The sequence below is a fragment of the Castor canadensis genome, chromosome 7 (genome assembly GCF_047511655.1).
Source record: "Castor canadensis chromosome 7, mCasCan1.hap1v2, whole genome shotgun sequence".
In the NCBI taxonomy this organism is placed as follows: Eukaryota; Metazoa; Chordata; class Mammalia; order Rodentia; family Castoridae; genus Castor; species Castor canadensis.
In genome coordinates this window covers 128284175-129334501 of record NC_133392.1, presented here as the reverse complement: position 1 = coordinate 129334501, position 1050327 = coordinate 128284175, and the positions used below count along the sequence as shown (strand labels likewise).

The 1050327-nt window shown below is 42.5% G+C and overlaps 19 protein-coding genes, 1 long non-coding RNA gene, 10 other non-coding genes and 3 pseudogenes across 74 annotated transcripts; 15 read left to right on the top strand and 18 right to left on the bottom strand.

Moving 5' to 3' along the window:
* The first annotated feature begins 33199 nt into the window (after positions 1 to 33199).
* Positions 33200 to 43021, top strand: LOC109701890 (Krueppel-like factor 17). Its single transcript, XM_020178069.2, has 3 exons — positions 33200 to 33262; positions 41613 to 42447; positions 42762 to 43021. The coding sequence occupies exons 1-3, from the start codon at positions 33206 to 33208 to the stop codon at positions 43019 to 43021; spliced, it is 1152 nt and encodes a 383-aa protein (XP_020033658.2). The 5' UTR covers positions 33200 to 33205.
* Positions 39727 to 40728, bottom strand: LOC109701888 (RNA transcription, translation and transport factor protein). Its single transcript, XM_020187333.2, has one exon. It carries the CDS (start codon positions 40644 to 40646, stop codon positions 39912 to 39914), a length of 735 nt encoding a protein of 244 aa, XP_020042922.1. The 5' UTR covers positions 40647 to 40728; the 3' UTR covers positions 39727 to 39911.
* Positions 43022 to 112700: 69679 nt separating the features above from the next.
* Dmap1 (DNA methyltransferase 1 associated protein 1) lies at positions 112701 to 121833 on the top strand. Of its 2 annotated transcripts, none has more exons than XM_020178067.2 (11): positions 112701 to 112810; positions 113037 to 113146; positions 113682 to 113773; positions 114046 to 114241; positions 119653 to 119781; positions 119875 to 120042; positions 120279 to 120464; positions 120614 to 120685; positions 120983 to 121055; positions 121191 to 121486; positions 121720 to 121833. In XM_020178067.2, exons 2-11 carry the CDS (start codon positions 113042 to 113044, stop codon positions 121777 to 121779), a joined length of 1377 nt encoding a protein of 458 aa, XP_020033656.1. In that variant the 5' UTR covers positions 112701 to 112810; positions 113037 to 113041; the 3' UTR covers positions 121780 to 121833. The 2 variants fall into 2 exon arrangements, with proteins under 2 accessions (XP_020033656.1, XP_020033655.1); XM_020178066.2 differs by having other exon boundaries at positions 119623 to 119781.
* Positions 121834 to 122250: 417 nt separating this feature from the next.
* Positions 122251 to 250470, bottom strand: Eri3 (ERI1 exoribonuclease family member 3). Of its 16 annotated transcripts, none has more exons than XM_074080324.1 (10): positions 250395 to 250470; positions 247904 to 247979; positions 234289 to 234566; positions 216616 to 216732; positions 210204 to 210263; positions 205466 to 205557; positions 194400 to 194495; positions 182049 to 182121; positions 147365 to 147497; positions 122251 to 122782 (listed from the first exon to the last, which is right to left on the bottom strand). In XM_074080324.1, exons 3-10 carry the CDS (start codon positions 234541 to 234543, stop codon positions 122700 to 122702), a joined length of 909 nt encoding a protein of 302 aa, XP_073936425.1. In that variant the 5' UTR covers positions 234544 to 234566; positions 247904 to 247979; positions 250395 to 250470; the 3' UTR covers positions 122251 to 122699. The 16 variants fall into 16 exon arrangements, 14 of the variants coding, with proteins under 14 accessions (XP_073936425.1, XP_073936419.1, XP_073936420.1 ...); XM_074080318.1 differs by lacking the exon at positions 250395 to 250470 and adding an exon at positions 250027 to 250388; XM_074080319.1 differs by lacking the exon at positions 250395 to 250470 and adding an exon at positions 250027 to 250388 and having other exon boundaries at positions 147398 to 147497.
* Positions 250471 to 293060: 42590 nt separating this feature from the next.
* Rnf220 (ring finger protein 220) lies at positions 293061 to 514388 on the top strand. 6 transcript variants are annotated; one of them, XM_074080314.1, is made up of 15 exons: positions 293061 to 293271; positions 299728 to 300469; positions 476942 to 477074; positions 486020 to 486065; positions 489346 to 489447; positions 495079 to 495121; positions 498720 to 498841; positions 499175 to 499307; positions 507518 to 507614; positions 507809 to 507895; positions 508043 to 508098; positions 508218 to 508296; positions 512328 to 512436; positions 512573 to 512647; positions 513385 to 514388. In XM_074080314.1, exons 2-15 carry the CDS (start codon positions 299845 to 299847, stop codon positions 513454 to 513456), a joined length of 1779 nt encoding a protein of 592 aa, XP_073936415.1. In that variant the 5' UTR covers positions 293061 to 293271; positions 299728 to 299844; the 3' UTR covers positions 513457 to 514388. The 6 variants fall into 6 exon arrangements, with proteins under 6 accessions (XP_073936415.1, XP_073936417.1, XP_073936416.1 ...); XM_074080316.1 differs by having other exon boundaries at positions 293073 to 293271; positions 498720 to 498763; XM_074080315.1 differs by lacking the exon at positions 293061 to 293271 and adding an exon at positions 294576 to 294677.
* On the bottom strand, positions 293352 to 296070 carry LOC141424887 (uncharacterized). Its single transcript, XM_074079614.1, has 3 exons — positions 295864 to 296070; positions 295355 to 295517; positions 293352 to 294992 (listed from the first exon to the last, which is right to left on the bottom strand). Exons 1-3 carry the CDS (start codon positions 296068 to 296070, stop codon positions 294448 to 294450), a joined length of 915 nt encoding a protein of 304 aa, XP_073935715.1. The 3' UTR covers positions 293352 to 294447.
* LOC141424957 (uncharacterized) lies at positions 330355 to 506290 on the bottom strand. The gene is made up of 7 exons (XR_012449932.1): positions 505200 to 506290; positions 497653 to 497871; positions 496257 to 496344; positions 365568 to 365612; positions 365094 to 365221; positions 336194 to 336231; positions 330355 to 335104 (listed from the first exon to the last, which is right to left on the bottom strand). It is a non-coding gene; the product is annotated as an uncharacterized lncRNA (long non-coding RNA).
* A 17-nt stretch (positions 514389 to 514405) lies between the features above and the next one.
* Positions 514406 to 534428, bottom strand: Tmem53 (transmembrane protein 53). Its single transcript, XM_020183438.2, has 3 exons — positions 534278 to 534428; positions 521612 to 521733; positions 514406 to 518000 (listed from the first exon to the last, which is right to left on the bottom strand). Exons 1-3 carry the CDS (start codon positions 534333 to 534335, stop codon positions 517347 to 517349), a joined length of 834 nt encoding a protein of 277 aa, XP_020039027.1. The 5' UTR covers positions 534336 to 534428; the 3' UTR covers positions 514406 to 517346.
* A 98-nt stretch (positions 534429 to 534526) lies between these two features.
* Positions 534527 to 586775, top strand: Armh1 (armadillo like helical domain containing 1). 3 transcript variants are annotated; one of them, XM_020183432.2, is made up of 12 exons: positions 534533 to 534665; positions 551746 to 551968; positions 556148 to 556216; positions 557371 to 557537; positions 558963 to 559159; positions 562022 to 562106; positions 585435 to 585557; positions 585630 to 585702; positions 585821 to 585950; positions 586043 to 586120; positions 586329 to 586410; positions 586487 to 586775. In XM_020183432.2, the coding sequence occupies exons 1-12, from the start codon at positions 534554 to 534556 to the stop codon at positions 586600 to 586602; spliced, it is 1455 nt and encodes a 484-aa protein (XP_020039021.2). In that variant the 5' UTR covers positions 534533 to 534553; the 3' UTR covers positions 586603 to 586775. The 3 variants fall into 3 exon arrangements, with proteins under 3 accessions (XP_073936414.1, XP_020039021.2, XP_073936412.1); XM_074080311.1 differs by lacking the exon at positions 586487 to 586775 and having other exon boundaries at positions 586043 to 586483; XM_074080313.1 differs by lacking the exons at positions 556148 to 556216; positions 586487 to 586775 and having other exon boundaries at positions 534527 to 534665; positions 551746 to 551939; positions 586043 to 586483.
* On the top strand, positions 564833 to 626351 carry Kif2c (kinesin family member 2C). 3 transcript variants are annotated; one of them, XM_074080309.1, is made up of 22 exons: positions 564833 to 565072; positions 603779 to 604198; positions 605066 to 605160; positions 609168 to 609269; positions 609433 to 609481; positions 612566 to 612688; positions 613348 to 613512; positions 614009 to 614109; positions 614874 to 614969; positions 615826 to 615880; positions 615969 to 616131; positions 618740 to 618830; positions 619065 to 619128; positions 619207 to 619298; positions 620209 to 620351; positions 621111 to 621315; positions 621423 to 621533; positions 622668 to 622735; positions 622936 to 623041; positions 623142 to 623255; positions 625532 to 625655; positions 625800 to 626351. In XM_074080309.1, exons 2-22 carry the CDS (start codon positions 604129 to 604131, stop codon positions 625880 to 625882), a joined length of 2220 nt encoding a protein of 739 aa, XP_073936410.1. In that variant the 5' UTR covers positions 564833 to 565072; positions 603779 to 604128; the 3' UTR covers positions 625883 to 626351. The 3 variants fall into 3 exon arrangements, with proteins under 3 accessions (XP_073936410.1, XP_020039014.1, XP_073936411.1); XM_020183425.2 differs by lacking the exon at positions 564833 to 565072 and adding an exon at positions 599969 to 600044 and having other exon boundaries at positions 613348 to 613470; XM_074080310.1 differs by lacking the exons at positions 564833 to 565072; positions 603779 to 604198 and adding an exon at positions 606397 to 606582 and having other exon boundaries at positions 613348 to 613470.
* On the bottom strand, positions 574071 to 574176 carry LOC141425324 (small nucleolar RNA SNORA52). The gene has a single exon (XR_012450388.1). It is a non-coding gene; the product is annotated as a small nucleolar RNA SNORA52 (small nucleolar RNA).
* LOC141425126 (U5 spliceosomal RNA) lies at positions 595172 to 595287 on the bottom strand. Its single transcript, XR_012450218.1, has one exon. It is a non-coding gene; the product is annotated as a U5 spliceosomal RNA (small nuclear RNA).
* A 5458-nt stretch (positions 626352 to 631809) lies between the features above and the next one.
* On the top strand, positions 631810 to 635004 carry Rps8 (ribosomal protein S8). The gene is made up of 6 exons (XM_020183431.2): positions 631810 to 631931; positions 632329 to 632435; positions 632815 to 632914; positions 633691 to 633866; positions 634054 to 634183; positions 634846 to 635004. The coding sequence occupies exons 1-6, from the start codon at positions 631928 to 631930 to the stop codon at positions 634953 to 634955; spliced, it is 627 nt and encodes a 208-aa protein (XP_020039020.1). The 5' UTR covers positions 631810 to 631927; the 3' UTR covers positions 634956 to 635004.
* On the top strand, positions 632164 to 632243 carry LOC141425289 (small nucleolar RNA SNORD55/SNORD39). The gene has a single exon (XR_012450359.1). It is a non-coding gene; the product is annotated as a small nucleolar RNA SNORD55/SNORD39 (small nucleolar RNA).
* Positions 632627 to 632732, top strand: LOC141425297 (small nucleolar RNA SNORD46). Its single transcript, XR_012450367.1, has one exon. It is a non-coding gene; the product is annotated as a small nucleolar RNA SNORD46 (small nucleolar RNA).
* LOC141425296 (small nucleolar RNA SNORD38) lies at positions 633120 to 633187 on the top strand. Its single transcript, XR_012450366.1, has one exon. It is a non-coding gene; the product is annotated as a small nucleolar RNA SNORD38 (small nucleolar RNA).
* LOC141425295 (small nucleolar RNA SNORD38) lies at positions 634676 to 634744 on the top strand. Its single transcript, XR_012450365.1, has one exon. It is a non-coding gene; the product is annotated as a small nucleolar RNA SNORD38 (small nucleolar RNA).
* A 1433-nt stretch (positions 635005 to 636437) lies between the features above and the next one.
* On the bottom strand, positions 636438 to 640085 carry Best4 (bestrophin 4). The gene is made up of 9 exons (XM_020187607.2): positions 639908 to 640085; positions 639730 to 639824; positions 638993 to 639226; positions 638622 to 638776; positions 638194 to 638271; positions 637720 to 637896; positions 637508 to 637588; positions 637237 to 637391; positions 636438 to 637143 (listed from the first exon to the last, which is right to left on the bottom strand). The coding sequence occupies exons 1-9, from the start codon at positions 640057 to 640059 to the stop codon at positions 636867 to 636869; spliced, it is 1404 nt and encodes a 467-aa protein (XP_020043196.1). The 5' UTR covers positions 640060 to 640085; the 3' UTR covers positions 636438 to 636866.
* Positions 640086 to 649492: 9407 nt separating this feature from the next.
* Positions 649493 to 654509, top strand: Plk3 (polo like kinase 3). The gene is made up of 15 exons (XM_074080303.1): positions 649493 to 649843; positions 649993 to 650100; positions 650189 to 650305; positions 650444 to 650573; positions 650654 to 650741; positions 651574 to 651669; positions 651749 to 651947; positions 652057 to 652183; positions 652380 to 652471; positions 652715 to 652808; positions 652948 to 653031; positions 653143 to 653305; positions 653446 to 653575; positions 653756 to 653869; positions 653982 to 654509. The coding sequence occupies exons 1-15, from the start codon at positions 649634 to 649636 to the stop codon at positions 654171 to 654173; spliced, it is 1944 nt and encodes a 647-aa protein (XP_073936404.1). The 5' UTR covers positions 649493 to 649633; the 3' UTR covers positions 654174 to 654509.
* A 14-nt stretch (positions 654510 to 654523) lies between these two features.
* Dynlt4 (dynein light chain Tctex-type 4) lies at positions 654524 to 659044 on the bottom strand. Of its 2 annotated transcripts, none has more exons than XM_074080306.1 (2): positions 658510 to 659044; positions 654524 to 655268 (listed from the first exon to the last, which is right to left on the bottom strand). In XM_074080306.1, exons 1-2 carry the CDS (start codon positions 658575 to 658577, stop codon positions 654524 to 654526), a joined length of 813 nt encoding a protein of 270 aa, XP_073936407.1. In that variant the 5' UTR covers positions 658578 to 659044. The 2 variants fall into 2 exon arrangements, with proteins under 2 accessions (XP_073936407.1, XP_073936409.1); XM_074080308.1 differs by lacking the exon at positions 658510 to 659044 and adding an exon at positions 656061 to 657279.
* On the top strand, positions 656624 to 664649 carry Btbd19 (BTB domain containing 19). 3 transcript variants are annotated; one of them, XM_020183329.2, is made up of 8 exons: positions 656624 to 657674; positions 659025 to 659238; positions 659356 to 659409; positions 660592 to 660651; positions 661151 to 661219; positions 661296 to 661427; positions 661548 to 661673; positions 661809 to 664649. In XM_020183329.2, the coding sequence occupies exons 1-8, from the start codon at positions 657589 to 657591 to the stop codon at positions 661941 to 661943; spliced, it is 876 nt and encodes a 291-aa protein (XP_020038918.1). In that variant the 5' UTR covers positions 656624 to 657588; the 3' UTR covers positions 661944 to 664649. The 3 variants fall into 3 exon arrangements, with proteins under 3 accessions (XP_020038918.1, XP_073936406.1, XP_073936405.1); XM_074080305.1 differs by lacking the exon at positions 661548 to 661673; XM_074080304.1 differs by having other exon boundaries at positions 661296 to 661673.
* A 2549-nt stretch (positions 664650 to 667198) lies between these two features.
* LOC141425124 (U5 spliceosomal RNA) lies at positions 667199 to 667314 on the bottom strand. The gene has a single exon (XR_012450216.1). It is a non-coding gene; the product is annotated as a U5 spliceosomal RNA (small nuclear RNA).
* Positions 667315 to 670225: 2911 nt separating this feature from the next.
* On the bottom strand, positions 670226 to 686849 carry Ptch2 (patched 2). Of its 10 annotated transcripts, none has more exons than XM_074080297.1 (22): positions 686387 to 686849; positions 685736 to 685928; positions 678874 to 679063; positions 678698 to 678767; positions 678423 to 678514; positions 677479 to 677674; positions 676525 to 676646; positions 676238 to 676385; positions 676024 to 676155; positions 675779 to 675934; positions 675602 to 675694; positions 675021 to 675146; positions 674811 to 674929; positions 674356 to 674704; positions 673917 to 674229; positions 673682 to 673824; positions 673421 to 673601; positions 673026 to 673133; positions 672782 to 672948; positions 671597 to 671739; positions 671409 to 671508; positions 670226 to 670995 (listed from the first exon to the last, which is right to left on the bottom strand). In XM_074080297.1, the coding sequence occupies exons 1-22, from the start codon at positions 686456 to 686458 to the stop codon at positions 670729 to 670731; spliced, it is 3480 nt and encodes a 1159-aa protein (XP_073936398.1). In that variant the 5' UTR covers positions 686459 to 686849; the 3' UTR covers positions 670226 to 670728. The 10 variants fall into 10 exon arrangements, 6 of the variants coding, with proteins under 6 accessions (XP_073936398.1, XP_020038910.2, XP_073936399.1 ...); XM_020183321.2 differs by having other exon boundaries at positions 672782 to 672919; positions 673026 to 673306; positions 686387 to 686848; XM_074080298.1 differs by lacking the exon at positions 671597 to 671739 and having other exon boundaries at positions 672782 to 672919; positions 673026 to 673306.
* Positions 686850 to 694574: 7725 nt separating this feature from the next.
* Eif2b3 (eukaryotic translation initiation factor 2B subunit gamma) lies at positions 694575 to 810004 on the bottom strand. 2 transcript variants are annotated; one of them, XM_020183327.2, is made up of 12 exons: positions 809851 to 810004; positions 805970 to 806126; positions 802843 to 802988; positions 776762 to 776921; positions 767235 to 767346; positions 742461 to 742550; positions 721406 to 721533; positions 720094 to 720284; positions 718087 to 718164; positions 717284 to 717432; positions 701866 to 701969; positions 694575 to 694737 (listed from the first exon to the last, which is right to left on the bottom strand). In XM_020183327.2, exons 2-12 carry the CDS (start codon positions 806115 to 806117, stop codon positions 694685 to 694687), a joined length of 1359 nt encoding a protein of 452 aa, XP_020038916.1. In that variant the 5' UTR covers positions 806118 to 806126; positions 809851 to 810004; the 3' UTR covers positions 694575 to 694684. The 2 variants fall into 2 exon arrangements, with proteins under 2 accessions (XP_020038916.1, XP_020038915.1); XM_020183326.2 differs by having other exon boundaries at positions 809799 to 809945.
* LOC141424956 (large ribosomal subunit protein uL23 pseudogene) lies at positions 706121 to 717277 on the bottom strand (annotated as a pseudogene).
* LOC141425278 (U7 small nuclear RNA) lies at positions 738499 to 738560 on the bottom strand. Its single transcript, XR_012450349.1, has one exon. It is a non-coding gene; the product is annotated as a U7 small nuclear RNA (small nuclear RNA).
* On the top strand, positions 779188 to 779290 carry LOC141425243 (U6 spliceosomal RNA). The gene has a single exon (XR_012450325.1). It is a non-coding gene; the product is annotated as a U6 spliceosomal RNA (small nuclear RNA).
* A 5704-nt stretch (positions 810005 to 815708) lies between the features above and the next one.
* On the bottom strand, positions 815709 to 824070 carry Hectd3 (HECT domain E3 ubiquitin protein ligase 3). 2 transcript variants are annotated; one of them, XM_074080291.1, is made up of 21 exons: positions 823584 to 824070; positions 823250 to 823410; positions 822922 to 823014; positions 822707 to 822842; positions 822278 to 822393; positions 822077 to 822190; positions 821843 to 821925; positions 821126 to 821291; positions 820868 to 820949; positions 820059 to 820241; positions 819853 to 819905; positions 819623 to 819687; positions 819360 to 819463; positions 818973 to 819092; positions 818786 to 818875; positions 817674 to 817880; positions 817320 to 817449; positions 817149 to 817232; positions 816950 to 817031; positions 816785 to 816856; positions 815709 to 816651 (listed from the first exon to the last, which is right to left on the bottom strand). In XM_074080291.1, the coding sequence occupies exons 1-21, from the start codon at positions 823950 to 823952 to the stop codon at positions 816567 to 816569; spliced, it is 2595 nt and encodes an 864-aa protein (XP_073936392.1). In that variant the 5' UTR covers positions 823953 to 824070; the 3' UTR covers positions 815709 to 816566. The 2 variants fall into 2 exon arrangements, with proteins under 2 accessions (XP_073936392.1, XP_020038912.1); XM_020183323.2 differs by having other exon boundaries at positions 817158 to 817232; positions 823584 to 824066.
* A 994-nt stretch (positions 824071 to 825064) lies between these two features.
* Urod (uroporphyrinogen decarboxylase) lies at positions 825065 to 828659 on the top strand. 4 transcript variants are annotated; one of them, XM_074080292.1, is made up of 10 exons: positions 825065 to 825177; positions 825827 to 825939; positions 826056 to 826135; positions 826212 to 826274; positions 826522 to 826719; positions 826837 to 826998; positions 827454 to 827591; positions 827755 to 827855; positions 827949 to 828015; positions 828421 to 828659. In XM_074080292.1, exons 1-10 carry the CDS (start codon positions 825158 to 825160, stop codon positions 828580 to 828582), a joined length of 1104 nt encoding a protein of 367 aa, XP_073936393.1. In that variant the 5' UTR covers positions 825065 to 825157; the 3' UTR covers positions 828583 to 828659. The 4 variants fall into 4 exon arrangements, with proteins under 4 accessions (XP_073936393.1, XP_073936394.1, XP_073936395.1 ...); XM_074080293.1 differs by lacking the exon at positions 826212 to 826274; XM_074080294.1 differs by lacking the exon at positions 827949 to 828015.
* A 2045-nt stretch (positions 828660 to 830704) lies between these two features.
* Zswim5 (zinc finger SWIM-type containing 5) lies at positions 830705 to 1011405 on the bottom strand. Of its 3 annotated transcripts, none has more exons than XM_074080288.1 (14): positions 1010634 to 1011405; positions 892845 to 893201; positions 878889 to 879037; positions 876472 to 876622; positions 870021 to 870200; positions 864115 to 864291; positions 861531 to 861677; positions 860828 to 860965; positions 858389 to 858640; positions 857943 to 858078; positions 857031 to 857188; positions 833861 to 834024; positions 833324 to 833405; positions 830705 to 832590 (listed from the first exon to the last, which is right to left on the bottom strand). In XM_074080288.1, exons 1-14 carry the CDS (start codon positions 1011232 to 1011234, stop codon positions 831728 to 831730), a joined length of 3555 nt encoding a protein of 1184 aa, XP_073936389.1. In that variant the 5' UTR covers positions 1011235 to 1011405; the 3' UTR covers positions 830705 to 831727. The 3 variants fall into 3 exon arrangements, with proteins under 3 accessions (XP_073936389.1, XP_073936390.1, XP_073936391.1); XM_074080290.1 differs by having other exon boundaries at positions 832449 to 832721; positions 1010634 to 1011404; XM_074080289.1 differs by lacking the exon at positions 870021 to 870200.
* LOC141424678 (ubiquitin-conjugating enzyme E2 C-like) lies at positions 943424 to 944810 on the top strand (annotated as a pseudogene).
* On the bottom strand, positions 960868 to 960972 carry LOC141425196 (U6 spliceosomal RNA). The gene has a single exon (XR_012450285.1). It is a non-coding gene; the product is annotated as a U6 spliceosomal RNA (small nuclear RNA).
* LOC141424696 (axin interactor, dorsalization-associated protein-like) lies at positions 974439 to 976242 on the bottom strand (annotated as a pseudogene).
* Positions 1011406 to 1050327: the final 38922 nt, after the last annotated feature.

The window sequence follows — 1050327 nt, the reverse complement described above, 5'->3', positions numbered from 1 at the left end:
TGTTTGTGCATTTTTGTTTTATGTGTTCTGATTCTTGGCCTGTAGAGTTTAGTCAGTTTGTGCACACTAACAATCTGCTTTTTAATTTTCATTTTTTATTGGGTGCTGGTGGCTCGTGTCTGTAATCCTAGCTACTCAAGAGGTAGAGAACTGAGGTTCAAAGCCAGCCCAGGCAAATAGTTTGCTAGACCCTATCTCAAAAATACCCAATACAAAAAGAGGGCTGGTAGAGTGCCTGCTTTAGCAAGTGTGAGGCCCTGAGTTCAAACTCCAGTACTGCCAAAAAAGTAAATAAATAAAAGAAATAAGTTTCATTTATATATTTATTTTGGAGACAAGGTCTCCCTATGTATCCCAGGCTGAACTTGAACTTGCTATGCAGCCCAAGCTGGCCTTGAACATGTGATTCTCCTGCATCGGCCTCCCAAGTGCTAGGATGAATACTCTGCTTTTTGTTTGCTGTTTTCTTCTGCTGTAGATTCAGGAAGACTGAGTTTGTGCAATTCATCACACTCTAGCAGCAGAACACCACCAGGAACACACCTGTAGTTAATAACTTTAAGTTCGTCTGGCTTTCTGCAATGGGGAGGAATCGGTGGATCATCCTAGTAAGCAAGACTCCATTTGGGCTTGTGTTGGTGATTCTGAGATCAGGGAAGCAGAAGTCAATTCTGGGTCAGATTGCTGATAGCAAGCAGGAACAATTGATGCAATTCATGAATGTGTGTGGCTGGTGGGCGGGGGAGGCCGAGCAGGATGGAAAAAGGTAGAGAGTGACCAAAATGGGCAGATGTGTCCTCTGTAAAATAGCTACCAGAGGAATTACTTCAGTCAAATGCCAAATGAACAAGAAAAGTTAGCTAGAAAACACGGAGGGCACAGTATGCTAAACACAGCAACAAGCAACAAAATCAATAAAATTTACTGTTAATTATAAGCAATTATTTATTTATTTATTTTTGCAGTACTGAGGTTTGAACTCAGGGCCTTCACCTTGAGCCACTCCACCAGCCCTTTTTTCATGATGGGTTTTTTTCGACATAGGATCTGGTGAACTATTTGCCCAGGCTGACTTCAAACCACGATCCTCCCGATCTCTGTGCCTAAGTATAAGCAATTATTGATATTATGATTGTGGAAAGATTCTTAACTAAATTTTCACAAAAAAAGACTTGTGCTGACTGTAATCATCCATACAGACAGGAATAAAAATTTCTTTAATTTCCTCAACCACCACCACCTCAAAACACTCCTCCTCAGTAGACATTTGATCCTTATTCTAGACACTTTCTATGAAAACATATACAGCAAGTAATAGCTAGTTATAAATTATTCCGTGATGTACAATATTAAATAATTTCATATTAGGGATGCACTGACATTTACCTGCAGACTTGGTATTTGGTTGATAACTACTATTCAGCCATGACTGGCCCAAAGGTTGGATAGCCAAATCTGTATTTCAATGTTATTTGTGACATCTTAGTTAGTTGAAGTTTATATTTAGTATCTCATGAGTAAAATGCTATCACAATTAATGATTATTTGAATTTATATTTTGGTGGTGCTGGGGATTGAACTCAGGGCCTCAGACTTGCTAGGCAGGTACTTTATCACTTGAGCCACACCCCCCAGCCCATTAATGATGAATTGAAAGTTGCTAGTTGTGTGCACAAAAACAATGAGTCAGAACTTTCAAATATTTAATTATGTAAATAGACTGAAAGTTAATGATTTTTTTTTTCTGGTGCTGGGGATTGAACCCAATACCTTGAACTTGCTAGGTAAGCGCTCTGTCACTGAACTACAGTCCCAGCCCTAATTACTGCAGTTTTTAAGAGAAAGTGTGCCAGTAAGTATCTTCAGTTTTTCTTTCTTTTTTTTTGACAGCACTAGGGCTTAAACTCAGAGCCTCGTGCTTGCAAGGCTGGCATGCTACCACTTGAGCCACTCCAAGCAAGTATCTTCAGGAACTTTATATTGTTTTAAAATCAGGAAGTGTTTATAATAATTTGAAAAATGCAAATCAGAATTCTGGTAATCACATTACATCATAATTCCAATCTTTACAGAATTATTTGGTATAATGGAATTTTTTTTCAAATTTTTTTTTATTTTATCATTTTTACATTTACTCACATATGTATACATTGTTTGGGCCCCCTCCCTCCCTCTGCAATGGAATTCTTAACATTAATAAAAATAATCTATAATTGCTATATTGGTTTTGTTTATTTATTACCTTAGAAGAAATAAAAATACAAGCCACAAGCAAAGCAGAAGATATTTATAAAATATATAACCAACAAAACTCTAGTAACTAATATATATAAATAACACCTAGAAAACAATAAGAAAAAGAGAAGGAACAGAGTAGAAAAACTGACAAAAGACAACCTTAGAATGGGAAACACGTATGGTTAATAAACTAATGAAAATGCTCCATTTTATCAATAATCAGAGAAATGTAAATGAAGACCAGAATGAAATACCATTCACATCCATTCATATGGCAATAGTTTCTGAAGAGAGTATTAGTTGATGAGACTGCTTATACATTAATGGTGGGTGTGTAAGTTGAATCACCACTTTAGAAAACAACTTGACACTTGTCCTGTATTATTGTATAATAACATACCCTGAAATTCCACTGTTAGGTATATACCTGTGTTAGTTAGCTTTTCTGTTGCTATGACAAAATATCTGAGAAAAACAATTTAAAGGAGGAAAGATTTATTTTGGTTCATAGCCTCACAGGTTTCAGTCCCTGGTCACTTGGTACCATTGTTTTGGGCCATAGTGAGGCAGAACTTCATTGTCGGGAGCAGGTGGTCAAGCAAAGGTGCCCACCTCATGGAAGACAGGAAGCAGAGAAAGCCAGAAAGAAAGGTCTGGGATGAAGATATCCCTTCAAAGCCACATCCTCAATGACCCACTTCTTCCATGGAGGTCCTGCCTCCTAGTTTCTACCACCTCCCAATAATGCCATCAGATTCTGAGTCCATGATGGATGAATCCATTGAGTAGATCAGGCTGTCATGACCCAGTCACTTCTTCACAGTGCCACCAGCTGGAGACTAAGACTTCAACGCACGAGCCTTTTTGGGAGACCCTTCGTATTCAAACCATAACAATACCCAAGAGAAGTTCTTGCCCATGCACACCAGAGGACACGTGAAAAGAATGTTGCCAGTAGCACTATTTGTCAGAGGAAAAAACAACAAAATGTTTCCCATTCTAAGGTTGTCTTTTGTCGGTTTTTCTACTCTGTTCCTTCTCTTTTTCTTATTGTTTTCTAGGTGTTATTTATATATATTAGTTACTAGAGTTTTGTGGGTTATATATCTTATAAATATCTTCTCCTTTGCTTGTGGCTTGTATTTTTATTTCTTCTAAGGTAATAAATAAACAAAACCAATATAGTTTATTGTATATTTATAATATAGTGGACTCAAATGTCCACTGATCACACAGAATGGCTGGATTGTGGAGTAGAATACTGTAAACCTGTCCTTTTTTTTTTTTTTGCAGATTTCTTACATGCAGTTTTAACCAAGAAAAGCCAAAAGTTTTTGTTTTTTTTGTAATTTGTCAATTCACATTTTTTTTTTCTTTATTCATTTATTCATATGTACATACCTATTGGAGCCATTTCTCCCCTCATCCCCAACCCCTCCCTCTCCAAAAGTTTTTTTTTAATCAAAAGAAATTTCAAAACCAAAAATTTTAAATTCCCTTGCTTTACATCACAGAAGTCATCTGATGCAAAGAAGCTCTGCATCCCATGTGGTTGTGTTTAAATCATTGTGCAATCTACTGAGTGTTTCCCTGCTCTTCATTTGCCTCCCCAAAAAGTAAATGGTGCCCCAAAGCAAGGTAAAAGTGAATGTGTTTAATTTAAGGTATAAAGTGAGAATTTCACATTTTTTGAAAGGCTGCATGTCTTTAGTGGAAGTTGGGCCTCGTTATGGAAAAATTGAATCAGGCCTCTGCAGTACAGTACTGATGATGGTGCATCCTGAGCATTCGTGGTTTTTCCTCAATGGTGGTCACCTTGGAACCATAGGCCTATGGACTCAGGAGTTCCTGTTCTGCAGTAAAAATGAATAATATGCCTTACATATTACAACACAGTTTTGTTGTTTTTTTTTTCTTTTTTGGAGTCTCACTATGTAGCCCAGGCTGGTCTCTAACTTGTAATCCTCCTGCCTCAACTTCCTGAATTCTGGGATTACCACTATGCCCAATTTCAACATGGATAAATCTTAGTAACATAATTTTGAGTGAAAAGGCAAGTCTTTAAAGGTTACTTTTACTTGTGTGTGTGTGTGTGTTTGTGTGTGTGTGTGTGGAGTTCGAACTCAGGACTTCAAACTTGCTAAGATTACTTGGGTTTTTTTTTTTTTGGTGGTACTGGAGTTTGAACTCAGGGCCTTATGCTTGCTAGCTAGGTGCTCTACCACTTGAGTCACTCCACCAGCCCAGTAATTGCCTTTTAAGAAGACATGGGTGGACTTAAGTTATCAATAAGATTTTACCTCTTGGGATGAATGTTGGGTTGCTCATTATATTATTTTAACAAACAAATAATCAATAGTCTTCACTGTCATCCCCTAATAGTCTTGGGATCTTCATTGCCTTCAAACCCAACCAGGTCAGATGCCCAATCCCACTCCTAAGACAGATTCCATTCCTGTGAGTGTTAGTTCTTATGACCATTTCTGGTAGTGTATTGGTAAAAGTTCTTGGCTGCAGACAACAGAATCTGCAGTATTCCATTTATATAGAAAGGGATTTCTTACAAGGTATTAGTTATTGGATAAAGCTGAATTTGGAGAGATGATGTATTGTGTTTAACATGGTGTCTTGGGTGGTGCTGATATGAGTGACACGTCTATGGGTCAGATTCCTTAGATCAGAACCTAGCACAGAGACTCTTGTTCCAGAAGAAGGTCAAGCATAATGGGATGGAGGAAGGAACAAAGGCAAAAATGTGGATGTGGTCTCATCCGGAGACTACCTGCAGCTTGGTTCCACAGGGAGCACTGGAGTGTAAATTATCATACCACACAACTGGTTCCTATTTTAGGCGAGAGGGGTAACTCTTTGCACACCAGGGAGGAAGGTATATAACCTCCTGGGGGAGTTGATTCCAATTTGACTGAGGAGATATTATTTAGAGAAGGAGCAGCCAGCTCTCTGACCAGGGCAGAAGCTCCAGCAGTGACTCAGTCAGTGCCTGTCTGCCTCATGAGGAGGGTGGGCGTGACCTGGGGCCAGATGAGGATTAGGTGGGAGAGTGATAGAGAAGGGCAGAAGAGGCTGGGAGGAGCAGAAATGAGATGGCCTGCATATCAGAGGACACTGGAAGCACAAGCCTGGGTTCTTTGAGACCCAAGGGCTTGGCCTTCTGCAGCACTGACCTCTTCCCCATTTGGATACAAGGACAGGCCAGCCCCTTCCCTCAGTATCTCATTCCACAGTGTCCCAAGCACCTCATCTTTTATATTTTAACTTTTGAAATCTTTAATGTTATTTTAATTGACTAATAATAATTATATGCATTTATGAAGTACGATGTGATGTTTTGATTTATGTATAAATGTGGAGTGATTAGATCCAGGTAATTAGCATTTATAGTCCCTTGTAGCTAAATGATGGGAGTACACTATAAAAAGTGTGCCACTGGACAATTTCATCACTGTGTGAAAAGAGTGTACTTACGAAAACCTAGATGGTACAGGCCATTCACTCAGTGTGGACTCTTTATTATGTATTATTTAAAAATATTTTCCTTTTGAATCGATGCATAGTAATTGCACATATCTATGGGGTACTGTGCAACATTTTGATACATGTATATGATACGCAATGGTCAAATCAGGGTAATTGACATTTCAGTGACCTCGCACATATCTTCTTTATGTAGGGAATATTCAAAACCCTTTCTCCTAGCTTTTTTTGGAAACCAGCATCTAATCATGAGCTATATCCCAGTCCATCAACTCACTATTTTGAAATTTACAGTTAATTGTTGTCAACCATAATTATCCTACTGTGCCATAGAACATTAGAAGTCATTCTTCCTATCCAACCACATCCCTGCACTCTAACCTTCCCACCCTTCCCAGGCTATGGTAACCATTATACTACTCTCTACCCTCTTTTTGGACTGTACTGGGGTTTGAACTCTGGGCCTCATGCTTGCTAGGCAGGCTTGAGCCACTTGAGCCACTCTGCCAGCCCTGTTTTGTATTGGATATTTTCAAGATAGGGTCTCTTGAACTTTGGTCAGGCTGGCTTCAAACTGAGATCCTCCTAATCTCTGCCTCCTGAGCAGCTAGGATTACAGATGTAAGTCACCGGTTCCCGGCTAGTATTTGTCTTTCTGTGCTTCACTCATTTCACTTAGCATAATGTCCTCCAATTCCATCCAAATTGTGGCAAATGATAGAATTCTACTCCTTTTTATGGCTAAATAATATCCTAGTGCGTGTATGTGCATATATGTATATATAAGTATATATGTATATATGTAAATATATTCACCAGTTGATAGACACTTGGGTAGATTCTATCTTTCTTATTGTGAACAGTGCTACAATAAACATAGGAGTGCTGATGTCTTTTCAACATATTGATTTAATTTCCTCTGAATATATACCCAGTGGTGAGTTTGCTGGATCATGTGGTAGTTTTAATCTAGTTTTTTAAGGAAACTCCATACTGTTTTCCATAATTCTGATACTAATTTGCATTTTTAATAGTGTATAAGAGCTCCTCTTTCTCCTCATCCTTACCAGCATTTGTTATTTTTTGTCTTTTTGACAATAGTCATTCTCTCTTGGGTGAGGTGGTATCTCACAGTGCTCTTGATTTGCATTTCCGTGATGGTTATGATGTTGGGTGTTGTATATCTTCTTTTGAGAAATGTCTATTTAGGTCTTTTGCCTTTTTAATTAATTAATTATTTATTTTTTGCAGGACTGGGTTTGAACTCAGGGCTTTGAGCCTCTTAAGCCACTCTCCTAGCCCCATTTTAAAATCAGATGATGATATGATTGTTAGTATTTGCTGTTGAGTTGTTTGAGTTCCTTATATATTCTGGAAGCTATTAACTAAAAACTTGTAAATATTTTCTCCCATTCTATAGGTTGTCTCTACTATTTCCTTTACTGTACAGAAGCTTTTGAGTTTGATATAATCTCAAAAGAGATTAAATATTTATCTATTTTTGTTTTTGTCCCTGTGCTGTTAAGGGTCATATTCAAAATATCTTTGCTACAATCAATGTTGTGAAGCATTTCCCCTAATATTTTCTTCTAGTAGTTCCATAGCTAAGTTTTTTGTATATGTGTGGTGCCACACCCCTTCCCCCATCATTCATCTGCTGATGACTTGAATGTTCACGTCGATTCCACATCTTGGCTCTTGCTAAGCATCTTATTTTGAAGCCCCTCTTTACTGGAAGGAGCTGACTGGAGGAAGGCTGCTTTCAGGTGGGAGTTGGGTAGGCGGGAGACTTCTTGGGACAGGGACCTCTGGTGACCATGTAGCCCCTGGGTCACCTTCCCTGGTACTCAGGCAGGGTGAACTGAGGCTTCCCTCTCAGCAACCTCCTCCTCCTTCCCCTTCCCCTTGGCCTTGGCCTCAAGCTTTGAAGGTGTCTGATTCCTTGGGTGATGGGCAGTTTCTCCCCAGCCGCCTGCCTGAGCCACCTGCCCTGGTATGTAGTAGAGCATTCTGTTCTCAAGGGAGGACACACCAGGAGACTTTAACCTCTGCTCTGCCCACAAGAGTCCCCAGGACCTGAACCTGAGCTTCTGAAAATTGTTTTCTCCAGATTGGCACCAAGGGAGGCTTGTGGACGTCCACAGACTTCCTCACTCCTACTCAAACCTTCTAGAAACAACCCCCTTTCCAACAAAATTGCCACCCTCACCCTTCTGAATAGACTTCTGAGGTCACCACTGGTGATATCAGTGACTATGTAGGTGACCTAGTCCGTTTTGTGCTGTTATGAGAGAATACTACAGACTGGTAATTTATAATGAACAAAAGTGAACTTGGCTCATTGTTCTGGAGTCTAAGATGGAGGGGCGGCCTGTGGTAAAGGTCTTCTGTGTATTGTCATGGCAGAAGATTTCATGAGAACACATGCTTGTGAGAGAGGGAAGGCACGGAATTCATTCTTTACCAGGACCCCTCCTCCCCCATGATAACTAATCCCCTCCTGCTATAATTAAACACCTCTTGTGATAACTCACACATTTTGTGATAACTAACCCACTCCTGTCATAACTAACCCACTCCTGTGATAACTTACCTCCTCCTGCGATAACTAACCACCTCCTGTGATAACTAACCCACTCCTGTGATAACTAACCTCCTCCTGTGATAACTAACCCACTCCTGTGATAACTAACCCACTCCTGTGATAATTAACCCCCCCCGTGATAACGAACCCACTCCTGTGATAACTTACCTCCTCCTGCAATAACTAACCACCTCCTGTGACAACTAATCTGCTTCTGTGATAACTAATCCCCTCCTGCGAAAACTAACCCACCCCCATGATAATCTGCCCCTTTGATAACTAACCTGTCCCTGTGATACCTAACCCCCTCTTGTGATAACTAATCTGCCCCATGACAACTAGCCTATCCTGTATTAACTAACAAATTACTATAAAAACTAACCCACCCCTGTGATAACTAACCTGTGATAGTTAACCTGTCCTGTAATAACTAACAAGCTACTGTGATAAGTAATAAGGGCAGAGCTATTTGAACCTTTGCAGTGGCCTTATCTATCTTTGCCTCTGCTTTCCTCACCCATTTCCGTCCCCAGGCACATGCCTCCTCTAGGGCCCAGTGCCCACCCCTGCACAGAAATTCACATGGTAGCGTTCACTCCGGAAGTCGAAGCCAGCAAACCCTAGTGGCAGAAACTCAGAGGCTGAGACAGGCAGGATGGTAGATGGGTGACATTTCAGGACAAGTGTCTCCAGTTCTCACACCCTGCCAGGGGATGGACAGGGGACATTTGATGGGTGGGGATGAGGGGACTCAGAGGGAACACAGAGCTTGCACTGGGGAAGAAGCCTTGGCCGGAGGAGGCTCAGAGGGGTCTCCCCCTTAGTCCTCACCTTGCAGGATGCCAAGGGAAAGGCTGAGTCTTTTTTCCTTCTAGCTGGTTGGGTTGGAAGACACCTTGTCATGGAGGTCAGGTCACCATGTTCAAATCCAAAAGGCACCAATTTCCTCTTCTCTCCTCCCCATTCTTACCCAGCCCTCACTCCTGCCCTGCTTCACTCCTTCCTTCAGACCTAGTGCTCCATCCTCCCTCTTAGTGTGGCCATTGAGGTCCGTGCCTGTCTTCTGCCTCCAGAACTCAGGGTGGGGGAAGCAGAAACTGGATTCCACAAGGTCCTGGGCTTGGGATTCCTCCCTCCCCGCCCCCATGGTCCTCTTGTTCACTGGTCCTTCTTTCTTGCATTCTTAGCATTTCAGTCCCAATTGGTTCCCATCTGTAGACTACAACCATGCTAAAGCCTACATCATTTAAAGGAAAAAAAAAACCCATCTCTCCCCACCAAACAGCCTGCCCCATTGTTCTCACTTCTCCCTTCTCCCTTAGGAAGAGTGGGCATGGCTGGGAAGATAAGGAGTCTCATTTTGGATGTGTTAATGGAGATGCCATTAAAAATCCAGTTAGGTATGTGAGTGGATTGACAGAAACGACCCAAGCTGGAGCTATTTATTTGTGAGTCATCAATGTGTAGGTGGTATTTAAAAACTCAATACTGAGCCAGCACCCCAAGTTCAAACCATGGTCCCACTAAAAAAACCAACCAAACAAAAAAACCTCAAAACTGGATATAAGCACTGACAGAATAAAAGTAATAGAAAACATAGGAGACCCAAGAAGTAGGAGAGATGAGCTAAGAAGGAAAAGATAGTCACATAGGAGGAAAATGTAGCACCCTAGTGCTGGGTGCCCTGGCATGCACCTGTTGGTCCCAGTTATTTAGGAGGCTGAGGTGAGAGGATCACTTGAGTGTAGGAGTTCAAGACCAGCCTGGGCAACATGGTGAGATACTGTATTAAAAAAAAAAAACCCAAAAACGAAAAACAAGTAGCACCCTGGAAAGCCAGGTGAAACAAGTGTTTGAAAAAGGAGGCAGTGATTAACTGTGCTGAGGCCTGAGAATTTATTTGACAGATTTGATAAGAGGAATGCCATTGATGATGTTGACAAGCAGTTTCAGGAAGTGGTGTGCTGTATGTCCAAGACAGAGCAGAGAAGGATCAGAGTTAGTGGGGTAGATAATTCTTACAAGGGATTTTGCTGTCAAAAGGCAAAATAAAATGGTGCTAGCTGGAGAAGGTTTTTAAAAGATACTATAAAAAGCATCAGTTTTGTTTTTCTTTTTGGCAGTACTGGAGTACAAACTCAGGGCCAATCCTGAGTCACTCCACCAGCCCTTTTTTGTGAAGGGTTTTTTCAAGATAAAGTCTCATGAACTATTTGCCCCGGCTAGCTTCAAACTGCAATCCTCCTGATCTCTGCCTCCTAAGTAGCTAGAATTACAGGCTTGAGCCACTGCTGCCCAGCTCTGAGGCTCAGATTATTTATGTACATGTATGAGATTGATACAGAAAAGAGAAAGAAATTGATGAAGCGAGAGAAAAGAAATGCTCAGCCAGGTGTGGTGGTTTACATCTATTATCCCAGCTACCTGGGAGGCAGAGGAAGGAGGATCTCTAGTTCAAGGTTCAACCTGGGCAAAGGTTGCAAGATTCTGTCTCAAAACCAAAATATAAAAGAAAGGCAAGGCTTTCTTTTCTGGTAGTTTCTTTCTGGTAGTTGGCTTTCCTAATATGCACAAGGCCCTGGGTTCAATCCTCAGTGAGAGAGAGAGAGAAAGAGAGAAGAGTTAAAGAGTAGAAGCAGGGGAGAGAAGAGAATCCTTGAAGGACTGAGAGAGGAAGAGACCCATTGTGCAGGCTGAGAGGTTGTCCTTAGGCCAGGGCAGGATGTAGCCTTGCTGCTCCTCTTGTGGCCAAGCTCTTCGTAGTTCTCTGCACTGCTCAGCCTCTCCCTCCTCTGTGCTCCAATGTCTGCTTTATGTAGGGGTCTTTCCTGACCACCCTTCTAGGATAGGAATCCCATCACTCTATTACTTTTATCTTTCTTACTTTCATTTGTTGTACTTCTTTTAATAATATTACATAAAAATTTTATTTATTTTCTGTCTTCCTCACTACAAAGCAAGTTTCCATGTGAGAAAAGACTTAGTCTCCAGCACTGAGAATAGTCCCTGACACAGTAGCTGCCTCACACACCGCCCCTAGCCCCCACGCCACCCGAATATGTGGAAGTAAAGGAATAAGTGAATCTTTCCCCCAGGGCATTGCAACACACTCAGTTTTCATTCCTTTCTTATTTTTATCCCATTCATTTATGACTCGTATCTCTCCTTCCTCCTCCATCCAGGAAAACATTCAGTCCCATGCCACTGCTCTCATTCCTACACCATCCTCCCCTTCCCCCGTACTGTCCTCATTCAGCTTCATCCCCTGGATGTCTTATCTTCCTTGCCTCCCTCTTCCTTGTCCTCTAACTCCACTCATCCTTAGGCCCACCAGGAGCCTGCTGTCATCCCCACTGCAGTTAGGGTTCATCACAGTGGCTCACCTCATTCCTGTTCCATCAGCCCTGTTCCACCTCTCTCCCCTTCCATTCCTTCCTTTGCCACTGATGTGAGGTCTCCATGTCATTGCCATTACTTCCCCATTCCCTTCTGCCACCACCACCACCACCCAATCTACCTTCTGGCCCTGGAAAAGAAATGCAGCTTTTCATTGTGTACTGCTTAGAAACTTCCAGGGACCTGGTGAAGACAAACGGCTGTGGGAAGAAAGACAGATGGAACAGCTTCTCCTCACTTAGTGCTTAAATAAACATTCACAAGCATATCTTATGAATTAGCACTATTTCCTTCAACAGACATGATAAATGATTTCCCGAAATTTTCTGAAATATGTTTTTACAAATCTTGGCATTGTCACAGCCTTGGGACTTGGGGCTCCAAGCCTGAGAGATAAAGATAGTCTCTGTGGTAAAGCAATCTGACTTCTTGGAGGGCCTTTTCTTCTTAATGTATTATGCAAGGAAATGCTGCCAGAGTGTCTTTAAGTTACGTTAAAAAACAAAAACAAGATAAAAGCGAGAGCACACAAGGGAGGGGTAAGGATAGGTAAGACACCTAAAAAATTAGCTAGCATTTGTTGCCCTTAACGCAGAGAAACTAAAGCAGATACCTTAAAAGCAACTGAGGCCAATAAGAGAAGGGGACCAGGAACTAGAAAAAAGGTTAGATCAAAAAGAATTAACCTAGAAGGTAACACACACACACAGGAAATTAATGTGAGTCAACTCCTTGTATAACTATCCTTATCTCAACCAGAAAAAACCCTTGTTCCTTCCTATTATTGCTTATACTCTCTCTTCAACAAAATTAGAGATAAGGGCAAAATAGTTTCTGCTGGGTATTGAGGGGGTGGGGAGGAGAGGGAGGGGGCAGGGTGTGTGGTAAGGGAGGAGGTGGGGGCAGGGGGGAGAAATGACCCAAGCCTTGTATGCACATATGAATAATAAAACAATTAAAAACAAAACAAAACAAAAAAAACCAAAACAAAAGCAGAGCAATTCAAATGGAATGTCACTTGGGACCCCAGGGTCTGCCTTACACTGACAGGTAAACTAACAAGACTTTGTGCATTGCTCATTGGATTATAACCACTCTGTATCCCCTTTATCTTATTTTCAAGAAAATTCATCAGCCCAGCTCCTGGGTAAACAAAGTATTTTCAAGTTCTTGAGTTTTTTGTCCTCTCTTTACAAACTTTTCCCATAGCTGTCATCGGTGGTCCATACCTGTAATGCTAGCTACTCAGGAGGCAGAAGGGAGGAAGATGGCGGTTCAAAGCCAGCCCAGGAAATAGTTCATGAGAACCCACCACAAAACAGGGCTGGCAGAGAGGTTCAATTGATAAAGCGCCTGCCTAGCAAGCATGAGGCACTGACTTTAAACCCCAGTACCACAAAAAAAAAAAAAAAAACCCACAAAACTTTTCCCCATACCAGTTTGTGACCTTTTTAGTCAAAGATGAACAAGAATATGTGTTTATATGCATACATAGATACATACACACACCTATATATATATATATATACACATAAGTACTAATATACATACATACATACATACATACATATATATACCAGTTAGTGTCACATATAAACATAACTATTTTTCCCAATATAATTATGATTCCTTAGGTGATTTTGTTCTTCATTCTCTCAGTAAGATACCAACATAAGATTATAGGTCTCAGATATCAGTCTGGTGTTCAATACTTTTTCTTTGGAATTTTCTAGAATATATAGTTGGGTTCTTTACTTAAGGAGGACAAAATCCTTCTTTTCTTTGCTAACATAAAATCAAGATACACAGGGTTTTGTAAAAGTCACAATTGAATTTGCTACCATCAGTGTTGTATATAAATTTGGCTTAGAAAAATGTTTCTTTGAATCAGGATTTAATGAATGTTTTTAAAATAGGGATAAATTGTTATTAAGATCAAGCAAGTGATCTTAGTCCAGTCACTTTCTCTTCTAGACAATATTTGTATATTCATAGACAATTAAACAATCACCTCTGAGAATTTTATTTTGTTCAAGGTCTATTCTAACAAAGGAGCTTCAGATTGACATATTTTCCTATTTTTAATAAATTATTAAACTTTTTCTGTCGTTCACATGTAAGGTATAACACAGCAAGAACAATTTATTTGTTCCTTCTCCTGTTGGGCATCTGGGTTACTTCCAGAGTTTTCGTTTGGTTTTGATTTTGGTTTTTTATTTGTTCGTTTTTGAAATAAGGTCTCTGTATATAGCCCAGACTGATCTTAAATTCACAATCTCCCTGCTTCATCCTCCAGAACAGCTGGGATTACAGGTGTATGTCAGCAAGCCTGGCTTACTTCCAGTTTTTGGCTACTACAAATAATGCTGATACAAACATTTTTGTTCATGTGATCTTGTTCACATGCACACAAAGTTCTAAAAGGTATGGATGCAAGAGTAGAGTTGCTAGGTTGCAGGATTTGCACATCTTCAAATTTACCAGATATTGCCAAAACTTTTCCCAAAGTGGCCATAATGATTCAGTATCCCATCAGCAAGCATGTGAATGTCTTATTGTTTCACAAATCTTGTGCATCTTCTCCAGTTTCTTCAACGCTCCTTTTCTCTCTCTTTCTGAGCACCCATAGCTCACTGGTCACATGTCCACTTTCAGATTTGATGAAATCCACACTGCGGACAGCTTCCAGGAAGCAGAGTGGAAGCACAGGAGAACAGGCTCCATGGAAAATAAGCCTTGACTAATAAAATCAAGAGAAGGAAGGAAGCCAGGAAGATAAGTTTCCCCTCCTTTATCTATTCTGAAATATGGTCCCTCCTGTAACCCCTCCCACATGAAGCATGACCATATATAATAAACAACCTGCTGGGTTTCATTGAAGCTTGTTGTAGAGCAACAATCAGCACAATATTTGGCCTGGCACCAGAGGCTCACTCCTGTAGTACTAGCTACCCAGGAGGCAGAGATCAGGAGGATCGTAGTTCAAGGCCAGCCTGGGCAACTAGTTTAAGAGATCCTATCTGGAAAATACCCAACACAAAAAGGGGCTGGTGAAGTGGCTCAAGCAGTAAAATGCTTGCCTACCAAGAGTGAGGTCCTGAGTTCAAATCCTAGTACCACCAAAAAATAAAAAGCACTCCAAAACTGGCATGAAATGCTCATTTTACTAAGATTGTGGATTCTGTGGTTCATGAATTCTGGCTGAATACATTAAGTTTAGGTTTGGGCTTGTATCCAGTCTGTGATGTCTGGGACATCTAGAAAGACCCAAAGTCTGAGGTGACTCAGTGGTTGAGGGGTAAAACTCTCTAGGTGTATTTCACTAACATGACTGGTGGTTGGTGTTGGCTAGTGTCTGAGACCTGGGGCAGCGGGCTGGAACACACTCATGTGAGCTGTGTGTCAACATAGTCAGAATTCACACATGGGCTTGCCCAGACACATGCAGCTGAGCAGTAGAGCACACAGCAGTCAAACCAAACCCTCATCCATGGCCATCGCTTTTGTTTCAGCTCAGCAAGGTCCAACAGGACTTCCAAGAATGTCATAAGCAGCTAGCAAACTTCTTCCAGCTGATAAAGACCTGCAGTCAACTCTTGCTCGCTCAGCTCACCATGCAACCCCAGGCAGGCCAGGTCTGCTGTGACAAAGACACCAAGCAGGGCTTGGGGTAGGGAAACCAACGGGCCCGAGTATCCCCTAGCTCTCAGAGGCTAAGGCTCCACAGAAATCCAACTTCAAAGAAGACATGGACGCATGGTCTGACCTGCCACCTGGCTCAGACAATGAGCCTCGGTTTTGGTCCAGTGTCCTCACCCAGCAACTCTGGCAGACTCTTGCTGGCATAGAACAACAGAGCAGGCACTTGGCCTCGAAAGCAAGCACCCGGGACAGTGTGACTAGGAAACAGAGCCATGCACAGAATGCCCTGATCCCCATCCTGGCCAATCCACCTGGTTTGAGGCTCCCCAAGAAACTCAACCCCAGGAGTCCCAGGAGCCAGCTGGCAATGCCCATCCATTTCAGCAACTCCTCTCTTGGGACTCCAAGGACTTCAAAGACACATGGAAGAGGCTGGCTTCCTTGTCCTGGCAGTCCAAGAGGTTTGCTGTCCCACATAAACTGCAAAAGATGCTCATGCCGAAACACAGGGAGCGGTAGCTGGCTACAGCTATGAGCAGCTTCACATGCTATGTGCCTTTCTCTGCAACAAGGGTGAAGTCAAGGTGAGGAGCCTGGTTGACCAGGTAGCTGAGGACAGGTTCTCTGATAGCCACCTATGGCCAAGCATATGGTCCTGTGCACCTGCCTGCGGTCCTTAGACAACAGCACCCTGTTCATGGTGGCCACACCTGGCCAGCATGAGCATGTGGCACCTGGCAGTGCCCTCCTTGTATGTGATGGAGAGCTGGCCTGTGAGGGTCTCTCCTCCCAGGTGCTGACTACCAAGGAGGATGAAAACTTGGCCTTCATCAGTTTTACTGACAGGACGATCAGAGTGTGGGAACTGTGGGATTGCAGCATGGTCAGGGACCTCTCTGGCTACCTGAATAAGGCCAAGAGTATCATAGTCAAGGACCTCCGCATCTGGACAGGGAGTCTAGACACCTGTCTGAGAGCCTTGTGGACAACCTGGGAGCCCTTGGAGTACTAGTTCAAGTTACAGATCATGAGCCTGTACCATAGTTCCCAGGAAGAGTAGATGCTGCTGGGCCTGGCCAACGGCCAGCACGGGCAGCCACCCATCACATGGTGGGTGTAAGCCAACACCATCCTTGGGCTTGAGTTCTTCCCATATGGCCAGTGGTAGGTGAACATCAGGATGAAAGACCTGGTCACCATAGACGTCATGCCCACAGAAGCAAAGGTCTTCCAGGTCCCTGAGAGCTCCTCCATCGTGTGCTGCACATCTTCCAACAGCCAGATGATTGTCACAAGCTCCGAGGACCATGCCTTGGTCTACCAGATCACCTGTTGTTATTGTGGTCACCCCAACTTCAGCTCCTTTTTCTCTTCTTTTTCCTCCCCCCTGTGGTACCCAGGTGGAGGGTAGTGAGGAAGGGAGTGGTCTCTTAGTGTTGCAAAATTCTGGTGGGAGTTTGCAGGCTTTGGTCTTTGTCACAGGTATAAAGCAAGTAGAAAAGGCAGAAAAAAATCAAGAATTCTTACATGTCAGCTCAGGTTTCAAAGGTGCGTGTCCCAAGTAAGCTAGGTTGGATTTGCATATAGACCTTGTAAGTTACAGCTTCCATTGCATTCTGTGGTTTATCTGTAAATCTCTAAAGGGATGTATTTATGTTTTCTGGATACTAGTCCATTGATTATATGTGTGCAAGTAACTTCTCACTCTGAGGATTAGTTTCCTCAGTGAAAATTCAGTGGAACAGATTATTTTAATTTAATGAAATGATCAATCATTTTCTTTGTGGTTGGTGCTATAGATAAGTTAATAACACTGAGACCACAAAACTACTCCTTTTGACCTACTTATTTTTTGGTGGAACTGGGAATTGAACTCAGGGCTTCACGCTTGCAAAACAGGCACTCCACCACTTGAGCCACAACTCCAGTCCATTTTGCTCTGGTTATTATGGAGATAAGGTCTTCTAACTATTGCCAAGACTGACCTTGACCTGCAATCCTGCCAATCTCAGCCTCCCAAGCAGCTAGGATAATAGGCATGAGCCACCAGGACCCAGCACCAATGTGTCTTTAAGTACAAGGCTTTTTCAAAATATCTAGTGAGCATACTGCCGGCGGCAGAAGTCTTTTTTGTTGTAATGTCTTCTAGAGTGTTATTACATGTGTCATTACCAACTTGTTCTAAAATGTTGGATAATTTTTTTTAATGGACCTGGCAACACCACGTATTGGGAAAATTAATGTCTGAAGCCTTTCTGTTTCAGTTGTTTCTTTAGGATTCTATAATTTTGCTTAGGGGAGAAACTAGAAGTGGTGCATAACCAGAATAATGTCCTCATAATCACATAAGCCAGACCAGTTCCTTGAGAACCAAAAGTAAGCTCAAATACCACAGGTGAAATAAGTCCCAATAAATGATCACCAACGTTTAATTGGGTAATTGAGCAACTGAAGAGCAGAAGATTAAGATACAGTGATGTATTGAATTCAGGGAAATATCATAAGGATTAATACAACACTCATTATAATTACGTTGGCTATTGACCACAGGAACTAATCCATTTTGGATGAAATGTTAAAACCCCTTAATGATGGTGGCTATTTGTGGAAAGAGTGTGGACCTATTGGAAATTACACTAGGGACAGTGTGCAACTGAAGGGATTTATTGGTCCTTTATCTGTATCAATCTCAGTATCAATCAGAAACAACTTTTTTTGTGACCCAGGCTTTAAAAGACTCCCTAGAAGTGGAACACATGTATCATGGTGTCCCAGGAGAACTGATCTAACTCTTAAGAAATGTGAAATTTCTTTAGGAAAAGAAAGAATAGTGGGTTGGTGGAGTGACTCAAGCAGTAAGAATGCCTGTGTAGCAAGTGTGAGACCCTGAGTTCAAATCCCATACCACCAAAAGAAAAAAAAAAAGAAAGAATAATTTAAGGACAGTGTTATTTTTGTTTTGTTTTTTTTCTTTTATTATTCATATGTGCATACAAGGAGGACAGTGTTATGTTTTTATCTCTGGATTTTTGACACAAATCAGTAATCAGACAAAGCCTGCTTAGCAAGAGTGAGGCCCTAAATTCAAACCACAGTACCACGAAAAAAATAAATAGTAACAAAGAAGGCAAAAAATTCCACTGGGCGTGATGGTGACACCTGAATTCCAGCATAAGGGAGGTGGAGGCATGAGGATTGGGAGTTCAAGGCCAGCCTGGGTTACATAGACACTTCCAGGTCAGCCTAGGCTATATATAGAGATCCTGTCTCAAAAAACAAATACACAAAAAAGAAGACAAAAATTCCTTTCCTTGTGGAATTCACATTCTTTTTTGTTGTTGTTTTTAAATTTATTTTTTAAATGGGGTACATAAAAATACACATTTTGTGGGTTAACGTGTGATTTTTTTTTTCTTGAGGTATTAACGGGGGCTTGAACACATGGCCTTGAGATTGCTAGGCAAGCTGTCTGTCACCTGAGGCACTTGTTCAGTACCTCATGTGATATTCTGATACATGTATACCTGGTGTAATGCTTAAATCAGGGTAAAGATACCTGTTTACTCAAATGTTTATCATTTCTTTGTGGCAAAAGCTTTCAAAAACATTTCTTCTAACTCCTTTATAATATATAACACATTGTTATTATCTATAGCCACATTATCTACAGCTCCCATTCTAACTGGGAAGACAATATAAACAGAATACAAAAGTGCTGGGTGCCTGCCTGTAATCCCAGCACTTGGGAGGTGGAAGCAGGAGGATCATGAGTTCCAGGCCATCTGGGCTACGGTGAGATTCTGTCTTTAAAAAACAAACAAACAAACAAAAAACCAATATGAGCCTGGCATTGGTGGCTCACACCTGTAATCCTAGCTACTCAGGAGGCAGATATCAGGAGGATCACAGTTTGAGACCAGCTGGGCCAAATAGTTCTCAAGACCCTAACTCAAAAAAAACAGGCTTCACAAAAAAAAAAAATAGCTGGTTGTGGCTCAAGGTATAGGCATTGAGTTCAAACCTTAGTACTGCAAAAAAAAAAAAAAGTGACATATATTTTATGGTAGATAGTACTTATACTTAGCCCTAATGAGAAAAATAAAGAAAAGAAAGCAGATAAGATAGTGTCTGTGTGGGAAGTGGGAAAGATTGCAATTTTAGACAGAGTGACTGAGACAAGGTTTCACAGGAAAGGAGACTTTCTTTTTTTTCTGTCAGTACTCGGGTTTGAACTCTGGACCTCACACTTGCTAGGCAGGCGCTCTATCACATGAGCCACTCTGCCAGCCCTTTTTTTGTGTTGGGTATTTTTAAGATAGGGTCTCAAGAACTATTTGTCCTGCCTGGCCTTGATCCTCCTGAGTAGCTAGGACTACAGGTGTGAGCCACTGGTGCCCTGAAGAAGGGGACCTTTAAATAAAGCCAGAAGGAAGTAAAGGCAAGCCATATGAATATCTGAGAGAAGAGCATTCCAAGATCATGAATAATAAATTCTTTTTTTTGCCTTTATTTTGTGCTGGGATTGAATCCAGGGCCTTGCCTACGTTAAACAAGCACTCCACCACTGAGCTCCATTCCCAACCCTTGGTTTTTTGAGACAAGGTCTTGGTATGTAGCTCAGGCTGCCCTCAAACTCACAATCCTCCTGCCTCCATCTCCCAAGTGCTGGGATTACAAACATGCATCACTGTCTTCAACTGAGTGATAAATTCTGTATGCTTCAGTTCTACTAAAAAAGAGAGAAATGACCAGCATGCTCCATGTCTGGGAGATGAGGAGGAACCAGTATAAGTTTTGAGAGGTAGAGGATGACCAGGAGAGTAAGTTGTTCTGGAAACCAAGTGAAAATGTGTTCAAGGAAAGACACCAACTCTGTCACATGTTGCTGGTAGTCAGGTAAGGTGGGGACTGAGAGAGGACCAGCTCTGAAGTGGCATGGGGTAGAAGGCTGAGTGAAGGGTGTCAGTGGACAACAGATGGAGAGAAATTGGAGATGGTGAACATGAACAATTACCTTGAGGGACTGTGCATTAAAGGAAAGCAGAGAAGCAGTTTAAGAGCTGCAGGGGAACTAAGAAGTCTTTGCCTTTTGTTTTCTGGTTTTGTTTTTGTGGGGGAGTTGGGAGTTAAAATAGCATATCTATTTTATTTTACTTATTTAATTTTTTGCAGTGCTGAACATTGAATTGTGGTCCTTGCACATGCCAAGCAAGTGCTCTCCCGTTGAGCTGCACCACCAGCTCAAGATACTGTCTTTTGCTGATGGAGGTTACCCATCATTGAGAGTGAATCTCAATGGTGTAGGAGAGTTGGGACAATTGCAAGGCTAAAGTGAGGCACAGTGAGGAAAGAAAGCCGAGTTCTCTGTACAGATGCTGGTAGACTGGTACATCTGACACAGGAGCTTGGGGGAGGTTCTCCCATGGCCTCCATTAATAAAATAAGAAGCAAGGTCATCAGCAGAGAGTTAAGATGGAACACACATGAAGAGGAAGGAAAACATGGGAAATAGTTAACTCAGAGAGTAGGAGAGTAAATGGACTAGAAAAATGTAGAATAATTGCTAGGAAGTTAAGTGCCCACTGAGGTAGGTGGTCATGAATTTAAAGTAGTCCAGTCAAGACAGTGATAGTGGCTTTTCTTTAGCTATGATTCGCAGCACTGATGTAGATATGGATATGTTGGGTTTCATTAGGGTCTGGGTATTTTTTTTTTTTTTGCCTGAGCCACACCTCCAGTCCTAGGATCTGGGTTTTGCCAAAACGAGGACTGCTACACACTGAGCCCTAGCCAAGGGAGGGAGGTGTTTGCAATGGCTGATTATGATTGAACGTGGCTAGGGAAGTGTATTAGTCAGTTAAGGCTGCCATAAGGAACTGTCACAGAGGGCTGGTGGAGTGACTCAAGTGTTAGAGTGGCTGCCTGGCAAGTGTGAAGCTAAGTTCAACTCCCTGTATCAAAAGAAAACAAAACAAAAAAACAACCAAACAAGATATCACAGAGTTGGTGGCTTAAATGTGACAGATATTTATTTTCTCAGAGTTTTGAAAGCTGACAGTCAAGATGAAAGTTTGCTTCTGGGAAGATCTCTCTCCCTGGCTCACCTTCTCACTTTTCTCACATGGCCTTTCCTCTCTGAGTTTGCAGAGAGATCTCTGGTATCTCTTTCTGGCTTTTTTTTTTTTTTTTCTTTGTGGGACTAGGAATTGAACTCAGGGCCTCCTGCATGTTAGGCAAGTGCTCTATCATTTGAGCCACACCCCCAAGTGAAGCAGGCTAGATCCAGGAAACAGCAGCCAGGAATTCAGAGACAAACACTGCATGAATGAATCGCTTGATTAAAAGCACACACAGACATTATTTTCTTTACTTTAAGCTTTATACTCCCTCAATAAGCTGCAACATTTTGTAAAAATTAAAAACAAAAAGGAAAACAGCTCTCTTCTTCTGACCTTGCCCACTTGCACAAATGATTAGTATACTTTGGAACTAAGCAAAGATATCTTTTTAAAAAATAGCTTAAAAATAATAACACTTGGGGAAATGACTCATTTGATCAGAAAAGTTTTTGCAAAGAAAAGTATTTATCTCCATGATGGACAGCCATCTTTTTTTCTTTTCCTTTCTTTTGACAATACTGGGGTTTGAACTCAGGGCCTCACAGTTGCTAGGCAGGTTCTCTACCACCTGAGCCACTCCACCAGCCCTAAATAGCTGTCTTAATGGGAGCATCTGGCAGAATTCATTCTTTGTTTAAAGGAATGTTAAGGCATCTATGGAATTATGTCCCAAAATTTAGTGAACAGCCCAACCTTGAAATCTCTGGACTCAGTTGGGTGCTGATGGCTCACGTCTGTAACCCTAGTTGCTCAAGAGACAGAGACCAGGAGGATTGTGGTTCAAAGCCAGGACAGGCAAGTAGTTTGAGAGACCCTATCTCGAAAAGCCCATCACAAAAAAGGGCTGGTGGAGTGGCTCAAGATGTAGGCCTGAGTTCAAACCCTAGTACCACAATTAAAAAAAAAATTGATAAAACAGTGTAACAGCAAGAATGACTAAATATCAGAGCAAAGGGGGACACGCATCCTTGGGCAAATTTGAGCTAAGTCCCCTACCCTACCTTTCCACCATAAATGCCCCTGATGTTATAGCACTCGTTACACCTGTTATCAGATGTGCCCTCATCCATGTCTGGGTGATGTACTATCCTTTCTTTGTTTTACTAATAAACTTTATCTCTATTTGATATGTCTTTTTTGTGTGTGTGTGTGACAATGTTATGGACTCGGCACTCAAGAGCCAAGTAAAGGCTTTTGGAGACCTCTTTCCTGGAGCCTAACCAATTCCACAATAACACAATCTTTTTCTTTTTTTTTTTTTCGGTACTGGGGCTTGAACTCAGGGCCTTCACCTTGAGCCACTTCACCAGCCCTATTTTTGTGAAGGCTTTTTTGAGATAGGGTCTCTCGAACTTTTTCCCTGGGCTGGCTTTGAACTGGATCTTCTTGATCTCTGCCTCCTCAGTAGCTAGGATTACAGGTATGAGCCATTGGCACCTGGCCAATCTTTTTTATTATTATTATTTTTTTGTCAGACTGGGTTTGAACTCAGGGCTTTGTGCTTTGCAAAGTAGGCACTCTACCACTTGAGCCACACTTCTAGTCCATTTTGCTCTGGTTATTTTGGAGATGGGGGTCCTGCAAACTATTTGCCTAGGCTGGTCTTGAACCATGATCGTCCTGATTTTAGCCTCCCAAGTAACTAGGATTACATGCATAGACCACCTGTGCCTGGTTTGTGTTTTGTTTTTGAGACAGAGTCTTGCTAACTTTGCTCAGACCAGCCTTAAACTGGTGATCCTCCTGCCTCTGCCTCCCAAGTAGCTGGAATTACAGAAGTGTGCCACCATGTCTGACTCTCTATTCTTATAAGGACATCCATTCTATTGGATTAGGGCCACCCTTATGACCTCATTTAATTTTTAATGATCTCCTTACAGGCTCTGTTTCTGAATACAGTTATATTATGGTGTAGGGTTTCAACATATGAACTGGGGAAGAAAGGGACACAATTCAGTTCGTAACAGGAAAGAAGGACAGTGGAAAGTGATAAGATTAATGGATTGTAGGTAATGATCATTGGAGGAGTAGAAGGTGTGAATTGGGAGGAGGAGATGATTGGACAGCAGGTATATGGATTTGGGATTATCAAGGTGTTGAAATGTTTGTAATGACAACATCTAGGATATAATATATCAGAAAGAATGGCTGAGTTAGGATGGCTAAAAAGACCACTGTGGGACAGGATGCCAGAGAACTGAGAAGACAAGGATTAGAAGAACTCTGTGCACACTAAATTGCACAGGAGTAGCATTGAAGAGGATGATGATGATCCAGGCTTTTGACCTTCAAGGAATGATGGAGAACAACCTAAAGTGACATAGGTGAGGGCAATTGGCAGGTCTCCACTGAGAAAAAAACCTACAGTGTAGCCAAAAGCAAGCCACAGAGGGAGGCATTTGCAATGGATAGATGCAATAAGAGCATCACAGATTGGATTCTCCAGAAGCAAATGCAGAGATGGAGTGTGAGGTGCTGGAAGTTTAGTGGAGATGAACATATGTGATAGGACTGGGAGCAGTGGGGAAAGGAAGGGTTTGAATGTAAAGGCAGCCCCCTCCCTCCAAGCCTCAGCAGGGAGGGGGGAACAAACACTGCACATCAAAGCTTTCTAAGTCAAGCCACATAGCTGGGCCTTTATATCCCACCGCCCCCTTCAGCTACCAGATGGGATTGTTGGGAAGCTGTGACCTTGGCTGAGGCAGCTTTTTGCAGATGAGAAAAATCCTGAAATAACTGGCCATCTGCTTAGTGCATTCCCTGCAGGGGGCCACTAGTTCTTCCTTGAAGGAGGTTCTGGGCGTGTGTCCCTGTGTCTGCCATAAAGACTCATACTTGTTTTTGTATATATATATTTTAAAAAATCCTACAAAGCCATATGAACTTCTGGGTTACTGAGGATAACAGTCAGTGCCTAAATCCAAATTGTTTTCACATTCCAAATAACAATATAGAGTGAGTGTCGGCAAATTATGTCCCATGGGCAGGTGCCTGTCCTTGTAAATATTTATTGGAACACCATCATTGCCCTCCAGTTTGTCTTTGTGGCTGCTTTCCAGTTTTTCTTTGTGGCTGTATTACAATGGAGGGTGGAGTAGTGGCAGAGATAATATGACTTGCAAGCCTACAACCTTTACAAAAGACATAGAACTGGAAGGAAAAAAAAAAAAAGAACTTTCCTCTTAGCATAGCTAGATGACAGAGAATTCCCAAACTTTAAGTTACCTGTAAGTAGAAAATAACACTGCAGGATCCTGCTGCAAATCTTTGTGAAGAACAAGGGCAATCCTGGCAACGATGTGTGGAAGAGGAGAGGAGGAGGCTAAGCAGGACAAAGACGGGTCCAAAGTCACAATGTGAAAGAGAAAGTCCACTGTAAGTGAAGAAGCACTGAAAAGGAATCCTGTCAATCAGAACACTGACCACAGGGAGGGATTGAAAAAGACACTGCAGGACTCAGGTGGTGTCAGGAAGGCCATGCCTCTCGGGGAACAAAGGCAAAATAGGAAGAGAGAGGTGCCCTGTAGAGGTGAGGTAATGAAGAGGCAAAGAATCCAAAGAGAAAAATGTAGAGCACACAATCCAGAACAGAATTAAAGTGTGCTCCATTGCACACACACACACACAGAGCACACACATAAAGCATACACAGCCATCCATTAAAGCAAAAGTGCTCAAACATTTTTGGGCTCAGGACTTTGTTACACTCTTAAGTTTTGAGTATCTTGAGTTGATGGAGTGGCTTAAGTGGTAAAGCACCTGCCTAGCAAGCATGAGGCCCTGAGTCAAACCCCAGTACCACAAATAAATAAATAAATAAAAATAAAGGCAACAATAATGGAGCTCAATGATAGTGTGCTTATCTAGCATGCATGAGGCCCTGGAGTCAATCCCCAGCACTACAAAAGAAAAAAAAACTCCAGGCACCAGTGGCTCACACCTGTAATCTTAGTTACTCAGCAGGCAGAAATCAGGAGGATCAGGGTTTGAAGCCAGCTGGGCAAGTAGTTCGTGAAACCCTATCTCAAAAAATAACCAACACAAAAAATGTCTGGCATAATGGATCAAGTGGTAGAGAGCCTGCCTAGAAAGCACCAGGCTCTGAGTTCAAATTCTAGAACCACCAAAACCAAACCTAAAAAAACTGAACTTCCCTACACTGACAGAAGGAGGCACCATCGAATCAAAAATTTTGGAAACCAACCTCTTTCCAGACTAAATCAACAAAAACAAAGAAAGTTGAAATCTTTTCTTTAATAGAAAATCAGAATAGTTCAGGACGAACATTTCCAAATCCTCCAAAGACAAACTGTCATGAAGTAAAGGAAACTTGTAGCACAACACACCAAATAGAATCGCCTTCAAACAAATTTTGAGGATATGAAAAATGATCTTGAAAAAGAAATATAAAAATTAAGAACAAAAATAGGGCTGGTGGAGTGACTCAAGTGGTGAGAGCACCTGCCTAGTAAGCGTGAGGCCCTGAGATCAAACCCCAGTCCCACCAAAATAAATAAATAAATAAAACAGTCTACCTTGGGAGTGATGGGGATTTAAGTCTTCAAAGGACTGAAGGTTCTGATGAGGCCTGTTTACATAATTCTCTTTGGACTATTCCAGTGCCTAAGAACAGTGCTTCCCTGACTGGACATCTCTAGATAAGGTTTATGACAGCTTTCTCTCATACGGAAAGATAAGGGAAGTTCAGATGAGGTTTCTTTCTGTATCTACTGTAGTTCAGATGTTTTCCTTTCAAGTCATCTCTTTACCAGTTTGGTGGATTGTTGTTTTGCTCAGAAGTAAAAAGTGTCAGAGAGAATGGCTGGAATGGAAGACAAGCAGAAAGAAACAGCATACATTTATTCAGAAGAATAAATGAAACAGCTGAAGAGAATTAACATTTCAAATTATAATTCAAGGAACTGGCTGTGGCCCAAATAGTAGACTGCCTGGCCTAACAAGTGCAAGGCTCTGAGTTCAAACCCCAGTTCCACCAATAAATAAATAAATTATAACGGAAGAAAAATTTCTATCCGGGTACCAGTGGCTCACACCTGTGATCTTAGCTACTCAGGAGGCAGGATCTTGGTTCAAAGCCAGCCTGGACTGGGCAATCTTGAAAAACCCTTCACAAAAATAGGGCTGGTAGAGTGGCTCAAGGTGAAGGCCCTGAGGTCAAGCCCCAGTACTTCAAAAAGAAAAAAGAAAAATTTCTGGAGAAAAAATCTAATTCTACATCTTTTTTTTTTTTTTATGGTACTTTGAGTAGAAACTTAGGAGCCAATGCATGGTTCCGCTGTTGATCTTTCTGTGACAAGAGCACAATGTCCGTATGGGAGCTCCTCTACCTGTCTGGTGTCCAGAATGAAAAAAAATGTGAATACTGCAGCTAAAAATTCATGTGAGTTCCCTAGAAACAAACCCTGCTGCCTTAAACCACTAAGATCTGGGGATTGTTACTGCAGAACTGAAGGAGGTGTCAGGGCCAGCTGTTCAGCCTTATGGTCTTTTTTTAATTCAATTAAATTTTATTTTATTTTTGCAGTACTGGGGTTTGAACTCAGGGCCTACCCTTGAGTCACTCCACCAGCTCAGGCTGGCTTCAAACTGTAATCCTCTTGATCTCTGCCTCCTGAGTAGCTAGGACGATAGGCATGAGCCACCAGCGCCCAACCCCTTCTGGTCTAGATCAATGACTGGACAACACTGATGAGCCATTTGTTTCTTCTGAGTTGTATGACTAAATACCTATGCGTAAGTATGAACACCAGTCTAAAGAGGCTAGTAAACCTTTGTTTACAAATGCATAGTCTCAGATAACACCAGCAATTGGTTGAATCTGCAGATTTGGAACCAGCAGATATGCAGAAAACCAAAGATCTGAGGAACCTGTGGATACAGGAGGGCCAGCTGAATCTCAGACCCAGTTTAATTCTCATCTCCCTCAGGCCAAGCTTAGACAAAAGGAATTAAGGGAAAGGGGAAGGTGTGGTCTTCACTTTGATTCTACCCAGAGTCTGTTCACTCTTTTTTTATTCAAGTTTGGGAGTAGAAAGGAGGTAGAAATGGACAATTAACATCTGACTTGTGTGGCTGCAGAATACAGAGCCCAGCCTCTTTTAGGATTGAAAGGAGGGGGGATGTACTGATGATGGTGATAGGCTGATGGATATGGGGCTGGAATTTTCCATTATACTGAATGGCTGGAAGGCTAATGAGCCTGCCAGCAATACTGGAAGGAAGTGTGACAAAGCCTAGTTGAAGGCAGTGATTGGAGAAAGATGAAGCCGTTTGATGTTTGTGTCCCACTGAGTTTCAGGCCATTCCAAACTAGTTACCTGCTGTGTAGGATCGCCTGCTTTCCCAAGACCTTGCATTTGTTCTGATTTGGCTTAATGGTAAACTTCCAGGTTTCAAAACGCAGGGAACCCATGCTAAAAAAAGACTTACTTAGAGAAGCAAGCCCGGGCAAAATAATTCATGATTCCCTATCTGGAAAAAACCCATCACAAAAAAGGACCGGTGGAGTGGCTCAAGATGTAGGCCCTGAGTTCGAACCCCAGTATGGCAAAAACAAAACTAAACAAAAGAACAAAATCCTTTCATTTGCAGGAAAATGTTTGGAATTAAGGGTCATCATGTTAAGTGAGATAAGCCATACTCAGAAAGACAAGAATCATGTTTTCTCATGTGGAGTCTTAAAAAAAAAAAGACATGAAAGTAGAAGGGAAAACATGGGGACCAGTTGCGAAGGGAGGTGACAAAGAGGGAAATAAGTTGAGTAAATGTGACCAAAGTGTGTTACATGCATGCATGGAAATGTAATTAAACCCATTATTTTGTACAGTTAATGGATATTAATACAATGTGTGTGTATGTGAAAGTCTGAATGTGTTTCCCCATGGGATTTCTCTCATGGTTTGTCCATTGGAGTTCTGCACTGGGTGAATGATGGGATCTGGTTTCTGTTGAGTGAACAATGAGAGAGTCTGGTTTGGTGGGTCTTTTTGTTTGTTGAGTTGCTGTGAGATCAAATCACTTAATCTGTGATCAAACCACAAATCAAATCTTTTGTGCCCATTGGGAAGAAGAGCAGTTGGTGATGTGGCTGAGTGTTTGTGGCTGTGTCTACTCTGACAAGTAATGGAGCTGCAAAACCTCAATTGGGAACCAGTGCATCTGCAGCCCTGAGCAGGACCAACCTTACATCTCATTGCTGAGTGTGGAATTATTTTTTGCCTTCCCCAGGGCATTAACAAATGAGATTATAAAGATTTAAAGGAGCTTTGTTTTGATTGGCTTACCAAGGCTAGTAAGAGCTTATGTAAATCCAATTTGATCAAAACTCACAGAAAACAAGGGAGCTAAACTTCTAATACTTTAAATGGGATAAACAAAACAAAACCTTTCTCAGAGGCTGCTGGCTTAGAGGGATTTTATACTAGAGTCCAAGTTCAAGCAAGTTTCAATCTTTGGATAAGTCAGGCTTATTTATTAATTTTGAACTAGAAGCAAATATATGCCTTTTTCTGGCTTTACCAGATATACTTCTCAGCCATTATTGCTTCTCTTATATTCTGGTCACTCTTCCTGTAACTTTTTTCTTTTCTTTATTTCTTCTTCTTCTTCTTCTTTTTTTTTTTTTTTTTTTGCAGTAGTAAAGCTGGAACTCAGGGCCTTCACCTTGAGCTACTCCATCAGCCCTATTTTTGTGATAGGGTTTTTCGAGATAGGGTCTCCTGAACTATTTGCCCGGGACTAGCTTCCAACTGTGATCCTCCTAATCTCTGCCTCCAGAGTACCTAGGATTACAGGCATAAGCCACTGATGCCCGGTTTATTGTGACTTTTACCTAAGTAACTAACCTCTATTTCTTTTCTTTTTTTTTTTAATTCTTTTTTTTTTTTTTATTCATATGTGCATACAACTAACCTCTATTTCAAAGAAAGAACTAGGAATATAGATCATGGAGAACTATTATCTTCAAGCATTTTATCAACCCAGTAGTTTATGAAAACATCTGACCCTCCACAAACATCTTTTCCTGCACCTTCTTAAAATGGCAATTATTAACAATCTTCATTAAATTGAGCCAACAATCAAGCTGTTTCATAATATATAAAAATAAGAAGCAAAGGTACTTAATATTTATCCTAGGTTTTAAAGTTAATTAAAGATCTTGGGAATTGTATTTAGCTGATGTACAAGAACCTAATTACTGCTGATTTCAAAAGTTTGTCAGAATCACACTTCAATTTAGTTGAACACAAAAGCACAATGTTTTTCTTAATCTTACTATCTTAAATTAGGTCTTTATCATTCCCATGAATGTTTTTATATTTTTATTAAATAAGCTGTATATAGCCATAAACAATATCTAGTATTATTTTACAAGTTTTACAACTTTTCCTAAATGCTGTGAATTCTTCCGCAACTTCTTTGAGCTTACATTTCTTAGCACATTTCTCTCTCTGTTTGCAGGACTGAAGGCCTTTTGTATGCTACACAAGTACTTTTTGTAGGCTATACAGGGGTTTGAACTCAGGGCCTCATTGTGGCTTAGGCAGGCACTCTACCACTTGACCCAGACCACCAGCCCTTTTTTGTGTTGGATATTTTCAAGTTAGGGTCTCATGAACTATTTGCCTGGGCAGGCTTTGAACTGTAGTTCTCCTGATTTCTGCCTCTTGAGTAGCTAGGATTGCAGACCTGAACCACAGGCAACAAACTAAGCTTACATTTTTACAATAAGTTTTTTTTGTTAACTTTTTTTTTTTTTTAAAGACACTCTTACTATATAGCCCAGAATGGCCTCTAACTTTAATCCTCCTACCTCAGCTTCTTGAGTGGTAGGATTACAGACTTGTACCACTCCCCTGAACTAAAATAAAACCTTTGATTTTCAAATGATTTTAGACTCACAGAAAGATTGCAACGGTTGCAAAGGTAGTGCCAGAAGTTACTGTTTACCTTCAGTCTGTTTTTGCTAATGTTAACAAAGCTCAGTGGCACAACATTTGGCTACCGTGCTCGAGGCCTTGAGTTCGATCTCCATTATTGCAAAATAAACAAAAAACCCCCCCAAAGCCTAAGAAATAAACATTGGTATTACATTACTAAGAGCTGGAGATGTAGCTCTGTGGTAGAAGCACTTGCCTAGCTTGTGGGAGGCCCTGGGTTCAATAATCCCCTGTGCTGAAAAAATAAACAAACCACACACACACACATATATATATATATATATATATATATGTATATATGTACTCCTTCTTCTCAGTCTGGCGGAATGACTCAAGTGGTAGAGTGCCTGCCTAGCAAGCATAAAGCCCTGAGTTCCAACCCCAGTGCTGCCAAAAAAGAAAAAAAAACTTAAATTATAAATTTTATTCAGATTTCACCAGCTTTTACACTAATGTTTCTTTTCTATTTCAGGATCCAACTCAGGATACACATTGCATTTAGCCAATTGCAGTTTTATGATTTATGATACATGACATTCTAATTCATTTGTCCTCATTAATTAAAATTCCATCATTTGACCCTACCACAATTTATTTATTATCTTATTTGGTAACTACTTAGGTTGTTTCCAGATTTCTTTTGCTATTACATGCAGTAGTGTAGTCCTTGCACTTTTGTTCACTTTTCTTTTCTTTTTTTAAAGACAGTCTCATTATGTAGCCAAGGATGGCCTCAAACTTGAACAATTTTAGGCTTACAGGAAATTTCCAGCTGTGATTCATGGCAAAGTTTAAGTTGACTCTAGCTTTCTTTTTCAGCCTCTTCTCTCCTCCCACTATCCTGTGTGGCTGTCCCACCTACCCCCAGCGTAACCTCCAGGTTCATAACTGGAGGTTTCTCTAGCTTTCTCCAGTGTTTTCTAATTCTGCCCCAAACTTTCCTGCTTCCTAGTCTTGCCTTTTCTGATCATCTTTCTCAATCTACTCCCAGCCCCAGAAATGCCATGTAGTTTGAGAGCAGAATAGGGAACCCTGTGCGGTGATGCACACCTGTCATGTCATGCCAGCACTCTGGAGGCTGAGGCAGGAGGATTGTGAGTTCCAGGCCAGTTTGGGCTACATAGTAAGTTTGAGGTCAGCCTGGCATACATAGCTAGACCCTGTCTCAAAAGAGAGAGAGAGGGAGAGAGAGTAGAAAGGGGCTAATAAAGAAAAATTGGGCTTGGCATAAAATAGATTTAAGGACCTATCTACCTCTTCATTTGACAAAGTTACTAATCATCTCCATGTGCCAGACATGACTGGTTCCCAGACACCCCCATTTGGATACCTCATAGGTAACCTCACGTCAACCTGTTCACAAATGAACCCATCACCTGTCCACATCCTGAATCTGCTCCTTTCTGGTGTTTTCTATCTTAGGGAATAGCGTCAGCCACGTCCCAGGGACTAGAGGTAGATGTCTCTCTTCCCCAGCATCAATTCAAGGCAGTGCCAAGTTCTGCCAATTCTATTACTTTAGATTCTCTCACATTGGTCCAAAGCATTAATCTATTCATCCTGCATTTATTCAATAACTTTTTTGTCCTTGAACCTGTCCTATTTGTTGAGGAAATAAAGCTAAACTAGGCCCTGTGTATCCCTCTGTCCTCATGCCACACCACTCTACCCCTTGTTTGGTTCACTGTTGGCTCCTGACTTTCCTATTTTCCTTCTAGCAAGGTCACACTCATTCTTGCCTCAGACCCGCCCATCTTCCTAGGGCAGGCTACTTTCCAACATTCACACTTCTTTCCAGCTTTGTTTTCTCCATAGATCTCCCTCCTTCCCCCAAAATTATATAAAATCCTGACTTGATGATCATCTCTTGTCTGCCTATTTAGGATAGAAATCCTTGAGAGCAAGGACTTTGTTCTGTCTTATCTACCATTGTATCTCTAATTCACAGTGTCCCACACATGGTGGGCACACAGTCTACACTGTGAAATACACTGTGAATGGTTGCACATGTCTGTAATCCCAGCATTCATTCTGGAGGCCAAGGCTGGAGGATCACAAGTTTGAGACCAGTGAGGACAAACTTAGCAGACCCTATCTCCAAGACAAAATACAAAAGGTCTGGGAGGCGTGGCTCAAGCGCTAGAGCAGTGTCCTGAGGCCCTGGGCTCAATTCCCAGTGCCGCTTGTAGAACAGGCAGTGGAATGGAAGGCCCAAGCTTTGGTTTGTATATGCAAGGGACAGTTGTGCCCAGCCTTAGCAGAACCTCCAAAGGCTTATGGCAAGAACAGGTCTGGTGGTGTAGTGGTGTCCCTCTGCACCTGTCCTGCCACTCTCTCTAGCCTTTCTCCACTTGCAGGTCAAGGAGGCCTGGCTGGAGTCTCAGATCTGGGGGTCCCCAGCTCCCACCTGGGTCAAAGAGAGTTGCTCAGCCTTAAAATTGGTGGATGTAAGTAGGGTGGGGCGCACATAATGACTTTAAGAAGTGATAAAGGTCTGAGGTCCCCTGACAGTGTGACCCTGTGGACCTTGATGGCTGTGGAGGAGGAGCGGTGGCAGCAGGAGCGGGGCAGGTGGAAGACTGGAAGACTGATGGGTGGGGCAGGTGGGTGCGGCCTTGACTCCGCCCCCCGCGCGGTGGGTAAGTAGAAGCTCAACGCAGTGATTGTGGCGTGCTCCTGCCTGCGACGCTGCTGCGGCAACGGGCCTTCCCTATGCTCTCCAGTGGATCTGAATCGCCATTATTCCGAAGTGCAGCTGGCCTGAGGCTGCCATGGAACAGGGAGCTGAGGAGCTGAGGCAGTGGCCCACAGCGCACCAGCCCGCCCTGGTAAGTAGGGTGTTAGTCCCAGGGTGGCTGCAGGGTGATGGTGGTGGTGGTGGTGGTGGTGGTGGAGGATGGGCAGGTGGAGGGAAGCAGAAATGGGTGGGAAGGAGCACAAGCCGGACGTCGTTTAATAAATGACAAAAAGTGTCATTTGTTAAATTAATACTCACTGAGCATCAGAACCTGTTTTCGGGGGCTGTGAGGTAGAAGAGTCCCTTGCAGCTTCTCGGACAAGGGCGTGTATACCCTGGGAAGCAAAGACAAAGTTAAGAAGTCAGCAAGGAGAAGACAGGAGGGAAAACGTATTGGAAGGGCCGGTGGAGGGACTGAAGAGGTAAAAGAACCTGCCTAGCAAGTGTGAGGCAGTACCTACCACAAAACAAGAACGGAAACAAAAAACTTATGAGAGTCCTTTGCTCCAGTAGATCAATTAACCCCTCTAATTGCAATTGTGGGTTTGCCTTAAGATGTTATACTCCCTCATTTTATAACTTGATTATTTATTATTTATTTTTGTGGTGCTGGGGAATCAAACCCAGGGCCTCACACATGCCAGGCAAGCACTCTACCACTGAGGTACACCCCAGCCCCATATCACTTTATTAATAAGTTGGAAGTGTACAAGTTGCCTTGAAGAAATACAAGCAGCTGAAGGAACAAATGGCAGAGATGTTTGATCTGATTCAGGGAGGTCAGAAGACAGGTGAGGGTTTGGTCTGGGTAGTTGAAGGGTCTTCAGGTCCTGAGACCAGAGGCAGTGTGATTTTGCTTTGGGGGAACTTTAAGATCCTCCAAACTGACTGTGACCAAGGTCAAGAGAAAGAGATGGAAGAGTAGCCCAAAGGGAGGGGAGACAAGGAGCATGAGGTCCCTGGATGGAGTTGGCTATTCCAAGAGCAATAGGAAGCCTTGATGAGTTTAAGCATGATCTGTCACAATTAGATTTGCCCTGGAGATGATGGGGGTTGACTTTAAAGCTATAGTTAGAAAGCTATTATGGTAATCCAGGTGAGAATTAAAATGGCAGCTTAACTAAAGAAAAGGGACTGGGGAAGGAGAAACTGACAGATTCTGGAAATTTTTTGGAAGTAGAAACACAAGACTTGGTAATTATATTTGCCCATATCTGAGAGTTCTGCATCTGTAGATTCAACCAATTGAGGATCAAAAGTATTCAGAAAAAATTGTGTCTGTATTGAACATGTATAAATTTTTCTTGTCGTATTCCCTAAAGAATATAGTATAATAACTATTTATCTAGCATTACATTGTATTTATGTATTATTAGTAATGTAAAGATGATATAAAGTGTACAGGGGAATGTGCAGGTTATATGAAAATACTATGTCATTTACTACAAGGAACTTGAATGTCTGTGGATAGAAGTCTTGGAACCAATCCCCTGTGGATACTGAAAGACAACTGTACTTGGATCTAGGTGGTGAAGGAGGCATCCAGGATAATTTAACATATTTCCCACTTGCACAATTGTGTGAAAATAGTGGTGACAGTTTCTGGGAGAGCAAAGGACAAGAAAGTAGGGTTAATAAGGCTTTGGGTGACTGATAAGGGGTGATGAGCAATGATGCACCTGAGTTTTGGACACAGACCATTTGAAGTACCTATGAGCTGTCCAAATGGACCTGAATAGTAAGCAGTTGAGAAACTCAAGAAGGATCTTCCCCGGAGCTATAGATTTAAGAACAAATGGAATATAAGTAGAAATGGATCCATTGACATGGGAGAGAATCCCCAGGGAACTCGGAGTAAGAGAAAGTTGAGAGAGACTGGAGGAAGGGATCGAACAAAGCCAGGAAAGTGCCCTGTGTTAGGGAGGCCAAAGGAAGGACACATTTTAAGGAGAGTGTGACCAGTAGTCTCAAACTTTCCTGAGAGTACAAGCAAGGTCTGAGAAGTAGAAGTGTTGCTTGGGCTTATTTATGTGGCGGTCAGTGACTTTTACGAAAGATGGTTCTGTGGAGAGATGGGGACCAGTGCAAATTGGGGGAATAAGGGGAGGTAGTAGTAAAGGTTTAGACAACTTAAGGATTGCCTATGAAAGATTGGAAAGCAAGAGGGCCTGAGAGGGAGGAAAAAGGCTGAGTACCCTGAAAAGAATACCCACCCATGCCAGATGCTGGTGGCTCATGCCTGTAATCCTAGCTATTCAGGAGGCAGAGATCAGGAGGATAGTGGGTTGAAGTCAGCCCGGGGAAAATAGTGTGTGAGACCCTATCTTGAAAAAAGCCATCGCAAAAGGTGGGGGGCGGTGGGACAAGGTATAGGCCTTGAGGTCAAGCCCTAGTATCAAAAAAAAAAAAATACCCACTTAATAATTTTTACATGGTATTGATTGTGTGTCTACTTTATAGTGGTTGCTGAGCAAACAATTATGAATAAAACAGACCGACTCTCTCCAAGTCTTCTAGGGTTTTTAAAAAAGAACATTTTCAGGACAAGGGGCATGATTCAACTGGGTAGAACACCTGCTTATCAATTGTGAGAACTGAGTCAAACCCCAGTATTACCAAAACTGCCAAAAACCAAACAAAAACATTTTCCTCTACAGACAAAACATTATCAAACCTGTCAATTAATGAAAACTTCTTTATCGCCTTAGATCCAATCCTTATTCAAAGTCCTCTAGTTGTCCCTAAAATGTCCTTTACAGATATCTGCCCAAACCAGGATCCAATTTTAAGAAAAACACATGGCACCTGGTATTATTTTTCTTGAGCCTTCTAGAAATGACACACTTTCTTTCTTTTTTTTTTAGAGTTGACATTTGGTTTTTCGTCATCCTCACTATCATCCTGGATTTATCAGATTGTTTTCTCATGGTATCACTTAGCTTGGTATTCATCTCTTGTATTACCTCTAAATTAGAGTTAGATTTTTAAGTGTTTGTTAGAATTCACCAGCAAAGCCATCAAGTCTAGGGCTTCCTTGTTTGGGGAACTTCTGATTACTGTTTCAATCTCTTTAGTCATCCATTCAGATTTCTATTTCTTTGTGATATAATTTTTTTTTTTTTTTGGTGGTATGGGGTTTGAACTCAGGACCTCATGCTTTCTAGGCAGGTGCTCTACCACATGAGCCATTCTACCAGCCCTATTTTGTGTTGACTTTTTCCCCCTGAGATAGGGTCTCTTGAACTATTTGCCTGGGGCTGGCTTTGAATCAAGATCCTCCTTATCTCTGCTAGGATTACAGGTGTGAGCCACCAGCACTTGACTTTGTGATTTAAACTTGATAGGTTTTGTGTTTCTAGGAATTTGTCCATTTCATCCATGTTATCCTATTGGTATACAATTGCTCCACTTGTATTACAATCCTTTTTATTTTCTGTAGAACTGGTAATACGCTTCACTTTCATTTCTCATCTTAGTATTTTGAGTCTTTTGTTTCTCTTTATTCAGTCTAGCTAAAGGTTTGGTAATTTTGTTCATTCTTAAGAACCCACTTTTATATTAATTGATTTTCTTCTAGTCCCTACATTCTGCTAGTTTTTGGGTTTATTCTGTTTAATTCCTTAAGGTATAAAGTTAAGTTGTTGATCTGAGATCTTGTTAAATACATTTATATCTATACTTCCCCCATATCACTACTTTTGCTGTATCCTATAAAGTTTAATGTATTTTCATTTTCATTTATCTCTTAAGTACTTTTTAAATTTTCCCTATGATTTCTTGTTTGACTCATTGTCTATTGAACGGTGTTCATTTCCATAAACTTAGGAATTTTCTAGTTATTGGTCTCTAACTTCATCTGGTTGTGGTCAGACAGCACACTTGGTGTCATATGTTTTTTGTTTTATTTTTATTTTTGGTTGGACTGGGACTTGAACTCAGGGCTTCACGCTTGCAAAGCAGGTGCTCTACTGCTTGAGCCACACCTCCAGTCCATTTTGCTCTGGTTATTTTGGAGATGGGGGTCTCAAGAACTATCTATGCTGGGTGGCCTGGAACAGTCATCCTCCTGATCTTAGCCTCCCAAGTAGCTAGGATTACATTAGATATGCCTGACTCTTCTATTTTTAAAAAGGTCTATCAAGAATGGGCCTGTGAACTATCATATGAGCTATATTGGAGACTGCCTCATTTGCACGTGAGAAGAATGTGTATTCTGTTTTGGTAGAATGTTCTATATATCTGTTAGATCTGATTTGTTTATTTTGTCATTCATTTCTTTTTTTTTTTCTTATCTTCTGACTGATTGTTGTTTATGGTTGTTTTGTCTTGCTGTATTGAACTCTACTAGTATTTAATGTCCTTTGTTTCTTGTAATCTTTTTTGATTTAGAGCCTTTTGTCTGTTAGATAACCACTTTTATTTTTGCATGGAATGTTTTTTTCTATCCTTTCACTTAAATCCTACTTGTGTCTTTGGTCTTTGCGTCCAAGAGTCTCTTGTAGATAGCATGCAGTTGTATCACATTTAGAAAATCCTTTCTGGCTGGGTGCTGGTGGCTCACAACTGTAATTCTAACTACTCAGGAGGCAGAGATCAGGAGGATCGCAGTTCAAAGCCAGCCCAGGCAAATAGTTCTTGAGACCTTACCTTGAAAATATCCAACACATGCATATACAACATTGGGCTGGCTGAGTAGCTCAAGTGGCAGAGTGCCTGCCTAGCAAGTGTGAAGCCCTGAGTTCAAACCCCAGTATTGCAAATAAGTAAACAAATGAAAATAAATCCTTTCTGCCAATCTGTCTTTTGATTGGAGTGTATAATCCACTTATGTTTAAAGTATTTACTGACAAGGAGGGATTTAGTTCTGCCATTTTGTCCCTCACTTCCACCATTATGTCCTTTTTGTTTAGTTGATTTGTGTTTTATAGTGAAGTTTTATTTGTCGTGGTGCTGGGGGTCAAACCCAGGGACTTGCACATGCCAGGCAAGAGTTCTGCCACTGAGCTACATCCCCAGCCCAGTAGTGAAACTTATAAATTCTCTTCTCATTTCCTTTTGTACATATTCTATAACTATTTTCTTTGTGGTTACCACAGGGATTCCATTTTACATCCTGAAGTTATAACACTAATTTGAATTTATATCAGCTAAATTTGAATAGCACACATACATTTTTATAGTATTATACTTTATGGCATTACATTTTTATGCATTGTATGCTCAAAAATATAGGTTTTTATAATCTTTATGCATTAGCCTCTTAAATTATGTAGAAAACAAAAAGTGGAATTAAAAATCAAAGTTACAGTAATACTAGCTTTTAAAATTGTGGCTTCAAGCTACTTTCTAGGGTCTTTTCATTTCAACCTAAAGTGCTCCATTAGCATTTCTTATAAGGCAGGTCAAGTCCTATATTCAAGCCACTGATTCTTCTGCCAACTCAAATCTCAATTTAGTCAGGAGCCGTGACTCACGCTTGTAATCCTAGCTACTTGAGAAGCTGAGATAGGGAGGACTGTGGTTCAAGGCCAACACCAGAAGATAGTTCTGAGACCCCCATCTCCAAAATAATGAGAGTAAAATGGACTGTAGGTGTGGCTTAAGTGGTAGAGTGCCTGCTTTGCAAGCTCAAAGCCCTGAGTTCAAACCCCAGTCTCACTGGAAAAAAAAAATTCTCTCTAGTCAATTTTTGTTTGTTAGAGCAGGGTCTCATAAACCCTGTTTGTAACCAGGCTGGCCTGGAACCTGTAATCTTCCTGACTCCACCTCCCAAGTACATTGCCACACTTAGGTTCAGTTATTTATTTATTTATTTACTTATTAGTTATAGTCTTCTGTTCCAGAATTTTTTTGGGGTTCCTTTTTTTTTTTTTCCTTTTTCTCTTTCACCAGGACTTGGAGCAGCTAGGCATTCACGCTACCAATGAACTATACTTTCAGCCCTACTTTTCTGATTTTTATACTAGGACCATCCTCACTTCTCACAATTTTAATTTATTTTAAATAATTTTATTATGAAAAATAACACACAAGTAGGAAAGTGAATGCAATTCACACCTTAACAAATTATTACAAAATGAATGTTATGAAACTGCTCCTCAGGTCAAAAAATAGGACATTGCCAGGATCACACAAGCTCCTCCAAAGGTTTTCCCTTTAGCTTTGCCCCTTCCACCCATTGTTTATTTATTTACTTTTCAGTACTGGGGTTTGAACTCAGGGCCTCACACTTGCTAGACAAGCACTCCTACCACTTGCAACCCCACCAGCCCTCTTCCACCCTGTGCATGCTCAGACCATGCTGTACCACTGAACTTCCCAGCCCCTAACGTCAACTCTTTGGACATAGTTTCTTTGAATTGGTGTTCTTGCCCTGTGACATTCCTATGATGTCATAGAACTTGTAATTGATTTGAGCTGTTTTTACATTTCTCTTAGTGTAAATTTTTTTTTCTGGTAAACTTTTTCTCTGGGAAATTGCAATCTTCAATTTCTGTTTTGCTGTTTTAGTATCTGTGTTGTTTTTTGGGTTTTTCTTTTTTTCTTTTTTTTTTTTTTTTTTTTCCACTTTCCCAAACTTTATTAAAAGAAAACAGCAGTTGTGGTTAAATCTCTAGAACACAGTCAATTTCCTGGGATTCCTCCCTTGAAAATGTGACATTTGATTTCCAAACACATGCCTGAAGGGTACATGGTTCCTGTTTACACTAAGTAGGTAAGAAGTTGACATCCTGCAGCGCTCATCTTCCAACTTTCCCTAGTCTGTGGTCTGTCTTTGGATCAGCAATAATGGCCTGAACAGCTACTATGGCTTCATTAATTTTTGTCTGTAGCTCTCTAAGCTCTTCTATATGCAGCAATCGCAGAATTTGGGCAGCTTCATTAAGAACTGCATCTCCTGTGTCAAAACCAAGAATATGCTTGTCTAAAGCAACAGGCAAGCCCTCTTTTGTTTGATTTGCTTTAGCAACTGCATCCTGTGTTAGGCGCTCCTGAACCAAAATGCGAATTGCCTTTAGCATTACCAGGTAATCATCATGACGCTGAATCTGAAGAAGGTTAGCCAAAGCCATTACACCAGCCTTAAAATCAGGATTATTTACATCCAAATTGATCAATGGTTCTGCATTTTTAGTTGAATTGTCAGTACTTTTTGCATTATCAGGTACTAAGTCCTTGTATTTTTCAGCATTATCTCCATATTCAAGTCTAACCGCTAAACCAAGAAGCCAGTCAATCGCTTCTTGTCGATCCTGAATCTTGAAAGGACAGTTCACATCTCTGAGATACTTTTCAAAGAACTTGGGCCAGTCACTGCTGTGGATGTTTCTTAAGTTACCTCTGTCTTCAATTTTGTAGTGTCTGATTTTCTGGTCTTCAAGCCAAACAATAAAGTTTCTAAATTCTGTTTCATCTTTGCAGTTGAAGCCGGCAGGGTTGTGGTAGTCTAGAGCCGTCAGCTTGCGTCGGAACATGATTCCCGCTTCTCGCTGGGGTCCCCCGGGCCTCGGCCGGGAGAGGAGAAGCGAGGTGGAGCAGGAGGCGCAGGCACCGGCGACGCGGTTCTCACTATGTAGCCCAGACTAGCCTCGAAGTCATGATCTTCTTGCCTCAGCCTCCTAAGTGCTGGGATTACAGCCATACACCACTACACACAGTTCAGTATCTTTTATGACTACTGTAACTTATCATATTTGAATAGATGGGTCTTTTCTGGACCATCCCAACGAAGGAGTGGATGGGAGGTACAGGGTAACCATCCCAGCTTCTTAGCTCAAGAGCTCCCTTTTCTATTGCTATAATAATATACAGGTTTTAAAGATAGGATTTTTGGATACTATTCTATTTCAAAAGCTTCCACCACCAATGTCTTTCCTAACCTACCTACCAGTCACAGTCTGGAATGTTCTTTCACCCACACACTCAATGAGTAATTTGGAATTTGAATATTTTCTTGAAGTTTTGCTGAGGGTGTAGGTTATGGACTATTTTATTTTCTCTCTGTTGCTTTGTATGAAAGTGGCATGAATTACATCTTGGATTCCATTATGCTCCTGTCCACCAGACCTGTATCTCAGAAAGCCCAAGCCTCGGAGCTGTCTGCAGGCAAGATAATTCAGACCAGAGGTTATGGAAGCCTGGATTAGTATGGGGTCTGAGGATAGGAAGGAGATCTAGAAATGGAGTTAGGAGCCAGGTGCTGGCGGCTCATGCCTGTAATTCTAGCTACTCTGGAGACAGATCAGGAGGATCGTGATTTAAAGCCAGCGTGGGTGAGTAGTTTGTGAGACCCCATCTCCCAAATAATAAACACAAAAGGCCTGGTTAAGTGGCTCAAGTGGTAGAGCACCTGCCTAGCAAGCACGAGGCTCCGAGTTCAAACCCTGTTATAGGAAGGAAATAAATAAGAGTTAGGGTAAATTTCTCTTTCTCTTTCCTAGGATAATGAGAAGTCAATGTCCATCTTGGATATGTCTCTGACTTCTGGAAACAGTGGAGTGCACACTTCTTGGAACCATGGTCCACCAGGCATTCAATGCTATCCTCAAGGCACAGAGATGTTGAGGACCAGTTTTGTCTCTGCTGATGCATCCAAGCAGAACGTGGGTGAGGCAGGGTCACAGTTCAGTATGTCACTACCTGAGCATGGTGTGCACTACTGTCCCCAAGCCACTCCCATTTCTTCCCAGATATATCAGCAGGGAGTATCTCCCTCCCAGCCTGGGTCCCAGGTGATGCCCTTAGGAGAAGCCTGTATTCCAGTAGTGGTCATGACCTTCAGTGAGAATCCAAGGATGCCTTCCAGTGGGCCACCAGTCTCAGCTTCCAATGAGACGTTAATGATGTCCCACTCCAGTGCCCCAACAATGCCATTTTCTGGTCCCCCAACAGTGCCTTCCACCAGAGCTTCAACATTTAAAACGTTATTGACACCAACCATGTCTTCCTGTGAGGCCCAGTCTGTGCTCCCATCAGTGGCTCAGTTGTTGCCCCCCAGAGATTCCTATGGCCTTGAGATGCCCTCAGCTGGGTCTCAATCATTGCTGAGTTTAGAAACACAGAACTCTCTTGTGAATCAGTCAAACTCCCAGGAAGGCCCTTTTCTACCTGAGCAGCCCATACCTGCTCCACAGAGAGCAGAAAACTCCAGGGCCCGGGAAAGGGCACCCAGGAGACAATCCTCAGCGTCGAGGCCTTACCTCTGCGTGTATAATAACTGTGGAAAGGCGTACACCAAGCGCTCCCACCTCGTGAGTCACCAGCGAAAACACACAGGTAAATGAGGTGTCAGCTGGGGAGGGGCTAGAGATGTCTCTGGACTTTTGCTCTGTGCTGGACTACGGATTTGTAATTGGGATTATTAGCCTTTCATCTTCCAAGCCCTATTGGTCACACCAACTTCCATCCAGAATGACTGTGCCAGTATGATAGGGAAGGGCAGGCACTATTGTGGGTATCACCCTCTCCCTAGTTCTTATAGCTTCCCGTTTGATTCCTCAACCCCAAATCCTCTGCCTTAAAGTCAGAGTCCTTCCATCCCACCTTTGGCCTATTCTATTTAATCTCATCTCTCCCTTGTCACTTGTCAGGGGAGAAGCCCTATAGATGCAGTTGGGAAGGCTGCACTTGGTCTTTCTTCCGTTCCGATGAGCTTGGACGACATATGCGGATACACACCAGGTATCGACCTCATAGGTGTGATCAGTGCGGCCGCCAGTTCATGAGATCTGACCATCTCAAGCAACACCAGAAGATTCATCAGCGGATGCCAGGAGCCGCAGAGCCAGGATCTGCACAGCCTGGAACCAACAGTGGACAGGTGGACGGTGCTTGTGCTCCTAACCTTTAGCTGTGTTTCCTCCGCTCATTTTGACTTCTCTACCTAGATCCTGCCTCTCTCTGACCAGTTCATTTCTTTGGTAGGTGTTGGTGTAGATGGAGCCAGAGGAAGACTAGGAGGCGGTGCTGAAGCTCAGTTGAAGGTTTGGACTCCATGAGGGATTCCACAAAACCCTCAGAAACCGTCTTGGATGTCCCCACAACCTGGGGCCACCCACATGTTTATGCCATTAGCCAGATGGAAAGATGGTGCACAGAGATGGAGAGCTTTATTAAAAAGCTCTTTATCTCATGTCACTCCCCAGCTTAGCCCTGTATGTAAAATCCAAGTTCATCTTGATCTTCGATAGTTTCCAGAGCCCAACTACATTCCAATCTTGAACTTACCACTCACTAACCAGTGACTGTGGGGAAGGTCTGTGAACACTGCCAATTTCATCTTCCAGAAAATACTGAACTCTCTGAGACTGACCATCCACATGTCCAGAGTTTGTTTCCTTCCATCAGACTTAGATGGAATGCCTCACTACAGGACGTGAGAATAGGCATCCCATGTAACAGAGCAACCTAGAAGTGTGCCGGAGTTAAATTTTTAGAATGGGAAAGGGGAGACAGGAGAGAACCAGGCAGATAAGTCTTCTCTCCCTTCCATGAACTGTTGCAAGGCATTGTTTCTCCCCAGCAGTACAGCCTATGGGGAGACTTTCTTAGCAGCTGGTGGACACACCTGCTGTGCTTGTTCAAGGCTGGCCATAAGTCAGTGCTGGGATTAGGAATGCATCACTTGCATTATTTCCCATTTTTTTCTGCTTCACTCCTAGTGCTTGGGTTTATACTTCCCAGAATAAACATCAGTATTCAGTTCTTCTTTTTAAACTCTGTTTTCTAGATGGCATGGGGTACAAGGAGAGGAAGACATTAATTGGGGCAGAGAAGGACAAACCCCATCCTAACTTCTCCCCCACTTATCTTAGACATCTGGACCACCCAAGTCCAGGTACCAAATATTAAGGGGCCTATCTTGCCCTGCTCTCCGTGGGATTGAGAGATAATGACTATCATGGCAATTCAGGCAGGTGGTTTACAGCCTCACTTCTGGACTCAGCAAGCCATTTTACTGGCCAGCAAGGAATTTGGCCAAGCTATCAAGTGTCAGAGCCAGGATCCCAACCAGGATCTGCCCGCCCCAGAGGTGGATCTCTTCCCTAGGAAGTAGTGCCTTCTGTAGGTGTTGGATTGAGCCTAGTTCAGGGCCAAGTAATGGCCACAGAGAGATGACTCAGGTCTGATTCCTGTGCTGAAGGGACATCTTTGTCTCGGGCAGGGAGGTCCACCCTGATGGAGTGGCCATAAGGAAGAGGAGCTCCCAAAGAGGAAGATTAGAGAGAGCATCTGGAGGGGAGATGACTCTTGACTCCAATAAGAATCTCAATACAACGGTGTCCTTGAGGAAGAGGAAATCCAAAGATACTGGACCTACTTGACAAAGAGTTTGAATTAACTTATGCTAAATATATATTCATAGAAGTATAGAAAAATATGAAAATGATGTCTCACCAGTGTCTGCTCAGTGGCAGAGTGCTCACCTAGCATGCTCAAGGCCCTGGGTTCAATCCCCAGCACTACAAAAAAATGTTAACATTTAGTTATCCCTCAAGCGTTGAAGTAAACTGACAGGTGAGTGAGGAGGGAAGAACATTCCAGGAAGAGGAAACACTGGGCAAGTGCTGAGAAAAGTCAGTCCATGTACTTCTGCTACACAGACCCAAGGCTGTGCAGACCCACAGTGAGGAGCACAGACAACTAAAAGATGTATCAGGGAAGAATAGACTTCCCAAAGAGGTACCTGAGTTAGAGCTAGCTGTGCCTTCAATTTCCTGGACATAGACCTTTGATCATGCCCTGGGTTGGACCCTAAAGATTCAGATGTACATGAAACCATCGTCTGTGGAGCAGAAAGGTTATAGATGTGATCTGAATGTGCTCTGTGCTATCGAGGAGAGGAACCAGGCCTCTGCAGGCTCAAACTGATTCTGGGCCTCTGGGGAAGTCCCACAGCTTTGGCTGTGCTGGCCCCTGCCTTCCCTTCTACACTGACCTCATCACGCATGCTGCAAACTCAGAGTGACCATTACTAAAAAATAGGCACAAGGGGCTCCCTTGTGAGTAGATCACTGGCTCCGAGACTGAGTGAGGTTTGAGGTGCTGAAGTCTTTCATCCATGGCTGGGTACCAGGCCCTTTTCATGGAGCAGGCCATCTTAGATTCAATGAGCTAGGGCTGGTCTCTGACTTTTGTCCCACTTGATTCACACAACCAGTTCTGTGGGTAGGGCCAACAGGCCAAATTGCTTATTGTTGGGATGAAAGAAGAGAGTTCTGGTTGGTGTCCCATCATTTGTCAAGGAATAGATGAGGGGAGAAAACAGACCAAACAGGCTCTTCCCTATGCAGAGCTCACGATCTAGTAGAGGAGGGATGTTATTAGAAATGTTACTGGGAATGGTTCGTGTTATTGTAAGTAACTGAAGAAAAGTGGGCAAACTTTCTATGTATTGTGATCCTATCAGGCAAAAATTTATATATATATGCAATTATATATGTATATACATATATATGCAATTTAATAAATATTTACCCTTTAGGTCACTTGAATAATTTACTAACACATTTGAAGCTTTTTGTCCTCCCCAGATATAACCACGATCCTGAATTTTGGAGAATCATGTCCAAAATTTTTTTTATAGTAAAAGTAATAGTAAAGTTTATTAGGCAAAGAAGTTAGTAAAATAACAGGATAAAAGTGGGGAGAAATGGAAAAAAAAAAAAAAACCATTTCCTGCTCCCCATGTAGGAAGTGGGAGCAAAGACTACTATTTTTATCCTATGTGTATATTCCTAAACAACTTTGTATGATTTTATATGGATGATATTGTATGGTTTTACTGTGTCCATTCTGTCTGGGGTTTTTTTAAAAATGTAGTCTTAATAAAATTTAGAAAAATTTGGCGACTGTTTTGTCAACTTTTTTGTCTTTTTCCTCCCTGCCCCACCCCATTTTTTTGCTTGCTTTTCTTTCAGTTTTTGTATTTTAAATATTTTTGTTTTCTTTTCCTTGTTCTTTTTTTTAATGTTTTTTCCCCCTCTGCCTATTTTTGAGGTGTGGAATTGAACTTGGAACTCTCATGCATCCTAGAAAAGTTCTTTACCACTGAGCTACACTTCCAGCCCATTTTTTTTATTTTGTGGGATGGGGTCTCTCAGATTTGGTCAGGCTGAGCTCCAATTTGTGGGTTTAAGTGATCCTCCCATCTTAGGTTCCTGGGTAGCTGGAACTATAGGTGTATGCCACTGTATCCAGCTTAACTCTTTGACAGAATGTGCCCACATGGAGACCAGAAAGGATTGGGAGAAAGGGACAGAGTAGAGCTACCAATGGTTTGGAGGTGCTGATGAAGTCAGATGAGTGGTATTGGGAATAAATGAGTGAGGCAGGAAGGTTGAGGAATGGGGATGGAAATTAGGATGTTGAACAGGTGCTTTTGTAGGTAGAATGGTTTCACATGATGACAAAATTCAAGATGTGGCCACAGAGGTAAGTGGCTGGGGTGCAGTAGAGGTAAAGGTTTTTGGAAATGTGGAGCTCAAGGCGTTACCTGGGTCATCCCTGGATGACACTATGGCTAAATTCTGAGGAGAGAGTAGATGAGGTAAGCGGCAAATTCTTACAGGAATGAGTTCAGTTGGCCAGGGAAGTGAGTGGAGAAGAGTTACTAGGAGCAGGAGGTGGCGGATCCAATGCAATGGGGGTTTGGTGGGGAAGGAGAAAGCTGTGTAAGTAGCATTACAAGAGATCCAAAGAGGAGATGGGGTGGAGAGAATGAGAGGTCTCCACGAGGCAGCGATGTGACAGGATGTAAAGAAGAGCAGGGGAAGGAACTTCTCAGAAGTGGAGAGGGGAGATAAGGAAGTTTCCAGATTATAAAGTCGGCCTTTCATAGAGTAGAGTGTGGTAGTTTGGGAGAGGTTGGGAAGATGGAAAATAAGAATGGGAAAGGGGGAAGGCTTTCTGAAGGTCTCCGGGACACTGAACCTGCACAGAGTTGGAAGCCTAATTTTATTTATTCTCATTCAAAAATTTCCTGGGTATCTACTGGGGTCCAGGGATTTTGGTGTTGGGCATAGTGACCAAGTGGCCAACTGAATCTTAGCTCCTCTTAGAGCTTTGGGCTAAGTGCAAGAAAGGCCGAACCAGAAGTGGATGATAATGGGAAACAAATCTTTGTTGTCTCATGTGAAGAACAGATGTAGGATTCTGGGCAGAACAGTAGGTGGAAGATGGTGGGGGGCTGCACAGCCAAGCAGATTTTTGAGAAGTGGTGGCTAGGACAGGACTTTTGAGTTAAGAACTTCTGACTCCTCCTTTCTCTAGTCGCAGTCTGTGCTGGTGATGCCCACAGGGCTAGGTGATTATGAGGATGATCTTGCTTTTAAAGGCAAGGTTCTGGAGGCTTCTTGGCTTGGCTCTAGGGCTACAGCAATGCCCTTGTGTTGCTCCTGCCTGGGTCTGGAGGAGCGCAATCCCTCCTCTGTCTAGCTGGGGTAGAGTACAGCTGTCCTTCACAGATTGGAGAGACAGTTTTTTGAGGGAACACGAGGTTGGGAAATGGGGATGCACCTTTGGAACTGAGCCCTGAATGGGTGCAGAAAAGGGGTGTGTGTTGGTGTGAGGGATAGCTCTTAAAAATAACTCTTAGAAAACACTGGCACATCTATCCCACGCCCACATATGGTACAGCAGGCAAGTAATGCTCCTTTTCTAGAAGTCTCCCTTGTTTGGTGTCCAGGTCTTAATTCCTTCCTTATTCAGTTCTCACTTGCTGACTCATACCTCCTGCCATGAATCATACTTTCGTTCTTTCTCTCTCTTTTGGAGGTATGGAGTAGGCAGATGCCCTATCACTTGAGCTATGCCTCCAGACCATACTTTTGCTTTCTCTAAGTGTTAGATAAACGATAAACAAACCCTCTGACTTTCAGCTTTTTTCTTTGCTCTCCTGCCTCCTTTTTTCTTTGCCTGTTTCACTAAAGAGTTTTTTGCGAACTGGTGTTTGAACTCAGGGCTTATACCTTGATCCATCCACCAGCCCTTTTTTTGTGATGGGTTTTTTCAAGATAGGGTCTCACTATTTGCCCAGGCTGGCTTTGAACTGTGATCCTCCTGACCTCTGCCTCCCGAGTAGCTAGGATTATAGATGTGAGCCACTGGCACCCAGTTGTAAATAGGTGAACAGGTAATATCCAAGGGCAAGAAACTAGTCAGTGAAAAGTCCTCCAATGACACTTTTCTCCTGGGAGGTGTTGCTACTTTCTGTTCTGTGCCTTTCAGACCTATTCTGTCTATAACACACAAACAGCTTATTATTCACACCACTGGGTCTCTTGCTGCTTTCACTTATCAGTATATCTTGGAGACTCTTTTATGTCAGTAAATATAGAGCTACTAGAAACTTTTAAATTGATGCATATAATTCCATTTTATGGTTGTACCATATTTATTTAATCAGTCTTCTATTGAAGGATATTCAGCTCATTTGTAATCATTTCCTATAAAACAATGCTATAATCTTGAGAAAGTTGTTTTAATAGATGAGTTTATCTCAGTTGCAGTGATAAATGCTTAGTCTTGCTGACTTATTTTATTGCCTTTTGAGGGCTTAAATAAATTTTATTTTAGAGAAGTTTTAGAAAGTTAGGAAGAGCCCTCTCTCTCTCTCTCTCTCTCTTTCTCTCTCTCTCTCAGTGTAGGAGCTAGAACTCAGGAATCCAGGGCCTCGTACCTGCTAGGCAAATGCTCTATGGCAGAGCCCCAGAGAATTCTGATACTCCACCTTGAGTTTCTTATACTGTTAACATCTTATGGCCGGTGGCACATGCTTGTAATCCTAGCTACTTGAGATTAGGAGGATTAAGATTCGAGGCCAGCCCAGGCAAATAGTTCACAAGACCCCAACTCCAAAATAACCACAGCAAAATGGACTGGAGCTGTGGCTCAAGCAGTAGAGCTTCTGCTTTGTAAGTATGAAACCCTGAGTTCAAGCCCCAGTACCTCCCACCAAAAACCTTACATTTTAGTATTGTACATTCATTGTAATTAATAAACTAATATTGAAACATTTTTATCAACTAAACTCTCTGCTTTAGATTTCTGTTATTCAGCTTTCCATCACTATAATAAAATACCCAATCATGGTCCCATGATTTTTGTTAAAAACTAGATACTTTAAACAAAGTGACAACCTTGGAAATTGGGTTCTCCCTCCTTAGGGTTGTTTATTGTTATCTGCTTACTAACTTTACTGAGTGAAGTCTATCTTTGATGTGTGTGACTACTGAATTCACTGCTTAGTCACTTTATCAAGTTGATTATTGGACAGAGATTTCCTGAGACACTTGGAGCAGATAAGTCTTACAATCTTTGCCCACCTGGTCTGTGCATACTGAGGTAGCACATTTTCAACTCATAGCCAGGCAGTGACAGCTCCTTCTTAGCCTTTACTTCCTACCTGCACAAAACCAGGTTTGCCAGGGAGAAGAGCATAGAGCCTTCTCAGGTGTTTCCTGAGAATGTTCACAGCCTCTGCATATATGTGTGTGGCCTTCTAGATTCCCAGGAATGTGTTGGGGTGTTCCAAAGCATCTCTCATCTTATCCCCCCAGTTTTTCCTTTTAACCTGTCATTCTAGCTTTATTTGTTGTTGTTGTTTTAGCGATACTGGGGTTTGAACTTAGGACTTCACACTTGCTAGATGGGCACTCTACCAATTGAGCCATTCTACCAGCCCTGTTGTTTTTTGAGACAGGATCTTACTATATGGCCCCAGACCAGTCTGGAACTCACTATGTGGCCCAGGCTGGCCTTGAACTCACATTCATTTTTCCTCAGCCTCCTGTGTGCTGGGATCATAGGTATGTGCCCAACACATCTGGCTAATTCTAGCTTTTGCTAGTTGGTTGTCATGAAGCACAATTTCTTAAAGTTCATCCTTGTTCTAGTGAGGTGGGATGTTATTTTCATTATATAGCTATTCTCCATATGTATTTGTATCTATTTATAGGTTATTTTATTCCACTGTTGTGTTTGTCTATCCATTTTCCACATTATTCATTGATCTTGCAAGCCATCCTGGTGATCACCTTTCTTCAGCCCTCTTAATATAGACACTACATACTTCTGGCCTCTTATCCACACCAGATCCAAGTGTCCCCAGACCCTCTGTTGACTCCCAAGATTTGTCTCCCTTAATTCCCTCAACGCTTTGGCCCTTCCATCACGGAGACTGTGTGTCCATGCCACCTGCCCACCCCAGTACCTCCACTGCTTCCCACGCCTTCACTCCCAGGCCACATCTTGCTCGCATCCTATTTAGCTTTCCATTTGGCCGGTGACTGTGGGCTGATTCTGCTTTCTCAGGGATACAAATGAGCAGACTTCTCTGCCACCCACCTTCTGCAGCTACATCATCTCCAATGAGATCTGAATTCCAACCTCAGAGAGGACTCATTTTCCAAGCTTCTCCTTCTTTTCATTCTCTCAACCCCACTATGTCTTTTATCATATATTTAAGTTTTACATTAAACTTCCGCTGTTTAAATCACAGTGTTGTCTCTTTCTTGACTGGATTCAGACTGATGTAATCACAGAGCATGCTTGTTGTGGTGTGAAAGGAGAATGTAATTAGCACCCAATACTGCTTAGTATCATTGTATACTGCATACCACCATGTCTATTAATGAGTTCATTAAGTTTTAAATATGTAATTGGGAATTTTAATGCTTTATATAATGTGAAATCCTTGGTGGATTGCTATATGAGTTTTAGTGAAATTTGAGAGGAATGATTGGGGTTTTTGGATGAGTTGGGAATATGTTACTATTTTTCATAATTAAGTTAATGGAATATATACTCATTTTGTCCAAAAATTCATGATCCAGCAGATTAGATCTGAATAATGAGGACTAGCTATATTTTTTTCTTTTATAGTTGTTGCACTTAATGTAAGACCCAAGTACATTCCCATATTTCTTTGGTCTCTCATCCCCCACCTCAGTGTATTAACAACATAGAAGTTTTGTTTTAGTCATTATGGATTCTTTTTTATTTCAGTTGCTATAGTTTGGATCTTAAATATCCTCCAAAGGCCAATGCGTTAAAGGCTGGTTCCCAACTTGTGGAGCTATTGGGAGGTGGTAGAACACTGAGGAGGTAGAGCCTAGTAGAAGGAAGTTAGGCCATTGGGAGCAAACCCTTGAAGGGGATATTGAAATACCAGCCCATCCTCTTTCTTTTTCTTTCTTCTTTCTTTTGTTTTTTTTTGATTCCTGGCTATGAGGTTATGAGGTGAGGACTTTCCTATGCCATATACGCCCACCATGATGTACTGTCTCACTGCAGCCCAAAAGCAATAGGGTCAACCTGACAAGGATTGAAATTAACAAAACTTTATTAGCATATATTAATTGTACAAAGGGAAAGGTTTCATTGTGATATTCCCATATATGCATATAATGTACTTTGATCATATTTACCACCTTTTACTCTTATCTTCTTTCTCCTGAATCCCCCTTTTAAAAACTTTCCTGCAAATTTTTATAAACAGGTTTCAGTATGACCTTTTCATATGTGCACACATGTACTTCAATCATGTTCTCCCCACCTCACTTTTTCCCCCTTCCACTCCCTGGTGGTTTCCCCCACCCACATAGTCCCCTTTTTATGTTCATATTATTTTTTTTTAATCTAGATTTCACATATGAGAGAAAATATGTGGTATTTGAACCTGGCTAGATGTACTGAGTCCATCCATTTCCCTGCAAATTACATTTGCCGAACACTACTCCATTGTGTTTATTTACCACATTGTCTCTATTATGCATTTTTTTTTTTTTTTTTTGCAGAACTGGAGCTTGAACTCAGGGCCTAAACCTTGAGCCACTCCACCACCCCTTTGTTTGTGATGGGTTTTTTCGAGATAGGGTATCTTAGAACTATTTGTCTGGGCTGGCTTTGAACTACGATCCTCCTGACCTCTGCCTCCTGAGTAACTAGGATTACAGGCGTGAGCCACCAGCATCCAGCTTTATCAATGAATTTTAATGGGAACCCAGGTTGCTTCCATAACTTGGCTATTGTGAAGAGTGCTGCAATAAACAAGTTTATGTTGAATGCTTCCTCTGATTCTTATGGGTATATGCTCAAGAATGGTCTAGCAGGATCATATGGAAGTTCTATTTTTAGAGGAATCTCCAGACCGATTTTCATAGCGATTAAACTAGTTTATATTCCAGCCAACAATGTATGAGGGTCCCTTTTTCTCCCTGCATCCTCACCAGCACTTATTTGGTTCATTTTATATAAATATATATATATTTGCAGTTGTGGGGCTTGAACTAAGGGTGGCCTTAAACTTCGATCCTCCTGATCTCTCCCTCCTGAGTAGCTAGTAGGTGGCGTGAGCCACCAGTGCCAGGATAGACATACAATGTTGAGTGGAAAATAAGCCAGTGATAGAAACCTATATATAACTTAATATATTTATGAAGTTCAAAAATAAGAAAAATTATAAATTATTTTTATTTGAAAATTTTATTTTTGCCATGTTGGAGATCAAACCCAGGGACTTGTACACACTAGGCAAGCACTGTAGCACTGAGCCCTAAATCATTTTTAAATTGTTGAAGATAAAATGATGGATGGGGAGCACATAGGCAGACACACACACACACAAAAGTGGTAATATTTTAATTATTAAATTGGGTGAGGAGTCTGGCTTGACCTAAGCAAGGATCTTAGTGGTGAGCCTCAAACACAAAACCAGAGAATTTATTTTATTTATTTAATTTTATTGTGGGAGCTCAGGGCCTTGCACTTGCAACATAAAGTCTTTTTTTTTTTTACTTTTATTAACATGTGCATACAATGTTTAGGTCATTTCTTCCCCTTTCCCCACAACATAAAGTCTTATATGATTTCCCCATCACAGTAACAAAGAGTTTGGGGGATCAAGGTCACCTGTTCAACAATAACCAAAGGCCCAAGAGATGCAATTATATCTTCAAATCCCCATTGACCTTGACTTTGGCATAAGGCCTGTGATATTGCATTTGACAAAGTACCTCAACTGAATCTTAAGACACTGATTTTTGAAAGCCAAGAGGTCCAAGTAAGGGCTCTCTGACTCATTTCTAGGTTCACTGGGAAATAACCACTGGTCAAGTCATCTATGGCAACATAGAAGTTCCATGAGTTCCATGAATTTCTCTGTCTCCTCTGTTGATACTTTGTCACTGAGTAATCAAATTCAGAGATTTTTTGGCGATAGCCTTTGCCCAGAACAGAACCCAAATCCCTTTGGGTCCCTGCAAACCTCTACTCCTATGGCTCCCTCTACTGACTGTCTTGTTGGTTTGAATATATTGACTATGTGCACTCCCACTTGCCTTTGCCCCAAGCCCTGATAAGAATTGCTGCTTTTTAGTGGGGCATATGGATGACCTGTGAATCTATCCAATGCCTGTCAGCGTCTAGTACCATTGTCTTCTCAAAACAAAATTGGCTGCTTAGAGGAGAAAAATAACCGGTCATATTGTCCATCTTAAGGAGTCCAAGATTCTCCAGGAGATTCTGCATTCAATAGCCCTGTCTGGCCTGTGCCTAAGGTCTCGGGTATCTGGAGACTCACCATTGATTACAGGAGGCCCAGTGCCAATTATGTTCTTGGCACTGGTGGAACCTGATACTGTGATTGTCATAGAAGCTATTATTGCCTAAGCTCAGAACACCTGGGGTATACAGCAGTTGACATCACAAATGCCTTTGTCACCACTCTCCTGTATCAGGTTAATCATAATCAACGTGCTATAATATACCTTTACTGTTCTTCTACAAGGCCACCTAAATTCTCTGGCTATCTACCATTAATGTGATCTGGAAAAAAGCTTCCAGCTTCTGTCATAGTGATGACATCATCATAGTAGGCCCAGAAAGTGGCACTGCCCAACAAAGACTGGAGGATTTGGCCAGGAGTCCCTTCCAATGAGCTGAAGATGAATTATAGAATCCTGCCCATAAAATAAATTAAGACTAGGAGTTATGCTGATGTCCTTCTGTTGACCCACAGTATGGTGGAGCCATTATTAATGCAAAGAAGACACAAAGACCCATTATCTAGTAAAATTCCTGAGCATAATTTAGAAAGGGTTGTGACATCTCAAGGTGGAAATGAGGTAGATTTCCACACATTTGGCCTGTCCTGATAAATATAAAGTCCAGTGATTGGTGTTCTCCCTAAACCACGTGAAGATCTTCATGTATTCCATCTACTAGGTTACCAGAAAATCTGTACCTTTGAGTGGGGCCTCTACCAACAAAATGCTGGGAGGCCCTCAATGGGTCTCCCTGGCTCAGGGATACACATTGTGTGTCATAGGTCTCAGCAACCTCCTAGTTCACAAACTGGAGTGATGGCAGAACACTGACCAGAGGCACTATTTGGCTTTGAGATCCAATAACCTCCTAAAAAGGCACACACCCTTGGAGGTCATTAGTGATCTGGTAAGGCTTTTCTGGTACCTCAAGTGCACCAACACTGGCCTCAAGTTCATGATCCTTCTGCCTCAGTCTTCCAAGCGCTGGGATTACAGACATGCACCAACATTATTAATGTGGAGCTGGGACATTGCTACAACTGTATTCTGTAGGAGTAAAACACCTCCCTAAATGTCAACTTGCTCCTGTTGGAGTTAGAGGAACCAGAACATCTAGAAGTGGACACAGGATCTGCTATTGGAAGTATTTTATAAGAGGTTTCTTTTTTTTTTGGTGGGACTGGGGTTTGAACTTGTGCCTTTGAACTGGCAGAGCAAGTGCTCTACTGCTTGAGCCACACCTCTCCATGGGAGTATTATGGCTAAAACGATGGTGGCCTTCTCTCTTGCACTCACTCTCACCCTAATAGACTGTGTGATTATTTTCACTGTCAGGGTCATCAGTTAGAAAAGATTGTGACTGCCTGTCTTTTCCCCCACTGAGGTTATTGATGATACCTTTGCTTTGGAAGCACAAATCTTTGGCCTGTGTAGTGTTGGCTTACTAGTTACCCCTTAACTTCCTACTGGCCAGACCAGGAAAGCTATCCAATTGCCCACACAGAGATCAACAGAATTGGCAAATGGAAGTCCATTAGGAGGCTTAGACAGAAGGCCTTTGGTCAGTGAGCTCTGGGGTACTTTCCCTGGCTTGGTGGCAGTGGGGCTCATGACTACACTGAGTCCTCCAAGCAGACATTATCACCTACTCAGGATGACTTCGATCATGGCTCTGGCTTGTTACTGTCTCAGACTGATAAATCAAGTATGGTCACAGCCCTTCAACATCTGGTTCATTTGAGAGCATGCTGAGGTAACCTATACTTGTCCTTCGGCCTCTGAAGGACCAAGGATTGAAGGTGAAGAGCTCAGTTCCAGATCACACAAAATCTTTTTTCTTTCTTTTTTTTTTTTTTTTTTTTTTTTGTGGTTCTTAGGTTTGAACTCAGTCAGGGCTTACATATTAAGCCACTACATCAGCCCTTTTCAGTGATGGGATTTTTTGAGATAGGGTCTCACAAACTATTTTCCTTGGCTGGCTTTGAGCCACAATCCTCCTGATCTTTGCTTCCTGAGGAGCTAGGATTACAGGTGTGAGCCACCAGTGCCCAGCTCACACAAAATCTTATGTGTGTCCTTTCTGGCCTAAGAATAGGCAATTCCAAGACTTTGCATGGCAAGCCTCATGGGGAAGCTGCCTTCCCCACCTAGACTAGACATTAAGCCAGGGTACTGCAGTTTTCCAAAGAAGTTCTATAGTCAAGGACCCACTGATTACCAGCTTGTCTGATTCTAATGAGAATGAATGCCTGTATACGTATTACATGAATGACACCTATTGTATTACTTACAAATAGGTGTCAAGGGACAACAGAGACCTAGGAGTCATTACAAGTTCCCCAAAGCACAGGAAAACCGTCCAGATGGGTGTATGTGCCCCACTTGCACTGCAGTTGAAGGATCTTGGGATGCAGCCCACCCTGGGTTTTACACCCTGGAGTCATGCAATTTGTTGGGATATCGTGCTGAGGGATACCCTGTTTCTATGGGGCACTGGAACCAAGCCCTGGCAGTTCCAACCCATTTCCCCTTATCTCAGGATGCTCGATTCTCAGCACATTCTGCAGGTACTCTTGTGAACTGCTTGTGAGAGAGTAGGGCAGGCTGGGTCTGTCCAAAGCCACCAAGAGAACTGTCCAGTATTGACCACGGTCTGGCCATGCTTGCATGCATAGCTGCATTCCCACCCAGCCTAAGTGCTTCAGGGGCCTTGGTCAGGGTATTTTCTCCTACTTGACTCCGTACTTTTCCACTCCTATCTCCTCTTCCTCCCCTAGAGAGCCCTCTTCTTAAAAAGGTAAGGGCCTTTGTTAGGGGCAGTGGGAGAATTCCCCCTATCTGTGCTGTCACTTAATTCCATGGGCAAAGAACATTGGCTACTGTGTAGCAGCAATTAAAGGGCTATTACTTTCAGTTTGGTCACCTTGACCCCTGACTGCATGACAATGGATGTTGGAATTTTATAGGTCTTTATACATATAACAATATATTACCTCGTTTCGTGTAACATCAAAACGTAGTTTTAAAATGCTGTCTTGATTCCTCAATCACCAAGGGATTTAACTCTAGTGACTGAGGTGAGTGGGTTGGTCAAGAAGAACCTCAAATGTTTCAAGGAAAATTGTAGCAGCAGGGATTTGTGGCCCACTCCCCTTCTACAGCTCTGGGTGAAAAGTGCTTTTCAAAGTGCCCCAAGGAAATGAGGAGTGAGGTAGATCTTGCCCTTGATTTTACCTGGACTTTTTCCATCAGTGAGATGCACGCAAGTGTTGGATTGGAGTCAAAGCAAACCCTGAGAGTAGGGCCCTCAAATTTTTGGAGAACAACTTAGTAAGGAAAGAGGGAAAACCCCTAGGAGTAATTATCAAGCTAGGCTCACATAAGAACTGATATAGGACACCTCAGTTCAGTAATGTCAGCCAAAGCAATAAGCGTCAGTTTCCTTATATTAGATTGAACAAAGAATGGTAAACTATGACAATGTGGCTCAATTATATCCAGAGGTTTATAAGGTAAGAGTTATTCTAAGGTCTGTACAGTATTCTCTCATTGTCAACTTTGTGTACTTGAAGATAAAGACACTCCTTTCTTTCAGTGTTTTCTTCTGTTCTTGAAAAACAGCATAAAGATTGAAGTAATCTTTTTTTGAACCTGTTTTTTAAATGTTTTTAACTTAAATGGTTAACATGCCAGAATAACACATTTAACCTTTTCATTTCCTATTTGAAACTTTCCTAGGAATTTCACGTTAAGAGCTAAATTGGGGCTGGTGAAGTGGCTCAAGAGGAAAGAGCGCCTGCCTAGCCAGTGAGAGGTCCTGAGTTAGAACTCCAGTGCTGCCAAAAAAAAAACTAAGTTGGTGGCTGTGGGGAGAATTGGACTAGTAGCTGGGGAGTGTGGACAAGAGTTCAGTCAGGTGAGAATAAAGAGGAAGAGTTTCAGTAAAGAGGGGAAAGGTCGGGACAGGAAAGGGTCTGTCAGTTTTGAGATAGTAATTTGCAATGAGGCAATTGTCTGAGTCCTAATTGCACTTTGAAATCACAAGGTGCCAACTGGGATTGTGTAACCTTATAGAATCAATCTTTTAATTTAGTTGTAAGAAAAAACAAATATGAGGCATTTGAGTGATAGTCACTAGTTTTTTTTTTTTCTCGACTGTAGTGGGGCTTGAACTCAGGGCCTCACACTTGCTAAACAGGCACTCTACCACTTGAGCCACTCTGCCAGTCCATAAGAACTTAGAACGCTACATTATTCTTGATGTAAGGTGTCCATTGGTTAAGTGTGCAAGAGAATGGACGTATGGATGTTTATGTTTGAACATATAACCAGCTAGAGTCCATAAAGGCAAGCTGTCCTGGCACGTTCAGCATGAGAAACCCTTTCTGTTTCTTATTAATCTCTCAAAGACAAAAGACAATTTTATAAGGTTTATTTTTGCTCTTTAAAGATGTTCAGGGACAAGCAGAAGGGAAAAAAGCCAAATCATTTACAGAAGTGTGTAAACGATCAAAGCAGAATACATCACCTGTTCACAAGATGAACTGTATATCAGAAAAGGTGGGATTTTTGTCGTTTCATGCTGTTGGGGATTGAACCCAGGGGCTCACACATGCTAGGCCAAGTGCTCACCACTGGGCTACATCCCAGTCAAATGTAAGTCTTTTATAGTCCCAGAAGGTATGCAGACCATATCCTGAATAAATCAATGGAGCTCTTACCAAAAAGGAGCTCAACTTGATAAGACTCACTGGGGCAGAAAAGGTAAGCACAAAGGCTCTCTCAAGTGGATACCACCATTAATTTCCATAACAAAAAGTTCACACAAGTTGTCCCAAAACAAAGTTCATGACTCATGGTCTCATTTCAGGGGTCAGTAATTTACTCAGTGACAACACTGTTGCCGGAGAGATATCTTCATAGAAGCAATTTATCTGGAGTTTTTTGTCCTGGCAGAGTTCTTGTAATAGTCCTTACCATAGGCGTATATGCTTAAAGATTTTTGGAGAGTCTCTGTTACAGTTCTTACATCAGACATACAAGCATGAGATCATTGCCTTTCATCATCTCTTGGTTCCACTTTGGTTTTGGTCTGATGTAGGCTCTGACAGCTTTAATAATACAATTTTTATGGTACTGGGGATTGAGATGCATAAAAATAATACAATTTTTATGGTACTGGGCTCCAGTCTCACAAGACATTTTATAAATGCACAGAACAAAATCTAGACAAGGATTCACAGCACACTGATTAAAGTGGCTGTCCTACAGAGGGGAGTAAATGAAGAGTGCTCTGACTCTATTGAGTTTTGAATTATCCAATTCTTATACGAAAATGCACACCTTTTCCTGTGTGCTTTAGAAAATAATGACAACTGAAAACTTTAAGGCTTACAAATAATATTAAGCACTGGGTTGGTGGAGTGGCTCAAATAGTAGAGCCCAGGAAGCATGAGGCCCTGAGTTCAAACCCCAGTACCACAAAAAAAAAAAAAACAAAAAAAAAACACCAAAAAACCTCCAGTATTATCAAATATCTACTTTGTACTGGCACATAGTACAAAGAAAACAAGGCTTAGTATGGGACAACACATATTCTACTATACGTATTTCCTCTTGACTCCTGGATCACAGTCATGGGTAAAAATTTATCTGTGGACTCTATCATGCTGCTTTAGGTGATCAGATCGTGCAAAATTCCTGTTGCATTTAGTACACACGTAGGGCCGATCCCCACTGTGCCTTCGTTTGTGTCTGCTCAGTTCATCTGAGCGGGAGAATTTCCATGTGCATCCCATCACATTGCATACGTAGGGCTTCTCCCCTAGAGCAGAGAAAGAGAGCCTTGTCATACTTCAGACAAGGGTGGGGGAGATATATCGAAAGTGAACAAGAAAAAGATGTGCATGCTGGGGTGGGAGAGAGACAGAGAAGAGTGTAAAGAAGAAGAGAGAGAGTTGGAGGGTAGCGTGAGCTGGAGAGACAAGAGGAAAACTGTAAATGATGGAAAGAAAGGGGAAAAGAGGAGGAATGTCAGAGGGGGAATATGAAGACTACGGGAAGAAGGGGCCTGAGGTCTATTGGGCCTAAGAGGAGGTCCATAATGTCACAGTCCCACTACAGGTACAGTGAAGAACCTCCAAGCCAGGCACAGTGGCATGCATCCATAGTCCCAAGTACTTGGAGGTTAAGGTAGGAAGACCGCTTGATCCCAGGAGTTCAAGACAGTCTAGGCAAGAGTGAGACCCCATCTCTAAAGAAAAAAAAAAAAGCAAAACCCAAGAACCTCCACAAGGGATCATATAAACCCTACTTATTTGATCATCCCAGAACAATCAGTACCATAAAAAGCTGTAGACTGGCTCTTGCCCATGACTTGAACTTGTTGCTAAATCCACCCTTTCAAACTTGCCAACCTTTCCTACAATATTCTGGGGTACCAAGCTTAAAGGAGGTAGCAAAATAGCAAACACCAAAGTTTTATAAAGGTCACTTGTCCCTCCCCATATACCTGGGCCCTCGCTTACCAGTGTGTTTGCGCTTATGGATTCGTAGGTGGGAAGACTTTGAGTAAGATTTTCCACAGTCCTGGTATGTGCAGATGTAGGGCTTCAAATCATCGGGATTCTTCTGGAACTGACAGCTCTGGTTCTTGAGGCTCCATTTCTCTTCTGGAGGTGGTTGTTGGATCAAAGATGAACTTGGAAAATATAGAAATCCAGGGTATGGCAATGATAAAGACTGATGGGACATGATATGGTCCCCATAGAGGATCTGGTCACTACCAAAGGTCATCATCTGGCTACCACAGAGAGTCTGGTTACTAATAAAAGACATTATTTGGCTGCCGTAGAGAGTCTGCTCACTACCGGGGGCTGCCATCTGACCCCTATAGACCGTTTGGTCACCACCATAGGTTGTCATCTGACCCCCATACAGGGTCTGGTAGCTATTGGGACTTGTCATCTGACCCCCGTATAATGTCTGGTCACCACCGGAGTTTGTCATATGACCCCCATACAGGGTCTGGTAGCCACTGGGGCTTGTCATCTGACCCCTATAGACGGTTTGGTCACCACCAGAGGTTGTCATCTGACCCCCATACAGGGTCTGGTAGCCACTGGGGCTTGTCATCTGACCCCCATATAATGTCTGGTCACCACCAGAGGTTGTTGTCTGACCCCCATATGGGGTCTGGTAGCCACTGGGAGTTGCCATCTGATCCCCACTGAGAGTTTGGCCACCACCAGAGGTTGCCATCTGACCCCCACAGTTCTGGTTGCCACTGGAAGTCATCGTATTGTCCTCAATCAGCATCTGGTCACCACTGAAGGTTAACACATGGTCCCCTTTAAGAGCTGCCGGCTGGCCTCCATGGAAAATGTGATTATCACTGACAGTGTTCATCTCATTTCTACACAGGGCTGTCATCTGCGTCAAACTGAGAGTCTGGTTACCACTTAGGGTCTTCATCAGGTTGTCTTCATTAGGGATTGTCGTCTTGCTTTCAGTGACAGTTGTCTTCTGGCAATCAGTGTGCAATGTCTTTGGGATGTTAGTGACATCTGTTATCTGGACATCTGCTGTAGGTTTTATCTCATCAAAGGATGCCACTTGTTGATTCATGGAAAAAGTTGCACTTGGTTCTCCAAGGGGCATCTCAAGGGCTGTACCGGGAGGTGTTGAGTTCTGGCTGAGGACAGTCCCAGGGATGTTAGAACATTCAGAAGTCATCATTCTTGTCTGGCTCTGGGTTGAATCATGCTGGCTGCCTTCCACAGGGGCAGTCAGAGCCATAGAGGTCTGTGGCTCTGGAACAGCTGGGGTTTTTGCCTGTTCCTTATAAGGGTCAGAGAAGACTTGGAGAAACTCCTCAATTTCCTCAACTGTTTGGAGGAACGAGTCCATCTCTTCACTGTTGCCTGACGGCTGGATTAGATCTTCAACTGTAAGATCCTGCAAAAAAAGACAGAAGGTTAACCGTGCACTCCAGCTTGAATCTTACTCCTCATACCATTCACACTATTCTTGTCCATCTCACCATTATCTCTTGCCAAAAAACCTGCGATTGCCTCTCCACTGGCCACCTTGACTCTGGAATTGACTCCATCCAGCACACCTTACACACACAGAGTGACATCTCTAAGATGCAAACTCTGACTATGCTACCAGTAGAGGCAGAGGTCTAGATGAATGCATGAGTACCCTGGTCCTCCCATTGCAGAGATGTCAACCAGAGACTTAAAAAAAGATACCCTGCCTCCCTAGATGTCTTACTAGAGACTCATGCAAATGAATAAATTTTCATTTCATTTATTTATGTATTTTAGAGAGGATCTCACTGTGTAGCCCAGGCTAACCTGAACTTATGATCCTCTTGCTTCTGCCTCCTCCATGCTGGTGTTGTAGGCATGTTTCACCACATCCAGCTAAATTTCCATAGTATATTATCTCATTTCTAATACAATTCCAGGACATAGGAGTCATGAGTAATTACCATTCTGATTTTAATTAGTTAATTATTCTGGTGGGAGTGGGGTTTGAACTCAGGACTTCACACTGGAAAAGTAAGCTCTCTACTGCTTTCGCCACACCTCCAGTCCATTTTTCTCTGGCTATTTTGGAGATGGGTTCTCTCAAACTATCTGCCCAGGCTGGCCTTGAGCCTGGATCCTCCCAATCTCAGCCTCCCAAGTATCTAGGATTACAGGCATTAGCCACCAGTGAACAGCTACTAATACCAATTTAAAAGAGAAAAACAGATGTCCAAGGAGGTAAAGTGGCTTGGTCCAAGTGGAAGATTATTAACTTGAATGAGACTTATCTCACTTTGGGTCCTTATGGACCTGCATCTACTGTGGACATTTCTCCCAGAGACCTTCCTCGGGGCAATCCAGGATTCTAGCTTCCTGAGAACCAGCTTGGACCAGATTCCAGGAACCATCATCCTGCCCTGGACTGAATGTTTATATCTTCCCAGAACTCATGTGTGGAAAACCTGACCTCCAATGTGATGTTATTATGAGATCAGGTCTTTGGGAGATGGTTAGGTCATGGGGCACAGCCCTGTTGAGTGGAATTAGTGCCCTTCACAGTGGCTGCAGAGACCAGAGTACTTCACTTTCATCATGTGAGGACACAGCTAGAAGGTGCCATCTAGGGATCGGAAAGCAGGCCCTCAGACACTGAATCTGCTGGTGTTTTAAAAATAATTTTTATAGGAAATGCAAATTAAAACCACATTAATATTCTACCTCACCCCTGTTAGAATAGCCATCATTAGCAACACCACCAACAACAGGTGTTGGCGAGGATTCGGGGAAAAAGGAACCCTCTTTACACTGTTGGTGGGAATGTAAACTAGTACAACCACTCTGGAAAAAAATTTGGAGGCTACTTAAAGAGCTAAACATAGATCTACCATGAGCCAGCAATACCACTCTTGGGGATATACCCAAAAGACGGTGACACAGGTTACTCCAGAGGCACCTGCATGCCCATGTTTATTGCGGCACTATTCACAATAGCCAAGTTATGGAAACAGCCAAGATGGCCCACTATTGACGAATGGATCAAGAAAATGTGGTTTCTATACACAATGGAATTTTATGCAGTCATGAAGAAGAACTGTTATCATTCACTGGTAAATGGATGGACTTGGAGAACATCATTCTGAGTGAGGTTAGCCTGGCTCAAAAGACCAAAAATCGTATGTTCTCCCTCATATGTGGACATTAGATGAAGGGCAAGCACAAGGGGATTGAACTTTGATCACAAGATAAAAGTGAGTCCACACAAGGGAGGGGTGAGGATAGGTAAGACACCTAAAAAACTAGCTAGCATTTGTTGCCCTTAACGCAGAGAAACTAAAGCAGATACCTTAAAAGCAACTGAGGCCAATAGGAGAAGAGGACCAGGAACTACAGAAAAGGTGAGATCAAAAAGAATTAACCTAGAAGGCAACACACACGCACAGGAAATCAATGTGAGTCAACTCCCTGTATAGCTATCCTTATCTCAACCAGCAAAAACCCTTGTTCCTTCCTATTATTGCTTATACTCTCTCTACAACAAAATTAGAGATAAGGGCAAAATAGTTTCTGCCGGGTACGGAGTGGGAGGGAGAGAGGGAGGGGGTGGGGGGAGAGGGGAGAAATGACCCAAGCATTGTATGCACATATGAATAATAAAAAAAATAAATAAAAATACAAAACAAAACAAAAAAAAATAAAAATAATTTTTATTAGGATATCTCCATTATACGGGGGGATTCATAGTGACAATTCCAATGAGAATTACCCTGTACATTAATCACAATGCACTCATCGTCTCTCCCCGTCCCCTCTCCCCACTCTGTTGGTGTTTTGACCTTGAACTCCCCAGCCTCTAGGACCGTGAGAAATAAATTTTTTGTTCATAAGCCATCCAGTTTAGGGAGTTTCGTCATAGGAGCCAGAAAGGAATGAACTAAGACATATTCTAAGAAGTCTAACTGTGCATTTGGCCAATGTTTATACTTCTGTTCAAACTTGCCATCCATGTGTCAAGTTTACAATTAGCTCTCAAAAGCCACCACGTAGATAACTTCACATCTTTTTTTATTCTGTGTGCCTCTTCCTGTCTCTTGTACCACTCTAACCAGACCAGTCCACGCAGTTTTACCACGTCCTTGACCTTTCCCTTGCTCACCCTGCCTCACCGTGCCAAGTTCCATGCTGTCCTAGTACATTCTGTCCTCCAGTCTGTAATAATCCACACCTGGTCTCTCTGCCCTGCCCCGATCCAGAACAGAGAGACACCGTAATCATTCTCCAAGGCTACTTTCAAAATGTGCGACTGGACTGCCATTGAATATGGCGAACTGAGGACACTTTGAAGTCCTCTCCTTCTACACCAAATTCACAGAAGTGATATATAACATGCTTGGAAATAAATTCAACTTTCCAAGGACTGGAAGAGGACACCCTTAAAAGAAGAAAGCTACTTAAAGCCACACTGGAAGCAGAGGCCGCTTTCAGTAAGAAATGTGGATTGAGGCCATCTCCGTGAGGGCAATGCCACTGTGGAGACATTTTACCAAGAGGAGTGAGCTATCAAAACCTAGAGACTCTTGAGATCAGAAATTCATAGCAGTAGGGCTGGGGGCATGGATCAAGAGGTAGAGCATTTGCCCAGCATGTATAAGGCCCTGGTTCATCCCTACTCAAAAATAAAATAAAATTTTAAAAAAGACTAGAGGAGTGGCTCAAGTGGTAGAATGCCTGCCTAGCAACCCAAGCCATGAGGCCCCTGAGTTCAAACCCCAGCACTGAAAAGAAAAAAAAAAGAAAGAAAGGAATCCATAGCAGTAGTAAAACAGGAAAATTCACAAATTTGTGAAAATTATACATCACACTCTTAAATTGGATCAATGAAATCATGAAGGAACTTAATAAATTTTTAGGGTAAATGACAATGTAAACACAGTATATCAAAATTTATGGAATGCAGCAAAAGCAACATGAAGGGGGCTCACCCCTATAATCCTAGCTACTCACACCTATGTAGCCACTTACGAGGCAGAGTAGGAGGATCACAATTTGAAGCCAGCCTGGGCAAACAGTTCACAAGACTCTATCTCAAAAAACCCTATCACAAAAAAGGGCTGGTGGAGTGGCTCAAGTTGTAGGTCCTGAGTTCAAACTCCAATACCACAAAACAAACAAACAAAAAACCCTAAGATCTTAAACCAGTCAGCGAACTTAACAACACAGAACTGGAAGAACAAACTAAATCCAAGGCTAGCCGAAAGGATTAGAACAATGCTAAAGAAAACAGGCAAAAGTCAATAGAAACACCAAGTTGGCTTTCGAAAAGTATCAAAATTGTACTGGTGGAGGGGCTTAGAACATCTGCCTAGCAAGTGTGAGGCCCTGAGTCCAAACCCCAGTACTGCCAAAAAAAAAAAAAAAAATCCTTTAGTTATATAGACTAAAAAAAAAAAAAAACAAAAACAGGGGCTGGAGGTGTAATTTAGTGGTAGAGCGTTTGCCTAGCATGTGAAACCATAAGTTCAATCCCCAGCACTAAAGATAAAGGACCTGAAGATATTTCTCCAGAGATGTAAAAATGGACAAGCACATGAAAAGATTTTCAACATCATTAACCGTTAGGAAAATGCATGTCAAAAATACAATAGACTTGGTACTACGTGGCTAGACCTTGGTACTATGTGGCTAGACCTTGAGAACATTAGTAAAATAAGCCAATCACTAAAAAAAAAAAAAAAAAAAAAAAGATGGTACTTAAGAGACTCAACTTCATGGAGACAGTACAGTAGAATGGTGGTTGCCTAAGGGAGGAAGGAAATGGGAGGGGAAGAGTTACTGTTTAGTGGGTACAGAGTATCAGTTTTGCAAGATGAAAAAGAGTTATGAAATGGATAATTGGTGACAGTCACACAATGTTATGAATGTTATTTAATACTACCACTGAAGTGTACCCTTAAAAATTATTAAGACAGAGCCAGGTGCAGGGTACACGCCTGTAATCTCACACTAGGGAGGGAGGCTAACACAGGAGGATCTCAGAGTAAAAGGCTAACCTGGGCTACAACAGTGACTTTGAAGACCGTCTGGGCTACAGAGTGAGATCCTATCTCAAAAACTAAAGGTAAGATGATAATTTTAGGTAAATTTAAAGAACCGGGAAAAAAAGTACAACAAAATCCATTCCCAAACTAAGGGATTATATGAGATGAAGCCCTCGAAAATCATCCTCTAATAGCATCTTATTTTTGTACTCCAACCATTTCTGCTCTCTTAATACTGTAATTCTTGTTTATCCCCTTTCTCTCCCAACTACAGGGCTGGAAGCTCCTGAGCCACAGAACTCCATTTCATCCAGAGCAGGGCCTGCGGGATACCGCTCCAGAACCTTAGAAAACAGAGACCCAGGGAAGACCTCTGATTTCCACTCACCGACCCTGATTCTGCCTTGGGTCCCTAAATGCTTCAGGCCTTCAGGAAAGCCGGCAGATTTGTCCCAGCATAAGCTAAAAGAATCAGATCCACCCCTCTGGTGGCTAAGCCTTTTCCCGATTGAAAAAATCGACCTCTCCTATGCCCCTCTGATTTATTGGCCTCGCGTTCTGCGCAGCCTTGGGTGTCATTCCACCCACTAGAACATTTGCTGGGATCTGGAGACTCCTATGGAACAGCCAGGCTACAATGGCCTTGAGGGGCCTTCGGCAACGGCAGCCACCAGGATGAGTCCCACCAGTCTCCTGCGAAAGGCAGGCGTGGGGAGGTGCTCAGCAAACGTGTCCCTAAATTAAGGAACCGTTTCAGATGCCTCTGCCAGGTCCTCTCCCATTAGCAGACCAGACCCCCTTAGTACATTCCTGACCACCTTGGAGTTTCTCATTTCCAAGCCCAGAACAGCGACCTTTGCCCAAACGCTTGGAAGTGCAAACTCACCATAAGTAGATCTAGAGTGGGGGCTCAAGGCCTGCGCCCTTGGGAACTACACCTGTCCGGGGCTGCACCGGTCAGGGACTGCGCAGGGCAGGGACCGTGCTCCAGGCAACTGCGAGAAACCGCCTTGAGCTGCGGGGCACTGTGCTTTGCTTTTATAGCACCCAGACCGGATGTGCTGGGGGCCAGATTCCCGCCTTCGTCAGGCCACGCCCCTGGGGTGGAGCCTATCATCCACCAATTAGCTGTTCAATCTCCAGCTCTCAGGATTTTAAACCTCCTAGGGTGATAGGGTTACCTACCAGAGGTGCATCCCCACAGCACTGCAATCATTTCCCAGGATCGCACTGTGTGCAGGAGCAATTCTCATTAATTAATCTTTTTCATTCTTATCACAGTCCTAGGAGGTAGATTTTGCCCTGGTCATCACGAGATGAGAAACAGGATACGGAAATAGTGTGCTGAAGGTCGCAAAGAGTCAATCATAGAGCCTAGCTTTGAACTCAAAAGAGTTTTGCTCTTGTCATCTGAGTGCTTAATTAAACACACAAGTAACCCTAGCATCTAGATCAAATCAACCGCTGGATTATGCAGATTCCACCTCTTTGGCAGCTGTAAATTTAATCAAAATTATTTCTAGCTTGAAATCCTAAGGATTCAATCAGGTCACCCTAGAAATGATAGCTAATTTTTTCTTTTTAACTGTAGTACTGGAGTTTGAACTCAGGGCCTCACGCTTGCTAAGCAGGTGCTCTACCGTTTGAATCACTCTGGCAACCCCAGGATCTGTTTGTTTTTTGAAATGAGGTCACCCTATGTAGCGTCTTCCTAGGTAGAACGAGGTCGACCTCATTGGAGAGATCTTCCTGCCTCAGCCATCCCAGTGCTGGAATTTGGAATTCCAGATAGGCACCTCGACCTTTTTTTTTTTTTTTTTTTTGGCGGCACTGGGGTTTGAACCCAGGGTCTCACACTTGCTAAGAACACTTGAGCCACTCCACCAGCCCTCTTTTGTGTCTGGTGTTTTCGAGATAGGGTCTTGCGAACTATTTGCCCGGGCTGGTTTTGAACAGCGATCCTTCTGATCCTCCCAAGTAGCTAGATACAGGCATAAGCCACCAGCGCCTGGCCTGGCTTTTTGTGATGAGTTTGGGTTATGTTATGCAGGTAGTTTTCCAACTCCTGGCTCATAGTATCCTCCCAAGCTCAGCCTCCCCGGCAGGTGGGACTGGCCGGATGATAATGGCATTTTTTAATTTTTGTCTCTTCCCGCCCACAAGTCCCAGAGACTGTTTTACCCCAGCAGGGACTGGCACACCTGGAGTCACATACGACCTCTGACTCCTGACAGATTCAAGTTTACGCTGAGCACCCACAGATTCTGGCCCATCCATCCTAACACCCTCTGGGCTTTAGTGATTTTTAGACCAATCAATCCAGCCTAAGGCCACCCTGCCTGGCCCCTGGTCTCTAAGTTTTTTACCAGAGCCACCTGCATTCGTTTCCCTGGGCAGCCTGGAGTTCCTAGCATCCTTTTAATCCTTCCACAGAAGTTCCAGGGCGCCCAGGACCGGGCTGTGACCCAGAGTGCCACAGGTAACTCCAAGCAGTCAATGTGACCTGCTCTACCACCATTTCCGCCAGCGGGGAGGAACAGACCTCGTCCGGCTTCTGTCACATGAGAAGAGCCACTGCTGGAACTCAGAAAATAATCGTTAAGTGAAGGGCTTTAGATTCTTTTTTTCTCACCTCCCAGTTTTAAAAAACAAAAATCAGTGTATATTAATTTACATGACAATGGGTTTCATACTTGTTCATTATCTCCCCCCCACCCCATCCCCCCCACCCCTGTCCCCTTCTTCTTCCCTGATTGCCCCTTCTGCTGTTCTTTTAGATTCCACATATGAAAGAAAGCATGTGATACTTGTCTTTCTGAGTCCCCAGTCTTGCTTCGGACTCTCAATCATGGGTTTTCTTTCCTGTTCCTCCACTCCTCTCCCAGCCCACAGGGCTATTTGGGTTATAGGGCTCACATATCCCACAATTGGAATAAGTTAAGTCTGTAGCTCCACAGGACCAGAAATACATATACAATATGACTGAAACATCATTGTCCCCATAAATGAATGATTAAAAACATTTAGATTGCAACCTGAATCTGATTTCATTTTTCATCTTTTTACTGGGGTTTGAACTTAAGACCTCTGACTAGCTAGGCAGGCACTCTTATCACTTGAGCCTGCCATTTTTGTGTTAGGTATTTTTGAGATAGGATCTCAGTGGGTTTTTTTCTCCATGCTGGCCTTGAACAGAGATCCTCCTGATCTCTGCTTTCCAGGTAACTAGGATCACAGGTGTGAGCCACTGGTACCTGTCCTGATTTTATTTTTCAGTTCAAATAAACATCCTAGTAAATACACTCACTCATGAAACTAGCTCATTGAGTGCTGGAATTACAGCCTTATGCCTGGACAGTTAGAGTATTAGATTTAGTTGGTTTCTCGTGTTGTTCAAGTCTTCTGTTTCCTTAGTTACTTTCTGTTTGTTTTATCCATGATTAAGAGTGGAGTATTGCCAGGCACCGGTGGCAATCCTAGCTACTTAGGAGGTAGAAATCAGATGGATCATGGTTCCAAGCCAGGCCAGGCAAATAGTTCTAGAGACCCTAATCTCAAAAATATTCCATACTAAAAAGGACTAGCATAGTGGTTCAGGTGGTTGAGCACCTGCCTAGCAAGTGTAAGGCCCTGAGTTCAAACAACAGTACTGCCAAAAAAAAAAAAAAAAAGAGTGGAGTATTGAAGTCTCCAACTATTATTGTAGAACTGTAGGTTTTCCTTTTTTTGTTTTTGCTTTTGTTTTGGTGGTACAGGGAAGTTCAAATTCAGGGCTTTGAGCTTGCTAGGCTCTCTTTATACCACTTGAGTCACTCCACCAGCCCTTCTTGTTTTAAGACAAGGCTGTATGAGCCCAGGCTGGTCTCAAACTCCTAGGTTTACGTGATTCTACTGCCTCAGTCTTCCAGGTACCTGGGATCATAGGTATGTGCCATCATGCCTGGTTCACCCCTGGCACCACTTATTTATTTGTTTTTTTATTTATTTATGTAGTGCTGGGGACTAAGCCAACCTAAGGCTTCCCATGTGGTAGGTAGGTGCTGATCTATACTCTAGCCCTGCCCTTTCACTTTCAAGCTATTTGTAATTTGGATTAGAGAATATAATTAGATTTAAAGAATTTACTGACAGGAAGGAATTTAATTCTGCCATTTTACTATTTGTTTTTATATGACTTGTGGCTTTTTTTTTTACTATCTTATTTCCAAACTTACTGTCTTTTGTGACTACTTGAGCCACTCCACCAGCCCTGTTCTGTATTGGGTATTTCAAGTTAGGGTCTCTTAAACTATTTGCCTGTGCTGAGTTTGAATCTTGATCCTCCTGATCTCTACCTCCTAAGTAGCTAGGATTACAGGCATGAGCCACTGGTGCCTGGCTATAGTGAAAGATTTTAATTCCAACCTCCAAAATGAAATCTAGAATCTAAAACAAATGGAAGGACTGCAACAGAGATTTTACCAGATACTGAAGAATAAGGAGAGAAGCCAAAGAAAGAATGAAGGGAAGAAGGATGGGAGCAAAGAAAGAGATATTGGCAGATGCGTGAGCAGAGGTTACTTCTATTCAACCAGAACCAAATGCTGTGTACTAGAAAGTAAGAAGACCACATTCAGAGAATGTGAAAGCACCCTAGAAAATTAAAACTGTAGGTGACTAAATAAATTTCAATAGAATTGAAAGATAATGTAAAATTATATTCAAATAAAATATATGACAGAGAGGTGTTTTTATTTATTTATTTATTTATTATTATTATTATTGGTAGTACTGGGTTGAACTCAGGGCTTTGATCTTGCTATGCAGAAGCACTAGCACTTGAGTCACTCCACCAGCAGAAATGATGTAGTTTTTTTGTTTGTTTTTGTTTTTTTTTTTTTAATTTCCAAGTGAATTACCTGGAAGTAACTTTTTTTTTTTTTTATGGTACTGGGGTTTGAACTCAGGGCCTCACACTTGCTAGACAGGAGCTCTACCACCTGAGTCACTCTGCCAGTTCTTTTTTTGTGTTAGGCTTTTTTTTTCAAATATTGAGAATTTTTGAGTCTGTGTTCACTAAACAGATTGGCCTATAATTCTCTTTTTAAAATTTGTACTTGTGTGGTTTGGGGATGAGCATAATACTGGCTTCACAGAGTGAGTGCATTAGTGTTTTTTCCCTTTCACGGTCACTGGAACTGGGGCACAGTGGGGCTGGGCAGTCACAGGACTCAACACAAGCAGCTGTCTGAGGACGGACCCACCATGGACCTTGTGTGTTTCTTTGTGCTGTTTATTTTATTTTTCCTTTTGGAAATTTTCAATCTTTATTTATTTATTTTTATTTTTTTCTTATCATTTTTACAGTTACTCATATGTGTATACATTGTTTGGGCCACCTCTTCCCTCTCTCCCCTCACCCCCCTTCCCCACCCTGTGTTGGGGATTTTCCAGGTAGGGTCTCGAACTATTTGCCTGGGCTGGCTTTGAACCTTGATTCTCCTGATCTCTGTCTCCTGAGTGGCTAGGATTACAGGTATGAACCACCGGTGACTAGCTGATATTTATATATTCTTGGAGAGTTTTCAAAGAACCAGTTTTTAAATTCAACTTTTCAATTTTTTCTTTCTTCTGACTCAATATTTACTATGCTTATATTTATTAATTTCTCCCTCCTACATTCTTTCAGAGTACTTTAACATTCTTTTCCTAACTTTTCGAGTTGTACATTTAATCCATTTGTTTTTAAGCATTCATTTTTATTTTCCTTTAATAGGTCAGTTAAGTCACTTAACCACGTTAACATTTATTTATAAAACTGATTTGTTTGGTCTCAGAAACTTTTTGTTTCTTTTTTTTTTTTTTTTTTTCTGGTACTGGGGTTTGGACTCAGGGCCTCCAGCTTGCTCGGCAGGAGCTCTACCACTTGAGCCACTCCACCGGTTTGTGTTTTGAGACAAGGTCTCACAATGTAGCCAGTCTGGCCTTGAATCAAGATTCTCCTAACTTAACCTCCCAACTGCTGAGATTATAGCTATTATTCTCCTACTAACTTCATATCATATAATTTTGTGCATCTTTTTTTGAAATTTCTTTCTTTTTTCTTTTTTTGGTACTGGGGATTGAACCCAGGACATCATGTGTACTCAACAGCTACTGTACCCACTGTACACCAAGGCCTCTTTTCTGAATTTTTTTCTTTTTTCTTATTTTTTGACAGTACCGGTGTTGAACTCAGAGCCTCCTGCTTACTAGGCAGGCACTCTGACACAGCCATGCCTGAGCCCTTTTTGTAATTTTTGTTCTTGTTGTTTGTTTGTTTTTAGAGATAGGGTCCCACTTTATGCCGGGGCTGAGCTGGACCACAATCCTCCTATCTGTGCTTCCCTTGCCTAGCTGGTATGACAGGTGCCAGCCACCAAGCCTGGCCATTAATTGAGATGAAATCTCAGGAACTTTGCTTGGGCTGGCCTCCCACAGCAATCCTCCTGGTCTCTGCGTCCCAAGTAGTGAAGATTACAGACTTGAACCATTACACCTGGCTGAATTTTCTACTTTATTGTACTCTGTTGTCTGTTTTCTTTGCTTATTTTTGTTTGCTTTTTGTGTTACAGGAGCTAAATCACAAAGTGAAAGGCACAAAGTAACAGATTTATTGTAAGTATTGTTAACTTTAGGATCTAAGTCTGTGAGATTTTTGCCTCTGTGTCTGATGCTGCCCTAAAGTCAGCTGGGGCAGCAGTAAGGAAGGGAAGATGGTTGTGATGTGAGGAAACCAAAGACAGACACATGGGAACTTCTGAGGACAAAGTAGGATGGCACCTGAATCTTATTGCCTCGCTTCTCAACGCTTCAGGCAAGCAGGAGGCGAGCAGCCTGCACTAGTGAATCAACCCATAGCTGCACTTCAGAGCACAAAAATGCTACCTCTTTGTCTTCCATCTGCCAAATTTCTTTTTGTAGAATCCTACAAGAGGGTCAGGGTATAGCTCAGTGATAGACTGAATGCCCTGAGTTCTACCCCCAGCACTACATAAAAGAACAAAACCCTGTAGGGAAGGAAATTCAGAGAAATGTTTTGAATCAACTTAGCTAAATTGACATCTTGACACAGAACAAAGCCAATAAGTACATAACGTATTGTTTATGCACTGTTTTAATTCTTTCTACTTGATGCGGTTTTTGTTGTTGTGGGTTTTTTGTTTGTTCGTTTGTTTGTTTTTGGAGGTACTGGGGATCAAACTTAGGGCCTTGCACTTGCTAGGCAAGTGCTCTGCCACTTGAGCCACATCTCTACCACCTTTTTTTTTTCTTTTTTCCATGTTTATTAATAACATTGCCTGGCAGTAATAAACCTACATTTACTTAGGCGTATTTTATCATTTAACTGACAATCATGCGGTAGCTGGATCATCTCCACTGCCCTATGCTTTCTTAGCGTAGGTCGGCACAGCTACCTTCTAATTTATCCGATGGACGCCGGCCTGAGCTGGCGTCGTTTGAGAACTAGGTGAGGCTCATGCAGCGGTAAACACTGGCTCTTCCCAACGCAGTGACACGCTGCTGACTCTGCGAAGGAAATGACTTCGAGCTCATCTGGCCAGCGCCCGCCAGGCTCCTCGCCTCCCCTACCCCAAGGCTGGCCCACGCCCCGCACGGCAGCACCTGCGTCCGGGTCAGCGTCGCGGCCGCCACGGCCCCGCACACGAAAGCGGCAGCAAAGAGCACGAGCTCAATGCGCTGCACCCAAGGTAGTGCCATGGCGCCCAGGCCATCAGGAAGCAGTGGCGGCGCATCTCTACCCTTTATCTCCCACTTCTTCAGTGATGTTTCTTCCATTTTGACAGATTATTACGTGAGTCCTCCACTGTCCGTCTTACATTTGTTTTCGTCTTATATCTCCAGCTAAACAGTTATTACTTACCACAAGTACTTTTGCTATAATTTCTCCAGTCATCTCTTGTAGCCCTAGTTTTCTCAGGAAGAGCTAAGGCACTTAGGTCCCCTGAGTTCTGACATGTTTAAATTTGCTTTCCTAATTGGCCCACCGTTTCTTTCCTGGTGTGGTGCAGATGCTATTTTAGTGTTGTTTTTTTGTATTGGATGCTTATGTCAGGAACCATATGTGTCTATATGAACATATGAAAATGAATTTTACATACTGTAACAGCCCTCACCTAACTCCCTCTTTGCATGGATGCCATGGGCTGTATGAATGCACTGGTCGAATCTTTGATCCACCTTGCTAATCGTACAGGACATGCAGTCATGCTGTCAAACATATGACCTCACCAGCCAAATCCTGGACCCCAGCAGGTTTATTTGTTTTGTTTTGGAGTTGTTTTGGGTTTTTTTTTTTTTTGGCAGTATGGGGTTTGAACTCTGGACCTTGTGCTTGCCAGACAGGTCCTCTCCCACTTGAGCCATGCTCCCCAGCCCTTTTTGCTGTAGTTGTTTTTCAAATAGGGTCTTGCTTTTGTGTCCAGGCTGGTCCATGACCCAGGATAATGATCCAGGATAACGATCCCCGATCCATGATTATGCTTCACCTGTTGTTTTGATAACACATGTGTGCTACCACGCCTAGTTTTGTTTGTTTTTTGGTGGAGGTGGATCTTGCTCACTTTTTTGCTTAGACTGGCCTTGAACTCTGATTCACCTGATCTCCGCCTTCTGAGTACCCAGGATTACAGGTGTGCACCACCATGCCAGGCTTAACATTGTGACTGTCAACATGCTAGTTCTATACCAAGGGACAGAGGCAGCAGTAACCTTTGTTCCTGCTTATTGCCAAAGTTTGCATATGAATTCAAATTCATCTCTACCAATAGTATTGCAGACAGTAGCAGAACATTGTTCATCATTTTTAGAGCAAAATAATGGAATCATAGCTTTACGAATTAAACTAATATTGAAATAGTAGAAGGGGAAGGAATTACAGAGGAAAGAGACAGTGAACGCTTTCAACAAAGATCTCAAGTGGGAAACTTTTCATCACTAAAGGCAAAAAAATCTTTGGAGGGGGATCAAAAGCCCAAATGAACCTCTAGACAGAACTCATTCCTCGGGCTCATGTCTTCAATGGGCTCAGAATCAAATTATATCCCCAACTCCCCAGGCCAATTGTGGTACCTAGCCATTGTTAGGTCATTTCCACTTGGCAAAAACGGTAGTCACCTTGGTCCTTCCTTGGGTCTTCTGCACCCTAGAAGGCACCCATATCCCAGTTCTGATAACTTTGGACAAATTTCCCTCTCCAGAAATTTTTAATACTATGGGATTTTTTTTTTTTTCTGTCTTTTCCCTTTTGGTGCTGGGGAGTGAACTCAGGGCCTCACACATGCTAGGCAAATGCTCTCCCACTGAGCAACATCCCAGCCCACTATGAGGATTTTAAAATCACATTGTGACTTCTTCTACCTCACTCCTTGCAAAGGTCACCTCATGGCCAGGCTAATTTTACATCTTTCCTGTCAATCTGGTGAGTCATAATTCCCTCCAAAATGAGGGTACACCTCATGGAGTTTCTAGAGGACACATCACTAAGACCAGGAGGCTTCTGCATTAGTAGCCTCCACAAAAGGCCTCATTTAAATAACCTCTAAACTTCTGGGACTCCTTCCTTCTGGTCTTGACATAATGGGCTGGATTATTCATTGCTTTGTGTCCATTAGAGTAGTCTTAGGTAGGGTTCTTCTAGAATCCCAGTCTGTTAAAAAAAAGCAACCCAAGACACAGTAACATTTCAAAGTGTTTATTTGAGCAAGACGCAATTTATAAATTGGGAAAGAGCAAAATGGAAGAGGTTCAGTGTTCTGATGACCAAGTGTTAGAGCCAAGTATTTATGGGGAAGATGAGGAAGAAAAATAAAGTTCTTGATTGGCTGCAGGTACAAAATTGCCTTATTTGGGTTATCCCATTAGAATGTCCCTAGTTATATAATTATAAATCATTGGCTACTTCTTTTGGTTGAGCTTAAGTTTCATTTCTGTCTAACATGAGTACTTTTTAGAAATGACCCAAGTTAAATTTCACTTAAGTTTGCACCTCAAGCAAGGTTGAGGTCACTGATGAGGGCTAAGTGGTTTGGGAAGCCTAACTGGTCAACTCTGGGATTCTTTAGGTCATTTTAATTCACTTTCACAGTGTGAAAGTGGTTTGTGAAGAAAGGGCTCCCAAGGGAACCGGTAAGGAAACAGAGAAGCAGGATACCAAAGAGGCAGAAGCCAAGCCAGGGTGTGGCTGCAGGTAAAGTCCCAGACTCTCCTGAGTCCTGAGCTAGGAAGATGGACCTTTGTACTCAAGGCCAATGACTAAGTAAGGGTCAGCTAGGCTAAGGTTCAAGGCAGCTAGGCCCTTCCAGCCCTCTGAACAGCAGGGTGGAGGTGGTGGTCCAGTGCCTTGGAAGGCCACAGGTGTAAGCTTTCAGCAATAAAGCATGCAGACACTGGGGGAAGGGCACACAAAGCGCATAAAAGGAAGCTGAGGGCATGGGGCAAGGCCCTGCATTTAAGTCTATTTTGAAAGTGCCTGTTAGGGGCTAAATTGTACTCCCTTCCCCCAAATTCATATATTGAACTCCTAATCCTCAATACCTACATTTATGACTGAATTTGGAGACAGGGTCTTGAAAGTGGTAATAAAGTTCAAATAAGATCATTAGGGTGAGCCCTAAGCAAGTATGACTGGTGTCATTATAAGAAATTTGGATATGGATGGGTACAGAGGAAGGCTGTGTGAAGACACAGGAGAAAAGTGGCTTATCTATAAGCCAAGGAGAGAGGTCTTAGAGGAAACCAACCTTACTAGTACCTTGACTTTGCACTTACAGCCTCCAGAATTGTGAGAAAATAAAATCTGGTCATTTAAGTAACCGTGTCTATTGTACTTTGTTATGGCAGCTCAGCAGTGATGAATACAGTGCCTTTCTACAGTACCCATCACTCTTGGAAGCAGAAGAGGGCCTCACTTCTAAAACAAACACATTTTCAGATGAGAGCCTTTCCATACCTGGCTACCCTGTAAGGAGGTCACGAGTTAATAAAAATCCAGTCTTTTAGTTAGACATGATGGGGGACACCTGTAATTCCAGCACTCCAAAGGCTGAGGCAGGAGGTTGAGAGTTCCAGGCCAGCCTGGGCAACTTAACCCTGACTCAAAATAAAAAATAAAATGGGTTGGAGGTGTAGCTCAGTGGTAGAGAGTTTGCCTGGCTGACGCAGGGCTCTGGGTTTAATCCCAGTACAACAAAACAAACAAACAAAAAAACCTATCTTTTTTTTGGAACTCAGGGCTTTGAACTTGCAAAGCAGTCACTCTATTACCACTTGACCACACCTCTAGTCTCCTTTGCCCTGGTTATTTTGGAGATGGGGTCTCGTGAACTATTTGCTTAGCTGGCATCAAACTGTGATGTTAGGTCCCAGTCTGTGAAGTGGTGTGTGGGGTGTAGAAAATTTCACAGAAAAATAAGAATTAAAGCAGAAGAAAAGTTTTATTTACTTTCTAAGGGAGGAAAGGGGCCCATACTAAAAGGTATTGGCTCAGAATGAGGTTAGGGCTGGGGTTTATAAGCATTTGAGGTGTAGAAGGAATATACTGTTAACGTTTGTGTTTTTTTGGTTTAGCCAGCTGTTCCAGGAATCAGCTAGGGTGGTCAGTTTCTCAAAGTTTTCCCTAGATGGTTGTTAGCTTGTACAATCTTTGACATCCTGAGGTCAAATATATTATCACTATGATGAAAGTGGGGTTCCATTGAGTTTAGAAAAACAGTTTCTGCAAAACTGTTTTTGCCCTCCTGCCAGACAAGATAAGATAGAGTCCTTTACAAAATGGAGTAGGCTAGGCTAATTTGAGTTGGGACCTTACACACAATCCTCCTGATCTCAGCCTCCCACATAGCTAGGATTATAGGCATGAGCCACCGGTGCTCAGCTCCTCTCCTGATTTATTTAAAAGGTTTAAATATTGTGTTTCCTTGGTGCTTAGTCTCAACATAGGGATGATCTATGGTTATTCTTTCCTTCAGTTGATGCCCGAAAACAATACAGCTACCTTTCTGGGGGTATCCTGTAAGAGCTGCAATGCTTTTGTGAAAAAAAAAAAAAAGTACAGTTATGGGATCCTGAGTCCTCTCCCTAGAACACATCTCTGCAGGGAAACATCTCTCCAACTGTTCAAGGAATCCAGAGGTATTGTTTATTGGGCACAATTGAAAATTTTCCCTTTTTCTTTTATACATGAGAATAAAGTAACCTATGACTAATAGAATTCCATATTTATAAAACATGTCTGAATGATTTTTGCATTTAAATTGTTAGTCATAAATGTGAGTTACCATAACTGTATAAAGCACTTACAAGCCTTAGGCAATGTGCAACCACAGAGGAACAGGGGAATGAATATAAATCAGAATAAGTGTTTATTCCAGTAGGAATCAAATTGTTTATGTTATTGACCCATCCCCAAGCTCTTGCTTCTCTCCAGTACAAGGGGCTGAGGGTTAGTCATTGTTAGACTTGGATATAAAATGTCCCCAAAGGCTCATGTGTTCTAGGCTTGGCTTGGCCTCCAGCTAGTGGCACTTTTGAGAAGATTGGATTGTGAGGGTGCTAACCTCATCCACGGGTTAATCCACTGATGAGTTCATAGCTGAATGGGTTACTGGGAGGTGGGCCTGGTTGGAGAAAATAGGTCCCTGGGGACATGCCTTTGAGTGTCTTTAAAGGGAACATCTTGTCCCTGTGTCTCCTCTCCCTCTCCCTGCCTCCTCCTCTTTCCCTCCTCCCTTTCCCCTCTCCCTCTCCTCCCCCTTCTCTCTTTCTTACCTGATGCCCTTTCCACCACACTATTCTGCCTCACCACAGGCCCAGAAAGGATGGAACCAGGCTACCATGGCTGAAACCTCTGAAACCATGAGCCAAAATAAACTTTTCCTCCTTTAAGTTGTTTTTCTCAGGTATTTTGTCACTGACCAACAGAGTCACTATTGCTTCCAAATTGGGCATCAGCAATGGCAATAAACACTTAGTAAGGACACGTCCAATGTCCACAGGGTTGAGCCCACTTAATTTTTTAATTCATTGAGTGAGTACTGGAGTGACTAGAAGAGACTGACTGACATCTACAGCATAGGTTAACTTGTGTTAAAATAAAAACTTCAGACAAAGTAAATTTAAGAGTTTCAGCAAAAATGATTCCCAAATCAGGCAGTTCTCAGAACCAGAGCAAGCTCAGAACAGTTCTCACTTGTGCTTGACATGGCAGTGCATGCCTATAATCCCAGCACTCAGGAGGCTGAGGTAAAAGGATTGGGAGTTTGAGGCCAGTCTGGGATACATAGTAAGACTCTCTCTCAACAAAACAAAACAAAAAGATTCCCTCTTGAAATGTGGTCTAAAAGCATTTATGGGTAGAAAAAGGGATGAGTTGTACAGAAAATGGAGAAGGCTTACAGGCAATTTTGGATTAGTCCTTAACTTGGCATTTGCCTTATTGAAACACAGCTTGAACAGTTGGCTCTCAATGATCAGCTGGGGCTGGGTTATTTATTACAAGGGCAAATTCTTAAGGTTTACATTTTCTTTTTGCATACAAAAGTTAGGTTGCACTTCCTTATGTAAGGACTCAGGTATGCAAGAACAGAGGCTCTCTTGGGTCATATTTAGTTTGGTTTAACAATTTACCCCTTTAGGTCAGCCTTTCAATTTTGAGAGATTGACCAAACCTTTTGGCATCAATACCACACTCTGCTACCACTATAAACAGTTTTATTTGGTCTCAGCATGAGGTTCACAAATATTATTTAATCTCAGTGTGGAATTCAAAAGTCATGATGTCATGTCAGTAGAATAATTCTTCATGTTCCTGCTGATTTAGTCACAGTGAGACCATTCAATGATCGACGGATGGCTACATACAACATTTATGATCTAACAAGATATGGTGCGCCAAAGGGAACATTGGGTCAAACAACCAAAATGTACTGCTTAACTGGAGTTCTAATGAAGTGAGCCAAACGAAACCAAATCAAACAGGTCAGCTCAGGCAATATAGGTGTTTCAATAGCCCTGGAGTCCAATTCAGCAGTATCTTATGGGTGTGTTGACCATTAAAGGACCACAATTCACTGCAAAAAATAGTCTCATTTGAAGAGATTCCAGTGGGGTTCAGTAGCTCATGTCTGTAATCCCAGCTACTCAGGAGGCAGAGATAGGGAGAATATCAGTTTGAGGCCAGTCTGGGCAAAAGTGAGACCTCATCTCAACAAATAAACAGATGTGGTGGTTCACATCTGCACTCCCAGCTACATGGGAAGCATAGACAGGAAGATTGAAGTCTAAGCCTGGTCTCAGGCAAAACAAAGACCTTATCTGAAAAACTCAAAGCAAAAAGGGCTGGGGGTATGGCTCAGTGGTACAGCACCTGTTTAGCAAGTGTGAGGCCCTGAGTTCAAACCCTAGTACTACAAAGAGAGAGACAGAGAGAGACAGATGGACAGACTCAGAAGACTGAGACAGGAAGATCATGGGCAGCCTGGGCTACTTAGTGAGATCCAGGCCAACCTGGGTTACATAGCAAGACCCTGTCTCAAAAATTTAAAAAAAGAAAAGTAATTGTTTATATAATGTCACTGGGTTAAATCCAGCAGGCTTCTTTTTCACTAAAAAGTATGCTATAAAGGAACCACAAAAATTTTTTTCCACTGGATTTTGTTGTTTAGATTTACAGGTAGCCAGGTGGCAGACGGCTCATACCTGTAATCTACTTGAAGCCAGCAGAGACCCTATCTCAAAAATACCCAACATAAGAAAGAGCTGATGGAGTAGCTTAAGAAATAGAGTACCTGCTTAGTAAGCATGAGGCCCAGAGTTAAAACCCCAGTACTACCAAAAAATAAAAGAGAGGTTCCATTTTTGTTAGCCTAGTAACACAAGACATAACATACAAGGAACATAAAGATTAGGAACCCGAAGTTTAGCTGAGTGCCAGTGGCTCATGCCTGTAATCCTAGCTACTCAGAAGGCAGAGATCAGGAGGGATCGAGGTTCAAAGCCAGCCCAGGCAAATAGTTCATGAGACCCTATCTCTAAAAAACCCATTACAAAATAAGGGCTGCAGAGTGACTCAAGGTGCAGGCTCTAAGTTCAAGTCCCAGTAACAAAGGAAAAAAAAAAAAGACAACCCAAGCTTGCCAACCATTCCTTAGGATGGCTTCAATCCAACTGTGAGTTTCTCCTTAAACGTATCATGTGCTCATTTCTCTCGAGAAATTTCCTCGGTGTATTTAGTGGCAGTGTCTAAAGAAACATCGATATCAGCGGCTTTTAAATTTAGCTTTCTGCAGTGACAAATCAGGGAAGAAAGAGCTGTAACATTCAGATTTGTTCAATATCAAACCCCAGCCCCCAACCTGAGCAAAAAGGAGATGTGAAACTGTGTGATGTGCTACCAAGTGTCTCTGCTGAACACAAGTGTCACCAACCATCCACCTTTCAGAGAACGGTTTCTCAAGCCCTGGGGAAGCCAATCAAAAGGCAGGAGTGAGCCTTTTGATCCCAACTGGCCAGGAAACAGAACAGGTAAGCACTTTCTCCACAGAGCCAATATAGGCAGTTGGGTCTGGGAAAGAGTGCCCCCTAGTGGTGTTAGAGCTGGGATAAATTAAATTTGCCCTTAATTTTTTTTTTTTTTTTTGTGGAATTGGGGTTTGAACTCAGGTTCATGCCTGAGTGTTATACCACTTGAGCCACTCCATCAGCTCTTTCCTGTGTTGGGCATTTTTGAGATAGGACCTCCCTTTTTCCTCCAGGCTGGCCTCAAACCACGACCTTCCTAATCTGTGCCTCCCACATAGTCAGGATTACAGGTATGAACCACCTGGCACCTGGATGCCTATCTGAATAACAAAATCCAGTGGAAAAAAATTTTTTGTGGTTCCTTTATAGCATGCTTTAAGGGTGCCACATTTAACTTTGAGCACATGATAAAAGTGAGAGCACACAAGAGAGGTATGAGGATAGGTAAGACACCTGAAAAATTAGCTAGCATTTGTTGCCCTTAATGCAGAGAAACTAAAGCAGATACCTTAAAAGCAACTGAGGCCAATAGGAAAAGGGGACCAGGAACTAGAGAAAAGGTTAGATCAAAAAGAATTAACCTAGAAGGTAACACCCACGCACAGGAAATTAATGTGAGTCAATGCCCTGTATAGCTATCCTTATCTCAACAAGCAAAAAACCCTTGTTCCTTCCTATTATTACCTATACTCTCTCTACAACAAAATTAGAAATAAGGGCAAAATAGTTTCTGCTGGGTATTGAGGGGGTGGGGGGGAGAGGGAGGGGGCGGAATGGGTGGTAAGGGAGGGGGTGGGGGCAGGGGGGAGAAATGACCCAAGCCTTGTATGCACATATGAATAATAAAAGAAAAAAAAAAGGGTGCCACATTTAGTGAAAAAGAAACCTACTGGATTTAATTCACTAACATTATATAAATAATTACTTTTTTTTTTTTTAATTTTGACACAGGGTCTTGCTAAGTAGCACAGTCTGACTTGGAACTTGATAAGGAGCCCAGGCTACCCTTGAACTCATGATCCTCTTGTTTCAGCCTCTCCAGAGCTGGAGTACAGTCATGTGCCACCACGCCTGGCCTAAAATCTTACTTTTACCCACATAGACAGTCTCTAGATCTTGGGGTGAGGACTGGAAGCATATGTATCTTTTGGAAAGAATAGCTTTCTTTTGGCAGTACTGGAGTTTAAACTCAAGCATGCTAGGCATTACATGAATAGATTTCTGAGGCCCTAGGGATTGAACCCCATGTCTTGCACATTCCAGGCAAGTACTTTACCACTGAACTACATCCCTGGTCTTGAGTAGATATTCTGTAGTTGGTAAAGTCTTTTTTTAAATTTTATTTTACCTTTTTACATTTACTCACATGTATGTACATTGTTTGGGCCACCTTCCCTCTGCAAATCCCCCCAACAGTGAAAAAGTCTTGAATATTGTTTTTAGCAGGTGTGGGAAAACTAGAAGCATGGATGTCTCGACTATCAAGGACAGCTTTCTACTCTTCCTGTTGGTTTCCGGCTGACTTTCTCTGGGAACATGAAGGAGCACTGCCTTGTGTTCTGATTATTTGACATTAGCCGGCAAACCCAACAATTGCTCTGGTTTTGTGCTAAATGTAAGCTTTAGCTAAATTTATGACTGCGGGCTCATGGATTTTCTTATAGGGAAAAGGAAAAGATTAGGACAGCAGGAAATGGGAGGAAAAGAAGAGAAAGGATAAGGTTTTCAAAATGGTAGAGGAGTCTTGACTCATCATCTTTGGAAAGCTGGAGGCTGTTTCCTTCTGGGTATGCCAAGAAAAACGTTTTCTGATCAACTTTACCTTAAAGTCACCAACAGATGTACAGTTTCAAGAGCCTGGACCCACACTTTTGAGTTGTGAAATATGGACCCAAGTTTCAAAGTCTTAAAGCTGTACTGAAGTGTGGGTGGTGAGAACTTGGTATCGTCCCTTCTAATGGGGTTCAAGGACAGCCTTCTTCTGATGTCATTTTTTGGTGGTTCTGGGGTTTAAACTCAAGGCCTCACATTTGCTACCACTTGAGCCACTCCACCAGCCCCCTGATGTTATTTCCAGAAGACCCAGTCTCTGAGATCTAGACCATGAGGGATTTGTTTGTCCTCAGTCAGCAGATCACAAAAAGCTTCTTTTACCTGGTAAAAATACACTTTAGCATCGTGTTTAAAGCTTTACAATACATCGTCATATTAGATTTTAGGAGAACAGGTAATATATAAGGTTCCATTATGAGGGGTGTAGGCCTTCCAGGGACTATTTCATATTGGTCGACAGAAGAAGTGACTATGTTTGCCATTAAAACTAACAGCAATACCTTTGACCAAGGCAATGCAATTGATTTATTCAACTTCCCCAATTTCCGTTTTAAAATAGCATTTGTCCTTTCCACCCTTCGGAAGACTGAGGGTGGTAGGGACAATGGTGATGTCATTGTGTTCATAACCCTTTAGCTGATCGTTTTGTAACTTGACCAGTAAAATGGGGACCTCTATTGATGGAGATTTCTCCATGGATGCACCATACAGAAAACATGTTTTCTAGTAACTTCTTAGCTATCATTATAGGAAAAGCCTCTGCCCAACCAGAAAACAGGCAAACCATTATGAGATCATACTGAGAATTCATTCAGGGTGGCAATAGAATGAAGCCTGTCTGTTGATGTTCAATTCTATCAGGTGACAGAAATATACCACTTGAAGTTTTAATTGTCTTTTCAGGTTTGTGGGTTTGACAAACCAAACATTGTCATAAATAATTTTTAGCAATCTTGGAATAGCCATCTCACGAATATTTTTCATGATTTGGATTATTTTGTCTGTTTCATGATGAGTTGTAGAGTGCAATGACTTCTCTCTGTCTCTCAAGATAAGTTTTGTTTAGTTTTGTGCCACTGGGGTTTGAGCTCAAGGCTTCAAGCTTGCTAAGCAGGCACTCTTACCACTTAAACCACTCTACAAGCTCTCAAGATAAAATCTTGCTGATTTTTCCCAGGCTGGCCTTGATCTCACTATCCTCCTGCCTCTGCCTACTGAGTAGCTGAGATTACAGGCATGTACCACAACATTCATCTGAGTGCAGAACTTTTAATAACACAAGCTTCCATAACTCAGGAAGTACCAGGTAGTCACCCGATCCTCTTGTGAGAACACACTTAACATTGAACTTACGTTCTTCCCGATATCAATTTTCTTCCCAAGTCATGTTCACTGCACACCCAGGAGCTAAGGTATATCCCAATTGTTTACAGGCAGTAGTAGCAGCAGCCTCTATCTGAATCCAATTCAGGTAATCATTGATCCAATCCAAGCTTGAATGCAGTCTAGCCTAAAACTAGTGCAAATAACCTCAGAGAACACAGATTTGTGGGCTTGGAAAACAAGAGAGAAATTCACCTAAGACCTACCTATTTTGAGAGAATAATAGGCACAATGAACCTTGTGTTCATTCCTTGCTTGATCTTGGTCTAGGACAACCATGGAGTTACGGGTAGCTGCTGGAATTTTACTTTGGATCCCATTCTGATACCAATCTGCAAAATTACATTAAATTAAATTAAATTTAGCAGAGTTTAATTAAACAAAGACAGACTACTGGGGACTAGTGAAGTGACTCAAGTGGTAAGAGCACCTGCAGAGCAAGCATAAGACCCTGAGTTCAAACCCCAGTGCCACCAAAAAAAAAATAAATAAATAAAAAGATTTCTGACTTGGGTGGTGGAACCAGACAGGTTCAGAAAGACCATGGTGATTTGTCGTGTTCTATGAAAACTAATGATGGACAGAAAAATGGAAGTGATGTACAGAAAGTGGAAGTGAAGTACAGAGAAGGCTGGATTGGCTCAAGCTTGGCATTTGAACATGGTTTGAACAGTTGGCTGCCTGTGATTGGCTGAAGCTTGTCTGCTATGATTAGTTAGGACTCATCTATTTGTTACAAAGGAAAATTCCTAAGTTAGGTTTTCAGTTTGTTTATGTACAAAAGTTAGGTTGCAGTTTTGAAACTGATAGAAAGCCTGAATAAACTCTAGTTTTGCTTGTTTTTAGTTACTTGGTTTTATCACCAATTTTAGAGGTCATATAGCTAAGTGGAATATTTCCATTAGCTTTGCTATAGACAACACCTATTATATATGGTCACACTGGTAACAACTGTTGAAGTTGTTTTCCAGGAATTTGGAGGGAGCCTCATTTAGCTCGTATTGGTTGAAACCACCAGCCCTTTTCTTGAGCCTGCACAGGTGTCCAGTGGGTGACACTTTTATGTCAGAGGGATAAAAACACCACCCTCAAATCAAGCTAACAGCACTGTTTTCTGAACATGCAACCTATGAAGAGTCTGACCACCAATTACTTCACAGTTCCCTGCCTCAGGCCACCCTGCTGCTCTGTCCCGTAGATACCTCTAATCCCATGCAGGTTTGAGTCTTGAGGTTCCCTTCTCCTCACATTTGGCCACCTTATGAATAAATGCTTTTTATTTTTGAAAAATAAATGGGTCTCTTACATAAGGGCCAAAGCATGTGAGTACAAAGCCCAAATTACAGGCCAAATTTAGTTTGTCTTAACACTTGTTTATCATGTTATAGAGACCTCCTCCATTTTGATGATTCACAAGGCACAGTATTTCTCTCCTAGTCTTAGACCCATTTTAAGAGGTCCATTTATTTACCTCTTCTCCAAGATAATTGATGACAGTTAGTCATCTTCTAAGAGCCTGATCATACTGTCTAACATTCTACATACGAGTGTAGGTTCTTACCTCAGGACATTTTCCTTAGCAGGGACCGTGAACAACAAGCTGTGTCGCTTGAAGTTCTGCTCACTAGGAGGGTTTCCCTCCCCATAGTCCTTCAGGGATTCTATGAATATGATATGATATGATATGATATGATATATAATATAATATGTCACAATGTATACTTCTGCCATCGCCAGCATCCTGGGTTAAATATTTTGTAAAAAGGCTAAAATTTTCTCCTCTTTGATGAATCATATAGGAAGTTCATGAGAGGTGCTTAAACCACTTTTGATGAAAAGCACTGACTCCTTACTTGGGCTCATGAATTAACTAAAAGCAGGAGAAAAGCTTGGCATCTCTGTCTTCATTTTGTCCTTGTCCTTTGCTCTGAGCTATTCTCTCCTGCGGCCACCTGGAATCAAGGAAGAACAAGAATGATCGATAACATCTTTATGACAAGGGACTGAAACTACTACCACTAAGGATCAGAGAGCCTCGCAGGACAGACCACCCTCCAAATGAAGACAATTACCTATGATGATGAGGCTGCACCCTGGAGCAGGAATAATCATCTTATGGGAACCAGATTGCTCCCCTCCAGTGACGACATTGATAACAACTTCTCTGGAACTCTTGGGCTAAGATAATAGTCAACCAGAACACACAAGTGACTGGGACTCTTTATGCAGACCTTTTGTCCCCCGCCCCTAATTTTTTGTCTCTTTAAACCTATAGCTCTTGTCTGTACCCCAAAGATAGCTGAACATGGGCTGAATGCTTACTTTGCCTCTTCCCTGGCATATCCCAAGCTATGTTAAAAATCTCCTCTCTCTGCCCTTCACCTTGTCTGTTTATTTGGCATATAGGGGTGAGTGGACAGACTTGGCATGTAGAATTACAGGAGTTTGAGCCTGGGGTTCAAAACTCAGGTTTCATTTCTTCATAAGTTCCTGAGTATAGGCTGAGGGTGGATGATATATGGTGGTTGTGGACATGCTGGGGATGTAAACAGCTAGCTCACAAAACTTACTTGTATATCTACACTTGAGCTTGATCTCCTAAGTCCCCCTTCCTCTTGGATGGAGTGTTTTTTGTTTGTTGTTTGTTTGAAGGAGACAGGGTCTCACATGTTGCCCAGGCTGGCTTTGAATTCTTGGGCTTAATCAATCCTCCTACCTCAGCCTCCCAAGTATCTGGGAGAGTGTTTTCTATTTTAAAGTGTAGGATCAAGCCAGGGGCCAGTGGTTCACGCCTGTAATTCTAGCTATTCAGGAGGCAGATATCAGGAGGATCGTGGTTCAAAGCCAGCCCAGGCAAATAGCTTGAGAGCCCCTATCTAAAAATCCTTTACAAAAATAGGGCTTGTGGAGTGGCTCAAGGTGAAGGCCCTGAGTTCAAGCCCCACTACCAGAAAAATAAATAAATAAATATAAAAAAAAAAATAAAGTGTGGGATCAGTTTGGGTTGAGTGGTCACTAGGTATCTCATGGTAAGTGTTTTAATTCTCTCTTGGAGCCCAGTAGAAGCCAGATGCTAGTTCTTTAAAAAAGAGGCCATGGCTTCCAAATGATACTCCATTTCATAGGGTAAAGCCGGCCCCACCTGAAGATTTTAAACGATTGTCCTTGTATCCTTACCCTACTGTACTTAGGTTAATCTCAAACCAAAGGCCACAAGTCTCCATATTTTACTCTGCTTCAACTAGTGAAATCACTGAGCTGGGGATGTACCTCAGTCAGCATGCGTGAAGCTCTGGATTCCATCCATAACATGACAAAATAAAATTTTAAAAATTACTTAATACTCAAAATTTCCCCCATCTGTCCCCACTGAGTAAAAAAAAAGTAAGAAGAAGGTGAAAAAGAAGGATTAGAGGAATGAAAAAGGAGAGTTCAGAGACCCTGTGGTGCAATAAGAAATAAGTATCTCATCTTTGTCTCTAGTTCCACAGAACTTCTATAACCCATGGAATTGCTTGAGTGATAGGGGTGTTAGGAACACTTTTGCTATTGATCTTTTATTACTCAGCCCCTTACAACCACACCTGAGTTTATGCTAATAAGGTGACTCTAGGTGGACCTCTAAATACCTTCCAGATGAGGGCTGATTGCCAGAGGAGTCAATCATCTGATTAGAGGGTTGGACTTTCAGTCCTAGTCCTGGTTCTGGGAGAGGAAGAGCTGGAGATTGGATTAATCATTAATTGCTAGTGATTTAATCAATCATGCCCAGGTAATGAAAGCATCATAAATAATAGAGTTCACAGAGGTGTCTGAGTTAGTGAACACATCTGTGTGCCAAGAGTGTGGCACATCTCAAACCCCTCTTGGACACAAGCTCCTGTGCTCAGGACCCTTCTGGACTCCTCTGGACCTTTGCATCTGGCTTTTCATTTGTATCCTTTCAAATAAGCCAATAAGCATAAGCAAAGGGTTCCCTGAGTTTTATGAGCCATTCAACAAGTTACTAAACCTAAGAAGGGAATTGTGGAAACTCTTGGTTTATGTTTGGTTAGGGGTGGTAACCTGGGACTTTTAGCTGGCTTTTGAAGTGGGTTTAGTCTTGTGGGACCAAGTCTTTAACTTGTTGAGTCTGTGCTAACTCCAGATAGTTAGTACCAGAATGGAATTATAAGGCACCTAGTTGAAGTCTGGAGAGTTGGAGGACTGGTTGTTGGTGTGTAAAAACCCACACGTTGGTGTCAGAAGTGTGTGAGTAAAAACAGTTCAGAGCCCTTTGGGAAACTTCCCCATACTGGGGCCTGGCTCCCATAAAACTGCCATGTAACAATTTATCCGTCTCATGGGAAGCATATGGGATTAACAGACTGTGACAGTGGTCTTTAATTTTTCCATAATATTTTAACTTTTATCTGTTAAAAGGCTTCCAAGACCAAAGAAAGCAAATTAAGGAAAGTAATTTATATTAAATTTTTATTTGCTCTAACACTTGATCTTTTAAGCTCAATATGAGAGACAGAGTTCATAGCATTTTACTCTGCAAAACTTCAAACATATCTAACCTAGAGGGAGTGGTATAATTAGTCTCCATGCACCTATCACCAGCTTCAACAATTATCAACGTCCTGTTGCTCTTATTTTTACACTGGCCTTCCCACTACCACTCTGGTTTTGGTTTTGTTTTTTTTTTCCAATCGAAGACAACATATTGTTCACTTGTAATTTTTTTTTTTTTTTGAGACAGGGTCTCAAAAGCCTGGCTGGCCTCAAACTTGAGCTCCTCCTGCCTCAGCCTCCAGACTATAGGATTATAGGTGTTCACCACCATGCCTGGATCACTTGTAAACTCTTCATTAAAAATGCCTAAAGTATACAGACTAATTTTACAACCATACATAACCAGGATCTTATTATCATACCTGGCAAACTTAACAACTTAAAACTTTTAAACTAGAGATCAACCTTTAGCAACACAGAGAAATATTCTTCATTTTAACAGCTGAATAATATCTCAGTGCATGCATGTATTTCCTTGTTCTCTGTAGATAGAAGTGTGGTTATTTATAGTCCTTTATTATTTTAAATATATAGCTTTGAATTCTTTTTTTTTTTTTTTGGTGGTAGGGGGGTTTGAACTCAGGTCTTCCTGGTTGTGAGGCAGGTACTCTTACTGTTTGAGTCATGCCTCCAGCCCTTGTGATAAATAGCTTTGAGTATATGACTTCATGTTTGCCATGTTGTACCGTAGGTGTAGCTAGCTAGAAGAGGAGTTGCTTGGGAAAAGTGTAGATGTATGCAGAATATCGCTAAGTACTATCACATTCCCCCCACAAACTTGTACTGTTTTTAATCCCCATCACTGTTTCTCCAAGTTTCATCAATTCAGAGTTGTTAATTTAGGGAGTTTTGCAAATCTGATAGATGAGCACAGGCATCTTATTTCAGTTTTTAATATGCATTTTTCTTATAAGTGAGGCAAGCGTCTTTTTGTGGATTTCAGATCCATTTTCATTGGTATACTTTTCTACAATTTTCTCCTTTTTGAAACAGGTGGTTAGATTAGGATTTGAGTTTCTTTTTAACTTTTAGACTCACTTTATATATTAGGGATATTGACCTTTTGTGCTATGTACTTTGTTTCCATTTTTATTTAACTTTTGACTTCTTATGGTATTTTGGTCAGGCACTTAAAAAACTTTAGGAAAACAAATTTACCTACTTTTCTTTATAAAATCTGATATGGAATCATAGTTAGGAAAGTTCTCATTCCCAGGTAATAAAGAAACTCACCTAGGTTTTTCCTCTAGTGTTTTCATTAATTTATTATCATTATTATTTATTTTGGACTTAGTGACCCATTTGGACTTGTCCTAATATATGCTATGAGAAATGGCTCAAATTTTATCTTTAACCACATGGTTATCGTTTCCAACAATTATCAAGCACTGCATTTCCATATGGCTTTTACACTAAGCACTTTCTGTCCTATTCCAGTAGCCCTCTTTTTACTATGCACAGGCCCCATCGTGCTTTAATGAGGGCTTTAGAAGTGGTTGAATGTGTGGCAGGGCTAGTCCTACATTGCTCTTCTTTTTCAGAGAATTCTTGGCTACTTTCATATTTATTTTTCACACTCACTTTATAATTAATCTGTCTGGTTTCAGAAAGAAACACCTAAAGATTTTTTATTGGGATCATACTAATTTTATAAATTTTAACTTAGAGAGAATTGATATCTTTCTGTTCTTGAGTCTTCTAATCAGAGACATGGTTGTTTTTCCATTAGTTCAAATCGGCTGGGGTAGAGCTGTGACTCAAGTGGTAGAGCGCCTGCTCTTGCAAGCCCAATGCCCTGAGTACAAAACCCCAGTATCACCAAAACTAAAAACATTCAGGTCAACTTTTTGTCCTCTAAGAATGCTTTATAGTTTTCCTTGTGTAGTTTTGTACGATGCTTATTACATTTATGCTCACAAATGCTTTAAATTTTTTTGATATTGTAAATGAAGTCTGGTATCTTTTCTATTATTTCTTCCAAGTGGTTACTGCTTGTATACATGAAGACTTTATTTCTGTATGTTAATTTTATCCTTCTACTTTGCAAAATATTTTAATGTTCATAAGAGCCTTTCCATTGATGATAATGAGTTTCCTAGAAGTATATTATTTGTACATGGATGTGATTTCACTTCCTTTCCAATTCTTTTGCCTTTAGTTGCTTTCTCTTATATTAAAAAGGTGGGAGGGGGATAAAGGAGAATAATGGAGGGGTGAATTTAGCTAAAATATATTGTAAACTCTTTTGTAAATGTCACAGTACTCCTAGTACAATAATAACAGAGTAATAAAAACTTGCAGCTAAAAAAAAGTGGGTATCCTTGTTTCATTTCTTTTTTGTTTTTCTTTTTTTTTTCAGAATACTGGGGTTTGAACTCAGGGCCTACACACCTTGAGCCCCTCCACCAGCCCTTTGTTGTGATGGGTGTTTTCCAGACAGGGTTTCGTGACCTATTTGCCCAGGCTGGCTTCAAACCACTATCCTGATCTCTGACGCAGGATGTTTCAATTCCAATTGTCTGACACGAATGCAGGCCTCCCATGCAGTTCAGTCCTGACACTACCTTCCCACAATTAGCACAGACTCCACAGGTGAGGGGTTCATTCCCACAAATGCTGGTATTTCAGAGGCCGAGTGTCTCTAAGTTTCCACCTCTGTCCAGCTGGCTTCCTTGATAGAGCAATGTCATGACCTCTGCCTTTGTAGTTTATATTTTCCTTCGTATATTCTTGTCCATCCTTTTATTTTTAAACCTTTGTTTTTATGATACTGAAGTTTGAACTCAGGGCCTTGCACTTGCTAGACAGGTGTTCTACCACACGAGTACACATCTCTAGCCCTTAAACGTTCTTAATTTCTTTGTTTTATCTTACATGTAACGTAGAGTTACACTTTGCTTTGACTATTTGGAAATATTTTCATTTAATGTGAGTGTGAGTTCCATTTGTATTATCGATAAAACTCAGTTTGGTTTTCAATGATAAACTCTTTCACTACATAATCATCTGTTCTCGCTCTCTTTAAAAATATTTCTTCTGGAATTTAGATCATTTTATATTTTATTCAAATCATTGCCTTTTTAATAATATATTTGCATACCATTTCACCTCTTTTTAAAGGTAATAGTCTGTTGCTTCCTTACTTTGAGAAAGAATAAAATTAGCTAAGATGGTGGGAATGATCTAACCAATGTATACTGTAAGACTTTTGGGAATTGGCACAATGAATCCCCCTGTACAGTGAATACATGCTAATAAAAATGAAAAAAAAAGATTAAAATTAGAAGTCATAATTTCTTTACCTTCCTCTCTTTCTCCCTGACAGCTATCTAAAGTAATATATTATTATTCCCTCTTTTTCTTCGTCTTTTTTTTTTTTTTGAGGTACTGGGCCTTGAACTCAGGGCCTTTACCTTGAGGCACTCCACCAGCCCTTTTGTGAAGAATTTTTTCAAGATAGGGTCTCGAGAACTGTTTGCATGGAGCTGTGATCCTCCTGATCTCTGCCTCCTGAGTAGCTAGGATTACAGACGTGAGTCGCTGGCGCCCAGCTATTCCCTCTTTTTTAATTTAAATTTTTTTTTTTTTGGTGGTGCTGGGGTTTGATCTCAGGGCCTCACGTTTGCCAGGCAGGAAATCTACCACTTGAGCTTCCCATCCAGTCCTTTTCTGTGTTGGGTATTAGTGTGTGTGTGTGTGTGTGTGTGTGTGTGTGTGTGTGTGTGTGTAGTACTAGGGTTTGAACTCTGGGCCTTACATTTGCAAGGCAGGCACTCTACCACTTGAGCCATTCCTTTAACTCTGTTTTGTGATGGGTATTTTCAAGATAGTGTCTCCGGAACTATTTACCTGGGGCTGGCTTTGAACTGTGACCCTATTGACCTCTGCCTCCTGAGTAGCTAGGATTATAGGGGTGAACCAATGGTGCCCAGCTGTGTTGGGTATTTTTGAGGTTGAGTCTCACTTTCATTTTCCCTGGGCTGGCCTCGAACTTCAATCTTCCTGAACTCTGCCTCCTGAGCAGCTAGGATTACAGATGTGAGCCACTGGCACACGTCCTATTATTCCCTCTTAATAACCACAAGGCAACAGGAAAACATATCCTATTTTCCATGAAGCTTCTCTAGGTATTCCTCAGTTGTTTGAAGCTTATTCTCTACTTGATTCCTCAGGAATCATTTCTGGAGTTCTCCAGTGCTCACAACAGTTTAGCTATACCTTTATACTTCATGGTCAGTTTAGTTGGATATAAAATGTGTGGCTCACTTTGAAGCTGGTTGTGTTATCTTAATTCCAGGTACTCAGAAGACAGAGGCAGGAGGATTATAAATTCAAGGCCAGGCCAGGCAGTTAAGAGAGACCTTGTCTCAAAAAACAAAATAAAAACAAAACGGCTAGAGGCATGGCTCAAGTGAACACTTACCTAGCAAGTGTGAAGCCCTAGGCTCAATACCTAGTACCAAGATGTAAGGATGATCGGGCTGTGACATTTGTCACCCCATTGATCTTCAGGGTTGATTCAGCTGATCTGGCTGCCTAGGTGAGTGTCCCCTTCCTCCCTCACTGCTCCATGTGCTCCCTTCCAAAGGCTGGTCAAACAGGATGAACTTCCCGGACAGAGGAGGAGTGTTCTTGGGTCAGGGGTATACAAGTAGCTGCATCCCCCTGCTAGAACCTCCAAACAAGCTCTCAATCCCCAGCACCATTAAAAAAAAGATTTCATGGTACTGGCACAAAAACAGACATGAAGACCAGTGGAACAGAATAGAGGATCCAGATATGAAGCCACACAACTATGAGCAACTTATCTTTGACAAAGGAGCTAAAAATATACGATGGAGAAATAGCAGCCTCTTCAACAAAAACTGCTGGGAAAACTGGTTAGCAGTCTGCAAAAAACTGAAACTAGATCCATGTATATCACCCTATACCAAGATTAACTCAAAATGGATCAAGGATCTTAATATCAGACCCCAAACTCTTAAGTTGATACAAGAAAGAGTAGGAAATACTCTGGAGTTAGTAGGTATAGGTAAGAACTTTCTCAATGAAACCCCAGCAGCACAGCAACTAAGAGATAGCATAGATAAATGGGACCTCATAAAACTAAAAAGCTTCTGTTCATCAAAAGAAATGGTCTCTAAACTGAAGACAACACCCACAGAGTGGGAGAAAATATTTGCCAATTATACATCAGACAAAGGACTGATAACCAGAATATACAGGGAACTTAAAAAACTAAATTCTCCCAAAACTAATGAACCAATAAAGAAATGGGCATGTGAACTAAACAGAACTTTCTCAAAAGAAGAAATTCAAATGGCCAGAAAACACATGAAAAAATGCTCACCATCTCTAGCAATAAAGGAAATGCAAATTAAAACCACACTAAGATTCCACCTCACCCCTGTTAGAATAGCCATCATCAGCAACACCACCAACAACAGGTGTTGGCGAGGATGCGGGGAAAAAGGAACCCTCTTACACTGTTGGTGGGAATGTAGACTAGTACAACCACTCTGGAAAAAAATTTGGAGGCTACTTAAAAAGCTGGACATCGATCTACCATTTGATCCAGCAATACCACTCTTGGGGATATACCCAAAAGACTGTTACTCCAGAGGCACCTGCACATCCATGTTTATTGCGGCACTATTCACAATAGCCAAGTTATGGAAACAGCCAAGATGCCCCAGCACTGACGAATGGATTAAGAAAATGTGGTATCTATACACAATGGAATTTTATGCAGCCATGAAGAAGAACGAAATGTTATCATTCGCTGGTAAATGGATGGAATTGGAGAACATCATTCTGAGTGAGGTTAGCCTGGCCCAAAAGACCAAAAATCGTATGTTCTCCCTCATATGTGGACATTAGATCAAGGGCAAACACAACAAGGGGATTGGACTATGAGCACATGATAAAAGCGAGAGCACACAAGGGAGGGGTGAGGATAGGTAAGACACCTAAAAAACTAGCTAGCATTTGTTGCCCTTAATGCAGGGAAACTAAAGCAGATACCTTAAAGCAACTGAGGCCAATAGGAAAAGGGGACCAGGAACTAGAGAAAAGGTTAGATCAAAAAGAATTAACCTAGAAGGTAACACCCACGCACAGGAAATCAATGTGAGTCAATGCCCTGTATAGCTATCCTTATCTCAACCAGCAAAACCCCTTGTTCCTTCCTATTATTGCTTGTACTCTCTCTACAACAAAATTAGAGATAAGGGCAAAATAGTTTCTGCTGGGTATTGGGGGGGGGAGCGGGAGGGGGTGGAGTGGGTGGTAAGGGAGGGGGTGGGGGCAGGGGGGAGAAATGAACCAAGCCTTGTATGCACATATGAATAATAAAAGAAAAATGAAAAAAAAAAAAAAAAAGAAAGACACTTATTCTGGGAACAAAACAAAAAAAAAAAATTTCAGTTGGATGCTATGGTACAAATTTAGTTTTCTTTTACCTATAAGTAATTTGTTTTTCTTGCCTGGATGCTCAGATGCTTTTTCTTTTAAGTCCAATAACTTTTTTAGAGTATGTCTCAGTATTGATCATTCTTGGTAAATTTTTTCAGGTATGTGGTGTGCCCTTTCAATACATTTTTTTATGTTTCAGGCAGGCAGGCAGGTTTTCTTGGATTACAGTTTTTTTTCTTTGAATTTTTTCTTCAAATTCTCCTGTTACATGCATGGGGGGGGAATTTTTTTTTTTCTTTGTGGTGTTTGAACTCGGCCTCATGCTTGCTAGGCTGGTGCTCTACCACTTAAGGCATGTCCTTAGCCCTAACATTTTGGTATTTATAACTGTTTCATAAGCTTCTATAATTTTCTTGATTACTTTTGTTCATTTAAAAATATCATCTGGGGGGATGAGTGGGAAGGGTACAGGGAAGGAGAATGACGGGGGTGTCAATAATATTGAAGTACATTGTGTCTACATATGAAGATGGTACAATGAAAATGTTAAAATGGTAGGGAGGGGAGATGGGGAAAAGAAAGAGCACCAGAGGGGGCCAATATGATCAAAGTACAATGCATACATATATGGAAACACCATGGTGAAACTTCTTTGTACAATTAATAAACACTAACTTAATAAAAAGAAAACAATGACAGAGGTGGAGGCAGCAGGGTTGCAAATTTGAGGACAGCCTGGGTCACACAGCAAGTGCGAGGCTAGCTTGGGCTGTATAGCGAGACCCTGTCTCAGAACAGAACAAAACACCCCTAAATAGCAGCTGGGTGTGGGGGTACATGTCTGTAATCTCAGCAATTGGTAAACTGAGGCAGAAGGTAAACCCAGGCCAGCCTGGGTTACATAGCAAGATCCCATCTCAAAAAACCAACCAGCCAACTAAAAAATAAATAAAAATAAAAGTTATAATCTGTTTTGTGACCATAGTTTCCTGGTTACTTCATTTTCTGGGGAAATCTTACTATTTTTAATTCTGGTTTTTTGGTTTGTTTATTTGTTTCCGTACTGGGGCTTAAATGCAGGGCCTACACCTTGAACCACTCCACCAGCCCTTTCCTATGATGGGTGTTTTCGAGGTAGGGTCTCTCAAACTATTTGGCTTCGATCTGTGATCCTCCTAACCTCTGCCTCCTGAGTAGCTAGGAGTAGAAGCATGAGGTACGGGCGGCTGGCTTGTTTTTTGTTTTTCATATAATTTCCATGGGGTTTAATCACAGTCCTTTCTGTTGCTCATGTGTCAGTGGGGTTGTTTTCAGAAGAAGTTTCCATATTGGAGTAGGGTTGTGCCAGGATAGCTTCCCTAGCTCAAAGCTTTTCTGTTCTTAGTTTGATTGCTGTAGCCACCTCACCAACAGTCTCAGATATCTTGTTCTGTTGACAACAAACAGCTAAGACCTCTTCCTTTCTCTCCAGAATGTCTGCCTTGATCTATTCATACACTGCTCACATTAGTTTCTCCTCATTAAGTGAAAGGTTGAGTCCTCTCATTGAATATTTTCTAGATCCTTGGGCACCCACAGTGCCTCAGGTCCCTCAGACCTTCCAGAAGTTCCCTGAAAATTGAAACTGTTCATCCCTGCCTCCCTCCCCAGTTCTGACCACTTTCAGTTTCACCAGCCAAGTTCTCCTTCCTGAGTGGTGTCTTTTTTTGTGCATACTTGATGGATCTTAGATTGACTCTTGGGCCTCTCTGTGCTTCCCCCTTGACTGAGCACGTCACAAAGGTTTTATTGCTATTTGGCCTCACAAGCTCATGTTCTAGAGTTTGAGGGGGATATTTTGTCCCCTGGTTTATTGGCATGCTGTTGAAAATGTCACCTGCATATTCTTCTCCTTTTCTATCCTTGTTACTTTGTTTGGTAGGTGCTATGTCATGCCACAACCATTCTCAGTGACTGAAAGCTGAAATGACCTTCATTAAAAAGTCACCTCACTCAAGATCAGTCCCCTTCTCAGGACAGCCCCCATTTGATCACTGATTGACATGGGAACATAAGGGACTATTTTCCTCACCCCTTCTGGGGCCAACTGAAGGGCCATCTACCCATAGCATCAACTAAGGCCTTTTTGGGATTTCACCACAGTCAGATTTCTCTCTTTCCCCAATTCTATGTGCTCCTTTCTCTTCATGGATAGTGCTACCAGGAATTCTTCCTCCAGGCTGATGTGTGTTGTGAACACTGCCTCCCAAGGAAAGCAAGGCACTGTTTATTTTCAGGGAAGAGAGATGCAAACAAACCCCATCTCATCTCTGACCCACTTTGGCCCTTTTCTCTCAAGTGAGGTATGTGAACTCTTCCCTAGAGATGCAGGTGAACATGGAATTTCAGTTAACCCTTGCTGAATTCCCTCCTACTGTGTTTAGAACCCCTCTTGGTGGTTTAATTTTTCTCTTCTCTTTAAGAACTAGGAACATAGGCTGGGGATGTAGCTCCGTTCTAGAGCACTTGCCTGGTATGCTTGACAAGCTCTGGGCTCGAACCCCAGCACTAGAAAAAAAGAAAAGAAGCAGGAACAAACTCAGCCACAGTATCCAAAAAAGGTGGGAGTGATAGAATTCCAAATTGCCTACAATTTCTGAGAAAATAAGAGAAGGTGTCAGAACTCAATCCTCATTGGTTTGGCAGTTGTTTGTGTCCACAGATGCTTGGCTGCTTTTCAGGCACACCTCTGTGACCAGATCCCACCACCATAGGTGCAAAAGCACCTCTGGGTCTTAGGACTGCTTGGACAATTAAAAAGACAGGTGCAGCGTGCATAGTGTCTGGCTAATGCTTGGTAATGGCTTTGACAGGAGGTGGGGGAAGGAAAATGGTTTTGATCTGTCTGGGTGAGATTTCAATTTCCATCCTATTTTGTGGTATAAAATCAAAGTAGTCTTGTTTACAGAGGGCATTCCTTATTTTGGCAGAGCCTGGAATTGGGCCTGCTATGTTTTTACCTCCGTTGTCAAATCCTCTGTTTCATTTTTACAGAAAACAGTGCTGAAGGATAGTAATGCTGAAGGTCTCTGCTTTGCTTTTTGCTTTAATAGCAGTGCCTTTAGTATTTAGCTATTTAATATGATGCTTGCTCTTAGTTTCTGAAAACAAAGTGCACACGCACGCGCGCGCACACACACACACACACACACCCTTCTCTATCATAGTTAGGAAATACCCTTTGTCTTTTGTTTTACTCAGTGTTTGTACCAGATATGGCTCTTGTATTTTTTCTTCTGCTACATAATACAACTATGTAGTTTTCAATTTTATTTTATCAATGTTATTAATTAAATTGATGGATTTCCTAATACTGAACCATCCTAAGGACCTAAAATAAATTCTCTTTTAGGTTTATTCTTCGGTGCTTAATAGTTTTTGTTGCTATTGTGAATAGAATCTTATTTCCCATTACACTTTCTAATTTGTTATTGCTGGTATATAGGGAAACTATTGATTTTTGTACATTGATCTTATATGTGGTCGCCTTGCCGAATTCTCTTATTAGTGCTAATAGTTTGTCAATTGATTTTCTAAGGTTTTTCTATGTAAGTGATACTAGCATCTGCAAATAACAACAATTTGCCTCTTCTTATATAATGTGTATACCTCTTATTGCTTTCCTTCTCTAAATTAGAGAGCACATCTGGTACTATTTTGATAAAAGTCATTTTTGTCTTCTTTCTAACTTCATTTGGAATGCTTCTATTGTTTCACCATTAAATGTGGCCTTTGCTTTAGGTTTCTCTCTCCTTTTTGGCGGTACAGGGGTTTGAACTCAGGACTTTGGCCTTTCAAGGCAGGTGCTCTACCACTTGAGCCATGCGTCCAGACTTTCTCAATGTTTTATTAAACTAGGTATCAAATTGCAATTGTTCTTTGGCTAGTTTGTTAGATTTTTTTCCTTTTATATTACTAATGAGAGTTGAATTTATTAAGATAGTTGTATTTTATATTGCATTCATACAATAAAGTTGATATATATCTTCATGTTGAACCATCCTAGTAATATTGAGATTAAGTCCTCTTTAGATGGATCAATTAATTATTATTTTAATACATTGCTGAATTTTTTTCAAAAAAATTGTTTTTTTGGTGGTGCTGGAGTTTAACTCAGGATTTCATGCTTGCTAGGCAGGCGCTCCTACCACTTCAGCCACTCCACCAGCTCACGCTGCTGGATTTAATCTGTTAAATTTTTATTTAGGCTTTTTGCTTCATTGTTCATAATGAGGTCATATAATTTCCCTCTCTTGCTATTATCATTGTCTGGTTCTGGTTTTAGGACACAGTTGTCAGTAAAATGCTTTGGGTAGCTTTTTATCTGTTTTTTTTTTTCTCACTTTTTAAAATAGTTCACTTAAGATGAAAATGCTATATTTTTCAGAGGCTATCCTCTCTTTTTTTTAACTCTATCATTGATATTGTGCCATTTTCCTCAGTAAATTGAATTTTCAACTTCTTGTATACACTAAAGTTAACATGAACAAATAAAGAACAATCTGTTACCAAATAGAACTCACCAATTTATAATTTTCAGCCTGTTACCTTTAAAAATGTGGCCCACTAATCACCTGTTGCTGTTGTTTAATGACAATTGCTCTATTAGGTTCTCCAACCCTCCTTGGAGCAAGTTTGGCTGCTTGTACTTCCTAGAAAACACAACTAAGAACTGTGAGTTAAGCCAGGCATTGTGGCTTATGCCTGGTATTCCAGCTACTAGGGAGGTGGAGATCAAGATCGAAGTTTAAGGCTAGCCTGGGCAAAAAGTTAGTGAGACCCCTATCTCAACCAACATGCAGGGAGTGATACACACAGCTGTGATCCCAGCTACTAGGGAGGCATAGGTAGGAGGATCACAATCTGAGGTCAGCCCAGGCAAAAAATGAGAGAGCCTGTCCAAAAGGCAAAAAAGGGCTGTGGGTGTGTCTCAAGTGATAGACGGCCTGCCTGGCAAGTGTGAGTTCAAACCCCAGCACTGCAAACAAAACAAAACAAAAATTTAGCTGGAGGAACGACTCAAGCAGTAGAGCACCTGCCCAGCAAGCATTCAAACCCCAGTACTGTCAAAAAACAGAACTATGATTTGTAGCTGATACATAAATTGGTATCAGCACAGGTATGTGTTTGGCGTTCTGTCTGGGCAGTGAAAATCCAGCTAATACAAGGCAGCCCTTTTCTGCAGTGAATAGGTTATCACCTGCAATAGATTATCGCCTGCAATAGATTATCACCTGAATGGAAGATGCATTCAGGGCAAAGCTTTGGTGAGCCAGCTGGCCTTGGCCATAGAACAGTGGAAAGCAAGAGTGTATGAACTGCAGTGAAGAGGTTTCTTGTCCTGTTCTGGACAGAGGGAAGAAAGGAATGGCAAAAATCCCAAAATTTTGGCTCTAGCTAAGTCTCAAATCATTGACTTTAATTAAATTTTTAATTAGCATATTATAGTTGTACAGGGGGATACATTGTGACATTTACATATGTGTTTACAGTATATCTTAATTAGATTCACCCCCCTCCGTCTTTCTCCTTCATCCTCCTCCTCCTTCTAGAACAATTTCAACAAGTTCCATTGCTCTGTTTTCATACATGAGTAAAAAATGTATCCACCACATTCTCCTTCCTTCAACCTTTCCTTGTGATATCCCCCTCCAGCTCCCCACCACTGGTACCCACTCTTGGACAGGAAATATTTTACTTTTATTTAAAAGAAATAAAAAAAACCAAACAAACCCTTGTGCTGATGGCTCACATCTGTAATCCTAGCTACTTAGGAGGCAGAGATCAGGAGGATCAATGTTCGAAGACAGCCCAGGCAACTAGTTCAAGAGACCCTATCTCATAAACACCCATCATAAGAAAGGGCTGGTGGAATGGTTCAAGGTGTAGGCCCTGGGTTCAAACCCCAGAACCACAAAACAAAAAATATTTGTTAGTGTATGATAGTTATACAGGGGTTTTGTTGTGACATTTTCATATATACAAATATAAACATATTATACCCCTAATTAGCTCATCCCCTCCATTATTTTCCCTCCTACATCATTGTCCTTCTTAAGGTGACTTCAGTATGTTTCAATGTTTCATGTTCATACTTGTATAGAAAGCTTATCAATCATAGTCACCCTCCTTTACCCTCTTTATTTACCCTCCCCCTCCCACAAGTGCCCCCCTACCCCAGCATGACTGTTTCACATTCTGTCCTTCTTGTTTAGGTATCTCTTCGTTTTTCAGTGAGGATTTTGCCTAGGTATTTTACCCGTAAATATTTTGTGCTTAGATCAGTCTAACCCCCTTACTACTTTTCCTTGCCTCGTTCCCTGCACCCTGTATTGTTCGACAGTTTTCAGTGTTTTGTTTTGTCTTGTTCTTACACAGATGTGATGTATTTCATTATATTCACTCTGTATCATTCTATTCTTATTTTCCTCCTCTCTTAGTCTCCTCTCACACTCCAACTTTTGGAAACATGTTCTGTATATATTTATATGTATATATGATAATGCTTGTATTTATATTGGATCTATCTCTCACATGAGAGAAAACATGTGACCTTTGGCTTTCTGGACCTGGCTAGCTTCACTTAAGGTGATGGTTTCCAGTTCTATGCATTTACCTGCAAACAACAAAATTTAATTCTTCTTTGTGGCTGAATAAAATCCCATTGTATATAAATACCACACTTTATTAATCCATTCATCAATAGTGGGGCATCTGGGCTGTTTCCATAGCTTAGCTATTGTGAATAGTGCTGCAATAAACATGGGCGTGCAGGGGTCTTTATTGCAACCTGACTTACATTCCTGCAGGTATATGCCCAGGAATGGTGTAGCAGGATCATATGGTATTTCTATTTTTAGTTTTCGAGGAGCTTTCATACTGTTTTCCACAGTGGTTGTACTAATTTACATTTCCACCAGCAGTATATGAGGGTTCTTTTTCTCACTGTATCCTCACCAACATTTGTTGTTTGTGTTCTTGATAATAGCCATTTTTTTTTTTTCAGCAGTACTAGAGTTTGAACTTAGGGCCTCACACTTGCTAGGCAGGCACTCTACCACTTGAGCCACTCCGCCAGCCCTGTTTTTGTGTTGAGTATTTTTGAGATAGGATCTTGTGAACTATTTGCCCAGGCTGGCTTTGAACCATGATCCTCCTGATCTCTGCCTCTCAAGTAGCTGGGATTACAGGTGTGAGCCATTGGTGCCCTGAGATGATAGTTATTCTAACATGAGTGAGGTGGATTTTTAACATGGTTTTGATTTGCATTTCCTTTATGACCAGGGATGGTGAGCATTTTTTCGTGTGTTTTTTGGCCATTTGGACTTCTTCCTTTGAAAAAGCTCTGTTCAATTCATTTGCCCATTTCTTCATTGGGTCATTAATTCTTTGAGAGTTTAGTTTTTTGAGCACCCTGTATATTTTGGTGATTAATCCTTTCCATAGGCTGCCTCATCAGTTTGGTGACCGTTTCCTTTGCTGTACAGAAGCTTTTTTGTTCATGTAGTTTCCTTAAGTTGCTGAGCCATTGGAGTTCTATTTAGGAAGTTTTTGCCTATGCCTATATGTTCCAGTGTATTCCCTACTCTTTTCTGCACTAGTTTCAAAGTTTCAGGTCTTATGTTAAGGTCCTTGATCCACTTTGAATTGATATTTGTACAGAGTAAAAGACATGAATCTAGGTTCAGCTTTCTGCGTGCAGATATTCTGTTCTCCCAGCAATATTTGTTGAAAAGGCTGTCATTTCCCCATTGTATGTTTTGGGTGTCTTTGTGAAAAATCAGGTGGGAGTAGCTGCGTGGATTTATATCTGGGTCCTCTATTCTGTTCCATTGGTCTTTGTGTCTGTTCTTGTGCCAGTGCCATGCTGTTTTTATTGCTGTGGCTCTGTAGTATAGTTTGAAGTCGGGTGTGGTGATACCTCCAGCATTGTTCTTTTTGCTCAGTATTGCCTTGCTTATTCTCAGTCTTTTGTGCTTCCATATGAACTTTAGGATTGGTTTTTCAATCTCTGTGACGAATGTCATTGGAATTTTGATAAGGATTGGATTGAACATACAGATTGTGTTGGTAATATAGTCATTTTTACAATATTAATTCCATGAGTATGGGAGAGCTTTCCATCTTCTGAAGTCTTCTTAGATTTCTTCAATGGTTTATAGTTTTCTTATGGAGGTCTTTCACTTCCTTTTAAAAGTTTATTCTTAGATATTTTATTTTTTGAGGGTATCATAAATGGAATTATTTTCCTAAATTCTTTCTCAATCTGCTCATTATTGGTGTATAGAAAGGCTACTAATTTTTGTATACTGATTTTGTATCCTGCTACTTTATTGAAGGAAGTTATGATGTCTAGGAAGTTTTTTTTTTTTTTTTGGAGTTTTTTGGGTCTTTTAGGTAAAAGATCATGTCATCTGCAAATAGGATAATTTGACTTCTTCTTTTCTATCTGGATTCCTTTTATTTCTTCTTCCTGTCTTATTGCTCTGGCTAGGAATCCCAAGATTATTATTGAAAAAGAGTAGAGAGAATAGACATCCTTGCCTCATTCCTGACTTCAGATGAAATGGTTTCAGTTTTTCCCCATTTAGTATGAAGTTAGCTATAGGCTTGTCATATGTAACCTTTATTATGTTGAGGTACATTCCTTCTATTCCTAGTTTAATTAGAGCTTTTACCAAGAAAGGATGTTGAATGTTGTCAAAGGTTTTTTTCTGCATTTTCTGAGATGATCATGTGACTTTCTATGTTTATGTTAAAAGTACATTATCTTTTGTAGTCATGGGGCTGTTTGTAGGTGGAAAGCAAGTTCAAAGTTTGATTTGGAGAATTATTATAGTATAACATCAGTAAAATCCACACATTTCCAGGTGTCATGCAAGTTTTGAGGCACAGACAAGAAAAAGATGGTGTTTAAATAACAGACCATCTAAAGCCCTCCCATACTGAGCCTCCCTTGCCAGCAGAAATGGTCCCTCTCCTGCCGAGGCTGGTGGATGGCTTCTTTTTTCCTTGCATTTTTTTGTTTTTAGTGGATGACTTCTTACAATCATATTCAAGAAGAAGAAGTCATGGGGGAGTTCTGTGAAAGCCTTCTGGTAAATCAAGAATGCATCAGGATCAAAGCATCTTAGATTCCATGAAGTAAATACCATGAAAATATGTTTTGATGATGTTTCTGGAGGTCCAGCATCCTAGGACATGTCACAATGTCCCCTCCTAAGTACAGGTTGCTTCACCTTACATCCTCCTACCATATGAAATAAAAATAATTCAAATGTTATTGGTTCTAAGGAACATTTTTTTGCATTAAAATTTGTTGAGGTAAAATCGACACAGCATAAAATGAACCATTTTAAACTGAACAAATCAGTGGCATTTGTACACGGGCAAGGCTGTTGTCCCCACCCCCATTTCAATGTCGCTGAAATGGTAGTGTTTTAAAAAATACTAGAACTATACATTTCTTTCCTAATCGTATACTTGAGTCAATGGTGTCTTAGATTAGTTGAAATGTACTCATGGCCTCTTGGAATTTTGAGGCCACAGGTCTCACAGTTGGGGGTCCTACACCTGCCAATTTACTCCTTACTTAAAAGACTATCAGCTGTGAGGAAACCAGAGCAAGGACAAGTTCCCCAATTGTCCAGGCTGCAGTGTAGTTAGATATGCCTCCTGGTCTAGACAACCTACCAGATCCAATACTGTTTGGATGACTGTGCTGATAGCATATATAGCAAGCCCAGGGAACTCTGTAGAAGGATTTGAGAAGAAAGCCATGCCTACTCTAGCAAATAACTGATCTCCTTTTGAGAAACAGTTTCATTTTGTTTCTGGGCCTTGATAGAGACTGGATGCTTGTCCATAGGACAACCAGGTGACCTTAAAAATTGAAATGCCTGTCTTAACCTGCAAACTACTTTATCTGCTATAAAGTCTGCAGCGTCTAACAGCATTTTATCATCAGGTAGAAAAGGATATGAATGAGATCAGGACCACACATGGCTTTTGCTGTCCATCCTTCAACCAACACCTAAGGGTTCAAGAAGCAGAGATTATTCAAGAACTGGGGGTGTGGCTCAAGCGGTTAGAGTGTTTGCCTATTGAGTGCAAGGCCCTGAGTTCAATCCCCAGTACTGAAACAACAACAAAACTGGGATTAAAAAAAGAGACAGATTATTCAACTGAATAAAAAGAGCCAATCCCAAATATCTGCTCTTTGAGTGTAAACATGTAAGTAAATTGGAAGAAAGTGGAAAGAAGGTTTACTATGCAAACAGTAAACTCACAAATCCTGGAAGTAGTTACAATATCAGTAAAATACACTTCAACACAAAGATTATTATCACAGATAAAGATGGATATTTTGTAATGATACAAAGGTCAGTTTGAGGAGGGGTGGGAGTGTTGAAGTGCAGAGGGGTAGTGGAGTGGTTCATGCCTGTAATTTCAGCACTGGAGAGGATTATGACTTTGAGGTCAGCCTGGGCTATATAATGAGACCCTGCCTAGAACAAAGGAAACATACAAAAAACCCAAATAACAACAACACTAAAAAAAAGGAAAAAGGCCAATTCACCAGGAAAACACAGTTATATACGTGTGCCTAACAGAGCTTCATAATATATGGAACAAAAATGGATAGAAATTCTTTTAAAAAGTAGACAATTCCACAAAGCCAGAGACTTTAACAACCCTTTCAGCAATCAATAGATTAGACCAAAGAACTAATAAAACATGGATGACATGAATAATACTGTCGATCATCTTGACCTTCTGACATTTATAGGACATTGTATGAAACACTGCACAATAAACATTTTTTTCTAGTACACTTGGTATGTTCACTAATGGACCGTGTGTTGGGCCATAAGACAAGTTTCAATAAAGTTAAAAGGACTGAAATCACATGGAATAAATTCTCTGAACACAATGGAATTAAATTATATAGTAACGATCATTAAGATATGTAGAGAACTCTCAAATATTTAGAAGTAACATGCTTCTAAATAATTCATGGATCAAAGAAATCAGAATGGAAATTAGAATGATGATGAAAATGTGAAAATGTACAAGGCATAGCTAAAGCAGTGGTAAGAGTGAAACTTCCAGCTTTAAATATTTACAATAGAAAAAAATAAAGGTCTCCCATGCACCTTTTTAATTTTATAGTGGAGTGCTGGCTTGCATCCCTGACTTCATGGTTCAGTGGATTGGTTTGTTTTCAGTTCATTCTGGGCAGTTCCCATTAGTGTTTCATGGTCAGGCAATCAGTTCCCACCAGGGTGTAGGTGTAAGCCAGAAGTTGTTTTGCAAATGTGGCCAATTGTTTGCAGGTGAGATGGCAGCCTCACTTCAGTGCCCTGGGCGCCTGTGCTGTGCTTTACCTACTGGGAGTGCCAGAAGGGATACATTAAATCTTTGTCACAAAATACTCCCAGCATCCTTGGGTTTGTTGGATAATCAGGTTCAAATGGCAGCACAACTTGCACTGAAACCTATTCAGGAACCCCTTCTTGAGCCAGGACTCCTCAAACTTACAGGTTTTCCTGTACGGAGTCACAGTATGACAGATGACAGATTGTAGCATACCTGTTTCAGTACCCAAAGAGAACCACCAAGCTTTGTAACTCTTTTTTCAAGGTGGGTGGTACAAGGTGCAGCACCTTAATAGCTTATTTTAATTTTTATTTAGTTAGTTAGTTCGGAGAAGTGAAACAGTTGACTTACAAAGAAGTTTGTGAGGGAATCTAGACTTGAGAAGGATTGACTCAATAAGTAAAAAAAAAAAAACAACATTAAGAACACAAACTTACCAACTTGTTCCTGGTGGGAAAACAGTGATTCTCTCATCTGATTATCACTGCAGATTATCCTATGTTGTCAGAGATCAGCAACCCAAAACTCAGGAATAAAGTTGTCTGTTAAGATGAGTTGGACAAACTCAAGGTTTCATTTATTTAGGGTTTAGAACCAGTCAGGGTGGCCCTGTTTTCCTGTTTTATTTCAAAGGAAGCACTCTATTGCTTGAGCCACACCTCCAGCCCTATTTTGTTTATTTCAAAGAACAAAGTACATTTTTGTTTTTTCTTGATTGGGGAAGGTAATTTACTGAAAATAAAGGCAGAGAAAAATGTCAGGTTTGCCTCAATCCCTTTTTGGGGGTTTTTCCTATTCATAAACACAAATTTGCTCACATCAAATTGATTTGATTTCTGATTTGACCTGATATTTTATTTGATGAGTTTTATTCACATAGGTGTAAAGAGAAATATTGATTAATATACAAAGACCTCCTTATGGTCTTGTTAATTAAATGCAAAAGATTAAGACCTAACTTTTGTAACCCTAAGGTGTATTTTACCTCTATGTAGCCAAAATTATCAGTTATTTCTTATATGACTGATACTTGCTTCCTTTAATTGAGGTGTAATAAAGTGTGTTTTGTTTTGTTTTGTTTTGTTTTTTGGCTAAGCAGGTGCTCTACCACTTGAGCCACTCTGCCAGCTATTTCTTTTTTGTTTGATCAATTGATTTTTTTTGGGGGGGCGTTGTTTGTTTGATTTTTTTTTTCCAAGTCTCTATTGTAGCTCAGGCTCGTTTTAAACTCAAGATCCTCTTGCCTCAGGTTCCAGAGTGCTGGGGTTACAAGTGTGTATTTCCGTGCCCAGCTATTTTCTTTTCTTTTTTTCTTTCTTTTTTTTTTGGTGGGGCAGGTACTGAGGTTTGAATTCAGGCTACACCTTGAGCCACTCCACAAGCCATTTTTTTTTGGGAAGGGTTTTTTGAGACAGGATCTCATGAACTATTTGCCCAGGCTAGGTTTGAACCAGGACCCTCCTGATCTCTGCTTCCTGAGTAGCTGAGATTACAGGCGTGAGCCACCCGTTCCTGGCCCATGATGCCCAGCTTAAAGTTTAAAGTGTACATTCCTTTTTTTTTTTAATAACAGTACAAACAGATGCTTTACTTTAAAAAACAAAACAAAACACTGAAAACTCAGACCCCAGGACATGAGGGGTGCCAAGGTAGAAAGGATGCAGAATGAGTGCCAGGTCTCAGGCCCCTGATGCACAGTCTATTCAGCTAGGCTTCACTTCTGGCCAAGAACTTATTTTCCTGACCAAGGACAGGCCCTGCAGTCTGGGAAGCACAGGCAAAAGGCAGACATAGCTGACAGCCATCCCTGAGAAAGTAGTGAGCAGCTCCTGATTGGCAAGGGTGGGCAGGTAGAAGCCAAGCCAAGGGGCTTATGGCCCTCTGCTACAGCTCTTGGCAGGCCACATGCATGTACATTCTTAAATGTACAAGCTCAATGGATGATTGTGTAATGTGTATGTCAGCACATACCTCCTTCCAGATTAAGATGTACTTGAGTGTTCAAGTATATATTATTATATATTGCTTATATTACATACTGCTTATTAAATACTGCTTGGGGGTGTACTCAATGATACTGGCTTAGCATGCAAAGGCCTGGGTTCATCCTCAGCACCTCTTCCCCCAATATATAGAACATTCCCAGCATGCCATATGCTCCCTTATGCCTCCTCCCTGTGGATGCCCCTCCCACTGTTCTGACCTCTGTCATGCTAGATTAATTCTGCCTATTTTTGAACTTTATATGAATGAAATTATACAGTATGTATTCACTTGTGCCTTCTTTCACACATTCTGCCAGTTAAATTTATTCATATTTTTACATGTAGCAGGAATTAATTCTTTTGCTTGTGGTATTTCATTGTAAGAATACATCATGATTTATTTCTACTGTTGAGAGGCTTGCACTGTTTTCAGCTTGGGATCACTAGGAATAATCCTGCTATGTTCACTTTTGTTTACATTTTCTGACAAGTGAGTGCTTATGCACTTATTTCTTTTGGGAATAGGTCCAGGAGTAGAGTTGCTGTGACATCAGGTGTATGTATGTTCAGTTTTACCCTGTGTAGCTGTCAAGAGTTAATTCCTGCCAGAAATGTACTAGAGTTCCATTGCTGCACATCCTTACCAACATTTAGTATTGAGATCAGAGGGAAGGGACTAATGAGTACTAAAGAAACTGAAATGATACGTATTGTTGGAATGATAACCCTCTGGTGCTGAAAACAGACACACAAGAGACAGAAAATCCTGACAAGGCAATTTTCTCTTAATCAAGAGGGTGCAAGCATGTGCTCACTCCTGCTAAGCAAACATGCAAGCACAAAATAGCTGACAGTGGCTCCTCCTTATATCCCTGATGCAGTTGTACGTACCTACCCCTCACCTGGGATTTGTCCAGGTCAGAGGTTCACAGTCTTTCCCGATTGGCTAAAAGGCTTGGGGGATGGGTTAGGGCATGCAGTTTGGTGGGCAATGGAGTTGTACAGGAATCTGGAAAAAGAAGCAAGGACCCTTTAAACATGCAAGTTTAAAGATGGTGACCTGAGGAATTTTTAAGTAATCTAAGAGGATAACAAATACTTTGATAGAAAAGATCATTTCTCTTACATTACAGATTCCCTCATCAAACAAACAAACAAACAAAAAACCCAAAGACCAAAACAAAAAGTGTGAGGTCATTTCTAAGTATAACCAAACTAAGTATGTGTGTATTTGTGTGTATTTCACATTGTTCAGAAAAGGAACAATGTGATTCCAAACTCATTTTAGGAGAGTGGTACAATCTTGAACTCAAAATTACATGAAGAAGTTGGGTATGGTGGTATCCACTTATAATCCCAGCAACTTGGGAGGCTAAGGCAAGAGGATAATGAGTTTAAGCCAACCTGGGCTACATAGTGAGACCATGTCACAAACAAATAAACAAAATTAGATAAGAACAGCTGCAAGAAAGTAAAATGATAAGCCCATTTCAGTTATGACCAGGTTATTTAAAAATCCTTAATAAAATATTAACTACATGAATCCAATAGTGTACATCCTTTAAAGATGCCTGTGATCAAATAGATTTCATTCCATGCATGTAACATCAGAAAAGTTGTCAAATCACTATGTTAGTAGATTAAAGGAGATAATCGTTATGAATATATTGTAGCAGGGAGGAGGATCAGAAGAAAACAGATGAGACCTGAGTCCTGATGAAGCAGGAGGGGGGAAGGGATGGCATAGTAGAGAGAGAAAACCTAAACAATCTGAAGGTGAAGAAGGTCACATAGCACTAAGGGTAGAAGGGCACTAGCACTAGGTTGAAGTAGCCTACAGAATTGCATGTAACCATATACAAGTTAAACCTTGTTTTTAAATTTTATTACCTCTGTAACCTGCTTGCAAGGGTGTATAAGGTGAGACCCCTTTGCTCCCGGGTCTGTGCGGGCACAATGAAGCGTTGCTTCCTGCTAAACTGCCTCAGTGTCCCATATCTCAGCTAACAAACTTCCCACAACAATACTAATTGATGAAAAATTGCTAGCTCATCACCTATTTATGACAAAGGAATGCACAACACTTAGAAAACCCAGAAGAGGGGGCCGGCTCCTGGCTCCCAGAGTGGTTCAGAATCAGCTTAGCATAGGGGATGGAAGAGGGAGCCTTACCCAAAGTTAGGGAAGGAGTGGGCTTAGTAGCTGTGGCCTCTGGGGATCCCCCAATCTGCCCCTAAGAAAACTGTAGGAGGAGTTCCTAGTGTCTGTGGGGAAGGGGGTTTAAGAAGAGAAGTAAAACTTTTTTGGGGGGGCAGGTGGGGTACCAGGGATTGAACTCTGGGCCTGAAACTTTCTAGGCAGGCACTCTACCACTTGGGCCACACTCTCCAACCCTTTCTTCCTTAGGTATTTTCCCAATAGGGTCTCCTTTTAAGATTGGGCAGGCCTGGGCAAGGTTCTTCCTAGTTACACCTCCCACTTAGCTGAGATGACCGGCATTGCAACCGTGCCCCACAGTCATTGCCCATGTATCCTCCATGTTGGTGGACGGGTTTGTAGAGGCTGAAGCTGGGAGCTACTCCGCCCCCCGCCCCTCATCTCTTCGTTCTTCCTCAGGACCTCCCGTCCATCTCTGTCCAGGGAGATCAGCAAGTTTCTTCCCTTGAGGGATACCACTAGCTGCTCCCTTCTTGGGGTTGTACTTTGGGCCTCTGCCACTCTTAACTAGTGCAGCTAGCTCCTAGATTAGTGACATTTCAGGAAGTGGGGCTCCAGGAAAGCTCCAGAGGGCCCCGACCCACAGCCACCTCTATCAGAGGAGGTGCAAGTGAGGGTTCAGAGCCATTTTAACAGTCTGCGAAACTCGATGTCGTTTAACTCCTCATTGCAAGCTTAGCACGACGATGCCTCGTACATAGAAGCACTTAATGAACAGGGACAATTACTATCATTAACTCAGTTAATTTAAAAAATTAAATGTCCCAGGCACTGTGCTAATGTTTTACATGGATTTATTGGTATTTCATTTAAGCAGGTACTACTACAATTTCCATTTTGCAAATGAATAAACAAGTTTCGAGAAATTGACTTCCCAATGTCACAGAGCTCTGGGCTCAACGGAGCAACACAAGAGACAAGGCCAGAAAGAGCACACAGCCCGTCACTACGCGCGGGGTCGTGGGAGCCCAGGACCAAGATCTGTACAGCGCGACCAGAAGCTTTCTCATTGGTTTGCCAGTCGGCTCCATTCCCAACAAGCACCGTCCGGAAGTGTTTCTGTCCGCCGCGTTTCTAAAGCGTACAACCGGAAGTTTCTGCCCGTGGCTTTGCAGGGACAGGGGAGCAGCCGAGGGGGTTGTGGCCGGTTGACTCAGGTGAGGAAGTGCTCCTTGCGATGGGGGTAAGGAGGCTGGTGGGGCAGTTAAGAACGCTGAAGTGGCAGGACGCAGGCAGAACTCTGTCCTGACTTGGACCACTCTCCTTGAGGACCGCTCTTCACCCTGCCCCCACTTGGGTCTGGAGTAGACCCTCCCCGTGACTTGAGCCTGGTGCTTCTCCAGGCACTGAACTTTGACCATTGGGTGTTCCCCCATCTCTCAGGCGTGATGGCTACAGGCGCAGATGTGCGGGACATTCTAGAACTCGGTGGTCCAGAGGGGGATGCAGCTTCCGGGACCATCAGCAAGAAGGACATTATCAACCCGGACAAGGTAGGAGCGGCGTCTGAGAGCATTGGATAGGGGAAGCATTGGGTAAGAGGTGGGGGTGTGATGCCAAAAGAGAGACGGTGATGGGCTGCTCCACTTGTAGTGAGATGCATGATAAAAATGTATGCTGTAAAAAGACAGAATATCCTTGGTGAGATGGAGGAGGTGGGACATCGTGGGAGATGGTGGGGACCAAGAGTGGGAAACCTCCACGAGATGAGACGAACTAGAGAGTATGACACTTGTTAAGTTACTGGGAGGAGACCAAGATGTTGTAACAGTCTGAGAGGTGGGGAAAGGATTCCCTATTCTGACAGGTCAGGGCTCTGTCTGGATGAGGTGGGGCTGGGGAGGGGAATGACATGCGCAGACTGGGGATGCTTCTGTGAGTGGGTATCAGTGCCTTTATAGTTTGTCATTCATTATGGTTGTCATTGTACCTGTAGGTGATGGTTTTGTTCAGGGTTTGTGCTGGGCTGAAGACTTTTCAGAAAAGGGAGTCTAGATTATGGTTCCTTCTCTGTGGTTTCCTTCCCAGAAAAAGTCCAAGAAGTCCTCTGAGACACTGACCTTCAAGAGGCCTGAGGGCATGCACCGGGAGGTCTATGCACTGCTCTACTCTGACAAGAAGCAAGTATTGGAATCCCAAGTCCCCCCGCCCTCTATGCTCTGCCCCTGGCCCACTTGTCATTTCCCTAACTCCTAGTTTTCTCTTCCAGTTCTCTCCCTGCTTCCCTTCCCCAGCCAGGGCTCCTGTTTGCTTAGCAGGATACAGGAGGAGCTCAGATGTCTTGCTCCAGGACATGACTTCCTTGCTCAAGGGTATATCTGTTCCTTGGGCCCAGAGGCTCGATACACACCTTTTGATTTTAACCTTCCACCTCCCTAAACTCCACTGCTAGGGATGCACCCCCACTACTGCCAAGTGACACTGGTCAGGGCTACCGCACAGTGAAGGCCAAGTTGGGCTCCAAAAAGGTACGGCCCTGGAAGTGGATGCCATTCACCAACCCAGCCCGAAAGGATGGAGCTATGTTCTTCCATTGGCGACGGGCAGCAGAGGAGGGCAAGGACTACCCCTTCGCCAGGTTCAATAAGGTGAGCTACCACCATTTAGATATAGGCCAATACTGCCCACCTACTCTGAGCCATTTGTATACTCTTTAGTCTCCTTGTGTTAGCTCCAAAAGCATGCTCAGGCCCAAGCATGATTACCCACACAGTCCTGTGTCAAATGCATGTAGAGAAGACTGTGGGTCTTTCCTATCCATGGGGTCTTGTTCTTCCCTGAACCTACTCTAGGTTTTGCTAGCTTCTTTTGGCTTTTCAGATACTGCTGTTCATAGATGCTTTGCTTTTCTTACTCTGTACTTTCTCCCTGGCATGTCTCATTTACCCTTGGCTTCAGTTAACCTCTAAAAGTCAGTGACCCCCAACTTAATACCTCCAATCCAGAACAGTGGTTCCCATGTATCAAATCATCTCTTTCTAAAGGTTCCACAGGTGCCTCACATCAAATAGGTACCCCTGAACAGAACTTATAATCTTCCCCCTTTTTTCCCTGTTCCCAAACCTGTTCTTTTTCTTAGTGAATGGTACCATTATCTACCCAGGTACCCATACTAGAAACTTGGGAATCCTCCTTTCTCCCTTAGCTCTCAACATAGGACATAGAAGGAAGGGGGAGACAGATAATAGACATGTGAGGAAATAAATTGTATTCTTTCAGGTAAGAGCCACCAATAAAATTAAAGCACAACAGGAATGGATATGAAATGAGGTAAAGAATGAACCTTTAGGTATAAGGGAGGCTGGCTTTAGATAGGGTGGTCAGGAAGGGCCTAGTGTTTGAGCTAGACCTCAGTGAGACATCTAATCATTGAGTCCTGCTGATTCTCTTTCCATAATAAATCACGTCTCTGCCTATATTCTTCACTCCTAATCCAAGTGACTGAGATTATTAAGGCTCAGCCAGAGCAGGACCGTTTGCCCAGACTGTCCCAGCCAATGCTTGACTGGAAATCCTAGCCCATGACTTAAAGCCATTCTGCAATGTAGCCTCATACCTGCTGTACTTGGAACAGCCTATACTTAAGACCCTAAAAGTACTAGGGGCTCAAACCCAGAACTTCAAATCCTGATTTCTCTCCTCTTAGCCCAGTATTTTCAGTTGCCCTTGGACAACTTCCCCTGGATGGTGCACAGGTTTCTTAGACACAGCCGTTACGATGTCACTCCGTTCCTTCATTACACCATCATCCTTAATGCCCCTCAGATCCAGTGGAAGGAGAGTCTGGAGATAGAAGAGAAAGCCAAGAAGTGAGGCATCTGAGGTAGTGGGAGGAAGGTAGGCTGAGACCAGTTGATGTGAAGACAAAATAATATTCATTTTGTGTTTAGTAAACACTGCCCAATGCCAAGTTGAGGCGTAGGCATTGAGGACACAAAAATCAGACACAAAAAAGCCTATATTGTTGAGGAGGACTGGAGGGAGGTAGAGGCAATTACAGTCTAGTGGAATACATGCTGTATTAGGAGGCCTGAAGGTCATGGAAGTTTCCTGGAGTAGATCCTGAATTGTCCTGAAGGATATCACCAGGTGGTATTAGAAAAGGCAGTGCAGTGTCCTTTTTAGGCAGAGGGAACAGTATGAGCAAAGGAATCAAGAAAATTTAAAGGGTCATGTGAATAGGATATTTTGGGCATTTCCATGCTGGTTGAGCCTAAAACCTAGGGTAGGGTGTGGTGGGCGGTAAGGCCAGAGTGGGCAGCAGAGGCCAAGTCAGGTGCTTGCTTAGCAACTAGGCAAGAGAATTTAGACTTTGCCCTGATGTCTTTGCTTAGCCACTGACAGATTATGAAGTTGGAGTGAAATGAATCAATGACCTTCCTCTCCAGTACCGTTTCTCCCTGGGGGTCCCACTCTCAGTTGGTAACTCCCCATCCATCTCCTGTTCAGGTTAGAAACCCCAGTCATTGATGACTTCCCACCTGAGCCCCATGTTCCTGTTACGGAAGCTTTAGTCTCTGTCCTCTTTGCTGTCTTCCACCAGTGCTGCCTTTCCACTGTTCACCTGCATCACTGCTAACACTGGCCAGTTGCTCTGCCTGACTTTCAGCCCTGTGTCCTCAACTGCTGCCAAGTGGTCTTCCATCTGAGAAACATGACCTTGAGCCCTTCTCCTTAAAACTAATCTTACGTTTCCTGTGACTGCAAGAACTAATTCCAGAATCTAGCAGGGCACACAGGCCTGTAGCAACTGGCTTCTGCTGACCCATAAGGCTCTTTTCATACCCCTTGCCTCACCCTTTTGTTTCCTAGCTTGCCCCTAATTGCCAGGCCCTCACTCATTCTCCTCATGGCTGTGTTCATACTGCCCCTCTGCCTAGGATTCTCTTTTTCAATCTTCACTAGTTTTCTTCTACTTAATCTTAAGACTGAACCAGGCCTCATTTACCTCTTTTCTGACCAACTCTTGTCTCCAGACTGGATCTGGTGTCAGTTGTTACACCCTTTGTCATCAAGCCTGCCACACTATTAGAATGATTATATTTTCAGCTGGGCTGTGAGCTCTCTATGTTCCCAGCATAGGTATAGCAGGCCCATGATAATTTTTGGGGGGAGCAGGGGCAGTACTGGGGTTTAAACTTAGGGCCTTGGAGCTTGCTAGCCAGGCCCTCTACTACTTGAGTCATGCCCCCAGCACTTTTTGCTTTAGTTATTTTTCAGATAGGACCCTCATGTGGTCTTTTTTTTGCCAAGGGAAAGCCTCAGGCCATCATCCTCCCAGTTATGCCTTCCATGTAGCTAGGATCACAGGTATGCATCACTTTGCTTGGCTTATTGAGCTGGGGTCTCCCTTTTTGCCTAGGGTGGCCTAAACCTTCATCTTCCTGATCACTACCTGGGATTATAGGCATTTACCACCATTCCCAGGCCAGTATTTGTTGAGTGAGTGAGTGAATGAATGAATGAATGAAAGAACATCTTTAATTGACTATGAGCATCTTGAGAGCAGGATTGGCCTGGGTTTTTGAGCTTTTTAAAAATAAATAGGAATCTGGGGCATGGCTCAAATTGTAGAGTGCCTGCTAGCAAGTGCAAGGCCGTAAGTTCAAATCCCACTACCACCCAAAAAAAAAAAATGCATAGGAGGGATATATAATCAAGCCACTATTTCTAGAAGAGGTGATGCCTGAAAAGAGATCAATAGGATGAGAATGTTATGTAGGTCAAAGGAACATGGAAATGAGAAGGTATTTTAGGCAAGAACAAAGGTGAGAGAAGAGCCTGGTAGAAACTGCTATTCATTTAGAATTTTAGGATTCATGAGAGACAGTGACTGCAGGAGGCTAGATTACTCACTTATGTGTTCATTGATTCAGTGGATATTCCTTGATCCTTATGGTAGGAAATGAACTTGATAACTCTTGCTCTTGAGGAGTTTGTCAGTTATCTAGAAGGCACTTTATTTTGGAGGTTGGAGGTTTTTAGGGTGTTATGGTGACATGTAAACTGTATGTTGTAGAATAGTGCATCTAAATAATCTGTGAAGGAGGTCTTCCTTTTTCTCTCTCCTCCTCCCCCTTCTCCCTGTTTTTCCCTCCCTCCCTTCTTTTCTCACACTTATATATATTTCCAACTCTTTTTTTCAGTGAAAGTAACAGTAAAGTTTATTAGGACAGTTACACTGTCAACTAACTGAAAGCGGGTATCTCTAGAGTGAGAGCAATGGGGTCGGGGGAGAGAGAGAGACATTTCCTGTTCCCCACATAGGAAATGGGAGCAAAAGCTCTATATTTCTAACTTATCAGAGAATGATAAAGATAAAATTATAAGAAAAAATAATACAAGTCCATATTTCTTCATATATTCAGCAGAACATGGTTACTTTATAAAAGTTTTTCAGTGCCTCAGTTTACTTTTTTTTGTATGTGGTACTGGGGATTGAACTTGGCCTCTACCAATTGAGCCATCCACCCAGTTTGTTTTGTTATAGTTTGTTTTCAGATAGGGTCTCATAGCCTCAACTGCAGTCCTCCTACCTCTGCCTCCTAAGTAGCTTGGATTACAGGTATGTATCAGCAAACTCTGTGTGGTTTTTATTTTTTATTTTTTGGTGGTACTGTAACATAAATTCAGGGCCTCATGCTTGCTAGGCAAGCACTCTACCACTTGAGCCACACCCCCAGCCATTTTTTTGCTTTAGTTATTTTTCAGGTTAGGGTGTTGGAGGGCTTTTTTCTTTGCCTAGGGCTGACCTTGGACTGCGATTTCATCCACACCTGGATTATTGATGGAGATGGGGTCTTGCTAACTTTTTTACCAGGCTGGCCTTGAACCTCAGTCCTCCTGAGTAGCTGGGAATACATCAATTCCCATTTTTACTATAGACCAGTAATGACAATCTGCAAACAGCCTTGTCCTTTAAGTTGTACTGTGCCACATCTTGGCTGCAGATAGAGAGTTGGAAGAGGACTGAATGGAGGCTGAGACCATTGAGGAGATTGTTTCTCTGATCCAGACAAGTGATGGTGCTAGTCTGGCCTGGGATGTGGCAATGGAGATGAGAGAGATTTTGGAGGTAAAGCTACAGATTTGGTGAAAGGAATTAAAAGATGACTCACAGGTTTCTGGCTGGGGCAACTGGATTGGATGATGGTGACATTGAGGTCTGGATTGGGGATAAGAGTTTGAGAGGGAAGGTGATAAGTTTAGGACTGAGCGTGTTAAGTTGGGACCTCTGGTAGGAATTGTGCAAGAGTTGGCTGGAAAGAGCAATTGTGGTCTTGAACAGAGAAGAGAAGAGAAACTTCCCAGATCCATGGCAGCATTGACTCTTTCCTTGGGTGTCTGACAGAACCAGCTGGTGGTGATACTTTTTGTCTCTGAGGGCACTTGGGGTTGGAGCCATGGGTTAACAGGCCTTGACAGGGTTGCATATAGTGGGCTAGGATTCAGGTGTTTCTATAGAGATACCCCCACCCTGGAGAGCGCTGAGGAAGTATCAAGTCCCACTATCACCACTGGATGGCAGTAGTGCTTTACATTAAGAGTTGTATGCATTAAGAGCTCCTGGGCTTTTTTTTCACTGTCTGGGGTATGTCGCTATCTGCCTGACTCCAGATTTGACCTTTGGATTCCACAGAAGTGCTTACAAGTGGACCCCTCACCTTTACTATGGGGTAGGAGCATGTGGCCTGTTACCAGGCTCTGGAGCTGAAGACAGGATGAAGTTGCTCCTGGAGTGAATCAGGCAGGCCCCAGTCCCTGGAGCCTGCTAGGGCTTCTGGTCAAGCAGACAGGTTCTGTTCTCACTGTAGGCTGCCCTCTGCAGGGGAATAGGCAGAGGATTTGCTTTGTCCAGCTGAGGGGTTGGCAATTAATAGGAGGGTCTGTGGTCATGGAGTCAGAGCCCACTGGATGTGACATGACATGACATGGGTGTGCCCCCACCTGTGTCCCTCTGTGCCAGTAGACTGTGCAGGTGCCTGTGTATTCAGAGCAGGAGTACCAGCTGTATCTCCACGATGATGCTTGGACTAAGGCAGAGACTGACCACCTCTTTGACCTCAGCCGCCGCTTTGACCTGCGTTTTGTAGTTATCCATGACCGGTATGACCACCAGCAGTTCAAGGTGAGCTGGTGTGCATTTGCCCGTGTGCCTGGCTGGTAGGCTCCATACCATACCTCTCTTGTGCCCTGGAGTGTTCACCTGTCTTATCCTCAGAAGCGTTCTGTGGAGGACCTGAAGGAACGGTACTACCACATCTGTGCCAAGCTTGCTAATGTGCGGGCTGTGCCAGGCACAGACCTCAAGATACCAGTATTTGATGCTGGGCATGAGCGACGGCGGAAGGAACAGCTGGAGCGGCTGTATAATAGGACTCCAGAGCAGGTCAGCCCGGAGCCCCACATACCTCTCCTCCAACCCTGAAACCCCTTGCCTCCATCTTCCTTGGCCTCAACTCCCTCTCCCCCAGATTTCCCTTCCTTGGCCCATCCCTTCTCCGAGGCCACCCCTGGTTCTCTTCACCTCCCTCCATTTCCCTCACAGCCCAGCATCCTTTACCTCCCTGGCCACTTTCCCTATGTGTTGCTCTTACATACTTCTCAGTGTCTCTCACTTTCTAGGTGGCAGAGGAGGAGTACCTGCTACAGGAGTTGCGCAAGATTGAGGCCCGGAAAAAGGAGCGGGAGAAACGCAGCCAAGACCTGCAGAAGCTGATTACAGCAGCAGACACCACCGCAGAGCAGCGTCGCACAGAACGCAAAGCTCCTAAAAAGAAGCTACCCCAGAAAAAAGAGGCCGAGAAGCCGGTGCGGAGGTTGAGCTCAGGGTGGAAGGGTTGCCTGGCATATGGCCCCACCTTGAGTGGAGAGCTCTGAGAGCACCGACAGCTAACAGGCTGGTGGGACTGACCCTGGGCACTTCCTGTGACACTGTGGTCCCATAACTCCTCTCCTAGGCTGTTCCTGAGACTGCAGGCATCAAGTTTCCAGACTTTAAGTCAGCAGGTGTCACCCTGCGGAGCCAGCGGGTATGTGAGTCACCTCATTTGGTGTGTTTGGGCCCTGGACTCCAAATGTCTAGAGCACTGCAGCAGGTAGGGCTGGAGCAGTGGGGGAGGTGACTGTAGATCGATGTAGTCTTGCCAGGATCTCAGTGTGTGGCAAGGCTGAAGTCACAGCTTTCACTATATTCCACTTCATGGCTGTTTCCTTTTTTGCCGATAGCTACTTCCAGGTTTCCACCCTTACCCCCTCCGCCTTTAGTCCCCTTCATGCTAAGATTCTTGTGAGCACACAAGAATGCAAGTTTGCTTGCATTATTGCAGATGAAGCTGCCAAGCTCTGTGGGTCAGAAGAAGATAAAAGCCCTGGAACAGATGCTACTGGAGCTTGGCGTGGGTGAGTGTAGGGTGGGCCCCACAGGCTATTAAACCCCTCTCCCTCGCTCCCCCAGGCTGTGGATGAGGGCTGGGAAAGGGAGAGCAGTTCGTGGTGCAGGCCTTTGACCACATCCCTGCTTTGTCCTGCCTTCAGAGTTGAGCCCAACCCCCACAGAGGAGCTTGTGCACATGTTCAATGAGCTGCGGAGTGACCTGGTATTGCTCTACGAGCTTAAGCAGGCTTGTGCCAACTGCGAGTACGAGCTGCAGATGCTGCGGCACCGGCATGAGGCACTGGCCCGGGCAGGTGTGCTGGGGGGCCCAGCCACATCAGCAGTGGGCCCAGCTCCAGCCTCTGCTGAGCCTGCAGTGTCTGAACCTGGACTTGGCACTGACCCCACCAAGGACACCATCATCGATGTGGTGGGTGCACCCCTCACGCCGAATTCGGTAAGAACCTGGATAGGCGGGGGAGTATACCCTGGCGCTATGAGTGAGCACATCCACATGCTTACACAGGCCCCACTCTCCAGTGCCTGCAAGGGAGTGGGTCACTGCCTTGAGGGTCTGTGGCCAAGGGCAGAAGTGGGTTGACCAGTTGGGGTCACTTTCTCTAACAGTGTGACATACATTAACTCTAAGTCAGTCAGCCACTGACCTTAACATCTTCTGTGTCTCCACAGCGGAAGCGACGAGAATCAGCCTCCAGCTCTTCTTCTGTGAAGAAAGCCAAGAAGCCATGAGAGGCCACTGGGGTGTGGGTGGTGCTGTGGTGTAAATAGAGCTGCTGAGTTGGACTAGGCTGCTTCTGCTTCCTTTTCCTGCACTTCTGATGTCTCTGGCAGAGAGGCTGGGGCAGCAGCCAATCCATAAGGATGGTAGTTGGGGCTTGCCCACATTCAGCCTTTAGTGGCCTTTGATCTCTAACCACTAACCAACCTTGCCCAAACTCCTACTCCTTGAACACCTATGGTTTTACATACAAGATGGCCTTACACATAGCAGTGGCTTTGGAGATCAGCAGTTTTGAGCAGAGCCTTGTGCTCAGACAGTCCCCACACCCCATGGGGACCCTGTGCATCTTTAGTGAGGGTTGTCAGTTGCAACTTGACAGCCTTACATGGAGAGGCAGCCTAGAGCATAGGCTGACTGTTTCATATCCTATTAGCACAACAGTCTTAAACACAAGGATGGCTCTGCACACACACTGAGGGTCTTGTTTCCCCAAATTTATTCAGTGGCACGTTCACAGCGGGGATTGGGGTAGACACAAGGTGGGGCCTGATCTGTCCTGGAGCCCTGGGGGCACCACACACCATGCACTATGGATGGGAGGGGGCACAGGGGGGCTTAGTGGCCCCAACAGAAGCCTGAGTACCAGGGAGGAGGCAGTGAGTACCTGGATCCCCCTAGCCCAGGCCCACAATGGGAGGGGCTGATACTGGGCCAAGACTGAGGGGTGGGGGGTGGTTTGGGCACAAAGTGTCCAACTCCAGAGGGGCCAAATGGCCAAGCCCTTGCCCAGGGCATAAGCCCATAGGGCAGCTGGGGGACACTCTGGGCGCAGGGCTGTGCCACTCCCTTTTCCCCTCTGGTGAGGAAGAGGATGATTCTGGGCTGGGCTGAGAGCTACCCTGTCCTGCCCCATCCCGTCCTCAGCCAATCAGAATGGTTTTGATGTCTGCTTGAAGATGAAGCCTCGATATGCGAGTGTCTTCATGATGTTGGCAATGTTTTTGCAGTCATCTAAAAGAGAGGAAGAGAAGACATTTAGATGGGCCCCAGGTCCTTCCCCTCCATGCCCATAGGTGCTCCTAAAAGGGTGGGGGCGGAAAGCAGAATCAGACTCGGAAGTCACAGGCTCAAGGGGGTGGGGAGGGATCCTCCACCCTGGTGGCAGCCTTTTGAGCTTCATGTAGGGCTGATGAAGCTGGGCCGGCAGGAAGCCTGGTCTTGATGCTTCTCAGTCCCATAATTCATGCTGGAAATTGGCCGGCGTGTCCCATCCTGGCCCCAGTGGTGATGTATGGGCACCGTCGCAGTAAGAAAAAGGCAGAGTAAATGTGTAATTTCTCCCTTGACGGCCCCCGGCCGCTGGGCGATTCTTCTTGTTGGCTCTGCGTGGGGACGGGCCGTCCGCCACACTCCGTCTTCCCGCCACCCGCCTTGATGTCTCCATTTCATTACTGTGTGGCCATTCATCACACCCACGGCCAGGGTGACTTTGCCGGCATTTGTGTGTGTGTAGGAGTGTGGCCCAGGACATAATCACTGGTGACAAGGCACAAGGCTTGGCACTGCTGGGCCAGGGCCCTGGGAGATAACATCTCCCCTGGGCACCTATTCCTTTATGGCCTCAGAGGAGGGCGCAGGTTTGTGCCCCTCAGCCCTTGCCATCAGTTCTGATCTACTCATGCCCTGCCTCTGTCCCAGTAGGCTCAAAGCTGGGTGATGGTCATCTTTTGGTATCCTGTCTCTGCCCAGACCCCAGGTTAAATATGCCTGGCATGCGCCAGACCCTATTACAGTTTGTCTGATATGGGTCTCTGAAAAGCTTGGATGCTCTAGGCTGTCCAGGCACCCTGGAGGCTGCAGGCACTCTGGAGACATGGCCAGGACTTACTCTACCACCACTGGCAGGAAGGAAAGCTACTCAGAGCTTGTCCCATTAGAGTAAGCCTCTGATAAAAACTGCATGTGGCTGGGTGCTGGTGGCTCACACCTGTAATCCTAGCTACTCAGAAGGTAGAGATCAGGAGGGTTGCTGTTGGAAGCCAAATAGTTCATGAGACCCTATCTTGAAAAATCCTTCACAAAAATAGGGCTGGTGGAGTAGCTCAACAAAACAAAAAAAACCCCAAAACAAAAACCAACAACAAAAAATCTCAGCACCACAGTCCTCATGGGATTGATGCTGTGATTGCAGAAGTATTGTACATGGATGTCATAATCAAGTGGTAAGGTCAAGGTTGGGTCAGGAAGCCTCTGTTCCCTTCCACTGAGTCCCTCAGGCTTACTCTGACCAGGACCTTGGCCTGGGAAAGGGCACGCACACTTTCTTCCCCACTGAGCTCAGAAAGGGCTTGTAGGTGGGGGAGGGGTCTGGTTAGGGCTTATGGTAGGCAAGTCAGACAGGGTCTGACTTGTATGTACCTATGGTGGATATGGGTGTGGAAAGGTAATACCTTGTTTCCCCAGGGACTCAGGAAGCCATGAGGGCTAGTCTGAGGAAAATGGTGGGAAGACGAATGGGTGGGTAGTGGCGACCATGGCAACTCCAGACGTGACCCATCCCTGTGGTTTATGGGCCGGACACACACCCCGCTCAGCTGAGGCCCTGTCATTTGTCTCCCTTAGTGTGTATGCCTGTGCTGTGAGGGTGGAGGAGGGAGGGGCTGTGACAAGAGGAGCTGGGCAGTTGACAAGGGAACAGGACAGGAAGCGACCCAGGAGGGGCATTATGATGGAGCCTTAGGACTGTAATGGCACTGCTAGAGGGGCTATGATAGGGTATTTTCTTTCCATATAAGACTAGCCCTATTAGGGTACCTCCAATCCATCCCTTCTCCTGTACGCCTATACTCTGGGGACCATGGCCACTGTGCATATTAAGAATAAGTCCCCTCGTTATCTGCAATTACCCAGTGGCCACACACCTCATTTCTTCCAGCAGAAAAGAAAATTAGTTTTCTATTGACTTCATCTGGCTCCTCCCTCATTGCTGGACAAATCACTCAATCTGCCTCCCCTGGCCCAAGTGAATGTCCCAGCCCAAACCCCCAGGCCACCAGCCATCCAGTGGGCATGCACTGACCTACTTGTGCTGGGAGGGGTCCACATACCCCAGTCTGTCCTTGATCTCTTCCCATGCCACACATTGGATGACTTCACCCAAATCCTGAGCTTCCACTCCCCCTGGAGGTTACCCTCTTCAGCCTGGATCTCTTTTTTGAGTTCTTTACCATAAACTCAAATGCCTCTCAAGTACCTCTTTCTGATTAAACAGACTTAAAAAGAACTAAATCATAAATTTTCTCCCTAAGCTTGTTTTACCTCCCTACACCAATGATGGCATCACTATCCACTCAAAGTGCCCAACAAAGCCTGAGTTAGGCTGACACCTTGCCCTCTTCTCACTCCCTAATCTAATCAAATATGAACCTCTGCAGATTTGGTCTCCTTACTCTAATCATCTACTTCCCTGGCAGCAGTCACCATGAGTCATCACCTTTTGTCTGGATTACTACAACACACTGTCTTGTCTCTCCCTCTTGTACACAACATGATCTTTCTTACACAAATCTGACCAGGCCCTTCCCTGTTTAAATCCCTCAGTGATTCTCCTGCCCTCTGTTTAAAGCCTACCTTCTTTAATGTGACTTAGAGTCTATGCAAAAATTGATCCCTGTTACCCTGCCACTCTCTATCCCAAATCCTGTGTTCCAATCTCAAGGAACCACTTTTTTCTGAAAATGACAAAGTGGGCTTTAAAGTCAGAGAAACATGTTCCATTCTCATTTTCCTCCAATGGATGCATGCCATGGAGTAGTGCACCAAGTATTTATTTCTCTAAGCTGGCTCTCCCCTAGGGGTAATAATAGCTAGTGTCACTGTGAGTACTGAACAAGGTGCTACATCCCATGTCTTTGCATAGCTGTTTTTTTATTTTTAATGGCAGTACTGGGGTTTGAACTCAGGGCCTACACCTTGAGTCACTTTGCCAGTCCTTTTTTGTGTGTGATGGGTTTTTTTTCAAGATAGGGTCTCATGCACAATTTGCCCAGGCTGGTTTCGAACCACAATCCTGATCTCTTGCCTCCTGAGTACAGGCATGAGCCACTGGCACGTGGCTGCATAGTAGTTCTTTATGTTTGAAATACCTCCTTTTATAAAGAGGAGGCCAGGATGCTAGTTATCTGGTGAGAAAGTATATACTATACAATCCCTGGCAGAGATGACAAGGGCCTGTATACCTGATAAAAGGACCTGTTGTCCTTCACTCTACAAACTCTGACTACTGACTTACTGTTTACTGGAGATTCTGGAGTCTAATTTATTGCAATTCGTTCACTACAATAGAGAGAGATCCTAAGGGAGGAAGAAAGTTGGTGGAGTTGACCTTGCAAGTTGGTAGAATGATAGTTACAGGTTGTTAGCTCAGGGCTCTTTTTCTTCCTTGACGTTTGGTAAGAGTCAATGCAAATTACTGATCAGTTAAAACATAAAAGTCAATGGCACAATTAGAAGACAAGGAACTTAGCAGAAGAAGCACCATGAGTGATCTGGGGCTTTTAATAGGCCAAAAGTTCAGAAAGAACCAGCAGCAGGGTGAGCCCAGTGACAACAGTCTCTTGTAGAGTCCTCTGCTTGAATCTCTGAGACCACCTGGGTTAGCAGCCTTGCCTTCTAGTACCTCTTGCTGAGCTAATGAGGCCAGTCTGAGGCTACTATGTTGTGGGTATGGTGGGGCACAGCCTTGTGCCCGCAGAAGGGGCCTCTTAAGAGTAGGCATTCACTTTCAAATCTTAGAAGGATAACCTGTTTTTATGTTCCTGCAGGGACATCAACTTGAGATAAGATGTTCCTTTTCTGTTTTGCGACATTAATATTCTTAATGTTGGAAGTATTTTTATATCATCAAGACCATAATGGGAGGGGTTCAACCCTCAGAGAGGAGATGGGCAGACATGCATCTGACAAGGATTGATTAGTTTGTTGGCTGAGTTCAAGAGTAGTCACATATCTGGCAAAGGAGCTGCTAGTGGAAGGGTGGCTGAGATCTCTTAGGACATCCAGTGGGAATTCAGAGCAAACAACCTGAGGCTGACATGCATTCGCCAGTTAGCTGCACTGATCTGGGAACTGGAGGTAGCAGGTCTGCACTAGGAAGACTTTCAGGAGGGGAAGGATCCAAGAAATCCCTGGAAAGTCATTCATGCATTCAAATTCATTTAGCAAGCATGCACTCACTCTTTCTGTATGCTGGGCACACAGAGACCAGTCTGTGTTTAAGGGATATGCAAGACTGTAGTTCCCTGCCTTCCAAGAGCTCAGAGACAGCCCTGTAAGGGGTGCAGTGCTGAGAAAAGGAGGCATGGAAAAGTCACCTAGTTCTGCCTGAAGCTCAGGAATGGATTCTGGGAAGAAGAAGCTAAGTAGAGATCTCAAGAGATGTGGGAGGGAGCTAGCATGGTAAGTTGGGGTTAAAATGAGGAAAGTGTTGTCATATACTGAATACTACAGACACATTTCTGGAGGTAAAATGTGGAGTATCCAAAAAAAAAAAAAGTTTAGCAAGGGAGTGGGTGGGGATGATGAAGTTAGGAAGTAACAAGATATGAAGCTGGTGAAGTTACCACTGACTGACTAGAGGAATCTCTAAGGAACCCAAATGAGCTAAAGAGCTCAAGATTTTATTCTGGTAATGTTGCAGACAGTAACTTGTTTAAGGAGGGGAATGACAGGATCAGACATGTGTTTCAGAATTATCCTAAGTTATAAAGATAGGACCAGAGGGGTTAACCTTGAAGGCAGAGAGATTAATTAGCAGACTGTACCATGATCCAGGATAGAAAGGGCCCAGAACTAGGACTGTGGTGGTGGATATGGAGGTAGAAATGTATTGATGGGGTAAAGAAGGATGGAGGGGCAAGAGAGTTAAACAGAATAAGCAAGTCATGAAGAGGGGCTTGGGAGGGTAGGAGGCCTGGGAGAGGAATGAACATAGGATATAGTGCCACTCACTGAGGTAAAGAATCCCAGAAGAGGTGCAATTTTGGGGCAGTGATAAACTTAGCTTTGGATGAGTTAACGTTCTTATGGGACACCTAAATTTATCAGACGTTTCTTATGACTTCGAGGCTTGAGGAGTCCTTCCATATCCTAGTGTTCTAAAAAAAGCTATCCTATATTTTCTTCTAATGCTTTCAGCTGTATTTTAAACTTTTTAATCTCTCTGGAATTTATTTTTGTGTGTGGTAAGAAAGAAAAGCTCTAACTTTATTCTTTTTCTGATGGATAACCCATTGTCCTATCACCATGAATTAAACTTTCCTCGTTTTCTGCACCTTTTTGAAATGACACCTCTATCACATATAGAATTTTCATACATGAGTCTGTTGGAGCCAGGAAGGAGAATGGACATGAAAAGGGGTAAATCAAATTGGGGAAACAGGAAGGGCAGCAGGGTTGCAAATAACTGACCTTAGGGGCTGAAAGGAACAAACATATGCTGAGATCCATTGGGGTATCCTAGGCCTCATGCCTAAAAACCTTTGCCTGGTAACACACCTTAATAATGATCCCCAGAAACTGGTGAGGGATGGAGCCAGAGTCCATGAACAGGGACCAGTAAAGATGGGGTTGTGGGGTTGAGCAGGCTGGGGAAAAGAGTGCAAGGAACAGGAACCATGCTGGTAAGACAGCAAGAATCCTGGTGTTCTAGAGCTTCAGTTTGTCAGTACATCTTTTTGTCTGCCTGTCTGGGCATCCTGACAGTCCTGAGAGCAAAGTGCTGCGGGTCAACCCTGGCCCTACTTGACAAGACTGCTATATTAAATGCTGTCCCAGCCCCACCTGGGAAATAAAAACTTACACTAAAAACTTATCTGTTGTTTATCTGAAATTTAAATTTAACTAGCATCCTATATTTTTATTTGCTAAATCTGGCACTTCTATGATAGGGGCCATCCATAGCTTCAGCTGGTTACAGTTCAAGGTTTAGCATCAAATAGTCGCTTGAAAGGAAGAAGGAGAGGGGCAAGGCAGTGAATTTAGGACTGAAATAGCGGAGGGCCCCTGTCTATCCTTAGATTCTGAGTTCAGGGTTGGAAGTGTGGCTCAAGTGGTAGAGTGCCTGCTTGGTAAGCACAAAGCCCTGAGTTCAAACTCCAGCACTACCAAAAAGTAAAAAAAAAAAAAAAAAAAAAGTTTCCTGCCCTTAGGTCCTGAGTTCAAATCCAGACTCTACAACTTAGTAACTATGTGAACTTGAGCAAGTTCCTGAACTTTAACTTTTTTGTGTTTTGGGTTCTTCTTCTCTAAAATGGGAATGATTATTATAGCAGGTACTTCCCTCAAATGACTGTTAAAAAGATGAAATGAGTTTTTATATATGAAGTGCTTAAAATCAGTCTGTGTTAGTTATCATTAATGTTATTACAGTAATATCCAGTAATAATATTGTTGTTTTGACAATATCTTGATATCCCCCATTGCCTTGTCCCTGGTTACAGATTTGGTTATGAAATTCATGGTCACCTTGGCCTTCCCAACATACTTCCCAGACATACATTCCCTCTACCCACAGACAGGGTCCTTATATCACAACTCCAAAGTGACCCCTTCTCTCAGCCCCTCCCTTAAGCCCCCTCCACCCCACCAACGTGCCTAGAGGTGCCACAGGGCTGATGGTGAAGGATGACGGTGGTTCCACAATAAGGGGAAAAGGCAATTTCATCTTGATTAGCAGGCGATTTCTCTCTCTGTAATAAGCGCGCTCCAAATAATTAGCGTGTTTTACGTAATAATGAAATTACAGAAATGCAGTCCACTTATTCAAACAACTCACCATTACCATATTTTTAAATATTAGACTTAATTAGAGTTTATCACTTCAGAGAAGTATGCGGACCGAAGATGTTTTTAAAAAAATCCTCATAAAGTGTTTATTAAGCGCTGGTAAAGCTGGGATAATGATGTGTTTGGAAATTAAGGCAATCAAACACTTACCGCTGCTCCTGGAGGCTGGGCATGGAAATGAGGCCATTACACGCCCATTACCCGCCAGCTCACAGCCACTTGGCGGGGTGTTGGGGGAGAGGAGGATGTGCTTGGCCGAAAGGGCACAGTGCCCGGAAATGCCTGTGCCAACCTCCCAGAGATGCCTGACCAGTAAAAGCACAGCATCAAACCCTTAAATCATTTATACCACATTTGGCTCCCAGGAGCCCAACTCAGACTTGGCAAAGGTATATGGCTAGATTGGTCCCAAATGCCAAAAAACCACCCAAGACCCACCCTCACCCAGGCTCCCAGGCCTGGCAGGACTGGTCAACTCCATTTAGACTCAACAGGCCCAGAAGCCAGGGAGGTCAATGAGAGGGGTGAAGATGAATCACACCTGCTAGTTCAGGTTCCTGCCAAGAAGCTACAGACCCAGACCAGATGACCACTCTGAAGTCTGGGCTCCATAAAAAAGGGTCACTAGAGTCATGGGAGGAAGCTGAGGATTGAGCCAGGAGCTAAAGAGGCAGAAAAGCCAGTGGTCAGGTTCAGGAACAACAAACCTGGGGACAGAACCTAGGTCAGGGAAAGCAAACAAGAAGGGTGGCAGGGAGAGGGGCTGGCGTTCCAGGCCCCATTTATCCCAGTGAATAACTAATTCCAGAATTTATAGTGCTGGGTTTTTGTTCTGTGGCCATTTATATCTGCAAGGGGAGGAAATGAAGAGGCAGCATGGACGCCACATCTTTCTGTGTTATTGCTTGTCTGCCATTTGCAAATCATTATTAATTGTGGGCCCTGGTGGCAGGCTGGGTGGGGGCCGGGCTGGGTATATCCACATAGCTCTTCATCAAGGACCCCAGCCGCTGCCCCAGAGAGCCAATTACCCCACCCTGATTGGGATCAGATAAAGAGGGAATTTTTACAAATTAGGGAATAAATAGAATTTCCACACAGGGCGCGGGCAGGACCTGAGAGGCTATAATGAAAAACCATCCGTCACTATCAGTGCGGCCTGGGCACGCAGCTCCAGCATTCCGCCCTCCCCTCCTTGTGGACCCACCCTAATGCTCAGGAGCCTGGACAGGCAGGTCTAAGGACATTCCAGCCCTTCTAGGGTCTGAAAGTGTGAGAGGAGTCCTCAGGGAGTATGTATACCCTGTGGCCTGGAGAGGCTTGGGTACAGCTCAAATATTAGTCAGTGCGGCCTCTCACTTTGCCTGCCTGCCTCCCCTTGGGGTCTTGGAAAGAAGACTGAGGCAGTCCTGAGAAAGACAAGAGTTGGGGACCACAGGGCAAAGACCACATCTGTGTCCCTACAGCCATGGCAGCCTTAGGGCAGAGCCCTAGCCCCCTGGACCACTCACTCTGGGCTCCCATTAGTGCTCCTCCCCTTGGATCATTAAATATGTATATCTTATTACACGCCTTGTTAGAGTATCGAGCTCTATTGACTGATGATAAATCCTGAGCCTCATCCTGGCCATAAATTTATCTGGAGATGATGAAGACTCAATAATCTAGTCAGGCAGATAATATCATCGGGCCTTAAAAAAGATCATTACATTATATGTCAGAATTAAAAGTGAAATACACCGTAGTAACAGGGCTGCTGTTCCGGACATTACAATGGATGCCTGCCTCCCCTAGCCCATTTTCATTTTCCAGACCTCATCCTGGTAGAGTGGTCAGGCAGCCTCACCTGCCTCCTAGCTCTGGGCTATCATAGCTAGCAGCAGAATAGAACCAGATAACCCATGGTCAAATGAAGAGGAGCTGGTCTGGGAGACTGGAGGCAAAGAGGTAGCTATGGAGAACAGCTGAGTAGACCCACCATACCTGGCAGTTACATATGCCTCAACCAAGCTTCCACATGACACTGTCCCTACAGGTCACCCATGGGACACAATTCTGGGGCTGCCAGTGATTCCAATAGGAAAGTGTCAGGGCCTCACCCATTCCAGAGTAGCCTGAACATCCAGGACAGATTCTTTACAAAATGTGGATGCTGAGATTCAGAGCAGTCAGACTACTTGCTTGTACTACCCTGGACACCTTTAGAGCCTGATGTTCCCTGGAACATCAGCCTAGCTGGAGCCTTCCTGTGAGCATGTGCTATCAATCCAGCCCTGGTCACCCCCTTTGAGAGGTCTGCTGCCCAGCCTCCATTCTGACCTCTAAGAAACTATGCTGCTGTCTCTCCAATCTTTGACCTTAGCACTAACACTTCTCTGTTGGACCTTTTTCCTACCCATTTCCATAGTAATGCCCTTAACATTATAAGCATCCTACTGCTCTTCCTTTGGTATGTTAAATCCAAATATCCCTAGTCACTGACCATTACAGACTTTTTCTTTCACTCACTGGAATGTGGAAACCATTTACACCTCTGCTCTCTCCACGTGCATCATCTCTCCTGCTCTTGTCCTCACTTTTTTCCTTGCCCACTTTGGCCTGCACACCCCTTGAGCCATGTTGGCAGAGACTACTACTCCCTCCCATGGCCAGAATTGATCCTCCATGGTTGGAGCCATTTCTGGTGATCCTATCATCCTTGCCAGTCACTGAGTTAGAGGTGGGTGAATGTTCTGGCTAATGAGACCTGCAGGTTAATTTTGCAGAAGACGCCTTCAAGGAAAATTTCTTCTTTACTCCTATGAAGAGATGCACAAGGGGGAAAAAAAGATCTTTATATATTTTCACATCTGCACATAATGTCTGAGATTGCAGACTGTAGAAGTCATCTTCCAGCCTGAAGGAGAGCTAGCCTGTGCAGACCATGCTAAAGATCAAAAAAAAAAGAAAAAAAGTAGAAAAATGGAAAATAAATCTGGATCCTTGATGGCAATGCTGAGCTGCTGGGTCAACCAGTCCAAGATCACCTTACCTCCAAATATCTAACAAATTCCCTGACTACTTAACATATTTTAAACTGGGTAACCTATGGCCTATCATTTTCTTGTAGCTGAAAGTATGTTAAGTGATACAGAATGTGAAGGCAGAATGGAGACTGACACAGGAATGGACTGTAGAGTGTAGAACTGGCTAAATAGAAGAGCAGGCAGGGCAAAGGGCTACTTGAAATGAGGAAGTTGGTAATCCTTATTATGTTATTTTATCTATCTATCTATCTATATATCTCTCCATCCATCCATTTTGGCAGTACAAGGCCTTGTACTTGCCTAACAAGTGCTCTATTACTTGAGCCATGTCCCCATTCCTTATTATGCTGTCTAGAAACATTTGCTCAAATTGTTTCTTGCTGGGGTGAATATGACCAAAGTGCATTATATGCATATATGGAAACATCACAACAAAACCCCCCTGTATAACTAATAGACAGTAATAAAAATTGTTTGTTGCTATATCTTAGGAGACAGGACACAGTACTAAAAAGGCAAAAAGAGACAAGTTTAGACTGAAACCCATGTAACAGAGGCAGGAAAATAAAACTTTACTGAGAAAGATGTTTTAAGTCTGTGGCTTGCAATGTCAGTTGACTGAAAGCCCCTCGTCTCTACAGTCATCAGACTCAGGCCTCTTCCTTTTTTTGTGCCCTAACATCTCCAGACTATTTCATGGTGCAAAACAGCTGCTAAAGGTCCAACTATAAAACCTACATTCTAGGAAAAGGGAAGATGACAGGAAGGACAAGAATAGTGTACTTCCCAGCTGAGTTTTTTCCCTCTATCATTCCTGAAGTTCCCACATACCACATTTCCTTTTTTTTTTCAATATAAACACATATTTATTGTAGTATTTATATATGTCTTAATAATACCACATTTCCTTTTATCTCAGAGTCAGGGCCATACTGAGCTGGATGGTTTTTATCAGTAATCCCAGCACTTGGGAGGCTGATGCATGAGGATTTCCAGTTCCAGGTCAGTTATTTATCTGGGTGCACATTGATACTTTAATTACAAAGGGGCTCTATTAGGTGAGGATGAAGGGAAACTGAGTGTGTACCAGGTAGTTTCTGGCCTAGCAACTTAACAAGACCCTTGCCTTTGGAGCTTGAATGCCATGGCCCATTCACTTCTAGCTTTTTCTTGCCAGTATCCTCCACACTCCATTCCCTTTTCCTTTGGTCACCCTTGCCTGGAAAAACCCAAACTGCCTTTTCTAGGTCTGCATTTGGAAAAAAAAAAAAAAAGCAACCTTATTAGTGAAATCGGCCACGGTATAAAAAACTGCTCAAGCTACTTCACCATTCCAGTTCAGTGTGTGCTCTTTCTCTTTCTCTTTCAGGACAATGTCAAATTTCTCTCATTCCCACAAGGGTCAAGTCCCCTACGCCGTCAGCACCCCAGCCCCCCTTGCCCATGTAGCCTTGTCTCCTACTGTACAGGAGTCACACTGAAGCCACTCTCCTGCATTTGCACAGTCCTCTCTTCACACCTGTCACAAGAGGTGATCAATCTTGCCATCACTTTTGAAGTCCTTCATCCTTGAACCCAGCACCCAGGCATTCCAAATCTGACAATCCTGAGCCCTGCTTGCTTTTGATCCAGCCCCATCTACCTACACATGGCAACAGATAAAATTTATCCCATCTGGGGACAAGTCTCCCTCTAGCTGCCTTTCCCACTTGGCCAATCCCCAACTCTCCTCCTTTTCAGAAACAAGCCTCAGAGCTATTTAGACACTCAAGGCCACCTTCTCTAATGACCCCTGTGGATGGGTAGGACCTCTCAGCTTTGACTGATACTCCTTGAAGCTCCCTTCCCTTGGCTTCAGTGATATCCCCCTTCTTTCCATCTCATCTTCCTAGTTTCTGGGAATACTCCTTTTCTTCTGACTGCCCCTCAGATATGGTATTGCTCAGAGCAGTCACTGGCCCTCTCCCTCTCATCCTCTCTTCTCTCTCCCAGGGCAAGCTTATCTACCTCTGGGGCTTAATTTCTAAACCTGTATTCCCACCATTGTGGCCCAGGCTACACCATCTCTCATCTAGGTATTCTCTTGACAATGGGAGTTCTTTCCCACTACAGATCTGGTCATTTCACTCCCTGTCCTAAAACACCTCAATAGGACATTAATAGAAACCATGATGAAAAATAGAAACCATGATGAAATAGTCACTAGTGTGGAACTAATGTTAATTTCCTGGTGCTGACAATTGTCCTGTGATTCTGTAAGATTTTAACATTAGGGGAGGCTGAGTAAGTGAAATATAGAACCTCCCTGAAAATATAAAATTAGTTCAAAGTGAAAAGTTCAAGAATTAAGAATCTAAATAACTACCACTTCTTCCAATGGCTCCTCACTGCTCCCAGGATGGCATCCAAACTCCTTATAAAGTATAGGAGATCTGTTCCTGTATACTTCTCTGGCCTCATCTTTCTCACTCTCCTGTTCTATAGTCCAGTTCAGGCTCTCGATTTTTTTCACATGCTCATCTTCCTGTTTGGAAAATGGCCCCACTCCACACATGGCACTATCCTCATCCTCTGGGATTGAGGCTTGCTTGGTCCCCTTTGGGATACTTTACCTCGGCCCCCACCTTTGTGTGAGAACTTCTTTTGTGTGTTCCCACAGCACCCAACATGCCCCTGTGGTGACTGAGTCTCTGTCACTCCCTGCTACACCACAGACCCCTTAAAGGTTATCCACACAAAGGCCTTCAGGAAATATACATGAAGTAGATGAAATGAAGGCCTGGAAGAGAAGAAAGGGTAGGGGGAGCAGGGTAGAAGGGCAAGATAAACCTACTCCAGCCTGACATTGCCACCCAAAGTCTTCACATGCTAGGCTCTGAAAAAAGTCATGATCCTTGTGCCCAGCTTCCATAGTACCAGAGGTTTCAGCTTCTTCATCTCTGCTCTCTCCTAGTATCTTGGTTTTCCCAAGACCCACAGTACCAAGAGATTGCCTGGGACCTTATCAGTTGCAGGGGTGGTAGTGGTGGTGGCATTGGGGCTCTCCAATCCTAGCAGCGATGCCCTGGAGAAGAGCCTTGCTATGCCTGGGACTCTGGGAAGGGGGCTGCTCTTCCTAAGCCCAGTTCCACCTGGTAAATATTTCATCCTCAAGCTGCTCAGCTAATCCCTATTAATTTCAATACTGCCGCCTTGCCTGGCTCAGCTCCCAATGCATTATTTATCCCCTTTGTTTGTTTGTCGTTAACAGGTGGGCCCCAACGGAGGCGCTGACTGGGGACAAGTCCACTCCATCACAGTGTGGCTGTGAATTAATCATGACGACTAATGGGAACCACCTCAACTCCAGACACTTCCCTAGCCAGCTCCGCCTGCCCTGGCACCCAGGAGTGGGCCAGGACCATCTCAACTCAATTTAACTCAATTTGAAACAGCACATTTTATTTATTATCTGCCTACACTTGTTAGACACTATGCTGCACTTTGGTGATAGAAGCTGAACAAAACAGACACAAATTCTTGCCCTCAGGGAACTTACAATCTAGCAGGGTGAGAGGGACTAAATAACTTTCAAGGAAGTAATTTTTGTCGACAACTGATTAAATGTTATAAAAGTGGAGTGCAGAGTGCTGTGGAAAGGTACATGGGGATGAGGGTGACTTGGCTAAGTCCAGAAATTGAGGAAGGCTTCTGTGAGGAAGAAAATTCCTCTGAGCTGAACTCCAATCAGGTATTAATCAGGCAAGAGGTAGGAAGGACTGGGTGTGGATGTAGGAGGAGTGTGGCTTGAGAAGGGGCAGGAGAGGTCAGCAGGGACAGAGGCCGGGAGTCTGAGTCCAGGACTGACAGAGCTCAGCCTGGAGGCTCTTCTGCCTAGATGACCAGCCTTTGTGTTCTTGGATGGGTCACTGTCACGACGCCCTGATATAAACAATCAGTCATATCACTTTGGCTGACTTGAGCAACTTCTGGTATTTCAACCTGTGCTTTTGGACTTCTGAAGCTGTCTCAGGTACTAGGCACTCCTCCAAGAATACTAGGTTCCTACTAGTTGTTTATTGCACACCCTCAGTGGTAAGACCATTAACCCCAACTGTGCACATGAAGGTAAGCACTCGGCCTGGGGCTTGCGAAGTGGCCTCTCAGCACCATGAAGGGTTGGGTGTCTTCATGGAAGGACAGGGCTGAATGTGGTCTCTCGACCCTGGGGTGGGCTCAGGCACATGGTTAGGAACACTGGCCTCCCTCAGTCAAAAGTGCTCACCTCATCTCCCGGAAAGGAATTATCCTTCCCTTGGAGGCCCAGTCTGGTCTGGACACCTAGAAAACCTAAGCAAACAGTTTTCTTCTGAGAACAAAGTGAAAGCCCTTCATCTACAAAGATCTTATTCCAGACAAGTCCTTTGTAGAGATGTAAATAGACAAAGGAGCCTAACTGCCCTCAGGGCTTCACAGGACTTACTGATGACAGGACTTACTTTCAGTAAATCTGAGTCAGGAGCTATCACCAACCCCATTTTAAAAGGAAAAAAACAGAGTCATTCTCCCAGATGGAGAATGACTTACCCAAGACCACTCAACCTGGAAGGAATGCACCTTAACAAGAACAAACTCAGCCTGGCTCTGTCATATGTGAGATATGCTTCCACTGTAGGCATTTATGAAGGGATCAGGCACCCTAGCTCCTGAGAACTAAAAGGCACCTGGTTTATGAAGGAAGTGCAGCTCTACCAGGGCAGAGGCCCCACTGTTCACACACACAAGATTTGTAATTTTATTCAGAGTGGTCACTTTGAAAATCCATATGTCTCCAGGGTCCACGTACATCATAGTGTCAAGTCCTGGAGCAGAGGCATCCATCAGCAGCTCCTGAACGCCATGGTCTGTATGTCCACATGCCTGATCCCACCCCAGTGTTGCCTTGGCAGCAAAGGCTCACTTGAGCCCTAGCTAGTGGGCTTGACCAGAATTCCCTTGCGACCTTCAGACTTGGGAGGCAGCCTGCCCCACCCCTGCCACAAATGCCTCCTTTGCCCTACCCACTCTTTGCTGTCTCTCTTGGAGCAAGGCAGCCAGCATGGAGGTAGCCTCGATAACTTGCTAACGTGCTGCCCATGCTGTTCTTAAAAATTTATGACTGTGCAACATGAAAAATCCGGCTGAGGAGCCATCATTAGCAGAGCTGCCACCCTCCCCCACTAAAGCCACCATCGTAAATTGAGATTTATGGCTGCTGCAGGCGGGGCGGGGGTGCATGCACTGAAGATGTTGTGGGGGGAAAAGGAGAGACCAATGAGGCAGTGGTGGGGCCAGGGACTCCCCCCTGTGGCAGCTCCAGTTTGTCACAGGCTGCAGCAAGGATACTGCTGGAGAGTGGCTCGGGATGTCAGATTAGTATGGAATACTGGATTCCACTCAGCAGTGGACTAGACGTGGGGAGGGGCTTAAGCCAATCACTGGCTCCTTTAGGTGTGTAGGACCAGACCTTGAAGTCCCAGGAGCCAAACCCAGGTCTCTTAGTAAGATGGATGCCTTGGTGAGGGAGGGGAAAGTTAAGACGTAGGGGTAAGCATCATTCTTGCTAGGGTCACCTTGAGTCAGCTTCCCCAACCAGGAGCACCTGTGTTAGGTAGGAAGCAGGATGCATGAGAACCTCCTTCCCTCCTATTCCTCACTAAAAAGGACAGGGAGAGGAGACTGAAGGTAGGTGTGCAGAACTGGACCCAGTCACACAGTCTCCCCCAGTAAGGACCAGGCTGGTCTAAAGAGAAAAGGAAAGGACCCCACTGCGTATTCCCTCCCAGGCAGGTCCTCCCCATCACCTCCCCTCCGTCTCCTCCCCTGCTCACTTAGCCCTGTCAGCCAGGCCATTATGAAATTGGGGTTTCATTTACAGACTAATTAAACATTACAGCTTGTTCACAATTACAACGTGGGGATGAGGGAGTAACTAATTACGGAAGAAATGAGCTAACATTTATCTCTGCTCCCACCCTCCCTCTCCCTGCTGTGCGCCCCCCCTCCCCCAATCTGGCTTCCTTTCACTCTGTGGTCAGTGCCAGATCTCTGCCTATTTCCTAGGATGGGGTTGCTGGAAGGGTGTGGTAACCCCCACCTAAGATCAGATTGCTATTCCCCGTTATTCTGGAGGGTGAGGCTTAGCTCCCAAGGTCCTGTGGCAGGGGAGAGTTGTGACTTTTGTGTAAGACCCTGTGGGTATGACTAAGGTATGATGATACGTGCAGCTATGACATCTGTGTGTGTGTGGGGGGGGGCGTTGCTATGAGTGTGACAGTGCTGTGGGGCTCTATCTCATGGGAAAGGTTTGGATGACTGCTACAGATGACTATTTGTGTGCCAGGATATAAGCATGAATGAACCACATCCTTACCCCCGACCCCCAGGACAGGACAGAAAAGAGCTAAGTGGCTGATAGGCAAAGGCAGGCTTGGGATGTGGACCTAGCAGCCCAGAGACCAAATTCCCACTGTGGAGGCCCCATTCACTCTCCTGCCTTAGAAGCAAGGGAGAGACAGGGTTACTCTGCCCTGGGGCTCAACTGGTTTGGCCTTATCCTCTGGCCCATTGTACCCTCTGGGGCCCAAGGAGCCTCCTAGGGGTTTAGAGTGCCCCCTGTGGGCAGGAGTCCTGGGGTCTGGCTGGCCTGCCACAGGGTTTAATAATAGTAACAGGGAGTGTAAGCGTTTCCATCCTTCCTGCCTTTGGGCAGAAGAATAAAGGAAAGAGGAGGGAGAGGAGGGAGTAGAGGGAGCCGGCTGAAGGGAGGCTTTGAGGCCTCAGAACTCACATCAAACGGCCGGATCTGGGCCTAATTGTCTGACCCCTGCCCCTGCCTTCAATCAGCTCTGCGGCTCTTGCCCGCCCCTTGCCTAACTAGCAGCCATGTTCTCCTCATTAGGACAAGCTCCCCTTGCACACGTGTCCCCGGACATGTCCCCAGCACTCCAGCTCCCAACCCTGCCTGGTGGGAGGATATAGTGGGGACCCAGTTTTGGTGAGGCCCCTGGGACAACTATATCCTCAGTCACCACAGCTGGCTTGCTTGAGCCACATCAGCCCCTCTTGAGCTATAGGGCCTATTGCCACGTGCTATGATACACTCCTGGACTAGCTCAGCTGCTGGATGCATTCTGTCCTCTGTGTGTCCTTGCTGTAGCCCAACTGTCTCAGACACACATTACCTATATACAGGACCTGTTTGGTTCTTATCCCTTTAACCTGATTTAGCCAGGCAGGGGACCAGAGTTTGTGTCCACAGACTAGGAGCTAAAGGAATTCATTTGCCTACTGTTCAGGATGGCTCATTCAGTGGGCCCAGGTATGGTGGCATGTGGTTTGGCAGTAAGGCAGGACAGGTGGGTGGTGAAGAGCTCAAACTCTAGACTCGGGGAGATCTCTATTTAAATCCTGTGTCCCACTTCATTGCTAGGCAGCCTGAGGTGAATGACAACCTTCTTGAGCCTCAGTTTCCTCACAAACGGTATCAATGACAGCCCCATTACAGGACTTAAGAACTCAGTGATAATAAATACAAAGCCCATGTACTCTGCTTGGCACTCCACAATGGTGTGGAATGATCCCGGGTGACTCAGAGCAAACAACTTCCCCTCTCCACAGGCTACAGGACCCACTATGCCCAGCTGAGGTCCTGGGTCCTGGGCAGTTATGTCCAGGATGGAGACACTGTGAGGAGGGGTTCAGAACCCTGCAGCAGAGTAGGTGCAGTCCCAGTGGGCCCAGCCAATACCAGGGCTGGAAGAATCCATACTGGAGCCTGGATGTGGAGGGCAGGGATGCCACGCAGTACCTTCAAGGTGAGGGGCAGTGGCCTAGCTTAATGAATGCCAGCTGGCACTAGGTCAGATGAGGTGGGCCGTTCTGTGGGTATTGAGGGCCTGGGAGGAGGGGTGCTGTGTACTATTGGAGGGAAGGCTGTTCTAGGGATTACTTCTCAGGGTACCAGACCTGTTCAGAACTGGAGGAGGGGCTGGCCTGATCTGGGGCCTGACATTGTCTCTCACCTTAAACTTGTGGTAATGACTTGCAAATATTGATGAAAACGTGAACTATAGAGATTGTGTTTTTCGGGGAATGAAGGTGGGGAGAGGGGATAAGGAGGAAAATAAACTGAAATGAAGTTCAGTTATCTCCCATCTATGGCTGCTCTTAATCCCCCAGCCCAAAGGAATCCAATGCAGTCCCTTATCTACCCTGTCAATCACTCAATCACCGCCCAATGCTTGGTGGGCACCACACCGCACACCCACACACATGCTCACACACGCGCACACTCATTTGGCTGACTCTTGCTCTAACATTCCCGCCTACCCCCAGCCCATTACTCCTCTGAGTAGGAGCAGCCAGCACACGGGTCCTGCCAGATGGATGCAATTTGCATAATATCAGCAGCGGAGGCTGCAAGATCACTAGGGGTCAGGGCGCTGACATCTCCACACAGTCTATCTGCAAGTGCTAATTTGGCCAGCATTGATCTGTCTTTCTGATTTCTTTGTCATTTATGTCTGCGATGGTTTGACAGGAGATACTGAGTGAGACAAGAGGAGGCCAAGCCAGCCTGGGGCTAGGAAGGTAGGGAAACAAAGATTGTACTTCCTAACGCATCACCCACATAGAACACATACATACATAGACCAAAACCTTCCTCCATCTGTCAACTTATCCATCCATCTATCCATTTTTCCATCTGTAGTTGCCACTGAAAACTAGAGCCTTGTGTGTGGCAAGAACCAGTTCCTCAGATGTCCCTAGGGCTCCAAAGGTGTCAGTTTAGGGAGGAAGAGGCCAGTATTCCTCTTCCCAAGCACTATCCAGACAGGTCAGTGCAGACCCTGTTGATGTCAGGATAATCCTTCTCATGGTTATCCATCCCTGGCTCCTCACTTTCATGAGGAGAATGTGAATGAGGCCATGCTGAAAAACAAGATGGGAGGGAGGAAGTGTGAGGAAGACACTCGTCTTCTCTCTCTCCTTATATGACAGCTGGGCTGACTCCCCACTTTGTGGTCACAAAGGTGGTCAAAGCCAGGGTGCTACTGGTGGTGGTGATGAGAAACCTCTTAGGGACAGATAGGGAGAGGGACACCAAGGTCTATAGGGGGCCTCATATCAATATATCACCACAATATATCACCACCCTCAGGTCATCTGAAGCACACACACTGGGCTCTTACTGATTTTGAAGCCCTCTAGTTGAGCCAGAAAGTCCTGTGACATATCAGGTCCAAAGGCCACCTGCTGACCGTTCAGGCAGAATCCCTACATTCTTCTCTGCCCTCACTGTAGGGATGGGAATACTGCAAGGTTAGGAGATGCCACTGGGCAAGGGAAGGGAGGACTGCAACTCTAGGAAGGAGGATACTTCAGTAGAGAAGGGGAATGATCACTGTCAAGGGATGCAGAGGGGCTATGGCATCCCCAGGGGCATGAAGCCTCCTCCCCCAACCTCTGTCTTAGTTCCTTCTCCTTTCCCTTGCCCATAGTGGCAACAGCAGGGTGATCAGAAGGAACTCCCTGCTGAGCAAGAGGGGGGCTAGCATTTGGTGTGTGCTAATCCAGGGCTGAGGTCTTCAGAGGGACCTGGGAAACTTCAAGGAGGGGAAAGCAAAGCTGTACTGTAGACGAGCTCATTAGCCACCACCCCCTACTCCCCCCAACGAGGAGGAGGGCGGGCGGCCCAGTGAGTGTGGCGGCAGAGAAAAGGCTGTCACTGTCCTTTCTTCCTTTTGGTATAAGCGTCTCCCTCAGCCGACGATTCTCCCGCAGTGACACCTCTCACGGGCACTAATGAGGTCTGTGTCACAAAGCTAATGTGTTCTGACTGGACTCTGATAGACACCCCACTCCTTCAGGAGAGACCACAGGCCAGTAATGCCCCTGGGGGTCAGACCCTCACCCCACCAACCACCAGGGCAGCTTTTTTGCTAAACTGTGCTGGACAACAAGCTCCTGAGAGTCCTTTGGTCTCTGACCATGCCACCTGTACCATGAGCCTCAGAAGAACCTCTTCAGTCCCAGAGCAGAGGGACTAAGTGTGCAGGCAGGACCACCCAGCCTCAATATCAGGGAAGGTTTTAGTTATTCTCCCAGCCAGTTGAAACCAGCAGTCTGTGGGGCTTCCCTGTCACAATAGCAGGTGAGATTTTATTGATACTTCCTGTGCATATTTCCAAAAGGAAAGAAGGGAAAGAATCCAGGCCATGCCTTAGGGTTCTGTTATTGCCTACAACAAATGATAGTAGACCAAGTGTGTCTTCTGTACACTTATACTGTGAGGGCTAAGAAGAATCCCAGAGGAGGTAGCCCCTGGAAGATGGTCAGGATTTCTTGGGCCAAGAGGTGGAGAGCAAACTGCAGAGTAAGAACTGTCAGGGCCAGAGGAGACTAGAGGCCAGCAGGCACAGGGCCTGGCTTTGCTGCTGGATGGCAATACCTCCTTTCCTTGTTTCCTCAGCTGTTGTCCATGCTCACACTCTGTCAAGGCCCGTGTGTTTCACATGACACTGATGGAAACAAGGGAAGTGAGCCTGTCTACTTCCACTTCATCTGTGGAAAAGGACACCCACCAAAAAGGTGCCTGGAAGATCAGCAGTGATTAAGAACAGACTTTGTATTTGGATGGACCTGGGTCTGAATCATAGCTCCTCAACTCAACTGGCTGTGTGACCTTTGGCAAGTCACTTAACTGAGCCTCAGTCTCCTCATCTATAAGAAGGGAATGATGCCTGCCTTCACAAGATTAGTGAATATAAAATAACATGGGTATTTTTCTTACCTTTTGCTGAAATGAAAGAAACTACCACTCAGCAGTCTCCTGTGGAAGCTGCCCTGCTTCAGAGACTTGGCCTGAACTGAGGATGCCAACAAAGCCACAGAACCTTAGCAGTCAGCAGTCGTACACGCAGGCAGTTCCTCCTCAAGCACAGCCCATTCTAGCACCACCCTGTGCACCATGCACACCAGGCAAATCCACCACTTCAGGAGGAAGTATTTATCCCCTGCCAAGATGTCATGCTCACAAACCTCCAACAGCCTTTGTGCGCAGTGTTCCACTACTTTAAGATACTCCTTTAGCCATCTCTGAATTGATGTCTCCCTTAGTCACCAAGGCCAACCTTATAATTTTATCTGAGAGCTCTATGGGGACAGGGCACTGTGTCATCTTTACCAAATGTCATCATTTCTGGTTCCTGTCACAGTCCCTGGCATATGCTAGGTGTAAGGTAAATGTTTAATGAATGCAAGTTTTACCTGCTCCCCTGCCTCTACTCTCAAAATCAATGTCCTGGATCTGAATTACCCACCACCTCTGGCTTACCTTATTGTACCTTCCCTTCGGTTGCTCTGTCTATAGCCTCTTCACCAATCCTTCTTGTACAAACTACCAGACTTCTCTGACTGAAGCACAGTTCTGACCAAGTCAGTCCTCTGCTCCGACAACTCCCCTCAAACATCTTAGTATGCACATCTTTCTTGCTAGCCCCCTCCCTACCTACAGCCCTATCTCCCTGCCCCACACCTGTTGCCCCACCTCTCCAGCGAGCCTGCCTCCTTGTTCTCTCAGCACCTCCACACTACCAATGCAATACCCCCATGGCACTGGGTGAGAATCAAGCAGACCCTGGAGATGGCTATGTGGTGGGATTTGCAGAACCCTCAACCAGCATTACCCAGTGCTGCCTCACACCCCCATCCATATATATACCACTCCCCACTCCAGGCTGGCAGCTCCTCACACAGTTAATTAGCATCATGTCACTGAGGACCAGCCTGAGTGGCCAGTGACAGGAGCTGACCTCTGACCCCAGGGCTGGGAAGCAGTCCACATCAAACTCTTACAGCGCGACCCTTTTAGCACGCACAGTAACTCAGGGCATCGCCAGCTGAAGCTTATTAAAGCTGTCTCTTTGGCGCGAGGGCCATTAACCTCACTGCTCAAAACCCATGCCTCCCCTCCCCGCCTCTCCCAGCCCAATTAATGCCCTGCGTCCTCCCTCCCTTCCAAGCACCCTTGCCCACACCTCACAGCTAGCTGGCAGGGCAGCCTTCTTCATTCCAAGACTACAAAGACCAAGTGCCAAGAACTGCAAGTGCCCTGGGAGCTTTGGATGCTGGCAGGCCACAGAGAGGGAGCTCCCTGAGCACCTGAGGTGGGCCAGGCACTGTCCAAGTCCTTCACACAGGCTACTCAGTGGAACCCTCTCAACAGCCCTGAGTGGCAAGTAGCACTGCCCTTCATTTAAGCCCAGGATTCTGCATGGTAAAGCCAGAGTTGCCTCTGGCTTCAAAGCTACGACCTTATTGTCACTAAAGCTTTTGGGGCTGCCCCCCTGGGTCAGATGGAGAAACTTCCTTCTCTACAGGAGGGGCTACCTGGTCCTAAACCAGGGCCAACAAGGGTGAAGAGACAAGACAGTAGCACTGAGTTTCAAGAGGCAATAAAAAGCAGGCAGAGGGAGTTGTTCTCCTTACAAACATACTTGGGGGAAACAGAATCAGGGCACCCAGCTCAGGGCCAAAGAATGCATCAAGCCAGTTCTGCTGCTCATCCATGGCCAGACTCCATTACTGGCAGCCCCTCTTCTCCTGGACCAATGGAAGTATTCTCATACGTCCTCTTTCTTTGGTCTTTCCCTTGCTCATCAATCTTTCATTGAGTCATTTACTTATCCGGCTTTTCACCTATTCATCTGTAAGCATTTATTGAACATGTACTAAGAACTAGTTTTGTGCAGCACAAACTGCCCCACTGATTCTGAATCAGAGTTCTGGTCTTTCTTTTGGTGGTACTGGCGTTTTGAACTTGGGTTCTTGCACTTGCTAGTCAGGCTATCACTGGAACAATGTCCACAGTCCTTTTTGATATAAGTATTTTTTGAATAGGGTCTCACTTTTATGCCCTGGCCAGCCTGGACCTTGATACTACTATTTACACTTCCTGCACAGTTGGGATGAGAGGCATGTACCACTGTGTCCAGATTTTTATTGGCTGAGATGGGGTATTATGAATTTTTTGCATAGGCTGGCTTCAAACTGGGATCCTCCCAATCTCCACCTCACAAGTAGGTAGGATTAGACTTGTGAGTCACAGTTCCCAGCCTCATATCATTCTTTCACTCATAAACCTTCTATGTCGCCACTAAACCTCAGAAGGCAGGAATCACCCACCTCCCCCATCTCGTTTCTTTTTGGTGGTGGTACTGGGGATTGAGCTCAAGATCTTGAAAAAAAAAAAATCATACCTTTTAATCTGACAAAGTCCTGTTTATTTTCTACTTGTTCTTTAGCTCAAATTTTCTACTCCACTATCAAAAAACTACTTGTAGATGTCTAAACTTGTCCTCTCAGTATGCTGGCTTTCTTGTGCCCCCAGGCCTTTGCATACACATTATTCCAACCCAAAATACCCTTCTCCTTCATTTTACTGTCTAACAAACTCCTTTGGGGTAATTCGGGTGTTTTTATCAGTCTTTAGTACCTCAGATGGCAAGTACCTATTTTGGTCTCTGTCTCTTCTCAGGATGTGAGCTCCTTGAGGACAGAATTCCTCAGCATGTTCAGTACCCACTACGCACCAATAAATGTGGAATGGATGATGGGGATAGTGTGTAGCAGGTGCCTGGGACCTTCTATTCTTCTGGTATCTCTCTCCTGCCCCCCAATGATACCTTCCCCCAAATGATCAAGTTGTGACAAGGTCATAGTGTCACCTAGGAACACCCTGACTCCTCCCCTCCCCACTTGAAACAAAGCCTATACCTAGTCAAGTATACTGCTTAAAAGCATTTGCATGCACACATATGCATATGCTCCAAAATAAGATACACAGAAACAAACAGGCACTCTTTCAGAGAGATACATACACAAACTGATGGTTGCTTTCATAATCGGACATACGCCCTCAGAAAAATATGCATGTGTTGTTACGCACACACACACACACAACTCAAATAGACATGCAAAATAATACTAACACACACAGAGAAGTACAGCTAAAGGTGTCACACACAGGCAGATACAATGATGCACACAGACACATATTCATACTGATGTATCAGAAGCTCACAGAGCCTTCAACTCCCTGGAATCACGGCCACTCCAGTCTCCCCTAAGCAGGATTCCCCCTTAGGGTATAGCCCCATCTAGTACCCCAAGTGGCTCCTCCCAACCCAGACACTGCTCAATGGAGGCCTGCTGCTCCTGCAGGAGAGTCAATACCCTGTGGACGAAGCCATCGGTCAGAAGGACCTCTACTAATTAAAAGCTGGTAAGGTTTAAATAATTCATCTCCTTAACTCCCATTGATCGTCCAGTTTAGTGGCCACAGACTTGAAACAATATTAAACAGCCTCTTCTAGCTTCATAGGGGTAGGGTGGGGAGGGGGTGTAAGCTGACATGGGCCCACATCCCTAAAGACATTGTCCACTAGGGATGTGGACAATGGGGTAGAGGACCTTGGCTTGAATCCAAGGCCACCTATGACTCACCCATACCTCATTCCCCAGCCTCCTCTGAAACGTTTTTTTAAGAGGTTCTTTCCAATGGTCCTGTTCTATAACCCCCTCAACTCCATCCTTCCTTCCCTTTTCCCCCCAGCTATGTCCCAACCCTGGTGGGGTATTGAATGAGCCACAGAAACCCTCTGTGAGCCAAGGGCCTGGGGCATGGGGGCAGGGGACTGACCGAGCTGCCAAGGGAATTTGTGAAGGGACTGACCAATGCCGCTGTGGGGCCGGCCTATGTGTTGCAGGCTGAGGCCCTTGTTCATGTCTAGAAGTCCATTCTTGGGCCAGCAGCCCATGGCGAAGCTGTAAGCCTGGAAGACAGGAGGCAAGAGTGGTTAACAGAGGCCCTGACTTCTGAAGCAACCCCATTCACCAGGTCTCCACCAGCCCCCAAACCTTTCAACCAAAACCTAAGTCTCGTAATACCACCTCATAGGAGTCCCCTCACTGGATTCCCTTTTCACTAAAGCCTCCCCACCAGAAAACCCCTTCTTTCTCCAGAGTCCCTTCTCCTGGGCTTCTCTCATCACAGCTCCTCGGCACTTACTAGGTATCTCCACCAAGCTGCTCTCTAGAGCGCTCTCATTTATTAAGGTCTTCCTTATAAGGAACCCTTCTCTCATCAGAACATTCCCTTTACCATGCACCCTTCTGCAGATTCCCACATTTTGAGAGCCCCCAGAACTCTATTGAGTTCCCTCCCCACAGTATTATTGGTCACAAAGACTGGCCTCAGGAAGGACCTAGAAGACCAGTGCATCCAAAATTCACTCCACAGTCAGGAATACTGAAGCAAAAGCTGGCCAATGACATGCCATGGTCAAGTTGCTTTTGATTCTGAGAAGGCAAGACTGTGGAAGGCTCTGAGTGCTGTGTGGGGGTTCAATGGAGGAGGGAGTAAGGTCATCTAGTCGACTCAGACATTACTGGTGGTGGTGGTGGTGGTGGTGTGGGGTGGGGTGTGTGTGTGTGTGTGTGTGTGTGTGTGTGTGTGTGTGTGTGTTGGGGGTAGCAGATGCTCTTTTGAAGGTCAAGTGCTCACTTATGCATATTCAAAGCGGCCACCCATCGATCTGTACTTAATTGTTTTCCCAGGGTTGGGGAAAGAAGTGCTGGGGCCATCGATCTGTTCAGGTCCCCAGAACTGTGCCCCCTCCATTCTCTATTGCTCCGCCAGCAACTTCCAGTCTGGGGGAACACAGAGCAAAAAAGGGACAGAACCTTCCTTTATAGGCATGACTAGCCTGAAGTCACAGATGAGGAAACTGAGGCCCAGAAAGAAGAGACTTACGTAGGTTAGACCACAATAACATGCCCGGATGGGATTTAATTCCAACTTAGCCTACCAACAAAGTTCTGGGCTTCTGCCAGTGGGCCTGGAAGGTAGTTAACTCCGAACATTTACCCACCCCCTCACTTCAGAAGTCCTGCCCTCTTTCCAATGGCAGGAAGATGACAGCCTGTTGGACAGTGGTGGTGGGACGAAGCCTGGGTGAGTTCTCAGAAGTTGGATGGTGGGTCCAGTGATGGAGCCCAAAGTGACTTCAGATAAGCACTGACATTGTCCCCACCTACGGCTGGGCCCAGGAGGTCCCCTATCTGAGGAGAGGGCCCAGCACAAGGTCAGAAACAAAAGACAAGAGGCTGGACACAATGTGTCAGGGCCTAGGTGCTGGACAGAAGACCAGTTCTCTTCCTTCCCAGCGGTAGGGACCAATCTTCCAGTCCCTCGTCTCCTAGGAACCAATGTATTTAAACCTCAGCCTTAAGCCAAAGTCATTTTCCTTGACCACAGAGGTACTAGCCACAGCCCAATTTCTTAGTCAACCCTCCCCCAAAGGCCACAGGTGTATCCACAAATACGGGGGCTGAGTATGGGACTCAAGGACGGGGAGGAATATGGTGGCCTAGAGTCAGGACATGGATAGCAAGGAGAACCAGTGGGCAAGGCACAGCTGGAGGAGCTGCTGAGCATGGCTGGGCTGAGGCTAGAGCATACTGGGCCAGAGAGCAGTAGCGCCTTTCAAGTACTTTAAAATCACTTACAAAGGCCGGATTAAACGATCAGAAATTCCATTTAATAGGACAAATAAAGAAATAACAATCTACTCTATCAGCCTGGAGAAGGTGAGCTAGATAGGTTTTTTTCCCCCTTGAAAAAGGAAAAAGGGAAGGAAGGGGGAAAAAAAGAAGGATAATGTGTGTTTACTCAAGCAAAGAAAAAAATATTTAAGTGATGTCGGGGAGAAGATTGCAGTAACTAGTGAAGAATAACATCGTCTACTTTGCTGTCAAATCACACCCGAATTTCAGTAATAGATTCTCGGCTGACACTCAATTCAATTCGAAGGTGATCCTGCTTTATCCCAGCCCATCAAATATTAAACACTTGCATTAGCAGGTGCTGCCGCTTCCCGGCTTAAAGTGGCGGCGGGCGGTAGGGTTGCTGAGGCCTCTCCGCTCTGCTTACGGCTCAGGGACAGGGCAGCTCAACGTTATCTGCACGTCATCCTGAGTCTTATCACACTAAGCGGGAAGACCACTTCAGATAACATTAGACACTTGCTCCAAACAAGTCACCATGATTAGATTATTATTGTAATTATGACTCCCCAAGATCTTCCATGGACTGGGATGTACAGAGGGGGAGGCAGCAGAGCCCAGAAGGGCCAGGCTGTACTGGGGCAAGCTAGAGCCCCAGGCAGGAAAGCAGAGGTGCCCAACAAGGTGGTAGCCTGGTCCCGCCTGACAGATGCCTTTCAGGAAGGGCAGTCTAGCTTGTCAGAGCAAGGGCGAGATGAATTGGTGTCTCAACTGTGGCCGCAGTGTTATGCTGCACAGTTTCATATTCCCAGATAAGGTGTAATAACCAATTGCTGCCATGACACAGCCTCATCCAGCATTTCCTCAGGGGGGCACAGAATGGGGGGGGACAGCATGTGCACGTGGCTCTGCCAACCTCCTAATAAGAGGGATTTAATTTTTACAAATGCTGCTTCCAGCGGGGCCTTCACATACCAGCCAAAGTCCAAAATGATATTAAAACGGTTAATTAAAACTGCTCTACTTCAGCCTGGGCTCTCTTCTTGTTGGACCTGCTGAGAACCCCGGCATGTCTCCCTCAGTTACTAACACACATTCTGGCAGAGCTTAACCTTTGAACATGACCACCAGCACCACAGAAGCAGTCTAAACTCAGTACTAAGGCCCGGCACCTCAAATCCTCCACAACTCCTGCCATCTCGAGTACCCACTAGGCACAGCCAGCAGTCATAGACAGCCACCCAGAGAACATAAGAGGGTACTATAGAAACCTGTGTTCTTGTTTCTGTATGATCTGGACCCTCATACCTGCTTACCTGCTGTACCTGTTACTCACATACCCACTACCCCAGTACTCACTTCCAAAGCCCTCACCTCCCCCAGATATATACTCACCCTCCCACACAAGCTTCAGATTCTTCCTCAGGGGACTCTGTTCACCCTGACATTCCCTGTTCCCTACAAACATTCTCCTTGAGAGGTTACATCTGTCTATAAATCTTAGCAGAGCTCTTCTGGGAGTGCAGCTCAGGGCAAGATGGTATGAGCTATGTCTCAGGGATTCTGGCTGGGAAGTTGAGGCTGGCACCCAAAGGCTCATCAGAGCAGGAGGATCAGGAAGGCTGAGCCCTTGTGGGTTGTCCAGAGGGGACAGGCAAGCACATGGGGGTTGGAGGAGGCTAGAGAAGCTTCCTGGAGGGAGAGGTACTGGGTGGGGGGCACAGAGTACATGTGATAGGGGAATACGACATTCTAGGCAAAAAGACACAGCAAGGACAAAGAAGAATGGCAAAAGCATCAAGGGGCCTCATGTCTACACCTTTATTCCTACCAGCTTCCTTGCCTTGTACCGTCCCCTCTCCTATCAGCCTGTGAAAAGTGGGGATAAGGTGCCCAGAAACTGGCATGTCTTCTGATCCTGATGGGTATGGGTAAGGAATCTATTGTAAGAGCTCTCTCAAAGACCTTATCCCTGAGCCCCCTTTTCAATGCTGGGTCGAAATTCTCTGGGTGCCACTTCTCCAGCTCCACCTCTCAGCCATCAGGGCTCACCTGCCCAGAGGAAAGAGTGGGTAAAAGGCTGACCAAGGAACTTCTTAGTCCTGTCCATGTAGGCACTGATGCTAAGCCATGAGGACAGGGTGGAGTTGGGGTGAAAGATGCCAGGTCTACTAAACCAATTCTCTCCAGCCCTATGCCAGGCAGGCACGCACACTTCCCTTCCCTTGGGCTGCTGTAATTTCCATGAGCAGGGAAGCAGGTGCTGAGCTGCTCCCGGCTGGTTTTCCTCTCTTGTGGCTCTGCCCGCCTTGGCTGCTGCCCCATTAGCTTAGTGGCCAGCCATCTGCGACGGGCCTGCCGCACAGCCCTGCTATAGGCGCAGCGGGTGGCCCCCTGTGTAACAGGGAGCTTTGCCATTAGCGCCTTTAATATTCTGACACCTCAGCACAGCCTGCTATTACATGCAAACGCTGATCGCCCTGTGAAATTACATTGCTGGGCCCGCGAAATGGAATCGTGTATAATCAGCCTCCTCCATGCACTGTCAGTCCCATCACAAACACGGCACCCGGCGGCTTATGGGGGCTTAGCAGCTGCGACAAGTGTATTGGGTTTAATAGATGAAGTAGCCCTCAACAGCAGCAGCATCAGATCCTTCAAAAAGGAAGAAAGAGGCATCAACGCAGGCCTTTAGCCACACCTCTGGATGACTTGTCATCGCACAGACCTAAGGCTGATGGGCCCATTTCCTAAGGACAGGGACCAAATCCAACAACTTGTCATTCCCCTAACACCCTCCAGAGAGAAGGCCATGAAAGTGATACTCTAGAGGATGGGGGAGAGAAAGTGTGAAAATGCCTGCCTAGCACAGGGCAAGGGGGTGTTTGTTTGGTAGACCCAGTATCTTTCACTCCAGCTCCACCTGTTCTTGTGATTCAGTATTAATGCCTACATGGACAGGACTCAGAAGCTCCTTGGTCAGACTTCTATCCACCCCAACCTCTGGCCAGGAATCCTAGGAGTTAGGTGCTGACTACACTGCTGGGCAGGTGTGTAGTATATTTCCATATACTATGATATACGTCCTATTGGTTACCTGAGAGTGGGCAGACGCCAAGTGCAGGGCAGTGGTTGGGTCAAGGGCTAAAATTTAGCTCAGACTGCAAAGAGAAGTGTAGTCTATTCTCCATCTTCCAGAAAACCCAGAGTTTCCAAGCCAGCACCAGCATATCCAGCCTCAGCCTCCCCATGAGGTAGAAAGGAGCAGGCCTTTAGCCACACCTCTAGATGATCTGTCATCCCACAGAATTAAGGCTGATAGGTCATTTCCTAAGACTAGGAACCAAATCCAACCATCTGACATTCCCCTAACATCTACCAGAAAGGAAGACATGAAGGTGATGCCCTACAGGAAGGGGAGAGAAAGTGTGATAGATGTAAACATTACCTAGTTTCTCACCCTAGTTTGGTAGTTTGACCAAAACTTCTTGTGGTGTTGGGTATCAAACCCAGGGCCTATGCATGGTAGGCAGGTGCTCTACTATTGAGTTACATCCTTAGCCCTGATCAACATTTTGATAGCCAGTAAGCAGAGTACCAGGCCACAGATAAACACTTGGAGGGGTATGTCATATATATTTAGGGCATACCCAGCAGCCCATGCCTCATAAAAAGGACAGTAAGTTCAAGTCTCAGGAATCAGACAAGCCTGCATCTGACTCCTGGTTCTGCTAGTTGCTAGCACCATACCCTTGGATGAGTTGTTAAACCTCTCTGAGCCTCAGTTTTCTGTACTACAAAATGGGATGACAGTACTTTTTCTGCAGTCAACCAGGAACACTCACTCCCATTGCCACTTCCAGATACTCTTTAATGTCATTACCCAAAATGCACATTGCCTTTGAGAACACTGTTCCCTTTTCCTTCTACAGGTTCAGCTAAACACCACTTGTGACTGACTATTTTCCAGTGATGGCTGCAATACTATCTTGCATCCCACATGTGCTTACACTATGACTGATATACTTATCATCAAAAGAGGGAATCTTGTCCCCTCTTCTTCCCTGAAAACAGGGTGGGCTTTTGTGACTATTTCAACAGAGTATTGCAGAAGTAATATGACTTCCAGACTACTGCAGAAATGCTTACGCAGTTTCCACCTCAATTGCTGGAGTACTTGCCCTGAGGGTCCCGAGCTGCTGTGCTAAGTAGTCAGACTGTCTAGAGGCAGCTATGCTGCAAAAAGGCCAAAATAACCCAAGTCTGCAGAGACCACATAGAGAAGCCATGAAACTAGAAAGGTGAGGACAAAGATGTCCAGTCAGTCCTCAGATATTGTACTACAGTGTGCCAAATCCAGTCACTGCCTGACTATAATTATATAAGAAAGTCTGAGTTCTCACATAACAGCCGTTCCTGAGAAATTTGGACTCAGAGGAACTATGAGAGATAATAAAATATTTGTTGTTCAAACTACTAAGTTTGAGGGTGATTGGTGATGCAGCAATAAAAACTGGGAAACCAATACTTACTTCTGGATATATTCCGCAGGTATCTTCAAATCCTTCTTTCCTGCTGCTTCTAGACTATTCTTTTCCCTCTGAGACTTCATTACAAATCACCATCACTCTGGATAACTTCAGTATCTACAGAATACCCAAGCTGACTTGCTTCTCAATTTCTTGACTCCTGATGCTCATTAGTGACCTTCTATAATGAGCTTCTCTTCTACTTACTTTTGCCATCTTTCCCCATGGCCACAACCTAGGCCTTGAGATAACCCGAACTGCTTTCCCTCTGAAATGTCAGGGTGACAGATTCCACTGGCCCCAGCCTCCAATCCTTTCAGCTTTCATACGTTCTCTCCCTCTATTGTTGCTTTTTCCCTCCATCTGTCCATTTTCTGGCCTCAATCCTTTCTTCTAGTAAGCCTGGACCCTTGAATCTATTACTTGAATCATCCATTTCCCAATCTTCAATTTTCTTACCCACTTACCCTGCACACCTTCCCTGAAAACTTCCAACTATGACTTTGTTTTGCCACACTTGCACTTGAGATAAGCCAGAAAAAGTTACATTTATGCGTAGGGAGTGGCAACCCTCAATGGCAACGAACAATCCTACTCCCCTCCTATTTTCACAAAAGATAATAAAAGTCACTAGGCAGAACTCTTTCATTTTATGCCTCTCATTTACAATGCACCTGCATCCTTCCCTACTTGCTCCTTCATCTCTTCTATTCTAACAGAGGGATACCTCACTTCTGTCTCAAGCCAATCCCATACTGGGGTTTACATGTCTTCCCTTTCCATTTCCTCAGGCCCTTGCTCCTCTCTGTAAGTCCTTAACCTCGCCTTCTCTGTTGGCCCCTTTCCTTTTGCATTGAAGCATTTGCTTGCATCCCTACCATCTTTACATAACTTCTGAGTCTCAATTTCCTCTTTGAAAAATAAGGATAATAATAGCTCTAACTCCATGGAGTTGATATGAAGATTAAGTGAATTGTAATATGTAAAAGTGCTTAAAATGGTGTCTGGTTCCTTGAAAGCTATTCAAGTATTTGATTATTTGTAAGGTCCTTCATTCACTTCATATCCCCATCCAGCTATAGTCTTTCTCCTGTTAACAACCAAACTTCTTCTTCTTCTTCTTTTTATCTTTTGCTGTACTAGGGCTTGAACTCAGGGCCTACACCTTAAGCCACTCCACCAGCCCTTTTTTGTGATGGGTTTTTTCGAGCTAGGGTCTTGGGGCTGGCTTCGAACCACAATCCTCCTGATCTTTGCCTCTTAAGTAGCTAAGATTACTGGCATGAGCCACCAGTTGTCTAGCTACAACCAAACTTCTAAATACTGTTTCCACTCACCTCTTCCATCACTCCTTAACTCCCTGCTGTATGTTTCCATCCCTGCCATGCCACTTAGTTCCTGCTAAGGTCAACAACCCCCCACCATGCTACCCTCATCTATCGACAGTTTCCAGTTTTTACCTGTTCATTACTCTGAGCCTATTCCCACCTTTCAAACCCTTCTCCCTTTGGTTTTCCTGACATTCTACTCTTTCCTAGCTCTCTGCCATGTTTTGCACAAGCTCCTGTATAGCCTGCTCTACATTCAGCCATGCTATGTATGATGCGCATATTTTGCATATTCTTCCTATTTTTTTCCTACATGCTACTACTGTCCTTGGGTAATTTCCTCAACCTTCTCTAACTTCCAAATCTGTATTTCTTACTGCTACATGAGGGTCAAACATATATATTCAATTGTCTACATAGTATTTCCACCTGGGTTTGACACAGACACTTGACTCTCAATATGTTTAAAACTCATTTCAGTATCTACTCCTCAAGCTGCTCCTTTTCCTGGGTTCCCAGATTCCAGTGCAGAACACTGCTATCAAACTGGTCTGCTAAGCCAGAAGTGTCAACCTGGTCTCTGTCTTCTTCCTTGCTGTCAGTAACTCTTGCGATTATTGTTTCATGCTTCCAGCCTATCCAAGCAATTCCTTCAGTCTTCCTAGCATGGACTCTGTCTTCACCTGCTTTTTGTTCTAGTTTGGACACCTCCCCTTTTAACACTCAACTCAAAAGTACCTTACCTTCCTTTACAGTCTTTCCTGACTCATCCTGCCTTTAAATCCACCATAGTCTGAGCAGCACCTGAGACATTATGTTTGTTTACAAATGATACACCTATTTGCTGAAAGATTCCTCAGGGCAGATTTGTATTTGCTCTCTCTGGATGGTCTCCACAGAGAAAAGGGGAAGGGAAGGGAGAAAAGGAAAAAAAAAAGTATCTCTTGTGTATACTTTTTTTTTCTTTCTTTCTTCCTTCCTTCCTTCCTCCCTTCCTCCTCCCTCCCTCCCTCCTTCTCTCCCTGCTTCTCTTCCTGCTTCCTTCATTTTTTTGGTACTAGGGCCAGAACCCAGACTTCACACTTGCTAGCCAGGCGCTCTGCCACCTGAGTCATGACCCCAACCTTCTCTGTTGAGATAGAGTTTGGCAAAATTTTTGCCTGGGCTAGCCTTGAACTGTGATCCTCCAATCTCAGCCTCCCAAGTAGCTAGGTTAACAGGGGTGAACCAGCTTGTTTGTTTTTCAGGCAGGTTGTCAGTATGTAGTCCAGGCTGACCCTCAAACTTGTGATCCTCCTGCCTTAGCCTCCTGAGTGCTGGGATTGTAGGTGTGCACCACAATGCCCAGCCTCTTTGGGTATACTCTGCCAAGCATGTAGGCCTGGCTTCTAGAGCTCCTGCTAATCCTAACCAGGGTCCTTCAGAAACCACTGCTGTTCTTCCTCAGCAGAACTGCAATTCTCCACAGACATTTCTTTGAGCTGGGGACTCAGCTGACTGTGTAAGAAAGAACTCCTTTTCTGAACTCTTCAGCCTATGGGCAGTTCTACCTCATTCCTTAGACCCAGGAGAAGCTTGGCCAGCACACTTACAGGAGCAAAAGGATGGGTACTTGCCTCAGATGACACAGCCCATTCTCCCCAACCCCAGTGCATAGTTTTGTTGTATGCACTGTACTCTCTAGCTACAAACATAGTTCAGGCTCCAGAGAGGCTGATGCATCTGTCCATCAACAAAACTTAAGTGGGATAATTATTTTCTCTGTGTACTTAACCTTAGTGCTCATTGACTATAACAGGATTGACTGCCTCTAGTATGCTGGACCACAGGTCCAGGTTCCACAGTATTTGGTACTGGGGCCCCAAGATGGGAGGAGACCTGTCAGTTCAGTTTGATTCCATTAGGGTCCTGAGTATTTTCAAGTGGAGTAATCTTCCTATTCCCAGATCTCTTGGCTTCACTGATGAGCCAGAAGGGATTTGGGACATTGAGGTTTCTGGAAGAGAACAAGAAAAGAAGCTCCTGAGCCATGCTCCCTGAGCCCCTGCAGAGGAGAGTGGCCTGTCTGGGACTTCACATGCACCGTCAAAGGCTAAGGTAGCAGGTCAGTTTGAGCCAGCTGCCCAGGGTGAGAGTTACATTGTGAGTTTTCTTTGTTTTCATTACAATTTCCTCTCCCACTGCTTCTTTTTAGCCAGCCCTTTCCTCCCCGGGGTGCTGGGGATTGAATGAAACACCACCCCCGGCTCCAATAAGTGTATTTCAATTACATCTGTCACTGCATAACGATATAATGATATATCATGTGATATTAAATCCATGGTAATCATATCAGGGATTTTTTTTAATCGTGCACTAATCGCATTATTACATCTCTATAATTAACAACAGGAGGTATGGAAATTCAGTTAAGGCAGTAGGCTGGATGTAGTCTCCCTACCCCCATCCTAGCTGCCTGCAGATTAGGGCCAGATTAGGAGATACAGACTGCAGGGCACTATCAAGCTGGGCCCTGTGCTTCATTCGTGGGCAGAGCCTTTAGCATCCAGAGCCGACAGAGATGGTCCAGACTGAGATCAGGATGTCTATCTTGTGGCTGCTCAGGAAAAGCCAGGGGCAGAGGCCACACAGAGAAGCCCAACTGGGCCTTCCAGACCTCCTGCCACTGCAGCACCAAATCATCTCCACAGCAAAGAGTACCTTTCCTTCAAATCAGCAAAAAGGCCCTCAAAGCTTCCTGTAAGGCACAGGGCAAGTTCTTGCCTCCTGCACCAGAATTCCTCCTGCTACTGCTACATACTCCCTTCCTCCATTCTAGCTCTCTGACAGCTCTCAACATCACCAGCAGCTATAATGTCTCTGTCTCTTGGTCCCATCAGCCCTGAGGATAGCTGAACAAATCCAACTCTTCCTGGGGCTGTTTCTCTTCAGCTGCCTCTCTGAGGTCTGGCCCTTTGTATTACATGACAAGTGGGGTTTTGACAACCACTGGTTTGTTCCCCTGTGCCCCAAACAATCTAAGTTCTTATGTCTTCCCACCCAGGCCTAGATGGAGAAAGGAGAGGCCAGACAACATGCTTGAACCATGTCAAATGACCCTGTCTTTCCTACTCCCTTCCTGACACTGAACTGTTGGGGCTAATCCTGTCAGGGGTATAGAACCAGTCTGCAAAGCAGAATTCTGTGTTTCAAGTCCAAAGCTTTGAACCTGGCATGTAACTAGTCCTCAGTGAGGGGCAGGCATTTTGCTAAGTTTGACTCTCAGAAGTTGGACAGGCCTGAAGATAAAAGAGGAAAATCATGTCCTTTTTCCTAATAAAAAGGAGACACTAATAGCTGTCAGCACTTAGGCAAAGCACTTTAAGTTTCTAATGTGCTTTCTAAATTAAAATGTAATCTTTTATTGAGCATGTGACACCACCATCTGCCTACTCTCACACATGAAGGTGTGTGCACTCGTTTTTTGCTTTTTTGTTTTTGGTAGCAGTACTAGGGTTTGAACTCAGGACCTGGTGCTTGCTTTCTCCCTCTTGACTACATTGCACATGCTGCTTATATTTTTTTCAGCAACTACCTTGTACCAAGCCCTGCACTAGAGATACACAGATCAAGTGGGTCAGGCCAGTGCCCTTAAGGTGCTCCCAAAACAGAAGGAGACATGTGTAAACACATTTGCAAAACAATGCAGCAAGGCCAAGATCCTGTAAAAAATGAAGCATGGAGAGAAATCACTGAGAGGGACCCAGATGGCCTTCAGTGGAACATACTGTTGGGGTGTCATATAGGAAAGAAGCTCAGTTCAGTGGTCTAAGCTGAGATAAAGTCCTAAGAAAGCAGACAAGTGGCAGATGAAACTGGGGGTGGGTAAGATCATGCAGGAAGAGTAGAAGCCTATGAAATCAGATGAGGCATTTCTCTGACGCTTGAAAAAAGGAAGGTGGAGTGATGAGAAGACTGAACACTGAAGCCTCCAGAGCTATTACCCAAAGAACCTTATCTCTGTAACACACCTAACACCCTGGCCCTTGTACCTCACTTTTCCAAATCAGTTTTCACTCTACCCTGGTACAATAGGATGGAGGAGTTGGGGTTTGGCATCACAGTAACTCATTCACAACATCTACTGAGAGTCTATTATCTGCCAGGCTATATGTGTTCATATGGCAACAGAGACATAGTACTATCCTCAAAGAGCTTACAGTCTACAGGATAAAGCAGATATTAACTAAATAGCAATATAAATGGTCATTAAATGGGGAGAGGGAGGGGGAGGGAGAGGGACAGGGAGAGGGAGAGGAAGAAAGACTGACTCACTGCAGACAGACTCAGGATGGTTAGAGGGAGTACCTTTAGAACAAATAACATGGGCATGGTGGCACGCAGCTGTAATCCCAGCTACTTGGGAGGCTGAAGTAGAAGGATCAAGAGGCCAGCCTGGGTACCACAGCAAGACCATGTCTCAAAAAATAAAAACAAAACAAGAGTAAGCAAGAGCATATGAACAGAAAATAATTTCAGGCAATAGTAACTCTAGTCTTCAGGTCTCACTTTCTTCACTGGAAATGAGGTGCTTAATTATTGGGTTTCTAAGTTTCCTTCCTGATCTGAAGTTCACCATACCTGAGGCACTTCAACCTCCCCTCAGAGTTAGGTTTATTTCTGCCCCAAGTCTTTTCTTATTAGCAAAGTGTTCCCTACCCAAAACACTCGCCTTTTATTTCTCTAACCCCCCACCTATCTGCCAGGACCCCACTTTCAGGAAGCCCTTCCTGATTTCTTTCCCCTCCCTCCATATCTCACCTGGACTACCACACCCAATTCTCCCAATAGCACTTTGTTTAATCACATATAACCTACAGTCTGGTACTCTTACTTGGCTGGTCTAGGGACAGTCTTACCACTCCCTGATCAGAGGCAGGATGGAAGTTCTATTCCATAGAACCCAGAAGCAGGCACAGGCTTTTCCAGCCAAAGTCTAGGTCCCCTTTCCTCTGCCCACAGTCTGAGAACTCAATGGCCCTCCACTTGTAAAGGGTGCTAAAAGCAATGATGTCTCCAAGTGTGATGGGAGATATTTGTGTCTGCTTTACCCTTGGCTTTTTGCTCCAGTTCAGGTAGGAGTGGGGTGGGCCGGCTGGCAGATCTGAGAGCGCGGCACGCCCCAGCAGGCAGGGCGCACAGCGCGGAGGAAGGCGCGAGTCAGTCTGGAGTGCTCCCCATTTATCAAGCTCATGCAGGCCGCCAGCCGAGCGAGTCTTTCTATCATTACACCTCTCAAAATCCGATTCATACCACTAATCCTGCCTTCATTCTCCCAGATTAATAACATCTCTTTCAACCTTCACAGTGTGATAAATAGACAAAGAGAGAACAAAAGGAGAGACAGAAGAGAGAGAAAGAGCTGGAGCAAGTCCCCATAATAGAGAGAGCTGAGAAAGAGGAGAGGGGAAAAAAGGAGAGTGAGCGAGAGCAGGCAATGGCCAGAGACTGCAGCTGCCTCAGAGAGCAGCTCTGAGGAGAGCTGGCAGGTGCACCCTGCTATGCGCTCCACTCTGTCCCCAAAGAGAAAGAAAGGCTCGTTAACAGGGCCTTCCTGCCTGCACTTTTGTTCAAATTCTTTTCTTCTCTTCCAATCCTGCTTTAGGTCAAATTCCAGTGAAAATGAGTCTCTTGGCTTCCTCATCTCCTCCCGGCCTCCAAACCAGACCCAGAGAACCAACCTAGCCCTTGACAGAGGACTGGGTCTGGGCACATGATGGGCCAGGAATGGGCTCAGCAAGGGTGGAGAACTAACTGCCTAGTCTGCCTGTTGGCCTGGCTGAAAGACAGGAGCATTAGGCAAGCTCATCACAGCTACTCTCCTAACCTGAATCCGCACTCTTCTTCTGCTCTTTTGGCATAAAGGAAAGAGGAACCAAGCAGAGGGAAGACTTGGAGTCCAATCCCTAAGGTGCAGTCTTATACATCTTGCCACCCCAAGGCTCCAGATGGTCTAATTCCCAGCAGCCCAGTCACATGGTAAAAGTAGATATCCCTACAGGCTTACTAAAGCAGAGGTATGGGCCATACCTTCCAATTAGAGAAGATAGTGTAATAGGAACAGTAAATCCACTTGGCCTTAGTCCTACCATAACACAACTGATCTCTGCCCAGAAGTTTTACCCACACTTGTCTCCATAGCACACTCCCCCTGCTCTGCATAGACCCTGCTGAAGAGCCCATTTCTGGATGCCATTTGAGCTCTTTCAGCAGAATTCAGTCACTTGCTCTTCTGGGGTCCGAAAGACAACAAACCATTTACATCATCCTGTAGCAACCATGTGTTTCCCTCACTCCACTGGGGGTCTGTCTTCTGCTTTCTCTATTTTCAGATCCAAGGTGCCCATGGTAGTTCCACTCATCCTTGACTGTCCAAACTAACCTAGAAAAACAAAGCTTGATTCTTCCTCTTGGACTATTCCTAAGTTTCTGGCCAGCTTGGCTCAGAGGCAGGAGCAAGACCTTCCATACTAGGAAGTGCTGGTAGCCCTTCATAGTCCATTACAGTTGGGAAAGAAGGGCTCCACCAAGCTCCCTGGACCACTTCATCTCTTGGCATACTCATGGGTAGGAAGTGGTGCATGCAGAAGGAAGCTCTGCCCTGCCCAGTTTAGCCAAGTAGGAGGAGCCTTCCAGAAGAATCAAGCCTTTCCAAGGTGAGAAAGCCTGACAGTGGACCAGAATGCCCTGAAGTAGACCCTTGGTAAAAAGCTAGTAGTCTGTTTGGAGGCAAGTCCTATCTCAGGGATGTGTTACAGATACATTCTAGATTCCTTCCTCCATAAAGCATCCTCCCACTTCCCTCTGCACTCTACCCCAAAACACAGCTCTCCTTTTGAGCCCAATTGGCTGCTGCTCACATCCGCTATTCCATCACTTTCAGCCCCAATTCTCAAGTTTGCCAAGCTATATCTCCACTCGAGGAAATAATCTGAAAGCTGAGAAAAGGAGGCTTCATGAGGCCTAGTAAAAAAAATAAACCACATGAAAAAGGGATGTTGAAATGGACAGAGGGTAATCCTTGAGATCCCTTTCACAAAAAAATTGAACCAAACCAAAAAAGCCTGGAAGTTCCATTAACCTTTCCTCAGTTTGGACATCAGAAGGACTCTCCACACTTACTGTTTTTTATTTTTATTTTTTGTCTTTTCTTTTTTGGTGTGAGGGATCAAAGTCAGGGCCTCACACATACTAGGCAAGCACCCTACTGCTAAGTTACATCCCAGTCCCACACCTCTTTTTTCAGACCTCCGTGATCAGAGATCTGAAATAAGAGGGTGGAAGAACGACAGTGACAAGTTCGTCCATCATGAACCCAAGTGACCCAAGGAGGTGCTAGGGTTAAAGAGGAATGGCAAGAAGGGGAAAGAATTATTCAGTCTCAGTGACAGGGACTAGCCCTCTCTGCAGCCAATTGGCCTTTGGGGTCCAACTGGCTATACAGGCTCACATTTCTTCCAAGCCCAAGATTATAGTAAAGTTCCAATGTGGACTGAGACCCTACCTTCCCTAAGAGACAGCATGAGGCAGTATCAACCATGCTGACTGCCTGCATCTTTGGCTTCTACCTGCTAAGTAACCAGGAAACTTAGTAGATAGCTTCTCCAGGAAGTCAGAAAGATGTTCCATCCCTTGAAGACCCAACTCTTAACAGGTGGACAGGCCCAGGCTCTAAGAAATAAAATCATGGTGGTCCCACTATCCTCTGCCTCTATTGCCATTTCTTACCCAACATATTCTTTTGTACCTCCTCTTGCTTCTTTGAGCTTTTTCTCCCAGGAGGAAGACTTCACTGAAAGTCTGAGGGACAAGCCTCAGTTCCTCAGGGAGCTTTGCCCATCAGCTAGAGAAAAAGCCTGAGACCCCAGTAAGAGACCTGATGGGGGATAAAAAAGGAAGTCAGACACAAGAGGTAGATCTAGCTGGCTCCAGATGGCTCACACCTGTGATTCCAGCTACCTAGAAGGCTAAGATTGGGAGGATCGAGGTTGAGCCCAGTCTAGGCAAATAGTTCTCGAGACTCCTATCTCTAAAATAACCACAGTGAAATGGACTGGAGCTGTGGCTTCAGTGGTAGGCCGCTCGCTTTGCAAGTGCAAAGCCCTGAGTGCAAACCTTCATTCCATGGAAAAAAAAAAAAAAAAAGAGGTAGAATAAGAAGCCAGACCTGAATGATGCTTTCTCCTTCTCTCCAAGTAGATGGTTCTAGAACTTACTCCTCCAGACAGCCAGTGGCCCAGAGCAGGGAAAGAGAAGTTGGATCCTAATGTGTAAAAAGCTCCAGCAAAGCAAAATCATTTACTCTTCAGTGCGACTGCTCAGCAGAGCTAATAAATCTTGCATGAGCAGGGCCGATTCTAATTTCCTAATATGAAAAGGCATTTGGATTGAGAGAGAGGGGGAGATAAAAGTGATTGAATCTCCAATAGTCCAGGTTACTGACAAGAAACATCCTGCTCAGCCCTGAGAGAAGGATGGCAGCACCCGCCTGCCGGCATATACCCATCCGTTCTGCCCCCCTCTTGGTGTGATACATCTCCGTCTCTTCTATTGACAGGACGTGGCTTTAAACACAGTTACACAAGTTATCATTTCTGCCTTCTGATCAATCTGAATTTTCAGGACAATTACCCTCTTAATCAATGATTGCTATCAGCAGCCCTGCGCCTGGACGGATTTCTCAGCAAGGTAATCATGCCGCCAGGCTGGACGGCGTGTGCATAGGCAATGAAGCTCTGGGTGGGGTATCCTCCCTCCTTCTTGAGCCCCCATATCCCAGCATCACTGCCAGCACTGAGGACAAGGACAGCAAAGTGTGAAGGCCACTTCAAGGAGTGGTATGAGTAGAAGGAAGGGGAGGGGGCCCAACTACCCAGACAGCCTTCCAAACCACCTGATTATGAACCTATTAAAACCCTGGATTTACTGCCCACCACCCTGATGCATTTCCACATCCCCTTCTGCCATCATTCCTAACTCCTAATTAGCCAAATAAAGCCCAATTCTGATTATAGGCTCAAACTATTAGAAAGAGTAAGTTCAAAGGGAAGAGAAATACTGTCTTTACTAATCTCTCAGAAGCTATTGCTTCTCAAAATCCCTTTTCTTTCATGGACCTGGTTCATATTGGCTACTGACTTAGATGGCAAGAGCTGCTTCTTCTCTTTCTTCCTTGGATACCCAGGTATCTGGAGCTATCACAAAGCCAGCCTGGCTTGGAGCCAGGAGACCCCAGCCCAACACTTCCTCCCTCCTTCCAGGGTCCTCCCAAAGATCCAGTCCTCCATGAATAAAACAATCTAGAGCTCCTCCAAAGAGGGATGAAGAAGGAACAGTATAGTAGGTGTCCAGTTAGCTAGAGGCCATATCTGCCACCCTGAGGGCAACTCAGAATTTTCACATCACCTATTGTTGAGGAAGGAAGGACCTAATCTCAAGAAGCCAACATGGAATGAAAAGGGCTTGGTCTAGGAAACTGATGAATGAACTTAAGCTCCAGCATGGGTGGCAGGTCTGTGTACCATTATACTCACAACAGAGTGGTTTATGGGATTAAAACAGGTCCCAACAGTTTGCTATTACATCCTGGGGAGGGGAGGGAGAAAATTAGAAAGCATGCATGTTTTTTCACCGACATTTACTGAGCTAAGTGGTAGTGATGTAATAGTGAGCAATATAGAAGTGACTCCTCTCGTAGAGCTCACAATCTACTAGAAAGACAAATGTAAAGCAAAAGCAATAAAGTGAACTTATACATGAATGTTTACAGCAGAATTATTCGTATCAGCCAGAAAATGGAAAAAAAACCCAAATGTTCATCAACTGATGAGTGAATAAAGAAAAATAGTACATTCATACAATGGAATATTACTCAGCAATAAAAACTGAAGGGCTAATTGATATGTGGTACAACATGGATGAATCTTGAAAAATTGTAAGTGAAAGAAGCTAATCACAAAATGCTACATATAAGGAATTTCCAGAATTGCTAAGATAGGCAAATCTATAGAGATGAAAAGGTGATTTGTGGTTGAATATGATGAAGTGTTTTGGGGAAAAGTAAGAAATGATTGCTAGTGGACTTTTTTAAAAGGGAGAAATGTTTTAAATTTAGATGGTAATAATGGCTGAACAACCCTGTTAATATACTATACACCATAAATGGGTAAGCTGTGTGGTATATGAGTAATATCTCAATAAAACTACTTTAAAATGTACACTATTATCAAAGTACAAGAAGCCCACAGTAGGTGACTCAACAGTGAACAAAGTTGAGAAAGGTTCTAGCACAGGGCCTAGCACTCCAAAGGTACTTAAAGTAGGTATGTGGAGAGAGAGAGGAAGTTCCACTGGGAAGCTGGAAAATTTTTCACAGAGGACAGTAGGAGGAGTTCACTAGGCAGGAATGCAGCAAAGTGATCGAATAAGGCTTGAAAGTATATCATACAGGCCAATCTGGCATAGTTAGAAAGGTACTATGGGGGATCTCAAAAGTCAGGCTAGAGGATTTATACTTTATTCAGTAGACATCAAGATTTTTTGTTTGGTTGGTTTTGGAGGCCCTGAGGTTTGAACTCAGGGCCTCATGCTTGCTAGGCAGGCACTCTTACTACTTGAGCCATTCCCCAAGTCCAACATCAAGATAGTTTAAGTAGAAAAGATTAGTACTGGATAGCCTAGGATTTGATGGATCATGCACGGGAAACAATGTTATAGTTGAAAGGGTATGGTTTTGGGGTAAGGTTACAATATCCATGTAAATCCTTAAGTCTTTCTTCCAATAACTTCTAATAACCAGCAAGGGTTAGGATTTTGTCTACTTTTTTTGGTGTGTGGGATTGGGGTTTGAACTCAGGGCTTCATGCTTGCTAGGCAGGTGCTCAACAACTTGAGCTACTCCACCAGCCCTGGATTTTGTCTATTTTGCTCACTATTTTCTCCTCCAGTGTGTGGTTAGTGCTTGACCCAGCAGGTATTCAACAGAATGAAAAAATGTAAAATTCAATCTCACTTAACATTTATTGAACACCTTTCATGAACCCTGGTATTCTACTTATATACAGCTTGAGCTCTTCAAGGGTAAAGGCCCTGTCTGGTCTCTGATCTCTGGCCTCAGACCTCACAGGTTCTTTTTGGCACAGGGCTAGTGCTTAATCTGTAGTAATTCCCTTCCCTCTTCTGGTCTAGGAGATTTTTTTAAGACCCAGTGAATTTTTAGATAGGCTCAATCTGAACAAATCACTGTGGCTGGCAAGAGAAAGAAAGCTGAAACTATATGGATGGGAAGCTTTAGTAGAACAGGTTAACTGTGCCCACGGTCTTTGTCCCAAAGCAAGCCATGTTCTCTCAAAGGCCATCAGGCAGTTGAATCATAAAGTTGAGGAAGAATGGAGTAGAAACAAGAGACCATTCTCAGATCCCTCTGTGGACTGCCCTGACCCCAAGGCAGTGGGGCCTACTTGAAGGAAGGAGGCCAGCAAAGGCGAAGTTGAAACCTACACTGCAAGACTTGCAGGTGGATGAGAAGGGGAATATTTGAACTGTATTTTCTGAGCACTCTATCCAGACCTTGGAGATCTGCCATTTCTATATCTCTTCTGGTTAGGGAAGTCCTTCTGCCCATGGTATAAAGGGGCTCCTCCATCTCCCAACCCCCAATTCCTATATAGGGCCCCCCCCCTTTTTACATTTCCTCCCTTTTCCTTCCTACAGAGCTTCCCCTGAGCCATAAAAATAAAATAAAACACAAACACCCACAGTCCAGGAGGAGGGCGTCAGACAGATAATGGGCATTTTATATCTTTTATGACACTCCCCATAGGCAGCTTAGCAATCACAGCACAATAAAGGCAGGCATGCAGCTTGCATAGTTAAACAACTGCCGGGTAATTAGGCACAGCAAACACACCACTGGGGAGGCCTCAGGCCTGCCCTGAGAACTGCCTGCAGACTGCCTATCTGCTTGCAACCAAAAAGGTCCCAAGCCCAAGCCTAACACCATAAGAGTTGGTTGTGGTAATGAACAGAGACCACTGACAGCTGCTATGTGCACACTAAGGCCCATGCCTGTGCAGTCTCACTAGCATACCTGCTCACACCCACATTAGCACTTCTTGGGCAGCTAGCTTGGGCTTCATCTCCACAGAAGGGCCACTTGTCTTTTCCAAATAAGGCAATGTAGGGTCTCAAGAGGACCCTACTTTAAGGCCTTTGAAGAAGTCACAGCAGGCAAGAGCAGGGACTAGCTCATCAGGATAGCTCTCAGCTCATCAAGTGGCACAGGTAGGGGGCACATGATCATGAGGTCATGCTTACATGGACTCTTGTTACTTGTAAATTTTGATCAGTAAAGAACTGAATTGAAAAGAAATTCATTTTTAAAAACACAGGTGATGTATACACACCCCACATACACATTCTTATCACCGCACTTACCCTTTATAATGCATATTTTCCTCCATTTCCTTCTGATCCACTGATCTTCCCTACCAGACCAGGAGCCAGCTTTGGACAGGTGGAGACCAAGTCTGATTCAATTCCATGTCCAGATGCCCTGACATACAGGACTTCAGGGAGTGACTGGTCGCTGGATGCAAATAAAGATGTTCCAGCCTAGGCAGAGCACCTGCTACCCAATGCTTAGGTACAAGATGATCCAAGCCCATCTAAGAGAAATCTTCACCCAAGCTGAGGTTCCTGTACTGTGAGCCCACACTGCCCACTCCTTCTCTAAGAACCCAGAAAGCAAGGTACTATACTAACTAATGGGACAGGAGACAAAACTCTGCTGAAATCCCTCTTGAAGACTGAGAAAACCAAAAGTCCCATCTCTAGGAGACATCCAGGGAGTTATGGCACCCAAGCTCACACCACTCTTTCCCCAAGATAGTTGACAGCAGGCCAAGTCAGCTCACAGAAAGACTATATGGTTTTGTTCCTGGTCTGCCTGACCACCACTCAGGATCTTCCAAGACAACCAACAGAGGAGAACCAAAGGTCAAAAGAAGGCTAGAGCATGGTTCAAGTGGTAGATGTTTGCCTAGCAAGCTCGAGGCCCTGAGTCCAAACCCCAGTACCACCATAAGAAAAAAGAGGAGGAGGGAAGGAGAAGAAGGAGAAGGAGAAAAGAAAGGGAAGGAGAAGGAGGAGGAGGAAGAGGAAGAAGAAGAAAGAAGAAAGAAGAAAGAAGAAGAAGAAGAAGAAGGAAGGAGGAGGAAGAGGAGGAGGATGAGGAAGATGGGGAGGAGGAGGAATAATTGTCTCATCCAATTCCTTTATTTGTTGGATGAGGAAACTGAGGCCTCAGAAAGGGCAAATGACCCAACACGAGAGCCCATGTCTTTATTATCTAGCTTCAAGTTTGGTCCAGGGTTCTTTGTATTGCCCCAAGCTGTTCTCTAGAGACAAGGGCTTTATCTGCCCACCTCCAATGCCTGGAGTCAAACCACAAATCCTATGCCAACATCTTCTCCCATATTCCCTGTGGGCACATGCACACAACAGAATATACACGAATATACCAAGGGATGCACAAATCTTCCCACATGAGGAGATAAACTTCTCTAAACACATACAGACATGCATGAACACATGGACACTCCCTCTTACTTACCAAGATTCCCATTAAACAGGTGTCACTCTCTAGAGACCTGGAGCATGCAGCCAATCCCTATCTTTCCTCCATCACCGACTTTCAATAACTTATACATCTAGTGATAGCTGTTGTGTTTGCCTCTAGCTCAAACCAGGCCAGACCAGAGGAGATGCCTACAGGTTGTATCTACTACCTGACAGATGGAAGCTATGGAAGGAGAGAACGTGGATTTACAACTTCCTAGTCATCTGACTTTGGGCAGACTTCTTAATCTCTCTGAGTTTCTACTTCAGCACCCATAAAAGAGAGACAAGCCCTTTCTTTGCTGAGTAGCTGTGAGGGTTAAACACAATCATAATGTGGAAAAAGCATCCAGCACAAAGGCTGACACCAATTGGGGGCTCAGCTGATGCTGACAGACATTGTCAAACCTGCTTTTGAAAGGGTGGTCCTGAGGGTAGGGCTGTACCTCTAGCCTTCAAGGAAGTCTCCTTGTTCTGTCCTTTCCTTTTCTGTAACTCCTCCCAGTTTTCAGGGCATAAAGTAACAACAAAATCAAAAGAAAAACAAAAATAAAAACCCTGGGGAGAAGGCAGAATAACTAAGCACTTCCTTAGCTCTCTCAGGCTTAACTTCTTTAGCTCTCTCAGCATTGATCTCTCCTGTCTCTCTTCTGACACCATGCCCTTAGCTCTTCCACAGTATGCATACCTCTAGCAGCTCCTGAGGTCCCTTCTGTCTCCCAGGTGCTCTGGATTCAAAGATATAATCTAGTCCTTTTTCTTTAAGTGGCTCATGATCTGGGATATGCTGGCCCAGAGTCCATGCTTCTTGGTTATTGTGTGTGACCTTGTCTATCCCTAAGCTGGGTCCTGATAACTAGCACCCAGGGTTAGAGTAAAGGATCTGTGGCCAGAATGACTAGGCTTAAATCCAGGCCCCCAAACGGACTCAGCAGAGCTCCCCACTCTTATGTGCTTCAGAACAAGCCCAGAATACATTTGAAGCACACAAAAGGAAGACAGAGGCAGCTCCCAGTAGGATCAGAACTAAGAGGCTGCCCCACTTCACAGAACAGACCTTAGCAGCCAAGAGAGGCAGACAGGCCAGGGGTGGGCCTGGTGGACAGACCTGCCACAGAGGACACTACAAGAATTCTGGGATGAGGTTCACTGGCTTCAGGGGACCTCGGAGGAAGAACGAATCCTAATGCCCTAAGTTGATTCCCTCTCCGGCTGGTCCTCTGTGGCCATACCAACCAGAGATGCAAAACAAGGCCAGCTCTCTCTGAGTTGGGGGTATACTTGTTTCCATAGAGTACCAGCACTCTTCTAACACCTCTGCAAACATGCTCTAAGGAACTCCTCCCACTGTACCTCCTGCATTTTGCTGTATGGATGCAGAGGTCTCCTGTTCAGCGGTCTCAGGCTGTCCACAGTTCCTATGCTATAAGGCAGAGTAGCTTCTTCCCTCACAGCTATCCTTGGCCCATAGGTTTCTTCTTCTCTTACCTGGAGGCAAACATGCCAGTTTTCTAGAGCTACTGCATCACCATCACCACCACCACCACCACCAAAGAAGGCAGCATAGGCTAGCTTCACTCTATAGACAGGGACAAAGGCAAAGGTTTCTTATTGCCCTTGCTTGTTCTCACTTTGATAGAAGGTACACATGACTATTCCACACTAGTAGCTTAAAACACCTGAAAACTACTGTTTGTAGTTCCCCAGTCCAGCAAGCTCTTTCACCATTTTAGGCTTTCGTTCTCACACTGCCTCTATCTGGATGCCCCTTCCACTCTGTCTCCTGAAAACTTACTTATCTTTTAAGATTCAATACAAGGGTCTCTCTCACACACCCCATGACTCCTTTTTTTTTTTTTTTTGGTGGTACTGGGGTATGAACTCAGGGCCTCACACATGTAAAGCAGGCACTCTACTGCTTGAGCCATGCCTCTGGTCTATTTTGCTGTAGTTTTTTTTTTTTTTTTTGCATTTTTATAATAGATGTATTTTATGAGTAACCAATGTCCAATCCTTAATTAAATCGCACTGTTTTTAATTTTAGGAAACATAGACTACTTATGTACTTTTAACATTTAAAGACGGTGATAATTAGCATTATAGCGACACAGATGTCATATATGTTCATTTAAATTTTTACCTTTAGAGTAAGATTTAGCAAAGCTTTCAGACTTCTTATAAGCTTAGGTAGACAATGTTAGTGCCCCCAAAGAGACTTGTTTTCTATTTACTGAGTCATTTTGTGTTTTGTTTTTTTGATTTTTAAAAATTTTATCATTTACTTGCATGTGTAAGTTTTTTTATTTTATTGTTTACTTAATATGTATATACATTATTTGGGCCACCTCCCCCCCTGCTTTGGTTATTTTGGAGATGGGGTCTCTCGAACTATTTGCCTGGGCTGGCCTCCATCCATGATCCTCCTGATCTCAGTTTCCCAAGTACCTAGGATTACAGGTGTGAGCCACTGGTGCCTGGCTGACTCTTCCTTTCTTTGCTTTGGAGGCAATAGAGCAAAGCAGTTAAGAGCATGGACTCTGAAGTCTACTGCCTAGATTCTAATACCTACTCCACCACTCACTACTTTTGGATCCTGTGGTTCAGTTTCCTCATCTGAACAATGGCTAGTAATAATCCCTATAGAGATGTTTGAGGATGAAGTGAGTTAGTCTACATAAAGCATTAGAGCAGCATCTATTTTTATTAGTTACTAATTATTTCCACTTACAAATAAGGAAACCAAAGGTCAAGGAAGGTTAAATATTCTGTCCACAATCATACAGGTAGGTGACAGGGCCAGGAATTAACCTGAGGTGAATGTGACTCTGCATTCCATTAGACACCCAGGAAGCTTGATGGCATCTGGGATCAAGGGCACGAGGCAACTGACTCCGATCTCAGTGTGTGACAAGGATGAGACAGTCCAAGGACAGCATTAAACATACCTTTGTTGATGCTTTCATTAACTCTGCTGGGGAGCTCTTTTTCCTAGGTCCTGCCTGCAGAGTGTTATGTGCTTAACTTGGGCTTCTGTCTCCTGAACCCCTCTTCTTCCTGGAGCCTGGTCATCTCATCTATGGTGGTCAGTACCAGGGCAAGAGAAGGGCAGGGGCACAGTACTCTCACTTTATCCTCAGGTCAAGTCTAAGATATGGATATTACTTTTTCTTGCTTTACAGAGGAGGATAGTGAGGTTCAAAGAAGTTAAGGGATTCTCTTAAAACCCCACAATGAGTAAGTATAGAGCCAAGATTCTAAATCAGGTTTCCTGGACTCTACTCCTAGCTTCTGTGTGTCAAAAATCACACACAGGTTCAGAGAGGGACCTGCTTCAGCTCACAATTGGTAGAGACATTAGAATCTGAGACTGGCTCAGCTGGCCAGCCTCCTTCCCCCCACCCCACCTCACCCCCCTCTCTCCCTCTCTTTTTTGGCAGTACTGGGGTTTGAAACTCAGGGTTTCACACTAACTAGGTAGGTACTTTGGCACTTGAGCCACTTCTCCAGCCATTTTGTTCCGGTTATTTTGGAGATAGGCTCTCACTTTTTGCCCAGGATGACCTGGACTGTGATCCTCTTATTTTAGGCTTCCTGCTATCACTGAGATGGCAGGCATTCAACACTATACCCAGCTTTTTTTCCCTTGAGATAATCTCACAAACTTTTGTCCAGGCTGGCCTGGAATGGTGATCTTCCAGATCTCAGCTTCCCAAGGAGCTAGGATTACAGGTATAAGCCAAAGCCCTAGATCTCTGAGATCCAGTACATACCATGTACTACCCGAACACTAAGTGAAGGGTAAGTCTCACATATAGGCATAATACTTTCAGGTTTATGAAGATAGTATTATAATTAATCCATTTAAAAAGCAACCAGTCACCTTAGTTTTGTTTTCACTATGTACTTACCTATCACCATAATCCCTAAACACAGGAGCTGTGTTTCCTGTCCTGGAGGAGGAAAAGGGTGTATGTGATATTTTCTGACATTACTAAGAGATCCTATAGTCTGCCGCCTACCTGCCTAAAAACTCTCAAAGCATATTGAGGTACCTTTCCCAAGGTATCTTCCTGATACTTGGCTATAAACTCACAACAGAGAATTATCTTTGGTGTGGAGTAACTGTACATAGGTCAACACAGCAACAAGGGCACAATTCCTTCTAGGACTTGAGTCTCATGAATGATAATGACCAATGCAGTCTGAGCCAAGAGGATTCAAGTACTGGGCTTTGGAAGGAAAGAGCCAGAGGTGAGTGTGTCTTTCCTATCCTCACCTTCAACTCCTTTCCTGCCTACCTGTTGAAGACACATAGTTTTGGGAAAAGAGCACACTTGACAGGTTTAAATTCTAACTTCACTGCACTTCTTCTGATTATGTGCCCTTAGGCAAGTTACTTAATTTCTCTAAGTCCATTTGTCTGGGAACTCCAACAGAGGAATAGGCACCTGGGCACCGGCGCTCATTAGTCCAGTCCTAGATTCAATGTAGATTCAGTTAATGCCTACCAATGCTTAGTGTATGCCAGGTAGAGTGCCAATTACTAGAAATACAGAGATAGGAGGAATACAGACTTTAAGGAGCTTATAGTCTTGTAAGAAACACAAACACGTGATACACTTAGCACAAAGTTCTGAAGCCATACAAAGAAGGAGGTGATTAAGTCTTTCTACCCAAGGTGGGGGATGTCAGAAAAGGCCTCACACAAAAGGGTTCTGAAGGATGAACAGGAGTTTTCTCAACACACTAAAAGGCAAAAGGTAAAGGGACATAATATAATATAAGCAAAGGAAGATGAAACAGTCATGTATATTTGAAAAGCAGTAAAAAGTTCGCTATGTTATCAAGGGACAGGAGATAATACATTAAAGACAAGAGATGCTGCAATGAGCTAGATCATCCCAGGACCTAGGTATCTTGCTCAAGAGAAAGGATGGGCAAAGCTTTCAATACCTACCCTCTTGGTTCCAGTGCTCTTCCTGTCAAAACAAGTACCCTAAAATCACACCCTTTGATTTAAGAGTTCCTCTCCTGGCCCTGACAGTAAGGCATTTCTGTCCCACAGATTATAACTCACTCTGGGCTATTATTCAGCTCCCCAGCCCTGGCCCTGCTGCAGTTAGTCCAAACATAATATCCTTCATGCATATATTATCTGTCTCCCTATTATCTGGAATCATTTCGGAATTAAATTTCAGTCCTGCAATATTGGCTTCAGGAGCGGCGCGCTTTATGGGCTAGTCAAAGGTTAGAATACCAATCAAAATAACAGTGCCGATGCAGCGAGACATTTTAATATTCCAAAACCCGGTAATTGTAAAAGGACATAATATTTTTTCCCTGATTACCCCAAAGGCAACACATGTTAACAAGGCGAAGGAAGGAGTGAAAGAAATTTCAGAGTTCAGACAGCTGTAAGACATATTTAAAGGAAAAGCCCAGGCTGGGCACTACACCATGGGGGCAGGGAGATGAGAAGGAAACATTTCCTCTAGTTCTGGCAGCCCAACTTCAAACACAGCACTTTCCCTCCCCTACCTCTGAATTATATCTCAAGAGCTTACCTACAGGTGCAGATGTTACAGAGGGTAGGGCTGAAGGGGAAGAACTCAGCATCTGGAGTCTTGAGGCCTGGGTTCTAGTTTCAGCTTAACAGTTCAGTAGCCTCCAGCTCAAGACTAGCCCCACCCAGAGCTTCAGCATCCAACCTAGCAGCAAGCAGGCACTGTGGGCTGCTCTCCTACTCCATGCCTCTGCTGTGCCCTCACCTCTCCCTCATTTATACCTAGTGTTCTGTATCCTGTACTCTGTGCTCAACAGAATAAAGCCAGAGGTACCGATCTAAGCTGGCCCTCTTAGAATTCCAGCCCAAACTGCTCCATGGGCAATGTTCTGCTTTTAGATGATGCCAAAGACCTGGGCTGCATACTCTGCTTGGTTCTGACCATTGAGTGGCCCAGAAGCATCCACCCTTAGAGCAAACTTTTCCCCCTCAGGAAAAAAAAAAAAACCAAAATAAACACTTTTCAGATAAGATATTCATGTCTCTCTTGGTTTTCATTTTTGCTCTGTTCTTATTTTGTTTTTTGTTTTTTCAAATTAGTTTCTAAATAGTCCTAGTAGAGGGGCTCTGTGATTGGAACCATATACCCATCCTTCTAAAAAGAGTCCTAGTTTCTGCCTGGCTACCCATCACTGGAGCAGCTTTATTCCCACAGCTCCAAAACAGAGGGATCTGACGAGCAGTTTTGGATCCTCCTCTCATGCCTGCTCGTTTCTCAGCTAACTCGACCCACTAGCTGAAGCCTCCAATCTGCATCAACCGACCTACTGACCTGCTTATGGCCCCCAGCAAAGAACTTCATTAAGGCCAAGAATTTATTCCTCCATAAGCCCTTAATTTATTACTGTGCTGATTGGGACTCTGAATGCTCCAAGGTCAAGAAAAGTCATACTCAATCGTATACACCAACGCTCCCTTCAGCAGTTTCTCCTGTTGCCCTCTCCTAGTGCGGGGAGGGGGGGTGAAGGGGTTGGGTGGTGAGTGGGGGGAGAAGAGAGACAGAATGTTTCATGGAAGGACCTAGAAAGATCTCCTCCTGAACTGCTGGTCCCAATCTTACCCTTTCAGAACACAGAACACACAGAACCTGTAGTAGGGCATAGAATACAGATGACAAAGGAAAGTGGAGCAGCAATCCTCATACCCTGGCACATGTGGGTCTGTTAAATTCTAGACAGTTTCTATTTCTACAACTACTGGGCATGACTGGCTGAGATCCCTGTCTACCAGACTCAGAGTCCTTCTCAGGCTGCCTACCCACTTCCCCTAAAGCCCATTCAATCAAGCTGAGGCATCACAGGGGATTCCTGACAATTTGTATGTATACACACACTTGCATGGCTTGGTGTGAATATATGTGAACTGTATATGTGTAATGTCTAGGCCTGTATTTGTAATTTATTTATGCACATATGTCTGAGCATATGCAGTGGATAAAACATATTTTATATGTGCATGTTTATATGTGCGTATCCTTGTAGAAGTCTCATCCAACCTGTTTTCATGATTTCTGTTTATAACATTCTTTCCCATCCAATATAAGCTACTCAATTCTGTGGCTGTACCTTGGAACCTGCCAATACCTAGAACTGCCCCACATGTGAAATCACCAATTCAGACATTCTACTCTTTAACCATAAATGCTAGTCCTTCCATTTGGCATTCTCAACTATACCCACTCTATCTATTCCTCATTTAACTGGGACCTACCTACTTTTTCCATATCTATCAGGCCCCTCCTATCATCTCTTCCTTCAATATCCAGCTTAGATCCCATAACCCATCTTGTCAACTGCTGTCTTGACAATATTTTTAACTCCCTGTTTCTTTCATCACAAATCTCTACCATGGATAAATTTAAATGTCTGTTTTCTCCATGCCCATAGCCAGGTAGCTGAGCTCTTAAAAAAAAAAGTCATACAACCAAACAGAGTGGCTCTGCTATGAATTAATATTATCAACCTAACTGGACCCTCAACATTGCCTAGAATTCCTACTGTACTTCTGAAGTCAGCTCACACATCTACTCTTTACTAAAAGGACACTAATCCCCTGCTACCATCTGCAAACCTTCCCAGCCCTCCCATATTACTTATCAGCAAATGACTCACCTTCGATTTCACAGAGAATAATAAAAGTCATCAGATGGGAATCACCTTAACTTGCCATCACCAAATCTGTTATCCTGTCTTTAAGGATCTTCATCCATCTTCTTTCCTCCTGTTACAGCAGAATGGAAGGAGGGGGTCTTCCTCCTGAAGACAGCCAATTTCAAGAACCTGGGCTCTTCCTCTCATCTCCTCCCTTACAGATTCCTTCTCATTCCAACATCTTTGGTCTTTTCTTCTCCAGTAGGTTTACAAACAAGCACATACATCTTCCATCTCAAAACCCCAAACATACCCCAATCCCACAATGGCCCTACCATAGCCCTTGCCCTTCCTCTTTCCTTTAAAGTAACGTTTCTGAAAAAGTTAAAATGTCTCTGTCTTCTCACTTTCTCATTTACTCCCCAATTCACTGCCATTTACCTCCTGTCCTTATTATGCACTCAAAGCTTTCACTAAGGTCACTGAGGTCCTGTGACTAAATCCTGTGCCCACATTTTAGTTTTTATATTATGTAGCCCTCTCTGAACTGAAAACACTTTTCTTTGGTTTCTAGGATACCACATTCTCATGGTCTCTCTTTTTCTACCACCATTATGTTACTGTCTTTCTCTGTCCCTTTACTATGAGGAGTCAGGCAAAACTAAATTTAATATCTAGCTCTGCCACATACTGGTATGAAAACATTGAGCATGTTTCATCATCACCGTTTGGCTTGGATTTTCAACCTCAAAATGTGAAAAATAATAGCTACTGCACAGGGTTGCTGTGAGGATTTGACAATGTAGGTACAGAAGCAAAGTGTCCAGGACAGTACTTCCAACACAAATACAATTCAAGCTACATATGAAATTTGAAATTCTGTAGTGTCACATTAGAAAGTAAAATGAAACAGATGAAATTATTTTAATAAGGTATTTTGTTTAAATATCCAATTATTATTTCAACATGTTATCGATGCAAAAGTTATGAGATATTTTGCATTTTTTCATACCAAGTCTTTGAAATTTGATGTGTAACAATGCTTATAGCACATCTCAATTGAGAAGCTAAATCTTCATCAGAAACAATCTGTATTTAGGGTATGTACAGTTAACAGCTTGAACTGTAGAGTTACTAACCCAAGTTGCTATAAACATATTTCAAAGTTTCTCAAGGAAGTTTTAAATTTAAATTTAAATTAATTAAAAGTAAATAAAAGTCTGGCACCAGTGGGCTCACGCCTGTAATTCTAAATACCTGGGAGGCTGAGCTTAGGAGGATTACAGTTCGAGCAAATAGTTCTCAAACCCCCATCACCAAAATAACCAGAGTAAAATGGACTGGGGATGTGGCTCAAGCAGTAGAGCACCTGCTTTGCAAGCATGAAGTCCTGAGCTAAAACCCCAATCCCCAAAAAAATAAGTAAATAAAAATTTGTCCCTCAATCATGAGCTACATGTCAAGTAATCTATTGCCACATGTACTACTAGAAACTATGCTAGACAACAAACACAGGTGCTGTGGTTTGAATATTTAATCCTCCAAACTTCATGCTGAAATTTAATTTCATTGTAACACTATTATCTTTTTAAAAACATGTAATTGATGAAGTTTTTGAGTGTTGTGCTCCTAAATGCATTTTAATTAATTTATTTATTTATTGCAATTCTGGGGTTTGAACTCAGGGAGTCATACTTGCTAGGTAGGTGCTCTCTACCACTTGAGTCAAGCCCCCCAGCCCTCTTTGCTTTAGTTATTTTTTTAGGATAGGGCCTTGTGTTTTTGCCTGGGGTCGGCCTGGACCACAATCTTCCTACTTACATCTCCTGCATGGCTGGAAATATGTCTGTGGCTATTGGATGAGACTAGGTCTTGATAACTTTCTTGACCTGGGCTGGCCTCAAACATGATCTTCCCAATCTCTACCTCCAAAGTAACTGGGATTACACATGTGCATCACTGTACACAACTTAAACTTGTTTTTACTTTTGGTGGTACTGGAATTTGAACTCAGGGCCTCACGCTTGGTAGGCAGGCATTCTACTGCTTGAGCCATTCCCCCAGCCCATCTAAATGCGTTTTTATCACATGACTTTTCATAGCATATAGATTTTTAGGAACCTATATGTTGCATTATATATATATAGCATAACTGACTATACCATTCAACATTTTACAATTGGTCCATTTCTCTAACTTCCCACTGCTATCAGCTTAATCTAAGTAACTATCATTTTCTACCTGGACTGTAGCAATGGTCTAATTCTATGCTTCTCAACCAGGGACAGAACTTCCCCACTCTGACCCCTGTCCAAATCACTGGAAATGTATGTGCAGGTGTGTGTGTGTGTGTGTGTATTTTTGGTTGCACAATGATTTGAAAAGGGGTACTACTAGTAGTCAATGAACAGAGACCAAGAATGCTACAAGTTGAGCAATGTCACCCACACAATTTTTTCCCACCTAAAAATTCTTAATGCAGTCCCATTAAGAAAAACTACTAACTGGTTTCCCATATATGCTTTTAGCTTTCTCTACACTGCAGCCTGAGAGATCAGATGATGCCTCTCTTATGTTTAATTCCCTTTAAGAGTTTCCCCTTACTCTAAAGATTAAGGTCAAAATCAAGGTGTGGTCTACAAGTTCCTGCCTTCCCTTTCAGCTTCATCTTATGTCACTTTCCTCTTTTGCATTTACTATGCTTTAGGCAGTGATTCATTCAACAAGTAATGATTAAATATCTATGTACCATGAACCATTCAAAGGTATGGGACAGAATAGTGAACATGAGTCAAAAATTCTCTGTTCTCTTAGCTTCTATGAAGATGCCAGGCTTATCCTTAGCTCAAGGCCTCACCACATGCCGCTTCTTATGCTTAGTTACACACACAAAAAAAGAATATTTGTTTATTTGTTTATTGATGACGATGAATATATTTATATACGTATATGCACCTTTATGCTTTATGAATATGTACATATAAATACACTCATGTCTATACATATTTCCAAATATTTCTGCAAGTGAATACATTTGAGAATATGTGCATACACATGTGTACATATAAGGATATGTACATACAATTTTAGGTATATTCACTCATATGAATCCCTGGGTATATTAATGTATACTCGTGTGTGTGTGTGTGTGTGTGTGTGTGTGTGTGTGTGTGTGTGTATTCTTCCTAGTCCTTCAGTGACAACTCTAACCTCCTAGAAGGAGCTAGGAGCACGGCCCCAAGTCTTCTCTAAGATGATAGCTCAATAAAAGTCTAACATCATTCAAAGACATTCCAAATGTCAGCAAACACTGGCTTGTTCCACTATGCTACAGGAGAAAGGGATGGAGGTGGGAGATGTGGAAACCTGGCTGTTTAAAAGTTTTTCTTTGCTAATGAAGTTACACCATTCATTTCTGGAAAAGAGAAGGCAGCTGAAAAGACATTTTGTCTCTTCTCAGATTAGAGGTCCTAGGAAATGGTGACAGTGAGATCAGTCCCAGTTGCTCACTTAGTTGCACATCTGGAACAAGATGTGGCTGGAATGTACAGGAAGGGATTATACCCTTGTCTTTCCTAGACCTGCTCAGTTTACCTCAAAAGGAAAATATAACATCAATTGGGAACAGAGTCTTATTTCCCCTTGTACCATTCCCTCCTCCATAGCTTAGCAGTCTGGCCAAGAACCAAGCAGATGGGGCTTGGGATAGCCAGCCTCTATCCCCACCCTTTTGGTTCAATTCCACCAAGGTAGTGCTGAGTGCAATGTTATCACATGGATCAGCTGCTCTTCTGCCTTTCTGCCTAGGAACCTAAAGGCAGGGAGCTATCCACACACCAAAAAGTCTAGTGAACTTCAGAGAGTAATTGTTCATGGTCAGTGCCTGCCTCGCCTGGCCGGGCCTTCACATTGCATTTGCTGAGGCCAGCAAGCAGCCTCAGATGAGCTCTGACAGCTGGTATGCTGTCTTCCAGGAGTACACGCCTAACCACACCACCATGCCTAGCCTCACCAAGCCCCTTTCTGGGAGGGTCTCTGTGGAGGAGCCAGTCATCCAGCAATTATTCACTGAGCATATACTCTGTACTCAGGCCTGGTCTAGCCACATGGATACAGACTCAGTCTGTGTGCTCCAGATGAGCATGTACCGAAGGAAACACACATGGACTCAGTTTCAGCTGAGTTAACTAATATCACAAGTCCAAGGAAAGAGAAGTGATATCTGAATCGAATCTTCAAGGAGAGGGAATATTTCTGATGAAGATGACTGGGGAACACTTCAGGCAGAGGAAAGGCCACAAACCAAAGTCCAGAGGTAGGACAGGGCCTAGCTTCCTCAGTCACAGATGAGAAGTAGTAAGTGGCAGTGGTTTAGTTGCATGGGTGAACAGCAGGAGAGGTAGGTAAAGATCAAAGAACAAACAAGCCAGAGTGCAAAGGACATGTACACAAGGAGAAGGCAAAGAAGCTCATAAATGCTGCCAGAAAATTTGGAATCAAGTCCACCGTCATTTTCTTCCACTGTTCCACATGATCCCTTAGCTCCAGCAGTACATACTAAGAGCATCTGCTCTCCCTATCTAGAAAGCACTCTCTTTTTCCTGTATATATCTATATTCCATCTTCTTTGGTTGCCAGTTTAAGAGCCAAATCATCACAATATATAGCCTGACCCCTCAATATCCTTTTTTTTCCTGAGCCTTCAAAGGAGCCACAAGCTTGGTCCCTGGTGTATTCTCCCCTCTCCAAGCTTCCCGGGTGTTACTAAGCTGACCAGTGGCATGAAATTCTGAAGACTGCTCCATAGAAGTTGTCTTTATATCAGAATGATTTATGGATGTCATCTTTAGTAGACTGGCCCTCCAGAACAGGGATCTGGGGAGTCAATTCTTATATATCCTTACTTCTGCTTACCTAGAAAGTATAGCAGTTTTCTGGATGATTCATTGTCTACCAGGGCCATTATCCTAACTACACAGGGTCCTTCCCAGACCACAGCCTCATGCCAGCTGTTCAGGTCCTTAATAATGCATTAGTGCCAAGCTTCTCCCTCATGCCCAGTTTCCATAGTCCTCCCCTATATGAGCAAGTCTCTACTGGGGCCACATGGGACCAAAGCCAGCTTGAATGAGCCCATACTTCCAACCAGCAGGAGATACAAGGGCAGCAGGAGGCTCACAGGTCACACTCAGGTCTGGAGGTGTGGCTCAAACAGAAGAATACCTATCTAGCAAGCACAAAACCCTGAGTTCAAATCCCAGTATCCCCTACCCAAAAAAGATGCCAAACTCATGTGACTAGAAATGAAGAATGCTTCTTGGGAGGTTAAGCTAGGACCACATACATCTCTTCTAGTGACAACAAGGCTCAGCCCACACTGGGCTATGGCTGAGAACCCTGAAAAATCTCTTCAACTGGGACTTCTATGTATGAGTGGGTGACACTAACTAGGGCAGTGTCACATTCCACCCAGCTGCCTAGCTCCCAAGTAGCAACCCACTCCCAGAAAAACTACAACATCTTGGTAAGTATCACCTAAGGAAGAAGAAGAGATATTGAGAACAAAAAGAAAAAGAAAGACAACAGACATGAGAGGGAAGCTATGAGGCATAGGAGAACCAGAGGAAGGCCCTGGGTAGGGCTCAGACAGTACCTTTTTCAGATTAATCCACTGCTTGAAGTAATCTGCCACTGGTAAGCCCAAGTACTGGCACTGGCCTGGGAGCCTACAAGAAAGGGAAAAAGATAACAAGTTTGATGCAAACATGTCTTAAACTAGGAGGTCCAATAAAGTCTTTATGACAAATAGACCTCAAAGCCCAACCCATTTGCCATGACTTCTACCCACGACACCATGAACGCTGAGCTCCAGAATCATCCCTCAGATCTAACTGTTAGTGCCTGCAAACACTACTCAAAATAACATCAGCAGCTACTATTTTCTAAGGACCTACAGTATGCCTTACTTCCATGCTTTACATATAATCTTTAAAGTGACATTGTGAGGTAGATACTATTGTCTATGTTTTATAGAGAAGAAAATGAGATTCAGAGAAATTATCCAAGGTCCCACAGCTAAAAAACGACAATGCCAAAAACTGAACTCAGTTGTTTGACTACAAAGCCTATGATCTTTCCAATGCTCCAATTTGTTGCTTTGTTAGAGAGGCAAAGACACAGATGGGAGGAAAGAAAAGGCACATGATGTAGAGAAAGATGGGCAGGGGCTCAGCTCACCTTTAAGTCTCCAGCAGTCAGCTTATTTCAGATAGGGAAAGAACCATGCAAAAGGATGGGAAGAGAGGAAGATGTTACTGGAAATATCAGCAATGAAAGAGCATAGTGTTTTCTTTCTAAGAGAAGTGGCCAAAGGCAATAGAAAGCCTCTGAGGAACTGGGATTTGTCAAGATTATTCTGGGAGTAGCAGAAACACAACTGGCTAAAAAAAGGGAAAAAAAAAAAAAAAAAAAAAGGTGGTAGCCAGGAGACTAGAGTCAGCAATGGTAGAGACAGTGATCAAGGAAGAAACACAAGACATATAAAGGAGAACTTGTCGACCTAATGGGAAGTGGAACCTGCTAAAGTTTGAATTTTGAATGACCTCCTGCAAAGGCTCATGTGCTCTAGGCTTGGTCCCCAGCTAATGGCACTATAGGGAGATGGTAGAAGCCTCAGGAAGCAGAGCCTACTTAAAGGAAGTTAGATAACAGGGATGAGAGGGGGAACAATGGAAGGGGATCTTAGGACCTTTGCCCCTTCCTCCTTCCCCCCTGCCTTTCAACATGGGAGTAGGGATGGGGAAGAAAGAATAGAGAAAGGAAGAGAGAGGGGGAGGCAGACAGTCAGTCAGTCTCTCTCTCTCTCTGCTCCCTGTTGCCATGAAATGAACAGTCCTCTTCCAGCACATCCTTCAGCCATGAAATACTGTGCTGCCACAGGCCCAAAACAACAGGGCCAAATGACCATGGACTGAAACCTCTGAAGCCATGAAAAATAGAAATTTCTCTTTTTAAGTTGATTATCTTAGGTATTTTGTCATAGTAACAAAAAGTTGACTAACATAGGACCCAATGAGGAAAATCAGGAACAAGTCAAAGACCGCTCGGCTAGTGCTAAAGTTTGATCATGGCCCCCAAAGTTCATATTCATGAGTTGGAAACTTAAAGCTCAAAGTAACAGTGTTGAGAGGTAAACCTTTAAGACAGATATACACACACACACCTTTCTGCCTTCTACCATGGAATGAAGCAGCAAGAAGCCCATCATCAGATGTGGGCCCTTTAATCTTAGACTTCCTATTTACAAATTATCTAGTCTCGTGTATTCTGTTATAGCAGAACAAAACAGACAGCTAGCTTCATAATATTTACTAAGATGGTAACATGGTAGGAGACAGTGACACAAAGAGCACATCTGATACCCAGGGAGGTCAGCATTTGGTCAATTTTGTTATCAGTTTTAAGTTTTCTGTATACACTATACTCCTTACTGCCCAAACTGGGGTAGATTGTTCCCAGCTCTAAAAGGAGACAGGATTTGGAGAATGATGTTTTAGATAAATGCCTGGCTCACGAACACTTGATGTTTATAGAGTTTCAGATGCAGGAAACATCTGGCAGTGGAATAATGTTTAGGAGGAAGCTATATGTCCAGTTTTGCTGAATCATTAATGTAAGTAAAATTACATAAGTAAGAATACATAAGATCACTTGGGTGAGGTGAGCAAAGAGCACAGGCTAATATCTTGTTTTAATTAGTTAAAATGAAACCACCTCTACCAGACCATCACCACACACAGGGAATTCAATCCTTCATGCAGCAGCCATTTCTAATTTTGGACTCAATTTTACAATATCCTTTTTTAAATACCAAACTAAAACTTGTCTCCCCACAACTCTTAACCATGAGCCTGAGGTATACTTGCAGAAAGTACAGAGATTTCCACCTCTTCCTTATGAAACCCTTCCAAGATCTGAGAGCCTAGAAAATTTCCCTCAGAGTTCCCTTCTGCAGACCACATGCTCTTATCTCCTTGCAGAGTTCCTTAGGAGACAATATGCCAGAAGCCAAGACTCGCTCCCTCCCCTTTTTACAGGGTATCAGACACCCAAGGTCACATATGCCCTCTTGACCCCACTTCATATCACCTGTGGTCAGTCTAAACTGTGGAAGCATGTGTCTCCTTTCTATAAAGTACATAATTGATGGTTTTACTTAAAATGTAGTTCATTAGTACCAAATGTCATAGAATAGTCAAGCAACATGAAAGCTGAGAAGCCAGGTGCTGGTGGCTCATGCCTACAATCCTAGCTACTTGGGAGGCTGAGATCAGGAGGATTGAGGTCCAAGGCCAGTACAGGCAAACAGTTCATGAGACCCCCATCTGTAAAACGGCCAAAGCAAAATGGATTGGTGGTGTGTTTTTTCTTTGAGGTACTGGGGTTTTAACTCAGGGTCTACACCTTGAGTTACTCCAACAGCCTTTTTTTTGTGTGTGTGATGGTTTTTTTTTTAGATAGGGTCTTGTGAACTATTTGCCTGAGCTGGCTTCAAACCATGATCCTCCTGGTCTCTGCCTCCTAGGTAGCTAGGATTATAGGCATGAGCCACTGGCACCTGGCCTGGTGGTACGTCTTTAAACAGCACAACGCCTGTTTTCTAAGTGGAAAGCCCTGAGTTCAAACCTCAGTCCCACCAAAAAAAAAAAAAAAAGAAAGAAAACAAAAGCTGAGATTTACCAATGGATTTGATAATAATAAGATCACAAGTGATCTTGGTGAAAGGGATGTCAGTATCAGGTGGAGAGGGCAGAGGAAGTCTGCAAAGTGTTGTAGAGTTAGCAAAAGATAAGAAAGAAAAGACCACAAGTACAAACTCCTTCTTTTAGGAAGTGAGGCTATGAGAATCCAGTTGAAATGACTAGTTTAGTTCAGAAAGTTGAAAGGCAATCCAGCTTTCCCTCCATTACTCTTCAAAGGCTTGACATACTAATCGGAAGTTGACCTCCATGTTTCATGCAGTATAGTACTGATTCATTTTTATTTTTTTAATTAAAAAAAAAAAAACTTTGGGAGATACAGGGTTTGAACTCAGGACCTCACCTGAGCCATGGCCCCAGCTCTGAAGGATTTACTTTTATAAGATCCAAGATATCTTACTTGAGAGGTAGATATCCAGGAGTCACAGTGACACTAACAACAATCAGTTGGTTTTCTGGAAGAGAAATTCTGGCTGAGGCTAAAAGGTTGAGGGGATATCTAGAGAGGATATGCTCAGGTAGAACCAAGAACCAAAGAAACAAAGATATCAGGCAAAGTTTTTAAGGATGAGAGGCAGCCTTGGGAGCTATAATCAAATTGCCTGAGAAGCAAAACTATAATCTAACTATTTGAATAATTTTCTTATTTCCTTCAATCTTTCTTTCATGTTCTTTATCCTTGGTGTTTGTGAAAATGCTTGCTGAGCCCAGCTATTTTAGAAAAATCACACTGAGGTCTGATCTGGGAGTGAAAGGGCCACCAGAAGCAGAAATAGTATAGGGTACTAGGTAGCAAAAGGCAGGGAGCCTTATCTTATTTTCCCTTAGCCAACCTTAGCACCTCTTGATTCTTTTAGTTGACACAAGCCAGGAGTCCTATTGGCTCTGTCTAGATCATGGGGACAAAGGGCTCCCTCTTCAGTGGGATTTCAAGGGTACACAACAACTATAGATTTCTACACAGTTAAGAAGGGTCTAGCTCAGTAGGTTCCTGCTTGCTCCTCTGGAGGAGGATCTACAACAGAAAGAGCACACTGAGGACAGACCTCAGTGGGCTGTATATTCATTCATAGCCGAATACAGATCAGCAGCAGACCTGAGTACAACTCTATGCCCCATGTCTGACTGGAACACAGGGCAAGGAGGAGTGGAGACTACTAGTCTCATTCAGGGGCTGTATGGATGCCGTCTGCAGATTCACTGATGAGCATTCAAGTTGTTGAGTGGTCTTCTGAGTTCTAGCTCTGTGACTCTAAGAAACAAGTAGTACAAATGCAGGAGGACCTAACTCCATTTTCATGAAAGACACAGAGCCAAGTCCCAGAACTTGCCTCATGGGAAGACAAATGCACATTTCTATCACACAAATCTCCATCTACCCCAGCTTAGAGAGCACCAAGAGATAAAACTCTGCAAGCAAGATGGTCATTATTATCTATGAAAAACAAGAAACTGAGGCTCAGAGAAGAAAAAGGATTTTCTCCATGATACGACAAGCCAAGAACAGAATAAGAAATTAACTCTTTTTTTTTAAGTACTGGGTGTTTGAACTCAGGGCCTCAGGGCCTCATGCTTGGTAGGCAGGTGCTCAAGAAATGGACTCTTAAGACTACTGATTGCACAAGTACCAGTTGTATGGATTCATTTAGAACTCTTTTAGTCCCTGATAAAGCAAAGCCTGAGGCCTAACATAAGTAGGTATGATGGTGTCACTGCTCCAGGTCCCACCTTCATTTAAAATTCTTAGAAGCCTAAGGTTAGGGTCAGTGGCTACCACTGGATACTCTGGTTCCAACAATTCGAAAAAGGGCAAAAGTCCCTCTGGCACAAAAGGTCTGAATACTCTAAGTTCCTACCAGATACTGATCCTAAGAAAAGAGTCACTGGCAGTGGGCCCTGATAGCCGGCAGGTATGAATGTGCAAGTTTATAGTGCCCAGGTTTCCATGCAGCTGGATTCACTGGGCACAAAGCTCCCCAAATGCCCAAACATCATCTGGCCATGCTTATTACTGTTGCCCAATGAAATTTTATGCACCGAGTCCACAGGTGTGATTTCCCCTTATTTATGAGGGTCGGAATGACATCACTGATGGCCAATAGAAAAGACCCAATTATGTCCCGGTCATAAAAAGGAATGGGATTTTTTTTTTCCACCAAATCAAAACTTCCTTCAGCTTCATGAATTCAAGGGGCCCTCTTTAAGGAAGCCCCTCCAGTCCTGCCTGTGGACTCTAAACCAAGGTACATGATCACTTTATAAATACTATGGAACCTAGGACCAGAAAGGGGGTCTTCCTTTGGCATTTATCATGTGGCTCTGCTCTTATGACACTGGTTCCTTAGGATCATCAGAACAAAACATCAAACCCTACCTACCATGAGATGCCTGATAGGCTCCTTGCTTCTACATCAGGAGGAAGTTAAAAAAGATGTGGTACTCCTCAAGTTCCCTTGTTATGCCTTTTGAACAACAAAAAAGAAAGCAGACAGTCCTCTTTTGCTTATAAAGAAGAGAATATTGGGGAATGAGGGTACAAGAAACTGTCACTTCCACAAGCACAGACAACAAAACAAAAGGAGACCAGCCTTCCCCACCCCACCCGTCATTCAGCCCTACCACCTGCAAACTGAGCTGTTCTGGCTTGGCCCAGACAGCACTGATGGCAAACAGGTGTGGCTAGCTCAGCGCCAGCCAAAGCAGGGGAAAAGCTCATTAAGGGAACACCTTCCTCTCTAATGGGTATGGCCAAGATGGAGCCATTGTGAGCAGGAGCTTAGCTTTGAAGATTAGGTGAACAGAGCTGGAGGGAGAGCTTCTAGACTTCAGCCAAGGAGACCATGCAGATCTTGACAGATAGATTGGAACATGCCAATAGTCAGGTCCAGCAAGAAAGCAGACACCTGGCTAGAAAGGGTCCCATAATTCCCTCTGTGCTTTTATCTCTTCCAAGTCTTAGAGACAAAACCAACTCAGGAGGTGCATCTTAGTCTCACTTTTAGCAGATTCAAGCCATTAAAGAAAAGGGAACTAGCAGATGCTGGAGCCATCTTTGACCCCTTTCTGCCTCTCAGGAAAGGCTGTGAGACCTGGGTGTCAGAACTGTCCAAGTACCCAACATTACTAGGACAAGCATACACTGCTCACATGAAGGAGCAAACCATTGTGTTCCAGTGATCTGCAGACAAGGGGATGTTGAATGGGGGGAAAGGCTCTGTCTTCTTCAAAGTCATCAGTGGACCAAAGAAGCACAGAAGCCCAGCCTTGGGAAGGAGTGGGCCTGGAAAAGCCAGAAGGAAGATTTTGCAAAGGGACACCTATGAAGTATGTGGAGCTTGTTTCCCTGCAGTTTCCACATTTGCTAATTCTGATACAAACATTCAAAGAGTGCTGTCACCAGTTGTCCTGCATCTCAGAACTACCACAATTTCCTATGCTACTCTCCTAGTGCCAAGGCTCAGTCTCAGGAAAGGACTCAGTCCCTTTGGAACTCTATCTAGTCAGAGCTCCACAGTCTGCTCAACATAAGTCTGTATCAAGTACATGCAAACCACCCCAGCCTGGGCAGCTCTTAGCTGGGGACACAGCTCTTTGTCTCTCCTGTTTCCACTCTCCACCCAGAGGAGATAAACAGACCCTGGGTGATGAACAGCCTGCCTTTCACGATCACTTTTGCTCAAGTTGAGGAGAGTGGCTGGTGATGGATGGGCTGGAATTTGGTTATCAGGAAGGGCTGTCAGCCAGAGGTGCCTATCTCCTCCCCCACTACACAGGGCATCATTACACTGTGGCATCGAGGTAAAATATGACCAAGGGGAGGGAAGGAAGAAAGAGGGGAAGGATGGGCTCACACACAGAGCAAATTGAGCAACAATGAGAGCAGGCACGAGGCTGGGACGTTAGTTATCTACCCATGACACCTTTTATCTCTGCACAAATTGGTACTTCCTCCCCCACTGCATCCTCTTATACAAACAGAGGCAGACACAATGTGTCACCACTGCAGTAGCGCAGCAATTTAACCCGAATTAGTGAGGGGGTCAAGCTAGGAAATAGGGGTTTCTCATTTCAACAGGTTCCTTAGTCTCAGCTCCAAACCACCACATTATGGGGAGGAGGGTAGAGAGAAAGCAGACTCATAATTGAATTCACTCACTTGGCCACTGCTGATGAATAAAAAATTAATGCTCAAGCCTCCTACTTATCAAAGCTGGTTAGTTTCCATCTCACCTTCGAGATGCACCATGTCACAGCACCAGCCTATCACAGGCAGGCCTAGCACTCAGTGCTTTTAGCTGATGCAGAAATTAGCAAGAACAGGGAGAAAAAGGCACCACCCCCAAAACATGAGCCCCAAGTCAAAATCCTGTGCTAGAAGCATACAGGGCAGGGTGTGGGGGAGCATTGGGCAGGGGGGATGGGTGGGAGCTGGGGGGGTCAGGGTCAAAGGTGCTGATCATATTAAAGGTGATCCTTGATAGTTCAAGAATCCACTTTAATATCTATGAAAAAAGCATTCTTTCTCTACCTTCCAATAGAAGGTATGCAGAGTGTTTTATGAATAACCCCTGACTGACAGATACAGTCTGCTGTGTAGAATAGCAGTACTGCTGGCACTGACAAAGCTAAATGAGCAGGGAGGAGAGGATCCTGGCCTCTTCCCCAGTGACCACCCCTCCCCCATCCAATCATGGGACCTGGAGCTAGAAAGGCTCCTGATGGTGAGCAGTGCAATTCAAGCCCATCCAACACCACAGCTCCACTACACTAAGAGACAAATTGGTCAAGTGATTATGTATCCTTGAGCAAGTGACATCACTTCCATGTCCTACTCTATGATGGTTATAAGAGCCCACCAAGGGGAACATGCTTTCTAAATGGGAACTCAAGGGAAGAATTCTGGCTGGAAGGAGATCAGCTCACATCAACATGCAGTGGATTTAGAGATGCTCCCAGGCCACCTGCATTCAGAAGACAGTGCCTTATCAGGAAAAGAATATGGAGAACCCTTGCTGGGGGTAAAAGGCAAAACATTCCAGAATCACTCAATAACTACAAAAATGAATTCCTGGAAGCTTGGGCTGAGGGAAGGAGTTATGGATGTAGGAGGTGCTTTGGGACTCATTCTTTGAATCAAAAGAATCAGCACACAAATGCCAGGAAACAAAGGCCAAGACCCCATTCTAGACATAAAGTGGGAGAAACTCCTACCTTAATTGACCACCACATATTTTTATGAATAAGACTAAGACTCAGAACCCTCAAGGTAGAGGCTAATCAAACTTGATTCCTATATTCAGAGGCTTCTAGGTCTATATGGAATATAACAACAGCATAAACATAGTGATCATTCTAGGGCTATCTTATTTCTGGTGATGAGAGAGTAATGTACTATACTGAAGACTCAGCTTTAATCTCCTCTGCTTAAGTAAGTGTATGTGTATACACTCTGTCCCTCTGCTGTTCTCTGCCTGCCTTCAGCCCTGGGAGAAAACAATGCCGACTTCTCAGCCCACTTTGCCCTCACACTTGCTCCCATCCTCTGGGACGGCAGCAGGTTACAATTCCAACCACAGGCTTCAGAAAGATGATACACTTGCTGGAGCCTGCAAAGGGTCAGGAGAGAGTACTGTTTGAAATACCAGCATGACAGCTGGCTCCTTGTCTGTCTCTTCCTCCTCCACCCCCCTCCCCAAACTTGTCATGGTACAAGAAGTCTATAAGCAGCCCATCAGCTTTAAATATCAGTGTGCGTGAAGCAGGAGCATGAGAGCGAGGGAGCGGGAAGAAGCAGACAGTGAGTACCTCTGTCGCCCCTGACTGTCAGGGAACACTAATGAATTTCACCAGCAGCAGCCAAGCTTCAGATGGGGGGAGGTGGTAAAGTGTGAGTCGGGAGTTTTCTAGGGAGAACTCTTATAGCTAAAATATCTTTTTCTGGAACCTTGTTAATGCATGTCATTGAGGAGCTGAGAACTATGGCCTGCCTAGGACTTCAAGGGAGGGGAAGGTTGGAGCAAATCCTGTTGTACTCCCTAACAGGAAGCAGAATACAAGTATGAGGCTAAAGGAGCTGGCTGAGCCCCACAATTAGAATAGGTGATCTCTGGCAAGTCTTCTACCTTACCTTACCACCATCACACATACTCATCTCATGAAGGCCTTCGGATGCTTGGTTGAGAGGACAAGGACAAGAAGGAAGGGCCCCAGGCATCAAGATATGACCATCTGTGCATTCCTGATCAAACTTACCACCCATTCACCCATTCCAATTCACGGCAACGTTAGCTAACTCACAGGGAGTCCCCATGGCATCCTTCTGAACCAGGGAAGGTAGGGTGAGGAAGACTCCTGCACCAGTCCCAACAGGAAGCTACTTCCCCACATATGTCAGGAGGCAGAGATGCTCATAATTTTACACATGAGGAAGTGGAGGTTGAGAGTGGTAATGTGACTTTCCCAAGATCCCACAACTAGTAAGTAGTATAACCAGGACTTGAACACAGGTCTTTTTTAATTCAAAAGGCCCTGCTCTTTCCACAATACCATGTACCTCCTTGGAAGAAGGGCTGGTCATCTCACTGTCTTCTATGTGTCCTCTACTGCCAAGGCCCTGCCTTTCCTCTCCATTCACTCCCACTGGTACACATGACTCTCTGGCCTGGTATGGGCCACAGCTGCCATGTAGCACTGGATTGGGCTCCAGGCCAGGTGAACCCAGCCAAGCAGAGAAATCCCTGGGAGTGAGCCAGGCCATCATCACCTGGGAGTCTCCACAGCTCAGAAGACATGGATGCAGCATAAGCTTTCCCTTGGGCGCCCACTGTCCAACCCTGAGCAGTGTCTGATCTGGCATCGACCTGCTGTGCAGGAGCAAATGACATTTAATTTCCTCTTAGTTTCCCTATGGTATAGACGAAAGGCCGTCACCTGCGTCTGGGTCTGGCGGCACAGCTGGAACTGTTCCCAGACATGCTGCTCTGGAGAGTTCCCCACAGAAACCAGAACTCAGCAGGTGCAGAGGGATGCCCCTTAGGCCAGGCTGCAGGTCTTTCCAAGGAAAACCAACCTCATGTACCTAGTGCCAAACAGTCACTCGAAGCCTCCCAAAGGTACCATCTATGTAGATAGTGCCTCTCTGCTCCACAGTTTTTAGCCCACTTGCCAACTATCTCTACTGCCATTTCTCCTCTGTAGGCCACAGGAAAAACAAGTGCCACAGATACCCTGTGAAAAAATATAATGCATATCTCCCCAGTGCCATAAATACCCCCACAAAATCCTATGACTTCTATCTCCCGGTTCCTGTCTAGGGAAACAATAAGACAAGTACCTCTCCACTATCTTTACCATGTTAACTCTTCCAGGGAAGGGCACAGTGCCCACTTATTGTGTGGGAAGTGCTGGAGCTGCCATCAGGACCTGGCCAGAGCTCTTTCTGAGCCTCAGCAGGGAGGGAGCAGGGAAAGGAGGCTTAGCTGGTGATGGGAAGCTTCCTGGGGACTTTGGCCAGTGCTTCAGCTGATGAGCTAGTCTCTTTTTGGCCAAGGAAGCCAGGAGCTCCTTAGTAGTTTGTGCTATCTCCAAAATACCTCACTCATTCTGCTACAGTCTCCACCTGACCTGTGGCCATCTTGACCCTATGCCTGGGCTGTTTTTGTGTGGCCTACGATGCCCTCTGGAGGCACTGCAGAGGGACATCCTCCTAGTGCTCAGGAACTGGGATGCAGCCTGACCTCTGCTCCATTACAGGTGCTCAAAGACACAGCTGCTGCCCCTAACCCTCTGGCTGGTCTCCTCTGCTCTGATTCCAGATCCCCTGACTTCTTCAAGATGTGTAAGCACTCATTCTGTACAAAGTCACACTCCTAGCACTACTAGCACTGGAATAGGCCAGTGGTTTTTAAGCTGTGCTCCATGGGGCTCTAAGGTTCTCAGGAGGAACATCAGGCTCCTTTATGGATTGGGAATGAAGACTAGGCAGAGGTCTGCCCTAGCTCCAATCAAAACAGTTCAACTTAATATTGGGCTTTAATATTACTTTTGTTCAAAAAAAGTTTATCACTAAAAAATACTACCCATCCTGTCTTTCTACATGCTTTTTGGGTTCTTAATAGTATTTGTTTCATGTCTTCATTACAGTGTCTTCACAGTCCACCTTACCCTGTAATTAGTTATGCACATGCTGGTCTTTCTGTTTGATCACTTGGTGGTCACTAGAGTCCCCAGCACAGTATTTATGGAGCCCAGAGTACCTCTCAACAGGTTGATTTTAGGCCACTGCTGAATGTCAACATTTCTAGGATACATGTGGTTATTAGCACCTTCAGTGGCATTTCCAACAGTATTCTTTGGGAGAGAAGAGCTGCAGTGGAGAGTAACTGATATTTACAGGAAGATTCTAGTGAAAATGTGTGCACAGGCCACTCTTAAATCAACAAATGGGCACACCTGCTACCATGATCAGTCATCTTAATTGACCTCCAGTGGACTAAACAGACTTTGCATTTGACTAATCTTTGGGCAAAATGCAGTATATTCCAACAGGAATTAGAAGCTTCTAAACCCTAAATGTTGAACCATGGGAACACAGGATAATGCTCATCAGCTGAGTACTTAAGGGTCTGTCTTCTGGATTTAGTGAGCTTATAGAGGAGTCACAAGTCCCACAATTCTGGTTACAGGACTAGAAATGGGTGAAGCCCCTTGGCCCCAACAACTAAGCCCACTGTCATGGCCTCCTTCTCCAGCCAGTTTTGGAAGCAGGTAGGTAGAAGCAGGGGATTGTGCTCTTCCTAGCTAAAGCCACTTGTTAATAGGCCCTAGATTCCTTTATCCCTGGGGAAAAGAAGGTAGCAATGAGCTCTCTCCTCACCACTGCCCCCCCCATGCCTCCCAGCAGGGCCAGAGAGGACAGCCATTAGTGTGTGCCTCAGCAGACAATGGGGAGGAGAAGTCTCCAGAGCAAAGGACAACTGCAGCAATTAGAATGCAGGGAGGTTCAGAAGCTATTTAACTGGATGACCCCTGAGGTCGCTGCATCTGACTCCCATCCCTGGATAAATATTGTATGAGAGGGGAGGGGGTGGGTGAGGGAGCCATCCAGGCAGCTCCTCCTTCCTCTCCTTTCCCCACCCTACCCGGCTGCCTCCAGCTACACATACCAGGAACATTATTTACAGCCCTGACAGTCAGAGCAATCACTCTGCTAACCAAGAGGGAATGGACAAACAAAGTTGACTTACCAAAAATTGACTATGGCAATTGAAGAAGAAACCAGAGCTGGTGGGGGAAGGGAAAAGAGCCAACACAGTTGCAAAGCTTCCCTCACATTCTGAGTCCTGCAAAGAGTAGATACCCTCTGTCACCCTCCAACCCAAACCATGGCAGGTGAAGCAAGTCTCAACTGGTGGCAGAGAGTAAATCAGAGAAATGAAGTATCTTTCCACTTTTTGGGGGCCCCAATGGAAAAACTGCTGGATCTCATCACTACCCAGGTATTCCTTAGCAAAAACGGGAGCCCAGGCTACCTGCCCAGAGGAACCTGGACCAGCCATATGCCACTTGCTAACCCAGTTGGCCCTTAGTTGACCTGATGGGAAAAGGCCAAGAGCTAGAAAGTCAGACATTGCAGAAAAGGGACAGGGTGGGGGAAGACAGGAGTGTCTGCATGCAGGCTGTGCCTCAGCCCCCCTCTATGTGCTGCTCCTCCAGTCCTGCTCTAATGCACCCTGACATGCCTCTGAAGACAGAGAGCTGTTTGCAGTCAGCACCGTGATTTGTTAGTAATTATTTCCATGGTGTCACATTGCTGTCACTCTGTTAACAAAGAGACAGCCTGCCTCAGGCTGCCTGCAAGAAAGAATCGCAGAGAAAAAGGCCTGTCAGACTCCTGGGATTCTCTGAGCTGGCTGGCTTTCTTCCCCAAACCAACATCCTTACAGGCTTTGGAAGAAACAGTTTTACAGAACTATCAAGTCTGAGTCATGTCATCCTTTAGCCAGGGACACTGAGAATTTATCCTATCCACTCATAGCCACCCTTCCCAAAGCCCTACAAAGCTAAACCCCTAGAGTCCATAAATCTTTCAGGCACGGGCCACCATACCCACTGAAGCCTTGAGTTCCCTGGTTTTCAACTCTCAAGATCCTTGCTTCCTGATTCTATTTCCTCACTAAGGTGCCTTTAGCTTCTCGTATGCTTGTAGGAGCCTGACAAAAGCAACCTAACTCAAATCAAACTGCACTAGCTGCCCTTTTGGCATAGATAGGAGACTACAATGGCAATCTACCAGTCACCACTTAGGAGTGAAGCAGCTCAAGTGCTAATATCCTTCCACATTTACATGCCAGTGCCTCTGCAAGGAGCTACCTGCATACTGACCCGTCTTTCCCAGGGCCAGCAATCAGCACAGGAGAACTGGTGGTTTGCTTTAGTACAAAGTAATGTCTCCATTACCCTGGCTGGGAATTAGAACAGATTGGCAAGCACTGACAAAACAGAGGTCACTCACCTTATAAGCATGGAAAGTTAGAGATTAATTCTCTCTTCTCACAGAGGGAATCAGACTTCAGGATAGTGGAAGGGAAACACCAACACTGAGAAACCCTTTCAATGCCAAGCAGCAGCAGCTAATACCACCTCTATCAGCATGAACAGAAAAGGAAGTAAAAGTTCACAAGACCCAAAGAAGCCCTGCTACAGCCACTGCTGCCTAACTCCTGCAGAACCCCAATGAACAGAACAGCCTGGACAAGACTAAGAGTTTTCTGGTATCAGGGTCCAAAAGGCAAAGGACAGTACCAGCTGCATGCAACAGAATGTAAACTCCATGAAAGCAGCATATTTAAGAAGTTTGTTTTCCCTTTGTCACTGGAACCTCAATACTTAAAACCGTACAGGGCATCAGTAGGTAGTCAACATACATGTGCTGATATGTAGCTCAAAGGCTACTTCCACAGGTCTGGGGCCAGCCTCTCCCTATCTTGAGACCTCAAAGAGGGAGATGGGTGCAAGTTCCAGAATAGACCAGGAAGACCATAGGCCAAAGTTTTAAAGAACAAGGGGAATTGGGACAAGCTGATAAGCCTAGGGAGATTCCCATATCAAACTGAATATTCACACATTCATTCACTAAACACCTTAAGAAGGTAGATTTTTCCAATAAAAGGAAAACAAAGTGCAGTATAATAATACAATGGAATACTACACAGCAATAAAAAGGCTAAATTGATGCATACAACCACACTGATTATCTCTCATACATTATTTTGTGCAAAAGAAGTCAAACACAAAAGAGTACATCTTATATGACTCCTTTTCTAAGAAAGTAGAGAGAAATCAGAGCAATGGTTACCTGGCAGTGGAACACATTATGGACTGGGAAGGAGTATAAGGAAACTTTCTGGGATGATGGAAAAGGTTCTTGATCTTGATCTGGGTGGCAGTGACACAGATGTATACTTGTATATAAACTTGTTATGCTATTCAATTCAAATGTATATACTTATATGCCCTACTGTATCTATTTCAAGCTTCAATTTTTTCAAAAGACCTAAACCACCAAAAACATGCTTGTCACAAAAAAAAGAGTTAAATTAAAAGAAAACAAAACAAAAAAAAAAGAACTATCTTAAAAATATCTTACACAAAGGAAAATATTTTCCAGGAGCACCAGTAGTTCCTTCTTGGAGCTTAAGAGACAAGACCCTCCAGCCTTTACTCTCTTCTTAACAGAGGAGAGATAGAGCCAAACAAATGGCCAAGACCTGGGAAGATTAAAAATGTTCAAAGTACTGAGGAGTCAGGCCCAAGTCCTTAGCCTACCTGGGAGTGGCCTGGTGGGAGGCTGCAGATAAGCAGCTATGGCAGATGAGCTCTAGGGAGGCTGAGATGGATCAAACAGTACAGCCCACTTGCTTTTGAGGCCCTCTGAAGCAGCCTGTCAAGATTCTGCCACCGAGCATACAACTAGACTTTCAGAGACTGCCCTGAAGAGCCACAGATGTAGAATCCAACTTGTCTTCCTGGCGAGGCAGGCAGAGCTTGGCTGAGGTAGCCCAACTCTGGGCTAAGGCAAAGGTCTCATCATATCCAACCCCTCTTGTCAGCAAGGAGAAGGTGAAAGGAGCCTTATAGATGGTCAAAGGGAGCTCCATATACCAAACCTTGGAGCCAGAACCTATACAACAACACTGGCTTCTGGAACAATCAAGTAGGAAAAAAAAAAAAAATTTAATCATCAGTTATGTAGCAGCTAAATAAAGGATGAGGCAGTCATCTCCTGAAACATTTCACAGCTTGATCAGTCATTAAGAAAACATCTTTGTCCTTAATCTGTTTTAACTGGATAACACGTCCATTCAGGTGGCTCTTCTTTAATCATTACAACAATATAATTACTACAATGAGATGAATCTCTCGCTGGAGTTCCATCCTTTGCCAGAAGTGCCTAGAAAGTGAAACACCAGAAGCTCTGTCTACCAGGCAGCTGCTGTGCTTGTTGATTAGACAACAGTTTCTCCCCAGTGACCCTCCAGGCACAAAGTCCTTCCAAGACAGACAAAATGCCCCAAACTAAAGCTCTGAGAGAAGGTCACAGGGTGAGATGTCTGCTGACTTGGAGTTTCAAGACCACATGAAAGAGTGCAAAGGAAGAAAAGGTTGAGAAACAAAAGCCTGCTCCAGGCTTCACAGAAACCTACTCTTGCCCTAGGGCCTGCATATAGGAAACTGTAGTTCTCAGGCAAGCCCACAATCAGGAGCCCCTTTACTGCCCATTCTAGGCCCCAGGACATATAGAAGGGGCATTCAGATGTTTGTGAGTAGGCTAGTCCCAGGGGCATCTGCACTCTCAGGCAGAGGAGGGGGTAAGCTCCTCCAAGCCCAAGAACTCTCATCCCAAGGAGCTGTCAGGCTAACGAGGCTACCCCACCACCACTCCATCTGAGCGTGGCAGGCTGCATCGCACGACTGGCTTCAGGTGGCTCTTCTTTAATTAATGGCACCCCAGGCTCTGCAGGGAGCTTCACCCCACAATGAATGGCCCTCTCTCATTAGAGGCAAGCCTGCCATGATGTATTCAGGGTGAGGGCCAGGATTCATTTCTCTGTCTGTGGTTGGGAATGGGAGGGAGGAAGAGGCAGCAGGGAAAGATTTATATCGAGTGACTTGGATTAGCTGCAACTGAAACATGACCCCATCAACTCAAGCTGCCTTCTTGGGGCTAACCCAATGCACCTCTGCTGACGAAAGGGCTCCAGGGAAACTGAAGGGAGGGCAGAAGGTCTGGTTCCTATTCTATATAAGCTTAGACTACAACTCTAAGGCCCAGAATTCCTATACAGTCTCCAAGATGTCCTCTCCCTTCCCCCACGCATTTCATATGCATTGGGAGCAAGCATAAACTCTGAGCAATCTTGCCCCTCAAGAGCCTCTTCATGTCTAGAAAGGAAACCCACTGGCCTCATATCTAAAGGAGCGGGTACCTGACCATGACTTTCAACCAGTTCCTCTACCTTCTATAGCAAGCAATACCCTCATTCGTTATCTCAGAAAGGGGGTCCACAACATGGCTTGACCCATAACTACTGTCTGGATAGGACCTAGGTAGTTCAGTGGCAGGGCATCTCAGGCATCAGGCCAGCTGGCACTAAGAAAAGGCAGGCATCAGTATCAGTCTGCCACAAAAACACGCCAAGAGCCCTCACTTCACTATGGTGATCCAGTGCCATGAACCCCACCTCCATGGTGGGGAGATTTGGGACAACACTATTCTCCTTCCCTCTACCTCTCCCTGACACCATCTCACAGGGATCACAGGAGATTGAGAAGGAAGACTCTGGCCTTCTAGACAAAAAGAAAAACTTGAGTCTTCAGCTGTCCTAGGTTTTAGCATACTTAAAAAGTTTACCTTGTACTCTACTCATATAGGTGGTTGTAGATCTAGTAGCTAGGTAGATTCAAGCTGGCAACAAACAGACTTGTTTGTATTGACACTTTATGCAGATCCCATTATACTTGCTTGCACGTGGGAAAAAAGGCACACTTTAGAACCTGCTATCTTTCCATTCTCAGTCTCCTTTGAATACCCAATTCACTAAGAGTACTGGAAGGTGGGCCCTCACTTGCCCCTGTCAGCCAATCAGAAGGTTACTTTGCAGGCCTGCTATAGCCTTAGGAGTGCCAGGGCAGGTGTCTATCATGTGCACATACACTCACTGCATGTCATCTATGATTTTCCCTGGTGCTTGTAGAAAAGTGTTCATAGATCCTTTCCTTCTCAGAATGAGATGTAGCTCAGTTCCGCTTTGCTAAGCCCTATTTGGCAATGTGTCTAAACACATGCAAACTTAATTAGCTCAGGAGAAGAGCCCAAGCACTTGCAGTGACAGATAAAAGTAACAGGAAATGAGACAAGTCAGGACTGGCAGGGAATTCTTACTCCGGCCCCTTCCCCCAGAAGGCTGCTAATCCAAAGTGATGTAGCTCAATGCTAGGACCAACTGGCATTCTCATGGGCTAGGAGCAAGGCTTTCATAAGCCAAGTGGCATGATGAGATGCCCCATGTGCTTCGAAAACATGAATATAAGATAGAGGTATACAAAGTGATATTGGCTAAAATTTCCTTAAAAAAGATCTGAGGATTCACTAATTTGTGGTCCAGCAAGGAAGCTCTCAGGCAGCCCCAAATTTAAACCTTCTCCAACACTAGACCAAGAAACAATAGCCTAGGGTGTCAGAGCACACTCAAGGCTCTGCCACTCTGTCCAAACAAAGGACGGAAAGAAGATATTCTCACCAAATCACAAAGCCACAGGCCATGGGGGACGGACGCAGATGGCCAGACAGAGTCAGAATGCCTAGGTTCAAACACATGGTTCTAGAGTCAGAATGCCTAGGTTCAAATCTCTGCCCTACCACAAACAGGCTGTGTGCCCTTGACAAATTACCTTTCTGGGCCTCAATTTCCTTGCTTATTAAAAAAAAAAAGAGTATTACTAAAAGAACTTATTTCACAGGACTGTGGTAAGGACTAGATGACATAACTGTAAACAACACACAAAAGCTCCTCATATATAGTAAGTGCTCAATAAACACTGATTATATTTTCTGATGTTAACTCTTTTATAGAAGTTCCAGCTTCCAGTCTCAGAGAAACAACTCTTCAGAGAAAGTACTTCCCACTGTGCCATGGACAGAGCTCCTTCTCCATTCTTCCCTGTGGGCCACCTCACCCAGCACCCACAGTACTGGCAGTAAGAAAATCCAGGTGCTTTCTGACATCAGCAGCTTAGTTCTTTTAACTTCTCACAATCAGGCTGGGCCAGCAAGGCCAAAGATTACTCCTTCTGTTCCATTTATCCTATACTAGCAGCTAATGCTCCCTATTACCAATTCTGTGCCATTCAAGAAACACCAGAACAAAGATTCCACAGGACCACTCCATTACTTAGTTGTCCTTCATTCAACAAATATTGGGACTGGGGTTGTAGCTCAGAGGTAGCATGTGTCTAATGAGGCCTTAGGTATAATCCCCAGCATCAAAACAAACAAACAAAAAAAACCTCAACAAACATTTATTGAACAACTATTAAATGTACAACTTTTTAGGATTATAATTGTGTTACAATCTAGTGAGAGAAACACACAAGTAGAGGCAGATACTAAACAATTTTATGCATGAGTAAGTACACAGGATCCAGGAACACCAAGGAAAGCACCTAGAGAAGGGTGTTAGAAAGTGGCCAACTAGAACATCTGAATAGGATTGGAGGGACGCATAGATGCACAGAGAGTACTGAGGGATACAGATAAATAAGTAAGCAAGAGCCTTGAAGAGCTCAACAGTGTAAACTTCACCCTGAGGGCAAGGATGAGCCTTGTTGGGTGATGAGCAGAAGTGCAACACTATCTGTGGCAACTGAGAAGAGGGAACAGAAGCAGCAAGATTGGAATCAAAGATACCAGTTAGAAGGCTCTGTAGTAATCTAAGAAGATTATGATCATGTTAACTTGGGTAGTGGTGGTAGAGATGGAAGGAAGGGAATGAATTCAAGAAACCTCTGGAAGGCACATACAACAGGATTTGCCTAGAGAAAGGATGAATATCAGGTTTCTGACAAGACAGTTGAGTGAATGGTGCCAGTCATTATTTCAGGGAATGCTGGAGGACAGGCTGTGGGGAGAAAGTAACAGTTGAGCTTTAAGGGGCCTGTGGCCATCCAGGCGGAGATGTAGGACAGGCAGTTGGATGTGCAGAACTGGGAGTTCAAGTGGCAGACAGAGCAGAATTCTTTTCTCCAGCGGGACTATGTCAGTTCTTGAAGAAAAAGACCTCAGAATACAGACCATAGCTGAAGCTATGGCAAAAGATGAAATATCTGGTAAGAGCAAGTTTGTAGAAAAAAAGGAAAAGATAGCTAAGACAGAGATCAAACAACACAAATATTTAAGAAATACCAACATTTAAGAAAAAGTAAGGGAAGAGGTACCTGCAAAAGTGACTGAGAAGAAGCAGCAGAGAATCAGAAGATACAAAGTAAAGACAAAAAATATTTCAAGAACATAAAGTAGTTAACTCTGTTGAATGATGCCAAGAGGACCCAGCCTGACCCGTGGCCAGCATGTCAAGGGGCTACTTCACCCCACATTGTGTCACTACTTCACAATGCTGTCCAGGTATGTAGTCCTATCACTGTGCCACTTCACTCCAGGTACCAGCAGTCTCACCCTTCAATAGTCTGGGCCACTTGAATGCAAGCCAGAGAGAACTGCCAGTAGTCCCTGCTGAGTGCATGATCCTCACATCAGCAGTGAGCACACTCTGAGCAAGTACTTTTTGATTTCCAGACTTTCTAAAACCTGAAGTGTTCCAGGACCACTCTTGCAGAGCCCAGGCAGAGGGTTTATCATGCGTACTACCTCCCCTCCACCACCCCAGGAAGTCAGGGATCAAAGGTGAATGCCAGCCCAGAACTTACACATGGCAAGACAACTTCCTACTCCAAAGATAAGCTGAGCCTAGATGAGCGGGTCCCCTGAACCAACTCTGAACAGGCTGCTGCCCCTCCTGCACCAGAGTACAGAGTCTAATTATCCCAAACCTCTATAAAGAGGCCTCTTTATAAACTGCACCAAGGACCATGGCATCCCTCTAGTCATCTTTGCCACCAGTCTTGCCCTCTTCCTGATTTGCCCCTCTTCTCAGATTCAGAAAGCCTCAGGTCTAGCTTCTTAGCCATACTGTGCATAGCTGGCAAACCTACATCTTCAGGGTACAGGGTAAAATCCAAGTTCCTCAAGTGAGCACCTGTGCAAGTCTTACTCCTCACTCACCACTAGCCATTTAGACCACTCCACCAAAGGAAGAATCCCTTTAAAGAGACAGTTCCTACCTGGGTAAGCAGAAAAACAACATTGAACCCCATGGAGAGCTTCAAGAAATACCAGGGAAGATGAAGGAATGGTAGCAGGTAAGAAAGGTAAGCTGATCAAGGGCCAAACCCACATCAAGTGTCATTTCTTTAAAAAAATTTAGAGGGAAAATTAAATCCACACTCACTAAATTAAAACCCACCTTAGCAGGATCTTGAGGGAATAGCATTAAGTCTTATAAATCTAGAGTATCAGCTAATCTGGCTTTGACAAAAGATGGGCACAAAATAATTTTGTCAGGACAGGAGCAGATTTCTTTTCTGCAGTGGGATTTTTGCTGCCACTTCAGTTCCTATTTCTCAGTGCTGCACTAATCAGGCCCTTTCCAACAAAAGTGACATGAAGCTGCTTTAGGGGGAGGAGGGTAAGGACAGCAATGAAAAGGAGCCAAGGCTTCCAGAAATGAGACTGTGAAATGAAAACATTTGCTGGATTCCTTAGACTTAGTTAAATCTGGAAATGGATGTCAAAATAAGAAGTAAGCCACATACTAACAAGTTGTGAGTGTCAATTTAACACCATTCTTGTCAGGCTCATCAGCAGCCTTTACTAGGCGCACAAAAAGGTGATGGCTCTGTGGAGAGCCACTGACGAGCTTCTGACAAGAGGTTGCAGTAACACAGATAAGCTGTGCACAGTCATGCCATACTACTTAGGTTTCTTCTCTGGCTGTTTTTATTTTGTTACACATTTAATTAAGAGCCTTCCTAGCAGTTATGCAGAGTCCTGCTTCTAAAAGGCAGTTACAGAGCCCTCCCCAACCTGGCTACCTGACAGCTGCTTCTTCCTGTATAGCCTCTCCAGAGCCTCCTTAGCCTTCCCCATCCAAATTCAAACCTGCCATCATGGAAACTACATGGCCTTAGAATTCAATTGTTTGGGCTATAAGTCTTTACTTCTCTGACCCCCAGGTAGTTTTGTTTTGTTTCATCTATAAAAGGGAGACAACACTTCTTACCAGAGACAGTGGTTAGGAGGACTGAATGAGATAAGGTATGTACTCATTATAACTTGGTTTCTTTCATATATGCTTGGATTCACAATCCAACCCACCTTCTTCTCAATTCCATCATTTCTCAGATGCAGCGAAGTGTCCCGAGTCACCAATGTCTGTTCTGGGCCCACTGTGCTACAATACAGCACAGGGCCTGAGGACAGAACTAATGTTGCAGGGCAAAACAGGCAAAAACTGAAAATAACAATGACCCCTGAAATTGCCTCTTCATGTCAAGGAGGGACCAACTCCAAGCTTTGGAGGCCCAGCCAGATGGTTTCCAACCCCACACACACATAGTTATGGCAGAAGACTCTGAAATGCAGGCATTTGGAAGATGAGCATGCCAAAGAGAGAAAAATACTAGAACTGGTGTCCTGGACAAACCACCTAGAAGAACTGTGCCTCTGTGCCTTTGACCAGGCCAAAGCACCTTCCTCCCAGGCCATATGAGCCCCAGAACTCTGGGTATCAGCCTTAATGCTACCCTACCCTAGAAAGGTTCTCCTAAGCTGCAGAGTCCCACATAAAACCATCCAGCCTTCAAGGGCTCAAAGCTATGCAGGATACCACAAATAAGAACAGCCTTCCCCTCCATACCTTCTCCTTAGATTCTTCTGATTCATGTCTGCTTCCAGTCCCAGCCCATATAATTCCCCTGACAAATGAGTATCATCTGAAAGGACACAGACCCTCTGGAGGAAACCTGGAAGTGTGCGGTTAGTGTGTGTACCCAACCCAAAGGATGTGGCAAATGAGGTGTACATGTGTTCTGGGGCTTGTCCTTCCTCTTGACTACTCTACAGAGTTGAGGTCAAACAGGAGGATTAACAACCAAACACTTGGGGTAACTTTACCTTGACGTCCAGTGTCCAAAATGCATATGAAGGAGCTCAGTGGGAACATAATGTTTGATTTGGTAGGAAAGGTCACTCTAGAGCCACTACTCCTCATCTTCCAATACCCACCTTATGCTTAAAAACTCAAATGCACATACACACGCACACACACACACACACACACACACACACACACACAATGCTTGCTGCTGCTTCAGTCACAAAGAACACATTGGTATTGATTCTATCAATCCTCAGCAAACAGTGCCCCCACCCCCCACATACACCACTTTAGTTCCCCAGGGGCTGTCTGAAGCCAGGTATCCATGAGGACAGACAAGATACAGAAGTGTCAATCCAGCAAAGGAGCCAGTTCTGTCTTCCATAACAGGGACAAAATCAGGAGACAAAAGAAGAAAAGCAGTGGGGACAAAGGAGAGATGAGGCTGATGACTTGGGCAGCTTCCTAGAAGCAGCCCTCTTTCATCCCACTACCAGGCTCTCAATTGCATAGCCAGGGTCTTGCTTGCCAGATAAAAGTATAGCACCAAGTTGCTTGGGTTTGAATCCTGGTTCTGTGTGTCCTTTGGGCAAGTTACTTAACCTCTCTGTGCTTTAATTTCCTCAGTTATAAAATAGAAATAAGAATACCTACTTTATAGGATTGGTAAATATGCACTTAGAACAATAAATATTTGGTATGCCATTTAAAAAAAATTATTTTCAAGATCCTCTTTTGATGCCTACTTCCAGGGCAGTAACATGGAGCTCAGCGATCAGAAGGGCTGTCATGACCAGCAAGACTTGGCAAAGGCAGGAAGGCCCCAACAATGCAGTCTAGTCAGAGCTCTTGACTTATACCACTCTGATCCAGAGAACAGAAGGCAGGGCTCCCAGCCCTCCTCTAACCCTGGAAGTCCCAAAGACTCAGGAATCCCTTCCCTAACTGCCCCGTATGCTTGAACATTTACACCTCCAAAAGGCAAGATTGGTCCCATAGATTCCAAGCCCTGGCAGCAAAGGAGCCCTTCTCATACTCACATGACTTTTAAGTCCCAGTCTCCACAGGTGACAAAAATTGACTTGACGTTTGGATCTAAGAGGCCTTCCTTCGCCATCCACTCATCGACCCTCTGGAAAGTACACAAGAACAGATGAGATTTTCCTTTTTTTCCCCTGAGCCTATGAAGAGCCACAACAGTGAAACGCAGATAAGCTGCTTGTAATCAGAGTAGGAGAAAATTGTAATCTTACACAGCCCTGGCTCTGCTCTGGGCTCTCAGCATTGGCTTAGAACTACAGAGGTACTTGGAGGACAATCCCTTCAGGAAGAGCCCATAAGACCAAGAGTGGTGGGAGAGAGAGCCCCTCTATCTCTCACTCTCTGGCAGCCTGCCCTGGATCCAGCAGGTCAGTCCAAACATCTTGCTCTCAGCTAGTTTTTCCGTTCATTACTCCTCAGACAAAGATATATAGCCCACCACAGACACAGGTATCCTGGGCTATGCAATCAAGGCAAGAAGCCCAAGCAGGGACTCTAATCCACAGTCTATTCATTTATCTATTCAGTCATTTTACCCTTCTAACAAATGTTTACTAACCAAATTTATTAACTTTGTTATTCACCAAATGACAGTGAAGAAAAATTTCCCCTTTAGAGAAGACCTCTTTGCTGGGCTGCAGTCCCATCATGGCATGTGGGTAGCATTCCCTGACCCAGTTGTTAAAAGCTCATAAACTGGTCCCCAACTTTGTATTTTTCCTTTTCCTTGTTGAGGATTCAAATTCAGCAGAGTATTTTGAAGGCTGAGTTCCTACACAGGGAAAGAAACTGCTCCTAAATACACCTAAAGTCTTAGGTTTTATTGGTTACACTCACACTGGAAGTACAAATACTAAAATCAGTAAATAATAAGAGAATTATCATAAAGAATTCATGAAGCACTGCCTATTTTTCAGAAGATCTCAGGCACGGGGAGGAAGTGCAGCCAATCATATCAGCACTTGTACTCACGCAAGAGAATTATTTTTTTAAGTCTACATCACATAGTAGTTAAAAAAATGCAGGATTGAAAGTCAGACACATCTGGTTTTCAATTATTGGCTCTTCCTTGTCCTGGCTGTGTCAATGATGGGAAGTGAACTACAAGTCATTGAACCCTTCTGAACCTCAATGTCCTTCATCTATAAAATGGGGTAGGATGTCAAACCTTACAGAGTTGTTCTAAGAATTAAACGTGATAATGTGTTAAGTGCCTAACACAAAATAGACAGGCTAAGAAGGGAAGAAAGGCAGATCATCATAGAGCAATACAATGGATGTAGCAATGGAGAAGTGACTTGAGTTCTACTTGAGTGCTACTTGAGTAGTAGCAAGGGTATGGGCATAATAATCTTGTATTTAATAAGTAATTATCTGTTTAATGTCTGCCTTCCCTACCAGACTATAAGCATGAATACAGGGGCTCTGCCTCATTCACTGCCTTAATCTCTAACTCAGCACAGTGTCTATTCAGTGGATATTTGCTGCCAGGTATGTTGGAGCATTCCTGTGATCCCAGCACTCAGGAAGCTAAGGCAGGAGGACTGTGAGTTCAGGGCCAACCTACATTACATTAGTGAGACTTTGTCTCAAAAATATTAAAAAAAAAAAAAAAAACCCAAAACTTTTTTATTTGCTAATTGCTATTTTATGAGCAGGTAAAAGTTTAGTGTAAGCAAAATCCATAGCACATAAAAAGGAGGAGCCAGGCACCAGTGACTCACACCTATAATCCTAGCAACTTGGGAGGCTGAGATTAGGAGGATCAAAGTTTGAGGCCAGCCTGGGCAAATAATTTGCGACATCTCATTTCCAAAACACACCATCTCCAAAATGGATTGGAAGTGTGGTTCAAGCAGTAGAATGCTTGCTTTGCAAGTGCTAAGCCCAGTCCCAACACACAAAAATATAAATAAGAGGAACAGGAAATGAGGCCTGCGGTCCATTTAGGCCAGATGCAAAGGAACTTGTGTGCTCAGCAGGTAATGGAGAGCCCGTGGGTGTCTTTAAGTAAGATTACTTTTAGCAAGTGTAGCTGTTCCCCAGAGACCTCTGAGATACTGAAGGCCTCGCCCCTGCCTATACTTGAGTAAGGCCAATGATTCTATCTAGTTCCATGGCTATATTAATCCAACACCCAAAATGTTAGAACTGCTCCCTACTGCCAGACTATGTAGACCATGAAGTCTCTCTCTCACTCTTTTTTTTTTTTTTTTGACCATAAAGTCTCTAAACCCTCTTCCTAATCTGCCTACCACAGAATCCTCCTCAGCTCAAGAATCTCTCTGGCAATATGTCTGGGTCTTCCACAGCTGCATGGTCTGTCTTCCAAGTCTTTGAGGTCCAACCCATTGCATATATGTGCATGCACATGCAGACACACAGAATCACATCCTTCCCCACAGGGTTACCTAAAGAAGAAAACAGGCAAGCTAGACACAAGTGGCTTATGTTTGTAATCCTAGCTATATGGGAGGTGGAGACTTAGAGAATCATGGTTTGAAGCCAGCCAGGGCAAACAGTTAGTGAGACTTCATCCCAACCAATAAAAAAAAAAAAAAACCTGTGGTAGCCTGCACCTGTCTTAGCTTAAATAGGAAGACTGAAGTCCAGACCTAACCAAGCATAAAAGTAAGACCCTGTTCAAAAAATAACTAAGGCAAAAAGGGCTGGCAGTGTGGCTACTCATTTGGTAGAGTGCCTGCTTAGCAAGTAAAAGGCCCTGAATTCAAATCTCAGTACCAAGAAAGACAGAAGGAAGGGAAGAAGGGAGGGAAGGAGGGAGGAAGGGAGACTTTACACAAGAAAAGAGGTAAGGTGAACTTAGAGTTCCCTAAATATGCATAATCTTGCTCTAGCTCTCTAGCCCTACATCTCAAGGTCAGTGCTCCACATGCTAGAGGGGCTCTCCAATGCCCCAACTCAAACACAGTGGGGAAACAGAGCAGGACAAAACAGGATTGTCAAGAGGCCATGAGAAGCACTTAACATTCAGTCATGTTGCAGCAATTTAGTGAGCACCTTTTACTATAAGCCTATCCAGGGAAGTAGTACTACATGTGGAATCATGCCTGTCCATCTCAGGGATAATGGGACTAGCCTGGTTTCCTTATCCTGCCAGAAACTCCCCATTCAGGATAATGTCAGGAGTCTTCCTCTTCACCTATGAAGTATGCAGAAGTGGCAGAAAGTAGCTAACCTGGGAGGTTGTCTTCTGAACACCCATCTCCCCCTCAACTGGGGCCACAGGGGAAAACCCCCTTTACCTCAACAACCCTGGTTTGGTACTGGCTTAGAACAAGCATGCTCCTGCCAGGATCCCAGCAACAGATGTTTCCAGGAAAAGTAACCTGTCCCCTCTCCTCCCTCAGGGGCTAGGCTCTGGCTGGGGATATTGCTGGCCCTCTTTCTCTTTGAACCTGGTATTATAGGAAGCAGTCCATGCTGAAGAGCTCCCTTAATCATAGCAGTAAATCTCCCCTCAAAAAAAGGTGGGGGGGGGGGGAAGAAGGCACACCAGAGGTCATCTTATTTTCTCTCAGTCTACAACAGCTGCCCTAACCTTGACCCAACGAGAGGCTGACAGAACCTGGGCTTTTGCACTCCAGGGAGAAGGAGTACAGGTTGCCACCAGAGACCCTAAACCTGCTTCTCAGACCTCCTCCATCCTGAGGAGCCCAAGAATGTCAGTTAGCATCTCTCTCCCCATGAGACAGGATCTTGGCTAAAGAAAGCTACCAAGACTCCTTTCCCTGCTACTATCCTGCTTCTAGGAGGTTATCTACTTCACATGCAGATGGGTCCTGATGTTCCTTCCAGATACCTGGCTTCCTCCTGTACACTGATAAAGGTCCAAGCTTTGGGTCTATTGGTCTTAAAAATAAATGAAGCACCTAATGAAATACACAGGCTTGTTCTCTTCTCCCCTCCCCTCTTCAGAGAAGGACTGGAAGGGGCACTATTCCCCCCTCTGAAAACCCCCAGGCTGGAAGGGGAGGAAGACAGGCTGTAGCCAAGCATAGCCCTTTCTTATTTCCTCAGGCTGGAGTACAAGAAGCAGCATCTTAACCTTTTCCAACTCCCTGAGGAGAACATCCTAGAAGTATGGTCTCTGCCAAGGGTTCTAAAGTCTTTAATTTGATTTCCCTCACATAGGCAATTGTTGTAATTATTCTGATTAGGAATCATTACCCAGTGCAGTTTCTGCACCCCTGACAGGCACAATGCATCCAGTGGCAAGCTGCAGTGGGGCAGGCAGTCCCACCACAGCTCCTAGAGGAGCTGACAGCAAACAAAAGCCATCGATGGGGAATTCTGGGTGAGTTAATGAAGTGCTCACATGCCACGAGAAGCCAACACTAAAGCTAAACAAAAACACCTCCTGTCCCCAGGGCTAGTCCCACCATGCCATACATAGCTCAGCTCCCTTATGCCCCAGCCCACCTAGCTAGCACAGGCTGCCCCAGAGCCTCCAGCACAGGGTCAGGCAGGGTAGGAGCTCTCAGCCTGACTCCTGGTAGTACTCGGACATCTTGTCAGGAACCCTGACAGGAACAGCTGGAGATGACAGATCAATGGTTCAATACTCTCAACAGCATGTCACTGACATGACAGCAAATGTTATTCTAATCAAGCCATAATCATAGTCAAATTACAAGGCTACATTTTCAGAAGGAGAGGGAGAGAAAGGCAGCAGAGTGGGGTCAGAGGTCAGGAATTAATGGTCATTCAACCTACCTCAAGCACTTGCTGCAGGCTTGGCTGACCATCCACCATGGCTTGAATAATCCCGGTGAGCTGAAAGGAGAAAAAGAATAGCCTTTGGGTGGAAAACCTCAAAATGCAGGGACTCAAAGCTGGATTGGTTCCTTTCCTTTCTCTTCTTCTAAAAGGGCTACTGCCTGGCACCACTTCAGGCTAAGAACCAAGATAAGGAGCTTTGGGAAAAAAATCCCAGGACACCATATGAGCTTCCCCACAAAAGCCTACCCTGAGTTATTCAACAGGCTCAATAACTTCACACAAATTAGTCTAAAGTACATTCAACTCCAAGCTTCACAAAAGTTCCTGTAAAACTTGAGGAGTGCTTATACAGGACAGGCGCACTGGGTTTCAAGTTTCCCCTTTCTCTGAACCTCAATGTTCAGTACTTCCTCTACCACACTCTGTAAAACCAGGGAAACCCCACAGGTTACTGCTTTCACCTTGCACACCTGAGTTCTCAATATCACCTAGCCAAGAAGGAAAAAGTCACCTACAACCTATGGGGAAACTAAGACAAAAAGGCCAAATGTGCAGAATCTGGCCTAGACAATCTCCCACTTATGGCCTAGACTCTACTATGGTTAGGCTAGGTCCAAATGAGCTTATTGTTTTGTTTTGTTTTTAAGCAAAAGTATCCCTTAAGTACTGAGTAGGGACAGACTTCCTACAAAGATCTGAGGGATGAGGCTCCCTATCCTGGATGCCAACAGTAAATTACCATGCCTAACAATTCCCTGGCACTTCCAGAGTAGTATTGCAGGCTTGCTTGGAAACAACTGTTTTGTTGAAGTCGGGGGTAGGGGTTTAACACTCCAATTAAACTATAATTACCCTTAATGAATACCAAATACCCAACTCACAGAAACCACCAGCTCTAAGAGGGAAGGTTATTTTCTCATAGTGACTTACATGGAATGGTAATACACACCTTTTAGGGAAGAAATTTTCATTTTAAGAACGCTGAGTTCCTCTAGGTGGGTTTCTGTAGTTCATCAAGTCATTATTAGGTGGTATTTTAAGGAAGTGTAAGGACACAGCCACTCTATTTTATATTCCAGAAACTGTTTTTATATTAATCTGTATTTTAATTGGGTAACAGCTGCTGCCTACAGACTTCCCATGGTCTAAAAGGAAAATAAATTAGAAAGATTAACTACACTGTTGTTTTGCAAGGCTTTAACCCACAGCATGCCCACCCGGCTGGCACCTCCACACCCTTTCCTTGCTTGGGAGACCAAAGAATTGCCCAGCAGAGGGAGGGCCTGAGTCAAGGAGAAGGTTGGTATGCTACAGAATGTATGTGTGTAGGAGGGGAGGTAGGGGGGTGGGGAAGTGCCTTGGGTCAGCAGCTTTAATCTCTGAGGGCAAAGAATTCCTCCTTTTATTTATTCTCAAACAGGCTACTATGTGCTATGTCCTATTCTCGGAGCCAGGAATCTGACAGAGAAGAACATAAATACCCTCCTTCATGGAATATGCTTTCTTCTTGGCAGTCCCCTCTTGAGCCCAGCATAGCTAGTACCCAGAGGCTATATATCACCTTCCAGAGACTCACAATGAACAGGCAGGTAGTTAACCTGTATTTTGTCTCAGGCACATAAAGATCAAAGAGAATCAGGAGTAAGCTCATTCCCAATTCTGGGGACACTATCCAGATTACATTCCTCCAAGAAAAAACCACCTCTTATCAACTGTACCAATGCACTGGATGAAGAGGGGTGAAATTAAGAAGGCACCATCACTGCCCATTCTAGCCTAGCTTCTCTCCTACTAAGTTCTTCCAGGGTGTGGAGATGGGGCTAGGGTCAAAACTATCATGGAAAAGAGGATCCACCATCCTTCTCACTTCTTAGAAAGCTCTGGGGTCCAAATGTCAGTCTTGTATCTGGTCTGAGTTTCCTGGGGTAAGATCAGATCCACTCCTCTTGGCTCTCAAGAAGGGAAACTCAGATGAACTGAACACTGAAGGGCTTCAAGAACCCTCACTCCTTGCAGATATGGCTTAGGTCAGCACCTGTGTACCCCTGAGCACCTCTCCGGGGCCCCAGGAAAACATGAGTATGAGTAAGAAACACCACACCATGTAGCTCAGTGGTACAGCACTTGTCTAGCATACATGAGGCCTTAGTTTCCAAGCACAGCACCACAAAAAAACACCCTCACTACACCAAAAAGTAAAACCAGGGGCTACTCAGGTATCCTGCTATGGGACTCCTCAAAACAGACCAGGCTCACTTCTCCTACCCTGGGGCTGCAGGTGGGGCTCCAGCATCCTGGACTTTCATAAATGCCATTCCCATGCTCAGCAACCTGACATCATCAGCCAGGTGAGGTCAGTTCCTACTCACTCCACACTTTCCAGAATACAGGAATTTTCATTGGTAGCCCAGCCAGCCATGGCTCACCACTTAAAAACCCTCTAGGTCACAGAGGCTTGAGCAGTGTCTAGTTGAGTCAACTAGACACAGCCTTCTAGGGACAGGCCTGACACTCCTTGGGGGGATGAGAGGATTCTTTTATTCCTCCAGGGATGAACCCCCTCTTTCCAACTCCATCAAGGAATTGGATGAAGAGGAGTAAAATTAAGAAAGTTAATCCCTGTACCTGACACTAACAACTTGTAAGACTTATGTAAGAAATGGTGAGAGAGAAACAATTTTATAAAATTAATACTGAGAAGTTCTATCTTAGGCCTAACTTAAATTCTTCATGCGGCAGTTTAAGCCCATTCCCACTTAGATTTAATATATGTTTGCAAAAAGCTGTCACACCCTCACAATGAAAGGTACTAGAGCAAAGCCAAGTATTATTAAGCTGAGAACCAGGGCTCACAGGCTAAACAGGGCTCAGAGACCTTAACCACTTAAAGCAAGAAAGGTGAGAGGAAGAATTAATGTGTGTTCTCTGGCTCCTTTCACTGAGGGATTACAGATTAACTCCCACTTCTCCAGACTCGGAAACCATGAGGCAAGGGGCTTTTGACCTTGACTGATAACACAGCTAGCTCCTGAGATCCCCTACCCACACAAGGGCTTTGTCCAGGGATGAGCTGGTTTTCATCATAAACACTGCCAACTACAGGAAGCAGCCCAGGAAACTCAGTGCCAACAGCATGTCAGCATCCAGCGCTTTTTCCTTTCAGTTTATCTCCAACACAATTGTATTCTGACACCAAGACAGTTTGTTGATTACATAAGCACTTGTCTCTGGTGTGCAATCTGATAATCAGACCCACTCTTTCTCCTCAGACAAAGAGACCAATAAATCTTACCCTTTATAAGTACAGGTGCAAGACAAAGCCCTTTACTGGCATTTAGCAAAATCGGTATTTTTTTTCTAGTTTTTTCATAACAATAGCCAAAAAAAAAACAAAAACAAAAACAAAAAAACCCTGCACATGGTCAGGGACCAGGCAGCAGCCTAGCAACTAGAAACAGAGATGTGATGAACTGGAGTAGATTTTAGAGGTCATAGGGAAAAGGCTAGGTAAAGAATAAAACACATTTCATCCTTTATCTGTTAGAACTATGTCTCCAAGTAGACTATTACTTGAAAGTAAGAAAGGACCCCAAGAAGGCTAAGAACATGGTCCCTAGAGCAGTAAGAGTGTCTGTACCTGGTCTACATACTCACTCAAAGCAGAATTCTTCCTCCTATGGTCCAGCACTGAGCCCATACCTTTCCCCACACAAGCATGTGCTCACGTGTGTATGTGTGTACATGTCATGTGCATGTGCACACACACACATGGGCTCGGGTTCTTAAGAACTTCATGTGCACAAGAGAGAAAATCCTGCCAGAGGAACTGCTTAGGTGCAATCTGGAGGTTTGGGATTGTTGCTCATACTTAATAATAAAAGAGTCTCTCTGGTTGGAATGACCTCCACCCCTACCAGGGTACTGCCAGGGTGAATGAGGTCTCAGACTGATAGCACAATCCTGTGTCCATGCTTCTCTCTGTTACCCAGTTCCATCTTGTATGGAGACAGAGCAACATTTAGATAATCTTAAATTTCCCAAAGAGACTTCACTTACTCAAAAAGGTAAGTCAGTAATACAATTACTTTTGGGAGAGATGAGAATTATCCTTTTATAATATTCATTCATGTACAGAACATGCATCAAGTGTTTACTTGGTACCAGATCTTAAAGATGGGGCAGACATAGATCAGCTCTGGTTTTTGCCCTCAAGGAATTCATAGTCTAGAAGGGAGACATATAAATAAACTATAATGTACCTGATCAGTGTTGATCAGTGTTGATCCCCAGCACAATTCAGGTTGGGGATCAGGCAAAGCTTCCCAGGAAAGGTAGAATAAGTAGGGTACTAGAGAACAAGATGGAGCAGCAGGAGAACAATGAGATCAGTGTACAGGTAGAGCAACGTCTATGTGCAAAGACAGACTGTGAGAAAGCAGCCTTTGGTGAGGGGAGCCAAGTGAAAGATGAAGCAGGACATATAAGGATGGCAAGGTCTGAAAGCCCCAAACAAAATGTTCACCCAATGCCTACAGCAAAACTGTATCTTCACATTCAGAACAGGCTTCATTGCAAAGATCCCAACCACTATTCCTACTACCCACCAAATTAGGTATGTTCTTGGGTGAAAGGATCTAGAAAAAAGAAATATAGTTTTGTTCATAGTCTCATGATCCCTCCTCCCCTCTTCTTGAAAAAGCAGCAGCCATGTTCTGGAGGAAATCCTTCTTGTCCTGATACTCTGGAGCCTCCACTCCTACTTAGCACCATGTCCCAGCAGCACTGTGTGCCATTCCTCAACAGAGAGCAACCATTCCAAAACTTGGGCCTTCCTGTCTATGCCAGACAGCCTCACCTCATAGAGGCTGAAGATGTTTTACCCTATTCAGAGGATTTTCTATCATACCACTCTAAATGGGTCCGAACTTGTCAGATCTCTTAAGCTAAGCAGAGTTGAGCCTGGCTAATACTTGGATGGGAGAAGGGCAAAGAGGACTCTAGACTTTGAGGCCTTTGGAAGGGGATTTTAATCATTAAGTTTGGTGCTGGTGGAGTGGCTCACGTGATGGAGCACCTGTCTATCAAGTGTGAATTCAAACCCTAGTGCCACCCAAAAAAAGTGACTTTTCAAGAGGTCAAAGGACAAATAAATCTCCCCTAGTGGCATAGGTAATTTTCAGCTGAGAGGGAAAACCAGGAGAGAAAAAGAAGGAACAACCTCAACACCATTTGTTGGAACAAAAGGCTTAAGAGACTAAACACCCTGGCAGATGGATGCTGACAACCAAAAGCCCACCTGGTCTAGGTGGCAAACACTGGCATTCCATCCAGGAGTAGCCCTCAGAAACCTTGCATCTGAGCTACGTCAGTCTCAGAGCCCACTGAACTGCCCATCTATACCAGGCAGGCCTTTCCCCTGCCTAGGAAGATACTTTGAGTTAGTCAGGAACTTTTCCCCTCCTATTTCATTCACATGTAGAGGGTAGTTCTCTAAATGAAGGCACAAAGTCTCTAATGTGACTCAAGTGGTAGAGTGCCTGCCTAGCAAGCGTGAGGCTGAGTTCAAACCCCAGTATCAACATTCAAAAAAGTCTCTCATGTTCCTCATCCCCCGATTCTTAAAAGATTCCAGAAACATGTTTTCCCATTCCCTCTGTTACCATACATGCTTGACCCATGACTTCACTTCATGACATGTAAGAGGGGAAAGTTATCATAGAAGGCCTCTTCTCCACATCATGGGAGTCAGAACTCTCAGGGGCTCTCCCCCATCTGCCAGTGGCTCTTTTGAGCCTCCAGCAAACATCAGAATCTCAGTTAGTCCCAGTTGCATAATCTATAAAATGGGTCAGTGCTAACCTGCTGACCTAGCCTATATAAGGACATTTCAATCTTGGCTAGCCAGTCTTCTCTTTCCTTGGTGGTAGAATGTGCTTTCCACAAACTTAATTTATGCTTCATACAGGGCCACTTTATGCAAGGATAAAGCAACATTGCCAGAAAACTAAGAAAGCCTGAACATGACATTTCTTTCCAAGTGGCTGAAATCTTCATCTCTGGGCCCTAAGGGAAATAAAACTGGAAAGAACCTGATTCTCAGAAGCACCATCCTGCTTCTAAACTGACTTAAAGTTCTCAGTCACTGGAAAAAATAGGGATGATAAAGATGGGAAAATGTTGGGGAAGCTGGGATAGACTGTGCCACTACTCTTCCTAGGCCCCAGTGACCAATAGCCCAAGTAGAGTTATAGACTGAAGTCACTTGAAAAACCAGTTGCAGGGCCCAAAGTACTCTTGCCTTAACCACTATCAGACCTAAACTTTCCCTAAGTGGCTCGTAAAGAATAATAATGATCCCAAAGCTCCTCTCCCAGAGGCCCTAGCTGCCCACCTCCAGGGCCCTTACCTCTGTACAGAAGGGGGTAAGCTGTGGATGGACTACAGGCTGGACATACATATGAAAAGTAGATTCAATCTCCATGGTCCGGCCATTTAGCTTCAGGATAGGGAACTCGATGATTTCCTAGAATGTCAAAGACACAGAAAAGAAAGTTATTTTGATGAACCATTTCAAGTAACTCCAGGGTTAAGAAAGAATGTGTATTTGGGGCTCATTCTTTCTTCAGGCCACAATCAAGACAGCCAAGACAGAGCCATCAGAGTTATAATCCTAACTCTCAAACCCTCCCACTGTTAACAGCCTCACAGGCTCCAGGAACCAGACATCCCTCCTCATCATCATTTCTGGGACGAGGAAGGAAGACAGTAGTGTAATATACCCCAGTTTCCCTAACAGTCTCTAGCAGAGGACTGCTCACTTGAGCCCCTAAAAGGAGGCCCTCCCTCTTTCTCAGGTCCCAATCCTGGACTAGGTCTGCCTCTCTAGCACACAGACAAAACAGCCATCACAGCAGTGCACAGGTTTCTTTATATGAAGTTTAAATAGAGCCAGTGAGTTTCTTCATTAGTTTTTATGAAGAAAAAAAAAAAGATAAATAATAAAGCCAAAGGGGATACCAAAGAGGAGAAAATGGAATATGAGTTAATAGGACCTGGTGCCTCCCACCTTTCTTTCAAGGAATACACACTCCCCCCCGCCCCTCCACTCCCCGCCCAATCGCTTAGCCAGCCTTTCCCAGTCCACTGGAACGTAATAGAAGAGAAGGAGGAGGAGTGACAATTTGTTTGGTGTCTCTAAGATTAATTTGTCTCCGTTATTTAATAGAGATGCACAGCACCAAGGTCCTGGTGTGCAAACAGGCTTGCAGAATGCTGGCTGTGCAGCATGCCTCATACACCACTGCTGGAAAGGGAGGGATGCATCGGGTGGGGGGCGGGGGGGAGGGCATAAGACAGTACACTCGCATCAGAGAGAAGAGGAAAAACAAGGAGAGAATAAAAAAAAATATTGCTTTTTAATATTCAAAAACAGTTTGCAAAATTTAATCAAAGCAGAGAAAAGCTAACATTTTTACCACTTTGACATTTTTATTAGCGCTTTCATAAATTTTTAAAACATGAATGGAATTAGTTTACAACACACACACAAAAAAATTGCCCTGAAAACATCTGGAAGAGACAAATAGGAAATAATAATAATAAAAAAAAAAGTAAAAGCAAAATCCTCCAAGTAAAATTAGCATCTAGAGAAAAAAAGAAGGCTTTGCCCACTTAGTGGCCCCAGCAGTTAGCTCCAGTGGCATCCCTACCCCAAAATCCCCATTCTAGAGAGAACCCTTCCAGTATCACCAAAATCAAGGCAAATTAGTTCTCTGCAGAGACTGCCTGGTGAAGTAACACAGCAGCTAATGACACCTGATTGCACTCAGGAAATGAAAGGTGGGAAAACAGAAGGAGAAATAGTTAATTTCCTTGATGTCCCAGGAAAGCCACATATTCTGCCTCCCAAAACATACTCACTTATATTGGACTTATTTTTAAAGCATCTATTTCAATGTAAATGCATAACAGCAGAATGTGGCAAACCAAATCAAGCCAGTCAGATTTCATGTCAGAGAAATTCAAAGGTTCAGGTTGCTGACTCCCTGGGCTGATCACAAAAATTGGAGAAGCTCAAAGGAGCTTACTGCTAGACACAGAAGGGAAAAATAGTTCAAGGCAGAGGGGAGACAGAGAGGAAGGCCAGGCTGCTTGATACCTCTTCTCCCAATGCAAGGAGTGGAGGATACTTACTCCTCAATTCACTAAGCCTTTTATTCCCCACAAAGCAGGGAAATAGAGGGAATTTTACTCTGAAAAACAAGTTTGAACACATACATATAAAACATACACATTGGTTCCCCTGAAAAATCAGGTAATTTCTGGTAAATCCTTCCTCTTCCACTAAGTAGAAGAAACATTTCCCCCAATACAAAGAGTTCCATGGCCTGGTGAGTTTGGCTGCCCTGGTGTCTAAGGAAACAAATAGGGACAGCTCCTCACTAACAATGTTAGCTGGTTTCGCAATGAAATTTAACCTGTGACACAACTGTACTTTTCATTTAAACTTTCATTTGGAGAGAAGCAGCGTTTGGAGACCTGCAGTTTGTCCTGCTAATAAAGACAAGTGTTGGGACCTTTAAGGATGCCATTCATCTTTGGCTTTTATTAAATTCAATTTTCTTAAGCCCACAATACATTATGAAATTAGGAGTTGACATTCCTCTGGAAACAAAAATATCTATCAAACATAAATAGAAAAAAAACCCTCTATTACAAAGAATTTATGGCTTAAAGTTGATCTCTTTCCACTTTTTTACAAGCACATGGTTTGTTTTAGATATCTGAAATGCTATTACAGATCTGAAACTTCATTAGTATTTATCATAAAATAGTATGCACTTTAGCTCTCACTCTGACCAGCATCAAGTCAGCATCCCCAGAAGATCCTCCAAAAACTTGGCCTTTGGGTTTCCCCACTGCAGCTCAGTAGTAGTCAAACTCTCCTGCTGCTGGTTTCCTCATCCACAGGGAAAGGGAGCCAACCTAACTACTCAAACTCAGTGCCACCCTTTCAGAGATGAAGAATAAGCCAGCCTCAGTCCCATGGGGGAAAAAAGGTGTAGATCCCTGAGATGCCTGAACCAAAGGCCCAGGTCATCAGCCTATTCCCCCAAGAACAAGAAGATAGACTTTCAAGAGCCAGTCTCACAACATGACTTTCCAGGAGCAATTGCCTCAGCAGCATCAGGAGCTACTGTAACAATAAGCCTGCACTCTGACCTATTCACTTGAGCCATAAGGATATAAAGGAGGAGTTTTTGACAGAAGACCCTCTGAGGAGTCAGAGCAGAAAGGATCTCACTTGGATACTTCTTACCTACTTACTACTTATAAAAATATGTTTTCACATACATTTTCTTATTTTACCCTTATTAATCCTAGGATATAGGTAATGTCATCACCATTATCAGGTTATGAACCTATACTATTAAGCAACTAATATTTACTAGGCATGGGGCTAGATATGAACACAGAGATGAACAGAATGAGATGTGGCATCTGTCTGTCTCTCTCTCTGTCTCTCTCTCTCTGTCTCTCTCTCTCTCTCTGAGATTCTCAGAATTTGGGCAAAAAGTTGGTCTTCAATACTCCCTAAAACATGTGAAGAATGGCAGCATAATATTCCTTACATTTATTGTTTACTCTGTGGCAGACACTGTACTAAGTGCTAATAGGAATGATCTCACTTAATCGTCCAAATAACTTATTAGGCAGAAATCATTACTATTCCTATTTCACAACGAACTAAGGCCCAAAGAAGGTAAGGTCACTTGCTTGCAGCTAGTAAGGGATGGAGGTAGGCCTCCAAAGGGGGAAAAAGAGACTTAAAAAGAGCAGCTTTCAAAAAGTCTGATTCTCTTAGTCTGAGAGGATATCCTGTAGGAAACTCAGTCTACTATCTCCTAAAAAAGAGGCTGTTCTCAAATTGTAACAATAATGCATGTGGATTCCCCAGGCAGAAAAGTCCTAGAGGTCTGCTACTGAAAATCTCCATATGGCTGCAGTAGCACAGATGGCACAAGGCTATATATAAGCTCAGGAGGGCAGGAGCCTTGAGCATCTCTGACACATCATTCACATTCTGGCACTCAGTCTTCCTTCTTTCAACTTTTGTTGAGCAAACACATGAAGGAGCTAACAAGCAAAAGATAGAGACCAAGTGTCTGGCTCTAACAGAAAACACTCTCAACATACATGATGGCACACACCTACAGTCTCAGCACTTAGGAGGCAGAGGCAGGAGGATCGAAAGTTCAAGGCCAGGAGGGCTACAGAGAGACCCAGTGACTCACGCCTGTAATCCTAGCTACTCAGGAGACAGAGATCAAGAGGATCTTGGTTTGAAGTTAGCCTGGGCAAATACTTCAAGAGACCCTAAAGTGTTTGATGTCCCTACTCCAGAGGAACTAATACAGAAACCTTAAAGTGACAGAGGTCAACATGAGAAGGGCATCAGGAACCAATGTAAAGATCAGTTAGAGATGAATCAACATGGGTAGTAACACATGGGTACACAAAAGCAATGCTAGGAATCTCTCTGTATAGCTATCCTTAACTCAACTAGCAAAAACACTGTGTCTTCCTTATTATGCTTGTGTCTTTTCTTCAACAAAATTAGAGATAAGGGCAGAACAGGACCTGCCTGGAACTGGTTGGGGGAGGGGGGAGAGGGGGGCAGGGTGGAGAAATGACCCAAACAATGTATGCACATGTGAATAAATGAATAAAAATAAATAAATAAATAAAAATTGCACAACAAAATGAAACATAAATTACATGAAAAAAAATACTGGCTGCAAATATTTCCCACCTCCCAGGGAAGAAAAGACAGAGAAATAAAAAGGAAGCAGCACCAAATAAACATTCATTTACCTTTACCTTTTTTAAGTGAGTTAGAGCAGAGGCTTCTTGGTGTTGTTAGGCAGGCACTCTACCACTTGAGCCATGCCAGCCCTTGTTATTGTTGTTGTTTGTGGTACTGGGAGCCTCATGCTCTATTGCTTAAGCCATATTCCTGGTCCTTTTCAGCTTTTAGTTTGTTTTTTACATAGGGTCTCATACTAACTTGGCCCAGGCTGGCCTTGAACCTGAGATCCTTCTGTCTCCTTCTCCTGAGTAACTGCAATTATGGACATGTACCACCATGCCCAGCCTCGAGGTTTTAAACCTAGTTGCTTTAAAATTGCTCAACTAGGAACACCAGTGATTTTCTTGATAAACTGAGTACAAAACTGTCATGGCATTTCCAATGAAATTTTATACCCACTGTCAGTAGATTACAAGAAATAAATGTGGAGGTTGCTTTCAGGGTAGTCAAACTTCCTTCAACTAAATTGTATGCAGTGTAAGATTACACTGGAAGATAGAACAACAATAAAAGGATTTTAAGCAGAAAGGATTTAGGTTAGACTGTTGGCAATTCATGACAAAGCACAGACTCTTCTGAAACATCAGCTGCCTGAGCAGATGTTTCTATGATCCTATCTGAAATAAAAAAGGAAGATAATTTTCCATGGCTTGCCCTTTCAACCTAAGAAGGAACTAAGAAGGAATTCCTTCAATTTAGAGATATATCCCTTCCTTTCACTTTCTGAAGAAAATTCCAAAACGTATATGCCCCTGTAGTGAAGGGTTTGACAAAATCCAAAAACAGTATCATACCACATGGTAAATGCAAGGTGGTTAGGGGTGGGAGTTAATCCAAATACTTGGTTTTGGATAAAGTTCTATGCAGAGACAGCCCTTTCAGCCTGACACCAGTGACTAACGCCTGTAACCCTAGCTACTCAGGAGACAGAGATCAAGAGGATCTTGGTTTGAAGTTAGCCTGGGCAAATACTTCGAGAGACCCTATCTCAAAAAAACCCATCACAAGAAAGGGCTGGTAGAGTGGCTCAAGGTGTAGACCTTGAGTTCAAATCCCAATACCGAAAATAAATAAATAAATAAATAATAATAATGGGGTAAAATGGTTTGGAGGTGTGGCTCAAGAAGTAGAGTACCTGTTTTGCAAGCATGAAGTCCCTGAGTTCAAAGCCCAGTCCCATCTAAAAAAAAAAGCCCTTTCTCCAAAGCATCAAGGAGTTTCCTGGCCATGGGGAAGAGGGGAAGTGGGATGAGAGAGTGAGGGCTGCATTGGGTAATGGGCATGATTTGTTTAACAGTTTCTCTCTTGGGGGGAAAAAAAGGCATTTTATGCACAAGGAGCTTATTTCTTAAACAAACACTCGTGGTTTTGATTTACACCACAGCCTGCTCCTAAATAATTTATGGCGGGTTAAATTTATTGCCGAGCCCTGGCTGGCTGCAAATTCGAATTGCCAAATAATTAGATTTTAGGGCAAAGCTTATAAATTACCCGTCGATTTGTCCGGACTTGTTTGTCAGTTGCTTTGTGCTTCAGGTCATCTTTGGCATTTGGCTGTTTGGGTTTTAATTGCTGATTTACACTTTGACAGATGAGAGCTGATGCACGAAGTTTCAGGACAAGGCAAGGTAAAAAAAAATCAGAGCTTTAAAAGGCTGATTTTTCACCTACATGTCCCCCTCCACCCATCCCTACAGACCCCCAAAGCAATTAAAATGTAGAAAAGAGGTTGAAAATAGACACTGCTGTTCTTTGTTTAAGGGGTAGAAGTATAGGGTGAATTATAATTTACCTTTACTAAAGTCTGATTTTTTTTTTCACAAAAACATAATATCAGTAGAGATTGAACACTTAGAAACTATATCCTCACCCAGGGGTGTTCAAACATTTTTACATACTTGATTGTAAATAACTTCAGATATCACTGGCCTTTTGAAGCTGACCCTTCAGGGCAGCAAACAATCAAATTATTTCTTTGTAGCTATCTGTATGCATATATTTATCATGTAATTAATTTAAACAAATATCAGGTTGTGTGCAAGAGGTCCCCTGGAGGCAGCACAAAGGGTAGGCATGGGAGTGGAATAAGGTGTCAAGCCCAACTTACCATTCCAGTGGAGGAAAACAAATCTCTCTGGGTAGTGCCCTGGCTCTATCTACTATATAGATAGAGGGCCTGAAAGGCTCTCTCTATATTCCCAGAGAAGTAGGGTTTGTCTCCCAGCTACATGCTATACCCTAACAGCTTATTGTGAGGCCATGAGTCAGAATAGTACTAGCACTGATTCTACTAATAAATGCTAGTACATATAACCATTACATGCTAGGCACTCTTCTGAGCACTTACATGTATTAGTTCATCTTAATCCTCCCATGAGTCCTATAAGGTTAGTAATATTATTAACTCTATTTTGCCAATAAGGGAACTGAGACATAAAGAGCACAAGTAACTTGAGCAAGGTGATACTGCTTGTAGGTGATGAAGCCAAGATTTAAATATAGACAGTCCAGTTCTAGAGTCTATGCTCTTTACCACTATGCTATCTTGCCTCTCATCAGAATGACCTTACCTCAGCTTCCCCTCACTCTGGAGGTCCAGAGTCCCCATCCTGGAATTTGACCACAGGTAGTCAAAGCCTACTCAATTGGTCATCAAATAAGGGGTGGGGAAGTCATGTAACTTTCTAAGAATCACAGGATGAATCAGAGGCTTGATTACACAAAGACCATCTCTCCAAACAATCAAAATACTGCTCTGAAGATTCACTAGCTGGGAGTGAAAAGATGGGGGTAACAGGCAATCAAGATAGAACCAGGCCCACTCTAGCAGCAAGAGTTCTGGTCAGGCAACTTCCATGGGGTAGTTCATAAATTCCCTATTCTCTGTGCACTCCTGACAGGTAGACGCAGGACAAGGGGAAAGTTGTGTTGGCATGATAGACTTAAAAAAATCAAATTACTAAGCAAGCTGAATGATATTCTGCCCACAATATATTGAATCTTTTTCTCGAATACTGGCTCAGGTGATCCCACATCTCCCTGACAGGAATTACTCCCTTATTTCATGGATGAGAAAGCTATGGCAGTCAGCTGGTTCCCAAACCAAAGTACCTCACAGGCAGCATTCCATCACTTGGAAACTTGTTAGAAATGCAAATTCCCAGACTGAGGATATAGCCCAATGGTAGAGCACATACCTAACACAAGGCCCTGGGTTGGATTTCTAGCACTGTAACAAAAAAAAAAAAAAAAAAAAAAAAAGGAAGAAGAAAAGGAAAGGAGGGAAGAAAAGGAAAGAAAGAAAGAAAAAGAAAAAAGAGGAGAGGAGATTCCTGGCCTTTGACCCAGACTTTGAATCAGAAGCCCTGGGGATGAAGATGGGTCAGCAATCTTGGTTTTAACCAGCACTGCAGATGATTCTTATGCTCACTGAAGTTTGAGAACCACTGGTCCATACTAGTGTTTCTCAGACTTCAAATTACCTAAAGATCTTGTCAAACTGCAGATTCTGTTTAGCTCTGGTATAGGGCCTGGTAGTCTATATTTCTAAGAAGCTCTCAAGATGATGATGATGCTGGTTCTCAGACCACACTTTGAATGACAAAGGTGTAATAAATCTAGAACATCTATGTGATTAATTTCTTATCACAGAGGCAGTGACCAATGAGAATCAAGCGTTTAAGGCTCTCAGCTCCTCTATCAGAACATATGCTTACTCCACCCACTTTTAAGCACCTGGGACAAGCCTTTTAGATCAGCCAATCATCAGACATCTCATTCTCCTTTATGCTAAGAGCCTGGGGATAAAAACTGACATGTCACACTGAGAACTTAATAGAGCAAGCTGGTACATTTTTGCTACGGAGCCGTCAAGAGATCTTGTTATGGCAGTGGCTGTTCTCTTAGGAATACTGTCAAAACCAGGGCACCAAGCCAGTTGCCAATGGCTCACATCTGTAATCCTAGCTACTTGGGAGGCTGAGATCAGGAGGACTGCAGTTTGAGGCCAACCAAAGCGAATAGTTCACAAGACTTTATCTCCAAAATAACCAGAAAATAATGGGCTAGAGGATTTGGCTCAAGAGGTAGAGTGCCTGCTTAGCAAGCACAACACCCTAAATGCAAACTCCAGTCCCACCAAAAAAAAAAAAAAAAAAAAAAACCCAGGACATCAGGTAACCCCAGAGTGTTCAGCGTATTATTTTCATACTATTTTCTGAGCCTTATAGAGGAATAACTTTACTTCTGTCCAAAAGAACAATAAAGGAGGCTTGGATGTCTCCCCTATAAAGATTTCTCATTACAGACACAAGCCAGAAGTTTGGCTCATCTGTCTAACACCTATAATCTTGAGAAAGGCCTCTCTAACACTAGCCACAAATCTAGAACAGGATCAAAGAAATTCCTGCAGATCCTGAGGCACTAACATAGACATTCCTTCCCAACATCATCATTCTACACCATCATCATGAACTTCCTTTTGGGCCTGTCCCTGACATTGGTACTCTACTCATGTCATCTTTCTGGTGAAGGTAGACCTTATGAAAATGGCATGTGTGATCCCATTCATGAGCCCCTAGCTCTCCCTACCACAACTAAATACCAATCTCTTTCAAGATTAGTCAGCTTTTCAATGCTGCTAGTGCTGGAATAAGTACCTGTGAACAAGCAGACATTGTCCCTGGACTCCTTTCCAGACACTGCAATCGCACTCAAATCAGGGTTCTCAGTTTTATCTCACTTTTGAAGAATAGAATTCCAAGCTTTCTAGCCAATTATCATTCTATCTACCTTATCATCTTAGCTACCTAACCATCACTACCTGCTTCCTCTAGGACAATGATCAAACAGTGCCTCTACTTTGCCACTAAGGAAACTGCCTGTAATACTGTCCTTGTATGTTCCCCCTGATGAGGACCTTCAACTCACAACACCCCATTTACGACAACCTGACCAAATCTCTTAGCACCCATGACTCCCTGGCAGTCCACTAGAATCCAAGGAAGTTATAAGTTATGAAAAAGCATAGTTCTCATACTTCTTTCTTTCTGAGCACATCTAAGGGCTATGACATTTAACTTCTCTCCATTCCCACCATCACAACCTTAGTCCAGCCCACTAACATCTCTCTCAAATAATGAATCCTAACAAGTTTCTTCATAGCCTTTTTTAACCCCTTCTCTGTTCCCATGAACTGTGGTCCCTATTTCTGTTTCTTCTTTTGCCCTCAAATAATACATTCAAACTTCCTCTGGCTCACTAACTTTGCCTCAACCTCACCATGCACTCTGTACTATGGACTTTACCTTCAGCAACACTGGCATCTCCAGTAAGAATCTCTGCCAAAATTTAGCTTTCAGATCAGCCCCTGGCTAGAATGGTTCCCCAGGACTAGATCCTGAACACTGCCCTAGAAGAGAAGTGGAGCCACTCACATAGCAGACCTATTCTGCTACACACAGATTTTCAAAATCTCCTACTGGACAATTATATGCAGGAACAGGACCCAAATAGCAGCCCATTCCAAGGCACCTCTACTTCAGAATAAAAGCTTTCCTGATGCTTGTCTCTTCCTTCAGAGATTCCTTTCTGATTCTCTCAGCACCTAACAGGGCTTTGTCTGTGGTTGTACTCAAAATATACAAACCCTTCTCTGCCTATGCCAGCCTGTTCACCCTTCTGCTGCAGACTGCCAGCCTGCAGTGGCTAATGTCAATCTGGAAACACTCTTATTTTGGGCTTTTAGGCTATGGCTCAATTTTCACAGCTAGAGCCCAAAACTCATCACATAAATGTTATACTGTAGAGGCTTTTTAAGTATTGTGAACACCCACTATAAGAGAATTTAAAAAAAAAATCATCCCAATGGCATCTTTATCAAAATGATGCAGGATCCTTCTACCTAACGAGACATAGAGATGGAAAAAGCATCTCCTAATATCAGTTTCCTCATGTCAAACAACCAAGATCAGTCTACGAAAGAAATGTAGAAGTGAGAAGAAAAACAAGACAGAATGCTGCAGGAAGAAACAAAGCCTTTGGACTCATCTTAAAACATTTCTCTGGTATCATTCCCCCACATCACCCTTGCCACTGCTGACTTGCTTTCTATGGCTGAGTATTTGTTGCTGGGGCTTAGATGGAGGGCTCAAGCTTCATCCCCACCCACTGGTCAGCTTTGCTCTCACTAATCTTCTCTTGTTACCCAGATCCTCTTGCCTCTTCACTAATTCTTCCTTCTACATTCCTTTCAAAGTCAGCTGTTTATCTGTTTGAAAGGTCTAAACCTCCCTAGTCTATTGAAGGTGGGTCCTAGCAGATGCAATTCCAAATTTCCAGTATTTTGAGGGAGGGAGGAGGTGTCCTGTCATTCTCCAGCCATTGCCTCTCCCTAGAGACCTAGCCATTCACCTAGCTGCTACCTTCAATGACAGCTAAAGTATCAGTTTAGACTCCCTGACAATGCCTCAGAGCCATAGCTAACATACTTCCACCTTGCCCCTTACACTTTGTGCCCACACCTTATTGGCCCAAATTCTCTTAAGCCTCTTCTAACCTTTGTACTCTCACTTACAGCATCACAATAAGATCTTGTAGCTTGAATATGAGAAATACCATATAACCGATACAGATAATCCAACTAATTCAACAGTGAACTATTTGCCAGGTTAAAAGTCTTCAATCTCCCTCTCCCTCATTTTCAACATTTCCACAAACAAGTTTGAAATCAAGGTCAGTATTTCCAGACTTAGGCCAATTAGTCCTACTTTGTTCTATGGGCCCCCTTTTATTTCTGCTATAAGAGTTGTGAGAATCCTCAGGCCTACAAGGCTCTCTTGGGTCTCCTGAATTTCTCATAATATAAAGCCTCTTTGCCCCTCCTGCACACAGTAAACAGGGCTCACCACTCCCATTCTTTGTGCCCCCAATTTACCAATACTTACCTGTGTAAAGATAATTAGTGTACTGCCTGATCCCTGGACTCTGAGCTCCTTCAGGGTAGGAAATGTTTGTCTTTTTATCCCAGTAGTTACTAGTAGAGCAAAAAAAGGCCTTCTCTGTCTCTAAGGTGGTTAAAATGAGGTCCTCCCCATTCCTTTGCTGCCTCAGTTGGCTGTGTCATATCCAACAAAAAGTTTAAAGGCAGCTCAGTGTCACTGTTATTTTACAGACCCTGATTTCATTCACACTTTATCAATGGTCCTATTCTTTAAAGCTCTTACCCACCACCAAACTTAGCCCAGTGCCTAACAAAATCTGCATTCTAGCAGCTGTATCAACCCTGGGGAGGCCACCAGGATAAGAGGCTTGCAGGAGGGAAAGGGATGCTTCCTGATTTATACTAAATTATGTGATGACTTTGTTACCAGTGACCCAGTACTCCCTAAAGAAATTTTCTGACTCCACACCCAGGAAGCTCTACAGCCTAACTACACATCATGGCAGCTAAAAGGTATAAACCCTAGGGAAGGTAGAAAAGCAGTCTGAATAAAGCAAATAAACCCAATTCCATCGTGCCTCTGCTATGCCAAACATACAAGGCAGCACCACCATGCATCAGTTCCTGAGATGTATATTTTACTTCTACATTGCTATGTCTGCTTCAAATAAAGATAGACCCTTCAGTTCTCACATGGAGTTACAACCTGGCCAAGACCTGGACACAGCAAACACTTGTTCCCATTCAGGGAGCACTAGTGAGGAGCCATAAGAGAGTCAGAGGGAGGCCCATCCCTATAGGGGACCACCAGGGAAACAGCAGCCTGTGGAGGGGGAGGGAGAAGCACCACATGAAGGCAGTGATGAAAAGGACAAAAGGGCCTAGTGAGCCTCCCCATTCCCACTGCAATCGCTGGCCACCAATAGTGGGATTCATTTGTAGTGATCCTGGAAGAAGAGGTGTTAAAGCAGAGACATAACTAAAAAGAAAGGAGGGGAAAAATTATTCCAGGAGTCAGGAGCCTGTGCAAGAACACTTACGGCTCACATAGTCGTCATAACTCAGCTCCCTCAAGCATTTTGTGCTGTGCTTATGGTGTTAACTTTAATGTCTTAACATATAACACCATCCACACTAACACAAAATACTACACATGCCAGATGAGGCTGAGTTATAGTTGCTGTGGGAAGCATAACTTTGAATTTCCTGATTTTGGTGCATTTAATCTCAACCATAATGTTACATTAACGTCGGTTTTGCATTTCATTTCCCAGTTTAGAAGAATAGAGTCAGCGCCTTCGTCTATTTGTACAGAAAAAAGTATAGGCTGACTGGGGCCACAGGCAGACGGACCAAAATCCAACAACTGAGCTCTCCTGCTAAAATCCCTGGCCTAACCCCTCCCACTTGGAGGAGGTGCAATCAGGACAAGCTAATAAGGGAGGGAAAGGTGGATTCTGTCTCTAATGTACTGCCTTTCTGTATACTTGGAGACTGCAGAAACCAAGAAGAGAGAGAAAAGAAGCTAATTATGGAGCAAAGAGCAATATTTGTGTGTGGGAGAGGGTGAGAGGGGATTCCTGCCTTTCATCTTGAATGGAGGAGAAAGGGCATTGATATAGTTTGATTTGTAGGGATCTTAACCATTTTCTGTAACGTTCTCCAAAATGTCTCTTTCATGAAAAACTAGTAAGGATATGCCAATTCTAGGTCATACTGAAATTCTCCAAGTGCTTCCCTTCAACATTATTCCTTCTCTTCTGTCACCATCAGCCCTCCCTCCCCCCGCTGCCCTCCAAAAATAACCCAGCATCTGGACAATCTTCTATAAAAGCCAAACTCCTTTAGTCATAGTTCTAACTCAAAATGCAGATGGAGTCTCTTCAAGGTTTCTGTAAAAAGGGAAAAAAAGTCCCTACGGACAAAGACCAAACACTAGAAAATCTCAACCTCAAAGGTCATTTTTCTCCAAAGTTATAGGTACTTGAATACAGATGAGAAGCAAAACAATAGGCAGAGCTTCTACAAAGCAGTGTGAAAAAGACTACCCAGGAGCCAAATGGACAGCCAGAGAGGACTCAGGGAGGGATGAAGGCAGCAGCCAGGATGTCAGCTTCCCAGATGGGAAGAGTTGGGTGTCCCTCCCTCCTTGGTCATCTAGACAGCTGAGGTTACTTCCTCCTCCCCATGAGCTGTGGCCTATACCTCATTTTCCTCACTTACATTTGCTTTGGTCTCTTCTGAACACTGAGGTGGTAAGAAAACTTGCCCTGAGGTTAAAGATGCACAATTAAAGATCCCACCAAAGCTTTCAGGCTGCTCTCTGGGCCTCAGGGTCACAACAACCATTATTTGATGCACATGCATACCAAAATGAGCAACATGAACTCCTGCTAGTGAAGACAAAGGAGCCACAGTTCTCTTAAATCAGATAAAAATCTAGTTCTATATCAGAAACCAATTCCCAAAACAAAAAAGGAATCACATTCCTGAAATTTAGAGCCTCTAAAATGTTTTAAACCAACTAAATTAACATTTAAGTAAAAAAAATGTTTTCAAATGAAAAACAATCTTATATTCAACTAATACCTATCATGTTAATCTGAATCAAAACATGTAAAACAAATAAAATGAGCACAGAGACCAGAACACAAAAGCCTATTACTGACAAACCAACCACTCCAAGTTCACCTAGCTGAACAAAGTACAAAAATAACAGCAAAAATGATGACGAATGGAAAATGCCAGATGCTTACCATATTTGTAACCAATATTGTTACTCACCCAAGTACAACAGAGCTTACACCTGTTAGTTTTTCATGATGGCATTCCTTTAGGACAGTCCCAATAAGCTGACTCAGAGACTTTTGAAAACCAGAGACAGATGAGAAAAATAAGTTCACATCCAGCCTCCAGACAGACTCTGGCCCAAAACCTATTTCTGGCCCCTACACACCCAGAAGTATGGCATACTCTAGAAGATTTAGAAATGAACTATGCAGAGATCTTGGGTAGAAAGGAAAAGAACTAGCTGGTCAGGAGTTGGAATGGATCTCATTCAAGATCCCAGCCTCACCCCCAAGAGGAATGCAGATCTTACCTGTTAAGTGGACAACCATCACACCATTCTAAGGGAAAGCTGATATAACTTACACATCACATTCTAGTTCTTTTACTGTCTCTTCTGGAAGTTCTTTCTTATCACAAATCTCAATCTTTCTTGCTTCCATTTATATTCATTTCTTTCTTGTCCTTTTTAAAATGAAGAGCAATATACTGACACACTACTTGGAACAATTACTCCCCATAAGATGAAGTTATTTAGTAGGACAAGAAATCAGTTGTCAAAATTATATTCCATTTTCCTTTCTTACTAAGTCCTGTTTTTTGCCTATAATGATATTTGTTCCTTTTATCCTGAGCTTTTCCACTTCCCTTGCTGACCAGAGACCTAAACAGCACAGAGGCTCTGATGAGAACCTGACTTACGATGACCTCATTGAAGGATGCTGCCCTGTCTGGAACTGAAAACTTCTTTAATCCATCCTCCAAGCTTTTTCTGAATCCTAATCAGGATCCCACTACTTGCAAACCTTAAAGAAAAACAAACAAAAATTTTTAAAGAGAAAGGTTTTAAGTTGCCACTAATAACACGTCTTAGGCTGTCCATCCCTTTCCTGAGAGTGGTCCAAGGGGTAGTCCAATACAGATATGTGACCCTAAACTCATCTTTCCAACTGTTGATCACAGCATTGTAGAGGCTTAATGAAGTTGAGATGCATTACATTTATCACTTGTCCTAGATCCACTCAAATCCATCACTATGTCACAGCAAGAAGTTAGATTGATCTGACAGGATTTTCTCTTCTTCACAAACCCATGTAAGTTATTACTCAGTATTCCATGGTCTTCTAGCTGTTTGCTGATTGATTATCTGACGATCAGGTCAAGTATCTTCTCTGGAATCACAGTAAACTAATGGGTCTATAATTTCCAAGATCATTCGTATTTCCCTTTTAAAGATAAGCAAAACAGCAAATGCTTCTTCTTGAGTTCTCTAAAGCAACAGCTAATGCTTTGCTAATAATGCACCAGGGCAGCCAATTCCTTAAGTGCCCTTGGAATCACATCATCAGGGTTCATTGATTCTGGAGATAATCTTTAATCAAGCTCAGATACTGGTAAATAGCATAAAGCTCTAACTCAGCCTTGGTGCCTAAGTCTGGGAGGGAAGTTGATGATACAAGTGATTTAAATCTGTACTGCATGTGTTCAGCATTGCAATACATACATACATACATACATACATACATAAAACAATGCCCTTGAAAGATAGATGAAAGGTGAAATTGACAAACCAAATTGAGACATGAATCAGGCTCTACCTTCAAGAACACTGGCAGGACCTTCTGCAGAACAAGAGAATAGAATTACACAATTATCTGAGTTTATAATCTAACTGAAAAGAAACACACATATATAAATATCTTCCAGGAAACAGAAAGCAACAAATGCCATAATGGAGGTGCCAAGCAGTTATGAAGGTTCAGAAGAGAGATGAATCATATGCAACAAAGATGTGTAGGATTTTAGACTCATGTACCACTAGGGCTTACTCAAGAACTGAAACCCAATCTGTGAGGGAAATAATATGGAATCCCTAATTTCCAACTTGGGAAACTCTACAAACTAAACCACCCAGGCACACCCACCACGCCAGATGCAGAGAAGATTGCTCTACAGCACAGGCAGGAGCAAATGGCAGAGAAAGTAAACATGGCTTAGGTAGGTACCAAGCTGTATTCCCTTCTATCCAAAGCTCCTTCCCCAGGGCACTGTCCTTATCCAGTTCTGATATTCCAAGGCCTCGGCAGGCCTGATTCCAATGCCCCAGAAGCAAATCCTGACTTTAACAGAGAATAGTAAAGAGAAGAGAAAAGAAAAAGCTTTAAGTAAAATAAAATGCCATTCTATAAGACAGACCCTCTTCCTGGAAAAAAACAACCACAAGAGATGAAGCCAGTTTATTCCTAAAAGGACCCTACCTCCCTGTCTCCCAAGTCTCCAATGTTGAGGTCTTCTTCTCCCTCTTCTGCTTACTACTGAAAGCTACTCCCAACAAAGCAGTATGTCTATGCATCCCAAAATTAAACACTCTATAACCTAGCTCTGCAGAGAAGAGTAACAGTCCTACATCCAGGCATACTTGGGGCCCTCACACTACAATAAAGTAGCACATTGGCCCCAACTATTTCCTCAAAGCAAACACCAAGCCCTTCATTATCACCCAGTACAGGTGCCTCTCAGCTGCTATTCCAAGCTTCCCTTTTACCTTAAAAGGTAAAAGGCCTTTATACATAGTTGGTGACTAAGGAAAAAAGCAAGCGAAGAAATTTTCCTTTTTAACACATCAACAATGGTACTTTAGTTCAGGTATCTAATACTGCATAACAAATCATCCCAAAACTTGTGACTTAAAGCATCAACAATCATTTGTTTCTATGTGTCAGAAATTTAGGAGTGGCTCTGTTGGCTGAGGGTCTCTCTTGACGTTGAAGTTAGATGCCTACTGGTACTGTGGGCATATGAAGGTTTGACTGAAGCTGGCAAATTCACTTCTAAGATGGCTCACTCACATGACTAGCAAGTTAATAATAGCTTCTTGATTACAGCCTCAGCTCTATACACATGTGCCTCTCCACAGGACTGCTTGAGTATCTTCACAGAATGGTGCCTAGCTTCTGCCAGAGCAAATGATCCAAAAGAGCAAAGCGGACTGCAATGCCTTTTATAACTTAGCCTCATAAGTCACACATTGCCTCCTTTCACTATACATTATTGGTGAAACATGGTTATCTCTGGACTGTTAAGAGAGGACTTCTAAGGGTAGGAATACAAGGAGTTAAGGATAGCTAGGGGTCATCTTGGAAGCTTGCTACCATAATACTCCTTTAAAGAACAAACGGCAGTGGCAGAATAAGGGAGTAAAAAGAGAAAGAAAAGAGGAAGGACAGGAGAGAAGGAAATATTTTGATTTCCAAAAAAGCTGAGACTAGAGAGAAACAATGTGACCAATCCTCCAGAGACCTCTCAGGTTTATCCTGCCCTAGCATATTTGGACAAAGTCCCACTTCTTAGGCAGGAACTCCAGATGAGTAGCTAAAAGCCAGGAAGACATGAGAAAACTAGTCTGGGTCCCAAGAAACAAGACTCTCCTCCCTCCCTCATTGCCCACCCCACCTTTTCTGAAGCAATGATACAACCATTACCTGAGGATGAATCTGTGGCTTGTCGCACGTGGCCTCAAAGTCCAGCACTAAAAAGTAGTGATACCTCTGGGGAGGGAAGGACACCATTGCTGCCATGGATGCGCCAAAGCCGTGGGCCGCCAGCTTTCTGGTGGATATGGAGCAGAACTCCGGAACACCACAGGGAGAAAATAAGTGGGAGCCCAGCACTTTTCTTGCTCTTGAAAGTAAATACGAAGAAAATCGAGCTGCTCCAGTCTGTAAAGGTGCTAGCATTGAACATCCAGAAGCATCTAAAACTTAGGGGAGGAAAGTTAAAAGAAAAAAACAAAAAACAAAACAAAACAAAAAACAGAGAACCTGGGTTACTCCCCTCCCACTGTAGCCCTGTTCCATCTAGTCTTCAGGAATATCCATGCAACATGAGCCACTCCCCAGTGTTTCTGGACCCCTTGTCTAAAGCACAGTATTCATTACTAAAGTTCAAGACCCTAACACCAGCACCTGCAGCATTATTACAGCTCTGAGTCTCCCAGATCATTCTGAAAACAATATGCAATACTGGCCTTCATCTTTAAATGGAGCACTAGTTCAAAAGAGAACAGAGAAAATTTCTGCAATGACTTCTCAGGTGGCAACAGTTAACTTTAAAGCTAAGGGTCCCAAAGAAATAAGAGGTGACCCCATTGCACAATCAGTCCTGGACGCTAAGTAGACTCAGACAAACAGTGGGAAGTGTCCAAGGCTCTCTTCGGCTCCATTACATGCCATCTGCCCCAGCTCTCCTGTCTGTGTCTCCACATACTCTCCACAGTGTGAAAGTGAACAAAGCCAATCCCAGGGGAGTTTGTTCACAACATTCTGGTGATTCCCCAACCCCCACACCAGTAAGCGGCACCCTGGGGGAATGAACAAGGCCTGAGAACACAGCTGGCAACAGCCTCAGGCCTCCTCATTTGCTGCCTTCAGTCTCACTCTCTCCGAGAGGCCCTGAAGGACTGTGGGGCTTTTTAAATAGGGAAGAAAAAGAAAAAACCCAGATGTGGCAGTAATGGGAGCATTGCTAAAAGTCTAGTAAAGTTTTCTGAGGCAATGTGTGCAAAAAAGAAAAAAAAATTCAAATCACTTTTCCTTACATTTTCCCTTTAAATTTACACAGTATCTGCTCCTCAGAGGGCTAACTAAATATAAAATCAAAGCCTAAGTTTTATTCACAAATAACCAAAACTTTAAAAAAAAAAAGAAAGAAAGAAAAGAAACAAAGCAGAAATTTTGTGTCCTTTCCCTCTTCATACCCAATCACTCAAATTTCCCTCAACTTTAATCCTCAAAGAAATCTTACCATTGGATACAGAAGCCCCATTCAAACAGAGCCAAAGGCTTGCCTATCTATGAAGGGCTACAAATAGGCACCTGGTTCGTTCCATGTAGGGGAGTGGAGATAGCATCCTGTGAAGTGCAAAGCATACTCAAAGGCAAAGAGGTCACTATGACCTGAGCAGAAAAGGACAACGCCAAGCATCACTTCTCTTTCCAGCTCTCTCCTGGCTTCTTGAATGACCTACAATCACTTGTCTGCATATTTATTAGAATATATGCTAGTGTAGGTCTTCAATTTCCCTATTTGTATAGTGAAACGTCATGGAGTTGGAGTGAAGACTAAGAAGGACTTTTAAGTTCTTCATGGATCCTGCATAAGCACAGCTCTTGTTTCCACCACTACTTTACAGCCTCCCCAAAAATGCAGCCCAAACTCCCTCAGTCCAGGTAGACAAAGGCTACCTTGTTTGAAAAGGGAAAAGGGTCAATATCCAAAAAGCCAGAATCTAAAATAATCCATTATATCACCCATTCCTGAAAAATACTGGGAAACCTTATTGAGATGGGAGACACCAGTCTATTCCATTATCCATTCTAGTATGGACCCAAAGTCCTTCAGGGCTTTATAACTCTTATCTAACCCCTCAAAGTCACACCATGCACTTTTAAAACCCTTAATGCTATCCAGTGTCTATAGTATATAGTCAACTAGACTCTGCCAAATACTACAAGCTATTAGGCACTGTGATTAACCAGGACTTCCAAGTTTGAGTCCTGAACTTTTACCACTCATTAGTCATGCCACCTTGGATGAGCTCTATTCTCCAATTCCTCACCTATAAATGACAATAACAGTACCTACTCCTTAAGTGAAAATGAAATGAGATAATACATGTCAAGCACTAAGCAGTGTCTGGCACGTAAGTGCTCAATAAATGTTAGCTTACTATTATTACTACTACTATCCAATTGGTTTTGCCCCCATGGCCAACCTTGGATCCTCCCTCTGGGCCTATAAATCAAACAAATGCATAAGGCAGTCTTAGGGAGTTACATCAATCTCTCGTGCATGCCTAGAATGCTCTAGAACTCACAGGGCACACTATATATACCCTATCTCCTCTGATAGACAATATGTTGATGGGTAGAAGTTCTCTTGCCTACAGACCTTGTTTTCTCACCTGATTTCACCCACATCAAAAGGGTCTCCTGTAAGAAGTCAAGAATACATATGAAGAAGCCAGTCCTCTATATGTCAGCAGTCACTGGGTTCCACATTTCCCTTACTTCTAGTAACCAAATTCATCTTAAGTCAAGAAACTGAAGGTAGTTCTTCCTGAAAAATTCAATCCTAAAACCATTAAATGCAGAAGGTAAATATCTATACCAGTGGGAGTAAGGGGAAGAGAAGGGATGTGGAGGGAGTGTCAGAGCTCAGGAAGGGTGAAGATGGCATCCATGCAGAGGCAGGAAGGTGTGCAGTAGCATGTCAGAACCAAGGGCACATGCAAAGGACATTCTTGTTGGGGGCATTAAAATGTGGGAAGTCATGCGCAAGATAAAAGAAGCACTTAGAGGAATAAAGTGGCCCGCAGTAGGAGTCTAGGTACATAAAGAGGGATTGAGCAAAGAAACACATATATTAAGGATAATGGGAACCAGGTTTCTATTAAAGAAATTAAAATATGGAAGGAGAGAAAAATCCATGGTGTTGGGCTGGAATTGGCAGGAAGAATGTGAACTCATGGTTTCTGATATAGATATTGATATATCAACATAGATGTAAATATGATTATATATGTATATACACCCCCTCACAGACATATACACACATACACACATATATTTTCTAGGTCTGTCTGAGAAAGGGCCAGAGAGCAACAATGCTGAATATTAATGGGCACACCGAGCCCTCAATTGCCTTCTAAATAGCATTCTTTACTAAAGAACCCAAGCCTCTTGGAGAAATGGCTGATTCCAGGGCTGTGGAAGAAAAAGTATAAGATGAGCCTAAAATATCTTGTTATTCCACAAAGGGAAATGCTCAAAGAATGAAGGGAACATATCAAAAGACCACAAAAGTCATCTTAAAGGGACTCCACTGGCCAGCAAATAATGATAGTAATGAATTATGATGCACTGAATAAAGTAGGAAACCATGAATCCACAGATATGAATAAATACATACAACTAAAGTTTATTGAAAAATAGTTACATATCTTCAAAGTACCTTGCCACAAAATTCTTACTAATTACAATGTAAAGTAATTTATAATGGAGAAACCTGGCAGACATCACCTTAATCAACTGATCAAAAATAAACATCACTGATAATGGGATAAATCAAAATCATGTGCCATTTGAAAGTTTGCAATGAAAAGAACAAAGCATCATTTCCTGCTGAAGAGGCATAACCTGAATCTAATTCATAAGAAAATAATAAAAAAATTCTAATTGAGAGACACAGTTACCAGCTTGTAATCTTCAAAAGTATCAAAGTCATGAATGTCAAGGAAAGTTTTCTGAGGAAAGTCTAAAGGAGACTAAAGAGACCTGGTAATTAAATGCAACCCACAATTCTGAACCATATCATTTTGCTACAAAGAACATTCCTGGGACAACTGGCAAAACTTAAATGGGATTTGTGGATTAGATGGAGGTAACATATCAATGCTAATTTCCTGATTTTGATGGTTGTATTGTGGTTAGGTAAGAAAATGTCCTTGCTTGTAGGAAATACACTAAAAGTATTCAGGGTGATGGGGCATTAGTTCAGGAACTTAATCTTCAAATGGTTCAGGAAAAAATTCTTTATATTGCAGTTCTAACTTTTACATAAATTTGGGCTGTTTCAAATTTTTTTAAATTATTTTTTAAAGTCCATGTGTAGGGCTGGGAGTATATCTCAGTGGTAGAGCACTTGCCTAGCATGCATAAGGCCCTGAGTTCAATACTCAAGACAGTAAAATAAATAAAATATGTAAGGTTAAAAAAATCGCTTTTGGCTAAGATAATTTGTAATAAATAAATAATAAAATCCATGTGCAAAGTAGTTTTAAAAACAAAAAACAACCTTGGCATGGTGGCTCATGCTTGAAATCCTAGCTCCTTAGGAAATGGAGATCAGGAGGATTGCAGTTTGAGACCAATCCAGGCAAAAAGTTCGAGACCCCATCTTAATCAATAATACCTGGGAGTGGTGGCACACAGTTGTCATCCCAGGTACACAGTAAGTATAAATAGGAGGATTGCAGTCTGAGATGGCCTGGGCATAAACAGTGAGACCTTATTCCAAAAATAGCTCAAGCAAAAAGGGCTAGGGGTGTGTCTCAAGTGGTAGAGCACCTCCCTAGCAAGTGCAAGGCTCTGAGTTCAAACCCCAGTACAACACAAAAAAAAAGAAAGAAAAAACCAGAATAGACAGTACATGAAGACATCTCCCCATAATATGCCCACAGAAGGTAGGATGCATGCTCTCCTTAAGCAGCAAGGCTAGAAAAAGCCAGTCCTCAAAGCATCCCTCAGCCCAAATAGTCTTTTCTATCCAACTGAGTCTCTATCAGAAAAGCTCCCATGCAATGCCCCCCTCACTAGAACTCCGGTGCCCATACTGTCTTCCCAGGAAACACTCCTATACTCCCTGCAGTAACATCCCACCTGCTCTTGTACTCCCTAGCAGTTTAGAGATTTCTTTCCTACTGATACCTTCATACTTTATTTACAGGTTTGCAGAATATAAGTCCATAGCTTGCAACATCAACTAGGACTTGGAGAATCTGGTTGAGGGGCAAAATTTAAAAAAAAAAGTTTATGATTCTCTGTATTTCTGCAAACTATCTTTTATCAGAGCCAAGATTTATATCCATTTATTCTCAGACATCTTTTTCCTTCTCCTAGCAAATTAAAAGCAGTAAGCAGCCTATGGCAAGAGGGAACACCAATGATTCTCACCTCAAAATAAAGGGATCAGTCCCTCAGTGGGGCAGGGAGGGGTAAATAGCGACTACCCCAGGGTCTGCCTGATTTGGAGAAACAGGCCTGAGCCACAGCCCCTGGAGGATGGTCTCTGTGCAGATTATTTACACAATAGACACCAATGGCTCCTCTGCAGCCATTACTGTCTATCAGGTAAATAACACATGTGCCAAGACACACATTTAATGAGGGAAATAATATGCCTTTATAAAAAGACTCAATCTATATTTACCTGAGAGACCAAAGAAGCACCAAATCACCAGATTAGTGGAACCACAGAGGAATCATTCTGGTGTCTTGGGTAAACAGACATTTTATAGCTTCTATTACTGGAGAGGGAAGGAAAGCAGAGGGAGGGGGTCATCCTTCAACATCCACATACACAGACTGAGGAGCTTCAATGATGGCACAAGAGGAGATCATCAGAAAACATGCAGTCTACTCCCACTTCACCTCCCCAGCTATACAGACTTGAAGTCACTGGGAACATATACCAGTGGATTCAATACCATGCCTGGATTCAATTCATGCCATTAAAAGACAGGACTGGGAGGCAGAGGTACATTCCAGAGAAACTCTAAGTTATTGGAGGCAGGTTCTGAGTCCAGCTGACTGGAAGAAACTGGGCCACAGAACTTCAACTTCCTCAGTTCCCAGTTCTGGGGCAAGTCCCTATCCCAGAAGCAACAACAAAGAACACGGTACTACCTGCCTAGAACTCACAAGGTCTCAGGCTTTATATCAGGCAGCTAAAATAGTCTGGGAAAAAAACACAAATAAACTGCATACCTTTAAAAGTCATAATCTTTGATCTAATGAAGACATCCTTAGTGCCAGAGCACTTTCTGTGAAAAATCACAGACTGTCAAAGAGGAAAGAAAACCTAAAAAACAACACAGTCCAGCCAGCCAGGGAAAAGGAAGCTCAGGAAGAGAAAAGGACTGCCCAAGGTTCACATGGCAAGAAAGAGAAAGACTAGAACCCAGGGCTCTCAACTCCAAGGCCAGGGTCACAGGCCACTGCTCCAATCCAATGTAAGAAGGAGGCCTCACACTCACCCCCGAGCTTCTCCGCACTGCTCATGGAAGAAGCAAGCCCAAGTACTCTGGCAAAGGCTACAGGATGGAGACAAAACAAAGTCTGACCTTTCCTGAAACCTTGACATGACTTCCTGATGGCTCCAAAGTGGAAAGGAAGCAAGAACTCTACCATGGAGTCCTTACTTCAACAAAACACTCTTCTCCTGTCTGTATCCTATCACTATCTTGGTCAACGGCTGTTGTTTCTGTTCCAAGGCAGATATAGGAGAGCTTCCCTGATATCAGAAAAACACCTGCTAATCCAAACCACCTGGTGACTGCAGAAATGAAGTCATCAAAAGCCTTCAGGAACACCAAATACTGATGGCAGCATCATCAGCCACAGGGGGCTGGCTCTCCCTTTTAATCAGCCCATCTCAGCAGCTCAAGGTGGCACTTGAAGAACTTGTTTATGATCTGCCTATTTGCTAAACCATAAGCCATGCCTACCAGCTTGGGCAAACTCCTTCCAGGGGCTAAAAGCTGGAAGGCATTTCTTTGCAAAGTCCTTCAGGTCAGTTGCCACTCCATCACATGAGAGGGCACAAAGCCTTCTTTCCTAACAAAACCATATATAAGCTAGAGATGGAGAGAGGGTATAGAATTGTTCCGTTTAAGAACCTCCCATACTTATAGACAGCATCTTCAGAAGAGTGGCATCCAGAGCTGTTCAAATACCTTCTTTATTCCTTCTGTCAGATGGAGAGCTGGTATGGAAGCAGAGTCAGACAACCTAGCAACATTTGTTAAAACATGGGTATTAGACAAATGTAGGTTCAGACCCTAACTCTACTACATATTATTTGTAATAATAACTATAATAGCCAGGCACCAGTGGCTCACACGTATAATCCTAGCCACTCAGGAGGCAGAGAGGAGGATCAAGGTTCGAAGTCAGCCCAGGCAAATAGTCTGCAAGACTCTATCTCAAAAATACCCAACACAAAAAAAGGGCTGGTGGAGTGGCTCAAGTGACAGACTGACTGCCTAGCAAGCATGAGGCCCTGAGTTCAAACCCTAGTACTGCCAAGAACAACAACAACAAAAAATAGTTATAATGATACCTGTATCTTTGGGTTCAATTCAATTACACAGTGTATATAAAATACTTTACACAATAGTAAATGCTTGGGCTGGGGGCATGGTTCAAATGGTAGAATGCCTGCCTCGTAAGCACATGACCCTGAGTTCAAACCCCAGTACCATCAAAAATAAAACAAAACGAAACAATAGTATGTGCTTACAAAAGATAGTTACTATTGTTAACCTATGAGAGAAGAAAAGGAAATACCATTTCTGAAAAAGTACTATAAGTTAGACATTGTGTTAGTGAGTTAATTTTATCTCATTTATTCCTCCCAACAATCAAGCAAAATAGATAACAGTATTTCCATTTCAAACATGAAGAAATCAAGACTCAGAGGCACTTAACCCTTTGGGGCTCCGTTTTCCTCTACCGTATTTGATGATCTACATTTCCCCACTTGACTGATTCTCCCAACACAGAGCTAACAATGCTTATCAACTTCAATATTTCTTTTGAGGTAAGGTGTGATTTTTAACCAAAATAACTCAACCTTCAGCAATAATTAGGCCTGTCTAAATCACCCAAATGTGTTTCCATAGTAATTTTTTTTTTATATTTTAAAATGAAAACCAAGGCTGGGCACAGTGGTTCACACTTGTAATCCCAGATACTTGGATTGCAGACAATGAGATGACTCCATTTTGAGGCCAACCTGGGCAAAAAGTCCCCAAGACCCATCTCAATCAGAAGCCGGGCATGGTGGTAAATGCTTGTCATCCTAGCTATGCAAGAGGTATAAATAGGAGGATTGCAGTCCAGGCCAGTCCCAGCAAAAATGTGAGGCCCTATTCAAAAAATAATAAAAATTAAAAATGGCTAGATGCATGGCGTAAGTGGTCGAGTGCCTATCTAGCAAGCGTGAGGTCCTGGGTTCAAACTCCAGTACTGCAAAAACAAACAAAAAAAGACAAAAAGAAAACTAAATTACAACCCCGAGCGAGGCACTGGATTAAAACAAAGAACTGAAAAGTTTCTTTTCAAGCACAATTCTAGAGGTGCAAATCTCCCCCACCTCATAGGGTAAGAAACTAGCAGGGGGCAGGGTTACAGTTAACTCTCAAAGTTCCCAAATGTAACTTTTACAAATCTAGACCTTGGCAAATGCTACTCCCTCTGTTTTGGAAAACACTTCCATTTTCCAGCAGGTAAATTATCACTTTCTTCAAAAGCCAGTTCAAATCTTTCCCTTTTAGTAGCTTTTCTCTAATACCCCATCATAAAGTTAATTGCTTAAGTTTGAACCAGCAGCACAGTTTATTCTTATTTCATGACTTTTATCTCACTATATGGAGATGTTAGATATCTGTTTCTCCTACCACTAGTAATTTTCAAGGAGTTAAGGAAGAAGAATGGAAGATAACAATATAGGCATGTGTGTGTAAAAAAGTATATTTGATTACTCCCTGCCTTTTTTTTGTTAGACCCTTTTGCACATTTACAATTTTCATGTCACACTAAAGAAGAGCATGTGATTAATTTTTTAACCTAAACTGTGTATGAGTTTTAAAAGCCTGGGAACACTGAGTTGGATTCTTAAGGTCAAGGATCATTTTATTCATTTCTGTATTCCCAGCACCCAGCACAGAGCCAAGCACAAAGTGTGAGAAAAGGTTTGCTGAATGAATTAGTATGTCCAAAGTCACGGTGCCAAGTGCTCTGGAATTAGAACATGCCAGAACAGAATACAGCTCAAGCACAAAATAAAGCTTCTCTTCTTTCTTTCTCTATCCTTCTCCCAGCCCACCCCATCTGTTTTTCCCAGTTGGGGAGGGGGAGGGAGACAGAAAGAGAGAGAGAGAGAGAGAGAGAGAGAGAGAGAGAAACAGAATTGCCATGGTGCAGGAATACTATTAAAAGGATTAATTTAGGGACCGGTGTTTGGACTGTCACATCCAATCACTACCCACAGATCTACAGCTTCCCAAATCAGGCTCATGCAAAGAAGAATCAATTGCAAGGACACAGAGGGTCTGAACAGGCATACTAATGGCCTCCTGAGGTGCCAGCGGCCAGCTTTGACACTCCCATAAATTATCTGCCTTTTGATTTTACCTGTAGCTGTGGGGCACAAGGCACAATTTTGAACATATCAAAGCAATCCCTCGTAACCCAAGGCTCCCCAAGGAATGTCTCTCCAAGGAGGAAAGGCTAAAAACAACAACCCAAAGGGAATCTGCTTCCAAACAGGTTTGTTCCTAGCAGTTATCAATTAAAACCCAATAGAACCAAGTGGACAATGGAGGACCCAAATCAAGCCTAGCAGATCTGGACAAGACATGTACCAGACTTCAGCTCTTTAATGACTACACACCTCTCATTCAAGGAAAGCCAAATCACAGCAATCAACCAACACAATTTCATCTGGAGGCAAATTTGCACTAGCTTTGATGGCACCTCACAGCGTGACCTTGGGCAACTCATTTAACCTTCTTGGGCTTCAGTTTCCTCTTGTCCTCACATGGTATCAAAGAAACAAATGCTGATCACCAGACCCACTTCCCAGAGTGGAGGTGAAAACTAATAAAAAACATTCAATAGGCACTTAACAAAGATGCAAGGCTACAAAGGTGGCAACACTAATAAATGACCCCAGACAGACAGGGAGAGAAGACTAGTCATGCTTTGGTAAATTTCTTCTATTGGGAAGCTGCTTACTCAATTCACTTCACTGATGGTGTTGGGACTATGATCTATCATGAAAAAAGTTCTGGGATTCTGAACAAAACTCCTGCAGTGTGCAAATTTTCCACTATGAAGAGCAGTATCTTTAGCTTTTTTATTTTTTGTGGTACTGAGGTTTGAACTCAGGGCCATAAGCACATGCTAGGTAGGTGCTCTACCATTTGAGCCACTCCACCAACCCCAGTACCTTGCTTTAGTTGTAACTTTCTCCTCTGTGGTGGCTGCCACCATCAGGGATTATATTTCTATCATATGGACATAATGACAACTGTACAGACCTAAAGCACACTGTGCCAAAGGCCAAGTCACACAACTACAGCCTGCTTTTTAAAATATTATTGTGTTGAATACTATTAGAAATAAAGTGTACCAAGACACTGCGCTAAGAGCTTTACGTACATTCTTAAAGCCTTTAACCAACCCTGTTAAGTCTCATTATCACCATTTTACAGATAGGAAAGTGAAGCTCAGAGACATAAGTCATCTGTCCAAGGTCACATAAGCACTACTATAAGAAACCTCCAGCCAGTGCCAGTGGCTCACACCTGCTATACTAGCTACAGGAGAGGATAAGATCAGGAGGATTACAGTTCCAGGCCAGTCCAGGCAAAAAAGTTCACGAGATCCCATCTCAACGAATAGCTAAGTGTCTGTCATCCCAAGCTACGTGGGAGGCTGAGAACGGGAGGACTGTAGTTCCAGGCCATCCAGGGCAAAAAAGTTTGTAAGACCCCCATCTCAATGGAAAAAAGCTGGACATGGTGGTGCACACCTGTCATCCCAGTGACTGCAGGTTAGCATAAAATAGGAATTGTGGTCCAGGCTGGCCTAGGCAAAAAGCGAGACCCTATTTCCAAAATAACCAGAACACAAAAGGCTGGAGACATGGCTCAAGGTGTAGAGCACCTGCCTAGCAGGCTTGAATTCAAATGACAGTATTAAACACACACACACACACCTATCAGCTTCACTCCATCACTGCAAACACCCTGGGGCTCATAGGAAGAGGAAGACAAAAGGAAAGAGCAAACACAGGGTTCTGGGCTGGGCTCTAACCCACCCACCAGATAGATACTCAACGAATACTTCATTTGGTCCCTGACACATAACATCATACCTAAAACGGGAGACATTTCCAAAATCAGGCAAAGGTCATCAGTCTGCTTGCTACAAGCAAGGAAAGGAGAGACTAAGTAGGACATATATAGAATGAGGACAATTCCCGAGAAAGCTTAGGAAAATGGGTCAGTTTCTGTGTGTATACAGTTCAAGAAGTTCACAGCAAATGACATTAACCTATGAGCCCTAAAATCAAGATCCCTCCCAAAGCTCCATTTATTCCATAGTTCTTCCAATAGAAAATAGTTCCCAAAACTTTTTAATTCAGTCTACACTAACTTTCCCTTCCTTTATCTTTTCCAGGCTGTGAAACACATGATGGTATTTCCAACAATATACATACATATGCAAAGATTCAATTATACTTAGGTTTTTTTGTTATTTGTTTTTTTGCCATACTGGGGTTTGAACTCAGGGCCTCATGCATGCTAGGCAGGCACTCTATCACTTGAGCCATTCCGCTAGTCTTATAGTTTTTAAGGAACAAAATAGTCCCACAATGACGAAATATAAAAATGTTATCCATATAACTGCCACAGCCTTCTTACTGGTCTCTAGGCTTACAGTATATCTGTTCCATTTAATCCATTCTTTACACTGACATCAAAGCAAACTTTTTACAACACAAATCTAACGTCAATCTATGGCTTACAACTTTTTTTTTTTTTGAGACTGAGTCTCACTAGGTAGCCCAGGCTGGTCTCCAACTTGAAATCCTTCTGCCTCAGCTTCCTAATTCTGGGATTACAGGAGTGTACCACCACACCCATCTGCTTATAACTTTTTAATAGCTTCTCACTGTTCTTAAGCCTGATCCAGGGATCAGCAAACTGCGGTCCTTGGGCTAAATCCAGCTGCCACCTGTTTTTACAAATAAAGTTATATTGGAACACAGCTATATTCATTCATTTTCATACTGTATATAGCTGTCCCAACCACAGTTGTATAAAGCAGTTGTGATAGAGACCCGCAGAACCTAAATATTTATTTATTATCTTGTCCTTTACAGAAAGTTTGCCAATCTTTTTTCCATCCTCTATCCAGCCAACCCCACCTCTGGTCTAATCCTAAATTTATATGATTCTGACCTCTGCTTACCTTTCCTGCTTCATTTCTCACTATATTGTCTGCTCCCTATCTACCTAGGCACTCTTTCAATCATATTAACATTCTCAAACTCAAGAAAGCTCTGAAACTTGGTCCCTTATGTCTTTATCTAATTCTAGGTGAGGCGGTAACTTCCTCTGAGAAGCCATCCCAAAGTCCACAAGTCCAGGTTGGGGATATTTCTGTCCTCCAAAGAACCTACACTTCCCTTATTATAGCACTCTTGGGTGTATCAAAAGTGCCTCTTTTCTATATATCTCTCCCATGAATTTGTTAACTCTGATGTCAGGCCTAGTATAGTGCCTGTCCCTTAGTTATTGAACAAATAGCCTCCAAGTCCCTGGATATCAAGCTTCAGATCCACCTTTGAAGCCAGTTCCTGATCTTGGTAAAATGTCATTAGGTCAGGACCAAACATCCACTCAAAGGTGATGTACAACCCAAATTAAACCAAGATCCCAAAGACTTTGGTCAAATATATTACCAAGAGCCAAATAAAAGTGTTTCTTGCTATTGTCTTAAGATGTGTATTTCTCAAGATAAAGGACTTTTCTGGCTCTATTTGACCATTCTGAACCTAAAGTAGGTGCTCATGAGGCACCCATTAAAACAAATCATGGCTAGACAAGGTGGTACATGCTCCAGCTACTCAGGAGGCTGAGGCAGGAGGATTGCAAATTCAAGGCCAGCCTGGACAACTTAGCAAGATTTTGTCTCAAAAGAAAAAAGAAAAAAAATTTTAAGGGGGCTGGGGATATATTTCAGTGTTAGAGCACTTGCCTAGCACACATGAGGCCCTGGATTCAATCCCCAATACTTAAGGAAAAAAAAAAAAGCTAGGCACCAGTGGCCCATGCCTGTAATCCTAGCTACTCAGGAGGCAGAGATCGGGAGGATGGAGGTTCGAAGCCAACCTGAGACCTTATCTCAAAACACCCAATACAAAATAGGGCTGGTGGAGAGGCTCAAGTGGTAGAGCAACTGCCTAGTAAGCCTAGCAAGTGTGAGGCCCTGAGTTTAAGACCCATTACCACAAAAAAAAAAAAAAAAAGAAAATTAAGAAAGACAGAACTCAACAGTCTGGATCCCCCACCTCCAACTCACTGTATTGAAACTTATTTTGGGTAAATTTCAATAGGTTTTGAGCATATATGGCCTTATCAGAAGTTACCGAAAAAATACAGTCTGCACTCACCCTACCCCCATCCCAGACCCACCAAGCCCAAATACTCAGAAGCCAAACTTGACCATGCAAAAGGATTCTCACCTCTCCTTACTTCGAAGATGCCAAGACTGGCAGCTGGGGATGCTGAAGGATCTGTGAGAGCTGGAAAGCCCCAATGCTGTGGATAAACACACATCTCTGCAACAAGTCTATTTCAATATAAAGGATCAAATCCCCACTAAGGAGCCTATTATACCTCAAACTACTAACCTCAAACTTTGGGATAATAGCTATCTATATGGAAAGACACTAAACCTATAGAGCTTTCAGAAGCTATTAGTACCATATTTGGTGTTGGAATGATCAATTTCATGTTGTCTAGTAGTATACTTTTCCTCCTCAGGAGGTTTATCTCAGATGTTTGTATTATCTGAGCCTGCACTGAGAAAGATGGCCATGACGTGGCTCACTAGTTTTAGAATCCTATTGAGAAGAGAAGACAAAGCTGACAATATTCAGAACTCAGGAACTGAGGGTGGGCAGGGACAGAAGGAGGGGTTGGTTGCTACAAACACACAGGCCATATTGCAAATGAGCACATACAACGGAAAACACTTTCAGAATACTTTCCAAGTCTGCCTCAAGTTCTAAAAAAGTCAAAGTACCAAAACCCCAAATCAAAACATCATGGGATACATGCCATATTTTATCACCTAATTAAGATCTTTCAAAGGGCCAGAAGTTGCAGAGGTGACCTTATAAGCTAGTGATGCCCTTCACACAAAGAAACACCTTTACCAATATATTCCTGTCCAGCATTCTACACATTTAAAACTTTATTCTACTCAGATCCCCTGGGAAAAGGCCAATCACCAATTTACCCCACCACAGAGAAAACACTTTTCAAAACGAAATGGAATAAAAGCACGTTTACTTGGAAATCTCAAGTTGGAGGGAGAGCTCTTAGCTAAGCTCTATGACCCAGCTAGCTGATTATTTACAGGATCTTTGGGCAGGAATTGTTAATGAGCTTTTAATTTGGAGCGCTTAAGTTGCCAAAGTGCTCTGAGCTCCAGTGAAGCACCACAGAATCCATAAAGGAAACCTTATCAATCACTTCTCCCGGCAGTTCCCTTCCCCCACTCTGCACCTCCAGCAGAAAGGCAGCCAAGTGGGTTTCTAACCAAGATCAGACACATTAGTGGAGTCACACTCCAAGTCCCTGTTTATAAATTGGCATTTAAATGGTAGGGGATTCAGGTATAATATACTTAAGCTCCAAGAACTAGCCCACCCAAATGAGGTATGCTGTATATGATAGTCAGAATAAAGCAGAATTTGATGAAGCCAAATTTCTGGTGGAAACTCTACAATCAAAAATCATTCAGCCAGTCACAACCTACTACAGTTTTTGACAATAATGGCTCCGATAGGTTTCGGTTCTTAGTGCACCCTTAAGTTTCTGTTTCCCAGGGTCATCACTTTGGGGCCTACAACAGTCAAATAGAGTACATAGTCTTTAGTCAATGGGATTCATGTCTTGTTGCTCTTTCCCTGAGAAACTGACGAAATATCTTACAAGAGCAAATACCACAGAAATAACCAGGGACTTTAGAAGCAAAGACAAAGATGGTCACTATTCTTTGCAAAATCCAACACTAAGGACAAACTCCACAACCCCAATGAGAGGTTCCATATCCAGGATCTTCCAAGTCAACAAGAAGCAGTTATACTCTCAGTCAAGCCTCAATCCAAGTTCATGCTTTTTTATTTTAAGAAAACACCTGTTGCTGGACCACTTGTAGTAAAGGCAAACAAAAAGTTAGCCAGGTTAGGCCCCATTTTTACTCCTTCTACCATCACTACTACCACAGCTTCAGATTTACAAAGAAGTAAACTGCTAATATTTGTGTGCGAGGGTCGGGGATAGGAGGAGAAGGGATGCTCTATGTCTACCATCTCCCTGCTCTGTTTCTAGCTCTGGTCAAACCTCTTTCCCCTCTCTAGTAACCCCAAGTTAGTGAGCCTCCTTAATTAACTCACCCCGTCTGTATTGCAAAGCCCTGCCCCGCTCCCCCTTCTCCAGAACGTTCCTCAGATCATGCATCCAGGGTGAGCACATAAGCCAGTACCCCAGGCTGCACAAATTGTGCGCGCCACGACCAACACCCCACATGCAGGGCCCAAGCCGGGGCAAAGGGGAGAGGGCTCTCAGCATCACCCACCCCAGGGTGTTGCCCCCAACTTGGGCCCATCCAAGTCCAGGGCAGCGTAAGGGGAGGGGCAGGGGGCCAGGAGACCAGCCCTCCTTCCCAGGGCCGTCCCCGTCCCCCGTCAGCAGCGGGAGAGGCTGTCGCCATGGCAACGCCCCCTCCTCGGGGCCAGCGCGGCAGGCTCCCTCCAGGTGCAGGCCCCGACGTCTCCCTCGGCCTCAGCAGGCGCTCAGGGCAGTTGACCGCGGCGGACGCGGTCTGCGCCGACTGCGGCGCTGTCCAGGCAAGGGAAGGGCCAGTTCCGCCCGCTCCCCACAGCCCGTTCCCGGCCGCCTCAACAGCGGCAGCCAGCACCACGAGTCCACAACACACCGACTCACCTCCGCGCACTCTGACCCCTACCGACGCAGCGGACGGGCGGGCGCTGTGGCCAACCGCTGAGCCCGCAACTTGCCCCTTTGACCAATGGGTTGTCGTGGGGCGGGGCTTCCTCTCCCCAAATGCTAGCTCTCCCGCCGACTTGCGCAATAGGGTGTGTCAAGATGGTGGTTGCGGGCGGCTGGCCTTATGGGACTTGTAGTTCTGAAGTTGCATGTACTCAGAAGAGAAGGGGAGAGTCACTTCTGAGCAGTGAACGGGGTATTTTTTTTTAAAAGAAAACTCCCTCAGGCCTCCAGCGACCCAGGTGCCCCACTTCCTTTTCCTCACCTTTCAATATATGCATAAGGTGAGTATAGACTCTTAAGGTAGCATTCTGTTTAGGTAACACCTTCTCATGATACATTAATTCAATAAGTAATTATTACCATCTACTCTCTGATGTGGGCCTGGGGGAGATGTAGGAATAGGAGAGGTGAATTAGGCTAAGAGGAAATGCTTAGATTTCTGAAGGGCCTTTCTAAGAGAAGGCTACTGTTTTGTTCCGATCCCTTTAGAGGAAACTTCAGGGTTGAAAGGATTCTAGTCCCAGCTGTGGGGAGCTTCCAGTTTCTCCAGCCAGACAGAACTCTCGTCAAAGCCAGAGCTGTGTTTCTCCATCTTGGTTATGCTTCTGTAGGAAGTCATGGATGCCAGGTTATGAACTGGAAAATCTCAGTCTTAACCAAGCCTGTGATGTCTTTAACAGCCTCTCAATCAATCAGTCAGAACCCATCTTATGGGCCAGCTTCACTTACCAAGCTCCTCTGTCAGTCATCTGCATATTTTCAATGATATCATTTCTGGACCCTGCTACCTCTGAAATCTTAACATAATGGTTCCTGCCCCAGCTGGAAATACCTGGTAATCCCCGTATCAGGGAATGTCTTCCTTAATCTCATTCATGTAATGGGTTGGGTGATTCTACTGTGCACCTACAGAATTGATCATAGTGTTTTATTTCCTTATCATCTCTCCCCCAGGAGTTTAAGCTGTTTCAGGATAAGGATTAATTCCATATTGTTCATGCTGTATTGGTTATACCCAGTATAGTGTGAGGCATAAAGCAGAATGCAATAAGAATGCAATAAATGTCTGTGAGCAAATGAAGGAACAAACAGAAGCAGGGCCAGGTATCCCAGTCAGGAAAGTGGAAACACATCTGCCTATCCCCCAAGTCTTGGATCTGGAATGAGATCTTCCTCATCTTGCTGCTATACATTAATCCCAGTTGGTCAATTAGCCAACATATATTTATAGTGTCTCTGGTAAGTATCAGGCACTGTGTGTTCCTGAGGATTAAATGGTGAATAAGACACACAAAACATGTATCCTCAAGGAGCATTTATATTGGAGAGGGAATAGGAAGAGGAAAGAACAGACAATAAACAAGTAAATATAAAAACAAGACAACTTAGAAGCCATGAAATGGCCTCTCCTGTGTCTGGCTTTCTGTTATCCTAAGTTCTGGTATGAAAACAGGGCTCAGTCAATATTCTTGTCTATAAGAATGAAGTAAATTTACCTATCTGGATTGGAGGACTCTTTAAGGCTCAGATCAAACATCCTCCATGTAGCCTGCCATAGTTCCTTTGACCTCCCCCCTACAAAAAAAATTGTGCTCTTTCTTTTTTGTGATCTAAGAGTCAGTTGTACAGCTTCCAGGACCCCATTAGGCTATAAACTCTTTTGTACAAAGACCAGGAAAATGTGTTCAAGTAATAGAACAGTTAGAGTTCAATATATACTTGGTGCCTTGTGCTGCTGCCTAACCCAGCATTTGGCTCCCTGAAGACTTAGCTTTGTTATGTGCTATTTGGTTCCCTTAAAAACAGAACATGAGGCAAAGCTTACATGCTTACATTTAATTGGGAAATATAAACTCAGAGCAAGAAGAGTAAAGGGGAAAGAGAAGTGAGTCAGGGAAGGAGGGAATGAAGATACAAAGCAGTGTATTAACAAGTTGACCAGTGCTTCAAAGAAAACACAGCCATTTTCTCTGTCTTACAGATTTTATTATAGATGGGTTGTATAGAATGTTCACATTCTGAGAAAGGAAGGGTTAGGTTACCCCACCCCAGAGGGTGCCAGATCCTACACCCTGAAGTACAGTGGTTCATCTGAGTCTAGAAATGGTGGAACCACTGAAGACTTTGATTTGGTTAATTGGGCCCAAAGCAATCCCATTATAGTAGACACATTGGAAGCTGTGTCAAAGCCTAACCTTTACTCCCAGAAGAAACTAAGATAGTCAGATAGGAGTAGCAGTTGGGCTGTCCAATAAGCAAGAGGCCAAGGCCCTCAGTCAAGATACAAATGGGACAAGTGAATTTGAGGAGACAGATGAACTGAGTACAGTATACTGGCTCAGATACACCTGGGTAGTCTCCTGTCTTTGGTATTAAGTAACTAACTAAACTGAAAACTGCAAGCAGGAACCAAAGGCAGGACCAAATTGGTTCTGCTACCCTTCAAGCTACCAGGAAAAAGAGCAAGATGGCTATCACAGCTGGAATCTTAGCCAACAATGGAAGGGCAGAGAGTTCAGGACCGAAGGATAGTACATGGCAACCACCATGGTTAGGAGAACCCAGGCTGGATCTGAAATCTCTTTATCTGGGAACTGCAAAAACTGCTGCCACCATTGTAGTCCCTACAATGGGACTACAATAAGATAGCAGAGTACAGTTATGAGGAATGTAGGCTCAGAGGGTGCCTCTTCAACATTGCTTCCTGGCTGTGACTGTGACTTTAAGCAAGTCACATACTTCTCTGAGGCTCAGTATGTTCATCTCTACCATGGAGATAATACTAATATTGGTGGTTATGATGAAATATAAAGTGCTTAGCATAGTACCCGGCATAAAGACTTCAGCAAATAGTGGCTGTTATTACTATTATTCTTGCCCTTCTCCACCCCTTCTCCAACTCCTCTTCCCACCAAGACCTACCCTCTGGGTTCTGCTGCTGCATGAGGAACAGTTGGGGCTGGACCTGGCCATGCCCTCTTCTCCCTGCTCTCCCTGAACCCGAGCCATTCATCTCCCTGGTGACCTGAATCTGAACCAAGAGACAGATGTGGGGTGGCTGAGGGCAGGGTGGTAATATGCTCCCTTATCTTTGCACCCCTCACTGGGGCCTAGTTAATTTTCCCTTTGATTTTAATATAGATTTATTGAAAGTTTCAGTTATCAAAACAAACTGCAGCAGCAAATTGGTGTTCTTTGCAGGCCTACAAGTGCCTATAAAGCTGCCATGCTCAGGAACGAATGGCGCTCTCCGGGAGGTCAGTCATGGCAACAGGAAGTCCCTGGGGACACACACACTGCAGTTTAATATTTTTCTTATTAGCCTTTTTCTTCGTGGCTATCTAAGCCTCCTCCCTTTAAATCGGAAATCAAATGGAGCCACCTGCCCAAGAAGGCTCTTGTCCCCAAACTGTTCCACTCTCTATCTGCTCTTGGTCCCTTCTCTAGGTCTAGCCTCTCTGACTCAAATCCTCTGATTTCACCCTGCTTTGCCCACTGGCCCAGAAAGAATCATAAGTCACATGCCCCACAGGTTTGACTCACAAATATCTTGAATCCCACGCTATTCTACCTGTACAAGGTCTGCCTGAGTTACCCAGCCTGGGATCCCAATCTTGTCTAGGGATTCTTTGCCTCTGACTAGTGGCAAATCAGAGGACTTGAGACAAGGAAGCTAGGACTAGAGAAGGGACAAAGAGTAGATGAAGAGTGGAGCCCAGAGGAGTGTTGTTTGAGCTCCTTCCCCTTTATTTAAACAGACCCTTTTCTTATTGTGTACATCTACTACCACCAGAATAGCCAGGATAGAGAAAGGTTACTTGAGAGCCATGATGCTGAACCAGAGGCATGATCCCCCTTCAACCTTCAGTCACATTGCAGAAACTGGTTCACTCTGTCAGACTCCTCTATCACAAATATGTCTCTTGAGATCTGCTGGCCCTTCCAGAAACATAGTGTTCATTGGGTTGCCAACCCCCCCATTCAAGTCATGCTGTTATATACCTGATCCAGTTACAGACCTATTATGCATTGTGATATCTGATCTTCACAAAATGGTCCTGAGACACAGGAAAAATGATGGTTTCCATGTAAATTAGTAGATTCAAATATATGTTTGCATCAGGAGATGTTGCCCAACTCCCCCAAACTGGATGTAGCCAAGTATCCCTCGTTATACCACATTTCCCCCTGGATTTAATGAATAAGTTCCTTTTGCTGCTACCACCTTCCTCCACCTTCCCAGACTAGAAGGGATTGATCCTTATACTTATACCCCTTGTGATTTCATAGTTTCTCCTTTTTGGTCTTGGTTTAGCATCCAAATTTTGTATACTCAAGCTTCAACCTATCCTTCCAGCCTTATTTCTAGCAGTTCTTTTAATTCCTCCTCTTTCCAGCTGAAGGACTAATGACTACTAACTAAGGTCCTTTGCACTTTTCTGCCTCCAAGCTTTTGGTGGCAGTAGTCTCCGTTGGGAGTGCTTTCCCCATCCAGTAAGTCTCTAAGCCCTGACTGCCTGTCCTGCTCTGTGCAGACTCACAAATCCACAGGGCAGGGACTTTCTCAGCAGTTTTATTGCTAGGCAGTGCAGGATCATGAAGCCTCAGGACCAGAGTGTGCTTGGAGAGATTTTAGGAGGGCATCCAAAGCCTTTAGGACATCTCCTCCAGGAATTCCAGTCCTTACTTTTCCTAGTTCATAACTAAGTGTGTGCTCTAAGTGCATACTTTTTTTTTTCCAAATTCAACAAATATTCTTTGAATACCTACTTTGTATTGGACTCCAAGAAAGCATAAGAAAAGCACCAGGCAGGGACATAAACAATAGACACAGTCCCTGCGCTCCTAGAGCTTAAACTCTAATAAGGATGACATAATGGTAAAAAAAAAAAAAAATCATAGTTATACAGAATGGTAACTGTGATTATAAAACCAATTTGGAGGGGAAAAAAAACCCTTGTAATGAACATTTGAAGATAAGGTATCTAATGTAGCCTGGAAAGGCTTCCCAGAAGAGATGTTATTTAAGTCTAGTCTTAAAGATGAGTAGGAATTTCCCAGAACAAGGGGAGAAGACAAGAGTAAAGAGAATAACATGAGCAAAACACTAGGCAAAGAAATGGCCCACATGGGAATGACAAGAAGCATTATGATTAGAGCAGAAAGTGTGGCAGAATAGTGAAAGAGGAATTTGAATTTGTAGACAAGGTATAGATCATGCATAATCTTAAAAAGGATTGTTTTGTTTTATTTGGAAATGGGGTCTTGCTATGTTACTCCAACTCATGGGCTCAAGCAATCTTCCTACCTCTCCCTCCCATGTAGCTGGGACTACAGATGCACACCATTATATAAAGCCTTCCTTGAGTGTGAGAAGAACTACAGAGGGTTTAAAGACAGGCAGTGACTGGGTCAGTCCTGTGTCAAAGCAATGCTTTCCAAACTTTAATGTGTATTCATTCCAATCACCTTGTTAAAATGCAAATTGTGATTACTGGGTTTAGAAAAGGCCTCAAATTCTGTATTTCTAAGAAGTTCCCTAGTGAGATTGGTGTTACTGTTTTCAATCCACACCTGGAGTAGCAAGGTTTTAGGCAGGTGCTCTACTACTTGGGCCAGTCCACCAGCCCTGTAAGCAAAGTTTTAGATGGTGCTGCATCTCTGGCCCACCTTCCCCAATGTGTCCAATGACATCAACAGGCATAGGACATTTTTTTTAGAAGCTATTTTTGAACAAATATTGTTGAATATTTGTTCCATGTCTAGCAAAGTGTCAGGGAAGGGGTGGGGGTGGGGGTGGGGGCTTGGAGAAAACAAGAAACAAGACATTTTCCTGCCCAGAAGTGTTTGGTGTCACCTAGGAGGTGCAGCTTTCCCTGGGCTGCCCTCCACCAGACCTGTCATAAACATGCTAAATGAGGCCTGTCTCAGCCTCACTCCCTGGGGCCCATCCAGAGATGAGCGTGTTTATCCCTAACTGTTGTCTCTGACCTCTAAATCAATTCCCTATCTGATTCAAAACCTCAGTCCTCCTCTACCCTCCTCCCAATTCCAGGCTAGGTCAATTTGTAAAACCGGAGGCAGCAAACTGTGACCGTGTTAGGAGCACAAGCTCTGAAATCAGACTGCCTGGGTTCATAGCCTATCTCTATGACTTATTAGTTGGGTAACCTTGGGGTAAATGGCTTAACTTTTCTAAGCTTCAGTTTTCTCATCTGTAAATTGGGGATAATAACTTGGCCTGAATCTTGGGGCTATTGTGAAGATCAGATGTGACAATGCAAATGATATAAAACACAGTCTTTGAAACATCAGAACACCCAATAATTGTTATCTATTGGTTTTATAAATAAGAAATGCTGGATGTATAGAAGTTTACCAAAGCCCTTTGAAGACCTATATAAGTAAAAAATTACTGTCATCTCTTACACAACCACAGATTTTCCTGCTTGCATCATCCCCTTCCTGGTGCTGGGGAGGCAGAAGAAGCTATGGATGCTCAGCACAGAGAAGCCTGCTGGATGAGGTAGCCTTTGGGGAGCTCTTAGAAACCAAGGGGTTTCAGCATACTAAGGCTGAGGCTCAGTGTTGGAGAGGGCCACTTGGCAAATCCCCTCCCACCTCAACCCCACTGTGTCCTCTCTGTCCAGGGTCGCCCAGGTTGCCCCTCCTTCCTGCTGTAGGGAGAGGCAACCTCAATCATTCATCTTAACGTCGCTATTAGGCAGGGTTATGACCAGGATGAGACAAGAAACAAGGTCTTTTAGTGTAAAAACACGGCTCCCAGGGCTTAGCCCCAGGGGACTCTCCATCAGCACTGCTGCTTATTCTAGGGCTGCTGCCACTGGAGGGGACTGAGGTTCCAGATTGGGCAGGATGATTCTGCCCTGAGTTCTCTCTCTTCTCCCTTCCGCCAAACCTTCTAAGTGCTTAACCATTAGCTTTCATTTCCAACAAGAAATGACTTGGCATTTAGCAGAAGCCATGGAAGCCTCAGGATGTCTTCATGTTAGAATGGTATTTAGACTTGGCATCACTATGCTTTCCATCATCTTACCTCTCTTCAGGAATGTTGAAGCAGCTACAGCCTTGGCCACTGAGCCTGAGCTCCACAAAGCCTCACCAAGTCTAATCAGAGCCAAGGGGATAATTAGAGTATTTCTGATTATAGAAAGAACCAAGAAGGAATCCTAATAAGACCATACCACTAGCTCCCATCAGTCATAATAGAGAAGGTTTGGGGGCCGTCAGCAGAGTTAGCATGTGCTCAGACCCAGACCTGTCCTCTAGGTAAGTAGCTGTCAGCTCTCAAGCCCATACTGACTGGTATACACCTGCATTCCTATGTAGTCAGGTCTGTGGACAGCAGCAGGTGTAGCCCTCTCACCTGGAGAGATAGACTGAGGCTCCTGGAGAACTAGAACTAAAAGGCAATAACTCAGAGCACATTCAGAAGGCCTCAAAGGGGAGCACATCCACAGGGTTATCCCTCAGAGGCACAGAAAGGGCCCCAAGATAACTGCTCCCAAATGTCAGTAATTTCATCATGCAGAACATAAGCCCAGGCTGAGGACTTGGCTCAGGCAGCACTTGGTAGAGTGAGTACCTGCCTTGCAAGTGCAAGGACCTGAGTTTGAATCGCAGTATAGACAAAAAAAAAGAAAAGAAAGAAAGAAATCATGAATTGAATATGAGCCCTTTAACTGGTATGGGAAGATTCAGATGTTGAACACATAGATGTACAGGTATAGAAGGGAGGGACCGGTTTGCTGACCACAATCCAGTAAATTCCTAGCCTTGCATTTCTAACCATGCTGCTACCTTCTAATAGTCCTCACTTCTCCCTCTGTATCAAGACTTATGCTAGTGACTAGGCAGCTGGGCATAGGGACACATGCCTATAATCCCAGCATTCAGGAGGTCGAGGCAGGAGGATTGCAAGTTCAAGGCCAGCCTGGATTACATGGTGAGACCCTGTCTTCAACGACAACAACAAAAGACATACCTTAAGTATAACCTCTTCCTCACTGACTTCCCTGAGGCTGGATAAGGGAAATGCCCAAGCCATGATTCTGGGCAAAACTAGGCTCACATCCTGGCTCTACCCTTTCTAAGCAAATTGACACTGAGCAAGCCATTACTGCTCCCTGAGCTATAGTTTCCTCAAAATCTTAAGTATTGAATGAGACTGCATGTGTCAGCTTAGTGTAGAACCTGGAGCACAGTGGAAGGAGAGAAGGGGTGAAATAGCAAACTGGGAATCTCAGTCCACTTCATACATGGAAAGGAAGCCTCTAGGCCCAGAATGCATGGGCCTTTCCCTGTAGCCCATGAGTGGAGAGGCCTTGACCACAAAGGACTGTGAGAACGGAGTGGGGGCAGGGAGGTGATGGCGGGAACACCAGAGCAGCTGAGGGCAGCACAAAGTCAGAGTGAGTTAGCATTGGTCCCAGGGGTTGCATGAGCAAGGCAGGCTTTTACATAGATATCCAGGGAACAAGAAATATCAGCAAGGAAGTTGCCCCATTAATAAATAAGAAGGCAGGAAATTAATGATGGTCTGAAAATGGCTGAGCTACTGAACTCGTTCTTTAAATCTGTCTTTAACAAGAAAAATAAAGAAAAGAGATTTGGCCAATTAGGAGGTAATGAAGACATTGTAGAAATAGCACCTGACAAAAGCACACATGAAGAGCTGAAAGAATATCCAATGGCCTTGATCCCCCCTTCCCTCACCCCAGACAGAAGAAGAGTGCCAATGGAGGGGATTCCTGCTTACAAGCAGGAAAAGTGGAGGATCATTCAAGGCCTAGGGAAGGATAGGGAAGGAACATGGATGGGAAGATTCCAGTTTGGGCCTAATTGATGTTTTTTAAGAGCCTGTTGTGAGTCAGGTAAGATGATGATCCACATTCTCCAACACTGTCTCCAGTGAAGGCTGGGAATAAAGGTAGGGAAGGGGAGGGGGATAAAAGAAGAGTTAGAATGAGGGTAGTTGGAGGTGATACAGGGAACCCAGAGAGGAGAGGTATCTGACATAAGAGAAACAACAGAGGGGCCCTGCTCAGAACAGCAATTACCCCCTGACATATTTGGTATGGTCTGTCTTAGGGAGTTTATGCCTATGGGAAAAACAAACAAACAACAACAACAACAACAAAAAAAAAAAAAACAAGAAAAGAACAGGAGATATGGGAGAAAAAGGGAAAGAAGGCAAGAGGAGGGACCTGGGGCACGGTGGAGTGAAGGACAGGGAAGAAGAAAACTAAAGAAGAAAGAAAATTAGATGATGTTTAGTCAGGACTTAGGAAAGGAGTTGAGTGGAGGATAGGAACCTGCCACCCTGACCTAGCCCTGGCACACCCCTGAAGCCCAGGTAATCTTCCCAGGGAACAGAAGAGCAGCCTCAGAAACATCTTGAGGAAGAAAATAAGGGAGTGAGAATGCAGGTCTAATCTAAACCCAGACCCACCCCTGCTTATACACAAGTGAATCTGACCCTATGGCTAGGAAGGAATCCTGTGCTCCCTAGCCCTCCCCATCTTTTCCCAGACCAGGGTCCCCATCACCTGTAGCCCCTGGGTGCTGTCTTTGGGCTAGCCCAGCATGCAAGAAAGCCAAGGCCACAGGCTTTCTTTTTTCTTTTTTTTTTTTTTTTTTTTGACAGAGGTGGCCAGGCTCAGGAAGCTCACCAGCTTCAGGGGCTGTCCCCAATTGTGGTTCTAGGATTTTTTCCAAAGTGACTGGGCTATAATAACACTGATACCATCTGCATGAGGGGCTTGGGGATGCAGGGAGTGGAACCGCAGGAGAAGGAGAGGGCAGCCAATGATGAATAAGGGCAGCCAGAGCCTCGTTAGAGGAGGTGTGGAGAGGAGGGCTGCTGCAGGGACAGGCCCTGGGCCTGATTTATCATCTTCAGAGCTGATCTGAGCGAGAGGGGTTAAGTAGTAAGTTAATGAAATCCGCAGATGCTGCTAAATGGGGGAGAGCTGGAAGCATGGAGGCTGGAGGGTTTACCAGGCAGGAAGCAGGTGGCAGGTTGGTCACTGAAGATGGAGATTCATCTGGAGAGGAGATCCACACATTCCAGCTGAAGGAAAATCCTGTCTTAGTCTCTGAAACCCAGTTTTGGCAAACCAGGTAGAAAGAGGTTAAGACAGATAGCAGGGATATAGGAAGAACCAGGGTCTTATTTCAGGGATGTCTCCTACCAACCTTCACAGCCCTCTGTCCCAATCTCAGTGAGCTTCCTCCAATGGTGGAAGAAAGCTCCTGAGCTCCAGAAAAAAGGAGGGGAATGAGACCAGGCCCCTGTATCTCTTCTGCCAGATTGAGTGGCCAAACAAGTAACTACAGTTCTCTGTGATAAGTGCTGTTGAGCAACACAAAGGAGGGAGCAATTAATTCTGACAGGGTAGGGCAAGGAGGTCAGAATGACATTAAAGCGAGGCTGAAAAATAAGGACTTTACCAGACAGAAAAGGAAAAGTGAGAGTTCTGGACAGAAGGACCAGCACATACCAAGGCCAGAAAAAGCTCGAGGGAAGAAGAGAGAGAGGGAACTAACCTGATGGGGATGGCTGTTCAGAGAAGGCAGTGGACAAAGGGAGACTAGACAAAGTTGGAGGCAGGCCAGAGCAGCAAGTGCAGGTTCTACAGTTGCCTGAATTTGAGGGGCAGCTCCCTTGTCTAGAGAGCTGCTTCCTACTGCATCCTCTATCTCCAACAGTAGACCATGGCCTTGATTAGAGGGTCTCATGAGGATTTGAGAAAATCATCCCTATATAATGTTGGGCACTTGGTCTGGCACTCAGTAAGTGCTTACTAAATGCAAATTATTATTGCGATTGTTATTCTTCCCAGGCTGAACTAAAAATCCTGGGCCAAGTGTCTGACCATAGCTCCAAATGTACCCAGGGAATGGCAAGGGATCAAGTGGACAGGTAGCTATTTCATAAGTAGAAACTTGGGTCCATGAGGCAGAAAGTAATCTATAGCTCTAATAATGATATGCTACAGAGACATTGGGGACCAGAGACCCTCTGATAAGGGGGAGACTGACACGTAGACTTACATCAGAGAACCAGTCTATTCACCCTCTGCCCAGGTCTGACTAGAAAGCAATTTGCATCTTGGGCCCAAGGCCATGCCACCTTTCCTTCCTCCACGCCTCAGAGAAATCCTTGGCAGACAATACAGCCTTTCCTAAAGAGATCCCCCCCACACCTTGTCTACTTGAAATCTGAGCAGCAACCCTTCTTTTGTAGGAAAACCCTCCCTAAGGGAAGTGGCAAGGGTAAAGTGGTAAAACTACTCTTTTTTATGCTATGTCAATGAAGCATTTAGTGAATGTTTAGTGAAGAACTGAATACATAAAAATCCTGAAGCTCTTCACATAGCACAACATGCCACTCCCCATATACACAGCTCTTTCCTCATTCTAGTTCATGGAAGAAAATGGAGAATAGTGTGGCTATTTTAAAAATAGGCCTTGACTGGGAGTGTGGTTCAAGTGGTAGAGTGAGGGCATGTGTTCAATCCCTAGTACTACAAAAAAAATAGACTTAGGAGTCAGACAGTCCTAAGATTCCGACTTTGTTCCACTACTTAACAGTTACATGCTCCTAAGGACATTACCTAACCTCCCTGAAACTTAGTTTCCTCCTTTACAAAATGCATACAATAATAATAATGCCAACTTAATAAGTCATGTGAATTGAATTAATAATACATGTAAAGGGCTTAGAACAGTGCCTGGCACACAAGAAGTAACTGTTATACAGATGGAGCAGGATTCAATAAAATGAAAACAGAAAGCACCTGAATGCTCTGCTCTTTTTCACTGTGTTCCTTCAGACCTGTACTCACCCTGCCCCTACCTGATTTTTGAGGAATCTTATTTATTTATTTATTTATTTTTGGTGGTACTGGGGTTTGAACTCAGGGCTTCAGGCTTGCTAGGCAGGTGCTCTACCACTTGAGTCATTCTGCCAGCTGAAGGAAAAGTCTTTAACTTTTCTATCAAATCATAAGGTCAGCAGATTCAGGAACCATCATTCTGAGATGGGAGAGACACAGGTGATACTGGGCCTGGGCAGTAAGCTGCAGGATGGGTATCCCAGGCCTCCATGTCACCTGCCACTGTGGTACCAGTGCCTCTCCTCTGCTCACACATTGTTATGTGGAGAAATCCATTGTGACCAGGAAAAAGGAGGTTTACCTTGACTCATGAATGGACTGACTCAGTACAAGTACAAGTTTAAAGTAGACAGTGGCTATACTAAAAAACAGTGGTGAGGAAAAACCCTCCCAATGAACAGAGCACTAGCTATTCCCTTTATGTAGAAAGAGAAACATTTCAAGGTTAGAACATACCTGGGCTCATTGGCAATGGTTGATGACTGAGCTGACTGGCCAGGGCCTGAAAAGAACAAGATTGGAAGGTCACCAGTAAGGAGGTCTGGGGTAGTTACAGGTGAGAATAGGCATTAAGTGTGAAGATCTTCGTATCACGTGTTAATACCCACATTTACCATGGAAAAGGCACTAAGCCATTATGTTAATAGAATGACTCAGCCAGTTGACATCAACCAGCCTTTGATGCACAACAATGAATGCACGGATGAAGTATCCGTGATGGGTAGGGATGGATGGAAGTTATACAACTGCACAAGTTCCCACTTACCAAGGTTGGTTCTGCCACTGCAGAATTTCCAATCTACCAATAACACAGACCAATGCTGAACCCCAAATGTGGCACCATCCTTGGAGGAGACAAGTTATTTGGGGCTTTTTCCATTCTGGAAGGAGCAGAAATTCATTTGGTAGGAATAGACATGTATTCTGGCTATGGATTTGCCTTTTCTTCCTACAGGGCTTTAACTAGCACTACTAACAGAAGGCTTGCATAGAGTGTTTGATCCACCAGCATACAATCTCATGTAGTATTCATCATCTCAGATCAAGGTACCTACTTTACAGCAAAGGAGATGCAAGAGGGAACCCATAACATGGCCATATAATGTACTCCAGCACCAGAAACTACCAACTTAGTAGAGCAATGGAATGACCTGTTTCAGGCAGAATGGGTTTTGTTGTTGTTGTTTTGTTTTGGCAGTACTGGTGTCTAAATTCAGGGCTTTGTGCTTGCTAGGCAGGTGCTCTACTATCATCTGAGTCACACCTCCATCCCTTTGTGCTGTGGTTATTGTGGAGATAGGGTCTCACTTTTTGACCAGGCTGACCTGGACCAGTCTTCCTATTTTAAGCTTCCTGCCATCACTGGGATGACAAGCATGTGCCACCATGCCCAGCTTATTTTCTGTTGAGATGGGGTTTCCCTAACCTTTTGACCCAGGCAGGCCTGAAACCACAATCCTCCCAATCCTAGCCTCCCAAGTAGCTAGAATTACAAACGTGAGTCGCTAGTGCCTGGCTTACCAGGCAGGATGTTTGATGAGATGGGTAAAGTCTTCTTGGATACTAGCTCTCCACTGAGGGCTGTTTTAACTGCTAGGGGACACCTGGCAATATATGGAGACATTTTTTATTGTCATTACAAAAGGTGAGGATGTGGCTGGCATAGCCAACAGGTAATACCACTGGTATTTGGCAAATAGACATCAAGGAAGTGTATCCTACATACAGGACAATACCCCTACCCCAACAAGAAAGTATCCAGTCCAAGATGTCTACCGTGTCAAGGTTGAGAAACTCTATTCTGGAACACAGTGTGTACTTTAAATCAAAGGTCTTTATATGGATATGTGTCCCCAATTGGGTCTGGGAATCAAGGGATAGAAGCAGGAGTGGCCTCACTTACTTTTACTCCCAGTGATTCACTTGTGGAAGTTGTGAAATTCTTGGCTTTGGAAATTTAGAGTAGCTGGTTCCCAAAAGGGAAACACTTCTGTTGGGAAACAGCCAGAGTCCCACTGATCCATATGACATGGTCGTTGCCTGGGTTCTTCAAGTTCTTCATGCCAGGTACCAACAGACAAGAAGAAAAATCACCTGTCTTGGCAGACTTGATTGACTCTGATTATCAGAAGACAGTAGGATGTGGTATCTATACACAATGGAATTTTATGCAGCCATGAAGAAGAACGAAATGTTATCATTCGCTGGTAAATGGATGGAATTGGAGAACACCATTCTGAGTGAGGTTAGCCTGGCTCAAAAAACCAAAAATCGTATGTTCTCCCTCATATGTGGACATTAGATCAAGGGCAAACACAACAATGGGATTGGACTATGAGCACATGATAAAAGCGAGAGCACACAAGGGAGGGGTGAGGATAGGTAAGACACCTAAAAAACTAGCTAGCATTTGTTGCCCTTAATGCAGAGAAACTAAAGCAGATACCTTAAAGCAACTGAGGCCAATAGGAAAAGGGGACCAGGTACTAGAGAAAAGGTTAGATCAAAAAGAATTAACCTAGAAGGTAACACCCACGCACAGGAAATCAATGTGAGTCAATGCCCTGTATAGCTATCTTTATCTCAACCAGCAAAACCCCTTGTTCCTTCCTATTATTGCTTATACTCTCTCTACAACAAAATTAGAGATAAGGGCAAAATAGTTTCTGCTGGGGGGGAGCGGGAGGGGGTGGAGTGGGTGGTAAGGGAGGGGGTGGGGGCAGGGGGGAGAAATAAACCAAGCCTTGTATGCACATATGAATAATAAAAGAAAAATGAAAAAATAAAAATAAAAAAATAAAGTTTAAAGTAAAAAAAAAAAAAAAAAAAGAAGACAGTAGGGCTGCAGATAAACCAATGGTATCACCAGATGTGGTCCACTTGAGTATCTGTTGGTACTTCCTTCCTGTTTTGAAGCTATGTGGGCAAGTGCAACAACTTCAGTCTGAGAAAGGTAAGGTGACTAGTCAGTGGTCCCTCAAGAAGGAGAGTGTGTCATGCCATAGGTTAAGTTACAAAACCAATAAAATGTGCTAGCTGAGGGTAAGGAGAATCTAGAATTATTAGCAGAAAAGGAATATAAAGATATAAGTTATAGCCCCAAGACCAGCTGCAACAGTGGATTCTGTATGTAGTTCATTCTACAAACCTTCCTCTTCTAAATTTCTCCTAGGAAAAAGCCCACTAATATCCTGAAGGAGATAATCTCAGAACCTATACAAAAAGGTGAATCCAAGTGGTACCAGGGTAAACTAAGGTGGATACCCAGATCCATCTTCAGAAATAAAGGACTTACTTCTCCAGTTGCAGGGAGTGCTGCTTGTAATAGCCCTTAACTATTGGCCTTGCCAGGAAGATTGCTATAGCTGAAAAAAACTTCTTTGGTCAGATCCTTTCTCTCTCTAGAGACAGTCCACATCCAATGACTGATCACCACTGAGATCCAGCCCCACCCCTCCTCCAGCTCGAGAGCTCTCAGCTCCAGAACTCTCTACAGGACTGGCTGACACTTTCATTAGTACTGCGTGCCATTCCAACATCTCCTCAGCACCAGTTCCTACTTCCTTCCTTTCTATTAATATTGAGCCCCAGATCAGTTTCTAAAAACCATTCTGCATCCTAACATTTTCCTCAGAATTTCCTTCCTGGAAAACACAGCCTATGACATCAAACAAAATAAAATCATTGCTATGGCCTGAATATTTGTGTCCCTCCAAAATTCTGATGTTGTAACTTTATCCCCAATGTAAGGGCATGTGGAGATGGAGTCTTTGGGAGGTGAGTAGGCCATAAGTGTTCTGGAAATGGAGTTAGAGCCCCATAAAAAGAGGCCCCAGAGAGATCTCTTGTCCTCTTCTGCCATGTGAGGACACAGTAAGAAGATGGCTACCTATCCATGAATGAAGAAATGGGACACTGAATCTGCCAGTGCCTTGATATTGGATTTTCCAGCCTCCAAAAGTGTCAGGAACTGTGAGGCCACTCAGTGTATGGTGTTTAATTATAGCAGCCCAAATAGACTAAGACGATTTCTATCTGTGTTGTACTTACATTCTAGTCAGGTAGACAGTCAAAAAACAAGAAACATAGTAAGTAAATTGTTACGTTGGAAAGATGATAGGTTCTAAGGAAAAAGAAAAAGAACAGTGTAAAATCAGTAGTGCCTGGATGTAGAGGATGGCAGACAGGAAGCTGTATTAAATCAGGTGTCAAAGGTGCCTCCTTAAGAAGATGATATTTGAGCAAAATAGGGATGAGAGAGTTGAACAGCTAGGTATCTGGAGACATTATAGGTAAAGGGAATGGCAACACGTCAGACCCTACAGCAGGAGCCTGGTGTGTTTCAGGAGCACCAAGAGGCCAATGAACAAGAAGGGGAATACAGTGCTAGGAATAGAAATTAGGCAGGGAATGTGGGAATGGAAAGATCAGATTATGTAGGACACTGTGGGCCATTTCAAAGATGATCACTTTTGCTTTGAGTAAAATTGGAACTATATGTTACCTCCAGGAAACCCTTCCTAACTCTCTGGTTTGATCACACACCTCCTTTGTGCCCTCACAGCATCCTGGGAAGCTTCCTCCATGTAGAGCTTATTATACTGTATTGAAATTGCCCACTGTCTATCTTAGTTACCCACTTAGTTGTGAGCTCTATGACCATGTAGTCTGTTTGATACTAAGGTATCATTGTGAAAATACAGGTAGAAATAAGGCAGTCAAGACATATGGCCACATGGTGAGACTTTACAGATATCATAACAAACTTTGGGAACTGGACATTGTTCATGATACAGCCCAGTTCTAGAAATTAGGTGGTTTTATTGCTGCCTCTGAATTGGGAATTCATTGATCTCTACTTTTACATTTTATCATTAATCTCTTAATATTCTGTCCTTGCTTCTACAGTATCTAATGCTTCCATGGACTCTTGGTGCAAGTCAATAGATTGGCTCTTTGGGGCAGGTGTCCATCCCTAATATGCTTAGCTGTGGCCAGGGTAGTAAAGTTGTTTGATACCAAACATGGTCACCTATGCATAAGAAACAGTTAAGTCCCTTCTCTTGGCAGGGAGCTATAGATGTGGCAGTTCATCAGGGAATTATCGGTTCCTCTTTAGTATAGGTTATAACTGGCAAATAGAAAATATCAATAAATCAATCAGTCTTGTATAAAGTCCATCTGCCCAAAAGCCTAGTGCAGTGCCTGACACAGAGCAGATAATGATAATTATCTTGGACAGAAAGCCAGTGTATCCAGCAGCATAGCACAGAAGGAAGCAGTGTAGAGTAGTGCTTATGCTTACGAATTCTTAGCATAGACTAAGTTTAAATCCCAGTTCTGCTAGCTAGCAACCATTTGACCTTAAGCAAGCTACTTACCTAGTTCTTGCAACTGTAAAATGAGACTTAGTTCTCACACCTGTAAAATGAGGCCCCCAAATAGCCCCAAATGTCATAGGAGTGTTAGGTGCATTAAATGAAAGAATACACATAAAATACTTTTCTGTCGTCCCTGGCAGATGATGCCTCAATAGACGGGGTAGCAGTATTTTCCCTGTGAGACTCAAGCTAATGAGTATGGTGCTCTATGCCAAATGTTGGTCTGGAAGATAGAAGTCCTGTCTCACCCTCAACTGAGTGAAGTGAAGTCCTACAGTGCAGAAATCTTTCTAAGCACACAATGATTCTGAGACTGGCAGAACCATGGTCAGCTAGTTAGACCCACTGTCCTCCTTGTGCTCCCATCAGGTTACAAGTAACCTGGAGTTTATGGTTGCTGACTTAGTAAAGAAAACCTCTATGAAAGGAGTATCCTAAAAACTTTTCTGGGTCAGTAATAAATATATTAGTTATTGGGCAAGCAGGCTGCTATAACTTCCTTCTAAAGTGAGGTGGTGTCCAGGAAAAGAGAGAGAACACATTGACTATAATCAAGGATTCTATAAGGTACAACTCAGTATGTATCAAAGGCAATTTTAATATATCCAGTGTGGGAAAGCCATTTGGTCACTTCCAGGCACACAGGGATCAGTAAGAAGATCCAGATGGAGACAGATGTCTGTGCATTTGTGTGGATGCAGACACATATGGGATTAGGAGCACATTCAGGGCAGGAACAACGCCTATCCCTATGCTCTCTTGAGCCACTCTCCAGGCTAGAAGACAGACTGGGACTGAGGGTGGAGAGAAGTTGAGGTTCTTCTCTAGGACCTCCTTCAACAGGAAGGGCTCTCGATTGTGGGGGAAAGAATGAGAGTGGATGATTTAGCTTGGGGTATGTTGAGACAGATGGGTAATGGGCAAGGAGAAGAAATAGAGCAGAGGGAAGATAGTGTTCCTACTGCAAGCAGGACCCTCAGCAGATAAGGCAAAGAACAAGGAGAGCACTATGGTGGTCTGCACTGGGGGCAGGAGCCTAAAGAGCTTCCCTTCAGAGCTTTCTGGAGTAGAGTGGCCAGGCCTCCAGGTTCCTTCCATGCGTTCTACTGCAACAAAGCCCTCTACCCGGCTTGCCAGCCTACGAGCACCTCATGGCAGCACCAGCACCTCTTTGCTGTCTACAGCAGCTGGGGCACTGAGGCACACTTGTCAAGTGAAAAGTTTGTATACATGAGACCAATTTTCTCTTTCCCCACTAATTGGGGTATGAATTTCCTTGAGGAAATGGTAGTGCCTCTAGCACCACCAGGGGGCACCAGGGCCTCTAGACACCAGGGGCCAAAGAAAATGAAATCCTCCAGTGTGGAGGCCTGAGTTCTGGGCACTGAATCCCCCACAGCAGCTCCCTCCAGCAAGACCTTGGTGCAGCAGACAAGGGAGAACATGTTGCTGGTTTATCTAAGGAGAAATGAGAGGACTGTGGGCCAAAGAGCCCTATTTCTGTCCAGCCCTACACTACCTGCCATAAAATTAAATGATCACAATGAGTACATTAATTACCTGACACGAATGCTTTAACATAACAAAATTATTAGCCATTCTAGATTTAGTGTTTGTACAGCACTTTATATTTGCAAGGGCATTGTAATAACTTACTCTGCTGAGGGCACATTTCGGGCTCCAAATGACATCCTAAATGGTTTCTTCTGGCCAACCAGCTGTCTGGGCCCTGCCACAGCTGGTCCCCTGCTCTTCTTGCCTTCACTGACTGCTTTTCTTCTGCTCTAGCTGCTGCCTGCCATCTCCCCCAAGAAGCCCCCTCATCTGTTCACAGAATCCCTTTTACCTCAGAGAGCTATGTGTTCCCATTATTTACCCAATCCTACATTAGAATTCAAGAACTCAAGGTGGTAGCCCTAGGTAGGACTGGCTTTGGTGTCCAGCAAGTCTCTCTCCTGTCATGCTGGCTGTAGCTCCAAGTAGGGACACTGAGCCTGCTGCTGTTCAAGCTGCAACAGGAATTGACTGTATCTCCTGCTGAAGCACTTGCAGAATGTTCACTGCCTCCATATCAGAGCAAGCCCTAGCCCCTTGGGGAGCAAGGCATTGAGGAAGCTCACCACTGTGCAGATTCCATTCCAGACTGGATTGGACAGTATAGGAAACCTCACTAGTAAAACTTGTTGCAGTTGGCTTCGGTGTGAAATCTGCTTCCCAGGCAGAGAGAGATCAAAAGCTCAGTTGATGGATGTCTGTGTACCCAGCTCTCCTTGCCTGCTTTCATCTTCCTTCCAGAAAGAGGAGTAAACATTCAGCTAGTGAACACTGCAGGTGTTCGCTTAAGGAGTGTGAAGGAATATCAATGAAAGCAGACAAGACCACCAATGAAGGTGTCCATGGGGATCCCAAGGGCCTAGAGGATCAAAATGAAGGGCATTTGTAGCAGTAGTTCCAAAATTTCCATGTAGGAAGGTCTTTAGGGCAGCAGTAATGTGACTGGGAAGACTTACCTTAACAATCATTTGTATAGCTTGTATGATACAGATCAATAAAGCTTCCTAATATTTTTAGTCATACTTTATGACAATTAAGGAAACAGCAATTTTCTATATAAAGTTTATAATAGTGCATAGTGTAGTGGTTAAGAGCAGAACTCTGAAACAGAATTGCTTGGGTTCAACTGCCAGCTTTACTGTCAACCAGCTGGTGAACTCATGCAAAGGCATTAGCTTCTCCTGACTCAGTTTCCTTTTTTTTTTTTTTTGCAGTACTGGGGTTTGAATTCAGGGCCTCATGTTTGCTTGGCAGGCTCTCTACCATTTGAGTCACTCTGACAGCCTCTGACTCAGTTTCTTGATCTATAAGATATGAATGACTATAGCATCTACCTCACAGACTTGCATTAGGATTTAATGAACTATTCCATATATAATATTTACCACATGCTAAGTGCTCATTAAGGGTTATTTATTGGGAAAGATTTGGGAGGGCCTGAGGGTTGCCTTTGGAACTCACACTGGCATTTGGGAGTGTATTTCCAAGTTATTTAAAGTGAGGAAGATAGGGAGAAGGATTCAAGATTTATTTAGGCTATGAGTGGTGTATGTGGTATGGTGTTGAGATTCCTAATAAGTCAAGATAATTCTACCTCCAAGGAAGAAAAGGGTGATCAAAGACCCTCTGCCTTTTGGTATGCATTGAGTTGGAGATTGGAGCTACCTAACATCCCCTTTGAATGGACCAGACCTTAAAACCAACAGCATGGTTACTTCTGCTTTTCCACACACATTTTGGGGCACCTGTGGAGGGTAGTGTCAGTATTTTGAGTGGGTAGGCATGCACCCCTACAGCCTCTGGAGCATAAGGCTTCAGCAGCACTCCCTGGAGCTGGACTATCACTCCCTGGACAAATCAGCTGGCTGCTGGGATGGTGGGATCAACCTCCTTCCACCCTCCTGTCTTCCAGGCTCTCAGCATCCTAGAGGCTCCAAACAGTGGCCACACCAAGGGAAGGGACATCCAGGTTCTTGCCCTGAGTCAGAGAGGTAATGGGGTAGGAATGATTCAGACATGTGAAGGAACCTGCTAGATCTTGGGCCCACAGGCTCCCAAATCAGTGAAACAAGGGCCTCTCACAAGACTCCTCTGAAAGCCTCTTCCATCAACAAATCCACTTGATATTCTGCTTCTTCTTGTAGTACCCACAAGGAAAATGAGGGAGCAAAGCTGAGTTTTGGGGTTTGTCTATGATGCTTATAGGCTTTGGAGCCTTAAAACTGAGAAAGACCATGCTAAACCCCAGCTACTCCTCACCCCATACTCAGAGTAGCTCACCCACCATGCCAGTGAGCAGAAAGACCTAGCCAGGGGTAAGCACACTTCTTCCTTGGAACAGCACTTCCAGGAAAGAGTCTGCTCCTGGATTAAGAAGCAGGATGCCAAGTAGGAGACTTATAACCGTGTTACTTGAAGCAATACTCTAGTCTAGAAATCTTCAAAGATGACTCCTTAGGTAAGAGACAATGCTAGAACTATAATTTATACGTATTTCTAATATAAAAAAAGAAGAGATTGGGTTTTATTGATATTTAATATACACCTTGAGACAAGCACTCTCTCTTTGTAGGTCATTTGGTTATCTGTCATGTAAAGGACATGATGCATCCTGAGGGGAAATTCAAACTTTCCCATTAAAGGTGTAGTAATCAACTATGCTGAAACAAACTGACAGTAGGCAGCCTAACAGGAGAAGAGCATACACATCTACTAACATGCAGATGTATATGAAAGCCATACAAAGTATAAATCTCAGAGTCAAGTGGTTGAGGCTCAAATACCCTCTTCGTAGGGGAGAGTAAAGTGAAGGGGCCATAGGCAATTTTAGCGGGGTAGTAAATGACTTGTAGGGGAGAGAATGAACCCAGAGAACAGATAACGCTCCTTTGGGCCTTTGATTTTCAGTCTCCTTCCTCTGTGATGTAAGTTGTTGCCCTTCTTGGTTAATGAAATTTCAGTAAGAAGATTTGAAGACAGAGCTGGTAGAGTGACTTAAGTGGTAGAGCACCTACCTAATAATAGTAAGGCCCTGAGTTCAACTTCCAGTTCCGCAAAAAAAAAAAAATTAACAATAATTGTGTTCTTCTTGGTGGATCTGGACCTTTAAGTAAATAAGGAAAGTTAGAGAAAGTCCTTTTCTGAATTTGCTGTTCCCCGAGTACTCTCAGTTTCAAGTCCAAAACGGCATATTTTGGAGTATTTTTTTTTTTTTACTGAGCTCTAAAAGGACCTAAACAAGGATTGACAGTGGTGCTTAGAACGTATTGCAGTTAACATGTGCCCAATGAAGTGATTTGCTGGTTACCCTAACTAGTCTTACCTAAACATCTTCATAAATGGACAGATGATTTAAAAAGCTGCCTCCATTAGTGTTGGCTCTTGTTTGTAATTCCAGCTACTCAGGGTGCAGAGATCAGGGGGATAATGGTTGGAGGCCAGCCTGAGCAAAAAATTAGCAAGACACCATCTCAACAAATAAGCTGTGCATGATGGTGTGTGCCTGTGATCTCAGCTATATGGAAAGCTGTAGGTTAGGAGGATTGTGATTGAGGCCAACCCTGGGCAAAAGTTGGAGACCCTACCTGAAAAATAACTAAAGCCAAAAAGGGCTGGGGATGTGGCTTGATTGATAAAGAAAGCACTTGCTTAGCAAGCACAAGGCCCTGAGTTCAAACCCTGATACAACCAACAACAACAAAAAAGATTCCTGCACAACAATGACAAAAAAGTAAGCACAAATAATCACTTCTACTCCTAAAAGGAGTTCCTAAGCAAATTATCAGATAAAAACTGCTACAAGCTAATCAGATCTGATAAGAAGTCAACAAAATGTTTTGAAATTATTAAGAAGAGTATTTAAAGTATGGATTTACATACATTATGATAAATTCTTCCCTGAGTATATATTGCAATATTTTGGCACAATTTTTTTAAGTCCCTGAAACTAGCAATTTGCTTGAAAATTGCTATGCTAATTGAAATTAACTACTTAACAAACATTCATTGAATACCTCTATGCCAGCCTTCTGACTAAAGGCTAATGAATTTGTTTTAGACCCTTGGTCTAGAATTTGGAGCTAGCCCTGTCTAGATGACTGTAATAGCTTTCTGCCTCCCTACATTCATTGTCCCCCACTGTTCCCTGACTCTAGCTTCTACCAGCATGTGACTGACAAACTAGTCTTCCTCATCACTTTCATCATTCATTCCCAGGCCTAAAAGCCTCCAATAATTCTCTTGTATTGTCAACTTTTCATCTGTTACATATTGTCTTGTATTGTTTAGTAATTTTTTCCTTCAAATTAGTCTGAAACTGTTGAAGTATGTACTTACAAGTCACCAATAAAGTTGTCCTTGAGAGAATTTAACTTAATTAACAGGTGATGAAAGGAGCCCAGTCTCCAAGGCCGTTGGGAACTGCTATTTGACTACTAATCAAAGGTATTAACATATCCAAGGAAAGAAAGCTTCAATATGGTCTGAAATGCTACTTGGAATAGAGGCAAGCCAAAGAGATAACTTTAGCTGAATGCATCAAGCACCGTCCATGGCAGAAAGATATTGGAAATAGGGAGGGAGCTTGAGGATTTCAATCTTGGGTCTTCAGTGCTATCTATTTCCTCTGGATGATGAGATGCCCTGTCCCAGATAGATTATACTTCTGTAGGTAAGGCACCAGCATTCTTTTCATCTTTGATCTCCAAGATGAAATATTCTATTTTTATTACTACTTCTTAAAACACCATCAGGGTACTGCTCTAATTAATTGTGCTTCTCATGTGCCTACTAATTGAGATGGGGTGCCTTTGACAAGGGCTCAAGCATTCTGGTCAATAGAAAATTATACATTTATTATAATTTATATAATTAAGCCAACTGGTATTCTGGTTTACACTTGAAATTGTTCTTTGTGAGTCAGATAGTCTAAATTTCATAATCTTATGTGAATTGGATAATTAAGCAAAATTTTAAGTGAAAAAGATGAAATTAGAGACCAGAAGAAGAATAGGAATAGGAGGACATTTTAAAAATCTTGTGATTGAGCTGAGTGCTGGTGGCCCGCACCTGTAATCCTAGCTGCTCAGGAGTCAGAGATCAGGAGGATCGTGGTTCTAAGCCAGCCCAGGTAAATAGTTTACAGGACCCTATCTTGAAAATACTCAACACAGAGAAGGGCTGGTGGAGTGACTCAAGTGGTAGAGTGCCTGCTATCAAGCATGAGGTTCTGAGTTCAAGCCCTACTACTGCCAAAAAACAAAACAAAACAAAAAAACTTGTGGTTGAAATGGTCCTTTTAAATAAGACATAAAATCTAGAAGTTAAGCAAAATAAAAAATTTAAATTTAAAGTATAGAATAAAAATTACTATAAACAAATTTGAAAGACAATGGTGACTGAGATGACATTTTTGCAACACATGTAATAAATAAAGGAATAATAGTTACAATATATGAAGAGAACCTAATAATGAATAAGGAAATAGCAACTCCCCCCCAAAAAAATGGTCAAAGGATATGAATTAGGAAAGTTGCAGAAAATATGTTCGATATTAATATGTTAAATACATTTGAAAAATAGTTCAAGTTTACTTTTAACTAAGGAAATGCAATTAAAATAGCAGTAATATACCCTTTCCATAAGATTATTATAGTTTTTAAGATACAAATGAGAGTGTCCAAGTTTGGGCTGCTATAACAAAGTACTATCGTAGCTGTGTACAGTGACTCACCGCTGTAATCCCAGCACTCATAAGGCTGAGGCAGGAAGATCAATGAGCCTGGCTAGTCTGGGCTACATGGAGAGTTCAAGAGGGCTAAACCTGATCCGATAGCAATACCCTATCTTATTAAAACAACAACAAGTACCATAGACTGACCGGCTTATAAACTTTACGAATTTATTTCTCACAGTTTGCAAGGCTGGAAGTCTGAGATCAGAGTGCCAGCTTGGTTAGGTTCTAGTGAGGGCCTGCAGACAACAGAGGTGCAGACCAGCAGCTTAGGTTGCAGACACTGACTTCTCACTGTATCTCTAGGGTCTCCTTTATAAGTGACCTAATTACTTCCCAAAGGCCCCATCTCTAGTACTATTGCATTGAGGATTTGAATTTCAACATATAATTGGTGGTGGGTGGGATGACACAAGTATCCAATCTGTCATTACTATTTAATTGAAAAATTGATAGTCTTTAATACAATTGTTGATGGAATATACATTAGTACTGCTTCTTTTAGAAGATCCCTTAAAGATATTTTTCCAAATGTGTGTCTTGTTATTGTACTTGAAGGACAATTTGTCTAGGAATAAGATTCATGAGTTTCATTTTCTTCCCCTCAGAACCTTGAAGTCATTGCTGAATCGTTTTTTTGATGGTGAGTGTTGCCTTAGTTCTTTTGCTCCAGTATCTTCATCATCTCTTGGTTGATTTGATTTCATCTTAAGTATTATTTCCCCCAGGAAGGTATCATATATTCTTTACTCTCTAAATTCTTGCTTATTTGTAAATGCCTATCTTTGGCTTGCATATGTAAATGACAACTTAAGCAGATATAATATTCTTGGTTTAGTATTCTCAGAAGAGTGTTTTATATAATATTGGGGCTAGCAGATATGTAAAAGAAGTCTATTCTCAAACTGTAGCTTTTAGGGGAAAACAAATCCCACTTCATATATCCCCTCCTCAGGGAAGCTTTTTTGGACCCTGTGTAAGGCTACCCCTGCTCTAGTTATTCTAGCACCTCTGAGGAGGTCTTTTTATATCTTCAAAGCATTTACTTATTTAATGTCTCTGACTCTTGAAATACAAGCCCTAAGACAGAAAGGATATTGTCTCTCTTTTTAAATTTCTGTATTCCAAGCATCAAGAATGAGTCAAAGAAGATTATTGTTGTTTGGGTAGATATTTATTTCCAATCTTGTTATACATTATGCAGTGAACATTCTTGTCATACATCTTTTTTATTTTTTTAACTAAGTGATGTCTTTGGAGTAAATTTCTGGAAGTGAAATTGGTATACTAAGAGGTACACACAAAGGGCTGGAGGAGTGACTCAAGTGGTAGAGTGCCTGTCTAGCAGACATGAGTCCCTGAGTTCAAGCCCCAGTATTGCAAAAAAAAAAAAAAGTATGAGAGGTACACACATTTTATATTGTGCTACTCCCACCAAACTGTTGCCAGGAAGTTAACAAATTTATACCACAACCGAATGTTCAAGTGATTGTGCATTTCCTTACAGTGAGCTTAGTCAATTTCCCTAATTTTGTCAATATATAGGTAAAATATAACAGCTCATTGTTTTATTCATATTTTTCCTTATATTATCATGATTTCCTCTATTAGCCATTTGAAGTTTATATTTTGTGAATTGTCTACATATGCATTTTGACCTTTTTCTATTGGGTTGCTAATCTTGTTGATCTATAAGAGCTAGTTAGATATGTTATTAGTTCTTTTAAATTAAATATTATAATGATTTTCTCTATTTGTTATTTGTCTTTTGTTCTTACATTTTATGTCTTCTGGCTTTTGGGACAGGTTTTTAGTTTGTTTGCTTATTTTGTGTTGGTGTTTTTGTGGTGCTAGGATCAAACCCAGGGCCTCATTATGCAAGCTCTGTATAAGTAAGCCACACCCCCAGTCCTTGGGAATGTGTAGTGTTTTTTGTTGTTGTTGTTGTTTGTTTGTTTTTTGGCAGAACTGGGGTTTGAACTCAGGACCTTGTGCTTGCAAGGTCGCACTACCATTTGAGCCACTCTACCAGCCCTCTTGGGAATGTTTTGAAAGGCTTTCTTCATATCCAAAATTATACAAATGTTTAGCCATATTTTCTTCAATATTTTTATATTTTTCCCCCTTTGAGGAGTGAGGTAGGGATAGAGCTTTATATATTAATGACTAGCTAGTTATTACAAAATCATTTGCTGAATTATTCAATATATGTTCACTGATTTGCATTTGGTGACTATCATGTGCCAAGCACTTACTAAATCCTTTATATTCATAATCTAGTTTAATCCTCACATCAAGTGGTGACAAAACCAGATTTGCACATAATTTGCACACACATGCGCACACACACACTCACGGATGGCGCGGTGAGGGGAGTATCTGTTTTCAATGTGGAAAATAGATTGGCAGGGTATATTAGGTTCTCCAGAGGAACAGAACCAATAGGACATACATGGATATATGAGAGAATTTATTATGAGAATTGATTCATGTGATTATAGAGCTAAGAAGTCCAAGTTATTCCCTCTGTAAACCGGAGAACCAGGAAAGCTGGTGATGTAATTCAGTCTGAGTCCAAAGACCAGAGAACTGGAAGGGCCACTATTATATATCCTGGAGTTCCAAGGCCCGAAAACCTGGAATTCAAAAATTCTGATATGTGAGGGCAGGAGTAGATGGAGTTCCCATCTCAATGAATGAGAGAAAATTCTCTCTTCCTCCACCTTTTTGTTCTATCCAGGTCCTCAATGCCCACCCACATTGGTGAGGACAGATCTTGTTATTTAGTACATTAGTCTGTTTTCTTTTATTATAACAAATACCTGAGATAAATCAACTTATAAAGTTTATGTTGGCTCATAGTTTCAGAAGTTTCAGTTAATGGTTGGTTTGCCTGCTTTGGGGCCTGCACCCAAAAGCACATCATGGTGCAAGAGCATGGCACAGAGGAAGCTGCACACCTCATGGTGGTAGGAAGCAAAGAGAGAGACAACAAGGGGCTGGAGTCCCAATATCTCCTTCAAGGGTATACTCCTGAAGTTCGTTCCATTAAGCCCACCTTTTAAAGGTTCCACAACTTTCCAATAGCACCAAGCTGGAGTTAAATCTTTAACACAAAGGCCAAAGCTTTGGAGAAACATTCTAGATCCAAACTCTAGCACTCATCTACTAATTCAAATGTCAGTGTCTACTGTGAGCAATAAGAAGCAAGGGGAAAGGGATAGTTAGAGTACAGTGACCAATGAGGGAAAGGGTAGCAAGGATTTTTACAAAAGAGTGGAGAAGCAGTGAACTCTAAGTAGCATGAGACATATCCTCAGTTCCTGATACTATGTAGTTGTGAGAAGATGAGCAGACTTCTCCTGAGGTAGCTGAGAAAAAGTGGTGTAGACAGAGCCAAGTTTAAATATGGTAAGAGATGGAAGGAATAGTCAGGGAAGTATTTGAGGACATGGTGTTAGGGGTGTTGAATTCAAAAACAAATGGAAGCTTTTGGCAGAGAGAAGAGAGAGGATTGAATTGGACTTAAGAAAATATGGAGCATTTTAGGAATGATAGTACCACAGAGGACAAATATGGGAAGAGAGAAAGCACTCATATTTGGGACTTGGGACCTATGAAAATAGGAATGAAGCTTGTCAGGTTTAGTTCTAACCAACCCTTGGAAATCAGTGGACACAGGGCTTAAAGAAAGTCAGCTGTGATCTGGAAAGTCCTGCAAACATTTCTTTTCATGCAAAGGTACAAGTAATCATAGGAGACCCAGCAGACGATGGTCACAGGGAGCAGGGAGGCTTAAGGATCAAGGCTTCCAGGAAAAGGGTGAACAGCGGCCCCAGGTAAGTCACTATCTACTGGTGTCCTGTTTTTTGTTGTTGTGGTGGTTGTTTGTTTGTTTTGTGGTACTAAGGTTTGAACTCAGAGCCTACACTTTGAGGAGCCACTTCACCAGCTCTTTTTGTGTTAGGTGTTTTTGAGATAGGGTCTTGGGAACTATTTGTCTGGCCTGGCTTTGAACTGCAATCCTCCTGATCACTGCCTCCTGAGTGGCTAGGATTACAGGCCTGAGCCACTGTTGCCCAGTCGGTCTCCTGTTTAATCAGGGGTTGGAGACCTTTATATGTATGCTTTTGGTGTTTGGATAGTATGAGAAAGGAGGGACTTAAGAATGGCCCAGGAATTTTGAGCTTCAATCTATAGGCACAGATATACTTTAAAATTTCTTGTTTCTATTATAGCACAATTTTCATTTCTCCTCTCTTAGTATAGAAACAATGCATAAACTACTATTTCAAAATGCTTTTCACTTGTTTTTGCAAGTTAAAAATGTAAACAATTGGGCCATTTCCCCCAGATTTCATTCTTATTTTAGCATTATTTGCTTAATCTTTAAGTAATTATTTTTATTAAGTTAAACTTCAATACAAAAAATGATTTTAAGTTGGTATAAGGATAGAATTCAGAAGTCATAACAAGCTGAAAGTTGTCACATTTAAGGAAGAAAAGTACAAAGCTTAATTTTTAATTTGCCCTTTTCTTGTGAACATCTTATAGAATCAATAGAAAATGCCTTAGCAAACCAGGCCAGTAACTTATATAGCACAGCTCCCTCATCAGCCTCAGCTCCTTCTAACTTCTTGCTGCACTGAATTCCCGAGAACCTTCTTGTCTCTAATATTTGCTTCTTTTTATGGATACATTCCATTATTTTCTCACTGTGAAAGTTCTTTTTTTTTTAACCTATGTATAATCAAGCCCACTTCCCCCCATTTTAGCAGCTCTCAAATTGAGATGCTTCTTATAATCCAAACTGTCTTTGTTTTACTCCCTCACACAACTTAGTAATTAAATGTTTATTCATTGATTTCTAGCATGAAAATTAAGAAGAGGTCATATAATTCAAATTATTACTTAAATACAAACTTTATTTTGACCTCTAGCAGTTCTTCAAATGCTTAAACTTTACAAATCTTTACTCAATAAAATGTTAGATTATTATTACAAAAAAGAGGAAAGGAGTTGGACATGTCTATAATCCCAGTACTTGGAGCCTGAGGCAGAAGGATCTTGAGCTTGAGGCCAGCCTGGGCTAAATAGTGAAACCCTTTCTCAAAAAAAAAGGAAAACTTACTTATTTACCTGATTTTATGATTCAAAAATATATTTAAGTCTGGGCATGTAACTTGGTAGTAGGGTTAGTAGTAGTATGTATGCCTAGCATACATAAAGCTGAGTTCAATCCCCAGCACAACCAAAAAAGAAGAGAGAGAGAGAAAGAGAGAGTATTTAATATATAAAAAACATTTCTTAATAATACCCACCTCACTTTTATTTAGAATTTGTCACCAAAAAATTCCTTGCAAAATGACTATCAGAATAATAAAGTATATGATTTGCCTAAGTTCCACAACCAGTGAATGCCTTGATTTCTTACTTATAGAGCTTATTCTTTGTTGGTGTTTGAACTCAGACACTCAAGCTTGCTAGGCAGTCACTCTACCACTTAAGCCATGACCCCATCCCTAGAGCTTTTTCCTTTTTACTGGCCTATGCTGTTCCATGGAAAGACAGGTGCACCAAAGGCATTCTTAAATGTGGTACATTTTTACAAAGTGCTTCTTAACGCTGATTGCCATAAAGTGAAGTTATAACTGCATATGTGCTGCTGCGTTCATCTCTTTCTAGTCTTCAAAAGAAAGGGAGGGAAAGATGCAGTAGAACTGAAGTATAATTGCTTATTAGGCCTCCTTCAGTGAGGGAGGCAGTAAAAAGTGAGACTAGTATTATTGCATAGTAAAGAGACCTTATTTAGCTCTTGGGAAAGATTGAAGGATATTTACTGCTAAAATGCAATTTTCACTCACTTTGAAGGAATCATCACAAGAGTCCACCCATTTTCCAACTTAAAACTGTTAAGTTACTCCCAAGAAATGTTTGTTACTTTGTCCTACATGGCTCCTTGTACGCATCCTTTCATTGTGTCATGCTACTGTTTCATTTCTACTTTTAGAGCAATTTTCATTTCTACACACAGGTTTTGGGGCTTTCCTAAGGTTAGTCTCCTTTTCTGCTTGGTTTTGTGTGTGTGTGTGTGTGTGTGTGTGTGTGTGTGTATGGCATTGAAATGTTACCTGATATCAATTATAGTCAAGATTAACTTACTTTCACCCCTGAATATTTTATTTTTTTCTACTACAGGCTTGTTTTGAAGCTAAATGTGTCCTGGCATGGAAGTATATATTTTCCATCTTGCTCAAGTTACTTCCTGAAATTACTCCTCTCTTGGGAAAAGAAAGTTGGTTCACAATGAAGCTTGCTACTGCAGAAAAGGGTGGGCACTGATTTTATAAGTTACAGTGAAGGAGCTTGGTAGTGGTGGTTTGTCCTAATGTTGTGAGGAAGGTGCCAGACTGATATCTTGTTTTCTCTTCCTACTCAAAACACTTGCAATTGTCAGAGAAGGGACTTCTCAGTGACTTCCAAGTGTTTCCCTCTTTTTTTTTTCAATTATTTATTTATATCTAGTTAGTTTTACTTTTTTAGATATGCTAACTTTTTGAGCAGGCTACTTGATTTGAGCTTCAATTTTCTATAAACTATGGATGAAATTGCCTACCTATCAGGTCTCTTTTTTTGGGGGTGGGGGGTGAAAGGTTAAGTAAACCACTTACTTACAAGCAGCTGGAAGAATACTGGTTTCATTTCATAGTTATCTCTTTATAAAATATCATTCATTTCACGTCCCTTCAACTTCAGTCATTCTAATTTTTTGCTTTTTTTGCTTTTTTTTTTTTTTTTTTTTTTTTTTTTGGTGAGACTGGGCTTTAAACTTAATGCTTGAGCCAGACCTCCAGTCTATTTTGCTCTGGTTGTTTTGGAGAGGGAGGTCTTACAAACTTATTTGCCCAGGCTGGCCTTGAACCATGATCCTCCTAATCTCAGTCTCCCAAGTAGCTAGGATTTACAGGTGTGAGCCACCAGCATCTGCTTCCTTTTCCTTAAACCACTCAACTTTTCCAAATTCATGTGATTTTCTATAGGCTGACCATGTAACTTATCTAGACATTTTTGAGAATGTAAGGGAATAGGCACCATCAGTTATTATGTTATGACAGTAGGTGTTAACTGAGAATGTCCCAGGCAAATTTGAGTGTATCCTGTCATTGTCTTCTAGCTACAGCATACTGTTCCCTACCTTGGGAATTACTATCATGGTGCCCCTTTTAGGATCCCATTGCACTACTGACCTTCTCACTGAGTATAAATTCTCCCCTCTGTCATCCCTACTATCAATACCTATGCTTGGAACTGTATATATTTACTTTCTAAATCACCTCCTGTAGCAACTTCTCATTTCTGTCAAAGGCCAGACTATATTTCACAGTTTATCTTTGTCTTTTCATGTTCTTTAAGGTCTCATACCTGGTCAGTTGTCAGAATTTGCCAATTCCATTCTATAAAGCTTTATTTACATTAACATTGTGACAGAAATAAAAAACAAATAAGATAAAATCTGTTATACAAGAACGTCATATTTTAGAATGAGAGTTAAACTTGTAAACAAATAATTGCAATACAGTATATTAATTGCAAAAATAGAGCCTTCGGTATAGTAGTGACATGAACATGGAAGTTGTCAACTCTGCTTGGGCAGTTCAAGGATGGCTTTGCAGAAACAAAGATGAAGTTAATTTGCGGCTGATCATATGAATTAATGTAAAAATATCTTATTACCTACTATTTGCTAGACACTATGCGATGCAGCAGGAATGCATTGATTAAGAAGACAGACATGGCCTCTGTCTTCTTGGAGTTTATAGACTATTAGGGAAAGCAGACAATTTAAAAATGAGGAGTGTTATGAAGAAGAAAGAATGGGGCATTTGTGAACATATAAATGGGGAACTAACTAATTATACTTCCTATTCAAGAACAGGTAAGCTGAAACCCCAAAAGATGAATGAACAAGAGTAGTTAGGTGACCAGTAGAGATTGATAGGAGAGGAGAAAATGGCAAGACCTTGAGGTGGGAGACTGTATGATACATATTGAGGCACTTAGAAAAGACCAATGTGGCTAGAGAGGAGAGAGAAGCAGGGAAAGGGACAGGGAGTGAATCTGGAAATATAAGTACAGCTTAGAACATACAAGTCTTGTATTAAGGATATGGGAGTTTATCCTGAGCCAATAGAAAGCCATAATTTAAGCACTAAGAGTGATGTAAACAGATTTGCTGTTTTCAAAAGGGGGACATTGCAATATCTTAAACAAGAGATGATAGGGAAAAGATATTTTTCAGAAATATAGAGGATACATAATGAAAAATTAGTAATTGATTTGCCATGAGTGGTGAAGATGAAATGGCTGAAGATGATCCTCAAATTTCTGTCTTGAGCCACTGGTTAGCTGGTGCTAATACTTAACTGAGGCAAGAACACCAAGGAAGACCAGATTTGAGGATGAGGATGACGAATACAGGTTTGGATGTGCACAGTTTAAGAAACAATGAAATTTGTCAGTGGAAAGTTTGTGTAGGTAGTTGTGTATACAAGTCTGGAACTATAGATTTCAGAATTTTAGGTATATCAATGATACTAAAGCCATGGGAGTGAATGCATTCATTTTAGGAAAAGCCCAAAGTAGGAAGAAAAGTATGCACTAGAACAAAACCCTGGAAACATTTAATGGCTTCATAAAGGAAGCTCTGCCAAAAGCAGACAAGAAGGAGCAGCTAGAGAGCAAAGAAGAACATCAGAACTATGTGACATCACAGAAATCAAGGGAAGAAAACATTTGGGAAGAGGGAATGGTCAAGTAAAATGAGAAATAAAAACTGATGATCTTTGAGCACTTTTTGAGGAATGGCAGGCATAAAATTCAGCTTGATGCAGCTGGAAAGTGGGAGGTAAGAATAGATGCCGGGTCTATAAGTGACACTTGGCACAAGTTTGGCTGGTTAGAAGAAGGGACAGAGAGCATGAGAGCTAAAGAAGGTACAGATAGAGTACTATGCAATCTTTTCCTTTCTTCTCTTTTTTTTTTTTCCTGAGAGATATTTGAGTATGTTTAAGTGGTAAACAGAAAGGAATCAGAAAACAGAAATGGGTTAGGTACAAAGACCTCCAAAGAAAGCCAGGACTCCAAAACATAGGTGGAAGAGGGCTTCCTCTTTCTCTGCCACAGGAGAGAACAAGAAAAGAGAGATACAGGTGCAAGTAGGGGTGGGAAGTCTTAACAGTTTCTACTTGATGGCTTTTAATCTTTCAAAATGGGTGCTTAATAAATATTTATTAAGTCAATGAATGAATAAATACAAATAACAGAAATCTGAAATCTGCACAGTTCTGTTTTCCTCCAGAACCATTCTGTTGTCCAAAGTAAGTTTGAGGATAGAGTGGAGGTAAGCAGGACTCAGAGTATTTTTAGGAGGAGATAGAGGGATGATTCAAAATCAAACTATAAGCATGCTAAAATCTTGCTCCAAATCGAAATCAGCAGTGAAAGCAAAAAGGCTGGCTATCTGTTTTGTATATAGCTCTGTTTTGTTCTACACTGTTTAAATAGAAACAATTCTTTGTCAATCCTAAAAGTTTCAGACCACAAACTGCACTTGCAGGAGAGAGTCTAGTCACCTGTGGGTTGCTTGTTATTTGCCAAGAACTGTGATAAGTACCTTTCATTTAATCTTCATATCACTTTCATGAAATAGTTGTACTGACACTGTATTTTTTTTAAGGTTGTGGAAACTAGCTTCAGAGAAGTAAAATGTGTCAAGGTCACTCAACCAGTAAGTGGTAGAAACAAGATTCAAACCCAGATCTGTCTTGCATTATTCCTTGTTTTGTGGGGGACGGGGCAGTGCGGGCAGAGGGGCACTTGAACTCAGGGCCTTCACCTTGATCCATTCTGCCAACCCTTTTTTGTGATGGGTATTTTCGAGATAGGGTCTTGTGAATTATTTGCCCAGGCTGGCTTTGAACTTGATCCTCCTAATCTCTGCCTCTTGAGTGGCTAGGATTACAGGGTTGAGCCACTGGCACCCAGCTCTTGAGTTATTCTTAACTGCAAAGCTATATATCCAGGGTTTTGGTTTTTGTTTTTGTTTGTTTTTTTTGGCAGTACTGGGGTTTGAACTCAGGGCCTCATACTTGCTAGGCAGGTGCTCTACCACTTGAGCCACTCCACCATTTGAGCTATCTCAAATTTTAATAATTCTCATTGCAAATACACTCCATGATGCCATCCTTTAGTAAATTATTCCCTAAAATTCCATGGGTATTATTCTTGTGATACTTTCCATCATCCAATATTAAAATCTTTTCCCCTTTAATGTTCTCCTTAGATCTCAACTTGTCCCAAAGCAATTGGGGCCCCTCAAGCCATGATGATCTCTCTGGCCTTTGAAAGTCTTCAACAGTTTACCTGTGTTACTCACTGGATATGTTTTATCCTATATTATAATTGAGTTGAGTCTTCTTTAACATTTCTTGTGATTATGAGTTGACACTACAAATTTTCACAAGCTGCTTAGAGATGGGAAGGGTGTCTTGTTTTGTTTGTGGGCGAGGGATAGGCATTTTATACAGCTTCTTCCTAAGACCTTGCTCATAGTGTACAGTCAGTATACACTTGTTGCTAGATCACTGGCTAATCAGTCTCAGCATTTATATTAGAAGTCTCTGAGCGCTGCCTACAGCTTCTTGAAAGTTTCTTGGTGTCAATGCGGAAAATGGAGGATTTATTATTTCTCTGTGAATTTATTTCTTTTTTTGGAATATAAAACTAGAAATATCAAAAAATAAAGACTGTGATCTGTGTGTGGAAGGGATTCTGTTTTGAAAGAGTGTAAAAAAGCAGACCTTTTATTTTGTTAAGGGGTTTTGTTTGAAGCTTACAAGTTCTTAGAAAAAAAAAAGTCCAAATTGGTTGAACTTGAAGTTCCCCTCCTCCTTTCTCCTCCTTCAGAGCCTTTTTCTAAACCTACTTCCCTTAAAATGACTTTTATTGATTTTCACTCAATGAGAGTTATTCTTCAGAATGAGGATAGAGGGGTCAGAGAGAGAAATTTACCCTGTGTTACCTGTGGAATAGGTGTACCTCCAGATCCAGTCTTGCTTTATTTGTTCTGTTTCCTGTATCCAGAAACCTGCACACTGGGGATCGTTAGGTCCTCTGTGTCTTGGTCGGAGCTTGAGTACAGTATACTAATAGATCAATTTATGTGTTCATTCATTCAGCAAACATTTATTGAGCAGGCATGTCCTAGGCATTGGAGATACTAAGATGAATAAGACATAGTTACTGCCCTCAATGACCTCCAGATGTACCAGCCTGGTGGGGGGGTGGGGTCAGGGAAGGCTTCCTGAAGACATAACTGAATATCCTTCATTGGAGAATCCTAAGAGAATAAAAAATCAGCCTTGTAAAATAAATATAAACACCTAATCAAATTAGCCAGTTAGGAAAGCAATTAAGAAAAGACACTCTTTTCCCTGTATGTCCCTTTTTTGTTGTTGTTATTTCCCTGCTAATTTCTTTGTCTCCAGTCTTATCCCTCTCCTATCTACATTTTAACATTGCCTCCAAAGCCATTTTTCTTTTTTTTTTCTTTTATTATTCATATGTGCATACAATGCTTGGGTCATTTCTCCCCCCTGCCCCCACCCCCTCCCTTACCACCCACTCCGCCCCCTCCCTCTCCCCCCCAATACCCAGCAGAAACTATTTTGCCCTTATTTCTAATTTTGTTGTAGAGAGAGTATAAGCAATAATAGGAAGGAACAAGGGTTTTTGCTGGTTGAGATAAGGATAGCTATACAGGGAATTGACTCACATTGATTTCCTGTGCGTGGGTGTTACCTTCTAGGTTAATTCTTCTTGAACTAACCTTTTCTCTAGTACCTGTTCCCCTTTTCCTATTGGCCTCAGTTGCTTTTAAGGTATCTGCTTTAGTTTCTCTGCGTTAAGGGCAACAAATGCTAGCTAGTTTTTTAGGTGTCTTACCTATCCTCACCCCTCCCTTGTATGCTCTCGCTTTTATCATGTGCTCATAGTCCAATCCCCTTGTTGTGTTTACCCTTGATCTAATGTCCACATATAAGGGAGAACATACGATTTTTGGTCTTTTGGGCCAGGCTAACCTCACTCAGAATGATGTTCTCCAATTCCATCCATTTACCTGCGAATGATAACATTTCGTTCTTCTTCATGGCTGCATAGAATTCCATTGTGTATAGATACCACATTTTCTTAATCCATTCGTCAGTGGTGGGGCATCTTGGCTGTTTCCATAACTTGGCTATTGTGAATAGTGCCGCAATAAACATGGGTGTGCAGGTGCCTCTGGAGTAACAGTCTTTTGGGTATATCCCCAAGAGTGGTATTACTGGATTAAATGGTAGATCAATGTCTAGCTTTTTAAGTAGCCTCCAAATTTTTTTCCAGAGTGGTTGTACTAGTCTACATTCCCACCAACAGTGTAAGAGGGTTCCTTTTTCCCCACATCCTCGCCAACACCTGTTGTTGGTGGTGTTGCTGATGATCAAAGCCATTTTTCTAACTCCTGATTTGATCATGTCATTCCTGCCTTGAGAATATTTTTCTGGCTGCCCACTCATTCATGTTACATGTTTATCAATTGCCCACTGAAGTGTTTCAGGTAAGTGTTAAGCATTTGGGACACAAGGTGAGCAAGCAGTCCTCCCTTCAAGAAGTTTAACACCTGGACCAGGGCATGCATCCTAAAGCATGTCCTTTTATTTACATTAGCTCATTCCACATAGACAATTATCTACAATATTAGGTCTGTTCCATGCAAATTAACTATGAAAAAATTCTACTTTTAAGCAGATCAAAGCCTAGTGGACAATTCTAAAAGCTAAACACACTATTCTAGCACCATGTGGTAAGTGGGTAAATAAATGCATTTGATGCTACAACAGGATTGAGGAGTAAAGAAGATTGCTTCCTGGAAGACATCATGCCTGAGCAGAGTCTTAAAATTCTGAATAGAAGCAAGCTAAATATTAGGAGGGCCTGGTTCCTTAATGTGACAAACAGGACCATTCACAATCCACTGACCTATTTTTCCAGTCTACTCCTACATCTTTGTTATGTTTTGGATGCAAAACGCACCCCTTCCCCCTCCCCACCGCCACTGCAACTCATGTGTTGAAGGCTTGTCCTCAACACAATGTTCAGAAGTAGGGGAAGTGATTGGAGCATGAGGACTTCAATTGAATCAATGAATTTATCCATTGATGGATTCATAATTTGATGGCATAATTGGGAGGTGCTGGAAACTAGGAGGTGGGGCCCAGTTGGAGAAAGTAGGTCACCTGGAAGGGGCATGCCTTTGAAGGGTATATTGTGTCCCCAAACTCTTTCTCTTTCTCTCTCTCTGCTTCCTGGCTATCATGAGGTGAGCAGTTTTCCTCTGCCTTGCTATTTCTGCCTTGCTACAGACCTAAAAGCAATGGAGCCAGCCAAGCATGAATGGAACCTCTGAAACCATGAGCCAAAATAAATCCTTTCTCCCTTAAGTTGTTTTCTCAGCTTTTTGTCACAGAGATGAAAAGCTAACTAACACAATCTTCTATACGTTTGTTTTTCAAATTAGGAATAAATGTTCCTGTATTATTTAGTGTTACACATGGGACATGAGAAAGTACTGAATAAATGTGGTGCATCTTTCTGGAGCATCAGTATTCCCAAATGCTAAGTAATTTAAAACATAGTTTTATATTAAAGCATAATTGTATAGTTGAAGGCAAAATTTCCATTCATTTTTTCAAAATAAAACAGGAACATAAATTTCAAGCTAGTGGCAAGTGTGTAACAGCTTAGGTACCACCTTAAGCACTATCATCTGCCATCACCCTTTTCTGCTGGAAAAGTTTGAGATGTATTATCTAAATGTACCAAGAACTTTCTTATCTCTATGCCTTTGCATATGTGATACCTCATCCTGGAGTGCTCTTCTCATTTCTATCCTTTAGTAAACTCTACTTATTCTTCAAAGCCCAACTTAAGTGTCATCCCATACAATGGCCATTCTTAGCCAAGCATAAACATTGTCTCACATGATAGTTACTTTTTGAACACCCATTTGTGTTGATGCTTCATTCCCTAATAGCTTCCAGTAGAGTAGCTCCTCCTTCTTTTGTGTTTGTGCCACACTTCTCTCAGAATTTTTATGATAGCACTACTCACACTGTACCATATGTACTTATTTTCTTACCCATCTCTGATGCTGCACTGTAAGTTCCAGTAGGGCAGGGACTATGATTTAATTTATCTTTGTATTCTTTGTGACTGACACTTGGTAGACACACAATAAATATTTATTGGATGTTGAATTTATGGATCATTTCTTCCTCTGTATCACTTCGGTTCTTATATAAGGCAACTTCTCCTTTACTTCTCATCTTCAGGGACTGATATGTTCCACAAAAGTATATTTTCCAGACAATTGAAATTTACTTGCTAAAGCATTAACATATACTGTTTAAATAATCATTTTGGTGGGAAATTTCCTTTTCTGAATTTTTACATACTTACTTGCTCTCATAAGTAAAATATATTAAACATTATGCATTCTTTTGTGACTTATCCCTGAAAGTATCAGGATTATGCTGAGTTAGAATTTGTGACATCCTCTTGGGTCACTGATGATAGGGTTGTTTACCTCCACATCAAATAAGCCCATTCTCTTCTGGATTTTGAGTTTTTGTACTTGCTTCTTATAGCTCAGTTACCACTTCTGTCAGTGTGCTTGCTCTAACATTACCCTTTGCTCCTTTTATATACTTTGTAATGGATATCAAAGATATAAAACTAGTGTATGTGCATTGGAAACAAACAGAAGTGTATAAAGTAAAAGGCCAAACTCCTCCCTTCATTCTAGTCCCGCCTCCCACACACTCACCCATATTCACTTTCCTGTTCCCTAGGTGTAACCATCGGTAAAAGCTTAATGTATAACTCTACAGGCCTTTTGATTCCATTGTATGTGCATACATATTTATATACAAATATCAAATTATGATACGCATACTGTTCTTTGACTTGCTTTCTGTCTCACTTGATAGTATGTAATAGACATCCTTCATGTCAGTACATCCAAGTCTATCTTATTCTCTTTAATGGCTGCCCCCTTTTAATTTGACAATCTCAATCGGCTGTAAATGGGAAAGCCAAATAATCAAGCTTATTAGAATTGTACCTAAGAAAGAGTAAATCAGCTCTGAGTGAAGGCTTGTGGAATTCTCCTAGGAGTAAAATGTGTTAACTTTAGTGCATAGATTTTGTAATGTTTATTTTGCTATTCTGGGACTCTTTTTGCTTATTTCCTGCTTCACTGTGTTTTGGATACCTGAGTTTGCTGTACATGTGATGTGAATTATTACAGGTTTTTACAGTTTTGCATTATATAATTTTGCTGTGATTTATGGGATATTTTGCATTGAATTTTTTTCATTTAGATTGTCCTTATAGACAGTAATTATTTCTTTTACTTTCTAAGTACTTGCATCTTAGTGCAGAACATTGCATATGATACAAATTAAAAATATCTGGCTTGATGAGTGACATAGGGCTTCTTATGTATACCATCTACCTGGGGGAATGTGCCCTGGACCTATGGGAACTCTGTAAGTCGATGTTAAGAAGCCTTTACTGCTGATGAACATTAGAGATAAGATCTTGTTTTATAAATAATAAAATCCTATTTAAGATCTATCTTCTGCCCTCATCTACCGTAGTAAAGTGGTTAAATCGGTTGATTTGACCTTTTAGAAGTCTCTTCAATGTGTTCCCTCTTCTCCATTCCTACTGCCCCAGTATCTTGGTTTGGAGCCTACTATTTCTCAACTGAGACCTGTAATAGACTTTGAAATTAATCTTTCTGCCTCTTATGTCCATGCTGCTTGCCTCTTATGTCCACGCTGCCCACCCAGCAACTAGTGCTTGTTTTAAAACAGAAATTCTACCCCTTAAAAACTTATAGGGCTTTCTCATCATCTTTAGGATACAGTCTACTTTCTCTAGATTAGTATACAAAGCTTACTATGATTCGGTCCACTTATGCCTGTCTTTTGATGTTCAATGCTTCATACATCAATTTCTAGGGAAATCAAATGGCTTGTAGTTCCTTCAACACATTGCAGGAGAGGGCTCAATAAATAACTTTTAAATGAATGAACAAAATACCTTGTGTACTTAGGGTAGCCATTCAACTTGCTTGTTGATATCTGTCATCTTGGCATAATTATTAACAGTGCCCCTTTTTATGATCAAACTTTTCTCAGACCAATAAATTATTATATGGTCACCCTAATTACAGCAGTCATCAAATTGATTTTTAACTTTCTTTGTCTCTTCTGCAAGATGGTGAGCTCATTAGGGACAGGAATTTTGTTGTTTCTTTTTGCAGTGCTGGGGATCGAACCCAGGGCCTTGTGCATGCTACATATGTGTGTTCATTTTTATTTCCTCATTTACTTTAACAAAAACATCAATATTGACATTGTTCTGAGCATATAATTTTGAATAAAACAAATACAGTTTTTGCTCACATGAAGTTCAAAATCCAACAGGAAAGAACAAGCTAGTGAAAATAGTGCCTAGCACAATAAATGCTGGTCTGAGTGAACAACTAAACGTGGGCAAAGACCTAGAGGTTCCTAAATACATGGCCCTAATCCCATGAATTAAAGCAAAAGAAAGTCATAAACATAGAACTCTAGGTGAGCCAGTTAACCATTTAAAGAGTTGCTTATTAAAATGTTAAATACAAATCACATATATTTTAAGCATGCCTAATATTTAGATGACATGTTAATATTAAGCATAAGAAAAAAGGATGATGAAATAATATCAAGAATGAAAATTTGGGTCTCATTCTCTTTTAGGCAATTTGCAATCTTATGTGGTTCTTTGCAGGATGGATTATCCTTATGTACTCCTAGTGGAGGGGTTTTTTTTTTTCCCAGATGAGAAATCTGAGGTTTTAGAAGCTGAGCCACAAAACAAAGGAATGACTTCTTAAGCCAGGATTAGATTTTGGTTGGGCTTTGCTTTCTGAACTAGGACTACCTGCTCTTCTAGATTTGTTAACCATGTTCACAAAACCCTTTCAACCTGTTTTTTCTTTTATAAATTAGTGATAATATTATCTTCAGAATTAGTCTAGGGATTAAATGAGATTATGCAAAGGCATTTAGTTCCATAACCTAGCTCCTAGAAGGCTTTCAAGAATGTTAGCTCTCTACCCAATTCCCCTATTTACCTGTCTATACTTAATGAATTAAATACTTGATGTGAAGAGAAAGAATTACAATATAAACATCAATAATACCAATGAAAAAATTTATTTAAAAAGATGGGTTTTAAACGAGGCCCTCTCCACTCCCTCTAAAAGTTATAAATTTATTCATATTCATTCATTATTTTATTCTTACAGGCAAAGACTCCGAGAAGCATTCTAAGAACTAAACAGTAAGAAAGATCTTTCTAAAGGCAGAGTTTATAAGGGAGCCGGTATTTGATGGTCAGTTAGCAGCACTGGGCGTCGGTCTTAAAAATTTATCCATTTACTCTGGGTCACTTTTGGTTCAAAGAACTAAGAGCATGAAACCATTCATTGAGACCTCTGGGAGACCTCTGGGGCGGCGGGAGATGTAAACAAAAGCAAACCCTCTCTGTAGTTTCCACTACATCTGGCGACCCCAGGACTTTCGAGCCCTTTCATGAGGGCCAGTGGGTCTGTGCTCCAGAAGTGCCCCTAGGTCTGGACTCCATTTCCCAGAGTCCCTTAGTGCCCTAATGTATTCAGTGCTCAGAGTGCCTGTATGTGTGTGAATGTGAGAGAATGTGTGCGAACGTGTGTGTGTATGTGTGCGCGCGTGTGTGTGTGCCTGTGTGTCTGCCTTCGAGTCCCTGGGAGAGTGGAGGCTCATTCACTGATTAGAGCCAGCGCTGAGAGGCAGCACTGCTCCTTCTCTCAAACCAACCGAGTCTCTTGATCTGTACATGCAATCCCAGGCAGCTCGCGAGCACAAACCCGGGGCCAGCCGCCTGCTGCTGCTGCTGCTGCCGCTGCCGCCTCCGCCGCCGCCGCTGCCTCCGCCGGCTCTGCGCACCCTGGACTTTTCATGCACCACACTCTCCGCCTTCTTCCCTCAGTGTCCTGAAAAGTGCGACCGTTCTTCCCAGGAATTTGCACGGTAAGTATGGAGATGAGAAAGGGGTGTGGATGCGTGTGCGTACACAAGAGGGGTGGGTGTGAGGGCGGCCGGGTTGCTCAGGAACCTGGCTAACTTTCCCGGTCCGTCTCCTAGGGATTCGGGCGGCTCCCCAACGACAGGGACAGGGGCTGGGACCTGCACTGGCGCTGCTTAGATCACGCGACGGAGCCTCCGGGCGTCGGTGCCCCGCGCGCTCGCTCAAACTTTCCGTCTTGAGTTTTCCTTAATGTGTTTTATTTGGGGGGTGCAAGAGGGAGGGACCAGACGAGGGAATTGGACAAGTAGGGAGGGTGAGGGGACAGCCATGAGAAGGAATCAGGACTTCTTTTCTCTATCTTTTAATAAGCCCTATTCCCACTTTGTTTGCGTCGATAGCGAGTATGCCCTCTTGTCGGTCTCCCCGGTGTATCCCGCGGTGGTTTCCGGGGGCTGGGGCTAGGTGGTACTTAGTGGGGAGTCCGAGGCTACGGGCGGGACAGGAAAGGGGCGATCCCTTGAGAAACGACGCCAGTCGCCCCCACACAACACGTTACAGATCAAGTGGGGTACTGGAGCATAGGCTTCGGAGCCTTGGGGTCCCCAGATAGTCAGGCTTACTTTTTCTTAGGGGGGTCGGTGTGGAGGGTGTAGAAGGAGGAGTGTGGGGGTGGGGTGGGTTGGTTTGGGGGGAATCCTCTGACGGCAGGAAGGAGGCAGGTGCTGCCACCGAAGTGAACCGTTCTAAATGTAAGCGGTAAACTCCCAGATCCGCTGGGCTGGACTGGCCTGCCTTTAGAGCAGCCCAATCCGTGGGGGTCTCCCGGGGATTTAGGGGCGGAGGGGTGGGAGAAGGATCTTCATCCCCTCTCCCAGCGGTTCAAAGGAGCGAGGCGTTAGGACGATCGTGTAAATCCGGGCGTGCTGCTCTTTCTGTAGAGTTTTTTGTTTTTTTTTTTAATCTTAGACCTGCCTTAAACTGAGTAACAATTTCTCTTCTTCCGACTTGAGAACAAAACTTTTCAGCGAGCACGCCGGTCGCTGCAATCCTGCAGCCACGGCCGCCGCGCTCGTCAGCCCGGGCCGATCGACCTTCTTTGCCCGGAGCCCGGCCCCGCCACCTCGCTCTGGAGCCTCCGACCACCTCACACCCCCCTCCCCCCCCCAACTCGGGGCTTTTCAGGGCTCGGCCTGGGCGTTTCGCCTTTGTGCTTTGTAAGAGAAAGCCTTTTCTTTCAGGGCACAACAAACTTGGGCGGAGAGCTTCCGTATGGCCCCCCCCCGGGCGAGGCCGCCCACGGTGGTGAAGCCATTCGAGGGGATGCCCGGTTCGTCTCTCGCTCCAAGAGTCCCTGCAAGAGTCGAGACCCGGGTAACCCTGGGCAGCGAGGGCGCGCAGGAGCCCCGAGGTAGCGGGGGCTCGGGGTGTTGGAACGCAGAGGAAGAGCTCTCGCTTCCCATTAAGACCAAGTCGCTTTCTTGGGGTCCTAGCGTCAGCTCCAGCCGAGGCCCTGGGCCTGGGCCCGGAGCCGGATGCCCGTCGGACCTCGAGGGTGCATAGGGCCGTGGCCATCGGGATGGGGCGCAGCCCTGTCTGGCCTGAGTAGTCCGGGGTTCTCCCGCCTGCTCCTCCTCCCTGCCTCGGGAGAGGGAAAATACCGGTGCTTGTCCGCCCACGATGCTCAGAAGCCACGTCTTGCCTCTCGGCTCCGCTCCGGACTCGGCTTGGGAGAGGCAATGGGTAGAGAAAGGAAAAATAGACAAATAAGGGCAGGCAGTGAGGAAGCAGCGAGTAAGGCTGGGAGCGAACAGAGTGGACAGGGGTCCTGCTTTCGCCTGGCCTCCTCCTCTTTCGGTCTCCCCAGTTCTTTCCGCAAAGGGGAAAAAGCAGAAAGAGCGTCGAGGAAAAGCGCTGCGGGCATCTGCCTTTCGGATCTCTCCTGGCCGACAGAGACCCGATAAAAGTGGCGTGAGTTCTCTCACTGCGCTCCTGGGCGAGGTGGGGGAAGATCGAGGACAGGGCGGCGCCGCGACGCCGATGACCAACCGAGCCAGGGCCGAGCGCGGAGCGAGCGGGGACACACACCTGTTCTGCGAACCGCGCCGAGTGTTGCCGCCAGGCAATGTCTGCGCGGGCGGCAGAACACTTCCTTCCGCACCCCACGTCCAGAGGCCGGGCACCGGGAGGGCCCAGCAGCCCAGCTCTCGCCTGCATTTGCAGGAGAGCGGAGTGGAGGAGTCCGTGGCTCCTAGCTGAAGCGGTGGCGCGCGGCAACGGGACCCGGTGACCCTCGGGGCGGGGCTGTTCAGGGGGCTCGAAGTCCTTGGACTTTGGTCGAAGGCAGCCTGTTTTGCAGCCTCTACCCCAAGCCCTGCGAGGCTCCGGGCCCGGGCCCCTCGAGCTTGTTGGTTTTTCCCGGACCGGCGCCTTGGTTCCCCAAAGTTAAAGCAAATTGTTTCGTTAGCTGGAGGTTGTTGGGATCTAAAATATTCTTTGCACAAAGGCAACCGAGAGCCGGAGAGAGAGAGGTCAGACCAAGGAGTGGTGTGCTCGGTTCAGCATAGTCCCCAAGTTTATGTAGCTTTCGCCTTCACCTCTTCTTCCCCCGCCCTCGCTTTTCCTAAGAGTTGGGCTTTTCTGGATTGAGACTCTTCCTGGCTGAATTCTGCACCCGCTCGCTCAGCGGACAGCCCCGCAGCCCCGCGCTCTCGGATCCGCCCGGCAGTCGCGGATTTGCAATCGGTGGTTAAGAGAAGGAGGACCTGTGTTCGGGTCCAAATATGGGACTGGTAATCGGCCATGGCTGAACCGCAGGCGTCGGCCCTTACCTGGGCCGTATTAGCCTCATGCTCCTTGAGCTCTCACATATGGTGGTAAAATTTCTGCTAGGGTGGTGTTCCCAAATACCTCCTGGGCATTTGGTGTGCGGGAATTCTCTTCAAGCAAAGTCTGTGAACTTAAAAAAAAAAAAATCCTCAGGTCTTCCCAACCCTTCCCCCCTTCACCACCCCCTACCCCGCTACTCTGGTCTCCTTTTCCATTGTTCTTTGCTTTTTAAGTTGCCTGTTAATTTTTTTAAAAAAGTTTATTTATGCAAAGAAAAAATATCGTTTACTTTGTTCTAGTATTTTAAGTCTTGGCTTTTGGAAACGGTTCAGAGACCACAAAAATGTCACCTGTTGTAATAAGTAGAGGAGTGTTGTGTGTGCATTTTAATTGCCAGCAGAGTCGTAGTTTGGTGGGCGCCTTGAGCTCGGCTCCGGGAAAGAGCCCTTTGCAGCTTTGCTTTGTGGCAGTCATTTCCAAGTGGGTTTGGCTCCCAACAGCAAGCCGCAGCAGCAGCAGCAGCAGCAGCAGCAACGCCGCTTCGTTCCACAACGATCCGGGGCGCGAGTGAGAAGGCCCAGACCCTGGACAGGAGTGAGAGATAGCCCACTCTCTGGGACTTTCTCCCTAGGTTTCGGGTTTTCCGTTGGAAAGTGGCTAGTTTGCATCGCAGAGGGCAGACCGCTGTGCATTAAGCCCAGCCTCAGACATTTTCACGTTCCAAACGTCGGCTTCTTCATTTCATTTGTCTTGGGTCTGGCATGTTTAACCACGCAATTAGTAATCTCACTAATTATTCAGTTAGCTGGCGTTTTGTAATCACTTCAAACCAGGGTCGGGTGTGTGATTTAAGAAACAAACAAACTCCCTGACACAGAGAACTGAACCAAAGCCATCACGTCAAGGATCTGAAAATTTTAAAACTCAATATTTGTTGGTCCCTCTGTCCAACCCCACTGCCTGCCAGACAATTTATTTAGCTTCGTGGATTGATCCCTCCTCCTTGTTTAGTTAATTCAACAAAGACTTTTTGCAATCTGTTTGGAGTTTGTCTGATGCCGTGGAAAAGTAGCTGATGATTTATTTGGTTGCTTTTCGATTTCTGTCTTCAGCCCTTCTTTCTCCTCCTTTCAGCGGGGATGTCAGCTGTTATTACTTCCTATTGATCCCTTTGCAAAGTGAGAAGTGAACTAAAATTAATGTCAATTCCACTGCTCAGATCAATAGCTGGAGTTATTTTAATCTGGATTTGCACGAAGTGCTAAATTAAAAAAAATCAGCATAGAGGCAGAAAAGTAACAGTTACTTACTTTCCCTTTGCCCGGTTCTTTAGAGTCACCCAAATGCTCCATCAAGCTGATTATCTTACAATCCATATTTTTTTAATTAAGAGGGTCAGTTAGTTTTCTTGTTTTGGGTTCTGTGTTTAAACCCATGACATTTTGACATTGGGAGTGTATTAACTATAGATTTTCATAATGACTGTGGTCTGCTGTAGCCTCATCTGTACAAGTTGTTAATGTGAGGAGGGGGAAGAAAAAAAGGAGAAAGGTAGAAGCACCCCTCCTCCTCCACAGAGACCAAACCCACATATTGGAGTAAAAGAGATATGGCCTGGAAAAATATTGTTGATTTATTTTCAGGATAATGAAGTTTTCAAATGAATAAGTAGGTTTGAGTGATTCACCGTGTTCTGTTGAGTGTCCGGTGCTGTCGCCAGATTACTAATTTATGAAACTCATTTAACATCATGAGGTGATCTAGGAAGTAAAAATAGAGTGAATCCTGGGGGGAGTTATTTTAGGGGAGAAACATTCCTCTCCTTCCCCCAGTGTATTATGTTTGTCCTTTTCTTCAGCTGACCTCATGTAAGATGGCTTGTCAATGGGCACGTAGTTATTTATTTCCATTGTGAAGAACCTTTGGAACAGCCCTAGGCCCACTTTCAGAGCATCCATGTTGTGTGACCATTAATCTGACTCTAAAACAGCCAAAACAGGATTCCCAGACTTGTCAGGCTAACTGTCTGTCCTTGGCAGATCATTCCCTGCACTGCTATAACTTGACAGGAAAGTTATTTAAAATTTGGAGAGAGAAAAATCCGTTAATGTGAGATACATAATCTGGTAATTTAGCAATGATGTCTATAAGGAAAGATGCCAAATGAGGAAGCAGTCTGATGGTGTCCACTCATCTTCCCAATTAATAATAGTCATTGACACGTCTGCTACAGGATGGGAGAAGGAAATACTCTCTTTGCACTGCATTAAGCATGAAGGATTCATCTGCAGTTTAACTGAGGGTTCTGTTTGAGGGAATACCAAAGATACTTCATTAAGGAGGTGGGCTTTTAAAGGGAGGGGTCACTTTTATTTCTGATACCACTCTCAATTTACAGGTTTGAATTTGTAGCAGATGGTGGGTTTTGGTTACATTTTGGGTTTCATTCAGTTTCTATTGAGTGTATAGATTTGAAGCTAGTAAGTCCCAGTATTCATCTTATATTATCTTGGTTTTTGATATATAGCCTTCCACTCTACCCACTACTCAATATAAATTTTGAAACTGAATCAGTAGCTATGAAAATGTACAACTTAAATTTACAAGGGGAGCAGAAAGAAGTTTCTCAGAACTCCAGTTTGTTCTGGCGGCCTTTATTGGACATCAACTCTAACTGGGCCAATAAGCAGAACAAAATAAGTCAGAAATTTTGTTAACATTTTGCTCTAAATGTTAATGGCAAATCCAAGGCAGTTTACAAATTTACTTAAGAGTGAGTGCATTAGTAACTAAAATTACCGATCCATTCTTTGCTGCCCCTAGAAGAGAGACGCTTCCAGAGAGTATATGCCAAAGGCACCCATGATGTTTTTAAATAGTGTCAGAGGCGCCAGGCATTTTATTGATGAAGGTTTTGTTCCTTCTCAGAAAAGAGAACTAGGTAGCCTGTGAGATTAGAGAGGGGTATGCATCAAAAATAATGTAGCTGCTATTCACATAGCACTTCTTTCTGGAAACTGTCTCAGATGAGACATGAAGATGTATGTGTCAACACTTATGATTTAGCCACATGTACAATTCAGACCAACATGTGCACATGCTCCTGGTCCAGATGCATGTGATACAGGTTTTTGTTTTTGTTTTTGTTTTTTTTAGTTTCGGAGCATTGTTAGGGAATATGAAGAGAGGATGCAAATATGGAGAATCTGATAGGTAGACCCTGGCCTCTGAACATCAGACCTGCCATGAGTAGTGTATGCAGGTGGAAGCCCTTTAAAATATAGACCTCCCACCTAATCTACTGGGTGACTTGGCCTTCCAAAGCTCATTTGCTCAGGGAATATTGTATTTGGAGGTTTTATGATTTTTTTCTTTGCTGGGCTCAGGCGCATTTCACCCGGAACGTGTAGGGACCAAAGTCAGCAACGCGTACATCACAGTAAGTTGTCTATTGATTTTCCTGAATGAAAATGGTCTGCTGCTGCTGCCCACTGGCTCCTAAAGCCTGTGGTGTCTCTTGCCTGAGCATCTGTAAGCCAGAAGGATGGTGTTGCTATCACTTGGGTTTCCCTTTTTTTCCTCCCTCTGACTTTCCTTCCCCCCCCTTTTTTTTCTCTTTGCTGTTTCCACAGGTCTTAGGAGGGCATGATTCCCCAGTAATATATCCTGCTCTGATCCAAGGTGCCACTTGGCCTCCCTCCCAGGGAAGACTGCTTCTTGTGTGACGCCGGCCATCGAAAGAGACTCCGATGGACTTACACCGGGCAGCATTCAAGATGGAAAACTCATCCTACCTTCCCAACCCTCTGGCATCCCCAGCACTCATGGTCCTAGCATCCACGGCTGAGGCCAGCCGGGATGCTTCTATCCCTTGTCAGCAGCCACGACCCTTTGGTGTACCTGTCTCAGTAGACAAGGACGTGCATATTCCATTCACCAATGGTTCCTACACCTTTGCCTCTATGTACCATCGGCAAGGTGGGGTACCAGGCACTTTTGCCAATCGTGATTTCCCCCCTTCTTTACTACACCTCCACCCTCAGTTTGCTCCCCCAAATCTAGATTGCACCCCAATCAGTATGCTGAATCACAGTGGTGTGGGGGCTTTCCGTCCCTTTGCATCCACTGAAGACCGGGAGAGCTACCAGTCAGCCTTTACACCAGCCAAGCGACTTAAGAACTGCCATGACACAGAGTCTCCTCACCTGCGCTTCTCAGATGCAGATGGCAAGGAATATGACTTTGGGACACAGCTGCCATCTAGCTCCCCTGGCTCACTTAAGGTTGATGACACTGGGAAGAAGATTTTTGCTGTCTCTGGCCTCATTTCTGACCGGGAAGCCTCATCTAGCCCAGAGGATCGGAATGACAGATGTGAGTACTTTGGTTGGAGCCCTCCCTCACCCCCAGTAAACCCTGTCTCCCAGTAATGTTCAACAGGTCCGTGACATTGTACATGCTCCTAATGATGGGAGGGCCAACTGTTTCCCTTGCGATAGCAGTGGATTGCTGATGGTTACTTGTCTCTCATCAATGAGCACTGATAGTTTTTGTAGAAAGTGGTTTTTCTGAACATAGTCAGAGGCAAGTTGGTCTCCACACAACCCTTCTCTCCTTGCCATGGCTGGCTTCTTCTCTGGGGACTGTGGAAGAAAGAGGGTGCCATATATACACTGAAGTGAAGGTTATTTCATTAGAAAATGTAGGTTCCTAGGGAATTAGGGGAGCCTGAGGAAATTGTCAACCCTCCTCTCTTTGCTGTCCTCATTCTGTTTCCCTGATCATGGTATTACTTTTCAGCTTTTCCATTGTATCACGGCCAGCAGACTCCACGTGATTTTATTTTCACAACTCTTAGCCCTTGTCCACATCAGGCTATTTTTCAGAGAAGGAGAAAGGTGTTGTCAGTCACCATAAAGCATTTCAAACAGCTGTGTTTTCCTTGTGATCCCAAGACTTCTTGGAAAGCCTACTTCTCTTGGGATTTGACAGGTTTGCTGGACACTTATTCCAGGCTCACTTATAGGACTAGACATGGTTGACTTGTGTGAATGCTCCATAGTTGACTTGTGTGACTGCTCCATAGTTGATATTCACAACTGTTGTTAATTTCTGCTTATGAAATAACTTTTCTTATGTTCTCCAAGTATCTTGTTGGGTTCTGGCTACACTCATTGGAACAAAACCTTCATATGGAACTTGTAGACTGCAAGTGCTGAACCTTGCAATCTTACGCTCTTACCGGAAAATAATTGTGTTTTGAAGCTTTTGAGCTGTGGGTAGACAGAGCAGTTTTCTTCAAGCCTGGTGAGAATTTATGAACTGAGGGTGTTTTTCCACCAACCCTTTGTTCTAAGATTTGTTCCATTTTATTTTCTTAAGAAAACTACATCTGAGATTTGCTTTCCCCTCTTCTCTATTTTTTGTGCTCCCATCCTCTCTATAACCACCAACATGAATACCATTTTTTTCTTTTCTCTTTATGATGCCGAGGAGAGTAATAGAGACATTGCAGCTCTCTCCCCTGTCGGCACTGCTTCCTCAGGCTGTCTCCTTGAATTAGGCACTGTGTTAACTTTCTTGCGCTAAAAGGCATCTGCCTAAACCCAGCGTACCTTTTCAATAAAAGTCATCATAAAATCAACCTGCCTTGTAAATCCATCGCTCTTTGGTTTTGAAATATGTTGCAAGTGTGTCTCTTATGTCAGCGTCTGTAAGCTGGAGACCTTCCCACTTAAGGGAGAAGGCTGCTGTATGATAGCACAAATGCTTGTGTGGCTCTGGCACTTTGCACTTCGGCTCTTGCTCTTCTGTCACCTTTTTGCTTTCTGTTGATTGGCATGGGTTTATGATCCTGCTTCTTGGATATACCTGCTGGACAGGTGTTGGCATTATGTTGGACTGGGTTTTTTTTTGTTTTATTTTATGTCGAGTGATGCAAAAGTCTAGATGTAAACTGACCTCTGGCTAAAACTGCCCTGGGTTAGGATGTGACCAATTCTGTGCCCTTTTCCTCCAAGTACAAGTTGAAAATGAAATCCTCTTAAAACTAATATACTACAAAGTAACATCTGGAGATCAGGATTCCTTTCTTCTCACTGAACAAATCCAGCTTGTCTCCATTTTGCTATCTTTTTAGCTCAAACCTGTATCAGACTCCCAGAGCAGGCGGGAGCTTGTTAGTCAAGTCAGAACTCATAGATGTGGATATCCATTCCCCTCCGAGTGTCAAAGCCATAACTCTTCTGTTTGCCTGGTTTGCATTGTGTGGTGGTGCCATCCCCCATGGAGATGGATCCCTCACACAGGAATACGCCTGGGTGGAGAAAAATTAAATGAGGCTGTCTCCCAAAGTGAAATGGAATTCTGACCTTGAAATTAATGGGATTCTGATCAGAAGGGTGGGGAAACTTCTTTATTTCAAATTGTCATGTTATATAAATTGGAGTCCTTTTCCCTTTTGTTTAAAATATTCTTCCTTTATGGAGTACTCTGTGTTCTCCTTTTTCTTAAACACAGACATCAAAGCTATAGGAGGGCTTGGGAATGCAGGATGTTTCTACATATACACATTATTAGCCAGTGTTGCATTTATGAATAATTTTTAGCCAGAAACAAAGGTGCCAAGTGAAAGAGCCTATCACCCTGTGGTAGCCCTGGATTTGTGTTCCTTTCTCCTTTCCTTGCCTTTAGTAGTTGTAGCAGCCTTCAAAAGGTTAGACTGTGCAACATCTATGCTTTTGATTTTGAGTTTTTGGAAGGCAGAAACATTTTCTGCAGGGAATGGTTGAAGAAGCACTATGACAAAGTCAGTAGCAGCTTTCTTGGCTCTTGTCATATGCTGACATGTGTCAGAATATTTATGGTCTGTTTTATGTAAATACATATTTAAGGGCCGTTAGAAGGCCTGATTATTCCCACTAGATGCCTTTCAGGTCCTCCCTACAGAACCGTTTTGAAATAAGTAATGTTTCTCAGATAATCGAGTGACAGTATACCAGACTGCTTCCAAAGGGAGAGAGAGCTTAGGGCAGATGGGGCAATGAACAGGGTGGGGAGTCGAAACAGAGGAGAGCAGGTATTCAAAAGAGCCAAGGAACAGGTTATAGTTCTTTTGCCCAGATTGCCAAACCAAGCCATGTATATTTCAGGGTTTTTTGTTTTGTTTTGTTTTGTTTTTGTGGTACCAGGGCTTGAATGCAGGGCTTACACCTTGAGCCACTCCACCAGCCCTGTTTGCATTAGGTATTTTCGAGATGGGGTCTCTTGAAATATTTGCCTGGGCTGGCTTTGAACTGTAATCATCCTGATCTCTGCCTCCTGAGTAGCTAGGATTACAGGTGTGAGCCACTGGCGCCGGCATATTTAGGGTTATTAAATTTTAGAATTAATTTGATATGGTTGACTCATTTTTCAGTTGTCTTCCTAGAAATAATTTTTTTCATAAAATGTAAAAGATGTTTTAATTAAATATGATAGAAAAACTCCTAGATAGGCATTTAGCTTGACAGTTTTGTTGGGGTATGAATGTGTGGAGGGTGAGTATGGGAGGAGTGTGTGTCCTTTATTCGGAGTTGAACTTTTATGACTGAGTTTTAGGTCATTGAAAAAATCAGTTTTATAATGGAAACACTGACAGTTTTTACTGTTACAGCTACCCTCTGCCCACACACTGCATCCATATGCGGATATGTCTACGTCTTTGAAAGTGGGGCCTGCAGACCTGGTGTAATTCACACATGTTCATTTCTTAAATCTGGGTGCTTACAGGCAGGATTTCTTTTATGATTAAACATGCATTGTTTTGAAGACAGAATTATAGCTTTTTGGGTAAAGTATCCTCTCTCCTAGTAGAACTTCCAGTTTGCTTGCCTGTCCACCAACCTGGCATCACAAGTGATTCCAAGGTAGATGTTGTACTCTGGAACAAGGCGGCCTTTGCTCTACAGGAGTGACTAATTTTCCCTGGAAAACAGGAGAAGTGTTTTGTGAGAAGCTGTTCGTGGAGGATGCATAATTCCCCAAGAAGGGGGGACTAAGGTAACTCCGGTTTATTGTCACTCCCTAAACCAGTCCCCAAGGCTCCTTGTCCAGGGAAATAATGCTAAAATTTATAGACCAATTACAAGTAGCCCATGTTGTGTCTTACATATGAAGTTTCCCAGGGCCTTTAAAATAAACATTCCTCATTAAGAAAACTTTACAACAAAAAGGACGGTAAGTACTGTCTGATGCCTTGTGCTAGAATCCATACATTTATTTCCCCCTCAGCACTCTGGCTTGTCATGTGCATCTCCTGATGATTCTCTTTATGCTGTTCTGTGCCCAGATTTCTGCCTGGGTGACACTATTTGGCCAGCCTGTCTGTCTACTCATTCAGCCCAAGTTGGAATTGGTTAGTGTGCATGCTCACCCCCAGGGCTGAGAGGGCTCAGGACTGTCCATCTGGAGCTGTGACTGGCCCTGCCCTCTAGCTCACCCCAGAGATGGGCAATGGACACTGACAATAGTGGCTTTGCTTGGTTTTCTTTCCTGGGCTCTTCCCTGTGCTCAGGCAGATTACAGGTAGGCAGGAAGACTGGTGGCTCCAAGCAGCTCCTAGATGTTTTGCTTTGCTCTCATCTTTGAGAGCAAATTCTCTCCAGGTCTCCAAAGCCCTGAGTATGGTATTTTGCACTCTGAGATGTGTCTTTGTAAAGGCATGTGTCACTGAAGACCCTATGGCTTATCTAAGTAAAGGATAGCCTAAAATGAGGGCCAGCCTATATCACCAGGATAGTGTGTGTGTGTGTGTGTGTGTGTGTGTGTGTACTTTCCAAGGGCTCTAGGACTGGAGTGGACAGGGACATGAGTCTAGGAAGGGGAGAATGTTTGGGACAATTTCCAGGTCACCAGGCTCTACTTCTGAATTGCAGCTGGAGCAGATAAATGACCAGTGTGAATGAAGGGTCAGCAAATCACCAGAGAGAAGAGTCAGAGGGGACCCTCTGCCCTGACTGCTCAGATCTGGTCTGATTCTTCCTCAGCTGCTCCGAGTTCTCCTGCAGCCTTTTTCTCCTCCCCCTCTCCCCGGGGGCAAGAACTCCTGTGATGTGTGTGGTTGTTTCTGGTTGTTCGCTCCCAACACAGTCACGGAGACTCTTTTCATGCTGCTGGGTTTAATTGTCTTGTTGGGATAAAGAAATGTTTGCACAGCTAAAGTGGGGCCGGGTTGGACCGGAGCGGTCCCTGATGGCTGCAGAGCCATCTGGCCTGGCTTGGCTCGGCGCGCCGTTCGCCGGGCGCCTGGGCTCGCTCTCGCTCTCTTTCCCCTGCCCTCTCTCCGCACCGCGCCGCTGTTCGGCGGCTGCCTTCTCGCACGGCCGGAATGCCTAATCACCATGGTGAGAAAACGGACACCGCGGCCGTCCTCCCTCCTCGCCTAGCGCCCTCCCTCCCATCAATTGTCATGCAGAAGTGATCTGGGCTGCCTTGTCCTCGCGGCCGCCAGCCAGCCCTCTCACCGCTCCCGGCAGAAGGGTGGCTGGTAATTGATCGGGGGTGGGGTGGGGACGCGGAGAGGCGCGAGGACGGGCCGGAGAGGCAAGACCACACAGTGGCACCGTTCGTGCACTTGGAAAGGACCCCCAGCCGCCGCCACTGAGGCGACTGGCAAGTGGTTTCAGAAATGTTGGTGACCTCGCTGTCGCTCAGCCGGACGTCGCTCAGCGGCTTCTGCTGCGGGAGAAGTCCGAGCGCTGCCCCGAGTGCCTGGACTGCCTTGCGTCGCCACCCGCTACGTCCCCTGCTCTGCCCTAGGTCCCCACGCCCCAAAGTCACACTGAGAACCCAGCCCGGGGTGGGTTTCCTGTATGTCGTCTGGGCAGACGAGAGTTGAGACAGGGCGGGGGTGAAAGTACGGGAGTGTGACTGGGATGGGGGGGAGCACGCCCACGCGGATGTCCGGGATGGGGGACCCAGCGGGAGGTGCAGGTGGGTGCGTGGGGGAGCGAGGAGGACACTGCGCGGGCGCGCCGGGTGACCACGATGCGGGGAGGGGGCTTGGAGGGACCGGAGCTGGGAGGCGGTGGGGGGGGAGGGAGAGCAAGGGCGTGAGGACCCGAGGATGGACGCGTGTGCCCGCGCTTTTGCACCTCGCTTTTCCCTTGGCACCTGAGAACTTTGAGGTTTCTCCTTTCGGCTCGAAATGTTTTTCCCGTCTTGCTTTTCAAATCTGTGAAAATGTTCCAGAGAATGTCTCCCATGCCGGAGACATGGTGAATCGGTAGGACTGCTGGTATTCGGGCGAGGCGAGGCGAGGCGAGGCGAGGCGAGCCGCAGTTGCGTCTGACGGTCGGTCGGAGGCTCGCAGCCAGCACAGCGGGGCTCGGTAAAGTCCGAGCGATTTCGGGAACTCTTCCCATGGGAACTTTTCCGGGGCTGCCTTCCGGTCAGCGGCCCCAGGTTGATTATTTGGTGGCCCTTTTTTGTTTGAAAACAAAAAAACACACATTGTATCAAATAACAAAAGTTGCTCTCCTTCCCCACCCCCTTTCCTCATTAGGCAGGGAAGCGGAAACTGAAAAAATAGAATTATATTTTTATATTAGTTTTTCTTATTTTTAACCCTTATTAACTACCTTCATCTAGTTAATGAATATTACCGCACGTTGAAACGCATTCTTTGTAATACTCAGGATTTGGAATGGCAATACATTTAATAGAGTTACATTTTTAAATGGTTTTTCTTGGTTTTAACTCATTAACTACATCCATCTGGTTAATAAGTATCAGAACACACGTTGGAACATTATAAATATTTCAGGCTTGAAGTGATGGTACATTTTTATTGTAAAGTTCACCAAAATAACAATAATCTTAGGACTTGACTATTCCAACACTTTCACAGTATTTCTTAGCACCATTTTACCCCTCTTAAAGGTGAACTGCAGACTTAAGAATAATTTATTGCTATTCAGCTGCTAAAATGCCTTAAAACTTTTTTAAAGTATCATTTCAGTTGTGGTATTTGTGGTTGAACAGAACGTGTTCTTATTTTCAAAGTGTCTGCCACAGGGTATGGATTTTTTAAAATGTTTTTAGCAAAGAGGAGAATTCTCTACAAAAGAATGTTCTTATTCCTTTTCAGGAAAAGGTCCTGGATTGGGACTGTGGGTTTAGGCCTACACAAATGATAGACTGCGGTATGAATCAATAAACCTGGTAGATGCTAGGTAAACAGCAGTAATTCATCCCCGTCCAGCCTTACCCAGTGGATATGACTTTTCTGTTATCTTAATCACATTTTAATTTTAGTGCTAAATATTTTTTGCATTGGTGCCAAGCACACCAAACAGTTTGGAAAGTTTCAGTTGAGTGTAGAATATATTGATGGAGGTGGTTATACTTTAAGTTTTTTATCAAATTGCCACTTTTTTGCATTGCACTGAATGGAATTTTTAAAGACTGTGCTATCCTGAAGGTGTAGAGTTCTAAGGGAAGAGAGGAAGAATTTATTTAGGTTAGGCCTTGAGTTTTGATAATGACAAAGGGAGTTTTTTAAGAGGTACATGAAATCCCTTTTCTCATATGTACATTTATTTTGTTGATTATTTGGAGTACTAAAAATCATAAGGTAAAAACAATATGATAATTTGCTTTTTTTTCTCCTAACCCTTGAAAAATCTGAGATTGGAATCTGTTCCCAAATGTTTCCCCACAGTGTCACATCTCCTATAGTGAAGTCCATAAATACAGATCCATTTTTGGAGTCTATTTTAGAAAAAAAAAGTTTATGCCTAGATCCTGGTTGAAGCTGGAAACAGTCAAGTGATGTGGGGGTTTTGTAGACACATACAACCATCTGGCAATTCAGATATTTGACTGTCAGTTTTCTCTGTGGAATGCGTTTTGATTGCAGATGACCTAGAGGAAATGAAAGTTGTGTTTTTAGGGGGAAATGTGGGGCTGCGCCCAGAACATTCTCATTAGCAGATCCAGAGCTTTAGGAAAGTCTGAAGCCGTGAGGGCGATGAAGGCACCTTTTGGTACAGTCTCGTGAGAAATTAAGCCTAGTAAGCCTGAGTGTGACTCACCAGATGAGAGTTGTCTTTTTCCACTGAAATTCATTTGCAGGCTGAGACTTAGGGCTTTGCATCCATCTTAGAGCAGCAGAGACAGTCAGAACACTACAGGGAGGGGGCAAGGGCCAGCCCTGGAAAGGCCTCCAGTTTATTTTCAGATATATGATTCCCATTTAGGTGCCAGCTAATCCCATATTGCTCTCATTTGACCTTGCTTTTTGGAGTTTGATTTAAACCAAGTCAGAGCAGCCTTGCATAATAAATACCTGTTAGAGAAATAAAACCTGAATTTGTCCCTTGGAGCTTCAACTTGAACAAGTTTCAGATCATAGGTGGGGAGACAATATAACATAGTAGTGATGAGTACAGCTTCTGGAGTTAAATCCTGACCTTTTGCTTACTTGCTATGTGATGCTGGGCAAGTTACTTAACCTCTTCAAGCCTCAATATTTTCACCTGTAAAATAGGAATTATACAACCTTAAAGAGTTGTTGCAAATGACTGGTTAAATACACAGATAATGCTTAGAACAGTTCCTCATACATACTAAGTGTTTAATACATAATGACTGTTATTATTCAGGACAATATGCTGGTATAATCTTCCTTGCTAGAAGTACTGGTGTAGCCAAACACAGGGTCATTAACAAGTAGCATGTACCCTTTCACACACACTTATGCCGTATGTCAGTGTAGAAAGACAGAGGGAGACTCAAAAGCCCTTTTCTGTGATGGCCAGCTGCTTCACCTCCCTTCATTATCATCCATCCACCATGATTGGTCCGGTTTTATTTAGAAGCAAGTTAATATTAGAGTTAGGGAAACAGTCTGTGAGTACAGAAGGGACTTGAGTAGGTTAGATACCTAGTCAGTGGCTCAGGTCAGAGAATCCTGATCCCATAATGTTTTCTTGTTCTGGAATTTCATATTATAAGATATTGTTTAAAATAAATGGGTTATTAGAATTTATGAGTGGTAGAGATTTGAATCATGTATAATCGGATTTGCTGTAATGGTATTTGACTAGTAATAGAATGCAAAATCTCATAGTTTCTAGTGTGTCCTTAGATTTTAAGTTATATAGACACTTTTACCCTCTTGCCTATGTGAGACAAATCTGTGAACCTTCCCCCATCTGTGTGTGTCACAGTCCCACAGCATGATGGATTGTCTCTGCTTGGGGGAGGCTTAGGATGGGGCTTGAAGGGGCCTTGCAGGTCAGGAGAGAAATACAGCAGCAGGGCCTAATGGGGAGGGGCTGCTGAGGAAGGATTAGTATGTGTGGGGGAATGGAGGGCAGGACTGGGCGGGGACAGGCCTCTCACATAGTGTCTGTGTGCATTCTCCTAGGAGTAAAAGAGGGCTGTCCATTACCCTGAGTGCACAAATAAACTCACTGTTTCTCTCTTTGTAGAAAGAAAGCCCCATGGGGCTTGGGAATACCAGAGAATGACTCTGCATGTCAGTGGGAGAAGTTGGAAGCGGATAGGAGTGGGAAAGACTCTTTGCCTGGGGACCTTGGATTTAAGTTTGTATTTCAGTAAGGTGACTCATATTTGGAAAGTCTCACATTCACTTACGTATGAAGCAGAAATAGCCATTCAAGACAGTGTTCTGCTGGTCTTCATAGCTCCCTCTGAGGGAAGGCGTTTACCTCACCTTTGAGGTCTCAGTGTCTGTGCATGTCATGGAGCACCCAATTCTCTGCCTGAGACCCTTCTCACATATCGGCACAAAGGTAGATATAGTTTATGGGAGGTAAGAAAGGAAATACTGAATATTCTTAAATTTTGGTTTTTAAAGAAGGACCAAAAATCTGAGATTTAAGTCCAACCAAATGCCACAATCATGATTAAGAAGGGGTTGTAGAAGAGAAAAGAGGGGAGTCTATAGTGGCTACAGAGGTAAGGGCAGTGGCACATGCTAGGGGAAGAAATCAGCAGGACTGCAGTTAGGGCCTAGGCTCCGGCTTCCTTCCTGAGCAGTAAAATTAAAAAAAAAAAAAAAAATCCTTAGAACAACAAAAGTCGGGAGGCATGAGCTTCCTTCCTGACAGGCCAACCTGGTGGGGCTTCATTCATACTGAGCAGCAGTCAAGGCTGATTTACGGGTGGAAAGAACCCAGACATGTGGGCTTAACTCTTTCCTAACTGTTGGGATGCTTCATTGCAAATGCTGCCTCCTTCTTCCAACTTCCCGTTGTGGTATGGGTAGCTTTTTATTGTCATTTCCTCTTTATCTAAAAAGAGTGCTTACTATTGAAGGGCCTCATAGCCCCTTCATGAAAACTTGAGTTTATGGAAAGTTAAGTAATTTGAAGGACTTAAAGAACTACTAGCAAGTCTGTGGCAGAGTTGGCCTTGTGGCTCATGGCCAGTATAGTTCTCAAGGTCTTGGTAACATTATATTGACTTTGGAGCATGGCATCCATCTTTGATAATAGGAAGTGCCTCCTAGAATCTGTGTTGGGGTGATCCTATGAGCCTCAGTTCTGTCTCTAAAAGATTCTAGTACTACAGAAAGAATGGTAGTACTTCATCTTAGCTGTTTATTGATGGCAGTGGATAAAACCATGGCAGAGCACATGAGGCGTGATTCAGTTGCTATCATTGGTAGAGAGTATGATGCACTCATTAATCTATTTAATCATTCAGCCATGTTCACCGAGTACCTGCATTCTTCCAGACACCATGTTAAGTGCTGGGGATAGAATGATGAAGCAAAATAAATGATAGCCCTTGCCTTACTGAAGCTTAAAGTTAACAACTTCAGGGTTTTATGAAAAGTGCTATCATAGGGGAAGGATAAATTTCTGTGGGATTAGAAATAGCAGCATCTGATCATGTCCAAGAGTCAGGGTAGCTTTTTGGAGCAAGTAACCTTTAAACTGATTTCTGAAAATTAAGAAGGTGTCTTATTCTTATTCTAGGAGTTAGGCATGGCAGTTTGTTTTTTTGGACAAAGTACAGCATCTGAGAGTGGAAGAAAGAACTCCAGAGCTGCCAAGGATTGCTCATGATAAAGTGAGAATAGCATATTTCCCTGCCAGGATATGAGACTTGACCTTGGATTGCTATAGCACTTCATCCTATAGCCAGGTTTTCTTAAGAATGTCCAATTGGTGTTCATTGTAGTTCTGGTGCCTGACATCAGAAAGTCCTGTTTTTAAGGTAACTTCCTAAAGAAAAGTCATCATAAAATAGTTTCTGATGATGTCTGATATTTTAACCACCAACAAACCCATGAACACCCAGAACCATGGTTGGCACACAGGAGAAACTCAGGAACTGTTTGCTGAATGAAGTAGGCATTACCCTGCTGATATGAGTAGATAAACATCCTTGTCTTTTTATTGAAGTTCTTGATCAGCTGCATACTTTGTCCTATACAGAGATGTGATAGGTTTTAGGACCTGTAGTGCTTGCTTGGCATTAACTAAACCACACAGCACCTGGGATTCCTGGCAGGGTTTCTTGGCAAAGTTTCCTACGAGAGATGCATTGCTCAGGCTTGACTTTCATGGAGTAAGTTAGGTGGGTGGTGCCAAGAGTATTGAAGAAGGGAAAAGAAGGCAAACCAAACCGTTGTTCTAGTCTGGCACATGTAGGCATACTAGAAACAGTTCCTACCAGTGAGGCCTCTGTACTCTGCCATCACCGCTGTGGTTTCCCTTCCCCGGCCTTTTATCTTCATCATCTCTCTACATCCACGGACATTTCCTGAGTTCCTGTGTGCAGAGTGTTTTGCTCCATGCTGTCTGCAGGAGAATCAAGAGAAGTAAGAGATCACACTTCCCTTTCTTGAGGGCCTCATGGTTAAGGTGAGTAGTGAGGATGTGTACATAAAAAGAAGTGATAATGTAAACTAACGGACAGCAAGGGCTAGAGGATTTCAAGAGAGAAGTTAGCCCCAAGGCAGGGTTTCCCAAATGAGATCAAAGGACTGCTTACCTCCTTCACATTACCAATGGAGACCCTATTGGTAATGCAGATCCTTGTGGTCCACACTGGACCTACTTATGAGAAACTCCAGGGCATTCTGTATTTAGAAGCAGCCATCCCAGGTGATTCTTGTGCTCCCTAAGATTTACAAATCATTTTCCCAGGGTGAAAGGATCAGAGTGAAGGTTTTGCAGAGGAATTTGGTCTTGAAGGAAGAGGAGTTAAGACCAGGCAAGTAGAGAGGACAGAATGGAATTACACTAAGGAACTTGGAAGGGTAAGGATGAAGACACAGACGCCATTTGACAACAGTACCTTTCTTACCAGTCAGCCTTCTGCCATGGGGAGCATCTGTTCAACTGCCTCTAGACCTCCCCACCCCCACCCTTGGCTTGGCTCCTCTTTGGATTGTTTCCCTTCTCAACCCTTATTGCTGATCAGCTGACTGTGTGTGCTCAGACCTCCCCTTCTTGGTGCAATATTGTCATTATGAGGTGGCTCAGCGGAGGGGTACAAGGTGCTTAGCCAGATGTGCCGGAGGCCAGCATGCCTTGGTGCTCCTTGGGCTCTGGCCAGCAGCTGTCTGCTGGCTGCTGTTGCACTGCCAGTAGGAGCTGCAGAAGGTTATTGTGGTGGCAGGGATTGTTTTGTTTTTGTTTTTCTTTTGTGAGCCTCCTCCCCTGTTCCCCAGCCCTTAAGCTTCCAAATGCTTATTTGTAAAGAAATAAGAGTTGAACGGTTAGAGGAATCTCTCAGTGGCAGAATTAGTCACTACCAGCTGCAGACCTGCTTTCTGCTTCTTGCTATGACCATTTGGGGACAGGTGCCAGTAGGTGCGAAGGTTCAGTGGATCATGAGACTCGGGTACCTGTGGCATCAGGTACTTCAGATACCTTTGCAGTAGGGGTGCCCTGGTCAACCTTATTTCTAGAGTTGGGGAGTGGTGTTTTTCTTCAACATAATTCCCCCATTTTAAACACTCATCACGTTATATTGTAGTTATTTGCTTAACTGTCCCTCTCTCATGGGCCCATGTCTGTGAATGGTGCAACTTTACCCAGTGTCTCTTCTCATGCAGTGCCTGGCTCAATAAATATTTGGTGTGAGAATAAGTGAAGCCAGGACCACTGTTTCTTCTGTCAAGTTCTGCTAAGGCTGCCAGCTGGCACTATCTACTTTGACATAGGCTAAAGGACCATATGGGATCTGGCACAGGGATGGGCACCTCTTGGTCCATTTATATGTGGGAAGTGGTAACTAGAAATAAAGGAACAGGGCAAGATGACAGAACCAGCCCAGAACTGGTCATTTATTAGCTGTATGACTCTGGGTAAGTCACTTTGTTTCTCTGAGCCCCAGATCCTGGTCCATGAAATGAGAGGTGGTGAATGATCCTTGCCTTACTTGGCAGGGTTAGTGAGTCAGAAAAGGTAACATGAGTGTGTTCTGTAATCTAAAAGTAACCATATAAATGCCATACACACGCTACACACACACACACACACACACACACACACACACACACAAAACAGACACACCCACCCACCCTTCCAAGAGTATCTGTCTAAGGAGCAAAATGCTTTTGGGGAACTATACTAGTTTATGAAATACCAGAGTGTTCAACCTAGAGGGAGCCTCTTACATGCTGTTCCATCCTTGAAGTTGGTCTATAGAAAAGAGGCCATTCCCTGCATTATTTTCCTTGGTGGTTTGTGACAAAAGTTACCCAACTTTTGCGTTCTTTGTGAATGAAGGTTGGCAGGTCACTTTCTACCCAAATGTATGACATCTCAATTGAAATTTTATTTTGCCAGATCCCTAATGAAAGGAATCCGGCAAAGGATCTTTTTGCCTTTCTTCTCAGTTAATTTCAGAAGACCTTATTTTTTACTTCTAGGGCTTTCTTCCTGTTTTATGGAGGGAACTGTTTTGTCTCAGAAGCAAAGCATGTTGGCTTGAGAGATGATGGACAGAATCAAGACCAACAGGGCTTTCTGACCTTTCCTTGGCTGTAAGAATATAGCCATGGGTTATGGTCCAGTGTGACAAGCAGAAGAGGGCTGTGTCAGATTGGGAAGGATTTGGAAAGACTTGCCCCTTAGGCAAGATCTTTAGAAGTCAGAACTGGGCCAGGAGGATTAGAAAGAGCAAGCATTTGAAAAAGGTTTTACTTGTGCGGTAAACTTCATTGTGTGATTATTTAATAGACCATTAACAGCAGATTCATTAACAAGATCTTAATTAACAAGTTCCAGGGTTATTCCTCCCACTTCCCAGGGGAACTGTTCTCCTTCTATTTAGTCCCAGAGACTTCCTATCTTCCTTAAACTAACCGTACCAGATGCATTTAAATTCAGTCTTTTTATTGCAAATAAAGTGACTACAGGCAAAGGCAAGAACATAGCAGCACTTCTAATAATAGCTGACTCTCCCTTTGACACTTTCTATGTGTTGGCATGATTCTGAGTACTTTTCAGGTAATAATTCATAATTTTCTAATAATAATTTAATCCTCATATGATCCCTATGAGACAGGCATTGTTTATCCCCATTTACATATGAGGAGACTGAGGAGAAGGGTGCTTAAGCAGTGTTTCCCTTGTCATACAAGCAGAAGAAGCAAAACTGAGATTCAAATCTAAACAGTCTGCCTCCAGTCAGTGGAAAGGAAGAAAACCCCAGGAAAGGGAGGCCTAGGAGTCAGATTCATGAGGAAATAAGAGAGCTGGGGGTGTAGCTCAGAGGTTAAGTGCTTGGGAGTTCCTAGTGGTAGGAACTGTGTCTTAAACCTATTTCTGTTCCCAGTATTAATGCATTGCCTGAGACTTACTAGTTATTTACTTTTTTTTTTTTTGGCAGCACCAGGGTTTGAACTCAGGGCCTCATGTTTGGTAGGTAGGTACTCTACCACTTGAGCCACTCAACTAGCCCTCTGAGACTTACTAGTTATGAGTTAAAAAGAAAAAAAAAGGGTTTGTCAAACATACCCTTTGACAGGATGAGGAGAAGATGGTTTAGTATCTGTTAGACTCTAATGCTTTTAGCACTACAGTGCCTGCCTCTGGGCTACTCAAAGCACTTCACAGATCTGTTAGTTTAAGAAGAGCAGCTCTGAGATGGGACAGATGCACTTGTTCTTTCTATGCCTCTGTTTCCCCAGGGGGGAAGGGACTAACACTACTGCCAATCTCTTAGGGTTGTTTTAAGGATTAAATAAGTTAATATAAAATACAAATAAAACACAAACCACCCCATCTACTTTTTTTTTCAGTACTGGGGTTTAAACTCAGGGCCCCCAAACTTGCTAGGCAGGTGCTCTACCCCTTGAGCCATGTCTCTAGCCCTTCCCACCTCTTTTTAAAAATTTTTACTTACTTTTTTTGTCAGTACTGGAGTTTGAACTCAAGGCCTCGCATTTGCTAACAGACACTTTACTATTTGAGCCACTCCTCCAGCCCCCCAACACACACCCCTTCTCTTCATCACATTATCTGGACAGTCACTCTGGTCAGCCTTGATCTTTCATGGGTTTGTACAGTTTGTGACAGTCTTGATAGCCAAAAAATAATTCCCAATTGATATTAAGGAGTAAGTACCTAGAATGTGCTTTCCTTCCTGGCTCCAGTTATATATGGGTTCACCCAGTGACCCCGTCTTTGATCTTCCCTAAAAGGAACAGAATGAAAATCACTAGAATTCTGCATTAAACGTCTAACTAGGAAAAGACTTTAAGGGCTTTTTCTGGGCCAAAAGGACCTGATTTGTCTAGCTCTCCACCTCTGCCTGGCCAGTCACTCAGCTAGTAAGCTTGTGGCCATTTACTCTTTTGTACCTACCTGGAGGGAGAGGACAAGGAAGTGACAGAACACCTGAAATCTTTGGGGAATTTGAGCTAGGAAGGAAGGTTGCCTTATTTTTCTCATTTTCTTACTTACATAAATCATAAGGCTGTGTTTTTTCCTTTATCCCAAGTAAGAAATTGCTTTTGCCCTATGTGGATCTCATCCTATTTGTACATTCTCCTCCACTTGAGGACTTACAGGAGCATCCATTCTCATGGCTGGCAACTTGCTCCCTTCCAGTATCTACCCCATCCCATCCTCTTTATTTAAGGATAGATGCTAATAACTCCCCAAAGGGGCCTCCCGCTTCCCAACATTGCATCCATGTGTTCTTTTTAAGTAGCTTGGTTATAATATCACTTTCTTTAGCAGCATTCTAACTTCTAAGAGGCTTAATAGGCAAGGAGATTGTGGGGTCTTTGACTTTCCCTGAGCCTTAGCCCTAAGTGGTTTATTCTTTTAAGCTGATTCTTGGTTGTGGATGGAGCTTTGCTGGATAAGAAGTTGGGATGGGGGGAGGAGGCAGTAAGAGAAAGGAGAAACTTTCACTCCCCTTTTCACTATGCCCCACCCTCCAGTCTGTTTCTGCCCTGCTGATGAGTCTGTTTTTAGAGCTTTGGAATGAAGGGAGCAGTGACAGAAGTAAGTAGAGAACTTTTCTTAGAGGACTTAAGTTGGCTTTTTTCCCTAAACTCCCTTTTGCCTCCTCACCTCTACCCTTCCTACACATTTGTTCCTACCCTTCCATCTGCCACTTTTGGATTTTCTTCTACCCCTACTTTTGCCTCCACTCCAACTCTAGCTGTATATCTGTATATTAAAGAAATGATGAATAAGAATTATGAACTATTGATTCAAAGGGAAGAATCCAATCCATGTGTAGAATGTAGAAAAGAAAGTAACAGATTCAAGTTTAGTAAAGGCAACAATGAGTAATTTTTCTAGATTTTTTTCCTGAGGTACAGCAAGGTAAATGTATCCCTGCTGATATTTTGACAGATTAAGGATTTTCTTGTTTCCCTATCAACATTCTTTTCTGGTTCAGGGAGCATTAGGTTGGGAGAGCAGGGGAAGCATGTCTGGTTTTTATTCAGTCTTGCTGAGCTGCAGAGAAACTGTAAGGGAAATTTGGGAGCAGGAAAAATGAGGTGGTTGGAGAAGTGAGGAGAGGAATCAAGAGCAAAGCGGGGAAAAAGTACAGGATGATCTTCACCTTGATGATGGGAAGAAAACCAGGAAGCTAAAAAGAAGGGAGGAAAACGTAAAGCTGGAGGTGGGAAGAAAATGGGAAATTAGAAACATTCCAAAGAATTGTGAAGAATGGATTTGATAGTGTGCCTCTGTGGATGGCTCTATGGGGGAAACAGGGCCCTGTACACATAGTTGGTAGGAAGATAAAGCAGTAGAGTCTCTTTAGGATGCAATTCGGCCCTCCAAATCTATGAAAAATTTAAATGCAAATATCTCTTCATAGGATTCAACTATAGGAATTTATCGTACATATATGTGGTCAGGTACATAAACATGTATGTTCTAGGGCTGGATGCTTAGCTCAAGTGATAGAGTACCTACCTAGCAAGTGCAAGACCCTGAGTTCAAACTCTAGTACTTCCAGAAACTAACCTACCAAAAAAACCAGACGTATGTTCTTTTTTTTTTTTTTTTTTGTGGTACTGGGGTTTGAACTCAGGGCTTTGTGCTTACTAGACAGGTTCTTTACTACTTGAGCCATGCCTCCAGCCCATGTATGTTCTTTATGATATTGCTTGTAATGGGAAGAAAAAACATGTACATTGATAGGGAATTAATAACATAAATTATGATACATCCATTTAATAACTCATTTAAAAAATGAGTTAATGTACTAAGTGCTTATATGTAAAATAAGAGAAAAAAAGACCCCTTTATATAGAAATAAATGTATATGTATATATATTCGTATACTTAAGTGTGCATATGAAACTTTGGAAGAATATGTAAGTAACTGTTAACAGTAGTTTGCTCTGGGAAGTATGACTAGTTCAGAAAGAAGGGAGTTTTATGCTCTTTCCACTCTCTGTTAGTGTACGTGCATGTGCTATTTTTATAATGAAGAAATCTAGTTCATGATTTAAAAAAATAATTTGGAGATGCTAGCACAGAAAAAACATCATGTAAAGACTAAAGATCTCTGAATAAAGTATGAACTTTATTTCCTAGTGTTGTTATCAATATTGGCTCATTAAGCTATAACAAATGTACCACATTAATAATAGATGATAATCATAGGGGAAAGTGTGTGGGGACATGTGGGAACTCTGTACTATCTTTGCAATTTTCTGTAACTCTAAAAACTATTATAAAATAAAAGTTTAATTTTTAAAAGATAATTTAGAAAAGTATATTATGGTAAAGACCCATAACCTAGCATTTAAAGTTTAAATCTTGAAAAGATGAATTGATAAAATTGAGTGATTCTTCTGGTTCTAAACCAAATACTAATTGGTTGTCTTTCTACCAAATGGCCAAGTGGATGGTATTATAGTCATGATTGCTGGGAAAGTCTCTGATTTCTTTGCTTACTTACAAAATGAGATTTCTTTTCTGAATTAGTTTGTAAAAAAAAAAAAAAGTAACTGATGGTTATTTCAGTTTTACCACCCAAAAAGTAGACTGGTCTGGGGGCTACATAGTGAGGGGAATTTTAAAAATGAAGAGTCTTAAAGGTAGACAAATACTTGTTGCTTTCTTCAGATGAGCAAGTTGGGGTGGAAAGAAAGCAAATGAGAAGGGTAGAATTTCATTTAGTCAACTCTGCGCACCTTCATTTCTATGAGATTTTTTTTCCCTCTCAAGTTGGCACCACAACGAAGTAGGAGCAGGCTAGAAGGGATGTCCTCCCTCCTCATGCGCCATCAGGGTTGATGATAGCCACTAGCTGAGTTCTTTGCAGGTTTAGGATGTGAAAATCATAGACTTGCCATTGGCTCACTATTTTCCTGCCTCTGATACTAAGACATGGTTGAGATCAAATACAAGAAATTTTCCCTTTGAATTAATTTACTTCTTTATCAGACGAAGATACTTTGGTTTTACCTTTTTACATAGTAAAGAGAAATTGCTGACCCTGCTTCCAGTTGGCCCTGGCACCTAGTTTAAGAAGAAAGATTGTCTGTAGTATTGGTTACAACTAACTACTTCATCTTTGAATTCCTCTTAACTGGCTTCTGAGACATTGTACTCTCGGTGTTCTTCTCCTACTTGTTTGACCCTGTTTTTGTTTCTATAATGCCTTATTCTCCGCATTGCAGCACTTCTGGGGTGTGTGATGGAAGTATACATTTGGGAGGCAGACAGGATGCTGTTAGTCTGTAGAGAAATTTTAAGGCAACAATCAACTAAAAACTGACCTGTTTTTTAATATTATCATGCCCTGGCAGTTTTGAACAATGTCAGTTGTAAAGTATTTCTCCCCTCCCCCCAAAAAAATGTTTTGTTAGTCTAAGTTTGAAAAATTGCAGTGGTTACTTTTGAGGTTTGATTTGTAGCACATATTAAAATCATTTATTCTTTAATAAACATTGTCATATATAAGGAAGAATTTGGAGAACTTAACAGTTATATCATGTTTCCCTAACACCTGCAGACTCAGTTTGATTCGAGAGTAAGTAGTATCTGTTCAAAATCTGTTGGACTCTCTTGGGACTCAGTTTGAAATTATTTTTTGGTGTCACTGGGGTTTGAACTCAGGGCCTCACACTTGTTAGGCAGGCCCTCTACCACTTGAGCCTCTCTGCCTCACAAGTACGTAAATAAATAAGACTTATTCTTGGACTGGGGGCACAGCTCAAGTGGTATAGCACCTGCTTAGGAAGCACAAGGCCCTGAATTCAAACCCCAGTACTGCCATAAATAAATAAATAAATAATGGTAAAGCTTATTTTCACGAGGTCCTGAATTCATCCCCCAAATCACCGTAAATAAACTTGCTCTTTTAAAATTATTCATTGCTAATATTGAAACTAAAGAATTAATCAAGAAGTTAGTTATTATGACTGATTATTATATTATTATTTATTTGTCATAAAAAATAGCCCACTGTGTCCAATATGGCCAGCATGTTCCTGGAAATGATGCTTGGATTATAATAGGAACAATGAGCAAGAAACAATCAAGTAAGGGTTTGGGAAGAAGGGACTTTAGGGTCAGAGAAAAAGCCTAAGGGCAAGGATAGTGTGAGTTTGGGGGGTTATGGTAGCAGATGAGATGAAGAGGGGCCAGCCTTCCATAACTCTTTTAAGGCCATGGAGAGTTTGGATTTTATTCGAGGTACATATGAAGCCACAGAGTGTTTTAAACAGGGAGAAGTACCATGTTGTGATTTATCACCAACAAAGATTACTCTGGCTGCTGTATGGATAATGGATTGAGTTAGAGAAAGTTGGTAACAGAAGACTTGTAAAAAGGGTCTTGCAGTAGTCACCGTGAGAGACAAGGAAGAAATAATGTCTTATGCTTTTTGAAATATCCACAGTACCTTTCCCATAGTAGGAACCAAAGAAGTACTAAACAAATAAACTTATAAAACAGTAAGTGTCAAAAACAAACAACAAACAAAACAACAGTAAATCAAACCCGCAACAAGCTGCGTGCTGAGCAGCAATGTCTGGCACTTAGCCAAAATACTATGGGGCAGGTGATTTAAACTTTTTGAACCTTGGTCTCTTTGCCTGCACAATGGAAATGAGATAACACACCTTTTTGTTTTATTGAGAAAATTAGAGAATCAATTTATCACATGGTTGTTCCTCAGTAAATGGTGGCTATTATGTATAGCAGGATGTGAGGACACCTTGAGGTGATGGTCAGTAAACCAATGTGATTATAGCCATGGGAACAAAGTATCGGAGTTCTTAGGCAGAAGGAACACTTTTGGACCTTCTCAGAACTGGAATTCTAGCTCCTGAATCTAACCTTTTGCTGGCCTTTGAGTAACTTCAAAGTCTAAAGAGAGCTGGTCTGCCAGTGGCTCATGCCTGTAATCCCAGATACTGGGGAGGCACAGATCAGGAGGATCTGGCTCTGAAGCCAGCCTCAGCAAATAGTTCATGAGAAAACACCTAACATAAGAAAGGACTGGGAGAGTGACTCAAGCGGTAAAGTGCCTGCCTAGCAAGCATGAGCCCCTGGGTTCAAACCCCAGTTTTCTGCCCTCCCCCCACCAAAAAAAAAAGTCTGAAGAGGAAAAACTGTCAGAAGAGACTTTTGGAAATAGAAAGTTAAGCTCAGGATCTTTGGCTCAGCTCTTGCAAATGATTTTCAGAGGAGTCAGATCTCTCCCTTCATATTCAAGTTGAAGGGTAAGTATCCTGAGGTCTGTGCTGTCTTAACGTACAAAGTAGTTACTCCCTGAAACCAATTTCCAGTTTTCTTGGCAAATGCTCCCTGGAGCCCAGGCAGCTCTCTCTCATCTTATACCTAGTTAAATGCCTTGATTAAGGATGTAATATTAGTTTCTTGGCTTTGTAAATCATTTGACCCTTGCCTAGCACCGCCAGGGCCTCTGGGAGCCCCAGCAGTGACCATTCCCTGTCTGTGAGAAGAAGGCAGAGTTGGAGACCACTTTGCTCCTTAGTGAAGAGATAGTCACTTCTTTGGCAGACAATACATTTTCCTTTTTTTCCCTCAGTTTTCTTGCCAAGCTTGTGTATGTGTGTGTGTCTGTGTGTGTCTGTGTGTGTAAAGGAGAGAGAAGAAAGAAACAAGAAAGAAGAAAAAGAAACAAGCTCGACACTGTGCAGAAACTATTAGCACAAAAGTGAGGGAAGGGACTCATGGGGACGATAAGGAAATGATTTCGCCCAGTTTAAATCCCACTTGAACCGTGTGGTTTCTCTGTCCTGAACCTTTTGAGGTTCAAGTTGAGTGCACTCTTGACAAAACGTGATTTTCTGGTTCACATCCAAAAAGCCTTTAAAAGACTTGGAAGTCTTTTCCTTGGGACATCAAACAGTCCTCAACAAAGCAGGACACTGATGAGATGCACACAAATGAACAGATTAAATTCTCCTGTGAGGATTAGATTCTCCTTAAGAAGCATGTGAAGTCAGAAACATGGGAGAGAAGGCTAGACTACTGCACATTCATGCTTGGGACCTCAGAGCACCTTGCTTTTGTGTGCCCTCAGTACCTCCCTGGGCCTAGAGGCTGACCTTATTGTCAGAAGGGTCACCTAGAAGTACCCAGGGAATTAAAAACTGAAAACAGACTCTTCTGTATTCTCTATCTTGCCTAAGGCAACACTTATGTCCCCCCAATAAAAGGTGCAAATTAACTTAGAAAAGATACCTCATTCCTTTGAAAAATTGTCAGTTGTTTGAGTAGCTTAGAGCATAATTTTGCTTATTGAACCAGCCTCAGTCTTTAGTCTGAGGACTTAAGTGATTGCTACCTTATGGCAAATGCAATGATTCACTTTGGAATTGGTATGGCAAACCAGCCAACACAGTAGAATTGCTATTGCCAAGCCAGTAGCCAAAGCTCATGTCCACTACATTGATAGTGTTGTGGGTGGGTCAACTAGATGAGTGCAGTTTCTGAGCCAGGCAGCTAAAATATTAATGATCAGCTTTAAGAAGAGCAACTCGGTTTGAGGCCCTGCTCCTGTTAGAAACCATAATTAGCAATTAAAATACATTTTAAAAACTGTTCCAACCAGCAGCTTCTAAATAAATAATTGTTGCTACTGTTTGAACTTGTTTTATTTCCTTGTGTTTTTCTTATCTCTTTTCCCCTGCATAACTTACAACCCTGTAAATGCTCAGTAGCTGTTAATATGATTCTGTCAATACGTTTACCATGGTGACTTGGGCTGTGTTTGGCGAGCATTTGAAGAAATCAGTCACTGTTTGGAGGGAGGAAAGACAAGCTGTCGATATTCAGGGAGAAATGCTAATAACTCTAGTGACAAATCGTCCTCTGGATTCTCCAAAGGTTAAGAAAAAGCACCTCTCAGACCCGGGGGCTCAGGGCTAAGGGATGGTGCCTTGTTAGGATGTGCAGACATTAGCTGTCATGGTCCTGCAGTGTCCTTTTCATTGTCTTGCTTTGAACCTCTCAAAGCTACACTTGAGTTTTGGAGGCCTGGGTTGGAATCTTGATTCTCCTCCTGTATAAACCCTGTGACCTTCCGCAACCACTGAGTCTTTCCTTTCTCATCTGTGAGTTATAGACTGTAATACCTGTCCCCAGAACATGGTGGGAAAGGCCTTATACAAAGACGACTACTTATCTCTGCTCAAGCTGTTCTGGGAAAGTTCACAAATGGAAAAGGATAATGAACTTTTGCATTGCAAAAGTGTATGGAGAATGTAAAATATTTGGAAGTCTTGTATTATCCTAAGTTTTTATGAATTTTGCACTTGAGTTCTACTTTATTTAAAATAATCTTTGACCTGGCAGAGTGGCTCAAGTGGTAGAGCACCTGCCTAGCAAGCGTGAGTCTCTGAGTTCAAACACCAATACCGCCAAAAAGAAAAAAAATCTTTAAATTTGCTTTTCATTAAGTAAAATTGGTGCTCTGATGTGATCCATTAATTGAACAAGATAGGTATGGTCTGGGCGCCCAGTGAGTTTACCACTCCCATTAGCCAGGGGGCCTGGTATTGGATATTTCCTAGGTCCTCTGGAACTCAGCTGAAGGAACAAAAAACCCTATACCAGAGAATTCTGTGGAGGACCTGCCTGTGACTGTCTGCCATGATGTTAGGTGGAGAAACAATAAAACAACTTCACAAGCAGAATCATTAATATTTCAGTATGTATTCTCCCAGATTCCTTCTCAGGAGAAGATAGATGAATGTATTTTTATGTAAGCAGGATCATACTAATATGCTAGCTTGTGACTTTCTTTTTCACTTACTCATTTGTTATAGACCACTCCATGTCAATAAATACAGATTTACATCACCACTGCTACTTAGTGTTCCATTGCAGGGACACGTCTGGTCTAATGAGGATGCTTCTAGTACTTTAGTATTATAAACAACACTGTGGAGAACATCTTTGTAAATTCATTTCTGTTACATGTCTGATCATTTTTCTACTTTTCTTCCCAAGAGTAGACTTATTGCCCGATTACCTGTTTCTTAATGTTCTTATCAACACATTATGATATGCCTTTTTTATCTTTGCCAGTTTAATAGGTATCTTGCTATTTAATCTGTATTTCTTTAGTTACTAGTGAAGCTAAACATTTAAAAATTGTTTATTAGGATTAGTTTATCTCCTTGTATGAATTAACTGTTCATGCCCTTTATCTGTAGGGTATAGATACACTATTTCCCCTTCTAATTAACTATTATATCTTACAAATATCTTCCCTAAATATATCCCGTGTGTTCTACATCTCTAGTCTTGAATCTTTTTATTCCATCCTTTCCATAGCTACCTGATTCCAATTTCTAAGACAAAGCCCGTTCTTGTAATTCCTACTTCTGAAGCCCTTCAGTGACTCCCCACTGCTTCCTAGACAACATGGAATACAGGAGCATCCATCATTGCTGTCTTACACTCTTCATCTCTTTCTCTCTCTCTCTCTCTCTCTCTCTCTCTCTCTCTGTCTCTCTCTTTCCCTCTCTCCCTCTCTTTTTCTCAGCATACTTTTTAGGATCATTTTATTTATTTATTACTGATTTTAAGAGCTCTTTTTATAAGAAGGATATTCATCTTTTTGTATGTTGTACATATCATTCCTAGTTTATCAGTTTATCATTTGTCTTGGTATTTTAGGGTAGTAGAATTTTTAAAAATTTTTTATTGTCTTATTATTCATATGTGCATACAATGTTTGGGTCATTTCTCCCCCCTGCCCCCACCCCCTCCCTTACCACCCACTCTGCCCCCTCCCTCTCCCCCCCATCCCCTCAATACCCAGCAGAAACTATTTTGCCCTTATCTCTAATTTTGTTGAAGAGAGAGTATAAGCAATAATAGGAAGGAGCAAGGGTTTTTGCTAGTTGAGATAAGGACAGCTATACAGGGAGTTGACTCACATTGATTTCCTGTACATGTGTGTTACCTTCTAGGTTAATTCTTTTTTATCTAACCTTTTCTCTAGTTCCTGGTCCCCTTCTCCTATTGGCCTCAGTTGCTTTTAAGGTATCTGCTTTAGTTTCTCTGCATTGAGGGCAACAAATGCTAGCTAATTTTTTAGGTGTCTTACCTATCCTCACCCCTCCCTTGTGTGGACTCACTTTTATCTTGTGCTCAAAGTCCAATCCCCTTGTTGTGTTTGCCCTTGATCTAATGTCCACATATGAGGGAGAACATACGATTTTTGGTCTTTTGGGCCAGGCTAACCTCACTCAGAATGATGTTCTCCAATTCCATCCATTTGCCAGTGAATGATAACATTTCGTTCTTCTTCATGGCTGCATAAAATTCCATCGTGCATAGATACCACATTTTCTTGATCCATTCGTCAGTAGTGGGGCATCTTGGCTGTTTCCATAACTTGGCTATCGTGAGTAGTGCCGCAATAAACATGGGTGTGCAGGTGCCTCTGGAGTAACCTGTGTAACAGTCTTTTGGGTATATCCCCAAGAGTGGTATTGCTGGATCAAATGGTAGATCAATGTTTAGCTTTTTAAGTAGCCTCTAAATTTTTTTCCAGAGTGGTTGTACTTGTTTACATTCCCACCAACAGTGTAAAGAGGGTTCCTTTTTCCCCGCATCCTCACCAACACCTGTTGTTAGTGGTGTTGCTAATGATGGCTATTCTAACAGGGGTGAGGTGGAATCTTAGCGTGGTTTTAATTTGCATTTCCTTTATTGCTAGAGATGGTGAGCATTTTTTCATGTGTTTTTGGCCATTTGAATTTCTTCTTCTGAGAAAGTTCTGTTTAGTTCACTTGCCCATTTCTTTATTGGTTCATTAGTTTTGGGAGAATTTAGTTTTTGAAGTTCCCTATATATTCTGGTTATTAGTCCTTTGTCTGATGTGTAGCTGGCAATATTTTCTCCCACTCTGTGGGTGTTCTCTTCAGTTTAGAGACCATTTCTTTTGATGAACAGAAGCTTTTTAGTTTTATGAAGTCCCATTTATCTATGCTATCTCTTAGTTGCTGTGCTGCTGGGGTTTCGTTGAGAAAGTTCTTACCTATACCTACTAACTTCAGAGTATTTCCTACTCTTTCCTGTATCAACTTTAGAGTTTGTGGTCTGATATTAAGATCCTTGATCCATTTTGAGTTAATATTGGTATAGGGTGATACACATGGATCTAGTTTCAGTTTTTTGCAGACTGCTAACCAGTTTTCCCAGCAGTTTTTTGTTGAAGAGGCTGTCTTTTCTCCATCGTATATTTTTAGCGCCTTTGTCAAAAACAAGTTGGTTATAGTTGTTTGGCTTCATATCTGGGTCCTCTATTCTGTTCCACTGGTCTTCATGTCTGTTTTTAGGGTAATGGAATTTTGTTGTTATTATTTTTCATTTAGAAGTTTCTAGGTTTTTTGTGAGGCATTTTGTCATTCTCTTCCTTTTTAGTTTGTCACTTTTGGTTTATCTTTAGAGAGTTGTAAGTCTTCTCCTGATCAGTCCCTAAAGAGATTCAAAAGTTCTATAGTTATCTCAAAGCTGGTTCAGTCCCTAATTTGGAAGAAGTCTAAATCCTAAGCACTTATGGAAGTGCTCAAAGGGAAGATAAGAGGCATCTAGACCTGAGAGAAGTTCATAGAGCCCCAAGATAACTGATAGAATTTACAACCTAATGGAAAATATAGGCAAACAAGTAATTCACAAAAAAAGATAATGAGTGGTATCATAGAAGTATAGAGGATGCTATAGAAAGGAGCAAATGGGAAATCTAACTGATTCAGGATCTCAAAATATGCGTTCTGGAAGAATGAATATATTAGAATTTTAATGAAATTAAGTGAATTTTTTATTTCCTTAGTCCCACTAGGCACAGTTCAAGTCGTACTTCCCCCCATGTAACTAGTGGTAGTTACATTGGAAGGCACAGGTATAGAATTTCTTCATCATTATGAGCATTCTGTTGGACAATGCTGTCCAGAAAGAGCTTGATGTGTTCAGAGAACTGAAAAGGGTTCACTCCAGCAGGTACGTAGTGTGCAAGGGTGAGTGGATCAAGACGAAAAGGATTCTGTTATTGGGGTTGATATTCCACTGTTATCGAGGAGGTGGAAGGGAAATAAACTTAACACTTACTAGATAACAAGTAGACATTATCTCCATAATACAGTTGAGACTCAGAATTTCAGACATTCGAACAACATACATGTAGGTAGTGATAAAGCTGGCTTCAAAGTCAGATCTGCCTGATGTCAAAAACCTATTGCTCTTCCCCTATCTCTCCAGTAGACTCCATAAAGTTTAACCCACTGATCTCTCTTAGATCAGTAGAGAAGGAATTGTGACTTAGGACAGACTTCTCAATGTGACGCTTTTTCTGTTGAGGAAATATTACCATGGATGAGCTTTCCTTCACCTGGATGTTCACAAGAGGTCTCCTGTTCCCTGAGTCACAAAGAGGTACTCTAGAGATCTTGACATTATCCAAATTCAAGGGAGAGCTTTGCACAGGTGCTGACTCTTAAACCAGGACGCATTGCCAAGGAGAGCAGGCGGCTTGAGGACTTCCATCTGAAGCCTGTCAGGAAGACTCACAGTTATCAGAGTATACGCTTTGACTCATCCCCTGGTCTTGAACCTATTGTCATGGTCACTTCCAAGATAGTATCATTGGAAAGAGAGAGTGCTCACCCTTCAGTTCAGCAGTTGGGGGTGGGGTGGGAAACCTTTACCTTAAGGCAATCCCATCTTGTTTGGCTGTAAAGAGTTGTTTTAGGCCATTCCTGCCCTAGTCCTAAACAGCCACAGGTCTGGGCTTTTAATTTGCTGTCACAGCTCCAAGCATTTTTCTGAGCCAGTGAAAATCATTCCTGGCAGAATATTAAAAAGAAGATTGCCATCATAATGTGATTTCTGGATTAGTCAGTTTCCCTAATTACAAGATCTAGTATTTTCTAAGGTGAATATGGTGCCTTCACATTTTCTTAGCTGGCATGAATGAAGAATGAGAAAATAAAATGTTCAATCAGACAGAACTGGAATAATAAAGGATACATGTGTTAACTTCCCATTGCTATGACAAAATACCTGAGGTAAACAACTTAAAAGGAGGAAAGATTTTTTGGGGGAGGGGATAGGGCTCATAGTTTCAGACCATGGTTGGTTGGCTCTATTGCTTTTGGGCCTGTGGTGAGTCAGAAAATTATGGTGGGAGTGTGTGGAAGAGGAAATTGCTCACCTTGTGGCTGTTGGGAGTGAAAGAGAGCAAAGAGTCAGGGTCTCAACATCCCCTTCAAGGGCATACCCCTAAATGACATGCCTTCTTTCCTCTAGGCCTCATCTCCTAAGGTTCCATCACCTCCCAATAACACCACAGGCTGGCAATGAAGTCTTCAACACAGGGTCTTTGGGGGACATTTAACAGGTAAACCAAAACAATGCAAATCTGAAGAAACAAAAGAAATGCAGTCAAGGTGATAGGTAAAAGGATTAACCTTGGAGATGAACCATAGTTTTCAAAAGTGAAAGAAGAGAACATTTTCAGTGTATGACGAGGAAGATGCTAATGGTCCCTGCTTTTGAAATAGGAAGTAAGATACTTCGTGGGGAACAAAGGAAACTTAGTTATGTGAAGGTTTATTACTGTTGAATATACTGTAGACATAGCACAAGACAGTGAACAGTATTTCATCATTCATTCATTCCATAAATTTGTCGAGTATCTACTATATGCTAGGAATCATTTGGTCATAAGAATCCAATGTAAAAATAGACCCAACTTTTACCTTCAAGCAGCTTACAGTTCTTGTGCGGACGGAACACAGGTATGTAAATGGACAAATACATAACATAAGGTACATATTTTAAGGGAAATAAGTGCATAGGGTAGTTGCATGAGTATCATCCAACCTAGAATTAGGTCATGGAACCCTTAAATAGTGTTTTTATACTAGTGGAACTCAAAATTATAACTCCAGTCATGTTCTTACGCTCTAAAATCTACACTGTTGTACACAGTTGCCTACATGGTATCTCCAGATTGATACCCAAAAGATATTTCATGTATAATATCTATAAAAGAGAGCTCTTGAGTCTTTCCCTCTTTTTAAAAACCAACAAAAAATGATTTTGCTTCGTTGCTGGTTCTTCCAACTCATATAAGGGCACTGGCATTTTCCCAGCTGCTCTACCCAGCTTCCTGTTTCCTCTCTTATCCTCAAACCCAAGTACCCTCTTACTCTACCCTCACACCCAGTGGAAGTGAAACTTCTCTAATTGGTATTGGTCCAAATCACCTTAAACCTCATAACAATTTTGACAACTAGATTTTGAATCCAGGGTCCAGACCAAATATCTGTGCTTCTGAACTTCACGTATATGTATTCAACTGTCTTTTAGACATTTTCTCTTGGATATACTAATACTTCCAGGCTTTAAGACCAAACCTGAACTGTCTTCTCCCACTGATACTTTTCCCCAAAACTTTTATTGCCTATTTTGATTTATCATGCTAACAGTTATTCAAACTAGAAACTCAGATTCACCCCTCGTTTATCTCACCTCGTATCTAATCAATTTCAGTAGCCTAACAATTCTTATCAAATACCACCATCTGTCCCCAACTTCCTTTCCCTCCTTCTTGCTTTTATGCTTTAGTACCAAACTGTTCCAATAGACTCCCAAACTTCTCTAGTGAACAGTGTATGTTTCTGTCCATTGCTGTTAAGGCTTTTTCTAGCATGCAAACCTGTTTATGTCACTGTCCTGCCTAACACTCTTTATTACTATTATAAAAAAATCCAAAACATTTCAGCTCCTTTCCCAGACTTCTTTCTTTAGTTTTCTTCTCTAACTTCTGTCTTACTTAGTCATACTGAATTAATTGTTATACACTGATTACACTTTGTTCTCTCGTACTTCTGTAAATTAGAAGATACTATTCTTCTTATATTGTATTCCCTTTTTCATATATTTTTGGCTAAATTCTACCAGTCCTTTATGTTTCAATTCACATGTAACTCCCAGATAAAGCCTTCTATTATTTATTTCATTTTTATTTTCAACAAAAATAGCTTTTCATCTAGCAGTACATTGTTGTTTATGTACTTTTAAAAGGTCTTTCTCAATACATTAATTTTTCATATTCTGTTGTGAAATATAGCATATATAGAGAGAGGTGCATGAAATATGTGTGTGCTTTAAAAAAGACATTTTCAAATTTTCTCATTTTTCTTTATAATTTTATTAGCCATGTATGCATCCCTAAATAATATAGCTTAGTTCAGCATTTTTAGACATTTGTATGAGAGGATTTATATTTTCTTATACTATTTGTATCCCATTTCTTCTGTTCACCACTAAGTTTTGCATGTAGCGAGAGTTTTTTTTTTTTTTTTTTTTTGCTGTGTATTATAGTCCCTTGTATGCCTGTACCCTGATTCATGAACCCATTGCAACGATGACATACCTACTTACAATTTTTGGTTCCTATAAAAAATGCAGTTATTACCATTTTTGTATATATCCTGATAAACATGGGCACAAGTTTCTTTAGGGCTGGGTCAAAGGTTAGAGCGTCTTCAATTTTACTGGCTAATGTCAAACTGTATTCCAAAAGGTTCTACCAATTTTTTTCTACTTCCAGTGGTTTGTGAGAATTATTGTTGCTCCATATTCTCACCAACACTGGTATGATTAGGCCTTCTAAGTTTTGCTAGCTTTGTGAATATATAATGATTTCTCAACTTAGGTTTTTATTTACATTTCTCTGTTCACTGATAAGACAGAATATCTTTTTATGTATTTATTGGTCATTTGAATTGTCTCTGTAGTTAAGCACCTTTTCAGAGTTTTGCTTATTTTTCTATGGGCTATCTCTACTCTGCTTTCTTTATATAGTCTTAGTACTTCTATTTCTAATTAACTATTACCTTATGAATATCTCCCATAAATATCCCATGTATTCCACATCTCTAGTCTTGAACCTTTTTAGTCCATCCTTTTGGTAGCTACCTGATTCCAATTTCTAAGACAAATCCCAGTCTTGTAATTCCATTCTCAGTCCTAAAGCCCTTCAGTAACTCTCCATTGCTTCCTAGACAACATGGAATATAAGCACACCCATCATTGCTATCTTACACTCCTCATCTCTCTCTCTTTCAGAGAACTTTTTAGGATCTTTTTTTTATTTATTTTTATTTTTTTGGTAGTACTGGGGCTTGCATTCAGCGCCTTGTGCTTGCTAGGCTGGTGCACTACTGTTTTGAGTCACTCCAGCAGCCTCCTAATCTCTTTCTGGACCCCACCAACCCCCTCCCCATCTTTTTCTTACGGTTTTGGATTATTGAGCATGCTAGGCCCTACCACTGAGCTACATCCCCAGGCCCCTTCCTATCTTTTTTCTTCTTCACTGATTGAGTTTGGACTCAAGGCCTTGTGCTAGGCAGGCACTCGAACATTTGAGCCACACCCCCATCCCTTTTTGCTTTTATTTTTCAGATAAGAAAAATGTTTATGCTGAAGCTGGCTTGGATCATGATCCTCCTATTTATGCTTCCATAAAGCTGGGGTGACAGACATGTGCCACCATGCCTAGTTTTTTTAATTGATTGAGATGGAAAGAGGGTCTCACAGACTTTTTGCCTAGGCTATCCTTGAACTGAGATCCTCTCCAGCTCCGCCCCTGAGTAGCTTGGATTATAGGCGTTAGCTACCACATCCAGCTCCAACTCTTTTTTATTATAAACTCCATCTCTACAAAACAGCTTGCAGCTCCTTAAACACATGAAACTGTTTACCCTGCCTTTGCCAGGGTCACCCTTTCTCTTCCCTTCACCCTTAATTTGGAAAATACTTACTCATCTTTTAAAATTCAACACAAAAATCATTTCTATACCAAATCTCTTCTTCTCATCTGTCATTTAACGCTGAGTCTTTTGTCTTTCTACTAAACACATTATTATTTCTAGCAGGGCACCGAATTCTCCCATCAGACTATATACATCAGTCCTCCTAAGGCCTGGGAAGCCCCTTAGAAGACAGGGACTTTTCTTTCTTTCTTTCTTTCTCTCTCTCTCCCCTCTCCTCCTTCCTTCCTGCCTTCCTTCTTTCCTGTGGGACTTAGGTTTGAACTCAGGGCTTCATGCTTGCAAAGCAGACACTCTACCACTTGAGTCATGCCACCAATCCATTTTTGTTGTGGTTATTTTGGAGATGGTGTCTCATGAACTGTTTGCCTGGGCTGGCCTTGAACTTTGATTCTCTACATCTCGGCCTCCCAAGTAGTTAGGATTATAGGTGTGAGCCACCAGTACCCAACAGGGACATTTCTTAATCATTTTTTTGTTCTCATGATGGATCACAGTGTCTGGCACAGAGCAGGCTGTAGTAAATAGTAGAAACTATTATTGGTGTTAATACTATTATCAATTATATGCTTATCTGTTTTCCTTCTTAAATTATAAATTTCTTGAATCTGGCACCAGGGTAGCAAGCAGTAACATTTGTCTAATAAATAAATAACTTACAAAAACAACAATTGCTTTAAAGCAATAATTGGGGTAATGCTAAGTATTGAGTATTAAATTGGAGGGAAACAAAAGTGATTTACATTCACCTCATGAGAATGAGTTTTAGGCTCAAACTAATTCAAAGCAAAATTTAAAAACAAATGTAAAGTTTTCTATTTGGGTCAAATAATAAGATGTGAAAATTAAGCTGGTAAAGCCTAATTTGACAGTTCACATGGAAAATAAGCTCAAATCTCTTATGTGATATTGGCCTTCATTTAAAATAATTATTTTTGTAGTGTATTTTGGGTATGTGAGTGTGGCCAAAAAAAAGGAAAATCTAAGAAACACAGTGCTAGAAGGTTGTCCTTTGGAGCACCAATCTCTGTTTACAGAACTTGTCACTGTTACAGAGAAATCTTATAGATGGCCCAGCCAAGAATATCTTGCTCAAAAACAGTGCCGTTGTTGGAGTGACCGTTCTTAAAATGTTTGCAGTAAGGTTCAGTAGGTGAAGTTCATGCGCATGACACTCTCATAGACAAACCATGGTGATGAGTAATCTGGTCTATGAGCTCTACCTCCCATCTCTTTCTCTCTCCCTCAAGATAACACATAATAATGGAAGTGGGTAATAGTGACATTGTTTGATACAGTGATACATTCGGTCTGCTCCAGGTTTCTAAAAGCAAATCATTTCTCTAAACTTCAATACTTTATTAGTGCTAATACATTACTATATTCCTTCACATTGACATTATAGTTGAGAATCAAGATATGCACAGTGGTACATTTTGCAAGAAGAGTGGCATTGGAGTCCCACAAATGGCGACTCATGTCACAGTTAGGTCATTGCCCTGTGATCCTGAGCTAGTTGCTTGATGCCTCTGACCTACAAAAGGCCTACCTACTTTAGAAATTGCTGTTGGGATTATAAATATTTATGTAAAACATCTAGCACAATACATACCTTCTAAATATCTTTCAACTTTGTATAAATATATCCATTCCCTTCTGCTACAGCCCTTTTTAAAAAAAAAAAAAAAAACTGGTTTGTTACCTTCAGTCTTGCTTACCCAGTTTTGTTCAGAGCAAAGGATATTCTGAAAGGCTGACTTACACCCTCAACATGTATGTCCCTGCTATACAGATGGATTTGTAACTGCCATTTATTGAATGTCTATCATGTGATGGGACTGATTTAGCATTTTATGAGTTATCTCATGTAATCTTCATAGTAAGCCTGTGAAGTAAGTATCATCATTCACCTTTTAAATACTAGAACTTGGAAATGTTGAATGACTTGCCCATAGCAACTCTGCTAGGACATGAAGGGCTCTGTGTGTGTCTGGGCGGATCTGTTTTGGAGGCCCGTGCTCTGATCCTGTCTCATGCTGCCTGTGCATCCAGTTATCAGTACCCAGTACTGTTCAACATTCTAATCCTATTATTAACCACCCCTTGCTTATTGTGAGTTTACCATACAGTCTCTATTGGCTTTGCACATCACCTGGCTACAGGGAAATGAGGGTAGATATGAATATCTGATCTGCCCAACAGTCACATTCCTTTTTGTATGTTAATAAACTGACACTATAGTCTTATTCTTCTCTTTTTTATGTCTTAGTGTGCACACATGAGCCTCCCTGGACTCAGCACTTGACTGGATTGAGTTTCTTGACCAGCAAGGGTAAAGACCAGACTCTAGACTTTGATAAATTTGTTAAGGGAAATGCCACCTGGTATAAGCCTTCTGGCAGCCAGTTTACTACTCCAAACTATAACTTTCTTTTTTTGATACAGGGTCTAAGCACTGTTTCCTAGGTTGGCCTTGGACTCACTATGTAGCCAGGCTGACCTCAAACTTGAACTCACTATGTAGCCTAGGCTGGCAACTCGTGATCCTCCTCAGTGCTGGGATTACAGTTGTGTACCACCATTCCTGCCTCCAAACTATAACTTTCAGATGCCTACAATTAACCTTGATGATAATGATGAAAAGAATCTTTTATTTGGTGTGAGACCTGGTTGGTTTTTTGGTTTTGCATTTTAAAGGTCTGATGGTTTTTTAAAGAGTATATTAATTGTGCAAAGTAATGGATTTCATTATGACATGTTCATACATGCATATAATGTACTTTGATCATACCTCTGTACTACCCTTTCTTATCCTTCCTCCCCCTTTTTCTCTTACATGTCCCTAATTGTCCCCCTTTCACTTTCATGTTCTATATACCCAAATTCTACATATGAGAAAACATGCAATACTTGAAATAAGACTGCTTATTTCACTTAACATGATGATCTCCAGTTCTATCCATTTTCTTGCAAACCTGGCTGCTTTTATAGACTTTGATATAGTAAAGATCTGAAGGACTGGTGGAGTGGCTCAAGTGGTAGAGCACCTGCCTAGCAAGTATGAGGCCCTGAGTCAAAACCCAGTACTGCCAAAAAAAAAAAAAAAAAAAGAAAAGAAAAAGAAGACTGTCTTCATTTGGTTTTCTGGGCCTTGTGCTAGTCTCTGTGAATAGCCGCTCATTTCTGATGCTTTCTCAAGCATCCAGTGAATAAGCACATTATGAACCCTAGAATGAGAAAGAAAAGGAAATTTAGTATTTTTGTCTTTGTCCTCAAGAATCTTACCACGTAACTGGGAACATTAGACATTAAAAAAAAAAAAAACAACCCAGCAATTCAAAATACCAGGTTGCAGTATTTTCACACAGTAAGCAACCTGTGAATCACATGAAGTAAATGTTTGACATCACAGGTGCCCAGTTTTTAACGTAGGAGCCGGATAAATACTTGTTGGATGACTATTGAAGGGTGGCCTCCGAGATGCCACTTTTTCACAGACAGCGTCCCACCTGTATGATAGCCAACTATTCCCTGGACAGCTCCACCTCAATGAATCTCTCATGAGAACCTCAAATTCAACATATCAAAGTATATTTTTATGAACTTTACATCTTTGGAGAAGAAGTATGACCTCAAAGTTAGGAGCATGGAGTCTAGGATAATGGTGTGAATCACAGCTCTTGCTGACTGACTCGGGTGAAGTATCTTTCTTTGTGTGAGGGGAATATAAGATTGTTCTTAACAGCAGATGAAATGGTGGATTTAAGATTTTCAATACAACATCTGCACATAGTCAGTAATCATTAGATGTTAGCTATTATCATCTATAATTCCCCCAAATCTTCTCTTTTCCTCAATTGGTAATAGTGCCACTATCCACTCCAACCTTCTTCTTCACCGCAGCTCATTGAACTAGTTAATAAAACTCTATTCTCTCTTGTTATCCCTTACATTATGATTCATTCAGTAGGCACTGAGGACACAGAGATGAATTCTTGCCACTCTCTGTGTCTGTGGAAGCACATCCATATAGAGCTGCAGCCTATAGATAATCCTCATGGTGGAAATGCAAAAGTGTGCTAAAGAGAGCCTGGAACAGATGGCCCTTCCTCTTTGCAGACCAATGTCCTTGCTTGTGCCTTCATCACTTCTGACTGTGGAGATTGCAGCAGGGCTTGTTTTTCCTTTTTATTGCTTTAGAAAATATGCAGGTAAAACATAAATACGTATTCATTGTAAAGAAAATTAAATTTCAGAAATAATTAAAAAAATTAAAATCTCAGGCTGGGAATGTAGCTCAGTGGTCGAGTGCCTACCTAATATATGTACCAGATCCTGGACTTGATCCGCAGCACTGCAAAAATAAATAAGTAAATAAATAAATATTTTTAAAATAAATGAATAATAAAACGTATTACTCTGATTCTTTACTCCTACTCCCCTCCAGGGCTGGAGGAATGGCTCAATTGGTAGAGCGCCTGCCTAGCAAGCATAAGGCCCTGTGTTCAAACCCCAGTACTACCAAAAAAATCCTACTCCCCTCCACAAAGGTAAATACTGTTCACTATTTAGTATGTACTTTTCAAGACCTTTTTCTCTTATAATATGTATTTATTTATGTAATAGAAATACAGTTTTTTATACCAACAGGTTTATATTATAAATATACTTCTTGCTCTTTTCACTTAACAATATATTAATTTTTTCTATGTTAATACATAATAGAATTGTCACATTCTTTTTAACTCCTAAATAGCATTCCATATTTTGGAATTACCACAATTTATTTAGTAATTTCCCTGTTGGAAGCTTTTTAATTCACTTGTAGTTTTTCACTATTATAATCAATTGTGCAGCAAACTTTATGCATATATCTTTTTATAGACATATGCAATTACTTCCAGAACTAAGTTTCTAGAAGTGGAGGTACTGGGATAAAGTTGTAAGAATTTACATTTTTGTTAGACTGTGCTAAATTACACTTCAAAAAGACTATACACATTTATACTACCCAACAATGAATGAGAATATTCACTTGTGTAATTGATCATTACACATCTCACCAACACTGGATATTGTCAGCCCTGTAACTTTAGCAAATGTAATGAGTAAAACAATGTTGTATTATTCTTCTATAGACTTGTATTTCTGTGATTGCTAGTGCTTACTCTCATATACTTACTGAATATTTGTTTTTCTTAAGTGAATTGTCTGCTTATATTATTTACCTATTTCTCTAGTAGATTGCCTTTTTCTTTTTGATTTGAAGATTCTCTCCATTTCATTATAATACTGACTCTTTATTATATATGCTACAAACATTTTTTCCTAGACCATTGCTTGTCTTTATTTATATTGTTTCACACCATTCAGGTTTTAATTCATATGTAGTAAAAATTGGTCAGTCTTTTCTATTGTGGCTTCTGGAGTTTGTGTTTTGCTTAGGAGGGGTATTCATAACGCATGGAAAACTTTATATATTTAGTTTTTTCCTTTCAATAATTTGGTAGCTTCATTTTCCAAGATTCATCTTTAATATACTTAAAATGTGTCTTTATCTACAGAGTGAATTAACTTTATAATTTTTTTCCTAAGATAATTTGCAATTGTCCCAATAAAATTAAGTAATCCATACTTTTTCTACTGTCTTGAAATGCCAGATTGTACAGGGTCTGCATCTGGACTCAGTTCCATTCTCTTGAATTTTTGGGGGTCCATTTTTGTGCAAACACTGTGCTGTTTCAATTCTTATAGCATTTTAGGATGTTTTTATACTTTATGGGGCCCAAATATGTATATCTAACTTTTTAAAAAATATATTTCTTTTTTCTTTGTCACACTGTTTTTCTTTCTCATAATTGTCTAGACTGCTTTTGTATATATCTTTTCCCAGGTGAACTTTAAAGTAAATCTTCCCAGTTTCATAAAGTAACCTATAAGTATTTTGATTGGAATTTCATTAAATTTACAGTTTAATTTGAGTCTCATCCAGAAACATAATATAACCTTTATTTATTTTTGTCTCCTTTTAATGTTCTTCAATAACATTTCCAGTTTCTTAATGTAAATTTTTGACACTGCTGAGTTTAGTCACATGTATTTTATAGTTTGCTTGTTATTATCAGTGAGACATTTTACCTTACATTTTTCTATTTGGCTATAGTTGGTGAATGCAAAAAAGATTGATTTTTTGTTGTTGATCTTTTGTCAAGCCTGTGATAGAATCTAGTATTAATTTTGAATTTTTATAATTAGTTATTAGATTGTCTAAGTTGAAATTTAAATCACTTATAAATAGCAATGTTTTATGTTTTCTGTTGTAATACTGTTTTTTTCTTGTCTTATTGCACTAACTAAGGCCTCCAGTGTCATGCTCAGTAGTTGTGATGATAGCAATGAAGACAAGCATCTTTATCTTACTAAAGTATCTTTTTGTGATAGTCATGAAGTTTTTCTCCTTTAATCTTTTAAGGTAGTAAGTTATACTAATAGATTGCCAAATATGGAGCCACCCTTTAACATTACTGGATAAGTCTTACCCACTCATGAAAAGTAACCTTTAAAAAATATTTAAGTCTAAGATATGTGCATTTATGTTCTTAAGTAAGATTATAATTTTATTTACTTATGCTATTATCTTAGTCCATTTTCTATCGCTATAATAATACATGAGACTGGGTAACATAAAATAAGTTTACTTTGGCTTATGGTTCTGGAGGTTGGGAAGTCCAAAGGCATGGTGCTCATATCTGCTGGGTTACAAATGAGCTTGAACTACTTCATCTCATGGTAGAAAGTGGAAGGGCAGTACATGCATGCAGGCAGAAGAGAGAATGATAAGAGGTGAATTGCTTTACAACAGTCTGCTCTCATGGTAACCAATCTAGTCCTACAAGAATGAGAACTCCCTCACATGAGAAAATCATTAATCCATTCCTGAGGGTTCCTCCCTCATGACTGAGGCACCTCTTATGAGGCGCCACCTTCCAATCCTGCCACATTGAGGTATTGAAGTCCCAGCATTTTGGGGGACACACTCAAATCTCAGCAGCTGCCTATTTTTCATACTGGAACAATTTTAGTAAATTGATTCTTAAGACATTTTTGGTCTCAGGATCCATTTATATTGCCTTCTTAAAAATTGTTCGGGATCCCCAAAAAGCTTCATTTATGTAAGTTACCTACCAATGTTAAAAACTAAAATGGAGAAATTTTAAAAACACAAGCACATATTTTTTTGGTTGCCAGAGCAGTCACAATATCACGCGTCATTCCATTAGCTTCTGGAAAACATTACTGTATACTTGTAGGAGAATGAAAATAAAAAGTCAAAACATCTTAGTATTATTACCAAAATAATTTTGGCCTTGTGAACTCCCAGAAAAGTCTCAAGGATCTTTATGTTCCTGAGACTACATTTTGAGAACTGGTAGCCTAGCAGAATGAGTTGTAAGAGTTCCATTTTTTCCATGTACTAATGTTAATAATATAGAAGTACTTATACTTAAAGGTAAGACTCATCTGTAAATTACTGATGGTGTTTGAAGCAGTGCATCTTTGCCTGCCATTTCAGTTTCTCCTATGGTGTTGGGCTACTCAGGTTTTACATGTCTTCTTTTGTGCGTTTTGTTTTGTTTTGTTTGAGGCAGGGTTTTGTTATATTGCCTAGGCTGGTCTTGAACTTCTAGGCTCAAGTGATTCTTTCACTTCAGCCTCCCAAGTAACTGGGAGTACAGGCATGAACCATTACACCTGGCCTTAGATCAATTTATGAATTTACATTTATCTAGAAAATCATGCAGTTTCATATAGATTTTCATTTTTAAGCATAAATAAAATACGTTGTTTGCACACGTATTTTCTTTTATTCTCATTTGAGTTTGCCAAAGTTTATTTTATCACTATTTGTAGGTATGTTTTAGATAACTTATTTTGGTATGATTAATCAAATTTATTGTGTTTGTTTCATTTATTTTAGTGGATATGTTTTTAAGGCAGTTTTATTGAGGTATAATTTATATATAACAATTTACCCTTGATAATGTACATTTCTGTGAATTTTGACAAATGGCAAACAACTTCTACCACCTTCAAAAATTCCCTCATTTCAGCCGGGCACAGTAGCTCAAACCTATAATCCTAGCTACTTGGAAGTCTGAGATTGGAAGGATCATGGTTTGAGGCCAGCCTGGGCAAAAAGTTTGTGAGATACTATCTCAACCAATGGCTGGGTGTAGCAGCAAGAACCTGTCATCCAGCTACACAGGGAAGCATAAATAGGAGGCTCGTGGTCCAGACTGGCCTGGGGCAAAATGAGACCCTATCTTAAAAAAACAAAACAAAACAAAAACACAAAAAGGGCTGGTGAACTGGCTCACATGGAAGAATACCTGCCTAACAAGTGCGAGCCCCTGAGTTCAAGTCCCGTCCTACAAAATAAATAAAATTCCCTCATTTTCCATTGTAGTCGAACTTTCCCTGATCCCTAGCTCCTGACATCTTGTTTCCTATTTTGGTAGTTTATTCCTTTTTATTTGTAAGTAGCATTCCATTTTTTTGGTATACCACAGTTTGTTTATGAATTCACCAGCTGAAGGACATTTGGGTTATTTCCTGTTTGGAGCAATTATGAATAAAGCTACATTAAATATTTGTGAACAAGTTTTTGTGCAAACGCAAGTTATCATTTTTCTTAAGAGCTAGGAGTGGAATCGCTAGGTCATATGGTAAGTATATGTGTGTCTTTGTAAGAAATTGCCCAGCTATTTTCTTAGCATTCTCTACTTTCTGGATTTCTATTTCTGCTTGAATTGTTCTTTCCTTTGCTTCTGTCAAGCCTTTTGTTGTTGTTGTTGTTGTTGTTTAGAATGTGGGTTTTTTACTGTGAGTCAACTTAGTGAAGGCATAGGACATACCACAATGCTCCAGAAAGAGGCCTCAGTGACACGACTTGGGCAATGGGTGAACAAGATGATAACTAAAATTTTCGCCCAAGTAAGGCCTAATGGGGATCATAGGAGAGAGAGAGAGAGAAAAAAAAATGAGAAAAATTTAAAAGAAGAGCAAAGAAGAGGAAGAAAAGAAATGATAATAAAATATTGCGTAAAAGGGGAGTGTTGAGTGTTACCTTGTAATGTCATGGAGGCCTACAAAGAGTGTGAGGCCTGGAGGGCAGTAGGGTAGATGAGCTAGGAACCACTTATGTTGATCCTGAAAGTCTGTGGTTCCAAGGTTCAATTTGAGTAAAGAGTTGTCAGCTTTGATGATATGATTCTAGTGGTATTGTAATGGAACTGAGGTGTAGGGAAAGGGAGATACATTGGAGATGGAGCTAGCAGTGAGACTGTCATAAAAAGTCTTTTTACCAGACTGCTGGGGCTCGTGATGCTCTCAAAGGAAAAGAGAAATGTGTGGAATGAAAAACATCTAGTAGAGAGTCAATAAATATTTGACTAACTAATTAGTTAAGTTACTTAAGGCACTTGATAATTTGTTAAGAAATAGATGTTTGTTAGAACTACAAACTCATAAACTTGAGACATTGAAAACAATATGGAAAGAGGAATGCAAAAGAACCCTGAAAATTAATTTAATGGGTGGGGTAAGCAGAGGGCTTACCAATGGAGATATCTCTTAACTATATAAATATAACACAGGTTTTTTTTGGAATAAGCATGGAACCTAGTGAAGAAAGACAAGGATGACCTGAGTTCTCCAACTATGACACCTGCCTTCTGTCCCTGGTTCACACCTGAGCTTGTCTCAAGACACCCTGAAGCCAGACAGCCAAGTGATGAGGAGGGAATGTTGCTAAGGTAGTTGAAGTTTTGTGGTGGGGTGTGGGTAGATTAAATGACCCTGAAGAACTTTCTAGCCATTCTAGTAAGATATTGGACAAGTGTTATATTTCCAGAATAAGGTTTCCGTTGATTTCTGGAGCAATCCTAAGACCTTCAATGGGAAAGAACACATAAAGGCTATTAGGTAATCCGGGTCAAGACAATTTCTGTTAGTCTTGGGAAATGTTAAATTTAGGGGAGAATGAAATTCCTTTCCACAGCAGAACTTGAGGAATTATTTGGTAATCAAGGGCCCAATTCTCCTATAATGAGGTAAGGTTATTACATGCTATAAGAGAAGGAAAAATTCTAGTACCAGGACAAATGTTTCCTCTCTTCTGTAAAATTTTGTTCATAGATTTAACATTGCATTAACTATGACTTTAATCCTCCCTACAAAGAAGATTGTTTTTTCTCACACAGTACTGAAAAGCCCATTGAGTTGAGATACTATATAAGAAAATAGTGTTGTGTGAGAAATGACACACAGCAGTACAGGTGTACTGCTTCGCATTTATTAGGAACATGCTAAGTGCGGGGATACAACAATGAACAAAACAGACCAAGTCCCTACCTTCAAGGAGCTTCCTAAATTGTAGTGAGAGCACATGGAAGAAAGCATTAACTCAGTCTGGGATCGAGGATGGCTTAGGAGAGGGGTGGCACCACTCTTCCAGTCTCTTCCCTACGTGACAACCAGAAAGACTTTTTAAAATCGTACTCTCAAAAATGTTATTCCCTTGCTTAATGTCTCACCCATGGCTTCCTTTTGCTTTTCCAATAAGGATCAAAGTTACATTCACATGGCCTATGAAGTTGTGTAGGATCTGGCCCATTTCCCTCTCTGGCCTCATCCCCAACTAGTCCCTTCCACACTGGGGACACCTGCTATCCCCTTCATCTGGAACACATGTCCATTCACCCCAACTCTTTGCCCCTAACCATCCCCACCTCCAACCCACTTTGCTCAGGTAGACCCACTTATCCTGCATATCCCAGCTCCAATGTGAATTCCTCAGTGTCCTTGACCATTTCCCTCTCCCAGCAACTGACATACACACTCATAATAACCTGGGCCAATGCTCCCCTCCCTTCCTCTTCTGTTCCTCTCCTCCTTCATTCAAACACTAAAGAAACATACATTACATAATATATATTACATAATAGTAAATAGCAATACTTTGAAGAAAAAGAATAATTTATTGTAATATTTCAAAAAGGACATTATACGTGTGCACATACATACACACATATATATGTGAATATATATATATATATATGTGAATATATCAGAATAAATGAATGAAGAAAATTTGTGAGTAAGATTTCTCCAGTTGAGGAAAGAAATTCAGGCAAAGAAAATGACACATGCAAAGACGCAGATGTAGGAATGGGCATGAAGTAATTGTCAAATAACTAGAAACAGGATGAGAGGGACTGGCTCCTTCACCATAAGATTGTAAAGGTAGGTCGGATCACACCTGTAATCTTGGATTTCTTCCTGGTTGGGAGTGGGGAGGGGGGGTTGGGAATAGGTGGTAGAAATCAAAGATATTAAGCAAAGGAGTGTACTATTCAAATTACTTTTTGGAAAGATAACTGATTCTTCATCTATGGCTATTCCGTCTCTAAAATCTTAAATTCTAAAGTAGTGAAGTCTTACTAATTTAGCATTGCTATTAAGTTAGTGAATCAGTCAGTTAATGCAGGAAATCACAAAAAGTACTACATCAGTAGTTTAACATGTTATTCTAACTTACAGTCTATAAATGCTACTTGCTAATTATGGGATAGAAGACCAGGGCCTTTCCTTAACAGTCGAGTCCTTGATTCTTGAATAAATGCATTCATATCAAATTGTCTATGGATTTCAACTTGAGCTTCTTTAGACTCAAACAAGAAATTTAAGTATTCTTGTGAAATAACCTTAGTACACTTTATTGTTAGTGTTTCTTCAGGTTTTTTACATGATCATATGACAGTTGTCAGCACAATGTCTCAAGCCAAACTGCCTGGCTTGGAATCCTGGATGCACCATGTCCTAATGTGGGCAAGTTTCTTTATGCCTCGGTTCCTTTTATGCCCAGATCAGAGAGTTATTGTGAGAATCAAACAGATGTTTTATGTAGAGGCTAATATAGTACCTCACACATAGTAAACATTCAATAAATGTTAACTATTGTCCAATTTTCTGACCCAGACCCAATTCAACAGTATTTTAAAAGGACATTTACCTTTATTAAATTTTCCCAAAAACACTTCTTTTTGCACCATTTGTTTCCATAATATTTAATTATGCAAATATAATAACTACTGCCATGGAAATACAATTTTGGAATACTCACAATGACTTACACTGAACTTGTGGAAGTATGTGCAAGAGAATGGCCTATCATCCAGGAACATTCCAGGTGGCCACTAACTAGTATGTGTCACAGTAGATAGAAAGTTTCAGTTAGCCTAGTAGCTTATTACAGAAGAGGTCAATGAAGAAAGTCATCCATTTTTGGATGACAAACAACCTCTGTCCTTCTAACTTTGTCCCTGAGCCTATTATAACAGTTCTTTAATCTTACCAACTCCTAGGCCCATGCCAGACCTTTAATTTCCCTAAGCACCAAAAAAGAGAATGTTCTCTTGTATGACTTAAAATGAAAATAACACTAACTTGTAAGATAAGTGTAGGGAAGTTCAATAAAGTTCTAGCTTTTCCCATGGTGATTATTTTGGTGCTTTTTTTTAATTTTAAATTCTTTCTAAAAAATGTTGGAGGGATTTGCTTTGTTTTGCTGGTATCCTGAGGATGTGGTTACCTATTGAGTAACCCAGCACTGCTTTTGACTCTTCCTTTTTTCCCAACCTCTCAGCCTTCTCCTGAAACTGCTTCTTTCCTTATTGAGCCTACCCCTCCCAATTCATCACTTTTAACTGCTCTCTTGCTAATGTCTTCTACCTCATTTCCTTACATACTTTCTCCTTACACAGAACTCATCTAATAAACCGCAAACATGGGATATATTGAATTTGAGTTGACTTTGCAGATTCCAGGTAGAACTGGCCAATAGGTAATTATCATAAAATCTGAAACCCAGGAGACAAAGTAAAAGTAGGTAATAAGCCTTGGGAATCTTCAACAAATAAGTGGAATTTCATCCTGTACAAGTCCCTCACATCATGAAACGCATGTAGATTGAAAAGAGCAATGACTGAACTTCAAACTTGGGGTAGATGGAATAGGAGCTGCTGAAGAAGGAGAGACATCCACATGCAGGAAGCCTGAATCCAAGGAAGGGGAGCTTTAATAAGGAATGACTCCAGTGTCAACTATAACAAACAGATGAGGTAAGATTAGGCTCAGCAGTGATTGGCAGCTAGGAGGTACTCAGTGCATATTTGTTGAGTGACTGGTTTATTAGGACTGAAACAATTTAGAAGTTACTGGTGAGCTGGGCCACGGTGGCACATGCTTGTAAGAAGGGAGATAGGGATCTCAGTTTGAGGCCTGCCTGTCAAAAGCACAAAACCCTATTTAAAATATAAACTAAACAACAAAAGGACTGTGGGCATGGTTCAAATGGTAGTGCACTTGCATAGCAAATTCAAGGCCCTGAGTTTAATCCACAGTATCACCCGTTGCCCCTCAAAGAAGTTATTAGTCATTGGTGCTAAGTTTGTGTTTTCTTCAAAGCAGACTCTGAAGCAAGGATTAGTTTATGTGAAAGATAAAAGAACACTGGGTTAAGTGTTGGGGTGGGAGGTGAAATGAGGAGGGGCTCAGCAGCCAATAAAGGCTAAATCAAGCCAGCAGTTAGAACTTAATCACACTGGGAAGCTACGGAAGTCAGTGTTGAAAATTTGCGTAATAGTTACCCTTCTTGAGGGGTGGGAGAGCTGAGGTATTTATATACCAGTTCTTTCAGGTCATTGATTGAGGGCTGCTCTTAGAGAGCATCAATTCACTGATATTTCCAGCTGGCTGTTGGACATCAAACCAGACCCTCCAGCAAATGTATGCAGGTCCACGTAGCTCGAAGTCAGGTGTTCACTGAAGTAGTAATTACAGGGGGCATGGGGGCATAGGCAGGGCAGCAACAGCACCCATCACACTTGGTATGCACAGTTTCAGTGGCAGAAGTTAGACTGCTATAGCTTGATAGGAAATTGGAAATGATCAATGGAGAAACTGAATGTAGACAACTATTTCAAGATGCTTGGTTTAGAAGAGGAGGATTAGATGTGTCAATAGGCTGATTTTGTATGTGGTAGAAAAGAAACACAGGATGTAATGGGAAATACACCCTCCTGGTGATGTTCATTGAGGGAACTCACAACATTTCCCAGTTTTTCATTAGAGTAGAAGTTTATTAGGTGCACTAGCCACTTATTTCAGGTGCCTTCTTTGACCTCCTTAAACAAACCAATTGAAGAAGCCCTGCTTAGCTTAGCTAGCCTTTTCCAGCCTCATATACCCATCAATTCTAAGCCTGAAAAGCCAGGGAAAGAGACTGCACTTAGATGCAGAGCAGACTGCAGAAGATGTGGAGCACAGTAGCTAGACCCCGGACTCTAGGAGAACTGCAAGGTCAGAGGAGACCTGCTTCTGAGGGGTCTTCCACTGGTGGTTCCTCCCATGTGAGTAAATCTCAATAATTGGTTTGGTTTGGACATAACAGGACTAGCCCCCAAAGAAGCATGTGACATTAATCTAAAATGTGATGAATGTCACACTTTATTTGATTGATGCCTATCTTTTTAGCTAAACATAAGCTCATGAGGACAAGGACAAGGACTGTATTCATTTTAGCACTGTCCCTCGTGCCTGGTACCTACTCAGTATTCAATAAACATTTGTTTAATGTGGAAAAAAACCAAAACAGGTAATACTGTCTATTGCTGGTGCTTAACCTAAGAAAACAATAAAGCTGGGTTTTTATCCCCCTAGAAGTGGACTTTCTATGAAGCTAATGAAATTTAAACTTGAGGGTTCCTTTCTTTCATGGACTTCTTTCAAGACCCTGGGAAAGGCCTTAGCCATATTTTTTTTACATGGTCACTTTTTTTTCTAATTTGCAAAATTAAAATAATCAAAATTAAGACCACTGTTTATACTATGACTTCATGTTTCCCATGCTGGAGTGGCCCTGGGTGTTTTGGGGACCTGGTTCAGGAGAAGTTGAGGAATATTTTGTCTATTTGGGTTTAATGGGACCCATTTATGTGGCTTGCAGTGTCTTCTTTGCAGAGTTAGCTGACAGCCAGCTGTCCTGGCATACACATGGCTCTTAGGTCAACTGCTCCTGCTCACTGTGCTAACTCTCTGGGAGTCAGGTACATGGCCAGAGCTTGTTTAAGGGGACATGAATATGTCTTACAGCACCCTGCAATAGAGGAGAAACAAGGCTTGAAAAGGAATGGATCCTACCAGGTGTGGTGTTGCACACCTGTCATCTCAGTACTTGGGAAGCTAAGACAGTAGGATTGTGAGTTTGAAGCCAGCCTGGGCTATGTTATGAGACCTTGTCTCAAAAAAAAAAAAAACAAGTATGACTGCAGAAACTAGTCTTCACACATGTAAAACTGTAAGTGGAAATTTTGGTTCTAACTAATACCTGGTCAAAATGATACCTGGTCTCACTTATCAGTAACATACTTCTCCTTCAGTTATATAACTATAAGTGTATCCTATATTTTTTCTTTTTTCACAGTACTGGAGTTTGAACTCAAGACTTCACACTTACTAGGCAGGTACCCTACAACTTGAGCCATGCCTTCAGCCTTTTTTGCTGTTTATTTTTGTGATAGGATCTTGTTTTTGGCCTGGGCCAGACTAGACTTCAGTCTTCCTATTTTATGCTTCCTACCATCACTAGGATCACAAGCCTGTACAACTATGTCCAGCTTTTTTCCATTGAGATGGGTCTCATGAACTTTTTTGTCCAGGCCTCTAATTGTGATCCTCCCAATCTCAGTTTCTCAAATAGCTAAGATTACAGGCTTGAGCCACTGGTGCCCAGCTATTTTTTTTTTTAGGGGAATCATGTGAAATAGAATTTTTTTAATCCCTGTGTTTATTTGGCATGAACCTGTAGCAATACTACAGAATGAATGAATGCATTCTTAAGTGCAGTAATATATTACATAGCTCTAAAAATATTGATATTACCAAAGATAACATAAGATTCATAATAAGCTGTGAAAAGTAGAGCATCAATAATAAACTAGTCAGATGCTCAGGAGTTTTCAGGAAAACTTGGAATGCCCTGAAATCTTACAACTTTTATATGAAAGAAATTTGATACAGGTTTCCCCATATTTCACAACAATCCTAATAATTTATATAGCAATAGTAAGAAGGAGTTTTGAAGCTGAAAGAACTTTAAACTATCAAAAATAAACAAATCTTGGTTAACAAAGGTAGAAAACTGAATGATTTCTCTTCATTGCAAAATTGTTGTTCATGTGGAGGCAGAGAGTCTATTGCCCCCAAAATACAGTAAATAAGCACTAAGATGTATACCAATTAACTTAAAAATTATGTTATTTAAAAGTTTTGTGGTTTATGGTTTTTCTCAACTTAAAAAATTTTGTAATTTATTGTAATATCATTTGTCATTCTAATAAACACTCACTTTGAACCTAATTTTTTATTTGTAGTTTTGTTTTATTTTGTTTTGAAGAGGGCCCTCAAAGTTGTATATGCTCATTCTCACATGCCACAAAACATGAATCAGCCCCATATCTTCCTAGATTTAGGTGGTTTTTGATGCAAAGTAATAGCATTTTTTGAATCCCAGCTATAGGCAATTGGTGTGTAACTGATTCCCATATTGACATTCTGGATGTCTTCTGATCTTTGGGGAATAAGTTGAGTTTTCAGAATTCATTCAAAGCTGAGGATCACTCCCTTCTGATTCATTCATGGAGCTTGAGTTTTAATCTTGCTGAGTCTTATTAATTCTAGAATTACTCTGAGCCCACGTCCCATTAGACAGATTTCATTCTATGTCTCTAGAATAGAGGCAGAGTTGGAAGGAAGAGGGGAAAAGGGCTACATGAGGCAGAATTCTAGTTTGATGATTATTTGAGGGAGTGCCTCCTAATTGGTTCACTCAGTTGGTTCTCAACTGGAGTTGAGATATCTTGCAGAGCAGTCAGGCTGAGATGAGAACAGAGAAGGCACTTAGTGAACAATTGAAGGAGGTGGGAGTATTTAGCTTAGAGAAGAGCTGTCACTGTTGGAGATCTATATAAGCATCTTTTGCCACAACATCACATAACAAACCTACTCAAAGCTCAGTGCCATTAGGGGTGGATATTTATTTCTTAAGTGTAGAGCTGTGTGGATCACCTGAAATGCACATAATCTAAGCCAGGCTCCGATGGACTTGACTCTGAACTGTGGGTCAGGTCCAGGTCTATTCCATGTGTCTTTTATTGTTCTTGAACCAGCTGTTACCAGAGGCATCTTCTTCTCATGGTGGAAGGAGGGAGCCAAGAGGCCAAGGCCAACTTTGAATGCACATTTCAAGCTTCTACTTGCATTGTGTCTGCTAACATTCCATTAGTGGAAAGAATTCACTAGCCAAGTTTGAAGTCAAGGGGTAGAAAAGTCACTCCACTCAGCTTTGAAGACAAAGCAAGTCATACAGGCAAGGTACCTCAGTGCGGCAAGTAGTTGAAGGTGGAGGAATGAAGGGAGTGGGTGTTTGATGAACAATCATCTAATATGCTATAAGAGCTGTCATATCAAAGAAAAAGCAGTTTTCCTCACCTCTCGGTCACATCCTCAACCCACTGTAGTCTATCCTCATTCCTTGCTCTTACCAAAACCACTGTCTTACTTCTTTTGCCTCATTATGTCTGGAATCTGATTCCTCTTCTTCATTCTCACTGAACTGCGTGCCCAGGTTGCTGCTGCAGTCTGCTAACTGCTCTCTTTGTCTCTGCTCTCATCCTTTCCCAATTCATCATCCACAGAGCTGCCAGCTATTAGCAGAATCTCATCAGCATCCACATCATCATTATTGTTATCTATTTTGCATTACACTTACTGCTTTATGTGCTCAGCTCCTTCATTACACTGAGAGTTTCTGGATGGATGGCAGGAACTGTGGGGTTTTTGGGGGTTTTTTTGTTTTTTTTTTTTCTTTAAATCTCCAGCATCTTGTACTGGGTCTGACACATAGCAAAACTTCAATAAGTCCATATGAAAAGAAGAAACAAGAAGGAAGATAGCATTCTAATTTAAGTCTCCATGATGTTAAAGCCCATACTCTTTCTACATGGCCTTCATATCCTAAGTTACATATTGTGGCCAATAAAAGTAAGGAGAAAGCTCAAATCCTCCTACTTGTTACACCAGTGGAAAAGAAGGTTGCTAGATCTAGATTAAAGATTCTCCTATAATCACAATAATCCTTCCTAATCCTAATTCTAAAATGGAAAAGTCTAGAAGCCATAATTATTTTAAGTGACTGTAAGTACAACAAATAAATTAATGATATGAGAGAAATGTATATGCCATTTTTTTGCCTATCAGGCAAAAAGTTTTTAACATTGTACTGGTGAAGGGTGTGGAATGACACATCCACATATACTGCTGTTGGGAGTATAAATTGGTTTAACCTCAAAAGAGGGCAATTTGGTAATCTCTATCAACTCTTTCTGTACTGATGTAGAAATGTCTCCAATATATCTTGTGTTATAAGTGAAAAGTCAAGGTGCAGAAGCAGAGTACAGTGTTGCATTTTGTGTGTGTTGTAGGGAGAAAACCGGATATACATAAATATCGCTATTGCTTAGTCAAGCTCTAGAAAAATATACAAGAAACTGGTAATAGCCCAGAAAAATGAGCCAGAGAAAAAGAGTGAAAGGAAGATTTAGTTCTCATTATGTATTTTTTTGTATTTTTAAAATTTTGTTCCATACAGAATATAATTGTTTAGACGTTTCATTCCCTACTACTATTACTACAAAAAGAATTGTTTAGATGACAAACTAAATAATATCAAAAGATCAAACAGCAAGCTGGAAAACATTTGCAACGTAATATGGCAAAGGACTATTTTCCTTAATCTCCAAAGAGTTTATAAGTAAGTTTTAAAAAATTAAGAGAGATAGAAAATAAAGGAATATAAGCACTAGTTTCAGGAATAAATACAAATGGCCAGTAGTCTTATGAAAAAGATGCTTAACCTACACATCATTAAAGAAAAGGAAATCAGAAGGAATCCTTTGGAGTAGAATTGAACCCTATTATTAAATGTGTTTAAGTAAAGAATAAATGACCAATTATTAAGGTTGATGAAAGGTTTCTTTCAATCATCTGATAAAGGAAATTTTACCACCATCTGAAGGCACTAATTCCTTCCAATCCTGAGGGTCTTTAATTCTTTAAGGTACCAATGGAAGCATGTTGATAAGGTCCAGCAGGCCAGCCTCAGGGAAGGAGGGAAAGGAGTTCATATATGAAACCCCAAAACCTCAAAAATGGAAGAGAACTTGGAGCTCATTTTGTAGACTTCCTACTTAATACCTCTCCTCTTGGGACAGAGTCTCGGATCTGCCACTTAACACTGAGTAAGTTTATTAATATATCATTCATTGATTCAGTCAATCAATATTTACTGAGTTCTTTCTGTGTGTCAGGCACAGCCCATCCTCTTAGAAACAGACATTAATCAAGTATTTTTTTCAAATAAATGTAAAATTGCAACCATGGCAGGCACTATCAAGAAGAATTATACAGATTATGTTACAAGAGTCACACCACATAGGACCAAACAGGAAAGTTGAGCAGGTAAAGATGACGAGAAGTTTAGGGAATAATCCTTCCTAATTCTAGTTCTTCTAAAATGCAAAGACCTAGAAGGCATAAAAAAATTTTTAAGTGGCCTTAAGGACAAATCTATGAAATGATGCTCAACTATATTCTTAGAGAAATGCATATGACAAAGACCATTTTAAGGACAGGATGGAAAAGATAGTAAATAATGATCCAAGTGTTGTGTTTTATGAAGTGAGGCTAAGAAAATTCTGACTGTAAAGAATTCACTTATTATCTTAAGAACAATGGGAAAACCTTAAGGGGCAGAGGGGAAAGGATGGGAGCCTTGATGAGGTTCCCACTTTGAACCTGTGCACTGACTGCAGAGTAGAGAGTAGATTGGAGGGAAGCAACAACAGATGTGCACAGGTGAGAGCGAAAACAGATGTGATAGACAGGAGAAGATGGTTTCTTAGATCAGAGTAGCAGAGGCCAAGCCATCTGGACACATGTGAGAGATGTGTAGAAAGTGCAATTGACTAGACTTGATGATGGAGTCTATGTCAAGAGAGTCTGAAAGAAAGCAAAGTATCAGTAATGTCCTAAGCTTTTGACACACGCAACTGGGTAGACGATGGTACCATTCACTGAGACAGGTAACAGTAGATGGGAGCTAAGTTTGGAAGGAAATGTCAGGGTACAGTTTAGAACATGCCAGATTTGAGAGACTTTCCAGAAGATATACTGGTCAGTTGGCAACATTCATTTATGGAGTATCTACAATGGACCTGGCAGTGGAATATGCAGGTTTATTTATTTGCAAAAAAGAGAAAAACATGGTGGACATATTTCCTCCTTCTTTGAGGGTCTTGTGTTCCACTATTCTATTCTCCCACCTTCTATCTTCTGTCATTTGTCTATTTTCTTTTTATTTTCCGTGTGTGTGTGTGTGCTACTGGGGTTTTGAACTCAGGGCCTGTGTTTGCTAGTGGGTATTCATTCATTAAATATTTGTTGAAAAAATGAGTGAAAGTCCTTTAAGGACTTCAGAGTTATCCTGTTCAAAATCAACTCATTCTCTTTTTCTTCCAACCGACTTCCCATTCTCTGTTCCTGTTCTGATTAATGGTAGTGCTGCCCAATAAACACTAAGATCTGACTTTATTTTCCTTACATCTGTTTCGGTCTCTTCATTAGCCTTGCTTCTACTATCCTACTGTAGGTAGGGCATTTATCAGACCCTCCTGGATTTTCCTTTCTCATTCTTATCAGAGTTCACGTTGATTATTTCAAGAGGTTTCTAAACTAGTGCCTCTGGTCTTTTATCTTGCTCCTCTATGGAACATTAAAATTCACCATTTTAATCATTTTGGAGTGTATACATCAGTGATTTTTTTTCTGGAAAAGTCACAATTTTGTTTTTTGGGAAGTGCTGGGGGTTGAACTCAAGACCTTGTGCTTGCTAGGCAGGAGGCTCTACCGCTTGAACCATGCCCCCAGCCCATTTTGCTTTAGTTATTTTCTAATAGGATCTCACATTCTTGCCCAGACCTGGATCATGATCCTCCTATTTATGCTTCCCACATAACTAGGATAACAGGCAATTGCCACCATGCTCACTTTTATTAGTTGAGATGGGATCTTCCCAACTTTTTGTCTGGGTTGGCCTTAAACTGATCCCTCCAATTTCTACCTCCCAAGTAGCTGGGATTATAGGAGTGAGCCACCGTGCCTGACCAATTCATAATATTTGTGTACAAACATCACAACTCTGTAATTCCAGAACATTTCTGTCACCTCAAAAGAAACCTTGTCCTTCCCAATTCTCCCCCATTCCCTATCTCCTGCCATCCCCTGTCTCCATGGATTGGCTTATTCTGGACATTGTTCATATATAGAAGCTTAGAACATAGGGCCCTGGGTGTCTGGCATCTTTCACTTAGCATAATGTTTTCAAGTTTTATCATTAATGTAGCATGTTTTAGTACTTCATTCCTTTTTCTGGCTGAGGGATATTCTATTATATAATTATATCACATTTTGTTTACCCATTCATCAATTGATGGATGCTCAAGTTGCTTCACTTTTCAGCTATAATGAATGATGCTGCCATGAACAAGTTTTTGTGTGGGTATATATACCTGGAAGTGGAATTGCTGAATCATATGGTAACTCTGTTTCACATTTTGAGGAACTGCCAAACTATTTTCCATAGACATTGCATCATTTGCACATTCCTATCATCCATGCATCAGGGTTCCAATTTCTCTATATTCTTGGCCACACTTGTTATTTTCTGATTTTTTTTTGTAGGCATCCTTGTGGGTATGAAGTAGGATTTAATTGTGGTTCTGATTTCCATTCCTAGTGACTGTTGATGTTGACCATCTTTTCAAGTTTTGTCCATTCAGATATCTTCTTTGGATATAGAGTCTTCTTAAAAAGCAATCTCATTATGTTGCTTCATTTCAAATGTTTGAATTGCTCTCTATTTCCTCAATAATAAAGACTTCCTGGTGTGGCATTCAAGGCCCTTCAGGATCTGGTCTCAGCCTTCCTATTCAACATCTCCTGTCCCCCTCTTCCCTGTTCTGTGTTTTTAGCCTTATTGAACAGAGGAGATAGAGGGAAGATTTTACTTTTGCTTCCTCTTTAGTCAACCTAGTCTCCAACAGTAGAGGATGACTCAACCAAAGTTAAGGAAATGAGTCATCTGACCAATGGAGTATGAGGTAGGAGTCCAGTGCTTTCCTTTTCACTGTTAAACTTCTTGCTTTGCTTCTTGGCAGCACTCACTTTGTCCTAACTAGGCCACATAAGACCTAGACAGGAGTATGTGTGTGGTTCTAGACCTTCCTGAATGGTCTATTCTTTGGGTTTTCCTGGCTGTGAGCTGTGCGTTTTCCTCATGCCCTTCATTTTCCTAGGACAACAGTGGGCAGAGCTTCTGCGGGCAGAGGAAGGCAGGTGGGCAAAGGAATAGCAAGCAATTTGTTCTGTGGGCCCTTTTCCTCTCCCGTCTTGACTGCAAAGGGCTGGAAAGTCAGCTTCTATTGTGATTAAGTTATAATTTAAGGCAGTGAACATGTGCTCTGCTGGCGGCTATAAAGATTCAAATCATAAAGTTTTACAGTGGAACGGTTTCTGTAAAAGCATCGTTAGGAAGTGGGAACCATGCCTTTAATTCTTATGACATATGGGACTGCCTGGTTTGTTTTGGTTTCAATGGAGTTTTAGTAGGGTGATGGGCTGGCTAATTAAAGTCAGACCTTCCTCTCCATGTGCTGTGCCCCATCCGAGGACGATGTCAAAGGTGGCACTTTTCTCCCCACTTCTATTCCTATCTCAGCTTCTCAAGGACAAGGAATTCTCAAAAATCAAGAGTAACCCTTAAACAACTAAGTTTTTAAAGTGCTCTTCCAACTTAGTAGGCTTCATTTCTTAGGGAGTCCATATATTCCTGTGTTTTTAACTGGTCAGGGGCAACTTAAACAATGAACCAAGCCTAATTGTAAGATAATTTCCTTCAGGAGGGTTTGGCCTAGAAGTCAGTGGGACCCTGTAAATAGGTCAATGGCAGAAACAAAGAGAAATAGTCTGTTAACTAACTTTCAGGTACCTTACTTTCCAGATCAACTGACACTCCCTATGCCCTGTCTAGAACATATTAACTGATGCCCATAAAGTACTCTTGGCTGGCCATTTCTCTTTCTATTAAATGGTTTGACTGCTCACTGCTACTCTTATCAGTGGACTTGTGTGCTTACCAGAACTCAGTGTACTTTTTATGCCAAGCAGTTGTTCTTGTAATTGCCTCCTTTCATTACCTACTTTGTAAACTCAAAAATATCAAATTGGAAAAATTTATTTCTATGAAAGTCAAGTTAAAAACTAGGGTAAATGTCTAAAATAATTGCTGTTGAGGTCTGGGGGCATGGCTCAGGCTGTAAAGCACCTGCCTACCAAGTGTGAGTCCCTGAGTTTGAAACCCAGTACTGCTAAAATAAAAATAAAAGCAATTGCTGTTAAAAGACAAGAAAGATTGATTGAGGAAAAATATCAAACAATCTAGGAATCTGTACTCTAATTGCTTTGAGTTCTTGTACCACTAAAAACTTAAAATTGTAGACAATGTCTTATGGGTGTGATTTATTCAGGAAAGCTCTGCAAAGTAGTCAGCAGACACATACCTTGGCCTTACATGAAAACACTGGAGAATGAATGTATATTCATATATTTTAAGTTGAAATAAAATGTTTAAGGTAAGTATATATTTCTTCTTGATGATATTTTGCTTTATGAGACTTTTTGGATTCATTGAATAAGAAAGTTTCCCTGTAATAGAACTTATCATTTATTGGGTTTCATTATTGAATATATTAAACCTTTACAGAGAAATACATACCAAGTGATATACACTCTTGTGAAGTACCAAACAAGTAAAACTAAGCAACATATTGTGTAAGGATGTACATATTTGATACGCTATAGAGAAAAGTAAGGACTTGGGGAAGGAAAAGTCAGAGACAGTAGTTACATGTGTCGGATGGGGAGGTCAGGATCCAAGCTCTAGAAAAGAGCAGACAAGTGCCAAATGTATCATATTTCCTAAGTTGGATGGCAGTTTACGAATGTTCATCTTATTACCATGCCTCATCACTTTCATGCAACACATATGTAATATTTAATAAAAATTTATTGTCTTGAACAAGGAAAATAAAATAGAAGAGCATAGAGCTTAAAGGCAAAGATCTTGACTTAAAGAACCCTGAAGTTAGAAAAGCAAGAAAGTCAAATCTCCAGAAACAATTAGCTTAGCTTGATAGTTTGTGTCGGGATTCACACCTTGATTTTTCTTTCTACCCCCTCCCTTATGCTTGCAAGCTGCTCTTTTTTCTCATAGTGTGTGCTCTGTGGCTCCCGAAACATTGCAAAGACTGAGATTCGGACAGTGTCGCTGGAGCACAGGAAGGAAGCTGGACATAATTTGAAGGGGGTCTCAGTGGGCTGGGAACCATCAGGTAGAAGAAAGATATCCTTGGGCCTCATGTTCCTGCCATAGCCTTGACTCAAGCTCTGGGTGTATGCATCTGTTTTTGTGAATATCACTTGTGTTTTGGGAGTAAACAGAATACGCCAGCCAAACTTAATGAAAAAGTTTGCCCTGGCCCTGGCAGAAACAGCAGCTGGCCTGAGCTGTGTCTTGGCCCAGAGCCACATAATATTGGTCAGAAGCGATCAGGCTTAGTGTGAGCAAGTATTTCCTACAGATCTAGGTTCATTCACTCACTTTAAAAATTCCTTTATTCAGCTGGGCACTTGTGGCTCATGCCTGTAATCCTAGCTACTTGGGAGACTGAATCAGAAGGATTGTGGTTCAAGGCCAACCCTGGGCAAATAAAAATTTATGAGACTCCATGTCAATGGACAAAAGCTGGACATGGTGGCGTGCACCTGTCATCCCAGCAACAACTGTAAAGGTAAAATGGGAGGATCAAATCCAGGCCAATCTGGACAAAAAGCAAGTCCCTAGCTCCAAAATAACCAGTGCAAAAAGGACTCGAGGAGTAGCTCAAGTGGTAGAGCACCTGTTTAGCAAGTGTGAAGCCCTGAATTCAAACCCCAATACCACCAAAAAAACCCAAAAATTCTTTATTCAATAAATGCTTATGAACAATCTGCAATGCACCAGTCTTAAACCTAGATTTTGGGAATGTATTGGTGAATAAATGGACATGTCCCTTCCCTTATAAGGTTGAGTCCCATGGGGAAAACAAACAAACAAACAAAAAAAGACCCAAACCTGTTTTTTTTTTTTTTTTTACTAATGGGGATGTGTGCTATGAAACAAATGGCATAGCTATATGGAAAAATAAGGTGATCTATCAAGGGTGGTCTCTGAAGAAATGCATTTAAATTAAAATCTGAGGCTAAGACCTGCAAGGGCATGTTCAAAAAGAAGGAACAGACTGTTTTAGCAGTCCTGCATTAGTAAAGTACTTATTGCATTTGAAGAATGAGAAAGAACCAGCTAGCCAATGCTACATACAACCACATAAATCTCAGTTGTTTGCAACAGTAGCACATACTTCTCATGCGTCTGTCTGTCGGCTGACTGATCTAAGCCCAGCTTCACCATGCCACTCTGCACCTTCCAGAATGTTGAGCTCTGGTCTGATCCAAGAATGTTCATTCTGTAGCTTGGGTTTAAGAGGCAGTGGCTTCCTAAGGACAGCTCTTCACCCTAGGATAGCCAGCTACATGAGCACATTTTAAGGCCATGCTTGGGTCACTTCTAATGTAGAAACAATCTACAAAACAATCTGGGCCAAAACAATCACATAATTCAACCCAAAGTTAGGGGACAGGAAAGTAAAGTTTTCTATGACGGTAGCAGAGGAGTAAATATTTTTGGATAATAATAATCTGCCATCATGCAGCTCTTGTTCATGAATATTCACATTCCTCTTACCTGAAAAATACACTCACCCACAATCCCAAGATTCCCTCAAATTCTATCCAGCCAGGCATGGTGGTGCACATCTATAATCCCAGCACTAGGGAGGCTGAGGCAGGCAGATGGAAAGTTTGAGGCCAGCCTAAGCTACATAGCGAGACCCTGTCTAAAAAACATTTTCTAATTTAATTGTGGTACCAGCTTAATGTCCAAGATTTTATAATCTCTTCATAGGTCTAAATGTGGTTTCTCTTGTTCTAAAGACACTAGAATTTAAACGCTATAAATTGTGCTTTGTGCTTCTCCCTCCATCCAACATAGTGGTGGAATAGGTACAGGGTAACAGCAAAAATTATTCCACCAAAAAGAGGGAGACTTAGAGACACATAGAAATCATGAGTCCACAGCAGTTCTAAAATTCTGCTGGGCAAATGTTTACAGGTCCCACCATCCTAGAAGTTGGGAATATTCTCTGATTAGGCCCTGATTGGCTTCCTGGGAGTGGATCTCCAATTCATTGTTCTGCATAGCTCTTGGTTCAGTCTTCTGGGAATCCTTTTTCCATCATCCTTGGACACTTCCGAAGAGGGCATAAAAGTACACAAATACATATGTGGCTGAGAAGCTTTATCAGTCTACTACCTACTTGTAGAAATTTGGGGACCCAACAGGCCAGGCACGGTGGCTCACACTTGTAATCCCAGCTACTGGGTAGGAGATCAGGTCAACTGGGGCCAAAAAGTGGCACAACCATATTGAAATCGGTAGTGGTAGTATACCTGTAATCTCAGCTACACTGGAGGCAGACCCCCACGGCAAAAACCTGAGCCCCTACCTGAAAAATAACTAAAGCTAAAAAAAAAAAAAAAAAAAAAAAAGAGCTTGGGGGCATGGCTCAAGCGGAAGAGCACTCTAGTAAGCGCGAAGTCCTCACTCCAACCCTAGTACTGCCAAAGAAAAGGCGGGGTTGGGAGGGGATTTGGAGACCCAGAAATCTGTTGTTTTTGTTTTGTTTTGTTTCAGTACTTGGGTTTGAACTCAGGCCTACACCTTGATCCGCTCCACTAGCTCATTTTTGAGAAGGGTTTTTTTGAGATAGGGTCTCGAACTATTTGCCTAGAGCCAGCTTCCAACCGCGATTCTCCTGATTTCTGCCTCTTGAGTAACTAGGTTTATAGGCATGAGATACCAGCACCAGCTATATTAATTAATTAACTTATTGACAGTACTGGAGTTTGAATTCAGGGCTTTGTGCTTACTAGGCAGACATCCACCACTTAGCCCAGCCTACAGTCCTATTTGTTACAGTTATTTTGTAAGATGGGGTCTTGCTTTTTGTCCAAACTTGTTTGGAACAATGATCCTCACAAACACATCCTTCTGCACAGCTGACCCAGGCCACCACACCCAGCATTTGGTTGAGGTGGAGTTTCCTAAAATTCTTGTCCAAGCTGGCCTTGAACCTTGATCCTCTGGATCTCAAACTCCCAAGTAGCTTAGGGTTACAGGCAGGTACCGTCTGGTTGGCTTCTTTCCATATCTTGACTGGTCTTAGTCTCTTTTGACTGAAGCTGGCAGTGCTTTTGCCAATATAGCTCTCTCATGAACTATGTAGATTTCTATGTATTCTGTGCTACTCATCTCTATGCACCACAAGCCACGCCTACAATTTTTGTAAAACAGGATCTACTGGGATTTAATCACTGATGCTCTGGGAGTGTCCGGCTGCTTAGAACCACACACTTAAAATTTCTAGAGCTTCTTTTTCTAGCTGAAAGGGCCTACTACATGCCATCTTATTTTCTGAGGACTCAGTGAAGACTCCTGATTTTGATTACACCTTGGAATGATGTCTTTCTGGATTTAGCCTTCAGCTCCAGAATTTACCTTAATTTGAAAATCTTTTACTGAAGAGGTTGGAATGAGAAAGTTTTATTTTTCAACTCAGCAATTTCTGGGTTCTCTATATTCCCACTAATTCTGCTTGCAAGCTAGCCAGCTCCTTTCTAAGTTTCTTTCTCTCTTATTAGGACCACATTAAATGCTGCTAAAAGCTAAAAACAAAACTTTATTTTTTAAATGCTGGGGATTATACCCAGGACCTTGCATATGCTAGGCAAGAACTTCACAACTGAACTACATCCCTAGGGTTGGTTTGTTTATTTTTTTGAGTATCCCAGACTGGCCTTGAACACTTGATCTTCCTGCCTCAGCCTCGAGTGTTGGTATTAAAGCCATGTACCACCATGCCTGGCTTTCAACTGGTTCTTTTTTTTTTTAGCATATATATATATATATATATATATATATATATATATATATTTAGCATATATGTATATTTATATATATATATTATAAAGAGTGCATTGGAGGCATTGTTACATTTACTTAAGTATGTGCTTATACTCTAGCTAAATTAGATTAATCTCCTCTATCATTCTTCCTCATACTACCTATCCCTTTCTTAGAACAATTTCAACAGGTTTCATTGTTCTATTTCCATATAGGAATACAAAATACATCCCCTGTATTTGCCCTCCTTTACCCTCTCCTTTTGCCTTCCCCCTTTCAACTAGTTCTTCAGATACATTGTCTGCCTTGCAGACTTTTGCACTTTAAGCAGATGTTACAATGAAATAAGACAGGTTTGATTAATCCAGTCTCTTCTACCAGCATCCTTCTTGCCCATTGCCTAGTCCCAAGGGCAATGTCACATGGTTTTGGTGGTGTGTAATTTTTGTTATAATAGCATCTCATTATTTAAAATGATAAAATCACCAAGATGAGTTGTGTCAAAAAGAGAAAATAAAAGGGCACAGACCTAAGCCCTGGGAAACGCTAATATTTAAGGTTCTAGTAGAGGACAAGAAGAAAAGAGTCAGAACAAGTGGACAAGTGAGCTGGGAAAGCCAGGAACTGCCAAGGAGAGCATTTTCAGAAAGAATGAATGATGAGCTGTGTCCTATGTCACTCAGAGATCAAAGACAGAAAAGTGTCTACAGGACTTGGCAATCAGGAAGATGACTGGTAAGCTTGAGAGTCATTTTAGTGGAGGGGCAAATTCAAGAATTTGAATTGAAGAGTTAGTGAGAGGAAAGAAAAGGTATATAGCAGATGTAGACAATGCTTTGGAGATGTTTGGCTAGAAAGAAGAGAAGAAAAATGTGATGGCAGATAGAGAGGATGTAGAGTCAAGTGAGGGATTTTTTTAAAAAAAAAAGACCCTAGAACATGTGTGTGTGTGTGTGTGTGTGTGTGTGTGTGTGTGTGTAAGAGTGATCCAGACAAAGAAAAAGACTGATAGTGCAAGAAAAAGATGATTGCGGAAGCAGTTTTTAAAAGACAAGCCAAGGTAGGATCCAGAGTACTTGTGGAAGATTAGAGTTCAGCAGTAAGAGAGCCATTTTCTCTTGTAACAGGAGAAAACAAGAAGATAGACATTAATTCAGGGATAGGAAACCAAAACAATGGTAGCTAACACATCCTGGATGCCTATTATGTGCCAAGCCTTATTCCAATACTTCAGTCCTGTGTGTTTGGCTTCATTCCACCCCCATTGTACAGATAAGAAAACAGAAATTTCAAGAGGTCAAGTAATTTTCCTCAGGTTTCTCAACTTGGATTTAAGCCCAATCAGTCTGTTCTTGAACCCATACTCTTCTTTTCCAACCTGACCCACCTCATTTTTCCATAGAGGGGTAATGATAAAGAAAAAACAAGACAAAGCTAAGAATATGCTACCTGTAGACCAGAACTGGTCTAGTCTAGATCCTTCTCAAGTGAGCAGGAGGAGTAGAGAGAGAGGGCTGCAGTTAAGACAGTGGAAAGAGGGAGAAAGATGAAATTAATGCTAATACCAGCCTGTTCCCTTTTAATATACACTATTGCATATTTTTAAAACATTTTTGCATTCCTTCATTCAGTGAATAATTAATAACTTAAATGGAGTTAGAAATCTTCCTACCACAAGAAAAGAGCTGTTTTCTTGTTGTCATGAGTTTTTGAGTTCTAGGGAGTCTTCACATTTGCACTTAGCATAGCCTATGGCTAATTCATAGAAGTGTTAATATAGAACTTTTGGGGGCATGGGTTTCATCTCCTTGCAGCCAGTTGGCTCTGCTTAGTGCCCAAAGGCCAGCTTTCAAAATTCTTGTTCTTGATCAGAAAAAAAATTTTTAAAAGCTGAATGGAAGCTGTAGAGGAACTATTTTAGAAAGCATCTCAAGTGTATGGGAAGGAGAGGCAGGAGAGTTGTGCCTAGAAAATCACTCATCCTGCTAACATGTACAATGCTTCGTGCTCATTCATTCAGCAGATAATGAGCTCGTACTGGGTTCCAGGCCCTGAGCTGACTAAAGGGGTATGGAAATACACTTGGTTTTTCTGATCTTGAAGAACTCCAGAGCCAGTGGGCAAGCAGACTGCCCTACCCAGGTAAGGTGTTCAGTGAAGACATGTCCAAGGAGCTGTAAGAACATAGCAGTGGCAGGGACCAGATCCAAGATGACCAAAGAATGTAACAGGGGTGCCACTCGACCTGCTTTGAGATTATAAGTTTTAGTTTGCTTTCACATACATATTTGTTGTTTCATTTGAATCAGATGTCGTAGTCTTGCTCCTTGTTACCTTTTTGCCTTAGGCCTTCCAGACCCTTTTCAGAATGAAACTTGTCAGGTCTCCAAAGAGCCCTCCAAAGTTGTGAGCTCTTTTTCCTGGAGTCTGGGCCTACAGCTAGCCTTGGCTCTTCACAGCCCTTTACCCTTGCTCATCCTGTGCAAGCAGTGGTATGACTCCAAGATCTGGGAATGGTAACCGTTTCCCAACCGTGAGCTCTAGATTCTCTTTCCTTCCCTGGTCTTCACAAGCTGGAGAGCCTTCTGAACAAAGGAGTTGGGTTCTCTCTCTTTCAGGGTTTATTACTGAATAAACAAACTGTGTTTGGAAGGCAGCCCATAGTAGTGACTTTAGAATTCAGGCTTAGCCATCCTCGAGTTCACACTCCTTTGCTGATGTGATAGCTGGCAGATGAGAAAAGAAAAGAACATGAAGGATTAAGTAGATTTTTACTGACCCAGGGGAAATGGCATATATCACCTCCACCTATAATCCAATGACAAGAATTCAGTCCTGTCTACTTCTCAGGAAAGGAGACTGGGAAATGCAGTCTAGCTGTGTGCCCCTGGGAAGAAGAGGAAACAGGTTTCAGTGACTTGTGTAAACTGCTGCTCAGTAGAATTGGCAGAGAAGGCAAACTACTGTACTCCAGTGAGGGTGGCAATGAGGACAACAGGGTCCCCAGTGTCCAAGTTGGAGATTAGCATATTCTTAGGATTTTAGGTAGAATGACTGGGAAACACACTATCCACTCCTTGTATGGAAGAAACCCATGCATGAGTGGATGGGTGAGAACTTCTTTGAAGAAGGTGGGTGCTGACTCATATCTGGCAGGGGCTCTCTGGTAGGCCCTTTGTTACTGTAGCTGCGTCAGTCTGATTGTCTCTCTTCAGCCTTTTTCAAAACACAAATGCTCTAAGGGTTCCCTGAGTTGTAGTGAGTGAATTTCTCACCTATGCATCTAGAAGGTACCATCTAGTTGTACTGTCCTTGGGAAAACTAAGAAAATAGTTGCTCAGGTAATTTTTCTGTCTAGTCCAATTTAGGAACCCTGGCTGAGAAACACTGCTGATGAGATGCAAAGAGTGTCTGCTGTTTGAGGCAAGTGTTCTGGACTGTTTTTTCCCTCCCCTGGTCTCCTGCCCCCCTGAAAGGAAACAAACTGATGTCATGAGAAATTCCTTTCTAATAACAAAAACAAATGGGAGGTCTCTAGGGATTGCTCCTATGGAGAGACAGTGGTGTTTTAAGAACGAGAAAATGGTGAGTCCTGCTCAGAGTTCTGGTTAAGGATCAGGTAGAATCTTTGCAACATCATTTTGAATCAACAGAGGCACTGAAATCACTTTAGTAAAATCTTTGAGTGGGAAAAATGTAAAGAAAACAAAATCCAACTCTGGCTGCTTTCCCCAGGAAAGGCATTAGTCAGGCAGCCGCTGGAGCCAGCCACCTCTCAAGAGCCTGTTTTTCAGTGTCACTGCAGTGACTCTCCATGCTCTGGGTTTTAATTCTAGCCTCTAATCTCAGTTGCTTCTGTGATAAATTAATTGTAATGATAGAGGCCCCAGTTACGAGGTCTACACCGTTTGCTTGTAATGTGAGCGACAGGTTTAGAGCTTGCTTTATTTAAGATGCCGGGTAATTACATGGGAGTTAGCATATGCAGACAGAGATATGATTCATTCTTCCAGCCACAAGCATGACACAGCTGTTTGCAGGATAAAATAGGGGAACCGTGTTGTTACAAAATGTTCCCCTTATTATACCTCATTAAAAACAAGGCCGCGATAAGTCAGGACTGGCAATGAAGAAAATCTATTGCCCCTCTGTAAAACCTGATAGGAGAGGAGCTTAGAGCGGTGCTATGTCATTTTATATTCTATTTAGTTTTATTCTTTTTTATTTTTTTGTCCTTTCACTGACTCTTCTTTCCCTGTTATTCAGCATCTCACTGCATTCTTGGGGAAAGAACAGCCTCCCAAGACTCTCTGCCTTTCTTCTTATGAAATAGGGGCTGCCCTTTCCTGCTTAGCTAAAGCTGAGAATTTTCAGAAAGACAGAGCATTCACTCAGAACAAAACAAGGGGGGCTTTTTGGCGACCTATTCCAATTTTGTTCTCATCACCTTCAACAGGAGCACATAGGCTGAGAGAGCTCAGAGGCTCCAGCATGGGCCAGAGCTTCAAAGTCAGGGAAAATCACGGGCAAGAGACAGAGGATCGTTCCTTTCAAGAAGACAGACATCTGCTCTCTGCCCCCTCATCTTTCTTTTTAAAAATAACTTTTAAAATGGAAATGAATTTTGGCCTGGTTTTCCTTCTTTTCTTTCTCCAAGGGAGCCAGTGAGAGTTTAAAACCAATGTGTAGATTCCACTGAACTGCAGATCCGGGACCACATGAATCAGGCTGTTCTTGAACAAAGTGGATGGTTAAGAAAGGGAGCCATGGCGTAGAGAATAGTCTTCAGGTGATAGGTGCTTAAGGCCTTCTACACACCTGTGAATGAGAGCTGTGCACGCCTCCTCAACAACAGACCTCACCTGAGAGCCGTAGGGCTTCACGGTGAAGACCATGGTCTGTGTGGGTTCAAATCTTAGCTTCCACCACCTGCTGTCTGTGTGGCCTTGGGCAAGTTGATTCATTATCTCCATGTCTTCATCTTCACAATCTATAAAATTAAATTGGCAATAGTATTAGCTACCTCTAGGGTCATCATAAGGAGTAAATGAGATAATCCATATAACGAGCTTAGAACAATGCCTGGCAAACAACAAATGTTACCTGTTATTATAAATAATGTAATCAACAACAGCAAACTATTATGGGCCAGGCTGTTAGATTTGAAGGGCGGATTTAAATTTTGTGGTTGCTGCAACAGAAATAAGGACTATAACCTGATTTGCAACCTTTCTTCAGAGTTTTGGATTGGGAGACGAATCTTGGTTTCAAGATTGAAGTTGGAGCTACAGGAAGAGGAGTCCTTGGGGACAAGTGACTGGTTTGGTAGTTCTTACCTAAGTGCTTGATGAATTGAGTTGTAGTCTGGAGGAGGAGATGACCTATGGAAAGAAATAAGTGAGCATGGCATCTTCACAGTACAGCAAGTTTTAAAATACTACTGCAGCCATAAAAGTCAATACTGAAGAGGTGAGCAAGAAGCTATATTGTACAGAATCTTATGTACGATACAAATAAGTAGGATCGAACAAGCATTAGATACTGGGAAAAGATAATGCAGATTATAGATAACTGTACTATAAAATAGAAGGTGTGAACACATTAAGAGGAAGTTGTAGGAGTTCAGAGCAAGTTGAGAGAGTTTTCAGCTGGGAACACCGATGTTCCTCAGGATTCTGTTCTGCACATTGTTTACTCATTCATTTATTTAATGAATACTTACTGAATCCCCACTATGTGGCAGGCATTCTCCCGTGGCTGTCATCTATCTCCTTGGTTTCAACTACATGTGGATGAGTTAGATTTTCATCTACCTGTTGGACATTTTCTAGTATGAACAGGCAGATGTTCTTCTCAAAATCCCAGTCAAAGGCCCACTGCATCCCTTTGGCTTTGATGTATGCCTTTTCCTGAATCAGTCATCGTGGACAAGGGACATAATGTTCTAGTTCTCTTATACCCGTGTCACATCCACTTACCCTGGATGAAGGGGAGAGTCTGCTCCACCAGACTCTCATAGACTTGAAATGGGGGCAGAGGTGGCCTTGAACAACCCATTTTGTTTCACAGCTCTAAGTCTTTCTTTATACAGCTTGGGAAATGTGTTTTTAATCAGTTTTCCTCACTGATGATTCTATTTGTCTATAGAAACCTTGCTCAGTAGATATCTCCATTGGAAATCTACTCTGTTAGAGCTAATTTCTTTTCTATATTCTTTTATACTTTAAACATAAATCTATCATTGAATGTCTGAACCTATACATTCAGTTTATATTTGAATGTATACAATGCATGTTTGAATATGTCAACCTATACATTCAAATTGTATATCTTCCTGGATCATCACTCCACTATACCGTGCAGGGATTATCTTAAACATCTTTGTATTCCCAAAGAACTTAGTAGGTACTTAACAAATGGTTATTAAAGTAACTGTTTTTCATGAGACTAGTTGTACAGCAAAATGTGTTATCAGGGGCTGGAGGGATGGCTGAACTGGTAGAGTGCCTGCCTAGCAAGTGTGAAGCCCTGAGTTCAAACCCCAGTATCACCAAAATGTGTTACTGAATGTTTCTTAAGGATAGTTAAATATTAGGAGAAAAGAGCAATTAAAGATGAAGTCACATGACAAATTAGAAAGTACTTTTAGATAAATAAAAATGAAAACACAACTCTATAACTTATGGAACTAAAGCAGTACTCTGAGGGAAAGTTATGGCTGTAAACACCTATATTTTAAAAAACAGAAAGATAACCGGGAGCCAGTGGCTCCCACTTTAATCCTAGTTACTTGAGAAGTTGCGATCAGGAGGATCGTGTTTTAAGGCAAATAGTTCACAAGACCCCATCTCCAAAATAGCCAGAGCAAAATAGACTGGAGGTGTAGCCCAAGCAGTACAGCACCTGCTTTGCAAGCATGAAGCCTTGAGTTCAAACCCCAGTCCCACAAAAAAAAAGATTTTTATTTTTCTTCATGGGTGCAGATCTTAAATCACTAGCCTAACCTTCCAATTTATTTTTTTCTTTTTCTTTTTTTTTAATTTTTATTTTATTCACATGTGCATACAATGTTTGAGTCATTTCTCCCCCCTTACCCTCCCGCCCCCTTCCTCTCCCCCCCCACCCCCACGCTACCCAACAGAAACTATTTTGCCCTTATCTCTAATTTTGTTGAAGAGAGAATATAAGCAATAATAGGAAGGACCAAGGGTTTATGCTAGTTTAGATAAGGGTAGCTATACAGGGAGTTGACTCGCATTGATTTCCTGTGCATGTGTGTTAATTCTTCTTAAACTAACCTTTTCTCTAGTTCCTGGTCCCCTTCTCCTATTGGCTTCAGTTGCTTTAAAGTATCTGCTTTAGTTTCTCTGCGTTGAGGGCAACAAATGCTGTCTAGTTTTTTAGGTCTCTTACCTATCCTCATATCTCCCTTGTGTGCTCTCCCTTTATCACGTGATCAAAGTCCAATCCCCTTGTTGTGTTTGCCCTTGATCTGATGTCCGCATATGAGGGAGAACATACGATTTTCGGTCTTTTGGACCAAGCTAACCTCACTCAGAATGATGTTCTCCAATTCCATCCATCTATCAGCGAATGATAACATTTCATTCTTCTTCATGGCTGCATAAAATTCCATTTTGTATAAATACCACATTTTCTTAATCCATTCGTCAGTAGTGGGGCATCTTGGCTGTTTCCATAACTTGGCTATTGTGAATAGTGCCGCAATAAACATGGGTGTGCAGGTGCCTCTGGAGTAACCTGTGTCACAGTCTTTTGGGTATGTCCCCAAGAGTGGTATTGCTGGATCATATGGTAGATCAACGTTTAGCTTTTTGAGTAGCCTCCAAATTTTTTTCCAGGGTGGTTGTACTAGTTTACATTCCCACCAACAGTGTAAGAGGGTTCCTTTCCCCCCTCACCACGCATCCTCGCCAACACCTGTTGTTAGTGTGGTGCTAATGATGGCTATTCTAACAGGGGTGAGGTGGAATCTTAGTGTGGTTTTAATTTGCATTTCCTTTATTGCTACTAACCTTCCAATTTAAGAAGCTAGAAAAAGAAGAAACTAAACCCAATGCAAACAGAAAGAAGGAAATAATAAAGATTAGAGCATACTAGAAATATACATTTCCATATATAGAAATCTAGAAATAAATGAAATATGTTTTTCTTCTTTGAAAAACAAAGGAGAAAATCAACAAAACCAAAAAGTTGGTTCTTTGAAAAAATCAAACAAAATTTTTTTCAGCTAGACTGAATGAGAAAAAGAGAGGACTGAATTGAAATTACTAAAATCAAGACTAAAAGAGGAGCCAGGTGCCAGTGGCTCATGCATGTAATCCTAAGTACATGAGAGGCTGAAGTTGGGAGAATTTTGGTTCAAGGTGAGCCCGGATAGATAGTGTGCAAGACCCCATCTCCAAAAATGACAGAGCAAAATGAGTTGGAGGTGTGGCTAAAGGGATAGAGTGGCTGCTTTGCAAGCACCAAGCCCTGAGTTCAAACCCCAACCCTCAAAATAATAATAATAGCAAAAGACTAAAAATATCCTCAACAAAACTCAACATATAAAAAGGATTATGTAGCATAATCAAATGGCATTTATTCTAGGAGTGCAAAGTTGATTGAACATATAAAATAAATCGATGCAGTAGTACATGCCCATAATTCTAGCATTTAGGAGGCTGAGGCAGGAGGATTGTGAGTTCAACACCAGCCTGGGCTATAAAATGAGACTCTGTGTATAAATAAGTAAATAGATAAATAAATTTAAAAATAAATCAATCCAATGCACCATAGTACTAGAAGGGAGGACAAAAGCTACATGATTGTCTCAATAATAAATGCAAAAAAAAAAAACATTTGACAAAATTCAGCAGCACTTCATGATAAAAAATACTCAGCAAACTAGGAATAGAAGGGGACTTTCTTAGTGGTGGGGGACTGGGTACTTTCTTCCTAAGATCAGGAACAAGACAAAGATAGCCACTCTTGCTGCTTCTATTCAACATTGTACTGGAGGTTCAAAAAAATAAGAAAATAAAATAAAAGCCCTCAGATTGGAAAGATAGAAGAAAACTCAATAATAAAAAGAATAATCCAATTTTAAAATGGGCAAAGATCTGAATAGTTGTGTCTCTAAAGAAGATACATGAATGCTCCATAAGCATGTGAAAAGATCTCAGCATCATTAGTCATCAGGGAAAAGCAAATCAAGTCTCCAGTGAGATTCTACTTCATATCCACTAGGATGGATATAATGAAAAGTCAGATTATTAAAAGTGTTGGCAAGGATCTGAGGAAATTGAACCATTCATACCCTACTGGTGGGAATGTAAAATGGTGCAACCATTTTGGAAAATAGTCTGGCAGTTCCTCAAAAAGTTAAACATAAGCAGGGCACAGATGGCTCACACCTGTAATCCTAACTACTCAGGAGGCAGAGATCAGGAGGATTGAGGTCAAAGCCAGCCTGGGCAAAAAGTTCATGAGACCCTATCTTGAAAATAACCAACACAAAAAACGATTGGAGGCATGGCTCAAGTGGTAGAGCACCTGCCTAGGAAGCATGAAGCCCTGAATTCAAACTTCAGTACCATTAAAAAAGAAAGAAAGAAAGAAAAAGTAATAAACATAGAGTTGCCATTGACCCAGTATTTTCACTCTTAGGTACAGTGGTCTCCTCCTGTTTGTGGAGGATATGTTCCAAGAACCCCATAGATGCCTGAAAGTGTGGGTAGTTCCAAACCTTATACACTATCTTTTCTCCTGTATCTGCATAACGATAAAGTTTAATTTATAAATGAGTCGCTGTCAGAGGTTAACAATAATAACTAATAATAAAATAATCATAACAATTTACTGTAATAAAAGTTATGTAAAAAAAATCTCTCTCTTTCTCTCTCAAAAATATTGTACTGCACTCACCCTTCTCCTTGGGATGATGTGAGATGAAACAGTGCCTGTGTGATGAGATGAAGTGAGGAGAATGACGCAGGCATTGTGACAAGTTTGAGGTTACTATTGATGTTTTGAGAAAGAGGCTCATTGAGCCATGACAGTGCCAGTTAAGGGAGCTAACTGAAACTAAGAAAGCAAACCTATAGAGAAGGAGGAGCCACTGTTTATCCCCAAACTGAAAACATGTCCATGCAAAAATTTGCACATTAATGTTTATACTAACATTACTTATTTAGCTCAAACGTGGGAACAATCCAAGTATCCACCAACTGATAACTAGATAAGCAAAATGTGATTTATTCATACAATGGAATATTTTCAGTCATAAAAAGAATGAGCTAGGTGCTGGTGGCTCACACCTGTAATCCTAGCTACTCAGGAGGCAGAGATCAGGAGGATGGGGGTTCGAAGCCAGCCCGGAGAAAAATTCAAGAGACCATATCTCAAAAAAAAAAAAAAAGGACTAGTGGAGTGGCTCAAGGTGTAGGCCCTGAGTTCAAGCCCTAGTACTACAAAAAAAAAAAAAAAGAAGTACTGATAAATAGTATACATGAATGAACCTTGAACACATCCTAATTAAGACACCAGACACAATAGGCGATATATCATGTGATTCCGTTTATATGACATGTCCAGAATAGGCAAATCTATAGAGACAGAAGCTAAATTAAGAGTTGTCTAGGCCTGAGGGGATGGAAGGATGGGGGGAGAGGGGATTCAGCTTAAAGGTATGGATTTGGGGGAGGGAAGTGATGAAAGTGTCCTAAAATTCACGATAGTGATGGTTGAATAGCTCTCTTAATAATACTAACATCATTGAATTTTATACTTTAAATGTGTTGTATGGCATATGAATTATATCTTAATAAAATTTTGAAGGCTTGAATTGGAATAGTAGGATGGAGAAAAGAGGATAAACTAAAGAGAGATTAGAACTAGACAATCTCCTGGACTTAGCTAAAATTTTTATTATGTACAAATGAGAAGAAATCAATTCATGATGAAATTTCTGAGTTAGGTGCCTAGGAGTAATCTCTTAACACCATTCACACATTCACAGAAACAGGAAATGAGAGCGAGAGAGAGAGAAGGTTTGGATAGCTATACCATCATAGTGGTGCTTGGCTTAGAGCAGGTGGTAAGTCAATGTTTAATTAGGGTTGGGGTGTGGCTCAGTGGTAGAGCACTTGCCTAGCATGCTCAAGGCCTTGGGTTTGATCCCCAGCACCCCAATATACACGTGTACATGTCTACATACATATAGATATACACATATATATATATAATTAAGTAGTACCAGGCACTGAGGATACAACAAGATGATGTCAAAGACTGCCTTCAAAAACATAGTCTAGGGGTTGGGGGTACACCTCAACCCCCAACTTGGATAGAGCACTTACCCAGTATCCGTGAGGCCCTGGGTTCAATCCCCAGCATCACAAAACAAACCCCAAAAATGTATAGTCTAATGGGAATACAGACCATTTAAAAAGTAGTTTCAGTAAGATGTGATGAGTGTTTTGATGGGGCTGGCACAAGTTGCTTTGGAAGTGTGTGGTTAGTAGGAAACCTTTCCTAGTTTAGAGTGACGGAGACCTAAGTGATGAATAGAAGTTAGCTAGGCAAGGAGCAAAGGTAGAAGGAGAATAACAAGCAGAATCTTGTTATATTGTGTATGTCTCAGAAGTGAGAGAGAAACCGAAAATAGGTCAGAATTGCTAGAGCTCCAGGGAGGTAGAGATCCATCTTATTCCCTGTTGTATCCCTGCATTTAAGATAGTGTCCAGCATGTAGCATGCACTCCATATGTTTTATTGGATGGATGGATAAGTGGATGAATGTATGGAAGGAACCGTGGCAAGAGATGATGCCAGAGAGTTAGGCAAGGGCAAGTTCCTGTGGGGCTTTTTATAAGCCTCACTAAAGCTTGGACCAATCCTAAAGATAATAGAAAGCCACTGAAGAGGGGCAGAAGCATAATCATGTTTATACTTTAGAAGAAGCATAGGACTACATAGTGGAGAATAAGGATATCCTGGATGGCAAGGTGAACAGAAGGACCATCCAGTGACGTGGAAGGAGAAATCAACATGAAGGGGAGAAAGAATGAGCTCAGCTTTTGACAGATTGAATTTTAGGTACCTGTGGGAAATCCTGGTGAAGAGGTTGGGATACAGGCAATTCTACCAGGGTGAACATCAGAATGGAGGTCTGGGCTGGTGGTAGAGATTTAGAGTAACTAATAATTACATGATAACTAAAGCTGTGGGAATAAATGAGGTATCTCTGGAACAGAGGTGTATAAGCATGAGAATGAGTGAAATGTAAAAACCTCTGAATTGCTTTGGCTAGAAACCTGCAGGATGATGAATGCTGAGGAAAAAAGGAAAGGCTTGAAGTAATGAAGCAGGGCTACCTCCCAGTCCCACTCTGCAGAACTGGGTCTGAGAGAAGAAAGCTAATGTGCCCAGAGTAGACAAGGGTGACTTGCCACATCAGCAGTCCCTGCTTTTCACCCCTGCCCTTTGCCACCTCCACAGCAGCCTGGCTTTCCAGTCAGTGTAGTGCTGCTGGATGATAGATTTGTGTGCCGTGGGTGATGGACCAGATCATAGCTCTTATTCTAGTCTTTCTCTCCCCCTCAATAATGAAACAGCCCCCATCCTGTTCAACACAGCAAGGTGCTAAAATTAAAACTTAATCAAGCGTGTTCACTTGGGAATGCTGAATAATTTTGCAGCCTGCCCCAGAGAGCAGGGAACTGCTGGGCAGACAGTTGTGTGAGAGCTATAAGAGGTACCTCTACTTTCCCATTGGCCTCCTCCAAACTCCTGGTAGATGGAAAGTGGGTCCTGCCTCCTGCCTGGCTGGCTAGTGCTTTAATGTGAAAAGTTTTGACCAATAATGTCTCCTCTGTGACACTAGCCTAAGGATGAGGCAGGACTTCTGGGATACTTTCTCCTCTACCAAATTCTGCCCTTTTCCCTAGAAGCAGAGCAAGGGTTCACTATGTCACCTTTCAAGTAAATCCTAGAACTTAGAGCCTAGAGTTCCTACAATATCTCCCGGGTTTCCGTTATAAAGTGCTGTTATAACAGACATTTTTAAGTGTCTGTCTCATCCTTTCTGATTGTGCCCACCTTACCCACAGTACAGATACTTTCTCAAGGGTTTTGTTGGCTCTTGGCTTAAACTAATGAGCACATACGTATATGATGATTCTCTGCCTACACCCTCTGCATAGAGACCAAGCTCCTTCTGTATAAAATCACCTGCCTCTTAGGCCCTTGGGCCCTTATTCACTGTGTGAGGTGGTCTCATGGAGGTTTTTTAGTGGTACTGGGGTTTGAACTCAGGGCTTCACACTTGCTAGGCAGGCACTCTACCACTTGAGCCACATACCCAGCCTCTCCTGGAGTCTTGAGGAACCACCAGGTCTCATCAAAATGCGATCAGATTCTAGTATGTAGCCATTACTCTCATCCACTTGTGTGACAGTCCCTTATTGTCCCATCACCACCATGTAATAATCCTTGTCATTGGCCTTAGTGTTACTTTATCATATGAGATCATTTCCTCCCAATTAAGTCTTCCTGCATAAAGGCCATACCTTGTGAGTTTATGATTACATTATCCCTTTCCTTAGTACATGATAATCACTTCATTCCCCCAAGTTCAATAAGTCCCCTCATTTCTGGGTTCATTTGCTGTCTACATTTATTATACACTTAACATACTGCTCCCAGGACACCCCTCCCCCCTTTCTCATATCTTCCTTTCTTCTGCTAGAAGTTGACGTCTAGATTCCTAGGATAAATATTGCTCCAAAGTTAATGATATTCCTTCTTATCCGAACTCCCAAGGGATTTGGACTGGCCTGAAGGTATGCTTGATACATGGAAAGTTGTTTATGCTTCTACATAAAGCAGAAACCAGCTGGGAAAGAGCCTGGCCTGGCCAAGGAGCTTGCTGGCTAAAAGAAATGAATCAATAGTATCCTGGCCCTAACCTGGCTCTGACAGTGGTTGCTTCCCTAGACACAGGCATGCTAAATGGATGCCAACATTTACTATGGAATATATTTAGTGGGTGGCAAACAATTCCTGTTTCTTTCACTTATAGATCCATTCTTTCAATCTGGGCTTCTAGAACAAAAAGGCTCAGTGCCAGGTGCAAAGTTGAAAACAGAAGTCTACATGCTTCTGAGAGTGTTGTCATACCTGAATTCTGTCCCAGTCTACCTGGACCAACCTCTTCAGCCTCTCTGCTTCACTCTTCACAGTTTCCTGACTCCCAAGGAGCCTTTATCACCTGGACTGTCATTCCTGCAGGGTTCTGTATACCTATCATCTAGTAATTCTCAACCTTATCTGTGTTTTGGACTCACTGAACAAACTTTTTAAAATACTGATATCCTTAAGTTCCCCCTCCCCACCAGATCATGATAATTGATTCTAGAACAGTCTCAGTGTCAGATTTTTTTTAATTTTTATGTTGTGCAGACATTATAGAGAATCACTGCCCTAATCTGACCCCATCTCTCACTTCTCCTTAACCCCAATAATCCATCAAAATCTCTTGCACCAGATTCTCAAATTTCAACATATCAAATCATTTCAGAGTACTTGTTAAAATACCCCAGAGTTTCAGATTCTGAAGACCTGAATGTCCCCAAGGACTTGCAAGTCTAACAAGTTTGCAAGTGTTGCCGATGCTGCTAGTTCAAGGACCACACTTAGAGAGTCATTTCTGATATCCTGCTCTTTGTTCCTTGACCTCCTCTCACCAGTGGACTTGTCCTCCTACCTCATTCATGGACTCCAATGTTAATCCCCAAACCTTGTCATTGTCAATCATTGTACCTCTTTGTAATACCCATCTTAAGCATCTTGCCCTCCAACTTCCAATTCACAACTTGTAGTGCCCCAATTCCAACCCCAGTGGGACTCCACTCTACTGGACCTACATGCTTTTCACTGTTCTTCACCCCATCATGCCCAACTTCTTTCTTAACCCACCTTAGATTCCACAGCCCACTATTATTTTTGTTCTCTTTTGTTATACTATTCTAGCAAAACTCTAACCTTAGTTAAGTCTACCTTTTGCATTTTGTGTCTCATTTTGAAATTGTATAAATTAGGATCAATTAGAAGATCACTTCTGTCTGCTCCTACCATCACACATGCCCACCCATTTGTATCTACCATTGTTCGGCTTTCTCTCACATTACTGTGGGTGACTTGTCACTCAAAGGTAAATCTCTCTGCTTATTGCTCCAGATTCCATTCCCACTCACTCCTTAAGGACACTGTTCCAACAATTGTCTCCTCCTTGTCCTATCAATAAATTTTCTTTCTATAGTTCATTCCTGTCAGCACACAAACATGCAATAATATTTACCATCTTTTTAAAAAAGCCTTCCATTGGCCCCACTTCCCCCACTGCTACTTGTCCATTTCTCTGTTACTCTCTTTTCCTTTCATTCTCACTTGAACCCTCTCAGTCAGATTTTTTTCCCCATCCTTCCTCTGAAATGGCTTTTGTCAAGGTCCCTTCTGACTTCTCTAATTCAGCAGCCAGTCTTCAGTCCATATCACACTCATCCTGTCATTCCCTCCTGGGACACTTGGCTTCTGAACTTAGGACACTCACTCTCTGAGCTTTCCCTCCTTTATCACTACTTACTCTCTTTTGCTTATTTCTCCTCCTTTCTCTGAACATCCTCAGACTTCCCTTCTTACCCACACCGCCTGTCCATGTGATCTCATCCAGTCTCATGGCTTCAATAACAGCTTTATGCTAATGACTTCCAAATTTCTATCTCTAGCCCAGGCTTCTCTCTCAACACTTCCAAGTGACTTGCTAGATCTCCAGGTGGTAGCTCATATTTATAAGTCCAAAACTCAACTCCTGAGTCTTCTAACTTCATGGCTCAAACACTTATCTTCTTTATCTCTGTCATATCAGCAAATGGTTATTTCAGTCCTCCATGTGGAACAGGCCAAAACCTTGAAGTCATCCTTAACTCCTTTCTCACACCATTCATACAACCTATCAGCAAATCCTGGTGGTTTTACCATTGTTCCCAAAATCTGACCACTTCTCTCCATCTCTACCACATTACACCCCCACCATTATCCTAGATAATCGTTAATAGTCTCCTAATATTTACCGTCTTTTTAAAAAAGCTACTTCTACTCATGGCCTAAGAACTTTCTATATGTAAATCAAATTCTGTGATTCCTCTGGCTTTCCCCTCCTTCAGAGAAAATTAAAACCATTATGTTATCTGGCCTCCCTGCTCCTCTGCTCTCATGCTCCTCTACTCTCTCTTCTTTGGTCTCTGCTTCAGCCTTTCAGTTTCTTAATCAACAATTTAGGGTCTTTGCTCTGGCTGTTCCCTCGTCTGGAATTCTCTTTGTCTAAATTCTGACTGCATTTGGAGACCGCTTATGACACACCCACCACACCCCTGTCAAACACCCTCCCCTCTAACACTCTCTAGCCCTTTATCTTGCTCTGTTTTTCCTACATAGACTTTTACCTGAAGTGTTATGTATTGATTTGTTGATGTGTCTCTCTCACCCACTAAAATGTAAGCTTTATAAGAAGGACTTTATTTTGTTTACTGCTCTTTCCCCAATGAGCATATGATAGCTACTCAATAAATACTTGTTGAATTAATTCATTAATTGAAAAGCATTGCAGTCTTTCCTCCCCAGTGGCTGCAGCCCTGTATGAGGATGTGTCTTCAGGCTGCCTTTCTCCATTTTCTAATAGCCTCTTGGCTACCACCTGGGCCCCCTCCCCTCCCCAGAGCCTGCCAGACCTTTCTAATTGCTCCTGCTGCAAAGGGAGGGAGCTGGTCTCTGAACAGAGAGGAGGGAGGGAGGAGCTCCATCTGGTGTCCAGGAAGATAAGGGCGCTAGCTTGGGGCTGTTCTGGGTCCACCTTTGTGTCTACTGTGTAAGACTAGTGAGCCTTGGAGACAGGTATCCTTTAGGTAGACTGGCTCTTGGCTTTTATCTGTGGCCCCACAGAAACCCCAACTTAGCTTGGTTTGGACAACTAAGCAGGATCCAGCGACCGGCCTCCTGGCTGCAGGAGGGAGGGGGTGGGGTGGCAGAGACAATGGGCAGCTCAGAGCCAGGGCTCCTTTTGCACCAGCCTGAAGTGATACAATGATACAAAGGGAGAGTCTTGTGCTTGCTGGAAGGGGGTTGGGAAGAGGCCTTTGTCCCACTATTTTATACATTGCTGGGGGTGGGGGGGGTGGAGGTTTGGAGTTGGGGAGGGTAAGTGGCTGTCAATATGGGGAGGAGTAGAGAGAGTGGTGCAGAGGCCCTGGAAAGTTTTTGAATTTCAATCAGGTTGGCTTTGAAAGAGTTTAGCTTTTGTTGAAAGAAAGAGAAAGGTTAATGCTAAAGTTGAGGGGGAGGGGTGGGTTCAGGAGATAGAGTCCTGTTTGCAGGCGGTCAGCTGTGGGACACCCAGGCTGGCAGAAAGGCTGGGGATGAGAGAGCAGAGGTGGTGTGGGATCCCATTGCCCTGGACAAGAGCAGATTGGCAGGTGCTGGTCAGAGAAGTATGGGAGGTATTGAGAATGAGCAAGGAGCCTGGCTGGGTTGGGAAGGCAATATGGACCTGAGTAGGACAATTTCTTTCTTCCTGTTGCATGCCTTACAGATCCTTTGACTTTTTAAGCTGAGAAAGAATGAAGTTCCCTCCCTCTCTCCTCCTTCTTGACTCCACTCAATCACAGCCAGCAGAGCTTTTCCAGGACTGACTTTGTGACAAGTACAGGCTTAGGGGTGGGGGAAGGGAGGAAAGCTAGGGTGAGTTGGTACCTCTCTGTGTTCAGGAATCAGCTGTTTTCCCTGCTCTTGGCTTCTGCTGACCTCCTGTACACTCTACCTCCTCCAGAAAGAAAGCAGAAAAGCCTAGAACTATTATAGTCTGTAAAACAGGCAGCCTACTCCTTCCTCAAAGTTGGGAGGGAAAGAGAAAGACTGGAGGAGGGGCATGCAACCAGCTATACATCTGCAATTCCAAATCCAGACATGGAGACCTGGCATTCTCCAGCTCAGTGTCACTGACTACACAGCTATGCCAAGTCCTAGATTCTTTCCCTTTCCTGAATTTGTCACACACACACACACACACACTTTATATGGCCTTTGGGTAAGGCTGCAGCATGGCTCAATGTTCTGGGAGACCTAGTAAGACATCTAGTAGGGTTCTCAGTTCTCTAAATGGCACCGTGATGTGTTGTTCTTTGCTCCATGGGTGATGGGTCTGCCAATGAGAACCCCAGGATCAATCTTTGAACTCTAGCCTGGAGAAGGTTGAGAGGAAAAGGGTCAAAGGAAGAGAGAAAAGAATATGAGGTTGGAATTACTCTTATCTTTATATTTAATAAACACCTGCATGGTGTTAGACCTCATCCTTATGGATTAAATATTTATTTATTGAACATGTATTCAGCATTCCTTGTTAGTCATTGTGTCAGGCCAAGTACATAGAGAATAAGAATTGTTCCTTCCCTCAGGGAGTTCATTTTAAAACAGAAAAACAAACAGAACACAAATAATTATAATCCAATAAGATAATAATAATATCTTCAGGTCACACATTCATCGTAACATACGTCACATCTAACTTCATTTGACAAGGGAATATTACAGAAAAATGTGTGGATTTTCTTTTGAGATTATATTCACATTTCTGTCTTTAATTTTGGTGCATTTGAAGAAGTTACTAAGTTTGTTTTCAGAGGGAAAAACTTGCCCCACCAAGCATGAAACAAGCCTTGAACTCTAAATCCAGGCTAAGGGAAAACAAGTGCTTGTACATTTCTGCATGCTCACAAATGGGTATACTGGAATTTGTCCACGACTGCTGCTTTCATCCAATATCACACTGAAAATATGTTGCTGGTTTGTAGCCAAAAAAAAAAATAATAATAATAATAATCCCAGACACCACTACCTCCACTAGGAGAGAGAGCTACTGCAGGCCTCTCTGTTCATCTTTCAGGGCCAGATCTGAAGCAGAGAAAGGACATGGAGTAAGATTCCTTGGCCAGTGTTCTTCAAGCCTGCTCCAACAGCATTAGCATCACCTGAGCCTTCAGGCCCCACCCAGGCTATTGCACCAGACACTCTTGAGTATGGGCCCAGCGATCCATGGGTTCTTTTTGTTGGGGGGAGGGGGCGGGAGGGTGTGGCAGGGAGGTGCTGCTGCCTGCTTGCTAGACAGATGTTCTGCCATTTGAGTCACAACTCCAGCCCTTTTTTCTCTGGCTATCTTTTTAGATAAGGTCTCACTTTTTTCCTAAACTGGCTTGAATAGTGTTCCTGCTATTTATGCTTCCTGGTATAGCTGGGGTGACAGCTGTGCACCACCACACCCAACTTTTTCTGTTGAGCTGAGGGTCTCATGAACTTTTTTCCCTGGACTGGCCTGGAACCACAATCCTCCAGATCTCAGCCTCCCAAGTAGCTAGGTTAATCTGTGCTTTAAACAGCCTTCCAGGTGATTCTGATTCTCTCTAAGGTTCTAGCACACTGATCAGCATTGGTACTCTTGGTTTAGATGACACTAAGTTTCCTCAAAAATAATTTGCTCTGGGTATAAGACAGGCCAGTTGGAGCCAATCCAGTCCAGCACCTGCCTTTGGTTAGTTCTTGGGCAGATCTGCTCAAGAATCTGGACATGAATGGCTGACACATAGAAGCTTTAGGGACCACATTATTCAGGGTGTCTGGGGCCCAGGATAATGGTAAGGCCCTGGCTGGTCCTTTTCCCCAGGATTCCCCTCGGGAGTTCAGGCTTGATTAATAACACATCACATAATTTGATTCTCTGGAGTTTCTAGATGGACACATATTATGAATGGTTGGTTAGAATGGGAAAGTCAAAGAGGGAGGGAACAAAATCTTCTCTTCCATATTTGATTCTGTAGATAGTATCTGATATCTCAGGGACAAGGCCCAAGAGACTCCTGGCACCTGTGTCTTATTGGCATCAGTATCTTTCTTGGCATAGACTGAGGAGTTTTGTTTTTTTTTAATAGAAAATCCCTTTGCCAAAGCCATGTGACTATTTCTGTCACAAAAAATTGGCATCTGTCCTTTTTCAAATTAGTCTCTAGGGCCTCCCTATCCCTCCCAGTTTTCCCTTTTACCTTGAGCTAGAAACTGTGGGTGTCCTTTGAACTACTTCAGATCAAAATAACCAAATTACTACTCTCAAACTATAAAAGTATGGTGAAGAATTCCTTGGAGAAGGAAAGAGAAGTAACACTAATTAGATATTAAGTGCCAAACATGGTGCTCACTACTTTACATAATTCATCTCATTCATCCTTCTAGCAACCCCCACACACTGTGTTATTTCCCCCATTATACCAATAAGGAAACCACATTTAGTGGAGGCTTACCTAGCTTTTAAGTAGCAATCAAGATTTGAACTTAAATCTCATTGACTTCAGAGTATGTATTTGTTCCTTTTACCACACTGTCTTGGGAGAGTTTCTTGAGACAGGTCCTCTAGGCCCTGGTTCCCTCCCATGCAACCCCAAAGAAATAGACCTCTGGCCAAGTTCATTGGCTAGATTCCCTTTGGATAGGCTGGTCAGGCTTTACCTGATTTCTCCTGGCCAGTGTACTATCTACCTTCTGGCTCTGCACAGGCTCCTGCAGGAGAGGGCAGAGTGAGGCCACAAGGCCTCTGGACAGGTCTCTGTGAGAGTCCCTTCCATCCTGTGTTAACCCCTAAGGCTGGCCCACAACAGGGACGCCTTCTTGCCTAGCTCTGCACAGACTGCTCGCTTGCCTGAGTTTGCATTATTTATTTAATGTCTTGTACCGTAAATAATGGTAACTTTATGGTTATTAGGAACGGGTTAAGGTACATGCGGGTAGCACCAGCCTGCCTTCAAAAGGAACAGTCCTGGCATAAAATGTTGCGATAATTGCTTTACTGCTGAGTGTTGGTCTTTATTTTGTGTCTGATTTGTCCCTTAAGCCAGCGTAACATTCTCCCCACGGCAGGAGAATGCAGAGAGCAAATTGAAGGGCTGAGCATGAACAATGCGACATGGCACACTGCTGGGTTTTTCTTTTTTCCTCTTTCTTCGTTTCTCCCTTGACCTCCCTCCAATCCTCTCCGCTCCCCTCCCCCCATGCCCTGCCCCAGTCTCTGCTCCACTCTGGTTGGTAGAATCTTCGCCCCCCTTGTGGCACCTCATGAAGGTATCCCATCTTACTCCCTGATTTTGAAATTAGGTTAATAGAGAACTCCTATTCCTTACCTCTTCTCTGATCAGCAAACAAGACAAAACAAAAGAATAATCACATACAAGGAGCCTTCCTTTTCATGGACCCAGGCATCCCAGCCTAGTCCTTTCCAGCCTTGTGTGATAAGAGAGCTGGGCGTGCAGGAGGATGGAGGCTGTGGCTCCTCTCTGATGTTAGGAGAGGGCAGTGGTCTCCAGTGGTCACTGGAACTCTCCTCTGTATGCCCCAAGAGACTGGTGCTGCCTGCCACACACTATACCTAAGTTTTCCTTGTCCTTGGAGGAAGGCTGTCACTGAAGGCCATAGAATGGGACAGGGTGCCGGAGCCCTCAGCATGGGCCATACTTTTGCATCCCCAGAAGGGGATTCTCTTGCTTGCTCTGTTTGGCCCTGGAAGTCACTCTCAGCCTCCAGCAGTACCCGACAGGCTGCATGATCCAAGGAAAGTGAAACTTCTCTGTCTCCATCACAGAGAGCAGGTCAGGATTCACCTAGCAAGGGCACTCTGGCTGATGCTGGGCTCCGTTGACACCTGGGAGTTTTGACTGAGGTGAGAACATTGAGGCAGGACTCAGCAGCCCTGGACTCATGTCTTCCTTTTCCTTAGACTTGCCCAGTGCAGTAAGCTTGTAGGAACCAAAGTTCTTTGGAAACCGCATCTCAGTTTCATCTATAAAATGAAGGCAAAAATAACTGCCTTGTAGAATTCTTAGGCAGACCAAAAGGAGACAATGGAAGAACACAAAACTCCAGAGCCAAACTTATTCACCTTATGTTAGAGTCTCAGATACCTCATCAAGCTCTCTGTCAAAGGCAGGTGGGTGTATCTGGGTAAGGAGAAAAAGGTGGTAAGAGTGGAGGAGAGTTGGGGTGGTACTAAGATAGAGAGAGGAGGGAGCAAGGATGCCCAGCCCCCACAGCTCTCAGGGGAAGGAATCATTGTTCTCTTCTCCATGGAGGCTGGCATGGGGGCAGACATGGGGCTGCCCCCTGACTTAGAGAGATGCCATTCGTCCAGCAGCCAGACTCTCTCTTACCCTCCAGTCACATCCATCCCTCTTGACTCTTTTGCTTCCCACTCCTTCTCTTCCTCCTCTAGATTTTTCCCTCTTGGCTAAAACAGAGGAGACAACAAAGTCCAAGCAGGTTGACAGCCAGTAGCTCTCAGCTATAGGAGGCTGAGGGGATTTGTGTGTCTCTCCACTTACCCACCTCTCCAGAGCCTAGTAACTCATCAATAGCGGAAATTTGAACAAAGTGGAGAACCTGGGATGAAAGGAGAAATGCTGCGGTGATTGGGGTGGGGTGTGGGGGGAAGGGGGATGGCTTTAATTAGGGCTCCTTGGCCTCTTTAGTCCTGGGGCTGGTTGGGGTAATCCAGTTAGAGTCCTAGCCTTTCATCTCAGCTGGCTGGCCTCTCTGGGGCCCTGTCAGAGCCTTTAGGGGGCAACAAGTAGCGGGCAGGCTTGGAGTGGGGTGGGGGCTGGTACTGCACTCACTTCCAGCTGGACGCAGAGGGGGGCACGGAATGAAGCCCAGCCAGCGCAGCAGTTGGTGGTGGGCAGTGAAGTGGCCGGTGTGGGCGGCTTGGGCGCTGGGCTGCTGTCTCCTGACACCAGAAACTCTCTTTATGAAAGGATCAAGTCGGGAGCATTGTTCTCTGGGCCAGGGAACCAAGGGCTCAGAATGCTCTTTTGTGTGGAGTGCCCCCCCCACCCACTCCCCCTTCTTTTTTCTTCCTTTGAGCCACTGCTGGCTGTGCCTCTGCCCCTATGCTTGGGGGTGGGGGGGTGGAGATGGGCTGGGGACAGACAGTCCTGGGGGAGCCATCTGTGCTGGGGTAGGATCCACTGGAGCTGAAAAATTAAACAGCATTTTCAATTAACTTTTCCTCTCTTGTTTGGGGGTGGGCGTGGGGGGGCAGGCTGGTTGAATTTAACCTTTGAAAAGCTGCTATGGAGAGGAGGAGGAGGGAATGACCTTTCTTTCCTGAGGCAGGGCTGGGCAGGGGGTGGGGAAAAGTGGAATTGTTTCCTTGGCTGGCAGGGGACCCCTCTCCTGGTGAATATTCTGGGAAGCTCTCAGTGTCCCTGGCTCAGGTCTCATCCGGGGATTCATTGGGTGTGCATATCATCCCCAGGGTGTTCACCACAGGAAAGATGGGTGAGTTGCATGGGGTGAGCAGGTTGGCAAAGGCTCAAGCTCAGGTGCTAAGAGGTGAGAACACATTTACCTTCCCTTTTTGGCTACCCCTTTTTCGCTATGTATCTTCCCTTCTTTTCCACCTGCCTTTCGTGTTCACTCTTGAGCCAGATGCATCAGAAGTTGGAAGAACATTCATAGAAGAGATTCTGCATTAGTTGGTGCTTGGCCTAGATGGACTCTACAGTACTTTTCCTCCCTGTTCCATAGGCAACATAGAATAAAGCAGACTAGAATACAGCCAGAAGTAAGAATCAAAGAATGCAGACTATCCCCTCCTCACATCCATGGTGTTGCATCCCATGGCCTTCCCCATCTTCCCTGGGTTTGGGAGCAGAACTTTCTCATGCTTTTCTGGTCTCTTCCTCACTCTACATGGCAACCCAGGGCCTTCACCTCTTCCTGAGTGGTGAAAGATTTCTGTCACCTGACAAACCTTCTCTAGTTTTCAGAGAATTGATCTGAGACTTCTTTCAATCTGTGGGACTAGATAGAGAGGATTAACCCATCTTTTATGGTGAGGAAACTGAGACTCAAGATTTGAGTCTGCAAAATGGAACCTCTCCTGGATGACCCATCAGCATCACCCTTTTCAAATTGTTCATCCCTACCCAGAGACTGCAAAGTTCTCACCCATCCTACACCTGCCTGCACCCCAGAGCTGGGTTCTTTAATGAAACGATGTCTTTCGCATTTTCCTTTAGCTAAGTACAGACAGTCCCATTCATGGGTGAGAAAATCAGGAAGGCCACTCAAGTTAGCTAAGGTAAAAGAGGAACTAAATCCAATAGCAGCATTTGATTTTTCACCAACCCTGTGTTTTCCTCAGGACAAAGGGGAGGATTAGAAAAAAGACATAGAAAAGAGTCGCTCCCTCTGTTACTCCAGGACACAGTGGAGCACGCCATTCCTTCCCAACCCTGCTCCTTGCCTTGTGTTTTGTGTTCTCATAAGGATACTGCTGTAGCCTCAGCTTGGGGCTCTCTGCCCTTCCCAGGCTGTGCTCAGCCAAATGCTCCTATAAATGTTCAAGCTTTCCTTTCCAGGACCTTACCATATACCTCACCCAACTCTTAGCCACCTCCTGTCTCAGGGAACTGTGCTGCTCAAAGAAGCCTTTCTGTCCCCTTCCGACGTAAATTTTGTCCTCCGCTCTTGCCCTACTTCCTTGATGCACTGTAGTGTGATTTGTAGAATATTTAGTTCAGGTCTCTCCCCCACCAAGCTTAAGCACTATGAGAGCAAATAGCTTGTTTTTCGGTTCATTACTCTGTCCTCAATTCCTATAAGAGTCACTCAAGGACTTAACAACACGCTAAATGAATAAATGAAAGAAGAAAAGAGAAAGGTAGCAACTCACAGAGAAAATGAGCAGAATAAAAACCAATATTGCTTAGAGGTAAGGGGAAGGATTGTTTATTGCTTTGAGGTGGAGGAAATTTCTTTAGGACTCCAAAATGGAGACCACAATGGCACAGAGAACACTTTGAGGGCCAGGCTGAGTGAGAGGATGTGATGGTTGAGGTCCTTTTGGTGAGGCAGAGAAGCAGGCAGCCAACTTCAACTTTCAACTTTCTCCTTATATTTCAGAGATGCTAGTCCATTTTGAGGCCGTAAAAAGAGAGGGCTTGAGGAAGAGCACTCAGAACTATAGTCAGTTCTGATGAAGAGCAAGGGAAAAGACAATACCTTGCCTGATAGAATAGCTAGTTTTCTGCAAGATAAAGGGATTGACTTTAGGAGCCAGGAGAGAATAGGTCCTGGGGCCTATAAACAAGAAGAACCAGAGGAAAGGGAGAGAAACTTTAACTAGTGAAGGGTTAAAAGGGATGAACATACAAAGTAATAGACTGAGGGTGAGGTGAAGGAAAAAGTGGGGAAGACTGGTGAGCAGAGTCCGCTAATAAATGAAGAGTGGTAGAAGATTCATCTTACCTCCTACAGGGCACAGATATTCAGCTCATTTTTTAGATCAGTCTTTAAGAAGAAAAATGACAAAAAGGAATTTGGATAATTAGGAAGTAAATGCAGACTGTGCAAAAATCGTTACTGATAGAAAGCAGGTATGAAAATACTCAGAAAATGTAAAGGTTTCACAAATCAGCAAGCCAGGATGGCATCCATCATGAGGTATTAAGGCTAGTGTTCTGGGAACATGCTAAGCGGGGTGCTGATTGAACCACTTATAATTATGTCTGAAATCATAGAAAGTAAAAGGGGTCATCAGGAGCCTGGGGAAGTAAAACTCCAGTCTTCTAAGAAAATAGTACAACAGTCTTAAAAGTCCTCATCCAGTCAGTTTGGAACTAGATACAATGGAAGAGGTCTGTCATCTCTAGGAGGAAAAATAAAATTGCAAGTAGTGAGTGCGTGCGTGCGTGTGTGTGTGTGTGTGTGTGTGTGTTATGCCTAAGGGCCAAACCACACCAAACAGAATAACACTAAGTGATCAAATTGGAAACAGAGAAACAGATGTTTTGTAATGGGCGTGCCACAAGTGGCTGTTGTTAAAACAGGTTCAGGTTTTGTTGGTGGTGTAGGTATGTAAATGAAAACTACACAGAAAGGAAAAATCAATAGCAGGGAATCCACTCAGGGAGAGGGATACCATCCTGATGAACATGTAACAGGTCTCCTTTTGGCCAAGAGAAAATGGCATGTGACTGAAAAAGCTGATGGGTACATATGGCTGAGGAATGATACAGGAACCTGAAGAAGTCACAGACTTCTAATTATGGGGCAGGGGAGGGCTGGAATAAATGAACATATTTTGGGGGAAATATTGCCTAGCTCATCTGAGAGAGGTCTAAGAAGGCCCTGGAAGCTGCCATGTTGTGGGGGCTACATGCACAAAAATTGGGTGTGGAACTCTTGAGGCTCGAAGGGAGGAGACACACTGGGGTGGTTTCAAAACGTGCAGGGAAGGCCCCTAAGGGGCTCTCTGAGAGGGAGTAGCTCCTCACGCTAATGGTCATAGGGCTCCACAGCCCCAGCACCCTACACACTTTTACAAGGTTAAAGCAACAGCTTGAACCTGTATGGGGTGAGCATTTGTTTCCTTTCCAGATTGCCAACTAATGAGGAAAGATTAAAGGGGTAAATCTGTTTAGTTTGGCTAAGAGATGACTGAGGCGGCGGGAGTGGAGAGGCATGCTGGGCCTGCCTGGTGGAGCCAGGGTGTGATAAGTGTCTATAGATTGTAGAAAGGTGTGACTGTAGTGCAGGAAGAGCAGCCCTCTCAGGTGGAGAGGAGCCTCAGTGGGAATAAAGGGACAGGAGAGTTTCCCAACAGGCAGCTGGAGCAGCCTGGTGACCTGAGAAGCAGAGTGCAGGGTTGGGAACGTCTCACTGAGTTAAGGGAGGGACCACGCCAAGTATCCCAACCAATTAGGCATTGCTAACAGACCAGCTTTCATTTTGCCTCCTGCTGACAGCATCTTCAGCGTTCCTGAGGGTCTTCTCTGGCCCACTCCCATCCCAGCCAGCGCCTTAGGGGGATTGGAGTCCAGAAAGGTCACCCCACTTGAGGACCTATAACAGACATTCTTAGTAGCTGCCTCGGCAATTCATAGCCAGGCTATTCTTTGATAATGTGTTCAGATAGATTCTTCCAAGCCCATTAGATCCAAATCTGTGAGACTTCTTTCAGGAGCAGAAGTAACCCCCAAAAAAGGGGGAGCAAGTGGCAAGACCCAGGATTTGGTGTTTCAAGGGTCCCCAAGCCTGGACACTTGGGAAAACTGGGCTGCCTCCTTCCTATTTCCTGTTGGCAATCTCATGGTTAAACACTTAAACAATCTTTCTTTCTCCTCTTTTCTCTCTCCCCCTCTCCTTTTTTCTCTCTCTTCTTTTCAGAGTTGACAGGGGCCAAATAAAGGCCCTTTTAAAAAAAACACACAAAACAATTTTGTTCCTTCTGAAAGTGATGGAGTGAAAGTGAGCGCAGATTATAGGCCTGTGAAGCGAGGGCCTTCCAGACGGGGGGAGAAGTGGTGACATGATGGGAACCTAATGGCAGTAATTGGCCCTGGCTTTGACAGGGCCCATATCACAGCTCAGGAAAAGAGAGATGTTTAAAGTAAAAATTTACACAAAATTATATGTTTTCGGGGTGAAAAAGACTGTTTGGATTTCATTTTTTTCTCTTCCTCTTCTTCCCCCTAGGGCATGTTTCATGGGTCATCCTCTGCTGTGCGTGTGTGTGCGTGTGTTTGTATGTGTAAACGAGTGTATAAACATAAACACACACGCACACACACACACACACACACATGCATGCATCTCTCTGCCCAGGTATATGTGTATTTTATACCTGCATCACCAATGCCTTCTACTTTCCCTTCCTCCAAGTGAGGCACGGGGTAGCTTTGGAAGTTTCTCTTTAGGAAGCTGAAATAAAACCTGAGAAAAGAGGGAAAGAAAATCATTCAAGTCATACATCAGGCTACCTTTTAGAGTTTCACCACAGCAGAGCTTGTTGGAACTCAGTACACAACTGTGTGGCGTCTTGTATTTATCCTTGAAGCACTTAGTCCTGAATATAACCAAGCAATAGATCGGGTAGTTATATTTGCTTAGCCTGTGACTCCTGCTCCACTCTGTCTGTGCAGGACCTTCCCTGGTCATCCAGACCAGTGCCATAATCCTGGCACCTAGCCCAGCACCTCGCACTCAACAAGCTTTCAGTATTTGTTAAATGAGTGGTCTAAAACAAGGAGTTGTGTCAGGCCAGCAGCTGTGTTAGAAGTCCCTGCCTTCCTGAGGATAAGATGCTGACAAGTCACACTTCTATCCAGATAACTGATTCTTCATTGCCTATTGGAATGTGGCCTGACAGGGGTAGCAGTGAAACTTGAATGTAGAGTGTTCTTCCCTGGTTCGGAATAGTGAACCATGAAGACTTTCTCCATGGTGAACGTCACTAGAAGCTCTACATTCAAACAATTAACTCTTTACTGCTAATGGCTATTTGCAGGAGAGAAACAGTTTCCATCGGGGGCCCACTAAGTGTACAGCAGCTCCCTCTCTTGTCTGGTACTTAGGCATCATGAATGGACTAAGCTGAGAACAAGCTAACTATCAGTCTACTTTTCAGATGTTTTTAAAAAGATGTACCCTGACTAACAAGACCCATGAATGGAAACTAAATTGGATGTTTTCTTCACTTGAGCTCAGAGGAAGTAGCTGAGTCACAGCACCTCAGAGTGCGGAGTGGCACTGGAGGAGATCCTGAAGTTCATCCTTTACTAGTCACGTGCATAACCTTGACAACAACCACTCACACTCCAGCTGTGAAGACAGGCATGTCCAGCAAAGGACAATGGAAGTTAATGTCAAGAAATGAGGCATTATCCAGGCATAATGGTACACATCTGTAATCCCAGCACTCACGAGACTGAGGATGGAGCATTTGAGGCCAACCTAGGCTACATAGTGAGACCCTGTCAAAAGAAGGAAAGAAGGGAGGGAGGGAGGGACAAAGGAAGGAAGGAAGGAAGGAAAGGCTAGTTGTGAAGAACTAACACAGCAAGGAAAGCCCTAGCAAGCAGCATACCAGGGAGTTGCTATGAAAGTGGAAATAAATTCTGAAAGGAGGTTGCTGCAGGATGTGGACGCATAGGACCAGCAGCAAGGATCAAGCCAATAGTCTATGTCCTTTCCATTTTTCCTCGATGTTTGAAAAAAATCTCAGCCCAGCCAAACCAAGGCAGTTCCAAGACCTCTAGGGGAATCCAGAACAGTGGGTTGCTGGAAATAGAAGTGCAGCAGCATCTAGAATCAAATGGAAATGATGCTTTTAGAGCTGTGGCAGTTGCTAACATCAACCAACAGTGAGGTCAATCCAACTCAGTAGGCAGTTCTTGAATAACACAGGTGTAGCCCATGTGGTAAGGACTGGGTTAAGTACAGTAATAGCAGACAAAATTGTCAATGATTTATAGGATTGACATGCTGTAGGAGTGGAAAGGAAGAAGTGACCATCTAGTCAGAATACAGATCCTTAATGGAAGACCCAGACATTTAGGACTTAGGGACATTTATTGGTGCCAACGTTGATGGAATACCTATTTCACTGAAGGCATCATACTTGGTCAAAGCCTTCTGATGTACTATTAAATTTGAGACCCCTGCTTTTATTTCCCTACTTATTTATTTTACTTTATTTTTTGAGACAGAGTCTCACTATATAGTCCAAGATGGGCTGGAACTTACTAAGAAGCCCAGTCTGGCTTCCAACTCAGATTCTCCTGCCTCTACCTCCCAAGTGCTGGGAATTATAGGCATGATCCACTACACCTGGTTTATTTTCCCTTTAAATGTGGAATTGAGAGTGTGAATAAAGAAAAGAAAATGGATGTGATGCCATTCAAAAACTTACACAAAATAAAAATGCTCTCCTGGCAGTCTCGGGGTTTTCCCAGGTTTGTAGATGCTCCAAGAATCTGGGGAAATGGGGGCAGCTAACAGAGTTTCCCTACATTGGCTTTTAGCACACTGGTGGTAACCTTGTCCTCATAGATTACCTCTGTGGAGGAATATTAAAACTGTAAATTACATGCATTTTCCTAAAATACAGTACTTTCATGGGGGTTCTGAAATAATAACTTGGCCGCAGGTGCATCTGGGTACTACTTGACTTCTAGTCAATGTTGATCTGAAGAAAGATGCTAAAATCTCCAGTACTCCCCTCCTTAGATGTGGTCTCAGCTGTTTTACCATACGCTCCTGAAAGGAGAAAGGGGCCTTGGGTATTGTTAGCTTTTTCACTCACCTAAACTTTTTGCTTGAAATTAGGGATTCTCAGAGCCTTAGAGGTGACGTGACGTGTGTTTAAATAGACTCTCCTAGTCTTAAGTGAAGTGCTGGAGAGACAGAGGTTTAAAAACAGTCCTGTGTTAAAGGAATTCATAGTCTGCTGAGGGGATTGACCAGACAAAAAGATAATTCCCATAGAGTGTCTTTGTTTTTTGGTGGGACTTCGGTTTGAATTCAGGGCTTCGCACTTGCAAAGCAGGTGCTCTGCTGCTGTGCCACACCTCCAATCCTCCAATATAGTATGATAAGGGCTAAGATGGATGTAAATTCAACCCCTCCTAGAAGAAGCATGCATCTCATTTAGCTGGAGACCTCAGAGAAGGCTTCACAGAGTTGCCAGAGCTTGAAACAAACCTTTAGGAAGAAATTGGCTATATATCCAAAGAGCAAAGGGAAGGGTGTTTCAACAGAGGACACCACGTGCCTGTTGAATGTATAAATATTAAATCAACTAATGCTGGCCCTTCGTTCCTTAATATGCTTAGCAGCTTTGAAAGATGTTTTCCTCCTCATTTTTGTGACAACTGTGTGGTGTGTATAAGGCTAGTGCAAAAAAGAAAGGGCTTGAGGAACCAGGAAGAAAAAGGAAGATGGGAATAGAGGGGAAGAAGAAGGGAAGAGACAGGAATCCAATACTTGTTAAGTGCCCATCCTGTGCCAGGTAGTTTTACTGACTGCATTTAATGTTATTTCCATTTCATAAATGAAGAAACTGTGGTTCAGAGAGATGAATGAATTCCTTCACCCTAACTCTACCTTTTGGTCTCCTGTCACCTATTCCCACTGTAGCCCTACCCCAGATCACTCTTTGAAGTGACCGGTTCCCATTTGCCACCTCTACCTGGATCTCTAACACGTACTCTGTCTTAACCAATTCAAAACACAGCTAAGAATTTTCCCCATCCAACCTTCTCCTTCTCCACTTTTCCCGTGGCACCTCCTCTTCTACTTGCTCAAACCAGAAAGCTGGGACTCACTCTGACCTTTCCCTCTTCCTCAACTCCATTCAGTGCATCACACAATCACACCCATGCTGTCTCTGCAAAGTATCTCAGATGCATTCACGTTTGGCCAGTTCTCAGGCACAACTCTAAATGAAGCCAGTCTCATCTGTGCCCTGTCAATGCTAGAATCATCTTCTATTTGATTTCTCTCTTCCATTCTTGCCACTTTCCATTCCCACCTCTCAACCTGGCAGCCCAGGAATCTTTAAGATGCTTGATCTGGAGTCAAACCCATAATCCTTAATATGGCAAAGATCTGCTTCCTGTGTCCCCTGATCCTCGCCTCACCTCAAGGCTTGTATCCTGCTCTGCTTATGCTCTCCCACCTCCTCACAAAGATGGCTCTTCTCATGCTTTAGGACTTAGTTTAAGTGGCAGTTCCTCAGAAAACGCTTCCCAATTTAAAAAGGATGTCACCTGTTTCTTATCTTTTATTTTAAAGTATAAATGACAAGCCAGACATGGGTGTCTCATTCCTGTAATCCTAGCTACTTGGGAGGCTGAGATTGGGAGAATCACAGTTCGAGGACAGCCAGGCAAATAGTTTGAGAGATACCATCTACAAAATAACCAAAGCAAAATGAACTGGAGGCGTGGCTCAGGCAGTAGGCTGCCTGCTTTGCAGTTGTGAAGGCTTGAGTTAAACTCTAGTCCCACCAAAGAAAAAGTATGTATGACAAACCGTAGTATACATTTATCTGTGTGGGTTTTTTTTTTGGGGGGGGTGGTACTGGTGTTTGGACTCAGGACCAACACCTTGAACCACTCCTCCAGCCCTCTTTTGTGATGGGTTTTTTCAAGATAGGGTCTCATGAAATATTTGCTGGGGCTGGCTTTGAACTGTGATCCTCCTGATCTCTGCCTCCTGAGTAGCTAGAATTAAAGGCATGAGCCATGGGTGCCCAGCTGAGTACACACTTTTTCTCTTGTCATTATTCTCTAAAGGATGCAGTGTAACAACTATTTACATAGCATTTACATTGTATTATAAGTAATCTGGAAATGATTTAAAGTATGCAACAAGATGTGCATAGGTTATATGCAAATGCTACACCATTTTGTATTTTGACTTGAACAAATGCAGATTTTGGTATATGGGATTGGGGGTCTTGGAGCAGTCTCCCAAGGATACAGAAAGACAACTATATGTCTCTTATTCCCTAACTGAATCAAAAACACCCTGCATAGTTCCAAGCATAGAATAGGCCTTTGTATGCTATATTTTAGCATGTTGTAATTTTTGTTGTTGTTAAAAAGCAGTGTTAAATGGAATGTGTTCAAGATAAAGAAGATTTTGGATTTGAACCCACTTCTTCCTGATATCAAAGCCCATGTTCTTTCCTCTTAACCATATTGTCTTCCAGTGGGTAAAATCTAACGTGGGCCATCCGGCAGCAGACAGCACGCCTGAAGTTTGTTTTAGAAAAGGGATAGAGAGCCTTGGAAATCATAATCCTGATTAGAATGTGAACTCTTTGAAGCTTGAGGCCATGTCTTCATTGTTTAGTAAAGTGCCTGGCACAGGGTAGCTGCTCAATAAATAATAAATGAAGGCACAAACGAACTATGAGAAACTCTCAGACTCTAATAAGAGCCAAGAGGCAGAGGAACCATTTATTGAAGAGGGCAGGGGAGAGGAAGAACAGATTTGTTGGCATCAGGGGGATCAGTGGGGAAGAAATGAAGAAAGAGTTTAATTTTGGAATTACATGCAGAGAAAGACACAGTCATCAATAAGCCTGCAGTGTTTCTGAAAACAATGAGAAGTTTGTTCATTCAGTCATTTATTTATTTAATCATTAATTTAATCAACAAATAGCTATTTAAAGCTTAGTATGTGTGAAATACTACGCTAGGCACTGAACATACGATAACCAGTCAGACAAAGACAAGAAAGGGAAATGGATAAGAAAACAGATATTAGAATGCAGTGTGGTTACCACCATGATTGAAGTGGGCACAGAACGCCATGGGGCCCTAGAAGTGAAAGCAGTATGGTGCAGTAGCTTCTATAATCCCAGCATTCAGGAAGCAGAGGCAAGAGGATCAAGAGTTTGAGACTAGCCTCGGCTACACAGTGTGTACAATGCCAGCTTAAATTACATAGCGAAACTCCATCCCAAAAAACAAGGACTGGGAATGTAGCTCAGTGGTAGAGTGCTTATCTAGCATACACAAGGCTCTGGGTTCAATCTACAGCACATTTTTTTTTAAAGTGGCTAGACATAGTGGCTCATAGCTATAATCCCAGCTTTTCAGGAGGTGGAGATTGGGAGGATGGAGGTTCAAGGCCAACCTGGGCAAAAAGTTAGCAAGACCCCATCCCAACAAACAAGCTAGGTGTGATGGCTCAGGCTGTGATTCCAGCTACTTAGGACGTGAAGGTAGGAGGATCACAGTCCAAGGCCAGTCCTAGGCAAAAACTCAAGACTCTATCTGAAAAAATAACCAAAGCAAAAAGGGTTGGAGGTATTCCTAGCAAACATGAGGCCCTGAGTTCAAGCCTCAGTACCGCCAAAAAAAAAAAAAAAAAAAAAAGTGAAGGCAACAAACTTCCTGGAGAAGTCAATACTTTAATTGCATCCTGGAGAATGGAGAAAGTAGGTGCTAGCCTGACTAAAAGTCAGAGAAAGGGTGTTTCAAGCAGGGAAGTAGCTTGTGCAAAAGCCCAGCAAGAAAAGAAAAAAAAGTGTTCAGAGAACTACAAATAATTTAGCATAGTGGGAATGGTAGTGTTGGGAACAAGGTGCTCCGTGGAGAGTGGTAAGGGACCCAAGTCACGAACCTCCTGGACATCCTTCCCCTCTTTCTCTCTATTCAGAGAGAACAAATAGCGTAAAAGCCAAGCACAGGTGTAAGTCACTGTGGCTCACAGAAGGTGTACGGGGGAAATCAAGGAGCTGCAATCATAACCTTGGGCCAAATTGTTAAGAGCCTTGTTTGTCAGAGTGGAGTGTGACTTCTGGCAAGCTTTTCATTGGGAAGGATGGTGGGAACATGATCAGATCCACAGATTAAACATGACTCATGGCTCCTGTGAAAAATGGATTCTTGGGGACATGACCAGAAGCTACCATATTTTCTGTCAAAAAGGCATTCTTCAGATTGGAAAAAAATAGAATAGTAAGAAAATATCAAAGCCCAACATTGTGTATATGTGTGAGAGAGAGAGAGAGAGAGAGAGAGTCAGTGAGTCAATTCAGATATTCATGGATAGACTGAACTCCTTCCTGGCCACTTGCCTCACCTCCCTCAGGACTGTGTGCCTGGTTGCACATTTAAGTTCTCCCTGCCTCTTGTTCATATTACAATAGAACTGAATTCAAGCCTTCCCTACTCCTCGTCCCAGAGACAGATTTTATGATTCTATTCTCTAGAACACCTTACCACTGTGGACATTAATAACTGCGTTGTAATTACTGTTCTTTTCATTTATCTTCCCAACTAGACTACACTCCTTGAACTCTAGAGCTGTACAAGTTTCTTGATATCCCCAGTATCAGGTATAGGTCATGGTAAACAGTAGTAACTCAATAAATAATGGATCATTTAAATGCTAATAAACTGGAATGGTCTAATAATGTGAAACTTAATAAATGTAAATTCCTGCACTTGGATCCAAAACTTCACCCGTACCAGTACAGAATAGGAAATCAAGATAATTCATTCAGTAAATGTCTCTCTCTTTTTTCAGGGGGTGGGGGCAGTACTAGGGTTTAAACTCAGGGCCTTATACTTGCTAAGCAGGCACTATACCACTTGAGCCACTCTGCCAGCCCTTTTTTGTGTGTTGGGTATTTTTCTAGATAGGGTCCCGTGAACTATTTTTCCAGGCTGCCTTTGAACTGTGATCCTCCTGATCTCTGCCTCCTGAGGAGCTAGGATTATAGGCATGAGCCACTTGTGCCTAGCAAACAAATATCTCTTGAATGTACATGCCAGTCTTGACACTGTACATAAAGTAGGGAACTAGGAAAACATATTCTTTTCCTCAAAGAGTTTACAGTCTACTGGGATGACAGACTTCTTATAAGTAACCAAGTGGTAATAAAATGCCATAGAGAAAAGCAGGGAATGCAACGGAGACCTAACCTGGTCTGGGCTGTCAAGGAAGAAGAAGCAATATTAAGATGACCTGAAAGACTGATGGAGTTTTCTAGGCAAAGTCAAGGGTCAGGGGGCCTGGCATGGAGGTTGGGGTTGGAGATACAGTTTTCAGCAAATCTCATCTTTATCATTACTTCCTTAGGTGAGCCTTCCCTGATGCTCCTGAGCAGTCACATCTCCTGTAACAACATGGGTTGCTCTTGTAGAACTTCTCTCTGTTGCAGATTCATGTTTATCTCTGCTACTACTGATTCATGCCCATCACCCCTACTAGACATGTACAGTGAGGGCATGCATAATAATGAGATCTTTCTGTACTCATCAATGTATTCCCAGTGCTAGTAAATACCTGGTGTACAATAGCCTCATAGCTCATCTCCACTGGATTGTTGAAAGAATAAATGATTGGATTAGCATGTGAAATAATGGGCGGGGGAGGCATTCCAGGTAGAGAGGCAAGCACTAAAAATCACTATGTCCAGAACACAGTGAGGGGGAGACATAGTGTCTGAGAAAATCTGAGCATTTGGTTGACTGTCAAATTGTAAGAAAAATCTTGCCTCTACTCTGTCCTGGCCAAACTAATCCTAGGGTATTGTCTTCTTTCCTGGGGGCCACACTTTAGAAGGGACTGTGACAAAGGTTTGCAAGTGTTTCCATGTGGAAAACTCCATTACATAATGGAAGAGCATGTAAGAGTCAGATGGACATAAATTTGAATTCCAGCTCTATCACTTGCTAACTAAATTGGGCAAATCACTTGACTTCACAGAACTTTTTCTTGTCTATAAGATAGAAACAATAACATCCAGAGTTCTGAAAAATAAATGAAATGATATGCAAATTGCCTGGCACACACTAGGCACCCAGTAAATGTGAGTCCCATGTCTATTAGAAGATACAGAACTCTAGGCTGTTTGAATTAAGGAAGGCTTCTTGAAAGGGATAAAATTTGAGGTGGTCACTTAAGGACCTGGGATTCTATTTACTGAAGAAAAGACAGCGACCCTAGGGGGTGGGTAATAACTGAGCATAGCACTGTGCTGAATTCTGTGCATGGACAGAGAGAAGCAAGCAGAGCCTGGTTCCAGTCCAGGTTAAGAATTTCCCTCCAGGCAGGGACCTCTATGCCTGATGTCATCTTCCAACAGAAATGCAGTGCCTCAGAACCATCTCTAAGTAGTCTGCCCAGCTTGGAAACTAGAGAACCTACAGCATGGTTTAGGATTTGCTTACAAATTTAGACAACTTCTGAGAGCTTGCACTCTTGGAGCTTGTGCTCCAAGTAGTAGTGTGGCCACTACTGAAGATTTGGGCAAGTAGGAGAGAGAGAGTGTATATACATGTGTGGAGGTAGGCATATACACACACTTAAGCCAAAACAAAGCATGCTACCCACACTGGGCTTGGAACTTGGCAGTAACAACTATAGCAGCTCATCCATAGGGTAGCCTTGGGTATGGAAGGCCCAGGAAGGGAGAAGGAAGGCAAGGGATGGGGAAGAACATATGTTCAAAAATAAACACTGCCTCCTGCTAAATGGTCTAGAAAGCATCTGTAAGAGAGGCTCTGGGCTGCGGGGTTTCCGAGGATGGTTAGTGCGGGAATGTTTTGTCTGTAGCGTTAGAGCTGGGGGCTTCCACATCCTGCCCACTACCACATCTGGGGAAGTCATCTGTACTGGGCTGATGGCTCCCTGAGCTCTCCTGCTTTAATGGCTCATGGTGCCGCAAGAAGTGGCCCTGTAATGGCCATTCCAGGCCGCCCTGGGGAAGGGGCTGGGGCAGGCCCCAGGCAGCCTGTTTGCTTTTCCCCCCACCTGAGGCCATTCACCACCTTTTGCCCCTCTTTGCCTAGGTGAGCAGCCTGCAGGGTTGGGAGCCTCCAGTGTGGGGGAAGCCAGGGGACTAGAGAGCCGGTGTAGGGAAAGGTGTAGGGAAAGAACCTGGTCCTGCTGTTCCTGACTGCCACCCCTGTGCTAAGTCCCTGGCTCTGTGTCCATTATCATTTTCTTTCTTCTTCTGATGCAACTCTAGGTCATCTCTCTGCAAAAGAAAAAGTTGCAGGGTTATGGGGTCACTCCATGTCCAAGTTGTGCAAAAAGGGCAGGCATGCCATGTTTCAAAAGAACTGCTTTGCCCCATGAAGCATGATATTAGGGAGAGATGTGAAAGGAGAAAGAGAGATCCTATCAGGGCTCCTGCCATCTCTGTATCCCCCAAAGTCCCAGAGGACCCACTAGTAATTTCCTCCCTCACAATCTTTACCTGCCCCCACCCTAGACATTCCCCAAATCCAAGTCTGAGACCTGTAGCTGCAGGTGCAGACAAAACTGTCACCAGTATTCTGACAGTGCTTCTTTTAATAGCACGGTCCCCTGGCCTTGCGGACAGCCTTGAAGAATCATGGGGGGTGGGGGGTAGAGACAAGAGAAGGATCATCACATGTAGACATGCCTGCAGGTTATAAGGGCTAAGCAGTGGGCTGTGGCCTCAGTGAAGGTGAAACCTCCTCGTCTGGTGCCCAGCAGCAGCCCAAAAATGCATGGGGAGAAGCCGGAGGGGGGCGCTTGCACTCGCAAGGGCTCGTAAAGCTGCAGGTGTGAGATGTTGTTATTTAGTCTAGAGCCTGGTATGTGACAGCCCGGGCCCTCTCCTGCGAACTGCCCGCTGCCACCGCTTCTGCTGGCCAGATAATTAGTCCATTACGACTCTCCCACCTCGGGTGGGTGGGGGCAGGGTGAGAGCCCACCCTCAGTCTCCTTGTAATTCAACTTCCTGTGTTTTATGGAAGCAGGCTGTTGGGGGCAGAGAGTGAAAGGCCCGTCCCTAGGCTGGGCCAGCCCCCTTCCTCAACTCCCAGCCCCCACCTCCCTCCTGCCACCCATCCCTGGTTGCTGGGTGACCAAATGTTATTTTCCAACTTCATATTCGAACTAATTTGGAGAAGTTTTTTTTTTTTTGCATCTCTTACCTGCCTAAAAAAACAAAAAAATAAATGCCAGTCTGGTGTATCTCTTCCCATGTCTTGCTCGACCATCTCTTCCACATCTTCTCCTCTGTCTCTCTCTATTTTTATTACACGCTTATCGCCTTTTTCCCTCCTGCTTTTGAAATTGATTTCCTTTCCTTTCTCCCCCTATTCAGGACCTAAACGCTGAATGTTCGATATTTCATTTGAGACCGCTAATCGCATTACTGCCCTTGACGTTTTACAGATATCATATTATGGGCGCAAATTTGGCAAATTATTAGCGCTGTAATGTATAGCTTGTCAGAGGTATTTAAGACGCTAAGAGCCCAAGGCTTATCGGGGTTAGCAGAGAGCCCTCGTTGAGCTTTTGAAATGCAGAGAGCCAGTTATAAAACACACTGTGACTCTCTCTTCAGCTGGTGAAAAAAAGGAAAAGAGAAAAAGAGAAAGAAAAAGAAAAAAAATGTCACCCGTCTATCAGAGGCTTCCAGGGCTGATAACAAGCAAAATTCTTCTCTGTGGGTTTCACTGGAAATGTGAGAAGCTTTTAAAACATTTCTCAAGCTGTCTGGAAAAGAAAAAAAATCTTTATTGAAAGGATGTAGCAATCTTTTTTACTGTGGCCTATTTATCTCTGGGGAAAAAGCTGTAACAAGAAGATCCCCTACTGGTCATCAGCCAGTGTCAGGGCCTGCCTGCCTTTGGTGCCAGGACTTTGGTGTGGGGGCCTTGCTGAGAGGGAGTGGGGCCACCTTTGGCAAAAGGGGGAGAGGCTGCTGGCCACTGTGCATTCCTCTGGAAGTAGCATCCTGCACACCTAGCCTGGGCTCAGGGCTCAGCAGACATATCTCATCAGATCCTTTATGAATGAACGGCTGATTGAACCAACTAACAAAAACTGAAAAACAACTCAGCCCTGAAGCCACTGCCCTACCTTGGCTGTGCCCCGAACCTGTTCAGCTGGCTAAACATAAGAAATTACCTTTGCTGAAATGTCCCTTTGTCTACACAGGTGTATTTTCACCCTCATCAAGCATCCCCGCTCTTTGGAGGCTATGCCATCCCCTCTACTTCTTATCACTGTCTTCTGCTGATGACATCGCCCCTCCATTCAGCATGACTGTTTGCATTTGGCTCAGTGTCTCCCTGTTCACCTCTATTCCTACCTTCATTCTGGAAATTTCAGCACCTACAGGGACCATCCAAATTCTGCACACACTCTCTTCTAGTATCCTTCACTCCTAAGGCAGAGTTCCATAGGAACACAGCCCCACCTCTTCTGTCTAAACATCTCCTGAAATTTCTCCACCTTAGAAATCATGAGCTCAGAAACCTCACTTTCTCACCAGAGCCTTCTATCCTGACATTTGTCCTACTTCCTCACTCCCACTGAATCTGCTTTTTGACCTCATTTAGACCTTCAAACCTGGACCATTCCTAATTTAACAAGCCCATCATTTCCCTCCTAGCTTCACTTCCTTTCCTACCCAACCTTGACCCTTTGATCAATCTCTTGAAAGAACTTCTTCATGCAATTTCCTTATCCTTTTGCCTTCCTGTCCCACCTATTTGCCCACCTCAGATCCCGAATTCATATACATATTTGCTTTCTCCTTTACTCTGGCCTGTGATGCTTGACTGAGAAAATCACATCACCATTCTGCTCTGTATCAACATTAGCCAGGCCCAAAGTGCTTCTCACCAGTCCTTTCCCTTGTCCTATAATGTATTCTCTTTCCCATTTCCTAAAATAGCTGTTTTAAACCTTTCCCTCAAAAAATTTCCTTCTCTTCCTCTGTTTACCTCATTCTCCATTAACAACTTCATTTCCTGCATTTCAGAGTGAAGAAGCCAGTAGGCTCAACTCTTCTCCCCTCCTAACTTTACCCTTAACCCAGGTGGTCATCTTCACTGACTTAGAACCTAATTCTCTCACCTATGCCCATCACTTCTTTTTCTTTTTTTTTTTTTGGTGGTGGTGGTGGTGCTGCTGGGTATCAAATCCAGGCCTTGCACATGTTTAGGCAAGTGCTCTACCACTGAGCTACGCCCCCAGCATCCACCCCCATCAGTCTGTGGAAATTTGTGCCACCATCTCTTCTCTTGTATTTTTAATATTCCTCTTAGCAACAGTGCCTTTCTCTCTGCCCTCAAATACCCTCAGATCTTTCTTATAAACCTCCTTTTAATCTTACTTGCAAGCCCATTATTGTTATTTCCCTATCTTTCTGTTTCTCCTCACTGAAACTTGTTCAAAACAAGACAGGGGCTCTGCCACATGAGTATGGTTCAGAAATAATCTTACAGGCTGGTGGAGTGGCTCAAGTGATAGAGCACCTGCCTAGCAAGCAAGAGGCCCTGAGTTCAAACTCTACTACTAACAACAAAAAAAAAAGGTCAACAGAAGCACTCTTATTTTCACTGCCTCCACTTCCCCATTTCCCATCCACTTGGCCCACTACTATAGATTACATTCTGTCTCACTACTTCACCAACGTTTTGGTCACCTCTCCCTTCTTCAGATTCCCTTTTCCTTAGCTTCTCTGACTTATCTCTTGGGATCTGATCTGTTCCTTCTTGTTCCCATTCCCTGCCTTCCCCTTTAGTATTGCTGCTGCTCAAATACCAGGCTTTGCTTCTCTACATCTGCCCCGGGTGAGCTCATCCTCACCCATGCCTTTTAAACACTGCCATTTAAATACTGATGACTACCCTGTCTATATACCGCTTGAGCCCCAACCTCTCTCCCCAGCTTCCTTGCCCCTCTTCCACCTCCCCATCTCCCCATGAGTCTTTGCAGAGCACCTCAGACTCAACATATTCAAAACTGACATCATTGTATTTTTCTAAGCCTGCAGCTTCAGTGATCTCTGAGCACCATCCAATCAAACACAAAGCAGAAGCCTGGTAAAACCTAGATTGCTCTCTCTTTCTTTCCACTTCATCTATTCTCTTTCACCTAAAATAAAATCTTGGGAGGTAAGGGAATAGAAAGACCCTTGCCTTGTACCTCATATGAAAATAAATTTCAGATGAATTAAAAAGGTAAATACAAAAGATAAATCCATAGCCAGATCTATATTAGATATAGCTATGTAGCTGGTTAGGGAATGATTTTCTTAATGTAAATATAAAAGAAGTCACCAAAAATTTTAAATTACTATACAACAACAATGAAAACCCCACCATAAGTAAAAATAAAGGGAACTGCCACCTAAGAAACAAAGATTAGCAATAAATATAGCAGAACATTTGATACCTTTAATATATAAAGAGCTCCTACAAATCAATAGAAAGGACTAATCACAATGCAAACTGGACTAAGGCATGAGCAAGCTGTTCATAAAAGAAATATGAAAATCTTCAACTTAATATAGGTAATATAAATTAAATAAATAAGTAATTTTTTTTCTATACCAATTGGCAACTTTTGAAGTTATAAAGCTCAGTGCTAATTAGGGTAGGGTTAGAAGTTGTTCTTATATACTTTTGGCAAAAGTATATATTAGTATAACTTTTCTAGAAGCAATTTTATAGTATGCATCAAAAGATTTAAAATATTCCTGTCCTTTATTTTATAATTCCCTTCTTGGAGTCTATTCTAAACAAGTGATTGGAAATGTGATCAAAGATTTATGCATAAGGATAATCATTTCAGTATTATTTATAGCAGGGATAATCTGAAAACAGCCTAAATGTTCTCAGCATTTGAACATAGACTGGCTAAATAACATAATATAGTCATCTGGTGAAATAGTGTGCAGTCATTAATTATGTTTTTAGGTTGAGGATGGTAGTGTATGCCTGTAGTTCCAGCATTTGGGAGGCAGAGACAGGAGGATCTCTTGAGCCCAGGAGTTTAAGAACAGCCTGGGCAGCATAGCAAAACCCTATATCAAAAAAAAATGTTTTTGAAGAATATTTTAGCAGAGATCCTAAAGTAATGTTAAGAAAAAGCTATGTGTAGAAGAAAAAATTAAAAAGTTATACTAATACATTTAATAAGTGGTGAGAATGTAGTCACTTATTGTCCTTCTTTAGAGTCCTCTTAATTTTCCAAATTATCTACAATGGATATGTATATATTACTTTTATAATGAGAAACACATTATGTAGAAAAAAATATTCTGATCATATAGTCACCATATCCCTCAATGCTGGGCTTCTACCTTCTCTAGACTTTTTCTACTCCAGTCCTTTCTAACACCTCTTGCCAGTGATCTTTTGGAAACCCAGATGTGACTGTGTGACTCTTCCTAGATTTCACTCCTGCCTCCTGTCATCCCCAACATAAATTTAGGATCCTCAATAAATTGTGCTAATTGCCTCACAGTTCAGCCCCTGTATTTCTTCAGTCTCATTTCCCACATACCTCTTCTTTCCCTAAGTATACCCTGCTTCTGCATGACTTCAGTGCACACCTGTTGCACTCTTACTTCCCTTCTCCACCTACTAGGAGGATTTTCTCAAAGTCCAGCTTCAGTGTCCTTTGCCTGGTGATGGTGCAAGCACTTCATTGTTCTCTCTGATGTGGCCTAAAGCACTTGAGTAGATTTCTGTCATAGTTGTTAACCCCATAAGGATTGTAAGAGCTCAAAGGCCAATGTGTTTTGTCCTCCTCCTCCTCCTGCTCTTCTTCCCTCTCCTCCTCCTCCTTCTTTTTTGATATTGGGGTACTTTCTGTAGCCCAGGCTGGCCTCGAACTCTCAATCCCTTTCCCTCCTTTTTGCTTATTTCCCCAGCACCTAGCACAATGCCTGGCATGCAGCAGGTGTTTAGTGAATATCAGAGAAGTTATTAAATTGAGGATTCCAGTCTGTTTGCTTCCTGTTTGATGACAGAGACCTGGAGGGAGAAAGCCCCTATAGCTATGCATTTCAGGATCAGAAGAACACTGTGGGATGAGGATGTAGTTCAGTGGTAGAGTGCTTGCCTGTACAAGGCCCTAGGTTTGATCCTCAGCATCAAAACAACAACAACAACAAAAAACTATGGTCATCTATCCATCCTCCATGTTTGGATTCTCTCTATTAGGACCAATTATCATTTAGTCTTTACTTGAATATTTCTTTATGAGGTGGAGCTCATTACTCTTCAAAGCAATCCTTGTTTAGTCATTCTCTGATTGTTAGAAAATACTTTCTTAAACTCAGTAGAAAGCTTCTAATAAGCCTAAGTTAATTTCACCAAGTGTTCTTGGTTTTCTCATAAGGCACATAAAGGAGTTGGCACCATTTGCCTTTATCCGCCCTTTCTGAGCCTTGTCTGATGTGCTGTGACTCCTCCCTCTGACATAGTACAGGCCATCTCTATCTGGGTTAATATGAGGCCTCTAATGAGTCTTCATGTTTTACATATGCAAAGCTCTGTGGTTTACAACAGAGCTTCACATACACTGTTACTTTAAACTCTCAAAGAATGGTGTCCAGACCTAACCTAGAGCAAGATGAGCCCTTACTTTATGAACGTGTTTGAGTAGCACACGAGCTGCTGACATGGGAGCTTGTCTCCAAACCTCTGGCTTCTTCTACCAAGAGTCTTGCCTGCCTCTCATCTCGTTCTTCTGCTGTTGGGTTTCTACATCCAAATTCAGGCACTTACATTTATTATTACTATGTTCTGCTATTTGCTGAGTCCCTGTCAGGTACCAGATATATGTATGCAGGTACTAATACACTGACATCTTTTTTTTTTTTTTTTTGGTGGACTGGCACTTGAACTCAGAGCTTTACACTTACAAAGCAGGCACTCTACAACTTGAGCCCTACCACCAGTTCAGTTTGTTCTGGTTATTTTAGAGATTGGGTCTCACAAACTGTTTGCCCAGGTTGACCTCGAACAGTGATCTTCCCCATCTCAGCCTCCTAAGTATCTAGGATTATATGAGTGAGCCACTGATGCCAGCTATTGACATCTTGTATCATGTATTTCATTCCCTATTAAAACTATGGGTAAACATTATTTTTTTATTTTACAGGTAGAGACACTGAAGCTAAGAAAGATAAGCAGTTTTCCCAAAGTCGAATAGCTTATGAGGCAGCATTGTTTTCTGACACCAAAGCCTGTGCTTTTTCTTTTCTTCTTTTAATTATAACAATGTGCCTTTCAAAGGGGAAGAAGAAATAGAACAGTATGACTTGAGTGCTTGTTCAGTATTAGGAGCCTTGCATTCCTTGTCTCAATTAATCCCCACAACAGCCCAGTGAAAAGCATCAGTAACCTTCTCTACCTCCGACTCCTGCAGATGGGACCAGCCCAAAGCAGAAGGGGCTTTCTGCTGACTGGCCCCTGAAGACTTCAGGCAGCAGCATGGGAGCAAGAAGGAAAGTCCTGCTCCCAGAGTGGGGGGAAAGAGGGGGCAGGGATTGGGAGGACAGCTGCCAGCTCTGTAGGACTGAGTCATTTGGGGGAAGGGAGCAGAGCAGTCCCAGGGCCTGTTCAGTCCTTACTTGCTCCTTTAAGGACTAGATTAAAAGGAAGATGAAAATAGACGACAGTGAGATAGAGGGTTTTCAATAGCACAGATATGTGGAGGTTGCCCTTTCTCTTTGGTCTTGGAAGGGACTGCCCAGCTTTTAGTGCCTTAAAGGGGGCTTGTGTTAGTCAGCTTCCTGGTACTGTAACAAATACCCAAGATAATCAACTTATAAGCAAAAAAGTTTTTTTGGCTTACAGTTTTGGAGGTTTCAGTCTATGATCGGTTGGCCCTGTTGCATTAGGGCCTAGGGTGAGACAGGACATCTTGGCCAGAATGTGTGGCTGAGCAAAGTCTCTCACCTCAAGATCAGGGAGCAAAGGAGAAGAAGAAGGGGCTGAGGTCCCACTCTCCTCTTCAAGGGCACTCCCCCAGTAGCCAGAAGATGTCCCATTATATCCCACCTCTTCAAGTTTCTACTACCCCCCAACAGCACCAAGCTGGGACTTGAACACATGGACCTCTGGGGAACATTCTAGATCTAAACTATAGCACTGTCTAAAGGAAAGACTAAACTAAAGTCCACTGAAGGCTCCTGGTCATGTGTTGGTGTGAGTTGAGCAGCTGGGACTACAAAGAATAAGGCACCAATAAAACAACTGCCCTGAAGAGATTCAAAAGCTACTGACTAACACTGAGATGGAGGTAAGTACAAGGTACTTTGAGCAGTTAAAGATCCCCTAGGTCATACTTGGGGTGGAGTGTCAGAAAAGGCCTCCATAGGAGATGATCCTCAACTCAGGTTAGAAGGAGCTGACAGTAGAAAAAATGGATTGGTGTTCCAGGCAGAGGGATCAGAATGAGCACAGCAGAGAGATATAGGAAAGCATCCTTTATTAGGGGGAACTGCACCCAATTTTATGTTGTAGGTGCACAGAGTAAGGAGCAGGGTATAGGAGATAAGCCTGAAGAGGGAAGTGGGTACCAGGCCACAGAAGATCCACTGAGGATCTGCTGAAGAGTTTGCACTTGACTCTGTAGTCATTTCAAAATAATGATCGTATCTAAACCCCAAATACTGTTTGTTCACTGTGGGTGCCGCCAGAGCATTGGTATTTAATCTGGGTTAGAAACAGGACTCACTATCAGACTATTTTTCTCTCCTTGGATTTGGGGATTATTGAGTATTGGCATGAGGTGGATGGTCCTTTTTCATCACTGCCTTTACTATCATCACAATGCCATCACAATAACCCAATCACAAAACTTGGAATTGTATTTGGGAGAGAAATGTGGTCATCAGCCTAAAGACTGTGATACATCAAAGCACGCTTCTGGCATCAGAAATAACCCAATGGTTATTTTTCCTACCACTTGTATATGGATAGACATTTTAAAAGTATAGAAAACTAAGACAATAATGAACATATCTGGAACAAAGATATGTAAAATATTTTTAAGCTCTTCAAGTGGAGATATTATTCAAAGAGGGGAAAAGGTGAGCTATTGGGTTGTCCAGAGTGTATGTGACCAGGGACGGTACTGCCTCTCCTGTCAGGAGGAGCGATGCTTTCTGGCTCCATGGTAGAGATGGAGATGTGGAGAGAGGAACTTCTTCACCTTCTTCCCTCCCTTCCTACCCCTTCTCTTGAGGAAGCAGCTTCTTTTGGGAAATTTGTGGGAACTCCCACTGGCATTTTTGCCTTATTTACTATTATGCTTTTTTGGAAGGAACCCAGAGTCCAATGCAGATGCTTTCAAAGTTTGGATTTAATTTGTGAATTAGCAGATCCATTCTGGGGTAAAGGAAGTGCAGTCACTGGAGGTAGATCCACCCCCCCCCACACACATACACCTTCAAATGAACCTGCATTCCCTGATACCCACATCCATTCTTGGATCCACCAAGAGCACAGAGCAACAGCACAGAGCAAGGCAAAACTGGCTCACCATTCTGCCTCAGCCTCTGGATAGCTACAGAAGGTGATGCCCACTTACAGGTGTGGGAGGAAGCAAGAGGCCCAGTTGAGGCTTCTGGTCAGAAATCTTCACTTTAAGAATCGGCTTCTTCGACTCCATGGCCCATTTCGACAGTGAGGCTGTGGGGAGCTGGTGATATACTATGGGTGTGGGCAGCTCAAAGAGACCTTTCTAGGAGCCATAATGAGCACTCTGCAAACTCTCCTTCAGCCTGGGAGGAGTGAGTGACATGGGACCCTAAAGCCTTTCCCTGCTCCATTGCTAAATAAAAGTACTCTTACAACCTAACATAGAAAGGGGGCCTGCTCTGTTTCCCTGTCCCAGGGCCTGTTTGGTATTTCCTGGTCATGGTGGAGCAGGGCAGCCTTAGGAGGCGTGGCTCCCTCATTTACTCTCATTTACTTCTGGCTTCTCCAGAGAATGTCTGGATTGTGAAAATACCTGAGGGCACAGAGGGCAAAAGAGGTCTTTGTAGGGACCACTGATCTCCAGAGCATCTTCTGGAGCCAGGCTGCCTTCAGTAGAGATTCCCCCAGAAGCACTTTGGGGATGAGGCCATGGGGGTGGGGCACTGCTTTGAACTAGGCTCCTGGCTTAAACCTTTGGCAGGTTGGAGCGAGTGGGGCAGCCTTACAAGAAAACTAAACAGCCAGTGGGATGGACCGAGGCCTCTGTACCTGGGGGTTCTGGGCCACCCCAAAGGCTGTGGATCCTTAATCTCCAGGGCCCTGGCAACTATGCAGGCCTGCAGCCCTCCTCAGCTCCCTCCCTCCACTTCCCTCCTGAGCTGCAGAGAAGGAAAAGGACAGATCTCATTGCTTCACGCTCATGAAATGGCGTATCAGTAAGTGCTACTTAAGAAAACACATGGTCTGCCCCTCGAAAAGGCCCCCCTCTGCTGCTGCCGCCACCAACACCTTTCTTTATTCCGCCCAAACCTCACCAAGGGGAATTCGAAACAACTGTGGTGATAAATCCGCCTGCAGATAATTGGCAAGAAAACAACACTTGTGCAGTATATAACGTTTTATGGTTGTTTCATGTACTTTATTATAATACTAATGAGCAGTTATATATCAGGAGCTAACTGCACGCCGGATTAGCTTGTTAGCATGATATGAAATGGCAGAGCAAACAGTCCAGGCCCCTCGCTCCCTGCATGCCTCCCCCACCCTCCCTCCCTTACCCCTCGGTCCCATTTGCACTCAGTAATTAGTATGCAAATTAGGCCCCGGGACCACACAAGTTCTAGTATATTACAAGGGCTTTATTATGCTCTTGTGAGTACATGATGGAAACGGCCCATGACAGTGTTTATCTCACTACCTCTGTCTTGCCTTCCCCTTTATCTCTCTCCCCTCTCCTCCTCTGCACACACACACACACACACACACACACAGAGCCCTTCTTCTGCAACCCCTTCCAGTATGAGACCTCAAACTTGACAGTGGTTCACTAGGTCCTCTTTCCTGTTTGCACATATCCAGGGGTGGGAAGTTATGGTTCCACTCCAACTGTCATAACTGAAAGAAAATTTTCCTTTCTTCTGTGAATCTTAGTGCATGTATGTGGGTCCCACACCCCTTAAGAATTTGTTGAAAGTCATAACCCCCCTTCAACTAAAAAGCATACATATCCACATACCCACAACATTGTGCTTACAGTTTTAGGGATCCTGAATCCATTCATACAAGGTGATATGTAAAGATCTTACCTTACATTGTGCCAAAAATTGCTTTCATTCTCACTTTGGGCTACAGTTCTGCCCTTTGAATATCATATAGACCAGAGGGAGTCTGGTCTCTTTACTATATGATAAACTGACAAATACTTAAGAATTTCTATCACATTTCTCAAATTATTCCTCAAATTCTACAATAAATTATCATAAATCATGGTTTTAAGACATCTTTCTATCCTGACCAAATGTGTCCTAGTCACCAATGTTCCTTGAACACTATGAACCCAAATCAGAGCTATTGTGCTCACTATTTGTGGTCTGACTAGCCCTCTTTTATTCTGTGTTCTATACCTCTGCTAATGTGGCCAAAGTCTTCAGAAGTCTTGGATAACATAAATTCACTCCCAGGTTTCCATCCCATGAATTCTTCTCAACGCATAAGTCATCAAGCCTATACTTCCACAATTTGTATTTTAGCCAACATGTAGAAGTTACTTTCTCTGTTAAATTTCACTAATGTTCCAACTTTTGGAAGTGATTTTTGAATCCTAATTCTGTACCCCATCTTGTTGTCTATCTCTAGCCTTGTCTCACTATAAATTTGTTAGTCTTGTTGTTTATGGCTTCAGTTGCTTATTTAAATCATGAGCAGGGAAAAGGATGAAATCCTTTGTCAAAATCCTGTGTCAGTGGGGACTTCTTTTGAAAATACTGATCGATATTCTTTGTCTATGGTAATCTGGCCAGGATTTACCTTTCTCTATTCTGTATCTTCTCTCCTACTCTCTCTTTTCTGTCTGGTTTACCCTATAAATGCTTTTTTAACCTGTGTTAGTCAACTTTCTGTCATGACAAGTTGCTTTAGAGAAATAAACTTAAAGCAGGAAAGGTTTGTTTTGGCTCACAGTTTCAGAAGTTTCAGTCCAAAGTCAACTGGTTCCATTGCTTTGGACTTGAGGCAAGGCAGAATATTATGGTGGCAGAGCAAAGCGTGTGATGGAGGAGGCTGCTCACCTCGTGGCAGCCAGGAAGCAAGGAGAAAGAGAGAGAGGAAGAGAGAGAGAGAGAGAGAGAGAGAGAGAGAGAGAGAGAGAGAGAGAGAGAGACCTGGTACAAGATAGACCTTTCAAAGCACACCCCCAGTGACCTACTTCCTTCCAACAGTGAGTTCCTTCTACCTCCTAATAAACCATTCAGTTACGAACTCAGCCTTGGATTCATCTGTTGATAAGGTCAGTTGCCCTCATGACCCAATCACTTCTCAATAGCACCATATAGCTGGGGACCAAGCCTTTGACACACTTTTGGGGAGACAATTCCTATCTAAAACCATAACACCACCCTCCTCCTGAAAACCTCTCCCCTTGATCCTATACTTCCCCTTAAGCTACCTTCATTTTTCTCATTTGTGTTTTAGCTACACTTCTTGAAAGACTCATCTATATATTCTCACATCTCATCCGGAAGAGAACTGGCCATCCTGGCTCTTACTCTCACAAACATCAGTAACAACCTCAGAACTGTCAAATCCTGTGGACATTTTCTGATTTTTGTCTTATTTAATTTCACTTTTGCATTTGACACTAGAAGTCATGCCTTCTTTAAAAGCTGTATTCCCATGACTTGCCATGAGTCCAGGATGACTCTTCTAGACATTTTCTAACTGAGCATTCCTACTCAGTCTCTTTAGGTGGCTCCTGTTCTTGTACCTGCCCTCAAATTCCTCCACTTTTCATCTGTAGTTCTGTCTTCCTTCTTTTTTTATTCATTCATTTGCAAGCTTGTTTATTCAAAACAAGTGACACAGAGCAACTCTATGTGCCATGCACTGTATTAGACAGTAAAGTACAAGGATTCCCCACTTTCAAGGAGCTTGGGCTAAAAGTCACAACATGGTGACTACAACTCAGCTGGGATGACAGGTGTGTGTTACCATGTCCAGCTTATTGGTTGAGTTGGGGTCTTGCTAACTGTTTGCCTGGGCTGGCCTCAAACCTTACTTCTCCCATTCTCTGCCTTCTGAGTAGTTGGGAAGGCATGAGCCACAGCTAACACAGTTGTGTTGTGTTGCTCTGTTCTATTGAAACAGGGTCTTCCTATGCAACTCAGACTAGACCAGAGGTGACCATCCTCCAGCCTCTGCTTCCCAGTGCTGATAATTCAGGCTTGCACCACCAAACCTGGCTCAGTATTGTTTATAAACTCCTTGATGACTCCTTTTGCCTTCAGGATAACCTCCCAACTCTTGAGTATGGTGCACACAGTCTGTTTTACTAATCAGATCTCTGTCTAGCCTGTCTCTTGCTTGGCAGGTGGCCTTGCCCACCATGATAGGGTCCATAGCTGGCAAAGAGAATTCTAGCCTATAGACGGTATTGTCCCACATCGACTTCTATTGAACTATTAACAATGCTACCCCAGCCCATCCAAGATCAAAGTCTGTACTTGATGGCCTCCCAAGGATACCTCTTGAGCAGCCTTCCTCTCCCCTGCCCATATCTCTTCCCCAGGCTGTGGCGAGGCCCCACAGCATCGGCAGACAGAGAACAGGACGGCCGCTGCCCAAAGGAAAAGATCAGAAAGGAAGAATCTGTAAAGCATGAGCACAGAATAATGGGCTTCATGAATACTTAGCATAAGGAAAAGAGGGAAAAAAAATCTGTGTAGCAGGCAGTTTTTGTAAAGCGTTGAACTGTACCACACATCACCCCCTGACAGGCCCTGATGTTAGCTCCTGGAATGGATCACAAGAGACTCATTAGAAAAAACAAATATTATCGCACGCTGAAATGATTTATGGAGAAAAATGAAAAATTTTGTGTGGTTGCGTTCCCTCTCACTCACTCCCCCTCACCTCTGCCTTCTTATGGGGAAGTTATTTATGGCTCCAGACCCTTAACAAGAGAACAGCAAAGCTCTGAGCTGATCACTCCTGCAAACTGCCTACATTTGATTTTTATTAGTGACTTAAAGCTTCCTTTTTTTTCTTTATTGTCCTGGGTGAACAAAAATGCATTTTAATGCATATACAAGAAATGTGTATATGCCTCCCATACAAGCCAGCCACTCCAATTTCTCTGTCCAGAACCAAGGGTGATGCAGGAGGGAAGAAGAAAGACCAAACTCTTGGAGAGGACAAGTCAGGTGCCATGAATAGGAGCATTGACTGTATAACTCCCTTTGTGGAGGTCACTAGGTATAACAAATTGGTTTCCTCCTTGAGGCAGAGACTGAACTGAGTAAGTTTCAGACAAGGAAAGGAAATGGTAATCAACGTTTATTGCAGTGTTTGCAATATGCCAGGTATTACTCTAGGTGTTTCTTTTAGATTATTTTACTTAATCTTCCTAACAACTTGGAGTTAGATAGCCTTATGCTCATTTTATGGAGGAGGAATAAGTCAAGTAACTTATTCAAAGTCACACAGCTAGCAACCAGCAGAGCTGGGATTCAAATCCAGGTCCATCCTACAACACCATCTGTGTTTTTTACATTCCACCATGCCATATTTCATCTCCAAGGCTGGATTATACTTAACTTCTGAGCACTCATTGGAAGGGTCCTCAGAGACCTGCTATCAGGTCCCATCTTCTGGCAGATCATCGCCAAGTTCCTTGGAACTAAGATGACCCCAAGAGCTTGGCAGCCTGGCATCTCCAGGTGGGTCAGGTGTATTCCCATTCTGGTTGTCTTGCTCTGGATCATTGCAACTGTCAGTATCCCTCTTACAAAATGCCTCCTGGGTATAGATAATTTTATAATAATAAATCTTAAGAAACTCCTCTTGAAAACCATTTCTTTGCAGTACTAAGTATTCAATCCAGGGTCTTTCGCATACTGGGCAAGCTCTCTACCACTAAGCTAACATCTCCAGCCCAAATTTTAACTTCTGAAGTCCCTCAAGTGGAGTGTGACACTTGTTTCCCTCGCTGTGGTGATCAGGACCTATTTTATAGGAGAGCCTGTGTTTGATCTGATGAACTCTCATTGGTCCTGTTCCCTCCTGGCCTCCACAATGACCTCTGTCCCTGTGCTCTGACCCTCTAGTCTCTCTGGTCTCTCCAGCTGCTTCTCATACATATGATGCCAGCACTGGCCAAGAATAGAATGGGCACCAGTGCAGACCCCAGGGCACCCTTCCAGGTAGCTTTACAATACCATCATTTTTCCTTTTCCTGGGGATTTCCATTTTGATTTCTGCTGTCAGCCAGACAGTTAACAAAGACGGATAGGAAAGCTCTGCAGGAGCTGACAGTCTTTCATCTGTAGCTGGGTGCCACTAGTCCAAGGTCGAGGCCTCCCTGAGCACATCAGTGGAGGATTACAAACTCAGCCTCCAGTGACTAGCCTTGAAAAATTTCCTGCCAGTGCCTCTGTACTGTAGGTTGTCCTGTGGGATTGGGAAGACAGTGAAGTGGTCACCCAGAAGTAGGGAACTCCCACAGAGATGGCTTGGGAGTGATGGGTATGAGTGTACAGTCCCACCTAATGCTAATCTTCACATCTTGTCCCCTGGGAATGTTAGGGCCCCAGGAAGACAGGATGGTGCTATTGACAACCAGGGGCAGCACCCCAGATGAGAGGCCAGTGGAGGCTGCACCTCAGTGTGACCTGTAATTCACTCTGACATCTGAACAGAAGACCGGCTGCTGAGGAAGAAGCAGCCCATCCTCCCAACCCCCATTTTCATGTAATCCACATGAGAACAGAATTCTGACCTTGGGACATGGCCAGCAGATCCTCGGGAACCTTTGGTGAATTGGACCAGGCCAAAGAAGCCCGGAGAGGGGAGCAAAGGAGAGCTGGAGAAAGGAGCATGCTCCCTGAGTGGGCCTGGAGCCTGGAGGCCTGAGCTGCCCCTCCCTGCCCCAGCCCCTCCCAGGCTTGCTCCAGGGCCAGCCTACTGAGCCTCATTCCTGGAGGGCCTGTCTCTCAGTGGGGTTGCTAGGTGCGGTGAGTGGGTCGCCTGCCACCGGCTGGCGGAGGCTCTGCCTGGAGACCATTGGGGAGGCTGGGAAGAAGGAGCTGCATTATTTGGCTGATCCCTCCCTCCCTCGCCCAGCCTCAGCACAGTGAGCTTTCCGGAGGGATGGTTCTGAGCCGGCCCATCCCCAGGCCTTCCTCTTTGTGCGGAGACCTCCCCATCAGACCCCCCACCTTCGCTGGCTACCCCCTCCCCCTTCCCTCTGGTTCAGCAGAGCCAGAGTTAAGCCCGGGGTTAATGCCCAGTGACACCTGCAGGTTGGCTAGTGTTGTTGACATGGGGGTGGGGGGAGGGGAGGGGGTGATGGGGGAGATCGTTGGTGGCTTTATTATGGAGAACTCAGCAGGCCTGGGGCCTTCTATTGTCCAAGTGGCAAATAAATAAATAGGAGAAAGTAAGTCTTCCCCATGGCTTACCGACGGGAGGTTAACAGCTGGACATGACATGACAAATTGGGCATTTTTCTTTGGGGACTGATCCTTACAGCAGCTAGCAGGGAGAATGAGAGAGGGAAGGAGGGGGGAGTTAGAGAGAGAAAAAGCTAACCAGAGCACAGAACAGACTCATCACGAAGGCGATGTTGAAGCTGTGCATGCGTGCGTGGACATGAGTACATGACTGAGGTGTTCAGGGAACATGGCATCATATTTTGGACCTTAAAAAAACAAAGTGAAACAAGCATTTTGTGTGCCTGCCTCAAGAGTAAAGCACAGAGCCCTGGCAGCTGGGTATCAGGCTGTGGGGGGAGATACCCTTGGGATCTGTTGCCTTGGACTCCTCCCTCCCTTCTGCCAAATGGAAAACCAAAAGGTGGACACTAGCTCCATCCTAAAGGACTTCTTCCTTCGGGTGAGGGGTGTTGCTGGGCAGCTGAACATGGTGGAGCAAACACCAGCCCAAACCTGAGACGGAGCAAGGGCTCTTGGTATCATGCTCAGTTGGCTGGAACTGGTCCTAGATTGCAGCAGAACCTCCCACTTGTCTCTGTAACTGGGGTCAGGGAGCAGTAGCTCTCCCCTAGCCTTGTCCCACCTTTCTCTTCCCCAGGTGTGCCCGATGGAGGTCTGGAGGATCAGAGGAGCTAACCCCTCCTAAACAGTGACCTCAGTTGCCCACTGCAACTGAGTGGGCAACTGAGTTGTCATGCTTGTCTCTGCTAGGGCCCAGCACCTGTTTAGCCAAGGAGTGAGACCACTGGCCATCACTGCCTTCTGCTGCAGAAGCAATATGGCCAATAGCTTATGCTCTGGAGTCAACCAGACCTGTTTCTCTTCTTTTTGACCCTATGGTGGTAGCATGCCACCTGTTTCTGGACCCTGGCTTCCTTTAGGTAAAAGGGGGACAATACTAGGTACCTTCCAGTAAGTACCTAGGCTGCTGTGTGGTTTAAATGAGATAATACATGTAAGTGCTAAGTGCAGTTAAACCTGTTAGAAATACTAGTTAGTACTGCTCTGGGGCTAGCCAGCCTTTCCCTCTTCCCTGCTGCCCTGTGTTTTAAGATTGATTAGGGGGCCCTATGGAACTGTCCTCTGGCAAGAGAGGGAAGTGCATAGCCAGTCCATATTCACAGAAGTTTCAGTTCCACTACCTCTAAGGGCTGGGCATGGGTGAGCACAGAACACACATGGAAACTGCCCTGAAAGAATCACCTCCTTTCACTCCTCCTTCTAGACTCATGCTCTGGCAGTGGGCTGCAAGGAAAAGCCTGCTGGCAGCAATTCTGCCCCATGCTTGCTCCATAGGTGAGCCTCACCACTATTACAAGGGCATTCAGAGGGAAGAGAAGATTCCTGACTCCTTTTCTTTCCTTTTTTTTTTTTGGTGGTATTAGGGTTTGAACTCAGTGCCTTACGCTTGCTAAGCAAGTGCTCTACCACTTGAGCCTCTCATCCCTTTTTGCTTTAGCTATTTTTCAGATAGGGTCTCCTGCTTTTTTTTTTTTTTACCAGAGCTTGTCTCCAATCGCATCCTCCTCCCTATACACACCCTTCCCCCTTCCCTTGTAACTAAGATTATAGATGTGTGCCACCATGCCCAACTTGTTTCTTTTCTTTAATTTTCTGTTCTTTTTTTCTTTCTCTCTCTCTTTTTTTTTGAAATGGGAATCTCACTAACTTTTTTTGCCCAGGCCAGCCTTGAACAGAGATCCTCACACCTCCACCTCCTGCATAGCTGGGATTACAGGTATGGGGCACCATGCCCAGCCAGATTTCTAACTTTCAAGAGCATTTGTGTGTTCTTCTGGAAAGCAAACTTTCCATTCCCCCTTGGGATCAGAGAAAAACCACAGGAAAATGGGGAGAAAAGTTTAGATTAATTAATTCATCTAAGAAATATTTACTGAATGCGTGCCAAGTGTCAACACAGCTCTCAAGCCTGGGAATAGAGCTATAAATAAAGCAGGTGAAAAGCCTGCCCTCGTGGAGCTTGTGCTGTAGTTCTCCAAGAAGGCAAGTGATGAGAGCCCTCAGAGTTGCCTCTGCCCCTTACGTGCCCCTCTCAGTGCAGCCATGGCCTCTTGTGATCTTTGATGTTCTCTCTCTTGGATTCAAATCAGGTCTGCATAGAAGAGCTGATTGCAAAGGGACCTGGGAGATGTGCAGGGAAGAGAGAAGAGCTGAAGAACACTGGGTACTTTCATAGGGAGGGAGGCAGCTTCTGAGCATTCCTGGAAGCTTTATCAGAGAAAGATCTGAGAGGATGAGCAGTGTAGAAGGAGGCTACCTGCTTTTTATGCTCAGTCCATACAGGACTCTCAGGCACTTTGCATACATTGTCTAATGTTCCCCTCACAGGCACTCTGCAAGGTACTTACTTATTCCTTGGTACAGATAAAGACTGTGAGATGCAGAGGAGGAAGAGACTTTCCCAAGCTTCATAGCTGATAAATGACAGGAACTGGGTTTGAATCCAGAGTCATTGTTCTTTCCTCTCCCCATAATACCTCATACTGGTTTGCTAGAGGAAGAGGCAAAGCCTGGGACTGCTGACCAGAACACAGAGATGTTAAAGAGCAAAGGAGAACAAAAAGAAAGGAAAAAAGAAAAGAAAAGGCAAAGGAGAAGAGAAATCTATGAGGACCTAAAGATGGGTGGGAGCTCTGAGCCTCCCAAAAGAGTGTGCTGCAGCCTCTTCATCAGAACACCTTTCCCTAAGGTCCCCACCTTGTTACAAATGAGGGCAATCTGAACCTGAGGGACAGGCAGGGACTCATGCTCTGAAGAGCCCTGCCACACTGCAGAACCAAAGGGGTGAAAAGTTTAGAGAAGAGAGATTTGGAAGCTGTGGGACCGTCACATGTGACAAAGGTAATAAGCTAAGCACTCCATAATGATGGGTGTCTGGTGTAGGTTATGGGAGGGTTTGGGAAGCTCACTGACAGCTTTGATCACTGTGACTGTTCAGCCTCCTTACAGCCAGCACCAAAAGCCCAAGTCTCTGTCCTCTTCCCCAGGCCCAGAGCCTTGGCTCAGTGGCCCCAGGCCCTGCCTAAGAGTTTCCATGACCAGGATTTGTACCTGGAGAGTCACCTGTCCTGAAAGGAGTTGAGAACCGGAGCCACACAAGTGCTTTCTTCCAGGAAGTCCCTTCCCCCAGTCCCCTGTTACTCACTCCCCTATATAATATTCCACGTTAGAGCTCATAAATGCTGCTGCGGGTCCCCAGCCTGATTGAATTTGGAAGCCATTGTTTACAGACGTCTGGCTGTACAGGGGGATTTATTGAATTTTCCATGAAATGTTGCTCCCCTAATGCTGTAAAAGGCAAGCAGCCCACATCAGAGGAGCCCTGTGTTACAGGATCATGTTACCCCGAGATGGAGTGTTTGCTTCACAGTCATCGATGTACCAAGCTCTGGCTCTAGGCAGGCAAGAGAGGCCTCACAGATCATGCCTGGCACCCCAAAGCTGGGACTTCTGAGCCAGCCTCTCTCCTTCCCTTTCCCTTGGCCCACTTCCAGTTAGTCCAAAAGCCCTAGGAACTCTACCTCGAACATATCTCTCCATCTCACCTGCTATGGCCAAGTTCAGACTATTGCATTGCCACAGCTTAGCTCTACTGTCCTCTCTGCAGTCCTTTCTCACCTGCCCTAAACCCTGAATTATAGCCCTAGTGCAGGTAGCACATAGTAGGTATTCAATAAATAAATGAAGAGAAGGCAGAAAGGAATCAAAGGTGTTCATGATTGTTCTAGGTTGAAAAAGACCCCTCCTGGGCACATGCAGCCAAGGAATCTATGAACACAAGAGGCCCCGGGACAGGGGACATGGCCAACAGACCTGTGAGAGCAAAAGTGGAGATGTATCCTGTCCCTACTACAAAATACAACCAGACCGAGTTTTTCTTACATTAAAAAGCATTCTTTAAACCTTCATTACTCCTTGAGCTCCTATCCCCTTCACTGCCACACTGCTCAACGTCTTATTTATATTTTTAACCACCTCCACTTCTCACCACTGTCTCATTTCTACCATCATCCTTACTCTATTGAATCTGTTCTCTTGAAGGTCATTAATCCAAATCCCAAATCTGAGTTAGTCCTTACCCTTCTTAGCATCTCTAAGCCCTGCCAGCTACCTTTCTGAAACCCTTTTCTCTCTCCACATTTCTTCTACCGTACTCCTGGTTCTCATTGCCACAGTTACTTCTCATTCTTCGCCCTCCTCCCACCCTAAATAAAAGGAGGTGTTCCCCAGTGTTCTGCCTTTGACTCTCCTCCCTCGGTGTGCACTTTAATCTGATGAGCTCATCGTTCTTCCACTCAGCTATCATCTTTATTTAGAAGACTCCTGCATAGAAAGCTCCAAATCTGACCTCTTGCTGCTCTGCTCCCATTTTTCCAACTGCCTAGTGAATGTCCTCAGAGCTGTGTCCCCCAGACATCTCAAAATTGAATCTATCCTCTTGCCCTAACGTCCCCCCGCCCCATGATAATGCACCCTCAGCAGGCCTTATTTCTGTTGATGACATTATTATCCTCTCAATTACTCAATCATGAAATCTTGAAGTGGTCGTCAGTATAAATGCTCTAGACTTGTATACGGACTGCATACTGATTATGTCCACCTTGGCTTCTCACACAGCCATTAGTACCCCCAACACACACACGCGGACACACAATTTGTTCTCTTTCCTTTATTTCCTTACTAGCATGAACAACACTAAACTTCCAAATACCTAAGCTGAAACCTAGGCATCCTGTTTTCTGTCTTGGCCTCACGTCCTCCGTATCCCACAAGTCACTAGATCTTATCCTTGTCATCCCTTATTTATGGCCTCTTATCCCCAGCCCCTGTTACTAACTTAGTTTGGGTTCTCAATACAGCATGTCTCACTTTTGTCTAAAATTCTTCCCAGTTGGTATCTCCCATCCGGCCTCTTTCCCTACCATACATCCTCCACTCTGCTGCTAGCATGATCTTGCTATAATTATCACTCTAAGGCCTGACTGTAGACGGCTCCTCACTGCTCCCATCATAATATCCAAGCTCTCCATGGCCTCTTAGCCTTTGCACATTATTCCCTTTACCTGGAATGCTCTCCTGCCCCCAAGCTCTCCATCTTGACCCCTTCATCCAGCCTCCATTCAGTAGGACCCAGCTCAGAGGTCCTCCCTTGTAAGGTCTCCCCCAGCTCCTCCAGGCAGAAATGAGCTCTTTCTACTAAGCAACCAATGCACTTTGTTCTGCCCACTATCAGAACAGATGAGATGATATATGTAGTATCATGGGTGACACTAGCACTGACACCTAACTCAATGCCTTGCAGGTGGGAGGCTCTCTGAACAATTGCGAAGTGGAGGCCAAGTTTAAGTGAGGGAGGCACAGCACAGCATACACAAGGAACTTCCATCTGCAAATGGGATTTTTTCTCTCTCTCCACCTTTTCTGTGGATCTCAGAAGGTGGATTCTGAGAGTGATAGTCTCTGTCTTGCTTCACACTGTTCCTAGATTGAGTCCCCATGTTTCCAGTGGGATAAGGTTTCCCTAAAGTCTTTGAACCCCTTCTCTCCTGACCATACTGATGTTTCTTTCCTCCCAGTTCTTTCTCTCCCTTTTCCCTCAGTCTCTTAACTTGGGTCTCCACTGTGACTGAAGGGCCTCAGAGGGAAAACTGATGCTGCAGAGAAAGCATGTGTTCCCTATGTTAGGCAAACATGCCAAACTGCAGGGGTGCCTGAAGCGGGGGTCTGCAGCCAGGGATGTTCTCATACCAGCCTCTCAACTGGCAGGCAGACTCCCCTCATTCTGGGAGAGGTTGAGCAGTGGCTCTGAAGAGAAGTGGCAGAATGTTGTTTTCTCAGATTTCATTAGTTTATTTATCCTGTCTCTGGGTACCATCTGTCTCACCTCCAGAAAGAGAGGCAACTAGGGCTCTAAGCCACCATAAGATCCCTGTCCTCAGCCTGCAGCTCAGCAAGACCCTGGGACCAAGCTAAGTGTGGAGTTTGTCCCCTGCAGGGTGCAAGTCTGGGAGGGTCTCTGTTTTATGGCTCAATTGCCCAAGCAGATAGAAACTGAGAACAAACAGACCAAGGAGAGAACACAGGCACAAGCTCGACCCTCCTGACTCCTCCTGACTATGGTGTCCCTCCACAGTCCCTTGGCAAAGCCAGGAGGTCCAGGAGGTCTTGGAAAGGTGGTCCAAGTCCAATCCAGAGCAGAAGCCAGAGGGCCTAGGTTGATTGCAGCAAAAGAGGCAGGAGTGGGCTGGAGATATTTGGGGTCATGGAGAGATCACCTCTGGAGAGCCTGCTGTATGCTTACAATAGGTGGAAGGTGCTGTAGTTAACTGAGGTTTTGCAGCATTCTGGACAATATTCAGTTCCTGAACTCTGAGACAATGGGCAAAGCTCCTGTCCATAATGAGCTGCTGGGAGGAGGGAGCAATGGGAAAGCCAAGAGAGCAAGGTATTCTGAAGACACACACAGTGGTTGTTTTCCATCCATCCTGAGGAATAGGAACCTTTCCAGAGAACAAAATCATGGCTGCCCTGCACTTGTATCTTAGTTTGTCCCTGCCTCAGGGCTGCCAGGTGGTGAATGATGGTCTCTTCCAAGCCTTTTAGTCCTGAGCCTGTGAGTGACTTTGGCAGCAGCTCAGAGGAGAAGCTCAGGGAGCCCTGGGGCCTGTGCTGCTTCCTCCAGTACTTCTCTGTGGTCAGGGTGAACTCCTGTTCCTCTTATGCCTGCTTCCTGTACCCTACCCCCGAATATGTGCTCTTTTCTAGTGTCACTTCAGCTATGGTCCCAAGATCCATGAGCACTCTGAAGCAAGTCTCTCCCTCCAGATGTATCACTCAAGCTGCTTACCATATTTGAATATTTCTAGCACCTCCACAGCAGCAGAGCAGAAACTAAATCATTGTCTTCCTTAACCTGCTGCCAAAACTGACCCCCTACTCTACTCTCTGTGCTTCTGGAAGTAGCACCTAAGTTTACTGCCATCTTCAATTCTTGCCTTTATTTATCACCCATATCTAATCAGACAGCAAGTCCTATCATTCTTTCTCCTATCCTTTCCCTCCCACAATTACCCCAAATGGGAAAAAAACAAAATCATCTCTGGTCCCACCTCCCAGAGATAACCCTATTAACCCTATTAACCATAAAGGATACTGTGTGTCCTTTTTCTTTCTTTTTTTTTTTTTTTTCTGATGAAACTGAGTTTGAACTCAGGGCTTCATGCTTGCAAAGTAGGCAGTCTATGGCTTGAGCCACACCTCCAGTCCTGCATGTCTTTTTTCAGTGTAAAATTGAAAAGCATAAGCCTTAGAATCAGCAATGTCTGAATGCTAATTCTATCTCTACCACTTAAAAGCTGTGTGACTTTGAGCCTCACTTTCCTCATCTGTGAAGTGGGCTGTCATAATATCTGTTTCATGGGGCAATAGTAAGGATTTGAGCAGATGTGGAAAGGAAGTTGCTTAGCACAGAACCTCATGTGTAGCAAGGCTCAAGAGATACTAGCTATGGATTTCTAGAAAAATTGCAAAGACTGTACAGAGAGGTCTTGCATACCTCTTACCCAGCTTCCCCTAATGTGAACACCTTACTTCACCTTGGCATCCTCATCAAAAGTGAGAAAGTAACATTGGTACAATGTTATATTTAACTATTCACTAAAATGCAGAATGTATTTGGATCTCCTCAGTTTTCCCTCCAATGTCCTTTTTCCATTCCAGAATCCCATTCAGGACACTACATTCCATTTGTATCATGTTTTTTTCCACTTACCATTTTATTGTGAACACTTTCTAATTCCATTCCATATGCTTCCAAAACCCTTCTTCTAGTGATATTAAAATATTTCATTATATAGTATACTTTAATATGTTTAAGCATTCTCCCTTTGATGAATATTGGGATGGCTTCTTTTTTCTTTTTCTCTCTCTCTCTCTTTTTTTTTTTTTTTTTTTTGTGCTTTAATAATACACTAATGAAAGCCAGGCTTCATGGTTTGAAGCCATCCCAAACATATAGTCCTCGAGACCCTATCTTGAAAATACCCATCACAAAAAAAAGGGCTGGTGGAGTGGCTCCAGGTGTAGGCCCTGAGTTCAAGCCCCTACATTGCAAAAAGAAAGAAAGAAAAGAATAATACACTAATGAACCCTTAAACATGTATATTTTTGAGAATTTCTGAAAATTTCCTTAGGTTAGGGTCCTAGAAAAGAAATTATTAAGTCAAAAGATATGAATGTTTAGGCCGGGGATGCAGCTTAGAAGAAGAGCACTTATCTAGCATGCACGGAGCCCTGGGTTCAATCCCAAGCATGGCAAAAAAATGAAAAAGTTGTGTTTTAAAAAGCTGTTGATACAATTGATAGACAGTCTTCTAGAAAGGTTGCACCAACTCACAACCTCATCAGCAGTGAATAATTAGACCCATTTTCTTAAAACATCATCCATATTATCAATTTTTTAAATCCTTACTAACTTGATTAGCAAAAGAAAAAAAGCCTTTTCTGCAATCTTGTAGCAATCTCTCCATTGGCCTCCCTACTTCCAATTCCACTCTGCAAATCACCACCAGGCTATCCATCCTAAGATTACAGTTTTGCCAGGTTACTTTTCTACTCCTCTATTTGCCTACATAAGCTGACATTCTCACAAACTGAGACTTCAGTACCGTATCCTTCTAACTTGTACCTCCATCTTAACCTCCTCTTGGGAGATGGTAGGCCGCCACTGCCTCTGAGGGCCTGACTCAGAGCTGGAACTGTCTGATGTGTGCTAAAGGAAGCCAGTGCCCCTCTGGTGCCATGGAGATGCCATGACAGCAACAGGAGCAGCTACTGAAGGAAGTACGGACGCTGAAAAGGCTGGCTCTGCTAAACTTCATCCAAGGTTATCTTAGGGTGCTCAGAGGAAGGAACTCCTGTAGCAGGCTCAGAACTTGTGAGTGTGGAAACTCCAGGTCTTGCAGCCAGCTTCTTTTAGACTCAGATGTGTTCATCTCATCGGATCCTCATGAATGAAAATGAAACTCCTCATCTTCAACCTCCTGCCAGACCTGCTCATCCTCTGCTTCCCATCTCCCTAGTCCTCTAAGTGGGAATGGGAGTGGCATCCAATTCCTCTGTCTTGCTCACTCTCCCCAGCGTTGTACCACTCACCAGTCCATGTCCTATGAAGATTCACTGTCCCTGTGCTAGACCAGGCTACTGTACCAGCCTCTGAGATGCTCCCTGTTCCTGTCAACCCACTCCAGGCTATTCACCCTGCAGCTAGTGACTTTAATGCAAATTGACTGGATTCCTTCCCCTCTAAAAAATCCCCATGGGTTCCCCATGGCTCTCAGAACAATCTAAACCCCTTAATACATCCTGGAAGGCTGCATATGATCTGGTCTACCACTTTTTCAGCCTAGTCTCTAACCTCTCCCCCTGGAGCTCCACACTGAGTTACTTTCCATTTCCCAAGGCTTATTCCAACTGCTTGTCTTTTCCCAGCCCCTCTCTTTACCTCCAACTCCTGTCAACTCCAAGATCTCCTTCAGACCTTAGTTTAGACTCAATTCCTCTGGGAAGTCTTCTCTGCTTACCCCACACCATCAGGACTGGTGTTACTTTGTGTATTTCTACATCACCCTACACTCTTCTAATAAGGTTATTTAATTATAATTGCTTGCTTAATCAACTGTTTCTCCAACAAAACTATATGCTTAGTAAGACCAGGATTATATTTTATTTATTGTTTGTTGTATCCATTAGCATAGGAGCTTGAATATGGTAAGTGTTCCACAAATATTTGCTGACTATAAGAGTGAATGAATGAGAGGGGGAGAGATGACCCAGACACTGTATGCACATATGAATAAAAGAAATTTTTAAAAAAAGAAGAAGAAAAAAAAAAAGAATGCTCCAAGCCATCCAACTGCCTAGTCCTGACATTCTGAGTCTCAATTTCTCTCTCACTGTAAGTGACATCTTTTTAGCTGTTGTACTTTCTGCAAAGCTATGAGACTGAACACCTAAGTAGAGCTATGAGAAGTTGCCTAGGCCAAGGGTGTGGGATTAGATTTCTGATTGGTATCTGTACAGTCTATCCATAACCCAGCAGGGAGGAGCTCATATTAATACAGTATTGAAGACCCATGGTAAAGTAGAATGGGACTAAAGAGAACTTTCTAGAACAATAATGCCCATCTAATGTCATATCTTGAGGATTCCTGATGTGCTAGTCAGGATTCTAACAAAACCAGACACCCCACAAATGGAGTAACTGAAAAATGTTCAACGAAGGGACCATTTAAAAGAAGGTGAAGTACCCCAGGGTTAACAACAGCAGGGAAGCTGTTATAGCTGCTTCCCTCACCCAGGGCTGAAGGAGCAAGAACTGTGACTATGACCATGGCTATAGTAGGAACTGTGACATCAGAAGAATGCTGACCCACCACCAGCAGAGAAGAGGCCAGAGTGATATTTACCTCAACAACTGCCTTCTCATGTCTTCTATGTGTGGAACTCAACAGGATTCCTGAAGCCTAGGTAGCTTGGTTGAAACAGTCCACAAAAATCATCTTCTGAGGCATAGAAGGATGGAGAAGGGTAACATGAGGATCTGAAGTAGGAAACAGAGACATGCAACTAGCCCCTGCCCCTGAGAGTGGAGAAAGGATGGAGATGAGGAGGGCTGGGATTCCTTGTCCACTCAACTTCCCAGGACAAAGGACAAGAACCTCTGAAGAGTAAAGCCCAGTATTTGGGGAGCTGGTAGCTTGGTGAGCACTGAGGAGGGACTTGGGCAAGAAAACTGGAGGAACTCTTACCACTGTTTGCAGAGTCCATCTCACCTGTTTTACTGTCACACTCTCCTAGCATAGTGCCAGGCTACAAACGAAGCTGGAAGAGGAATCCTGGGAGATATTTCAAGATTATGCTTTCTGATGTATTCATACTCAACAAAGCCCTCTGTCCTGAAAACCTGATAACCTGCTAATAGCTTCTTTGGTGCATTTACAGCAAACAACTCCAATGTCAGACCCAAGGGTGGTTCTTCAGCTGGACTAAAGTGTTCCCCATTGATCTGGGGCATGGAACCAGCTGTGAAGAGAATGGAGAGATAGGAAGTTCTATATTTTCCTCAGAAATCTTCCAAGGCAAAACTCTGGGGATAGGACCTCAATACCCTGCAACACAACAGTTCCTTGGATGCAGACAGGTGGAAAGCCAGTGTAGGTCTTAGCTGGAATTGCATCCCCTCCTGTGCCAAGAGCCTTGCTCATACTAGGCAAGCGCTGTACCACTGAGCTACATCCCTAGCTCTCTCTTCTTTATCTTCAGCTTCCACTATTACAGCGAAGATAAATCCTCATTCTTTCTCTTAGATTTCTGCAATGACATTCTAACTAGTTTCCCTGCCATTTCCCTAGCTTCCCTTCATTCTTCCTCTACACTGTTTTGAGAGTGACATTTCTAAACTGCAAAGCCAATTGTGTTTCCCCCTTCCTTAACAACCTTCAATGGCTCCTTTTTGTCTGTAAGATCAGTCCAGACTCCTTAGTATAGTGCTCAAAATCTTTTATGATTTGACCCTATTGCATATCCTAAATACCAGCCATCCTGAACTACCTCCTTTGAGGGTGGCTTTTCATGTTCACCTCTGAGCCTTTGCACACAGCTTTCTCTCAACCTAGAGTACCCATGATCCCTTCATCCACCTGTTGAACACCTGCTCATCTTCCAAGATCCAGCTCATGTAATCCTTACCCCCTGGAGCCTTCCTTAATGGTACTGATCCTTCTCCTTTGTGCCTCTATCCAGGATTTATTTCTATCACCACACCATTTTCTAATTATCTCTCCATATGTTCTTCTCCCCTACCAGGCTAGGCTTCTTAAAGAACGCTGTTACATTTCCTTAGTTCTAGCACAAGGACTGGCACATAAAACATGTTCCATCGTAGTCATTATAACCTGAGTGAACAAATGGTGTCCTCTCTGTCTCAAGTCCTGGCTACCATCCTCTGACTGGCTGCACTCATCTAGGACATATTTCTCCCTCTCTTTTCATAGCTGCTCCTAATGTTCATTTTTACCCAAGTCCCCTCTGCACAAATGTTGTGGGACACAGAGCCCGTCCCCAAGGTGCTCACTGCGTGACTGAGCTGAATGTCCCTACACACTGAGAACCCCAGGGGTCCAGACATGGCAATGACAGTCCTTGTGCTAATGGGGGACCATGGGGTCTCATTCTGCATCTCTCTGGCGTCTAAGCTGGAGGAATTTCTTTCTGCTTTGCTCAAACATCTATCAGTTATTTTGAGCCTAAAAATTTGAGAGCTAGTAGAAGCTAGCTGCCCCTTTCCCTCTCAGGACCTGATTGTTGTAAGATCCTGAGGGGCCTGTCATAGAGTCTTGCCTTGGGAATTCTGACCTGCCCACATCTGACACTACCTTCCATTTCTCTTCTCCTTCTCCTTTTCCTTCTCCTTCTTCTTCTTCTCTCTCTCTCTCTCCCCATCCCCAACTCCTCACTGATCTATTTTGTGTACTGTACCTAGACATGTCTTTATTTTTTCATCCTCCCCCCACTTGTCATTCTCTCTTTCATTTCCTTTTTTGGGGGGCAGTGCTGGGATTTGAACTCTGGGTCTCAAGCTTGCTAGGCCCTCTCTCTACCACTTGAGTCACAACCCTAGCCCCTTCATTTTCTTTTCTACCTGCTAAAACCCAACTTGCTCTCCAAGGCAGGTTTAAAATATCTCTAAACCTCACAGAATCCCTCCCTTCTTGGAGCACTCATAGTCTCCTTCATTTTTCTTCTGCACTTACTGTGTCCGCCCTGTGTTGACAGTATCCTTTCTAATCCCCTTATAAAAGTGTAAGCTTCTGGACAAAACCCATTTAGCTTTACATCTTGTGTGATGCTTTGCACACAGTAGGCACGCCATGAATATTTATTGCACTGAATTGAAGAACTTTGAAAACCAGGCTCATCCATATTCATTTATTCATTCACTGACTAAACCCTGATTCAGGGACAAGTCTTTCATAGACTTGTCCAAATACTCTTCAATTCATTTATGTTTTCTGCTAGATCTACCACTTGGGATAATGGATTTCTTAAGTTCACTGGCCACTGTACAAAACAGCAGCCACCTTTATTCATCCCACATGTACTCAAGTTTCAAAGCAAACCCACTTTGCCTATAGTTTGGGGATTTTTGTGAATGAGATGCTTGTCTCCTTCTCTACATCATCTGGGATTTCCTTCATATCCCCAGCAGCCTCCCCATTTCCAGGCTTGACAGTGAATCATTCCGTCTTTCCTGCTAAGGTTTCGTGTTTCCTGGATCTTCCCCAGAATAGGGCACAATGTTGCAACTGAGCCCTGCAGGTAGGCCTGTCCAGCTGGACACCTCGAGAAATATGTGTGCTTTCTGCTTGATATCTTATTCACAGTTCTCTTAGCCCCTTGGCCAACGGCCTGGAGGAGCTGTCTAAATGAAGAAGGATTTCCAGGTCCCTTGCCAGAACTGTGGCTGACCATGCAGAGCTGAGCACTGGGGAGCTTTGGTGTGTTTATCACAAAAGCCATTGCCTTGCACTTGTCCACATTTAATTGATTCTGTGCCCTTTCGTCCAAAAATCTTTCTGCCAACTAGTTCCAAAAGGAACCTGGAGAATAGCCTCCCCTGGCCTGTCACCTACCTACAGATGGAGGCACACCAAGGACTGTATCTTAGCCTGGGTACCTGGGGCTCTTTTCTGGCACCAGGTGAAATGTCCATCTCTTCCATTGTTCCCTGTCTGTCTGATCAGATACAAAACGTACAAGACTTTGAGTATGCAAGGACCTCAGGTAGCCTAGGAGAAAAGATAAACACATATGCTGGGACTATTAGTGGTAACATCCACTGCTTTTTAAAAATGTCCTATATGCCAGGTACTTGATATTTTCTTTCTTTCTTTCTTTCTTTCTTTTTTTTTTTTTTGTGGCAGCACTGGGGTTTGAACTCAGGGCCTCATGCTTGCTAGGCAGGCACTCTTACTTGAGCCACTCTGCCAGCCCCTTTCTTTTTTTGGTAGTACTGGGGTTTGAACTCAGGGCCTTTAGCTTGCTAGAGTTTGATGGATTCTTTATATAGTGTATCAAGTTTAATCTTTATAACAATCCTGCAAGGTGAGTATTTTAACCCCATTTCGCAGATAAAGCTACAAAGACACAGAGAAGTTAATTAACTTCCCCAAGAACACACAGCTAATAAGTTCAGAGAGCTAAAATTCAGACCCAGGTGTGTCTTACTCAAAGCCTGTGTCCTTTGCCACTACATTACATGTTCTCAACATATAATTAGCACAACATATAGTAGCCCTGGCAAAAGTAATTGATTTTTGGATGTTTTGGTCTGTTCTGGGTCACCTGTCACCTGTTTCAACCTAATCTTTTCATACCTTAGCTTAAACGTCATTTCCTAGAGTCAGCTTCCTCTATACACCTGTGTCCTTGTCCCTCTCAGCTGTTATGTAGGCAATTGTGTAATGTTTTCCTTTACTGCTAGCAAGCATAAAGGAAGGCAGTGTGACACTTTTGTTCACTCTTCTGTCCCTGGTCCCCTAGCCCAGTGCCTAACATAGTAGATGCTCATTAAACTTGCTTGCAGATTGTGTCCCTCTTGGAGCTTCGCTTACTTCCAAACCTTTTCCTACTCCACTGCTTGGATAGGGCATTGCCAGCTAGCCTCTCCTGCCATTGCCACTTTGCCTCCAGACCTTCCTTCAGGGGTGATGTCTCCAACATCCCCGAGCCTCACTCCTAAGCCCTCCAGTCTCTTGGCTCTCCCGAGTTTTATTCACCCTTCCACGCTGGTTTGGGGAAGCAGGGCTTCCCTTCAGCCCCAGCAGGGCAGGTGCTGACAGGAGCAGCCCATGGCCAGGATACCAGGTTTTCCTTGGCTAAGCTTTTTCTAGGGAATGATTTAAGGCCCTGAACAGATAAGTGAAGAGCAAACCCGCAATGAAGTCAGCACTCTGCTTATTAAGTGGAAAAAGCTGTGCTCGGCTTATTGAAATGTTCATTAGACAGATATATAGAGATGAGAGGGAGGGAGGGAGGGCTGGCTGCACTCAAGCCAGAGAGCTCAAGCGGGAGAGTCAGGGCTGTCTCCAGGGAGGTTTCAGACTAACCCAGAACGGGGGCATGCTGGAGCAGGTGGGTAGCACTGGTAAGGGAGAGGGGCACAGCTCTGACTCATGGAAGGGAGAGTGCAGAGAAGAGGCTGGCCTGGCCCTTGGTGGAGCTTTGCCAGTGGGAGCTTCTAGCCTTATGGGGCAGTGGGTGGAGGAGACTTTGGCCCTACTAGGTTTGGGTGTCTTGGCCCACTTTAGAGAAAGCCTACTTCCATGCATCACTGTTGTTCTCATTGTCCAGGGAACCTAACTTCTGAAGAACTGTGACCTGGATTGTTTGCCCACTGTGAAGGCAAGAGAGTGACTTGTGCTCTGCCAGGAAGAAAGGGCCAAGGCAGCGCCTAGCTCCTTTAAGCACCTCCTGGCTCCCTGACTTCAGCCCTCCTTGGTTCTCATCCTGGTGGCCCCCAGAGTTGAGAGCTTCAGAGTCAGGTGACCTTAACAAAAGCTGTAGCCACAATTAATATCATCTTCTGAGAGATAGTGAGAACTCCTGGTAAGGGGAAACTAGGTCTAAATTGGTCCACGTCCCCAACACTAGCAGACAGCCTGGCCCAAATAAAGGAGCTTCTCATTTATAAGGTTTAGTTGGGAGCTGATTGAATGAGTGGAGATCGTGCCCCTGCCTCCATATTGGAAGGAGAACTAATCATAATTTGACACAAGCGCAGGCATTGTTTCCCAAGCTAGAAAAACAGCCTTAAGATTTTCCAATGGCTTCAGATTCTCTCTTGCTTCATCAGTTTGGCTCCTGGGGAGCAGTTCCGCTTCCCAGGAGCCAAACTGATGGTGACTAAATGAATAAGAGAAAGGATGCCAGCAGGGAAGGTGTGTGAATAAAACTTAAAAAATAATCTCTTCTGAGTTTCAGAATGTCTTCACACCCAGTGATCTCATTCAGTCCTCACTCATTTACCCAACCAATAGTTGTTGGGCTTCTGTACCTGTCAGACACTGAGGTCACCTTGGTGAATGGGACCACGCTGTCCCTATGTTTATGGAATGTAACCTTGTGGAATGTAAATATCAAAGCAATTCTTCATTAATTCTTTTGTTCAGCAAATAGTGATACCAGACTGGATTCCTGGGGCTGGAGAAATGGATCAGACATGAATCCTGCCCTAGAGGAGTATATAGTCTATGAGGTACACGCACAAGTAAAGAGATGATTATAAAACAGGTGTGATAAGTGCACTGAGCTAACCCAGCCCTCAAGATATTTGGGTTGCATCTTTTTAAAAGAACATGTGTTAGCGGGGCACTGGTGGCTCACTCCTATAATCCTAGCCACTCATGAGGCAGAAATCAGAAGGATCACGGTTCAAAGCCAGTCGGGCAAATAGCTCCATGAGACCCTATCTCGAAAAAACCTTCACAAAAATAAGGCTGGTGGAATGGCTCAAGGTGAAGGCCCTGAGTTCAAGCCCCAGTACCACGAAAAAAAAAAAAAAAAGAACATGTGTTGACCAAGCATTCAGGAAGAAGGAATTTCCAGGCAGAGAGATATGGTTTTGAGGGGAAATTCAAATAATTCAGCTGTGGTAAAAGAATAGTTGGTGGGAAAGGGAAAGAGTGTTAAGAGCTAGGCAGGGCCCAAATCCCGGAAGAAGTTCTATGCCATGTTAAGGAGTTAGACCCATTCTGAAGGTGACTGGAGGTCATCAGAGAGGAAAGACCTCCACTGTGGGAGTCAGCTCAATGACCACTATGATTTAGATGTGGTTTGTTTCCCAGAACTACATGTACTGGAAACTTGGCCTCAATGTGGCAATAATAAGAGGTGGTAGGGCCTCCAGTACCACCAAAAAATAAGAAAAAAAAAAAAAAGAAAGGTGGGGCCTAGTGGAAGGCAATTAGTTAGCGGAGGCATCTCCACAGGAAGAGATTAATTCTGTTCTTGTGGAGTTGGTTCTCACTAGACCGACCCTTCCCCATGGGCTTGGCCCCTTTTGCACATGGCTGCTTCCCTTTCCATTTCTCTGCCATGTTTGGACACAACCCGAGGCTAGGGCCATGCTGTTCAGACCTTCTGGCCACCAGAATTATGAGCCAAATAAACCTCTTTCTTTAATAGAGCACCTAGCCTCAGGCATTTTGCTATAACAACAGAAAACAGACTAATACAATGGTCTATGTCAGAGGTGGTGTCATCTGATTAGGCCAGTGGCACTGGGAAGGAGAAGTGGGAATAAATGGCTTAGCAAGAGGTCTGAACACTGCTTGGTGATCTGCTAGATACAGGAAACAAACAAGAAGCTATCCATTTCACAAATGGGGGAGAGGCACAGGAAGGTCATCCTGGTGTACCCAGAGCAGGGTGGAGAGTCCAGGCCCCCACAAGGAGCCAAGACTGCTTAAACCCATGTGGCAGCCCTTGCCTTTGATGCTGGCACTGCTGACACCTGCTCCCAGGCCTGGATGACTCAATTCCCCAGCCCCCTCCCACTGCCTATCTGACTTTGGAGGTGATTAGTAATAAAACTTTAACAAGCACCATAGGTACGTCTCCCTGTCACTTTTATGAGGCCATTTCCTAAGCAAAGATATAGGAGTACCTTCAGTCTCTCCTGCCCACATTGTTGCCGCCACTGTGTCAGCCTTGGCTTCAGCCTTAGCAGATCCCAGACACCTCAGGGTGCCCAAAGGAAACGAACACCCTTAGCTCAAGGAAGTTCAAAACAGTGGGTAGACTCCCTTATATCCCCTGCAAGGACTCTTTAGAAATTATCACTGGGAAGCCTAGAGCCATTTTCACTGCCTGCGGACATTATAAATCAAAGAGGGCCACATTTCTTCCACCTTCCCCTCCTCTGCCCAACCCATCCCCTTCCATCCTCAATCCACAGTTGCTTTCTGACTCTTTCGGTAAGTGTCTATTTGCCATCACAGACGAACACTAGGGATCTACTCAACATTCATACTTGTTCCCAGCTCTTGAGAGGCTGAATGGGACTGGGAACAACAGACACCTATCAAATAACCAAAACACTCTGATCAAAGTTCTTTTGGCAAGAATGAAGTGTTTGTGGCTGAAGTATTTGTGGGGGAGGACCAAGAGTGAGGCACTTCCTGAGGTCAGGGGTGTGAGGAGAGCAGGAGAATATTTCTCCAAGAAGCAGGCAGCAACCTGAGTCTTATTTAATAAGGATTTTTGTGATCTGAATTGGAGGCAAAGCAGTTTTCTTCTCTCCTGGCAAGGTCCTAGGTCCTAAAGGGCAAGGTCAGTCAGCGCTTGTCTGAACCCGGCCAAGCCAGGCTGAGCCACTGGGCCCTTGCTGCAGCCCTTGCTGCAGGAGGTGACTGAAGTGACATGGTGATTCTGATAGACAGGGAGGACTGGGCAGTGCACAGCTTCAATTCCCTGGCCCTGATGGTGCCTGTTTGAAGGCCATCCAGGGAAGTGAGGCCAGGTGAACAGGAAGAGGGGGGCCCCCCCGCTGCATTCAACACTGGTGACTCCTCCCTCATTCTTGAAATTCTCTGGGACTCTGTTGTTTCCTGTAGGATGACATCATGGAAAGGCGCCTTAGAGTTGAACAGGCATGGTTTCAAATCTTTTCTCCTGAATTGGAATCTTCTAATAACACCTCAGACAAGTTACCCTCTACTGAACCTGTTTCTCTGACTAAAAAACAGAAAAGAGTACCTACTTCCAAAGGTTGTTATACAGCCAAATGAGACAACTGTGAGTTATGGGGACAACCTTGACATGAAGCCCACCACTTTAGTTCCTTCCTTCATCCACCCCTATTTTTCCTAACTTCTCTGATTATTCCTTCTAGCCTTGTTCTGTGGCTCCTTTTCTTCCATGAGCCCCTTAGTGCCCCCGGGACTGTCACCCAAATCTGTGTCTTTTTAAGTTTCTCTCCTGTGTTGGAGACTCACTTCCATACCTGCCCAGTGGATTCAGTCCAGTTCAACATTTATTAGATACTTGTCCTGTGGAGTTCTACTGGACCCTGTGGATTCACAATTTATAATCCTATAGAGTTTTACCCACTGCCTTCAGTTTCTTCTATAAAGTTATAATTGAGGTAATCTGCTAAGAATTTGAGGAGTGGGAGGTGAATGGTGACCAGAAAATGTTAACTCTTAAAAATAGCTTTGCTCTCAGATTCTCCTCTCCCTTCCCCCGCCCTTGTCATCTCTTACCTGGACTATTGCAATAGCCCTCTCACCCAAAAGTTTATGATCTTGGCTGGTCATTGGATTTCCCCAGTTGGGTAGATCTTTTCAAACACCTGCTACCTGGATCTCTGCCCAGAGATTTTCACTGAATTGATCTCAGTGTGACCTGAGCATTGGCATTTTTAAAGCCAGTCAAGGTTGAGAACCACAGAGGTTCTTGCCTCTGTTCTCATCCCCACTAGTCTGTTCTGTACCCCACATGGGCCAGGGTGAGCTTAGAAAACATAATTGTTGTCATGTTCCCTTGCTTACCTGTTCTTTAGTTTATAAATTCCTCTAGAAGGAGGACTTTCAGGGAATCCATTCTTTGTCCACAGAACCTAGCATGGGGCTGGGCCTATAGAAAGTACTCATCAACATTCCATGAACGCATGAATAAGTAAATGAATTAACCAACCAGTTACCCACAGACTGACAAATGGACATTGGGTCCGTGCCTAGGACTATGTTGGTAACTTACAGCAGTTTGCTACAGAACTAAGAAAATAAGGCCAGTTGGGTACTAGAAGCCTGGGGAACAAGCAAGAAAGAAGGGAGGTGAGAGGGACTGAGTGTTGAAGGAGGCACGGAGAGGTCAGAAAGGCAGAGTTTCCTGAGAGGTGAATTATCAGAGGGACCACCATGGGTCGGGCAAGCACCTCAGCCTGGGAGTAATGGAGTTAGGGAGAAAGGCCCAGGCAGAGCCAGGGAGAGCAATGGAGCTGCTTAATCTGCCCCCAGGTAGTGCAGGCTGGGGACATCAGGCAGGAGGCAGCAGGCCCATTCCTCAGCGGCTAATGCCCCCAGCCTAACACAATTACCCCTTCCTTCTCCCTCAGCAGAGGCAAGGGGGAGGTTGCATGGAGGGCAAGCATGCCCCGCAGCTGGGGAGGTGGGGGGCCGGCTAGAAATCCAATGAGGAGTTCCACTTTGGCATTAGCCTGAGCTACCCATTTTAGCTGGAGGGGCTTGCAAAGAGGTTGGGCTAGGGCTGAGAAAGAGATGCTGCTGGGAGATCTGTGAAGCCCACATGCCCTGCCTTCCCTGGATACCAATGGGACTTGACCTGGGACACTGCCTTCCCAGCCCTGTGACCCCATCCTTCTGGCCAGCAGCCTTACCTCGTCTCTGAGGCCAATTTGCTAAACTCAATTCCACCTGGGGCTGGCCCCCAGTGCTGCTCCTCACTCCGCACCTCACAGCCTCTCACCCGCCCTCTCTGCTCCACATTGATATAAATGGAGGCTTCGGCTGCCTTTAAATAGTCCGATCTATCAGAGGGGCACACGCTGCCCATAAATCTGCCGGAGCTGATGGCTCCCTAAGTGGACTGATAGGAGCTATTTCCGGCAAGGTGTTCAGTTACTCTGCCCCTCCCTTCCTTCCCCCTAGCTTGCCCTTCCCCAGGGGCAGGGACCCTTTTTGTCATCTGGTAATTGGCATTTTTTCACTTGCACTTGGTCTTACAGAAGGAGTGCAGCGCCCAGCCTGGCCCCTAACCGGATTAGCATTGGCTTTCAGAGGAGGCCCCTCTGGAGTCGACCTTCCAGTTCAAGAGATCAAGATCGAGCTGTTGGCTCAACAAGGAAGGGGGCCGAGGTGGGAGGCAAGTACCCAGGGGAGCCAAGGCTAAGTGTGGAGGGAGGGGATGAATGAAGTCCTCAGCCCCTCTCTATCTAAGCCTGCCTGTTTCCAAGGCCTCAGCCTATGAAGTATGAAAGGGACCAGAAGATAGGCTCTGGAGTTGGGAGGGTCTCCCCTGACCATCAGAGTCCATCTCCTTCTCTCCATCAGGGCTGACTTGGGTTAGCCTTGAGCTAACTAGGAATGACCTAGTATTGAATGAGGTATAGGAGTCCGAGTCTGGGATAGAATTTCTATAGACAGGTGATGTGGATCTGACACAGAAGCTAGAAAGCTTCAGGCCAACTGAAGCTATGTTATACATAGGGTATCTGGGACAGTTACCCTAACCTGAAGAGTAGCCACTAATGGGTAGATTTCCCTGAGGGAGGAAAAAAAGACTGCTGGAGGTTGGGCCTAGCTTAGGAAGACACAGGGATGCCCTTGGAGGTCACCCATGACCTCTGGTCAAGAGGTCACTATAGCCACTCAGAGATCATCACTAATATAGTTCTATTTCCTGTCTCATCCCCTTTGTTTTCAGAGGGCAGAAAGCTGAGCCAGCCTAGTTACATAGACCCAGGCCCATGCCCCGTCCAAGGACTCCTAGAATATTCCAGTGTGTAGGGAAAAGGAAAGCTAGAGATGGCAAAGAGCAGAGAAGAGCTGGTGGAGAATTAGTCCTAAAATGTGTCCATAAAGTACTTGTCAGACTTCTCTCCTGAAATCTGGTTTCTTGGGAATGGTTAGAATAGGTGGGTCAGTGTTCCTCATCAGGATGCAGGAGGTGAAATTCTGGTTGAGAACCAGGCAGAGTTCAAACAGAAGGCTTGGAAGAGTGTTATTTTGTGCAACACCTTTGCACATTATAGTGACCTCACTTCTGGACAGCTGCTGAGGATTAGGACACAGCAAGAGGGTAAAGAGACGGGCATAGGGTGAGATTCTCATGGGGCAGAGACAAGAGTTGAACATATAACCCCCAGCCAGTGTCTTGGTAGTAAAGGGGACCCTCTCTCCTACGCCAGGGGAGGGCTGAGCACTTATAGCAGTGACAGACTAACAGGCCCTCTGAATGACATCCTGAATGCCCAATACCAGGAAGGTTATAAGGCCATCAGTAGCACTTGTCAAGTGATCTTTGAACCCTTTCTGGGTTGGGCTGGTTTGAGGGGAATAACTTTTGTTTAGAAGCAATCCTGAGAGATTGAAGTGGACCCCAAAACCCATGGATAGCCTTGCAGGTATAACAGCTGCTTTCCCTCCCTGTGTGCTTTCATTCATTTGTACACTCAGCACACTCTCACTATCATCCTCTGTGCAACATGCCTGTGCTGGTGAGTGAAGATTGGGAGGTGACCAGGCCCAGTTCCCACCCTGGAGCACTGCCTGTGCTCCCAGGAGTTCTCAGGTGTCTGACCTCAGACTCCACAGATTCCACTGACCATGACTGAACTTTGCTATTACATCTCCAAATCTGTCCCCTTCAGGATCCCTAACTCAGTGAGTGGCACTATAGAGAATTGACTCTGCATCACCAGAGCCAGAATGCCAGCTCTCCCCCAACCTTCACATCCCACTGGTGATCCATCAGAGTGTCCTTTCTAACAAAGTAAGTGACACCATGTCACACCTCTTCTGAGAACCCTCTAGTGACCATTCCTTTTAGTGTAAAATCTTTACTGTGGCCACAAGCTCCGCAGACCTGCCTCCTCAACTCTCTGCTTTTATCCCCACCACTCTGCTCCAGCCTCACTCTGCTCCGGCCACAGTGGCTGCTTGGCAGTTTCTCAAATATTCTGTTAATAATAATAAACAAACCAGGTATGGTGGTGCACAACTATAATCCCAGCACTCAGGAGGCTAAAACCAGGAGGATCATGAGTTCAAGGCCAGCCATGAGTTCAAGGGGACTTGGAGAGACCCTATCCTTTCTGGATTGGGGTGGTTTGATGGGAATAGCCTTTGTTTAGAAGCAAGCTAACACAGTAAGATCCTGTCTCAAAAAACAAAAAACATAACAAAAATAATAACAAACATGTTCTATGAAATAAGCATGTATTACTTCGTATAGGTATTTGTGTTCCTGTATTTGTCTTTCACACCTGTAATCTTAAGAATACTGAATTTATTTATTTATTTATGTTTATTTATTATTTAGGTGGTACCAAGGTTTGAACTCAGGGCCTCATGTTTGCTAGGCAGGTGCTCTACCACTTGAGCTACTCCACCAGCCCTTTTATGTGTTGGGTATTTTTGAGATAGGGTCTTGCAAACTATTTGCCCAAGCTGGCCTCAAACTACAATTTTCCTGATCTCTGCTTCCTGAATAACTAAGATTACAGGTGTGAGCCACTGATGCCTGACTTTTGAAAACACTGAATTTATCTTCATTCTTGTTGGATAAATTCATCTTTGTAATCCCATTTTCTAGGACAGTGCTTGTCACATGGTAGATGTTTGTTTAATTTCTGCTAAATAAATGAATGGGCAAATGCCAAATGGGATATCCTTGCATGAAGAAAGATGTTGAAGAAAGGCACTAGTCCAACCGTATGCAGAATTTAGAAGGTGTTGCTCTGTAACCCTTACCCTCTTAAAGTTCTCTACAGACCTATGACAAGCTTGGACAGAAAAGAGCCAATGCCACATGTCCAAGAACAATGAGCAATGTGTCCCCCACTCACAGGTGCCCAGCATTTGAGCTGTGTGTCACAGTGAAGATAAAGCACCTGTCGAGGAAAGGCTTGGAGGCAGTCCAATCCAACGTGGAGGCCTGTGGAAGGACATTGGCCTCAGTCCCAGCTTTCCCACAGACACAATGTGTGGCTCAGAATAACTCATTCCCCCTCTCCCTTTTTGGAATGGGATGGGGGTTGGATGGGAAGATTTCTGAGGGCCATTCCTACTTGAATATTTTAGGGTGCTGCAAAGACAATTTGGGTCCATGTGGACTAGGTCTGGAAGCTCAGCAGAGGAGCCTGGCTTTGGTCTTTTTGATACTACAGTTCCTAGGCAGAAAAGTTTGGCTTCAAAACTTGGTCGATGAACTAAAGACAAAAACTTCCTTCAAGCCCTCTAAACAGACCTTGAGGCTTCTGGAAAATTGATGAAGAACAAAAATTTCACTTGTGGGCACTCTGAGGTGTGCAGAACAAAAAAGAGGTTGGCCATGGCAAAGGCATCTCTCCCCAAGGGAGACTCTGGAAAGGGGCTTTTGTCTGTTTTTAGACTAGCCTGTCTCCCCGCCCCACGATCCCCAAAAATTATTATAAAGAATTATTGCCATTAGTACGTCTTTCCTACTGAAAGGAGAAAATCGCCTCATTCATAATTTATACCCTCAATTACTATTAATAAAGAAATATTTCAGCAGAAAATCGCCTGGGAAAATTACACGTAACATTGCATTAACATTCTATTTGAACATTTTCATCACATTTGTTATAGAGTTAATAAGAGGGATACGGTCCCCTGACTTCTTCATGAAATTATGGGCTGACGATGATAGTTTAATCTTTTAGACTTTATATAATATATTCACTTTACTAATTGAGCTATCCAAGGAGCAGTTAGAGATGTTCTTAAACGTGAAGACAGAAGAATCAGGGCCATGACTTTGCTGCCAGAGGCACCGCCTGCCAGGGTGGGGCTGAGGGCTAAGCTGCTGACTTAGGCCCTTGTGAACCTAGGCCCCATCCCACAGGGCCCAGGATCTTTGCACTGTCTGCTGGTGGAGGCAGCAGCTTCTGGGGTCTGCTGGGAAGATGCATGGGGCCGCTGAGAGGGAAAGAGAGAAAGAAAGGATACCATGGGGAGATGAGAAAAGGAGACAAAAGGGCATTCCTTCCTAGGCCATTCTTTCAGTACTCACTAAGCTGTCTTCTGCCTGTTGTGTCCTGGGCTCCAAGGGTAGCAGACCCATGATGGTTTGTGGGATTATCTTTGGCCATGGTTCTAGATATCAAGAGTTCCTAGAAGACCTGGGTCTGTGGGATAATCCTCTGAAGGCCTCTAAAGACCAGTGCTGGAGAGGTGGTACCCCAAAGAGTCTTCCTAGCTCAAAGAAAGAAGGTGCTATTTTTTTCTAAGTCTTAATGGAAATGATGGGATATATTTTGGGTAATGGGGAAGACGGCAGAGCAAAATTAAGACAATCATTTGTCATCACTTTAGTCAATGTGCTTTTCCATTCATTTTCTCAATGGACACCAGGGACACTAGGAGGCAGACCTAGCAAGGGTGTGGGTTCCCATCTTGGGCTCACCAAAATTCTACCTTCACAGGGGCTCTTCCTAAACCATCTAGTAATACCTCCTCTATTGTCACTTTTTTCTGTGACAGTACCCTGATTTTCTGGTAACATTTATCACTTCTTAAAATTGCTTGTTTTCCGTCTGGGAGTGTAGCTCAGTGGTAAAGCACTTGCATGTGTGAGGCCTGGGGGTTTGAGCCCCAGTACTGAAAAAAAATAAAAAGGAAAAAAAATTGCTTGTTTTCTCCCTTACTAGCATTGAAGCTCTCTGTCAGTCTCAGTCAATGCTGAGTACCCAGTGCCCAGAATAGGGCTTGCACACAGGAGGTGCTCCATAAATGTCAGTTGGATTAATGGAAGTGAAGGACAGGGTAGTCAGATAATGCAGGTGAGGCCATGTGGTTATATAGAGCAGTGATTAAAATTGAAGTCTCCTCCTTTCTAATTCACCTCCTGGTCTAGACATCTGTTTTTACCTTACTGACCTGATATGTCAGCAAATGGGAAGGCATTCAGACTTCTCACTATCGTCCTTGCTTATGTGGAAATGTGGGCAGCCAGGACCCCTTACCTGTATTACTGCGATAGTGTCCATGCTTCCTTTCTTGCCCTCCTATAATCTGTTCTTCACACGGCATCCAGAATAAATCTTGAAAACATAAAATAGACTCTATGGCTTCCCTGTTCCAAGCTTTTCCAGGCCTGCTTTGTACACGTAGAATAAAGTCCGGTGTCCTTATCTTGACCCACAGGGCCCCAGGGTCTGGTCCCTGACTTCCTACCACAGTTACTCCATTTCCTTCCTCTTTTCCTCATGCCCTGTACACTGCAATCACCTGGATCTTGATGATTTTTGAATATACAGAGCCTTTGAACATGTTTCCTCTGCCTGAAACAATTCCCACCATTCTCTCCTCACTTCATTCAGCTTTCTGTTCACGTTACCTTTTCCAGGGAAGCCTCCCCTGACCACCTGTTGTCCCTGTTGGCATTTTCTTACACTGCCTCATTTTTCATTGTTCTTGTCCCTGTCTGACATACTATGGTACTTTTATTTGCTAGTTACCTGCTTCCAGTGGAAGAAGGCAAGTTCTGTGTTCTCTGACAAATGTCAGCACATAGAATAGTACTTGGAGCATAGTGGGTGCTCAATAAATGCATTGAATGAGTGAATGAATTCTTGCCCTGCTTTTCTCTTTATATACTTCACTGAAGAGATCTCCCATGTAAATACTACTCCAGTAAGCCAATGGCTTCTCAATCTTTTTTTTTGGTGGTACTGGGGTTTCAACTCAGGGCCTCACACTTACTAGGCAGGTACTCTACCACTTGAGCCACTCCAAGGGCCCTGTTTTTTATGTGTTGAGTATTTTCAAGATAGGGTCTCTCCAAATCTTTGCCTGGGCTAGCTTTGAACTGTGATCCTCCTGATCTCTTCCTCCTGAGTAGCTAGAATTATAAGTGTGAGGCACCAGTACCTGCTAGTTTCTCAATCTTAACTTCAATCCAAGTTAACCTCCTGAGTTACCAATCACCTTGCAACTACGTATGGGACATCTTCCCATAAACATATCTAAAACTCAGTGTATCCAAAATCCTTTTCTCCCTCCTTAATTCCCATTTCATTAAATGGCACCATATTAGATGCCCAATCAGAAGCCTGGGATGACTTTTGACTCCTCTTTCTTTCTCAGTCGCTATATCTAATAAATCTTTAAATTCTGTTAATCCTATCCTTATGCAGCCCTCATATCAATCCACCCTTCTCCACTTCCAAGGGAGAGAAGGCTTCTACCTAATCCAGGTCACCATCATCATGTCTTACCAAATTACTGCCTTATCCTCCAGCCGGTCTCCCTGCCTCCAGCCTCCCTTTCCTCTAATCCATCCTTTACAGGCTGTTTTATAGTTTGCTAAAACATAAATCTTGGAGTCAGAGACAATACCCAGGCTTCTAGCTTGAGGAATTAGATGATAATGACTCTTATCACATTAAATGGAAGAGGAAGCAGTCTGGGGACATGTGACATTTGACTGCTTTTGTGGCATTTTTAAACACAGCTGCCTCCTCCCACCAGGTGGCAGAAATCATGTCATTCATCTTTGTAATCTCTGTGTCCTCAGCACCCAGCACAGTGCCTGGCACAGAGCGGGTATTCATGAATGTTTATTGCATTCTAAAATCCCCTACAGAAGGGACAATTATTGAAATCCATGTCTCAATGGCACCTCATGCCTGCTATTACAATATTTATCATACTTTACTCTAATTCCTATTTACTTGTTCAGTTCCTTACTAAATGAGCCCCTCTTTCACAGCTAAGTCATCAGCATAAATAATAATGTTTATTAACTAAGTGACAGACTGAATCTCTCCCTGGTATATTGCAATATCCTATCTTCCGGTCCTTTTATAGGTCTCCTAACCTGTCAGCCTCCACAGTAGCAAGGTCAGCCATTCTCCAAGAGGGATCTCTGGCCCAGTCACTTCTCAGCCCTCTTGGTGTCTGTGCCTCAAGTGTAGCTTCTGATCTCTGCTGTCAGCTACTTCATGCAAGGATTCAGATCATCCCCCTTCTCTATAATACTGAATACTACTTTTGTCTAAGGGAAATGTTTCTCTGCTGACTCTTGCTCAGTTACTCTACTTGGGGAGAGATGTTGAAGAAGAAGGATGATGGAGAGTTCAGAAGGTGGAAGGAAGGGTTCTACAGGTGGAAAGCATGTTGAATGAAATTGACAATAACATGAGGGCTTAAAAGAGGAGTTCTCTATGCCCTCAAGAAAGGAAGCACTGAGGAGAAGGCATGAAAGGAGGCAAAAAGAAAGGCAGGCACAAGAACACTGCAGGGGAGGAGGGAGCTTATAATATAATCACAATATGATAGTATATAATTTATATTATTATTATAATGTATAATAATGACTTTTATTAATTGAATGCCTCAAATGTCCCAGGCAGTGTTCCAGGTGCTTCCCATGCATTGTCTTATTTGCCCTTTACTGTGATTTAGGTGCTAGGAGTTTGAATTTCATCTTGTTTATCTTGAGGACAATGGGATCCATTGAAGGGGAGTTGCCTAGGGACTGCCTATGGAGTGCTGCATTCAGAAAAGGGAGGTGTCAGAATCGGGACAACCAAGGGGTCATTACTGAGCTATTATTTCATAGGGATATCAATCCAGGGAAGAGAAGAGACCAGAACCCATAGAAGGAAACTAAAGGTGGGCATCATGGGAAACAGAGCTGAACCAGGATCAGTAGTAAGTCTAGAAAGAGATCAGGAGAGTTCGTATTGGATAGTTGGAGTTTAAGGATTTTGCATCCACTGGCAGTGAATATGAGTCCAATACTCTCAAGAGAGCTCAAGGGTAGAGACAGAAAATTTAGAATCAACAAAATGAAGATGGCACTTGACTCCATGAGGATGTCCCACAAAGAATTGGACCACCTAAGACTTCATCATCTAACTTGATTACCTCTCTGGAATCATCTTTCAGTGTATCCTCTGAGTTGCTCTCCCCTTTGGTTAGACTGTAATTCTTGGATTTCCCCAGCTGGGCCAGGCTCTTTATCCTGCAGGCCTTTGCCTGGACTCTCCTCTCTATACAGAACTTTCTCTACCCTGCCCCGCTTCACTTGGCTGACTTCCATTTACTCTTCAGATCATATTTAAAAATCAAGCTTTCAATTGCTCGCTATTAAGACATGCTTCCTGTAACCCACAAGTATCCAACCTCATACACCTTTGAGCTCCAGATTGAGAAGCCTGGGACCAGGCTATGTAGTGAGAATTATTATCCCAGCATTCAGGAGGCTAAGGAAGGTGGATGCAAGTTTAAGTTCAGCCTGGGCTACATAGTAAGACCATGTCTCAAAATGGAAGGAAAGAAAGACAGAGAGAGGGAGGGAGAGAAGGAGGGAGGGAGGGAAGGAAGGAAGGACGGAAGGAAGGAAGATTGACTAGCAGAGAAAAAACCTCCCAGGGTTTACTGTGATTCCTTAATAAATTAAAACCTCCCAGGGTTTACTGTGATTCCACAATAAATTTACTTAGGGAAGCCAGACCCAGGCAACTCCCCAGTTCCAGTGTTCAAGAGCCAAAAGCCAGGTTCTTTAGTAGTGTAAGGGACAAGGGAAGAAAAAGGCAATCAGGTCAGCCTGCAGCTGAATTGCCATTAGGGATTCTGCACGTTCATTCTTCCTTCATTGAGTGAGCACATCTGCTCACTGTATCTTATATGTCACTGTCTCTAGGAAGCCTTCCCTGATCCCCAGGCCAGGTAAGTTGCCTCTTCTGTGCTTGTGCAGCCTCCTGGCTGACCTTTGGGGGACCATTGCTTTCCCTGTGTTTTGATTACCTGTTGTCCCACTAGTCTGCAGGTTCTTGAGAAACTCTGACAATTGTGCTCCATTGCGTGTCATGCTCCATGATGGGCCCAGGGCCACCAAGTTGACTAGGATATGGGACCTGCTCTTGAGCAACTACCAGTCTAGGGACTTGATCCTTATGCCTGGAATCAGCTGTTTCACTCTGATGAATTGCCATAGGTTACTTCATCATAGTAACACATGCTTTTCAAGGGTTTGCATATACATAATTTCCTTTGATCTTCACAGTGACTTTGAGGGGGTGGTAGACAAGGCAGAGACTAGTTCCCAGATCTTTGCTACTGAGAAGAATGGGGGAGGGAGGAGGGCTGCCATCTTTGTTATCGCAAATTCACTACTTGAAAGAGGCCATGGGATTCTTTCTCTGGGGCTTTTAGGGGCAGAAGTTTGGCTGTGGGGCCAGGTCTTACACCATTTTCTCTTCATCTTAAAGCTGGTGACTTCCCTGGCCTTTGAACATGCAGGAGCCCTTCAAATCCTATTGCCCTCGAGTTTAAGACTGGAAAAACCCTGAGCCAGGAGATGCCAGGCAGTCAGGATGGGCCCCAGTGTAAACCGGATCCACCTTGTAAACAGCTGAACAGCTGGGCTCCATCTTGGCAGGGGAGCCCCAGCAACAAACCAGCGGGGCAGCCTCAGCCCAGCAGGGCATTGTCCAAAGAAAAAAGGGGGGAAAAAAGCTGAGTAAACAAAGAGGGCCAGCCAACTTTTCAGTCTCCAACTTGTTATTTCAGCCGGACAGTTGCTGTGCTGACTGTAGGGCTGGGTTGGGCTGGGCTAGGCTAGCTTCATTAAACTGAAGGGGCTGAGGTCTCAATGATCTTCGTTAGTGTCTCCTCTCTTCTCACCTCACTTTACCTTCTCTACTCTAGGCTCATTCTGGGAAGGGGCCAAAGTGGGGGCTGCTGACAACTGGGGACAGCCATGGTAAGGAATTGAGCATTTGCCAAGTTTCTGGCATCCATGTAGAGGAGTTGTGAGAACATAGAGCAGTGGGTGACACACAACAGCAAATAGTCAAGACGATTTGAACAACTTTGCTCAGACACTCCCACTCTGGCTATGCAAAGCCAGGCCATTCTAACCTTGAAACAATCTTGATCCCAAAGTCCCATTTGGAATAGTAAGATCATCATTTCTGTCAGGCTTCACATCCCAGTCATCCTTGGTCACTACCTAAGCACAAGACTCCTGAAGGCTTTTCGAGTATTTTCATACCCAAATGTGTGCCTCCTCCCATGATCCACTGCCACCTCCCCTCCCTACTTTCTCTGCCATTGGAAGCCATAAATAAACTCCCCCATATCCTCAGCTTCTTGATTTATATTCCCTCTACTTTCCATGTTATCTGAACTTCAACTCTCTGCAAAGGCCTCTGTTTCATGTGCAGCTGTTTTGAAGGCCTCTCATTCTTCCAAGATCCCAGCTTCATTCTCTCCTTTGCCACTTCCAGGCCATCGCCACTCCACTCTCTTATAAAAAGAAAACCACTTTTCCCTTCAAGCTCCTGCCATTTATTTAGCTAGACCATCCTTTATCACTTCTTATCTTTATTATCCAATGGTTTCTTGGTTGTTCTGTAATGTGTAGACTTATATCAGTCTTCTCTACTCCATTTCCTTCCAGCATCTTAGGACGTTTCAGGACCCATGAGATGATGAGCCATCCTGTACCCTCAGTTCTCTGGTCTGCATCCTTTCAACTTCAGTAAGCTTTATCACCATTTTATTTGTCCATCCCTAATCCTATGGCATTCATTCATCTAACACGTATTTGTTAAGTACCTCCTCTGTTCTCAGCACTGGAATTAGAGTGTGTGGCGAACAGAACTCTGTTAGCAAATTTTCATTGTAGAGATGGGAAACAGATAGTGAAAAATGATAGCCAGGTGCCAATGGCTCATGCCTGTAATCCTAGCTACTTGGGAGGCTGAGACAAGGAGGATTTCAGTTTGAGGCCAGTCAGAGCAAATAGTTTGTGAGACCCCAAAATAACCAGAGCAAAGTGGACCAGAGGTGTGATTCAAGCAGTAGAGCACCTGCTTCCTAAACATGAAGCCCTGAGTTGAAACCCCAATCCCACTAATTAAAAAAAAAAAAAAAAAGACAGGCTATTTAAGAGGGTGATCAATCCTTTGAAGGAAATATCCAACATAAGATGAAGTCATGGTGGGATGAACTGCTTTCTGTAAAATGACTGGGAAAAGATGCCCTGACATTTGGTTTGAGTTGAAAACTCATAGGTGACATGTAGTCAAACACACAAAGGGCCTCAGACAGAAAAAACTGGGGAGCAGGCAAGGCCCTACTAAGGAGACCAGAATAGTTAGAATGTAGAAAGGGGGAAGATGGAATGAGATGATGACTTCAAGCAGGAAAGAGCCAGGAGACTAGGGCCTTCCAGTCCTACAGAAAGAAGTGAGGAAGCACCCTAAGTACAAAAGGAAGCTCTTTCAAGGTTTTTGAATCATTGAACAAAACTGCCCTACCTTTAAAATTTTCTGCTCTTCTTTCACACCCATGTTCCCACCCAGCAGAGGGGGCAAGGACAGCATGTGTCAGGTTTTGCCCCTGTATCCCTGGCTCACCATTGTTTTCCAGTAAAAGTTGTTCTCATGAGGGAATGAATAGCCAAATAAATTCATAAGAGTTCTAACATTTTCTCCCAGTGTATCCAGCACACTCTGCTCACTTATTTCTTTACCCAGACTCAACCCTGTGACCATTCCCCTGAACTATTTTCTTACCAACTCTCCTTACTCACTCTGCACCTGTCCATCTATACTATTACTGGGCAGAGCCTCATTCTGGAGTATTGCTGTGATCTGCTTCCCTGCCTTGAGCTCAGAGATGTTAAACAACAACAACAACAAAAATCACATGATTCTGTGGCCTAGTCCACTGCAAGTGTCTGTCCTTCAGATCATCTGTGTCTTGACGTCTCCCTCGTCTACCCCTTCACGCTTTCTTCCTATATCAACAAAAAATGGGGCTATATGGCATCCTTCAACTTTGAGCCTCTTCCCTTCAGCTCCGTCGAAACCACCCCCACCCCCATACCCTTCCCTGGAGGTCTCCCTCCTGTGCTTGCTCTGGGCCAAGTTTCTCTGCCTGAACTTGAGCCAGTGTGACCTGATCTCTGTCTGTCTTTCAATCCCCACCTCTCTTTTTTCTAAGCCTTAGCCTTCAGGAACACTAAGCCATGCTGTACGGAATTGCCAACAATGCTAGCACTTACTGAGACCTTACCATGTTTCTCTCTGTTCTGAGCACTTTGCATATATTAATGCATTTCATCATCACCATAGGCCATAACATAGTATACTACATTTTACTTAATGTGCTACACTATACATATTTTGCTATAATAATCCCCATTTTACAGATGAAGAAGCTGAAGCAGAGAGAGGCTAATACAGAGAGTAAAAGGTTGAATTAGGATTCAGATCTTGGCATTGTGACTTCAGGGCACACTTTTTGCTTTTCTGTTTCCCAACTGGGCACAACCTTTGTCTTTACTTCTCTGCTGGATTTCTACTCATCTGTAGAGACTAAGCTCAAGAATCATTTGCTCCAAGGAACACTCCTTTCCACCCTTCCCAGTCTTTCTCCCAAGCCCCCACCCTACTGCTATCTAACATGAAAAAGTTACTAGCATTTTTGAGATATCATACACAAATCACACAATTCACCAAACAATTTAAAATGTATAACTTAATGTTTTTGTTTGTTTAATGTGGTTTCAAAAGTATATTCGTAGGACTATACAACTTACCTGCAATCTAATTTTAGGACATTTTTGTCTCTCATGAAAGAGACCTCATTAGCAGTCAATCCCCATCCTTCTCCTCCTCAGCCCCTGGCAACCACTAATCTACTTTCTCTATAAATTAGCCCATTCTGACTGAACATTCGTGGAAATGCAATCCTACAATATGTGTGTTGGGGGGGCGCTGTGACTGACTTCTTTCATTTAGCATGTTTTCAAGGTCTATCAGTACTTCATTTCTTTTTATGACTAAGTAATATTCCACTTTATGGATCTACCACATTTTATTCAGACATAAGTTGAAAGGGATTTGGGGTGTTACCAACCTTCGGATATGATTAATAATGTTGCTGTAAATGTTCCCATACATTTTTGTGTGGATGTGTTTTCAGTTCTCTTGGATATACACCTAGCAGTGGAATTGCTGGATCCTATGGTAACTTTATATTTAATATTTTTAGGAACGGTCAAACTATTTTCCAAAGTGGCCGCACCATTTCCCATTCCCATTAGCAAATGGTGAGGGCCCCAGTTTGTCTATGGCCTCAACATTTGTTATTGTCTTTTTTATTATAGCCATTCTAGTTGATATGAAGTGTTCTGGCAAATGTTTTTTCAACTAAATATTAATCCAGTAGTTCTCAAAGAAGATTGACATTAGAATTAAGTCTTGAAGCATGAGAATTTGCCTGGCAAACAAGGAAGACCTGAGACAGCTGGCTGCCAGCTGAGGGTGTATTTTCTCTCTATTGGCTCTGAAGTAAGGAATGTTCACAAACAACTTAGAACCTTGTTGATGAGACCTGCAGAAGACACAAATCTAGGAAGAAACATGACAGAATCTGAATACCAAATGATCTTGATTGACCACCCAAACAATGGGTAGGATCTTCCAATCAGATGAATATAACTGGTATAAATATTGGATCTGAGTACCTGCAAAGAAAAGGGAAACTAAGCTAAAAAGAAGCTCTGGTGCCAGGTACCAGTGGCTCATGCCTGTAATTCTAGCTACTCAGGAGGGAGAGATCAGGAGGATCGTGGTTCAAAGCCAGCTTGGGCAAATAGTTCATGAGACCCTATCTCAGAAAAACCCATCACAAAAAAAGGCTGGTGGAGTGACTGAAAGGTGTAGACCCTGAGTTCAAACCAAAGTACTGCCAAAAAAGAAAAAAAAAAAAAAAGAAGAAGAAGAAGCAGCTTTGGGGATGATCTGATGGTAAATTCAGAAGAAACCAGCAAGTACTGTAGCTATCTCCATGCATCTGGTTTCATTCAGATCCCAAAAGAACTGAGGAAACAAATAGTCTGTTCCACTCTCCTGGTCAGAGTAGTGTCCAATCCACATAAGGACTGTGTCCACCTTGGGAGAGTAGAGACTGATCAACAATTCAAATCATTCCCATAGACCTTGATACTTTTCCAAGAATAACACGTTATTATTTAGTACCTATGACCTTCATAACTGTCCGTGGAGTGGTATAATAATAACTACTATTTATTGAATGCTTACTATGTGCCCAATATTCTTAGTTCTAAGTGGTTTCTATATATAAAATCATAATATTCATAATGACCTGAAGGTAGGTAAATTATCTGCATTTTTTTAAAGTACAGGAACTTGACCAAAATCACACAATTATTGAATGGTAGGACTAAGATTCATATCTGGACTACTGAGGAATTTGAGCAAGCAAAAAATGTGGAGGCCTATGGGACTTGGCACTTGTTGCTTCAGCAAGTACTGTTAGCCTGGGTTTTAATCTCTCCCTGGGGAACCCCAACCTGAACTTAGACACCAAGTTCTGGTACTGTGGTGCCTAGGAAGGGAGTGGCTCCATCACTGAGCAAGCAGCCTCTTACATGTGGGCTTGTTTGAGCATAAGACCAAGAATGGGACCAGCTACCGGTGGCTCACGCCTATAATCCTAGCTACACAGGAGACAGAGATCAAGAGGATGGTGGTTTGAAGCCAGCCCTGGCTCAAAAAATACCCAACACAAAAAAAGACTGGCAGAGTGACTCAAGTGGTAGAGAGCCTGCCTTGCAAGCATGGGGGTCATGAGTTCAAATTCCAGTATGACCAAAAGAAAAGAATGGGGACAAACTGTGTATGTACTTGAAGCTATTTCTTAGGACTTTGGACCAGTTAGTTCTGGACACTTGTCCGAAACAACTAGCTCTTCATGGATATTGTTTACTCCTTTTGCCCTACTCCTCATGCCATGACTTCTGATGACCCCCCTCTGGGTAAGTCTCCACTGAGGTCCTGACCTGGCCTTGGGCCACAATCCTGAAGCTGTTCAAAGGAGAAAGTTATCCCTTCATCTATTGTTAAAATAAAGAAACTGAATCTCAAAAAGAAGTAAATTACTCAAATTCTTCACATAGCTATTAAAAAATAAGCTGGGATTTTTGAGCCTTGAGGTTCTGACTCCAGATGCTTTGCGTTTTCCCATCATGACAATAGAAAGTGGCATGACACCCTCAGTGGAGCTAGGTGCCTGTGGTTCAGGATACTTGAAATCAGAATGTACTGGGATTTGCTGAATGAACTAGAAATAATCGACATAGAGAGAGGACTAGGGAACATTCTGTTCTCGGACTCCCAAAGGCTGTAGTGTGAGACAAGATCACACCTTGTATATGCAGTGTGGGTAGAACTTCCAGGGAAGTGGACTTTAGCTCCAGTGGTGGGTAAGCTTTCTAAACAACCAAAGCCGTCTGGCACAGCCAATGCCACCTGGGGATGCCTGGAGGTACTGACCATGGAGGTGCTTATGCAGGCCACCTATCAGAAAGACTGTTGAGACACCTGCACCATAGGCCTTTGGAGACTTTGAACAGGGTAGTCTGGCTCCAAGGCAGTTTCTCCTGGCCTTCAGAACTTTGGAAGCCTCTAAGCCTTGTACATGCTACCTGGCTTGCTCTCTCTGGTGTGTCCTTTCTTTCCAGTGTCCTCCAGCTTCTCTTGAAGACTGAGGAAACCAATATGCCATGGCCTCCATTTACTGGGCAGATGCCTTGCTTTTCTCTGATGTTGCGATATCGGGTAGACCTTTCCTAGAACAGGATATGGAGTCAGGACCAGGATCTGGACCAGGAGAACCCCATGGGAAAAAGGCAAGTTGAAGTCTAGGATCAAGCCCTGCCTGAGAAAGGGAGCATCCTGAAGGAGTGCCTGTCTGCTGCAGAGGAGTGAACGTTTATTCGATGACATCTTCATTAGGATTTTCCTCTCGTCATATGAACTGTGCACCACACACACACATATATAACTATTGGAAAAACGATTTTAATACCCATGGCACATTGTCCTTGTGTGATATAAAATCCAATGACATGTGGCATTTGGAAAAGGTCACTTCTCCCATCAGGATTCATTAGCCTGTTTCAGCCTCTATGCCTGCAGGATGGGTCCCAGCTGCCTGTCCCCTACAGTGAGGACAGCTGGACAGGTGGAGCCCATAGGGACATCCCCTAGAGAGCAAAGAGCCTCCCCAGGGTGCTGGCCAGGGAATCTCTCCTTTAACCAAGATCTTTCACACAGGCCTGAGAAGTAAGGAAAGGCAATATCCATAGAAAATGAAGCCCCTGGACTTGCATCTGTGGCTTTCAGGTCTGGAGTACACAGGAAGGGGAAAGACAAAATGAAAGCCTCCATGTTTTTCCTGGGTATCTTCCTTTAGGCAGAGGAAGGGAGATTTGGGACTCTGGAGGGTGAGGTGAAGGGCCAGAGTATGTATTCCATGAAGAGATCAAGGATAAGCGGAAAACAGAGGCATGGGAGGCCAGAAGAATAGAATCTGGGACCTGCTTTGGGCGGGGGGTGGAGGGTAAGGGGGCCTGAATAGAACCCAGGCTCTCCTCTCATACCTCTTCAGCAAAGCTAGAACCCAAACCTGGTCTTGTTGCTCCAGTCTTATGTGGAGGCACTTGGATTTCACCTCTAGGTATAAAGTAGCTGTACCTGCTGGCCAGGCCCCTGGGTACAGGCATTATCTGTCATTGTTGGTATTGGTATGGCCAGGAGATAAGCCAGCCAGCTGACCGTGTCCATGGTTCCTCCCAGTTGGGCATGTGGCCTGTGTTGTCATTGGTATCTGTGTGAAATGCCTAGGATTCCCCTTGGGACACTACCTTCTTACTAGGTAAACAAGAGCTGCTTTTCCAGATCCTTGAGCTCTCCCACAGATAGGTTACAGAAGAACTCTGCTCCAAAGCGTAAGAATGCAGAGTGAGAGAGAAGTCTTTGGAAAGATTAGAGCTGAGGACCAGTGAGCTCGGAAGAGGGGAACAGGGAAGAGATGCTCCTGAAGGTAAAGCCTCAGAACCAAGCAGCCCCCATGTACAGAGGGGGTCCTGAGCAGTGGTGCTGACACCACTCACACACATGCCCCTCTTCCATGCCTGTTCTTGCAATGAGAGGAGGGCCTGCAGTAAGGAGGAGTGTCTAGTGAACAAGGGGAAATAGGAGAGTGTAATGGGTCAGAAGCCAAGGAAAATAAAGTTTAAGGAAGGAGTGACCCACTATGCTAAAGTTGCTGCCAGTAGTATAAGAGAATTTGTGAGACTTACCCATCCAAACTGGCAAAAAAAAAAAAGAACCCAGGAGTCATTGACAATCCTAGCAAGAGCACTTTCAAGAGGATAGGAGGGAAGGAAGAGAAAAATGATGACTATTGATGTCTCTTTTGTGGAGTTTTTCTCCTCTGAGGAGCAGATATATACATTTATACAAAGATTCATTTGAGAAACATCCATTGAGGTTCTAATCTCCCCAGTGTTCTGTGCCAAGTGCTGTATACCTTACTTAAGCAGCACTGTGCCCTCAGGAAGTTGCGTTCAGCACCTTGCAAAGTGATCTCTGAAAAAATGAGACGAAACGTCAGTTCTGCCACTGATGATTTGAGCTTCGCTTTTATAACTGTGGTACTAATGGATTGGCAGAGTGACTCAAGTGATAGAGCGCCTGCCCAGCGAGTTCAAACCCCAGTACCACAAAAAAAAAAAAAAAAGCTTATCTATATTTGCTGGGTGCTGGTGGCTCACGCCTGTAATCCTAGCTATTCAGGAGGCGGAGATCAGGAGGATCGCAGTTTGAAGCCAGCCTGGGTAAATAGTTCCACGAGACCCTATCTCAAAAAAGAAAAAAAAAAAAATCACAGGAAAGGGCCAGTGGAGTGGCTCCAGGTGTAGGCCCTAAGTTCAAAGCCCAGTACCACCAAAAAAAAAAAAAGCCTAGACTAGAGAGGCAGCCACTCCTGCCTCTGTGTCTTAGGGTAACTTGTACATCCTTCCTTCCCCATACCCATCTCCCTGTATTTTTAATGTATTTTTTTTTCTTTTTTGTAGTACTGGGTTTTGAACTCAGGGCCTTATGTTTGCTCATGACCACCTTAGTCATGCCCTCTGCCCTTTTTGCTTTGGTTATTTTTTGAATAGAGTCTCGCCACTTATGCCTGGTTTTGCCTGGATCGTGATTCTCGTATTTATGCTTCTTTGTGTAGCTGGGATGACAGGCATGCACCATAATGCCCAGCTTTTATTGGGCCTTGAACTGCAATCCTCTGGATTCCTGCCTCATGAACAGCTAGAATTATTTTAATGTGTTTTAAGGTGTGTGCCTCACTCCAAATTTTATTTGACACAGCGCCTGGCAGTCTAATTACTCAATAAAGATCTACTGAATTTCTGAATGGATGGATATAAACAAGATATAAACAAGAAAACAGCAAATTATGATTTAAGATTGAATGAAATAATTACTGTCGCTAACATTTATTGAGGACTCAGTATAAAACCCATTACTAATTTCTTTACATACATTATTTCACATCTTTCTCATAGCTATACTAGGAGGTTGACAGCATCACCTATCCCTTTTAGGTGAGGAAATGGAGGCGCAAAAACATTGTCACTTGCCCAAGACACAAAAATGCTGATGGTCCTGAAATCTGAGGGTTCCAGCTGGATCAGCCCACAGCTGCCCAAAGGAAATGTCTTTGGGCCCTTAGATTGTTCTTCCTTTCACCCACTCAATTCAGAACCCAGACAATTGGCCGTGAATCCACCACTTAAATCTTCTCCCCTCCTTCATCAGGGCAGCCAACCCAGACTAGCAACACTAGCAGCCAACAGGGAAGGAACTGAGAGTGGTTCATTCCTCTTTTACAGCCCTTGTCAAATTCCAAAGCAAGTCGTAAATTCATTAACCTCGTAGGGATTAAGCTGTACAGCTTACTTAGCACCATAAACAAGATCATTGGGATGTTGATTTTCCCCATTTATTGCTTCACTTAAGGAAAGCCTAGCTGGCTCCAGCTCTGGAAATAAGGGTTGGCTCCCCATGCTTGTCAGGATGCTGGGGAAATCCTAGCTGGTACAGGCAGGTCTGGAGTTCATGGCTCAGGTTAATGTAGCCCAACAATCACTCCATTGGTTTGTCTTGGCACAGCCAGAGTAGCATTCAGTCCTCAAGCTCCTCTTCTTCTAGCTCCTCTTCCTGGGGAGAGGTGGAGGAGAGAAGTTCAAATGTCTGTCCTGCAGGTCATTCTGCTGTCCTGGCAAAGATGGTCTTGAGATGGCATTGCCATTCTTTCTCCTGGCTCTCTCCTGGCAATCCCTGGGCCTTTCCCTCAGCTCAGCTCTTCCCTAGAGAGGTACCACCTCTCTTTCCAACAGACTGGGCAGAGTTGTTTCCTCTCTTGGGCTTGGGATCCATTTCTTGTGTCCCCCTGGAGCCAGGCTCCAGTAGGGATCCTCTTTCCTGGAGCTCCAGCACTCTTTCTGTCCCAAACAGAAACCACCCTACAATCATCATCCAGCACCTTGCTTGCAAAGGCAGCCACAACCCTCCCTCTCCACACTTGACCCTTGTCTACATACACTTTTCTCTCCTCTTCATTCCTGAAGTCACTGTAGCTTTACCTGAGTCTCCACCTTAACCTTGACCCTGCTTATGTCAGAGTAGCAGCTATGGAGTCTAATGGAAGTATTCTAGTCATTTCTCTGCTCCTTTATGCAGCAGATATTCAGTGGGTTCCTAGATACTAGTAACACAATAGCACACAAAGAGAACAAAACCGAGGTCTGATTGAAAGACCATAAGCAGTCTTGGTCAGTCCTCCTGGGTATATACCTTTGCTCTGCCACTTACTAAACTATGTGGCCTTAGGCAAGTTCCTTATCTTCTCCTTCTAGTTTTCTAATCTCTTAAAATGGGATATCCAGATTATTGTGAAGGTTGCTTTGAAGATGAGGTGAATTATAAGAGTTAGTGCGTGATACCTAGCAAGCACTCTGTTGACATTTACTTCAAATAACTTGCCTAATATTGCACAGCTGGTAAGCAGTGATGCCAGCTGTAGACCCAAGCCTTCCTGCTCCACGGTTTTCACTCTCTGGTGGCATCATGATAACTCCCTGTTCTTCTTGTCTCCCACCTCTCCCCCGACAGCCCTGGGCTCCTTGGGTTTTCCAAATGGTAGTTACTTGGGCTGGGAATGTAGCTCAATATAGAGCACTTGCTAGGCACTTGGAAGCAAAAACAGTGGTAACTAGTCTGGAAAATATTTGTTCAACATATTCATTTACAATGGCTGTATGCTTGGGGAGGCTAGGCAACCAAAACAATAGATATTTAATGGATAGAAATGAGATGGAGGAAAGGATGCCATTTTAAAAAGAAGATAATTATTTCCAAGTTCAGTATGTTGCATTCAAGAGGACAGTAGAGCATCCAAATGGATAGTCCTTTGGGCAGTTGACAAATCAGCATGGGAGTTCAAGAGAGATACCTACTTGGAGGCAGGTTTCGGAGTCCTGCAGAGAGTCAGGTAAAGTTAAAGTCTAAGGAGGTAAGAAGATAAATTCTCTGAAAGCAACGAGCACAGGAGTGAGCCTAGAGTTAGAGGGACTAGGACGAGGAGAGAAGGTACTGACATCAGAGCAGCTGATGAGGAGTGAGGGACAAGACAAGGACGGACCATAGTGTGAAAAGGCAGCGAAGGAGCAATGGGAAAAAGCCATAGACACTGGGAGAAGGGGCCCATGACTTCCATGTGCTCAATGAGCTGCTGAGGATCATGAATGATGCCAGCAGTGACAAAAACTCCATCCTAGAAGATAAGAAGGAAATGGGTACACATGCCTTTGCAGGCAGATTAGAAGACAGAAGAAAAGGAGGGAAGAGGGTTCAGGAAATAGCAAGATCAAGGGAATGGCTGGCAATTGTAAGAGAAAAGTTACATAGAACTTTGAAGACAGAAAGAAATATCCTCAAGGGCCTGGCCAGTGATGAGAGGATTAGTGGTGCCAGGGTTCTCTGCAGAGCTGGTCCTCTTGTAGGCCACATGTGTTTCAATAATCTAAACTCCCCAAGCCTTCATTTGCTTCCTCTCCTATAAAATGAGCAACACTGACTTCAACTGACCTCACAGGATCAGCGCTCAGGATTAGATAAATACTTATAAAGCCCCTTATGCACAGCACTTGCTCCACAAATGGTACCCTCCTTATTGGCTGTGTGAGTCGGATAGCTCCTGGGCATGAATGTGCATTTGTGTCTCTGCCAAGATGTGTGTGTGTACACCTGTGTGTGCAAAAGAGAGTTATGTGTGGGCTGGGAATGGGGCACCCTGTGAGTCAGCTATTGTGTGTGTCATTGCCTACAGCTGACCCCAGGGCTGTAAATCCTGCCTCTATGCCGGCTAGAGTGAGCACTTTATAGCCCAAGGTCAGGCCCATGAATCAGGAGAGGGGCTGGCAGGAAGCAATCAGGCAGGGCTGGGTGGAGCTGGGCGAGAGGAGGTTCTCAGTATTTGGACCACTTGGAGAGGAGCCCAGGACATATCCTGTAATCCTGATCTCGGGCAGCCTCACTATTGGTCCTGCCCTCCCATGTCAGGCCTCTCCTGTATTCCAGGCACCAGCGCTGGTGCCTGAGCTGAGCTGAGCTATTTCAGCTCTTTCTCTCGAAGGATATGGGTCCTGAGCCCAGAGCTCACTGCCTGGTAGATGTGGAGCAGCCGCCCTCTGAGCCTGATGCTTTTATTTCTTCTTTGCCTTTCCAATCTGTCTTAGGGAAAGTGGCCCCAATAAGGCAGCCCTTTCACTCTGAAACCTTTTTATGACTCCAGTCATAATTAACTTGAGTAATAAAATTTTTCAAATCCAAATAGATATAATTAACATTTAATGCCCCTGGTTGGTGCTGGTGGCTGGGCCCATTAAGAGCACAGTATTGATTGAGAAGGTGAGCCAGCTGGCCTGCTGCTGGGCCAAGGGGCAGAGGTGGCTGGAGCCAGGGCTGCCTATGAGCAGGGCCCCAACCCAGGTGTGAGAAGGTGGCAGGTGGCCAATCCCCACCCCCATCAGGAGGATCAGAACAAGACTACCATCAGTCTCTGATGGCTCTCCAACCTTCAGGCCCTGTGAGCTCAGGCTCCCGAATTGCCAGGCACCTCTACGCCAACCCTCACACTGCCTTTACTGTGCCCAAGACCTGGCTCCTCCCCCAGGACTTATCAGGTTTCCCAGGATAAGGCTGGGTCTTCTTCCTGAGGAGTCCCTTAGCTTTGGGACATGGCTTCTGCCACTGTTCTTGCAGTGACTCACCATGCTCTGCAGTGTGGTCCAGGTTGAATACTAAACGCAGATGATCAGAGGAAAGCAAAACCCTCATCTCTGAGTCTTATCTATTTCTCTTTCACTCCTAATAGTTAAATTTAACATATATTTATAAAGAACACCTAGGCTGGGAACTACGCAGGAAGCATATCACAGGGAATAAAGTGATTCTAAGATCAGACCCCTATACTCAGGGTCCTCCTGGTCTGGAGGGGTACAGGCAGAGAAAGGGGGTGCAATCATAAACCGGTATTTGTTAATACCGCATAGGAGAAGGTGTGCAGGTCCTGGTGCAAATGAAGATGCAAAATGCTATAGGAGAAATGGGTGAAGGTTTCAAGCCCAGGGCCAAGCCAGATACAAAGACAGAGGTACTTCCAGGGATAGACAGAGCACACTGGGGCTGTTGTGTGTAACTCAGAGGCAGGGGGGTACTGGCCCAGGTACTATAGTAAGCCAGAGCTAGAGCAGTCACCTCATGTCAGGATTCACAGGTGTGGTTCATGACATCCCAGCTCATCCATGAAGCATGTTAGAAGGGTCAGCCTTTGGGCAGTTACCTATAGGAGGCTCATTGGCCAGAGGCATCCCAGGCCCTGCTGGGCAAGGAGAGGCTAGGTAGGGGCTAATTCTTTCTTCTTTCCATCTCTGCCCCCACCATGTCCCTCTGTTCCTAAGCTGATAGTCTTCAGCTCTCCATGAAGCTCAACATTCTCTTTCTCAAGAGGCTTCCTCTTGATGGTACCACCCTAGCCTTTAGGAGTCCTGTTCTTCCCCCAGAGTTCTCACACCCTAAAGGTGACCTTCCACGAGGGCCTTGAATACTTCCTACTTTGTCCAAGTCTTGCATTGAACATAGACTTGGGAGAGCCTCTACTTTAACCACTGTCCCCTCTCCTCCAGGATGTCTGCTCCTGGAAGGCCCAAGGCCATCTCTGTTCTTTGATCCCAGGCCTTACCTAGGATTGCTTACTTAGGAGGCCTGTGGGGAGTGTTATTGACTAAGAAGGCTGGGGGGGTGGGGTAGGGAGGATTTGTTCATTCCTCTACTCACTTGACATCACTCACTGTGCAAGTTCCTGTTGAAGCAGTAGCCAAATAAAAGTATAATTACAATTAGGTAGTGCTCAGGGCTACAGGGTACATGCTCTAGCCGAAAGCTCAAATAGGCTGCTTCTGGAAAAGTGGACCTAGAAGCTGAGCTCCCAGAGAGAACTATCCAGGCAGAGGGAACAGCCTGATTAAAGGCCCAAAGGTGAGAGAAAAATAGCCTATTTGAGAAACCAAGAGCCAGAATAGTGTTACGCACCGACAGAAGCAGTCAGAGCCAAGGCTGCCCAGCTCAGCAGTGATCCCCCCACATGCTCCTGCTGGCCTTTCTAAGGGGTTCAGGCCCTTCAAGTCTTAGCTGCACATGTGCTGGTAGTGGGACTTAGAGCCTCTCACTTGACTTCTCTGAGTCTCAGTTCCCTCTGAGATGTGTAAATCCATCTGCCTCATGCTCAGCCAGTGCCTGGTTTATTAGGATGTGGTTATAGACATGACCAGGGCATGCCTTCTGCAAAGGACTATTCTAGTCGCAAGCCTCAAACCCCTGCTTAAATATTGAGGGGCTCAACAACATGGTCCATATGTCCTCCCAGCTCTGAAATACCTGTAGAACAAAGGTCCAGGGAAGGCCTGACTGACCCCTACAAGGACATCTTACTCCTACCCTCCCCCTACTCAAGTCTCACTGGCCCCAGTAGGCCACCTCTCAACCTTTCTCTTAGATATTACTCTACCTTTCCTTCTTTTGCCATCCTGCCCTCCAGACATCTGCTGCTGCCTCCTCCTAGAAGCCTCTCCTCTGAGCCCTGGCCTTGTTCTCCTCCTTAGCTCTTTTCCCATCTGACTCACAATAGTATCTTGTGGGTCCAGCTATTGCCCAACCTGTGAGCTTCTGAGCCTGGCCCTCACTCCTCCACACCCCCCAGAGGCCTCGCCCCCAAATTTTGAGTGTATTCCAGAACTAAGTTTGGAAGAGGTCATGATAAAAATGGGAGGAAAGAGCGGAAGACAAATCACTAGAAAGAGGGACAGAGGGTGGAGGGTGAGGAGAGGCCTTCCCTGGAGCAGTGCCAATCTGAGTATGGTTCTCTTCCTCAGCCTAGCTCCGGCCCCCAGGAGAGCTGCTGGTGGCTGAGAGGCCCATTGCACAGCTGGTAACAGGCTGTGCCTGGCCAGGCCTCCCAGCTGCCCCTCTGTCTCAGGCCCTATTTACACGCAACCTCCAGCCCAACCCCCCACACAGCTGCCCTCCTCATGACATAGGCCTGTGTTGTCCACTATGCCTAAGGAATGGCCAGGGCTGTGTAGGAAGAGAAACTCAGGGGAGGGGGGAGGGGAAGCTACGCAAAGCCTCCCCCAGGCTCCCAGGTTATTAGCCTTGTTCTCCTGCAGTCCCAGAGTACAACAGCTCTGTAATTTCTCCCACAGAGAAAGCAACAGAGAAACCAGTATTACAGTCTTGAGTCTCCAGGTAGGCAAGGAGAAGACCCAATGGACGATGGCACTTACCCAGAGGCACAGTTGATTTCAGGACCAGGTCTGCCTGACTCCAAAACCCATATTCTACCCTCCAAGGATCCTTGCCTAATTTTGTCCCCTACTTCGGTTCAGGCTTGGTGCTTGGATTCTGCCTACAACTAGCAACAGTACAGGACACTAGGTTAGAAGTAGCAGGGGATGCCAATGTGAAGAGCAATGAAAAGGTCCAAGCTGGAAGAAGAAAGTGTCTTTGGTGGGGAGCTCAGGCCCAGAGCTGCCATGGTGTCTCTCTAGCTCTTTCTTGGTCCCAGAAGCTGAATAATCAACCCCAGATCAGATCCAGGGACAGAGCCTTACCAGATCTCTCCCAACACAGGCCCAGGCTCGGGCCAGCCCACTGGGGCCCATCACTTGCTTTGGAATTAACTAGGAAGGTGAAGCTCCCTTCCCTGTCCCTCCTAGTGCCCCAGTGACAACACAGGGAAGGGGAAGATTACACGTACCCTCCTGCCTAGCCAGCCTTTGCTTCCTCACAGGGACTTTAGCCATATGTGTAGACAGAACACAGCTCAGAACTACAGCAGCAGAAGTTTCATTCTTAAGCTTACTAGCAACATGACTTTGGGCAATGATTTTTACTTTTCCCTACCTAAAGAAATTTTCCCTACCTCAAGTACTAAATATAATAATAACAGCAAACATTTAACATAAAGGGCTAATATGTGCCAGGCACTGTGTGAATGACTTTGTACGTAGCCCTGTAAAGCAGGGACTTTTACTGCTTCCATTTTACAAATGAGGCACAAAAAAGTTAAGTAACTTTTCCAAGGTATTCAGAAGGATATTTTTGTTTCAATAGCTGATGAGAAAGTGCTTTGTGAAACTGGAGATGTGGAGGTGATTTATAAATGCAGAAGCAGTTTTTCTAAATAGAGGTGTTTATAAATGTGGATGGCTAGTGCTTTTGGAAGCAACAGTTTTTGATAAATGTAGAGGTATTTTTAGTTATGTGGTTGCTCACCGTGTGAGTGAGGGTTCTTCACTGATTGGCCCAGGCTCCTATACTCCACACTTGAGGATGGACTCATAGCAGGTAGCCCTCGATGGCAAGGCCAAATTGCTCCTGTTTAAAATTGCATGCCTACTCAAAAATCACAGAACATCAGATATGGAAGGGGTAAACTCTCATCTCATATAACTTAATGCCTCTGTAGGACTCTTGCTTCTTTACTGCCCAGAAGGGCCAGACAGAGGACAAGACTAGGAAGGAGGACGGTCCCTCAGAGAAACATAATCTGGAAAGAAAAGCCCTAGAGGGTTCTTTGCTTGTCCCCTCCCCACAGAGCCACACCTCCTCCTCTTTAGTCAGGGCTCTGCTTTCCCACATCCCAGGAATTGGAGCCCATAGGACAGAGCCAAGCAACAAGGATAAGACTCTCCTTTCCCCAACAGCCAAGGGCCTTTCAGGAACAATGTGGGGCATCTCCACTAGGCTACCAGATTGCTTTTTTCCTCTGCATGCAGCAATGGGTGTTCTATAGGGCTGAGCCAGGAAGAGCTTGATCCAGGCATGTGACCCCAAATCCCATTGCCCCACCGCCCTGGCTCAGGCTGGCATTCAGAGGAAAGTGTAGAAGACCATGGCAGAAGACCATGAAGATTATCAGAGAGGCTAAGGGGGCACTGGGTCTTGGAATAGGACTGAAGTAATAGATCATCCATGGGAACTGTGACTAATATGGGAAACTGGGATTGAATTTGGGTTTAGATTTAAGTTTATGATTTGGGCTAGGAAGTAGGACTGGATTAGCTCAGAGGCCTAGGGTTTGGTTTGGGTTCAGAGCTTCTCTAAAAACTGCTGACTTAATGCTGATCTAGCTACGCCTATCACTGAAAAATAGGGAATTTCTCATAGCTACTGTTGGCCTCTGATTTTGAATCATATTTCTGGAGATAGAAGTGAGGGTTGGCTTTGGGGGAGAGCAGAGCTGGTGTCACCTCACTGGGGAGTTGCCTAGTTCGGATCTTGTTACTAAAAAGGCAGCCACAGGCCAGCAGCATGGATTTCACCTAAAGGCTTGGAAGAAATGCAGTCTTGGGCGCCCAAGACTGAACTGCCGAATCAGAATCTACATCTTAACATGAACTCTTAAGTGTTCCGTGTACACTTAAATTTTGAGAAGCTTGGGTGAAGGCTTTCCTGGCAGGCAAGCTTGAGAAAGGGGCAGAAGAAGGTCAAGGGGCACCCAACACCTCCGCCTACTCTAGGGCCCCTGCCTAACACCCCCTCCCAGTGCTGGAGCCACAGCGACACCTACTGGCCATGGTCACCTAGGCCACCTCCTCCAGGATGTCTAGGCCCTGTGGTCCAGCCTCGCCTGGCCTACACTTGAGTGGAAGCTGGCATTCCTGAGTTCTGGGGATCTGGTTTCCCCAGCTAGACTGGAGCAGGTGTAGGATGGGCCTGGACTCAGTGTGGAGCATGGCTGTGTGTAGGCCGGGGCCTGAGGCTTCATTGTGAAGAAAGCAGGAAAAGTTGGTTTCTTCTTAGGCTCACAATGCTAGGGACATGTCCCTAGCCATGGCTTTCTCTCCAGCAATGCTGGGCACATGCCTGTCTGCTGTCTTCCCTCAAACCCTCAGCCAGATGGACAGAGTGCAATGTTCCATGCCTTTCAGCACCAGGGTGATGCCCCACAAGGAGATGGAATTTGGACAGATGTCTAAATGCCTCTTCCTAGAAATGGAATTTTAGGAGGGCCAACAATTAAAGAGCAACTCAGGGAAGGGAATCAGAGAGGACAGTTCTGGACCAGGCTGGTAGTTGCTGATGACTCTCATAACAGAAATCTAAGTCAAACAGGGGGAGTCTGAGGCCAAAGGGTAAGGAAGGAAACCAGCCCACTTCCAAGGCAAGGCTTAGGTGACCTACCCCAGGGGATCTGGCTTGCCAAGAGCTACCAGGGAGAGGAAAAGGACTTGTTTCTGGGCAACAGAGATCACCCCTATCATTCCAAATCCCAGCTATTTCTGGATTCCCCCTCTAGTCTGCTCTTCACTGTAAGAAAGGGTTTGCCTGAGAACTAAATGAATGTGATTGCCCACCAGTGCCTGCCATTAGTGGTGATTAGTTAAAACATCAGAGTCTAAACAGTCAATTGGCTCTAATAATTAATACTACAGCTCAACTGTGATTGAGAAAGGGAGGGAGGAGAGAGAAGAGAAAGGAAACAGGATTGACAGATGAGCACTAGTTCTACCGCTTTTTTTTTTTTTTTGAGACAGTGTCTCACTATGTAGCCCAGACATACCTTGAACTCACAGTCCTGCCTCAGTCACCCAAGTGCTGGGATTACAGAGGTGCACCACCACGCCCAGCACTATAGCTACCATTTCTTGACCTCAGATGCTATGCTAGGGTGTATTGAGTTCCAAACTCTGTGCTCTTATAGAACATTTTACATAAATCACACTACAGAGTTATACAAACACCCTCTTGGGCAATATCATTATTATCTCTGTTCTATAAATAAGGAAAATTAGGCGCAGAGCTATTTGATTCTCTGTAACAATTTTTTGAATGAATGGAAAAATAAATGAATGAATTAGCCAGAACAGGTTAGCCTGATGCCAAAAACTTTTGGATGAGGAGAAGAGAGGAGAGAATTTGAAGAGGCAGGAAACAAATACCTTCTCTGTCTCAACATACTCATACATCTCTTTCTCTCTCTCTTCCCCTCTCTCATTCTCTCTCTCTCTCTCTCTCTCTCTCTCTCTCTCTCTCTCTCTCTCACACACACACACACACCCTCTTATACAGGAGCCTCCATCACACCCCTCCACCTCTCTCTCTTGTGGTGTGCCCTTCCCCCACAGCCACACCTCTTATACTCTTCACACACACACAATAAGTCTCTGTCATAACCCTCTTCCCCTGTCATCTCACACAGCCACTCTCACCCACACAATTTTACAGTGGCCTTCCTCTCTTCCTGTTCATACACAAGCCTCTCTCTCTCCTCACACTCTCCTCCCTCTCATACCACCCTTCTTTCTCTTTCTCACATCGTGAGGATACCTCTTTCCCTCACATATACACCTCCCCTCTTCTCAGCCATGGACAGTCTCCCTCAAGTACTGTATCTGCAATTCTTAGAATGTCACTGGCCCATAGGAGCCCTCAAAGAGTATTTGGGAAATAAAAAACACACCTCTCTACCCCTACACACTCTGCTTTCTCAACCTCCTCCCTTTCCCAGCAGTCAGGCCCCAGAGGCTGGGCTTGCTAACCTTTAAACTGTCCCCAGATCTGGAAGGGCCTTGTGGACATCCATCCCTGGCACTGAGGAGGGGGCTAAGCCCCCAGTCCTCAGTCATCCTGGAGTAAGCTCAGCTGCTCCCCCCGCCCCCCAGGTCAGGAACAGCAGCAGGAGCAGCAGGAGCAGGATGGCTGTGTGTGCATTGCTATTAATCACCCCTCCTGGTCCCGCTAACGAGGCTAATGCGGTAAGTGACAATAGCCCATCTTGGCTCCTGATTTAGGGGCTCGGGACGGAAGCTGGGCTCCTGGGAGTGAAGACGTGAATTCTCCACGACACTAAACCTTCAAATAAATCTCCTCCAGTCAGAGAAGCCCAGGGCACTAAATCCCACACGCCGGTAATTGAAACCCTTAGAGCTTTCTTGGGTAGGGAAATTGCTGAGAGAGAGCGTGCACGCTGTCCAGGAGTTCTGGGTGGGGTGGCGGGCCAGCGTAGAGCCCTACAGGGGGTTCTAGGATCGGGGGAGGCTGCTGCAGAGGCCCCTCCAGGAGCGTGTGAGCATCTGTCTGTCCCAGTGTGTATATTCGTTTATCCAGGTTTCTAGGCATGGGATTTGCAATCTGGTTGTATTCATGTGGTCACCGTCTACCCATTTCCCACCTGGTCTATGAATAGTTGATATCTTGGGGGGAGAACAGCTATAGAGCTTTTATTTTTTGAGAGCTTCCACCTTTTGAAACCTTAGGACTTTCACTCTCACTGATCATAAGCAGGGCTTCATTAAACAAAAGGAATTTTCAGCATTACCTCAATGGCCTTCCTTCACCTAGTTCTACTTCACTGACCCCCATCTCTCATTCTCTTTCTAGACATTCTCCTACAGGTCCTTCCAGTCCTCATTCTTTTAACTTGGTCACTGAGTCATTCAATAGTCACTAACTTTTACTCTATGCCAGACCCCAGACTGTGTGTTGAATAGACCAGGATGAATCACATAACTCCATGCCCTCAACTAGCTCAGAGCAGGGAAGATGGGTAGATTAAACACATAATTGCAATATTACATATGTGCCATGATAAAGTATAGACATACAAAGATGAAAAAGAGTATGAAAAAGAGAGTAAAGGCTTCAAAGAGGAAGCATTGTCTGAAAGTGATCTTAAAGAGTAAATGAGTTACAAGTTGCTCTTGGGGAGATGAATGTCATGGCATTATCACCAGTGGGAGTACTAGAGAAAGAGCTAGGCCTTGTCCAGCCATAGCTCACAGTATTGCTGGGTATATGAGAGGAAATGAAGCTGGAGAGGGGATTGTATGATAAAGAGTTCAGAGTTTATGCTATAGGCTTTGGGGGCCAAAGAAGGGTCTTAAGTGGCTGAATGATAGAATCTGATTGGTGTTTTAGGAAGCTCCTTCTATCTGTAGAATAACAATAAATTAGAGGGGAAAGAAATACTTTAGAAGACTTAATAGGAAAGACTGAAGATGAGATGCCTGAACTAGAAAAATGGAGGAAAAAAAGATAGTTCTGATGGGTACTTCAGAAATAAAAACAGCTAAGATGTTGATTTACTGGATGGATATAAAAGCCTGAGTAAGAGTCAAGATTGTTAATTTAGGACTATGGATATGGCTCAAATGGTAGAGCACCTGCCTTGCAAGTATGAGGCCCTGAGTTCAAACCGTAGTATTGCCAAAAAAAAACCCCAAAAAACCAAAAAAATACCCCAAAATGTTAATGTTAATTTAAGGAAGGCTGTGGATGGTGGTGCCATTTCAGAGAGAAATCAAGAAAAGAGCAGGACTAGAGGGAGGTAAGTCTCACTTCAGGCATGTTAAGCTCAAAGAGGCTGTGGGACATCCAAGTTCTACATGGGTCAGGATTGGAGGTAGGAAAAGAGCAAATGCAACCAGAGTACAGATTCAGTGCGCAGAGAGAGAAGTGAATGAGAACAAGTATACACCAGAAGCCAACACAGAACTTCTCTCTGCCTCTGTTTCCTCACTTACAAAATAGGAATAAGTAGGTTCAGACTAAGCATGTAATCAGTGTCTCTCTTCCTCCTTGCCTCTTCAACTCCTACTTGTCCATCACATCTCAGCTTGTGTCCCTTCCTCAGGGAAGCCTGTGTGGATTTCCCTGACCAAAGAAAATCTCCATATTGTGAGCACTGTTTGCCTTTCTTTGGCACAACTGCTATTTTGCGATTCTTTGTGTTTTATTGCATCCATTCCCTCACTAGATTGTAAGCTCTATTAGGACAAAGAGCTCATTGTATCCCTAGAGCCTGGTACAGTGTCTAAGACATGGCAGACACTCAACAAATATTTACTGAATTAATAGAATAGTAACTAGAGTATCCATTATATTTAGCAGATGGTTGTTATCAAGAGACTGATTGAGAGCAGTTTCCATAGAATGGTGGGGATAAAAATCAGTCTGCAGTGAGTTAAGAAGTGGAGATAAAAGAGTATGGACAGCAAAACAAGAGTCTTTGGAGCATCTTAGGTGAAGGGGAGGGAAAGAAAGGACATTCATTACAGGAAGGGACTAGTGGGTTGTTTGTATGGCTGTAATATGGAAAGGACTCAGAGTTTATATGCTCATGGAGGGAAGCATGAAGAAGGAAAGGACAGGATGTGGTACAGAGGGGAACTGACAGTTTTCCTAAGGAACATAGGCAGGAATGAGATTCTAAGCCAGAAGTTATTATGCAAAAACAGGAAGATGAATACCTCTCCCACTGAAACTGGAAGAAAGAAGGAGGTGAGTTGAGGGAATTCATGTCTGAGAACTCCCAATTTCTAGGAGCAAAGCCACCTCATAAGAGATGAGGGACAGAAGTAGGGCAGGTAAAATATCAAATAGTCTCTATGGGAAACCCCCCAAAAATGTAAAAGGATTTCTTATTAGTGCTGACATTGGAAACTAAATTTTTATTGGCACATATCTGCACGGTTCTGTGATTTTCCCCAGCTGCATTTAGCCACCTGTGCGACTGAGACAAAAATGGGAATAGCTGGATCATAAAGAAGGCAAAAGAAATAAAGAAGTTGGCAAGAAGGTATTGAAATGATATACTGTGGGCTTCAGGCTAGCAGCCATGAGTAGGTGGTGGCTTGTCAGTTCAGGACAGGTAAAGAGAGGACCAAGCATAATGGGTACAAGACCATGAGAGAGATGGGGAAGAAGTTCTATCACAGAGCAAATTAGGTTGTTGACAAGGTCCTCCAGGAGGAAGTAGAGTACAGGGACAAATAAAGAGGAGCTGAGAAGGTCAGGGCAGTAACCAGGCTTGGGGGAAAGGTAAGTGTCAAAGTTGTTGTCAAAAGTAGAGAATGGTAGATAACAGGGACAAGGTGGGATACAGGGTGACATAGAACACATAGAGCAGAGAAGCAATGGACTGCAAGACCCTGGCCCCACCTCCCAGTCTGAGGAGCATGGAGGTAGGAGAATAACATTCTACCCTGGAAAGAACTACAGGGAAGAGTTGTCTCCAGGGACAGGCCAGCCTTCCAGGAATGTGGAGAGAGGACATGAGGGAGTCTACAGAGCTGAGGGTGGAGGCCAGGGGAGGTGTTTCAAGTCTGTAATCCCAGCTACTCGGGAGGCAGAGACTGGGTGCTTTGCCACTTGATATTCAAAACCAGCCTAGGCAAAAAGTTAACAAGATCTCCATCTCAACAAATAAAACAGTGTGGTGGGCATGCCTGTCATCCCAGCTACCTGGCAGGCATAGGTAGTAGGACCATGGTCTAAGGCTGGATCCAGGTGTGGAAAAACTGTGAGACCCTATCTGATAAAGCAAAAAGACCTGGAGGCAAAATTCAAGTGGTAGAGCACTTGCTTAGCAAGTGCAAGGACCTGAGTTCAAACCTCATACCACCTCCCCTACCCCCCCCCAAAAAAAAAGAACTGAGAGTGAAGAGGATTTTATTAGCATGGGACTCATGGGAAGGTGTAGAGAGACATCAGCCAGAGCCACCTCCACCCCATTCTGTCCACAGGGTCACTCCTGGGACTGTCTGCCTTCTTCTCCCAATTTGACTTCTCCCTCCAGCACTATCTACTCCTCACTCTAGCCACACACATAGTCTCCCATCTCATCCATCCCTCCTCCTCCCTCTCTCCCTCCCTGGTTGTCCCCTCTCCGGACCCTTCCCCTGCCCTGCCCCACCCCAGTCGGCCTGGGTGAGCAGGACCCCCTGCACCTTCATTTCTCAGGTCACTGCTTGGCTAATGGGCTATTAATTTGCTCAATCGTCCCCTGTGAGGCAAACTCAATTTCTGCCAGCCAGTCGTCCCTCCCTGTCGACAGCGTGATTGATTGGAGGAACAGCTGTCACCGCCCGGCTGCCTGCTCCCTGCCTCCTTCCCTCCGAGGCCGCACCACCCCGCCTCCTCCGGCCGCCGCCCCTCGCCCACAGAGGCAGTGCACCCCTGCCACCTGCCCAAGGATCTGTCGCCAGCAATGAAAAATGACAGAAATATTTAAGGACAAATAAGGTTTCCCAACGCAATTGAAAATGATTACAGGCAGCTACAGATGGGGCCAATCTGATGCGCAGCAGCAAATCAAATCGAATTTCCTTATCGGCGTATTATTTTAGGCGTTATCTGGCACGTTGATGCAGTTATCAATTCAATTTCAGCCGCTGGGCCGCTGTTTACCGTCTCGCCTTTGCTGGGAAAAGGTAAACATGCTCAGCCCAGCAAATTAATTTCTGGCTGAAGCCAGAGGCAGCAAAAGATGCTACCCAGGACCCACGGTCTCCACCTAGGCCCTGAGCTCTAGCAGGCCAGGCTAGAGTTTGCCCACGGAGCAAAAGCCCGACTATCTGCCTGCCCCTACCCCCACATGGGAAGCAGAGCTCCTAGGCGGCTGAGGTGACCGTTGTTGGCTCCGCTGCTGCTGCTGCCAGGGAGAGGTGAAGGTCTCCCATTAATTCCCAGCTAAAAATGACAAATTCATCTTGGACGACAATTAAATGAAGTCAGTAATTGATGCTAATTGATCTCCAGATGCGAGGGCTCTCCTCAGCCTTAGCAGCACGTGGCTATCCTGCTCACTGTCCCCACCCCAGCCCTTCTCTTCCTCCACCTCCCTCAGCGATGCTCTCAGCCCTTGCTCTCTCCCTAGGGCTCTGGCTGTCCGGACCACACAGGTCTTTGGGAGGCAGCTGGCCTCACCAGGTCTAGCAGGCAATTCCTGAGGCCAGGCAACTGTCCCACTGACAATCCAGCCCCACTACCACTTGTCACCAGTGCCTCACATTCCACGCATCTACCTAGAAAGCAGGTAACACTGCCTCCTCGTCCATTCAGGATTTATTGCCCACAGCTGTGGAGTTCCCGCTTCATTTTTATAAGCCCATAGAGCCAGTAGGGGTAAAACACACTTGAAGTTACTTTACTTTAAACAGAACAGTCTTAGCATTTTGGCTCTACGGCAAGGAAGGCAGTGGGAGAGAGGGAAGTATGTAGACAAGCTGGAGAGAAATGCAGGTATACTTAGGCTGCACTTAAAATACATGCATGGATGCTCAGGTGTGTGTCTAGATGTGAAAAAATGTCTACTCGTGTCTGTGTGTCCAGAAATTTGAGATGATGGTCCACATGTGACTATCCCATGTAAATATTAGCCCTTTACTGCAGTTTGTAAAGCCGAATCCCAGGGAATACTGGGAGGCCCCACCTGCCCTCCTCACCACTGGCCCTGCCCAACACAGGGAGCTGTCTGGAAGTTATTAGCTCAAGGAGGATGGGAGGGAGTGAATTGTAGCTCCACGACGGAGAGGCAATGCCGTTACGTTGGGAACAGCCAGGTCGGAGGTGATATAGTTGTGCCTTAGCCCAGAGACTTTGACTCTGAACCTAAACCTGTCCATACGCTGACCTCCATCTGGCTGCCCTGCAGATGTTTGCCACTGGCTACCCAGGAGTCATGTCAGGCTCAATTCAGGCCCCTGTATTGCTAAAGACAGTTAACAGCAGCCATCACAATAAGAATCAGGGCACCAGCCAGGTTCTTGTACCTGGAGCTGGCAGGAGGCCATGTGGAGTAGGCAGTTCCAATCTGAGCATCTACAAAGAGAGGCAGAAGAAGGAACACAGCAAAGGCATGAATTATCACCCCTGCATGTTTGATCTGGGTATATATGTCACATGTATGGAATCTGATGTTGTGTGGAGTCTGTGTATGTGTCATGGAAAGAAGATGAACAGATTAAAAGAAAAAAAAAAAAGCATGTGCAGCAGGACAGAAACCCAGGCTAGACCAGAGCCAGGGTGGGGATGAGGAATCAGAGAAAGCCCCCCTACTCTAACCCCAAGCTAATGTTTGCATTTTGGGGGATTTGGCAAGCTCCATATCATTTATTCATTAATTCAAGGAATATTTATTGATTTCTACTACCATTACTTATATTTCTACTTATTATTACTTTTACTTTGAGCTATGCCCTCTGCTAGATGTTAAGGCTATAGCAGTGAACAAGTTAATTTTTTCCCTCAGGAAATTTACAACCTAAATGCCTGCCCAGCAAGTTTGAATTCAAATCCCAGTGCCACCAAAAGAAAAGAAATTACAACCTGAAGCTGGGCATGGTGACATATACCTGTAATTCCAAAATTTGGGAGGCTGAGGCAGGAGGATCACAAGTTGAAGTCAACCTGGGCTACACAGCAAGACTCTCTCAAAAAAATAAGAGTCTGGTGGAGTGGCTCAAGCAGTAAGAGCACCTGCCTAGCAAGTGTGAGGCCCTGAGTTCAAATCCCAGTGCCACCGCCCCCCCCAAAAAAGAAAGAAAGAAACTTAAAACCTGAAGGTGATTAGGCATACACATAAGACAATAACACTATGTGACAAGTGCTGTGAAAAATACAGTACAGGAGACTATGGGAACACAGAGAGGCACCTAACACAGCCTGGGAGTCGGGAGGCTCCCTGGAAGAAAGAATTACGGGTTAAATTCTAAAGGATAAATAAGAATTTGCTGGTTTGTGCAAATAGCCCCTGCCATATCTTTTTGGTTGTTTGGCAAGCCCAAAGCAGAGACAAATAGGCCTATTTGGTTCCAAGTGACACTGGAACTACTGAAAATGTTGCCTCTGTCGAGTGCCAGCCACTACCCTGGGGTCTGGACAAGAGGGTGCACAGCTGTTTTCAGGGCATCCCTGGGCACCAGCAGATAAGTATGGGCCACAGCTAAACACACATCTCTCCCATGTCTGCCCTACCCCCACCTCCTCGACCAGGGATGCCTATTAATCCTGACAAATGATGACTTACGAACATGTAATGCAAACTGATTCATCATACATTCAAATCCGCCGCCCCGCCCCAGCGGGAGGCCCCAGCCAGACAAGTGTATTACACGGATAATGTATTTGACGTATTAATAAAACCAGCCGCATTGCTCTGGCGCGGGGACTGGGGAATGCCAATATACGATGACAGATCACATATTGATGAAATCCAGATGTTTGGAATCATAGTCTTGGGGCCTTGTTCATATTGACTGAAGGTAAAAAATGCCATCTGTCAGCATGTTAACTCTTCCTGTCCCACACTCAGCAGAAGCCAATCATGGTTTTCTAGAGAGAGGAGAAGGAGGAAGGGGATGAGTGAGAGGAGAGAGTGAATGAGGAATTTAGGTGGTTTGGACTGATGATGGGTGGATGAAGAGGAGGGTAGATGGTTGTACTATGGAAAGGATACTTCTCATGACTGATGTTCTTGACTTCTCAGTACCATTTGACTCTATTGATGACATCCCCCCCTCCTTGAAACTTTTCTTGGCTTCAATGACATCATGACATCACACTTGCTTTCATCCTACCTCTTTACTGTTTCTTCTTAATCCTTGATGACTTAAACTTCCTTCACCTGTTACAGTTAATTGAGGCTCTGTTCCAGATTCTTCTTAGTGTATACACTCTCCCTAGGTGGTCTCACCTACTCTTAACTTCATTTATTCATTCTGTGAACATTTCTTGAGTACTTACCCTATGCCAGACACTGTTCTAGATATAGAGGAAACAGTGATGAACTTCAGTTCTTATATGTATGTCAATGTCTCCCAGGCCTACAATTCTAATTCTGGCTCACATATAGTGCCTACTCAGCATTTTCACAGTTCCTCAAACAAGCGCATCCAAAACTGCATTCATTTTCTTCCTTACCAAGTCTGTCATAAAAACCAAAAAGATATATGGGAATGGATAGATGGGAGAAGGAAATCCACAGGGGCCAGAAGGGCCAGGGCCAGGGTACCTACTGAGTAGTAGATTATCTTGATCATAGCAGGGAAGAAGGCTGGATACAGGGCAAGAGCAGGCTGGTGTCAGGATGAGGTAGATATAGGCACAAACTTGTGCCAGTGTGTCTCACTGGATACAATAATGAGTCCTCACTTGTACACAGCCCTGATTTAATTGATCTTGACAGAGGTCCTGGGAGTTACATATTATTATCCCAATCTCGCACAAGGAGAAATAAAGCTCAGAATTGTTAAATGTTTTGCCCAAAGATTACACAGTCAGAAAGAGGCAACTTGGTTAAATTCTGTTTGAAGTTCTATTCTGTGTGTTGGTCACCAGAAAATGGAAGCCCTTCTACTGAGGGATGGAATGGAGAGGGGAAGGGCAGGACACACAAAGACATACATGTATCCACATACACACTCTTAAAAGTCCCAGCCTCCATTGCCATCTGTCAATAGGGTCATCCTAACCTACATATTAATGTTCCTATCCCTAGTCAGACACCAGGCTGAAAGAAAAGATAGTAGAGATGGAAATTGCTACTTAGGAAAACAGAAAGACAAGAATGGACCCTCCCAGGCTACAGAACTGGGACAAAAGCAAACAGGTCAAGCCATAGATGCAATGCATTTTAGGGAGCTGCAAGGCTAGACATGGGTTAGTGAGCCAGTGGCGCAGGGCTTTCCCTCCATATACAGGCGATGACAGAGAAGGAGCAGCCTATGTTGGGCCCTGAGTTGCCTGTTCCCAATGGTCAGCAATTCCCAACAGAGGAGGGCAGCAGAGGGCTGATGTAGGCCCCCAGGTACCTGAGGCCTTGTTGGAAATCCTGAAGGCTGGATGGGCTGGAGCCTGTCCCAAGCTGGGAAGAGGCTGCCTTGGCTTGACTTCATCTTTCTACTCAACCCTCCTTGAAGCTCACGGAAAGTACCTTCCTATAGGAGCCTCACATCTGTCTTTGGGGAAAGGTAGTCTAGCAGCTAAGTAAGGGGAAAGGACTCCCTGAAGGTCATTAGGGAGCCTCCTCTGGATTAGGACCTCACTGTCTTGACTCTCAGCCCTGCTCTTTACTCTATGTAAGACTGAGGATAAGGTCAGGGGGTCCTTCCCCTCCCTGCCCTCCTCCTGCTTTGGAGATACCTGTGGCAGACAGGCGGGGAAGTGGAGGTGGCAGGCCCTCAGCGGCAGAGGTGGTGGGGAGGGAGGCAGTAATGAATGTGGACGGGAGGCGGAATGAGCGATCCATCTTTGCATGGGAGGGGAGGGGGCTGCGGGCGTTCCCCCCACACACTCACACACTCAATCAGGCGCTGTCAGACCTCCGGCCGCCTGGCATTTTGGTGAAGAATCTCTCAGCTAAAAATTGTTGTCAGTCCCATTTCCTCGTTATCAGTGCAAGGGCTGAGGCAGCGCCCGGGGATTAGCAGGAGCGGAGAGCGCTGGCACCCTCCATCTACTGCCGATAACATTGGGCCTCCCGCCTCACCTCCCCCATTCATCATCTTTAGCACTGACAGCCCAGCCCAGTCCCTGTCCCCATCTTCTCATGCTTCCCTCTGCTCCCCACTATGCTGCTCAACCTGGCTCCTGACCTCCCCAGGGAGCTAGGCCTCCTGGAGAGGGACAGGATTCAACATAGGCATGTGTGACCTAGACCCACCTGTGGCAAACGGCCTTGCCCAGCTATAGGGGGATTGTCAAGAGCAGGAGTAAGGAATGCTGTGTGGCAGCCTACTTCAGGTGGGCTCTGGCTGCCCACCTGTGATGCTGCCTGCAGTGCTGGAGAAGGGATTCTTTCATCAGGTGGGTAACCTTCCTGAGGATTTCTAGGACTCTCACCAGCCTGAGATGGATTCTCAGATTCTGGGAACTGTGGAAAGGAAAGAGCCAGAGGATTCTTCCTCCTGAGCCTAAGAAGAATAGGGGGTTGAGGGCTTCGTTCCCACCCCAGCAAGACCACAGCCCCCTCCTCTTGGCCATCCCCAGCGGTTTTATGGCCCATTTTATGGCCACTGTAATGGCCTAGGTCAAAAGCTTCAGGGAGCTGTATTCTGGGAATTATGCAAACGAGGAGCAGGCCCAGGGCCAGAGTATAGATTTTGTCATTAAACCTGGGCAGGCCATGTCGTTAGTGCAGTAAAATCCACGTCATGACCACAGGTCTCAATATAAAATTATAGGGAACACAGCGGGGGAAGGGAAGCAGAGGACTCATGGCCATGCTGACACCTGCCACTCTAACCTCTGAGAAAAAGAGGTGGATGGACAGTATCTTCTGTAGGGTCTCCTTATTGATACCTGTTAGTGCTGTTCCTAAAGCTGGGAGCCAAGAAGAGGGCCCAATGTCCTGAGAGGGAAATTAAGGCCTAGCAGAAAAACATGTGTCAGCAAAACAGACAAAATGAAAACAGGTATATGGGAACATTGATGCCTGGCCAGGAAGCCGTAAGACCAGACTTGGTGTCTCAAGCCAAAAGGACTGATATTTATACCTCACCTCAGACCCCATGTCCTAGATCCTCCTTTCTCCATCCTCCTCTCTCACAGTTTCCCCCTTTAACCCCATATTGTGCATCAATGAACTGTTCCAACAACCTTGTCAACCCTTCCTTACTCATCCTTCATGCCTCCCATTGAGCATCACATTCCCCCTGGATCCTACCAATCCCCTCTGGCTCCCTCCTGAACTCTCATGGTACCCCTCATAGTTTCCTCATGGTTCTGACCTACACTGACTGGAGCCACTGGCTTTCTTTACTGGCTTTCCTTCTAATTTGTGATCTCCTAGAGGCCAAGACTATGTCTTACTTACCTCTGAGCTCCAGTTTCCCCTAGAGTAATACCTGGCATAGAATTATTGTTTTAGTCAGGTGCTGGTAGCTCACGCCTGTAATACTAGTTACTCTTGGAGCCAGAGAACAGTATGATCGCAGTTCTAAGAGCCAGCCCAGGCAAATTGTTTGCATGACCCTGACTTGAACAAAACCCATCATAAAAAGAGTGGGTAGAGTGGCTCACGGTGTAGACCCTGAGTTCAAACCCCAGTACCACCAAAAAATAAATGTTTGCTGAGTAAATTAATGAAGTCATGAGCTCAAGAGCCAAGTTCAGGGTCCCTGTACAGCCTATTCTGAGCCTCAATTTCCCCATTTGTAGAATAAAGATAATGTCCTAGAGAATCCTAGGGTCTCACTCACCTCTGAGACTGCTAAATGAAGCGAGGGACAAAGCTGAGACTAGAATTCTCATCTCTCACCTCTCAGATCAGGACTACATTTGCTTCTTTTATTCAGAGCTGCTTTCTAGCATGAATACTGAAGGCACAGCCACCAAGGCACATGACAGTGAAATCTCTTCCCCTCCACAGAGACCTAGCCACACAAGCTGCAGCCACACCTATCCCACCCTAGCACACAAAGCCTCCAAAACTGACATCCCAGCCCTGCGAAGGCTATCTGGCTTTGAGAACAATCTGCTCTTCTTCCACCTTTCTCCTTCCCTTCCTCTTTTCTCTCTTTTGCTTCATAATTGAACATCTAGTCTATGCCAAGCCTGCTATAAACTATCTATAAATATATAGATGGATAAGAAATATCACCTGCTTGTGAGGAACTCACAACTTATTCATTAATTCATTCATTTGCTCCCATTCCATTCCTGGTATACTTCTAAGATGCAACTTAAATTTCACTTCTTTGATAAGCTTTCTCTTTTTCCCACTCCTCAGAACACACACCCAGAATGAGTTGCTCTTTTCCTTTGAGCCTTAAGATGACTCTGTCCCCACATCCAGGGGAGTTGTAATCCCCCTCAATCTATGTCAAAGTGAAATGGTTCTATGCTCAGCCTGAGCTAGGAACTCCCTTAGGCATAAGGTCACTAGATTTAGCAAATAAAAATACAGGGTATCCTAGGTGAATGAAGATGTCATTATCAGAGATGGGTACTGCTAAAGGAGTAGCAGATTAGGAAATTGAAAACTCAATTCTGAATTGTCGAGTTTCAGATACTTATAGGACATTTAGGCATTGATGCCCATTAAACTTTTGGATATAGAGGCGTGGAAGGATCCAGGGTAGACACAGAGTCTGCAGTCCACAGAATATTGGTAGAAGTTACGGCCATAAAATGAACGAGATCATCCAGCACACAGAATGAGGAGAGGAGAGTTGAGGACAGAACCTTAGGGAAAAGTGAGGAGAGGAGAGAATGCTAACCTGGAAGTCACCTGGTCCCTGTTGGTCTTTCTCATTCCACTACAAGGACAGGGACTAGATCTGCTTCCATTCTGGGACCCCACTACTCTGCGCTGGGCCTGGTTCAGAGTAAGGATGAGGGAATTTTTTGAGTGACTACAGGAATGAATCCCTTTCCCCTCTCTCGTCTTCCTTCTCCAGATCTGGGAAGTGTGAAAGCAGTGAGGAAAAGGGGAGGGGACTTGATACTCTGGGTGATGGTATGATTAAACACGTGTGAAATGGAGTGATCAACGTTTGATTGCACAGAGCATTGATTGTGTCCCAATAGATTTCTGAGAGGGGCAGCTGGTTGAGGAGGCGTGGTTTATGGCCACATAGCCTTTGGAGCTGCAAAAAGAATAATGCCCATGGGCTTGGAGACCCTCAGACTCACCCCTCCTCTAGGTTAAGAAGCCCTACAGGACAACAGCAGGCTTGGGCCAGAGGTCTGGACACTGGCTTTCCCTTCAGGGACTAGCTCAGTTCATGTTTGTTCTCTTTCTCTGGCCAGGTAAGAAGAAAGCAGCAGCATTGTTTGATAGCCAGGCCCCGATCTGCCCCATCTGCCAAGTCCTGCTGAGGCCAAGTGAGTTGCAGGAACATATGGAGCAAGAACTCGAGCAGTTGGCCCAGCTGCCCACCAGGTAAGCCACCTACAGACAGCCTGCCCACCAGACTCCTGGCACCAGGTCTCTTCTCTAGGGAGAAGCTGGAACTCTGCTGAGAGTACTCTGTTTTCAGTGCTCAGATCCTTCAGCTAGATGGTGCTACCTTTCTCTTCTTGCTTTATTTTTCGGGATAGGAGGAGAGTGACCCCTCAGGCTCTAGCTTCAGAAGAACATAAAAGGGACTGGACAGGGAAAGAGGTACTGCCATGTGGGGCCTCAGAGCAGAATGAAAAAAAGCAACCTGGCAACCCCAGCAAAAGTCTAGCCTGGGGCCACTGGGGACATGGCTCAAACAGTCAAGTGCCTGCCTAGCAAGTGCCCTGAGTTTAAACCCTAGTACCACAAAAAAAAAAAAAAAGTCCAGTATGGTCCTGCCATCCAAGGGAGTGCACAGTATGTTCTCCATGAAGCTTGAGGGCTGAAAGGTGACAATCTTGAGAATGTACTCAGGGATGTTCCCACTTCCTGGTCCCTGAAGGACTGACTTGAGCTTTCTCAAGGACCTTAGGGAGGAGCCAGTTTATCTATGGGAGCAGAGAAGAGGCTTAAGAAATTATCTTAAATTTTAGTTCCTAACCAGGCACCAGTGGCTCACACCTATAATCCTAGCTATTCAGGAGGCAGAGATCAAGAGGATCACTGTTTGAGGCCAATAGTTTATGAGACTCTATCTCAAAAATACCCAACACACACAAAAAAAGGGGCTGGTGGAGTGGCTCAAGTGGTAAGAGTACCTGCCTAGCAAGTGCAAGGCCCTGAATTTAAACCCTAGTAACATTAAATAAAAACAAAAAAAGTCTTAGCTATCACAATCAGTGGGGTCAGACAGGGATCAAACAGGGCCCAGAGGATGGCTGTGTCTTCTTCAGATATCTGAGACCTCAGCTGGGAAGAGTTGGTGGCTGGTGGCTGGGAGCTGGGATTTGGAGGCTTGTTCACTCATGACTGGTGGTTGATGTTGGCTGTTAACTAGAACTTCACATGGAGCTGGGTCCAAAGCATTTGCACATGGCTTCCCCATGTGGCCTGAGCTTCCTCATAGCTTGGTGGCCTTGGATTAGTTGGACTTCTTCCATGGCAGCATAGAGCTTCAAAAGAAAATGCTCCAGCCAAGGAGATGGAACCTGGGTCAATTTTTTTCTGGGGTGGAGAAGGGTGGGGCATTGAGTATTGAACACAGGACCTTGTGCATACTAAGCAAGTGCTCTACCACTGAGCTACATTCCCAGCCTGTATCACCCTTATTTTTTTCAGTACTGGGATTTGAATTTAGGGCCTTCACCTTGAGCCAGTCTACCAGCCCTTTTTGTGATGGGTTTTTTGAGATAGAGTTTTACAAACTATTTGCCCAGGCTGGCTTTGAACCATGATCCTCCTGATCTCTGCCTCCTGAGTAGCTAGGATTACAGGTGGGAGCCACTGGTGCCTGGCCTGGATCACCTTTTTAACCTATCAACAGAAGTCATTTAATGTCACTTCTGCTATATTCTATTGATGGAGACAGTATTAGCCCACCCAGATTCAAGGGGAGGGAACATACACCGCCTTTTTATGGAAGGAATGGCAAAACCCTATTATTGAAAAGCATATGAATTAGGAGATATGGCTTCAGCCATCTTTGTAAATTCCAGTCTGCCACAGTAGTGGCACAGCCTACCCCACTACTCTACTCTGACCCCTTACTCAGTTGAAGTCATCAGACTTGAGGATTGTCCTTTTTACCCTCTCATTTAATCCCCATGCAGGGTGCAGGGGATCCAAAATGGCCCCTGTCCTGACAAGCTTATGGTGTGAAAATATGGAGTCAGCCCTGAGGGTCAGAAGTTTCTATGAGGGAAGCCTAGAACTGATGTGGCACCAAATCTAGCACACAGCAAAGAAGTATTTCTGAGAGAGGAATTTGAAGGAAGAGGTACTAGTTATCTGCCGGGCACCAGTCATTCACACCTATAATCCTAGCTACTCTAAAGGCAGAGATCAGGAGGATCACAGTTCAAAGTCAGCCTGGGCAAATAGTTCACAAGACCCAATCTTGACAGATGATAGGTGAAATGTAAATAATGTACAATATAAGTCTGATCAGAATTGTCACTTTGAATTCCCCCCCCATATAATGAAAATATCCTAATAAAAAATTTATAATAAAAAAAAGACCCTATCTCGAAAAAGCCCTTCACAAAAAGGGCTCAAGGTACAGGCCCTGAGTTCAAACCCCAGTACTGGAAAAAGAAAAAAAGAGGTACTAGTTATCTATTGCAGAGTTACAAATTACCCCAAAACTTAGTGACCTAAAACATTTAGTATCTCTATTTCTGTGGATCATCAAATTCGGAACAGCATGGCCTGGTGGTTGTGCATAGCTGTGGCTACTGGCTCAGAGTCTTTCATGAGACTGAAGTCACAATATTAATCCAGGCCTCAGTCACTTGAAGGTCTGACTGGAACTGCAAGAACTGTTTCCAAGGTGACTCACTTACATGGCTATTGGCAGGAGCCCTCAGTTCTGCCACATGTGTGTCTTTCCAAGGGTTCCTTGAGTTTCCCTCCCATATGGCAGCTGACTGCCAACCAGCATGTGATCCAAGATAGAGACTAAGGAGGAAACCACAATGCCTTTTCCTATCTAGGAGTCATACACTGTTGCTTCCCCTCTATCCTATTCTATTCATTAGCAGGTCACCAAGCCCCGCCCACACTCAAGGGACGAGAATTAAGTTCTATAATCTCTGCCTTTTTTTGGAGGGGGTGCCCTACTGTGATTTGAACTCAAGGCCTTACGCTTGCTAGGCAGTCGCTTTTACCGCTTGAGCCACTCCTGCCAGAAGTTCTGCCTCTTGAAGACAGGAGTGCCAAAAAAAATTTGTGGGCATACTTTAAAACCTCCACAGAAAATTATACTAAAGGTAATAATAATAAGCCTTGTAGAACACAATGTACTAAGTATTTTATATTGCATTATTTTATTAATCTTCACAACAATCCTCTGAGGTAAGTGATACAGTCATGTGTTGCTTAATGACAGGGATATGTTCTGCAAAATGTACCCTTAGGAGATTTTTTGTCATGCAAACATCATAGAGCATACTTACACAAACTATGACGTCACTAGGCAATATCATCTTACAGGACCATTATAGTATATGGGGTGTGTTGACCAAAACATCGTTATGTAGTACATGATGTACAGATGAGGGTACTGAGAGGTACAGAGGGTTAAGCGACTTCTCTAACGTAGCACAGCTAGTAAGTGGTAAAGATTCTCAAACTCAAGCAATCTGACACTCTGACACCAGTGCTCAGGGTCTTACCCTCTCCCCACCCCCATACTCAAACACCTGGGATTGACCTCTAGAAGCAGAAAATGAATCCTGCAGTCGAGTATCATACCTTGGCTGTCCAGGAGGAGTTCTGTGTAATTTGCTTCTAATGAAGGACTTCTCAACAGGAAGAGAAAACAGAGGCAGAGATGGAAGAACCTGCAGAGTGCCCCTGAGGGCTTGGAAAGTGGAAGCTTTCTTTCTGCCTCCTCAACGGTGCCCCACACCTACACTGCTCAGGGCATCCCTACTGCCCACAGCCTTCCTTGTCCATCCCCACCCATGACCCTGCACAATCCTTCACCCCTACATCCTCTCAGAACATCCCCTTCCTCACTCTCTTACCCCATGATCCTTCCCCTTCCCAGCCCCTGCATCGGCTCCTTGCCCTTCACCACTGAGGCTTACATCCTTCACCTCAGTCCCCTCAAGTCCTGGCCCCCGCCCAGCACCCCCAACGCCGCCCTCCGCACGTGCACGCCCTGCGCCCCCGGCACCCCCCCACCCGGTGTCTGACAGCCGGACAGCGGGATCTGCACAGCAAGTGAAATTCCCGTCGGATCGATAAAGCCGAAGCGCTGGCGGCGACGGGTCGATGGTTTTATCTGTCTCGGCCCCGCCGCGCCCGGCGCGCTGACAGTCGGACCGGCCGGCAAAGGCGTTCAAGGGCAGCCGCGCCCGCCGCCCCCTCCCCTCGCCTGCCTGCGCTCCCCTCCCTGCGGCCGCTGCGCGTACCGGACTGCAGGCTGGACCGGCCCGCCACCACCCTCGTGATTTATCTGGATTTTTAATTGGAAAAAATTTGCGAATTAATTGATTTCAGGAACTTGCCAATTAACATTGTAATTGGGTGCGTGATAAATTCCCAAGGAGTGTGTCAGCTCCCTCCGGGCTGACGGGTTCGTGCGGTGCGGAGGTGGATAGTGCGGGAGGAACCCGCCTTGTCTGCCCTTGCCCCGCCCCTGCTTGCTCTCAGGAGGGCAGGAGGGGAGAGAAAGGAAGTTTCTGAGATACACCCCTCCTCTCCTTCCACCATCAGCATCCTGAACAGAGAAAAGCCTTAGACCATCCATTTCACAGATAGGGAAACTGAGCCCAAAATGCATGCCTCCGCCATCCCATGGCTTGTGGCCAAAGCCTCCCTGCCAGCTTTCCAGTTTTTCCTGCTTCCTGCAGCCCTATACACCCTTCTCTCTGCTCTCTCCTTTGCCTTTCCTTCCTGCTGGCATTTCCCCTCCTTTTTCACACTGTCTCCTTCCCTCTTACCATGCTTTTGCCTCCTTCCCAGCCTAGCCCACTTCTGAGCCTATGGATGCTGCTACCAGAGTGCAGTGCATCAGTCGGGATTCATGCCTCCCTTCCACTTGCTGCTCCCAGAGGAACTTAACAGGCAGGCCTGTTCTGCCTTCTGCCTCCCTCTGCCCAACAACACAGAGCAGGATCCCTTGGAACAGGCTGCTATTTTGGATATTCCCAAGGGTCACAAAAGAAGCAGGAACCTTCCAGCTCCCAAGGGGAGGAGGCTGGTTTTCACAGACACAGACACCACACACAGGTGTGCACACACATCCACGCCCACAGACATATGTTCCCACAATGTGCATTCTCAGCCACATGGGCACCCAGACCTTCACAGGAAGAGCAGCTCTGGAAAGCTCTGCACTTAACACTTTTTAAAGCACTTTTACATCTGAAATCAGGGGCTATGTCACCTCACTCCATCCTGTCTTATCCTTCCCCAGTTCTGCAGACTACCTTAGACCCCAGGACTTAACCTGTTAGAAGGAAGAGAGCAAAGTTAGGTCAAGGACAGTTAGTCGAGGGCCTTCCATGCTGGAGGAGATATTAGATGTAGTAGGGTAATGATAACATTGGTGAGAGATTTAAGCTGTAGGAGAATGGTACTGGAGACCAGTGTAGACTAGGGGCCTAAGCAGGAAGGCAAATGAATAGGTTAAGCAGGGTCCAGAGGACAGGCTGCTCTAGGACAAAGGCAGTGGCAGTAGGAATAAAGAGGGAATGAGAAAATGGGGAGGAAGAAGCCAAAGGACTTAGCTGGGGTACTCATTAGAAGGAAGCTTTCTGACTTGGATAGTTGGAAGAGTGGCAGTAGCAGAGAAGCAAATATCCAAAGGCACAAGTAGGCAACAAGCAGGGCTCTGGGCTAACTGAGCCTTAAGATGTGTCTAAGATGGTGATGGGGTAGGAAGTGGATGTATACAGACAGACAGGCAGGACATAGATGGGGGCCAAAGAAGTGCAGATGGCAAGGACTGGCTCCCAGATCTCTCCGTGGACCTCAGATAGGAGTTTCCTGAGAGAGAAGCAACCTTGGATACAGAGAGATTACACAGAGCTTGGTGGGGCCTGAGCTCAGAGATCTCTGGGAAATTTCAGAGCCACTATGAGTGCTGGCCTCCCAGCTGGAAAGCCAGCTCTCTGGGCATTGCTTTAAAGCAGCTGAAAAAAGCCAAAGGGAGGCTGGGTGACTCTAGAGGAAGGGCCGCGTGTGGAGATGGCAGTGCCCCCACCCCCACTTAAGCCTTATTTAAGGCTGGCCTCGGTGTTTGGTTGGGTAATGAACTAGATAAACAATTCCCCAAATAGATTAAAACGAAGTGTAACTTACAAAGGCGGCTGGTGATGATGGTTTATTCCCGGGCAGTGCACCATTTCTTTATTTCCAAGGATAATTCAGTGTAAATCACCTTAATTAAAAGTGTCAGCCCAGCCCATGAATATTGTACTTAGGAACGCGTTTCCTGGGTCCCAGTTATAATTTAAAACCCATGGATCACTAGGCAGGGAGTGACTGAGCAAGGGAGGAAATCGTTGGGGGCGGGCTGTGGAAACAGGGAGGGACAGAAGGCAAAACTGATGGGCTGGGCAGGAGCCAGGCTGCCAACAGCTTCAAGCTCAGACCTCTCTTCTCAAGGCAGGCCATTCACCAGGCTTTTTAGTCTCTGGGGGACCAAGCAAACTGGGAAGTGATGGGTTGGAGAACAGAGAGGGAAAGGACCCTTGCCCAGAGCAAGAGAAGGAATTTGAGGTGGAACCAAATGTAAGGAAAGGAAAGAGCACTGCTAGAAAAAGATCCAGTGGATGAGCCTGCCAAGCCAGGAGCTGAATGGTTCCATTCTGTTCACCAGCAGAGTTAAGTGGATCCTAGGGTAAGCAAGACATTCCCCCAAGTTGCACAGCAAGCAAAGAAGTAAAAGAACTCAAGAGTTCTGTCCTGGAGCCTAAGTCCTAAGTATTTTTAGGAAGCAGTGTGGGGAATTAAAAATCAGCACTTTGAACTTGGTTAGATACAAACTCAAATCTCAAACTCTCCACAGACCATGTGACCACAGAGGTGTCACTTAACCTGTTAGTCAACTTTGTAAAGTTTTTGCAAAGATTTAATGAGATAACACATACAAAGCCTGTGCCTGTCATATACAGTGGATCACAATAATTATCTCTTCCTGCCCATTCTATTCTCAACTAGTTAATACTCATATCCCAGCCCAGGGCAAGGTGTGGCAAGAACAGTGTATATTCTAGATGCTCACTTTGTAAGCACAATGATGATGTCAGTACTTGTCTACTGAGTGAGTGAGGAGTTAAGGAATGATAAAAGTCAGGAACTCACCTAAGACTTGCACAAGAGCAGCTCAGTTTCCCCTGTGCATCCCCAATGCCTAGAGTAAGACTGAGCATGGACCATTTATAAACAAAATGTAATTGAACAGAACCTTTTCTGGCTGTCCGTCCTAATCTGTGATGTCTTAGCTGTGTGATTGAACTGGCAGACAGCTATTTTTACACACAGAACTTGGCTTCACTCTGCTTCAGCCATACTGGTGGCCTCTGCTCTGTGATATATGTATGTTGAGTATGTGTCCATAAGTCTCTACACCTGTGAGCGCATGTGTGTCTGGGTGTGTGTCAGTGCCTATGGGTGTCTATATCTATATGCATGTGTTTACGTGGACATGTGTGCATGAGCGGTTCTTCATCCATCTGTGTGGCGACTGTGAATCTGCCGTTCCATGTCTCTAGGAATATGACCCTGTAACCCTATGCATCTTTATGCATGTCTGAGTCTCCCAGTGTGACTGCATGTATCTATGTACCTGTTGGCAGAATTACAGTGTATGAATATGTATGTATGTGTCTTTAGACTAGTGCTTTCCAACCTCAGCACTACTGATATTTGGGGTCAGATACTTTTGTGGGGGCTGTCTGGGACTCCACAGGATGTTTAACATTCTCTACCTACTAGATGCCAGTAGCAATCCCTCCCTCTCAGCCCAAGTTCCAACAATCAAAAACATCTCCAGAGGTTCAGGATATAGCTCAGTGGTAGAGCACTTGCCTTCCATGTGTGAGACACTGGGTTCAATCCCCAGCACCACAAAATATACACACACACACACACTGTCACATTTTTCCTGGGCAAACAAACATTCCTTCCCCCCCTCATCCCCACTGAGAGCCACTACTTTATCAGTATCTGCCTATGCTTTTGCTTGTACATAAAGTGTGTCTGTCAGGCTCTATGGGTGCCCGACATTTCCATAGGTGTTTCTTATGTATGCATTCAGTAAGTCCATATGTACTCTGTGTATTCTGCCTTGGATGTGTGTCTTTTGTGCTTTCTGTATATATCTGTAGGTGTACTCCACATGTGTACCTTATATGTATGTGTGTGCAAGGATGCTGTGAAAATGGGCTGTATCTGCCTTTGTACATGAATCAGCCAGTCCTTCTGTATACATGTATTTGTGTGTGTGTGTGTGTGTGTGTGTGTGTGTGTACTAACGCAAATGTGCGAGCACAGATGTGGTGAGCATAGTCAGGGCAGCAGCAGGAAGGGACAGGAACAGGGATATTAATGTTTCTGAAGTGGATCTGATTTGATACGTCTTGTTCCATTGTCAGCATCTGTTTAGCGGGGATTTGTAATACTTTGTGGCTCTGGATCACTCATGCTTAGCGTAGGATGTGGCCTTGCATACCAATTTTGCTATTAAACACAGTCCTTGCCTCCCCCACAGCCCATCCATCACCTCCCGCCCCAGCCTCCGCCTGCTCTGAGCTACCCACCATATTTCAGGGCCCAGCTCCCGCCCGCCTGCCGCGCCCGATGCCGGAGGGCCTGGGGCTGACAAATTGAATCAGGGGGAGATCATTCCTGGCCTAACACAGTTTGCAGCATGTTGGAGGGAGAATTGACAAGAGTCATGTCAACTCCATCACCCCAATCCCATAGGAACTAAAAGTGGGCTGGGGTCAGGGGGTAGAAAGGAAGAGGCCTCCAGGATAGGCAGAATCTTCAGGGATGACCCCAGGAGTCAGGTAAAGCCCTGTTCTCTGGATGCACTGTGGAGCATATCACTCCTGGTATCTGTGTCTCCTCCCAGTGGTCAGTATGGCCTTTGGCCCCCTGACAGAGGCTGAGCTAGGCTGGGCTACAGGGTCGAATGGACTAGGTGGAGCTAGGTGGAGCTGGCTGTTAATCTTGCTATGCCTTCTCTCTTGGGGTCTTCTTGCTACTCTACCCTCAAATGACCTGGGCAGCAGGTAGAATGGTCACCCTGTTCTCTTCTTTCTTGGCAGCAAAAATTCCCTTCTGAAGGATGCCATGGCTCCAGGCACCCCCAAGGTAGGTGGCCAATTATGTTTTTCCTCTTGACCATCCTAACCTATGCCTATCCAGATCTGGTTCCTCCTGAAAGTTGCTCTTCCTGGATCCCCAACTATCTCTAGAGTTTGAAAATCAGCCTTAAGGTCTAGGTCTGCTCTCTCTCTCTCTATGTCTTTCTCTATGTGTGCATGTGGTCATGTGGTCAGTATGAAAGGGGATGATCATCTGACTTCCTCCGATTCCAGCTAAGAGAGGGGTCAGAGTGGCCTGGGGGTATGGGAAACTTAAAGGAGAAAGGTGAAGAAAATATAGATATGCATGTCAAGACGGACAGTGCAGGGCCTTAGAAGCTGGATAATAGGGAAAGAGGGGAGTGTATGTGCATGTGTATATGCAATAAGTAACAGAGAGGATACTGGATCCAACTGGGAAGACAGTCTACCCTTCTGAATATACACTATGGAAAGAAACTGAAAGTATCAGATAGAAAAGGGAAAGTTGAAGGGCGAGTATCTGGCTCAAAGGAGGGGCAAGAAGGGCCTTTTCATAGTCACATAATTTGTATCAACAGCTCTCCATAGGTAGGCACAGAGGCAGATGGTACTGCTTCCCCAAAAGTGATGATTTTAAGGGGATGGAGACCTGGAGAGGAAAACTAAAAAACTCTCACTTGCTGAGCATTCCCTGCTCCTCCTTTCTATGTAAGGCTGCCCCCTTTCTCATAAGTTCTCACAATACACCCCCTAGTGCATGTTATGAGGGATGGATAAATCCAGTGAGGGAGAGTGCATGGGGAGATGAGAGCAAATGCCAAGAAGAGATTCTCAGGGACTCCTGTACTTCCAGTCAGATGCAGTTCAGGAGGCTAAGAAAGGGACAGTGAGTTAGGAGGGTCACAGGAAAACATGGTCTCCCAGGATCCTAAGGAGAAAACCTATGATTGGCCAGCAGTCTGATAGGGAAAGGCTGTGAAGGGGCCAGCCCATTATACTTAGAAGGGTTAAAAAGAGCCAGTGAGTGTGACCTCCACAGTGATATCTGGCCCTACTATACTGCAGGCTTTTAAAAAGGGTACAGGTGGACTTCGCACCCTCTTTCAAGAAGTTGTTCAGCGTGGGTTAGCTAGGAGAGGAGGAACAGAGCACCCAGTCCAGCCTTGTATTGATGCAGGCCCTGGCAGAAGAAGCAAAGTCCTCCCTGCCCTAAAGAGAAAAGGTAGGGGGAGCCATATAGCTGTGGACTGGAAGAGGTAGGGCGCCACACTGGCTGAGCTTGGACCTGCCTACAGCATTTAATAGTGAGGTTAAGGAAGGTGACCACACTTTGCTTCCAGGTCCACTCCTACAACTAGTGATGTTTGACACCTGAGCATGGCTGGCAGGGCTGGGTACTGGAAAGAGAGAGAGCTGTATGCTAAGGACATGCTAAGATGCAGTATTTGTCCTCCCCATGACCAGACCCACAGGTCAGAATCACACCCAGAAAGTCTTAAACACATACTCATTCTTGCAGCCACAGACATAGGCATATTGATTACCAGATGCAAGAAGGGACACATGCTCGCCTGCTTCCATGTACATACTCATACCCCCAAACTGAACAGTTCCTGGCCTATCCTTGGCCTCAGCTTTAGGGAAGCAGGTCATGGGAAGAAAAGACCGGAGGTAGAAGGTTAAAGCAAGAGACTGAGAGAACAGGAAGAAGGAGGGAGGGAGGGAGGAGGAGGAGGAGAGGGCGAGGGGGCCTTAGACAAGATTGATGGCCTTGTTGCCATTAAGAAAAAAATTAGCCGGTGGCGGCTATCATATTAAAGGGTGAAGAAGCCGTGAATTATTTTCTTAAAGATCTTATCGCTTACAATGATAATTTTACCTTCCAAAAGGCCACTTTTAATGAGGCGAAGAGCCAGGCAAAAAGTCATGATTTAATGCCAGGATTTTTTTTTTTCAAAACACATTTTACTGCTTTTTGGTCCATGTTTAAAAAGCGGCAGTGACCTTTTTTTATTCTGCTTGCCCCAGGTGTAATTCTGAGGCCTCTCAGGGCTTCTAACCTAGAGAGAAGGGGTAGGGGGAGAAAAAGGAACACAAGCATGAGCTTTCTCATGATGGTTGGGGGCCCTATCTTGTTCCCCCTCCTTGGGACCAGAAAAGGACACTGCCTGATAATCTGATAGTGCCTTCTTTCTGGGCTGAGACTGAATCACCCACAGGCCTCCCATTGGGCTTGAGTAGTGAGGAAGGAGTTTCCAGTTTCAGGGAATCCCACCCCAGGCCCTTTGCAGCCTTTTCCCTCTTCCAGCTCCTGTGCTGTTGGCAAGTCAGGGAGCTGCTTCTTCTCTTCCTAGGGCCCTTGCCTAAGGATGTGCAGCATGGTCACTGCATGCGGGTCACATCCTAAGGCTCAGTCGGAGATGAAGGATAAATGGCTGCTCCATCTTTCCCAAATTGCTTTCTTTGGGCTGTCACTGGCGATTTGGCATGGTTTTCTAGGCTGGGGAGGACTCCTAGGGAATTGTGTGCTTCCGGCTCAGAGCTGTGCAGGCTGGAGAAGGTGGGGGGAGGAAGTATGGATTGCTTTCAGGCCTCTGGGCCTCCGTTTGCAGCTGAACAGGCCTTGGCAAGAGCCGGCTCTCAGGCTGAACGTGCCATGTGGTATTTAGAATTGTGGTGCTCGCACACAATTTAAAGTAGACAGTTTATTAATCTAGGCTGCAGGCGTATGTAGAAGAGGCCGTGTAGGATTGACATGGGGGGATTAGTTTTGCTGGGGTTTTTGCTGGGGTCATTGCCACGGCACAGGGATAAATGGACCTAGCGTACATCCCTAGCTGCATGTGGGAAACTCATACATACTATTTAATTTACTGTCTCCACAGCAGGGCTGCCATCAGCCTGTATCAGGGGCAGGCAGGGTGGCACGTATGTGGCTTTACCCCCAACCCTTCACAGGGGTCCCAGTGAAGGGACTTATATACAAAGCTTGTATATAAGTCAGCCTACTGGGAGTAGGCTGGGAGTCCCTCCCCACTGGGCAGAGATTAGCTGAAGCAGTGGAGGAAGAGGACTAGATCCCCTTGGAAGGGGGTCTACACCTAGCCCTAAAATCAACCATCCTCTCCCACAACCACACTCCCAAGCTTGACCCAATGCCTTCAAAATCTCAAGAATTGCCTTCTGTCCCTCTGCCGTCCTTTTCTCTGCCTCACTCCCATAAGCTCCATAATGGGACTGGGAACTCCAGGGGACTCATTTAGGTCTCATTTGGTCTGGTGCACATGTCCTTTTTCTTCTTTCAGTCCCTCCTGTTGTCTGCTTCCATTAAGAGGGAAGGAGAGTCTCCAACAGCATCACCACACTCATCTGCCACTGACGACCTGCATCACTCAGACAGATACCAGGTGAGGACAGTGTGGCAGGTAGAAGTAAGCTCACCTGGGTAAGAGCTTCAAGGCTATGCATGGTGCTAACCCCTCTTCTCTTGGGAGGCCAAAGCCTGAACTACAGTTCCCTCTGTGTCTCAGAGTGAACTCAGAAGGCCCAGGAATTAGGGAAAGGGCCTTATTAAATAAATGGATTTTAGGGTGAGATAAATGCCAAGTTTCTCTGGGCTCTGAGCACCTCTGAAGCATTCTATCCTCTGAAGCATCAGTAAGTATCCTTTGGGGTTTTGTTTTATGAAGGACCCAGAAATAGCTCAGAATCACTGAAGATTTCAAACTTCAAAAGTGGGTTCTCTTGGGCAAGTAACCATTCAGTGCTGGCAAACCTTGGTATCAGGCCAGAAAGAGAAACAGGCAGACATTGCCTATAAGTGTCACACAGTCCTTAAAGATCAGAGCAGGAAGGGAGCCAAAGAGTACCAACATAGCTAAAGATGGGCCTTATTGAGGTAGGAAGGAGAAAGAACTTCCCTCAGAAGCCTTAGTCTGAATAGAAGAGCCATGCCTTAGGAATCCCCCTCAGATGGAAGAAAACAAGGTCCTGCTCCAAGGAACATTTGTTTAAAGGGCAACAGGGCTTCTAGAGAGCCCCACTGTGAAATGGGAAAAACAGCCCTGATCTAATGTAGAAAGGCAGAACAGCAGGGACTAATAAGCTGGGTAGAGAGCCAGGGTCCCCACTGGCACACAGAGGCCTTGGTTGGAACTAGAGAAAGGTGTGCTCTCAGGCACCTTTTCCTCCCAGTTGACACAGTCTGGCATCAGGGTGCAGAGTCTAGGGAGTAGAATGCCAAGTGTGGGCTGCACACCAGCCTCTGCTGGCACCTCCCCCATAGATGCCTTTGTATGGGACTCAAACTGCATAGCCCAAAGTGCCAGCGCTGGGATAGATTCCCTGTTCTCATGGACCCTGTTTTGAGAAAGACTGCCCAGTCAGCCCCTTGGAGACAGTACCTTGATCCAGACAACCTGATTCAAGGTGGAAAAACTGATCAAACTCTAGTCTGAGAGGAAGACAAGGCTCTGTCCCAGAGAGTTCCAATCAAAAGGATAGGTAGAGACCAGCCTTCAATGGCCTGTCCTCTTCACTTCATTCGCAGCATCAGCCTCATCACCTGCTGACCCAGGAAAAGGGGAACCATCAGGAGAAACTGTCTCTACTCCCTGACCCCCATTCCTATTCTTGAAATGTGTCTTTCATTCTCTGTGAAAATATGAGGAAAGCCTCTTACCTAAAAGATAACACATACGACTACATACATAGCCATATGCACCTACACTACACATTCCCATGCAGTGGTTTATGTACAACTCACTTCGGGAGAAAACCTCTAGAGCCAATTCAAATGCCCCTTGAAGGTCTCTGGAGCCCAGGTTAAGACCTAGACCTGTTCTAGACTCTTAAATATACTCCTCAGGGACAACACAAATTAGGTAACTTCCTCTAAGATAAAGTTTAAGCTCTTTTGCCTGGCACCAAGGCCTTCAGTGATTTAGATTCAATCTGTACTTCCACCTTGCATTCCTGATACTGCCTTCTACAAATGCCATGGACTATGCTCACTAAAGTAATGCTACCACTCCCTAGATATGCCTTCTTTTTTTGTCTCCTTATCTTTATAAAACTGCTACTAAAAGAGCACTATTTTACTTTATTACATCAAATTTCTATTTATTCAACATCCTGCCCAAATACCATCTCCTTTTTAGTGATGGATTTTTCAAGGTAGGGTCTCTTCAACTATTTGCCTGGGCTGGCTTTAAACCGTGATCCTCCCATTCTCTGCCTAGGATAACAGGCGTGAGGCACCAGCGCTGGCTAGCTATCTCATGATCCTTCTGTGTCTCTGTTATTACCCCCTACTCTACATTATGATCACCTGCTTAGGTAGGCTTCCGTTATCTACTGATACATAACAAACCATTCCAAAATTTGTTGTCTTAACCAAGTTAGCATTTCTTACAATTCTGTGGGTTGATTGGGAAGGCATTCCCTCATTTATACAGCTCATTCTGATAAAGACAGGCTGGACTAAGCTGGGTGCCGGTGACTCATGCCTATAATCCTAGCTACTCAGGAGGCTGAGATCAGAAGGATCGAGGTTCGAAGCCAGCCTGGGCAAGTAGTTCCAGCGACCCTATCTTGAAAAACCCTTCACAAAAAATAGGGCTGGTGGAGTGGCTCAAGGTGAAGGCCCTGAGTTCAAGCCCCAGTACTGAAAAAAAAAAAAAAAAAAAAGACTGAGTGGACTAGAAGTCCAAAATGGCTTCCCTATATGCCTGGGAAGTTGGAGTACCCTGGCTGTCTTCCACATGGCCTCTCAGTTTTTTCACTTAGCAGTCTCTGAGTAATGTCCTACCAAGAGAGTAAAGGCCAAAACTGAAAAGCTTCTTGAAACTAGAATCTGGAATTCATACCCATGATTTCCACCACTTTCTATTGGGCAAAGCAAGACACAAAGCTAGCCTTAACCAAGGGATGAGGAAATGCAGTTCTTGAGAAGCTGCAAAGAACTGTGGCCATATTTAATCTATCACAATGAATCTGACTCTTCACTAGACTTGGAGTTCCTCCAAGGCAAAGACCTTGTCTTATCCTTCCTTTAGTCAAACGTTTAGCTAGTACCACTCATGCTAAGCCCAGTGTCCTTGCCCTCAAGGGACTAGATTTGCAAATAGATCATTATGGCCCAGTGTTTTAAGTGCTATAAGAAGGATATAAATAAGTTTCTAAGATAGCACAGTGGAAGGGAAAATCAGAGCAAGCTTTACAAAGGAGGTAATGACCAAACAGGATTTCAGAGAACGAGTAGGAGTTCATTTGAAGAAGGAAGAAAGGGATCTCAGATAAAGGCAATTCTATGTGCAAAGGGCATTGCAGTATAACATGGAATGATGTATTGGGCTGTTAGCAGTTCAGTTTTGTTGGTAAGAAGAATGCTCACTGATTTAATACTAAACACTTCAAGGATGTACTGTTAGAAAGGGGATTAGGAGCTGAAGCTGGAAAGTAACTCAGTAACTAGCCAGGTATTCCCTGCTCTTTACACCATGTCTGGCCAGTAGTGGTTACTCAGATTAAAAAAAAAAAAATCATTGAACTAGACCTTAAAAGCAGAGGGTACTGTTTTCTGGTTTACTTTGCCCCTGCTGAGTACCTGACCCACTCAACCATTATGTTACTTTACCCTCACAAGGTAGGAGTCATTGCCCCCAATTCATTACTAAGGAAACAGGCCTAGAAAAGGAAAGTGACCTCCCTTCTCATATATAACATGGAAGTTATGAAAAATTGAGTCAAAATTTGAATTTCGGTTGTGACCCTAATCCTAGATTTTTTCTGAGTTAGTCAGATTCCCATTACTGTAACAAATAGGTGACCAACTTATTAAGAGAAAACATTTATTTTGGCTCACAGTTTTAGATGTTTAAGTCTATGACTGATTGGCCCCATTGCTCTTGACCTGTGGTGCCACATCATGGCAGGAGAGCATGGCTGAGCAAACCTGCTCACCTCATGCCTAGAAAGCAAGGGATTGAAATCCCACAATCCCCTTTAAGGGCATGCCCCCCCCAAAACCAGAAAACCTCGAACTAGGCCCCACCTCTTAAAGATTCCACCACTCTCAACAGCACCAAACGAACCTTTATCACATGGGCCTTTAAGACACATTTCAGATCCAAACTATAGCAATTTCCAAGCTCTGCACTGACTCATGGCTTCCCTCACTTGCCCCTACTGTATCTCCTTCTTGCCTGACCCTATGCTGGGTGACTGGATAGAAATGACCTACTTCCCACGTAAAGAGTACAGATAATATAAATAAACAATGAAAATAAATTGTGAAAACTCAGAGGAAGCAACAAACCCAGCATGGGGGGCAGAGGGGAATGACAAAGCCTTGTGGAATCCTGAAGGATGAATAGTTAGCCAAGCAGAAGATACCGGGGAACGTGGAGATTCTGACCCGGAATCCATAGCATGGAGTGGTCAAAGAGCTCTGAAAAGTTGAGTGTCAGGAGTGTAAAGGAAGGGAGTAGATGAGGTAGAAGGGAATGGAGAAGCAAACAGGGCAGAGCAGGGTGTATGTCACTTGCAGATCTTCTAGGTGGAAAACCACTGGCAGATTTAAAGGGGAAATGATGCACATATGAATTAAGTAAAAATTAAAAAAATAAAGGGGAAATGATTAATTTTGCATAAAGAAAGATCATGGGTGAAGTGTGGAGGATGGGTTGCAAGGAGAGAAACTGGAGACCAACAGATGAGCTGGGAGGCAGCTGCAAATTGAGACAGTTAATAAGATTATGAACTATAGTAGTCACAACCAAGGTAGGCATAGCCATTGAAGAAACACTGAAGGATATCTTGTCTATGTCAAGAGCCATGATGGGATGTGGGTTCACCCAAATGACTCATGCGTGGCCCCAACCCTGGAGTGGTCAGCCCACCAATAAAAATTATACAAGCTATAATTAAGGTAGAGTTGGATGTATTCTTATGGAAAGGAAAACTATTTTTCCGTTAGGCCTGCAAGGATGAGTAGGAGATTCAAAAGAGGCGGAGAAGAGAATTTAAGGATTGGGTGTGAGAAATGAATGAGAGGGTGGGATCAAGGACGACTCTCAAGTTAACAATGGGGAAACACCTAAGTAAATGGTGGCATCCTTTATGAACTGCGAACCCAGGAGGAAAGCACCTGTTGGGGGGGTGTTGAGGTCGTCGTTGGCAGTCACGCAAATGCCTGTGGGAGCTCCAGGGTGTCCGGCAGACACAGAAATGTTGGGAATCCTCTAACAACAGGACTGTGATGGACTGAGGGCTAAGAATGCGACTGTTGGAAACTTGCAGCGGGATGGCCGGCGGACGATCGAGAATTCCGACGCCTCCTCGCCAACAAAACTCCCCTTCCGGGTCGCTGCCCGGGGACAGTGGCGCAGGAAGCGGGAGCCGGGCCGAGCTCTGGGGCGGAAGGAGAGCCTCAGTGGGAGGGAGCTTGGGCCCAGGGCAAGGACCTCGCAGTCGCTAAAGTAGGGGTGGGCACAGTTAAGGGGCGGTCTTAAGGCACGCGGGGGTAGGAGGATGGCCCCAGCCAGTAACTACAAGAGTGCTAGCGGCCGCTTACTAGTCCCAGTCCGTCCGCCCCCCCATCGTGAACTTTCACCCCCAGCGCGCGACGCCGGCGGATCACGTGATCAGGCCAACATGGCCGCCGCCGCTGCTGGGAGCTGAGGTGCCGCCGCCGCCGGGCAGCCGGGGAGAATCCGCCCGCATCGCCGCCCTCGCCGGCCGGGCGGCCGTGGGACCCAGAGCGCCGGAGGCCGGGGCTGGGGCGGCACCGCGCGGCGGCCACGGAGTCCTGTTAGAGTAGCCCCGGCGGCTATGCCGAGGGCCCGGAGCGGCCGGCGGAGCAGGGGGGCCGGCGGGAGGGAGGAAGTAGGTTTGTTTACGGGTTGTTTAGGGCGGGGCAGGCTTGGAAAAGGGTCGGGGGCTGGGCTGGGGGGACAGGACTCCTGGCGGCGCCTGACGTTCTCTTGTCTCTCTCTCTCTTTTTTTTTTTTTTCCCCATCTGTCGGGGTTTTTCACAGACCTTCCTGCGAGTGCGAGCCAACCGGCAGACCCGACTGAATGGTGAGTCCTGTCCGGCCCCTCCCTCCGCCCCACCCCCGGCCTCCTCCCTCCCTCTCTGCCCGCAGCTCCTGCCTTGCCTGGTCTCCGACATTTGGGCCCAGTGGTTTCTTCGCCGTCACAGCGCCTGAATATGTGCAAACCAAGGCTGCCGCCCTCAGTTTCCCCGTCTGTCTAATGGAGGTTTTGGTCCCCAGCTATTGCCCAAGCCTTTTTAAAGGCTCTGAAGAACCCTGGGAGGGCAATAAGTGTTGGAGAATGAGAAACAAGCTACATAATTCCAGTCGAGAGCTCAGCTTTGAATTTGCAAACTGCTGGGACCTCACTATACAAGCCGGCAGGGCGCTGAGAATGTTTTTCTTCTAGTTTTTAATCAGTGCCCGGTAGTGTGAATACAGCCTCTCTGCTGAGACTTGACAATGCAGTGAGATCTGGAGTTCCCACGGCAACAGGAACTAACTCATCCTAGGGCTCTTTGAGTTATCAGTCGGCCCACATTTCACAAAGGTGATCAGCGTGGGCTCGAAAGCTCTTAGAGGCCTTCTCTGAAAGCAGGCCGTGTATGCACTACCTGGCGGCCCCCCTTTTGGATTCAAACCTCTGGAGCATTCCTGTTTGCTGAACACAATTGAAGGGTCCGCGCTTTTTGTGCTGACCAGGGTGTGGTGTGTGTGTGGGTGGACTATAAGGGGCTTAGGGTCTCTGGGCTAGCTGGTAAGTGAGGAGACCATGGGCATTCAAGATTTCAAGCTCTTACCACTTGGTTGCTGCTGCCAGGCTCAGCCCTAGTCTGGAAGAAGGAGAGCATTCATTAGGGGCTGGCACCATGTTAAGCACCCAAGACCTCTGGAAGGGAAGTATTACACATGCTTTGCAAATTAGGAAACTGAGTCTCTGAAAAATGAAAGTTATTTGTTTAAAATCACATAGCTGGGAGGTAGCTGAGCCACCATTGAACTGAAACTTGTTTACCTCCAAAGCTCATGCATCTCCAACCATACTAAGCCTATTCTTTGCAAATGCTTTGATTCTTCCAACTCAGAAGTAGCCTTAGGTAGAGAACAAAACTCACTACGACACTGTAATTGCCTTAGTTCAGGACTTAGAAGAAGAATAGCAAGAGAAAAACCAAACCTACCTTGCTTATCTGAGAATTTCCAGATGAAGCCCAGACCATCAGGGTGGTTTTTAGAACTTATGAGAGGTCATCTGCTGGCCTAGGTCTCCTAAACAAAGAGAATATTCAGTATCACACCCTGTTTGGCAGTTACTCATTTATTTAAGCCACTGAATCTTTTTCCTTTTTGATGGAACTAGGGTTTAAACTCTGGGCTTTGGTGCTTGCAAAACAGGTGCTCTAGTGCTTGAGCCACACTTACAGTCTTTTTTTTTGCTCTGGTTATTTAGGGGATTGGGTCTCCCCAGCTGTTTGCCCTGGCTGGCCTTGAACTGTGATCCTCCCACTCTTAGCCTCCCAAGCAGCTAGAATTGTAGTTACGAGCCACTGGCAACCTGCCATTGAGTTTTTATTAAATCATTATCAGTCCTCACCTCCTTCTTACCCAGGGAGATACTCCCTCAGACTCTAGGCAGAAAGGTAAGAACCCTCTGTGTTGGCACACTGTACCATACTAAGCTTTTAGATTTCTGAGGGTCCCTTGCTCAGTGCCTTTCTGTCTTGCATCCTTTTTTTATCCTAGGCCTGGCTCTGAAATGTCAAGGCTGCTTAAGCCAGAGATTCTAAGAGTTAGATCAGCCAAAGCGAAGGGATGGGGATCTTTGTCCACAAAAATCAAAGGGGCCCAGTACAATTACAACTCTATAAAAGAAACACAGGAAAATTAAAGAGATGAGCTGGGTTACAGACCAAGGTTTTTTTCTCACATTCCATGGTAAGTTCCGGTGGGCTAGTGGCTTTCTTTTTGGTTTGTGTCTTTGTAGACTACTTGAGTTGGAGAAGCTCCTTGCCTTAGACCCTCAGCATGTAGGGATTGGAGCCCTAGCACACACACTGGGATCTTTCTTGTTAATGCTGCTCAGTTGGAGGGACTCTTGGTATAGGAGAGCATTCTGTGCTATTGAGTCAGGCCTGGTTTCCTATTTTGCCTTTGCCACTTGTTAGCTACTTGGACAAGTGCCTTGATTTTTTTAAGCTTTGGACTTCTTTTGCTGTTAAGATGTAGAAATGCAGCTGGGCTCTGGTGGCTCACACCTGTAATCCTAGCTACTGAGGAGGCAGAGATCAAGAGGATTGCAGTTTGAAGCCACCCCAGGCAAATAGTTCACAAGACCTTATATCAAAAATACTCACTACAGAAAAGGGCTGATGGAGTGGCTCAAGTGGTAGAGCACCTGCCTATCCAGCATGAGGCCCTGAGTTCAAGCCCCAGTACCACAAAACAAACAAACAAAAAAAAGTAGCACTGCAACCTTAGCTTCAGGATGTAGACCTTAATGAGCCTTCTTGTATAAGATACCTGGCTCTGAGCCTAAGATACAGTAGAAGCTCTAAATTGTAACATATCACCTGTCACCTGTGTTCCCTTCTCTGCTGCATTCATGAGCTTCCCATCAGGGTCAGAATCCATAAGAAAGTTCTTCATGGCCCTTGAGTAGCGAACTTTACCCTCCTTGACAGATTCCCTTCTTCCATCAGTCTGATTGCAGAGTGGCCATCTCTGATCTTGCTGTTGCATTCTGGGAGAGAATAGAGTCCCTTGTTTTGACCCCTTCCTGCTTCAGTGACATGAAGGCTGCAGAGAGGGATTAGTGAGCTAATTAGAAATGATTGCATCTCTCAGCATTAATTAGCAGTGCTGTGGGCTTGCAGTGTGCACTTTGGAACTGATCCCCCTGCGGGACAGCATGGCAGGCAGCCCTCTGCCTCTGGGGCCAGCCAGCCCCTCTGCACTGATTAGAAATGATGGAACAGGTTTGGGTAGGCACAATAAGAGCTGCTCTCTCAGGGTACCCTGGGCCTTCTGACCTGGCTGCCCAAGGTCTGACCCAGACCCACTATACCTATATGGCTGTGCCTTAGTCTTCTATAAAGTGGGACCAGTAGACATCAGGGAAATTCCTCTTAGGGTGATCCTAGGAAGCATGCTAGGTGCCATACCTCTGGGCTTTTGGCCCTGGACTAAAAGGGGTTTTACTTGATGGGTAAAGTAGCAGTCCAGATCAGGCCCCTGGAGGAACCTTGTGTTCTAACCAAGAAATGTTCTTTAAAGTTCTATCTCATAAAGAGCCTGTGGTCTTGGTCTTCTGTGAAGATATTAGTGGTATGGAGTGTCTTTGCCTGTTGGATTCATTAAGCATTGCAGAAAGGAGAGTATGAGTTGAGCTTGTGTCAGCTATGACCAGAGCCATGTTGTGTCCACATTCTCTGGTCTAGCCCTAGACTCCTCCCAGGTGTTCTGGGCAAAGCCTAGTCCCCAAAGGAGAGGAAGGTGCTGCAAAATGAGGACCAGATCAAGAACTGAGCAAGAGGGGTAATGGCTGGCAGCAGGTCAGGGTGTGTCAGGTTCCCTGGGACTCTGAGCTACAGAGCTGTAGTGACTGACTGCTTATTCTGTACTTTGTTTTTGGTTTCTCTGTGCAGCTCGGATTGGGAAAATGAAACGGAGGAAGCAAGATGAAGGGCAGGTATGTCCCCTGTGCAACCGCCCCCTGGCAGGATCGGAGCAGGAGATGAGTAGGCATGTGGAGCATTGCCTTTCTAAGGTAGAGGGGCTGTTGCCACCCACCTTCCCCCCACCTCCTTCCCCTGAGACACTAGCTGCTGATTGTTCCTAAATCTCTGGGTTATTGGGGTTTCCATGTAGTCTCAGCAGCTTCTTCCACTCTGTTCTTTGCCTTCTTCCTTTGCTTTTACTCTCACTCCCTCCTTGGGCTCTTGTGGAAAATTATTGGGAAGAGCCCAATACATCAAAGGAACCCTAGAGCTGGGTGTCCATCTGGCACATTGCTAGGGGCTAGGACTGTGCCTTTCTTGCAAGCTCTGGGGAGCAGGTAGGATGACCTAGACCCTGCATGATTCTGCTCTGCTCTTTACAGAGGGAAGGTTCCTGCATGGCTGAGGATGATGCTGTGGATATCGAGCATGAAAACAGCAACCGCTTTGAAGAGTATGAGTGGTGTGGGCAGAAGCGGATACGGGCTACCACACTCCTGGAAGGTGGCTTCCGAGGTACAAGCAGCTGACATATGGGCAGTGTGGCACTCTGGTGGCTAGACCTCCACTGAGTGTCCATCTGGTGGGAGCCACAAGGCCACAGCTAGTGGCTGTCATCCATTCTACCACGTGGAAACTGCTGCTGGTGGGGCTCCTTTGTGACTGTGCTGCCTGCCTGTGATGTGCATATTAAAATAGATGTATTTGGGTGGGAAAATGGAATTGTGAGGCTGCAAGCTAGGACTGACGAGGGGGGCTCTCAGCCTCGGGTGATGCATTGAAGGTGACAGCCAAGCCGCGTTAGCACCTGCATAAAATATTAAAGGGACGGTTATGCATTTATCACTCCATCCCTCTTAAGGCTGATAAATGAGAATCCAGCAACCTGCTGTACACCTCCAGCACTGGGGGCCCTGAGGGCTTCCAGGCAAACACATTGAATTTTCCTCCTCCTCCTCAGCCCTATGTCAGGGAAATCAGTTACAGAGGAGAGTGAGTTATGGCAAAATTTGACCTCCCTCCAGCTTCATTGGTGAATCTAATTTTAGCTCTGATCCTATCCCTTATCCCTGGGTGCCCTCTGCCCTGAAGCAAGAGGGGTCTGGGCCCAGCTGCTTCCTGATTCCCTTGGACTCTTCCCCAATTGCTGCAGAGAAGTCTACAGGGCCCTGCCAATCTGTAGTGCCCTCCCAGCTCCTTGGGGGAACATGGGTTTCCACCTCCAACCCCTGGTCAGATAGCAGAATTGGTTAAGTACTCAGGGTGAGTGTCCTCTTGTTAAACTCCCCTGCCATGGGCAGGAGAAGGGAGTCACTGTTTGCCTCCTGGCCTCCAGCTCTTTCCTCTTTCTATAAGCACAGCTGGCACTGCAGCTTGTGGTCATTAAGGGAGCCAGTCTGCTTCCCATCTGCTTCCTGTTCTCTGGGCAACACCCTTGGGAGTACCACTATGTATGGTCCCTGGAGAATCTCACAGCATCTGGAAAGAGGGTCTTGCCTACTTTGGGCCATGCCACCTGGGCTTATGCTGAGGACTGATCTCTTTGGTGCTAAACTGGCTATGTGAAGGGGATAAGAGCCCAGATAGTATCTTATGCCTGTAGATTTCGCTCACATTACCCACAAGTCTGAAGATAAGCCAAAACACAAATCAGAAGGATTAGACCAAACCATTTCCATCATTTTCAGCAGCACCTGAGCTGCTGTTAGTTGCCATTGAACTCTGATCCTGTGCTGGAGCTATAGTGTATCTCAGGCCCTGGGAAGAATGAATAGCAGAGCCCATGAGCCTAGGAATTGAGCACACAGGTGTGTGGTCTCAGTCTCTCCAAGGTCAACTCCAGAATGCTGTTCTGGATTAGTTCTGTTGGCAGCTGCAACTATTCACATCTTCCATTGCTGTGTTTCTTGGTTCAGAACTGGACCTGATAGCTTCTGGGCACCAGACAGGGCTTGAGGGGGTCAAGCTACTCAGAGCCTGCTGATTCGACGAAGTCTTCCTCTGTGCTAGGATGCACTGGCAGAGCCCTGGGAGGGGCTCTCAGCCCGGTGGGGGGGGGTATCAGTTTTCCCTGAGTGTTTACACTGTGAGGTTGTTTCTTTCAAGAATTCCTGAGGAGAGTTCAAAGGGGGCTTTTCTTTGAGCGATTTGGAGAGCGAGAATGAGAGTGAGACTTGAAGAGGGAATGGGGCCGGAGGTGCCTTTATCTGCAGAGAATTGCTCCAGCTTTCCTGATAGAAGCTGCTGCTGCCGCTTAAACAGCTTAGTTCAGTCAAAAGACAGGCCGACTTGAAAGGCTGTTTTACAGCAAGATCAGCAGGGGCCACGAGGCAGAGAGCGGGGCGCAGTGGAGCGGAGGAGGCTGAGTCTCCTCAGTGGGTGGGGGGGGGCTATCAAAGGGAGGCCCTGGCTGATCTGACTGTCTCTGCCCCTGAAACCCTGTCTGCAAAAGCTGGCCATCTGTCAGCCTACCCTCCCTGGTCAGGACCAGTAGGCCCCAACTCTTTGGGGGGTTGGGTGTGGCCCCGCCAGGCGGACTGGTGTCGGTGCAGTGCATTGATCGCCCGCCGGGCGGGCCAGGCCGCAAACCGGGCAGCGCGTGCTTAATGTGATTGAAAGGCAGTTAAAATGGCGGTGACCTTTTCAGGAGGAATTAGATTGCCTGCCAAGACCGGTTAGAGGGAGTGATAACGCCAGCTGAAGAAGCTGCCCAGCCGACTTCAGAGAGAGAGAAAGGCAGAGGCAGGATGAGCAGGCGAGCTGTGAGGCCCATTTAAGCTGTGCTGTGTGTGCTGACAGAACAGAGATTGCTGTCCTTGTTAGATATGAAAGAATTGAAGAATTGCACATAAGTTCCTGTATCTGATCATTGCCTGTCCCTCCTCCCAAACTAGGGCCCCTTCGTCATCCTCAGCAAGACTTCTTACCAAGCCCACTGGCCGCTGGTCTGATAGGTCAGCTTGGTTACCTTGAGTGTAATCTGCTGTGGGAGGCAGTAGACAAGAAAGAGTTTTGGTGGAAACACTTGGCAGAAGGGAACAGGCCTTCAAGATGGGGATCTGTGGTTCCTGAGGGGGAGGCCTGGATATCTTGGGCTGGGAACACTTGGAGTTGATATTTTAGGACAAAATGAAGGATCAGACAGAAAAGAGAACATGAAGATAGGTCCAGCTGGAAATCACATTTTTTAAAGAGCCAAGAAGAAAAGGTAAAGATTTCAAGAAAGCAAATCAGAAAAAATTTTTGGTATCTAGGTAACATTCTGACCTCTGGCTGTGTGCCTCAGCTGATGCTTGTCCACTCAAAACCTGGGCTTTCTAACTGCTAGTGATGTTTGCATAGAGGCAGGACACAGCCTAGTGCTTTACCTGAAAGAGATTGGCAGTTAATAGAAAAAGATGTCCTTCCAGGATACTCTCTCCCACCTGGGCAGAGCAGGGGCCTTTCTAGGCCACAGAAACAGATCATAGGGAAGAAGCTAATTATACAGACCTTAGGCAAAGGAGATGTGTGACCAGTGAGTCATGGCACACTTTTCCTCTTATCTCCTACCTCCAGTGCTTCTACATCCTGGAGAAGAGACCTATAGTGGTGAGTTGTGGGCCCTCCCCTGTATTAGTTCACCTGTCTGGATTTGGGTAACCCAGAACTCATCATCTGGAAGGGACAGGCTGGAGAAAGGACATAGGATTGGTTTTCAAAGAAAGTGGCAGTGATGTGGTGATATGGAGCCCTTTCTGAGGAAGCTGCCCCAGAAGTGGAAAGTGTCTGCAGCTATGTCTTTTAAGACCTATGTGAGACTGGAGGTGTGACTCTAGCAGTAGAGTGCCTGCTTTGTAAGTACAAAGCCCTGAGTTCCACCAGAAGGAAAAAAAAAAAAAAAAACTGTGAATGCATTGCTAGAATCCAGCATGAAGCCCCTTTGAATCAAACAGGTAGAATGGGATATTGAGACATTTGATTGTGGAGGGTTCTGCCTTGCCAGATTCCTGGCCTAGCAACTACATCTTTCTCAAGTTCCTTTTCTTAGATTTTTGCTAGTTCTAAGTAGCCTGGAATAAAAATCATGCAGAGAACACTCAGGGCAGCTTTGGCACAGCTCTTTTGAAATTAGTTGATAAAACTTCAGCACTAGATTATGGAGCTAGAGGCCAAGAGGTGTTATGAGTCCAAGGGCACAGGCACATGGGACTTGGCCTAACTGCTGCCTACTTTGGCATATTGGTTCCCAAAAGAGGGGAGCCCCAGATGTTAAAATGCCCATGAATGCAGCTCTGCTGCCTGTTCCCATCACTGGCAGTTGTTGGGACAGAACACTACAAGAGGAAGTCTTGGAAAGGAGGGTGAGGGTTGGCTGCCTTCTCACTCCCCACCACCTTAAGTTACGACTTTTGCCTTTTGGAAGGAGTGAAGAGAGGTGGCAAGGAGCCAGGTCTCTTCTACTCCTATGGCAATGGACAGAATTTAATCGCCTTTTGTAACACAATTGTTAAGCTGGGACAGAAGGAGTACAGGCAGAGGAGCAAGTATCAATGGTTTTAAAAGGCGTCTGTCTCTGTGTCTCTCCTGACGTGAGGCAGTGAAACGCGTTATCGAGGAGGCCCGGAAAGTGGCTAAGTGCGTTTGACACACGCCAACTCCCTGCCTCCACACTGGATAATTGCATTGTCAACTGTTCAGCGAGGTGGCAGGTGACACTGCAGGCCGATTGATTGTCCCGCATCGCAGCTCCCTAGACTGTCAGCTCCCCAATCGATGGCGTTTACACAAGACACCGTAACTGCATCTGTAACTAATTCCAGTGTAAAACTCCCCGGAAGCTACTGCCCCTGCTTTCCCTGTTGGCGAGGAATGGGCTCTGGAAGGCCTCAAGACTTTCCTTTCTCCCTGGGCTCAGGTTTGGTTGGGAGCAGCAGGTGAGGAAATCAATGGCTCCTTTTTTCATGGTTTCAGGTTCCAGGACCTAACTGCCCCCAGTAAACGGGCATCTCCAGTTTCTCAATCGATCATCTGATCAATTGATTAAATTAACACTGATTTTTCTTTCCCCCATCTCAATGACCCAGGAAGAAATGAGTTTGTGGAAGAAGGGTCATTTTCATAAAATTCAGACTTACATATTTCTGCACTTAACCCTCTCCCGTTCTGTTGCCAAGTATTCACTGGAAGAAAAGGGATTATCTGTACTGCCCACCCACCTGGGACTGGGAAACTCTGGCACTCACTCTGCTGGCTATCAACCATTATACTTAGTTTGTTAGTGAGTGAGAGCCCAACTTTTTATGGTCACTTCATCTAGGGCAGAACATACAAAGGGGCCTCCCTGGTGACTGAGAGACACTCTGGAAGGTCCTGTAGACCAAGGTCTTCCCCTGGATAGCAGAAACAAGAGTGGCAGCTTGCCTGTTCCCAGAACTACATAAAGAGGAGCCAGAGACTTGGAAAGGGGCTGTCTGTGCCATCTTGCCTCTGAGTACTGGCTTGGGATATTCCAGCAGCTGAGAACATAAAATGACTGTGGATCCTTCCTCCCTAAGCTGGAGGGGGGGTGGCAAGCTGGCAGGGGTGCTGTCTGCATAAAACGGCTTTATGGCCGTTTCTTTTTATTATGATTCTGCCAGAAGTCAGCAAGTGACATTTCATTAAGAAAATAAAGTTTAATGTGCTGGGAAGGAGGTTGGAGCAGGCTGGGGCAAGCACCAGAGTGATATTGGTGGTGGCAGCCTGTTACAAACACCTGTAAGGGTAGGGAGAGGTTCCCAACATCTGTTTCAGCTGGGAGACGGGGTCATGGTCGGAGTAGACAGCTCAGACCAGAGGCAGAAAGTCCTTTTCCATGTCATGTTCTCCCTCTTGTCTTGACGAGCAAAGGACACAGACTAGTTGGGAGCTAGGGCCTAATAGGGAAGACTATGTCCTGATAGGTTTCTGTGAGTCACCAACCTACCACTCCTGGCCTTCCTTCTACTACAGGGCTCTCAGGACCTCATAGAGCAGTGTTGCTAATGTTTAGGTAATATTCTGGGGTATGTTGTATGATATCTGTCGTGGGCCTAGCCAGCTATGCTGAGTGATGCTAAAATCACAGCAATGATTTCAGAGACCCTTGTAGCATTCAGCAGTGACAATACATGGTAATAAATGCACTCTTGGAGTTGAATAAGAATTTGGGTGGTGTGGGTGGCTCACGCCTGTAATCCTAGCTACTCAGGAGGCGGAGATCAGGAGGATCGTGGTTCAAAACCAGCCCAGGCAAATAGTTTGCAAGACCCTATCTCAAACAACCCTTCACAAAAATAGGGCTGGTGGAGTGGCTCAAGGTAAAGTCTCGGAGTTCAAACCTCAGTATCATTTAAAAGAAAAGAGTTTGGGTGGACACCAAGGAAGGGACACCCTACGGATAAGTACCTGGGGAGCTCGCATCCACAACTGTGAGCACCCGAAAGATGGGGGACCAGATCCTGAAACTCTTCTCCATGCCCAGCCAGACAGAGGACACGCTCTGTAAGAGGTGAAAGAATGTTGGAGGTAAGAGGGCACTTTTTCAGCAAGGATTTATAGAACACCTACTCTGCGTAGGCATCAGTGGTACAAGGCATGGTTGATCTGAGTCAGACCTGCCAGAGCAGGGATTTGCTTTATAGACCAGGAGGGAGGAAAGTAAGAGGTATAAAGGCATGTAGCATAAAGTATATAGGATGTAGGAGACGCAATAGCTAGGTCCCACTGGAGTATGAGTTCTAGTGTAGGCAGAGCAGGCAGTGAGACTGCAGAGGAAAGAACTTCAGGCCACAGGGCTGCTTTACATGTTGGGACTTCTTGGCAGCTTTGGCTGCTGCTTTCTCTGCTTTCCCAAGGGAGCCACACTGGGCTCAGAAGTGGTGCCAAGATTCTCTGTTTTCGTTTTTGATTACTCACAAGCAGGACTAGGCAGGGCAGGGCCAGGCTGAACAGAGGATGTAAGGCTAGCTCTGAGCTATGTGTACTTGGGAGAGGGGGGTTGTCAGGGCTCAGGGGGTACAGGCTGTAAGTGAACCTGATAGTTACATTCTGATTGATGGTGGAGTTTGTCTCCCAAACTGTCAGGGTTTATAGAGGTGCCACTCACCCACAGGCGGGAATTGCTTGTCAGGACACCTGGCCGTGAACAGCAGACAGAGCTTTAACTTGGTGTTTTCTCAGCTTAATGGCCCTGCTGCTACCTGCCTGCTGCCTCAAGTGTGTGGTGCCTATGGGTAGAGGGCAAATGAGGACCGTCAGGGAGGGTGGGGCCTAAGCACCATCCAGGCCCTTTACCTTCCTTGATGCCATTTACTTCTGGGGTGGGTAGTTTGTGAAACCAGAGACTGGAGGGGCAGAAGAGACGAAAAAGGTGCTTTTTTAGGGCTTGAAAGATGTAGAATATCTCAGATGGAGTAAATAGCATAGACAAAGGTTTCAAGATGTGTCTAGGGTACAGCAAGCAGTCTCTATGAGGGCTTCTGGAATTAAGTTAAAACAGAAATAGTACAGAGTAATAGATGCATGTGGATCATCACAATCCACCTGAGGAGCCCGGAATTGGCTGTGTATGTAGTGGAGAGCCATAGGGCTTTTTGAGCAGGAAAAAGAAGGGTCAGAACTATATGGTAAGCTGGATCAGGCATAGATGAGGTTTAAAGCTCCATTACAAGACTATTGCTCTGGACTGGTAGAGTAGCTCAAGCTGTAAGAGTGCTTGCCTAGTAAACCCTGAGCTGCTTCCTCACGTCCTTTAAAGATTTCTTTGCTGATCAACACTGGTGGGCTCCCATACTAGCTAGTGAGGTGTGGTCTGAGACCCACTGAGAAGAAGCAGAGGTGTGAGGCAGCTCTGTAGTACCTGACCTCTGTAGTCAGGAAGGGTGGTTCTGGGAGTCAGAGGTTACCTGGCAGAAGAGCTGACCTCGTGTAGCCTCAGTAGCTCATGCCTCCCCATGAGCCAAGAGTCTTCCTGTGGCTGTGCGGATGAACCTCAGGAGGTCAACAGCCTGCCTGGCTCTTGGCCTGCCAGCCAGCCTGGTTGCCTTCATGGACTACTTTGAGAAGCAGGTGTGCATGCCTGTCTTCCCTTGTCTGTCCCTTTCTAATCCCTATATAACTACACTTGTCCAGGAATCTGGGCTGCGTGAGGTAGAAATGAATAATTAATGTCAGGCGCTTCAGACACCAAATATTTGAACAGCTGCCTGGTGTTTTTGCTGGCAAGGACCTGGCGACCAAAATCAGGATGCTGGCTGGGGGTCCCACTCTGGCTCTGATTGGCCTTAGCCAGCCTATTCTCTTTGACTGACTTGTCAGGCTGGACAATGGGACATCAAGAGGCCCAGGTCATGATTGGGGGGTGACTTTTTGAACCTGAATTTCTCTGCCCTTTTCCTGTTCTTCCTGGACCTAGAAGACAGGTGGGTAGAAGCCTAGGGCAGGGTGTCTCCTAAGGACCTAACAGTGTGTGAAAGGGCCAGTTGATGAGTAGAGACCCCCTGGAGCAGCGCACACTGGCCAAAAAGGATGAGATGTATGGCATGAAGAGACTGAAATGTTAGAGTTGGAAACACCCAAGTATCTTGTTCTATATATCCTAGGCCCAAGTTTCTATCTGGGCCTTAGCTGACCCCAAACTTGATCCCTACCTAGAAGTAGCAGAAAGAACATCCTTAGCTTAGTCTTCTTGGTTCCCGGCCTTTCTCACACCCTGCTTCCCACAGGCTCTGGCTTCGTCATGTGCAGCGGCAAAGAGAACCCGGACAGTGATGCTGACTTGGATGTGGATGGGGATGACACTTTGGAGTATGGGAAGCCACAGTATCCTTGGGGTTCTATGGGGCATGGTGGGGCTGGTGGGGCAGGCCAACAGAAACAAGTAACTAGCACCTCTGCTACTTGCTCATACCACCCCTGGGGCTAGTCTCAACTTTGACCAGGGGGAGCCCTCCTGAGAATTCAGCCCTCATGACCTACTGCATCCTAGGTTCCATTATCCTTGACCACCATGCCAGATACACAGAGGCTGATGTCATCCCCTGCACGGGCGAGGAGCCTGGTGAAGCCAAGGAGAGAGAGGCACTCCGGGGTGCAGTCCTAAAGCAAGTGTGGGCACAGGCACGGGAGGGTAGAATGAAGGGATAGAAAGCCCAGAAGCTGGGCTCCATCCTCTGCTTCAGTCCCCACCCTCATGGTCTGTTCTGCAACCTTCAGGGCTCACTTTGTTTTTTGTCCTTCCTCTTCTATAGTGGTGGCCCTCCCAGCACCCGCATCACACCTGAGTTCTCTAAATGGGCCAGTGATGGTAAGTTCTGACCCAGATTAACAGTAATTGGGGAAAGAAGGCATCTCTAGATAGTGGTGACCCATCACCTGTGCTGCCCAGTCTGGCCCAGAGTGTGAGTTGCCCTTCTGTCTCTACAGAGATGCCATCCACCAGCAATGGTGAAAGCAGTAAGCAGGAGGCCATGCAGAAGACATGCAAGAATAGCGACATCGAGAAGTAAGTGTGTTGGTCAGGAGGGGGGCCCTTTGCTAGCAGGAAGGCCTGTTGCCAGGTCTTCTGGCCTCCTGAGTGCAACTCAGTCCTGCTGCCCCGGCACACAGCCGGCAGTGGAGCCCAGCTGGTGCTAAGCATGACTCTGTGAATTGATCACTGGGCTACGGCCCTGGGAGCCTTGGCGGAGGGAGGAGCAGTCTGCTTGCCTGTTTGCCTGCTGTGGCGGCCTCTACCCGGGGAATGTGATGTATAGCTGCCCGGCCCAGCCAGCGCACTTGATTCATCTCCAGTTTCTGTTTCTTAATCGGGAGCTAAATTGGTTTCATTTTTCTTGTCCCGGGTGGTGTTCACAGTGGGTTTTAGGCAGGAGCATTGGGTCTCATACTTCTGGTAGGAATTTTTGGTCAGGGTTCTCCAGCAGGGGAAGAAGGGACCCACTGATACTTTACCCAAGTAGCCCCTGGCCTGAATCCCAGCTAGCCACAAGGTTATATTATCGGCTGGGGATCGACTGCTTTTTCAAAAGCCCAGGCAAGGCCAGTTCTGGCCCCAGGAGGTGGCATTGTCTAGTCTGTGCTGCCTGGAACTGTTGCCATTGACCATTGCTTATCTCCCAGGACCTGCCTCCTCCTTCTAGCTAGAGGCTAGGTTGCCTAGGGTTAAAAGGCAGCCTCTTCATTCTTGGTCCAGTGTTCCATCTTGTCTCCTGCTAGGAGAGTGGATTGCAGGCCATTGCAGGGCCGGGTCAGTGGCCCAGGGTCACCTCCCATTTGTTTCCCTCCATTTTGTGTTGTCATAAATTCATTCCAGCCCGTTGTGGTTGATCAGTTTATCTCGGCCGGGGCCGCGAGTGCTGCTGGCATGATGTATGGGCCGCAGCGCAGGGCCCGGCTGCCCATGAATCACCGCAGCTGCTCTGTGTCAGCGCCGGAGCAGGCCGTATGGGTTCGGTGCAACTGGCTTGTGGGGGGGGAATGACGTATGGATGTTTATTTAATAATTCTCTCCTACTCCAGCTGAGCGGGGCGGGCGGGGCTGTAAGGGGTGCCCACCCTCGTCTAGAGGGGCTGCTCATAAATCAGAAAGACAAGACCATTAATCAGGGATGGCGCCTGAAGGGGAGGTGGGGGCCAGAACCAGTGGCCATCCATGAAGGTACTACCCACTTAAGGCTGGGGAAAGTCACCATTTCTGTCTCACCTGTGTGAGCACAGGCTCCACTGGGTGGGGCTTTCTGGGATAAGTAGGGGACTTGCTTGCTTCTGTGCAAAGATCTCCATTGGGTATGGATCTGCTAGTAGCATTGGAGCTTTCAGTTCGTATGACTTAAGTCTTCCTTTTCCACAGTATGGGTTCTTGTCCTAGGTTCATTTCATACCCCAGGGAAGGTGAAAGGCAGGATGCCTTGGCTTCCTACAGGAATCTGGCTACCCCATGCCTTGGAGTAGCTTAGAATTAGGGGGTAGAGGAGTAAGTATTTCACCAGAGCAAAGATTAGAGGTGGGATGTACTGAACAATTCAGAGTAAGTGAGCTCTGGAGCTGTATCTTGGCCCTTCAGCCTTGGAGTTCCTGGAGATGGAGCAGGTCTTAGTTTCCCCATCTTTGAAATTCCCAGCATAGTCTTTGGAGAAGGAACATAGTTTTCCCAACCTTGTTGAGAATATACCAGCAATCCAGATAAGGATGGCAATACAGCACTGAATGAAATGCCAAGGAAGAAGCCAGGTGTGTGGGTGCTTGTGAGGTGGGCGGAGGTAGTGAAGGTGTCCCAGAGCCAGAAGGTTGAGTGTAAAACTCCAGGGAATCTCGCAATACCAGAAGGATCTGGAAGTAGAGCCCTCCTCAGCATCTCTAGAGAGGTAATACAGAGAGAATTATGGACCCATGGGGTAGTGGATCAAAGAGCAAGCATCCCCAATACAGGGATGCAGCCATTAGGAAGTCACATTCTGTATTGCTCTGGCACCCAAAAGAAAAAGATAAGTGAGTAAAGTTTGTTGTTATAAATTAAATGTTACCACCAGCTGGGCATGTTGATACACATCTGTAATCCCCACACTCCAGAGGCTAAGGCAGGAGGATCAAGCCTAGCCTGGGATACATAACAATTTGAAGACTAGCCTGGATTGCTATATAACATGACCCCGTCTCAAAGCAAAAATACTCAAACAGATGTTTATCCTCCCCATATTCCCTTTAACCACTGACAGATCACCATGAGTGCTCAAACTTTCTGAACTGATTGTATCCCTTAAGCTGATAGGAGACCCACCACCCCATATTGTCCATGCTCACACTTTACTGTGGTTCCACCTGAGGCCTTCACATCTACATCAGTCCACTCGCTGCTTCCTGATAGAATATGTCTTTCAACTCTTAGCTGTTGTGTCACAACTCTCTTCTAGCATCCTCAACAACTTCCCATTGCCCATGAAATTAACTTCAGTTCCTGAGTGTGGCATCTAATGTCCTGTCAGACAAGTCTCTTTATTTAGTGCCTTCCAGCATGACTGGACTTTTGGAACTCTTGGTCTTTGTTTCTACTGTTCCCTTGGCCTGGAGATCCTTTACCTCACTGTCGGTATGGAGTAATGGTTAGTCAGTTACCAGTTGATCATGGAATCAGTCTGCCACATTGGAATCCCGTCTCCCCAAATCTGGGTGAATCTTGGGCAGGCTACTTAATTTTTCTGTGCTTTAGTTTTCTTCATATAAAAAATGGGAACATTAGAATCTTCTCACAGGGTTTCTGTGAGATATAAATAATAACTTAATCCCTCAGTAAAATGGCTGGCATTTAGCAAGTTCTTAATAAATTTTAGCAATTTTATTTGTAGTATTATCATTATTCCCTAAGGCCCATCCATCCCCAGTATCATCATGTCTGCTCTTCCAGAAAGCATTTATCTTCCTTCTTTGAGCGTCCCTAGATGCTGTTCATTTGTTTTTCAAGTGAAGGAGTTCCTTGAGATTCTCGTAGTTACTCCTTGTTGATCAGTGCTGGCAATCTTGAAAAAGTTGTAGGGACTTTGTGGTGCAGAGCTTGGACAGGCTTAGGACTACCAGGGCATCACACAGGCCTATGGCAAAGGGATCTAGCATGGTGTGGGACTCATCCAGTCCCCTCATGTCTCACCCATTCATTGGAGGTTGGACTGGCTCTTCATTTAGCAAATATTTACTCATGCTCACTTGCCCAAAGTGGAGCTTATGTCCATAGTAAATATTGGGTGAGCGAGCATTCTTCCCTCAGGGAACTCTGTCTAATGTTGAGACAAACACCTTTGCAGTTAAGACTGCTGGGGTGGATGGAGTACAGTACCGGGTATCCTAAGAGGTGGTAGTGCTGACTGGAAGGGTCACAAAAAGAGTTCTAGGAGGAGCCTGGATGATGAGACAGAACTAGGGAGCTGGGGTGTAGGAGAATCCAGAGAAGCAAAGTGCAGTAAGGCCAAGGGAGCATGAAAGTAGTTTGTGTGGATGGAGCATATTTTGTGTGTCAGGGTGCCGGCAGGTGCACCTGGTAGGGCTAGATCAAGGAAGAATTTGGTAGACCTTTACTCTTGAGAAAGATGTTGAAGTGTTGGAAGTAAAAATGACCAGATTTTGTTTTTAGAATTTGAGCTCTTCTAGGTGCTGAAGAATGGGATAGAGATGAGAAGCTATTTGTTTAGGTTAGTAGGGTGATCCATAGAAGAAACAAAGAGGACCAGATTAGTAGTAAGGGGTGGATAGTAGTAGAGAGGGACCAGAGATTAGGAAAGAGGTGACAGATTTTGGAAATCAAGGGTATCTGAGGCGGAGTGATTGAGAATGGTTCTCGTATATGGTTTAGAAATTTATCAGGTGAAGGTAAAGGAACAGAAAGAGTAGTTCTAGAATATGGGGTTTGCAGTTGTAGGACATTGGGGCAGAAGCAGGTGGGGATGTCTCAGAGAGGTTTGTATATGTGATTCTAGAATTATTAGGTAAGTGTGGGCTGGAAGTTCACATTGGGGGTGCCACTCTGCTATCCAACACTGCCTCTTATAGAATCACTGAAGATTCGGCTGTAACCACATTTGAGGCCCTGAAGGCTCGGGTCAGGGAGCTTGAACGGCAGCTATCTCGGGGAGACCGGTACAAATGCCTCATCTGTATGGTGAGTAGGAGGAAAACAAGGGGTGCTCTTGGTCAGGCTTTAGTGCCCCCTGGAGGGTTGGAGAGGGTCTGCCCTGTTTCTGGGCTCTCTGAGGGTGGGCCTGCCTCAGTGACTCCTCTGCCCACTTCTTCCCTAGGATTCATACTCAATGCCCCTAACGTCAATCCAGTGTTGGCACGTGCACTGCGAGGAGTGCTGGCTGCGAACCCTGGTAAGGTGGCATGGAGACTGGGGAGTGGGTGGCTGGCTGTTTTGGGCATTGCCCAGATGTCCATGTCTGTGCTTGTGTCTGCTTGGGGGAAGCAAGAAAGAGTGGAGCACAGAACATAGTCACTGCCAGCATATTTATGCCCCAAGTTCAATACATTCTCCCTGCTGCCACCAACACAGGTTTATTAAATTCTCCTCTCTGTGGGTCACTGCATTCCCCCTTACCCCTGCCACTACCCCCAGAAGGTCCACTGCATCACATATATTGGTGAGACCCCAAGTCAGGAGGAGGCTGGTAGTGGGTAAGCAGAACCAGTGCCTCTGCCCCTCCCCCCTCCCATTACTAAGCTCCTTCTGCTCCTGCCCCTGTTCTTCGCTTGGGAGCAGCCATTAAAATGTCGCCCGGAGACAGCAATAAAAGGCCCGGACGTGGGCTCTGTGTCCTGATCAAAGGCCGCGTGTAATCTCGTTAGGGCTGCGGCAGCCACAGCTGGACCCAGCCTTGTTCTCATTACCGGGGCTCCCGCTGCGGGGCTGGCCAGGCGGTTTGATCCTGGCGTCCCCCCAACACAGGAGCTTGCCTGCCTGCTCAGAGGCTGCCCATGCATCCCCAGCCTGGCTGACAGGACTAAGGTCCCAGCATATATATGGTGCAGAGACATGGCTGCAGGCCTGGGTGCTCACAGGCACAAACATGTGGCATGTTGTGTCTAACTAAGGCCCTTTTTCTTCCTGCAGGGTGCCAAGAAGCTCTGTCCTCAGTGTAATACTATCACAGCACCAGGAGACCTGCGGAGGATCTACTTGTGAGCTAGCCATCCAGGCAGGCTTTGCCTTGAGCAACCCCACCTGCCCCAGCCTCTGTGACAGTGACCCTCTCCTCTTGTACATATTTGCACACAGGTTCCCCATGTACATATGTGCACACAACACACACACACACACACACACACACACACACACACAAACACATATACAGGACTCTGGAGCCAGAGGGGAGCAACCCTACCTACTGGCTCCCACCAAGTTTAGGGACCATACCCATTCTGGTCTCTTTCCAGGGTGGGGCAGGGAGGTAGGGGTAGGGAGTAGTGGGGCAAGGCTCCTGATATCCCACCCCCATACTGACAGATGGACAGACAGACATGCAAACACCAGACTGAAGCACATGTAATATAGACTGTGTATGTTTACAATGTTGTGTATAAATGGAACAGCTCCTTCACCCATCACTCCTTCCCTTTGGTTGTATGATTTCCTTCTTTTTTAAAGAACCCCTGGAAGCAGTACCCCCTTCAGGGCTGGCTGGGGGCTCGGCCCATCCATGTCTTGGGGTGCTTGCCTCTGCCTCTCCCATGGCGTCCCTTCCCTTTCCCATGTGCTCAGTGTTCAGTGGTGTATATTTCTTCTCCCAGACATGGGGCACATGCCCCAAGGGACATGATCCTCTTCTTAGTCTTAGCTCATGGGGCTCTTTATAAGGAGTTGGGGATGGGGCAGGAAATGGAACCCAAGCTGAAGCCTAAGCTAAGGTTGGGGCTGGCTGAGGGTGATCCTGGCTGCCCATTCTTCTGCTGAGAACCACTCCTGGGAGTAGAGCTGCTGCTCCCAGGGGAAAGTGTTGTGTCTCTGCCCTTCCTGTGGGCCCCATGCTGTGATGCTGTGTCTGTATATTCTATACAAAGGTACTTGTCCTTTCCCTTTGTAAACTACATTTGACATGGATTAAACCAATATAAACAGCTGTTGCCTGTGTGTATATTGGGGAGGATGGGGGCTGATGGCAAGGGGAGTAAACTGAGGCAGTTAAGTGGTAAATTCTGAGCAGCAATATGGAGGAAAGCAACTTAGCTGCAGGGTTGGCCCACTCTGACCCTGGAGCATTCCAGTGGGTTTGGGGCTGGGAATCTGGGCTCCTGACTATTGATGGGTAGGGGCTCTAGGTTAATTCCTTATCGATGCAGAATCGTCAGCTCATTAATCACAGAAGAGGTCAGAGCTTGGGGTAGAGGGGATGCAAGCTCTATCCCCCAACCTAGGGCAGGAGCAACTATCGGTTTTGGTGAAAACATGCCCCAAGTCGAACCCTTTCTAGTCCCCTGAAAGGTGCCAGGAATGACCATAATGGGATCACCAACTCAGCCTCACAGGCTTCTAGTGCCAGCAAACAGCCTGGTGTAGTTACTGCCTAGCTTCTCAAGTGAAAGCAAACCCCTGCTATCCATTTTGGATATCCAAAATGGATAGCAAGTCCAAGAACTGCAGCTAGGCTGCTTGCACTGGAGATGGAGTACTTTGTTAGTCATCTCCATAGCTCCTACTGCCAGATGCCTTCCAAGCAGGGACTCAAAGCTGCAAATGAGTTTTTGCCCACACACAGCAGAAAGTTTTTGATTTGGTTTTGAGTTGTGGGGATAGAACCCAGGGTCTTATACATGCTAGACAAGTGCTCTACCACTTAAACACTCCCAGCCCTTTTTATTTTTTTTGGTTCTTGAGACAGTGTCTTGCTAACTTTGCCCAGCCTGGCCTCAAATGCATGATCCTCCTGCCTCCACCTCCCAAGTAGCTGGGATTACAGGTCTGTACCACCCTGCCCAGCTAGAAAGATGTCTGAGAAAAACAGATTGCTAAAATTTAAGTCCTTTCATTGACTTCAAATTCCCTTGACATATTCTCACAGCCAGGCCCACTTCCCATCTTGCCAAATCCCCTACTTTAAGATATTCACCTCTTCTGGGATTCTAACAAGGAGTACTATATCGGGTCTACTTGGCAGTTCCTCCTTTTGTTTGCATCCAGAAGAAGCACAGAAGACAAGCCATCCTTGGTTGGAGCCCAGCAAAGGCCCTTCACAGCCCCCATGCCCCCATGCCCAGCTTGGTAGCACCAAATACCCTGGTCACATATCTTAAGACCTGATATTACAGGGAAAGTATATAGCATTCATTGTGAGGTGGAGCAGCCCCAGTGATGGCTAAGGGTCTGGGAAAGAAGCAAGTTTGGAAGAGATGTGGGTAAGGGCAGTGGAGATGAAGAGACAGCTCTTAAATTAAGCTTAGTTCTGGTCAGGCTGACTCCTTTTATGTCACTTCTTTTTCATTTCCATGCCTTGGACTCAGCAGGTCCTTGATGGCTGGCTACCCCCACCCTGGGGGCCATATGCTCCTAATAGGGCACATTAACCCAGAAGTGAGGGCATTCCACTGAAGCCCGCCCTGCTGTGGGATCCTTGAGCTGTCTTATGGCACAGGCAGCACTGCCACCTGTTGGCCATGGCTAGGAATGAAGCCACACAGCACAAGAATCACACCAGGGTTGATCCCCTGCAGATAGAGCTCAGACCTGAGCTCAAGAATATTAGTGGTCAGCTCCCACCCAGAGCTTTTGAGCCAAACTTTCCTTCACTGCTTGCCAAACTTTGACTCCTAAACTTCTTGATGGCCCAGAAAAGTTTAATCAACAATATTTATTGGATACCTATTAGGTGCCAGCATTGTGCAGCAGTGACTTGCAGAATGGTACAGAACTGTAAGGCTGAAGCCACCTCTCCTGTATGGAGACTATCAAGTGGATATTCCTTCAAGGAGATGAAGGTGCTTGTTATTTCAGTCCCAAATCCCCTTACCATGGTTCTGGTCTTCAAGACACAAGTTAACTCCTCCCAGTTCCCACTGTAACACTGCTGCCTCCCTTTTCCCTACTCCATCTTTCCTTTACCATACACAGCTTGCCACTTTCCCAGATCCAGTGGCTTCCTAACAAAGTATGGTGGAGCCAGGCAGGCCTCAAACCCCTGCATCCTCAGCTCCTCATCTGGCATCTACCTCAGACTCCTGGCCAAGGAGGACAATGCTTTTTGTTGTATGAATTTGCTCTTCTGGAACAGAGCAGCCTGACCCTACTCTCTGGCACCTGCCCACAAAGCTCGCCTTCCATTCAAGAAATCAAAAAATTAGGCCAGGTGCTAGTGGCTCACACTTGTAATCCTAGCTACTTGGGAGGCACAGATCAAGAGGATCACAGTTAAAAGCCAGCCCAGGCAAATAGTATGCAAGACTCTATCTCGAAAAACCCTATCACAAAAAATTGGGCTGGTGGAGTGGCTCAAGGTGAAGATCCTGAGTTCAAGCCCCAGTACTGAAAAAAAAAAAATCAAACTTCATTGCCATGTGTGATGGTGCATGCCTATAATCCCAGTACTTGGAACTCTAAGGCAGGAGAATCAAGAATTCGAAGCCAGCCTGGGCTACATAGCAAGAACTGGTCTCAACAACAACAAAAAAAAGAAAATAAAAAAACTCTGATAAAAGAAAGTTTCAGTTATGCAAGATGATTAAGTTGTAGATTATGCAAGATACTCAAACTCTAGAGATGTGCTATACAACACTGCACCTATAGTTAACAGATATTAACTATATACTCAGAATTTTAAGAAAACAGATCCCATATTAAGGGTTCTTACTACACTTTTAAAAAATAAACTCTAGGGTTCATCTTCAAACCCCTATCCCAAAATTTGTTAACCCTTTATAGCCTAAATGCAGCCTGTCCAAACAAACAACTTCAAGGCTCCCACAGAAACCTGCCCAGACACTCTCACCCCCTAGGATCCTGGGGTAAGCAGCCTGCCAGAAGTCCCCCAGGGACAATCTTTGCATTATGAGGAGGTCTCAGGCTTTTATTTTTGGAGCAGGCCCTCAGCACTGGACACAGTTGTGCATGAAGTCAACACAAAGGCTCGTATAGTAAATCGGGTAGTCGCGGAGATGGCTGACATGTGCAGATGACACAAAGTCCACAGAGCGCACCAGGACCTGGTGGGCCAGGCGTGCTTCCACCATGCGTTCCACGTCCCTGGCCAGGACTACCTCATCAGCCCTTGAGTAGAGGTAGAGCTCAGGCCAGTGGGAGCCCGAGCTCTGTAACATGTCATAGAAGTGGGTATGGAAGAGGGAAGTTAGTGGAGCAAGTAAGATGTGGAACAGGACTGCCACCAGGGCAAAGGCCACCAGGACCAACAAGCGCAACACGGTAGGCCGGTGCTCCAGGATGACCGCCAGGGCCCGCAGGGCCCCTACCAGGTTGTTATCACCAGGACCACTGTCAAAGATGGTGCCTACCACCCGAAGGTGGCAGAAGCGCTGATGGGTCTGCAGGAGCTCAAGCACGTAGCGGTACAGCATGACGCCAGCATTGCTGAAGACATGGAAGAGCAGTGGCTCCCTCTCAATCTCATAATCAAAGAGCAGCTCAAGCAGCTTCTGGGCCAACACACGAAGTGAAGGGATGCCCAGGGACTCAGAGAAGAAGACCATGTGCCATGGGGCCGTGTATCGGATCACAATGCAGCCCTGGGGAAGAGGAGAGATACCTTGTCAGTCCCCAGGGATGCAACAGGGTTGGTGGGCACAAGCTAAATCAGAGGGATCCGGCAACCCCATTTCCAAAAGCCCTATTTTGGCCAGGGTGCCAGCTCACTATTCACGGATATGGTGCTGCCGGGGAGTGGCCCATTTGGAATCACTGTGTCATGCTCACCATGCTCCCTCAGCCTAGATGATATTTGAAGTCTGGAACATGTTTTGGAGACATGTGGACTGACCAGAAGAAAGTCTCTTCACTCTGGTTCTCTCCCTGTCTGTCCTCCCCACACCCCATCCCCACCCCACCCTTCACATTTAAGGCCTTGCTGCTTGGCTACATCCTGTTGCGTCTACTCAGCTCTGCACTGTCCCTACCTCCCATAAGAACACCACCTGAAAGAGAACCTGTAGGCCCCAACCTTGACCACCAGAGGCCACTTCTGAGTCAAGTATATATATCACCTCCATCTTTGGTCACTGTCACCTTCCCAGTCAGGGCCCTGAAGGCAGAATCCATACTGTCTGGATTCAGGGAATCTGGTTTCCAACCTACTTTCACTTACCCTGAAACTCCAAACACAGTAAATAGAATTGTTCCTCAAACTCAGATCCTCTGATGAAGGGCACTTTGTCTCCAGAATAGGTTAATGAGAGAGGATTAGGACCCAGGAAGGGTGTTTTTGGCTGCTTTTCTAACTAGCCTAGAAGGTACCACTTGAGCCGCAACCCCAGACCCAGGACCCTGTCTTAAAAAAACAAAACAGGCTGGGCGTGGCAGTTTATGCCTATAATCCCAGATCCTTAGGAAGTGAAAACTGGGAGAATCCATATTTTAGGCCAGCCTGGGCAAAAAGTTAGCAAGACCCCATGTTATCATCCCAGCTGCATGGGAGTTATATGAAAAAGGATCTCAGTTTGAGGCTGGTCCTAGGGCAAAAATGCCAGACCTATCTGAAAAATAACTAAAACAAAAAATGGCTGGGGGCATGGCTCAAATGGTAGACAGTGCCTGCCTAGCAATTACAAGGCTCTGACTTTAAACCCCAGTACTGAAAAAAAAAATCTCAAGTGACCAAAACAGCACCTAGTATGAAGTAAACTCTCTACTAATAAGAGTTGTGATCAGAGATGGCAGTAATAACAAGGAGAGAATTATGGGGACATGGTTCTTCAACGACTTACAGCCAACAGGGATAGTCAGCCGAGGTCATAAGCCTGCCAGCCCTAGAGGCTCCTGCAACTCTGAAGGAGGTCACTTAAGGCCACCCACACTCCCAAATGGTCAAGTCTGACAAGCCTTTCAGGCTCCATTGTAATTTTCCCCTGGCAACATGGGATTACATACTCCTAGAAATATTCCCTTACAGCCCAGTCTCATCAGTAAGTTGCGAAAAGGAACTTTTTTTTAATTCTAAGGAACTTTTTTAAATCATGAGACAAGGGGCTTATTCTCAATACAGAAGCTTAAGGAGCAAAAGAACTACTTGCAATGTGTGATCCTGCACTAGACCTGGTTTGGCCAAATCAGCTGTAAAGGACACTTTGGGGCAATTCAGGCATCTGAAAATGGACTGGAAACTAGATGTGATGAAAATGTACTAATATGAGAAGGTAGAGATCATGACTTAAACAAAGCAGACTACAACTAGTACACTCACTTGGTTGCATTTACGCAGAGAGAGGATACACACAGAAAAAGCCCAAAAGGCTACACCTTAAGGTGTAAGGAGAAGTAATCTCTAGATGGAAGAATATGGTGTTTTTCTTTTAAATAATGAAATATTTAAGTTTTAGATATTTTTTTTCTCTGTACTCATTTTTTCCTTCCTACCAGTATGTAAAGGCAGCCTCCCCAAAATCCTTGCACCCTCAGTCCCTCTGCCTTCCCTGGCATCTTGCCTTCATATGTTCTGCCCACAAAATGTCCTATTTCTTCCCTACCATGACCACTTTCCAAAAACTCTGTGGATTCTGTCACACTCTCCTAGGTTTTCTTGTCCATCCATGGCCACTCCTCCTTTCCTTCATCTTCTACTTCTTTAAATCTGGGTTCCTCGGGGCTGTCCCAGACCACTTTCTTTCCCTCTCCACACTCCTTGGGGCTCTCCATCTACCCTAGAACCTGTGGATTCTCTTCTAGTGTTCCTATTTCAGAAACACTCTCCCTCACTCAGAAAGTGCACCAGCAGTAAGTGGGACCTGTCCTTACCCTTGTGTTCACTCCAAATCTCTCATCAGTCTTCCACTCTACTTCCTGACAACCTCCTCAGTTCACCAGCTTTCTTCCACCTGTACCACCAGCACCAAGGTTCTTACCACCCTCTGCCCTGGATCACCACAATCCCCTCCAAACTCACTTCTGTCTTCTGGTCCCAGCATCTCCAATCCTTCCCTGACTCTACATTAAGGGGCTTTCTGAATGTCAAATCTAAACATAACACTCCTGTTTGAATCTCCTGAGTACCACTACCAAGCTTCACCTCTAGACACTTGTTCTTTCTTTCAGATTCTGTTCTACACACTTTCAACTATTACTATTCCTTTGCTGACCCTCAAGGATCTTAATCTAATGAAAAAGCCAGATGAACAAGTCTAGCTAGTGCATGGAATTCAGGAGCTAAAACAACCGTGGCATGAGGCAATCAGCAAAAGGAAATATGAGACGGTCAGCCTCAGCTGAGGGGAGGCTTCAAACTCAAAACTACATTTCACCCCAATCCCTCTCCAACTCCAGGGCCTCCACACTCCTTGGGCAGGGTGCAGACATGGGCCAGTGGAGGAAGGCTGAGAAAGGAGGTATCAATTGGCCTTTCTCCTAGGTGACCCACCCTCCTCAGCCTGGGACTTTCAGCTGGCAGCTGGGACTGTCTATACTGGTACACCTACTGAAGACTGCTTTGGGGAGCACTGGCCTAAGGAGAGCAGCTCAGAGCCAGAGACCAAAGACATAAAAAGGGGCTTCCAAAATATAATCAGGCCCTTCTGGGGCTCTCTACAGTTACCATAACCTCTACCTCCAACTCTTGGAACAGCCTAAGAAGAAGCAAGACTCTTCCCCAAGAGGTCCCTGCGACTCTGGGTATGTGAAAGATGCCATGGTCAGTCCTAAGAAACTCACCTGGTGGGAAAAGGAGAAAGTCTTAGGAATGCAAACTATGTTCAGCACACCCAGCCCTGGCTCCAGTCAGCCAGAGAGGGATCATCCAGCCGAATGGACCTGAGGCCTGAGCATACTCCACAACTGGGTGCATATCAAGGCTGCTCACTGGGGGATTTGGGGAAGTAAAAAGGAAGCAGATCAGGGGACTGAAGGGACCATACTAAGACACAAAGCTGGCAGCAAAGAGGGGATAATCCTGCCAAAGTCCCCAGAACATCTTCCTTCCTCATGGGCTGTTCTTGGTAGCATTCCTAGGTCTAACACATAGGTGGTCAGCCTTCACTGCAGCCTAGAGATGAGAAAGCCAGAGGCTCAGAGTTCCCCACAGAACAGCCACAGAGAACCCCACAGGTGGCAGCTCCACCACCACCACCACCACCACCACCACCACCAACCACCACCACCACCACAGCTGGTTTGCACATCCTGCAGTACTCACCCTTTTGTGGTAGATGGCGCTGTACTTGGCAAGGTTCTTATCCCTGCAGCCACCCCAGCCTAAGAGAATCACTACTGGATGTCGAATCCCCGCCTCCTTCCCTTCTGGGCTGGGGCTGTTCTCTGAAACACAGATATGGACTGTTAACACCAGAGGAAGGATGAGGATTCTGGCCAATTTAGGGCCAGCAGTACTGTGGCTGCAGGCAGGGAACCAACAGGTGCCAGCCCCTGGCTCCAGGCTCCCAGTGGTTTCTGCCCTGTGCTTGTGCCCCAAATGCCTTTCTGTGGACCTCCAGGAGGCACTGTGGTATCACTGGTAAAACTACACGAGGGCACTTTTCTTTAGAATTCAAAGATAGGTCTGAGTCTCAGGAGAAGAAGCCACTGAAGCCCTGCTGCACCTGCCCAAATACCAAGACAGCACGTAATGTGTACATCATTGAAGAAGGAGAAGAGCACTGTGAACATCTGATTGAGGTCCACAAGGAGTGCATGAGAGCCCTGGAATTTAAGATATGAAATAGTGGCCTACTCTGTGAATGGATAATCCCTGACGCATGAAGAAGATTAAACCATTTGGGAAGTTCTTCAATAAAGTATTTGTAATTTATTTGGAAAAAAAAAGGAAACAAAGAAATTCAAAGATAGCCCAGAAGAGTATACCTTCTCCAGGCAACTTCACTTTCGAGTCCAGGGGTCAGCAAACCATAACCCATGGGCTGATGAGGCCACTTCATGTTTCTGTATGGTATATGAGCTAAAATGGTAAAATGGCTTTTCCTTTTTTTTTTTTTTTTGCAGTGCTAGGGATTGAAACCCAGGGCCTCATGCATGTGAGGCAAGCACCCTGGATTTTACATTTTTAAATGAGCTAAAAAATAAAATAAAGTATGGTAGCACACAATGTAATCCCAGAGTTTGGGAAGCTGAGGCAGGAAGATAGGAAGTTTGAGTCCAGCCTGAACTACATAGAGACCCTGACTCAAAAATAAACCAATAAAAATATTTCTGTGATGCATGAAAATTATATGAAATTTAAACTTGTGTGTCCACAAAGTTTTATTGGAGGGATGAGGTATAGCTCAGTGGTAGAGTGCTTACCTAGCATGAATGAAGTCACAGGTTTCAATCCTCAGCACCATAAAAAGAAAAGTTTTATAGCCATTATCTATGACTACTTTCAGACTAAAATAGCAGTGCTGAGTAGCTACAAAAGAGACCATATGGCTCACACAGCCTAAAATATTACGGGCTCTTTATAGAGAGTATGCATGAGCAGAGAGGAGGTCTTAACAGGAGAGCTGGATTAGACAGTGCATCAGGAACATGAGGCACACTTTCTTTGGCCCATACCAAACCTACCCCATCCTGCCAGAGAACAACACAGCCTATGTTTATTGAGGTTTAACCCTCATAACAAAACTACCAGGCAGATAAGGAAAACTGACGTAGAATAAGGGATCTGCCTATAGTCACACAGGACCATAGGAAGCTCAGAGGTAGGAATGTAGCCCTTCTCCAATCTGAAGATCCTTGAGCATTTTTTGTGCTACAGCTAGAAACACATCTCTGATGATGATGTGTTGAGAGGCACAAGCCAGCTGCCTCTGTCATGGCTGCTACTACAGAGGCCTCCCTGTAGCCTTGTCCAACAGACCTCCTTCTCATTTCCCCTGTGAATGACACCCCCTCAGGAGTACTGTCTGTAGCTAGACAGCTGCCCTCCCAAAAGGACTGGGATGTACCCTTCCAAGGACCACTTGGCTATGCTCAGCTGCCACCTTGAAATTTATGGATGCTGGTGATGACCTAGCAATAGTAAATTTCAAGGCTAGTTAAGAGGATGGTAAATATAAATCACTAACCTCTGAACAAAAGGAAGACAACAATTTCCTGTGGAAATTAATGTGATTGAAAAGTTCAATGTTCCTGCTCTCTAGTAGTGGTGACTCTGGCCTTCAGAGATTAACTGTCCGCACCGGAGAGGCTCCTAGGGCGGTTACAACTCAGCCTGGAGCAGAAGCTGCCAGGGCCTCCATCCCCTGCTGATACCTGCCAGCTCTCCCAGCCTCCACTGATGCTGGCCTCAGGCCCTGATCTATCTCAGGTTGCTCCAAATGTTCTCACTACCTTTTTTGGCCTGCTGGTCTTCTGAACTGCCCTTTTTCCCACACTGGGATCTTTAATTTCCGTTTGTTCCCATCCAGGTTCTACTGGCACTCTTGGCAGATATGCATCTTCAGAAAGAAACTGGCGCCTTGGACATTCTGCCACTCCCAGAGCAAAGGGGAGGAACTGGTCCCTCCACTCTCCACCCAGGCCACAGAGGTATTCCTAGATCCAAAGTGCTTTTCCTACCCGCGGGCATCTCCCACTCCCCTTGCACATGCTTCTCTCAGTGCCATGCTCTCCTCACACTGCCTCCTAACTCATAGCCCTGTCATAACCTGTTTGCCCCTTCTGATTCTATACATGAAGTACCACAATCCCAGAAAATCCAAGGTGCCCTAAAAACATGGCTGGGAGAGTGACAATGCCAAGAAAGGTCTCCCAAAGGAAGACATCATTGCTATAGGGGCCTCAAAAGTCCAGTAGAAGCATGCTAGGTGGAGGCAGGGGGGGCTGGGTGTTATAGTCTATAGTCCTCCTAGGACTGCACATCAAGCAGTCCTAGGAGGCTGGAACCCTGGGGGAGAAAGAACAGTGAACAGAAGAGGTGCTAAGAGTGGGACTGGAGCCTGATCCTGCTTAGGAGTCTGGGTTTCATTCCACAGCAATGAAGAGTGAATGAAGATTCTGAAATGGGGAAGTAGCATGGCCCAATCTGTATTGAACACTGACTTACACAAGTATTTGTTTAATGTCTGTCTCTCTCCCCTTAACCCAGAGTTTCCAGGAAGGCAGGAAACTGGGTCTATCAGGTTTACTGCCGCATCCCTAGTGGCCAGCACTGTGGCTGGCCTATACAGGAATTTAGTAATTATGTGCTGAATGAATGAACACATGTTGGCAAAGTAAAGGATGGCTCCAAAGAGAAAGAGCTGGCATTCTTGTTCCCCATTGCCCTTTCCAGAGTAATAAAACTAATTGCTATGGCAGTTATTATTTATTGTCACATTCGGACCATGACTCCTCTACCCTTGTACAAAACGCTGCTCCTCTCTTGCTCAATCCACTAGCCATATCACCCCTCCCCCTTCCTGCTTCTGACTCTTAAGACCTTTGACAACTACCCTGTAGGTACTGAAGACTTTGGCCCCTGGCTCAGTCTCCCACTCTACCATGACCCTGCATAGGCAAACAAGTACAACTGTGAACACCTTATGCCTAACCCATCACAAACCTCTCTCAATAAAAAGAGCTAACACAGAGTATTATGTGTCAGGGGCTATTCTAAGTACTTTACTTATCAATTTATTTAATCTTCAGAACAACCATATGAAAAAGGAACATATTATCATCCTCTTCTTACAAATGAAAAACTGGGACACAGAGACAGTAAATTACATGCTCAGGGCTATACAACTAATAAGGAGTGAAGCCAAAATCTAAACCCAGATGGCTCAACTCTAAAGATCAACTTGTATCCATTACCCTAGGTGTCCCCTGTCCTTGAGCAAACTGCCTTAGCTCCAAACCTGTAACACAAAGCAGCCTCCATCCATCCACCTGCTCCTCCTCAGGAACTGGCCACTAGCTAGAACCTCAACATATACTGCCTCATTTGGTCCTGCAACCATTCTAGATACTAGCGACTATTACTAGCCCCCATTTACATCTTAACTCAGAGAGGTTAAGTTCTTTTCCCCACAAGAACACACAGCCAGGAAGTGGCACAGCCACCATCCACTCTCTGGACCACCATGCTACACTGTTGCTACCTCTGACCTTGCACCTGCTCTCTATTCCCCAGCCCAGGATGCTGGCACTCCATGTTTATGCTTTGTTAATGCACATTCTACCCACAGAAGCCCTCCGTGATGACCTCAACCCCTTCTCACCACTCCCAGTCATGAGACTAGGTTAGGTCTCCTCTGTACAGTCACAGGACCCACCAACACTGTCACTTCCATTATCGTACTGCATTGACAGTGTTCATTAGAAACAGATAGAAGGTGTGACAGGATATGGTAAAGGCCTGAACAAGGGCAGCGGGGAGACAGGTAGGAAAGAGGAAGGAAATGACAGGGAGAACACAGAGTTACAGCCAGGCACTATGGTACACACCTGTAATCTCAGCTCTTGGGAGGCTAAGGCAAGAGGATTCTAAGTTGGAAGCTAGCCTAGGCTACATAGAGAGACTATCTCAGAAAAAGAAAAGGAGGGAGGAAGGAAAACAGAGTCACAATATCAAAAGTCCCCAAAACGTGCGATTTTTTATAATTACACTTCTTAACTTGGTGGCAACTTTGTAATTCCACTTCTATGACAGAAAAAATCTTGAATCATAGAAATATTCAGTAATACATTAGATAAATCATAAGCATAAATTTAAGAGCTAAAACTAAATCTCTTAGACAAAAACATAAGAGTCAATCTTTGTGATCTTGATTTAGGAAATAGTTTCTTCCATGTGACACCAAAATCACAAGGAACAACAGACAAAATAAAGCGAAATTTCAACAAAATTAAAAACCTTTGTGGCTGGAGGTATGGCTCAAGTGGTAGAGTGCCTGCTTAACAAACATGAGGTCCTGGGTTGAAACCCCAGTACCACCAAAAAAAAAAAAAAATACCCTTCATAAAATATATATACTTCAAAGGACACCAGCCAACAAAAGTGAAAAAAAAAATAGGGCTCACACCTATAACCCTAATATTTAGGAGGCAAGAGATAAGGAGGATTGAGGTTCAGAGCCAGTCCAGACAAAATAGTTTGAGACCCTATCTCAAAAATACCCAACACAAAAAAGGGCTGGTGGAGTGGTTCAAGTGGTGGAATGCCTGCCTAGCAAGCATGAGGCCCTGAGTTCAAGCCCCAGTACTGCCAAAAAAAAAAAGTGATAAAAACAGCCCAGGGAATGGAGAAAATATGTGCAAATCATATATCTGATAAGGGGCTTATGCCCAAGACATACTTAAAAAAAAAACTCTTAGAATCCAATAATGAAACAATAACCCAATTTTAAAATGAGCAAAGGATATGAATAGACATTTCTACAAAGAATATATACAAATGGCAAACAAGTACAAAGTCATTAGAGAAATTAAAATCAAATCCACAATGAGGTATCAGTTTGAGATACAATGAGAGCCCACTAGGATGGCTATAACGAAAAAGTCATAGTCTAGCAAGTATGATGAAGATGCCACACACTGCTGGGAGAATGTAAAATGGTACAGCCACTTTGGAAAAGAGTCTGGCAATTCCTCAAAAAAAAAAAAATTGAACATACTATAAGTCCCAGAACTTGGGAGGTAGAGGCAGGAGTTCTGGGAAAGCCTGGGCTACATTACGAGACCCTGTCTCAAAACATTTTTTTCAATAAAACACCTTTGTGCAACTAATATACACACTAATAAAAAATTAAACACTGAGTTACCATATGCCCTAATAATTCTACTCCTAGATATATGCCCAAGAGAACTGAAAACATATGCCCACACAAAAACTTGTACATGAATTTTCATAGTGGTATCATTACTAATAGCTGAAAGGTAGAAATAATCCTGTCACCTGGGAATGGATAAACAAAATGTAGTACATCCATACAATGGAATACTATTTAGTCATAAAAAGGAATAAGGCACTACACATGCTAAAGCAGTTAGACCCCAAAGGCCACAAATTATGATTCCATTTAGAGGGCTAGAGGCAGGGCTCAACTGGCAAAGCACTTGCTGAACAAGTGCAAAACCCTGAGTTCAAACCCCAGTACTGCCAAAACAAATCAACTGACCATTTATATAAAATATACAGAATAGGCAAATCCAGAGACAGAAAGTAGAATATTGGTTGCCAGTGGGTAGAGAGAAAATGGATTGGGGAGTGACTGCTAATGGGTATGAGGTTTCTTCTTCAGTGATGAAAACAGTTAGTAGTGATAGCCTTACAATTCTGTGAGTATATTAAAAACCAATGAATTGTACATTTTTAAAGGGCTAAGTTTATCATATATGAATTATACTTAAATGTCATTTTTTTTCCTGGTGGTACTGGGGTTTGAATGCAGGGCCTCACACTTACTAAGCAGGTGCTCTACCACTTGAGCCACTCCACCAGCCCTGCTCTATGTAGCATTTTTTCAAGACAGGGTCTCAAGAACTATTTGCCTCAGCTGGCTTCAAACCTTGATCCTGCTGATTTCTGCCTTCTGATTATAGGAGTGCTATCACAGGCATGAGCCACCGGCATCTGGTCTCAATGTCATTTTTTTTTTCTTTTGTTCTTATGTGTGTACAATGTTTGGGTCATTTCTCCCCCCTTCCCCCCACCCCCTTCATTTTTTTTAAATAGCAGCCCATTAGGTAAAAAAGCAAGTTGCAGAGTGGTATCAACAACAGAATATTCTTTAAATACATATACATATACACAAACATATTTTAAAATACGCAGAGAAAAAATATATCAAATATAGCAATTTTTAACCCATTTTCTAAAAACAACATGGGACTGGAATGTGGTAAAACACTTGCCTAGATGCATGAGGCCTGGGTTCAAGCCCTAGCACCACACACACACAAAATTAAAATCAATACATATCACTTTTGCAAGGAGAGTTAAAATGTTACTTCAAAACAACAGGGGAGGTGGTCCCCTCAAAGCAATAAAGAAGTCAAAGAGGGCAATGACACCCAGAAACCCCTTGGCAATGCAGACGTATTCTTTTCTACCCTGGCAATTCAATCTCTTAGGCCCCCTGTCATCTAGAATTCCTCAAGAAATAACTCTGACACTGAAAAATATAAGAATTACAAGTATGTACATTGTGCAACAGTTCAAGTCATAAACTAAGGCATAAATTAGATTGTGCATTCCCATGGGCATACAGGGAAGACAAAGGAGAGAGCTGACAAGGCGTAGGGGTTTGTGGCACAATATGTGCTTTTTTATTTGCATGTCAGAATCAAAACACAAAGAACCTATGTTTTCTTTTTTAAATGCAAAGGATAAAAGAATCCCATGTTTTCTCTACTTCCCAGAAATACTTTTTAGTCTCACTGCTCTTACATTTAAAAACTAAATTATTTTAAATTTACTTTTTGAAATAACAGCATAGTAAAACAGCGTACCACCTAAGAGTACATACTGTACTAAACCATATCTGGGTTCAAATTTCTGGTTTTGCCACATAAATGACTATGAAACAGACCTTGAACAAGTTCTCTAAGTTGCAATTTCCAAATCTATGAAATGGGGATAAAAATACAAAGAATTCAATAAAGATCATGACTGAGAAGGCTCAGCAATGTACCTAGCACAAAGAGTTCAATAAGTCGAAATTATTATTACCTCACAAGTAATGCATGCTCACTGTAGAAAAAGTAGAAAATGAATACCTGATAAAATTGGAATCATACTGTTTGTAATCTGCTTTCTTCTGTTTAGCAATATATTGTGAACATCTTTCCCTGTCAGCTTGTGTGGTTCTACACCATTATTTTTAGTGGCTGCAGAGCAGCTGTAGAATGTTTCATAATTTATGATGACCAATTTCCCAATACTGGACATGAAGTTGTTTCCAATTTGGGACTATAATAAAAATACTTTAATGGACACACCCTTCTTTGTGCAGGTCCCTCACTGTTTCCTAGAAATGGCATTGCAATCAGGCAGTCCTTCCTAATGGCAGCTGAAATCTTTGCATGCACAAGTTTTGGGGGAAGGCTCTCAAGCTGCAATCTGGAATAACTTTGGGCAAGATATTTCACCTCCCCCATGTGTCTGTTCCTCATCTATAAAACAGGATTAAGAGTCCCCTGCTTCACAAGGTGATGGTGAGCATTAATAAACTAACGAAAGGCGCTCCCAGCAGGCCAGCGTGTGGATAGGACACAGGTATGGTCGGCAGCATAAGGATAACAGACAGTCAGAGAAAAGAAGGCCTACAAAGGGTGTATCAGGTCTGGGCCTCAAATGCAGGGCCTATTAAATAGCACCTGGCATAGAATAGGCACTTAGAAAGGGTTCTTATTAATGGGTAAAAGAAAAGTAATGATTCAAAAATAAATGAGATTCTTTTGGAAAAAGGTGGCAGTGGCAGAAGCCTTTGGGGGTCCCCAGAGTCAAGAAGAGAACCAAGTCTTCCCCCTTTCCTGCCCCCCCTCAAGTCCCCCTACACCCTCTCTCCCCCCACACCCCCAGCGATACTGGGTTTATTTTTTTAAAATAAATTTTTATTAGGATATATTCATTATACAGGTAGGATTCGTAGTGACAATTTGGATTAAACTTATATTGTACATTATTTACATTAGTACTGGAATTTGAACTCAGGGCTTCATACTTGGTAGGCTGGCACTCTACCACTTGATCCCCAGCTCTGAGGATCAAGTCTGGCTGACTCTACTCCTGACAGGCCTGTCTGGTGACACCTCTGGAGGTTGTTTGTTGCAGTTGTGTTGTTTTTTCAGGGGTGGGGATGAAATCCAGGGCCTTGTACATACTAGGCAAGGGTTCCCAGTCCTTTTTGTTTGTTAGGTTGTTTTGTTTTGTTGAGACAAGGTCTAACTGTGTAGCCCAGGCTGGCCTCAAACTCAAGATCCTCCTGCCTCAGCCTCCCAAGTGCTGGGATTACAGGTGTGTACCACCACTTCCAGCTAGATCTTAAAGTTTTTGACTTATTCTCCACTACCAAAACGTCCTGCCAAAACCCTGCTCCCTCCAGCCACTCCATTCGAAGTTCTCCTTCACAGCCCTTACTTTTGGCCTTTCTGATGCTCACCAAGGTTCTGTCAGCCCTCCCAAAGCTCCATCCCCCACCAAAGCCTCCCATTGTTGTCCAGACCTCAGCACTGCCTTCCTGACACCAGTGAGTTTCCTGAGGGTTGAGATGATGGCTGCATTTCTTACACCCTGGCCAGTAGTTAGCAAAAGAGCAGGCTCACAATAAAGTCTGGGGATCTAAAACCCCTCACCTTCTCTCTGTGTGATTTGGTTGAGGCCTTCTGTTTAAGAACAAAAACCATGTCTCTTCCTCCAAGTCCCCAGCCCCATTAATTCTATGAATAAAATTTTTAAAATATTCAGAGAACATGAAAGCAGCGTGAAGGTAGCTTGGAAGCTGGGCATGGTAGTGCACACTGTAATCCCAACACCGTGGGTAGGGAAGCTGAGGCAGAGAATCGAGAGTTCAAGGCCAGTCTGGTCTACACAGTGAGTTCTGGGCCAGCTTTGGCTATACAGCAAGACCCTGTCCGTCCCTAAAAACAACAACAACAACAAAGGCTTCTGGGGTTGTGGATGTAGCTCAGTGGTAGAGCACTTGCCTAGCATGTGAGAGGCTCTGGGTTTCATTCCTAAAACTACAGAAAAAAGTGGGGGCCTGGGTGGGACTTGGCTAACCAGTCTCTGGAAGGGAGAAGGGACAGTATAGCACAGCACAGTCAGAATGTCTGCCTTGGGCCTACAGTAATTCCAAGTGAGTCTAATAGGCCGGCTTGGCACCTCATCCCTGCCAGGCCCCAGAAACAGTGCATAAAACTGTCAAAGGCACTGTAATGACAGGGAAATACAATGCTGTGGGAGTCTCAGGAGACAATCTTCCACTAAAGACATGAAAGGGAAGCTGGGAATTAGGAGAGCAAGGGGATCACTGGCTCAAGGAAATGAAGGAAAGGGCAGGTTCCAAGTCAACGGTGAGGGCAGACTACCCCTGGCACTGGCAGCCAGATTCTGCCTGGTGGGATTCCCAGTAGGAGGATCCTCGCTGGCCAGCCTGGCCCACAAAGCCCCGGGCATGGAACAACCCCAGTCTGCAGCTGTGTTCCAGCTAATTGATGTGCCAGCATCAGCTGCCCACTTTTCTGTCAACTCACAGCAGTGCTGGGCTCTGTGATTTTGACTTCAAATAGGGGTAGGGTGGGGGATTCCAGAAACCAAATACGGCTGTCCTATATACTTCTCCATCATCAAACAGTAACTGCAGAAGAGACAGTTTCCGCCTCCCCCATCCCACCCCCAAAAAACTATCACTCTATACAGACATGTCAGCCTGTAGGGGAACTCTATGCAGAGAGCAAGCAAATGGATGTGCAGGGACGACAGTGTCTCTATCTCCTTCTGAGGGGCTCTACAACCTCCAGCTCAGCTCTGCGGGCATGCACTATGAGAAAGAAGAGTATAACGAACTGATTCCTATCCAGAGGCAGCATAACCAGAAGGAGGAACAACAGGAGGCCCTGGAGGTATTTCTCTTGGGGAACAGAGAGCCCATGACACAGGGAGAGAGAGTACTTGATCTATGTTGTACCCACCACAACAACCCTTAGCCATGGGGCTACCACATCATTTTGAAACCACCTGCTTAAAAGCCCTTTCTCCCCAAACCACAGCTCCCTGAAGGGTGCTTGTGCCTGAATCACTTCTGAGGCAGTAACAACTAACCTCTGCCCAGAACTCAGCAAATGTTGAGCGGAAAAGACAGGCATCCTCATTGTGGTTCAAGAAAGGGAAGTGCTTTCTAACAATTCCAATAGGCTCTGACAAGCCAGGGTTTTTGGCAGGAATCATCCCTGTAGGGAAAGGCTGCTAGCAACTGGAATGTGTTCATGCTAGCAGAGGGACCCAGGACGAACTGACCCCCTGAGGTGTCGTCCTATTCTAAGCCCCAAACTCCTGAAGCAGTGAGGGGAGGCCCAGGGGAAGAAATGCACCTGCTCCTTTCCAGGCACAGGCATCCAAGCACTACCCTATTAACCTTCACAGTCTTGGGGGTGTAGACATTATTATTATTCCCATTTAACAGTGGAGGAATCCTGAGGCTCAGGAAGGTTCAATAATTTGCCAAAGCCTTGGAGCTCCAAGAGATAGAGCAGAAATTTGAATCAATGCTCTCAGGCTATCCACCTGGGTGGAGAATTTCTGCCTTCCTGGTCATGCAGAAGGCAGCTCCAGCCCTTTGGAGTGGAAGGCTTTCCAGGGTAATAATACTAACTGACTTCATTTCATGCTAATGCCAAAACTTTCCATAAGTATTTATACAGCTATAAGCCCAAAAGCCCTAAGCCAACAGATTCAGCACTAAGGAAAAACATCTGGTCAGAGTTATCTGTTCTTTGGGAAACTAGGGGCTGCTGCTCTCTCCCTCTAGACTTCAACCACAGAACACACAATGTTACTGGAGAGATCTAAGAAGGCTCTCCTGAAAAAGGCAACAGCTGAGCTAAGCCTTACATGATGAACTGGACAAGCAAGGAGGCAATGCAGGGCAGCAGAGGGAAAAGGGCAGGAGAGGAGAGAAGCAAAGGCAGAGAAGCAAGAAGTGTTGGGACAATCACAAACCATTTGGTGTTGCCAGATCATAAAATTCACGTTGGACAGTGGAAGAACACATTGATCAAAGAAGTAAGCAGAGAGTGCTAAATTATGAAGGCCTTTAAATGCCATGCTAAGGAATCTGGACTTGATTTATCCTGAGCGCAATTAAGGAACCACTGAAGGGTTTTATGAAGAGTGGTAGTAAGATCAAACCTTTGCATCACAGTGATGCCAATATAAGAGGCTGAGCTGCTGGCAGTGAGACTGGAGGCATGAGGCAATGCTGGAGTGATGCAGGTGTCAGACATGCTGGGCTCAGGCTGACCCGTTCTCCACTATTCCTCTACCATAATTCCCAACGGGAACAACTTTCCTTTCTCTGCGTCCCGCCTTCTCTCTCCCAGTTTACACTGCCACGGGCGCAGGCCTGCTTTAAAGGCTACGAATTTTGTGGAGTCTCCCACGTTTTTCCTCAAAGATAAAGCTATAGGGGAAAAACAATGTTAATACTAAACGCCAATTAAAGGGCTTGGGAGGGGCTCAAATGGTAGAGCCCTTGCCTAAATGCCAATTACTAAACTCCATGTCAGGATCTGTGGTGGGTCCTTTACACAAATAATCTCAGTGTGCAGTCAACAATCCTAAAAGAGTTTACTAGTGTTGCCCTTGCTTTGCAGAGGCAGAAACTCAAGTACAGAGTGGTCACCTTACCATAAGTCATTCTATCACTAAAGGGAAGGATTTCAACAGTGTTCGGCCTGACGGCAGAAACTGCTCTATTAACCTCTGCCAGTAAGAGTGGAGAGGCTAGGTGTTCTGAGTCCCCAGATTCTGACCCACTGAGGACTCCGTTCCTTCAAGAAAATAATGGGTGGTACCCCTAGCACAATTAGCGATTAGGGGCGCGAAGTGGAAAGCCTTATCCCAAACAAAAGAATCAGGATGGGCCGTAGGCAGCCTCCAGCTACGAAGTGAGAAACAAGGGAACGGGCCTGAGAAGCCTGGATAGAAAAGAGAGAATAAAAGACCCAGCAGAAGATGCAAGGAAGGGGCGGGCCTCGGAAAGGGGGCACGTGCTGGGGCGGGGCTCAAGAAAGGGCGGGGCTCTCTGCGCGCAGCAAAATCGGGGACCTGCGGGACCCTAGGAGGGGGCGGGTCGCGAAGGGGCGGGGCCACAACTGCACTCGCGACCCACAGCCTAGTTAGGTCACCTCCCCACGTCTGGACCCAACCCTCGTTCCATACTCTGGCTCCAGCAGGGCTGATCCGGGATCTCGATGGTGTAGTCCAGCTCAGCAGCCATAGTGAAGATCCCGGCCCTCAACACGGGCCTACTGCCGGAACTCCCGCCCGCGCGCCCGGGCCTCGCCCGGCCTCCTCCTGGGTGCCGCCCAGTCCCCACCCCCTCCCGACACTGCCCAATCCCTGAGCCGAGCTCTGTGACCTCCCTCCCTAGCAACCACCGAGTCTCTCAGAGCCCGACCCCCCCCCGCCGGCACCTCTAGCCTAGTCCTAGCAATCATGCCCCGCCCCTCGATCTCTGGCCCGCAGTCATTGGCTGGCTCTCTTGATCTGGATCAGGTATTGGTCAGCTGGGAAGCCGGTCAGGACGAGTCCCCGCTCTCCTGTGAAGGTAAGAGTCTCCGAGAGTTGCTGTATTCTGGGAGTGGGGAGAGTCTTTGGAACTGCGTTTTATCCTACTAGGCCGAAGACAGAGTCCTTGGACTTGCACCGTCAAGTTACTTCTGCCATCCTCTACCAGTCGCAGCTCCGAGGGCTGGAGGTAGAAAACCGTACAAAACGGCCTAGGCGGCGCGTGCCAACCCGTCCTCCACCCAATTGAGTTGAGGCTGGGTGGAAAGCGATCCTCAACTGATGATTTAAAGAACGTCCTCTCCATAGGGGACACCAAGGGGTCCAGCATGCTTGCATTTATTCATGCATTTAAGACATATTTTCTAAGCACCTGTTATGTGCCACAGATTGGGCTAAGTAAGGTTCCTTGGGCTCTTACGAGATCAAGCTTTTGATCCTAACTTCTTTAACTCTTATGTGAGAGGGGGAGAAACCATACATGAACCAACTCTGATCCTGTGCGGAGGATAAGTACCAAAGAAAAGTAAGAATTTTAGGAACCGAATCCAAGAGAAGAGGTATTTATGGCAATGAGCATGGTTCTTGAGCTAGAGCTTGCAAGACTTGTGGTGATAGGAAAGGAGAAGCTTAAAGAAAGGAAGTGAGACACGCACACACACACAGTGGCTCATGCCTGTAATCCCACCTATTTGGGCATAGGTAGGAAGACTGCAATCTGAGGCCTGCAGAGGGAAAAAGCTCGAGACCCTATCTGAAAAATAACTAAAGCAAAAAAGGGCTGGGAGCATGGCTGAAGTGGTACAGTGTTTGCTTAGCAAGTTCTATGTCCAGTACTGTCAAAAAAAAAAAAAAAAGTAAGAAGGGAAAGTAAACGGTAGTGCCAGAAATTACATGAAGCATCTTCTGGCCAGAGAAGAGACTAATGTGAGAGAAACCTGGGAAGGACAGGCTCAGATCCAGGAGAGTGTTTGATGCCAAGCTAGCTTTGAATTAATAAGTAGATCTTGCTGCTGCTAACATATTTTCCAATGCATTTTGTACCTATAAGCACAAGAGCTCAGATTTGTCATGAGGACAGCAGGGAGTCATTGTAGGGCTTTATGCAGGAGGATAAAGATCAGATGTGTTTTACAGCACAGAGGATTTTTATAACAGATTGAGGATTGGGAGAAAGGAGACCAGCTAGGAAGTTGTTTCAGTGGTGAGGAAGGATTATGGCGACATACAGCTTAGAGTGGCAGCTGAAATATAGAATAGGGAATGGATTCCTTAGATGCTTACAAAGAACTGGACTTGGTGACTTCGTGGGTTTGGAGGAAGTAGGAGAAATGAAGAATGACTTCTGGATTCCTGGTTTGGGAAAAAGGAAGTAGAATCAGGGTTTTTAGGAGGGGGTCAGTTTTTGGCATGGTGAATTTGAGGTGTTGGTGAAACATCCAAGTGCCTGAATCTGCCCAACTGGAGTTCACAAGACAAGTAGAAACTGGAAGTAGAAACATGGAGTTCTGTAGGGCCTTGTGGATGGCAGTCATACCAGATTTATGGAGCTTGCCGGGGAGCATGTGTAGAGTAAGAAAAGGACCTAGGACAGATCCCTGAGAAGCACTTAAGTTTGAAGGTCTGCAAAGGAAGATAAACCTGCAAAGATAATTGAGATGAAATGTCCAAAGTGGTAAGAAGAGAATCAGTAATAGAACATGGTGTTTCAGAAACCATGGGAGGAAAGTGTTGAAGGCTAATAACTGATCAAGTAAAATAAAATCTCCAAGACTCCAGTGGATTTACAAACAAGAAAGATGTTGGTGACCTTTACAAGTATAGTTTCAGTGAGTGGTTGATCAGAGGTTAAATTGTGACAGGTGAGAAGTAGATGAGAAGATGAGGAAGTGAACACTTTTGAGAAATTAGGCCATTTAGGAGAAGAAACAGAGAAGGCAATAGCTGGAAAGAAGTCTAGGTTTTTATTCGGATGGAAGCATAGAAGCAGCAAAGAAGAGAAAAAATAAAATTATAGGAGAAAAAAAAGATAACTGAGAGAGTGCTGCCCCTGGAAAAAAAAAGGTGCTGGTAATAGATTTTTTTTGGCAGAGGGTGGGTAGTACTAGAGTTTGAACTCATGGCATACAAGCTTGCTAGGCAGGCATTCTACCACTTGAACCATATACCTAGCCCAGAAGAATTCACTCTAAGTGGTGGAAAAGTATTTGAGTTGTAGCAGAAGGGAAGCATGTGTGTTGAGATTACATTGCTAGGTTTGGTGACAGGAAGTTAAGAGAATTCTTTTTTGATGGTGTATTTTCTCTGTGACATAGGGACATGGTATTAGCCAGTGAGAGCAGGATTAGAGATGATGTGTGACGTTGAAAAAGAGCAGAGAGAGATTGAAATAGCAGCAATATAGAATGGGAGCAAGATGACTGGAGAAGTATGCAGATTTCAGTTACAATGGCTTTGTCAAGGTTGGTAACCATTCATGTGTAGCAGTAGCAGTCTGCATGGTTGTATAATGTGCATTTTTTCCCCAACAACATTCAGTCACTAGTGGGGGGGTGCAGAGAGGTTAGCTAAATTGATCCAGGTTTGAGTTTTATCAGGTGGATGCAATGGAAGAACAGAGGACGAGGAAGTTGAGGATTCCAGCAAAAGAGTGGTTGAAACAATGGGGCTTAGAGCCTAAACTGGATAGGAGAGAGAAAAGGCATTATGGACTGAACATCAAAATGAAGAAAACTCCTACTTGGAAACAGTTAAACGAGTGAGTTGTGATCAGAAAGGGAGTAAGAAGTTTGAGTAGTTCCAGGTGATGACAAGGTCCAGGGTGTGGCCATGGGAGCAAGTGGTCAAAGACAATCAGGATGCTGACATGGCTATTGAAGTCCTCTTGGATGATGGCAGGACTGGGGTCAGGAGAGCTGGATAGCAGAATATTTGAGAATAAAGCAGGTTGTTCTAGAGTCTCTAAATGACAGCATGAGGAGAGGAAAATGTCAGTGCTGCTGAATTATCCTGACCCTGGAAGTATCAAGGGTTTTTAAAAGAAGGAGCTAGAAGATGGAACTGGGTTGGACTTTGGAGAGGAGACACCAGCCCCTCTCCCAACCCTGGGATCCTTAAGGGTATAAGAATATAAGCAGCTTCAACCAAGGAAGTCTTTACAGAAGTGAAGCCCCAGGGGTGAGCCACCTTTTTGTGGCAGAATGACTGTGAAGCTGAGAATCAAGGAGACCTATATGATCAGGAACAAGGATTTTCAAGGGCAGAGTGAGAAAACTGGGAAGGGAAGAAAGGATGGGAAATGAGTCAAGGAAGATGAGGCATAGAGCCACGAAGGGTGAGGAGAATGTGAGTAAAGTATGGTTGACCTAAACAGTTGCATTTTGTGGGGAGAACCTGAGGGTAGGTCTGGGCAGTGGAGTTGGGGGCAGAAGTGAGTCTGGGGAGAAGAGAAGTGGGATCTGTGGATAGGGAATGAGGTTAGGTCTTGGGGGAGGATGAAGGCAGAATATTTTACAGGAAGAACATGAGGGGAAGGAGGTCTGTGAGGAGAGATGGAGACAAAGAGGAGACATGGGAAACAATGGAGACATGGGAAAAAAGATGGGGGCAGGTAGAATCTGTTGGGAAGTGATGGTGGCAGGAAGGATCTGTAAAGAAGGTCTGAGAGGGGAAGAGAAGGAGGTCTATGAGAAGGAAGTGACAAATTGGATTGCATATGCCCCTGAAGGGAACATAAATGTAAGAACACACTCTGGTTGGGTTAGAAGTAGGGGCCATGACTGTCTTCAGTCATGGGCCACATATATGACAATGATCTTATAAATTGATAATAGAGCTGAAAATTTTGTGTGTGTGTGTGTGTGTGTGTTTTACTGCGGGTTGAACTCAGAGCTTCAAAATTGCTAGAGCATGCCCCCAGCTCTAAAAAATTCTTATCAGATGGTGAACACATAACTAAAGAAGAGGCAAGAGAAAGGGAAACTACAAGAGAAAAAGAAGAGTAAATTCACAGTGAAGGGTTCAGCAGAAGCTTTTGCAGACCTCAACAAAGTCCTTTAAAAGTTTGAAAACAGGGCTGGAAGTGTGGCTCAAGTGGTGGAGCATTTGTCTTGTAAGAGCAAGTTCTGGGCTGGTAGAGTGGCTCAAGTGGTAGAGCACCTACCTAGCAAGTGTAAGGCCCTGAGTTCAAACTCCAGTACCACCAAAAAAAAAAAAAAAAAGCAAAACATATGAGTGAATTTTTAAAAAGAAGGTCTAGAAGTGTAGCTCATATGGAAAGCCCTGGGTTCAATCCCAATACAGTTAAAAAAATTGTTTGAAAACGTGGGGCTGGGATGTATCTCAGTGGTAGAACACTTGCCTAGCAGGTACGAGGCCCTTGGTCTGATCCCCAGCACTCAAAAAGAAAAGTTTTCATTAATAGACAGGAATGTTCATTATCTACTTATAAACAGATCTATGATTTTAAAAAAAGGAAGGAAGGAGGAAGGGAGAGAGAGAAAGAGAGGAAGAAAGGAAGGGAAGGTTAGGGGAGGGAGGGAGAGAGGAAGGGAGGAAAGGAGGAAGGAAGGGAAGGTTAGGAGAGGGAGGGAGGGAGGAAGGGAGGAAAGGAGGAAGGAAGGAAAGGAGGAAGGAAGGAAGGAAGGAAGGAAGGAAGGAAGGAAGGAAGGAAGGAAGGAAGGAAGGAAGGAAGACCACCACATAGTTCTGAAAAGAGTAACATCTGCTCAAGCATAGTCTCAGGCAGGAGATTCCAGAAGACATTGTCATAGAAAACGACAAGTTCATGCATGTTTATACCCCCTTCCAGTAGGACAAGATGTTGAGGTGGGAGGCAGTGGTAATGATGATCCTGACCCTGCGTAGGCATATGCTAATGTGTGTGTGTGTGTGTCTTAGTTTTTAACAATAAAAATGTTTAAAAAGTAAAAAAATTAAATAGAAAGTAGCAGTGAGCTAAGTGTGTTAGTAACTTTTCATTACTATAACAAAATACCTGAGATAATCAACCTAAAAAGAGGAAAGATTTACTTTGGCTCAGAGTTTCAGTCCAGAGTTAGTAGACTTCATTGCTTTTGGGCCTTTGGTGAGGCAGGATATCATGATAGGGAGCATGCAGCAAAAGAAGGTGTTCACTTCATAGAAGCTGGAAAGCAAATAGAAAGAGAAGGTGTCAGAGTCTCAATAATCCCTCTCAATGGCATGTGCCCAATTGCCTAACTTCCTTCCATTAAGCCCCACCTCCCAATAGCACCAGGGGCTTGTGACTAAGCCTTTAACAAATGACTTTGGGAGACACTTATCTAAGCCATAGCACTAAGGTTAATTCATTATTGAAGAAAGAAAACTATTTTTGTAGATTTAATGTAGCCTAGTGTGCAATGTTTATAAAGTCTACAGTAGCATACAATAACGTCCTAGGACTTCACATTCCCTCACCACTCACTCACTCACTCACTCACCCAGAGCAGCTTCCGGTCCTGCATCCTCCATTCACAGCAAGTGCCCTATACAGGTGTATTGTTTTTAATCTTTTTTTTTTTGTGGTACTGGGGTTTGAACTCAGGGCTCACACTTGCTAGCAGGCACTCTACCACTTGAGTCACTCTACCAGCCCTGTTTTTATTCTTTTATACCTTTTATTTTATTGCTGTCCTAGGATCAGACCCATCGTCTTGCATATATTAAGGCAAATCAACATACCACTGAGTTGTATCCCTATCCCAAAACCATATTCTTACTGTACATTTTCTAGACTTAGATACACAAATATATGTTACACCTGTGATATTCAATACAGTAGCATGCTGTAGAGATTTGTAGACTAGTAGCAAAAGGCTGCAGGACATAGCCTAGGTATGTAGGTTAATGTAAGTACACTCTACGATGTTCACACAATGACAAAATTGCCTGACAACTCATTTCTCAAAGCACATCTCCTTTGTTAAACAACACTTGACTGTGTCTATCTCTGGGTGGAAGACTGGGAGTGAGGAGTCGGAGATGGGAACCCAAGGAGAAGGTTCTGTCTCATTCTGCAGTGAAACCCCAGGAACAGAAGATAATTACTGCCTTCTTGTCTCTGAGGCCATCTGGGGTCAGGGAGCCAGGCTGACATCCCATGCCTTAGAGGCTCCTTGCTTTTATAATTTTTTTTTTAATTTAGGGAGGGAAAGTCCTTTGGCAAATTTTACTTAGAAACAAACCTATTGGCCCTTAATTTTTAATACTTCCCCTCACTTGTTGCTAAGGACCTTTGACTTAGCTTGAGAGCTGGGGGTTTTGAGATTTTTTTATTTTAGTTTCCCTGCATGAAGAACCATTTGGCTGCTCTAGAAAATGATGTATGGATGAGTCCAGATTTATTAATCACTTCTGAAGATGGAGAGAAAATTAAAACAAAAGAGTCCACACTGGGCTGAAGACAAAGTAGGTTGGTCATCCTTGCAGAAGACTTTGCCAAGGTTAGAAGGCCATGAACAAACCAATTTGGACCAAGGTTCCTAATCTGGATTTTAATTTCATGTGCTTTGATTTTTCACACCATTTTCTCTCCAAGGTAAAATGATGGCTATTTTAATTGGCTGCCACTTACAGAAAGATTCCAATAAGCATGATGGCATCTGTACATTTCCTCTGGCATTCCATGTGTGCTCCAGTTCTTATGGTCAAGCTGGTGAGGCTGACTTTTACTGCATGCTGCTATGATCAGTTGACTATAAATTAAATCTTCTTTTCCAAAAGCCATTTTCCATTAGTGCTAATTTGTTTGCTTCTCATTTCCACTGATCGTTAGAGTCTCCGGTTGTGAGCACCAAATTGGAAATAATTTCCTTGACATTTCAAAAAATTTTCTCCCCTTCTTGGATGCCATTTGGCTGCAGCTAAAGAACATTATGGTTTTCAGAAGAACAGTTCACTCCAATTACAATTTAACTGACCGTTCATGGCACTGAATTCCTGTCCTTAGTGTCCAAAGATGACACCACTGCTGACATTGCTATTTCCTGTTATAGCTGTAAAATGCCTCATAGACTTTGCACTGGCCTTCTTGGATGGAGATTCTGCCACTCTACACATGGAAGCTTTGGGAAGTTGGTTGTTTTATGAACCTACATATCATGGACATTCAGATATAACCACTAGGAGCTGGCTAGTTTCTTCACTCATTCACCTTGTGGGCATTTATTAAGCATCTAGTTTATGCGAGGCCCTAGAGACAGAGCAGTAAGAGAGACCAACTCCTTCCCTTGAGAAACTCACATTCAAATGGAAGGAAAGGTTAATTTTTACAGCACAATAGAGGAAAAGGTGACATAGATGGAACCATAGAACCAAGAGACCCTAGTTGTATCAGAGCTTGCTGGCCTGACAGCACATCAGCATTGAGACAAAGAGCACCCTAGAAAGGCATGGAGGGTTAAGAAGTCCAGGCTTGATGTGATGTGGAAGTGACTGGAGATGAAGTTAAGTTGGGGCTAAGGTTTAAAGAGCTTTGAATGCCATATTGAATTTAGACTATCCTGTAGGTCACAGGAAATTTGGGAGTGAAAAAGGAGGAAATGTAGACTTTTGAAGGACAAATAGTCATGGAAAGATGTTATGTATGAATTTATTTGGGTTGGTAGGCATTGAGTAAGGACTTAAGAGAGGTCAGAGGAGATGGAAAGATTTAAGATAGATAGGAAAGAATCCAGAGTACATGGAAAGGCTGAGTGCTATATGCTAACATTAAGAACAGATTGTGAGTTCTAGACCACCCTGGGCTACATAATAAGACCCTGTGGCAAAAAAAACAAAAATGGGGCTTGCAGAGTGGCTCAAGTAGTAAGAGTACCTGCCTAGCAAGTGTGAGGCCCTGAGTTCAAACCCCAGTGCTGCCAAAAAATAAAATGGAGGAGAAAGCCAGGAAAGGTGGTATGTGCTTATAGTCTCAGCTACTTGGAAGGCTGAGGCATGAGTCACTTAAGAGTTTGAGACCAGCCTGAGCAACATAGACATCCTCCTCAAAAGAAAGGAAGGAAGGAAAAAATGGGCTAGTGGGGGGGTTGTCTCAGTGGTAGAGCACTTTCCTATCATGTACAAGGTCCTGGGTTCAATTCCCAGTACTACAAAAATATGGAGGGGAGAAGATTCTGTCTGATGGGCCATATATTGTCTGTGAAGTAGGAAGCAAGACATCATGTTTGATTTCTCTCCTTCTTTCATCCTTCACAGCTAGTAAGTCACCAACTCTTGTTGCTTCTACCTATGTGGCCTTTCTTCTTCACTCCACTCCTGGTATCCTCAGCCTTTTTTGCCAGGATTACGGGAATGGCTTCCTACTCGGTGGCCCACCTCCAGAATGATAGAATGATAAAGGAGGAAGGAATAACAGGTGTGGGGAGGGCTCTAAGGAGGCAGGATAGTAGATGGATGGATACAGAGCTCTGGTAGAGGGAAAGAGAAGGATGGGTGTGGAGAGAGACAGCATAGGAAGAAGGAAGAGGAATACGAGGAGTAAGAGGAATATTTTTTCCCTGATGGCCTATAACTTTCTTTAGCATTGAGGGCAGGGACTTTGTGTATTAGCCAATACCAATTCCAGTGCCTGGCCTGGGATTAGCACCCAAGACATCTTAATTAATAATGTGTGGAGTTAAAAAAATTAAAGTACTCAACTATGAGTAAAGTGTGTTTGATGTCTGTTTGCTAACATTTATTGAGCATCTATTATGTGCCAGGTTTCATGCTAGCCATCCAAATTACAAAGATGGAACATACTAATTGCCCAGAGTTCTTGCCTTTTTTTTTTTTTTTGGCAGTACTAGGGTTTGAACTCAGGGCCTCACATTTGCTACACAGATACTGTACCACTTAAGCCACTCCACCATCCCTTGCACAGAGCTCTTGACTAAACAAGAAGATGTGCCATTGGGTGCTGGTGGCCCATGCCTATAATCCTAGCTACTCAGGAGGCAGAGATCAGGAGGATCACAGTTCAAAGCCAGCCTGGGCAAATAGTTCTTGAAACCCTATCTCGAAAAAAACCCATCACAAAAAAAGACTGGTGGAGTGGCTCAAAGAGTAGACCCTGAGTTCAAATCCCAGTACCACAAAAAAAAAAAAGATGTGTCAAAGTCATGGGTGAATGTGGGAGTGGCTGATAGATCAGCATTGAGGTAGAGTGACAGGAGGACAGAAGACCTGACTCAGGTGTAAAGAAATGGTTTTGAAATAGTACTGGGGAATTTAGAAACTGAATTTGGAGTGTGGAGAAGTAGGCAGCTTCCTCTTTTTTTGATGGCACTGTAGTTTGAACTCAGGATCTCATGCTTGCTGGCAGATGCTTTTACCACTTGAGCTATTCCGTCATGGAAGTTCTTTTGGGCTGAGATAATTGACACCATCTAGAGGTTACTGGGGAACTACTGAAGTGTTTGAAGTAGGGAAATCTGTCCGATTTTAATTTTTTAAAAAATTTCACCTTGCTGGGCACCAGTGGTTCATACCTGTAATCCTGGCTACTTGGGAGGCTGCGTGGAAGGATTGTGGTTCAAGGCTAGCCCCAGAAAATAGTTTGCAAGACCCCATCTCAAAAATAACCAGAGCAAAATGGACTGGAGATATGGCTTAAGAGGTTGACTGTTTGCTTTGCAAGCATGAAGTCCTGAGTTCAAACCCCAGTCCCACCAAAAAAAAATAAAAATAAAAAAATCTCTCCTCACTGTGGTGCTTAGGGATGCGTTAGGAGCCATTGCAGTAAACCTGTATGAGGGATAAATGTCTAATACTAAAGTAGTGGCAGTGCAGATGAAGCTATATAGATGATCTAAGGGAGATTTAGGAGGTATTATTGGCAGAACCTGGCAACTAACAGTTCCCTTAAGGAGGGCAAGGAAAAGTACTAAGTCCAGGATAGCTCTCAGGTGGCTAGGAGAGTGGTGGTTCAAGCATGGAAATAGGACCTGCACAGGTGGCAGGGCAGGTGTGAGAATGTGATAAATTCATGTTGAAACTCACTGATTTGAGGAACCTGTGGAGCCACCTATGAAGAATCCACTAGTCACCTACATACAGCGATCTGGAGCTAAGGAGGGGGCCCAGGCTAAGGGTATGGGTTTGGGAGTCAAACTCCTACAGGTGGAGTGAATGAGATCACCCAGGAAATTACAAAACATGAGAAAAGAACTGAGAACAGGAATAGAACTCACAAAGATATGAAGGAGGATCCAGAGTGTCAGGAGGAGAACCAGGAGAGCCTGGGGTTAGTAAAGAAGTTTGAGAAGAGAGTCATTCAGAGTGGCCAAGCATGGTGGACAGCAGGCTAGCCTCTGAATTTTACAAGAGGTTATTGGTGACATCACAGAGCACAGGAAAGAGCAGGATCAGTTCCTTTGGCTTAAAGGAGAGGACTTGGACTTTGGAGTTCAGCATAAGTCTAAGTTCAAGTCCTATTTCTACTCCCTTTAGCTGTGAGGCTTTCAGTAAGTGAGCAAACCTTTTTTGTTTTCAGTGCTGGGGTCAAAACTGGGGGCTCATGCATCCTAGGCAAGTTCTCTAGCACTGAGCTACATCATCAGCCCCCCGCCCACTAATAACAACTTCATGACAGGATTAAGGCAGCCCTGGAAGAGCTGGGAGTACAGCTCAAGTGGTAGAGCACCTACCTAGTAAGTGCAAGGCCCTGAGTTCAAACCTCAGTACATCCAAAAAAGAAATGGGACTGGAGATGTAGTTCAATGGTAGAGCACATGCTTGGCATGCCTAAGGGCATGAATTTGATCCCCAGCACCACAGTGTATGTAATATAAACATATTGTGTAGAGTTATCTCCTAATAAACACTCAAACAACATCCATTTCTTCTCCCTGCCCCATTCCTTCTCTCTTCCCTTCACCAGAAAAACACAGTATTTTATCTTTTACTTTGATAGTTAAGAAGCTTAGATACAGAATTTATCCCAGCAATTAGGCACATTTCTCTCCTTTTCTCATCCTTTTCTCATCCTTTTCCTCTTTTTAATTATTTTAAATGTTGTACTTAATGGGTCTTTGTTTTGTTTTGTTTTGTTTGCCATGCTGGAGCTCAAACTCAGGGCAAATGCTGTACTACTGAGCTACATCCCCAGCTCCATCTTTCAATTTTTTTTGTTTGTTTTTCAATACTGGGGTTTGAACTCAGGACCTACACCTGGAGCCACTCTACCTGCCCTTTTTTGTGAGGGGTCTTTTTGAGATAGAGTCTTGCAAACTATTTGCCCAAACTGGCTTTGAACCATAATCCTCCTGATCTCTACCTCCTGAGTAGGTAGGATTACAGGCGTGAGCCATCGGAGCCCAGCCCATCTTTCAATCTTTAGGCTTCCTCAGACCATACTTTTAAGAACCATTGAGATAAAAATAAAAAGGTTCAGAGGCATGACTCAAGCAGTAGAGCACCTGCCCAGCAAGCATGAAGTTGAGTTGAAACCCCAGTACTTCCAAAATAAATAAGGCCAAGCATGATGTTACACATTGCAATCTCAGCATTCAGTGGGCTAGAGATATGGCTTACTTGCTTAAGCAAGTGCTGAAGTTGTGAGTTCAAACCCCAGTACCTCAAAAAAAAAAAGATTCATTTTATCCAACATTCAGAAGGCTGAGGCAGGAGGATCATGAGTTCCAGGCTAGCCTTGCCCAGTTAGTGAGACCTTGTGTTGAAAAAAATGTGTGTGTTGTGTGTGTGTGTGTGTGTGTGTGTGTGTGTGTGTTACTGGGGCTTGAACTCAGGGTCTACACCTTGAGCCCCTCTACCAGCCCTTTATTGTGATGGGATTTTTTTGAAATAGGGTCTTGTGAACTATTTGCCAGGGCTGGTTTTGAACTTCAACCCTCCAGATCTCTGCCTCCTGAGTAGTTAGGGTTACAGACGTAAGCCACCAGTGCCCAGCTTCAAAAAAAAAAATTTTTTTTTTAAGGTAAAAAATAAATAGTAAGCCACTGGAGACTCTTAAACAACTGCTGCAACTCCCCCTACTTCTCAAGACACTGGTAAAATAACACTAAAGAAATATATAAAGGGAGACTGGGGGGTGTAAAGCGGTAAGAGCACCTGCCTAGCAAATGTAAGGCCCTGAGTTCAAACCCCAGTACTGCCAGAAAAATAAGTAAGTAAAAGAAAAGAACTATAAAGAGACAATGAGTTACAAAAATTCAGAAGAGTAGACAGCAGCACATTTGAAGAAAAAAACTTATTTTTTTTCTTTTCTTGGCAGTCCTGGGGTTTGAACTCATGGCCTTGCACAAATGCTATACCACTTGAGTCACACCCTGCCCCTGCCCTTTTTTTGCTTTTAGTTAGTTTTTAGATAGGGTCTCAAAATTTTTGCTGACCTCAGATATGATCTTCCTACCTACAGTTCTTGTGTAGCTGGCATTACATTCATACACCACCATGTCCAGCTCAACAAATTTTTGGAAGGTAGAGGCAGGTGGGGGAATACTAACTGGCTTGAAACAAAGGAAATTATTATGTAACTGCCACCAAGGACAGTTCACCAAGTTTAAACTCCAGAAGGCTTAATGCTTGGAATTGTATTACCTGAGGTCAGAAATGAGGTATGGAATGCTGGTAGAGTGGCTCAGGTTGTAAGAGCACCTCCCTAGCAAGCATGAGGCCTAGTGCTGCCAAAAAAAAGAAAGAAAGAAATGAAGTGTGGAGCCAGGAACCAGTAGCTAATGCCTATTATCCCAGCTACTTGGGAAGCTGAGGTCAGAAATATCAGGGTTTGAGGCCAGCCCAGGCAAATCGTTCATGGGAGCCTATCTCCAAAATAAGCAAACCAAAATGGACTGGAGGTGTGGCTCAAATGGTAGAGTGCCTGCTTTGCAAACACAAAGCCCTGAATTCAAAACCTAAGTCCCACCAAAAAAAGAAAAAAAAAAAAAGAAGAAATTTTGAAAAACTAAAGGAAAGTACCTAATTTTTAAATGCCCACAAAGAGTCTAGTATAGTAAATGAAAAAAGACCTGCACCAAAGCAAAACATCATGCAGTTTCAGAAAAGGGTTTAGTCATCAGGAGTAAACAGCCACAAAGGCACAGGAATCAGAACATCATCAGACATTAGCAGCAACAAAGTGGAAGCTTAGTCTGAAGGAAGTTTATTTCTAACATGAGGTTATACACCCAGCCAGTCCCATATGAGGTCAAAAAAGATTTTTTACACTTTTCAGGAGACACACACATACACACACACATATACCAAAAAAAAAAAAAAAACCACACACACAGAAGCTACTAGAAAATGTGCTTCAATAAAACAAGGGGGTAAACCAAGAAAGATAAAGGATGCATCAGGAAGAGTGGCATAAGGAAATCCTAGGACAGCATTTGCTTAATTGAACAATGAATTTTAATTAAAAGAGGAAGACAGAGGTCTGTGGAACAGAAGTCTCTGGAAAAAAAGATGGGGCTGGTCAGTTATAGGTTGAACATACAGAAAAATTGCTTCTACATGTTTGGAACATTTGGGAAAAATAGCTCTGGGTACTTAGAACTAAATGATTGAGAAAAAAAATTATAATGATGAACTCCAGATAAAACCAAGTTGTAAGAAAAAGAAAATGTAGGGTTGGAGGCATGGTTTAAGCAGTAGAGTACCTGCCTAGCAAGTGCAAGACCCTGAGTACAAGCCCAGTACCACCAAAGAAAGAAAATATAATGGTAGTTTACTGCTTGAGTGACAAGTTTATTTACTTGGCCAATAATGTGAACTCTATTGATTTAACTGTAAATTGTGGGAAACTATTGTAAGGATGAAAGAGAGAAAATGGGAGTGATATAATTCCTCCGGCTGGTTCATTCCTATAATCCTAGCTACACAGGAGGCAGAGATTGGAAGGATGGCAGTCCAGGCCAGCCTTGGCATAAAAGCAAGACCCTATTCAAAAAATAACTAAAGGATTGTTGGAGTGTCTCAAGTGGTAGAGCACTTGCCTAGCAAGCGTGAGGCCCTGAGTTCAAACCTCAGTGCCACCAAATAATAATAGTGATGGTAACAACTAAAGCAAAAAGTGTTGGCTGGCAATTTAACTCAAGTAGTAGAGAGCCTCCCTAGCAAAGCCCTGAGTTGAAAACTCCATAATCAACTTATAATAAATGAACAAATATTGCCTAAAATTGATAAATCAAGTAACAGTAGTATACTAGTTTGCTAGAGCTGCTGTAACAAAGTACCACAGACTGGTGGCTTAAACAACAGGGATTTATTGTCTCCCAGTTCTGGAGGCTGGAAGCTGACATCAAGGATCAGGGCTGGTTGCCTCTGAGGTTTCTTTACTTGACTTGGAAATGGCTATCTTTTCCCTGTGTCTTTACCTGGAGATCCCTCTGTGTGTGTGTGTGTGTATGTGTGTGTGTGTGTGTGTGTGTGTGTGTGTGTGCGCCTAATCTCTTCCTACAAGGACACCAGTCATATTGGGTAAGGGCCCACCCTAATAACCTCATTTTACCGTAATTACCCTTTAAAGACCCTGTCTCCAAATACAGACACACTGTGAGACTGTGAGAAACTGAGGAGTCAGGACTTCAACATATGAAATTGATAGAGACACATTCAGCCTATAGCAAGTAGCATAAACTCATTATTTGGAATTATGGAAGTAAAATCCAGAAGAAAGAGCTAAAAAGGTTGAAAGTGGCTGCCTCTATGGAGGGTAAGGCAGGAACTATTATTTTGATATTTTACTAAATAACAAAGTGACAGAGCTCAGCCTTGAACCCAGTGTAATTCCAAACCTTGTGCTCCTCTGCACTGCCACAGAACTGGAACGTTCTCAAGGGCCTGGCAGCTATATGCATGTTTATATTTCCCACAGCACCCTGTACACAACCACCTGATGAGTCGTCACTTCATTTTAAGAGTTCAACTTATACCACTGTGACCTTCAAGGCTGCAACTAGAGCTGGGGATGTCTACTTAGTGTAGAGTGCTTGCCTATCATGCACAAGGACCTGGATTCAATCTCTAGCACCACACATCCACACACAAAAAAGATGCCACTTGGTTTTTCTGTTTCAAAAGAAGAAGATAGGCTCTGGATATGGTGGTACACACCTGTAATCTCAGCACTCAGGAAGGTGAGGTAGGAGGATCACAAGTTCAAGGCCAGTCTGCAGTACATAGGAAGACCCTGTCAAAAAGGAGGAGGAGGAGAAAGAGAAGGAGGAGGAGATGATGATAGGGGAAGGCTGAAATCCTTGAGAGGCCACAAGCTGTTGTCTCTGTATGTAGCATCCTGCCTAGAATTTCCTCCCCTTGGTGTCTTGGACTTGCTGGGTGCATCTCTGGCAGCACTTTGACTTTCACTCCTAGGAGGGACCCATCCTGATAAAGCTAATGCTGGTGTCTCAGCCTCTCCACCCTGGGATCTAGAATAGCTACTCATCCCCATTTTCTTGAGGTCAGTCTGACTGTTAGAGGTGGCCACAGCCTCTGAAAGCTATTTCCATACCTATTACTGTAATGGCATTCACAATGATCGGTAGCATCACCATGAGGGGTTTCAGTCACTTTTGGGTTTAGGTTGGTCCACAGTTGTTCAGCCAGTTCTTAAGGCGGACAGGATCTCATGATTGTCTTCCTCCCTGAGTCTATGTGGATACCCTTCCTAGGAGCACCTATCCAATGTCCTCTGGGGAGTAGTGGAGGTTGGTGTGTATGTATGTCTGACTCAGTAGGCCTCAGATTATTGCTTCCTAATAAAATTCTGATAGCTGGGCTCCATCAATATCTCAAATACATGTGAGGAAACGTTAATTTAGAATCAATTTTAGGATGTTTCAGACTGTAAAGTCCTTTTAACTAGATCTCTGGCGAAGATGTAGAAGCACTTTATGGGACTGTAAATTTCATGTTGAACAGTCTTTGTGAAATACACATCTCCCCTACACACAAGCTGTTCTCTCCATATCAATCATGGCCCTTGCAAGTAATGTTTCACAAATATTCTGTAAATCACAGAAAACCCCATGATAATGTGAAATATGACTTTCACTTGTCTGTTAGACAAAAGAATCACACATGCCTCTCTCCCATCAGCACTAACATTTGTTATGGATAATAACACTTTCAATCACAACTATTTTTGGAAAACGGGTTTATTTTAAACCTTCCCTCCCCCACTGAAAACACTCTCCCAAGGACACAGACTCCTACAAACCACAGCCCATTAATCCAACTATGGAAGAGAAGTTTTTCTTCCCACTAACTTTTTCTTAAAGTCGCTTTGAAGAGTTAGTGTAAAAGCTGTAGGGCAGGGTTAAGGAGCACTTTACCTGAGCCGATTGGCAGAAAAGGAAGGCTGGATTTCTAAAGATCCTGGTCTCTGACCCTGCATGAAGTAAGCCTGGGTTTTTAGTTAGCTTTTCTCAGCTGGATCCTGTGGTCTTCTAGTTTTTGGCCTTAGCAGAGAAGCCTTTAGCTCTTAAAGAGCATACATTTACTACCTTGGTATTCTTTTTTTATTATTATTTTTGAAACAGGGTCTTACTATGTAGCCTGGGCTAGCCTCAAACTCATGATCTTCCTGCCTCAGTCTCCTAAGTGGAGGATGACGGATGTGTACCACCACACCTGCCTATACTGCCTTCATACTCTTAGTTCCGCTATAACCTCCCTGTTCAAGTACTAGATTGGGTTCTTTTGCAGTGCTCTGGATCAAACCCACGGTCTGGTGCATGCTACCCAAGTACTTTACCATGAGCCACACCCCAGCCCTCTAGAGTGGATTTTTTTTTGAGGGGGTGGAACTGGGGTTTGAACTCAGGGCTTCACACTTGCAAGCAGGTACTCACAAAGCAGACACTCTACTGCTTGAGTCACACCTCTAGTCCATTTTGCTGTGGTTATTTTGGACATGTGGTCTCTCAAACTATTGGCCTGGACTGGCCTCAAACCAGGATCCTCCTGATCTCATCCTCCCAAGTAGCCAGAATTACAGGCACCTGGCCCTAGAGATGATTTTGCACATAACTACACCCATGTGTGATGGAAGCTCACCCAACCTCCAGTAGATCAACAGAAAAGCAAAACCCACAAAGTTAGGGATTTTAATAGTTCTAAGCATTCTGGTAACCCATTTTTTTCTCCCATTGTAGCCGACCTTATACAGACCATGACTTCTATAAAGGAGCAGGCAGCAATTAGCAGACTCTTGAGTTTTTTACAAGAGTGGGACAATGCCGGCAAAGTCGCAAGAGGTGTTATCCTCAACAATTTCATTGAAGCCAACCACGGCAAGACTGCCCCTGAATTGGAGCAGGAGTTTTCCCAGGGAGCCAGCTTGTTCCTGGTACGTCTGACTACCTGGCTTAGAATCACGTATCCTTTGCTGAGTGGGGGAGGGAAAGTGGGGGGGCATGGGACAGGGATGGGGACGACACACATCTGCTGATAAAAATATCCCAAAAGCTAAGAATTCATCAACTTTCTGTCTCCACAACCTATAAGTGTGTCCTCATTCTCACCTCTCTCCTTTTTTTCCTCTCTCATTGGAACTGAGGTAACTATTCCTTATGTCTAGGGAAAATTTGTATTTATTCTGTATTTGAATCCTTTCCCATCTCCTTAGGGATTTCACTTTTCCTGACATGTAGCTTTCTCCTTTACCTCATTACCAACCTTTTTCATCAGCATTTATATATGCTGAAATCAATTCTACCTTTAGAAATAAAATTCAATCCCTATCTCAAACCTAAATTCCACCTAGCGCCCGCCCTTTGTAGTGAACATTGTTGAAAGGTTGTTGACTTTTCCTGTCTCCACTTCCTCTCCTCTATTTCCTCTGCTCAATGCAATCTGACTTCTGTTCCCCACACGCCACTGATGCAGTCTTGCTGAGGTCAATGGTTTTCTAATTACAAACTCCAGTGACTACATCCTCATCCCTTGTATTCTTCATCCAGTGACCGCTCAGTGGCATTTGCCAATCAACCTTTCCTACTTCTCAAAACATTCTTTCCTTGGTTTCTGTGATATCAATTCTCATGATTTTCTTTCTTTCTTTTTTCTTTTTTGCTTTGTTTTTTTTTGTTGTTGTTGTTTTTGCAGCACTGGGGCTTGAACTCAGGGCCTACATCTTGAGCCACTCCACCAGCCCTTTTTTTGTGATGGGTTTTTTTAAGATAGGATCTAATGAACTATTTGCCTGGGCTGGCTTTGAGCCAGCCATTGAAGTGACGGACTTATGGGTGGATTCCTGCTCTGTGTGTGAGCAGTGAAACAGTCTTATACTTTATGGATTCACCTCAGACCTTTTTTATTATATATTTTTCTCCTTGTCTGAACACTCTCCTCTTCCGTTAACCCCTCCTTATATGATTGACTCCTACTCCCTTCTTTGAGCCTTAGTTTAAACATCATCTTTTTTTTTTTTTTTTTTTTGGCATTATAGGAGTTTAAACGCAGGGCCTTTACCTTTATTGTGAAGGGTTTTTTTTTTTTTTTTTTTTTTGAGATAGGGTCTGTAGAACTATTTGCTTTAGCCAGCTTTGAACTGTGATCCTCCTGAATTCTGCTTCCTGAGTAGGTAGGATTACAGGTATGAGGTGCCAGACTTAAACATCACTTTCTCAGTAAGCCCTTTTCAGAGCCCCAGACTACCTGAGGTTCCCTTGTTATGTGTACTCGCAGCCCTTCCTCTATCTTAATAGTCATAACAAAATGTTATGAATTGCTTAATTTTTTCTGGTAAGACTGTAAGCTCTACGAGGGCAGGAGTTGCATCTGCTCTGCTCATCTCTGCATTTCACCTAGCACGGTGCCTGGCACATGTTTGCTGAATAAAGGAAAGAATGAACTTTTAATTCTGCCTAGAATTAATTCTAGGTGGAATTTTAATTCTAGGCAGAATTAAAAGTTTAACTAAACACAGCTCTCTGTTTCTTACATTTCGATCACTGATAAAATTTTAATCAAGTTCATACCTAGCACACTGGTCAAAAAGAATACCTTTAAATACTCTCTAGGTTGACCCTAATGTGCTCGGCCATTAGTGTACATAAAAGAGGTTTAAAATGCAGGTAGGGCTGGAGGTGCAGATCAGTATTAGAGCACTTGCATTGAATTTGTGAGGCCCTGGGTTCCATCTCCAGACTGGCAAAAGGTAAAAATTAAAATTAAAAAATAACAAATGCAGGCCAGCTTGGTAGCTCTCATGCCTATAATCCCAGCTATTTGAGAGGTGGAAATTAGAAGGATAAAAGTTCAAGATTAGCCTGGCAAAAAGTTAGTAAGATCCCATCTCAACAAATAAGCCAGGTGTGGTTGTACACAACTGTGATACCAGCTATGAGGAGGGAATAGGTAGGAGGAACTTGGTCTGAGGCCAGCCTTGGGAAAAAATGTGAGACACAACCTGAAAAATAACTAAAGCAAAAAAAGTCTGGGAGCATGGCTCAAGTGGTAGAGTGCCTGCTAGCAAGCTCAAGACCCTGAGTTCAAATCCCAATACCATAAAAAATAATAATAATAATTGATGTAAATTACCAATCCACATCCCACACTCCACTCCCAAAGTTCCAATTTAGTGGATTGAGGGCAGGACCCTAATGTCTTTCCTTCTTTTTCTTTTTTTTTCTTTATTTTGGGGTTTGAACTCAGGGCTTTGAGCTTGCTAGGCAGGGCACCCTACCACTTGAGCCACACCACCAACCCAATTTTGATTCTTTTTAGTGTTGCAGCAAAATACGAGTTGGTTGCTGAACTTATTTCATGTCGCTTTAAATTAGACCTAATTAGACTTGTATTAGACGTAATACAAGTGCCTCCCTCACCTTGCTCTAGTCCCAAATTTTATGTCCATTGACCCTTCTTTTTTTCTTTTTTTTTTTCTGAAAATCCTCCTGCCTCAGCCTCTGAAGTGCTGGGATTACAGGCATGCATCGCCATACCCAGTCATTCCCTTTCCTAAATCCTCTTCTCCTCACCCTTCTTTCATCACCGTTTCTCAGTCTCCTGTGCAGGCTCTTTCCTACCCACCCTGTAAGCCTTAGTGTTTCCAAGGATTCTGCATTCAGCTCAGTTCTTTTCGTAGTCACGGAAATGCCATAGGACCCACTGGAAAGCTATGGTGAGGATTGTAAGAGACTATGCAAGCAAAACAGTTAGCACAGTGTCTGGTTTACAATAAATGCTGGTCCATGTTAGCTACTACTAATATCGTGGCCACCTTCTAAAACTAATTGCTGGGAATAATAGACCAGAAATATGTATAGCGAATGACTGAAAGCAAGACTAGAGTTGGGCGTGGTAGACACATGCCTGAAATCCCAGCACTTGGGAGGCAGAGGCAAGAGAATCGAGAGTTCCAGGTCAGCCTGCCCTATGAGACCTGAGACCCTGTCTCAAAAAAAAAAAAAAAAAAAAAAAACGACACACACAAAAAAGACTGGCCTGGGACAGAGGAATAAAAGGGAGACAAAGTTGGTCAACCTAGCTGGTAACTGAAGCAAAGGGGTAGTATATACAGGGCAGGGACGGGACAATGTTGGAATAAAAACACTACCATGTGGAGTAATAGTCTGCCCCAGCTATGGTGGCAACAGGCAGGGAAGCCCGGCTCCAGAGCAAACACTATTTTTGCAGTAAAGAGCCTTTCCTAATGAGCCAATCTGTCTCTACTTCTATTGGCATCCTGGGAACCAGGGTGCAGCAGAGATAATTTGCCTCATGCCCCCACCCTCCTCCCAACAAGGCACCATTACCTACAACACATTACATTAGCCTTTATCAGTCTTAGAAGCTCTCAGTCATCCTCCATGAGTTGCAATAATTTCAGCTAATTTCTTAAGTGTTCTAAGAGCCTGTGATGTGTTATGAGCCTAGTAATTGTTGACTGGTTCCCTTTCTATTGTGGCTTGATTTCATACCTTGTATCCAAGCTGATGCGTGCTCTGGATGCTTTATTACAATGAGGCTTTTTGCAAAGACTCACATTAAAAAATAACATTAAATACTGAGGTTGTTTTAAATCAGAGTTTAATTTTTTCACCATCTCCTATTATTCTTATTAGGAAGCCAGGCAATTCTTCATAAAGATAGTGACCTCCAGTGTAAAACCTTGAGCAAGTACAAAATTGAGAATTAATGATGAAGCTAATACTTTTTTAGAGAAGTCTAGAAATGAGGCCCAAAATAATGAACTATGCTGAGACCCAGGGACACAATGGTTACGGGTTAGAGAACCTGGGACACTGACCCTCAGCTTTCTCCATGCACTTTGATTCATGAGAGCCTCCTCCTCACTCCCTAGGGAGCCCATGAGAGCCAAGGTGGCTAAACCACCCTGAAGGAAATTCCTAGAGAACAAGGAACAAGCCAACACCATACTCCCCCAATCCAGGTTGTTGCCCCTCCCTTCAGCTAGTGGCCCCTCTCATAGTAAAGAGCACAATTCAGTTACATGGTCGTTCTAGGCCCTATGTGGTACCAGGGATCAGGCACAGGCTCTGACTTCTCTGTGAAAAACCACCCCAAAATACTCTTTAACTTGTTGTACAGCTATATGACTGGCTTGGGTTTACGAAAGATACTGAGGTCCATTGGCATCTTTCTGTCAGCTGTGAGCAGGTAAGTTCTGTTTCAAAGGAGCTCCAGGGTTTCAGTGGTATATCAGGCTCAATGTGTTCTTGACACTCAGAACACAGAATCATGGATTCTAGTTATCAGTAGGTGTCCTGTAGCCCTTGGGATGGGCCTAGAAGTTGCGTTATCCCTGTGGTCCTGCTCTGGTTGTCCCTCTGCCCCATGTTCCCCATTGGCCCTTTACTGGTCAGCACCCTTTTGATTGAGAATTACAAAAAATCAACTCATATTGGACTCAGGAAAAGGGGATTTATTGGCTCAGAGGGTAGAAATACATATTTCAGGCCCATAGACCTAGGAGCTCAAACAGTATTCTCAGTTCTTAGTCTCTTTGTCCCTCCATTTCTTGGTCCATACTCTTCTGTTTTAAGAGGCTTGTGTGTAATACTCTAGACACACATCCTTGAGTGTGTCACATTGAGTTCAACCACATCAATAAGAGACCATTTCTTTTTCATGGGGTCCTAAGACAGTCCCAGTTTTTGAGCCTCATTGGACCAACTTAAGTCACATGCTTAGCCCCAAACCCATTTCAACAGTTAGAAGAATAACATACCCTATAACCAACTTGCCCTAACAAAATCACATGACCAATGAGTGGAGGAGGCCCAAGGGACAACTGAGGTGCCATTAGAAGAAGGAAAAGATTCTTCCTGGAAGCAAGGAGGAGTTGGGGGGGGAGGGTAGGAAGGGGGGGGTAGGGGGAAGAAATAGCCCAAACAATGTATGCACATATGAATAAACGAATAAAAAAAAGAAGAAGGAGAAGAGAGACTGGAAAGCCAAAACCAAGAGATATGCATATTGCATTTAATTCAAATATTTCTTTGGCTGGACACGGTGGTACATCCGTAGCTAGGTGGTACATCCTAGCTACTTGGGAGGCTGAGGCAGGAGGATTGAGAGTTTGAGGTCAGTCTTAACTACGTAGTGACACCTGTCTCTTAAAAAAAAAAAAAAAGTTCCAGCATTTCCTGATGGAAGGAAGATTTTCCAAATTATTGTGTCACTTTATCGATGGACATTTCCTGGATAGGAGGCAAATTATGTGAAGAAAAGGATCTTGTAATCCTTCTGAAGGATCAGAGCCAAGGAAGTTGACAAGTGTTTCATTTCTACTCCTCTCTCCCCCTGGACAGCAATCGGTACCTGATAGAATTTCTTGAGGTTGGAGGTGTCCTGACACTCTTGGAAATACTTGGGCTGGAGAAGATCAAGGAAGAGGACAAGAAGGAATCCATCAAGCTTCTTCAGGTTATCGCAAACTCTGGCAGGAAGTACAAGGAGCTCATTTGTGAAAGCTATGGTAGGTACTGTGTATGACTTACCACTTCTCCCTAGGGTCCCAGGTGGAATGGAAGTAGCACCCACACTGCTATGGGGAAATCCATAATAGAACAACCAGTTGCATGGGGAGCATTTAGCACAGTAAACTCGATTAGCTTCTGTCCATGTTACCAGCAGAAGACCAGATTTATGGCTTTTCTGATTCATTGTTTGCTCAAACTTTTCAATAGTGGTTTTAGAAATACTTCTCCATTTTATTTATTTGATTGTTTTGTTTTGTTTTGTTTGGTGGTACTAGGGTTTGAATACAGGGCCTCATGCTTGCTAATCAGGCACTCTACCACTTGAGCCACTCTATCAGTCTTCCAGTTTAAATATATTCTCTTTCATATATCCATTCAACAAAGATTTATTTGCAGTTGCCTAAAATCCTGTGCAAAATTGAATTGTAAATAATTCTAGAAATAAAATTATTGAACACTTATGATGTGCTAAGTATATGCCAAGGCACTAGGAATACAAAGATTAATAAAATATTGACCCTGTTCTCAGAGAGTGTGCAGTCTAGTAAGAGGGTACAATCCAGTATTTCCATAATCTATCCAGTGCTCCGTGTGAGGCATGTAAAGAAGATGGCAGCACGCATGCCTTCCTTTTCCAAAGCACTTCCTACCCTGTACTTTCATCAGGATTCCTTTTTCTCTCTCTTCCATGCTGAGCTTCAGTGTCTTCATCTATAAAATAGGACAAAACCTTCCCTCTCACAATAGTTTCTCAGGGAATGAGATAGTATGTGTAAAAACATTTTGTAAACTGCTGAGCACTCTCCAAGTGTTATCATCTAACAATAAAAAATGTGTTTTTCTGGTGGAGTGGCTCAAATGGTAGAGTGCCTGCCTAGCAAGCATGAGACCCTGAGTTCAAGCCCCAATATTGCCCAAAAAGAAAAAAAAAAGTGTGTTTTATGGCTGGGAGTGTAGCTTAGTGGTAGAGTGATTGCCTAATACCTAGTACTAGGTCATGGGTTCTATTCCCAGCATTGCACACAAAAAAACATGTATTTTAAACTTTAAAATGGCCCTACAAAATGTATAACTAAAACACATTTCTTTTCCTTCTTCTCTTCCTTTTACTCCTCCTCCCTGCCTCCCCCTTCTTGTGCTGGGTGTCAAACCCATGGCCTCACAAATGTGAGGCAAGTGCCCTATAACTGACCTATATCTACAGCTCTTAAACACAAATTTTTATATGTCTATGCTGAAAGACTCCTCTGGCCATATAGCTGGAGATAAACAAGACAGTGATGCAATGTGAAAAATGAGCCTCAATTTTGCTTTGAACAGGCTTGGTTGAAAAGATTTTAATTCTATTCATATTATATAATCTTAAGTGAGATTGTTTTTGTAAATTGCATCCAGTTCAGCATTTTCTCTTTTTTGCCCAGGTGTTCGATCCATAGCAGAATTTCTGGCAAAGTCTAAGTCAGAAGAAACCCAAGAGGAAGTACAGGTTCTGTTGGATTCTTTGGTCCATGGTAATCCCAAGTACCAGAATCAAGTGTATAAAGGTCTAATAGCTTTGCTGCCCTGTGTGTCCCCAAAAGCTCAACAGCTGTCCCTGCAGACTCTCAGAACTGCCCAGGTAAGCCAAGGCTGCATGCTCCTGGGGTTCTGTTCAAACACAGTAGACTTACAGTTACCTTCTGCAGCAGCCCTTCCCCACAGGCGTGAGAAGCAGAGCTCAGCCTCCCCGTGTATGTCTGCTGTTCAATCAGCCTCACTTCCAGAAGGCCAAGGCGGGCCAGAGAGTTCATGTCTCCCAGCAGAGTGATTTGTCCTGTTTACTTAAGGATCAGAAAGGTGTTGGCAGACTTCAAAGTGGTTGAGACAAGCAACAAGGATGATGAGAAGACTGTAGAGAAGATTAAAGGCGTCAATTTGATAGGGAAAGAATTGTGGTACATTTGTAGACAGCATGTAAGTGAAGAGGCCAAATTGCCACTGCTTGGAAAAGCTCCTTTTTTCTTGTTGGCTTCTGCCCTAGAATATGAGTAAAGTCAGATATGGGTCATGGTGACCACAGGAAGACATCATGCTTAGTAAGGAGGGAACATGGCTTTGATATGAAGCATAAATATCTCTTAAAACTGAGCTGAGTGTGAGTTTGAATTCTGAGCTGCAAAAGCCTGGGAAGTTTACATCTTGAACCCTCAGTTTCCTTCCCTATGAAATGAAGAGAGTAACCTATAATAGCAGAGACTTGACCTTGACTTGTCTGGGCCTAAGTTTCCTTCTTTATAAAACAAGGATAGTAGTTGAGCTGGTGGCCACTCAAGTGGTAGAGAGCCTGCCTAGAAAGTGCAAGGCCCTGAGTTCAAACCCCAGTACTACCAAATAAATAAATAAAATGAAATAAGTATGTAATCTCTATATGGAAGGATAATTATAAAGATAAAACTTGGAGACAGTGGGAGGTGAAAGTTGTACAAAACCTTGTGTTCAAGGCCAACTCAGGCAAAGTTAGTAAGACTCTTATCTCAAAAAAAAAAATGCAAACAAGAATTAAAAACAGGGCTGGTGGAGTGTCTCAAGCTGTAAGAACACCTGCCTAGCAAGCATAAGACCCTGAGTTCAAACCCCAGTGCTGCCAAAAAAAAAAAACAAAAAGAAGAAAAAATACTCTCAAAACTGCTCTGGAGAGGCAGGGGAGAGTGGGGGAGGTGGCCCAAACAACGTATACACATGTGAGTAAATGTAAAAACAATAAAATAAAAAATAAATATGGAAATGAGGTTCCACATTTAAAAAAAACAAAACTGCTCTGGAGAATGGGATGGAGGAGAGAGACAATGGAGAGGTAAAAGAGATGATAAGGCCCCAACCTTGGCAGTGGTGGTGGGAATAGAGGTAACCAAGGTGACATACATTTCTTGTTTTGTTTTTTTGAGACAAGGTTTTGTTTTGTAACCCAGGCTGACCCGAAACTTTTCATCCTCCTGCCTCAGCCTCCTGAGTGCTGGAATTACAGGTGTGCTCCCACACCTGGCCTGAATAAACATTTCTGAGTTTCAGTGTGTGGAACCAAAGGCAGTCAAAGAAAGGGTATCAAAGATGACACCCAGCTTTGGGCTTAGACAATAAGGTAAGTTGTATATCACCCAGAGAGCAGAAAAAGAGAGAAATCAGGTTGATTTAGGATGAGTTAGTTTCTTTCTTTTTTTGGTCGGATTGGGGTTTGAACTCAGGACTTTCACGCTTGCAAAGCAGGCACGCCTCCATTCCATTTTGCTCTTGTTATTTTAGAGTTGAGGTCTTGCAAACTATTTGCCTGGGTTGGTTTTGAACCTTAATCCTTCCAATCTCAGCCTCCCAAGTAGTTAGGATTACAGATGTGAACCACCAGCTCCCAACCAGGAATTAGGTTTTAACCCCATAATTTGATAGGCTTTGGTGGTTCCCAAGTGCCCATCTGAAGAGCATGACAAGCTGGTTGCAAAAGACAGAACTGAGTCTTTTGTTGTTGTTGTTGTTGTTGTTGTTGTACTGGGATTTGAACTCAAGGCTTCCCACTTGCAAAGCAGGTGCTCTATCACTTAAGCCACACCTCCAATCCTGAGTCACTTTTTAAAACAATATAGAATCCAGAGCCTCTCTCCCATAGAATCTGACAGCTCTCTGGTGGCCCATGGCAATGCTTTTTTTTTTTTTTAAGCTCCCCAAGTGATTCTGATGCTTAGCTCGGTTGATGAACCACTGCCCAGAACAGCTAGGAGATGCCCACTGGACCATGGAAAATAGCAGTCTGAAGCTCCAGAGAAAGGCCCAAGATGAAAATGTCAGTTTGGATTTCATAAGCAGAGAAGTGATAACCAAAACTGAAACAGAAGTAAATAAGATCCCCAGGCAGAATGTAGCAAGTTGGAAGAGAAGGGAAGGGGATACCTCCAAGGTGTAAAAGACGAGCTGAGGGGAAGATGCAGCAACACAGATCTGATGGTCATGTACTCCTGGTTTCTATTAGGTACCTCCTACATGCTAGGCACTGTGGTCAGAACTTGTTTACACTGCTCTTTTAGCCTTCACAATAGCTGATGGGGCAGCATGGGTAAAGTTTGAAGAGGTAGAAAAGAGGGGCTGCTTGACAGGTGAAGTTCCTAAGAAAAGATTGTAGGATATCCAGTGAATCTTCTTCTTCCTGCTCTGTGTCTTCTGTAGCCGAGGTCACAGACCTTCCTGCACCTGTAACAAGTGACCAGCTAGCCTTGGTTTAATGTATCCTGAGTTACAGGCTTCAGTAGGAACCTGGGTAGCCTCTCCATCACCTTCTTGGCTCCTCTCTGCTCTTTCTCCCTATAGGGAGGACCTAGGTCCAGTTACTCACCCTGTCCTTTTCTCCCTCCCTCATTTACCCTGGCACCTGGCTATTTGGAATTCAGAGTTTTATTTCTTCCAGGCATAAAAGATCTAAAGAGCAACCACCTTGTCCTCTTGTCTGTCTTGTCAGTCAATCGTCGGAACAACACATTCCAGCATTGTCGACTGTGTGCTGAAGGTGCTGGGCACTATGCACTTGGAAGTCCAATATGAAGGTAGGAAGGCCTCCTCCAGGTGGAAAATGATGATAACAGAACAGCAAATTAGCTCTCAGTCTTCTCTTAGTCACAAAGGACCTATTGTTGAGTATCCTAGATAGCCTCAGCAGATGGAAGATGCTAATTCAGTGTCAATCAGTGAGTTTTCAGAAAACGGCAGTCACATTCTGTGCTTTGAATCAGCCACATGGTGCTTAAACAGTTGTTAGACTCTGCCTGGGTTCAGAGCTTGTTTTTGTTTCCAGGCTCATGTGGTGCTTCCCCTCAGAACAGAAGTCACCATGACTAGGCTGGGGGTGGAGCTCAGAGACAGAGTTCTATGCTAGCATGCATGAGGTTCTGGCTTCAGTCCTTACCACCACCACCACCAGCACCACATACCATGCACACACACACACAAAGGAGAGAGAAAGAGAGAAGAAAAAAAACATCCTAGGGAATGTCCTCCTTATAAATTGGATAACAATAGTATGAAGTTTTCATTTATTGACTGCCAGCCATTTTCTGTATATCATTTCATTTAGTTCTCAAAATAACCATAAGATTACAAAGCCTGGTACATGTCAGTATCAGGTTTTCAAATGTTTGAGTGAGTGAATGGCGAAGATAGTTTTGGGGTTTTTGTTTTTTTGTTTTTTGGGGTTTTTTGATGGTATTAGGGTTTGACTCAGGGCCTCATGTTTGCTAGGCAGTCATTCCACCACTTGAGCCATTCTTCCAGTTTCTGACATAGGTATTTCTTCAAAATAAAACATTTAAGCATAGACTGGGCATGGATGGCTCATGCCTATAATCCTAGCTACTCAGTAGGCAGAGATCAGAAGGATCATGGTTGAAAGCAGCCCAGACAAATAGTCCATGAGACCCTATCTCAGAAAAACCCATCACAAAAAAGGGCTGGTGGAGTGGCTCAAGGTGTAGACCCTGAGCTCAAGCCCCTATACCACAAAAAAAAAAAAAAATTAAGCATAGAGAGTTAAGTATGTTTTGCAAGGTTACACAGCTAATTGGCCTCAAATCAGGCCAGACTGACCCTAAAGCTTATGCTTTCAACATAGAGCACATGACAGGCATTTAAAGGATCCTATTTCTGGGCTGGTTGTGGCTCAAGTGGCTCAAGATAGAGCACCTGCCTACCAAGCCCAAAATCCTAACTTCAAACCCCAGCACTGCAAAATTAAAAGAAAAAAATTGGTAAAAAAAAAATATTGTCTGTCACCACATTATCAATTTCCCCTGTAAGTATGGATGGATATTGTGAACCTTTTTCTTCTCTTTCTTTTTTTCTTTTTTTTTTTTTTTTTGGTGGGACTAGACTTTGAATTCAGGGCCTCCCACTTGCAAAGAAGGCACTCTACAACTTGAGCCATTTTGCGCTTGTTATTTTGGAGATGGGCTCAGGCTGACCCTTGATCCTCCCCATTTCAGCCTCCCAAGTAGCCAGGATTATAAGCATGCACCACGGGTGCCCAGCTTATTGTGGGCCTTGTATGCTGAGAAGTAATGCTATGTTGAAACCTTCCAATTACCAGCTGGAGCAGAGCATTCTAGGTGAGGAGGAGCTGCCAGTGAGGGGGTGGAGTGGTAGAGGGACCTTAGTAAGGATCAGACTCAGTGGCATACAGTTGCTGGCATTGAAGCATGAGGTTGACCTGGCAGTGGAATCATGATAGAAACCTTAAACGACCCCAACCAGACTACATTAAGTGACACTGAGACCTTCCCACCCCACCTCCACATGGCAAGCATAGCCATTCCTACTTTCCCAGCCTTTCTCAGCTTAAGCATTTCTTCTCTAATGCTCTCCTGGAGCTGCTTTTAACCCTTACCCAGATGTCAGCCCTCCTCCCTTCAAACCACCCTGCCACCCCATCCCCACCAGAACCTCCCTCCACAAGAGCAGTAACCTCCAAAATGGTAACTTCCCGTTACATAGATTTACATGATTTCAGTGCAACTACCATGGTTTTAATCTTACATCCTCAGCACAGTCCCAAGCCTATATTAGGTCCTAATACATTTTTGTTGAGTGAGTGAAAGCTGCACATACACCTGCATTAGTTATTACTTGCCTGAATGAAAGAATGCCTTTCTCCTCCCGACTTTTGAGCAAATCTAGGGTAAGAACAAGGTCTGATTCATCTCTTTTTCAGCTCAGGGCTTGGAACACAATGGGTGTTCAGTAGAAGTTTGTTGAATAACTTTATGAAGAGATGGATTAGCTTCAATTTTGCTGGTGAAAAGTCCTCCAGAGTTGGAACTGATCCCAGCCTTTTCCAGTTTAGAGTTCCTCTGCATTTATTCAATAACAACTGACACTGACAGAGACAGCAGGAACATGAAGCTTTGTCACTGCCTTTTTGGTTTGATGTCAGCTCTCATGATAGCAATGAAACTATATTCCTCAAAATAATTTCCTATGTTTCAGACTCAAGACAGGCACTTAAGAAATGTCTGTGCATGGTGGTGCACATCTGTAGTCCCAGCACTCAGGAGGTTGAGGTAGGATTGCAAGTTCAAGGCCAGCCTGGAGTACAGTGAGACCCCATCTCAAAAAAAAAAAAAAAGAGGAAGAAGATAACAAAGAAGAAATGTCTGTTGATTGAATGAATTAGTCTTTTCTAACCAGACACTTCAAAATAGTCTTGATGTAACTTAACTCTAAATGTAGAGACTGTATATGTAATGAATGTCCACTAGGGGTTGCTGTTTCACTTGCTCAGTGCAGAGCTAAAGTTAGAGAAATGAGACATTCAGTTTCCAGGGAAACTCCTGCAAAGGCAGCGGAGGAGGATCTGATTGTCTTAGCTATGAGCCTAACAGTAGGTGACCAGAAAGGATCCGAGGTGAATTTCTTAGGATTGGAGAATACCAAATTTCAAAACCAGGGGAAGGTCCCGCAAAACGATGGTAGCAGAGAAGCCTATGACCAAGAGACTGGAAGAAGTCAGTGGGTAATACAGGTGAGAGATGTGGGTAATACAGATGTAAGGGTACAGAGGGTTTGTTTTGTTTTGTTGAACAAATATATACTGAATATCTGTGTTATGCCAAGAATTATGCCAGTTGCTGGGATGTTCTTTGTGTTTGTTAGTATCACGAAGAAGGAAAAGACTGATTTAGAAGGAAGGAGGAGGGAAGGAGGTTGTTGACATCCTTCCCCTGAGAAGACTAGAGGGAAAGTATAATTCTCAGGAAAGAGTCAGGTGAGAACAGGCAGTGGAGAGTCTTAGGGGGTCTGGTGACTATTAACCTTGCAATGGGTGTTAGGGATGGAGGAGGCATTCATGAAGAACTCCACTTTTCTACCACAAAACCTAACAGCCTGCCTGACACACATTTTCTGCTCTCTTTCCCATTACAACAGAATCTCCGTGCCTCTCACAGGCACTTCTTATTCTTGGAAGCCCATTTCCTCAAGGATTTCTTTCCTGTAGTTAAACTCTCCCTTTTCCTGTAGTGGATCATCTCCATTGATGTGCAAATATGCTCTATATCACTGATCTGAAAAATGAACACCTCCTAGGGGCTGGGAAGGTACTCAATGGTAGAGCATTTGCCTACCATGCTTGAGGCCCTAGGTTTGATCCAAAGCCCCTCCTCATGAATCTGCAGACTGAAAGATATGTTCAAAGAAAGACAGACCTTAACTCTAGTGTCAAGGATTCATACCCCTTCTTCAAACCAACTTCCCCTCCAGCTATTCATTTTTCCATTTTCTTCCTCCTTAACTTCGGCAGCTTTCAGATTCCATGGACCTCTCCCCCATTTCTTCCCATGGCTTGTGACATGCTTTCTTTCCTCAAGCCTGTTGAGTTTACCTCTTTCCTTGACTAGTTTCTCCTATTTCTCTACAAACCTGTTTGGTCAGCTTACTTCTCATCTCTTTATCTACACTTTCTATCTACACTCTCTCCCTAAGTGACTTTGCCTAGTGCCATGACTTTATATACCATATATGGATATATATATATATAGGTGTAAGTAAATCTCTCTCTGGTTCAGATTTCTCCCTGAAGTCTCCATGTGGATGTATAACAGACACCTCAAACTTATGGCTACAGAAGAACTCATTTTTCTCTCAAAAACTGTTCTTCCTCCTCCTTTTCTCTATCAACCCAATTACTCAAAGAAAACCTGTAAGACTAACAGTAGATTACCTTCTTTCTCTCACCCCCACCCAATCCTATCCTTACCACATTTTCTAGGCTCCATCTCCATTCCCTTCTCTGCCCCCACTGTCATTACTCTAGTCTAACCCGCCATTCTCATAATTTATCTTTCTGGTTCCATTCTAGCCCCCTTTAATCTACTCTCCCACTACAGCCAGAATGATCATTTTAAAAAATATAAATTAGGGCTGGACACCAGTGGCTCATGCCTGTAATCCTAGCTACTCAGCAGACAGAGATCAGGAGGGATGAGGTTTGAAGCCAGCCTGAGCAAATAGTTCATGAGACCCTATCTCGAAAAATACCCAACACAAAAAAGGTCTGGTGGAGTGGCTCAAAGTGTAGGCTCTGAGTTCAAACCCCAGTACCAAAAAATATATAAGTATATATTTATTTATATATTTATATGTATTTTTATATTAAATATGTGCATTTATGTTTATAAATATATTTTATATTTTTTTATATTTATATATATAAATTAGGGGCTGGGTATATAGCTCAGTGATAAAATATATGCTTGACATGTGCAAAGCCCTGGGTTCAGTTCCCAGCATCAAATATGTATACAGCACCAAGACTGAAATCCAGACATCTGTCATGGCCTACATGGGAACTTATTCCCCCAGACCGCAGATTAATAAATGCAGACATCAACTCTTAGGAGAGGCTTTCCCACCTACCACCTGCCTCAGTTTTTCGCCATCATATCATATCATCTACCCAGTTTTTTCAGCCCAGATGTCCAGTGATAGTCCTGATACCAAACGGGAGGCTGTGCGTCTTAAGTAACCCCTTGTTTCTTGAAAGTTCTTAAGGGCAAGGAAGAGGGTATGGAGAAAGAAGAAGAGGAAATTTGGAGATGATAAAGCCTCTACAGCAGAGGGTAGATCTTCCAGTTGCCTATTGCTTGTAAGAAACTACCCAAATTTAGTGCCACAAAACTACCACTTTTTTTGTGTGTGTGATGCTGTTTATCAGACTCAGGGCCTTGCACATAGTAGGCAGTACTTTACTACTGAGCTACATCCCCAGCCTTTGCTTTTTTGAGACAGGGTCTTGCTTAGCTCAGACTGGCTTCAATCTTGTGATCTTCCTGCCTCTGCCTCCCAAGTGCTGGGATTACAAGCATGTACTACCACACCCAGCTATGCTACCACAGTTTTATTAAATTCACATATTCTGCTCAACAGGAATTGGAGGAGGGCACAGCAGACATGTACCATCTCTGCTCCATCATGTATGGACCCTCATCCAGGAAGACAGCTGGGGCCACAGCTGGCACTAGAGTGAGGCTAGTGAGAATCAGGACCAAGTTTTTCCTTTTGCTTCAGGCTTCAGTATGGTTCCACATAGCACTCATACTCATCCTGTCTTCTTCACATTGAGATAGGTTGTTTGTCGTGAATTTTGGGGTGCTGGTGAGGTGGCTCAAGTGGTAGAGCACCTGCCTAGCAAGTATGAGGCCCTGAGTGCAAATATCAAGGTAGCAACAGTAACAAAAGTGCATTAAAACAGTATTTATTTTGACTTCTGAGTTTCTTGCCTTCCCTCCCTCCCTAAAATTTTCATGCATCTGAGGCAAGTTCTGGCCTTGAGTAATACAAGGCAACTGGAATTATTTGTGGGTTTAGAGGTAGGACTCAGCTGGGACTATCAGTTAGCACCTACATGTAGCATCTCCATGAAGCCTTGGCTTCTCAAAGTTTAGTGGCTAGGTCCCGAAAGGGGTTGCCAAGAGCAATCTTGTAAGACATTCTAGTCTGAAGCTGCATGGCTTTTTTTGACCCAGTCTCCTAAGTCAAGCAGCATCATTTCCTGCTCAGGTTCAAGGTAAACACATAGACCCCACACTTCAATGGGAAGAGTGTCAAATAGTTTCATGGCCAAGTTTTAAAACCACTATAGTGGGATGTGTCAGACCTGGAAGAATCAAGTGACCATGGCTTTATTTCCAAGTGGGTAGGTTTCTCTTCTTTTTTCTCCTCTTTCTCAACATTTTAATGCAGTTTCCTTAGGTTATGTTTGTCTGCCAGAGCAGGATTCATAAAATGAAATCTCCTTCACACCTGTGCAGGTGCCCCAAAAGGAGGGGTGAGAAGCACTATGTGCAATGCCATTTGGAGATGCCCTGCTTTCTTGTCCCCCACAGGAGATTCTGGTTATCCATTCTTCTTATCAAATTCTTCACTTAGAAGGAGAAATAACCAGGGAAAGGGTACTGGTTCCTCACTATCCCCTAATGTCTTAGGGTTTTGGTCATTGACTTAAGATTTTAGAATTTCTTTCAATGATGATTCCATTTGACATAAGTGAGCCAAAATTAGAATTGAGAGAAGACTTCTCCAAAGTGGTCCTGCCTGGAATTTATCTCCATTATAATTGCTTTGAAGTGAAAAATGGCAGCTTCCTCCCAGGGAAGATTGCTGTTCCAGGAATTAGTGGCAGGCAGGGACTTAATCAGAACTAGCAGTCTAAAGCTGCATGAGTAGTTGTTCATTGGTCTCCTCTCCCTAGAGAAGAGAAATTTCAAAGCCATAGAAAAAAATTTTTGAAGAAATTAATTAATTCTGTTGGGAATTTAAAGTGTGTGGGGTGGTGTAGATATATTAGTATTTTTTATGAATAAATTATTATCTTAGAACCCTGAAAATTACTATGTGTGTCTTAATTAGGAGCAGACTAATTCATTGCAAATTAATTTGCCAAATGAATGCTTGCCAAAAATCAATTGGCCAAATGATTAGTTTGCCAATTTGGCCAATTTACCAAATTACCAATTTGCTGAAAATATGTTTCTTTAAATATTTGTAAAGTTTATGGCAGTTCATATTGGTCATATTAGTAGGGACTAAGAGAGCCGGGAGAAGCCAGACCTTCAGTTCTTATGGGGTTCAGACACTCCTGTGCACCTTGGCACCCCCTTTCTGCCTTTTATTGACCCCTTTGTCTCTCTTTCCCTGCCCTGCTTTCTCCCCATACCCTCTTCTCTAGGATGGACAGTCTAACCCATGCAGTATAGTGACCTCCAGCAAGTCCCTTCTGCAGATTCCCTCTCCCAGCCCCTGCTCCCTGCCGCTACAGAGAGCTAGAGTAGAAACAAATGAATGTTCCTTAAAATGCTGCTATGAAGATGAAATGAAAGCATCATATTCAAATTTTGCACAGACCAAGAGAATACATTAAAATCAGTCCATCTTTATTAGCTTACCTATTGCTATATTTTAAACTACCCTAAAACTTAGTAGCTAAAAACAGTAAGCATTTATTATCTCACAGTTTTTGCAAGTCAGGAATCTGAGAACAGCTTAATTGAGTAGTTCTGGTTCACGGTCTTTTGTGAGGTTGCCCTGATCAAGCTGTCACCTAAGGCAGTCATAATTTCAGTTTGATTAGGTATAGTGCATCTGCTCCCAATGTGACTCACAGGGTAATGCAGGGTTATGAGCAGGAGGCCTCAGTTATTCACCACGTGGACCTCTAGATAGGATTGCTTGAGTGTCCTTAAACATGGCAGCTGACTTCTCTCAGAGAGAATAGTCCAAAACAACAAGGAAGGGTCGGGGTGTGGCTTAGCCTTAGAGTACCTGCCTAGCAAGTACAAGGCCCTCAAAAGAACAAGAAGGAAGCCCTGATAGATCTTATCAGAAGTTGCACACTGTGGGCTGGCGGAATGGCTCAAGTGGTAGAGTGCCTGCCTAGCAAGCTTGAGGTCCTGAGTTAAAACCCCCTAGTACAGAAAGAGGGAGAGAGAGAGAGAGAGAGAAAAGAAGGAAAGAAAGAAAGGAAGAAAGGAAGAAAAAGAAAGAAAGTACTGTTACTTCTGCTTTATTCTATCAATTGGAAGCCAATTACTAAGTCCAGCTCCCACTCATGGGAAATTAGGCTCTACCCCTTGAAAGGAAGCATGCTAAAAACTTGGTGGACATATTGGGAAACCACCATACTATCTAATAATTGCTGAAGCAGGAAGAGGTTGTGCACACTGGGCACTCAGGAGGCTGAGGGAGGAGGATCATGAGATCAAGGCCAGGTTGGGCTACACAGAAAGATCCTATCTAAAAAAAAAAAAAAAAAATTGGACTGGGATTTAGCTCAGTGGTGGAGTACTTGCCTAGCAAGTACAAGAGATGGCGGGAGGGTGGGGAGTGGGGAGGAATTTAACCAACATATATAAAAAATGCTTTTAACTTTTATGAATTTGGAAAATGGACTGTTCATGAATTTAGAAAATGGTTATTTGGAGAATTAAAAATGTGTCTGATCGACACATTAGAACCTGGAATTCACTTGACTTGCTAGTAAAATGATCATGTTGAAAGTTGGAAAGGAAGTTGAAAGTATGGCTCATCAGCACCAAAGTACAAAAGCAGCGCTAAAGGCTGAGCAAGCTACTGCAGTGACATAGTGGAACCCTCCGGAAATGTTTGATACAGGGAAATAGTGACCCTAGGTGACAAACAGGACAGAACACATGGACAAGTATGAATGTGGGACACCTCTTTCCCTGCCCCGTAGAGGCCTGGAAAGACTCTGGCAGCAGGAAAGAATCTCATTGTTAATTTTCCTTAGGTTCTGGTTTTTTAAGTTACTGTGGTTCCAAATTCTAAAAAGTATGCTTTATTTAGAAATTAATAATGGGTGGGGAGGTGGCCTAAACAATGTATACACATGTGAGTAAATATAAAACAAAATAAAATTTAAAAATTTAAATTAAAAAAAATCAATCACAGGGCTGGTGGATTGGCTCAAATGGTAGAGTGCCTGCCTAGCAAGCACAAAGCCTTGAGTTCATATCCCAGTGCTGCCAAAAAAGAAAGAAAGAAAAAAGAAATTAATCACAGATTTGGCTTACATCTTTCTTTTTCATAAAAACACTTGTTTAAATTGAGGTGAGATTCATATAACATAAAATTAACCAAATTAAGATGAACAATTCAGTGCAGTTAGTACATTCCCAGTGTCATGCAACTACAGACTCTTCTCCCAACACATCTTCAGTCCTCCAAAAGGAAACCAGGTGCCCACTAAACCGTCACTCCTTACCTCCCCTCAGCTCCTGGCAGTCGCCAATCTTCATTCTCTATGAATTTACTTATTCTGGACATTTCATATAAATGGGATTATACAATGTGTGGCTTTGTGTCTAGCTTCTTTTACTTAGCATAATGTTTTCAAAGTTTGTCCACATTGTAGCATTTTTCGTTATTTTGTTTCTTTTATGGCTATTCATTGCCTAGATAGACATTGTATAGATATACCATAATTTGTGTACCCATTTATCCATTAGTGGCCATTTGGGCTGTTTCCACCTTTTGGCTCTTGTGAATAATGCTGCTATGAAAATGTACTTACATGTATTTGAACACCTACTTTCTTTTGTGTGTCTGCCTAGGAGCGGAATTGCTAAGTGATGGGGCAGTTTAACTTGTTGAGGATCACACCAAACCATTTTCCACCAAAAGACTGTACATTCCCACCAGCAATATATGAGGCTTCCCAATTCCTTTTCTTTTTCTTCTCTTTTCTTTTCTTTTTAGAGATGAGTTCTCCCTATGTAGTGCATCTGGCCCCAAAATTCTTAGGCAAAGGCAGTCCTGCCTCAGCCTCCCAAGTAGCTGGGACTGCAGGTGCATGCAACCAAACCTAGCTGAGGGTTTCAGTTTCTCCATGTCCTCACCAACACTGGATATTGTCTGGGGATGTTTTAGTTACAGCCATCCCAGTAGGTGTGATCTGTATTTCTCTGATGAATAAGGATGCTAAATATCTTTTTATGTGCTTGTTTCCTTCTTTGTGTATTTCTTCTTTGGGAAACGTCTATTCAAGTCCTTTTTCCATTTTTTAAAATTTACATTGTTTATCTCTTTGTTGCTGAATTGTAAGTGCTCTCTGGATAATAAACCAGATATTTGATTTCTTTCATTCTGCAAGATGTCTTTTTTACTTTTTTTTTTTTTTTTTTGGCAGTGCTAGGGATTGAACCCAGGGCTTCATGCATGCTAGGCAAGCATTCTACCACTGAACTACACCCCAAGCCCCATCTTTTTACTTTCTTTTATGGTTGACTTTTAAATGATTTAAGTTTCTCATTCATTTATTTACTTATTAAACAACAGTGAGCATGAGGCTGAATGCTGAACATATAGCGAGGAATGGAATAAAGCCCCTGTTCTCATAGAGCTTTGTAACAGCAGTAATAATTATAGTACTAACTAGTAATTGCCAAGAGTGACTGAAAATGACTATGTGCCAAGCAGTGTTCTAAGCTCTTTTTTATTATTGTTGTTTTTGTTTCTTTGAGACAAAACAAAGAAACAAAACAAAGAAACAAGGCCCAGGCTGGCCTCGAACTCATGATCCTCTTGCCCCAGCCTCCCAAGTACTGAGATTACAGGTGTACACCATGACATCCAACTTATTCTAAGATCTTTAATCATTTTATGCAATCCCCAGAATAACTCTATGAAGTAACATTGTTTTCATCTCCAGTTTATATATGAGGAAACTGAGGCACACATCAATTAAACAATTTGTTCGAAGTCTCGAAATGATAAGTAGGAAAGGTATGGATCAAGCCCAAGTAATCTGGCTCCTAGAACCATCTCCTCCCCACCACACCATCCTAACCCTACAGAATTAAGAGAACAGTGACCAGTTTTGAGAAACAGACAAATCTTAGAACAGACAACATCATTAATATTACAGTAACCCAGTTTTTTTGTTTTTGTTTTTGTTTTGGTGGTTCCAGGGTTTGAACTCAGGGCCTTGTACTTTCTAGACAGCTGCTCTACCACTTGAGCCAGGCCTCCATTCCCAAATAACCCACATTTTTTAAACTATGTTTTCTTAGCTTATCCCTCTCACAGAATTAAATACCATAACATCTCATTTTTTAAAGCTACAACTTTTGTCTCATAAGTGCTGGGCCTTTGCTTTGCTTCTTTGAGCCAATATGGGCAGTAGTTTCAACTTTCCCACTGTGGAAGAGGCCACCTGACCTGTGTGACTTCATTGAACACCAGCAAGGCTCTGACACTAAAGGAGAGGTTTACATAAAAATCTGCTATTTTTGGGGGTGGTGGTGGATAGAAATGGGGTTTAAACTCAGGATGTCATACTTGCAAAGCAGGTGCTCTACCACTTGAGCCACACCTCCAGTCCATTTAGCTGTAGTCATTTTAGAGATGGTGTCTGGTGAACTATTTGCCCAGGCTTACCTCCAACCACAGTCCTCCTGATCTCAGCCTTAAGTAGCTAGGATTATAGGTATGAGCTACCAGCACTTGGCTTGCTGACTGTTTTTAAAAGATGCAGTGTATACCCAAAATTATATGAGTACTTCAACTGTAATACTTCATTCAGCATTTAAAGAGTTTTATAAGACAGTCTTCCAGTGGTTTTTAAGTAGAAAATCTGGGAAATTGTTTCTAATTTCTAATTTCCCATGCCCTCACAGCATCTGTATCCTGCTCCTACGCTGCCTTCCCCTTTGCAGTGATGTTTGACTCAGATCTCTGAGCAAGTTCACCAGTGCCCCAACTGGTTGAACTGGACAGAACTTTCCCAGAAGAGCAGATAAGAGGGAAAGACACACAGTTACCACAGCAATACATATACCACCATAGTTCATAATGTTAATTACTCTGCGGCCTGGCTTAAAACAAAATAGGGCTAATGGGGTGGCTCAAGTGGTAGAGCACCTGCCTAGCCAGTGTGAGGCCCTGAGTTCAAACCCCAGTGCTACCAAAAATATTTTTTCAATGAATTTATTTATTTTCCCTGCTCCTTGTGTCCAAAGGTCTTGCTGAACTGGGAGAGGCCTCTAGAATGCTCTGATCCACAAGCGAAGCCTGGCAGACCACAGGCTGACCAGCAAGGATTAGAACAGACCATTTTTTTTGTGTCTGAGATAGGGTCATCCTATGCTGCCCAGGATTACCTTGAACTCCTGGCCTCAAGTGATCCTCCTACCTCAGCCTCCCAAGTAGCTGAGACTATAGGCTTGCACTGAAATGAACTTAAAAAGTATTTTTTTTTTTTTAGTGTTTTAACATTGGGTTTGAACAGGATGTGGTGAAAGGTATTGGAATTCATAGGAGTCAGAGAGAGAATATAATTGGTTAGGAAGATGCCTGATGTAGTCTTACAATGCAACCTGCCAAATGTATTTTTTTTTATTGTTGTGCTGGGTGGTGGTACATTGTGGCATTTACAGAAGTTCTTACAATATATCAAATATACCATACCTGAATTCACTCCTTCCTTCATTCTCCTTTATGCCCCCGCCCCCCATTCCTGGAATAGTTTCAACAGGTATCATTTTTACATTTACTGTGTACATACATGTGTATACAGTATTTGCACCATATTTACCTCCTACACCCTTTCCTCACCTCCTCCCACCCTCCCATTGCTACCACTGCCCCCTTTTCCCCCGCAGAACCTGTTCCACCTTCCTGTTCTCTGATTCTGTAGAAGAAAAAAAAAAAATAGCTACACAGGGAGTTCCCTTGTGACATTTCCATGTATATAATAACTCCATGTATTATAACTCGAATTGGTTCATCTCCTCTATTTTTCTTCATTCTACATTAGTCCCTTTATTATGGCAATTTTAACGGGTTTAAAAATGCTATATTCATTCTTGTATAGAGAGTATTCTTACTGCTGCCCTACTGGAAAAGGAAGCAAACTTCAATGGACGTGAACTTCTCACATGTGGCCAGTAGGTGGCAGTCTTGTCTGGAAGTACAGTTCAAACAGGGTGGTTTTCCAAGATTTTTTTTTTGGGGGGGGAGGAGTACTGTGGTTTGAACTCAGGGCTTCATGCTTACAAAGCAGGTGCTCTACCGCTTGAGCCACGCCTCTGGCCATTTCCTTCTGGTTATTTTGGAGATGAGAGCTCAGGAACTACTTGCCCAGGCTGGCCTCAAGCTGCAGTCCTCTTGATCTCAGCCTCCCAAGTAGTTAGGATTACAGACATGAGCCATGGGTCCCCAGCTTACAGAACTTTTTTTTTTTTTTTTTTTTAACCATAAAACAGTCCTCATCAGTTCTGTGAGCACCTTGGAAATAGCAGTTTGTGTATGCAAGTTTTAAACATACTCTCTTCCTCTGAAGGTTTGATCATTTTAGTCTATAAAATGATAGCTGGGGGCTGGGATGTAGCTCGGTGGTACAGCGCTTGCCTAGCATGCGTGAGGCCCTGGGTTCGATCCCAGCACCAAAAAAAAAAAGAAAAGACAAAAAAAAAAACCTCTCCCCCTAAAATGATAGCTGGGCCAGACACCAGTGGCTCATGCCTGTAATCCTACCTATTCAGGAGGCAGAGATCAGGAGGATCACTATTTGAGACCAGCCAGGCAAATAGTTTGTGAGACCCTATCTCAAAAATAACCAATATAAAAAAGGACTGGTGGAGTAGCTCAAGTGGTAGAGCACCTGCCTAGCAAGCATGAAGCCCTGAGTTCAAGCCTCACTAGCACCAAAAAAAAAAAAAAAAAAACATGATGGCTAGGGTATGGCTCAAGTGGTAGAGTGCCTGCCTAGCAAACACAAGCTCCTGAGTTCAAACCTGAGTAAGAGACAATAGACAAATTAACAACGGAGAAACAAATTTTATTATGTGCCTCAACACAAGCCACACACATACACTACTGAAGCTGGAGGGCAGGACAAGATAGCTGATCCTTACAATGAACTAAAAAATGGTATAGGAGCTTGTACTTCTGGAAGGAAAGGGAAATGACTGCAGGTCATGGATGGTTGAGGGAAGGAGGCAGATGAAGTCCCGCAAACAAGAGCTGCCTGTAATATTCTCTATCTTGGCCAGGTTTCAGACCCCCCAATCTCTTCTACTGTGAAAAGATCTGTCCTAGGCAAAAAGGGGGGTGTCAGACTGGAAAGCCTGTTTACATCCACTGGCTGTTTACTTCAGTAATGTAGATTTCTTTTCTAAACATAAGTTTACAAAAGGGCAGCCTTAAAGTCATTCCCCACTTATGCAAAGGTCTGCAGTTTCTCTGAATAACCACCTCTAATAGTGCCACAAACATATATGTGGGGTGGGATATTTTACTCTCCTACACATGGAATATGGCCTTTGGTGTTAAGCCCCCTTCTACCAAAGGAATACAGAATACTAAGCCTACTGCTGCACCTCTGTCTCCTGATGAGTGATTGCCTGGACAAGTCATTTATGCTCAGTTTCATCTGTTCAGTGAGAGGTTAGCAGGTGATCACCAAGGATTCTTCTGATGCTGACAAACTGTGGATTCCATGATTCCTCTTTGGAAGGAATCTTTCCTCTTGTACTAAAGTTTCCATGGAGTGTGAGTGCACGCACCTTGCAGCTGCTGTGTATCACTGCTTTGTCACTAGCACTGTTCCCTGCACCTGTTCAATCAGCATTGGCCAGTAAAGAAGCACAGCCCCCACAGAACTGTTCTCAGTGTCATGGAACAGGCACTCTCAAATGCTCAAACACTAGGCTGCAGGCATGACTCAAGTGGTAGAGTGCCTGTCTAGCAAAAGCAAGGCACTGAGTGCTGAGTTTAAACCAGAGTACTAACAAGACACAAGAAAAAACCTCAAACCCTGCTCTCATCCTCCTCCCCTTTTTCCAATGCTAAAGAATTGAACCCAGTGCCTTGCATATGCTAGGCAAACACTCTACCTCTGGGCTACATCCTCAACCCAACTCCCTCCTCCTTGAATACTTTCTTTTCTTCCTTGCCAGGCTCCATACTCTCCTGGCTTCTTCCTACTTCTCGGAAACTACTTCTCAGTTTTTGCACATTTCTATCCCTCCACCAGACCCTTAGGTGTGGATTTTTTCCTCTCTGAATCTGACCCAGGTCCTCTTCTCTTCCTTTGCTGTCCGTGGTACCTCACCCACTCCCACAGTTTTAATTGCCACCTATCATGATAGAATCAATAGTAGCCAGCCTCTCTAACTTGCACTGGGTGCTACATTCTGTCCCTCCCTCCACCGCCCCCCAGTGCTGGGGACTGAAGCAAGGGCCTGTGCATGCTCAGTAAGCACTCTAACACTGAGCTACACACAAAGGCCCAGAGTCATTCTTAATTACCAAGGTAATGCCACAGGCAACATTACTACTCTCATTCTGTGTGTGTAGGACAGAGTGGTTGAGTGACTTCTCTACAGGTCAGATTACTCTCCTGAGCTCCACACCCATGTCATCATAAGCCCTTGGATGTCACCAGTCATGTTTAGAATTGGACTCCTGATATTTCAGCTCCAAAGCATTCCTTCTACAAAGTCCCAATTTCAGTGCAAATTACTGAGCCACCCAGACTAGAAATGCAGGTAATTATCATCTATTCCTACTTCCCACTCTCAACTAACTTCTCTCAAGACCAATTGTCTTACTCCATTTTGTGTTGCTCTAACAAGATACCTGAGGCTGAGTACTTTAGGAAGAAAAGATGTTGAACCAGGCATAGTGGCACCCGTCTCTAATCCCAGCACTCAGGAGGCTGAGAGGCAGGAGATTCACGAGTTTGAGACCAACATGAGCTACACAGCAAGACCTTCATCACATAGTGGGAGTGTGTGCAAGAGACAGAAATCACATGGTGAGAAAGGAAGAAAAAGAGTACAGGGGGGGCCAGCCTTGCTCTTCTATATCCTGTTCTCACAGGAGCAGATTAGTTCCCAACCCCTCCATTAATCACATAATGACCCAATCACTTCCCACTAGATCCTACCTCTTTTTCTTTTTTTTTTTTTTTTTTTTGACAGTACTGGGGGTTTGAACTCAGGACCTCACACTTGCTAGGCAAGCTCTCTACCACTTGAGCCATGACACTTTTTGTATTGTGTATTTTCAAGATAGGATCCCCAGATCCTCCTGACACCTATCTCCCCAGTAGTTAGGATTTCATTAGCATTGGCTAGGCCCCACCTCTTAAAGGTCCCACTACCTTTTCAGTACTGTTACTCAGAAATTAAGCCTCAGCATGAGTTGCTTTTTCTTGTTGTTGTTGTCTTCCTGGGGCTTGAACTCAGGGCCTTCACCTGGAGCCACTCCACCAGCCCTATTTTTGTGAAGGACTTTTTGAGATAGGGTCTCATGAACTATACCCAGGTTGGCTTCAAATCACAATCCTCCTAATTTCTGCCTTCTGAGTAGCTAGGATTACAGGCATGAGCCACTGGCACCAGCAAGAGTTTTATTTGCATTGGATTTTTTTTTTTTTCTTTTGGCAGGACTGGGGATTGAACTCAGGACTTTGCACTTGCCAAAGCCCAGGCACTCTACCACTTGAACCTCCAGTCCTCAACATGAGTTTCAGAGAGGACAAACCACATTCAAACTTTAGTACCAGTCAATTCTGATTCCTCAGTATCATTCATACATGGTCCCTCTTGTCTATTCTGTTTTTACTGCTGTAATGCAGGTCTTCATGTTTCTCACCTACTCTGACCTCTAAAACAATCTCCATCTTCCTATATGGTGCACACATAGTCTATTTTCCTAGTTCATCAACCAGAATGGAGGTGCTAGAGTTTAATGGTGAAGAACATGGATTTCAAAATCAGTCATTCTCCACACTCCCAACACCCTCCCTCCACCGCTCCCCAGTGCTGGAGACTGAAGCAAGGGCCTGTGCATGCTCAGTAAGCACTCTAACACTGAGCTACACACAAAGGCCCAGAGTCATTCTTAATTAGCTGTTTGCTCTTGGACAAGTGCTCACCCTTCCTGAGTTCTACTTTCCTATGTGAAAAATGAGAAAATGCCTGCTTATAGGTTTATAGTTTTCAGCCCTTGCAAAGACCTTCAGAAGTGGGGTTGGCCTACCTTCCCAAGCTCAGCTCTCACTCTATACCCCACACACCCCATATCCCAGTCAGACCTCCCTTGCTTGCCTGACCACAAGGCACTATCACACATAGCACATACCACATTCCAGCCTCTCCCTTTTCCCCATAGCTTTGTCAACTCAGGTGTCACCTTCTCCAAGGAAACCTCCTGATTCTCCATCCCTCATACCCGTTTCAAGGCCATCAACCAACCTGACTTCCTTTGTTTTACCATGGCTCTTTTAACACTACATCACAAACACCTCTTTCTCTGTTGTTATCCCACATTAAGCTGTGATGTTCCTGAAGGCAGTGTTTGTATCTTCGTCCTCTTCATAGCCTTAGCAAAGAGACTGGCACAGAGAATATGCTCAATAAATATTTCACTGGATAAATGAATGAATCAATGAATAAATCAGTGATGGCTAAAATTTAGGACAGTTGGGAGTTATCAGCCCCACAGGCTTTAGGCAAACCTGCCAAAGATGGTGGCCTCTTTTTTCTTGCTTTGCGAATGAATCTGCCATGCTTAGTGACTAGCACAATGTATAAAGAGTTGTAACTGGCTGCGGTTTTTAGGGAGACATTTGGACAGGGACTAGTACTTTCACTTTGAGTGTAAACAGTGACAGCTGTGAATTTTTAAACTCAATCAGAAATGATTCAGTGAATAAATCTTCACTTTTTTCAAGGAGCTCCAAGTGTTACAGATACATAATTAATGAAAGATCAAGCATTTAGTATAAAGTGGGTAGGCAGAAGTAGACATTTGTCTCCTGGAGTACTTGGTTCTACATGGCCAGAAAATGCTATTTGTGCTCAGGGAAATTTCATAAAAATACCTTCATCCATTCAGTTCTATCCTGAATGTCCACCAAGTCATTTCTTTCTGGAGGAATATCTCGGGCACAGACAGACATTTTCCCAGAGTCCCAGAGTGCCCTGGCACCTTAGGAGCTGCCAGCTTGTGTCTGGGAAGAGTCCAGCTACTACTAATGAGAGATACACTGCAGCTGTCAAAGCCAAATGTAGTCAGATGAAAGGAGGAGCAAACCACTCAGATGCACCCATGAGCTGCACTAATTCAAGAAGAGGGGAGATGTGGTTTCCTAACCAAACAATAAAAGAGCAACTGTATAGCAAGTATGAGACTCTGAGCTCAAACCCCAGTACCACCAAAAAAAAAAAAAAATGTTCAAAGACTATCCCAAACAATGAAAGAAGAAGAGGGAAAGACTTAGAAGCTTCAGGTATCCACCAGTGCAAACTATGGCTGCCAAACACTCAGAGGTGGCCTTGGCTCTGACTTTGTTCAGATCAGAATGTTTAGGGGAAGCCAGGGAGGCTCTGTGTGCTTTGCATCTTCCCAGCGCTTCTCCCTTTTCCTCCCTAATGTTGTCAGATCTGTGATTCCAAATTAGAACTACATCTGAGCAGCCAGAGGCTGCAGGGGTGGCCAGCTGGGTTACAAAAGCTACCCTGGAAAGTCTGGATAATAGGGAAAGCCCAGAGCAGTGGCTGGCCTAGAACTCAGAATCCTCTTGCCTCAGCCTCCTGAGTGCTGGAATTACAGTCCTGTACCACCATACCCAGCTTTGTAGGAGGTATTTCTAGGTGAAGCAGTTGTTTCTGGATGAGGTAGGTCCAGGGAGAGAAGGGCTGCACCAGAAGACCTGTCCCCAGAGTGCCCATAGCACCAGAAGAGGTAGCACATGAGTACTTGAGAATCTCCCAACCGGGAGTGAATTTTTGATTCTGTGACTGGGTAAAACAGGATGAGACAAAACAGACCCTGTGTGGGACTTTAGCACTGGACCTTCTGGTGTGCCCAGGTGTGTGGCTGGAGCCTGGGGATGGATGGAAAGCTCCCAGGATCTGGCAAAAGGGGCAATTTCAAGGAGATGAGCTGGCTCTCTGTATTGGCTGCCTTCCCATGCCTTTCCTTAGGTCCATACACCAGCCCAAACTGGCTTCCTGCTCTAGTGGAGAAGTCAACTCCCACCCCTCTGGCCATGTTTGCAGCTTTCAGTGTTCAGCCACCAGGCAGAAGAGTTGAGTATGCAGTGTGAAAGTTGAAGGATGGGGTCTCCCTAGCCTACAAGACCACCACTGTGTAGGTAACTGTCAGTAACAGTGTTCTGACAAGGTTATAAACAACTAGCACATATTTGAGTTAAGCAAGGAAAGATTCCAAGCGCTGAACAGTTCCCTGTGGGGACCCTTTCTGTGCGCTCTGTATACCCATGTAGTTCCTCTTGCTGGCCACATCACAGGTGCCTGTGTCTCCTTCTACAGAGGAAGGGTCACATCCCTTCACCTGGCTCATTTGAAGTGAGCATTCATGAGGTGTTGGTCACTTCTGGGATATTGCTTTGGAAATAACTCCCAAGCTCTCCTTGCCAGCTGCAGCTAAAACTTTCTGGAGAAAGATAGACATGCCCAGAAGTGTTCCTGTCCACCATCTTTTTTATGTGGGACTGAGGTTTAAACTCATGGCTTCATGCTTGCAAAGTAGGCTCTCTACCACTTGAACCACAACTCCAGCTCATTTTGCTCTGGTTATTTTGAAGACGGGGGTTCTCAAGAACTATTTGCCCAGACTGGCCTCAAACCATGATCCTCTGCAACTCAGCCTCTCAAGTAGCTAGGATTACAGGTGTGAGCCACCAACACTAGGTTTCTGTCCACCATCTTTGTGACGAAAACTGAACATTTCCAAAATGTTCCTGTCACCATTTTAATCTTTCAAACATGTATCATGATCTTGAGCTACATATGGCCAAAAATGTATCTGCCATCTTTCCTTCTTAAACTATGTTCTTAAACTGAGTGTGCTCTGAAATGTACCACTTCTAAAGTGCTTTCCTATATAAATATGTATAGGCTCCCCAATAAAATCCCCATGCTTCCTTTGTTCAGGAAGATTTGTTTTGGAAATAACTCCCATGCCGTCTTTACCTGCTACAGGTAATAAATGTTTCTCCCCTCTGTGTGTGTGTGTGTGTGTGTGTGACTGAAGATTGAACCCAGGGCCTCACGCATGCTAAGAAACCACTGTTCCACTTAAGTCACACCCCCAGCCATTTTGTTGGTGTTTTGTTTTTGTTTTGGCATTACTGGTGCATTTTGTTTCTGAGATTGGATCTTGGTAGCTTTGCCCTGGCTGGCCTTGAACTATAACCAGAATCCTGTACCAGAGGCCCAAATCCAGGGATTTTAGCATGATAGGTTTGGCCACTTGCCCCATTATGCAATTATCTCTTTATCTCATTAAAGAGATGAGTAATGGTGAAATTCAGAGAAAGGAGATTTATTGCATGCCATTGGCACATGGGAAAGGAAGGGTAAGCATTTCAGCCCATCTTCAGGATACAACACAAGTTTTAGGTTTAAATAAAGTAAGAATTGGGGTAGGGGTGAGAGGTATGCTTAATTATCAAACAATCCCAGTCAAATGTGTGGTCCCACAAGGTAGTCAGATGAGGCCTTGTCACTATAAGAAAGTCATTATTGCCTGGGTTGTGGAGGCAGTTTCAGAGACTTTTGTCCCAAGATGTTTTTCCATCAGTCCTGCCTTTCATGGACTGCAAGGTGACTGCAGAGGATAGTGGCTCAGAGGAAAGGAGATGGATGCAAAATGGAGGCAGAGCATTTGCAGGCCTAAGTGAAAAATTGGTGCTTTTAGAAAAAATAGTTTCTAAGCACCTATTATAGAACTTGTGATCCTCCTGAGTAGCTGGTATGTGCCACCATATCTGGCTCTTTCCACAATTTGTCTTTTTTTTTTTTTTTTTTGGTGGGACTGGATTTGAATTCAGGACTTCATGTTTGCAAAGCAGGTGCTCTACCACTTGAGCCATACCTCAGTCCATTTTGCTCTGGTTATTTTGGAGATGGGGGTCTCTCAAACTATTTGCCCAGGCTGGCCTCGAACCACAATTGGGAGCAATCTCAGCCTCTCAAATAGCTAGGATTTGCCAGGTACCAGTGGCTCATGCCTGTAATTCTAGCTATTCAGGAAGCAGAGATCAGGAGGATGGCTGTTCAAAGCCAGCCCCAGGCAAACAGTTCACTAGACCCTATCTCAAAAAAAAAAAAAAAACAACCCATCACAAAAAAGGGCTGGTGGAGTGGATCAAGGTGCAGGTCCTGAGTTCAAACCCCAGTACCACAAAAAAAAAAAAAAAAAATATATATATATATATATATATATATGTCAAGTACCGGCACCTGACTTTATTCTCTACTCTTAAAAAAAAAATGGCTATGGTAGAGTTCTTGTCTAGAATGTGGAAGACCCTGGGTTCCATACCCACCACAAAAAAATAAAATGTTTTCTGTGGAGGATGCAGGGATTGCTGTGGAGGATGTAAAGGTAGAGCTGCAGTGGTTCTGGTTTTCCAGCCTGTGGAAGAATCCAAGCTGGGAATGGTTCTGGTACTGCAGTATGGAGGAGGTCTACAGTAGACAGTACAGAACCTCCTTGGGGATGGTGTTAGTTCACTCTCCATTACTGTAACAAATCCCTGAGAAAATCGACTTAAAAGGAAGAAAGGTTTATTTTGGCTCACTGTTTCAAAGGTTTCAGTCCATGGTCACTTGACCATGGGCCAGTGGCAGCACAGTACATCAGGACAAGAGCACGTGATGGAGGAAGCCAGTTCACCTCAAGGCATCTGGGAAGCAAAGACAGGAAGGGGCCAGGATTGCAATAGCCCCTTCAAGATTACACCTTCAATAACTAACTTCTTTCCACTAAGCCCCATCCCTTAAAGGTTCCATTACCTCCCTATAGCACCACAGTTTGGTGACCATTTATCCAAAACAATCTATAACCTAGCTGTTAGTCTCCAAGCAGCTTCCTAGGCTGCTATGACCCAAGTGGTCTTTGTCCTACAGGAATGCAAGATCCAGTCAGTTCTTTTCAACAAGAACATTTATGGACTATGTACTGTGTTTGGGAGTGCTCTGAGGCTGTGTAAACAGAGATGTGCAGACATGGCCACTGGGAGTTCACACAGTAGTGGAGAGACAGATTTTAATAGTGCTGTGGGGTCAGAGGTGCAGGACAGTCATTCCTGCGTGGAGAGTAGAGGAAGGGAGATAACAGTCAGAGACATCCTCAGTCTGAGCTGAGTCTAGAAGAATGAGTAGCAATAGCTAGATGAAGCAGACTTTGGGCTAGGCAATTTAGACTAATCCCCCTCCTGGAAACTAAAATATCCAGAAGAAAATAAATGAAAAAAAAATGGTGCTGGAATAGAACCTAGAGCCTCACACATTGTTGTTCAGAGTAGCCTTGATCTTGATGTACCAGAGCCTGCCCCTTTCTAGTCCTGCCATTCTATGATTTCTTTCTTTTCCTTACAAAAACATTCAGTCACCCCCACTACTGCATTTCACAGCATTTAGCACCATATCGTCACTACCATTTATGGATCTGTACATATAGGAAAGTTGATTGAATGAATGAATTTGCCCTGTATCCCCAACACCCAGTACAGTACCTGGCATCACAGGTATTCAAATGCAGGTTTACCAAAAGGCTGAATGAATGAATGAATGGTCTTTACAGAAAAGACCTGCAGGAAATGCCCCCCAATAAATTTTAGTACCCTTCTCCTTCCTAACCAAATCTTCTTCTCCTTTTGCTTCCACCACTCCTTACCTGTTTACTTAGATCACGTGCTTTTTTGTTTTTGGTGGTACTGGGGCTTGAACACAGGGCCTCAACATTTGCTAGGCAGGCACGCTACCACTTGAGCAACGCCCCCCCCAGGTGAGGTGCTTTACTCTCTGTGCTTCATTTCCTTACATGTAAAATGGAGGTAACAGTCATGTTAAGTGGCATGGTGCTGTTACGTGGGATATTATATGGAAAGCCCTAGCACAGTGCCTGGCAAAGAAGGACTTATAACTGTCAGTCAGAAAGATTCTCCAAGGCTGGAGAGGTTAAATTTTGTCTTCCCGGCTCTTACCCAGGCCTTGCACAGCACTGGGCCTTAAAAGACACTAGGAAGCTGGGTGCCCATGGCTCTCACCTGTAAGCCTAGCTACTCAGGAGACAGCAATCAGGAGGATCAAGGTTCGAAACCAGCCCTGGCAAATAGTTTGTGAGACCTATCTCGAAAAAACCCTTCACAAAAAAGAGCTAGTGGAATGACTCAAGGTATAGGTCCTGCGTTCAAGAACAAAACAACAACAACAACAAAAGACACTAGGAAGAGTGATGGAAATGACAGAGAAAAGGGAAACGGGGAAACGATGTGGTTTGATGGGCTCTTTGCCTCTGGCCTCTCCAGTGTCTCTGTCCTTCCCTAGCCATCGAGTTGATAAAGGACCTGGTCAACTATGATGTGCGCTTGCCCCTGCTCAAGGGCCTCGTGGCAATGCTGATACCATCCGTCAAGGAGACGTCCAAACTGCAGCCCAAGATCCTCACTGGTAGGACCCCTTAGATGGGACCGCCGGGTGGAGGGACAGGGCCTCCTGCCTCACAGCTGCTCGCTTCCACAGACTCCGCGGTTCTCCAGCTCACTGCCCACCTGCCAGTATTCTTGCAGCAGGCCGCGGCTGCCAAGACCATTTTGTAAGCGGGCAGGGAATGCGGGTGGTTACAGCAAGCCAGGCTTGGCGCTACCCAGCTGCGGGTGCACCCTGCAGCGAAGGGAGAGTCCCGCCCTCCACAGCCCCACTCCCCCACCTAGGGTCCTGGCGCGCAGCAGCTTGCGCGTCGCTGAGGAGCTGCTGCATTTGCGCGTGATCCACAGCCTGATGGCAGCCATGGGCAACACGGACCACAGCAACAGCCAGCGGCTGGCCAGCGTCACGCTGGAGGTATACGGACCGGCTGGGCTGTGGGCGGCACTGTGGGGCACGGGCAGTCATGGTCACCGACCCAGTCACGACGCCCTTCCCATCTGCTGCAGTACTTCGTGCAAATGTTCCCAGTGGTGGAGGAGCACGTGCGCAAGTCCATGGGGGAGGAACTCTACCAGCTCTTCCTTGTAAGTGCGCTCGCCCGGTTGTCGGGACAGAATAGACCTGGCCACACTCAACAGGAGGAATGGTCCTGGGTTGGGCGCCTCCTCCGTCTCCTGGTTCCCTTCCTGCCCTTTCAGTCAAGGCTCACAGCAGCTCCCCTATGCCCAAAACCAACTCCAAGGGCGCGCTTCCCTGGTTCCCCAGCCCAGACCCACTCACTCCTGCCCTCAGAGCAACGCTGAGAACTTGTACATGAAAATAGACAGCATTCAGGCGGACATCTTGGCGGCCAACAAAGTCAATGTTACCAAAGGTGAGCAGGGAGTGCGGAGACGTGGAGCGCAGGCGCAGCCAGCACTCGGGCTCAAGCACACCTTTTCTGCCTGCAGTGTTATATCACTGTAGCACCTCCGACAGCAACTTCAGTTTCTCCTTGGACCCTGGTGATTTAAATCAGATGGACTACATCACACAGTCGGAGGAGGATATGAAATCAAAGGAGTAACACACCACCTGTGGCAAACCGAGAAGGCCAAGGCTGTGTGACAGGGAAGCCTGGCAGGGGGTCTGGAGTCAAGCTCAGGGCTGCTCCCCTTGGGCCTGGGTGGGTGACTGGGGTTAGACATGTAGTGGGAGGAGTGCTGCCGAGTAGAGTCTAATAAATAGTCTTGATAGCCATCTGTTCTGTGTGGTGTGGTGTGAGAGGGAAGGGAGAGCAAAAACAAGCTGTGGTGATAAGATTTGGGGGGGAGGAAGGGAGGGAGAGGTATAAGGGGAGGGGTCTCAGCTTACCAAAAAGCAGGTCTTAATGGAAGGGTTCCCAACACCCTGGAAAGTTCAAGGACATAGCCTGGCCTGAATAGAGGGCCCATCTCAGCTCTCAGATGGTCCCCATAGCCTCTCCTTCAGTACGCCATATCCATCTGGTTTTTCTCTCTGACTGCTTCTTGTTCTCTTTTGCTGACTCCTCCTCTTCAAACTCTTTCAAGTTGGAGTTAGGCCAGACTCTAACCTTGAAGAATCTCTTCTCCATGTATGTGTATGTGTAAGGGGAAGGGCTTATGTTTTTTTTCAATTTAGTGTATATCGATTATACAAAAGGATTTTACCATGCTGTTTCCATATATGTATATATTGTACTTGATCAGATTAACCACTATTGCTCTTTCTTTTCTCCAACTTTCCTTCCCCCCATTTTTATATATAGTCTTATTTCCCCCATTTAAGAGGAAACATGGGACATTTGTTTTTCTGAGTCTGGCTTATTTCACTTAACACTGATCCATTAGTTCCATCCATTTTCCTGCAAATGACATAATTTTGTTGGGTCTGGAGCCCTAAGGCAGATGAGTGAGTATCCCATCCCCCATGGAGAGCACTGTGATCCCTGCATCCTGAGAAGGAGTTGTAAACCTGCATTCCTGCATCCTGAAGAGGAGATACCAGGCCTGATAGATCTGCCACAGGGCTGAGGAGCAAAATGCTCTCAAGATTGTTTCCCCTCCCCCAGTAAGGGGCAAACAGACCAGTTCACCTAAGAGAACCCACCAATCCACAGCCAATGAAAAGAGCCCCCCTAACCAAGAGTTAAAACGTCCATAAAAGCCCCAGCCTTCACCTGAGCAGCGAGCTACTGGTTTCCGGGCTCTGCTGCACTGCTCTAGCTATAGCCTTTCCTTTCTCTCTAATAAATCCTAGTTTGTATACCAGCTTTGTTTCACGAGTCAATCAGCTGCCCCATGAGCCAGTTCTCTGACCTGTGAAGGCAAGGACCCTCGACACCGGCCCGCAACACTTCAAACCTGCACATAACAATTTAATTTTTCTTTATGACTGAATAATACTCCATTGTGTATATATGCCATGTTTTCTTAATCCATTCATCTGTTGAAGGGCACCAAGGCTGCTTCCATGGTTTGGCTATTGTGAATAGTGCTGGTGTAATAAACATGAGTGTGCAGGTATCTCTATTGTATGTTAACTTCATTCCTTCAATGCAAGGTCATATGGTAGGTCTACTTTTGGTTTTTTTGAGGAACCTCCATACTGATTTCCATAGTGGCTACATTAGTTTAGATTCCCACTGACAGTATATAAGGGTTCCTTTTTCTACACATCCTAGCCAGCATTTGTTGTTTATCTCTCTCTCTCTCTCTGCAGGTGGTGGTACTGGGGGGTTTGAATTCAGGGACTTGAGCTTGCTAGGCAGGCTCTCTACCACTTGAACTGGAACCACTCTGCCAGCCCAGGACTGGGGGTTTGAACTCGGTTTCACACTTATAATGCAGGTGCTGTACTGCTTGAGCCACACCTCCTCCAGTCCATTCTATTCTGGTTATTTTTGGAGATGGGGTCTTACTAACTATTTGCCCAGCCCAGGCTGGCCTTGAACAGTGATCCTCCCAATCTCAGCCTCCCAAGCATTTAGGATTACAGGTTTGAGTCACCCAGCTTATTCCTAGGTTTCTGTTGTTGTTGGGTGTTCTTTTGCATGTTTGTTTGTTGGTAGTACTGAGGTTAGAACTCTGAGTCCCTGCAAGGCAAGCACTCTACCACTTAAGTCAGACCTGCAACCCTTTTTGTTTTAGTTATTTTGGGGATAAGGTCTCAAGTTTTCACCCCAGACAGCCTGGATCTTGATCCTACTTATACATCCAAAATAGCTGGGAAGACAGATACGTACAAAATGCCTTGCTTATTGGTTAAGATGGGGTCTCACTAACTTTTTTGTCTGGGTTGGCCTCAAACCTCAGTCTTCCTGATCTCCACTTCCTGAATTGCTGAGATTATAGGTGTAAGTCATCGTGCTCCAGCTTTTTTTTTTTTGAGTCTATTATGAATGGGATTGTTTTCCTGATTTCTTTCTCAGTCTGTTTGTTATTGGTGTACAGAAAAGCTACTGATTTTTTTGTATCCTTCTACTTTGCTGAAAGCATTAATCATATCTAAGAGTTTTTTAGTGGAGCATTTTAAGTATAAGATCATATCATCTCTAAATAGAGGTTTTTTTTGGGGGGAGGGTGTTTTTGTTTTTGCTGGTACTAGGGTTTGAACTCAGGGCTTCATTTTGCTAGGTAGGTGCTCTACTTCTTGAGCCACGCTTCCAACCTGTCAATAGGTATAATTTGACTTCTTTTCCTATTTGTATCCCTTTTATTTATTTTGTTGTTGTTGTTGTTGTTCTGGCTAAGACTCCTAGCACTATATTGAATAAGAGTGGGGAGCGTGGACACCCTTGTCTCATTCCTGACTTCAAAAGGAATAATTTCAGCTCTTACCCATTCCATGACAAAGCTATGGCTTTGTCATATATCACCTCTGTGATGTTCCCATTCCTTCAGTTCCTAGCTTCTTCAGAATTTTTGTCGTGAAGGGATGATGAATTTTGCCAAAGGCTTTTCTGCATCCATTGAGATGATCATGTGCTTTTTGTCCTTCATTCTATGATGTGCTTTTTATGTTTTACTGATCTGTGTATGTTGAACCATCTTTGCACCCCTGGACTCATCTGCTTTTATGCCCTGGTGATCTCATCCAGTCAGCGCTTTAGACACATTTCTATTTCTAGCCAAACATTTACACCTCATTGAGTGTGAAATTGAACTCCTGATGCTGGGCTACCTTTCCTCAGCTCAACTGATAGCAACTCATCCTTCCTATAACTCAGGACAGAACAGCAGTGCTCTTTGATGTCTCTCTTTAAAGTCCATACCTCTTCTGTCTGCTGACACTACCTTCAAAGTGTCTCCAAAATGCAACCATATTTTTATTTATTTATTTTAATTTTTATTTTTTTATTATTCATATGTGCATACAAGGCTTGGATAATTTCTCCCCCTGCCCCCACCCCCTCCCTTACCATCCACTCTGCCCCCTCCCTCTCCCCCCCACCCCCTTGATACCCGGCAGAAACTATTTTGCCCTTATCTCTAATTTTGTTGAAGAGAGAGTGTAAGCAATAATAGGAAGGAACAAGGGTTTTGCTAGTTGAGATAAGGATAGCTATACAGGGAGTTGACTTGCATTGATTTCCTGTGCATGTGTGTTACCTTCTAGGTTAATTCTTTTTGATCTAATCTTTTCTCTAGTTCCTGGTCCCCTTCTCCTATTGGCCTCAGTTGCTTTTAAGGTATCTGCTTTAGTTTCTCTGCGTTGAGGGCAACAAATGCTATCTAGTTTTTTAGGTGTCTTACCTATCCTCATACCTCCCTTGTGTGCTCTCGCTTTTCATGTGCTCATAGTCCAATCCCCTTGTTGTGTTTGCCCTTGATCTAATGTCCACATATGAGGGAGAACATATGATTTTTGGTCTTTTGGGCCAGGCTAACCTCACTCAGAATGATGTTCTCCAATTCCATCCATTTACCAGTGAATGATAACATTTTGTTCTTCTTCATGGCTGCATAGAATTCCATTGTGTATAGACACCACATTTTCTTAATCCATTCGTCAGTGCTGGGGCATCTTGGCTGTTTCCATAACTTGGCTATTGTGAATAGTGCCGCAATAAACACGGGTGTGCAGGTGCCTCTGGAGTAACACGCAACCATATCTTAACCTCTACTGCTAATGCCCTGGGCTGAGCTACCATCAGCTCTCCTCTTACTCCACTTTCTTCCCCATTCTCTTTTCAGGACAGCGGACAGAGTAGACCTTGGAAATTTCAGATCTACCATCACTCTGCTCAAAACGTTGCCAGAGCCAGGTGTGGTGGTTCACACCTGTAGTACAGCACTCGAGAGGTTGAGGCAGGAGAATCTCAAGTTCAAAGCCAGCCTGGGCTACACAGTAAGACCCTATCTCAAGGGAAAAAAAAACAAAACCTTGCCAGGGTCACCATTTCACTGAGAGTAAAGCTATATAGCCCTAGGTGACCTCACTTGCCAATACTGTAACCTGAGTCCAAGACCAAGAGCCCAAATCTAGGGAACATGTTAGGTTTGCCCACTGACCCCAATACGACAGTTAAAGAGACGAATAGTGGTGAGAGTCAGAGGAAGGGGATCTATTAACTCCAGGGCCACTCACAGGAATAGGGAGAGTAAGCCTATCTTTGGGGTACTGACATGAGCTTTAGGTCTAAGTAGAGGAAGAATTGGGGCAGGGAGAGAAAGGTATGCATAATGAAGCAGTCCCAACTAAAGGTGTGCGCCAGATGATCCTATCTCAGGATTGGTAAAGCAGGACTTTGTCACTGATAAGGAAGTTATTAGCAGGGCTGGGACATTGCTCAAGTGGTAGAGGGCTTGTTGAAGCCCTGAGTTCAAACCTCAGTACCACCAAAAAAAAAATAATAACGATGATCTCCTTAGAAAGTCATTGGTGGGTTGGTGGTGGGGCTCAAGTGGTAGAGGGCCTGCCTAGCAAGCACAAGGTCCTGAGTTCAAGCCCCAGTACCACCCAAAAAATGTCAGTCATGCCTGGAGATAGATTCTACTCTTGTCACATGATATTTTCAGATCAGTCCTATTTTTCTGGAATCTAAGGTTAAGATAGAAGAAAATGGCTCAGAGCAAAGGAAACAGATACAAAATGAAAGCAGCAGTGCTGAGGGTTTTTTGTTGCTTTTTGTTTTTTGTTATTGTTGCTGTGCTTTTGGTTTCTGGTTTTTTTGGTGTGACTGGAGTTTTAACTCAGGGTTTCACACCTGCAAAGCAGGCACTCTACTGCTTGAGCCACATTTCCAACCCATTTTGCTCTGGTTATTTTGGAGATGGAGTCTCAAACTATTTGCCTGGGCTGGCCAAAAACCATGATCCTCCAGAGTGTAGCTAGGATTACAGGTGTGAGCCACCAGGACCTGGCTTGGTGCTGAGTTTTTAATCCTGCTTTTAGTTAACTTGTGAACCCAAGTGAGGAGTCGGTACTTTTAGCAAAAGCTAAATACCTGTTATATTACCTCTCTGAACTTGTCTCTGCTCTCCTTCACTGTGCTGTAGATGCAGTGGCCTCCCTAGCTGTGTTTTGTTTTTTTGGTTTTGTTGGGTTTTTTTGCCTCTTGGTTGAGACAGGGTCAATGTAGCCCAGACTTGCCTTGAACTCCAATCCTCCTGCCTTCTGAGCACTGGGATTACACATGTGCCTGGCACCGTCTGATTGTTAAAACTCTTGCCTTTGAGCTTTTGTACTGGCTTTCCTCTCTGCATAGGACCCAGAAAGTTATTCACATGTCTAACCCCCCACACCTTCCTCACCTCTTTATACAAAGTCACCTGCTCTGAGAATGCTACTTCTTTTTTCAAATTGCAATACTCACTTCTTCTCTCTTTACATATAGGGCAGTGCCTGGCATGCATGAAAAAATGACTCAGGTGTTTGAAAGAACTGTCACTCCAAGTCAGAGGAAAGAAATCAGGTGGTAGTAATTCTTCAGGGTGCCACAAGAGGGCACCACAAACCTTGGTCTAATGCAGCTCAGCTTTCTCCAAACTGATTTTTTTTAAATTCACTTTTAATTGTACCACTTTTGAATTATACTAAATTTTACATTCCTAAATATGTAAAAACTCACCTAGTAGAAAAATACATGACCATTCTACATAGAAACAAAAAAAGGACCATATTCCAAATCTTAATTACAAACTAAGAATGGCAATATGTATTTAAATGCAGGTAAAGTCATGTCAATTTCAAAAACACCTATGAAGGTGGGTACTAGTGGCTCATGTCTGTAATACTAGCTAGTCTGGAAATGGAGATGAGGAAGGTTGAGGTTCAAGGTCAGCTCAGGCAAAATGAAAGTAAGACCGTATCTCAAAAATACCCAACACACACACACACACACACACACACACACACACACAAGGACTGGCAGAGTGGCTCAAGCCAGTAGAGCATGAAGCCCTGAGTTCAAACCCGAGTACCAAAAAAACTACAAAAAATATTTGGTTGCAAAGGAGACATTCCTTAGTGCTAACATTTATATGAGACATTTCATAAGAGTGTGTACAAACAGGTTAAGATTCACAATTTGGAGTTTTTGCTCCCATTTCCTGAATGGAGAACAGGAAATGTCTCTCTCTCCCCCTGACCTCCTTTATTCTCACTTTAGAGACAACCCACTTTTAGTCTGTTGAAAGGGTATTCCTCTCCTAATAAACTTAACTGTTACTTTAAAAAAAAAAATTCACAATGCTTTCACCTAGGGTTCAAACTTCAACTTACAGAAGTCACTTGTCTTAAGAAGTTAATACTCTGAAAAAAAAAATAGACAAAAAAAGAAAAAAAAAAGAAATTAGTACTCTGCATTTTTTAAATTTTAGCTAATGCTTACATTTATAACTCAATCTAGGCCAGAATTGTGCAATACAAAAGGCCAATGTTTTTTTAAAAGCAATAAAGCTAAGGTAGTTAAAATGTTGCTTTATTCTTTTGATATCAAGTATCTTATTTAATTCAATAGAAGGAAACACGGTAAGCAAATAATTCAAAATAAACTCCAAGCAGGAGAAACAAAAACTTGGACTTTTATACACCCTTGCCTAAACATATTATATATACACATACGTATGTATGTACATGTACATATATACATATACACATATATATTTTTATCTTTTTGTTTTTATTTAGTTAGTTTTGTAGTACTGGGGTTTGAACTCTGGGCCTCATGCTTCCTAGGCAGGCACTCTACCACTTGAGCCACTCTGTAAGTTCCCTTTTAGTGCTGGGTATCTTTAAGATAGGGTCTTGCTTTCATTTTGACCAGGGTTGACCTCAAACTGCAATCCTCCTGATCTCTGCCTCCTTAGTAGTTAAGGATTACAGGCATGAGCCACCAGTGCCCTGCCATATTTTAATTTCCAAATAACAGTGTGCCTTAGACAACCAATTCCATTTTTCTAGTAAGGCACAACAGCAACACTAGTTTTCCTTTCTAAGGCATGTATCTCAACTAAATTGAAAAAAGGAACCAAAGGGCTGGGCTGGCAGAGTGGCTCAAGCAGTTAAGAGCACCTGCCTAGTAAGTATGAGATCCTGAGTTCAAACTCCCAGTACAGCCAAAAAAAAAAAAGAAAGAAAGAAAAAGAAAAGAATAAAGGAAGCAAAATTAAATGGAAAACTTAGACAATAAAAATGATTTCCCTATAGAACAGACGAAAATATAGCACTTCATGACCCTATCCTTAAATATATCATTTTATTTTATAACCTAAGATTGATAACAGCATGAAAAAAAATCAAATTCTCCTCCCAATTTTTCTGAACAGTCCATAGGTGATGACAGCAAACTATGTGATTCACCCCAATCTTCATCGTCCCTTTCTTGAATTATGGATTTGGAGAAAGACACTGTCAGATGATTGTTTTCACCAAGGTTATAATTATGATGATTAATCAAGACCTGAATACCTTCTTCCACTGCTGCCGTCTGAAGAACTATTGTACTGAAGTTTGAACTCATGGTCTTGTGGTTGCTAAGCAGCTTTACCACTCAAGCAACGCCCCCAGCACTTTTTGCTCTGATTATTTTTCATTGCTTTATTTTTGAAATAAGGTCTCACGTTTATTCCTGAGGAAGGCCAGGACTGCAATCCTCTTATTTATACTTCCTGGCATAGCTGGGATGACAGACGCATGTCCCTGCATCCAGCTTTTTATTGGCTGAGATGGGGTCTCCCTAACTTTTTGCCAGGTCTGGCCTCTAACAGTGATCCAGCCCATCACCTCTGAGTACCTAGGATTAAAGGTGTGGGGCACTGCATGGAGCCCGGTCTGACTGAGGGAGGTGAAGGTAAGGAGAATGAGTGAGGAGAGGACCAGCCCCGAATACACAGGGAGCGTACTGGACAACTATGCGTTACCTTAGAATATTGTTTCTAGAGTCAACCTAACAAGCAGAGACGCAGCATCACCCAGGACCATTCCTCCACTCAGACAAGTTCTTATTATATCCAGATAAACCAGGACCAGTGAAAAGCTACAACCTGCCACGTTATTATAAGTGTCCTTTATTTATGATACACCTGGTGTACAATAAAAACAAACTTCTCACAACAATAGAGACAACACAAATAACGATACTGAAAAAAGTTATTAAGTACAACCATTGCTAATTTTTAAACACTTTTGGTAGCCCTGCTGTAGCAAGGCCTCAAAAAATTGGGTTACGACTCAGAATTGTTCCTCTCCACGGAAATCTTTAGTAAAAGGCGAAAGATTTATGCGATTTGAAGAGAAACCAGAGTATACATGAGTTTTTTCTGCGTACAGTCCTCCAGTAACTGTAACTACTAGAACAGCAATGGTTACTATTTACCCAAGAGAAATAGTAACTTCTGCCTTTATCTCAGATAATGTTGTGTAAACTTTCTCATTTTAGAGGGGAAAAAACTAGAAAGGAGAAAAAACATTTCTACTCATTTTAATTTAGGGCAATGACCTGTGTGCAATGCATTGTGGGTATGTAAATGACTTCGAGGCGCCAACCTAGAGTTTCCGGAAATTCCTTAAATAGTCCATCTTCTTCCCTCCCTCACCCCTCCGCTAGCCGTTAGTCAACCACCAGCTAGAGGAAGGCAGATTTACCGGAACATAGATGTCAGGTCCAACTAGAAAGTATGTACCGGGCGCCAGCGGCTCGCGCCTGTATTTCTGACTACATGAGAGGCTGAGATCGCGAGGATAACTGTTCGAGGCTACGCAAATAGTTGGGGAGATCCTATCTCCAAAATAACCAGAGCAAAATGGACTGAAAGTGTGGCTCAAGTAGTAAAGTGCAAGCATAAAGTCCTGAGTTCAAACCCTAGTACCACAAAAAAAAAAATTCGGACGGAAAAAAAAAAAAGACTGAGTGTAGTTCAGTGGTACAGGCTTGCCTAGCATGCACAATGCTCTGGGTTCCTGAGTTCCCAGCACCAATAAATAAATAAAAAGGAAACAGAAAGTTGAAAATGTTTGTCTAGGCACATTAATTTAACAAAGATTCATCGAGCACTAGCTGTGCTTGTCCTAGGAGATAGGTATGGGTGATGAGCACTGAAAACAGAATGTTCAGTGACACAGGGGATAAACATTCAAGGATCCAAAGAAGGTAGGTAGCAACTCAGATTTACCGTGAAGGCAATAGGGAGCCACTGAAGACCTCTAAAGGAGAGTGATGTGGTCAGATTAGTCGTGTGGTTTGTTTGCTTACTTGTGGGTTTTTTTTTTCAGATTAGCATTTTAAAGCAACAGCATCTAGTGTTAGGGATGAGTTGTATCCCCCTCCCCACAAAAAAAGATGAATGTGTTGAAGTCCTAACCCTTAGTACTTCAGAATGTGACTTTATTTTGAAATATGGTCACTGCAGATATCACTTGTTAAGATGAGGGCTCTAGAACTGTGAGACAATACATTTCTATTGTTTAAACTACTCAGTTTGTGGTACTTGGTTACAGTTTCCTAATAAATGCACCTCATAATACACATGGGTACTTAGGAATTCTTAGGAATGCAAACTGTTAGGCCCTACTGCACACCATATAAATTAGAAACTGGGAGTGGGACCAGCAATGGGAGTGTAACAAATCCTCCAGGTTGTCCTGAGCCAGACTAGGCTGAGAATACTGGACAACAGTTCTGGGAAATGTACGCAAGTTAATGGAGAGCAAGAAGTTTAGGAGAAGCTGGGGTGTGGTAGTACAAGCCTGCTGTTGGGTCTGGGAACCTAAAGGACAGATGAATGAGTGTCCCATCCCCCATGGAGAGCACTATGAGCCCTGCACCCTGAGAAGGAGTTATAAATCTGCATTCCTGCACCATGAGGAGGAGGTACATGGTCTCATAAATCTTCCATGGGGCTGATAAACAGAATGTTCTCAAGGTTGTTTCCCCTATAAGGGGCAAACAGACCAGCTCATTGAAGAGAGCCCATGCACATAAATCCATGGCCAATGGAAAAAACCCACCTAACCCTTACCCTAACCCACAGTTAAAGCATCCATAGAAAGCTCCAGTCTTCACTTGAGCAGGGAGTCACCAGTTTCCGGGCTCTGCTGCACTGCTCTAGCTATAGCCTTTCCTTTCTTTCTAATAAATCCTACTTTGTGTACCAGCCTTGTCTCCTGAGTCAATCAGCTGCCTTACAAGCCAGTTCTCTGGCCTGTGAAGGCAAGAACCCTTGACACCAGCCCACAACATTTCACACCAGCACGTAACACTGCAATCCCAGCTACCAGTGGTTGCTGGGGGCTGGGGGGTGGAGTGGCTAAGGCAAGAGAATTGCTTGAGCCCAGGTGTTTAAGAGTTGCCCAGGCAACATAGTGAGACCCCATACTTTGAAAAAAAAAAAAATGATGACGTGGTTCAAATGGTAGAGCACCTGCCTAGTGACAGTCCCAGTCCCAGGTGTGTTTCAGTAGTCTAGTAGCTCATTGTCTCAGGATTGGTCACTGATGGCAAGCATGTAGTCCAGTCCTTACTGGATTCCAAGTGACTACAGGAGAGAATGGCTCAAAGGACACAGATGCATAATGGAGGCCAGGGTACCTGGCTTTTATCCTGCCTTCTGTTTGTGGGCCCAAGTAAGGAGACAGTGTTCCTCAGCAAAAGTAGATTTTAAGCACCTGTTTCAGTGTTACGGGAATCTCAAGCTGAGATAAGGAACACTGAAGCAATTTAGCAGGAAGCAACGTTTTATGGTGCTGACATAGACCCAGCATACTTGTGTCCATAGGCTGAGCCCTGAGAACAAAGTGGTCTCACCTTATATACTTTTGCAAACATGTTACAGAAGCAAGAAGAAAAGCTCAACCCACATGGCTGCATGTGACTTCATTGGCTATTCCATTTCCCCAGAGCTATGTGACCTTCATGTTTCAATTCTTTAAGTTTTCTCTCTCTTCTTTGCCATCCCATTCCCCTGCCTTGTTGTCAGAACACAGCCTTTCTATTTCTTTTCTGGCCCTCCTCCCTACTACATCAGTAGCAGAACTCAGGAGGTGGAGGTGGGAGTTTGAGGTCATCCTGGGTTGCATAGCAAGTTCCAGGCCAGCCTGAGCTACATAGCAAGACCCTATCTCAAAAGCCAAAGACAGAGAAAAGGAGAGAGAGGGAGAGACGTAAGTTGGAGAGCACCTGCCTAGTAAGTGCAAGGCCCTAAATTCAAACCCCAGTACCACTAAAAATAAGGGCAGAAAAGAAGTTATAGGAGTCATTGAAGTTTCAGGAAGGGCATAGATATCTGTGACAAATGAGTGGTTAACTGAGATGGGGACCACAGAGTCCATTGAATTAACTGCAGGGCAGTCACTGGTAGCCTTGGCCAGAGCTGTTTCTGTGGAGTGGGGATGATGGAAGGCCAGCCTTCAGGGAGTTGAAGAGGGAGTAAGTGGAGGTAGAGCTTGCAGGCATGGAGGCAACTTTCAAAAAGTTCAGCTTGGGCTGGGGGCATGGCTCAAGCTGTAGAGTGCATGCCTAGAAAGCAAGAAGCCCTGAGTTCAAACCCCAGAACCACCAGGGAGGGAAAAAGTTCAACTCTAGCTGGGGGTGTGGCTCAGCAGTACAGCCTGAAGCCTTGGGTTCCTGGATTCTATCTCCAGCACTGGGGGGGAGGGGGGGTTGAGGTGGGGAGGGAGGGCAGAGGGAGGAGTAGGGCCATTGCCATGTGGCTTGGGAAAAAATTAATGTTCAACTCTGGGGGGATGGGGGTATAACTCAGTGGAGGAGTGCTTGCTTAGCATGCATGAGGCCCTGGGATCAGCAGAAAGAAGGAAGGAAGGAAGGGAAGGAGAAAGGAAGGGGGAAGGTGGTAAGCATGTTAAAAGGCTGATGGAAAGGAACCAGTATAGAGGGAGACAGGAAATAAACAGTAAGGGGGATGGGTTGAGGACTGGGACATGGAGAGAGGATGGCGTTCCATTTTTAAGGTGGGAGTGCAGGTAACCTTCCTCCCACCCAACACACACAATGATGATCATTTTTGGAGCAACCCTCATTCCATCACCCTACTCCTCCTCCTCCTGCCCATCTTTTCTTTCATCTTTCAGTCAGGACCTTCTCAGTGTTTGCCCTATGGCAAGTGAACTGACAGAAAACTCAGCTCCTAGTTGAAAAGGGCTAAGGAAAGGATGGAGGGGCGAGGAGAGGAACTTGCTGGACCTACATCACTGTCCAACCATATCCAACCATGCCCACTTTATAAAATATAGCAATCAACCACAGCAAAGAAAAATCTTCGTTTTGTGTTTGTTTCAGATAAAAATTCTGACAGAAATCTCTTTATTAAACACAAACTTTGCTGCAGTCACAAAAAATGAAATTTTTCCTTCATAAACAACTAGCTTCCACTGAGCTTCACTTTAAGAAAGAAGTTTAGCCAGGCACAGTGGCTCCTGCCTGAAATCCTAGCTAGTTGGGAGGCTGAGATTAGGAGGATCACTGCTCGAGGTCAGGCTGAGACACTCCCCCCATCTTCAAAATAACCAAAGCAAAATGGACTAGAGATGTGACTCAAATTGTAGAGTGCCTGCTTTGCAAGCATGTACCCTCTCCATGCCCCTGTCCCACCAAAAAAGAAAAAAAGCTTAGTAACTTTCATTGTCCATGAATGTCCGTTTTAAAAAATTTTTATTTTCACAGGGATCATTAGCTGAAATTATGTCTTGGCAAAATTGTTTTGGTGGTACTGAAATGAACTCAGGGCCTCTTGCTTGCTAGACAGATGCTGTACCACATGAGCTATGCCCCCAGCCCCAACTGGTACAATTTTAAACTGATTTCCACACTGGATTTTTTAAATGACTTCTGTGATTATCTAAACAATGCTTCAGAACCTTGTAATTAATTAAAGTATCAGTCTTTAATATGTACTTTTTGTTATTTGAAAATGTGTTCTACAGTAAAACAGGTTGTTTTCTGTTTTTTATTTATTGTTGTTTTGTTTTTTGAAATACAGTCTCTGTAGCCCAGGCTGGCTTGGAACTTGAAATGCTCCTGCCTCAGTTTCCCAAGTATTGGAATTACAGGTATGTACCACCATGCCCAGCTTAAAATAGTGTTCTTATTTTTCTCCTTGTCTCTACTTCATCATTTCTAATTCATAATTATTTAGAAATTTCAGGATGATAGTATGACTCAGTGATAGAGACCAGTCCCTGCTTAACATGCATGAGGCCCTGAATTTGACCCAGCAACACCAAAAATAAATAAATTAATTAATTAATAATAATAATAATAATCAGGATCTATCAGGAACTCCACAGAACAGTGAAAAAAACAAACACAACCCAACACTCAAGGGTTTTTGTTTTGGTTTGGTTTGATTTTTTGAGGGAAGTTCTTGCTAAATAGTCCAAACTGACCTAAAACTCCACTGTCCTGCCTTAGCCTCCCAACTGCTAGGATTACAGGTGAGTACTGCCACACACACACACACACTCACAACTACACAGTGCTTTTTGTTGTGTGTTTTGCTGTACTGGGACTGAGCCCAGGGCCTCCTTGTACATGCTAGGCAGGCACTCTACCACTGCACTACATCTCCAGTCCTTTAAGTATTACTTCTTTTTTTTTTTTTTTTTTGAGACAGGTTGTCCCCTTAAAGCCCAGGCTGTCCCAGTCTCTTCATCTTCCTGCCTCAGTCCCCAAGTGCTGTGATTACAGGCCGCACCACCATGCCCAGCTTAAAAATGTTTTCAATTTAAGAAATAGGTGGGTTTTTGTTTTATTTCATGTTCACACAGGAAGTATGGATGTGGTAGTTTAGAAAATATGGGTGGAGGTGGTTGCTAGCATTGGTTCTACTGCTCAACTATCAAGAACCCTCCTGGGCTCATCCTGCTTTTCTACTTGACTGTCCTGAGCATGTTAGCTTTTTATTTAACCTGATGACTATCACCTACTTCATGATCACAAGGTGGGTGACACAACTCCAGCAAGAACATCCATGTCCGTGGCAAGAAAAAAAAAGGATGACATGTTGACATAAGTGAAGCCTCCTCTATATCATTCCCATCTATTAAAAAACAACCTCTTGCCCACAAGCCCCCCAGAATACCCATTTATATCTCACTGCCAGAACTGTGTCACATGACCAGCTGTAACTGCATGAGGGTCTAGGAAAGCAAGTATAAAGCTTTTTCCCTTGTCTAAAGTGTATATGAATAAGGAACCAGGAAGCTAGGAATGACTGCTGGATTAGCCAATAACCACGTGTGTCAGACAATTGGATCATTTGTTTTTAGACTTCCTTGTTTTCTTTATCCCTTCCTGATGCCTTCAGCATGAATCCTCACCCTGATCTCACTACTCACCATTTCATTTGGGGCTGTAATATTTCTGCTATTCAATCCATGTATGAATTTCAACTACAAAAAATTTCAAACCTAAACTTTCCAATTGGTTCTTCTTGCTTGTTTCTGCCCCATGCTTATGTTAGCAATATCCTTCCTTATCTTTTTTGTGTTTTATTTTTTGAAACACTCTTGTGATATACCCTGGCTGACCTCAAGCTCTCTATCCTCCTGCCTTAGGCTTCCAAGTGCAGGAATTACGGATGTATAATAAGGAACCTTCCTTTTTTTTTGTTTTGGTGCTGGGGCTTGAACTCAGGGCCTACTTCTTGAGCTATTCCACTAGCTCAAGTGACAGGTTTTTTTTCAAGATAGGGTCTCATGAACTATTTGCCTGGGCTGGCTGGCTTCGAACCACGGTCCTCCTGATCTCTGCCTCCTGAGTAGCTAGGATTACAGGCATGAGCCACCACTGGAAGTTGGCTCATTTTTTAATCTCTCTGCCCCTCACCCTAATGGATGGGTTTGGGTTCACAATATTCCTGATTGGCCAGCTATAATTTGGGGTAAGGGCAAGGTTTTCCAATGCAGTGACATTTTTACAGCTCAGTGAGGAAAGTGATTTCTCAAGGTCTCCTAAAGATAGGGGACAGGAGCTGACATTTTACTCATCAAGATTAGGGCACCTGTGGGTAAACAGCTCTTTGACCACAAGAACCTTGCAGAGTCAAGCAATGTTTCACAAAGCATGCAGGCAACAATTGGGGAGGTTAGCTGGCATCCACACAATGATAGTTAGACATTAACTCCTTTGACAGAGAAGACCTAACTTTAGTTGATTCTCACGTAATGAGTGTTAAAGGTTAAAAAAGTAGCACAAATGTAGTTTAAAGATGTCAATTATGACTGGGGATGTAGCTCAGTGGTAGAGCACTTTTGTGAGTGAGGTTCTGACTTTGATCCCTAACACCACAAAGATAAAATATCAGGGCTGGAGGTGTAGCTCCAGCTTAACATGTACAAAGTCCTGGACTCAGTTCCCAGCACACACACACACACACACACACACACACAAATCAATAAATAAAATATCAATTTAGTTGAAACATTGTTTTCTAACCATATTAGTGAACCACTCTCAAGTATCTTAGTGTTTATCATTTCCACACATCTTTATTCTTTTTTATATAAGTATGTAAACAATATTCCATCCATTTTCTCTCTATTCTAGTTCTCACCATCAACATTATGCCAAGACTACTCAAGGTCATTAATGACTTAGGTACTAGCAAATTCAAAGGATACTTCTGGGTCCTCTTCTTTATTTTTGGAGGTACTAAGGTTTGAACGCAGGGCTTCATGCTTACTAGGCAGGCACTCTACCACTTAGCCACACCTCCTGCCCCTGTGTCTTCTTCTTACCTGACCTTTGAGCAGCTTTCCAGTTATGTACATACTCCTTTTTCACTCCCTTACTTGGCTTCTGAAACAGCCCTCCCACACCTGGTTTTTCTTATCCCCTCAAACCACCCTTATCCCTTCAAACCACCCTTATCCCATCGGCTTTGTTGGCTCCTCTTCTCCTCCCCTACCTTGAAATGTTGGCATGCCCTATGGCTCCACTATCTTCTTCTCATCTCCATCTATATCCTCTTCCTCAGAGCTCTCTCCTGACTCTAAATACCATCTGCATCAGTTGGGTGTGGTGGCACACACTTGTAATCCCAACACTGGGGAGCTGAAGCAGGAGTTCACAGTCAGCCTGGGCTACACATCCAGACCTTGTCTCAAAAAACAAGCAAATATCAAGTGCATAATGCTGACTGCCAAATTATAATCTCTGACCTTGATTTCTCCCTAAATTATTAGCTTATATATCCATTCAACAGGTCCCTTGAGCCAGGAGCTGGTGGCTCACGCCTGAAATCCTAGCTACTCAGGAGGCAGAGGTCAGGAGGATCACAATTCAAAGCCAGTCCAGGCAAATAGTTTGAGAGACCCTATCTCAAAAACATCCCATCACAAAAAAAGGGCTGGCAGAGTGGCTCAAACTAAGAGCTCCTGCCTAGCAAGTGTGAGGCCCTCAGTTCAAAACCCAGTGCCACAAAAAAAAAAAAAAAAAAAAAAGGTAAAATTAAGCTGTGCATGGTGGTCTGGTTGAGTAGGTGCAGGTCTGTAATACCAAAACTAGGGAGGCTGAGCAGGAGGATTGAAAATTCAAGGCCACCATGAGTGACAGAGGACATCCTGTCTCAAAAAAGAAAGAAATGGCAAAATTACAATAAATTTAGTTTAGGGATTTTTTTTTTGGTGGTACTGGGGTTTGAACTCAGGCTTCATGCTTTCTAGAAGTCCTATCGCTTGAGTCACGCCTCCAGCTCGACTTCAAAGTCACCGAGTTAGCTCAAATTTGAACTCGTGCCTGTAGCAGCCCAGAGCCCTAATTCAAACACACAGAAGTTTCTCAGTTTTCAGGAAAACCCGGGAGCAGAGGTCAGACCAGCTATAAAGCCAGGAGCAGACTGCCAGGACCAGGAAGCCTGACGACGTTCTCACAAGGCACAGCGCTGAAGGATGTGGCCCGACAAGTGGGCGGTCCCGGAAGCCGGAAGCCTGACCAAGACTACATATCCCACAAGGTTTCGCGGGGCGATGCTGATCCAAGGAAGTCAGGCCGGCAGTAGCGTGATGACGTTGTCAGGGACGCCGGCGCGCGGGATTTAAACTGCGGCGGTTTATGCGGCGTTGAGACTGCTTAGGGATTGGAGAGTTGTGGTGTCTTTGCCTTTGAGTATTTCTTTTCCTGGAAGACTTCCGAATGCCCATGGACCCATCGCTTCAGGCCCGCTTGTTTCCTGGTCTCACCATCAAGATCCAGCGAAGTAATGGTGAGGGGTGGGGTCCCGAGGCTAAAAGCACCCGTGAGCAGTGAGACTGCTGAGGTTATTGCCCTGCCCCCCAAACGGCCGGGCCCTGGGACCCTGTAGGGGATTCCCTCCCCCACCACCCAGAGTATCGGTGTTTCTGCACTGGCACTCAGTGTTCCCTATACAGTGTAGAACTTCTGCGTTGACTGTTCTCTGAGAGTGGGTGGAGTTCCTCCGAGGTGATTGGACCTTATAGAGAAATTTGGGCCGGTAGATTTACTTCCTTACAGTATTCTCCCCTGAAACTGCACTGTCCTTGTGGGCTTCCTAGACCGTCTACTTTTCAGAAATATTGCACAGTTGCAGTATAAGAGTCAAAGTAAACAAGACAAGATTCCTGCTCTTAAGGAGCGGGTAATCCAGTCCTCTATTTTGGTTAAGCAGCTATTGCAGCTCTGGCAGGTCTAATACCATGTCATTAAGAGAATGGGAAGACCGCCAAAACTGAGTTAAGGAAACCCGAGGGGGTCAAACTTTTGGTGCTGTGTTCAGGAACAGCTAGCCTGAGGACAATAGTGAATTCCCTGCTTACACATGCCATCATGCTATTGCAGACTCTTTTGAGTGGGATGAACCCTTATCCCATGCAGCTGGGTTTTAAGACCTGTTCCCAGAGCCTCACTGGAGAAGTTCTAAGGGTAAACCTACCCCACCCCCACGCCAGGTCTGTTTGTCTCTCTTAGAGGGTTTTTTTTTTTACCCCCCCCAAAGAAAAAATCAGCTGTCGTTTTCAAGGTAGACTCTTACATAGGAAGTCTGTGGGGATTCAAAAGCAAAGTGGATCTGTCTCAGTAGACAGATTGGTAACCCTGGTTTTTTCATACATAGGCTTAATTCACAGCGCCAACATAAGTACTGTGAACTTGGAGAAATCCTGCGTTTCAGTGGAATGGACAGAAGGAGATGCCACAAAAGGCAAAGAGGTAAGTTCTATGACAACAATTCCACCACATTTAACATCATCCTATGCAAAGGATCTGTGTGGAAATGGAATCTCTGAGAGAGCCTAGTTTCTTTTATTTTTTGGAGGGTGGTACTGGGGTTTGAACGCAGGACCTCATGCTTGTTAGGGTGGTGCTCTAGCACTTGAGCCACTCCTCCAGTTCCTAAAGAGCCAATGATGCTGTGCTGTCCTCTGCAGTCTCCCATCTTTGAATGCATTGGGATTTTATTTAGTCAGGCCTGTTCATTTTTTGTTATTGTTTTTCCCTTGAGACAGTCTATGTAGCCCAGACTGGCCTGGAACTCATGATCCTCCTGCCTCAGGCTCCCAAGTCCTGGGATTATAGGCATGCACCACCATGACTGGCCAGGCCTGTTCTAAATTGAAGCAATTAACAGTTTCTGGTGTGTTGTAGAAAGCAAACTGCAGAGAGTCCTAAAGCCTTGCTCATTCACCTAAGCTAGGTTCTGAGTACACACTACCTGTAATATCAGGTAACAAAATCAGTAACCCAGGTGGGAAGACCTAAGTATATTTTTGAAACACCAATAACAAGGCAACTTGTGATGAATGGCACAGATGAGTATTATTAGAGTAGCTCAGAGGTGGAAAGTTGCTGAGCTGAAGTGGCAAAATGGAACTCATTGGGTCTAGTGAAAAAGCTGGCCACAGGCAGTAGAGGACTCAGGATGCTTTGGCAGCAGCAAAAGAGCTGAAAAGAGTCTAGAGTTTTTATTTCTGGCACCTTAGAGATGCTTAGATTTAGTGGGGAGCCTTGGAATGATTTTGAAAAGAAGGGATATGTAGCTAAGGGTTTGTGTTCTAGAGGCATTATGATGCTGTGAAAAGGTCACTGGGCTGTGAATATTAAAACCTGGGTTCTAGTCTGTCTCTCCCTCTTATGTTCTCAGGCATGTTTCTGCCCTTACAAATTTAGTTTCCTCATCTATAAAGTGAAGATGATAATATCTTCTTCACAAAGTTGTGAGGACTGAAGAACTTTTAGATTAGTTCCCCAATACTAGATAATGTGTTGGGTGCTAGAACTACAAACACAAATAAAGTACATACCTGGACCCTCATGGAGTGTACTGAGATAACACATGTAAAGGACTTGCTTAGCCTAGTACACTAATGGTTAATTTGATTGTCAACTTGATTGGATTGAGAAGCCCCTGGGAGATTGGTAAAGCATACCTCTGGGTTTGTCTATAAGGGTGTTTGCAGAGAAGATTGACTAAGGAGGTGAGACCTGCTCTAAATGTGGGCAGCACACCCATAGGCTGGGAGCCAGATGGAATAAAAGGGAAAAAAGCATCTCTCTGCTTCCTGGCTGCTATAATGTGAGCTGTCTTGCTCCGCCATGCCCTCCCCACCATGATGAACAGAAATCTCTAAAACTGTGAGTCAAAATAAATCTTTCCTCTCTTAAGTTGTTTTGCTCAGATATTTTATCACAGTGAAGAAAAATTAACACAGTGCTTATAGTAGTTGTGCAGATATTTAGTTGTGCAGATATTTATGTGATATATTTGAGAAATGCGGGAATTGAATATTTTTCCAATATCTGTCTCTAAAAAACAAAAGACTACTAAAATTCCTTTTAACCAGCTATTATCAGTTCCTCGTGGTCTGGTTTTTATTGTTTGTTTAGAAATGTCTTTAGGGGGGTGGGACGGTACTGGGGTTTTCTAATTTAGGGCTTCACACTTGGTAAGCAGATGCTCTACTACTTGAGTCATATCACATCCCTTTTTTGCTTTACTTACTTTTCAAATAGTGTCTTGTTTTTGCCTAGGGTGGCCTGGATCACGATCCTCCTATTTATACTTAGCTGGAATGACAGGTACACAAGATAACAAGGCATGCATCACAATGCCTAGCTTATTGGTTGAGATGAGATCTCACTAACTTTTTGCCCAGGTTGGCCTCGAATCACAATCCTCCCTGTCTTTGCCTTGTGAGTAGCTGGCATTACAGGCATGAGCCACTGCCTGGTTAGAAATATATCTCTTAATCCCAGCAGACAGAGGCTAAAGCAGGAGGATTGTGAGTTCTTGACCTGCCCTTGAGATCCTGTCTCAAAAATTATATATATGTAGAGAGAGAAAGAGAGCTCTATAGATATATCTAGATATCTTATTGGGTCTTACCCCAGCTCAAATATTGTCATTAGACTAAGGACTAAACTTTTTTTTTTTTTTTTGCAGTGCTAGGGATCCATCCAAGGCCTTACACACATCACACATTCTACCACTGAGCTACATTTCTAGTCCCTGAGCCTTTTTTTGGCAGTACTGGTGGTTTGAACTCAGGGCCTCACCCTAACAAGACAGGTGCTCTACCACTTAAGCCACTCCACCAGCCCCCTCCTGAACCTTTTTTATGACCCCAATCAACCTTTTTTTAGTACTACATTCTGTGCCTCCAAAGTATTCTGGCTGGTGTGGCAGCTCACCACTCTGGCCATGCTTGGTGCCCTGCTGCCTTCATGTTCTTACTCTTGCTCCTTCCCTCTGGGATGTTCAGTGTGGACATCAGTATGAGAATCAATGTCAGTTCTGGGGTTAGTACTCTGATCTTTGTGTCATCTCTGTAGTTTAAGGAATGGAAAGGGAGAGAGGTATGTGAATTAAGGGTCTGTAGCTATGCAAGAAATATGGACAGAATTGTAGTTACTAAAGTACTTGCCAGCTTTTGCATCCAGTGATCCTCTTCTCATCTTATTCCATCTTGCTTTGTTTTCTACCCCTTTGTGCATATAGCTTCTCTTCCCCCTTAGAATTTGAACTCACTTAATTTATCTTTGAATACCTTCCTTCTCATGCTACTATCTTACTTGTGACTAATAAATGTTTAAAAAAGCCAGTTAATAAATATAGGTTGGCTGGGTGCTGGTGGCTCACGCCTGTAATCCTAGCTAGGAGGCAGAGGTCAGGAGAATTGTAGTTTGAAGCCAGTCCAGGTAAACAGTTCATGAGACCTTATCTTGAAAAAAAAAAAAAAAAAAAAACCCATCACAATAAAATAAATAAATTGGTCTGGAGTTGTCGCTCATAGAATCCTTGCCTGGCATGCATGAGGCCCTGGGTGTTAACCCCAGCTCTGCAAAAAATATGTAAATAAATTAGGTTGTATACCAAGGTGGTAAAACCCTCCCCCTTACAGTACATGCTTTAGCTCTGTCCCATTTCAAAATATAATAAACAAATTGGGACTCATTTGGTGCTTTTTGTTCTTTTGTGGTGCTGGGGATCAAATCTAGGGCCGCATGCATTCTAGGCAAGTACTCTAGGGCTAGTGGAGTGGCTTAAGTACTCTACCACTGAGCTACATGTACACCTCTAGCCCAGTTCGATATGTTTGAACCTGCTATGAAGTTATGCTGGTGAAGTTTGAATTTGAGTTGTTCCTAAAAGGTTGCCAGACTCTGATGATGTAAACTCAGAATTGTGACCTCATTGCAGGTGTAAATAGGAAGCCATGACTGGGGAAGAAGTTTCTGAGCCCAGTAGAAAATGTAGGTAGACTTAGGGTTAGGTAGCAGCTTTCGGGAACTTGTTCCTGCCCATAATATCCTAAAGGGCCCTCCATTTTGACTATCACCAGACAATTAGAACTTGTTTCCTCCTCTGTGTCATCCAGCAAAAAGTGCTCAGGGGGCTGTGTCCAGCAGGACCTCACTGCCCAGCACAACGGTAGGGGAGCCAAGTGGCCTTGATCTACCGTGGACTGCTGTTTGCCTGCCTGGCTACCTTCCTTTGCACTTCATTCTCATCATTGACAATCTACTGTTGGCTTGGAAATCAGAAACCTATATCCATCTAGATGGTAAACCATTACTAAGGAATGATTACTTGTTTTATAGTTATTAGTACTTAGTAGAATTTAGGGTTAGTAAAATCTAAATCTAGGCATGGTCTTGATTGCAGAGATGTATTTAGATTGAACACTATGTTGTTTCACTGAAACTCTTGCTTCTTGCAGATTGACTTTGATGATGTGGCCGCAGTAAACCCAGATCTCTTACAGCTTCTTTCCTTACATCCAAAGGACAATCTGCCACTGCAGGAAAATGTAGCAGTCCAGGTAGGTACTTGTCATCTGACTTTAGCTAATGTCCTGGGAGAGTCAATTCATATATTAGCTCTCTACTGATTTGTTTTCTGTGACTGCCTGGAGCACATGGGCCCAGGATAGGCCTTTGAGATTTGATAAGAGCCATAAATTGTAGTTTGTTTTGTTTTTTCAGAAACAGAAACGCAGATCAGTCAACTCCAAAATTCCCGCTCCAAAAGAAGGTAAATGGATTTCTGCTGGCAGTTGTAATTGTGTTTGTGCTGGAAATGATGATACTATGACTCAGAGTTGTGGAAATTGAAGTAGACTTGTTGTTCCAAGTTACCATGTGACTTCTATGTGGGCTGAGTCCTGCCTTGTGTTCCAAGCATCTTTCTTAGTGAGGAAGAGTCCAACCTATAGCTCACCTCTAAGAAACTGGTACATTTAAAAAATTTGCTTACTTGTGCAGAGTGGAATCCAAGCCTGGTGCTAAGGATAATGGGAATCAGCCACTCTTAGGCTTGCTTTCTTCTCTCAGGGCTCAGCTTCCTCAGGGGAACAGTGTGCCTTAGAGTGGGGCTATGAGAAAAACAGAATTGCTTTGCAGCCTTTTGGCTAAGATCAAGTATAGGAAAACAGATACTTAGGTTTGGGCTGGGAAACTTGTTTTTTTTTTTACATTTGGGTGGTACTGAGGATTGAACTCAGGGCCTTGTGCTTGCTAGGCAAATGCTCTAGCACTTGAACCATTCCCCTAGCCCTTAGGCTGTTTAGAAAAGCAATCATGCTGAATACAGTGGCATGTGCTTGTAATCCCAGCACTCAGGAGGCTGAGGCAGAAAGATTCAGAATTTTAGGTCAGCCTGAGCTACACAGGGGGAAACCTTGTCTCAAAAAAATCTGGAAGTGCTATGGATATGTGAACTCTCTTATGAGAAGGTTGGGCTTTCTCTGCAGCAGTAGTCAGCATAAACCTACTTTAACTGCAATAGACTGTGACTGTAGTGGGTGAAAGTAGACATGAACTGTCCAAAAAAATACAACTTATTATTCACAGCCACCTGTGCCTTTCAAGCCACTGAACCTGCACAGCTATCGTAGTGCCGGGGTCATCATATCCCTGACATAATTCAACTGTTCTAGAAACCCAGAAAATACTTACCTGAAGTTTCTGGGAACCTATGGAAGATGGTACCATTGCAAGCTTTGGCAGCGTCTGGATGGTATGGTGCTGGCCCTGTCTTGCTGGTTGTACCATAACATCGTACAGGGAGATGGGAATGACGGTGGTCTGTCCCATTCCATGTGTGTATTCTCAAGGATATATTGGCACAATTTCTTGTGTGTATGTATGTGTGTGTGTGTGTGTGTGTGTGTGTGTGTGTGTGTGTGTGTGTGTTGAGGAGTGAACACAGAGCCTCTTACATAGTGAGCAATGCTCTACAACTGAGCTACACCCTTAGCCCCACAACTCCTAAAGTATACATTTTGGTCAACAGTAGAAGTGAAACTCAATATTGCAAATCATTTGTGAAATAGGAAAATTGTAATAGTTCATGCTCTTTATGAAGGAAATGGATTTTAGATACTCTCCAACTTAAAACACATTATATTTTGATACAATGGATTTATCAGAATATTATGTGTTTTGACTTGAAGGATATCAAAATGCATTTGTAGTTCAAGTGGTAGGGCACCTGGCCAGCAAGCATGAAGCCCTGAGTTCAAACCCTAGTACTGAAAAAAAAAAGAAAAAAGGCATTTAATACACCTAACCTACAGGGCATCATCATAGCTTAGCAGCACAGGACATTGTACAGTATGAGGTGTTTATCTTTGTGATCTCACGGCTGAGTGGGAGCTGCAGCTCACAGTTGCTCCCCAGGATCTTGAAATAGTATTTTACAGCATATTGCTAGCCTGGGGAAAGATCAATTCAAAATTTGGTTTCTAATGAACGTGCATCATTTTCACACCATCATAAAGTTGGAAATCATAAGTGAAGCCACTGTAAGTTGGGAATGGTCTGTACCTAGAGCCTTTAGTCTAAATGTATGACACTCAAAAATTTATTGCAAGTTGTACTTGATTAGTTTTTGTTTTTGTTTTGGTGAGACTGGGGTTTGAATTTACGGTTTCTAAAGCAGATGCTCTGTTGGGTACTTGCTTGGTTTTATGAAACCATGTGTTTCCAAATTTATGACTTGAATTTTTTTTTTTTTTTTTGGTGGTACTGAACTTGGACTAACACTTGGTAGGCAGGCGCCTTACTACTGGAGCCATGCCTCCAGCCCAACTTGAAATATTTGATAAGTGACAATTTTTTTTTGTTTCTCATGGAGGGAACAATATAGATTTCTAGAAATTGACAAGAGTTCAGATGTAACAACTTTTCTCAGATTTTTTTTTTTTTTTTTTTTTGGTGGGATTGGGGTTTGAGCTCAGGGCTTCATGCTTGCAAAGCAGGGGCTCTGCTAATTGAGCCATGCATGCTTCCAGTCCATTTTTGCTCTGGTAATTTTGGAGATGGGTCCTCACAAACTACTTGTCCAGGCCAGCCTTGAACCTCTATCCCCAATCTGAGTCTCCCAAGAAGCTAAGATTACAGGCATGAGCCACCGGCACCCAGCTATAGTTTCGTTTTGTTTTTTCTTTTAAACCATCTTGCTATTCATCCCAAGCTTATCTGAGACTGGGGATCTTTATGCCTCAACCTCCTGAGTACTGGAATGCAGATGTGTATCACCATGACAGGCCCTAATGGTTTTTGTACTGGTGGTATTGCTGGAGAGTGAATCCAGGGCTTTGTGCATGCTAACACTGAGTTACATCCCTAGCCCTACCGACATTTGAAGGTACAGGACGATTGTAAGGTGGTAGGACTGAGAATAGGTCTGTCTCTCCAGAAATAATTTCAGATTTGCTCTAGCTCCCTTCATGTACTCAAGACATATTTTCTCATGAGAGATACCTTTGCCTTTAGGAGCTCCTGGATTTGTTTTTTTATTTTTTTATCATTTTTACATTTACTAACATATATATATATGTTAGTAAATGTAAATATGTATATATATATATATATATACATTGTTTGGCCACAAACCCCTAGAAGCTCCTGGATTTGCAGAATGTGTACAAATAAGTTTAAGGGACACGAGTACTTGGTATTCCTAATGTTTCTTTTCCTTGGGAGGAAGGAATGGAAACCTGTTGGGCTTCTTTCCTGGTGGCTGGGTCTTGGATATTTGCTTCTGTCTGCCCTCCTCCTCTTTGGCCCCTTTTGATCATGCAGCACTGATTGGCTGCTGCCCTCGGTTCTTCAGGTCTTCGAAGCCGCTCCACTCGAATGTCTACTGTCTCAGAGGTTCGCATCACCGCTCAGGAAAATGAGATGGAGGTGGAGCTGCCTCTGTCTACAAACTCCCGCAAGCAGTTTTCAGCTCCCAGTGAGTAATGAAGGTGCTCTCCCTCAAAAGTGCACCTATCATGGCATATATATATATATATAGTTCAATGAATTTTCACAAACTGAACACACTCATGTATCTTTTTTACTTTTTGCAGTACTGGGGTTTGAACTCAGGGCCTACTACCTTGAGTTTTTTTGTGATGGATTTTTCGAGATAGGGTCTCTCAAACTATTTGCCCAGTTGACTTCATTTAATATAGTTAGTTGCTGCCTAAGTTCCCTGACATCCCTGGCTTTTTTTTTTTTTTTCTTCAGTCTTTCAGTGTTTGCTCCACCTGGATTTCCGAGACTTTGGAGAAGTCAGAAATGCTTGACTTTTCTCCCAAAGGCCCATTCAAACTAAGAATTCATACTTGGGTCAAGTCCACAGAGTCAGGCCTCCAAGTACTTTTCCTTTCCTGAAAAGGCCAATACTGAGCTATTCACACACCTTAAGGATATTTTGAGCCCAGGAGCCTGACCTTGCAGAGAGGGTAGTTAGGTTTAGGATATTGGATATTGGTCAAGGTGAAGGGAAAAGCCCAACATTTGCTCATGAGCCCTTGCTGAGTTGGCAGGCAGTAGCCTTCTCCTGGCCCAAATAAGGACAGCTGCAATGTGCCTGCCTGCTTCTCCAGTGAATCTTGTTCTCCACAGCTGGCCCCATTAGGCCCTCCTGCTCTGCAGTGGCTGAAATACCATTGACGATGGTCAGCGAGGAGGTGGAAGAGCAAGTCCACGCCATCCGAGGCAGCTCTTCTGCAAACCCTGTGAACTCAGGTAGACGTGCCAAGCTGTCTGCTTTTCTGCTTCTAGTATGGGGTAGGTATTTAACATCTGGCCTACTTGGACACCTGAGTTCAAGATCCCTCTTTTCGCCTTGAAGGCATGTTTTCATGTGGCTGTGGACTCCATCTTTCACAAGATGTGAAAGATTGGGTAGAATCCCTCTGATAATGGTTGAGGTGTTATCACAGCTAAGGTCTTGAAGAATAGCCCAGGGTGACTCTCAAGACAAAGCAGGGCTATCCGGCCTGTTTTTGATTGTTGAGAAAATAGCCACAGAAGCATAGAGTCTGGGTCAGAACTAGAGTGCTATTGTCACTGCTCTTACCTCACATTAACCAAGTCATTATTACTTCATGGATGTGTCCATCCAAGGATCACATGTATGCTTGCTTCTTCTTGCATGTAGTGATTTAAAGGCAAGGATCTAGAGAAGGCCTGTTCCAGAGAAAGGCCCAGGACTCAGCAAAACAGCAAGAGAACAGCAGACTGACCTAGACGAGTAAAAGAGTGACTTCCTTTTTCCCCCTAGTTCGGAGGAAATCATGTATTGTGAAGGAAATGGAAAAAATGAAGAATAAGCGGGAAGAGAAAAGGGCCCAGAACTCTGAAATAAGAATAAAACGAGCCCAGGTACTTTTTTTTTTTTTTTTTGGTGTGATACTAGGGTTTGAATTCAGGGCCTCTTACTTGCTGGGCAGATGCTGTACCAGTTGAACCCATGCCCCTGTCCCTGAGCCCAGGTACACCCAGCTGGGAGCTTGGGTCAGGGTTTTAGGACAGGCATCCTTCACTAAAGGCAACAGAAATACAGTTGCCAGCATTTCTGAGGCTCCAATTCTGGTATCTAGGAAATTTAATTGATTTCTTACCAGGTTTGTTCAGAGAATAAATACATAATTCAGAAGTTACTTCAAGGCCCTCAGATGAGCAATACTTCATGCTGATTGACTAATGGGAAAATCCATCACATGCTCATGCAGTGTGGTACCATTGCTGGGCATAGTTGCCTGCTTTCCACTTGTTCCACCTAGTTGCATGTATCACAGGGTGGGGGTAACTGCAACTGGAGTCCCTTTAATTGGGTTAATTGCTGTAAGGAAACCCAAAGTACTGCTGTGCCTCCTGAAATGTAGAACAGTAGCCCTTGTTCTACTTCCTAGGGTAGTTACTATGTATACCTAGGCTTCCTTGCCAATCTCTGCTCCTAGGGCTTTGTACCTGACTTCTTGGTCAAGAGCCAGACTGAGAGGTTTGTCAACTATGAAGTTGTAACAAAAGATGTTACTACTGCCGCTTATTGCTGGGTCTGAGAGCACTTAATATCTTTTTTTTTTTTTTTTTTTGAGCACTTAATATCTTAACAGTGTACCCTTTATTGCTTTTATTTCAAATAGGAGTATGACAACAGCTTTCCAAACTGGGAATTTGCCCGGATGATTAAAGAATATCGTACTACTCTGGAATGTCATCCACTTAATATGACTGATCCTGTAAGTAAATCAAGGGACAGAAAACTCATGGTTATCGGAATGAAAGCATATAGGGATCTTCACTCAACCTGAGGTGCCCCGCCCTCCTGGTTCTTGTTGTTTGTTTCTTCTTTGCTGGAGATTAAACCCACAGCCTCATGCATGCTGAACAGAAAGTCTACCACTGAGCCATGTACCCCTCCCATTTACTTATCTAGTTATTTATTTATATATTTTGCAGTGTTAGGGATAGAACCCAGGGTCTCCAACATTCTAGGAAAGTGTTCTACCACTTGAACCATACCCCTATCCCTCCCTTCTCACTTTTTTAAGACAAGGTTTTGGTCTGTAGCCTAGGCTGGCCTTAAACTGGCAATCCTGCCTCAGTCTCCAAAGATTACAGGTGTGTACCAATACACCTGGCTTGCTTTCTCCCTTCCCCGTCCTTCTTTTCTTCCTTCCTTCCTTTCCTTCCTTCTTCTTCCTCTCCTTCCCTCCCTTCCTCTCCCTCCCTCCCTTCTTCACTTTCCCTCCATCCCTCCCATCCCTCTCTCCCTTCTTTCTTTTAATCCCCTTTGGTGGGCTATAAATAGTGAGGCTCAGGTGAAAGTCTAATTTTTACAAAATGTACCCTAACCCCAATGTGTAGGTTGGCCTAGAGTGTTGCTAAGATTTATGAAAATAGTATTCTTCAAGGCAGCAGAATGAGAAAACTGAGTGCAACCTTCTTGTGCTCTATAGTGACTAATGGGAGAGGCTGGGGTCCTAGTGTTAGGTCTTGTCCCTTGACTTGGCCAGGGGAGGAGGTGTGGACAAACTTTCTTTTGATACTGCTCTGACCCTTCTCCCTTTGGTGTCTCCTCTCATCCTCTTGTAGATTGAAGAGCACAGGATTTGTGTCTGTGTTAGGAAACGCCCTTTGAATAAGCAAGGTAAGCCCATTAGTCAGAAGGAGACACCAGACTGACTGAGGTTTACCTGTGACCATGGAGCAGCCCCTGAAATATTCTCCTTCTGCAGAACTAGCCAAGAAAGAAATCGATGTGATTTCGGTTCCTAGCAAGTGCCTTCTCTTCGTGCATGAACCCAAATTAAAAGTGGACTTAACAAAGTATCTAGAGAACCAGGCATTCTGTTTTGACTTTGCATTTGATGAAACAGCATCAAATGAAGTTGTCTACAGGTTAGTTTGTTGCCTATTTTTAATTCCTCCTTGTGTCCCCTCTAGTATCCCCTCCTCTTTTTTGATGTTGGACATTATGGTAACTCATACATGCTGAATTCCAAACCCCTCCTGGCCTGTCATGTTTTTATGAAGCTCTGGCCCCAGGTACCAGGAAGGCCTTATTTGGGGCCTCCCATATGTCCCTTTGCAGCTTTAGCAGCCCATCTTTGAGTGAGTCATAAATGAAGTATTACCATTACCACTAGTCTTAATAGATTCAGGTAACTCTAATTCTGCTCTTCCAATATGGTACGCTGTAGCCTCATTGAAATGTACATAAAAGTGAAAATTAAGTTAAGAATTCAGCAGATCTGGCTCTTGCCTGTAATCCTAGCTGCTTGGGAGGCTGAGATCGAGGATCGTGGCCTGAGGCCAGCCCGGGCAAATAGTTCACAAGACCTCGTCTCCAAAATTAACCATAACAAAATGGATTGGAGATATGGCTCAAGAAGTAGAGCTTGCAAATGTGAAGTCCTGAGTTCAAACCCCAGTCTCACCAAAACAAAAGAAGAGAACTTGTCCATCATTATAGAAAGTTCTATTAGACAGCACTATTCTTTTTTATTTTGTTGATGGTACTGGGGCTTGAACTCAAGAGCTTCATGCTTGTAGGCAGGTGCTGTAACACTTGAGCTACTTTGTCAGTCCTTTTTTACATTGGTCATTTTTGAGATAGGGTTTTGAGAGCTATTTGCCCAGGCTGGCCTCCAACCATGATCCTTCTGATCTCTGCCTCCTGAGTAGCTAGAATTATAGGTGTGAGCCACCAGTGCCCAATACAGACAGCACTAGTCTATAGCAAAGGGTGACAAACTGGTTCATAGGCCGTGTCTGACAAATGATCCTTTACTTATGGCCCTCAAACCAAAACTAGTTTTTATGTTTTTAAAGGTTTTTTTTTAAAGGTCGATCTCTCTGTTTATTTTTCAGTGCTGGGGTTTGAATCCAGAGCCTTGTGCATGCTAGGCAAGTGCTCTACTGCTCAGCTACTTCCCTAGCCACTGGGGTTTTTTTTTGAGAGAGAATCTTATTATGTATAGCCTGGACTGGCCTTGAACTCAAAATGTAGCCCAAACTGGTCTCAAACTCTACCCTCCAGCCTCAGCCTCCCAAGTGCTAGGATTGCTTATGAGAGCCACCACCCCTGGCTTAAAGTGTTTTTCTTTTCTATTTTTTTTACTGTGGTTTGAACTCAGGGCCTTGCCCTTTCTAGGCAGGCACTCTACCACTTGAGCCATTCCTCCAACTTAAAGGGTTTTTCAATCAAAAAAAGAAGCTGGGCATGGTGGTACATGCCTGTAAATCCTAGCACTCAGGAGGCCAAGGTAGGAAGATGGACACTTTGAGGCTAGCCAGGCTACTACTTAACATGACACTGTGGGGAAAAAAAAAAAGAAGAAGAAGAAAGGAAAAGAGAAAAGAAATAAAGGAAAATGTGACAGAAACTCTGTATAGTCCACAATGCACAAAATATTTCAGACTTGATGTATTAAAAAAACATTTTTTTAGCCAGGCACCAGTGGCTCATGCCTATAATCCTAGCTACTCAGGAGGATCATAGTTCCAAAGCCAGCCCCAGGCAAATAAATTGGGAGACCCTATCTTTAAAAAAAAAAAAAAAAAAAAAATCACACGAAAGGACTGGCAGAGTGGCTCAGATAGTTAGAATACCTGTTTAGCAAGTGTGAGGCCCTGAGTTCAAACCGCAGCTCCACCAAGAAAAAAGAAAAAAAAATTTAGGCTTGGGTTTCCCCTGTATCTTGTGCTAGAAGTAATCTGCTAAGCTCAGTTTTCCTCTTAGGTCTCCAGGGTCAGAGGAGGGGCTGGATGGCTCAAAGTACTGGCCCCCTGCCTGCCCTAGCAGGTCAGTCCAGCACTCTACCCACCACTTCTCAATTAGCTAGTAGTTCAGATTTGTTAATGAGGTCAGGATGAGGTTGGACCTCCTGCCAGGACTGAGGCAGGAGAGAAATGCTCTACTTAGAAGGTATCAAGGACCCTGGGAGTTTGGCAGTGGAGCATTTCTAGGGAGTACATTTTGGCAGTAGCTACCCTTGGCCCTCCACATATATGGGTTCTACATCTGTGGGTTCAACCGACTGCAGACTGATAATAATTGAGAAAAGATTGTGTCTGTACTGAACATGTATAGAATTTTTTTCTTGTCATTCTTTCCTAAATGATGTGGTATAGTATAACAACTACCTTGCACTTACATTGTATTAGGTATAAACAATCTAGAGATTATGGAAAGATATGTGTAGGTTATTTTCCCTAAGTATCTGCAAGGGGTTCCTGGAACCAGTCCCCCTTGGACCTTGAGAGCTTGTTTGGAGGTTCTAATAGGGGAGCGCAGGTACTAGTATACCCTTGACTGAAGAATGGGCTCTATCGGGGAAGGTTATCCTCTTTGAGCACACAGCTTTCCACAGCACCTCACATGGAGCACTGAGGGAGGAAGGGGATACCACCTAGCCAGCTAGATCACCCTCACCTCCCACCCCTCATGGACAGCAAGGGATGACTGTACAAATGCTCTTCCCTTCTATTCCATCCTTTCTCCTAGGTTCACAGCAAGACCACTGGTACAAACAATTTTCGAAGGAGGAAAAGCAACTTGTTTTGCATATGGGCAGACAGGAAGTGGCAAGACACATGTGAGTATTCAAATCTGGCAAAGAGAGAATACTTCCTATAGTGCCACACTAGATCCCTGAAAAGGAAGACAATGACTTTCTTGCACAAAGTCCCTTGCCATGCCAGATGCTGGGAGGGACTTTAGCATGTCCAACCTCTTGGCTTTGGTGTGGCCCACTGTGGCAGTAGAGCCAGCAGTGCTCTGGCCTAGGCTAAGAGCTCTTACCATGGTTGTCTACATTTTCCATTTGCAGACTATGGGTGGAGACCTGTCTGGTAAAGCTCAAAATGCATCGAAAGGGATCTACGCAATGGCCTGTAAGTAATATGTTTTGCCTCATTGGAATTGGGCACAGAAAGGCAAGTTGCTTAACTTATCCAGGCTTTCCCCCTTAGCTCGGGATGTGTTCCTCTTGAAGAATCAGTCCCGCTACCGGAACCTGGGCCTGGAAGTCTATGTGACATTCTTCGAGATCTACAATGGGAAGGTAGTAGTCAGGCAGCCCCCTGTCTATGCTGATGGGGGCCTCTGACTTTCTAAATCTTTGCAATTGGCTAGAAGTTACAGAAGCCACCCAACCTGTTAGCTGTCAAGCCTTTGAGCCACTCTCCCTTGGTGTGTATAAGAGGTTTCATCTGAGGGTCAGATGGCACCCAAGCTCAACAAGTATAGCAGGAATACTCCTCAGGGCTTCCTCTCAGGGGAAGGATTTGCTTTGTGTGTGTCCTGTTCTCTCTTGAACCCTCTCCCCCCTTCATAATCTTCCTCCCCTGATTATGAATGTTCTCATTGACATACACGCCTCCCTGTATATAAAACTCTCTTTAAATTTCTATATTATCACTACACTTTTTTTTTTTGTGGGACTGGAGTTTGAACTCAGGGCTTTGTGTTTACAAAGCACACACTCTACTGCTTATTTTCTACTGGTTATTTTGGTGATGGGGCCTGAGCTGGCCTCACTTCAAACTGGAATTGTCCTTATCTCAACTTCCAAGTAGCTAGGATTTCAGGTGTGAGCCATCAATGCCTGGGATCTCTATACTTATGCAGAATTTTTTTCCCTAGCACAGGATCTAGATAATAAAAATAGCTAATTTTTATTATTAACAGGATATTCTAAGCACATAATTTGACTTGACTGTGGGAAACAGGCCAGAGTGGTTCAGTAACTTTCCTAGGCTTATGCAGCTAATAAAGTAGCAAAGTCAAACTGAATAGAGGTAAACCAGTTCAAACCCCAAGTACAATGCCCTCTGATAACTATCAGCTGGTATTCTCTCTGCCTTTTCTGCTGCTGGTCCTTGTCCAAGTTAGGGCAGGCTCTGTAGGAGGGAGGAGTTGGGCAGAGTGCCTGGCACCTATGGCCTTAGGCTTATTCCTTCTATCTTGCATAGCTATTTGATCTACTCAACAAAAAGGCCAAGTTACGTGTGCTGGAAGACAGCAAGCAACAGGTGCAAGTGGTGGGGCTGCAGGAGCATCTGGTTAACTCTGCTGATGATGTCATCAAGATGATCAATGTGGGCAGCGCCTGCAGGTCAGCATCCTGACAAGGGGAGGGGGCCACCATCTAATGCCTGGCTCAGGTGATAAGAGTTAACCCTGAAGAAAAAAAGCTAACTCTAAAAAAAAAAATAAAAGATAACTCTGAGGCCATTTTTGTTTCCACATAATGCTGCTTCTGCCAGGTTGGTAAGGACCTGAAGGCCTCTGCTTTAAGAGATCTTAGTGGGGCAGATGATGCAGGGCCAGAGGCTCTTTAAAACCAAATCAAAGCAACTTAAATCTAACGAAAGCAGGCTTTACTTACAGCCATGCTTCCTGGCATCTATGGGATTCTGCTTGTCCCTCCCTTTATGGTAGAAGTCAGGAGCTCTGGATCTGTTCTGACCTGCAAGTAGTGGGGCCATAGCTCCTCCGTACAGAGGCAGGGAAGCACTGGTGTGGTGCAGGGCAGCTATGGAGATCCAGGTGGGGCTGCTCTCTGCAAGGCCCTCAAATTCTGACAAGTGATTCATGTGTGCCCTGTAGCAAAGGCAGCTCATCCTTCCCCATGTTTTTATGAGCTCCCAGGTCTGGCTAAGACCCCAGTATAGAATCTAGTACTGATTTGTTAGAAATGTGTTAGGTCCAGAGCTGGAGAGCTGCTGTCCAGGAGAGCAGAATAGAAGGAAGTCTTGAGAAAGGGTAACACAGGACTTGTTAGAATCCTGACCTGGCTTAAACACTGGGGTTCCCTGGGGACTGGTGATCCCAGAAGTTCATGACCTTTCTTTATCATCCCCTTTTGCCACAGGACCTCTGGGCAAACGTTTGCCAACTCCAACTCTTCCCGCTCCCACGCCTGCTTCCAGATTCTTCTGCGAGTCAAAGGGAGAATGTACGGCAAGTTCTCTTTGGTGGATCTGGCAGGGAATGAGCGAGGGGCGGATACCTCCAGTGCCGACCGGCAGACCCGCATGGAGGCTGCAGAAATCAACAAAAGTCTCCTGGCCCTGAAGGTATGGCAGGGCCTAGCTAGTTATGGTCTGGAGGGCAGCTGGGAAGAGAGGGATGTGGATAGCACAAGAGAAAAACAGGGGTTTCAGTCGTTCCTGCTGCCCCACAGGAATGTATCAGGGCCCTGGGACAGAACAAGGCTCACACCCCGTTCCGAGAGAGCAAGTTAACACAGGTGCTGAGAGACTCGTTTATTGGGGAGAACTCAAGGACTTGCATGGTGAGTAAGGTCACTTTGGAGGTGATGGTACAGAGGAGACAGTTGCTTTCCAAAGAGACATTTCGTTCTTTCCCTACAGGAGGCTCAGCCAGTCTGATAGTGCCTGTATTTCCAAGGTCTTGACTGGGCTCCCACATCCTGCTTTGCTGCAGGGAGGAAAGAATCGACTTCCTTTACTGTGTGTGGGGTCAGCTCTTGGTTTGGGGGAGGTCTTTGTTCCCTTACCTCATAAATGAGTTCTAGAATTTGAAGATAAACTTTTTTTTTTTTTTGTGGACTGGGGTTTGAACTCAGGGCCTATACCTTGAGCCACTCCACCAGCCCTTTTTTTGTGTGTGTGTGCATGATGGGTTTTTTCAAGATAGGGTCTTGAGAACTATTCGCCTAGGCTGACCTCAATCTGTGATCCTTCTGATCTCTGCCTCCCGAGTAGCTGGGATTACAAGTGTGAGCCACCAGCAACTGGTTGAAAATAGACTTTAAGGGAAGCAAGAGAGGGAAGTCTTCATCTCTTCCATGGCTTCCTTCTGGTTCACTGGCTCCAAGCCTAGGAAATAGACTAGATCATGAGGCTGCAGCCTCCAGTGATTTCTCATCTCCTTTCCTATTTTATCTCCAGGCCCTGCTATGAGGTCTGCCATTTCTCCCCTCAAGAGTATATCCTAGTGACTACCATCTGAGTAGGGACCTTTTCATGAGGAAAGGGGTGGGAGTCGGGGGTAGTGCTGGGGATTGAACCCAGGGCCTCACCCATGCTAGAAAGTACCCTACCACTGAGCTACACCCTCAGTCCCTCTGACTAAGCTCTAAATGCTTCTTCCTGAGGCCTTATCCCTTGGTGGCACACCTGTAATCACAGCTAACTAGGGAGGATGAAGTAGGAGGGATCACTTTAGTGCAAGACTGGGCAACACAGTGAGACCCTGACTTAAAAAAGAAAAAAACAAAAAACAGGGAACTAATTTTTAATTTGCATTGCCCATGGGCAAGTTGCCTAGCAAAGCATAGGTGCCTGATGAATACTCCCACCTAACCTTACCTTGTGGGTCTCAGCCACTCAAAGAGATTCCTCCCAGCAGTCATTCTAGGAGCAGGTTGGCTAGTATCTCTAACCGTCCATTCTCTCTTTTGCAGATTGCTATGATTTCACCAGGCATAAGCTCCTGTGAATATACTTTAAACACACTACGATATGCAGACAGGTACTAGTACCTACAACCAGGTGGGACACAGAACAGAAGGGCAGGGTCCCAGTGCCCAATGTATACAGCCTTATGTGACTCAGTGAATCTGAGGCATGGGAGACTTGGATTTCTGAGCCTTGCTGCCTGAGTGGTGCTACACTCCTGTGGTGAGTGCCAAGAGGGTTGCTATGGGATGCGAGACCTTCTTATTTCCTCAGAGTTAAGGAGCTAAGCCCCCACAGTGGGCCCAGTGGAGAGCAGCCAATTCAAATGGAAACAGAAGAGATGGAAGCCAGCCCTTCCAGGACCCTGATCTCAGGCAATGTAAGGGACCAAGGTGGGGCCGGGCAAGATGAAAGTATGGCCTCTGAAGTGGAAACAGAGCCACACTCTACACTGTTGTCTCTTCTTTTGCTCCCCTCAGTTCTCCAAGGAAGAGGAGGAACTGTCTTCCCAGATGTCCAGCTTTAATGAAGCCATGACTCAGATCAGGGAGCTGGAAGAGAGGGCTGTGGAAGAGCTCAGGGAAATTATACAGGTGGGAGCTGGCCCTGGCCAGGGTGGGATTGAGTATCCACATTTGCACAGCCTACAGAGTGCTCAGCACTATTCCTGGAACATGATAGGGGCTCTGCTGCCAGGGGTCTTCAGGTTGGATTGGCAAGAGGCAGCCTTCTATTAGCATTCCTTAATGCTAGGCATGTCAGTCTAGCTGTTCTTCTAGGGCAGCTAATGACCATACCACCTGTCACAAATAGGCTTTCTTGCATCCCCCCAGCTGGAGTTAGCCTCCTCCATGTTCCTCTTAACTGAGGGTTTAGAAAGTTATTCACATACAGGGATCTTGTTTTGTTTATTCAGTAAATGTTCCAGCTCCTGTGCTGCAATCATAAACCAAAAACATCAGATATGGGGGTATGGCTCAAGTGGCAGAGCGCCTACTTAGAAGTATAAGACCCCAAGTTCAAACCCCAGTACTGAAAGAAAAAAAAAAAAAAAACAATAAAAAAACCCATCAGGTATAGATAGTAGGCCCTAAATGAAACTTGAGATCAATCCTGACTCTTCTAGGTATGAGCTGATATCCTTGTGAAAGTCGGCCTCCCTGGGCCTCAGTTTCTCCAACCCTAAACTGGATGAGATAGGATGGTGTTTTTGAGGATTAAGTCATGAACACAGTGCCCAACTTGTAGCTGGAGTTGAGTAAGTGGTAGATGCTACTTCTGTGATCTCTGATATTGGGGAAAGGCATAATAGTATCTCCTAACAGAGGGGCATTCTGAGGATTACAGAACAGAAAGGAAGAATTTGTAGCACTTGTGAGGCAGGGCTCTGATGGATAAGTGTCTATCAGGTCCTGTCTCCCTGGACTATCTAGGGGTACTGAGGTTTGAAAGGACATGGCAGTTTCAGTACAAATGAAAGAGTCACTGTGGTCAGAGCAAAAGGTGTGAGCAGATGATAGAGGAAGATTAAAGACGTGGACAAGTTAGCAAGGCCCTGATGCAAAGGGACTTTTTTATATGTAATGTAGCTCATACCAAAGGCTTAGACTTCATTATAAAGATGGTGGAGACCTTTGAAAGAACTTAAGCAGAGTGGTAACATGGTGGTCATAGCAATCTTTTTTATTTTTTTTTGGTGGGACTGAGGTTTGAACTCAGGGCTTTGGCTTGCAAAGCAGTCACTCTACTGCTTAAGTCACTTCCAGTCCATTTTGCTCTGTTATTTTGGAGATGGGGTCTCCTGAACTATTTGCTCTGCTGACCTCAAGTCACGATACTCCTAATCTCAGCTTCTCAAGTAGGTAGAATTATGGGCATGAGCCACCAGCACCCAGCACAGCCTCTTAAGTTTTTTTCTTTTTTCAGTGCTAGGGATTGAAGCTGGGGCTTTGCACATGCTAAGCAAGCACTCTAACACTGAGCTACATCCTTAGCCTTTATTTTATTTATTTATTTATGTATTTATTTTGAGAGTCTCATGATGTAGCCCAAGCAAGCTTTGAATTTATGATACTGTTGTGTTAGCCTCACAAGTGCTAAGATTATAGGCATATGCCACCATGTCTGGCTTATATTAGTTTTAGATACATCTGTAACGGATGGCTCGGTGATAGAGTGCTTGCCTCACATGTATGAAACTCTGGGTTCAATCTCCAGCACTGGAAAAAAAGAAAGAATGGGAGGGAAGGAGGATGGAAGGAAAAGGACTATAGATAATGCTTAGTGGTAGAGCACTTGTTTAGCCCCAGGTTTGAGCCCCAGCGCTTGGGGAGGGGGGCAGGGAGATAGATGTATTACTGTGGCCTCAGAGTAGAGCCTGGCTTGGGAGGCAGAGGCAGTAAGAGGTTGGGAAGAGTTCAACAGAGATGATGGTGCATAGACCAAGGTGTGTCCACGGCCATGGGATTGGAGCAAAGGCATAAGATTCAAGAACAAATGCATGGGTTTAGATTTATAGCAGACCTGTCCCCCTAGGCCTCTCATAGTATCTCATGCCAGAACAAGCTGTGGCTCCAAACCATGAAAGTGGAATTGGCAGAATTGGTGACAAGCAGGGTAGAAGTTATCACTCCAATTTCTGTTTTGGGCAGCAGGACTATTGATCCCATTAATTTGACAAAGTCTTGGGACAAGTTTAGGGTGGGAAGATGATGAATTCAAACTCAGGATTTCTCAAGGGACAGAATCAGGAGGCAGAGTATAGGCCATGGACATGCTTCTGCATTGCCAGTGGTTGGACCCCAGCAAGAATTTGGTGAAGTGTTTTAGTTGTTATTGAGGTGACATGGCCCTCCCTATGTTGTTGTAGCAAGGACCAGGCTGGCTTGAACTCTCTGAGATGACGGAACAGCCAGACTATGACCTGGAGACATTTGTGAACAAAGCAGAATCTGCTCTGACCCAGCAGACCAAGCACTTCTCAGCCTTAAGAGGTGGGTGTAGCTGAGTGGATTTGGTGGATGGTGGTGGCCTGCTGGCTCTTGGACAATGCAGGCAATGGCAGCTCTGCCCTAAGTAAGTGGGAGCCTCTGAGACTCTCACTAACCCCTTGTGCCCTACTCCCACTTCCTTCCCAGATGTCATCAAGGCCTTGCGCCTGGCCATGCAGCTGGAAGAGCAGGCAAGCAAACAAATAAACAAGAAGAAACGGCCCCAGTGACAACTATAAATAAAGATCTGTTTGGTTTCACATCCAGCCTCTTCCCCTCCCCACCTTTCCCTTACAGACTGGTGGCTTTGGTCAGGATCTGAGCTGGGATAAGTTTTGGTAAATGCCAAGTGTGGGGCATTGGGCCCAGGGCAGCTGGGGAGGAGGTACTACTTTCCTGTTCTTCAGTTTGGAGCAGGAGGAGAGAGCCTTTAGTTCCTCTAAGAGGAGAGTGCTCTCTGGGTAGAGTTTCCCATGGGAGCAGCATCCTGCCTGCATGGACTGGCTGCTGGTGGAGGCTCCCCAAGATTGCCCTGGCTCTGAGGAAAAAGAAGCCTTTAGTCCAGCTTTCCATTGCCTTCCACACCTGTGAATTGAACACTTGCATGTTTTATACTTTGAAAAAAAGTTTGAGACCTCTTCCTTCCTTGTCATTTTGAATCCCAAGAGGATCTCTACTATTTTCTGCTTTATGTATTTGTATATTTTATCTAACAATAAAGAAAGAAAAAAAAAAGAAATAGTCTTTTGAGTGATGTGTGGGAAGGATCTGTGATGTTTCTGAGCCTTCTGGGACCAAGAACACTACTGCAACTTTAACTTCTGGGCAGCGCTGATTCTGTACTCTTCTTAAGAGGCCAAATCATTGCCTACAGCTTCAATGACAAGCTGAAGACTCCAACCTATGTGACTTGTTAGCAGTTTATTATATGTGTACTAGGCTCTAGGCCTTCCCGAGGGACAGGTACTATAATAGACTGGAGATGGTGCTCCATCTGTTACAGTCAGCTCACAGGATAAAAGACTTTGGGAACACCAAGTGCCAGTGATTCAAGCCAGCCCAGGCAAATAGGTCATGAGACCCTATTACAAAAAAGGGCTGGTGGAGTGGCTCAAGTGGTAGAGCACCTGCCTAATAAGGGTGAGGCCCCAATTTCAAGCCCCAGTACCACCAAAAAAAAAAAAAAAAAAGACTGGGAACACTGTTAAGAAAGAACTTGACTTGGAGAAGGAAGAATTTGAAGGGCAACATCAGTTTGATCGTGGAAAATGGAAAATGACAAGCTTGCATGGGCAGTTTGGGCACTGGAAGACCAGATTCTGTGTCATGGAACATGAATTACAAACAGTTCCTTAGTGCCCCTAAGGAACGGTTTTGGCGACACTGGGGTTTGGACTCAGCTTTGTGCTTGCTAGACAAGCAGCTGCCCTACACTTGAGCCAAGCTTCCAGATAAAGAAGGATTTTAAGCTCAGCATGGGTGCTGTATGCTTGTAATCCCAGCTACTGAGGAGGCAGAGACAGGAGAGTTGAGAGTTTGAGGTTTCAACCCTGTCAAAGTTAGCAAGACCCTATGTCAAAAACAAAAGGGCTGGAAGCATAGCTTAAGTGTTAGAGCACTTGTCTGGCAAGTACAAGGCCCTGAGTTCAAACTCCAGTACTGCCACAACAAAAATCCTTCTGCCAGGTGGCGGTGGCTACTCCTGTAATCCTAACTACCTGGGAGGCTGAGATCAGGAGGTTTCAAGTTTCAAGGACAGCCTTGGCAAATAGTTTGGAAGACCCCCCCGCCCAATCTCCAAAATAACCAGAGCAAAATGAACAGGAGGCATGGCTCAAGTAGAGTGCTTGCTTTGCAAGCATGAAGGCCTGAGTTCAAATCTCAGTCCCACCAAAAAAACAAAAATGTTCAAAAAATTTGAAAATATATCATGTATCAAAACACAAAATTACAACAAATTAAAATATTTTAATTGGCTCAATTTGCAACTCTAGAATTGGGCAGCACATTGTTCCATAAAGTAGAATGTGTTCCAATGAGCCAAACACAAGAGACTGGTTCTATATACAGAAAAGCGCTGACTGGTTAACATCAGGTTACTTTTTTAAGGATTAAGCCAGATGGAACGTCATTATGTCTATTTGAACTGGCCTGTTTGACTTATAAACAAAGTAAAGAAAGATTAAAAGAAGATTCATTTTAGCACCTGTTTCCCTCAATAATATGAAAATATTCAGAAAACATAGCCAGGCATACTTTTCTTTTTCCTTTTTATTTTTTTTCCCCTCTTTTTCAATTGTAGTTCTGGGGTTTGAACTTAGTGCCTCATACTTGCTAGGCAGCACTCTACCACTTGAGCTTTCCAATTAACTTCTGCAAGTATTTGCTGAAAACAAATTGTTTCCTTGCCCAAAAGTAAAACACCATTTCAAGGTGGGTCATTTGAGGAGTACATACTAAAATCTTCAGGGACATTAACTCTTAGAAAACTAGAATAGGACTGGAGGTATGACTCAAGCAGTGGAGCACCTGCTTTGCAAGCTTGAAGCACTGAGTTCAAACCCCAGTACCACCAAAAAAAAAAAAAAGTTACCATAGAAAACTGGAGTAACCCTTAGTACACCAGATCAGGCAGGGTGGGGGTGAGGGGGGCGTCAGTAAAATTTTTCTATAAAAGACCAGAGAATAAATATTGTCTGTCCCAGCCACTCAACTCTGTTATTGCTTAAAAAATATGGAAACAAATGAACATGCTTATGTTCCAGTAATACTTTATTTGCAAAAATAAATAACATGCCAGATATAGACCATGGGCTACCAACCCTGCACTAGAGAAATAATTATAGAGAGATCATTTTTGTGTCTATATTCTAGTGGCCTAAAAGTTTATATACTTCCAGCTGGTGCAGTGGCTCAAGTGGTAGAGTGGCTGCCTAGCATGCATGAACAAAAGCTCTAACACATCCAAAGAATTGCTTTCTGATTGATGCAGTTTCTCCCACAGATTCTTTTATTTATTTATTTATTTATTTAGGCATAGGGGTTTGAACTTAGAGCCTCACACTTTCTAGACAGGCACTTTACCGCTTGAGCTATTCCACCATCCCTGAACTCAGGACTTCATGCATGCAAAGCAGGTGCTCTACCACATAAGCCATGCCTTCAGTCCTTTTTTGTTTTCTTTTCTTTTTTCTCCAACAGATTCTTAATTTTTTTTGGCAGCACTGGGGTTTGAACTGAGGGCCTACACCTTGAGCCACTCCACCAGCCCTTTTCTGTGGGTTTTTTCAAGATAGAGTCTCAAACTATTTGGTGGGGGCTGGTTTCAAACTGTGATACTCCTGATCTCTGTCTACTGAGTAGCTGGAGGTGTGAGCCACCTGCGCCTGGCAGATTCTTAAATTTGTATTTGTATTGTTTCCAGGTGCATATGTTTTCTTTCCTAGTCTACCAGTTCAGAATTATGACATTTATCCTTTAGGATGGGTTAGGAATGTCCTTTCTGGAAACAGAATGGGGTAGATTTGATTCCATCTGGTTCGGTATAGTCCTAGGATTCTGAGCCCCTACAATATATAATTTTAAAATCAATTCAGTAAGTAGAACCACTGAGACAATATGTAGTTCTTAAAGTGGCAAATGTGGTTTTCATTTTTCAGCTCTTGCACGTTTTCAGTATTTTGAACATAGAGATTTCTTTTAATAATACAAAATTAAATTAACCACTTTGAATTTTAAAGATGGTGTGTGTGTTTGTGTGTGTATATCTATGTGTATTTCCTACAGAGGAAAAAGTACCTTTTTGTTCAATTTGTATCAATTCCTCTTTTCTAATTGTTGTGACATGGCAACTGTTGATAAATTATTGTAATTGTTTTGAAATGTAATGGGCTGGTGGAAGTGGCTCAAGTGGTAGTGAAGCACAAAGCCCTGAGTTCAACCCCTAGTATGACAAAAAAAAAAAATGTAATGAGGATGTTTTTTATTTTATCCAACTTTAATCTGTTATGTATCACTTAGATGTATCTGATAGCAACACTTAAAAAGTCTTTATATCTACAGATTTTTTTTGGATATCAGATTAGTTTCAGTCGGTGATGTTTAACTTAGTGTGAGTGACTACATTTTATTTTTCTGCCTGGTGCTGGGGATTCAACTCAACTGCCTGAGGTATGGCAAGCAAGCACTGTACTACTGGAGCTATACCCCCAGTCCCTCCATTTTGGTTTTTAGTCTGGTGTGTTGGGTCCTTAGTACAGTAAATTAGTTGAAAACAATGTCCTCTTATAATTACTTAACACATAATACACAAAAATTACATGAAATTCAAATCCCACTATCCAGTTTTATTGGCACACAGCCACTTACTATTATCTATAGCTGCTTTCAGAGAGACAAGTGAGTTGAAATAGTTGTGCCTATAATACTTACTCTTTTTTTTTTTTTCTTTTTGGAGGGATTGGGGTTTGAACTCAGGGTTTCAAGTTTACAAAACATATACTCTACCACTTGACCCATGTCTCCAGCTGATTTTACTCTGGTTATGTTAGAGATGGAGGCTCCAGAGCTATTTGCCCAGGCTGACTTGGAACCATGACCCTCTTGACCTCAGCCTCCCAAATAACTAGGATTACAGGCATAAGCCACTGGTGCAACAGCTATTTACTCTTCATAAAACGTTGCCAACCTCTCCATTATGCTCTCTCCCCAGATTCCCTTCACTTTGGTGGTTTTAATCACCACTTATATACCAAGGATTCCAGAAGTAACATCTTTTTCTGTAAGGATGACCAGACATGAAAAAGAAAAAAAAATATCCACTTGTGATTCAAGTGGACCTCAAAATGAGCATGTGCATAACATCTACTGTTACCTGGCCTCAATGCTGACTTACAATTTATAAATAACAAGAGCAGGGTTTTGAGGAAAAGGAAATAAGGTTCATTATTCATCAAAGAGGAGAACAGGGAGAGCCAACCCCTCAAAGCTCTGCCTCCTACTTCTGAGAGAAAATGTCCACCTTTTATTTTATTTTGGTTGAACTCAGGGCCTTATGCTCACTAGGCAGGTTCTCTACCACTTGAGCCACTCCACCAGTCCAAATGCTCAGCTTTTAAAGGGCAGTTCAGGGCTCAGCTTGACTGCATGACCAGATGCATGTTCACCATGGCAGCTGACCTTGATTCTCCAGGTGTTCAACGCCACTTCTCTGAAGCTGAATGTCTTGGCTGGCAGGTTTACTGCTCTGTTGGTCACTAAGAGACAGGGGTAGAGAGCTGCCTGGTCTAACTGAAGAGCAAAGAGAGTTAACTTTGGACTCTCCACCATGTAAACAAAGAAGACAAGAAATGTCAGATTAATTAACAAACTGGCCATCAGGCAAGCTGGGTACACAAAAAGTTTTCCTTTTTGTGGTCTCAGTTACATTTTCCCCACTCTCAATTAATTTCTTACATTTCTATGGAAAAGAAACATCACAATCATGTTTCCTGCCTTTAGTTTAATTCCTGGGCCCAAGTAAGGCGCTAGTGCGCTTCAATAAAAGCAGTTTGTAAGTCCCTGTTACGCTACCTTAGTCTACTCAACCTTGGTAAACGGAACCAACATTCATCCAAGTGACCAATTTATTTTTGCGGTACTGCAGTTTGAACTCAGGGCCTCACACTTGTTCGGCAGGTGCTCTACCATTTGAGCCACTTCTCCAGCCTTTCGTATTAGGTATTTTCGATAGGGTTCTCACGAACTATTTGAGAGGGCTGGCTTCAAACAGCGATCCTCCTGATCTCTGCCTCCTGAGTAGACAGGATTACAGGCATGAGCCAACAGCGCCTGTTTGGGATTTTTTTTTTTTTTTAATTCCTTCACTCCTACCCCCAAATTTAGGAATTTTCGACACCTCTCTCCCCTTAACCCCGACGTTCAATTTATCACCAAGCCCTTCAAAACAAAACCTAAGTTCACCATCTGCACTGCCGTCCAGCCTTTTCCAGCGCTGCCGCACCCCTATTTCATGCTGAACTACTACGGTACTAGCGTCTGAAATAAACCTTTCAAGACGTCAACACAACCCGGCTTCCATGTGCCCTATAGGAGCTCCACCTTTGCGGGTAGCGCGGCAGTCCCACGGCTCAGAGGCCAGACAAACGCAAATCACGTCACCCTGCGGCGCCAGGCTCGTTTGCACGGCGGCCGGAAAGACGTAAAGGGGGCGGGACAGCGTCTCACAAACCGGACCGTAAACCGTTGCGTTTCCTCTTTCTAGCCAGCGCCGAGCGATGGGTGAGTGTTGCTCTTTTCTGGGACTGGGGAGGAGGGTGAGATCAATCCGGAGCCATCCTGCTCCGCATACACTTTAGGATTGCGTTTGCCCCTATCCTCTATCTCGGACAACTATGAGAAAGGGTGGCTCTCGGGTTTTGGCTGCCGACGCTCTCTGCGGCAGCCGCAGGGGCTTCGTGCTGTAATCGGCACCAACATGGCTGCCGCGGGAAGGAGGCCTTGGCCGGCCGCACGTGTATGATGACATCTCGGTAATGCTGCAAACTCCCGACTGTGCAGTGGGGAAGCCAACCTTGGAGAACTGAGCGTGCGGCCCGCTCTGCACAGCGGATCTGGAGTGGGCGAGCCGCCACCGAGTCGCAATGGCTCAAGCTTCCGTCCCCGCTTATACATATAGGCATCTCTCGGGACAACTGGCACAAGCGCCGCAAGACTGGGGGCAAGAGAAAGCCCTATCACAAGAAGCGGAAGTATGAGCTGGGACGCCCTGCTGCCAACACTAAGGTGGGTTCCTGAGTGAGCCTCCCCGCGAGGTCGCCTTCTGCTCTGCAGCATGGTTGGGTTTCTGCGTGTATCTTTTATGGTTTTTTTTTTTTAGGGTCTAATGAAAACAGATATTAGGACTCAAAGGGCGCCTGAAGGGGTGGGCTCCTGTCGTGATAGAGAAGCCTGGTGATTTTGTTGCTTTTCGAGGTAACTAGAGTGATGAAAAAGTATCCTTAGGCGTGGTGTTATGGCCGTCTTGGTCAACTGTTTGCCACTTGCCAATGCAAGGACTTGTCATAGTTACACTGACTGTTACCTCTATCCAGCCCAGGCTCCCCTCCTTTTCTCTCTTTGATAGCTTAATTCTTTTTTCCTTTTTTTTTTTTTTTTTTTCCAGATTGGCCCTCGACGTATACACACAGTCCGAGTTAGAGGAGGCAACAAGAAGTATCGCGCTCTGAGGCTGGATGTGGGGAACTTCTCCTGGGGCTCTGAGTGTGAGTACTTGAAGTTTTTTCTTTGGAAAGGCCTTGAGGTAGCCAGAAAGTTATCTTCGCCTAGACTGTCTCATACTACCACAACCTTAAATGGGGAGGGGACTGGGACTGATTTAAAAAGTGGTTCGCAGTCACTTTTTTTTTTTTAAGAAGGTTCTAGAGTTTCTTTGAAACACAGACTGAGGTTGAGGGGCTGAGGGAGCTGTCTAAGTGATGAAAACTTGGTCCAGTTCTGCTACTGAGTTAAGTGATGATAAAGTATGTCTGAGGAGACAGCGGGCGCCCCTAGGACATCAGGACCAGTTTGAACTTTTGAAGGGAGTAGATAGGTTAACTGTGCTCTCTGTGCTGTACAGGAGCCGTGCCACTTGAGTAACAGCCCTTTGTCCTCAGCTTTGCCCTATCAGCGTTCAAATTTTGGGCTACATTTATGAAATGATGTGGGTTTGGTTTTCTTTTGGGTTTTTTTGGTGCTGGGGATAGAAGCCAGGATCTCAAGCATGGTAGAAGGGTTCTGCCACAGCTTCATCCCCAGCCCAAGAGGAACTGATGCCCATGGCTGGGTAAGGGCTCTGTGGGGAGTCGATCCTGGAGAGGTATGAGGCAAGGCCAGCTGACCTCTGGTTTTCATGCCTTAATTTTGGGGTTTGGGGGAAGTCTGTTTCATTGGTTTTGTTTGGTGCTGGGAATCAAATCTAGGTACTGTGCATTCTAGGCACATGCTCTTAATAAGTAACATCCCCAGCTCCTGGATTCTGAATTTCTCTCGTGAGCAGGTTGCACTCGCAAAACAAGGATCATTGATGTTGTCTACAATGCATCCAATAACGAGCTGGTCCGCACAAAGACCCTGGTGAAGAACTGCATCGTGCTCATTGACAGCACACCGTACCGACAGTGGTACGAGTCCCACTATGCACTGCCCCTGGGCCGCAAGAAGGGGGCCAAGCTGGTGCGTGTTCCTTCCTATAGGGGTGTAAGGGTGGGATGCCTGACTGGAGCCTTGTGGTGAAAGTCCTCTGTTGCTGAAAAGATGAATGCCTTTGGTGATAACATCAGGCTTTTGGATGTGCAGGGTTCTAGAAAGCTCTGATAACCTTGCTTTCCTGAGCTAATATTTCTATCTTCTCTTTATTCAGACCCCTGAGGAGGAAGAGATTTTAAACAAAAAGCGTTCAAAGAAAATTCAAAAGAAATATGACGAAAGGAAAAAGAATGCCAAAATCAGCAGTCTTCTGGAGGAGCAGTTCCAGCAGGGCAAGCTTCTTGGTGAGATGACTTTTGGGATTGGGGAACTGGGAGTCACAAAGATGAGGCCTGCTTGCCACATCTTGCCCTTTCTTGGGTTTATTTGACTACCTTTGGTCTGGAAGGTTCAGTTTGCCAATTTTGGGACTGGAGTTTTTGGTTTTGGACAGTAGTGGGACTTGAACTCCAGGTCTCACACTTGCTCGGCAGGCACTCTACCACTTGAGCCACTCTGCTAGCCCTAGGGACTGGAGTTTTTGAGCTCAGCGCTTCCCTCTTTATTCTGGCCTGTCCTCAAATCGCAACCCTCCCGATATCAGCCTCCCAAGTAGCTAGGATTACAGGCATAAGCCACCTGTAATCTACCTGGTATCACTAGGAGATTTTAATAACACAATACAAGCACAAATGGAAGTATTTTGTTATGCTTGGTGTGAAGAAGAAATGGGATAGGAAGGGTCTCTTGAGTTTTGGGGGTATTTGGGAAAGTTCACACCCGGGTTGAAGAAACTGTCTCAGTGATGAAAACTTTGTCCAGTTCTGCTACTGACTTTAAGTGATGATAAAGTATATCTGAGGAGACAGTGGGCTTCATATCTCTCCCAGGGTATGATGTAAGGGGATAGATAAGTTGGCTGAGACCTTTGTCATTTTGTTGCTAACAAGCATACACTCTTTTGCAGCCTGTATTGCATCCAGGCCAGGCCAGTGTGGCCGAGCAGATGGCTATGTGCTAGAGGGCAAGGAACTGGAATTCTATCTGAGGAAGATCAAGGCCCGGAAAGGCAAATAAGTCATCATCCATGCTTCTGTAATAAAGGTGTTTATTGTTCTACATCCTACATTCATGCTGTCTGAATACTTGGTGTTTTCTGTACTCTCAGGTTAATAATAATGAGATGGTAGCTTTTCCCTTTTAATTTCTCTTTCTGGCAGTACTGGGGGTTGTACTCAGGGCTTTGCACTTGCTAGTCAGGTGCCCTACTGCTTGAGCCACAACTCCAGGCTATTTTGTTCTGGTTGTATTTGGAGACAGGGTTTTGCTTTTTAATCCAGACTGTCCTGGACCAGGATCCTATTATAGGCTTCTTGCTGTCACTGGGGTAACAGGCAAGCACCACCACACCTAGCTTTTTTTTTTTTTTTTTTTGTCTCCCATTGAGTTGAACTTACACCCTCACACTTGATAACCACATGCTCATACAGCTAGCACTCCGCCAGCCCTGTTTTGTGATTTATTTTTTTTTCTTCCCCAGAGATAGGGTCTCATGAACTATTTGTCCAGGGCTGGCTTCAAATGGCCATCCTCTTGATCTCTCCTCCTGGGAAGCTAGAATTATAGGTGTGAGACACTGGCACCTGGCACAAGTAAGGTATTTCAAGAGCCAAAGAATTTAAAAATCTAGTTGGTTCTTCAGCTTGGCTACATTACAGACTTTTACCAATAGGAGCAGAGGGTTCTTTTTTTATTTAGGTTTTTTTTTTTTTATTCTAGGGTTCACACCAACACTTCCTTCCATAGCTCAGCTGGTAGAGCGGAGGACTATAGGGTTCACACCAGAACCTTGAGCATGAGCTCCTTACCACTGAGCACCAAAAAAAAAAAAAAAAAAACAGCTATAGGCTGATACTCAAGATCATGTTTCCAGGCCACTGGCATGTGCTTATCATCCCACCTATGGGGAAAAGATGTAAATATATCCATTCCCAGCAAAAAAAAAAAACAAGACTCTTCCAAAAACAAAAATGTTTGGAAGCCCTGAGTTAATCCAATACTGTGAAAATAAAAAAATTAGCAAAATATCCCAACCGCTGGAGTGCTGTCTCTGCAGTATCTATTTGGAAATTGGAGCTTAGAAATGTTCAGCGTCACAAGGAAAGAGGCAAAGCTAGCATTAGAATCTTAGGTAGAGTGAAACTTGGCACCAAGTGCATACCTGTAATACCAGCTATTCAGGAAGAAGAGGTAGGAGATTTATGAATTTGAAGCTCATCTTGGCATCACTAGAGCACTTGTGTAACGTACAAGAATCTTTGATGAACGGTGCTCCAGGGGCTGCAGTCTTCACCCTATTTCCTCCCTCTGTTCTGACATTAGTTGGCCTTAGTTTTGCCATTCAGTTTCTTTAGGTGGACGCTGGAACTTAGAAGGAATCTTAGAGGAGAGGAGCTCAGTAGATTCCCAAACTATTTCATCTACATCCTATTGTTCAAATCGTAAATTCGATCTTCAAGTTGTAATTCCACAAGTAATAAATGAATATATTCTCATTGTAAGCAGACACAAGCGTTAACAAAGGTTTCAGTAGCTGATAAATAACAAGTGGTAGAACAGCTGCCTAAAGAGCACCAGAACCTGAGTTCAACCACCCAGTAGCGCTCAAAAAAAGTTCCTTTGTGCCAGTACACCTTATAAAGTGATGAAGGAAATAAACCTTTCCAAACACGTTTTCACGTATGACTCAAGCTTCCACCCCAGCCCAGCAGCACAGCATCGTCTAAGAACTCGGAGATACCGCGTCTTGAGCCCCATCCCAAATCCAAGGCATCAGAAAGGCAAGGAGGGGGAGGGGTGCCGAGACCTTCGGTGATGCTGAAGTTATGGACCACTGGCCTAGGCCCTCTCCCCCGCCCCCTAGCAACGAGGAAGCTACTTGTCCTCCATGCCGGCCGTCTATCCTACTTGGGCAGACAGACCAGAGCCTCAGGACTCCAGGACCTCGTCTTCGGAGGCTACCACCTCCTCCTCTTCAATGCGGCCCGCAGCCTCGGGGTCGCCGCCGTCCTCGGCCCGGAAACGCAGCAGATGTGGGGTCCGGGGAGCACCGCGCGCGCGGCCGAAGTTCCGGAGACTGATGGCGGGTGAGGGCGCACCTGCGCCCAGGAAGCGACCAAGTAGCGGGGTCTGCGCGGCGGCCACGGGCGGAGCCAACCTCGGGGACGCCTCCACCTGCACGCTCTGCTCGAGGTCGTCGCTCATGCTGAGGGCGGTAGGGCGGCCAGGGCGAAACTTGAATCCAAGCGGACACGGGGGACTGGCTCAAGTCTAGCCTTTGCTAGCGATGGCCACTTACCGCAGGTTGAAGGTGGAGCCCAGAAAGGAAGGCCGCAGTGAATCAGCCGCTGTGGCCACAGTGTAGGGCGGCTGCGGCTGGTCCTCATCCCAGTATGGGTCCTTCTCAGCGGGGGGCAGATTCTGGTACATGTCATCCACGGATAGCAGGGACACCTGGGCCAGCAGAAAGGCAGGCATCAGGTTACCAGGATTTTCCTCTCCACACTTGGGCTGAGAGCTATCCAGGAAAGGGAGCCAAAGTAGCTGGCCTTAGGCCCTCTCCCCCACACCTGCAAGTTCCTGTCTATGAGCTGATTAGTCTCAAAGTCATCATCATCTTCACCGAAGGGGTTGATGATCTGTTCAGCCACCTGTAAGTTGCAGAGACAGTGTCTTCTGAGCCCAGAGCCCCGACTCTCTGTCCCCAGCATTGGGTTGTGATTATGCTATCTGTGCCCACATCTCTACAGAACATGCTGTCATAACCATCCTAAGTGCCCACCTTGAGCCAGCCAGCGTAGAAGAAGAATTGCAGCAATGTGGTGAGAGGAACGTACATGTCCAGGTCCCCCAGGGCTGGCTCAAGTTCTTGAGGTTTGACAGCCCCTGCGTCAGACTCAACAAACTGGCGTCCAACCAGGGAAAGGGCAAAGAAGGAGTATACAGCTATGGTCACCACCTGGAGGAGGCAAAGCCAGGCCCACAGTACGGTGCAGCGGGACAGAAAGAGATGTCCTCCCTGTTTCTGAAGATCTGGGGGAGCCTGACAAGTAATTAAAACATGTAGTAGGGTGGAGGCACCAGTGGGAATAGGGTCATCTTGGAGGGGTGGGGGGACATTTTGAGGATGAGCCCTTGGCTGTTCAGTGCCTCACAGGACTGAACTGGCTGGGGCAAGGACATCTCTAATTCTCCATATCTCACACAGCAGGGGACATCAGTAGGCACTGGGGCTGGGGAGGTGAGAAGCAGTTACTTGGGTGTAGACGAGGGGGATGCTAATCCAGTCATAGTGGAACAGCATACTGCACTTGGCACGGTACTTGTTCAGCTCCTGGTGGAACAGCAGGAAGAGGAGGTCAGTGGAGGGGAGCCCAGCATAAAGCAGCCCTGAAGCTTGGTCTGAGCTAGGTCTGCTCTCAAGTGTTTTGTAAGGTTGGGGTGCCTGTGATAGGCTTTTCCACTCTGTGCCTCAGTTTCCTCATCTGTGAATGGTGTGTGTGTGATAATAGTACCTTTCTCAAGGGTTGTTTGGGGGCTAAATGAGTTAATATAGGTGCGGGCTTCCAAGATACAGGTGGGTTACATAGTTTGCGCCATATAAATGTTAAGTACTGAAATTACTATTCGTTTGCATAGCTAGAGGGAGGAGGTTCCAAGAGGCCTGATCCCAGGGTGACTTACTTCCAGAAGGAGACAGAGAGCAATGTCGTCACGGATTCGCCCATCCCTGCGGGCCTGGGCCGCCAGATTAGTGAACCAGACGCAGGGGACCCAGTATTTGTTGAAGTCAGATTTCAAGCTCTCAAACTTTTTCCTCTCCTCCTGTGACATGAAACCTGGCAGGATGAAGTGATGGGGTACAGAGGCTTCTGCCGCCAGGGGGAGCAGCCTATAGCTACCTTGCCTTGCATCCACCCGCCGTCCCAGACTCGCCGCCCTGGAGCCTCCATGGTGGGGTTAGACCTCTAGATCCCGGGAGGCTCCTGTCCCAAAACTCCCTCAACGGGACACCTATATTCGGTGGTCCCCAGGGTCTCCGGCGGGCCGCGCACCTGCGTCCACCACGTGCTCCATGGTGGGGAAGCGCTTGAGCACGCGAGTGCTCACCGAGCGCAGCACCAGCACCGACGCCAGGTTGGCATACCGGATGAGAGTGCGGCGTAGCAGGCGGCCACGCTGGTCCACGCCGTGCACGCTGGCCGAGATGACGCACATCAGCTGGTCTGGCAACGGGATGCTTGTATACTGAGACCACCAGCGGTTGACCACCAAAGACACATAGAAACCTGGCGGGCCGCCGTAGGAACAGAAAGGGAACACGGAGGGGCTGGGAGTCAAAGGACCATGCTCCCTTCCCCTAATCAGAGAACCCGTGCACGCCTTGAACCTTGTGGGGAGAGGACACATTCGACTCCAGGACCCTGTCTCTTCCTTTGGCTCCACCCCTTGCTGGGACAGGACAGGAAGGAAGAGTGCAAACCTCCAGGTAAGAGAAGTAGGCATTCAAGGCCTGGTAATGGGACCTGTTTCCCATGAGGGTGGAGGGAGGGCTGGCACCCTGGGGTTATGAGGCCAGCAGGTGTCTTGTGTCTGTGCAGAGTAGAGAGAGGGTCCAGCAAGTGATAGGCAGGAACAAATCCTGGGGAAGCCCTCGATGGAGCCCCTATGCCTGCTGTGCCTTCACTGGTTGACTTCAGGTTGTGTTGTCCAGCACTGTTAACTCAAGCCTCAGATCAGGGAAGATGGTCAGAATACCAGAGAGAACTTGGTATCCTGAACAGGGGCTCACCCAGTACAAAGGACAAGGGGATGAGGTCGGCAGAACGGTTGCAGTATCGAGCCACCTGGGCATACACGTGCCTCTGCTCCTGGGTCAGCAGTAACCTAGGGGAGATCAGGTGTAGGCCTGTGTTGGGGGAAGTAGGTTACTTAGGCCCCCACAGGCCAGCGCTAAGAGCCACCCTCACCGGTATGTGATGCTGAGCATGGCATACAGGGCCACAAAGACCAGGAACTCTTTGTAGAGAAGCTTGTAGATGCTGCCCCTCCAGCGAAGGAGCAGGCTGGAGAAGCCTCCAAAGCGTGCCTCTGCCACTTTGAGGGTGTATGAAACTGTCATGGTGCTGGAGCCTGCGACAGGAAATCACAGATCTGTCTTCTCCTTAACTTACCTTCCCATCACTAAGCTTAGCTCCCTAGGCAACTTCCCTTCTCCTCTGGTCACCCACACCCTAGCCCTCACCCTGTGTCCACAGTCAAGGAACTAGGAAGCTTCAGGTCAGACAAATCTGCTGAAGAACAAGGGTGAAGGATGGAGCCAACTCCATCCTCAGTGGCCCTGAGTTCCTGACCTCTCACATATGAGGCTTCCCAAGCTCTCTTCCACCTGCAGAGTTGGGGTAACCAGATCCCAGTTGCTGAGGACAAGAGCCCCTCAGTAGCTTGTTGTGCACGCCTATAATCTCAACACTTGGAAGGCTGAGGTAGGAGAATCTCAAGTTGGAGGCCAACCTGGGTTACATAGTGAGACTTTGTCAAAAAAAGGGAGGGAGGGAGGGAAGGAAGGAAAGAAGGAAGGAAGGAAGAAAGGAAGGAAGGAAGAAAGGAAGGAAGGAAGGGGCCCCAATTCCAGCCCAAAGCCACCACTTTTCCTTGGGACTTTGCTCTGGAATCTGATTATCTGGTCTCTCAAAACCAGGTCCCTTTTTCACCCTCTGCCCCCACCCTACTTACTCCGAGCAGCAGCAGCCTGGAAGAGCTGGACCAGCCTTCACTCCCCACAAACTTAAGTATCTGCTGGGTCCATAAATTTAGGTTTGATGGAGGCTGTCTATCATTGATGGATTGAGGCTGTCACCCAGCTTTCCCTGGTCCTGGGAATTGGGTGTGTCTTCCTTACCCCTGCAGGGCTGGGCTGGCCTTTGAGTGGCAGCAGTGCCATCTGCTCTGACCCCACAGTTCCATACAGATGATACTGTGTCCTTCAATCCAAACTGTCCCAGGCTCCAGGTGAGAAGACAGATGCAGGATAAGTTATAATACCAGCTGCTGATCACAGAGCATTGACAAAGGGACAAGCACTGTGCCAGAGACACTACTGTATCATCCTTTTGTGGAATCTTCATCACAATCCCACCAGGTAAAAATCATCCCCATTTCGCAGATTAGGCAAGAGTCAAAGCCAAGCCAGATGCTGGTGGCTCATGCCGATAATCATAGCTACTCAGGAGTGTTAGAAATAAGACCTCTCAAAGACCACCAGGGTCACAACTGAAGACACAGAAACAAAGAATTATCTCAGCAAGGCAAAATATACTTCTGCAAAAGGATGTGTAGGCGCACAGGCACAACAAGCACAAGGAGCAGGTAGTCTGTCCTCTTTTTATTCCTAATGCAGAATGGTTCTGCCCCTGTGCTCCAACTGGGTAGAATTTGACACTAGCCCAGGGGAGGGACTAACATTTGCAGTTTGGTGGGCAAGTTTGGCAAGCTTAACAAGAATCCAGGAGAAGAACCCAAAACTGCAAGTAGTTAAGATGACGACCTGCTTTGATAGAAAAGATTGCTTCCCTCACAGGAGGCAGAGATCAGGAGGATCAAGGTTCGAAGCCAGCCCCGGCAAATAGTTCGTGAGACCCTATCTCGAAAAAACCCAAAACAAAAAAGGGCTGGCACAGTGGCTCAAGTAGTAGAGCACCTGCCTAGCAAGCATGAGGCTCTGACTTCAAACTCCAGTACCACCATAAAAAAAAAAAAAAAAAAAGTCAAGGCCAGAGCCAGTGGGCTTCAAAGGCTGGAAGTTTCCCAATGGGGCCTAAACAAGGGACTGAGTCCTGGGATTAGGGTTCTGTGCACCAGAGGCCACAGTGCAAGTCTTCTGGACAAGGTCTGGGGGTCCTGACCAGGCCCTTCTCCATCCCCATGCCACTGGGTTGGCAAGACCATGTATCTGGGAACTCAGGCACACAACAGACATTTTTAAACCCCATATCCAGTATCTTTTTTTTGCTCATGTAGCTTGGATTACAGGCATGAGCCACTGGTGCCAGGCTTCTCTCTCTCTCTTTCTCCATTTTAACATGAAAGACATCTAGCTTCACCACTACCACTCTTCCCAGCTTTTTTTTTTTTTTTGTCAGAGTTCCCAGATAAGCCAAGTTATGAAAACCTACTAATGGCCTGACTGAAGTTATATCTTCCTTCCAGCCCCTAGGTAATAAGTGTCTATGAGTAAAGAACAATTCTGTCTCTCTCTCCCTCAGTCTCTTTCTCCCTTTGCGTGTGTGTGTGTGTGTGTGTGTGTGTGTGTGTGTGTGTGTGTGTGTGTAAGAACCACAACCTGAGCTTCAGAGGATGAACTAACAGCTCCAGGAGCTAAGCCATTATAGCCATGCAGCCCCTTCCCAAGCTTTGATCCGTGGCTTTCCCAGGGCATTCAGGGCTGCTAACGACTCATGACTCATAGATGTTCTATGTTCTAGGTGTGGAGAAGCCAGTCCCTAGGTCTCCCTGCATCTCTCCACAGGACAACCCAAGGTTGCTGCAGTGTAATCCTGTGCCCCCCTGTTCAAAGCCCTCATAATTCTTCATGTTACCAGCATTGTGGTCTGTGAATTTCCCACAGTCAGGATAAAGGTGCATGACCTGAAACCTCCCCCCCCCCACACCTCGCCCCGAGGAAAGGGTACCCACCCCACTCCTCCCTCCTGAATTGCCTTATCTACCTTCCCACTTTGGATTGGTCTTCTTCCCCATGGTTTGTAGTTTATGGTCCAGGAGAGGGAACCATTCAGCTCATAAATCACCTGCCCCACCCTGTTTATCCTCCTCCTGTAATGTTTCTCCCTCTCTGCTGGTCCCACCCACTATTGCCCTCCCCTTCTCATAGGTGAATTGGACCTATAGCTTAGACCTTGGACAAACCACTTAACTTCCCTGTGCTTAATTTCACCATGGGGAAATAGATAATGCCAATCTCAAAGTAGTTGTGATTATTAAATTAATTGCATAAAAGGCTCAATAGCACAATGTAAGCATGAAGTGTACTTTAGCTAACAGCACTTTTTTTTTTTTTTTTTTTTTTTTTGGTGGTACTGAAGCCTGAACTTAGGGCTTTACTCCTGCTAGGCAGGAGCTCAAAGGCTTGAACCATGCCTCCAGCTCAGCACTTTTTTGAAGGGGGAGGTACTGAGGTTTGGACTCAGGCTCTATATCTTGAGCCATTTCTACCAGCCCTTTTTTGTGAAGGGTATTTTCAAGATAAGTTCTCTCAAAACTATTTGCCCGGGCTGGGTTGAAACCTAGATCCTCCCGATCTCTGTCTCTTGAGTAACTAGGGTTATAGGCGTGAGCCACCAGCACCCAACTGTTTGTTTTTTTAAAAAAAACTTTTGCTTTTTTGAGATAGGGTCTCACTATGTAGCCTAGGCTGGTCTTGAACTCACAATCCTCCTGCATCAGCTTATTAGCACATATTTTATCTCTGGTTGGACTGTAGCTCCCACCAAGGACCCCTGAGGTTACTTTACTGCTGAATCCAATAGCCCTTCTTGAGTCCTATACTTTGTGGCTTTTTTTTTTTTTTTTTTTTTTGTAGTACTGGGGTTTGAACTCAGGGCCTACACCTCAAGCCACTCCACCAGCTCTTTTTTTTTTTTCAAGATAGGGTCTTGCAAACTATTTGCCTGGCTGGCTTTAAACTGTGACCTCCTGATCTCTGCCTCCTGAGTAGCTAGGATTGTAGGCGTGAGCCACAGGCACCTGCACTACCACCTCTCTTGCCCTCTGATATTGTGGACAGATTCTGACTGTGAGTTGCCAAGGGGACTAGGAGTATAAAACATGTGCTCAGCAACATAGCAGGCTTTTGGGGGATGGAAACCCAGAAAGCTCAGAGAAAACCCCAGCTAGGGCACAACCTCAGGTTGTAAGAGTCTTGGGGTCGGGGAGAAAGGATGTTATTAAGAGGAACATAGGAGAGGGCGGGGACCCAATGACCCCAGAAAAGTCAGGCAATTATGAATAGTAGAGTCAGACAGACTTGGGTTCAGATCTTGGCTCTGTCCCTGGGGAGCTGTGTATGATCTTAGGAAGCTTGCTTCACTGTCTTGAGCTTCAGTTTTCTTATCTGTACAATGGGGATATAATCACATTCACATCACAAGGTTACTGTAAACAATCAACACAATAAATGCCTAGCCTGGTGCCTGAAACTTGAAAGGTACATAAATCCATGGATGAGGAGCAGGTTATACACAGAGAGGAGGCAAAGGCAGGACCTTAAATTACAGCATCCATGGGCTGAGGGTATAGCTCAGTGCCTTTGGTTTGATCCCTGAAAGCAGAGAAAAAAATTACAGCATCTAGAAAGATATCCTGGCTGCCAGAGGAGGGATCAAGCACCTTGTTAACTTTCCAAGGAGAGAGACTACAGGACAGTAGAGCTCTGAAAAGGATAGTGGGCTGGCGATGTACCTAGCATTCATGAGGCCCTGGGTTCCATCTCCAGCACTGCAAAAAAAATAAATGAAGACAGGCAGACAGGAGTGGGCTTTCAGTTCCAACCCGGGTCTGAGGCTACCCAGCCAGCGGAAGAAGGCATAGGAAGACAGCAGAAAGCACAGAAGGGATTTCATTTTATTCCTGAGCAGTAGCCCCTGGCCAAGGTCTTCTGTGGCAGAAATTAGAGAGGTTGTTACATGGGTCAGGCAGCCTAAACTCAGCCTTATATCCCAGAACTGGGAGAAGGGAACCTAAACTCAGGCTCACCACCTGCATGAGTGGTTGCAGCTCCTCAGCTGTCTAGAGGAGGTTCCAGGGAACTAGGCTTGGGGTGTGATCAGGTTCCTCTTCACAGGAGCCTCCATCCTAGAACCTACTTCCTGGGCTCACCAAGTTTAAAACTGTTGCCTCTGGGGGGCCTGGGCACAACAGCTGGGCAGCTTGGAAACTTTGCAAAGTGGGGAAAGGACAAGAAGACCTTTCTCCACACACCTTGCAAAGTCTTTTAGTGTCTGGCTCCTGGACTGTTCCAGCTCCCTTTCTCTTAACCCTGAACTTCCAGGTTTTTTTGGTTGTTGTTGTTTTGCAGTACTGTGGCTTGAACCTAGGGCCTCACACTTCCTAGGCAGGTGCTCTACCTCTTGAGCCACTCCACCAGTCCTGAATCTTCAGTTCTTTAAGGACTAGGAGCTTTCACTTCGGGCCTCTAAGAAACACATTGTTCTGCACCTCTTGCTTCTCCTTGTCTATTCTGTTCCTGGCTAACTCTTCCCCAGCCCTCAGGACTCAGTTTGGAAATCTCCACCTATCTGGATTCTTCAAACTGGGTCAGATTTCACCTCTGGGCTCCCATGGACCACCTCCCACACCCTTCTTCTCCTTCCACTGCTTTCAGTACAATGCAGTTGTTTAGCCGTGGGTGGCTTACCCCAGGGTACAACTCAGGAAAAAGGTTTGTTGATAGAATGAGTGAATGATTTCATGACTGAGCCGGGTCCTAGGACCTATCAAATTCCTTGTAGTCAAAGTTGTTTTGGTGGGGGGAAGCCTTGATAAGCTCCAATACACAGTGAGTTTTCAGTTGAAGTTGATAGTCTTTTTTTTTTTTTTTTGTGACTGGAGTTTGAACTCAGGACTTGGTGCTTGCAAAGCAAGTTTTCTATCTCTTGAGCCACACCTTGAGTCCATTTTGCTGTAGTTATTTTGGAGACAGGGCCTTGAACCATGATCCTCCCAATTATAGGTGAGAGCCACCATCGCCTGGCTGATGGAGAGTCTTAAGGTTGGGGAAGAAGCAGGAAATAGAGGTAGGAGTTTTGGATGTCTTTTGAACTGTACCTTACAAAGTTCTGCTGTGGAAGCCCTCCCAGGAGGTCCTGTGAGTTGGTGTATATAAGTGCTTCAGTATATGGTTGGGCTAAACTCAAACAAGTTCTCTTAGTGAGCTGGGCTACAGGAAACACAGGATTCTACACTGGCTAGAGAGGCCCTCTTGAGGCCGGCTAGAATTAAGGCAAACTTCGGGACTCATAGAAAAATATTACATCTCAGATTGACCTTGCTTTAGCTCAGGAACCACCTTTATCTGGCCAGGAACCGCTCTTGCCTGGCCCCAGTCATTGATTACTGGATGGGAATCACCTGGTTCCTCCCTTTTAATGGGAGTTTTAAAAGCACCTAGAGAAAGAAGCACTCTCCCTCCCCTTTGTAGCTTTTTTCTTTCTTTTTTTTTGGTGTTACTGGGCCTGAACTCAGGGCCTCACACTTGTTAGGCAGGCACTCTACCACTTGAGCCACTCTGCCAGCCTCCTTCCCTAACTTTTAACAAACTCCCTTTATACCCACATGTCCTGCCATGGATTCTTCCACACGGGATAAAGAATTTGGAAGTCTTCTGATCATAGACTGAACCAGCGCCATTAACACTCTGAACCTCAGAAAGCAGGTCTGCTTATCCCTTCAGCTAAAAAAAGAGTGTGTTGGAGCTCATTAAACTTTGTGATAGAATTAAGGGCTGCAGGTAAAGTGCTTGCTTAGCATGTGCAAGGCCCTGGGTCCAATCCCCAGCACCAAAAAAAAAAAGAAAAAAATTTAAGAGGCTGTATTAGCTAAATTGTGCTTCCTCCATCCCAATCATATTTTGCAGTCCTAACCCCCTGGTACCTCAGAATGTGACTGTGTTTGGATAGAGCATTCAAGTAATTAAATTAAAGTGAGGCTTTGAGGATATGCACCTTAATCTAATTTGACTAGTGTCCTTATGAGAAAAGGATTAGGACTCACAAGATGATACCAAAGGTGTAAACAGAGAAAAAGGTCATGTGAAACCAGAGACTACCATCTGCAAGCCAAGGAGGGAGGCCTCAAAAGAAATGTCTTAGCTGGGTGTGTTGATCCCAGCACCCAGAGGCAGTGGCAGGAGGATTAAGAGTTTGAAGCCATGGGGTGGAGGTTCAAAGATCAAAACAACAACAAAAAAATATTATGTATTCATGTACAAAAAGAGAAAAAAAAAAAAGAAAAAATTAATCCTGCTTATGCTCTTCAACTTTCAGCCTCTAGAACTGTGAAAATAAATTTCTGTTACTGAAGTCACCCAACTATGGTATTTTGTTATGGCAGCTCTAGGAAACTGATAGAGACATTTTGATTCATTTTCCAAATATAAAATTGCAATACTGGACTGGGGATATAGCTCAGTGGTAAGGTGCTTATCTAGCATGCACAATCCACATCACTACAGTAATAATAACAACAATTGCAGTGTGGAGTATGTCTTTTACTTTCTGGGTTTTTTTGGGGGGCGCAGTACTGGGGTCTGAACTCAGGGCCTCATGCTTGCCAGGCTTGCTAGGTAAGCACTCTACTGCTTAAGCCACTCCACCAGCCCTGGTTTATGTCTTTTGAAGTGCTAAGTGCCTCAGGTCTATTGCCCTGGCCATTTGTCCTTTCTAGCCCCACTTACTACTGTCTCCTCCTGGGAAACTGCTGACCTCTGAGGTCCTGTGAAGATAAACACCAAATTCCTAAACATGGCACTCAAGCCTTCTTGCCCATCTCCTCTCTAGTATTTTTCCACATTACAGCCTGTTTTGGGTCTCCTTTATGTGGCCATGAGAGACAAACTTGAAGTAGTTTCTTGTAGGGTTGATGAGGGATTAGGTGGAATCTGACAGTTTATAGAGACAAAGGCTGGGAGACCAGCAAGGTGCTGCAGCAATAATCCAAATAAGAAACACTGCCTAGTGCCAGTGGCTCATGGCTGTAATCTTAGCTACTTGGGAGGCTGAGATAGGGAGGATTGAGGTTTGAGGAAAATACTTCTCAAGACCTCATCTCCAAAATAACCAGAGCAAAATGGACTGGAGTTGTGGCTCAAGTGGTAGAGCATCTGGCTTGCAAGTGCAAAGCCCAGAGTTTAACCCAGTTCCACCAAAAGAAGGAAACTGTGACTGGGATCTGAATATGAGGGGAAGATGGAGTTAAGTGGTTACTTACCAGAGATATTTGGGAGATAAGTGGCAGGAATTAGGTATTTGTTGACTGCTGGCTACTCTTTCTAAAGTAGGCTCTTGGTTTGCTCTTTTGTTTACTTCCTTCATAGCGCTTTTTTGCAGCATGCAATTACTTTGTTTATGTACTTGCCTATAGTCTGTTTCCATAAAACAGAATTAAGTAACTAAATGAAGTGAACTAAATGAAGGCTGTAACCTTGACCATTCTAAGTCTAGCACTTAGCAGGTGTTCTCGGTACATTTCCGAGGCCTGAATGGTTTATACTTGATTGAATGACCAAGAGTGAAAACAGAAAGACTACAAGGCCAAGAGGCCTGTAATCCTGGGACAAAAAATTCCAGAGGGATTAACCCCCTCCCCCTCTGTCTCTGGCCCTGAGGAGTGCATTGAGCAGGGGTCTCCTGCTCTAGGTGGCCCCAAGATAACTGTCCAATTGCCCATCCCTAGGCTCTTGAGAATATCCAGTTCCCATTCTTTACTTTCTGGCCTTCTGACTGCTGACCCAGAGCAAAGGATACTTTGAGAAGGGAATAGAGGACCCCGCAGTCCCAAAAACCTCCCTCCAAGAATGCACACGTCTAGATCTCATCTCTGAAAGAAAAAAATGTAGAAGTAACAAAAAAAGGGATCCTGTAAGAAAGGCAGGAATAAGAGGGTGTAATATTAAGTTCAAAGGACTAGGAGTAGAGCACATTCTTTTTTTTTGGCGGTACTGGGGCTTGAACTCAGGGCCTTCACCTTGAGCCACTACACCAGCTCTATTTTTGTGAAGGGTTTTTCGAGATAGGGGCCCAAGAACTTTTTGCCCAGCCTGGCTTCGAACCGTCACCTTCCTGATCCCTGCCTCCTGAGTAGCTAGAATTATAGGCGTGACCATTGGCGCCCGGCTTAGGGCATATTCTTAGTATAATTGAGGCCATAGGTTCAATCCTCAATGCCTCCACCCCCCCCAAAAAATGTGGGTAGTGGAAGATGTAGCTTGGAGCATGATAAAAGATTTGAAGAAGGCTATTCCCCAAACCCACCCACAGTTTTACCAATCAGGCCAGCCAGGCTCCCTGTGTTATTCCTCAGTCCCTAAAGGGGGCAGCACTGAGCTGTGGGTTCTGGCGTTGGAACAAGCGCCAGAAGTATTAGTGATGCGCCGAAGAGAACGCGAGGGTCACCTCTGCCTTTCCATTCCTGGCTTGAACGATGTCCATCTAATTGCTGGGAAGACGCCCCCAGATACCTGACCCCACTCCGACTTCACCACATGCTCGGAAGGATGGGGAAAGAGGCTGCCATTAGGGAGACACACCGTCACCAGGGCGGCGCGGGTGGGAGAACAAGGACCGGCCGACCCCTGCGGCCGAGCCGCACATGCATCGTGATTAGCAGCATGGCGGCGCCTTTAAGTCTACAAGCCGAGGTGGGGCCTCGAAGGGCGTCGGGTGGGGAGGAGCTTTCAGGTGTCGTAGGCCTTGTAATGGGCGTGGCTTCTCCGTGACTCGCCGCCAGGAAGGGGGCGGGGCTCTTGGTGACTAGATGTCGGGGAGGGGCAGGCGTTCATTGATAAAAACGCCGGGCTCCTTTGGGCGCGAGCGCAGCGTAGCGAAAACCAGGCAGCGCCACTCGCTGCCGGGGCCGGGCGGAATCAAGAACAAGCCGGGCCCACGCTGCGACGCGCCGCCGACATGGAGCCCGCCGCCGGCTTCCTGTCCCCGCGCCCTTTCCCGCGTGCGGCCGCCCCGCCCGCGCCCCCCGCCGGACCAGGACCGCCTTCGAGTTCTTTTCCCAGATCCGAGCTGGAGGTGCCGGCTGGGCCACAGGGGCCGGACCCTGGGCGCCTCATCACCGACCCGTGCAGCGGCCGTTCCTACTTCAAAGGCCGCTTGTTGGGCAAGGTGGGCCGGGGCTGTCTAGGGGTTGTGCTAACGAGGGTGGAGGGGAACTCCGCCCAGGGGGGCGGGTGTTCTTCACTCGGATTTGGGGACGTTTGCGGGCCGGACTCGGCCTTCCCTGGAGCGCCCAGCCTGATGCCCCTTCCTCCTAGGGAGGCTTCGCCCGCTGCTACGAGGCCACTGACACGGAGACTGGCAGTGTCTACGCGGTCAAAGTTATCCCGCAGAACCGCGTCGCCAAGCCGCATCAACGCGAAAAGGTGGGTCCAGGCCCAGTGAGCGAGGGTTAGAGAGGGGACGGTGGCGTGGGAACCCTAGAAGAATGACGACCTCACGTCCCCATCGCAGATTCTTAACGAGATTGAATTGCACCGAGATCTACAGCACCGCCATATCGTTCGTTTTTCACACCACTTCGAGGATGCTGACAACATATACATTTTCCTAGAGCTCTGCAGTCGAAAGGTAAGGGATAGGCAGGGCCAGGAGTGGGAAGAGAAAAGGGGGTATTCAGACCCAAATTTGGGGCCCTGTCTTCAGCTAGTGAAGATTGAGGGAGACTGAGGGAGGGCGAGCAGGGGCTGAGGTAATGGCTTTCTGCAGTCCCTGGCCCACATCTGGAAGGCCCGGCACACCCTCTTGGAGCCAGAGGTACGCTACTACCTGCGACAGATCCTGTCAGGCCTCAAGTACTTGCACCAGCGGGGCATCTTGCACCGGGACCTGAAGCTGGGTAAGACTCCTGGGTCAGCAGTGTGTGGAGTTGGGGAGGAAAGAGGGAGGAATCTGACATACTTCTCTGGCCCTTTCCAGGAAATTTTTTCATCACTGAGAACATGGAACTGAAGGTGGGGGATTTTGGGCTTGCAACTCAGTTAGAGCCTCCAGAGCAGAGGAAGAAGTGAGTGTTTGAGGGGAGGGGTGGCCATGGTCTATGTGTGACACAGATGATGTGACAGACAGTATGTATGTGGGAAGCAAGGTGACCATCTGATGTGTGCATGTGATAAATAGGGAAGGGGTAATGGGCTGTTTGTGTGTTTGAAGGTGGAGGCAGCAGCCTGGGCTGTTGAGTCTGATGGAAAGAATGAGGTTCCATGAGTATGTGATAACACAGGGTAGGTGATCCTAAGATCCTGTGACACGGGGATGTAAGAATCTTGGAAGTGTGTGACTGATCCTGTGTGTGGATGGGGAAATTGACAACATAGGTCAGGCAGTGTGTACATGTATGTGAGGCAGACTGAGTGTGGGAATAGTGAAACATTGACAGGACATGATTATCTTGTGTATGTGTAAGAAGACCCTGCTTTGGTCACCGTGACTGGGTGTACATGACACAGATAGCATGTGTGGCAGATGAGTGTTTATGGGGGTGTGACAGCTGGTGTTTGTGTGTGGCACAGATCATGGGAAGTGACAGCCTTATGGGTAGTTTGCCAGAGGAGAGTGGGGGATGGGATTAGTGATGAACCCTCTGTGTTGACCTTGGGGGGAGGGGCCTGACTTGGGGGGAGGGGCCTCCCCCTGTCCTTCAGAGCAGCTGAGCAGCTGGGCTAGGAGGGTGGGTGGGGACTCAGCTGCCATCCCCAGCATCCATTGTCCCAAGACAAGAAGGAGCTCTCTGGTCTTTGGTGACAGGCAGCTGCTTTGTCTGGACTCACAGCAGGGGCAGGAATGGGGGTTGTTGGGCTGGATCTGAGCCTTCCCCTCTCCTCCCTACCTTCTTTCAGGACCATCTGTGGCACTCCCAACTATGTGGCTCCAGAAGTGCTGCTGAGACAGGGCCATGGTCCTGAAGCAGACGTGTGGTCACTGGGCTGTGTCATGTGAGTGCCAGACAGGTGGTGGGTGGATGGGTGGTGCATTTCCACCACTTTGCTCCTGATCCCCCTCTCCCTGACACAGGTACACACTGCTGTGTGGGAGCCCCCCCTTTGAGACAGCTGACCTTAAGGAAACGTACCGCTGCATCAAGCAGGTTCACTACACGCTGCCTGCCAGCCTCTCATTGCCTGCCCGGCAGCTTCTGGCTGCCATCCTTCGAGCCTCACCCCGAGACCGCCCCTCTATTGAGCAGATCCTGCGCCATGACTTCTTTACCAAGGTCTGTGGCTCCCCAAGACACCCAAGATCAGTCTACGTGTTCCCAAGGGATAAACGGGCAGGTGACAGGACCCTTGGGGTCTCTCTGTTGACATGGCTCCCATTCCCAGGGCTACACCCCCGATCGGCTCCCTGTCAGCAGCTGCATGACAGTCCCAGATCTGACACCCCCCAACCCAGCACGGAGTCTGTTTGCCAAAGTGACCAAGAGCCTGTTTGGCAGGAAGAAGAACAAGAGTGAGTCTGGATTATTAGTGGGTTGAGGAACAGGAATAGCAAACAGTTTATTTCATTCATTTTGGGGGCATGAGAGTGTGATGCCTGTGAACTCCTGGGGAGAGCATGTGTTGTCCAGGCAGTTGGGAAGGCCTGTCATCCTGTGGGAAGTGGGGCTAGACAGGACACTGAGGGCTATATCTTCCTTCATCCCCAGATAAGAACCATCCTGAGGAGCGAGGCGAGGTCTCCCGTTTGGTGAGCGGCCTCATGCGCACATCTATTGGCCATCCAGATGTCAGGCCTGAGGTGAGGTGTTCACGTGGACATTATTCTCCTGACTCACTCCCACCCTAGCAGCTGAGGGAAGCCCGGGATAAAAGGCTGATGAAGCATCCAGCCTCGTGGTGGCCTAATTGGCTGTGTCTCATTAGCCAGCTGGAGCTGACCCCGGTTGCCCTGGGAGCTAGGCCACGGCAGGGCTGGGACACAGACTTTCAAGGATTTGGATTCTGGGCCTATCTCATTCCCTGCCTCTATCCAATCCTCCAGGCTCCAGCAGCTTCTGTTCCAGCCCCTGTCAGCCTAGTAGAGACAGCTGCTGAAGACAGCTCACCCCGTGGGACACTGGCAAGCAGTGGAGATGGTGAGGAGCCATAGAGGATGAAGTGGTAGAGATTACCAGGGCCAGGGACCAGGGACCAGAGGGAGGAAGTTGGCAGAGGGATGTGACATGGATCCAGGGAAACTAAATTGCCAAAATCTCAGTGTCCTGTTTCTTTTAGGGTTTGAAGAAGGTTTGACTGTGGCCACAGTGGTAGAGTCAGCCTTCTGTGCTCTGAGAAATTGTGTGGCCTTCATGCCTGCAGGTAAGGCTGGGTTCTGGCACCATGGCCCCAAGTAGGGCTGGGTTCTGGTATTGGGAGTTCTTTGGCCTGGAGACCAGGGGCAAGTCCTCACTCCCTCCTTTCCCATGACAGCGGAACAGAACCCAGCTCCTTTGGCACAGCCAGAGCCTCTGGTCTGGGTCAGCAAGTGGGTTGACTACTCCAACAAGTTTGGCTTTGGGTATCAACTGTCCAGCCGCCGTGTAGCTGTGCTCTTCAATGATGGCACACACATGGCCCTGTCAGCTAACAGAAAGTAAGTGCTGCTGTGGGTGCACCAGGCTATTGTACCCAGCAGGGCTGCACATTGGTGTACTCCTGGACTCAGGCCTGAGGTTTCCCAGGGGAGGGGCTTTGGTGCAGGGCTCCCTCTGACTTCTGTCTCCCTGCTTCCAGGACTGTACACTACAACCCTACTAGCACAAAGCACTTCTCCTTCTCTGTGGGTGCTGTACCCCGGGCTCTGCAGCCTCAACTGAGCATCCTACGGTATTTCACCTCCTACATGGAGCAGCACCTCATGAAGGTATGAGGGCTGGGGTGGGGCATGTTGAGGACTAACATACCCTGATTACTTCATATTCCCTTTTGGTGGTGGTGAGGGAGCTCAAAGCTAGAGGCTGACCTTGTAGGGAAGGGAGACATCAATGGGACAGGGAGGGCCTAACTGTACCACACCAATGACCTGTCCTGCCCCTGCTCCCAGGGAGGCGATCTGCCTAGTGTGGAAGAGGTGGAGGTGCCTGCTCCACCCTTACTGCTGCAGTGGGTCAAGACAGATCAGGCCTTGCTCATGCTCTTTAGTGATGGCACTGTCCAGGTAAGAGCCCCTGCTGGAGTTGTTGGAGGGAAGGTCCAGGAGACCCTGGGTGTGGGGAAGGAAATTGGGCCTGGAGCCTTAAGGCCTGATCAGTGTCACCCTTCTGGCATAGGTGAACTTCTATGGGGACCATACTAAGCTGATCCTCAGTGGCTGGGAACCCCTCCTTGTGACTTTTGTGGCCCGGAATCGCAGTGCTTGCACTTACCTCGCTTCCCACCTCCGGCAGCTGGGCTGCTCCCCAGACCTTCGGCAGCGACTCCGCTATGCTCTACGCCTGCTCCGGGACCGCAGTCCCTCCTAGACCCCAACCTGCAGAGCAGGCCATGACCCAAAGCCCTCAAAGCTGAGGCCTGTGCCTGTAAGGCTCTGGCCCTTGCCTTTGTGGCCCTCCCTGTCTCTTTGGTGCCTCACTGGGGGCTCCTGGCTGAATCCCCCAGGGAATCAGGGACCAGCTTTACTGGAGTTGGGGGGCAGCCTGTCCTTGCTGTCTCTTACCCCTTCTCTGAGATAAGCCTGAGCCTTAGCCCCCAGCTAGGGGGCATTATTTATGGACCACTTTTATTTATTGAGACATTTATTTATTGGGATGTGAGCCCCAGGGGGGCCTCCTCCTGGCATAATAAACCATTTTGCAGAACTTGGGAGATCTGCTTACTCGCAATACAACCCGTGGACTGTGGCCACCGCAAAGAGCGAGGCATTGGTGAAGGTGGCCGAGGCCAGCCCATCACGTGCCTCGTCCCAGAGTGCACGGCTGACGACGTGCACACCCTGGCCTTCTCGTGGCCCTAGCACCACACAGCACACGAGCTTGTAGCGAGGGGGGCTGAGCTCGCGCAGGCGCACATGCACCTGTTCACACAGCTCCTGTGCCAGCTGCCCGCCTTCCACACTTGAGTAGCATACATTGCACAGTCTGGCGTCCAGTGCTGCCTCCAGGATGCGCTGTGCATGTACAGACTCCCAGGACTCCCCCGGTGCGGGCTCAGTGCGGTATGAGGGTGCCACACGACGGGCGGTCACCAGGGGCAGGCCCGAGAAGCTAACCCGCGAACCTAGAGGGGGCACTGGGCCCAGGGATGGTCTGCGACTTCCAGCACCAATGCCTGATCCAGCCAGAGAGTTGCGGCGAGAGAAGGATGTGGTTAAGCCCAGCACGGAGCTTCGGCGGGGGGCTGGGCTCTGACCTGATGGTCGGGACTCATCAATGCTGGGCAGGCAGCCTCTGGGCCGCACCAGTGACAGTTTTGGTGCTGGTTCTTTGGCAGTCTCCTCCTCCTCCTGGTGTCCCGGGGGCAGAGGTCTGCTGGCCATGGACCTGCCTACTGGAAGACCCACACTTAGGGTGGCTTCACTGGCCTTCTGTCTACACCACAGTCTTGCTTGGTGATGGGACCTTTTAAGAAAAAAAAAAAGTATTTCATGGACTTGGGTTTGTAAAATACTTAGGCTTCTCACTGTTGCCCAGTCTGGCCTCCAACTTCTAGGCTCAAGTGGTTCTCCTGCTTCAGCCTCCAGAACAGCTGGGAGTACAGGTTTTTACCAATAGTGGGGCTCCCCCCTTCTGGCTTCTTATCTGTATTTTTGGAACAAGTACATCAAATACTGAGCTGGTGGAATGGCTCAAGTGGTAGAGTGCCTGCCTAGCAAGCGTAAGGCCTTGAGTTCAAACCCCAGTACTACAGAAAAACAAAAACAGTATGGTACTGCTTGGGTTCCTAGGTGCTCAGAGGACTAAGAGCAGTTAGAGACATAAGCAAGGGAAGGGCTGTTGCACAGTCTTTGGTCCTGTGAGGTCTCCCCTGAGCTCCACTTGGTCACTGTGTTGTTCCACTAAGTGAGCTACAAGTACACTTCCTTTTCTCCTACTTAAGTTCACCCGCAGAAGAGGGAGAGAAAGCTGGCTTCTCACTCAGCCTGGGCAGTAGAAGTGGTGCCTCCAACCTGTGAACAGGAGGATCGGTAACTCCACCCCCTCAGAGCCCTCTAGCCCTGGAAGTATTGAATTCAGTCATCCACCCCTACCTACCAGCTCTAGGCAGAGCCCAAAAGATCCTCACCAGTCACATGGGGCTGGGTGACCCGTGAAGCTCCTTGCACCCTCTGCTTTTGGCTTCTTATTCTACCTTGTAGAGAATCACTTCTGGGATGACCACCCTCTTCTGAAATTTGCCCCCCACACACACACCTGAGTCACCTGTAGCCTTTAGCTTCTGAGCTCTCCTGGCTCCACAGTCCTCACAAAGCTGGCCCAACCAGAGGATGAGGGTGGGTCGGGGAGGGCCATGTTGTGTGGTTGCCATGGGCGATTGCCACAGCACACCTCCTCCCAGAGTTCTTCCAGCTCAGCTCTGGAATAATCTGAACCTTACTACTATGATTACGTGTTGGGGTGGGGGGTGCCCCTGAGTTATTTGGGAGAGGGAGCTTATGGGGGCTTGGAGCTCGAGGCATACTACCACTATGGGATGACAGACAGCAAATGTAGAGAGGCTCTGGTTAGAAAGGTGTCCTACTCCTGGGCTCTTGGGCCATGTTCATTTTTTTATCCTTAACGAAATGGCCAGATGACTTGCCATTTGTGAACAAGTCACAGAGGCCTGGGGTATGGAAAGACCTTGAGGCTGTCAGGGTAGTTGCTCAGGAATGCAGAATCTGGGCCCACAGGAAGGAGCACGTCATGGTTCTAAAGTCTCCCCATCAGTCTCAATAAGGACAAAACATTTCCGCTCCAGGCGCTGAGCTAGGGTGGGGCTTGAATGACTTCCTCAATTCAGAATGCGGGGGTGGAGAGGCCCATTGCCTCAGCTTGTGTGTGTATGTGTAGGGGGGGGCAGGCCTGATACAGCAGTGACTCAGGAGTAAATCCAAATTCAGTCTACTGATCTTTGTTACTGACCAAAGTGTCCCAGGGGTTGTCTCCAGTTGACCACACTGTTTGTGTGCCTCAGTACCTAGATCACCCCCTCTCCCCCTAGTTGCATTTCAGGGATGCCAGAGGTTGTGCTGCTTCTGTCTGAGCTGACGCCTTCTGGAAGGGATGGGACAGCCCAAACAAGCTAAGTCTGGGCTCTGAAAAACATCCAGGGAGATGAGAATTTTTACTGTTCAGCAGGGGTTTCCCCAGGCATTGTAGAACTGATCCTAACCTGTGAGCATGTGGGGATGGATTAGGAAAGCAAAGGGCTTTAACTCCAAACCCAAGGCAGGCAGGGGCCAGACTCAGCTTAGGGTCCCTACACAGGCTGAAGTTTTTCCCTGGGTTAGTAGGGAGATGGGCGGGCCTTGCAGCCCCTGCTTCAGTTTCCATGGAAACTCAGGCTTCTCACCAGGCTGCCTGGGCAGGCTCCCAGCCTGGGCCTCATCTGACACTAGTTTCTCTCCAGACCACAGGCTGCTGCAAGCCTGTGCCTTTCCACACGTTGCCTCTCTTCCCCCTCTCCTCCCCCTCTCTCTTGCCTGTCCCCATTTGCGAAGCCTCTGGCCTCTTCCATGCACCTCTGATGCCTTTTTCAGGAACCTGGGCCTCTCTTCCTCCCTAATCTTTAGCTTTTCAGCAAACAGGTCTCCTGAGCGCCTGGCTCCTGCCTCTCCCTCTCAAGCCTCTCTGGTTTCCTCACCAGCTCTAGGGCCTTGGCCAGGCCTCGCACTGACCAACAGACAGCAGTAGACTTCCTAGGCCACTCCACCCTCTTTCTGTCCTCCCCACCACCCCTATGGAGACCCCAGAACTGATTGTGCACGGACAAGCTGCACCCTTTTCCACAGCACTCCGGAGCCTTGTGAACAACCCCCGATACAGGTGAGGGAGTGGGCCCTCGTGGTGGGTTTTCACGAGCTGGCTTTGAGGAGGCCCTGGGTGAAGAGGCAGGAATGGTGACCTGGCCTTCCTCCCTGGTGAATGCAAGTCTGTGAGGAAATCAAGTGTAGAAGGTGGCTGCTAGCCACTTAGAGTCTGTGATATCCTGAGAGCCAGAGGTGGGAGACAGTGGGGGCTGGAGCCTGGGGCTGCTGTTTGAGCTCAGGCAAAGCCCATCCTTCTCTGGTTCTTGCAAAGAGTCCTCTGTGCTGGCGGAATGGCTCAAGTGGTAGAGTGCCTGCCTAGCAAGTGTGAAGCCCTGAGTTTAAACCCCAGTATGGCCCCCAAAAATAAATTCCTCAACCCCTGGATCCTGAGAGGTGGGATGAAACTTGACTCCTGTCCAGCACTCATCTAGGGGCCTTCCTTTCTGAAAAAGCAGAGGAGCAGATGACCCTGTTAGGAGAATTGGGGCTTCACAACTGGAACAAAGCTTTAGAAACTGAGCCAGAAACCCAGACAGGAAGTAGTTCAAGGGTGCAGACCGCCCACTGATTGCCCAAGAGATTAGTGCTGTGCAAAACCAGGGATAGAGTTTACTGGGAGCAGAGCTGATCAGGAGAGCTAGGATGCAGCTTTCTGTCCCCACTGTCTCAGAACTGCACTCCTCCTCAGGCATTAGTGACTCCCATAACCCTGCTTCTTTGGAGGTTGTGCGTGTATGTGTGTCGGGGGAGGGGGGGCATGTCATAGTCTGGTCTGAGTAGTGGAAACACCAGGCCTTGGGCCTGGGACTAGAGGAAGTTCAAGCTTTTTCTCATGCCTCTTACCCCCCTACCTTGTTTTGAGGCCCAGAGACTGGGGCCGGAAGTGATCATGAAGATGGAAAATGTGGTCTGACCTCATGGTGCATCACTGCTATGTCTGCAGTCAGTGCACACTCTGCATCCTGCACTCCCACAGTTCTCCTGGAAGAGGATTGAAAAGAGCTGAGTTTGCAGCCAGGGGAAGAGCTAAGAGGAGTTTCCCTTCCTCCAAACCACAGACTGGGAAGGAGAGGGTATTGGGATCAATCTTGCTTGCATCAATCCTGGGCTCCTCAGTGACCAAGTGTAGTCACCTCCTCTGAGAACTGAGTTCATGAGTGAGAAACCTGAGATTCAGATGGGAAGTCACTTGCCTACAGTACAAGGTGAACTGGGGCTAGAACTCTGGCCTTCTGTTGGAAGGCTAAGCCTCGCCTCTTACATTACACGTAAGGAAAATAAGGCCCACACTGGGCAAGGGCAAAGCCCAAAATGTATTCTAGACTCAGGACTTTTCTCCCCTGGCTCCCCGCCCTCTCTCCCACAGTGACGTCTGCTTTGTGGTTGGTCAAGAGCGGCAGGAGGTGTTTGCCCACCGGTGCTTGTTGGCTTGTAGATGCAACTTCTTCCAGAGACTTCTGGGCACAGAAACGGGCCCCAGGGTGCCTAGTCCTGTGGTGCTAAGCACTGTGCCAGCTGAGGCTTTCCTAGCAGTGCTGGAGTTCCTGTATACCAACAGCGTCACGCTGCACCGCCACTCTGTGAGCCCGCCAAGCAGGGGCTGGGTGGGAAAGGCTGCGGGTGCAAGAGGCCGAGTTTGCTCATCATGCTGAGGGACAGGGAAAACTTCCTTTTACTCCCAATCACCCACTCTGCAGGTGCTGGAAGTGCTGACAGCAGCTGTGGAGTATGGGCTGGAGGAGCTGCGAGAGGTGGGTGTTTGTGCTAGGCCCTGGCATCTGTCCCTTGCCTCTCACGGGCTCAGTTCACACCTTGCTCCACTCCACTCGCTTTCTAACCTAGAGAGCAAATGGGTACACAGAGAGATCTTTGTTCTCTAGAGTAAATAGAGATGAAAATACTTAATAGGGTAGCACAAGTGTGACAGATGAGGGTAAATTGCTGATGCTGTGTGAAGAGATTCCTGGAGGAGAAAACATTTGTGTTGGATCTGGTCGAGCAAAATGATGAGAAGATGACATTCTAGTCATAGCAGTACCAAAGGAATTCCTGATGCATTTGGTGTGGCTGGACTAGGAGTGTGAGAACCCCTGGATGGGTAACAGAGGCTGTTTTAGTCAGGGTTTTTAAGAATTTGGGGGTTGGGGATTTAGCTTGGTGGTGGAGAGCTTGCCTAGTATGTACAAGGTCCTAGGTTTGATCCTCATCATCACAAGAAAACAAAAAAAGGATTGGGAGTATACTTTAGTGGTAGAGCACTTGCCTAGCATGTGCAAGCCCTAAGTTTGATGAAGGAGAAGAAAACTGGGGGATTTTTAAAACCCCAGGGTAGTAGAAATTCACCAAGGGTTTCAGGGAAGGGAGTAGGATTTGGAAGATTAGGAAAGAACTGAAAGGGCTTATGTGTCCTAGGCCGTCTGCTGTCTGCAGTCTGGTTAGGAGGCTAGTGTGCTAATCAAGAGGTGGCTGCCAGGATGGGGTTAGCAGTGGAAACCCAAGAGAGAGGTGGGTGGCTCTGAGAGAGGAGGTGGGTAGAACTCGTATGACCCAATGTTTTTCTAGATGTGAGGATAAGATGTTAAGCATGAAATTCAAGTTTCTGGTAAAAATAGAAGTCTTCTTGAGAGAGAAAGATTAGCATTCTGAGGGAAAGAGAGTGGGATTTTTGCATAGATTTTATCAGAAGCAAATGTGCTAGAAGGTGCACTTTTGGGCTTTGCTTTGTTATTCTCCAGCCCCCTGGCCTTGCCAAATTTTAGACCCTAGCAATTCCCTGTCTTCCCTCACCCCAGGCCTGATAGATCAGAATGGGCCTGGGGCTGCTAGGAGTCTAGGTGAGTCACTGCTCCAAGCTTGCTCACTGCTTCTGGGATGGGACTGGGGTCTTGGAACAGAAACAACTCCGCACAGCTCACAATCATTTCTGTCCCCAGCTGTGCCTGGAGTTTGTGATGAAGGTGCTAGATGTGGAGTTGGTTTGTGAAGCCCTGCAGGTGGGTGTTACTGGACAGGCCTGGAAGAAGTCTGGCTTCTAGTTTGTGGTACTGGGGTCCAGGTACAAGGAGCCTGGACCTCATATCTGTCATGGAACAATCTGGGTACATGAGAGGGGACAGGAGTGCTCCAAGAATGTCTATGGGATAAATTCTGTGCCCAGATCTGTGGAATCCAGGGTATTATCAGAAGGGTCAGGTGTAGGAGCAAGTGTTGATGGGCCAGGAAATCTTCGCTGGTTTCTATCAAGAGTGGGAATGGTTCTCAGGTGGGGAAAGGGTGGGGTGTGGGGTTTAGAAGCCAAGCTTAGGCCCCAGGGTGGGGTTTGAAGGACATGGTATGATCTCTTTTATCATCCACCTGTGTGTGTACATGCCAACGTGGGCTTTCACTGGGTCTAATTTTCTAGGAGATCATAGGCCCTCTTAGTCTCCCCTACTAGAGTCAGTATGGCGGTCTCTCCAGTTTCTAACCTGACCTCCCTCATTCTGCGCCCAGGTGGCGGTAACCTTTGGCCTGGGGCCGCTGGAGGAGCGGTGTATAGCCTTCATAGAGGTCCACAGCCAGGTACGGCTCCCCATCTTCATGCTCCTAAAACCACCCACCCATTCTACTCCCCGCTGACCGACACCCGGGCCCGCAGGAGGCGCTGCGGACCCGCGGCTTTCTGGAGCTGTCGGCCCCTGCGTTGCTGCCCCTGCTGCGCAGCGACAAGCTCCGCGTGGACGAGGCTGAGCTGGTCCAAGCCGCCCGAAACTGGGCGCGCGTGGGCGCGGTGAGTGGGGCCTGGGGGAGTGCGAGGGCGCTGAAGGCGGAACGGGCCGCAAGATCTTCGAAAGCTAGTGGCGGGACAAATGCCCCCCAGCTTGCCCCGGCTCAGACCTGGCGTTCGCAGGCGGTGCTGGAACGGCCTGTAGCCGAAGTGGCGGCCCCCGTGGTTCGAGAGCTGAGACTGGCCTTGCTGGCCCCGGCGGAGTTGAGCGCCCTGGAAGAGCAGAACCGGCGGGAGCCGCTTATCCCGGTGCGGACGCGGGGGAACCAGGCTCAGACCCACTCCTCAGCATGGGGACAAAGCAGAGGCCCCCGATCCTGCTTAGGGTCTTCGGAGAGAGAGAGTATCGTAGGACTGCGTGGTAACTGGCGTTCCCTCCCGTAGGTGGAGCAGATTGTGGAGGCATGGAAGTCCCACGCCCTGCGGAGAGGAGATGCGGTCCAGGGCGCACTGTGTCGTCGCCGGAGGGGCACCTTGCGCCGGGAGCACCACCGCTTTCTGGATGTGCCCTTCAAGTGACCTAATTACAAGCCATGCGAGGAATTCTGGGCAGGAAACTACAGCTCCCGACGTACTCTGCGTTCGCAGCGGGCTTCCGGTGTCCCAGCATGCCCCGCGAGCATGCCGGAAGAGCCATCTTCCAGGCGTTGGTACGGAGTGTGGCAGCGAGGTCAGGGCTTTTCCGCTGTGCGAGACTCGAAGGCGAGAGTTTTCTTAACTCTACGCCCTCACTTTGCACCCTGCCCCTGGGCACTGTCTTCGTCTGTCAGCTCTGGTAACTCGCAGCTCAGCCTTTTTTTTTTTTTTTTTTTTTTTGTGGGTTTGAACTCGGGACTACACGCTTGCAAAGTAGGCATTCCACCACTTGAGCCACACCACCAGTCCATTTTGCCCAGGTTATTTTGGAGGAGCGGCAGGGGTGGGGAGTGTCTCGCAAACTATCCTTCGGCTGGTCTCGAACCACGAGGATGTTGGCGGTTCAAATCCAACCCTGGCAAATAGTTCACGATATCGTATCTCGAAAATACCCAACACAAAAAAGGATTGGAGTGGCTCAAGTGGTAGAGCTCCTGCTAGCAAGCATGAGACCCTGAGTTCAAACGCCAGTACCGCCAAAAAAAAGAGAAAAGTGGATTGGGGCGTAGCTCAGTGGTAGGCATGTGCTTAGCAAGTGTGAGGCTTGGACTTAACTTACTACCCCTTACAGAAAAAAGAAAACTCAGAAAAGATGAATGGCGTGGTGATTGTTACTTTTCACAACCAGGATGTTTGTGGAGTTTTTTTTGTTTTTGCTGTACTGGGTTTTGAACTCGGGGCCTTGTCTTGCAAGGCAGGCACTCTACCACTTGAGTCACTCCAACAGCCCAAGGACTCCAGCTCCACCACTTACTGGCTTTATGACTTGATTTAGACTAGTTGACCTTTCTATGCCTCAGTTTCATATTTATAAAATGGAGACAATAATAGAACTCATTTAGTAGAACTGTTAGAAGATGAAATTAATTTTGTAAAGTACTTAGAACTGTAGTGGAGCAGATTACATACTGTATTGTGTTTAGAAAATGAATATAAGCTAGGCATGGTAATCCTAGCTACTCAGGTGGTGGCTATCAGGAGGATCTAGGGGAAGAAACATACAGTAAACACAACTCAGGGAGTAGTTTGTACTGTAAAGAAAAAGCACGTTAAAAGATAGCGGGTCTGGAGGTATAGCTCACTGATAGACACTTTCCTAGCATGCCACAGGCCCTGAGTTTAATTTCCTGGCAAGAAAGGGGGAAAAAAATGTGGAAGGGATTGTTTCATACAGGGCAATTAGTGTAGAGTTTGAAACTGAAGGAAAACCTGAATGAGCCCTCCAGTTTTTAGAGGTAATATAGCTGAGCTGTATACTCCCATTAGCTTTGCTATAAGACAACTGACCATGATTGTAACTGTTGTGAATGAGCTATGTCAGAAATATAGGCAGACACATTTGTGTTTTTCCATGATAGAATTTTTTTTTTTTTCTTTTTTGCCATACGGGGGTTTGAACTCAGGGCCTCATGCTTTCTAGGCAGGCACTTTACCACTTGAGCTGTTAGAAATAAGACCCCCCCCCCAAAGAGCACTGGGGTCACAATTGGCACAGAAACGGAGAATTGTCTTGACAAGGCAAAATTTACTTCTGCAGGAGGGTTTGGTGCATAGGCACAGCAAGCACAAGGAGCAGGCACTTGGTCCTCATTTTTAATTCCTGATACAGTGGGCCCTGCCCCTTTACTCGGATTGGCTGAGTTTGGTTGCACAGTCTGTTCAGGATTGGCTAATGTTACACTTGGAATTTGGGAGTGGGGTAGGTAGTAATTTCCATGGGAAAATGGAGCTCAAAAACATGAACCTGGAACTGCAAGCAGCTACAAAGGACTACTTTCCCCACACCATTATGCTACACCAGATATATGATCTAGAATTTATTGAATAATAATAAATTCACAATCTACATCAATTTCATTGGCTTTAATTTGCTTACTACTGCTTTCACTTGGTCATCATGGCCATTGGCAATCAGAGGTTCTTTTATTCCAAACTTAATTGCTAATATTAACTCTCAGATCACATATTACACTTTCACAATAATATATAGGTTACAGAATGACTAAGAAAGGGTTAAAGTGGCTGCAGGGCTCAAAGGACCTTACAGGAGGTAAGAACAGAGAGCTGATACAGAAAGAGTCATTTAAGATAGTTAGGTAAGATATTAACATAAACCCAGTGGCTGAGCTGTTCTGGGGTAGGGCTGCCAACCGCAAGTGTCAAGCAAGGGGTTTTGCTAGCCTAGGAATGAGCCCCAAATTGCAAGATTCCATTCTAAAACCCCAGATGGCCAAGGATTAAGGATTAAAATAATGAAGTGAGAAACCTGAGTTCAACCCCCCCCCCCAAAAGAATTACAGTATTAGAATAATGGTCTTAATATCCTTATGAGCCCCTCCCCATATCAAGTTTAAACAAGGAAGGGCAAAGAAAAATTGAACAGGCATGTGCCCAGTGGCCCAACCATTTGGGGAGGGCCACAAGGTGAGGGTTCTGATTTCACACAAACTAGCAACCCCACCTTGTTGGATAAATCCCCAGCTCCCAACAGCTTCCACCAGCAGATCCTTACCTGAACTGCACCTCCAGAGCAATTATATCCCTGGAAGAGTAATTCCATGTTCCTAATAAATCACTATTATCTTCCTACTCTTTGTGCCACTTTTGCTGCATCTGGGGTTGTATCCTCATCTTAGACGTTGTACCCAAGAACTGAGGAACATCTGAAACATCTCACCTATCAGTAACAGTTCAAGTTGGGGGGTTTTTGCTGAGCTGAGTCCCTGGGGACAGAGTCCAGAGTTTATTCTGTGACATTTGCACCATGACAGGTGGTCTGATGACAGGTCTGTGGGTGTTACTGTACCTGTGTTAGGTACCCCTCCTTTTTTCTTCCTTTCTTTCCCTTCCTCCCTCTTTCCCTCCCTCCTTCCTTCCTCTCTTCCTTCTCTTTCTCTCTCTCTCTCTCTCTCTCTCTCTCTCTCTCTGTGGTACTGGGTTCTCTCTCTTTTGGCGGTGCTGGGATTTGAACTCAGGGTTCCCCACTTGCTCAGCAGGTGTTCCATCACTTGAGCCATGCCTCCAGCCTAGGTTCCTCTCTTTTTATGTGATCCAGGTTAAGGGGGTTGCATCATTGTTTGGTTTCTGAAATATGGCTTTGACATGCCTATATGTTCCATGTGTTCTTGATTTAATTTGATACACTTATAGGTGATATTTTATTTGCGTAAAGAAGTTACCAGTTTCTGTCATTGTGCTGGACAGATGGTGGTTGCTTACTTGCACAAATAAAATATAGAGCCATTCTTTGTTTTATTTCTTTTTTTTTTTTTTAATATAGAGCCATTGTGTATCAGCATTTGCACTCAAAATGGAGCAAAGGCTGCTGTATAAAATGGAGCTGTTGCCAGGTGCCCAATGGCTCACGCCTATAATCCTAATTACTCAGGAGGCAGAGATAAGGAGGATCAAGGTTCAAAGCCATCCTGGGCAGATAGTTCCAGAGACCCTATCTCAAAAAAACTCTGGTGGAGTGGCCCAGGTGGTGGAGAGCGCCTGCCTAGCAAGTGTGAAACCTTGAGTTCAAATCCCAATACCACTTTGGGGGGTGGGGGGGATGGAGTTACGGGGCTAGAGAGATGGTTTAAGAGGTAGAACACTTGCCTAGCAGGCAAGAAGTCCTGAATTCAAAACCCAGTACTGCCAAAAAAAAATTTTTTTTTTAAATAAAGGAGTTGCTCATAGCAAGTCTCAGCCTGAAAGGTACTGTTCCATACAATACAGAGTAACATCCTGAACGCAGCCTGATCTCCACATACAGTTGTCTAAGAAGCTGCGGTTAGGGTGAGATTTAATGAGCCCCAAGATTGACCCCAGCAGCTTAGGAAAGCAAAGCGAAAGGGAAGGCTAGCAAAAGGGAAAGACCTATTTTGCGTTCATGTGCTTCTGAGTGGACTCGACTGATCTATAGAACTCAAGCAAACCTTAAGGTTCACACCCAGAGAGAGTGAAAATAAATATCCCTGCTGCTTTGTGGGAGTTCTTTTCCAGCCACTTACTGAAACTTCTCCCTTAGATATCATCTCCTTAAAATGAGTCATCTTGGAACCTCACCAGCCTGCATTTTTATAGTTCCCAATTGTGCTCCCACAACACAGACATGCCCAATAAAATAATGGTTAGAAGGAGTCCTAGACTGATTGCCTAGGCTGATTATTTGTCTTTATTTACTCTCCTTTGCTTTTATAGGTTTTCTCTCAGCGATGCCAGACAGGATCACACAGCCCTGCTTTTGCTGCTAATGCCTATAAAATAATCTCTCCCAAAGAGAATCATTTAAGAGTTCTTTGGGTTTCATCTTCAAAAGTAGCCAAGAAAACTGAGTGACTGAGATTATTCCAGAAAACCTTTGGCAGTTAGTGGAATTAGGGTAAGGAAGAACCTCAGAACTCCAGTTTAGGCAGCCTCGTGTGGGTGGGACTGCAGAGACTGTAGATTACTCATGTGTACAGAATCTGTTGGGGGTGGGGGCCACGGGGAAACATGCTTATTAGTTAGCATAGACACACATTTCTGAGTGGATTTCCTGAGAAGTCTGGGTCTTGGGTTTACATTTTGAGGAACAAATAAAAGTTTTCTTAAAAAATAATTGCTAAGTTTTTCTGGAAACTTGGAGACAGCTCAAACTGGTTGAAATAACTATCTCTTCATTTGGTCCAATACAAATATCCAATGGGCGACCTTTCACTGTTAGAGGACCAAAAATCCTACCTCAGTGTATATAATATTGCCTTTTTCTGAACATAAGTCTCTTAGCTATGGGGTTTGCTTTTTCCCAGACCTGGAGGGCAAACCCAGGGCCTTGTGCATGTTAGGCAAGTGCTCTACCACTGAGTTGCACCTAGCTCCCTTTCTAATTTTAAGACATGCTGGAGGGGGGAGAAATGACCCAAACATTGTACAAAAGAAATTAAAAAAACAAAACAAAACAAAACCATGCTGGACACTGCTCAGGTCTATAATCCTAGCTACTCCAGAGGCAGAGATCTGGGGATTAGAATCAAGCTGAAGCAAAAAACAGATGTGATGTGAGTGTTTACCTACCACACAATTCCTTAGACTAACCTGAAAACTTTCTACTTTCTCAAGTAGGTAAATACATCCAATACATACACTCTATCTTTTGATACCATAAATACAACCTTCCAAAAAGAAGGTCTCAAAAAATTAAGCTAAGACTCAAAATTGTTTCTCTCCACGGAAATCTTTAGTAAAAGGCGAAAGATTTATGCGATTTGAAGAGAAACCGGAGTGTGCACGAGGTAACCACCTCCAATCTCCTAGAGCGCCCTAACACTTACCACACTTAGGGTTATTCACAGCCCGAGCTGCGCACACTGCGTGGCTATAGTTCATACGCATGGATATTTTCAGCAGGTGTTGTGCACCACAGTTGTGGAGGAACCCGCGGAATGGAATCAAGCAGCATAAAGCTGGCCTCTTGTGGTGCACCATGGGTATGTAAATTGCACCGGTAGAGTTGGTTTGGGATAGCAGCGGCCGGGACCCTGCAGTACCACAGGCGTGGAATCCTGCTGCGCCTGCTTCTCCTTTTCTCTCTGAGGGCAGCCTGGGACCGACGGGAAAAGGTGTGGGAGCTCCCTTCACCCTCGGTGCCAATCTTTAGGACTCCGTTCTGTTTTTTTTTTTTTTTTATGGGGTTTGAACTCAGGACCAACACCTTGAGCCACTCCACCAGCCCTTTTTTTGTGTTGGTCATTTTCGAGATAGAGTCTCGTGAACTATTTGTCCGCGCTGGCTTCGAACCGCGATCCATCTGATCTCTGCCTCCTGAGTAGCTAAGATTACAGGCCTGTACCACCAACACTGGCTAATTTTTTTTTTCTGGAAGTACTGGGGTTTGAACTCAGGGTCTCATGCTTGCTAGATAGGTGCTCTACCACTTCAGCCACTCCACCAGCCCCTTTTATTAATTTAATTTAATTTTTTTAAACCTGAAGGGAGCCCCAGGTCCTAAGTGACAGAAGCTAAAACGACCAAGTACAGCACTCAAGGCCACATAAGGCACATTGCACCCCTCCTGCAGAAGCTGGCCTCTAGTTCATCTTGAAGGATGATTAGCATTAGGACAAGGGGAGGTGGGGAAGGGTCTAGGGAGAGGTAATAGCAAATTGGAAATGATGGAGGTCATGATCAATGATGATTCAGCCTTGTCCAGAGTGAAGTGTGGGTTTTAGGCATGGGTGGCTGGGGCTGCCATATGGAATCTCAGAAATTTGGGCCTTGGATCCAAAACTCAGGTTTCAATTCCAGGACACCCTCCCACGTATCAGGCAAGCCCCTCAGGGCCAAAATTTTCAGCATAGCTAACATCTATAGAAAGGTGAGCACTTAAGAGCTGTCAGGCCTCCCCCCGACCCTGCTGGTGATGGAACACAGGGCCTTACACAAGCTACACAAGTTACACCCCTAGTGCTCTTGCATAATTTCATTTAAAACCCTCAAAGAGGTTGGAGATGTGGCTCAGTGGTAGAGTACTTCCCTAGCATGCCTGAGGGCCTGTGTTTGACCTTCAGCATTGAGGAAAACAAACAAGAAAAGACAACATAACATACTACAAGATAGGCTCCAATCTTCCCATTTCACAGATAAAGATGCTGAGGTTTAGAGGTTAGCTTCCTTGCCTGGATTACTCAGCTAGTTAGTGACATAGTGGGCTGGCATCTTTTACACTATTGTAGCGTGATGAGTGTTCTCTGTCACACCCAAAAGACCCTCCATAGTGACCCAAACACTACTGGATCCAAAGGCAGCCTCTATCCCTTGAACATGCTGGATGCATCCACTACAGTAGATTCTAAGCCACTGCTTCTCTTAATTCTGTGTTCTCACCACCCCCTGTGTTGCTCTGTTTTTTTTGGTGGTACTGGAGTTTGAACTCAGGGTTTTGTGCTTGTAAACCAGGTGCTTACTCTACTGCTTGAGCCACACCTCCAGCTCATTTTCTCTGGTTATTTTGAAGACAGGGTCTCGTGAATTACTTTCTTGGGCTGGCCTCGAACTGCAATTCTCCCAGTTTCAGCCTTCCAAGTAGCTGGTTTACAGGCATGAGCCACTGGCGCCTGGCTTCTCTTAACTTTTTAGGCATTTTAGTGTTGATTCAGCTGCAGTAGGCTCTGTGTGTGTATGTGTGTAAAGTTTTGTGAGAACATGATTTCATTTTCTTTGTTTTTTTTTGGTATTGGGGCTTGAACTCAGGGCCTACACCTTGAGCCACTCCACCAGCCCTTTTTGTGTTAGGTATTTTTGAGATAGGGTCTCACAAACTATTTGGGCTGGCTTTGAACCGCCATCCTCCCAATCTCTGCCTCCCGAGTAGCTAGGATCACAGGTGTGAGCCACCGGTGCCTGGTTCACGATTTGATTTTCTGGCCGTTAGGTAGGGTAGGGTTGTGAGAAGGCAGTGTTTTGGGGATAGGAGCTTTCCTGGTGAGTGGAACTCAGGGTGTATATGTTTATCAGTCCAGTTATACCTGCCAATAAAAACCTCCCCCTCCCCACTGTTCAGTAGCCCCGGGAAGTGGCTAGCCCTTTCAAGGCCTCTGCACAACAGGACTGGCCAACCTTCACAGCACAAACAGCTTAACTTCAGTGCCCTCACTAGTTGCTAACACCTACACTTCTGGGCAGTTCCCCAACCTGGCTACTGGGCCAACAATGCCTTCCAGTTGTCATGCTGACTGCCTGTATACAGAGCTTCTGCCTTGGAGGTTGCTCTGGGCCATGGCTCCTTTTCCTCAGTCCCCAAAATATCTCCCCAGGCCCTGCTCTCCCCTTCTCTGCTTCAACTGACCACTCTCCCTATCTTTCACTTCACCTTCTATCTGTGGATAGCTTTGCCCTCTGCTCCTGCACCACATGCTGGTGAAACAGGAAGGTGGGAGCAAACAGGAGAGGTGGGGGAGCTGGAATATGATATCTCTGAAAAACCACATTAACACCAAAAATATTTGTATCATTTTGTATACTAAGCATTTAATACCTGTTACCAAGTGTATGACAAAAATTCAGAGTCTGATGTCCGTCCCACCCAGAGCTAGACAAGCCCCAGGACTTCAGGCCCTGACACTCCAAAAGCCACCTCTAATATCTAATTTTCACTTGCAAATTCTCAACTCTGAAAGAAAAGTACCAGTCAGTTGAGATGAGTTCATATAGAATATATTTCACTCTTTAAAAATAAAACTTTCAGCAGAGCTAACATCTATACATGCTACAAAAATAAACTTCTTCATATAAATAATTTATGTGGTAGGAGGTGGGCAGGGATACAGAAGGCCTCCCTAAGAGTCACCAAGCAGTGAAGGATCAGGACTAGCAAAGTGTGCTGAGGACCCCTCAGGCTTAGTTTGCTGGGTGGGTGGTAGTGTGGCGCAGGGGTGGGGCAGGGTTGTATTGCAGCCTGAAGTGCTGGCTTTCTTCCCCACCTGGACGCAAACATGGGTCCCCATGTGTCAGGATGCTCTCAGTCTAGGGGTGAATGTTCTGTATGGGTACCGGGGAGGTCTGTGATGGCTGAATCAGGGGAGGGGATGCAGGCAGCAGCAGCAGGGCCCTCTAGGGGTCCATCCTGCATTCCATACCCCACCCATTGCTTCCCAGTGACTTCATGTGGCCCAAGCAAGGTCTCTGTGCTTCAGCTGCTCCTTCACTCAGTGGCTAGACATGGTCCCCTAGAATTGGAGTTGCTAGAATCATTGGTAGCTGGGGTGGCAGCAGGGGACCACATGGGCTCATCAGAGGCTGAGTGGATGTAGGCACCAGGTAGTGGGGGTGGGTGGAGGGCCACAGTCATGGAGGTAGTCACTCTGGCAAAGCTCTGGGGCAGGGTGGGGGACACCCCCCACCTGAGCCCACCTTCTCCTGAAGTTGCAAGGCTCAGGACCTGTGGGGTCTCCTTGTACATCTGTACCACCTGGGGGGAGACATCAGTTCCAGTAAGCCTGGGAGCTACTAAGGCTGCAACGCCATTCAGCATCTCCCTGGTGATCACTGTGAATGTTAGTGAGCTAGGGCCTTTGTTGGCTTCCACAGGATGTGAGAGCTTACAAGCAACAAGATATCAAGGCTGGAGCAAACCCTGCACCTTGCTCTGGGGTCTGAAAAGCTAATGTGGGTTCCATGAAGAAGCCAGGAAAGCTGAGGGGCGGAAATGCGGTATCTGGGAAAAGGAGGAGGCTGCCTCTTTCAGATGGCAGCACCTGTTAGAAAGGATCTTGTGAGCCAAGTAATATCTGTTGGCCATTGAGGCATTTAGTACCAGCTCTGAACTTTCTCTTGCTTGTCCCCACCCTGTCCCAGGACTATAGACAAAGGAAGGGTGGTCACCTCTGGTGGGGGGCCCAGGATGGACAGCAGCACAGGCAGCAGCACCAGTCCATGGAGGAGGCCCAAGAGTGTGAGCACTGTCAGCACCATGAAGAAGTACCTGGGGGGGTGGGGGGAGGGAGTCAGGTAGGCAGGCCCTGAAGCCAGCAAAGATAGGCCCTGCCTCCTCCTCCTGAGCCTTCCTCTACCTTACGATGAAATCAAAGTTCGAACCAGCAAGCATGAGCAGACCCAGCAATGTGGAGACGGCCCCATCAGTCACTGGGGCAAATGTGTGCTCCAGGGCACGGGCAGCCCGCAGATTCCGGCTACCCTGGGTGGTCAGGAAGCCCTGGGGGAACAGAGTAGTCCTGGAGTTCCTCCTCTGCCAACCATGGCCAGCTCATCCCTGTTTCCAACTGCTGCCAACCTGTTCTCAGGGCTCACCCGTGATTGGTCCACAGAAGACCAGGTGAACTGAGTTCATGGTATGGTCTGGAAGTATGCATGAGTCCTTTAGGTAACCCTGTACAGATGTGTCTGGTGACATGGAGAGATGTCCAGAACAGGGTAGGCAAACCATAGCCTATCGCTGGTGTTTTGTAAGTAGTATGGTTTTTAAAAATTAACTAATTTTTTAAAAATAATGTGTTGTTGAACCAGGGCCACAGCCATTCATCACTGTATTGTCATTTGTGGCTATTTTTGTGGTAATGGCAGAATTGCAACAGAGGGTATATGGCTTGCAAAGCCTGAAATAGTTACTACCTGGCCCTGTGCAGAAAAAGTGTCCCAATTCCTGGTCCAGAAGGATGGACACCAGGATGATAAGTCACTTCTCGGGGTGGCATTCAGAGAATTCTAATTCTTTCTTGTATTGTTCTGTACTATACCACTGAGTGACACCCACAATCCTTTTCTTTTTATTCAAGGAGTGCATCTTGTACTTACCTATTATTATAGGGTTATACGGGGAAGAGAGGGAAGAAGGGAGCTGTTTGTGAGGCCTAGTCAGGTTTGTGTTGGTGATTCTAGCTGGTTTGTATCGCCTTTCTCTGCCAGTGAATGGATACCTTTGGTAGGCATGTGCTCTTACCACTTTGGCTATACCCCCTGAATTTGTGGCTTTGGGAGAGGCCTGTGCCCTCCTCAGTTCTAGCCTCTGTTTTGGTAAAATACTTCCTTCACACCCACACTGCCACACAGCTTCTATCCCTTTTCCTGATCACCTTCACAGTAAAACTATTCAAAAGAACTGTTGGTTCCGAGGGCTGGGGGTGTGGCTCAAGTAGTAGAGCTCCTGCCTAGCAAGTGCAAGGCCCTGAGTTCAAATCCCAGTACCCCCTTCCCCCTCTCCCCTAAGGCCTCATTCCTTCCCCAGGACCTGTGCTTACCAGAGCCACATGGACTGTGAACTCGACACCAATGCCTACAGAGGCCACAAGAATCACCACGGGGATGGCACTCAGCTTGATGCCCAGGAAACCCATGATACCAAAGAGCTCCACAGTCATCATCACCAGGACCAGCACCTGGGAAGGGCAGGGCTCACCCAGGACTCCTGGAAGGAGGCATGTTGGACAGGACAGGGCAGGGTGGGGTGAAGCTAGGTCTTTCCAACCCCCTGTAAGTACTCACTATGAGGCCAGCTGTCCACGGATTGAGTAGCAGCAGGGCACAGACGAGGAAGGTACACACAAGGAGGATACAGACGGCTAGGAGGAAACAGCGCCGCAGGCCCAGATACTGTTCCCAGAAGAGGAAGGGGGAGCCACTTGGGTAGGCGTGTACCCCTGCCTGGCCTGCTTCTGCACATGCTGCCCGGGCCCCCTCGATAGCCTCCACAAAGTCTGCAGTCTTCTGGAGGCCACGGAGCAGGAAGGGAAACTGAGCAAATTCCAGGGGCTGGGCTGCTGGGACTGTGGAGGGCAGGAAAGAGTGGGCAGAGCCGGGGGAATGTGAGCATGGGAACAGTGGGCAGGGCCTGTGTGGGCTGAAGCTTAGGTTCTAGGTGGGCTCCCTCCAGGACTCACTGCGAAGGTTCTCCCCAGTGGTGTCGTATTTGTCGTGTAGCCATTCTGGAGGTGGTGGGTAGAAGTTGGCCTGGGAGGCTGCCAGACCCAGGGGGTCACTGCTCACCCACACGGTTAGCCCCACGTAGAAGAGTTCTGGGGGAATCAGCCCCTCCTTGGTCACCAGCTTCCTTGTGGCCAGCTGCAGAGGCAAAGAGTTAGCCCGGGCCATGAGGTGTAGGCCTTCTGTACTCCCTGGCCATGCTGTACTCCCCTCCCAACCTGGCTGAAATCCAGAGGCTCCTGGGCATTCCCAGTCTGGATAAGCAGCTTGTAGGCCAGGGCCCCATCCTCAGAGCCATTGCGGTAGGAGTGGTGGGTAATGCGCCCAGAGGCCCAGTCCTGGTCAAATGCAGCCTGAATTCCTAGGGGAGCACAGGACAGGGTCCAGTTAGCCTGCAGCACTGGGAGGCTTCTCCCTGGAGCAGCCCACCCTGCTGGTCTCCTTGCTTCTCACCCTGTAGCCAGTTTCGGTAATAGTGCAGCCAGGTACGGGGTGCCTGGGTGACAGGTGGGGGCAGTACAGCCTTGAGGGAACTGAAACGCTGGTGCAGATCAAAGAGGGCACGTTGGGAGTGGGCGTAGTCAAAGCCACCCTGGGTCACCAGGGCTACCTCGTATAAGGAGAAGTACCTGAGCTGGGCGCTCAGGAAGGCATGTTCCTTGGTGCCCCGAGGTACCACATCTGTCAGAGCCAGCCCGTCCTGCACCAAAGTGGCTCCGTAGAGGCTCAGGCCCAGAAGAGCCCCAAAGAACACCAGCACCATGGCCTGTGGGAAATGGCAATAAGTCAGAGGCCCAGGGCTACCTTCTAGCCCTCAGGTGGTGTGCTAGGTGCTATGCCCTTCTTGGGGCCCACAGATACTAAGCCTGTGTCTTGACCCACTGAGGTTTACCTTGGCTTGTGGTTGGAGTAGTAAGGGAGCAAACTGATAGCGGGCAAAATGGGCAAGATTCCAGCGAGCGCAGGACAGAGACTTGCAATCTGTCTTCTGCCTTGTCCCTTCTTCTTGGCTTAGAAGGTCCCGTGTAGACCCTCCGGGACTGAAGAGCTCAGAGCCCAGTGGCTCAGAAGGTGAGGGCACCAGGTGGGTTTGGGGAGGCAGAATGGTGACCACATGCTGGCTGCTGGCTTCACAGTGGGTAAAAGCTTGCACCGTGGTGGTCAGGTGGGCAATGCCCACTGGTACTGTCCTATCCCCCAGCTCCTGGGGTAGAATCTGAATCACTCGAGCAGAGCAGGGGCTGGAAGAGGCAGAGAGTAAATGACAGGTCCATGCCTTGAGATGTGGTGAGGGGACACACTTGGTGGGGTTGAGGGAGGAAAGGGGTGGGCATGTAGGGACAGTACCTAGAGAAGCAGCAGAGCACATCAAGGCGCTGGCAGTGGCGCCGGTGCAGGTCCAGGCTGAGGACGGCTGGGAAGACAAGCATCACAGCTGCAAAGTTGCAGCCAACCACTATGGCTGCCTGGGGAGTAGACAGGAGGGCACAGGCTGGATAAAACACACCCCTTGCTCCAGGCCCACCCCAGCCCACCTGCCTGTTCATGAGGCCTCACCTGCAGGGAGAAGGCCCTCAGTGCAGGGATGGGAACTAGGGCAGCCATGAAGAAGGCGACCATGTTGTTGATGGACGTGAGTGCGACACTGGTGCCTGTGCGCCGCAGACACTCACCCATGCACTCCTGTCAGGACAGAGCATGGACATGCCTTCAGTTCACAGAGGAGGGGGACTGTAGGTCCCCCTCAAGGTAGAGTGAAGGGGAGGCTCAGAGACTTACTTAAGATGTTACCACAGTTGCTAACATTTATTGACTACCGTAAATGTGTCATGTACTGTTTTAAGCATTCAACTTGAATTATCACAACTTTTAGGACACAAGCACTAGTATAATCTCCATTTACAGACAGGGAGATGAAGGCACAAAGAGGTTAATGAACCAATGAACCCAAGGTCAAATGAACCAAGAGGCTCTTTTTTTTTTACGGGGGGGAAGGGGTACTAGGGTTTGAACCCAGGGCCTTATGCTTGCTAGGCAGGCGCTCTACTACTTGAGCCACTCCGTCAACCCTCCAAGAGGCACTTAATCACTATGCTAAACTATCTCAGATGAGCCCGGGCTGAAGGGTGGGGCCTTACCTGGACAGGGGTGCCAGAAGGAACTTCTGTGAAGGCATGTGCCAGCAGGAATATGTCATCCACGCCAATGCCCAGAGCCAAGAAGGGTAACACCTGGAGGGGCAGAGGGATGGGCAGATGGAGGACCTATCCAGCCTGTTCATGGCCCCCAAAGTCTACCCTGAAGTCCTGGTATACCTGAGTAGTCGCAGCATTGAAGGTGATGCCAAGTAGGGCACAGAGCCCAAGGCCTGAGGCCACTGCCAGGGCTACCAGCAACACTCCAGCAAGACCCACAGCACCTTGGGACTGGGCACAGTCCCACCGTAGCATTGTCACACAGGCATAGGCCAGCTGTGGGAAGAGAGAGCACAGTCTCAAACAGAGGCTTTTAGGATAGGTACTAGGTAGAGGTGGGGCAAGGTACTAAGAGAAGGACCTACCATGAGCAGATAGCCTCCCACCACACGGGCAGCACTGACTTCAGAGAACGTGTGCAGGATGTCATCCAGGGTAGTGGAGGAGAAGGCATGGATCTGCTGGGAGGAGTTCTCAGGCAGGGCCTCCTGGGCCAGCTGGAGAGACAGGATGAATCTCAGGAAGCAGGAGAGAGAGTGACCTCAGGGCACTCTTGTCCTTGCCCTTGACCATACTGACCTGTACAAAGCGCCGCTGCCAGGCCTGCAGCACTGTGCTGGCCTGCTCCTCACTCCAGCCAATGTCGTGCGTCTGGTAGTCACCCCGGAAGTGCTCATATAGTTGGCGGGGACTCATCAGTAGGAAGGTGCTCTGCAGGGCCTCTGCCCTGGTTGGGGGAGTGTAAGAGAACAAGTGGTTAGAGCTGGCCCAAACCCAGTGTGGGGCCTTTTGCCAGAGCTGCCTGGCGTCAGTGTGTGGATTCCCGTATGTTGGGGTTTCTTGAAAACTCCCACGGGAGGCCCTACCTCAGCAGCTGTCCTTGGAGGTCTCTGGCCATGCCTCCCAGCAGCAATTCCTCCTGCCAGTGCATGAATTTGTGGGAGAAGCCATGGCAGCCCCCACTCAGCTCCTGAGCCACACTGGGAGCCTGGAGGTGGATAGGAGAAGGATTTAATACTCAAGGCCCAGCTGTGGAAAACTGGGTGTCCCTGGGTTTGTACCGCTAAGAACCACTGCCTGTCACAGAGATCAGTAGGCTTCAAGGTTAACTATTCCCCTGAGCCTCTTGCCTACTCTGTAAGAGTGAACAGGTAGAGTCCTGCAGACAGGAGGCCACAGAGGGAGCAGGGCCTGGAAATAGGCTGCTGGGAGGAGCTGGCTTAACTGTAAGTGGGTATTGGAAAAAGTTCCACACACAGGGCCACATAGACACTGGGAAAACAGATATGATATTCATGCTTAGCTATTTCGTGCTTCCGTTTTCCTGCATATCTATTTTGATACAGTCTACTATTGGGCTTAGAAAAGGAAAAAAAGTGGGGGACAGGCCAGAGGTGAGGCTCAAGCAGTAGTGCACCTCTTCACAAGTGCAATGCACTGATTTTTAATCCCAGAACCACCAAACAAATAAATAGGTAAATAAAGAAGCCGAGCACTGGTGGCTCATGCCTGTAATCCTAGCTACTCAGGAGGCAGAGATCAGGAGGGGATCGTGGTTCCAAGCCAGCCTGGGCAAATAGTTCAAGAGACCCTATCTTGGAAACACCCATCACAAAAAAGGACTGGTGGAGTGGCTCAAGGTGTAGACCCTGAGTTCAAACCTCAGTACTGCAAAAAAAAAAAAAGGAACAGAAAGGACAAAGGGAAAAAATGAATGGGAAGAATGGAACACTCACAGTGGGGGCAGGGAAGCAAGGTCCAGGAAATGGTGGGCAGAGCACAGTGAGCCAGTGAGCCAGTGAGTGCTCTCTTAAACCCACCTGCCTGCTGTGATAGTTGGGGGCACTGGGTGGGCAGTGGACGTCGTCAGGGTCCAGGCAGGGCCGCCCCACATAGGCCTGGCCCACCTGTGCCTTGTCTAGCAGTTCCCGGAAGCCCTCAAGGGAGGCAAAGGGGCCCAGTTCCTCCAGCAGCTGTTCTGGATCCAAGTTAGTCCACTGTATATCAGGGCGGCCCCTGGTGGAAAAGCTCACGGTTAGGAGGGTCAAGGATCAATGCTCAACCTCCAAATTGCTGCTGTGGACCCATGCTGTACCCTGTCCTCTTCTGGGCGAGCCTGAGCTTCTCAGAGTTGTCAGACTGCACCAGCCCACCAGGTTGCAGCAGTGAGCGAGGAATGGATACAGGCTGAGATGGATATCATGACAGACATACTTAATACAAGGAAAGACCCAGAAAAGCCCCACTGAGTCTGAACCAAGCTGTCCACTCTTGGTTCTTTTTTTATTTTTAAGGTGGCTTTATTATTTGTTAGCATATATTAATTGTACAAATGGGGTTTCATTGCTATTATTTCTGTACATGCACAACATGTACTTTGATTGTATTTATCCTATTACTATATCCTTGGTTCTAATATAAAACCAGATAGGCCTGCATCTAACAGCTTTTCTTTCTGGCCCAGGCAATAACTTAGCTGATATTCAGCTAACTTCTCCTAGGAAGGTTTCTTTTTCTCCTTTGCTGAGATCTATGTGTTCTGTTTTGTCTAAGTGAGACAGGTCTTCACAAGTGAGAAGAGGGATGTGGAGAACCTGGGGTAGCCCCAGCTCTGACTGTGACCTTGGAGGTAACTAGGGTTTGGCAAGGTTTCCATCATCCTCTAACCCCAGCCCACCCCCCAACCCCAATTTTCTCCTTTCTGTGGGGCAAGTCCCTGGCGGGAGATGAAGCAGGGCCCAGGAGCAGCTGTGGTGGCACTCACGGTAAGTAGGCAGAGCCTCCTTGGAGTTTGGCTCCCTCCCAGAAGCAGTCAAGTGGGGTAAGAATCACACACGGGAACAACTTCTCAATCATCTGCCAAGGATACAGAACATCCCAGGGCATATCAGTCCTGTCCCTGGGCTTCTCTCCCCATGAACTCTGTAGGTTCCTCTGCAATCCTCCCCACATTCACATCGTCATCCCCTACAGAGTCTCTCTGGACCTTCCCACACTGTAGGATAGCTTCTGCCTCTGCCTAGTCTGGGGGATGCTTACCCGCTCAATCATTCCATTTTCAATAAGGGGAACTCCTGACTTGTAGCAGATCTTGTTCAAATCCCAGGACCTGCAATAGCAGGGGGCACCAGTGATCAGCCAAGGAGGGGAATTCCCATTCCCCATGCTGCCATGGCATGCTTCACCCTCAGCCACTTGGGCTCAGCCAGACTCACTTTCCATAGAGTGATACTTGCACTTTGCTGGCAGTGAGGGCTGCCTGGAGATGGAGGCCAAGTGCCTCAGGTGTGAGGACATTCTCCCCTTCCTGCCGTGCGGTCTGAATCAGCATCTGAGAGGTGTATGCAGCCTCTTCCCCCAGCTTCTCCTTGGTGTAATGCAGCTCCTGGCTCACCCGGCTGCCCACTGCAGAGGAAAGAAAGAAAGCTGAGGGGAAAGGGCCCAGGTGGCTCAGAGCTCTAGGGGGAGCTGAGATCCTAACTTCTGAGGACTCCCAGGATTAGGAGAACTGCTGCTGCCAGCAACCTGCTGACCTTGACATGACTCCCTAAGTTCCTGCCCCTCTTCTCAAGTCTGGAGCTCTGCCAGGAAAATGACGCCTCAGTTGCTTGGCTCTATCAGTTTTTCTTTCTTTCTTTCTTTCTTTTTTTTTTTGTGGTACTGGGGCTTGAACTCAGGGTCTAAACCTTGAGCCCTTTTTTGTAATGAGTTTTTTTGAGATAGGGTCTTACAAACTATTTGCTTCAAACTGCGATCCTCCTGATCTCTGTCTCCTCACTGAGGTATCTAGGATTATAGATATGAGCCACTAGTGCCTGGCTAAAAGTCTTCAATATCCACTCTTTTTTTTTTTTTTGGCAGCACTGGGGTTTGAACTCAGGCCCTCACACTTGCTAGGTAGGTGCTCTTACCACTTGAGCCACTTTACCAGTGGATTTCTTGTGTGGTATAGGGTTTAAGCATGAACCAAGTTGGCTAGCTTTGGAGCAAAAACTTAAAAATGAGTCAGGCCCCTAGTGGCTCACACCTGTAATCCTAGCTACTTGGGAGACTGAGATTGGGAGGATCGTAGTTTGAGACCAGCCTGGGCAAATAATTCTGAGACCCCCCCATCTCCAGAACAAAATTGATCAGAGGTGTGGCTCAAGCAGTAGAGTGCCTACTTTGCAAGCACGAAGCTCTGAGTTCAAACCCCAGTTCCACCAAAAAAACAAACAAACCAAAAAACAAAAACAAAAAACCCAAGCTGGGTGCCAGTGGTTCATGCCTGTAATCTTAGCTACTCAGGAAGCAGAGTGGGAGGACTGTAGTTCGAGGCCAGCCTGGGCAAATAGTTTGAAAGACTTTATCTTGAAAATACCTAACACAAAAAGGGGCTGGCAGAGTGGCTCAAGTGGTAGAGTGCTGGCCTGGCAAGTGTGAGGCCCTGAGTTCAACCATAGTACTGCCAACAAAATAAAACAAAACAAAACTTCAAAATGAGAATCAGGTGCTGGAGATGTGGCTCAGTGGTGGAGTGCTTGTCTAGTGTGTGCAAGGCTTTGGGTTCCATCCTCAGCACTAAAGAGGAGAAAGAAAAAAGAATGACATGAGCTAGATCTGGGTTAAGGTTACTCTGCTTGGCAGGACAAGCAGGGACAACAGGGCCAGTAGGGAGGATGCCATTGTGATAATTTTCTAAAAGAACAGGTCTAGGGCTGGGGCTGGTTCTCAGTTCAGGTTTCCCTGGACATTGATTTATACCCACATGCCTTTCTGCATACTGTTCTGGAAGAGGGCAGGACAGATGGCAGTGCCTAGTAATGATGGACCTTGTGGTAGCACAGGCAAGGGGGAGGATCTGACTTTCAGCACCATGCTCCTACCCATTTAGGCAAGAAGTGCCCCGGCTCAGGTGCCCTGGTAGAGGAGAAATCAAAGTGGGCCAAGAGGTTCAGATCTTTTTCACCAGCCTCCTTGTCTAGCACCAGACCTGCCTTCATCTCACTGATCTTGGCATCCTTCGAGTCCTGTATTTTGTTAGTCAAGGGCCTAGGGGAGATGGGGACATCGTGAGGGGATATGACCTAAGTATGACTGGGAGGAGAATGAGAGCCACAGGAGGGAGGCTTTGTGGACTTGGTTTGGTCTCAGTCCCAGTCTGCTTTTACTTGCCTTCCCCCATTGGCCACTACCACCCACCATGGAACCCATATGTTGCTTCTCTGAGCCTGCAGCCGCACTTGGGATTATGATGCTTCCCAGTGTCTCTCTCTCCTCTCTCTCTCTTTCCATCAAAGTCTATAGTCTTCTGAGCTACACCATCAGCTCCCAATCTTTTTCAAACCTACATAATCTCCTTATTCACAATAACCTCAAGCCCTTGGTAACTTCCCAATTTAGACCTACCCTTTAGATATGTGCTCACATCCCTTGGCCCTAGTCTCATGAGTACTGTCCCCTACAGCCATACTGCTCCTTTACCCTGTCACTTTCCACCTACTTTTTCCCCCTATTTCCTACTCTTTTCCCAAGCTTGTCCTGCAGTATTTATTTCACCAGGCTAAAGCTAAAGGCTGTTATATGGAAGGAAAGGAGAGGAGGACAGAGATAAGCTCCCTGTAGTAAGTGGGTTTGCTGAGGTCAAGAAAGTATGGGAGGAAGAAGACCTAGAGAGCTCTGATAAGAAAAGAAAACACAATTTAATTTCTTTCTTTCTTTCCTTATTTATTATTATTTTTTTTGTGGGACTAGGGTTTGAACTCAGGGGTTTGCGCTTACAAAGCAGGCACTCTACCACTTGAACCATTCCTCCAGACCATTTTTTTTTTTTTTTTTGGTGGTGTTACTGGGGTTTGAACGCAGGGCCTCCCACTTGCTAGGCAGGTACTCTACCACTTGAGCCACTCCACCAGCTCAAGAAAACACAATTTAAAATACATCAGTGAGCCGGGTGCTGGTAGCTCATGCCTGTAATCCTAGCTACTCAGGAGGCAGAGATCGGAAGGATTGTGGTTCGAAGCCAGCCCAGGCAAATAGTTCGTGAGACCCTATCTTGAAAAAACCCTTCATAAAAAAGGGCTAGTGGAATGGCTCAAGGTGTAGGCCCCGAGTTCAAAACCCAATACGAGAAAATAAAATAAAATATATCAGTGAGACTGAAGAATCCTGGTGAGGAGGGGAATGGGAAGAGAAAAAGATAAACCATACCTGACAAGGACAATGATAGATATGGAGGACAGATGAACTAGAATAAGAGATAGTGGCTATGGGGAAAAGAACAAGGCTCTGTTCACACCTGACTCTGGGCCCTTAATCTACTCATCTGTAAAATGGGGACAATGCCTACCTTGGTAAATCAATTAGTGCAATCAAAGTACTTAGGCTATTTCACAGATATGGAGTTGTTATTCAGTGACTGCTGGGAAAGAAATAGTGTGATGGAAAAATGAGAATGAACCAGAGGAAAGAAAAGACTGGGTGAGTGGGGAAGAAATAGGAGAATGGAAGAAGGAGAACATAAAAATCAACACAGTAACAACAAACTTTTGCACCTTTACAAAAGGGAAAATAAAACTGGTTAACCAACATGGAAAAAAGAGTCGACTTTATAGGTAATGCTATAGATACAAGTTAAAACAGCAATGAGTTAATATCTACCAAATTAGCAAAAATTTAAAAGTTGATAGCACTCATTGGTGGCAATGAGTGAATCCAGCACAATAGTGTGATTTGTTATACCATTTTGAGAAAAGTAATATGGTACTATTTATGCTCATAATCTCTGGTTCAGTAATTTCATCTATAAGGGCCTTTGACTATTGTTGGGACTCATGACTGTTTTTTTCCCCCTGTGGTATTAGAGCTTGATTGAACTCAGGGCCTACACCTTGAGCCACCCCACCAGCCCTTTTCTGTGAAGGGTTTTTTGAGATAGGGTCTTGTGAACTATTTGCCTGGGCTGGCTCCGAACCGAGATCCTCTTGATCTCTGCCTCCTGAATAGCTAGGATTACAGAAGTGAGCCACTGGCGCCCAACTCAGACCTTCTTTTTTGAGTGAAATGAGGATCATGGTAGGTTTTGAGCACAGGAGTGGGATGATCTAACTTTTTCATTACCTAACAAGTAAGAGTGGCCCAGGGAGGAAGTCAGTGCTACAGTGACAAAGATTGGGCGTTTTGATAGATACTGCTAAGAGTGAGCCAGGGAGGAGACAGCGACAATGCTGGCTGGAGAAGTAACAGAGTCAGACTATGGAAGGTTTAGAATGTGTGCTAACAGGCTTATATTTGATTCTAGCGCCTTCACAGAATCTGCTTGAACCGATGGGAAGAGGACTGGGGATGTAGCTCAGTGGTAGAACATTTGCCAAGCTTGTGCACAAGAAAACAAAAAACAAAACCTTCTTGTCTGACTTGGTCAGATTTAGACACACCACAGGGGGGCGGTGTGGAGGCAGAATTCAAGGTGAGGCTGACAGATCTTTTCCCCTTCTTGTTAACAGACTGATGTCACTGGTCATCTTCTGAAAGACCAGGTGGGATAGCTGGGCTCCTTCCTAACGTCAGGGGTGAAATTCAACTAGTCTAAGAATCCAGTTACACAATTCTATTGCAATTTACTAAGTGAAGGACTTAGGCAAAGATGTTTTTGCCAGAGACCAAATGGGAAACTGGCTGAGAGGCTTTGGGTTAATTTTTTCTCATTTTTAAAAGGGATGAAGCCAGGCACAGGTGGCTCACACCTGTAATCCTAGGGACACTATCTTGAAAAAAATCAAGAGACACTAATAATCAAGAGACACTATCTCAAAAAAAAAAAAAAAAAAAAAAATCCCAAAAAAGGGCTGGTGGAGTGGCTCAAGGTGGTACATGCCTGTGATCCCAACATTTAGGAGGCTGACACAGGCAGATTGGGAGTTCAAGGCAGCTTGGCCTTGAGACCCTGTCTCAAAAAACCAAAACCCAAAACCTAAAACAAACATCACCTCCCACCCACCAAAAAAAAAAAAAAAAAAAAAAAAAATCCCAAAAAAGGGCTGGTGGAGTGGCTCAAGGTGGTACATGCCTGTGATCCCAACATTTAGGAGGCTGACACAGGCAGATTGGGAGTTCAAGGCAGCTTGGCCTTGAGACCCTGTCTCAAAAAACCAAAACCCAAAACCTAAAACAAACATCACCTCCCACCCACCAAAAAAAAAAAAAAAAAAAAAAAAAACCCAGCCAATCAAGGACTGAGTGAAGTTCTGAATTAAAGGAAAAAGGCTTTAACACTCTCCTCCAAATAACAGCAAAAAAGCTGGTGGTGGCTAGTCTTGAGGCACCATGGAGGTTCAAGCAGAGTTTAGCTGGCGGAGATCTGGGAGCTGAGAAAAAGGGAAGCGAGACTGCCTCTGTTGTGGCAGGAAATTTAAAAGTCATTTGGGACCACCCAGGCAGCAGGGGTGTGGGTGGGGGGTATGCATATGTGCATGTATGCACATGTATGTCCTGATGCTGGGCAGGCAGAGAAACATCTGCTCTGGACCCTAGGGCAGGCCTAGAGTGTGAATGCTTGAGTCTGCAAGGGTTGGGGGTAGGGTGGAGATGGGGTGTGGGAGCTTACCAGGCAAGCAGGCTCCAAGAAACATCTGCTGTTTATCCTAGGACTTGCCAGTATTTGAAATAACTCAAGGGTGTGAGGCTCTAACCTGGGCCCTGCCTTTGGGTATGGGCCAGGGCTGGGGGAGGTCTGGGGGAGATCACAAATGCAAATTTTCCAGGGAGGAACAGAGTTTGACTCTATCAAATGGCTGCCATATGAAACCAGGCCTCAGGAAAGAAGAGGGCCATGCTAAAATTAATAAATAATTTTTAGCCAGGTGCTGGTGGCTCACGCCTGTCATCCTAGCTACTCAGGAGGCAGAGATCAAGAGGATCACAGTTTGAAGTCAGCCAGGCAAATAGTTTGTGAGACGCTATCCCACAAAAACCCAACACAAAAAGGGGCTGGTCAAGTGTCTCAAGTGGTAGAGTGCCTTTCTAACAAGCATAAGACCCTGAGTTCAAACCCCATACTGCCAAAATAATAATAATAATAATAATTTTTACCTAATGCTTCTATTAGAAAGTGAGGATTTGTTCTGACCATGGTTATGGTGTCAAAGTCCAGAGTCTGTGCTGTTTCTCTACTTCATGGCTGCAGGAAGTCTGGTGCATGAGTCGTCTCCCAGATGATTTACTCATTTTCCCTGCCTTCCTATTCTAACATTTCTTTCTTCCTTTCCTTCCTTCCTTCCTTCCTCCCTCCCTCCCTCCCTCCCTCCCCATGTTGCCCAGGCTGGCCTTGCATTTCTGGGCTTAAGAGATCATCTCCCTAAGTAGCTGGGACTATGGTTCTAACTTTTCTGATCAGAAGTGACATCTCCCTGTCTGCTCTTATACAACATAATCATATTCTGCTTTGCATTATAGTGTACTTATCCCAGCACATATTTTACTTTCCATGCTACTGAAAGATAGGACTTATTTTTACTAAAATATACAGAGGTTAGGAATAAATGCTAAGTAAACACACATAATCACAGATAAATAGTCTATGTAGCTATTCACAGGATGCTACAAACTGTAGGTGTTCATTTATAGGTATGAGAGGCAGTGGTGCTCCAAGAAAGCCTGGTACACAGGTTCTGGTAGGCTGATGCCCCTCCTTGGTCAGGTCTGCTAGGGCTCAGTGGCCAGTTCCTCATCCTGTTCTTTTTTTTTTATCACTGATTTTAAAAAGTGAGTTTAATAAAAGGAAATTTAACTGAAGATATGCCCCTGTGGCCTATTTTAAAATGTAAAACTGTTCTTTCTTCTTCTTCTTTTTTTTTTTTTTGCAGTACTCAGGGCCACTCTACCAGCCTTTTTTTGTGTTGGGTTTTTGAGATAGGGTCTCATGAAGTATTTGCCCAGGCTGGCTTCGAACCGTGATCATCCTGATCTCTGCCTCCTAAATAGCTAGTATTACAGGCATGAGCCACTAGCATCCAGCTCCTCATCCTGTTTTTGTCTTAGGCTCAACATACCCAATCAGCTATGTTACCCAATCAGCTATGGCCAGTGTCCATAACTCACCTTCTACCCAGAGTTGTTCCAGGTCCGTCTCAATAACGGCCACACGGAGACCCAGTGCTAGGGCTCCAAAGGCCAAGAATCCCAGGAAGAGCACTTTGCCACAGTGTTTCTGGATTCCGCAGCCCAGAGAGAAGAGCAGGCCCTGGAAGTAAGCACGAAGCCAGAGTGGAGCCTTCAGGCTTCCAGCTAGGATCTGGAATGGAAAGAGAAGGGTCAGCCAGGTGTCACTGTAACAATACATGAAATTTTTTCCTTCTCTCCCAATATACACCCTCTGCCAACCCTAGCTTCTTGATCCTAGATACAGGACAGGAAGGATCTACACATACAGGCTCACACTTGGAAGATTTAAATCTTATCCCTTCTTGTCCTGCCAAGAATACACACCACAGGAAGGTGTAGCCTCATTTTCTGAGAGTAGGACACCTATGCACACACCTGTTGTCAGGTGGACACTGAGGTGAACCCACAGATAGAATCACTCTCTCTTCCCAGATGACAAGGAGACACAGCCAGCCACAACTTGCACAGCCAGGCTAGCTCTCACTTGTCTTCAAATACAGACACCCAATGACACATGACACAGACATCACAACCTGCAGAGACCCAAGTGACAGACCTGGTCCCACTTCTTCCAGCTTCTCTACTCACCTGAGGTGCGGCGGACCGGGCTGGAGGGGAGTAGCACGGAGACAGCTCTCCGAGAGGCGGCGGCCGAGCCATGCTATTGGGGATGGGGGGCGCGGGCGCCCCCAACCTGCGTTATCTGAGCGCTCCCATAGACTAGCCTGGACCCCCTATGCCGTGTGACCCGCGTGGGGATTCACTGGGGCCGCGAAGGCGCGGCCGCGGGTGGGACTGAAGGGTGCAGATTTGCAGCGGTGGCTGTGGGAGGGAGGAGCACCGGGCAGTGCGGACCGAGGCTCTGCGCCAAAGCTCGCCGGATCGGTGGGCGGTGGACGGCAGCGGCCGAAGTGGGTTCCACGTGTAGGTAGAACTGGCGGCTGCCACGCACCTCTCAGTTCCAGGTGGCGTCCGCAGTGCCGGGGAGCCCGCTGGAGCCCCAGAAAAAGGGAGCCGGCGGGGCGCCGCCCTTTCATTGGCTGAGCGGGCTGCAAATTACCCCGAGCTGCGCAGCCGGATCCGCTGCTAGGTAACCGCGCCGCAGGGGGCGGGGCGGGAGACCACCCAGGCTGGGCCACCCCTGGCCTCGCCTCCGCCTCCCGCCCGCGGGGGCCCTGGGGAGCAGGAGCGAGCGAGATCCTGGAGCTGCTGGCGCTGGCCAAGTGTAAGTCAAGATGCTGAGAAAGGGCGGCTGCTGTCCCGTTAGGGCCACGCTTTCTTCCCAACGTAGCCCAAACCCAAGACTTCTTTTCACTCCTCCTGGCCAGAATTTTTATTTCCTTTTTCAAATCTGCTCTCTCCACGGAGGCCAGTCTTTTCTCTAAAAGGAAAATCTGGGCTGGTGGCTCACACCTGTAATCCTAGCTACTAGAGAGGCTGAGATGAGGAGGATTGAGGTCTGAGGCCCATCTGGGCAAATAGTTCGCGAGACCCTATCCCCAAAATAACAAGAGTAAAATGGACTGGAGCTGTGGCTGGAGGAGTAGAGAGCTTGTTTTACAAGTGCAAAGCCCTGGGTTCAAACCCGTCACACCAAAAAAAAAAAAAAAAAGCAAATCTGGTGATAGCTCCAAAGCACCAGGTCCACTTTAAACACAGGGCCCTGCACAATCTAACCAAAGGTTTCCCTTCCATAGGTATGTATCTGTACCTTGCATCCATCCAATGTTCCTTCTGGCTTTGAATAGCCATCTATAATTTCCTAAATACACTATTGTTCCATGCTTTTGTCCAATGTTGTCTTGGTAGATAATCTTCATAATTGAACTTGAATCAATCACCCCCTTTGAAGCCTTCCTTGATTCATGCTTCTTTCGTGGCAGATAATAATTGTTTCTTTGTGTGTGTGTGTTTGCCATACTAGGGTTTGAACTCTGGGCCTCATGCTTGCTAGACAGGAACTCTATCACTTGAGCCACTCCACCAGCCCTTTTTTGTGTTGGGTATTTTTCTTTTTTTAGTGGTACTGGGGCTTGAACTCAGGGCCTCATACTTGCTAGGCTTTGCTAGGCAGGCTCACTATCACTTGAGCCACTCCACCAGCCCAATGTGTTGCGTATTTTTGAGAGAGGGTCTCCTGAACAATTTGCTCTTAAATAGCAATCCTCTGATCTCTGCCTCCTGAGTAGAGTAGCTAGAGTTACAAGCATGAGGCACTGGTGCCCCAGCTTCTTTGTGGTCCTTATAACTTCAACTTATATATGTATTATTGCATTTGCGATGAAATAATTTATGTACAGTATTTGCAAGTCTGCTTTCCTCACTAGACAGTAAGTGCTCAATAATTGTTGAGAGTCACTGAGAGTTGAAGAAACCAGGGTGTAAGGGACTGGAAATGCAGAAGAGAGGGAGTTAGTTCTTCTGTTAAACTTTCAACATTTCCATCTGAGGATGTTTCTGCCTGGTTCTGGCACAATAGGGTAAGAATATTCCAATACGTAAAGTTTGGGAAAGAGGAAAAGAATCTACAATAAATTCATTATTCTAACACAACTACTATTATCTCTGGCCAACTTCTTGGTCAATTCTCCCAGACTTCTTTGTTTATCAGTACATCATAAACACTTCATGTTACTGCACAGTCTTTGTATCATTCATTTGCAGAATGTCCTTAGGACAGATTCCCAGAAATGGGGTTATTTGGATCATGAAGTATGAACATTTTTCTTTTGTTGTTGTTGTTTGTTTTGGCAGTACTGGGGTTTGAATTTAGGGAGTTGCACTTGCTAGGCAGGCACTCTACCACTTGAGTCACACTCCCAGCCTTTTTTGCCTTAGTTTTCAGATAGGATCTTGCCTTTTTTTTTTTCAGCATTGGGGTTTGAATTCAGAGCTTTATTCTTGCTGGACAGGGGCTCTTACTGCTTGAATCACCAGCCCTAGAGTCTTGCATTTATGCACAAGGCCAGCCTCAGTCAGACCTCAACCAATCTCTTTATTCCTTCCAGAGTAGCTGGGATCACAAGGGCACACCACCATGCCAACATTTTTCCTGGGCTTGGCCTTGAATTGTGATTTCCTTCCCTCATATCTCCAATCTCTGACTCCGGAGTAGCACTGTATCTAGCTAAAAAATATGAACTTTTTTCTTTTTTTTTTGGTGATACTAGGGGTTTGAACTCCAGGCCTCATTGTTACTAGGCAGTCGCTCTACCACTTGAGCCACTATGCCAGTCCAGGAAGGGAACCTTTAGGTTGACAGGGTGAACATTTATCAGATTTTCCATTTCCATTTATCCAGAAAAATGCCTCTAGAGGAACTAATAATTTTTGTTGTTGTTGTTGAGACAGGGGTTTGAACAGGGCTTAATGCTTTGTAGGCATGCTATTGCTTGAGCCACATCTCCAGTCTTTTCTGCTCTGGTTATTTTGCAGATGGGGGGGTCTCACGAACTATTTGCTCGGGCTGGCCGTGAAACACAATCCTCCTGTTATTAGCCTCCCAAGAAGCTAGGATTATAAGCGTGAGCCACCAGTGCCCAGCAGGAATTAATATATTTATGATACTATTTGACTGAGTGGTAACTATGTCAAATGCAATGTGTGCATTGTACTTTCTTCCTCTCTTTCATAGAGGGGTGAGTCCCACTGTAGATTCAAAAAGTGTATCCCTTGGATTGGAGGTGTGGCTCAAGCAGTAGAGTACCTGCTTTGCAAGTGTGAAGGCCTGAGTTCAAACTCCAGATCCACAACAACAACAAAGAGGCAGTCTCTGGAAGAAACAGCATCTAAATAGGCTTTATGGGCCCCTACATTGCTCACGAGGCTATAAGTAAAGATGGAGTGAAGGCAGGCGCTAGTGGCTCACATCTGTAATCCTAGCTATTCAGACAGAGATCAGGAGGATTGTGGTTGGAAGTCAGCACATTACTTACAAGACCTTGTCTTGAAAAAACTCTTCACAAAAAAGGGCTGGTGGAATGGCTTAAGTGATAGAGTGGCTTAAGTGGTTAGAGGGACTGCCTAGCAAATGTGAGGCCTTGAGTTCAAACTCTAGTGCCACCAAATAAATACATAAAGATGGGAGTGAGTGGCCTGAAATCAGCACTGTATGTCATTAGGACTGCCAATAGAGCTTCTTTGCTTTAAGCAGTTCTTGCGATCTTCCTTCTTACCAGGTTCTGCAAGACATAAGTCCATGGAGAAGTAAGTTTGCAATCACCTGGGCCGTGGGACTCTACTTCCACCACAGGCCCACCACTGCTAACAATTGTGGCAAAGTTCTGCATTTTGATTGTTAATCAGTTCAAAGATCAGGGTGGGAAAAATGGTTCTGTAGTTCCCAGCCTTTCCAATCTAGGGCTGGGTGTTGTCTGACTGCTCCAAATTCCCAAATGACCCTTCTTTCCTTAACAGCATGATTTCCTGAGTGCAGAGGAGTTCAGCCACAGCCAACGCCACAAACTTTAGGTAATTAATAGGAAGGGATTAAAGAGGCCACTCTTTTCTCTCTGTAGTCAGGCTGCTTCCTGGTGAATGGCTTGTTTTAATTCCACTGGATGAGGGTATGTGCTTGGGCCCAGACCAGAGTCATTCTTCAAGAATAACAAAGGAGAAAAGCAAGCATTACTGAGGATTAAATCTAATAACCAATTCATGAAACAAACATGTCTATCCCTTTGCTGTGCTCTGGAGGTTTTAAGGTATCTTTTATTACTTATTTTTAGGCGTTCACAGCCTGAGGGTAAGCAGAGACCATAGGGGAAACCATTGTGAGCTAGAGTACTAAAGGAGGTTTCCTGAAGTGAGAGGAATTGGATGGGAGAGGTGGGAGGATGGCAGAATCAAGAGGACATAGTTCAAGGTCCGGATATTTCATCTACAGGCTGTACGATCTTAGGCAAGTCTGACACTGACATATGGATTAAGAGATATATATGGTTGAGGATGGTTACTAGGAAAAATAGGGTGGAGCACACACATGCAGTTTTGGGGAAAGTGACCAGTCTGACTTCAGAGGCAGGTCCATATGGGCCAGGGCAGCCCTTCTTTTCCTGGCATTCCCCCCAGGTTTCTTACTCACTATGTTTTTTTTCTGGCTTCTGTTATCTGGGCCAGGCTGATTCAATGATCCTAATATGTGGAGACTGGTAGCAGGGGCTGTGGGCACCACCCATCCCCATCTATCATATTTAAGGGCCAAGCCTGGCATGTGTGCTCCTTCCCTGTAGGCAGCTTTAGGCCAAAAGTATCTACCAAGTCTTTGGTGCCACAGGCTGCAACCAGAAATCAGAGAAAGACCCTTCACCTACCTTGAGTGTGGGGAATGGCGAGAACCAAAGCAGCATCTCATTTTCTTTTTTTTTTTTTAATTTTTATTATACATATGTGCATACAATGCTTGGGTCATTTCTCCCCCCTGCCCCCACCCCCTCGTTTTCTTTTTTTTTAATTGGTGGGACTGGGATTTGAACTCAGGGCCTCAGGCTTGCAGAGCAGGTGCTCTACTTTTTGAACCTTCAGTCCATTTTGCTCTGATTATTTTGGAGATGGGGGTCTTGAAAACTATTTGCTGGCCTTGAACCTCAGTACTCCTGATCTCAGCCTCCAAAGTGGCTAGGATTACAGGCATGAGCCACTGGCGCAGGCAGCATCTCATTTTCCATGAAGAAGGAACCCTGATAAAATCCTCCTGGGTGGTGAAAGATGACTCAGGCCAAGGACAAGTCATGCTGGTCACCAATACAATGTGTTCTCTTGCCCAGCCTCTTTCCCTCTGGGTCAGTTCCATCACAGCAAAACTTTCTAGACCTTCTATCTGGGTGGTCCTTCCTGAATCCCCCTCCTCTCCCTCCCTCAGACACATTTAACTATTTAGTGTTTTGTTTTGTTTGTTGCTTTTGTTGAGAAGGGGTCTTGTTACCTTACCCAGGTTGGTCTGGAAGTCCTAGGTTCAAGTGATCTTTCTGTCACAATTTTCCCAAGTGTGGGATTACAGGTGTACACTCCTGGTTTACGGTTAACTATTTAGAAAGCAGCATGTAAAGGCCTTGGTTTATGAACCTCCTTAGGGGTAGGAATAAATACAGTGCACCCCCTACAATTCTTTGGAAATAGAAATAGTCTCTAAACTAGGCTGTTCAGGCTACTAGATTGCTCTTGAAGCTAGGCTAAACAATTTCCCTCCCCCTCCAGTGGGGATAAGAGTGGGATGGGAATGCAGTGAAGGACTGGGAACAAGTTCAGCCTTTGGCCTTAGGGAAAAACTTGCAGGACACTCCTGGCAGGCATTCCTCTTATACACTGAGGGAGTACTTGCCAGGAGGCAGGAATGAGATGTTTAGGGGAGGGGCTTCCTGGGGTAGTAGCTGTCAAGTTTTTGGTTTTTTAAAAAAGTTTAATTAAAAAAATTTATTGTTTTTACATTTACTTATATGTATATACACTATTTGGGTCACCCCACCTCCCCCAGATGTCAAGTTTTGTCTGATCTTGCAAGCTCCTAGGACCCAGTTTCTGAGCACCTTCTTAGAGTCCTCCTTGAATCAACATTGAAGGTCCCCTTGATTCTCTCTCCCTCTACTTCTTTCGTAAATCATCACTGGGAGAGGTGGGATAGACCCTATCAACTCCTCTGCCTGGCTGGCTGGCCAGTGGATATTCAGTTGTTCACTGTGTTTCAGACATGACCCCTCTGTAGCTACTACAGAGGAAATAAAAACTGTCCTGCCTGCTGGAAGATAAATAGAGCAAAGAGAAGAAAAAAAAAAAAAAATCAAAGCATTTTGAGCATGTAGGCTCCAATCCTGGAGTTGTCAGGGACAATGCATCAGTGTCCTGAACTGGGGGCTGTTCTCAGCTGGAACTCAAACTCAGCAAGGCCTTCCTCTGAGGAATCCTTACCTTTGTTTGCTTCAGTTCTTTTCTTTCTTTGGTGCAGGGGCTGTGTGATGAATTTGTGCAATGGGAGGGCAGGGGAGAGGTGTTCTTCTACTTTATTGTCAGGGGTTCTAAGGGCTCCATGGGGAAGAAGCATAGGAGGGCTCTGGGATAGTTTAGTCAATTCCCTCTTCTTCATCCCACTCTTCCTCCAAACCTATACAGATTCACTCCCTTTTGGTGGTCAAAGAGCAGTTTTCTGACTTCCTGGGCTACCTAGACTCTAATGGCCAGAAAGCTCTGAGAAAGGAGACAAACCTGAGAATGGGAGAAGCTTTTAAAAGTCACCCAATCTGGGGTGGGGACCTGGCTGAGGTGGAAGAGCACCTGCATAGGAAGTGCAGTGTAAGGCCCTGATCAAACAACCATTAACCCCCGCCACCCCCCCCCCCAAAAAAAAAAAAGGCACCAGTTTCCTCTCTTCTTTTGTAGACAGGGAAACTCAGGACCAGAAGAAAGGCAATAATTTGGTCCAAACCAAAAAAACATCACAAAGGCCAGGTCTTCTTCCCCCCAGGCCAGGACTACTCCATCTCCAGCACCATCTGGGGCCCCACAAATTTTTCAGTTGTAAGGAGGACCATCTTGGGTACCATTACTGCTTTTTTATCCCTACCTCCCTGTGAGTCCTACTGATTTTAACCATTTCTGCTGGGCCATTTCAGCTCCGGTCTGGTTAGAGCAAACTTTCAGAAACCCTGTCCTAACCAGTAAGAGGAATGTGGAACTCCAGAGCTCCCAAGAAGACTGATGGAGGTGGAGCTCCCCCAGGGTACAAATGCTCTTCTTGTCTCTCACAAGTTCAATGAGAACAACCCTAAGATCAGGCAAGACTACTCAAGTGAACTTAGAGCCTTGAGATTTTTGGAGCAATGTAGAAACCAGTATTTCAAATCATTCTTTGTAATTACTGCCACCCACAGTGAGGACATCAAGAGAAACCTTTACTTTGATAATTCTAGGAGGTGAAATCTCACCCCAGGAGCCACTTTTATCTTCCATCAAACACCTGCACATTGTAAAAGCAGTGTAGGGAGAGACCAAAGCACACAGTATACTTATGTTTGGGAGCAGTAGTGGCAAACAGAAGGTGGCTAGGACTCCAGAAGGGCTGTGAATACAGAAATCTCATTCTTCAATTAGCTACAGCAGGAGTGTCTATAATTAGGACATAAAGGAGTGCAGCTGGAGAAGTCAGGAAGAATTTCTAACATGATACTGGTTCCTGGCTCTTCCTTACCAGGCTAAGTATACCTCACCCAGCAGAGGCAGAGATGGATTTGGCTTATCTGTGATCATGGTCTCAGATCTCACTTTTGCTTCTATGAAATCCTGTGGGACTAGGCTTGTTGGCTAGCCAGGAACTTCCCTCCTGCTTACTTTATGAGCCTCCAATGGAAATGGTTGAGTTGGAGAGAGGGGCTAGAGGCTGGAAAGATGAGAGTGAATGGAGGGTGAGAAGCAGGTACTGGATATCTGTGTAGTAGGTAGTAGAACAAAAAATAGTAAGTCATGCACAGGGGTAGCACTGACAGCAGCTAGGCCCATGGGTCTAGAAGGCATGATTAAGGTCAGGAACTGAAGTACTTTCAGTCCTTCTAGGTGGAAGATGCTTTATGGAGTGGCCTGGGTTTGCCAGTCAGAAAGTAGCCCTCCTTGGAGCTTTACCACTGCACATTTGCTTCTCATCCTGATAACTTTGATACACAAGAACTAGGCCTGTCTATCCTTTTCCACACTTGCTCTAGATGGTCTTTACCACAGGACCCATGAACACACTGTATATACCTGGAGCCCACATAACCTGAAGCCTGAGACTTTCCACAATTCTCCAGCATGACTTTGCAAGTCCTTCTTTATTGGAAAATAAATACAGAATCAAACAGGTGGGCTAGCCAACATCTGTAGTTTTGGGGCCAAAAGGAAGGAGTATGACTTGCTCAGAACTCAGATCTCCATGAGCTGGTCATTCCCCACGATCACCTCATTCATTCGTTTCACTACAAAAGAAAAGAAAAAGGTTTTCAGAGAACTGTCAGTAAAAGACACCATTTCATATACAAGTGCTTCTAATTCTGTTTTGTAAACATTTTTCTTTTTATTGTGGCTCTACTCTTGAGAAGACAACATGCCAAAGCACCTAAGAAACAGCATCTTCCTACACAGAAGGATGGGAGTAATTATACCCCTGGCTTTGGGGAAGCTTATATAGGAGGAGACCTGAAGTGGATCTTAAAGGATTAGAGTTTTTCCAAGCAATAATCAGTTCAGGCGCTTTGGTGGATGCCTGAAACCACAGACAGTGCCAAACCCTATATATACAATATTTTTTCCTGTACATACATACCTTTGATAAAGTTGAATTGACAAATTAGGTAAAGAATTAATAACAACTAATAATAAAATAGAATAGTAATAACAATATATTATAGTAAAAGTTACGTGAATGTGGTCTCTCAAAAAATTTTATTTTACTGTATTCACCCCTTTTTCTTAAGATGCTTACATGATGATATGATGTGAAGTGAGACATAGGCATTGTAGCACAATGTTAGGCTACTATGTAAGGGTTACATGAACACAAGCACTGGGACACAGTGATAGTGAATCTGATAGCCAAGATGGCTACTAACTATGAAGGGGGATACCCTGGACAAAGGGATGATTCTGGGAGGCCTGCAGGGGGACAGCATGAGATTTCATATGCTACTTAGAACAGTGTGCAGGCGGGGGGCAATTCAAGTATGATGTCTATGACACATTGTAAGAACCTTTGTAAATGCTACAATGTACTCACACCCAGCACGATTAAAAAAAACAAAAAGACCAGTGTGCAATTTAAAGCTTATGACTTATGAATTATTTATTTCTGGAATTTTCCATTTAATATTTTTGGCCTATGGTTCATTATAGGTAACTGAAACTGTGGAGAGGAAAACTGTAAATAAAAGGAGACTACTGTATTACCACCTACTGAATGGAGTTGCTATAAAAAGTCAATGAGTTAGCAGGTGTGGTGGTATATCCCTGTAATTTCAGCACTTGTGAGGCTGAGGGAGGAGGATCTTGAATTCAAGCCCAGCCTGGGCTATATAGTACATAAAAATAAAAAAAAGAAAAGAGCATGGTTCATATGGCATATGGTAGAGGGCTTGACTAGCAAGCACAAGACCCTAAGTTCAAACCCTAGTGTGGCAAAAAAAAAAAAAGGAAATGAGTTGAAGAATAAGGGAGTGCTTAATAAACATGGGCTGTTAATATTTCTAGAAAGTCTAAATTCATAAGCCCTGTAGGATCTGATCTTGCTTACCTCTCTACCTCTTCCAGAATTCTCTATACCAACAAGCCATGTTGTTTTATATATTTAGATCTTGACACATGCTTTTCTCTGTAATACTCTTACTTACCCTAAATGCCCTAATTCAGTATTTCTACTATGTGATGCCTTTCCTTACAAACTCTCTATTTCCTGCTTTGTGACACCACTGTATCTAATACACAGCTCTACCTCTACATCACTATATTGTTCTTTACTTCACTTTAAGAATTTTGAGGGCAGCGAAGGGAAAGTGTAGTCATGAATGTATCCCCAGTGTCAAACAATTATTGACACATAAATGATTTTAGAGATTTTTCATAATGACATGAATGGTCCTGTACATATAAGTGAAGGGCTAAAGCTGAAAAGAGGTGAAGGGTGGTAAAGAAGTTCAGGTGGGTTGGTGGAGTGCCTCAAGTGGTAGAGTGCCTGCCTAGCAAGTGTGAGGTCCTTAGTTCAAACTTCAGTATCACCAATAAAAAAAAGAAGTTCAGGAAAACCAGGTGCCAGTGGCTCACACCTGTAATCCTAGCTACTTAGGAGGCAGAGATCAGGAGAATTGCAGTTCCAAGTCAGGCTATGTAAATAGTTTGAGAGACCCTATCTCGAAAATACCCAACACAAAAAAAGGGCTGGCAGAGTTGCTTAAGTGGTAGAGTACCTGCCTAGCAAGCGTGAGGCCCTGAACTCAAACCCTAGTACTGCCAAAAAACAAAAACAAAAACAAAACCCCCCAGAAGTTCAGGGAATCAGAAAGCTGAGAGGCTGGCTACTTCACTGAGGAACATGATTAAGTCGTCTAATATGTTGGGAAAATGAGGGAGGGGAGGAGAGGAAGACTATAAACCAGTGGCTAAAGCCTTTAATAAATTTAGGGCAGTTCCCTGAAAGTGGGCCAATGATGGGGTAAAAGGTAAAAAGAGCTAGAGAAAGCTTCCAAGAAAAAAGAAAGGTGGTTGGGCACCGATTGCTCATGCCAGCTACTCAGTAGGCAGAGATCAGGAGGATCTCAGTTCAAAGCCAACCCTGGGCAAATAGTTCATGAGACCCTATCTCAAAAAACCCTTCACAAAGAGTGCTGGTGGAGTAGCTTAAGGTGAAGGTCCTGAGTTCATGTCCCAGTACTGCAAAAAAAAAAAAAAAAAAAAAAAGAAAGAAAAAGAAAAAAGAAAGGTAGTGAACCCATGGCCTGGAAGGCAGGGGGAACCAGGAGCATGCTGTCTGCCTCTTGCCTGGATGTATGGAGCAGATATAAGGAATAGAAGAGTTTTCTAGTCTTCTGTTGGTTCAGACAGAAAAGGCTGACAAGTTGGCTGAAAACTGATTCTTTCTGGGCTGCCTTCCCATGCCTGTAAAGGTCCAACACCTTTTTGTTTATTACACTTCAGAGCTTGACTGTGCTTCTGAAAGATAGATGAGGCATAAATTCTGCCTTCTTGAGTTTTTATTTCAGTCCCAGGAGGTTTTGGAGTAGCAAAATGAAGAAACCTGATGATGGGATCAAGTCTGACCGTGAGAGATGGTTACATCAATTTATAATGGTCATGGCTGTGAGCTTCTTTTTGCTGTCTCCTGTACTTTTCCAGCTTTGTTTCTTGCTATATCTCCCTTGTACCTGATACTTTAGAGTTTCCAAGTGATTTGCAGGTCTCACTATGAAGCTCAGACTGGCCTCAAACTCCTGATCTTCTTGCCTTAGCCTCCCAAGTGCTGGGATTACAGGTGTATGCCTGTATGCCCAATACTACTGGACTGGTTTTTGCCTTTAGGTGTTTGCTCAGTTGACTTTTGCTTGAGAGATTTTCCCCTTTGTATATTTGATAAAGTAGCCAAAAATTCAAGATTTAGCCTTAATATTTTCCTTTAAGATGGTATTCCTTATGCCAAGAACTGACAAATTTCTCCTCATGCCCTTCATTAATCCAGACAGTGAAACTTTACTGTACTTATTCCTTTCTTCTTTGTATAATAGGCTGCAAGCAACTGGATAGCAAGCAGTGATTCTTATTAATCTTTATACTCCTAGCCCACCAAAGTCTAGAATCTTAGTTGAAAGGGTTTAACAACCCTTTCTTCTGCTCTGCCAGGTCTGTAAGTGTTTTGGGGGTTATGTGAGAGTATAGATGTAGGTAAAGAGCATTGTATGGAAGGCCTCCAATCTCCTATCAAACAGAATAAAGTGGACACATCCGATGCATTATAGCAAGGGCACTTGAGGGTCTAGCATATCCTTAGGCCTATTTATCTAACTTTCTCTAGCAAGAAGAGAAATCTAGGTCTAGGTCTTTCACAAAGTTGCTGTTATAGCATTGTATTGGACAGAGACACTCCCATATAGGAGGAAAAGGATGGGGATGAGAGGAAGAAAGGGAGACAGTACAGGAAAGGAAAGACATTCCGAGACAGAATGGCTTGGATTCTAATTTGATTTTGAGCAAATATTTACACTGAGCAAATACTTCATGTCTTTGGGCTCTAGCTTCCTTTCAGAGTTGTAGAGGTTCACTAAATAACTGATGTAAAGAGCCTCCTCACAGTGCTAGGTCTGGTCTGTGTACTCTGAGGAGGTATTCCTTTCATTGCAATCTACTTCCTTTAGTGAGAAGGATGAGAAGGAAGCCCAGACAGTGCTAAGGCTGCTAAATTCCCAAGGGCTGGTGCCAGTGCTTAAGTGTGACTGTCAGTCAAGCTCTACTCCAAAGGGAAGACTAACCAAAAAAGAACAAAGGAAATGCTTCTCTGGCTAGCTTCCTAGGGTACCTCCAAAAGCTTCTCTTTACCCTTTTTATCTTTGTATAGTGATGAGTCCAGCTTCATCACCTCACATCTAGACTCTGGTATTTATTCTTCCTTCATCCAATTCTTTCTAGTTTCCAAGGTTCTGAAGAAAGCTCCTGTTCCAATTAACACTTTCCTTGAACCTCAGAGCTTCAGACCAGGGGGGTAAATGCAGTGCCTGGCTAGAGCAGACATCCTTTCTTCTGATATGCCAGAATAAACACCTCAGACCTTACTGGCCTCTCCTTCCTACACTCCCTTCTTCCCTCTGGTTTGTTGTTGTTCTGGGGATGAGAGAAGATCTTTTTTACTGGGATTCAGTGAAGATTATATCTGGTATGCTGGGGATAGTTGTCACTTCATAGAGTAAGCTGGAGGAAACCTCTGGAGGCACAAAACACAGACCTAGGTCTGCTTGGTCAGGTTTGGGTAAACACACTAGAACCTCTGGGTTGGAATCAAGTTGGGAAAGATCCCAAAAGGTAGACTATAAAAGAGGATGGTAAATTGGATATAAAACAATGTGACAAAAGTAATACGTCATAAATGAAAAACCTACACTGTTGAGAAACTAGGAAGGTTTTCTGCTAGCCAGGAGGACTTGACATATGTCAAATATATGTCAAGCCCGGCATGGTGGTACATACCTTTAATCCCACCACTCAGGAGGCTGAGGCAGGAGGATTATGAGTTCCTGGTCAGCTGGGCTACAAAGTGAGACCTGATCTCAAAAAATGAAACGTTCTCCTATAGGGGTGGGGCATGGCTCAAGTGGTAGAGTGTCTCCCTAGCAAGTGGGAGGCTCTGAGTTTAAACCTCAGCACTGGAAAGAAAAAAACCAAAACAAAACAGAAAGAATGAAGTATGTGTCAAGACCCTGACCTTTATCAGGTCTACTTTTTTTTTGGTACTGGTGCTTGAACTCAGGGCCTACACCTAGGATTATAGGCATGAGCCACCAAACGCCTGGCTCAGGTCTACTTTTAAGGACAAAAGACTCATCATTATGGTCAAAAGAGAAGAGATCTGAGTTCTATCACTGACAGTAGAAGAGACTCAGATGAAGCATTCATTTTGTCTTCCAAGTTTTGATGTTGGCTGTGGCCTGTCTACTTCTTGAGTAAGAGGTCAAACTTGACTGCTAAGACTTTTGCCAGAAATAATAACTGAGAGTACTGGGGTGGGGTAAGAAAAGCCAGAGTGTTATAAAGTGCTTATGGGCTCTGTAGCTTAGTGGTAGAGTATGTGCTTAGTATGTGTGAAGCACTGAGTTCAATTCCATGTACTGCGATGAAGGAGGCAGGGGAGCTTGTTCTCTTGGTAGTGCTAGAAAAGGGCAGTGAGGGCTTCACTGGGTTATGAGAGTCACATTTTTTGAGACAAAGGACTGCTATGGATATGGGGATTCTGTGCTATAAAAATGACTGGAATTTGGAGAGGGGACAATAGTATAAATTCTTAGGATAAACATTTTTTTCCTGAAATCCTTCCATGTGAGGAAGATGACTGGGGACTTCTTGACCATCTACTGAACTCTTTGCTGTTGAGCACATCAGTTACTGATGTCTAGGTCATCCATAGTAACAGGTCCCGAGTGCTGCACTGATGGCTAAGAATTTGCTTTTGCTTTTTAAGTAGGCAACTAGCTGGGTATGGTAGCACATTACCAAGTACTTGGGAGGCTGAGGCAGGAGGATCAGTGAGCCCAGCCTGAATAGTGAGACCTTATCCCACCAAAGAAATGAAAACAAAAAACAAAAGGAGTAGTAGAGCACTTGCCTATCTAATAAAGGACCTGGGTTCCATCCCCAGCACAACAAACAAACAAATAAAAAGGACTTATCTATCATGAGGAAAAAGCAAAACAAAACTGAAAAAGGCTGTTGATTGGAAAGAAGGAGAATGATGTGGCTTCTATAGAATTGGTGGGGTTAATTCTTTCAGCAACCTCATCCTAACCTACTTTAGGTTTAGGAATAATCTCAAAAGCAATAGGCATTTTTATTGATCTTGAGCTCTGTCCACTTTTGGTTAAAAACATTCAGTTAGGATTAGGTGTGTAGCTCAGTGTAGAGTGTTTGCTTGGCATGTGAGAAGACCCGAATTTAATTCCTAGCAACACACACACACACAGACACAAGACACACACACAAATCCAGTCAAATTAAGGACAATTAAAATCTGTCCTGGGGCAGAGATCAGGAGGATTTCAGTTCTAAGTCAGCTTGGGAAAATAGCAAATAGTTTTTGAGACCCTATCTTGAAAATACCCAACACAAAAAAGGCTGGCAGCGTAGTTCAAATGGTAGAATGCCTGTCTAGCAAGTATGAAGCTCAAACCCCTGTACTACTCCCCACCAATGTGTCCTGCCCATCTGGTTTTTATATGTCTCTGAAGTGCTATATGATCTCAAGATACAGAGCAGAGCAAACTAACGGCACAGCTGATAGCATCACCTCTAAGCAGTTGAGAATGGCTCTTGGTGTTACATTCTGTTAACCCAGGCTAGACATCTATGTGACTACCTCCCTTAAAAACCTTGTCAGAAGTGCTCATGGTCTTCAGGAGGCCACAGCTAGTTCTAGAGCCTGTTCTGTATTATTGGTCATGTTCAAAAACAAATGTAAAGTATCTGTACCAATCTAGGCCATTAGAACTATTGGTAGGTTTTCAACTTGGGCTGGCTTTGAACCACGATCCTCCCGATCTCCACCTCATGAGTAGCTAGGATTATAGGTGTGAGCCACTGGCACCGGCTGTTTTCAACTTTTTGAAAGTACACTGCATACATACATGTATAAGCTTATTTATAAGATAAATTCCCAGAAATGAAACCGTCAAGTCAAAGTTTAAAAATCATGCTATAGTAAGATGATGTCTATTGCTCTCCAAAGATGGCTTTATAAATTTATGTTTTTCACCTGCAGTGTATGCATGTGCTTGTTTCTCACATCTTATACACTGGTTAATCTGTGCTAATGTGATAGGTAAAAAACAGCATTTGTGAGTGTAACCTGGGCTCTTAGTTACCTTTGGCTTCAATCCTCTGACCACTTCCAATCAAACAGTCCTTGATGTCTGCTCCCTTCTCGATCACGGCATTGTTGCAGATGACGCTGCCCTGGATGTTGCTTCTGTAACACAGTAGCCAAGTTTGAGTGTTCAGGGCTCTCATCACCATCCTTGCCACTATTGCTGGGGGGTTAGGCTTCTCTCTAGGCTAAGAACTGCTGGCCAGTCCAGTTAATGACTACAATTCCCAAGTTATCATTATTTTATTATTATTATTTTTGGCAGTATAGGAGTTTGAACTCAGGGCCTCATGCTTGCTAGGCAGGGGTTCTAAAACTTGAGCCACTCCACCAGCCCTATTTTGTGTTGGCTTTTTTTGAGATAGAATCTCCTGAACTATTTTCCTGGATTAGCTTCAAACTGCTAACTTCCTGATATTTGCTTCCTGAGTAGCTAGGATTATAGATGTAAGCCAACAGTGCCCTGCTGCCACTTTTTCTTTCTTTCTTTTTTTTTTGTAGTAGTTAGGGCCCACACCTTGAGCCACTCCACCAGCCCCTTTTTGTGAAGGGTCTTTTCGAGATAGTCTTGCAAACTATTTGCCTGGGCTGGCTTCGAATGTGATCCTCCAGAGTAATGAGGATCACAGGTACATGAGGATCAGGAATATAGGTATTCCTGATGCAGTAAAAATAACAACCACATTTTGCAGATGCGGTAACAGATTTTGAGAACTTAAACCATTTACCCCAAACCACATAACTGTTAGGCAACAGATTCAATCCTTTTCTTTTTTTTTTTTGGCATCACTGAGGTTTGAATTTAGGGCCTTGCACTTCCTAGGGAGGTGATTTTACTGCCTGAGCCACTCTACCAGCCCCAAGCAACAGATTCAAATGCAGTTCATATATTTAATCATAATACAATACCAAGAAACTAAGAGGAGGAAAGGCTAGATAAAGTCTAGATCTGATGAACTTCCATTATGAGCTGAGGTGGCTCTAATGAGGGACCTCTGTCCTAACAAAGGAATTCAGCACCCTTGGGTCAGAAATGCAGTTGTAAAAGGGCAACTGGGGAGCCTTGCATGGCGGTACATGCCTATAATCCCAGCTACTTGGGAGGTGGAGGCAGGAGGATTGAGAATTAGAGACCAGGGCAAAGGTAGTAATGAGGCTGTCTAAAAACAAAATAAAAACAAAAAGGGCTGGGGGTACAGCTCAGGTGGTAGAACACTTGCCTAGCATGCATAAGGCCCTGGGTTCAATCCTACTATTGAGGAAAAATAAAGTGGCAATTGGAGAGGTAAAGAATAGGAAGGGTGTGAGCACAATTTAAACAAAAATAAGGACTGGGGATATGGCTTAAGTGACAGAATGCTTGCCAAGTTAAAGCCTCTGAATTCAATTCCCAGTACTGCAAAAACAAAACAACTAAGGAAAAAAAAAATCTTCAAATAACCCAAAAGGCATAGAAGGATAGGAAAGAGGACATCCTAAGGACTAAAATCACTGATGCATAGGCTATTAAGAAAGATCCTTCACAGCTTGGCATGGTGGTTCATGCCTGTAATCCCAGAATTTGGCAGGCTGAGGCAGAAGGATCATTTGAATTCAGGAGTTCAAGACCATCTGAGAACCCCATCTCAAACAAAAGCAACAAAAGAAAGATCCTAGGCTTGTAGAGTGGCTCAAGTAGAAGAGCACTTGCCTAACAAGCATAAGGACCTGACTTCAACCCTAGTACCATCCCCTAAAACAAAAACAAATGAACAAACAAAAAACAAAAGATCCTTTCCAAAAAACAAAACTTTAGTAAAATTCAAAAAGGAATTCTAGTACGTTATAGCATTCTAGACTCTATTTCTATTTTTATAGAATATTTTTCCAGAAGGCTACAGCACCTATATGCTGTGGGATGAGCACAGAAAAGCACTAGTTGCTTTTTGGCATAGTCTCAGGATACATTCAATGGGTGTTCCTTAAAGTTCTATCCAGAACTTTCTAACATGCCCAACCTGCAAAAGCAGTTATGGGGTGTTTCTACTATTGGGGAAAATTCACTCACAAAGGGCAATAAGGAAGGTATTCTACACATAGGCTCCTGGGATAGAGCTGACTTGCAATTAACTACTAGTTTATCACTGAAAGGTTTTATTATTTTTTTTCCCAAAGTGGTAGCAGAGGTATGGTTCCTATTCAGTAGTTTAAGAGTGTAGCAATGCAGTCTGGCTAGGCGCCAGTGGCTCATTCCTGTAATCCTAGCTACTTAGGAGGCAGAGATTGAGAGGATTGAGGTTCAATTCCAGCTTGGGCAAATAGTTCATGAAGCCCTCTCTCCAAAAAATCCTTCACAAAAGAGGCTCAAAGGGTAGGGCCTAAGTTCAAACCCCAGTATTGTAAAACAAAAAAAAAAGAGTGCACAGTCTGTAGGTAGGCAAGAGACAAACACAGCCTGCAGACAACAAATAACCAACAGCAACTCAAAGAATCCTAATTAAAGACTAAATGGCTATACTGGAATCCAGAATACAAGTGGGAACCATTTTTGGAAGGAAGAGGCTGGAATAGCTGAAGTTGTATTTCCACAGGAATGAATAGCTTGCTTTTAATCATGTTTAGCTGGTCTGCCAGTGTCTTCAGGAACCCCACAAACTGTTCATCTCATCCAGTTTATGTGTAACTCGCCCTGAGATGCATAAATCACCACTGGAGAATCCACAGATGTGATAAGGAAAAGTGGGTTGGTTGATGGAACCTGGGTGCTCTCCTGTGGCTTCTGGTTTGTGGATCTATGGGAGACTTTGAGATGAACACCTGACAATAGCTAACTGCGTGTCAGGCTCTTTTTTGACCATGTTTCTCTTTGTTTTTTTTTTTTTGGTGGTACTGGTGTTTGAACTCAGGGCCTCATGCTTGCTCAGTGGCTGTACCACTGAGCCACTCCACCAGCCAACCATTTCTCCTTAATTGTTCCTCAGTATCAATGCCATAGTCATAAACTTCCTGAGGTACTTTGGGAAAAATTTAATATAACATAGCTCCCTCACATTCAGAAAGAAACTCCAAGGGTTCGAGTTTGGTTCAGTGGTAGAGTACTTGCCTAGCATGTGTAATGGCCAAAACAAAAACAAAAATATCCTCTCCAAGATCAAGGACATCTACAAATATATATTTATGTTTATTTATTTAACTTATTCATGTGGTCCTGGGAATCAAACCCAGGATCTTGTGCATGTTAACATGAGCTCTACCACTGAGATACACCTTCAGTAAGATCAAGGATTTTACTGGAAGTATGTGTGTTTGTTCACTACAGAGATAGATAGATAGATAGGACTATATCAAACAAGAACTCTCTAGGCTGCCAGTTTTTCGTAAAGACTCTCCCTTTTCTACTTAGTATATAAGTAGGGAGGAAATTGAGTTCTACATCCCAAGAAAAGAACTAGCCTCAGTGTCAGAACTAGTTTTTTTTTTTGTAGTCCTGAAGGTTAAACTCAGGACCTTTTTTTTGAGTCAGGGTTTACTACATAGCCCAGGCTCTTTGAATTCTTGATCCTCCTGCTTCTGCTTCCCAAGTACTGGGATTACAGTTGACTGGCCTGCACCATCACACCAAGCAAGTGATGGTTAAGACTAATGGAGACTTGGTCCTCATTTCTTCTTTGAGGGGTCAAATTTTAAACAAAGATGTAGGCCTTGGGAAATTACCCTGAAAACTGTAAAACTTTACGGAGGAGGCCATGAGAAAAACATGTCTACAGTAGCTCCCTCTTTTGGCCAGGCACTATACCATGTAGTGAAATGAGCTGTAAGGAAGAAGCCCTGACTGGGGAAGCAAGGGTGCCTCCAAATGTTCGGTCCTCTTCTGGCTTGAAGTTGAGACTTTCTTCAGTTCATTCCAGACAGGAAAGAGAACTCACATATTCTGTATCTAATGTCTAATACACCTCAGTTATTGCACAAAGTACTTTACATTAATTTTATAGCTTAGTCCTTTTAGCAAACTTGCATAGTGGTATTTACTCTAATTTTTGCAGAGAATTGAGGCTCACAGAGGTTAAGCAATATGTCTAAACCTATACAACTATGACTCTCCACTGTGTTATGAGCTCCTACCTCAGCTGTTGACTATGTATTATTTGATCATAAAATTTCTCAGTAATTCTGATGACATGTTGCTATGAAAGTATGGACCTTATAGTCCCTTCTCTTCCTCCCTCCCTTCCTTCCTTCTTCCCTCCCTCCCTCCCATTTATCCTTTCCTCTCTCCTCCCTCTCTCTCTGGATGTCCTTGAACTCATAATTCTTCCTCCTCAAGGTCTTCAGTGCTGGGATTACAAGTGTTTGCCACCATGTACATGATATGGCTTTTCTAGATATGTAGCTAAGGTCTGCTTTTGCTTTAGGCCAACTCACACTTTGGCCCACAAGATTATGGCTGAGTCACCCATATCTCTTCAGACACCTGGAAGCTTCCTAACCTTAGCTCAAGAAGGTCTGGTCAAGTGTTCCTCTAGACAAAGAAGCACATTTTTTTTTTTTTTCAATACTGTCGTTTGAACTTGGGGCCTATACCTTGATCCACTCTGCCAGCCCTTTTTTCTTGTGATGGGTTTTTTTTGAGATAGGGTCTCATGAACTTTTTGCCCAGGCTGGCTTCAAACTGAGATCTTCCTGATCTCTGCCTCCTGAGAAGCTAGGAGTACAGGTGTGAGCCACTGGCACCTGGCTTAGGACATTTTTTTTTTTAATGGAGAAAAATGTATATTTAGAATTAGCCAACTGGACTCAGTTTCAATGATTCCAATTTTGTTGGTAACATCCAAAGCATCATAATCAAGAACTAGTCAAACATAAGCCTTCTCTCCATGAGGTCTGATTAGACTATCATCAATCTCATAGTTTCTTCACAGCCTGTTTGATCTTGTACTTGTTGGCTTTGACATCCACACAGAACACAGCATTGTTATCTTCTGACTTTTTTATGGCCGAGTCAGTGGTCAAGGGGAACTTTATGATGGCATAGTGGTCAAATTTGTTTCTCCTGGGGGTGTTTTTCTGAGAATATTTGGGTTGCCTTCAGAGCTGCAGTGTCTTGAGCTGCCAGAAGGTGGGTAATGAGTTTATCTTCTTTTTGTGGCTGTGGATGCCTTTCAACACTGCTTTCTTGGCCTTCAAACCCTTTGCTTTGTCTTTGGGTTTGGGAGGGCCCCAAGCTTCCTTCTTTGCTTTTAGCACCATCTTGGTGAAAAGACCTGGATAGGACATTTTAAGAAAGCTGCAAGGACAATTGAAGAGCTGGAATATGGCTGGGTGCTTATGGCTCATGCCTGTAATCCTAGCTACTCAGGAGGTAGAGATCAGGAGGATTGCAGTTCAAAGCCAGCCCAGGCAAATAGTTCACAAGACCCTATCTTGAAAAAAAATCCATGCCCCCACAATAAAAAAGAGTTGGAATATGCATTGAGGTTTGAAGGATGGGTAGGATTTCTATAAGTAAAGCTCTCTAAAGAGAGGCCATTTGGTCAGACTAAATGTTAGGAATAAGAGGGGATGAAAAGTAAGGGATACTATGCATAGGGCAGTCAGTTGAGTACAGCTGAAGGATACACTCAGGGTTAACAATGAGAAGCAGTGAGTGACTCCTTTTTTAGCTCTGAGGGCTGTAGTTAGTAACTGCAGAAAACATGGAAAACCTAGGTGAAAAGTTGGCTTTCCAGTCTGTTTGCATGTAAAGGTGCTACCGTAGACTGCTGTTTGAGGTCATTCACCTTGTATTAGGGGGACATATAGATGTTGCTGAGGATCAGGGAACTAAAGATGTACAACACGAGACTGACACTGAAGCCTTAACAATAAAGTTTTCACTAGACATTTCTGAGCATCAGCTATCAGAAAGTGGCAGAAGAAAGGCAAGAACTTTCCCTACATCTCTCCTACTCCTTCTCCAAGGTGGTCCTATTAGCATCTCTCATGCCCTGAGGACTTTGGGCAGGTGTCCAACTCTCTGTCCAGAAAGTCTCCACCACTGCTGTCAGACAAGCAGGCCAAGAACATGAGAAACTTCCTTCTGTTTTTTTTTTTTTTTTTTTGCTGTCCTGGAGCTTGAGCTCAGGCCCTTGAACTTTGCTAGGCAAACACGATACCACTTCAGCTACACCCCCAGCCCAGACACTTCCTTCTGGATAAACTTATGCTCGTACTCTGACACTCATTCCAGAAACAGTAACAGCAGAGTAAACAAGAGTCACAAGGTAGCAATTTAATTACCTATCAAATTTATCATAAATAATTAACACTAAATGACCTCAAAATAATGGGGAAAAGTATATATAGGATACAAGATTTCTGATGTTACCACCAGGAGCTAATTTGCAGGATTGGATAATCTTCAATGGCGTTCTTACTCATTAGTCCTGTGTGGGCTGCCTATAGTTTTGTTTTGGTACTAGGATTTTGAACTCAGAGCCTTGCACTTGTTAGGCAGTCTACTTGAGCCACACCTTCAGCTCTTTTGGCTTTAGTTATTTTTTCAAATAGAGTCTTATGGTTTTGCTGGGTTGGGTTTATACTAATAATGTATACTAGTTACACTTCCATGTAGCTGGGATGACAGGTGTGTCCCACCAAGCCCATCTTATTGGTTGCTAACTTTTTTTTTTGTGGTACTGGGTTTGAACTCAGTGCCTCATGCTTGCTATGCAGGCTCTCTATCACTTTTGTTAAACCCCCTGGCCTAGTCTTGCTTTTTGTCTGGGTTGGCTGGAGCTTTGATCTTCTCAATCTCTGCCTCCTGAGTACCTAGGATTACAGGTATGAGCAACCATGCCTGGCTAGCTTTTTTTTGTTTGTTTGAGATTGGGACTTGCTATGTAGTCTAAGCTGGCCCTGAACTCAGAATCCTCTTACCTCAGCATCCCAAGTGCTGGAATTTAGGTTTGCACTACCTTGCTCAGCTTACCTATAACTTTACATTAACCTTTTTAGTTGGAAAAGTAGCAACAGCAGTAGCTCTGAACTTTCTACTGTTTATTCAGCTACAAATCTCACTAGATAATCTAAGATTCTGCCTCCTTAAAAAGTGCAATTGACTCTGGGATATGCTAGGGATATGCTAGGCCTTTCTTATCAACTCTGTCACTTAAGCAATCAGCAGTTTCTTAGGCAGCCATGATTTCCTCACCGACTTTCTTCATGTTAACTAGGATACTAACACTGGACTTTAACATGGTGTTGCAGAGCTGTTCCTTTGTCTGTCCACCCACAGGGGTAGACAGGTTGGTAATTACAACAAATAGGGGAAAGTTATGGCATTGTCTTCCTTGGAAGGTCTTAGGCAAGATGAGACTGGAAGCTACAAAGCTTACAAAGGTAATTGGAGTTTCTTTTTTTTTTTTGGCAGTACTGGGGATTGAACCCAGAGCATCACACATGCTAGACAAGTACTCTAGTATGCCCCCAGCCAGGAAGTGTAGTTCTAGGTTCCAAGAAAATGATGATATCTCATGTATAAGTCTGGAATTCATGGAGTAGCAGGGTACAATGAGAAAATGCCAGTTTATCTGTGAAAATGTAGGAGTTGAGCTGGATGACTTCTAAGGCCTCATGCCACTAACATTCCAAGACTCATTGCTAGAGAGAGATCATAAGAGCTTTTGTTCTTTTTGATGGTACTGGAATCCAGACTTAGACCATTGAGCTTGCTAGGCAGGTGCTCTACTTACCACTTGAGCCATGTCCCAGCCCAGATCGTGAGAGATTTTGAAATTCCAACTTTATTCTAAAGGTAATGGGAAGTTTTTTCCCCTTGAAAAAAGGTACATGCAACTTATTAACATTTTGAAGTTTCATTAAGTTCTCAGCATTAGCGATGTGAAGTTTTAATAATTAAATGAAAATGCTTCCCAACATTAAAATTTGTTGTAGCCATTTTCAGAGACCTCAATGACTTTGATTGTCCTTAAGGTTCATTTCATACAATCACTATTGCCAGCTTCTTCTCTTTTTTTCTTCAAGACAGAAAAAGGAGGTTTATTACATGGCTTGGGATATGCTGTGGGTGGAGGCCTGTCTTCAGCCATCTTTGGGGTATAGTCATGAGCTACAGGTTTAAGTAGACAAAGAACCGGGGGCATAAGTATGCGTAGTTAAAACAGTCCCAGTCACAGGTGTGTTCTGGTTGACCATTATCTCAGCCCAAGGGTTCCCAGAGGGGTTCCAGAGAAGGTGTTATCACTGTCTTCACTTGACGGGAGCAGTCTGGTTCCCATGAGATGATTACTTCTGATCCAGGGTGCAGCCTCATCATTATAGGTAATTGTCCTCATTTGGAGGGGTAATCTGTCCTGCACGTTCCAGTTCCTTAAGAGAAGTTTTACTTCCTTGTCATAAAGATATCAGTTCTGTCCTTTCTGGAATCCAAAGTGATTATAAAGAGAATGGCTTAGAGCAAAGACAGATTCAAAATGGAGGTAGGGATCTAAGCTTCTCCAGTTTTTAGTGAATTTGTGGGCTCAAGAAGGAGTCAGTATTTCTCAGCAAAAGCAGTTCCAGCACCTCTTACGCTCTGATTGGCCCGGGCTGGGCAGCTATAGAGGCCCTGAGGGCCCAGTGCCCAGAGAAGCAGACCTGGCACATGAACTCATTCTATAAAATACACAGGACCAGATTATCCCAGCACAAGTGTGCCTCATGCTTACAGCTCAAAGAAGGCCTTACTCCATAACTTGAGGTTACAAGTAGTCACCCCCTTGGGATGGCCTCCTTGCTAGCTGCACTCCTTGCTAGACTTGAGCCTGCAGCTCCTGAAGGAGCTCTCTGGCCAGCTTTCCTGACCTAGGGGCTTCGATGCCAAGATGCTCCCATCTGTACAGGGTCTGCCAGCTTTTTCTAAACAAAAGTTTTTTGTTTTGTTTGTTTGTTTGTTTTAAATAGAATAAGGATATGGTCAGAGATATTTTTAAAATTAATTAAAAAAATTTTTTTGTGGTATTGGTGTTTGAACTCAGGGTCTTGTGCTCTACCATTTGAGTTATGCTACCAGCCCTCAGAGATATTCTTCCTTTGTTTATTTTTTTGGCTGCATTGGGGTTAGAACTTAGGGCCTCATGGCTTGCTAGGCAGGCGTTCTTACCACTTGAGCCACTCCACTCCACCAGCCCTTTTATTGTGATGGGTTTTTTTCAAGATAGGGTCTTGTGAACTATCTGTTCAGCGCTGGCTTTGAACTATGATCCATCTCCTGAATTGCTCGGATTACAGGCATGAGCCACCAGTGCCTGGCTAGAGATATTCTTTAGAAAGACACTGGCAACATGCCATCTTTGTGAAATGAGATAAAGTAATAATGATAACAAAGGGCAGCTAGCATTCTATATGCCAAATCCTGCTCTAAGTGCTTTATGTTTATTCACTTTATTAATTTATGTTTATAGCTTTACATTTATTGACTGTCTTAGGACCCCCAATAAACCTATGAAGTAGCTTAGTATTATCTGATTTTTATAATGAGAAAATAGAGCACAAAGAGGTAAGGGCAATTCTCTAAGTGGTTAATAAGTGACAGACCCAGTCTGATTCCAAAACTCATTCTGGTATACAGAAGAACAACAGTGGAAGGGTGGATTTGGAAGAGAAAGAAATGTGAAGACAGGAAAATAAGTTAGAGAACACTACCTTGGGTCAGCAAAGAGACAAAGATTTTTATCTCGGGATCTGACTTCTTCTCTCTTGTTTCTTTTTCTTTCTTTTATTGGAAAGGGCTTTATTAACTTTCCCAAAAGAGCATTATACTTCCTTATTCTTCATTTTGTAAACATAAAAAAAGTTTGTGTAGCTTTTTCCCCAAGAAAACTGGATCAGTGCCACAAGGATTTTGAAACACAGTATGTCAGTGCTAAACTACTTCCTTTCTTAAAGCATGTTTACATTGTATATTAAACAAATCTGCAAACCAATACGAACCATATAATTTCTACCTAGAAATACAATTCTAGGCCTAGAGGCATGGCTCAAGTGGTAGACTATCTGCCTAGCAAGCACAAGGCTCTGGGTTCAGACTCCCAGTATCATGAAAACAAAACAATCAGAGGTAGAGGCAGGAGTTGCGAGTTTGAGGTCAGCCTGGGCTATATAGCAAGACCCTGTCTCAAAAAAGTACCACCACCACCAACAAAAAGCCCCAAATGATAATCCACTAATACTAACAATGTCTTCATATAGTGTGCATATACACAGTATTATTTTATCATAATGAGAAAAATCCTAGATTCATAATGCTTAAATTGAGCATTTTGACAGCATTTTTTCTTTTTAAAAATTTTAAGTGATACATAAAAACATAAAAATTGTATATCTTAATGGGGTACCCATATGTTTTGACACATGTACACTGTGTAATGGTTAAATCAGGTTAAACATCTATTTCCTCAATCATTTATCAAAATCCTTTCTTTCTAGGTTTTTGAAATACACAGTACATGGCCTCTTCTCTTCACTTCCAAACACAAACTGACTACTAGACACTGTACACACCTGGGTGTCCTACAGGCATTTCCAAACTCTTATGCCCTATACAGAGCATATCTACCTATAAATCTGTTCCTCCTTCATCCTTCCTCATCTCAGGGAGCACACCACCATCTACCCTGTTTCCCTAACTGTGCTTCACCTATCACCTTACATTTTATATCCTTTTCTTGCTCATTTCTTTTCAGTCTCCTTAGATTCCTTTTTTCTCTTCTTGAGACAGAGTCTCACTATGTAATTCAGGATGGTCCAGAACTTGCTGTGTTGCCCAGGATGGCCTTAAACTCAGCTAGATTCCTTTTCTTATGTTTGAAATTGCTGATGGCCCCAAAGATTTTGTCTTGATTTCTCTTTATGCCATACATTCTTCCAGCATATTCCCAACTACCTCTATGGCTTCAGTTACCACCTCTATGATAATCACTCTCGAAAATTTTATTTTGAGATAGAGTCTTGATATGAGCCCAGGCTGGCCTCAAACTCATGATCTTTCTGCCTTATCCTCCTGAGTGATGGGATTACAGGCATGTACCACCACTTCCAAATCTATACCTCAGAGACTTCTTTCCTGAGCTCCAGCCTTATATATCAAAGGCTCCTATACATCATCATCCACTCAACCTGTCTCAAATAAATAGGACTTACAACTTTTCCACCTCCATCCTGCAATTCTTGCTCCTCCCTGTTCATTGGCATTTTAGTGAATAGCACACCAAAAACCTTATTGGTAGTTTTCCTTAATTTCTGTCACTGTGTTTTACAGCTTTGATCACCTTATTATTTCTCCATCTGTACTACTATTGCCTTAGTTTAAGAACCTCTTCTATTTTTACCAGGATTATTTCAATAGAAATAATAGATTTCCATGTTTACCCTCTTAAGACCATCCTCCACACCATAGCCAAAATGATCTTCCTAAAATGCAAATTTAATCATATTATTTCTATTTTAAACTCTTTTTAAAATAATCAGCCAATTAATTAATTTTGAGGGAGGGTTTCACTATGTTGCCCATGCTGGCCTTGAACTCGAGATCCTCCTACTTCCTGAGTGCTGAATTAGAGGTGTGCATCACCATGATTGGTTGCTTTAAACTCTTTTTTTAAAGTTATTTTTGGGATAGGGGCTCATGTTTTTCCCTGGGTCCAACCTCAGACCTCAATCCTCCTATCTATGGCCTCCCACGTAGCTAACATGTGCATACCTAGCTATTTGTTGAGATGGGGGTCTCGTTAAATTTTTGCTTGGGTTGGTCTTGTACTGTAATCCTCCTGATCTCCACCTCCAATATAGCTGGGATTGGAGATGTGAGCCACTGTACCTGGCCTGCTTTAATCACTTCAATTACCATTACCTACCCAGTTCCTTAGGGGCAGCCTGTGACCTGGGTCTTGTCCATTTGTACAGCCTTTTTCTCATTGACTCCATTCCTCTTTAAATTCTACATGCCAGTTATTATGAATTGCTTACTGGTCTTTCATGTAATGATATTTTAGGGCCTCAGGATATAACAGTGAACTAGAATGATAAGGTACTTACATTCTACAACTAATGTACTACTTGTAAAAGACAAAGAAGATGAAGTCAGATAGTGGTAATACTAGGAAGGAAATGAAACAAGTTGATGTGCCTGAGATTCTTAGGACAGATTAGGGTAGTCAGAAAAGCCTCCTCTGAAGAGGTGACATTTGAACTAAGATCAAAATGAGATATGTCTGGAATAAGGGAATAAGATATGTTCTCCCATACTTCACATTCTTGAGGCAGCTAGAATATTCCCTTTTCCAGCTCAGATGGCTTCACTCATTTTCGAAGATTTTAGTTCAAGGGTCATTTCCTTAACCAAGTCTTTCTTGACCCTCTTCTCCTTTCTGACCATACAGATTTCTACCACAGTACCAGTAAATTTTTTTTTTTTTTTTTTTTTTGCGGCACTAGGGTTTAGACTCAGGGCCTACACCTTCAGCCATTCCACCAGCCCTTTTTAATTTTTAATTTTTTTTTTTTTTTGGAGATAGGGTCTCACAAGCTATTTGCCTGGGCTGGCTTTGAACCTCGATCCTTCTGATCTCTGCCTCCTGAGTAGCTAGGATCACAGGAGTGAGCCACCAGCCCCTGGCACCATTAAACTTCTTATCGCATATAATCTATGAATTCCTTGAGGAGGACACTATGTCTCATGTAGTTTTATTTTTTTCATTGCCTAGCAGTCTTCATCATAGAGTAGGTTGTTAAATGTTTGATACATGAGTGAAAGACTTCAGATAGTCTCTATCAGTGGTATGAAGGAGCCAGCTTATTATAGCTGGGAGAGTCAATTATTAGCACCTCTTCTCAATTCAGTGTTCAGTGATACCACCAGCCACAGTGGGAGAATATATACCATGGAAATTCACAAATGTTACAAATAGATCAGTTTTTCCTTTTGAGAGCTGGTCATTCTTTTTCTTGGTAGTGCTGGGGATTAAACACAGGGCCTTGCACATGCTAGGCAACTGCTGTACAACTAAGCTCCATCCCAGTCTTTTTAAATTTTATTTTGAGACAAAGTCTTGCTAAATTGTTCAGGCTTGCCTTGAACTTGCTTCCTGTCTCAGCCTCTTGAATAGCTGGGATTACAGGCATATACCACCACGTCCAACAGTGTTTCTTATAAGTTGCTTTTTTCCTCAGATAGTCCTCTATTTACAATGGGCTTAAGTTAAACCCATTGTAAATTAAAAATATTTTAAGTAAAAAAAGAAATTTAATGTATCTTATCTACTGAACATCAAAGCTTAGCAACATAGCACACTACAGTGTATTAGTTGTCTACCTTGGTGATTACATGGTTGACTGGGAGCTGCAGCTTGCTGCCAATGCCCAGCATCAAAAGAGGTGATTATTATTATATTGCATACTGGTAAGCCTGAAAAAAGATCAAAATTCAAAATCTGGTTTATACTTAATGAATATCACTTTTACACCATCACAAGGTTGAAAAATTGTTAAGTTAAATTATTGTTAAGTAGTGACCATCTGTATTTATTTGATTTGGACTCTGTTTTCCATGATAGAAGTTTAATTTAGATCTCTAGCAATCCTTGGTTATCTCTTCACATTTAGGAGTAGAATTTAAAGAGTTGATTAGAAGCTCTGAGCACAAGAATGGAATTTGTCATCCATAAACTTTATTGCAGTGTGATCTGGCTGCATAGTTATATATAGCTCTCTAATGTAAATTTACTTAAGTTTTTTTTCTTGAGTTGGTCACATTCCCCAGAAGAAGGTGCTTCCAAACTCCTGAAAGCTACATGCCAAGTTAGGAAAGTGGGCTGGGGGAAGGAGAAAGCTAGCTCAGTGGCCAGTATCTGTATATTCAATAACTTTCATAGATGTGTATTATAATACCATCTCTTTCAGCTCTGTTGGTTGTCTTCTGTTAGTCACCCTATCTAAGGAGTAAAAGTAGTTCCTGTCTCTAAAGTATTTCTCTAAGAGCTGAGTATAGTGGCACATGCCTGTAGTCCCAGCTACTTGGGAGGCTGAGACAGGAAGACTGTTAAGTCCAGGAGTTCAAGACCATGTCATTCATAAATAAATAAATAAATAAATAGTGTTTCTCCTAACTTTACAGCTGTGAGAGGTAGTTCAGCTTTCCCTGGCTTTACAGTTTTCCCTATCCTTCTCTCCTATCTGCTACTGGGCAGAGAAATCAACAGAAGTCAGAGGTAGAATTAATGTGGGGCTGACCTATCCTAGTGGTTTTCTTTCCTTTCCTTGACCTCCCTTCCTCCCTTCATTTTTGTTTGTATGAAACAGGGTATTGAAATGTAGCCCAAACTCACAATCCTCCTGCCTCAGCCTCCTGAGTGCTGGGATTACAGGCACATACCACCACATCTGGCCTGCCCAGTGTTTTTCAAAACTTGCTTTATAAATCTGCTTTGCATCCTATAGGAGTGGTAAGTGGTCCCTCCCCAATGTATTCAGAGCAAGTACACTTTTACTGGCTTGCTTTATTTATTTATTTTTGGCAGTACTGGAGTTTGAACTCAGTGTGCTGCGAGGCAGGTGCTCTACCACTTGAGCCATGCCCAGCCATTATTGGTTTTAAATATTTAGTTTCTGCATAAGATTTATCTTAAGAAAAGTTCCCTCTCTAGGGGTTGCAGGGAGGAGGTAAAGGGAATATAATAGAGGAAGTAAACTTGTTCACAGTATACTGTACACATCTATGGAATTATCATAATGAAATCCCCTTGAATTATTAATGTATGCTAATAAAAAATAGTAAAAAAAAGTTCCCCTTCTAAAAAGTCTGAAAACTATTTGTTTTCTAATAATCCTCTTTTCTTCTACCACCCACACTTACATTTTATATATGGAAAAACTGGAGGCCCATACAGAAGAATCTCATTAAATACCATTCAAATCTCATTCCAAGTCCAGGCTATTCATAAAGCAAGCTTTTAGGACACTCTAAAGTGTCTCCAAATGAGGAAGATTCTCTACGACTTGAAGAGAAGCTTGCCCTCAAAAGCAGAGAATAGCTTCTATGCCTACTCCTCCTAGGCCTCTAACTTCAGGGCTGCTCTGGAATATTGAGATTGGCGAAGGTAACCCTTAGGGATTTGTGCACTGCCAATGGCTGACTACTGTGGCCATCCTCATGAAGAAGGACTTTAAGGCAAGGGAAGGCAGCTTCTCCCAGGACCTCAGTGATCGTAAGTATGAGGAGAGTGCTAGAGATAATGTCATTATGGAGGCAAAATGAAGGCCTCAAAAGACCTAGTTGCAATTTCTTTCTCCTTTTCCCTTTGTTTCCCTCCCTAAGGTGAGCCCTTTCCTGGGCTGGGCTAACTCCCAAAGCCTCCTAAGGGTACCAGGAACCTTGCCTCAAGTACGCACAAAGGGAAACATACCCTTCTTCCACAGTGACTGAGTTCATGAGAATGCAACTGGTAATAGTCACTCTATCTCTTATGAGACAGGATGAACCAATAACTGAGTGCTTAATGGATGACTTCTCTCCAACTTGTGTATCTGGTCCGATGAGGCTGTCAACTCCAATCTGGAAAAGGTAAATAGAAAACCTTATCTATCCATCTCAACCAACTGTAAATCACCCCCAGATCCCTTGGAGGGGGGTGTCTAATGGGATTTTCCATACAGACACTTCAGCAAGAGGGACCATTATCAGTATTTCTCAGGCCAAAACATCAGACCTCCCAATACCAATTCAAACCTATATTAAAGCATGGGCCTTCCCTTGACAAGAAAACAAGACACACAAAACAAAACAGACACACATGTATGCATTCATGCACTTGTGTGTTTAGATGTACTTTCTTGAAGAGAGTACTCAAATCAGGGTAAGAAGAGGAATAGAGATTAAACACTCCTGTTCCGAGGAGCCACACTAAATGGTAAGCACCTGCCCCAGAAGTCTTCTTCTTTTTTAATACATGACCCTACTGTGTAGCCCAGGCTGTGCTCGAACTCACAATTCTCCTGTCTCAGCCTCCTGAGTATTGGAATTATAGGCATGAAACAACTTGTCAGGCCTCAGGAAGTCTTGAGTGAGATTTTAATACCAGAACCCAGATGTGATTTCTGTAGGGTTAAGAGGATTTGGGGCTCAAAGGTCCCAATCTAGATTCTCAAGGACAAGCCTCAATTTCCCCAGAAAGTGTACCATGCTTGCCCTGCCCATGCTAGTACTTACCAGGTGTTTGCTGACAATCTGGGCTGATGAATGGACCAATGATTCTTCTGGACAAAGAACAGATAGCAATTTGGGCACCTTTAGGAAAGAGGTTTGATTACTAAAGACCAGAAAAGTACCTTAGGTAAAAGTCAATATCTAATCAGATGGGGGGGCGGTCCTCAGCCACAGAGTGAGAGAACAAAAAGGCTGCTGCACTTCCCCCAGAAATGTTTATGCAGCAGCTTCTAGATGGCCTTATCTTCTCAGCTGGGAATGGTGAGATAAGCCTTTGAGATACTCATGCAGCACTTGAGAAAAAAGGCCTATGGGGCAAGGAATATCACAAGACCTGATCATAGTCATCCTAGGTTCTTGCTCATCTCCTGGACTACTGTGGCCATGCAAAGGTGAGGATAGGATAGAATCCATGTTCTTTACCAGACAAAAGAAAACATGAGAGGGAAGTTCACACTATTCTCTGTCCAGGTTGAGAAAACTGAAAAGCAGGGTAAAGTTATAGGGCTTTGGCTACTGACCAAGGAAGGCAAAGATAGGGTCTATCTCCTGCTCAGGCAGAATACTGGTCAGTGCGCTGTGTATATTGACCACACTAAGTGGTGGAGGCCTTGTAGTACTGGTTACGCTGGCATGTGAAGGCTAACTCCTCTATTATACTCCAATCAAGGACCTTGGGCCTGTCTGCTGCACAGCTTCTGCCGGCACTTCAGAGGATACTTTTCCAGCCTCAGGCTATCTATAAATCTGCTTCCAGACCAGAATGACAGACTCTAGACCTGGGCAAACATAGGACTAACTATGATTTCTCAAAGCTTTCTGACTTTGGGGAGTTCCTTGGATTTATCACCAGTTCAGGTTGAGGCCAGTTTAAGGTCTGGGGCTGAGGCTATACCCACCACCTGGTGTGGGTCCTAAAGATTCAGAGCCAGGTTTTCTTCAGGGAAATCTCAATTTTTGATAATATCTTTTTTTTTCTTTTTCTGGTGGTACTGAGGTGTGAACTCAGGGCCTTGTGCTTGCCAGGCAGAAGCTATACCACTTCTGCTGCACTCCCAGCCCTTTTTGCTTTAAGTACTTCTTCAAATAGGGTCTCACATTTATGCCCAGGCCAGCCTTGACTGCTATCCTCCTACTTATGCTCCTCTCATAGTTGGGATGACAGGTATGTGCCACCGCATCCAGCTTTTTACTGGTCGAGATGGGGGTCTCATGAACTTTTTGCCAAGGGTGGCCTTGAATCAAGGTCCTCCAGATCTCTAATTCCTCAATACCTTTGATTACAGGCTAGTGACACCATGCCCTGGGGGCGATATCTTTTATGTCACTCTACATATTTGCTATGACATTTTCATAGAGTTCTTTCAGGAACAATGCCAACAGCTAATCTTTTCATGTTCTCATTCCTTCAAACTGGAGTTTGAACTCAGGCTCCACACTTGCAAAGCAGGTACTCTATCTCTTGATCCACACCTCCGGTCCATTTTGCTCTGATTACTTTGAAGATGGGGGTCTCACAAATTATTTGCCTGGGTTGTCCTTGAACTCTGATCCTCCCCATTTCAGCCTCCCAAGTAGTTAGGATTACAGGCATAAGCCACTGGTGCCCGTTTGTTCCTTTACCTTCTTAAGAAAGTCTCCTCTGTGTTCTGTTTTCCTCATCAAATTAATGATTATACAGTATTTATCTGCTTGCTTATGAAGTAAGTACTGTAGATTCTTCCATGCTGAACAGAATATGAGGAAATGCTGAACCCAGAGACTAGAAGTTAGCTTTATTAGAATCTTAGCCTTTCCTTGGATCCACAGAATTCCTGTCTCTATGGATCAGGTCCTCCACTTCCCCTTTTTCTGTACCTGGATATCCCAATAGTCTCCTCTGATATGCCAGGTCTTGCTCAACCTTGGGAATCAGAAGGATGCTAAGTAAGTTACTATGTAACTAATGAGTCAAAAGGCTCAGTCACTTTCCAGGGCAGGAGTTCCATGATGCTAAACCCATCTTCTCACCTGTCTGTTTGCTTCCATGTAGTGTCCCAATGTGCTCACTCGAGAGCAGAGTCCCTCTTTCATGATATGGACATAGCAGCACACCTGTGATCTGGATAAGTCTTGCCACTTGTCTCCTCGACAGACATTCCAGCACGCATCATAGGGAGCCAAGGTGAGTGTATTGGCTTCTTTTATAAAACTGTAAATATCTTCAGAACAAACACCCAAACCCAAGCAAGTAAGTGAGATGACAGAGAGGATTCAGATTCAGTCAAGTTCTGAAAGACAGTACAGCTAATTTCCCCCTGGATCTCACAGATAAAGCATGGAACCTAGAGAAATCCCATTATAACTGGAAAAACTGAGTAAAATTAAAAGAGGCAATGTGTTTTCCTATATGTTTGAAATATTGTATGATATAAAAATGATTACTAAGAAGTCCTAAAACCAAGTTTGATCAATAATCAAGTGCTAGTAGGAAAAATAAAACAGATAACCTTTGTAAATCATGACATGATATAAGCACATATCCAGGCTTTAGTGACTGTCCATGTTGCCTTCGTGCTGCTAGTTTCTAATACCAAATCAGGCAGCTGTGCTTTGACAGAAAGAGCACATCATTTGGAGCCAGAGTAACTGTGTTCCAATTTTTCAACTCTCATTAACAACCCTATGAGATCTTTTATTTTATGATAAGAAAACTGAGAAGAATGATGGAGGCTAATAAGAGGCATAGTCCGATTCAAACCCAGGTCTGTCTGATGTTAAGTTCTAGCATCTCAACTATCATTCAATACTGTCTCTGCTTATTCATTTGATAAATATTTTTTCAAAGCATTAAGAGCCCAGAACCGGGCAGGAACTAAGGATATGAGAAAAAACAAGACAGATGTCATCTCCAGATCCTGAAATAGAGACAATGTAGTTGGTCTCTGGTTGGATTGTAAGTGTACACTTCTTCACCTTTCTTCCCTTGATAGAAGAGGCTGAGTTATCAGGAGTAGGTCTGCCCAGAGCCTAAAGAACCAGGAACTGAGATATAGTAAGCAGAGTTTAAAGATAGAATGGTCTTGTGAGGAACAAAGCCAAATAGAGTTATGAACCAGAGAATTGGGGCTGAAGCATGCCTACCCTTGAAGAGCACAGTGACAGAATCTGCCTGAGCAAGCTTATGCAAGCTCAGGGAGTAGGGTTAGCTAGCCTGTCTTGTTCTGTAGACTAGACAAAAGTTGGATTCCTTAAAACAGGCATTTTGGGACAGGCTAAGCTGCCCAGTTACTCTCTCCAGAGGTGCTTCTACATGTCTTATTGCACCAACACAAGCACTGACCTAAGGACTTCAGCTCCTTTTTCTTTAGATCTTCCTCTTTTTCTTCTTGTCCCTGTTGTGAGGAAGGTGAGGAAAACTGTTTTCTTACTAGGTATGGAATCAGTTCACTCCGGATAGAAGTGATTGACCTAGGAAGAAAAAACAACCAAATATGAGAAACCTGACTAGATTCTATTGGGATCAAAAACTTTGTATCCAAGAAAAGAAAGCCATTATCTTGTCATGCCACTTTGGGACCAAAAGAGAGCAAGTGTGGAATAGATCTGGCAGTTCTGGGGAAGCAGAAGATTTGAGCTTTCTTTATAAGCTTCAGGCTGAGGGGGAGGGTAGTGTATTGAATTTGAGTGTTCTTCCCCTTGGTGAAGGCAGAAAATAGTCTTTTTTTTGCAGTACTGGGGTTTGAACTCAGGACTCAGGGCCTACATCTTAAGCTACTCCATTCCACGCCACCAGCTGTTTTTTTGTGATAGTTTTTCTTGAGACAGGGTCTCACAAACTATTTGACAGGCTGGTTTCGAACCACGATCCTCCTGATCTCTGCTTCCTGAGTAGCTAAGATTACAGGTGTGAGCCACCGGCACCCAGCAGAAAATAGTCTTTCATAAAGTCCAATTTATATGGTGTGTGTGCATGAGGTGTATGTTATGTATGTGCAGACATATGTACGTATGTATTATGTGTGTATTTTAACATAATGCTCTGACTCTTCATTGGCAACAACCTATGAGAAGGCAAACCATTTTTGTTTTTTGGAGAAAGTTGTTTTAAAAACATTAAAAACTTTTATTCATAAAGGGTATGCATATCTTCTGCTAGATTAATTCTAAATTTCTTCCTTTTTTGTGATGCTAAATTTCTTTTATTTTTGTTGGTATAAATGGTATCTTTTAAACCATTATTTTCTTCTTGTTATTAGTTTATAAAAATTCAGTTTATTTTGTATCTTATAGTCAACTGCTTAGCTAAATAATCTTATTAATTTTAATAATTTATCTGTAGATTCTGGCAATTATATCAACTATTAAAATAATAGCTTTCATTCTTTCTTTAGAATGCCTGTATCTTGCCAGGTGCCAGTGGCTCACACCTGTAAACCTAACTACTTGGGGAGGGTGAGATCAAGAGGACTGAAATTCAAAGCCAGCTTGGGCAAATAGTTTTCAAGACCCCATCTCCAAAATAACCAGAGCAAAATGGACTGGAGGTGTGGTTCCAGTGGTATAGCACCTGCTTTGCATACATGAAGATCTGAGTTCAAACCCCAGTCCCATACACGCACACAAAAAATTCCTATATATTTTACATCATCTTACCATATTGGCTGAGACCTTCAAAGCTGACTTTTATCCTTATTTGTTATTGTTTGTTTGTTTATTTATTTATTTATAGCTAGGTCTTACTATGTGAGAGCAGGCTGCTAGCCTTGAACTTTCAGTTCTCTTGCCTTAGCCTACCAAGTGCTGGGATTACTGACCAACATGAGTCACCATGCCTGGCTTTTTTTTTTTTTTGATGGAGTCTTGCTGTGTTGCCCAGGTTGGCCCTGAACTCCTGGGCTCAACTGATTTTCCTGCCTCAGCCTCCTGAGAAGCTGAGACTACAGGTATGCTACTTTGCCTGGCTTATTCCTGATTTTAAAGGGAATTCTTCTGTTTTATTATTTAGAATGATAGTTGTTAAAAGTTTATTGTGAATACCTGTTATCAGGTTAAGGAAGTTCTTTTTCACTCCTACCTTGTTAAGACCGTTCATGTATAAATGGGTACAGAATTTCATTAAAAAAAATTTTTTTTTTGTATCTGTAAAGCTTATATCTTCCCCTTTAATTTGATATGGTGATGATTTAATATACTTTTAAATCATCTATTGCTGACAGCTGTGTTAGACAATGACCCTCTACAAGATACAAGATTTCGGCTTTATATTTTCTCATAGTAGTAGAATTGTGATGAGTTTTTTCTTTATGCACTTTATCAAATTTTACAACCTTAGTCCCCTTTTTTTTTTTCTTTTGTGGTGCTAAAAATCATAGGGTCTTGTGCATGTTAGGCAAATGCTCTACAACTAGGCTACAATCCCCAGCTCTTCTTAGGCCATTCTTAAGTAGTTCCTATCTCTTGTTTTTTTCTTAGCTTCTGTGATAATACTCTCCTAGTTTGATCTAGATACTCTGCAAATTTAAAATCCATTATAAGTAGTTCCCAACCGGATTTTATACTCCTACTTACTTAAAAAGAGTGAGTTTCCTAACATTAAACCATTACACTTACTTACCAATGTTTATCAAAGGATTCCCACAATAAAGTAAACTTCAATTTACTTTCATGTAATCATATCAGTCTATGCCAGCACATACAGAAGATATGATCAAAGATAAATATGCAGAAGAACTCTCAGAAGGCAAAACAAACAAACAACATAAAACAAATGCCTGAACTATTTTTACATCACCCCCAGATACAAGCAGTAAGTAACCTTGGCCAAGAGCTTTGGGGCTCTCCTTTATTTAGCCTTCTTAGGTCCCAGGAAGCACACTGTTTCCTGGTGGGTATCAAGATAGGATGTTGGGTCTAAGTGACCTGTTCCTTTGAACAGTGACTATGCTTTTGATTTAGACTTAGTAAAGAAAATGAAAGCAGATGGGTGAGAGACTAGAACATGTTTTTTAGTTTTCTCTCTTACACCGTGACCCTGTTAGAATTTTAAATCACTAATTTATTTAAAAAATTTTTTTTTTATTATTCATATGTGCATACAATGCTTGGGTCATTTCTCTCCCCTGCCCCCACCCCCTCCCTTACTGCCCACTCCGCCTCCTCCCTCTCCCCCCACCCCCTTGCTACCAGGCAGAAACTATTTTGCCCTTATCTCTAATTTTGTTGAAGAGAGAGTATAAGCAATAATAGGAAGGAACAAGGGTTTTTGCTAATTGAGATAAGGATAGCTATACAGGGAGTTGACTCACATTAATTTCCTGTGCATGTGTGTTACCTTCTAGGTTAATTCTTTTTTTTTTTTTTTTCATTTTTCTTTTATTATTCATGTGTGCATACAAGGCTTGGTTCATTTCTCCCCCCTGCCCCCACCCCCTCCCTTACCACCCACTCCACCCTCTCCCACTCCCCCCCTCAATATCCAGCAGAAACTATTTTGCCCTTATCTCTAATTTTGTTGTAGAGAGAGTATAAGCAATAATAGGAAGGAACAAGGGGTTTTGCTGGTTGAGATAAGGATAGCTATACAGGGCATTGACTCACATTGATTTCCTGTGTGTGGGTGTTACCTTCTAGGTTAATTCTTTTTGATCTAACCTTTTCTCTAGTTCCTGGTCCCCTTTTCCTATTGGCCTCAGTTGCTTTAAGGTATCTGCTTTAGTTTCTCTGCGTTAAGGGCAACAAATGCTAGCTAGTTTTTTAGGTGTCTTACCTATCCTCACCCCTCCCTTGTGTGCTCTCGCTTTTATCATGTGCTCATAGTCCAATCCCCTTGTTGTGTTTGCCCTTGATCTAATGTCCACATATGAGGGAGAACATACGATTTTTGGTCTTTTGAGCCAGGCTAACCTCACTCAGAATGATGTTCTCCAATTCCATCCATTTACCAGCGAATGATAACATTTCGTTCTTCTTCATGGCTGCATAAAATTCCATTGTGTATAGATACCACATTTTCTTAATCCATTCGTCAGTGCTGGGACATCTTGGCTGTTTCCATAACTTGGCTATTGTGAATAGTGCCGCAATAAACATGGATGTGCAGGTGCCTCTGGAGTAACAGTCTTTTGGGTATATCCCCAGGAGTGGTATTGCTGGATCAAATGGTAGATCGATGTCCATCTTTTTAAGTAGCCTCCAAATTTTTTTCCAGAGTGGTTGTACTAGTCTACATTCCCACCAACAGTGTAAAAGGGTTCCTTTTTCCCCGCATCCTCGCCAACACCTGTTGTTGGTGGTGTTGCTGATGATGGCTATTCTAACAGGGGTGAGGTGGAATCTTAGTGTGGTTTTAATTTGCATTTCCTTTATTGCTAGAGATGGTGAGCATTTTTTCATGTGTTTTCTGGCCATTTGAATTTCTTCTTTTGAGAAAGTTCTGTTTAGTTCACGTGCCCATTTCTTTATTGGTTCATTAGTTTTGGGAGAATTTAGTTTTTTAAGTTCCCTGTATATTCTGGTTATCAGTCCTTTGTCTGATGTATAATTGGCAAATATTTTCTCCCACTCTGTGGTTGTTCTCTTCAGTTTAGAGACCATTTCTTTTGATGAACAGAAGCTTTTTAGTTTTATGAGGTCCCATTTATCTATGCTATCTCTTAGTTGCTGTGCTGCTGGGGTTTCATTGAGAAAGTTCTTACCTATACCTACTAACTCCAGAGTATTTCCTACTCTTTCTTGTATCAACTTAAGAGTTTGGGGTCTGATATTAAGATCCTTGATCCATTTTGAGTTAATCTTGGTATAGGGTGATATACATGGATCTAGTTTCAGTTTTTTGCAGACTGCTAACCAGTTTTCCCAGCAGTTTTTGTTGAAGAGGCTGCTATTTCTCCATCGTATATTTTTAGCTCCTTTGTCAAAGATAAGTTGCTCATAGTTGTGTGGCTTCATATCTGGATCCTCTATTCTGTTCCACTGGTCTTCATGTCTGTTTTTGTGCCAGTACCATGCTGTTTTTATTGTTATTGCTTTGTAATATAGTTTGAAGTCAGGTATTGTGATACCTCCTGCATTGTTCTTTTGACTGAGTATTGCCTGGCTATTCGTGGCCTCTTGTGTTTCCATATAAATTTCACAGTAGATTTTTCAATCTCTTTAATGAATGTCATTGGAATTTTGATGGGAATTGCATTAAACATGTAGATTACTTTGGGGAGTATCGACATTTTTACTATGTTGATTCTACCAATCCATGAGCATGGGAGATCTCTCCACTTTCTATAGTCTTCCTCAATCTCTTTCTTCAGAAGTGTATAGTTTTCCTTGTAGAGGTCTTTCACATCTTTTGTTAGGTTTACACCTAGGTATTTGATTTTTTTTGAGGCTATTGTAAATGGAATTGTTTTCATACATTCTTTTTCCGTTTGCTCATTGTTAGTGTATAGAAATGCTAATGATTTTTCTATGTTGATTTTATATCCTGCTACTTTGCTATAGCTATTGATGATGTCTAGAAGCTTCTGAGTAGAGTTTTTTGGGTCTTTAAGGTATAGGATCATGTCGTCTGCAAATAGGGATATTTTGACAGTTTCTTTACCTATTTGTATTCCTTTTATTCCTTCTTCTTGCCTAATTGCTCTGGCTAGGAATTCCAGTACTATGTTGAATAGGAGTGGAGATAGTGGGCATCCTTGTCTGGTTCCTGATTTTAGAGGGAACGGTTTTAATTTTTCTCCGTTAAGTATAATGCTGGCTGTAGGTTTGTCATATATAGCTTTTATAATGTTGAGGAACTTTCCTTCTATTCCTAGTTTTCTTAGAGCTTTTATCATGAAATGATGTTGGATCTTATCAAAGGCTTTTTCTGCATCTATTGAGATGATCAAGTGGTTTTTGTCTTTGCTTCTGTTAATGTGGTTTATTACGTTTATTGATTTTCGTATGTTGAACCACCCCTGCATCCCTGGGATGAAGCCTACCTGGTCGTAGTGGATAATCTTTTTGATGTGTTGCTGAATTCGGTTTGCCATTATTTTGTTGAGGATTTTTGCATCAATGTTCATTAAGGAGATTGGCCTATAGTTCTCCTTTTTGGAGGTGTCTTTGCCTGGTTTTGGGATAAGTGTAATACTGGCTTCATAAAATGTGTTTGGCAGTTTTCCTTCCCTTTCTATTTCATGGAACAGTTTAAGGAGGGTTGGTATCAGTTCTTCTTTAAAGGTCTGATAGAATTCAGCAGAGAATCCATCAGGTCCTGGACTTTTCTTTTTGGGGAGACTCTTGATTGCTGCTTCAATTTCATTTTGTGTTATAGGTCTATTCAGGTGATTAATTTCCTCTTGGTTCAGTTTTGGATGATCATATGTATCTAGAAATCTGTCCATTTCTTTTAGATTTTCAAATTTATTTGAATATAGGTTCTCAAAGTAGTCTCTGATGATTTCCTGGATTTCCATGGTGTTTGTTGTTATCTCCCCTTTTGCATTCCTGATTCTACTAATTTGGGTTTTTTCTCTCCTCATTTTAGTCAGGTTTGCCAGGGGTCTATCGATCTTGTTTATTTTTTCAAAGAACCAACTTTTTGTTTCATTAATTCTTTGTATGGTTTTTTTGGTTTCTATTTCGTTGATTTCAGCTCTTATTTTTATTATTTCTCTCCTTCTATTTGTTTTGGGATTTGCTTGTTCTTGTTTTTCTAGGAGTTTGAGATGTATCATTAGGTCATTGATTTGGGATCTTTCAATCTTTTTAATATATGCACTCATGGCTATAAACTTTCCTCTCAAGACTGCCTTAGCTGTGTCCCATAGGTTCCGGTAGGTTGTGTTTTCATTTTCATTGACTTCTAGGAACTTTTTAATTTCCTCTTTTATTGCATCAATGATCCATTCTTCATTAAGTAATGAGTTATTTAGTTTCCAGCTGTTTGCATGTTTTTTGTCTTTACTTTTGTTGTTGAGTTCTACTTTTACTGCATTGTGGTCAGATAGTATGCACGGTATTATTTCTATTTTCTTATATTTGCTGAGGCTTGCTTTGTGCCCTAGGATATGATCTATTTTGGAGAAGGTTCCATGGGCTGCTGAGAAGAATGTATATTGTGTAGAGGTTGGATGAAATGTTCTATAGACATCTACTAGGTCCACTTGATCTATTGCATATTTTAGATCTTGGATTTCTTTATTGAGTTTTTGTTTGGATGACCTATCTATTGATGATAATGGAGTGTTAAAGTCTCCCACAACCACTGTGTTGGCGTTTATATATGCTTTTAGGTCTTTCAGGGTATGTTTGATGAAATTGGGTGCGTTGACATTGGGTGCGTACAGATTGATGATTATTATTTCCTTTTGGTCTATTTCCCCTTTTATTAGTATGGAATGTCCTTCTTTGTCTCGTTTGATCAATGTAGGTTTGAAGTCTACTTTGTCAGAGATAAGTATTGCTACTCCTGCTTGTTTTCGGGGGCCATTAGCTTGGTAAATCTTCTTCCAGCCTTTCGTCCTAAGCATATGCTTATTTCTGTCGGTGAGATGAGTCTCCTGTAAGCAACAAATTGTTGGATCTTCTTTTTTAATCCATTTTGTCAAACGGTGTCTTTTGATGGGTGAATTAAGTCCATTGACATTAAGTGTTAGTACTGATAGGTATGTGGTGATTCCTGCCATTTAGTTATCTTAGTTGTTTGAAGGTTTGATTGTGTGTCTAGGTTAATTCTTTTTGATCCAACCTTTTCTCTAGTTCCTGGTCCCCTTCTCCTATTGGCCTCAGTTGCTCTTAAGGTATCTGCTTTAGTTTCTCTGCATTGAGGGCAACAAATGCTAGCTAATTTTTTAGGTGTCTTACCTATCCTCATATCTCCCTTGTGTGGACTCACTTTTATCTTGTGATCAAAGTTCAATCCCCTTGTTGTGTTTGCCCTTGATCTAATGTCCGCATATAAGGGAGAACATACGATTTTTGGTCTTTTGGGCCAGGCTAACCTCACTCAGAATGATGTTCTCCAATTCCATCCATTTACCAGTGAATGATAACATTTCGTTCTTCTTTATGGCTGCATAAAATTCCATTGTGTACAGATACCACATTTTCTTGATCCATTCATCAGTAGTGGGGCATCTTGGCTGTTTCTATAACTTGGCTATTGTGAATAGTAAATCACTAATTTATTTACCATTTATCAAGCATCTATTATATGGCATTCACTGTACTAGACTTTGGTAATACAGTTTCTGACCTCAAGGAATTAATAATCCAGTAGGCAGTAGTCTGGTATTTAAGGACAAAAGGTAAAGGCAGATGAAACTGATCAGGTAGGCAGGGAGCCAGATTATGAAGTTGTGTGGTAGTCTACAAAATCTGACCTGAGAAGCCAATAGCTGTTTTTAAGCAGGAAAGCGACATGATCAATTTTATTTCTTAGTAAGGTAATTCTGGTAGCAGTGTGGGAGAAGGCCCAAAATAAGGAGACTAAAGATAGGGTAGATATGGCTCAAGTGGTAGAGTGCCTGCCTAGTACGTGCAAGGCCCTGAGTTTGAACCCCAGTACTGCCAAAAAAAAAAAAAAAAAAAGGGAAATGAATTATAATACTCTGAGAGATGGGCTACTGAGGCTTGAGAGAGGGGTTAAAGTATGGGCAGTCCTAAACTGCTGCTTAGTCCCACTCTTTACCCCTGCTCCCATTCAAAGTTTAGCATGCTGATGCAGGACCACACAGATGAGTGTAGGTAGGAAAGCTACAAAAACACAGGCTGAGGAGGGAAAGAAAAATTATGAACCCTGGAGCTACACAGGTCATGGTCTTTGTTATTTTTAAAGGATCAAGTCAAACATCTTTGAAAAGCTGGCAGTTCTTGTATTGAATTTCAGTGTGATTTTTTTTCTCTTTCTTTGTCTGATGAGATTAAAAATTTCCATATGAATACAAAGAATGAAACAACACTTAGTCTTAGCTATTTTTCTCTCCTTTTAATGCTCCATACCAGTGTGGCTAGCAAATGTTTGTGCCTTGCCCACTCTGTTGGAAAACAAGACAGTTCCCTTTGAAGAAGTGACAAAGCATAGACAGCTGGAGGATTTCAGGACCATGATATTTACATTATGGACCAAACAGAACTGTCACTGCAAGAGGCATGCAAACAAGCCTTGATACATAGCCCCATCAGCAGAGGCTCAGGAGATTTGAAGAGAGTGATAGAGAGGATATGAAACTGTACTGCCAGGCCCCACCCACTTCTGCTAGAGCTCAGCATTAGGTCAGTTCCCATAATGCAGTTGGCTTAACAGCATAGTGGAAGATACAATTACTCTTTCTTGTTCTCTAGTCAGAGTCGAGGCTCAAAACTGTGCCAATAAGTGCAATAAGGCTACTGCAAACCGTTGTGAACATCCTGACCTCAGGCAGGTACTAGGCAGGTGCTCCATCACTTGAGTCACATGTTTAGCCCTTTTATGGTTTAGTTATTTCTTCACAAAGGGTCTGTGTATTTGTCTGAGGCTGGCCTTTGCCCATGATCTTCCTGCCTTACAGCCTCCCACATAGCTGGGATCACAGGTACACAGTACTATGCCCAGTTTATTTGTTGAGATGAGGCCTTGCTAACTTTTTGCCCAGGGTGGCCTCGAACTGCAATCCTTCTGGTCTTTGCCTCTCAAATAGTTGTGATTAGGGGAGTCAGCTACTGTACCTGGCCTCTAGAAAGGATTTTTGATGATACAGAAAATAATCATGAAATAATATTCAATGAATATTATCATTCTCCTGATTTCATTCTATTTCTCCTATCTCTTCTTCTAATTCCTCTAAAATATATGGTGCTGTCAGGATTTCAAGTCTGTATTTGTATATATAAAAGTGTAACAATGGAAAGAAATACATAATACGTTATCTTCACAATAGTTATCTCATAGTAGCAGAATTCTAGATGTCATTTTCCTTTTATTTTTTGAATTTTCCAAATTTTACAGTTACAAGTCATTCTTTAGTCATCTCCCCTTACTTTCTCCCTTTTTTTTTTTTTTTTTTTTTGACTGTACTGGAGTTTGAACTCAGGACTTGCACTTGCTAGGCAGGTGCTCTACCACTTGAGCCACTCCGCCAGCCTCCCCTTACTTTCTATGGCATCATTCTCCTGATTTCTTTCTACTTCTGATATCTCTTCTTCTGATTCCCCTGAAATATATGGTGTTGTCAGAATTTTTATTTTTTTTGGTGGTTCTGGGGTTTGAACTTAGGGTTTCACATTTGGTAGGCAGGCATTCTACCACTTGAGCACTTTGCTAGCCCTGTTTTATGCGGGGTGTTTTTGAGATAGGGTGTCTCAAACTATTTGCCTGGGCTGGCTTGGAACATTGATTCCTGAGCAGCTAGAATTATAGGCATAAGCCCCTGGCACCTGGCAGGATTTTTCTTTTTGTTAATGATATTATTTTTCTCATGCTATTCATCTCCTTGAGACAGCTCACTTGGTCACCTGGTGGTTTCTGCTGATTCCCAAATTGAGACCTCTAGCCAAGAGATCTCTCTTTTATTTAATTCTTATATTTTCAACCACCAAATAGACCCCTCTATTTAGATGACACATAGGTATACCTCAAATTCAATGTCTGTATTGAACTTACCATCTTTCCCTCAAATGTCTAACCAATAACATTGGTTATTTTGCTTACCTAGTGATAAGCAGTCCCACCTAACCAGCAGCTGGGGATTGAACCTAGGGCCTTGTGCATATTAGGAAAGCACTCCATCCCCAGGCCTTTTGAAGATTCATTTAGTCACCCAAGCTAGAAAACTGGTAATCATCATCACTTCTCATATATAATCAGTCACCAAACCCTGCTGATTCTATCCCCTGAATCTTTCTCAAAACTGCCAACTTCTCTCCATCTGTACTGCTGCCACTTAATCCAAACTACTGTCATCACCGGCCTGAATCCTTGCACTTGCTTTTTCTTTTGGTGGGACTGGAATTTGAACCCAGGGCTTAACACTTGCAAAACAGTTGCTCTACCGCTGTAGCCAAACCTCCAGCTCTACACTTGCTTTTATTGGTTTCTTCCTCCAATCTTATCTTCTCAAATCTATCCTTCATATTATAGACAAGACACTCTTTCTGAAGTACAACCTGATATGTCTTCTTCCTTTAGTCCATCCTCTACTTTAGGACACAGTGATACTTTCTTTTCTTTTTTCTTTCTCTCTTTCCCCTCCCATACTGGGAATTACAGGTACCAGGTAAACATTCAACCACTGAGCTACATCCTCAGCCTCCTGTGGTGATCTTTCTAAAGTACAAATCAGATCTTATTTCTTTAAACTTATTTAATGTTCAGTAATTACTTTTGTGCATTTGCTGGGGTCAAGAGATAGTGACAGGGGCAGGGTAGAATGAGGGGAAATTCTGGAATTCTGGTAGTGTTCTATTTCTTGACCTGAATATGGTAGTTACAAGGGTGTATTAGCTTTGTGAAAATGTATTGAGCCATAGCATCCCTCTCAAATATCATCTTTTCTTGGAAACCTTTCATAACACTTGTGGGCTTCTATGTTTTCATAGTAAGGCAATTATACATCTGTTTTTTCTTTTTCTTTTTTTTTTAGTGGTGGTACTGGGGTTTGAACTCAGGGCCTCAGATTTGCTAGGCAGGTGCTCTATCACTTGAGCCACTCTGTCAGCCCTGTTTTGTGTTGGCCATTTTCAAGACAGGGCCTCGTGAGCTATTTGTCTGGGTTGGCACTGAACTCCAATCCTTCTGATCTCTGCCTCCCGTGAAGCTAGGATTACAGGTGTGAGCCACTGGCACCTGGTTTATATGTCTGTTTTTAAATTCACATAATGTATAAGGTATTATCCTAGGAAATTTATACATATCATCTCAAATTCTTATAGCAATCCCATAGTTGGTATTACTGTCTGTATTTTGTAAGTGAAGAAATCAAGGTTTAAAGAAGTTAACTACTAAGCTGGTGGAGTAGCTCAAGTGTTAGAATGCCTGCCTAGCAAGTGTGAGGTACTGAGTTCAAACCCCAGTTCCATCAAAAAAGAAGTTAACTACCTTGCCTAAGGTTAATACACTTATTGATTGATTGATTGATTGATTGCAGTACTGGGGCTTGAACTCAGGGCCTTCACCTTGAGCCACTCTGCCAGCCCTTTTTTGTGAAGGGTTTTTCGAGATAGGGTCTCCCAAACTATTTGCCCAGGCTGGCCTCGAGCCACAATTCTCCTGATCTCTGCCTCCTGAGTAGCTAGGATTACAGGCATGAGCCACCAGCCCCCGGCTAATGCAGCTTTTTCAAATCCCATGGTTCTAAAAACAAAAAACAAAAAAATGATAAAAAGCCCATGGTTCTTTCCATTATACCATATTAACAAGTACCCTGTGCTTACTTCAACCACATCAATTTCCACAGGATTTATAATTCTCTGCTTAACATCTCTCTACCAATAAATATGTAGTCTCTGCAAAATAAATATAAACGAATGAACAAATGTGGAAATGAGTGAATGCTATCCTTATAGGCCAGACAGCTGGCAATAATTTCTTTTGAAGTTTGGACACAGAAAAGAGCTGTTGCTAGTAAGTGCTCTACTGCTGAGCTATACTCTCAGACCCTGTTGTTATTTTTTCAGTTAAGAAATAAAAACTATATATTGTGGTACATAAAAAAAGAGCTGTCTATAATGAATTCTAAATATGTTTCTCTGCTATTAATATTGCTACCACTTAAAAAGTACACCTAAAAAAAAAAGTACACCTAGCATCCACCTGGCTTGTGTTATGGTAGCAATAGATGCTTTTGAATGGAGTTATAAAGACCAAAACAAAAACAGCCAAGATAGTTGAGTACCAGTGGCTTATGCCTATAATCCTAGCACTCAGGAGGCAGAGGTCAGGAGGATCAAGGTTTGAAGCAAGCCCAGGCAAGTATTTCGTGAGACCCTATCTAGAACAAACCCATCATAAAAAAAGGCTGGTGGAGTGGCTTAAGGTGTAGGCCCTGAGTTCAAACCCTAGTACCACACACACACACACACACACACACACAAAGAGCCAAGAGATTTCTTGAGAAGAGAGAGCTGAACCTCAGTGAAAATATTAAAAATGCCACAGTGCTTAAAGGAAGAAATGCAAATGAAACAGTGACAAGAACTCAGACGTGTATATCTGAGAACCCACGGTGTTCTGTCAGAAGATGGAAAAGACTTCCCATGTTCATGGATTGGTAGAATTAATATCGTGAAGATGGCTATATTACTGAAAGCAATCTACAGACTCAATGCAATATCAAAATCCCAATGTCGTTCTTTATAGAGATAGAAAAATTAATCCTAAAATTCATATGGAAACATGAAAGACCCTGAATATCAAAAGCAATCTTGAGCAAAAAGAGCAACACTGGAGGTATTACAATACAACTGTAAATTAAACTACAGAGCCATAGTAACAAAAACAGCATGGCAATGACACAAACACAGACATGAAGATCAATGGAACAGAATAGAAATAAAACCACATAACTATATCCATCTGATCTTCAACAAAGGTGCCAAAGTCATACACTGGAGAAAACACAGCCTCTTTAACAAACTGTGCAGGGAAAACTGGCTATCTACATGCAAAAGACTGAAACTAGACCCCTATCTCTCACCCTGAATAAAAATCAACTTCAGCTGGATCAAAGATTTTAATGTAAGACCTGAAATATTAAAACTACTACAGAAAAAACAGGGAAAACTCTGGAAGAAGTAGGCATTGGTAATTATTTGAATTTTAAACGTTTTCCAAATGATCCATGTGTTATACACTGTTTCCCAGGCTGATGCTATTGGGAGGTGATGGAAAAAAAAAAAAAAAGGGGATATTAGGAGCTCAGGCCCCTCTTTGCTCTCTCTTTTGCTCCCTGGCCATAGGTGAATAGTTTTGTTCTGCTGTGTACTCCTGCCATGATGTCCTCCTCACCACAGGCCCAAAGCATTTGGGCCAACCAGTCATTGCCTGGAAGCTCCAAAATGATGAGCCAAAATAAACACTTTTTTTAAAATAAATTTTCTCAGGCATTATGTTATCACAGTGGAAAGCTAAATGTCTTCTACTTTAACTCAGTCCTTCAATGGATTAGGTAAGAAGGAGGTAGAACAGAAAGTCTATTTTTATTGGGCTTGTAACTCAAATCTGAAGATTTGAGGACTAAAAGCTTGGTTTTTCTTGCCTCATCTCTTAGCAGAGTAGGATTGGGAAGAAAATGCAATTGCTGAGTTAACCCTATGGTTCATGCTTTGTTCTGGTCTATCTTTTTTTGGCCTTCAAATAAAGTAGATATAATTCTAAAACAGTAAACAGGAAATTATCCTAAATTAAAAGGTACTGACTTAAAAGCTAGGTGTTTGGTTATACAGTATAGTGTGATACCATTTTTTTTTCTCCATGGCAAAATAATGATAGCTTCTGTAGAATAAGATTTCAATGTGTATGTAGTTTGAGGAAGAAAAACATGTTCAGATCCTGTTGGCTAGAAAGGCTGCTCAGGTAGGTCAATTCAACAAACATCTTATTCATTCAGTTTACTACTGTGCACCCAAAATGTGCCAGGCGCTATTTTAGAGAGAAAATAGAACAATGAAACAAAATGGGCAAATCCGAGCCCTATATGAAGTTGACTGTTTGGTTGCCTTTATATTTACTGAGCATATAATATGTCACAAGATTAATGAGGTGGAATCTGTCCTCAAGAAGTTCAAAAAGGTAGAAAAGACAAGATATATAAACACAACTTAATAAAGTACATGTAATAATTAAAGATTATATAAGATCAGAAGAGGAAATAATTAGTTAAGCCTGATGGAGATAGCAGAGAATAGTAATATGGCAGCATAGGAAAGGTATCTAAGTGGAACTTAAGGGAAAAAATATTGGAAGAAAGTTTCACATAGGAGTAATATCTAGACAAATTTTAACAGCTATTTTGGAATTTGTCAGTGAAAGAAGAAAGATGGAAAGGCACCAATTAAGCCTTATACTTGTAAGGAAATTTTGTTTTGTTTCTGAGACAGGGTCTTATTATGTAGTCCAGGTTGGCCTCAAACTCATGATTCTTTTGCTTTAGCCTCTGAGATTATAGACCTGCACCACTGTGCCTGGCTCGCAAATTACTATTATTATTATTATTATTATTTTTTGGTGAGTCAGAGCCTCACACTTGCAAGGCAGGTGTTCTACTGTTTGAGCCACTCTACCAACCCGTTTTTTTGTGTGTGTTGGGTATTTTCTTCTTCTTCTTCTTTTTTTTTTTTTTTTTCTTGTTGGCAGTACTAGGGTTTAAACTCAGGACCTCACGCTTGCTAGACAGGTGCTGTATCATTAGAGATACTCCTCCAGCCCTGTGTTGGATGTTTTTGAGACGGGGCCTCTCAAACTATTTACTGGGGCTGGGTTCAAACCTCGATCCTCCTGATCTCTGCCTCCTAAGTAGCTAGGATTATAGGCATGAGTCGCTGGTGCCTGGCTCAGAAATTATTTTTAAATACTTACTAAACTAAACACATCTTTTCCTCTAGTTTTAAATATTACCCTAGTTTAATCTTGTCAACATTTACATCTTCAGATCTTAGTATTCAGCCACCAAATAACAGCTCTAGTTAAAAGGTATATAAATCATACTCTTAATTTTGTTTGTTATTTAAGTAAAGGGCCCATCGTGCAAGCTTTAGAACATCTAATGACAGAAAACCAAGTACAGTCAAGTAACATGGATACCTGAACTGAACAGTAAAGAACTAAGGCAACTATTTCCTATCTTTTATGGTACTAAGTGACCCCTCATCTCTGCTTATTTGTATTCTGTTTTCCTGTGTTACTCATGGCTTTCTAGCTGGTCTATAACTTCAGCTTGCACATGTAAACATTAATTATCATACTCATTCTGACCTTGCTGCATGGCTGCCTACCCACAACTATCCATATGTATATATTTGACTGTAAGCCAGGTGCGATATTATTTTCTGTAATCCCAGCACTTGGGAGGCTGAAGCAGGAGTTTCACAAGCTCAAGATTAGCCTGGGCTATATAGTGAGAATTTATCTCAAAAACAAACAAACAGGTTGACTGTGATCTTAGATTTACTCTGTATAAGAAGCAAGCTCTCTATTCTACCTTTTTTTTTTTTTTTTTTTGAGAATACTAGGTTGAACTCAGGGCCTCATGCTCAATTCATCCTTTTAAGAAGATTAATCTTGAGGGTGGATAGAGATCAGAATTTAAAAAAGATTAATCTCTCTTGTATCTCTCAAAGGCACTATCAGGTGTAGCAGGTTAGGGAAAGGGAAAGAAAGCCAATGTTTTCTGGGTTTCTTTGCTAAACAGAAGTCTAGGCAGATCTTTGTCTAAACTGCCTGCTACCTATATGGCATTAGCTCAGAAAGCCAGCAAATTACTTGGTTCCTTCACAGGGTCAGCACCAGTCCAGGACCCTGACTCAGGTGTCTTTTTTGGAGCAACACTGGGCCAGTACCTAGGCTTACAGGCTTGCTAAAAGGCCAGCTTCTTTAGGTTTAGACCAGCTGACATTGTAAAAGAGAGAGGAACCTTAGCTTACTGCTGAGCATGAAGAGGCTCCACAGTCATAATAATCAGTCTAAGTTCTGGTCTAGTTCTGGACACACATTTTGAATTAAAATGCTTGAGAGAGTCTTTGGAATATTTAGCTGTCATGTTCCATTCTAAATAAATAAAAACTTCTAGGAATAAGGATATAGCTCAATGGTAGAACTTATCTAGAATGTGTAAGGCCCAAAAACTTGTACAGTTCAGTTACTAAAATGAGAGTACAGATTTTTTTTCCCTCTCCACAAGTCTCTCTATAGCTTTTCAGCTTACTCAACTGCAGAAATCCTTGTTTCTTTTGCACTACTGATGTTCTAAATCACTTCTGTTATCTGTCACTATATCTCCTTTCCTCTCATTCTCCAAGTGTGTACTTTAGTGCTTTACCAATCCAGGTGGATGGATATACATTCTCAAAGCATTGGACTAGGAGATATTAACATGTAAACAACTAAGAAAACATAGTGTGACTGTGTAGAAACCTGGAGTTTTCTCCAAAAAGGACACCAGACAGAATATTTTAACTTTCAAAAGTGATACAACAAAGAACTGTTAAGAGTAGTTCATTCTTCTTTTTTTTTTTTTTTTTTTTGGTGGTACTGGGGTTTGAACGCACCTTGAGCCACTCTACCAGCCCTTTTTTTGTAATGAGTGTTTTTTTGAGATAGGATCTCATGAACTATTTGCCTGGGCTGGCTTCAAATTGAGATCCTCCTGATCTCTGCCTCCTGAGTAGCTAGGATTATAGGCGTGAGCTACCAGCTCCCGGCTAGCAGTTCTTTCTTGAAATTTTGTCTCCTAGGTTTACTCTTTCTTTTCCATTTCTTTTTTTTTGGGCTTTCTAGCATAAGCCAGAAAACCTGCTGGACAAATTCTAAAAGAGCTGTTATACTTTTTTCTTTTCCATTTCTGATCTAATTCCCACACAGAATGGTCTGTTTTCCTGTCAGGTTTCATCATTGTTCATTTCATATAAGAGTCTTTAACTGTCCCCTACAACACCCCCCTCCTTTTTTCTTGAGATGGGGACTTGCTATGTTGCCAAGGCTGCCTCAAACTCCTAGACTCAAGTGATCCTTTTACCTTAGTCTCCCAAGTACCTGGGACTACAGGTGTGTACCATTGTGCCTGGCTGAGATGAGATTATCTATTTAAATATTTATAACTCCACACTCAGCTTTCAAGGCCTTCTGTCTGTTGCTTGTTTTTTGTTTGTTTGTTTGTTTTTAATTAAATAGTTTATTTTGCAGAACTGGGGACTGAACCCAAAGCCTCACACTTGCTAAGTAAGTGCTCTACCACTTAAGACATAACCCCTAGCCCTTTTGTTTTTAGTTTGTTTTTGACATAGGGTCTCCCTAACTTTGCCCAGGCTGATTAGCCTCCAACCACGATCCTTCTGACTGTGCCTCTCGAATAGCTATAATTACAGATACGTCTGACTTTTTTTTTTGAGACAGGCTCTTGTCCAAAAGCCCAGTCTGTCCTGCAATTTGTGATTCTCTTCCCTCAGCTTCCTGAGTGCTGGGATCAGAAGCATGCACCATCACATCCAACTCCTTGTTGCTACCTCACCAACAATTTCATCACCTTATTCAATCTCATCTCTCACAATATCTCAAAGACTTCTGCCATTCCAGCCAGAAATCATCTCTCTCAAGCACCATTCTAATTCACCCCACTGTGCCTGTACACTTTTTCAATATACTTAATATTGACATTTACCAATTTTTAATATATGCCCTTTGATTCTAGCAACTCTGAGAAGAAAGAGATAAGGATCTCTTTAATAGATTTTGGGATTGGAAGGTAATTTGAGCTAATGCTCTGTATCCTGTATGACAGCTCTAGGAAAGTCCCATTTGGAACAGCTTCTGTCCAATGTCCAAGAGGCACAAAAATATCAATTTTGGGCTTTCCTCAGGGCACATATCACTACACTACAGGTGTGGGAAACAGCTACACTACAGGTTGTGCCCAAATGAGCTACAAAGAAGCTATAGCATCCAGGAGGAAGCTAGCTTTGATGCAAAACTTCCTGCATATCCAGATACCAATAGACATAATCTTATGTGTATATATATATATACACACACACATACATACATACACACATATATCTACATATATCTATTTATTTTTGTATTTATTTATTTATTTATTTTTGTAGTACTGGGGCTTGAACTCGGGTCCTACACCTTGAGCCACTCCACCAGCCCTTTTTGTGTTACATATTTTAGAGATAGGGTTTTGCTTTTTTTTTTTTTGCCCATACTGACCTTGAGCTGAGGTCCTTCTGCTCTCACTTCCTGAGTAGCTAGGGTGAGCCACTGGTGCCTGGCTCATAATCCTATTTGACAGTACTAATGAAGTACTGTTTAGTTTCTTTTTTTTAGGTGGGATAATGGCATTGAAGTATTTGTCAAAAAAAAGAGTCCATATGAAAATATTTACAGATGAAATTGTATCATGACTTTCTTTAAGCCAGGCATGGTAGAGCATAACTACAGTCCCAGCTACTCAGGAGGCTGAAGTAGGAGGATCTCTTGAACTCACTGTCTGTGCAACATAGTGAGAACCCCATTTTCAAATAAATAAATAAGGAAATAAACAAAAAAAATACAATGACTTATGGTGGCATATAAAAGCAAGACTAGCCATGTATTATTAATTGTTGAAATATACACACTGTATGATGAGAATTTATTATATTACTGTCTCTAATTTGGATTTATTAAAATTTCCATACTAAATAGTTAAAAAGAGATTATGAGGGCTAGGAGTGTGGCTTGAGTGGTAGATCACCTGCCTAGTAAGTGTAAGGTTCTGAGTTCAAACTCCATACTGCAAAAAAAAAAAAAAAAGATTATGATGTTTACTATTGTTGCAACCCCACCCAGCACATGAAGGTTAGGGCCTATTTCTTTATTTTCATTTGGGAATGAAGAATCCAGCCTAATAACTGGGAAACAGGTCTTGGATCACTGTCTAAATCTTGGCAGCAAGCTTCCCTACTATCTAAAAATCAAGGTCTCCACAGTCCATCATAGAGCTTAGGCTGGAGGTTTGACGAGGGCAGGTCCATGTTTGCTTACTCACCATTAAGCCCATGGCTGATCTAACACAATGCTCCCATCATAAAACGTGCTTAATAAATATGTGTTAAGGAAATAAAAACCAAATAAGTGAGAGGGGAGCTGGACAACAGTGTCCTAGGGAAGAGGGGGAACAAAGAAAGAAAATCCCTAAGAAAGCTTTCTAGGAGTCTACATGATTCATTTCATTATTAGCTCTATGTTGACTTTCCTATTAGAGCAAGAAAGATCATACTGGGCACAGAGAAACAATTCTCATCCCTCTTAATATTCCTGTGTATATTCAGGTTCATCAGTTGGGGACAGAGCTACCATTTAAACTCGGGTTCTGAGATTCCCTGCCCAAACTACTCTGTGGGGAACTTGCTGCTGTGTTGTCAGCTTTCGAGACTAACAGCGCTATGCAAGGCAGAAACTTGTTCAGAAGTTGTCAAAGGAAAGCAGCTGCTCTTCTGCTTAACTATGCAGTTATTAGATCTTTTTCTATCTACTTTTCTGATGACTCTAGCTGCATTTCTTTTTCTTTTTTGTGGTACTGGGGCTTGAACTCAGGATCTTCACCTTGAGCTACTCCACCAGCCCTATTTTTGTGAAGGGATTTTCAAGATAGGGTCTCTTGAACTATTTGCCCAAGCTGGCTTCAAACTTTGATCCTCCTGATCTCTGCCTCCTGAGTAGCTAGGATTATAGGCGTTGAGTGCCTGGCTCTAGCTGCATTTCTTATGAAAAATCCCTGAGATCAATTTCAAAAGGAGGTTTTTCCTTTGGAAACCTAAGTTCTGTGATTTTAGTCTCCAGAAAATATTTATGGCCCATGATTCTGTTCTCAAAGGAGAATGAGAAAAACAGCCACTTTTTTCTGCTTTCATGATAGTTCACTCGGACAGGAGAGCTTTTTTCCAAAATTGCAAGGAGACTAGCTCGTCTGTTTTTCTTGTTCTAGTGTATGTCTCTGGCTATTCTGCTGAGTCCCCATCTAGATGATAAGTGCCTAGGAGAAGGAAATGTACTTGGAGTCAAACAGCATAAAAGCTGAAGAGTTCACTCTTATTGGATGAGGAAAGAGAAAATCTGGAACTATGCAGAAAGAGACATCACAGATTACTATAAATTTACAAAAATATTTTGCTGGTTTATTATAGCATAGGTCACAGAAATATAACTCTTTCGTATAGGCAAAATAACAGTGTGCAGATAACATCATTTCATTTCTAAAACAAAAGTGAGAACCAAGTGTGTTATTTATATAAACTGGTATCTAACATTAAGGTGTAAGGCAAGTGTAATGGTACATGTGTATTATCCCAGCATTTGGAAGGCAGAGGCAAGAGGTTTACGAGTTTGAGGCTAGCCTAGGATCATGGCTCATGTGGTAGACCACTTATGTAACATGTGAGAGATCCTGGATTTAATCCCCAGTATTGCAAAAAGCAACAGCAAAAACAAAACAAAACACACAAGCAAAAAGTTTTAGAGCTGGGGGTATAGCTCAATGATAAAGTTCTTTCCTAGCATGTCCAAAGCCATAGGAGAAAAGGAAAGTTTAAAAAAAATTTTTTTTGGTGGTAATAGGGTTTGAACTCAAGGGCTTCTCACTTGCTAGGCCACTTGAGCCATGCCCCCAGCCCTAAAATTGTTAACTAAATCACAACTACCTTGTCAAGAACTGTAGGTTTGACTCTATGTCCTTCTTTCTTACCTATTTTCCATTAGGAAATCCACAACGTATTTTTTCAAGCAGTAGAGATGGGCATCCACAAGACCAGTATGGAAATGTATTCTAGGGTGCCTGCAAAAAGAATTCAAAGAAGGAGCTCATAATCAGGTAAAACAGATTCTATTCATCATCAAGTAGTATACATGTGGAAGTTGCTAAGGGTTGGAGCCATGCTGCCAATACCCTACCCTGGGTAGAGCAGTATAGTGAGCACCAGTTTTGATCCTATCACATAAAAGCATAAAAGGTCTTCCCCCTAGAAACCCTGTCTCACACTATGAGGCTTTTAGGTTTCCAAAGAAATTAGGTGAGACATCAAAACAACTGACTATCTTATTCTTTCTTTCTTTTTTTTTTTTTTGTGGTAGTGGGGTGTGAACCCAGAGTCTACACCTTGAGTCACTCCACCAGCCCTATTTTTGGGATGTGTCTTTTTTAAATAGTGTCTTGAAAACTGTTTGCTGGGCTGGCTTCAAACTGTGATTCTCTTGATTTCTGCCTCCTGAGTAGCTAGGATTACAGGCACAATCTATCTTTTATTCTATCACAAACTCCCATGTACAATTCATATGACTAACATTTTTCTGCCTCTACACTAATTGTTCCACTTTCTGAAGGCCACACTTTAGCTATGCTTTCTTTTAACACCAAGATTTGGCATGTATTTATCTTCCTTCTCTATTTATTCAACAGAATTTGCCTCAGATATACTTCCTCCTGGAAACCTACAAGATAACCCAAGCTTGTGTTTCACAATACTCTGTCCCTACCTCTATCAGATAACTTACCATACAATAATGGGACAGCCTATTTGTTTGTCTCTCTTTCACACTAAACTGAAATGCAGCAGAGAGCAGAGATTCATCTTCATAACCTAAGAATTCAACCTTGTGCCTGTAAATGTCCAATAAACAGTTGTTGAGTAGACAAATAAATGAATAAAGTAGGCCAAATTAAGGCATTTGCTTAGTTGCTGTCTATTTAAGTTTGTCATCTTTGATTTCAGCTTTAAAAAATGCCATGTTCGAGCCTGGTGTGATAGCATACATCTGTAATCCTAGCCATGGATGATGGAGGTAGGAGATCATAAAATCAAGGCTGGCCTGGGCTATATAGCAAGTTCCAGATCAACAGGAGCTACGTAGCAAAATCCTGTCTTTAAAAAAAAACAAGCAAACAATACTCCATGCTCATAATCATTTATGATGATCATTTTAGTATTAAATAAAGATAACTGGGGGGAAGAATGGGTAGAAAAATGAATATTCTAGTCATAGCTGCCTGATTCTAGTTCCAATCTTTCTTCTACTCTGTGTTGCTTTGCTTTGATTGGCTTATAGTTTTAAGGACAATTATTCTTATAGGATCTAGACACCCATGGGATCTAGAGACCTCAGAAGTAGTTAAATAAAGTAAGGTACACCACCCCGGCCTTCTATTCTTTTGGTACAGGGAAGAGAACTGATTCCCAAAGTTAATAGAGAAGAGTCAGAGACTTGAAGAGTCCCACACCCAAAACACACACAAATAATTAATGTGTATGATGAAGTTAAAGAACAGTAGATGTACTTCTGTATCTTAACTTTCTGAGATTCTCAAGTTCTAAGAAATTCCTTAGGAAATAGATCTTAGCAAAAATGTGAGTGTGGCTGCCTATTTGTGGTATCAAAATTTCAACTGAAGTCCATTTCCTGATAATCCTCTCCCCTGATCTAACCAATTGGAAAGTTGCACTCTTATTTTACAAATTCTTTTCATTATTCAATACACTCTATATTATTTAATCCTTATCTTTGAGTTAGCTATATTACTCTCATTTTTTTTATTGTTGTGGTCAGTTTGTACAACTAGGATAGGACTAACTTAAAACTGAATAATCATATTCTAAACTCATAGCAAATCCTAGTTGCATTCATGGCACTAATATTAATATAGCATTTTATAGTTTATAAGTGCTTCTGCAGCTTTTTATTCTCATTCGATAAAGTGGGTATAACAAAAAAAAATTCCTTATAATTTTAAGAAAAAATGTTCCAAAAACTTAACTGGTACACTCAAGGCTAAACATTTAACTGGTTACAAATTTGGAATATGAAGGCGTAGAGATGAACAATTTAGAGATTTCTTTTTTCTTTCAGATTAAATGTGTAGTAAACATAAATTTGGGGACTAGGACATTAATGGCATTTAAGTTGCTTAAAAAAAGGTTTATTATTTAATTTTATTATCTTTGATATTTGTAATAAAGATTGATATTTTAAACAAAACAAACAAAAAACCCACAGAAACATCAGTGAAATCTGGTAACTGGCTCACTGCCAGTTTGGGGATTATATATAATAAAGAAAGAAACTAGCAAGTGGAAGTAAGATACCTAGATAGTTGTAATTTTACGTTAAAAAAAAAAAAAACAAGCCTGGTGTGATGATACATGCCTGTAACCATCTAATGCTTGGGAGGCGGATGCAGGAAGATTGCGAGTTTGAGACTAGCCTGGGCTACAGACACACACACACACACACACACACACACACACACACACACACACCCAAAACAAAGCATGATTTGCAAACATAATTTGCATAGAAAAATTCCTTCGCAGTAAGAAATACATATGAAAAACCTATGGGAATTCTTTCAATGATAAAATGAAAATAAAAACTCAGAAACGACATAAAAAAGTTTAACCTTCAAAGTCTATAAGATCACAGTTCTTAATAAAAAGCAGTTCAGAAAGGCACCCCAGAAAAAAAGGAAATGTGTCCATGGAAGAAAAAATTAATACTTTAAATTTCCAAAGCTCTTAATCAATTTAAAAAAGTTGAGTCCCTTTCATTAATAACAAGATATTTAATTCTTCCCTAAAAGATCTCAAAGGATTTCAGATCCTTATTTCCTTCAAATACACAGAATGACAGAAAGGTCACTAAGCTTGGGGGAATGCCACATGTTCACGAGGTCTGCTCTGTTCTTTGCCGATTCCCAGAATCATGATGTGTGCAGAAGGTACTGAGTTGTTTTTATCTTGCTCATTACTTAAGTATAGCAAAGGCCAAGTGAGAGTTCTGTTGCCAACATGCTCACTGGACAATGCTCAGTTTCTAGAAAAGTGGGCAGAAAAAGGGTGATAGGCAAAGAAGTTGTTTATGGTGATTGCATGTTTAAAAACTGAAATTTGTCAGCTGTGGTAGTGCATGCCTATCATCTCAGCACTCTGGAGGATGAGGCAAGAGGATTATGAGTTTGAGCCCAGCCTGGGCTACATAGTGATATTTGGTTTCAATAAAACAAAACAAAACAAAACAAAGCACAAAAAATCCTGAAATTCATCCAGACCCATTAGTAGACTTCCAGCACTGTTGTGATCAGGACCTGAAGAATTTCTAGCCTAGCAGGAGAACTAATATGCCTCACTGTATGCTGAGGCAGTGCACAGTAACCCAGGAAAGGAGGAAACAAAGCTCTACCAATGTAAACTATGTCCTAACAGTTTATATAGCTGCACTGAATGACTTTTGCTAAGCCAAAATTAAGTTCAAAGCTTAGGATCAGAAGAAAAGCAAGGGCTGGGAATATAATGAAGAAAACTCAACTGAACAAAACCTCAAAATACAAGAGTAACTTTATCACAGGCTTCTCTTTGCATAAATAAGAATGTTAATTCTGGTGACAAGTATCTGAATTCAGATGCCAGTGGAACTGGAGCCTGAAACACCTCATCAAACCAGAAGCAACAATTATGATGAAGATATTATGAACAATTATTCCTAAGATAACTTATTATTTTGAAGTATTTAATGCAAAAACATAAACCCTTTTCTCTATTTTTGAAGGCCTTTAGGTAATCAATCACTTTCTACTTTATTTAGCAGTCTTAAACATGTTCAATAAAGAAACATCTTGTTTCCAGTTAGAAGAGTCAAAGATAATTCCTTACTGCACAATCATTACAAGTGAGATCTTGGGCCTGGGAGTGGCCCTTGGGCTCCAAGCAGCTGAGCACCTAGGGACCCCCATATCTTCTGAAGACTTTGATCTATCTACCCCAACTCAAGCAGTATAGAGTCTTTTTGGGTGTCCTCAGCTATGATTCTGCTGATCATGTCTTTCCCTGGGGTGTTGATAACCCCAGTTTGACCTGTAGGACTATCTCCCAACCAGCCTCTACTACTTAATCCCTGGGTTTGGCCAAAGGCACTAGGTGTAGAAGGCCTTTCTCAGAATTCCTGCAGAAGTTGGGGAAATGAGTTGGAACAGAACAAACATCTAGCACAAGGCCTCTGCTGGGGTGGGTTGGCCAGGAAGAGGTGGAGAAACCTGGTTTTGAGAGGCCTGACCTGAAGGGCCTCAGGGGCAACTAGGCAAGAGGTAGGTGAAGTGGGGTGCCCAGAATTGGGCTGAAGTGCAAAAAAAAAAAGGAAAAGAAAAAGAAAGAAACCAAAAAAAACTGAGGACCAAGTTATGTTTGAAATAATCAAATTAGCTCAGAACTAGAGGAAAGGCTAGAAGCATGGTTACTTACTAGCTATCCATAATAAGAGATTTTTGGGACAAGCATCTTTCAAAATTTATTTTTTACTTTTTGATGGGATTGGGGTTTGAACTCAGGGCTTCATGCTTGCAAAGCTGGTGCTCTACTACTTGAGCCACACCTCCAGCCCATTTTGCTCTGGTTATTTTGGAGATGGAGTTGTCACCAAATGTTTCCCCCAGCTGACCTCAAATCATGATCCTCCTGATTTCAACATCTCTAGTAGCTAGGATTACCACTGTGAGCCACCAGTGCCCAGCTCTCAGTAGCTGCTTTAAAGAAAGCAACTATACCATCATGATTTTGGTAGCACTGTGACAGGAATGACAGACTGTTGATCATTAGAAGTACATATGGAGTTATCATACTATAACGTCTGCCAATTCAGCAGAGTGGAGTATGTTATCATGATGTCCTCTCCAAGAAAAACAATTGTGTTCAAGTGAAAGCTCTGGATTCAAACCAGCAGACAATGACAGAGCTGGAAGGTTCTTAAGAATTGCAAGTTGTATTGACAGGAAAACAAAGGAAATGATTGTTGTCCATGTTAAAAAGCAGAGGACTGGAGGTTTAGCTCAGTGATAGAGCATGTGCTTAGCATGTGCAAGGCTCTGGGTTCACTTCCAGTACCAAAAAATGGAAAATAGGCCTGGATTCTGTGGCTCTGAGTTTTGTAGCTTGCTACTCAGGATGCAAAGATCAAGAGGATCATAGAGACAGAGTCCAGGAGGATTGTGGGTTGAGGTCAGCCCAGGCAAAAAGTGAATGAGATCCCATCTTAACCAAAAAAAGCTGGGCTTGATGACATGCACCTGTCATCCCAGCTACACTGGAAGCATAAATAGGAGGATCATGGACTAGGCTGGTCTGGGCATAAATGTGAGCCCTATTCGAAAAATAACCAAAGCAAAAAGGGCTCAAGTGGTAGCGCACCTGCCTAGCAAGCACAAAGCCTTGAGTTCATAATCCAATACCAACACCCTCCCCCAAAAAAGTGGAGCACTTGAGTCCTCTAGATAACATCCTCTAGTCTATATTCATTGAGGATCATATGTCAGATACTTAGGATACAGCAGTGAACAAAATGGACACGACCCCTGCATCAAGCTTACGTTTTTGTAGAAAATAAAAACTTACAGGTATGCAATGACTGTGAAAGGCACACACAGGATGCTATGGAAGCATGTAATAAATTGGGAACCCAGTCTAGACTGGAAGATGATAGAAAGCTTTGCTTTAGCTTAAACCTGAAGGAAAAGCAGAAGACAGGTGAAAGAGTGGAGAACATGAGATGAGCATCTGGGCAGAGAAAACATCAGGTGTCAAGACCTTGAGTCTGGTTGGTAAGTATGAGAAACTAAAGAAGGTCCAGAACTAATGAAAGGCAGAAAATAAGTTGAAAGGCATAGATGCAACTGGATTGGTTTTAGGCGGTGTTAAGGATTTTGATCTTAATTACATAGGGAGTAGGTCTCATATATGGACATACAAGGTCGTGTACATACACACATACAGATTCATGTGTATCTACATACACACACAGATATGTAAAGACAATATATGTAAGGCAGTAATGCAAAATCACCTGCGTCTCTAGCATATTCAAATCCAACCATTAATGATTACTTCTACTCTGTGATAGATACCACTGGTTTAATAGTGAGCTAAACTAAAGTTGAAATGCAGTAAACAAAACACCAAAATAAGGATTTTAGTTCTGGTCTTGCCATGAAATATGATGCAATTTTTCTTCAAACCAGTTTCCTGATAGAGTTGTATGTTTCAAAGAGACCAAGACTTTTTTTTTTGAAGAGCTTCAGGTACTGCTTGGAAAGTCAGAATCAGAACAACCTGAGTACCTGTATTCTCTGTTTTTATGTATTAAGCTTCTATGTAAAATTTTACTTAAAGAAAAAGTTCTAATGCCTTAAGTGATTGTTGGACAATGATCACCTTTTTTTTTTTTTGCTTTTTTTTTTGGTGATGTGATTAAACCTAGGGTCTCACACATGTTAAGTGCACACTACCAATGAGCTATACCCATCCCCTGATCACAATTTTTTATCTTAGATAATATATTCATTTATTTATTAATTTAAGAAATATAGAAGAACAAACATGGAGGTCTATTATATTGCCTTCTTATTCTAGAGTTATTAGGAAGATGACAAATCACTGACTTAAAAGTGCCTCACATGGTCCTTGTCATATTAAGCACTCATCAGATTATAACTACTACTATTATCATGGACCAACTACCTCACTTGAGACACATTTGAAATAAATGGATGCTGGCCTTAAGAGCTCAGTCTAGTAGGAATAGTGCATGTTAAAAACATTAAAGTAGTTTGGCACCAGTGGCTCATGCCTATAATCCTAGCTACTCAGGAGGCAGAGATAAGGAAGATCCCAGTTTGAAGCCAGCCTGGGCAAACAGTTTGTGAAACCCTGTCTTGAAAATACCCAACACAAAACACGCTGGTGGAGTGGCTCAAGTGGTAGAGCACCTGCCTAGCAAGTGTGAGTCTTGAGTTCAAACCCCAGTACCACAAAGAAAAAAAAATTAAAGAATATGAAATGTAGGGAGCAAGTTCAGAGGAGGGTACAGTGAGCTGTCTAAGAGAGCAAGGATGGAACAAGTTTTCATGAGGATGATGAAGTTTGAGGTTGATTCTGAAAGATGAGGAGACTCTTGCTAAGTAGGCAAATGAAAAGATTATTTCAGATTGAGGGAACAGTATGTACAAAGTCAAAGAAGTATAAAAAAAAAAACAAACCATACAATATGATGGTAAAGGTTAAAATAAAGAGGTAGCCAGAGGCCAGATCATGGAAAGCCTTTTAAATACTATGCTTGGACTTTGTCTCTTAGGTGATAGAAAACTAAGGAGGGTTATTGTTTCAAGAAAATACATGTACATGGCATGTTGGCTTTGTATGCCTTAACTCGCTGAACCATAATTATATTATGCAAAATTCCCTTCCCTGAATGATTCTGAGTTAGCAATGGGCACAGGAGTTGTTTGTTTTAGATGGGGTCTTGCTATATTGCCCAGTCTGATCTTGAACTCCTGGGCTCAAGTGATTCCTCTGCATCAGCCTCCTGAGTAGTAAATGAGAGTAGAGGTATGCAATAAGATATTTTGTGTGAAATATGAAAGGCAGAAGTAAAGCTGCAGCCACATTTTTATGCCATGAAAGTTGATGAACGGCACCAAGTACTGTGGCAATTTGTACATGATGTTACTGATATGCTAATTTACTTACCAGGCTTGGGACAGTACCCAGACCTGCAGTTCCTATAAATTCTGCCAGGTATCTTCCTTCAGTGTCTTTTTAAGTCTTGAACCAAGCACTGTATAGTTCTGTGGTAAAGGATGCCAACTTCTATAAATCATGCACAATAACAAAAGCTGAAAAAAAAGTGAGGTAAATGTGCATCTCAGTTTGTTCTTGTAGGTTTTAGGTATTCCTGTGGGTTCCTGTTTGTTCTTGGTCCTGTGCACATTCAGCTTTCCTTTCTGACTGTTGATCTGGCTAACCGATAGTTATTTCAAGCTCAATACTACACACAGACACAAGAGTATGCATACACTACTGTCTTCCACAGTTGCATAATAAATAATTCATAGCATTTTTGCTTCAAAAATTGCTACCAAGCCAGGTGGTGGTGGCGCACACCTATAATTTTAGTTACTTGAGAGGCTGAAATGGAGAGAACTGAGGTTTGAGGCCATCCTGGTCAAATAGTTCACAAGGCTCTCTCCAAAACAACCTGAGCAAAATGGGCTGGAGGTGTGGCTCAAGCAGTAGATTGCCTGCTTTGTAGGCTCAAAGCCCTACAAACCCCAGTTCCACCACCAACAATAACAAAAAGCTACCAGAAGAGGTCCTGGAAAACCTGTTAAGGATGAGTTTGCTGGCTGAGGGTTGCGACTCAAGTGGTACAATGTTTGCCCAGTAAGTGTAAGACCCTGAATTCAAACTTTAGTATTGCCTAAAACAAAACAAAAGTTGCCAAATTGGATCTGTATAGAATTAGCTTGTGATATGATTAGGTTTAAAGGAATTTCAAAGACAAAGGGTCACATGTATTCGCTCATATATGGAAGATAGATCTAATACATATACAAGCATTATCATATCTGCATATAAATATAAGCAGAACATGTTTCAAAAAGTGGGACTATTAAAGAAGACTAAGGGAAGAGGAAAAGAAGAATGATACAGTGAATAATAACAAAATACATCACATCTGTGTAGGAACAAGACACAATGAAATACACTGAAAACTGTTGAACAATACAGGGTATAGGGAACATGGCAAGGAACAGTAGTGAAAGGAGTTAGACTAATTTAAGCACAATATATTTCTGGGTAAAATATCAAGGCAAAATCCCCACTGAGCAATAGAGACTTACTTAAATAATGAAGGACAGTAATGTAAAACAAGTCATGTTAAGGGGAGAGCACTCACTAGTGGAAGGGAGAGGATAAATGAAGAGGGTAAAGGAGGGTGAATATGGTTGATGTACTTTCTATACAATTATCAATATGGAACACTGAAATCTGATGAAGTCAACTTAAGAAGGGGTTGGGGTAGGAGGGAGAATAATGGAGGGGATGAACCAAATTAGAGGGTAATATGGAAATGTCACAATGAAACCCCCTGTATAACTGTCATATACTTACAAAAGTGTTTTTTAAAAAATGAAGGACAGCTGGTGGCTCACACCTGTAACCCTAGCTATTCAGAAGACAGAAATCAGGAGGATCGAAGTTTTAAGCCAGTCTGGGCAAATAGTTTTTGAGATCCTATCTCGAAAACCCTATCACAAAATATTGGGCTGGTGGAGTGGCTCAAGGTGAGGGCCCTGAGTTCAAGCCCCAGTACCACAAAACAAACAAACAAACAAATAAATAAATGAAGAACAGGAAGGTCCTGTCCAGGTGTAGGCACTAGTGGGAGGGGAGAGGACATAAGGAAAGGGTGAAGGAGGGCAAATATATGGAGGATACATTTTGTATTCATTTATGAAAACAAAACAATGAAACCTGTTCTAATAAGGGGGAGGAAGGATGAAGGAGAAAGATGGAGGGGGTGAATCTAATTAAGATATATTGTAAGCACATATGTAAATGTTAGGATGTATCTCCCTGTACAACTATTATATGTTAAAAAAAAAAAAAAAGGTCTTTCAACTGATTGGATCAGGCTTATCCAGTTAACCAGGGTAATCTTATTTCACAATCCAGACTACTGATATTAGTAACATCTTCAAAATACCTTCATAGTAACACCTGGATTAATGTTTGATTGAATAACTGTCTGATAGCCTAGTGACACTGATACCTGAAACTATCACATAGACTGATGAGAACCTCATATCTAACAAAGAATACAGAAGTCAGCAAAGCCTTCCTAAACAGGATCTGTAACTCACTTTCCTTCCATACAAACCCAGAGTGCAGAAATGTGCTGATATTGCCCCCCAAAAGTACTCCAGACATCCCCATGGTCTCATTAACAAAGAGCTCCTACTCAAAGATAAGCCCAAGGAAGAGACCTGTTTTTCTCAAGTTATCTATCTTGCCTGGGTCCATTATATCTGAAAATTTTAACACAAAGGATTCACAACCCAGAGAACACAGGGTGCAAATGGATACATTAATATGCACTCTACTCTGGTCCCATTGGCCTAGCTAATATGACCCTTCAAGCTAATATGACCCTTCAGCAGATCTGCCTTTCAGTCTTCAATCAAGCAATATTCCTACAATCTCAGGCCCTGTTAGCACAAGGTTGTGTAGATGGTCAGGGGCAAAGGCTCTCTGAAGGATCACCCAGGAGTTCATTCTTCAAAGCTTGATTCCAGATCTTGCATAGCCAGAGTTACACCAAATTTGAAAGATACTATAAGTAACCGTGCTCAGATACTCCCCACCCTTTTAGGTTCAGTAGTTCGTGAAATAAATTTCTCATGAGTAGCAGATTTGTGCCAGACACCAAGTTGTATTAGGAATATAATACTCAAACCTCTAATGGCAGGCCTGGGGTGTGGCTCAAGTGATAGAACACTTGTGTAGCATAGGGCAAGGCCCTGAGTTCAAACGTCAGTATCTACAAAAAAGCAAAATAAAACCTCTGTGATGGAGGGGGTGAATCTAATTAAGATACATTGTAAGCACATATATAAATGTTGCAATGATACTCTCCTTGTCCAATTAATGTATGCTTAAACAACAACAGCAACAATAAAACCCCTCTAATAGCTTCCCTTTACTTACAATGAATATTTTCATGTTGTACTCTATATTTCAGAGAAACTGAGTAACTCAGTGTTCTTTGTATATAATTTTTCTTTTTTTTTCTGTGCCTTTGTTCATGTGCATTTTATTTGGAATGCCTGCTTCTACCCATGTGTACTCTCTTCTCCCAACATTTATAAATTCTTAAAGTTCCAGTCTTGAATGTCATTTTCACCTTAAATTTTTTTCTGATTCTCCCAAACTAGTGAGATTTCTTTTCCCCACATCTAAACACAGAATTTCTTAAGAAAATATCTTACAGTATTAATGTTCTATTTTACACTGTGTATATCCTATCTCAGACTTGATCACCATACCAGCACGATGTATGGAGCATGACAGACACTTAATATATATTCACTGGATGTCCTTAATGAGTATTCATTACAATAAGAGATTCAGATTCAGTAGATCAAATGTTGGGAGACTTCAGGCAGGTCCTGATTTGTTTGGGCGTACTTCAGAATATTCCTGATAGTTCCAGGCGATTTGACAAATTCAACTACACAGGAGGGAGTGGAAGATTGGGTAGATATGGATCAAATTATTGAATAGATAGTCCTACTATAACAGTTAAGCCTCAGATTAGCAGATATTGTTAAACTGAAATAAACTTGGCCTAAACCTATCTCTGTACTTGAATGATAAAGTTTGGCCCAAAGCAACCTCTGTACATAGCGAACTGTACCACAGCTGATGTGTAAACTAATTATAACTTAAGAGTATGCCATTGTAAGCAAGCAACTGAGTCTTAGTCAATAATAGCAGATGAACTTAAGCCAATCATAGGCTGTCAAGCGATCAGACCATGCCCACATAAGACAGATGCTGACTGTAGTCAATGAGGTTGCTTCTGTATGTTACTTCCTTTTCTCTCATTATAAATATAACCTGTACATATGGTGAGGTAGGGCATTGTGAACCATCTTTGATCTGGAATGCTGTCTGGTTCTAAAACCTTTTTTCTTGCCCAAGGAAACTTTATTAAATTTAACTAGTCTGTTTTTCTTCTAATACTAGTTTCTAGCTATGCTAAGGATCCCTTCACTCTTACCTACTCCTATGTAGTAGCTTTAGAGAGACATGCTGGGACCCTTATAAACTGCTTAACATAAAATATGACTCATTTGACCTTAAATTAAAATAGCTTCCAAATTAAAATATCCTTTTACAAACCTTCCTTCTCTTTCTAGTCCTTTTTTCTCCTACCTTCCTCCATGAAATATCTCAAAAGAGCAGTCCAATGTGCAATCACTATTTCATCATCTTTCATTCTTTCCACTTTAATAAGGTTACTGATGAGTTTCACCTTGGCAAAATACAGTGCCATTTAAAAATTATCACCTATTTAGCCTTATAGCCATACTACACTATTCTCACCTCCCCACCCCCCCATCCTGCACTGGGGTTTGAACTCAGGGCCTTACACTTTTTAGGCAGGTACTCTACCACTTGAGTCAAGCTCCCAGCTCTCCTGCTGGCTTCTGTGACATTATATTCTCTTGATTTTCCTTCTCTCTCTCTCAACTCTACATTTCCTTTAGAAGTTCATGTTCCCTCTAGTTGGTCCAACCTGATCTTAACCCTCTTTTCTTGTTACTCTCTTCCTAAGTGATTTTACCATTTATATGACTCATTTACCATCTGTATATAAACATTACGATTTTTTTTATCATCTTAGGCATAGTTCTATCCTCTGAGCCCCAAGTCTATATATAAAACTTCCTGCTGACACTTTTACCTTTTAAGAAAGCACCTCAAATTCAATAAATCCCCTCCACAAACTCAGTGATTCTCATTATCCATCCTGATGCTCAAACCAGAAATATGAGACATTCTTTTTTTTTTTTTTTTTTTTTTTTAAATGTGGGACTAGAGTTTGAACTCAGGGCTTCATGCTTGAAAAGCAGGTGCTCTATAGCTTGAGCCACACCTCCAGTCCATTTTGCTCTGGTTATTTTGGAGAAAGGGGTCTCAAGAGCTATTTGCCCAGGCTGGCTTTTGCAATTCTCCCTATCTCAGCCTCCCAAGTAGCTAGAATAACAGGTGTGAGTCACCAGTGCCTGGCAATGTGAGAAATTCTTGACATCTTTTCACCTCTCAGTTCTAAGGTTCAAATACCAAATTTTCAGATTTTACCTGCTAAACCCTTCTCTAATTTATCCATTGCTTCTACCTCCACTGTCAATTATCTAGTCCAAATTCCCATCTTCTCTTACCCACTTTAATTTGTTCTTCATACTACATCCAAAGTTACTTGTACAAAGGCAAGTTTGATCATGCCATTCTCCTACTTTGGTAGTTTGATAGTAGGTTATTTAAAAGAAGCCATAATATACTCCTCCCTGCAACCATGTATTTATTTATTTATTTTTGGATAGGTTTTCTGTCCTGAGTGCTGGAATTAAAGGCATATACCACCAGACCCAACTCTCACATCCTTTTGTAAAGTGACTTTGCAGCTCTTCCCATCAAAAGATAGTCTATTTTTCCATCTTGTGAATCTGGGCTGCACTGTGACTGCTCTGACCAAAAAATGTTGTGAAAATGATGCTGTTTCAGACCTTTCTCCAATATATAAGAGAAAAGGTCTCAAATACAAGATGACACTCTGACTCCATTAATGTCCTCTTCCAATAAGTTTATTTGGTGCTTACTATATTTTAGGGCATATATTAGGTATTAGGATTATAAAAGAAAAATGCAATCACTGTCCTCTTGTATCATCCAGAGCAACAAAGCATAATAGGTATTATCACAGAAATCTCCAGTCTCTGTGCACCATTAATTTATGCTAATTAAAAAAAAAAAAGAAATCTCAGCTGGGCACTGGTGGCTCACAAGTGTAATTCTAGCAACTTGGGAGGCCAAGATTGGGAGGGTCATGGTTCAACACCAACCTGGGCAAATAGTTCTTGAGATCCCATCTCCAAAACTTTAATAAAACCAATGTAGTAATAGACAAAGTAGATGTTCAAAGTAACTGAAGGTTGAGGACTATAAGGATAGATACAACAAAAGATTAATAAGTAAGGACATAGAAAGAAAAGCTTGAAGGCATATGATCTAAATTAGATGAAGAATGTAGAGAAGAAAGAAAGGAAGGGAAGAGAGAAAGAAGTGGATAGGAAAGGAGGGGGAAGGGGAGGGAAGGGGAGGGACTAAAAAGATATAACGAAGTCGAAATGAAGGAGACAGGAATCTGGAAAAAGATGGCAAACCAAACACAGACATTAATTCCTGTCTCTTCCAAAAACTCATTAAAGTGGCAGTAAAGAAAAAAAAAATTTAAAAGACATAAACCCACAAGGACAAAGACCATGAGAAGACATGACAACAAAAATTTGGGAGCTTAGAAAACAGAAGGATGGCGATAACACGTTTAGCATATCCAAAAAAGCTGAATCTTAGATTAGGAAAGCTAGGAACAACCTGATTTGTACTACTAAAGACCTGAAATGATCAGGAATTGGCAGCATCGCTTTTATCCATCAAAGCAGAATATTAGAAAATTTCTCTCTGCAGTCTGTAGCCAACCCCAAAGATAACGATAAAAGATATTGACATGGGGGTTCTCTTATAGTCATATCACTTTATAGAAGTGAGAGTAAAAATATAAAAGAGTAAGAAAAAAAGTCTTAGTACCTACATTGGATGAGACAAACTTTGGGAAACCTTGGGAAAGTTTTGCGATCCTAGCTTTCCTTACCCCAAACTGCAAATTAGAGAAGTACCTTAGAAATTAGTGCTGGCTAGTATCAATGAGGATATTAATTTACATGAAGAGTATTTCAAGACTTTCCACACCAATGAGATAATGATCAAGAGTTTAAACCATTTCTCATCATCTACAGTCCCAGAAATAGAAATCTGGCCATGATTTTTGAGGTCTCTACTGAAGTCCTTGTCTCCCCAATACAAATGTCTAAACCTTCTAAGATGAACTTGTAAGCATTTTATTCCATTTTAAGATAACCATTAGAAGCTTTGTTTTAAAAATTTCATTACCCTTCTAGTAAAAAAGCCAAAAAACTAAAAACAAAAAACTTAAACTGGAATTCAAAAGAAAACAACATTAACACTGGAGAAGTTTCATGATTTTCTTATTAAGTATTTGGCACAAATACCTTTTACTTATGAACTATTAAAAACATATGTCTGTCAGAAATAAAACAGTCTAGAGGAAGAGTGTCTTTAATGTACAACTAAGCCAATTTCAGATGGAGAAACTGAGGCTTAGAGAAACAGTGATTTGCTCAAGGTCACACAGTTGGTTTGTCTCAAACTAAATTCTTAATTCTCTGGACTTGGATTTTCCATTTCCAATTTCTATCAGCAATATTCTTTTCCACTACACATAATGCCTATACAAGTTAGAAATGTGCCAGTTAGACATGTGAGAAAAGTGTTGTGCTTTGTCCAAATTAATGAGGTCACAGAATCTGGGCCCCTTGGAATACAGCTACCAGTACTGCCTGATGAGTAAACTTGCTGGGGAGAATGCCTCTGTACCGGGACCACAGGCTTTGAGCAGGCCATCTTCTCCATCAGGTATCTTATCCTATTTCACTTTTCTGGACCAAGTACATGTAAACAAAACAATGAACAATGAGCAATGTCTTTGAAATCAAACAAATAGTTTATATTCGGTCTCATTCATTCATATTCTCATTCTCTCTCTCTCTGGGATTCTCTCTCTTTCTCTTGGGATTGAAACCAGGCCCTCACACTTGCTAGGCAAGGGTTCTACCACTTGAGCTGTAGCCCCAATTACACCCCACCCTTTTTTTGTGTGCAGTACTGGGGTTTACACTCAATGCCTTGTGCTTTTAGTTTGTTTTTAGTTTACCATTAGTTTAACTTGTTTTTCAGTTTGGGTTTTGAGCTAACTTTGCTTATGCTGGCTTTAAACCACAATCTTACTTCTACCTCGACTAGCTGGGACCACAGGTGTGTGCCACCGCACTTGGCTTTTTTTTGAGACCAGAATTTCATTATCTTTGCCCAGGCCAGCTTCAAATTTGTGATCCTCCTGCCTCTCCCTCCAGAATAGCAGGGATAACAGCCGTGTACCATCATGCCTGGCTCCTTTTCCTTACTTTTTTTTGTATGTTTGTTTTTTGTTTTGCAGTACTGGGGTTTGAACTCAGGACCTACAACTTGAGCCACTCCACCAGCTCATTTTTGTGATAGGTTTTTTTGAGATTGGGTCTTGCAAACTATTTGCCTGGTCTGGCTTTCCCGAGTAGCTAGAATTACAGGAGTGAGCCACCAATGCCCGGCACACTCAGCTTTTGAGATAGGGTCTTCTGTTTGCCTAGGCTCTTGAGTGGCTAGGATTACAGTTATAAGCCATCATGTCTGGCCCTGTTTTTTTTTTTTTTTTTTTTGTGGTACTGGTTTTGAACTCAGGGCATCACACTTGCTAGGCAGGTGCTCTTACCATAGAGGTTGGTGAGCTCTTGTTTGTTTTTTTTGAGGCAGGGTCTCACTATATATCTTAGGCTGGCCTTGAACTCACTGTGTATCCCAGGCTAGCCTCAAACTAGAGATCTTTCTGCCTAAGCCTCCAGAATGCTAGTATTACAGACATGAGTTACAACACCCAGCCCCTCACTTCTTTTTTTATGGGAAGAATGTGAGATCCAATCACCCATATACTGACCACTGTAAGAAACAAGCTATGTAAAGAAGGTGGCACCATAATTTTTTTTGGCGGGGGGGTGTAGGGAGGATTTCTGGGGATTGAAACCAGGGTCTTTTGGTTTTCTGGTACTAGGATTTGAACTTAGGGCCTTGTGTTTGCTAGGCAGGTGCTATACCATTGAGCCACAAATATTTTTTTGGATAGTTTCTGACATTTTTGCCCTGAACTGGCCTGGACTTCGATCTTCTGGTCTGTGCTCCTCATGTAGATGGTATCATAGGTGCACACCATCAGGCCCTGCTTGTTGGCTGAGATAGGATCTTGCTAACTTTTTGTCCAGGCTGTCCTCAAACTGAGATCCTCCCAATCTGCCTCCCAATAGCTGGTATTACAGGTACGTACCACCACACCTGGCCTTGAACCCAGAGTTTTGCGCATGCTGAACCACTGAGCTACACACTCAGTCTCATCATAGAAAAAACAATTTCAGTGGGATGGCAAACTATAGCCTGTCATTTAGATGGCCTTGCTGCCTGTTTTTATAAATAAAATTTTATTAGTTTTGGAATAAATTTAGAAACTAATAAAACTTTACAAATAGTACTGTATTATATGCTAATGAATGCTTTTGTACCATAACAGTAGAGTTGAATAAATACAACAGAAGCTATGTGCCCAATAAAGCCTAAAATATTTACTACTTGGCTTTTTACATTAAAATTTGACAACTCTTTTAATTAATTTATTTATTTGCAGTACTGGGGTTTGAACTCAGGGCCTACACCTTGAGCAATTCCACCAGCCCATTTTTGTGAAGAGTTTTTTCAAGATAAGGTCTCACAAACTATTTTAAGCCTGCCTGGGCTAGCTTCAAACTATGATCCTCCTGATCTCTGCCTCCTGAGTAGCTATGCAGGCACTCTACCACCTCAGCCATTCCACCAGCTTGAGAACTAGGGTTTTTAAAAAGTTTAGCAGTCTGAAATATTTATATAGGTTTTTTTTGTCTCCTAATTCAATCCAACAAATAAATGATACGTGTTTATTTTTTTCTACTGTCATTACTATTTCTCTAATATGTATAGAAGTTGTCTCAGGAAAGAATTGTACTTTAGGATTTTGGGGGTATTTTTCAAAATTCTGGATAATAAAATCCTAAGTGATTCACTGGTAGGAAAAAAAGATGATGTAAAATCAAGTGCCAATACCAATTCACTGGATAACTCAAATGTGACATATCCAAAAAATGGAATAATATTAAACAATAAAAAGGAATGAATATTGATACATGCTATATGGATAAACCTTTAAAACATTATGCCACATGAAAGCAGTCATAAAAGGTCACACACTATATGATTACAATTATATGAAATGTCCAAAATAGGCAAATCTACAGATTCAGAAAGTACTTCAGTGATTGCCTAAGATAGGGGAAACGGAGTGACAATGAGTACTGGTTCATAAAAATGTTTTAAAAATTGATTATAGTGTTGACTACCCAGCTCTGTAAACTCATTACTAGCAAATTGTTCACTTTAAGTAGATGGGCTGTTTTATTTTTATTTTTATTTTAAGTGGATGGGGTTATGTGTGTGAGTTAAATCTCAAAGTTGTTACACATAAAAAAAAATCTTAGAATTTCTGCCTTCCATATAGGATATAAAAAGCAAGAAAGAGAATTCTACCCTATCAAGAAAAAAGTGAGTAATTTACAGAATCACAACTTTTCTTGAACTCATGGGGCAACCAGGTAGCAAGAAATATAAGGATATTCAAGGAGAGATGAGACATAAATTCTGACTCATTTCATTGCACAGCATGGAAGAAGATGGGGCTATAATACAAAAGGGTAAGAAATATTCAACTAAAAAAATTTAATGAGTTTCTAAAGGTGAAATGTGACTTAGCATGACAGTACACCACCCGTGGGAATTGGGAACCACAGACACGTGATGTATTCACACCTACTTTTTGTAACTACACAGAACTATATGCTACTAACAGCAAATTTTAGTAGCTGTAAATGATGCCGTGGGCTGGTAGAGTAGCTCAAGTCATAGAGCATCTGCCTAACAAGCGTGAGGTCCTGAGTTCAAACCCCAGTACCACTCAAACAATAATCCCCCCCTCACCAAAAAAGCCAAACAAACAAAAATGATGCCTCAGTAAGCCTGACTTCAGTCACAAGGTGCTGTGAGAGTGAAGAAAAGGGCACACAGATCCAGGATTGCACAATACAATTTACTAGAGGACCTCTATATCTAACTAAATGTGTGTTGGGCAGCAGCAAAAAAAGGTAGATCCTCAATATTTGGGTCAGAAAGAGATGACTTACATAATTGTCAGGACAAAAATGACTTCAATCAAGCCAGAAGTACCTGTTTTATCTAGAGGTAATATCAGACACATTCAAGGTGTAAATGGTGCCAGGGTTCAGGCTGTAAAGCTCCACAATACCATTCTAACGTTTTTTCCCTCTCTTATTCATAGTATGCTTGGAAACAGACCAGGGTTACTTAGGGACAATCATGATGATTACATCTCAAGATGTCTATAGTCAGGTCAAGCTAAGTCTCTACACTGGGAATTAAAATGTCAGCGAGGTAGCACACCTATAATCCTGGTACTCAGGAGGCTAAGGCAGAAGGATTGTAAGTTTGAGGCCAGGCTGGGCTATATAGTGAGAGACTGTCCCCAAAACAAAAAAAAATACTACTTCCTAGAAGATCTCTTATTTAAGAAGACAGAATAAGAACAAAATATTTAAAAGTTGGTATTACTATATTTTTAGGTCTACTCATTTTTTATTAGCATACATTAATAGAACATTATCATTGTGATAATTCCATATATGTATACACCGTACTTTGAACAAGTTCAGGCCAAAAAAAAGTTAGTGAGACCCTATCTCAAGCATGGTGGCATATACCTGTCCATCCTAGCTTGGGAGGCCATAGGTAGGAAGATCTCAGCCTGAAGCAGTCCCTAGGCAAATATTTGAGATCCTACCTCAAAAATAATGAAAGTAAAACAGTTTGGGGGCGTGGGTCAAGCAGCACAGTGCCTGCCTAGCAAGTGCGAGGCCCTGAATTCAAAACCCCAGTACTGCTAATCAGTCAATAAAATTGAAGTTATCTATGCACATAAAGAACCAAATAATTTCCTAATGTTTATGATAAAAATGTTCTGTTGCCTACTCCTGCTCCTAGCTATTTTCTATTTCCCAGAAGCACCCACTTTTAATTCTTTTAGCAGATCCACTTAGAATTTATATTCACTACCAACATACTTATATTGACATTTCTTTTTTTTTTTTTTTTCACTTCAAGAATCACTTGTTGATTTCCCACTGGAGAAGATAGGATTTCATTTTCTTTTATCACCAATCCTACCATATACAACCATACTTCCTGTACATTCTATCTTCACAATAACTGGTTTCATTATTTTGGTTAATTCAATAATCAATGCTTAAGTTATTATGGTATCAGCTCCAGGTATTAGCTACTCTAGAAGAGGAAGATTTGCCTGTCTTTTATCCCCTCATGCTTCTAATACACTAACCCCTCCCCATTCCAAAGTAATTATTATCATTACTTTGCTTGGATCGAGTTAGTGATTGATTATGAATATACAAACATTGGTTAGTTATAGCTGAGCCATTCAGTAACCAATGATTAATTTTCCCCTGCATTTTGGTTGTTTGCCTTGGTGTTAATAATTGTCTTGTTGTTTCCTAGTTTTCTAAGGCACTTATCAATAATTCAATTCCAAATTAACCACTAAATGCACAAAACTCCTTTCAAAATGTTGAGACACATCAAGTATTCTGATCAGAGGAAATATAATGATCTTACTGGGCATGATGGTACATGCCTGTAATCCTAGCACCTGGGAGGCTGAGGCAGGAGCATTGTGAATTCAAAGCTAGATTGGGAGGGAGGAAAGAAGGGAGGAAGAAAATGTCTGAAAAGTTCTTAATCTGGTTTCATTTTTTTTTTTTTTGGTGGGACTGGAGTTTGAACTCAGGGCTTCACGCTTGCAAAGCAGGTACTCTACTGCTTGAGTCAAACCTCTAGTCCATTTTGCTGTGGTTATTTTGGAGATGGGGGTCTCATGAACCATTTGCCTGGGCTGGCCTTGAACCATGATCCTCCTGATCTTAGCTTCCCAAGTAGCTAGGATTAGAGGCGTGAGACACTGATGCTTGACTGTAGTCTCATTGTTAATTTTTTTTTTTTTTCAGTACTGGGGTTTGAACTCAGGGCCTCATGCTTGCTAAGTAGGTGCTCTACCACTTGAACTACTCACCAGCCCTTGTAGTCTCATTCTTGACTGACAGTTTGACTAAATATAGATTTAAGATTTTTTTCAATTGTCTCCTCTATTTTTTTCTTAAAATTTCCAGTGTTACTGTTAAGTTATTGTAATACCTTTGTGTATGATATACCCTTCCTCTCTAGGAGCTTGTAGGAATTTTGTTATCAGAGTTATAAAATTTCACAATGTTGCTGGATGTGGTAGTGGATATCTGTAATCCCAGCACTTAGGAGGCTGAGGCAAAGATTGAGAGTTCAATGCCAGCCTAGCTTACATAGTAAGAACTTACCTCAAAAATCAGAATGAAACAAAACAAAAAATTCAGTGACAGTCTTGGTATGTTTTTTCTATCCATTCTGCTGGACATTCAGTTTCCTTTCAGTCTAGAAACCCAACTCCTTTCATTCTGAGAAATTTTTAAAATATCATTTAATTGATGATTTCTTCCTCCTTTCATTTCTGTGACCTGTCTTTGACCTCTCTGGCTACTCCTTTAATTTTTTTTCTCTATTTTCCATCAATTTTTGTGTTTTCTTTATTTGCCAAAAACTTTCTTCCAACTTTTTTTATTGAGTTTTTCATTTAAGTTTTAGCACTTTTTATTCTGTAAGTGCTCTTTTTTTTTTTTTTTTTTTTTTAAAGGTATTGGGGTTTGAACTCAGGGCCTCATTGCTAGGTAGGCACTCTATCACTTGAATTACTCAGCCAGCCCTGTTTTGGGTTAGGTATTTTCAAGATAGGGTCTTGTGAACTATTTCCCTGGGGCTGGCTTCAAACCATGATCCTCCTGATCTCTGCCTCTTGAGTAGCTAGGATAACAGGTGTGAGCCACCAGCACTTGGCCTGTAAATGCTCCTTTTTAAATACAGCATTTTGCTTTGTAGTTTATGAATGCAATATTCTCTCATCTTTCAATGAGGGTAAGGATTTTGTATTTGTTCACTGCTATTTCTCTCCCTCCTTGAACAGTGACATACAGATAGATGCTCAAATATTTGTTGAATAAATAAATCTTCCTGAAGATACAAATGCTCCCTTATTTGAAATTTTCTTCTCTCTGTATACTTTGTTTCCTTCAAGCTGATTTTACTGTTGTTGTTTATTTTCTGTTTATTTATTCTGGCTTCCAGATCTGGTAATCCTTGGTTTGCTGTCCAATTTAAGAGTAGTACAATAAACATTTGATTGGAAGAACTGAACATGTGTTGGAGCTTATCAAATTTGAATTCAAGGAATGGCTGATCTAGGAGGTGGGTTATCCTTGGGGCAGTCCCTTATGTTTATATCTTTAGGTCTTTCCCCTTTGGTTTATCTCATACCACAGAGAAGACTCTCCTAATATCCTTGCTTGATGGATGCAGGCCTGGCTGCCAACACTTAGAACACATGTTGGAGCAGGAAGCTGACTGAGGACCTCAGAACATATATTCATTCACTTACTTCCCATTTTTTACCTGGTGCCTCCAACATCATCTATTCCTGCTACCCCAGTCCAAAGATCCTCTGGATCATGTTCAGAAAGTAAGTCTCCAGTTTCTTGCTAAAGTTGTGAGGTATGGGGAAGGAAATTTGAGGATCTAACTACTTTTTGGACAAATTCTGAAGTAATCCTGTTTTTAGCTTCACTTCTAGATACACTTGGTGCTACTGAGTCTTCACTCTTTTAAGAGTCTTATAGCCAGGTGCCAGTGGCTTACATCTGTAATCCTAGCTGCTCAGGAGGCAAAGATAAGAGGATTAGAATTTGAAATCAACTCTAGGCAAATAATTTGTGAGATCCTTATCTCAAAAAAAACCCATCACAAAAAAGTGCTGGTGGAGTGACTCAAGGTGAAAAAAAAAAAAAAAGAGTTCTATAGTGCATATTGGTTTGAATCTCAGCTTTTTTTCATTATTGGCTTAGCATTCAGCTGTCTCAGGTATGCTAACCTGTCCTTCCAAATTGTTATTATTGTCTCTTTCCTTTCTTTAGTCTTCAGGATTTATACCTTTCTGAAATCCCTTTGTTGTTGTTTTAGTGGGGTTTCAGGAATCATCTAGTTCTTCTATCTTTATATTAAACTCTTTAAATAAATGAACTTACTTTACCAAGATGTCCTCATATCTTCAAATATACATTTGAGTCACATGTTCAGTTCTCTATTTCAGACACCTTAATTAGATTGAATCATTTTTGATTTGCCATTTCATTTTCAGTAGTGTTTATTCTGTTCTTTGCTATTTTTAAATTTTCTGATTAATTTCATAATTAAGTAATTTGGTGCTTGATCTGTTTTTTAGTTCTATCATATCCTCTCTTATCCCATGTTGTTGTTATTTTATCACCTGATCACTGAACTCTTATTTATTAAATTTAAGGTTTTATTTATTTGGGTTTTTTTTTGGTTTTTTTTTTTTTGGGTGGGATGGAGTTTGAATTCAGTACCTCAGGCTTGCAAAGCAGGTGCTCTACCACATGAGTTACATCTCCAGTCCATTTTGCTCTGGTTATTTTTGGAGATGGGGACTTATGAACTATTTCCCCAGGCTGGGCTCAAACCTTGATCTTCCCGATGTCAGCTGCCCAAGTAGCTAGGATTACAGATGTAAGCCACGGGTACCTGGCTCTAAGTTTATGTTTTAATGAGTTGTTCTATAGTTATAAGGAAATTCCTCCCTCCCTTCCTCTCTTCCTTTCCTCCTTCCTTCTCCAAAACTATATACTCTAAAATATGTCTCCTATCTCTGTCAACCTGGATAGCAGAGGCAAAAAGTAGGATATTTCTTTTTCCAATTTTCTCCTCTCCAATTCATTTTACCCAGGCTTCAAACATTCACTTAGTATTCTTAAGTACTTGCATCAGGCAGAAATTTCTAAGGATGGTGGCTTTTGATGGAAAATCCATGCTGGGTAAGCAGTCAGTAATGCTAACAGAAGAAAACATGACTGTAGAGCCTTTGTATTAAAGGGAGGTTCTCAATGAGACAGTACTACACATCTATTAAAAAGGTTACTTTCAAAAAGAAGAAAACAGCAAATATTGGCAAGGAAGTGGAGAAACTGGAATCCTTATGTGCTGTTGGTCAGAATGTAAAACTGTACAACTATTATGGAAAACAGTATGGAAATTTCTCAAAAAACAGAAAATAGAACTACTATATAATTCGGCAATCCCACTTCTGGGTATGCATCTAAAGGAATTGAAAGCAAGATGTTGAAGAGATATCTGCATATGTATGTTCACAGTAGCACTACACATAACAGTCAAAAGGTGGGATGAACCCAGGTGTCTACCAATGGATGAACAGATAAGCAAAATGTGATATATACCTACAATGGATTATCATTCAGCATTAAATAGGAAATTCTGTTGTATGTTACAACAAGATGAATCTTAAGGAAATTATACTAAGTGAAATAAATCAATCACAAGAAGAAAAAGTATAATTCCACTTATATAAGGTATCTAACATAGCAAATTAACAGAAACAGAATTGTGGTTGCCAGTGTCTTATGGGGAGGAGGGAATGATGAATTGTTGTTTAGTGGTAGTTTCATATTTGCAAGATGAAAAAAGGTCAGGAGATCCGTTTCCTAATAATGTGAATATATTTACCACTACTGAGCTATTCACTTAAAAATTGTTAAGATGGTAAATTTTAGCACATTTTTTTTTTTTTAAAGGAAGTTCTACAACATTGCTAGAAAGATAGTCCTGTTTTCCTCACAACTATTTTGTTCTACTCCTAGGCAGGATTTGGTGCTACCTTGGCAAGAAAAGACAAAGGGAAAACTAAGCTCATGCAGTGAAGAAAAGCCTTCATCTTGTTTCATGGGAAAAACATTCACATACTTTTGTCGATTTCACACAGTATAATCTAGTTTTAATTCCCTTTCCCATGGTGGGTGGTTTTATTTTGTTTTAAGACAAGGAGAACTGCCAAGAAGAGAATCCCTAGGGCTTACTTCTGCAGGATGGATCCCTTAATGATCAGCTCTTCATCCAAGTCTGCTTCATTAGCCATAAAGAGCAGCCTCTTTCCTGTGCTGTCCACTCCAATGAAGTCACGCTGCTCCACTGAATCATACAAAAGAAAGAAAATCAAATAAAGCCATTTGCCCCACTTGCATGACTAAGTTAGGGGACAGAGTACCTCCTCACTATTGCTCCTGGAATCAAACAGAGGACCAAGATGGGAGTATAATGAGTATCATGTAACATATACCACACTGTTTAAAACATGAACAATTTTTTTGTGTTGCTTTAAAGGATATTATTATATTAACTAGTACAGTTAGAATAAGGTATATAAAGTACTGTACCAATGTAATTTTCTATTTATGCATTTAAAGGCAAAGGGGAATCAGTCTCAACTTATTTTCAAATAATTCCAAAAAATATATAATTTTATATATAATATATTGTCTGTGCATTATGTATATGGAACTATATTTTATAAAGACAGAGAAAGTAATGGAGCAAATATTAAAATTTGGGGAATGTGGATAAAGGATATATAAATTCTCTGTACTGTTCTTATAAACATTCCATAAACATGAAACTACTTCAAAAGTTAAAAGAGCTGAAGCCAGACGTGATGGTGCATGCCTGTAATCGCAGCTACTCTGGAGCCAGAGGCAGGAGGATCACAGGTTTGAGACCAGCCTGGGCAAAGGTAGTGGTGAAACCCTGTCTCAAAAACAAAATAAAAACAAAAGGGCCGGGGCATAATTCAAGTGGTACAGTGCTTGCCTACCATATGCAAGAGCCTCAGTTCAAGTTCTGGCATGGTAATCAATCAATCAATCAATCAATGAATAAATAAAAATAAAGTAAAAAGAACTGGGTATGGTGGTGTATAATCCTAAGCATTCAGAAGGCGGAAGGCAGGAAGATTGCAAGTTGGCAGTAGCCTGGACTACTTAACAAAACCCTATCTCAAAAAAAAAAAAATTACAAATAAAAAAATTAGAAGTTAAGGGGGCTGGAGGTATGATTCAGTGGTATAGCACTTGTCTAGCATGCATGAAGTTCTGGGTTTGATCCCCAGCCTTGAGGAGGAGGAGGGAGGAAAGAAGGCAGTCAAGATACCATTTAGTCACTTAAGTAGATGACTTACAAACCCAAAGCAAGGAATTCTCTCTTTACAAACAATAACTTAGGTCATAATAAACTTGGTTTGTTTATTGTGCAAGTGGGAATATTATTATTTAAGGTCATCCATATTCAGTCAACATTAATTACTGTTTACTATGTACTAGATTTTATGCTATATATGGGGCATTCAAAAAAGAAGTGCAGTCGAGTGCTGGTTGCTCATGCCTGAATTCTTAGGAGGCAGAGATCAGGAGGATCGTGGTTCAAAGTCAGCCCAGACAAATAGTTCATGAGACCCTATCTCAAAAAAACCCATCACACAAAAGGGCTGCTGGAGTGGCTCAAGATGTAGGCCCTGAGTTCAAGCCCCAGTACTGCAAAAAAAAAAAAAAAGTGCAGACTAGGTATAGAGAGTTCTCTGGCAGACAGTGACCTTATAGGCTGCCATAACATTGATATTTTCTGTGTTATATTTCCCCCCCAACTGGATTACAAACTCTTCAAAGGTAGGCTTATAATTGTTTTATATTTCTTGTCTTGTACAATGTTGGACACTTACTATGAGCCACTAACATCTATACAGTGTCTATATCTTACAAAAGTATGTTTACATAGAGGCAGCACAGCATATGATTAAGAACAAAGCTTCTGAAGCTAAACCACCTGGGTATGAATCTCAGCTCAGTCACTTGCTAGCTTATGTCTAAGTAAATTACTCTCTGTTCTTCAGTGTCATGTGTAAAATGGGGACAGTAGTGGCTATCTTACAGATTTTTATGAGGATTAAATGAGTTAATATTTATAAATAATTTATAATAGTGTTAACTATAAACTAAACATTTGGTTATTAAATAAAATATCAAATAAAATGTTTAAGTTAAAAAATGAAAAAAATATACTCCCACAACAATCAAAGCAAGATCTTAACACTTTACAGAGGAGAAATTAAAATTGTAGTTCAACGAAGAATGTTATCTGTAGAGATGAATTTGTCCACTTTTTTTTTTTTTTAAAAGGAAAGGTCTCACTATGTAGCCCAGGCTTGTCTTGAACTCAGAATGAAGCCCAAGCCTGGCCTCAAAACAATAGTTCTATAGCAGATAAACTAACTCAGGAGAGGTACCTTCAGGAATTTGAAATTGGGACTAGATGTATGATTCAAGTGGTACAGCACTTACCTAACAAGCATAAAACCCTGAATTCAAAATCCCAATACTGTAAAAAAGAAAAAAGAATTTGAAAATTAAAGGAACACCTAATGTGATACAATGTAAGAGAAAATTGACACAACTGAGCTGAGTTTAAATTAGTGATAAATACACAGAAAACAAGCAAAAAAATCAAGACGGTGAGGAATGATGGCTTAAACTGTAATCTTACTATTTAGGGGGCAGAGACAGGGAGGATTGTGGTTCAAGGCCAGCCTGGGCAAAAATTTCACGATACCCTATCTCAACCAATGGCTAGGTGTAGTGGCAAATGCCTATTATTCAAGCTACAGGGGAAGCACAAATAGGAGGACTGTGGTCCAGGCTAGCATGAGCATAAAGTGAGACCCTATATCAAAAATAATCAAATCAGGCTGGGTACTGGTGGCTCATACCTGTAATCCTAGCTACTCATGAGGCAGAGATCAAGAGGATCATGATTTGAAGCCAGCCCAGGGAAATAGTTCATGAGACCCTACCTCAGAAAACCCTTCACAAAAATAGGGCTGGTGCAGTGGCTCAAGGTGAAGGCCCTGAGTTCAAGCCCCAGTACCACAAAAAAAAAAAAAAAAAGTCAAATAAGCTCAGGCGCCAGCGGCTCATCCCTTCAATCCTAGCTACTTGGGAGGCAGAGATCAGGGGGATCACTGTTTGAAGCCAGCCCAGGGAAATAGTTCATGAGACCCTATATTGAAAATATTCAACACAAAAAAGGGCTGGCGAAGAGGCTCAAGCACATGCCTAGTAAGCATGAGCCCCTGAATTCAAACCCCAGTACCAAATCAAAACCAAAATCAAACCAAATCAAAAAGAGCTAGGGGTGTGGCTGAGGTGGTAAAGTGCCTTAAATTCAAATCTGGCTAGGAACTGTCAATAAATAAATGAATAAACAAACAAAACAAGGGAGTGGGATAGGGAATGGGGATTGAGAGGACGAAATAGAACAGCAGAAGTCCAAGCAGGAATAGATTTCTTTTGCAGTACAATTTTGAGAGAAACAAAGGAAGACAAAGTGAAAGAAATACAGGTTTAGAACTGCTTGGGGACATCTGTCAGGTCAGAGTGAGCTAAGCTGATTGAGAGTTAACAGCATGTGAACTTTCACTGCTGGTTTTGAAGCACACTAGTATGTACTGATTCTCGTGTGGACCTAGGCTATATACCTTTGAGAACTGGAGAGAAATTTGCGAAATATTATAAAGAACTGGAATGGCTTATAATAGAAGTTTCTCAGAACTTATTTTTATTTCAAATATTCTAAGAGACAAAATGAGACTACAGAGATAAGAGTCAATAATTATCTATGACATAAAATCATAATAGAATTTAACATTTGCACAGAGAATGTACATAAAAAGTCCTTTAGTAAACAGATTACCTGTAATAAATTAAAATATACTATCTTTTCACTGAAACTGAAAAAGAAGGAAATCTTTAAATATTTTTACAGATCATTATAAATTTAAGATATATTTATGTATATACAGCATCTTTGGTATTCTCCTTAAATGTATTTTCTCTACCATTTGAATTTTGTGAATGCAAAAATTTACAAATATAAGACTTTCATAAGTTCTCTCAAGATCACAGTCTCTAATCCAATTTTCTTTACCAGGTTTCACGTTTCTCAAAATGCCCCAAGACTGCATAGTGTATCAAAAAACACTTGTCTCTGAGAGAAAGGATATTGTGGGGTCTGTTTTGCTTTGCTTTACTTATTTAGTCTTCGTGCCTAGTTCAGGGCTTAGCATAATATATGCTTAGTAATTGTATTAGACTGATCTTTTGACTTGTTTACTCCAAGTAGTATTAACAGTGGAATAGTAGAACAATGGTGCTGCATCGTGACTACAGTTAATAATAACGTATTGCATATTTTGAAATTGCAATCAGGTGTGGTGGCACATGCCTGAACTCCCAAGATGTGGAGGCTGAGGCAGGACTGTGAGTTGGAGGTCAGCTAGGCTACACAGTGAGACAATATCTCAAAAAAAGAAAAACTAAAGGGATAGGGATGTGGCCCAATGTGACTCAAGTGGGACAGTAACTGCTAACAAGCTCCCCCCACCAAAAAAAAAAAAGGTTGGGTGTGGTGGCTCACTTCTATAATCTTAGCAACTTGGAAGCAGAAATCTGGGAGGATCACTGTTTGAGGCCAGCCTGGGCAGAAAGTTAGTAAGACCCCATCTCAACAAACATGCCAGGCGTGGTGGTATACATTGGTAATCCTAGCTATGCAGGAGGCATAAGGCAGAAGGACTGAGGTCCATGGCTGGCCTGGCAAAAAGCACAAGATCCTGTCTGCACTCAAATGCTCTGTCCTTCAGCTGTACCCCCTCTACAAGACCCTATCTGAAAACAGGGCCCGGGAATGTGGCTCAAGTAGAGCACTCGCCTATCAAGTGCAAGGCCCTGAGTTTAAATCCCAGTACCACCAAAAATATATACATATATAGATAGATTTTTATCATTTTCACAGCAAAAAAATGATAAATTGGTGGGAAGGTGATAAATAGGTCAATCAGCTTTAATAAATCTAGAATGTATTCATAGATCAAAACATCACATTGTACCCCATAAGTATGCTTATTACATTAGTTATTATTTGTCAAATTAAAAATGTTGGAACAGCCAGGCACTGGTAGCTCATCCCTACAATTCTAGTTACTTGGGAGGCTGAAACTGGGAGGATCTTGGTTTGAGGTCAGCCTGGGCAAACAGTTTGTAAAACCCTATATCCAAAATGGACTGGAGGTGTGGCTCAGGCAGATTCATGCTTTGCAAGTGTGAAGCCCTGAGTTTGAACCTCAGTCTCACACAAAAAAAATGTTGAAACCACTTCTAAACATACATTAATAGAAAATGTAATGCTAGTCTGCTCGATCCATTGCTAACATCTCTCTCTATATACATATATATATATATTTTTTGGTAGTTCTAGGGTTTGAACTCAGGGCTTCAGGCTTGCTAGGCAGGCATTTTACAACTAAAGCCACTCTGCCAACCCTAAACTCATCGTCTCTTATAACACCTATTCATGAGTCCAACTAGAGCTCAGATTCATATCTTTAGGATTTTGAATAGCTTGGATTGAGGTCCACCTTCATTTACATGGGTACAATAAGCCACCTTCATACTCAGGTCACTCAATAGTATCTACTGATTGTTCACCATAGGCTAAAACTGGATCAGGTATTGGGGATAAAACAAAACAAAAAAACACCAGATATTTTCCCTGCCCTCATGGATCGTGTAGTATAATAAAGGAAACAGTATATAAGAGAATGGACTTGGGCTGGGGGTGTAGCTCAAGTGGTAGAGCACCTGCCTTGCAAGCATGAAGCCCAGAGTTCAAACCCCAGTACTGTCAAAATAGAGTGAATAAGAGTGAGAGAGGGGGAAAGTGAGAAAGGGAGAGGAGGAAGGTGGGGGGGGGAAGGAGAGGAAGGGAGAGGGAGAGGGAGCGAGCAAGAGTGCAGGTTGCTACATGTAAGCAAAATATATATATTATATATATATATATATATAATATATAATTTTTGTATTATTTGGAAAAATGACATAATTTTATATTAGAAGTTCAGAGAAGGCCTCTCTAAGAAAATAACTTGAAGGTTAAACTAGATTTAGAGTGTATGTGTTGGTATAAGAAAGAATATTGGAGAACATTTTGGAGAAAAAGACCTGTAGCAGTATTCACATCTCCCACAAATCTTTTGAAGAAAAGCAGTCAGTAAAGGGGAGAAAAGTGGCTCCTGAAGCAAACAGCCCCTAGCCATTCTCCTGAAAGTCAATGAGGACACCATTTGGGAAACTTGAACCTAAAGGACCCAGATTATTAAACAATATATAAGAAACCTAAATTGCTGGCTGTTCTGACATACAATAGCAGCTAAGAGGCAATTCAAATAAACAACCTGAAAAATTCAAGATTTTTTTTTAAATGTTTACCCTTGAAATGCCAATTAAAGTTCCATTATTTAGGTAAACCTTAGTCTTCAAAGGAAACAAAGTGTTGATAATGGGGAGTTCAAAATTTCATGTTAAAACCAAGCAAACCAAAACACTTCAACAAGTGCTGGGGGTGAAATTCAAACTCTTTGTTTTGATCCCTGAATGTCTCCAGTCCCATCTGTTTTTCTTGCCCTTTACATTCACATTCCAGCCATGGCAAGTAACCACCATATATACATTTCAAAGAGGATAAGGGAACCAGTTTAAAGAAACTTTCACTGGCCAAACTATGATAATTTAAGCAACACTTTTAAAACTTTTTTTGTGTGCTGGGGACTGAACCCAGGCCTCACACCAGAGTTTTACCACTGAGCTGCATCCCCATTCCCATCAAAACATTTTAAAAAATGGGTGGATAGATACATAATAGTTACAGTTAATGTAATTAGAGTCAATGAAAAGCTAAGCATTTATAATGATACTTAAAGAGATAAAACCAACTATGGATCCTCCCCAAAAACCACAATTAAATGTGAGCTGATTTCCCATTAAAAAACCCCTAATATGAAATGTATTAAAAATTTCTAATGAAAGAATAATAATATAGGATATTTGATTTTTAAAAAAATTGTTATAAGGAAACAAAAACATCATTATAATATATATTTGTTTACAAAGTTTAGAAAGGTAGTTGTTTCTATCTTTATAAGTAGAAAAGGATGAATATAGGAAGTTATAAGTAAACCAAACCTTGCAAAAGTAGAAACTATCAAGAATAAGAGCTGGGAGAGGTTTCTCAAGCCTATAATACTAGCTAGTTTGGAGGCTGAGACTGGGGGATCATGGTTCAAGGCCATCCAGGGAAAAAGTTTGTGAGACCCCCATCTCAATCAATGGCTGGCAAGGTGGCACACACCTGTCACCCCAGCTATATGGGGAAGCACAAATAGGAGGATGGTGTCCAGGCTGCTCAGGCATAAAGTGAGACCCTATCTCAAAACAACCAGCACAAAAAGCTCATGGAGTGGCAAGGCTACCTAGGAAGCATGAGGCCCAGAGTTCAACCCCGCAGTACTAAAAAAAGAAAGAAAGAAAGAAAGAACAAGAGTATTGATCAGTATGAGTATCATCTGTACCAGTGACCTGGTATAAAAAAAGTAACTAGAAATAAGAGTAATTGTTATGGTCAAAATTATAAGTTATAGAAATACCCTAAAAAGGAGAGACCTAAGCCAGGTGTGTTGGTACACATCAGTAATCACAGCACTCCAGAGACTAAGGTAAAAGGATTATGAATTGGAGGCCAGCCTAGGCTACATAGTGAGACCCTGTCTCAAAAAAAAAAAAAAAAAAAAACCAAAAAAACAACAAGGAAAAAAAGAAAAGGAGAGCTAAAAATATAAACTAGATAACTTAAATCTAAGAATGAAAGCACTAAGTGGCTCTATTAATAATAGTAAGTTATTAATAAACAATGCATAGCTTCTGGCAATTATAATAGACTATACCAATACATAATAATGAAAGAATAATTGGCTACATATACTGGCTAAGCAAAACCTAAAGAATACATCATTGCAAGGAAAAACATCACTCCAGGAAAAACTAAAATTCATAAAAAATGTGGTAGTCTTTTTTTTTTTTTTTTTAAGATTAGTACTGGGGATCAAAAGGAGGCCTCACACTCACACTGAGTCACATCTCCAGTTCAAAAGTGTGGTCTTAAAAAGCTTTTTAGTTATAAATTCAGTTATAAAAAATCGCCCAGACACAGAGTCAGTTCAGGTCTGAAATACTCTGGGAAAAACAATTAGGTGCCATGTTTCAGTCAAAAATCAGTAAGTCAAAACTCCCAATTCTCTAATCTTGATTGGACTAGCATGTTACTCCTTTTCTTTGTGGTTTGATAAGAGTACTAAAATTCTATGAAGACTAAAAAACAAAAAGCTACTACTGCAATCCTAGAAAAACATCAAAATAACTGTAATTCCAGGCTAGGCTAGGCACGGTAGTTCTCGCCTGTCATCTCAGCTACACAGGAAGCACAAATAGGAAAATTGAGGTCCAGGCCAGCCCAGGCATAAAGTGAGACCCTATCTCAAAAAAACCAATGCAGAAAGGGTTGGTGGACTGGCTCAAAGTGTTAGAGGGCCTTACCAAGCAAGAGCAAAGTCTTGAGTTCAACCCTAGTACTATATATATGTGTGTGTGTGTATGTATAATTCTAGAAGATAAGCATAAGTATTAAGTGTCATGTTTATTGACTACTTTAAGGCAACCAAGGCATTCAAAAGAAGCAAATATATTAAATTTGTAATGGTAATTTCGATTGCCTTAAAGTTATCTAATCAAATTTGTAATCAAAATTTAAATATTTTTTTAAAATTTGATTTTAAATCAAATATTTTGTTTCTGAGATATAGTTGGCCTTCTGTATCTTTCAGTTCCATATCCAGGGGTTCAACAGCACAGATTAAAAATATTTTGAAAACCAAAGAGATAAGAAGTATATAAAATAAAGAAAAAAAGAAAAAAATGGGGTCTGTACAGAGCATGTACAGACTTTTTTCCTTATTATTCTTTCCTAAAAAAAAAAAAGAGTATAACAACTATTTATACAATATTTATATTGTATTAGGCATTACAGGTAATCTAAAGATGATTTAAAGCATATGGAAGATGTGCATAAGTTATATGCAAATACTACACCACTTTATATAACAGAATATGCACCCAGATTTTGCATTGTGTGTACATACTGCAGTGTGTTTGTGTGTGTGTGTGTGAACATGCACATGCACAAATGCAAATAAGCACTCATGTGCGTGCATCCATGGGTCCTAGCATCAATCCCCACAGATACTGAGGACAAGTGTGTATGTATTCCATTACTCAAGTCTTAACTAGAGTACAAATAGCTCTGAATTCGCTCCATATACAAAATAATATTACAGAATTTAATTAATAGTACAGCATTTTCAAGTCAGGGACTGTGTCTTATTTGACTTTATGTCATCAACTCCCAGTACATTATCTATAGTGCATAGCAGGTTCCCAGTAAATGTTTGTTAAGTGAAAGCATGAATAATAATAATACTTATGGGGGATTAGGGGAAAGGTGGCCCAAATAATGTATACACACATATGTAAACGTAAAAATCATAAAATGAAAAAAATAGTAATAATACTTACAAACTCAAAAAACAAATAGCTCAAACTCAAATCTTCCTTACCTGTTTTTTTTTTCCCCTTTTGACCTGGAACTGGTTCTAAGCTATCTTGGCCTTTTCTCATTAACATAGCAAGTGATGCATCATAAGCTCTGAATAGGTCCACAACCTCATGCAAGGCAACATCTGTTATAAGATCACAGCTCAGTACCAGCACATCTGTCTGCCAAATGAAGAAGGAAAAAGTCAGCATCACAAAAGACAGTAGATCACACAAATCATCACAAGATAAACACATAATGGCTTAGAAGCACACAAACCAGAAAATCTTTTCAAACCTTTTCTATAGCAAAATAAACGGGGTTGCCTTAATGGAACTGTTCTGGGGAGGGCCTGAGATCTCTGCTGCCCCCTTGTGAGCCTTAACTGGGCAGTCCTGAGATACCTCTGGCACCCAGATCTCAAAGGAACAGTCTGAAAATCACCACAGCATCTATTTCTGTAACTTTGGAATAAATTATCTTTATAGAACAATCATTTTACTACCAGGAAATAACAAGATGAATGTAATGTAATACCTCATTCTTTGATAACTTATATTCTGGGTAGTAAACAATTACAATACAACCTTGGGTTTATACAAAGCACTCATTTAATCTTATAATGATACTAGATGAATTATATATTATTAATGTTATTAGTCTCTGTTTTTCATTTGAGACAGTTTCTCTATGGTCTCAAACTTGCAATCCTCCTGCTTCAGCCTCCCCAGTGTTGGGATTACAGGTGAGTACCACTATGCTCAGTTTATTAGTCACCTTTTTATGAGAAAAATGAGGCCTACAAAATTAGAGATAAGGGCAAAATAGTTTCTGCTGGGTATTGAGGGGGTGCGGGGGAGAGGGAGGGGGCGGAGTGGGTGGTAAGGGAGGAGGTGGGGTCAGGGGGGAGAAATGAACCAAGCCTGTATGCACATATGAATAATAAAAGAAAAAAAAAAAAGAAAAATGAGGCCTATTACTATAGTGCCTGGTACATAGTAGGCATTTAATAACTGGTGAATGAGGCATTGGGGGTATGTATATCTTAGTGTTAAAGCATGTGCTTAGCATGTGTGAGGCCTTGGATTTAATCCCCAGCACCAAAACAAACAAACAAAATGATGAGTAAGTAAATAAACCAGTGAAAAGAAAAGATTTTCTCATAATGATGGATTTTCTGATTATAATTCTAATAATTCAAATTAATTACAATAAAAGCTAATAATGGTAATTAATGTTTTCTGAATGAATGTTTACTACTAACCAGGAATTGTGATGACTTTACATGTACTTTCCTATCTTTGCAACAACTCTTTGCAGTAAGAGCTATTATTAGTAGTACTTTAGAGATAAAGAAATAGGTTTACAGTTGTTATATAACTAAAATCTAACAACTATAAGTGGCTACTTAGTAACTATATAACTAATAACTTAGATGATTGCTGAGTTGTGGCCCAAGTGGTAGAGCACCTGCTTAGCAAGTATGAGTCCTGAGTTCAAACCCCAGTACCACCAAGAGGAAAAAAAATTGTATTACTGAATAATGTTCCAAAAAATATGGCTTTGCTAGTTTGAAGACCTATTTAAGAGAAGTGTAGTATACAATGTCTTATATACTATTAATTTAGTATGAAGTTTAGGGATCTAGCTCAGTTACCACTTGCCCAACATACACAGGGCCCTAGATTCGATCCTCACATTGAAACAAAGCCTGTGTAGTACCCCACATTGTGGGTATAAGGTATGAGCTAGAGTATCATATTTTAAGAATAACCTTGATAAATTCAAAAGTATAAATGAGGCTAGGTGCTGGTGGCTCACTTCTGTAATCTTAGCTACTTGGGAAACAGAGATCAGGAGGATCAGTTCAAAGCCAGCCTGAGAAAATAGTTCTCAAGACCCCCTATCTTGAAAATGCCCAACACAAAAAAAGGGTTGGTGGAGTAGCTCAAGTGGTAGAGTGCCTGCCTAGCAAGCATGAGGCTCTGAGTTCAAGCCACAGTGCCACCAAAGAAAAAAATAAAATGAGGTTATCAAAATGGCAAGACAGCTAGAAACCACAATAATTAAAAGATCGGACTATGTTTATAGTACAGAAAAGAAAATGTAAATGCATGTGGGGGAGAGGGAAAGAATGGATAAAACAAGAAGTGAGGTTAAGGAAGAAAGAGGTAATAGTATCAGTGAGGTAACCGTTCACGCCTATAATCCCAGTACTCAGGAGGCTATGGCAAGAGAATCACAAGTTTGAGGTCAGTCTGGCCTTGTTCCCACCTGCCTGCCCCATGAAATAAAAAAGAAAAAGGAGATAGTACTTTTCAAATACTTGACAATCTGAAGGAAGAACCAATTTTTACCTGAGTAGCTCAACAGCAAAAAATAAGATAAATAAGTTAACATAAACAGAAGTAATTTTGGTTTCTATGTTAATTTTCTGCCAATCAGAGCCAGTCGAAAAGAATAATTTTGTGTGCTTGCTTTAGCACAGAGAAGATTAACATGACCCCTGTGCAAGGATGACATGCAAATTTGTGAAGCATTCCATATTTAAAAAAAAAAAAAGAATAAGAAGAATCTTGTGCCAGGAATAAGTGGTGCAGGCCTATAATCCCAGTACTAGGGAGGTTGATACAGGAGGATCACGAATTCAAGGCCAGTCTGGGCTACATAGAGAGGCCTTTCTGAAAACAAAAACAAAAAACTGTAAGGTAATAAGTTTTCCATCATTAGAAATACTTAAGTATATATGAGTATCATTTCCAATGATTCATTTATCTAATGCGTATTAACCACTTACAGAGTGAAGCCCAATTATGGAACCTGGAGGAAACTGGGACTAGAAAGTTTTAAAGCTGAGTGGCTAAAGAGGCTACTCAACATATTTTAAACAGATTTCTACCTATACATTCTGCCATTATGTTTTTATCATAATTACAGAAAACAGAAGTCCAAAATAAATCAAGTAGGAAACAATTACTTACATTCTAATTTAGACTATACCTATGTTTCTCAGTGGCATACCTACAGTTTACCAGAGATGTCTCAGGGAACACTTGCTTCTTGTGCCCTTCCTGAGTCAACTGGGGCAGCTCTCTTATTAAAAATTGTACCTTCTAAGCTTTGGATTGGAAACCAGTTCTGGTAGTTTTAAAGTCTGAAAAACATTGGACTAAATTAGTCTAGGTTGGGGAATAAAGTGAATATCTACATTATCTACATGGAAACTTTTGTAAGTGGTTCAAATTCTTCTAAAATTTTAATTTAAAACAAGACTCCTGCTTTGGGTGAGAAAATGAATGATTTCAATTCATTCACACACACACACACACACACTTTTTTTTTGGTGGTGGTGATACTGAGGTTTGAACTCAGGGCTTTACACTTCACTCTAACACTTGAGCTATACCTCTAGCCCTTTTTTTCTCAGGTTATTTTTGAGTTAGGGTCTTGCTGTGTAGCCCAGGATGACTTAGAACCCATGATCCTCCTGCCTCAGTCTCCCGAATACTGGGATTATAGATGTGGGCCACCACACCTGACCACATTCTTTTCTTGCTTTAGTGTTGGGATTGAACTCAGGGCCTCAAACATGCTAAGCAAGCGCTCTGCCACTGAGCAATACCCTGGCCCTCAGCTCATATTCAACTAAAGCAAAGTCTTTTTGCTCAGAAAGTAACATTCAACTATCAGAATGTCTTGTCTTACTGCCTATTTCTGAATATACAATTTCTATCAGAACCATAATTTCTTTCTCTACAAATAACTTGTTTATAGTCTAAACAATTTCTTTTAAAGGTCTCTTAAAGGTAAGCAATTCAAATTTGTATGTTTTTAACTCTTCTACTTTAGGCTTTCTTCTTCCTTTTGTGCATTTTAAATGGGTTTCATTCTGACACTGTCATACATGTATGAATATACTTTGATCGTGTTCACTGCCCCCACTACCCTCTCTTGTCGACCCCTCCTCCCTCTGGTTCCCTTTGCTTTCCAAACAGCCCTCCTTCTGCTTTCATGTCTTTTGTGGTGTTGTTGTTTTTCCTCAAATCTAGATCCACATATAATAGAAAGCATGCAATATTTGTCTTTCTGAGTCTGGCTTCTTTTGCTCCAGTTTCACCCATTTTCCTACAAATGACATAATTTCATTCTTCTTTATGGCTGAATAAAACCTCACTAAGAAGGCTCTCTAACTCAGCTTCCAGATTCCACCTGAGCCCCACAGTGCTCCCTTTTGTATTTCTGTTCCCTAACTTTTAATAAACTCCATTTGCATGCATGTACCTTGCCATGGATAATTCCATGCAGGACAAAGAATTTGGAAGCCTTCTGATCAAGACTCCACCTTGCTGCAAATGTGGCAGAGACTACCAGGAGAAATGTTGCCACCACTTATGCCTACCTCCTACCTATCAGAGGGACCATAGATGAATGCCTGTGCCCCTGGAGTCTCTGGTCCCAGCAGCAGCAGTAGCAGCGGCATCCACACACCAGCAACAAAGTGGGCACAGGAGCTCACTGCCATTGTTGGAAGCCACGTGGCCTCACAGGCTAGAGGGATTAGCACAGACAAAAAGCAGTGCCAGGGCTGGGCACACTCCAAGACCCACCACCCACATGGCCCGGCTCTACAGTTGCTGTGAACACCCAGGGTAGCTAAAGGCGCCAGCTCTGGCAACCACGGTCCTGGGCCTCAGGCTGGACCATTCTTTCCTGCAGCTGCCATGCATCATCAGCCTTATTCCACTTCCTCCTCTGTCTTGCTCCCTTGCCTGTCTACCCACCATGCCTCTGCTTGCCCTGGGCACCTGGTCCCATCTCCTTGTCTCCATGATCTGCAGGAGTGGCAGAAAGGATCACCCCAAGGTCACATTCCCCTAAGGGACACATGTCCCAGGTCCATTAGGACCTGCGCCTTTCACTGATGGGATTAATGGGATTATTTGCTAGATTCTAAAGATGGTTTCTAAGTCTCCTTTCTTTAGGGAAGCTAACAAGGACTCAGAGAATGGCTCAAGTGGTAGAACACCTGCCTAGCAAGTGTGAGGCTATGAGTTCAAATGCCACATTAGTTTGCTTTAATTATTTGGTCTCTTCATTAGGAACTCATATGGGCACTAACACCTGTCTCTTAGGGGAAGGTGTCTTTTATTCCTATAACAGATTGCAATTTTTGAACCTGTATATTACATGTAACATGTCTTTGTGTTCCTTTGAGAGACCATGTGCTCACAGAAAATACTGCCATCATGATGAAGCCACCACATGTCTAACACCATCTTGCCACTCCCTAGGGATAGGAAATCCATGGGTGATGCCATCTTTCCATTCTCTAGGAAAATTACAACTAATTTGTTAAAATTCTCTAAATTAATATAGTTCTACTACATTAATCTGTTAAGAATTGGAAAAAGAATAGGTACTTATGTTAAACATCTGTTATAAATTATTTAAGAATCTAGCTGGCTAACCTACTAAAACTAATGACAAGAAATGATTTATTTACAAGTGCAAAAAAAAAAAAAAAAAAAAGAAGGCTCTCCAAATTCTTTCTGGATCTTAACTAAGACTAAAAATAAGTTTCTATATATATATATCACCTTTTCAGGAAAAAAATTCTTAAGCCTACAACTCACCATTCAGGAACCACCAAACCATTAACAAATCAGAACACATCACTATAAGGTAAAGAAGAATCCCTACTGCTGAATCCTGCTTCTTATAACAATGCTTAGAAAGGCACAAGGCACCTTTTACTAAAGACATGCATACAATTGTCACTATAAGAAAGTGGAAAAAAGACCCAAAAAATTAAAAAGAAAAAAACAGTTATCACAACAGTACAGAAGTTGCTCCATTTTATTATAATCAAATGTTAGTTTGCTGAGGAAAAATTTATTTTTCTGGGTTTCTCTAATAAGATTTTTGCAAGTTGACTGTTCCATAATTAATTAAATTAAGTGCACCTCAAAGTAAATAAAATGACCCTGATGCAGATGTCTCTGAAGTGTGACAATATTGTCTTGGAAAATAAATGCTGTTACCATTCAATATCTACAAAAGTGTTTAAATCTGTCAGTATTGTGAATATTGAACAAGTCCTGCATAATTGTGAACAGGCCTGTAGTCTCCTTTCTCTCTTTGCTATTTAGATGACTTTTTGCTCAGTGAATACAAAATTCCCAAGGATAACAAGGAATAGACCTCTCCCTTCACTGTCTGGTTGCCATCAGTTCTCAGTGTGAAAACAAAGGCATCAATCTGAAAGAGCAGGACCAGGGATACAAGCCCTGGTCCATCAGCTTGTTCCATCAGCCCCTCTACTGACTCTGTTCCAGAGAATGCACCATGTAAGACTCACTGAGAACCAAAGCATTTATCATCTTATTTGCAACATTAGCACTTCTCATCAATGTACTGGTTTCCAAAGTTGGAAAGCCTGAAAGAAGAAACAAAAGTCTAAAAGGAAAACTAAATTATCCTTATGCCTTTATAATACTATCTGGTTTTCTTTACATTTTTATACAAGTTTTATAGAAAGAAATGATCATTTTTTGATTTTTATTCTAAAAATGTAAAACCAACTCTAGTGGCCTTCTACTAACTGGACCTCAGGAGAGAGAAATTGGAAAAACTAATAAGAGCCAAAAGTATTTTTAATTTTGTGTGATCACAAGCCATGAATAAATATGAATTGTTTAGCTTGTGAAGTAATAGTGTATCTGAAATGCAATTAATCTGAAATTCCCTGAACAAGCCAACTCTCCACTCCTTAAATTTGAAGGGAGCAATTCTTTTCTAACACTTACAGTAAGTCCCTTCTGCAGAAACCAGCTGAAGTCTCCAATGATCTCCCCACTTGCTATTCCAACAGTCCTCACTATGACTCCCTCATCTTAACCTTTCTCCCCTAGAAAAGCCAGGGCAGGTCCAGGACAAAAAGCACAGCTTTTTTGTTATCTAAAGAATAATGTGTGTGTACTGTTGACAGTATAAAAACTTACAAGATCGTTAAGGCAGCACTTTAGTATTTAGGAAGAAATCTACACACACAGGAATTCAAAACATAAACTCCTGCCAGTGAGTGTTGACTAAAGCAAACAAATTCAGCTCAGAAAACTCAATTACCTTGCCGAGGCAAAACCCAGAAATCTCATATTACAAGAACATTTTCTATCAAGCCAAAACCACTGAGTAAAACTAAAGAAAAAAAAAAAAAGTTAAATCAGAATACCGGACGTATGTGTGTATGGTAGTAGTGGGAGTGGGTGGGTGAGGAGAGCTACTCGGAATAGCTTCTTTTCTTTTTCTGGCAGCTGTTCCATGGCAGATTGTTATAAATAACACAATCTGGCAAATAATTTCCTACAGAAAAGAAAAAGAAAAACACATTCCCATGGAAACAAACAAAACAAAACAAACAAACACCCATCAGGGCATGGTAAACTACCATGCTTTTCCCAACCCAGCACTTCCACAAACAATGGCTGGGATCCAAATCACTACCCTCCATTCCAAACCTGCCCACATGGAACTAATGGATCCAGCTTCTTGGTATGACTATGAATAGTCAAATTTACAGTTTCCTATGTGGTCCAATCCAACCTAATCTTCAAAAGTAGTTTGTGTTCTTTAATAAACTTCAACAGTTAACTGTAATGGAGACCGCATTGATTTCATATCGGTTGCAAATACTTAGAAAAGATTCCCAGTTTGTAGTCCCCAAAGAGCCAACAGCTACTTTGTTTTCACTGAAGTTGAAGCTATAGGTGCAGACTGATCAGCTGAGTCTGTAAGAAATGTGATAATCTGTAGGCTCAGAGCTAAATATTCTTCCTGTGTTCCTTAGCTTAACTGAGCATCGCTACCAACCAGGACTGAAATCAGAAATCTGGCTATAGTCAAGGACTGAGTCTCCCTCCTTAACCCAGTTCCCATCTCCACCATCTCATTGATCCCCTGTTCTTCCTCTTTATCTCTACTGTGCTGCCTTAGTTCAGGCATCCAAATCTTTTCCCAGTCTTTTAACTTGTCTCTTTTACTCTGGCTTTCCTGTATTCTAATCCATACTCCAATTTCCACTGCTTTTGTCATTTCCCTGCTTAAAGACACCCTAAAACAATGTTCTCTAAGCATAAAAAAGTAGTTGAACTTATCACAAATTACATTTTAAATTTATTTAAAAATACACAAATCATTATGATATATTATACTCTTTATATAACATATACATAAAATTTTAAATTAGAAGTTTTAAAAGGACAATATAAAAATTTAAAACCTTGGTTAGGGGTATAGCTCAGTGGTATTTGCCTGGCATGCCCATAGGCCCTGGGTTCAATCCCCAAGACAAAAACAAAAAATAACAACAAAAACCCAAACCCAATACTACCAAAGTAAGTAAGTAAATAAAAACAATAAAACAAAAAACTCCCAAAACCTAGAAATTCTAACATTTTCCCTATAGTACTCTATCCTGTACACCCCCTGGCTTTGAGTACATCCCATTTTATGGATCATTATGAAAGATTTAAACCATGTTAGTATAATTTTTATCATAAGCAACTTAATTAAACTTGAATTCTTTAAAAAGTAATAACGTGAGCTGGAAGAGTGGCTTGAGCAGTAGCATGCCTGCCTAGTAGGTGGAAGGCCCTGAGTTCAAACCCCAGTACCATCCAAAAATAATAATAATAATAACAAAAAGTAATAATCCATGCATGGCATATATGGTGATTCTCAGATAATCAAAGAAGTCAGATGGGCATAAAAAAACCCCTATAGCCAGTTAACCATACTGGTTAAAAAGGATGTTGCTACTCAAGTTCATTCATTAAGAATGTGGCTCTGAACATTTTTTTAACAATAGCCTGAGTAATCACATATTTTTTAGGGATCCAATTTATAGACGTTCAGTTTGGTATCACTGGCTTTTGCTCATCTGCTACAATTAGCTCAACTGATTCTCTATTTCTACTTTTAAGTTGAAAGCAAAAACAATTAACTTAGCTTTTTTTTTGGAGGGGGGGACAGGAGGAAGGCACTGGGTTAGAACTCAGGGCCTCACACTTGCTAGGCAGGCACTCTTACTACTTGAGCCACTCTTCCAGACCAAAAACAACTAACTTATAACTGGACAGCATATTACTGCTTACAAAGATCTTACATATACCTATTTCATTAAACCCGTTTTAAAGACAAAAAACAGCAGCTGGAGACCTTGAGTTCCATCTCAGCACCACAAAAAACAAAACAAGCCTTGAAGGTGTGGCTCAAGTGGTAGAGCACCTGCCTGGCAAGCACAAGGTCCTGAGTTCAAATCCCAGTGCCACCAAAACAAAACAAAACCCAAAATATCTGGGCTGATGGAGTGAGTGGCTTAAGCAGTAAGAGCGCCTACCCAGCAAGTGTAAAGCCCTGAGTTCAAACTCCAGTGCTGCCAAAAAAAAAAGAAACAAAAAAATATATAAAAACAACAAAACAAGATAAACCACTACCACCACCAACAACAAAAACAATAGGCAAAAAAATAGTGGGACAGGAGGAATAGCTCAAATGACAGAATACTTGCCTTGTGAGTGCAAGACCCAGAGTTCAAACCCTAGTAGTGCTCCCGCCTCCAAAAAAACCCCAAAACAGTGACTGAAATACTGTGTGATCTGACTTTCTACCATCAGCTTGTTCTCCAAAAACATAACGGAAAATGAAAACACACATCTAAAAGCTATACTGGTGCTAAATGAACTTAGGCTTTATTTATTTACTTACCTATTTATTTATTTAGAGACAGGTCTTGCTATATAGCCCAGTCAAAAAATAAAAACAGGGCTGGGCTTGTAGCTCAAGTGCACCTGCCTAGGAAGTGCTAGACACTAAGTTCAAACCCCCGTACCACAAAAGTAAATAAAAAAAATAAAGAAAGAACCCACAAAACTAGTAACAGTAGTGGCACTAAATGAATCTAGGTCTTATTATGTAGCTTAGGCTGGACTGCAACTCCCTGTGTAGCTCTGGCTAGCCTCAAACTCATGATCCTCTTTGCCTTAGTCTCTAGAGTGCTAGCAAGACCCTCTTTTTTTTTTTTTTTTTTTTTTCCCAGTACTGGGGTCTGAACTCAGGGCCTCACACTTGCTAGGCAAGGCAAGTACTCTATCACTTGAGCCACTCTCCCAGCACAGGCTAGACCCTCTTTGAATGTACTCATGCCACATTTAAATTTGATTAGGCACCTTTTGTTTAAAACCAAATTATATCTGATAAAAAACTAAAAGATATATTGCACTTCAGAGTAACTTATATATGATATTTAAAAATTGTGAAGTACTATAAAAATGAAACATTTTTTATTAAAATTAATAAATCTCTTATAATGATAGCCTCCAGATCATAGAATAATAATATCACTGTGACTTGCTCTGTTCAAATCATATTTTGGAGCAATACATTTTGAAAGAGACACTGACAAATCAGAGATAAGAGGAGGTTACAAAGATGCTGAAGGATCTGCAAATCATGGGAACAAGGGCTACTCAGAATTAAAGAACGTGAGGATCCAATAGCTGAAAGGCTGCCACAGGAACAGAAAATTAATGTATTTTGATTCCTCAAGGATAGAATATGGTCACATAGTAGAAATTTAAGAGGAGCACAATCAGTTCAACATTAGAAACAATTTTCTAATATTTAAAGCCCACAGCCCAGTGGAGGTTTTCAAATACAACCTACTATAATTGCCCTGGAAATACTCAAGAACAGATTCTTGTACAGAGTGAAAGATTATCTCCCTCTATCCTAGAGTAGCTCTATGAGGGTAGGGTTCTTGCTTATCTGGTCTACCACTATATTTACAGCTCTAGAATAGTTCTTGGCATATAGTTGTTCAATACATATTTGTCAAACAAATTAAATGTTAGTATCTTATAGATGAATTAAATGCAAGCTTAGAAGAGACTTACAACCTCATCTAAGGTCATACAGCTAATGAACAGTGGAAAAAAATTAGACTTGCAGGTTTACTTGTCTTTGTGAAAGCCTATATTCTTTTCACCATGCCACCCTATCTCATCACAGAAATAAAATAATTCTCCTAGTAGGATTTTCTAAGGAAACTTACAAATGCAAATAAAGTGAACACTAAAAGCAGCCAATGCCATAATCAATCCCACTGATGTATATCACTGAAACTGATTCTTTGGGTCACATAAACATTTATGTCTATATTAAAGGAGTAAGGAGCTTGCTCCAAATATTTACAAAGAACTTGCCTTGAGAATTAATATTGTGGAAATGGCTATCTAGTGAAAGTAATCTACAGATTCAATGCAATCTCCATCAAAATTCCAATGTCATTCTTCACTGAAATAGAAAAATCAATACTAAAATGATCCCCAATAGTCAAAGTAATCCTGAGCAAAAAAGAGCAAAGCTGTAGGTATCACAATATCTCATTTGAAACTGTTCTACAGAGCCATAATAACAAAAAGTAGCACAGTACTGGCACAGAAACAGACATGTTTTTGTTCATGAAATAAGCCCACATTGCTATAGACATCTGATTTTTTGACCAAACCAAAAAAAAAGAAAGAAAGACACCAAAACCTATGTTGGGGAAAAGACAGTTTCTTCAGCAAATGGTGTTGGGAAAACTGGATATCCACACAATTCCAAATGGATCAAAAATCTTACTGTTAAGACCAGAAACTTTGAAACTACTTACAGGAAAACACTTCAAGATGTAGGCATAGATAAGGCTTTTATGAATAGAACCCCAATTACTCAAAAATAAGAACAAGAAATAAAAATGGAGCCGGGTGCCAGTAGCTCATGCTTGCAATTCCAGTTCCTTGGGAGGCTAAGATCAGGATTGTGGTTCAAGGCCAGCCCAGGCAAATAGTTTGAGAAACTACCCCCATCTCCAAAAATACCAGAGCAAAATGGACTGAAGGTGTTGCTCAAGTGATGAAATTGCTTCAAATTAAAAGGCAAAAGAAATAATTACCAGAATCAAATGAAAACCTGCCTAATGGCCAGCTATATAATTTGCCAGTTATTCATTGAATCAGGGATTAATATTCAGAATATATAAAGAGCTACAAATATTAAACACCCCCAATGAGAATGGCTATCATCAAGGAAACAAACAACAAATGCTGGCAAGAATGGGGAGGAGGGTTAGAAAGGGACCCTTATATACAGTTGGTGGGAATGTAAACTATTCCAATCACTGTGGAAATCAGTATGAAGGTTCCTTCAAAAACGAAAGGCACAACTACTATATGATCCTGCTATACCATACCTGGGCATATATTAGAAGGAATGGAAGTCACATAAAGTCATGATGTCTGTACACCATGTTTATGTTTATAGCAGCAGTATTCACAATAGTCAAACTATGGAATCAGTTTAGGTGTCCATCAACAATTGATGAATGGATAAACAAAAGGTGGTACATATACACAATGAAGTATTATTCAGTCATAAAGAATGACATTATGCTATGTGCAGGAAAAAGCATAGAACTAGAGATCATCATTTTAAGTGAAATAAGCCAGACAGAGAAAGACAAATGTCACATGTTGTCTCTCATATGCAGAATCTACTCCTTAAAAATGAAATGACAGTGCTTTTTATTTTTGTGCCAATAGTGCTCCTGTAATCATAGTTAACATTCCTAAAACCCACCAGACTTTCTGCAAAAAGTGTGGCAAATGCCAACCTGTACAAGGATTCTCTGTGTGCTCAGGGAAAGTGGCATTATGAAAGGAAGCAAAATGGCTCCACAGCCATTGGTTGGATTAAGTTGATATTCCAGAGAAAACCTAAAACTACAAAAAAATTGTGCTGAGGCTTGAGTGTGTTAAGCCCAACTGCAGATCTAAGAGAATGTGGCTCAAGTGGTAGAGCACCTGCTTTGCAAGTGTGAAGCCCTGAGTTTAAACCCTAGTACCACCAAAAGAAAAAAATAAAAATATGTTTTTTAATTTGTTTTTAAAGTAGTAGGGCATCTGCCTAGCAAGTGTGAGGCCCTGAGCTCAAATCTAGTACTACTAAAAAAAAAAAAAAAAAAAAAAAGGAAGAAGAGGATGCTTCTTTGACAAAAATGGATGACAGAAATGTAAAACAGGTTCTTTTTAGGGGTGGGTACCAGTGAGGAGGAGAAAGGTGAAAGGGGAGTGAATATGGTTGAAGTAGTTCATATATATGTATGAAAATAGAATAATGAAACCTGTTTTAAGAAGAGGAGAGGGGACATAGAGGAGGTAATGAGGAGGTGAATTTTATGGGGGTACATTGTATGCATGTTTGGGAATATAACAATGAAAACCCTTTGTATAACTGATGTATGCTAATAAAAATATAAAGAAAAAAAAAGAACTTGTCTTCATCTGTCATTTGTTTAATGAATCTATATGGAGCATACTCTCTATGCCAGTACCAGATACAGATCCTGTCCCATAGTTTAGTAAACGGAAATGATATGACAATTTTACTCTTCTGCCAAAGTAAAGAAAAATGACACCTAATTCAGCCTTAGGGAACTAGGGAAGACTTGGTGGAGGAGATGGGCCTAAGTTAGAGTCTGAGTAGCTACAGGCTACTTTAGATGAACTCCCTCGTCATGGTGACAGAATGCTTACTGACTTTCCATAGTAAATGGCACTGGGCCATTTTACTAGCCGGGTTGTGTTATCTCATGATTCAGAGCAGGACAGGTAGCCCAGAGAAAAGTTTTCAAAAATCTAAGCTATGTGGGCTGCTTGCTACCACAGATAAAGTTTGTGGAGACAACCAATGTTTTCTATCACCATTCGTGGCTAGTATCTTTCCCCACTACTCTATAGTCCTTCATCTCATGAAAGACTCCTTTGAGAAGAAGGAAAAAGGAAGACTCAAAGGAATCAGGCTGAAACAGTTTGCTACCAAATGAAGCACAGGTCTATAGAAGTCACATCCCATAGACCAGAGTTCCAAAAAATAGCAAACCTGTGAAAAGGTAAAATGAAAACATTTCAAGTTTGTATACATATATATATACATACTAGGCTTGTACAGTCAAGAAAAACTCCGTTGAGATTTCCAAACCTCAAAAACCCCTGCATCTTAATGGTTTCTGTCATAACTGCTGGGCTTTTTACTATGCCAAAAACAACCTCAAAGAAGGCATCCTCAGAAATATACGGAGGCCCTCCAGGCAACCATAGCCCACCAAAGAATTCTTAAGAAGGAAAGTAGGTGCCACTTAATAAAGTCTTTAGGCAAGTTAGGACCAAGTTCTCAGATCTTCCCTTGACCAAACTATATTTACTCTTTCTAAGGAGATAGAAATCTGACAAAAACAAAACCTTGGGCAAAATGAAAGGTTCCAGGAAAGAATGACAGAGATTTGTAATTTGATAAAGACATCAAACATTCAACTGAAAATAACTTGCATTTAACTTTTTGAACATCTAAAAATAGAATATATGCTCAATCTTTCTAGTAAGCTGTCTCCAGGATGGGGATTTCATCTTGCAGTATGTTCTTTGTTGTAGCATGTTAGCTATTTCGTTAGACATATAACAATAGCCCTTTTTCTACATCAAAGGACTTATATAACTAAACCTCTAATAATTACTGTGCTGGTATCATTATCCCTATTTTCTGGGTTGTAAAACTGAGGCAGATAATAAATGAGGCTTGCCCAAGGCCAAAGAAGAATTCCTGTCTAGAATAATAGAGAATTATCAACTCTGTCATTTGTAAAGTAAGAGAAGACATGAAATATAAGAAAAGTGCTTTAAGCCAGGTGCCTATGGCTCATGCCTGTAATCCTAGCTACTCAGGAGGCAGAGATCAGGAGGACTGAGATTCAAAGCCAGCCCAGGCAAATAGTTCACAAGACCCCATCTTGAAAAACCCTTCACAGAAACAGGGCTCATAGAGTGGCTCAAGGTGAAGCCCTGAGTTCAAGCCCCAGTACCACAAGAAAAAAAAAAAAGTGTTTTAAACATAGGCTATAAGACTACTAGATTGAGTCTGTTTAGTCCTCTTAAATATACTTCACTCACCATCTCTTGAAACATTTATGTAAGAGGGAACAATTGCATTCTGCCTCTAAAGCACAAAAATCAGCACCAATGGCCAATTACCTCTGAAAGTCAGAGGAAAAGCTCTAATGTGCATCCTGTTCAGTGTTCAGAGAGTTAGCCATCTTTGTTTTATGTGCTGATCACAGACTGAACCCTTTCTTGGCAAGGCTTCTTGCACACATGGCCTTAGATATAGGAAAGAAAGTCTTCCTGTAAGACTAGAATGCCCTTCACTTAAGGAAAAATATCAAGAAATAACAGCTGCACACTTAATAAGACAAGGATATTACATGAGTCCTATTAGGAGATTTGCTATTTTTTAAATAAGTTTTACATAAAAACATTTAATTAAGAGTTCTGGCTGGTATAAGGACTACTACTGCTATTTTTTAGAGGCAACATAAGAGAGTAAAATAAAAAAGTCATGACAAAAATGCATCACAAAACTCAAGGATAGAGTCTAGCTTTGGATCAGCAACTAGCCAGTGTTAGATTTGGGGTAGGTTATTTAAGCTCTGTGATTATCAGGTTTCTTAACAGCAAAACAGAATCATATTATCTGTCTTTCAAGGTGGGTGTATGGATCAGAAATCCATATATACACAGTAAATATGGAAAATCTTCCTTGTGTGAAAAAGGGGTTATCACAACAAATAATGAAATCCAGAGGATCATTAGGCAATACTTCAAAAATTTATAGTCTTATAAACTGGAAAATCTAGAAGAAATGGAAAATTTCTAGATGTATTTAAGCCACCAAGACTGAATTAAGAGGATATATTTTTAAAACAGAAAAAAAAAAGAAAAATCTTCCTGTGATCTTCAGGGTTACCTAATCCTAAGGAAAATAAAATTTCTATCCTATTTATAACCATATCAGCTAATAAATTAACTCCCTACTTCAGGGCAATCTCTACAAACAGAAATTAAATAAGAAATTAATTTTTATTCTATATTCTTATAAACCCATTTATAAAGCTTTAACAAATTTAAGTGCCCTCAGAAGTGCTCAACAGGCCACAGAGAGATATTCTTGTGTGAATAATCAGATGTTATTGCAATGCAGTGTCTTTGCTGTATCCTAATTCCCTTATTTTCCATCTGCCATTCTTTCTCTCACAAATAGTTTTTTAAAAAATCAAACTAAAATCGGGCATCAGTGGCTCACATCTGTAATCCTAGCTACTCAGGACCCAGAAATCAGGAAGACTGAGGTTTGAAACTAGCCTAGGCAAATAGTTTGAGAGACACTATCTAGAAAATACCCAACACAAAAAAGAGCTGATGGAGTGGCTCAAGTGGTAAAGTGCCTGCTTAGCAAGCATGAGGTCTTGAATTCAAACTCGTACTGCTCCCTGCTGCCACCCTGCCAAAAAAGATGAGGCAATTAGAGCCAGACTAGTGGACACCTGTAATCCCAGCACTAGGGAGGCTGAGGTAGAAGGATCTAAATTCCAGGCCAGCCAGGGCTACATAGAGAGACCCTGTCTCAAAAAAAAGAAAAAAATAAATAAATAAAAAGAAGGGACTTGCAGGGGATAACAGAACTGTCCTATATCTTAAATGAGGTGGTAGTTATATTACCACAGTGTGATTATAAAAATTTGGTAAACTACAGGGATTAATTTCACTATGTATAATTAATGCCTCAGAAAACTTGTCTGAAAACAAAACAAGGCCAGATGCAATGGCTTAAGTCTATAATCCCAGTTATGTGGGAGGCAGAGATTAGAAGAATCATGGTTTGAGACAGCCCAGGCAAAAAAGTTAGCAAGACCTGATCTCAATGAATAAACTGGGTATGGTAGTGCCCACCAGTGGTCCCAGCTACATGGGAGGCTGTGGGAGGATCACAGTCCAGGCAAAAATTTCAGTCTCTAACTGAAAAATAACTAAAACAAAGGGGGCTGGAGGCATGGGTAAGTTGCAAAGTACTTGCCTAGCATGCACGAGCCTGGAATTCAAAATAAATAAATAAATAAACAAAAACAACCATAACTCATTGAGCTGGTGCAGGAGAATTGTGAGATCAAAGCAAACCTAGGCTACACAGCAAGACCCTGTTTTAAAAACAAAATAATATTGAATTGTACATTTAAAATGGACATATTTTATATAAAAATTATACCTCAATAAAGGAGATTTTTATAAAAGGAAGTGCAATATTAGTATATTAAATGGCTCACATATAAATAAATCCTCATATCTGATATAATAAAAAGGAATGGTATAATGACATATGAGAGATTATATATATGAGGTGGGGGTAAGTGGGGTGGTAAGTGAGCTAAATTCTTATCCTCTAGAGTAGAAATTCAACAGATAGCACCTAGAATTAAAAATCAAGAAACAGTAAGCCAGGTGCCAGTGGCTCACACCTGTAATCCGAGTGACTTGGGAGGCTGAGATCAGAAGGATTACAGTTTGAGGCCAGCCTGGGAAAATAGTTCTCAAGACCTCCACCTCCAAAATAACCATAGCAAAGTGGACTGGAGGGGTGGCTCAAGTAGTAGAGCACTTGCTTTGCAAATGTGAAGCCCTCAGTTCAAATCCCAGTCCCACCAAAAGAAAAAAAAAAAGAGAGAAATAGCAACGTAAACGCTACTTAGAATATTGAGGGAATCAGCAGAAGAAAAGGGCGAAAAGAGTCGCTTTTGAGGATCAGAAAGTTGGAGTAAGGGCTGGAAGAATGGCTCAAGTGGTAGAGTATTTGCCTAGTGATCGTGAGATCCTGAGTTCAAACCCCAGTACCACCAAAAAGTAAATAAATAAAAGAAACCTAAAAAAAAAAAGAAAAGAAAGTTGACGTGAGGAAGGACAGTGCAGGAGACCCTTGTTCTTCACTGTATATCTTGCAGAACTATTTAGTTATTTAACTTATATACATACTAATATGCTATACATACTAATAAAAAGAGAGCAAAACATAATTTGGGAAATAAGCTAACAAAAGATATGTAAGATTTTTTTTTTTAAGTCAGGTGGGGTGATGTACGCGTGTAATTACAGCACTTGGGAAGCTGAGGTAGGAGGATTGAGAGTTTGACGCCAGCCTAATAAGTTCCTGTCTCTAAAAAAAAAAGGAGAGAGAGAGAGAGGTAAAAAGGGTTTGAGGCCAAGTAATAGAAAGAAGAGATATTCGGCTTCAGACAGACAAATGACTAGGGAGACAAGAACTTAGACTGGTGGCAATGATCATAAAGAACTGACAATATCACAAAATGATTACATGTGGTAGCACATGTGTATAATCCCAATTACTCAGGAGACTGAGGCAGGAAGATCATAGCCTGGGCAACTTAGTGAGACCTTGTCTCAGAATAAAAAATAAAAGGGGCTAGGAATGTAACTTAGTGGTAGAATACTGGCCTAGCATGTGTGAGGCCCTGGGTTTAATCCTTAGTACCATAACAAAAAGAAGAAAAAGATAAACAGATGATTATGTGCCTGTAGACAGAAGACCAAACTATCACCTATGAAGTAGCCTTGCCAAAAAAATTTCAAACTTAAATTTAAACAAGCCTTTAGGTTCAATTAATTATTAATTTACAGAAAATATACAGAGAAGACCACTTGGAAGCATAATTGTCAATCAATGGATGAATGGATAACCAAATACGGTATATCCATACAATGGAATATTACTTGGTCTTAAAAAAGAAAATTCTGTAATGTTTTATAACATGGATGAATCTTGAGAATGTTATGCTAAGTGAACTAAACCAGTCACAAAAAAGACAAATACTGTGTTATTCCACTTACATGAGGTAGAAAAATCAAAATCATAAAAACAGAAAGTACAATGGTAGTTGCCAGGGGGCTGTGGGGAGGGGAGTTACTATTTGACGGGTACAGAGTTCCGGTGTTACAAGATGAAAGTTATGGAGAGGGATGGTGGTGATGGTTACACAACATTAGGAGTGTATTTAATACTACTGAAATACACATGGGTTTTTGTTTGTTTGGGGGGGTTTTATTGGTAGTATGGGGTTTTAAACTCAGTATTTTCTACTTGTTAGGCAGATGCTTTATCACTTGAGCCATGCCCCCAAGTGCTTTTTGCTTTGAATTATTTTTCAGATAGGGTCCTGTGTTTTGGACAGCCTGGACTTGGACCACGATCTTTCTACCTATGTATCCCACACAGCGGAAAGAACAAGTGTGCATCTCCATGCCAATCTACTGGTTGAGATGGACTCTTGCTAACTTTTTGCACAGGCTGGCCTTGAACAGTGATCTTCCTGATCTCTGCCTCCTGAGTAGCTGGAACTACAGACTAGAAGTACCATGCCTGGCCTTGAATTGCACACTTAAAAAACAGTTAAGATTGGACCTTGAGCACATGATAAAAGCGAGAGCACACAAGGGAGGGCTGAGGATAGGTAAGACACCTAAAAAATTAGGTAGCATTTGTTGCCCTTAACGCAGAGAAACTAAAACAGATACCTTAAAAGCAACTGAGGCCAATAGGAAAAGGGGACCAGGAAGTAGAGAAAAGGTGAGATCAAAAAGAATTAACCTAGAAGGTAACACACACGCACAGGAAATTAATGTGAGTCAACTCCCTGTATAGCTTTCCTTATCTCAACCAGCAAAAACCCTTGTTCCTTCCTATTATTGCTTATACTCTCTCTACAACAAAATTAGAAATAAGGGCAAAATAGTTTCTGCTGGGTATTGAGGGGGTGGGGGGGGGAAGAGAGGGGGCGGAGTGGGTGGTAAGGGAGGGGGTGGGGCAGGGGGGAGAAATGACCCAAGCCTTGTTTGCACATATGAATAAAAAAAAAAAACAGTTAAGATGGCAAATGTTATATGTTTATTACTGCTTTTGTTCTGTTTTGTTTTCTTGAAACAGAGTCTTGGCCCTGCTAATAACCTAGGCTGGCCTTGAATTTGCTATGTTGCTGAGTTGGTCTTGAACTCACAATCCTCCTGTTTGTGCTTCCTGAGTGCTGGAATTAAGGTTTACACCACCACTATTTACCATAATTTTTGAAAGAAAAAAAAAAAAAAAAAGTCCTAAGCCCCTTAGTAAACCTGGCATGGGTTCTTGTGAAGGAACAGGATTCTCTTTTATACTCTTGTGAAATTTCCCATATCTTTCCACATCTTCTCTAAAGAAATAAGCAAAAAGTACATGCCCAAATTATGGCATTAGAAGCCTTTACTCCAACTAGAAACACCAAAGACCACTTGGGTGGAAAAAATATACAAGCAGAAAGGGAAGTCAAAAAGTGAATGGAAGGACTGGGGACTGTAGCTCAGTGGCAGTGTTTCTTAGCATGTGAGGCCCTGGCTTTCATCCCAGCACTTAAAAAAAACAAAAACAAAAACAAAAACCCAATAAATAGAAAAAGACATAATACTCTTTTTATTTGCAGGCAAATGGTGACGTACAAAGAAAATTCTAAAGAAATCTACAATTTAACAGTCACAGGACATGGGATCAAATACAACAAAATTGTATTTTTATATAAAAGCAATAAATAATTAAAAACAGAATAAAAATGTCAGTTACAATATCACTAAAAACATTTCCTAGGAAGAAATTTACCAATGTATGTTCACAACCTCCACACTGAAAATTAGAAGACAATATTGAAAAAAATGAAAAGAACACACACATCACACAGAATGTTCAAAGATTGGAACATTCAAGATGTCAAATCTCCCCAAATTAATATATAGGTTAAATGCATTCTAATCAAAATCACAGAAAGCTCTTCTATAAAAACTGACAAACTGATTCTAAAATATACATGGAAACCCAAAGAACCTAGAATAGCCAAGAAAGTATTAAGAAAGAAAACAAACTTGGTAGATTTTTACTACTTGATTTCATGACATACTATAAAGTTAAAATCATCACGACAGTGTGGGGGACTGGAGGTGTGGCCCAAGCAGTAGAATACCTGCTTTGTAAGTGCAAAGCCCTGAGTTCAAACTCTAGTCCCACCAAAAAAAGAAAAAAAAAAAAAAACCCAAACAAACAAGCAAACAAAGACAGTAAGGGAATAATGTAAAGATAGACAAATAGATCAACTGAACAAAACAGGACAGAAATAGACCACATACACACGGCTAACTGATTTTCATCTAAGACACCAATGCAGTTCAATGGAGAAAGGAAAGTCTTTAACATGTGATGCTGGTACAGTTGAATAACCACACAGGAAAAAGTAACCTTTATCTCTACCTCATATATAAAATTAAATAAAGATGGATCATAAATCTAAATGTAAAAGCTAAACCTATAACATTTTTAGAAGTAAAAAAAAATCTTCACATGCTTTAGATAAGCAAGAATATCCTAAGACACAAGAGGCAACAGTCATAAAAGAAAAAAAGCAGTAATTTGTATTTCATCAATATTTAAAGTGTCTGGTTATGAAAAGAAATCACTAAGAAAGTGAAGCTGGCAGTGTGGGGCACACCTCTAATTCCAGCACTTAGAAGGCTCAGGCAGGCAGGAAAATCACAACTTTGAAGCAGCCTTGGGCTACACAGTGAGAGGTTGTTTCAAGAATAAAATAAAATAAATAAAATAAAATAAAAAAGGGCCAGATACCATAGCTCACAACTGTAATCCCAGTTACATGGGAAATGGAAATTGGAAGGCTTACAGTTGGAAGCCAGCTTAGGCAAAAACACTACATGCTGGGCATGGTGGTACGATTCTAAATTCTGGCTACACACAGGTGTAGGTAGGATGGTCATGGTCTGAGGCTAGCCTGGGCAAAATGCAAGGCTCTATCTGAAAAGTAACTAAAGCAGAAAGGGCTGGAGGTATGTCCCAAGTGGCAAAGCACTTGTTTAGCAAGTTAAGGCCCTGAGTTCAAACCCCAGTACTGCCAAAAAAAGAAAAAAAGGAAAGAAAAAGGAAGTGAAAAAAACAAGATGCAGATGGGCAGAATATATTCATATCTGAAAAAAAAAAAAGCTTACAACAAATATATATAAAGAATTCTGCCAGGCACAGTGGCTTATGCCTGTAATTGTAGTTATTTGGGAGGCTAAGATTGGGAGGATCCCAATTCCAGGCTATTCCAGGCGAAAAGAGTTCACAAGACCCCATCTCAGCAGAAAAGGCTCAGTGGTGGTGTATGCCAGTCATCCCACCTACAGTGGGAAATGTAAATAGGAAACCTGTAGTCCAGGCCAGCCAGCAAAGGTAAAAAGTGAAACCCAATCACAAAAATAACCAGAGCAAAAAGGCTGGAGGCATGGCTGAAGTGGTAGAATGCCTACCTAACAAGCATGAAGCCCTGAGTTCAAATTCCAGTGCCACCAAAAAAAATTATTAAAACAAAAAATTACTAGAGCAAAAATAGCTTAAGAGTGCCATCCAGAAAGTAAAATTGTTTGGCTCCACTTATATGTCATAACAAAACATTAGTTTTTTTATGACAAAACTAATACATAGTAATAGAAACAAAACAGCAGCTGATTCTGCAGGTGGGAAACTGGCTAGAAAGAAGCACAAAAGTCCTGAGTTCAAGCCCCAGTATGCAAAAAAAAAAAAAAAAAGAAAAAAAGAAAATCTTCTAATCCATAATAAAAGGGCAAACAACCCAATTAAAAAATAGGCAAATGCTTTAAACAGATATTTCATAAAGATAATATATAAATCATCAATAAGCACACAAGGTGGTCAGCATCATTATTACCAAAGATAGGTAAATTAAAACCCAATGAGGCTGATGGAGTGGCTCAAGTGGTAGAGTGTCTGCCTGGCAAGCATGAAACCTTGAATTCAAACCCCAGTACTACCAAAAAACCCCCCAAAATACAGTGAGATACCACTATTTACACATCCTCTAGGGATGGTTAAATTAAAAAGACTTGACCAGGAGTAGTGGCTCATGCTTATAATCCCAGCTACTCAGGAGGCAGAGATTGAGAGAATCCTAGTTTGAGGCCAGCCCAAGCAAAAAATTAGTGAGATCCCATCTCAACCAATAGCTGTGCATGGTGGCATGTGCCTATCACCCCAGGTACATAGAAAGAATAAATAGAATTGTGATCTAGGCTGGCCCAGGCAAAAACGTTGAGATTCTTCGAAAAATGACTAAAGCAAAAAGGGATGGGGGCATGGCTCAAGTGGTAGAGTGCCTGCCTAACTAGTGTAAGGCCCTGAGTTCAATCCCCCAGCGCCACCAAAAAAAGAAAAAAAGAAAAAAATTAAAAAGACTGATAACACCAAGTGTTGATTAACATGTGAGGCAAATGTAACTCACATATTGTTAATAGTAAAGTGTAAAATAATTAAACCACTTTGGAAAACTGTTCAGTAGTTTTTAATGAAGTAAACTTTATAACCTAGAATATTTCCACAAAAAGACATGCAGAGTCAAGTGTGGTAGCACTCAGAAGGCTGATGAGGAGGAGCTCCAGTTTGAGGTCAGCCTGGACTACATAGCGAGACTGTCTCCAAAAACTTGCAGAATAATGTTTATAACAGTTTTATTCATAATAGCAAAAATTAGAAATGGAATACTATGTAGCAATAAAAAGGAATGAATTTTAGTTATACCTTCAATAACGTGAATGAATCTGAAAAATATGCTGAAAAAGCTAGAACAAAATTGTTTGGTTCCATTTATATGAAAGTCAAGTATATGCAAAACTAATACATAGTAACAGAAACAAAACAGCAGCTGATTCTGCAGGTGGGAAACTGACTAGAAAGAAGCACAAAGGAAATCACAGGGGTAATGGGATTGTTCTCCTGAGTCATGATAACCTGGGTATGTATATTTGTCAAAACTCATTGAACTATATACTTAATATCTGTGTGTTTTACTGTGTGTAAATTATTTCCCAATAAAAGGGGGGAAAGGCCATGTACATATCTGTATTTATTTTTTACTACAAAGTTGGGTTGAAAATATAAATAGGTCTTTTTAGCAGTCGCCAGAAATAGCAGGAGAAAATCTGTGTACCAATTCAAACAATACAGCAACATCATAAAAACTGAACTTTCCCCAAAGGACATCAATTTTAGAACAATGTATAATGGTCTTTCTCACCTTATGGGAAGACTGTTCTCCTTTGCATATGTTCTTGTTAGTTTCTTAATCAAATCTTCAAATAGTTATCATGTGGAAGGTATATGGAATTTGTAAAGTTCCTTTCCAGTAAATTTCCCACTCATGCAGTCAATTGCTGCTTGGATTTCTATCACCATGTACTAATTTTGCTTGTTCATGAACTTCATATAAATGAAATCTTTTGAAGTACACATATTTTTCTCTTTCTTTTTCTAGTGGCACTGGGGAGTTGAACTCAGGGCCTTGTGATCACTAGGTAGGTGCTCTGTTGCTTGAACCACACCTCCAACCTTTCTCTTTTAACATAAAGATATATTATTAGGCACTGGTGGCTCACATCTGTAAGCCCAGCTACTCGGGAGGTAGAGATAGAGGTTCGGAGCCAGCTTGGGCAAATAGTTCACGTGACCCTTTCTTGAAAATATCCATTACAAAAAAAAATCAAATACATAGGAATGAACTTAACAAAGGATGTAAATGACCTCTACAAGGAGAATTACAAACCACTGAAGAAAGAGATCAAAGAAGGCTACAGAAGGTGGAAAGAGCTCCCATCATCATTGACTGGCACAATCAACATAGCAAAAATGGCTATACTACCAAAAGCAACCTGTATGTTCAATGCAATTCTCATCAAAATTCCAATGACATTCATCACAGAGACTGAAAAATCTACCCTGAAGTTCATTTGGAAACACAAAAGACTAAGAATAGCCAAGGCAATACTGAGCAAAAAAGAGCAATGCTGGAGGTATCACAAGACCCAACTTCAGACTAAAAACAGCATGGTACTGGCACAAAAACAGACATGAAGACCAATGGAACAGAATAGAGGACCTGGATATGAACCCAGGCAACTATGCTCACCTAATCTTCAACAAGGTGTCAAAAACATACGATGGAGAAAAGAGAGCTTCTTCAACAGTGTTGCTGGGAAAAGTGGTTATCTGTCTGCATAGATACTGAAACTAAATCCATGCCTGTCACCCTGTACTTGCATCAACTCAAAGTGGATTAAGGACCTTGATATCAGACCTGAAACCTTGAAGCTAGTACAGGAAAGAGCAAGGAATACACTGGAAGCAATTGGTATAGGCAAGGACTTCATTAGTATAACTCAAGTGGTTCGACAACTAAGAGAAAGGATTGACAAATGGGACTGTATGAAATGAAAAAGCTTCTGCACAACAAAAGAAATGATCTCTAAACTGAAGAGGCCACACACAGAATGGGAGAAAATCTTTGCTAGCTCTGCATCAGACAAGGAACTGATAACAAGAATATATAGGGAGCTCAAAAAATTAAACTCCCCAAAAGTCATTCACCCAATAAAGAAATGGGCACTGAACTAAACAGAACTTTTTCAAAGGAAGAAATCCAAATGGCTAAAAAAAATTCATGAAAAAATGCTTACCATACCTGGCCATAAAGGAAATGCAAATCAAAACCAAACTAAGATTCCACCTAACTCCTGTTAGGATAGCTACCATTAAGAACACCACCAACAACAAATGTTGGTGAGGATGCAGGGAAAAAGGAACCCTCATACACTGCTGGTGGGAATGTAAGCTAATACAACCACTATGGAAAACAATATGGAGGCTTCTTAAAAAACTGAATATAGATCTGCCATATGATCCAGCAATACTACTCCTAGGGATGTACCCGAAGGAATGTGACTCAGGTTACTACAAAGGTACCTGCACACCCATGTTTATTGCAGCACTATTCACAATAGCCAAGCTATGGAAACAGCCAAGATGCCCCACTACTGATGAATGGATTAGGAAAATGTGGTACTTATTATTTGGAAACCAGGCTATAATGTCTAAATCCTTATTAATAATCAAACCAAAAAATACCTAAAGATATATGAGCAACAAAGTATGTGATGAAGAATTTTTTTTTAAGTTTTGTAAATTGTAATGCACTGGTAAATAAGATATTGTTTATCTCCAATAACCAAAAGTCAAGAAATGATTTTTCACCTTAAGTTTTGGATATATATAACGCAGAGAATCTGCAGTTCCCATGTCAGCATCATCAGGAATACACATAATATCTGGCTTCATTTTCATCTTGAATTCTGCACACAGAGCCTTTTGGACATCCTTAGTTGTAACCACAACGACTTCTATAGGGTGAATGAAAAAAAAGAAGAAAAGATGCCAAAATCCATTCATTTAGACAATGGTTTCACTATTTCAATTGGATAGTAACTACTAATATTATTGAGCCTTTTCAGTGTATTTTACATGCATTCTCTCAATTAATTCTTACAATCTTACTTAAAAAATGAGGAACCTCATCTGTGTATGGTGGTACAGGCCTATAATCCCAGCACTGGAGAGGCTGATGAAGAAGGATCTCAAGTTTGAGGTCAGCCTGGGTTACATAGTAGGGCCCTGTCTCAAAACACCAAAATGGGGAGGAGGGGGGAGGTGGCCCAAATAATGTATGCACATGTGAGTAAATGTAAAAACGATAAAATGATATAAAAAAAACCCCAAACACCAAAACAAAACACAAAAGAGGAACCGTGGACTAAAAAACATTAAGTGACTTTACTCAAGATGATACAACCAGTAAGCAATCGAACCAAGATAAAACGCAGGTTTGTATGATTATTGCCAATACTGATATCCACTTCTTTGAGGTTATAAAGAATTCACAAGACTATTCAACAAACATACATATGAGATCACATTTTAAATCTTCACTCAGTACAAAGGAAGAGTTATCTCCACTTCCAACCAGGTAACCATTACTGCTTCACTGAGGATCATAATGAACCCTAACAAGAGGCAATTTTCACATAACAGATGTCTTCATCTTGCCCAAGTAGCCGACAACAAATGACAGAAAACTTGAGGTTTTGTCATGGATCTTTGGTGAGATAATGTTACTGATGTCTGAAGATCTAACTTTAGCATCTCTCTAATAATTCCCACTTAGTCCATGATAGTGCTCCAGATCACAGTGATCCCTCCCTTTCACTGTAATCATTCTTTTTCTTTTCTTTCTTCCCTTTTTTCTTTCCCTCATTCTCCTTCAAATAATTAACCTTCTTTCCTTCCTTCCCTCTTCTTTCTTCCTCTTCTCAATTTAGTCACTAGCTCATTTATCCAACAAATACTACTATACTTATTATTATTATTATTATTATTATTATTAGGACAAATAAGCACTGAGCATTCAGGAAAGAACTCAACAAGGTTTCTAGTCTCAAAAAAAACTTAACACAAGCTGGGCGCTGGTGGCGCACGTCTGTAATCTTAGCTACTCAAGAGGCAGAGATCAGGAGGATTGTGGTTCAAAGACAGGTCGGGCAAATAGTTCTCGAGACCCTATCTCAATAAAAAACCATCAAAAAAAAGGGCTGGTGGAGTGGCTCAAGGTGCAGGCCCAGAGTCCAAACCCAAGCACCATCAAAAAAAAAAGAAAGCCTTAACACAAAGAAACTGACAAGAAAACAATTAGCTAAGGAAGACTTCTTAGAAGAATGTCCTTCCAGGTAGACCATGCATTCAAGTTCAACAAAAATATATTCGGTACACATTGTATGTAAAATGCTGATACTACAAAAATGAATTAGATATAGTATAGATTACAAAGTCTTCCATGCCACCAGTTGCCATTGGCTCATGCCTATAATCTTAGCTACTCAGGAAGAAGTGATCAGGAGGATCAAAGTTTGAGGCCAGCAAATAATTCACAAGACCCAGTCTTGAAAATACACAACAAAAAGGAGGGCTGGCAGAGTGGCTCAAGTGGTAGAATGCCTGCCTAGCAAGTATGAAGCTCTGAGTTCAATGGTGCATGCCTGTAATCCTAGTGACTCAGGAAGTAGAAATAAGAAGATCGTGAGTTCAAGGACAGTCAGAGCAATGTAGCAAAAGTTATATATACACATATATTTTATATATCATACATAATAATAATTTTTTTAAAAGGAATGAACATAGGCTTAGCTATTAAACTCCAGAATCCTACATTTAGGAAGCACACTTCAGAGCCTGAGTGCACCTCAGTAAGAAAGAATTTTCTATATAGCAGATATTAAATACACCACAAACAGCCACTCCCAAGTGTTAACTAAAGACACTGTAAGAATAAAAAAGCAAAAAGTTATAGATGACAAATCCATAAATACTTACAAAACGAAAGTAAGATATTTTATTTTACTTTGTTGTTAGAGACCGGGTCTCACTATAAATGCCCAGGCTATCCTTGAAAGTTCAATCTTCCTGCCTTAGCCTACTAAGTAGCTGGGATTACAGGTAATAGTCTATAGAAAGTGTACTAAAGTGTGCCACAGTCTCCTTCATCTGTGAGACTGGACTCTAAAACATATTGCTTAACAGCAGTGTCATATAGACTACTGCACAGAAATGCTTATGAGGGAGGGGATGCGGGGAGGGGGAAGAAATGACCCAAACATTGTATGCACATATGAAGGAAAAAAAAAAAAGAAATGCTTATGAGTCTGTTTCAGGAAGGCAACTTTCACACTGGAATGAACACTAGATCACAAGACTGGGCCCCTGGATCTGGCAACCTAATTTGTTTGATCTAACTAGTATTGTGATTTGCTCTACCTAACAATAGGATACCTCAAAATCAATGTGTTAAAAAGCTGAACTCATTGTTCAAATCTGTTCCTGGTCTTATATTCCTTTTCCTACTTAATGTCATCATCATCTAGAACAATCAGTATAGTAATTCTTCCCACCACATTTTAAAGTTCTGGAAGTCAGGGCCTGAGCTATCTTTTCAATTCTGTACTCCTGTGCTTAATATGCTGTCTGGCATATAATTGATTCTCAGCAAGTACTGCTCTTTAGGCACCTAGAGTTCCAATCTGCTCTTTCTGATATTCTTACAAGGTTCATCTTAGATCACTGTGGGGACTGGGTCTATAACAACTTAGCAAGATCTCCTCAACCTTTTTCATGTAGCAACAGAGTACCCTTATGTTCCTAACTTAAAGAGGCCAGTCTCTAGCAAAATCTTACTCTTCTACCACTTATCCTTTCTCACCCTCATAACACTAACGTATTATTGGGATCAAACATCCTAAAAGTTTTATTACTGCATCTCATTGTCATAGCTCACCTTCAAATCCAACACGCTCAAGCAGGTTCAATGGGTACCAAATTAAAGGTTTGTTTCCAACTGGAAGCAGAGGTTTGGGAATGCTGGAAGTCAGGTCTGTCATCCGAGATCCCCCACCAACTGCCATCACTACAGCTTGAAATTCCATTTTTATAAACTGCAAGCACAGAGAAAAAACAATAGAAAGAATGTAACAAAAATCAAAGGATACACAGTACAAGCCCCTTTTTACTCAGCTTACTGATATCCACTTATATCAAATGTATCACTTCCAACTTTAGTTATCAGAGTAAGACATGTTCTTTCGCTGCAGTTTAAACATCATCTTTATCGTATTCTCTAATCAACATAGAGATATGAATAAAAAAAATCTGGCCCTTACCCTTGAGTAATTCACAATTAACAGAAGACATTGAGTAAATTACAATAAACTGTCATAGTGCCATGGGAGGATATATCCATGATACAGTGGGCACAGAGTGAAGGGAACAACTATGCCTTCCTAGAAAACAGGCGGGTTTTACAGGGAGGCAATGTTGGTATTGATTCTGAAGTAAGAGTTTACCAAGTGGTCTCTGATGTGATTTTGTATGTGTGTGGGGGGGAGAGAGGGGTATTGGAATTTGAATTCAGCCTCACACTTGGTAGGCAGGTGCTCTACCACTTAAGCCATGTCCCAGCCCTTTTTGTTTTAATTACTTTTCAGATAGGTTTTTTGCTGGTCTGGATTATGATCCTCCTATTTACACCTCCTGTGGGAAGTGGGATGATAAGCACGCACCACTAATCCCAGTTTATTGGTTGAGACAGGCTGACCACAAACTGATTTTTGCTCCTGAATAGCTGGGATTTCAGGTGTAAGCCACTGAAACTGGTTGGCCTGATATATGAACTCTTATTCATTGAAAACATTTTTAGAAGTCTGACTAGAATTAATAGTAGAAACACATATTAAGCCTCTGAAAAGAATAAAATTGACATAAGACTCCTCTAATTATTCAGTCATCTGCTCTAGTCTTCTCACTACCCCTAGTTATGGAAGATATCACTATAAACACAAATGGAGGCTTGTATCTGAACCTAGATTTGCAGAACCCAATTACAGAAACAATCCAAATTGTTAATCCCTTTTTTCCAAATGTAAAGTAATAAAAGAACCTATTTGACCTTGAAAAGAATCAGCAGCTACCACAGAACAGAGAAACAGTGAAAAGATATAAGCCCTTATTGATTAAAACTGAAAGTATTCTTCTTTGACTCAAAATGAATGATGTAATCATTTTAATAAAAATGTAAAATCTATTTAACACTAAACTGACAAGTAATTTTGCAATTTTATCATAATAATACTTAGTCCTGGCTACATACATGGGTATTTCAACTACAGCACTTAATACCACCATACCAAAGACACAAAGTAAAAGCCTTTTTCTACTTCTATTTTTCTATTTTTGGCAATATGGGTTTGAATTCAGGGCCTCGCCCTAATTAGCCAAGAACTCTACCACTTGAGCCAGGCCCCCAAAGGCTCTTGCACAGCATTCATAATTTAAAGATATGATCATTTTGCCCAACACTGATGGATCACACTTGTAATCCTACCTACTCAGGAGGCAGAGATCAGGAGGATTGCAGCTTGAGGCCAGACTGGACTAACAGTTTGTAAGACTCTATCTCAAAAATACCCAATACAAAACAGGGCTGGATCAAGCATTAGAGCACCTGCCTAGCAAGCCTGAGGCCCTGAGTTCAAACCCCAGTACTGCCAAAAAAAAAAAAAAAGTGGACATTTCAATTCCAACAAGCTATGTCTTAGAATTGGAATTCCAAGATTGGAATTCAACATTCACTTTGGCTTTATATAGTTCCCATGATATTTAATATTATTATGAAAAGAGAACCAGACCCTTAAGAGTCAAAAAGCCTTAAGAGTTCGGGTTCTGCCATTCATAGGTGGTATGACCTATGAATGTCAAGGGCCTGACATTTAAAACTCTCAGCATCTTCAGTTTTTAGAATGCTGCCTTGTGGTTAAGTTCAAAGATCTTAGAGCCAAACTGCAAAGTTGTGAATTCTAGTTCTCCCATTTATTAGCTATGTGAACTAGGGAAAGCTACATAACTTTTCTATGACTCGTTTTTTTTTTTCTCTTCATTTTGTAAGATGTGAGTAATTATAGCTTTTACTTCACTGAGTTGTTATTAAGATTAAATGAGGGCTCACTTGTCTAGCATGTGTGAGGCTCTAGGTACAATCTCCAGCACCACACACACAAAAAGAAAATTAGTCAGTTATACTATATAAAGCATACAAAGTAATGTCCACTCCATCATAAGCACTATGTAAGTGTTTGATATTATTGGACAAAGGCTAGATCATGGAAAGCTTTCTGTATCAACTAAGCCATGCTGTTTCATAATTCTAGTCTCTATCTTTTTTCCTTTTCTCTTTCAGGGAGTCTTGCTATGTCGCACAGGCTGTAGAAATTTGGCTACAGATAAGCACATACAACCACGTAATCCCAAGCTCTCAAGAGGTCACCATACTTGGTGCAGACACCTGATTATATAGCACACTACATCCTGGAACTCCTGGACTTGAGCAATCTTGCCTCATCATCCAAGTAGCTGGTACTGCAAGTGTGCCACCATGCCCAGCTGCCCGACAATTCTTGCTTCCTAGATTGCCTTTCTCCTGTGCCTAATAATCAGCTATTAAACTTGTAAGACTCAGCTCAAAATCATCTTGCTTCTGAGGCCATTCCTAATCATTCCCACACCTCTGGTACAAGGGACTCCTTCACCTAGGAGCTTCCACTGTTCCTTGTACAGATTTACATCAGCCTTTACAGGCTTCAATTGCATGCATGTGTTTAGATGTCTATTTAAGAGTCCTATTCTTAGCCAGGCACTGGTAGCTCACACCTTTAATCCTAGCTACTCAGGAGGCAGAGATCAGGAGGATCTCGGTTCAAGGCCAGTCCAGGCAAACAGTTCACGAGATCCTATCTCAAACAAACCCATCACTAAAAAGGGTTGGTGGAGTGGCTCGAGGTATAGGTCCTGATTTCAAACCTTGGTACAGAAAAAAAAAAAAGTCCTATTTTAAAAATCTACTCAAGAGTGAGTTCCTTGAAGGCGGGGACTGCGTGTTGTCATCACTGCGTTCCCGGTAAGATGCCAGGTGGAATGAGGATCTGTAAACCTCACAACAGCTCCGTGGGAGTCCTGTTCAGCCAGGTGCAGAAAAGCATTAAAACCCAGGTCGCTGGGATCCGAAGTTCCTGCCTTCAGTGAGTCTCCGGGTGGGAAAAAACCACCTAGGAAGGCATTTCAGACATGCCTCGGTCACAGCACTCACTACTCGCTCCAGCTGTAGACAGGCAGGACAGAGATTGCATGCAGCACAGCTGGTCCGTCATCCCACTGAGCACTGACCTAGGAGGTCGGGTGGGGGGCTTACTGTATTCCTTAATTTCATTGCCCTGCATCCAAACAACCAAAAGTAGGGTGAAGAAATAAAAGGGGAGCTGAGGTGGAGAGTTGAAGCACGGCGCTAAGGGGGTCTGGTCTCACTCGGTGTGACTTGGAGCAGAACCTTCCCTCCCCGAAACTCAGTTTCTCCATCTGTTGCACAAGGGGGATGGCTCGGATTCTCCTCAACCTGCCTTCTAGCTGGGACACCCGGCTCCGAGGCCGGGTCCAGCACCGAAGGGCTCTAGCTGGCGACTTTGGGGCTCAATACTCCTGTCTACCCCTTGGGGTTCACTTCGGCCCGGCTCAGCCCCCTCAAATGAAGGGGCATTTCCAGCACCCATGGCGCGGCTCACCCAGCTCAGCCAGCATGCGTACTGCAAGGCAAGACAGGAGCCGCGGCTTTACCTCAGCTCCTGGCTAGCCACAACCGCTCCTGACGCTCCCCACGCCGCCTCAGACTGACAATCCAATGGCGCAGGCGCGCGAAGGCCGAGCAGACCGATGGGAAGCGCAGAGCAGGAAGGAGCACCGAGCAATGGATGACACAGAGGAAGCGCGCACGGAGGAGGCGGGCCTGGGGGCGGGGCTAAGGCGGGCCGGAAGGGGCGGGTCCAGTGGTGACCAGGCGGCGTAAAAGCTTGTCTGGGCTTTTGTGGCGTACCATGGTGTGGGGGTTTTGCCCACGTGGGCTGCCCTTTTGTTCCTTTCTTCCGTTGGAGATTGTTCTTTGTCTCTCTCTGCTCAGCCTTTCTCTATCAGTAAAGTTTCTTTCCTGCCTATTACGCTGGTGCTCCAGCCTCTTATTCTGAGTATTCTGAGCGCAAGAACCCTCTAGTGTCTCCGTGGATTTCCCCGTGACAATAAAAATTGCTATAAGTTCGAAGTTTTTTTTTTTTTTTTAAGAACAATGGCCCTTCTCTCTGCCACACATCCCTGCAATTTCCTAATCTTTTAGAAACTTCTTTTTGTTCTTAAACTCTGAGTTGCTTTAGTTCCCTGCCAGTCAGAAGACAGTTTGATTTCTCTAATAAAAATAAAGGGAGTTTGAATTCATTGACTTCAATATTCATTGAACATCTAAATATATGATAAGCAATGTCTTAAGATGCTAGGCTTTGGGAATAACAGCAGTCAGTGAGAAAAACAGGACTTGTAATTTATCTCAGATTTTCAGCCAGAAGAAAAGGAGCTCAGCTCAGATCTTGCTAAAACAAACTGAAAACTTGATACTCATATCTATAAAACCATCCTGTTTTTTTCTTCTCCTTCATTTTACAATGCTGTGATGAGTTACTAAATTATTACTCATGGAGTGATTGATTCAGTCACAGGGGCCCTGAAACCTGACTACCTATTCCTCTCCTAAGCAAACAAAAGTCTTGGGAATTACAGCCTTTTTTTTTTTTTTTTTTTGATGCCAGGCACGCACTCTACACACTGAGCTATGCTCCCAGCCCCTGGAGCATGGTTTTGAGATAAGAACTAGTTCTAAAATAGGAACAGCAGTCAGCCTCATCTGTCATCCATTTTAAAAGTTCATGTTTAAACTCGCAAATGTTTTCAGGAAACTAGAGAGCTTTCTATTTTAGTGGAAGAAAGTAGTTGAGACCACTTCATATTCACTTTATTTTTGTTATCACTTTTTTTTGATGATACTGGGGCTCTGTCACTTGAACCACATCTCCAGCCATATACTTCTCCAGTCCTATACTCACTTGAAATTAATCCTTTAGGGCAGCAAAACATTTTAGTCTCTTAAAAATAATTGAGGACCCTAAAGAGATTTTGTTTTTATGGATTATATCTATTGCTATTTACCATACTAAAAATTTAAGCAGAATTAAAAAAAAATGTGTTAACTCATCTTAAAAATAAAACCATTACGTAAGAACTTTTGTTTTTATGGTGGGCCTTGCACATGTTAGGTAAATACCACTGTGCTGCATTCTGCTCGCCTCCACATTTTTTTGTTGTTTTGTTTTGAGACAAGGTCTTGTTAGGTAGCTCAGGATGGCCTAACAATGTACTCCTGCCTCTGCTACCCAAGTGCTGGGGTGACAGAGGCGCACCACCATGCCTGGCGGATAACAAATATTTTAATGAAAAAAAATGTAACTGTTCAAAAAACTTAGCAAGAAGAATGCTATTCCTTAACCTTTATTACAAATCTCTTTAATGTCTGGCTTAACAGAAAACAGCTGTATTCTCCCTTCAGTTGCAATACATTGTTTTGGTTGAATGATAAAGTGAAAATCTGACCTCACACAGATACATAGCTGGAACAGAGAGATTTTGATAGCCTTTTCAGGTAACTATAGATACTCTTCTTTGATACTACACCAAAACTCAGTAGATGGTAGCTTGATAAAGTTTAGTTGCCTGTAGAATCTGAAATTATATCAATTGGCATTTTATACTTGATTCTAATACTTGCACTTTGAATGGACATTTTACCCATGTGTGATTCTGTAACTTCATATATTGATCATTTGTAAAATATTGGGTCCCTTAGTTATACAAAGCTTCCCAAAGTTGGCTCATTTACACAATATAAAAAAATCACATTTGTTGATATCAGCATCAATGCCCTCAAAAAAGCCTTTGAATATTGGAAAGCTAGCCAGTTTATGATGAGAGACACGAGTTTTCTAAAATTTTAATACTATTATATATACTGTTACTGCTTTTCCTCGAAGTGACTGGTTCACTTCATTTTGAAAAATTGTTAGATATACTTTGTTATTTGTTCTGTCAAGCATTTGTAATGTTCTATGAAAAAAGCAGTTATTCCAACTGCAGCTTAAACAATTGCACAGAGCTTTTCTTGGAACTCACCATCAGATTTTTTTTGTGTGAACAAAAGTATTTAATCACACAGAATGTTAAAAAGACGTGTTCAAGGGCCAAGATTTCCTAAAATTACTACTATTTTTTCATCAAACATTTTTTTAAACTGGGGATTGAACCGAGGGCCTGTGCTTGCCAGGAAAGATTCTCTTAAGTGAAATGGACTTTGCTTTATTATTTAAATTTTTGTATTGTAAGTTTGTGGCAGTGAAGAATACAATGACTATTAATACAGGTTGGTGCTATTGCTTTGATTAATGCTAAATAATTACCCACCATTAGTTTTGCACTATCAGGAAAAGGCAAAAAAAAATCTTAATATTAGTATGAAACTACTTTTGACCCAAGATATCTCCTGAAAAGGGTCTTGGGGATTGTCATTAGTCCACGGAGGGTACTTGAAGAACTGTTGCCTTATGGGTTCTTTCCTCCTGGCTGCCACTGTTTCTAGTCCTTACTTACATTATGGCAGTCACCATAAAAGATGACAATTCTTTTCTTGTTTTTTTTCATGTCTTCTCTACCACATTGGGAACCCTTTGAAGAGAAAGCTATGTTTTACTTGCTCCTCTCTCCCCAGGACCTAGCACAGGACCTGGTGCATGCTAAGAGGATAATTTTGAATGAATTGGAATTTTCTCTTGACCTCCCACATGGTGGTGGAAAAATGGCTGAGAGTCCAGGTCACTGATGTCTCTTCTCTTGACATTTTCTTCTCAAGTCAACCATATTATTATTTGTCATACCTAACCCCATACTTATTGTTTATTAAGTATTTGATAAATGCTTATTAAATAAGGCTGTTTCTGATAATTTTTGTTTTCTGTGATTACTTCTCATTTTTCCCCCAAAGGGAGGGTGTGTGTGTGTGTGTGTGTGTGTGTATGTATGTGTACACAAGTGCACTATACACACTGAGCATCTGAAAGGGTATAGATTCAGAAGGGCAGACTCTGAACTGTGAGAGACAAAAGAAACCTTTCAAAAGTTTGGTCTCTACTCACATATATTATTCCCAGTCTGCTAGAAATCTCTCTTTGGGATTTTGCTGGACACATCATAGTATTCATCTATTTCATTTGGCTTGGACTTGTCAGTGGGGCAGGGAATTATTTTTTTTAAAGTGCTGAATAAAAGTTAAAAAGGAAAAAAAAATGAAACTCTACTTTGGCAGCCAATTGCAGGAACTAAAATACTTACATTTTATTTTTGTGCGTAAACCCAGTGATTGCCTAGAGATTAATAAGTTAGAGAGTAAATGATGCATCATTGTTTAATATAAAAAGCTCAGAAAGAATCGTCATTAATTAGGACTTCAATTTTTCTTTTCAAGCACTCAAAGAATTTTCATCATTGGTGGTTTTAAAGGATCTGGATATTCATGTCCAAACTGATGGGTCAAGTTTTAAAGTAAGTGACTTAATCAATTTAGTAATTTCCCCCTTAATTAAAAATGACAACTTTTTAGGTTGATTTTTCCCTTGTTTTTAAATTGAAAAGTATGGTTTTGGAGCCACAGCTTATTTATTCGTTCAATATTTATTCAGTGCCTATTATCAGTGCCTGCTTGGAATTATTTCCTTATTCCAGTCTCCCTTCCAAGGACAGTTTTAGACTCCTGCATAGATACATTTCTGAACAAAATAAATGTTTTAAAGGTTTTTCATGAATTAGTTTGTCACAACAACCCTACGAGGGAGGCACTGATTATTTTAAAAGAATGGAATCTGAGACACAGAAGGGTTGCCCATGGTCAACAGTATTGTGGTAAAACTAGGATATGATATGAACACAGGCAAATTGACTCCAAAGAATGTTCTCTGAACTAATTTATTAAAAAAATTTTTTTGGTGGTACTGGGGTTCGAACTGAGTCCTGCACTTGTTAGGCAAGTGGTCTACCACTTGAGCCACTCCCCTAGCCCTTTTTGCTTTATTTTTCAGATAGAGTCTTGTGTTTTTGCCCAAGCCAGCCTCAGACTGCAATCCTCTGTCTCTTATGTATCTGAGATCACAGGGGTAATCCTATCCTATCATCATTGATTTGAAATACTACCACACATGGGTTATTTGTTGACATGGGATCTTGCTAACCTTTTGCTGGGGCTGGCCTCCCAATCTCTACCTCCCTAGAAGCTGGGATTATAGATGTGAAGGCCACACCTGGCCTTCCTTTGTAGCTCTTACACAAATGTTTATGTGATTAATACACTGTATATCTTTCCTACTTAAGTTAAAATTCATGAGGCCAAGAATGATCACTGCTTTAGCCCCTATTTTTTCAATTATATCTAGTATGGTACTTGCCATATGTGTGTGTGCTCCATGCTTGTTTACTAAGTGGATGAATGAATAAATGAAAAGCAGACTACAGGCTATATAGTGTGAGTAAAAGAAGGATGGAAGATATGTGGCCAGAACCAGGCACAGAAAGGGACTACCTGCCATAGAGCACGCAGGCTAGGCCCTTCACTGAAAGACAGAGAAGAGGAAGGTGTTTCTTCCACCCAGAGTGTGCTGGGAAGAGAAGAGCAGAGCTGAGCAGACATTGTGGCCTCTTGAGTTCCTGTGGCTCATTGGGAGGTATGGGGGTGTGTCTCTCTCCTGTGGACCACCCAAGGCTCAGGGATGGGGGAGGAACTGCAGTGGAGTTTGGGTGTTAGTTCTCAGAGTTATGGGGAGATAGGTCTGGGAGTGGACACACTGTGTGGAGAGGGGCTGACACCACCACCAGTAAAAGAAGTTTCTTAGCTATGGTAGTGTCAGAACAAGCACTGGAGGACAACATAGGAAAGAAAAGCACTGTCTCTCTCTTTTTTTTTTTTTTTGGCAATACTGGAGTTTGAACTCAGAGCCTCAGACTGGTAGGCAGGCCCTCTACTACTTGAAGCCACTCCACCAGCCTTGAACTGTCTCACATTGTGCCCTGACTAGATAACCCAGAACCATGCTTGAGAGTGTGAGTGCCCCCTGGAGGGAGGGCTGTGTCCTTACAAGTTCTCTGCACCTAAGCTGTGTGGCAACTGGAGACCTGGGAGCTGACAGTGATGCTGACCTCTTCTGGCTGGCTTGTCAGCTGCCCCAAGGCTTTGTCTTCTATGATGTGACGTTCTTTCTTCTGCCCACTTGGTTCCAGAAGTGGACTTCCATGCTCTAAATCACCACAGCCATTCCAGAAGATGCCAGGCCAGGCTTTTGTCCTCCTTTCTGGGACCTTATTCCCTTGCAACGCCAGATGTAATGTTTGTCACTCAGAAGTCCCACCACTCCCATTAGGCACACATCTCTTTGCTACCAACAGGGCAGTAGCTACTAAAGGTTTTTCCAGGACACAGCAATCCTCTAGGTGCTCCATGAGCCTAGCAGGATGCCCAATAAACACAGACCTCAGGAGCTCAAAAAGACATTGTGAAAGAATGAATTTATCCATTTATTCACTTTTCCCATGTGCAAGACCTTCTTTTGAAGGAGTGTCACAGAGGCCCTCAAGGGAGGGAGGGCTGGGGTAATCCTAGTAGCAAGTTTAAAGTCTAGGTTTTATTTTACAGTAGGGTAAAGGGAAACTACTGAAGATTGTGGAGAGGACATAACTGTCCTTAACCTGTGCAAAATCTTGGGGGTGAAACTGTAGATGGGTTGTCTGGCAGGAGGCAATGCAGAAGTGATAATATAGAGTGGTGGTAAAGATTTCATGTTGAGTAGACGTAGGGTCTAAGGGGGAGGGGGTGGCACTTTGTCAGTTGAAATTGAGTTGGAGGAAGGACAAAGCTCACACCTCTGGTATGGAAGAAGAAGAGGAGAGCGGGTACTGTTGCTTCATTTTGGGATAGGTGACCAAGGAAGATGACCATTACTTCTCATCCATCCTCCTTGCTTGAGGAGGGTTGTATACCATCCTCCAATGTTTTTATAACTTTGAGCCATAGCTGAAGGAGAAAACAGGTGGAACTGAAAATGCAGTCAAAAGTCCATGGGGTGGGGAGCTGGATGGCCCCCTTCAAGTAGCTCAGGCCTGGCAGCTTGTGCTGGGTTCATGAAAGATTCCCTCTCACAGAGGCTAAATACCTTGGGAACCAAGTCCCAGCACGAGTAGGGCTTGTGAGTCTGTGGGTCTCACAACTGGCGTCAACTCACTGCCCCCACTCCAACGTCACATAAGAGCAGGGCGTGCTGCAGCTGTGGTTTTCTGAATATGTTAGCTCTGTTCAGGAACACAGACCCAAACTGGGCAGGGAAGGCAGGCGTGTTCATCTGGGTGAGGGCATGGGCATTCCCTCACTCCTCCCAGGGACTCATGTCAGTGTCAATGGCAACACAATTGTAGGCAGCATAGCGCAGCTTCTCCTCACAGACTTTGGCACTGTGGGGACAGGGGTTCAGTCAGGCCCCTCCACCATTCCCAAAGGCAAGGAGGCTCCAGTTTGTGCACTTCACTGCTCGAAGTACTCCCACACTGAGACTGCTACCCCCAGCTTGAGCCTAGGAAAACCCACCTGGCATAGTGTGGAAGGAAGAGGGTGCTGGAGCAGGTAGAAGACTCAGGCAGTGCATCTGTGGTCTCGTAACTGGGGGTGTTGAGGGCCACAGGTTAGGAAGACTTGTAGGGCAGGTGTGTTTATTGGGGCACCGTGGATCATCCCCTCTGCACTCGTACTCACCCCAGCTTGTCTGGATAGATATAGATCCGTGCTGGTAGGCGACTGCGGCCTGTCACAAAGCGAAGGAAGCGGCTTCGGTCCTCTGGGTGGAGGGGAAGGAGATCAGCTTGGGCAGTCATGGTGAGGGAGGTTCTACAATTTCTACCCTGCCTGTGTATCCCAAAAACCAAGTTAAAACGTCACCATTACTCTGACCTACTCCACTGACCATTGGTGAAATTGTTCAGTGCCTCCCAGAAATACTGCACCCGTGTATCAGATGGCTCGAAGTCCTCAAACCGAGCTGGAGGGGACAAGAATTCATTTTAGGTCTCACCCTGACTAATCCTTAAGACCCACCCCTTGCACTGCCCCACTGCCTGGAACTCACTGAGCTTGCGCAGAGCATCCACAGTGACCTCTGGGTCCCCACACACCTTCTTCTCTAACTCTTGCCAGGTCAGCAAGTCCAGCACAGCCTGAGGCACTACTTTCAGCAGACCTGCCTGCATGGCTGCCACCTGGTGAGGAAGGAAATGGTCAAGCTGGGAAAGAGGGTATCTCTCGCAGCTTACACTGGGGACATCTCCAACCCACTGATCAGTAGGAATGCGGAGCATAGCTATGGTGAGGGCCAGAGTTCTTAGCATTAGTACTGGTGGCCTATCAGTTTGGGCTCTGGCTGTTAGGGGTTGAAGCTTAGGAAGGTCCAAAGCTCTTTGTTCTACTGGCCTATGGCTACTACCTGCTCCTTGCTCTCTTCTAGCCGTGCCTTCTGCACTAGTTGGATGAAACGAGAACGGTCCTCATATCCCACTACGATGCCCGTGCCCCCAGGAATCAGCTCCACCACTTTCTGGTCACTCAGTACAGTGGTGAATGTCAGCTCCTTCCCAAACTTGAACTCGAATGTGTCCTTGTCCATTCCTTCCATCACTTCCAGGAGCTTTACCTGGGAGTTGGGGAAAGGTAGGGAGGTCATCTTTCCACTGGAAGACACTGAGCAGCCTGCAAGGTAGTTTCTAGGCAGGCAGTGGGCAGTGAGCGGCCTGGTACAGGGCTGTGGAAGAATCAAGATAACACCTAACCAGCCTTGGAGGCCAGGGAATGTGCCCCGCAGGAAATGACATCTGGGCTGAGATTCAAATGATGGCTGGGACTTGGTTGGGCCCTGAGAGAACTCAGGAAAGACATCTGAACAAACTGAAAGCAAAAGGCCTGAGGAATGTTTGTCTGGAGCCCGAATGTGAACAAGGTAGCTAGAAATGTGGGAGTCATGTAAGGTGTTTACAGAGTTTGCACTGTTCTAAGCCCAGGGCAAAGCAATCAAAGGATTTAAATGAGGAGAATAAAATAAATTACTCTGGCAGATCAGATGGGCAAGGATAGATACTAGCTTTTGCAATAAATGGTTAGGACAGAAAGAAAGGTAGCCTGAACCAGGAAGGGTAGTAGTGAGATGGGAGAAGTAGTAAGAGGGAGATCTGACAGAATGTGGGGAATGAGGAAGAAAGGAGGAGTGAAAGATGATGCTGAAGGCTTTGGCGTGGGGAGGGGTGAATGGTAGTTCTGAGCAGTGAGCCCTAGGGGGCAGTAGATTGGGGAGATGAAGAGTGTGCTGAGTCTGAGCTTTATGAGTGCCATCTTGAGGCCAATGTCCAGATCACAGATACATAAAAGGCCCCAGGCTTAGGAGAGGCTGCAGCTGGAGGTCAGGATTTTAGAGATTCCCAGAACAGAGGTAGTAGTTAAAACCATGGGAGTAGAAGGGACTGGAGAGGGAGCATGTGTATGGTAGCAGAAGGTGATGCAGGAAAGCCCTGGGGAGAGGAGACACTAATTCCAGGCTCTACTCACCAGCACAGAGTCCACAGCTGGGAAATCTTTGCTCCAGCTCACCTCCTCACCAGAGAGCTGCTTCCACACGAATCCAGGCAGAGCCAGAACCTGTGTGAGAAATACTCACCTGAGCTGTCCAGGTTTTCTGGGTCTTCCTTGCAGGGGCCAGGGCTGATCTAATATGGATGCAGACCACGCTACTCACCAGGAACTCCTTACCCCGAAGGGCAGCCCCCATCAGCTGTCCAATCCACTCATACTTGGCAAAGTCTCGGCAGGAGGGATTAGGTACATACACGTCCCGGGCCTCACCTGTGCCGTTGCCCTGCCCCAGAGACAGAGCTGTCAGCACAGCATGTGGTAGACTTTCCTTTCCTTTTCCAAAGGAAAAAGACCCCAAAGACCCAAAAAATCTTCCATTATGGACCCCACATGAACCCTCTGAATATACAAAGGCTCATCCTCTCCCTGTCTGTCCAAAGGCTGCCCTGGGCAACTCAGTTCCTTCTCAGCCCCTTCTCTAGCTCAGTCTGGTATCTGGGAGGTTTGCAGAGACAGAATAGCTGAAAAGCGGTGGTGGTGGTGAAATTACCTGGTTGGCTGTGCGCACAAAGAAGGGCAGAGGCACAGGGGTGTCGGCTGAGCTAGGGCACAGCTCTTCTGACATGTCTGCCAGGCTGTCCCGGAAACCACCCCCTGAAATGACAGATCCCCTTAGCTGGGCACACAAGAGTCCAGCCCCCATAGTGGGTAATAAACAGGTTCCCTATCTTCATTAGATGGTGATCCCAGAAGTCTCTAGTGTTCTAATAGGGCAACAAACAGGACCTGTGTCATTCTCCCTCAAGGCCTCACCTTGGTCAATGATGCCTTCTGCAATGAATTTACATTCCCACCACTGGTCATAGCGCATGGGCCACCTGTAAGTAGGTGGATCTCTGTTATCATGCTGGGTCAGGTCTCAGGTTGATTCATCAGCCCAGAGACCATCCAGGAAAAAAGCTGAGTGGTAATGGTGAGGGGTACCAGGAGCAGTGTGTGGGCATTTCTGTGCCCCAAATAAGTCCCTTACCCTCATGCCTTACCTGTAGTCCAGGGGCTTTTCATACTTGTCAGAAGGCTTGAGACCTTCATAAACCTGGGAGAATGGAGAAAAAGGAGGGAGTTGTAGGGAAGTCTGTGTCAAGACCTGGCCCTATTCTTACCCAAAGAACTTGCTCAGGGCTCTCTTCACCCAGCACCCTAGGGTCTTTTACTGACCCTTCCCCAGTCTAACCCAGATGGTCCAGACCTGGGTGAATACTGCATTCTTGCAGACAGGGTCCCGAGAGGGGCAGGCACGATGTTCCATGGCGAGGCGTCGGTTGATGTACAGGCGAGGCATGAAGCTAGGTTTACTGCTCTCTGAGTCACGCAGACACTGGGACACCAGGCTGGGCCGCTGGCGTGATAGCAGTAGGAACTGTTTCACTTGCTGGTGATGAGAGATGGCCAGAGCAGGATCAGTGGGCAGTTAGTTTCTGCCCAGGCACTGGACCCTGTACTCAGTTCCACCATTTCAGTCCAAGATTAGATCATTCCCTGTCCTTGCTTCCAGTCCTTTCCTTAGTCCAACCACCAGGGAGAGCTTTATTAAACAAACAAAAATCTAACATTGTCATTATTTTACAACCTTTCCCTTGCTCTACTGATCTGAGACAAAGTTCCTACTTCACACAGATTGGTTCTCAGGGTCCTTGGCTACCAGATCCTGCTTCTTGCCCACCCCTCTTCATCACCATGTCATACTCACATCTACCTGCACACTTTTCTCAAGTTATGTGGAGCTGCTAATAGTGCCTAGGGTGCACCTTTCAAGCAAGCTACTCTGCCCATGCTGTCATTGCTTCTCCCCCTGCCCTTGTATCTTCCTCACACTCATCTGGAGCCCCCAAACACTAAGTTTTAACCATTTGTGTCTGGATTTCTTCCTGGTTCCCAAAACCAGTAAAGGTCCAGCCCTAGAATAGGCCTTAGGAACTTTCTACTGACGAATGAAAAATAGATGAACAGGAAGGGAAAGTCCACTGCACAGACCAGCACTATGTAGGCCAGCCTCACCTTAATCTCACTGAAGGTGCCCAGAGTGTGGTCCCATGCAGGTACCAGGTGGTGCAGGACACTGTCTAGGATCTTGATGAATCTGGGGTAGTAGGTAAAGATAACTGCAGCTAATGAGTTTGGCATGAATGCAAGACCCTTAGCTCCCCAACACACTGGGACAGAAGGCAGGGGCTGCTCCGATCCTTGAAACAGAACAGCTACAAGGCTCAGGGACAGGGGGAAGTGAGAGGCTTGCAGGCCCAGAAATATAGCCACCTCTGCAGGAGGACAGCTCTGCGGTATAGTACTTCTGGGTCAGTGCCTTCCAAGCGTGGATATCGCACCAGACTGGCCGGCTGGAACAGGTCTGCATTTAACCCTAGTTCCCGCTGTCTTGATGACTTGATCTTGACCCCTCGAAGACGAACATCAATTCCGTCATCTAGGGGAAGGAGTCAGAGTGAGATTGATTACTGCACACGCTGCCTTCTTGGTTCTCAGACCTGGCTTCTTCATCTTCTTCTTTTTTTTTCCCCCCAATATCCAGGATTGAATCCAAGGGCTGGTGCTTGCCGGGCAAATGCTCTACCACTTCAGCTATACCCCGGCCCCAGAACTGGGTTCTTAATACTCAGACTTTTGTCACTCTTAGCCCCTAGAAACTTGAGACCTTTAGGATTCCATTCTGTCACCTGATTCTGATATTTATATATTCTTTACTGGTTCCTCTGACCACCTCTATAATGTTGGGATGCCTGTAGATTCCAACTCAGTTCCTCTTCCAGGTAAGCCCAATCACCTCTATGGCTTTAAGGCTAGCTTATTTCTGGTACCTTCCACATGGTTCAGGCCCCACACTTCAAATCCTGGAGTTAGTTCACCTATCAATTTCACCCTACCTCCAAGCCCATTCTCTTCTCTCCACACTCATTGTCACCTTGTCCCCATCTATACCTTAGGGCTCCCTTTCTCTTTTTAAAGCCTTAAGCCCACCTCTGCACTCCACAATTCGGATCTCGATGATTGGGAGGTGAACTGTCATGTCCTCCAAGACACAGACATCCCCGATCAGAGTCCTGCGGAGATAGGTGTGAGGCACTTCTGATATCCTCTTGCCTCAGGCCTTGAGGGATTGCTGGGGTTCCACTCAAATTTAGGCATCCAAGCTGGGCCTGGCCCCATTGCTAAGCTCATGCCCTACCTCCCACCCCAGGCCAGCTTGCTCACTCGTCAATGCTCACGTCACTCAGCTTCTTAAGGTTGTCCCCTTCGCCCCCATAGACCACTACTCGCTTAGGCATAAAGTTGTCATCCGTGGTATCCACTGTGAGTAACAGCTTCCTGAAGGGTCAGAGTATGCACCTGGGTGAGTCTCTGCACCCACAGGCACATGGCTCCCTCATCTTGTCCTGACCAAAGTCTACTCACTTGACAATGGTACCCTTCTTCATGGTAAGCCGTACCCAGTGCTGGCACTGAGACCCATCACTCTCCCAGTAGGTATCTGCATTGCTGTCTGTCAGGCAGGACACATTGAACTCCTCCTAGGGAGGAACAGAGAGGTGGAGTAAGAGGTTACTCTCACTTCTGTACTGGGTACTTGCTTTGGGATAAGGAGTTCAAGAGAGAATAGCAGAGTTGGGCTGAAAGAGCAACTGATACAGGTTGGACATGGGAGTGGAGTAGGAGGATGCCTAGGGGTTCCTATAGGACTTCCAAGTTGCGGAGCTGGACTGAGTGTGGCCTGTGGGGGCTCTGGTTTGGCCCTGGTTTGGAGGTGGGAGTTCTGGATCTAGCCTTGAGGGGTGTGACTACATCTTGCCTGGCTGTGGGGGGGTAGGGAGTCCCAACACCCACCGTGTAGGAAGAAACGTCTATGCTGTCCACATACTGCTTCACACTACCCAGATTCTCATCCTCCTTGCCCAGGTGGTCATACAAGAAGTGGATCAGGTCCTCGTCGCACTCGTAGGTCCATGTTGGGGGCACATAGCTAAGTAACCCGAAGCCCTTAATTAGGTTGGGCCCAGACTCGGACCTTCCTCCTCCCCATCCCATGCCAGCTCACTCACAGTAGCCTTTGTACAGCTTCTGTGTATGCCTCCGCTGGCTGAGGCCTGGATCCCAGGCGGTGAGAATATGTCAGGTCCACCACCTGTTCCCATCTGTGGACACAAAGTGAGAGGTGATGGGGAGGCATCAGATGGCACCACCATACCACCTCCTGGAACCTTCTCCTGAGTTTTAGTTCCATGGCGCCAAAAGCCTACCCCAGCCCTCTTTGGGTCCTATCCCTTGCAGCTCTTAACCCTATTTCCACAACTGGGCTGTGCTGGTTGTGTTAAAAACTTTTCATGCTCGACTGTCCGACAGCAAGCCCCTCTCCTTCGGTTGCAGGACCTGAGCACCGGTCGGTAGTCCACGCCAAAGAGCTGCTGCTGCCGCTGGAGGTGGTCAGGGGTGTCGATGGGTACGAGGCGAGCCCCACCCTCCGCTGGGCGGCACACCAGAAGCCAGCCTTCATCTAGCCCGCAGTCACCCAGGTGTTCTGCCAGCTGCTCCTGCAGGGACGCGCCAGAAGAGGACAGCTATCAAGGAACGGCCCAGCTGCTGGCCCTGCCCAGCCCAGCCCAGATCAAAGGCCAGCTCAGTTATGGGACAGGGAAAGGGAACAGTCAGGGACTTTCCTGGTACCGGGTTTTTTTGAGGGGTCCCAGGCAGGCTAGAAGCGCACCTTGGTCAGCTTCACCCAGAGCCCATGGCCGTTGCACAGCTCCTCGCCGGTAGTGCGCACGCAAGCGCCGCGCCGGAGCTCGATGCTGTCACGGGCGGCGCGTAGGGGCCCGGAGCCGGTACCCGGGGCCGGGCCAGCGGCACCCACACGCAGTCCCAGGCCCTCTGCCTCCCACACCGGCAGCAGCACGCGCGACGGTCCCGCTGGGTCCTTGTAAAGCTTGTAGAGCACCTCACGCGGCACGAAAGCTAGCGCTGCGGGCAGCGGCCGCCCGGAGCGGAGACTCCGTGCTGCCTCCGCCAGGAAGCGCACGCGGCCCAGCAGTTGCCGCGGGGACTCCAGCGCCGCACCCGGGCCAGGACCCGCCATGGCGAAGTAGCTGTGGGGCGATTTAGGGCAATCCCGCCGGGGAGCAGCAGCCGCGACCACAAGCTGAGCTTCCCACCACGCCCTGCCCCGCCTTCAGCCAACCTTCGTCGTAGGTTCTGGACTAAGCGCACACTCGCTTCTGCCGAGCTGTCCAGTGTACTCTGATAATCACCTACATCACTTACCCACCCCCCAACCAGACCCAAGATTAGTGGTTTCTACTTGATCAGTCTCTCTCTCTCTATTCCCATTACTACTATTTTTTTGTTTTGTGTTGAGACTGGGCCTCGCTCTGTAGCCCAGGCTGGCCTTGAACTTGCTATATAGTCCAGGCTGGTTTCAGCCTCCGAAATGCTTGGATTACAGACGTGCACCACCATTCCCTGCTACTCTCATTTTCTCTTCACTGCTACTTACTCTCGTTCAAACCACCATTCCATTTAGCCTAGTCCTCTGCAACACAGCCTCTTTTTTTTCCTGAGTCTGGACTGTTTTTGCCTCCCTGCTCCCAATGAGTCATAGTCATGTTACAACTACAGAAATCTTCTAAAATCAGAATCTGCTGGACTCCTTATCATACTAAGGGCTGTTTGACTAAAATGTTTGAGAGAATGACCACTTGTCTGAGGAACCTTGAGGCACTCCAGTTTAATACTGGTTGTTACTCCTAATCCCAGGACACCGATAATCATTATTCACTTTAATGTGATTGTGGATTTCTATTTTCCCCATCAGACTGTCTTCTACGTACCTACTATAGTTCCCGGTACTTAGTAGGTAATATGATATGCAGTATAACAATTTCAGTTCTCTGTATAGCCTGCCTGCATCATCTGCTGTATGACTGCTGGATAAGATTGTTAAAAATCGCAGACAGTGGGAGTGAGAGTGAGAATTAGGCAAAGTCTTCGGGATTCCCAGGCTATCAGAGAGAACAAATTTTTCGTCACTTTGACATGTAGTTATAGCGAAGTTATTTCTTTTTGGGTGTTTGTTATTGCGTCGCAACAGTGGACTTTACGGTGAAAAATAGTCGGGGTCCTACTGGCAGCAGCGAGGGCAGCCCCAGAGCTGTCATTGGGGTCTGGTCACATGGCTTCCAACATGGCGACGTCCTTGGTTTACTCCAGGAAGGGGCGGAGTCTGGACCGGGGGCTGGCTCAGTTTCAGGATAAAGTGGTGACAACTCGCAGTTGCATTTTACCATGGAGGCGGACGGGTTCGGGTGAGTTTACTGCTGCACGTGGTGTGGCTAGCGGGTTTCTGATGTCTTCCAACTTAGGAATCTGTCCCCATACCCCCGTTTTCCTGGAGATCTCCCAGTAAGAGTCCCAGTCGTTGGGATTCCCTATCATCCACCCATGGATTCCTGAGACCTTCATTCCAGGAGCTGTCTTGTTGGACTGCGTCCTCCAGACATTCTTTCAGGGGGTGCCCCAGAACTTCTAGTTAGCAGCTCTATTCTAGGACTGTCAATTCTGATATCTCTTTGACTATCTCCCATCCTGGGAGATGTCCCAGCCTCGGACCAGCCCACTAGGGACCCCGTTTCTGAGGTTCGCTAGTCTCCCTATCCCCCAAACTATCTTTACTCGGCTTTCATCCCCTTCCCTTCCCCCTGAGTCCCTCCAGTTCGAGCTTGGGAAAGTTGGGGTATGTGTCGGGAAGAGGCCCCAGTGCCGGCCCTTCTAGAGACTTGTGCACCACCTGATAGGGTGGTGGAATGGGTGGAGGAGAGCCCTAGCTTGGGAGCCGATCTGGAGGAGGCAGATAGCGGCGCCAGACTGAATCCGCCTTAAGATCCCGCGCCTACCCCAACCCCCCGCCTAGCAAATTGACACCTATCCTTACCCCTATCCGCACCTGATCGCCAGACACCAGAGTTTTCCGGAGCTGAAAAATGATACGTTCCTGCGGGCAGCTTGGGGAGAAGAAACGGACTACACCCCCGTTTGGTGCATGCGTCAGGCAGGCCGCTACTTACCAGGTAAGAGTCTGGGCCCAGAAGTCTAGTAACTATGGAGAGTGAAAAATTTTCTAAGGGCAGGCGAGGGGCCTAGAGGGCCTCAAGGTTGAACTCTGTCTTTCATCCCCTGTCTGCAGAGTTTAGGGAAACCAGGGCTGCCCAGGACTTTTTCAGCACCTGTCGCTCTCCTGAGGCATGCTGTGAACTGACTCTGCAGGTGAGAGGTCCACACAAGAGGGAGGGATTTATTTCCTCAGTCTGCCATCTAGCAACCTGTTTCCTATTTCTGACAGCCACTGCGTCGCTTCCCTCTGGATGCTGCCATCATCTTTTCCGACATCCTTGTTGTACCCCAGGTACCCACTCAAATCTGACCCTGGAACGTATTTAAAAAAAAAAAAAATAGGAAAGGATGCTTTAGAAATCCCATCAGTCCTGCCAAGGTCCAAGATAAGCTCTCAATTTAACTGAACAGAGGGGGTAAAAGTAAGACTGAAAGAGATGGAATCTGGCTGAGTTTTGGTTCCCTTTTCCTCTGGCATGTGGTTGAACATAACCTTTCCTCCTGGAGGTTGGGGACTCAGCTATTTTATCCCCTTCCAGGCACTGGGCCTGGAGGTGACCATGGTACCCGGCAAAGGACCCAGCTTCCCAGAACCATTAAGAGAAGAGCGGGACCTAGAGCGTCTACGAGATCCAGCAGTAGTGGCCTCTGAGCTGGGCTATGTGTTCCAGGCTATTACCCTTACCCGACAACGTCTGGCTGGGCGTGTGCCACTGATTGGCTTTGCTGGTGCTCCGGTAATGTGGGACAGGGCACAGACTGGGGTATGAAGAGATCACTCTGGCAGGTCTGATGTAGACAAGGGAAGGAATTATCAGTCTGGCTTCTGCAATCTCTGTATCCTTCTGCTGCAGTGGACCCTGATGACATACATGGTTGAGGGTGGCAGCTCAAGCACCATGGCTCAGGCCAAGCGCTGGCTCTACCAAAGACCTCAGGCCAGTCATCAGCTGCTTCATATCCTCACTGATGCTCTGGTCCCATATCTAGTAGGACAAGTGGCTGCTGGTGCCCAGGTGAGTCTTGAAGGAAAAATAGCATGGGGCTTGTACTATAATGACCAGAAGCAGTAGTCTTCTAAACTAGAGAGTAGGAGTCTTAGCTTGGCCTCCAAAGATCTGGCTGGAGGAGCCAAGCCCACCCTGACAGTGGTAGGGGGTCTCGATGTTCTGAGTATTTTAAGACCAAAGTTAGTTCTGGGATATGAAAAAGGCAAAACTTTTTTTTTTTTTGGTGGTACTGGGGTTTGAACTCAGGGCCTCATGTTTGCTAGGCAGGCGCTCTACCACTTGAGCTACTGTGCCAACCTGAAAAGGCATAACTTTTTGTTTGGAAATGGATTTATAGACTCAGGCAGTATCAGGGCTCAAGGTCACTTGGGGAAAACTGAGGCACTTTCTGTGGGGGAGGAAGGCTGAAGTACTTCCTCTTTGTGTGTTATGTATTTTTCTCTACTGTCCCCTAACTGTAGGCTTTGCAGCTCTTTGAGTCTCATGCTGGGCATCTTGGCCCACAGCTCTTCAACAAGTTTGCATTGCCCTACATTTGTGATGTGGCCAAGCGAGTGAAAGCTGGACTGAGGGAGGCAGGCCTGGCACAAGTGCCCATGGTGAGGAATGGGATAAATTGTGTGAAGGTGGGTCTGTAGTGCTTTCAGGGTAAGTCCTGCATGGACTGAAGTGACCACTGGGGGGCAGCAGAAGAGCAGCCAACAAATGTTAGTGGGCATAGAAAGACCCTATGTAGTCTCAGAGATGTACTCTTTCCTCCAGATAATCTTTGCTAAGGATGGGCATTTTGCCCTGGAGGAGTTAGCCCAGGCTGGCTACGAGGTGGTTGGGATTGATTGGACAGTGACTCCAAAGAAGGCCCGGTGAGTGGAGAGGTTGGCCCTAGAGGCCAAGGTAGAGGGGGTACAGCTACCAAATATGCAGTCAACAGAATATGGCACTGACTCTACTTGCAGGGAGCGTGTGGGGAAGACTGTGACCTTGCAGGGCAACCTGGACCCCTGTGCCCTGTATGCCTCTGAGGTAACAACTGGGGCCTTTATGTGTGCATTTTTATTATGACTATTTTCCCCTCCCCTTTACTCTACATACACAATGAAAAGTTCTAGGAAGGCAGGACTTTTTGTTGTTATTCATTTGTGTTTTCTTAGTGCCCGGCCCATGTGAAGCATCTGAAAAATCTTGTTGAATTCATGATTAAATAACACTGTGTAGGTGACTGGAGATGTGTCTCAAGGGGTAGGGTGCCTGCTTTTTAAGCATGAAGTGTTGAGTTCAAACCCAGTCTCACCCTCCTCTCCCCCACCGAAAAAAAAAAAAAAAACACTGTGTAGAAGCACACCTGTATATGTGTGTGTCACTATTACGTATAGGGAGGACAAAGGCTTGCTGAGCTCCCATATACAGAATGCCCTGTTGGTCCCCCAGGAGGAGATTGGGCGACTGGTGCAGCAGATGCTGGATGACTTTGGGCCACAACGCTACATTGCCAACCTAGGCCATGGGCTTTACCCTGACATGGACCCAGAACATGTAGGGGCCTTTGTGGATGCTGTGCATAGACATTCACGTCTACTTCGACAAAACTAAGCATTTGCCTTTCCCTTCAAGTACCAATAACACAGAAGATTGTTTCCAGGAAAATAAAAGTTCCAGAATTAAGTCTAGTATGTGGTTTTGTTTGTGAAAGATTTGTGTCCTTGCTGGGTGCTGGTGACTCATGCCTGTAATCCTACCTATTCAGGAGGCAGAGATCAGGAGGATCGTGGTTTGAAACCAGACAGGGCAAACAGTTTTGCGAGACCCTATCTTGAAAAGAACCCATTAAAAAAAAAGAAAAAAAAAAAGGGCTGGTAGAGTGGCTCAAGGTATAGGCCCTGAGTTCAAGCCCCAGTACAGCAAAAAAAAAAAAAAAAAAAAAATTGTGTCCTAATCCTCATTCCTTTTTAAACCTGTGCTCATTCCTGAGGCCGCCTCTGTTTCCTCTTCTACAAGTCTTGGGGCTCAGGTATCAATGAACGTGTACTACAGCACTTAATTTCAGGCTCTCTAACTACCACCAAATTCTCAGCTATTTAAGCCCCAGAGCTACATGGGATTGGGTAGAGCTTTCCAGCAGTTAGGAGTATGACATTTACAGAGAAAGAGGTGGGGTCCCCACAGCATATGAAGGTCAAACTGATAGGGCTTTGTGTCTGGGGAGGAAAGATTAAAGATGGGCACAGAAGTAGCCAAACACTTCAGAGTCCTGGGGAGAAAGGTAGAGAGTCTAGGTAATCAGTTTTGTTTGTTTGTTTTGAGACAGGGTCTCATTATATATCCCAGACTGGCCTGGAATTCATTCTCCTGCCTCAGTCTCTTGAGTGCTGGGATTACAGGTGTATACCACCATTCCCAGCAAACCTTTAGCTTTGATACTGAAAGATGGGGAGGATGTAAAGACACAAAGCTAAGTTGCTTAGGACTAGAGCTTTAGACCAGTCCATTACCAAGGCAAGAAAGCCTCCGAAGCCAAAGAGCCCTCTGGCACACAGGATCACTGTGCATTATTTTCTAAGCATATTTTACTGATTTTCTTAGAATCTTGGGATCCCACTCATTGTAGTGACACCTAACTCCTAGGACAAGGGTCTGAGGTGCCTGTGAACTTTGGAGAGGTGTCTGATATAGCAGGAATTTGACATTCTACAATTTTCTATATAAACTAGCTTCTTGTCCCAGTCAGAGCAATGCAAAAGGGAGAAAAAGGCTTCATTTATTGAGAACACAATTTCTGCTTTTAGAAAAAAAGATCTTTTCTGTGATCCATGATTTATTCATAGAAAAGCACTGAGTTCACACACTTGCTAAAAAAGGTCATTGGTGATACAGAAATGGGAGTGGCTTCTGTTTTTGTTTTTAAATCAACCCATTTGGCTAAGACACTGGAGGGGCCCTTGGCTGGACAGCAAGACTTTAGTAGCCACAAACAGCAAGTACAACTTAATGATCAGTTTGGAGTAAAAAAGATGACAGTTTGCCAAAGAGAAAAATAAAGCAGACAGAGAGGTCCTTAGTTCACACTCTAGCTATACCACCCCTTTCCTACCACATCCCACCCCCAATTCAGGAACTAAGACACGAAACAGTAAACACCTAAGACATTGGTATCCAACTGACTCTTCAGAGTGCCCTTGTTATCGCCCATAACAATTCCAGGCTGAGCATAGAGGTCAGGAAGGTAGCAGGAACATGATACAGCTAGGGCTAAGACAGGGGTTGTCCACTAGGGCTAGAAATCAGGGAAAGGCCAAAGGCATGCCAGCCTTAGCCTCCAAATCAGCAACCAATGGGACTATGACAAAAGCAGGCAGAGGAAGCTTGAGGTAGAAAGGCAGGGGAAGAAAGGAAGTATGAGTGAGAAAAGAACTGGGCAAAGAACACTGGTGCTTAGATGCTTGTTTGTTGACAGAATGGTGAATAGAGGAGGCACAGAGATGGAGAACAAATGTTTAGTTGGTGACAGACTAAGGAATGGACAGAAAGATCTAGCAAAAAGAGAAGGGACACATGTAGATCCTAAGAAATGAATACACAGATATTTCTAATGTAGAAATAATTCAGTTACACTTATAAAGACAGATCCATGGATAGCAGTGATACATACAGACACAAACATGTTTAAACACAGGTATTCATGTATCCCAACATACACATACAATAAACATGTGAGTGTACTTATCAGATATGTATTATCACACATATGCAAATTAAGGAGTCCAACACATGTATCACATATGTAAACATGGGACTGACACACAGGAATGCACATGTATATCTATGTACACAGACACATGTACTTGGCCATACAGATATACAGACATATACAGAACTGGAGATGAAACCAGATTCTAACTTAAAGGTGATCAGAGCAGATGCTTATCATGAGCTCAGTGGCTTCCCAGACCTTCATCTTCTCCCTGCACTTGTTCCTCAGGTATTCAGCAGGCTCCAGTAGAGGCCATGTGAGGCAGGGGCAGGAGCTTCAGTATCCTCACAACTTTGTGAGGTAAAAGTTTAAGTTCAGTCTTGGCCTCTGCCCCTCACCCACCACAGGGCTATAGATGCCCTGTCTTCAGGCTGGGGTTTCTGCATAGACAAGACTTGGGATTTATTTTAACTGTCCATTTTTCCCCCTGCTATCCCCACTTGTCCACTGACAACAGCATACACTAAAAGGGAAACCTGAGAAATGGTGTGAGTCTCCTCAGAAAACAAGCCTATCCTCCCACCCACAGTTACTTTAATTAAGCGCCCATTAAATCAGAACCAGAATTATAAATAGTTACAACTTTACAATAATTGGCAACACATATACTATAGTATTTACAGTATCATAAATGCTTCTGTTTCTCTGGTTAAGCAATCCCTGAGACGGAACAGTGTTCTGTATTTGCCAAGGGAGAGGGGTCAATGCCCAGAACACGCAGGATATAGGGGCGTGAGGTGCCATGTTGTGGAGTTTCTGATGTATCTGCAGGGCCTCGCTCCTTCAGAAACAGTGGGCTATAGAGAAGCTTGCCAAGGCAGGCATATTGTCTGAATTAGACTCTCCCTATCCTTAGCTCTGTGGTCCTTTGGCCTCAACCACAGGTGTTCAGAGTCCTCTCAGGGAAGACAAATGTTTCAGTGTCCTTGGCCTGACTTGATGGTACCTGAGAGCCCAGGCTGCCCCGACAGTGAGCTGTCTGATTTCTCAGCCAAAACGCTCCCGAACAAGCAGCATCAATTTCTTCTTGCCTTTGTAAATCTGTTTGAGGTTGTCAATGAACTGGGCAAATTGCAAGTGGCCATCCTGCGGCAGTAGAAAGGTTTCCCGAGCCTTGCTCAGGAACTCGATGAACTCTCCGTAGTGGCGGGGGCTGATGTGTGTCAGGCGTGAGTGTGTAGTGTTGATATAGGCATTGATGGTGGCATCCAACAGCTGGCGCAGTGGAGCTTTGTCAGTTGACATGAGCTTTCCGGAACTGCGGCGGCCTGGAATACCTGCCAGGCCAGGTGCAGTCACTGTGCAGCGCCGCAGTATATCTGAAAGCACTGTGGCACAGTGCACACTCTTCACCACCAGGGGGATGAGGGCTGCTAGCTCATTCTTTCCCAGAGAGTGGCTGAGGGCACAAGCCCAGAGCACATCATTGATGGCTGGGTGGGTGTCCTGGTTGTAGGCCAGGTTAAGATGGCTCATGGCCAGTGAGGCCAGCTTGAAGGCACGTAGCGGGTAGCCACGGAGCTCCATGTAGCGGGCAATGGTGAATAGCTGTGAATGGGTCATGCCACCAGCAGCAGCATCAATAGCAATCTGGTAGGCTGCCTCAAAGGCAATGTGGTCTTTCTCACAGAGTGTAAGGGCTGACAAGGCACAGCTCTGTGGATCCTTCATAGCACATTGTAGGGCCAGTGTGCGAGCACAGCTAGCCAGTTCCTCCCGCTGGGGGTAGTCAAGACTGAGGCGCAGGATAGTGGTGTGGGATACAGCTGTGGCAGCTACAATACTAGTAGCCTCGGTGGGGGTGAAGAGTGTGTACCAGCTCTGCAAGATGCTCACCAGGGCCCGCACACCTGTCAGGGAGAGCCTGAGCTCAGCAGTGGCCATCCGGGTCCCGATCCAGGTCTGCCCACATTACCATTTGGGATCTGAACTTGGCCTGCAGAGACGAGTTCTCCCTCCTCCTCAGCAGCCTTGAGATGATCTGAGGTAAACCAGGGCAAGGGGAGCATCCCAGATGGCCAGACTCTGTTTGGGATCTCTTCCCATCCCTTTCTTCCCCAGGTCAGAGGGCTGAAAGTCTCCGCAGTGCTCTTAGTCCCTCTCAAGGATGGAACAAAAGAGCCCACGGTTTGCCTGCTCTAAGGCAGGGGCTGCAAGTTGGTCTGGGGGTTCTAGCTGAAGTGAGACCTCTGAGGATAGAGTCTTGTTCTGGGGCTTTAGGCTCTAGAAAGGTTCCTGAGTCTCCAAATTGGCTGGGGTTTCTAAGAAGCTTAGGCAGAGACTGGGACCAAACCACTAGGCCCACTACCTCCCAAGGGTATACATGAGTATTGATGGCTGAAAATACACTGTCTCAGACATGCCTCTGGTCAGATAGGGTCAAAGTGCTGCTGACATCAAGATATGGTTTAAGCAGTCGGAGAACTTGGGCTGGTTGAACAGAGGCCATCTTCTGCTACTAGCACCCTCATCCTTTCCTAGGTCATCAGGAATAGGAATATGACAGCTCTAAGGATTCATAGTCTTATCCCAAGAGTTGGACCTAGAAACTCCCCTGAGGGTAGAGGGAGGCAGGAGACTCACCCACTTCTGTAGCACAGGTCACCAACCATCGCACCATCTCCCGGCGCCTCCAGTTAAGGGTTGATAAGGTCATTCGCATCACCTAGGCACAAAAGAGGCATTTCTGGTGGGCTAAGCCTGATGGTTTGATCTCTTTCTTCCCACTTCTTCTTGCTATTATTTATGCAATAAGTATTTTTTGGTGCTTTCAATAAGTGGTCTTTCCCCTGATTAAGTATGGACAGTTTTAACTTCTGTCCACGTCTCTCACTAATTAGATAGGAGGCTTCTCTGATGACTTGTAACGAAGTTCTTATACCTTCCTTGACTTGGAGGAACGGAGAGAAGGAGAGAAGATGAGGACCCTATAAAACCTAAAGCTATTTTGCTTCTGGTCTTAACTAAAAATGGAGCCCAATTTATAGAGTTACTTACCTTCAACCTAGCCCTGAACTTGTGTTCTGGGGTCACAGAAAGAACCAGATGTAGTTCTTATTTTTTGACAATTGTTACTAGGCCTGAAACCAAAAGTGGGGTCAGCCCATTCTTATTCCATACCTGTAAACCCAGCTCCAAGGCCACATTGAGCAAGGTACTGTCTGTACTACTGTCCGTGGGAGTAGCAATCTTGAAAGCATCTTGAGCCAGTTTGAAGATGAGGGATGAAGAATGGATATGTTTCTGTATTGCTTCCAGAATAGTTCGCAGCCTCAGAGTATCCCCTACAGGTGTTGAGAGAATGAGCAGGGACAGGGTTTGCTTTAAAGTTTCCTTAGACAGTTAGCTGATTACAATAGGTTCTGGTTGAACTGACTGCTATCAGTTCACTGAATGTTTCTGAATGTTTCTGAATGGTCAAGCTGTCTCCCCTGAGCCCACAGCTGGCTTCTTTGGTCCTCATGCAGCCACATGAATTCACTTCTCTTCACCTTTTCATCTTTCTCTATTCCTTACCTATATGCCCTCAGGCTCTTTAGCTAATGGAAACAACTTTCTTGAATACAAGAATTTTGAGAATTCCTTTACAGGAGATAGGAAGCCACATTATTGCCAAAAAATTACACTATTCTCATTGTTTGCTTCTCACTACAGCTCCCTGGAGCAAAAGGGAGCTGAGCCACCACTTCCAATTCAATAAGCAAGGATTCCACTCAAAGTACACAGTTAAGGAATATAAAACCATATGAACTGGGGTTGGGGATTTAGCTCAGTGGAAGAGTGCTTGCCTGGCAAGTGCAAGGCCCTGAGTTCGGTCCCCAGCACCGAAAAAAAAAAAAAAATAAAAAAAAAAGGAAAACCATATGAACTGAAGGCTATTGCATAAAGGCAGTACAGTGTATAAAAGACTGGTCTATTTTATGAACAGTAGATATATGAAATAAAGAGAATAAAATGCAGATGCTAATTGGGTGCATGCCTATAATCCCAGCTACTCCAGAGGTGGAGACAGGGAGGACTGTGGTTCAAGGCCAGCCAGGGCAAAAAGTAAGTGAGACCACATGTCGATCAAGAAGTTGGGTATAGTGGTGTGTGATTGTCTGTAGGTAGGAGGAGCACGGCCTAAGCAAAAACGTAAGTCCCTGCCTGAAAAATAACTAATGCAAAAAAGGTTAGGGGCATGGCTCAAGTAGTAGAGCATCTATCTAGCAAGTGAGAGGCCCTGAGTTCAAAACCCACGATCACCAAAATAAATCTATAAAGATATTATAAACATTCACATGCAGGTGTTGGTACAGACGTAAGTTTTAGGCTCACTTGGGTAAATACCTAGGAGTGTAAAAGCTAGATCATATGGCAAGACTACAATTAGCTTGGTAAAAACCTGCCCAAGTGCCTTCAAAGTTGCTGTACTATGTTGTGTTCCAAACAGCAATGAATAAGAGTTCCTGTTGCACTATGTCATTGTCAGCATTTTGGATTATAGCCATTCTAATAATGTATAGTGCTAACTTACTGTTTTAATTTACAACTCCCTAATGATATAAGATGCTGGTCATCACTTCATATGCTTGTTTGCTATCTGTATATGTTCTTTGCAAGGTGTCTCTTTAGATCTTTAAAAGTTGATCTTTAGCCAACTTTTATTTATTTTTATTTTTTTTTCCTTTTTCTTTTATTATTCATATGTGCATACAAGGCTTGGTTCATTTCTCTCCCCTGCCCCCACCCCCTCCCTTACCACCCAGTCTGCCCCCTCCCTCCCCCCACCCAATACCCAGCAGAAACTATTTTGCCCTTATTTCTAATTTTGTTGTAGAGAGAGTATAAGGAATAATAGGAAGGAACAAGGGTTTTTGCTGGTTGAGATAAGGATAGCGATACAGGGCATTGACTCACATTGATTTCCTGTGCGTGGGTGTTACCTTCTAGGTTAATTCTTTTTGATCTCACCTTTTCTCTAGTACCTGTTCCCCTTTTCCTATTGGCCTCAGTTGCTTTAAGGTATCTGCTTTAGTTTCTTTGCATTGAGGGCAACAAATGCTAGCTAATTTTTTAGGTGTCTTACCTAGTGTGTTTAGCCAACTTTTAAACTGGGTTGTCTGCTTATTCAGTTTTAAAGAATTCTTTGTAAATCCTTTACAAATGTTTTTCAAATATTTTCTCCCAATCTGTAACTTGTCTTTTCTTCTTCTTCTTTTTTTTTGTGGTACTGGAGTTTGAACTCAGGGCCTATACCTGAGCCACTCAATCACACTCTACCAGTCCTTTTTTGTGAAGGTTTTTTTTTTTTCTTTTTTTCAAGATAGGGTCTCATGAACTATTTGCCCAGGTTGGCTTCAAATGGTGATCCGCCTGATCTCTGCCTCCTGAGTAGCTAGTATTACAGGCACGAGCCACAGGGCTTTGCTCTTGTTAGGCAGGCACTCTACCACCTGAAACACATCCCCAGCCTCTCCCCCAACCTTTTTTGGAGACAAAAATCTCAGTATGTAGCCCAGGCTGGCCTTGAACTTGCTATGTAGACCAGGATGACCTCAAACTTGCAATCCTTCTGCCTCCACCTCTCAAGTGCTAGGATTACAGGTATGCACCACCATGCCTGGTTTCCTTTGCTCTTTTGTCAAAGATCAGCTCACCCTATTTTTGTGACTTTTTCTAAGTTCTCTATTGTATTCCAATGATCTACTTGTTTATTCTTTTACTAGTAAGACAAAGTCTTGATTACTGCGCTTGACAGTAAGTGATTAAGTTGGGTAGTGTCAAACTTCTGACTTTGTTCTTCTTCAATACTAGTTTGCCTATTCTAGCTCATTTGCTTTTTCATAGAACTTTAGAGTTTGATGATACCCACAAAATAACTTGCTGAGATTTTGACAGGGATTGTGATCTTTCAATCAAGATGGGAAGAGGTGATATATTATTTGGTCTCTTCATGAATAAGGAATATCTATTTACTTAGATCTTTGATTTCTTTCATCAAAAGTTTTTATAGTTTTCCCATATAGGTCTTACACATATTTTGTTAGATCTACTCCTACATATTTCATTTTTGGTGTGCTAATGTACATGCTTTTTTTTTTTGCAGTACTGGGGCTTGCTCAGGGTCTTCACCTTGAGCCACTCTGCCAGTCCTTTTAGTGAAGGGTTTCTCAAGATAGGGTCTCAGAAACTATTTGCCTGGGCTGGCTTCAAGCCGCCATCCTCCAGACCTCTGCTTCCTGAGTAGCTGGGATTACAGGCCTGAGCCACCAGTGCCTGTCATGTTTTTAATTTCAAATTCCAATTTTTCATTGCAAGTATGTAGGCAAGCAATTAATCTTGTATACAGCAACCTTGCTATAGTAACATACTAGTTTTTTTTTTTTTTTGGTTGATTCTTTGGGATTTCCTATACAATCATGTCATTTGCAAATAAAGGCAATTTTCTTTCTGTCCAATATGTATTTATATTTTCTTTTTCTTATCTTATTGCATTAGGTCTTACTCTTCTTTTTTGGTGGTACTGGGGCTTGAAGTCAGGGCCTTTGCCTTGAGCCATTCTGTCAGCCCTTTTTTGTGAAGGCTCCACCCCGACCCCATAGGGTCTCGAAAACTATTTGAGCAGGCAGACTTTTCATGATTCTCCTAATCTCTGCCTCCTGAGTAGCCAGGATTACAGGTGTGAGCCACTGACAACCGGCTTAGGTAGGGCTTCTAATATGTTGAATGGGAATGGTGAGAGAGAACATTCCTGTCTTATTGCGATCTTTAGGGGGAAATGAATCTAGTTTCTCATTATGTATGATAGGTATAGGTTCTTTGTAGATGTCCTTTATCAAGGTGAGGCAATTCTTCTCTAGTCCTAGTTTGCTGAATTAAAAAAAAAAATTTCATGAATGGGTGTTGGGATTTTGTTAAATGCTTTCCTTGCATACACTCAAATAACCAAATGATATTTCTTCTTTGCAGATGTGACAGATTTTCAACACTTGAAAATCAATATATTTGGAATAAACCTCAGATAGTCTAATTCTTTTTATACATTGTTGGATTTGATTTATTAGTATTTGTTCATTCTAGTTATTATGTTCATGAGCCATACTGGTCTGAGTTTTCCTCTTTTTTTAAAATGTCTTTGTGTGATTTTTGCTATCAGAGTAATGCTGGTCTTGTAGAATGAGTATATTCTAAAAGAGCTGTAGAGAATAGGCATCGTTTCTTCCTTATATATTTGATAGAACTCAGAGTAAAATCATCTGAACCTGATGCTTTCTTCTTTGGTGGGTTAACTCACTGAATTTTAAAAATAAATATAGGCCTATTCAGATTATTTCTCCTTCTGTGAGTTCTGGTAGAGAGAGAGACAGAGAGACAGAGAGAGAGAGATAGAATGTGTGTGTGTGTGTGTGTGTGTGTGTGTGTGTGTGTGTGTGTGTGTGTGTTTTCCCCAAGGGATTAAGTCCATTTCTCATCTAAGTTACCAAATTTGTGGGACAGAAATGTTCTTAATATTCTTCTCCTTTCACTGTCTGTGGGCTCAGTACTGGTAGTCTCTTTCACTTATGGTATTAGTAAATTATGCCTGCTCATTTTTTCCCCCTTGGTTAGCCTGGCTAGAGGTTTATCAATTATACAGATCTTTTCAAAGAACCAGCTTTTGCTTTAATTCATTTTCCTTATTGTTTTTCTGTTTTCTATTGCATTGATTTCTGCTCTGATTCTTATTGGTTCTCTTTTTCTGTTAGCTTTAGGTTAACACTGCTTTTCTTTCTACATTTTACCAATTTGGAAGCTTAATTTATATTTTTATTTTATATTTTCCTAATGTGGAAATTAACTTCTGGATTTTTTTTTCATTTTTCTTTTATTATTCATATGTGCATACAAGGATTGGTTCATTTCTCCCCACTGCCCCCACCCCCTCCCTTACCACCCACTCCACCCCCTCCCTCTCCCCCCCCAATACCCAGCAGAAACTATTTTGCCCTTATTTCTAATTTTGTTGTACAGAGAGTATAAGCAATAATAGGAAGGAACAAGGGGTTTTGCTGGTTGAGATAAGGATAGCTATACAGGGCATTGACTCACATTGATTTCCTGTGTGTGGGTGTTACCTTCTAGGTTAATTCTTTTTGATCTAACCTTTTCTCTAGTACCTGTTCCCCTTTTCCTATTGGCCTCAGTTGCTTTAAGGTATCTGCTTTAGTTTCTCTGCGTTAAGGGCAACAAATGCTAGCTAGTTTTTTAGGTGTCTTACCTATCCTCACCCCTCCCTTGTGTGCTCTCGCTTTTATCATGTGCTCATAGTCCAATCCCCTTGTTGTGTTTGCCCTTGATCTAATGTCCACATATGAGGGAGAACATACGATTTTTGGTTTTTTGAGCCAGGCTAACCTCACTCAGAATGATGTTCTCCAATTCCATCCATTTACCAGCGAATGATAACATTTCGTTCTTCTTCATGGCTGCATAAAATTCCATTGTGTATAGATACCACATTTTCTTAATCCATTCGTCAGTGGTGGGACATCTTGGCTGTTTCCATAACTTGGCTATTGTGAATAGTGCCGCAATAAACATGGATGTGCAGGTGCCTCTGGAGTAACAGTCTTTTGGGTATATCCCCAAGCGTGGTATTGCTGGATCAAATGGTAGATCGATGTCCAGCTTTTTAAGTAGCCTCCAGATTTTTTTCCAGAGTGGTTGTACTAGTCTACATTCCCACCAACAGTGTAAGAGGGTTCCTTTTTCCCCGCATCCTCACCTACACCTGTTGTTGGTGGTGTTGCTGATGATGACTATTCTAACAGGGGTGAGGTGGAATCTTAGCGTGGTTTTAATTTGCATTTCCTTTATTGCTAGAGATGGTGAGCATTTTTTCATGTGTTTTCTGGCCATTTGAATTTCTTCTTTTGAGAAAGTTCTATTTAGTTCACATGCCCATTTCTTTATTGGTTCATTAGTTTTGGGAGAATTTAGTTTTTTAAGTTCCCTGTATATTCTGGTTATCAGTCCTTTGTCTGATGTGTAGCTGGCAAATATTTTCTCCCACTCTGTGGGTGTTCTCTTCAGTTTAGAGACCATTTCTTTTGATGAACAGAAGCTTTTTAGTTTTATGAGGTCCCATTTATCTATGCTATCTCTTAGTTGCTGTGCTGCTGGGGTTTCATTGAGAAAGTTCTTACCTATACCTACTAACTCCAGAGTATTTCCTACTCTTTCTTGTATCAACTTAAGAGTTTGGGGTCTGATATTAAGTAACTTATGGATTTTAAGTATTCTCTCTTTTTCCTAACCTAATTTTTTCCTAAAATGCATTCAGTGCTGTAAATTTCCCTTTAATCACTGCTTTCGCTGTTTCCCACCCATTTTGATCACCTACCTTCCTTCTTTCTCTCCCTCCCTCTCTTCCTTCTGCCTGACCTTGAACTACTACTCGAAAGAAATCCTCCTGCCTCAACCTCCCAAGTAATTGAGAATACAGATGCATATTACCACATCTGGCTTAAAATTTGTTTAGTACTTATGGAGAAGTGTTTTTTTAATCTCCGAATCTTTTGGGATTTTTCTGGTATCTTTTTTACTGATTTTTTTTTTTTCGTTTTCTTTTTGGCAGTGCTGGGATTTGAACTTAGGGGTTTGTGCTTGTTAACTAGACATTTGACTGCTTGAGCCCCTTTTGTTACTGATATTTTAGTTTAATTCCACTGTGGTCTAACAGCATACTTTGTTATGATCTGTATTATTCTACATTTATTAAGGTGTGTTTTATGGTCCAGAATGTGATCTACCTTGGTGAATGCTCATGTGGAGAACAAATATGTTGCTGTTGTTTAAAGTACTCTGTAAATGTCTTTTATATTACAGCCTTACTAATTCTCTGCCTCCTAGATCCGTCTATTGATAGAGGTGTGTTAATTCTCCAACTGTAAAAACAGTTTTTTTTTTTTTTTTTGGAGTTCTATCAGTTTTGGCCTCGTGTTTTGATGCTTTGTTGTGAGATGTTAAGTCTTTTTGGAGAACCAACACCTTTATCACTATGTCCCCTTCCCCCCAATTTAAAAATTTTTCTTTGTCTTAAGCAATAACAATAAAAACAGCATGGTACTGGCACAAAAACAGACATGAAGACCAGTGGAACAGAATAGAGGACCCAGATATGAAGCCACACAACTATAACCAACTTGTCTTTGACAAAGGCGCTAAAAATATATGATGGAGAAATAGCAGCCTCTTCAACAAAAACTGCTGGGAAAACTGGTTAGCAGTCTGTAAAAAACTGAAACTAGATCCATGTATATCACCCTATACCAAGATTAACTCAAAATGGATCAAGGATCTTAATATCAGACCACATACTCTAAAGTTGATACAGGAAAAGTAGGAAATACTCTGGAGTTAGTAGGTATAGGTAAAAACTTTGTCACCAGAACCCCAGCAGCACAGCAACTAAGAGATAGCATAGATAAATGGGACCTCATAAAACTAAAAAGCTTCTGTTCCTCAAAAGAAATGGTCTCTAAACTGAAGAGAACACCCACAGAGTGGGAGAAAATATTTGCCAGCTACACATCAGACAAAGGACTGATAACCAGAATATACAGGGAACTTAAAAAACTAAATTCTTCCAAAACTAATGAACCAATAAAGAAATGGGCAAGTGAACTAAACAGAACTTTCTCAAAAGAAGAAATTCAAATGGCCAAAAAACACATGAAAAAAATGCTCACCATCTCTAGCAATAAAGGAAATGCAAATTAAAACCACGCTAAGATTCCACCTCACCCCTGTTAGAATAGCCATCATCAGCAACACCACCAACAACAGGTGTTGGCGAGGATGCGGGAAAGAGGAACCCTCTTACACTGTTGGTGGGAATGTAAACTAGTATAACCACTCTGGAAGAAAATTTGGAAGCTACTTAAAAAGCTAAACATTGATCTACCATTTGATCCAGCAATACCACTCTTGGGGATATACCCAAAAGACTGTGACACAGGTAACTCCAGAGGCACCTGCACGCCCATGTTTATTGCAGCACTATTCACAATGGCCAAGTTATGGAAACAGCCAAGATGCCCCACTACTGACGAATGGATCAAGAACATGTGGTATCTATACACAATGGAATTTTATGCAGCCATGAAGAAGAGTGAAATGCTATCATTCGCTGGTAAATGGATGGAATTGGAGAACATCATTCTGAGTGAGGTTAGCCTGGCCCAGAAGACCAAAAATCGTATGTTCTAATGCAGACATTAGATCAAGGGCAAACACAACAAGGGGATTGGACTTTGAGCACATGATAAAAGAGAGAGCACACAAGGGAGGGGTGAGGATAGGTAAGACACCTAAAAAATTAGCTAGCATAATATATAGCCCAAACTGGCCTGGAACTCTTAATGTCTCCTCCTCCCAAGTGCTAAAATTACAGGTATATACCATCATACCTGGTGCCATAATGCCCTTCTTTATCCCTGATAATTTTCCATGACGAAGTCTGCTTTGGGGTTAGAGGCATGACTCAAGTAGTAGAGCACCTGCCTAGCAAACATAAAGCCCTGAGATGAAATCCACCAAAAAAAAAAAAAAAGTCTGCTTTTTCTGATTCTAGCTTTTGATTTGTGTCAGTACTGTAGCATTGTGTATTGTTCCATCCCTTTACTTTTTATTGTTGTTGAAGAAATATGACAATGATTAAGTAAATTTTTAAAATTACTCATTTATTCACATGTGCATACATTGTTTGGGTCATTTCTCCCCCCTTTCCTCCTCCCCCCCTCAATTCCAGGCAGATCCTGTTCTGCCTTTATCATTAATTTTGTTGAAGAAAAGGCACAAGACTAATAAGGAAGACAAAGTGTTTTTGCTAGTTGAGTTGAGGATAGCTATACAGAAATATTCCTAGCATTGCTTTCGTGTACACATGTTATGACCCATGTTAATTCATCTCTAACTGATCTTTACCCTGGTTATTGATCCCCTTCTCATGATAACCTCTGTCGATTTAAGGTTTCTATATTAGCTCCTCTGGAGTGGGGACATCAAATGCTTTCATGTTTTGGGTTTTCTATCTATTCCTGTATCTCCCGTTTGTGCTCTCCCCTTGTCATGTGATTAAAGTCCAACCACATTGCTGCATTTGCCCTAAATAATAGGCATCCTCGCCAACACCTGTTGTTGGTGGTGTTGCTAATGATGGCTATTCTAACAGGGGTGAGGTGGAATCTTAGCGTGGTTTTAATTTGCATTTCCTTTATTGCTAGAGATGGTGAGCATTTTTTCATGTGTTTTTTGGCCATTTGAATTTCTTCTTTTGAGAAAGTTCTGTTTAGTTCACTTGCCCATTTCTTTATTGGTTCATTAGTTTTGGGAGAATTTAGTTTTTTAAGTTCCCTGTATAGGGTGTTCTCTTCAGTTTAGAGACCATTTCTTATGATGAACAGAAGCTTTTTAGTTTTATGAGGTCCCATTTATCTATGCTATCTCTTAGTTGCTGTGCTGCTAGGGTTCTGTTGACAAAGTTTTTACCTATACCTACTAACTCCAGAGTATTTCCTACTCTTTCCTGTATCAACTTTAGAGTTTGTGGTCTGATATTAAGGTCCTTGATCCATTTTGAGTTAATCTTGGTATAGGGTGATATACATGGATCTAGTTTCAGTTTTTTGCAGACTGCTAACCTGTTTTCCCAGCAGTTTTTGTTGAAGAGGCTGCTATTTCTCCATCATATATTTTTAGCGCCTTTGTCAAAGACAAGTTGGTTATAGTTGTGTGGCTTCATATCTGGCTGGGTCCTCTATTCTGTTCCACTGGTCTTCATGTCTGTTTTTGTGCCAGTACCATGCTGTTTTTATTGTTATTGCTTTGTAATATAGTTTGAAGTCAGGTATCGTGATACCTCCAGCATTGTTCTTTTGACTGAGTATTGCCTTGGCTATTCGTGGCCTCTTATGTTTCCATATAAATTTAACGGTAGATTTTTCAATCTCTTTAATGAATGTCATTGGAATTTTGATGGGAATTGCATTAAACATGTAGATTACTTTTGGGAGTATCGACATTTTTACTATGTTGATTCTACCAATCCATGAGCATGGGAGATCTCTCCACTTTCTATAGTCTTCCTCAATCTCTTTCTTCAGAAGTTTATAGTTTTCCTTGTAGAGGTCATTCACATCTTTTGTTAGGTTTACACCTAGGTATTTTTTTTGAGGCTATTGTAAATGGAATTGTTTTCATACAGTCTTTCTCAGTTTGTTCATTATTAGTGTATAGAAATGCTAATGATTTTTCTATGTTGATTTTATATCCTGCTACCTTGCTGTAGCTATTGATGATGTCTAGGAGCTTTTGAGTAGAGTTTTTTGGGTCTTTAAGGTATAGGATCATGTCATCTGCAAATAGGGATATTTTGACAGTTTCTTTACCTATTTGTATTCCTTTTATTCCTTCTTCTTGCCTAATTGATCAGGATAGGAATTCCAGTACTATGTTGAATAGGAGTGGAGATAGTGGGCATCCTTGTCTGGTTCCTGATTTTAGAGGGAATGGTTTCAGTTTTTTTCCATTAAGTATAATGCTGGCTGTAGGTCTGTCATATATAGCTTTTATAATGTTGAGGAACTTTCCTTCTATTCCTAGTTTTCTTAGAGCTTTTATCATGAAATGGTGTCGGATCTTATCAAAGGCTTTTTCTGCATCTGTTGAGATGATCAAGGGGTTTTTGTCTTTGCTTCTGTTAATGTGGTTTATTACATTTATTGATTTTTGTATGTTGAACCACCCCTGCATTCCTGGGATGAAGCCTACTTGGTCGTGGTGAATAATCTTTTTGATGTGTTGTTGAATTCGGTTTGCCATTATTTTGTTGAGGATTTTTGCATCAATGTTCATTAAGAAGATTGCCCTATAGTTCTCCTTTTTGGAGGTTTCTTTGCCTGGTTTTGGCATAAGTGTAATACTGGCTTCATAATACATGTTAGGCAGTTTTCCTTCCCTTTCTATTTTGTGGAACAGTTTAAGGAGGGCTGGTATCAGTTCTTCTTTAAAGGTCTGATAGAATTCAGCAGAGAATCCATCAGGTCCTGGACTTTTCTTTTTAGGGAGACTCTTGATTGCTGCTTCAATTTCATTTTGTGTTATAGGTCTATTCAGGTGATTAATTTCCTCTTGGTTCAGTTTTGGATGATCATATGTATCTAGAAATCTGTCCATTTCTTTAAGATTTTCAAATTTATTTGAATAAAGTTTCTCCAAGTAGTCTCTGATGATTTCCTGGACTTCCATGGTGTTTGTTGTTATCTCCCCTTTTGTATTCCTGATTCTACTAATTTGGGTTTTTTCTCTCCTCATTTTAGTCAGGTTTGCCAGGGGTCTGTCGATCTTGTTTATTTTTTCAAAGAACCAACTTTTTGTTTCATTAATTCTTTGTATGGTTTTTTTGGTTTCTATTTCGTTGATTTCAGCTCTTATTTTTATTATTTCTCTCCTTCTATTTGTTTTGGGATTTGCTTGTTCTTGTTTTTCTAGGAGTTTGAGCTGTAGTATTAGGTCATTGATTTGGGATCTTTCAGTCTTTTTAATATATGCACTCATGGCTATAAACTTTCCTCTCAGGACTGCCTTTGCTGTGTCCCATAGGTTCCGGTAGGTTGTGTTTTCATTTTCATTGACTTCCAGGAACTTTTTAATTTCCTCTTATTTCATCAATGATCCATTGTTCATTAAGTAATGAGTTATTTAGTTTCCAGCTGTTTGCATGTTTTTTGTCTTTATTTTTGTTGTTGAGTTCTAGTTTTACTGCATTGTGATCAGATAATATGCATGGTATAATTTCTATTTCCTTATATTTGCTGAGGCTTGCTTTGTGTCCTAGGATATGATCTATTTTGGAGAAGGTTCCATGGGCTGCTGAGAAGGATGTATTTTGTGTAGAAGTTGGATGAAATGTTCTGTAGACATCAAGTACGTCCATTTGATCTATTGTATATTTTAGATCTTGGATTTCTTTATTGATTTTTTTGTTTGGATGACCTATCTATTAATGATATCCTAGTTTTATTAGAGCTTTTATTATGAAGTGGTGTTGGATCTTGTTGAAGGCTTTTTCTGCATCTATTGAGATGATCAAGTAGTTTTTGTCTTTGCTTCTGTTGATGTGCTGTATTATATTTATAGACTTGTTTATGTTGAACCACCCCTGCATCCCCGGAATGAAGCCGACTTGGTCATGGTGTATGATCTTTCTGATGTGTTGTTGGAGTCGGTTTGCCATTATTTTATTAAGGATTTTTGCATCAATATTCATTAAGGAAATTGGCCTGCAGTTCTCCTTTTTGGAGGTGTCTTTGTCTGGTTTTGGGATGAGAGTTATATTGGCTTCATAAAATGAGTTAGGCAGTGTTCCTTTCTTTCTATTTCGTGGAACAGTTTAAGGAGGGCTGGTATTAGTTCTTCTTTAAATGTCTGATAGAATTCAGCAGTGAATCCATCAGGTCTTGGACTTTTCTTTTTTGGGAGACTCTTCAATGTCTTTTTGTGTTATAGATCTACTCAGGTGATTAATATCTTTGGGTGGTTGTAAGTTTCTAGAAATCTGTCCATTTCCTCAAGATTTTTAAATTTGTTGAGTATAGGCTCTTGAAGCAGTCTCTGATGATTTCCTGGATTTCCGTGGTGTTTGTTGTTATCTCCTCTTTTGCATTTCTGATTTTACTGATTTGGGTTTTTTTTCTCTCCTCATTTTAGTCAGGTTTGCCAAGGGGGTCTGTCAATCTTATTTATTTTTTTCAAAGAACCAGCTTTTTGTTTCATTGATTTTTTTGTTTGTTTCTATTTCATTGATTTCAGCCCTTAATTAATTCTTTCCTTCTGTTTGCTTTGGGATTTGCTTGTTCTTGTTTTTCTAGGAGTTTGAGCTGTAGTATTAGGTCATTGATTTGAGATCTTTCTGTCCTTTTAATATATACATTCATGGCTATAAACTTTCCTCTTAGGAGTGCCTTTGCTGTGTCCCATAGATTCTGGTAGGTCATGTTTTCATTTTCATTAACTTCCAGGAACCTTTCTGTTATTTCATCAATGACCCATTCGTCATTGAGCAATGTGTTGTTCAGCTTCCAATTGTTTGCATGTTTTTTACTGCTGTTTTTGTTGTTGATATCTAGTTTTAATGCATTGTGGTCAGATAGAATGCATGGGATTATTTCTATTTTCTTATATTTGCTGAGGCTTGCTTTGTGCCCTAAGATATGATCAACTTTGGAGAAGGTTCCATGGGCTGCTGAGAAGAATGTGTATTGTGCAGAAGTTGGATGAAATATTCTGTAGACATCAGCTAGGTCCATTTGATCTATGGTGTGATTTAGTTCTTGGGTTTCTTTATTGATTTTTTGTTTGCATGACCTATCTATTGGTGATAGGGGAGTATTAAGGTCTCCCACTATCACTGTGTTGGAGTTTATATATGTTTTTAGGTCTTTCACACTATGTTTGATGAAACTGGGTGCATTGACGTTGGGTGCACATAGGTTGATAGTTGTTACTTCCTTTTGGTGTATTTCCCGTTTTATTAGTATGGAGTGTCCTTTATCTCATTTGATCAATGTAGGTTTGAAGCCTACTTTGTCCAAGATAAGTATTGCTACCCCTGCCTGTTTTCAGGACCATTGGCTTGGTATATTTTTTCCAGCCTTTCACTTTCAGCCACTGCTTATTTCTGTCAGTGAGGTGGGTCTCCTGTAGGCAGAAGATTGTTGGATCTTCCTTTTTAATCCAGTTTGCCAATCAGTGTCTTTTGATGGGGGAATTTAGTCCATTAACATTCAGTGTTAGTACTGATAAGTATGTGGTGATCCCTGTCATGTAGTTGTCTTTTTTTAATTTGTGTCAGTACTGTAGCATTGTGTATTTTTCCATCCCTTTACTTTTTATTGTTGTTGAAGAAATATGACAGTGATTAAGTAATTTTAAAGAAGATGAAAATAACAAACTGGTTAAACAGTATGCATTCTTTCCTGGAAGAATATAATTTTATAAACTCTTCCTGCTGTCAGTGTGACTAGTCTGGTAGTCACTCAATATGACATGGCAAGGGAGGGCCAGAGTGTTGACCTACTTACTCTGTGTATGTGTGTGTGTGTGCACACATGTGCGTGTGTGTTAAAAGCTCTTGTCTCTGTTTTTAGTAGAAGATAAAAAATTTTTGGGAAGATAGTTATGTAACCTCAAGCCAAGTGTTGTGGTGCACTCCTGTAATTCTAGCTACTTAGGAGGAGGAGGGAGGAGGTTTGTTGAGTTCTAGACTAGCCTGGGCAAAGGCAGTGGTAAGAACTTGTCTCAAAAACAACCAAAAAAGGGCTGTGGGCAGAGCTCAAGTAGTAGATCATTTGCAAAGCATGTGCAAGGACCTGAGTTTAATCCCCAATACCACAAAAAATTATATAAGATCAATCATAAGCAAGCTAAGTATCTGTCTAAAGATACTATGATAAAAATGAAGTCCAGTGCTGTTTACTATTTAAATTTAGGGTCTACCTGCTTACCCGAATACTGTCCCTTTATTGGTGCATTAGCCTATCTTTTTGTTTTTGGTGGGGCTGGGTCTTGAACTCAGGGCTTTGAGCTTACAAAGCAGGCACTCAACTGCTTGAGACACATCCAGTCCACTTTGTTCTGGTTATATTCAAGATGGAGTCTTGTGAACTATTTGTCTGGGTTGGCCTCAAACCTTGATCCTCAAGATCTCACCCTCCCAAATAGCTAGGATTACAGGCATGAGGCACTGCAACCAACTCATCTATCTTTAAGATAAAATTTGCCTCATGCATACTAAGCACACACTCTACTACTGAGCTAAAACCCTAGCCCAGTTTAACTATTAGTTTTTTTTGTAGATGTGCATAGGTTATTTACAAATACCACTCTTTTTTCTTTAATAGACAGAATCTTGCTGCATTGCCCTAGCTGGGCCTGAACTCCTGGGTTCAAGTAATCCTGTCTTAGCCCCAAGTAACTGGGACTGCAGGTATACCCCACTGAGTCTTGTCTTCACTACTGCATTTTATATAAGAGACTTGAATATTCTTGGGATTTTGATGTTTATGGAGGGTATGGAATCAATTTTCCACAGATACCAAGTGATGACTGTGACATGTAAGGCCTCTTAGCATCAGGGCTCTGCTACATGTCCACATCCTTAATCTCCCTCTATCACCTGCTCACACTTCTTGTTCTGACATATTGAACTTCTCATCCTAAAAGTACCATCTCCTTTCCCTAAGTACTACTGTGAGGAGGGCATGCCTGAGTACTTACCTGCATAAGTATTTCACTTCTTTTGTTAACTTTATTCACTGGTTGTTTTTTTATTTTGATTCTATTTTAAGTGAGACTGTTTTCCCAATTTCTCTCTTAGATAGTTCATTGCTAGTATAGAGAAATGCAACTGAGTTTTTTATTTGCATATATTAATTACACAAAGGGGTTTTACTGTGATATTTCTATATATGCATATGACGTACTTTAATCAAATCATCCTATTACTTTTTCTCATCCCCGCCCCTAAAAGCAACTGATTTTTGTATGTTGATTTTGTATACTGTAACTATTAAATTTAATTGATTAGTTCTAGCAGTTTTGTGTGTTTTTAAAAATCTTTAAGACTAGAGGTATGGCTCAGGTGGTAAAGCACCTGCAAGGCCCTGAGTTCAAACCCCAAAGCTACCGAAAAAAAAGTAAAGAAATCTTTAATGTTTTCTCTATATAAGATCATGTTGTCAGCTGGGTAGGATGGTATACACCTGTAATCCCAAGAACTTGGGAGGTGGAGGCAGGAGGATTATGAGTTTGAGGCTAGCCAGGGATACAAAGTTGAGTTCAAAGCCAGCCTGGACTACAAAGCAAGACTCGGTCTCCAAAAACAAATGATTACAAAAAATCATGTTGTCAGAAAACAGCGACAATTTTCCTTCTTCCTTTCTCATTTGGATGACTTATCTTTTTTCTTGCCTAATTGCTGTGTTGATAGAAAGGGTGAGAAGAGGCCTGATCTTGGAGTAACAGCTTTTGTTTTTCACCATCTAGTATGATGTTAGCTGACAGCTTTGTGTGTATGGCCTTTACTATATTGAGGTAATCTCCTTTTATTCCTAGTTTCTTTTTATTTATTTATTATTCGTTTATTCATATGTGCATACATTGTTTGGGCCATTTCTTCCCCCTACCACCTGCCCCCTTCCTCTCCCCACCACCCCTCCTCACTCCCAGGCAGAATCTGTTCTGCCCTTATCTCTAATTTTGTTGAAGAAAGAGTATAAACAGTAAGAAAGACAAAGCGTTTTTGCTAGTTGAGATAAGGACAGCTATACAGAGAGATTCCTAGCATTGCTTCCATGTACAAATGTGTTACATTCTAAGTCGATTCATCTCTAACTGTCCTTTTTTCTAGTTCCTGATCCCCTTCTCATATTGACTTCTGTCACTATAAAGTTTCTGTATTAGTTTCTCTGCAGTGGGGACATCAAATACTATCATGTTTTGTGTTTCTTACCTATCCCCATACCTCCCGTGTGTGCTCTCCCCTTATCATGTGCCCCAAGTCCAACCACATTGGCTGTATTTGCCCTAGATCTAAAGTCCACATATGAGGGAAAACATACGATTTTTGGTCTTCTGAGCCTGGCTAACCTTGCTCAGAATGATGTTCTCCAGTTCCATCCATTTATTTGCGAACGATAAGATTTCATTCTTCTTCATGGCTGAGTAGAATTCCATTGTGTATAAATACCACATTTTCTTAATCCATTCGTCAGTAGTGGAGCATCTTGGCTGTTTCTATAACTTGGCTGTTGTGAATAGCACTGCAATAAACATGGGTGTGCAAGTGCCTCTGGAGTAACCTGTGTCGCAATCCTTTGGGTATATCCCCAGGAGTGGGATTGTTGGATCATATAGTAGATCTCTATGTTCTATTCCTAGTTTCTTGAGTGTCTATTGTGAATAGCTGATGAATTTTGTCAAATGGGTGGGGGGGTGGAGAAATGACCCATTGTATGCACATATAAATAAAAGAAAAAATAAGAAAAAAAATTTGTCAAATGCTTTTCTCTATCCCTTTAAGACCGTGAGATTTTTATCCTTCATTGTGTTAATGTAATCAGTAATATTAATTGATTTTTATATGCTTAACCAGTCTTGTATTCCAAGGTATATCTCACGGTATATGATCTTTTTAAAAAGGGTTTCACATAGTTATTACTGAACTCATTCTTAAGGCAAAGAAAATGAAAAAATCATATTCCCAATTTAAAATGTCCAACTGTCCAGGAAGTGTTGACATTTTCACCCTGATAGGTTAAGACAACCAATTGTTTACCATGGTACAGCATAAATACATGCATCACCTGTTGCAATTCATTATAGACCCAGCTTAGTTCTCCTCCAGTGTCTCCTTTTGGAGTGTTACCTGATTTTGTTACCAGTTTTCATCTAGACTGAGGAATGGGTGATTTTGCTTTTGTTTCTTGGCCAGGAATCACTTGATTCTGAAAATTTTGTGAGAAGACATGGTGAGAAGCCAGGTTTAATGCACGCCCCATGACGGAGCACAAAAGCTGGGTATGATCTTTTTAATGTGCTGTTGGATTCACTTTATTAGTTCTTTGCTTTTGAAGGATAACTTATTTGGATACAAAGTTCTAGGTTAGTTAGTTTTTTCTGTCAACTCTTTAAATACCTCACTCTGCTCTCTTTTAGTTTGTGTGGTTTGTGAAGTCTAATGTAATTCTTTTCCTTGTTTCTCTAGGTAAGGTGTTTTTGTTCTCTGAGCTTCTTTCAAGATTTTCTCTTTCTCTTTGTTTTTCTGTATTTTGAATATGATATGCCTGGGAGAATATCTTTTGGCATTTATCTTGCTTGGTTTCTCTGAGCTCCCTGAATCAGTGCTCTGGTGCCTGTCATGAATTGAGAATTTAGAAAATTCTCAGCCAGAATTACTTCAAATACTTCTGCACTTTTCTTTTCCTTCTCATATTCCCACTATGCATACATTATACCTTTTGTAATGGTCCCACAGTTCTCAGATATTCTGTTTTTTTTCCTTCTTTTTTTTCTCTGCATTTCAGTTTGGAAAGTTTTTATTGACATATTTTAAAAATTTTCAATGTTCACATGGTTCAATATTCAAAAGGTACAAAAGAAAAGTTCTTTTTTCTCTTCCTCACTTCTGTCTTTCAATCATCCACTTCTATATATAACTAATATTAGTAGCTTTTTGTATTAAATTACAGATATTCTGGAAATAAGGAAATTCATTATTTTCTACACTTCAAAAATCACAAATTGTAACATAGAATATTTGCATGTTACTTCCCCCCACATATCAACATATCTAGGATAATATTCCACCTCAACGCATAAAGAACTTCTTGTTCTTTTATGTCTGCAAAGTATTCTGTGCAGGTCCATCATCCTTATTCAAAACCTCTGGGTTTTGAATGTGTTTTGGAATTTAGAACTTTTCAAATTACAAAAAGATAATTTGTATATAAATATTTTCGGTGGGTTGGAGGTAGCATTCCATAATCAAACAACAAAAGTATGAATATTCACAGTAGGTGGGATAAGGAGTAAAATTAGTATGGTAGCTTATATAAATCCCAGTACCATAAAAGAGTGCCCTAGAATTTGTTAAAACATAGTTGCTTGGGCTTCATCTCCAGAGATTCTGATTCAGTATGTCCAGAGCTGGATCTGAGAGTTTGCATTTCTAACCAGGTTCCAGATGACATTATTAATATTGCCCATCCTCTCATTACAATAAGTAGCAAGGCTCTGACATATTTAGTGAATAATTTTATGTAATGAGGCTATATATCTTCTCATTAGTGACACAAAACCCTTCAAGTCTTTATTTACAGGTTCACTTTCATACATTGTAATAAACCAAAGTGTGCCAAATATTTATCAGTAATACTAGGTATCAACAACTGTGTAAGTAGCATCATTCACATAAATCTATTTGAACAAGTTCTGCAGTAACTCTTAGGAAGACTCAGGAGTTAACTGATGCAAGTATAAAGTATGAAATATCATAAAGAAACCTCTTTGTTCAACTAAAATACTAATTAAAAGTAAGATAAAAAAAAGTCATTGGAATATTTACACCAATTCATTGTTGAATCCATTCAATTTAATTAAATCATTTTCCCTCCTGATGCTGGGGACTGCAAACCCAGGGCCTTACACATGCTAGGCAAGTGCTTTGTCACTGAGTTACAACCCTAGTCTGACCTGTTCATTTTTTTGTCCTCTGAAAAAATTTTCTAGTCTTTATTAGCTTTGGTCATTGTCATCTCTGTTTATTTTTTCAATTTATAAGTGGTGTTAATTCCCACATCATATTCTTTAGTAAGGTTCTTCAACAGATGTACTTGAATAAGCCTTTGCATTAACTATCATTTGTACTATTAATAATGACAGATGCTTCCTTTTCTCATTTTTACTCATAGGGATATCTTCAATTTCTTGGACGTTTTTATAGGGCAATTTTAAAGACAAAATAACATCATAAACTAAAAGGACAACACAATATTAGTTAATCGCAGAGGTGCCTGTGACTAGTAAAAGTGTTAAGAAACAATCATGTTGCATGTCAGCTGAGGTCAGGTTTTAGAATCTGTCAACTATAAGAGGAAAAAAAAAAAAGTTTGGGTTTCTGCAGAACTAAAACTTGACTTGACTGTAGCCATCTTAAGTTGTAACCACCAAGACTGCCCCTCAGTAACCCCCATCTGTCTTTGCCACGTAACTTGCCAGCATACTATACACAAAAACACTGGAGTGGTCTGTGGCGTTTAACCACCTGGACCTTGGCACCATGAGTGCCACAAACATGCTTCATGTCTTTGATACAAGATTGAGATAAACCAGGTGCATTTTAGCTTAGATGAAAGTCACTTCTGTCTTGACCAAATATATAAGCCCCCTCTCTTTGACCCAAATCATAGACATCCACTGATGTTGCTGTCACTCTTGAACTATGCTTCTGTCAGTAAGTCCTCAATAAATGCCCTCTACATAATCCTGGATGTGTCTGTCTCTTTCTTTGGTCTCACAGTACCTATGGCTGGTTCTTCCAGAACTGAGTTTTTCCAGAAAAACTTCCACAGCTTTTCAGATTTTGGAATTGCATATGAGAGATTTTGGATGTAAAGAAATTTATTTATCAGTATCCTATTAATGAATATTTAGATTTTTCAAATACTTTATAATTACCAATGATGTTGGCATGAATAATCTTATAGAAATATTACTTTGAATTTTTTTTCTTTTTTTGGTGGTACTGAGGTTTGAATTCAGGGCCTCACACTTGCTTGGCAGGCACTCTACCACTTGAACCTCTCCATCCAGTCCTGTTTTGTGCTGGGCATTTTATTTCTTTTCTTTTTTTTTTTTTTGAAGTACTGGTGTTTGAGCTCACTGCCCCCCATCAGCCCTTTTTTGTGATGGTTTTCTTTTGAGATAGAGTCTCACGAACTATTTGCCTGGGCTGGCTTTGAACCACAATCTTCCTGATCTCTGCCTTCAGAGTAGCTAGGATTACAGGCATTGAGCCACTGGTGCTTGGTTGTGTTGGGTATTTTCGAGAGAGGGCCTTGCAAATTATTTGCCTGAGCTGGTTTTGAACTGTGATCATACTGATCTCTGCCTCCCAAGTAGCTAGGATTACAGGTGTGAGCTTCCAGTATCCGGCATTACTTTGCATTTGTAATACACATTTGTAAGAGAATCCTGGAAGTGAAATTCTGTGTGTGTGTGGGTGTGTGTGTGTAATTTTTTTTGATAGATACTGCCAAATTGACCACAAAGGATTTGGCCAATCCTTTGAATCAAGTATTCACCCACTAGCTTTAGGATCGCTGGTATTTCTTGGTCAAATTAACTATTGTATGGTTGTCAAATGCTGTAATGTAAAAGAGTACTGGTATCTCTATACCTTTGCCAACATAATAGTTTATCAAAAACTTTCCTCTTATTTTGAGATAATTTCAAATTTATAAATAAGTTTCAAGAATATTACAAAGAAATCTTTTCTTTCCTTAACCATCTGAAAGTAACCATTTTGATGCCCCAATACTGCTGAATACTGTAGTATATATTTCCTATAAAGATACTCTGCATATCCATAACACAACCATCAAAATCAGGAAATTGACATCATTAATACATTCCTACTATCTAACACACACACCTCATGCAACTTCTCTCAATTGTCTCAGTATCTTTTGTAGCAAAGTAATTTTATACAGGAGCACGTGCTGTATTTAGTTAGTGATGTCGCTTTAAGTCTTCTTTAGTTGGGTAAAATTCCCCAGTCTTTCCTTGACATTCATGACCCTGACATTTTGCATTAGTTATTTTTTAGTATGTCTTTCAGTTCCAATGATGTTTCCTCATATCTTAGGTGTAGGCTTGCACTTTGGGCTATAATGACGTAGAAGTGACACTGAGTTCTAATTGTTTCTTATCAGGTGATAAATGATTTTGGATTTGGCCCATTACTGATGGTATTAACTGTCATCATTTGATTAAGGTTTTCCCAATGTAAAGTTACACATTTTTCCTTTATAATTTATAAATTTTTTTAGAGAGATACTTTAAAACTGTAAATATCCTGTTCCTCATCAAGTATTCACCCACTAGCTTTAGGATCGCTGGTATTTCTTGGTCAAATTAACTATTGTATGGTTGTCAAATGCTGTATTTTCATTTCATTAATCCTTCCACGTTCATTAGTTGGCACTGTACTCTACTGTTTTAGTTATTTATTCATATCAGTATAAAACTCTTCTGGGTAATGGTAGCTTATGCCTGTAATCCTAGCTACTCAGGAGGCAGAGATCAGGAGGATCCCAGTTTGAAGCCAGCCCAGGCAAATAGTTCTGGAGATCCTATCTTGAAAATACCCACCACAAAAATAGGGCTGATGGAGTGGCTCAAGGTGAAGACCGTTAGTTCAAGCCACAGTCCCACAAAAACAAACAAATAAAGTCTCATAGATACACATTACCTCCAATGGGTAATAATCAATTGCTATCATTATTCATATCAATAGTAACTTTCACAGAGTGTAAAGTTCTTAATTTTCATTAAGTCCAATTTACTAACATTTCTTTTATGAATTTTAGTGTTATAGTTACAAATTTCTGTCTAGCTCAATGACTTACATTTTCTTCTGAAAGTTTTATAGTTTTAGCTTTTACATTTATGTTTTAATCCCCTCAGGTTAATTTCATGTTCATGGTTTGCTGAAAAGGCCACCTTTTTTTTCAACTGACTGGCTTTGCCCCTTTATAAAAATAAAATGACCCCATATGTGTGGGTCTATTTTGGGACTCTTTATTCTTATTCACTGATCATTATTTAAAAGTCATTTGCAGCTGGGTGTGTTAGAACACACCTATAATCTTAGCACTTGGGATGCTGAGGCAGGTGGATTGTGAGTTCAAGGCCAGCCTGGGATACATAGTGAATTCCAGGTCAGCCTGGGCTATATAAGGAGACCTGTTAAAAAAAAATTTAATTCAAAAAGTATTTATTCCATTTTCTGTGAAATGTCAAAATCATATCCTTTACTCAATTTTTATATTGGTTTATTGATCATTTTTATATTGATTAATCTGTATCTTACTCTTTTTTTTCAATGAGCATGCATCTTTTGGCAATAAGAAGATAAAATGTAAAGTTATTATAATGAAATGCTTCAAAAACCCATGGAGTTTCCCTGGTACAGAACACTCAAGAGTCCATGGTAGGTGGTATTTTTTTATAGCTCCTTATCTAGGTGCATATTTTCACTTCTATTTGAGAGAGGAAGCCTGCATACTTAACAAGGAGTATGTGAACTTAAAGACCTAAGAGTTACTCTAGACTACTTACCTTTTGACCAAGAGCACTTGAATAATCACAAACTCTGAAACTGTAAGGAGTTTTATGGCTCTTAGTCATCACTTCATTACATCTTTCAATGACTCTGGAGGCTGATAGGACATTATCAGTGATCACTATTTTGCAGATTTTGAAACTTTGGAACGGTAAACTGACATTATCATATGGAAGGCTACATTTAGCAGCTAGCTTAAAATTCATTTGATTCTTACCAACTATGGCAAGTTTTGGTTTGGACCCTAGTATTCTTTCTAATTTGCAATCAACATGAGGATCCCTACTATTGTAAACTGTTAGCAAAGCCATTGGTGGACAGGCAGTGTGTGGATGCTGGAGTCTAATATCTATCTCTACTTACCTTTGGCAGCAGTCAGCATGGTGGAGGCCAGCTCACACTGCTGTGATTCCAGGTGTCCAAGTGTGAACCAGCGAGGATATCTGCTGGGTACAACAGACACCATATGGTGAGGGTGGGAATTGTCGCCTGCAGAAGCTGAGTTTTCTAGAACAGGTAACCTAGAAAACGCAGGAAGATTCAGTTACCAGTCATTGTGGCCATTTTGAGCCATCTTAGATTGCTTTTTGTTGGGGAGAAACTGGTGAAGGAAAGATTAAGAGCTTTGAGGGTTGTTAAACCTACAGTACTATATGCTACATGAGGTGAATGCTATTCAAACCGAATAGTTCCCACTGCAAATGGATTTGAAAGGCATGTCAAGAGCCATAGGGCTATTTTAAAAAGTATGTCAAGGAATTTCCTTTTTAGCTGAGGAATTCTCTCAGTCTTATGACCTAACTAAAATTCTTCTGTATGGTCTGCTGCATCCCAGATCCACAGATCTTATTCTAGTTTGGAAATGAGATTGTTTCTATGTTTCAAAGTACACATACTCCCAGGTTCCTCTGGGTACCTATGCCTGGGTACCATGACTCAGTTGTTATGGAAGGGCTCAAACCCATTCTCAGGCTGCCTACTTGTTTTCAGAACAGGGAGACTCAGGTCTTGGTTACTCCATATCTATTAATATCTCAGGGGCATCCACAGACAATCCATTGTGAATATAGCAGGAAGCCAAGTAGGTCACCAATGAGGAATCCCAGATAGGAATTCTAGATCATATGAAAATATGTGAGTCACTGTAAGGTAGGCTTGTGATAGGTCAACAGAACAGAGAAAGAGGGAATGAAAAGAAAGTAGAGCAAGTAAAGAAAGAAAGCAATGGAGACTTCTGCTTTTGTGGAGGCAATGGGTTGGAAATGGGTTACCCACCTCATGGCACGTAAGGCTAATTTATAGGACAGGTCTGGATCGTGAGGCAGCAGAGCTGAGAACAAATACTTCGCAAAGGTATGCATGGGAACACTCTCTCGGTGGATGACTTCTCCTAGACCGCTGAAGGGGCCTCCTGAAGAAAGAAAATAAACCAGCAAGTTTATTTCTATGCTTCTACTTGACCTAGACTTGGGAGCCCCAGGGTCCCATGTGTGTTTACAGCCATGGGAACCTTCATTACACATTTTTTCTTTTTTTGGTAGCACTGGGGTTTCAACTCAGGGCCTTGTACTTGCTAGGCAAGCACTCTACCACTTGAGCCACACCTCTTGCTCAAGGGAACTTTCATTACTTTAATATCATAAATGTTCCTGTGTCTGCTTGAGAGGGGAGTCCAGCATCACAGCCAAAGATACTATGACAATAACCCTCTCTCTACTTACCTTCCAGCAGTAAGATGCACTGTTTCCGCAATGTTTGCACTAGCTCATCGTCTAGTTGCAGCTCCTGGAGTTGGCTTAGGAGTTGTTCCTCATTACGGCATACCTTATCCTGTGCATAGAGGCCTTCAGGCATTACCCTCTGTTGACCCATGCCCATCAGAGCAACTTCCAGGGCCAAGGACAGGTAGGACTCACTGTAGCCTGCAGCCACAGGTACATGCTGGTACACAGGGAGTCTGCTTTCATTTATATCTGAGGGCAATAGACACCAGGTTCTTTAGGGCAGGCTTAGTAGATTCTTCTTTCCTTCTACCCCTCCCACTTTGGGATACCACTTGCTCAATAGTTACTACAAAAGCTGAGTAAGAACCTCAGAGCAGTAAGGAAAATACACAGAAAAATGATTAAACAGAGAAACAAAGATTCGTACATCTTTCATCAGCTGGGAATATATAAAATCTTATTTTTTGCTGGCACATTGTGTAATGTCATAATTGTTGTGTCTGTCTCTTTCACTATAGTGTGAACACTGCATGTGATTCTATGTATGTATAAGATGAGATTCTATCTTATTGATCTGAGAATCTCTTGGCCTGACATGTGGAAGGAGCGACATACACTGAAGAAGTGTATGTCAGTGGTGAACAAATAAACCAAGTACAACCTAAAGTTTTTCAGGCTATAAATGTTATTGTGCAGATGAGACACACTAAAGATGATGATCCTCTATGCAGGGAATCAATAGTAACATAAGAGCAACCCTAGATTGGCTTAGGGTTAACCCTTATATCTCTACTCAGAGAAAAATCTGAACCCATCAATTAAACTTTAGTAACACTTCTAAGTTATTACTATTTTATATGAATTCACAATTTCAGGAAAAGAATACCAGTTTAAAAGTCAAGGTCTTTGCCAGGCGCTGGTGGCTCACGCCTATAATCCTAGTTACTCAGGAGGCACAGATCAGGAGGATTGTGGTTCGAAGCCAGCCTGGGTAAACAGTTTGAAAGACCCTATCTTAAAAAACCCTTCACAAAAAATAGGGCTGGTGGAATGGTTCAAGGTGAAGGCCCAGAGTTCAAGCCCCAGTACCGCAAAAAAAAAAAAAAAAAAAAAGTCAAGGTCTTAGATGGGCATGGTGATATGTACTTATAGTTCTAGTTATTCAGGAAGCTAGGGTGGGAGAACTGCTTAAGCCCATGGCCCATGAGTTCAAGACCAGCCTGGGCAACAGTGAAATTCCTTCTAAAAAAAAAAAGTGTTGTTTTTTTTTTTCTTTTTCCTTCATCCGATAAGTAAATGAAGATTATTAAATGGTATGGTAGGTCTTGCTAGTATCACAAAGATAAGTTAGTCACAATTTCTGCTTCCGAGTAACTGATAGACTTGTAAGAGATATTCACTTATAAACAAACTTTAATGTAGTGAACTGAATACTAAAGTAGAGGTAAGTCAATTCATTATAGTGATGGCACAAAGAATGATAAAGTTTGTCTAGTTGACTATTTTGCCCTCTATGTCTCACTTGTAAAATTGCTACAGAACCATCACGAGGGAGAATGTTCAAAGGAAACCAGAGTATTACAGGACTGCAAGGCATATAGTCTTAAAAAAACAAAACAAAACATGGTTTCAATATGTTGCCCACACCCCTGAACTCCTGGGCTCAAATGACCTTCTTGTAGTCTTCCTCCTAGAGCCTCCAAAATAGCTAGGATTATAGGCATGCACCACCATGACCAGCTTGCTACACACAAACTTTTTTTTTTTTTTTTGCTTTAGTTATTTTTGGATGGAGTCTCACATTTTGCCCGGAGCTGGCCTTGGAAAACAGTCTTCCTGCCTATGGCCTTCCAAGTAGCTGGGATTACAGGCATGAATCACTGTACCCAGTCTTTGAGGTACATACTTTTTTTTTTTTTTAAGTGGGATTGGGTTTTGAACTCAAGGCTTTGTACTTGAGTCACAATTCCAGTCCATTTTGCTCTGGTTATTTTGGAGATGGGGTACCATGAACTATTTTCCTAGGCTGGCCTCGAACCATGGTCATCCTGAGCTCAGCTTCCCAACTAGCTAGGATGTGAGCCACCAGAACCCAGCAATATGCACACTCTTGATGGAAGTCTTCTCCCATTTCCAGACTATTCTGAAGTTCTGGCCTCTGACTCTTGAAATTCCTCTACCCTTTCTTATTCCTCTTGGACTATATTCTTAAGGCATTCATGGCAGGGAAATGAGAGGAGCTAGGAAGCTGGCAAAGTAAAATGGGAAAGTAGAACAGGGTCAGAACACAGGATGGGAAAGAAAGGAAGTCTAAGGAAACCTCTCAGGTTTCCAGTTTGGACAAGATGGAAAGCTTCAAGAGGGATAGAACTGAGTTTGGCGGGGAGGAGAGAACTGCCAGAGCAGTCCTAGCTTATCTCAGGCTGATCCTTGTACCTGACACTTCCATATAGCCATCATCATTCAAGCGGCAGGCCTCAGTCAAAGTGAGAAACAGGCAGCCAATGGGGTCCAGGGGGTGGCCTACCCAGCCCTCCAGGTTTGTGATGGTTGTGGTTCCTCTCTGCAGCAGTTCTGGAAATAAGCAGGTTCAAAGTTTTAGACAGTGATAGATGCACATTGCTCTTTTTCTCTGCTTTGGTCTCCTTAACAGTCTCATTTAGACTTTGACATTGAGAGTCAAAGCTTCCTTTATTGTCTTGCTTTTGTTGATAAGACCTTACAGCTCATCAACCAGCTAGCTATAAGGTCATGTGATCTGAATTTAAGTTGCCTACTGGTATTGCATATGTGGATATAGCTTTACAGCTTAAGAAAACAAAATGGAAACAAAACCAAAAAAAACACAAGAAGGGCCTTCTCATACTAGATCTTAGTGGGCCTTTTATCCACACTGAAGGCTACATAAGGGGTAGAGCTGAAGGAGGGCAGGCAGGCATCATGGTTCCCATTTCACAGATAATAAAACTGATATTCATACAGAGAAAGTGAGGTATTCCACACAGCAGGCAGAATTACTTGGCATTCCCTAGCTCCTGCATCATGATACTTAATGAAAATAAGGTTCTGGGTCTTTATCCCCTGAGGATCCTTATCAGCATGAGGTCTAAAGAGGTTAGATGGCATCAAATCACAATACCTTTTTTCTGATGCTTGTAGATTTCCAGCTGTCGCTGCTGCTGCAACCTCAGAGTATTAATAATAGCTACTGTGAGTCTGAGGGCCTCTTTTGGATAACCATGAGAACGCAGGGCATCAACTCGAGCACAAGCTGTAGGCACATGCTCTACCAGATAAGAAGAAAATATTTTGGTGGAGTTAAAATTTCAAATTAGGAAAATTTGTGCTTGACAAAGGGAGTTTATATTCAGTCTAGTTCTTCAAATTTAACCTGATTATCTATTTTATATCAGGAATTGTGTTATTATTTTCAAGAATATAAAAAGTCACAGGAGCTACCTTGAAAGAATTACTTTGTAGCATCAGTGTAGTGATACAGTGTAGAAGGGATACAGAACTAAACAAAATGCAGTATCTCTCTGTAAATATGTACTAACCCAGTGAAGGTAGCAACTAACTGCCTAAAGGAAAAGGCCTCATTATCAAATTAATGATAAATTCATTTATCAGTTCTGTATTTCCCAAAGATCTGTTACTATATGCCAAGTAGTATGCTGGGCAATGGAAGTGTAAAGATGGGTAAAAAGTGGCTACTGATTTCAAAGAGCTCACAAATGATACATAAACAGATAATTATGGAACAGTTAAGTAAGTGACATGACAGAAACATTTACAAAGAAAATGTTTGAACTGTGCTTTGAAAGACAAGTAAGATTATGAATAGGTAGATAAATAGGGAAGCCATCCTGGAAAAAGAAACACATAAATAAAGGTGTATAAGTAAAAGCATGAAAAGTATTCTATGTACTATCTGAAGAGCAGTTCTAGGTGGCTAGAGTTAGGTTATGTGGTTGGAGATGAACTGGAAAGATAGAGTCTGGAATGTAAAGAGGTTTGAATGCCATTCTAAGCAATTTAGATTTACCTTAGTATAATTGAAGATTACTAAAGGCTTATAAATAGATGAGTGATTATGACAAGCCTTACAATTTATTTTATCATCTCTTTCAAAGCTAATATTAAAAATTATAGAAATAACTGCAAAATATATAAAAATATAGATAAGCAAAATATAAAAGTGATAGTTACTCTTTCCAGCTTCATGTATATTTACTTTTCTATCAATTTTTTTACCAAAAATGGGATATTATAACCATTGTTTTATAATTAGTTTTTTTGCTTACTAGTATATTGTAACTCTTTCTTTATATCAAAAAATTACTTTTCATTCCATTGAGTATGCGTTCATTCATTGGATTAATCAACCCCGTATTTTTGGACATTCAGATGGTTTCTAACTTTTCTATCTGTACATTATTTATACCTGTGAGCTAATAAACCCCTTATCATTATGTATATATCTTTAGTTAATTATGGTGCAGGGTAAATTCCAAGATACAGAATTCCTTGATCAAATGGTATGAATGTATTTCAAAGGCTTTTGACAGGTATTGCTGAAATATCCTTCAAAAAGGTGGTAAGCATTTATATTCCTATTTTCACAGGCTTGTTAGGTTTATGTTTTAAAAGTGTTGGATCAGGGAAGAGGAAAGATGATCAGAGGGAACTTCAGATGGTGACCCACAGTGAGTTTGGCCAAGAAAGCTTTTAAAAGATCTCTGAAATATAGAGATTCAGTAAGAATTTGAGAAAGACAAAAATATGGGGCAAGGAATGGAGACAGGGAATTGGGAGAAAACAATGAAAATTTATGTCAAAAAATGAGTATTTAAAAAAAAAGAATATCTATTTTGTAATGGGTGTTCTGTAATAATCGTGAACAGACTACTAGCTGGGTACTGGTGGCTCATGCCTGTAATCCTAGATACTCAGAGGGCAGAGATCAGGATGATCACTGTTTGAAGCCAGCCTGGGCAAACAGTATGCAAGACCCTATCTCAAAAGACCCATCACAAAAAAAGGGCTGGCGGAGTGGATCAAGTGGTAAGAATGCCTGCTTCACAAGCTTACGGCCCTAAGTTCAAACCCCAGTGAAGCCAAAAAACTAACAAACAAACAACAACAAATCAGACTGATTTCAAGCCAGAAAATTATTTCAGAGGAAGATTTAAACTCAAGATGGAACAGGAACATAAGATGGGAAAGAGGAGAAAGGAAGACAGCTTAATGACAAATGTAGATTTTGTTATAGTTACCAACACAGGGTAATTTAAATTTCGAACTTAGTGCTTTTCAAGCAAAACACATAATTTCAGAGTAGAATATAATTTTGCTCAGTAACTGTTGAAAGAGAAAGGGAGGGAGGGAAGGAAGAAATGAAAGAGAGAGAGGGAGGGAGAGAGACAGAGAGACAGAGACAGAGAAATGTCTAATGGCTCTGTTAATACTCTCAGATGTATCAACTCCTTTACCTTCCCAAAGTTTAGGGGACAGAAAACAAATTCCTGTTTCAGGTTACTGTACTTCAGCTACGCAAATGGCTTCTTAGGCTTCAGAAAAATATCCTGAGTTGGTAGTAAAGGCCTCAAGAGAGCTGTGTGAAGACTGTCCAAATTATAGTTGGTGTTCCTGTAGATGGTTCATTTGGGCCTGGTATGAGGTGAGGTTGGGCTCTGAAATTCTTATAGGAGGGTTAGACTTACCAAGCCATAGTGGTTGGCCATGGGAATTAAAGAGCAGTCGCTCGTTTTCCCGCTGACAGGCAGGAGCTGTATATATATCACTGCTGATTATTCGCTGTAGGTGGCTGTCCTGCCAATGTAATTCACGGCCTTCGATGGCTCTAGTGAACACTGTTCGTCTTGGTCGGGATAAGGAATCTGGGAAAATAAAAAAATACTGTAGTGCAATGTTGGGTAATTTGAAGCTCTAACTCCTGAGTCTTCTCAGGACTTCTGTCAGCTTATGCTGACAATAGACTGCTTGTCTTCAGACTGGAGTCTCACCATGTTATTTCTCTTTAGGAAAAGGGCTGCAGACAATGTAAGACTTTTTATTTTTTTTTAAAGAAAATTTTTAGTATCCTCTTTTCTACTTTCTTTTAAGACTGTTGAGTTGGCTCGATAGTTTAGTGCTAATAGCTAACATTTTATTGACAATATATGAAAAGGGTTCAGAGAAATGCCTGAATCATTATTCAATATAACCTGCGCTTTGCCTATTTTTATCTCATTCAGTCTCACAATACAATATTTCCCCCATTTAAAAATGAGTTAATAGAGGCCCAGGGAGTCCCTTGTGGAGACAGATTGCTTGGCTTTTCAGTTGGAATTCGTAATCCCCTTTGCTGTGTAGCTCCTTCAACTTAGCCATTTTAGTCTTCACAATTTCTTCACATAGGTTAGCATGTCTTATCAAACAGACTGTAAACTCTCCGTGGCACACTGGTAAACCACACATAAGATATACTTTTTAAGAACTGTGGACTCATGGGAATGAGTTTTTTACTTAAGAAAATAAAAAGGGATCATTTAATCAACAGTTTGCCAAGTAAGTGCAGCTGAAACTATTTGGGGATCAAGAATTAAACTATATAGATACTTCCAGAAATATCCAAATTAGGCGCTCATGAACTGATTCCATGTTAAAAAAACAAAACAAAACAGGGAAAGTCTTTAAAACAGGTCATTTCTTTAAGTTTAATATATCCTACTGGGTATCGGCTCAGATTCTTAAAGGATACCATCATTAGAGTAGCACTGATAGTACTTATTCAAATTGCTTCTTCTTTATGTTGTTACTCAGTGGAAACACACTGACTCTTCTATTGGCTGAAGTCTAAACCTCCTTCCTGCTGAAATGAGAATTTGCCATGAGTCTGCTCAGCCCATAGTGGGGACAAAGCTTCTACTGTGTCTTATAATTCACTAAATCAGAAATAATGCATGCCTGATTTATAGCAGATACCATTATAGGTGCTCAGGATGTATGAAGTTCCTGTCTTTATTGACCTTAACATCCAAATAAGGAGAGACAGTTAAATAAATATATAGTATATCAGATGTATCATAAGGTTACAAAGTGGTACAGAAAGACTAAAGCAGAGTTAGGAAGAAAGGCAAACTAATGTTAGGTTGGGGGTTATTGTTTTATGTAGGCTGATGTCTAATAAAATAATATTTGAACCAGATGTGGCAGTCCATGCCTGTTATCCCAGCACTTGTAAGACTGAGGTAGGAGGACATGAGTTTGAGGCCATGCTGAGCCACAGAGTGATTTCAGGCCGGTGTGGGCTACATGGGGAGACTCTGTTTAAAAATAAACAACAGCAAAAAAAAAAAAAAAAGATAATATTTGAACACCTGGGTGTAGTGGTGTATGCCTGTAGTTCAAGCTACTAGGGAGGTTGAGATAGAATGATCACTTGAGCTAGGAACATAGTAAGACCCTGTCTGTCTCAAAAACAAAACAAAACAAAAGGGCCAGGTGCTGGTGTCTCACACCTGTTATCCTAGCTACTTGGAAGGCAGAGATCAGAAGGATCACGGTTTGAGGCCAGTCTGGACAGATAGTTTGCAAGACATCTTGAAATACCCAATATGAAAAAGGGCTGGTGGAGTGTCTCAAGTGGTAGAGTCCCTGCCTAGCAAGCATGAAGCCCTGAGTTCAATCCCCAGTACTGACAAAAAAAAAAAAGATAACATTTGAATACAAATCTGTAGGAACTGAGGGGTAAGGCTTGGAGATAATTGAGGGTAGACTATTCTGGGTGGAAGTAATAACAAATACTAAGTCCTGAGGAAGGAATATATTTGAGTAGTGTTTGGGCACAGCAAAGGGGCCAATGTAGTTGAGATAAGAGTGAGAAGGCTGTTAGATGGCCAATGCAATAATTGTAAGAGATGATGGTGGTAGGCCAGAGCAATCAGCAGTAGAGATAATAAGTTGTTGGATTTTGGTTATACTCTGAAGGTAAATGTAATAAGATCTGCTCACAGATTAGATGTGGGGGTGAGAGAGAGAGAAAGAGAAGAATCAAGAATGATTCCAAGGTCTGGGAGCATGGCTCAAGTGGTGGAATGCTTGCCTAGCAAGAGCAGGGTCCTGGGTTCAATCCCCAGCACCAAAAAAAAAAAAAAAAAGAGAAGAAAAAGAACAACTTCAAGCCAGGTATGTTGGAGCATGCCTATAATCAAGCACTCAGGAAATTGAGAGATAGAGACAAGATCCAAGTTCCAGGCCAGCCTGGCATACATAGTAAAACCCTGTCTCAAAAAACAAACAACAGCTATAAAAAAAAAAAAAAAAGGGCTGGAGGCATGGCTCAAGCAGTAGAGCATCTGCCTAGCAAGAATGAAGCCCTGAACTGAAATCCCAGTATAGCCAAAAGAAAAAAAAAAAAGAAATACCCCTGAAATGTCTTTTAATATGTATAAGCATAGATATCAAAATGACAGTGAATATACACCACTGCAATAGAAAGGAAAGACCTGGACAAGGGGTACACATTTGGAAGTTGTTAATACACAGATAATTATTGAAACAATGCAAACACCAAAGTATTATAGAAAGAGAAGTGATCTGATGACTGAATGCCAGGCACTTAAAATATTTTAAATATTTTTAGATTGGGAAGTGGGAAAGAGACAGTAATGCAGCCTCAGAAAGAGGGGCAATGAAGTAATGAGAACAAAGACAGACGGTTCCTAGAAATCAAATGAAAGGCTGGGTACAGTGGTGAATACCTGTAATTCCAGGATTATGGATGCAGGAAGATTGTGAGTTTGAGGCTAGCCTGGGCAAAGTTGCTATCTCCAAAACAAAATAAAAGGCAAAAGGGCTGGGTATGTAACTAAAGTGATAAAAGCTTTACCTAGCATGTACCCTGGTTTCAATACTTAATAACACACACACACACACACACACACACAGAGGAAAGAAATGAAAAGAATGAAAGAAATCAAAGGACAAAGTTGTTTCAAGGAGAGAGTAATCAATGGGTCAAATATTGCTAAAAGGTCAATTAAGATTATGACTGGGTATGGTGGTACATGACTGTAATCTCAGCTACTCAGAAGGCATAGGAAGGAAAATCACAGTCCAAGGCCCTGGGCAAAAACATGAGATTGTATCCAAAACACAACTAAAGCAAAATAATGCTTTACTCAAGTGGTAAAGCATCACTTGAAAGGTCTTGAGTTCAAACCCAGTACTGGCAAAAAAAAAAAAAAAAAAAAGATTATAACTGAGACTCAACCACTAGACTTACCAATGAATGGCATTAGCAACCAGTATGAGAGCTGTTTCAGTAGTTAGAAAACTTGACTGGGGTGAGCTCAAGGGAGAATCACAGCAGAAGAAACAGAGACAGTAAATATATATTATTCTTTTGAATGAATAAAACAAATCCTTCTACCGCAGAGAAACAGTCTGGTAGACAGAGAGGTATGTAGAGTCACAGAGTATTTTTGTTTTGTTTTGTTCAATTATGGGAGATAAAACAATGTGCTCTATACTCACAGGAGTACTCCATGAAGGGGGCAAAACTGGAGATGTAGAAGAGACTGGAGATAATTCCTAGAGCAATGTCTTGGTGAAAAGAAAAGCAATAGGACCATGGATATAAATGGAGCACTTGGACTTACATAGAAGTACAAATAGCAGATGGTCATAGACAGTAATTCTTTGACCCACTAGGACAATAATTCTTTTGACTCAGCATCCAAGAGATGATGATGGAGTGTTGGAAATTCTCTTTGATTACTTCTATAATGTCAGTGAACAGGACGCAAGACTCAGCTGAAAGCAAGGAAGAGGAGGAAGTATGGAATGTTTTGAGGAAAAGATAAGTGAAATAACAATTTAAAAGAGTAGGAGGGAAATATCTAATCAAGGTCTAGAAAACATTATGGGCCAACTTGAATTAGTGGTCCTAAATTTAAAATAAGACCAGTTACCATGGTCTTATTTTAAAGACCATGTTCAGCCATGTTCAGCTGTATAGGTATGAGTATCAAGTAACTAGAGAGTTGGAATGAGCTAAGTTTAGAGTTTTGTCATGAGTGTAACACAGGAAAAGAGGGAATTCAGTGTGTATCAAGGGAGTGATTATAGTGATATAGCCAGGAATCTACCTGAAATAAGGAGAAAAATGAGGCTGTTGACATAGTGAAAACATTAAGATCAAAATTTCCTAACAGGTCAAAGAACTACTGGACAGGGACATTAAAGAAAATAAGTAAAAAAGATTGGTGGTCGTAACTAGAGATGTTTAAAATTGAGATTACTAAGAGGGTGTAGTTATCAGTAATGACAAGGTTTAGGTTATGACTTTGGAACTGGATGGTTAAGTTATGGTAGAAGATGAGACTATTAGAAAAGAAGATGTCAAAGAACTGAGAGGCCATGGTATTGGAAAGGTCATCTATGTGGCTACTGAAAAATCATCAAGAATTATGACAGGAGTAGTGACAGAGTATTAGTAAGCTGACAGTAACCACTAATCTTCAAGGAATGAGGAGGATGGGTAGAGAAGTCTACAGGCAACCAAACCCAGGAAAGTAGTAGATAGTATAGTCTAATGGCATAAACTTTAAACCTGGAAGGTATCTTATAAAGGTGGAAAGGATAATAATATATAAATGCAGAGGGAAGTAACAATGAAGAACCAATATAGTAGTATAACAAGGAACCAGACTGGAGGCATATGTTTGTCCCTCTATGCCATCCAAAGTCAATATTAAAATAATGACTTCCTTGTGTTATGTAGGTTAGATTTGAGTGTTACACAACACTTCCTTGTGTTATGTAGGTTAGGTTAGGTTTGAGTGACAAAACTGTAGTCTTTTTAGAGCTTATTACCTTAGTTATATTAAATACAATGATAACATTTCTAGTACAGTACATCAAGCAAAAGTAATAATTTAAGTGATTTCTTCTTTGAGATTAAAAATATCAACAGTTATTACTTAAAAGGAAAAGGACCACGAATAAAATCATTGTCTAATAAAATCTTCTACCAATAAAGAATCTCAATGAACTAAACAATGCTAAATGATCAGTTGTCAACATCAAAGCTTGAGTTAGATAAAATAACAGCAATGTGAATGCTGATATCAAGTGATGTCTATAGGATATGACTCTACCCAGATAACTACTATATAAGAATTTGAGGGGGTGGAAAAGAACAGAGAAAGATAGTAAGAAAGGCTATGGTCAGATACATTTTTTTTTTTTTTTGGGTAGGCCTTCTATCTCTCCCTTGAGGCAGATCTTCTGAGCTACCCAAACCAACCCAAACTGAGGCCAAGATTCTTTAGACACAGAGAACCTAAAAGGTAAACAGGAATCATGTGGAGAGTTCTAGGACTTTATGCTGTACACTATAAGGATACTCTAGATGTGGAAAAGGACAGAACCTCCAATGTCAAAGACAAAAGCTTACCCTTATTTAAGACTTAACATTTTGAGATGAATAAAACAATAGGCTTTTGTTATCTAGGATGGCAATTTTGACGCCAAAAGGCTATCTAGACACCACTGTTCTGGGGCTTTACTCTCCCACCTTTATAGTTCTAGGCATAAAGAACCTAAAGGACACTTGGCTTACCTGCACTATGATTGGCATTCTGGGGAAGTGCATTGGTGATGTTGGGCAGTTCATTCCCATAGTTCCCATCCTCCAAGGGACATACATCTAGGTCACTCCACTTCTGTAGTTGCTGTAGCCAACAGGATTTTTCCTCCAGTTTGCAGTGTGGGTTTAAAATTATGCACACCCATAAAGCCCCTAGAAAATAAAGCAATCCACATTCTTGACGTCTCTCCTTTTATGTATGTGTAAGCCTTAAAGTTTCAGCTTCAGTTTTGGGTGACAGAGAAAGTCTCTAAAGCAGTAGCAGCTGGAGTATAGCTTAGTGGTAAGCATGCATAAGGTTTTGGGTTCAATCTCCAGTACCAAAACCAAAATAACAATAACAATAAAACCCAAAACAATACAAACAACAACCTTTCATCTTTTTTCAATATATATTTAAAAATTGCTAAGATTTTCAGAATCTATCCCAAAGCTTCCTGAAGGAAGGTGACTATCTTGATACATGTATCTGTGTGCCTTTGATAATGAACAAGCCAGATTTAGGCTTGAACACTGATCCTAAATCTGCAGTCTAACAAATATCTATTGACAATCTTCTATTCACCAAAAGCCCTGTACTGGTGAATAAGAGACTGTTTCTACCCTTGAGAAACTGTCTAGTGGGGAAGAGAGCTAAATAAGTATAATTCTATTTGAATATAATGTTAATATAAACGTATGTTCAGGATATAACAGCAGCACAGAGGAAAGGCATGTAGTATACAAGGACAGGATTGGATGGAAGGTGCTCATTATGGCTAGTTGGACTTATTAACCTTCAAATTCCTCAATTGTAAAACTGAGAAATTTATAGGGAAAGTATCATAATTAATGGGATAAATTTGCAAAGTGTCTAGTATATTACCTGTTACAAAGTAATATCTTAGTATTTTCTTTTTCCAAGGAAAATGATTTATTTGGGACTTGGGTTTTGAAACTGTTGGTTAACTTGTGTTGACTTAAAACCATTACTTTTTTCAATTTTCTGTTACTGTAGCAGAGTATCATATACTTCAAATAACCAACAGGTACTGTTTCTTTGATCACATCACCTTCCTTTCTAAAGAAACCTATTTCTTTTTCAGGTTGGCTATGTGGTATGCTAGGTAATTTCTCAACCTCAAGCTAGAAATAAGCATAGATGCAGTGTTTTTTGTTTGTTTGTTCTTGAGACAGGGTCTTGCTATAGCCTAGGCTAGCCTTGAATGTGCAATCCTCCTGCCTTAGCCTCCCAAGTGCTGAGATAATAGGCATGTACCATCAGGCCTAGTAATGCAGTGCTTCTTAATTTAAACAACCTTTGGAATGGAGCTACATCCATGGATGGAGGTACATTCATATACACTATTTCAAAGTCTCTCAAAGTCAAATAGGATTTTTTTCTTTTTTGGTAGCACTTTGCTAGGCAAGTGATTGCCATCTGAATCACCTCTAGCCCTCAAATAGGAAATTAAAAAAAATTCTTCTTGGGGGGTGGAGGGGAGAGTGAGGGGGCAGGGGGGAAAGATGACCCAAACAATGTATGCACATATGAATAAATGAATAAACAATAAAAAATTATTCTAATCCTTAATTTCAGGCACTAACTGAAGATGAAAGTTCATTTCTATTGTCCAACTCTCATTTTTTTTAATGTATCATGAAAAAGACACTATATTAGGTAGTAATTGCAACAATGGCTCTAAAGGAGATTATAGTATTAGTAACATTAATTTAAAGAAGTATTTTTCCTCTGTAAAGAAAAAAATGATTTTCATATTTAATCTTCACATGTAGAAAAGAGGATCAAAAAGAGATCATTATATTTAGCTACTAGTACTCTAGTGATCTAAGTAATGGCAAAATCTGTAAGATAATAGAAATGGAAAACAGTGGGTAAGCTGAGAGTAACTTAGGAGGTAAAGAAACAAATTACTAATGCTATAATCATGTAGGAATTCCTATTTCCTACCATTTGAGTTAAGTGAGTATAAATACTTTCCCCTGTAAATTAAGAATTAGTTTTCTGGGCTGGGCATCATGGCTCATACCTGTAATCCCAGATATTTAGGAAGTAAAGGTAGAAGGATGATGGTTCCAGGTCAGCTTGGGTGAAAGTTAAAGAGATTTTAACTTAAAGAATACGCTAAGTATAATGGTGCATGCCTGTAATCCTAGCTATGTGGAGGACAGAGGTAGGAGGATCATGGTCTGAGAATGGATCTATACAAAGGCATGATACCCTATCTGAAAAATAACTAAAGCAAAAAGGGCTGGTGGCATGGCTCAAGTGGTAGAGTGTCTGGCTAGCAAGCATGACCTCTGAGTTCAAATCCCAGTACAGCAAAAAAAAAAAAAAAAGTTTTGTCTTATTATGTCCTTATGAATGTTTCAAAAACATGTAGAAAGTGTTACATATCTCAGAGTAAAAGCAAAAAATCTTGCAATTGCCTGTATATAACGGCATTCATAGGACTGTGTTATTAGTACCCAAAAACATATTTTCTTGCACCTTAAAAAAAGTATAAAAGACTCTAAGCAAAGGAAGCTATTATAGAAGTTTAAATTTGCCTAATTATTACATATTATATATACATATATATAATAGCTATCATTTATTTTTATCAGCTAGGCATTATATTAAGCATTTTATATATATTATCTCATCTGTCTTACAACTCTGAGGATCAATAAATCTTGTTTAGAAAATTGGAGGCAGAAAATGGGGAACCAAAAATTAATGCTAGGATTTTCTTTGTGAGCAACTAGATACATCTGAGGTTGTATACTGAAATTGAGACAACAAGAGGAAAACCAGGCTTTGGCAGGAAAAGTGAAAGTTCTTTTATGGCTATATTAAGTTTAAGATGTTTCTTTTGAAGTGACTGGTACCTGGACACAGCCTGGAGCTCAGGAAAAAGGTTAGGGCTAGATATATGGGTTTTTTTGTGGTGCTGGGATCAAACCTAGGGCCTCCTGCATGCTAGGCAAGCACTCTACTACTGAGTTACCCTGAGAGACATAAATTTGTTACTTACCTGCATCTGTATGGTGTTTAAAACAATGGGAATGAATATAATCACTTAGGTAGACAGTGTAGACAGGGAAGTGGGTTATATGGGCACTTAATATTTAGGAGAGAGAGAGACAGAGAGAGAGATAGTGTGTGTGTGTGTGTGTGTGTGTTTTGCAGTACTGGGGTTTGAACTCAGGGCCTACACCTTGAGGCCCTTTTTTGTGATAGGTTTTTTTTTTTTTCAGATATGGTCTCATGAACTCTTTGCCTGGGTTGGCTTTGAACTGTGATCCTCCTGATCTCTGCCTCCTGAGTAGCTAGGATGCCAGGCATGAGCTACCAGCACCTGGCTAGAAGTGTTGAGGAAAGGCCTATAAATAAGACTGAGGAAAAGTAGTAAGGAATGTAGGAAACCAAGAGGGTGTGCAGTTATGGAAACCAACAGAATAATAAGTTTCAAGAAGAATATGGTCAACTTTACTGAAAACTGCTAAGAAGTCAAGTCAGACAAAAACTGAGAAGTGACCATTTGTATCTAGCAATATGGAAGTTATTGGTGATTTTGACAAAACCTATTTCAGTAGAATAGCAACAATGAAAAAAAGAAATCCATTTTGGAGTGTGCCCCAGGGAGAACTGTAGGTGAGAAAATTGAATGACTGCAGATAACTTTTTCAAAAAGTGATGCTTTATGTGGAAGATGAGAAATGGGATTTTATAGTGGATAGTTGGAACATCAGAGGAAATGTTTCTTAAATTTGAGATTGAAGATTTAGGGGCATAATTATATGCTAATGGGAATGATCCAGTAAAAAGAAAAATTAATGATGCCAGAGAAAGGAGAAAATTGTAAGAACAAAGTTTTTGAGAAAAGGAGATAGAATAGAACCTAGAGCAAATATGAAGGATTGGCCTTTTACGGAAGCAGAGACATTTTATGAATTTTTACAGAAGATAAGGCAAAGCATATAAGTATAGACACGGACAGGTAAATATATTTGTAGGTGGGAGATGAGCAAACTTCATGTCTGATTACTTCTATTTTCTCTAGCTCAGGAACTAAAAGTAGTGAACTTATTTTTCTTTACGACTTTTATACCTTTAACTCCTACCTAGACCTTCCCCAGGTGAATAGCTCTTATGATGATTTTCTTAGATATGAAAATATCAGAAATGAGAGCTTTTCATAATGAAATGAAGTATACGAGAAGAACTTTAGAAGCACTGGCAGCCAGCTCTGCTTACTTCCTCTCACCTTTTTTCCCAAAGACCAAACCCAAGTCCATATCCCAATCCCATGACTGGCATTGAAATTACTCTTAGACATTCAGGCCTCAGATGACAATGACTCTCGGAAGAAGGCTAATTACAAATTCTTAAGGAGCACACACTTTAGAAACAAAAAAGCCATAATGAGATAGAATTGAGGGAGATGTTACAGAGGGTTGTTTGACTCAGAAAGAGTCAAACAGTGTGAGCCATCACTCACTAGTGGGTTTCCCTGAAGAAAGTACTTAAAATTTCTGCAGTTTTCTCATTGAAAACTATGGTGATGCTAATATCTTCCCTGGAAGTTCATACCTGCAATCTCTTCTGAGGAAAGAGTTTAGAAGCAATTTCTAAGTTGCCATGCTTTGTGTCATGTGACCCTATTACCCTGGATACAACTGGTTGATAGTAACTACACACAAATATATGTGTGTGTGTGTATTTTTTTTTTTTTTTGGTAGTACCAGGGTTTGACTTAGGACCTTGCCCTTACTAAGCAGGTGCTCTAACACTTGAGCCACTCTGCCAGCCCCCCTCCCTTCCTTTTTAAAAACATACTTTAGAAAGCGTGACTATAACATAACAGAGATAGTTTATCTATAATTATTCTGTATCCAGAAATAGATCTATTTCTTTGCAATAGATACACAAATACTTCATAGAGTATAATATTATAACCCCTCCCTTCCTTTTTAAAAACATTCTTATACTTTAGAAAGTGTGACTACATCACAGCAGAGATAGTTTATCTACAATTATTCTGCATCCAGAAATAGATCTGTTTCTTTGCAATAGATACACAAATATTTCATAGAGTATAAGAAAATACTGCAGCTTTTAGTGACTGAAGCATGAATTATAGTCTTACAGCTGAAAGCTTCAGGGGTGTGGCTTCATGACTTTGGGACTGTACTTGGTTATTTGGAGGCTGATAAGCCTGAGTTTTTGATATGAGGGGTAAAGCTTTTTTATATCATCTGGTGCAATAATGGCTTTTGAGTTCTTATTAATAATGAATGGGTACATTATTAAGTGTTATCTACTAATCTCTGTGTGAAAGATTATACTCACATTGTTGCATTTAATTCTCACAATAACTCTATGAAGTATTTTCTTGTGGTATTGTCTATAAGTGGGCAATATGTTTTCTGGAGTACAGGAAATCTGAAGGAGTTGTATTAGAACTTTTAGAATATACTACATTAGAATCTTTTCACCATAACTCAAAAACAGGGTCATGGTTGGATGGTGAATTCAGGGTATGGAAGATTCTGAAAACAGGGAGAGAAGCTCAATATTAGCATTACAAAACTAGCCTTGTAGCAGGGGAAGGAAAAAGAGAAACGATGACCGTAAGAACCTAGAACAGAAAGGCCGTCCAGAAGACCACAGTTCCAATTGAATTTAACCAGAATAGTGGTGATGGAAAATAAAAAGTGAAAATGGACATTAATTTCTTTGAACAGTCAAGGAATCAAATAAAGTTGGTGACTGGATTGTAGGGAATGAAAGAAAAATGAGTGTTCAACAATAAATTTGGTAGAGTAGGAATGATGATGCCAATGTTGGAGTCACAGAAACATTTCTTTTTTTTCAACAGAAGGTCCTAGGTTCATTTTGGTAATGACCAATGGGCAGCTGCTAATATGGATTTCATACTCCATAAATGGAATGAAAATAAGATTGTGATCATAATATAAGCTCTAATACTATGATATTTTTAAAAAGTTCTTAAAGGAGCACAAAGACAGAATAAAAGGCCAAAGCCTAAGTATTAGAAACTGCCTATGTCAAAGAGGTCTGGCTAGGAGTGATACAGAAGGGTTGACTTTGGGAAAACAACAAAAGTGAGGCAAATAAGTATTTGGAGAGCTAAGCTCATGCTACACAACAGAAGCCAAATGAAAAGGTTTTCTTTGAGCAAAGACTTCCATGTAGTTAACTTCTGGAATAGAATGATAATGTCAGTAGCAAAGCACAATTCTGTAGAAGCAACAAAAGTGAATTCAGAGTTACTCTGGGTAGCCTCTGTAGAACCTAAAATTTTCTACCAGTCAGACTTAGCAAGACCCACACAATCACTGATGGCAAATATACACTAACAGTGGTGCTAGCGGGCAACCTGGCAGGACACAGCATTTCTGAGAGACAGGGACTTACCTAGCTCATCCCAGAGCTGCCTGCACTTATCTGTCATGCTTGTTCCTTGCTGCCTCCAGAGTGTGAGTCGTGGGTCAGCCATGAACTGCTCGGTTATAAGTGTCAGCATCCTGGCTCCATTGGAATCTCTCATCCGCAGCATCTCTCGAACCTGGCATGTTAAGGAGCAGCAAGAGATTGGTGACAGCATAGCATAAAAGAGTAAAGGGAGAAGGAAGGAGAATAGGGGGAGAAGATAAAGTATTTAATACAACATATCCAGAGTCAAAGAGAAAAGTCTTATTCTTAAGTAAAACCTCTGTGGGGCTTGGTGTGGTGGTGTATGTCTGTAATCCCAGCTACTTCAGAGGTGGAGATTGGGAGAATCACAGTTTCTAGCCCAGCTTGGGCAAAAAGTTAGTGAGATTCTATCTCATCCAACAAGCTGGGTATGGTGGATTGTACTTGTAATCTCAGCTACACAGAACACATAGGTAGAAGGACTGAGGTCCCAGGCTGGCCCCAGGTAATAAAAGCAGACCCTTTCTGAAAAATAACTAAAGCAAACAAGGATGTGGCATGGCTCAAGTGGAAAAGCACCTGCTTGGTAAGCACAATGTTCTGAGTTCAAAATCCAGCATCACACACACAAAATTCTGCATGTATCAAGAAAGCCTGTTATGCATAATGAGATACCACTTCACACTTGCTAGGAAGGCTAGAATAAAAAAGACAATAACTAGCCAGGCACTGGTGGCTCACTCCTGTAATCCTAGCTACTCAGGAGGCAGAGATCAGGAGGATCACAGTTCAAAGCCAGCCTGGGCAAATAGTCTGAGATCCTATCGTGAAAACACCCATCACCCAAAAAAAAGGGCTGGTGGAGTGGCTCAAGGTATAGGCCTTGGGTTCAAACCCCAGTACTGCCAAAAAAAGAAAAAAAGATAGCAAGTAGTGATGGTTAGGATGTAGAGAAATCAGAACATCATACACTGTTGGTGGGACTATAAAATGATGCAGCCACCTTGGAAAATAGTCTACATAGAACCTGTACAAGAATGTTAATAGCAGCATTATTCATAATAGCCAAAAGGTAAAAACAACCCAAATGTCTATGAATAGACAATGGATTACTGCTCAGTCATAAAAAGGAATGAAGCACTGATTCATGTTATAATACAGATGAACTTGAAAAGCATCAGGCTAAGTGAAAGAAGCCAAAGACTACATATTGTACATATGATTCTATTCATATAAAAGCATAGGGAAACCTGAATAGACAAGAAGTAGATTAGAAGTTATTGAGGAGGAGAATATGGTGGAAATATTACGTACTTATGTATGAAAATGGAAAAATGAGACCTGTTGAAATTATTCTAAGAAGGGGAAGAGAGGAGGTGAATTTAAGTAAGATATATTGTAAGCACTTTATCCCTAGTACAACAATAATACAATAAATAAATTAAGAAAATTAAATTTAAAAAAGAAGTTATTGAGGACTGGGAGAGAGGCATGTGGAGGCTAAGAGTGATAGGTAAAGGTATGAGGTTTCTTTTTGGGATGATGAAAATGTGGACTACAGTGATGGATGCAAATATCTGTGAATATACCAAAAGACATACCAAAAAACACTGAATTGTATACTTTGAGTTTTTTTCTACTATTGGGGCTCAAACCCAAGGCTTTGTGCATGCTAGGCAAGCACTCTAGTTTGTACTTTCTGGCCCAAACTGTACACTTTAAGTGGGTAAATTGTATGGTATATGAAAAGAAAGGAAAGAAGAAAGAAGGAGGGAGGGAAGGAAGGAAGACCAACCTGCTATGAGAGCCCCCTGTTTCAGAAAACAATTTCTTTCTGGACACTGTTGAAAGTCTACTCTTTAAGGCATCTTCAGGAAGCTTTAGGTTCAAAGCAAAGAGAAGATAGTTAAGGGAGGACGGGAGGGAGGGAGCGAGGGAGGAAAGAAGGAAGGAAGGCTGGCTGGCCTGTTATGAGAGCCCCCAGTTTCAGAATACAAGTTCTTCAGGGACATTGTTGAAAGTCTATTCTTTAAGGCATCCTCAGGCAGCTTTGGTTCAAAGCAAAAAGAATATGGTTTCCTTCTAAAATCCCCCAGTAACTAGCTCATTTAGAGTGAAGCAGAAGGAATAGATAAGCAGGGTGAAGTGGTAGGGCTTCCTGGTGCTGCTTGCTCAAGTTGGTTCTGCTCAGCCTCTCCCACTAAGTTTCAAGCATTCAGTACAAAAGTGAGCTAGGTATGATGGATGAAGGCAGATGTGGTGAGCCCATTTTAAAATTTAGAACAAACAAGTAAATATGGGCTGGAGGAGTGGCTCAAGTGGTAGAGCACCTGCCTTGCAAGCACAAGGCACTGAGTTCAAACCCCAGCACTGCCAAAAAAACTCCACAAATAAATAAAAACCTTTTTACATCTTACCTTGGCAAACATTGAGTTGAGCTGCTTCCCAGAGCCATAGTAACCCCCTTGGGAGAGAAAGAGCTTCACTTGTTCTTTGACCTGTTCTTCGTCCAAATGCCAACAGTTCTCATCATCAATGCTGGCCCCAGCTGTGGGGTCAGGGGCACCTGTGAGTAATGGGCACAATGTGAGCATATTCAAATACAAATAGGTTATTCTACTTTAATAGGGACTTTGTCAACTGTATGGACTTAAAGAAATGTAAGCAACCTAAAGCTAGTTTCATGTGTAAGTTACAGAAAATTCTACGAATACCATCTAGAGGGGAAGTCTGGAAAGAAATACACATGTGACATTGTGAAATATGTATTTGGTGTGTCCTATTTCACAGCATACAACTGCTAAAATCCTTAGAATCTTCAAAGTGATGTGTCTTTTTGTATGCTAATGAGTTAACTGATGGCAGGTAGCCCCTAGGTAGCTTCAGGAGGGACTATGTTTACCAAAGTAGGATGAGAGGGTTGGAACTTTTAGTCACCTATCCTAACTTCTGGGGAGGGGAAAGAGGCTGAAGGTTAAGCTGATCATCAATGGCCAATGATTTAATCAATAATGATTTTGTAACGATGCCTCCATAAAACCCAAAAGGACATAGTTTGTAGAGCTTCCACATGCAGAAAACAGGGAGTAGCACACCTAGAGAGGGTATGGAAGTTTGGCTGCTCTTCATCTATACCTTATTCTATGCATCTATACCTTATTCTAGTTGTATCTTTTGCAATATTCTTTATTTTCTATATTTATTTTTTGAAGGATTTGAACACAGGGTCTTGTATTTCCTAGGCAGTGCTCTACCATTTGACCCATGGTCCCAGTCCTCTTTTGTAATACTCTTTATAAGTAAAATATTTCCCTGAGGTCTGTTAGCCACTCTAGCAAATTAATCAAACTTCAGGAGGGGGTTTGTGGGAACTTTGATTTATAGTCAGTCAGTCAGAAGCACAGCCAAAATAACCTGGGCTTGTGACTGACATCTACAGTGGGGAAAGGCTTTGGGATGGAGCCCTCAACCTTGGGTTCTCATGCTATCTCTAGGTTGATGGTGACAGAAATGAACTGGATTAGCAGACATCCAGCTGATGTTTCCAGCAGAACTGAATCTTTGGTGTGTATGTGTGTGAAAATCCCTACACATTTGGTCTTAGAACCATTCTGTGTTTTGTTCTGAGGGTATAGTAGGAGAAACTGAGTTTGGTTTTCCTTTATATCCTCAAACTACAAGAGGAAATGGTGATATCCCACCCCTGAAGGTGACATTTGTTTTCTTCTTTTTGCTTTTCTATTAAGTACAAATCTGCCTTAAAATACATGTGTTATTTTAAAACTAAAAGTACTTTCTTCAAGTATAAAAATTGCTTTTAAAGTCCACTATATAATTGCTCTCTAAAGCACAGGTAGAGTTGTACATAGGGTGATATATAAATTTATACTTAAATTATCTTTCATATCAATAACACCACTTAAAACACAGCTATAATTATGTATCCTTTTTCCCTAGTAGTCTTTTAGCTCCTTGCTCACACTTGAATCCCTAGTTGAATCTACAGCAGAATCATCTATAGTATAGTATAAGTAACAGGAATTTTGGAGATGTTTTTAGAATGTTCTGGAACTGAACCTTCTTTATTCACTGTTTTATAAACAGAGTCCAATGATGAGCTTTTAGAAATCTGTTGCCAAGTGACAAAAGACTGACTATAAGTCAACACCTTGTAGCTGTAGTCATGTAATATCATGTTTTAATCAGATACTCTACCTTTTTCCTTGACTTAAGAGCTGTGCTTAAGAGAAATGTGGATACAACAAAGCTACTCTTCTGCTGAGCTTTTTTAGTACATCTAACTCTCAAGGCAATTAGGATGGTTCACACATTCATTCATTCTACAAATACCTATTAACACAAATGATTGGCCAGTTTATGGTATCTACTATATGCTACTTTTCTTCAAATGTTTTATTTTAAACACAGGTTTTTTGTTTCTTTTGGTTTTGGTGTGACAGGAGTTTGAACTCAGGACTTTGTGCTTGCAAAGCAGGCACTCTACTGCTTGAGCCACGCCTCCAGTCCATTTTTACTCTGGTTATTTTGGAGACGGTCTCATGAACTATTTGCCTAGGCTGGCCTTGAACCTCAATTCTCCCGATCTCAGTCTCCCAAGTAGTTAGGATTATAGGTGTGAGCCATTGGTGCCTGGCTCTAAACACATTTTTAATAATCTCACTTTCCTTTTCAAAAACCTTCAGTGATGCACTGTTCTTACTAAATTAAGCCCAAATGCCTTAGCTTGTCATTCAAGGCCTTCTATGTTCTGGCCCTGTTTTTCATTTCTGGTCTTGTTTTCCCTGTATTTATGCTATGCTGCAATCAGAAACAATGTTCCCAGAAGCCAACCATATTTCCTATGATTTTACTTACATTTTTTTCCCTCCTATTCCCTCTAATCCGCTTTTTGACTAAAAAAAATCAACCATTCTCATTGTTAGTATTGTCTCAGCTCTAGAGTCAAAGCTGAGAAATGGAAAGCAAAAGTATACAGTGAGGCTAATATTCTGAGGTTTAGGTATTTTGCTTAGTGGTAGGATAGGCTCTTTATTACCCCTTCATTGAATTAACCTTATGACCCATTGCCACCTGCCAAAAGTCTGTTCGTTTTAAGCTCATATGCTCAGCAAATAAAGGCAACTGACACTCTTCATAGCACTTTATTATTACTTCTGTTGCATTCTGTTTTACATTGTAATTGTGCATTTCTCATATATTCCCAACTAAACTGAAATGTTTTTAAGAATAGGGGTTAATTTTTGTAACTCACAGTGCCTGGTTCATTATAGTACTGAGTTAATATTTATAGAATTTATAGTACTGGGTTAATATTTATAGAATGAGCAAATATATATCTCACTGGCCATCTAGATGTAAGCTCCAGGTGGGCAAATACTATATTCTATACTTCTTTTGTATTCCATAAATAGCAAAGCAAAACTTCTTATCTTTAAGTATTTGTTAGTAATAACCATTTACTGAGTGCTTCCTACATGTCAGAAGCTAAGCACTTTTTAATGCATCTGTCCACTAGAATATATACTAGGGCAGGAATTTTTGTTTGCTGATACATTTGCGACATGTAGAAAACTGCCTGGTACATAGTAGTAATGAAGAAATATTTATTGAATAAATTCCAAGGAACCTTCCTAACAACTCTATGAGATGGTATTATCCTTTAAAATGAAGAAACTAAAGTTTGGACAGAGTAAGTAACTTAATAGATGGAAAGTATATAAGCCAGGATCTGTATGTTGATCTCTATCTAAACCCTGTATTCTTCACTATAGACCTATATATACTTTGACCTGCAGCCCCATACTGCTGTGACACACCAGCTGATTTCAGGTCCCTTGTTATAAGCTGATAATATGTTTGAAGAGAGCCAAATTCTATCCTTTCTTGAGCCATTCTGCATAGAACCACTTTCTTGAACCAAAACATAGAACATGGCATTAGTCAGAATAATACGGTTTTCTAGGTCTGGTGGAGTGGCTCATGTGGTGGAGTATCTGCCTAGCAAGCTTGAGGCCCTAGTTCAAACCCCAGTACTGCCAAAAAAGAAATAATATGGTTTTCTCCATAGTGAGGATAAATAGAAATCTTACCAGTATAGTGATTCTCAAATGATAATATACATAATAATCACTTGGGATTTGTGTTTGAAATGCAGATTATAGAGTCTCATCTTTAAGGAGTCTGGTTTTCAGTAGCTCAGTAGAGACAGAACTGAGATAAGCTAGGTTAAACCAAGGACTGGACTTCTGTAAAAAATGAACAGCAATAGTGTTCCCGCAGCTAAGGGAAGAGGTGATTTGAATACAATTTTCACACTTCAATTAGGATATGAAAAAGCAGGAATAGGACCCAGTCTCCCAGGAAAGCACTCCTAGGAAAGCTGACCTTAATCAACTGGCTGTAAGTGTGGAATGACACTCCCTCTAAGGATTCAAAGGGTTATGGAGAAAAGGGGAGAATCCTTGGGTTCCATGTGGTAGTAGACGGAGTATAGTCCATTGTGGTAGTAGTACAGAAGACATAAAGAACACTAAAAATACTTAGTGTGCCATCTACAGAATCCTGCTAGGATGGGAGTAGAATACAGCAAAGTTGTGAAAGTTACTAATAGTAAAACTTCACCTAGAACTTCAAAGGCAAGACAGGCAAGCAAGGAAGGTAAATGGTGTACATGTTTTTCTATACTGGACACAGCAGATGAGAAACTGAGGTGCCAAAATAACTGGTTGCAGCAAAAAAGGCAACAAATCAATATTTGGGGATCCAAGCAATGAACTATTAGAAGTTGGTGTGACTATTGAGGCAATCAAAGTTATCTGGGAAGAGCATGAATTGCCAAAAGGGCCTACAGAGGAAATTTTTGTTTTTTGTTTTTTGGAGACAAGGTCTTCCTATGTAGTTCAGGCTAGTCTCAAATCAGCTACATAGCCCAGGCCAGCCTTAAACTCAAGATCTTCCTACCTCAGTCTCCTGAGTATAGGGATTATAGTCATGAACTACCATACCAGGTCCCACAGAGGATTTTAAAGGCACTTTCATTTATTAAACTAATATTTAGTTGGACACAGTGGCATATAAATGTAATCCCAGGAGGCTACTCAGGAGACTGAGGCAGGAGAACCTTTTGAGTCCAGGAGTTCAAGGGCAGCCTAGGTGATATAGCAAGATACTGTCTCAAAAACAAAACAAAACAAAACATTAACAAAAAGCAGTATTTATTGAAAGTCTGCTGTATAACAGAGCCTGTGCCAAATAGATGACATACAGTGACAAATAAAGCTAATATGGTCCTTGTCCTCTTGGAGCTTATGGACTAGCTGGGGAGAGAGATATGAGATGTTAAGCAAATAATCACATGTACACTTTTTTTTTCTTTCAGTGTTAGGAGGTTTTAAGAGTGGTAGGCATGGGCTTTACCACTGAGCTAATTCCCCACCCCCCATATATATACATTTTTATATGTGAAGAAAGACAGGACAAAGAAGGCTTTCCTAAGAAAGTGACATTTAAGCTGACACCTGAGGAATGAGTGGGAGTTAGCCTTACATAGAGGGGGTTAAAAACTATATGCATTTTTTGTTCAAAAACAGCATGAATCCTTGTGACTTCATGAATGAGAAGAGTTGGGGTAACAGAGGAGAGACTATTACAAAGAGAGAAAAAGAGGAGGAACACGGGAATCATAAAAATGGTGACAACAGCTGAAAAGCATGGAGAAACAAAAAGGTAACAGAAAAAATTAGGAAAAAGCACACAGTTCCAACCCTGGCTCCCCATGGGGGTGGGGAAGGGAAGCTTAATCACAAAAACAAGTTAAAAACCTGGTGATAACAGACTGGTAGACCTAGCCACAGGAAAAGCCCACACTTCCCGGCAAGTCTTAAACACAGTGCAGGGATTTGTTGTGACAGTGATTCCTCCTGCATGGCAGGCTACCATTGGAGAAGAAAGACATTTTGTAGCTCCCCATATCTCAGAGAGGGGGTGCCATCTCCAGATAGGTGGCTACTGTTTGAGACTGAGCTACCCTAGGGATCTGAAAATAAGGAACATATTCAGCTCAGGAAACATGGGGACAGCTTGCATTAGTGTCTGGGTGGGAGAAGGCCATGAAAAGTAGATGTAGAAAGGGGGAGGGTTTGATGTGGACCCACTGAAAGGATTAGGGAGCAAGGAGCTCAAGCAATGAAAGGTATGATGGTGGGTGGCCCTACACTCTGCGGCAAGGAGCAAGCCCTATCACCTGAGGATCACTGTGGTAACAGAGGTCCAAGCCTGCAGCTGGTGAAGGGAGCTGCCTTCTGGTTTCATGGAGTTTGCTGCAGAGTGGGACTGAGAGCTTGAAGCCCAAGACCCATGGAACACTCAATTTTCCCACTGTCCTCCCTTCTACTGGGTGGTTAACTACTGGCCAGAGTCTGAAAGCACAGGCAGAATGCCAGATTCCCTCATTTCTTCCCATTCAGTGCAAAACTCAGTGCTGTTTGCTTCCCCCACTCTCTGATGCATTCAGAGGATACCCCTAGGCTTGGACCCTTGCTGCCCCTGGGAGTGGGGAGTGGGAGAGCAGTGGACCAAGTGAGAATCTGCCTGGCCCACAGGTTGCAAAGTTCCCTGCCACCATTCAGTGGTTCCCATTATACAAAGAAAGGAAGCTTCTAAAGTGAATGCTGTTTATGGCAGTGTGTTTTTTCCTTTCTGAATGGTACTAGAGAGTGAGGTCTCAAAAAAATACTGCTAAGGAGTCAACTGAAAAAATTGGAAGGTACATCTATTCCAACAGATATGCAAATCACAAACTAGAAACAAAAGAAATATTAAAAAGCAAAGCTTAAACCTCCTCAATAACTGAATCCAAAGACATGAAATGGCTGAAGTACTAGGTAAAAAAAATTCAAAAGTCTCCTTTTAAAAATAATCAAGGACCTCAAAGAAGATTCCAGCAAACAAATGGATGAAGTAAGAAAGTCAATTCAAGACCTGGATGAAGGGCTGGGGAATGGCTCACGTGGTAGAGTGCTTGCTAGCAAATGTCAGGACCAGAGTTCAGAAAACCCCAGTACTACGCCCCCTCCCAAAAAAAAACCACCTGGATGAGAAAGTCAGCAAGGATACGAGATTCCAAAAAACAAACAAACAAGCAGAAATGTTGGAAATGAAAAGCTCCACAAATTAAATAAAAAACACAGTGCAAAGCATCACCAATAGACTAGACCAAACAGAAGAAAGAGGAACGGGGATTGAAAACAAAGTTGAGGCAATAATACATTCAGAAAGTAATTTAAAAAAACAAAAAAACAAGTATGACCATAACCTTCAAGAACTCTGGGACACAATTAAGAAACTGAACCTAAGAATCCATGGGGTAGGAGAAGAAGCTGGGATAAGTAAAGGCATAAAAACCTATTCAATGAAATTATAGCAGGAAGTTTCTCAAATATAAGGAAAGACATGGATATCTAAATACTGGAGGCAGACAGAATGCCAAAAAGACATAACCAGAAAAGAATCTCTCCATGTCACATGACAGTCAAAATACAGAATAAAGAAAGAATATTAAAAGCTGCAAAAGAAAAACACAAACTTACTGACAAACCCATCAGAATTATATGAGATCTCTCAGCAAAAACCCTAAACACAATGAAAACATGGAATGATATATTTCAAATTCTGAAAGTAAATAACTGCCAACTAAGATTATCCATCAATGTTGTTCTTTAAAATCAATGGAGAAATAAAGATCTTCCAAGATAAGCACAAACTAAAGCAATTCATGACCACTAGGTTAGCACTGTAAGAGATACTTAAAGGAATCTTACATTCACACAAGGAAGAAATATAGTAACAAATACAAGAGGTATTAGGAGAGGAATAGAAATGAGAAGATGGAAAGACTCAATCATGCTCAACTCAGTAAACCAGCAAACTCTTAAGAGGAACAAGTGAGAAAGAAAAGACAAAAGTACTTGAACCAACCAGAAAAGAATCAAAAATATCACAGGAATCAACAAACACCTCTCAATAATAACCTTAAATGTAAATGGTTTTAATTCTCCAATGAAAGATGAAAATTGGCTGACTGGATTAGAAAACAAAATCCAATTATTTGTTGACTGCAAGAGACACATCTCACTGACAAAGATAAACACAGACTAAAAGGATGGAAAATGACATTCCAAGCAAGTGGAAACCAAAAGCAAGCTGGAGTAGTTACACTCATACCTGACAAAGTAGACTTTCAACCAAAATTACTCAGAAGAGATAAAGAAGGTCATTATATATTAATAAAGGGAACAATCCATCAAGAAGATTTAATGAGGACTGGGTGTGGAGGTACATGCTATAATCCCAGCTATTTGGGAGGCAGAGATTGGGAGGATAAGGTTCAAGGCCAGTGTGGGGGAAAAAAATTAGCAAGACCCCAGCACAACCAATAAGCAGGGTGCAGTGGTGTGCACCTGTAATCCCAGCTATGTGAGAAGCATAAATAGGAAGATTTCTGCCTGAGGCTAACCCCAAGAAAAAAATGTGAGACCCTATGCAAAAACTAACTAAAGCCAAAAAGGGCTAGGGTCATGGCTCAAGAGGAAAGCACCTGACTAGCAAGCTCAAGGCCCTGAGTTCAAACTCCAGAATCATCAAAACAAAGAAAAAAAAAGGTTTAATGAATGTGAATTTATATGCCTTAAATGTCATTACACCAATTTCATAAAACAAACACTAATGGACATAAAAGGACAGATAGGACCAGATACAATAATAGTGGATGACTTCAATACCCACTTTCATCAATTAATAGAGTCAGACAAAAAGAAATCAACAAAGATCATTTGGATAAATTATCAGAGTTAAACTGCATCATAGAGCAAATGGATTTAAGAGACATTTACAGAATACTTCCTTTAACAGCTGCAGAATACACATTCTTCTCAGTGGTTCACAGAACTTTCCCCAAAATAGATCATATTTTAGGCTATAAAGCAAGTCTTAACAAATGCAAGAAAACTGAAATTGGTTCTTGTACCTTGTTAGATAATCATGGAATAAAATTAGACATATATAGACATATAGACAGATACAGTAACAGGAACTGCAGAAACTATTCAAATAGAGACTTAACAATACACTTTGGAATATCAGTGAGTCACTGAAGAAGAAATTTTAACATTCCTAGAATCAAATGAAAATGAAAATAGATCCCAGAATCTGTGGGATACAGCAAAGGCAAAAGGAAGAGGAAAGTTAATAGCTACCAGTGCTCAGAGAAGACTCAAATAAATAACCGAATGATTCACTCCAAGCTTTTAGAAAAACAAGAACAAGGCAAATCCCAAATTACTAGGTGGGAAGAAATACTAAAAATTAGGACAGAAATTAATGAAATGGAAAACAAAAGAGCAATACAAAGAAATCAATGAAACAAAGAGCTGGTATTTTGAAAAGATAAGTAAGATTGACAAACTCCTAGCCAAACAAGCAAAAGTGAGAGAAAACTCAAATTAATAATATTAGAGATGGAAAAGGGGATATTATAATAGATAACAGAAGGGATTACTTTGAAATTTTAAATTTCAATAAATTGGAAAATCTAGAACAAATGAATAAATTTCTAGACACATATAACCAAACAAAATTGAACCAAGAGGATATAAATAACCTAAAAAGACCTATAATAAGCAATGAGATTGAAATAGTAATACAGAGTCTTCCAACAAAGAAAACTCCAGGACTGGATGGATTTGCTGGTAAATTTTACTAGACTTTTGAAGAACTAACACCAGTGCTCCTCAAACTATTCCATAAAATAGAAAGGGGATTAATGTTATCAAACTCATTCTATGAATTGATATCCAGTAGTGGGATTGTTGTTCCTATACTATGATACTTCTTTTAATCTGATATTCTATACTCACCTTAAATATCCAATCATTTGTGGCATATTCTAGCTTGTTTCCATTCTATTGTTCTTTGTTTGTTTGCTTGTTTTGGCAGCACTGGGGTTTAACTCAGGACTTTGTGTATGCTAGGCAGACATTCTATCACTTGAGTCATGCCTCCAAGCCTTCTAGTTTATTTTAAATGACCAACAAACTAGTCAGTGGAAATGGGGGAAAAACTGAAAGCATTTCCTCTAAAATATGGAATGAGATAAGGGTATCACTTTCTCCACTCTTACCCAATTTAGTGTTTGAATTCTTAGCCACAGATAAAGCAAGGGAAAAAAAAAGGATATAAATAGTAAAGGAAGAGGTCAAATTATCCCTAGTTGCAGATATATGATTCTATATTCAAAAGACTCTGAAGACTACAGCAGAAAATTCTTAGATCTGTTAAGTGTTTTCAGCAAAGAAACAGCATATAAACTAAATATACAAAATTTGAGTAGCTTTTCACTAACAAACATGCTGAGAAAGAAATCAGGAAAATAATCTCATTCACAATACATTCAAAAAAGAAAAATTCTTAGGAATAAACTTAACTAAGGTGGTGAAAGACTTCGACACTGCAAACTATAAACCACTGAGGAAAAACAATGAAGAAGACACTAAAAGATGGAAAAAACCTCAGTAGGGCATGGTTGAGCATTCCTGTAATCTCAGCTACTTGGGAGGTAAATGCAGAGGATCATGAGTTCGAGGCTAGGATGAGCAAAGTTAAGAGACCATAGCTCAAAAACAGAACAAAACAAGGCAGTGGGTATGTCTCTAGTAGTAGAGTCCTGCCTAGTAAGGCTGAGGCCCTGAGTTCAAAACCCAAGCACCACCAACGAAACAAAACAAAAAAAGGGTTAGGACATAGCTTAAGTGGTAGAGTGCTTGTCTAGCAAGCATAAAGCCCCGGGTTCAATCCCCAGTATGGGGAAAAAAAAACTCTCCCAGGTTCATGGATTGGCAGAATTAATATTGTGAAAATAGCTACATTACCAAAAGCAATCTATAGATTCAATGTAATCTCTATCAAAATTCCAATGATGCTCTGCGCAGAAATAGAAAAAAATTCAAAAATTCGTATGGAAGTACAGAAGACCCAGAATAACCAAAGCAATCTTGAGCAAAAAGAGCAATGTTGGATTTCAAATTATACTACTGAGCCATAGTGACAAAAACATCATGGTATTGGCACAAAAACAGACACACTGACCAATGAAATAGAATAGAGGACCCAGAAATAAGCCCATACAGTTACAGTCATCTGATTCTCAACAAAGGCACCAAAAACATGTTAGAGAAAAAGACAGATTCTTCAACAAATGGTGCTGAGAAAATTGGATATCCACATACAGAAGACTGAAATTAGATCTTTATCTTTTACCCTATAAAAAAATCAACTCAAAATGTATCAAAGACCTTAATGTAAGACCTGAAACTCTAAAACTACTGGAGGAAAATAGGGCAAACACTTCAAAGATGTAGGTATAGGCAACAACTTTGTGAACAGAACTCCAATAGCTCAGAAAATAAGAGCAAGAGTTGACAAATGGAATTGTATCAGATTAAAAAGTTTCTGCACATGAAAAGAAAATTTATCAGAGTAAAGAGATATCCTATAGAATGAGAGAAAATATCTGCCAGATATTCATTTGATAAGGGATTAGTATCCAGAACACATAAAGAGCTAAAAAAATTAAATACCCAAAGAACAAGCAATCCCATTAATAAATGGGCAAATAAATTAAACAGTTTTCAAAAGAAGTACAAATGGCCAATAAACACATGAAGAAGTGTTCAAGCATCTTTAGCTATAAAGGAAATCCAAATCAAAATCTCTTTGAGATTCCATCTCCCTCCACTCAGAAGGGCAATCATCAAGAAAATAAACAACAATAAATGCTGGTGAGGATGGGTGGGGGGTAGCTGAGGAATCCTTATACACTGTTGGTGGGAATATTAGTCCAGCTACTATAGAATAATATGGAGGTTCTTCAAAAACTAAAAATAGAACTACCACATATATGATCCAGCTATGCCACTCATGGGCATATACCTGAAGGAATGCAAGTCAGCATACAATACAGATACCTGCACACCTATGTTTATTGCAACAGTCTTCACAATAGCCAAGTTATGGAATCTCCCTATGGTACCTATCAACACAAGAACAGATTAAAAAAACGTGATACACACACACACACACACACACACAAACGCAATGGAGTATTATTTAATCACGAAGAATGAAATTATGTCATTTGCAAGAAAATGTATGGAACTAAAAATCATCACATTAAGTGAAATAAGCCAGAATTAGAAAGACAAATACCACATTTTCTCTCATATGTAGAATCTAGGTTTGTTTGTTTTTTTTAAAGAACATGAACACAAAGGGGGACTAATTGGCAGGGGGAACCACCAAGAGGTAGGAATGGGAAAAGAGAGAATGAGGGAGAATATGATTGAACTACATCCTACACATGTATGAATAGGTGATATTGAAACCCATTTTAAACAATTGTTCAAGAAAGTTTAAAAATGGGAGATTAAAAGGAAAGGGGATAGGAGAGCATAATAAGGTAAATATTATCAAAGTACATTATATACATGCATGGAAATATCATAATGAAGCCCCTCTGTGCAATTAATATATGCTAATAAAATAAATTGAAAAATAAGAATTAAATATGAAATAATGAAAGTAACAAATTCATAAATTACTTGGTAATTAAATATACTCAAGGAGAGTAATATCATGTGAAAACAGGCAAAAGCCAGTTCAGGCAAGGTTCTGTAGGTCACAGAAATTTGGACTTTATTCTAACAGTAATAAAGGAGACCACTGAAAGATTTAAAATAAATGATATAATATCTGCAGTTATAGAAAAATCACTTTGGATTGTTGTATGGAGAAGTAATAGTGGATATGGAAGATCAGTTAAAAAGCTATATGACAATCTAGGTGAAAGATTATAATGGCTTGATTTAGGGTAACCAAATAGAAGTGGAAAATCATGAAATATACTTAGAGATAAAAACTGATTTTATAATGGAATGCATGTGGCATATAAGAAAGACAATATAAGAAAAATGGCTACAAGATTTCCATCATGATGCAGTCATGAGATAGTGAGTTGTTGAGATAGAGAATATAAGCTAGTTTGGAAAGGAAGCTCTTAAATTCACATTTGTATATGCTGACCTTGGGATGTCTCTGTGATGTGAAACAGTCAAGCTTAGAAAATCTGGTCTGGAGAAAGAAATCTGTGAGTCACAGTATAGCATTGACATTTGAAATCAAGCATGTAGCTAAGATTGCCTACAGAGATCATATAAAGTAAGAGGAGAAAAAAATTAAATAAGAAATGTCATTAGTTAAAAGAATGAATGAACAGGATCACAGATCATTTTAACTAGATAAACAAGACCTGGAGTATACAAAGTGGCTTTTTCAGCTACCCCTCATGAAAATCTGTTGATTTTAAATTAAATTAAATTACACTGTTTCTATACAGCTTCATTGGTTTGAATATTTTAGCCTTTTCATAAGAAGAAATAAGAATAAAACAACCTACCCTCCAGTATCAGTAAAGTAGACCTAGTCAGTTTAAATGTGTTAGTCTGAATTTTTCTTCAGCATTATAGGAGAAATGGTGATAAGATAAAATGGCAAGGATGTCTTTTATAAATAATTAATATGTGGGTTGAGGCACCAAGTTAACACGAGGCTGTACAATGAGACGTGTCCTGAGAGGGCTATTAAGTCTAAGGAACCAATTTTCTTTCACTTTTAAACACCTTTTTAAATTATAAAAATAATACAAAACTTATAGAAATTACACTCAAAGTATTAAAAAAATCCCACCTATAATTCTACCAGCCACAAATTGCCACTGTTAATATTCTACTAAATTTCTTTCTAGTTTTTGCTCACATAAGTACATACATACATATAGCTTTTTAAAATTAAACTCTTTTCCTTTTTTTTTTGTCAGTCCTAGGGGATTAAACCCAGGACCTGGGGCATGCTGGGCAAGCACTCTACCACTGAGTTACCCCCACCAAGCCCATAAATTCTTTACTGTATTAATAAATTATGAAAACTGTACAATCTTAAGAGTACAGATGAATTATTGCATAATGTTTATAACTTTGTAACTATCACCAAAGTTGAGAAATAAAATACTACCAACACCTCATGCAAAGACCTTTATGAGGTAGACAAGTGAATTGTTTTAAGAAACTAAGAGCTAATTAAACACTTAGTTGTTTGGACAGAATGGATTGATTAAGGTTAAATTATTAGAATTGCAGAAAAATCCCAACCTCTTAAAATGCAACAAAGCAACATAGTAGAGGGAAGAGGGTTACTTTGGTAACAATGGTTGTGAAAAGGCCATTTTTAGAAAAATGTACAATTACCATTCACTTGGTTGATTTCTGAGTTGGAGGACAGAATCTCATCTGCCAGCTTTTGTGCAGTAGGAAGAACTTCAGTGTGGTGGGCTGTGATTAAATACTGAATAAACTTCTGGAGCTGGTCCCTATTCATCTGGAAAAGAGTTTCTGAGATAGGAAGACGCAGTTTGACTTGGTCTGGTTTACGGATCCTGTAGAGTGAGAGTGCTACCACATGAGCACAGTAGAATATGTCCTTATTCCCACAGCCACATGTCACAGAAGTGATTTTGCACCGATCAAAACTGATTGCAACTTTGTAAGTTACTGCTGGTTCAGAAGCTGTGGCTGGCTCAGTTACGGTGCCACTCAGATGGAAACCTAAGGGAAAAAGAAGAAATACTATTTAAAGATTCTGTAGTAAAAAACTTAGAGGGTCTCATTTTTGCATTTCAATTCATCAATTCACAATTTACTGAACTATCTCTTATATATGTGGTAGGTTCTGTCATAGATGCAAAGATCAGTAGAACTCAGGTATTGACTGAAAATAGAATCTAGGGAAAAAAAAGTCTTGTCCTAGAGTCTGCAAACCTCCTGAACTAATATGAAAACTTTTGTGTGCTTATATACATTTTTCAGGAGGGACAGTTCTTGGCTTTTATCATAGTCTCACAAATGGTTAATAAGGAAACCCCAAAAAGTTAAGAACTCCTATAGTAGATTTTGAGCTTGAGGTGGGAGGCAAAGACAAGTCCACAAATAACAATCAATACAATCTAGAGTAAGATGAGTGCTATAAATGAAAGAGAAACCAAAAGAATTCCATGAGGCACAGAAGGAAGAACAAGGAAGATTAAGGACATTTATTTCTTAAAACACAATTCCATCATGGTGAGCATGTAGAATACCTAAAAGGCAGGAAACATTCTAAGATAGGGAAGGCAAGCCTGATGCAGTGTAACTGTGTAGTGTTACATCTCTACTCACCAGGGATACAGTACCAATAACTTTGAAACATAGCAAGAATACATTTTTAAGTTACAACTAAATTAATAGCAAATCCATCCTATACTATTTATTATTTAAATCATTCTTCTCCTTTGACAAGAATATGTATTCATCTAATCATTTCAGTCATTCAACAAAAGTTTAATGAGAACTTAAATATAGGGGATATCAAATGTTTGTTAGGCACCTACTATGTGTTAGAATTGTGTTGTGTGCATTTAACATCTCATCAAAACAACCTGAAGAAGTCAGTATTATTTTCCTTATTTTAAAGGTGTGCAAACTGAGGCTCAGAAAAACTGAGTTATTGATCCCAGGTCCTACCAACAATAGACCTGGGATTTGGAACCAGGTCTGACTGACTCCACAGTTCATTTTCTCTTCATTACATTGCATTACCTCTAAAAGACGCCATAAAAAAAGTACTTATCTCTAAAACATGTAAGTAAATGATTACAATGTGATATACCAACTACTATAGACAGGAACAAAAGTGAGGCTAATTTCAGAGACTTTTCTATTTAACTAGATGGTACACTGTTAACAGGAAAGAAAATTTAAATAATTTTTATTTGTTGGAGGAATATTTGCCAAATGAAAAAAGGAGGTAAATTTTAGAGCTACCATTATGACCTGGTAGAATAAAAAAATGCAAAGAAAGCTTTCCAAAGTTTGAATTTCAGACAATTATGGCTAATTAAAATAAGAATAAGACCCAAGTTTATAAGCATACTCATAAAACCTAATAAAATTATTCAGTGCAAAGAAAGATGCACATTACTGAAAAAATAAGATTAATTTCTAGAGCAAGAAAAAGTCAACAATAAATTTGCTAACTTCATAGTTTCTAAGTATGTATTTTAAACAGCATCGAGGCTTTTTCTTAGCTAAACTTAGCTGTAAATTTAAAAATATTTACTGTCATTTGTTTAAAGCAAAATCAAAAAGTTACATTCAAATGATTAAATATGTATAGGTTAAGACTGCCTTCACCTAAGAACTAAGGAAGAGAACTACCAGGATTGAAAACCAAATTCTCTCCAAACCAAACCTACACCCAGCAGTCATGGCCACAGAGTAAGAGAGCTGAAATCACATTACACTAGGAATTAGGCAGCCAGGCATATTTACTCTGTAGTCTCGGGACACTCACTTTACAACTTTGAGCCTTAGCTTCCTTCTCAGTAAAGTGATACTACTACTTGGTTTTTATGATGCAGTTTTTGCTAATGGATCTCCATGTCAAGGGAATTAACAGCTTAAGAGACCTATCAACCAAATTAAATATCTGGACCTTGTTTACATCTTGATTTGAACAAACCTCAACTCTCCTTTTAAAATGTCATTTGTAGAAATACGAATAGGGGATATTTGTCAGTACTGAAGTGTTACTAATTTTAATTTCCTATATTTTATTTATTATTTTTATTTATTTTTTTTTTCTTGACAGGATCTTGCTGTGCAGCTCATAGTGGCCTGGAACTTACTATGTAGGCCATACTGGCCTCAAACTTTTGATCCTCCTGCCTCTGTCTTCCAAATGCTGGGATTATAGGCATGTGCTACCACAGCTGGCTAATTTCCTATATTTTAGAGATACACACAGAGGTGTTCCAATGAAACAATATTTCTGGATACAGTTGGATTATATTAAGATTGGGAGTTGAGAAAGAATAGATATTAAATAAGCTTATCTTTGCCACCTTCTCACATACTGTTTTAACAGTCTTTGATGACTACTGTCTTGCCCTATTATTTCACTAGGGGTGCCTTTATATTTTATTAAAATTTTTGACTTTCTCACTTTCTTTGACTCATACACTTGTCTGGAAAATAAGGGGGAAATATGTGAAGCGGCTAGCTCAGTGCCTGGAACATGGTAGTATCTTAAAAAATATACTAGAATCAAGTACAAAACTGGTCAGAACTCATGAGGAAACCAACTACTTTACAGAGAAACTGTCCCAAATTTCATTTTAGTGATGATCCTTTGTTTGCTCATGTTTTCCTAAAATGCAAAAAAAAAAAAAAAAACCCCACAAAAAAAAAACACCCCCCACACATATTGAAAAATCATCCCGCTTATTCCAAATACCCAAATACTCAAGAACTATAGGCTTTTAAAACAGTCTTTTTACCAGTTGTAGGTCTTGAAATGATTGTGATAATGCAGGGATTTAGAGGAAGCAATGTACAATGTTTGCTTCATTGGTGAGTCTTGCAGGTCATAAAGGTCAACATCCATATTTCCTTCCTTCCTACAGCCTGTCTTTTTGGTGCAATGGAGGACCTGGTAGACACCTGGTTTTTTTGAAGAAAACAGGCAATCAGGCAGCTGGTCCCCTTGTGGCCCTATCACTTCATACATAATTAAAAAAAAAATAAAAAAAATAACAAAGCTCTCCAATGCTTTAACACTGAGCTTTCAAAGAACTCCTATTTAATTTTGTAAACAGTGTATTTCCCCCACAAATCACAAAGCAAGCCTTGCCCTGAAAAAGGAAATGCTTTATTTCAACTTTTATTTTTTATTCTGTGGTTTAGTTAGCTTTTCTACCTAGATCTACATTGTTTAGAGATTCTAGAATAAAATCGTACCACAGTCCCTTCTCCATTACACATCACAATGGCTCTCCCAACATTCAGGTTCTAGAAAAATCACTATAAATACTCGCTATGGTGTGAGCCCCTACCAGCATGTCATCTTGTAAGTGTGTCATGCTTTCTTTGCCTTCAACATGCTCCAAGTGTCACTTAAGAAATATTCTCAAAATGTGCCAAAATGGTCTCACTGGCTCCTAACAACCAAGTACATTGCAAGTGGTCTTTGCTAGAGCTTGCCATGCATCAGGAGTCTCAGAAACCTTAGGATCAGCAAGAAATTGTTAAAAATTCCTAAGTAGTTCATGATTTAATTTTTTTTTTAAATTAGGACATGACTAAATCATATTAACTCAATTTTAGTCTTTTGTTACATATAATCAGCTACTATGATACTTACTCAATTACCAAAACTAATAGAAAAATGGAATCCTAACAGAGACAAGTGGTGAAGAATATTCAACAAGCAGTCCCCTGGTCAGATTCAATGTGGTTTTCTGTTTGTTTTTTGGCAGTACTGGGGTTTGAACTCAGGGCCTCATGTTGGCTAGGTAGGCACTCTACCACTGGAGCCACACTGCTAGCCCAGATTCAGTGCGATAACCAAAAAATCATAGCACTCGTCAGTCAAAGAGCCAAAACCCAGAACCATCTGTCTTTCCTTCTTTTTAACAAATATCTTAAATCAAGTTTCATTCATTTTTAACCAATCATTATTTAATATATACTATGTATTGTGTGTCAAGGACACATCTATTGAAAAGACCTAATAATCTCTGTCTGACTTTATGCATTTATAATGTAGCTAGGCAGACATACTAAACAACAAATTCCACAAATAATGATTTAATTCTAATTGTGGTAAGTGCTATGAAGGAGAAGTACACAATGACAGGATATATACAATAGTAGGTAACTAACCTGGTTCAGAGAAAGGGGTGTTAAGGGATAATTTGCAGGAGGAAATAAAAGTTTGAGTTGATTTATAGAATAGGCAGGGATTAATTATGTGAAAGTATGGGAAGTGGCAAAGAGGACTCCAGTATTAAAGAAAAAAAGAGAGAAAGGAGAGAGAAAAATATATACAGAGGTACTCAGGCAGAGAGAAACATGGAATGGGACTGGAAGACCAACAGAAAAGGGTAAGGTGGCCTGTGACAGGCTGCAGACCCACTTTCTCTGGGATTATCCTTAATTTCTATTCCACATCCCAGATGTCACTAAATTCTGTCTCCCAAATATCTCTCCATTCTAGCCCCTCTTGTTTAACTCCCCTAACACTGCCTCAACTGAAGATCATAATAATCTCTTGCTGGATTAACTAATGTTCCTGCTTCCAAATCTAACTTCCTCTACTCGTCTTCTATAACATGAACAGAATGATCTTTCCAAAAGGGAAATAAAATGATGACATTTCTACAAAACTGTGACCTATATGTATTTCTAGAACCTAAAAAGAGTCTGACATAGAATAACCATAAAAATGTTTGCTGAGCTGAATGAATTGCTTAAAATCTTTCAGTGGTTTCCCATTGATTATAGGAAGTCAAAGTGCAAATTTTTTTATGATGTGGTCTCTGTCTCTTAGAGTTGCCCCCCACTACTTCTCAACACACTAAACATATCAAAGTGCTTGCAGATTCTTTGCTATAGTATGTTTTCTAGATTTTCTTAGCCTCTATGCCTTTATAATGTGAAGTTCTCTATACCAGGCATGACTTTCTCACCTACTTCTCATTCTTTTTTTTTTTTCCTTTTTTTTGGTGGGACTAGGGTTTGAATTCAGAGATTCATGGTTGCAAAGCAGGCACTCCACTACGTAAGCCACACCTCCAGTTCATTTTGCTCTGATTATTTTGGAGATGGGATCTGGCAAACTATTTGCCCAGGCTGTCCTCAAATCACAATCCTCCTGAGCTCAGCCTTATAAGTAACTAGGATTATAGCAGTAAGCCATAGATGTCTTGCTACGAACATTCTTAATTCTCTATTCAAATGATAACCTGCTCTGAAAAGTCTTCCCTGTCTCTTTGGACAATTAGTTCAGTGCATCTCATTTTTCATATCTCTATTATAGTAACTGACTATCAATGTAATTAAGAGTTTTCATGTTTGTCTTTTCCTTTTAGATTGTGAATTCCTTGAAAGCAAGGGTTATGTGAAAGGAATAGGAGGTCTCAGCGGGCCCCAACCCCCTTGTTGGAGAAACCAGTACCAAACACCCCGTGTAGATAAGCAATGCGGCAGGGCGCGGTTAGGGCATATAGAATGTGAGGAATGTGAGCAGGAGGTACGTGCAAGATGTGAGGTACGTGCAAGATGTGAGGTACGCGCAAGATGTGCTCTGCCTGCTTGCCCAATGTTGATAACGAAAATATGCACGCCACCGCAGTCTATATAAGATTTCCCCTAAAGAGGCTCAGGGTCGTGTTTTCCTAACCGGTCCTGCGTGTCCGTGTGGGAGCTCGACCCTGGCTAGCCAGCCCAATAAACTCTGCTTTGTTGATTGCATTCATGCCTGGCTCTCTGTCTCTCGGGGGAATAGGATTCCGGGTCCTAACATTTGGAGGTCCCACCGAGATTTCATTTTCTCGAGAGACAGAACCTGCCTGCGAGAAAGCAGGGGCGATCCCAAGTCCTAGGCGTTGGGAGGGGATCCCAGACCCTCATTTGGAGGAACTTGAGTGTTCCATTTGGGCCGCGGCGGGGATTCGGCCAATCCCCAGGGAGATTCATTCTGGGAATCTCGCAAGGAGGACCACAGGGTCCTATTGGGAGAGGCTTTCCTCTCATTTGGGCTCGAGCATTTTAGGAACCCTGGCGCCAGGTGAAGAACTAATTGAGCTAGTCGACCGACCACCCGTCAAGTGGACGCCTTTCGGCCTGATATCCCAGTTGGACGGTGAGGAGGTTGAATGGGGTGCGCACCAGTGTGAGAGAAGGACCGGTCCGAGCGAGTGCTGGAGAGTGTTGTGTGTGTGTGGAATTATTGTTGCCTTTACCCTTTTTGTTCTATCTCTCTTGGTGTTTGAGTCTCCTTCCACAATGGGACAGGGACAAACAACCCCAAAGTCTCTGATCCTTTCTCACTTTTCAGAAGTTAAAGAAAGGGCCTTAAATGCGGGTCTGGTCATCAAGAAAGGTAAGTTCGACACCTTTTGTTCTGCAGAGTGGCCCACCTTTGGAGTCGGGTGGCCCATTCAAGGTTCCCTCTCCCTAGACCTGATCACTAAGGTTAAAGCAGTCATTTTTCAGCCAGACAATCGAGGCCATCCAGACCAAGTTCCTTACATTTTGGTTTGGGAGGATCTGGTGAGGAACCCTCCCCCTTGGTTAACAGTTTTTCTGACCCACCCCTCCAGTTCGGCCCCCAGGGCTAAAACCCCAGTCACGCCCGCCTTGGTCATAAAGGAGGAGAAAAAACTTCCTCTTCCCACCTTGACCGGTCCTCAAATTAGGGCATCTCCTTCACCATCTCCGGTCTTACCAGAGAGTTCCCCCCTTTACCCATCCCTCGCAGGGGCAGAGGAAGATCAGCCGCCTCCATACGTGACTCCCCCCGGCCAAGCCAGTGCCCCGGAGGAGGAAATTTCCTCATCCTCCTCAACAGGACTGGCAGCAGGAGGAGGAATGGGTCGAAGACTTCGCCCCCGAGGGATCCGGGAAAGGGAGGGGGAAGATGGGCCCCCCTCAGCAACACAGGGGGAGGAAACTGTCCCTACACTTCCAGTCCGGATGGTGGGCCAAGGGGGACCGGGAGGAGGGCAACAGTTTCAGTACTGGCCCTTCTCCTCCAGTGATCTATATAACTGGAGGACGCAGAACCTGCCCTTTTCTGAAGACCCCAAGTGTCTCATAGATCTCTTGGAGTCCATCATGCATACACACCGTCCCACTTGGGATGACTGTCATCAGCTGCTCAATACTCTTTTTATGACGGAGGAACGAGAGCGCATCCTCAACGAAGCGAGGAAGAACGTCTTGGGGGATAATGGGAGACCCACAACTCTCCAAACGGCCATAGACGAGGCTTTTCCCCTACGCCGCCCTGATTGGGATTTCGGGACCACAGAAGGTAGGGAGCGTCTTCGGATCTACTGCCAGACTCTTATGGCCGGTCTCCGAGCGGCCGCTAGAAGGCCCACCAATTTTGCAAAAGTGAAAGCAGTCGTTCAAAGGGAAAACTAAAGCCCGGCCGGTTTCTTAGAGCGCCTCTATGAGGCATACCATCAGTACACCCCTATTGACCCTGAGGCGGACCTCCACCGGTCTGCTGTGGTACTCTCATTCATTAATCAGGCAGCTCCAGACATTAGGAGAAAACTCAATAAACAGGAAAACTTAGGGGAGATGACTATAAGGGAAATGCTACAGGTAGCGGAAAAGGTCTTTACCGCTAGGGAAACTCCAGAAGAAAGGGAGGAAAGACAGAGAAAGGAAGACAGGGAGGCCCAGGAGAAATTGAGAAAGGAGGACCGGGAGTTCCAGGCTAAGGAAAACCGAAAGCAACAGAGAAAAATGGCTCGTATTTTCCTAGCGGGTGTCCGGGACCAACCCAGGGGAGGGGGCCACGCCAGGACCCCGAATAAGGAACACTGTTTTTACTGTAAGGAAACGGGGCATTGGAAGAGAGAATGTCCTAAGTTAAAGGGAAAAAGAGGGTTTGGAAGGAGACCGGGGGAAAACAGGGAAAGGGAACGAGCAGTAGAGCAGGCCAGAGTCCTCCTAGCCGGAGAAGAGGACTGAAGGAGACGGGGCTCAGACCCCCTCCCCGAGTCCTGGGTAACAATACATGTGGAGGGGAAGCCGATGGGGTTCATGGTGGATACCGGCACCCAATATTCGGTTTTAAACAAGACACATGGACCTTTGAACAAGGCACGAACAAATGTTGTTCAGGGGGCCACCGGTACGCAGTTATGTACATGGACTACCAAAAGAAAGGTAAACTTAGGAAAACACCAGGTCACACACTCCTTCTTGGTCGTCCCTGAGAGCCCCGCTCCCCTGCTCGGACGGGACCTACTCACCAAAATAGGGGCCCATATCCATTTTGAACCAAATGGAATAATTGTGACTGATCGAGAAGGGAGCCCGATTCATGTCTTGTCCCTATCATTGGCTGACGAGCATCGTCTGTTTGAGAGTCAACAGGAACCAGGAGGGGACATGACTCATTGGGTAAAAAGATTTCCCACGGCCTGGGCAGAGACTGCGGGAACCGGCCTCGCCAAACACCTCCCGCCCATAGTTATACAATTGAAGGCTTCTGCTCTCCCCATTCGGGTAAAACAGTATCCTATGCCTGAGGAGGCCCGAAGAGGCATAGCCCCTCATATCCACAGGCTAATAAAGGAAGGAGTACTGCGCCTTGTCAGTCTGCCTGGAATACTCCTCTGCTCCCCGTCCGAAAGCTGGGAAGCGGGGACTATAGGCCTGTGCAAGACCTACGAAAGGTAAACGAGCGGACGGAGGACATTCATCCCACCATTCCAAATCCCTATACCTTGCTCAGCCACCTACCCCCCTCGCAAGTATGGTATACAACCCTTGATTTGAAAGATGCTTTCTTCAGCATTCCATTGTCAAAAATTAGTCAGCCGCTATTTGCTTTCGAATGGCAAGAAGATGGGGGCCAATCCGGACAGCTCACTTGGACCAGACTGCCGCAAGGATTTAAAAACTCTCCCACCCTGTTTAATGAGGCCCTGAGCCAGGACCTGGAACCTTTTCGCTGGAGCCACCCACGAGTCACTCTATTACAGTATGTTGATGACTTACTGTTAGTGGCAGAAACCCGAGAGGAGTGCATCAAGGCTACTGAACACCTGCTAACGGAATTAGGTGAGCTGGGGTATCGGGCAAGTGCCAAGAAAACTCACATCTGTAAAAGGTCAGTGACATATTTGGGTTATCGGATTGCAGATGGGGCAAGATGGCTGACTGATGCCATGAAACAGACTATTCTGGCTATCCCATCCCCGACATCCACTAGAGGGGTGAGAGAATTCCTGGTCTCCGCGGGGTTCTGTAGACTCTGGATTCCAGGATTTGCGGAAATAGCCAGACCCCTATATGAGGCCACCAAAGAAGCTCCAGATTGGAGTTGGGGAGAGAGAGAACAACAGGCCTTTGATCAGCTAAAAGACGCTCTTTTGCAGGCCCCTGCCTTAGCCTTGCCAGATCCTACAAGACCATTCACTCTGTTTGTAGATGAGAAAAAGGGGGTAGCCAAAGGAGTCTTGACCCAACAGCTAGGTCCCTGGAAGAGACCAGTGGCATATTTTTCCAAAAAATTAGACGCAGTAGCGGCAGGATGGCCCCCCTGCCTCCGCATCATAGCGGCCATTGCCGTGCTGGTAAGAGAAGCCGATAAACTAACCTTTGGACAGGCCCTCTGGGTAACGGCCCCTCACCCGGTGGAGGTAATCCTTAAACAACCCCCTGGGAAATGGATGACGAATGCCAGGCTCACCCACTACCAGGGGCACTTGTTGGATTCCCCTCAGATCACATTCACAGATCCCGTAATCCTGAACCCTGCCACCTTGTTGCCTAACCCGGAACTGCAGACACCTGTCCATAACTGCAAAGAATTCCTCTCCGAAGTTACACAGGTACGGGCTGACCTAAAGGATACCCCCCTATCCGGCTGCAAATTAAACTGGTACACGGATGGAAGCAGTTTTTTCCAAGATGGAGCCCGAAGGGCAGGGGCAGCTGTAGTCGACCAAGAAGGAAATACAGTATGGAGCAGTGCCCTCCCACCCGGAACATCAGCCCAAAAAGCGAAATTAATTACCTTGGCAGAGGCCCTGGAGAGGGCAAAAGGAAAGCGAGTCAATATCTACACCAATAGCCGCTATGCTTTCGGTACCATCCATGTCCACGGGGCCATCTATTGCGAAAGAGGATTCCGCACAGCAGAAGGAAAACATCTAAAGAACCTAGCCGAAGTCCAGCGTCTATTAATGGCAGTGGAAAAACTGAAGGCAGTGGCAGTGATGTATGTCCCAGGCCACCAGTCTGCCAAGACGCCGGAAGCTGTCGGTAACAACAGAGCAGATCAAGAAGCAAAGAGAGTAGCAATGGTGAGTCCTCCCATGGAGACAGGGCAACCTTCCACGGTTGCGGCGATAGACGTGCCAGTCCCAGAGCTCCCTCCGCTACCCCCCCGACCAGAATACTCCACAGAGGATTTCACTTGGATGAAAACCCACTCCCCCTTTAGAGAAGGGGAAGACGGATGGAAAAGCGACTTGAAAGGCAAGTTAATTCTGCCTGAAAAACTCGGACGATTCCTGTTGGCTAACTTACATAAGTCCACCCATTTGGGGCGGAGAAAATTACTAGACTTGTTGACATCTGCGCAGCTCCAATTTCCGAACCAGACCATAGCAGTCCGCCAAATTGTGGAAGATTGTGCCAGCTGCACAATCATAAAACCAGGACGAAGGGAGGGGCACCATACAGGTACTCGGGAACGGGGGAGGGCTCCAGGAAGAAGTTGGGAAGTGGATTTTACTGAGGTAAAACCGGGAAAGTTTGGGTACAAATATTTGCTGGTATTTATAGATACCTTTTCAGGCTGGGTGGAGGCTTTTCCTACAAAGAAGGAGACGAGTCAGGTAGTGGCAAAGGCTTTGCTAGAGGAAATCATACCCAGATATGGGGTGCCCGAGGCAATTGGGTCAGGTAACGGTCCGGCTTTTGTTAGTAAAGTCCTGCAGGGACTAGCCCAGACTATGGGGGCCAATTGGAAGCTACATTGTGAATATAACCCCCAGAGCTCAGGGCAAGTAGAAAGGATGAATAGGACACTAAAGGAGACCTTAGCCAAATTGGCCCTGGAGACTGGCGGTGATTGGGTGATGCTCCTTCCCTTGGCCATCTTCCGAGTCCGGAACTCCCCTTATGTCCATGGGCTAACCCCCTTTGAGATCCTGTATGGGGCTCCACCCCCCATCATTCAGAGGACCTTAAGCCCGGGACTAGGTGATCTGGCCCCAAATTACCTGACCATGTTACAGGCTCTAGCTAAGGTGCAACAACGGATTTGGCCCTTAATTCAAGCATACCATGCTGTTGAGAGGGTCCCGGCTCCGGAACATGGCATAGTCCCGGGTGACATGGTATGGGTTAAAAGGCATCAGTCCAAAACCCTAGAGCCTAGATGAAAAGGACCTTATGTTGTACTGTTTACTACCCCTACCGCCCTCAAGGTTGATGGCATCGGACCTTGGATCCACTACTCCCACGTGCGTCGAGCCAATCATCAAAAACAAGAAGGGGTCAAGGAGTGGACTGTACGGTGGCACCCAGACAACCCATTAAAGCTAAAGCTTTTGTGGCCCCGGGAACATGCAGAGTCTTCAGGAGCAGCCACGGATGGGGTGGCTGATCGCTCTGATATTGCTCAATGCCCAGAGCGGGAGCCTCGCAGAAACCAACCCTCACCAGCCCTATAAGCAAACCTGGATACTCACCGATGGGGAGACTCATACCACCCTCAACGAGACTACTCGCACTGCCCCCATAGGAACTTGGTGGCCGGAGCTTCAGTTCTGCTTCAGAGACATCAATCCTGCCTACAAGTCTACTGCCCCGGAGTCAGCCCGACGTTATGGGTTTTATGCCTGCCCCGGCCACAAAAAGAACCAGGAATGTGGGGGGATACAATACTCCTTCTGTAGGTCATGGGCATGTGTCACATCCAATGATAGTGAATGGAAATGGGGAATATCAAAATCAGACCTAGTCAAATTTGCCTTTGTAAATGGGATATTAAGGGGGCACAAAATTCCGATACCCACCCATAAATGCCAGCCCACGGATCTAGATAGAATCAAGGTCACTTTCACTGAAACTGGCAAGAAGGACACCCCTGGGTGGATACAAGGTAAGGTATGGGGACTTGTGTTTTATAAATATGGTGGACATGCTGGCTCGACCATAGTGGTCAGATTAAAGATTGAGCCCATAGGGCCACCGTCCACAGCAGTAGGCCCTAATAAGGTACTTAGGCCGCCCAATGTAAAGCCATCTCCCCAACCTTCCATGACTCACCACCTTCCCTCAACCGTAGCTCGGGCTAATGTGACAACTCCAAGACCATCAAAAACCAGCCCTCCCTTGGTGAGACCCAGTCTCATGACCGGATCTAAAGACCCCCTCTGGGACCTAGTGGACGCTGCATTCCTGACGTTAAACCACACCAACCCTAACATGACTAACTCATGTTGGTTATGTTATGATGTGAGGCCCCCATTCTATGAGGCAATAGGGCTAAACACCACTCACGATACCTCATCTGAGGAAAACCCTACTCAATGTTCCTGGGGAGACCGTAAGAGAGGTCTGACCATACAGCAGGTAAGCAGCCAAGAAACCTGCTTAAAAAAAGTGCCAAAGAACAGACGGGACTTATGTACTGTTATTAACGCCAGTTCTACCTGGAAAAATGCTATTAAATGGGTAATTCCAAAGGACAATGGGTGGTGGCTATGCTCGCGGTCCGGACTCACCCCATGCCTATCAACTAAGGTGTTTAACAGCTCTAAAGAATTCTGTGTTATAGTGGTTGTGCTGCCCCGCATCCTCTATCATTCGGAGAAAAGTCTATATTCATACTGAAATATAGAAACAGGTGAGAAAAAAAAGAGAGAGCCTATTTCTACACTAACCATTGCTACCCTACTTAGCCTAGGGGTGTCTGGGGCAGGGACCGGCATAGCCTCCCTGGCTACTCAACATAAAGGGATGTCTTCGCTGCGCGCAGCCATAGACAAAGATATAGAGAGAATAGAAACCTCCATTAGCCACCTAGAAAAATCCCTCACTTCTCTGTCTGAGGTAGTACTTCAAAACCGACGAGGTCTGGACTTGTTGTTCCTCCAAAAAGGGGGACTATGCGTTGCTCTAGGGGAAGAATGTTGTTTTTACGCTGACCATACCGGAGTTGTTCGTAACTCCATGTCTAAACTCCGAAAGAGCCTAAAACAAAAAAAACGAGAAAAAGAGGCAGGGGAAAGCTGGTTCGAGTCTTGGTTTAACCAGTCCCCATGGTTGGTTACCCTTTTATCTGCACTGGCAGGGCCAATAATAATCATCCTATTACTTGTTACCATAGGACCCTGGATTCTAAACCGACTTATGACTTTTGTCAAAAGTCGAATTAAGACTATCCAACTTCTGGTCCTCCACCAACAATATCAGGCTCTTCATCCCCTTGAGAATGATTCCTCAATTTAGGCCGTAAAAAAAGGGGGGAATGAAAGGAATAGGAGGTCTCAGCGGGCCCCAACCCCCTTGTTGGAGAAACCAGTTCCAAACACCCCGTGTAGATAAGATAAGCAATGCGGCAGGGCGCGGTTAGGGCATATAGAATGTGAGGAATGTGAGCAGGAGGTACGTGCAAGATGTGAGGTACGTGCAAGATGTGAGGTACGCGCAAGATGTGCTCTGCCTGCTTGCCCAATGTTGATAACGAAAATATGCACGCCACCACAGTCTATATAAGATTTCCCCTAAAGAGGCTCAGGGTCGTGTTTTCCTAACCGGTCCTGCGTGTCCGTGTGGGAGCTCGACCCTGGCTAGCCAGCCCAATAAACTCTGCTTTGTTGATTGCATTCACGCCTGGCTCTCTGTCTCTCGGGGGAATAGGATTCCGGGTCCTAACATATGTTTTTTTCATCTCTATATTTTCATCAGGAATATTGTAAGGGCTCAGTAAGTGTTTGTTTATGGATGAGTGAATAAATGAACACTAAACTGAATCTTTAATTTATACATTCATAATTATAATTCACAGAGAATTAAGCATATTTATAAAATTCCTGATTTTGTGGTTAAAATGAAATCAGCAAATTAAACAATTTTACTGGGCTGGTGAGCAAAGTAACAATTATTTATATGTAAGTTAATAATATTGATGCACCAAGATTATTTTCCATAATTCATAGTTTTGCCTCAGTGGATAGCTATTATGCCTCTGCCAATTGTTATAACCTGCTTTTTCAAAATATAAAATACAAGAAATTTTATTAGCTTACATTTACTGAATACTTGTTACATACTAGACAATGTTCTAAGTGCTTTCCATGTATTAACTAGTCAATTCCTTACAACAAGGCAAGTACTGTTCTTCTTTCCCCCCACCTTTTTTTTCCAGATAAGAAAATGGCTCAGAAAGATAAAGGAAATTTTCTAAGATCACATGACCTGCAAAACGTATAGTTAGGATTTGAACATAGGTAGCCTGGCTCCATAGCCTATACTGTTAACCACTATGCTATAGTGAATCTGACACTATTCAGCTTAAATTATGTATACAAAACTTTATAAAAGTAACTAGCAAGTATAGTTCTATAGACAGTACATTAATGATAAGTCAGTACACTCTGACATTTGCCTTATTTCCTGGGCAATTGTTCAAGGCAACTGCAACTCACAAGTGCTCTGTGATGCTCTCACAGTTGGAACTAAGATGGGCTCATGAACTCATCTGTACAAGACAATGTCTCACCATAGTAAGTGAATCATCTGCTGAGAGTTCTAAAGGGAAGCACTTCTCAGTACAGCCCTCTGACACCATTCAAAGTCTTTTGTGTTTCTGAGTGCAAGAAAAGCTCCAGCAAAGCCTGGGCAATTAAAACCACTTTGCTCATTGCTCTTTTGATTCACCAGGCCCCTAGGCAGGTGTTAATGCATGAAAATGAATGTCAATGGCAGAGAAAAGGAGAGCTGTAGTTTATGAAAAGAATTTTTCTTGTAGCATACATATGTGTATGCATATATGTAAAATACATACATAAGAACATATAAACTAAGTTACTCCTTTGAATGAGAATGCTTCTACTTAAATAAATTTGTTTTGCTGAAATTGCACAGAGCAAATTGGACATTCTCATTTGATTCCTGTCTCCTGGAAGTCCATAGTAGTACACTAGCAGAAAATAAAGCAGGTCACTCTTTTTCTCCTTTCTGTTACCTAGCAAAACCTAGTCTTCATGAGAAGACTTAAAACCTTGAGAGTGACATTTACAATATAACTGATTTTCTTCTTGAAAGCTTTACTCAAAAGCTTTGTAGCTCAAACCTAAACAAGAGCACTGGAATGGCTCTGTGGACTAACACTATGATACAAACAGATCAGTAATCAGAATGCTTGAGTTGTAATTCCAACACCCCTCAATTCCTCTTTGCCTCAGTTTCTTAATTATGCAAATGTATGTAATACTTATCTGCCTATCAGATTCATGTGAAAGTAACTTACAAAGGATATCACTCAATAATAATCCCAAGTAGCTAGGGCCAGGGCCTATATAAATTCACAAGAAGCAGATGGCGCCCACACAGTGGGTGAGGGTGTGAGAGATAAAGTGAGGAGCAGTATTGTTATTGGGGAATACAAATGATGCTGCCCATTACTCTGAGAGCTACTTGGTTTGTTTGTATTAGAGAGGTCACCCTATACTTCTAGGAGCAGCTGAGTAAGCTGGAGGGCCCTTCTTGCCACCATCTGCTCCCCTCCCAGACTCTTCTGGCACATCAAGAGGTTTTCCTTGTATTAACCTCTGAAGAACAGCCACAGCCCTTCTAAAGCACTAGCCTTAGGAGGCAGTGGTCTCTGTTCTCCATCTGTGCCAGTATCTACAGTTAAAGAACAATGAGGCTTTCCAAGTCCAGGCATTCACTTACAGAGATAACCTTGCATTACCTAGTTCTCCAGTATTCTTTAATTGGAACCCTATAAGAAAGAGTTAGGTGTACAGTTTAAAAGAGTGAGTGTTTTTTCTATTATTTTATGCATATTTTATGTTAAAAAAGATGAAATGGAAGAATTTATCTGGAAAATTCATTAAAAAACCTAACATATATAAAACATAATTAGTTTAAAAATAATAATTTCATTTTTCTGGTAACCACTCTATGGTACCTAAGACCCAAAGAACAAGTTATCTTGTATATGGTGATAACCAGTGTATTCAGAACTGCAGATCAGATGCCTCCTCTTCAGTTCAAAGATTTAAATGTACACTAGAAACAAATACACCACACATTTCTTTTTTTTTTTTTTTTTTTGAGCAACCCTTCACAAAAAAGGGCTGGTGAAGTGGCTCAAAGTGTAGGCCCTAAGTTCAAGCCCCAATACTGAAAGAAAAAAAAATCACTAGACAAAACCTGTGGGCTCAGCCTTTCTGAGATCCCACCCATATGGGTGTTTCTTCTCTCTTTTTCCTCTCTGCTTAAATAAAACTCTGCTTTTTACACCACACATTTCAAACAGTTCTCTGCAGAAATAGGGTGCACATATATCACCAAAATGGATGTTATGGGCTAATGCTACCACCTGGATTTTTTTTTTTTTTTTGGCAGTACTGTGGTTTGAATTCATGGCTTTAGCACTTGCAAAGCAGGCACTCTACAGCTTGAGCCAAACCTCTAGTCCCTGCCTGGGTTCTTGATTCAAAGAAAAGGACAACATATAATTATAAAGTTACTTCATAAACTACTCTGCTCCATCCAGTAGCCTACATCAATGGGGAGAGGAGAATACAAAGACTGCCTTTATAAAGGTAAAGGATATATCTTTATCTATATATCCTATCTTTCAGTCTATCTATCTATATATTTTGATCAACCACAATATTGAATAATCAAATGTTCATTTTTGAGTCTTTAAAAACAGTATTCAGTGGGGCTGGGCATGGTGGTACATGTCTGTAATTCTAGCACTTGGGAGGCTGAGGCAGAAGGATCATGAGTTTGAGGCCAGCCTGGGTCTCAAACCTTTTGAGAGACCCTGTCTCAAAAAAAAAGTATTAAAAACAGTATTCAGGCTAGGCATAGTAACCTGAACTCTCAACTACTTGGAGGGTGGAGACAGGAGGATGGAAGTTCAAGTCACCCTAGGCAGAAAGTACGTTCCCTTTCAAAAACAAGCCAGGTGTGGTGGTACACATCTGCAATACCAACTACATGGAGGCAGAGGTAGGAAGACTGTAGTCTAGGTTGACCCCAGGCAAAAAGTATGAGATTCTATCTGAAAAATAATTAAAGCAGCCAGGTACTGTGGCTCATGTCTATTAATCCCAGTTACTCAGGATGTGGGATTGGGAATATTGTGGTTTAAGGCCAGCACAGGCAAAAGTAAGTGAGACCTACCCCCATCTCAACCAATCAATAAAAAGCTGGGCGTGGGAATGTGCCTGTCATCCCAGCTAGGCAGGTATTGCGAATAGGAAGACCATGGTCCACAGTGGCAAACAAAAATACAAGAATTTAAAAAATAAGTAAAGCAAAGCAAAAAAAAAAAGGGAGGGGGTGATGGGGGATTTGGAGGTGTGGTAGAGTACTTGCCTTGCAAGGGCAAGGCCCTGAGTTCAAACCCTGTTACCTCCCCTTCAAATATTCAGATTTATTTTAAACACTAAAAAACTACCCAGAAGCCAGGCATGTTGGTGGCATATCTATAATCCCAGCATGCTAGAGGCTAAAGCAAGAGAATAACGAATTTGAGGCTAGGCTGCACAGCAAGACCCTGTCTCAAAAAAAAATTACCCAGATATAATTTTCTAGGAGGAAAAAGATTTCCTGGTTACTTATCTGAGACTGTATACTGGAATATCCTACAGAATATACTGGAATTAAATTTCAATGAGTTTATAGAATATATATAATGTATTTAGATCAGTGGCATGTTAGAGTGCTCAAAAATGTTATTATTTTAGTGTTGTGATTGTAACTCTAGCTCCTTTACTCCAATACCTAAAGACTTCCTTATTTCAGGCAGTTCCTAACCTCAAATGATCTAAAGAAAAATGCCTATGCATAGATACCATATAAACTGTAACTAAATTCTTATGGTAATCAAAAGACTAATTTTCTGGCAAACTTAAGCCTCATCTTTTCTAAATTCCATGACATTTTATTTCCAACATGGCCTTTTAAATATGGAGATGAATGCAAATTTCATAACATTCTATATTTAAAGGTTTCATATACTAGTAAGAATGTCATCCCTAACTTTACAGCATTTTGGTCAAGGCCTCATATTCCCCTCCAGCTCTATTCTTTTGTTCCATCTTGTAACTTGACCTGTGTGGAGCAGCAAGAATGCCAAAGAAATTCAATTAGGACAATGCTTTTCATTTTGTTGAGAAACTGGAGCAAAACCATTTTCCCCCACATTCTACAGTAACCTGATTCCATATAAACACAAGATAGAAGATATTCTCATTATGTCTTCACTCAGGGTTCTAAATGCATTCATATTATCCTGTGGATCTGAGGAAAGGTTCTTCACTGGAAAAATCTCTAGTGTCAGCAGCTCTTTTGAGTCACAATTGTATCATCATATAATCCCATCAACTGGCCAGCATCTCCTTATGTTTTTTACATGGCTTTTAACTCCTTTGCTACTCTAAGTCCAAAGGCAGTGAACAAAATTGCTTCACAGAATGTTTTGCCTCATGTATAATACTGCTTTAGAAAGATTCCCTTAATACTTTTAGGAAATTTGAATCAAGAATTATGCATTTATGGGTTCTCAAGCTCATGTGATATAATTTATTTTTCTTTCTTTAAATCACATTTACATTTGTTTATAAAATGATCTAAATGAGCTAAAGTACAATTTACCTTGGTCTGAGAATTAATGCATGTCAGAGCTCCAAAAGTATATGGGCATCAAGGGAAAAAAGAGCTTTCTGTGAATCATAAAGACTCACTCACTTATTGGCGATTCAATAGAAGAAACAAAAGGCTACATTTAATCCACAGCTATATTCAAAAGTTCCTTTGTGGTTCATGAAGGGGTTCTCAAGACCAAGAATGCTGGTGAAGAGATCCCTGGGATGTTTTTGCAGGCAAGGATATGCAGAGTCCTGGAGGGTGAATAGAAATACTCTCATCTAAGAGATTGCTAAAAGGTAAAAATCTAGAGGGTTCATGTAGATCAAGAACCAAAGAAGTTTCTTTGGCTCAAAGGTCTAGAATTACACAGTAGAATTCCAACCTTTGCACCAAAATACTATGACAGGTAAAGTATTGATCTTTTCTCATGAAAAAGTACTGAAGGTGGGCTAGCAGAGTGGCTCAAGTAGTTGAGCTGCTGCTTAGCAAGCATGAGGCCTTGAGTTCAAACCCCAGTACCACCATACACACATACACACACAAATTACTGGGGAAAAAAATAAGACAAAGCTGGGTATTAGCCATAGAAATAGTGCCAAGATTTATTAATAGAGCTAAAATGGGCTAAGTCTCTGGTCAGCAGGCTTAGAACTGATACATTTTTTAAATGGTGACCATGGAAAGCTTTTTTCTTACTTTTGTACCCTACTTGGGGAGAGGGTTGATTTTTAACATCAGGATTATATAACATTCCCAAACAATTCCAAGAGATAATCATTCATTCACCAAACATTATTTAACCCCTTAATGTGTGATACCTAGCTACATACTGAGCTAGGTATCAAGGATATGAAGATAAGAAAGAACAGTGTCTAGTGGGAGAAACAGACAAAGATTTATAATTGAGGAAGTAAATCTTTTTTTTTTTCTTTTGTGGTACTGGGTTTTTTGAGATAGGGTCTTGAGAATTATTTGCCTAGGCTGGCTTCGAACCATGATCCTCCTGATCTCTGCCTCCTAAGTAGCTAGGATTATACGCATGAGCCACCAGCACCCAACTAGGAAGTAATTCTCAATGACAAAAATCATCAGGTGTGCACAGGAAATCAATGAGAGTCAACTCCCTGTATAGCTATCCTTATCTCAACTAGCAAAAACCGTTGGTCCTTCCTATTATTACTTATACTCTCTCTTCAACAAAATTAGAGATAAGGGAAAAATAGTTTCTGCTGGGTAGCGAGGGGGTTGGGGGGGTAAGGGAAGGGTTTGGGGAAGAGGGAAGAAATGACCCAAACATTGTATGCACATATGAATAAAAAAATCATCAGGTGGTAGATATTACAAGAGCACAGAGTAGGACAGTCAACATTATGGTGCTGGGGCTCAGGAAGGACTGCCAGGCAATAGCAATATTTGAAGTACATCTTTTTTATTTACTTATTTATTTATTTGCAATGCTAGGGATCAAACCCAGGGCCTTGCCTATGCTAGGCAAGTGCCCATACCTAGCATATGCTAGGGGCTAGATTTAATACTCCTATCTCTATGTTAATTCTTGAAAGGAAGGAGGTAGACAGCTAAGATCTGCATTATTTGACATGCAATATGGGAAGAGTTACAGAGTCTGATAAATGCAGAGATGAAATAATCCTTCAGATTTTTCTCTTAAGAGAATATAAGAGATTTTAATCACTACCTGGTACTCGAGCTATCAGCAGGAAATCAATTTATTTTTTATCCTGAGAACTACCTCAAGAGTTATCTCTTAGCTGGGGGTGGTGGCACACGCCTGTAATCCCAGCTACTCAGAGGCAGAGTCAGGAGGATTGCAAGGTCAAGGCCAGTTCAGGCAATTACTAAGATCCTATCTCAAAAGGAAAAATAAAAACAAAAGGACTGGGGGCATAGCTCAAGTGGTAGAGCACTTCCTAGCAAACACAAGGCCCTGGGCTCAATTCCCAGTACTGAGGAAAAAAGAAAAGAGCAATCTTTCTCCTAACTAGCAAATATTTCATTAATAACACGGGTACAGAGTCTGAAGCTGGAAATACAGACACCAGGCAATGATAGAGGAAAAAAAAAAACCCAATAAACAAAACAAAATCACTTCTAGCTTTATTGACACAGCTTCTTCCAGTAATACTAAATTGCAGAATAGAATAAACATCTCCTATGAGGCTTTCAGGAACACAACTGAAGGGACGAAGTTATGGTAGAAAAACCAATGGACAAATAGCCTAATCTCTGAAAATGTAAGTAATTACTGTGAACAACAAAAAATACATGACTATCTTCCACCTTTGCTTGCCTAGGACTATTTCTTTTTTTAAAAAGGATGATACTATTCAGTGTGATCTACTAAGATATTCCTGATTGGGAACATAAAAAATTTCAAGGGATAGGTTAGAAATTCAGGACACATCCTCTTCACTGTTCCCATTCCCACCTTAGATTAGAGAGGAACATAAGCCACGCACAGTGGCTCACACCTGTAATCCTAGCTACTTGGGAGGCTGAGATCCAGAGGACTGTGGTTCAAGGCTAGACAGGGCAAAAAGTTCTTGTGACCTCATGTCAACCAATAGCTGGCATGGTGGTACACACCTGTCATCTCAACTACGGCAGGAAGCATAAAATAGGAAGATTGCAGTCCAGGTCAGCTCTGGCAAAAAGCAAGATCCTACCCAAAAAATAATCAGAATAAAAAGGGCTGGAGACATGGCTCAAGCAGTAGAGCCAAAGCCACTCCAAAGACCTGAGTTCAATTCCCCCAATACCATTCCTCCCCCCCAAAAAAGAGGAAGAATGAAACACTAAAGAACTTTATTTTGAGAAGCCAGATTACTGTAGTTAGATTGTTTACAATTAAATAAGTCAAAGATAACACATTTACTCACATAATTTGAATCACTGAGGAAATTCAAGCTATTTCATTATATAGTAGTTTTCAGATCCACATAAGGGCCAAAGGGAAGTTCAAAATATAGGAAAAAAAAACCAATCAGATTTTTATAAATTTGATAACTAAGCCTTATAATCAAGTCCCCAGTCAGAAGAAGAAAGAATGGGGCGTCTGGGGGAAGGCAGGGCATTCAGTGAAATAGTATGTAGAACTACTATTAAAAGTAGTAGCAAGAAATGTAGCAATAGTGTTTTATTCAATCACTGGTTGAGAAACTCCTTCAACAGTTGAGAAACTTTCCTTCAACTGCTAAAGAGAGGACCTTTAGCAGAGAGTTCATGGTTCATGGTTGTTCAGTAAAATTCACCTCATAAAAGCAACTTGACATCCTACCCTCAAGGTTTTACAAGTGGGGTTGGATTGATATATGCATAAATAACATGGCAATTGGAAGCTATAACTTAATTAGCAACAGTACAGTGATGCTTAACTTTGTTTAAATTCAGCAAAGGTAACAGAAAATATTCAGGAGTCTTTACAAAAGAGAGTAGCAGTTAATCTAAACCAACTTGTGTAAAAACGAAGGCAGACTCTTTGAAGCAGAAGAATAACAGATCATGCAGTGGCTTTAGTAAGAGTGCAGGCAGAAGGTCAAGGGAGCATTCCCATCAATTATAAGAGATACATGTATGTGTGCAAAGAACTTTGAGGCTTTTCAGTGTAGAAAAGCCAACTATTTCAAAATATTTAGGTAACTATATGGGTAAAATCACCACAAATGTATTTTAAGGGATGGTTCACTCATTGTCTTCTTTAGCTATAAAGTCTCCCTGCATAATAACAAAATAATTCATTTGCCTTCACAAACTATGGAACTGAGAGCTTAATTTATATCAAAACATTTCATATGAATAAGAAAGTATACAATGAAGTGCTCTAAAATAGATTTTCAGATGCTACCAATTTATCCTTTACACTGTTGTATGTTTCTTGGCAAATAATCCATTACTAAGATACCTATTCAAATATTTGGGTTACTATTCTTCTTTGTCTGCATTTGTGGCACTTAGATCTCTCTTTTTAATTTTTTTCTTATTTTATTGTTGTGCTGTGTAGGGGTACACTGTGGCATTTACAAAGGTTCTCACAATATCTTTTTAAATTCTTGTTGTAAATCTATAATCATCAGTTTTAAATCAATATCCCTTTTATGACACATTTGAAGATTTATACTAAAAGATTTAAAATGCAACTACCCCACAAGTTATTTCCAGAACCACTGTTAAAAAATAAATTGCAGCCAAGATAATTACATTGCTAAATGTAAACAGTACTTAGTAGATAGTGTGTACAACCACAGAAATAAGCATACACTTAAATATACTCACTTATTTGATGCTAAGATACTACTTAGTACCAAGAAAAACTAGGCAAAGTTTATTAATTTTCTGGAATTAATTATTCATATAATATTTATTGAGCATTACTATGTGCTATGCTAGGCACTCTCTTAAGTACTGAGAACGCAGTAATAAATAAGGCAGATAGGTCCTGTCTGAATGGACAGGATACTATAATAGAAAGGGGCAAGAAATAAGCAGAAAAATAAAAGTTTCTCATATGAAGTTGCTGAAAAGAAAACAATGTGTTATACATTCAAGAGTTTACAGATACAGCCGGATGCTGGTTGCTCATGCCTATAATCCTAGCTACTCAGGAGGCAGAGATCAGGAGGATCATGGTTCGAAGCCAGCCTGGGCAAATAGTTCTGCGAGATCCTATTTTGAAAAACCCTTTACAAAAATAGGGCTGGTGGAGTGGCTCAAGGTGAAGGCCCTGAGGTCAAGCAGTACCGCAAAAAAAAAAAAAAAAGGTTTATAGAATGGAGAGGAGGGAGGGTAATAACTTTAGATAGTATGGTGAAGAATGGCCTGAGAAGATGACATTTTAAATGAAACTAAGCTGTGTATGGTGGCACACATCCATGATCCAAACTATTCAGGAGGCTGAGGCAGAAGGTTAGCAGGTTGGAGGACAGTCTGGGTAATTTAGTGACACCATACCTCTAAATAAAATTTTATGAGAGAGGAGAAAGAAGGAGAGGGGAAGGGAGAAGAGAAGGGGGAGGAGGAGGAAGAGGAAATGGAGAAGAAGGAGGAAATGGAAGAGATGGAGGAGGAGGAAATTAGCCAACAGTTTCAACAGAAACTCACAGAAGAAATTTAAACAAGCAAACACCCTGATCAAGATTTGGGAAAACCTCAATCTGAGGTTAAGACCGTCTTTTTCTACCCACTTTCCCCCTCTGAGTTGATAATCCTCCTGTTTACCGCACTCTACTTTCTCACCAGAACCCTTCAACAGCCCTTGTTCTTACTCCAAACATCCTCTATAATAAATGTTCATTTTATCACAATGGTCCCTAACTGTAGAGAATCCACCTTTTATGCTACTATATTTGAACTAAAAAACTAAATACTCAGGTCCATCCTTCATTCTACTCTTTTCTGTGCATTATTTAATTTTGAAAACTTCTTTAAAGATACCCAAGGTGACTATGCAGATTCATTTCAAGTGCTATTATTTTAGGGGGCAAGTTAATTGTTTGAGTTTCCAGCAAGCCTTGGGAAGCATGGTAAAGAAATGCCATAAACCTGTTAATTTGTATTATCACAAATTCGTTTTTTCCAATTTCAATTTGTCTGAGAAACTCTACCTTTCTTTCATTAACCTTGAAATCCTCCATTTTACCAACCTCTTCAAAAGCTCTCTCAAATCCTGTCACACTAATCTATAAGTTACCCAAAAGTAGGAGTTTGTCTTACTATTCATTATTTACTTTTATATTCTCAAACCTAGCATAGTCTAGTAGTAATTACTCAGAACCTCAAAAACTTCTCACTTTCACTTTTCTTCTGATAATCTCACCTCCATTCCCACCTCTCATTCCCAGAGAAATGAGACATTAGTAATTATTTCCCACTGCTTATTCACAAAAATACCTTTAGCACATCATCCTTTCCTACTCCCCTCAGTTCTCCTTTATACAACAATCCTTTCATTTTACCCAATTGATATAACCCCAATTCGAGATGAATGTTTGTCCTTTCCAAATTCACCCAGTTCCCACTGCTATAAAAAAAATCACACAGCTGAGTTGGGCATGGTGGTACACATCTATAATCCCAACTACTCAGGAGGTGTAGACAGGAGGATGGAAGTTCAAGGCCATCCCTGGCAAAAGTTAGAGACAGATCCTATCTGAAAAACAAACTAAAAGCAAAAGGACCAGGGGCATGGCTCAAGTCATAAAGCACTTGCCTAGTAAATGTGAGGCCCCGATACAAACTATAATACCACAGGGGAAAAAAAGTCATGCATATAACTGTACGAATTGATGCTAATACATCAGCTACAGCTACCAACTTGAATCCATCCTCATTTTCCCACATTATTGTTTTATGTTCAACTCTGTATCCTCATAGCAACTATCCTCAAATTTCCAACCCCTCCACCTCTTACCCTGTAGCAGGGACGAGAACCAGAAAAGAAACAGACAAGTCTGTGTTCTGATAATGTTGTATGAGGTAGGGAGGCACAGCAGAGAGATAAAACTTAAAGAATTGAAACATGAAGAAAGTCACATAGCACTGGGGGAATGAAATAGCTAATAAAGTTGCATGCAACAATATATGGGTTAAGCTTTGCTTTTTGCTTCTGCAACCTGCTTGCAAGGGTATATAAGGTAAGCCCTCTTTGTTCTTGAGGCTCAGCCTTTGGACTTGAGTCCACTCAGTCTGTGCTGGCACAATAAAGTGTTGATTCCTGCTGAATTGCCTCAGAGTCCCATATTTCAGTTTGAGATTCCCATAACAACCTCACTTATACTAAATGACATTATCTCACATTTTACAGAGAAACATCTAAACCTGTAAGCTTTTTCTTCATCCCCAACCCTCCTCTTTGCATTTCTTTTTGTTAAAAGAGAATAGAGTTGAACACAGTTGTTAACCTAATAATCCCAGTTACTCTGGAGATGGCCACTGGAGGTAGAGATTAAAGGAAGAGATGCAGGAGTGAGGTTTCAGGCCAGTAAGGGCAGGAAGTTAGCAAGACCCTATGGCAATTAATAATCTAGCTGTGGAGGTGTGCACCTGTGTCCCTAGTCAAGTGAGAGAACGTCACTAGGAGAATCATGATCTGATGCTTGCCCTGGGTAAAACCTTGAGACTCTACCTGAAAAATAACTAAAGCAAAAAAAGAGCTGGAGGTGTGACTCAAGTGGTAGAGTTCTGAGTTCAAACTCCAGTACTGCAAAACAAAACAATAAAAACTATGACCACCACCACCAACAAAAATCCAGAATAGATGTCCTCTGCTAGCTAAAGCCAATCTTATCTTTCTACCTCCCTGAGAATCCTGTCGCACTTCACCCTGAATCTTTGGATTATTTTCTCTCATATGGTAGTAAACTTTCACTGGCTTCTTCCCAACAATCCCTATATGTGTTCTTATCTCTCTGCCAATCACTTTAATATTCCTCAGGATTCTGTCCTAAGTTGTGTTCTCCTCTTATCCTTCCCCCGCCCTCATGATCCTGTGGCTTCAATAACCATGAATTTAATCCAAATGCATTAGACAAACTTCATCACTATTATGGTTTGAATACGGGTAGTATCTGCCAAAGCTTCATAACTAAAGGTTTGTCCCCAAGGTGGTATTTAGAGGTACTGTGAACCTTTAGCAGATAGGCCTTATGCAAGGTCCTTAGATCACTGAAGGTGTCAAAGGGGACTGTGGGACACAGATCTTTTCTATTCTGTCTCTCTCTCTCTCTCTCTCTCTGCTTCCTAGTTCATAAGGTGGGTAGTTTGCTCCAACATGTGCTTTCTGCCATTGCTGTGGATGCTCTTACCATTGGCCAAAAGCTATGTCACCTGACCTTGAACTAGAACCTCCAGAACTGTGAGCTAAATACATCTTTTCTCTTTATAAATTAAATTATTTTAAGTATTGCATTATAATGCAAAACTGACTAGTATCTTGGATAACCCACAAACACACAAATTCTTCTTTACCTAAGCCTGTTTCTTTACTCATTTAGGAATCTTTCTTTCTTTCTTTTTTTTTTTTGTGTAGCCAGATTGGCTGGGCTCCTTTCTCAGCCTCCTAAGTACTGGGATTACGGGTGTGTACCATGGTGCCCAGTCTAGGAATCCTTCTTGGTGCCTCTTTTTCTTTACTTTTATCATTCAGTCACCATGTCAATCTCTCTCAAATCTGACAACTCTCCATTCTCATTGTTTCTAACCTAGTCCCAGAAGTCATCATCTTTTGCTTAGATTATTGTACGACTCCTTCTAACTAGTCTCCTGTGTCTGGTCGTGTTTCTCTCTAACCTCATTTTCTAAAAAGGGAAAATTCAATAACATCAGATTCTCAGTCAAAACCCCTCTTTCTTAGAACAAAGTCCAAATTCTTTAAATGAATTGCCTAACAATTTGCACCATGGCACAAACCTCTAATCCTAGCACTAAGGACGCTGACCTTTCTCTAGCATGGTCTCATCTCCCTTCCTAAAATTCAATGTTCCAGTTTACCTAGCATTTTTCAGCACTCCAAACATTCCATCTTTATCCTCCTTCCATGACTATCACACAAACTATTTCTTCTGTTGGAAAGTTCTCCCCTTCCCACTCCTTTCCCTAGCTAATACAAACTAGTTCTTTAAGACTTACTTAAATGTCATCTTTCAAGAAGATGAATCATTCCCTTAACACTTTTGGATAAAGTCCAAACTCAAAGGACCCTCACTTGCTCTTCCCTCTAGGTATCTTCATTTCTTGCTGTTGACTTTAATTGGCACCTAATTGCTGCCAATACCCCAAGTAATCCATGCTACTTCTTGCCTTTCTCTCTTTGTTCATGTTGTCACTTCTGCCTAGAATATACTTCCTCCTTTTCTTTACCTTTCTATTTCCTATTCATTCTGTCACTTTTCCCAGGAAGATTTCCCTGAATGTTTCTCTTCCTCCCTTCTCCTGCCTAAAGCTCCAAAAATGCCTTGCGTATCTCTATCTATACATTTCATGCTTTAAAATTATCTGATTGTGTTTATCTTCCCAAACAGACTATGAGCTACTTAACAGAAAGAACTGTATTTAATTTCTCTTTGTATCTCCCATGCTTAACACAGTACCTACTGTAAACAAGAAACTCAATAAATATTATTTCACTAAATAAATGAAGCTTCTTAAATTAGTACTCTATGTATAATGCCACCAATATTTCACCTCACCTCTCCTTTCAGTCAACTGAAATCTGGTATCTATTCACCCCACTTCACTGGATTTACAAAAGTCACTAACCATAAATTTCTATTTTCACAATCCTTATCTTTCTTTTTTCTTTTCTTTTATTTCCAGGACAGGGTCTTTCTATATAGCCCAGGTTAGCCTTGAACTCATGATATTCCCACCTCAGCCTCCATAGTACTGGGATTTATGGATGCACACCACCACACCTGGAACAATCCTTACTTTCTTGACCTGTCTGTGGCATATGACATTGTTACCAACTCCCCTCCTTCTTTATAACGTCTTTCTTCTCTAGATTTCCATCATACCACTCTCATCTAGCTCTGATTCTTCTCTGAATGGTGCTCACTGCACCATTATCCTCTATTTACTCTTTAAATACTGGCATTTCTTCAAATTTTGTACCTGATCCTCTTATCTTCTTGTTCTACTCCCTCTTTCTAAGTAGCCTTATCAAGAAACCCATGTACAATGATATCTCAATATAATCCACCTCTCAATTGAGCTACAGACCAATATAGACAACTAGCAAATGAGCATCTCTCCTTAAATATTCTTTAGGCATTTCACATACATTCTCATCTATCTTACATCTGAGCTTGTTAGTATTGCAATAATAGGATGAGTCAAATAAAAATTCTGACCTATAAAACTGGTAACTTCATATGGTTTAACATCTTAATTTCTATTTTTAATGGGCAATACCATTAATTCACTAGAAACCTGGTAGTAATCCTGTGCTTTCCTTCACCCCAACATCTAGTTAACTATCAAGTTCTCTTAATTCTATATTCTTAAATATAGAAGTTCTCAAATTTCTTCTGTCCCCTCTCACACCATTTGGTTGGGAATAGCTTGAATTAGGCTCTCAAACTTTTCTGTGTGAACTACTTCAATACCCTCCTAACTAGTCTCCAATCCCTTAGTCCAAAAATGGGAAACATGAAAATCATGTCACCACTCTCTCCTCCTACACTCAAACGCAGCTTCAGGACCATCTCAACTTAGCACTCCTGGTGGTCACCACCATTTGTTCAGCACTGACACATGAAACAAAACATCATGCCTCCCACTCCAGTCTTTTGCACTAAGATCAAGGTGATGATCATGTAACATCTCTGCCTAAAACTCTTCTGCAGCTCCTTATAGCCATAAGATCAAGTCCAAGCTCCTTATCATGGTACACATCATGATCTGATCCTCACCCACTTCTCAAGCCTCTTTTTTTTTCACCCATTGCTCCACAAGATAAAGAAATGAATCTGCTTGAGCTCCTCCAAATATATAATTATATTTCATAAACCTTTGCTTTTATGTAAGATTATTTCATCTGATTATAATATATTCTTCCCTCAAAATCTGCTAATCCCTATTAGTTCTTCTCAACTGAATTTGAACAGCAACTAGTCCCACTTTAGTGCTGTGTGTTTATGCATGTATTCTGTATATTATATGTACATACCCACTGAAATCACTATAGTGTAATTTATTTGCTTGTATAAGGGCTTCATTTGTATAGTATGGAGCCTCAACAAAGTAGGTGCTTAGTACAGATTTATGGAACAAATGGAGGAATAATTGTCAATGCCCATATATTTACTTATTTATTTATTTTTGTGGTACTAAGGCTTGAACTCAGGGCTACACCTTAAGCCACTCCACCAGCCCTTTTTTGTGATGGGTTTTTCAAGACAGGGTCTCAGGAACTATTTGCCTGGGCTGGCTTCAAACTGTGAACCTCCAGATCTCTGCCTCCTAAGTAGCTAGGAGTACAGGCATGAGCAACTGGTAACCAGCTACCTCTGCCACAGCTACCTCTGTCACCTCAAACAGACAGTTTAAATAAAATCCAGACTCTTGGCTAGAGATGTAGCTCAGTGGCAAACTGCTTGCCTAGCATGTGCAAAGCCCTGGGTTTGGTCCCCAGCACCATACACATGCACACGCACACGCACACGCACACACACACACACACACACACAATCTTATATGTCCAGGTTTCAACTGAAAATCAGTTATTATATCAAGAATCAAGAAAATCTCAACTTGAATCAAAAAGACTACTAGTACAAACCAACACCAAAATGGCAAACAAGTTAGACTTGACAAAGATTTTAAAAGAGCCATCATAAAAATTTTTCAATAAACACTTGAAACAAATGAAAAGAAAAGAAACTCAGTAAAGAAACAGAAGATACAAAAAATAAGCAGAAATTTTAGAACTGAAAATGAAGTAACTGAAATAAAAAATGCAATGGATAGACTCAAATGAAAAGTAGATGGGGCTGAAAAAAAGAATCAGTGACCCAGAAGATATTAAATTACCCAGTCTGAAAAACAAAGAAAAAATAAACTAAAAAGCAAAACAAAAGTAAGACCAAATACAGACTCAGGAACTGGTCAGAAAACAACAAAAGATCTAATGTCATTGGAGTCCCAGAAGAAGAAATAAGAGGGCAGGTTGAAAGAACTCTTGAAATGATGTCTAAAACACCCCTAAATTTGGCAAAAGACATAAACCTACAGATTCAGGAAGTTTAGTGAGTCCCAAAAAGGATTATACACAAAGAAATCTACAAGATACTTTAAAGTCAAACTCTTGAAAGCTAAAAAACGAAATAAAAAAAAAAATCTTAAAAGTTCCAAGAGAAATAACACTCACCTACAGAAGAAAAACAATTCCAATGACAGCAGATTTTTCTTTAGAATACATGGAAGCCAGAGGAAGTAGCACAATGTTTTTCAAGTATTATGACAAAATAACTATAAACCCCAATTTTATATATGCAGCCAAAATATCCTTTAAAAATGAAAGGGAATGGGCTAGGGATGTAGCTCAGTGTCACATTTGCCTGGTGTGGACAAGGTCCTGGGTTCAATCTCTAGCACCTAAAAAAAAAATAAAAAAAAAACAAGAACAGGAGGGCTGGGAATGTAGCTCAATGGTAGAGTACTTACCTAGCAATCATAAGACCTTGGTCTGACCCCCAGCACCACAAACAAACAAATAAAATAAAGGGGAGGGAGGTGTATGGATGACCAACACATTCTTAGATGAAGTAAAACTAAGAAAACCTGTTGCCTATCCTAAAAGAGAGGCTAAAGAAAGTTGTCTAACTAGAAAGAAAATCATAAAAGAAGGAATTTCAGAACACCACAGAGAAAAAAGGCAGCAAGCAAAAACATGGATAAACAAAATAAGGCTTTCTTTCTCCTGTCGAATTTTCTAAATTATGTTTGACACTTGAAAAACTATATCACTGTCTACTTTGATACATATACAGAGGAAATATTTTAAGACAATTATAATATAGGTAAGGTAAATGTGAAGTAGTTTCTGCGTATCACTTGAAATAGTAAAATATCAACATCACTAGACTATGATTAAATTATACATACAACATAACATCTAGAGCAGCTACTATAAAAATAATACAATAAGATCAAACCTGAATTCTAAAAGATGTTCAAGTAATTCAAAGAAAAGGAAAGGCAAAAGAAAATAACACATAGAAAACAAAAAACAAAATGAGAGACATGCCATGGCATATATTGAATGCAAATGGTCTATAAATACTAATTGAAAGATTAGTAGAGTGGCTTTAAAAAAAAAACAAAAAACTATGACCCAAATATATTGTCTAGAAGGAACTTACTTCAAATATAATACAGGTAAATTGACTGTAAAAGAATGAAAAAATATAGCATAAAAATAATGAAAAGAAAGCAGGAATAATTATCAGATAAAGTAGACTTCAGACCTAATAAAATTACCAGAAAAAGAGATGGACACTGTATAATGATAAAAGGGTCAATCCACCCAAAAGGCATAACAATCTTGAATTTACATGTACCAAACAACATACTGAAAAATACATGAAACAAGCCTGGCTGACTTGAAAGAAGATACAGACAAAGCCACAATTACAGTAAGTATTCTTCACTCAGCAATTGACTGACAAAGTAACTAGTCAGAAAATCAACGAGGATATTAAACCTAACATCTCCTCAACCAAGAGAAATTGACATTTATAAGACACTCTGTCCAACAGCATCAGAATAAACATATTTTTCACATGCCCATGAAACATACCAAAATAGGCCATTTGAGACAATGTGGAAAATGTCAAAAATGTTAAAGAACTAAAATAATACAAAAGTGTTCTCTACTTACTTTTTTAAAATTTCCTTTATTCATATGTGCATACAATGATTGGGTCATTACTTCCCCCCTTCCCCCATGCCGTCCCTTTCCCCCACCCCCACCGTCTTGTCCCCACCCCCTCCTCTAGCTACTTTAAAAAAAAAATCAAAGTAGCACTTAGTAATAAAAAGAAAATAGGAAAACCAACAAACACTTGGAAATTAAATAACATATTTCTAAAATAACCCATGGATCAAAGAAGTAGTTTCTATGGAAATAAAAAATACAGAAAGCTGAATAAAAATGAAAACACAACATCAGAAAATTTGTGGAATACAGCTAAACCAATGCTGAGAGGGAAATTTTTAGCTTTAAATACTTAGGTTTTTTTTGTTTTGTTTTGTTTTTAAAGAGGAGTTGTGTGTGGCGCTGTAAGCTGTAGTCATAGCACAACTGAGGCAGGAGGATTTGGGAGTTCAAGGTCTCACAATTCCCCTGCGCTACACAGCAAGACCCTGATAAAAAAATAACTAAAACAAAAATGCCATAAATAAAACAAGAGGAAAAGTCTCAAATTATTATCATGAGTCCCATTTTTTCTAGACTTTCAAGAATCTAGGAAAAAACAGAGCAAAATAAACCCAAATAGAAGGAAGGAAAGAATAAAATAAGAAAAGAAACCAATGAGAGGAAGGAAAGAGGGAAGGAGGGAAGGAGGGAGGGAGGGAGGGAGGGAGGGAGGGAAGGAAGAAAAGGAAAGAAGGCAGGCAGGCTGAGGAAGGAGGACTGTGAGTTGGAGGATAGTGTGGGCTATGAGTGAGACTCTGTCTACAAACTCTCTGAAAAAATGTAGGAATAGAAGAGAAAATCGTCAATTTGATAAACAGCATTTACTTAAAAAAACCTGTTGCTAATATTATACTTAATGATGAAGAACTGAGTACTTTCCCCTATGATAGGGAATGAGGTTAAGATGTCTGCTTTCCAATTAGGCAAGAAGAAGGAATAAAAGGAATACAAATAGGTAAAGAAACTGTCAAAATATCCCTATTTGCAGACAACATGATCCTATACCTTAAAGACCCAAAAAACTCTACTCAGAAGCTTCTAGACATCATCAATAGCTATAGCAAGGTAGCAGGTTATAAAATCAACATAGAAAAACCATTAGCATTTCTATACACTAACAATGAGCAAACTGAAAAAGAATGTATGAAAATAATTGCATTTACAATAGCCTCAAAAAATCAAATACCTAGGTGTAAACCTAACAAAAGATGTGAAGGACCTCTACAAGGAAAACTATACACTTCTGAAGAAAGGGACTGAGGAAGACTATACAAAGTGGAGAGATCTCCCATGCTCATGGATTGGTAGAATCAACATAGTAAAAATGTCGATACTCCCAAAAGTAATCTACATGTTTAATGCAATTCCCATCAAAATTCCAATGACATTCATTAAAGAGATCAAAAAATCTACCGTGAAATTTATATGGAAACACAGGAAGCCACGAATAGCCAAGGCAATACTCAGTCAAAAGAACAATGCTGGAGGTATCACAATACCTGACTTCAAACTATATTACAAAGCAATAACAATAAAAACAGCATGGTACTGGCACAAAAACAGACATGAAGACCAGTGGAACAGAATAGAGGACCCAGATATGAAGCCACACAACTATAACCAACTTGTCTTTGACAAAGAAGCTAAAAATACACGATGGAGAAATAGCAGCCTCTTCAACAAAAACTGCTGGGAAAACTGGTTAGCAGTCTGCAAAAAACTGAAACTAGATCCATGTATATCACCCTATACCAAGATTAACTCAAAATGGATAAAGGATCTTAATATCAGACCACAAACTCTAAAGTTGATACAGGAAAGAGTACGAAATACTCTGGAGTTAGTAGGTATAGGTAAGAACTATCTCAATGAAACCCCAGCAGCACAGCAACTAAGAGATAGCATAGATAAATGGGACCTCATAAAACTAAAAAGCTTCTGTTCATCAAAAGAAATGGTCTCTAAACTGAAGAGAACACCCACAGAGTGGGAGAAAATATTTGCCAACTATACATCAGACAAAGGACTGATAACCAGAATATATAGGGAACTTAAAAAACTAAATTCTCCCAAAACTAATGAACCAATAAAGAAATGGGCAAGGGAACTAAACAGAACTTTCTCAAAAGAAGAAATTCAAATGGCCAAAAAACACATGAAAAAGTGCTCACCATCTCTAGCCATAAAGGAAATGCAAATTAAAACCACACTAAGATTCCACCTCACCACTGTTAGAATAGCCATCATTAGCAACACCACCAACAACAGGTGTTGGCGAGGATGCGGGGAAAAAGGAACCCTCTTACACTGTTGGTGGGAATGTAGACTAGTACAACCACTCTGGAAAAAAATTTGGAGGCTACTTAAAAAGCTAGACATTGATCTACCATTTGATCCAGCAGTATCACTCCTGGGGATATACCCAAAAGACTGTGACACAGTTACTCCAGAGGCACCTGCACATCCATGTTTATGGCGGCACTATTCACAATAGCCAAGTTATGGAAACAGCCAAGATGTCCCACCACTGACGAATGGATTAAGAAAATGTGGTATCTATACACAATGGAATTTTATGCAGCCATGAAGAAGAACGAAATGTTATCATTCGCCGGTAAATGGATGGAATTGGAGAACATCATTCTGAGTGAGGTTAGCCTGGCTCAAAAAACCAAAAATCGTATGTTCTCCCTCATATGTGGACATTAGATCAAGGGCAAACACAACAAGGGGATTGGACTATGAGCACATGATAAAAGCGAGAGCACACAAGGGAGGTGTGAGGATAGGTAAGACACCTAAAACATTAGTTAGCATTTGTTGCCCTTAACGCAGAGAAACTAAAGCAGATACCTTAAAAGCAACTGAGGCCAATAGGAAAAGGGGATCAGGAACTAGAGAAAAGGTGAGATCAAAAAGAATTAACCTAGAAGATAACACACACGCACAGGAAATTAATGTGAGTCAATTCCCTGTATAGCTATCCTTATCTCAACCAGCAAAAACCCTTCCTTCCTATTATGGCTTATACTCTCTCTACAACAAAATTAGAAATAAGGGCAAAATAGTTTCTGCTGGGTATTGAGGGGGAAGGGGGGAGAGGGAGGGGGTAGAGTGGGTGGTAAGGGAGGGGGTGGGGGCAGGGGGGAGAAATGACCCAAGCCTTGTATGCATATATGAATAAAAAAAAAAGATAAAAAAAAGATGTCTGCTCTCATCACCTCACATCTAAAGTAGATACTTTATCATAAGATAAATATAAAATCCATTATTTTATATAAATAGCAATGAACATGTAAGAAGTAAAACTAAATATAAAATATTAATTACAATTACTTTAAAAAAGTAAATAGGTATAAATCTAAAAGAACTGCATGCTAAAAACTATAAAACACTGAGTAAAGAAAACTCAATACAATAAAGATACAATTCTCTAAATGCAATTAAGTGTAATTTCATCTAGAATTTCAGCAACATTTTATTTTTACAGATGTAGATAGAAGATTATTCTATAGTTATATAGAAAGGCAAAAGAATGAGAATAACTAAAACAATTTTTAACCATAAGAATAAGGCTGGAGGCGTGGTTCAAATGATTAAGTACCTGCCTAGCCAGAATAAGACCCTGAGTTCAAACCTCAGTACTACTAAATAAATAAATAACAATTTTTAAAACCAGAAGAACAAATCAGGAAGAAGCAGTAGATATTATTTCAAGAGTTATTATACAGCTATAGTAATGAATACTGGTATTGGAGGAATGAACACATTTATTAATGGAATGTAATCCAGAAATAGACCCACATAAATGTAGCTCAACTAGTATTTATTTATGTTTCTTCATTTTATAGTACCTTAGTTTATATTAGGGTCTATTTTTGTGTTGTACAAATTTATAAGTTTTACAAACGCAAAATATCAGATGTCTACTACTATAGTAATCATACCAAACAGTTTCACTACGTTAAATATCTTCAGGGCTGCACTTATTCTTTCTTCTCCTACTAGCACTTGACAAACTCCTAGCATGACTGATTTTTTTATTGTCTCTTTAAGTTTTACCTCTTCCTGAATATACTTGGAACTCTCTAAGACTGACTTTTTTACTTAGCAATATGCACTTAAGGTTCTCCTGTGTCTTTTTATGGCTTGTTAGTACATTTTTTTTTCAGGACTGAGTAACACCATACATTATTTATCTATTCACCTACTGATATCTTAACAATATTGAGTCTCCTTTTATTCAAAACTTTCATCAGGGTTTTGTAGCTTTCCTCATACATCTCGTGCATACTTTGTCAAGTTTATGCATTTTTGTTTCTTCTATCTTTCTGTTTTTTGGAGCTAATGTTAATAGTGTGATGTTTTTAATTTCAAATACCAATTTTTCACTGTTGGCATATAGGAAAACAAGTGACTATTACATTAGCTATGTTTTCTTCAACCTTGCTATAGTCCTGTATTTAAAAAAAATACAAAAGAAATTTACTGGAGGAAACTCTTTTGAAAAAATGATGTAACTGGATTATCCATAGGCATATAATATTAAACTTTTAGTTAAATCTCATACTTTACACAAAATTTAACTTGCAATGGGTCACAGACTTAAATGCAAAATACAAAATTATAAAGGATGAAGGGCTAAGTAAAGAGTTCTTAGACTAAATACCAAAAGCATATTCCATAAAAGGAAATACTGTAAATTATACTCCATCAAAATGCCAAATTCATGCTCCATGAAAGAATCCTGTAATAGGATGAAAAGATAATCTATCCACTGGGATAAAATATTTTCAAACCACATATGCAACAAAAGATTAGTATCTGGAATATATAAAGAACTCTTAAAATTCACTCACAATAGACCATAGAACTCAATTAGCAAATGGGACAAAAGACATGAAGAGACATTTTAAGAAAAAGGATATACAGATGGCAGATGAAAAGATATTCAACACCATATGGCATTAGGGAAACATGCAAATTGAAACCATCATAAGATATCACTACACTCGTATCTGAATGGCTAAAATAAAAATAGAAACAATACCAAATACTGGTGAGGAAGTAGAGAAAAGAAATCACCTCTGAGTTATTGGTGGGGATGTAAAATAGTACAGGACTTTGGCAGTTTCTCTAAAAAACTATTTTATGGCTGGGGATGTGGTACAGTGACAGTGCTTACCTGGCATGTGCAAAGTCTTGGGTTCCATTCCCAGCACTGAAAAAAATAAACCAAACATACACCTATTTACTGTATAACTTAGTAACTGCACTTCTGGGGATTCAGGGAAATTAAAATTTATATTCATTATCAAAGCAGCTTTATTCACAATACCTAAAAACCGGGATCAGGGCTGGGTATGTAGCACACGCCTGTAATCCTAGCACTCAGAAGGCAGAGGCAGGAGTACTGTGAGTTTGATGCCAGCCTGGGCTACATAATAAGACCCTATCTTTAAAGAAAAAAAAAAGAATGGGCACATCACCACACACCTGTAATCCTAGCACTTGGGACGTGGAAGCAGGAGATATACAAGGCCAGCCTGAACTACAGAGAGAGACCTTGTCTCAACAAACAAAACACCTGGAAAGAATTCAGATGCCCTTCAATGTATGAACAGTTAAATTGTAGTGTATACCCATGCCATGGAATACTATTTAATGATTTTCTTTTTTTTGAGACAGGGTCTTACTATATAGCTCTGGCTGGCCTTGAACTCATGATCCTCTTTGCCTCAGCCTCTCAATGCTAAGGGTTATAGGTGTGTGCCACCACACCAGATTCTATTCAATAATTTTTTTAAAAGAAAACTGATAACATGCAAAAGGAGTTTGCAACTTGTATCCCTATAAAATTATGCTAAATAAAGAGAGCTATCTCAAAAACTTATGTATTAGGGCTGGGAATATAGCTCAGTGATAGAGGACATCTCTGTTAAGTCAGTTTTTTGTATTTTTGCTCACAGTTTCAGAGATTAGCTCCACTGATTCTGGGCCTATGGTGAGGCAGAACATGATGGCAGTAGAGCATGTGGAGGAGGCTATTTATCTCATGGTAGACAGAGAGTAAGGAAGGGATTGGGGATCAGGTCTAACCTTCAAAGGCGCACCCTGTAGAACCTACTTCCTCTAGCAAGCCTGCAACTTTCTATAGTTTCCACAACCTCCCAAAATAGCACCACCAGCTGGGGACCAAGTGATCAACACATGAGTCTGTGGAGAACAGTTCATATTCAAACCATAACAAGTAGGAACTCATTAATGAATTAACCCTCTGAGGAAGTTAGTGCCCTTATGATCCAATTATAACTCAATAGCACCACCAACTAAGATAAAGCCTTCGACACATAATCCTCCTGGGAGGACAATTCATATTCAAATGATAATGTTCCACCTATGGTCCCCAAAGGCTTATGCCCATCTCATAAAGCAAAATGCATTTAGTCCATCTCCAAGACTTCCTAAAGTCTCAATAATCCTAGCACTACTCAAAAGTCCAAGTTCAAAGTCTCCATTGAGACTTAAGACAAAATCTTAGCTATGAGCCCCTGTAAAATCAAAAAACAAATTACATAGTCCCAAGATAACCGGGCACTAGTGGCTTACGCCTATAATTCTAGCTACTCAGGAGGCAGAGATCAGAAGGATCACAGTTCAAAGCCAGCCTGTAGAAATAGTTCACGAGACTCTATCTTGGGGAGAAAAAAAAACCAAACCAAAAAACCTTCATAAAAAAAGGCTGGTGGAGTCACTCAAGGTGTAGGACATAAGTTCAAATCCCAGTACTGCAACAAACAAACAAAACATACTTCCAAGATACAATGGCACAAAATAAATATTCCCATTCCAAAAAAGAATAGTAAGGAAGGATCAGACCAAAGACCGACGGAAACTGAGCAGGAAAAACATCAAATTTGTAGCTCCAGGTTTAGTATTTGGAAAACATGATGGAGGCCTGTGAGCTCCAAAGGGCTTGGGCAGCTCCAACCCTATGGCCTTGCTGGATGAAGCCCACGTGGCCCGTTTTCTGGGCTTACTCTGCTTACTGCTTGCAGCTTTCTTCAGTAGACATTCCAGGTTCTGGGTACCTCCAACATCCAAGGGTGTCTTTTGCAAGCTTAAGCTTCATTCTGAAAGCTTTACAATTTCCCTCTCAAGGGCTGCCTGCAGACACTCCAACACTGCCACACACTGCCTGGCCTCTCGGGCTTTTTTTGAAATCTGGATGTAAGCTTGCAGGACCCCATAATTCTAACATTCTGTATGCCTGCAAAACCAGCATCATATGGATGATGCCAAGCTCTGCTTCCAGCTTGAGCAGTAGCTGGGCCTACTTGAGTCATAGCTGCAATGGCCTCTGGATTCCTGGACAACTGAACATAAAGAAACAATTCTCTAGACAGCCCCGTGTGACCATGGTAGACCAGACTTCTTAAAGCAAAGTTAACACCTTTACACTCTTAATCCTGTAGGTCTGGCTAATTCCTGAGATGTCATCAAGACATCTTTCCTATTGTTCTGATTAAACTTGCTTTCTTTTTAATGGCATCAATCTCTTCAGTAACCACACATCCTTGGCCCCAAATTTGAATGTGCTCCTTTTCCAGTCAAACTGCAAGGTTTTTGAATCCTTCAACTCCATATTCTCACTGTAAATAGGGCTAGAGCAACCAGCAATAACCATGTGATATACTGAATGCTGTGCTGCCTTGAAGTTTCCTCTGCCAGATTAAATAGTTCATCATCTTTAAATTCAGCCTTCTACAAAGTTTAGGGGCATCAACGAAATTTAGGTAGGCTCTTTGCCAGAATGTAACATGAATAGCTTCTAGTCCCTAGAGTACTCATTTCCATCTGAAATCTCAGAAGCCTAGCCTTTACTGTCCGCATTTCGATCAGTATTCTGGTCATCTGAGCTTGTGCCAAAATTGCCCATTAAACTCCATTTATAGCATTCCAGACTTTTTCTAGCCTTCTTCTCCAAACTTTTCCAAATTCCTCCCACAAGCCAGTTTGAACCACATAGTCAGGAAAAGTCATATTGACTCTACTTCTCAGTACCAATTTTCTGTGTTAGTCACTTTTTTGTTGATATGACAAAATAGCTGAGAAACAACTTAAGGGAGAAAGGATTTATTTTGGCTCACAATTTTAGAGGTTTCAGTCCATGGTCACTCAGCTCTGATGCTTCTGGGCCCATGTGGTGAGGCCAAAACATCATCAGGAAAGACTAAGGTGAAAGAAAGCTGCTCACTTCATAGTAGCCGGGAAGCAGAGAGAAAGACAGGAAGGGATTATTTTGCTACTTTTATTTTATCTCTTAAGTCCCTTCTGGCTCACACAGTCTATGATTCTATACTGCTAACACAGAAAGTTAAATTATTGAGGTCCTACAGTCCTTGTCTCTATGCAATACTAGAATAACTCATAATAGATCCCTGTGTCTTAGAAAGAAGGGAATAACTATTGTCAGTTATAAATGAAATAGCTGTGACACAAGTTAAAAAGACTTTGGAGTTAGTTGGGTAAATCAAACCACTATTTATAATACTGTGTCTATGGGAAAATAACTTTTAAGCTAAATATGAGCTGGAAGAATGGCTCAAATGGTAGAGCACCTGCCCAGCAAGCACAAGCCCTGAGTTCAAACCCCAGTACTGTCAGAAAAAACCCTAAAAGTAAGTATGGCATACATGACAATTGTTCTTAAAAACATGGATGCCCATTCAAAGGTACTCTAAAATGTCTGCTCAGAAGAAAAGAAAGAAACTAAAATATTATACTCTGGCTTGGAAGGAGCTATGGGTCTTAGAGAAAAGTTAACAAAAAATCTTTTGTGCCTGATGCCAATTAGCTTTTATAACAGTGCCAGCCTTCAAAGAACAGGAAGCGACAGAGAAGAATTTAAGAGAGAATTTCCATCTGAAACTAGAAAAAGCAGCAGAGGGTATAATCCTAGGAAAACAGTACATATGTAAGCAGAATCACTTCCTCTCCTTTTGGGTGAAAAATGGAAAAAGTGCTGAAAGATGCTAGGAGGCAAGCAAAACCTGATCCAGAATATAGACAGTCTCAATGAGAACCTGCAGTAGAAAAGTCACTTGGGAGCACAATGCTTGCCTAGCATATGGAGGCCCTGAGTTTGATTCTACCACCACCAGAAGAAGCAGATGAGGAGGGTGGGGGGCAAGAGAAGCATTCTTTTAGCTTTTCACTACTACAAGAAGAAAAGTTATTCTTATTAAACCAAAGAAAACCCAAGGTTAAATGACAACAGTGGAAGTCTGTGATAAAATACACAGTATGCTAAGGTGTTTTATTCAACTGTTCTGTGAATTGTGTGTTTTATACTGAAGCCCCAGATTATGTGCTGACTATTCCAAAATAGTTATTTATATGGTTCATGGCACTTTCCTAAACTTAAAATCCTTATCTATACATATCCGTATATGCCATATATAGAATACTTATTTTATATACAGAGAGAGAGAGAAAGAAACTGAGACTCTATGTAGTCCAGGCTAGTCGCAAATTCACTATATAACCCAGGCTGACCTTGAACTTGCAATCCTCCTGCCTCAACTTCCCAAGTGTTAAGATTATAGCATGTGCCAAAAATCCTTATATTTAATTGCTTACTTGATGTTATCATTTAGGTGCCATATGGTAAAAATCATACCTAATATCTCTTTACTTTCAATTTCAACCAGCTGCCTTTGTTTACTTCTAACGTAGCTTTCCTCCAAATCTGCTCCTCCTCTCATCTTTTCCATCTCAGTAAACGGAACCACTATTCATCAAAGTACTCAACCCAGAAACTAGGAGTAACCTTCTACTCTTTCTTCTCTCTTATACTTCAATTATATCATCATATTGATTCTACTTCCAAAAAATATGATTTTACTCCCTTCATATTTTTCTACTACCACTACCACGCCCTGGTCATCTACTATCTACTGCTTAGACTACCGAAGGGGTTTCCTAACTGGTTTTCCCACTCTCACTCTTGCTGTAGTCTATACTGATCCATTTTCTACTAAGCAGTCAGACAGACCTTAAAATGTAAATTTAATTAGATCATGTCAGTAGCCTATAGGAGAAAATACCTGCAAATCATGTATTTGATAAAAATGTAATACCCAAAATATATAAGGACTCTGCAACTCAGTAAGACTGACCTGATTAGAACACAGAGAAAGGACAAGAATAGCCCATTTTCCAAAGATATCCAGATGGTCAACATGCATATGAAAAGACATTCAACATCACTATCATAAGAGAAGTACAGATGAAAACTTCAATGAAATATTATCTTACACTCAACAGAACAACCACTGTCAATAGAACAGAAAATAACCAGTGTTGGTGAGGATGTAAAAAAATCGAAACCCTTGTTTAGTGTTGGAAGGAATTTAAAATGGTATAGTTATTATGGACAACAGTGTAAAGGTTCTGCAAAATAATATAAACAGAATTGGTTGTGGTAGCACATGCCTGTAATTCCAGTACTCTGGAGACTGAGGTAGGAAGATAGTGAGTTTAGGGCCAGCTGAGGTTACATACATAATGAGACTCTGTCTCAAAAGAACAAACAAAAAATAAGAATAAAAATAAAATTAAAGTAAATATGCCTGACACCTATAATCCTAGCTACACAGGAGGCAGAGGTCAGGATGATCGAGGTTCAAAGCCAGCCTGAGCAAACAGTTCATAAGACTCTATCTTGAGAAAACCCTTCATAAAAAAAGGGCTGGTGAAGTGGCTCAAGGTGTAGGCCATGAGTTCAAACCTCAGTACTGTAAAACAACAACAAAAAAATTTAAAGTAAAACTAGAATTACCATGTGATCCAGTAATCTTACTTCTAGGTATATATTCAAAAGAATTCAAAGCAGGATTTCAAAGAAATCCCATGTTTACTGCAGCATTATTCACAATAGCCAGAGGTGAATGCACCCCACTATCCACTGATAAATGAATGGATAAAGAAAAAACATGGTCTATGTGTACAATGTGATATTGTACAGACTTAAAAACAAAGGGAAGTCTGTCATATGATACAACATGAATGGGCCTTGAAGACATTATGCCAAGAAAATAAGCCAGCAAAAAGACAAACATTGTATGATTGTATTTCCGTTAAGTTGGTTTTTTTGTTTTTTTGGTTTTGGATTTTTTTGGTGGTAGTACTTAAGTTTGAACTCAGGATCTCAGATTTACTTGGCAAGCACTCTATCACTTAAGCCATGCATCCAGCCCCTTTTGCTTTAGTCTGTTTTTCAGATAGGGTCTCATACTTTTGCCCAGGCTAGCCTCAGTACCTCCACCTCTCAAGTAGCTGAGATTACAGGTGCGAGCCACCATGCCCAGTCACATTAAGTACTTGAAGCAGTCAAAATTATAGAAACAAAGTAGAAATAGAGTTTCAAAGGAATGGGGTAAGTAGGGAGGGAAAATGAGTATTTAATGGTTACAGAATTTCAATTTTTGTAAGATGGAAATTAATCTTAATTAATCTTAAATCCATAATTTATTCATATATTAAATGATACATCAAATTTATAATACATGAATATAACATATCATGGTTGCAAAATTTTATATAGAAAATCAATTGGAAATATTTTTAAAGTAAAATCCAAATGCAAAGAGCCAACATATAAAAAGAAAGACCTATTGCACTGAAAAGTAACCTCATATAAGTGCTCAAAGAAACCTACAATAATGGGATATGTCAAAGAGACACAGAAATTTATTGAAAAAGCTCCTAATGGCCAAAGTTGGTACAATATGAACAAGAAAACAAGGCACTACTAAATTATAACCCAAAGTATAAACTATATATTCATGGGTCCATACTGATATAGATAAATAAGTAAATGGGGTAAAGTGATATTTTTCTTTATAGAAGAATTCCAAATAATTTATATAGATATCTAACCACCAGAAAGTAGAGCATAATTTCCACTCTTTAAGTATAGGTACTATAGTTTGGACCTGAATGTCCACCAAAGGTCCATTTGCTAAGGGCTTATTTACCAGCCCATGGCATGAGTGGGAAATGGTGGAACCTTCAGAAAGTGTGGCTTAGTAGAAGGGAGTGAAGTCACTGGAGGCATACCCTTGAAGGGATTTTAAGACCCCATCCTCTTCCTATTTCTCTTTGGCTCCCTGGCCACCATGAGGTGAACAGCTTGCACAGCACCTACTCCTGTCATGATGTACTGCTTTATCATAGGCCAAAGGCAACAGGGCCAAGTGAACATGGACCGAAACATCTGAAACTGTGAACCAGCATAAACCTTTCTACCTTTTGATTATCTCTCTGGTATTCTGTCACAGTGACAGAGAGCTTACTAACACAGTGGGCTACACACAGCGACTTAATTAAAAAGATTTCAGTATGAAATTATCTTTTCAGTGAAGAACTCTGTTAACACTACCTCAGACAGTGATCAGGGTTCACACCAAGGTGACAGTGTGGTGTGTACCTAGATAATATGATGATAATGGCACTTTACCTCTGTTGTCTTCCCCTTAAAAATCCATAACCTCAGTCTTATTGAAAAAAAAATCAGACAAAACCCAATAGAGAGACATTCTATAAAACTGTCAAGGTCACTGGCAGACTGGCTCAAGTGGTAGAGTGCCTGCCTAGCAAGTGTAAGGCCCTGAGTTCAAATCCCAGTAACCCCCCCCCCAAAAAAAACCTGTCAAGTTCTCCAAAACAAAGTCAAAGGGACTGTCACTGCTAAGAGGAGCCTAAGAACACCTAAAGTATATGGTATCCTGAGTGGGATTCTGTAGCAGAAAAATAAAACTTTGTAAAAAACAAATTTAAGATAATCTGAACAAAATATGGGCCTTAGTAAATAATAATTATATATCATATAAATATATAAAGAAATAAGAATATATTAATATATATCATAAATATCAATAGTGGCTCATTGTGATAAATTATCATATAAATACAAGAGGTGAAAGAGCCAGGAGGATGAGGCAGAAGAATTGCAAGTTTGATGTTACCTTGGGGTACATAATGGGACCTTAACTCAAAAAAACCGAAGACTAAGAATAGGAATAGGAAGAGTAGGAGGAAAAAGAGAGAAGAGGAGAAAAAGAAGAGGTGAAAGAAATTAGAAACAAGTTATCTGTGTAATTCACACACTGAATGATCATTTGATGAATACATAATTAAGAACTGACTGTGATATATTACTAAAACAGTAACTTTTCATATTATCATTTTTAGGGATATTCTTCCAGTCAGTAAGTATTAATTTCTGGTACAATTTTTTTGCTTTAATTTGTGCTCATTTTAGGGCAGTACATTTGTTTCAAATTAAAAGTAAAAACTTGCTTCATTTGCTTAAGATTTAAATTCCTAAGTGGAAACAACTGATTAGCCAAGATTAAGACATGCTTTTTATACCAATTGCCAGCAAATAGGAAAAGGAAGACTCTGGCTCCTTTAGCTCCTGAATGGGTTCTGAGGCACTCCTCTAAGACTACATGCATATAGCCCCAGATTCAATCCCCAGTGCATGCACCAGGTCAACCAAATAATAGTCCCAGTTTACTACATTCCTTTCTGTAGCCTATGCACCTTTCTATAACTATATAATATAATTGAGCTCCTATCTCTAACTTCATGTATCATATTATCCCGTACTATCCTCCCCAACTTGATTAATAAGCTTTAGCCACACTCATTTTCTCAATGGCTCATCAACATACCAAGATTATTCTGAAAAATAGTCTTCCCCCCTTCCATTTATACATAGCTGTCTCCTTCTCATTATTTAGTACTCTGATGAAATGTCACCTTTCAAAAAAGGCTTGAAATCCTTTCCATAGTCACTCTCTAACCATTATATACTTTTATTTTCCTTGTAGCTGACTTATTATAAATATCAAAATGATGTTTCTGTTTATAAATGAATTCCTCTACTTGAAATAAAATTAATAACGACTGTGACTTTGTTTTATTCACTACTATGTTCATTGATTTGTCCCCAGTAATTAACACATGGTAGATCTTCAAGTTTGTTTGTTTGTTTTTTCTTGTTACTGGGGTGTGAACTCAGGACCTACACTTTAAGCCACTCCAACAGCCCTTTTTTTGATGGGCTTTTTCAAAGTAGGATCTCATGAACTATTTGCCTGAGTTGGCTTCGAACTTCGATCCGCCTGATCTCTGCCTCCTGAGTAGCTAGGATTATAGGCGTGAGCCACTGGTGCCTGGTTCAACAAGTATTTGATTGCTATAGAACTAAAGATCAGTAAAAGTTTTGAGAACCTAACACCATATAAATGGCCTTATCTCTTATAAATGTACAGGATGTATAAAATGTAGAAATTCTAGAGTCTAAGAAATGAGAATGATACGTGGGGCAGTGAGCCTTATGAGTTTAAGATGTTGAGAAAACTAAAGTATGTTCAAGAGAATAGATTTGTGATAGAGATTCTGTGCAAATTCCATTTATAGGTGACCTGCACATTCATTACCACATGCCTTTTATTTTTCCTGTCCAGAACTCCATGTTTTTCCAAGCTGAGAATTCACATCTTCAATTCTGGAAAGCCATAGCCCTTATCTCTTCAAATATTGCCTCTCTCCGAAGTTTATAATAGTTTCCTGGTTCAAAGTTTCCATAGCATAAGAGTAGTGCAACTTTGGATCCCATACTCCATGACAGTTCTATCCGCATGCAAGAGCAGGCAAGATGTTCTCAGCCATATTTCTGGGATTGCAAGTAAGACTATTTCTAATGCTCTCACATAAAGTGACAGCCTAATTCTACCTCTCTACTCCAAGGTCCAATATTTTGAGAAATATTATCCTGTTATTTTTTAGAAACTTTACTGTTTGGTCTTTTGTTTATATCTGCATTTTACCTTGATTTGATTATTATGGATAGGATTCATTTTTTTCCCATAAAGATTCTGATTTGATTATATTATTTACTGAAAAGACCATTTCCCCCAAATACCATGTCACAAGTTCACAAATTTTTGACTCTACTTTTGGACCCTGTTTTGTAACACTGGCATATTTGTTCTTGTGCCAATACTACACTGTCTTAAATACAGCAGCTTTATAATACGTTCTATTTTGGGGGGGAGTCGTACTGGGGGGTTGAACTCAAGGCCTCGCACTTGATGGGCAGGTGCTCTACCACTTGAGTCACTCCACCAGCTCTTTTTGCATTGATTATTTTTGAGATACAGTCTTGCCTTATGCCCAGACAGTCCTATCTGTGTTTCCCCATGTAGCTGAAATGACAGGCATGTACCACCATACTCAGCCAGTGGTTGAAATGGAGTCTTAGAAACTTTTTGCCTCCGTTGACCTCAAACTGCAATTCTTCCGATCTGCACCTCTCAAGTAGCTAGCATTACAGGCCTGAGCAACATGTTCTTTGTAAAGAAGAACTCTGTTCTTCTCCAAAACTGTCTTGACTGCCTGCCTTTTGCATTTCCAAGTAAACTATAAATTTAGCTTGCCAATTTACACCAACAAGTTTTTTTTTTCATTTTTCTTTTATTATTCATATGTGCATACAAGGCTTGGTTCATTTCTCCCTCTCTAGCAATAAAGGAAATGCAAATTAAAACCACGCTAAGATTCCACCTCACCCCTGTTAGAATAGCCATCATCAGCAACACCACCAACAACAGGTGTTGGCGAGGATGCAGGGAAAAAGGAACCCTCTTACACTGTTGGTGGGAATGTAGACTAGTACAACCACTCTGGAAAAAAATTTGGAGGCTACTTAAAAAGCTGGACATCGATCTACCATTTGATCCAGCAATACCACTCTTGGGGATATACCCAAAAGACTGTTACTCCAGAGGCACCTGCACACCCATGTTTATTGCGGCACTATTCACAATAGTCAAGTTATGGAAACAGCCAAGATGCCCCAGCACTGACGAATGGATCAAGAAAATGTGGTATCTATACACAATGGAATTTTATGCAGCCATGAAGAAGAACGAAATGTTATCATTCACTGGTAAATGGATGGAATTGGAGAACATCATTCTGAGTGAGGTTAGCCTGGCCCAAAAGACCAAAAATCGTATGTTCTCCCTCATATGTGGACATTAGATCAAGGGCAAACACAACAAGGGGATTGGACTATGAGTACATGATAAAAGCAAGAGCACACAAGGGAGGGGTGAGGATAGGTAAGACACCTAAAAAACTAGCTAGCATTTGTTGCCCTTAACACAGAGAAACTAAAGCAGATACCTTAAAGTAACTGAGGCCAATAGGAAAAGGGGAACAGGTACTAGAGAAAAGGTTAGATCAAAAAGAATTAACCTAGAAGGTAACACCCACGCACAGGAAATCAATGTGAGTCAATGCCCTGTATAGCTATCCTTATCTCAACCAGCAAAAACCCTTGTCCCTTCCTGTTATTGCTTATACTCTCTCTACAACAAAATTAGAAATAAGGGCAAAATAGTTTCTGCTGGGTATTGAGCGGGGGAGAGGGAGGGGGCGGAGTGGGTGGTAAGGGAGGGGGTGGAGGCAGGGGGGAGAAATGAATCAAGCCTTGTATGCACATATGAATAATAAAAGAAAAAAAAAGAAAACTGGGAAATTAGAACATTCTGTGCTATACTCAATCATGTAAAAGCAAGTGAACGTTTATACACAAATAAAAGGCAACACAATTGGTTTAAAAAAAAAATAGCCACATGATTTGGATACTTCTCCAAAGAGAATGTAAACATGGCACATAAGCACATAAAAAGATGTTCAATATCATTATCCCTATGGAAAATAAAAATTAAAACCATGGTGAGATATCACTACATACCTATGAAAATGGGTAAAATTAAAAAACACTGACAGTACCAAGTACTAGTGAGGATGTGGACAATTGAGACTCATGCATTGCTTGTGGGAATGCAAAATGATACATGGGCTTTGGAAAAACATTTGGCAGTTATTTATAAAGTTAAACATACACTGACCATATTACCCTACAATCCCACACTTGGGATTTCTCCCTAGAGAAATGAAAACTTGTGTTAATACAAAAACTTAGTTATCAATGTTTATAGCAGCTCTTTTCATAGCTGCCCCAAACTGGAAACAATCCAAACATCCTTTAATAGGACAATTTGTGGTATATCTGTATAATGGAATATTACTAATAAAGAACTACAGATACAAGCAGCAACTAATAAGAACATCAAAGGCATTAAATACTGAGTAAAAGAAACCATCTAGAAAGGTTACATACTGTATAATCCCATTTATATATCATTCTTAAAAATACAAAACTGTATTGATAGAGAACAGATCACTGACTGCCAGGTGTTATGGATATAAAGGGATAGCATGAAGCAAATTTTTAGAGGAATGGAACTGTTCTGTAACCTGATTATGGTATTAGTTACATGAATTTATATTTGTCTTAAAATTCATAGAACTGTAATACTGTGTGGTCAGAAAAGACACTGAGTTGAATCTAGCAACAAGGTAGGAGGAAAACTAAATATAGTATACTAGAAGTCTTGTGAAGAAAATAAATCAAGGATGAAAGTGATCAACTGTATCAAATAGTGCTGACAGTCAAGTAAGACAAGGCCTGAGAAAGAGCATCTAGTAATGTAGAGGTCATTAGTGACTGATAAGAAGAGATTTAGAATAGTATGGTAAGCTGGTTGAAATGGATTTAAGAAAAAAATGAGAAGAGAAATTGGAGTTAATAAATATAAGTAACTCTTGATATTTTACTACAATAGACAGTGAAGAAATAGAACTGACAGAAGCAAAATTGAAAACTTTTTTTCTCTTCTAATATGTTATTTTCTCTGATCTTTGCATGACTCTTTCTCTCCCCTCATTTAAATCTTAGCTTTAAATATCAACTTAAAATTCTTCCTTGAGTCGATTATCTCTTTAGACTTCCTACTCCATCATATCACCCTATTTTATTGTCTATTAGTATTCATTACTATTTGAAATTCTTTACTATACTAGAATTTAAGATTATGAAATCAGAAAGTTTGTTTTGTTTATTGTTACATCTTCAGTACCCAGAACAGTTTCCGGCACCTTGTAGGTACTCAGTGAATATATGTTGAAGGAATAAATAAGGTCCAGGATGCTTTATAGAGAAGATAGCCTTTCTTTTGGGTTGTTTTCTTAGGGCTATAAGCAAAAGAGCGTACGTATTTATGTGATATGCACAGTACAGAACATTCATTTGTCAGTTAATTATGAGATAAAATGGGTTGTCTCCACATGGGTGCAATAACTAGTTCAGTATGTTTGAAAGTTAAAAAAGACTTGTGTAGTTATGTGTGACCAAGAGGGAAGCTGATTTAAGATAAATTCAGTGAGGCAGGCAAGAGTCAGATCATGAAAATGTGTTATAGGCCAGGTCAAAGGCACTTGGATTTCAGTTTAACTGCAATAGGAACCTTAGACAGACTTTAAACAGCAGACAATAAGATCCAATTTTATATGATAAAAGAATTATTTTGGTGGTCTGGAGGTGTGACTCAAGGATAGAGTGCCTGCTTTGCAAGTTCAAAGTCCTAAGTTCAAACTCCCATCTCACCAAAAATAAATATATAAATAAAAATAAGAGAATTACTTTGGTGACTTGTACAAAAATATAGCTTTATATATAAAACCACTGAAGCTCGGAGTTCCTGTCTCCTTGTCAGAGCCACCCTGATGGCCTCCCAAAACTGCACCCCAGCTGCGGCCAACATCACCGCCGCCATGAAGAAGCTGAGCTGAGCAGGTCCGCCGCACCTGGGATCCTTTGGGCAAGAGTCTACAGCAGGAGCTGATGACCCTCATGATGTCTGATGACAAAGGAATCTCTGCCTTCCCTGAATCAGACAACCTTTTCAAATGGGTAGGGACTACCCATGGAGCAGCTGGTATAGTATATGAAGATCTGAGGTATAAGCTTTCCCTAGAGTTCCCCAGTGGCTACCCTTACAATGCACCCACAGTGAAGTTCCTTGTACCCTGCTACCACCCGAACATGGACACCCAGGATAACATCTGCCTGGACATTCTCATAGACGGTGATCTGTCCTGTATGATGTTAGGAACATCCTGCTCTCCTTTGAACACACATGCTGCTGAGCTCTGGAAAAACCCCATGCTTTTAAGAAGTACCTGCAAGAAACCTACTCAAAGCAGTTCTCCGGCCAAAAGCCCTGACCTGGATTGTCCAGTCTCTCCTGTGTTGTCTTTATTTTTTTCCTTAGATGGTCTGTCTTTTCCTTAATTTCTGTATAGGACTGTATTCTCTATCTTGAGCTGTGGTGTTATTTTTGTTTTGTTTCTGTTTTAAATTATCTGGTTCAGCCCTTGAAATGTAAATTAAATAAATATCGTCTTGGTTTTTTGTAAAAACAACAACACCAAAAAAATAAATACTGAACAGGGAAAAAAAAAAAGAAAGAAAACTTTTTGTTTTTGCTGTTTTGTTTGTTGTAGGAAAACTGAGCCCAGAGCCTCACTGAATTACAACCCCCATCCATGAGAAAAACTTTTTGAGAGGCAAGAAATAAAACTATGTTTATATGCTAATGGAAATATCCAATAGAGAGAAAAATTGACAATGCAGACCAAATTATTTCACACACAGTTTTTTTTCCAGCATGTATACTATAGTTATTTGTGCATATCTGTATCTACATATCCAGCATAGAGTAACCATAAAGTCTGGAAACATGTCATCAACGATTTCTCTGATCTATAAATAATATGCATATATACGTATGTATCTACATTTTCAGACTTTATTGACAACACACACACGCAGACACACACAAAATTGTAAAAACACATTCTCAAACTAATTGTAAGATCCTTCATGACAGCTATTATGCCTTGTAGTCTTAGTAACTAAGAATGTATGGAATACAGTAATTCAATTAAAAATACCTATGTAATAAGTCAGACTTTAAAAAAGACACCTTAACGCCATTGACCAGTTGTGGAATAATCAACTTACTTTCCTATGAATATCCTTTACAGCATAGTCAAAGTAACTTGTATTTCCCTGCCCACTGCTAACCCACTCACATTTCTACTATTAACTATGAACCTAGCTGAATTCTTCTAAGTTTTCACTGCTGAGAAATATAGTTGTGTTTGTTTTTAGATAGGTTCTTATTATGTAGCTAAGGCTGGCCTCAAATTCATAATCTTCCTGCCTCAGCCTCCTCAGTGCTGGGATTACAGGTATAAGCCACCACATCCAGTTGTACAGTCCTTTTATTATAAACGTTCTATGGTTCCCTCAGGTAACAGTGGGCACAAATGACATTTTCTGGATAACAAATGTCATCACCTTTAATAACAGATTAACATTATCAACTTCAAAAGGGGCTAAAATGCCTGAAAATCTAAAAAAAAAAATCATAATGCTGGGGATCAAATCCAGAACTTCAAGTGCTGGGCAAATGCTCTGCCAATGATCTACACGTTGGCCCTGAAATCTAAATCTTTAAAGTGAGAAAATCTAATTCAAAACAAGGCTGAACTTCTATGTAGATATTAATTTAGATAAAATGTCATGTAAATTCAAGAAACAACTTTCCTATAAAATCCCTTCTAATTAACCACAAAGAAAAAGTGTGTGTCTGTGTGTGTGTGTGCGTTCACAGTAGCAACTTGCCAGCTTCACTTGTAAATGTATAATTACCATCATAGGAAAGGTTTCTGCTTTGCAGAACTCAATTGTGCATTTGAAAAACAGTTCTAAGAAAGGCCTCTAATTTGTTTCATTGTTAATCAAGTGGTTTATATAGTCAGGAGAAAAAAAAGAAAATCAGTTACACATATATAATATAGAAAGAAAAAGTGGGGATAGGAGAAATCATCTCAACATCTCTTACTTTTCTCCTTTCTAAAAATCCATTCTTAATGCCTCCCTTTTCTCATCTCCCTACTTCCCCGCAAAAAAAGCAGGATCCTTGCCAAACCCCACAAAAACCCTTAGGCCTCTCTCAAGCATGCAAATGTAATTTTCTACCCAGACAACACACTCCCTTTTTAATGAACTCCAAAAACAATCTGTGAATGGCCACAGAAGAGAAAAGAGGAAAATTGCAATGAAAGAAAATACAAACAGAGATGGGGGAGGGTCAAGATGGATATGGCAAGTCCAGAGTTTAAATAGACATAAAAGATAATGAAGGTGAGGGGATTGTAATAAAATAAAATGGTTTGCAGGCTGTCATTTCATACAAATTAGAGTCAGAGAAATATATGAATATTCACTTGAATAAAAATCATTCATTATAGGAGTGGTCCTTCAGTGAAAGGATCCCTGTCAAGGCCCAAAGTGGCTGTTATTCTTTGTTCCATTTTGTAATTTAAGAAAAAAATGTGTATAGATGAAAACGAGAAAAAATGTTACAGATGCTAAACCCCTAAAGCCATCAACAGCAGGAGTAAGTTTCTTCATGATCTAACCAAATACTATCTCAAAATTAGACATTCAAAGAGTGTTACTAAATGACAAGAGATACTTCAGTCAGTCACATGATTCAGAATCCCTCCAGATGCACATTATGATTCAGATTTGAATAGTAAACAGAGTAGGCCACAGGGTAGGGTGGGAGGACTTGAAGAAAAATACAATTCAGGAAAGGTCATCAAAATGAAAACTGTCTTCTTGCCTCACAATCTGAAGAGAAGTTTTATTGAAAAAAAATAGCTGTAAACCAATTTAGGCTGAAATAATTACAACATTTTATAATCTAACCCCTTAATGATGAATAGAATTCATCTCTTTGCTTAAGAATCAAATTGGTTGAGCTCTATACTTGTCTGGCACCATGCTGTGGGCTATTTCCTTTAATATATAACCAATCAAACATGTATTCAGGCTTTTGTGAGCTCCAAAGCTTTGTAAATGCATATTCTAGAGCATCATGAAGTTTCACTAAAAGGAGCAAAACCATACACAATAACATAATCCCTTGGGTAGCTAATATTTGGTGGCTCCTCATGTCTCAAAGGTAGACAGTGATCTCTTTTTTTTAAAATACACCAAATACAGAGGCTCTTTCTTATAGCACTTGTCCTATAATATGTATACCAGTATTTTTTCTCCCTTTAATTCATACCAACACAGCCTAAGGTCACATCTGCTTAAGGGACACACACACACACACACACACACACACACACACACACACACGCACACACACATACACCTCTAACTATGCTCAATTAAGGCATACATAGACATTACCATTGTTAAATTTATAATTTATAGGTGACAGTAATTTTATATATCGGCATACATGTTCCACTGCACTATCTATACTTACAGAGATGGAGATATAACCTTTAAAAACCTTCTAGGGCTTGGAATGTAGCTCAAAGGCAGAATGCTTATCTAGCATGCTCAAGGCCCTGGGTTCAATACCCAGCCCCACAAAATAAAAAATAAAACCCCTTTTAACAAAACGCATTAAGGCAACCAAGTTAAATGGAGGATTTAAGGATGAAAGGATACATATAACAGTATTATAGGGGTTAATGTTGTTTTCATTTATTTATAAAAGGCTCATCAACTGTGAGACCCACATGGTAGTACAGAACACAAACAGAGCTAAGCATTTGTGTATAATGAATAACACGTATCTTTAGGATAAATCTATTTTTTTATTTACTATAGTCTTGGTTTTGTTGTTGTTCAGATAGGGTCTCACTATATAGTCCGGGCTAGCCTCAAACTTGTGATCCTCCTGCTTCAGCCTTCCAAGGACAGGGATTACAGGCATGTACCACAACACAGGGTCCTATTGTATTCTTTATAAAACAATACTTTGTTAATTTCCCCTATAAATCATAATAAAACAAAAATGAATAACTTAGTAACTTTGAAGCTATCATAGAAAAGCTGCTATAAAGAAGAAATACAAATGTCCCATAAGTATATGAAAAGATATTTAACATCCTCTATCACTAAGAAAATGCAAACTGAAACCATGATGAGATACCATTTCATGTTCACTAGTATAGCTATAATAAAAACAACAGAAAGTATTAGGATATTAAGAAGTAGAAACACTTGTACACTGCTGGTGGGAGAGTGACATGGTACAGCTACTATGGAAAACAGTGTCAATTCCTTAAGTTGAACACAGAATTACTGTATTACCCAGAAATTCTAATCCTAGGCATATACTCAAGAGAAAGAAAAATATGTATCTTCACAGAAACTTGTACCAAATGTGTATAGCCACATTATTTATGAAAGCCAATGAATACACACAACCCAACATCCATCAACTAATAAACTGATAAAACAAATTCTGGTATAACCACCCAATGGAATAATATTCAGCCATAAAAAGGAATAAAGTGTTGATACATCCTACAACTTGGATGAGCCTTGAAAACATTAAGCTGAGAGAAAGTAACTAGACACAAAAGGTCACATATTATATGATTCCTTTTATATGAAATATCCAGAATAAGCAAATACACAGAAACAGAATGTACACTATAGAGTTGCCAGGGGGATGGGTAGAGAGGGAAATAAGGAATAATTACTTAATGAGAACGGAATATCCTTCTGGGGTTATGGATAAATTTTGAAATTATAGTGAAAGATGATATATGCATAGTATTAATGAATATAACAAATGCCACTGCACTATATACTTTAAATTATTAATTATGTTGTAGGAATTTCACCTTAGGGAAGAAAAAAGAAATTGCTGTATTTTTAAAAATCAGGACTGAAAGTAAGACATAAATGTATGTTCTGGGAGGAAAAGGGGAAAGTAAAATAAGATAACTAACTATGGTAAAGGTAATAGATTCATAGAGATACCATTTAAAACTGACAAACTGCATAGAAAAATGTTACATTTTTAAAAAAGTGTTTGAGGTCATGATAAAACTTTACAGATAAAAGGTATAAACCTAAAACTACTACAACAGAAAATAAAAACAGACCTTCCACATACCAAAATAAATTTTAAAAGTCTAACAAGACATGGAGGGAGAGACCTGGGAAATATAATACGGAAGGTAATTAAAACATAAAGTAATACAACAGCACTTAAACCAATCATGTCAGTGACATCGGTAAATGGAAATGGGCTTAATTCACTTATTGAAAGAGAAAGATTTTCAACTGCTCATAAGTAAAATTTAACTCTATGTTATACATTAAGAGATATATATCTAAATTCAAGATTTAGAAAGGCTAAGTACAAAAAAAAAAAACAAAGATACCCCAGACAAATGGAGACAATAAGAAAGTGATCCTAACATCAGACAAAGTAGAATTAGGCCAAAATCATTAAATGAAACAAAGAAGGATATTTTATATTGCCAAAAGACAAAATTCAAAGTGATGATATAGCAGTTCTACTATCTAGGCATCAGTAAAAAACAAAATCTACCCATATAATACAGAAACAACAGAAGATAAAATAAGAAATTGACAGAAACCACTAATAATAGGAAGTTTTAACATATCACTATTAGTAACGTGATACGGACAAAAAATAAGAAGAGATATAGAAAATCTAACAGTATAAACAGTAAGATATTGTGGATACATGTGTGAGTATATAAGTTGACTCAGTTTGGAAATCTGAGTACCAAAGGTGGTACTTCAAATACCAAGGGCAAAGATGGACTTTTTAATAAATGATGATGAGAAAAATGGATAAGCATTTGGGAGAAAACAAAATTAAATCCATTTTTCATACCAAGATAAAATTAAGTCTACTTTTTATATACAAGAATAAACTTCACATAAATCAAAAATCTAAATGTAAAAGAGTGAAAGTATGTAAGAACTAGAAGAAAATATTAATAGGTTTCTCTATAACCTGGTATAGGGATAAGCTTTCTAGTTATGATTCAAAATATAGATGAATTAAACATTGTTAACTTTTGCTATATAAAAACAAAAAGGAAAAAAAATTTTACATGACCCCAAATACCATGCAGTCAAAAGACAAATGACAAACTGCTAAAAAAACAAAAAACAAACAAAAACATATTAAAAATAAAGGGATGGGGGGAACCAAAACTGAGTACTTTAAAATAGTGAGAGGAAAAATTGGGAAAAGGACATGAATGATTTTTTTTAATGTGAAAATGCATTCAATTTTTAAATGTTCCTTAAACATATGAAAGATCTTCAACTTCACTAAAATGCATCTTAAAATCATTCTGAGCTACCACTTCTCACCCACCAGATTGGCAAAATTGGGCTGGGGATATAGCTCAGTGGTTTAGAGTTCGCCTTGCACACATGAGGCCCTGAGTTCAATCCCCAGTACCACACACAAAAAACAACAAACAACAAACAAAAAAACCCCTCCAGATTGGCAAAAATGAAAAAGCAGGACAATTCATTCTCTTAATGAGTCCATGTGGGAATAACAACTCATATTTGTTGGTGCTAGGAATACAAACTGGTAAAACCCATCTGGCAGTGTCTAAGAGAGCTACACAGGCAGTTTTATTATTTGACACAGCAATTCTACTTGCAAGAATTTACCCTGAGCTGGGCAGAGTAGTTCATGCCTGTAATCCCAGCACTGAGGAAGATGAGGCAAGAGGATAGCAAGTTCAAGGCCAGCTAGAACTATAAAGAGAAACCTTGTCACACACACACAAAAAAAAAGGAGGAAGAAAGAAGAAAGGAAAAAGAAGGGAGGAGGAGGAGAAGAAGAAGAAATAGTAATAGTAGTAGTAGTAGTAGTGGTGGTGGTGGTGGAGGAGGGAGGGGAGGGGAAGGGTGGGGGAGGGGAGGGGAGTGAGGAAGGAGGGAGAGGAAAAGGAGAAGAAAAGAAGCAGCAGCTCTGGTGGAGTGGCTCAAGTGGTTGAGTGCCTGCCTAGCAAGCATGACGTCCTGAGTTCAAACCCCAGTACCATTAAAAAAAAGAAAAAAGAAAAGAAGCAGCAGTAGCAGATGCCACCTCCAGCCAGGCACTGGTGGCTCACACCTGCAATCTTGCCTACTTGGAAGGCTGAGATCTGGAGGATTGGGGTTCCAGAACAGCTGGGGCAAAAAAGTTTGCAAGACTCCATTTCAATGGAACAAAGCTGGGCATAGAAGTTCATGCCTGTCATCTCAGTTACAGGGGGAAACTTAAAACAGAAGGATAGTGATCCAGGCTGGCCCGGACAAAAAGCAAGACCCTATCTCCAAAATAACCAGAGTAAAAAGGGCTGCAGGCATACCTCAAGCAGTAAAGTGCTTGCCTAGAAAAGTTTGAAGCCTTGGGAGAATTCCAAGATGGCGGCTAGAGGGAGGAAGCAGAAAGCGAGCCTCCTATAGTGAAATCTTGGAGAGACGCTGGAGACACACTTTGCAGGCATAATCACCGAGAAAAGGCATAACTTTGACTCCTCCACATCTCCAGCCGGCGCAGAGAATCTCCACTTCACGTTAAACGGAGAAACGAGGAGGCCCCCGGGGCCACCAGTGGCCGGCGCCCATACGGCTTGGGAAGACGCGGACCAGGTGAGCTTCGCGGTACCGCAGTTCCCCCAGAGACAAGCCTGGGCCAGAGCAGCATAGCCCCCTGGACAGACTGACCTCCACCCGGGAAAAAAAGAGAAACTGAGTACTAAGCAATAAGAACAGTTAAGACATGCTGGAAAGAGGGTGGGGCGCCCTGAGCGCTGAAGATTGGGGGAAGGGAACCCTTCCCGGGACTGTAAATAAACGAGCCGGGCGGGCCGGAGGGGCTCTGGCGGGAGTGGGGCGCGCCAGCAACCAGGAGCGGGGACGCTTGTGAGAGGAGGGAAGACCCACTTCCCACGTGAACTGTAAATAAACACGCAGGCCTGACAACGCGGGGCAGGGTCACCTTTCCCAGTGCTTGGAAAGGGGAAAGCCTGTGGCAGAGGCCTCCGCACAGGAGAACTCTGAGCAAACAAAGCCTGTGGGACCAGGTGAGTGCTAAGCTCACCCCAGAGATCTGCATAAATAACGCCGCCAGCTACAGGCTGAGAGCACCAGGCAGGCAAGCCACAGTTGCAGATACCACTCTCAGAACTGCCTCCAGACGCTTTTTTTTCTTTTTCTCCCTACCTTTGATGAGAGAACAACCGAATTACACCTGCAAGCCGAAAAACTTACTGAAACTGTATTGCATTTGAACTGGGGACACTTGGTGGCGCTTTTTTTTTTTCTTCTGTGTGTGTGTGAGTGTAGTTTTGTTCTACTTTATGCATCCCCTTTGATGAGACAACTACAGAACAACATCTGAGGCACCAACTCCAGGACTGGAGATTGAGACGGACATCCAAATTATTAAGACTGAAATTGCATTGCATATAAACTTGGAAGTTTTTTGGTTTTTTGTTTTGTTTTGTTTTTTTAATTTTCTATTTTCCATTTTATTTTAATTCATTTTTATAAATAGATATTACTTTCATATACTTATTTTTTATTTTTTTTATCTTTGATTTTCAATCCTCTCTCTGTCACTCTATTGTCTGTTCAGCTTACTGTCGACTAGTACACTAACACTCCCTGTTTATACCTTTGAAACTCTCTTGTCTGATACCTTGTTCTGCTTTCTCCCTCTAGTCTGTATATTTGTTTTCCCCTTTTCTTTAACTTCTTGCTTTCCATCTCAGCTCATTCTTCCATTCTCAATATTACCATTGTTATTATTACAAGCTAGAAAATACTTAATTACACACAGTACAGGGACAGTAACAACACCAAGGACAATGACAGGAAGACAGAAAAAACAAGGAAACCAGTTTCCCCACAGCAAAAAATTAGTACAGGAACCAGAGGGGAATGAAGAGAACAGAAACTCAGAGCCAGACTCCAACAAAATGAAGATAAACTATGCCAAAGGACCCAATGAAGCCTACAAGAATAATTTAAAAGAAGACATACTACAAGTACTCAATGAGAATTTTATAGAGATGATACTGGATAGGGTCAACCAAAATGTACAGGAGACACTCAAGAAATTCCAAGACAATAAAAATAGAGAATTTGAAAAAGCAAAAGAAGAAATAAAGGAAACCATAGAAGCACTGTATAAACACCAAAGTGAAAGAGAGAACACAATGAATAAATGGATAAATGAACTCAGGACAAAAATAGACAACAATAAAGAAGAAAACAGCCAGGATATGGAAAACCTCAGAAAAAAGAACGAAACAGAACTGCAAAACAAAACGGAAGGCCAATCCAGCAGAATAGAACAAACAGAAGACAGAATCTCAGAACTTGAAGATGAAATGGTAATTAAAGGAAAAACTGAAGAACTATTAATTAAACAACTCAAGACCTGTGAAAAGAAAATGCAAGAACTCACTGACTCCATCAAAAGACCAAACTTGAGAATCATGGGCATCGAAGAAGGAGAAGAGGTGCAAGCGAAGGGAATGCGTAATATATTCAACAAAATAATAACGGAAAATTTCCCAAATCTAGAGAAAGATATTCCCATACAAATGCAAGAGGCCTCCAGGACACCAAACAGACCAGATCAAAATAGAACTACTCCACGACATATCATCATTAAAACAATAAGTTCAGAAACTAAGGAAAGAATATTGAAGGCTGCAAGAGAGAAAAAACAAGTAACATACAAAGGTAAACCCATCAAAATCACAGCAGACTTCTCAACAGAAACATTAAAAGCAAGAAGAGCGTGGGGTGAGATCTTCCGGGCACTGAATGAAAATAACTTCAACCCCAGGATACTCTACCCAGCAAAGCTATCATTCAAAATAGATGGAGCAATAAAAGTCTTCCATGATAAGCAGAAACTAAAACAATATGTGACCACAAAGCCACCATTACAAAAGATTCTGCAAGGGATCCTGCACACAGAAAGTGACACCCAACTTAACCATGAAAAGGCAGGCAGCACCAAACCACAGGATAAGAAAAAGCAAGACAGTAGAGAGTAACATCAAGTTAGGTACACACAATCAAACCTTCAAACAACTAAGATAACTAAATGGCAGGAATCACCACATACCTATCAGTACTAACGCTTAATGTTAATGGACTTAATTCACCCATCAAAAGACACCGTTTGACAAAATGGATTAAAAAAGAAGATCCAACAATTTGTTGCTTACAGGAGACTCATCTCACCGACAGAAATAAGCATATGCTTAGGATGAAAGGCTGGAAGATTTACCAAGCCAATGGCCCCCGAAAACAAGCAGGAGTAGCAATACTTATCTCTGACAAAGTAGACTTCAAACCTACATTGATCAAACGAGATAAAGAAGGACATTCCATACTAATAAAAGGGGAAATAGACCAAAAGGAAATAATAATCATCAATCTGTATGCACCCAATGTCAACGCACCCAATTTCATCAAACATACCCTGAAAGACCTAAAAGCATATATAAACGCCAACACAGTGGTTGTGGGAGACTTTAACACTCCATTATCATCAATAGATAGGTCATCCAAACAAAAACTCAATAAAGAAATCCAAGATCTAAAATATGCAATAGACCAAGTGGACCTAGTAGATGTCTACAGAACATTTCATCCAACCTCTACACAATATACATTCTTCTCAGCAGCCCATGGAACCTTCTCCAAAATAGATCATATCCTAGGGCACAAAGCAAGCCTCAGCAAATATAAGAAAATAGAAATAATACCATGCATACTATCTGACCACAATGCAGTAAAAGTAGAACTCAACAACAAAAGTAAAGACAAAAAACATGCAAACAGCTGGAAACTAAATAACTCATTACTTAATGAAGAATGGATCATCGATGCAATAAAAGAGGAAATTAAAAAGTTCCTAGAAGTCAATGAAAATGAAAACACAACCTACCGGTACCTATGGGACACAGCTAAGGCAGTCTTGAGAGGAAAGTTTATAGCCATGAGTGCATATATTAAAAAGATTGAAAGATCCCAAATCAATGACCTAATGATACATCTCAAACTCCTAGAAAAACAAGAACAAGCAAATCCCAAAACAAGTAGGAGGAGAGAAATAATAAAAATAAGAGCTGAAATCAACGAAATAGAAACCAAAAAAACCATACAAAGAATTAATGAAACAAAAAGTTGGTTCTTTGAAAAAATAAACAAAATCGATAGACCCCTGGCAAACCTGACTAAAATGAGGAGAGAAAAAACCCAAATTAGTAGAATCAGGAATGCAAAAGGGGAGATAACAACAAACACCATGGAGGTCCAGGAAATCATCAGAGACTACTTGGAGAACCTATATTCAAATAAATTTGAAAATCTAAAAGAAATGGACAGATTTCTAGATACATATGATCATCCAAAACTGAACCGAGGAAATTAATCACCTGAATAGACCTATAACACAAAATGAAATTGAAGCAGCAATCAAGAGTCTCCCCAAAAAGAAAAGTCCAGGACCTGATGGATTCTCTGCTGAATTCTATCAGACCTTTAAAGAAGAACTGATACCAACCCTCCTTAAACTGTTCCATGAAATAGAAAGGGAAGGAAAACTGCCAAACACATTTTATGAAGCCAGTATTACACTTATCCCAAAACCAGGCAAAGACACCTCCAAAAAGGAGAACTATAGGCCAATCTCCTTAATGAACATTGATGCAAAAATCCTCAACAAAATAATGGCAAATCGAATTCAGCAACACATCAAAAAGATTATTCACCACGACCAGGTAGGCTTCATCCCAGGGATGCAGGGGTGGTTCAACATACGAAAATCAATAAACGTAATAAACCACATTAACAGAAGCAAAGACAAAAACCACTTGATCATCTCAATAGATGCAGAAAAAGCCTTTGATAAGATCCAACATCATTTCATGATAAAAGCTCTAAGAAAACTAGGAATAGAAGGAAAGTTCCTCAACATTATAAAAGCTATATATGACAAACCTACAGCCAGCATTATACTTAACGGAGAAAAATTAAAACCATTCCCTCTAAAATCAGGAACCAGACAAGGGTGCCCACTATCTCCACTCCTATTCAACATAGTACTGGAATTCCTAGCCAGAGCAATTAGGCAAGAAGGAATAAAAGGAATACAAATAGGTAAAGAAACTGTCAAAATATCCCTATTTGCAGATGACATGATCCTATACCTTAAAGACCCAAAAAACTCTACTCAGAAGCTTCTAGACATCATCAATAGCTATAGCAAGGTAGCAGGATATAAAATCAACACAGAAAAATCATTAGCATTTCTATACACTAACAATGAGCAAACGGAAAAAGAATGTATGAAAACAATTCCATTTACAATAGCCTCAAAAAAAATCAAATACCTAGGTGTAAACCTAACAAAAGATGTGAAAGACCTCTACAAGGAAAACTATACACTTCTGAAGAAAGAGATTGAGGAAGACTATAGAAAGTGGAGAGATCTCCCATGCTCATGGATTGGTAGAATCAACATAGTAAAAATGTCGATACTCCCAAAAGTAATCTACATGTTTAATGCAATTCCCATCAAAATTCCAATGACATTCATTAAAGAGATTGAAAAATCTACTGTGAAATTTATATGGAAACACAAGAGGCCACGAATAGCCAAGGCAATACTCAGTCAAAAGAACAATGCAGGAGGTATCACGACACCTGACTTCAAACTATATTACAAAGCAATAACAATAAAAACAGCATGGTACTGGCACAAAAACAGACGTGAAGACCCGTGGAACAGAATAGAGGATCCAGATATGAAGCCACACAACTATGAGCAACTTATCTTTGACAAAGGAGCTAAAAATATACGATGGAGAAATAGCAGCCTCTTCAACAAAAACTGCTGGGAAAACTGGTTAGCAGTCTGCAAAAAACTGAAACTAGATCCATGTATATCACCCTATACCAAGATTAACTCAAAATGGATCAAGGATCTTAATATCAGACCCCAAACTCTTAAGTTGATACAAGAAAGAGTAGGAAATACTCTGGAGTTAGCAGGTATAGGTAAGAACTTTCTCAATGAAACCCCAGCAGCACAGCAACTAAGAGATAGCATAGATAAATGGGACCTCATAAAACTAAAAAGCTTCTGTTCATCAAAAGAAATGGTCTCTAAACTGAAGAGAACACCCACAGAGTGGGAGAAAATATTTGCCAATTATACATCAGACAAAGGACTGATAACCAGAATATACAGGGAACTTAAAAAACTAAATTCTCCCAAAACTAATGAACCAATAAAGAAATGGGCATGTGAACTAAACAGAACTTTCTCAAAAGAAGAAATTCAAATGGCCAGAAAACACATGAAAAAATGCTCACCATCTCTAGCAATAAAGGAAATGCAAATTAAAACCACACTAAGATTCCACCTCACCCCTGTTAGAATAGCCATCATCAGCAACACCACCAACAACAGGTGTTGGCGAGGATGCGGGGAAAAAGGAACCCTCTTACACTGTTGGTGGGAATGTAGACTAGTACAACCACTCTGGAAAAAAATTTGGAGGCTACTTAAAAAGCTGGACATCGATCTACCATTTGATCCAGCAATACCACGCTTGGGGATATACCCAAAAGACTGTTACTCCAGAGGCACCTGCACATCCATGTTTATTGCGGCACTATTCACAATAGCCAAGTTATGGAAACAGCCAAGATGCCCCAGCACTGACGAATGGATTAAGAAAATGTGGTATCTATACACAATGGAATTTTATGCAGCCATGAAGAAGAACGAAATGTTATCATTCGCTGGTAAATGGATGGAATTGGAGAACATCATTCTGAGTGAGGTTAGCCTGGCTCAAAAGACCAAAAATCGTATGTTCTCCCTCATATGTGGACATTAGATCAAGGGCAAACACAACAAGGGGATTGGACTATGAGCACATGATAAAAGCGAGAGCACACAAGGGAGGGGTGAGGATAGGTAAGACACCTAAAAAACTAGCTAGCATTTGTTGCCCTTAACGCAGAGAAACTAAAGCAGATACCTTAAAGCAACTGAGGCCAATAGGAAAAGGGGACCAGGAACTAGAGAAAAGGTTAGATCAAAAAGAATTAACCTAGAAGGTAACACTCATGCACAGGAAATCAATGTGAGTCAATGCCCTGTATAGCTATCCTTATCTCAACCAGCAAAACCCCTTGTTCCTTCCTATTATTGCTTATACTCTCTCTACAACAAAATTAGAGATAAGGGCAAAATAGTTTCTGCGGGGTATTGAGGGGGGGAGCGGGAGGGGGTGGAGTGGGTGGTAAGGGAGGGGGTGGGGGCAGGGGGGAGAAATGAACCAAGCCTTGTATGCACATATGAATAATAAAAGAAAAATGAAAAAAAAAAAAAAAAAGAAAAGTTTGAAGCCTTGAGTTCAAACCCTAGTACCACCACCACCATCATCACCCAAAAAAAAAAAAAAAAGATTTTATCCTGCAATGATAGCAAAATATTCACCTGCAAGGTTATTTGTTGCATGAAGATACCAGAAACTACCTAAATACTCAAAATACAAGATTAGTTGAATAAACTATATAATCATAAATACATACAACGAGGTTCCATACAGTTGCTTAATAAAATCTCAATTAACTAATATAGTATGATTTTCAGGATACCCTGTGAAGTAAAAAAAAGCAAATTGCAAAGAACATACATAAAGTATGCTAGTGTGTGTGTGTAAGAAAGAATTGGGAAATAAATACACACACGTCTGTTTATTTCTGCAAAAAGACGCAAAGGAAGATGAAAACAGAAACAGTAAAACTGGTTACCTACAATAGTAGAGGGAGTAACACTTCCCTGGTAATATTCTCCTTGTTCAAAAAAATAAAATCAATCAGAACTTAGGGGGTTGTTATGGACTGAATATTTGTGTTTCCCTGAATGCTTATATTGACATCTAACCCCTGACATGCTATTATTAGGAAGTAGGGCCTTTGAGAGGTGATTAGCTAATAAGGGTGGAGCCCTCAAGAATGGGATTAGTGTCCTTAAAAAGAACTTCAGAGAACTCCCTTTCTGCCATGTGAGGACACAGCAAGATGATGCCCTATATGGAAAGTACAGGGCATATACCAAATCAGCCAGTGCCTTGATGTTGGTATAGCATTTGCTGTTGTCTGCTTGATGATGGCTTAGCATATACCAAATCTGCTGATGCCTTGATGTTGGTCTCTCCAGCCTACAGAACTTCAAGAAATGTTTGTTGCTTAAGCCACCTAGTCTATGGTATTTTCAGTAAAGCAGCTCTGACAGACTAAGAATGGGGGAAACTATAAAACTGAATGCAAACATAACCAAATGAGCCCAACAATATTTCAAAGAAATAACTTAACATCATCTTCAAAAGTTCCTTTGTGATACTTTTCAGTCAATCCCCATCCTCCCACCTGTTTCACCAACAACTACTATTCTGATTTTTCTTTTCACTAAAGGTTAGTTTTACCTGTTCTAGCACTTCATATGAATGAAACCATATTATGTATATTCTTTTCAGGAAGTCTTATTTTTACTCAATTATTCCATTATAGTTATTTTTCCACCCCACTTGGACTTGCAGGTCATTAACTAGTCTACTAATTTTCTCTATTTTCACTCCCTTCCTGAGTGCCTAGCCAATCCTAATCACTTAACAAATGATGATAAAAAAATTATTGTTATCATCCAGATTAGAGTCTATGGCTCAATATTTTAACTACTCTTCTCTAAAACCTGTCATTCAACTATCTATTTGACAACCACCTGACAAAAACCTTAATCTTAGTACTATCCAGTTTCTCTATGTCTGCACCTAAATCGGCAGGCACTAAAAAAATCACACAATTAGACTAATTAATGCTACTGAAAATTCAGGTTCATTGATTTTATTTGGGCCTACAATATTGTCTGGCATTGTGATTATGTTTTCTTCATCAGCTTGAGCTTCATTTTTAACACTAGCTACAACAAATCTGTTTCTCTTTCTTCAAACTCTACTTGTTATCTACATTTGGAAGTCTAATAGACATTTCATTTTTTTCTTTTATTCATTTATGCATACAATGTTTGGGTCATTTCTCCCTCCCTCCCCCCACCCTCTCCCTTACCCCCCTGCCCCCTCCCTCTCCCCCCACCCCCTCGATATCAGGCAGAAATCTAATAAACAGTTCAAATTTACCATGCTGAACACTGTATTCAATATCTTTCCTACCCAACACTACCTGAGACCATCCCAACACATTTTTTTCCTTCTCCAGCCTTCTCACCTTAGTAAATGGCACCATCAGAAGGCCAGAGTTCTGACAACCATCCTTGTCCCAGCTGCTGCCATCCTCCCAATATCTAATGAATCACCAACTGATGTTCACTACTTCTTATATATGCTTACAATCAAACCACTTTTTTCATGGTTACCACTAGCCCAGGTCAACATTATTTTCTTTTTTTAATGGAACACTTTACGAATTCGTGTCATCCTTGCACAGGGGCCATGCTAATCTTCTCTGTATGTTTCTAATTTTAGCATACGTGCTGCCAAAGTGAGCAATCAACATTATTTTTTAACAGCTATAGTTTTCAAAACCCATTCTTATTGCCTCAACTCTTACCAAATTCTAATTTTCTCCAAACTGTAGTTAGTGCTCTAATTTGCTTGCAGCCCTCTTAGATCTGACCTTACCCAAACTCTGACTTTACTAAATTTCTTTCGGTCTCAAACATGTCATTCTCTCAGCCCTAGAACTTTGAATACACTATTCTCTACCTGACATGCTTTCCCTACCTTTTAACCTGACTACTCTTACTCAAACTTCATGTCTCAAATTAAATGTCATGTACTCTAGGCTCTACCTTATTTCCCAAAGTAGGTAAGAGCTTATATTCACAATCTAACACAAACAAACACAATGTAGAGTTATACTTACAATATGTGAGAAATATTAAAACAACAGATTTTTTTTCCTACCTGGGAGAGTCACAGAAAAGGCGACACCTAAATGATGTCACTGGTTTTAAAGGATGAAGTGGGACACACACAAAAGAAGGAAAGACGTGAGCAAAGTGTCCACACAGATAAATAAACACAATCATGAGAAAAGCTTTAAGCAGGGGAGAGGAAAAAGAGGGGAGTCCAAGGACAAGTAATTTGGTTTTATAAAAGTTCAGTGTATGAGAGATATTATTTGGTATTTTGCAAAGGTAGTCTGCAAACCACCTGATTCAGAATCGGGTGTTAAAATATGCTCATTTCTGCCTCTCACTTGTTCTAACCAATCAGAATCTCTGGAGTTCTGGGCCCAAAAATCTATAATCTTAGTTCAAGAGATCTTGTGTACATCAATTTGAGAACTGTAAGTCATTTAAAAAGGGGGGATTAGGTAGTTTTATTATCTATATAAATAAAGAGAAAGAAGTTCCTACTTAGTGAATAGGGTTTGACAAAATTCTTTGAGACTCCAAAATTCTTTGAAGGGATATATTACACCATATATCCCTTCATCATTGGTTACCAGGATTAATTTGGCTTAAGCAAACCAAACTAAGCCAGGGAAAGAACACAGTATAATGCCTTTTGCATTAGATAGCAGAAAAAATTTGCTTAATTTTTGGCAGATTCTCATAAAGAGATGTTGATGGTGAGATCTGCAAAGAGAGGAAACCCAAACTAAGATAGTTATAATTCCTCTATGACAGCAGGGATTTTAAGAGTAGACTGCACCATGTGTCTGAAGGGACTGAGAACTGAAAGTGTACAGACACCCCCTGGGTCAGTTGGAGTGCTGAGAAGGTTAGCTTGTCTATTGAGTCACCGTGACATGAAACGACCTTAATGGCCTTCTCAAGAGCCAGGCTAGTTACATATATCTGTAATACCAGCACTTGGGAGACTAAGACAGGAGGATTGATCATTTGAGGCCAGCCTGAACTACATAGCAAAACCCTGTCTCAAGAAAAAAAAAAATGCTGGATCAGTGAATTTCTGCTATGTGCACACCAGCAGCACCTGACAGTTGAGGTGTTTTAACTCTTTACCACCTGGCAACAAAGAACAATAGTAGCAGACTGAATCACTAACATTCTTCCCCCAGCTAAGTAGAAATCAGATATACCTTATGTTTAGAATGAACAAATACTCTGAAGTTATCAGACAATGCAGGGGAAAGGGAAATGCCTGTATTTTAGACAATACATGGGAAAAGGGTGATATTGATCTCACTGCTAAATAGCATATAATATTTGGTTGGTTTTAATTTAAATTAGAAAAATAAGAGATAGATTGTATTTCACTCTGAGTGTTGTGAAGCACATCATATCAGTTGAATGATAATTATATAAGGCATCAAGCACAGTGTCAGGCTCATGTAATTAGTCAATAAGTAGCAGTCATTGTGGCTGTTATTATTTTAGAGGGAGAAAGAAGCAAAAGTAGTTATAGAGTTTATAGACTAAATGTTAGGGAGAGCAATTAGAAACAGGGAAATTAGAAGAAAGATCTGAGTTTGTGGGAAATATCTGGCTTTAGATATGCTGAGTTTGAGTAAAAAGGCATTCAAATAGAGATGATCTTTTGCTTAGAATGCATTCCTAGGATTTCTGTTTACTGAAATCATATCCTTCCTCTACCACTTTCTAGCTACCATTTCTACCCCCACATCCTCCACCCTTTGCAATTCTTGCCTTCTTCAATCCTTTTACATTTCCATTACATTCTGTCTTACATCATAATTATTTTTCTATATGTTTGTTTCGTCAACAGGATTATGAGTTCCCTGTGAGAAAGGAGAGCTTGAAGCCAGGGAGAATGTTGTTTTGGCCTATTGTCACTCATGATCAATACTGGTAATTCTATCAGCAACAACCAAGGGAAAGACCTAGATGTATGAACCTACGTAATATCCTCTAAATATCCACATCACCATCTGCAGGCTATACAGAAAGAAACCCAGGATTTTCTGTGATCCTAGAAAGAGCTGTGATCCTCTCCTTGCTCAACTCACACAGCTACACTAATTAACTCAAGATGCTCAGGAATAATTTCATAATGCCTTTATGACCAGTTACTCCAAGAAGTCCATCATTCCCAGGTCACCCCCTTCCCTCCATGCCCAGATCCTAATGCCCATATGTCCCCATGAACAATGAGACAAATTCTCCACATGCCTCAACACTATTTATTCCTCTTCCCTACTTTTTCTCCACTGCATTTACCACCATCTGATTAGCTAGTTGTCTGTGTTCTAACTTAAATATAAGTTCCATGAGAGAAGGAAAAAAATGTCTTTTATTCACTGCTGTTAACTCCAAATCTCGGACAGTACCTGGCTCATGGTATGGCTCAATACATATTTGCAGAATAAATAAATTACTATACATTTATTTTGTCAATTCAGTTAAATATTGAATGTCTATCATATATTCCAAAAACACATTGAACAAGAATGGCATAGTTTCTCTCCTCATGAGGCTTACAGTCACATGATATTTCACACACATCACAAAATTATGATAAATGCTCTCAAGGAAAGTATATGAGAAATAGGTAGACCTAAACTAGTGAGACAAGAAGACAGATTCAAAGCTAGACCCTGACCAAATACATTTAAGCAGAGACTGAAGAGTATGTAGGAATTAAGAGAACAAAGAAGGTGGAAAGATTTCAGACAAAAGGAATGTGTCAAGACCCTGACAAGAACACAGTTGTTTGTTGGCTTAGCAGCTTTACTGAGAAGAAAAACTGACATGCAGTAAATTGTACCTATTTGAAATAAATAACTTGTTAAAATTATGGCATGTGTTAACTTTGACATGTTTTGACATACATACATGAAACTATCACCACAATCAAGATAATGAACATATCCATCTCCGACATGGCAGGTAATTTTTATTTATTCAACCAATATTTATTGGAACCCACTACGTATCAAGCCCTGAGTATACATTCATGTATGATCTGTGCTTTTTACACTTCAAGTATCTAGTTCAAGGAAGTAAAAGAAAGCCAGGGTAACAATGTCTGGGGAGCTAGGGAGAGGCTATATCCTGGAAGGCCATGCAGACCATATTTTAATTTTTATACAAAAAAAAAATGGAGAGCAATCAGGTTCAAGTATGCTGAACTTGAGCAGGAAGCCATCAGAAGATTTTAAGTAGGGCAGTAACATTATCACATTTGTCTTTTCAGAAAGGTGAAGAATAAATAGATAAGAGAGTCAAGAGTGGCTTCTAGAGGAACCACTTAAGTAAGTGCAGAAATCCTAGCAAGAGATGATTGTGGTTTGACTAAAGGTTGTGGTGGCAGAGAAGGTAAGTTTTAGAGTGAGAGTGACTCAAGAAATAATTATGAAACAGAACCATCAAAACTTAGTGATAGTTTAGATATAGTCAGTAAGGAAAAAGGAGGACTCAAAGATAATTCCCAGTCTCTGGCTAAACAATTAGTTGAATGTGATGTTGTTTCTACTTTAGGAGACTCGAGAAGATGAGGACTTTGGTGAAAAAGAATTCAGTTTAGACATACTGAGTTTGATGAGGGGAGAAGAGAGTGAGAGGGGAAGAGACTGAACCTCTCTCCCCGACACACAGTTTTGAAAACAGGAGAATTCCACTTTTAAAAATGCAAACATCTGACTTCACTTTTAAAAATTAGAGAATTTGGCAACACTGGGCCCAAATTTCCACATAGCAAAACTTAGCTGAAACGTAAAGGACATCTAAATAAGACAGAGGCATATGTGATTTATAATTTCTCATTTACCACAGTCCTTACCTAGTCCAATTCATTCACTTACTTTGTATGTCCAGTTCCCCATAAACAACTGAAGTTGTGCTACCTGCTCAAACTTCTTAGTCAAAGACCCTTGATAGTAGGTTCAAGGTAATTTTCCACTCCCCCCTCCCATTTCTTACATTTTTCCCTTTATGCATACGCACATCATTCCTGAAACAAGACTCTCTCTTATACATTCTTTTACATTTCGAGTCTGTACATCTAGTTCCTTCTGCTTGGAAGGTCTTCCCACATTCATTTGCCCTCTTCAAGTATCTGAAGAACACTTCTACAATTCCTGCAAAACACAATACATCCATGTCAAACACAGGCAGTTCACATCTGCAATCCTAGCTGCTTGAAAGGCTGAGATCAAGAGCATCAAAGTTTGAGATCAGCCTGGGCAAATAGTTTGTGAGACCCCATCTCCGAAATAACCAGAGTAAAATGGACTGGAGGTCTGGCTCAAGTGGAAAAGAGCCTCTTTTGCAAGCACAAAGCCCTAAGTTCAAACACCAGTCCCACCAAAATAACCCAAAAAACAAAACAAAACAAAAAAACAAGATACAACCATACAAGAAGGTGGAGAAACATAAAATCTCATATAAAAGAGATATTACATGTAAACATTTAGCACATACAGGCACATAAGAAGCACACACTAAATGTCTTTACATAAACTCTAAGAGGTAGGAATTATTAACCCATATTACAGACAAAGACATTGTTACTTTAAGAAGATATAAAACTTAAGACCATGGAATGAGTAAGGGACACAGCTGGTGTATGAACCCTAATCTCGCTAAGGCCTATATTATTATCAACTGGGCTTATTATCTCTTCTTTTTCCAGTTTTGCCATGTCTTAATATTATTTTTAAGGAATTATTTTTGAGGTTTTGTCAGAACATCAAACAAAGGTACTAAGTACTCCACAAGGTACAAAGTACTGATAAGCACTATAGAGAATATCAGGACATGGGGAAAATGCAGTTTATCTAATAAACAGAGCTGACATAATAGACAACTGAAAATAAAAACTAGATCTCGACCCGGCAGCTTTTTTAGTTTCCACGGCCAGTTACTGCTACACCAGTGACCCTGGGCAGTCACAAAGCACGTAAAGCCTGACCCAACCCCCGCCACCATCGTAGGTTTTTAGTCTACCACAAGCGGAATGTGGCACTGAGCAAGTCACCAGCACTCATTTGAAAATTGATTCATTGATTTGGTGTGTCACATTGAAAACAAGATTTAACCGGCGCAGAGAATCTCCACTTCACGTTAAACAGAGAACCGAGGAGGCCCCCGGGGCCACCAGTGGCCGGCGCCCATACGGCTTGGGAAGACGCGGACCAGGTGAGCTTCGCGGTACCGCGGTAGCCCCACAGACAAGCCTGGGCCAGAGCAGCATAGCCCCCTGGACAGACTGACCTCCACCCGGGAAAAAAAGAGAAACTGAGTACTAAGCAATAAGAACAGTTAAGACACGCTGGAAAGAGGGTGGGGCGCCCTGAGCGCTGAAGATTGGGGGAAGGGAATCCTTCCCGGGACTGGAAATAAACAAGCCGGGCGGGCCGGAGAGGCTCTGGCGGGAGCGGGGCGCGCCCAGCAACCAGGAGCGGGGACGCTTGTGAGAGGAGGGAAGACCCACTTCCCAGTGAACTGTAAATAAACACGCAGGCCTAACAACGCGGGGCAGTGTCACCTTTCCCAGTGCTTGGAAAGGGGAAAGCCTGTGGCAGAGGCCTCCGCACAGGAGAACTCTGAGCAAACAAAGCCTGTGGGACCAGGTGAGTGCTAGCTCACCCCAGAGATCTGCATAAATAACACCGCCAGCTACAGGCGGAGAGCAGCAGGCAGGCAAACCACAGTTGCAGATACCACTCTCAGAACTGCCTCCAGACGCTTTTTTTTCTTTTTCTCCCTACCTTTGATGAGAGAACAACCGAATTACACCTGCAAGCCGAAAAACTTACTGAAACTGTATTGCATTTGAACTGGGGACACTTGGTGGGGCTTTTTTTTTTTTTTTTTATCTTCTGTGTGTGTGTGAGTGTAGTTTTGTTCTACTTTATGCATCCCCTTTGATGAGACAACTACAGAACAACATCTGAGACACCAACTCCAGGACTGGAGATTGAGACGGACATCCAAATTATTAAGACTGAAATTGCATTGCATATAAACTTGGAAGTTTTTTGGTTTTTTGGTTTTTTTTTTTTTTTAATTTTCTATTTTCCATTTTATTTTAATTCATTTTTATAAATAGATATTACTTTCATATACTTATTTTTTATTTTTTTTATCTTTGATTTTCAATCCTCTCTCTGTCACTCTATTGTCTGTTCAGCTTACTGTCGATTAGTACACTAACACTCCCTGTTTATACCTTTGAAACTCTCTTGTCTGATACCTTGTTCTGCTTTCTCCCTCTAGTCTGTATATTTGTTTTCCCCTTTTCTTTAACTTCTTGCTTTCCATCTCAGCTCACTCTTCCATTCTCAATATTACCATTGTTATTATTACAAGCTAGAAAATACTTAATTACACACAGTACAGGGACAGTAACAACACCAAGGACAATGACAGGAAGACAGAAAAAACAGGGAAACCAGTTTCCCCACAGCAAAAAATTAGTACAGGAACCAGAGGGGAATGAAGAGAACAGAAACTCAGAGCCAGACTCCAACAAAATGAAGATAAACTATGCCAAAGGACCCAATGAAGCCTACAAGAATAATTTAAAAGAAAACATACTACAAGTACTCAATGAGAATTTTATAGAGATGATACTGGATAGGGTCAACCAAAATGTACAGGAGACACTCAAGAAATTCCAAGACAATAAAAATAGAGAATTTGAAAAAGTAAAAGAAGAAATAAAGGAAACCATAGAAGCACTGTATAAACACCAAAGTGAAAGAGAGAACACAATGAATAAATGGATAAATGAACTCAGGACAAAAATAGACAACAATAAAGAAGAAAACAGCCAGGATATGGAAAACCTCAGAAAAAAGAACGAAACAGAACTGCAAAACAAAACGGAAGGCCAATCCAGCAGAATAGAACAAACAGAAGACAGAATCTCAGAACTCGAAGATGAAATGGTAATTAAAGGAAAAACTGAAGAACTATTAATTAAACAACTCAAGACCTGTGAAAAGAAAATGCAAGAACTCACTGACTCCATCAAAAGACCAAACTTGAGAATCATGGGCATCGAAGAAGGAGAAGAGGTGCAAGCGAAGGGAATGCGTAATATATTCAACAAAATAATAACGGAAAATTTCCCAAATCTAGAGAAAGATATTCCCATACAAATGCAAGAGGCCTCCAGGACACCAAACAGACCAGATCAAAATAGAACTACTCCACGACATATCATCATTAAAACAACAAGTTCAGAAACTAAGGAAAGAATATTGAAGGCTGCAAGAGAGAAAAAACAAGTAACATACAAAGGTAAACCCATCAAAATCACAGCAGACTTCTCAACAGAAACATTAAAAGCAAGAAGAGTGTGGGGTGAGATCTTCCGGGCACTGAATGAAAATAACTTCAACCCCAGGATACTCTACCCAGCAAAGCTATCATTCAAAATAGATGGAGCAATAAAAGTCTTCCATGATAAGCAGAAACTAAAACAATATGTGACCACAAAGCCACCATTACAAAAGATTCTGCAAGGGATCCTGCACACAGAAAGTGACACCCAACTTAACCATGAAAAGGCAGGCAGCACCAAACCACAGGATAAGAAAAAGCAAGACAGTAGAGAGTAACATCAAGTTAGGTACACACAATCAAACCTTCAAACAACTAAGATAACTAAATGGCAGGAATCACCACATACCTATCAGTACTAACGCTTAATGTTAATGGACTTAATTCACCCATCAAAAGACACCGTTTGACAAAATGGATTAAAAAAGAAGATCCAACAATTTGTTGCTTACAGGAGACTCATCTCACCGACAGAAACAAGCATATGCTTAGGATGAAAGGCTGGAAGAAGATTTACCAAGCCAATGGCCCCCGAAAACAAGCAGGAGTAGCAATACTTATCTCTGACAAAGTAGACTTTAAACCTAAATTGATCAAACGAGATAAAGAAGGACATTCCATACTAATAAAAGGGGAAATAGACCAAAAGGAAATAATAATCATCAATCTGTACGCACCCAATGTCAACGCACCCAATTTCATCAAACATACCCTGAAAGACCTAAAATCATATATAAACGCCAACACAGTGGTTGTGGGAGACTTTAACACTCCATTATCATCAATAGATAGGTCATCCAAACAAAAACTCAATAAAGAAATCCAAGATCTAAAATATGCAATAGACCAAGTGGACCTAGTAGATGTCTACAGAACATTTCATCCAACCTCTACACAATATACATTCTTCTCAGCAGCCCATGGAACCTTCTCCAAAATAGATCATATCCTAGGGCACAAAGCAAGCCTCAGCAAATATAAGAAAATAGAAATAATACCATGCATACTATCTGACCACAATGCAGTAAAAGTAGAACTCAACAACAAAAGTAAAGACAAAAAACATGCAAACAGCTGGAAACTAAATAACTCATTACTTAATGAAGAATGGATCATCGATGCAATAAAAGAGGAAATTAAAAAGTTCCTAGAAGTCAATGAAAATGAAAACACAACCTACCGGAACCTATGGGACACAGCTAAGGCAGTCTTGAGAGGAAAGTTTATAGCCATGAGTGCATATATTAAAAAGATTGAAAGATCCCAAATCAATGACCTAATGATACATCTCAAACTCCTAGAAAAACAAGAACAAGCAAATCCCAAAACAAGTAGGAGGAGAGAAATAATAAAAATAAGAGCTGAAATCAACGAAATAGAAACCAAAAAAACCATACAAAGAATTAATGAAACAAAAAGTTGGTTCTTTGAAAAAATAAACAAAATCGATAGACCCCTGGCAAACCTGACTAAAATGAGGAGAGAAAAAACCCAAATTAGTAGAATCAGGAATGCAAAAGGGGAGATAACAACAAACACCATGGAGGTCCAGGAAATCATCAGAGACTACTTGGAGAACCTATATTCAAATAAATTTGAAAATCTAAAAGAAATGGACAGATTTCTAGATACATATGATCATCCAAAACTGAACCGAGGAAATTAATCACCTGAATAGACCTATAACACAAAATGAAATTGAAGCAGCAATCAAGAGTCTCCCCAAAAAGAAAAGTCCAGGACCTGATGGATTCTCTGCTGAATTCTATCAGACCTTTAAAGAAGAACTGATACCAACCCTCCTTAAACTGTTCCATGAAATAGAAAGGGAAGGAAAACTGCCAAACACATTTTATGAAGCCAGTATTACACTTATCCCAAAACCAGGCAAAGACACCTCCAAAAAGGAGAACTATAGGCCAATCTCCTTAATGAACATTGATGCAAAAATCCTCAAAAAAATAATGGCAAATCGAATTCAGCAACACATCAAAAAGATTATTCACCACGACCAGGTAGGCTTCATCCCAGGGATGCAGGGGTGGTTCAACATACGAAAATCAATAAACGTAATAAACCACATTAACAGAAGCAAAGACAAAAACCACTTGATCATCTCAATAGATGCAGAAAAAGCCTTTGATAAGATCCAACATCATTTCATGATAAAAGCTCTAAGAAAACTAGGAATAGAAGGAAAGTTCCTCAACATTATAAAAGCTATATATGACAAACCTACAGCCAGCATTATACTTAACGGAGAAAAATTAAAACCATTCCCTCTAAAATCAGGAACCAGACAAGGGTGCCCACTATCTCCACTCCTATTCAACATAGTACTGGAATTCCTAGCCAGAGCAATTAGGCAAGAAGAAGGAATAAAAGGAATACAAATAGGTAAAGAAACTGTCAAAATATCCCTATTTGCAGACGACATGATCCTATACCTTAAAGACCCAAAAAACTCTACTCAGAAGCTTCTAGACATCATCAATAGCTATAGCAAGGTAGCAGGATATAAAATCAACATAGAAAAATCATTAGCATTTCTATACACTAACAATGAGCAAACGGAAAAAGAATGTATGAAAACAATTCCATTTACAATAGCCTCAAAAAAAATCAAATACCTAGGTGTAAACCTAACAAAAGATGTGAAAGACCTCTACAAGGAAAACTATACACTTCTGAAGAAAGAGATTGAGGAAGACTATAGAAAGTGGAGAGATCTCCCATGCTCATGGATTGGTAGAATCAACATAGTAAAAATGTCGATACTCCCAAAAGTAATCTACATGTTTAATGCAATTCCCATCAAAATTCCAATGACATTCATTAAAGAGATTGAAAAATCTACTGTGAAATTTATATGGAAACACAAGAGGCCACGAATAGCCAAGGCAATACTCAGTCAAAAGAACAATGCAGGAGGTATCACGACACCTGACTTCAAACTATATTACAAAGCAATAACAATAAAAACAGCATGGTACTGGCACAAAAACAGACGTGAAGACCCGTGGAACAGAATAGAGGATCCAGATATGAAGCCACACAACTATGAGCAACTTATCTTTGACAAAGGAGCTAAAAATATACGATGGAGAAATAGCAGCCTCTTCAACAAAAACTGCTGGGAAAACTGGTTAGCAGTCTGCAAAAAACTGAAACTAGATCCATGTATATCACCCTATACCAAGATTAACTCAAAATGGATCAAGGATCTTAATATCAGACCCCAAACTCTTAAGTTGATACAAGAAAGAGTAGGAAATACTCTGGAGTTAGCAGGTATAGGTAAGAACTTTCTCAATGAAACCCCAGCAGCACAGCAACTAAGAGATAGCATAGATAAATGGGACCTCATAAAACTAAAAAGCTTCTGTTCATCAAAAGAAATGGTCTCTAAACTGAAGAGAACACCCACAAAGTGGGAGAAAATATTTGCCAGCTACACATCAGACAAAGGACTGATAACCAGAATATACAGGGAACTTAAAAAACTAAATTCTCCCAAAACTAATGAACCAATAAAGAAATGGGCAAGTGAACTAAACAGAACTTTCTCAAAAGAAGAAATTCAAATGGCCAGAAAACACATGAAAAAATGCTCACCATCTCTAGCAATAAAGGAAATGCAAATTAAAACCACACTAAGATTCCACCTCACCCCTGTTAGAATAGCCATCATCAGCAACACCACCAACAACAGGTGTTGGCGAGGATGTGGGGAAAAAGGAACCCTCTTACACTGTTGGTGGGAATGTAGACTAGTACAACCACTCTGGAAAAAAATTTGGAGGCTACTTAAAAAGCTGGACATCGATCTACCATTTGATCCAGCAATACCACTCTTGGGGATATACCCAAAAGACTGTTACTCCAGAGGCACCTGCACATCCATGTTTATTGCGGCACTATTCACAATAGCCAAGTTATGGAAACAGCCAAGATGCCCCAGCACTGACGAATGGATTAAGAAAATGTGGTATCTATACACAATGGAATTTTATGCAGCCATGAAGAAGAACGAAATGTTATCATTCGCTGGTAAATGGATGGAATTGGAATAATAAAAGAAAAATGAAAAAAAAAATAAAAATAAAAATAAAAACTAGATCTCTTGAAGTGCAGGGCCAAAATGACTTAATTATGTTTACTTTATATTAAAAAGCAAACATACTGAGTGGTACGACTAGGATTCTTACACTAGTTTAAATATAGGACAAGTATTAACACTGCATTCTCTTCGTGCATTTTTTTTTCTTTTATTATTCATATGTGCATACAAGGCTTGGGTCATTTCTCCCCCCTGCCCCCACCCCCTCCCTTACCACCCACTCCACCCCCTCCCTCTCTCCCCCCCTCAGTACCCAGCAGAAGCTATTTTGCCCTTATTTCTAATTTTGTTGTAGAGAGAGTATAAGCAATAATAGGAAGGAACAAGGGTTTTTGCTGGTTGAGATAAGGATAGCTATACAGGGCGTTGACTCACATTGATTTCCTGTGTGTGGGCGTTACCTTCTAGGTTAATTCTTCTTGAACTAACCTTTTCTCTAGTACCTGTTCCCCTTTTCCTATTGGCCTCAGTTGCTTTTAAGGTATCTGCTTTAGTTTCTCTGCGTTGAGGGCAACAAATGTTAGCTAGTTTTTTAGGTGTCTTACCTATCCTCACCCCTCCCTTGTGTGCTCTCGCTTTTATCATGTGCTCAAAGTCCAATCCCATTGTTGTGTTTGCCCTTGATCTAATGTCCACATATGAGGGAGAACATACGATTTTTGGTCTTTTGGGTCAGGCTAACCTCACTCAGAATGATGTTCTCCAATTCCATCCATTTACCAGCGAATGATAACATTTAGTTCTTCTTCATGGCTGCATAAAATTCCATTGATACCACATTTTCTTAATCCATTTGTCAGTGGTGGGGCATCTTGGCTGTTTCCATAACTTGGCTATTGTGAATAGTGCTGCAATAAACATGGGCGTGCAGGTGCCTCTGGAGTAACCTGTGTCACAGTCTTTTGGGTATATCCCCAAGAGTGGTATTGCTGGATCAAATGGTAGATCAATGTTTAGCTTTTTAAGTAGCTTCCAAATTTTTTTCCAGAGTGGTTGTACTAGTTTACATTCCCACCAACAGTGTAAGAGGGTTCCTTTTTCCCGCATCCTCGCCAACACCTGTTGTTGGTAGTGTTGCTGATGATGGCTATTCTAACAGGGGTGAGGTGGAATCTTAGCGTGGTTTTAATTTGCATTTCCTTTATTGTTAAAGATGGTGAGCATTTTTTCATGTGTTTTTGGCCATTTGAATTTCTTCTTTTGAGAAAGTTCTGTTTAGTTCACTTGCCCATTTCTTTATTGGTTCATTAGTTTTGGGAGAATTTAGTTTTTTAAGTTCCCTATATATTCTGGTTCTTCGTGCATTGTTCAATAAAATAGTTCTAAATATAATCCACATAAATTCCATCACAAATCTTAACGTTCTGTATGTCAAAAATCTACCTTAAATAAAATTATGGAAGTTTCATTTATGACCCATTAAGTCAAAAGTAATGTAAAAACTGGGTGTGATGGTGCACACCTGTAATCCCAGCATTTAGAAGGCTGAGTCAAATTATAATAAGCATATTTTCAATTGATGAATGTAATATATCTAAATACTGAATAAATGGTACTATCTACCTATATATATATTTTTTAAAAACAGACTATCTTTCCAGATGTTGCATAGTCATCATTATAAGAAGAGGTATGCAGATCTTAATATTTCATAAGCAGTTGCTAGAAAAACAGCAGTTACTCTTGTAATATCTCATTATCATCTGACTCAATTATTTTTAGATTACATGCTTTGGAAGACATTGTAAACCCATTTAAAATTCGTAAATTACTCTAAGATGGTTTCAGTATTAGAATTATCAGGAAGAATAGCAGTGTGATGCAGAAGAACAGCTAATCAACGTGACTATAAATATGCCCACTTTCAGAAAAACAATCTTGTTATCAGAGCTACAATCTGGAGACACACTCATATGGAATACTGAACTGGCCAAGCCATACTATTCCTAAAGAGGTGAATTTAGGCCACCTCCAAGAAGCAGCCTCTAAATTCCCAGAAAGATCTTCTCAGGCACCATAATTGGATCCATTCCTCTCAAAGCAGTTTCATACTATTCTACTCAAAGTCTGAAGTTAATTAAAATCAAAAGATCACACTGGAGCAAAAGTATACAGATGTATAAACTCTACCACATTCTTACTGTACTATGTTTGAAGATGAGTACACGTACCATAAAAGTATTATTCTAAGAAGCAGGATAGAAGTAGTGGTAAATTAAAAAATAGACTACTAATTGTACAATCAATGAAAAAAAATTTCAAAATCTACAATAAACATATATCCAAAAGGGTCTTACACATCACTGTGCTGGACTTTATTCTATGGTACAGTTTTTACAATTAACTCACTCTGGCCTGCTGGTATGAATATAGCTCACTTCATGTCTGTTAAAGAGTGAATATATGATACACAGATCTGTGATGGTTTCTACTCAGTGGTAAAATTCACAGAAGTTACAGGTGTTCAATGTGAGGATCATTCTTTGTGAAAAGTCTGACGCAGATGATGGTAAAGAGGTTTCTTGGTCAATAATTGCAATTTCTTTCCTTTAAACTTGTATAGTTCTATTGCAATTATCTCACATTTAGTTTCGCCCATCTTTATAAAAGCAAAACACCTGGCACTGGTAAACCTCTTAGATTGGTAGTGTTTGAATTTTTAAAAGGTGGCTACACCTTTGGTTAATTTTTCAACATGCTTCTGTAGCTCAATGTCTACATTAAAATGAACAGATGTATCTCTTCTGAAGCACAGAAGTTAAAACTATGTCACTCAGATTCTTTACATTAACTGTAATTTAGGAATCAATGCATTGCACAGAATCTTTCAAACCAATTTCCACAATTCTACTCATTATTCTACTCATTATTCTAATGAGTAATGTCATTCATGGTTCTGATGGCAACTTTGGTAATAAGTGCTAAGAACTCTATCAGGAAGAATTAGGAGACCCTGGTCCAGCACCACCCTCTTTCTTCATCTTCAAATTCTAAATTTTCTTCTTGACTGAGTGCTAAAATCCTTCTTAATAGGACATGCTGAACATCAAATGGGAATTCTCTATTATCAGTAAGAATATAGTTCAGAATTCTTCAAATTCTTCTTGGGACTGTGGACTATGAAGGAACTGTACTTCCCAACTCTAGACATGTTACCATTCTGCCTATACTTTTCTTTTGCTCTTATGTTGATTTGGGACTATAGTGTTGAGCTTCAACTTTTTTTTTTTTAATAGATGTCTACTGCCTCCACCAACTGGCCATGAAGTTGAAGCCTCTTCTAAACCTGGGACTCCAGTGCAGCAGCAGTCTTGGAGTCACCTCTGACACTTCCCCCATCCACCCACCTGGCAAAGATGGGTTCTAGGGTACCATCTCCCCAGGCCTTGGCCAGGCCTTGGGCCAACCAGGAGAAACCATTATGGCCACCACTGCCACAGTGTAGCCCAAGCCTACTAGTTACTACAGCCCTATACTGACTCTTCTTATTCCAATTCAAGTTACGTAGAACTCACACTTTTCTATTCAGGTACCTCTAGAAGCTCCCAACTCCTACCATCAACAAACCCAAACCATCCTACCTTGTATCCCTAGTTGCCTTTCATAATTCAGTCCAAAATACAAACAATATAGTCTCAGCTAATTCAATTCATGTTGCTGAATTCACAAATAAGAACATTTTTACTATATTGATAATTTATATTAGATACTAGGATCTGGACAATTTCTTCAGCTTTTCTCACATCACTTAATATGTAATGTGCACTGAAAAAAACTCCACTTATTAAAACCTGTAATATGGGCTAGGGATGTAGCACAGTGGTCCTGCCTAGCATGCATGAGGTTCTGGATTCTATTCCCAGCTCTGCAAAACAAACAAACAAAAAGAACAATAATCACATAAAAAACTCCTTCCTGCTTTTTAAAAATCTTCCTTCTGAGGCTGGTGGAGGAGCTCAAGCAATACGAGCAAACATAAGGCCCTGAGTTCAGACCCCAGTGCGGCCAACAACAACAAAATCTTCTCCAGTAACATTATGCCTCCAAGCTGGTGAAATACTAAATAAAACTCAGCATTATCTGTGTGTATAAATTGCTATTTTATTTCACTTTAAAAATAAAAGTTCTAAAGCATTTTAAAGGTTGCAGAAGGCGGGAGCCAGCAACTCATGCCTGGAATCCTAGCAACTCAGAAGGCAGAGATCAGGAGAATCAAGGTTCAAAGCCAGCCTGGGCAAACAGTTCATGAGACCCTACCTCAGAAAAAACCCTTCACAAAAAAGGGCTGGTGGAATGGTTCAAGGTGTAGGCCCTGAGTTCAAGCCCCAGTACTTCAAAAAAAAATTGAAGAAAAATGCCTAATATGTGAACCTATTTATATAACAGTTTATGCACATATTTTTGTACCTCTATTCTAAGAAAGCTGTCTGGAAACTGGAAAGGATGTCTAAATGACTTTTGCCTTTTTTTTCTGAATTTTTATATATTGTTGTAATTTATAAATGAGTATATATTTTTGAAAATCAATAAAGCTATTTTAAGAAATCTTTCTGAATCCTCAACAGTTATGAGATTAATCATATTCCCTTCTACCTCATTCCAAAACATATGAACCACATTTGGGAAATAAATATTAGAGCCCAAAGAATAAGCAACTACGTAAATTAGAAGACAGTTTTAATTTTAGAAAGATTTGCTACATACTTGAAGGCCCTGATGACTTCTTATTAAATTAAAAAATGACTGGAAAATTACCAATATTCAACACAGTACTGAATTTCTATTCTTTCACATGACTACTGAAAAGTAATTACATTTCTCTCACAATATGGAAACTTTTTTCTTTTAGAAATCATGTACATTCTTCACATCTACTTTAGAAGATGCAATTTTGGTGGAAAATACATTTAAAAGAGTAGAACTAAGAAATTTCAACATGAGGATTTATTTAAACAAATAACAATGTTGTTAGTTACTAATAATTTCTGCCACTGGCTTTCAAAGTAGCCACGTTCCTCCAAGAACATTTTTAATTCCCTCAATTAAGTTTTAAAAAAATTACTTAAATACCAAATACACTCCTCTGTCGTCTAACAAGTTCTAGTGCTATATTACAGCAACTGAGAGCCCCCAAATTAATTTTGCATTGAAAAAAATTAGTACATCACATTTCTTTGTAGATCAGAAACTCAACTGAATTTGAATCATCTACAATGGCATATATCCAACAAAAATTAACTTAAAACAGATATTGTCTCTGAAACCAAAGTCAAAGGAACAGTTTCATAGCCTATCAATAATGTGAAAGCCTCTCTTACTGAAGCGCTGATATTACTCTACTTTCAGAAGCTAGGAAGTAATATTATTATATTCTAAAACTGCTAAGAACCACAAAGTATAATTATAAAGAAATAAAGCATGATTGAAGAGGTTTGATGAAAATGAATATTAACCAATACTATTAAGAAACATGCTGAGGAAATACATATGGAACATTATATCACTGCAACCAACTTTTACTAATCCTGAATAACTCAACAAATAGGTTAAAAGATACTTAATCAACTGATCAGATTATTTTAACAAAATATTTGCACAATTATCTATAACTACAATTGTTTCTATATCATAAAAAAGGTTTAAAAATTAAGATTTGGGGGGGGTGCAAATGCCCTGTCACTGAATTATATTCCCAAACCTAAAAAATGAAGACTTTTCCCCTTTATTGTTGTATAATGTTGTACATTGTGGCATTTACAAAGGTTCTCTCAATGTATCAAATATATTATACTTGAATTTACTCCCTCCACCACTCTCCTTTATCCACCCCTCCCCTGATTCCTGGAATAGTTTCAACAGGTACCATTTTTGCTTTTACAGACATGTGTACACATATTTTGCACCATATTCATCCTCCTACCCTCTTTCCCTGCCATCTCCCTGCCAATAGATATCACCCCTCCCACACACCGAACTTGTTTCCACCCTCCTGGCTCTCCAATTTTGAAGAAGAAAAAAGAGAAAAGATAAGAAAAACAGAGAGCTATAGAGAATATCGTGATATTTCTATGCATACATGTATTATAACCCCAATTGGTTTATCTCCTCTTATTTTCTTCATTCTACCATAGTCCCTTCTTATGGTAGTTTTAACCAGTTTAAGATTTCTATATTCATTCTTGTATATGATGAATGAATGTAATGTCAATCATATTCAGGTTCTTAGTTTCCTTCTTTTACCCTACCCCTCCAGTCCATGACCTCCCCTTAGTGTGACTAGTGTTTCATGATATTGCTTCATTTGTATTAGGTGTATATTCCACAAAAATTATGATTTAAACACGCCTATCAAGTAACAATTCATTTCTACTCACTCAATGACTGCCTTAAAGAATCACACATTCACAATATGACTTTTTCAGACTAAAAATTCTAAAATCTTTTCAAATCCACAATGTCCAAAATGCAGGGGAAAATTTATAAAGAGTATATGAATGTGTATAGGTCTAAACTCAAATGCCATGTTAAAAATAAAGGAAAGATGATCTACTCATTGTTAGTGCCAAAATGGGACTCATGGTTGTGAAAGTGAACAAATGGGATTCTGTTTCAGGGCTGCCCTATACTTTATTTGGGAACATATTTGCTGAACAAACAAATAATAGCTGCACTTTTCCCTCAAAAAAAAGATAACATACCAAATGTAGTTAGTAATAAACAGTAAATATATTGGTAAAGGGCAACATAATAACTGAAGAACCCAGTGCCAAATTAACACTACATGTTAAAATGAACAAAATTTATTTGATTTTATTTTTGGTCCTGGGTTTACCAGGGCCTCACACATGTTAAGCACATGTTCTACCACTGAGATACACCCCTAGCTCCCTCAATTTTTTAAAGTAAAACATTTTACTAGGCAGAAAACAAAAAATACTAATTTATATATTTTTAAATGTTTAATTTTGTAGCATGATAATGAGTGGCTATCATAATCATAGTTCAGGAACAAATAAACTACGTAAGACCTTAGACAAGACAAATAACAATACAGAATTTTATACTTTAACAAGAACTTTAGATACATTATCTCCTGTAGTTGAACTCCTTGAAGAAAAATCTCTTCCCATAAAAGGAGCTATAAAGATTGCTGTATTACTTTTTCTCTTACACATGACCTTGTAGCCTTACCAAGACCTCTAAGATCACAGAGTTTAGGGTACTTACCAAATAAACCACATATTGAGATTATATGTAAATATATCATTTCAAAAATGAGTTTTATAAACTACTCTTCAGTAAAACTTCCAAATGTTGTGCCTCTTTTCTTTTCTTGTTAAAATGTACTGCTTTCCAGATACTTTAAAGCAACTGAGGCCAATAGGAGAAGGGGACCAGGAACAAGAGAAAAGTTTAGTTTAAGAAGAATTAACTTAGAAGGTAACACACATGCACAGGAAATGAATGCGAGTCAACTCCCTGTATAGCTATCCTTACCTCAACTAGTAAAAACCCTTGATCCTTCCTATTATTGCTTATACTCTCTCTTCAACAAAATTAGAGGTAAGGGCAAAATAGTTTCTGCCAGGTAGCGAGGGGTAAGTGGGGATAAGGGAGGGGGTGGGGGAAGGGGGGAGAAATGACCCAAACATTGTATGCACGTATGAATAAAATAAAAATTTAAAAAAAGTTTACTGCTTTCTACCAAATCTCATAAGGGAAACAAAATATCTAAATTGCTATGGGATAATAAGGCAATTAAGGTGAATAAAATCTGTATTTCTCATTTATGAAATCACTGTTTTGTTTTTCTACCTATACCACAATGTAAAGTACTTCTTTGTGTTAAAAAATTTAACCATCAGGACTGGAATGTGGCCCACCAAAAAAAAAAACATATATATATATATATATATATAATTATACATACATATACTTATATATATACATATATACACACACATATACATTCATCACCAGCTAATCATTTTGTAATACTAATGAAAGGGTTAGTTTTACATGACTACATGATAGATTCACAATATATGAACTGAATATACTGAACTCAACAATGAAGTGATTGTTCTGGTACAGTACATGCTAGATAGTTAAAAGAAAATATCTATGCATTAAAGATGAGACAGAGGTAAGGATAGATGGATGTTATTAATACAATAAAAACTGGTAACACAATATAAATAAAACCTATATCTGAATTTTCTTTATTTATAGACAGAAAAGGAGCCATTTCAGTATATAATTTCTTTGCTCAATTGATTTTTTTGCCCTTCTCAATCACTCTTTAGAACTTAAGTTGTTCATTTATTTTTCACTATGCAAACTAAATGTAGCATGATGATTAACATATTGGACACAGGAGCCAGACTCCCCGGGTTCTAATTCTAACCTCAGCTCTCCCATTTAATTAGCTATAAGAATTTGGACAAGTTTCTTATCTGGGACTCATTTCCTCATCTTTAAAACTGGGATAATGAAGTAATACCTCAAAAGAATATTGGGATTAAACAAATTAAAACCTGTTAAATACTGAGCACAGACCTTAGCACACAGTAAATGTTCACTGTTTGAATATTATTATTGATGCCATTTTATGCAAATAACAGTAAAATTAAATTAAATGCCAATATTTAAAAAGCTTAAGAATTAGAAGACTGGAGGGCTAGGAGGCATGGCTCAAGTGGTAGAGCACCTAACTACCAAGTACAAAGCCCTGAGTTCAAACTCCAGTATCACTAGGGGAAAAAAAAGAATTAGAAAATAATAAATTTATATAAAAGAATGATATTCATTGTTCAAAAAGCCCTTAAAACTGAACAAGATTGTATGAGTGGGTCTGTCTGAGGACACTATGGGAGGTGGAAGAGGGAAGGAGAATGTTACAGAATGAAAAATATTGAAATAACCCATCTATATATGAATATAACATACCATACCATAAGCTGTTAAGTATTAGGGGAGCATAATGATAGAGAAAGAGTAAATAATGGGAGGGTTTAACGTGATTAAAGTATATAAAGATATATACAGGCCTAAAGTACCAAGGTGAAACCCCCTTAGACTATCAATATATGTGCTTTAAAAAATGAAGCACAGGAAGGTAAAACAGGTCTTTTTCCATCAGGCACCAGTGGCTCACACTTATAATCCTAGCTATGCAGGATGCAGAGATCAGGATCGTGTTTTGAAGCCAGCCCAGGGAAATAGTTCACGAGACACTCTTGAAAAAGGGCTGGTGGAGCAGCTCAAGGTGTAGACCCCAAGTTCAAACTCCAGTACTGCAAAAAAAAAAAAAAAAAAAAGGTCTTTTCCAGGAGTGAGCACCAGTGGGAAGGGGATGGGCATAAGGAAAGGGTGAACGAAAGTGAAAATGGTGGATATACTTTGCATTCATATGTGAAAATAGATGAAACCTGTTGAAATTGTTCTAAGAAGGGAGGGGATAAGGGAGAATGATGGGGGAATAAATCTAAAGATATAAGCACATATGTAAATACCACAATGTATCCCCTTGTATAACTGCTATATACTAATGAAATAAAATTTTAAAAACCCTCAAAACTTTAGTTTATAATTTGAAGTAACCATGTATTATTTAAAATTAAAGTAGATGAATTATAAATGTTTGTATTGTTGATAATTTTTTTCAAATGAACATAAAATAAAAACATTCAAAAATGGTTCTTATTCAAATAACTATAGATTTGAAATGTAGAATTAAGAAAACTTTCTTTAAAACAATTCAGAGTAAAAAGGTAATTGGGGGGCACTCACAAAGTTCATTCAAGACTGAATATATTTACTCAATATAAATTTGCAGAAAAATCACCAAATACAGTTCAAATATATATACACATGTATATGTATATGTATATGTATATATATATATATTATATATTGATTGGTGGACAAAGGTTTAGACTCAGGGCTTTGCACTTGCAAAACCAGATGCTCACAAAGTAGGCTCTCTACTGCTTGAGCCACACCTCCAGTCCATTTTGCTGTAGTTATTTTGGAGATGGGGATCTTGTGAACTATTTGCCCCAGATGGCCTTGAACCTTGATCCTCCTAAGTAGCTAGGATTACAGATGTGAGCTATTGGTGCAAAATCAGAAATCAACACTGAAATTTTTTTTGTATAATCCCTATATTCTTATGTCCTATCATGTGATGTACAATTTTAATCTGACCCACTACTTGTGAGGTTAACTTTGCTTATTTGATCACAATAGTGTTTGCCAGGTTTTTTCTCCTTAAAACTAAAGAATTCATGGCGAGCTATATTGGCATACAAATAAGGTATAAAACTTTCAACTTGCACTTCTTAAAAAAATTTAACATGATCATCTCATAGGTTTCTATTTTACTCATTGGGCTCTATCCGTTACTATCATTATTTTGATGCTCAACTAGTCCCATATTTGGCCAGTGAACACCCCTTTATGTTAGCATTTGTGTCCTTTTGCCACCATTCTCTGAGAACTTCCTTGCTTTCTGGTATATGATCATGTTTCAGACTTATTTGGTACTTTTTCTGCCCCAAACTCCAGTATCAACCATTTCCCCAAAAACCCTCTGTTGATTTTAGTGGAGAAAAGTACTTGGAAACTAAGATCTGGGTATTAGGAGTGCTTACTGCTGTCAGGATGTCATTGTTCCCAGAGCCTCAGTGAACAGAACACAATACATATTTTTTTAATGTATATTAAAAACCATTAGTTCACACAGGCATCCTCAATCACAATCCAAAACCCCACAGTTCAATAGTTTTCTCCGTGTCTAAATTTTAGCACTTTGGCTTCTGATATCCTTTATTGCTTTACTTAATTGCTCAATATCTAAAAGCAACTAATCTTCCATTGCCACCAAAGCCCCACTTCCCCAAGAGTACTTCCTCACTCTGCTCAGGCTCAGGGAGCCTACACCTACTGCTGCCACCTCCTGCCATGCCCTCCTCACTCCACCTGTACTCTAACACCCCATGCCTTTGCACAAAAAGTCATCCTCAACCCTTTTAGACGCTGGACGTGGTGAATTGTAACACCCATATTCCCATGTTGATACCCTCCTTATTCCAGTTGAGCTTTTACACTCATGCTAGGCCACTGTCCCAGTTGAGCTCCACATATACTCCTGCAGGCAGCTGCCACTCTTCCTCATTTTCTGTCTCACTTCCTTTTCTCTCTTGCTTCTCTCAGGCTTAGACTTAAATTTTCAGGAAAGAAAGAGAAAGGGGGAATGGTTAGGGGCTAAGGGTCTAAAGAGAAGAACAAATATCATTTATGATGCCTTACAATTATCTATTTTGCTACACAATGATTCCTTATGTTCCTAAAACCTATGCAGAAAATAAATAATAATATAGAAAATAGGAAATAAAAAAAAATATGATGCTGAAAAGGAAAATTTTTATCTTCAATGTATTAAATTCTTGTTTTTACTTATTTTATGATTCTAACCACTAAGAACTGCCACAGATTAAAGAATTATAGCCAACCTATTCTCCCATCTGGTAAATGGAAAAACAAACACACCATACACAGAGGGAGTTTAAGATACTTAAGTTTTAAAAAGCTGGACATCGATCTACCATTTGATCCAGCAATACCACTCTTGGGGATATACCCAAAAGACTGTTACTCCAGAGGCACCTGCACATCCATGTTTATTGCGGCACTATTCACAATAGCCAAGTTATGGAAACAGCCAAGATGCCCCACCACTGACGAATGGATTAAGAAAATGTGGTATCTATACACAATGGAATTTTATGCAGCCATGAAGAAGAACGAAATGTTATCATTCGCTGGTAAATGGATGGAATTGGAGAACATCATTCTGAGTGAGGTTAGCCTGGCCCAAAAGACCAAAAATCGTATGTTCTCCCTCATATGTGGACATTAGATCAAGGGCAAACACAACAAGGGGATTGGACTATGAGCACATGATAAAAGCGAGAGCACATAAGGGAGGGGTGAGGATAGGTAAGACACCTAAAAAACTAGCTAGCATTTGTTGCCCTTAACGCAGAGAAACTAAAGCAGATACCTTAAAGCAACTGAGGCCAATAGGAAAAGGGGACCAGGAACTACAGAAAAGGTTAGATCAAAAAGAATTAACCTAGAAGGTAACACCCATGCACAGGAAATCAATGTGAGTCAATGCCCTGTATAGCTATCCTTATCTCAACCAGCAAAACCCCTTGTTCCTTCCTATTATTGCTTATACTCTCTCTACAACAAAATTAGAGATAAGGGCAAAATAGTTTCTGCTGGGTATTGAGGGGGGGGAGCGGGAGGGGGTGGAGTGGGTGGTAAGGGAGGGGGTGGGGGCAGGGGGGAGAAATGAACCAAGCCTTGTATGCACATATGAATAATAAAAGAAAAATGAAAAAAAATAAAATAAAATAAAATAAAAGATACTTAAGTTTGCAGGTAATATAGAGGGAGAGGATAAAATTCCTACAATCCTACAGTCCCTACAACCCAGACTACAAAATCAATAATGGTTAAAATTACAGGGATATGTTTTATTATCAGGACATTCCTCAGTTCTAATTCTTACTAAATAGTAGATAGAAACAGAGGATATTCTTTTTGCCCTTCTATGAGAAATTTCAAGGCAATTAAGCAATCACCTGCTACTTGATACAAAATGATAACCAGCTCTGCAACGCATCATTATGTTGCCTTTCCCTCCTTTCCTGCCTCACTAATGGCATAGTAGCACATTAAAAATCACTTCCCAATTCAATGCAAGCAAAGCTGTTCCTTAGTCTAATGCATTCTATTGCACTAACACTGAGTTTTGTGCCTTGATAAGGACAAAAGGTTCCAGATTGGAAAGGAAGGTGAAAAATTATCTTATTTGAGTAGTAAATGAGTTTGGCAAAGTTAGAGGTATAAGATCCATATACAAGAATCAATTGTATTTATATACATTAGCAATAAATTAAAAAATGAAATTATGAAAACAATTCCACATATAATAGCATGAAAAAGAATAAAATACTTAGGAGTAAATTCAACTAAGAAAATACACTTAGCTGGACACTGGTGGCTCATTCCTGTAATTCTAGCTACTCAGGAGGCAGAGCTCAGGAGGACTGCAGTTCAAAGCAAGCCCAGGCAAATAGTTCATGAGACCCTATCTCAGAAAACCCTTCACAAAAATAGGGCTGGTAGAGTGGCTCAAGGTGAAAACCGAGTTCAAGCCCCAGTACCACACACAAAAAAAAGTACACTTATACCCATTCCCCCCCAAAATTTTAAAAATTGTTGAAAGAAATTAAAGACCAAATAAATGGGGAAATATCCCATGTTCTTGAATAAAAAGACTAGATGTTAAGATGGTATGGTAGACAGAATAATGCTCCTCCCAAATATGTCCACATCCTAATCCACAGAATATGACAAATAAGACTTTACAGATGTGATTAAAGTTCTTCAGATATGGAGATTATCCTGGATTTTCTGGGTGGGCCCAATATTAATCATGGTGTCCTTATAAGGAAGGCTTAAAGTCAGAGAGAGGAAATGTGATAACGGAATCAAAGACTGGAGTGATATAATATGAAAAAGAAGGAAGAAGCCATGGAGCCAAGGAATGCAGATGGCTTTCAGAAACTAGAAAAAAGCATGAGAAGAGATCTTATCCACACCAGCATCACACACTGGCTACTTGGGAAGCTGAGATCAGTCTAGGCAAAAAATGAGACTCTATCTCAAAAATACACAACACAAAAAAGGGCTGATGGAGTGGCTCAAGTGGCAGAGTGTCAGCCTAGCAAGCATGAGGCCGAGTTCAAACTCCAATGCCATCAAAAAACAAAAAGATCAAAAAGCACATCAATGTGCAAACTCATTTCATCAGGAAATGCATATGAAAACCAACAACCACTCCCACCCCCCCCACACTCAGTTAGCAATAATAAAAAAAATAGATAATAATGTTGGCAATTTGTGGAGAAACTGTAACACTCATACATTGCTGCTAAGACTGTAAAGTAGTCCAGCCACTTTGGCAGGTTAGCATAGTTATAATATAACCCAACATTCTACTCATAGGTATATAGCTACATTTTTTAAGAGACATGAAAACATGTATCCACACAAAAGCTTGCACACAAATGTTCACATCAGGATTGCTCATAATAAGCAAACATTCCAACCATTAACAACTAACAAATGGATAAACAAAACTACATTATATCCATGTAATAGAGTATTATTCATCAATAAAAAAGGAATAAAGTGCATATGTAAGTAAATGTAAAAACAATAAAATTTTTTAAAAAAGGAATAAAGTATCTGGGCATAGAGGCTCACAGCTATAATCTCAGCTATGTGGGAGGCAGACATAAGGAGGATCACAGTTCAAGGCCAGCCTGGGCAGAAAGTTTGCAAAAGCCCATCTTAATCAATAAATTGGGAATGAGGATATGTATCTGTAATCCCAGCTACGTGGGAGGCATAGGTAGGAGGATCAAGGAATAAGGCCAACCCCAGGCAAAAAAGGCAACAATCCCACAAGACCCTGTCTGAAAAATAATGAAAGCAAAAAACAGGGCTGGGGGCATGGCTCAAGTGGTAGAGCCTGCCTAGGAAGCACAAAAATGTGCAAACTCATTTCAAGAAGAAATGTACATGAAAACTAATCACCACTCCCTCCCCAACCCTCCCCAACTAGGTTAGCAATAAAAAAAAGTAGAAACTAAGTGTTGGCAAGTTATAGAGAAACTGTAACATTAGTAAAAAAACACACAAGACCCTACCTATCTGAAAAATAACAAAAGCAGTATCATAAAAAAAAAATTAGACCCATGCTACAACATGGATGAAACTTGAAAACATGATGCTAAAGTTAAAGATGCCACTCACAAAAAACAACACATTATGAGTCTATTTATATGAAATGTCTAGAATCAGCAAATCAATAGAGACAGAAAGTAGATTAGTAGTTTGCTTATGATTAGCAGGGATAGAACTGGAAAATAATAACTTAAGGGTCCAGTTTCTTTCAAGGCAATGAAAAGTTCTAAACCTGGTTGTGATAATGGCTCCTCATATTTGTATATATAGTAAAAACCTCTGAACTGCACACTTTAAATAGGCAAGTTGTATGGCATATGAAGTGTATCTTATTAAAGGTGTTGAGGAGGGGGAAAGCTTGCTTTAAGAAATCTTTGTTCTAAACCAGGCAAAGACACCTCCAAAAAGGAGAACTATAGGCCAATCTCCTTAATGAACATTGATGCAAAAATCCTCAACAAAATAATGGCAAATCGAATTCAGCAACACATCAAAAAGATTATTCACCACGACCAGGTAGGCTTCATCCCAGGGATGCAGGGGTGGTTCAACATACGAAAATCAATAAACGTAATAAACCACATTAACAGAAGCAAAGACAAAAACCACTTGATCATCTCAATAGATGCAGAAAAAGCCTTTGATAAGATCCAACATCATTTCATGATAAAAGCTCTAAGAAAACTAGGAATAGAAGGAAAGTTCCTCAACATTATAAAAGCTATATATGACAAACCTACAGCCAGCATTATACTTAACGGAGAAAAATTAAAACCATTCCCTCTAAAATCAGGAACCAGACAAGGATGCCCACTATCTCCACTCCTATTCAACATAGTACTGGAATTCCTAGCCAGAGCAATTAGGCAAGAAGAAGGAATAAAAGGAATACAAATAGGTAAAGAAACTGTCAAAATATCCCTATTTGCAGATGACATGATCCTATACCTTAAAGACCCAAAAAACTCTACTCAGAAGCTTCTAGACATCATCAATAGCTATAGCAAGGTAGCAGGATATAAAATCAACATAGAAAAATCATTAGCATTTCTATACACTAACAATGAGCAAACGGAAAAAGAATGTATGAAAACAATTCCATTTACAATAGCCTCAAAAAAAATCAAATACCTAGGTGTAAACCTAACAAAAGATGTGAAAGACCTCTACAAGGAAAACTATACACTTCTGAAGAAAGAGATTGAGGAAGACTATAGAAAGTGGAGAGATCTCCCATGCTCATGGATTGGTAGAATCAACATAGTAAAAATGTCTATACTCCCAAAAGTAATCTACATGTTTAATGCAATTCCCATCAAAATTCCAATGACATTCATCAAAGAGATTGAAAAATCTACTGTTAAATTTATATGGAAACACAAGAGGCCACGAATAGCCAAGGCAATACTCAGTCAAAAGAACAATGCAGGAGGTATCACAATACCTGACTTCAAACTATATTACAAAGCAATAATAATAAAAACAGCATGGTACTGGCACAAAAACAGACGTGAAGACCAGTGGAACAGAATAGAGGATCCAGATATGAAGCCACACAACTATAAGCAACTTATCTTTGACAAAGGAGCTAAAAATATACGATGGAGAAATAGCAGCCTTTTCAACAAAAACTGCTGGGAAAACTGGTTAGCAGTCTGCAAAAAACTGAAACTAGATCCATGTATATCACCCTATACCAAGATTAACTCAAAATGGATCAAGGATCTTAATATCAGACCCCAAACTCTTAAGTTGATACAAGAAAGAGTAGGAAATACTCTGGAGTTAGTAGGTATAGGTAAGAACTTTCTCAATGAAACCCCAGCAGCACAGCAACTAAGAGATAGCATAGATAAATGGGACCTCATAAAACTAAAAAGCTTCTGTTCATCAAAAGAAATGGTCTCTAAACTGAAGAGAACACCCATAGAGTGGGAGAAAATATTTGCCAATTATACATCAGACAAAGGACTGATAACCAGAATATACAGGGAGCTTAAAAAACTAAATTCTCCCAAAACTAATGAACCAATAAAGAAATGGGCATGTGAACTAAACAGAACTTTCTCAAAAGAAGAAATTCAAATGGCCAGAAAACACATGAAAAAATGCTCACCATCTCTAGCAATAAAGGAAATGCAAATTAAAACCACACTAAGATTTCACCTCACCCGTTAGAATAGCCATCATCAGCAACACCACCAACAACAGGTGTTGGCGAGGATGCGGGGAAAAAGGAACCCTCTTACACTGTTGGTGGGAATGTAGACTAGTACAACCACTCTGGAAAAAAATCTGGAGGCTACTTAAAAAGCTGGACATCGATCTACCATTTGATCCAGCAATACCACTCTTGGGGATATACCCAAAAGACTGTTACTCCAGAGGCACCTGCACATCCATGTTTATTGCGGCACTATTCACAATAGCCAAGTTATGGAAACAGCCAAGATGCCCCAGCACTGATGAATGGATTAAGAAAATGTGGTATCTATACACAATGGAATTTTATGCAGCCATGAAGAAGAACGAAATGTTATCATTCGCTGGTAAATGGATGGAATTGGAGAACATCATTCTGAGTGAGGTTAGCCTGGCTCAAAAGACCAAAAATCGTATGTTCTCCCTCATATGTGGACATTAGATCAAGGGCAAACACAACAAGGGGATTGGACTATGAGCACATGATAAAAGCGAGAGCACACAAGGGAGGGGTGAGGATAGGTAAGACACCTAAAAAATTAGCTAGCATTTGTTGCCCTTAATGCAGAGAAACTAAAGCAGATACCTTAAAGCAACTGAGGCCAATAGGAAAAGGGGACCAGGAACTAGAGAAAAGGTTAGATAAAAAAGAATTAACCTAGAAGGTAACACCCACGCTCAGGAAATCAATGTGAGTCAATGCCCTGTATAGCTATCCTTATCTCAACCAGCAAAACCCCTTGTTCCTTTCTATTATTGCTTATACTCTCTCTACAACAAAATTAGAGATAAGGGCAAAATAGTTTCTGCTGGGTATTGAGTGGGGGAGCGGGAGGGGGTGGAGTGGGTGGTAAGGGAGGGGGTGGGGGCAGGGGGGAGAAATAAACCAAGCCTTGTATGCACATATGAATAATAAAAGAAAAATGAAAAAAAAATAAAAATAAAAAAAAAAATAAAAGAAAATAAAACAGTTTACAGCATTCAAAAAAAAAAAAAAAAGAAATCCTTGTTCTAAAACATAGTGTCTCTTCAGGGACACTGCTGTCCTCAAAGCCTCATTAGGCAGTCTTGAGTTCAAAGTAGAGAGAAGGTAGCTTCCTTACTGAAAGCCCCCAGCATGCTAACTCATCTTGATGGTCTGCTAGATGACATATTTATCATATGGCTATATAACTGCAGCAGAGTCAAATCCAACTTCTCAATGATTCTAACCTCCAAGTGAATAGGTAATAGGGAGTAGGTACTGGGAAAACACTCACTACAAAACTGAATTCTAAATAAAACACAAACTAATATAAAATACAGAAACATAAAAGATTTGGGTTGAGTGTCTTCTTTTGCTGCCAATTTTTCTGATGCTGTATTAATATTTGCAAGGGACAATACATGAGGTGAAACTATAGAAACCTCTGCAATTAGTAACCCCCCAATAATGTACCAAAAACCTTAATAAAGCAAATTATACAACACTATATTTGAGCTTTAAAACCTAAATTCTAATGTCACATAATGTGCTACCTTAACATCAGACAGTGTTTATAAAATAAAGCAGATTCGTCAACACAAAAAAGAGCAATGTCGGGGAGCAGTGACATTTAGCATCTAGGTTATCACTGGGCATGTCTTGGTACTCCCCTGACTAATGTAGACAATGAACGAACAACACAGTAGCCAAAGCCTGAGAAAGGACATAGTAAACAGGCTCAGACTCCTTAGTGAAGACATTCATTTCCATTCCACCTCCTGTGTCAAATAAACAACCTAGGTCAGCAGAGATTCTGTTCAATAATCCAGAATGTACACTGCAGGAGGCAGATAACATAAATTGTTTTATGGAGACTAGCTGCAGAAGCAGAGGTTGTAATCTGCCTATTAAGCTTACTCTTCTAAGATTCCCCAGAAAAGATACTTAAGAGAATTCTGGAGAAGTTGTTCCCCTGTACAGAGTGAATTTACTATGTGAAATTAATCCAAGACTCACAGGGAATGCATCACCCAGATCCTTCCTTCAGGACCAAGGCAATCATTCCTCTGCCAGAAGTGCCTGCTAACAGCTCACAGCTACATCCTCTACCACAAGCTACCTTCAATCAAAGTATCACAGACTGAGTTCTCTAAAGGGGACCAAGATGGAGTTCAGGATGCAAGACACTTATTAGGGACCAACACCTGGGAAGGAAAAGCAGCAGAAGCAGGACCAAGAAGAGGAAGATATCAAAAACTGCAACACAGGCCTGACAAAAGTTCAGTCAAAGATTGGGGGCATGACTCAAGTAGCAGAGTACTTGTCTAGCAAGAATGAGGCCCTGAGTTCAAACCTCAGCACCATCAAAAACAAACAAAAACCCCAGCCAACCACCAGGATGATTCTCTAGGGCAGGTACTAACTGTCAAAAAAATCCATGTTAAACTGAAATAACTGTATAAAGTTAGACTTTAATACTCTCACCTTGCATATGAAGATTCAATAAAAAAGTAACTATAACCTACTCTGTTCAGTAATCTCACAAGATATACTTTATTTCAGTTAGTACAAATCATTAAAGATCAGCTGTCTGTGGCATAATAATATCGAGCCATCATTCTGTTGAAACAAACATATTTATACAGCAACATTTGGCTAAGTGGTAGAACTGGATGAATATGTAAGATTCCAAAACTGAAGGCTTTAATGAATAAAAGTAGCAAATAATAGAGCTGCCTTAATCTTTCAGAAAACTAAGACATTTAATTCATAATCTCAAAATAAAATAAAAAGGGTTAATGGATCACTTATACCAATATTATAAATATCAAGCTCAAAGACAACAGGAATTACAGAATTTTCATCAAGTAAAACAGATTCTTCTATAGAAATTAGTGCTTTCTGAACTTATTTGGGACACAGACCCCCCTTGAGTATAAAAGGAAAGCACACACTGTCTTCTATAATGCATATGGGAAAATGTTCATATGTATTTATAAAAATCTGATAAAAATTTCAAGAGTTTCAAGGATTCCTTAAGACCATTTATAGACATAGGTTAAGAACCTATGACCTAAACTAGACATGGTGGTACACATCTATAATCCCTCTGCTATTTGAGAGGCAAAGGCAGAAGGATCAAGAGTTCAAGGTCAGCCCAGGAAAAGTTAGCAAGACCTATCTTGAAATCAAAATACAAAAACAAAAGAGCTGGGGGCATGGCTTAAGTGGTAAAGTGCTTGCTTAGCATGTAAAAGGGCTGGGGTTCAATCCCCAGTACTGCAAAATAAAAAAAAAAAATTAATGTCAGCTCAGGCAAAAAGTTCACAAGGCCCCATCTCAACCACTAGCTGGGCACCGGGGTGGGCAAATGTCATTCCAGCTATGCAAGAGGTTGATCAGGTGAATCTAGGTTCCAAGCAAGACAAGGCAAAAAATGCACAAGACACCATCTCAACTGGGTTCTCAAACTGGGCATGGTGGTTTGTGCCTGTTATTCCAACTATATGGTCCAGGTTGGCCTGAGCTAAAAGCAAAAACCTATCTTTAAAATAACCAGAGTAAAAAGGGCTGAAGGCATGCCTCAAATCATAGAGTGCCTGAGTTCAAACTCTAGTTCAGTCAAAAAAAAAAATCTGAATTAATCAGTTTTGGAAAAGGTACGATGACATCGCTGACCCAAATTAACTTAAAAGTAAAAAGATGCTTATCCAAAAATGCACACATTGTCTTTTACTTATATTTATTACATCATTACACATGGAATGTGTGAATGAGTTCTCATAATAAAAAAATTCAAACAATACAGATTAAACTAAATCCCCTCTCGATGACCACATATTCCCATTTTTCTTTCTTTTTTATTGTGCTGGGTAGGGGTAATTGTGGCTCTTACAATATATCAACTGTATCATACTTGAATTCACCCCGTCCACCATTCTCCTACATCCTCCCTCTCCCTACCCCAATTCCTGGAATAGTTTCAAAAGGTATCATTTTTCCATTTACATACATATATACACAGTATTTGTACCATATTCACCCTCTCACACCCTTTCCCCACTTCTCCCCCTTCTCAGTGGTACCAACCCCACAAGACAAAACCTGTTCCACCATCCAATTCCCATTTTTCTTCATAGAGATTACTTATCAGTTTGATGTAAATATTTCCATATTTTTCGATGCTTTTTCAAAAATATATGTTGCTGTTAAAATGCACAAAATTGTTTAGGATAAATTATGTATTAAGAACTAGTATTTAAAATAACAACGAGTAGATATAGTACTAGTGATTTTTCACAAATACCAGTAAGTGTACTACTGCTGAATGAGTAACATTTTTTTGCTCTGCCCTCCTTTTCCAGTAACTTTTTTGCATTAACTCTTTCCTGAATTCAGTTTGACCATTTAATTCAACCTCACTCACAAGTTCCAAATTTGATTTGGAATAATCTAGAGAATCAATCAATCAATACATCAATTCAACCAACATTTCTTAAGCTCTTTATATGTAAGTAACTGTGCTAAGTGCTATGGAACAGTGGTTCCCAAGTATTTAAACATGGGGATTTTGTCTAAAATACAGATTCGTAAGGCAGGTGTTGCACTGCACACCTACAACCCCAACACTCAGGAGGCTGAGGCAAAGGATGGTGAGTTGGAGGTCAGCCTGGGCTATGTAGCAAGAACCCATCTAACAACAACAACATCAACAAAATACATATTCCTGAGCCCTACACCAATCCTAGTTAATTAAAATTTTAAAAGGTGGAGTTCTAAGACCTGTGTTTTACCAAAGCTCCTCAAGTGACCCTAAAGCAGCCAGGGCTAGAAACCAATATTATAAAAGGTATACAAGTGAACAAAATAACATTCTCAAATTTATTTCAACAAAACTTCTTTAAAATCCATTTTGGGGTATGGGACCAGATATGTAGCTCAGTGGTAGAGTGTTTGCCAAGCTTGACAGAGGCCCCAGCACAGCCAAAAGAAAAAGTAATAATAAAGGTCCATTATGAAGCCTACTAGGTACAGTATTAAATATGTTGTAATATGCAATCCTTGTCTTGGAAGAGCTTGCAGACTGGGAGGGAGGACAACATTTGTAACAAACAATTATAACATAGGCTGAGAATAGGAAGTGCTTCTATTGCCTCACTAAAATGTATAGTCTATGAAAGCAAAAACTTTGTTTTGTTCACTGCTATATCAGCAGTGGACAGACAAGAGCCTGGCACATTGGTACTCAATGAAGAATTGCTGAATAATGTATAGGACTAAAGTAGAAGGCAATTTTAATGTCAACTAAGTAGATAACGAAATGGTACTTTTAAAAATAGAATTTAAGATATAGAGATGTAAAGAAAGAGAACTAATATTCACAGTCCTCCTACAACAGCTAAGAAATTATGAGCTGCCTCTCTATATATCATCTCATTTAACTATCATATCAACATTCTAAGCTGATATTACATCCCCATTTCACAGACAAGCAAACTAAGGCAGAGAATTTAAGTTTCCCAAGGTGACACACCTGAAAATGGCAGAACTAGGATTGGAGCCCAAGTCTCCAAACATCATGCTTTGGAATTTAGACCTTATTCCCTTTGATGGTTTTTCTTTCTTTTTTTGGAATATTTGCCTTTCTAATAATATCTTTATTACAATATAACTAATATATCATAAGATTCACTGTCTTAAAAGCACGTAAGTCAGCAATATTTAGTATATTCACAGATTTGGGCAACTATCACCATTATCTAATTTTAGAACATTTTTACCACACCAGAAGGAAATCCCATACTCATTAGTAATCACTTCTTCCCCCAGTCTCTGGAAACCACTAACCTACTTTCAATCTCTAGTATTGCCTATTCTGGACAGTTCCTATTAATGAAATCATATAATATGTAGCTTTTGTTATTTTTATGGTAGTAAAATAAATGATCTACTATTTTTAAGTGTACAGTTCAGTGACATCAAGTACATTCATACTTTTAACCATCAACACCATCCATTTTTAGAACTCTTCATCATCCCATATTAAAACTTTGTAACCATTAAATCATAAACTCTCCATTCCTCTCTTCTGCTAGCCTCTAATAACCTCTACTTCCATGAATTTGACTATTCTAGATACTTCATCTAAGCAGTATCAGACAACACTTGGTCTTTTATGACTGACTTGTTCTATTTAGCATAATGTCTTCAAGGTTTATTCATGGTAACTTCAAGTTACCTATCAGGATTCCTTTCTTTTTTAAGGCTGAAAGATATTTTATTGTGTGTACATACCATATTTTGTTGATCCACTCATCTGTCGTGGGTACTTAAGTTCCTTCCTTCTTTTGGCTATTGTGAATAATGTGTTGTAAACACAGGTGTTTATCTGTTCAAGTCGCTGCTTTTAATTATTCTGGGTTATATGCCCCAAGAAGAAATGCTGGATCATATGATAATTCTGTTTAATTTTTCCAGAACCATTATGCCGTTTTCCATAGCAGCTATACCGTTTTATACACCCAAAGGGTTCCAATTTCTCCATATCTTTGCCAATGCTAGTTATTTTCTGGTTTGGGGGGATGTTTTATTTTGTTTTTAAAAATCTTCATCCTAATTTTCTGGAAGCCTTTATGTATTTTGGATATTAGTCTCTTATTAGACATGTTGATTTGAAGTGGCTAGTAAGGTATTCATTTAGAAATACCTGGCAGGCAAATATAATGTTGATCTTGAATTCCAGAGGAAGAACCACAGATGCAGACTTAACAGTCATACTGTATGCAATGACATTACAAAATATTTCACATATATTAACAAAATTCTGACACTTTTATAAATGAGAAAACTCCAAATCTCACCATTAAGATTATCTGAAAATACTTCAAGGTTTCAAAAGGAGGAGGTAGCTAGCCAAGTTGATGGAATTCTGGGCTTCATCCCAATCCCCTAAACAATTCAGATTTTATCTGCTGCAAAAACTGGATTTCATTTTAAAAGAAGAGTACAGTTGCTTTAAACCAATTTTAAACTACTATATTGTACCATGTTGTCTTACATTCCTAAAACAGTAACTGAAGTCATGGAAATAAATTAAATTATTCAATTAGGAAATTTGAGGCAAGAAGTTACACCCTACTTTTTAGGGTAAGAGAATAAAGAAGGAAAATAGGAAGAAAACCAGAGTGGTGAGGAAAACAAAAATCTAGGAAGTAACATTTCAAAAAGAAGATACAGTAAATGACAAAAATTCTACACAGAGGTCATGAAGAATGACTGGAAAAAGGACACTGTATTTAGCAATCATGAGGTCACTGGTAACCTTTAAGAGATCAATTTTAGTGAATGAGAGCACAAGTCAGAGCAAAGGTTTCAGAGCGAGAATGAAGGTGAGGAAGGAAAAGTAACAATTACAGAATACTCAACAATTTTGGAAAGAGCTATGATAATAATAGTGAATACTTATGTATTACTTAATATGTGGAAGGCCTCATTCATGTTTTACATTATTAACTAATTTACTCCTCAAAACAATCTGTGACGTAGGTACCATCTTTCTAGCCATTTATAGTTGAAGAAACTGAGACATAGCAAGAAGCCAGAATGAGAGAGGGAGAGAGAGGGAAAGAGAGGGAGAGAGAGGGAGAGAGAGAACACATACAAATACATGTGATAATAAGAGTGAAAGATTTAATTTTTTTCATGATAGGGACCCATAATGTAGGAAAGGATTTTTTTTTTACTATAAACATCAATGTTATGCTGGTGATGCTTACCAGTTATGTCAATTTATAAATTTAAGCAAAGTAAGAACAGGCTCGTTTTTCCTGAATCTATTAATGCTACAGAGTTCCATTCAATAAAACTATGAATCAACAGGGGAAAATGTAATTATCAGCAAGGCTTTCAAAGAAACAATGTACGTGCTTACTGAGCACAAGATGATGAATGGATAGACAAAACGCTATTTTACTGATTAGCTCCATCATACATGTATACCTAAAAGAAGCAACAATTTTTAGGGTAAAAAAGGATTATCTGAAGGCAATAAAACTATTATAAAGACAGAAATGTCTATAATTTATTTTGAGAAAAAGAATTCCTACCTAATATTTTTGTCATCTTCCTACTTATCAATAATGTCCTTTTAAAAAAATTTTTACTGTTTTATTATTCACATGTGCATACAATGCTTGGGTCATTTCTCCCCCCTGCCCCCAACCCCTCCCTTACCACCCATTCCGCCCCCTCCCTCCCCCCCACCCCCGCCCTCTCCCCTCCACCCCCTTGAAACCCGGCAGAAACTATTTTGCCCTTATCTCTAATTTTGTTGAAGAGAGTATAAGCAATAATAGGAAGGAACAAGGGTTTTTGATAGTTGAGATAGGGATAGCTATACAGGGAGTTGACTCACATTAATTTCCTGTGCATGTGTGTTACCTTCTAGGTTAATTCTTTTTGATCTAACCTTTTCTCTAGTTCCTGGTCCCCTTGTCCAATTGGCCTCAGTTGCATTTAAGGTATCTGCTTTAGTTTCTCTGCATTGAGGGCAACAAATGCTAGCTAATTTTTTAGGTGTCTTACCTATCCTCATATCTCCCTTGTGTGCACTTGCTTTTATCTTGTGATCAAAGTTCAATCCCCTTGTTGTGTTTGCCCTTGATCTAATGTCCGCATATGAGGGAGAACATATGATTTTTGGTCTTTTGGGCTGGGCTAACCTCACTCAGAATGATGTTCTCCAATTCCATCCATTTACCAGTGAATGATAACATTTCATTCTTCTTCATGGCTGCATAAAATTCCACTGTGTATAGACACCACATTTTCTTAATCCATTCGTCAGTATTGGGGCATCTTGGCTGTTTCCATAACTTGGCTATTGTGAATAGTGCTGCAATAAACATGGGCGTGCAGGTGCCTCTGGAGTAACCTGTGTCACAGTCTTTTGGGTATATCCCCAAGAGTGGTATTGCTGGATCAAATGGTAGATCAATGTTTAGCTTTTTAAGTAGCCTCCAAATTTTTTTCCAGAGTGGTTGTACGAGTTTACATTCCCACCAGCAGTGTAAGACGGTTCCTTCCGCCCCCCCCCATCCTCGCCAACACCTGTTGTTGGTGGTGTTGCTAATGATGGCTATTCTAACAGGGGTGAGGTGGAATCTTAGCGTGGTTTTAATTTGCATTTCCTTTATTGCTAGAGATGGTGAGCATTTTTTCATGTGTTTTTTGGCCATCTGAATTTCTTCTTTTGAGAAAGTTCTGTTTAGTTCACTTGCCCATTTCTTTTTTTTTTTTTTTCATTTTTCTATTATTATTCATATGTGCATACAAGGCTTGGTTCATTTCTCCCCCCTGCCCCCACCCCCTCCCTTACCACCCACTCTGCGCCCTCCCGCTCCCCCCCCCTCAATACCCAGCAGAAACTATTTTGCCCTTATTTCTAATTTTGTTGTAGAGAGAGTATAAGCAATAATAGGAAGGAACAAGGGGTTTTGCTGGTTGAGATAAGGATAGCTATACAGGGCATTGACTCACATTGATTTCCTGTGCGTGGGTGTTACCTTCTAGGTTAATTCTTTTTGATCTAACCTTTTCTCTAGTACCTGTTCCCCTTTTCCTATTGGCCTCAGTTGCTTTAAGGTATCTGCTTTAGTTTCTCTGCGTTAAGGGCAACAAATGCTAGCTAGTTTTTTAGGTGTCTTACCTATCCTCACCCCTCCCTTGTGTGCTCTCGCTTTTATCTTGTGCTCATAGTCCAATCCCCTTGTTGTGTTTGCCCTTGATCTAATGTCCACATATGAGGGAGAACATACGATTTTTGGTTTTTTGAGCCAGGCTAACCTCACTCAGAATGATGTTCTCCAATTCCATCCATTTACCAGTGAATGATAACATTTTGTTCTTCTTCATGGCTGCATAAAATTCCATTGTGTATAGATACCACAGTTTCTTAATCCATTCGTCAGTGCTGGGGCATCTTGGCTGTTTCCATAACTTGGCTATTGTGAATAGTGCCGCAATAAACATGGATGTGCAGGTGCCTCTGGAGTAACAGTCTTTTGGGTATATCCCCAAGAGTGGTATTGCTGGATCAAATGGTAGATCGATGTCCAGCTTTTTAAGTAGCCTCCAGATTTTTTTCCAGAGTGGTTGTACTAGTCTACATTCCCACCAACAGTGTAACAGGGTTCCTTTTTCCCCGCATCCTCGCCAACACCTGTTGTTGGTGGTGTTGCTGATGATGGCTATTCTAACAGGGGTGAGGTGGAATCTTAGTGTGGTTTTAATTTGCATTTCCTTTATTGCTAGAGATGGTGAGCATTTTTTCATGTGTTTTCTGGCCATTTGAATTTCTTCTTTTGAGAAAGTTCTGTTTAGTTCACTTGCCCATTTCTTTATTGGTTCATTAGTTTTGGGAGAATTTAGTTTTTTAAGTTCCCTGTATATTCTGGTTATCAGTCCTTTGTCTGATGTGTAGCTGGCAAATATTTTCTCCCACTTTGTGGGTGTTCTCTTCAGTTTAGAGACCATTTCTTTTGATGAACAGAAGCTTTTTAGTTTTATGAGGTCCCATTTATCTATGCTATCTCTTAGTTGCTGTGCTGCTGGGGTTCTGTTGAGAAAGTTCTTACCCATACCTACTAACTCCAGAGTATTTCCTACTCTTTCCTGTATCAACTTTAGAGTTTGGGGTCTGATATTAAGGTCCTTGATCCATTTTGAGTTAATCTTGGTATAGGGTGATATACATGGATCTAGTTTCAGTTTTTTGCAGACTGCTAACCAGTTTTCCCAGCAGTTTTTGCTGAAGAGGCTGCTATTTCTCCATCGTGTATTTTTAGCTTCTTTGTCAAAGACAAGTTGGTTATAGTTGTGTGGCTTCATATCTGGGTCCTCTATTCTGTTCCATTGGTCTTCATGTCTGTTTTTGTGCCAGTACCATGCTGTTTTTATTGTTATTGCTTTGTAATATAGTTTGAAGTCAGGTATTGTGATACCTCCTGCATTGTTCTTTTGACTGAGTATTGCCTTGACTATTCGTGGCCTCTTATGTTTCCATATAAATTTCACGGTAAATTTTTCGATCTCTTTAATGAATGTCATTGGAATTTTGATGGGAATTGCATTAAACATGTAGATTACTTTTGGGAGTATTGACATTTTTACTATGTTGATTCTACCAATCCATGAGCATGGGAGATCTCTCCACTTTCAATAGTCTTCCTCAATCTCTTTCTTCAGAAGTTTATAGTTTTCCTTGTAGAGGTCATTCACATCTTTTGTTAGGTTTACACCTAGGTATTTGATTTTTTTGAGGCTATTGTAAATGAAATTGTTTTCATACATTCTTTTTCAGTTTGTTCATTATTAGTGTATAGAAATGCTATGTTGATTTTATATCCTGCTACCTGCTGTAGCTATTGATAATGTCTAGGAGCTTTTGAGTAGTTTTTTGGGTCTTTAAGGTATAGGATCATGTCATCTGCAAATAGGGATAGTTTGACAGTTTCTTTACCTATTTGTATTCCTTTTATTCCTTCTTCTTGCCTTATTGCTCAGGCTAGGAATTCCAGTACTATGTTGAATAGGAGTGGAGATAGTGGGCATCCTTGTCTCATTCCTGATTTTAGAGGGAATGGTTTCAGTTTTTCTCCATTAAGTATAATGCTGGCTGTAGGTTTGTCATATATAGCTTTTATAATGTTGAGGTACTTTCCTTCTAATCCTAGTTTTCTTAGAGCTTTTATCATGAAATGATGTTGGATATTATCAAAGCCTTTTTCTGCATCTATTGAGATGATCAAGTGGTTTTTGTCTTTGCTTCTGTTAATGTGGTTTATTACGTTTATTGATTTTTGTATGTTGAACCACCCCTGCATTCCTGGGATGAAGCTTACTTGGTCGTGGCGAATAATCTTTTTGATGTGTTGCTGAATTCGGTTTGCCATTATTTTGTTGAGGATTTTTGCATCAATGTTCATTAAGGAGATTGCCCTAAAGTTCTCCTTTTTGGAGGTGTCTTTGCCTGGTTTTGGGATAAGTGTAATACTGGCTTCATAAAACATGTTAGGCAGTTTTCCTTCCCTTTCTATTTCGTGGAACAGTTTAAGGAGGGTTGGTATCAGTTCTTCTTTAAAGGTCTGAGAATCCATCAGGTCCTGGACTTTTCTTTTTAGGGAGACTCTTGATTGCTGCTTCAATTTCATTTTGTGTTATAGATCTATTCAGGTGATTAATTTCCTCGGTTCAGTTTTGGATGATCATATGTATCTAGAAATCTGTCCATTTCTTTTAGATTTTCAAATTTATTTGAATATAGGTTCTCAAAGTAGTCTCTGATGATTTCCTGGACTTCCATGGTGTCTGTTGTTATCTCCCCTTTTGCATTCCTGATTCTACTAATTTGGGTTTTTTCTCTCCTCATTTTAGTCAGGTTTGCCAGGGGTCTGTCGATCTTGTTTATTTTTTCAAAGAACCAACTTTTTGTTTCATTAATTCTTTGTATGGTTTTTTTGGTTTCTATTTCGTTGATTTCAGCTCTTATTTTTATTATTTCTCTCCTCCTACTTGTTTTGGGATTTGCTTGTTCTTGTCTTTCTAGGAGTTTGAGATGTATCATTAGGTCATTGATTTGAGATCTTTCAGTCTTTTTAATATCTCCACTCATGGCTATAAACTTTCCTCTCAGGACTGCCTTTGCTGTCTCCCATAGGTTCCAATAGGTTGTGTTTTCATTTTCATTGACTTCCAGGAGCTTTTTAATTTCCTCTTTTATTTCATCAATGATCCATTGTTCATTAAGCAACAAGTTATTCAGTTTCCAGCTGTTTGCATGTTTTTTGTCTTTATTTTTGTTGCTGAGTTCTAGTTTTATTGCATTGTGATCAGATAGAATGCATGGTATAATTTCTATTTTCTTATATTTGCTGAGGCTTGCTTTGTGCCCTAGGATATGATCTATTTTGGTGAAGGTTCCATGGGCTGCTGAGAAAAATATATATTGTGTAGAAGTTGGATGAAATGTTCTGTAGACATCAAGTAGGTCCATTTGATCTATGGTATATTTTAGGTCTAGGATTTCTTTATTGATTTTTTGTTTGGATGACCTATCCATTAATGATAGTGGGGTGTTAAAGTCCCCCAGGACTACTGTGTTGGAGTTAATATATGCTTTTAGGTCTTTCAGGGTATGTTTGATGAAACTAGGTGCACTGACATTGGGTGCACATAGGTTGATAATTATTTCCTTTTGGTCTATTTCCCCTTTTATTAGTATGGAATGTCCTTCTTTATCTCATTTGATCAATGTAGGTTTGAAGTCTACTTTGTCAGAGATAAGTATTGCTACTCCTGCCTATTTTCGGGGGCCACTGGCTTGGTAAATCTTCTTCCAGCCTTTCATCCTAAGCCTATGCTTATTTCTGCTGGTGAGATGGGTCTCCTGTAGGCAACAAATTGTTGGGTCTTCCTTTTTAATCTAGTTCGTCAAACAATGCCTTTTGATGGGGGAATTAAGTCCATTAACATTAAGTGTTAGTACTGATAGGTATGTGGTGATTCCTGTCATTTAGTTGTCTTAGTTGTTTGAAGGTTTGGTTGTGTGTACCTAAGTCAATGTTACTCTCTACTTTCTTGCTTTTACTTTTCCTGTAGTTTGGTACTGCCTGCCCTTTCATGGTTATGTTGGGTTTCACTTTCTGTGTGCAGAATCCCTTGAAGAATCTTCTGTAGTGGTGGCTTTGTGGTCATATATTGTTTTAGTTTCTGCTTATCATGGAAGAGTTTTATTGCTCCATCTATTTTGAATGATAGTTTTGCTGGGTAGAGTATCCTGGGGTTGAAGTTATTTTCATTCAGTGCCCAGAAGACCTCACTCCAAGCTCTTCTTGCTTTTAATGTTTCTGTTGAGAAGTCTGCTGTGATTTTGATGGGTTTACCTTTGTATGTTATTTGTTCTTTTTTCTCTTACAGCCTTCAATATTCTTTCTCAAGTCTCTGTACTTGTTTTAATGATAATATGCCGTGGGGTAGTTCTATTTTCGTCAGATCTGTTTGGTGTTCTGGAGGCCTCTTGCACCTGTATGGGCATAGATTCTCTAGATTTGGGAAATTTTCTGTAATTATTTTGTTGAATATATTACACATTCCCTTTGCTTGCACCTCTTCTTCTTCTTCAATGCCCATGATTCTCAGGTTTGGTCTTTTGATGGAGTCAGTGAGTTCTTGCATTTTCTTTTCACAGCTCTTGAGTTGTTTAACTAATAGTTCTTTGGTTTTTCCTTTAATTACCATTTCATCTTCGAGTTCTGAGATTCTGTCTTTTGCTTGTTCTATTCTGCTAGATTGGCCTTTCATTTTGTTTTGCATTTCTGTTTCATTCTTTTTTCTGAGGTTTTCCGTATCCTGGGTCATTTCCTCTTTAATATTGTCTATTTTCGTCCTGAGTTCATTTATCTCTTTATTTATCTTGTTCTTTGTTTCACTTTGGTGTTTATACAGTGCTTCTATAATTTCTTTTATTTGTTCTTGTGCTTTCTCAAATTCTCTATTTTTGTTGTCTTGGAATTTCTTGAGTGTCTCCTGTACATTTTGGTTGACCATATCCAGTATCATCTCTATAAAATTCTCATTCATTACTTGCAAGATTTCTTCTTTCAGAGTGTTCTTGTGGACTTCATTGGGTTCTTTGGCATAGTTTATCTTCGTTTTGTTGGAGTCTGGATCTGAGTATCTGTTTTTTTCATTTCCCTCTGGTTCCTGTACTAATTTATTACTGGCAGGAAACTGGTTTCCCTCTTTTTTCCATCTTCCCATCATTGGCCTTGCTATTGTTACTGTCCCTGTACTGTGTGTAATTCAGTATTATCTAGTTTGTAATAATAACAATGGTGATATCTAGAATGGAAGGGTGAGAGGAGAGGGAAAGTAAAGAAGGTAAAGAAAAAGAGAAAAACAAACAATTGAAAAAACAAACAATAACAAAAAAACAGTGCCAAAGAAATAAACAGGGAGAGATAGTGTACTAATCAACGGTAAGCTAAACAGGCATTAGAGAGACAGAGAGAGGATTAAGAAAAAAAATCCTGCAGTTCAAATGCAATAAAGTTTTAGTCTTAATAATTTTGGTGTCAGTCCCTCAATCCTGGAGATAGTGTCTCAGAAGTAGTTCGGTCGTTGTCTCATCAACAGGGAAAAAAACCAAAAAACAAAACAAACAGAAAAAACAAACAAAAAACCAAAAACCAAAACCAAAACAAAACAAAAATCCCAAGTTCAAATGGAATTTGAATCCTTCAGCTTCCAATTTTAGTTCTGTCGTTGTCTCATCAAAGGAAGAGAAAAAAAGAAAAAAAAAAAAAAGAATCTGGAGACAGCTTTGTGAATGTCTATCTGAGGCTGCAGCTCACCTGCCCACTGCTGTCAGCCAGCTGTTGCTGGAGGCTTTATTGATTGCAGATCTCAGGAATGAGCTTAACACCGAGCCCTGCAGGCTTTGTTTATTTAGGGTTCTCCTGGGCACAACGGCCACTGTTACAAGCCTTCCCTTCTGCAAGCACACTGGGGGAGGTGGCGCTACACCTGCCTTCTCTGGACAGCTTGTTATTTACAGATCGTGTGGGAAGTGCCCCTTCCCCACTCTCCAGTGGAACCCTCCTCATGACAGTCACTGTTGCAAGCTTTCCCACTCCAAGGATGCTGGGCAGGGGCCACCATTCTTGCCTTCTCAGGCCGGCTTATTTATTTACAGTTCTGTGAGGGATTGCCCCTCCCCCACTCATCAGAGCTCAGGGCACCCCGCCTTCTTTGCTATGTGTCTTTTTGTTGTTGTTTATTATTGTTTTGGTTTTTTTCTCTTTTTTCCCTGGGTGGGGGGGGGGGTCAGTCTGTCCAGGGGGCTATGCTGATCTGGCCCAGGGTTGTTTGTGGGAGTACCACATGCCGCTTAGCTCACCTGGTGGTCTGCTTCTCTCGAGCTGGTAGGAGCTGGCATCTGGCAACGCAGGAGCCCTCCTGGTTTCTCCATTTACCGTGGAGTGGAGATCCTATGTGCAGGCTGAGGGTGTGGCAGTGTTGGAGTTTCACCTCTTCTTGGTGGTTTTTCCTGCAAAGTGTTTCTCCAGTGTCTCTCCAAGATTCTACTTTAGGAAGCATGCTTTCTGCTTCCTCCTTCTAGTCACCATCTTGGAATCTCAAGAATTGTTTTTCAAAGTGGCTATACTGTTTTTCATTCCCATCAGCAATGTATGAGAGTTCCAGTTGCTTCACATCCTTGTCAGCACTTGACACTGTCAGTCTTTTTATTTTTAACCAATTTAGTGTGTGTAGAGTAGGCATTTCTGTGGTTTTACTTTGCATTTCTCTAAGCACTAAATGATAAGTATATAGACAACTGTTTTTAAGGCAAGAAAGACACTAGGGAAAAGAGCATATTTTTTCCTTCAAGTCCTTTTTTTAGAAGGTAATCACCATTATACTGCCATGAGTACCATATTTGTCACATCATTATAAAGAGGAAAAAGCGAATGAACAAAAAACAAAGAATTTTTCAAAAATCAGTTTCAGAGACTTAGAGTCTCAGTTATAACCTCCTGCTTACATTAAGATGGCAACATTATAGTCTTTAGACTACTCCTTAAAGGAAGAAAACACAAAGTATTTTCGAAACACTTCCACCAAAAACAGATTTGGTGGAATAATTATTTCCTTACCAAAATAACTGACTAGCTGGGTGGTGGTGGCTCACAGATGTAATTCTAGCTACTCGGGAGGCAGAGATCAGGAGGATCATGGTTCAAAGCCAGACCCTCTCGCAAAAAACCCCTCACAAAATAGGGCTGGTGGAGTGGCTCAAGGTGAATGAACGCCCTGAGTTCAAGCCTCAGTATCACAAAAAAAAAAGAAAAAAAAAGTGACTACATGTTAACTCAATAAGAACAAGTTAATAATAAGCTTCAAAGGTATTTTTTCTTTGATCTATGTAATGTTTTATAAATCAGAAACATATATAAAGATTAAAACATAAAATGCTACTAAATCTTCCAGGCTCCAGTAACATATAAATCAAGTAAGAGATATGTTCACACTGCATAAATATAAAAAAGGTGAAACTATTTTTTGTTCCTCCTCCCTAAACAATATACATGAAAACAAATTAAATATAAAAATCAACAACTAGGGGCTATAGGTATAGCTCAGTGGCAGAGCACTTGCCTAGCATACACGGCCCTGGGTTCACTTACGGTGAAAGAAAAAAAAAAATCACAACAGTTGTATTTGTTACCTCTGCATTTCACAAAGACTGATACTACCAAAAAATTTCACAAACTCTTTTTGATAGTATACAAATGCACATAATTATGGGCTTAATATTTGTTTAAATTATGGATGACTTCCTAAAATGGACTTTTTTACTATAATTGTTAACTTTATAATCGTATCTCTTCACACATAAGGTAATACTTAGTACTTCACCTCTAGTTTAAAGATTATCAGAGAACAAATTATGTGCTTATTTTTAGTGTAGACTAAAAATATGGTGATCAGTTGAAATCATCTATCAGAATATACTAAAATTTTCTGGATAAATTGTTATATAATTAAATTATACCAGATAAAAAAGGCCCCTCCATGACTTCACTCAATTTTTAAATATCCATATAAATATATTATTTATATGTTTAAGAGAGAAAACAATCTAATTTCCCTGAGAAAGTACAAACCTCCTCTAAGTTTTACCAAACACAGAAAATTAATTTAAAATATACTAGGTAGCAAAAAAGGGTCAAATCTTAAAACTAATAGTAAATTATAGCTGTCCCATTCTTACACGATTCTGCAGACTCTCAAATAAGTGTTTTTCCAAGGTATATACTACTGTTATTTCCATGGGTTCTAAAACAGATTAAATATGTGGCTGCTTAAAACATCTGAACTCCATGAGAGTAAGAGATCAGACTGTAAGTCTACTGACACAGCTTCAAAGACTAACTTGCAATATTCCCCTTTTAAAAGGAACAATATTTCTGATTCAGTATTGTTATGTAAAAGAAATGCATCCTTTGAACATAACAAACCTATTCTCCCATTTGTTGGCGTCAAGGTAAAAAGTTTTAGTTCTGATTCAAAATGTGTTGTTTTCTACAGAGTACCTGAGTCCACTGGCTTCCATTACTAATTCAATATGGAAAGCAATCAGAAGTTATAGAATTTAACCTACATACTCTTTGTAGAAGTTTTGTTTGCTTTCATTTTCCTACAAAACATTTGTTACACTTTTTTAAAAAAAACTTTATGGTTCTTTTTTCTTTAAAAGATTTTTATCATAGAAATACCCTGAATTTCCTTCCTTTCTACCTTCAACAACCTCCCAATTCTGAGGTTACAATATGTCTGGGAAGCAGAAAGAAAATAATGTGGAATTCTTAATTAGCCCCATGTAGTAATTAAACTGAGCTTGAAGTGAGGTTATAAACTGAAGATCACTATTATTATCTTACTATATGCAAATCACTTACCTCCTGGAAATACTTTTATAAAAACTTACCACAAAACCTTATGTTTAGGAGATAAGGGATGAGTCTTTAGTTTTACGCATTACACGGTGATTCATGCTAAAATACAGAGCTTAAAATGATACAGAATAGGGTATCCTTCTCTTCCATACTTACTAGCATAAATTATGGCAGAAAAATAAAGATTACATAGTTCTTGGTTCCCAAGTAGCATTACCTAAAAAAATTAATTCATTCTCTATCTTCATCCATGAAATCCAAGGTGAATCAGAAAATTTTTTTGCTTTTTGTTTTTGCAGGACTGGGGCTTGAACTCAAGGTCTCACACTTGCTAAGCAGGTGCTCTACCACCTGAGCCACTCCGTCAGCCCCAGAAAATGTTTTTACATGTCTTTCTCTGGTCCCTGAAATTATCAAATAAGAGCCCATATATCATTCCATAAGCACACCAACCATCACATTATTTATATTATAAAAAAGAAATAACTGATTTAAACCTGATCTAACTCACCTAAAAATCTGATTTCACTTGGAACCTGACTTTAATCACTTTAAAAACAGATATCTTTTAAAAACTCTTCTTTCCCATTTTCCACTTCATACTTGAAAATTCCTTTAAATCCACTGCATACTATAAAATGACCATTTAAATTGACTCTTCAGTTTAAAATATTATAAACAAGAATCTTAAAAGTCAACTGATCTAAATTCATAAAAAAGATTAAAGTTTACAGATTAACAAAGAAGTTCCTACACTAATTTTCATGTTTTCAACATTTCAATAATAAAGTAATATACCCTAATTATCTGTTCATTCAATTCATTCTTTCTAAAATACACACTGGGAACTGGCAGAGTGGCTCAAGTGGTAGAGTTCCTGCCTAGCAAGCGTAAGGCCCTGAGTTCAATCCCCAGTACCACCCCCCCAAAAAAATATATATGTACACAATGGACTAATATCTTTCAAATAAGCAAAACTTTCTCAATCCACTGTCACTGTATTCTGGCGCAGTATAAATTTGCATTTCATATTTGCAAAACAAATTATGGGATGCTGTTGTTTTAGTAAGAAACACAGGATTTAGAGATTCTAATAGTCTATTGAGAATGTTCTGTATGAAACACTGTGATGTACTACTCTTCAAAGGAAAAGAATTTTTAAAATGTTGGTTTAGCTAAAAGTTTTTTTTATTTTTAAAAAAAGACAGCTAGATGTTTGGAGTTTGTGTGTGTGCCTGAGCTTGTGAAACAATCTCCTTCCAACTTCTTTCAAAAATCAGCATTTTCTTTAACAAATATAGTACAATATAAGTACAATAAAATGCGTAACTTACAGAATGAGATCATAATCTAAATAGGAAAAAGAAAACCCAGCAAGTCAATGTTAATGTCATTTTTTTCTTTCCCCCTAACCATTCCACAAATCAGGTACTCTGTATTTAAATATTTAATAATATTAACAAACTGGCTAGAAGCTCAAGAGGAGTAAAAGAAAGAAATCATTTTCCATTTTCGTACAAACAAAAAGACAAAACAAAAACAAATATGAAGACTTGCTAAATGAGAAGCATTTGAAAATTTCAACATGACCAGCTTCGGATTTACCCAAGTCTGACCAGGAGAGACCCCACCCCCAGTCCAGATTGTGTGTGATTTTTTCTTTCAGTGGGGGTGTGGAGAGGAGAAGCTGTCACAGTTCCATCTTCCGTTATTGTTAGTCTGCAGCCTAGGTTCCCAAGCATCACTGGTCCAGGGAAAAAAACATTAAAGGAGACAATCAAAATTGTCTGAAGTGTACAGAATCTTGTTTATTTTTTTCCAATGTGAAAGTTAATTACACCGAGATCCAATCGTAGGACACAGATTGGCTGTGACAACCTGTCCCTCAAACACTCCAAGACCGCTGGCTCCAAATGCGCTAACAATCCTCTCCCTCTAAACTTAAATTAGAAAACACAAAAAAAGAAAGAAAACCATCTCGAAATTATTTTTACATACAAAAATGGCACACCTCCCCTTTCTTTTTGCCTTTGATGTGGGGACGGGATGAAGAGTAGAAAAGAGAGAAACCTACTCGTTCTTCAAACAATAAAGAAATGGGGGCAGAGGGCCCGTAAGGGGAAAGAGCAGTAGTGGACCTGAAGGAAATGTTGAGAAAAGTTTTTTATGTGACTTGTTGTCCTTCGGCAGGGGTGCGGGAGTTGGGCAGAAAGCCGCGGTCTCACCCGGGGTTGGGGCAGAGACCAGGCACCTGCAGAAGAGGAGACCGGGGACAGTAGAGGGGCCGGGTGGGCACCTACCGACTTGCAGCACGTTCTCCACGGAGCCGCTGTCCAGCAGACGAATGCCCCGGCGGAACGGCAGCCCCTCACCGCCGCTGCCGCTGCCGACCGGGCCAGCCCCGGTACCCAGGCCGGGGGACGCCCCGGCCGCGACAACCCCGGGGACAGAGCCGGCAGGAGGAGCGGAGCCGGGGGCTGGCGGCGGCCCCTCCTCGGCCGGCGAAACCCCCACGGCGCCTCCAGAAGAGCCCGCGCCGGGGCCGCCACGGTACTGGAAGCTGGAGTACATGCAGATCTCCCGCTCATTCCGCGGGAAGGACCAGTAGACGATGCGGCGCTGCACCGGCTCCGGGATCCGCTCGAAGCGCTCCTCCACCCGCTCGTATGCCCACTTTTCCGCCACCGTCTTAGCGGCGCAGTCCAGCAAGGACTCCGGCTGCAGGTGGAGGCGGGCCCCGGGGGCCAGGCAGCTGCTGCCGACGCCCCCCACCCCTCCGCCGGCCGCCCCCGGAGAACCGCGAGGGTGGTGAGCCTGTGGGCTGGGCCATGGGCACAGCCTCTTTGCCGGAGAGACCGGCGGCGGCGAGAACAGCTCCTCTCGCTCACCTCCTTCCGCCATTGCTGGGGACTGACTGACTGAGGCGGAGGCGGCTGCTCCGGCTACCGCGGAGACCCCGGCCACGGCCACGCGCCCCGCGCAAGCGCCCAGCGGCGGCGCCGGGGGAGGGGGAGAGGCGGGGAGGCGGGGCAAACGAGCCCACGAACCCGCCGGCCCGAGTGGGGAGCCTGAGCCGGTCCCGTGCACGCGCGCCACCAGAGCCGGAGGGTTTGGCCCGAGGACGAGCTCTCGAGAGGCGGCGCGCGTTGCCTGGGCCGCCGCGGGCGCGAGGAGACGCGGGAGCGAGCGCGCTCCAGGCACGAACGTCCAAAACGCGCGCCGAACGCTCCTGCCCGGCCGCCGGCAGTCAGAGGGTTCCAGAGCTCCAGGCACCCCAGCGCTGTCTAGTTTACCTTCCGCCGGGTCTGAGGGGAAGGCACTGTGTGGCCAAGTGAAACGACTCGGCCGCGAGCCATCCTCGTGAAGTAACAGGCTCGCGGGCACAAGGAAAGAAAAACCACAAATCAGGTTCCTGCAGTAGATGGACGCGACAGGACACTGTCACAGCCGAGAAGAGGATCCGGCAGAAAGATGCTAGAAAGGAAGACGGTAGGAAAAAAACCAGAAAGTTCCAGTGTTGCAAACTCTTCTCACGCCACCACCATGTCGGTAACGTCGGCGTCCCTGTCCCCCCCCTCGGAAACGGGATACTTCTAAATCACTGCAGCTCGTTCCGGACAATGGGGCGCCAAGATCCCGCCGCGCTGCAGCACCCTCGCGGGGCTCTTTGGATAGTTTAGCACCTTGCATCCTAGGAAAAGAAACACTTCTGAGTGGTTTCTGCTAGAATTCTCTGATCCCCTCCCTGCTTCCAGTCTAAATTAGGTTTTTATGTATTGCTTACTTGGCTGTCTTCTTTGCCTTTGTATTACTTACTACAACTTGCATACAGATTTTATTTGTTTAATGTCTGAGACGGGGAGGATCATGTCTCTTTTATTCACTTTGGCTTATCCTCCACCAGGCACATCAGTGAGTACTCAAGAATGACAGCTTCATCCTTTAATTCTACATAGATGCAGAGTTTTGACCCTCGTTCAAATTTTAAAATTTGCTAACGAATCACTATAAATTTAAAATGTTCCAAGAACTATATTAAAAGAGTTTCTATAGCTGAGTTTAACCTTCAAAATGAATGAGTTGTAGAGTGTAGTATAAAGTGAGAGGTGAAAGTGAGGCCGGGCATGGTGGTGTACAACTGTAATCACAGTACTTGGGAGGCTGAGGTAGAAGGATCTTGAGTTCCAGACCAGCCTGGGCTACTTAGGGAATTACAGGCCAGCATGGGCTACATAGCAGGAGCTTCTCTCAAAAAAGAAAGAGGAAGGAAGGAGGGAGGGAAGAAGAGAGGGAGGGAGGGAAAGAAAAAAGAGAGAAGAAAAAATATTATAACATTTTATTTCAAAACCTAACACCAGTACTTGTTAGTTATATATGGTTTAGAGCAGTGACTTAAATTATATATGCCTCAGCTTTTTAATTTGTAAAATAGGGATAATAAGAACCTAATAAGGTTGTTTTGTAGTAGTATATGTGAATTGCATGGAATAGTGCCTAGTACAAGGTAACTACTCAATAAATGTTAGTCATTTTTTATGTATTTAACTTCACTAATGATGGACATTTGGGTTTCTTTTTTTCTTATTACAAAATGAAAATCTTTTTTGTCTGGATTTCCTCATATGCATATATTCTAGAACCTCTCCTGGACATTTAGCTGGAATAGAATTACTGACTATAGAATATATAAATACTTTCAGTTTTACCAAATGCTATCAATTTGTGTTCCAATGTAGCTGGACCAATGTTTCAGTTATCTAGTGCTGAGTAACAAATTACTTCAAAACGTAGAGGTTTCAAATAATAATAATAATAATTATATCTCGCAGTTTTTATGAGTAAGGGTATTTGGGAGCAGCTCAGCTATATGGTTCTGGCTCAGGATCTCTCATGAAGTTAGCATTAGATGCTGTCTGAGGCTTGACTGGGACCAGAGGAGCCTTTTCCAAAGTGGCTTACTCACATGGCTGGTAAATTACTACTGGCTCTTGACAGTTTTTCTCCAGGTAAGCCTCTCCATTGCGCTGCTTGAATATCCTCACAGTATGGCTGCTTTTCCCATTGCTGTTTCAAGACAGCAATGTACAAGCTGCAAACCTTTTATGATCTAGCCTCAGAAGTCATATACTGTCACTTCTATATTTTATCCTATGAGGCCACACCTGAATCAGTGATGGAGAAAACTTTACCAAAAGAGGCAAGGATTACTGAAAGCATGTTGGATATTGTCTGCCACAATCAACTCTCACCAGCACTGAATGCTGGTTCCATCTTCCCCATATCCTCACCAAAACATATTTTCAGACTTAATTTTTGACAGCCTTAGTAAACAAGAAATGTTTTATCTTTATTTTTCCTAAGGTTGAGTATCATCTTATTGTTTTTGCTCATTATATATCCTCTTCTGTTAATTGCCTAGTTACATCCTTTTTCCCTTACTGGATTCTTTAACATTTTCTTGATTTGTAGTCCTTTACTCCAAATAGTATTCCTTTGTTATAGGCATTACAGGTATCTTCTTCTGGTATATCTCTTGCCTTTTAACTTTGTTATTACATCTTTTATTACACTAAAGTTTCAGTTTATTTTTTTGGTAATGGGGCTTGAACTCAGACCGTTCACCTTAAACTACTCCACCAGCCCTATTTTTGTGAAGGATTTTCCAAGATAGGGTCTCAAGTAGCTAGGATTACAGGCATGAGCCACCAGCGTCTGGCAAATTTTTGATTAGGTCAAATACCTAACTTTTATGTTTTGTACGTATTATCTTATTTAGGGAAGCCTTCTATAGTCTATGTTTTCCTCTGGTAGTTTTGGAGGATTTTTTTTGGTTTTAGGTCTTTTTTCCATATAATTTTTTTCTTTCCATGGATCTAATTTTAATCTTTTCTTTAGGAAGAGCTATTAATTGCAAAAAAACCATTTGTCAAATAGTATAGACTTTCCTCCACTGACCTATGAAGAACCAATTTGTCTGCTATGCCTTTGTTTCTGGGGTTTTTTTTTTTCTAGGATTTTCATTTTTCTGTTGTTTTTAGGGTTTTTTTTTTCTGTTTTGCCTTATCTGTTTCTCTTCCAATAATACACTTTTTTAACTAATAAATAAATGTGGTAATATATGATTAAGTTTAGAAAAGTTTAGATAACTAGTAGGATAAATTTCCTTTCTTAGTCATTTGTCAAAATTTTCTTAGTTCTCCATGTACCTTTTTGTTTGTCCATATGAATCAACTTTACTATATTTCCCAAAAGCCCTGCAGGAATTAATTACATTGAACTTACAAATGAGTTTGGGAAAAATTAATATCTTTAGAATTAAATGTTCATATATATAGTATATATCTTTATATGGTTCTTTACTAACCTTTTTTAAAGAACTAAATATTTTTTTATATTTATTGTATGGCCCTTTAAGTACTGCATATTTCCCAAGATATTATTTAACAAGAAACAATCTCAAGATGGGCACTAGTGGCTCATGCCTGTAATCCTAGCTATTCAGGAAGCAGAGATCAGGAGAATCACAGTTCAAAGCCAGCACAGGCAAATACTTCATGAGACCCTATCTTGAAAATACCCAGCACAAAAAAAGGGCTGGCGAAGCAGCTAAAGTGGTAGAGCATCTGCCTAACAAGTATGAAGCCCTGAGCTCAAACCCCCATACTGCCAAAAAAAAAAAAAAAAAGAAAAGAAACAATCTCAGCTTTGATAGCTTACCATCTAGTTAGTGAGATAAGATGAAAAGTTAAATAACAGTAAGAGACTGGAATAATACAAAAAGTGGATAGGTGTAATAAGCTTCAGAGGATTGTTTAATTACTTGAAGAAGCAGTAATTATTTGGGGAATCTGCAGAAAGATCACTTCAAGTAGAACTTGCAAGAGGAAGCTCTTCTGTCATTTTATTTCATCCGGATCTTAGGAAATGAGTAGCATTCAGATAGGCCCATAGGTTGGGAAAGGGAATTTCAGTTAGATCGAACAACTTTGGCAAAAACCCAAATGCTGGAAGTACAAAACGTTTTTGTGAAACAATAGAAAAAAATCTGTTTGACCATAGAAGTGAAAAATAAAGATTAGAAAGTTCTCTTAAAGAGGGTGATGAGTGTTAGTATGATCAAAGTACTTCATACACATGTACAAAAATAGAATAATGAAACCTGTTAAAATTGTTTAAAAGGGGGAGAAGGGATGAGAAAGAGTCATGGGGGCGGTGAATTTGATCAAAGTACATCATATGCATTATATTCACAATGAAACCCCTTTGTGCAATTAATGTATGCTAATAAAAAAAGAAAAGAGAGTTCTGTTAAAGATGGATAATTTTTTTTTTTTAAGCACTGGGGATCAAATCCAGGGCCTTGCACTTTCATTAACACTTCCACTGAACTCTGAGCCACACACTTCTCCCGCTCCTCCAGCCCTGTGAATAACCTTAAATGCCAAATTAAGTAGTTTGAATTTGAATATGCAGTATGGGCAATGGAGAACCAAGACAGACAGTGGAGGTTAATGTACATCTATATAGCATTGCAACACTGAATATGAACTATTTTTCACATCTTAGCACATTATAGATCCTCAAAAAATCTATAGTGAATAAATGAATAATCTGGCTGTGATGTAGAGAATCTATTTGAAGGGAAGAAATGGGAGACATACAAACCAACTTGTTCCAGTAATCTTGTTATGATATCCTCAATTTGGATAATGACAATAGGGAAAGAAAAAATTTCCTCAAATGTAGTGCTTCTATCCTGTTGTTTCTAAAAATGGATATTATGAGTATTTATTAACATCAGTGGTATCTCAGGGTAACTGTTGACTATTTTTTTGGATAGGCCATGAAGCTACATTTTGTGTTTTCTAACACATTGGGAAGTTTTAAACAAATACAAATAAACTATTGTTTGTGAGGCACTGTAAGTTACACATATTGAAGTTGAAGTTTACTAAGTTGTTTAAGACTATCTGGGTATTAGAAATAGAAAAACAAGCTTCATGCTTGTTAGGCAGATGCTCTACCACATTAGGAACAGAAAAATTTTGAGTCTGGGAATTGATACAGAAAATGTTGCAGAAAGATAAGGGGCCAAGGACATCTAATAATAATGATACTTAACATTGGTATAGTGGTTTACAGTTTTCAGCTGGGAAATAAAGCATTACTGAAGAAAATTCACCAAATTTAGTAATCCTATTATTTATCCCTAATTGATTAACACCTTTATTTCCATTTTATATATGAGGAATGGCTCAGAAGTGTTGTGTCTTAATCAAGGCCACTAGCAAGTAAGTGACAGAATCAGGACTCAAATCCAGTTTGTTGGATTCTGAATCTAGTGAAATTTCCTTTCTATGCCATAGTTGTCTTGCCTAGGAGCCAAAGAATTTTGTAAGGGCAGTATCAAAATGACCATATGTAATCTTTCCTGGACAGGGATCCATCTTTGGCCAGAAAGGGCTAGTCAGGTTATTAACTTAGATGGCTATGAGCAATTATAGATTTTCCAGTAAAGTATGAGAACCATTCCACTGTTTATAGTTAAATAGTAAAATTGGAAAGAAAAAGACAACAAGAAAGAATAAGAGGAAGGAGAAGAAACAGAAGGGAAAAAAAAGGAGTAGCAGTGATTTGTAGCAAGAAACATTGAAAATATCAGCAGCAGGTAGGATAATAATGAAACCCAAAGTAAGACCTTATCGATTGATAGGTGACTTGGGTGGAGTAAATATGGAGGAGGTCAGTAGTGTTACTGTGTAGCCATTGACATTTGGCAGCTTTTTGTGTGTGTGTGTGGTGGTGGAGTACATGCTAAGCAACTGCCCTAACCATTTAGCTACATCCCCAGCCCTGTTTTTTTTTTTTTGTGGTACTGGGGATGGAACTCAGGGCCTCACACTTAGCTAGGCAGGTACTCTACCACTTGAGCCACTCCACCAGCCCATGCCAGCTCTTTTCAAAATTAGTCTAAACATTGGCTCAGATTAAAATAATACCAGTTTGTTGGTGTTAGCATTGTTGTTCTAATGTTTTAAATAAAAAAGTCAACATACAGATAACATGGAGCATATAATCTATTTCCAGAAACAGACATTAAACAAACACATAAATATATAAATACAGATGGTAATAACATGGCATGTAAGACATTTGGGAATATGCAATATGTGATTGAGAACAACAAGTACACCAGATCGGATGGAACACAAAGTTGTAGGGAGGAATGAAACTGTAGAGGAGCTAAGAGATATTATGAAAAGCTTTAAAATGCTAAATTAAGAATCTGAATATTCTTAGGTTGGCAGAGAAAAGCTGATAAAGGTTCTCTGCACATAACAAGAGGCAGTATTTTAAGAAGATTATTTTAAGAAGTATATAGGACAAATCAGGAGAATAGAGTCTGGAAGCAGAGGATGAGTTGCAGGCTACAACAGTGTAAGAAAGTGACAGAAGCCTGTAAAGGACACAGGACAAACAAGGGCCAAAATCCAGCCTGCACTTCATTTTCCCTTCCCTGAACTTACAGAGTTGCCTCTGGGTGCCTTTTTCTAATTCCACCAAGGGACTATATAGATTATTAGTTCCTCTGGATCAGTTACTTTGGTTTGTCCCTTTCCTCTAATGAGAGATTGACACACTTCAAAGAGATTATAAGAATTTAAATGTACTTTTTAAAGCAATAATGCAATGTCCAGGGTAAATACACAAATGACCAACAAGAATACATGACATCTTAATACAACTATATTAATACCTGAAAATTTTTGAACCAACCTTAGAAACAAATCTTAAAACTCACATTTTTGAAATATCATCAACCACTCAGGATAGAATGGAAATCAGAGATGAGAGGAGGCTGAGGAATAGACTGAGACTCAGGATGAAGATTTAGGTAATATCTGGCAAGCAAACTGTATGCAACTCATATATTATTTAGTAAGGGAATTATTCTGGTTTCCATTTCAAAATGTAGAAGACAGACACTTAGGCTTCCTGATAATACTAATTTTGGGTATATATTAAACACTAGATGAAAGTGAGGATGGAGAAGGATTTAGGGAAATGGAAAGGAAGACCATGATTAAGTTGATATGTAATTAGTTGGACTTATTACCCAACTCTGCCATATTTCTTATAGTAGACATTATGGTTATCTTCCTTAAATCAATTACACCCCTCTCCAGCTGTGGAGTAGCCATAAATTAGAGGAATGCAGCTCCAAGAGTAAGCCCCAATTTATCTAATCAATTTAAGTAACTGCATATCCAATTCTAAGGTGACTTATTCAGGGCTAGGCAGCTATAAGTCATTCTTATATGGTAGTTGCTGTTCATAGGGACTGGTTCAGGAATGAACATCACCCACTGGGCCAATGAGCTATGTGGTTTGCTAGCAACTTATAGGAAAGAAGAAATGTTCTCCCACTTTTAAAAGACCTTGCAAAAGTAATTATTTTAGCATCTTGACAAAGAAAAGAAGGTTGATGGTAGCATACGGTGAATACAAAGGTAAGCCAGGCTTAGGCTGAAGCTGACACATCAGAAGACTTACGGGAAAAATGGAAAATAATTAGATGTCTGACAGCACTGTCAAACAGATGAGTCAAGACTACTTGAGGGCTTCTATGAGTATCAACATCCAGTTACATAGAACAAGTAAATCCCCTTTATTATATTTTAGTACTTTGTTAAGGTATAATTTTCATTCATTAAAATGCACAAATCTTATGTGATGCCTTTTTATGTGTGTGTACACCCATGAGGCTACTACCCAGATCAAAATGTAGGGTTCTGTCATTCCAAAAAGCTACATTTCATCCTTTTCCTCCTGGTTCTCAGGCTTCTCCTGAATTTCCAGCTTACCAACTTACACTGAGAATCTTCTCAGGAAAACCCTAACATAACATAATAACTATGTTATATATGATAATAAAATAACTATGTTATACATGAATATAATTCTTTCTGATCCCCTTTCTTGATTAGGATAGGAAAAAATGTATTTTCCAACTCAAAGGCTACATACTGTGCAACTGACACCATATTAACATAATCAAGCAATGATATACCATGTCTGGTATGGCAACTGCAATTTGAGCTGCCACAGGCATCTTTTAGAATCCCTCTAGATTCTGCAAGGATCACACTGGGAAACTAAATGGAGTTACAATAGGGGTCATCACCCCCTGCATACTTTGCATCCTTTTTGAACTTTAAACACAACACTAATCTCCTCCATTGTCCTGACCCTAACCTACTCTGAAGATGCACAGCAGTGAGACATTTTCATAGGCTTCTATTTGGCCTTCTCCAGTATGATAAGTCTTATCCTATATGCCAAGGACCCAATGCAGGGGTTATTCCAACTGCTAAATATGTAATCCTCAGTTATACATTTGAGGACCAGGGAAATGCTGAGTGGGTCCATGTCTCCATCGATCCCACTGTAATCCAGACCTTGCCCAGGACTCAATTTACTACATGACCTCGATTGCCCACACTCTAACATGGGGATCATGATGATAACTCAGGTCTCTGGCGATCAATATCAATTCAGACTCCATGTCCAAAGGACCACAAAATATCTGCATGTTCCCATTCCCCAGTATATAGTTATTTAAGCAAATAGTTATAGGTTCCTTTGAGGACTATGTGGGAGAATTACTATCACTTTTTTTTTTTTTTTGCTGTGGTATTGCAGGGTCCTTTGCCCTGGTAACTTAGCCACTTTTCAGCCCACAATTTCCAGGTCTAAACATTGGTTCAAGTCTAGAAGTTGGGCAAAAGATAATTACTTTTTATTGGACTAACATCTTTCAATCTCCTGCTCAGTTATTCTTGGTTTTCTTCCCCTCAGTATTGAGGATTAAATTCAGGGCCTCATACTCTCTGTCACTTGGGCCACACCCTGAGTCCTTTTGCTTTTAGTTTATTTATTTAGTCCCATACTAACTTTGCTCAGGCTGGCCTTCAACTGTGATCTTCCTTTCTCTGCCTCCCAAGTAGCTAGGATTACAGGCATGTACCATCATGCCCAGCCCCCATTTTTGCTTCTTTTGACCAACTTCTCCATAACTTTCTACAGCAGGTACCTTTGGCTGTCATTCCAACCTTACTAGTTACTATGATAAATACAACTCTCTGACTTCTGGCCATTAAGTGCTATAATCCCCTTTATTATATGGGGGACCTCATCACCCATTTTTCTAAGTGAATGACAGCCTCTACTACCATCACATCTGGCTTACAGAGGAGAGAAATCATTAACTTCTTAGTGATACTGAGGCCCTCTCCCAGAATTCACAATGGTTCATGGGTGGTGTGTGCTCTGGGCCTTTCTGTGGAACATCATATTCTGGTGGGTTTTCTAGTTTACATAATAGAGATCTGCTAACTTTCTTGAGCCTTTCAACCCCTTCCTCCATCATCTACCATAGCAAACTAAGAATTTTATCCCTGCTGAATATGGCTGTCACTTTTTTCCAGACTTCTAGGATACACCTTAGCAGTGAGTTTGTACCATCCCCTAGAGTCTGCCAGAGTCTTGAAATCCTATATCTAGAAAGAATACCCTTAAGCCAAAACCCTTATTCAGTTGTATGTTTCAACTTTGTTGATTGAACACTCCTAGATTTCAGTTTCAGAGGAGTTTCATACTCCTTTCTGGCTAGTGTATGCCATTTAAGTCTATCAGCTTTTTTGGTGTGTAGTCTATATCTTTCCTTATCAAGCAGAACATGTTCTTAGATAGGTCATGCTGCAACTTAACCAAGGTTACAGGCCCAATGAGCAACAGAGTGAGTAAGGCCAGTTCCTGAGGGGGCACTTGTTGGCTTGTAAGGAAAAGACCACTGTGTCATTTTTTCACATAGGGAGAATGCTACCTCATAATAGGGAATGCTAGCTCTTAATAGACTTGGGCTACTTCTGTAGGATCAGAGGTTCATAAAAAACTGGGGAGACAAACTTTCAGAGATATCCAGATATCCCTATCACTCCCATGTGTTAGGTCACAGGTTTTCCCAAAACAGGATCCTGACTTGGGGTAAAAAAATCTGCTTTGGATGAATATTCAGTTATCTTCAGGGTCCACTCTATCAAATCCTATACTCGTTCTTCAGCTTTTTATCTCTACCCACTACATGAGATGAGAGTGCCTTTGTAAGCCACCAAAGAGACTTTTGGCTCTCATATTTAGTTTCAATTATTTTCAAATTATTTCATCATTTGCCTGGAGAGCATAAATGCAACTTAATAGCAGCCATCCCACTTCCTTGTCCTTATAATTATCATTATGCCCACGTATTTCATTGTACTGGCAACTATATTCTTTTCTATTTGGCTTCCCTACCAGCTCAACAACACTGAAAGTTTTAACAATAGAAGTGATACTTGGTCTAGAGCTATCTGTACATCACTCACCATAAGTATGGAATCCTCATTACCAGCATAATGGTGAGTGAACCAGTTTCCATCTTATTTCCTGCTTCTTGGACCACTTCTGGTAACAGCAGTCACAAAGTGGTTCTCCAGGAATAGAATTGATGAGTAACAGTATAAAAGGAATAAAGGAAGAATTGGGAATAGGCAGGCAGAATAGCCAGACCACAGTGTAAGCTAACAAGGTCTCTGCTAGCCCAAAGAGCTTCAAAGCAAACATTGCCTATTCAAGGAGTCCTGAATTAAGCAGAAGTGGCAAGGCACTGTGCAATCATTGGCCAGAACCTCTCTAAGAAAAGTATGCCATGTACCCCAAAGAAGCTAACCACTAGAAACTCCTTGCCATTGAGCAGAAAGTCTTTCTCAAAGGAGGATATAAACAATGCAGCTGTGTTTTTCCATTTTCCTCCCTTCCTATATCTCCAGGTACCTGACTCCTCCAAGTCCTGAGCTTTTCTTTTTCTTTTCTTTCTTTCTTTTTTCAGTATTGGGGTTTGAACTGCTTGAGCCATGCCTCCAACCCTTTTTTGCTCTGGTTAGTTTGGAGATAGGGTTTCACTTTTTGCCCAGGCCATTTTGGACTGATTCTCCCATCTAATGCTTCCCACCATCACTGGGATGACAGGCATGTGCTACCATGCCCAGCTTTTTTCCATTGAGATGGGGTCTCACAAACTTTTTTGCCTCGGCTGGCCTCCAACCATGATCCCCTGTAGCTGTCATTATAATTGTGAGCCACTGGTTCCTGGCTACTCCTAAAAACAAGAAAAACAAGTGTTTTTCTTTATAGATCTCCACCCCTCCCATGAAGATGCCTGGATTTCATCTTTCTCCATTCCACAAAGTCCATTTGTTCATCTGCTTTTCATTTTCCAGATTTTTTTTTTCAGTGCTAGGGTTCAAACCCAGGGCCTCACATATGCTAGGCAGACCTCTGCCATCAAACTACATCCCCAGCCCTCACACTTTTAAAAAATATTTGTCTTCTGTTGTTCTCTCTTCTGTTCTTGTTGATCCTGGCATATTAATTAATATTTTCTCATTCTCTTTCTGATTATCATCCTTTTCCTGTCATCTAGATCAGAGACTGATGAGCTTTTTCTATAAAGGTCTAGATAATATATATCATAGACTTCATGGGCCATGCAGATACAGGCCACGGCAGCAGTTTGTCAGCCCCTAACCCAGAACCTCACTACTCAAAATGTGATCAATATCACCTAGCATTACCTGGGTGCTTGACAAACATACAGAATTAGTGGCTGAATATGGAGGTACACATTTGTAAGCCCAGCACTCAGGAGGCTAACGTAGGACCAAGAGTTCCTGGCTTATCAAAAAGGAAGGAAGGGAGAAAGGGAAGGAGGGAGGGAAGAAATACAGAAGAATCAGACCCCATCCCAGAATTGCTGTATCCACACTGAATTTTAATGACCTCCCAGTCAGTTATATGCATATTAAAGTTTGAGAAGCATTGATCTAGAGAGACTTGGGAGAAGGAGCAGAGATAAACAGAAATGTTTAAAGTCATGTTAACCAGGAAATCCTTTCATTAAAGCTATTTTGAATTGGACTTTTTCTTTCTTTCTTTCTTTCTTTCTTTCTTCCTTCCTTCCTTCGTCCCCTCCTTTCTTTTTCTTTCTTTTTTTCTTTCTATCTCTTTCTTTCTTCCTTCCTTTCTTCCCTCCTTTCTTTTCATTCATTCATTCTTTCCTTCTCTTTTTCTCTCTCTTTTTTGTGGTACTGAGGTTTGAACTCACAGTCTTGCACTTGCTAGGCAGGCACTTTTACTCCTTGAGCCAATTCTCCAGCCCTTTTGCTTTAAGTTTATTTCAGATAGAGTCTCATGCTTTTTGTCCGGAGCTGGTCTTAGACCATGATTCTCCAACATATGCCTCTCACATAGCTGGGATTACAGATGTGAACCACCATGCCTGGCTTGTTTGTTGAGATGGGGTTTCAATAACTTTGCCAGGGCTGGCCTTGAACTGTGATCCTCCCAATTTCTATCTCCTAAGTAACTGACTATAGTTATGAACCACCATGCTTAGCAAGTTTGGGTTTCTAATATTTGCAATGGAAGATATGCTAATTTGCATCCCCTGGTGATGGAGTTCACACAAATTACTTTACTTTTATGGATTTTAGTTTCTTCTCCATATTTTTTTTGGCAGTACTGGGGTTTGAATTCAGGGCCTCACGCTTGCTAAGCAGGTGCTCTTACCACATGAGCCACTCCACCAGCCCTCTTCTCCATAATTAAATAGCTAAATATGTCCTTTAATATCTTTTCTCGCTTTCAAATTTTATGACCCTGTGTCTCTAGCCTGGAGGAGGAAAGAGAAAGTAGAGTAGAAGACAAAAATAAAAGGAACTTAGAGAGAGATAAAGATTCAGATGCTAGAGTTTAAAGTTGGGAAAATTTGATCTCTAAATAAAAATACATATATCATGAAGCCAATGAAGCTTAAGTTTCACCGGTCACTTGCATAGGCCCCTTGTACTTAGTTTGTTTTTGTACCTAATTTTATATTCATAATTGAGTTAATTTTCTTAGAGAGCACCAAGATTACATAGGCTACTGGACTCATACAACCTGGATCTGCTCCCTTTTCTGAAAAAAAAAAAAAACAGAACCATATATAAAGAGATCAAGAACAAAATTGTCTAGATCTGAGTCCCTGAACTCCCAGCCCAGGAATTCTGATGTGATTTCATCTAGGAGCTGGTACCAATATTTGGAATACTCAAGAATCTACAGTTGGATTACAGGAGCCCACAGCCACACCCATATACAAGGAGTGAGCCAAGCTGAAAATTTTCTTAGAAAAGTCAGATCAGTTGATTCAGATTCTGATACAGTCTTGAAATAATACTGAGTAACCTTTATTGAGTTCTTTATATGTGCCACAAGTTATTCTAAGCACTCATTGTATTATCTAATTTATCAATCTTAACAGTCTTATGGGTTCAAACGTATTTTATATTTTATAGATGATGAGGTTTAAAGACGTTGACCTACATAAATCACACATAGTTAAGGTGCATTAAATTCAGAATCACATACTGTACTCTAAGCTCTTACCTTTAACTACTGTATACTGTCCCGGAAAGCATACTATGAAAAAAGAAAACAAAACTATTGAGAGATCTCAAAGGACAAAGAAGACATTTCCCCTGGTTTGCAGCAATATTTATATCATCTCAACCACATGGAGATTTCAAATTCCCCTACATGGCAGAATATTTCATTATTTCTACCTGCTTTCTCTCCTGAGTGGTAGTAAAAAAGATACCCAACCTAACAAATGTACAAAGTACAACATTAGAAACACAAGCAATGTGAAATAGCAAAGCAATATGATTCCTCCAAAAGCTCATAACACCTCAATAACTGAATCCAAAAATAGAGAAGTGGTTAGGATGTCAGACAATTCAAAAGTTTACTTTTTCTTGGCATCACTGGGGTTTGAACTCAGGGCCTCACACTTGTAGGCAGGCATTCTTACTGCTTGAGCCACTCCACCAGCCAAAAGTTTACTTTTAAAAATGATCAGTGTCCTCAAAGAGGAATCAGACAAACATATAAATAACGTAAGGCAATCAACTCAAGACCTAAACAAGAAAGTCAGCAATACAAATGAGAAATTCAGCAAGGAAATTGAAGTTCCAGAAAAAAAGGAAGTGTTGGAAATGAAACGCTCAATACATCAAATAAAAACACAGTAGAAAACATCATCAGTAGTAGAAAGATCAAGCAGAAGAAAGAATATCAGGGATTAAAGACAAGACTGAGGGGGGCAGGGGGAGGGGGGAGAAATGACCCAAACATTATATGCACATATGAATAAAAAAAAAGACAAGACTGAGGAGATACTACACTCAGACTACAATAAGTAAGAAAAAGAAAGAAAGAAAGAAAAGAAAAGAAAAGGAAAAAAAAAAGTATGACCACAACCTTACCTCCAAGAACTCTGGGACATGATCAAGAAACAAGAAACAAGACTCCATGGGGTAAAAGAAAGAGCTGGGATACAAACTAAAAGCATGGAAAACCTATAAAATAAAATCATAGCAGTAAAATTATCCAAATTGTGGCAAAGATATTGACATCAAAGTACAGAGAATATTTGAAACCTCAAAAAGACATGACCAGAAAAGAACCTCTCTATGCCATTATTATAGGCAAAATGCTAAGACTACAGAACAAAGAAAAGATCTTGAAAAATGCAAGAGAAAAAAAAAAAGCAACTTAATTCCATAAGCAAACACATCAGAATTACCTCAGACCTCTCAGCAAAACCCTAAAAACTAGAAAAGCATGGAATGTTCTACTTCAAAATCTGAAAGAAAATAAATGCCAACCAAGATTACTATATACAGCAAAGTTATTCTTCAAAATCAACAGAGAAATGAAAGATATTCCAGGGTAAGTACAAACTAAAGCAAATCATGACCACTAAGTCAGCATTGCAGAAGGTACTTAAAGGAATACTCATATAGATGAGGAAGAAAGACAGTCACAAACCTGACAGTTCAGGAAAACCACAGTATTGAAGAAACAAAAAAAAGATAGCTCAGGAAAGAATAAATGATATGAGAGGAATAGATTAACACATGAGAATTGGGAAAGAATCAAACATGTTCAACTTAGCAAAATCTTAAAATGAATAAGGGTAAAAGAAAAGAACAAACAGTACTCAAATCAACCTGGGGAAAAAACAACAATGAAATCACAGAAATCAGCAGATTCCTCTCAATAGTAACCCTAAATGTAAATGTTCTTAACTCTCCTATAAAAAGACTAAGACTGGCTGACTGGATTAAAAACAAGATCCAACTCTTTGTGGTCTACAAGAAACACATCCCAAAACAAAGACAAGCAGAAGTCAGAAACAAGCAGGACTAGCTATACTCATATCTGATAAAGTGGACCTCAAACCAAAAATAGTCAAAAGAGATAAAGAAGGTAATTACATGTTAATAAAGGGAACAATCCATCAAGAAGATATAATAAAGCTGGATGTAGTGGCACACATGTATAATCCCAGCTACTCAAGAGGCACAGGCAGGAAGATGATGAGTTTGAGGTTAGCCCAGGCAAAGTTAGCAAGACCCTACATCAAGAACAAAATAGAAACAAAAGAGCTGGGGGCATAGCTCAAGTGGTACAGCACTTGCCTAGCAAGCAGAAGATCTTGGATTCAATCCCCCATACCATTTTATATATGTAAAATGATTGTAAATATATATGTACTGACTATTGGTACAACCAATTTCATAGAACAAACACTAATGGATATAAAGGAACAAATAGATACATATACAATGGCAGTGGGTGACTTCAACACACCACTTTCAACAGATAGACCATTCAGACCCTCCCCCCAAAAACTCAACAAAGATACTTTACAGTTAAACTATACCACAGATCAAATGGACTTGACAGACCTCTATAGAGTATTCCATCCAACAGCTGTGGAATACACATTCTTCTCAGCAGCTCATGGAACTTTCTCCAAAATAGATTACATTTTAGGCCATAAAGCATGTATTAACAAATACAAAAAAATCAAAAAATTTCCTGTATCTTAACAGATCCCAATGAAATAAACATTAGAAACTAATAGCAAGAGAAACTATGGTAACTATACAAACATGGAGATTAAAAGCACACTCTTGAATGATCAGTGAGTCATTGAGGAAATCAGGGATGAAATTTAAAAATTCCTAAAAGCAAATGAAAATGAAAGCCCAACTTATCAGAAATCTTGAAACACAGCAAAGGTGGTGTTAAGAGGAAAGGTTATAGCTATGAGTACAGACATTAAAAAACCAAAGAGATCTCAAGTAGTTAACCTAATGATTCACTTCTAGTTCTTAGAAAAACAAGAACAAGATGAACCCAAAATCAGTAGACAGAAAAAATAATAAAGATCAGGGCAGAAATTATTTAAATAGACACTAAAAGAACAATACAAAGAATCAATTAAACAGAGTTGGGTTCTTTGAAAAGGTAAATAAGATTGACAAACCCTTAGCCAAACTAACCAAAAGAAAGAGGGAGAAGAGCCAAATTAATAAAACTGGAGGTGAAAAGGGAGTATAACAATAAATACCAATGAAATTCAGAGCATCAAAAGGGAACATTTTGAAAATTTATATTCCAATAAATTGGAAAATCTAGAAGAAACAGATAAATTTCTAAACACAACCTACCAAAAATGAACCAAGAAGATATAAATAATCTAAACAGATCTATAATTAACAGTGAGGTTGGATCAGTAATAGTCTCCAACAAAGAAAAGCCAAGGACCTGATGGATTCACTGTTGAGTTCTACCAGACTTTAAAGAACTAACACCAATGTTCCTCACATTATCCTGTAAAATACAAAGGGAAGGAATGCTACCAAACTCATTCTACAAAGCCACTATTACCCTGATTCAAAACCAGATAAGGATACAACTAAAAAAGAAAATTATAGGCCAATTTTGTTGATGAACCCAGACACAAAAATCTTCAACAAACTAAATTTGACAAAACATTAAAATATCATACTGGGCTGAGGACACAGTTCAAGTGGTAGAGCACTTGCCCAACATTTCAATCCCCAGTATTACAAAAAAAAAATTATAGAGCATGATCAAGTTGGTTTCATTCCATGGAGGTAATGGAGGCAAGCATGGTTTAACATAGGTAAATCAATAAATTTAATACAGCAGATAAATAGAATTAAGGACAAAAATCACATAAGAATCTTAATAGATGCAGAAAAAGACTTAGGCAAAATTCAACATTCCTTTATGTAAAAGCCTCAAAGAAATTAAGAATAGAAGAAACAACCCTCAACATAACAAAGGTTATATATGACAAACCTATAGCCAACATCATAATATATACATATACATATTTAAATATATATATTATATATGTGTCCACAAAAAAAGAGTTGGACACAGAGGAGAAGCAAGTAAAGAAGAGTAGTAGGATCATACAAGATGCAGGATGTGGTCATGCAAGCCAAATGAAAAATAAAATTTAAGAAGGAAAGGCGAGACAAAAAAGCACTGAAGAGGTCAGGTAACATAAGGATACATTTTTTTCTTTTTTGAAATTGACCATTAATAGATTCAATTTTTTAGAGATAAGGGCAAAATAGTTTCTGCTGGGTAGTGAGGGGGTTGGAGGGGAGAGGGAGGGGGCAGGGGTTAAGGGAGGGAGTGGGGGAAGGGAGGAGAAATGACCCAAACATTGTATGCACATATGAATAAAATAAAAAAATTTTTAAAAAAAGATTCAATTTTGAGACTTAAGGATGGCAGAGCTCAATAGCAGAGCACTAGGGTCTGTATTTGATCCCCAGCATGGGAAAAGAGAGAAGAGAGAGAGAGAGAGATTCAGTTTCAATATTGTGGTGCATCATACAATAGACTTTAGTTTCTTTAAGACTGAAGGAGAGGAGAAGATATGGGGTCATGTAAACTCAAATGACTATAATATAATGCAGTATTAGAAGATAAACATACATTCTTCTGCTCTGCTATTGGTCCTCGGCCAAATTTAATGTCTATGTGATAGCTGACTCTCAGTCCGTTGGCCTCCAAGCTACCCAGACAGTGCTGCTTATGTCCTAACCTCCAGTGCCCCTTCCTTACCCATTTAATAGGAACACACATTCTGTTTCCTAGTGTCAGCCACTAGAATGTAGGCTGCTCTTTCCTTCAGCCCTCTCCCTTGTAGAACACATCTACTCCACAAGAGGTTGGAGAGGGCTGGAACAAATATGGTCAGGAAGGACTCATCTACACCCACAACTTCTACTGCCACCACTCTGCAGAGCTTGTCATTTTCTAGCCCCTTGTGCCAGACTTCTTTATGTTTTTCTCTTAGAAGCACTGGGAACTCTGCCTCCAACCTTTTCTCCTCTGGGGTATACCAATCCTTGGTATATGCTGGAACTTAAATGTGAAACAAGTTAAACTTCTCCTGTAGAATGTTTCTGGACTTGAAGCAAGCCATAGATTAACTTGCACAATTTTTCAGTACCCCAGAGCAGATCAAGGGCAATATGAAATATGTGCGTGTGTGAAATATGCAGAAAAGCATTAATAACTAATATAAGTTGAATACTTAGTATGTGTCAGGACCCAAGCTAACTTCTTTATATGTATTTTACAGGTGAGGAAACTGATCCAGAAATTAAATAACTTTCCCAAAGTAGCATGGTTAGTAAATGGTAGAGATGTTATTTGAACCTATTCAGTGTTAGTCCAGTGTTCTTGCTAGGTTAAAGACAAAGAACTAAACACCAAGGGAAAAAAACAAAAAGTTCTTTTAAAACTGAAAGTTCAGTTTAATAAACGGACTAAAATATAAACAAAGGAAAGGCCAAGGAGGCTTAAAAACAAAAGATATAAAACAAGGTAACAAAATTTAAGCAAACATCAGTTACAAGAGATTCAAGCAATTTAAAATCTCACATTAAAAAACTGAGAGTGAGGAATTCCATTTCAATTTGCTAATTTGGGCACAAGAATTCAACTTCCTTCAGTCAGGGTCCAGTAAGGAAAGAGAAATCATACCAATAATTAGAACAGAGAAATTTTAATATAAAGAATTGTTAAATAGCAAAAGGTGATTAGTAAAAAGGTAAAAGAGACTTAAGCTGAACACAAGTAGCAAGTACAAAAAGTAGCTGCTATTTCTAAGGCTGAGGAAGAAAGAGTAAGGAAGAACAAAGACTTTAGAAGAATAACACTCCTAAGCTAAGACTCAGACCTTTTTGAAGAAGGTAGTTAGTTACCACAGGAACACAAGGCCTTTGGGTGGTGTTAGAGGGCTGTGCCTAAGTCTTTGCCTAAGTCTTCAGATTGGAGCTGGTTCATAGAACTGGCTCACCAGATGACAGAGAAACTTTCCAAACTATATAGCCAGGCTGGATCTGTCTGTAAGAGTCAGCCAATAGGTGGTAGAAAATTTTGCTAAAGGGTACAGATTGGTTGTATCTGGTCAGTAGGAGCAGTCTTCTAGGTGGCACAGAAATCTGCTGAAGGATGCAGGTCACAGCTGGTCCATGAGGGCTGTTGAGGTGAGCACTGCTAGGCCTTTATGATGTCAAAACCAACTCACTTGAACAAGGAAATGAAGTATCTTTCTTCTGCTATGGTCTTGCAATGTCTCTCTAGAGGGCTGTTGACAAAAACTAATATGAAGCCAGCTTAAAAAGTAGAAATGTTTACAGGATCCATATCCAATATCAAAAAACAAGGTAACCAGGAATGGCGGCACACATCTGTAACTCCAGGTACTCAGGATGCAGATAAGGAGGTTCATGGTTTAAGACTAGCCCAGGCAAAGTTAGCATGAGACTCTATCTGAAAAACAAAAAAGCGAAATGACTAGGGGTGACCTCAAGTGGTAGAGCATTTGCCTAACAAGTGCAAGGCCCTGAGTTCAATTGCCAGTGCTGAGCAAATGAGCCAGACATGGTGGCTCACACCTATAAGCCAATATTTAGGATACTGAGGCAAGATGATTGAGAGTTCAAGGCTAGCCTGGGCTACATAGCAAGACCCTGTCTCAAAAAACAAAAACAAACAAAAAATGGCAAAGAAGGGTACATTTGGATCTGAGGATAAATAAATTAGCAACTGCACAGTCCATCCCTTCAGCTTCTATAAGCACCAGACTGCACACATTCCAACTTCCACACATTCCAACTTCCACACAACACTAAAACAACTGTTTCTACCTACCAATCACTGTGCTCCATACAAGTGAACTCCTCACCCTCTCTGCAAAATGAAAGCACTCAGTCCCAATAGTCATTGTATCCATCATTGGCTTTGCTAATTACTCATCAAATTCAAAGTCTCACTGAATACTCTACTACTTAAACAATTGTATGAATTTGACTTCCACCACCACAAAAAAGAAAAAAAATTATATGGAAACTAATAAGCAAAAAGAAGAGAATAATAAAATAAATATTCATAAGTGAAGAGAAAATGAGCAAAGCTATTACAGTTCTCCCTTCTGTAATTTCATGAGGCCATTGCTAATATCTATGACCTTCTTCCAACAACCATTCTGGATGTTTAGTTGGTGGTGATGATCTGAATCTTCATTTCCTGCAAGACTCTCAATAGTGCTGCCCTTTTAAAATTGCTATAGTTTTTCATAGCCTTTGCTTTGAGCGCGGAAATATTAAATGTAGCTCTAGAGAATCCCCCGGTTCTAGAATCGTTCTTTTTGCTCCATTGGGTAACAGCAACTCAGTTTTCCCATGGTACACAGGAATTAGTCTTTCAGAAATTATTTTATGTGACTCTTGCCAGTGAGACATAAGGAGCCCAAATAGTTAAATGGAATTTTATCTTCTAATTCCAAGGAACTATTGTTGTATTCCCCATTAGAAATTAAGATCACTCCACTGATCTTAATGCTTAAAGGGAAAGCAAAAATCTTATGAATGGGTTATAAGATGTAATAATGAGAAAACCACTCTCACTTGGTCTTTGATTCAAAGCATGTACTGCATGCTATAGGACAAAATTTCATCCTTTCATGGGATTGTCTTAGAACCCAATAATCCATAGTCGTTCTTCAAGACCCATCTGACTTCTGCAGATACCAAACAGGTATGTTAAATGTGGACATGATAGGTATTAGCATTCCAGTTTGTTTCAAGTCTTTGATGGTGACATTATTATTCCTGTAGGAATGCAATATTACTTCTGGTTTTGTTTTGGTTTTTTTTTTATAGACAGGATTAGACCTTTCTATCACAACAATACTCATAAACATATTTATTCCAATTATAAATTCAGGAGCTGTGTCTGGTCCTATCTTAACTTAGGCTGAGATGCTATTTGTCTTCTAATACCAATAGCTACCATTGTGAACCACTGTTCATTTTAGAGCCTCAGTAATTAGCATTGATTCAAACCTTAAAAGTCTGCATGTTTACTTTCTTCTAGTGTACAACCCTTCTAGCAATTGACTGAAGGTCCCTGTGGAGAAGGCCTAGAGGAAGATTATGATGTATTATTGTAGCCATGCTTCAGGATCACTCCTCAAAGGAGAATCCTCCTGTTCAATCAAGGGACTCTGTGTTTGTGAATGGGCTTAAGTCTAAACTGGGTAAGAGGCTGTGATTCACCATTGTGATTCAAAACCCTGTGAGTCAGATTTTTGACCACCAGATATAGAATAGGTTGCTTGTCTGCTTTACTCTAAGAAACATGACCAATGAACTAAAACTAAAGGTCCCTATGGACCTGCTATAGACTGAATGTTTATTTTTATCCCTCACAAAATTCATATATTGAAACCCTGATTACCAATATTATGGTATTAAGAGGTGGGGACTTTGGGAGGTCATTAGGTCATGAGGATGGAACTCTCATGAATGAGATTAGTTCACTTATAATGAAGACCCTAAAGAATCTCCTAACCTTTTCGTCCATGTAAGAATACAGCAAGAGGACAACTATCTATGAAGCAGGAAGAAGGCCCTCAACAGACACCAAATCTGCCAACACCTCCGCCTCCAGAACTGTGGGAAATAAATGTTTGTTCTTTAAGCTGCCCAGTCTATGATACATATTTGTTGTAGCCAAGTAGACTAAAACAGGCCAAAGCATTGTTATTACGATAACATCTCTACTTGCTTTGTCTTTCAGGGTTAAGTGCTGTCATTTGAGCTCTGCTATGTGGGATCATACCATTTCTAGTGAAATGACATGGTAGTTTATCTCAATGGCAGCATCTGCCTGGTCATCCCTTTCCCACAAAGGAAAACAATCACAGATCTCTCTAATATAGTTCTCAATGTCTTAGTATTTCTCTTCTCACTAATATATTTCTCAGTGCCTTAGTGACAGTACTGCCTTAACTTTTTGGATTTCCTTATTTACTTTCTACCAGTTAAGTGCAAGTATCTCATCTTCACTAAACATATATTACCACTAGGTCAGAATTTCAACCAACCCATTAAACTGTTAGAGCCTCCTCAATCTGCACAAATTAACACATTAAATCTGTATTCCCTAGTGGGTATACCCAAACCGATGAATTCTTCCCAATCTTGTGTTTTATTCTGCCTTCCTTGGTCTGATACCCTTAGAATCTACTCCTGCATAAGTTCCCAGGTTTCTCCTAATACTGATTATATTAGCCAAACCTTGCAATAATGATGTACCATAGTTTCCTTATCTGTGGTTTTGCTTTCTGCAGTTTCAGTTACCTGTAGTCAATAGCAGTCCAAAAATATTAAAGGGAAAATTCCAAAACTAAATAATTCATGAGTTTCAGTGGGTGTGTGCCATTCTGAATAATGTGATAAAATCCCCCACCATCTTGCTCCATTCTACCCAGGATATGAATCATCCCTTATTCCAATGTAGTACACTGTATACCTATCTACCCATTAGTCATGCAGTTGTCTCAGTAATCAGATTGACAGTTTGGTATTTCAATGCTATGTTCAAGTAACTTTTATTTTATTTAATAATGGACCCAAAGTGCAGAAGCAGTAATCCAAAAGAGGTACCATGGCATTGTTCATAAAAGGAAAGATTAGGGGGTGGGGGGCGGGGGGGAGAAATGACCCAAGCATTGTATGCACATATGAATAATAAAAAAAAAAGGAAAGATTAATCATGTAAGGAAAGATATGACAACACTTAAGGAAAAAACATAGTATATATAGGGTTCAGACTATCTGAGGTTTTAGGCATCCAGTGGGGGACTTGGAATATATCCCTTTCAGATAAGAAGGGGCTACTATATCCCAAACCATCAGCAAATACTATGTACTAATGTGGAAACTCCAGAATTATTCACACTAAACTCAGAAATAAATATTATTTGCTAATTACCCTATTTTTTTGAGTTTTTTTATAGTTTTATTATTCATATGTGCATACAAGGCTTGATTCATTTCTCCCCCCTGCCTCCACCCCCTCCCTTACCACCCACTCCGCCCCCTCCCTCTCCCCCCCCTCAATACCCAGCAGAAACTATTTTGCCCTTCTTTCTAATTTTATTGTAGAGAGAGTATAAGCAATAATAGGAAGGAACAAGGGTTTTTGCTGGTTGAGATAAGGATAGCTATACAGGGCGTTGACTCACATTAATTTCCTGTGCGTGTGTGTTACCTTCTAGGTTAATTCTTTTTGATCTCACCTTTTCTCTAGTTCCTGGTCCCCTTTTCCTTTTAAAGGTATCTGCTTTAGTTTCTCTGCATTGAGGGCAACAAATGCTAGCTGATGTTTTAGGTGTCTTACCTATCCTCACCCCTCCCTTGTGTGCTCTCACTTTTATCATGTGCTCATAGTCCAATCCCATTGTTGTGTTTGCCCTTGATCTAATGCCCACATATGAGGGAGAACATACGATTTTTGGTCTTTTGGGCCAGGCTAACCTCACTCAGAATGATGTTCTCCAATTCCATCCATTTACCAGCGAATGATAACATTTCATTCTTCTTCATGGCTGCATAAAATTCCATTGTGTATAGATACCACATTTTCTTAATCCATTCATCAGTGGTGGGGCATCTTGGCTGTTTCCATAACTTGGCTATTGTGAATAGTAATTACCCTATATTTTAACAACCATTCACCTATGATATAGCAAAGGAAACAGTTGTTAATATTGAATGTTAATGAGAATATAGGGAAATAGGCACTTCCTGGTAGTGAAAGAATAAATTGAAAACTTTCTGGAAGGTAACTTAACAACCTATATCAAAAAGTTTGAATTACTTATACCCCCGTCAACTGAGCAATTTCAGCTGTAGAAATTTATTATGAAGATAAAATTAGGCAAGTTCACATGTATACAGCAGTGTATATTGTAGTGCTAGTAGGTTGTGAAATGAGAAAATGTGGGAATTTTTCAATTTTTCAATATTAGGGAATTAGTTGAGGCATAGTTGTGTTTACCCATGCATGTGACCTTTCAACATGTTACTCAGATGGAAAGTAGAGTGCTGACCATGAGGACTCCTCCTTAATAAAAAATCTCTAGCCAAATAACGAGTTTGTAGCTATATCAATCAAATGCAGCTGCTTTCTTTCTTTTTTTTTTTTTTTTGAGGAGGAGGAAAAGGAGGAGAAAAAGAAGCTGGGGATTAAGGGTAGGGCCTCATTATGCTAAGCGCACACTCGACCACTGAGCTACACCCAAGCCCCATCAAATGTGGTTGCTTTTTATACCACAAGTTCTATAAGAATCAACATTTTAAAATATAGGAAATTTATATATTCAGAACTAGACAAAAAAAATCACTCCTCCAAGACACAAAAGCTAAGAGCAGATAAGAATCTAGAAAGTTACTCATCAGGGCAGAAGAATAGGCTTAGAGTCTTTGTGCTGCCAGAGTGGTGCTGGTTTCAGCATAAAGGCATCCTTCAGCTGAGAAGCCCTGCCACTCTTCAGTGATATTCACTTTGGTTAATTAGAAATGCTAAAATAACATGGGAATAATTTTGCTAGCCTACAAGATCATGAATAAATTATATAAAAGCCATGCGTAAACAGAACATTTGCATTAGCTTTTCACGATAGTGCCCATTCTCAACTTCACAGTCTTGAAAAGGCTCCAAGGTTCATGTGATAGAAAGTCAGAATAAAACTTAACTGGGCCCAAACATACTTCAGATAAACAACTAGCTCTTGTGCAACTGGCAACATGCTGCGGAAGTAAGGAATCAGTTTTCCTAAAATGTATTTTGGCAGGAACTGGCCTCAAACCATGATTCTCCTATCTCCACCTCTTAAGTAGCCAGGATTATTGTCATGTACCATCATGCCCAGCTACACACAGAATTTCTTCAGAGAATTGTGACAATAATTGCCTCAACTTCTTTCCATTTCATTCACTCTTTGGCCACTTCAGTCTGGCTTTTGCTTCCACCATTTCATTGAACTAGCTATTACTAAGATAACCAATTTTTCAGTCCTTATCTTGCTTGGACACCCGGCAGCATTTAATATCCTTACCAAAAACCCTCTCAAGACCCAGGTATGGTGATGCACACCTATTTTCTCAGCACTTGGGAGACTGGGCAGGAAGATCAAGAGCTCGAGGCTAGCCTGGGCTACACAGTGACAAGGTCTCAAAGAAACAAAACAAAAAATAAAACCAAACAAACAGGCTCTCTGGTTTCTGTGGTACTATATTCCCTGACCTAAGTCTCATTTGCTAAGCTCATCCTCTACAAGGACTTTACCTGCTAGATATTCCTAGATTAATGTCTTAGACTTCTCTCAACACATTTTACCTCTCCTAGGTGATCTATGACATGAGGATTCCCACATCTTCCTTTGGACTCCAGAACTATATATTCAACTCTCTACAATGTTCATGATGTCCCATAGGCATCTCAAACACTCCACGTCCAAAGTTGAACTCTTGATCCCTAAATACCTGCTTCCCTCTATGACTTTCTGTATTAGCATCTTCTGTACATCTCCCAAGCCAGAGTTCTTGGCATCCTTAACTTTTACATTTTCTGTATCACCTACATCCAATAAGTCATCAAATTTTAGAGATTCTACCTTTTAAGTAGCTCTCAAATCTTCACTCTTTCTTGTTCACTCTAGTCTCAGTTCTAGCCCTTCTTACTAGATTCTCGATTGCCTATTGATCTCCCAGTCTTCACATTCATCCTCCAGTACTTCCTGCACACAATTAGTTGTCTTTCTAATTTCTATTTGATCATTGTCCCTACCCCTCTTCCACCTGCTTAAAAACATGCAGTGACTTTCAACTGCCCTGACAATAAGGTCAAAAATACCTAGCCTGTTATAAAGTCATGCATGTTCTGGCTTTTCTTCTGCAGTCTCATTTGTGACCCTCCTCCTCAGTCTCTATATTCTGGCTAGACCAAGAAGGCAGAGCAGTTGAGTTCCCCAGGAGGCAGACACTGGAGCGGAGTTTTGAAGGTGAAAGAGTTATTGATGAGTAACACCTGAGAAAGGAAAAGGGAGAAGAAGTATTGAGCAGGGAGATTGCAGTACAGATTGGTCAGTCTTTGCCAGTCCTGTGGGGGAGCGCTAGAGCAAAGATAGCACATTACAGGAGCTCCATATTGGACAAAAATGGCCAGGTCTTTATATCAAAGTCTTAAGTCATTGGTTAGGCCACCAGAGGAGGACATTTCCTCTCAAAGCTGAGGTGGAACTGCAGGAATTATCAGCTGGATGCTATCATTTGACCTGCTTCTCCTTCCTTTTCTTGAAAAGGACAGCTATTTCAGTGTCTGTCACATGGGGTCACACAACAAAAGCCCCTACTGAAGCTTGAGGTATTAGGGAACGCCTCTTTAAGAAGTATCATTTAAACCTGTTGCTAAAGTTGTCCAGGGAATGTTGAGAGTATTCCAGACCAGGGAATCTCATGTGGGAAGGCTCTAAGTGACAAAGGTGTTAAGTGCTTAAAGGAATTAAAAGAAAAGAACCACCCCCCTACCCCATGGTTGAACACAAAATGTTTAGCACAATGTTGAATGTGTAGTACACATTCAAGAAATGAATCTTTTTCTTTTTTTCTTATTTTTGTACTCGGGGTACATTGTGACATTTACAAAAGATCTTACAATGTATCATAGTTGAATTCGCCCCCTCCATCATTCTCCTTTATCACCCTCCCACCATTCCTGGAATACTTTCAACAGGTCTCATTTTTCCATTTTCATACACGTAAACATAATATTTCCACCATATTCACCCCCCCAGACAGGACCTGTTTTGCCTTCCTGTTCTCTGTTTTTGAAAAAAGAAATAACATTTTTGTATTTATAAGATAGCTATACAGGGTGTTTCATTGTGACATTTCCATGTACATATGTATTATAACCCAGATTGGTTCATCCCCTTTATTTTTCTCATTTCTAACTTAGTCCACTTCTTATGATGTTTTCAATAAATTTTAAAATTCTATATTCATTCTTGTATAGGAAGTACATCAATCATATTCACCTTCTTAACTTCCTTCTTTTACCCTACCTCTCCTGTTAGTGACCTCACCTTAGCATGACCTGTTTTTCACAATATTGTATTTGTATTGAGCCTATATTCCACATATGAGAGAAAACATGAGGCCTTTGGCTTTCTGAACCTGGCTAACTTAACTTAAGATGATATTCTCCAGTTCCATCCATTTACCTACAAATGACAAAATTTCATTCTTTATGGCTGAACAAAAATCCATTGTATATAAATACCACATAAGAAATTAATCTTCTTCAAACTGAATGTATAAAAGACTTTCTTGAAGACCTCTAGTTTAAAATGCAAACCCCTGGGCCCCATTCATAGATTTTGATTCAATAGGTCTGGTGCACAGTCCAGTACTTGTGTTTAAACACTCCCATAGGAGGGTTCCAAAGTACAAGGTTCATGAAACACTTTGAGGATTGTCATAAACAATAGCTGTTACTATTATCTCTTTACTTGTCTGTCTCCCATAGATTGTGAGTTTCTCTCAGAGAGTTTCCTAGCACTAGGTATAAAATAAGCACTTGACAAATATTTGAGGAATGAATAAATGATTAAAAAAAAGATAGAGCCATGCAGTAAAAGTGCAATGTCTAAAAGCACTTTATAAACTATATATAAAATCCTCTACACTATAAAGCAATGACTTTCAGACTTTTTGACCATATCCCACTGCAAGAAATACAATTTACATTAACGACCAATTACATGCACAAATGTGCACATACAAATAACTAAGAGTTTCTCATATCAACACTACCCTTACTACAACTGAAGCATTTTGATACTTATTTTTCTACTCTATTCTATATTCTATATTCTGTTCCACTCCACTCTATCCACTCTACTACATTTCATCCCAATCCCACCATTCTATTTCAAAACAGGTATTGTTTTGATGATCCATTAATTGGGCCTATGTAATTTAAAAAACGAGTAAGGTGCTTTTTTTCCCCTTACTTAGGATCCTTCTTCCCCAGCTATGATTTGGCCATGCTGAATTAACAGCAAATGCTTATAAGTACTGTGAACTCTTAGCTCACAGTTTTTGCATATGCTGCTTCCTCAGACGAAAAGGCCTTCTCCTTTTCCATACTCATGTAATTCTTATTTATTCTTGCTTGTCCTGTAGCCTGGGACTATTTCCCTCCCATGGGCTCCCATGGGCTAATACAGTACAGTGTTCTTGTCTCTATCAAAACATCACTTTGTATGGCAATTGTCTGTTTACCTGACCATATTCCTCATCATGCTGTAAGTACTTGAAAATATTAGACAAAATGAGCACTCAAAAAATGCTTATTAAAGTCAGACATCATGGGTCACACCTATAATCTCGGCTACTACTCAGGAGGTAGAAATTGGGAGGATCATAGTTTGAGGCCAGCCTAGGCAAAAATTTAGCAAGACCCCATCTCAACAATTAAACTGGGCAGGTGGTGCATCTGTCATCCCAGCTACAAGGGAGATGTAAATAGGAGGCTTGCAGCCAGGTGCCTATTTGAAAAATAACTAAAGCACAAAGGGATGGGAGTGTGGCTTAAGTGGTAGTGAACCTGCCTAGCAAGTGCAAAACCTTGAGTTCAAACACCAGCATGGCAAAAAAAAAAAAAATGCTTAGTGAATAACTGAATGAAATACAAAATGTTGTTATGTGCTATTATGAGGGATGTTATGTGATATAATGTGATTTGAGAGGGGCAGAGCATGAGCTAAACGATGTAGTAGTAGAGTACTTTCCTGCCATTATAAGGCAAGTGGGAGGCCCTGAGTTCAAAGCCCAGTACTGCCAAAAACACCAAACAAATAAAAAACTATGAAACTTTTATAAACAGACCAGAAGAAACCTCATTTTTCCAATTCCCTCTAGGTTCTAACTCACTAAAACTCACTCACTATTTCAGTCAGGTTTTAGTTAAAATAAAGTGCAGGTTTTTGCCGTGGGGTGTATTTATAAAAACTAAACATTTAAGAATTTTAAACATAAGGGCTGGCGAAGTGGCTCAAGTGGTAAGAGTGCTTGCCTAGCAAGAGTGAAGCCCAAGAGTGAAATTCAAACTCTAGTGCCACCAAAAAACAAAGTTAAGCATAAATATTAATAGAAATGTTGATTCCCTGAGACATGATAAAAGCTTTGATGCTAAAATCAAACAAGATTTGGCCAAGCTCAAGGGTATAACCCCAGGGTGCCTAGTATGGTGCCCATGAAATGTGTTGGACATTTGACTCTTAAAGAGAGCTCTGTTCCTCACCACACTCAAAGGTACCCTGGCTAACATCCACATATAAAGTGAGGAATTGAAATGAGAAGGGCTTTTCTTCATCCCAAAAGTTACTTCTGTCAGTTGAATTTATTTATTCTGTAATGTTGGGGAGTGTTAACAAAAAAGAAACATTTTCAGAAAAGAAGTTTTTTTGCTGGGTTGTTTGTTTCTTTGTTTCTTTTCTTTCAAAAAGAAAAAAATCAAACCCAAGGCCTTGCTCATGGTAGGCAAGTGCAATATCACTGAGTTACATTCACAGCTCAAAACCCAGTAACATTTTCAAAGATGTTCGTGGTACCTGTATAAACTCTAGTCTTTGTGAAGGCTTAAATAAAGTGTTTTGTTTTTTGTCATTTCTCAGATTTCTTAAAACCTTCAATTTAAGCTTTCTACTTAAAGGTGCTCTTGACACCTTTCACTCTTCTCTCTGTCCCTAGAGTCTTTCTGTCTTATATCATCCTCTTCTCATAACTAATCAGAAATCAAAAGGATCTTCATCAGAGCAGCACTCTGACACAGAAAGGAGGAAAGGGACCATCTTGTTATACTTTATAGAGGCATCAGAGCGAGAGGCCCAGCACTTGACTCCTGAGAGCTGGGGTTGTTCAGCAGAAGGGGCAGCAGTCCACTCAGGACTGGGAGAGGAAACTGAGGAAGTGTGGTTACATAGGAATTGCTGACATGTAGCCTCATTTTGTTCTTCTAGACCACTGATATCTATTCAACACACACTCTCATAAAATGGTCTTGCTTCCATTCTGAGAGTATGTTGTATAACACTGAGCCCCCGAATTGCTCATGCTTAATATAGGAGAAATTAAGAGAACTGTCACAATATTTAGAGTGAATGCCATGTTTTAAATATGATATTTACAATCCTGTGCCTATTGAGACCCTTTGTCTTTTGACTTATTTTTAACATCTATAATCCTTTGACATATAAAAATCATTTGTCACATCTAGAAGGCTGAGTTCACATAAACAATGTTAAAATTAAAGAAAAAAAATTCCCAGTCTTGCCACTGAAACAAACTCTTCATTTTCTCCTACTCCCTTCAAGTCCTTGTCTACACATCTATCAGGTATTTCAGTTGCAGATGGCTAAATAATAAAGGAATTACCCAAAAAAATCTACATATAGGTTTAACTTCAGATAAGGTTTGGCCCAGCAGCTCAAACTAGCCCACCAGATTCCAGGTTTCTCTCATTTACTCTATTCCACTTGCCACCATGTTGGCTTTATTCTCAAGCTCCACATGGCTACCCTAGGGGCGCCCAGGCTAAGAGTAAAAAATGTTTTCCCCTTCTACTCTCACACTCAACACTCTTCTATGACCAGATGTGTGGGGATTTTCTCTCCATACCAAGCAATGGTCCTGGAGACACCAACTGACAATCCTACAATTCAATTCTTATGCCATCTACCTGGAGATAGGGTCAAATCCCACAGGTTGAAGGCTCAGACCCACAAAATTCCTCCCACTTCTGACACCAACAGCAAGTAGTAGGTGTCACCTGTACTTCTGATCTACTTAGTACAATCTGAGATTTTCATGACCCCCTCCTTGAGTTCAAGTAATGTTAGGATGATTTACAGAACATGGGGAAACACTACTTATGTTCACTGTTTAGTATAAAGGATATTGCAAAGTATACAAATGAACATCCGGATGAGGAGATGGATAGGGCAAGGTGTGTGTTGGGGGCTGTAGATCTTCCATGCTCTTTCTGGGTACCACCATCCCAGGACCTCCATGCGTTCAGCAGCTTGGAAGCTCATTAACTCTTGTTAGTCAAGAGTTTTTTTATACAGTGGAGAAACCTGGCAAACACCGTCTCAACCAAGTGATGAAAGTTAACATCATCAGTGATGTCACATGGGTTCCATTTATCCCTGACAGAATATGATGAGAAAGGTACCTCTTCTCTGTGATATTCTTTCCAAAAACCTACAATTTAATCATGAAAAAATATAGGACAAACCCTTATGGGGAGGTATTCTACAGAATACTGTGCCAGTACTCCTCTAGAGTGTCAAGGTTCATAAAAAACAAAGGAAACTTCACAGACTAAAGAGACTAATGTATGGCAATTAAATGAAGTGTGGCAAAAAAAAAAAAAAAAAAAAGAAGGAAATTAAAAAAATGCACTCTCTGCTTCCAGATTCCACCCGGGCCCTCCATGCTCCCTTTTGTAATTCCCTTCCCTAGCTTTTAATAAACTCTATTTGAATTCTTCCATGCAGGACACAAAGAATTTGAAGTCTTCTGGTCACAGACAGCACCGTTGCCTTAACATGTGACAAAGCCAGCCAGGAGAAAGGGTGAGGCCCCAGACCCTATATTTTAAAGGGCCATTTTGACACTTTTTTTTCTTCTCTTCCTTCGGCCTCTGTCTTTCCGAAACCACAGCCAGGGGAGTGGGCTGAGCTCTGCCGGTGGGAAATGTGGCTGGGAGATGCCAGGACCGCAGGTACCAGCAGAAGTCAGTGGTGTCCATCTGCCAGGGTCTCTGGCCCTGCCTCTCAGCACCGTTGCCGCCATCAGAATCGTCAGGCCGGAGCCGCGTGTCAGATTGCGAGATTGCGTGGCAGGGAAGGACTCAGAAGCCGGGAGGGAGGCTCGTGGCGCCTGGACCCGCATGTTCGCCTAAGCGGCAGTGTCCACACCCTTCTTCCTCTTCCTCCCCTGTCCGGCTCCCTTCCCCATCCACCCACCATGCGTCTGTTTTCTCTGAGAACCCCATCCCAACTATCACTCTCCTTGTCCCCATGGCCTGCAGGGGTCACAGAAATGCTCACATTGCCTGTTCCAGGGACACATACCCTGGGCTGCCAGTAAGCGGCTGGCACCCTTCACTGATGGGGCTAATGGGATTATTTACCAGATACTACAGATAGTCTCCTCTCTTTAGGGAAGCTAACAAGGACTGGCAGAGTGTCTCAAATGGTAGAACGCCTGCCTAGCAAGTGTGAGGCACAAGTTCAAATCCCACCTTAGTTTGCTGTGATTATTTGGTCTCTTCATTAGGATAATAGTTGGGTTAGCATTCAGAATCATCATTCCATTCAGGAACCCTCAAGCAGGGGTGGAGAGGCAGCCCTTTGGAGAACAGTTGACTCATAGCCAGGGGACCCTGCAATTGCTTGCATGCAGAGACATATCCAACCTGGTTTCCAGGTCAAAAGGGCCTGCCTTGAAGATGTTGATACAATGCCTTGTAGATCTTGGAAGCTCTTGCTCTCTCTCAAAGGGTAATATCCTCCTTCCGCATTTCCCTCTCTCTTCACCAGCCAGCATAGGAGATGCCAAGGTATTCACCACTTGGCTGTATCCTTAAATAGTGGGAGTACTTTGATCTTGCTAAATTTTTTAAAAATTTAAAAATTAAGACCTAAAGTGCCTCAATGCCCACAGTACTAACTCATGTGGGCAGTAATGCCTGTCTTTCAGGAGATGTCTTTTATTCCTGTAACAGATTGCTATTTTGAGCCTGTATATTTGCATGTAACATGTCTTTGTGCTCTGTTTGAGAACCCATTGTATAGACCACGTGGTCACAGGGAATGCTGCCACCATGATGAAGCCACCACCTGATCAGCACCATCTTGACATTCCCTAGGGATAGGAAACTCATGGGTGACTTCATCTTGTCATCCTCTAGGAAAATTATAACTAACTTATGGTTAAAATTCTCCAAATTAATAAAGTTTTTGTACATGCTGCTTTTAATGCATTAATCTGTTAAGGACTGGACAAAGAATAGGGTATGTTGTTAAAGATCTGTTGTGAACTACTTAAAAATCTAGCTGACTAACCTACTAAAAATAATGACAAAGGAATGGTTTGTTTAAGAGTACACTCTAGATTAATGTGACTGTTTTGTGTGTCACTGTATATTTTGTGCATGTCTCCTACTAATGTACTTGTGGCCACTGAATTTTTACTTTTTTAGGTACATGTGCACGTAAATTGACATTTTTGGCATCCAGATATGTCCTTTTAATGACTCAGAGTTGTTTATACTCTCTTATAGTCTACTTTCAATGTCTCTTACTGCTGCTTAGGGACACTGTGAGTCTTCTTTCTGTGCAGAAGTCTTCTTTCTGTACAGAACTGACTCCTATTGATGTTTACCCTCTAATTTACTGGCACCTGACCCCTGGTACACATGGCCTCTAATGTAGATATTGCCCCAAATAATCAGTCTTTAACTGCCCACTATGGTGGCAGTCCAAACAGAGGGCCACCCAAGGGTTAGGAATAGCTACAGATATAGACACCCATAGGAAGAATAACCAATAGACTCTGGCTGTCACTTTTCAAACTGAAAAATTAGATTCTTTATCCTTCCTGCTATACCTTGGCGGGGCCCCCTTCTGATGCTCCTATCATCGTTCATGTTCGAGTCATGCTTTCTAAACCAGATTTTTTGTTTCTTAGATAAAAGCCTTTAGTACCCAAATCATGAGGCAACAGGACTGTCAATCTCTGCAGATGAACGAGATCTCCATGAGCAACCTAGGCCTCCATAAGGAACCTTGATTGTGCTGGGCAATAATTCAGAAACCTTGTGTCCAAATGAGCCCCACGGGAGAAAAGTAGGAGAGACAATTTTTACTTGTAGGTAGGAACTACTTCCTCTTGTCAGCTCAAAGCAGACTCAGAAAAAAGAGAACTCCAGTCCTCAACAACCTCAAAAAGATTTTTTTCAGGATCTTGTCTCTTAGGGGGAATTTTAGGCAGGCTAGAGTTGGGAAAATTTTGTGACTAATAGGAAATATATGATTAGCCATGCCCTGGATCAGGAATGGCTTAGACCTCCCTCACCTGGCAAGGGACCACCCCTGCCCCTCCCTACTCATTGATTATTGGTTGGGAATCACCAAGTTCTTCCCATAGGTCAGCAAACATTTTAAAAGCACCTGGAGAAGAGAAGCATGTTCTCTCTGCTTCCAGATTCCACCTGGGCTCACCATATTCCCTTTTGTAATTCCTTTCCCTAACTTTTAATAAACTACATTTACACTAAAAAAAAAAATGCAGTGTGGTGTCTTGGATGGGACCCTAGGACAGAAAGAGGACACTAATGGAAAAATTAGTGCAACTCAAAAAGTGGCATTTTTGGGGGGGAGGGGGTTTGAACTCAGGGCCTCATGCTTGCTAGCCTTGTGCTCTACCAATTGAGTTACTCCACCAGCCCTGTTTTGTGATGGTTGTTTTCAAGATGGGGGATCTCATGAACTATTTGCCCAGGCTGGCTTTGAACTGTGATCCTCCTGATCTCTGCCTTCCAAGTAGCTGGGATTACAGGCGTGAGCCACCAGCACCCAGCTAGGCTGACATTTATAATAATGTATCAATGTTAGTTTCTGATGAATCTGTCTGCCCAGTGTGGTGGCACCACCTGAGAGTGAATGGTCATAGCATCACAGCCCCACTCAGCCACTCAGGGGTGGCTCTAAGTGAACATAAAACCCCCCAAATGTATTTAACTTTAAGTGGTGCACCTAGTTGTTCACTTTGCCTGGAAAAAAAAAAGATAGCCAGAGTTATGCATTTACACTAATTTGAGGACAGTGGTTCATAAATAATGAATTGGAAGGAACACACTTGGGAAGACATATGAGGAATAAGTAAGAGCTTGGAGCTCTCAGAATGAACACAGAATATAAGAATATTTATATCCTATGTGAATAGCCACCAAATGGCGACCACTTTAGAGAAGGCTCTTCATAATCAGGTGAATAATGTGACTATGCGATATGTGTCAGTCAGTCTCTTTCCCCAGTACCTACCTCTTTTTTTTTTCATTTTTCTTTTATTATTCATATGTGCATACAAGGCTTGGTTCATTTCTCCCCTCTGCCCCCACCCCCTCCCTTACCACCCACTCCGCCCCTTCCCTCTCCCCCCCGCCCAATACCCAGCAGAAACTATTTTGCCCTTATTTCTAATTTTGTTCAGTACCTACCTCTTGCTGGTCTTGCTTAATGAACTCATGGCAGGGATAGAAGTTATATATGGAATTATCAATATTGGCTTCCCCTTATCAAGGCTACAGTCATTGATGAGTATTCAACCTGCAGACATTAAAAATCAACACGAAGCCTTTGACATGACACCATTCTCTGGGGGACTAGTCAACCACTTTATTGCAGGTTGGTTATATTGGCCCACTTCTATTATGTGAATGCAGCAAGTGATTTTAGCTGAAGTAGATACTTATTCTGAATATGGACTTGCTTCCCTGGCCTGTAATGCTTTTAGTGAAACCATAATCCTTGGATTTATAGAATTCCTAATTCACTGTTATACTAGTTCATACAGTATCTCTTCTGACCAAAAAACTCACTTTATGCTGGGTACTAGTGGCTCACACCTGTAATCCTAGCTAATCAGGAGACAGAGATCAGGAGGATTACAGTTCGAAGCCAGACCAGGCAAATAGTTCGTGAGACCCTGTCTCAAAAACCCTATCACAAAAAAATTGGGCTGGCGGAGTGGCTTAAGGTGAAGGCCCTAAGTTCAAGCCCCAGTACAACTGCAAAAAAAAAGAAAAAGAACTCACTTTATAAGTGAAGACCATTAATGTGTTCATATCTGTTATGGTTTGAATCTGAAATATACCCCATAGGCTAATGCATTGAAGGTCCCTAGCTTGTGGCACTATTTTGGGAGGTGGTGAAACTTTAGGAGATGGGGCCTACCTGAAGGAAGTAGGTCACTGAGAACATGTCTTTGAAGATTATACCTGATTCTTAGTCCTTTACATAATCTCTACTTCCTATCTGTCATGAAATGAGCTGCTGTGTTCAACCACATGCTCCTCACCATGATATTCAGTCTCACTCTGGGTCCAGAAATGGAGCAAGCTACCATGCACAGAAATCTCTGAAACTATGAACCAAAATCAATCTTCCTCCCCCTTAAATTGTTTCAGTTAGATATCTTGCCACAGCAACAAAAAGTCTGACTAGCACAATATCACAACATCCTTAAGAAGCTGAACAGCAAGAATGGCATACTGAAGACTAATTGATGGTGCCAACATGGTTGGAATGCCATCCTGCAGGCTAGAGTACATGCACTAAACCATTGACCAATATATGATAGTGTTTTTCCCTTAGCCAGAATTCATGGGTCTTGGGAGCCACGATTTGAAGAGCAGAAGGGGAAGGGCACTATTGTCCAAGACAATTGCAGCCAGGTATGTGGGCAGACAGAAGAACCATATAGATTCCTAGGGAGCAGTTGAAACCATGGTGGAGGCTTCTCAGAGTCTTGAGAATTGTGGCAGCTTCCCAGCAAGCTCTTAAGAGCAGTAGCTCTTATTGTCATTTCAGGGGAGATGTTTGGTGGCACTTTCCTGATTTTTGAAGGCTGACTTCTTACTTATATATTAAACCTTTCATATTTGGTAAACAAAGAATGATTTCTGTTTTCTGATCCAGTCACAACTTATACAGGAATCTTAAACTTCACTAGATTTCCAAATCATGTACCAACTTACTATGCTGTTGAACATTTGGGTTTCCTTTTTTATAAATTAACCATTGTTCTTAGTATTTGCCCATTTTTCTGTTTGGTTGGTAAAATGGTTAGTTTTATATGTCAATTTGTCTATGTTATAATATCTAGTTTTTTAATCAAATACTAATCTAGGTGTTACTGTGAAGATGTTTTGTAGATATGATTAATATCTATAATTGGTTGACTTTTTTAAAAGGCTATTACATTTGAAAATATAAGCAAGAATCACTTATAGGTTGAAAACCTGTAAGATCAAAATCTGGGGCTTCCCAGAAAAGGAGAAATTATCTTGATACTATCTATCTGTCATTTGTCATCTATTTGTGTTTCTGGAAAACCATGATACAGCTTTTAGTATCAAGAAGCGGGTGCTAATTGGGCGCCAGTGGCTTTTGGTATCAAGAAGTGGGGTGCTAGTCAGGTGCTGGTGGTTCACACCTGTAATGCTAACTACTCAGGAGACATAGATCAGGAGGATCATGGTTCAAAGACAGACAAGGCAAATAGTTCCCCAGACCCTATCTTGAAAAAACTCTATCACAAAAAAGAGCTGGTGGAGTGGCTCAAGGTATAGGCCCTGAGTTCAAACCCCCTAGTACAGGAAGAAGGAGAAGGAAGAAGGAAGAAGGAAGAAGAAGAAGAAAAAGAAGGAAGAGGAGGAGAGGAAGAAGAGGATGGAGAGGAAGGAAGAGGAGAGGAAGGAGGAGGAGGAGGGAGGAGGAGGAAGGAGGATGAGGAGGAGGAGGAAGGAAGAGGAGGAGAAGAAGAGTGCTGTTGTAATAAATATTAAAATTATGGGGATGACTTTGGAGTTGGGTAATGAGTAGAAGATGGAAGAATTTTGAATCACACAATAGAAAAATCCTAGATCTATTAGAAATGTGGAGCTAAAGAAATTTTTGGTGAGGTCTCAGATGGAAATGAGTAACATGTTATTGGATGCTAGAGGGAAAGTGACCATTGTTATAATGGCAAAGAACTTGGCTAAATTATAGAAAGTATAAACAATAAACTTGGCTAAGTTTAACTCTAAGAGATTTCTAAGAAAAATGTGTAAAATGTGGCCTGGTTTCTCCTTGGTGCATATAGTAAAGTGTGAGAAGAGATAAGTTGAGGAAAGAACTATTAAGGAAAAAGAAACTAGTACTTGATTATATGGAAATTTCTCAGCCTATTTATTCTCTTTCTCTCATTATAATTTTTTTTTGTAAGACAAAGTCTCACTACATTGTCAAGTCTAGTCTCAAATTCAACATCTTCCTGCCTCAGCCTCTAAGTAGCCATAGTTTCTCAAACTATGTATCTATGCTCTGGAATCAGTCAGGCTTCAAGAAGTCTACAGGTAAGAAATAAGCTGATAGAATTACTCAGCAATACATACGTGGTGTGATTCAATGAAAAAGAAGAATGACTCTGAAGGCAGAACCACAGACACAAAAGCCATAGAGGCAGACCAAGAGGCAAAGACTAAAGAGGCCTCCGTAGGCACAGAGGGCTAATCAAGATGCAGACAATTAGTCTCAGTTCTTAACACCTAATGTAATTTGTCCTGATATGTTTTGAACTTACTTGAGACCAACTTATTCCTTTATTTTCTGCCCCTCAGGTAGGTAGAGTCTGTCTCATGCCTGTCCAAGAATTACACTTTGGAAGCAGGCAATTGATTTGTTAGATTCACAGGTGCACAAATGGAGGTGAATCCTGCTGTAGAAGAGAACATGTGAAGTGTCTTGCTTGTATCTCATTT

What these genes read in the sequence shown, in the direction of transcription:
- LOC109701890 (XM_020178069.2), top strand. Translation starts at nt 33,206, where the DNA reads ATGGAACAGGGAGCTGAGGAGCTGAGGCAGTGGCCCACAGCGCACCAG. An exon ending in CAGCGCACCAGCCCGCCCTG is followed by an intron (nt 33,263 to 41,612) that starts GTAAGTAGGGTG and finishes TCTCTTTCCTAG; the next exon opens with GATAATGAGAAGTCAATGTC. An exon ending in TCACCAGCGAAAACACACAG is followed by an intron (nt 42,448 to 42,761) that starts GTAAATGAGGTG and finishes GTCACTTGTCAG; the next exon opens with GGGAGAAGCCCTATAGATGC.
- LOC109701888 (XM_020187333.2), bottom strand. Translation starts at nt 40,646, where the DNA reads ATGTTCCGACGCAAGCTGACGGCTCTAGACTACCACAACCCTGCCGGC.
- Dmap1 (XM_020178066.2), top strand. Translation starts at nt 113,042, where the DNA reads ATGGCTACAGGCGCAGATGTGCGGGACATTCTAGAACTCGGTGGTCCA. An exon ending in AAAAAGAGGCCGAGAAGCCG is followed by an intron (nt 120,465 to 120,613) that starts GTGCGGAGGTTG and finishes CTCCTCTCCTAG; the next exon opens with GCTGTTCCTGAGACTGCAGG. An exon ending in TCACCCTGCGGAGCCAGCGG is followed by an intron (nt 120,686 to 120,982) that starts GTATGTGAGTCA and finishes GCATTATTGCAG; the next exon opens with ATGAAGCTGCCAAGCTCTGT.
- Eri3 (XM_074080318.1), bottom strand. Translation starts at nt 250,161, where the DNA reads ATGGCGACAGCCTCTCCCGCTGCTGACGGGGGACGGGGACGGCCCTGG. An exon ending in CATCTTCGAAGTAAGGAGAG is followed by an intron (nt 234,567 to 247,903) that starts GTGAGAATCCTT and finishes TCCTCCCCTAAG; the next exon opens with TTTTAGATGCTTCTGGATGT. An exon ending in GCCTGCAGCAAGTGCTTGAG is followed by an intron (nt 205,558 to 210,203) that starts GTAGGTTGAATG and finishes TGTACTTTCCAG; the next exon opens with AGGGTCGATGAGTGGATGGC.
- LOC141424887 (XM_074079614.1), bottom strand. Translation starts at nt 296,070, where the DNA reads ATGGCCGATTACCAGTCCCATATTTGGACCCGAACACAGGTCCTCCTT. An exon ending in CGAGGGCGGGGGAAGAAGAG is followed by an intron (nt 295,518 to 295,863) that starts GTGAAGGCGAAA and finishes CGCTTCAGCTAG; the next exon opens with GAGCCACGGACTCCTCCACT. An exon ending in CGGCGCGGTTCGCAGAACAG is followed by an intron (nt 294,993 to 295,354) that starts GTGTGTGTCCCC and finishes GCCTCTCCCAAG; the next exon opens with CCGAGTCCGGAGCGGAGCCG.
- Rnf220 (XM_074080314.1), top strand. Translation starts at nt 299,845, where the DNA reads ATGGACTTACACCGGGCAGCATTCAAGATGGAAAACTCATCCTACCTT. An exon ending in CTCTAAATGGGCCAGTGATG is followed by an intron (nt 508,099 to 508,217) that starts GTAAGTTCTGAC and finishes CTGTCTCTACAG; the next exon opens with AGATGCCATCCACCAGCAAT. An exon ending in ACAAATGCCTCATCTGTATG is followed by an intron (nt 512,437 to 512,572) that starts GTGAGTAGGAGG and finishes CTTCTTCCCTAG; the next exon opens with GATTCATACTCAATGCCCCT.
- Tmem53 (XM_020183438.2), bottom strand. Translation starts at nt 534,335, where the DNA reads ATGGCTGCTGAGCTGGACTACACCATCGAGATCCCGGATCAGCCCTGC. An exon ending in TCAGCCCTGCTGGAGCCAGA is followed by an intron (nt 521,734 to 534,277) that starts GTATGGAACGAG and finishes TCTGTGTTTCAG; the next exon opens with AGAACAGCCCCAGCCCAGAA. An exon ending in GCGCCATCTACCACAAAAGG is followed by an intron (nt 518,001 to 521,611) that starts GTGAGTACTGCA and finishes CCTCTTCCCCAG; the next exon opens with GGCTGCATTGTGATCCGATA.
- Armh1 (XM_074080311.1), top strand. Translation starts at nt 534,554, where the DNA reads ATGCCCCGCCCCTCGATCTCTGGCCCGCAGTCATTGGCTGGCTCTCTT. An exon ending in TTTCTGTCAGCTGTGAGCAG is followed by an intron (nt 556,217 to 557,370) that starts GTAAGTTCTGTT and finishes CCCCCTGGACAG; the next exon opens with CAATCGGTACCTGATAGAAT. An exon ending in CTTGGAAGTCCAATATGAAG is followed by an intron (nt 562,107 to 585,434) that starts GTAGGAAGGCCT and finishes GTCCTTCCCTAG; the next exon opens with CCATCGAGTTGATAAAGGAC.
- Kif2c (XM_074080309.1), top strand. Translation starts at nt 604,129, where the DNA reads ATGCCCATGGACCCATCGCTTCAGGCCCGCTTGTTTCCTGGTCTCACC. An exon ending in ATGCCACAAAAGGCAAAGAG is followed by an intron (nt 605,161 to 609,167) that starts GTAAGTTCTATG and finishes TGCTTCTTGCAG; the next exon opens with ATTGACTTTGATGATGTGGC. An exon ending in TCGAGATCTACAATGGGAAG is followed by an intron (nt 619,299 to 620,208) that starts GTAGTAGTCAGG and finishes TATCTTGCATAG; the next exon opens with CTATTTGATCTACTCAACAA.
- Rps8 (XM_020183431.2), top strand. An exon ending in GCCCTGCTGCCAACACTAAG is followed by an intron (nt 632,436 to 632,814) that starts GTGGGTTCCTGA and finishes TTTTTTTTCCAG; the next exon opens with ATTGGCCCTCGACGTATACA. An exon ending in GCAAGAAGGGGGCCAAGCTG is followed by an intron (nt 633,867 to 634,053) that starts GTGCGTGTTCCT and finishes CTCTTTATTCAG; the next exon opens with ACCCCTGAGGAGGAAGAGAT.
- Best4 (XM_020187607.2), bottom strand. Translation starts at nt 640,059, where the DNA reads ATGACAGTTTCATACACCCTCAAAGTGGCAGAGGCACGCTTTGGAGGC. An exon ending in CTCTCTGTCTCCTTCTGGAA is followed by an intron (nt 638,272 to 638,621) that starts GTAAGTCACCCT and finishes CTGTTCCACCAG; the next exon opens with GAGCTGAACAAGTACCGTGC. An exon ending in TCATAGACAGGAACTTGCAG is followed by an intron (nt 637,392 to 637,507) that starts GTGTGGGGGAGA and finishes CTGCTGGCCCAG; the next exon opens with GTGTCCCTGCTATCCGTGGA.
- Plk3 (XM_074080303.1), top strand. Translation starts at nt 649,634, where the DNA reads ATGGAGCCCGCCGCCGGCTTCCTGTCCCCGCGCCCTTTCCCGCGTGCG. An exon ending in ACTGGCAAGCAGTGGAGATG is followed by an intron (nt 652,809 to 652,947) that starts GTGAGGAGCCAT and finishes TGTTTCTTTTAG; the next exon opens with GGTTTGAAGAAGGTTTGACT. An exon ending in TGTGGCCTTCATGCCTGCAG is followed by an intron (nt 653,032 to 653,142) that starts GTAAGGCTGGGT and finishes TTCCCATGACAG; the next exon opens with CGGAACAGAACCCAGCTCCT.
- Btbd19 (XM_074080304.1), top strand. Translation starts at nt 657,589, where the DNA reads ATGGAGACCCCAGAACTGATTGTGCACGGACAAGCTGCACCCTTTTCC. An exon ending in TCACGCTGCACCGCCACTCT is followed by an intron (nt 659,239 to 659,355) that starts GTGAGCCCGCCA and finishes CCCACTCTGCAG; the next exon opens with GTGCTGGAAGTGCTGACAGC. An exon ending in TCATAGAGGTCCACAGCCAG is followed by an intron (nt 661,220 to 661,295) that starts GTACGGCTCCCC and finishes CCGGGCCCGCAG; the next exon opens with GAGGCGCTGCGGACCCGCGG.
- Dynlt4 (XM_074080306.1), bottom strand. Translation starts at nt 658,577, where the DNA reads ATGAGGTCAGACCACATTTTCCATCTTCATGATCACTTCCGGCCCCAG. An exon ending in TCTCTGGGCCTCAAAACAAG is followed by an intron (nt 655,269 to 658,509) that starts GTAGGGGGGTAA and finishes TTTTCTTAAAAG; the next exon opens with GTCCCATCACCAAGCAAGAC.
- Ptch2 (XM_020183321.2), bottom strand. Translation starts at nt 686,458, where the DNA reads ATGGCTCGGCCGCCGCCTCTCGGAGAGCTGTCTCCGTGCTACTCCCCT. An exon ending in CCAACTATCACAGCAGGCAG is followed by an intron (nt 676,647 to 677,478) that starts GTGGGTTTAAGA and finishes ATCCACCTCCAG; the next exon opens with GCTCCCAGTGTGGCTCAGGA. An exon ending in TACTCCAACCACAAGCCAAG is followed by an intron (nt 674,230 to 674,355) that starts GTAAACCTCAGT and finishes CATTTCCCACAG; the next exon opens with GCCATGGTGCTGGTGTTCTT.
- Eif2b3 (XM_020183327.2), bottom strand. Translation starts at nt 806,117, where the DNA reads ATGGAATTTCAAGCTGTAGTGATGGCAGTTGGTGGGGGATCTCGGATG. An exon ending in GATTTCCTAATGGAAAATAG is followed by an intron (nt 721,534 to 742,460) that starts GTAAGAAAGAAG and finishes TTTTCTTCCTAG; the next exon opens with GTCAATCACTTCTATCCGGA. An exon ending in AGATTGTCAGCAAACACCTG is followed by an intron (nt 717,433 to 718,086) that starts GTAAGTACTAGC and finishes TACCTTTTCCAG; the next exon opens with ATTGGAGTTGACAGCCTCAT.
- Hectd3 (XM_074080291.1), bottom strand. Translation starts at nt 823,952, where the DNA reads ATGGCGGGTCCTGGCCCGGGTGCGGCGCTGGAGTCCCCGCGGCAACTG. An exon ending in GACTACCGACCGGTGCTCAG is followed by an intron (nt 823,015 to 823,249) that starts GTCCTGCAACCG and finishes TTGTGTCCACAG; the next exon opens with ATGGGAACAGGTGGTGGACC. An exon ending in AGAAGGCATCATTGACCAAG is followed by an intron (nt 819,464 to 819,622) that starts GTGAGGCCTTGA and finishes CTGTCATTTCAG; the next exon opens with GGGGTGGTTTCCGGGACAGC.
- Urod (XM_074080292.1), top strand. Translation starts at nt 825,158, where the DNA reads ATGGAGGCGGACGGGTTCGG. An exon ending in GCTGTGAACTGACTCTGCAG is followed by an intron (nt 826,136 to 826,211) that starts GTGAGAGGTCCA and finishes TATTTCTGACAG; the next exon opens with CCACTGCGTCGCTTCCCTCT. An exon ending in GTGCCCTGTATGCCTCTGAG is followed by an intron (nt 828,016 to 828,420) that starts GTAACAACTGGG and finishes TTGGTCCCCCAG; the next exon opens with GAGGAGATTGGGCGACTGGT.
- Zswim5 (XM_074080288.1), bottom strand. Translation starts at nt 1,011,234, where the DNA reads ATGGCGGAAGGAGGTGAGCGAGAGGAGCTGTTCTCGCCGCCGCCGGTC. An exon ending in TCAACTCAATGTTTGCCAAG is followed by an intron (nt 876,623 to 878,888) that starts GTAAGATGTAAA and finishes TTAACATGCCAG; the next exon opens with GTTCGAGAGATGCTGCGGAT. An exon ending in TGGCTATATGGAAGTGTCAG is followed by an intron (nt 858,641 to 860,827) that starts GTACAAGGATCA and finishes TATTGCCCTCAG; the next exon opens with ATATAAATGAAAGCAGACTC.